The following is a 925,805-nucleotide window of genomic DNA, read 5'->3' as shown; positions in this document are numbered from 1 at the left end:
GCCTGTAGTCCCAGCTACTCTGGAGGCTGAGGCAGGAGAATGGCGTAAACCCGGGAGGCAGAGCTTGCAGTGAGTCAAGATTGCGCCACTGCACTCCAGCCTGGGCAACAGAGCAAGACTCCGTCTCAAAAACAAAACAAAACAAAACAAAAAACAAAAAAAAAAGAAAATGCCATAAGTCTTCCTCCTGTATAGTGTAACTATTTTCTTCTCTGCCTGGCAAATTCCTTCCCAATCTTTTAGCATAGCTCAAATGTCACTTCCTCTCTGGCTGTGCCAGCATTACTTTACCCTTCTCTGGGCTTCCAAAAACATTTTGTGTATATCCCTTTTATGACACTTACTGTTTTTTACTACTCAGCTTAACAATGTTTATTTAAGACCTACCTATATCACATTTTTTAAAACCACTTTTTACTTCTTTATTTCCAGTTTTTGCATAAAACAAGCACAGTACTATATGGGAAGTCAGAGATTCATTTTATATCTATCTTAGCAAATATGAAGCAGTATTTTAATGTATCACTCAAAACATCTGTGTTTAAATTTGAATCTAAGTTTGGGTGAAAGCAAAGTATAGAAAATGGAAAGAAATCCTTTATCTGTTGCAACCATTGAATTGACTTTGGGATATAGTGATTTCCATTTTATTAAGAGGAAATTATTTTTGAATAGATTTTATAAATCTGTATTTAAGACACGGCCTTTTTTTTTTTTTTTTTTTTTTGCTGGTTTTCCAATAAAGTGTGAAGTGGAGTGATGGCATGTTAAGAGTCTCAAGAATTCCAAAAATCACAGTTTAAAACTGTATCTTTGTATATAGCTAGTTGCAATGCAGACTTGTATTAAGAAACATGGTTATGGCCAGGTGTGGTGGCTTACACCTGTAATCCCAGCACTTTGGGAGGCCGAGGTGGGCCTGACTTGAGGTCAGGAGTTCGAAACCAGCCTGGCCAACATGGTGAAACCCTGTCTCTACTAAAAATACAAAAATTAGCTGGTGTGGTGGTGCATGCCTATAATCCTAGCTACTCAGGAGGCTGAGGCAGGAGAATCGCTTGAATCTGGGAGGTAGAGTTTGCAGTGAGCTGAAATTGCGCCACTGCACTCCAGCCTGGGTGACAGAGTGAGACTCCGTCTTAAAAAAAAAAAAAACAGAAACATGGTTACTATGGTTTTGTATACCAGAACTTATCTGTATCAGTTAGGACTGTATGTTACAAATGGTAGAAAATCCAACTAGAACTGATTTAACAGCAAAAACAACAACAACAAAAAAGACTTTATTATTGCTCATATGCCAGTGAAACAGTTTCTTGCTTCTTCTTGAAAGAAACTTGATCCAGGGTTCAAATGACATCTTCTTCCTTGGTGATGACTCCATTTCTGGGCAGGCTATCCTTTCATGGTGCCAAGCTGGCTGCTAATAGGTCCTGAAGCTATGTACTTCCATCCAGTAGAAAAGAGACTCAATTTCCCTGATAGCTGGAAAAAGTTCCAAAAATTTAATCTTATTAGCATTGAATATCCTTAGTTGGGTCATATGATTACGTTCCTGTTCCTGAACCAATCTGGGAGTGAGAGGAGTTAAAGGAATACGAGATATAGTGATTGGCTTAAGTTGTCATCCAAGAGTTGCATGTGTAGAGGAGGAAAGTGAAAGAGAAAGGGAGATGTATTTCGTCAACCATTACTTTAAAATATGCCTTCCATGGGAGAAATGCCATAATCATCAACCACAATATTTATGGAGCTCCTAATTTTAGAAACAGCTTGAAGATCATTAGACTGATTTTGACTGTGTCTCTTTGCTACAAGGAAATTTATTTATTTATTTATTTTATTTTTTAGAGATAGGATCTCACTCTGTCACCCAGGCTGGAGTGCAGTGATGCAATCATAGCCTCAAGGGATCCTCCCACCACAGTCTCCTGAGTAGCTGGAGCTACTCAGAACTAGAATATTAGGAGTGGAGCTGGAGCTGGTCTTGAAAACTGTACTCTGGTTTACAAGGAAGTTTATTAAGAAAAAAAGATTGGGAGGCTGAGGCGGGCCTCCCAGACATGTGAGGTCAGGAGTTTGAGACCAGCCTGGACAATATGGCGAAACCCTATCTCTACTAAAAAAACACAAAAATTGGGCCTGGCATGGTGGCTCACACCTGTAATCCCAGCACTTTGGGAGGCCGAAGCGGGCAGATCATGAGGTCAGGAGATCGAGATCATCCTGGCTAACATGGTGAAACCCCGTCTTTACTAAAAATACAAAAAATTAGCTGGGCATGGTGGCAGGCACTTGGAGTCCCAGCTACTTGGGAGGCTGAGGCAGGAGAATCGCTTGAACCCGGGAGGCAGAGGTTGCAGTGAGCTGAGATCGTGCCATTGCACTCCAGCCTGGGTGACAGAACGAGACTCCGTCTGAAAAAAAAAAAAAACCAAAAAACAAAAATTGGCAGGGTGCGGTGGCTCACACCTGTAATCCCAGAACTTTGGGAGGCTGAGGCGGGTGGATCACGAGGTCAGGAGTTCAAGACCAGCCTGGCCAAGATGGTGAAACCCCATCTCTACTAAAAATACAAAAATTAGGGGGGCACGGTGGCAGGTGCCTGTAATCTCAGCTACTCAGGAGGCTGAGGCAGGAGAATTGCTTGAACCCAGGTGGCAGAGGTTGCAGAGAGCTGAGATCACGCCACTGCACTCCAGTCTGGGTGATAGAATAGGACTCCATCTCAAAAAAAGAAAAAAAAATAGCCGGGCATTGTGGTGGGCGCCTGTAATCCCAGCTACTTGGGAGGCTGAGGCAGGAGAATCACTTGAACCTGGGAGGCAGAGGTTGCAGTGAGCCGAGATCATGCCATTGCACTCCAGCCTGGGTGACAAGAGCAAAACTCTGTCTCAAAAAAACAAAAAAAGAAGAAAACAAAGAGGGCTAGGTGCTGTAGCTCATACCTGTACCAGCACTTTGGGAGGCCAAGGCAGGAAAATCACTTGAGTCCAGGAGTTAGACCAGCCTGAGCAACACAGGGAGACCCCATCACTACAAAAGAAAAATGAGCTGGGTGTGGTGGCCCATGCCTGTAGTCCCAGATACTTGGGAGGCTGAGGATCACTTGAACCAGGGAGGTTGAGGTTGCAATGCGCTTTGATGGTGCCAGTGCCCTCCAGCCTGTGCGACAGAGTGAGACCTTGTCTCAAACAACAAAAAAACAACAAACAGGGGCCCAGGCGCAGTGGCTCATGCCTGTAATCCCAGCATTTTGGGAAGCCAAGGCGGGGGGATCACCTGAGGTCAGGATCAGCCTGGCCAACATGGTCAGACCAGCCTGGCCAGGTGAGACCAGCCTGGCCAACATGGCGAAACCCCATCTCTACTAAAAATACAAAAATTAGCCTGTCGTGGTGGCACCTGCCTGTAGTCCCAGCTACTCAGGAGGCTGAGGCACAAAAATCTGGGCTTGAACCCGGGAGGTGGAGGTTGCAGTGAGCCAAGATTGCGCCACTGCATTCCAGCCTGGGCAACAGAGCGAGATTCTGTCTCAAAAAAAAAAAAAAATCAAATCAAACTTTAACACTTTAACAGTTCAACAGGTCTGGGCCAACAATATCATCCTCCCCATAAAATCCTTCTAAATTCTAGGCTGGGCGTGGTGGCTCATGCCTGTAATCCCAGCACTTTGGGAGGTCAAGGTGCTTAAAAAATACTTCTAAATTCTAGTAATCCCAGCTACTCAGGAGGCTGAAGCAGGAGAATTCCTTGAACCCGGGAGATGGAGGTTGCGGTGAGCTGAGATTGCGCCATTGCACTCCAGCCTGGGCAGCCTTAATCACCTGCATGCCTTAAGGAAATCACTAAACCTTCTGAAGCTTTCTGTAAAATGAGGATGCTTAATTACCTCATCTCTAACACTATTAGCAAAATAAACATTAATTTTGAAATTTAATGTTTCTTTTTTTTTTTTTTTTGCGATGGAGTTTCGCTCTTGTTGCCCAGGCTGGAGTGCAATGGTGTGATCTCAGCTCACTGCAACCTCCGCCTCCCGGGTTCAAGTGATTCTCCTGCCTCAGCCTCCTGAGTAGCTGGTATTGCAGGCATGCGCCACCACCTCGGCTAATTTTTTTGTATTTTTAGTAGAGATGGGGTTTCTCCATGTTGATCAGGCTGGTCTCGAACTCTCGACCTCAGGTGATCCGCCTACCTCGGCTTCCCAAAGAGCTGGGATTACAGGCGTGAGCCACCGCGCCTGGCCAATTTAATGTTTCTTATACCACATACACTAATTTCAGACAAAAGCTGTGAAACAATAGAATGGTACTTTCTGTGTCTTATATACTTACTTTATAGATCACTGCACCTCCTAATATACACTATGCATTAATTTTGTCTTACATAACATACATGTTTCCCTATGCATTCCCTCATGTCCCCTGCATCTTGGGGATGAGAGATTATGTCATCATTCCTCAGATGCATTTCCAACCACTACACTATCCTCCTTTGCAGTCCATGCTTTCCTCATCTTACCTTTTATCTCTCCTGATCATTGTTTTGTATTGACTTCCAAGACTTGCCTCTACATTTGTTGCAAACTTCGATAATCTGGCTTTTTTTCAACCCGGCATCTGTCATCTTCTGAGTTGTGTAACTTTATTCATGTGGATGAGCCACCTAAGATTCTGTCCTCAACATTTTTTGGCTTATACCATCCCATTATCTTCACTCTTCTAACAATCTGAAATTCCTTATCGTTCCTTCTAGCTCTTTCATTTCCCCACTCCTAATACTCAAGTTCTTTAAGATTATGGAGCTATATATGTATATACACACATTTTTAAAGACAGAGTCTTGCTCCATCACCCAGGCTGAAGTGCAGTGGCGTGATCAGGGTTCACTGCAGCCTCGAGCTCCCAGGTGTAAGCGATTCTCCTACCTCTGCCTCTGGGGTAGCTGAGACTACAGGCACACACCACCACACCTGGCCATCAATCCCCCTCCTGCTTTTCTTTCCTTTTCTATGATGGAGTCCTCCATGGTCTGTGAAGCTCTACTCACAATTCCTTTCTGAGAAAAGTAGGCTGGGGTGGCCATGCTGTATGTTATATAATTGTTAGGGAAACAGGAGTATCAGAGAGCAAGGTTGACACCATTTTAAAATATACTCCATCTTAAAGCTAGCAAGGCACATTCCTCACCAGTTCATGACCCATGGTCACAAGATGTTTACGGCTAAGAAAGCAGCTTAATAATGCCTGCAAGGACAAACTCCTGCAACCACAGAATGTCCAGATGCCCCGATATCACATAACAATATATGCTTTTAAGATGATTATAGTCATGCTTTGATGTACTTACGCACTAAAATGCCAAGGATAACTATCTTTAAATCAACAAAGTAATAAATGTTGTCATGCTGTCAGCCTACCTGCATGTAGACATAGCTTAGCTTTTACATAGATAAGACCTCTATATAAGAAGAGTTTAAAACAAAGCGGCCGGCGCGGTAGCTCATATCTGTAATCCCAGCAGTTTGGGAGGCTGAGGCGGGCAGATCACCTGAGGTCGGGAGTTTGAGACCAGCCTGACCAACATGGAGAAACTCTGTCTCTATTAAAAATATAAAATTAGCCGGGCATGGTGGCGCATGCCTGTAATCCCAGCTACTCAGGAGGCTGAAGCAGGAGAATTGCTTGAACCCGGGAGGCGGAGGTTACGGTGAGCTGAGATCGCGTCATTGCACTCCAGCCTGGGCAACAGGAGCGAAACTCTGTCTCAAAAACAAAACAAAACAAAACAAAGACAGTGCTCATTCCTCCGCTTGCTTTCTAAGGATGCCCTACTCTGTAACTGAGTAGCTTTCTATAAATTATCTCTTCTTGCTGCACTCTGTGACTTGCCTTGAATTCCTTTCTGCATGAGATCCAAGAACCCCTCTTTTAGGGTCTGGGTTGGGACCTTTTTCCAGCATCATCATTGTGTTACCCTGGTTGTGGCTGATTAGATCAGAAATCTATAAAATAGCAGAAGATAAACATTTATAGGCTAAACATAAGGGAAGACCAGAAGTCTTTAATGTGGTCCATATTGGATGAACCTAACTGACTCAATAAGTCCTCTTTTGGGGGAATTTGGATGCAAGTCACAGAAAAATTAATACAAACAGGGAGAAGTAGTAAGTATGTGCAGAAGAGGAGAGAGAGAAACTAGGCAGTAAGAAGCTGAGTTATGAATATGGGAGAATTCCCGGAAAAAGGAGTAAATGGGCATTTACTTCTGAGAGAGTAGAAGCAAACCAGATGATTAGAGCTGACATTAGGGTGAAATTCTATTCAATAGACTAGAACATCTATTGCATCCTATTCTAGGCATGTTTTCGTTTCTCCCTGATGCCTGTCTGTGGAACAAGTTTCCTGGGCTTCCTGCCTTCTACTTCAGTGCCATTATCTTCTACCTCAGACTTTGTGATAACCTGAACTAAGGGTATCTCTGCTTCTTGCCAACTGAAAGAGACTAATGTCCCATCCAGTAATTGATCAGCTCAATTCTTCTTTTGCCAGCACTGTCAACTCTCTCTCTTCCTTGTCCTTCTATTGCAACTGCCTCATAAACTTCCAATTCCAGATGAATCTATCCCTCAATCTCCTCTGCTACTTCATCTGGGCTACTGAAATTTAGTAGGAAAAGGCTGGGCGCGGTGGCTCACGCCTGTAATCCCAGCACTTTGGGAGGCCAAGGTGAGCGGATCACGAGGTCAGGAGATCAAGACCATCCTGGCTAACACAGTGAAACCCCGTCTCTACTAAAAATACAAAAAGTTAGCCGAGCGCGGTGGTGGGCGTCTGTAGTCCCAGCTACTTGGGAGGCTGAGGCAGTAGAATGGTGTGAACCCGGGAGTCAGAGCTTGCAGTGAGCCAAGATCGCGCCACTGCACTCCAGCCTGGGCGACAGAGCGAGACTCCGTCTCAAAAAAAAACAAGAAAGAAATTTAGTAGGAAAAAAATAACATCGCTTTTTGGATTCATACTACCATAAACATATCTGTTCTCATCTGGATACTCCATGGCAAGCAGCAATTCTTACAACATTTTCCTATTCATTTTTGGTTTCTCATTTCCTGAAAAAGTATTCTAAATATTCGCCACTCTACTCAAGTCCCCTAAGTCTCCCACACACCTCCTTCCAGCAAAACTTTATCTTCTACTTCATAAAGAAAGTAGAGGGCCGGGTGCAGTGGCTCATGCCTGTAGTCTCAGCATTTGGGAAGCCACAGCGGGAAGATCGCTTGAGCCCAGGAAGATCGCTCGAGAGCAGCCTGGCCAACACAGTGAGACCTTGTCTCTACAAAAAATAGCCAGGTGTTGTGGCGCTTGTAGTCCCAGCTACTCCAGAGGCCAAGGTGGGAGAATCACTTGAGCCCCAGGATGTCTTATATCCTGCAACTAGAATCACTACAGTAAGCCCAGATTATGCCACTGCACTTCCACCCGGGTGACAGAGTGAGACCTTCTCAAAAAAAAAAAAAAGAAAAAAGAAAAAAGGAAGTAGAGACCACTAGACTCTAAGTTTTTTTTTATTTTTGGCAGAGTTTTGCTCTGTTACCCAGGCTGGAATGCAGTGGCACGATCTCTGCTCACTGCAACCTCTGCCTCCTGGGTTTTAGCGATTCTCCTGCCTCAGCCTCCTGAGTAGCTGGAATTACATGCGCATGCCAACATGCCTGGCTAATTTTTTGTATTTTTAGTAGAGGCAAGGTTTCACCATGTTGGCCAGGCTGGTCTCAAACTCCTGACCTCAAGTGATCTGCCTGCCTCGGTCTCCCAAAGTGCTGGGATTACAAGAGTGAACCACCATGCCTGGCCAGACTCTAAGTTCTGAGAGAGCAAGCGCTTTATCTCATTCATCTCTGAATCTCTAGCACTGGGCTTAGGGCTTGACACATAAATGTTGCCCAATAATCATTTGCTGGATGAATAACATGTTACATCAGTCAGGGATTCCCTCAACTTCTTGCCCTGCCTCTGAACAAATTATCTCTGTCTTACCAGCAGTCTCCATCTTTCTCCCTAGTCTCAAAGGAAAAAGAGTCCTGCCTTCTCTCCAAGCCTATCCATAAGTGCTCTAGAACACATCCTGGTTTGTATTCCAGGCATCATCCCTCCATCCATTTTCAATCTTCTACCTGTCCTCCACCTCCCCTCCCTACTCTTCGCTCCTCTCCACCCTCTTCCCTTCCCCATCCTACCACCCTCCCCCTCTACTTTTCTGCCAGGGCTCTTTCTGGTCTCTATTCTTTTCCATTGATCTATTTGTCTATTTTCTCAGCAATACTACACTGTTTTGATTACTGTAGCTTTATAGTAAGTCTTGAAGTCAGGTAATATCAGTCCTCTGACCTTGTCAGTCTTCTAACTTTGCCTTCTCCTTCAGTATTGTGTTGGCTATAGAATTAGTTTGTTGATATCCATATAATCATTTGCTGGAATTTCGATTGGGATTGTATTGAAATCTATAAATCAAGTTGTGAAGAACTGATGTCTTGATAATTGAGTTTTTCTACCCACAATCATTGAATATCTCCCTATTTATTTGGTTCTTCTTTGATTTTTTAAAATCAGAGTTTTTAGTTTTCCTCATAGATCTTAAACATATTTTGTTAGATTTAAATCAAAATATAGGCCAGGTGCAGTGGTTCATGCCTGTAATCCCAGCACTTTGGGAGGCCAAGGCGGGTGGATTGCTTGAGGTTAGGTGTTGGAGACCAGCCTGACCAACATGGTGAAACCCTGTCTGTACTAAAAATACAAAAAAAAATTAGCCAGGTGTGGTGGCAGGTGCCTGTAATCCCAGCTACTCGGGTGGTTGAGGCAGAAGAATCATTTGATCCCAGGAGGCAGAGATTGTAGTGAGCCAAGATTGCACCACTGCACTCCAGCCTGGGCAACAGAGCAAGACTCTGTCTCAAAAAATATATATATTTATATCAAAATATTTCATTTTGGTTTTTCCTGCCATCTTGGATCCTGCTGGGAACAAGACTTCTAAAAGAAAATATGTCTGGAAGCTGTGGTCCAAGGCCATTTTTGCTGGCTATAAGCAGGGTCTCCGGAACAGAGAGCACACAACTTTCCTTAAAATTGACGGTGTTTATGCCCGAGATGAAACAGAATTCTATTTGGGCAAGAGATGTGCTTATGTATACAAAGCAAAGAACAACAAAGTGACTCCTGGCGGCAATCAAACAAAACCAGAGTAATCTGGGGAAAGGTAACTCTGGCCCACAGAAACAGTGGCATGGCTTGTGCCAAATTCCGAAGCAATCTTCCTGCTAAGGCTATTGGACACAGAATCCAAGTGATGCTGTACCCTCATGCTGTACCCCTCAAGGATTTAAACTAATGAAAAGTCAATAAATAAAAGTGGATTTGTGCTCTTGTAAAAAAGCATTTCAGGCCGGGCTCAGTGGCTCACACCTGTAATCCCTGCACTTTGGGAGGCTGAGGCGGGTGGATCTGACCAACATGGTGAAACCCCGTCTCTACTAAAAATATGAAATTAGCCAGGTGTCGTGGCACATGCCTGTAATCCCAGCTACTTGGGAGGCTGAGGCAGGAGAATTGCTTGAGCCCAGGAGGCAGAGGTTGCAGTGAGCTGAGATCATGCCAATGCACTCCAGCCTGGGCAACAAGAGTGAAACTCCACATGAGAAAAAAAAAATCATTTTGGAGGGTGCCTAATGTAAATGAAATTGTGCTTGCTATCTTTTTTTTCTTTCTTTCTTTCTTTCTTTTTTTTTTTTGAGATGGAGTCTTGCTCACTTGTTCATTACTGAGATATAGGAAAGTCATTGGCTTTTTTTTTTTTTTTTTTTTTTTTTTGAGATGGGGGTCCCACTCTGTTGCCCAGGCTGGAATGCAATGGTGTTATCTCAGCTCACTGCAACCTTCGCCTCCCAGGCTCAAGCGATCCTCCTGCTTTAGTCTCCCAAGAAGCTGGGACTATAGGCATGCACTACCACATCCAGCTAATTTTTGTATATTTTGTAGAGACGAGATTTCACCATGTTGCCCAGGTTGGTCTCAAACTCCTGGACTCAAGTGATCTGTGCTCCTCAGTCTCCCAAAGTGCTGGGATTACAGGCATGAGCCACTCCATGGAGCCTACTGCAGCCTTGAATTCCTGGGCTCAAGTGATCCTCCTGCCTCTGCCTCCCGCGTAGCTGTGACTACAGGCTCGTGCCACCGCAACTGGCTGACTTTTGTATACTAACCTTGCATTCTGCAACTATCATCACTTGCTATAATTGCTTATTAGTTCCAAGTGTTTCTTTTGTCATTTCCAGTTTTCTACATAATCATGTCATCTGTGACAAAGATGATTTTATTTCATCCTTCTCTTTACTATGTTTTAATGAGGTTGTCTTTTATTATCGAGTTTTAAGATTCTTTAGATATTTTAAATATAAATCCCTTTTAACATATATGATTTGCACGGCCGGGTGCAGTGGCTCATGCCTGTAATCCCAGCACTTTGGAAGGCTGAGGCGGGCGGATCACCTGAGGCCAGGAATTCGAGACCAGCCTGGCCAACGTGAGGAAACCCTATCTCTACTAAAGATACAAAAATTAGCCAAGTGTGGTAATGCATGATTGTAATTCCAGCTACACAGGCAGCTGAGGAGAATCGCTTGAACCGGGGAGGTGGAGGTTGCAGTGAGCTGAGATTGCACCACTGCACTCTGGCCTGGGCAATAGGGTAAGACTCTATCTCAAAAAAAAAAAAAAAAAAAAAGATATCTGATTTGCAAATATTTTCTCCTATCTTGAGAGGTGTCTTTACTTTCTGGATGCCTTTCATCGAAGAACAAAAGTTTTTAATTTTGATGAAATTCACTTTATTTATTTTATTTTGCTGCTTTGTGCTTTTAGTTTCGTATCTAAGAAGATTTTAACTAACTCAAGTTCCCAAAGACATATTTCTATATTTTCTTCTAAGATTTTTATTGTTTTAGCTCTTACATTTAGGTCTGTGGTCTATTTTGAGTTAATTTTTGTGTGTAGTGTTGGAAAAGGGTCCAATTTTTTTCTTTTATATGTGGATATCTAGTTGTCCTAGCACCATTTGTTGGAAAGATTTTTCTTTTCCCCATTGAATCATCTTGGCACATTTGTTGAAAAGCAATTGACCATAAATGCGAGTTTATTTCTGTACTCATAAGAACTGATCATACTTTTTTTTTTTTTGAGACAGAGTCTCACTCTGTCACCCAGGCTGGAGTGCAGCAGCGCGATCTCGGCTCACTGCAACCTCCGCCTCCCAGGTTCAAGTGATTCTCCTTGCTTCAGCCTCCCAAGTAGCTGGGATTACAGGCACCTGTCACCACACCTGACTAATTTTTGTATTTTTGGTAGAGACGGGGTTTTGCCATGTTGGCAGGGCTGGTCTCAAACTCCTGACCTCAGGTGATCCACCCTCCTCGGCCTCCCAAAGTGCTGGGATTACAGGTGCGAGCCACTGTGCCTGGCCCATACTTATTTTTAAGAAGCAGCTCAGGAACCTTTCCGACTTCCCTTTCTTCCAATTATGAACCGAGTTAGGTGTTCCTTATGTTCTGCCCCATGGCATCCAGTGCTTACCTGTGTTATAGCACTCCATTATCATGGCATGTTTGCTGCTTATTGTCTACTTAACTATGAAACTGCAAATTCTTCTAAGGATTTGCCTTGTCCACCTTTGAATCCTCCCAATCTATCACAGGTCTAGTGATTAACAAAGTTGTTTTTTTTGAAACACAGTTTCACTCTGTTGCCCAGGTTAGAGTGCAGGGGCACGATCTTGGCTTACTGCAACTTCTGCCTCCCAGGTTCAAGTGATTCTTGTGCCTCAGCCTCCCCAGTAGCTGGGATACAGGCGCATGACACTACATTCAGCTAATTTTTATATTTTTAGTAGAGACAGGGTCTTACCATGTTGGCCAGGCTGCTCTCAAACTCCTGACCTCAAGCGATCTGCCCGCCTCTACTTCCCAAAGTGTTGGATTTACAGGTGTGAGCCACTGAGCCTGGCCCTCATGTCTATTGAATTTAAAAATAAATTTTAGCTGGGCATGGTGGCTCACGCCTATAATCTCAGCACTTTGGGAGGCCAAGGTGGGCAGATCGGTTGAGTCGGGAGTTCAAGACCAGCCTGGGTAATATGGCAAAATCCCATCTCTACAGAAAAATTAGCCAGGGATGGTGGCACATGCCTGTAGTCCCAGATACTCCCAGATTCTTGGGAAGCTGAGGTAGGAGGATTGCTTGGGCCCAGGAGGTCGAGGCTGAAGTGAACCATGATTGTGCCACTGCACTCCAGCCTTGGGGGACAGAGTAAGATCTTATTTCAAAAAAAGAAGAAGAAAAAGAAAGAAGAAGCTTTGTAGCATATCTTTATTTTATAATTTTATAAATACTTTATACAAATATTTATTTGATATCAAATATTCAAGTAAGAATGCAATCTGTTATTATTCATATGAGACAATATAGACCATGACAATCTTCTAGAATTATAGGAATTGTTAATCAATTAATGTCAATAAACAATAATTTATTGAGCATTTACTATGTAAAGGCTGATGTGCTAGGTGCTGAATAGAATATTGGTTTTAAATTTATATAGCAGTACCTGCCATCAAGAAACTTACAGACTAAGTTAGAAAATAAGAGAATAATCCATCTGTGATAAGAATAGGACAGTCTTTTATTTCCAGCCTTACCTTGACTCTCACATTCATGGCTTCCTCTGCCTTGATTCTCAGGAGGAAAATAAAATATCTAGGGGGTAAATGTGAAACACAACCAGCTTCTCAGGAGGGTTCTCTGGAGTAGATATGAACTGTTTGTTTGGTTTTTGAGAGAGTCTCTCTCTGTCTCCCAAGCTGGAGTGCAGTGGCACAATCATGGCTCACTGCAACCTCCACCTCCCGGGTTCAAGCAATTCTCGTGCCACAGCCTCCAGAGTAGCTGAGATTACAGGCCTGCACCACCACTCCCAGCTAATTTTTATATTCCTTTTTTTTCTTTTTGAGACGGAGTCTCACTCTGTCACCCTGGCTGGAGTGCAGTGACATGATCTCAGCTCACTGCAACCTCCGCCTTCCGGGTTCAAGCAATTCTCCTGACTCGGTCTCCCAAATAGCTGGGATTACAGGCACCCGCCACCACAGCTGGCTAATTTTTTTGTATTTTTAGTAGAGACAGAGTTTCACCACGTTGGTCAGGCTGGTTTCGAACTCCTGACCTGAAGTGATCCACCCGCCTCTGCCTCCCAAAATGCTAGGATTACAGGCGTGAGCCACTGCGCCAGGTCTAATTTTTGTATTTTTAGTGGAGACGGGTTTTGCTATGTTGGCCAGACTGGTCTCGAACTCCTAGACTCAAGCGATCTGCCTGCCTCGGCCTCCCAAAGTGCTGGGATTATAGGCGTGAGCCACTGGGCCCAGCCATGAACTGTTTTAAGCCACTATTTAATATCACCTTGACCCAGACCTCCAGAGCAAGCTGAAACAAGACTAGAGCTTGTTTTGATGAAGTTGTTTCACAGCATTTGCTTAATCAGGCACTAAATCTTAAAATTTCCATCTTATCCGCAAAATAGGATATTTGCAAATTATATATTGAATAATGAATTAATATTCCGAATCTATGAAGAACTATACAAGTCAACCATGTGTGGTGGCTCATGCCTGTAATTGTAGCAATTTGGAAGGCAGAGATGGGTGGATCGCTTGAGCCCAGGAGTTGGAGACCAGCCTGGGCAACATGACAAAACCCCGTCTCTACAAAAAGTATAAAAGTTAGCTGGGCATGGTGGCATGCGCTTAATGCCCCAGCTACTCAGGAGGCTGAGGTGGGAGGATCACTTGAGCACGGGAGGTTGAGGCTGCTGTGAGTCTTGATCACGCCACTACAATCTAGCCTGGGTGACAGAGTGAAACCCTGTCTCAAAAAAAAAAAAAAAAACAAAAACCAAACCAAAACAAAAAACTATAATGAGATACCATTTCACACCCATCAGGATGGCTATTACCAAAAAACAGAAAACAAGAAATGTTGGTCAGATTGTAGAGAAATTGGAACCCTCATGCATTAATGGTGGGAATGTAGAATGGTATGAGACTATGGAAAATAGTATGGTAGCTCCTCAAAAACATAAACATAAAATTACCATATGGTCTAGCAATTACACTTTTAGGACCCAAAAGAATTGAAAGCAGGGTCTTGAAGAGATATCTGTACACCCATGTTCATAGCAACATTATGCACAATAGCCAAAAGGTAGAAACTCAAATGTCCATGGACAGATAAATGAATAAACAAAATATAGTGTATATATATATGTATATATATATACTGTGTATATGTATATGTATATATATATGCATATATATATACACTGTGTATATATGTATATATATACTGTGTATATATATGTGTATATATATACTGTGTATATATACGTATACATATACTGTGTATATATACGTATACATATACTGTGTATATATACGTATACATATACTGTGTATATATACGTATACATATACTGTGTATATATACGTATATATATATACTGTGTATATATACGTATATATATATACTGTGTATATATACGTATATATATATACTGTGTATATATACGTATATATATATACTGTGTATATATACGTATATATATATACTGTGTATATATACGTATATATATATACTGTGTATATATACGTATATATATACTGTGCGTATATATACGTGTATATATATACTGTGCGTATATATACGTGTATATATATACTGTGCGTATATGTGTATATATACACTGTGCATATATATACGTATATATACACTGTGCATATATATACGTATATATACACTGTGCATATATATACGTATATATATACACTGTGCATATATATACGTATATATATACTGTGCATATATATAGTGTATCTATATATGTATATATATACTGTGTATCTATATATGTATATATATACTGTGTATATATATACTGTGTATATATATACACTGTACAGTATATATATACTGTGTATATATACACTGTGTATATATACACTGTGTATATATACACTGTATATATATACAGTGTATATGTACACAGTGTATATATACTCAGTGTATATATACGTATATATACACTGTGTATATATACATATGTATACACAGTGTATATATACGTATGTATACACTGTGTATATATACGTATGTATATACTGTGTATATATACGTATGTATATACAGAATATTATCCAGCCTTAAAATGAAATTCTTTTCCTTCCCTGCTTCAGGCCCCCCAGATGGAAGAAAGGAGTGAAATTCTGATATATGATACAATGTGGATGAACCTTGAAGACATTGTGCTAAGTAAACTAAGCTTGTTGGCCGGGCACAGTGAGTGGCTCAGGCCTGTAATCCCAGCACTTTGGGAGGCTGAAGCGAACAGATGACTTGAGGCCAAGAGTTCAAGATCAGCCTGGCCAATATGGTGAAACCCCATCTCTACAAAAAAAATACAAAAATTAGCCAGGTGTGATGGCATGCCCCTCTAATCCTAGTTACTTGGAAGGCAGAGGCAGGAGAATCACTTGAACCTGGGAGGCAGAGGTTGCAGTGAGCTGAGATTGTGCCACTGCACTCCAGCCTGGGTGACAAGAGCAAGACTCCATCTCAAGAAAAGCAAAACAAAACAAAAACACATGAAACTTTTATGGTCTCAACTGCTTTAAAATGAAATCTAAGTTTCCTTATATGACTCCAAGCAACTATGTGATCTATGTCCTTGCCTCTGTCTCCAATCTCATCATATATCACTCCCCTCCTCACTCATTATCTTCGGCCACTGTGGTCCCATTGTTTGTGTTGCTGTCCACTTTCCTGCCTGGAATACACTTCACTAGTGTTGAAGGTTTATTTTTGTCTTGTCTTTTAGGTCTCAGCTCATGTCATTCACTCAAAGAGGCACCCCTTTAACACAGTAGTTCTCAAGTAGGGGTAATTTTGATCCCCAGAGATTGTTGGCAATCTCTAGAAAGATTTTTGATAGTCACAACCCTAGGGACTGTTTGTTACTGGCATGTAGTGGTTAGAGGCCACTACATGCCTCTAGGGATATTACTAAATATCCTACAGTACACAGGACAGCGCCTTGCAAGAAAGAATTATCTAGCCCAAAATGTCCATAGTGCAGAGGTTGGGAAATCCTACAAACAATACTATAAATAACATCCTACTTAAAATGACTCTATTTCATTGCCCTGTTTATTTATTCACAATGTGAATTTATTTATTTTTTATTTGTTAATTCTCTACTTGTTCCACTACAATATATGTTTCTTTTTTTTTTTTCGAGATGGAATCCTGCCTCTGCTTCCCAAAGTGCTGGGATTATAGGCATGAGCCACCACGCCCGGCCTCAATATAAGTTTCATAAAGTCAAGATTCTCATTGCTCATTTGTGGCCAGGTGTGGTGGCTCACGCCTGTAATCCCAACACTTTGGGAGGCTGAGGTGGGAGAATCACTTGAGTCCAGGAGTTCAAGATCAGCCTGGGCAACAAAATGAGAACCCCTTGATCTCTACTAAAAAAAAAATCATCATAACATTAGTCTGTTGGGTGGCATGCACCTTTGGTCCCAGCTGAGGCAGGAGGATCGCTTGAGCTCCAGGAGGTCGAGGCTGCAGTGAGCCATGATTGTGCCACTGCACTCCAGCCTGGGTGACAGAGTGAGACCCTGTTTCAAAAAAAAAAAAAAATTTTGGCAAGGTGTGGTGGCTCACACCTGTAATCCCAGCACTTTGGGAGGCCGAGGCCGGCTGATCACCTGAGGCCAGGAGTTCCAGACCAGCCTGACCAACATGGAGAAACCCCGTCTCTACTAAAAATACAAAATTAGCTGGGTGTGGTGGCGCATGCCTGTAATCCAGCTACTTGGGAGGCTGAGGCAGGAGAATCGCTTGAACCCAGGAGGCAGAGTTTGCAGTGAGCCGAGGTAGCGCCATTGCATTCCAGCCCGGGCAAGAAGAGCGAGACTCTGTATCAAAAAAAAAAAGAAAAATTGCCGGCTGGGCACAGTGGCTCACGCCTATAATTCCAGCACTTTGGGAGGCTGCGGCGAGTGGATCACCTGAGGTCAGGAGTTCGACACCAGCCTGACCAACATGGTGAAACCCCATTTCTACCAACAATACAAAAGTTAGCTGGGTGTGGTGGTGCATGCCTGTGATCCCAGCTACTCGGGAGGCTGAGGCAGGAGAATTGCTTGAACCAGGGAGGCAGAGGTTGTAGTGAGCCCAGATCGTACCACCGCACTCCAGCCTGGGTAACAGACTGACACTCCGTCTAAAAAAAAAAAAAAAATTGGCTTGATCACTGCTGAATGAATGAATGAATGAATGAATCCCATACAGCTGTAACTGCTCAACATACTTTTCCCATTAAAGCTCTAGTTTACAAGCTGATTTACTTCATTTCCCCACAAAGCATCTATTTTTATTCATTACTTTAACCAATATTTTTGGAGCACCAATTATGTGCCAAGCAATGAGCTAGGTGCTGGGTAAATAACAGGGAACAAGAAGTAGCCCTTGGTCCCAAAGAGCTTATAAGTCAAAGGTTAATTGGGGAGGGATACATCTAGTTAAAAGGCCACTTATAATTTGGGGTGCTCAAGGCGAAAACATGGTCTCTGCTCTCAAGGTGTTCATTTGTTCTGGGGGTGGCAGGGGGGATGAAAGATGCACATAAGCAACCACAAATGCCAGAAAAGCACACAAATAAGAAAAGCAAGATCTCTACCAGCTATAGAGTCAGAGAAGGCTTTGTGGAAGAGGTGCTATTTGGTTTGAGACATATAGGAAGACAGATGAGAGTTTAATGAAATAGAAGGAGGAAATGGAGAGAAGGAGAGAGGGTGTTCCAGGCAGAAAGAATGGCAAGAGCCAAGGCACAGAAATGTGGTGCCAGGAACAAGTAGACGTGTTTGGCTAAGGCACAGGAGACCAGTGAGAGCTTAGGCTAGAAAGAGAGACTGGGCCCAAACTGGGTCAGTTGAATAAGAATACAAATGACCCAAATCTTGCCCATATTTTCTATAATTTAGAGCAGTATTTCCCTCATGCACACAGGGAAAGGGAGGCTTAGAGAAATTTGGTGACTCAGCTAGTCATTAGTACACCAGTGTGCCTTTGATTGTCAGGATTTTGAAAAGGTTCCTGGCTTACCATACTTCCCAGGAGCTCAATATGACAACACCTGTAAAGGGACAGAGTTCATGATATATAGTAAAGACACTTCCTGTTCCAGTGTATGAACAAACAGTATACTGCTAGATTTTATTTGGTGGGGGGAATGGCTCAGAGGGAGTACTTTTCCTTTTGTCCCAAGGTATGGTAGGAATGGGTGTATACTAATGAAGGAAGGATGAGGAAGCAGGAGGGGGACCAAAGAACAGAAAGAATAGGTCAGTGTGTTTGATAAACAAGCTATGCTGAAGTATTTATTTGCAAAATTTCAGTTGCCATAGCAATTGGATACTGCTCTTTCCACTGGTCCTCCTTTTATCCTTTGCATGGCCTTTAAAGTGGTTTCCCAGGCAGACGTAGTCCTTGCCATTTATCTTAAAGATTTTGGAACATTCCTTTCCATCTGCTTTTCCTTTTCTCTTTGTGACGTCTGGTCCAGCCATTCATCTGGGAAGAGCTGGATGGCACCGGCCATTTCAGGAGCAGGACCTTAGGATCAAAAGGACACTACCAAGACTGGTCTGAATTGAAATGCCTGGTTGCTGACTTCTAGAGCATCGCAGGATGTAAATAAGTGATAAGTGTAGGGATTAAGCAAGGTGTAGAATGGCTTTTTTTTTCTTTTTTTTTTGAGATGGAGTTTCGCTCTTGTTGCCTAGGCTGGAGTGCAATGGCTTGATCTCGGCTCACTGCAACTTCCGCCTCCCAGGTTCAAGCAATTCTCCTGCCTCAGCCTCCCAAGTAGCTGGGATTACAGGCATGCACCACCACGCCTGGCTAATTTTGTATTTTTAGTAGACACGGGGTTTCCCCATGTTGAGGCTGGTCTGGAACTCCTGACCTCAGGTGACCCGCCCACCTCGGCCTCCCAAAGTGCTGGGATTACAGGCGTGAGCCACCGTGCCCAGCCTGGAATGGCTTTTTAAAACCCCACGCAGGTTATAAACAGTATAGTTAAGGTCGGGTGTGGCGGATCATGCCTGTAATCCAAGCACTTTGGGAGGCCAAGGTGGGTGGATCACCTGAGGTCAAGAGTTCGAGACCAGCCTGGCCAACATGGTGAAACCCCATCTTTACTAAAAATATGAAAACTAGGCTGGGCGCGGTGGCTCATGCCTGTAATCCCAGCACTTTGGGAGGCCGAGGAGGGCGGATCACAAGGTCAATAGATTGAGACCATCCTGGCTAACATGATAAAACCCCGTCTCTACTAAAAATACAAGAACTTAGCCGGGCTTGGTGGCACGTGCTTGTAGTCCCAGCTACTCGGGAGCCTGAGGCAGGAGAATTGCTTGAGCCCAGGAGGTGGAGGTTGCAGTGAGCCGAGATCACGCCACTGCACTCCAGCCTGGTGACAGAGTGAGACCCCATCTCAAAAAAAAAAAAAAAAAAAGCCAGTTATGTTGGCAGGCACCTGTAATCCCAGCTACTCGGGAGACTGAGGCAGGAGAATTGCCTGAACTCGGGAGGCAGAGGTTGCAGTAGCTGAGATTGCGCCACTGCACTCCAGTCTGGGAAACAGAGCGAGACTCATGTCAAAAAAATCCAAAAAACAAAAAATGGTATAGTCAAAATTCTCTGAATTCAGGGTGAGAATTTCCCCTTGTCAGGAGAGGACAACAATGATTATGAGTATCATACATCTTATCCCAATGAGTCCTCACAACAACTCTGTGTGCCTATCATAGCTAATATTTACTGAGCACTAACTTTGTGCCAGATACTTTTCAGACTGTGTGTCATCTCATCTAAGTCTTCACAAGCACTTTTGCTGTAGATTTTTATTATTCTTATTTCAAAATGGAAGAAAAGAACATAAAGTTAATAATTATTGAACATGTGATATGTGCCAAGGAACTGTGCTAAGCACTTGATATACATTTTCCCATGATAAACCTTTGAAGTAGGTTTGCTTTTTTTTTTTTTTTTTTGAGATGGAGTCTTGTTCTGTCACCCAGCGGTGTGATCTCGGCTCCACTGCAACCTCCACCTCCTGGCAGTGATTCTCCTGCCTCAGCCTCCTGCGTAGCTGGGATTACAAGTGCACACCACCCAATCTGGCTAATTTTTGTATTTTTAGTGGAGATGGGGTTTCGCCATGTTGGCCAGGCCGGTCTCGAACTCCTGACCTCAAGTGGTCCACCTGCCTTGGCCTCCCAAAGTGCTGGGATTACAGGTGTGAGCCACCATGCCCTGCCTGGTCTGTATTTTTTTTATTTTTTATTTTTTTTAGAGACAAGGTCTTGCTCCGTCACCTAGGTTAGAGTGCAGTGGTGTGATCATATCTCAATGCAGCCTCAGACTCCTGGCTCAAGCAATCCTCCTGCCTCAGCCTCTGGGGTAGCTGGGACTAGAGGCGTGTGCCACCACACCTGGCTAATGTTTTAAAATTTTGTGCTAGAGACATGGTCTCACTATGTTGTGCAGGCTGGTCTCAAACTTCTTAGCTCAGGCAATCCTTCTGCCTTGGCCTCCCAAAGTGCTGGGATTACAAGTGTGAACCATTGCACCTGGCCTGGTCTGTATTTTACTGTGCCCGGCCTAGGTCTGTATTTTATCGAGAGCAAATAGTTTGCGCAAGTCTACATAAGTAAGAAGAAGAAGCAGGATTGAAAGCTAGTCTCTCTAATTACAAAGCTCATGAGCTTAGGCAGTCCAAAAATAGAAATGTAAGTTCAGAGAGTTTAAGGGACTTGCTCACGATTACACAGCCCACAGTTGAAGAATGATATCTGAATCCAGGTTTATCTGATTCTAGAATTGAAATGCTAACATTTTCTAGTAAGAAAAATAATGAAAAATAATTTTTCCTCTGATTTGGAGCTAATTCTGAAACTAGAGCAATCTAACTGGGCTTTATTTCATTGTACTCTTTAGATATAGCTCCCCTGAAGTTAGTGTGTAAATCACTAGCCAGACTTTTTGATATCTGCCTACTACACTGTAAACTTGCAGAACAAATAGTTCTTATTATAAAGCTGTGTATCACCTAGTTAGGGGAAGGAGGCATTTAAAAAGGAGAGGAGGAAGGGATGAGGCAGGCAGACAGATAGGAAGAGAAGAAGAAAGTGAGGGAATAAAAATAGTAGTACAAGGGAAGAAATAAGATACAATATTCACTTTTTTTTTAGTAGGCAGGGTCTTGCTATGTTGCCCAGATTGGACGTGAACTCCTGGGCTCAAGCAATCCTCCTGCCTTGGCCTTGGGACTTGAGTTGGGACTATAAGTGCATGCCACTGCTGGCTGGAGTATTTACTTTTTTTTTTTTTTTTTTTTTTTTTTGAGATGGAGTCTTGCTCTGTCACCCAGGCTGGAGTGCAGTCACTCGATCTCGGCTCACTGCAACCTCTGCCTCCAAGGTTCAAGCAATTCTCGTGCCTCAGCCTCCTGAGTAGCTGGGACTATAGGCGTGCGCCACCACGGCTTTGCTAATTTTTTATTTTTAGTAGAGATGGGGTTTTCCATGTTGGCCAGGCTGGTCTTGAACTCCTGATCTCAAGTGATCAACTCACCTCAGCCTCCCAAAGTGCTGAGATTACATGCCTGAGCCACTGCACCTGGCTAGGAGTATATACTTTTATCCTTGACTTCTAGGGCTAAAGGAGATGAACTTTTACTACCTACATTTTGCGAGTAAACCCAGAGTAGACTTTGCTACTAGCTGGTGACTGTTCTAACTCAGTGCTTTTTATTTATTTTTATTTTTGTTTATTTTTGAAACAGGGTCTTGCTCTATCACCCAGGCTGGAGTGCAGTGGCATGGTCATGGCTCACTGCAGCCTTGACCTCCTGGGCTCAATTTTTTTTTTTTTTTTTTTTTGTAGAGATGAGGTCTCCCTATATTGTCCAGGCTGGTCTCGAACTCCTGGGCTCAAGAGATCCTCCCACCTTGGCCTCTCAAAGTGCTGGCATTACACAGATGTGAGCCACCGCTCCCAGCCCTCAATCCTTTTCAAATTTTAATATGAAGATGAATCTCCTGGGAGGATCTTGTTAAATGCAGAGTCTGATTCAGTAGGTCTAGGGTGTGGGACGAGATTCCTTCCCTCCCTCCCTCCCTCCCTTCCTTCCTTCCTTGCCTCCCTCCCTCCCTCTCTCTCTCTCTCTCTCTCTCTTTCTTTCTTTCTTTTGACAGAGTCTTGCTCTATCGCCGAGGCTGGAGTGCAGTGGCACTACCTTGGCTCACTGCAACCTCTGCCTCCCGGGTTCAAGCAATTCTCCTGCCTCAGCCTCCCAAGTAGCTGGGATTACATGCGCATGCCACTACGCCCAGCTAATTTTTGTATTTTTAGTAGAGACGAGGTTTTACCATGTTGGCTAGGCTGGTCTGGAACTCCTGACCTCATGTGATCTGCTCGCCTCGGTTTCCCAAAGTGCTGGGATTACAGGTGTAAGCCACCGCGCCCGGTCATGTATTGCTGATAGGATCCCAGATGATACTGATGATACTGGTCTGTGGAGTAGCAAGGCTCTAGCTTAAGTGTTGTGATTTATTTAAATTTAAATGTATAAGAGACACTGTCTTAATGTGTTTGGGAAGCTACAGCAAAACACCTGATACTGGGTAATTTATAAAAAACAGAAATTTATTACTCACAGTTCTAGAGGCTTCCTAGCCCAAGATCAAGATGCCAGCAGATTTGACATCTGGCAAGGGGCCCTGTTCCTCAGAAATGGCACCTTCTATATGTCCTCACACAGCAGAAGGGCAAAAAACTCCCTCAGGCCTCCTTTATAAGGGCACTAATTCCATTCTCAAGGGCTCTGTCATTTGTGTTTTTTTTAGAGACAGGGTCTCACTCTGTTGCCCAGGCTGGAGTGCAGTGGTGCAATCAGCTCATTGCAGCCTCAAACTCCTGGGATCAAGTGATCCTCCCACCTTAGCCTCCTAAGTACCTGGGACTACAAGTATGAGCCACCTTGCCTGGTTAATTTTTTAAAATTTGTATTTATTTATTTATTTATTTATTTATTTATTTATTCCCAATAGAGTCCTGCTTCATTACCCAGGCTAGAGTGCAGGGGCGTGATCATGGCTCACTGTAGCCTCAACCTCTTGAATTGAAGCAATTCTCCTGCCTCAGCCTTCTGAGTAGCTGAAACTATATGTGTACACGACCATGCCTGGCTAATTTTTGTATTTTTTTGTAGACACAGGGTTTTGTCACGTTGCCCAGGCTGGTCCCAAACTCCTGGGCTCAAGCAATTCATCTGCCTGAGCCCCCCAAAGTGCTAGGACTACAGGCATGAGCCACTGCGTTGGGCCTAATTTTTTTGCTTTTTAGATACAGAGTCTTGCTATGTTGCCCAGCTCATCTTGAACTCCCAGCCTCAAGCCATCTTCCCACCTCAGCCTCCTGAGTCACTGGGATTATAGGCATGAGTAACCACACCCAGCCCCACCTCTTAATACCATGACCTTAGGGGTAGCATTTCCACATATACTTTTTTTTTTTTTTTTTGGGATAGAGTCTTTCTCTGTTGCCTAGGCTGGAGTGCAGTGGCGATCTCGGTTCATTGCAACCTCTGCCTCCCAGGTTCAAGTGATTCTCATGCCTCAACCTCCTGAGTAGCTGAGACTACAGATGCACACCACCATGCCTGGCTACTTTTTGTATTTTTTAGTAGAGATGGGGTTTCACCATGTTGGCCAGGGTGGTCTCGAACTCCTGACTTCAAGTGATCCGCCTGCCTCAGCCTCCCAAAGTGCTGGGACTACAGGCATGAGCCACCGTGCTGAGCCTCAACATACGAATTTTGAGAGGACACATATGTTCAGACTATAGCAGATATATATCCTTTAGCTCATATACGGTCTGGGAGCAGCAACAACCCAATATCAATGAGCACACCAAGTGCCCTTATCTTGGTTTCTGTTTTTTTGTTTTTGTTTTTGTTTTGTAGGTTTCGCCATGTTACTCAGGCTGGCCTTCAACTTCTGGACTCAAGCGATTCACCCACCTCGGCCTCCCAGAGGGCTGAGATTACAGGTGTGAGCCGCACTGCCCAGCCGATATCTTGGTTTCTATATGGTACTCTGTTAAAAGATTTCAAGGATGCTGGGAAATACAGCTTATTCCAGGTCTGGGATATGAAAAGTACAAGATAAGCTTGGAACAATATATTGTGCCAAAATAAGATAGTATTCAAAGAATAATGGGAGCATGTCAAACAACACAGAAGCTAGCTCTATGGGATTAAATTCGGGACAATAAGAGCATCAAAATAAATAATATAGTAATGAATTATATAAAATAGGAATCTGGGCGCGGTGGCTCACGCCTGTAATCCCAACACTTTGTGGGGCTGAGGCGGGCAGATCTCTTGAGATCAGGAGTTCAAGACCAGCCTGGCTGATATGGTGAAACCCCATCTCTACTAAAAATACAAAAAATTAGCCTGGTGTGGTGGTGTGCACCAGTAGTCCCAGCTACTTGGGAGGCTGAGACACGAGAATCCCTTGAGCCCAGGGGCAAAGCCTGCAGTGAGCTGAGATCGTGCCACTGCACTTTAGCCTGGGAGACAGAGTGAGACTCTGTCTCAAAACAAACAGACAAACCCACAAAAAACCAGCCAGGAAATATTGTGGACGCTAAAACTAGTGAGTGAAAATTTGATGAGGAACAGAATATTTGTATAGTCTCAAAATACTTCCCCTCAAAATACTTCATAATTTCAAAGTGAAAAAGTAACTTTACAGTGGAGAAACCTGGCAGATACCACCTTAATCAAGTGATCAAAGTTGACATTACCACTAACAGGACAAATTGAAATTGTGCACCACCTGATAGGATGTAATGAGAAAAACACAGCATCACTTCTGTGATAATCTTGCCAAAAATAAATTACTTGACTCTATTCATGAAGAATCATCAGACAAACCTGAGGAATATTCTACCAAATAATTGGCCTGTAATCTTCAAAAGTGTAAGATATTGAAAGTCAAGGAAAGATTGAGGAACTACTGTTTCAGATAAAAGGACACAACTAAATGCAACATACGATCTTGGGTTGAATGCTATAGCTACAAAGGGCATTAAAGGGACAATGATGGTAGTAATGTATCAGTGTTAATTTGCTGATTTTGATAATTGTATTGTGGTTATGTAGGAGAATATTTATATTTGTAGGAATTACACTCTAATTACATACTGTATTTGTGGGTAATGGGACATAATGTTGTCAACTTTCATCCAAGTAAATTGGGGAGAAAGTTATTTATAGTATTCTTATAAAAAAAGTAAACTTGTGATGTTGAATATATGACTCATTAAAGAGCACCATTATTAATCAATGACATCTATAATGTGTATAGGATATTAGTACCCATGCAGTATATTTTCTTTCTTTCTTTTTTTTTTGAGATGGAGTCTTGCTCTGTCACCCAGGCTGGAGTGCAGTGGTGTGATCTTGGCTCACCGCAACCTCTGCCCCCTGGGTTCAAGAGATTCCCCTGTCTTAGCCTCCCAAGTAGCTGGGACTACAGGCATGTGCCACCACACCTGACTCATTTTTGTATTTGCAGTAGAGATGGGATATCATCATGTTGACCAACTTGGTTTCGAGCTCCTGACCTAAAGTGATCTGCCCCACCTTGGCCTCCAAAAGTGCTGGGATTACAGGCATGAGCCACTGCACTGGGCAGTATGATAGACACTTGCTGTTTGCCTACCCAACTATTGTTCCCTCCTCCTTTTTTTTTTTTTTTTTCCTTGGGATGGAGTCTCGCTCTGTAGCCCAGGCTGGAGTGCAGTGGCACGATCTCGGCTCACTACAACCTCTGCCTCCCTTGTTCAAGCAACACTCCTGCCTCAGCCTCCCCAGTAGCTGAGACTACAGGCGCGTGCCACCACGGCTGGCTAATTTTTTGTATTTTTAGTAGAGACGGGGCTTTACCATGTTAGCCAGGATGGTTTCGATCTCCTGATTTCATGATCTGCCCTCCTTGGCCTCCCAAAGTGCTGGGATTACAGGTGTGAGCCACCATGGCCAGCCCCCTCCTCCCATTTTTTTCTTTCTAACAGAATCCCAGTTTTATTAAGATACAGATATCTGGGTCCTCCCTATCGCTAAGAGGTGAATTTTCATTGGTCTAAGCCAGTCAAGGTTTAGGCATGAGCATGTGACATAATTACGGCTAATGATATATAAAAACAGTTCTGCTGGCGGGAGTGAGAATGTCTTTGAGGAAAGATTTTTCATGCTAGTAATAAGACACCTACAGAATGAAATGATTCTTCTTCTATTTGTTTTTCTTTTTCTTTCTTTTCTTTTTTTTTGGGGGGGACGGAGTTTTGCTCTTGTTGCCTAGGCTGGAGTACAATGATGCAATCTTGGCTCCCTGTAACCTCCGACTCCCAGGTTCAAGAGATTATCCTGTCTCAGCGTCCTAAGTAGCTGGGAGTACAGGCATGCATCACTATGCCTGCCTTTTCATATTTTTAGTAGAGACAGGGTTTCACCACATTGGCCAGGCTGGCCTCGAACTTCTGATGTCAAGTGATCCGCCTGCCTCAGCCTCCCAAAGTGTTGAGATTACAGGCGTGAGCCACTGCACCCAGCCTGAGCCTCAATTTTTTAATCCATTAAATGGTAATTCTGATGGCACCTACTTCATTGGGTAACTGTGAGAATCAAGAAAGAAAGAAATAGAAAATTACTTATATAGCATCTAAGATCTCTTTTGGAAGCTCTTATTAAATAGTAGGAACGTAATACTAAAGTATCACCCACTTATCACCTTATGTAGCTTTCCGTAGAATTTTACTACCATAATTTGTTTAACTAGTTCCTTATTAAAGGACTTCAGAAGATAATAGTGGTCAAGTGCATTTGGCTTTGGTGTTGGGCAGATGTGTGTTTAAATCCCATCTCTATCACTTATTATCAGAGTAACTTTGGGTAAGTGACTTTAACCTCTCTCATCTTCAATTTTTTTATCTGAATTGTGAAAATCATTAACCTATAATTTATTCTCATGATTTGCAGATTCTGTATTTATGAATTTGCTTACATGCCAAAATTTATTTGTAACCCCAAAATCAATACTCATGATGTTTTTTCACTCATTGCTTGACACTACAGAAGAGGAAAACATTTGAGCTGCCCAAAATGCATGTTCCTAGCCAAGGTGGAACAAGGCAATGTTTTGCCTTCTTGTTTTAGCTCTCATACTGTAACAAGTATCCTCGTTGTCGTCTATTTAGTGCCATGCTTTCTACATTTCTGTGCTTTTTATTGGTGATTTCACTGTTAAAATGGCCCCCAAGTGTATTGCTGAAGTTCTGTCTACAGTTCTTAAGTGCAAGAAAATTGTGATGGAGAAAAGATGGAAAAAAGATGTGTGTTAGATAAGCTTCATTCAAGCATGAGTTATAATGCTGCTGGCCATGAGTTCAATGATTTTTTTAAATTTAAATTTAAATTTTTTTAGAGATGAAGTCTCACTATGTTGCCTAGGCTGGTATCACACTCATGAGCTCAAGGGATCCTCTCGCCTCAGCCTCCCAAAGTGCTGCAATTACAGGCATGAGCCACCAAACCCAGCCATGGGTTTAATGTTAAGGAGTCAACAGTATGTATTGAACATAATGTCTTTGATTGGTTGATGAAAATATTGTTATCAGAGGCCAGGCACGGTGGCTCATGCCTGTAATCTCAGCACTTTGGGAGGCCGAGGTGGGTGGATCATGAGGTCAGGAGATCGAGACCATCCTGGCTAACACGGTGAAACCTCGTCTCTACTAAAAAATACAAAAAAAATTAGCCGGGCGTGGTGGTGGGCACCTGTAGTCCCAGCTACTGGGGAGGCTGAGGCAGGAGAATGGCATGAACCCAGGAGGCGGAGCTTGCAGTGAGCCGAGTTCGCACCACTGTACTCCAGCCTGAGCGACAGAGCGAGACCCCATCTCAAAAATAAAAAAAGAAAATATTGTGATCAGAGGCTCGAAGGAACCTAACCCTGTGTATCCCCTAGGAGCAATGGCTTGCTATTCACTAATTCAGTGTTCGTGGATACTTTATAAAATACAACTACTAAAAATAGGCTGTGCGCGGTGTCTCACGCCTGTAATCCCAGCACTTTGGGAGGCCGAGGCAGGTGGATCACCTGAGGTCAGGAGTTGAGACCAGCCTGGCCAACATGGTGAAACCCGGTCTGTACTAAAAATACAAAAAATGAGCCGGGCATGGTGGCAGGCGCCTGTAATCCCAGTTACTTGCAAGGCGGAGGCAGGAGAATTGCTTGAACCCGGGAGGCAGTGGTTGCAGTGAGCCGAGATCACGCCATTGAACTCCAGCCTGGACAATAGAGCAAGACTCTGTCTCAAAACAAACAAACAAACAAAAAATACAACTACTAAAAATAACAACAATTCACTATCTCATACATAGTGTAGTTGCAGGGCTTAACTAAACTATTGCATGCAAGTGTTCAGCAAATTATGGTAACAAACAAATTATGGTAGTAAAATTCTATGAAAAGCTATATAAGGTGATAAGGGGGTGATACTTCAGTATTACATTTCTACTATTTAATAAGAGCTACCAAATGGGAGTTAAGGACCAATGCAGAATGGTGGTAGAGGTTGGGGTGAGACTCGCTCTGGATATATTCTTGTCAGTTTGATTCTGACACTTATCCAGGTACCACATGGCTCAAAGCAAGAGTTTAAGTGAAAACCATGACGATCTAGAAAACTTACAAGAAAACTCTCAGGCTAAGCCAGTGGATTCCCATTGAGAAAGCTTCAAATAGAGCATTTCCTTGCAAATAACAGTTTACTTTCACAAAAATAGGTGACCTAGCTCATGATCATAATTAGCCTTCTGGAATTGAATGACAATTGCTAATGCGCGAATATAATTCTCTCCTTTCACTTCCTATACTGGTAGGGAGTTTCTACTCTTCTTCCTCAGAATGTGCATTTTAATAGTAAAAATGCCACATTTTGTTGATTATTACCTGACATACATGCTTACGTAACATCATAAAAAGGGCAAGTATTGTGCAGATGAAATAGAGTGAATTTTCACAAGGGATTCAGGAAGGAAATCCATTATTCTCATTTTGAAGATGCTGAAACAAGGCCCAGCAATAAAGTTAAAGTTAGGTGTCAGACCTGAGAAAGACCTGTGCTGCTGCCATCTGTGCACTGTATCATTGCACTGTGCTCTGTTCTTACTGGGATGAGGAACAGTGAAGCCTACACACACCTTTCCATAAGAGGTTGCACTGGTCTTCTTTCAGTTACCCCAAGGCTCCAAGCTTTTTTTCTATCTTAATGGCCTTTGTATTGGCTCACTGCAACCTCCGCCTCCCAGGTTCAACCAATTCTCTGCCTCAGCCTCCCGAGTAGCTGGGATTGCAGGCGCCCACCACCACACCCGGCCAATTTTTGCATTTTTAGTAGAGACAGGGTTTCATCATCTTGGCCAGGCTGGTCTTGAACTCCTGACCTCGTGATCCACCTGCCTCGGCATCCCAAAGTGCTGGGATTACAGGCATGAGCCACCGTGCCTGGCCCCTCCCCTAACTCTTATCTTTTGGGTCCTGGTTGAGATGTCAGAGAGACTGTTTAGGTATCCCTCTCCTGCCCTACCTCCCTCATTCTCTTTCACAGTATTTTATACTTTCCTCCAGAGTACTCATCACAATTTGCAATTATATGTCTATTTGTGTATGTATTTGTCTTCTCTAACAGGCTCTTAGCCCTATGTAGGCAGGGATACCATCTGTTTTTGTTGTTGTCTTTTTGTTTTGTTTTTTGTTTTGTTTTGTTTGTTTGTTTTGAGACAGGGTCTTTCTCGCTTACCCAGGCTGGAATGCAGTGGCGCGATCTCAGCTCACTGCAACTTCCACACCCACACCCCATGGGCTCCAGCAATCCTCCCACCTCACCTTAGCCTCCTGAGTATCTGGGACCACAGCTGTGTACCACCACACCACCACACCTGGCTATCTTTTTGTTATTGTTTTTGTTTTTGTTTTAGATGGAATCTCTGTCACCCAGGCTGGAGTGCAGTGGCACGATCCTAGCTCACTGCAGCCTCCACCTCTCAAGGTCAAGTGATTCTCCTGCTTCAGCTTCCTGAGTAGGTGGGATTACAGGTGCCCACCACCATGCCCAGCTAATTTTTTGTATCTTTAGTAGAGGTGGGATTTCAACATGTTGGCCAGGCTGATCTAGAATTCATGACCTCAGGTGATCCACTGCCTCGGGCTCCCAAAGTGCTGGGATTACAGGTGTGAGACACTGCACCCAGCCTATTTTTTTTTTTTTGTATTTTTAGTAGGATCTCACCATGTTGCCCAGGCTGGTCTCAAACTGCTGGGCTCAAGTGATCCACCCGCCTCAGCCTCCCAAAGTACTGGGATTACAGGCGTGAGCCACTGCACCCAGCCCCCCATCTGTTTTGTTCTTCATGTTAACGCAATGCCTAACACAGTGCTGCATGCTGCATGTATAGCAGGCTCTTAAATACATATTAATTGAGAGAATAAATGAATAAATGAATGAAATGTTGTTTATTACATGCTACTCTGGTAAAGGATAGCTTGGGGTAGAAATAAATGTTACTAACAATATTTAAATGATTGATGTTGGGTTTAAGCATCCTCTACCGTCACCCCATCTCTACCCTCACCATCAAGTAGCATTTGTCTACCACATCTAATCTCCTAGTGCCAAGCCCTAATCTCTGTATATTTGGAGACTAGTTTTTGGAACAGATACATGTACCAAGACTGATTCAGTTTACAGGATTTTAGGCTTAGAGGTTCTTACTGAAATAAAGTTTGATTTCACATTATTCTGGATTAACTCCAGGCATTCACCATTCAATGTGAATAATTCAATGTTATTCTGGAGTAACTCCAAGGCATTCACCATGCAAAGGAAAAGACATTTGTTTTGTTTTGCTAAAACTGAACTTAAACTATATGAAAGACACAGCTGCATTTATAGATAATTTTGTGCATTTTAGGTATCCAAGAGTGGGCATTGTTTTTGGGTGGACATAATATTTCTTTTCTTTTTTCTTTCTTTCTTTCTTTTTTTTTTTTTTTGAGACAAAGTGTTACTCTGTTGCCCAAGCTGGAGTGCAGTGGCACCATCTCAGCTCACTGCAACTTCCAAATCCCGGATTCAAGCAATTCTCCTGCCTCAGCCTCCCAAGTAGCTGGGACTACAGGCATGTGCCACCATGCCCGGCTAATTTTTGTATTTTTAGTAGAGACAGGGATTCACTATGTTGGCCAGGCTGGTCTCGAACTCCTGACCTCGTGATCTGCCCTCCTTGGGCTCCCAAAGTGCTGGGATTATAGGCATGAGCCACCGCAACCGGCCTAAATAATATTTCTATTTGTACTGATATCCTACAAACTTTGTATTATATAGTTTAATAATGTATTTTTTCTAATTGTAAAAACAAGTATGTTCTTTGTAGAAATTTTAGAAGTTGCAGAAAAGCATGAAGGAGAAGCAAAAAGTAGAAAGAAACAAAAAATATCACTCAGAATCTCATCATTAGAGATAATCCTTGCTAACATTTTGGTATAGTCTCTCTCAGCCTTATTTCTTTTCTTTTCTTGCTCTCTCTTTTTTTTTTTTGTTTGAGACAGGGTCTTGCTTTGTCACCCAGGCTAGAGTGCAGTGGTGCAATCATGCCTCACTGCAGCCTCAACCTCCTAGGCACAAGCAATCTTCCCCACTCAGCCTCCTGAGTAGCTGGGAATGCAGGCACATGCCACCATGCCTGGCCAATTTTTTTTTTTTTTTTTTTTTTTTTGAGACAGAGTCTCTCTCTATCACCCAGGCTGGAGTGCAGTGGCACCATCTCAGCTCACTGCAACTTCCGTCTCCAGGGTTCAAGTGATTCTCATGCCTCAGCCACCTGAGTAGCTGGGATTCCAGGCTCATGCCACCTGCCTGGCTGATTTTTGTATTTTTAGTAGAGATGGGGTTTCACCATGTTGGCCAGCCTGGTCTCAAACTCCTGACCTCAAGTGATACACCTACCTTGGCCTCCCAAAATGCTGGAATTACAGGCATAAGCCACCGCACCCAGCTGCCTGGCTAATTGTTTACATTGTTTGTAGAGACACAGTTTCACCATGTTGCCCAGACTGGTCTCAAACTCCTGTGCTCAAGCAATTTGCCTGCATTGGCCTCTTAAAGTGCTGGGATTACAGGTGTGAGCCACCGTGCCTGGCCAGCTCAGCCTTATTTCTATGTGTATGTTTGGGTAGGTGCACACATATATTTATGATAGTTATCACCTGTAATCCCAGCACTTTGGGAGGCCAAGGCTGGCGGATTGTTTGAGGCCAGGAGTTGGAGACCAGCCTAGCCAACATGGTGAAACCCCACCTCTCCTAAAAATACAAATAATTAGCTGGGCATGGTGACACATGCCTGTAATTCCAGCTACTCAGGAGGCTGAGGCACGAGAATCTCTTGAACCAGGGAGGCAGAGGTTGCAGTGAGCCGAGATCACACCATTGCACTCCCAGCCTGGGTGACAGAGTGAAGCTCTGTCTCAAAAAAATTATCACATACATAAGGATATACTAGTTATTTACTGAATATGCCAGGAAACTTCATTTCCTTTTTAAACATATTAACTCTTGTAATCCTCTCAATAGTTATATGAGAAGATATTTTTATTCTTACTTTATAAATGAGTAAACGGAGGCTGAGAGTATCAATTTATTTGCTTAAGGTCATGTCATTAGTAAATGGTAGATCTGAGATGCAAATCTAGATCTAAAAGTCTATAATCTCAATCATTATGCTATATAGCTGTGTGTACATTTCTATGTTTTAAATCAAACTGGAATTACCATAGAAATAATTTTGTTTATTTTGAGATGGGGTCTTGCGCTGTCACCTAGGCTAGAGTGAAGTGGTGCAATCACAGGTCACTGCAGCCTCAACCTCCTAGGCTCAAGCAATCCTCCCACCTCAATCTCCCAAGTAGGCCCGGCACGGTGGCTCATGCCTGTAATCCCAGCATTTTGGGAGGCCAAGGTGGGCGGATCACCTGAGGTGGGGAGTTAGAGACCAGCCTGACAAACATGGTGAAACCCCATCTCTACTAAAAATACAAAAATTAGCTGAGTATAGTGACGGGCGCCTGTAGTCCCAGCTACTCGGGAGGCTGAGGCAGGAGAATCGCTTGAACCTGGGAGGCAGAGGTTGCAGTGAGCAGAGATCACACCATTGCACTCCATCCTGGGCGACAGAGCGAGACTCCCTCTCCAAAAAAAAAAAAAAAAAAAAAAAAGTCTCCCGAGTAGCTGGGACTACAGGCATGCACCACCATGCCTGGCTAATTTTTTGTATTTTTTTCTAGAGATGAGGTTTTACCATGTTGCCCGGGCTGGTCTGGAACTCCTGGGCTCAAGTAATCCGCTTGTCTCAGCCTCCCAAAGTGCTGAAATTACAGGTGTGAGCCACCGCACCCGGCTCTTATAGCATTTCATATGTTTTACTAACTTAATTTTCATGACTTTATGATCTATAAGATTAAGGAATATAAATGAATGAATAAGATATTGTTTATCACACATACACACACTGGTATAGCTTGGATTGAATAGATGTTCTGATGTTTGAGATTATTTTAATCATCTTAATTTTTTTTTTTTTTTGAGACAGAGTCTCGCGCTGTCGCCCAGGCTGGAGTGCAGTGGTGCGATCTCGGCTCACTGCAGCCTCCACCTCCCGGGTTCAAGCAATTCTCCTGCCTCAGCCTCCCAAGTAGCTGGGACCACTGGTGCGTGCCACCATGCCCAACTAAGTTTTTGTATTTTTGGTAGAGACAGGGTTTCACTGTGTTAGCCAGGATGGTCTCGATCTCCTGACCTCGTGATTCACCCGCCTGGGCCTCGTGAGCCACAGCACCCGGCCTTTTGTCTATTTCTATATGAACTGTTTTCTTTGCTTTTAAAATGCTGTCTACTGCTTCGAAAGATGATCATCTGGGTTTTATTCTAAAAGTGCCTACCTTTAAATTTTAAAAAAACCCACCTATTTTCAATGTTAAAATGAAACAGCAGCTCTTGATTTCTCCTGTGTATGATTGGGGTATTTAGCATACTTTTATTTTCCCTCATTCTTTACCTCCCACTCCCAACCCTCCCAGCTCAGTTTTATTAATATTGTTTGTCCTTTTAAACCTTTATTATTCTTCTTGGAAAAAGACATTTCTTTTTTTACATTACAATTTTTTCTTACAAAAGTTATTTTGGACATTTAAGTAAAGTTCTATTATGTATAAGTCCTTTTATAGTTCTTTTTTGTTTCTGTTTTTTGTTTTGTTTTGTCTTGAGACGGAGTCTCGCTTTGTCGCCCAGGCTGGAGTGCAGTGGCATGATCTCGGCTCACTGCAAGCTCCGCCTCCTGGGTCCACACCATTCTCCTGCCTCAGCCTCCCGAGTAGCTGGGACTACAGGTGCCTGCCACCACGCCTGGCTACTTTTTTGTATTTTTAGTAAAGACGGGGTTTCACCGTGTTAGCCAGGATGGTCTCGATATCCTGACCTCGTGATCCACCCGCCTCGGCCTCCCAAAGTGCTGGGATTACAGGTGTGAGCCACCACGCCCAGCCTCTTTTATAGTTCTTTTTTATTCTTAAGTTCTCATTCAGCAAAAGTATATCTTTGAGCAGTTTTCTTTCAGAACAGATAACCTGGGTGGTATCATTTTTGAGTCTTTTATATCTGAGTACTTATTTCTGAGGTCTTCACAATTGCATGACAACTTAGCTGAATGTCGAATTCTTAAATTACCCTCAGAATTCTGTACTATATGCTTTAATGACTTGTGGCTTACAGGGTTGCAGAATTCTGCCTGGACTGGTAGCTCACACCTGTAATCCCAGCACTTTGAGAGGCTGAGGTGGGCAGATAATCTGATGTCAGGAGTTCAAGTCAGGCCTGGTCAACATGGTGAAACCCCCTTTCTACTAAAAATACAAAAATTAGCTGGGCGTGGTGGTGGGCGCCTGTAGTCCCAGCTACTCGGGAGGCTGAGGTAGGAGAATCGCTTGAACCCAGGAAGTGGAGGTTGCAGTGAGCCAAGATCACGCCACTGCGCTCCAGACTGGGCGACAGAGGGAGATTCAGTCTCAATAAAATAAATAAAATAAAAAAACAGAGTTGCAGAATTCTGAGGCCAGCTTGACTTTTGTTCCTCAGAGATTATTATTATTTTTTTTGAAACAGTCTTGCTCTGTCGCCTGGCATGATCTTGGCTCACTGCACTCCGCCTCCTGGGTTCAGCGATTCTCATGCCTCAGTCACCTGAGTAGCTGAGACCACAGGTGTGCACCACTATGCCGGGCTAATTTTTGTATTTTTAATAGAGATGGGTTTCACCATGTTGGCCAGGCTGGTCTCAAACTCCTGGCCTCAAGTGATCTGCCCACCTCAGCATCCCAAAGTGCTGGGATTACAGGCGTGAGCCACTGTGCCCAGCCTATAGCATCTTTTCATAGTCCTATGATCTTTCTCCATTTGTTTTTTTTTTGTTTGTTTTGTTTTTTGAGACAGTCTCGCTTGGTCACCCAGGCTGTAGTGCAGTGACACAATCGTGATTCGTTGTGGCCTCTACCTTCCTGGCTCAAGCGATCCTCGTATCTCAGCCTTCTAAGTAGTTGGGATGTAGAGACAGAGTCTCCTTATCTTGCCCAGGCTGGTCTCAAATTCCTGGCCTCAAGCGATCCTCCTGCCTCAGCCTCCCAAAATGCTAGGATTACAGACATGAGCTACTGAGCCTGGCCACCACTTGCTCATCTTAACATAAAGAGGTCTATGGTTGTCCAGCTTTCGATAATACTTAAATGAAGATTGCGGTGAATTCTATTAGAAACTGGAATGTGGCTGGGCGCAGTGGTGCACACCTGTAATCCCAGCACTTTGGGAGGCTCATCACTTGAGGTCAGGAGTTCAGACCAGTCTGGCCAACACGGTGAAACTCCGTCTCGACTAAAAATACAAAAACAAAACTAGCTGGGCATGGTGGTGCATGCCTGTTAATCCTAGCTACTCAGGAGGCTGAGGCAGGAGAATCGCTTGAACCTGGGAGGTGGAGGTTGCAGTGAGCTGAGATTGTGCCACTGCACTCCAGCTTGGACGACAGAGCAAGGCTCTGTCTAAAAAAAAAGAAAAGAACTGGAATGGGTCTTAGTATATCCCCTATCTTCCCTTTCCACTGCCCTCACCTAGTCTTCAACCCTGAGTAATGGGGTGTTCATAGAACTCTAATGGGGTGATAAGATATTTTATAGAAGTAGAATCTTGATCTGACCTCTCCTTCTAATTGGGAACGTCTATGTTCTAACTAGCAGAAATTCCTCAAAGTTTCTGGCATATGGAAAATTTTCCCTCTATTTTTATTCCTTTGATCATTTCAATGTGAATTTAGAATGAGGCAATTTAGAAGCCTGTCCTCGCAAAGCCATTTTATTTAAAAACCACAAAATAACACTTTTTTTCTGTGTGAAGAAGGTTAGAAAAAAAATGCTCAAGACTCATAATTATATGTAGTTTTAACATTTTTTCATAAAAGGTTTCAAATCCCTTGGGAAACTACATGGTCTAGTGGGAAATGAGAGAATGGATTCTGATTGTGATATGTAATTTCACTGCAGCTTTGAACAAACCATTTGAACTTCAGATTCTCTAATCTTAGATTTTCTTACGTCATAGTGTGACAGAGAAAGCACTATGAAAAAAATAAATGTGGAAGCTCTTTGAACTGTTCAAAGATAGACAATAAGGAAATCTGAGGGCTTTTTGTTATTGTTTGAATGCTATTATAGCTTTGAGCACTTTCGAGCTAGACCAAAGAGTGTGCGCTTGAGGGATAGCAGATGAGGCCTGGTTGCTGGGAAGCCCTGGTATGCAAAACAGCTCTGAAGTATAGTTGAGGTAGAGACACTGCTTTGGACACTGTCATCTTGTGTAAGATTCAAGACAGTGGTTGGCCGGGTGCGGTGGCTCATGCCTGTAATCCCAGCACTTTGGGAGGCTGAAGCGGGTGGATCACCTGAGGTCAGGAGAGACCAGCCTGGCCAACATGGTGAAACCCCATCTCTACTAAAAAAATATAATAATTAGCTGGGAGTGGTGGCACACGCCTATAATCCCAGCTACTCAGGAGGCTGAGGCAGGAGAATTGCTTGAGCCCGGGAGGCGGAGGTTGCAGTGAGCCGAGATCACGCCACTGCACTCCAGCTTGGACGACAGAGCAAGGCTCTGTCTCTAAAACAAAAACAAAACAAAACAAAACAAAACAAAAGACAGTGGTAAATGTAGTCTCACTTTTCTGTTAGGTCAAATTACTACACCAGATTTATCTGAAATTAGTTTGCCTCCCCTCTTTATGGAAATGAAGGCCTCTTGGTGGGTTAATTATGCCTCTGTAAACAACTTTCATACTTCTGGCCAGCACAGGCCACAGATGTTGTCTATTTTTGTGAGATGATTTGAAAGTGTGCAAAAAGAAACATCTGTATGGTTATCTCAGAAGTTTAAAGAAAATATCTTATTGTGCCAGGTAAAACTTTTCTGTTCTACCCCCCTTATGCTATTAATCCTTCCTGTATTTTATGATTCAATTGTTAAATGAAATTTCTATAAGATTCAGTATGGAATTTTCCTAATCATGGGAAAAGATATTATCCTCACTAAGATCCATGACACTGCAGCTATTTCTGCACTATGGAGATAAGTGGCTCTCTCTGTCATTAGTCTTAGACATGTGACTTTTTAGAAGTGATGGACATGAAATGAAGGAATAAGAATTTCTTCCTTATGGCTAGGCTCAGTGGCTCACGCCTGTAATCTCAGCACTTCGGGAGGTTGAGGTGGGTGGATCACTTGACCTCAGGAGTTTGCAACCAGCCTGGGCAACACAGAGAGATCTCATCTCTACAAAAATAGAAAACATCAGCCAGGCATGGTGGCGTGCGCCTGTAGTCCCAGCTACTCAGGAGGCTGAGGTGTGAGGATCACCTGAGCCTGGGGAGGTGGAGGTTGCAGTGAGCTGTGACTGCCCCACTGCACTCCAGCCTGGGCAACAGAGTGAGACTCTGTCTCAAAAAATTTTTTTTTCTTCCTTCTGTGCAACGTTGTGCAAATGCATCACACTTGTAACCTATAGGCCAAAACAGAATAGGACAACTTAATTGTTCAACAACTGATTAAATACCTGTTGTATGCCAGACACTGCACTAGGAGCTAGATATACATGAGCAGACAACACATAGTTCCCAGGGAGGAAAATTAATCAAATATATTAATTACATAAGGTGTTATGAAGAAAATGTATAGGATACAATACATGCAAATAAGAGTAGGAGAGGCAAGAAATACTTTGACAGGGCAGGAAGGAAAAGATTATTTGAAGTGACACTTAAATCAAGCCTTAGGATGAGCAGGAATCTACTATGGGAAGAGCAGAATAAACAGAATGTGCTAAGGCTCTGACTTGGGCAAAGCCCTAAAAGTCATGGTGAATGGTGGTGACACAGTGGTTGAGCAGAGAGTGAGATAAAATGAGCTTAGAGTGGAATGGAGTGATTAGATTTATGTTTTAAGATTACGCCATGTGTTTTGTGCAGGAATGGGTAGGAGTTTAAGAAAGAAAGTAGATAGGATGACAGCAAGACTGAGGGGGAAAAAAAGAATGAAAGTAGAGAGACCTATTAGGAGACTATTGTAGCTTAGACTAGGATGTAGAGGATATAGAAGGAAGAAAATCCAATTAGTATACATTTGTAAATAGAGTTGATAGATCTTATCAATGAACTAGTTGTGGGGGTGGGAGAAAAAGAAGAAACAAGTATACTCCTAAGTTTCTGGAGCAAGACACTGGGGAATGGTGGTATCATTACAGATGGTGAAGATCAGAGAGAAAGGGATTTGGAGAAGAAAAACTAAGAGTTTTTTTGTTTGTTTGTTTGTTTTTGTTTTGTTTTCTTTTGAGATGGAGTTTTGCTCTTGTCACTCAGGCTGGAGTACAGCAGCATGATCTCGGTTCACTGCAACCTCTGCCTCCTGGGTTCAAGTGATTCTCCTGCCTCAGCTTCCTGAGTAGCTGGAATTACCGGCACGTGCCACCAAACCCAGCTAATTTTTGTATTTTTAGTAGAGACGGGGTTTCAACATGTTGGCCAGGCTGGCCTCAAACTCCTGACCTCAAGTGGTCTGCCCGCCTCGGCCTCCCAAAGTGCTGGGATTATAGACATGAGCCACGGCGGCTGGCCAGAGTTTGGTTTTGGACATGATAAATTTGAATTGCTTGTGATGTATCTAAAAAGATACCACAACTGGACAACTGCATGTCTGGAGCTCAGAGGAGAGGACTGAGGACATATATTAGGAGTGAACACTACTGGGATAATATTTTAGCCCTGGAAATGGGTAAGATCTCCTAGGAAGACAATGTAGAGAGTAGAAAAGAGAGCCCATACCAGCACTAATGAGAGGGTAGGGAAAAAAGGAAAGAAAAGAAATCCCAGAATTGAGCCTGGAGAACTAACCAGGTGAACAGTTATGTTACTGAAAAGAAATGCTGAAAGAAATTAAGAGGAGCATGTGGTTTAGAGAGGAAATTGATGATTTATGTTTGGAACTTGACAAGTTTGGGGTCCTGACTGGGTTCCTGTCGTTCCTAATGTGGTGCCTGAGCAAAATATATAGGTCCCTTTTCAAATGTTAATGCTACATTTATAGTTTATTTTATGATTCAGTCTTATTGTATCTCCATGAATTTTCAGAATAAAACATCCCTAATCACGCCAGAGTTGGAGTCTGGAATGAGAGAAAACAACTTTACTAAGATCCATGATGCTGCAGCTGTTTCTGAATTATGCTGCTAAATGGCTTTCTATTTCACCAATCTTAGACAACAAGCAGCTATTTTATTTTAGTAATGGACATGAGATGAAGAAAGAAGGATTTGTCCAATGTTGAGCAAATACACTTTGCTGGCAGCACAGAAACTGAGGAGAACACAATGGTAATAGACATATATTGAGCATCTACCATGTGCCAGGCACTGTGCTAGGCTCTGGGGATAACTCAGAACATGACAGACAAGTATAGGAGCTTATAAACTAGTAAGGGAGATGGAAAAAAGTTAACTTACAGATAAAATAACTACAAATTTTGGTGAGTGGTGTGAAAGAAACAAATACAGGAAAAAAGCAGGGGATAGTACTTAGGGTCTGGATAGGATATTTAGGGCAACTTTCCTTGAGGAGGTGACATTTACTGATTCCTGAAGGATGGGGAGTCAGACATACCAAGATTAGGGGGTGATGAGCAACCAAATTGTCTTTTGCAGTATTTGGCCCTGAAAAGCTAAGGCAGGCCAAATAGCTTGTATTGGAATATTCAGTAGTGGTGCACCAAGAAGGGGGGTGGCTGGGAGTGATCTGATCCCATGGGGAGTATTTTATCACTGACAATTATAATTACCAGCTGGAGGCTGGGCATAGTGGCCCAGGCCTATAATCCCAGCACTTTGGGAGGCCAAGTCTGGCAGATCACTTGAGGTCAAGAGTTTGAGACCAGCCTGGCCAACATGGCGAAACCCCGTCTCAACTAAAAATACAAAAATTAGCCAGGCATTGTGCAGCATGCCTGTAATCCCAGCTACTAGGGAGGCTGAGGCAGGAGAATCACTTGAACCTGGGAGGCAGAGTTTGCTGTGAGCAGAGATTGAGATCCTGCTGCTGCACTCCAGCCTAGGTGACAGAGAAAGACTCCATCTCACTGACTCTGTTTCAAATAATAATAATAAAATAAATAAATAAAATTGCCAGCTGGGCAGGTGGCACACACCTGTAATCCCAGCACTTTGGGAGGCCGAGGAGGAAGACTGCTTGAGCTCAGGAGTTTAAGACCAGACAGGGCAACATAGTGAGACCTTGTCTCTCCAAAAATAAAAATAAAATAAATGAAATTAGCCAGGCATGCTGCCCCATGCCTGTAGTCCCAGCTATTTGGGAGGCTGAGATGGGAGGATCTCTTGAGCCTGCGAGGTTGAGGCTGCAGTATGCCAAGAATTGCACCACTGGACTCCAGCCTGGGTGACAGAGTAAGATCCTGTCTCCAAATAAATAAACAAAAATAAATAAAATAGGCCGGGCATGGTGGCTCATGCCGGTAATCCAGCACTTTGGGAGGCTGAGGCGGGCAGATCACCTGAGGTCGGGAGTTCGAGACCAGCCTGACCAACATGGAGAAACTCCATCTCTACTAAAAATACAAAAATTAGCTACCTGGGAGGCTGAGGCAGGAGAATCACTTGAACCCAGGAGGGTGAGGTTGCAGTAAGCTTAGATCATGCCATTGCACTCCAGCCTGGGCAACAAGAGCGAAACTCTGTCTCTAAATAAATAAATAAACAAATAAAATATAAATAAAATTGCCTGCACATGGTGATAATAAAAGGTAGGTGGACTTTTAGTCAGTTTTACTATTATTCTAAAATTCTCTATAGATAATGCCCCTATAGTGGACTGAATGTTGGTCCCTAGAAAGATATGTCCGTGTCCTAATCCCCCAAACCAATGGATATCACCTCATAACGGCAAAAGAGTTAATACTACCTTATGTGAAAAGATGTGATGAGGGATTTTGAGAATAGGAGCTTGTCCTGGATTATCTGGGTGGTCCTTAAATCCAATGACAAGCGTCTGTAAGAGTGAGTCAGAGGGAGATTTGATGGACAGAAGAAGTGACAATGGTCTGCAAATTCAAGATAGAAGACATTGTTGGATGAATTGATGGATGGAACGATAGATGGATATATAGAGGGAGGAACATTTACTAAATAACTGACAAATGGTAAATCTGCTTTTAACAAACGGCTGTGGAAATTTCCATGCTGTACTGCTAAGTTACCCATGATTTTCCTTTTGATACATAACAGTGACTTTGATCTAAACAGTTTCATTTTACCTTATGTATGTAGACATAACTTTCATGCTTGACAAAATGCTCCATAAGTATTCATATCTCTTTGTCTTAAAAGAAACTTTTTAAGGAGAGGGATATTTTATTTTATTTTTGAGATGGAGTCTCGCTGTGTCGCCACGCTGGAGTGCAGTGGTGCGATCTCTGTTCACGGCAACCTCTGCCTCCCGGTTTCAAGCGATTCTCCTGCCTCAGCCTCCCGAGTAGCTGAGGCTACAGATGCACGCCACCACACCCAGCTAATTTTTTGTATTTTTAGTAGAGACGGGGTTTCACCATGTTGGCCAGGATGGTCTCCATCTCTCTCTCTCTTTTTTTTTTTTTTTTTTTTTTTTTTGAGACGGAGTCTCTCTGTCACCCAGGCTGGAGTGCAGTGGCGCGATCTCCGCTCACTGCAAGCTCCGCCTCCCAGGTTCACGCCATTCTCCTGCCTCAGCCTCCTGAGTAGCTAAGACTACAGGCGCCCGCCACCATGCCCGGCTAATTTTTTTGTATTTTTAGTAGAGACGGAGTTTCACCGTGTTAGCCAGGATGGTCTCAATCTCCTGACCTCGTGATCTGCCCGCCTCGGCCTCCCAAAGTGCTGGGATTATAGGCATGAGCCACAGCGCCCCGCCAGATATTTTTTAAAATATTAATTAATTAATAAATTTTTGATACAGGTCTTGCTCTGTTGCCCAGGCTGGAGTGCCGTGGTGCGATCATAGCTCACTGCAGCCTTGATCTCCCGGGCACAAGTGATCCTTGGACTCAAACAATCCTCCCACCTCAGCCTCCTGAGTAGCCGGGACCACAGGCATGCAACACCATGCCTGGCTAATTAAAAAAGATATTTCTTTGCAGAGACAGGGTCTCACTATGTTATTCAGGTTGGGTCTCGAACTTCTGAGCTTAAGCAATCCTCCTGCCTCAGCCTCCCAAAGTGTTGCGATTACAGGCATGTGCCACCGTGTCTGGCCTCTGATTTATTTATTTATTTATTGAGACGGAGTCTCCCTCTGTTGCCATGCTGGGGTGCAGTGGCGCATTCTTGGCTCACTGCAACCTCTGCCTCCCGGGTTCAAGCGATTCTCCTGCCTCAGCCTCCTGAGTAGCTGGGACTACAGGCGCGCACCACCACACCCAGCTAATTTTTGTATTTTTAGTAGAGATAGGGTTTCACCATGTTGGCCAGGATGGTCTCTCTCTCCTGACCTCGTGATCTGCCCACTTCAGCCTCCCAAAGTGCTGGGATTTCAGGCATGAGCCACTGTGCCTGGCCTCTTTTCTAATTAATACTTTTTAGTTCTAAGTCAATATTACGCAAGTGAGAATTTTTTGTTTGTTTGTTTGTTTTTTTGAGATGGAGTCTTGCTCTGTTACCCAGGCTGGAGTGCACTGGCACGATCTCAGCTCACCGCAACCTCCACCTCCCAAGTTCAAGCAATTCTCTGCCTCAGCCTGCCGAGTAGCTGGTATTACAGGCGCCCGCCACCACGCCAGGCTAACTTTTGTATTTTTAGTAGAGACGGGGTTTCACCATGTTGGCCAGGCTGGTCTCGAACTCCTGACCACCCACCTCGGCCTCCCAAAGTGCTGGGATTACAGGCGTGAGCCACTGCGCCTGGCAGCAAGTAAGGCTTTACAATATAATTACATTTAAAGATAAATAAATAAATTACAGAAGACGTTGAGGGCTAAATTTACTTTGGGAACAGATTATTTTTCAAAAAACTTTTCATTTTGGGCCAGGTGCAGTGGCTCATGCCTGTAATCCCAGCACTTTGGGAGGCTGAAGCAATTGGATCACGCTGTCAGGAAATCAAATATTTGGCTAAAAATACAAAAATTAGCCAGGCGTGGTGGCATGTGCCTGTAATCCCAGCTACTCGGGAGGCTGAGGCAGGAGAATTGCTTGAACCTGGGAGGTGGAGGTTACAGTGAGCGGAGATCCAGCCACTGCACTCCAGCCTGGGCGACAGAGTGAGACTACATCTTGGAAAAAAAAATAGTTACACGTTCACGGGAGGTTGCAAAGAAACATATAGGGAATTCCTATGTACGCTTCCTCCAGCCTCTGTAAATGTTGACTTTTTTTTTTTTTTTTTTTGAGACGTGGTCTTGCTCTGTCGCCCAGGCTGGAGTGCAGTGGCACTACCTTGGCTCACTGCAACCTCTGCCTTCCAGGTTCAAGCAATTCTCCTACCTCCACCTCCTGAGTAACTGGGTTTACAGGCTCACACCACCACGCCTGGCATTTTTTTTGTGTGTGTTTTTAATAGAGACGGGGGTCTCATCATGTTGGCCAGGCTGGTCTCAAACTCCTGACCTCAAGTGATCAGCCCACCATGGCCTCCCAAAGTGCTAGGATTACAGGCATGAGCCACCGCGCCCAGCCAAATGTTGACATTTTACGCAGCTATAGCACAATATTAAAATCAGGCAGTTGAGACTGGTATAATCCATAGAGCTTATTCAGATTTTACCTGTTACACATGCACTTATTTGTGTATGTCTGTGTCTGTGTGTGCATTATCTTTTTGCAGATATTGCACTGAGAAATTAAGTCATCTAGTTCTTAAGGTACACGGGTATATATTTTAATAGAACTATAGAATTTGATGCTGTGTTGGGAGAAATGTTTCTTACACCGAATTTTGCTTATACACAAGTAACGTAGCTCAAGTTAAGTTATCTGCCTGGCCCATGTATGCATTTTTTTTTTCATGTATGCATTTTATATTGTCACTTCTGCTGCCCAGAGCAGCCTCCTATCTGCTCAGGTAGGCCATCTCAAGGCAGAACTATAGTCCTGGATCTGGTCATAAGTTCAGGTTCAGATACTGACCAGCATTAGGGACATGGAATCACAGTAACCAAAATCACAAGTCTAGCAAATGACAAAATTCAAGCATATAAAAATACTTATTAATTTAATAAATGATAAGGAACACCTGTGTGCTGGTTAGTATACTCTCTCTCCCTGTAGACAACTCATATATGAAATAAAATTACATTCAGAATACAGTGATGACATCAGAGCAAGCAGAGTAAGTTTGATGAATGAATGCTTTTATACCTGTAGTAGGGTTTGACCCCTGTGAGAAGACCCCCAGTGATCCCTGCCTCCGACTATTTACAGCTTGTGTGATTCCCCTCCCCTTGTATATAGGTTGGACTGAATAACTCACTTTTTTTTTTTTTCAGAGGGAGGCTTGCCCAGGTTGGAGCACAGTGGTGAGATCTCAGCTCACTGAAACCTCTGCCTCCCAGGTTCCAGCGATTCCCCAGCCTCAGCCTCCCCAGTAGCTGAGATTACAGATGTGTGCCACCACGCCCAGCTAATTTTTGTATTTTAGTAGAGACAGGGTTTCACCATGTTGGCCAGGCTGGTCTCGAACTCCTGACCTCAAGCAATCCACCCGCCTCGGCCTCCCAAAATGCTGGGATTACAGGCGTGAGCCACCGTGCCCAGCCTAAATAACTCACTTCTAACAAATGGACATAGAAGTATTAATAACAGGATGCCACTTCAGAGATTAGGTTACAAAAAGACAGTGGCTTCTTCTTGAAAACTTTCTCTTGTTCTTTGCTCTGAGGAAAGACAATTGGTATGTTGTGAACTGCCCTATGGAGAAACTTCCAGTGAAAAGTCATGAGGAACTGAGTTCTTCAGTCCAACACCTCATGGGGTTGAAAACTAAGTCCTACCAACAACCATGGGTGAGCTTGGAAGTAGATCTTCCCACTGATTTCATGAGTGACCCTGAGCTAGAGGCACCCAGCTAATGAGCACCCAGATTCCCGACTCACAGAAACTGTGAGACAATCTATGTTTGTTGTTTTAAGGCACTAAGTTTTGGGATAAATTGTTAGTAGCAATAACTAACAATACCAATCATACGATGTGAAATACTAATTTGAAGCATTAAAATAGAATAGAGGAAGGAAATAAATTCAATAGGTTGTAGTTTTGTGGGTTTTTTTTTTTTTTTTTTTTTTTGAGACACGGTCTCATGCTGTCACCCAGGCTAGACTACAGTGGTGTGATCATGGGTCACTGCAGCCTCCATCTGCTGGGCTCAAGTGATCCTCCTACCTCAGCCTCCTAAGTAGCTGGGACTACAAGCACACACCACTATGCCCAGCTAATTTTTGTATTTTTTTTTTTTTTTAGAGATAGGTTTTCACCATGTTGCCCATGCTGGTCTCGAACACTTAGGTTCAAGCAATCCACCCGCCTCCGCCTCCCAACGTGTTGGATTACAGGTGTGAGCCGCCATGCCTGGCCAATAAGTTGTAGTTTTTTTTATAGCTTCTTAGACATCAAATCATACTGACTAGATTCTTATTAGTGGCTAATTTAATCCAGTTTATGTTGAGTCTTACTAGTTTTACTTTCAGGGATCACCTTCAGACAAACTTCTGTTTGCATCTAACTATTGATTCCAACATACTGCATATACCTACTGACAACTAAATATTTACTGATTCATTCATACATAAATTCATCACGGCTGCTGGAGATTTAAAATGGCATCCAAAATGGCATACTAATTCCCTTGGTCTTTATTTTGTTTGCTTTTTTAGAGATAGGTTTTTGCTCTGTCAGCCAGACTGGAGTGCATCCAGGCTGGCACAATCATAGCTCACTGCAGCCTTGAACTCATGGGCTCAAGTGATCCTCCCACCTCAGTCTCCCAGGTAGCTAGAACTACAGGTGCAGGCCACCACATCTGGCTAATCTTAAAAAAGTTTTTTGTAGCCAGGCGCAGTGGCTCACGCCTGTAATCTCAGCACTTTGGGAGGCCGAGGTGGGCGGATTACGAGGTCAGGAGATCGAGACCATCCTGGCTAACACGGTGAAACCCCGTCTCTACTAAAAGTACAAAAAATTAGCCGGGCGTGGTGGCGGGGGCCTGTAGTCCCAGCTACTTGGGAGGCTGAGGCAGGAGAATGGCGTGAACCCAGGAGGCGGAGCTTGCAGTGAGCCGAGATCGCGCCACTGCACCCTAGCTTGGGCGACAGAGCGAGACTCCGTCTCAAAAAAAAAAAAAAAAAAAAGTTTCTTGTTTTTTTGTAGAGATGAGTCTCACCATGTTGCCCAGGCTAGTCTTGAACTCTTAGTTTCATGTCATCCTCTCACCTCAGCCTCGCCAAATGCTGGGATTACAAGTGTGAGCTACCATGCCCGGCTACAAAAAACCTTGGTCTTTATTTTAGATTAATGTTTATAAGACAGTTGAATGCTGAATTCATTCTTTAAAAACGCTTTTTTCTTTTTACAGAAAAGAAATAAATATTTAATGTTCAACATTTAGAGAAATAGACAAACAAAAAGAAAGTGAAAGTCACTTTTTTTTTTTTTGAGACAGGGTTTCACTCTTGCTGCCCAGGCTGGCGTGCAATGGCGTGATCTCAGCTCACTGCAACCTCCGCCTCCTGGGTTCAAGTGATTCTCCTGCTTCAGCCTCCTGAATAGCTGGGATTACAGGGGCCCACGACCATGCCTGGCTAATTTTTTGTATTTTTAGTGGAGACAGGGTTTTACCATGTTGGCCAGGCTGGTCTTGAACTCCTGACCTCAGGTGATCCACCCACCTTGGCCTCCCAAAGTGCCAGGTTTACAGGTGTGAGCCACTGCGCCTGGCCGAAAGTCACTTTTGAATCTGACACTTAGACAGGACTGCTATTGAGATTGAATGTACTTTTTTTTTTTTTTTTGAGATGGAGTCTCACTCTGTCACCCAGGCTGGAGTGCAGTGGCATGATCTTAGCTCACTGCAGCCTCCGCCTCTTGGGCTCAAGTGATTCTCCTGCTTCAGCCTCCCAAGTAGGTGGGATTATAGGTGCCCGCCACCATGGCCAGCTAATTTTTTGTATTTTTAGTAGAGATGGGATTTCACCATGTTGGCCAGGCTGATCTTGAACTCATGACCTCAGGTGATCTGCCTGCCTTGGCCTCCCAAAGGGAGGGATTACAGGCATGAGCACCGTGCCCAGCCTGAATGTGCTCTTGAATTTCAGTTGACAGCATTTGCCTTTCCTTTCAAAACTTGGGAAAACACTCTATCCTTGGTTAAACAGATAATTGATTTCTTTAAAACTCAGTTTCCTTAATGAAATATCTGAAAGTTTAGCTGTATATATCTAATCTCTAATAACTCAGTATCACAAACATTTAAGATTTAGTACGAGCCTCGGCGACATGGCAAAACCCTGTCTCTTAAAAAAAAAATACAAAAATTAGGCTGGGCGCGTTGGCTCACGCCTATAATCCCAGCACTTTGGGAGGTGGAGGTGGATGGATCACCTGAGGTCAGGAGTTTGAGACCAGCCTGGCCAACATGGTGAAACCCTGTCTCTACTGAAAAATACAAACATTATCCAGGTGAGCCGGGCGCAGTGGCTCATGCCTGTAATCCCAGCGCTTTGGGAGGCTGAGGTGGGCAGATCATGAGGTCAGAAGTTTGAGACCAGCCTGGCCAACATGGTGAAACCCTGTCTCTACTAAAAATACAAAAAATTAGCCAGGTATGGTGGCGGGCGCCTGTACTCCCAGCTACTTGTGAGGCTGAGGCAGGAGAATCGCTTGAACCTGGGAGGCGGAGGTTGCAGTGAACTGAGACCATGCCACTGCACTCCAGCCTGGGCGACAGAGTGAGACTCTATCTCAAAAAAAAACAGATAAACTAAAATAAAATACAAAAATTAGCTGGGCATGGTGGTGTGCGCCTATAGTTTCAGCTACTAGGGAGGCTGAGGTCAGAGGATCGAATGAGCCCAGGAGGTGGAGGTTGCAGTGAGCCCAGATTGCACCACTGTACTCCAGCCTGGGCAACAGAACAAGAGCCTGTCTCAAAAAAAAAAAAAAAAAAAAAAAAAAAAAATTAGTACCACTTACTGATGTTATAAGCACTATACTAGACAACTTTTTTCCATTATTTTATTTAAACCTCACTGAACCTTGTGTGTTGGGTAATAAGATTACCCTCAGTTTTCAAATGAGTAAACTAAGGTTTAGAGAGGTTAAGTAATCTCCCCAACCAAGATCATAAAAATAAGGAGTTTCATGAAAGGGATTCCATCTCAGTTGTTTGACTATAAAACTTATGCACACACCACTCTGCTGTAGTTTCTCCCTCAAACTTTTTCCCCATTATACTTTTTAAAAACGCAAAATGTCATTTAAAAAAACTTTCATAGTCAGAAAAATCGTCAGATTCCAGTTATTAAAAAACCAACCTAATTTATCCACACCTCTGTACCATTCCTTTGAAAGTTTTTGAAGTTAGTGTCTCTAGGCAAAAATTTTAAGATCTAAAAGAAATATACATTAATAAAATTCTTTTCCTGCTGAAATAAAACAGTGAATGTTACCAGTGATTTGCCTCATTTTGAAACTGGAACTATCATCAGAGAGCCAATTTCCATTTATATAAAATGACATAATACTGTTTCTGATTATAATTTCTGTAAAGTTATAGCCAATTGTTACAGTTGAAAACTAGATGTTTTTCAGCAAAATGTCCTGCGGTTGTGCGGTTTTATTATAATGAAATAAATGCGTGGTTTGGGAAGAAAGAGCAGAGAATATGACCATGGAATGCTAGAATAGAAACAAATTTAGAGACCACCTACCTCATCCTCCATATTTTAGAGATGAGAAAACTGAAGCCCAGAGAGTTAAACATTTCTGTCTCTTTTAGGTTGTCATAGTACACAAAGTATAAGATTAATGGCCTGTGAAAATTTTCATTTGATAATTGAGACAGTCTTGCAAATAAACTTAACCAATTTCTAAAGCTGTATAAATAAATGAAAAAAATTAAAAAATATAATACCTGGTACATAAAAGTTGCATAATACATATTTGTGAGTGAACAAATGAATAAAACAATTTATTGCAGCCGGGCATGGTGGCTCACGCCTGTAATCCCAGCACTTTGGGAGGCTGAGGGGGGGTGTATCACCTGAGGTCAGGAGTTTGAGACCAACCTGGCCAACATGGTGAAACCCGTCTCTACTAAAAAATACAAAGAAATTAGCCAGGCATGGTGGCACATGCCTGTAGTCCCTACAGTCCCAGCTACTTGAAAGGCTGAGGCAGGGAACTGCTTGAACCTAGGAGGCCGGGGTTGCAGTGAGCCGAGATTGCACCATTTCACTCCAGCCTGGGGAACAAAGCGAGACTCCCTCTCAAAAAAAAAAAAAAATTGCTTTCATTTTTCAAATTCTCTCATGGTCCTTAAAAAAAATACATATATATGTATATTCATTACTTTAAAAATAAATAAAAAATACATATGTGTATATTTTGAGACACCCAAGCTGGAGTGCAGTGCAGTGGTGCAATCATGGGTCACTGCAGCCTTGACCTTCTGGGGTCAGGTGATCTTCCCACCATAGTCTCTCAAGTAGCTGGGACCACAGGCACATGCCACCACACCCAGTTAATTTTTTGCATTTTTTAGAGATGGGTTTTTGCCATGTTGCCCAGGCTGGTCACCAACTCCTGGGCTCAAGTGATCCACCCACCTTAGCCTCCCAAAATGCTAGGATTACAGGCACGACCCACCGTGCCTGGCTGAAATTATATATATACATATAATTATTATATGGAGTTTCGCTTTTGTTACCCAGGATGCAGTGCAATTGCATGATCTCGGCTCACTGCAACCTCTGCCTCCTGGGTTCAAGCAATCTCCTGCTTCAGCCTCCTGAGTAGCTGGGATTACAGGTACCCGCCACCATGCCCGGCTAATTTGTGTATTTTTAGTAGAGACGGGGTTTCACCATGTTGGCCAGGCTGGTCTCGAGCCCTGACCTCAAGTGATCCGCCCGCCTCAGTCTCCCAAAATCCTGGAATTACAGGCCTAAGCCAATGCACCAAGCCTGAATTTATATTTTATATGCAGTCATACTACATACATATAATTTGTTGCTTTGCTTTTTGTACTTGAGTTACTGGTGCCCACATTCTTCCATATTGTTATGAAATATAATCCTTTAAAGTACTTACTGCAATTACAATACTTCTAAGTCGAATTCCGAAATGATCATAAGTAGAGGTGAATCCAGGTTTTGGGGAACTCTCATTAAGAAAAAAAAATGTAGCCGGCCGCACTGGCTCACATCTGTAATCCCAGCATTTTGGGAGGCCAAGGTGGGCAGATCATGAGGTCAAGAGATGGAGACTATCCTGGCCAAAATGGTGAAACCCCGTCTCTACTAAAAATACAAAAATTAGCTGGGTATGGTGGCGTGCACCTGTAGTCCCAGCTACTTGGAAGCCTGAGACAGGAGAATCGCTTGAACCCAGGAGGCAAAGTTTGTAGTGAGCTGAGATGTGCCACGGCACTCCAGCCTGGCGATAGAGCGAAACTCCGTCTCAAAAAAAAAAAAAAAAAAAAAAAAGCAGAAATTTCTAATGACTTCTGGATTCTGGTCAGCAGAAATTGAAGAAAAAAATTGACTTTGTGAGATCTTTGGGGAAAAATAAAAAAATACAAAAATAGATTACTTTTAAAATTTCCACAAGCCCAGGTGCGGTGGCTCATGACTATAATCCCAGCTACTTGGGAGGCTGAGGCAGGAAAATCACTTGAACCTCAGAGGCAGAGGTTGCAGTGAGCCGAGACTGCGCCACTGGATTCCAGGCTGGGTGAGAGAACGTGACTGTGTCTCAAAAACAAAACAAAACAAAACAAAAAAACAAAAAACAGAACAAAAAAACACCCCAAAATCATCCAGGCATGGTGCCATGTGCCTGTAGTCCCAGCTTGGGAGGCTGAGGTGGGAGGATCACCTGAGCTAGGAAGGTCAAGGCTGCAGCGAGCCATGATGGCACCACTGCACTCCAGCTTGGGCAACACAGTGAGGCCCGTCTCAAAAAAGAAAAAAAAAAAATGTATATGAAAAGTAACAACTACTACAGAACATTTGGAAAACAGAGAAAAGAAAAAAAGAAGCACCTATAATTTCATCAGACTTATGCTATATTCCCTTCTTGTGTTTTCTTCGTTAATGCAGATTCCGTTTTATAAAAACATGCTTGAAATAAGTAGACCCAGTTATTTTCTTCTCACCAAAAGTTTAGTATTAGGGCATTATTACTATTATTATTATTTTGAGACGGAGTCTTGCTCTGTCTCCAGGCTGGAGTGCAGTGGCACAATCTCGGCTCACTGCAACCTCCGACGACTCCCTGGTTCAAGTGATTCTCCTGCCTCAGCCTCCCGAGTAGCTGGGATTACAGGCATGTGCCACCGTGCCCAGCTAATTTTTGTATTTTTAGTAGAGACGGGGTTTCACCATGTTGGCCAGGACGGTCTCGATCTCCTGACCTCGTGATCCGCCTGCCTTGGCCTCCCAAAGTGCTGGGTTTACAGGAGTGTGCCACCACGCCCGGCTAAGGGCATTATTATAATGGAATATTTCACATTCTTGGCAAATCCCAATTATATTTTATATAAAACAACTTCAGAAAAATCAAGAAGAAAAAAGGTCTGTGTTTTACTGTTGTATTTCCATTCTTATTTTTAAAATTCGTGTTCAAGATTATGATTCTAATGTATACAAGAATGTAATATTCTGCTTTTTTTCTTACATTATATCATAAGCCTTTCTTCATACTACTGCATACTACTAAGGCAACATTCATAGTAACTAGAGCATCTGAGAATAAGATTTAGTTTATTAAACTCAGTCAGTACAACTGTAAGTGAAAAGCTAAAGGTAGGCAAAAGTGTGATAAATCAGAAATACAGAATGAGTGCTTTTGGTTTGCCTGCAGGTATAATGTAGAAAACCTAGACAGGGAAGTTGGAACTCAGAAATTCAAGCCTTCCAACTGAATGTCTAAGTCAACAAAAAATACCAACATAATCTTAAATTGTATATATACTTTTCTTTCTTTCTTCTTCTTTTTTTTTTTTTGAGACAGGATCTCGCTCTGTTGCCCAGACTGGAGTACAGTGGCACAATCACAGCTCACTGCAGCCTCCACCTGGAGGGCTCAAGTCATCCTCCCATCTCAGCCTCCCAACTACAGGCACACACCACCATGCCAGGCTAATTTTTAAAAATTTTTGTAGAGAGAGAGTCTCTGTATGTTGCCCAGGCTGGTCTCGAACTGCTGGGTCAACTGATCTGCCATGGTCTCCCAAAGCGTTGGGATTACAGGTGTGAGCCACCACACCTGACCTGTTTTTTCTTTAATAATTGGGAACGTGGCAGAATATTATTCAGTGGTAAAGACTTATTGTGATATGATATTATTATTAGGGTTTTCATTCTCAAAATTGGGTAAATGTACCCCCAAAGAGGTTTTTCTTTAAAATTTAGCAAAGCTGGCTGGGCCTGGTGGCTCATGAATCCCAGCACTTTGGAAGGCTGAGGTGGGCAGATCACCTGAGATCAGGAGTTCGAGACCAGCCTGGCCAACATGGAGAAACCCCATCTCTATTAAAAATACAAAATTAGCCTGGCACAGTGGCGCATGCCTGTAATCCCAGCTACTCAGGAGGCTGAGGCAGGAGAATTGCTTGAACCCAGGAGGCAGAGGTTGCGGTGGGCTGAGATCATGCCATTGCACTCCAGCCTGGGCAACAAGGACAAAACTCCATCTCAAAATAAAATAAAATAAAATTTAACAAGGCAACACAAATCCTTACTGTATAGAACATGCCAAAATTTGGTCATGGTTTTCAGGATTCAATGACATTTGTTATTGGAAACCAGCTTTTACGTTTTAAATAAGCTTTTGCATTGACATTCATTAATTTCATAGCATAAACTTTTTGCTTTCAAGCTTCTTGTTCCTTTAATGTTGTCCTGTTGTAGGAATTCAAGCCACATTTTAAAAATTCAAAAACGTAACATACATTGAGGAAACAGTCCATATGTCCGTTGCTGAGTGAATGAACAAAATGTGGTATATACATATAATGGAATATTAGTCAGCCTTAAAAAAGAGGGAAATTCTGATGTATGCTACTCTGAAGACATTATGCAAAAAAGCTAGTCACAAAAAGACAAATACAGTACAATCCCACTTATATGAGGTACCTAGAATAGTCAAGTTCGTAGAGACAGAAAACAGAACAGTGGTTATCAAGGGATGGAAGGAGGAGGGAAAGGACATTTATTTTTATTGGGTATGAAGTTTCAGTTTGGAATGATGAAAAAGTTCTGGAGATAGATGATGGTCATGGTTCTACAACAATACGAATGTACCTAATGCACCTGAACCATACACTTAATATTAAGATGGTAAATTTTATATTATGAATATTTTACAATTAAAAAAATCCCCCAATCTATAACATACATTGGGAAAAGTGCATTTTATCTGTATATTCAGTTTAACAAATAATTACTAAGCAAATATATGTAATCACCACCTAGCCCCCAAAATGAAATATTATCAGAGTAACCTGTGTCCCTCCCCATCACAACCCTCTTCCTTCCTGAGTAACCACTATCATGGCTCTAACATTTGCTTTTGAAAATCATATACTGTGATGTGGTAATGCAGGATAAGTTAAATCTACACTACAAAACGCTACAGAATATTTCTTTTAATTTCAATTTTTCCATAAGTGCCAAAAAAAAAAAAAACAAACCCACTTAATAACTTTTAAGTGCTCTTTCTCCCCTTCCTTTGCTCTTGAAACTTCTCATTCTAAAACCTATTTTGGTTCCACAGTTGACCTCACCTGCAGAGTTTAATTAAAAAAAAAAAAACCTTCAGTGTAAATTTTCATTCCTCCTGCTCTCCCTTGCCTCCAACTACAAAGAAACAATGATTTAAACCCTTTGTGCCCTTTTAGAAAATTACACAGATACCCCATTGTGGAACCCTATAATCCCTTCGTGGAAAGGAAGAGATTAGCATATGAATACAAAGCAAAATGAATCCAGAATACAAAATGATCTACTGGATTGTGAAGCTCTTGTATGCTTAAAAATGTATTTATTTCCTCTTTTTGTATTGCCCCTTTAGTGGTCTCGGGGTTAAGGGAATTGAGCTTCCCTTTCTGGTTACCCGGAAAAGGATTAAAAACAAAACAAAACAAAAAACAAAAAAACACCAGATTCTAAGAGGTGCAAAGCCAGCAGATGGCTCACAGCACCAGTGGAATCGCCAGTGGAATCTGCTACCCTCGACACGAGCCTGCTTGCCGGCGAGGAGTGTAGAAAGTGCTGTTCACAGACTGCGTGGTGAAGGAGAGAAAGCGACAGAAGAGAGAGCCATAGTGCTGACGTTGAAGGCCCGGCCCTGTGAGGTTGCACAGGGTAAGTGGCGTTGGCCAGGCGGCAGCGGCGAAGGGGAAGGAAAGAGGATTTGAGCTGGGGGCGGGGCTTGCGGCACAGCGTGGCTCCTGATTGTTGGAGTGCGGCTGCCAATCTCGCAGAATCGCTCGGTTAACCAGTGCGCTGGCGAGACGCGCTCAGATATACTGAGTGAGCCCTGAGAAGCAGTCTCAGATCCTGACGGTGCAGCAGCCCGCAGCCTCAGCCAGGGAGTCCCAGCCGCTTTCAATGGAGGAGAAGCCCGGCCAGCCACAGCCTCAGCACCATCACAGCCACCACCATCCGCACCATCACCCTCAGCAGCAGCAGCAGCAGCCGCACCACCACCACCATTATTATTTCTACAACCACAGCCACAACCACCACCACCACCATCATCACCAGCAGCCTCACCAATACCTGCAGCATGGAGCCGAGGGCAGCCCCAAGGCCCAGCCAAAGCCGCTGAAACATGAGCAGAAACACACCCTCCAGCAGCACCAGGAAACGCCGAAGAAGAAAACAGGTCTGGGAGGGAGGACGGGTGGGGGAAGGGGGTTGGGGGTGGAGGACAGGAGAGATGGGGGTGGGGCTGGATCCGAAAAGCGCGGACGGGGTCGGGGTGTGTGTGTGTGTGTCCCCTCCGGCTCTGGGGATGCCCCTTTCATTCTAGAGCTCGGGCTGAGCAATGGGGTTTGCAGCGCCCTCTCCTTCCCTCCAGCATGGGAGAGGCCCAGCCAGGCCAGCGTGACCTTCCTGGCCCCGGCCCCGGCTGAAGGGAGACCTGCTGGGTCGGCCTTGCAAGTCCAACCTCATTATTCTTTTCCCATTCACCTCCCTGCGTCCCTGGAGTTACCTCAATTTGGGGGCCCTGAGATGGGGTAAACCTACCCCCCCAAAAAATCCCTCGAGGTGTAACTCAGGAAGGCCTAGCGAATCCCGACTCGGATGGTGTCGCGAGACCCTTTTGCAGGCGGCGAGGAGTGGGTAGGTAGGGTGAGTTGAGGAAGTGCCCCTCACCCGCCACCCCAAGCCCACCTGTGGCCTTGGGGCTCCCCGTCTCGGTGGGGGGGGCTGTTGGGACCCCTCATCTCACGGGTCATTTCCACCACTAAACGCCCTTTTTGGGCGCCGGACCCCGCAGTCTTGTCCCGCGGCTCCTCCCGAGGCCGGCGCCCCGCGCCCGCTCCCCCCAGAGCCGGCGCGGCTGGAATGTTCTCTCCTCCTCGCGGGGCCGCTTCCTGTCCGCCATGTTGGAAGCCGATTCCTGTCACCGACTCCGGCCCACTGAGGAGCGGAGGGGGAAGGGTGTCGAGGGCCACACGGGGCGGCGGAGCCGGGTGACCCGGGATCACCACCGGCCGCAGCCTCGCCCCCTGCACTGCGGGGGCGCCGGCGCCCCCCGCACCGCGGCCGCCCCCCCCCCCGTCGCCGGCCGGGGTTGTGTAACCCGGTGGCGGCGCGCGGCCCCGGGCGGGTCCCTGGGGTGAGGGGCGGGGGCGGTTGGGGTGGGGGAGGGAAGCGGCCACGAGGGGAGCGGCCTGCGCAGGGCCCCGCGCGCCAGCGGCCGCGTTTCCCGCTCCCGGGTGCGGCGGGAGGCGCGGGCAGTCGGGGCGGGGAGCCGGCCTCGAAGCGGAGCTGAGAGGGAAGGAGGCCGCGGGCGGCGGCCGCGGCGCTCCTAGAGGCAGGAGGCCTGGGGGGGCGGCGGGGGGATTCATTTCGGGTAGAGGCGGTGCCTGAGGCCGGGTGGGGTACCCAGCGGGAACCCAGCTCCCCGGTCACGAGTTTCTCTGCCACAGGAACCTCGTCTCCTGCCAGGTTCGCTCACGACTCCGCCTCTGAGGCTTTCACTTGGGCCTTTTCCTTCTAGCAGCTCATTTTCTACAAAAAAAAAAAAAAAATCCAAAAACCTTGTTCCATTCCCCTCCCGACCCAGCACTTACCTTCTGAGCTTGGGTAGTGTCTTTGAGGTGAGGGATTTTAAAAAATGTTAGGATGGGGAAGAGTGCGAGCTTTTTGACCCCTCTTTCTTGTCCTTAAGGGTGAACCCAAGTGGCTCATCCATGAGGTTAGACTACTACCATCTTGCCTCGGATGAGGCTTCTCTCCGTGTTAAAAAGAAAGGTGTTTTTCGTATTTTAAAATCGATATTGATCCCCAAACTAATCTTAATAAACGAGAAATTGAGGGTAAAAGTCATGTAAGAAAGTATTTCACGAGAAGTGAGTTTAATAGTTTATAACCCACGCAGATTTTAAAAAATAAGGGCTCTTTATAAATCGAAGAGAAATGAAGCGTAAGAAAGCGTATGTTAAACCCAGCGTATCAAATTTGATAGAAGGAATTGTTGAGAGCTGGAGAAATACTAAGTGCTTTTTTATTGCAGATTGTAACTTGAAGACTGAAATTAGAATGTCAGATTTTCCATTTTGGGACTTCGTAGGGACCCGATAGTATGCAATAGAAGTGAACACATACGCACGAGTTAGGTGTTTTAATCCTAAAGATTTGGAACAGTTTAAAAACTGTTAGGGACTATATAACTAGATTTTTTAGCATTAGATCTTGTTCAAAAGATGAGAAAATACTACCATATTATGGCTGCATAAGGCAATATTACTGTTGAGATTGAAAAATTGTATCTCATCGGTCAGGTTAATATACTCTTGCCAGACTTCTCTCTACATGTGGAAGCAACCGCTGAACCATTCAAGGTGGTATTCCTCCAAATATTTCTTGTCTTGGAAGGGGTGGATAAAGAGGAGGAAACTGGAATTAGCAGTTTTGACAGAATGTAAACAGTTTGGGGCGAGTGTATGATTTGGTCACAGTACTGTTGCTTTGACATGCATAATGCTAATAACTAAGAAAACATTACAATATTTTTGAAATTTATCTGTAACATGTTGAGGTAGGCTTTGGTAATCCATTGCTCACAAACCTAAAGAGGAACAGTTTTTTTTAATCCAGAAGAGGGCGCAAGAGAAGGCCAAATGTGTTGAGTAATTTGTTTCTAATTGAAAAGCTAGATGTATCAGGACTCAAGTTTTGCTGAGTCTTTTGGAAGTAGGGTTAGTATAAGCAGCCCTAAATAAAGCGCTAGGAATCCTTTAATTTCTTAAATTTATTCTATAATGTTTACATTTTTCTTAAATATCTACTATTTAAAAAGAAAATTTCTTTCCAGCATACTTCATACATATCACAAGGTTGTCATGAGAAAAACTTTATGTAGTTAAACAAGATTTTCTTTTCTTTTTTTTTTTTTTTTTTGTTATTAAAACTTGCGGGCGGGAGCACAGTGGCTTCTAAGCCGTTTTTTCATTGTTTGGTGATTTCCAGTATCTGAGTCGCTACATACTAGTAATCTTAGGAAGAATTATTCTTGTTAGCTTTGGTTCAGCTCAGTTTGGAGATTGGATTTTTTGCTATTTCAGATTGCTCATCTTTAATTGAAATCTGAAAAGTTGTGACTAATGGGCCCAAGGATACAAACCTTTGTTTAACCTGTTAGCATATTAAATGATACAGGTAGGTCTTATCCAGAGTTAGGTAAGGAGATAAAGTTATATCTGTTAAAAATGATGAGAAGAGCCTTTATTTAGGAACTTTATGCTTTTCTTTCTTTCTTTCTTTCTTTCTTTTTTTTTTTTTTGAGACACAGCCTTACTCTGTGGCCCAGGCTGGAGTGCAGTGCAGTGGCATGATCTCGGCTCACTGCAACCTCTGCCTCCTGGATTCAAGCGAATCTCCTGTCTCAGCTGGGATTACAGGCATATGCTACCATGCCCAGCTGATTTTTTTTTTCTTTTTTTTAGTAGAGATAGGACTTCACCATGTTGGCCGGACTGGTCTCAAACTCCTGACCTCAAGTGATCCACCTGCCTGGGATCCTAAAGTGCTGGGATTACAGATGTGAGCCACTGTGCCTGGGATTTTTCTGAGGAAAAAAGCTTTTAGAAAACATCCTAAGCAATAATCTCTTTCTTGCTGTTTCATAGTTAAAATTGTGCCACCAAAAATTTGATTTGATTGGCTATCATAGCTTTTCCAGCAGCCAAAAAATTTTTAAAAATGTAACCCTGTGGAATCTAAGAACTCTTAAGAGTTCTAAGAAATCTAAGAGGCCGGTGTGGTGGCTCTCACCTGTAATCCCAGCACTTTGGGAGGCCCAGGCGGGCAGATCACTTGAGGTCAGGAGTTCGAAACCAGCCAGGCCAACGTGGCGGAACTGGGCATCGTGGTGCATGCCTGTAATCCCAGCTACTCTGGAGGCTGAGTCAGGAGAATCTGGGAGGCGGAGGTTGTGGTGAGCTGGGATCACATCACTGCACTTCAACCTGGGCCACAGAGCGAGAATCTGTCTCAAAAAAAGAAAAAAAATAACTGTTATAAGATGTATTCTCTCGTGGTACAAGTTTTGTGCCAGTCTGTTTTAGGAATGATTATGCCTTGAGTATGTTTTCTTGGGTTACTTTAATACAGGAGAAGAAAATGCCTTTATTTGTTCAGTTTTAGTATTTGTACTTTTTTTTCTAATGTAGAATGAGTAAGTCCTGTTGTGAATCTAATAGACTTCTCCATTAATTTATTTTGGAACAATGGTTCTCAGACTTATAAAAATGGCAGTATTCCTATTAGACTCCTCACTTCCTGCTGCCTTAAATGTGTGTGGAGTGTCCTTCTATTGTGTATCTTTCTTTTTTCTTTTTTTTGGAAGTGGAATTTTGCTCTTGTTGCCCAGGCTGGGGTGCAGTGGCCCAATGTGGGCTCACTGCAACCTCTGCCTCCCGGATTCAAGCCATTCTCCTGCCTCAGCCTCCCAAGTAGCTGGGATTACAGGCGTGCACCACCATGCCTGGCCAATTTTGTATTTTTAGTAGAGACGGGGTTTCACCATGTTGGTCAGGCTGGTCCTGAACTCCTGACCTCAAATGATCCACCCACCTTGGCCTCCCAAAGTGCTGGGATTATAGGCATTAGCCACTGCACCCGGCCTGTATATCTGTTTCTAATGACTTGACCTCAAGATGCTTTTATGAACATTTCATAAAAAGGTAGATAACTAATAGCACCATTTTGTTACAGTGGAAAACTATTTGAATCACCTATAATAGAATTGACTTTTTATGGTAGTTGAAGGTTTTTTTTTCTTTTCTTCTTGAAAGAGGGTCTCACTTTGTCACTCAAGCTAGAAGGCAGTTGTGCCATCTCAGTGCATGTTCACTGCAGCCTCGACCTCCTGGGTTCAAGCTATCCTCCTCCCTCAGCTCCCCCAGCTGGGAGTATAGGCACATGCCCCACGCCCAGCTAATTTTTGTATTTGTAGTAGAGACAGGGTTTCTCCATGTTGCCCAGGCTGGTCTTGAACTCCAGCAGTCTGCCTGCCTTGGCCCTCCCAAAGTGCTATGTTTACAGACATGATCCACTGGCAGTTGAAGACTTTTAATTAAACCTGAATACCATAACACTAAAAAATTGGATTCTTTTTATTGTTGTTTTGTTAGTAAATATTTTCTCATTGCATCTTTTGAGTCAAGGCAGTATTACATAGTGATAGGAAACCATGGATTGCAGATAGACTGGCGGTCAGATTTCCAGTTCTGTCACTTTGACTTGGGCAATTTACTTCATCTCTCTTAAAGTCTTTTTATCTAAATGTAAAATGAAGAAAGTATGTTTTATAAAGGTTGGAAACATTGGTACGTAGATATTTTGGTTTCACGTATTAACAATATCCAATATCTGGGAAATGTCAAAATGAAATTTAAGAATACTTTAGAAAAAGTTGACAAGTGTTAGATATTTGTCTGATAGATGCCTTGGAAACTGCTGATAGTGACTACCAGCTATTTATGGTTTTGTAGAAATGAAGTCTTTAATTTCCTTGTAATAATTACTGTTTCAATAAAACTTGATTTTTGCCCAGAGGGCATCTCTGCTCTGAATTGTAAAGAAAATTTTAGGCCGGGCGTGTGGCTCACGCCTGTAATCCTAGCACTTCGGGAGGCCGAGACGGGCGGATCACAAGGTCAGGAGATCGAGACCATCCTGGCTAACATGGTGAAATCCTGTCTCTACTAAAAATACAAAAAGAATTAGCCGAGCGTGGTGGTGGGCGCCTGTAGTCCCAGCTACTCTGGAGGCTGAGGCAGGAGAATGGCGTGAGCCCGGGAGGTGGAGCTTACAGTGAGCGGAGATAGCGCCACTGCACTCCAGCCTGGGCGACAGAGTGAGACTCCGTCTTGAAAAAAGAAAATTTTATAACAGCCTTGTGAGAGTGATGGGTAGATTGATTCTGTTAGATGAGAGGTATTTGGCATACTGCTTAAGAGGTCTTGTCTTCTCTGGCCTCAGACTTTGGTTTGAATCTTCGCTGAGTTCTACCTCTTGCTTTGCTTAGCAGTAGGTTGCATTTCCTAGTCTGTAAAATGGGGCTGACAGGTGTCTTCTCATAGAGATGTGAAATAATATAAAGCTACAGCTCATAGCATAGTGTCTAGCATACAGTAAATAGTTCTTAAATGTTAGGTATTAGTGTAATTTACATGTTGTGATTTTTTTTTTTAATCCTTTTTTTCCCCTCCCCTAGGCTATGGTGAACTAAACGGTAATGCTGGAGAAAGAGAAATATCTTTAAAGAACCTGAGTTCTGATGAAGCCACCAACCCTATTTCCAGGGTCCTCAATGGCAACCAGCAAGTTGTAGACACTAGCCTGAAGCAGACTGTAAAGGCCAACACCTTTGGGAAAGCAGGAATTAAAACCAAGAATTTCATTCAGAAAAACAGTATGGACAAAAAGAATGGGAAGTCTTATGAAAATAAATCTGGAGAGAATCAGTCTGTAGATAAGTCTGATACTATACCAATTCCAAATGGTGTGGTAACAAATAATTCTGGTTATATTACTAATGGTTATATGGGTAAAGGAGCAGATAATGATGGTAGTGGATCTGAGAGCGGATATACAACTCCTAAAAAAAGGAAAGCTAGGCGCAATAGTGCCAAGGGTTGTGAAAACCTTAATATAGTGCAGGACAAAATAATGCAACAAGAGACCAGTGTCCCAACCTTAAAACAGGGACTTGAAACTTTCAAGCCTGACTATAGTGAACAAAAGGGAAATCGAGTAGATGGTTCGAAGCCCATTTGGAAGTATGAAACTGGGCCTGGAGGAACAAGTCGAGGAAAACCTGCTGTGGGTGATATGCTTCGGAAAAGCTCAGATAGTAAACCTGGTGTGAGCAGCAAAAAGTTTGATGATCGGCCCAAAGGAAAGCATGCTTCAGCTGTTGCCTCCAAAGAGGACTCGTGGACCCTATTTAAACCACCCCCAGTTTTTCCAGTGGACAATAGCAGTGCTAAAATAGTTCCTAAAATAAGTTATGCAAGCAAAGTTAAGGAAAACCTCAACAAAACTATACAGAACTCTTCTGTGTCACCAACTTCATCTTCATCATCTTCATCATCTACCGGGGAAACTCAGACCCAATCATCAAGTCGCTTATCCCAGGTCCCTATGTCAGCGCTGAAATCTGTTACTTCTGCCAACTTTTCTAATGGGCCTGTTTTAGCAGGGACTGATGGAAATGTTTATCCTCCAGGGGGTCAGCCACTGCTAACTACTGCTGCTAATACTCTAACACCCATCTCTTCTGGGACAGATTCAGTTCTCCAGGACATGAGTCTAACTTCAGCAGCTGTTGAACAAATTAAGACTAGCCTTTTTATCTATCCTTCAAATATGCAAACTATGCTGTTGAGCACAGCACAAGTGGATCTGCCCTCTCAGACAGATCAGCAAAACCTGGGGGATATCTTCCAGAATCAGTGGGGTTTATCATTTATAAATGAGCCCAGTGCTGGCCCTGAGACTGTTACTGGGAAGTCATCAGAGCATAAAGTGATGGAGGTGACATTTCAAGGAGAATATCCTGCTACTTTGGTTTCACAGGGTGCTGAAATAATTCCCTCAGGAACTGAGCATCCTGTGTTTCCCAAGGCTTACGAGCTGGAGAAACGGACTAGTCCTCAAGTTCTGGGTAGCATTCTAAAATCTGGGACTACTAGTGAGAGTGGAGCCTTATCCTTGGAACCCAGTCATATAGGTGACCTGCAGAAAGCAGACACCAGTAGTCAAGGTGCTTTAGTGTTTCTCTCAAAGGACTACGAGATAGAAAGTCAAAATCCTCTGGCCTCTCCTACGAACACTTTGTTAGGCTCTGCCAAAGAACAGAGATACCAGAGAGGCCTAGAAAGGAATGATAGCTGGGGTTCTTTTGACCTGAGGGCTGCTATTGTATATCACACTAAAGGTAACTCATTTGTTTCCTATACAAAGATTTTTATTGGCCAATTTAGTATATTGTTTATATTAAGAGAATTTTAAGAGAATTAGTTGTTCATATTAAGAGTATTTTAAGAGAATGACAATGTGGATAAGCAGCTGGTGTCAAACTAATTCAGGGTCCTTGGAACTAGTATGATTAAAATTTAGAAGAAATGTTCACTTTTCCAACTTAAAAGGATTTTTAAAAATACAAACATAATTGACCTACCTGGTTCAAAGAACAGAAGTGAGGAGAACTTGCTTAAAGGTATTGATGTTATATTTTCTCTTGACTGAGTGCTTGAAAAAAAATTTTATTGAACATATGTTCTCCTTCCGTGGCTTTTTTGTCTTTGCTTTTTTGTTTTGTTTTGTGTTTTTTTTCTTTGAGATGGAGTCTCACTCTCTTGCCAGGCTGGAGTGCAGTGGCGTAATCCCGGCCCACTGCAACCTCCACCTCCCAGGTTCAAGTGATTCTCCTGCCTCAGCCTCCTGAGTAGCTGAGATTACAGGCACGCACCACCATGCCCGGCTAATTTTTGTATTTTTAGTAGAGACGGGGTTTCACCATGTTGGCCAGGATGGTCTTGACCTCTTGACCTTGTGATCCACCCACGGCCTCCCAAAGTGCTGGGATTACAGGTGTGAGCCACCACACCCATTTGCTTATTTGTTTTTGAGACAGAGTCTCACTCTCTCACCCAGGCTGGAGTGCAGTGGTGTGATCTTGGCTCACTGCAACCTCCGCCTCTTGGGTTCAGGTGATTCTCCTGCCTCAGCCTCCCGAGTAGCTGGGATTACAGCCATGCGCCACCACGCCCAGCTAATTTTTGTATTTTCAGTAGACACGGGTTTCCCCGTGTTGGCCAGGCTGATCTCAAACTTCTGACCTCGTGATCCGCCCGCCTCTGCTTCCCAAAGTGCTGTGATTACAGGTGTGAGCCACCGTGCCCAGCCTCTCCTTTGCTTTTTATATCATATGCGTCTTTAATAGTGAGCTCATTTAATAGTTCTAATTTGATTAAAATGAGTAGAAGCACTGTTTTTGAAGAGGAGACTGATAAGTCTTGGAGTAATGGATGCCAGTTTGTAACTGGAAAATAAGTTAGACAAATCACAGTGTCAAGTATGATTAGCATAGTTGAGACCAGGCTCTTGGGATTCTCCTTTTCATAGCCCTAAAGCCCAAGTTTAAAGGGAACCAGGTATCTTTCAAGTTTCACGCTAATAACTTTCTTTTCTTTTTTTTCTTTTTTTTTTTTTTTTTTTTTGAGATGGAGTCTTACTCTTGTCACCCAGGCTGGAGTGCAGTGGCGCAATCTTGACTCACTGCAACCTCCGCCTCCCGGGTTCAAGTGATTCTCCTGCCTCAGCCTCCCACGTAGCTGGGATTACAGGTGCCCACCACCACGCCTGGCTAATTTTTATATTTTTAGTAGAGATGAGGTTTCACCGTGTTGGCCAGGCTGGTCTCAAACTCCTGACCTCAGGTGATCCACCCACCTGGGTCTCCCAAAGTGCTGGGATTACAGGTGTGAGCCACCGTGCCAGGCCTCATGTTAATCACTTTCTTAGAATGTGGTTTGTTTGTGTCTTAAAGAAAAATTCGCTGTATGGCATAACTGTAATCTAAATCCTTAGAGCAAATAATGAGGTTTAACGATGATGTTTATATCCTTTTGCTTTTGAGAACAGTGGGTTTCAGTCTTCCCATCTTTCCTACCTCTTCCTCCTTTCTCTAACAGAAATGTATGCTCCATGCATGCATGTACACACTTAATACATAGTGCACATTCCCATTTTAACAGTGGCTCATTTAGGCAGTGACTTACAATTGCAGGGAAAGGGGACCATACCAGATTGTGGGAATTGGGTAATTACCATATTCTCTCTGGAAGAAATACTGCCTCAGGGATGAATAACAAAGTGATTTGTGACTTCTAAGCAAATTTCCTAGTCTGCATACGTTTCCTTATCTGCAAGCTGGAAGACATTGAGTATAATAAATAGATGTCCTTTTAATATCATTTTACTTCCTTAAAAATGGAAGTAGTAGAATTGCTTAATGGAAGTTTAGGAATCCTCACAGATAACATTTACCTGATTTCACTTATTCTCCAGCTCTGCTCTTTGAAGGTAAATACAGGAGTTGGTTGTTTTTAGCAATGTTAGGGCAAAAAGATAAATGCTTCGTTTTTTAAGACATGTGTTATACATTAGTTAACCTCTGCCAGGAGAGTTGGGTTTTTTGGTATTGTTTTCTGTGCCGTCTGCCCTCTAGAGACTATTACTGGAAAATGTTTACCGAAGTATTTTGCACTGGCGATCATTGTGTGAGCCTGAGAGGGTATCTGGTTGTGTTGTGTTCTCTTACCACCTCCAAAATATTCTGGGAGGCCCAGTGTGGTGGGTCATGACTGTAATCCCAGCACTTTGGGAGGCCGAAGTGGGAGGATCACTTGAGCTCAGGAATTTGAGACCAGCCTGGGCAACAATGTGTAGTCCCAGCTACTTGGGAGGCTTAGGAGGGAGGATCACTTGTCCCTGGGAGATCCAGGTCTGCAGTGAGCTATGTTTGCACCACTGCACTCAGGCCTGGGCAACAGAGTGAGACCGTGTCTCAAAACAAAACAACAAAATGTGTAGGATATGTTCCATTAGGTAACTGGTTAATAGTTCTTATGTACAATTTCTATTAGGTGGAATTGCAGGCCATTTTTAAATTGGAATGTTAACCTGAATTTACTCTTTATGCATTTTCCCTATCCATGGGCTAGCTGAATATGAAATCAGTGGTATTTATATAAGCTGAATACCCCTATATGGGTGCAGTTATATTTAGTTTTGCTGGTATTAATGAAAAAATTTGCTGTAGGTAAAGTGTCATCTTGAGTTCTGTATTTGGACATGATTGGAAATTAATCAGATTGGCATCAAAATTTTTACCCCTCTAGAACAATAAATAATACTCAGTTCAATTGGGTTCCAGAGTAGCAAGTTCTTTGAATTCCTGCCAAATGTTGATTGGTCCATTAGCAGTCCATTGGCCACTCATTTTTCTTTACTTGAATTATATTTGGAGATCTTTTATAAGTGAAGCCTTTTTTTTTTAAAGTTAACTCTAAAAGAAGTAATAATCAGTTGGGCTACTGGAATATCCTTTAAGAACATCTGTATTATTTTCTTTGTGCTTTAGTGTAGTTTTCAGATGTTCAGTAGTAATCTCTAAGTGAGTAGTTGAAGTTGGGCTTAGAATTGGAAGTTCTCTGCATTTCTCCTGACTTCAAAAATAAGCCCTTCAGCAACTTAATTTGGAAATAGTGGGTAAGAGAGTGCGTTATGTCACTTCTTTAAGAATGGTGCACTATTTATTTAACTTATATAAAGAAAGGTGTTTTTATTTTGTTTTTTGGTGGTTTTTTTTTTTTTTGAGATGGGGTCTTGCTCTGTTGCCCAGGCTGGAGTGCAGTGTCACAGTCTTGGCTCACTGCAACCTCCGCCCCCTGGGTTCAAGCGATTCTCCTGCCTCAGCCTCCTGAGTAGCTGGGATTACAGGTGCACGCCACCATGCCTGGCTAATTTTGTATTTTTAGTAGAGACAGGGTTTTACCGTGTTGGTCAGGCTGGTCTCCTGACCTCATGAGCCACCTGCCTTGGCCTCCCAAAGTGCTGGGATTACGGGTGTGAGCCACTGCACCCAACAAAGAAAGGTGTTTATTTGACTCAAGGTTTTGGCGGCTGGGAAGTCCAAGTGCATGGCGGCAGCTTCTGGCAAGGGCTTTTTTTAATACAGGAAGTTTTTAGATTAAGCAATTACTTGGAACCTTAAGCGTACTATGGATTTTTAAAAATTTGAGTGTTAAGTACAATTGAGGGTATGAAGTAAAGATACAATAGAGCATAAAAAGGGGATTTGTGCTGGGTGCGGTGGCTCACGCCTGTAATCCCAGCACTTTGGGAGGCCAAGGAGGGTGGATCACGAGGTCAGGAGATCGAGGCCATCCTGGCTAACAGTGAAACCCCATCTCTACTAAAAATACAAAAAATTAGCCGGGCGTGGTAGCAGGCACCTGTAGTCCCAGCTACTTGGGAGGCTGAGGCAGGAGAATGGCGTGAACCCGGGAGGTGGAAGTTGCAGTGAGCTGAGATCGTGCCACTGCACTCCAGCCTGGACGACAGAGCAAGGCTCCTTCTAAAAAAAAAAAGGGTGGGGGGTGGCGGGATTTGTGTGGATTCTAATTCCTTGTGTGGGATTTTCCTTTTAGCTGTTTTTTTTTTTTTTTTTTTTAAAGAGACAGGATCTCATTGTCACCCAGGCTGGAGTGCAGTGGCACTATCGTAGCTCATTGCAGCCTGGAACTGGGCTGAAGCTCTCCTCCTTCCTCAGCCTCCTGAGTAGCTAGTACTACAGGTGTATGCCACCATGCCTGGCCTCTTTTAGCTTTTTATATAATATGTTATGCCATTAACTTTTCTCTTTTTTTTTGAGACAGGGTGTTGCTGTGTTGTTGAGGCTGGAGTACAGTGGTGTGGTCATAGCTCACTGTAGCCTTGAGCTCCTGGGCTCAAGTGATCCTCCTGCCTCAGCCTCCTGAGTAGCTGGGACCACAGGTGTGCACCGCAATGCCCAGCTAATTTTTTTATTTTTATTTTTTTGAGATGGAGTCTCACACTGTCGCCCTGGCTGGCGTGCAGTGGCGTGATCTCGGCTCACTGCAACCTCCGCCTCTCAGGTTCAAGTGATTTCTCCTGCCTCAGCCTCCCTAGTAGCTGGGATTACAGGCATGAGCCACCGTGCCCGGCTGCCCAGCTAATTCTTGTATTTTTTATATATGTATATATACATATAGTGACGGTGTCTGTGTATTTTACCCAGGCTGGTCTTGAACTCCTGGCCTCAAGGGATCCTCCTGCCTCAGCCTCCCAAAGTGCTAGGATTACAGGTGTGGGCCACCATGCCTGTCCTAACTTTTCTTTTCCTTTCTTTTTTTTGGAGACGGAGCCTCACTCTGTCACCCAGGATGGAGTACAATGGTGCGATCTTGGCTCGCTGCAACCTCTGCCTCCTGGGTTCAAGCGATTCTGCCTCAGCCTCCCGAGTAACTGGGATTACAGGCATGTACCACCGTGCCCGGCTAATTTTTTTGTATTTTTAGTAGAGACGGGGTTTCGCCATGTTGGCCAGACTGGTCTTGAACTCTTGACCTCAAGTTCTCCGCCCACCTCCGCCTCCGAAAGTGCTGGGATTACAGGCATGAGCCACCACACCTGGCTGTGATGGCTCTTTTTTAAGAGACAGGGTCTCACCCTGTGACTCAGGCTGGAATGCAGTGGTATGATCCTAGCTCACTGCACCCTTGAACTCCTGGGCTTAAGGAATCCTCCCGCCTCAGCCTCCTGTGTAGCTGGGACCATAGGTTTGCGCTACCACCCATGTTGTCTGGGCTGGTCTGGAATTCCTGCCCTCAAGTGATCCTTCTGCTTCAGCCTCCTTAAGTATTGGGATTACAGGCATGAGCCACCATGCTTAGCTTGTGATGGCTCTTAGTGTACATACCTGGGACATATAACTGTGCCTTCTTAAAAGTAGTTATCTCAGAATGCTTAGCAAGCCTCTCTTTGACTTGACTTTAAAAGCTTTGAACACTAGATCCTAACTTTTTGAAGTAAACTTTTGATTTTGAAATGGTTGAAAGTCATTTGAAGCCAAGTCTTTGGAAATAATAATTGATATGAGTTGTGTGTTTGGTCACAGTGCCAATTTAAACTGGGTTGATCTGTCTTACATGGCTGTTATGGCACTGAAGGATATGAAGCATTTGAAATGCTGACATTTTGGAATATTCATTTAAAAATAGGCTGGGGCCGGACATGGCTCACACTTGTAATCCCAGCACGTTGGGAGGCTGAGGCGGGTGGATCACCTGAGGTCAGGAGTTTGAGACCAACCTGGCCAACATGACGAAACCCCATCTCTATGAAAATACAAAAATTAGCCAGGCATAGTGGTGCAGGCCTGTAGTCTCCGCTAATTGGGAGGCTGAGGTGGGAGAATCGCTTGAATCTGGGAGGTGGAAGTTGCAGTGGGCTGAGATCACACCACTGCACTCTATCCAGCCTAGGAGACACAGCAAGACTTCACCTCAAAAAATGAAAATAAAAATAGTCTGGGTACTGTGGCTCTTGCCTATAATCCTAGCATTTTTGAAGTGAGGCAGGAAAATCACTTGAGCTCAGGAGTTTGAGATCAGCCTGGGCAACATAGCAAGTCCTGATTTCTACAAAAAAATTTGAAGCATTAGCTGGGCATGGTGGCATGTGGAGGCTGAGATGGAGGATATCACCAAGCCCAAGAGGTCAAAGATGCAGTGAGCCATAATCGTGCTGTTGCACTCAAGGTTGTGCAACAGAGTGAGACCCTGTCTCAAAAACATACAACAGTTGGTATTAAGCAATTACTTACAGATCTGTGTTGAGGTAGATTAATATGGCACCAATTTGGGTAGACTGGAAGCCATTTTTCTGTTGACTAGAAGATCAGTTTCTTGGAATAGTGCAGGCAGAGGTATAATAAAGGTCTTCTGCTTTGTATTTTCAACCATGTAAATGATCTGAATTTTAAAAAAAATTTTTTAAAAAGCTTTTAGATTGGGAAAGGGCATAAGGGAACAGATAAGATTACATAACAAGATTTGGGAAACAGGATATGAAGAGACAAATTATGATTAATCCATAAAATTGACAAGGACTAGGTGTACAGTTTGGACATTGTTCAGAGAAGGATCTGAATATTAAATTTTCTCTTCTAAACACAATGTGAATAAGTATTTTCACGTTTACTGCATTTCATTGCAATTGCTTCCTGAATGCCTATTTGACATCACAGCTGTCTTTCTAATAATCTTATTAATGTGTGCCTGCAAATTTGACAGTTTTAAGATTTGCCTTGGTTTTAGCCCTGGTTGGATTCCCTAGATTTGGAAAGGGTACTTGTTTATGAGGATATAATGATGTGGGACATATAGTAATGAATATAACAAATAATTCCTAATATGGGATAAGGTCCCCTTTCTCCCAGTGAGAGAACTCATACTGGCTGTTTAGTACCCATACTGACTGCTTGATGTTTCATGATGTCTGCTTTATGAATACAGTAATAATATATTCACCTTGATACTGGTGAAAGATCACTTGTAAGGAATTTTTGGAAGTTAAAATTTAACTTCCAGATTTCACTAGCTTAAGTCCTGAGTGTGAGGGAAATAACCATCTATGCTGTAAGAAGAGCAGACACTGTTACTATAATGATAGTAGCAAAACCAGAAATTGTTTATTACTATCATAGTAGTAGCAGTTTCATTCCAAGCTATTACTATCATAGTAGTAGCAGTTTCATTCCAAGCAACTTTTACCCTTATAAAGCACATGGGGGGCCGGGCGTGGTGGCTCAATTCCTGTAATCCCAGCACTTTGGGAGGCCGAGGCGGGCAGATCACGAGGTCAGGAGATCGAGACCATCCTGGCTAACACGGTGAAACCCCGTCTCTACTAAAAATACAAAAAATTAGCCGGGCGCAGTGGCGGGTACCTGTAGTCCCAGCTACTCGGGAGGCTGAGGCAGGAGAATAGCGTGAACCCGGGAGGTGGAGCTTGCAGTGAGCCGAGATCGCGCCACTGCAGTCTAGCCTGGGGGACAGAGCGAGACTCTGTCTCAAAAAAAAATAATAATAAAGTACATGAGATTAGAATAAGAGCAATAGAAAAGAGAAAAATAACAAAAACAACTTGAGTTCCGAGTTTCTATTTAGGAGTAGTCTGGATAATTCTTCTTATCCTGGATTGTTGTAGCTTCAGAAAAGAGTTCATTAAGGGGTCTACTGAAAAGGTGGTGACTTCTAACTACCTTAATTCAGAATTACTTGAAAGCATGCTGTATTTCTTTTTCTTTTCTTTCCCTTTCCCTTTTTGATTGAGTTTCACTCTCGTTGCCCAGGCTGGAGTCCAGTGGCGCGATCTCGGCTCACTGCTACCTCTACCTCCTGGGTTCAAGCGATCTCTTGCCTCAGCCTCCTGAGTAGCTGGGATTATAGGCTTGCATCACCACGCTTGGCTAATTTTGTATTTTTAGTAGAGACTGAGGTTTCACCATGTTGGTCAGGCTGGTCTCAAACTCCTGACCTCAGGTGATCCACCCACCTCGGCCTCCCAAAGTGCTGGGATTACAACCATAAGCCACCGCACCTGGCCGGAAAACATGCTATATTTCTCTCTGGGTATTGTCAAACTGAAAAAGGGTGGTAGAAATTTCTGACAAGCTTCTTTGTAAAAGAATAGGCACAAGTATGGCAGACTGGTTAAGAAAAAGGAAATCAGAATAGCAAAACATGGTACAATAACCTGTAATCATCCAAAAAATGGGCAAATCTGAATTAGGAGGGGGAAAGCAGAATTTTAATTTACCATGTCACCATCCTTGCTGAATTTTACAGAATTTGATCCAAAATGGCTTAATAAGGGATTGGAAGGCATGATTAGTGATAAATTGATTTGGGGGTTCTCAGTTGTGGGAGTCAGTTTGTTTGGCATTATGTTGATTTGTTATCTATCTCTGGTGGAGCCATTTAATTTAGATGTTAATTTTTAAAAGATGTTCTAGGTTCAGACGTGGTGGCACATGCAAATCCCAGCATTTTAGGAGGCTGAGGTGGGCAGATCCCCTGAGGTCAGGAGTTCGAGACCAGCCTGGCCAGTGTGGTGAAACCCGGTCTCTACTAAAAATACAAAAATGAGCCGGGCATGGTGGCACGTGCCTGTAGTCCCAGCTACTCCGGAGGCTTAGGCAGGAGAATCTGTTGAACCTGGGAGGCGGAGGTTGCTGTGAACCGAGATTGTGCTGTTGCACTCTAGTCTGGGCGACAGAGCGAGACTGTCTCCAAAAACAAACAATGTTCTATTAGCTGAGACAATAGTATTATTCATTTTTAAATGCAAAAAATAAGCTTCTAGTTAGCTTTAGCCCTTTTAGCTTCAGTCTTTTTCCTTGAGGGATTTAATAATTAAATGCTGTATCTGTTCAGTTTGACTATATGAAATTGCTGTTTTTGTAGGTCAGAAGAAGTTGAGTGTGAGCAATGCCAAATGGGTCTGCCTAATACTGTTTACAGTTACATTATTACTTCCTGGCTGACTTATGAATAGTATTTGTTCAAATCAGTATCTACTTACTGCACCAAGCCCTGTGAGAAGCAGTAGTGATAAATAGATGAGAGGTGAGAGTTTGTGTCATTAAGAAACTTGGTCTAATAGTGAAACATATGGAAAGAAATGTATTACTATTGTTGGCTGGGCACAGTGGCTCACACCTGTAATCCCAGCACTTTGGGAGGCCAAGGCTGGCAGATCACTTGAGGTCAGGAGTTAGAGACCACCCTGGCCAACATGGTGAAACTCCCATCTCTCCTAAAACAATATACAAAAATTAGCCAGGCATGGTGGCGCGTGCCTGTAGTCCCAGCTACTCAGGAGACTAAGGCAGGAGAATCGCTTGAACCTGGGAGGTGGAGGTTGCAGTGAGCCAAGATTGTGCCAAGTGTAATTGGAACCCCTAAGATGGGGGCAAGGTGAGGGAAGGGCAGTCAGGATTCCGAAAAGAAGTGGGCATTAGTCTGTTTATTGTGCCTGGAGAGTAAGATTACTTTAGGTGGAGGAAATAATAGTGTTTGAAGATTGCCAGCCATTCAGTTTGTTTAAAGGAAGATGAATGGTACAAGTTTAAAGTCCTTTAAGTTAGTTATCTAATTAATCTGTTGATGTACTAGCTATTGTGTCAAGTGCTAGGAGACACAAATTCAATTTCACAGTGCTAGTAGCTTTTGCTGTAGGCAGTGAGAATCCATTGAAAAGTTTTGAGCAATGTGGTCACTTTCAGATATATATATATATATATATTTGAGACGGAGTCTTACTCTGTCACCTAGGCTGGAGTGCAGTGGCGCAATCTTGGCTCACTGCAACCTCCGCCTCCTGGGTTCAAGCAATTCTCCTGCCTCAGCCTCCTGAGTAGCTGGGATTACAGGCACGCACCACCACTCCCGGCTAATTTTTGTATTTTTAGTAGAGACGGGGTTTCACCATGTTGGTCAGGCTGGCCTCGAACTCCTGACCGCAAGTGATCCACCCGCCTTGGCCTCCCAAAGTGCTGGGATTACAGGTGTGAGCCACTGCACCCGGCTGTCAGATTTACATTTTTAAAGGAAAAGAATGGTTAGCCAGGTTGTAGAAGACAGAAAATGAGGCCTGAGTAATGGCAAAGGAGGCCAGTTAAAAGGCAACTGCATAAATGTTGAAAAGATACTACTGCTTGAGCCAGGGCAATGACATTGGGCTGGAGAAAAAGAGATGACTAGAAAGTTGCAAGTGTCTTACCTTTGGTTAAGATTTACCAGAGTTGAACATTGCCTCTGTAAATTCCTTAGTTTGAATTTCCTTGACTCTACCCACTCTTATATCCTATACCTTTACTATAACCTTCCTGGGGTCATTCTCTGTTTCTCAAATGTTGTTCCTTGAGTTCCCTTTTCATGTTACATCAATTTCCCTGGATAATCTTGTCCAGTTCTGTTACTTTATATACTAGGCTTAAGACTTCTTCAGAGGCCAGGTATGGTGGCTCATGCCTGTAATCCCAGCACTTTGGGAGGCCGAGGCAGGTGGATCACCTGAGGTCAGGAGTTCGAGACCAGCCTGGCCAGCATGGTGAAACCCTGTATGTACAAAAAAAATACAAAAAATTAGCCGGGTATGATGGCATATGCCTATAATCCCAGCTGCTTGGGGGGGGCTGAGGCAGGAGAATTGCCTGAAGCCAGGAGGTGGAGGTTGCAGTGAGCCGAGATCGAGCATTCCAGCCTGGGTAATGAGAGTGAAACTCCTTCTCAAAAAAACAAAAAAAAAACTGAGTTCAGACCGTATATATTCCATATCATTGCTGCAATTCTATGTATATTAAATTGAATTCATTCTCTTCCAAAACCTGCTTTTTCTTTCTTGCTCTTAGTGAATTAGCATTAACCCAATTTTTTGTCATTAGATGATATGGACCATTTCTCTAAGATCTCCATTTTTTTCTTTTCTATCTCGCATACTGTCTTCATCTCTTCTTAACATTTATTGGACTCTCTGTATATTATTGTCACTTCATCTGTTCTGTTCATTACCTGGAAGAATCATCACTATTTAGTACAATAACCTTAGATTTCTTCAGTGGCTTCCCTTCACCTATATAATGAAATAACAAACTTTACTTCATATGTAGCTTTTTACTCTGTCCCCTGAATAATGTTCTTTCTCTAAATCTCTCATTCTTAGTGACTTTGTGAACCGTAGCATCTTTGTTGCAACCACTCAATACTTGGTTCTGCATTATAGCTCAAAAGCAGTCATAGATGGTACATATACAGTGGATGTGGCTGTGTTCAATTAAAACTTTTTTTGTTGTTTTTTAAGACACGGTTGTCTCACTTTATTGCCCAGGCTGGAGTGCAGTGGCATGATTATAGCTCATTGCCTCCTTGAATTCTTGGACTCGAGCAATCCTCTTGCTTCAGCCTCCTGAGTAGCTGAGACTACAGGCATGTGCTGTTAGCACACCCAGCTAGTTTTTAAATGTTTTGTAGACATAGGGTCTCACCATCTTGCTAAGGCTGGTCTCAAGTGATCCTCCCACCTCTGCCTCCCAGAGTGCTGCAATTACAGGTGTGAACCACCACAGGCCCTCATTAAAACTTTATTTGCAAAAACAGATGGTGGATAGTAATTGTTTGTTCACCCCTGCTCAAACACACCTTGTTAAAGCACACACATACCACCGACCTTTGTTCATTGCTGATGCTCTTACTGATAACCCACCCTCCCAGTGAAGTTGCTTACTAGAGTAAGCTCACAGAGGGCAGACTCTTTGGTTTTGCATCTATACCCTGAGCTGGTGAGTAGTATTTTTTTTTCATACCCTGAGCTGGTGAGTAGTATTTTTTTTTCAATCAACTTGGAATTAAGAACTTGTGGAAAACTGGACATTTCGCTATAGGAAGCATTGTGATAGGGAGGTATTATGTAGAAAGTCTGCTCTAGGAAATTGAACATTAACTTTTCATTTGAGTGGCATAGCTAAATATAAGTTTTGATGTAAAGAAATTTCAGATTGGGTGGTGGTAGTGGTTTAAAATACAGAATTTTAACAAAATTGCCTACTTGGTATATCTTAAGAGCAAAAACTTTTACTTAGGTTCTATTAGGTCTAATTGCCTACTTGGGTATATCTTAAGAGCAAAAACTTTTACTTACGTTCTATTAGGTCTGGCCCTGTGAGCATTTCTCAATAAATATTTGCATAATTAGATGCTGTGATCACTCTTCAAAAAGAACTGGCAAGTTAGATTTTGTGCTGTGTGTCTGTGTGTGTGTGTGTGTGTGTGTGTGTGTAGAAGAGAGCAGTGTTAAAAGATCAAGGCTGGGCGTGATGGCTCACGCCTGTAGTCCCAGCACTTTGGGAGGCCAAGGTGGGTGGATCACCTGAGGTCAGGAGTTTGAGACTAGCCTGGCCAACATGGCGGAACCTGTCTCTACTAAAAATACAAAAATTGGCTGGGCGCGGTGGCTCACGCCTGTAATCCCAGCACTTTGGGAGGCCGAGGCGGGTGGATCACGAGGTCAGGAGTTCCAAGACCAGCCTGGCCAGTATGGTGAAACCCCATCTCTACTAAAACTACAAAAATTAGCTGGTATGGTGACGTGCACCTGTAGTTCCAGCTACTTGGGAGGCTGAGGCAGAAGAATCGCTTGAACCCAGGAGGCAGAGGTTGCAGTGAGCCGAGATCTCACCATTGCACTCCAGCCTGGGTGACAGTGAGACTCTGTCTCCTATATATATATATGTGTGTGTGTGTATATATATATATATATATTAGCTGGGCCTGGTGGCGTGTGCCTGTAATCCCAGCTATTTGGGAGGCTGAGGCAGGATAGCTTGAACCCAGGTGGTGGAGGTTGCAGTGAGCTGAGATCGCACCACTGCTGCTCTTCAGCCTGGGCGACAGCAAGACTCTCTCAAAAAAAAGAAAAGAAAAGAAAAAAAAAAAAGAATCAGTTACTGAGGTTGACCATCCCAAATCTGAGAATCTAAGATCCAAAATGCTTCAAGATCCAAAATTTTTCAGTACTGACATGATGTTCAAAAAGGAAATGCTCCTTTTCCAATAATATAATGGAAACATTCCAAAATCTAAAACACTTCTGGTCCCAAACATTTCAGATAAGGATACTCAACTTGTATGTGTATGATGATTTTGTATAATTCAAATTGCCTTCCTTAGCCTTCTTTATACTATTCACTTGTTTTGCTTCTCAGGGATAGTCAAAACATTAAATCACACAAACGAGGGGCCAGGTGCAGCGGCTCACGCCTGTAATCCCAGCACTTCGGGAGGCCAGGGCGGGCAGATCACAAGGTCAGGAGATCGAGACCATCCTGGCTAACACGGTGAAACCCCGTCTCTACTAAAAATACAAGAAATTAGCCGGGCTTGGTGGCATGCGCCTGTAGTCTCAGCTATTCGGGAGGCTGAGGCGGGAGAATGGCGTGAACCCTGGAGGCAGAGCTTGCAGTGAGCCGAGATAGCGCCACTGCACTCCAGCCTGGGTGACAGAGCAAGACTCTTGTCTCAAAAAAAAAAAAAAAAAGAACACATTTCATATTTAAAATCTGAATTGAGATTTTTGTAACCTTTTTTTGAGGACAGAAGGTAATGTCAGCCCTTTCCTATGTGTTCTATCGATAATGTCATTTGTTTCTTTCTTTTCTTCTCTTCTCTTCTCCCCTCCCCTCCCCTCCCCTCCCCTCCCCTCTCTTTTCGACAGTCTCACTCTGTTGCCCAAGCTGGAGTGCAGTGGCGTGATCTGGGCTCACTGCAATCTCTGCCTCCCGGGTTCAAGTGATTCTCCTGTCTCAGCCTCCTGAGTAGCTAGGACTACCGGTGCCCGCCCCCACACTTGGCTAACTTTTTTGTGTTTTTAGTAGAGATGGGATTTCACCATGTTGGTCAGGCTGGTCTTGAACTCCTGACCTCAGGTAATCCACCTGCCTTGGCCTCACAAAGTGCTGGGATTACAGGTGAGAGCCACCGCGCCCGGCCATGTCATTTCTTGTTAGTCTTGTTAAGGTTAAGCATAGCATCATGCAAATGCTGTTTGATTCATTTTCCCTTTCTGATCCTAACCTTGTTTGAGTTTCAGGGAAACTTTTAAATTTTGATCAAGTAAATGAAGTTGCTAGTAGTCAAAGAAGTAATTAATATTAAGTAACAGGAAGGGAAATTGCATTCACTTCTTAGTTCAGCATTTCTGATAATGCTGATTTCTTTCTTTACTTTTCTTTTTTTTTTTTTGAGACGGAGTCTTGCTCTTTCGCCCAGGCTGGGGTGCAGTGGCACGATCTCGGCTCACTGCAACCTCCGTCTACGGGGTTCAAGTGATTCTCCTGCCTTAGCCTGCTCAGTAGCTGGGATTACAGGCGTGCACCACCATGCGTTACTAATTTTTGTATTTTTAGTAGAGACGGGGTTTCACCATGTTGGCCAGGCTGGTATCGAACTCCTTACCTCGTGATCCACCTGCCTCGGCCTCCCAAAGTGCTGAGATTACAGATGTGAGCCCCTCCGCACCAGGAATATGCTGATTTATTTCTTTGCTAGAAGCTTGGCTTGCTTCATAGCTAGTTTTATAGGTACATCATACATCCCTATTTCCCCCTCAGAAGTCATGATCAAACTCACTACTCTAGAGCTCACATTTAAGGGTAATAACATTTTATCATAAATCATTTTTAAATGTATAGTATTTGAGTAAAACCTTAAGCTGCAGTAAAGAAGTATCTTCAACTTGGGTGTTTGCAAATAGTTGTTTTGCCTTCTTTATTCTAAAATATGTATGTTTGCTTTGTTTTTAAAGTAGTGTTGTTACTGTGACTCTGAAGTGTATTCTCAAAAAAAGGGGAAAGTGCAGGGATAGGTTGAGTTTCCAGTGGGGAAGAAAAAAGGAAATGTTACTTATAGGTGGTTAACATGAAAAGTTGGATTAACTTTTTCTTTTCTTTCTTTTTTCTTATTTATTTTTTAATAATAGACACAGGGTCTCCCTATGTTTCCCAGGCTGGTCCCTCAAGTGATCCTCCTGCTTTGGCCTCCCAAAGTACTGGGATTACAGGCGTGAGCCACTATACCTGGCCAATTTTTTTTTTCAGCGTATGACTAAATATAGATTTATCTTTGCAGTAGACAAAATGAATATCAAGTTATTACTATATACATAATTCTTCAGGAATTTATTTGCTACAAAATATGAAATTTCTGTGCTTTAAAATAAAAAATATTGGTTGTATTGGATCAATTTTTTTTTTTGCAGTAGGTCAACCAAGAGAAGGCTTGTATTTGGACTTTTAAAAAATAGGCCATTCTGAAATCCAGAAATTCGTAAGATAATAAAGAACATTTAACTGTTCCTCGTTGTTTGAAACTAATGGAATAAGAAATTATATTGGAGTGATAAGTGTGATTTCTGTGACTAGAATTTCCGATCGTCATCTTTTTTTTTTTTTTTTTCTCCAGGTTAGATTGATTATAGTTCTCCCCTTTTTAGACCTCTCAGGAGAAAGGGAATTTTCCTGCCTTTCTTTGGATAGGTGTCTGCGCAGAGATTTGATGGACATACCATACAACTAAGCTTGGACAATTGGCACCTTTAAACTCCCAGATTTGGTTTAATCACTGTAATATCTTGAATGGGATTTTATCTGGATAATTATCTTATTCATCCTGAATTATTAATTGATCCCAGTATATGGATCTGACAAATTTTCAAAAAGCTGAGAGTACTGTAAAAAATATTTTTTAAAAGTGCCAGGCTTGGCCAGGCGCGGTGGCTCACACCTGTAATCCCAGCACTTTGGGAGGCCGAGCCGGGTGGATCACAAGATCAGAAGTTCGAGACCACCCTGGCTAACACGGTGAAACCCCGTCTCTACTAAAAATACAAAAAATTAGCCAGGCGTGGTGGCAGGCACCTGTAGTCCCAGTTACTCGGGAAGCTGAGGCAAGAGAATGGCGTGAACCCGGGAGGCGGAGCTTGCAGTGAGCTGAGATCGCGCCACTGTACTCCAGCCTGGGCGACTCAAAAAAAAAAGTGCCAGACTTGGTGGCTGAGGTGGAAGGATTGCTTGAGCCCAATAGACCAGCCTGAGCAACATAGCAAGACCCCATCTCTACAAATGGCATGTGTCTGTGGTCCCAGCTACCTGGGAGGCTGAGGCAGGATTGCTTGAACCCAGGAGATTGAGGCTGCAGTGAGCCATGATTATGCCACTGTACTCCAGCCTGTGCTATAGAGCAAGACCTTGTCCCCCTGTGCAAAAAAAAAAAAAAATTTGGTTTTTACAGTTTTAATTTTTGCTAGGGGAGTAGGGAGAGAGATAGGAATGTGATTCTACCATTCCCTGCCCCTATTTATACACATACAATCAGAAAATAATAATTTTAGATCTGTATCTTATTTTGTCCTACGGAGGGATTATGTTGTGCCTTAACTGTAACCCAAGTCTAGATGTATCCCATCTTAATGAGTTTCAGTTTTTCCTTTTCTTTAATTGATTGCTGTTAAATTGGAATGTAGTTACACATAATAGTTAAGCAGGGTTAAAATAATCTTTTTGTCCTTTCAAAATGATAGTTTTATTACCACAGAAGACTACTTATCCTTAATGTTTGTTATAGTTCATTTTTGTTACTAAGTAGTTTGTGTTAATCTCCAGATAGAATATTTCCTTTCAAGGTCCAATTCTTTGGTTCTTGTGTAATAGTCAATTACTGTTGACTATATATAGCCCCCTGAAGCTTTCATGTATCACAGGTAGAGTTTTTAACTGCATTCTCTGTGTATGTCGCTATAATTTGTACATGTACATAATTTTCTTATTTTAAGATGCCAAACTAAGCACATTGTAGACATTTTGGATGAAATTAGAACAAATGATTGTGTGCCATTAATAATAGATGTGGATTGGCATTCTGACCTTAAAGGATAAAATAAGAGGTGTGGTTAGGGCTGGGTGTGGTGGCTGATGCTTGTAATCCCAGCACTTTGGGGGGCTGAGGTGGGCGGATCACTTGAGGTTGGGAGTTCAAGACCAGCCTCACAAACAAGGAGAAACCCCCTCTCTACTAAAAAAAAATATATATATACAAAATTATCTGAGCATGGTGGCGCATGCCTGTAATCCCAGCTACTCGGGAGGCTGAGGCAGGAGAATCGCTTGAACCCGGGAGGGGGATGTTGCGGTGAGCCGAGATCGTGCCATTGCGCTCCAGCCTGGGCAACAAGAGTGAAACTCCATGCTGGGGGTAAAAATAAATAAATAAATAAAAATAAAAAAGAGGTGTGGTTTAGAGGTTAGAACTACTTGCCTGAATGGTTAAACTAATTAAACATCAATTTTAATTAGTCAAATTTGATGAATGCTTTGTTCAAAAAATTTGGGCACCTCATTGAGGAGTCAGTGGATTACCAAGAAATACTTGGTGTTTTTTAAATAATGATGAGCTGTTATGAGAAGTATTATTTTATCTGTAGCATGTGTCTTGCATGTCCTTGCAATTTGTGAAGACAAAATTATTCTGGCAATTTGATTTCAGGTAATAATCTACATGACACTTAAGAATTATAAGAGCCAGCCGGGCTGGCACAGTGGCTCGCGCCTGTGATCCCAGCATTTTAGGAGGCCGAGGTGGGCGGATCACCTGAGGTCAGGAGTTCAAGACCATCCTGGCCAACATGGTGAAACCCCATCTCTACTAAAAATACAAAAATTAGCTGGGCGTGGTGGCGGGCACCTGTAATCCCAGCTACTCGGGAGGTTGAGACAGGAGAAGCGCTGGAACCCGAGAGGCGGAGGTTGCAGTGAGCCGAGATCAGGCCACTGCACTCCAGCCTGGGTAACAGAGCGAAACTCAGTCTCAAAAAAACAAAAGAGTTACAGGATCCAGGCTCACGCCTGAGGCAGGAGGACCAGCCTGGGCAACAGACTCCATCTCTACCAAAGAAAAAAAGAAAAATTAGCTGGGTGTGATGGCATGCGGCTATAGTTGAGAGGCTGAGGTGGGAGGATAACTTGAGCCTGGGAGTTTGAGGCTGCAGTAACAGAGCAAGACCCTGTCTCTTAAAAAAAAGAAAACTATAGGAAAATATGAATGCTTTATCTGAACTTCATAGAATTTTGCCATTTTCAACCCTACCTCCAGTCTGGCAGTAATCAGTCTAGGATTTTTAGATTTAAAATGAAAAGCATCGCTTCAGACTTTGCTCACCAAAACTTAGTATGTAATTCTCTTTTTTTCTTTGCAGAAATGGAATCTATTTGGAATTTGCAGAAGCAAGGTAAGAATGATTAGATTACTTAAAATGTCACTAATAAGTAACCACTGGACATTATTTTTGGGTGGGATTAACAGATGGGTGGTAATTTACCAAATAGACTTTGTATTTTGAGTTATTTAATAACTGCAATCAAAAGGCACTAGCAGCTGGGCAGGGTGGCTCATGCCTCTAATCCCAACACTGTGGGAGGCCAAGGCGGGAGGATTGCTGAAGTCCAGGAGTTCAAGACCAGCCTGGGCAGCATAGCCAGACCCCGTCTCTATTTTTTAAATTAAAAAAAAAAAAAAAATGTAGGGCCGGGCACGGTGGCTCACGCCTGTAATCCTAGCACTTTGGGAGGCTGAGGCGGGTGGATCACCCGAGGTCAGGAGTTCAAGACCAGCCTGGCCAACATGGTGAGACCCTGTCTCTACTAAAAATACAAAAATTAGCTGGGCGTGGTGGCAGGCGCCTGTAATTCCAGCTACTTGGGAGGCTGAGGCAAGAGAATAGCTTGAACCCAGGAGGCAGAGGTTATGGTGAGCCGAGATTGTGCCATTGCACTCCAGCCTGGGCAACAAGAGCGAAACGCCATCTCCAAAAAAAAAGATAGTATTAAGAGTGAATACGAAAAAAGAAAACAGCAACAAAAAGACACTACCATACCAGGACTGGCGAGGATGGGGCAATACTGTAAGTGAAAAAAACAGATGAAAGTATTATTTACCTACTAGATGAAGATATGAATGATTTTTTTCCCCTCCTGGTTATGAAAGTAAGACAAGCCATAAATGTTATTAATGTAGGAAACCAACAAGAATAAGTATTTCCACTTTTGGCTGGTCTTTCTCTGTATTTGTGTGGTAGACAACAAACAGCCTAAGAATTGAAATTCATAGTTCAGAAAAATATTAGCTGTTATAGGAGCCTGAATTGTATCCTATTCATTTTGAATTGAATAGTATACAATTCCTGAATTGTATCCTATTCCTCATTTACTTTGCTAATTAATGTAAGTGAATTTCAGATGGATGTGAAATTCCTAGAATTTCAGGACTTGAAATGTGTAGAAATTTCTCTTATTTTACATATTAGGAAAGTGAGGCCCAGTGAGGTTCCTGTAAACTAGAAAGTGGCAGGACTAGAATGTAGCTTCCCCTGATTTCCCAATGTTGCTCTTTCTTCCGGAGTTACTTTCTGTGTATCTTACCAAACAAATGAAAAAAACATAGACTAGAAAATACACCCTGCAGGCTGGGCACGGTGGCTCACGCCTGGAATCCCAGCACTTTGGGAGGCGGAGGCAGGTGGATCACCTGAGGTTCAGGAGTTCAAGACCAGCCTGGCCAACATGGTGAAACCCCATTTCTATTAAAACAGTTAGCCAGGCGTGGTGGCACATGCCTGTAAATCCCAGCTACTAGGGAGGCTGAGCCAGGAGAATCGCTTGAACACAAGAGATGGAGGTTGCAGTGAGCTGAGATCACGCCATTGCTCTCCAGCCTGGGCAACAAGAACGAAACTTCGTCTGAAAAAAAGGAAAAGAAAATATACCCTGCAAAGTAGACCTACCTGTTTTTACTGTAAAATGGCCGTTAACTCTTAGGAATGAGCATGTTCTTCATGGCAGATTTCCAATGGGTGGCCCTAGGAGTCCCAGAAAGGATATTATTATATTATCTCTGGACTAAACTAGATTGATTCTTAGCTGAAGTGGACTTGAGTTTTTCTGATACTATTTTCAGGCCTTTAAAATTTTCCATTGGGTGACCAGTTGTATTGACTTGCCTTTTTTTTTTTTTTTTTTAAGCATGTATACTTGAAAAAGTTCTTAGGGAAGGTAGAAATTATATATGTGTGTGTATATATATAATATAATATATATAATAAAATAATATATAATAAAAACAGTTCCCTGGCCGGGCGCGGTGGCTCACGCCTGTAATCCCAGCACTTTGGGAGGCCGAGGCGGGCGGATCACGAGGTCAGGAGATCGAGACCATCCTGGCTAACACGGTGAAACCCCGTGTCTACTAAAAATACAAAAAATTAGCCGGGCGTGGTAGCGGGCGCCTGTAGTCCCAGCTACTCGGGAGGCTGAGGCAGGAGAATGGCGTGAACCCGGGAGGCGGAGCTTGCAGTGAGCCGAGATCGCGCCACTGCACTCCAGCCTGGGCGACAGAGCGAGACTCCGTCTCAAAAAAAAAAAAAAATAAAATAAAATAAAAAAATAAAAATAAAAACAGTTCCCCTCCAGAAGAGGGGAGCATGCAGCTTAAATAGTAAGAATTTAGAATAACCCTGGAGTCTTCTTCCAGACACATTCTAACAGTTTTATGTTTTGAATCTGAAAGATCCATAGTCTTTTGTTAGTGCTGAGAATAAAGGCTGGTGTTACTGTGGGAAGTTGAGTCAGTCTTGATTAGGACTGAATTGGCAGTTTTGCTAATTAATTTAACGTCAAGTTTTTGGTGGCAGGTTTTACTTAGATAGTTCCCACACTGGTTAAAATAAATTTTGACTTCATTTGCTGGGAACAGCAAAAGAAAAATCCAAGTGTTTCTTTTAATATTGGATTATTGGTGACAAGCTTTTTTCTTTGGCTGCTGTATTCAAATACACTGCTTTTGTAATCAGTAGAAGTACATAAAACCCTTAAGTGAACTCAACCATCTCTGATCTGCAGGAGTTGAGGCCCTCACTGGCTAGAGGACCCTGTACTTGGAATTCATTGGAATTCCAAATAGCTACTTCCAGGTTGAGAAACTGGATCATACATGTGTTGGTACAAGGAGGAAATGGGCTTGAAGTTTTGTTTTCATAAAAAAATTGGTCAGTTTAAATGATGGTTATTTGGGATTGTTATTGGAATACGGGCATTTTGAGATTCTAGACCTTATTTTTATTTATTTTTTTAACCTTTCTAGATCCCAAAAGGATAATCACTTACAATGAAGCCATGGATAGTCCAGATCAATGAAGGACCAGACTGCCTATTCGTAACCTTTCTGCAGCATTAGAGCCATCGTTCATGGGGGACACAAGGCTTTTATGCTCCTAGATCTTCAACGCAGCAGAGGAACCATAAGTAGAATCACAGGATAATATATACAAATATATATATATACATATATATATATATAGTTATTTAAAAAAGGCAACTGAAAGTAATTAGACTTCTTAAGGAATCAAATTTATTTCAAGAGACTACACATGGTTATTTAATCTCCGGTACTGAATAGGTTTTTTTTCTTCTGTTAGTTTTTGTTTTTAAGTGTGAATGCAAGTGATTAATGAATACAGACTTAACAAGTGTGGTTCTAAAGTTCCTGCTGTCATCAACTTGGGCAACAAATGACCCACTGGAAAGGCAAATCCACTTAAAAGATCTCTGTATCTTGTTCTGTGACTGAAGTGATACACTAATCACGGGGAACCCAGAATGATTCAACATTTTCCCCCCACTCCTCCCTTGATCTTTTTGGTTTTACTTTAATTAAGCCCTGCGAGAATGCTGGATAAATGCCTTGAAGTTAGCAGGGTGTATTTTTTTAGCGAATATGATTTGCATGTCTTGCCAGGAGTTAAGCGGCCTCTGGGGTGTTGGGGAAATACTTTATTTCTTTCCATTTATTTTTTGTGGGGCGGGGATAGGGGAGGGCATTGAAGTTCTACAATTCTGGAATAGTTAGTTGATGGTACATAGTTAACTTGGCTTCGGTTACATATTGGACTTTAACAACTGAAGAATCTATGCGTGTCATTTAAAGAAAAGTTGCAGAACAAGCAATTGGCTTAGATATACAATCTGGAAAAATATTCCTGTGCCCATATTTTAATGTAATTGTATAACTGGGAGCAAAAATATATTCTGCTTTTCAACTGTAGGTGCTCCAGACTTGCTCTCCGTCACTAACACTAAATGTGCTGTTTTCCTTGTTTTTCATCAAACATTTAAGACAAACTTAGACCTTTCTGTAAATTATCTTTTAATTTCTCAGCAAAATCTAAAAGGGGAAGAAAAAAGTCCATGAAAACTAAAACTTTTCATGTTTTTAGCCAGTGAGAAGATAATAAACCCTGACTGTAGAAGGTGTGTTTTCATGCAAACTATACTTCTGAGCTTGTTAGCTTCTAATTATATCTTAATAAATATATTTTATTACTAGAGCAAGATGGGTTTTTAAGGAAAATAATGTGAAATTCTGGAAATTTTCTTTGGGGCAGAGAAGAGCATTAGCCCTGTCTTATCATTACATTGCCATCCTGTTGCACTGCAGCTTGTGTATAGCATGCTAAAATAAATTTTTGTGTGTGTGTGCAGAAATTAAGGGTCCAATTGAGATTGGGTGATGTTAGTAACATAATAACAAGTTGTCTGGCCTGACACAGCATCACATCACACACACAGAAATTAGTATATCCATGTATGTCAAATACAGGTTAAAATATCAGGGCATTTATATAAAGAGTTGTAGTCTTCTGATAAAAGTAGACTGGATCCCCTGGGGTATTTGGGGAGAAAGTAACTACTTTGGCTCTACCCCTAGAAATGTCCAGTTTTGAGTGACTGTAGTATGGATGGGTTTTCTTGTTTTGTTGATTATTTGAGGCTTTTAAAACAAGTAGTTCATGAAAGAAGCTGTTGGACTCAACATAGAGTAGAGTAACTATCTTTTTAGTCTGGATTTCTGCCCTGCTTAGATTTTAAAAGTATAAGCATGGATTGCCAATTCCACTTGATGTAAACAAAACTTTTTTTTATACATAATATATATATATATATATAAAATAACTTATTGTATCAGTCCAGGTTCAGAAACTTGTGGTAGGCCAGTTCCAGATAGTTTCATTTCACCTGTAAACTGTATCACTTTGACTGATATTGTAATTTTCAAATGTATAATATGTTTACAGATGTGCCCTGCATTTAGTCTGCCTTGTTCCTATTTTGATTTTTGTTGAGTCTCCTGCCTGCTTGCCAAAAGCTAGGATGCTTCAGGCCCATGTACAATTGAAAGCAGAGGCATCCTTGAGCTTTAAAGCATTGAACAAACTGGAAAATGCAACATACCACATAACTGAAGTGAAAAAAGTCTGTGTTTTTGTGTTTTTTTAAATAAAAATTTTCAAAAAGTTAAAAAAAAAGACATATAAGGTTGATTAAAGGGAAAAAAGGCTCCAGTTTGTTTTACAGGTTTTAAAGTTCTGCTGTGTGTTCAATTGCCTTGTGTAACCACTTGTCGCCTTAGGGCCAGATTCCCCTCTCTAGTCCCCTTTTTTAAATGTCCATTTTGCTTGCCTGGAATTTTAAAGTTCTTCCGTCTCACAACTCACAAGAAACTTTCTGGGTTTGTGACATACAGAGGTTGAATTGAGTATATATTTGAAAAGGAAAAAACAAAAAACAAACCCAGACCCCACCTGAATTGGGCTTTTTAACTTAGAAGCAACACTTGATTAAACATCTTTAGAAAGCTATTGCTTTTCTAATTTCCTTCCATATCCCTCAGGCCTCAGTGTTCAGAGAAGCCAAAAAGAATGTATCACTTCTCTGTCTGTCCAAAGGTTTTTGAGAGTCTCACTTCTAAATGAAACAATGCAACATTTCACTTTGATTTCTCCACTGAAATTTCCTTGATTATATGGTTAGAGGTATGTAGTTAGGAATGTCTGTTAACTTTCTGAGAACCCTAGTGCCCCATCATATTAACTGTCAGTATTTTGGGGGCATTAGGTTAATAGACTTAATTGCCTAGGTACAAGCAGGACTTTGGGACAAATCTCTTTGTGCTGTTTGGTAACACTTAACTCTATTTGTTGCAATCTTTCTCCTTAGGTCCTCACACAATTCCTTACAGAGCACTTATTAAAAAAAAATCTTAAGAGTTGATCTGTTTTCTGATTATTTTGTGTAAGCTTCTAAACAAACTTCAGCTGTGATTAATTTAGCACATTTAAATAACGTGTTATTGTTTGGTATAAAGAATTTTCCTTCAACTCAGAGTATTAGTACTGTAGCATAAACCAAATACAGTCTAGAGGGGATTTTTAACATCCCTCCATTATAAAGACTGAAAAAGGGGTGTGTGTGTGTGTGTGTGTTTATGTATGTATGTATGTGTGTGTGAGGAAAAGATGGAGATATTAAAAATTAGTAAATGAATGTGTATAAGACATTAGTATTCAGAGAATGAACTTGTATTTATTTTGTGCCATTTGTTTTCATTACACAGAAAAAAGTCAGGTGGTTTAAATCCTTAAAAGGGTAGTATTGAAAAATGGCACTAAGAATGAAATTATGACCTATTTTTTTAATAGCTATGAAGATACTAATTATGGGTGAAGATTTCTTTTTAAATCTGTTTTGATTATTGTAGGCTTCTGTGTCACATACCACTCTTGTAGGTGTCCTCAATAATCCCCTTTTCCCACAAAATACACAGGGTGTATTATCTTTCTCTTTATTCACCCCCACTTTGCTGAACTGAAGTTAATTACATAGCCTTTCTTCTAACCTCCTTAGTAATGAACCTTCACATAAAGTGTATTTACAGCGTCTGTGGTAGCCAGCCCTTCCTCCTCTACTTTCTAGGAGGGGATAGCCAATAACTAGGAATTTAATGACAGATTTTTTTTTCTTTGAAATAAATGGCCAGAGTTTCTCCATTTTAGAATTTTGTTGTCCTCCTTAATCATCTGCTTACCTAGTCATTACTCAATCTGCAGAAACTTCATAAAGGAAAAGTGCTGCATTGTTTTTACAAATAACAGTTTGTAGGGAAAATATGACAAACCTCAACTATGGGAGTTGTCCACAATACAAAATTTTGAAAAAACATTACATAGTGATAATATCATACTTGGTTGTTAGGCTTGTTGCTTCCCCACATCAGAGGCATCTAATGATTTATCTTTTGTAATTGCTGTGAACTTTTTTAAATAAGCCATTTAGTGTGAAATTGTCATGTATCAAATGGCTATTGGAAATGGACTTTACTCAATTTTAATTCCACTGTAAATAAGGACGGAGTCATTCCTACAAGGCTCTCTTCAGAGAAATAGATTAAAAGTCCAATTTCCAGGTATTATTAGTATAGTTATGCCGCTGGGCCACATCCTCAACAACAGCTGATCCCTCTTGTATAAATATGTTAACTGTGCAGAACAGTTATGTTATGGGACAAATATAATGGTCATTATGGTCAGATTGGTTGATGCCACACCAGTCAAGGTAGAGTCTGATAGGGCAGTATCTTAATAACCCTACCCATGACTTAACTGTTGGATTTGAAAGGAAAACGTAGGATTTGCTCTTGTCCCCTTACCCGCCACAAAATTTTGATAATTTGTTTAAAAGGGAGAGGCAGAGGAAAAGACTAGAAGCATAAATAGCTGCTTTAGGTTTGCCAGAGGCACATAGCTTAACATTAGTTCTTAATATCGATGTTATTTTTACTAATGTAATTAATCAACAGAGCACCAAGATTCTTTCATGGTGAAAAGGGTGGGCTTCTGTTTTGGTATCTTAAAATGTTTCTTTTAAAATATACATCACCTGTGTGAGAACCAGGACCACCTGGGAGAGTGATGAATCATTGGCTCCACTCAAAAGCATTGCTTTACTGAGTTTTAAATTTCACACTGTTTTGCCGCTCAAGAAAGGTCTTAAAGTAGTTAAAGGATGCCAGCAATAGTGCGAATAGAATTTTCGGTTGTCTGCATAATAAAAACACCCATTGCAGCATGATTGGTATGTTGCTCTTGCATTATTGGGAATGGTAAATCAGTTATGGGCTAGAAACTATGGAATGGCCGTCCTCATATGTGATGGGATTGCTGATTCAGACTTCCCTATTTTCCATACAATTTTGTTATGTGCAGAGTTCTAAAGCCATTTTATAATACTGCAGTATCCCCCCCCCCCCCACCTTTTTTTTTTTGAGACGGACTGTCTGTTGCCCAGGCTGGAGTACAGTGGCGCAATCTTGGCTCACTGCAACCTCCACCTCCCTGGTTCAAGCAATTCCCCTGCCTCAGCCTCCCATGTAGCTGGGATTACGGGCGCACACCACCACACCTGGCTAATTTGTATTCTTAGTAGAGACGGGGTTTCACCATGTTGACCAGACTGGTCTCGAACTCCTGACCTCAGGCAATCTGCCCGCCTCAGCCTCCCAAAGTGCTGGAATTACAGGTGTGAGCCACCGTGCCCGGCCAAGTATCTCTTTTCTACAGCCTTATTAAACTAACTACAAACATTTATTTTCCAATTTAGTTTTACTTTCAGTGCATATCAAAGTTGTTGTACTCTTCAGACCAACAAATTAACTTGAGGGCAAATTACATAGCTTTCCATGTACCCTTTTTTCCTCAGGTGCTAATCAAAGGCTCTGAAAATGGATACTGCTTTAGTGATGTCTGCTTTATTCTTAAAATGCTTATTTCTTTTGCTAGATGTAAAGATTTGGTGTTAACAAAAGTGGTTTTAATATGTAAATATGAATGAATGCCTTTAGTTTACCCTGTTTGTCTATTATTAATCTGTTTTCATTTATCCTTCATAGAGGAGGATCCTTTCATGATCTTGAATACATTTCATTAGATATTGTTGCATTTTAAGAATGAAAATACAACTGTTTTCTGTCTTAGATTAATCCTGCTGCTATGAGAAACTGAAAATCAAGAATGTGATGCACTTTTTACATTACTATATACCATACATATACCATAGGTTGCTTTGATACCTTTCCTGTAGCACAGCCACTAACAAGAGTGAATGAATTATAAAATTCTTTTTGGGAGGGAATCAATACAAGTAACTAATTCTTAGCTGATATTGTCCTATGAAGGACAATAACTTAGGAATATAAGAATTCTGTTAATAGTACACTTTTTGGCCTTAAATGTCTTCTACTACTGAAAATAGTTTAAATCTTAGCTTTGTTTCTATTATTCCCTCTCTCTGCCTCAGAAAGAGGAATTGGGAAGAATGGCTTAAAGGACGTGGTGTCATTGATTTGTTGCTGATCTTTTAGAAAACATTTGTCTATGTAAGCTGGGGACTTATTTTTTGTTTGTATATAGAGGGGAAATAGTGCTGCCCTGAACCAATCAGATTTAGTTTAAATCAAATCAATCAAAACTCCAGCTGTTTCTCTTGTCTTTTTACTTAGCAAAGGAAAACTTTAGTGAATGCTACTTGACAAGAAGAAAAGTCATTTCTCAAGCACATACCCAAACTTGAAGGTGATTGAACCCAAAATAATGGGTGGGAAACACCAAATGAGGTGGAGGAATGAGAAAGATGTGTGGGCCAAAGCTATCTGGTTATATTTTGATGTTGCCAATATCGCAAAGCCAAAATTTTAATTTGCTTATTTAATATATTTGTTGGCCAGAGATCTATTTTTATATCAATGTGCCTTGCATGTATATTAAAAAAAAAAAATTGGAAACGCCATGTAGTAATGCCTGAGATAGTCGATGGTTCTTACCACCTCACTAATTTTTATGCAGTATGAAATGCTCATTCTATTGCCCAACTGGTGCTCTCTGTTTAAAGTTACAGATCTTGCGAAACTGGAACTATTTTATAAGCTGGGGAAGTGATTTACTTTTTTTGTTGTATCTTTTTTGTTCTTAGTCTGTTAGTGGCTGTCCTGTAGTGGGAAATAGTAAAAGGATTCTTCACTCCCTTCTCCCCTCAGCACCTTCTTCAAGTAAACATTTCTTGTGTGCTTTGAAAAAAGTTTCAGCTTGCTGTCTCTTTTAGTGTTTTAAAGAAGTGTTATACAAAGCATTGTTTGCAAAATATAGGGAGATAATGGAGTCCACTTTAATTTGGAATTCTGTGTGAGCTATGATCCAAGTTATCAGCTCTTTCCAACTTTAAAAATTTTGTTAAAAGCACCTTGCTTAGAAAATTTTAAATATTTATGTCTGCAACAATTGTCTCAAAATAATAAACTGTGCAATTCTTGTCATTAAAAAAAAAAAAGATCTGAATTTTCCCTAATGTGACTTGTTAGTTTCTCTCTGTATTTCCTGCCAGTGTAAATGTGAAAGCTTTGCTTGCATTACGTTTTAGAAATGCATTTTGCACACTCGAATTTTGCCGAAGCTCCGTGAAAAGGTTAGATCTAAGTAGATGAATAAAGCTATGCACATGTTTTGAAAGTTTAATTTGTGTGTCATTACCAAAAGTGACCGATTTGTCCTTACTACTTTGCTGTTGTTAGCTTTACCATCTTTGGAAACTTGGCTCAAAGTTACATAGTTCTGGGCTAGCTCATCAGTGGAACTAGGAGAGAGGAAAACTGGCACCTATTTTAATAAAGTTCAATTTAAACGAGAGCTTGACTTGTATCTATTAAAGAGCTTTTCTTGAAACAGGGCAGTTTTATCAGCTTTACAAATCATTGGATGCTCTTCCTTAGTAATATTTTGGTTTATTTGATCAAATAGAAATGGAAAGTAATTCAAACTGAAAGACCCTTTTTTGTCATATGGAACTTGGTGACGATTTTTTGTCTTAAAGCTGGTTTAAAGGTAGGATAGGCTTTTACCTTTATTGCTTTAGCATAAATTTGGTTTACTGAATTGACTGGCTTGAGATTAGAATTATTCAGTTGTTTGTAAGATCAAAGCACTGGTTGTTTTAAAGATAACGTGTATCTTTTAAAAAATTGCCCAAGCTGATTAGAACAAGTTTAGGAGTTGGGTACATTTGGTTCAAGTGCTGCAATCTGTATGTACTAAATAGCTTTACTTTGTGTATGTGTACTTATAATGTGTAGATGTACTACTACCCAGGTTTTGTCAAATCATCTTTTTTAAAGTTTTTTTTTTTTTAATTGGTTCAGGACCTTTGTAGGAGAGGCTAATATGTTTAAGTAGAAGATATTACTGATAGCATTTTCCCCATGCTCCTACATAAAAAATAAATATTTCCATTTTATAGCTTTTTCAATATACAGAAGAGGGTTACTTCTTCATCAAGTATATTGTTGCCTTTGAGGACACAGCAAAACCCTTCTATATGTATCTTCATTGATAGTGGCAGTTAAAAACTAAGTTATCCAGTTAAGACTTAAAAGGTGACCCATATTAATTGCATGGCCTTAAAAGGCAGAAATGCAGGAGTGTAGCAAGCATCATTTTAGATGGCTATGGTTCCTCTTCCGCATCTGTCAGTAGTTCACTTATGTTCAGTCTTAGAACCTACTGGAGGAGTGAAGTAATTTCTCTGTCTCGTGCAGAGGCACTAAGGAGCTGAGTTACCTCTTAATCTGGGGGAATGGATAATAAGTGGAGTACAGTTATGTTAAAGGATGTTCCCCCCGCTCAAAAAAAAGTTTCAATGTTTGTTTTGCCCAGTCAAAAATATAGGTCTTTTCTACATATAAGAACAGTCACCAGAAATTTTCCCTTTTGCTAAATGCTTAGGTATTTGCTATAGCTGTTTCTGATGTCATGGATTCTGAGGAAGTGTCATTTACGTGATGATCTTCCTTTATTGATGTCTTCATCATGTTCAGTGTTTTAAAAATATAAATTACAAACACTCTACAACCATACCCAGATTTACTTATTTTATCAGAAAAAAAACTTGAGAAATTTGTAGATCAAATTGAGAGACAATAAGTGTACATTGTTGAATAAAAAATTTTAAAGTTTCTGAGGTGTTTGTTATCTTTTGTGTGCTTTAATTTTTTAAAAAGTCTTTACTGACTAATCTTAAATTCAGCTGATAAAAAGTAAAAAGAAAAACAAACCGAAAACTAAGTTTGTGACATTGATAATGATTTTTTTCCAAAGGGTCAAATATGTGAAGAATTTAAGTCTTCAGTATACTATGGTCCTATGATTTTAAAAAAATTTTTTAATCATACAGGTTTTTACAGTGCTTAGAATTAGCTTGCTTATTGAAAAATCCAGAGCTATCCTGCCTTTTTGCAGGACATTAAGCCTTATGCCCTTCCAATTGAAATAAATCAAAATTGAGCTAAGCAGTTGAGCAACTAGAATGTTAAGTTGCCAAGATTCTGGATTTATTCATAACTTTATGTTGAAATATGTGGCAGTACACACTGGAGAAACTTCCTGTTTCTTTAGTACTGATTTGTCACAAGGTGAAAGGAAAATCAATGCCAACTTCAACATTATTAGAAAGAGCAGGAGACGGGAGGAAAGGACATAAAAACATTTACCAAAAGTGTCAGTCGCTATAGAGATTGATAACATTTAGGTCATATGCTTTATTGTTCTTTGAGATAAGGAATAATTGTCCTTGGCCTGGTGAGTGACTTGCAAGGACACAAAAGAGAATGTGGAGTTTTATGGAAGCTTGACTTAAAAAATTCTCATCCAGACAGGCGCAGTGGCTCAACACCTGTAATCCCAGCACTTTGGGAAGCCACAGTGGGTGGATCACTTGAGCCCAAGAATTCGAGACCAGCCTGGGCAACATAGTGAGACCTCATCTCTACAAAAAGTACAAAAATTAGCCAGGCATAGTGGCAGGCACCTGTAGTCCCAACTACTCAGGAGGCTGAGGCAGGATCACTTGAGCCCAGGAGAATGACGCTGCAGTAAGCCAGATCGCACCACTGCACTTCAGCCTGGGTGACAGTGAGACCCTGTCTCAACAACAACAAAAATTCTCATCCACAGGCCGGGCGTGGTGGCTCACGCCGGTAATCCCGCACTTCGGGAGGCCGAGGCGGGCAGATCACCTAAGGTCGGGAGTTCGAGACCAGCCTGACCAACATGGAGAAACCCCGTCTCTACTAAAAATACAAAATTAGCCAGGTGTGGTGGTGCATGCCTGTAATCCCAGCTACTCGGGAGGCTGAGGCAGAGAATCACTTGAACCCGGGAGGCGAAGGTTGTGGTGAACCAAGATAGCGCCATTACACTCCAGCCTGAGCAACAAGAGCAAAATAACTAAAAAAAAAAAAAAAATTCTCATCCACTTAGGTGTGATTTATGTGAAGCATGGTAGTTAATTCAGTCTACAAAGTTTTTTTTTTTTAAATGACGTTTATTGTGGATTTCAGCAGCTAACATTTGAAAGCAATGTCTGTGAGCAGAACATAAAACTTATTCTAGAGTGCTTAGCAAGGTCTCATGCTTGAGGAATTATCGTACTTGGAGCTTTTAATCAGCTACTGTTGGATTCGGCGAATCGATTGGATCTGCGAAGTCTGGGCATGAGAGCCCCACTCTCTCCAATGTTTATAGTCTCCTCCATGATGGTCACATTCCAAGATATACTGATACCCACGATATCCAGGATATTGGTAGCAAACCCAGCTAGGAAATTCAAAGTACATTTCATTATTAAAACTAATTAGGAATCTGGTTAATACCCCAAAACCTGAGCCTCTTTACTCAACACAATGGTATGAGATGCTTTTAGGCTTAGAAAAAATAGCCATCCTAAATGTGTCAGGCACTATTTGTAAGCATAATATGGCTATAGCTAGTTAATTAGCCTTAATCATCAAAACAGGTATAAGTAGTCAACGTAAATTCTTCCATAGAGGCATGTCTGGGGGAGATAAATCTGCAACCTAAAGTGGTAGTTGGTATAAAGAAATTGAGATTCAAAATTATGTAGAACTAGAATGTGACATCTATACCGATACGTATGAAATCTGATTAAAACATAACTATTGATGCAACCTCAGGAGTTACTTTGAAGTATATTCCAACCCTGTTTTTGTACTTACGCCCCACTTTGTATCTTCATGGAGCCGACTTCGTTGTTGAACCAGCCCATGGCTTGCAAGGAGGGGTAGTCGTCAGAGATCTCCCACTGGCGTCCAATAAAGTTTTCCTTCTCAAAGATGGTCATCTTAGACTCCTTATGATTCTGTAATTCAGAAATTGTTTTAAAATGTTTAGTACTAGTGCTATGGCTATCATTCTTCATGTTTTTCAAAATTGAAACACTTTTGGATTATACAAGGAAGCACATGATAATTTAAAAAGATTAAGGCAACAGATTTGTGAGAAAAAAGTTACCCATAATTTTGTTTATTCCAATTTAAATACCATAACATTTTGAATGTACAAATAACTGATATACTATTTTGGAACAATGAAGAGGATTTGACAGTGAGAAAAAGTACTAACAAAATGCAGCCAACCAAGGGATTAATATTCACTAATGTGAAAAAAGATCTCACAGATTATTACAAAAAGTAAGCCCAAATATGTATGTGTGCGCTTGCGTGTGTATGTGTGTTGTTGGATATAACCTGTATGTCCAGTAGGGGACATGAATACTACACAAGCATTAAAAAGACAGAGACTAACCTGTATGAACTTCAAAAATGGACAAAACTGTTTGGTAATAGAAAGTGGTAGGGGAGCAATTGAGTGGAAAGGGACACCAGGGAACTATGATGGAATGTTCTTTATATGGTTAGGGTGTTGGTTACATGGATCTATATATTTTTCAAAAACTCATGAGAATATTCACTTAGGGTCTGTGCATTTTACTGTATGTCAGTTATACCTTAGGGTGGGCAAATGAAATGTTTTTAAAAGTGAGATTGAAATAATTTCCAGACAGGCAACTATTTATTTGGATTAGAACTATTTAGGTTAACTTCTCCACCAGTTGAATTTTGGCAAGACTTTGAACCAAGATGAGATTATTAACCAAAATCACGAGAAACTCTCACATAGACTGAATATTTGGAAAGGTTCTAGCCCAACCTAACTCCTAATACAGGGATCATTTTCAACACACCCCTTAAGGTCATTCTGCTTTCTGCTTGAACTGTTTCCAAAGACCAGAAACATCCCAGCCTGATGCATTATTGAGTAATACTTAAGTGTTCAGAACAAGAAGATTATTATCAATCAGTGTAGATCGATACTGGAAGACTTGCCTATTTCGTCAGTCATTCCCACTTACTGAAAGGTTACTTCAGCATTTTCCTGTTTCTGCAGTAAAAATGTTACACAGATTGAAATTTAACTGGCCAAGGATTTACTTTTTGCTGCAGGGTAAGCACTTTCACTCATTTACTAGTGTTTCACAAGTTTACTGGGCTCTTGAGTATCCACTTATTGCCACTTGTAAGACCCTTAGTTTTAGCTTAAGGGAAGTACCACCTGGTGGAGAAAAATCAAATAGCAGGCTTAGAGAAGAAAGTGATGTTTTCTCTTTTTTTACTTTTGTCTTTTTTCCTGCCACATTCAGCATAACTGATGATAAATAGCATGAACGTCAGTCTGTCCACACCCTCTTGTCCCATCCCTCATATGCACGGAAGTGGAAATTTCAGAGACTCACAGCTGAACAGATGGGGCGGAAGGACATGAGACGCTCAATGTGGTAGGCATTACTCCCACTCCAGGCATCCCAGCGAGGGTATTCTCCTCTCTCCAGGATAAACTGTTGCCCACAGAAGCTGGTATGCTCATAACCAATCCAGCTGCCAAAGACATGTAGTGTTTGTTCATGGTGTTCAAAGCCTATATGGCCTTGGGGAGAAGGCATCTTTCGTTTTAGATAAGTCAATAGTGGGGTAAAATATCAAGCCAATCCCAGTAGAGCTGTACAAAGTAATTTGTCACAAGAGTTGAGGAATGAGTTGACAGGTATACTAAGCAGGTTAGTGAATGTAATATTTGTTTGGGGGTTATCACTGAAAAGGTCTATCTACTTCACTGGTCTGAGTGAAGTGTATTAGCAAAGCCAATCTAAAATTATATTTCCTGGCTGGGTGTGGTGTCTCACGCCTGTAGTTCCAACGCTTCAGGAGGCCAAGGCAAGCAGATCGCTTGAGCCCATGAGTTGGAGACCAGCCTGGGAAACATGGCGAAACCCCGTCTACAAAACTCAAAAATTAGCCAGGCGTGGTGACCCACTACTGGCAGTCCCAGCTATTCAGGGGGCTGAGGGTTGAGCCTTGGAGGTGGAGGCTGCAGTGAGCCATGATTGTGCCACTGCACTCCAGCCTGGGCAACAGAGTGACACCTTGCCTCAAAAAAAAAAAAAATTTTTTTTTCTTTTTCTCCAAATCACCTATTCTCTACCTGTTTCAGGATCTAGTGACTGTTGCAAGCTTGTCCAACCTGTTGCCCAAGGGCTGCATGCAGCTCAGGACAGCTTTGAACGCAGCCCAACACAAATTTGTAAACTTCCTCAAAACATTATGAGTTGTTTTTGTTGTTGTTAGGTCATCAGCTATCGTTATGGTATTTTATATGTGGCCCAAGACAATTCTTTCAGTGTGGCCTAGGGAAGCCAAAAAGATTAGACACCCCTGGACTATTGCTTTGGCTCAAGCCAAACCTGTTGGCTTCTTCTTAAGAAAGCACAGGGATGAACAAGCAACTGATGGATTACTAGTCTTTTTTCTTCCTGTGACTTGCGAGTTCTTTCTCCTAGTGCCCCATACCTGTACTTAAAACTTGAAACACTCAGCTCAGTTTTTCACAACTGGGTCTCAGTTAGTGATGACACCTTAAAGTGTTACATCTTTTAAAGGACTGAAGAGCTTAATTTTGGTGGCAAGCAACTTGTGGAAGCCTATCCACATGCAAGGCCAATTCTGCCTAGTCAAGGGTGAGTCTTTTCCTTAGGTATTTTCAGGCTAATGATAAAGGCCTCAACTACTCTGCCAAGAGTCAGAGGACAAAAATGAGAGGGTCTCCCTCACCAAGATTAACCATCAACAAGAAACTGCCTGAAAGATGAATCAGGAGCTAATATGTCTCTGGAGTCGTGGGGTTAAGGTTTTTTTTTTCATAAAGAAATTAGCTAACAGTGTCTGCTCTGGGATATGCAGGAGGAGAGTTAGCCATGAAGAGGCAGCCACTTGACACTTTCTTCTCTACCAATTTTCTGCAGGCAAGAAAAACTCAAGGGTCTTGTGGCTGTTCTGAGGGCACCCTAGGTAGCAGCCTGTGAGCTCCAGAAGCAAAATTTTGATTACTGCCACTGTCCCACCCCATTGTATGTATTTCTTTATCCAGCCCCTGAAATCTAGTACCAAGCCACTAAGAACCTCATGTTCCTTCCTTCTAGCTTTGGCTTACTAAATTATGCATGTAGTGATTTCTTTCGAGGCCTGTCTCCGAGAAATGACTAGAGCCTAGGGGAACATCCTTCTTCCCCTATCCCCACTCTATGGTCCCCTGTCTGAAGGGACCTGAAATAAGGGGCTGCGGTTCTGCGGAAGTCCATACTCACGCGCCACTTTCCACCTTCAGGGACCGGACATTATCAAAACTGCGCTCAGAGACATTTGGACAGGAGCTGGTGAACTCCATCCTCTTGCCCTGAAAGTTCTCCTGATCATAGATGGTTATCTGAAATGAGATTGAATGGCGCAAGAGAGCTAGAACATCAGGAAAAACAGAGGTCCAGGTCAACAGCTTAACTTCAGTCTGACTCTGTGCTTTCTGTTACCAGCTGTAGCCTGGGATGCCTGATGAGGTCTCTTCCAGTGTAGACAGGGCAGGAAGGGGTTTGAATTAATGCCACTGGTTGGTGTTCATTTGCCCAGAGTAGGGATGAGGTGGAGGGAGGATTGGTTTATGATAGAAATGGTCTGCCAGGGATAATATCTAGACCAATGGACAGGCCAAGGACTTATGGGCTCCCATTCCACCACAGTTCCTTCATAAGCATGGCCCAGAGGCCAGGATTCTGGGAGTCCCAGGAGCTCCTTATAGATTCTTAGCTTCTCCAGCCATACCCCCTATAGAAACCTAGAGTGTAAAGGAGAGTTATGGTCAACCCTTTTTGTACATTGAACTAAAACCTGGCTCGTGGACCTGGCCAGAGGACCACTCGCAAAGCTGTGAGCTGGCCTCAGAGTTGACCCAATGAGGAGAGTGGGGAGTGTTGGAGAGAGGCCAGTGAGAGGCCTGAGGATCAGCCACTTCGGCCAATGGTTAAAGCCAACCTCAGGATGGGAGGCTGAGTCCTGTAATTTATTTGGGATCTAGTAGTAAATATCTTTATGGGCCCTCATTTTCTCCATGGACATAACTGTTGCTGGGCTGCTGTATTTTAAGATGACTTTAGTGGGGAGGAGAGAGGAGTTAGGAAACTAGGTATCATCTCCCACCCATCAATGGCATCCACAGTCATCCTTCCTTTGTCCAGTGGGACATCCTGAGAGATCCTTCCTTCGACAGCACTGGAGCTTGTGTGGACCTTTCCCCTACAAACTGGGGTTTTTCTGGTCAGTCACTGCCTTATGGACGAGCACAGGCCTGGGGCCTGCTCTGTGCAGCATGTCACCCCTGCCCTGTTGGATGTGATGGGGGTGGGCTTACCTTCCATGGCCCCAGGGACCCCGGCGTAGGGTTGGTCTGAGCCATCTTGGTGGTTGGAAGGGTTTCTGGAAGACAGAGCACACACGAATGATGTGGCCTCTTGGGAGGAGGGGGAGGTGAGGGAATGCCTTGAAAGGTAAAGGAGACTTGAAGTCTGCAAGACAGACTTTGGTTGAAATTCTGGCTCTGCTGCTCACTAGCTGTGCCTCGGGGTTTGTTGTTGTTGTTGTTGCTATTTTGAGACAGGGTCTTTCTCTGTCATCCAGGCTGGAGTGCAGTGGCACAATCTCACTTCACTGCAACCTCTGCCTCCTGGGCTCAAGTGATCCTTCCGCCTCAGCCTCCCATGTAGCTGGGACTACAGGCATGCACCACTATGTCCAGCTAGTTTTTGTATTTTTAGTAGAGATGGGGGTTTCACCATGTTGGCCAGGCTGGTCCCAAACTCCTGACCTCAAGTGATCCACCGCGCCCAGCCTGAGCCTCAGTTTTTCCATTGGTAAAGCTTCGACATGCAGTTATTGTAAGGATCAGAAATAATAGGCCGGGCACGGTGGTTCACGCCTGTAATCCCAGCACTTTGGGAGGCCAAAGCGGGCGGATCACCTGAGGTCGGGAGTTTGAGACCAGCCTGGCCAACGTGGTGAAACCCCGTCTCTACTAAAAATACAAAAATTAGCCGGGTATGATGGCACACGCCTGTAGTCCCAGCTACTCGGGAGGCTGAGGCAGGAGAATCGCTTGAACCCGGGAGGCAGAGGTTGCAGTGAGCTGAGATCGTGCCACTGCACTCCAGCTTGGGCAACAGAGTGAGACTCCATCTCAAAAAAAAAAAAAAGAAAAAAAACAAGGATCAGAAACAATAATGCAGGTAAAGCACTGAGACCCTGTCCTCTCACTTGCTTTCAGGTGACAGCATTACCTCTGTCTGCAATATAAACTCTTTGGCAACCACCTAGGCCAGACCCCTCATGTGACTGGCCAAACAGCCAGCCATGCCAGGATCCCAAGCCCCAGACTCCCTCGTAACCCTTCACGGTCTCATCCTTATCTGGCCTCTTTCTGCTTTTCTTTTTCTTTTTTTTTTTTTGAGATAGAGTTTCACTCTTGTTGCCCAGGCTGGAGTGCAATGGCGCAATCTCGGCTCACCGCAACCTCCGCCTCCCAGGTTCAAGCGATTCTCCTGTCTCAGCCTCCCTAGTAGCTGGGATTACAGGCATGTGCCACCACGCCCGGCTAATTTTGTATTTTTAGTAGAGACGGGGTTTCTCCCTGTTGGTCAGGCTGGTCTTGAACTCCCGACCTCAGGTGATCTGCCCGCCTTGGCCTCCCAAAGTGCTGCGATTACAGGCATGAGCCACGGCGCCTGGCCATTCCTTTCTGCTTTTCTATCTCCTAGATCCTACCCAGCCTTGACCTTGCCTTCTCAGAGGCTTTCCTGCCTTCTCCAGCCCACAGCCACTTGCTTGCTTTCTTGATTTATAGCACTCATCACAGTACCAATCTGTGTTCTGGTTGGATGTCCTGGTGAGCACCTCAATGGCAAGGCCTCGGTCTTCTAGGGGATTGGTATAGCATCGTGCTGAGCACATGTGGAGATGAGGGATCAGGGGGACATTGAAAAAGACTTATTGAAGGAAAGTGAAGAAGAAAAGAGTTATAATACTTACACTCAAAAATGGCTATCTACATGTCCGGCCCTGTTTTAAATGCTTTACATGCATTCATGCATTTAATCTTCACATACAGACTATGAATTAAGAATTATCATTATCCCCATTTTACAGATGAGGATACTGAGGCTCAAAGAGGTTAGGTAGACAGTGAAGATGGTAGGACGAGTTTTAAAAAAGGAAGGACAGAGCAAGAAAGAGGAAGGAAAAGTGGGGGAGGAAGGGAAGAAGGAAGACAGGCAGGTGTGTATTAGGTTTCTTAGGACAGATATTCATGGCCCTCCTCCTGGCTGGTATTGGGCCCAGGAATGATGCATGTCAACTCTGTAATATATTTTTCCATTCTGAATCTCTGAATAAGCAACATTTCCCAGGTCCTGCTCCCATACCTTCTCCCTGCTCGTTTCTTGGGGGCCCATGCCCATCCCCCAGCCTTAGTTGCTAGGGCAGTGGTTATTGCTATATAAGTGACTCCTCTTGGGGTGACAAGAGAAGGCTGTCTTCCGCCAGAGTTCCCCACTCTTCTCCAGCCACCCTAGAAGGCTCTACACACTAGGCAGGAGAACTGGGCCCTCTCCTGGGCATGTCTCTGCAGGGCAAGGAGAGGAAGGGCAAGGGCACCCTGAGGGCCTTACTCACCCAGCTCCTGCTGCTCAGCCTGGGTCTCCATCTGGTACCACTTGCTCTGTGGCCCTCCTCTTTATAGCCCTGCGGCCTCTGGCCTCTGGCCCTGTCAGCACTCTGCTCTCCCTCTGCCTTTGTTCCTCATGATCCCCAGAGCTTTGGTGGCTCAGCTTGCTGGGGCCTTTGTTTAAACCAGGGATACAGAAATCCAGAGAGGCCCCTCTGTTGTGGGCATGGCTGGCTGCTGCAGGCCTTGGCTTTCTTAATCTCTCAGAGCAGCTAGGGGGTGAGGACAGAAGTCTCTGCCATGAGTACTTGTCTCTTGTCCTTCTCCAGGTTCCTCACACCACCTTGGGATCTTCCTAAGACCTTAAGACCCTGGGAGACCCCATGTCATATCAAACACATCAAAATGCACCTCACTTCCATACAGATGTGCATTTCTTGTTGTTTAAAAATGTGAAAGAATTATTGTAATTCTGAACTCAATATGAGAAAAAATGGTTCATTGTATTCTTGGGAATCTTTATTATGCTGTATTTATATATAACTATGTAAGGGTTGACTTCAATTATAGTTGACTAGCAGACATGTGTCTCTCTGTAGCTATTTTATTAAATATTCCTTTTAATTTTGCAATTTTCTTTAAAAATTTTGGAGCTATAACTTTTGGGTTTTTTAAAAAAGAATTAAACCATTTATTGAATAATTCCTATATATTAGACATGTGCTAAATGCTTTACTTAAAAAGTTTGAATTAAATACTTTTCCACAACAAAAGAAAGAAATACTTTTTCACAGCCACCACAACAGTGCTATTTTCACCTCCATTTTCCAGATTAAGAAACTAAGAGAACAATCAGGTGACTTGCCTAAGGTCACAGTATTTATAATGGCAGAGCCAAGACTCGAATCCAGTTCTAACCAACACCAAAGTCACTGCCCTGCACTGGCCCTCCCTCAGGAGTAATGCATAAATGGCCCAAAAAATTCCAGGAGAGGAAAGAGACCCCCCTGGCTAGAACTGCAGTTCTGAATATAAACACTGAGCATATAATGGATGTAACTTATCTGTTTCAAAAGGGGAAGGAGCCTAGAAATGAAGCAATTTTTCCTCCTCAAATGATCTTGGCTGCCTGTCCCTTTGTCTTCCATGTTAATTCCTTTCACCATTCTGCTCCCAAACAGGCCAGGTCCCACATCAGTTCCAGGAGGAAAGGGCTCTTTCAGCCTGCGGGTCATCGTTGGGCAGCAGTAGGAAGGGGAAGAAGGCAACCTTCTGAATACCTCCTTTGGACTCACCATCTAGATGTAAAGGGTTCACCTGCTCCATCTCAGATTCCCGGGGGCCTTCCTGTGAAGTTGTCTAGGCAAGCGGTGATAGGGACCTAGATGTCCTTGCTTCTCCCCTCTAGCTCACCCAGGCCAGGGGCGAGAATTCCTGCCACCCACACCTTCAAAACCAATTTTTTTTTTCTTTTTGAGACAGAGTGTCGCTCTGTTGCTTAGGCTGGAGTGCAGTGGTGCGATCTTGCCTCACTGCAACCTCTGCCCCCCAGGTTCAGGTGATTCTCCTGCCTCAGTCTCCTGAGTAGCTGGGATTACAGACACCTGCCACCATGCCCGGCTAATTTTTTTGTATTTTTAGTAGAGATAGGGTTTCACCATGTTGGCCAGGCTGGTCTTGAACTCCTGACCTCAAGTGATCTGCCTGCCTCGGCCTCCCAAAGTGCTGAGATTACAGGCGTGAGCCACTGTGCCCGGCCAATTTTGACGTTTTACTGAATTGTTTTAGGTCTTTGGAAATCTCACAGGCCCAAGTTACTATGCGTATAGTACCTTAAAGTGTAAAATGACTTCTCCCAGAAACTTCAGGACACTTGATGAAGGTAAGGTAGGGGAATCGTGGGCCTCCGCAGGGGCCCTGAAGGGGAAGATGTGTTCTGCAAGCATCACAGATATTGTGAGAAGCAAGAGGCTGCAATGGATGTGGAAGGCTTTGAGCCAGGCAGATGTGGGTTCAAATCCCAGTTTCCTGGCTGGGAGATTTGAAGCAAGTCACTCAGACTCTCTCAACCTCAAAAATAGAATATCTGCCTGATACATTGTAGGCTTATGACTCCTTACCCTACTCTCTTTCCAATGAAAGATACTATTGAAAATTTCGCTGGGCACGGTGGCTCACGCCTGTAATCCCAGCACTTTAGGAGGCTGAGGCGGGCGGATCACAAGGTCAGGAGATCGAAACCATCCTGGCTAACACGGTGAAACCCCATCTCTACTAAAAATACAAAAAATTAGCCGGGCGTGGTGGCGGGCGGCGCCTGTAGTCCCAGCTACTTGGGAGGCTGAGGCAGGAGAATGGCGTGAACCCGGGAGGCGGAGCTTGCAGTGAGCCGAGATTGTACCACTGCACTCCAGCCTGGGGGACAGAGCGAGACTCCATCTCAGAAAAAAAAAAAAAAAGAAAAAAGAAAATTTCATAGCAGCTTGGAGAGAAAAAGAAAGTTCTCTCAATTCCTCTGCAATCTCTCCAGTCCCCGACTCAAGTTTCATCAGTGGCCCCTTTTCTTCAGAACCAAAAATCAGGGGGTGAGGTCTGGTATGTATTCGAGTATTTGCAGATTTGGGTAGAACGTTCCAGACCAGGGGTTTCCAATGTTTTGGCTTCCCTGGGGCACATTAGAAGAATAATTATCTTGGCCCACACATAAAATATACTAACACTAATGATAACTGATGAGCTAAAAAAAAATTACAAAACAAATCTCATAATGTTTTAAGAAAGTTTATTAATTTGTGTTGGGATGCATTCAAAACTGTCCTGGGCCACATACCACCTGCAGGCTGCCGGTTGGACAAACTTGCTGTTAGACATATAAATCTGATGCTAAGCATGGCACATCGCCCCAAGGATGTTTCTGATGCCTTGATTAACTCGTGATGTCTGGACGGATGTCTGGCAGGGGACAGAGTTGCTTTTGGTATCATAGCATGCTCTGGCCACCTGGTGGCTGTGCAAGGGCTTAAAGCACTAGCTGTCTATGGTTGGTGATTCTTCTTTCCTTTCCCTTCTCTTCCTCCTTCCTTTCTTCAGAATTAGGGTCTTTGGGAAACACTCATTTAGTCATTTTTTCAATCATCCACTCTTAGGCTGGCTTAGGCCCTCACAGTGTGTCCTCATGTCATCCTGTGCTTTTCCAATTACACAAGATCACATTGATCATGCTGCAGAAATTGCTTTAGGAACTAGAAGTACTGGTTTCCAAATGTTGGGGGAAACTGAGGCACTTGGGCCTCAGATACAGGACAAGACTTTTCATAGTATATTTTTCTGTAATCTTTAAATTTTGAACATTGGGAACATATTTTCTATTAAGACTAAGTGATTTTAAAAAATAAAACATTGTTTACCTATCTAATTCTTCCACTAGCCTCCATGCTCTATAAGGGCAGGAGCCTCATCTGTCTAGTTCACTGAGGTTTTTTTTTTTTTTGGTTGTTTCTTTCTCTTTTTTTTTTTTATTAAGACAGGGTCTCATTCTGTTGCCCAGGCTGGAGTGCAGTGGCACGATCATGGCTCACTGCAACCTCCACCTTCCGGGCTCAAGCGATCCTCCCAACTCAGCCTCTCAGGTAGCTGAGATGGTAAGTGTGCGCCATCATGCCCAGCTAATTTTTGTATTTGTTTGTAGAGACAGAGTTTTGCCATGTTGCCCAGGCAGGTCTCGAACTCCTGGACTCAAGGGATTCACTGGCCTCAGCTTCTCAAAGTGCTGGGATTACAAGTGTGAGCCACTGCAGCCTGCCTGGGTCATTGTTACGTCTTCGGCTCTAAGCATACCTTCTAGCTCAATAAGTATATTCCGAATGAATGAATGAATGAATGAATGAATGACTGGGTTTTGTGATTCTGGTGGCATAGTCCTTATTGCTAGGAGCACCCAGCTGAGTTTGGCCTTCTCACCCCAGCCACAACTGGCCTGCTTGGGCTTCACACACCCTCAGCATCGTAATATGGGGGCTTTACATCCTACTGAATTGCTAGTACATGGAGATCAACTTAGCTAATTTTTAATTTTTGCAGAGAAGCGAGGCTTTTATGTTTGATTGAAAAGCCCAAACACACATGCACAGAACTATAGTGGTGGTCGGGTGGGAATCAGGGTTATTGTGAGAACAATTTACAAATATCCATCATACATTCCTGGAGTCATAAGTCCTCATCTGGCCTCAATCCACTTTTCTCAATCACCTTAAGTCCTGAAAGATTGAGGATTCTCAGCTCTCCAGTACTGACCACCAAGCCTTCCAAATGTCAACTCAATATAGTTTTTAACAGAGTTCTGGCGGATTCCCCCTCTGACATTGTCTGGCACTGCTGCTTCCCTTGCGGCAGCCCCCAGCCCCATCTCATTCCAGGAAAGTTAAAGCAGAGCCACTCAAGGAGTGGTAATGAAGGGAGCAACCAGCTTGGAATCCCTTCTCCCAGGCTGAGTATGGGTCTCTCCTGTTCATCCTTATTAATAATAACTACAGCTTACTGAGCATTGACTGCAAAACCAGACAGTGTCTTTGTAATCCTTACCACAATGCCGTGAAGTAGATAATAATACCCATTTTACAGATGAGCTAACTGAGGTTCTGAGAGGCCAGGGAAGTTCTGGGCCAGGGAACCTAGCAGGGACTTCAGTATATGTCTATCTGACTGCAAAGCCCATCTTCTTTCTTCCTGGCACAAAATAGGGTGATAATATCTACCTTAACCACTGCTATCAGATGAAGGGAAATAAAGGGATTTAGAGCAATGCTAGGTACTCAGAACTCATCACCACATGGTAATTGCATTACTGACTGTGCCAAGTCAGATACCATCTTTTGCTAAATTCTCATAGAGACAAGTGGGAGCAAGTAGCACAGATTTTAGAAAAAAAATTCAGATAAAAAATGTTTCCTTTGAATTTGGAAAATTCACTCCATTTTTCTTGTTTTCCGATATTTTTCTTTATTAAATTTTAGCAGCGTATTCTGTCAGTCTAGTTTTCTAGAGGGCATGGATCTTTTGGGGACACAGGTTGCAAACTGTGTTCTCAGCCTGCACACCCATTGCACAACTGAATGAGACAACTGGCTGTCCAGCGGGGTGCACTGTTAGATTTAGAGGTGATATCTGACATTAAGAGGACCATGACAGCTCCCCATATGTAACCAGGGCATTTCGAACCTTGGGCTTCTGGACACCAGGGCTACACGCCAAGCAGCATAGATGCTCAGTGGAATTTTGTGGATGGCTTTGACTCCCTGGCCTTGCCTCTAGGCCGGGGGAGAGGGAGTGAGGTCATGGGGCCAGGGAAGCCCTTGGACTCAGCACTTTGTGGTAAGTGCACAATGGAGCTGGCCAGGCGGCTGAGCAGCGCTTTTGTTGTGTGGGAATAAGCAGGATGGGTACAAAGCAAAGGGCCCAGTCAGCGTTCAGCCTGCACCCACCTCCCCCATGAGGGGCTGCTGCTGCAGGATCTTGTTTTTTTGCCCTGTGCCTTTCTACCTCTTCAAACAGGCAGGGGAGCCAGGGCCTGGCTGGGCCTGAAAAGGCAGCAGGGCAGGCACTGGGGGAGAACTTGCCTCCATTTCTTTCTGAACCCTTTCTGAGGTCATCCATTCCTCTGCTTCCAGGCATAAAAGGATGCCAACCTGCTGGGAGAGCTGTTGTCCTAAGGGCCCAGCCTCCACAGCCTGCTTGCTCTGTGTGTAAATGACTCAGAGCATCTCAATTCAACTCAGTCTAAGTGAATTTCTCAATACTGCAGATTTAGTCACTTCCTCTCAACTAGAACCCCTATGAAACAGCTAGAAAAGTAGGTACAAGGATGGGACTTGTCCTATTGTGTGACACTCAGCCCACTCTCTCCACTGTAGCCAAGCAGTCCAACTCTGTATCATTCAGGGTTGCTAGACTGAGCAAGTAAAAATATAGGACACTAAATTAAATGTGAATATCAGGTAAATAATGGCTTTTTTTTTCAGTATCAGTAGATCTCAAACATTTTTTTCTACTCAAAAAATATTTGTTGTTTATCTGAAACTCAGCTTTAATTGGGTATGTATCCTGCGTTTTATCTGCCAACCCTAGTCTCCTCTTGCTTTTGTCTGGAGCATCCCATGATCCGCCTCTGCCAATCTGCTTCTCTTTTGTCCTTTGGAGAAGACAGTGTAAAGAGTCACCACCTGCAGGAAATCTTCCCTGGCTTACCCAGGCTGACCAGCCAACCACAGCATCCTATAACAAAGAGGAGAAAGGAAGAAAACCAATATGTTTTTAAGTCTTTTTCCAAATGTTATCTAGTTTAGTGCTCCCAAATAACCCTGGGAGATATGCCTAACTAGCTCCATTTTCTAATGCAGAAAACACTCAGAGAACTTATGTTATCAACCTGAGGCCACATAAGCTAGGAAGTGGCAGAGCCACATTACAAACTCAATTCTCTTTGTTTCAAAAGTCTGTATTTTTTATCATGTTGCTTATAGGCATCCCTCTTCCTCTTGACTCGTGTGAACAACAGAGTAGCTAGGAAAGCAACTTTATTCTCATCTCCTCGGCCCCTTTATTTATTTCTTTTTCTGGTGGGGCTAGTTTCTCTTCTTTGCCTTAGATGTAAATTTGAATGGTCTCATGGCTTTTCTTGACACTTGTTGGTAATAAAAAGTTAGATGGTTACTTTTATTTTATTTTTATTTTTTTATTATTATTATTTGAGACGGTCTTGCTCTGTCACCCAGGCTGGAGCACAATGGCGTGATCTCAGCTCACTGCAACCTCTGCCTCCTGGGTTCAAGCGATTCTCCTGCCTCAGCCTCCCAAGTAGCTGGGACTACAGGTGTCCGCCACTACGCCTGGCTAATTTTTGTATTTTTAGTAGAGATGGGGTTTCACCATGTTGGCCAGGCTGGTTTCAAACTCCTGACCTCAGGTGATCCGCCCACCTCAGCCTCCCAAAGTGCTGGGATTACAGGTGTGAGCCACCACACCCGGCCTATTTTATTTTATTTTTTTGAGACCGAGCCTCATTCTATCACCCAGGCTGGAGTGCAGTGGTGTGATCTTGGCTCACTGCAACCTCCACCTCCCGGATTTGAGTGATTCTTGTGCCTCAGCCCCCCAGTTAGCTGGGATTACAGGCACCCACCACCACGCCTGGCTAATTTTTGTATTTTTTGGTAGAGATGGGGTTTCGCCATGTTGGCCAGGTTGGTCTCAAATTCCTGGCCTCAGGTGATCTGCCTGCCTTGGCCTCCCAGAGTGCTGGGATTATAGGCCTGAGTCACCTCAACTGGGCCTAGATAGTTACTTTAAATCACAAAAAAGACAATCTCAATTTTAAATGCGTATGTTCAGTGTATGGTGGTAGCAACCAAAACTTCAATCCCCATTCAAAAGTAAGTCATCTATTTGTAATCCCAGACAGGACATGCTTTAGGCAGAAATCCTGGACCCAGGGACCCAGGGAAAGTGAACCCTTTTTTCTTTCTTTCTTTCTTTTTTTTTTTTTTTTTTTTTTTTTGAGACAGAGTCTCGCTCTGTCGCCCAGGCTGGAGTGCAGTGGTGCTAATTTCGGCTCACTGCATCTCCGTCTTCCGGGTTCACGCCATTCTCCTGCCTCAGCCTCCCGAGTAGCTGGGACTACAGGCGCCTGCCACCACGCCTGGCTAATTTTTTGTATTTTTAGTAGAGACGGGGTTTCACCGTGGTCTCAATCTCCTGACTTCGTGATCCATCTGCCTCGGCCTCCCAAAGTGCTGGGATTACAGGCGTGAGCCACCATGCCCAGCATGAACCTTTTTTCTTTCTCCCACTATTTCACTGGTTTCTGACCCTTCCAGGAGTGGAAGGAACAAGAGAGGAAGAGGGCAGAAAATTTCTTACTTGACTGGTCCTGTGGTTAGATGGCTTCACACTACTCTGTATCTGGCAACTCTTCACAGCTGTCAGTTTTGTGGGCACTTAATGGTTCTTGGGAGAGCCCCCACCTGCAATAACTTTGATCTAGGTCTATGCATCTCCACTCTGGCTACCTGTTCCTTCTACAGCTCCTAGGTACCTGGTGGTCACCTCCAGTGTCATTCTGCTAAGGACACATCTGTGCTCCAGGTCTAAGTCGCTACAACCCCATTCCAGCTCCCTCTCAGGCATGACCTCCCTTTCATCCATGGGAAGCACTCACACATGCTTTGCCGTGGCCAATTCTGGCATGTGGGCTTGTTCTTACTCAATCAGCCTCCTTTGCTTGGCCTCATCCCTCAGCAGTTGCCCAGCCTAACTTCTGACCTTTAGATTCTAGTCTGCAGGGGACACATCTTAAGCTTTCAGAGTGGGCCCCTCGTAGCCTTCTCCTTTGCCTTGCAGTGAAGCTCCTTCACCCCTTCCCCTGAAGGGCAGTGGGATTCACAACACAGCTATCTCCCAAAATTTTCTTTCTGCCTCTGTCTCCAATTCTTTTATATTCTTGGTATAAGAAGGAAGGGTAGGCCACACACTATGGCTCATGCCTGTAATCGCAGCACTTTGGAAGGCCGAGGCGGGTGAATCACTTGAGGTCAGGAGTTGGAGACCAGCCTGGCCAACATGGTGAAACCCTGTTTCTACTAAAAATACAAAAATTAGCCAGGGCATGGTGGCACATACCTGTAATCCTAGCTACTGGGAAGGCTGAGGCAGGGGAATGGCTTGATTCTGGGGGTGGAGGTTGCAGTGAGCTGAGATCGCGCCACTGTACTCCAGCCTGGGTGACAGAGTGGACTGTGTATCAAAAAAAAAGAAAAAAAAAAAAAGAAATTTCTGCATAATGGTCTGTTGCACAACTCACTACTTTGGCTTCTAATATCTACCACTTTGGTGACTCAGCTGATTTTTCTTTTTTGTTTTTTTTAGAGACAGGACCTTGCTATCTCACCCAGGCTGAAGTGCAGTGGTGCGATCATGGCTCACTGCAGCCTCGAACTCTTGGACTTAAGTGATCCTCTCACCTCAACCTCCTGGGTAGCTAGGACTACAGGTGTGCACCACTATGCCTGGGTAATTTTTAAAAATGTTTGTGAGACAGGATCTCACTATGATGCCCAGGCTGGTCTTGAACTCCTGGTTTCAAGTGATCCTCATGCCTTGGCTTCCCAAAGTACTGGGATTACAGGTGTGAGCCACCATACCCAGCCTGAAATTTCCACAGTAACATCCTGCTCCATGTGTATGTTCCTTCACACTGTCTTCAAGCTGCTCAACGCCTAGACTCCCTTTGCTCCCAGCAGGTGACATTACAACCTATTTCATCAGGCATGGATTTCCTCAACTTTCTGCCCCTAGAACCTGCAATACCTGCAGGAGTATCTATTACCACACCCACCTCACCTCTTTATCTCCAGCCCCAGATGATCAGCACTTCCTGTCCTGGATTATACACCTTCCTACCATCTCAGGAACTTCATTTAATCAATAGCCCCTTTTTATCTAGTATTTTAAAAAGCAACTGCTATATTTTGTTAGAAAATTATGTATAACTTAAGAAGTCATATTTTCTTGTGTGATAAATATTTGGTGCATCAAAGGTATATAATATATGTATATATATTTATTTATTTTTATTTATTTTTTGTTTTTTGAGATGGAGTTTTGCTCTTGTCGCCCAGGCTGGAGTGCAATGGCACGATCTCAGCTCACTGCAACCTCTGCCTCCTGGGTTTAAGCAATTCTCCTGCCTCAGCCTCCCTAGTAGCTGGGATTACAGGTGCCCGCCACCACACCCAGCTAATTTTTGTATTTTTAGTAGAGACAGGGTTTCACCACGTTGACCAGACTAGTCTCAAACTCCTGACCTTAAGTGATCTTCCACCCGCCTCGGCCTCCCAAAGTGTTGGGATTTCAGGTGTGAGCCACCGCACCTGGCCTACATATTTTTTAAAAACCCAGCAGCTACTCTGCCCAGAGGTTACCATTTTCAACTTTTTAAGCTTTTTTTTCCTGGTATTCATCAATTTTGACATTATGTATTATAGGTTTTGGCAGATAAGATTTTATCCCTCTGGCCAGGCGTTGTGGCTCATGCCTATAATCCCAGCACTTTGGGAGGCCGTGGTGGGAGAATCACTTGAGCCCTGGAGTTTGAAACCATCCTGGGCAACATAGTGAGACCCCATCTCTACAAATAATAAAAAAAAAATTAGCTGGGCATGGTGTTTCATTCCTATAGTTCCAGCTACTCAGGAGGCTGAGGCAGGAGGATTGCTTGAACCCAGGAGGCAGAGGTTGCGTGAGCCGAGATGGCATCACTGCACTCCAGCCTGGGCAACAGAGTGAGACTCTGTTTCAAAAAAAAAAAAAAAAAAAAAAGGGCCGGGCACGGTGGCTCACACCTGTAATACCAGCACTTTAGAAGGCTGAGGTGGACGGATTACCTGAGGTTGGGAGTTCGAGACCAGCCTGACCAACATGGAGAAACCCTGTCTCTACTAAAAATATAAAAAAGTTAGCTGGGCATGGTGGCACAAGCCTGTAATCCCAGCTACTCAGGAGGCTGAGACAGGAGAATCACTTGAACCCAGGAGGTGGAGGTTGCGGTGAGCCAAGATCGCGCCATTGCACTCCAGCCTGGGCAACAAGAGCGAAACTCTTGTCTCAAAAAACAAAAAAAAAAAAAAAAAGATTTTATCCTTCTTATGGCTCTCTCCCCCTCCCCACCATCCTATGGATGTATTATAAATTTTACTTAAATCCATATTCAGCATTTCCTTGTCTATGAGTTTGTAAATATTGTTCACTGCTGACCAGGCAAAATTTAATAACATTTCCTTTCTTGAACCATGTTTTGCTTTTTCTGGAGTTAAGAAAATGCCTAATGTTTTTCATAGGTTCAGTTTCCCAGCATCTTCATTAAATACTTCTACCACAGAGTGGGGAACATCACACACCAGGGCCTGTCACACAGGGGTGGGGGGAGTAGGGAGGGACAGCATTAGGAGATATACCTAATGTAAATGACGAGTTAACAGGTGCAGCACACCAACATGGCACATGTATACATATGTAACAAACCTGCACGTTGTGCACATGTACCCTAGAACTTAAAGTATAATAATAAAAAAATGGTTAAAAAAATACTTCTAATATGATATTCTACATTTGAACCTCTCAGATCATGTCTCAGCTCCATTTTTCCCCCAGGAGACCTCCTTTCTGGAAGCCTCCCACCCCAGCCTCCCAAGTAGTTGGGACTACAGATGCATGCCACCATGCCCAGCTAATTTTTGAATTTTTTGTGGAGACAGGGATTTGCCATGCTGCTCAGGCTGGCCTCAAGCTCCTGGGCTCAAGTGATCCGCTCACCTTGGCTTCCCAAAGTGCTGGGATTACAGGTGTGAGCCACCATGCCTAGCCTGGAAGCTTCTGTTCGGTTCCAATCTGGGGAATTTTCTCCCTGTACGTAGCTACTGCCCAGAGACTTCTCTTGACTGATGTCCTGGGCATTCCCTTTGCTTGCCTTCAGCGTTGAACCCTATATCTTCCTCTTTCGTAGTTTATCCTCTTGTTTTGGTAAAGCACATTCTCTAATAGTGTCCTGAGACATGGTACATAGAGATACTTTTTTTGAGATCAGGATGTCTAAAAATGTATTTTTGTACAGCAGCATTTTATTGAAGGTTTGGCTGGATATAGAGTATGGTAACAGTACTCTACAAATTGTGAAAATACTTCCCCTTTGTCTTCTATGGGCAATGTTGCTATTGGGAAGTATGATGCTTTTTTTTTTTTTTTGAGACAGAGTTTCACTCTTGTTGCCCAGGCTGGAGTGCAATGGCGCGATCTTGGCTCACTGCAACCTCCGCCTCCCAGGTTCAAGCGATTCTCCGGCTTCAGCCTCCCGAGTAGCTGGAATTACAGGCATGAGCCACCATGCCCGGCTAATTTTGTATTTTTAGTAGAGATGGAGTTTCTCCATGTTGGTCAAGCTGGTCTCAAACTCCCAACCTCAGGTGATCCACCCGCCTCGGCCTCCCAAAGTGCTGGGATTACAGGAGTGACCCACCGCCTGGCCAGTATGATGCTATTTTGATTTCTGATTCTTTGTATAAGATTTTTTTTTCTTTCTAAAAGTTTTTGGATTTTTTTTAATCCCTAAAAATCTGAATTTCCTGAGGCTATGCTTTGGTGAAAATCTTATTTTCTTTATTTTTCCGGGCATTTAGTAGACTTTTCCAACCTTAGGAAATCTATGTTCTTCAATTCTTGGAAATATTCCTGTAATTTTTAAAAAAATCATTTTCTCACTTGTATTTAATGTGTTTTTTTGCAACTTCTATTGGTTGGATGTTGGACCTCCTGAAATGATATTCTAGTTTTCTTATATGTCTCTACTATTTTATGTTTCTTTGTCTTTTTTGTGACTTTTTTTTTTTTTTTTTAAGACAGAGTCTCACTCTGTTGCCCAGGGTGGAGTACAGTGGCGCGATCTGGATCACTGCAACCTCCACTTCCAGGCTCAAGCGATCCTCCTACCTCAGCCTCCTGAGTAGCTGGGCCCACAGGTGCACGCCACCGTGCCTGGCTAATTTTTGTATTTTTAGTAGAGATGGAGGTCTTGCCATGTTGCCCAAGCTGGTCTCAAACTCCTGGGCTCAAGTGATCCTCCTGCCTGGGCCTCCCAAAGTGCTGGGATTACAGGCATGAGCCACCGCTCTCAGCCTTTTTTTCTGACTTCTAAGAGATTTCCTTGATTTAGCTTTTAACCCCTATTAATTTCCTATTGCTGCTAAAACAAATTGCCCCATAAAAAGGGAACACTTATACACTGCTGGTGGGAATGTAAACTAGTATAACCTCTATGCAAAACAGTATGGAGATTTCTTTTTTCTTTTCTTTTCTTTTTTTTTTTTGAGACAGGAGTCTCACTCTGTCACCCATGCTGGAGTGTAGTGGCGCTATCTTGGCTCACTGCAATCCCCACCTCCCTGGTTCAAGGAATTCCCCTGCCTCAGCCTCCCGAGTAGCTGGGATTACAGGCACACGCCACCATACCCAGCTAATTGTTTTGTATTTTTAGTAGAGACGGGGTTTCACCATGTTGGCCAGACTGGTCTCGAACTCCTGACCTCAGGCAGCCCTCCTGCCTCGGCCTCCCAAAGTGCTGGGATTACAAGCATGAACCACCACACCCAGTCATGGAATACTACTCAGCCATAAAAAGAACAAAATAATGTATTTTGCAGCAACTTGGATGGAGCTGGAGGACATTATTCTAAGTCAAGTATCTGAGGAATGGAAAACCAAATACTGTATGTTCTCACTTAGAAGTGGGAGCTAAGCTGTGGATATGCAAACGCATGCAGAGTGATATCATGGACTATGGACACTCAGGAGGGGAGGGTGGAAGGGAGGTGAGTGATAAAAAACTGCATATCAGGTACAATGTACACTACTCAGGTGATGTGTGCACTAAAATCCCAGACTTCACCACTTTACAATTCATCCATGTAGCCAGAAATCACTTGTACCTTAAAAGCTATTCCAATTAAAAACATTTTTTTAATTAAAAAAATGGCTGGATATGGTGGCTCACACCTATAATATCAACACTTTCGGAGGCCAAGGTGGGAGGACTGCTTGAGCTCAGGAGGTCGAGACCATCCTGGGTAACGTAGCGAGACCTCGTCTCTACTTTAAAAAAAAAAAAAAATTACCAGTTGTGGTGGCTCGCACCTGTAATCCCAGCTGTTTGCGAGGCTGAGATGGGAGGACTGCTTGAGCCTGGGAGGTCAAGACTGCAGTAGGCTGGGCGTGGTGGCTCACGCCTGTAATCCCAACACTTCAGGAGGCCGAGGCGGGTGGGTCACGAGGTCAGGGGTTCGAGACCAGCCTGACCAACATGGTGAAACCCTGTCTCTACTAAAAATACAAAAATTAGCTGGGCATGGTGGCAGTCGCCTGTAATCCCAGCTACTTAGGAGGCTAAGGCAGGAGAATTGCTTGAATCCGGGAGGCGGACGTTGCAGTGAGTCGAGATCGCGCCACTGCACTCCAGCCTGGGTGACAGAGCAAGACTCCATCTCAAAAAAAAAAAAAAAAAAAAGACTGCAGTAGGCTGAGATTATGCCACTGCGCTCCAGTTTGGGCAACAGAGCAAGACCTTATTTCAAAACAAAAGCAAAAACATCAAAAAAAATTAGCCAAGTGTGGTGGTGCATGCCTGTGTTCCCAGCTACTCAGGAGTCTGAGGTGGGAGAATTGCTTGAGCCTGGGAGGTCGAGGCTGCAGTGAGCCGAGATTGAGCCATTGCACTCCAGCCTGGGCAACACAGTGAGACCCTGTCTCAAAAAAAAAATTTAAAAACAAATTACCACAAATTTAGTGGCTTAAAACAACACAAATTGGCCGGGCACAGTGGCTCACGCCTGTAATCCCAGCACTTTGGGAGGCCGAGGTGGGTGGATCATTTAAGGTCAGGAGTTCAAGACCACCCTGGCCAACATCGTCAAATCCTGCCTCTACTAAAAATACAAAAATTAGCCGGGCGTGATGGCAGAAGCCTGTAGTCCCAGCTACTTGGGAGGTTGAGGCAGGAGAATCACTCAAACCCAGGAGGCGGAGGTTGCAGTGAGCCGAGATTGCGCCACTGTGCTCCAGCCTGGGTGACAAAGCGAGACTCTGTCTCAAACAAACAAACAAACAAACAAACACAAGAAACCTCACAAATTTATTATCTTACAATTCTGGAAGCAGGACTGCATTTTTTTTCTGGAGGCTCTAGGGGAGAATCTATTTCTTTGCCTTTACCAGGTTTTAGAAGCAGCCTGCATTCCTTGGCTCATGGCCTTTTCCTCCACCTCCAAAGCCAGCAGCACAGCATCTTCAAATTTCAATCTCTTTGACGCTGACCTTTCTTCCTGCCTCCCTCATAAGGATCTTTGTGATTACATATCCAGATAATTCAGAACAATCTCGCTTCACTATCCCAAGTTCCTTAATAACATCTGGAAAGTCTTTTTGCCACATAATAACATATTTACAAATTCTAGGGATTAGGATGTGGACATCTCTAGAGGGCCATAATTCTCTCTGTCACAAACTCTTTTGCCAATCTGTTATTTTATTTATTTATTTATTTATTTATTTATTTATTTATTTTTGAGACGGAGTCTTGCTCTGTGGCCCAGGCTGGAGTGCTGTGGTACCATCTCGGCTCACTGCAAGCTCCGCCTCCCGGGTTCATGGCATTCTCCTGCCTCAGCCTCCAGAGTAGCTGGGACTACAGGCGCCTGCCACTATGCCCGGCTAATTTTTTGTATTTTTAGTAGAGACGGGGTTTCACTGTGTTAGCCAGGATGGTCTCGATCTCCTGACCTCGTGATCCTCCCGTCTCAGCCTCCCAAAGTGCTGGGATTACAGGCATGAGCCACCGCGCCCGGCCTATTTTATTTATTTTGAGACAGATTCTCACTCTGTTGTCGAGGCTGGAGTGCAGTGGCGCAATCTCGGCTCACTGCAGTCTTGAACTCCTGGGCTCAAGTGATCCTCCTGCCTCAGCCTCTCAAGTAGCTGAGACTATAGGAATGCATTACCATGGCTGGCTGGCTAATTGTTTTTATTTTTTTGTTGTTGTTTTCTTTTTTGAGATGGAGTCTCACTCCATCGCCCAGGCTGGAGTTCAGTGGCGTGATCTCGGCTCACTGCAACCCCTGCCTCCCAGGTTCAAGGGATTCTCATGCCTCAGCCTCCTAAGTAGCTGGAACCTCAGGTGTTGCCACCATGCCTGGCTAATTTTTGTATTTTTAGTAGAGCTGGGGTTTCACCATGTTGTCCAGGCTGGTCTTGAACTCCTGAACTCAAGTGATCTGCCCTCCTTGGCCTCCCAAAGTGCTGGGATTACAGGCATGAGCCACTGTGCCTGGCCTGTTTTTATTTTGTAATAGTATGTTGCCCAGGCTTGTCTTGAACTCCTGGCCTCAAGTGATCCTCCCTCCTCAGTCTCCCAAAGTGCTGGGATTACAGACATGAACCATCGCACCTGGCCTGGTCAGGTATATTTTTATCTCTCAATTAAGATTTGTCTGTTGTTTTTCTCATGATTAGACTAGGGTAATATGTTTTTGGAAGATCGTAGAGAGAAAGAGCCATTCTCATCACATCACATCATGTCAAGGATACGTACTATCAAGTGACTTATCGCTGGCGTGAGGTAGTTCGTCAGGTTTCTCCACTTAAAAAGTTACTTTATTTTCTTCCTTTTTACTGCCTTCTTTGGAAGAAAGTCACCATGCACAGCCCCCACTTAGGGAATGGTGAGTTATGGCCCCTCCTTAAAGACTCTCATTCGCTTTTTGTCTTAAAGATCTAACAAGTTATATCTACTAGTTTGAATTTCTGTTTTTTGGTCTCCACATTCTATTCCTGCAATTTTAAACTTTCTTCTACTGATCCTTTTTCAAGATCCTTTTTTTCAGCCTGTAAACATGCTTAAATCTCTTTCATCTCAAAATGAAACATAAAACCCACCAAAGACTCTAATTCCCTTTCTGGAAGGTGATTCTGGAGAATCATCCATTCTCACTCTGCCTTTCGTAGCCCCAGGCTTTAAAAGAATGGTGGCCATTTCAATGTCCTCATCGGCCACTCAGTCTTCAATCATAGCATTCGTATCTCTGTCCTTCCCACTCTTCTGAAACGGCTTTGGTAGGGAAGACAAGTGACTTCCATTGCCACACCCAATGGACTCTTTTTCAGTTTTTCTTACATGTAATATCTCTACACCACTGAGACTATTGAACACTTCTTTCTTTAGATACCTCTTTCCCCTTGACTTCCAAATCACCTCTCTCTGCTGCTCCTGCTCACTGTTTTTTGTCCACTCCTTTTCTTCTTTCGGTTCCATCAATGTCAGTCTTGCTCAGGGTTTGTTCTTGGCCTTCTTTTCGCTTCTCATTCTATACTCTCCTGAGGTAATCTAATCTACTCCCAAGAGTTCAATAACTACTTTGCTGGTGGCTCCCAGATCTATATTTCAAATTCACACATCTCTTTTTGTATTAGTTTCTTAGGGCTACTGTAACAAACTGCTACAAACTTGGCTTAAAACAGCAGAAATGTATTCTCTCACAGTTCTGTAGGCCAGAAGTCTTAAATCAAGGGTGGTTCCTTGACTTAAGGAGAAAGTTAAGGCAGAAACTGTCCCAGACCTCCCTCCTTTCTTCTGGTGGTTGCCAGCAATGCCTAGTACTCCTTGGCTTGTAGAGGCATCATTCTAATCTCTGCCTCTGTCTTTACATAGCACTCTTTATGTGTTTCACTGTGTTTTTTTTTTAATTATTATTATTGTTTTGAGATGGAGTCTTGCTCTGTCACCCAGGCTGGAGTGCAGTGGCACAATCTTGGCTCACTGCAACCTCTACTGCCTGGGTTCAAGCGATTCTAATGCCTCAGCCTCCCAAGTAGCCGGGATTATAGGCACGCACCACCACACCTGGCTAATTTTTGTATTTTTAGTAGAGATGGGGTTTCACCATGTTGGATAGGCTGGTCTTGAACTCCTGACCTCAAGGAATCCGCCCGCCTTGGCCTCCCAAAGTGCTGGGATTACAGGTGTGAGCTACTGTGCCCGGCCTTCACTGTGTCTTTACATGGTCTTCTCATAAGGACACCAGTCATTGTATTTGGTGCCTAGTCTAATCCAGTATGAACTCATCTCAATTTACCTTATTTCATCTGCAAAGACCTGGTTTCCAAGTAAGGTCATAAACAGAGGTTCCAGGTGGACCTGCATTCTGGGGAGATACTATTCAACACAGTATACTCTTTAACTACCTTTCAGACATCTCTAGTTAGATGACTTCCAACAGATTCCCTGAACCCAACACAGCCAAGCTGTTCAGATGATCTCCACTAGTGTCCCTAACCCCATCCTGATCTTCCTTTGATGTTCCCCATCTCAGAGATGGTACCACTCAAGCCAGAAGTCTAGGATCAATCTTGACACTTCTCTCTTTCTCACCACCATATCTAACTTTTGGCTGAATCTTGCTAATTCTACCTCCCTAATAGTCCTATATGGCTCCACTTCTCCATATCCATTGTATCATTTACTATAAGTTTGGCTGCAAGTCATAGAAAACCGAATGCAAAGTGGCATAGCCAATAAGAAAATTATTTAGTTCGCCGGGCGCGGTGGCTCATGCCTGTAATCCCAGCACTTTGGGAGGCCGAGGCAGACAAATCACGAGGTCAGGAAATCGAGACCATCCTGGCTAACACGGTGAAACCCCGTCTCTACTGAAAAACAAGAAAAAAAATTAGCCGGGCGTGGTGGCGGGCACCTGTAGTACCAGCTACTCGGGAGGCTGAGGCAGGATAATGGCGTGAACCTGGGAGGAGGAGCTTGCAGTGAGCCGAGATTGCACCACCACACTCCAGCCTGGGCGACAGAGCGAGACTCCGTCTCAAAAAAAAAAAAAATTATTTAGTTCACTTAACAAAAAATACACAGTAAGGTAAGCCTCAGGCTTGTTGATTCAGTGATGTTTCCATGACTCGGGTTTTTTCCATCTCCGTCCTACTGAATTCATTGTTGACTTCATCCTAAGGCTGACTGCTTTCATCATTGTTGGGTGTTTTCCAGTAGCAATTGGGGCTGTATTCTTCATTGTTCATATCCATGGTGGGGGAGCAGAGGGGGAGTTTCCTGAGGTTTTCTATTTTTTTTTTTTTCTTGGACAAGGTCTCGCCATGTCAACCAAGCTGGAGTGCAGTGGCCTGAAAGCTGGAGTGCAGTGGCGTGATCACAGCTCACTGTAGCCTTGACCTCCTGGGCTCAAGCAGATCCTCCTACCTCAGCTTCCCAAGTAGCTGAGACCACAGGAGTGTGCTACCATGCCTAGCTAATGTTTTATTTTTTTGTAGAGACCAGGTTTCACTGTGTTGCCCAGGTTGGTCACGAACTCCTGGTCTCAAGTGATCTGCCCACCTCAGTCTCCCAAAGCACTGGGATTATAGGACTGAGCCACCGCTCCCAGCTCCTGTGTGTTTCGAAAGAGCAAGGAAGGGGTGGGTGTGGTGGCTCACACCTGTAATCCCAGCACTTTGGGAGGCTGAGGTGGGTGGATCACTTCAGGTCAGGAGTTCAAGACCAGCCTGGCCAACATGGTGAAACCCTGTCTCTACTAAAAATACAAAAATTAGCTTGGTGTGGTGGCACGTGCCTGTAATCCCAGCTACTTGGGCGGCTGAGGCAGGAGAATTGCTTGAACCCGGGAGGCGGAGGTTGCAGTGAGCTGAGATCACACCACTGCACTCTAGCCTGGCGATACAGTGAGACTCCGTCTAAAAAAACAAAACAAACAAACAAACAAACAAACAAAAAACAAAAAAAGTACATGTAGGCCGGGCGCGGTGGCTCATGCCTGTAATCCCAGCACTTTGGGAGGTGGAGACAGGTGGATCACCTGAGGACAGGAGTTTGAGACCAGCCCGGCCAATGTAGTGAAACCTCATCTCTACTAAAAAATACAAAAATTAACCGGGTGTGGTGGCGCATGCCTGTAGTCCCAGCTACTCGGGAGGCTGAGGCAGGAGAATCACTTGAACCTGGGAAACGGAGGTTGCAGTGAGCCAAGATCATACCACTGCACTCTAGCCTGGGCAACAGAGTGAGACTCCTCTCAAAAAAAAAAAAAGTACATGTACATTGTATATGATGTATATGACTCATAAAATCTGCAAATCAGGGCAGGTGCAGTGGCTCACGCTTGTAATCCCAGCACTTTGGGAGGCCAAGGTGGGCAGATCACGAGGTCAGGAGATTGAGACCATTCTGGCTAACACGGTGAAACCCCATCTCTACTAAAAACACACAAAAAATTAGCCGGGCATGGTGGCGGGTGCCTATAGTCCCAGCTACTTGGGAAGCTGAGGCAGGAGAATGGCGTGAACCCAGGAGATGGAGCTTGCAGTGAGCCAAAATTGCGCCACTGCACTCCAGCCTGGGTGACAGAGTGAGACTCTGTCTAAAAAAAAAAAATCTGCAAATCACTTTCTCCCTTCAACATATTTTTGAAATCTGTCCATATGTATACATGTAGATCATGTTGACTCAATTTATGAGCTGTGTAGTACTCCACAGCATGAATATGCTACAATTTACAATCTTACTTTGTATCTCTCTTTTTTCATTATTTTCTTCTTTCTTTTCTCCCTCCCTCCCCCGCCTCCACCCCCACCCCAACCTCTTTCTTTTCTTTTCTTTTCTTCTTCTTTTTTTTTTGAGACAGACTCTAGCTCTGTTGCCCAGGCTGGAGTGCAATGGCGCGATCTCAGCTCACTGCAACCTCTGCCTCCCGGGTTCAAGGGATTCTCCTGCCTCAGCTTCCCGAGTAGTTGGAATCACAGGCACTGGCCACCACGCCCTACTAATTTTTTTTGTATTTTTAGTAGATAAATGGTTTCACCATGTTGGCCAGGCTGGTCTTGAACTCCTGACCTAGGGTGATCCTCCCACTTTGGCCTCCCAAAGTGCTGGGATTACAGACGTGAGCCACCGCACCCGATCTCTTTTCTTCTTAAGAGACAGGTTATAGTTATGTTGCTCAGGCTGATCTCAAACTCCTGGCTCAAGCAATCCTCCCAGTGTGGCCTCTCAAAGTGCTGGGATTACAGGCGTGAGCCACTGCACCTGACCTTTTTCATCATTTTTTGTGCTTCTTGCCCTCTATTCCTGCCTTTTGCTGTTGTTTCTTTTTATTCTCTTTTTTTTCCCCTCCAATAATTTGAAAGGTATACATTCTATTTCTAGTATTTGTAAATTTACACTTTCATTTTAAATGTTTTCAGTTTCTCTACTCTTCTGAACAAGATAGAGATGGGAACTTTCCATTCCCATCTTCTACGTTAATATTTGGTTTGGTTGTTTATTTTATTGTTTTAGTGGTCAATACTTATTTAGATGTACCAATTTATATATTTACCATTTCTTCTTGTATTTCACTCCTTCCTTCTGGATTTGTAAAGACAATAAAGATAGATACTGAAATAATCTTTTAGTAGTTCTTTCAGCAAATATCTATAAGTAATAAACTTTCTTAATATTTATGTGTCTGAAAACAACTTTATTTCAGCCTTACTTTTGAATGTAAGTATAGCTAGAAATAAGATTCTTGGTTGGTAGTTATTTCCCTCAACACTTTGATGACATGTCATTGTCTTCTGGAAACTCCTGCAATGACATGAAATCCCCTATCAGTCTGTTTCTTGTTCTGATGTAGGTATCTGTTCTCTTTAGTAGCCTTTAAGATTTTCTATCTCCCTTGATGTTCTGCAATCCCACAGGAATGTGTTAGATATAGACTTGCTTTTATTTATCCTACTCAGGACTTCTGCTTCTTCAGCTGGCAAACTCCTGTCTTTCTTCAGTTCAGGAAACTTCCCCCATTACCTCTTTGTCTGCTGCCTTCCCTCCACTGTTGTGATTTTTCTCCTTCTGAATTCCTGTTTTGGAGCTTCTCATGCTATACACCATGTCTTTCATTCTGTCTTTCTTATTTTCTATCTCTTTACCACTTCCTGAATGATTTCCTCATGTTTGTTCTAATTCATTAATTCACTGTATAGCAGGATCTAGTTAACTGTTTACTAAGTTTTGTTTAGCTGGATGTAGTAATGCACACATGTAATCTCAGCTACTCAGGAGGCTGAGGTGGGAGGATCTCTTGAGCTTGGTAGTACAAGGGTGCAGTGAGCCATGATCACACCACTGCACTCCAACCAGGCAACAGAACGAGACCCTTTTTTTTTTTTTTTTTTTTCTTGAGACAGGGTCTCGCTCTGTTGCTGGGACTGCAGTGCAGTGGCACAACTTCTGGTTACTGCAACCTCGACCTCCCAAGCTCAAGAGATCCTCCCACCTCAGCCTCCCAAGTAGCTGGGACCACAGGTGTGCACCCACGCCGAGCTCATTTTTGTATGTTTTTTTTTTTTTTTTTTTTTTGAGACGGAGTCTCGCTCTGTCGCCCAGGCTGGAGTGCAGTGGCGCGATCTCGGCTCACTGCAAGCTCCGCCTCCCAGGTTCACGCCATTCTCTTGCCTCAGCCTCCCGAGTAGCTGGGACTACAGGTGCCCGCCACCACGCCCAGCTAATTTTTTGTATTTTTACTAGAGATGGGGTTTCACCGTGTTAGCCAGGATGGTCTCGATCTCCTGACCTCGTGATCCGCCCGCCTCGGCCTCCCAAAGTGCTGGGATTACAGGCGTGAGCCACCACGCCCGGCCACATTTTTGTATGTTTTGTAGAGATGGGGTTTCACCATGTTGCCCAAGCTGGTCTTGAACTCCTGGGCTCAAGCAATTTGCCCCCCTCGGTCTCCCAAAGTGCCAGGATTACAGACGTGATCCACCACGCCTGGCAACCCCGTCTCTTAAAATAAAATAAAATATAAAAGAAATATGTTTAAAATGTTCAAATATTTAAAGGAAGAAGTAGAATGTATATGATGAGAGTGAGATATTATGAGGGAAAAGGTGGGTTTGAAAATACGATGAGAGGCCGGGTGCAGTGACTCACGCCTGTAATCTCAGCACTTTGGGAGGCCAAGGTGGGCGGATCACGAGGTCAGGAGATCGAGACCATCCTGGCTAACACGGTGAAACCCCGTCTCTTCTAAAAATACAGAAAATTAGCCGGGCGCGGTGGCGGGTGCCTGTAGTCCCAGCTACTCGGGAGGCTGAGGCAGGAGAATGGCGTGAACCCGGGAGGTGGAGTTTGCAGCGATCCGAGATAGCGCCACTGCAGTCCGGCCTGGGCGAAAGAGCGAGACTCCGTCTCAAAAAAAAAAAAGAAGAAAGAAGAAAGAAAATACAGTGAGACTGAGATATTATGGGAGGAAAGGTGGGTTTGAAAAAGAACTAAAATTTTAGAAATATAAATCGTATAGACATTTAGGTTTTTTCCTTTTTTTTTTTTTTTTTTTTTTTTGAGACAGAATCTCACTCTGTTGCCCAAGCTAGAGTGCAGTGATGCGATCTTGGCTCACTGCAGCCTCAGCCTCCCGGGTAGCTGGGATTACAGGCATGTGCCACCACTCTTGCCTAATTTTTCTATTTTTAGTAGAGACAAGGTTTCACCATGTTAGTCAGGCTGGTCTCGAACTCCTGACCTCAGGTGATCTACCCACCTCAGCCTCCCAAAGTGCTAGGATTACAGGCGTGAGCCACCACACCCAGCCCAGGTTTTTTTTGTTTGTTTTTTTAACAAAACTTTTATCTAATTTTTTTTTTTCTTTTTGGCCTGGCATGTTGACTCACACCTGTAATCCTCACACTTTGGGAGGCCAAGGCGGGCAGATTACTTGAGGTCAGGGGTTCGAGATCAGCCTGTTCACCAACATGGTGAAACCCCGTATCTACTAAAAACACAAAAATTAGCCGGGTGTGGTGGCAGGCGCCTGTAGTCCCAGCTACTCGGGAGGCTGAGGCAGGAGAAGGCATGAACCCGGGAGGCAGAGGTTGCAGTGAGTCAAGATGGTGCCACTACACTCCAGTCTGGATGACAGCAAGATGCCGTATCAAAAAAAAAAAAAAAAAAAGGGCCAAGTGTGGTGGCTTACGCCTGTAATCCCAGCACTTTGGGAGGCTGAGGCGGGTGGATCACAAGGTCAAGAGATCGAGACCATCCTGGCCAACATGGTGAAACCCCGTTTCTACTAAAAATATAAAAGTTAGCTGGGTGTGGTGGTGGATGCCTGTAATCCCAGCTACTTGGGAGGCTGAGGCAGGAGAATCACTTGAACCTAGGAGGTGGGGGTTGCAGTGAGCTGGGATCACACCACTGCACTCTGGCCTGGTGACAGAGCAAGACTCCGTCTCAAAAAACAAAAAAGTTTTTTTTTTCTTTTTGAAATAGAGATAGGCTCTCACTTTGTTGCCCAGACTGGTCTAAAACTCCTGTCCTCACGCAATCCTGCTACCTCAGCCTTCCAAAATATTGGGATTACAGGTGTGAGCCACTGCACCCAGTCTGAAACACATTTCTTTTAAATTAGCATTTGTGTTTCATGAATTGAAACATTTTTTTCAAACTGTCCTTTTATCTGTGATTTCTGGTGCACACATTTTCTGATTCCTTGCATCTGCCATCTGTTTATGATGGCATTTGTTTCTTCATTCATTTCCTCAGGGAGCAGGGTCTTTCTCATTCTCTAGGTTTTGGACGAACTCCTGTGAGGCTATTTTGTATTTCTCTATGCAAGTATTTTATGCAGTTTCACTGCCTGTGGGTGATTTTTACTAATTTCTTGCCCTGGGTTTCTCAAACAGCAAGTCTGGTGTGTACTCAGGTGCCACCCCTCTGATTGACACAGTGTTGGAGGGGTGATTTTTTCACCCACAGGCTCTAGGCAGACACCTAGCTCTTTGCTCTGGTGCAGTTTTTCTGGAACCTGTTTTTATCTACAAGACAACTCTTTTGTTCTTGACTTTTAGCAGGAAACCTGGTTGCAGCTCATGGGCCTGAGGCCACATCTCCCATCCCCAGAGGGCATTAAATTTCTGATTCTGATACCCTGGGGGACTCTGGGCTTATGATAAGTGAGGCCTGGGTGTGTTCTGTGATTGGTCATGAGGGACTCACGGAGAGTTTTTAGGTAAACTTTTAATTAAAATCTAACTTTTCATTGAAATCTATGAATCCATACTATAGAAAAGTGCACAAATCATAAGCAATCAGTCTGATTAGTTTTTATAAAGTCCAGACACTTTGTATAACTGCCACACAGATCATGATATAGAACATTATTGGCAATCCCCTCCCTGAAACCCCTTTAGCCCCCCTCTAATCACCACTCTGCACCTAAAGGCAATTAGTATTCCAGTTTCTAATGGCATTTCATTTCAACCATTTGGTACTTTATATAAATGAAATCATACGGTATGGACTCTTCAGTGTCTGGCTTCTTTTGTCATTATATTTGTGAAATTTACTCATGTTACTGCATGTAGTGTTCTAGTCTATGAAAATACCACAATTTAAAAATGTAGCTGGAGCCGGGCGTGGTGGCTCACGCCTGTAATCCCAGCACTTTGAGAGGCCGAGGCAGGCGGATCACTTGAATTCAGGAGTTCAAGACCAGCCTGGCCAACATGGTAAAATCCCGTGTCTACTAAAATATAAAAATTAGCTGGGCAGGGTGGTGTGCGCCTGTAATCCCACCTACTCAGAAGGCTGAGTCAGGAGAATTGCATGAACTTGGGAGGTGGAGGTTGCAGTAAGCCGAGACTGCCATTACACTGCAGCCTGAGCGACAAGAGTGAAACTCTGTCTCAAATAAAATAAAATAAAATAAAATAAAATAAAATAAAATAAAATAAAAATAAAATAAAAAATAAACATCTAGGCCGGGCGCCATATCTCATGCCTGTAATCCCGGCACTTTGGGAGGCCAAGGCGGACCGATTACTTGAGGTCAGGAGTTCAAGACCAGCCTGGCCAACATGGTGAAACTCCGTCTCTACTAAAATACAAAAGTTAGCCAGGCGTAGTGGCGGGCACCTGTAATCCCAGCTACTCAGGAGGCTGAGGCAGGACAATTGCTTGAACCCGGGAGGCGGAGGTTGCAGTGAGCCGAGATTTTGCCTTTGTACTCCAGCCTGGGAAACAAGAGCGAAACTTCATCTCAACAAAACAAACAAACAAACACACACAAAAACTTATTGTAGTGTTGATAGACACTTAGATATTTCCCCACTTGGAGGCTGTTATAAATAGTATTGCTATAAACATGCTTGTTTATGTTTTCTGGGTAACATATGTAAACATTTCTTTTGGGAATATACCTAAGAATAAATTGCTGGGCCATAAATATGTTCAGTTTTAGCAGACACTATCAAACAATTTTTCAAAGTTGTACTAGCTTGCAATCCCACCAACAGTGTGGAATAGTTTAGATGTCTATGCATCACATATTAGAGGATTCAAAACTGGAGGAAATCTTGTCTCTCAACTACAGTGGATCAAGAGTTTTTTCTTTTTTTTAGATGGGGTCTTGGTCTGTCACCCAGGCAGGAGTGGCTCACTGCTGCCTCCAACTACAGGGCTCAAGTGATCCTCCTGCGACAGCTTCCTGTATAGCTGGGACTACCGGTTCATGACACCATGTCTGGCTAATTTTTTTTTTATTTGGAGAGACAGGGGTCTCACTATGTTGTCTGGGCTAGTCTCCAACTCCTGGCCTCAAGTGATTCTCCCACCTTGGCTTCCCAAAGTGCTGGGATTACAGGAGTGAGCTACTGTGCCTGGCCTCAAGAATTATTCGTGTTCCTTTTTTTTTTTTTTTTGAGACGGAGTTTTGCTCTTGTTGCACAGGCTGGAGCGCAGTGGCGCGATCTCGGCTCACCGCAATGTCCACCTCCCGGGTTCAAGCGATTCTCCTGCCTCAGCCTCCCGAGTAGCTGGGATTGTAGGCGCGCACCACCACGCCCGGCTAATTTTTGTATTTTTAGTAGAGACAGGGTCTCGCCATGTTGGCCAGGCTGGTCTTGAACTCCCAACCTCAGTTGATCCACCCGCCTCGGCCTCCCAAAGTGCTGGGATTACAGGCGTGAGCCACCGCGCCCGGCCCATTTGTGTTCCTTTTTAAGGTGAATGAATTAAGGCTGGTGTTAGAACCCTGGTATATATAGTGTATACTTTATGGTATATAACTACAAAGTATTATATTTCAAAATACCTACAACTTTTTTGAACGTTTATCTTGTGCCAGGCACTAAGAGACCATTTCATCACACAAACCTTTGAGACAGGTGTTGTTATTATTCACATAGTTCAGGTGAAGCAGCTGCAGCTTAGAAAGATGAAATAACTGCTCCCGGGTCCCAGAGCCTGAAGTAACAGAGCTGGAACAGCCTGACTACAAAGCCTTGGAGCCCTGCAAATATACATGCTCCTGTGTTTCCTTCCCGAGGGTGGACTCAGCCTTTTTCAAAAAACTCTTTTTCAGCCTCCTAAAGACCTAAGATCAGAGCTATATGTTGCCAGATACGAATACTTAGACCAGGTGAAATTTGTCCAATTGCAGCTTGAAACTGATGCCTTTGTATCCACGGATGAAAATAGGTGAGCAGTCACCTTGAAAAATTCTGTCCCCAGAAGTCTTCTTTCTCTCCAATGTGCTGTGTATTACAATGGCTCAGTGCTGGCCCATAGTGGCACCTCAGTAATACTGGCTGAACGAAATTCTAGAAAAGTTCACAAATTTGTGCGGTTGACGGGACCCTGCTGGCTGTAGCGCCTAGCCTCTAATTTCTGACCACCAGGGGGCATACGTCCGTTTCCAGAGTACCCTTATTCCCAGCAGACTCCGGAAAGCGGGGTCCCTTGAGGACAGGGAGTCCCAAGGAAGGGAGGGATTGTGCCAGAAAACTCTGAATTGAGAAAAAAGGTACATTCGAACTGGGTTTTTTCAGAGAGTGGTCCGATAGCCACCAAACCATAATCACCTAGGGTGCATGGCTAAAATGCAAATTCCAGCTTGTTCACTTCAGGCCGAGAGAATCAGACTTTCTGAGGGTAGGGTATAGAAATCATATGTTAAGGCCTCCAGGCAATTCCCCCCCACGCTCATGGCTCTTTATTTGGACTACCTGTATTCAGTATTGTGTTAACTGTGTGACCTCAGGCAAGTCAATTAACCTAAGACTCAATATTGTCATATTAGGGGAACATAAAAACCTAACTCTCAGGTATGTTGTGAGTAATAAACGAATCAATCCATCTAGAGAGCTTAGAATGAAGCCCGGAAGGAAGCATATTAGCTCTTATACCTCTTAAGATATTATTATTATTATTATTATTATTATTATTATTATTATTATTTGGGACGGAGTCTTGCTCTGTCACCCAGGCTGGAGTGCAGTGGCACGATCTCGGCTCACTGCAAGCTCTGCCTCCCGGGTTCACGCCATTCTCCTGCCTCAGCCTCCCGAGTAGCTGGTACTACAGGCACCTGCCACCATGCCCGGCTAATTTTTTGTATTTTTAGTAGAGACGGGGTTTCACCATGTTAGCCAGGATGGTCTCGATCTCCTGACCTCATGATCTGCCCGCTTCGGCCTCCCAAAGTGCTGGGATTACAAGCGTGAGCCACCGCACCTGGCCTAATTTTTAATTTTTTTTGTAGAGATGGGGGTTCTTGTTATGCTGTCCAGGCTGGTCTTGAACCGCTGGGCTCAAATGATCCTCCTGCCTCAGCCTCCCAAAGTGTTGGGATTACAGGTGTAAGCCACCATGCGTGGCCAGCCTGGGCCTCAGTTTCTGCACATGTAAAATGAGGGAGTGGGACTAATTGGTCTGTGAGATCCCTTCCAGTGCTAATGTTTTATAAAAACTTCACAGGGGCCAGGTGCAGTGGCTCACACCTGTAATCCCCAGCACTTGTAGGAGGCAAAGTTGGGAAGATTGCTTGAGCTCAGGAGTTTGAGACCAACCTGGGCAACACAGCAAGATCCTGTCCCTACAAAAAATGTAAAAAATTAGGTGGGCATGGTGGCGGACATCTGTGGTTCCAGCTACGAGGGAGGCTAAGGCGGGAGGATCGCTTGAGCTTGGGAAGTCGAGGTTGCAGTGAGCCATGATTGCACCACTGCACTCCCACCTGGGCAACAGAGCAAGACCCTGTATCAGAAAACAAACAAATGGCTGAGCATGGTGGCTCATGCCTATAATCCCAGCACTTTTGGGAGGCTGAGGTGGGTGGCTCACTTGAGGTCAGGAGTTCGTGACCAGCCTGGCCAACAAGGTGAAACGCTGTCTCCACTAAAAATACAAAAATTAGCTAGGCGTGGTGGTGCATGCCTGTAATCCCAGCTACTTGGGAGGCTGAGGCACGAGAATTGCTCGAACCCGGGAGGTGGAGGTTGCGGTGAGCTGAGATCAAGCCACTGCACTCCAGGCTGGCCAACAAAGCAAGACTCTATCTTAAACAAACATGCCAACAAACAAAAAACCCAAAACTTCACAGGGTTTGAGGATCCTCCTGAACACACACACACACACAGACACACACACACACCACTTCCCTTCATCTATGTTCCTACAGCCCCTGTGTGGTTCATTCACCTCGAATTACATTGCTAACTCTCTTCCCTGCTTTTTTGAGGGTAGGGTCTGTGTGGTCTTCATCCCAGAGCCTGGCATGGTGCCTACCATATGGTTCCCGTGCAGTAAATATCATTTATACTGGAGAAAGTAGAAATGTAAAGTGTGACACAAAGGGGAGGAATGGGGATAATTTTTATTCCTAGTTGGTCTTTTGGGAAATAGTTGTTGGGAGTAGCTGGAGGGGCCTGGAGACCTAAGGAGGGCATTCTGGTGTATTGGGTGGACAGAGACCTTGGTGCAGGGAATGGGGAAAAAGAAGAGCAGTTTGGAGCAGAGGAGCTTACAGTGTGTTTCACCTCCCAGTTTCCTCCTGCAGTTGACCTGCTTTTTGGTGGTTGTTGTCGTTGTTGTTGTTGTTGTTGTTGTTGTTTGAGAGAAGTGGAAATGGGGTCAGGGCCCAGCCCAGTAGCCTGCAGAGGGTAGGCCTGCAAATATTTCAAATATTTAGCCATAGCATCTGAGAGCTAGAAGGAAACACAGAGGTTTGAGGCAGGCTTCTCATTTTTACAACTAAGTAGAAAAGTACAAGCCAGAAGGCAGTGTCCCTTGCCCATCAAGATGACACATCAGGTAGTAGTGGCGAAGGGAATGTGGGTCTGTCAACTTCCAACCCAGGGCCCTGCCCTGCACCCCGCTTCCTCCAACACTTTGTCTGGACAATGAATGACTTGCATGGGAATGTTTCAGAAAGCGTGGTCATGTCTTCACTAGTCTTTTGTTCCATCCAACCGTCTAGCTGCCTCCTGCATGAGTCCACCTGGATGGCCCCCCAGGCATTTGAAATACAGATAGGCAAAACTGAGCTTGTTACCTTCTCCTGAGTCTTCTGCTCCCCCCTTGTTTCTGCTGTCAGCAAAGAGTGCCACCATTTGTTATTGCATCGTCCAGATTAGAAATCTGGGTGCGCTCCTTGACTCCTACTTCTCCCTCGCCCCCCAATCACTCCCAATGCCTGTCAATCCCACCTCCTGCTCTCTCCATTTCATCCCCGTCTCCAGTACTGAGGCTCCAGTTCAGGGTCTCCTCACATCCAGGCAGGCTCCTCATCAGTCTCATTACACTCAGACTCTAGTCCCCAGCAGCTCAAAGTGTCACCTGCAGGCTGTTTGTAAAATACAAACCTGGTCAAATGTCGATTGAAGTCCTGTGCTTGGTGCTAAATGAATGATGATGAACAAGACAGATGGGGTCCAAGGGTTGACCAGGGGAAGGGTGATATGGACAAGTATATTCTAATTATAATATACCACAGTGAGGGTTGTGGCAGGGGAAGTGCGGAGTGAGATGTGAACCTCGGGGAAGGACAGCTCCTGAAACTGGTGTGTGGTATGAGTTCATGTGAGTAGATGAATACTCCTAACCTAGTGAGATTTCAACATTTACGTCTCTCCTTGTGTCTTGTGGGCCGCGTGCACTGTCATTGAGAGTATGTGTGTATGCATGTGCTTGTCTGTGCATATGTGTGTTTCTGTTGGGATTGCATTTGGCCGTGAGTGACAGACAACCAAGGGAGTGGTGGCTTTAACAAAATGGAAGTTTATTTTTCTCTGACTTAAGGTCCAGACCCAAGTGGTCCAGGATTGCTGTGGTGTCTTGTGTGTGTGTGTTTCTTTTTTTGAGACAGGGTCTTGCTCTGTCACCCAGGCTGGAGTGCAGTGGCATAATCACAGCTCACTGCAGCCTCCAACTCCTGGACTCAAGCCACCCTCCTGGCCTCAGCCCGTGAGAACCTGCGACTACAGGTTTGCGTCACCACACATGACTAATTTTTCTTATTTTTGGCAGAGATGGGGTCTTGCCCTGTTGCGCAGGCTGGTCTTGACTTCCTGGCCTCAAGTGGTCCTCCCACCTTGACCTTCCAAAGTGCTAGGACTACAAGCATGAGCAACTGCACCCAGCAGGTTGCAAATTCTTTGACACTTCTCTCATTGAGCAGTTGGTCAGTGAGAGACTCAGCCTCACTGAGCTATAAATAAAAGGTTCAATTACTATAGGAGAAAAAGAATCTCATATTAGGGGAAGGTTAGTAGTCTATGTCACAGCGTGTGTGTGTGTGTGTGTGTGTGTGTGTGTGTGTGTGTGTGTGTAAAGTTTCTAAGTGTTCTCTGTCCCTTCTCCTTAAATGTTGGTGGACTTGTGACTGCCTTGACCCAAACAGTAGGTCTATTAGCATAGGCAGAAGTGATGGCAAGTACCTTCTGAGGCTCAGTTGTAACAGGCCATAGAGCATCTACTTTGATCGCTGAAATACTTGCTCCCGAAGCCTGGGCTGCCATGTAAGAAAGTCCAACTCTCCCGAGAGCTGGAGAGGCCACATGTGGATGTTCCAATTCGCAGTTCTGGCTGAGCCTTCCAGCTGCCCCTGCCAGCATGCCAGACATGAGTGAAGCCGTCATGGACCCTCCGAGCCAACCCGTGTACCAGCTAAACTCCACCAAGTGACCTCAGTCAATGGCACAAGGAGTAAAAAAATTATCCAGCTGAGCCTTGCCCGGAAGATGCACTTACCAACACAACGTTTATCCTTGTTGACCAGGGAGTAGTCGCATGGCCATACCTAGCTGAAAAGAAGGCTGGAAAAAATAAAGTCTTTATTCTGGGCAGACATTGCCTAGGTATAAATAAAAGTCCAATTACTATAGAAGAAGAGGAATCTCATATTAGAGGAAGGTTAACTCTGTCACAGCATGTGTGTGTGTGTAATGTAAAGTTTATATGTGTTTAGCACTGGAAAGTCATTCAATATTTGTTGGTTCTGTTACACAAATGAAGACCAGAGAGGTAGAGTGAGCTGCCCAAAGTCACACAGGAAGTGATAGTGCCCCGGGCCTTTAATATCAGCTCAGGAGCATCCAGGCAGTAGATGGACTAGGAATTTGCAGCTTCTGGTCCCAGGCCTGCCCTGTCACCTCCCAGGACTATACTCCTGGCACCTGTTCCACCTGTTGGTGGTGCCACCCACTTCCTTGTACCCACAGTCACTTCTGGGTGAATGAGGGGACCCTGGATTAGGGCAGTACTTTCCTAGCATCTTCCAGAAAAGAGGGAAGACAGGCAGGAGGTGGCCCCAGCCTAGAACCCTGGGCAACGCTTCTGAGTGTGGGCTGGGAAGCCATTGACAGGTGGGCCAACCTGGCTGAAGGACCTACAGTTGGACCTTTTGATCCTTGGAAGGAAGATGGCTAGGTAAGACATTAAGTCTTTCCTAGCCATCTTCCTGCTTCTGCATGGCAAAACCAGTTCACGCCAGCATTTCATCACATCCTCATCCAGGGAGGCACCCGTCCCATCTACTTGCTCATGGACAGCGGTTCCCGATGCTGGTGACTGGGCAGCCTGAGGAACACTGCCGAGTCTTGTGGTGCATCTGAATGGTGTGGCTCAGTGATTGGATGACCTCATGCAAGATGATTTTGCCCTCTGAGGATCAGCTTCCTCTTAAAATGAGGATCATAAGTGCCTTGTAGGACTTTTATGAGCATTAAATGAAATAATATTGGCCGGGCATGGTGGCTCACACCTGTAATCCCAGCACTTTGGGAGGCCGAGCGGGCAGATCACCTGAGGTCAGGAGTTCGAGATCAGCCTGACCAACATGGTGAGACCCCGTCTCTACTAAAAATACAAAAATTAGCTGCGCATGGTGGTGGGCGCCTGTAATCCTGGCTACTCAGGAGGCTGAGGCAGGAGAATCACTTGAACCTCCAGGCAGAGGTTGCAGTGAGCTGAGATTGTGCCCCTGGACTCCAGCCTGGGTGACAGAGCAAGACTCCGTCTACAAAATAAAAATAAAAATAAAAATAAAAATAAATAATATAGGTAAAGCGCTTATCACAATGCCTGGCCATAACAAGCACTTAACACATATTAGCCATGATTATTATTGCTATTAAGTCCTGCCAGGCTATAATATCTCTGGCTCTAAGAAAAAGGAAATTGGAAGAAATAATAATAACAATAAGTTCAGATATAGTTATTGATTATTATTATTATTAGAGACAGAGTCTCACTCTGGAGTGAGGCTGGAGTGCAGTGGAGTAATCTTGGTTCACTGTAGCCTCAACCTTCTGGGCTCAAGTGATTCTCCCGCCTCAGCCTTCCGAGTAGCCGGGACCGCAGGAGCACATCACCATGCCTAGCTATTTTTTTTACTTTTTGTAGAAACAAGGTCTCATTTTGTTGGCCTTGAATTCCTGAGCTCATGTGATCCTTCCACCTTGGCCCCACAGAATGCTGGGATTACAGGAGTGAGCCACTGCGCCCGAACTTGATGTGATGTTTTGCGGACCTTACCCATTTTTCCCTTACTGGCATTTTAACACTTCATGGCCACCACTGGCCCCTCTTCTAGGAGCTGGACTGTCCTGTGCTCGTTGCCTCAGAAGATGATGCTGCAGAAATAAAGTTGCTTCCTGGCCTAGTTCTCCAGAAACCCAGCCTTTAGGGGAATGGAGAGGCTTCTGAACATCGGCCACATAGTCGAAGGAAATACCATAAGTGAAAGCTGGGTGGGGCAGGTTTAAGGGGAGTGGGCTTCCCTTTAGAAACTAAAGAAGCTTCCTCCAGGCTGGTGGCAGAGGAAAAGCGATGACTATGTAGGTGGCCATGAGTTCCAGCAAGAATAACTCTACTGTGTATTTGGGGCCACAGCCTAGGCGAGCAGAAAGAGAATGGCCCCATTGTGAGGCTGGGCAAATGGGAACTTGCCTCCCTGGAATCCTGGAACATCAAGGCTGGCATGAATGTAGTAAAAAAAAAAGCCACCAGAAGCCAGGCGTAGTGGCACAAATCTGTAGTCCCAACTACTCAGGAGACTGAGACGGGAGGATGGCTTTAGCCCAGGAGTTCAAGGATACAGTGAGCTGCAATCATGGCACTGCACTCCAGCCTGGGTGACAGAGCGAGATATTGTCTCTAAAACAAAAAACAAAAAACACCCATGTGTGAGCCAATGACTAGCTGAACAGTGGATGACACAATGATACTAATCAGCTGCAGATGACACAGAGGCAGAGTGCTTCCACCCCTGCCTTTGGACACTTCGAAAATTTCCTGGTGCAGAAGGAGGGGGAAACTAAAATTGACTGGGATTAAACTGAGTTATACAAAAGCTAATACCTATTTCCTATACCCTGCAGTTGAGGGTGGAGTCATTCCTGCTACACTTGTGTCAAGTACTGTATAATTTATGATGTGAAGCCATGGAGTTTGAGTCAACCCAGATCTGAGTTTGAATTCCAGCTGTGTGACCCAAGGTAAGTTACCTAACCTCTCTGTTCCTCAGTTTCCTCTGCTACAATGAGGGGATCCTAATATCAATCTCATAGAGTTGGTAGGAGGATTTGAATAAGGAAAGGGATGTAAAGTTTTTATGTGTTTAGCACTGGAAAGCCACTCAATATTTGTTGGTTCTCCTACACAAATGAGGACCAGAGATGTAGAGTGAGTTGCCCAAAGTCACACAGGAAGCCATAGAGCCCTAGGCCCTTGGTTTCAGGCTTGAATGCTGAGAGAGGTCAGGAAGGCCAGAGAAGCTGGGCAGGCTTTCTGGAGAAGGTGGCCCTCTCTTGGGAAGGTGCTCCTAAACTTCATTCTCAAGCTTCGCTGCCCCTTCCACCAAAATGGGAAAAAGAACTGCTTTGGGGAGGGATAAGCCACAGCTCCTGATTCACTCCTGCCAGTGTAGACCAAGATCTCTTGGGGGCCAGGTGGTTTCCAAGCCAGGCCTCATCTGCCCTTCCACACGGGTGACCACACAGGACCCTCAGGGCGTTCACACCTGTGGAGCAAATTTAACAAATCTGGCAGGCCATGGGCACAGCTAGGTCCTGAGTGCTGGCAGTGGGGGGATTCTCGTGGCTTCTGTTGTGCCGAGTGGGCAGGATTTTGAGCACGAGGGATGCCCATTGTGTCTCCCAGCTTTTGTCCCAGCTTTTTCTGAGTTTTCCTCCTGCAGGGCCCCCAAGGCCTGGGGATAAACAGCCCACATTCTGCACATTCCCTGCTTTGCAGTACCCCTAAGCAGGCAGCAGATTTATTTGGACCTCCAGCTCTCAGAGACAACTACTGCCTTTCAGGTAAGAGAATGGTGGTCCTGGCTCTGGGGGTTTCCAGAAGGCAGAACCATACTCAGAGGGATTTAAGATAGACTGAAGGAGCATCTTGCTGATGGGGAGGAGAATGAGGCTCTGGAGCAGGTTTTGTCTATGGGTTTGGTTCAAGTTTTTCTCTTTTTTTTTTTGTCTTCTGGGATCATGAGATGTACAGGCCTTTCATGTCCTACCATCTCTCCTTTGGAGGCTGCAGAGTACAAAGGGCATAGGCTTTGGAGACAGCAGACCTAGATTGAAATCCCAGCTCTGACATTCAGTTTTCTCATCCATAAAATGGGAAAAACTATATATAATTATATATATGGAATAACTATATATATCCTTATTATAAATTCCATATAGCCATTCATTCAAAATGCTTTCATTGATTTTTGAGGAATACTTGTACCAGTAACCAACCTAAGGTTATGAATGATAGACAACTGTAGTTTTGACAGGAATGTTGGTTGATACTCTCATTTAAGTTGAGGAGGAAGATGAAAGTGAAACAATGAAAATTTTTGTCCTGAATTTCATTCCTTATTCAATGACGTGAGCAACCTCTTTGGTGAATCAGATAGTAGTTTACAAACACTGGAAGAATATTTCCTTGAATTCTTGTGCTATTCATTACGTAATGGCTACAGACAAGACACACTATTAAGTTTAATCTACATAATTAACAATTTCTCCATCAGTTTTTTTTTTTTTTTTTTTTGAGACAGAGTTTTGCTCTTGTTGCCCAGGCTGGAGTGCAAAGGTGCCATCTCAGCTCACCGTAATCTCCGCCTCCTGGGTTCAAGTGATTCTCCTTCCTCAGCCTCCCGAGTAGCTGGGATTATAGGCATGTGTCACCATGCCCGGCTAATTTTATATTTTTAATAGAGTTGGGGTTTCTCCTTGTTGGTCAGGCTGATCTCGAGCTCCCGACCTCAGGTGATCTGCCCACCTCAGCCTCCCAAAGTGCTGGGATGACAGACGTGAGCCACCGTGCCCGGCCTCCATCAATATTTTAAGTCTCAACAATCAACGAAACAATAGATCAAGCCCTGTTTTGCAGTTTTGCTGATTTCCATACTCTTACCATGGCCAAGTTCATGCTACCAATGTGACATCACTGAGCATGGAGTTGGGAGGAGATTTACAGCAGCACACCACAGTATTGCACTTCCGCCACACAGATGTAATAGACATTCATAATCTCAAGAACATAGATAATAGGAAAGTGTAGTAAAATAATTAGGAAGTTATGAGTTTTGTTTTGAAGATAATTTATTTAATTGTAAGTTTATATAATTTAATTTTTTATAATGACTGTGCTTAACCGACTCTGAAAAGTTGACAATCAGCTCTTGTGAGATGGTGCAAGCTGGCTGCAGCTCACCAGTGCTCAGGAGAGAAGGTGGGCCTTGTAAATGGGAGGAGTTGGCAGGGTGTGGCTAAGGGAAATTGGGCAGCACCCCCCTTTCCTAAATGGGAAACCACTAACCAGGTCCCAAAAGCTATTGCCCATGATGTGTAGGGTTGTCAGATTATCCAATTTTCTTTCCCAGAAATCTGGGTTTTTATGCGATTCTCTTGATTTAAGAAAATTGGCAACAAGTGAAGACATTTTTGCAAACATAGTGCAAGCCAAACAAAACCTATTTGTGTGCAGAATGCAGCCTGTGGGCCCCTCTCTGCCTTCACACATGCCTCATGAACTCTCCTGTTAGGGACCCATTGAGCAGGGCCAGGACTAGGGTGAGGGGAGTGAGGCACTCACTTCAGTCATAGTACTCAATGGGATGCAAACAACTCAGTAATCAAAATAAACAATATTTTAATGCCATATTAAAAAAAATTTTTAGGGGTGGGGTCTTTCTATGTTGCCCAGGCTGGATTCAAATTTCTAGGCTCACACAATCCTCCCACCTCAGCCTCCCGAGTAGCTGAGACTATAGGTGCACCCCACTGTGCCTGGCCAATGCCATATTTTTTAGCAATCAAATTAATGCAAAAAAAAATCCATATTGAACAAAATATTTTCAATAAAGACAGAATCAGTAACAGTATCATGCCAGGGCACACTGGAGCCTGAGGCAAAAGGAAAAATCCATAATACTGATTTGGGACTAGGGGAGCTTAATGTGCACTTGTTAATGGAGCTTAATGGCACCATCAGTGCCATTCTCTGGCCCAGTGTTCTAGGGCTTTGGGGAGGGCAAGGATACATTAAGATCTGAAGCTGGGAAACTTCCTTCCAGACCTTGGCTCTTCTTGAAGGCTTCTGTTTTCCATGTGGCTCTTAGGAAGGCCCAGAGAATGCTTGCTTAGCAACCTGCCGCAACCCCAGAAGATCTGAGTTTAGAAGGGGAGCGGAATCCATCCACAGTGGAGCTGATTTGCATGACAGGGCTTGTCATTGCTGAGGACCTGGGGAGTCACCACTCCCGACCCTGCAAGGTCCTTGCTGTGTGACTTTGCGCAGCTGACTGGAGCTTCACAATTTCCTAGGATATGGGGCCTATGTTTATTCTCCCTGACTTCCAGCCAGTCACAACATGTTGTTTACCCCTTGTGGAGTTTGACGTTGTATTGTTTTTTCTTTTTCTTTTTTTTTTTTTTAATTTTAGTTTAAGTTCTGGGATACATGTGCAGAACGTGCAGGTTTGTTACATAGGTACACATGTGCCATGGTGGTTTACAGCTCCTACCAGCTCGTCATCTAGGTTTTAAGCCCCGCATGCATTAGGTATTTGTCCTAATGCTCTCCCTCCCCTTGCCCCCCACCCTGCGACAGGCCCCCGTGTGTGATGTTCCCTTCCCTGCGTCCATGTGTTCTCATTGTTCAACTCCCTCTTATGAGTGAGAACATGCAGTGTTTGGTTTTCTGTTCCTGTGTTAGTTTGCTGAGAATGATGGCTTCCAGCTTCATCCATGTCCCTGCAAAGGACATGAACTCATTCCTTTTTTTTTTTTTTGAGATGGAGTCTCGCTTTGTCACCCAGGCTGGAGTGCAATGGTGCCATCTCGGCTCACTGCAACCGCCATCTCCCAGGTTCAAGTGATTCTCCTGCCTCAGCCTGCTGAATAGCTGGGATTACAGGTGCCCACCACCATGCCCAGCTAATTTTTGTATTTTTAGTAGAGATGGGGTTTCACTATAATGGCCAGGTTGGTCTCGAACTCCTGGCCTCAAGAGATCCCCCCGCCTTGGCCTCCCAAAGTGCTGGGATTACAGGCGTGAGCCACCGTGCCTGGCTGAGTTTTACATTTCACATCCTAGAATATAAAGGTCAATTCTTTTCTCCCCGGTTTCCAAGCAGAAAAACACTTTGTTTAGCATATATCAGTGGTTCTCAAATAAGGGTGGGGGTAATGTTGTCCATCAGAAGACATTTGACAATAAAGGCATTTTTGGTTGTCGTGGCCAGGAGCAGGGGTGCTACTAGCATCTACCAGGAATGCTGGAGGCCAGGAATGCTGCTAACCCTCCTACAATGCCCAGGGCAGTTTCCTACACTGTAGTATTATCTAGTCCAAAATGTGAATATGCTGAGGTTAAAGCTGAAGTTAGGAAACCCTGGCCTATAAAGATAGATCCCTGCCCCATTTTCAAAGTTCTCCTAGGAGACTATATTCTCTTCCATTGCCTTAAAGCTCTGGCAACCAGAAACTTCTAACTCATTCACTCCTATTGTTATTTATAACTTTTTTCCCTTCTAACTTCAAGAGAGATAGAAAACAAGCTCCTCAATCCCCACTCTCTTCTTGGGCTAACTGGCATTTCCCCCTCGCTATTCTATGCCTTGTTGATTTCTCTCTTTTTCACCCTTCTCCCACCAGGGCTCAAATCAAGAGAAGCAGGGGCTCAGTTCTGGCTTTTGGGGTTTGAGAATGAGCCCCAGCCTCTGCTCTGTGGAGAGGCAGGCCAGGGAGACAGGAGCTGACAAGGATGAGCAGGGAGCTCACCAGATGATTAATAAATATTTGAACCATGGGGGGCAGGTAGTTTCCTTTTGCCACCCCCTCCTGGATGTCTTTGCTTGGCCAGAAAAGAAGGCCAGGTGTGGTGGCTCATGCCTGTAATCCCAGCACTTTGGGAGACTGTGGCAAACGGATTGCTTGATCCCAGGAGCTCCAGACTAGCCTGGGCAACATGGTGAAACCCCTTCTTCATCAAAAAACACAAAAATTAGCTGGGTGTGGTGGCGCAGCTACTTGGGAGGTTGAGATGGGTGAATCACCTGAGTCCAGGGAGGTTGAGGCTGCAGTGAGCTGTGATCGCACCACTGCACTCCAGCCTGGGCAACAGAGTGAGATCCTATCTCAAAAAAAAAAAAAAAAAAAAAAGGGAAAGAAAATGCCCAGAAGCCTCCATCTCCCAAGTGCCTCCATCTCCCAGGTGCCTGCTGCCTGACCAAGGAGGCATACATAAACTTCCAGCCCTGCAGGAACTTCTGCTTCCTAAATGGTGGTGGTGAGGAGTTTAAATACTCAGACTGGGGGTTTCTAGTATTTTCTTCCTGAAGAGTGAAGAGAAGGGGTTTGGGGCAGCAGGAGAGGAGCTGCTAAGAGCAATAATAATAGCTTCTATTTATCACTGAGCACCCCTACCAGGTGCCAGGTACTGAGGAAGGTCCTGCCCACCCCCCACCATTTGGTTATATAAGCTTTTTGGGTTTTTTGTTTTTTGTTTTTTGTTTTTGAGACAGAGTCTCGCTCTGTTGCCCAGGCTGGAGTGCAGTGGTGTGATCTTGGCTCACTGCAACCTCCGCCTCCTGGGTTCAAGTGATTCTCATGCTTCAGCTTCACAAGTAGCTGGAATTACAGGCACGCACCACCATGCCCAGCTAATTTTTATATTTTTAGTAGAGATGAGGTTTCACCATGTTGGCCAGTCTGGTCTTGAACTCCTGACCTCAAGTGATCCACCCACCTCGGCCTCCCAAAGTGCTGGGATTACAGGCGTGAGGCACCGCGCCCAGCCATTTTGGTTTTTTTTTGAGAGAGAGTCACTCTGTAGCCCAGGCTGGAGTGCAATGGCACGATCTTGGCTCACTGCAACCTCCGCCTCCCAGGTTCAAGTGATTCTTGTGCCTCAGCCTCCCGGGTAGCTGGGACTACAGGCGTGCACCACCATGCCTGGCTAATTTTTGCATTTTTAGTAGAGACAACGTTTCACCACGTTGGTCAGGCTGGTCTGGAACTCCTAACCTCAAGTGATCTGCCCACCTTGGCCTCCCAAAGTGCTGGAATTATAGTCATGAGCCACTGTGCCCGGCCAATTATATAATTTTTTGTAGTAAAATATACATATAAAATTTACCATTCTGGCCGGGTGCGGTGTCTCATGCCTGTAATCCCAACACTTTGGGAGGCCAAGATGGGTGGATCACCTGAGATCAGGAGTTTGAGACCAGCCTGGCCAACATGGGGAAACCCCGTCTCTACTAAAAATACAAAAACTAGCCAGGCATGGTGGTGCGTGCCTGTAATTCCAGCTACTCGGGAGGCTGAGGCAGGAGAATCACTTGAATCCAGGAGACGGAGGTTGCAGTGAGCTGAGATCATACCACTGCACTCCAGCCTGGGCAACAGAGCGAGACTCTGTCTCAGTAAATAAATAAATAAATAAAATAAAAATTTGCCATTCTAGCCATTTTTAGGTGTACACTTCATTGGCATTAAGTATCTCCACAGTGTGGCACAGCTGTTATCACTCTCCACGCCCAGCACTTTCTCATCATCCCAAACTCTGCACCCATTAAATAATAACTCCCCATTCCCCCTCTCCTAGCCCCTGGGAACCTCTGTTCTACTTCCTGCCTCTATGAATTTTGGGCAGAGTTTTTAGTAATATATTATCTCTCATTGTCAATATGTCTTTGTCATTCTATGTTAAAAATCTCTACTTCACAGACAGGAAAACAGGCCCAGAGGAGTTAAGTAATTGGCCCCAAAGCCACACAACTAGCAAGTGACAGAACCAGGATTTGAACCCAGGTCTGTCTGGCTCCAAAGGCCAGAGAAAGGAGGGGCAAAGAGGGAGAATGGAGGAGCTGCCTGAAGTGAGGAACGGGTGAGGAATGGAGGAGGCTTGCATTTTCTTTCTTTCCCTTCCACGGACAGCTTGCTCAGGAACGCTGACTGGGTGTCCCTCTCTCTCTCTGACCTACCTAATTTAGGCCTGGAGCTTTGAATGAGAACAGGTGGGTTTTTTTCCTGCCTGGTGCCTCTGTTTCCCCAATTTCATCTGATATCCTTCCTAGCTGTGATAAGGAGGAGCCAGCAGTGGGGGAAATTTGAACTCTGGGCTCTGAGTAAAATCTGGCAGAGCTTCCTCCGGAACCTCCCTCCTCTCAGGCCTTTCTGTTCCTGGACAAGTTGACCAGTGTGTGAGTCTATCTGAGCAGCTCCCTTGTGCTGGCTGCTCTGTAGGGCACAACAACAAGATAAGGCTTGATAACAGGGAATGAGGCCAGCCAGAATGTGCACAGGGATCCTGCATAGCAGTGAGCATAAGGAATTCAGGGATGCAGGCATTCGGGGTGGGTTGGAATAGTCAGGGGAGAATTCCTAGAGGAAGTGGGTCTCAAGAGGTGGGTAGGGTTGGGATGAAAGAAAAAGCAAAGAGTGTTCTTGGAGATGGGAATAATTCAGAAGTCTTGGAGAGTACGCCTCTCTCTGGAGCTCTGGGAACCCCAATGATGGAGGAATTCTATCATCTACCCATTCATTCTTTCACTCATTCATTTAATAAACATATATTAAACACTTACTTCATATTTAGAGTGGTGATGGCCGGGTGCGGTGGCTCACACCTATAATCTGCACTTTGGAAGGTCGAGGTGGGCGGATCGCTTGAGCCCAGGAGTTTGAGACCAGCCTGGGCAACATGGTGAAACCTCGTCTCTACAAAAAATACAAAAATTAGGCAGGCATGGTGATGCACGCCTATAGTTCCAGCTACTTGGGAGGCTGAGGTGGCAGACTGAGGTAGGAGGATCACTTGAGCCTGTGAGGCAGAGGTTGTGGTGAGTCCAGATTGTGCCACTGCTTTCTAGCCTGAGTACAGAGTGAGACCTTATCTCGAAAAATAATAAGAGTAGTGACAAGACTTCCTGGAGCCGCCGGCCGGGGCCGCTGGCTGCACTCAGCGCCGGAGCCGGGAGCTAGCGGCCGCCGCCATGTCCCACCAGACCGGCATCCAAGCAAGTGAAGATGTTAAAGAGATCTTTGCCAGAGCCAGAAATGGAAAGTACAGACTTCTGAAAATATCTATTGAAAATGAGCAACTTGTGATTGGATCATATAGTCAGCCTTCAGATTCCTGGGATAAGGATTATGATTCCTTTGTTTTACCCCTGTTGGAGGACAAACAACCATGCTATATATTATTCAGGTTAGATTCTCAGAATGCCCAGGGATATGAATGGATATTCATTGCATGGTCTCCAGATCATTCTCATGTTCGTCAAAAAATGTTGTATGCAGCAACAAGAGCAACTCTGAAGAAGGAATTTGGAGGTGGCCACATTAAAGATGAAATATTTGGAACAGTAAAGGAAGATGTATCATTACATGGATATAAAAAATACTTGCTGTCACAATCTTCCCCTGCCCCACTGACTGCAGCTGAGGAAGAATTACGACAGATTAAAATCAATGAGGTACAGACTGACGTGGGTGTGGACACTAAGCATCAAACACTACAAGGAGTAGCATTTCCCATTTCTCGAGAAGCCTTTCAGGCTTTGGAAAAATTGAATAACAGACAGCTCAACTATGTGCAGTTGGAAATAGATATAAAAAATGAAATTATAATTTTGGCCAACACAACAAATACAGAACTGAAAGATTTGCCAAAGAGGATTCCCAAGGATTCAGCTCGTTACCATTTCTTTCTGTATAAACATTCCCATGAAGGAGACTATTTAGAGTCCATAGTTTTATTTATTCAATGCCTGGATACACATGCAGTATAAGAGAGCGGATGCTGTATTCTAGCTGCAAGAGCCCTCTGCTAGAAATTGTAGAAAGACAACTACAAATGGATGTAATTAGAAAGATCGAGATAGACAATGGGGATGAGTTGACTGCAGACTTCCTTTATGAAGAAGTACATCCCAAGCAGCAGGCACACAAGCAAAGTTTTGCAAAACCAAAAGGTCCTGCAGGAAAAAGAGGAATTCGAAGACTAATTAGGGGCCCAGCGGAAACTGAAGCTACTACTGATTAAAGTCGTCACATTAAACATTGCAATACTAGTTTTTTAAAAGTCCAGCTTTTAGTACAGGAGAACTGAAATCATTCCATGTTGATATAAAGTAGGGAAAAACATTGTACTTTTTGGAAAATAGCACTTTTCACTTCTGTGTGTTTTTAAAATTAATGTTATAGAAGACTCATGATTTCTATTTTTGAGTTAAAGCTAGAAAAGGGTTCAACATAATGTTTAATTTTGTCACACTGTTTTCATAGTGTTGATTCCACACTTCAAATACTTCTTAAAATTTTATACAGTTGGGCCAGCTCTAGAAAGTCTGATGTCTCAAAGGGTAAACTTACTACTTTCTTGTGGGACAGAAGGACCTTAAAATATTCATATTACTTAATGAATATGTTAAGGACCAGGCTAGAGTATTTTCTAAGCTGGAAACTTAGTGTGCCTCGGAAAAGGCCGCAAGTTGCTTACTCCGAGTAGCTGTGCTAGCTCTGTCAGACTGTAGGATCATGTCTGCAACTTTTAGAAATAGTGCTTTATATTGCAGCAGTCTTTTATATTTGACTTTTTTTTTAATAGCATTAAAATTGCAGATCAGCTCACTCTGAAACTTTAAGGGTACCAGATATTTTCTATACTGCAGGATTTCTAATGACATTGAAAGACTTTTAAACAGCCTTAGTAAATTATCTTTCTAATGCTCTGTGAGGCCAAACATTTATGTTCAGATTGAAATTTAAATTAATATCATTCAAAAGGAAACAAAAAATGTTGAGTTTTAAAAATCAGGATTGACTTTTTTCTCCAAAACCATACATTTATAGGCAAATTGTGTTCTTTATCACTTCTGAGCAAATACTCAGATTTAAAATTACTTTAAAGTCCTGGTACTTAACAGGCTAACGTAGATAAACACCTTAATAATCTCAGTTAATACTGTATTTCAAAACACATTTAACTGTTTTCTAATGCTTTGCATTATCAGTTACAACCTAGAGAGATTTTGAGCCTCATATTTCTTTGATACTTGAAATAGAGGGAGCTAGAACACTTAATGTTTAATCTGTTAAACCTGCTGCAAGAGCCATAACTTTGAGGCATTTTCTAAATGAACTGTGGGGATCCAGGATTTGTAATTTCTTGATCTAAACTTTATGCTGCATAAATCACTTATCGGAAATGCACATTTCATAGTGTGAAGCACTCATTTCTAAACCTTATTATCTAAGGTAATATATGCACCTTTCAGAAATTTGTGTTCGAGTAAGTAAAGCATATTAGAATAATTATGGGTTGACAGATTTTTAAAATAGAATTTAGAGTATTTGTGTGGGGTTTTGTTTGTTTACAAATAATCAGACTATAATATTTAAACATGCAAAATAACTGAGAATAATGTTGCACTTGTTTACTAAAGATATAAGTTGTTCCATGGGTGTACACGTAGACAGACACACATACACCCAAATTATTGCATTAAGAATCCTGGAGCAGACCATAGCTGAAGCTGTTATTTTCAGTCAGGAAGACTACCTGTCATGAAGGTATACAATAATTTAGAAGTGAATGTTTTTCTGTACCATCTATGTGCAATTATACTCTAAATTCCACTACACTACATTAAAGTAAATGGACATTCCAGAATATAGATGTGATTATAGTCTTAAACTAATTATTAAACCAATGATTGCTGAAAATCAGTGATGCATTTGTTATAGAGTATAACTCATCGTTTACAGTATGTTTTAGTTGGCAGTATCATACCTAGATGGTGAATAACATATTCCCAGTAAATTTATATAGCAGTGAAGAATTACATGCCTTCTGGTGGACATTTTATAAGTGCATTTTATATCACAATAAAATTTTTTCTCTTTACAAAAAAAAAAAAAGAGTAGTGACAAATAAGATACAGTTTCTGCCATTGAATGATTCGCAGTCAAGTAATGGAGATAATTCTTATGTTTTAAATGAAATTTGTTTATAAATGGAAATTACAGACATTATGTTCAGCAGACAATGCACTAAGCAGGAGACCACCATGGGCATGGTCAGTCCTTTCTGGGATAGGATCAGGAAACTTCCTTGGAGAAGGTACTGCTTGAACTGAATGTTGGGAGGTAAGTAAGAATTGGCTGGAAGACAGTGGGGCTGGACAGGCAGAGGAAGAGGGTGAGTGACTGCTCAGGAGCATGAAGCTGTCTGCAGGTGTGTAGGGCTTCCAGGAAGTCTGAGAGCTGAAGGGTAAGGAGGACACAGATGGGGCTGGAGGTGTAGGCAGAGACTAGATTAGAGAGGGTCTTACATGCCTTCTTGGGGAGTTAGGCTTTATCCCAAGGACAATGGAAGCCATTGGAGAGTGAGTTGTTTATTTATTTATTTATTTATTTATTTATTTATTTTTTCTGAGACAGGCTCTCATTCTGTCACCAAGGCTGGAGTGCAGTGGCATGATCTTGGCTCACTGCAACCTCCACCTCCCAGGCTCAAGTGATCCTCCCACCTCAGCCTCCCAAGTAGCTGGGATTACAGGCATGCACCACCACACCCAGCTATTTTTTGTATTTTTTGTAGAGACGGGGTTTCACTGTGTTGCCCAGACTGGTCTCAACTTCTGAGATCAAGTGATACATCCACCTTGGCCTTCCAAAGGGTTGGAATTACAGGCGTGAGCCTTTGCACGCGGCTGAGTTTTGATGAGGGAGATGAAACCATATGCATAACCAGATATGCATTTTAGGAATGCAGCCATTTAGCCAGGTGTGGTGGCACGTGCCTGTAGTCCCAGCTACTCAGGAGGTTGAGGCAGGAGAATTGCTTGAACCCAGGAGGTGAGGTTACGGTGAGCTGAGATCACACCACTGCTCTCCAGCCTGGGCGACAGAGCAAGACTCCGTCTCAAAAAAAAAAAAAATCTATAGGAATGCAGCCATTTGAGGGTAGATCAAAGGGACAAAACTGGAGGCAGAGCAAGTTACTAGGAGGTTAGTGTAATAATGCCGGCAAGAGAAAGGGGAAGGTCTGGACTAAGTCTATGCCATGGACTGATGAGAAGGCAGTGGGTGTGAGAGATATTAAGGAAGTAGTACTGTGGGGACTTGGTTACCAATTAGATGAGGAGAAGCGAGAGGGAGAAATGATGGATAATGATCAGGATTTGGGCAACTTGGATGATGGTGCCATTCACCAAGACAGGAAGAGGAGTAGCTTTGGAGGAGAGATAATAATACTTAATATTAATGAAGTACTTACCATGTGCCAAGCACTTTTCTAAGTCCTTTACATACATTAACTCAAGTAACCCATACAACTCTATGAGGTAAATCCCCTTAGAATCTCCATTACACAGATGAAGAAACAGAAGCATAGAGAGTTTAAGCAACTTGCTCGAGGTTACACAGCTCTGGGTGTCTAAGTCTGAGTTCATAGCCACTATAACACTCCTTTCCAGGAGAGTAAGTTTTGTTTGTTTGTTTGTTTTGAGAAAGAGTCTCACTCTGTCACCCAGGCTGGAGTGAAGTGGCATAATCTCGGCTCACTGCAACCTCTGTCTCCCAGGTTCAAGTGATTCTCCTGCCCCAGCCTCCTGAGTAGCTGCGATTACAGGCACCTGCCACCACACCCAGCTAGTTTTTGTATTTTTAGTAGAGCTGGGGTTTCACCATGTTGGCCAGGCTGATCTCAAAAACTCCTGACCTCAGACGATCCGCCTGCCTCAGCCTCCCAAAGTGCTGTAATTACAGGCGTGAGCCACCACACCCGGCCCAGGAGAGTATGTTTAATGTGAGTTGGAAATGCCTGTGGCCATCCTAGTGGACTGCGTCCTCCAGGACCAGTAAGAGGCTTAAAGTATCCTGAGGAACATTAATGTCTACAGAGTGGAGAGAAGAACAGCACATTGACTCAAACGGAGCAGCCAGGGAGATAAGAGTCAAGACAACTTGGCTTCCTGAAAGTTAAGGAGGAAGAAGGAAGGTTCTCAGTAGGATCTCCAGGATTCTGTTTAGGAGGGAGTTAGAGAAGGCAATCAGTTACAGGGAAGGCTGGGGTCTGGTCTTTACCCTGAGTTTGTATAGTAAGCATGCTACGTACTGCTGCGTAGTAAGCAGGCTACGTACTGTGTCAGCTGGGTGCAGTGGCTCACGACCGTAATCCCAGCACTTTGGGAGGCTGAGGTGGGAGGATCGCTTGAGGCCAGGAGTTCGAGACCAGCCTGGGTGAGATAAGAAGACTCCCTCAAGCCTCTACAAAATATATATATTATATATTATATAATATATATTATATATAATATATATTATATAATATATATTATATATAAAATATATATAATATATATTATATAATATATAATATATATAAAATATATTATATAATATATAATATATAAAAAATATATAATATATATAATATATATAATATACAATATATATAATACACACACACACACACACACACACACACATATTTTCTGAGATGGCGTCTCACCCTGTCGCCCAGGCTGGAGTACAGTGGCATGATGAGCTCGGCTCACTGCAGCCTCCGCTTACTGGATTCAAGCGATTTTCCTGCCTCAGCCTCCCGAGTAGCTGGGACTACAAGGCATGCGCCACCACGCCTGGCTAATTTTTGTATTTTTAGTAGAGTCAGGAGTTGGGGTTTTGCCATGTTGGCCAGGCAGTCTCGAATTTCTGGCCTCAAGTTATCTGCATGCCTCAGCCTCCCAAAGTGCTGGGGTTACAGGCATGAGCCATGGTGCCCGGCAAATTTTTTTTTTAATTAGCTGGGCATGTGGGACACACCTGTAGTCCTAGCTACTCAGGAGGCTGAGGCAGGAGGATCACTTCCGCCTAGGAGTTTGAGGTTACAGTGAACTATGTTCATGTTACTGCACTCCAGCCTGGGTGACAGAGTAAGACCCTGTCTCTAAAAAAATACAATAAATAAATAAACTACATGTTTATTTGAGAGGCAGAAGGGAGAGTGTTGACAGAAATAATGGGTGTAAATGCCCCACAAGCTATACCCTTGGGAATTTTTTCAGTAATTCTCAGGGTCAGAAGCTGCAGAAATGTAAAGTAAAATGAGATTGTTGCAATATGAGGCCTTAAGGAGAATCCACTGGACAGAGACAGGAGGATGTAAGGCCTGTCTCTTTCAAACCCTGACATAGTAGTCAAAAAACATGTTACCCTGGACTCGGAAGAAACACAATCTAGGTCATGAATTTCCACCGTGGCATCTTGGGAGAAATATGCCTGGTACTATGTCGATCTGAAGAAAATGCCAAGACAGTTGGGAGGCCCGAAAGCCTGTTGAGTTAGGAAGAGTTCAGTGGAAGCCTAACTGTAATAGAAGTGTGCAGCCTGTCTTGGTGAATGTTGGGCTGCGTTGGGCTCCTTCTGGGAGTCACTGCTTCCATCTTTTCTTCTGCAGTGTCCTTTTCTCTGCCAGCTTGTTCTTCCCATCCTTGTCAGGCAGCGAGTGGCATGCCTGGGCGTCAGGCACAGATGGAGCTGGAGCTCTTGCTGTGGGCCAGAAATAGCTTTGCAAATATCTGGCTGTGGGGGCATTATGTTTTCGTCCCCTTCCCTTCCTGTCCCCTCACTTCAATTTCTTGTGATTTCTGTGTCCACAGAAATCACAAGATGAGCGACTGGTCATTCCTGGGCTGGCTCCTGACCCGAGTGCAGAACGATTCCACCGTGGTTGGCAAGGTATGGCTCACTGTCCTGGTCTTACACATCCTGCTTGTCGCCCTGCTGGGAAGTGCTGTCTGTGGGATGAGCACTGCAAGTTCATCTGCAATACCCTGCGGCCTGGCTGCACCAATGACCACTTCTCCCACTTCCGCTGGGGCTTTCCAGATTGTGCTGGTGGCCGTACCCTCCATCTTCTTTGTTGTCTGTGTGCTGCACTAGATGGTGAATGGGAGACAGTGGATGTGGAGAGGGGGTACCTGCTGGAAACCGTGCAAGAGCTGGCAGCTGGAGGGGCTCTCCCTGGACCCAGGCTGGGGCCCCTTGGGGCTTCTTTCTTTCTAGAGGGGCAGCTCTTAGTAGGAGAGGAGGTTTTTCCCCAAATGCCTTGGGGCTGCCACCTGGTACCCCAGCCTGCAGTCATACAGGGTCCTGGCTGTCTGCACTGCCCACGTGGTGCTGCGGGCCTGCATGGAGCTGGCCTTCCTGGTGGGGTCTACTCTCTGGGTGTGATATGCCATGGTTGCTTCACTGCCACTCCTCCCCTGTCCCTCCAGTCCTGACTGCTTTGTGTCCAGAGCCATGAGGAAGAAAATCTTCCTGAACTTCATGTGCAGGTGGGGTTGGGCTGCTTCCTCCTGAACCCGATGGAGTTGTGCTACCTGGGCTGGGTCTTCCCTTGCCAGGCACGCTCTGTGGCCTGCACCAGCTAGTGCTACTTCTGCTCCACTGTGATGAGGAAGGACCGTGCTCCAGGTGCCCTCCTGCTGGTGAGTGCCCCAGCAGTGCAGGCCCCAGCACCGCACGCCCCATGCTCACTGCCCGGTGGTGACAAGCAGCTGGCTTAGGGTAGCAGCAGAGACCTGACACTCCCCCCCAGCAATGCCACTCAGCAAAAAAATCCTGCCATCCTGCTTGGTCTTTGAGGGTGGGGAATGTGGAGTGGGAGTGGAAAACCCTGCTTCTTTCTGAAGATGTTACCTCAACAGACACAGTTTAGTGAAGTGATGAAGAGTGAGGCCTCTGGAACCCAGGTTCAAATCCCAGCTCTGCCATTTACCAGTGGTGTAACCTCAGACAAATTGCTTAACTTCTCTGTACCCCAGTTTCTCTAACTGAAAAACGGAAATCATAATAGATCCTCACTCCTACTTCATAGGAATGCTGTGAGGGTGAAATGAGTTTATACATGTAAAGTGCTTATAGATAGTAGCTGGTAACAAACGTTAGCCATTTGTATTAACCTCAGCTGCCTACAGCGTTGCTTTTGCTTGCCTAGCTTCCTGGGCCACCCACAATTGTGGAATCTATTGTCAATTCCTCCCTCAGTTGCTCTTACGGCTGTTGGAAGCCAAGTCCCCACACATTCTTCCTTGTAAGTCTCTCCTACACCTGTCCCCTCTGTTGGGTCCCCAAGTCATCTTCCTTGTTCAAGTTTGTATTTTCGGCCCCCTGCACTGCTGTTGCTGAACCTGCCAGGCACCTCTCTGCCTGCACTGCCCTTTCCTCTATTCCAACATACACCTGCCTCGCTGTGGAATCTCCTTGAATTAATCACTTAAAGTTCCTATGCCTGGAAACCAGCATCTTCCATGAGCCAGCCTGGACCTCCTTTTCTAGCCGGATCACCTACTTTTTCCAAAGAAGCCCTCCATTCTAGCCACACCAGGAGCTGTGCCTGGGGCTCCCTCCCCTACCTCCCACCCTTTGCTTGTGTTCCCTCCCGGGGACCTCTGACGTGGGAGGCTTCAGGACTAAGTTCGAATCCTGCCCCGCCACTCGGTGGTTGTGTGAGCTTGCGTAAGCTACTTGGTCTTCTGGTGATCAGTTTCCTGCTGTGTCAGAAGAGACTAATCATACTTTCTTCACAGGGTCATTGTGAGGATTAAACAAGATACTCTGAGTAAAGTGCAAGGCACACAATGTTCATCAATGAGTAGTAGATGCCATGATTATCACCTACATTCTACTATTATTGCTCAGATACTACCTTTTTTCTGTGCAACGTTCCTTGACCACTGCTCTGATTTTTTTCCTCTGTGCCTCCAAGGCAATTTCACTTAACAATTAGTCACGCAGTATTTTGTGACTTCCCCTTTACTGTGGTCTTCAGCAGTTATTTAAATCCCATCCTGCTGTGTAACTTTGCACATGTCTCTCATTGGTCTTTCATCTCAGTTGCAAGGAGGGGTGGTGACGATGTGCTTTGCAGGAAGAGGACACAAGCTTCTGCTCCCAGCTTAGCACTTTGCGTGGAATAGGAGCTCAACTCATATATGCCGATTTAATTAATTTTGAAATCTTTAGGCTACAATTAGAACTGAGTCCAGACTGAGCTGTACTTGAGGCATGTCAGAAAAGCAGAGTGACAGACATTCCTCCAGTGTCTTCCACAACTTGGGCCGATTTCTAACAATCCTTTAACAACTAAAAAAGTTCCTTGCAGGGTCTAATTTCAGTCCTGCTTGCTGCAATTGAAGCTGCTTTTCAGCCTCAGATTATTGATGTCTAGGTCCTAAAAAGTGTGTGTGGCGGGGGCGGCAGGCGCAGTGGCTCACGCCTGTAATCCCAGCATTTTGGGAGGCCAAGGCGGGCAGTTGCCTGAAGTTGGGAGTTCGAGACCAAGCTGGCTAACATGGTGAAACCCCGTCTCTACTAAAAATAAAAAAATTAGCCAGGCATGGTGGTGCACGCCTGTAGTCTCTGCTACTCAGGAGGCTGAGGCAGGAGAATCACTTGAATCCAGGAGGCGGAGGTTGCAGTGAGCCGAGATCACACCTCTGAACTCCAGCTTGGGAGACACAGCAAGACTCCATCTCAAAAAAAAAAAAAAAAGTGAGGGGGACAATATCTAGGATAATTGGAGATGTCAACCTCCTGTGACCCAGCAATTCTATTCCTAAATATATGCACCAGAAAATATCTTGCACAGTGAGCACCTGAAGATATGTCTCACAATGTTCATAGCAGCATTATTTTGCAAATAGCAAAAACCAGAAACAACCATGAATATTTATCAACAGAATAGACAGACTGTGTTATATTCACATCATGGAATATTATACAACAGTGAAATGAATAAATTAGAGCTAATCATATTAATAGGAATCTTTCTTCTTTATTTTGTTATTCTTTTTTTAAAAATAATAGGAATCTTTCAATGATGAGCAAAAAGAGCAAGTTTCAGAAGAGTAATGACAGTGTGGTATTATTTTTACAAACTAGGTAAAATAATATTTTATATTGTTTGAGGATATATGCTATGTAATAAAAGCGTATGGAAGTGCATGGAAATAACAAACATCCAATTCAGAATAGTGGTTGCCCCTGGGAAGGGGGAGGATAATGCAGGGTGGTACTGAGTGTTCAAACTGAGTTTGAGTAATTCTTTCTTTCTTTCTTTACCTCCCTCCCTCTTTCCCTCCCTCCCTTCCTTCCTTCCTTCCTTTCTTCCTTCCTTTGTTCCTTTTCTTGGGATGGAGTTTCGCTCTTGTTGCCTAGGCTGGAGTGCAATGGTGCGATCTCAGCTCACCGCAACCTCCGCCTCCTGGGTTCAATCGATTCTCCTGCCTCAGCCTCCCAAGTAGCTGGAATTACAGGCATGCGCCACCAAGCCAGCTAATTTTGTATTTCTAGTAGAGACAGGGTTTCTCCATGTTGGCCAGGCTGGTCTTGAACTCCTGACCTCAAGTGATCTGCCCGTCTCGGCCTCCCAAAGTGCTGGGATTACAGACGTGAGCTACTGCACCCAGCTATTGTTTAATTTTTTAATTTTTTGTAGAGATGGGGTCTCCCCATGTGCCCAGGCTCATCTTGAACTCCTGAGATCAAGTGATCCTCCTGCCTTGGCCTCCTAAAGTGCTGGGATTATAGGTGTGAGCTACCGCACCCAGCCCAGATAGATTTCTATGTAGAGCCATTTTCCAAGGAAAGAATAATGGAGACATAACCTGGTTTTGTTCATTCTGTCTCTGCTGGGAGGATTATAGCCCCCCTCTATAAGTGGGAACTCTGAGCTGGAGACAGGTGACAGGATTTGCTGGATGCTATGTGGGAAATCAGGAGACCCTGCTGGTTACTCTTTCTTTGGAACAAACTGGATTTGTGGAAATTACTTGTGGTTTTAGAGCCATTGAGACTTGAGTTTTAATCCTGCTTCTGACATTATCTATAATAGCTGTGTGGTCTTGGCCAATCTCTGACCTTTTAAAGCCTCAGTTCCTCATTTAAATAGGAAAATAACAACATGGAGTTTGCAGAGTTGTTGGAAGGATTAAAATGGGAGTGGTCCACCTTGCTCTGGTTTGGTACATGGTGGAAATATAGCTCAGGTCCTTTTTCCCATGCTCATAATCAGCTAGTCAGTGACCTTCTCCTGGGCCCCATCTGTTCTCAGGGAATTTAGCCAGCTCTTCTCCGTGACTATAATCAGGGCTCTTGACCGAAGGGAAAGCCACTTTCCATGTAATTTTGACATCTTGTGCCATGGAAATAATTAATACATTTATTGTCTTAATACATCTATTAATTAAGCAAATAACTACTGGTCAGTATAATATGGTAATCAAACTTTAGGCTTCAGGGTCAGAGATCTGAGTGCTAGTCTTGGCTATGCAATTACTAGCTGTGTGACCTGGGCAAGTTACTTCTACTGTCCACGCCTCATTTCCTCATCTGTATAATGGGGATAACAGTGCCTACCTCCATGGGCTTTGCTGAGAGTATTAAATGAGAACACACATATGGTGTTTAGCAGTAGCTATTATTACCCTATCATAATCCCAGCAATGTGCTTGGGACTAGGGGGAGGAAGAAGTATAAATAAGACTGGTTTTGAAGCATCACAGTCAAAAGACATGATGACAAATAAATACCATATACATTCATAGAATGATAAATGTGGTAAAAGAGACAGAAAGTGCTGGAGTCGGTGAGGGACGACCAACTCCTCCTGAAGGGGTTGTGGGGCAGCTCCACAGAGAAGCTAACATTTAGAATAGACCTTGAAGAACTAGTGGACTCCCTCAACTTGGGAGATGGGGAAGGATGTTTCAAATGGAGGGGGCAGCACATACAAAGGCATGGTGCTACGTTCTGGGGAGAGCAAGGCATTTCCCATGGCTGCTGCATGTAAAGAGTCTTTTGGGTTATGCTAAGAAGTTTGGATTCTGCTGGGCATGGTGGCTCACACCTGTAATCCCAGCACTTTGGGAGGCCTAGGCAGGCAGATCACTTGAGCCCAGGAGTTTGAGACCAGCCTGGGCAGCATGGTACAACCCCGTCTCTACAAAAAATACAAAAATTAGCTGGGAGTGGTGGCATACACCTGTGGTCCCAGCTACTTGGGAGGCTGAGGTGGGAGGACGACTTGAACCCAAGAGGCGGAGGTCGCAGTGAACCAAGATTGCACCATTGCACTCCAGCCTGGGTGACAGAGCCAGACCCTATCTCAAAAAAAAGAAAGAAAAAGAAGCTTGGATTCTATTCCCTAGGCCAGGTCAGCAAACTACTGCCCTTGGGTCAAACAAAGAGAGAGGTGGCTGTTATGCTACATGTTTTTGTAAATAAAGTTTTTTTGTTTTTGTTTTTGTTTACTTTTGAGACAGCCTCTTACTCTGTGGCCCAGGCTGGAGGGCAGTGGCATGATCTTGACTCACTGCAACCTCCGACTCCCGGGCTCAGGTAATCCTTCCACCTCAGCCTCCCGAATAGCTGGGAGCACAGGCACACACCACCACACCTGGCTGAGTAAATAAAGTTTGACTGGACCACAGCCATGCCCATTCATTTATGTATTGCTTTTGTGCCACAATAAGAGTTGAGTAGTTGAGACAGAGACCATCTTGTCCCCAAAGCGTAAACTATTTACCATCAAGTCCTTTACAGAAAGTGTGCTGACCCCTGAGCTGGGCCATTGGGAACCTTTGAGGAATCCCAAGCCAAGAAGTGACATGATCATATTTGTATTATGGAAAGACAACTCTGGCAGCCACATGGAGGACCAGTTAGAGGGGATGAAGCGGAAGCAGGCGACCACGAGAAGGCCGTTGCTATTGTCCAGCTAAGAGTTGACAAGGCCTGAATTGAGGCGATGGCAGTGGGAATGAGTGGCTGATGGAGATCTGAGAGATTTTTGTTGTTGTTGTTTGAGGTGGAGTCTCGCTCTGTCACCCAGGCTGGAGTGCAGTGGCATGATCTTGGCTCATTGCAATCTCCACCTCCAGGGTTCAAGCGATTCTTGTGCCTCAGCCTCCGGAGTAGCTAAGATTACAGGTATGCGCCACCACACTTAGCTAATTTTTAGTCGAGACAGGGTTTCACCATGTTGGTCAGGCTGGTCTCAAATTCCTGACCTCAAGTGATCTGCCTGCCTCGGCCTCCCTAAGTGTTGGGATTACAGGCGTGAGCCACTGCACCCAACCTAGATTTGAGAGATATTTAGGGATTAGATCAGTAGGACTTGGTGCCTGAGGATGGTGGCTGAAGGAGAGGAAGGAGGAAGGGAAAGTGGACTTCTGGCCCCAGCAAAAGAGGGTTAGGGTTATTAACCAAAAGGAAAAAGTCTGTGGTGAAGGTTGTACATTTCACTTTGGATACAGCTGAGGGTATTTGTAAGTGATGGTGGACATACCAGGCTGGCCTCTAGAGTAATGTCTGCGTGGAGATTTGGGAGTTATCCACTGTGTGGGAGGTGTTTAGGAGTCCTGAGAATGAACAAGATCTCCCAAGGAGGGAGTGTAGGATCATAAGAGCAAAAGGCAAAGGAAGAAATCCTGAGAAGTGTCAGCAATGAAAGTCAAACAGAGGAAGTATATCTAGCCAGGAGATCCACAAGTACTTCTGGAGGCCAAGTTCTAGAAGGAAGGCAGGTCGAATAGGCATTGACTAGCAGGCCAGGGAGGCAGGCTCTAGAATTAGCAATTGGGCGGTTACTGCTTGGGTGACCAACTCACACCCAGAACTTTCTCAGTTTTAGCACTGAAAACTCCCATCCTGGGAATGCCCTCAGTCTCGGGCAAACCAGCAGAGTTGGTCACCCTACTGCTGACCTTACCATGAGTGATGTCAAGAAAAGTTTAGCTTGCAAAGAGCTAGCTTCTGAAGGTATCAATTTTCCTTAAAGTTGATGACCTAAGTCCTAAGTTGAACCTTTTTTTTTTTTGAGACAGAGTCTTGCTCTGTCGCCCAGGCTGGAGTGCAGTGGCGCGATCACACCTCACTGCAGGTTTGACCTCCCACACTCAAGCAATCCTTCCACCTCAGCCTCCCGAGTACCTGGGACTACAGGCACACCTGGTTCATTTTGATTTTTTGTGGAGATGGTATCTCACTGTGTTGCCCAGGCTGGTCTTAAACTCCTGGGCACAAGTGACTAGGTTGATCCTTTCTGAATCACTCCAACCATAATAACATAAAGCTCTCTTTGTACAGCACTTGACCATTGTATGACCTCATTTGATCCTTACAATAACCCTGCGAGGTAAGAGTTTGTAGCTGCAATTGCACAGGAGTGGAGATGGAGAGGTTGGCGTTTGATGAAGCACCTGTGCCAAGTAAGTGGCAAAGGCAGGGCTCAATCTCAGCCTTTTAACTCCAGAAGCATTTGCCTGGCTGCCTCCTGGTTGTAGATGTCCATAGTCTGGGGAGCTGGGCTCCTGGCTGGCAGGGCTATGGATCCCCTGCTCACTGTAGAATCAGGCAGAGGTCAGGAAATTCTTGGAAGTGTAGAAGGAGCCCCACAGCTATGTGTAGATCAGTGCAAGAGTAAGGCTGTAGGTTCATAGAAAGGCCACTACATAAACTTATGCCATCAGGGGTTTGTAAGAGGGGCCATATTCTATGCAATAGCCAGGCTCTTAAACAAATTTTTCTGTGGTAAAATATGCATAACCTAAAATTTACCTTTTTTTTTTTTTTTTTTTAAAGACAGGGTCTGGCTCTGTCACCCAGGGTGGTGTGCAGTCATGTGCTCATAGCCCACTGCAGCCTCGAACTCCTGGGCTTTAATTATTTTATGTATAAAATAGTTAATCTCTGCATTTTAGCTATTTTATGTGTACATTTAAATTATTTTATGTGTACAATTCAGTGGCATTAAGTACATTCACAATATTGTACAACCATCACCACTATCCATTTCCAGAACTTTAAATAATCCCCGGTAGAAACTCCATACCCATTAAACAATGACTCACAATTCCCCCCACCCTTAGTCCATGGTAACTTCTATTTTCTGTCTCTATGAATTTGCATATTCTAGTTAGCTCATATAAGGAGAATCAAACAATATTTGTCCTTCTGGGTCTGGATTCTTTCACTTAGCATAACATTTTTAAGGGTCATCCATGTTGTAGCCTGTATTAAAATTTCATTCCTTTTTATGGCTGAATAAAAATGTGCATACGTTGTATGTATATGCCACATTTTGTTTATCCATTTATCTGTTGCTGGATAGACTCTTTTTATATTCTTATATTTCAAGTGAAGACAATCATTAATTTCTGATATCTTAAAGTATCGTTTCAGAGACAACTGGATACTATGTGCTTCCAGATATAAGAAATATTCTTGCCAAAAAAAAATCAAACTCAAAGCTGATCAAGCCTTAGATCTATCTACCAATGATAGGATATCAAACTACATTATGTGGATGCAATAAACAAAATCCTGACTGTGAGAAAATCTATAGGATAAATGACCATGTTTCTTCAACAAATAAGTTGCAGGGGGAAAACAGAAAGAGATAGAAGGGAAACCTGTAGATTAAAATATACTTAAAAGTCATGTCAACTCACTGCAATGTGTGGACCTTGATTCAAACAGACATTTTTTAAAAAAAGACATTTACGGAGACAATTGGAATTTATGGAGATCATTCCATCATGGAGATAATAGAATGTTTGACGATATTAAAAAATTATTGTTTAAGGCCGGGCATGGTGGCTCACGCCTGTAATCCCAGCACTTTGGGAGGCTGAGGCGGGTGGATCACCTGAGGTTGAGAGTTCGAGACCAGCCTGACCAACATGGAGAAACCCCATCTCTACTAAAAATACAAAATTAACTGGGCGTGGTGGCGCATGCCTGTAATTCCAGCTACTCGGGAGGCTGAGGCAGGAGAATCACTTGAACCCAGGAGGCGGAGGTTGCAGTGAGCCGAGATCGCACCATTGCACTCCAGCCTGGGCAACAAGAGTGAAACTCTGTCTCAAAAAAAAAAAAATTATTGTTTAAAAATTGGTATGACCATTGTATTATGGTTTTGTTTAAAAAATAATCCTGGCTGGCGCAGTGGCTCACGTCTGTGACCCCAGCACTTTGGGAGGTTGAGGTGGACGGTTCGCTTGAGCTCACGAGTTGGAGACCAGCCTGGGCAACATGGTGAAACTCCGTTTCTACAAAACAAACAAACAAAAATTTACCTGGGCATGGTGGTGCATACCTGTAGTCCCAACTACTTGGGAAGCAGAGGCAGGAGAATCACTTAAGCCCCAGAGGCAGAGGCTGCAGTGAGCCAAGATCGTGCCACTGCATTCCAGCCTGGGTGATAGAGCCAGACCTTGTCAAACCCTTACCTTTTAGACATACACAATGAAATTCCCTTTCTTTCTTTCTTTCTTTTTTTTCTTTCTTTCTTTCTTCTTTCTTATTTTGACAGAGTCTCTCTGTTGCGTAGGCTGAAGTTCAGTGGTACAATCTCAGCTCACTGCAACCTCCACCTCCTGGCTTCACAGGATTCTCCTGCCTCAGTCTCCCAAATAGCTGAGATTACAGGTGTGTGCCACCACGTCTGGCTAATTTTTGTATATATATTTTTTTAACAGACAGGGTTTCACCTTGTCGGCCAGCTGGTCTCAAGCTCCTGACCTCAAGTGATCCACCCGCCTCAGCCTCCCAAAGTGCTGGGATTACAGGCATGAGCCACCGTGCCCAGCCTTTTTGATTATTTTGAGACAGGGTCTCGCTCTGTTGCTCAAGCTGGATGCAATGGTGTGATCTTGGCTCACTGCAACCTCCGCTTCCCTGGCTCAACTGATCCTCCTGTCTCAGTCTCCCAAGTAGCTGGGACTACAGACACACATCATGCCAGGCTAATTTTTTTTGTTTTGTATTTTTTTGTATTTTTAGTAGAAGCAGGGTTTCACCATGTCAGCCAGGCTGGTCTCGAACTCCTGACCTCAAGTGATCTGCCTGCCTTAGCCTCCCAAAGTGCTGGGATTACAGGCATGAGCCACAACGACCTGCCTGAAATTTTTTTTTATCCTAATTTTTTTTTTGATTTTTACTTTTTTTGAGTCTCACTCTGTCACCCAGGCTGGAGTACAGTGGCATGATCTTGGCTCACTGCAAGCTCTGCCTCCCAGGTTCACGCCATTCTCCTGCCTCAGCCTCCTGAGTAGATGGGACTACAGGCTCCTGCCACCATGCCCGGCTAATTTTATGTATTTTTAGTAGAGACGGGGTTTCACTGTGTTAGCCAGGATGGCCTCAATCTCCTGACCTCATGATCCTCCCACCTTGGCCTCCCAAAGTGCTGGAATTACAGGTATGAGCCACCGCGCCCGGCCCGGCCTGAAATATTTTTATATAAAATTATTTGATATCTGGGATTTGCTTCAAAATTATACTCAGTGTGGGGGTTGGGGAGTAGGTGGAAAGATAGTTGAAACAATATTTCTGTGAGTTGATAACTATTGAAGTTGTATGCTGGCTACTTGGGGGTTTATTATATTATTTTGTTTACATGTATATGTGTTTGACTTCCTGTTAGTAGCTTTTTTACCTCATTTCAGAGACGAGTTTCTTCATTTTGGACTGATCTTCAGCCAATACTCTAAGAATTTAGCTTTAAGTTTCCTGGAGAGCATTCTCCACCCACACTCCAAGTTTCTGCACAAAGGGTAAAGGATCTTAAGCTAATAAATGCAATAAGCTAATAAATGTTTGAGGAACAATATTTAAAGGTGTGCTTTTGACGTTTGAACAACACCAGCTATCAGGCAGATTTGCAATTCTGTGGACTTTTAAAAAAGCAGACTTGCTTATTTTCAATTCTTTTTGGAGAGTCATATCGTGGTAACTTACCACATGATAGGCATCATCTTACACACTTTACCATTTGCTATATCTTCTAAGCCTCACAGTAACTCTACATATTATTATCAGCCTCCATTTTACAGATGAAGAAATAGAGGTTCAGAGAGATTAATAATTCCTAACACTTGTTAACCACTTACTGTGTTTCGAGCACTGGGCTAATTGCTTTAAATGAATTTGCTTATTTTATTATCTCACACCCTTACAAGGTAGGCAATATTAATATTATTATTATTATTATTTTTGAGACGGAGTCTTGCTCTGTCCCCCAGGCTGGAGTGCAGTGGTGGGATCTCAGCTCACTGCAACCTCTGCCTCCCAGGTTCACACCATTCTCCTGCCTCAGCCTCCCAAGTAGCTGGGACTACAGGCGCCCGCCACCACGCCCGGCTAATTTTTTTGTTTGTTTGTTTGTTTTTTAGTAGAGACGGGGTTTCACCATGTTAGCCAGGACGGTCTCTATCTCCTGACCTCGTGATCTGCCTGCCTCGGCCTCCCAAAGTGCTGGGATTACAGGCGTGAGCCACTGCGCCTGGCCACATTATTATACCTCTTCTGTAGATGAGGAAATTGAGGTTTAGAGAGGCTAAGGAGCTTGCTGGCAGCTGCTAGAGCCAAGCATCCTCTCTGTGAGGCCCCAAAGCCCAGGCACTCACCACTCCACCCAGGATGCAGCCCAGAGCTTCAGGGCAAGCATTCCAGGCTCTGCTGTTTATTAGTCACAGTGCCTTGGGCAAATTAATTCACTTTCCCAAGCCTGGTTTCTAATCTGTGAAATGGGGATAAGACTAGCATCTCCCTAATATGGTAATTCTGGGGATTAAGTGAGACATTGGATTAAGGGGTTAGCATAGTGCCTGACCCATAGTTAGGCTCCCTTGATATAAGTGATTTTTATTACCCAGCTTCTTTCTGGGGTGGAGGGCTTCTTGATTAAAGTCGGATCATTTTAGGACTTTAGGAATCTTCTGGAAAAATTGGCCTTCCCATGACCATCTGGGTGATTTTATGTGGATACTGCTCTGGCTTTTTTCTGTGCGAAGAGGAGAGGGGTGCTTTACTTTTACTTTTACTTAGAGCTAGGGCAGGGTTTATTCTGGCATTTGGGAAGGAAAAGACTAAAATCAAGTGACGAAGAACCAGAGTTACTGTGTCAGTGTGAGTGCTGCCCTGGAGTTTCAGTCTTGCTTAGTGTCTGAAACTGGTTCCTGGTTCAGGCAAGAAGAGCTCTCAGGGACACCATATGCTACCCAGAGAGTGCCCTAGGTGTAGACACATGTAAATAAAAGAGTTGTTGACTGGCATGTGGTGGCTCACGCCTGTAATCCCAGCACTTTGGGAGGCCAAGGCAGGCGGATTACCTAAGGTCAGGAGTTTGAGACCAGCCTGGCTAACATGGTGAAACCCTGTTTCTACTAAAAATACAAAAAGTTAGCCAGGTGTGGTGGCGGGCGCCTGTAATCCCAGCTACTTGGGAGGCTGAGGCAGGAGAATCGCTTGAACCTGGGAGGCGGAGGTTGCAGTGAGCTAAGATGGCACCATTGCACTCCAGCTTGGGCAACAAGAGTGAAACTCTTCCTAAAAAAAAAAAAAAAAAAGAGTTGTTAATATACCTATTCATTTCACTGCCATGGTGTAGGGAAAAGAATGGGCTTTGGAGCCTTAGGGACCTCAGTTTGAATCCTGACTCTGCTACTCTTAGGCTGGGTACAAGTCACAAAGCTGTCTGTGCTTCATTTCCACAACTATGAGTTAGGAAAGATAACCAAGCTAACAGCTATAGAATGCTTACCATGTACTGGGCATTGTTCTTTTTATATATTAAATCATGTAATTTTTAAAAATTAATAAATACAAGGCCGGGCAAAATGGCTCACGCCTGTAATTCCAGCACTTTGGGAGGCCAAGGTGGGTGGATTACCTGAGGCCAGGAGTTTGAGACCAGCCTGGCCAACATGATGAAACCCCATCTCTACTAAAAATACAAAAATTAGCCTGGTGTGGCGGCACATGCCTGCAATCCCAGCTACTTGGGAGGCTGAGGCAGGAGAATCACTTGAACCTGGGAGGCAGAGGTTCCAGTGAGCTGAGATCACAGCACTGCACTCCAGCCTGGGTGGCAGACTGAGATCCTGTCTCAAAATAATAATAATAAATATTATTTTAAAAATCAGTTTAAGTTCACAGCCAAATTGAGCATAAAGTACAGAGATTTCCCATATGCCCCCTGCCCCGACACATGCACAGCCTTCCCCACGATCACACTCTTCACCAGAGTTGTACATTTGTTACAATCGATGAACCTACATTGACACATCAGTATCCCCCAAAGTCCATGGTTTACATTAGGATTCACTCTTGGTGTTGTACATTTTGTGGGTTTTGACAAACACATAATGACATGTATTCAACAGTGCGGTATCACACAGAAGAGTTTCACTGCCCTAAAAATCCTCTGTGCTTTGCATTTTCATCCCTCCCTCAACCTTAATCCATGGCACCACTAACCTTTTTATTGTCTCCATAGTTTTGCCTTTTGCAGAATGCCATATAGTTGGAATCATACAACATGTAGCCTTTTCAGATCAGCTTCTTTCACTTATTAATATACATTTAAGTTTCCTCCATGTCTTTTCATGGCTTGATAGCTCATTTCTTTTTTAGTGCCACATAATATGCCATTGTCTAGATATACCATAGGTTATTTGTCCATTTACCTACTGAAGTTCATCTTGGTTGCTTCCAAGTTTTGGCAATTATGAATAAAGTTGCTACAAACATCATGTGCAGGATTTTGTGTGGACATAAGTTTTCAATTCATTTGGATAAATACCAAGGAGTGGGATTGTTGGATTGTATGGTAAGAATATGTTTCATTTTCTAAGAAACCACCAAACTGTCTTTCAAAGTGGCTATACCATTTTGCTACCAGCAGAGAATGGGAGTTCCTGTTGCTCTACATTCTTGCTAGCATTTGGAGTTGTTGGCATTTCGGATTTTGGCCAAAATCCAAATTTAGGTAAATAAAGTAGTTTTACCTCATGGTCATCTTAATTTGCTATTCTCTTTTATTTTTTATTTATTATTATTTTTTGAGACGGAGTCTTGCTCTGTCACCCAGGCTGGAGTGCAGTGGTGCAATCTCGGCTCACTGCACCCTCTGCCTCCTGGGTTCAAGTGAATCTCCTGCCTCAGCCTCCTGAGTAGCTGGGACTACAGGTGCATGCCACCACACCAGGCTAATTTTTGTTCTTTTAGTAGAGACAGGGTTTCACCATGTAGGCCAGGATGGTCTGGATCTCTTGACCTCCTGATCCACCTGCCTCGGCCTCCCAAAGTGCTGGGATTACAGGCGTGAGCCACTGCACCTGGCTTTAATTTGCTATTCTCTAGTGACATACAATGTTGAGTATCTTTTCTTTTGCTTACTACTATCTGTATATCTTCTTTGGTAAGGTGTCTGATCAGGTTTTTTACCCATTTCTAAATTGGGTGGTTTTCTTATTGTTGAGTTTTTAAAACTCTTTGCATATTTTGGATAACAGTCCTTTATCAGATGTCTTTTGCATATTTTTAGTAGAGACGGGGTTTCACCATGTTAGCCAGGATGGTCTCGAGCTCCTGATCTCATGACACACCTGCCTCAGCCTCCCAAAGTGCTGGGATTACAGGCGTGAGCCACCGCACCTGGCTTTAATTTGCTATTCTCTAATGATATACAGTGTTGAATATCTTTTCTTTTGCTTACTGCTATCTGTATATCTTCTTTGGTAAGGTGTCTGATCAGGTTTTTTGCCCATTTCTAAATTGGGTGGTTCATTTTCTTATTGTTGAGTTTTTAAAACTCTGCGTATTTTGGATAACAATCCTTTATCAGATGTCTTTTGCATATATTTTATCCCAGTTGTGGCTTGTCTTCTCATTCTCTTGACAGTCTTTTGCAGAGCAGACATTTTTAATTTTAATGAAGCCCAGCTTATCAGCTCTTTCTTTTATGGTGCCTTTGGTGTTGTATCTAAAGAGTCATTGTGATACTCAAGGTCATCTAGGTTTTCTCCTATGTTATCCTCTAGGAGACAGTTTTATAGTTTTGTGTTTTACATTTAGGTATATAATCTATTCTGAGTTAATTTTTGTGAAGGGTATAAAGTCTGTGTCTAGACCCCCCCCTTTTTTTTTTTTTGCATGTGGATGTCCAGTTTGTTGAAAAGCCCCATGTGTTGAAAAGACTAAGCTTATATAATTTTCAAAACAAATTTTGAGGGAGGGAGTCACTGTTATTATCCCAATTTTTTGGATGAGCAAAGTGAAGCACAGAGAGGTGATTTATAAAAAATCACCCAGAGTAACACAGCTAGTACTTTACAGAACTGAGATTTTGAATCCAGGCAATCCAGCTCCAGAGTCCATGCACTCAACCCCTATCTATAATAATAATGTCTCCCTCATAGGTTCATTGTGAGGAGTAGAGATAGTGTCTAGTATATAATAGGTACTCAGGAAACACTAATGATAGTCGTTGTCCTACTTAGCCTGCAAGGTTCCGCTCAAATGTCATGTTTTTGGGGTTTTTTTTTTTTCTTTTTTGGAGACAGAGTCTTGCTCTGTCGCCCAGGCTGAAGTACAGTGGTGTAATCTCCGCTCACTGCAACCTCTGCTCCCCAGGTTCAAGAGATTCTCCTGCCTCAGCCTCCCAAGTAGCTGGGATTATAGACATGCACTACCACGCCTGGTTAATTTTTTGTATTTGTAGTAGTGATGGGGTTTCGCCATGTTGGCCAGGCTGGTCTTGAACGCTGGCCTCAAGTGATCTGCCCACCTCAGCCTCCCAAAGTGCTGGGATTACAGGCATAAGCCACCATGCCTGGCCTCAAATGTCATGTTTTTGAAGCTGCTCTTCTCACTCCTCAAGCCAAATAAGCCTCCCATCATAGCACCTATCTCATCATCCAAGTAATGCCAGCATGGTGAACCCTACTACTGTCACAGCTCAGGTCTACCTGTTCCCCATGTGATTTCCCTGGAGATATGCCATGTCTGATCTCCTTCTGTGTCACCCCAAGTGCCTGGGGCTGCACTTGGCACTTAGCAGGCAGTTTGTTAAATTGAATTTGAGTTGCATGTTATTCCAAAATGTGTATCCCGCCTGGGTCTATTCCTCAGGAACTCCCTAACTCTTACTCAACTCTCTGCTTTCTGAGCCTCCTTGCTCCAGCCTTCCCTGGTCTGTCAGGTTGGGCTGCCCTTGCCTGGAGAAGTTCCTGTTTGGGCTGTCTAGGGAGGTAGCAGCATTTGTCTGCTACACCCTTCTTCCTGCACCACCCCACTCAGTTTCTTCCACATTCTGGCACACCCCACTCCAGCATGGACACTGCCCAGGGAAGTGTCCCCATTTCTTTCTTTCTCCAAACTCTAGACATAGCACCTATCTTGGAGGCCTGGTATCTGGATGTCCCTTGGCCTCTCCCAGGAAGTATAAACTGTCTTCTTGGTGGGTACAGCAGCTCACTTGATATTTACAGCACACAGTGGACCCAGGGACAGACTGCATTCCAAAGAGCTTCTGAAAGTGTTAATCTTGGCATTGGTGAACTCCTTTAGGGAGTGAGTGGCACTTACAGCCATGGCTCCCGGGCCCTGGTACGCCTCTTGATCCACTCCATTTTGAGGCAGGGCTGTATCAGACCAAGCTATTGGGAGTCTGTTTTTACCTTGGGGAGTGCATTCTGGCAGTGCCATCTCGGACATGGCAGGCAGTACCTGGTCTGGACTGAGCCTGGGGCACCATCCAGCAGGGCCCTGTGTGTGCCTCTGCAGAGCCACCTTGGGAGGAGGCGGCCAGTAAGACTTAATTGCTTCCTTTAGACAGCACTACCTTGAACACAGCCTGCAGAGTTCGGTGCCTGCCTTGGACAGCCCCTCTTCTATACGTTCATCATGACCCTGGTGCCTGTCCTAGGCAGTGCCACTCAGCCCCTTTCGGACCCTTTTCGGACAGCCTCCAGTGCCCAGTGCAGACAGAAACTCCAGGCAGGGCCTCTCTCAGACACAGCGAGAGGGGCTTCGGAGTCCACAGCGGACGGAGGCTGCCAGGGCAGCGCCCGGCCCGCCTGGCCCACGTCTGGCGGCGCGCACTGGCGCTGCCAGGCAGGCCGGGCGTTTATCCCCACAGCCGCCAGCAGGGAGCTCCCTTTCGGCTCGGCCTGCGCGGTCGCTGGGGGCGGCGCTGAGCTGCGCCGCGCTGCGCTCTGCTCCATCCCTGACCGGGCCGAGGCTGCTGGATGCCGCGTCTCCGCTTCTGCTGCCTGCCGGGCGGGCTCCGGTGGCCGGTGAGTGCCGGTCGGCGGCGGCGGCCGCTCGGTGGCGGGCCCGGCTTGGTGGGGCGGCGGGGCGGGCTCCGGCCGGGAGGGAGGGCGGGCGGGCGGCGGGGCCCGCCGGCTCCTCCTCCTCCTCCCCCGTCCCCTGGAAGCAGCGGCCCGGACTCCCGGCTCCCGTCCCTGGCGGCGCCGTGGAGCTCGACGCCCGGGGGTGGGGGCCGATCGGGAGCGGCGGGGAAGGGGGAACCACCGGCCCTTCCAGCCAACCTGGGGGGCGCAGGGAGGCAGGACAGGGTGGCCTTCAGTGTGGGGGGATTTGGGGCTTGGAGGCGCCCAGGTGGCCCGGAGCTGCGGGGTGGGGGCTGCAGCCTCGAGGGTGGGGGGACTTCTCCTGCCCCCGTCCAGGCCCCACGATGGAGCGAGCGAGAGAGCGGGGCGCTGAGGAAGGCAGCGGGGAAGGGGAGCACCTCTACCGACCCTTTTATCCCTCCCAGCGGCCTTCACTCTTTCACTGCCGGGCAGACTGCGGGCTCCTCTCAAAGGAGCAGCTGCTAGACAGCTGGCAAAACAATGGAGACCCCGCTTCCCTGGGCCCCCTCCTCTTGGGACAGAAGATGAGAGGGTGAATGGTGGCAGGCTTTGGGGATTAGGGAGTGCAGGCTGTGCCCTGAGACTGAATGCTCACCTCACCTTTCCCTGCAGAGGGGTGGGGTGCGTGTGGGAAGGTCGGACAAGCTGCCCCAGGCCTCTGGAGAGACCGCCCCGACGCCCCGCCCTGCTAACCTGTCATGCCAGTTGTTTCGCCAATGGGAAGGGGAGGTGGTAGGGGTGGCTGCCCCCTCACCCTGCCCCTTGTTAGTGGGGGTGCGCTCCTTGGTCCCAAACCCGGCCAGGAGTGTGGGTCATGTTCCTGGGTGCGATAAGGCCCGCAGGGACAGGCCAGGCATTGGGGCTTTGTTTTGGGGGTGGAGATGGGGGAGTTGCCCTACTGCAAGGCACATGTGTCTTGCTGATTAGTTGGAAAGGTTGCGGCCAGAATGAGCTAGAGGTGGGGGGTGGGGGAGATGGGGAGGAAGACAGCCAGTTTGTTTTTGAGCGGGTATTCATTTTGCCTGACCACTTTGCCAATGGGGCATGTGTTTGGCGCTGGCCTCATAGTTTGTATTTGTGTGGGGAGGGCTGGGGGAATGCTTCCTGAGAGGGACTGTCCTGGCTAGGGCTTTCATTCCCTCAGATGGCCACCCCGAATTAAAGAATTGGATTCCCTCCCTGCTTCACCCTGCCAATGACTTGGGCTAGTTAGTGTGGGTTCGTCTTGTCTTTTGGAGCCCCTGGCGTGTCTGTGGCCGAGAAGGCCTCATCAGTGCCCCTGTGGCAAGTGAGCTCTGGGAAGTGTGTATGCACTGGGGTGTGCTGGAAGGGAGGGGAGGCCACCTGGGTGATTAAGAGCAAGATCACCTGAGCAGGACGGTGAGTACAGAGCCCATTGAATCAGCCGCCTTTCCCTTGTGCTTTGGAGCCCTTTTCTTGAGCAGGTTGGTGCCCTGTTGTTGTGGCAACAGGCCTGGCCTAATGTTCCCCACCCTTTTTAGTTCAGGGGCTACTTTCTATCTGGAGATATTGAAAGTTGCTCTCCTGAGGTCTCTGGCTTCCTGACAAGCCTCACTGGCTCTTTGTCCATGGCTTCCCACCTCCTCAGCTTCCTCTCTGTTTTTTTGTGATGAAGTCTTTCCAGGAAACATCCTCCTGGTTTCTGGATTTGACATGACGGGTTATATATAGCCTCGGGTGGAGGTGTGCTTGTCCATTTTGGGTTGAGGACATGGGGGTTGTGGCCTCAATTCCAGGAAAACCATGGCTTTGGGGGCAGCTATTGTGTTGAGGGATTAGGGGAATGAGAAGGGTTGTAGGTGGGGGTGGAGGGTGGGCATGGGAGGGGCCACAGGCTGGCGGTCACTTCCTTTGGGAGCTTTGAACTTTGAACAGTTGATGACCTGGTGCCTGGTAGCTCTGAGTGTCTAGTTTGTTTACTCTCTCCTGGCCTGGCCCAGGTGCCAGAGTGTGTGCCTGAGGGCTTCCTCCTGCGCCCCAGACTTTCCTCATGTGGGTTATGCCCTTCCTGACTCCCACCTGGTCTCTCAGCCTCACTCCTGGGCTGTCTGGGTAGCCAGCCAGTTCCCTGGAGGCCCCCTCACTGGCCCTGGTAGTGGCTATTCATTGAGGACTGCATGTGTCTTCAGAAACTGGGCCTGAAAACTCTGGGTCCCCCAGAGGCAGGTACCTAAAGGTGGACTGGGTGGGGCAGAACTGGGGCTCATGTGAAAGGGAGAATCCACCCTGCTGAGGTGGAGCTGGGAGTTGTTGGAACTCAGGAAGCCTTCATCTGGACTTGCTGTGTCACAGGTCTTCAGGGCAGCAGGGCTGTTCTTAATCCTTCAAACCAGAGGTCTCTCCTCAGCCAGATCCTCTCACCTGGGGTGGACGCCACAGGCAGGAGCCAGAGCATCCACGTGAGCTGGGTTTTGTTGGTGGCCTGGGGTCCCAGGCCTGAGTGTGGTGGGAAAACTGAGGGGCTCTGGCTGGTTGTAGTTTAAAGGTTTGGGGCAGTAGGAGGGCCCAGCCCACTGTCTGCTGTAATTGACAGGTTCCCACAGGACTTGGGATTGGTAGGGCAGCTTGATGGAGTTTAAGTTCTGCTTTGGGTCAGACCCCCGGGTGCTTTAAGATCTGCACACCCCACCCCATCACCATTTCTTCCCCCTAGCATTTTCCAAGGTGGCCTGAATTAGAGGAGTTGGGGAGGTGCCGAGGTAGGAGCTGGATTGGGAGGGGTGGTGAGCAGACCTGGTGAGCCTCCACTTCCCACCTTCACTTCCCTGCCCTTCTTTTGAGGTAGGAATTGCAGGGCTTGTAAAATGTCAATTTCCCTTGACATTTTAAACAGTTTAGAGTCAGGCAGCAGTTTTGGTTGTTAGACTGATGATTTTACAGGACCCAGGGCCCTTTCTGTCTGCCAAGTAGTTTATCATCACTTACAAGAGATTATTGTGATTATTCTCTAATATTCAGAGAGGTTGGATGATGGGCTGAAGGTCACACAGCAAGTCAGAGGCAGAGCGGGATTACAACCTGCAGTGTGTGGTTGAGCAGAATAGCTCTCCAGCAGAGGCTGAGGGCCAAATCTGAGCTGTCAGGCCCTTGAAGATAACTGTAGCTGAAATAGTGGAGGCTTAGAGAGGGGAGGGGACTTGCTCAAGGTCACACGGAAGGGGATGTTAGCGGAACTGAGCGCCAGGCGGTGCACCTGGAAGAGCAGCAGGGAACCTGGCGAGGCCGCAGGAGCTCTCCCGCTCGCGTTCCTCCATGGCCCGCGGGATTGCTGCCTTCCGGGGGAGATGGGATCGCAGCGGGAGGCGCCGCGGGGCTGCGGCTGCGCCGGCCCAGCCGCGGGGAAACGCCAAGGGCCGCCCGGCTCCCCGCGCGGCGGCGTGAGGGCTGGCTAATGTCACGTGAGAAGCGTGCAGTCGGCGTGAGGGAGCACACCTGGAGCCAGATAAGCTCCGTGTGACCTGGCAGGGAGTCACCCGGCGCTGCGGAGCTCAGCACAGCCGGCCGGGAGGAGGCTCCCCCTGGAGCACGGGGCCAGGCCAGGTGCTGGCTACCCCTCCGGCCGCTGCTACAACCCTTGGCGAGGGGCAGAGCGCGGGGAGAGAGCCGGGGTCCCGGGGCTGGAGGAAACGGCCGCTCAGGGAGGTCAGAGGCCAAGGGAGAGAGGCCGGCTCTCTCGGGAAAGTATTTCCTTTGTATTTATTTATGAGTGTGGTCTGGGGGTGGGGGTGGGAGGACTGACCTAAGTATCTATCCACCACAGCCAACTCTGGGCACCCTTGTCTTGGGACTCTAACGTTATAGTTTCCATTTCCTGGGTTTTTTTTTTCTTTTGCCAGCTGCTAGGTGACCCATTTAAATGTGTCCCCACTTACAGCCACAAGACACCAGTGAACTCTATTTTAACCAAGTCCCCCAAGCCACTGAAACTTTTTCAAGACATGAAGGCAATCCTTAAACTGACCATTACCCTGTTTGCAGCTTTACTGCTGGTGGATTGCCTACTAGTTTGTCCATTTTTTTTTAGTCTGGAAAAAAGTTGAATCATTAGGTAGAAAGCTAAAGCGTTACTAAAGTGTTACCCTTCTTCTCCCCTACTCTCCAGAGATGACCACTGATAAATTTTTGGATCGAATTTTTCCAGACTGCTGTTTTTTTTGAGAAGGAGTCTCGCTCTGTCACCCAGGCTGGAGTGCAGTGGCGCAATCTTGGCTCACTGCAACCTCCGCCTCCGGGGTTCAAGCAATTCTCTGCCTCAGCCTCCCGAGCAGCTGGGATTACAGGCGCCCGCCACCACGCCCGGCTACTTTTTTGTATTTTTAGTAGAGACAGGGTTTCACCATCTTGGCCAGGCTGGTCTTGAACTCCTGACCTCGTCATCCACCTGCCTCGGCCTCCCAAAGTGCTGGGATTACAGGTGTGAGCCACTGCGCCTGGCCAGACTGCTTTTTAAAAGCTTGTTATATATATTTTAGGCACTATATATGTTTATAGTTTAATATATGTTTTATAAAATATCATCTTATATAAATATTTAAAAAATTTCTGTAGTAGGCCGGACACAGTGGTTCACACCTGTAATCCCAGGACTTTGGGAGGCTGAGATAGGCAGATTGCTTGAGCCCAGGAATTTGAGACCAGGCTGGGCAACATGGCAAGACCCTGTCTCTACAAAAAATACAGAAGTTAGCTGGGTGTGGTGGCGAGTGCCTGTAGTCCCAGCTACTCAGGAGGCTGCGGTGGGAAGGATCGCTTGAGTCCCAGGAGGTTGAGGCTGCAGTGAGCCGAGATCGCACCACACTCTAGCCTGGAGGACACAGTGGGACCCTGTCTCAAAAAAAAAAAAAAAAAAGATGAAATAAAAGTAGAAGAAAAATGATAGATAATTCCACTCCCTGAAGCTCCTAGGTGTAAGCAAATACACATTTACCAGATGAATGTTCTTATAAAAAATTAAAATATAGCCCGAGTGCGGTGGCCCATGCCTATAATCCAGTACTTTGGAGGCCAAGGTGGGTGGACCACTTGAAGCCAGGAGTTCAAGATCAGCCTGACCAACATGGTGAGACCCCATCTCTGTTATTTAAAAAAAAAGAAAAAAAATTAAAATATGGATGAAACACAAGTCTATTTGACCCTTCTAAAATTCCAGTCTCCTCCCCAGAGCATATATTTTTCCTACACATATGCAAATATTGTACACAACGTACATGTAATATATTCATGCACATATATAGATATAGGTTTTTAAATTTTAGCAAAATTATAAACTATCCTGCAACCTATTTTTTCACTTAACAATATAGTATAGAATCTTTCCAGGTCAGTGTATACAAATCTACTTCATTCTTTTTACTTTTAATTATACAACTGCTCAGTTGTATAATTTAGCTTTTTTTTTTGAGACAGAGTCTCGCCCTTTCGCGCAGGCTGGAGTGCTGCAATGGCGTGATCTCGGCTCACTGCAACCTCCGCTTCCTGGATTCAAGCGATTCTCCTGCCTCAGCCTCCTGAGTAGCTGGGATTACAGGTGCGCCACTACGCCGGCAAAGTTTTGTATTTTTAGTGGAGATGGGGTTTCACCATGTTGGCCAGGCTAGTCTCGAACTTCTGACCTCAAGTGATCTGCCTGCCTCAGCCTCCCAAAATGTTGGGATTACAGTTGTGAGCCACCATGCCCAGCATTTTATTTTTTTTTATTTTTTTTATTTTTTGAGACATAATCTCCCTCCACCCAGGCTGGAGCACAGTAGCACGAATCTTGGCTCATGCAGCCTTGACTTCTAGGCTCAAGTGATCCTCCCACCTCAGCCTCCCAAGTAGCTGGTATCACAGGTGTGCACCACTGCCTAGCTACTTTTAAAAAATTTTTTTGTAGAGTCAGAGTCTCACTGTGTTGTCTAGGCTGGTCTCAAACTCCTGGACTCAAGCAGTCCTCCCGCCTTGGCCTCCCAAAGTGCTGGAATTAGAGGCCTGAGCCGCTGCACCTGGCCAGTTTTACTATTCTCTAGTAAGGACTTTTATATTTATAGACTTGCTATTATAAACAATGCTGCAAGGATTAGCCATGTATATTATGTGAATGTACCTATAGATGTCTTATAATGGAATTGCCCAAAGAATATGTACATAAATATTTTCATATGCCAGGTGCAGTGGTGGTGCCTGTAATCCTAGCTACTCAGGAGGCTGAGGCAGGAGGATTGCTTGGGGCCAGGAGTTTGAGACCAGCCTGGACAGAATAGCAAGAACCTGTCTCTAAAACAATTTTTAAAAAGTTAGCCAGTAATGGTGGCGCACACCTGTAGTCACAGCTACTCAGGAGGCTAAGACAGGAGGATCACTTGAGCCCAGGAGTTCAAGTCTGTAGTGATCTATGATTGAGCCACCAAACTCCAGCCTGGGTGACAAAGCAAGACCTTGTCTCTTAAAAAAATTTTTTTTTTTCACAGATACCACTGACTTGACCTCTGAAAATACATTAGTTGGTGCAAAAGTAATTGAGGTTTTTGCCATTAAAAAGTAACGGCAGGCCGGGTGCGGTGGCTCACGCCTGTAATCCCAGCACTTTGGGAGCCGAGGCGGGCGGATCACGAGGTCAGGAGATCGAGACCATCCTGGGTAACATGGTGAAACCCCGTCTCTACTAAAAATACAAAAAATTAGCCAGGCGCGGTGGCGGGCGCCTGTAGTACCAGCTACTCGGGAGGCTGAGGCAGGAGAATGGCGTGAACCCGGGAGGCGGAGCTTGCAGTGAGCAGAGATCGTGCCACTGCACTCTGGCCTGGTGAAAGAGCAAGACTGCGTCTCAAAAAAAAAAAAAAGGGCCGGGCGCAGTGGCTCAAGCCTGTAATCCCAGCACTTTGGAAGGCCGAGGCAGGCAGATCACCTGAGGTCAGGAGTTCAAGACCAGCCTGACCAACATGGAGAAACCCCGTCTCTACTAAAAATACAAAATTAGCCGGTCATGGTGGCGCATGCCTGTAATTCCAGCTACTCAGGAGGCTGAGGCAGGAGAATTGCTTGAACCCGGGAGGCGGATTGCAGTGAGCTGAAATCGGGCCATTGCACTCCAGCCTGGGCAACAAGAGCGAAACTCCGTCTCAAAAAAAAAAAAAGTAACGGCAAAAACCATAATTACTTTTGCACCAACCTACCAATTTGTGTTTCCACCAAGACTTATGAGACTCCCTGCATCCCATGCCCTAATTGATTGATATTATCAACCTTGATAGTTTTTACTAAACTGCTAATTGAAAATAGTATACCTCAATTTCACATGTCTGTGAATGTTATGGAGGCTGAATACCTGTTCATGTTTGATGGCCATTTGTATTTCTGCCCCTACAAATTGCCTGTCCATAGTATCCTTGGCACTAGCTACGTGGGCCCTCTGGACTCAAGCCAGTGTGATCCAGCTTGGCCTTGTGCTTATCAAGTTACCTTCACTTCTTTGGGCTTTACTTTCCATGTACAAAGGTTTTGACTTATTTTAGTCATACTTGTGTACTCTGTTATCCTCTCTACTGTGTCATTTAGACTGCAAAAACTGTGCCCTGCTACTATTAGGTACCTCTCTGAGGGTAATTAAATATATTTCATTTAATTCCCCCACCTTAGGTGGTAGGTACCATTATTATCTCCATTTTTATAGATGGGGAAATGGAGGCATGGAGGCCTTAAGTGATTTGCCTGAGATTTCATAGCTATTTACTCATATTTTTTTTCATTTTTATTTAATTTTTTTTTTTTTAGACAGAGTCTTGTTCTGTCGCCCAGGCTGGAGTGCAGTGGCATGATCTCGGCTCACTGCAACCTCTGCCTCCCAGGTTTCAGCGATTCTCCTGCCTCAGCCTCCTGAGTAGCTGGGATTACAGGCGCATGCCACCATGCCCAGCTATTTTTAGTAGAGACAAGGTTTCACCGTGTTGACCAGGCTGGTTTCGAACACCTGATCTCAGGTGATCTGCCCTCCTCGGCCTTCCAAAGTGCTAGGATTACAGGCGTGAGCCATTGCGCCCGGCCCTGTTTACTCAGATTTGTTCACAGGTTTGTTACTTGATATCCAAAGCCTGAGCTCTGACACTGGGCTTACTTATCTTTATGTTGCTTGCCTTTAGGAAGTGGCTGATAGATACATATTTTTTCCCAAAATTTTATCACAATGACCTGCAAACATTCAGAAAAGTTAAAGAATTTTGCAACGAATACCCTCCATTTCCTAGATTCTACAATTAACATTTTCCTATCCTTGCTTTTACACATCTGTATCCCTTGATCCATCCATCAGGCTATGGTTTTTTTTTTTTTTCTTTCTTTCTTTTGAGACAGGGTCTTACTCTGTTACCCAGGCTGGAATGCAATGGCATGATCGTGGCTCAATGTAGCCTCGACCTCCCAGGCTCAGGTGATCTTCCCACTTTAGCCTCCCAAGTAGCTCCCACAGGCATGCACCACCACATCCAGATAATTTTTTGTATTTTGAGTAGAGACAGGGCTTTGCCATGTTGCCCAGGCTTGTCTCCGACTCCTGAGCTCAAGCGATCTGCCCGTCTCGGCCTCCCAAAGTGTTGGGATTATAGATGTGAGCCACCTTGCCCAACCTCATCAAGCTGTCTTAAAATTTTACACATCTCAAAGTAAAACGTAGACATCAGTATATTTCGCCCCAAATACTTTAACATACATATCATTCACTAGAGTTCAATATTTGTTTATAGTTCTTTTCTTTTGAGTGGATATTTACAAACAATGAATGCACAAATCTTTTTTTTTTTGAGATGGGGTCTTGCTCTGTCTCCCAGGCTAGAGTGCAGTGGCGCAATCATCTTGGCTCACTGCAACCTCCGCCTCCCAGGTTCAAGCGATTCTCCTGCCTCAGCCTCCCTAGTAGCTGGGACTACAGGTGTGTGCTGCCACGCCCGGCTAATTTTTTTTATTTTTATTAGAGACGGGGTTTCAGGATGGTCTCGATCTCTTGGCCTCATGATCCACCTGCCTTGGCCTCCCAAAGTGCTGGTATTACAGGCGTGAGCCAACGCGCCTGGCTGAACGCACAAATCTTATGTGCACCATTTGATAACTTGACAAGTGCATATACTTATCAACCCAAACCGCTATCAATATACAGGACATGAATATCACCCCAAAAAGTTCCCTCATGCGATCCCACTCCTACCCCCACCATAGGTTAGTTTTGCCTGCACTAGAACTTCATATAAAGAGAATCATACCCATATGTGCTCTTTGTCAAAGACTTCTTTCCCTCTCACTTGACATCATGATTTTGAAGTCCATCCCCATTGTGTGTATCTTTAGTTGTTTCTTTTTTCTTGCTGAGTAGTATTCCATTGCATGAATATGAGCATTGTTTATGCACTCTGATGGACAGATAGATGTATATTTGAGGTTGATGGTCATTGCCTTCGGGATGCTTACTCTCTTAAAGTGATAGAGCAGCTGAGTTGACAGATTGTACTTTCTTTTTGTTTTTGGGGATAGTAAGAGCAAGATTATTCGGGTCCATACCCTAACTTACATAGATGCCTTCCTTTTCTTAAAATTAGGAAAAACTTCTTAGAGTATGATGAGGAGAGAAACGCAGAAAAGGAGGTCAGGAAAATTATAAGGTTACCTTTACTGGAGTGGAGGGAGAGGGTAGGAGAGGAATGGGAGGCAGATGGAAACTGCAGCCCGGGATAGGGGGTAGGAAGGTAGTGGTATCAGAGCTGTTGGAGACTTTGGACCTGAGGCCAGGAGGTGCCGGAAAGTGCAAGGTCTACAAGAAGGCCATGGAGCAGCAGTCGCATTGCAGATCTGATCCTGGACAGGAGGCTGCAGGCAGCCAGGCAGCTCTAGACTCAGGAGAGAACCAGTCCACAGCCAGGCCTGGCGATTATGGGGATGGCAGTGGGGAAGAGGTGCCTTGTGAGCTGTGAAGATTATGGTGGCAGGACAGGGGTGGTGAGGGAAGGGCTGGCACAGCCTCATTTTCTGAAGGCCCCAGGGTTGGGATGAGAGGGGTGCCTTTGGCAGAAGGTTAATAACTTAACCTGTGTCCACAGGAGACTTAGATATTTAGAATTTTAGAGCCAGAAGAGATCTAGATCATGTAGTTCAACCTTGAGCAGAGTGACAGGCTCAAGGTCCCCCAGCGATTTTTTGGCAGATCCAGGCCTAGATACCAAATCTCCTGAAACTTCTGGCCAGCGCCATCCCTTGTGCTGCTGCTGTGACCGTCTGCTGTCCTGCCTGCTGCAATGACAGTGAGGAACAAGCTTTTGCTCAGACTTTTTCAGGGACCTTTCCAGCCCAAAGATCCTAGAATTCTGGGAGATCCTTTCCACTCATATTACTCAGCGATCTAGCCCCCAGCAAAGAGCCAGGATTGGGTAAGCATTATAGACCGAGAATTGGGCGTCTTGGTGGGACAGCATTCTAGTCAGTTGGGTTCTCTGTGGTTGAACTGAGGCCATGATACTCTTGTTTGTCCCATCCAAGTCCCCAAGGTGGATTTCTTTCTTCATTTCTTCCACAAGTGCCCCTGGAGTTATCTTCTAAACCATCCCTTTAAGATGGTGCAGGCAGTGGTGGGTAAGGTATAAGGTGGGCAGTAACAGCTGAAGACCCCACATCTTGGTTTATGGTAGGTCTGTGCCACACCCCATCAACAGTCAGGAGGAGAGAGACTCCCCTTGTCACAGTAGAGCCCCGAAGAGAGAATGCTGGCTGTCAGGTACTCCTCCACCCCAAATCAGTCCAGACCTACCTGGCCAAGGCCCCTGGCTGTGTGCCTTTTGGGCCCTAGATTTCCTGTTTTCTAACTCCCAGGTACTGTGCATGTAGCATTTAGAACCAACAAGTTCAAGGCTAGGCGCGGTGGCTCACGCCTGTAATCCCAGCACTTTGGGAGGCCGAGACAGGTGGATCATGAGGTCAGGAGATCGAGACCATCCTGGCTAACACGGTGAAAACCCATCTCCACTAAAAATACAAAAAATTAGCTGGGCGTGGTGGCGGGCACCTGTAGTCCCAGCTACTTGGGAGGCTGAGGCAGGAGAATGGCGTGAACCCTGGGAGGCAGAGGTTGCAGTGAGCCGAGATCACGCCACCTCTGCCTCCTGGGTTCAAGTGATTCTCATGCCTCAGCCACCCGAATAGCTGGGATTACAGGCGTGTGCCATCACACCTGGCCAGTTTTTGTATTTTTAGTAGAGATGGGGTTTTACTATGTTGGCCAGGCTGGTCTCGAACTCCTGACCTCTGGTGATCCGCCCACCTCGGCCTCCCGAAGTGCTGGGATTATAGGCATGAGTGGTCTTGAACTTCTGACCTCAAGTGATCTGCCTGCCTCAGCCTCCTAAAGTATTGGGGATTACAGGCATGAGCCACTGTACCTGGCCTTGAATTATATTTCTTATGGACAGCACTGCTCTAGAAAGGAGATGAGTTGGTATGTCAGGAGCAACACAAGTCAGGATGCTGGGCAGGGGGAAGCAATTAGCCATTGCACTACGGCCTTTGGGAATTTCTGACCTTGATGCCTTCCTGAGCATTGTACCAGGGTTGAAGGATGGTCCCTCTCAGTAGACTGGGGATCCCGGAGGGCCCTGCTTGGTTGTAGGGGTGGAGCACACAGAGAGGAAAGGCCTGTCCAGGGCCTGGCAAGAGGCCATTACTAGAAGGGATAAGCTTGTAGATCCTCTGTGTGAAACTCAGAGGGGTAGGCTTTCAGAGAGAGAGAAAAAATGTCATTTAATTTCCAATTAGGTGGCATGGCCTATTTCTTCTTCTTGTTCCCTGCTGGTTAGAACAAGAAAGACTCTCTCAACTCTTCCCACCAGGTTTTTATTGGTCCTGTCCCCAGTTAGATGTGCAGGGGGTTGGGTAGGTTGGTGGGTAGGTTTCACACACCCTGGGGCTGGGATTTTCTTTCAGGCTACCACAGTTTTCTTCCTGGGGCTATATTTAGGTGTTGGTCTGGGGAAAAGGATGTGAATTTTTTAGGATCCTGTTTATCCAGTGGACCCTACCCCACCCCCACCTCGCAGCTGTCTATCCTCTGTTTGGTCTGGAACTTCCCTTCTTTCTCTTGCTGCTTTACTTTGGTCACCCAGGCCCTAGAAAGAACACAATATTTGCCACTGAATCCCAACATCACCATTTATTAGCTGTGTGACAACTAACATATACTTAATTTTCTGTATCCCATTTTCTTCCTTTGTACAGTGGAAATAATGATATCTACCTTGTAGGAATGCTGTGAGGTTCAGAGGAGATAGTGCATGTAAAGTGCCTGGCATTAGGCCTAGCCAGTGGTAGTCATTAAATAAATGTTGGTTCCTTTGAGTTCTTCTGTTAGGCGGTGGCTAAGGGTGCTACTCTAGGGATAACAGGCTCAGGAAAGAGTCCAAAGAATGGGATGTCTGTTGCTTAAACGAACATTGTCTGTGGGAGGTGATGTTGCATTGAGTCCCTTTTCTTTTTCCTTTGAGTTTGAATCTTTTTTTTTTTTTTGAGACAGGGTCTCACTCTGTTGCCCAAGCTGGAGTAGTGTGATCATAGTTCACTGCAACCTCGACCTCCTGGGCTCAAGCAATCCTCAAATTCCCAAGTAGCTAGGAATGTGGGCATGCACCAGCATGCCTGGCTAATTTTTAAAATTTTTTTTAGAGATAGGGTCTCACTGTGTTGTCCAGGCTGGTCTTAAACTCCTGGGCTCAATCGATCCTCTTGCTTCAGTCTCCCAAAGTGCTATGATTACAGGCATGAGCCACCCTGCCTGGCCTGTGTTTGAATCTTTAAGTCAGGTCCCAGGTTGGTTTGAAGCATTCTCTCACCAGGAGGTCAGGTCTCCCACATACTACCTCCAGATACACCTAAGCCTTGGTCTATCAAAGATTCAAGGAAATGACAGGCTTTGGAATCTGGGCTTTTACCGCCTTTTTGGAATCTGGGCTTTTACCGCCTTATCTAAACCTTAAGTTTCCTTATTTGTAAAATGGGGTAATAATAGTAACTACCTATAGAAGGGTTGTAAGGATTAAATCAGTGGAGACAATATTGGGTAAGGCAGAGTGCCTGGCACATAGCTAGCACCCAGTGAGGAGTAGCTGTATCATTTGGTTATGTCTGGACTGGAGACACATGAGGCTCTGTTCGAATAACCTTTCTCTCTGTGTGTTTCTGTTTGCAGCAGCAAAGTGGGGCACCAAGGCCCTGTGCTAAGCACTCATAATCCTCTGGGGGTGCTACCCCTACAAACAGCACCCCCACCATGTTTAACCTAATGAAGAAAGACAAGGACAAAGATGGCGGGCGGAAGGAGAAGAAGGAGAAAAAGGAGAAAAAGGAGCGGATGTCAGCGGCAGAGCTTCGGAGCCTGGAGGAGATGAGCCTGCGACGTGGCTTCTTCAACCTGAACCGCTCCTCCAAGCGTGAATCCAAGACGCGCCTGGAAATCTCCAACCCCATCCCCATCAAGGTGGCCAGCGGCTCTGACCTGCACCTGACTGACATTGACTCCGATAGTAACCGGGGCAGCGTCATCCTGGACTCGGGCCACCTAAGTACAGCCAGCTCCAGCGATGACCTCAAGGGTGAGGAGGGTAGCTTCCGTGGCTCGGTGCTGCAGCGGGCAGCCAAGTTCGGCTCACTGGCCAAGCAGAACTCACAGATGATTGTCAAGCGCTTTTCCTTCTCCCAGCGTAGCCGGGATGAGAGCGCCTCAGAAACCTCGACGCCCTCAGAGCACTCTGCCGCCCCCTCGCCACAGGTGGAGGTGAGGACTCTAGAGGGACAGCTGGTGCAGCATCCTGGCCCAGGCATCCCTCGACCAGGGCACCGATCCCGAGCCCCTGAGCTAGTGACTAAAAAGTTCCCAGTCGACCTGCGCCTGCCCCCCGTGGTGCCCCTGCCCCCACCTACCCTCCGGGAGCTGGAGCTGCAACGACGGCCCACTGGAGACTTTGGCTTCTCCCTGCGGCGCACAACCATGCTGGATCGGGGCCCCGAGGGCCAGGCCTGTCGGCGTGTGGTCCACTTTGCTGAGCCTGGTGCAGGCACCAAGGACCTGGCCCTGGGGCTGGTGCCAGGAGATCGACTGGTGGAGATTAATGGGCACAATGTGGAGAGCAAGTCCAGGGATGAGATTGTGGAGATGATCCGGCAGTCAGGGGACAGCGTGCGGCTCAAGGTGCAGCCCATTCCAGAGCTCAGCGAGCTCAGCAGGAGCTGGCTGCGGAGCGGCGAGGGACCTCGCAGGGAGCCATCCGATGTGAGTGCTTCCCTGGGCACCTGGGCTAAGCAGGGATGGGGAATGTGGGCACCTCCTGCTTGACTGGGTAATCGGGGTACCCAAGAGCTGTTATCAGAGCCTAGCAGTGTGTAAGTGGGGAAGCCCTGCTGCTCTCTGAGCCTGTGGGGAAGCATGAACTCAGGAGAAGGTGCCCCATGCTCATAATCCTCTGGGGGTGCCACCCCTACAAACAGCACCCCCACCAGGTTTAACCTAATGAAGAAAGACAAGGACATTAAAGGAGTCACACCTTCGTCTCTCAACCTTGTCTGGGAGCTGAGGACAAGTCCCCAAAGGTTCACTGCAGTAGAATTCTGAGCAGTTTGGCCAGGCCTCATGGTTTTATGGTTCCCTCCTGTGTTCTGTGTCTGTTGGATTGACCTAACTGAATTCAGCGGAATGCCTTTCTCAACGGTGCTGGGATAGACCAAGCTCTGCCTGAACCTTAGTTTCAGCCCTGGAGCCCTTGAGAGAGCTCTGCTGTTGGTTAGTAATTACCGTGAAAGTATTCAGCTTCTTCATTACAAGGACAGGTGAGGGGTTTGGGCACCATATTTCCTGAGCCCTAAATTGGGGTGTATAGGCTAACATGTGTCACTTCCAGATATAAGAGACAATCTGGACAGTAAAATACAATATTTCCATGGTATTTAGATCTTGGGGATAAAAAAGGACAAATGATTTCAAATTAGGGCCGTCATGGAACATCTGAGATGTATAGCTGGTATGATTATATCTTTGGGAAAGATGACCTCAGGCCAGAGCCTCCTCTTGCCCCTGAGTGAGCAAGGAAATATCAGGTGAGGCTGCAGAGAAAGCAGGGGCAGATCATAAAGGACCTTGTAAGTCACAGTTGGAATTCAGATTTCATCCCAGTGAAATGGGACTATTGAAGGGTTCGAAGCAGGGGAGTAACTGGATCTGATTTATAATGGTCACTTGGGCTCCAAGAGTCTTTATTACCTCTCCTGGAAGGAGAAAAAGCATGGACCTGGAAAAGCAAGAGGGATAAAACCTACACAGATAGTATGTCCTGACTGTCACTGAGACCCCAGCTGCCCGCGCAAAAAGAGCAGCAGGAGGCACAGGAGCAGAGAGGTTTAGATCAGATGGAGGAGCGGATCTCCATGGGGCATCAAGCTCACTAATCCCAGGGGTCTTTTGATAGGGTGGCTACATAGCAGTTTGAATGTCCTGCCTGGAGATAGTATACGAAGGACAAGTGACCACCTCTGGCCATCTTCCCTTCCCAGCTGTGGGTTTTAGGACCGTCCAGATCTGGCCCCTGCTGCTTGACCAGGACCTTTTGGTACTAAGTGACCAGCCAGATGTGTCAAAGTCAGAAATGGGAGGAAGTGCTAATGGGAGGAAACAGGCAGAGTCCCGGTCCCAGCTTTCTCCCAGGGAGGGGAAGCAGCTGCTACTCAACCCAGTAGTACCTTGGGCCTGAAGAGGGGCTGGCAGTGGTAGGGTCAGACTGTCAGGAAGCACTGTAGTTGGGTTCCAGGCCTTCCTTTAACCCGGAGCTAGCTGGGTTTAGGCAGCTTTGCTAGTCAGGGAAGGGTAGTGAATGGGAGGAGGAGGCCTGTGTGGAAGACCTGGACTCTTCATTCCAGAAGCACACATTGAGCACCTACTATGTTTTAGCCACCAGGTTAGGTGGAACTCAGAGAACCACGAGGTAGAGAGGGAAGAACAAGGAGGGGTCTTTATGTCAGAAGCAAAGACTGGGCTGGGTGGTGGTGGCTCACGCCTGTAATCCCAGCACTTTGGGAGGCTGAGGCGGGTGGATCACTTGAGGTTGGGAGTTCGAGACCAGCCTGACCAACAGGAAGAAACCTTGTCTCTACTAAAAATACAAAAATTAGCTGGGCGTGGTGGCGCATGCCTGTAATCCCAGCTACTCAGGAGGCTGAGGCAGGAGAATCACTTGAACCCGGGAGGCGGAAGTTGCAGTGAGCCGAGATCAAGCCATTGCACTTCAGCCTGGGCAATAAGAGCTAAACTCTGTCTCAAAAACAATAACAGAAGCAAAGACTAACATGTTGCCATGCCTGTCTGCGTTCTTCCAGGCTAACGCTGCTTTTAACAGATGGAATTTTCTTCTTAAAGAATGAATCCCCCAGGGGATTGTTGCCAGCTCCCTGCTGAACCACAGCAAGGCCTCTGTGGGGCCCTGGGCCTGGCATCCCAGATGCTGTTTGGTTTTCTCTTTATAGCACAGGGATCATCCTGGCATCTCAGATTTTCCTAGCTTTCCCTTCCCAACTATCTGCTGCTATCCCATCCCTGGGGAAGTAGATGGTTTAGCTTTGGAGGCCCTGGTGGATTCCAAGTTATAGCTGGTATCCCTGAAATGCTGGCTCACTCTAGCTCCTATGGGGTAAGCCCAGCTGGTGCCCAGAGGACTTCTTCCCCGAGCCTCAGCCTGTTTCATCTGCCAGAGGACACAGTAGCAAACCCCATCCCCATGCATCTCCTAGAGCCATGTGGCAGGATAAGGAGACACATAGGGCTGAAAGAAGCCCATATCTTTTCTCACCCAGGTAGGTGGTGGGGACTCATACCACAAGCAGAGAGGACCAGGGTGAGCCCAGCGTTTCCAGCTTCCTGGGACAGGGCTGGGAGTGGCGTGGGGTGCTGCACCTCTTCTGTACCCTCAGCCTGTATCTCCTCCTCTTCCTTTTACTCCTCCTACTCCCTGTCTTGGCAGCAGTTCTAATCCCAGTTATGCGCCAAGAGAAGTCTTCCCGCCTCCTCCAGACTCCTGGGAGGGATACCCTGATGACTGTAGCCCCACAGGGACAGCTCTTGCTGGCCACCCTGCCATCAGGCCATCCATCAACTGTGTCCACACATTGCCTGTCCCCAGGGAGCTCTGAGGGAGCTGACTAGCCATCTGTTATCTTCCTGCACACAGATGGGGCCAGGCCCCCGGCTCCTCTCCATGGCCTGTTTAGAAGGCCCCAGGGAGACACAGCCCCTTGGGTTTCCCTCTCACATGGCGTGTGTCCAGAATGCTGGGTTCACACCTTCATGTGTCCTGGTAGCTGCTAGATGAGGTTCCGCTGGGAGCAGGGGTGAGCCACAGTGGTAGGGTAGATTTGTGGCCTGGTAGAAATCAACCAGCAGGCCTGGGAGAACACCGTTTTCTTCTGCCATCATCCTTCCACCTGCCCATCCATTAGGGAAGCATTTGTTGAGCACTTACTGCATACTAGGTCCTGGGCTCCAGCGGTGAGCAGCACATAATCCCAGCCCCAAGGAGCTCATAGTAAGCGGGAGAGATGTTCCAGTAGCAGACCATGACAGTACCCTCTGAGAAGCTCAACCACAGGGGCCAGTCCTGGTGCTGGGAGTGCAGCAGAGGGGCTTCAAGTCCAGTCTTGTGGATGGGTCAGCGAAAGCTGACATCTGGGTAGTAGATGAGTGAAGCGGAGGCAAGAGGAAGGGAAACACTGTCACAAACACATGCCAAGGCCTAAAGTTATGGAGAGAGAATCACATATTTCAGGAATAAGGCTGGGAGACGGTGTGTGGGAAGGGAAAGCTGGGAGAAGCACTAGGAGGCATCCACGGGAGCCAGGTCATGGAGGCCCCTGTGAGCCGTGCTGGGGAACGTGAACTTTAACCAAAGGGCACTGAAGCAATTTAATCAGGGAGCAATAGGAACAGGTTTTAGGAAATCACTCTGGCTGCTTATGGAGCATGCTCTAGGGTGTAGCAAAGTTGGCTGTGGGGAGAGTGGTGAGGGAGTGATTGTGATCCTAGAAGAATGGATGGAGACCTGGACTCAGGTAGAGGCAGTGGGATGGAGAGCCATCTCAGACTCGAGCAACTGAGTCAGACTCTGGGGTCTTGGTGACCCACTGGTAGGGGCCTGAGGGAGAGGAGGGGTCATGTGACCGCCAGAGTACTGGGAAGATGCTACATTCTTTCCCCTTTGATTCCTTAGGGAAAGTTCTTGGGGGGCATCTGTATTTGGATCAGTTACTCTTAAGTTTGCTGAAGGCCAAGTGTTTCCTAAGTCTGGTGAGATTAGGGGAGATGTTGGTAAAGTTGAGGATCTCAAAACCCCAGTTGGATCAAAATTCCCTCCTCCACTTCCATAAGTCCGGATGGGAAAGTCAAGGCCCATTGAGAAGGGGCAGAGGCCAGGCTGGAGACTAGGGCCTGGGAGAGGAGAAGGCGAGTCTGTCTGTATCCTCAGTCGGTCCATTCTAGGGGAGGACAAATGGAGTCCCTTAGGACGAGGCATGTCCTCCTGCATCTGGGAGTATAGGACTTTTCTGCTGAGCTCAGAAAAGCCCACCCAGCTAAACCCTGGCCAATGTGGTTGTCCTGCCATGGAGAGCCAGAGGTGCTGGCCAGAAAGCAAGGCCTCCTGAGCATTTTTCTTTTTTTTTTTTTTTTGAGACAGGGTCTTGCTGTCACCCAGGTTGGAGTGCAGTGGGGCGATCTTGGCTTATATGCTCAAGCGATCCTCCCACCTCAGCCTCCTGAGAAGCTGGGACCACAGGCACACACCACCACACCTGGCTATTTTTTTTTTTTTTTTTTTTTTTGACATGGAGTTTCACTCTTGTCACCCAGGCTGGAATGCAGTGGCGCGATCTCAGCTCACTGCAACTTCCGTCTCCCTGGTTCAAGCGATTCTCCTGCCTCAGCCTCCTGAGTAGCTGGGATTACAGGTGCCTGCCACCACGCCTAGCTAATTTTTATATTTTTAGTACAGGTGGGGTTTCACCATATTGGTCAGGCTGGTCTCGAACTCCTGACCTCAGGTGATCCACCTGCCTCGGCCTCCCAAAGTGCTGGGATTATAGGCGTGAGCCACCAAGCCCAGCCTAATTTTTGTATATTTTATTAGAGACAGGGTTTCACCATGTTGCCCAGGCTGGTCTCAAACTCCTGAGCTCAAGCTATCTACCTGCCTCAGGCCTCCCAAGTGCTGGGATTACAGGCGTGAGCCACTACACCTGGCTCTCCCTGAGCTTTTGAGAATGTGGTGGGAAGGGAGAGGGGGTCTTAAAGGAAGGCTTACCACTCCCTCCCAGCCAAGTCTAGTCGCTGTGGTAGGGGTACTTCTCCTGGTGGACCGTGAGGCTGCTAGTTGGAGGTTTTAGTGTGTGGGGTGGAGTTTCTAGTCAAAGGCTTTCAGGCTGTCGGGTTCCTCATGAGGTTGCCATGTTCACATAAACCACCTCCACGCTCAGGTGGGTTTGGGAGAGGACATGTTACAGTGGAAAGAGCATGGGCTTTGGAGCCAGAAAGACCTGGGTTTGGGTTTTACCAAAGTTATCAAACCTTTCAGAGCCTCAGTGTTCACTTTTCCCTCAGTAAATATTTAATGAAGTTGACCTAAGGACCGGGCACTGTGCTAGCACTGGGGGATTAAATAAACAAAATATAATCTTTCCTTGAGGAAGCATAGACCTAAGTAAAGAAATGCAAAGCTGCTATCGCAGAAGTCTGTGCAGGCATACAGTGGGGCAGGAGGAAGTTCTGCCTGGGGGAAGTGGGGGGCAATCAGGAGAGGCCTCCTGGTGAAGGTGACCTGTGATCTCTATGAAATAGGCCTATTCTATCCTCCCAGAGGTTGAGAAGGTTAAGTTGGAGAAAGATGCATACCCAGTGAATTCACTCCAATTGCCTCTGAGAAGCAGAATAGAATTGCAGGCTGAAAGGAGACTTGCTTTTTATTCTGTATATTTTGTGGGTCTTTATATAAGGTAAGCATGTTTATGTTAGGCAAGTTCACGTATGTGAGATGTTGGCAGGTGGTAAATGCTTAGAAACATTAGTACCCTTCCCTTCCCTGTGCCCAGTCTCTAAAGCCACCCTGGGAGGGTAATTTTGCAGCTTCTTTAATGAATCCATCCTAGTGTTCACCCATCCTTGCTCCTGAGGTTTTCTGATGCTTTCGTCTGGATTTTCCTGTAGCCCTAGCCTTATAGACGCCATCTGAAGGGAGAGATGGCCTTCTGGGTGCTTCCTATCCTTTTCTAGCTTATTAGAGGCCAGCTTCTCGGGCCTGCAGGCTTGGCCATTGGTGGCCCTGCAGGAGATGGGCAAGTCAGGGTTGCCTGCATCTGGGAGAAGGACAGGAGAGCCCTTTTGCTGTAGGGGAAGCCCTAGACCCCTGGGTAGAAACTGTATGAGCCTCATCAACCTTGTCCCTAGGGTACCTGGCTGCTGCCAGGAGTGGGGCCTGCAGGATTCCAAGGGAAGACTCAAAATGGTCTTGCCTCCAGGTCTGCCAGGCCGGGTTTGGAGCACTGGGCTTTCCTAGGGCCTTCTGGTGGTGGTGGAGCAGCTGTGTGCTGCCTGGCTCAGTGTTCTACAATGCTTCTGTTCCTGATTTTACTGCAAGTGATCCTTGGAGCGTTTTTGTTTTGTTTTGTTTTGCTTTGGGTTTTTGGTTTCTGTTTCTGTTTTTTTTGTTTGTTTTGTTTTGTTTTTAAAAACAGGAAATTTGTCTTCATTTTGTGCCAAAGCTTCAGGCACCCCTGGCATCTGAGTCTCGCCATGTGAGAATCCTGGCTTGAGGGCTCAGTGAGGGACCCTATCTAAGTCCTTTAGGTAATGAAGGGCTGGGGGCAGGGGGCAGGTGTCAAGGGCATGGGACGTGGTGGGTGAAAGGTCTTTGGGATTGTCTATTGTGGAGTAGTGGGATGCAGGGGACTGTCAGGGCGAAGCAGTGGACTAGATCATTTCCAGGGCTCCCTTCTCTGTCCTTGGAGGCACCATTCTGCCTTCTTCCTTATGAGATGCTCGATGAATTGCAGCCCTGGAGTACCGTGGCCATCCAGCCTGTGGGTGGTGGGCACAGTGCCCAGGCTGCACTGACCTGAGTATGGGTACATGACATGGTCATGGCTGCTTCTGTGGGCACAGCTTGGAGCCTTGGTGCAGGGGCAGGGTCTTAAAGGTAGCCTGCCCTTGCCTCTTCCTGTCATGGTCCCTTCCTGCCTGCCCTGACACCCCAAGTCACCCTGCCCTCTGCTCCCTTCTAATCTCTCTTATTTACATTGGACTGGTTCTGGAAAATACCAGATATGCAAACACCCTGACTGGGGGTGAGTGGGGAGTAGGGTGAAGGGGAGTGTGTGGCGGGTGGGAACACAAGTATTTTAAAAATGCTGCAAATCTCTACAGCATTTCCCAGAAACCACAGGCACGCGCTGCCTGCCAGCAGGGCTCCCGCCACCCCAATGCACTAAGCTGCTGTATTCTACTCACTGCAGTCTTGGGGGGACGGTGGGGACTGGTGACCCAGCTGAGGTGAGGGCTCCCCTGCTGCCTGGGCAGGCAGCCTGGCGCCTCCATTGTCAGTCCTGGGCAGCGGGTATGGTTGTGCCCCAGGCATCTGGCAGCACTGAGGGCGCCCACCATGCCAGACAGCCACTGCGAAAGAGCGGAGTTTTCAGGGCCCCCACCTCTGCTGTGCAGTTTGATGGGGGGCAGCCAATTCAAGAGTCCCGCATGGTGTTTGGCAGCAGCTTCTGTTCTGTTAAATACAGGGGACAGTGTTAGCAAAGCTTATTTTTTCAGTTGTGGGCTCTAGTTTGGTTGGGAAACTATTTCCTTAGACCTGGGTCACCCCTCGGGCTCCCTTAATCTCCCGCCATATGTTCTCCAGAATCAGGGCATGGTGTTCTGCCCTGGTGCGACTCAGCCCGGTTGCTTTGCACAGACTCTGGGCCAGGGCAGGATGTCGGTGTTTGCCGGGTGTTCGCCGGGTGTTATCTGTGGCGCTCAGTATGGTGCATAGTGTAGACACGTGCCCTAGGTGGTGTTTAATTGATCTGGGTAAGACTCAGCCAAGGCAGGGCACAGTGGCTCACGTCTATAATCCCAGCACTTTGGGAGGCTGAGGTGGGCAGATCGCTTGAGCCTAGGAGTTTGAGACCAGCCTGGGCAACATGGCAAAACACCATCTCTGCAAAAAATACAAAAATTAGCCAGAGGTGGTAATGCACACCTGTAGTCCCAGTTACTTGGATGGCTGAGGTGGGAGGATCCCTTGAACCTGGGAGGTTGGGGCTACAGTGAGCCGTGATTATGCCATTGATTATGTCACTCAACTCCAGCCTGGGACACAGAGCAAGACCCTGTCTCGAAAGAAAAAAAAAAGACTGAACTAAACAGAAATGCCTTGGGGGAAGGGCATGAAAAGTTCTGGCAAGGTGAGGATCACGTCTAACATTCACTGTAGGTTAGGCACTGTTCTCAGTGTTTACATATATTCACTTATTTAATTTTCTCAACAACCCTTTGAAGGATCATAACAATCTGTTTTAAAGTGAGGAAACTGCATTACTGAGAGGTTAAAGTTAGGCAAATTGTGTAAGGTTGCACAGGTATTAAGTGACTCACCAGGACTTGAACTCAGGCCATCAGCTCTTGACTAGTCTGCTGTATAGGGGAGAGCAAGGCAGTATCCGGATATCCATATAAATCCACTGCCTAGCTCAGACCTTCTGACTCCTGCTGCCCTGTCACTAAAAGCCTCTTCACCTCCTTGTCATCCTTCCAGAAGGAAACCAGGAGTGATGGGCCACTCTTGAGCTGTGGTGGTGTGCTGCAGAAGGGTGTGACCATTGCTCTCAGTGTCTCCTGAGGGTTAGCCAGAGGAAGTGAGCCCAAGTGGCAGCAGGCAGGATTCAATCTTGTGGGAGCCGGGAGAGGGAAGGGTGGAAGAGGGACGCCTTAAGAAGAGAAGTGGCACCTACATTGGCAGCATTTGATGTGGTCCCCAGGAGTGGAGGGCCATATGCTAGATCTGGGAGTCTGGGACGTTGCCCCTCTCACCTTTTTGGCCCATACTGGCATGCTAGTGCTGATCTCCATAGCACTTGGGGTGACAGGATCCCTGCAGTGTCACCTCTGACCAAGAGTGGGCTCGCCGTGTTGCTCAGGGCCACGCTGTTGTTTCCTCTGTGTGTTGTGGAAAAACAGTGGCGGAGCACAGCCTGGCAGAGGGCCTAGCAGTGGTGGGGGCAATGCAGGCTTCTCACTGGCGTCTACCCTTGAGCTCCTGCTGTTCCTTTTGTCTGTAGCCCCTTTCCCTGCCCTCCCTTGTACACTTCTACACATTGGCTTCAGTTTGAATATCACTTGTCCCTGATCCTCCCAGACCATGTCAGGTCCCCACCTGGCAACACCCCAGCCTTCTCATAGCATTCACAAGATGGTAATTACTGAGTTATCTCATTCCTTCTCCAGTGCTGGAGCACTGCATGAGGGCAGGGGATATTTGTTGAAGGAAAGAGATGGTTCTGTACTCAGGAACTGGTTTCTCATTCTCTCTGTTCGGTCTTCCAGACCAGAACCAAAACTTTAGCTCAGTTTTGGGTCCTGGACCCCTCCTGCTCTAACTGACCTTGGTGACTTGTCTCTAGGACCTTAGCGTGTCCCATCTCCACCCATGGACTGTTTCTTGCATGCCTGGGGCCTGGCATCTCTCACAGGACTGGAGGAGAGGCAGCTCTGTGGGCATCCAGGAGCAGGAGCCTGGGAAGGGAGGTCCTGGGGACAGGCTGCCTCCTGCCCCCACACAGGAGCCCACATGAAGGTGCCAGGCTTGGGTGAGAAGAAGATTCAGGATTACATGGGGGCTACGCAGTGTCTGTCTCAGACCTTGGAGGAATGCGCCTGTCTCACTGGCTGTAGGTCTCTGAGGGGCTGGAATGTGGCCCAGTGGGGCTTCCTCTTCCCTTCCGCTGCTCTCCCTGAACTGCCTTCATACTGGAATGTCAGCAGGATGGGAATTTTCACAGCAAGGATCTTACCCAGTCACAGCAATGGATTCCAGCTGGAGCCTGGGGACAGCTCCCACATGTCCCTACCAGGGAGGAGAGAGTGGGTGCTAAGGCAGCCCCAGTTGCTCTGCTCCTGGGGCCCAGGCTCAGCTCCCATCCCCTCTGGGAGACAGTTTTGGTTCCTGGAACCTTCCCGCTCTGACTGGCCTAGGTGACTTGTCTGTAGGACCTTAGCATGTCCCTACTAGGCCAGGTCATGGGGAACCTGGGCTTCTGGAGCTGTAGGGCTCAGGAGAGGGAGTGGGAGGCCTTGGAGCCCAGAGACTCCATCTCTGAGGAGAGAATGAGGCTGGCCATGTCCCACAAGGCCTTGCTACCTCTGGTGTGAACATGAGTCAGGGAGGGGAGCCGCCTCGGATTCCATCCTCAGGTGGGGCCAGGCCTCTGGACCCAGGTTCTCTGGCCTACTGGGGCCACCCAGCCTCGGTTGGAGGTGGCCCTGCCGAATTCATCACCTGTATCTGTCTTGTACTCTGTGGGTCCCGCAACACCTTCGGGGCCTGGTTCCCTCTCTTAGTGACCTTTCTGGCTCCTGTGCCCTTTGCCCCCGATCTCATTTCTGCTGGCTCCTCCCTCCCACTCAGATTTCTGCAGGGAGCTGACTCACTTCCTCCCTCCCTCCCCAGCACCTCTCACTGCCAGGCCCTGGGGCAAGCAGGGTCCACACAGGGCGGCAGGTTCTTCCCATGGAGCTCTTCTCTGGCAGCAGGACTGAGGCTGCCCCGGCCCTGGGGCAGAAGAGGGCTGCATGTGTGGTGGGGAGGAGGCAGAGCTCTGTGCTGTAGGAAAGGCCAGATGTGGATGTCCCCAGAGCCTTGTTGCAATCAGGGTGGGACGTCAGGACACCTTGATGAACACTGCTCCCTGTCAGCCCCTGAGCCTGGTTCTGTGGAGAAGAAAGGCTGAAGATAGCACCCTGTGATGATGGAGCCTGTGCTTCTGCAAGGACAGAAGACGTGTGCAGGAAGATCTATCTCAGCCCTGGGTGGCATGGGCTAGAGGCCAGGCAGTGACAGCACCGTCAGGCAGCGTGAGACTGTCATGACTCTCCGTGACACCCAGTTTCATGCCCGGCCCCAACACATCAAGGGGAAAGTATCTAGAGATTCCAGTAGAACCTTCCAGGGACATGGCGAGGGGAAGGGTCTGATACCATCTCCTTGTGTGGTTAGTTCTTCCTGCTGGGGGCCCTTCCCTCATGCCCCTGCCCCTCCCTCATGTGTGGACTGCTTTGGTTGTGGAGCTGATTGCAGAAGCACTGGGCTCAGAGCAGTAAAAGATTTCCTCCCCGGCTGGGCTGGCATCTTCTGCCTCGCCCTCCCCAGAGCTGTCCAGGCTGTGGGAGCTAGTGTGCCTGGCACTTCAGGCATGGGGGGAACCCAGCATGTGCTGAGCCTGGCACAGCCCTGCCTCCTCTCAGCAGGCACCTAGGTTCCCTAAAGGACACGGGCACAGGCTGGGTCGAGTCCCCACTCACTTGGCCATGCCTCAAGATCAACAGAGGCAAGAGGGAAACTGGGCCCCCTGCCTGAGAAGCCTGGGGGGACTGCTGTGGCCTGTCTTCCTGGAATCGGTGACCAGCAAACATCCCTATTCCCCTTAGCACTTGGCTTTGCCTGGCAGAGCCCCGATTGCCCTGGCAGCCTGAGATTCTGGCCTCAGGATTTCTGAACAAGAAAAGGGGTTTCTTGCTTAGATGAGGTGAGGGGCAGGCAGGAATGAAGCCTTCTCCTAGGGGTACCAGCCTGACCACCTCACCCCAAATGCCCTTGCCCTCCCTCGAGGGAGGTGAGCCACCCTGTGCGGGCACACTGAGGCCTGTCTACACGCCTCTCCCAGGGCTGCCTGATCACTCTTGCCTCCATCCATCATCACCTAACTTCGACCTGGGGAAGAGAACCACAGAACTGGGTTCTGTGGCAGGACACCCAGCTTAGGAATGGCCTAGGCGCCACATACACACGCACGCGCGCGCACACACACACACACACACACTCTGCAGAATTTAGAGTGGGTTGTCCTTTTCTCCCAGACCCCTCCAATTTCTGCCATTTGCTTCTAGCCCTTACCTTCTCTGTCCAGAGGAAAGCAGCTGGCTTCGCACCAGAGGACTTTGTCTCTGGGGTAGGGGAATCAGTTTTCCTGCTTTAATCAGGGCTTTGGGGTCCTCCCCCAGCCCCCTTGTCTTCCTTTGATGACTGATTTTGAGGTCTCTCTTCTGTGCTCTGAAAGAGGGACCCATCTTATAAAGGGTCCTCTACCCTTTGTCCCGCCCATTTTCTTCAAAATCCCAAAACTGCTGCTCTCATTGTTGCTGTAGAAACAGATGCTTGTCAAACATGAAGTTGCTTGGAAGGACTAGTTTTGGCTGCAGGAACTGCTTTCAGCTCATCTGGGGAGGAGAGAGGAGGAAGAGAGGAGGAGAGAGAGAGAGGGCCCTAGGCAAGGACCCACAGGTGAGGAGTTGTGTGTGGTTGCGAAGGTGTTGTTAACACATTGCTAAGTATTGGCTACAGCTTGGCCTCTGGAGCCAGACTGCTTGGGTCTGAATCCTGGCCATGCTGCCTACTGGCTGAGTGACCTTGGGCAAATTATTTAATTCCTCTGTGCCTCATTTTCGTCATCTATGAAATGAGAATAATCATAGTAGTTTTAGTCCAGTGTGGTTGTTCATGCCTGTAACCCCAACACTTTGGAAGGTTGAGGCAGGAGGATCACTTGAGCCCAGGAGTTCAAGACTAGCCTGGGCAACATAGTGAGACAAGCCCAGACAACATGGTGAGACCCCATCTCTATTAAAGATACAAAAATTAGCTGGGCATGGTGGTGTGTGCCTGTAGTCCCAGTTACTCAAGAGGCTGAGGTGAGAGGATTGCTTGAGCCCAGGAGTTTGCTGCAGTGAGCCGTGATTGCACCACTGCAGTCCATCCTGGGTGTCAGAGCAAGACCCTGTCTCAAACAAACAAGCAAACACAAAATAATAGTACTTTCCTTGTAAGGTTGTCTTGAGGATTAAATGAATCAATACATATAAACCACTTAGAGCAGTGCCTCAAAATAGTGCCTAGAGTCAGTGAGCATTGGCCAGGCATGGTGGTTCACACCTGTAATCCCAGTGCTTTGGGAGGCTGAAATGGGAAGATCTCTTGAGGCTAGGAGTTCAAGACCAGCCTGCGAAAGATAGTGCTACTTTGTACAAAAAGTAAAAATATTAGCCCAGTGTGGTGGTGCATGCCTGTCCTAGCTACTTAGGAGGCTGAAGCAGGAGGATCGCTTGAGCCCAGGAGTTTGAGGCTGCAGTGAGCCATGATCACACCACTGCACTCCAACCTGAGTGACAGAATGAGATCCTGTTTAAAAAAAAAAGAAGAAGTGAACATTATCATCATCCTCATTAATCTGTCTCTGGTACGTCAGGAAGCACTGGTGCCTGGTAGCTTGGTACCCGCAGGAATGTCACAGGTGCTGTTCCTGTTAATGGCTCAGCTCTGCTCACGGGGAGTGTTGGAGAACTGCTTTATTCTTGTCCCCACGCTGATGCTTATGCCCAAAGTGCCTTTCAGGTAGAGATGGGGAACAGGCCTAAGCTTACTCAGGGCTGCACAGTAATCTTAGCGAGGGATTGCTTTGGCCTGAGTTTCCAATCTGGTCTGAAGTTTGATTCCAGTTTTTAAAATTGGGCTGCTTTCTCTGTGACTCCCTCCAGTCAGATTCTTAGCTGATGGCAAGACCTCTGGAGTACCAGGTGTCTTTCTACCTATTTGTTTTCCATTTGAACAAACTCACCCTACTTTTTGGTCTTTCTACAATTTATTTTGTTTCTTCACACCTGTCTTGCTCCTGACAGCCCATTTAGATTAGGACTAAGCAGGAATTGAGGCATAAAACAGAAAGACAGTCCTGACCTGCCAGTTCCAGAGTCTGTCCTCTGCTCCTTCCACCACCCATATGAGCATGCCTAGACTCTCCCACTTGTGATTTTTACTGCAGCAAAACCTCTCCAGTGAAGTCTCTGTGACGGAACACAACAGTGGTCAGACCCGCCAATCTGTTCCTTTGCTCTTCTGTGGATGCGGGGCTGGGGGGCTTCTCTGAGCCTCCTCTCCAGCATGTCAGATATGTCCAGAGTCCATTCTCCACCGTGTCCTCCCCTTCCTACTCCTCCTTTGCTTCATCTAGTTGGTGACACAGGGAGGTGTCCAGTTATGGGCCTCACTGCTCCATGGCAGAAATCCTGGCATGCCCTGGATGAGGCTTCATTGGCCTTATTTGCTGTTGAAAGTTCAGGATTCTGTTGGGACTTCTGATTCTATAGGAGTACTAACATCAGATAAGTCCTGCAGCGGGTGGCTTGGGGAAGCCCTCAGGCCACTGCATTCCAGATGTCTTACTCGTGCTTGGCCCAGAGAATGCAGAAACAAGGAACCATTGTGTGATTGTGCAGGCACTGAGGGGCTTTCTCCCAGGCCTGGGACGCCTTGGGGTGGGAGTAGGTTTCCATTCAGTCTTGGCTTCTGCTCCCAGCTGGGTATTAAATTGTGACTACAGTCCCCTCCTCCACCTCTTTTGGAGGCCTAGGGAACAAGGCAAGGCATGTGTGGATAGGAGTCTAAGCAGACTCTGGGGTGAGGAAGGGAGACAACAGCAGGTAGGCGGGGGCATCATCTGAAGGAGGCATTGGTAGAGGGACCAGGACACACTGAAAGGGAACCTCTAGACCAGACCTGCCCAACAGAACAATTTGCAAGGGTAGAAATGGTCTATAATGCTATCCAACTTAGTAGGAACTGAACCTTAAATTTTATTTGATTTTAATTTAATCAGAAGTATCCTCATTGTTTCCATTTAACTGGAATTTTTTCTGAGACGGGGTCTTGCTCTGTCACCCAGGCTAGAGTGCAGTGGCACCATCACAGTTCACTGCAGCGAACTCTTGGGCTTGAGTGATCCTCCCACCTCCCCCTCCCAAGTTGCTGGGACCACACTTGGCTAATTAAAAAAAAATTTTTTTTGTAGAGACGGGGTCTCACTATGTTGCCCAGGCTGGTCTTGTGTTAACAACACCTTTGCAACCACAGCAACTCCTGACCTGTGGGCCCTTGCCTGGGGCCCCCTCTCTCCTCCTTTCTTCCTCCTCTCTCCTCCCCAGATGAGCTGAAAGCAATTCCTGCAGCCAAAACTAGCCCTTCCAACCAACTTCATGTTTGACAAGCATCTGTTTCTACAGCAACAATAAGAGCTACAGTTTTGGGATTTTGAAGAAAATGGGCGGGACAAAGGGTAGAGGATCCTCTATAGGGTCTTTCAAAGGCACAGAAGAGAGACCTCAAAATCAGTCATCAAAGGAAGACAAGCGATCTTGCTGCCTAGACCTCCCAAAATGTTGGGATTATGGGCATGAGCCATAACACCCGGCCAGCTTCAATTTGAATAGCCACTCATGGCTAGTAGCTACCATATTGAACAGTACGGCTCTAAACAGCTCCCAGAAAGAAATAGTTGGGTGTTCTTGAAGGTTTGTTTCCTCCTTCAGAGTCCCCCTGGTAAGGCAGGGGATGGTGGCATTTCCCCTTCCTCTCAAGAAGGAAGAGCTGTCCTCTCTGGCAATTTCTACACCTCAACCACCACCAGCTCTGGAATCCTAATGCCCCAGGGCCAGCAGGTCCCTGGCTGTGTGCCACCACAACTGGGGCAGCGCTTCCTTTCCTCGCCAAGGATGTCTTCTGCCCAGCTTTGTAACACACAGGTACTCACATGCCCCAGTGGATTTGGCCCAGGCTGTTAGCACAGAGGTGGTGGGTTGGTAGGCAAGGTAGAGGCTTTTGCTTCTTCCTGTTTCTATGGACATAGGGTTTGTGCTTTATTTTTTACTTCAGAGGGTTTTAGAAACAGGCCCAATAGGGGCTCCAGAGGTGAACACACAGATTCTCAAATATTTATTGGATGTCCAGTGTTACGAGGAACCTGAGGCTTGTCTAGAAGAACTTCTCTGACTTTGAGAATAAGCACCACAGGCCTCCATCTCTCACACCCAGGAAGACCTTACTGATATTTTATTTAAATTGCTGTGGCTGACCCTTAAGCTGGCTTCCTTTTTTTTCTTCTGTGGAAATGGAGAAGAGTTGTCATTTATATGAAAAAGAGAACAATGCTTCATTATGTTTATTCCCTCCTGTCTACCAGAGGGGGTGGATAGGAGAACATAGTGCATGTGGTACATTTAGGAGACCCAGAAGTGACCCAAGTCCTGATGAGATGTGGGGCAGGGCTGTGGAGGATTTTGGGAAAGGATCCTCAAGGCTGGCTCATGGCTTTGGGCCTTGGGGGAGCTTGGCAAAGCAGAGGCAATTTGGAAGTCCCCGGGGGCCATGAGGAAATCCCCAGCAGCTGAGAGACCTCAGAGAGCAGCAGGCCTGCTGTCGGGCCAGTCAGGTGGTCCCTGCAGTCGGCCGCATATGCCTGCCTAGTCTTTGGGGATTGACTCAGGGTCTTGGCAGAGAGGACAAGCCCAGGCGTCCCTACTTGGGCTCTGTGCCCGAAAAGGTGTGGTGGCACATGGCTCTGAGCAAACTGATGGGTGTGCCAATGCAGGGACTGGGTGGGTGTAGGGGCTGGGGGGAGTGTCAGAGCCCCAAGCCTCGGCGACCACCTCTGGGGCAGTGATCTGTGGCTCGCCGTCCCATACCCACTGACCTTCCTGATTGCTTGTCTCTAGACAAGCCCCTCTCTAGAACAGGCTTTCCTGGCGTCTTTTGACCTTGCATTCATGTATTCATTCATTTATTCCATCAATAAGCATTTACTGAATGCCTACTATATGTAGGAACTGTTTTAGGTTCTGGGGATAGAGCGGTGATAAAAACAAAGTGGGCACCGAGCTCATCCCTGCCTCTTCTTGCCCTACGCGTCCTGGGGACGGCGAGAGGCCATCTTGCCGCCGCAGCCCCCTCGGGCCGGAGCTCCTGGGGGACGCCTCCTGGGGGTGGGGCCTGGAGGCCGGCCTGGCGGAGGTGAAAGCGGCCCCAGCAAAGCGGGAGGGTAGATGAGAAGGGGGCTGCCACCCTCTGCTGGGCGCCAGCGGCGCTGCAGGGCGGAGCTTCCAGGGCTCTAGGCGCATGTGCTGGGCTTGGCCCCACCCCCTTGGCCCCGCCCAGGCTCCGGCTGGCCGGTGGGCCAACCCGGGAAGTGCCGCCCCGGGCCTGGGGCTGACTCGGCCCTCACAGAGCCTGACCCGTGCGTAGGGTGCTGAGTGGCTGGGGTGGCCCTGGGCATGCGCCGTTGGTCACTCCAGGTTTCCTCTCAGCCCTCCTTCTCCTCTCTGAGACCATCCCTAGGCTTCTTAAAGGGAGTCTGCCCTATAACCCTTCAGAATCCACTGGCTATCGGCACTGGTAGAATTTCATAAAAAATCTTGGCACCTCAATACCAATCGCTGTCTCCTAACACTACTGTTTCATACGAGGTGACATTTTGTTACTTACACACACACACACACACACACACACACACACACAAAAGAATAAAGGATAATTCCTCCCAAGAAAGGGAAGGGACTCCTGCGCTGGCATTTTCTTTGAGACAGGTGTAGACTCTAGTACTGGCCCTAGGGCTGGTGCTGAGGACCTCTGAAGTGGTCATCCTGGAAGTGCACCTGCCACCCTAGTGGCTGGGCCCTCCCACTTCAAAAGCAAGTGCTCCAGGCCCTCCTGGCCCTGAGCTCTGAGTGCTTTAAACAGGACTCTCCCCAACTCCCTAAATATAGTTCTATTATTGACACTTTACACACCGCAAATTTGTAATACAAGGATCATATAATTAGTACCCATTTATGGCAACAGTGCTTATAGACTTTTTTTTAGGAGTTTTGATTTACAGGGGAACTAGAGGGACAAATGGGGTCAGAGAAGTATTCTTTTGTTAAGATATATTTTGTTAAGATATATATATCTCATTGTTAAGATATATCTTAACAAAATATATCTTCCCAAGCTTTAAACCTTGGTATCTTTCCTTACTTTTCTCAATCTCCACCCAGACCCGCTTGTGCCCATTTCCCATCCTTCCCCAAATAGTCACCAAGTCCAGCTTATTTTTTCTCTTGAGTCACCCTCTCTTCCCCATCAACTGCCAGAATCCTAGGCAGACCCTTCTTATCTCTCATTTGGCATCACCTTTTACCTTGACTTCCTTTTTTTTTTTTTTTTTTTGTCACCCAGGCTGGAGTGCAGTGGCATGGTCGTAGCTCACTGTAATCTGTAACCTTGAACTCCTGGGCTCAAGTGATTGATCCTCCCACCTCAGCCTCTGAAGTAGCTAAGACTACAGTTGCAGGCCACCACGCCTGGCTAATTTTTAAATTTTTTGTAGACGGGTCTCTGTGTTTCCCAGGCTGGTCTTGAACTCCTGGTCTGAAGTGATCCTCCTGCCTCTGCCTTCCAAAGTTTTGGGATTACAGGTATGAGCCACCATGCCTGACTACCTTGACTTTCTAATGTTCTTTCACCTTCCAGCCTCCTTTCTCCTCCTCTTGCATCCTGTTAGCTCAGAATGTTTTTTGGTTTTTGTTTTTTGTTTTTAGGCAGGGTCTCTCACTCTGTCACCCAGGCTGGAGTGCAGTGGTGTGATCATGACTCACTGCAGCCTTGACCTTCCCTGGGCTCAGGTGATCCTCCCACTTCAGCCTCCCAAGTAGCTGGGACCACAGGCATGCCACCACCACACCCAGCTAATTTTTGTGTTTTTTGTAGAGATGGGATTTTGCCATGTTGCCCAGGCTGGTCTTGAACTCCTGAGCTCAAGCAATCTGCCTTCCTCGGCCTCCCAAAGTGCCGGGATTACAGGAATAAGCCACCATGCCTGACCTGCTCAGCATTCTTAAGGCACAGGTTAAATCATGCCCCATCACTCTCCAAAAGCTTGTTGTGCCTCCCATTGTTTTCCAGGCAGGTGGTGGTGTGTAAGGAGCTGGGCTCTGGAATCTGAACAATCTGAGTTCAAATCACCTGGCCAGTCACAATCTGTGTGATCACAGGCAATTATTTAACCTCTGTAAACCCCGTTTCCCCATTCCACAATTCCCCTTCTCATTACCTCGCAGGGTTTTGAGAGGAAAACCAGTAGCATGTGCCTGGCCATGGCTAGTGCTTGGTGTGTACCTTCTTGTTCCTTTGACTGCCCACCTTGCTTTCATCTCAGGTACAGCTCTTTCAGGTGAGAGTAACAGAAAGCCCAGCTCAACTGGCTTAAAAAGAAGATATGTGTTGTCACCAGTATCTGAAAAGTCCAGCAGTAGAACCGGCTACAGGCTCAGCCTTATCTGGAAACATTAACAGTGTGACCAAGACCTGACCTTTTCTGTCTCTCACCCCATCTTCTAGGCAGCCTTGGTCCTCAGACAAGTAATGGCAAAATGTCACAGCCCCAGGTTCTAGTTGTGTGGATAGAGATGTGTGACTCTTTGAATAATCCCCAAGTTTCATTATGTATCCTTGAAACTGATTGGGTCACATGCCCTCCATGAACCTATAGCCTGAGGATATTCTTATTGGCCAGGATATTCTTATTGGCCAGGGCGAAGTCATGTGCTGGGGTGGGTCCCCAGAGGGGAAAATGGAGTGCTATAATCAGAGGATGGAGGAATGGGTGGTGGGCAGCAGAAACAACACATGTCCACTACAGCACACACTTGCTTGATTTGAGACCCAGCTTCCTTCCCAGCTTTATCCCTCCCTCCTTGGTTTCCTATATGTGTCATACATTTCTTCCAGACTTACTGTCCACATCTCATGCTTTTCCACTTCTTTGCCTTTTATTTTATTTTATTTTTATTTTATTTTTTTGAGATGGAGTCTCTCTCTGTCGCCCGGGCTGGAGTGCAGTGGCGTGATCTCAGCTCACTGCAACCTCTGCCTCCCGGGTTCAAGTGATTCTCCTGCCTCAGCCTCCTGAGTAGCTGGGATTACAGGCACATGCCACCACGCCTGGCTAATTTTTGTATTTTTAGTAGAGACGGGGTTTCACCATGTTGGCCAGGCTGGTCTCGAGCTCCTGACCTCAGGTGGTCCGCCCACCTCGGCCTCCCAAAGTGCTGAGATTACTGGCGTGAGCCACTACGCCTGCCTGGCCCCTCTTTGCCTTCTCTTACACTACTTCTTCACCCTGGAATTCCCTTCCTACCTCATTGCCACATTATAACATTTCTCTCTTTCATTGGCCTAGCTCCAAGCTGTCTGTAAGCTGTCTACTTAATACCGTAACTGGAACAGATCTTTGCCTCTGAACTTCCCTAGACTGTTATTGACGTCCCTGACTTGAATTTTAATTATTGGGGTACATTTGTTATCTCCTCTGCTGATCTGTACATTTTTTTAAATCAGGAAGTATTTAGTTGAAAACAAGAACTAAATTATCTTCTTTCACTCAGTCACTCAAACGTGCCTCATATTGTCTCTGAGCAGGGCCCAGTGCTAGGTGAGTGCTGGGGATAGAGCAATGAACAACACACAACCTCTGCCTCAGGAAGCTCAGTCTGTGGTGGGGAAGCTGAAAAAGAAGCAGGCACGGTGCTTCCCCACAGTGTTCGCCTTGAGGTATTACAGTTCACAGCTAGTTGAATAAGTGAACGACTTCCTCCAGCCCTCAGAGCCTCCTGTCTGGCCTTCCCCCAGCTCTGCTTAGCCACTCTGCCTGGTCAAGTGCCTGAAACAGAGCCAAGGACCTTCCACTCATCCACGCCACCAATGTGGGAGAGCAGAGCAGTTGAAGTTGTCACCACACATGGAGATCCCCTTGTTCCCCACTCTATTCCAGCCCGTTTATTGTGCGTGCACCGTTCAGATCAGTTGGTTAAATCCATATGGATTTTCGTGGAACACCTTTTGTGTGCCTAGTGCTGGGGAACGGGATGGGATATAAAGGAAGTAGGAAATGGTCCCAGCTCTCCAGGGAGAGCAGGCTTAAACATTCAACACGAATCGATTATCATTCAGAACATTAGTTATGCTGTATAGTCATGGCACGTGGACAGTAAACTTCAATAAGTTCAACTATATGGTTGTGAAAGAAACTATATTACTGTAGCCTAAAATTATAAAAATAATATTTTGTGTGTTTTTACTATATGCTGTACATGACTATTATGCTTTCCTGCAGCTATATTATACCAAATGGCATACTCAAAATCATGTGTACTATACTTTGTGAGCAGTTTAAGGGATTTTCAGGAGTTTTGGACTATATTCTATTTTTGCCTTACGTGCTGACTTTGGAATCTAACCCCACATAGTGTGTGACTCCACTGTATATAATAGAGCACCATATTGAGTATAACCAAGAACCGTATGTATGTAATGTGTTCAGGTGTGGACAGTGAGTGCTATGGTTTATGATAATAATGATATTAATAATTTAATAACTATAATTTGCCAGGCCGCACATCAGTTGCTTTACATGTACTGCCTTTTCTATTCTTATAACAGCCTCATAAGGTGGATATCATACTATTTTAAGGCCAAAAAGGTAGAAACTCTAAGAAGTCAAGTAACTTTCCCTTAGGTCAGACAGCAAGAAAGAGGCTGGGATTCAGACCCAGGTGTGTCTGGCTGCCAAGCCCACGTTCTTTGCATTGCCGGGTGGGTCTTGGGTTTCAGGGAAGGCTTCATAAGGGAGGCAGGAGTTGAGATGGGCCTGGAGAGATGGAGAGGGTCAGCCAAGGTAGAGACACATTCGTAAGGAATGGCTCTGGTGGTGACAAGGGCAGGCAAATGACGGAGAGCCAGGCTGGCTGGGAAGAGGGAGAAGAGACTAGAAAAGTGAAAGTAAAGTCTGAGGAGGGGCCAGATTATAGCTTCCAGCTGTCCTTGGAGGCAAGCTGAGGGGCTTGGGGTGGCCTGGCTGGCTGTGGGAGTGTCCACATGGCCTCTGGAGCCATCAGTTAGACTCATCAAAGAAATGGACCATGCCCTGATATTGCACCACCACGCTTTGGGCAGCAGAGGGACTAGCTGTAGTTGCATGTGAAGCTGAGTGGAGACAGGCACACTGACAGACGAGTGACAGCTGATGGCCTAATGAGGTAGGGGACAAAAGAATTAAAAAGCAGACATATGGCCACAAAGGGCATCTGGCCTTCCTAATATAGGCATATGCAAGGCTTCAGCATGGTGGTGCCTAAGAGGGGCTGGTGCCCTTGGAGAGAGGCTGGGGCATTGGTGGGGCAGAAGCCAGGCTGCTGTAGCCAGGCCAGGAAGTCAGGAGTCATCATGGTGGAGATGGCGTGCCCTTCAGTACAGGATGGAGCAGAAATGGATTGGGTTCAAGAAGGAAAGCTCAGAGTGTGAGATCTTTGAGATGAATTAGGAGTGTTGTACTTAAGGAAGCAGGGTATATATGTTGGTTATTTTTAGGATTATAAATAGTATAGAATTTAGAAAATGACTTAAATCTTTTATCCCTTAAAAAGGGTAGGCTCCAGTTACCTGGAAATTTTGCTTACAATGCCTCATTTTTTCCCCCGCTTATGATCATAGGTAGATAATAATAGTTAAAATGTATTAAGGCCAAATGTGGTGGCTCATGCCTGTAATCCCAGCACTTTGGGAGGCTGAGGCAGGTGGATTGCTTGAGTGCAGGAGTTTGAGACCAGCCTGGGCAACATAGGGAAGCCCCATCTGTGCAAAAAAAAAAAAAAAAAAAACCTACATGGTGGCACGGTGGTGCATGCCTGTGATCCCAGCTACTACGGAGGCTGAGGTGGGAGGATGGGCTGAGCCCAGGAGATGGAGATTTCAGGGAACCAAGATAGTGCCACTGCACTCCAGCCTGGGCAAAAGAGCTTTTGTTTGTTTGTTTTGTTTTAAGTATTGAAAATGAATGTGCTGGACACCGTTCTCAGAGCTATGTATGAACTAATTCTTTTAACCCATGTAATAACCCCATGTGGTAGGTGCTATTATTTTCCCATTTTACAAATGAAGAAATTGAAGCACAGAGGCTGGGCATGGTGACTCACGCCTGTAATCCCAGCACTTTGGGAGGCCAAGGCGGGCAGATCACTTGCGGTCAGGAGTTCAAGGCCAGCCTGGCCAAAATGGTGAAACCCCGTCTCCACTAAAAATACAAAAATTAGCTGGGCGTGGTGGCGCCTGCCTGTAATCCCAGCTACACAGGAGCCTGAGGCACAAGAATCGCTTGAACCTGGGAGGCGGAGGTTGCAGTGAGCCGAGATGGAGCCACTGTACTCCAGCCGATAGAGTGAGTGAGACTCTATTTCAAAAAATAAAATACAAATGAAAAGAAGTTGAAACACAGAGAGATCAAGTTGTGTAGTTTACTTCATGCAAGAGCCAAGATTAAACCAGGCCGTGTGGCCCTGGAGGTCATACTCCTAACCATGGTATGCTGTGAATCATTCCTTTCAAGCCGTGCTTCTCAGACTTTAATGTGCCTCAGCATCACCTGGAAGCCTAGTTAAAACACAGATGCTGCACCCCATATCCAGAGTTCTTGGTTCAGCAGGTCTGGGTTGGGTTCCTGGAATTTGCATTTCCAACAAGTCCCCAGGGGATGCCCACGCTGCTGGCCTGAGAACTTGGAGAACCAAAGCCCTTTCACATACATTATGTACCAGTCTCATACTGGTTGGGTAAGAGTCAGTAAAGGTGTAATCCTCATTTTACAGATAAGGGAAATTTAAGTCACCTGCCTGTGTTCACACAGCTAAATCATTCATTCATTCACTCATTCATTTAACAAATGGACATTTCTGTGCTAGGCCTTATGCTGGCCTTAGAGTCTTGCAGTTCTCAGCCTTGGCTGCATGTGAGAATCACCTGGGGAGCTTTTATCAATAAAAAATCCCAGTGTCCAGCCAGGCGCAGTGGCTCACGCCTGTAATTCCAGCACTCTGGGAGGCCAAGGCGGGCGGATCACGAGGTCAGGAGATTGAGACCACGGTGAAACCCCGTCTCTACTAAAAATACAAAAAATTAGCCGGGCATGGTGGCAGGCGCCTGTAGTCCCAGCTACTCGGGAGGCTGAGGCAGGAGAATGGCGTGAACCCGGGAGGCGGAGCTTGCAGTGAGCCGAGATCACGCCACTGCACTCCAGCCTGGGCGACAGAGCGAGACTCCGTCTCAAAAAAAAACAAAAACAAAAAAATCCCAGTGCCCAGGCCCCTGCTCCCAGACCAATTATGTCAGAAACTGAGAGGGAAAGGGTGGGCTCCAGGCATCAGTATTTTTTTCAAGTTCCCCAGTGGATTTCAGTGAGCAGCTGAGGCTGGCACCATTGTTCTAAGTAGCCACTGAAGATGTGAAGACCTGTGACACTGCACGTGCTTCAGAAGGGCCAGATGCTTCCCCTGGGGGGACATCCCACTCCCTAGAGAGCAGGACACAAGCGCCGTGTCCTAAGAGTCTGTGTATGTGACTATATGACAGTGAGACTTGGACAGCGCATGGCAGGTAGGAGGCAGGGCTGGGTTTCCATCCTCTCTGGCAGTGCTTACCAATCTTTTCATGGAGAAAGTCAGACAATGTATAGAACCAATGGCCCTTAGAGCTGGCCAGGGGCAAGAAGCATGGGGTGTATGCCAGACTGGTTAGGAGGCGGTTCTGTATCAGGGCTTCCTAGCACCACCCCCACCCCATTTTTTTTTTTTCCTAAAGAGGAAGAGGGAGGCAATGACTGTTTCCTTTTTTCTGCAGAGCTGACGGCTTCTGAGACTTGCTCTCCCTGTCTTTTGGCCCCTTGACATTCTGTTCTCCAGCTCCCATTTCAGCGTCTCAGCGGGTCCCTAGTCCTGGTCTAGGCATCCCATGGTGCTAACTGGAGAGCCAGGCCAGGATTTCTCTTCACAAGAAACACTGGCTTTTCACAGGCAGCCATCACTCATTGGCTAGACACCCATGACTTCCTCTGTCTGCAGGGCTGAGGCCCACCCCACCCTCCTCTCTGCCTGTGCAGTCCCTGGCGTCTGTGGAGGGGAGAGGGATGTAAACAAAGAGAGTGTAATTGATTCTCTGCATGTCCCCTGTGTGCTGATGGCAGTGGGGCAGTAAGTGGGCCTGCCCGTGTGGGTCTCTGCTCCTGCCAGACCTTACAGGACTGCTTTGCGGCTGCTGTTTGGGCACAGTGTGCAGTGGGCCCCGTGTGCTGTCTTGGATGTGACGTTAGTGGCTGTCTTGGCCTCTGCCGCAGTAATTAGATGGCTAGGGTAGGCCTATGATTTGGGTGTTCTCAAGAACACTGTGTTGATTGAATGTTCGTGCATGCTGGTGTGTGTGTGTGTGTGTGTATACGTGTACATGCACATGAGTGCGCATGTGCTTGTCTCAAGCTTGGCCTGTGGGGCCGGGGGCTGCAGGTCTCAAATTCCTCTGCTATTTTTAGGAGCCATATCAGCCCAGCTGTCCCGGAGCTGGGGTGTGTGTCCATAGGCAAGTCTCACCCTCCCTGTCCTTGCCCTAACCCCCTAACACTGCCTGCCCCCCACCCCAATGGCTTTACCCTAAGAGCCTTCTCCTTCCCTTCCACACACACTGCTGTATCACCCTCTCCCTCCTGGCATACCTGATACCCGAAGTCCTCCGGGCTGCTGGCTCCAACTAGGGCTGGGCAGCTCGGGACGGGAGGGGCCGGGGAGAGGGCGGGAACTGGGCGGGGCCACAGCCTGTGCTATTTTGAGCTGCTAACGGAGCCAGAGCAGCATCAGAGCGGAGTCTCCTTGCTCTGGGCTGCTCCAGGCCAGGCCATGCGGGTGAGTGTCCCTCTGACCCCCCACCCCGGAAATGTCCCAGGCTCCTCATGCTATTTCCTCATTTAGGAAAGGAGGGACCTTTTTGTGATTTCCCCAGATGTGGCTGAAGTAGGTGGGGAGAGGGGTGGGGCAGCCTTGGGGCTCCTCTCCGAGCTTCTTGGTAAGAAGGGAGTTACTCAGCCCCGGAAGCCTCAAAACCCCTCCGTGGCTAGGAGCAGGGCATCCTGGGCCTGACTCATGACTTCAGGAGTTTTGGAGGGGCACTGTCTTCTGAACCTCAGTTTCCTGGGGTTGCATCCACCCCCAAGGCTGTGACACGCCTTCCCCACCAACCATTAGTGCTTTTTTGGCCTTCATTCCTTAGAACACTGTTTTCTTCCAAAGCCCCAGCCCCACAGCACCCAAGGTCCTCGGTAGTCTTGTCTCTGCTTTGTTGCTGGTATAGCTCTTTCCTCTCTTCCTCCTTGAGAGGGGATGGTCCTTGGAGTTGTCAGGGAGCACCCTTCTCGCTGTCCCCAAGAGTAGTCTTAGCATGGCCACCTCCATTTCTGTGCATAGGACACTTGCAAGGGGCACAGATGGCGTGTTGGGGATGCTCTGACTGGCCCTAAGTCTCTTTTTTAGTAGAGATTACTCCAGATAAGTAAGTTCCTTAAAAAAGAAAGTGAGGAGAGACATAGCTGCTCCCAGTCCTTCCCGTTCCCCTGACTCTACCCCTCCCAGCCACCAAGGGTAAGGTTTTCAGTTGTGTCAGCAGTTGGCAGAGTACGTGGGCTGGCCTGGTGCGGAGGTGCATCAGGAGCCTGAGATGTACCCGTGAGTACTTGTATCTCTCTGTGCTCAGGACTGCCCTGCCTCAGCCCCCAAACTGGCACCAGGGCTGAGTTGTGTGGGCAGTATGCCCGGGGGTGGGGGAGAGGTCAGAGAGAGCTCCTCACCCTGAGAGATGGGCGCTTCCTGGTCTAGGGTACTCTCCCCCAGCCACCCCCGGGCCACTAGCACCAGGTCACAGATTTAGGGCCATGCACAGTGATATCCAAGCAGACAGCAAAGTGCCCTCCAGAGGGGCAGTGAGCATCCCCAGGGAAGGGGGGCCTCCAGCAGGTTCAGTCGTTGGAGGAGGAAACCAAGACCCTTCTGCAACTGCAGTTGCGGCAGGAAGCCATTCCAGTGCACCTGCTTCCTCTGGGCTGGCCTGCAGTGAGGCGGGTGCCCGGCTGCTTTCTGTTCCGCCCTGGGGCTGGGGAGGGCTCTGGCTGGAGGCTGGACTGCAAGGGCCAGGTTGTCCCTGCCAAGCTCATCTCCCCCTCCCCCGCTGTCTGGCAGCATGGCCTTCAGTTCATTCCTTAGAGAGCTTCCCTTCCTCTCAAGCAGTTCCACGTAAAGCATATTCAGGTTGGTGGGTGGAGGGGCGGGTCATCATTGGGAACCCCTGCTTTCCTCCCAAGCTGCTCTTCTGGCAGCTGATGTAGAAGGACAACAGTGCAGGTGAACCAGGGGAAATGGAGGGCAGGGCGTGCCTCCATCCCTTAAAGTGAGCAGTGGAGGGCTCTCGCAGGAGACCTGAGTGTGAGTCCCAGATCTGCCACTTGCTGCTGTGAGGCTTTGGGCGAGTCACCTGACCTTCTGAGCCTCCTTTTGCTCATTTGTAAAGTAGCAGTCACACAGTCACACTAGTATCTATTTCAGAGGGATGTTGTGAGGATCAAATGAGATGATTCATGTGAGGGATTCAGCACAGCACCTGACACATACCAAATGCTCAATAATGATTAACCGTTTTTTACTATTATGCTAGTATTTCTTCCCTTCTCCTTTGTTCCTGCCACCCTTCCTCGCCCTCAATCCCTAGATAAGTTGGTGCTAGGTTGGGACTGGGAGGAAGAAGTCTCCTGGGAGCTGCCCTCTGTGCCTCTGAATGGGAAAGAGGGAGGAGAGGAGAATGCCCTGCCTCTTGGTCCTCAGAAGGAGAAGCCTCCGGTGTGTGAGTGCTGTCAGAAGCGGCGAGGCGGGAAAGTGACCTCGGCCACCAGCTACGTCTCAGCTTCCTTTGGGCACTCTCTTGAGAGTTACCTGCTGCTCTCGGGGGCTTGCAGTGTGCAGATGTCTGGTGTGGATGCTTGGGCCTCAAAGCATTTGTCCAGGCCAGGCATTCCAGGCCTGAGGGGCTGCCTGAGGCGTGGCATTATTCTCCCAGGAGCATTTGTGCCCCCATTCCCTCCTGTGAGGGGCCCAGAGAGTGCAGGTTAAGGGCGGGTAGGCTCTGCTGGCATGGTGGAGGGTAAACCCCAGCTGCTCCCAGAGTGTCAGAAGCCTCCTGGGGCTGAGGCTTGACAGTCCCTCAGTACATTTCTTGGATTTCTCCTCTTTGAGAACAAATGCTTCTAGCTATTATCTCCTTTGCTTTTTTTTTGACTATTTAGCCATCTTCACAATAAAAATAAGCAGTAAGTAACAAATACATACCAAAATAAATACCAGGTGTTCATGTTGTGTCTAATTCACACAGTTTACAAGATTATTATGATCACTGTTTGTATACTATTTGGGTTCCAGTTTTTTTGATTGATGTCATTTTATATGGAGCTTTCCATATGGTTACATTGTCCACACATTTGTCAGTTTAAATGGCAATACAACAACGGGTTGTACCTAACCATTTCTTAATTCTAGGCATTTGGGCTCTTTCCAATTTGGAGCTGTTATATAGAGTGCATCTATAAAAATCTTTGCGTTTTTTTTCTTTTTCTTTCTTTAAGTCAGCTCACTGGACATACATTCCTGAAGATGGAATGGGTAGGCCAGAGGATGATGCATTTTGTGGCTATTGTTCACGAAGAGCTACTAAGCAATTTCAGTGTCCTTGCCCTCCCTGCAAACCCAGGCATTGAGTTCACTATGTATTTATTGTGAGCAGGTTTAGAGATTATACCTCCCTTGTTTGTACCATGTCCCTGGGAATCAGAATGGGCAAGTGTTGTTCTCTGTAGTTTATATTTGGGGAAGAGATTAGATGGGAATAAGAGGTTTGTGCAAAGAACCCCTGTCCCAGCACTCTCGTGCAGCTAACATTTATTAAGCGCCTACAGTATGATGAGTAAGATGGGTAAGTTCTGCTCAGAGGTGAATCACAGTCCAGGGATGACAAAGACGCACAAACAGCTCCCCAAGATACATTCTGGTTGTGGCTCCCAGCTCTGCCACTTAATAGTTGCAGCGCTCTCGGCAATTCACCTTCTTTATTTCCTTATCTAGAAAGTGTGTTGTTATGAGGATTCAATGAGGAGACCTGTATGAAGTGCCTTCCCCTGTGCCTGGCTCATAGTAAGTGTTCAGTGAGTTTTGGTCTCTCTTGCTGTCCCTCAGAAGTGCCACAGAGGGAGGAGGTGGGTAGACCTGCAGAGTGGCAGAATCATGGTGGGGTCTCCCTTTTTGCACATCCAAAAACTCGATTTGGAGAGTTGCACACTAGTAAAACACACTATCAATCCATGCTTTGGCTTGACCAGATCTTCTGAACCTTCACGCCGATGAAGTTTATCAACCAGATTTGGCTACCAAAGCTGATGCCTGCCTAACATACCAGAAAAGGTGGGCACTGAGGAAGCAGCACAGGCTTTGGAGGCAGACCAGTGTGGGTTCAAGTCTGGGTTCCCCCACTTAACTAACTTTGTGACTTAATCTCTTTCTGAATCTTTTCCCTCCTCGATAAAATGGGAATAATAATAATTCCCATATCACCAATCCTCAGATTGTTGTAAGATTTACATTAGAAAATAAATGTTCAATATCTTGTATAGGGCCCATCTCATTGTAGGTGCTCCATATTCAGTAATGTTGCTGGAAATGGCTGAAATCTCTAGAGAGAGAACAAGTCAAGGAAGAGAGGCCTTAGATCTAAACACCCTTGCTCCAGAGAGCCATATGTTCCCAACACATATGCTGCCACCACCTTTGGGGCCTGAGTTCCTTACCCATTCTGTCTTGGATAACAGTAACTTGATCTTTTTTTTTTTTAATTTTTGTGGGTACATGGTAGGTTTATGTACTTATGGGATACATTACATATATATATATATATATATATATTTTTTTTTTTTTTTTCTTTTGAGATGGGGTCTCACTCGGTCACCCAGGCTGGAGCATGCAGTATTGCGATCTCTGCTCACTACAACCTCTGCCTCCCAGGCTCAAGCGATCCTCCCACCTCAGCCTCCCCAGTACCTGGGACCACAGGCATGCACCATCGTTCCCAGTTAATTTTTTGTGTTTTTGGTAGAGACAAGGATTCATCGTGTTGCCCAGGCTGGTCTCAAACTCCTGAGCTCAAGTAATCCACCCACCTCAGCCTCCCAAAGTTCTGGGATTACAGGCGTGAGCCACCACGCCCGGTCCATGAGATGTTTTGTTTTGATATGGGCATGCATTGAGAAACAAGCATGTGCTTGGGCAATGGACAATGGGGTCTCTACCCCCTCAAGCATTTATCCTTTGGGTTATAAACAATCCAGTTCCAGGATAACTTGCTCTTGATCCTAAACAAATTCAGTGATAAGGGAGAGAGGAAAACTGTCTAGGCAATTCTGCATAAAAGCCACAGAGAGAATTTCCTCTGGGGAGAGCCCCACATCTGTGTTCAGAGTGAAGCTCATAGGAACAGCTGATGCAGAGGAACAGGCCTGGGTGGAAATGGCCCGGTGTCCTCACAGCCTGGGCCAGATGGGACCTCTATAGACAAGTAGGAAAACTTGAACAAGAGATCAAAGATCAAACGAGTTAAAATTACACCAACAGACAAACTTAAAGTCTCTAGCACATTAACTGAATAATAAAACAGAAGTCAACAAAGCAAAATAGAAATAATTAATTGAAAACAAAACATTTCCTAATTTTTAACTATTATTCATGATAAGCAGTTTTAAGAATGAACCAGTTCTTGGCCGGGCGCGGTGGCTCACCTCTGTAATCCCAGCACTTTGGGAGGCCAAGGCGGGTGGATCACGAGGTCAGGAGATGAAGACCATCCTGGCTCACACGGTGAAACCCTGCCTCTACTAAAAAAATACAAAAAATTAGCTGGGCATGGTGGTGGACACCTGTAGTCCCAGCTACTCGGGAGGCTGAGGCAGGAGAATGGCGTGAACCCGGGAGGCGGAGGTTGCAGTGAGGCAAGATTGCACCACTGTACTCCAGCCTGGGTGATAGAGTGAGATGAGACTCTGTCTCAATTAAAAAAAAAAAAAGAACCAGTTATTAAACTCCACTGAAGTGCCCTGATTCTTTGGATGCAGCCTCTCCCTGGACTGAGGCAGATTCTGACTTGATTTTTCAAGCGGCCCAGCTCTGGTTTCTAATCCATAGATGGACAGTTTTGCAGTTCTCCGGGCCTCTTGCCCCACGTAATTGTGTGTTACAGCTGGAAGGCAAAGTCGCTGGGGTCCTGAGGCAGATTCCTCAATTCCTCTCCTAGGTCACAGGCCTGCAACTTTGGTTTACTGTATTAAGGGTTTGAGTGTTGGCTGGGCGTGGTGGCTCACACCTGTAATCCCAGCGCTTTGGGAAGCTGAGGCAGGTGGGTCACCTGAGGTCAGGAGTTCGAGACCAGCCTGACTAACATGGAGAAACCCCGTCTCTACTAAAAATACAGAAATTAGCCGGGCGTGGTAGCGGGCGCCTGTAATCCCAGCTACCTGGGAGGCTGAGGCAGGAGAATCGCTTGAGTCCGGGAGGTGGAGGTTGCAGTGAGCCGAGATCACGCCATTGTACTCCAGCCTGGGCAACAAGAGTGAAACTCCGACTCAATAAATAAATAAATAAATAGAGTTTGAGTGCCTCTCCCCACGTAGACTCCTAAGGTGCCAGACATGGAGAGGCCTTGAGCCATTGTCTAGACTAGCCCCTAATTCTACAGAGAGGCCCAAAGAGGCGAAGTGGCTTATTCAAAGCACACAGCTTCTGGCCGGGCACGTCAGCTCACACCTGTAATCCCAGCACTTTAGGACGCCAAGGCGGGTGGATCACCTGAGGTCAAGAGTTCGAGACTAGTCTGGCCAACATGGTGAACCCCCATCTCTACTAAAAAGTACAAAAATTAGCTGGGCGTGTTGGTGCCGGGGAGGCTGAGGCAGGAGAATCACTTGAACCCGGGAGGCAGAGGCTGCAGTGAGCCGAGATGGCACCATTGCACTTCAGCCTGGCCTACAGAGTGAGACTGCATCTCAAAAAATAAAAATAAAAAAATAAAAACAATGCACACAGCTTCCAAGGGTAGGGAGTGCTATGTTCTGTGCCTACTTTCCTTCATTTTCCTTTAATATTTTATTCCTTACTCCAATGCCCTCTTGAGTTTTGTAATCCTTCCTCCTCCACTCCATCCCTCCTTTCCCCTTGTTGCCCACAGTGTTTATCCTGGCAGGTTCTGGCCTTTGGGAAGACTCAGAGACACTGAGAGACCCTGCCCCCCATTTCTTCTCTGACCCAGGGCACAGGTTACCTTCAGCGCCATGGCCTTTTCATCAAGGTTCGCCTTCTGGGAGCAAAAGGAAAGTTGGATTTTAAAATCTTTATGTTTTTCCTGTGTGCTTGGCATGTTGTATCTGCAGGCAGGAGACTGGCTTGTGGGAGAGGGAGCTTTGGAAGCTAGAGATGGATTGGGGCATGTGTGTATAATTGGGGGTGGCAGGGAGAATGACGGGGGCTGGTGAACTCCCTATTCTGGCTGGATGGGCTCCTGCACTGAGTCATGCTTCTCCCCTAAGCCCCACCTCTGGTAAGGTGAGCTGCCTTTTGTCCTGCTGGTGTCCCTCTGGGTTAACCCCTCCACACCCTTCCCACCACCCTGCTGCCTTGACTCACCCCTGGAACGTGGGCTGCTGTGGAGGGACCGCTGGAACTGGGTCTCCCTGATCCTGGGGGCTGCAGTGGGTTAGGAGGACAAGGGGCCAAGGGTGGGGAGTCAGGCCAGTTGGCCACCTGGGTCCAGAGGGTGATTCAGGCCACAGACTTGGGACTGCCTGTGTGTGTGCCTTTATGCGTGTGCATAGTCCCCAGCTGGGCAGTGACCTACAACAGCCAGAGCCCTTCTGATGGGGGAGGGAGGAGTGAGTCAGCCTGATGCTAAATCCAGAGCTGAGCTCAGAGCTGGGCCCAGTGTTTCAGACACTTGGGGGGCACCCAGTGTTTTCCCCAATGCCACACCTTGGGCCAGACATTTGGGGTCCCAAACTTGAGCCACTGGAGGGAGGACAGATTTGGAGCTGGTGAAGAACACAGAGTGGACTTGGAATCTGGGCCACCCCGGCACCCAAGTTAACAGCACTGCGTGCAGTAATGAGTGTGTCTGTGTGGTTTGCGAACACTTGTCCTCCCACTAACCTGTGTGCCCCAGAACTACTGCATGGTGTGATCCCTGGGGCAGCAAGGGGGAGAGTGATGGCTTGGTGGGGGGCAGCAGGCACAGACCTAGACCCTGCCACTCTTCCTCCCTCTGTCCACCAGTCCCTCCCTTCCCTTTCTCTGCTCCGATTCCAATTCTTAAAGAAGTAGGCTCCACTCTGGTGAATATTTGCCATTTCCCCTCGTCCTTGGCATTGTGAGCTAACTATGAAGATTGAGCCCGTTGCAGATAGCTCTGTGGACAAGATGCAGCTTTAAAACTGCAGCAGCCATCACGCCAGCCAGTGCCCCTGGCACTGCTAATTTGAGCTCAAAATTAGCCACAGACCCTGGTTAAAATTGGAGAGTCCCCCCAAGTGGATCATGTAAATGATTCTGGATGTTTCTAAAGATTTTTTCCCTTAGGAATCAAGGACTTCTTGCCATGCTCCTACCCACATTGTGCTGGGAAGGAGAGGCACGCTGAGGAGGAGGTAGGGTTGGTAACAGGGCTGTCTTTTTCCTGTAGTCCTAGGTGACGCGGGAAAGAGGAGAAATTAAATCCATAGGACTGCCTGAGCTTTTGGAGGGAGAGATACTGGTGAGGGGAAAGGAGAAGACTTTTTAAAACTTGAGGCCTGGCCTCTCTGAATCTGTTGTGAGCCAGTTTCTGAACTGAAAGAACCTTCAGAGCTTCCACATCATCTGCCCTTTTTCCAGATGTGTGATGGTATCTGCTGTTTCCACGACTCCACTCCTCCCCTCTGACTCAGGCCAGCCAGCTCCTGGGCTCCAGCACAAACCCCTGGCCCCAGTGTCCAGAGCTTAGGCATCTTTCCTTCCTCCATACCCCGCCCCTAACTTCAGGGTTCCCTCCCTCGGCTGCGTGGTTGGCAGTTTTGTGGGTCTGAGGTTGAGAAAATATCTGGCCTCCTGAATCTCCGCCTCTGCCCCACTCCCTGCCTCCAGCAAGATCTCAGCTGAGCTGGGGGAGTTGTGCAGGATCAAGAAGTAAGCCAGAGCCAGCCCAGTAGGGGCCAACCTTCACTCTACTCTAAAAGCTGCTGGCCCACAGGTACCCACACTGGGTTACTTTTACCTCCTCAGTCACTAGATCTGGGGCTTTTTGTTCAAACCACTTCTTGCCTGAGCTAGGGATGACTCTTGTAGTTTGGATGAGTTAAATTAGCTGGATCTTCCCATCTGCCACGTAACCAAAGCCACGATGGCACTGTGGGTGGACCTCTTTAGACAGCCCCCAAAGTGGGCAAAGTGGCTGGTTGCTGAGGGCAAGGGTACTTGGCTTTTTCCCCCACAGACTCTTCATTCTTGAAGTCATCACTGAACAGTTCTGATTCTAGGATAGGATAGCTCTTGCCCAGGTCCCCTAGCCCCGGTATTCCTAAAGACTCAGGAGCTCCACCTCAGGGTGAGGGAGGCCCCTTGAATGTTCTCTCCCTGTGCTTTTAGTGCTGGGTCTCCCAGCCTTGACCTGCCAGTGACTTCTTCATCTGCTCCCTCAGGTTAAAGAGGAGGACAAAACTCTGCCAAAGCCTGGCTCTCCTGGCAAGGAGGAAGGGGCTGTAAGTGCATCCTTGAGTTCTCCGAGGCATGCGTGTGTGTGTGCGGGCATGTGTGTGTGCATGCGTGCATGTGTGTGTGCGTGTGTGTGTTTGCCCCTGCACCCACTAGCCCTGGACTAGCCTGTGAGACAGCTCCATGGAGTAGGTGGGGATTGCAGGGGGCCCCTTCCTGTGTGGCTCAGCTGAAGAGAATTCTAGTAAAGGGGAAGAAAGTACGGTGTATGTGATGCCAGCTTCAGGTGTGTGAAGGAGATGGCCAAGGTGCTTTGGGGACCTCCCCTAACCTCCTCCCCAATCCCCTTAAGTTGCCTCCCTTTGGTTCTGGTTTCCTGAACCCTTTGGGCCTGGAGAGGCTTGGGTGGGCAAACTCTTAGGTCAGGGAGCGTCGAATGAGAGCTCAGCTGTTGGGATTCTTCAGCCTGCTCTGGGTGGCACAAGGCAAAGGCATGGAGGGACTTCACTGTAGTCGCTGCTGTCTCTTCCAAGACCCTGTCAGCTGCTTGGTGCAGGTGACCTGGAGGCAGGCTCCAGCTACTCACTGCCTCCAGCCCCAGCGCATTGGGATAGAGACCCTGAATAAACCTGGACTCTCCTAAGGCAAGAATAGCCTTAGGTTTCTGAATAGCCAAGTCCAAAGATGTGTAGTTAGGAGAGGGCAGCTGGTAGCACAGGGGGCAGGAGTGCCCAGGGCTCTGGGGCAGAGCTGGATCACAACACATATTCTTACTTCATTACCCCAGATGGTGCCTGTCCTGGCTCCCTGCACTTCCTTGGTCAGTTTGATTAGCCAGGCACTGTGGCTTCCACCTGATCTGCAAACAATCCTGGAAAGCCAGCCTGTGATTTGAAAGGGTTGTGTGTGTGTGTGTGTGTGTGTGTGTGTGTGTGTGTGTGTGTGTGTGTGTGTGGGAGAGGCCTCAGAGTTGCCCAGAATTTATTTTATTTTATTTTTTTTGCAAAAACTACATGTAAAGTGCTTGGAAGAGTGCCATGGCCCATAGTGAGTACTGTGTAAGTCTTACCAATTACTATCATCATCATTGTCATCATTTTCTTTTCTTTTTTTTTTTTTTTTTTTTTTTTGAGACAGGGTTTTACTCTGTCACCCAGGCTGGAATGCAGTGGTGCCATCTCAGCTCATTGCAACCTCTGCCTCCCAGGCTCAAGCCATCCTCCCACCTCAGCCTCCTGAGTAGCGTAGCTGGGACTATAGGCACACACCATCAAGCCTGGCTACTTTTTGTATTTTTTGTAGAAACAGTTTCACCATGTTGCCCAGGCTGGTGTTGAACTCCTGAGTTCAAGCAGTCTCCCTGCCTTGGCCTCGCAAAGTGCTAGGATTACAGGCGTGAGCCACCACACCTGGCCCATCGTCATCATCTTAATGATGGAAGGGGGATGGGAGGAAAGCCAGAAGAGGGAGGGGAGGAGTGTAGGATCCAGTGGCTAGGGCCACTGGCCAACTCTGCAGTGCCCTGGCATGCCATTGAGCACTCTTGGCCTAAGAGGTTGAGGAAGAGGCACCTTCAAGCCCTTACTCTCTCTATCCCTTCAGCGGAGCCAACCTGTAACCAGGGCCTAGATTAAGGCCCTTGGCTCAGCTCTGCTCAAAAGGTGGAGCAACTTCTCCTTGTGGCATCCAGAGGCAGCAGCTCCCAGGTGCGCCTACTGTGAGCGTCTTCCTGCATCCAAGCAAGCATGGGCAGGTGGGCCTTCACGGAGCCCAGTGCCCATATGTGTTCTAGAACCAAGATCATTGTTTTGGGTAACAAGGACTCAAGCACAGCTCAGCTGGTGACAGAGCTCTGCTTGGCCAACAAGGAGAACCCAGGTTGCCCTTACGCTCCCCAGGCAATGGAGCTGGCTTTATGGGAAACTCTATCCTGCCGTTAGCCAGCCTGGCCTTCCAGTGGCAGTCCCTTGGGACCCAGACAGTTAGCACCAGTGTGTGGGGGAAGGGTGGGCACACCAGCTAGAGTATACCAGTCCACTCCAGGGAAGATTGGAGCTGAGGCTGCTTGAGGGCTATACACACTCTGGGAACTAGGGGGTCTCCAAACCCTTGAGAGGTTTGCAGGAGGAAAACTGCAAGGAGACTGGCAGAAAGCAGGCTGAAGTGGAAGCTTCCTGGCCCGTGCTGGGCTCCTCAGTGCTTGAGAACATAGATGAAGGGCAGACAGTGGCCGCAGACGAGGGACGCTGTGAGGAGGAGGCCTGGCATGTCTTGGGGCCAGGAAGAGCTCCCTGATCATTTTTTCCTTCAGGATGGGTAGGCTCTTGGTCTGACTGCCCGGAAAACAGGTGATGGAAGGACCAAGGACTACAAAGGTCAGGACGCCCTGGAGTTAGGCCTGGGATTGGTGGTAGGAATGGAGGTGGGACTCGGCTGTTTGACCTCTCCATGCTCCATCTCTGCTGTGTCCATGCTCCATCTCTGCTGTGTCTGGGCTGCGAGGCAGTGGGCTCACCTAGAATGGGACTTGGTTGCTGCCCTGACACAAAGCCAGTAACCCCAGAGCACCTCATAGGCCTCTCGGCGCTCTGTGCCGGCATCTCACAGGTCCATGCTAAGTCTGGGGATAGACAGCAGGTGACAGTAGTACCTGATTGTGCTGATTGTGCTTTGTGGGAAAGAAGCCAGACTCTTAGCTGCAGTTGTCCTATTTGTAAGATGGAAAGTGGGCTTCCTGGGGTAGCCTCGTGGAGCCATGTGTTGCTTGGTAGATGAATGGGAGATCTGTTCCAGGGCGTGAGGTCACACCTTCTTATTCCCTCTGCATGGGATGGGCAGGGCTGCAGGGGTGATGCTAATGTCTACCTGTATTTGTATGACTGTAGCTAGAGGGCAGCTCAAAGGAAGGCAGTGGCCCATCTAGGAGTCCTCAGCCTCCCACCAGCCCGATACCCCCAGAGACTTCCCAGAGAGCCAGGAGCCCTGCACCCACACTCGCCATGAACGGCCCGGGAGCTGCCACAGCAGAAGGCCTAAGCGAAGAGGCCCAGGGCCTGTCCCGGAAGCGGGTGGCAAATGCAGTGAGGAAGGTGGTGAGTAAGGTGCTGCCCAGCGAGGAGCTTGGGAATGCCAAGGAGACCCCAGGCAGAGGAGTCAAGTCCCCCGAGCACCCGACTCGAAGCAAGAGGGGAGAAAAGGCAGCTTCTAGTCCCAAGCCGCCACCCCCTCCCCCACCTCCCCCTGCTCCGCCTAAGCCTGAAGTGAAGAAGGAGGCAGCCAAGGATGAGCTCTCCCTGGGCCTGCGGAGCCTGATGTCTCGGGGCAGGGGCAAGGAGCACAAGGCCCGCGGCAAGCAGTCTTCTGGGAAGGGGGAGAAGCCCTCCAGCCAGGAGCCAGGCTCCCCAGACTGGGCAGACTCCCCTGAGAAAGCAGGATCCCCAGCCAAGCCTGAAGCCCCAAAGAAGCAGCGCTCCCCAGCCCCACCGGAAGAGCTGGTGACCCCAGGCTCCACCGGCCCGAAGTCAGACCTCACTGGAGAGCAGCAGTCCAAGTCACCAGTCCCTGGTGTGAAGCAGGAGGTACAAGAGTGTGTCACTAACCGCTCCTGCCCCTCACCACCCTAGCTCAAGGGCCAGGCACCCTCACAGCCGGCTTCCCCAAGCGACCTCAGCGAACCCCGCATGACCGAGAGGCTGGGCCCAGGGTCGTGTGCTGATGGCCGGCAGGGGCTGCATGGCTTTCCCTAACCCAATGCGGACCCTGCAGTTGCCTGGGCTCTGGCCTGGCGGCTGGGATGGAAACTGCTAAGCAGCATGTTGGCCTTGCCATAGGGAGTCAGGGCCTGGTCCCCAGCTACATGGCGCCAGCTTGAGGCCTGAGACCCAAACCCGAGGATCAGAGTCTCAGCAGATCAGTTCCAGGAGGAAAGACTGTTTTCTCAAGTCAGGGATCTGGGCTTGCATTCCCAGCCACTCATCCCCTGGGACCTCAGCAAAGTCCCATCTCAGACTTCCTCTGTTGAGTGGGGATAATACAGGTCCAAAATTTCTTCTCTGATACCCTGGGTGTGGCAGTATTTTGGAAATTAGTAATCTTTGTATTTTAGTGCCATACAGTATACATAATGAGCAACAACGTGTAACAAACATTAATATTTCCAAAGCAAAATCTATGAATATTCACACTACAGGGGCATAGAGGATAAACTGCCAGGTTTTGCCGCCAAAATAGTTAAGAAAAATATTTTGTTTGGGGGGGCTTTTGGGATTTTGGAATTGCAAATAAGGGTTAATAAGGGTTTTAAGTAACCAGAAGATTAGAAATGATACAGATAATGCTCCAAGCCGGTCCCTGGCATGGTGGGTGCTCCATAAATGGTAGCGTTGATAGTGGTGCTAATAACAGTTGTTATTGATGCCCTCACTGCCATCACTGCCTTCTTTAGGCCTGGCCAGCATGACCATCTGGCAGCAGGACTCTTGAGGAGCCCTGTGCTTGGATGGCAGATGGGTACAGTGGGCCCCTTGGGATATAGGGGCAACCCTATCTTCCCAGAAAGTGTTCTCTGGGTGGGGCAGGAGGCTGAGAAGCAGGAGGGAGGGTCAGTCCAGCCTCTTTCCCTTGGAAAGTGTTGCCTTCTTGGCTGGCCTCTGAGTTGGGGACAGTTCTCTTCAAGCTTCCCTTTTTTGGACCCTGCTGAGGCCTCCCAGGGTGTGGGAGAGGAGCATCAAGTTTTGCCACTACTTCCCTGTGCTCATGCAGGCTCCTTCTGGCTGGAAGGAGAGGGGTCTGGAGGGTATGGGGGAATAGCCTGAGAGGCCTTGAGGCCCTCCCTGACTGTTACCTCCTGGGACCTGGGGAGCCTTGTTGCTCCCCATTCTTCCTGGGCATTGCAGCACTTAGAGAAAAGCCAGCCGCCGCTTCCCCCACCCACCTGGCCCACTCTGTGAATCAGGGAAGTGCCTGTTCCTGCTCACAGGGAGGAGCTGGCATGGGCATTTTGGGCAGGGTATGGGCAGAACTGTTGGTCGCTCTGGAGAACCCATAAGCAGGTGGGGAGTGTCGTGGTCCTGTTCCCGGGCGGCTGCCCTCCCCTCCCTCCTCCCCGTCCCTCCTCCCCGTCCCTCCTCCTCTCACAAGGGAGGAGATGGGAGCTGAGACATGCCCTGACCTGGAGTTTAGCCACCTGTCACCTGGGCCTGGGGAAGGGTCCAGAGGGCAAGTGGGATAATAGGGCCATTTGGTGCTCAAGATAGGCAGGTGGGAAGAAATAACCCCAGAACTCCCAGGCACTTGTTCTTTTTTTTCTAATCTGATGGTTTAAAAACTCAGATTGCCGCGCGGCTTGCTCCCTGGCGCTGCTCCCCTTCCCTAGTGGGTCCCAGTGGCTTCCTGGGCTGGGAGCTCCGCATGCTGTGGCCTCTCCATTTCTGGGCTGGGACTAATAGTGGTTTAACCTTTAGGCAGGAGCTGCCAAGGTCCAGCTGACCCCCGTGGAAGAGGCCCACCAGCGGCTGGAGAGGATCTTCACAGCTTCTGTAATGCCACTCTTGTGTGTGGGTCCCAGTCCCTGGCCGCCCTCTTCCTGAGGCTGGCGGCAGGACCCTGTGTGTGTCTGTAGGCGCGCTGACCATGAAGATGGCTCCATGGCGGCCTGTGGGCCCTCATGTTGGGCTCTCTCTTAAAGAAATGAGAGAAGTGCTCTGGGGAGAGTGGTTCCTCCAGAGAGCCCAAAGTCCTGTGCATGTGGGAGGGCACCCCTCCTCGCTCAGGGCCCAGTCCCTTTCTCTGGCCACATTGTCCTGCCTCGAGGACATGTGTTGGTGTCAGGGCCTGGCGGGTGGTAAGGAAGGTTGCTGTCGCTATTTTTGGTGACCTGGCTCTCTAGACCCAGGTGGGGCCTGATAACTCCTTGCCGATTTCTAACAGGTAACATCCAAGTCCTGGTTGACTTGCCTTCCTCCCCAGAAAGGCTTTTCAGGGCTTTAAGTAACCAGAGAGGTCACGGCTGGCCACAGGGTTTGCCCACAGTGCCTTTGCTCTTGGGCAGCTGTCAAGTGGTCCCCAGGTTGGATCTAGATGGGGTCGGTGTGCCTGGCTGGCAGAGGTGGGAGTGCTATAGGGTACGTCGGGGTTGAGGAAGAGATTCTAGACTGCAAGCTGCTGGGAGCTGTGTTCTATGAGAGGTGCAGGGCGACAGCTCTGAACACAGCCCTTGGCCTAGGGAGTGGCACCCTTGGGCTGTGTTAGAAGGCAAGGAACAGCTCTGTGCTGGTGGCCACAGGGGAGCTAGGCTGAGAAATGCTCTGGAGATAAGGCAAGAGGCTGGCAGGGGGCCCAGGCCTTGGGTGTGGTGAGGTGGCCTGACCTGGTAGACACACAGAAGAGGGAGCCTGATTCAGAATAGACCGGATGGCCAGCCCAGGAGAGACTGCGGCCAGAGGCAGAGTGGCAGACTCCTGCCCGGGCCACCGGGAATGACTTAGAGGAGCATCTCCTCTGAGAGGCCTGATGGTCACTAGTGTCTCTTCACCTTCCTGGCCTCTCCTTGACTGGGTGCAGTTCACCTGCTCAGGCCAGGTCCCAGGTCCTGGCACCAAGCTCCCCCACCTTCACCCCGAGCCTTGGACAACTAGAGAGTGCCGGCCCACTTGACTCAGGAGCACTTGCTGAAGGGGGCGTGCCAGTGGTCTGCTTATCTTCACCCTTCTTCTCTCTCTCTCCTTTGCTTGCTGTCGGTAGCTGGACTCTGAGGCCGCCTCTCATGCCCACAGCCAGGTAGGGTGCTCTCCCCCCACTCAGGAGCCCTCCGCTCCCTCCAGTGACCACCTAGCCCCACTGGCCTGCACCTGGGCTGGCGTCTGTGCTCGGGCCTCCTGCTGGAGTGTAAGGCCTCTTTCCCCTCCAGGCTCCCACCCTGTGTCTGGGAGGACCCCAGCGGGAGGTAGTGCCGGGAGCTTGAGATGGTGCAGCTCTGTGTCAGGCCCCTGGGGAGCATCTAGACCGAGTGTCGCCCTTCAAGTTGGGCCCATGTGGCATGTGGTTCTCAGCCACTGGAGCCCAAGGGGGGCCTGGTTGAGTTCTAGGTGTTTCAACTCTGCTCACTCTGGAGAGAGAAAGCTGGAAAGGCAGAATCTCTGCCCTCTTCCCAGCCCATGCCTGAACGTGAGACATTCTCTGTCTCCACCTCCTGGCCAATGTGAGAAACCCATTTTCAGATGAGCTTTAAGGGAGTTAGTTACAGGCTATGATGTCACCTTATTCATCAGTCCCCAAATACCTGGCCCATAGAAGGTGTCTATTCAACATAAAGGTCTCCCCTGTCTTATGTGATTTGAGAAAAAATATATATATACAACATTGTAATGATTTTTTTTTTTTTTGAGATGGAGTCTCGCTCTGTCGCCCAGGCTGAACTGCAGTGGCGCAATCTCGGCTCACTGCAAGCTCCACCTCCTGGGTTCACGCCATTCTCCTGCCTCAGCCTCCCAAGTAGCTGGGACTACAGGTGCCCGCCACCATGCCCAGCTAATTTTTTGTATTTTTAGTGGAGACAGGGTTTCACTGTGTTAGCCAGGATGGTCTCGATCTCCTGACCTCGTGATCCACCCACCTCAGCCTCCCAAAGTGCTGTGATTACAGGTGTGAGCCACTGCACCTGGCCATGATTTTTATAGTTATAGTTCTTCAAATATAAAGAACTAGCCTTTTTAATGTCCTCACTTAACACACCAAAATGTGGCCAGCCACGTGGTGATCCTCCTATTCAGAGTTATTTCATGGGTCCATGAAACCCGGAGATCTGGGAGCCACTGGTGCAGCCCAGCCCTCCTACTCCAATCTGGGGAAGGGCCGTCCAGCACTGGAGGGATCTGTCTAAAGCCAGAAGCCAACCTGAGAGGAGAGCCCACGTCTCCTTTACTTTCAACTCCAAGAAATGTGACAAAGAACATACTTCTTATGTTTTCTTATCTTTTCCTGATTTCTCACCCAGGGGGTCAGGACCCAGCCAGTGTCCATGCCTGGGCCTCAGGTTTCAGGCTGACTGTGCCTCACAGCTGGGGCCCTCCGAGAGTGTAGGGGCTCGGGCTAACCTGAGGGTGGGTCCATGCCACTGGGGTGCCCATCCCCCACCCGGGGCACGGGATGACCTTGCTGCCATTTCGCCCACACACAACAAGAGGAGCCCGATGGGCCCTGGGTCCCTCGTCTGTTTCCCCAGCTCCCCCAGACACCGTTTCTTCCCAGTTCAAGTGTCCTTCTTAGAGGGTGCCAGGTTTGACAGCCCCACACCGTCAGTACCTATGAATGCTTATGTCTGAGTTGGTGACCTCCTGAGGCCTCTGGGGGCTTCTAGCCCCTTTACACCACTCCTGTGCCCATCTGTATAACGTGTAAGCCTCTCCCTGTGTTTGACAGGGCAGGGCTGCCCCTACCCCCATATCTCTGGCCGCACTGCCTCGTGCCTTTGTATGGCATTAGCGTGTCCACTAGGTCTGTGTGACAGGGGTCTTTGCTGATGGCGGCATGGAGAAGGAGCAGGGAGGCTGATGTGTGCACCTGGGCACTGTCCCCCGGTCCGGGTAGAGCACCCTCTGGAGGGGAGGGCCAGGGCTGAGGCCAGGGCTCTGAGCCCACCTATCATTCTGTACTGCGAAGTCCAGGCGACTCCCCGCTGAGATCTGAGGACATGCCCTCTCCCAGCTTGGCAAAGGAGGCCCTATCATTTGGATGAAGGGAGAAGCTGGGCACGGAAGATCCTAGTAGCTGTGGCTAGGGTCTAGGGCCTTGGACTCAGGACACTGATCTCCTGGGCTTGACAGGGTGGAGGAGCAGAGGGTGGCTGAGGGAGAACCTGGTGATTTGCTTTCCTGGGGTCTCCTCTTTCCTGGGCACAAGATCCCTGTGTCCCTGTCTTGCCAGACCCTCACTGATGGTACGGTCTCTAGCCTTTGTGTCCTGTCCTCAGGGCTCCTTAGAGCCACCCTTGCCTCCTAGCTTCCCCACCCTCTTTCCCAGACACCTCTGATGTCCCTGTGTTCTGTGTCTGTCACCTAACTCATTCCTTGCCCAGTGGCTTGTCTCAAAGCCCATGCCCTCACTTGTCTCCCCTCTACGGCTGTCCTTGTCCCTGTCTTCCATAGCAGGGCCTGTTTATTCTTCTCTCTCTCTGACAGGCGAAAACAGAAGAACAGATTGCAGCAGAAGAGGCCTGGAATGAGACGGAGAAGGTGTGGCTGGTCCATAGGGACGGCTTCTCACTGGGTGAGTCTCAGAGGGTCTGGGGGCACATGTCAGGACTCACTGGTCTCAGGGCTGGGCAGCGAATGTGCCTTCTGCATCTGGTGAGGGCTGAGCAGTGAGCAAGGAGAGGCTGGTGATGCAGTGGGGGGGAGGATAGGACCGAGAAGTTCCCAAGTGGAGTAGCAGAGGCTTCCCAGGCCCATCCCAGCTGTCTGTCCCTCCCCTGCAGCCAGTCAACTCAAATCTGAGGAGCTCAACTTGCCTGAGGGGAAGGTGCGTGTGAAGCTGGACCACGATGGGGCCATCCTGGATGTGGATGAGGATGACGTTGAGAAGGTAGGTGGGCAGGGGGCTGGGTGTGGGGGAGGAGGCTCAGGAGTGCACTGGGCAGGGCAGGCCCATCCTCTGGCAGCGGAGATGGGCTCTGCTGCTCTAATACCCACCCGCCTGTCCTCCCACACAGGCTAATGCTCCCTCCTGCGACCGTCTGGAGGATCTGGCCTCACTGGTGTACCTCAATGAGTCCAGCGTCCTGCACACCTTGCGCCAGCGCTATGGCGCTAGCCTGCTGCACACGTATGCTGGCCCCAGCCTGCTGGTTCTTGGCCCCCGTGGGGCCCCTGCTGTGTACTCTGAGAAGGTGCAGCACCCTCAAGGCTACCCTGCAGACTCCTGGTCCCACCCCCTGCCCTGGCTCTCTGCCCTTCCCCTGTGGCACCCCACTGGGCTCCTGTCCACTCTCACAGTTGACCTTGGGAAGAGGAGTCATTTCAAGAGATGGGGGACAGGACCTCCCCACAACCTTTGATGGAGTCCAGGACTTAGTGTCTTCATTTCCATGCATGGCCTTGGCCTTGGAATCCCTGGGCACTACAGGAGGGAAAATCCAGAAAGATGTGGACCTTGGGGGTGAGGGGTGTCTTAATGGGATCAGCTAAGAGCCAACCCCTTCTCTCCCTTGCTCTCCTGCCCAAGGTGATGCACATGTTCAAGGGTTGTCGGCGGGAGGACATGGCACCCCACATCTATGCAGTGGCCCAGACCGCATACAGGGCGATGCTGATGAGCCGTCAGGATCAGTCAATCATCCTCCTGGGCAGTAGTGGCAGTGGCAAGACCACCAGCTGCCAGCATCTGGTGCAGTACCTGGCCACCATCGCGGGCATCAGCGGGAACAAGGTGTTTTCTGGTGAGGCAGGGACAAGGGAGAAAACTGAAAGTGGGGTGAGGGGAGGGGAGTGAGGAGAGAGCACCCTCTTAAGTGCCAGCTCTTTTTCTCCCTGGCCTTTCCATCCCCCCGAAACCCCTCTGTCCACGGGCAGTTCTGGTCTGAATGGCCCCAAGCCTTCATACCTCTGGGGTAGCTCCTAGCTGGGGGATAAGCTGCCCCTGGCTTTCCTGATATCCCCTTGGGCCTGTATTCTGCAGTGGAGAAGTGGCAGGCTCTGTACACCCTCCTGGAAGCCTTTGGGAACAGCCCCACCATCATTAATGGCAATGCCACCCGCTTCTCCCAGATCCTCTCCCTGGACTTTGACCAAGCTGGCCAGGTGGCCTCAGCCTCCATTCAGGTGAGAGTGCTGCCCAGGACTCGGGGTAGTAGGACACAGGCCACATGATTTCATGACCTAGACATCAGGCTCTCTCCCATGCCTCATTTTCCTGGGATTCTACCCTAACAAAATTGACCCAGGCATGGGCAGGGTTGGCCTGCACTATCCAGAGGCATCACCATTCTGCCCTCAGGGCCTCCTGCCCTGGATGGGGCCAGTCCAGCTTTCTGCCCAGTTCCCTTCACTCTCCCAACCCTGGGGTTGTCCTAACTCTACTGCTGGGCCTCAGCCTTACTTCCCACTTTCTGAGATTCATGCTCGGGGCTTCTCTCGGGCCGATTTCACCTAGCAGAGGACTGGCTTGTCAGTAAAGTAAGGCCCAGCCAAGGCTGATTCCCTCCCATGCTAAATACCTCACCACAAGCTCCCATTTCCAGAAGGCAGGCACCTGGGGTCTGGGCAGAGCAGCAGGGCCCCTTTGGGAGCTGGGCCTGTCTTCTTCCACCTCATTCTGGTTTCTGTCCCCCATTTGATCCTAGAGGGATCTGGTATCTGATTGAGCACCTTGGGAATAAGATGCACCTGCTTAATTGAGCCAGATGTGGTAGTGCACGCCTGTGGTCCCAGCTACTTGGGAGGCTGAAATGGGAGGGTCACTTGAACCTGGGAGGTTAAGGCTGCAGCGAGCTGTGATTGCGCCACTGCACTCCAGCCTGGGCAACAGAGCGAGACCCTATCTTAAAAAAAAAAGACTTAAAAAACAAGATGCAGGTTGGGTGCGGTGGCTCACGCCTGTAATCCCAGCACTTCGGGAGGCTGAGGTGGGTGGATCACCTGAGGTCAGGAGCTCAAGAACAGCCTGGCCAACATGGCAAAACCCCATCTCTACTAAAAACACAAAAATCAGCCGGGTATGGTGGTGCATGCCTGTAATCCCAGCTACTCAGGAGGCCAAGGCAGGAGAATTGCTTAAACCCAGGAGGCAGAAGTTGCAGTGAGCCAAGATCGCTCCACTGCACTCCAGCCTGAGTGACAGAGTGAGACTCCATCTCAAATCTTAAAAAAAAAAAAAAAAAAAAATGCAGCTGCTTGTTCCCCAGGGCCTAGAGGACCATGTGTTTGATTCCTTCTTATGTGGGGTGGGAGAAACTTGATCTGGCACTACCCTCCTTACCCACACGTCCATGCTGTGTCACAGACAATGCTTCTGGAGAAGCTGCGTGTGGCTCGGCGCCCAGCCAGTGAAGCCACATTCAACGTCTTCTACTACCTGCTGGCCTGTGGGGATGGCACCCTCAGGTGAGATGGGTCAGAGGGTACACAAGGGTTCTCTGAACTCCAGCCCACTGACTGGGCTCCTGGACCTTGATTGCATCCAGAATTAAAGCCACTTGATCGCATCCTGCACTGTTTGGTCAGTGCATGTCTGCTATGTGCTAGGCTCTGAGCTAGGCCCCAGGGACAGTGAGATGGATGAGACATAGTCCCTGCCTATCAAGAACTCCCTGGTCCTGGGTACTGGGGCCTGGCTGTATTGGAGGGGAACAGCCAGCCCTTCAGTGTTGCCAGGGCCTAGCTAGGATCTCCATTACCCATGAAGCCAGTTCTGGAAAGCAAAGCACACTGAGGTACCAGTGGTTGGGGACTTGCCTACTGTCGCATGACTGGTAGGGGGCTGAACTGGTATTTGAATCCACACTGGGGCCAAAAGCCCATGCCTCTTCCAGTGCCCTCCAGACTAGCCCTTCCTGCCCCACGTTGGCTGCCTCTGCCACGCTCTTCCCTTCAGACATTCAGATTTGCCGCGTGTGTTCACTAAAAAGAGATAAATGATGAGGCTGAGCCAGCATCCCCAGGCCATTGTCCTCTTTAGCCCTTCTTGTAACTGAGGGCATCGTCTCTGCCTTGGCGGGACTCACCCTTCGGGCAGGTTCCCTGCTCCCTTCCGGGGGCCAGGTTGCATCCTCTCACCAGGGCATGTCTGGTGGCTTGTCCTCAGGAGAATGGTACTCTAACCAGGCATCCAGGCCAGTTAGGAAAGCAGTGACAGCTGGCCCGCCAGTTGGGGATGATGGGATGATGGGCAGACAAAACTTGGAGTCTGGAAGCTGAGTCTGTCTGTCTCCACCCTGGGCGGAAATGGCCTTGGCATGGGGACCAAGTGCCGTGCTGATGCCTTATTTGTACCCCTAGGACAGAGCTCCACCTCAACCACTTGGCAGAGAACAATGTGTTTGGGATTGTGCCACTGGCCAAGGTGAGGGGTCTGTGGGGTCTGGGTTGCCAGCCCTGGGCCTTGGGGGTAGGAGAAGCCTCCATGGGTCCTGTGGGAATAGTGGGAGCCCAGCTCCAGCTGCTGGCTCTACCCAAGCCTTGCCCTGAGGGCCCAGCCTCATGGGGGTGTGCTGGGAGGGACAGCCCTTTGAGGTCATCTATCTCCACAGCCTGAGGAAAAGCAGAAGGCAGCTCAGCAGTTTAGTAAGCTGCAGGCGGCCATGAAGGTGCTGGGCATCTCCCCCGATGAACAGAAGGCCTGCTGGTTCATTCTGGCTGCCATCTACCACCTGGGGGCTGCGGGAGCCACCAAAGGTAACCTGCAGTGGGTCCCAGTAGGCTGGCCTGTCCCCTGGGTGACCTCACAGGGACCCTGCCCACTCCCAGTTTATTCTTGCCCAGCACAGACTTAGCCGTTCTGAGACAACCCTCTTTTGCTTGTGCCTCTTCTCAGCCCCCCACTTCAGAGCAGAAGGCCCGGGAAGCATCTTTGGCAGTGACGACCCGAGGCCTGGACTTAGCTGGCTGTGCTGGGGGGCACCATGAGGAAGCATGGAGGGCTGGGGGTTCAGAGGCTGAGGGATGAGAAGGGCACTAAGGCAGGGCAGCCCCGCTGGAATAACTCTCCTTCTTGTTCCCTTCCTGACAGAGGCCCCCGAGGAGCAAGCGGGTAACTGACCTTGGCCCCGCCCTTGGGTATAGGGGCCGCCGTGCCCTGTCTTGGTGCTTGCCCAGGACTTTCTAGGGGCTGGGCTTGTTCTGTTGCTGCAGAGAGGACTGGTCTGGGGAGAAGCCTGGAGGTTGAGAGTGGAAGTGGAGCCTGCAGGCTGTGGGGTGTCTTAGAGTCCCAGGAGTAGCTGCTTCTCCTGCCAGTTTTAGATCTGAATCCTGGAACCTCTCAGGATGCCCACCGTGGGGTGGGGTAGGGTGGGCTTGCTACCTGGGGCCTCCCCAGACCAGTTTTCCCCAGTCCTCTTCCCTTCTCCACTGGTTGGGTAGCTCCGTATCTTCCTCTTGCATGTCAGGGTGGCGGCCACTAGGGGGCAGCAGGCACCGTGGTAACGAATGGGCTGCAGCTTTGGCACTTGCGCTCGGGGACTTGGCCTGGCTTGGAGGAGCTCTGCTCCATCCTTCAAGATGACTTACGTTGGAGGATGGCGATTCGAGCACCTCTTCACCCCCTTTTTCTCCAGTTTAGGGAAAGGGGATGCTGGCGCTGAACAGCACCTTGGGCTTTGGCTTTGGCCCCTTCTGGGATGTGAAGGGCCCCAGGCTGCTCAGCTGGAGTGAGAAAGTCCTGGCAGGTGGTGGGTGTATGGAGGAATGGGTGCCCAGGCGTGAGGCTCCATGCGAGCGACCCCAAGAAGTGGCATCCCTGCCCAGGAGGAGCCAGGCTCTAGGTTAGAGAAGTTTTCTCGAGAATGTGGAGGACAGACAGGCGGGCAGGCGTGTGGCTGTGTGTTGAGGGAAGTTACTTCACTCTGAGGCGGTGACAAGCCTAGCTTTCCTCTAACCTACCCAGCCCCAACTGCAAGCGGAAAGCTCCGGGTGTCAGCACAGCGATCTTCTCAAACAATGTCTGTTAGCGCCTCAGAGCTTCCAGTGTTTTCCGGCGGGGGGGGGGGGGGGGGGGGAGGGTGTGTTTGCGCACACACACATGTGCACAAATGTCTTTGCGGGTCTCTTTCTGTGTGTGTCAGTGTGATTACACCCACAAACATACTCCCTGGAGACTGTGTGTGTGTGCGTTTGTCCCAAGTCTGACTGTGGTTGTGTTTTCTTGCCTACTCATCCTCACAACACCCCCGCCCCACGGTCCCTCCGAGGCGGCGAGCTCTATTGATGACTGTTTGCTAACACACTGTTTTTCTTTGCATGCTGCATGCTGGTCCTTTGCCTTACAGAAGCTGCTGAAGGTAAAACCTTGTTTCTTGTTAGCTTTCCCTAATTGCCGTGATTAGACACATGTTGGCTGAGGCACATATGTCTGTGCGGGCTGTTCCCTTTCCCCTGTGGCTTTTTTGCCTCCCCACTGTTGGGCCATCAGTGGGTGTTTGTGGTCTCCACTGGCAGATGCCAGGGGGCAAGAGGGAGGGTTCTAATGTACTCAGGGAATGTGGAGGCATGAGCGATCTCTCAAGATAAGTCCCCCACAGGCACACGGGGTTCTTGTGCCCATCCCAGGTGGGCTGGTTCATCCTCTGACTCCGCCCTTCCCCTAGTTGGGCATCCCCGGAGCTGAGCCATCTGAAAAGGGATTTTTGCAGCTGGTTTGTTGCCCTCCGGTGGCAGCATGTGGAGTTACCTCCTCCTTTAGGACCTGCTCATTCTCTCCATCCCCACGGGACACAGGAAATGCTGGCCACTGCTGGCTGCCCCTGTTCTGCCTGAAGCCCATCGGGTGTCATCAGGGCTGGCTTTTGCCTCCAGAAGATGCATAGTCATCAGCTGGTCATCAGGTCATCAGCTGGCCTAAGGAAAAAGACCCAGGATGCCAGATCCCTTTTTCCACTCCACAGCTGGGCGCAAGCAGTTTGCCCGCCATGAGTGGGCCCAGAAGGCTGCGTACCTACTGGGCTGCAGCCTGGAGGAGCTGTCCTCAGCCATCTTCAAGCACCAGCACAAGGGTGGCACCCTGCAGCGCTCCACCTCCTTCCGCCAGGGCCCCGAGGAGAGTGGCCTGGGAGATGGGACAGGTACCCTTTGTCCCTTGGCTGGTAGTTGTGAGTGTGAGGCCTCATCTGGGGCTTGCTGCCATCCCTGGGGCGGGAGGGGACTGCTGGAGTGAACAGATGCTCTGTCAGTGGCAGAGGCCCTGCCCCAGGCCCCGTGCTGACTGGGCCCTGGGCAGGTCAGGGGCTTACCCAGATGGGGAGCCCTGGGGAGAAGGAGATAGCGCTGCTCCCCCTGCCCCACAGGCCCGAAACTGAGTGCACTGGAGTGCCTTGAGGGCATGGCGGCCGGCCTCTACAGCGAGCTCTTCACCCTTCTCGTCTCCCTGGTGAATAGGTGAGTGCCAGGCAGGACCCAGGGCTTTTCCTGCTTTGGCAGAGGTGGAGTAGATGCCTTCATGCCTTGTTGGCCGAGGCAGAGCCGGTCTCTTCCAGCAGGGGCTCCCTGTCCCATGGGCTATGAGCAAGGCCAGCATGCCCTCCCCACCAGGGTCCTGGGCAGGGATAGAGGTCTGGCTTGGGCAGGGTGGGGCTTCCTGGTGCCCGGGGCCAACCAGCGAGGCTCTGACCCAGGCTGTCCCTATCCAGGGCTCTCAAGTCCAGCCAGCACTCACTCTGCTCCATGATGATTGTCGACACCCCGGGCTTCCAGAACCCTGAGCAGGGTGGGTCAGCCCGCGGAGCCTCCTTTGAGGAGCTGTGCCACAACTACACCCAAGACCGGCTGCAGAGGCTCTTCCACGAGCGCACCTTCGTGCAGGAGTTGGAAAGATACAAGGAGGTAGCTCTGGGGCCTGGGCCTCATCTAGCCTCAGATTCTGGCCTTGGCACCCACAGCGAGGGCATCTGTGGATGCAGAAGGCATCACCTTACTCTCCATTTCTGTCCTCCTGCGCTCTCTGGAGCAGGAGTCGTTCCTTGCCCCCTTGTCCGTGGCCTCTGGCTTTGGCTACGTTCTTACTTGGTGGAGAGTTTACTCTCCAGGAAGCCTACAGGTGCATTGAGGGCCCCCAGGAGGCTACCCTTGGCCTCTTTTGAGGCACCTCCCAGGCCTGGTGATTGCCACTGTGTGGTTCCTGCTCCAAGTGTGTCTGGGCCTGGCCTTCCCGTCTCCCTTCCCTGATCTGTGAGGGTGCCAGGTGATGATTTAGTGCCTTCTGTAAAAGGGTGTCCCGGATGGGACGAGAACTGGAAATCCTGCCTCATCTGGAAGTGAGTTGAGTGAATTGTCAGGATATTTATTTGGGGCGAGAGAGGATTCAGAAGGAAAATGGCAGTTGTCTTCAAGTGTTTCAAGGATGATTGTGTGAAATTGAGAGTGGGCTTGTTCTGTGTTGCCTAATCAACTCATGTGAGTAATGAGAATGTGACTCTGGCTTCGGATAAAAAGAGGTTCTGAGAATTTTAGCTGTGCAAAAAATACAGTGTGTTTCCTTGGGAGCTGTTTCATTTGGGATGATGGAGGGAGCTCCTGCACGGCACAGAAGGAGGTTGGCCTTGCTGATCTCAGAGCCCCTTCCCAGCCTACTCACAAGGCTGTTCCCCACAATGTGACCCCCATGCTCACTACCGCTCGGCCTTCTTTCCCAGGAGAACATCGAGCTGGCGTTTGACGACTTGGAACCCCCGACGGATGACTCTGTGGCTGCTGTGGACCAGGCCTCCCATCAGTCCCTGGTAGGAGCTCCAGAGAGGGTTTGGGCAAGCCTTTCCTCTCGTTCCCCACCCCTCTCCCCGTGGTGGAGCCCTCCCCATCTGAGCTGCTGCTGGGGGTGCCACTGTGGGCTGAGGGAGGGTCCAGCAGCTATGCCCAGACACCAACTACTCTCTGGTGCTGGGGCTCTGCCCCTCAGCACTCAGGCAGTCTTGGCCAGGAAGGTGGCACTTTCTTCTGCCCTGGTGCCCTGGGGAGCCACAGCCCATGGGGGTCCCAGTCAGGCAGGAAAGCATATCTCCTTTCTCAGCAGCTGAGGCTCGGGCCCCAGCTGGTGACTGGCTGAGCCTCCAGTATGTCTGCTAGGAGCCCTGGTGACCAGTCCCAGCTGGTGAGGGCCTAGACCCCAAGGACATAGTCATTCCCTCCCATTGTCCCCAAGTAGAGGACTGGTGCAACCTAACAGAACAGGGCCAGGAGCCAGCCTCCCGCTCCCAGGGGAAACAGTGCTAAGCTGTCAGACGCCCTCTGGGGGACTGTCATGGATATGAACCCTCACCCCTCAACTTTGGGGGCAGGCTTTGTCACCCTTTGTGCTAGTGTCCTGGGCACCTTGGCACTCGGTGGGGGACTGGCTGGCCTAGCAAACTCTTGGCATTTGGCGATTGTCCGCCATTAGGGAAATTGCATAAGGTGCTTTATTGGAGAACTGGCATTTTTGCGAGGCTGCCGACCTCCCTGCTCTGCTTTGATCCCTACCTCTCCCTCCCTCTTCTCTGCCATGAGGCCCTGCTTGGCTTGCACAAGTGGTGGGGCTGCGAAAGAGTGAGTATCCCCCCGGGGACAGATGTTTAAAGTGCCCAAGCACCGCATCTCCCCAGGGAAGTGAATTTTCTTTTCCTGACACCTGGGCTCCTATGGTGGCCTCACTCAGAACCGTTGTGGTTCCCGGGAGAGGGGGGATGTCAGCATGAGCAGCAGGAGTCAGACAGCATGTGGGAAGAGCTTGGCTCTCCTTTCTCTTCTGTGGTCTCTCCTGACTAATGGACCTTGGCATGGGGCGGCTGCACCCCTGGGGAAGGGGCCCTCGGTGCCAAGCCTGTCTTCCCATCTCATTGCTTCATTGCTCGTTCCTGCTACTCGGTTCCTGCCACTAGAGTTGCCTTGGCCTTTGGCCACATTCTGCTTCCTTCTGGTAATCACGCCAACTCCCTTGGGCATCTGCGGGGAGGAGATGCAGGCAGCTGGGGTCAAAGAGAGGAAAAATGGCCCTTTTCTCACTTCTTTTTTCCTCCAGCCCCTGAAGGCCAGGCCAGAATAGGGTGTGGGGAAGGTTCCATCCTTCCTGCCCAAGAAAGATGCAGGAACTCCACAGAAAAGGCACCTTCAGGCCAGATGTGGCCACAGGCCTAGTTTGTTTGGCCTTCATGGGATATTGGAAATTAGAATTAGATATTTCTACCTTCTCTTGAAGAACCAGAGGGTTTATCAATGCTAGGCCAGTGTTCTTCCAGGAGAGCAGCTAGCTGCAGCTCAGTGGTGGTTTTTCCCTTTGGATAGGGATACCTGCTCTCTAGCTTGCCCCAGCCTCTACCCGTTTTGGCTGCCACGTCCGTTAAGTCACCTGTCTTATGCTTTTGGCCCTTGAGTGACCCTGCAGTGATCCCACTGGCAGCCATCTGAGCCCCCTCTGGGTTCTCTCCTTTCAGAGACCAGGATTAACCTCACAGCTGTCACTTACTGACAGCTTCCTTAGGGCCAACTCTTGTGCTCAGGGCCTTCCAGACTTTATGCCACTGCCAGGGAGTGAGAGCAATGTGGGGTTCATCCAAGTCCCTGGTGACCTCCGAGGGGACGAGGGTGGAGGAGGGCCTCGGGGCGCGGGCTCGGGCCAGCAGGAAGGCTGCAGTCTTTGGTGACTTTGGACTGGAGTGCTAAGCACCCTCTTTTGCTGTGGGCTTCCCTCTGCTCACTTTCTTGGCTCCCCTTTCCCCGGGCTGCCCGCTTCCTCCACAAGGTGTCAGCAGTGAGCGGCAGGAGCTGCGGCATGTGCGTGTGTGCATGTGTGCACATGTGTAGCATTCTGTAGGGTGTGTTTGGGCCCGGCACCACCCTGGCCCCTTTCCCACAGCTCCATATGACAAGGAGGGATTTCCTTCCTTCTCTGTAGGTCCGCTCGCTGGCCCGCACAGACGAGGCGAGGGGCCTGCTCTGGCTATTGGAAGAGGAGGCTCTGGTGCCAGGGGCCAGTGAGGACACCCTCCTGGAGCGCCTTTTCTCCTATTATGGCCCCCAGGAAGGTGACAAAAAAGGTAGGTGGCATCCCTAGAGGGTAGCTCCTCTGCTTCCTCTTACATACAGGTGGGTCCAGGTGGCACTCCCTGGGAGGGGGCGGGGGTCACTTTGTGCCTGTACCCTGACGACCTAAATCTTGCTTCTCCCACCATCAGGCCAAAGCCCCCTTCTGCACAGCAGCAAACCACACCACTTTCTCCTGGGCCACAGCCATGGCACCAACTGGGTAGAGTACAATGTGACTGGCTGGCTGAACTACACCAAGCAGAACCCAGCCACCCAGAATGCCCCCCGGCTCCTGCAGGACTCCCAGAAGTAAGACCACCACTCCCTCCGCCCCTGTTCTGTACCCAGGACTGTTTTGATTTTGGGGCTCCCTCCCCCTGGGGTTGTCTCAGAGGCCCCCTCACTAGCAAAGTAGATGGCCTTTATTCCTGAGAGGCAACAGCCCAGGGCACTTGGCCTTGAGGAGCTTGAGGGGCCTCTTGAAGTAGAGGTGGGAGGCAGACATGGTGGGAGAGCCTATGGTTTAAATGTGAAGAACACCCTCAAGTCAAAGAAGGCAGGAGCGGCCTTAGAACCCCCAGCCCCACGGGCCCTGTCATCCGTTCTACTCTTCAGAAGATGGTTAGTGGGCACCTACCCTGCGACAGGGGCTTCTAGGTGCTTGGCAGATAATAGTAAACAAAACTGAACTCCCTGCCCTTGTGGAATTTACATTCTAATGGGAGAGACAGATAATGAACAATAAACATAATAAATAAATTATATCGTATGTTAGAAGATGTTGAACCCTAACCCCTCCTGTCACATTGGAAACTCTTCCACACCTTTGCCCTCCCTGGTGAGGGGAAGTAGATGAGTAGATTGATCCCCTCTGTCCGATTCCTGTCCACCCCTTGGCTTCTGCCCACCTCTGGCTTTCTCTCCTTACTGTTTGAAAATTTCTCCACAGTTTGTTTCTCTGTAGGGTGTGGGGCATGCAGTTCAGGTAGCCAGGCCCCTGGACGTGGCTGAATGGGACTGTTTAGTGTTCTGGGGCCTTGGGGGAGGAGCGGCCTTTCCCGCTCCATCGATGTGACTGCTTTTCCTCCCTTATCCTCCCACCTCTGGCAGAAAAATCATCAGCAACCTGTTTCTGGGCCGCGCAGGCAGTGCCACGGTGCTCTCTGGCTCCATCGCGGGCCTGGAGGGCGGCTCGCAGCTGGCACTGCGCCGGGCCACCAGCATGCGGAAAACCTTTACCACAGGCATGGCGGCTGTCAAAAAGAAGTCACTGTGCATCCAGATGAAGCTACAGGTGGTGAGTGCCAGCCGGGTCCCAGCAGGCAGGCCTGGGGACCCTTCCTTACCCCTGGTAGGCAGGCCTGGGGACTCCGAGCACACTGAGGCCATCTGGTGCCCACTCAGCGTCCCACTGTGACTCAATGGCTGCAGGTGGGGGTCTTCTTTTCAGTGCTGCCACCTGTGAGTGGCCACCGAGGCCCGGCGAGGGCAGAGTTGTCCAGGTTTAGCATGTCCTGGCTGGTGCTGGGGCCGCTGCTACCCTGTGAGCAGTGGAGACGCTGGCACCAGTCCCTGCTCTTCTGAGCACAGGCCATCAGAGCCCACTGAGGGCAGTCTCTTCCCCTCGGCAGGACGCCCTCATCGACACCATCAAGAAGTCAAAGCTGCATTTTGTGCACTGCTTCCTGCCTGTAGCTGAGGGCTGGGCTGGGGAGCCCCGTTCCGCCTCCTCCCGCCGAGTCAGCAGCAGCAGTGAGCTGGACCTGCCCTCGGGAGACCACTGCGAGGCTGGGCTCCTGCAGCTCGACGTGCCCCTGCTCCGCACCCAGCTCCGCGGCTCCCGCCTGCTCGATGCCATGCGCATGTACCGCCAAGGTGGGGCCTCCTTTCCTCTCCACTCTGGGCTCTCTTTTCCAGAGCTGGCCCTGCCCGGCCCCACCTCCCACCTGCGACCCGTGGGCTGCAGTGGGGCTGCTCCTGTCTTTCCTCACGATCCTTTCTGCTCTGGTCTCTCCTCATCTCTCCCAGCCCACAGCCCCTTTGTCCATTTCCTTCCATCCTGCAGAGTCCCCGCCTCCTCCTCTCCCTTCCATATTCAGTTCTCTTTGTCCCCCTCCCTTCCTAGCTCCACCCTGCACCTTGTCATTTGTCCACAGCTCCCTTTCTTCCCACGTCCCTAGTTTGGACAGTTCAGCTTTGCCCACAGCAGCAAACCCAGTGCCCTTTCGGAGCCATCTGCCCAGTGAGAAATGAGGTGCTAAATCTTTCTGAAGTACTTAAAATTCCCAAGAAAGGTCAGACAGACCCTTTTTTATGGACCCATCTAAAGGAGGCGACAGACAGGATGATAGTATTAGTGGTTACTTAGAGTCCTTAGAAGCTGTTATCGGTGGCTGGGGGCCGGGATAGCACACTGGTATCATTCCAGATGAGGAGACTGAGGCTCAGAGAGGTTAAGTAGCTTGCCCAAGGTCACACAGCTCCTGAGTGGCAGAGTGGGATTTGACCAGGCAGGCTGGCTGTAGAGTCATGTCTCATGTCTCTCAAGTAGGGTGGGTTTTTTTTGTTTTTTTTTTGTTTTTTGCCTGAGAAGTTATGAGTTGCTGGGTTTCTGCTGTTTTTCTCCTTCACTAGAAGAGCAGGTAGGGTCCCACCCACCCACAGCCAGGTCCCCTTCAGGCATTCCCATGGGCACTAAAACTTCCTTAGCAGCCCAAGCCAGGAAACAGGCTCCCTGCCCTGCTCTAAATAAATCATCGATCTGTCCCCACGTCTTGATATGGAGTTGGTGTTTATTATTTCAAAACCAGATTGTTACCGCTCTGAACCAAAATCAATGTGCGTTACTCAAACAAGCAGATCGATGAGGCCAGCAGCGGCAGGCCCCCCTTCCCTCACCCGGCCCCCAGCCACCGCACTATAGCACTGATGATTAATTAAGATGCCAGGCGTCCAGACCTGCTATCCTGGCCCATCAATTTAATTGCAATTCAGATACAATCAATAGCTCACTTTGTCTTGGCCCCTCAGCAGCCCCCACCTCCTGTTTCAATTATCAGGCACATGCATCAGCCTCACCTCCCAGCTGGAGGGTTTCCCAGAGCCAGCTAGCCCGTCATTGCTGTGGAGCATGCCCTTGGCTAGCTGTCAGGAGTCCAGGTTTGGAAGCCAGTTCTGCCCCCAGCAGCAGCCTTTGTGACCTTGAGCAAGACAGTCGCTCCTCCCAGGCCTCCGTTTCTGTGTCTGAAAGATGAGTTGGATCTGGCTTAAGATCCCTTTCTGGTTTGAAATTCTGTGATTTTGTGGGAGTGGAGTTCGTGGCCCTCCACCCTGGGCTCTGGTAAGATCAGGGTGACTTGGGGTCACTTCCTGCTAGCCACTGCTCTGACCCACTTTGCTCCAAGCCAAAAGTCAGGTCACACCTCCCCTGACCTGAAGCCCAGACACTCTTCAGGGAAAGAGAATCTACAAGTCTTTTTGGTCACCTGGCCTAGGACTCAAGGTCAGGGTGAGGCAAGGAGGGCAGCCTTTCTCATGTCCTGCTCTAGTGGACAGAGGGGGAAAAGGAGTGTTTATTAAATGCCAACCAAGTGAGTCACACTGTGCTTTTTACCTGGTTTCTCATTTAATCTCCATGACTACCATTCGAGATAAGTGCGAGGGCCGCTGTTTAAAGGTGAAGAAACTGAGGCTCAGAAAGGTTGAGTGACTGGCCCAAGGTCACATGATCCTAAGAGGCAGGGCCAGGAATCCAGCACCTAGCCAATGCGCGATTCCTCTCAGCTACTCTCTGGTGCCTTTTTTTTTTTTTTTTTTTGAGACACAGTCTTGCTCTGTCTCCCAGGCTGGAGTGCAGTGGTGTGATCTTGGCTCACTGCAGCCTCTGCCTCCTGAGTTCAAGCGATTCTTCTGCCTCGGCCTCCTGAGTAGCTGGGACTACAGGCATGCACCACCATACCCGGCTTACTTTTTTGTACTTTTGGTAGAGACAGTTTTACCATGCTGGCCAGGCTTGTCTAAACTCCTGGCCTCAAGTGATCCTCCCACCTTGGCCTCCCAAAGTGATAGGATTACAGGCGTGAGCCACCACGCCTGGCCTGGTGTCTTTTTTTTTTTTTTTTTTTTTTTTAAGACCATAAGACATTATTTTGTCTGGGTTATCACTGAGGCATAGACTTGGAGGGCTGGAAAGCATCTTGGGGATTGGGATGTAGCCTTCCTCCCAGCTGGTCAGCTACCCCACAACCCCCCATTTGCATACCTCACTGACTACTAGGAGCTTACTTCTCTCTGAAGGAGGCTGTTCCTTTTTTGGGCCTTCCTATCCCCCTGTGGAGCAGGCCTGATTGTCCTCCTGACCTTCTCTTCCTCTTCCCTGCCTACCCCCTCTCCTTTCTAGGCCTGCCTTCAACCACAGGCTCCCCACCCCCTGCAGTTTCTTCCCTTTTGGTGACTCTCCACTGACTGCCCAGGCACAGTGGCTACTGGGGTGTGCTGGGAGCAGGTGGCGTTGACAGGCCTGGCTCTGGGCTGCTCTCTCTAGGTTACCCTGACCACATGGTGTTTTCCGAGTTCCGCCGCCGCTTTGATGTCCTGGCCCCGCACCTGACCAAGAAACACGGGCGTAACTACATCGTGGTGGATGAAAGGCGGGTAGGTCCAGGTCCCCAGACCGCTCTCCCTCTGCCCAGGCCCCTCAAGCAGCTGCCCTTTCCAGACTCATCTGCCTTCCCTTCCCTGGAGACAGCTCATCTGGCCCTGCTCAGGCTCCCAGTTTTGGAAGCACCCAGCTGTGTCCTGGGGCCCAGACCATAGGAGCTGGAGAAGAGCCACCCCCTCCTTGGAGGCCTGAGCTGGGGGTGTCTGCTTGCTGGTGAGCCAGACAATCATCCAGGAGCGAGCAGGGCCTGGGCGCACTGAGGGTGCATGAGAATTATTAGTGCTTTGGGAGCCCCACCGATGGCACCTGGGCCCCCATGTCAGGGATTGGTTCCTGAAGCAGGAAGCTGTCCAGGGCTGGGCGAACATTCCTCCTAGAAGGAAGGTGGATATGGTGAGACCTCCGTGGTGCCAGGTGAACATAGGCTGCCGGGCCATTTGCCGGCCCTGGTTGGTGAACTTGTGGCTGCGGAAGGGGTGTCCCTGCCCGTCTGGGCTATCACCTTGAGCCCCAGAGGCAGCCCCTTAGACAGTCACAGGGCTCCCAGAGCAGAGGACCCCTCCTTTACTGTGCTCGGGCCTCAGGCATCCAGCCTGATTCTGAAAGCACCTCAGACCTTAGGATGGCTTCCCTAAATGGAGAGGATGCTGCAGAATGGGGCAGAAAGCCCACAGAGTGCCCAGCCTGCCTCTGTGTGTGCCCCCCTGCCCCTCCACCCCTGCCTTAAAGACCTGAATTCATGGAGGGGGCTCGGAAGAACTTCCCTCCATCCTTTGGCCTGCTGGTGGCCTGGGCAACCTCATGTGGACATAGATGCCCGTCCCACGCCCCCTTCTCACAGGCCCTCAGCCTCCATTCCAGCCTCCCACCTGTGGCTACACCAGTACCTCATCAGCTCTGGAAATGCCCCAGCTCCAAAATCATAAATCCCAGCATGGCCTTCTCTGACCACAGCCTCGTGCCTGCTGGTCCCACTCCTCTCTTCCCCTCAGGACACCCGCTCTCTGGCTCCATCAGAACCTCTCTTTCTGGATCACACTCCATTTCTCTGTGAATTGTCTCCTTTTCCATGGTTCACTCTGCAGTCACTCGGCCTCCCTCACCCTCAGCCCTCCTGAGCCTCCCGCAGCACCTGGCCTGCCCAACTCCCACCGAAGCGCCAGCCTCTGGGTGTCTGCACTCCTTGCTTTGGGCTCCCAAGGGTGGTGGGAGAAAATTATACAACTTTGTGGACTTGACTTCCTACAGGTTCATGGTCTTCAGCCTTTGGTGGGCCCTCAGGGGGACCAGCAAGTCTTCTAGATGTCCCCTCCTTATCTGGCCGTGACTCCAGGCTTCCTGTCTGCTATTGCATTCTCCATCTTTCTTCTCAAATCCTCCCCGCCCCACCTTCCTGGCTCACCTTCCCAGCAGATGCCCAGCCTTCAGATCTCAGGACATCAGGCTCCAGCTTCTTCTGCCTCCTGCAAACCTCTCTTCCCTAGCCTCCTTCTTCCCGTACCCCTTCTGTCTTGGTGGGGAGGGTCCCTCTCATCCAGTCCCTTGATCCTGTGCCTTGGAGTCCATTTCCTTGGGTCTCCCCAGAGACCCATTCCATCAGTGTGAATTCACTTCTCTCTCTTTTTCCTCTGGCATCTCTTTTTCTCCTGGCCCTTTTCTCTCCACGGAGAAACTCCCCACAGACCTGCAGGTTTTGCTCTCTGGAAGGAGCCTCTGTCATCGTCTCCCTGGACTGTGCTCTGCCTCCTGCCTGCCCTGGGCTTTCCTCCTGCTGCCCTCACTGCCCATGGCTGCCTGGTCCCTCTCCCTGATGCCCTGGCACTGGTCTTCTCATCCCTCACGCCCTCCATATTGCCAGAGCCAACCGGCACTTTTCTTTTTTTTTTTTTTTTTTTTTTTTTGAGACAGAGTCTCGTTCTGTCGCCCAAGCTGGAGTGCAGTGGCGCCATCTGAGCTCACTGCAAGCTCCGCCTCCCAGGTTCACACGATTCTCCTGCCTCAGCCTCCCAAGTAGCTGGGACTACAGGCCCATGCCCAGCTAATTTTTTGTATTTTTAGTAGAGATGGGGTTTCACCATGTTAGCCAGGATGGTCTTGATCTCCTGACCTCATGATCCACCCACCTCAGCCTCCCAAAGTGCTGGGATTACAGGCGTGAGCCACCGCGCCTGGCCCAACTGGCACTTTACTATCCCTCTGTTACTTGAATTCTTAGCAGCATGGGGCTCCGTTCTTTCTGGGACATTCTCTCCTGGGCCTCTTTGCTGCCACTCCTGGTTTCCCCCTTGACTCTGTTCTCACTCCCTCTGAGGTCCTCTTTTCCACTTGCCCCTGAAGTAAAGAGGTGTCTTCCTCAGGACTCTGTCCTTGGCCATATGTATTTTCTATTCTGCACCCTCTTCCTGGCCATCCTCATTCACACTCATCACTTCAATTATCACATATATATTGATGACTCCCAAATCAATACCTCTAGCCCAGGCCTCTCTCCTGAGCTCCAGACATACATTTCTATCTGGCTGCCTCCTGGACTTCTCTACCCTACCCCTTATGGCATCTCAGACTCAGCTTGTTCAAACCAAACTCATTCTCCCCACAAGCCGCCTCTTTCTCTTATATTCCCTACTTTGGGGAATGGCATCATTATCTGCTTAGTTACGTAAATTGGAAATCTCAGTATAGCCCTAGATTCCTCCTTACATACCCTATCCCCGTATCCAGCAAGGCTCTGTCTCCTTAACACCTGCTGCGTGTTCTCCTCTTCTCTTTCCCTTGGGCCAGGCTCTAGCCTCCCTTCCTGTGGATTACTGCCTAAGTGGGGTGGGTCTCCATCCATCTACCCATTTGCCAGTGAGACCTCTACCAATGCAGACCTGATCATGCCCATCCCTAAGAGAACCCTTCAGGGGCTCCCGAAGCACATGGGGCTCCACATGCTTTGGCTTCAGCCCCCTCTCTAGTTGCACCTTCACTACCCACCCCCCAGTTCCAGTGAGTGACTTGGAGTTTCCTCAGTGCATTTTGCTGTCTTGTGCTCCCAGGCCTTTGCGTACACTGGTTCCTCTGCCTGAAATGCCCTCTCCCCTACTTTGTCCAACAAATTCTCACTTGTATCATAAGTTCTCAGCACAACCAACAGCTGTCTGAGGTGCCTTGCGTAGGTGCGACCTCCTGTGGGCACTGCACAAGTTCACTTGTCTTGCTCCCCAGCAAGACGGTTTGTTCCTCTCGTAGTCATCTCTATGTCCCCAGAGTCCAACCCAGTGCCTGACACTGAGGAAGCCCACGCAAGTGCATGAATAACAGACTGTCTAGGAGGAGGGAGGGGAAGGGCCAAGGGCCTGGAGAAAGCCCTGCATGGTGAGGGGAGGCCCAGGCGGGCTGCCTGACAGAGGCCTCTCTCCACAGGCAGTGGAGGAGCTGCTGGAGTGCTTGGATCTGGAGAAGAGCAGCTGCTGCATGGGCCTGAGCCGGGTGAGTTGTCCCACAGGAGGGCAGTCGGGCCTCACTCCAGGGGCCCCTGTCAGGTGGCTGGCCCACTCCTCCTGTTCTCTTTGCTCAGCCAGACATCACCAGTCTCCTGGTGCCCTCTGAGTCTTGCCCCCAGCTCCACCCCGCCCAGCCACTCAGGGGCTGCCCCCTTCAGGGCCAGGGGCCAGGGAGCTAGAGGTTTCAGATGCAGCAACCTGGCTTTCCTTCATTCTGGATAACTGGCTTGTTCAGTGGAACACCTCTGTGATGTCAGGAGAGAGTGGGTGGAAGGTGGCCCTGAACTTGACCCGAGTCCTGGTGTGGGGAGTAGGGGAGACAGGAGGGCTGGACCCAGAGGATGTGGGCTGGAAGAGGCAGGAGGCCTTGGGTAGAGCCCCTGTGGAGAGTTATCTGGGGCTGCTGGGTTCCAGAGAGCAAGTAGGACATGGTGAGGCTGTGCCACCACCACCTGCCCACAGGCCAAATTCCTCATCTGAATGGAACGCCATGCGTAAAATGCAGGCACGCTGGCCCCTGGGTGCCAGTCTGCCACGTCACTCCTCACCAAAGGGTCAGCTGAGCATTCCTCCCACAGGCAGGAAGCCCTGCATGCCCCTCTCTTCCGAGCCTGGGAAGCTTGGACAGGTGGCACCCGCATGTGTGCCCCAGGGCCAGGGTGGAAGGGAGGCCAGTGGAGAGCCAGAGAGGGTTCTGGACCAGTTGTCTGCCAGCAGAGAGGGAAGGAACTCTCGGTTGCAGGGCCCCGTGGGGCGTGTGCGGTGGAAGGAGGTGCTTGCAGAGGCTTGAGTCTCACTTGTCCTGTGTGCTTGGTCCTCTCGGCCCTGCATGTTGAGTCACTTTCCTGGCTCCTCCTGCCCTTCGTCTCTGTCAATCGCTCCCATCTCTGTGTCTTTGCGTCTTCCCATCTTTGCTTCTGCTGTCTCTGGCTTTCCCTTTGGCCCCAGCAGTCCCTGCTGGTCTCTATTCCTTGGTTTCTAGTTCTGTTTTTCTGTTTCTCTCCTTGTTCTCTGTGTCTTTGTGTCCCATCCACTTTCTGTGTCATTTTCTGGTTTGTGTCACTGCTTTGTCTACCTCTGTGTCTGGTTCAGCTCTTTTCTCTCTCTCTGTTCCCCTCCTCCTGCTTTTTTAAGCTGGGGCTGCCAGCTGGGCCCCTGCCTAGGGCTATCTGCTGTCAGGATTTGCTTCAGCTGCAGGGTCTCTCCCTGGGTCCACTCACCCTGGTCTTTCCCGCCAGGATTCCTGCCTCTCAAGCAGGCTGAGCTGCTGCTGGCTGCCACTGGGGATGGCACCTCCTCCAGCCCATGCCTGGGTTCCCAGGCCTATCTTGGGAAGGGCAGGAAAGGGCCTCTACAAGCTGATCCTCTTCCCAGCTGCCATCTCAGACCTTCTGTCATCCTGAGCCATGCCAGGTGCCCGGCTGAGGCAGGCAAGCCCCAGGGCCCACTGTCACTCAAGGGCAGAGCTGGGTCAACATTGGGTGCCTGCTCACATCTAGTTTGGGAAAGAAAGTTCAGGTCGTCTAGGCTCTGGTTAACACTGACTCATGGGCGAGGATTCCCTGTGTGTCACATTGCTTCAGAGGAGGGGGGTCTTCATCTGAGCCATGGGACCCTGAGAGTTTCAATAAGGACTCTGGGGGGGCTCAGAGCCTCCTGACATTGTAAAATTTGTATGAATGTGTTTTCTGGGGAGGAGATGGCCCTGAGCTTTCACCCAATACCCAAAAGGACCCTTAACCCCCCAAATGTTCAAGAGAGATTTGAGGCTCACTGCTTTGGCCTCTAGACCATTCTTTCTCTTCTCATTGTGTCTCTGAGCCATTATCCACCCCCCACTCCAGCACCTCACTTCTGCCCTGGTCAGGTGGCTATGTGTCCTAACCAAGCGTGTTTGCTGTCCTCCGGCGGGACTTGGATATTCCTTACCCCCAGCAGGATTTCAGGCTTGCACATTATATGAAATTAAGCAGCTGGGGGCCAGGCGTGGTGGCTCACGCCTGCAATCCTACCACTTTGGGAGGCTGAGGTGGGCAGATTGCCTGAGCCCAGGAGTTTGAGACCACCCTGGGCAACATGGTGAAACCCCATCTCTACTGAAATACAAAAAAAGTATCTGGGCATGGTGACGGGCACCTGTAGTCCCAGCTACTCGGGAGGCTGAGGCATGAGAATCGCTTGAGCTCAGGAGGTGGAGGTTGCAGTAAGCAGAGATTGCACCATTGCATTCCAGCCTGGGTGACAGAGCAAGACTCTGTCTCCAAAAAAAGAAAGAAAGAAATTGAGCAGCCAGGCACAGCAGCTCATGTCTGTAATCTCAGTACTTTGGGAGGCTGAGGCAGGAGGATTGCTTGATGCCAGGAGTTCAAGACCAGCCTGGGCAACATAGGGAGACCCCATCTCTACAAAAAATACAAAAATTAGCTGGGAATGGTGGTGCACACCTGTAGTCCCAGCTACTGGGGAGGCTGAGGTGGGACGATAGCTTAAGCCTGGGAGGTAGAGGTTGCAGTGATCGATGATCACACCACTTTACTCCAGCCTGGGTGACAGAGCAAGACTGTTCAAAATAAATTTAAAGAAAAGAAATTGAGGCTCAGGTAGAACTTAAGACCCATGGGAAACCCCATGTTCGATGGTGGGATTTAGGGAAGTGTCACAAAGGACTGAGCTGGCTTTTTCCAAGGCCAGCCTCAGGGGACCAGGTTTCTGTGGAGTTGCCAGAGGCAGAGCTTTCTCAGCAGAAAGTTTAGGCCCTCTCTTTGCATCTTTGCTGAAGGGGGCCTTGGGATACTGTGTCTGTTGGCTGAGTGCATTTATGTAACCTGTGTTTCCCATGATGTTCACATCTTCTCTTTGCCCTACAAAAAGGAATTTTCTGTGTTCTGTGCCAGTTGGAGGTAGGCCTATACCTAGGTGTCTCTGCCCACTCTCATGGATAGAGCTATTTTTTTCACCCGACCCTTCCCGTTTCACACACACTTCCCTTTGTGGCGTGTGGCAAATTTTACCGAGCCCTATCTCAGGGCGGCACAGAGTGTTAAGGAAAGGCCGGGCGTGGGGGCACCCAGCTGGTTCTGCACATGCCTGCCCTCCAGCCCCCAAACCTGTATGACAGGTCCCTCAGCTGGGCCAACCCCCGCCCACCTCACTGGCTTCTTCATGAGAAGGTGAAACTTGGGTGTGTGTTGGGGGGTGGCACATGAAAGAGGAGACCATCTGAAATGAAACTAGCAGGGAGGGGGAGGAGAAGGCAGGAGCTTCCCACCACCCCCCTTCCCATTCTCCCCGCTTTTCCTCTGCACGCTGCGCTCCCCAGCGCTGCTTCTCACACAGACATCCTCCAGCATCCACTCACCCGATCCCAGCAATTGGGAGTCAGAGGGGCCTGGAGCCCAGGTTGGGCCCTGCAGTGGGCTGTGGGCACAGGGGGCATTGACAGGGTTGCTGGCAGTCCTGGGTGAGGAAGCCCTCACAGATGTGGCAGGACGCCCCCTCCCTGTTTGACCAATGACTGCTCCATTTCCTTCCTTGCCCCAGGTATCTTCCCTTTACCTTCCCTCTCCTTTCATCTCTCTTTGAAGTTAAATTTCACACCTTACCCCTCCCCTGCCAAAACCTCCCCAGCCCCTTCTCCCTCAACCTTCCCAGGGCCTCTTCCTGCTCCTCCCCTCCTCTCTTGGACAATTGGATTTTGAGGCTCTTCCCAAGCCAAGGGCTGTACTCCCTGGCCTGCTTGTTTCTCCAGTTCCTCACCTTCTCTGCCTTTCCTCTGCTGGGCTGGCCCAGTATCCTGCCTTCACCTGGCCTGCTTTTTCACAGGTGTTCTTCCGGGCGGGCACCTTGGCACGGCTGGAGGAGCAGCGGGATGAACAAACCAGCAGGAACCTAACCCTGTTCCAAGCAGCCTGCAGGGGCTACCTGGCCCGCCAGCACTTCAAGAAGAGAAAGGTGCTGCTCTAGAGACATCCCTCCCCCTCCCCAACCTAGATGGGCACAGCCAAGTTCCTGGGGTGGGGGCTATAAGGGGGAGAAGAGGCAGGAACCTCCCAGGGCACCATGTCCTGGGCCAGGGTGGGGAACAGGCAGCTCCCTGGTGCCAGCAAGTGTGCTGGTGTGCCCAGCGACGGGGCCTGGTTGGAGGGCTTTGATGAGGGGTAGGGGAATCAGGGCCCAGGCAAAGGTGGGCTCCGGATCATAGGCTGCTCCATGAAGATTAAGGAGCTGTGTCAGTGACTCCTTTTCTTATTAGCAAGTCCATAAAACAGCCAGCACTGCCGCCTCTTGTGTTTCAGCAAGATTAGGTTTTATAGCACAGCTAGGCCAGGGTGCTGGAAATAATCAGGCAGCAAATAAAGCAGATGAAATTATTCCTAATGGCAGTGGAGTGGCTAGTGCCCAGCGCAGTGCTCCCAGGGCTGGGTTCTGTGCTGCCCACCCTTTGAGGGACGGAGTGAGCCTGGGGCAAGGGGGAGCATGAGAAGTATCTGACTCGGGGTCAGGGGGCCAGAGGAGCAGCCCTGGGGGCCTGTGCTGGTGGTGGGGAGGATCCTGGGCCGAGCTTGGCCAGGGTGACTGAGAGCCCCGCTGTGCACCACCCCCACCCCACCTGCAGATCCAGGACCTGGCCATTCGCTGTGTACAGAAGAACATCAAGAAGAACAAAGGGGTGAAGGACTGGCCCTGGTGGAAGCTTTTTACCACAGTGAGGCCCCTCATCGAAGTACAGCTGTCAGAGGAGCAGATCCGGAACAAAGACGTATGTGACAGCCTGAGAGGGCCAAGTCTCTGGGTAGGGGGAAGCCTTGCTGGTTTATCTTGGGCTTCCAGGCGCTTCTTCGTTTAGTCCAGAGAGCTGTCATCCTTGAAATGTGCTCATCAAATAGAAGATGTCCCTCTGGGGTGCTGGCTGAGCCCCTGGACAGCCTCTTACGATAAAATCTTGGGCATCCCTAGCTTATTGGGAAGCGTCTAGGGACAGGATCCCCAGGAGGCAGTGGCTCTGCTATTGGGGACATGCCTTCCCCATGGCGTCCTGGCCCAAGCTTCATCAGCTTCGTTCACTACAGGGGTGCAGACCCAGGGCCCCAATCCCTCGCAGTGCCTTTGGCTCACTTTGCCCTCTTTGGTCCACCCTAGGAGGAGATCCAGCAGCTGCGGAGCAAGCTCGAGAAGGCGGAGAAGGAGAGGAACGAGCTGCGGCTCAACAGTGACCGGCTGGAGAGCCGGGTGAGTGACTCCTGGCACCACACCGACTGGGCATGGCTGCAGGGAGACCCAGCCCCTGCAGGTCCCCCAGGTGTTCTGGCTGAGTGAGGCAGGCACTTCAACTGGTGGTGACTCCCTACCCCCAACCCCAGATCTCAGAGCTGACATCGGAGCTGACAGATGAGCGTAACACAGGAGAGTCCGCCTCCCAGCTGCTGGACGCGGAGACAGCAGAGAGGCTCCGGGCTGAGAAGGAGATGAAGGAACTGCAGGTGAGGGCAGGGCCTGGGTGAGAACAGCAGGCTGGTGACTGCCATACCCTAGTGCCCATTGGCTCCCCCCAAAGACAGTTGGCATCTTCACCCCTAGCCCAGCATCCCTGTCTGCCCTTGGTAAGCATGTGATCATGGTCTGTGTGGTTCGGGGAGTGGGTATGAGGGGATGGAATGGCACACCCTGAAACCCTGTCTTCTGCAGACCCAGTACGATGCACTGAAGAAGCAGATGGAGGTTATGGAAATGGAGGTGATGGAGGCCCGTCTCATCCGGGCAGCGGAGATCAACGGGGAAGTGGATGATGATGATGCAGGTGGGCCTGAGGCCCAAGGAGCTCGGCAGTGGCCCGCAATGCGAGCCCTGATGCCCACCCCTGGGTAGTCATGCCCCTTGTCCAGGCCTGTCTCCCCTCCATGGGGCTAAACTGAAAGAAACAGATGAGAAGGCAGAGGTGCCAATAAATGCAGGGGATTGTTAGGTAGAGCTGAAACAACCATGATCATGACAAAGACTGAGGGCCGTGGTCCCAGCAGTCCTTTGGGGGGCACAGCACATGTAGCCACATCTCATGCTCTGGTCTTCTCCTGGCTAGTGGCTCCTTCTGCCTTGGGAGGAAGCCATCATTGCAGAGAGCTTTCTGAGCCCTGGCTGACTCCACCTGCTGCTCCCCCTGCCCCATCCTCCTTCCCCTCTGCCCCTTCTGGGGACTCTCAGCACCTCCATCCTCCCTTGTCTGCCTCAACCCCACAGGTGGCGAGTGGCGGCTGAAGTATGAGCGGGCTGTGCGGGAGGTGGACTTCACCAAGAAACGGCTCCAGCAGGAGTTTGAGGACAAGCTGGAGGTGGAGCAGCAGAACAAGAGGCAGCTGGAACGGCGGGTGAGGCTGGGGAGGAGCTGAGGCCTGTGCCTGGGAGGGCCAGGAGAGGACTGGTGCCTTGTGTCGGTCCAGTGAACTCTGGGGGCAGGCAGGCCTGGCTGGAATGGATCGGGGAGGCTGGCATGTTAGCTTCTTGGTGCAGGGGCAATCAGGAGCAAGCTATCATTAGAGCTTCTTCAGTTCCCTGGGAGACCCGACTTCCTCCTGCATCCCTGGGTCTTCCCCTCACTCACCCACTTCCCTCTCCTCACCTTCTCCACCTATGCTTCTGGGTCTCTCTGTATATGCACCCCATCTTGGCCCCTAGCTCGGGGACCTGCAGGCAGATAGTGAGGAGAGTCAGCGGGCTCTGCAGCAGCTCAAGAAGAAGTGCCAGCGACTGACGGCTGAGCTGCAAGACACCAAGCTGCACCTGGAGGGCCAGCAGGTCCGCAACCACGAACTGGAGAAGAAGCAGAGGAGGTGGGTGGGCCCCCTGCCCTGGGCCCAGAGAACCTTCTGGAGCAGCCACAGACAGGACTGCCTCCTCGCCCTCCAGGGAGGAAAGAAGGAAGGACCTGAATTTGTCCAGGGGCCTTGCTTGCCTGGTCACTCATCTTGGAACGTGAAGGGGCCCCCTCCTGACCTCCAGGGTGGACTCAGGCTGTGTCCCCACTGAAGGCCTGCCCAGGCCTCTGCTTTCAGAGGTGCTCCCTGCATCATGTGCCTGTCATCCCGTGCCAGGCCCCATCAGGAAGTGCATCAACCAGGGCCTGTGCAGGAACCTCTATGTCCCTGCCCTCAGCCCCCAGCTCTGCCTCTCCCTCACTTGCCTCAGCTACACAAACACACTCTCCTGACTAATGTCGTTAAACTACCGTGCCACTTCCATCTCATTATGGTAATGATACAAAGGAGGGGGGTGGCCCTCACAGGAGAAAATCCAGTCTAAATTAATTTCCGGGGCTGGGAATGAGGATGGGACGTCTTCATTAGCAGTACTGAGGAACCCACACACCCTAGGAACAGCAGGGCGCCCTGGGGAGCGGGAACAGTGCCCATTTCTCCTCTGCAGGGGAAGGGCTTCTCAGCAGAGGCACTGGTTGCCTTTGTGAAGGGGTATCCCCACACCCACAACACTGGGAGTGAGGATGGCAGAACAGAACCTTTCCAGTGACCCTGGGTTACCCCCGGCCTCCTGGACCAACCACCATCTCCCCAGCTGGGGAAAATAGGAAGGTTTTCTATTCCTCCCACCTGACACCATGACCACCACTTCCCTCATTCTCATCTCTGCCCCCACCCTACCCCTTTACCCAAAGGCTGGCACCCTTAGCTCGACCCCCCTTCTGAGCACCCGATGACATTGCCAGCTCGGCCTAGTTACTGTGCTGCCCTGCTCCCCGCTGGGCAACTTATTAGGTTTCAGCTGCCCGGAGTTTTCTTACTTTTTTTGATGTGGAGTTGGGGTAAGGGGAGCATTCAACTTCCACAGGAACCTGATTAGCTATTCAGGGAAGGTGTTAAGAGGAATTTGAGCAATTTGCTCCATATTTAGTGGGAAATGGAAGGCTGGCAAGTGGAGGAGTGAAGAACGAGGCCCCCTGTGTGCCCATTGAGGCATGTGGCCAGCTGGGCACAGTGGGAATGCCAGCTCTGAACCCAGTATGGGGTGTCCGGGTGGTGTCCTGCCGGCACTGCTGGGGTGCGTGGTCCTGGCCAAAGGCTGGTGCCCAGAGGCAGGGGCAAGGAGCTAGCTATTGCCCTTACAGTTGTCGAACCAAACTGTGGAAAGTGAGTTAGTGGAAGCAGGGTGCTCATCTCTATCCTTTTCCCACCCCACCCTCACCTGGGTCCCTCATTCTTTGATGTGTTGAAATGGAAAATGTAGAGACTTAACTCCTGAGGGGGCCTGTTAAGCAGTCTGTGGGTCCCTCTTAGGCCTACTTGGTGAAAGGGCTCACCTGAGTGCTCCCTATCCCAACCCAGTTGCTCAATAGGGCCTCAGTGGCCTGACCTGCCACCTCTAAATGTCACCGCTACCTTACAACTGGCCCCACGTTAGGGCTGCATGGGTCCCCCCACCCCTGCTTGAGTCCTGTCCATGGCACCACCTCCTGACAGTGTCTGTGTGGGGGACCCTGGCTCTTCCCCATCTGATGGAGCCGCCACACTCCCTCGCAGGTTTGACAGTGAGCTCTCGCAGGCGCATGAGGAGGCCCAGCGGGAGAAGCTGCAGCGGGAGAAGCTGCAGCGGGAGAAGGACATGCTCCTCGCTGAGGCTTTCAGCCTGAAGCAGCAACTAGAGGTGGGTAGGGCCACCCACCATCTGTGCCCTGTCCCCCTCACAACCTGGGGTCAGCCCTGCACCAGCCTCATCTCTTTTGCTCCAGGAAAAAGACATGGACATTGCAGGGTTCACCCAGAAGGTTGTGTCTCTAGAGGCAGAGCTCCAGGACATTTCTTCCCAAGAGTCCAAGGATGAGGCTTCTCTGGCCAAGGTCAAGAAACAGCTCCGGGACCTGGAGGCCAAAGTCAAGGATCAGGAAGAAGAGCTGGATGAGCAGGCAGGGACCATCCAGATGCTGGAACAGGTACAGGAGGGCTTGGCCAAGGGAGAGGTGAGGTGCAGCGAGGCCGCCACCATCCCCACAGCCAGCCTCAGGCATGGGCCAGAGGATCCTGCCTCCATTCATTCGCGTATTCACTCACTCACCTACTCACAAAATGTGGAGTGAGCACCTGATCTGTGCCAGCCACAGTGTGAAGACGCGCTCGTGGAACTTTCCACAAAAACAAATCTGATGGAGCTCTAGTAGGGAGGGGCTCAGGATGCATGGCAGCTGAGGGCCACAGGCCCACCCAGCCTGCTACCCAGCCACCAAGTCAGTTCAGGGAGCTAGAGCCTGCAGGCAGACGGAGAAGCTGCAGGACTGTCCCCACCCCAGCTGCCTCTCTGTGGGCCTATGCCAGACCTCTAGTAAGGGAGTTCAGCTGCTCTGGAGAAGCTGCTGCCACGGGAGCAAGGTGCCAGCAAAGGGAACTGGCTGGTGGACGTTCTCGGCCCCTGAGCCTAGGGAGAGCCATGCACAGGTGGGAAGGGGGTGGCCACAGCTGGGGAGGGAACCCAGACCCTACTCCAACCACCTCCAGGCCAAGCTGCGTCTGGAGATGGAGATGGAGCGGATGAGACAGACCCATTCTAAGGAGATGGAGAGTCGGGATGAGGAGGTGGAGGAGGCCCGGCAGTCGTGTCAGAAGAAGGTAAGGTATCTGAGTACTTACCTGTCCAGCGTAAACACCTGTTCCCATCACCGCTTTAAAGTAAGGGGCTTTCCACCTCCCTACCTCAGCCACATCGTCTTCCATTGTCATTCTGGGCCAGGAAGCGCCTCTCGGGATCCTAGCATTGGCAGGATGTATTGGCTCAGAGTCTGTAGAGAAGCTTGGGCCCCTGAGGAACTATCGCTCCCTGCTTTCTGTGCCAGGGGCAGCCCCCTGTGCCCCTGCTGTGCTGCGCTGCACTGGTGCTGCCTGCAGTCAGCCAGCCTGGCCGGGCAGGTCTCCACCATGCGGCAAGGTCTCTCCTACTCTGTCTTGGCTAGCCACCGCATGTGGCCTGCCATCCCTCCTCACCCTCCCAGGCTGCTTTGAAACCCTAGAAACCTGGAATTTAGGTTCTGACCCCTCCACCAACATCATTGTGCTCAGGCCTGCCCCACTGTTTTCCTGGAGTGGGGAACCCAGAATGGAAGGGGCCTGCTTCGCACCAGGCACTAAAGGGACGGACGGGTCTCTGTCCCCATGGTACTCCAGTTAAAACAGATGGAGGTGCAGCTAGAGGAAGAGTATGAGGACAAGCAGAAGGTTCTGCGAGAGAAGCGGGAGCTGGAGGGCAAGCTCGCCACCCTCAGCGACCAGGTCAGGGGATGCTCCACCCACCAAGCCTGGCCGGCTCCCTGCCCATGCGGCCTGAGGAGTGGGGATCCTAGGGATGGGGAGCCACGAACAGAGCTGTCGGGGGTGGGGGTGCTGCAAAGAGCCCATCGTCATCCCTTGTGGGATGGGGGCATCACCATACATTGGCACACCCAGCCCTTTATCGCTGGTTGGCATGACCCTGGCTCTTCCAGCATCCTTATGGGGACACTGATAATGAGGACGTGGTGAGGAGGGAGCTTGGGGAAGATAGGAGGAAGCCCTGTGCAGAGCCCAGAACCCCAACTGCTGGTGCCCACCCAGGTGAACCGGCGGGACTTTGAGTCAGAGAAGCGGCTGCGGAAGGACCTGAAGCGCACCAAGGCCCTGCTGGCAGATGCCCAGCTCATGCTGGACCACCTGAAGAACAGTGCTCCCAGCAAGCGAGAGATTGCCCAGCTCAAGAACCAGGTATCCACAGAGAGCACACGGCTGATCCAGGCACAACAGAGCTTACCTTTCCATTCTCTTTCTCTCTCTCGCTCCTCTCAGTGGTTCTTGAGTCCTTGGGAAGGAAAGTGACAGGAAAGAGGGGAGAGCCACGTGTAGCAGCTAGACTCCCCAGGCTCTGCGTGTGCCTTACTGTCTCACCGCCCAGCCTGGGATGGTGTGGATGGGGCCTGGTGCCCACCAGCCATGTCACGGGAGGAGATCCCCACGCGTGCACCACCACACAGCCATGGCCCTGGGGTCTGAAGTGAATGGAGGAGGAGAAGGAGGGCATCCGAGCTCCCTCTTTCCTGTACAGCCCTCCTGCCCCCAAGGAATGGCTGACATCTCTCCCTGGGGCGGGGGTGGTCTGTGTCCAGCTGGAGGAGTCAGAGTTCACCTGTGCGGCAGCCGTGAAAGCACGGAAAGCAATGGAGGTGGAGATCGAAGACCTGCACCTGCAGATTGATGACATCGCCAAAGCCAAGACAGCGGTGAGGGGCCAAGGTGCCCGGGGCAGAGCTCGGGGGGCTGAGGCAGAATAGAGCTGCCTCTGTGGCTCCCTTCACCCTAGACAGGTCCCTCCACGTCAGGACTTGTGACAGGTCCTTTCACGCCAGGACTTGCTGCAGGAAGAGCGGGCCTCCCCTCCTCTGCGTCTCTCCACACTGAGCAGAGGCCTCGGGGAGGAGCGGGCAGAAGAGGGAGCCAGCAAGGGCCCATCTCCCTGTTTAACCACCTGCCTACGGGAGCTTGGCCGCAGGCCCCAACACCATAAATAAAGGCAGCTAATGTGGCTGAGGGATGTAAACAGGTGCCTAGAGATTAGCAGAAGCACAGATAAGAGGACAGGATGGCTTGGCTTCCTTCCCCTTCCCCCTGCCCAGCCCACTGACAAGCCCAAGCGGCAGCTAATTAGAGCTCTTATTTAATGCCTCCCTTTTAATTTCCCACCTCTCCCACGGCCCATCCATCGGCAGAGAATTCATTACTGGGATGCGGCCAGTACAGGCAGCTCCTTGAGCATCACTGGTCCTGGGACCCACCCCAGTGGGCAGGCCCCTTGGGCAGGGAATGGGGCAGGGGAGGAGGCTGGGCTGGGCTGGTGGCTTCATGGCCCCTGAGCTAGTCACCTAGCTGCTGAGAGATGCCAATCTCACGGGCTTGATTTATCCCCATGACATTTGTGCTCCTCAGCAGTTCTCAGGTGAGTAATTCAAATTCCTTAATTGTGTTAAAAAAGGTTGTTATAAAATTACCATTTTATTTAAATCTGAGTTAATAAATTTCTTGGCGGAGGCTTCCCCAGCTCCCCACAGCCCAGTAACAAGATGGATGGGGCAGAGAAGGAGCCAACACAGTCATTTTGGTTTGGAATTACAGGCTAATAGATTCATTCATTTCCTGAAGCTGCTGTTGGATCTCTCTTCCCCTCCCCCAAGGAGGGGACTGGCTGTCGGGGCTGGATGCCCAGGGAGTGGGCAGTCCCAGGGAAAATGAGAGTCTAAGCCAGGAGACCTTCGCAGACTTGAGGGGTCCTTCCCTGGGGCCTGAAGGGGGCAGAGTGCACGCAGGCCAGGGCCTGGACTGATAGTGCCAGGATGATGGGTCATTTGTTCTGGGCAGACCTTTTCTGCCTTCTCATTAGCCTCAAAGGAGCTGCCAGGAAGCAGCTGTCATTCAGCTCAGAGGCCCAGGGTCTGCCTGTACTGCACACAGCCCTTTCCCTCATCTCCCTGGTCCAGAGCGGGACAGGCAGCTCCTTGAGCATCACTAGTCCTGGGACCCACCCCAGCAGGCAGGCTCAGCCCATTATCATCTTCTCTACAATGCCCCTGCCATTGGAGGCAGCTGGAGCCCACAGGCACACTGGGCCTGAGGCCCTCTGATCTGTCTTTGCCTCTCTCCAGCTGGAGGAGCAGCTGAGCCGCCTTCAGCGTGAGAAGAATGAGATCCAGAACCGGCTGGAGGAAGATCAGGAAGACATGAACGAATTGATGAAGAAGCACAAGGCTGCCGTGGCTCAGGTACCCCTGCCAGGAGTGCCCGTCACACTCTGCACCGTCACCATCCTTGTGGTCCTCCTCATGGGTCCCCCGCACAACCGCTTGTTTTGGGAGGTGATGGAGTGGGAACCTCGGTCCCCTGGTGTTCCAGCTGGGCTGGGCTGGTTGAATGCTTATGGGGGATCCTGCTTCTGATGCTCTCATTCCTTTCCCAGGCTTCCCGGGACCTGGCTCAGATAAATGATCTCCAAGCTCAGCTAGAAGAAGCCAACAAAGAGAAGCAGGAGCTGCAGGAGAAGGTGAGGACCAGGGGCTCCCTCAGGAGAGAGAGAGTGCCAGGGTCACTAGGTGTGGGAGGAACCCCCAAGTTCACAGTTTAGAAGGCGCTTTTCTCTGCCATCAGTAATCCACAGAGCAGCGTAAATGAGGAGCAAGAGCTAGGCTTGGAGCCATGTCACCATAACAGACATTTGGGCTTCCCCTGCCTCATTTCCCATCTGTATTCCCTCTCCGATCCTTAGCTTTCTCCTTTCTCTCTGAAGGGCAATCTCTGTGCCAAGCACTGGGGCAGATGGGGGAGGCCTCTGGCCCAGGGCTCCATTCTCTTTCCTCCCAGGTGCATCCCTCCCTCCCCTTGCCTTCTGGTCACTGTGGTGATATTGCCTGCCCCAGACGCAGTCTCCTCCCTTTCTGGGCTCAGTTCTTTCTTCTCTTCCTGTCCCCCACCTCTAGCTACAAGCCCTCCAGAGCCAGGTGGAGTTCCTGGAGCAGTCCATGGTGGACAAGTCCCTGGTGAGCAGGCAGGAAGCTAAGATACGGGAGCTGGAGACACGCCTGGAGTTTGAAAGGACGCAAGTGAAACGGCTGGAGGTGGGTTCACACTTCTCCCGGGCCACACCAAACAGGGCAGAGCTGCCCCAGCGCTGGAGCCGCGCATGCTCAGCAGGGCTGGACAGGCCCCCGGACAGTCCTCAGAGGCCTGTGCCTCACTGCCAGGCCAGCTGACGGGCAGGTGCTTCTCTCCCGCCCTGCCTGGCCTGCTCTCTGGCTACCGTGGAGCCCGCCTGCTTTACATTCTGTTTCCGTGCTTGCTTTCTGCCAAGGGACCAGAGCAGCTTAGCTCTTCGTCTTCATATTTTCCTCCACCACGAGCTCCCCCCGCCTGTTCCCCTCAACCGGTTCTCTGGCAGGGTCATAAATATGCAGCGGATGGTGCCACTTCTGCGCAGGCTGGAATCTGTTCTCTCATCTGCCCTCGCTCTGCTCCTCTCCCCTTCCCTGCTTCATTCCCTTTCTTCCTCACTTCTTCTGCCCTCCTGTCTCTGCTTTTTTTTTTCTCTCTCCCTTTTTCTTGATTATGATCCTATTCTTTCTTCTCCCTTCATTTTTTTTTTTTTTTTTTTTTTTTTTTGAGACAGAGTCTCACTCTGTCGCCAGGCTTGAGTGCAGTGGTACGATCTCGGCTCACTGCAACCTCCACCTCCCGGGTTCAAGCGATTCCCCTGCCTCAGCCTCCCGAGTAGATGGGACTACAGGCACGTGCTTTTTTTAAATTGTATTTTAGTAGAGAGGGGGTTTCACCATGTTGGCCAGGATGGTCTTGATCTCCTGACCTCATGATCTGCCCGCCTCGGCCTCCCAAAGTGCTGGGATTACAGGCATGAAATATTTTATATTTTTTCCTCTCTCCAATCTTATTTCTCTTTCTTACCCTCTTCCCATCCCATTCTCCTCTCCCTTTATTATAAGGTTCATTCTCTCTTCTTCCCCTTTTTTTTTTTTTTTGAGATAGGGTCTCGCTCTGTTGCCCAGGCTGTAGTGCAGTGACGCAATCATGGCTCACTGTAGCCTTGACCTCCTGGGCTCAAGCAATCCTCCCATCCTCCTGCCTCAGCCTCCTGTGTAGCTGGGACCACAGGCATGTGCCACCATGCCTGGCTAATTTTTGTATTTTTTGCAGAGACAGGGTTTTGCCTTGTTGCTCAGACTGGTCTTGAACTTCTGGGCTCAAGCAATCCGCCTGCCTCAGCTTCCCAAAGTGTTGGGATTACAGGCATGAGCCACCATGCTGGACCAATCCTTTTTCTTTCGGTCTCCCAAAGCCAGTATTGGCCAGCCCCTTCCATCTCTGGCAGAGCAGATAGCAAGAGAGAGGCAGAAAGGATTATCTCCTGGGTTTACATCCCTCTCACCTTATTTTTAAGTTCTCCTTGAGTTTATAAGCCTTTGTCTCCACACCGTCGGTTCTCCCTGGGCCCTGTGTTGATGAGTGTGGTTGGTGAGGGGCAGCCCTGTCACCTCCTCCATCAGCTCACAGTCCATGGAGCAGGCATTTAGGTAGGGATAGAAACAGGTGGGCATCTAGATGGCATTAATAACCTGGACACAGGAAGAGAGCACAACTGACCCTTCCAAGGCGGGGTCACAGTTCTCAGGAGAGCTGGAGAGAGTTAGGGGAAACTTAAGAACTTATTTTCGGCTGGGCGCGGTGGCTCATGCCTGTAATCCCAGCACTTTTGGAGGCCAAGGTGGGCGGATCACGAGGTCAGGAGATCGAGACCATCCTGGCTAACACGGTGAAACCCTGTCTCTACTAAAAATACAAAACATTAGCCGGGCGTGGTGGCGGGCGCCTGTAGTCCCAGCTACTCCGGAGGCTGAGGCAGGAGAATGGCGTGAACCCCGGGGGGCGGAGCCTGCAGTGAGCGGAGATCGCGCCACTGCACTCCAGCCTGGGCGACAGCGACACTCCGTCTCAAAAAAAAAAAAAAAAAAAAAGAATTTATTTTCTGCCCACCCCAACCCCAGGCTGGCTGATAATATTTTGATCCCCATTTTACATACAGGAAGGGTTAAGTGGGTTGCCTAAGGTCACAAAGCTATCAAGGGACAGAAGAGGCCATTGGTCTGGTGGACACAGGACAGGCCCACAGGACTTGTCTCCTTTTCTCTTGGGCCTAGTCCCTTCCCGCACCTCTACCCCTCAGGTTCCCTTCCGCTCAGAGAGTTTTGTGGTTTAGACTCATAGGATGTTAAACACAAACGGCCCAATCCTGCAGCCTGGCTCTTTTATTTTAGGGATATAGAGGCTGGGGGACCAGTCCGAGGTAGAACCAGGATTACAAGCAGATGCGGGGTTCTTCCCTCACATTCAGCCCCTCTCTCCAGGTCATTTTTTGCTCAGCATCCCACTGCCTGGCAGGAGATTCATTAGGCTTAGAGAGATGCTCTCTGCTTGGAATCTGATGATTGTTTAGTCTCTCCTAATTCAGAACTCCAGCAAAGCCATTTACCTCTGAGCACAGGATCTAGCTTTTGGGGCTTCTGGGTTCAGAGTCCCTGCGGGAAGCCCTGCTGACCTGAGAGGACTCTACATGCAGTGTCAATACCGACAGGCCCACCAGGCTGTACCCAGAACACTCCCTCAGTCTTGGTGTAGTAATAATGATAATAGCACCTTTCATCTTTCAGAGTGCATTCACATTCATTACCTTATTCATCCTCAGAAGACCCCTGGGGGTTAGGTGTTATTCTCCCCACATTTTACAGAAAAGCAAGGGAAGCTTCGGGGTTGCTTGCCCAGGTAGCCAATGAACGGTGGAGCCAGAGCTCGACCCCAGGCCTCCTCACCCAGAGCTCTGCCACACCCTCCCTCTGCCTGGCTGATGGGCCTGCCTGCTGTGTCTTTCTTCCCCACCTACCTATCCAGAGCCTGGCTAGCCGTCTCAAGGAAAACATGGAGAAGCTGACTGAGGAGCGGGATCAGCGCATTGCAGCCGAGAACCGGGAGAAGGAACAGAACAAGCGGCTACAGAGGCAGCTCCGGGACACCAAGGAGGAGATGGGCGAGCTTGCCAGGAAGGAGGCCGAGGCGAGCCGCAAGAAGCACGAACTGGTAATGCCCCCTGTCCCCCACGGGGCCCACATGGCAGCCCCTTGAGTAGCTGCTGAGTGTATGCCTCACTCTGGCCTGGTTGAGGATAGGGTGCAAAGAAACTGCACATGAGTCAGAGAATGGGAGGGAGGAGGAGCATATCAAGAGGGCAGGCCAGGAAGCTAGCGGCACTGGAGACTCCCTCAGATGAGGCTTGGACCCCACAGCCCAGCAGCAACAGAGCGGAAAAGGCTCTGGCAGCCTGTGTCAGCCCTCAGGTAGCACCCCCATGACCGGAAAGTACTTGAAGCAGGCTTCTTCTGGCCATCTAGGGGAGAAGCTAGCCCTCCTGCAAACTGGGCTGCCCCCTTCCTCCTAGGAGATGGATCTAGAAAGCCTGGAGGCTGCTAACCAGAGCCTGCAGGCTGACCTAAAGTTGGCATTCAAGCGCATCGGGGACCTGCAGGCTGCCATTGAGGATGAGATGGAGAGTGATGAGAATGAGGACCTCATCAACAGGTGAGAAGTGGCCTCTGGGGCATCTGCAGCTAGCACGGAGGCCCTCTTGACCACCTCTGGAACCAGACGACCAGGTAGAACAGTTGCAACCTCTGCCTCCCCATGAGCAAGCCGCCAACCCACCCTCCCTTTACTGCCAGATCCCAGCACAGCCTGTCCTGCAGGGGCAGACGGTGAGACAGGTGCACCCTGATGGAGGCCACCCAGCCAGTCTCCCCTCTCCACGACCAGGCCCTCCAGCTCTGCCCGCTCAAGATGAGTTATTCTCCCGTTTAGCTGCATTTCCGATGGCACCTGCCCCACTCTGGGGAGAGCAGAGATTTAAAGGCTGTGGTGCCTTGTTACTATGCCAGAGATTTTCTCATAAAACCCACCCGGGGAATGGTTTGGAGAGAAAGAGATTTGTAGTCTTAGGCTGAGGAGACAGTCACGAGGAAGGAAGGCCAGCAGTGCGGGGTAGCACCAGGCCATGGAGAAGCTCCCAGGGCTGCCCTAGGTGGACCCTAGATCTGCCCCCTTCCCACCTTAGGGCTGGGGCCCATCCTGCAGGCAGGTCTGGGGCAGCGCAGGGACCCTGCTGCTTTGGGGCAGGGGAGAGGTGCCAGGGGCAGCCCGCATCAGATTTTGAGGACAGTGCCATCACGCATCCCACTACCTGGTCTCAACCAGCCAGAGCTGGCTCTTGCTGAGGGAAGAGAGGTCTTCAGCTAAGGGGTCCACCTTGGGTTGCCGATTGATTTCATCTGTTTCCTCTGGACCCCTTGCCCACCATTTTCCTTCTATTTCCAGTTTGCAGGACATGGTGACAAAGTATCAGAAAAGAAAGAATAAACTGTGAGGACTGGAGCGCATGTGCTCTCTGCCTGTCCTCGCGGGTGTCTAACCACCCCTAACACTGGCTCCCACCCTGGGGCCGCTGCACGCAGCATGTGGATACAGCCTCCCCACACTCCCGCCTCACTGGTCTCTAACGCTAACATGCTGACTCTATCCTCGGGGGAGGCAGGGAGCGGGCAATGAGGTGTGCTCCCCAGAAGGCTGGGGCTGGCCCGTGCACCCTTGGTGGGCAGGATGGGGGGGCTCCTGCCGAAAGGAAAGCGCAGCCTATTTGAGAAGTTTACCTTCCTGAGCTCCAGCACATTCCTCCCTCAAAAACCAAGTGTGGCCACCTCCCTGGCCTATTTCTCTGGGGGGAAAAGTCTGTTTGGGCTGGATCTGTCCACATCCTTGGGCTCCTTGGGAGCCTGAGCTGCCTGAAAGAAGCGGGCGTGTTTCATCTTTAAAGGTCCACTACCTTCTCTTGGCAGACAAGGGTAGAAGGTGAGGGGCATCTCCCAGTTTCTTGTTTGGAGAAAGCATTCAGGCAGCTAATCATGGGCTGCTTGCCGTGGCGGGGGAAGGGAACACAGCCAGATGTGTTTACTTTACTCCCTGCGGTACCGTGGGCAGAGGGAGGCCCCAGCGGGCGCTTGTGCTGGTACTGTCAGGTGGCAGGAAGCCCAGGAAATCCAGCCCTCTCTTTTCCCGCTTTCTGGGTGGGAGCTGGACAGCGGATGCAGATGCGCAGGCCTTCAGGCAGAGCGGGCTGATCCTCCATCAAGTTCGACAGGGTTGTTTTTTAGAGGTCTTTTTTTTTTAGCATGGCATTGGGTTTCTTCCCCCACTCTCTCTCGCCTGATGGACCCCCTCCCCTGGCCAGGATGGGCTGGTGGCAGCGCACAGGACTCAGTGAGAGCTAATGATAAATGTAATAGTGTGTAACAGTGATAGAGGGCCGCTGGAGCCTGGTTGTCACACACAATTAATATCCCCCGCCGTTCTGTCTCCGTTTGTTTGTTCCCCCGTGATTCGGCTCCCCGTTAACTAATAGCACATGAGCCCGGACATAAATTGTATTTGACGTGAGGTTTAATTCCAACCATTTAAAATTTCAACTGCCCTCTGAGCCTGCCTGCCCCTGGAGTTTGTTTACGGGCCTGATTATTTAAGGAAAAGAACATCTTCTAGATGCTTGCAACTAAAGGGAAGGCGAGGGCAGGCAGGCCAGCTTTGCAACCCATCCACTGTTCTGTATGTAAGGAGGAAAATTCATATTCTGGGCCCACAACTGTCTGTCCCCTGTGTGTTTCAACCCTGCCATCCTTGTGTGGCAAGAGCTTCAAGGGCTGATAAAATGCGCATTTAAGATCATATTCTAAACCACTGCCAGGCATGCACACACACAGGTACACCACGCATGCACACACACTCACACACACTGGTGTGTGCTCACATAGACGCATGGGGACGTGCAGCTCTAACCAGGTTCCGGCTGATGGCAGAGAGGTGGTGTGGCTCCTTCCTCAGCAGCTCTGGGCCCCAGCTCCAAGTTATTGAGCCCAGCGCAGTAAGGCAGGCAGAGAAATAATGTTTCGATTTACTTAGAGATACAGTTGTTATTGCCATAACCTTAATGAAAGCAGTAAACAGCACGGTATTAAGGGAGATTTATATGGAAACGCTTTTAACATGTAGACATAGATTTTGCGATGCATACAGCACCTCCTTTCTAAAGGCAATCAATATGGTTATGAACGGTGGTGATAAATTACAGGCTCTGAAGCTAGAGAGGGAGGTTTTTTGCACAGGTGTATAAATCAGGTGGTATTGGTGTTCCATGGGGCCCATGCACCACAGTAAATCTGCCAGGCTCGGACGGGCACAGGGCTTGCATTAGCAGTTTCGAGGTTGTCTGCTAAACTCCTGTTTACCCGGGGCATCAGCCAGCCTCGTCTTTGTTATAATTCTGTATTTGATGGAAGCCCATAAAACATGCCTCTTTATTCCCCTCTCTATGAGTTGGGCTCTCGCATGGTCCCCAGAACAATCTGCTGGTTTCGTGTGTGTGTGTGTGTGTGTGTGTGTGCGCGCGCGCGCACACATGCCTGTGTGGCTGTTTATTTAAGAACATAATTCAGGAATGGAGCCATTCCTCTTGACACAGAGGAAAGGAAATTTATATCGAGGAGAAACCCTAGCCTATCCATAGCAGGGCAACTTGGTGAGCAGACATTCTGCAGAATTTTAGAAGCAATCTTACTCAGAAGCTATCTCCAAGCCCAGCTGCTTCATGAGGGGGTGGCCATGACTCCAGCCTCAGAATTGGACTCCTTTGGGCTTTCTTTCAAGTGCTAAGGTCAGCTCTGCCCGATGAAGCACTGTGAGCAAGGGCTGGGGGCTACCTGAGGACGGAAGAGGAGACCTTGAGCGACAGGGCTCTGGTGTGGGACTTTCTGAGCCCAGCTGGGTCTCCAGGGACAATTTAGATACTGAAACTGTTGCTAGTCCCTCTGGAAATGCTGATGCCCCCCGCCCCCCGCCCCTTTTCCTTTCTCTGTTTCTTAAGAGCCAGAGAAGCCACAGGGTGGATCTGGGATGTGGCCTGGGCCTCCTTAACCTAGAGCCCAGGTTGGTGCTGCCATCCACTAAGGAGACCTTCAGGTTCAAGCTAACTCCAAATCCTACGAAGCCCTTCTCTTCTGCTCTGTGGCTGGCAGCCCAGCTCTTGTAACAAAGGCATGGAAATTGACAGCAGCTATAGCCACAATCTGAGGAATGGCAGACAAGAAACAGCAGAGTAGGCCTCAAGGAGTCACTGAAGAACCCAGGGCTCCTCTTTTTAGCTCAGAGCCATTTAGCTGAAATTGATGAGTGGATGGTCTTTAAGTCATTCTCCCTTGATTGGTCAGTGGCCTGTCACAGATAACTGGCTTGGGAGCTGCCTCCATGCTCCTGAGGGTCTTCTTGGTGGTTGTCACACAGTGTGGCTGCTGAGTGGGGACAGGCTCCTTGTGAATGGTGTGCTCTGTCTAACCTCTCTCATTCCCGCCCTCCCGACTCACCGACGTGCATGCTGCCCACATCCCCCCTGCCCAAGACACCCCCTGCACCCCCATCTGCTCCCCTCGTGGGCAGCAGGTGCCTATGCCTTGTCTACCTTTCTGCTCCTCATCCCTACAGTGAGGGAGACTCTGATGTGGACTCGGAGCTGGAGGACCGTGTTGACGGGGTCAAGTCCTGGTTGTCAAAAAACAAGGGACCTTCCAAGGCAGCTTCTGATGATGGCAGCTTAAAGAGTTCCAGGTGAGCATATGGCCTTGAGCTGGGAGGAAAAGCCACCTTGTGCCACAAGGAATGGACAAGTAGCGCCTGGATCCCATGAGGGCAGGCCTGTGTCTCTTGTCTGGCATTTGTGACTGCGGCCCGGGCATGCTTCTGGCATGTGCATGGGCACAGGAAGTTTCTTCTTAGCCAGGGCTGCGTCGCCCTTATTTTTTCCAGGGAATGTTTTCCCATTAGGCTCCAGGCTTTGGTTTGATGTAAGTTAAATGTCACCTCCACTTATTCATTCAACAAATGTTGATCAAGCTTCCTGATAGTTCAGACCCTTGGAATCAAAACTGGGATGGGGCACAGGGGACTCTTAATCCCACAGCCCTGGCCAGCTCTGGATCTCTGACGTCTTACCGTGAATAGCAGCAGAAGAGGCACCAGTTCCACTGATTCTTGACCCAGTTACAGGCACATTTCTGTCTTTTTCTGCCCATTCTCTCCTTCCTCTAATCTCTTCACTGCCCCCACTTCTTTCCTCCTAATACCCATCCACTGGGGGAATGTACTCCCCTGTTTTCTAGCCAGTCATAGTCCTCTGATCATACAGACAGCTACCCCTGGAATCCAGAGCTTCCCCTTGCCCATCTCTTTCCTACTGGCCAGTGTGGCAGCAGGGAGAAAGAAGAGCCCTCGCTCCCCCCTCACCCCCCACAAAGCCATATCCCTGCTGCCCCCACAACATAGAATCCCAACCCCCTGATCAAGCCCATCCTGATCCTCCAGGACACACCCTTCCTCATCCTCTCCCAGAGACAGCAGGTAGACTGGGTAGAAAAAGTAACATCTCTCCCTCCCTTCTCCAGCTCCCCCAAGGCCCCTTCCCCAAGCCTGGCCCCTCACCAGAAGCACCCAGCAGCCCCCTCTAATTGGTTTAATTTATTCGGCCAAACAACATTTTGTTATTGCAGATAATGCCGGCTTCCCCGCCCCACTGCCGTGGTTCACCACGGCATGGCACGAGGCTCCAGGTAGTTGACAATGAAATAAATTGAACTAAACGTTTAGAGGGGGAAAAGTGATGAAATAGAACAATAGTCTAATTTACATGACATTCTCCATGAAGCTATTTTCACTGACGCAAATTATTTTGCTTCATTTCCTCCGATGCTCTCACCACCACTTTGCCAGGGCTGCTGCCGTTTTCTCCTCCTTTCGCCTCCCTCCCCCTGTGTCTTTATTCTCTGAGTTTAATACTTGTTCCTCTCTCTCTCTCAACCTCCCTCTCTCCCTGCTGCCCTCATCCACGTCTGGTTCTCGCATCCTCCCTCGGAACGGCCCTCAACAGCCTCTCTAAGGAGGCCCCGGGGGTGGAGGAGAGGCCGTCCTCGGTGGTGAGCTCCCTGAGCTATCGGAAGCGGCTCACCCTAAAGGACTCCATCGGGGGCACCGGGGACGCGGATTCGCTCTTCACCTCCCTGAGCGAGCGGGCGGCCTCCCCTGAGAGGCCCCCTAGGAAGGCCCATGTGGGCCCCAGGGAGGAGCCATGCCCAGGCAGGAAGTCCGAGGAGCCGGAGGAGTGCGGCTCCGTCCGCTCGGGGACCGGGGGGCGCGCTGGCCGGGGGCCGCAGAAGCGGTGGGGCTCCGACTTCAGCCCGGCCTCCACCGTCTCTGCACCGGTCAGCCGGGCCTCCTCGGCCACGCGGCGGGGCTCTGGCGAAGACAGGGCTGGCTCTTCCCTGAGTTTCTCGCTGTCGGGCTCGCCCGGTTCCCGCCGCAGCACCTCCCGGCTCGACAGCCTCTCCAGGACACTCAGCCCTTCCCTGAGCCGGGCCTCTGGCCTAGGCCGGGAGAGCCCTGATTCTCGCCTGTCCCTGGGCCGGAGCTGCCTAGAGGAGTGGGATGATGGAGCCAGTATGGCCCTGAGCGAGGCCTGCTCGCAGTACAGCCACCCGTCGCTGGCCCGCAGTCTGTCGGTGCCACCCCGGCCACGCAGCTCTGCCTCGGCAGTGGATGAGCCTCCCAGCTCCAGCGTCCGCTCCGTCAGCCGTCACTCCTACCTGGACCCAGACCTGGAGGCTGCCGTCAACGAGGTCTTGAGCTACAAGCCTGTTCCATTCCAGCGGAGCAGCCTGGAGCCCGACTCCGAGGAGGATGACAGGAAGAGCATCCAAAGTGCCCGGAGCGCCCAACTGGACCCCCCGGAGCGAGCTGCCAGCATCCGCCGCTCCGCCTCTGCTGCTGATGTGTCCCGGTCCCGCAGCGGCCGGAAGAGCCGGAGCCGGCGAAGGAGCGGAAGGAGCAGCTCCAGCTCCAGCTCCAGCTCCGGCTCCGAAGCTTCCTCAGAGCACAAGAGGCGGAAGAAGGGGCGCTCTCGGAAGAGCAAGAAGTCCAAGTCGAGAAGAAAGAGAACGGAGACGGAGTCTGAGTCCTCCTCGTCGTCATCCAGCGGCTCGACCGTCTCCAGCCACAGCTGCTCCAGTGTGAAGAAGGGCCCAGCTGCAGAAAGTGAAGAAACTGGGCAGACGCACCGGCCGTCGAGGAAGGAGGAAAAGAAGCGCAAGAAAGAGGTGGACAGCCTGATGATGCGGTACCTGTACCGGCCCGAGAGCGACTAGTGCAGTAGGTGGCACCTGGCCTGGGTTCAGCATGGTGTGTCCCACCCGGTGTGAACTAACGTCCTCCCTGCCCCTCAGGCCGCCACCTTAGGGCCCACCCGCACTCCTCTCGGGCATGCCTGGCCTCGGAGAGCCTCCTGGCTGCCTTGATGAGCAGGGGCCACCCAAGCTGGTCAGTCATCCTGAGCCCTGAGCCCTGTCAGCTGAACTCGCTGGTGATGTCATAGCTCCCACTTACAAGTCCTGACCCTGAACCAGGGACTGTCCTTCATACCTTCCACACTTTAGTCACTTATCCCTCACAGTAACTCCGTAACAAAGTCTGATTAGCTCTGTTTCATAGAAGATGAAGCTGAGGCTTGGAGAGGTTAAGTCACTTGCCATGTGGTCACGCACAGCTGGGAAGGGTTGTTGCCAGGGTCTGAATGGGGTCTGCCCAACTCCAGCACTCTTGCCCTTACCCACTCCTCCAGGCAGCCAGTGCAGAGCACATGGGCAACATGTTTACTGTGTGTGCCCAGCAGCACCCATTCAGGAGCTTTCATTCATGGCCCCAACAGGCTGGGGCCAGGAAAGGTCCCAAGCTATACCCCAGCTGTGGTTGGTGCACATCAGTGGCCCTAAGCTATTATTGGGCCTTTTGCTTAGCTCTCCCTCCCCTACCCTGCCCCCACAAAGCTACCTTCCTCTCTGGCATAGATCTCAAGCCTAGGAGTACAAGGCTCCCAGGGCTACAGCCCACACAGCGCCACACCCTACAGCAGACCCAGGAGATGCCTGACTCCCTCCCCAGCCCTCCCACCAAAGGCCCACACATGGGCGTCACCTTGGTTCTACTCATCTTGTAAAGTTCTAATGAATAGAAATTAGCAACTGCTGAGTGACAGCCTCCCCCTGGCTCTCCTGCCTCCCCCAGCTCTTCTCCCTGTGGGGAGGGAGATCTAGCAGTTAGGCCCTTTATGCCCACACCCCCACCATGGAAGAAGGGCAGAGCCTGACTCATTGGAATCCCATTGTTGCCAGTTTCTCTGGTGCGTGGTGACATTTTAGATCACCCTGCTTATGTGAAGCTGTTTTTGGCATGCTGCCCTCCCAGGGCAAGCTTGCTGCTTCCCAGGAGGTATGTCCCCCGAGTGCAGCCCCTGGGGCACAGACATTTGTCTCCCAGATGCATGAACTAACACACCTGTCGCATGCTTGTGCTGTGGAGCGGCTGGACACCTAGGCTGACTTTGAATGGATTATACCAAACGGACTGATGTAAGACCTTTTAAGGAATGGAGCAAGTGGAATGGCTCAGCCCTGCTCTGTCACTTCCCCCATGCAGCAGATGGTTACTGGGTGCTCTGGGAGGAACAGGAAGCATCTCTGTTGTACCAAGGAACCAGTGTTGGCTCCATAGTAAGACAAGAGTCAGCCGAGCATGGTTATTCACACCTGTAATCCCAGCACTTTGGGAGGCTGAGGCAGACAGATCACCTGAGGTTAGGAGTTGAGACCAGCCTGGCCAAGATGGTGAAACCCCGTCTCTACTAAAAATACAAAAATTAGCTGGGCGTGGTGGCGCATGCCTATAGTCCCAGCTACTTGGGAGGCAGAGGCAGGAGAATCGCTTGAACCCGGGAGGCTCGGAGGTTGCAATGAACCGAGATCGCACCACTGCACTCCAGCCTGGGCTACAGAGCGAGACTCCATCTCAAAAAATATATATATATATGAGTCAATATTTGATCAGGCATCTCAGCCTTCCTCTTAGCAGCCCTGCTAAGTGCCCCACACCCCTAGGGCAGGAAGTCAGCTGATGGACCTGGGAGAGGGGTTTGGAAAGCAAAGAGGGCCAGGCCTTGTTGCACACTGCGCCTCTACCCCCAGATGGACATGGGCCTAAAGCTGGGCCATCCCACACTGACTGGCAACTGGCAGATTTCAGACCCCAATGCCCTCAGCCCACCATCACCCTTGACCCCACAACCAGCAATAACAAAAAGACCAAAAGCCTGTTTCTTCCACCAGCCACCAGCGCAGTTCCTCTTTTCCACCAGGAAAGCTGGAGTAGTCCTGACGCCATATATACCACCCGCTCCAAGGAGGATTGGATTCACTGTTGGTAGAGTGGCCATCAAGCCAGAACCTAGCCAACCAACACGGAGCCAGAGGGAGAAGGCCAGGGGAGGGAGGACCTCAGTGGTGCTCAGCATCAACTGGCTTTGGGGTGGGGGCATGGGATGGAGCAGTCACTTAGCTTCCCATCTGGTGATGAGGACCAGCAAGAATTTGCAACAGGAACGCAGCTTCCATAGCAAAGTCAAGGGGAGGGGAGCTGCCGCCCTGGGCTTGCCTGGCAGGAATTAGCTTATGTACCAAATTGTTTGTGACAGTGCTGAGCAGGAGACGCTGGCTTGTGAGGAGGAAGGCTTTTTTAAACAATTTGGTTAAAATGTTCAAATTGCCAGCTCTGACTCTTGCCCTGGAGAGGAGGGCAGCGGCCTGCTGTTGACTCCCTGATGGCTGGAGCAGTGGAAGCCACTAAGAATGGCTAAAGATCACCCAAGCTACGGGCAAGGGCAATCTCGTGGGTCCGCAGCCCAAGGCAGAGAGAGACATGGAGTTTACCACCTCCCCGGCAGCTCCTGCCACTGCCCAGCGTCTTGATGAAACAGTATGGAAACACGGCTGTCATTTATCCAGGTGTCTGCCTAGCAGGTACAGGAATGTGGGCTTGGGGACTGGAGCCCCCACCTTAAAAAGAGGTGAGGCAATGGAAAGGACCAGAGGGGCCCTGATTCAGCAATTTACAGTGCCTTGGAGCTCGCCAGCAGCACCTCATTTGCATCTGGATTCCAGCCCTGGCATCTGCCTCGCCCCGCTCTGCTCACAAAGTAACCCCACTGTCTTTCCACAAAGCCAGGCACTCCTTAGCCTAACGGCAGATCCTAGCCCTGAGTGCCCAGAAATTCTATGTAAAGAATGAGAACCAAACCAGGCTCCCACTAATTTAGAATTCAAACAACCCCAAAGCTAAAATAACCCCAATTTTTTTCTATATTGCATAGTCATCAGTGAGCTTTATAATTTTGTCCTAGAAACCCCCCCAGAGTCCCTAAGTGCCTTTGGCCTATCAAAGTAAGACTCATTTATGTTCAGTCTAGTTTGTGTTAAATGTGTTTTGTGCTATCCTGATTCCTTTAAAAATGGTAATTCATTCATGAGAAATACGATAACTATTAACCAGACTGCCCCATTCCTGAACCATTTTGCATAATTGAACATGTATTCTATCAGCCTCTTCCTTTCCCCCAGGGATAGAGACCGACCTTTCTTTACATAACCCCTGGGCACTTGCCCAAGCCAGCAGGAGAATTCAGGTTTGGTCCTTTTTTTTTTTTTTTTTTTTTAATCTCAGGTCAACCAATCGAGTGGCGGGGTGAAGTCGTCCAAAGTCTTTGAGGTCTAAGAGTCCCAGATTCAAGTTTACATACTGGCTGTGTGGCCTTGGGGAAGATCCTTTCATCTCTTTGGACTGGCTTCCTCGTAATATTTCATAGGGTTATTGTGAAGAGTAAGATAGCCTATCTCACATGCCTAGGCCGTGTCTTACACATAGGAGTACTCAGTGACCAAATCTTGCCCTCTGCATCTCTCACTGCCACCTTGGGAAAAGCTAAGAAGGTGGTTCTTGCCGCAGAACGCTGACTCCTCCTATTTTGGTTTGGGGATAGAACTTTAAAAGGGCTAGTAAACAAAGGTCCCTTTTCAGCTTAAGTCAGAATTATAGGCAGCAGGGAACATGGAACTCCTGCTTGCCCAAGTTGGAACTCTAGGATCTGGAGGCAGGGCTGCAGCTCCAGGGACCACGCCGAGTGTGGGGCATCAGTAGGAGAGGAGCCACACTGGGCTGTGTTTTCTCCAATGGTGTTGAAACGAGAGTGCACTTGAACTGACGGAGGCAGTGGAGGCAGGAGGAGTACGGGAAAGGTGGCCCCAAGGCTTTGGGAGAAAGAAAAGAGAAGGTGAATGGAGCTGTGAGATGAGGTCCCCTCTTCCCTGTTCAGTGCTGTGATCCTGCTCCATCAGGGGGAAGAGGCCTCTTCACATCTGGGATAGCTGGAGGCCTCCAGAGCCAGAGGCCTGATGAAGACTCTGAGTTATGTTATTGTACCAAGAAAGGGGCTTTTCCCCTTGGGCCATCCTAAAACAGGTCTTCCCAGCCTCTCCTTCCTGAGCCTCCATTTCTTGTTAGTAGATGATGGCATGGTCAAAGCTGAAAATTCTCACAGGCCTCAGGGAGCCATCATTAGGGGAAAGGGTTCAGATCTGGGAGTATTTGACAGGGAAAGCGCCTCCTCCTCAGAAGGAATCTTTTTAGGAATCACTCGCCTAAGAGAGCCCCTACCCTAGACAAGTTGTACTCACCAGACCTCCAGTCTCCAAGCCAATGTGGTTCACGGACTGCCTGCTTCAGAGCCTTCTGGGGAAGGACTGAAAATGCAGAATTACTGGGTTGTACCCAAAAGCCAGCGATTCAAGGTTTCTAAGAGGAAGGGCCCAGGAACCTGCATCAGATTCTTATGCACGCTTGAGTCCGAGACTCACTGCTCTCAGCATCCCTTTCCTCGGAGCTTTAAAAGCTTCCAGAGTCTCCTTCCTCTTAGCATTTTGAGTATCTTCTAAGTAAGCCAAGGAAGGTTTTTACTTAACAATGTTTGGCTTTTGGGGAGTGCTCTGACGCAGCTTTGTGGGCCTCCAGAACCAAAGGCGTGCGTGCTTAATGGTAGGAGTGTCATTTGTCCCTAACCTTATTCCTCGGTCCCTGCAGCCCCACCAGCTACTGGAAGTCCCTTGCCCCTGATCGGTCAGATGATGAGCACGACCCTCTCGACAACACCTCCAGACCGCGATACTCCCACAGTTATCTGAGTGACAGCGACACAGAGGCCAAGCTGACGGAGACTAACGCATAGCCCAGGGGAGTGGTTGGCAGCCCTCTCACCCCAGGGCCTGTGGCTGCCTGGGCACCTCTCCCAGGAAGTGGTGGGGCACCGGTCTCCCCCACCCGACTGCTGATCTGCATGGGAAACACCCTGACCTTCTTCTGTCAGGGGCACTTTCCAGGCTATGGGTGTCTGATGTCTCCACGTGGAAGAGGTGGGGGAAAGAGGAGTTTCTGAAGAGAACTTTTTGCTCCTCTGTCTCAAAATGCCAGACTCTTGGCTTCTACCCTGTGTCACCGTGGGCAGTGGCAGGTGGCCTGGCACTGCATGGAGCCAGCACGTTGACCTCCCTCTCAGCTCCCTGCTCAGGGACGGTGGACAGGTTGCCTACTGGGACACTCTAGGTTGCTGGGTCCATGGGGAGGATTGGGGGAGGAGAAGCAGTGCCTTCCCTCTCGTGTGGGGTGGGGGCTCTCTCTTCTTGGTGCCTGCTGTCTTTCTACTTTTTAATTTAAATACCCAACCTCTCCATCACAGCTGCATCCCTGAGAGTGGGAGGGGGCTGTAGTGGTAGCTGGGGCTCCCAAGAACGACTCGGGAATGTCATCTCCATCTTCACCCTTCAGAGAGCAGTCCTTTCTCTGTGCAGCTGGAGACGCTGGTGAGGAGAGCCGGGTCCAGGTTCTTAAGAATGAGGTGCGGAGGGGCTCTCCGGTGCTGCTGGGCTGGGTTGAGCAAGCCTACGCAGACAAGTGTGTGTGTGGACCATCCGCACCTCCAGCCCCCACCCCACCCTCTTTGTCTCAGCGTGTTATGTGCAATGACCTATTTAAGGTAAACCCATTCCAACTACAGCAGTTCAGGGCTGATCCAAGCACTGCCTCCCTCCTGCTCTGTCCAGGTGGTCTGGACCATAAACTCAACTTGAGAGGGAAGGCTTGGGGTTGAGGACTTGTGATCAGAAAAACTGAAGATGGAAGTTTTGGCCGGTGCTCATTAGACATGAGTCCTCACTCTGTGTCCTGAGCCCGTGTCATTCTTCCAACCTCCCTGCCCCCACACACTTATCCCAGACACAACACCATGTGGTCTGGAGGTCCCAGCCCCCACCCTAAAAAGGTTATCCCTGAGAACTCCACCAGACTTGGGAGCCCAAGTGCAGTGCCTGGTGCTGCTCCCATCTGCCGCCCCCCTTCTCTCCTGCAATTGGTTTGTACTCACTGGGCTGTGCTCTCCCCTGTTTACCCGATGTATGGAAATAAAGGCCCTTTTCCTCCTGGCTGCGCCAGTTTTCCTGCCTGTTCCTTCAGGCTCAGGCAAAGTCTGGATTGGTCCTGGGGGTGGTGGGCAGAGGCAGGATTCTGATGGGGACCGTGAGGGCATCACCCTGGTCTCTGGCCTGCTCCCCAAAGTGTCAGACCAGTGCCACTTAAAGAGCCTAGGCAGCTCATTTTGGGGCAGGCAGAGGTAGTGGAATGAGGGGATTGGCCAAGGAAGACACAAGCCCCACCTTTTATGTGAAGAGCCTAGGGACTGTGATTCAGGTTAGCAAGGGTGGCAGAGACTCCAAGCCTCATCCTCCCTAGCCTCCACAAGGGAATGTTGAGGTCCCTCTGATTGTTAAATCTCACCAATTACAGAGATTCTCTTCTCTTCTCTTCTCTTCCTCCTTCCGTCCCTCCCTCTCTCCCTCTCTCTCTCTCTTTCTTTCTTTCATTCTCTTTCTTTTTGGATTCAAGCCCTTCTCATTAGAACATTTTTTAAAAGCTTAATTTTAGCCATTTCAAAGGTGACTTTTTGATCAAAACTTGGCAGAACTAGCTCGGGCCCACAGGGCAATGTGAATAGGTTGGGAGTGCTGTCTCTGCCCTGCTCGGTCCCTGTCTTCATGCCCTACTCCATGCTTTGTTCCTTCATTGACAGCTAAGAGGCAGCTCATGCAGAAAGGCAAGAAACAAATGACACCCCTCCTCCTCTTCTACCTTCTACCTTCTCATTCTGTAGTGTGGCCAGTTATAATCCCTGAATGAATAAAGTAGTTTGGACAGATGGGTGGGAAAAAATAGCAAACAGCCCAAGTGCCGAGGCTCTGATAATGTCAGCCATCCAGAAAGAGTCCAAAAGGGAAGAAGGGAGAAAAGTCTCCCCCAAAATGAATGGGACAGAGTGTGAAGTGGATCTGTCTCGAACAGAGACTGCCCCCTCCATTGCCCCACGATAGAACAGAGAAGAGGATAGAAACAATAGTAAAAGGGAAGTTACTTGTCTTTTGGAGACAGAGTCTTGCTATGTCGCCCAAGCTGGAATGCAGTGGCATGATCTCAACTCACTGCAACCTCTACCTCCCGAGGTTCAAGCGATTCTCCTGCCTAAACCCTCCGAGTAGCTGGGACTTAACAGACGTGTACCACCACGCCTGGCTAATTTTTGTATTTTTAATAGAGACGGGGTTTCGCCATGTTGAGCAGGCTGGTCTCGAACTTCTGACCTCAAGTGATCTGCCTGCCTCGCCTCCCAAAGTGCTAGGATTATAGGCATGAGCCACTGTGCCTGGCCTAAGTTACTTTTTTTTACAAAAAAAAAAAAAAAAAAAAAAAGGCTGCTAGCTTATGTTCAGTTCTGTCACTCTCATCTTTTATTCCTGTTTTCACATAGCGTGGTACATTTTCTGTTTCTACTAGGGACTAGTGTGACAAACTCCCTGCCACCTTTAGATGAATTCCCAAATCTGTTCACTCATACTGAGTCAAGCCTCTGGTTAACTGGAAACTCCAACATCAACCTCCAATAACCCGGCCTGGGGTAAAAAGCTTTGTTCAAGTCAGAAAACATATTCATTTGCTTAACAGTTGAGAAATATTTCATGACTGCCTGCTGTGCCTAGGCCCCATTCTGGGTGCTGGTGATGGATAAGGTCCCTTCCTTCATAAAGTGGAGGAAGGTAGACACAAAATACATGCTGCACCTGCTAGTATGCATAAGCTTAGAGTGGGTAGAGAGGAACACATCATAGTATCCATCCTCCAGGGTTTTGCGGACGAGGGCTGGAGCAGACCCATGTGGAAATAATTACATAAGACCTAACAAGGATGAAGAGGTTGCTTTGGACATACTATGGAGGGAGATGCTCTCTTTGGCGGGGAGGATTGGGAAAGCCTCTAAAAGGAGCTGCTATTTTGACCAGGGCTTGAAAATAGCACTTCCACAGGTACAGTTGCTGGGAAAGGCATATTGAGAAGAAGAAGAGTTTAAGTAAAGGTCCTGGGGCAGGGAAAGAGAGGTGCTGGTAGAACATGCCACAGGCTGGCTGTGCATTGTCACATGACCAGTGCTTCTCCAAGTTTCAGTTGAGAAGGAGACAATTCCCTTGGCCCCAGAGGAGTCCAGGAGCCTTTAGGGCCACCAAAGCCCATCTTTATTTTGGGTGTACCTTGAAGGCTCTGCTGTTGACCTTACCTGTACACTCATGGTACCTCTGGTCCCTAAGATGTTGCAGAAGGCAAATCTGGCCCTTTGCCAGGCTCAAAGCCAGCCTGCTAGATCCTCCTCTATAACTGCAGATCCCCGGGATTGCTCTGACTCCTGAATAAGCATGGGCGGGAACCAGTGCCCCTGTGGGACTCCCCATGGTGCCCAGTCTGTGCCCAGAAAATAAAGTGGCAGGCAGTGACCCCTAAATGGTCTTCTTTTGTCTTTGTGTCTCCTTGGCAGATTATCCCAGTTGTCCTTGCCCCATCCTCCACCCACTTGCCTGGTGGCAAAGACACTTAGCGATTTGCTCCTTAATTGTCCCCCAGCTAGGCTGCGCAGATGCCGCTCTTTAATCTCTCCTGATAAATGAATCGCGCCGCTCCTTTAATCATATGTTCATATCCAAGCCAATTTGAATCAATTTGGCAGGGAGCGTGTTGCAAGAGATGCCATGACTGCTGTTTCTTCCCCAGGGCCCTGGAGCCAGAGCGGCTGCTGTCCTTACCCTCAGCAAAGAGCCCAGGAGGCCCATCCAGGGAAAGGATCGCCTACCTGAATAGTGGGGACTTTTCAAAGTCTTCTAATTCATTCCTGACCTCCAAGCTGGCCGTGTGGGACTGGAGGGAAATGGATTCCCAAAGGCCTCGGAAGTGGGAGGGGGATGAGTCCCTAGCCTGCCTTGGTCACTGAATGAAGGGCCCCATTATCATCCCTGGGAGAAAGTACTGCCTTAAATCTAACCCTAATCCCTTCTGTTCCCCGTTCATTTCCACTGCACCGGTTCTCTGGGAAGCTGGAACACTTCGTCACCTTTTATATAGCAACACATTCCAGACAAGTCTATGATAATTTGTCCTTGCCTGCTTCTACTGGCGGCCACCCTGACTCCTTCCATCTTCTCCTAGGACATATTTTCTAAAACCTCCAGCCTGGTGGGCAGTCCGACACGTTCGGTAATGTACCAAGCTCTGCCGCCTTTCAGGCTGCTGCCTTTTCACCTCCAGAGTGGTGCCCCCGTGCAGTAATGAAAACAAAGCAAAAATAGACAAAACCTGCCAAACTGAGTTCTTCTGCGTCTAGCACTGCGACCTTGGAGAAGGGGCTTAACCTGTCAGGCCTCAGTTTCCCCATCTGTGAAACAAGGTAGTATTGCTGGCAAGAACCTTCTGGCTTCTAAATTCAGAGCTCCTTACCACAGCCAAAAGAATCTCCCACGCCCTCCCCCTTCATCCCCCCTAGTGAGGGACTGACAGTTGATGCCCAGTGGGGCTTCGAGATCCGGGTGCTGTGGAAGAAACGTTGTGCATGGTCTGTCGGGAGTTAGTTTCCATTCAGACACTCGGTTGAACCTCGAGGTCCTCTCATTTCCTCTTCTTCCCTAGCCCGCTCTGCCAGTCCAGGCTTGTGCCCTACCATTCACTGGGAAACCGAGAGCTCGTTAGCATATTCATATATATATTTGCATATCCACTTTTCATTGGCGCACGTGGCCCTCTGGTCCCGCCCCTGCCTGGAGGTTCTTTACGCACTTCCCAGAAGCCACTCCCCTTAAAAGAAATGGGTTTTCAAGCCGCCGATGGGCAGCCCATCTGTGTTGCCCTTTTAATGATTACAGCGGCATTAGGACAGGTCTACTCTCCGAGCAACCCGGAAATAATGTTTCCCGCCCTTTTAAGGGCCCTTGGAACTCTGGCCTGAGCTGAGGCCCAGAGTCAGTGACTGGGACTGACAGGCCCCTTCCTACCCTGTCAGTAGTGAGAGGAGGGTAATAAGAGCAATAATTGGCCGGGTGCGGTGGCTTACGCCTGTAATCCCAGTACTTTTGGGAGGCCGAGGAGGGTGGATCACCTGAGGTCAGGAGTTCAAGACCAGCCTGGCCAACATGGTGAAACCCCATCTCAACTAAAAACAATACAAAAATTAGCCGTGCGTGGTGGCAGGCACCTGTAATCCCAGCTACTTGGGGGGCTGAGGCAGGAGAATCGCTTGAACCCGGGAGGCAGAGGTTGCAGTGAGCCAAGATCGTGTCATTGCACTCTGGCCTAGGGGACAAGAGAGAGACTTCATCTCAAAAAAAAAAAAAAAGGACCAACAACAGTTCCCATTTGTTGAGCACTTACTATGATGACCCCAGCGCTTAAGCACTTTGCCCTACAAAATCTCATTTCACCTCCATCACAACTCTGTGAAGACGTCATCCTGGAAAGAAAACTGAGGCTGAGGGGTGATGTCATCTTTCTAAGCAGAGTCCTCAACTTGCTTCCAGCAGCTGGCCAGGCGTCTCCTAACTATTCTGGCCTTGGCAGAGGATGCAGTGAGAGGCAAGAAAGCAAAGAATCACTACCATGGTCCTCATCTCAAATCGCGTGTGCCTGGCATTCGCCAAGTCCTGGCCTCAGAAAGGAAACGCTTCTTGGCAATTTGGGGGGAAAATATCTACTTCACATTTGCGTCGCGCTTCACAATTTTCAGAGCATCCCCCATATATTATCACATTTTCACTTCACTCCCACTGTGCCAGCAATATGAATAACAGTTCCACATCGCTCAGAATGCATATTTTAAGCTATATTCACTTCAGTCTAATTTCATTACAGTACAACAACAATCCAGACCATTCCCTGCTATTTGATCTGGGAGGAAAGATTTCCAGAGCAGTAGCCATTTTGGAGTTAACAAGGATACTGGATGTGTTTAGAAGGAATTGTACAGAGAAATTGAGTCTTCTGTAGCGTGAGCCCCAGAGATGGGTCATAAACATAAGGGAGATTCCAAAAAGAGTGTGTGCTTTGCGACTGAAGTCAGTCACATAAATCCCCCAGTGGAATACTTATATGTGCAGATAGAATTTGCTGTAGATATCAAAAGTCAGCTATGACAGTTTTAGAAGAAAAGAAAATTCAAAAAGGATATTACGTTTTGACACTATCCAGCCAAATTATATTTGAAGTGGCTTAAGAGTCAAAGAGTTTCCACATTTTAAGAAATTTTTATATGTTTTGTGCCACATCTATGATCTGACTAGATTAGGAAAAGCAGCAAATGGATTTGGGAAAGAGAGGACACTAGGGAATTTGAAAATGGAAATTTAAAAAAAAAAGGAGTTAAGGCTGAGGTGGGTGGATCACCTGGAGTCAGGAGTTCGAGACCAGCCTGGCCAAGATGGTGAAACCCCCTCTCTACTAAAAATACAAAAATTAGGCCGGGCACGGTGGCTCACGCCTGTAATCCCAGCACTTTGGGAGGCTGAGGCGGGTGGATCACGAGGTCAGGAGATCAAGACCATCCTGGCTAACACGATGAAACCCCATCTCTACTAAAAAAATACAAAAAATTAGCCGGGCATGGTGGCGGGTGCCTGTAGTCCCAGCTACTCGGGAGGCTGAGGCAGGAGAATGGCATGAACCCAGGAGGCGGAGCTTGCAGTGAGCAGAGATCCGAGCCACTGCACTCCAGCCTGGGCGACAGAGCAAGACTCCGTCTCAAAAAAAAAAAAAAAAATTAGCTGGGCGTGTTGGCGGGAACATGTAATCCCAGCTACTCGGGAGGCTGAGGCAGGAGAATCCCTTGAAGGTGGAGTTTGCAGTGAGACGAGATCATGCCATTGCACTCCAGCCTGGGCGACGGGTGAGACTCTGTCTCAAAAAGAAAAAAAGGAGTTTAAAAAAATCTCTGCATGGGGAAGATATAGCCAATAGCTTCGGAAACATTAGCACTTTGAAAGACCGGTGAGTGACAGGCAGCCAGGCAAATATAAAATTGTATGTGATGAAAGAGGTCTCATGGCTCATCTTAACCCTGGGGCCTGGCATCAACTGCAGGTTGGCACCCTTGCTTGAGGACTGCTGGGGGACTACTGTCCAAGGAAGAGTGACCCTAGTGAGTGCACTCCCTGGAAGGTTCTGCCCTGGAAGCACAGGTCTCATGGCCTGCCTTTGTGGGTTCCGGAGAACATCTGTGGGAGCTACTGTTTCTGGTGGAAACATACTCAGCCACTGGGCAGGTTTTAATAGTAGAAAGGAGCTTCTGCTCCCAGGAACCGACAAAATAAGCCTAGAGAACCAACTAGAAAGTGAGGCAGTCTTACAGCTCTGTTAATGGGTTCCTAAGGTTACATATAGACATGACAAAAGTAGAAGGGAAAACACAGATCAATAAATAAATATTAGAAGGGACCTCTGAAAACTATAAGTAGTTTTACCTGGGGATGTGGGGTTATAGATGAAGTGGCTGTGCTTTCAATACCAAGTTTTCATACAATTTTTAAAAGTCAGTACAGATGTGTGTAGCAACACCAAAGAAGGCCCCAAATTGTCATATTAGCATGATTATAAGAATCACTTCTTTCCCAACATTTCATATACAGAAATCATAGCAGGCGGGTGGGCGGGAGGGGGTAAACCGTGTGGCAAAGCTGCTTAGAAACTGCTTAGATCCCTTGCTCAGGGAAAGCCATTCTTAAAGCAGCAGGCTTCTCTCGGCATGGCTGAGAGGGAAGCTGGAAGAGGAACAGATTGGAGGGTGGAACATGAACAGGGTATTTAGGGGAGGCGAGCAGCGCAGATGAGACAAGAGCATCTAGATCAAGCCCTCCCATGCAGCTGAGAGCCCTGCAGGTGATCGGTTTAGGTGAGGCTGTTTTTGTTAAAGGGACTGGCAGTGGGGTTGGGATGAGGAGGAGCCAAGAGTTGAGAAGGTCATTTAGGACATTTGTGTCATAGTGATATACTTTTTTTTTTTTTTTTTTTTTAAGATCTGCAAGGTGGGGACATGGCTCAGTGGCCAGACTTTGTGCCTGGCTGGTAGATTTGTGCTTCTAATACATGGTTCCATCTAAGAAGGTGTAGCCCCTTAGGGAAGTATTGTTGCTGACTTGAGTGACCAGTGAGTTTCTCTGAGAAATTGGAAAATGTGGGATCCCTAGTAAAAGGGAAGCCCAGGGGTTGAGGCATCCTGGCAGGTCTGGGAGGAGCAAGTCCCCTGGGGTGTGGGTGTGATCTCCCTCTCCCTCCCCACCCCTACTCCTTGCTCCCCAGCAGAAATCAGCTACAAATCTCAGCTTGTTGGGAACAGATGGCCTTGGCTGACGAATAAACCACCGCAGGCTGCTCCACCTGTTCTCGGGCTGGAATAATCAGCTCGAGACAAACATCAGCGCTGAAATAACTCATGGCAGCGGGTGATGCGCAGGCACTGATTCCAAAAATCTCTTAAGCAGCCCCCCTCCAACTCTCCCCTCCCCAGCCCCTAGAGGCCATGGGGGAAGGTAATGGAGCACAGAAGACAGATAGAGCCCCAAACTGAGCAGGAGGCCGGAGCTAGTAGTGCCACCAGCGGAAATGGGTGGAGGACAGGGCTGAGATGTGCGGCAGGGTGGGGGCATCCACTTCAGTGGTGCAGGAAATTATTTCTCAGGAGCACGTGGAGAACATGGGCATTCCTGTGTTGGTCCATGGGCCAAGGCTGAGGAGACTCAACTAGTCCAGGATGGTAGATACCTGAGCATTTAGGATTCATTTGATTTGTTCATTGAAGGAGTGATGTGCAAGTAGGGTCAATCTACCGGGGAATCTCTCAGCAGCTCACACAGTTCTGGCAGCAACCACTGGGGTCTTCTCCTGCTCCCTCTGTCGATGGGTGTCTGGGTGCCCACAGTTGTACAGATTTGCGTTCAGCCTTCCCCGATCCCCGAAGAAGTCAGCTGGGCTAACGTTCCCTGGCACTAGCAGATGAGCCCATGGGAGGAGTGACAGTGCAGGGAAGCAGTGGTGATGGGCAGTGGGGGATGCCAACTGAGATGGGGGTCTGAATCCCTGTGAAGCTGGTCAGGAGAGGGCAGGGAGACAGAGAAGAAGCTGATTGTTTGCATTGGTTGCCTCAGTCAGCCGGCACCCTCAGTCTGGCCTCCAGGCCTAGTACATGAAACATGGGGACTCCAGAGGCTGTGTGGGCTTACAGTGAAGCAGCTTGCAGAGCCTTCCAAACCCCAAGTTGCGTCTCTAAGTGCCAGTTATTCTTTCCCCAAGTGGCTCTGTGCTGCCCAGGGCCCAGGACATTGGAGACTGAGCCCTCCCCTCTTATTTAGGGTCCTGCAAACCTGTTCTCCTCCAAGCTGGTTCTGCCCGCAGAGTTGCCGAGGTGGCACTTGTCCTTCTAAGTGGCTGGCTCTGAGGTTCTCACCCCTGGCTGTTTTGGTTTATATACAAAAAGTTTTAAAATAATAGTATAATGAATGAACCTGTTGATATGGTTTGGCTGTGTCCCCACCCAAATCTCATCTTGAATTGTAGTTCCCATAATCCCCTTGTGTTGTGGGAGGGACCTGGTGGGAGGTAATTGAATCATGGGTGCAGTTACCCCCATGCTGTTCTTGTGATAGTGAGTGAGTTCTCAAGAGATCTGATGGTTTTGTAAGGGGCTTTTCCACTCTTCACTCTGCACTCATTCGCTCTCCTGCAGCCCTGTGAAGAGATGCCTTCCATCATGATCGTAAGTTTCCTGAGGCCTTACCCAGTCATGCAGAACTGAGTCAATTAAACCTTTCTTTATAAATTACCCAGTCTCGGATATTTCTTCATAGCAGTGTGAGACTGGACTAATACACCTGTTTACCCATCAAGCAGCTTCAACAGTTATCACACCTCAGGATGCTGAGATGGGAGGATTCCTTGAGCCCAGGAGCTCAAATTCAGCCTGGGAAACATAGTGAAACTCCTGTATCTTAAAAAATATATATAATTTAAATTTTTTTTTTTGAGACGGAGTCTCATTCTGTTGCCCAGGCTGGAGCACAGTGGCACAATCTCAGCTCTCTGCAGCCTCCGCCTCCCAGGTTCAAGTGATTCTCCTGCCTCAGCCTCCTGAGTAGCTGGGATTACAAGCACACGCCACCACGCCCAGCTAATTTTTGTATTTTTTTTAGTTGAGACGGGGTTTCACCATGTTGGCCAGGCTGGTCTCGAACTCCTGACTGCAGGCGATCCACCCGCCTCGGCCTCCCGAAGTGCTGGGGTTACAGGCTTGAGCCCACCGCACCTGGCCTTAATTTAATTTAAAATAAGAATAATTAAAACAGTTATCAACAGGGAATCTTGCTTTGTTGGCAACCCTGCCCACTTCCCCATTCTCTTCACTGTATTATTTTGAAGCTGACAGACATGATGTCATTTCACCAGGAAATAGTTTAGTATTCCTCAAAGAAAAGAAAATGAGGCCAGGCACGGTGACTTACATCTATAATCCCAACAGTTTGGAAGACCAAGGCAAGCAGATCACTTGAGCCCAGGAGTTTGAGACCAGCCTGGGCAACATAGGGAGACCCCATCTCTACAAAAAATAAAAATAATTAGCTAGGTTGAGGTAGAAGGATCACTTGAGCCTGGGAGGTCAAGGCTGCAGTGACCTGTGATAGCACCATTGCACTTCAGCACTTCAGCCTGGGCAACAGAGTGAGAGGATGTCTCGAAAAGAAAAAAGAAAAGAAAAGAAGAAAAGAAAAGGAAAGGAAAGGAAAGGAAAATGACTTTTTTTTTTTAGATGGAGTCTCGCTCTGTCGCCAGGCTGGAGTGCAGTGGCATGATCTCAGCTCACTGCAACCTCTGCCTCCCGGGTTCAAGTGAGCCTCCTGCCTCAGCCTCCTAAGTATCTGGGACTATAGGCGTGTGCCACCATGCCCAGCTAATTCTTTGTATTTTTTAATAGTGACGGGGTCTCACCATGTTGGCCATGATAGTCTCCATCTCTTGACCTCGTGATCTGCTCCCCTCAGCCTCCCAAAGTGCTGGGATTACAGGCATGAGCCACTGCACCTAGCCAACTTTTTTCTTTTTTTTAAATAGAGACAAGATCTTGCTCTTTTGTCCTGGCTGGAGGGCAATGGCATGATCATAGCTCACTGCAGCCTCAAACGCCTGGCCTCAAGTGATCCTCCCACCTTGGCCACACAAAGCACTGGGATTACAGATATGCGACATCACACCCAGCCAGAAAATGACTCTTTAAAAAATATAATCACAATACTCTTATCACACCTAAAAAATGATCAATAATTCCTTAACACAAAACATCCAGTCAATGTTTAAACTTCCCTGATTTTATTATATAGTTTTGTTATGTATTTTATAATATATATTTTAAAATTGGTCTGTTTAAACTAGGATCCAAATAAAATTGAAGAGCTTTTTAAAAAATATGGTGCCTAGGGCCTTCTCCCTTGGCGATTCTAATTTAAATGGTCTTAGGTGGGTCCCAAGCATCATCTTTTTTAAAGCTCCCCAGGTGGTTATAATGTGCAGCCAGGGTTGAGAAATGCTCTGCCTTTCCCCCTACCAGCTTCCGGCCAACTCTTCCGTGTTCATGCCATTAAATACTTCTCCCCGTTTCTGACCAGCTGATCAGGCAGCTCCCAGAGCCGCTCCGATCAGGTGAGGGCTGCCCATCTTCTCCAGGTTCCTCTTTCAAGGTGGGTGCTAACTCCCTGTGGATACAGCATTCCCTTTCCCTACAGATTCTCATACCATGTACATCTGTTCCTATTTCTTTCTCCCCTAATATACCTGGTGCGTGTTCCTGCCTTACAAGCGTAGCAGATTTTTTTTTTTTTGCGTGAAAATAGCAAAATTCCTGCCTCAGGAAAAAGTGAGAACTTCCCTGGGGGCTGTACTCACTTGACTGCTCCAACGCCTCAGTGCTGTGCTGGAGCTGAGCACGGGGCCTGCTGGGGGCCTTGGCAGCAGTTGTAAGGGAGCCCGGGGATTCGAGTGGGACTTGAACCCGGCACATGTCGGGGAATCTAAGAAACTTTTCTCTCCTGAAGATGCTGGCCCCAGGAGCATTTTGGAGAGTGATGCCCACGTCCTTAGCTCTGTGCCTCTGCTCGCAGCTGTGAGCCTCCCTTCCCACGGCTGCTGTTTCCATTCTCCAGCCCCCGACCCCTTCACTCCACTTGCCTTTTGGACTTGTTCCTCTCTCCCATGCCACCCCCATTCCATGTCTCACTGAATGTTGGTGAAACAAATCTAGTCTAAAATAATGAGCAATCAACTACCCCGATGCTTGGGGGCAGGCTGGGCAGGGGCTGGGGGAAGGGGTAGGAGCTGAATCATTTATAAAGCTGAATAAAGATGCAGATGAGCAGTGCTAACTAGGAACCCCAGAGCTGGGCTTATTCATTATTCAAAGTTATGTAAATGTCATAGGTCCTGCCTGTTAGAATCCCACCCCTTGTCTCTGTGGCTCCTTCAGGGCTGACGGATCCAGCCCACCTTGGGCCTCCCCCATTCTCCCTAACCCAGGTGCCTGCATTAGCCCTGCCTTAGGCCCAGATATTTATTTCAGACCCTACCCCCAGGGTAATAAAAATCTTAGACCCCCCTTTCTAGCCAGCAGTCGTCCAGAAGTTTTGAGGGGAGGCCCTGGCCTTCAGACGAGCCTCTACAGGCCCAAATAGCAGAGCTTCTAATTTTTTAAGATTTCCAAGGAAAGAATATAAGTATGCTCATCTACATGTTTTAGTATCTCATGAATCTACCTAATGGGATGGATTTCCTGAAGTCTAACTTTAATCCCTCTTGCTGCTCTAACAGCCCACCACTTAAAAAACCAAATTCTCTTTCATCACTCTTCTGAGAAGAAAATGCAGGCTTGGAGTTACTTTGTAGCCGACTGTCTCCAGACCGACTCGGCCATGTTTTCTCCTTTGACCTTTCTAGATAGTTGACCCTCCTTCCTGGGTACACTCACATTCCTTAAGCTGTTAAACCCATTCTGGGATGCCAAACTCTGCTGGGGTCCAAACTGGTACTGAGGATAGTATACACCTCCTCCTCTCCCCACCACGATCCCTGACTGGTACCCCACGATCGCCTGGGTCTTAGAACTCAAATTACTTTGCCCTGACTCTCCTCCCTCTTTGCCAGTCTTTCCCGATTTCCCCACCATCTCCTCATCTTTTGGTGAGGCTGAAATGAAAAATTGGGTCAGAGTCACGAAGGCATCGATTGCCTCTGCTCTCCCTTCTTTCCTGGCCTGGCTTTCTTTCCTCCCGCCCCCAATCTATTTTCAGCCTGCCTCTGCTTTCCTCAGTCTGCTTGCCAACCAGGCCAGCCTCTTTCTCTTCGTTGCCCTTATCTCTCCCCTGCAGCCTGTGCAGACCCCAGCTGCCCTTCCAGAGGTCTCTTCTTGCCTGCCCGATTGATTTTGATTTTCTTCCATCCTGAAGATATGTACGGCCTGCCTGAAAGGGGATGCCTGGCCACGCTCAGGCAGAAGGGAAGCAGAGAGAGAATACTGGTTGATCTGCTTTGGAAAATCCTTCGATATAACTGAAACCCTCAAGTTATCCTAGGACCCCTTCTACAATGACTTTTGCTTTCCTCTAGGCCCAGAGACTATTCCCAACATCTCCTCTACTATCCCACCCCATCCCACCTAAGAATGGCTGGTTTCCTCCCACTTGGGCACTCTGGGCCCATTTCTTTTGGCTTTAGGGGTGCGTGGCATCCCTGGAGGTCCTGACCTGCCTTCGTGGTCTGCACATTGCCAGTCTCTTCTTTCCTGCTTCTTGTCTGTCTCCTTTCTTCGCTGGCCCGATCCATCCCCCCACACCCATCCTCCCTCACTCACCCCCCTGCCTCCTCCCACTCTTTCCTGTGCTCATCTAGAGAGGCCTCCGCCAGCTGAGGCAGGGCTTGGGAGCAGCCCCCACTCGTCCTTTCTCAGCCCCTGGGAGACACTGGTCCATCCTTTAGCTGTCACCAACAAGCTGAATAAGGCTGGATATTTTGGAAGGGGAGCTGCAGCTGGCTGGGGGAAGGGGTGGCACTGAGAGAAGCCAGAGGGAACTGCAGGCAGCTGTGGGGTGAGAGGGGGCATTCTGAGCATCTTAGCTTCCCAACTTTCTCGGCTTGGGAGCTGGTGGGATCTTATTCTGGCCCTTCTCTGTGTCTCATTTGTCTGTCCCCACCAGTGATAACACAATACCTTGCTTTACAACTCATCACATTCTTTCACCTGCATCCGAAGGCCTGCATGGCTCACTCCTTCTCCTTCAAGTCTGCTCAAAGGCCCTCCTCTGTGAGTCCTCCTCTGACCACCCACCTGAAAGGTCAGACCCTCCCCCAGCACTCCCTGTCACCTCCTCATCACCTGCCTCTGTTTTGTCCCCAAAGCACTTATCACCTTCTAATTTATAATTACTTACGTGAATTGCCTATGTGTCTCCTTCTCACTGGACTGTAAGCTTTGTAAGAATGAGATTTTTTTTTAGGCCAGGCGCGGTGGCTCACGCCTATAATCCCAGCACTTTGGGAGGCCAAGGCAGGTGGATCACTTGAGGCCAGGAGTTCAAGACCAGCCTGGCCAACATAGGGAAACCCCGTCTCTACTAAAAAAAAAAAAAAAAAAAAAAAAAATTAGCCAGGCGTGGTGGCACATGCCTGTAATCCCAGCTACTCAGGAGGCTGAGACAGGAGAATCACTTGAATCCAGGAGGTGGAGGTTGCAGCGAGCTGAGATCGCACCACTGCACTCCAGCCTGGGCAACAGAGTGAGACTGTGTCTCAAAAAAAAAAGAATGAGATTTTTTTAAAAATTGTCGTCAAAAACACGTAACGAAATTGACTATCTTAACCACTTGTAAGTCTACAGCTAAGTGGCATTAAGTACATTCGCACTGTTGTGCAGCCAATCTACAGAACTCCTTTCATCCTGCAGAACTGAAAACCTGTACCCATTAAACAAATCCCCATTTCTTCCTCCTCCCAGATCCTGGCAACCACTATTTACTTTCTGTCTCTATGACTCAGACTACCCTAGATACCTCATATGTATGAAGTGAAATAATACCACTTGTGTTTTTGTGACTGGCTTATTTCACTTAGCATAATGTCCTCAAGTTTCATCCATGTGGTGGCATGTATCAGAATTCCCTTTATTTATTTATTTATTTATTTATTTTTATTTATTTATTTTAGACAGGGTCGTGCTCTGCTGCTCAGCTCACTGCAACCTCCACCTCCCAGGTTCAATTGATTCTTATGCCTCAGTCTCCCGAGTAGCTGGAATTACAGGCTTGTGCCACCACACCTGGCTAATTTTTTTTTTTTTTTTTTTTGAGATAGGATCTCGCTCTGTTGCCAGGCTGGAGTGCAGTGGCATGATCTTGGCTCACTGCAACCTCTGCCTCCTGGGTTCAAGAATTCTCCTGCCTCAGCCTCCCGAGTAGCTGGGACCACAGGCACACACCACCACACCTGGCTAATTTTTGTACTTTTAGTAGAGACAGGGTTTCACCATGTTGGCTAGGATGGTCTCGATCTCTTGACCTCCTGATCCACCTGCCTCGGCCTCCCAAAGTGCTGGGATTACAGGCGTGAGCCACTGCACCCTGCCTAATTTTTGTATTTTTAGTAGAGACAGGGTTTTGCCATGATGGCCAAGCTGGTCTCCAACTCCTGGACTCAAGTGACCCACCTGCCCTCGGCCTCCCAAAGTGCTGGGACTACAGGTGTGAGCCACCATGCCCAGCCAGAATTCCGTTTATTTCTAAGGCTGAATAACATTACATTGTATGTACATACCACATATTGTTTATCCATTCATCCATCCATGGATGCCTCGGTTGTTTCTACCTCTTGGCCATCGTGAATAATGCTGCTCTAAACAGGGGTGTATAAATAACTCTTTGAGATCCTGTTTTCAGTTCTTTTGGGCATATACCAGAAGTGTAACTGCTGGATCATATGGTAATTCTATTTTTAATTTTTTGAGGAACAACCATGCTGTTTTAGAACAGGGATTTTTATCTGTTTTGTTCACTGATGTATCTACGGTGCCTCACATAGTGCCTGACACATAATAGAGGCTCACTCAGTATTTGTGTTTTGAACAAATGCATGAATGAATGATCTTATTTGATCCTCAGACACCCCTGTGGAGCTGGTTGGCATTATTATTCCCATTTACAGATATAATACTCCCATTTTACAGAGGCTGAGGTTCAGGGAACCATCTGAGATCACACAAAAAGCAGACTTGGCATGGGGTTGACAGGCTTGGCTGGCTTTTTTTTTTTTTTTTTGAGACTGAATCTTGCTCTGTCACCTAGGCTGGAGTACAGTGGTGCAATCTCGGCTCACTGCAACCTCTGCCTCCCAGGTTCAAGTAATTCTCCTGCCTCAGCCTCCTGAGTAGCTGGGACTACAGGTTCCCGCCACCACGCCCGACTAATTTTTGTATTTTTAGTAGAGATGGGGTTTCGCCACATTGGCCAGGCTGGTCTCGACCTGCTGACCTCAGGTGATCTGCCCCGCTCAGCCTCCCAAAGTGTTGGGATGACAGGCATGAGCCATGGCGCCCGGCCTTGGCTGGCTTTTATAACTCACTGGAGAATCAGTGCTAATACATGTGCCTAGGACCTTAAGGACTCAGGCAGTTGAAGAGCCATTTCCTCTGTGTTGTATTTCCTTTGGGGATATTTGTACTGTCATTCTCACTGCCTGCTCCTCCCCACTCTGTGACTCCCCCTAACACATCTGCCACTCCCAGTCCCAGTTTTTCTCTCTAGAGCATTTTAGCTCCTGTTCTGGGGTTGAACTGGCCCGATGTGGAGATCCTCCAGGTGGGTTTCATCTGAGTGCATCCAGACTTGCTCGAGTCCCTGTTACCACCCCTCACCCCTCCACCCACCCTGGGGTGGTTATAAGCCTGTTCCCTTCCAAAGCAATTAGTGCAAGGAGGCCAGCCAACTCGGTGCTAATGCTGTTTCATTAAGTGGGAGCAATCCTAATGATAATAAAATGGCACATTTAACATTCAAACATTGAACAGGGTTTCTAAGCGAGTGTGTCTCTCTCTTTCTTTCTGGTATAACAGCTCCATCTTCATAAGGACCTGACAATACACCTTAATGAGAGACTGGGGAGCTGAGCATCTTCACACAACCAGAGAGGGGGTGAGGAGGAGACAAAGAATCCAGAGAAAGGGGGTGCAGCGCATTGAGGGGATAAAGACTCCAAGGGTTCCTGGGTTAATGGATTCTGTGGTGCTAATTTAGACAATTAGAGCCTGGAAGAAATGAGGTCACACAGAAAAGAAAGCCCGCTACAGACTTAATGCAGGGCAGTTATTTATTTGTTCAACAAATATTTATTGTTCATCAAAGACGAGCCAGATTTTATGGGCATTTGTGATGGAGGCTGGCCTTAGCTTTAGGAGAAGGAACTCCAAGAGCAGTAGTGATCTCTGAGATCACCTTGTTCACCCTCCTCGGGGCAGATTTAGTCAAATCCATCCCAAGCTCTTCAAATATACCAGCAAAGAGGTTTTTTTTGTTTTGTTTTTTTTTTGAGACAGAGTCTCACTCTTTTTGCCCAGGCTGGAGTGCAATGGCGCAATCTCGGCTCACTGCCACCTCCACCTCCCGGGTTCAAGTGATTCTCTTGCCTCAGTCTCCCAAGTAGCTGGGATTACAGGCATGCGCCACCACACCCAGCTAATTTTGTATTTTTAGTGGAGATAGGGTTTCACCATGTTGGCCAGGCTGGTCTTGAATTCCTGGCCTCAGGTGATCCGCCTGTCTCAGCCCCCCAAAGTGCCGAGATTACAGGTGTGAGCCACCACACCCGGCCCCCAGCAAAGAGAATTTTTAACAACTGCTTTGGTCTCCAGAGCCAGTTCTTGTGCCCTCTTCTTACTGATATACCCATCTCAAACGTCCTTGCTACTCTGTGATTGTAGAATATCTGATCAACCTTCTGGGAGCGAGAAAGTAGTTGTGAATGGGGAGGTGGCCAAGAAAAGAAGGTAGACTCAATCGTCTGGTGTTTACGGGGGATTCAAGTGAGGCAGAAGAAAAAGGGAGCGGGCCAAGGAAAGAAGGTAGACTCAATCATCTGGTGTTTATGGGGGATTCAGGCGAGGCAGAAGAAAAGGATGATATCTCAGGGACACTCCCTTCATCTGAGACATCTTCTCCATCTGTGAAACTGGCTCCTGTGCACAGAAGGGAGGCTTCTGGCCAGAGGTCAAAGGTGGGCTTTGCCCAGGCTTGGGAAACGGCTGATTCGAAAAGGTGCCAAGTCATAAGATGGTGTTAATTTCATGCTTAATTCATACAGGATCTTCCCCACCACAGGGGCCAGCTTGAACCCGTGCCCTAGGAAGGGAAGAGCAGACTCTCAGGCAGCTTCACAGACAGAGGTTGAGCTCTCTGGACATCCCCTACTTACCCAGACAGGGCTGACTGTCCTCCTGGTCACATCCCAAAGCCAGAAGTGGCCTCCCACCATGAATACCCCTTTTCTGACTGCCCAGCCTCCTTATACCTACAATGTCCAGGCTTCACACCTATCTGGGCAGCTAAGAGTGTGGAAAATACCATTTCACCTGGCACTGAGGTAGGTCAGCTTTAAGGCACCCCATTCCCCCCAGCTCAGACTCACCAGAGAATCCAGCACCAATGACAATGTTGTCATACTTTGGGTGGCGATCGAGAATGAACTGCTCATCAGGGGTATTCTAGAAAGAAACAGTCACACCTTGTGTTCTTTGAGGCTCGAGGGAAGAGAAAGAACTGCAGGCTCTAACTGGAAGGGGATGGGCTGGATTTCTTTCCAGAAAGGATGGAATGAGGCACAAGGATGCTTTCCGCATGCCCGTGCCCCTCTGGGTGTGCCAGTCTTTTTCATTTGTCCGGCTGCCTTTCTTCTCGCACAGAGCTACGAACACAGTAGGTGTTCAGTTAATCTTTGTAAACTAACTTTAGCCAAGATGCCTTAGGCCGTGGTGACATCTGTCTCTTCTCTTTGTCCCTAAGGCCTGCTCAACTGGAGGAGCTTGCCAGAAAATCTTTTAGAGCTCTTCTGGGAATCAGAGTGAAGGACCGACTGCCAGGCATAACCTAGTTTCCTAATGAAGAAGAATAGGAATAATTTCGAACAGGACCCTCCCTGGTAGAGGTGAACCTACCCACAGAAATGAGCCCGTTTGTTTAAAGTCACACACTATGTCAGGGGTCAAACAATCGGGCCTGGCCAGTGCAAGGTCTGTCTCCTTCTTCCCTTCTGTAGAGTGGTGAGGGGGCCCAGCAAGGCTGCCCAGACCCCTTACCGTGTACATGCAGCTCTCAATGACAGCAGGCTCGGGCTTCAGATCAGGTAAGTGATCTCTGACAAAGCTGCTCAGGATCTGGACGTCTCCGATGTCTGTGCGTGCTGTGGGGCAGTCCCGCTCCTCAGGGTCTGCGTGGTTGCCGTGGTGATAGCTGACCTGGCTCCCAATCAGAGTGGCATGAGTGGTGAGGGCTGGCCTTCCACACACACCCACAGCCGAAGGGCAGGCGTGTACACAGGACAGCCCCATCCATCATTCCAGCCTTCCCCACTCCTGGCAGGTGCTGTGGGCTGTCACCTGAGGCTGCTTAGCTGTTGGTCCCTGCAACCACCCTATGTTTGCAAAGGAAGGGCTCCTTTTGCTGGGCCTCAGGGCAGCTGAGGGTCTTTCCTTGCAAATCGCCATGAGTGAAGCAGGCTCCTGCTGCTGGCCCCGAGACCCAAGGGCATCTATGGAGGGGAAAGTTAGAGCAGCTTCCCCTAATCTGCACTGGCATCTACCTGCCTTATCTCGGTCTTTCCGCTCACCTTCATCAGCCCTGGGTACTCTCCTGTGGGCAGTCCGTAGATGTGGTGGGGACACAAGCCCAGCCACAGGAAGCACGGAAAGGCCTGGGACACACCATAGCTCCCAGGAACCATCTCTCGCCAGTAACACACGTTGATCCGCAGGGTCTTGAGGCAGGGAGAGGAAGTGGGAAATGAAGAAAAGCCATGGAACTCTACAGCAATGAAAGCAGTTTCTCTGGGCCCCTGCGGCCCTCTAACACAAGCCTGGACACCCAGTTGAACTCATCCATGTTTGTCTCTCCCACTTCTCATGTTGTTTACCTGTTACATGTGTTATGATGCACAAACATCTCTGAGCCTCTGTCTCTTCTCCCATTCTTAGTTTTCTCCCATAACTACACCCAGCCCCCAGCCATATTTCTGTCTCTTTTCGGGAATTAATAAGACCTCAGGTTTATTGAGTGCTTACTATAAGCCAGGTTATGTCCTAAGGGCTTTATTTTTATTTTATTTTATTTTATTTTATTGAGACAGGGTCTTGCTCTGTCACCCAGACTGGAATGCAGTGGTAGAATCACGACTCATTGCAGCCTCAACCTCCTGGGCTCAGGCCAGCCTCCTGGGCTCAGCCTCCCAAGTAGCTGGGACTACAAGCACACGCCACTACACCTGGCTAATTTTTCTTAGTTTTTGTAGAAACAGGGTCTCGCCATATTGCCCAGGCTGGTCTTGAACTCCTGGGCTCAAGAAATTCTCCTGCTTTGGTCTTCCAGAGTGCTGGAATTACAGGTGTCAGCCACCACATCCGGCCTCTTAAAGGCTTTATATACAGCATATATTAGGTTAGTGCAAAAGTAATTGTGGTTTTTGCCATGACTTTGAACGGTAAAACTGCAATTACTTTTGCACCAGCCTAATAATTTAATTCTCCAACAGCCCTATGAGGTAGCTATCATCCCCCATATTACAGATGATAAAACTGAGGCTCGGTGAGGTGAATGAATGTGCCCAAGGTTGTCCACTAGCAAGAGGCAGATCCAGGACTCAAATTTGACTCCATCTGGTTCCAAGGCTTCTCTTGAGCACCAACTCTCGGGCTTCCAGCTCCTCTTACCTGGAGAGGCATCTCAATGCCCAGGGGACGGAGGAGCTGGTTGGTCCAAGGACCTGCTGTGATGACCAAGCTCTTAGCTTGGTAGCTCCTGGAGGTGGTTTTCACCGTGACCAGTAGCCCTGGGTTTATCTCCACCACCTTCTCTCCGTCACGCACTATGCCTCCTAGCTGTCGAATTGCATCCTGAAAGGGCAGGAGCAGGGAAAGGTGAATTAGTTCTGTATGTGGTTCACCCTGGTGGACAGAAAGCCTTTTGCCTGGGGCAGAAAAGAGTGCAGAATCTAGACCTGTCCTGTATTGACAAGGCCAGCCGCATATATTTCACTGCCCTGCTGGAAAAGTCAAGACTAAAGCCTGCAGGGCAAAGGCCTCATCCAGAGGGGGGTCTTGGGCTGGCTGCTTGGGACCCAGGACACCCAGAGCAGGGAGCACCTGCATCGCCCCAGTGCTATACGACATTACCTGCAGGGCTCTGAGGGCCTTATATGCATAGATAACTCCTCCGGAATTGTCCAAGAGCCCCACTTCTCCCCTGGGCAACCGAATATTTGGGAAACGTTGCTTCAGTTCCTCAGATGAAAGACACTGGTGTTCTACCCTCTGCCTCGACAGATTGGCCTGGATTGTCTTTAATTCTTGATTCTCTTTCATTCCCAGCAGCAGTAATCCAGTCTGCCTGTTAAAAAATAAGTCACCTAGGTGAAGGTGTGTTTCAAAATCCTGGGCCTGATGTGACGACTCACGCCTGTAATCCCAGCACTTCAGGAGGCTGAGGCAGGAGGATGACTTGAGGCCACTAATTTGTTCACTAGCAGCCTGGGCAATATCATGAGACCCTGTCTCTGCAAAAAGTAAAAAATTTTTAAAAAGTAGCCAAGCATGGTGTCACATGCCTGTGATCCCAGCTATTTGGGAGGCTGAGGTGAGAGGATCACTTTAGCCAGGGAGGTCAGGGTTGCAGTGAGCCATGATTGCACCACTGCACTCCAGCCTGGATGAGAGAGCAAGCCCCTGTCTCAAAGCAAAACAAAGCAAAGCCCTGGGCCATTTGCTCTCCTTCAGGAGGGATCTCGGGTCCAGGTGTAGGCCCTGAGAGGAGTCATGGCCTCATGTTCAGAGAAGAGGTGAAGCCATCTAGATTCAGTCGGTAGAATCCCAGTATTCTCATGCTGATTTCCAGCCCATTCCCAAGTCTGCCCTTGGGCTCTCACTATTGGTTTTCTTGTCCTCTATGCCCCTTCTCAGGACCCATCCTGCCCTTGAGGGCAGAGATCCTAAGTCCTCTTTCATGTCCCATGGCTTGGAAGTGGTGGAAGTTCAGTCAGTTTGATGAAATTTCTTCCCTTCCTCCTGTCCCCTGATCCCATTCACTATTTTGATCTCTCTGTTCTGTATTCTCCCCTGCCCTCCCCGCTTCCCTCTTTTTCTTTCTTGTCATATATGTTTGTCCCTTCCTGTGTGTCTGTCTCTGTCTCTCATTCCTCAGAGGCTGCCTGTTTTGTGGAAAGGGTCCTAAACTGAGAGATCTGGCTCTGTCTCTAGTCCTGGCTTCACCTTGCCCATGACCTTGATTAGGTCACTCACCTCTCTGGGCCCAGATTCCTCCTCTGTAACGTGCCTGTTGAACAACTGATGGTTCCACACCAGGGTGGTACCGCCCACTCACCCGCCCACCCAGGGACAACTGAAAATGGCATGATCCATTTTTGTAGTTGGCACAATGCCTGGTGCTGCCTCTCACATTTAGTGGGCAGGGGCCCGGGATGCTACACCTGCAATGCTCGAGAAGATTCCACCCCAAATTCCAGTGGTGTTCTCATGCAGAAACACCGATAGATGGTCTCCTAGGGCTCCACCAATACACTCAGTGACTGTGATTTTGTTTCTCCCTGTACCTCCCTCTATGCTTTTACTCCCTAAGGGAGTGAAAGCTGTTTCTCTTTCATGCTTCCTGCCTCTCTGTCACAAGAGACCAGAGCTCCCTTTTGGGGGGAAACGGATAGAAACAATGGAAGAGTCACTCTGGCCTTTGGGACTGTTCCCGTGGTCCTTCTCCATTGCAGCTGCTGCACTGCCCAGCAGCGGCCTGGTACATCCCCCAGGTAGTGGGTGTAAAGCTCGTAATAGCCTATAATGGAGTCTCATGGATATTACATGCTTCCAAATCCCACATTATCTGGTTGGGGGGATTAAAGAGAAGATTGGGAGGGGGTAGGGACACCGTGGGCCCTGGGGCGGGTGTCAGTACACAGAGCCGCGCAGCGTGCCCAATCCATTTGCCATGGCCCCCGCCTACCCAGCATTCACCACCAGCGAGATAGCAACGAGAGCTCTGCCTCTTCGAAGCTCAACAGAGGAAAGATGCAGTGGAAATCCCTGCTCTCAGCTGACTGTCTTTTTTCTGTGGCCCCCAAAAGGACTTCAGATTGGTTCAGAGGTAATGAAAACTTACCTAGTAAACTTTTTTTTTTTCCCAAGACAGAGTCTTGCTCTGTCATCCAGGCTGGAGTGCAGTGGTGCGATCTCAGGTCACTGCAACCTCTGCCCCCGGGTGTAAGCAATTCTCCTGCCTCAGCCTCTGGAGTAGCTGAGATTACAGGCGCTCACCACCACACCCGGCTCATTTTTGTATTGAGCCTTGTTGGCCAGGCTGGTTTCGAACTCCTGACCTCATGATCTGCCCACCTCAGCCTCACAAAGTGCTGAGATTACAGGCAGGGGCCACTGCACCTGGCCAAACTTTTTTTTCTTTTTCTTTTTTTTTTTTAATGGAGATGGGGTCTCACTCTATCACCCAGGCTGGGGTGCAGTGGCACGTTCACAGCTCACTGCAGCCGCAAGCGAGCTCCTCCTGCCTCAGCCCTCCAAGTTTCTAGGGCTACAGGCACATGCCACCACACTTGGCTAATTTTTTGTGTGTATAGAAATAGGGGTCTCGCTGTGTTGCAGAGGCCTATCTCAAACTCCTGGCCTCAAGCAATCCTCCTGCCTTGGCCTCCCAAATATTTGGGACTACAGACTACAGGCGTGAGCCACCACACTTGGCGAATTTTTTGTGTTTTGTAGACACAAGAGTCACACAGTATGTTGCCCAGGCCTATCTCAAACTCCCGGCCTCAAGCGATCCTTCTGTCTTGATCTCCCAAAGTGCTAGGATTATAAGATGAGCCACTGTGCCCGGCCCTAGTAAACTTCTTACTCAACAAATAAGTATGAAGTCACTCAGGTGTATTTCCTTGAGTCCTTTTTACCCAATGGGGTCCTGGCTGGGAGGGATTCTGGGACAGACCTGGCTTAAACCACACCTAAGCAGATGTAATGTGAAATCCCTGACCTGGAAATTCCAGAGCAGCATATTCTAATCTCTGCCTGCAATATACCAGCTTTGGCCTCTCATATACTCTGAGATTTCCTTTCCCTTTTTCCATTGTTTCTTCCTCCTTTCTTTCCTCCTTCTTTCCTTCTTTCCTTGAAATGACTCCTCTTACAGGGATGTACTATGTGGGAAAAATGAACTCATGCCAAGACAACGGGCATATCTGTTGAATTATGAAATGCTGAGTGATGTTCTAATTCCCAAGCCATCCTGTGGTGGATGAAGCGGGAGCTCCCCATCCCTGGGAGTAATCAGCGAGCTGATTCTGCCGGTGAATGTAATTGTGCCGATTGTAATCATTTTGCTCCAGCTCTCTGCCCCTGTGGCATTTCTTTCTTAGCCCAGATATTGATATAACAGTGGGAAATTTTCCATCTGAATGTGTGATGCCAGACCCTCCCCTAGTCCGAAGATGTGTTTGGGAAATTCTCATTTTCCGTGGATCACAGCTGAGCTATTTGGCCTGAGGGAAACCGTGCGCTGCTGGAGAAATGCCTTGGATTGGAGAGAGATTTTTGACCATTATGAGCAAATCGGAAATAAATGTAAAACACTGCCTGGAAATGCAAAGGCCTGTGATTATGGGAGATAGGTGAGAGGCTCCTATGGGAAATGCTTAGAGAATTGGAAACCAGTCAGTCAAAACCGGGATTGGAGAATGGGCCTTTTCCTCCCAGTATGAAGATGGATGGCTTCCATGGGCAGATTGAAAATCATTTAAGTGCTTATTTTCTTAATGGCTTTTTCTAGATACCAACAAATAGACTGCTCATTCTGCATCAATTTCTCACCCCTGTGTTCGTGGCCTCCCTGTCTTCTTTTTTTCTGCTTAGACCTGGGCTGTAAGTTTGGGAAGGAGAAGGGTGAGAGGAGACAAGGGCATCAGCAGGATAAAAAATGACCGGGAAATGAATGGTCAGGACTAGCTACAAAGAAGGACTGAAAGCCAGCACATGGGTTGCCAGGGAACCCTAGAAAAGAGTGCAGCTCCCACCTCCCAGAATGCCCATCAGCTGAGTCAAGAGCATTTAGTATGAACTATTCCTTCCTCCTGACCCTAGCTTGATCCAGCACTAGGAAGAGGTAATTGAAGATTCCTCCCGAGGGCCTTGTTGACTCTGCTATAGCCCGACTAATGCCTCAGATATGATGTAGGGAGTTGGTGATCAGGGATTTCCACCAGTTACTGTAGCAGGACAGGGTGTAGGATGGAGTGGGGAGGAATTGGGAGAGGAGACGGCTCTCCCTGCACCTGCCATCTCCCATCCCAAGCTTCAGCTCTCCCCTCTGTGGGTTAAAAATGCCCAGCAAGCCAGCTCTGAGTCACCTTGGGGAAGGGATTCGAATGGGGACTTGGTAATGGCTGCTGCCTTTGTTGGTTTTGGAGGAGCTCTAGGCATTTCATCTTCCGTTCAGTGGGCCGAGGTGGAATTGGTTAACAAAGACTGCTCCAGGGAGGGGATGTGGCTGACAAGCCAGACACTTCGCAGACACAAGAAACAGCAGCTGCAGAGGGGGCCACCAGGTTCTGCCAGCAGCTGTACTGCCTACGGCTGTGATCTTGTCTGATACTGTCAGCTAAGCAGGGGCAGCCCAGGTCAGGAGCTAGACAGTAGGACTCAAAGGGAGAAGGCGGGGCAGGAAAGAGATGGGCCAGGGAGCTGGGTTTTGCTGTTGGAATCAGCATCCTGGCTGTACACATCACAAAAGATTCAGACCTTGTGATCTGACACATGTGTCATTGTCTGTTCCCAGAATATATGCAAATGTCCCAAACCCACCCATGTTTAGTATGCCGCTGTCACAGGAAGCAGCTAAACAGAATGAAAAGCACTGGACAACCACCTGAACTGCCAACTCCTAAAGGTTTTTTTTTAATCATCATCAAATAGCATTAAGTATGCTCATATCTATCAGTAGTATTATGGTATTGTGCTGGTTCTTCTAGAAAAACCTGGGGAAAAGTAAGAACCACACAGATGATGAATCATTTAGAAAATAAGAATCAGTAAAAGCTAAAGGAATTAGAATGGCTTTTAGCCCAAAGGTAGTAGAGCTGTATTCAGATACCATTCTGAGAATGGGAAGTATCTGCTCTGTGTCCCTGCTAAGTAAAAGAACCAAATAAATTGGTGTGCCTGAGTACATTAGGTTAGCCATAAGAAAGGACTTATAATAATAGAATAATAACAATAGTAGTAAGAATACTTAGCACTCTAGAGGTTTTTAAAGCATATTCACATTACTTTTCATTTTTCGTAACTGGGGCTATGAGACATCAGAATGGTCTTTTAAGAAGGGCTGTGATATTTCCCTGTCTTTAAATGCATAGTAGCAGTCTTTTGACCTGGGATGATTTAGGCATGAACTTATTTGGAGACAGAAATGGACAAGTTAACCAGTTTGAGGTATCTTCCACACCCAGGGCCAGCAAGCTACCACTCAGGGACCAAATCTGGCCTTCTGCTTGTTTTGGTCTGGTCCATGAGCCAAGATGGTTTTTAAATTTTTTAATTGTTGATTTTTTTTAATCCAAAGAAGAATAATGTTGAGTGACACATGAAAATTATATGAAGTTCAAATTTCAGTGTCTATAAATAAAGTTGTATTAGAATACATCCAGGCTCATTTATTTACATCTTGCTTTCACACTACAATGGCAGAGTTGAATAATTGTAACAGAGACCACGTTGCCTGCAAAGGCTAAGATACTTACTACGTGGCCATTTATAGATAAAGCTGGCCAACCTCTATTCTAGACTTAAGAGTATAGTAATTCTGTGATTTGCATTAATGGGATAAGACCCTGACTACCCGGCAGCAACCCTCTCATAAGATTGTGAGGAGAATGGAATGAGTTATAGGTGTCAGGTACTTAGGCAACTCTTAGTTTTTTCTTTTCTTTTCTTTTCTTTTTTTTTCTTTGAGACGGAGTCTCACTCTGTCACCCAGGCTGGAGTGCAGTGCAGTGGCGTGATCTCGGCTCACTGCAACCTCTGCCTCCCAGGTTCAAGCGATTCTTCTGCCTCATCAGCCTCCCTAATAGCTGTGATTACAGGTGTCCACCACCATGCCTGGCTACTTTTTGTATTTTTAGTAGAGGCGGGGTTTCACCATGTTGGCCAGGCTGGTTTTTAACTCCTGACTTCAGGTGATCCACCTGCCTCAGCCTCCCAAAGTGCTGGGATTACAGGCGTGAGCCACCATGCCCAGCCTAGTTTCTTATTGTAAACACTACATATATGGTGAGGAGGAGGAGGAAGATGGTTTTCCAGGTGCTGTTCTAAGCCCATTACCTACTTATCCTCACCCCAGCACCATGACACAGGTATTAGTATCCCTACTTCACAGATGAAAAAAGCTGAGTCTCACCAGAGGTTCAACAGCTCGTTCCAAACCACACAGCTGAGCGTGTCAGAGCTGAGATTTAGAGCCAGGTCCAGTTCCAAAGCCCGTCCAAATTCCTGTCCTCCTGGCAAAGAGGAGGATTGTGCGCTTCTGAGAGTCTCCTACCCAAGGATCCCTCTCCCTCTTTCCTGCTGCCACTCCCCTTGGTATCTGTGGTTGTTGCACCCATCTGTCTCCTCCTGCCTTTCCTCCCACTGTTGCTCAATGGAACAGAATGCAGCTGACCCAGAATGGGTCAATAAGGGACTGCCCCTTATTGAAAGGTGCTAGACATTGGGCCAAGTATTTCACAAAAGTCTCATTTAATCCTCTCAGAGCCCTATCGTAAAAAGTGAGGCACAGAGAAGTCAAGAAACTTTTCCAAGATCACACAACTGGTGTGGAATAGAGCACAATGTCAAACCTAAGCCTGTCTCACTCCAGAATCGTCTCCCTCGGAAAGATTCCAGACACTCTAACGTCTCTTAGTTGCCTCATTGTGTGCTAGGAGGAAGTGTGCCCTCTGAGGCCCAGGGCGATTCTTTTAGCAAAAGATGCTCAGCAGTATTCACAGACAACTGACAGAGAGGGGTCCCTCTGCCGGGCCACCCACCAGCAAGACATGCTCCTTTATTTGGGTGCTGGGTGCATTAGCTGCCTCTGAATAAATCTGTAATTAGCTGCCCTGGCTGATTTGCATAATGGATTTCACTTTGTTCTTAAGTTAATGGTATTTTTGCAACAGAACACTAACCTCTTGGTTCCTGGCCATTAAAATAACCACCACCCTATCAGGTAGAGCCAGGGTTTGTAGGAAGTTCAGTTAAGAGTCACAGAGGAGGTGGGAGGGAGGTGGGATGGTTAAAGTTCCCATTGCATCACAGATTATTGGCTTTCTTTCCCATGAGTGTTTGAAAGGTCAAGGGTTGGAGAGAGCCATGAAGGCAGCAGAGAAAGACGTGGAGGCTCACTCCCTGGCAAGCAATCCAGCCTGGGGAACGTCCCCATTTTGTTCCTACAGGAAAAGGTACTCAGAGAGAACAAAATGGGTTTATAGGGCTGCTAAAGGGGGTGAGGACCCCTCAGGAAAAGTTAGGATGTTGATTTGACTATAAAGAATCCTGGGCCAGGCACGGTGGCTCACACCTGTAATCCCAGTACTTAGGGGGGCCGAGAAGGGCAGATCATGAGGTCGAGAGATCAAGACCATCCTGGCCAACATGGTGAAACCCTGTCTCTACTAAAAATACAAAAATTAGCTGGGTGTGGTGGTGCGCACCTGTAGTCCCAGCTGCCCGGGAGGCTGAAGCAGAAGAATCACTTGAACCCGGGAGGTGGAGGTTGCAGTGAGCCAAGATGGCGCCACTACACTCCAGCCTGACAAAAAAGCGAGACTCTGTCAAAAAAAAAAAAAAAAAAAAAAAAAAAAGAATCCTCCTGAAAGCAGCCTCCTCCTCTATCTCAACCCCTGCCCTAAAAGAGTTGCAGAGGCCTCCACAGAGTTGAAAATACACACTCCAGCAGACTCCTGTCCACTCTGGGCATCTGCCACACGGTGCCTTGCCAGCAGGCTTTCCAGTACTGCTTCTGCTAGCCTTGGACACATGGTCTGAACCCAGTCCTGCAACGCAGAGCCTGGCCAGAGTCAGCTGGACCTGTGGGGTGACCACCATGACAGCAGAACTCTTCCATGCATCTGGTACTTCTTGAGGCCTTGTGTCCCTCCCATTGCATTCCAAATGTTCCATGGCGCTGCCACTTCACACACTAAAAGTACCTGCAGGTGCAGAGCCCCACGATTCAAGGAATTCCTCCCACAGCCCACCTGTGCAATTGGGTTCCAGCCTCGTGCTCCAGCTGGGCCCATATCTGATAGCACTCATGCATCATCCGGGTGTAAAAGTCTTCCAGGTACGCCTTTCGGATTATCCGGCTTTGTCCATGGGAGCTTCCTCGGGAGTGTGGTAGAAAGAACTGGAAGTGGAAAACAAGAGAGATGATGGAAGCCATTACCCCTCACACTGCATCCCCTGTTAAGAGCCATATCAGCATGTGCTGTCAACCAGGAGCCATTTATCCTTCAAATATTTCCACACAATCTGGGGAAGGATTATGCACAGGAAGATAATTTGAGCCCAGGAATTCAAGACCAGCTTAGGCAATATAGCAAGACCCAGTCTTCTCAAAAATTTAAAAACTATCAGGTGTGGTGGCACTTGTAGTCCCAGCTACTTGGAAGGCTGAGGTAGGAGGACTGTTTGAGCCCAGGAGTTTGAGGCTGTAGTGAACTATGATAGTACCACTGCACTCCAGCCCGTGCAATAGAGTGAGATCCTGTCCCCCCACAAAAAAAAATTCACACAATCTTTCCAAATTCTCTCTTTATGACCAATTTACTGACTTGGCAATCAAGATAGAAGTTCTTCAATAGCACTAACTTAGGCTTCCTTTTTGCTAACGTTGTTCACATCCAGAAGTTCTTTTGTTAGCTAGTCTTCAACCATCCTGCTGCAATCTCACCTCACTTAGATTCACAAAGAAGCAAAATTAGAAAAAACCTTCCAGTTCAACTACTCCAGCCCCTTCATTTTATGAACAAGGAAACTGATGCTGACTTTATTTCTCTGTGGCTACAGATCACTCAGGGTAAGAGAACCACCTCAGGATTCAGCAACAATGAGTTTCCTGAGAGGATGAACCAGGAATCCCTTGGGCTTTGAGAAAACTGATAGAGAAATGAAGAAGGTTTCTAACTACTCTGGCTCATTACCAAGAAGAGCAAACCATAGCCAGCCTGGGTAGCTGCAGGCAGAATGGAAAGGGAGAGTCCACTGCAGTGGATAGCTGGGTGGCCCTGTCCTCGAAGGACCCTGCAGACACACAGGGCCCACCCACATATGCAGTGGTCACTGCAGACTGCACTGCGTAGCAGGAAAAATAAGGCCTCAGTCTCACTTATCATGTGTCAAACAAGGAGGCTGCTATTATCTGGAGGTGGCAAAAAATAAAAAATAAAAAAAAAAAACAGAAGCTTCTGCTGGGTTCTGGTGTGAGAGGCCAGGAATATGCAAGACAGAATCCTACCTCTTAGGCTGATAAATCAACCTTTGCCTCTAGGCAAAATTATCTTTACTTTAGGTTACCTAGAGCAGAACCAATTATTTTTCTGGGGTGGGGATCAACCATTTGGGCACAGAAGGGAAAGAGTAGTGAGAAGGAAGAGAACAGGGCCTAGGACGCTTGGTCAAGGGCAGGAACTGGGAAGCAGTAGAAAGAGGAAATGTGCCTAGAAACCCAATGTGGGTATGAGGGATGTGAAACTTCTTTGAATTGCCATGAAACACACTAGGCAGCTAAGATACAAATTACACAGAATTTTTGATGATTCAGTCCCTTTGGCCTTGCCCTGTAGCCTGCTGGCTCTGAAAACCCTTCTGCAGGGGAGGAGGGTAGGACAGTCCTTACAGCTGGGGGTGCAGAAGGGACACAGTACCTGCTCCAGCAGGAGGATCCTCTTCCTGTGTTTGGCCAGGTGGTATGCAGTGAAGCAGCCCTGGATCCCCGCCCCAATCACAATGGCGTCCCAGAGATCTTTCTGAGCCGCCATGATGCCACTCAGCCCCACAGCCACAGAGCCTCAAAGGCAAAGGCAAGCAAAGACAGGCTCCCGGCTAAAGGACGAGGAGGAAGGCAAAGTCCAGCCTGGCCAGTGTTCCCACAATGCCCTGGGGTCGTGTCCTCCCGCTTCCCTCTCTGCCAAGCCTGGCCCAGGGCTCAGTCTCCCTTCCCCTGCGGAGCAGAGCTGGGTAGTCTGATTTGTGAGGTTTAGCCCAGCTCAGCCGCCAGCCTCACCCTTGCATCCCTGTGGCTTTCTATTCTTGGCTCAATTATTGTCATGCAAATGGGCTCCTTCCTTTGCCACCTTCCTGTCTCATTATGATCTTTGTCTCAGGACTTCGGCCCTGGAATTTCAATGCCTCCTAGACCATACTGGGCACCGGGAATGCTGCCTCCCCCTGCTGGTTTTCCCCTCTTCAGCCTGATTTGCTTTAGAGATTCTAGAGGGCCCCGCTAAGAACTTGGCACGATGCCCAGAATAAGACCCACCTCCCTGGTGGGTGGTGAGGTCAGGGGGTAGAGGCAGGGGCCAATTGGGAGGGCAGTTTTGTAATTATGAAATTATTCCCAGCATGTTTTACTTTCATTTTGAAGAAAGAAGAAATGATCCTGAAAAGACAGAAAGGGCAGAGTGAGAGGAGGAGCCCTCTCCTCAGCCACAGAGAGGGGACCAGGCCAGCCCAGTGCCTGGAGGGGCCCCGTGTTGAGCATCTCTCTGTCCCAGGCAGTATGCTTAGTAAGTACTGATACTGGCATTTGGGTAGGGCTTGATTGTCATACAGTTCGAGGGTACTCTTTGAGAAAAAGAAAAAAGGAGAATTATTAATACAAAATTAGATGCCCGGATGTGGAAGAAACTGTTCAATTAAGGACCCCCATGGTTGAAGTTTCATTTGCTTCATGGTAAATTTGCCTCTGCATGAGTTATCTCATTTACTCCTCATAGCCCTAGGAGTTTCTGCGGGTTTTTGTTTTTGAAGTTTTGGTTTTTGAGAGGATCTCTGGGATCTCACTGTCACGCAGGCTGGAGTGCAGTGGCACGAACTCGGCTCACTGTAGCCTCCACTTCCTGGGCTCAAGGGGTCCTCCTACCTCAGCCGCCCGAGTAGCTGAAACTACAAACGCATGCCACCATGCTCAGCTAATTTTGTTTATTTTTTGTAGAGACGAGGGCTCACTGTGTTGCTCAGGCTGGTCTCGAACTCCTGGACTCATACAATCCTCCCACCTCATCCTCCCAAAAGCTTGGATTACAGGTGTGAGACACTGCACCTGGCTTAGGAGTATTTTTATGCCTACTTTTGGCAGATTAAGGATGGCCCCAAATTCTTTTTCACTCCTTCTATCACAGACTCTGTGACTGCTTGACCCATAAAATATGGCAAAAGTGATACCATGACACTTTCTGGCACAGCCCTAAAGAGACTGGCAGCTTCCTCTTCTTATGTTGGAGCCCTTACTTTTTTTTTTTTTTTGAGAGGGAGTCTCGTTTTGTCATCCAGGCAGGAGAGCAGTGGCACTATCTTGGCTCACTGCAACCTCTGACTCGTGGGTTCAAGCGATTCTTCTGCCTCAGCTTCCCGAGTAGCTGGGCCTACAGGCGAGCGCCACTACACCCAGCTAATTTTTCATATTTTTAGTAGAGACGGGGTTTCACCATATTGGCCAGGCTGGTCTCGAACTCCTGACCTCATGATCCGACCACCTCGGCCTCCCAAAGTGCTGGGGTTACAGGCATGAGCCACCGCACCTGGCCAAGGAGCCCTTACTCTCTGAGCCCTGAGCCACCATGTTAGAAGTGCAGGCACCCTATGGGAGAGTTCACATGGAGAGGACCTGGGACCAGGTGGAGAACTCTATATAAGAATGAAGTTATCTTGGTTTGGGAGGCTGAGTCAGGAAGGATCGCTTGAGGCCAGGAGTTCCAGACAAACCTGTGCAACATAGCAAGACCTTGTCTCAAAGAAAAGTGAAGTCATCTTGGTTCCTCCAGCCCAGCCTAGCACCAGCCAAATAGTACCAAGTGACCCAATTGATGCTGCATAGTGCAGAAGAATCACCCAGTCAAGCTTCATTCCTGATCCACAAAACCATGAAACAGAATAAAATGGTTGTTGTTTTCAGCCACAACATTTTGGGGAGGTTTTTTACACAGCCATAACCAAAATATTACTTAATGGCTGAAGACGTGAAGGCTTAGAGAGATTCTATCTTACCCAAAGCAACACCCCTGGTATACAAAGACACTGAGGCTGGGCACAGTGGCTCACGTCTGTAATCCCAACACTTTGAGAGGCCGAGGCGGGAGAATCACTTGAGGCCAGAAGTTTGAGACCAGTCTGGGCAACATAGCAAGACCGCATCTCTACAAAAAATGTTAAAAATTAGCCAGGGATGGTGGTGCATGCCTGTAGTCTTACTTACTTGGGAGGCTGAGGCAGGAGGGTCACTTGAGCCCAGGAGTTTGAGGCTGCAGTGAGCTATAATCACACCATTGTACTCCAGCCTGGGCAATGGAGCAAGATTCCAGCTCTATGGAAAAAAAAAAAAAAAAAAGAAAGAAAGAAAAGAAAGACACTGAACTGTGAACCTAGGTCTGTCTGCCCCAGAATCCGTTCCTTTAACCACTGTGCTTTACTGAGGATGAGTCAGAACTTGTAATGATGATTCCGATTTCAATATTTTGCTATTTCTCCCACAATGAGTGGGAGAAAATAATGGTCCAGGAAACCCACATGACTACAGGGAGCTGCCCTGCCTCCTTACAGTGGCCTGCCAAGGCCGCCAGCAATGCTTCTCATTCCACAAGTAATCCCCCAGACTGATCTTGGCAACTGGCTGTCCTCTCAGCCTAGCCCTTTTGTTCTTAGGAAAACAGGAGCCCAGAGAGGAGGTGCCATCGGACTGGATTTTTCTTTATCTTTTTTTTTTTTTTCCTGTTACAGGATTTCAGTCTGTCACCCAGGCTGGAGTGCAGTGGTGTGATCATAGCTCACTGCAGTCTCAAATTCCCAGGCTCTGCTGATCCTCCCACCTCAGCCCCCTGAGTAGCTGGGACCACAGGAGTGCACTACCACGCCCAGCTTATTTTTTGTAGAGACAAGAGTTTTGCCATGCTGCCCAGGCTGGTCTCAAACTCCTGGGCTCAAGCAATCTGCCCACGTAGGCCTCTCAAAGTGCTGGGACTGGCTGGGTGCGATGGCTCACGCCTGTTATCTTATCACTTTGGGAGGTCGAGGTGGGAGGATCTTTAGAGGCAAGGAGTTCAAGACCATCCTGGCCAACATGGCGAAACCCTGTCTCTACTTAAAAATACAAAAATTGGCTGGGTGTGGTAGTGCAGGCCTGTAATCCCACCTACTCAGGTGGCTGAGGCAAGACAATCCCTTGAACCCGGGAGGCGGAGGTTGCAGTGAACCGAGATTGTGCCACTGTACTCCAGCCTGGGCGACAGAGCAAGCCTGCCTAAAAAAAAAAAAAAAAAAAAAAAAAGTGCTAGGTTACAAGCAAAACCTACCATGCTTGGCTTTTTTTTCTTCTAAAAAAAAAAAACCCCAGAATATATATATATATATATATATATATATATATATATATATATGTATGTATATTTCAAGAGTCCAGAAATCCTCACAACTCCATATGCCACTCCCACCCCCCGGAACAGGCCAGCATCCACATCACAACTGGACAGCTCCCCAGAATAAAAAATGGCTGACATAACCGAGAAAAATGTACTATCTGAGTATGTAAAGGCTTGATATAAATATATAAGATCAGCCCCCAGATTTCTCTTGATAAGATGTCAGAGGAGATGAACAGTTTACGTACAAGGAAAAGCAGACAATAAATCCTCACATGGAAGTGTGCCCAGTCTCACTAGCAATGAAAGAAATGGGAATTAAATAACTTCAAGGTACTATTATGTGCCTATTAAATTAGCAAAAATAAATAAAAATGACAATCTCTTATGTTGTCAGTGCTGTGGGGACAGAGATAGAGGAGGGTGGCAATTTGGGTTGTCAGGATCTCCTGGAGGTGGCTGAGGCAATACACAGCAATCCGGGTAAAACAGCTCAAACCTTCTGACCTAGAAATTCAACCTGGGGAACCATATCCCAAGGGGAGACAAAGGTATGAAGATATTGATATCTGTGCTTTTACAATATAAAAAAATGGGAAATAACTCAACCACAAGGAATGGCTGAACAAGCTCTGGCTCGCTGGCACAATGGAATACTACGTAGCTATTCCAAATAACAAGCTGGACTCTGCTATGCAGAAATGTGTGTATGAGATAACCCTGAGAAAGGCAAGCAGAACACAAACAGACACACACACACACACTGCAACCAAGTGTTCTGTGTACGTGCGATCAAAAATCGAAAGAGAACTTGGTGGAGTAATTGAGCTTCATGCTCATTAGTTGCCACATTCTATAAAAACCACACATCCATTCACAATTTGTAAAAGAAGGAGCAAGCCCCCGGGGAAGCAGATGCTTCAAATCTCCCTGGCCCCTGGTTCCAGGGCCTGGGGAATTTCACTCTTTGTTCTAATCTCAGTTCTTCCTGCTGCCCTCGATATTTCTTATTGTTCAGTCCTCCAGGGAAGCTACAAAGCGTCTCTGTATCCCATACCCCCACCCCCACTTTGTTTAATACAATATCCCTTCAGAGATAAAATGACAATTCCATTTCCCCATCCCTACTTCACAAGGCTGCCCTGGATTCCTGGACTCAAGCATTCTGCTTCTCATTAACAATTTCAAACAGCTCCTCCGAAAGCAGACACTGGCCATGGCCCAACCTTGAAATGAAAAGCGAATCGACTTCTGAAGGCTTCCCCTTCTCTCAGGGTTGCCCGTCCTTGCGGCTGTCCTGACAGGGACAGGCAGAGAGACGCTATCCACTCAAATTCCATTTTAACACCCATTCTGGATCGGAAGACTATTAAAGGGAGAGCCAGCAGCCTTACACCTTGCTGCTTGTGTGTGTCAGCAATCGCTTCTCGTGTCCTGGGGCAGAGACGCTGAGGATATGAGGCTGAGCTGCTCATCTGATGGCTTGATTGACACTTTGCAGACGGGGGTGGGAGAGCTGAGCCAGGGAAGCGGCAAGCTGTACAGATCAGAAATAATGAGAGGACCCGAATCCGGAGAGAGCAAGGAATAAATGAGAGACCTAGGAGTTGGATGGCGAGGGAAACGCTTCTGTTCTCTTTTCCCTGCTCTGCTTTGCCAAGGAGCCTGGGGCAAGGAGGCAGGCAGGCAGACCAGGAAGGGCTCCCTGGACCCATCCTGCCAGCTGCTGGGGCATCTGGGGCATCCAAATGTGCAGAGGATGCCAGCGTGAGAAAACAGAGAGCGGCAGAGCAGGCTTTGTGCGTGGTCTCTATACACATCGCTGGCCCAGTTCGAGTCTCAGGTTTAATCTCTTCTCTGCCATCCTCCCTCCCTTTGCCCCCGGGGTCACCTACCCACCATCTCTTACCTAAATTATTGCATTAACCTCAAAACATTTCTCCCCGCCCCATCCTAGCCCCTCTTAATCTATCCTCCGCATCCCTGCCAGAGTCATCTCTCTAAACAGCAAATCTGAACTGGTCACTCCCTGCTGAAAATTATTTAATAGCTGCCTATTTCCTATTAGGATAAAATCTAAATTCTTTAGCTTGGCACACAAGGCGGTTCACACTCTGGCCTCTACCTGCTCTTGCAGCTTCGTCTCAGGTCCCTTCTCACTGTGTCCTTTATGCCCGGGCAACGCTGAGCCTAGAGAGGTTTTAGCATTCGGTGTGATTCTTCCAAATTCCCCGACACCCCCAAGCCCCCTTAGACAGTCTCTCTCCTATACTCCCTTCCCACCCTGCGCATCTCAATAACACTGAGCATATTGCATTGTAATTGTTTGCATGCCTGCCTTCCCCCAAGCTCTTTAAGGAGAAAAAGCCTTCTTTTCATTGTCATTTTTTTGTAGGTAATACATACATATAGAACAACATAGTGTACGAAAGAGACCACTGTGGAAAGGACGTCTGTTTCCACCCTATCCTCAGCTGCTTAGTTCTCCTCATCAGATGCAAGCAACGCTGTTGCTATTTTCTTTTGTGTCCTTCCAGAGATGTTCATGGGTAGACAAACATATACAGTATATTCTCTTTTATTCATCTCAAAAGTAGGGTACAAGAACACCCTGGTGTTTTCATTTTCTTTATCTTGGCAATCCACATCAGTCATACCGAGTGGGCACCTTCTCCCTGACGGCTGCATAGTATTCCATGGTGTGTAGGAGACATTTGGGAATAAGAAGGCACCCCCTCCTGTTTACTGATAGGTAGTGAGTTTCTCTGGCTCTCATAGGTGCCCTCGAGTCACAAAGCTCTCTAGCTGTCTGCTATTGGGTGTTCAGGGAGGGCGAGATGCCTGTTCTGGGCTGGCCCAGCAAGGTTTATCAAAGGCTGACAGCGCCCTCTGTGAGTGCCCAGGACAGCACCCACCTTCAGACCAGGAGGTGGAGGGGATTGAACACCCAGAGACCCTGGTTTCTGCTTCCTTTGTATTTGTTAAATGACATATATTAGAGTCAATGCTTCTCCCTCAAGATACAAGAGTACAGTTGCTAGGCAGACTCCAGGGGAGGGCAGAAAATAAGAAAAGTCTTGGGAACTAAGACCATAACCTCGAGAAAATACAAAGTCATGATTTAGCCTGGAAGTGAGGGGCAGGCAGGATAAACTCGTGAATGAGCACCCTCAGACCTCACTGGGACAAAAGGAAATGCACTGAGACAAAAGGAAAAGGAGGGTGGAGTGGCTTTCATCTGTCTCCAGGCGAAACTTCCCAGCAGGTAAACAATGGAATCTTCTTAGCCTTATTTCCAGGTCTTTCTCTGTCAATCCTACATAAAGACATGTCCATATTTGCACACTTATCTGACTGTGGTGCCCCAAAATATCCCCAGGTATTCATTAAGTGGTGTCTTCATACACATGTACATCCGAGTGTGTATATTTCTACCCCTAGGCTTTTGGAGAAGGCCCCATTAAAGCTCAGCAGGCAGTGGGAAAAATGAGAAATCAGAGTGCTCAGAAGTGGTCCTGTTTCTCTGTGGAGGTGAGGGTGTGTCTGGGATGGAGACGAGGTATGTGTCCCCTGTTGGCAGCTTTCCCTCCCTTCTCTGCAGAGATGCATTTCCATGTCTTTCTTGTGCCTCACAGCCTGGATATCACTATACCCTAAAGTGGGGAGTTGGGGAAAGAGTGGAAATTGGGAGCAGGAAAAGTAAACAGCTTTTGCATGAGCTGGATTGGCTTGATAGGTAACAGGGCAACAAAAATTCAGCAGCATGCAGGAAGATTAACTCCAGCATTGGGCCCTCTAGTAGTCTCCTTTCTGGGTAGATGTGGTCTTCCCCTCCTAGCTCTGCAGCCAGACCTGCTGATTTCGCTGTTTATTAGGGAACATAGACAGATATGCAAACTCAGGTCTTCCCCACACTATCCCGCCAGCCATAGGGTCATGGAGGCAGAGAATCCAAGGGAAGCCTGAGAAAAAGGAGGAAAGGAAAGCAGAATTCTGGATAACAACTTCTAAGCCTTCTTCAGTGCCCACCTTCTGCTTGTTGCCTCCAGACTGGCCCCTAAGCCAGTCTGGCCCATCTCTCGGCCACGATGCCTGCAGACACATCTTTCTTACTCTTTTTTCTCACTGTTTCTTATTCTGTTCTTTTTTCTGTTTCTGCCTTGGGTCCCCTTCCTTCCTTTGAAGTCAAGAGAGAAAGAGAGGTTTAAGGTAAAGCCTAGCGTGGTATTGTGGCATGCATCAGTAGTCCCAGCTACTCTGGAGGCCGAGATTGGAGGATCACTTAAGCCCAGGAGTTTGAGTCCAGCCTGGGAAACATAGCAAGACCTTGTCTCTAAAAAAAGGAAGAAGAAGAAGAAGAAGAAGAAGAAGAAGAAGAAGAAGAAGGAGAAAGAGAAGGAGGAGAAGGAGGAGAAGAAGGAGAAGAAAGAAGGAAAGAGAGAGAGAGAGTAAGAACATAACTAAATAAAAATAAGGGAAGACCTTCATGGATGGATAATAGGAAACCAGGACCTAGCTAGGGAAGAGGCCTTGAGGCAGTGGAAAAGGGAGAAAGGCCTAGAAGAGCCAGGGAATCTTTGGTGCCAAAGCCAGAAGGCTTTGCTTCTTGTTGAGAAGCCTAGAGCTTTTTCTTCTCACTGGGGTTTTTATGGGAAGTTTAAGCATGCTAGAGCTGGGAAGGCTCAGCTGTACCCCTCCCTCCTCTCTCACCTGGCTGCTGGTTTAGACAGGACTGTCATGTTTGGAATTTCACACCTCTTGAATCTGTAGACTGGTGTCTTTCATGTGCTTTGGAAAACTCAGCCATTATCTCTTCAAATACGTTCCTCTGCCCTATTCATTCTTCCCCCTCTTTCTGCAAAATACATACAATAGATCTCTGCATGCTGTATCTCTTATCTTCTCTATTCTCCCCTCTTTTTTTTTTAATCTCTATGCTGTGTTCCAGGTAATTTCTCCTTATTATCTTCTACTTTGCTAACTCTCTGTTCCACTGCATCTAAGCTGTTTTTAAATTAATGAGTTGAGTTTTAATTGCTGTTACTATATCTTTAGTCCATTTTGTTACCTTGCATAATTTCCTGTCCCTGCAAATATTTTCAAGCTTGTCTTTTATTTATTTGACTGCAGTAAGCATGATTGTATTATAGTCTACGTATGATCATTTTAATGTGTGAAGTCCTCACGAATTTTTTATTTTGTCTCTTGTTTCTCTGAGTCTCACTCATGGAGCCTTATTTTCTTATAGGCTTGGCTGTCTTTAACAGTATTCTGGTAGCTGTGCTTGAACAAATATATTGGAATTATTTTCTTATGAAAGTGCCTTCTTTTACACCACATTGTGTTTATTTCTGCCAGGCATCAGCGGCACAACCATCTAAACCCAGTTGCCAGCCTGAGGTTCCCTGGAGTACCCAGGCAATGTGAATGGGGCTAGCTTACTTTGGTTTACCCTTACCCTGATGGTGTAGCCCTTTGGGGGTCTCAGCATATTGAGGGGAGAATCTTCTACTACAGTCTCCACAATGAGCAGGCACTGGGCTTGGATTTCCAACCCCCTTACTCTACCAGACCATCAAAATGAAAGTTCAGATTTGCAAGAATTGACAGATGCTCTTTAACGGAAAAGTGATTTCTATGCATCCTCTAGTTTTCTCTTCCATGTTGGCCTGTTAATTCCTTACTATTTTATTAACTCTTCAAGGCTTTTAAGATGTTGTTGATATTTTATCTAGCATTTTTCATTCTTTTTACTGGGATAATCGGTCCAAATAACTCAGCCTGTCATTGCCAAGCTTCTGAACTTGGTTGCAATCAGAGTACTAGCTCCTAGAATATCTAAGCTCTGCAGTATCTTCTGCATGTGTACTGGTCTCTCATTTCCTTCATGCCTTCCTCCCCAGATGCCTAGGGTGAAAAAAGACAGTGGCAATTGTCAACAAGGATGACCACCTACCTCCTAGGGAGCAAGAGTGAGAATCTCTTGATAGCCACTCTTAGAGCTAGATTTAGGCGTGGACCAGCCAGGCTTTGTCTGAGGGGCCAATATACATGGAACCCTAAAGCGTCATCATGAATTGGAATACCTTAGAAGAGCATCTTGCTGTCTAGAATGTTTTTTAGGGAATCACTATATTTGTTTTAAAGAAGGAATATTTTGATAAGGTGCAGGTGCAGGCTGTGACCTCCCAAGGTTAATTGCTTTCCACTAAGAGTGGGTCCTGCTTACAGCTTTTGTTTCAATGAATGGGCAGCAATTGCCCACCAGCACTGAATTGCTCAGATCCACAGACAGGCATGGTCCTCTGTTCATCCTTCCTTTTTGTGGTGCCTAACCTCTATAAATAAAGTGTTGAACAAATATTTATAGAAAATAAATTTTCTGTCTATGAGGATAGTAAGAAACTGGCAACACTAGTTGCCTCTGGGGAGTGAAGCTGGGTGGAATCTTGCTACGTATAGGAAATGACTTAGGAGAAAATACTGTACAGATCATTGCAGTCCTGATGCGAGTCAGGGAAGGGCTCTAGGCATTGCCAGCATCCTGTCTGCCCCTTGGCTCCCAACCACAGCCTGGGTAGGAGTGAAATCCACAGAAACGCCAGAAAGCAGGTGAAGGGTTGTGTGCAGCATCTGGAAAATTTAGAGAATGTAAAGGAAGTGGGATTGCTGGGCCCATGCTGGGTCTCATCTCACTAAGCAAGGTTCTCATACAGAACCTTGAAAGGACCCCTGCAGAGCTCTCAGCAGCGCGGTATTATATTAACCAACTGCGACCCACTTCCCACCTCATCCTTGGCAGCCCCCTTTTCCAAGTGGAATCTTAGCTTTATTCTTTCTCTCACTTTCTCTCTCTCAGTCTCTCACCTCTCAGGCTTGCCCACATTTATTTTCTTGCTGTTTAGAAGGACAGAGGAAGAAAGGTTTAGAGAAGACATTGGGACGATTCCAGTTGTGTTTGGAACAGACCACCAGGGATCCTAGCCCAGAATTTTTAAAGGGATAGAGAAAGAGGAGGTTCCTGGAATAGTCCGGGGAAGGTCTGCCCAGAGCCCGTTCAAAGCTCTCCAGATGCCCTGGGGTGCTGGATAACTCTGCTCCTCACCATTGCTCCTTCATAACCACCCGCCAGGTTGCCTAAGCTTGTCGCAGGTTTCAGGGCACTCACTCACAGACATCTCATTTGATCTTCACAGCAGCCTCGTGAAGTGGACAGGCAGGCATTTTTACTCCCATTTTGCAGATGAGGCAACTGATCACTAAAAAGCAACAGAGTCAGCATTCCCACCCCTCACCCCAAACCTTTCTCCAAATCAAGAGTGAGGCAGATGTTCGCACTCCTCAGCACCCTGGGTCTTGGGTCCTGCTAAGTTCTTTTGTGAAGATAGGGAAAGAATGTGGCTCATTCCACGTTGCAAATAACATTCCCCACCCCCACCCATGCCTGCAAAGAAAGAGAAGGAGCCCCCAGTGAGAAGAAATTCTAAAGCAGCCCCTAGGGACCTCTGGAGAAGCTGTTTGATTTTTTCCAGTCCCTACTGGTACTCTGTGCCACATTTATAAACGTCAGCGCTGAAAATGAAGTTCCCACTGCCCTGGCAGCTGCCGGTTGCTGCTGTTGCTCACCAAAGGTTCAGATAAAGTGTCCCCCTCCCCTTGATTGATAGGGAGCCGAAAATAAAAGAAAAATAAAAGCCCCCTGGAGCATTGATGGAAGGGAGGAGGCAGCTTCTTAAGAAGAGAAAGGGTGTGATCCAGAAAGGGCTGGTACCAGTGGAAGGCGGGAAAGTGAGACCGACAGAGTGAGACCCCACCTCAAAAGAAAAAAAGAAAAGGAAAGGGGAAAAGAAGAGAATAAATACTTCTGCTTATGCAGAAAGGTGGCGAAATTCATATTTCATTTCAGGGGCTCTGCCACAAGAAGAGGGAAGGAAAGGAGCTTGGTGAGGAAGTCTTTGTGACCTCTGGGCTTCTATGCTCCTGAGCAGGATCTGCTATCTTCTGGAGTCTGGGACAGAGATGAGGCTGGCAGAGACTTAGAACAAAGGAGGTCGGGCATGACGGCTCATTCCTGTAATCCTAGCACTTTGGGAGGCTGAGGTGGGTGGATCACTTGAGGTCAGGAGTTTGAAACCAGCCTGGCCAACATGGTGAAACCCTGTTTCTACTAAAAATACAAAAAAATTAGCGAGGCATGGTGGTGAGCGCCTGTAATCCCAGCTACTCGGGAGGCTGAAGCAGGAGAATTGCTTGAACCCAGAGGGTGGAGGTTTCAGCGAGCCAAGATCGTGACATTGCCTTCCAGCCTGGGCAACAGAGTGAGACTCTGTCTCAAAAAAAAAAAAAAGAAAGAAAGAAAGAGAAAAAAACAGGCCAAGTGCGGTGGCTCACACCTGTAATCCCAACACTTTAGGGGGAGGCCGAGATGGGCGGATCACCTGAGGTCAGGAGTTCAAGACCAGCCTGGCCAACATGGTGAAACCCCGTCTCTACTAAAAATACAAAAATTAGCCAGGCATGGTGGCAGGCACCTGTAATCCCACCTAGTCGGGAGGCTAACACAGGAGAATCACTTGAACCCGGGAGGCCGTGGTTGAGGCAGGAGAATTGCTTGAACCTGGGATGCAGAGGTTGCAGTGAGCTGAGATGGCACCATTGCACTCCAGCCTAGGCGACAAGAGCAAAACTATGTCTAAAAAAAAAAAAGAAAACGGGTCCTAGAGGAGACTGGAAAGAAATGAAACGTAAAAGGATCCCAATGGACCATGCAGATACAAAGTAATATCATCATAAACCGAACCAATGAACCAGTGGTTGAGACTGGGGAGACCCTGCTGGGAGCAGCTTGCAGCACTCCAGGTAGCCACGTGCACACTTTTCCAATAATGGCTTCCCTTGCACCTCCCCTACATCTGCGATGCTCTCGGATCTTTGAGAAGTGCTGATTGAGACCAACTCATGCAGCCCTGGCTGAGCACCCAAGGGATGCAGCGGTTAACCAGGGGTGGCCTAAGTGGTTTCAAAGCAACAAGTCATTGAAAAGTTGTTTTTAACTTGATTATTGTACCTTTATTTTAAAACATACCAGACCACATATTTCCAAATGACTATGGTTCTCTTCAAAGTCTCCCCCGTATGAAGTTGAGTAGTTAATCCAGTGGTACTCAATGTGTGGCCCAAGTCATCCTGGAGCTGATGTGTGAAATACCTTCAGGCCAATTTATAACCCAGGCAATAAAATGTCTTGCTGCTTTATAGGGGTTTCCTTGCTCTCCTTTAACTTGATTTATCAGACCTGTTTCCCCGTAACTTTTGGCCCTTACCAAATGCCAAATGCTCTGCCAAGCTGCTTTCTTGGAGAGGTTTGGAGCAGCCCTGGGAGGACAGGATTGTTCGGGGATGGGATGGAGGTATAATTATTAGCAAAAGAGAAATGAGAGAACCATTGTATTAATGGGAATCTGGTGGGTTTTCTCTGCTTTTCACTTTCCTTATGTGAAAATGTTTCTGTTTTTGGCCGGGCACGGTGGGTCACGCCTGTAATCCCAGCACTTTGGGAGGCCGAGGCGGGCGGATCACAAGGTCAGGAGATTGAGACCATCCTGGCTAACACGGTGAAACCCCGTCTGTACTAAAAATACAAAAATTAGCCAGGCGTGGTGGCGTGTGCCTGTAGTCCCAGCTGCTGAGGAGGCTGAGACAGGAGAATGGCGTGAACCCGGGAGGCGGAGCTTGCGCTGAGCTGAGATCGCGCCACTGCACTCCAGCCTGGGCGACAGAGCGAGACCCCGTCTCAAAAAAAAGAAAAGAAAATGTTTCTGTTTTGAAAAACGATGAAATAAACAAAATGTGACATATTCATACAATGAAATATTATTTGGCCTTAAAAAAAAAATGGTGACCCAGCCTAGGCAACACGGCAAAATCTCATCTCTACAAAAAATGAAAAAATTAGCGGGTGTGGTAGCCTGTAGTCCCAGCTACTCGGGAGGCTGAGGTAGGAGGATCGCTTGAGCCCAGGAGGTCGAGGCTGCAGTGAGCTGTGATCACACCACTGCACTCCAGCCTGGGTGACAGAACGAGATCCTGTGTCAAAAAAAAAAGAAAGAAAGAAAGAAAGAAAGATAGAGAAGAAAAGAAGAAGAAAGAAATGGCATTCTGACACATACTACAACACAGGTGAACCTGGAGGATATTATGTTAAGTGAAACAGGGCACACACAAAACGAGAAATATTATGATTCTCCTTATATGAGGTACCTAAAATAGACATAGACAAATTCATAGACAAAAAGTAGACATTGGTTACCAAGGGCTGGCAATAGAGGGAATGGGAGTTAGTGTATAATGGGGAGAGATCTCCATTTTGGGAAGATGAAAAAGTTCTGGAGATGGATGGCAGTGATGGCTGTGTGAATGTGCTCAATGCCACTGAACTGTACCCTTAAAATGGTTAAATTGCAAATTGTAAATGTTATGTGTATTATACACAGTAAAAAAAAAAAAGTCTACCTAACAAAATAAAATCTACTCAAAAGGTAAAGATTTGGCTGGGGATAGTGGCTCATGCCTGCAATCCCAGCACTTTGGGAGGCCATGGCCCAGTAGTTCAAGACCAGCCTGGGCAACACGGTGAAACTCTGTCTCTACAAAAAAATAGAAAAATTAGCTGGGTGTGTTGGTGCACACCTGTAGCTACTTGGGAGGCTGAGGCAGGAGGATCACTTGAGCCAGGGTGGTTAAGGCTGCAGTGAGCCAAGATCCCACCACTGCACTCCAGCCTGGGTGACAGAATGAGAGACCCTATCTCAAAACAAAAGGGAGATAAATATTTTATATCACTGATGTTATTCATAAAAATTTGCTATGGGACAGAGTGGGCCAAAGTCCAAAGAAAAAGACCCAAAATATTCCTTCCTCAGGAACAAAAATTAGCCAGGATCAGCTGGGTTAAATACAGGTGTCTGTCACTCCTGCTCTAAAATAGCTCTGGGAAGGGACCCCTCCTTCAGTTCTTCTCCCATAATATCTTGAACCTATCTGTGCCCTGGAACATTCCACAGCACAGCCTGGGTTTCCCTGACCCGGGACCCGCTGGGGCTGGCCCACTCCCCTGGCAGTGTGAACAAGGCTCTGGCGAGTCATGGTTCTGCTGGCCAGGAGGCTGCTGAGGTGGCTTTTTAATCCTCCAGCCATGCCGTCCTAGTGATTGCTTTTATTAGGAAATGTAATGAAAAAGACTATATGAAGCCCCTGCCAGAAAAAAAAAAAAAAATCTAATAAGATTTTGCACCAAGTGTGGCGAGAAAAGAAAGGGGGGAAAAAGCACATTAGGAGTCAGATAATGAGATAAATGAAAGACCGCAGGGAAGATCATTTTTGCAGACTTGCTGGATGGTTGTAAAATTTTTAATTTGCTGAATTCTCTTTTTTCGTTGTCTCTGACTCTTCTCAACTCTTGTCTTTTACTGTCTTTCTGATGGCTGAACGCTTTCTCTCTTTGCCTCTCCCCTTTTCCTTGATTTTTCTGCCTGTTTCAGCTCTTGCCTTGGATATGTGTGTGTGTGTGTGTGTGTGTGTGTGTGTGTGTGTGTGTCTCCTTTCCCCATCCATGGCCAAATCCTGCCTCATGACTTGGGTAGGAGGCTGAGATCTGGACAGCGAGGACCCACCTAGTTAAGGGAAAAAGAGGACAAAGAACTGCCTCTCCCAGCCTTTGCCTTCTAGGGAGTGGCTATGATTCAGCTAAAGAAAGAAAAAGAGGAATAAATCAAGGGAAGGAGGGGGAAAATGGACTATGGAGGGAGGACAGGAGATCAAAGACCAAGGAAGTAAGGAGGAAGAGAAAGCCCCCGCTGCTTCCGCAAATCAATTCCTGGCAATGCCTGCCTCTTCGTCTGTGCTCTAAGCTCCTGAGCAGAATGCCACCTCTGTGGGATGCCAGGCCTGAACAGAAGGGCTCTGGGGCACTGGGCAGGCATGCAGGCCAGGCTGCAGGGACCCCAGGCCTGCCTTGCCCTGAAGAGAGAGGTCTCCCTTCCCCAGGACCACCCTCTCACCATCCACACTTGAAGTCCTCTCCAAAATCTAGTTTCACCGCTTGCTTTGGCAGACTCCTTCCTCCTGTTCCAAACTTGGGAATTCTGAGGTGTCTCTTGGCTGCTGCGCATAAGTCCCAGTTCACAGCTGCAACTTGGGGGACTGAGGGTGGACACAATGAGCAGCTTCCCCACAGGGAGTCAGCAGAGGAAGGAGGCTGGGAAACTGAAGTATAGGAATGAGTGACTTAGGATGGAGACGCACTGCTAGTTATTAGGAACATCCCTCTCACTCCTCGGTCCCTTGTTCCTTCCCCAGTGGGGACTATCCACTCTGTTTCCCTCCCAGAGATGTCATCTCTCTTGGTGCTCTCCCACATGCGAAAGTGTGCTGCTGGTTACTGAGGGAATGGGCGTTTCCTGTACTGGCCATTACAGGAGATAAAAGAGCCACCCAAATCAGTGAAGTCCATGGGAATGAGAGGACCTACTAGAAACCACACACTCTGTACCCTTTGATCAACAGTTCCTCTCTCTCCAACCCCCTCCCTGAGCCTGTGGTGACCATCATTTTTTTTTTTTGAGTTTCGCTCTTGTCACCCAGGCTGGAGTACAGCGGTGCAATCTTGGCTCACTGCAACGTCAGCCTCTTGGGTTCAAGTGATTCTCCTGTCTCCGCCTCCCAAGTAGCTGGGATTACAGGTGCCTACCACCATGCCCGGCTAATTTTTTGTATTTTTTAGTAGAGATGGGGCTTCTCCATGTTGGTCAGGCTGGTCTCAAACTCCTGACCTCAGGTGATCCGCCCGCCTCAGCCTCCCAGAGTGCTGGGATTACAGGCATGAGCCACCGCGCCCAGCCACCATTATTCCACTCTCTACTTCCATGACTTTAACTTTTTTGGATTTCACATATAAGTGAGATCATGTGATGGATTTGTTAATTAGCCTGACTTAATCATTCCACATTGTAAACATATATTGAAACATCAGGCCGGGCACAGTGGCTCATGTCTGTAACCCCAAAACTTTGGGAGGCTGAGAAGAGAGGACCGCTTGAGGCCAGGAGTTTGAGACCAGTCTGAGCAACAAAGCAAGACCCCCATCTCTACAAAAAATAAAACAAAATAAAATTAGCCAGGCACGGTGCGGCATGCCTGTGGTCCCAGCTACTCAGGAGGCTAAGGCGGGAGGACTGCTAGGAGTTCGAGACTGCTGGGAACTATAATCGCACCACTGCACTCCAGCCTGGGTGACAGTGGGACCCTGTCTCTAAAATAAAAATAAAATAAAAGTATCACAATGTACCCCATAAATATATATACAATTATTATTTGTCAATTAAAAATAAAATTTTAATCTGGGCACAGTGGCACATGCATATAGTCCCAACTTCTCAGGGGCTGAGGTGGGAAGATCACTTGATCCCAGGAGTTCAAATCTAGCCTAAGCAATGCAGCAAGACCCCATCTCTTAAAAAGCAAACAAACCAACCAATACTTTTTTTTTTTAATTTAGAAAAAAGAAGAACTCAGGCAAAAGACCTGGTGGAATCTGATATGCATCAACGGTACTCTGGGGGGTCTCAGGGAAGCTTCCACGAATGAGGGTTATGTGGCGGGGTCTGATGGTGGCGCCCCAAGCCAGGCTGGGCAGGGGAGGAAGAGGGCTAGGAAATAAGGTGGACTGGAACAGAGATGGTCGTCCCAAGAGGGGAGATGAAATAGGTTCAAGGCCAGCTGGGAGGGGTGGCTGCTACCAGACTGTGGAATAGAAATAGGCTGGGAATAAGAGCTCATACACACGTAGACCAGCTCATTGAAGTGGGAAAAATACAAATGAGCTAATACACACAGTGCATCCTATGCTCCAGGAATTGCTCTGAGAACCGGAGTATATTTACTTATTTAATCTCACCACAATCCTATGGAGTCGGTACTATTGTTAACACCTCCATTTTACACACGAGGAAAGTGAGGCTTGGTGAGAGGATTCAGAACACAGCCGCCTTCCTCCAGAGTCTGTGCTCGTAACCACCCTCCTCCAGAATAGGAGCCTAGGTAGGCAAAGTCATGAAGACTCAGGGAGGGGGAGAATGGCACTGCACTTAAGAACGTGAACTTCTGGACCCGGTAGCCTGACTCTTACCCTCGGTCTGACCTTGGATAGGATCCTTAGCACTAAGGTCGGCCTGCAGAGAGACACGAAGAGTGACTGGAAGCATGTTGGTAAAAACACAGGCACAGTGCTGTCCCTGAGCTCAGTCAGGGGAAGTTTTTTTTTTGTTTTTTTTGAGATGGAGTCTCCCTCTGTTGCCCAGGCTAGAGTGCAGTGGCATGATCTCGGCTCACTGCAAGCTCCACTTCTTGGGTTCACGCCATTCTCCTGCCTCAGCCTCCCAAGTAGCTGGGACTACAGGCGCCTGCCACCACGCCTGGCTAATTTTTTGTATTTTGTTTAGTAGAGATGGGGTTTCACCGTGTTAGCCAGGATGGTCTCGATCTCCTGACCTCGTGATCCGCACCTCTCAGCCTCCCAAAGTGCTGGGATTACAGGCATGAGCCACCGCACCCGGCCAGGGGGCCAGTTTTTAACACTGTTACTCTCTGCTTCCCATGAGATGAAGGAAGCATCTTTGGTGCTTGGCAACTGGCAAGGCTCAAGGCTCAATTTCCCACCTCTGATTTCCCACCAGAAACACAGGAGATGGACCCTCCAAGGGACTGACTTCTTAGGGGCACACAGTCCTGCAAACAGGTCCCAGCACACATAGCACAGCCCCTCTCCCCAGAGCCAACCACCCCTTGCTGTGTCCTGATGACCCCCCAGTGTTCCCAAGCCCCAGGAACACCCCCTAGTCCTGTGGCTCACTGCATTGTTCCAGGAGGTGTGTGTCACCCTTCTCTTTCCTTGCCTCCTTCCCTCCCCCAGGCCCTGCTTTTCTCTTCATGGAGAAGGCACAAATTAGGCAGAAAGGAAAACGTTGACAGTTCCCAGCCCTCCCTTGCTGGGGATAAAGAGAAATACGTTAACGGTTGAAGCTTTAGGCGGATCAAACACAGTTTGTGAGATGCTTCAAATGTATTATTCATCTCACCAATGAGATGCAATCTTGGGCTTTCTCTTTTCGCCCCATCAAGAGGAAACCTCAGCTACTGTGAAGATGCCAGGCTCCAGAGGGGAGGGGGTGCTTTCAGAATACCATCTTTTCAATTAAATCAACAAGTCCGTCTTGTGTCTGCCCAGTTTCTTCTGAAGCTTTCCAAATGAAATGGGTCAATTTGCCAGAGAATCTAAGAGTACAAAGGCTGTGGGTGACAACCACAAGTATTAGGCAGTGACAAGCACCTGGAAGCAAAGAGGAGACATGGAATCAAATCTGAGACACTTAGAGAAGGCAGGAGTTGGAGCCAGTCCTAGAAGGTCCTCCATGTCTGCATGCTCTTGAGGCCATGTAACTCTCATGGGCTAGAAGAACTCCAAGAGGAACCATCTCAGCTGTGCCTTTAGCTCTGCGGTGCCACTGCAGAAGGTGGCGCTTAGGTCCCTGGTGAGGATCCAAGTCCAGCCTTGGGTTGTTGCTGTACAACTTTTGGCCTTGTGATTTGGACTGGTGGAGGCCCCTGCCCCACCTGCCTGGGGATTCTACACCCATTCATTGCTCCTCCTCCTTTTCCCTTTGGCCACTGAGGTCCCTCTGGGCTGCTGCCAGCATCCTAGGGTTCTTCACCCCAAGAAGAAGCTTCCCCAGCCTCCCATGAGTTTGCCTCACTGTCTCACAGACCTTACACGTGTGCTGTGTTGAATAAATCTGATGTGGGAGTAGGGGGCAGGCTCTGCCCGTGGAACAGGAGATTGGGACAGCCCAGAGGGAAGGAAATTTGACGTGATGGATCAAAAAGCCATAAAGTATATACCACCTTTGACCCAGCAGTTCCATTTCTTAAAGCACCCCCAAGGAAATACTAGATAAGTGTGCAAAGATATATTGGGTTTGCCATTACTTTCAATGGCAAGAACAGCAATTACTTTTGCTCCAACCTACAAAAAGATACAAAAATGTCCATCTCAGGTTTGTCTATAATAGGAAGACTTGCAAACATCCTAAAACCACAATAATAAAGGATTGATTAAATAGTAGCCTTCTGATCTAGTCATTTAAAATCAGATTCCAGAGGAATAACAGGAGGAAGTACTGTATCAATATATTTTCATTCTAAAAAATTTCCCTTCAATCCTTACCCAATCTCATTATTCTTCCCCAAGGTACTCATTGTTATCAGTTTAGTTTGTATCCTCTCCGATCTGTATTTTTGAAGAATCACATTTAATGTAAACAAGTAATAAAACCAGGTTATGCAAGTTTATGACTATAGATGCATGTATCTTTGCAAAGAGAAAAGGCTGGCTGAAATGTGAACACCAAAAATGTGAACAATGTTCAATGTTCAACTCCAAATAGTGGATTGCATATGATTTTTTACTTTCTTCTGCAGGAATTACTGTATTTTCTATGTGAACGGAAAAGAGAAACAATGCTATTTTTGCAAACAGTGAAACAGAAGCAATTGCTGGCACTGGCTGCCTCTGAGCAGTGGGAAAGCCTGTTCACCATATACTCTTTTATGCCTTTTGAATTTTGCACTTTGGGCACGTATCACCTATTCCAAAAATGAATTAAATTTTTAAAAATTTAATATGGCAATAAAATGAAATGAGGGGGGTGGTGAAGACCTCCAAAGGACAGCAAGCCCTGACTGAGAATCTGTGAAATTCCTCAAGCTGTACAGTTTCTGAATCAGCTCAGGATTCACTCCAATAGTGCTGGTCTCTTTCTTTCTCACCAGACAAGGAATTAGGGCCTATAACCTAGAAGAAATGAGGTAGGGTCTAACATAAACCAGGCTGCCAGGCAGGAATAACTTTATAATAATATACAGCATAGCAACAGTAATGGCTCAGTTGAACCTGTTTTCATACTTTTTTGAAGAACTTTTCATCTCCCTTTGGTTCTCCACATTTTCCTTGAGGCTACCCACTGCTGTCAGGTTCCTGGGGAGGAAAGGATGGGACCCAAGACCTTGTCTAAAGGGCCACTGTTTGAAGTCTGCCAGCAAGACCCACATTTCCCGGGGCTGGGTGTTGGTCTCAGACAACAACTCTCTCTCCTTCCCAGGGCCCATTTCACCCGTCAACACCCAGCTTCTGTCACCTGTCTCTGAGTCTCAGGTTCCTCACTTGTAAAATGAGGGTAATCAGCCTGATTATGAGATGTGGTTGCCAGTCAACAGACTGTATGGCAAGGGTGCCACCTGCTAGAACAGAAGGTCCCCAGGGCTGGAGTTGCTTGCAAGCACCCACCCTGGGGGAAGAATCTAGACAGCAAGTCCGAGACCTGGTATAGCCGTTATTTATAAGCTGATGACAGATATTTTCAATCCGCTGTGTTGTGAGAATTAAATAAGACATGTGCGTCTGTGTTTGAGGATGCAGGCCATCCATCCAGCCTAGAAAACGCTGCATGAAGGATGAATTCTCTCCAGCCCCACCAATCCCATCTTCCTATGCCTCTACTACTCGGACATCTCCTTGTATTGTCATTGTGCAACTTGTTTCATGAACAGTGTCCCCAGACTAATTCCTCAACAACACAATTTGGGTCCTAATCATTTTAATACATCACGTAGTAGATCCCCAGAAACTGTTTGCTGAATGAATAAGTGGATGCTATTTATAAGGCCATGATCCTTGTAAATTCTCACTAGGCTGCCTCTTGTTCCTGCCCCTGAAGCTGCTGAAGACCTGCGTTCCCGGTCTGAATTCACTCTAAACTGGACCCAGAGGAGGTGGGAGCAGAGAAATTCAGGGAGCAGCACAGTGTGGTGAAAAGTAGACTAGGGGTCATCCTGAAGCGGCGGCCAGAGAAGACACAAAGACATGAGCATCGGATCACCATGCCTTTCTTGGCCATCCAGAAAAGATTCGGCCTTAACATAGATCAATGGTGGACAATCCAGAGTGCTGAACAGCCCTACAAGATTGCTGCTCGATGCCATGCTTTTGAAAAAGAATGGATAGAATGTGCATATGGAATCAGTGTTATCCGGGCAGAGAAAGAGTGCAAGATAGAATCTGATGATTTCGTAGAGTGTTTGCTTCGGCAGAAAACGATGAGACGTGCAGGTACCATCAGGAAGCAGCAGGATAAGCTGATAAAGGAAGGGAAGTACACCCCTCCACCTCACCACATTGGCAAGGAGGAGCCTCAGCCCTGAGCAGAGCAGCTGCTGATGTCTGGAGGCTGAATTTCCTGTTCTCTGTTCCTCACTGGAAAGATTGTTTATGGAAAACCTCCTTGTCAAAGTGTATAAAAATAAAGGATTGCTCCATCCTAAAAAAAAAACAAAAAGAAGAAGAAGAAGAAAAAAAAAAAGGAAAAGAAAAGTAGAGTGGGGCTGTCGTCCTGGCCATCAGAGACTTAACCTCTCTGGGCTCAGTGTCTTCATCTATATATGGTCATTAGTAGAGCAGATCGGGGTTGAAAACTCAAATGCCCACAGAGGCCAGGAAAATAATGTAGACAAGGCAACAAAGGGGGAAGGTGGCACCCTCCCTTTGTTGGAGAGCAGGCATGCTCCTTGCACAGCGCTGCCCTTCTTGCCCGCTGATCATCGCCAATTGATGCAAGACTGTGGGTCAAGTCTTGTGGCAAGATTGTCTGATCTTTCAAGGGAAGCCAGCAAAGTGGATTTTTATGTGAAGTCTCTTGAATAGGTCAAACTCAAGTCCATAGGCCATTTACCACCTGGAGGCCACTGGTTTGCAGTCTCAGCACCAGCGGACCACCTGGCTTCCTTCCAGCTCTTCAATTCTGTGCGTTCAGGAGAGGAGAACATTCTTGTAAGTAACTGTTTAAAGGGAAGGACTCAAAGTCTGGACCTCATTCTGGCCGCTGGGCCTCCGGTAACTGCCAGCCTGACCCCTAAACTGCAGCTTTATGCAAGGCATGCCCCCCGTCTGCCAGCCCCCACCCCCCTGCCCCACCAACACACGCACATCAGGGGGCAGAAATGGGGGGTGAGGAGGAGACAATGATCCTTTGTCCTGGGGTGGGCCAGGGTTCAGCCCCTCCTGTTCTGCCCCTAGGAGTGCCCGCCCTGCCTAGAGAGCTAGGCCTAGGGGCAAACTGCCCACTCTTAGGCTACCCTGCACAGGGGTGCCTACCGGTGATACAGTCTCACCTAATAAATTCCTGTCAGAAAAGCTGTCAGGGCCTGGGAAATAAATAATGATATTTAACATTTTGTAATAACAACAATTAACCAGTAAATAATGTCCTTTAAACTGCAAACGCTAGAGTAAATTAATTCTTCTAATGAGCTGTCAGGCACGGAAGAAAAAAGTCCCCGTGTTCTTTGCTGCCACGCGGCTGCCGTGTGAGCAGCCGAGGAAGCTCACCTCGGGCCCTGGGAGCTCATTACAGGGAAGCACGCGGCGCGGGGTTCCAGGGAAATCAGCCCGGCCTAGCCTGCACCCACGTGGGCACTCGGCCGCCGCCCGCACCCGGAGCCCCACGGCCCCGCCCTCATTGTGCACGGCGCGCCCCTCCAGGTGCCGATCGCAAATGGGCAGCGCGGAGGGCATTTCAATTAGAGACCTCCCCCTCTCCCTTCTGGTCACCTGGGCGGCGCTCAGCCTCGAGGTGGCGGGGGACAGGAGCTGGGAACTGAGGCGGGAGGAGGGGGAGAAACTCTGCGCGTCCCTAGTCCTTGCTGCGTGACCTTGGAGAGGTTTCTTGCCTCTCTGGGCAGGGACGTTGTAAATGGAAATGTGAAGCTAATCAAACCAGATGTGATTATTTCTGAGCTCCTGAGAAGTCCGTGACCATAAAAAGACACCTAAGAGTGAGGCAGCTCTTTATGTACTGATTCGGAGTAATCTCCAAGATATATTGTCAGGTGACAAAAGCGAGGCACAGAAGAGCTTGCAGGGGATGCTACATCTTGTGTATTAAAAGCAGGACTCAAGAAAGAGTATGTGTCCGTGTTTGCTCTTATAGGTCTAGACAGGAAGCAGGTAACATTGCTTGCCTCTGGGGAGGGGAAGCTGGAGACGGGGGCTGGAGGGAGAGTTCAGTGAACAACCTTTTATACCCTTATTATTTGAACCATGTACAGGTATTACCTATTCAAAAAATAAACGTTACGAAAAACAAAGCCATACACATCAGGGGTCAGCTTGTCTCTCAGTAGCTTTCAGGAAGTGGAAGCCACAGGGGCCCAGCTGCACTGAAGCCCCATGTGAAATCCCTCCAAAGAGAGAGAGCACACTGCCTCTCTAATAACCTATTCTAGAGACAAGCTAATGAGTCAGGAAGTCCTTCCCAGTAGCTAATCCCATTCCCTCCTGCTACAATTTAAGTTTCTCTCTTCATGTTCTGTGTTTGGTGGGTGAAAGGGCTGATAGATAATTCTCTGCAGAGAGCTGGGGGTAGAGGACAGCCACTGTATGGACAGGAGAGAATGAACGGCAGTCCCAGCCCTCTGGAGCCCACAGGCCTAGGTTTGAATTCACTTCTGTCACTTGCTCACTGTATGGTGTTGTATGTCACTCTCCCCACTGCGCTTCCACTTCCTGTGGTCCCTGCCTCCCTCGGGAGGATATTAAGTGCTGGACCTGGTGAACAGGCATCTACTTCCCATGGAAGCCCACAGGTCCATTGCTGCCCAAGATGGACAGAGACCCCCTGCACAATCCTGGGTCATCTGCCCACCCCTTCCCAGATCTATGGCTCTCCCAGCTGCGACGCCCAACCCCACCTCCCACCCGGAGCAGCCAGATACAGCCTCCCTATGGCCAGACGCAGCTTTGCCCATTTGGCACCTAAATTGTCATGCCCTGAATCCAGAACAGGTTCAAGGTAGCTGGTGGCTCAGAGATAGTGTTGGAGCCAGAAATCACCAGAGGTGATCACTTCTGAGCTCCTGAGAAGCCCGTGACCTAAGACACCTAAGAGTGAGGCAGCCCTTTATGTGCTGGCCCAGGGCTTGAGGAAAGCACTTGAGCGGCTGCTTTGGGGCTGAGGGTGAGAGAGGGGTTCAAGCCAGGAGAACTCCCAGCCCCCTATCACCATCTGACCAACTCCCCCTTTATCTATTTTGTATCCTTGCCATCTTCATAAAGTGTCTTTTGATTAAAGAGTTTCTTAGCTGGCCAGGCGCGGTAGCTCACGCCTGTAATCCCAGCACTTTGGGAGGCTGAGGCAGGCAGATCACAAGGTCAGGAGTTCAAGACCAGCCTGGCCAGCATAGTGAAACTCCATCTCTACTAAAAATACAAAAATGAGCCGGGCGTGGTGGCACACGCCTGTAGTCCCAGCTACTCGGGAGGCTAAGGCAGGAGAATCGCTTGACTTTGGGAGGTGGAGGTTGCAGTGAGATCACGCCACTACACTCCAACTTGGGCAACAGAGCGAGACTCCATCTCAAAAAAACAAAAGAGTTTCTTGGCTAAAACATATTTGAAATGCCCTGACCTCGGCCATTCAGAACTGGGCACCTAAGGCATGGGGTTTCAGAAAGAGCAGGGACAAGAGGGGGAAAGAACCCAATGCCTACTAAGGACCCACTTTATGCCAGGCACTTCCCATGCAATTTTCCCTCTTAATCCGCACAACCTGTGGTTTGAGTAATATTATCCCCACGGTATGGACAGGATGAGGGAAGTTCCAAGGGGTTAATAGACTTGCCCAGGTGTATTCAACAAATAAGTTGTAGTTGGGCTAGAATTTGGACCCAGATCTGCTGACTTCAAAGCCACATCTCCTAACACACTGCTGCCTGTCCCAGCCCCTCACCTCACCATCTAGATCTATTAATGTGATGGGGTGCAAGTGGGGTGGGACAGAGCTGGGGTGTGGGAAGGAGGCCAGCTCAGCCTCTTGACCCTCTCTTTCCTCAACATCCTCTACTCAGTACCTGAAGCATTGAGATGAAAATTCAAGGAACAATTGCTGATTGTAAGAATTCATGAGAAAGGCTCCCCTTCCCTGGGAGCCTAGAGGAAATGCACTGGCTTCTCCTCTCAGAATCTGCTTCCTCCTCTCTAAAGTAGGAATTACTTAACCAGGTAATATCTAGCCAGGGGGAGAGTATGGGCACCTCTGATGTCATCTTTAGGAGACTGTGGTGGCTGAAGCTTAGGCACAGAAGTCTAATACACATGAGTTCAAATCCACGCTCTACCACTTACAAGCTGTGTGACTCAGGACAAGTTACTTAACCTCTTTGAGCTTTGTTTTCCTTCCCTGCAAAATGTGGATCATTGCCACTGATCTCTTTGGGCTGTTACAAAGGTTAAGAAGATGACGTGTATAAACTGCTTAGCATGGTGCCTGGGCATTAAGTAGGCACCCAATACATGACTACATCTGTCCTGATGAGTTTTTTGTTGCCCTGCCAGACAAACTCAATCTCCCAGACCAAAAAGGCAGTTGTCCTGGTGCCTGAGATAGGCAGCCTACCTCTGCAGCTTCCTGATTTGGGAGGCAGCCCAGAGAGGCCTCCAGGCTTGGTTTTTTGCAAAGGGCAGCGGAAAATCGAAGCTGAAGCCAGCAAAACAAGGATCCCAGCAGTGGATCTGAGTCAGCTGCTTCTGGGTCTGGGGGTTCAAGAGTCTTCCTCAAAGTAACATAGCTTCCTGGTTACCCTGTCCTCCCTGTAGCTGCCCCCTTGGCCTGAGTCCTCTGAGGGCCCTGGGCACCTGTGTGCACAGAGCATCAGCTGGGAAAGAGGGGTGCTCCAGTGAGTAGAGGAAGCTGGGTCTCAGCCACGCGGAAATTAAAACCAGCTTGCCCAGCACTGAGTTACCATGTCGCCTGAAATCAGATTGATTTATTGGGCTTGTTGTGACGGCAGTGTTGCAATTGATTCGTCTGGATGGCGGGGAGTTTATCTATTCAGAGCTGTCTGTCACTGATCTGAATAAGCTGCTAAAACAGCCCAAATACCTGGCGAGGGCGAGGTCACCACCAACCTCGGCTCAATGTTAATTATAATAATGAACAGGCATGAGGAGGGTTGGTTCATTGCTCGCCCAGCAGGGCTGGCCTCTATGAGGTTTGGTGTTTAATATTCATTTCATGTCAACAATGTGCAAAGAGCGAGTAGACTCTCCTAAGCTGAGAGAAGTTTGCAAGGGCAATGATGTTGATCTGTGCTTCCATGGGACTAAGAAGGAGCCAGTGCTGCTGAAACAGAAAAGGTTTAGGTTAGACCTTAAGAAGAACTTCCTAATGACCAACAGTGGATGGACATAGAATATCTAATTCACTTATTAGCCTGGACAAGTTACTGCTCCTCCTTGACTCAGCTTCCTCCTCTGCCTGGCCAACATGGTGAAACCCCATCTCTACAAAAAATACAAATATAGGCCGGGCGCGGTGGCTCACACCTATAATCCCAGCACTTTGGGAGGCCGAGGCGGGCGAATCACGAGGTCAGGAGATCGAGACCATCTTGGCTAACATGGTGAAACCCCATCTCTACTAAAAATACAAAAAATTAGCAGGGTGCGGTGGCGGGCGCCTGTAGTCCCAGCTACTCAGGAGGCTGAGGCAGGAGAATGGCATGAACCCGGGAGGCAGAGCTTGCAGTGAGCCGAGACAGCGCCACTGCAGTCCGGCCTGGGCAAAAGAGCGAGACTCCATCTCAACAACAACAAAAAAATACAAATATCAGCTGGGTGTGGTGGTGCATGCCTATAGTCCCAGCTACTTGGGAGGCTGAGATGGGAGGATCACCTGAGCATGGGGAGGTTGAGGCTACAGTGAGCCATGATTGTGCCACTATACTCCAGCCTGGATAACAGAGTGAGATCCTGTCTCAAATAATAATAATAATAATAATAATAATAATAATACTTACTTCTTGGAGCTGCTGCTACTGCTGCTCCTGGCCAAATAGCAAGAAAAGGAAAAACAAAACTACAAAACTGGCAGGCTCTTCTGGGTTGTTGGTTCAGGGAGCAACAAAGGGGTCCTACTTTGGGTGACAGATCACCCTTCTCAGCCTTGGTACGGAGCGAGCATTCCATCAATGGGGCTTTTGTAATAGTTATTGATTCTGTGACTATTTATTGAGCCCCTTCTATATGCCCGAACCTGAAGAAAAACTATTGAACAAGCCATGATCCCCAGCCTTTAAGGAGACTAATTCTGGGGTTACTATGGGAGCTAGGGCACCCTCCTCACCGGAGGCTCTCAGGAATAAGGGTGAGCCCTATCTCTGGGAGATAGCTTAGAAAGTGCTCCTGGAGGCAGGCAGATGGATGTGAAGACCTCATGCGGTAGCTGCTTGGGGTTGTTTGAGGCATAATTATCCAGCAGAAGAGCCTACTAAACATCAGTCAAGAAGAGCCCCTCCAGAATATTGTTCTTTCAGAAAGGGGAGGATCCTTCTCCCGATGGGTCTTGCAAAAATGTGGTCAGACTTGGGGTTCAAGTCTGCAAGAAGCCAACAGTGACCAATTGACTCCCCTGCCCCTAAAGACACCAACTGAAATTGCAGCAAGAAACATGGAGGTTAAATGAGATTTGGAAAGCAGTGAAGGAGACCATGATGAAAAGATTCCCCTGTCTGTCTGGAAGCCTGGTCAGCTGCCTTCCTTGTGACATTCCTTTCTCTGTTCCTACAAAGCTCTCCTCTCTCTCCACCTCAGCTGCTGGTGGAGACCCCCATGGCCAGCCTTAAGAGAAACATCAGAAGAAAGTTAATAGCGAAACGGTCTGGCGGATCTAATTGATTTTTTTCCTATTGGTTCCCTAATATAGGCAACACCGTTCCTGCCGCTTTTCTGGGCTGGAGATTATGTCATAAATAAAGAGATTTGCTCCCTATTTCCATGTGCTTATCTTTAATAAGTTAAGAACTCAACAAGCTTTAGGAGGACTTGAAATAAGCAAGAGATCCGGTGGTGGCTTTGGCTGTGGCAGTGGCTTTATTTCAACAAAGGGGGAGGCAGATTGCTGAGGCTAGTGGAAGAGAATTTCCATTCTTTGAGTTGCACTGGGCCTGGGCTCAGCTGGGAGAAGAGAGGGGCAAGTGAGAGAGCTGGGGGAGGAAATTCGTGGTGGCAGATATAGTAAAATGGATGGACCCAGCCCATGGGGCTGCGGGTAATGTGGTAGTTAAGAACATAGGTTCTAGAGCCAGGTAGCCTGGGTTCAAATCCGAGCTTCGTCATTGCTTACTAGTTGTGTGACTTTGGGCAAATTACTTAGCCTCTCTGTTCCCACATTTTAAAAATGGATAATATCTAGCTCATAGGTTGTTGTGAGGATCAAAATGTAAAGTGCTTAGACCAGAGCCTGGCACAGAATATGCACAGAATATATGTTAGCCAGTATATTATTAAGATATCCTCTAACTCAGTTTACCTTAACTGTTGCTGAGCCTGTGCCATGTGTCAGGCCCTGGTCTGGGCTTCATAGATGAGTTCACTCTGACTTCAAGGAGCACCCAGCCCCTGTGACTGGTATGAGCTGGGTGTCCGCACTAGAGGGAATCCAGAAAGTGAGCGGTCACCCCTTTCGGGGAGAGACTGCCATCCTATGGCCCTGTCTTGAGGTTCACCCACTCTCCGGTTCTGGACACCCCACAGATTAATTCACATTTCCTGAAAACTGACAGTGAACACAAACTGTGCAGCGCATGCAGAAACAGCCTCACTCAAGTTTAAGTACCATGCACCTCATGTGCCAAGCTCTGCTATTTATTTGCAGGGTCTCATTTAGTCCTAATCAACCCTATGAAGACAACAGTATTGCTATCTCCCATTTCACAGTTAAGGAAACCAAGAAACAGAAAGGTGATTTGCTCAAAGGTGATTTGCTCAAAGGCTTACAGCTAGCAAATAGCAGAGCGAGGATTTGAATCCAGGTCCATTGACTTCCCCTGCTCTAAACATTGCCCTGTAGCCCTCATCCTGCACTTACAGTGCACTTACAATTGCAAGCATTAATAAGGCACATATAATATGCAAGATCCTAGGCATAAGGGCTGAGGGGGTAGAAAAAGAAATAGAAACAAGTACAAGTAGATAGAAACAAGCACCTACTATGTGCCAGGCTCTCCAACAGGTTATCTCACTGAATACTTTTCTGAAAGGCAAGTGGCATCATTTTCCTTTCATAGGTAAAGAAATGGAGGTTCCAAAACTTGCCCAAGGCAAACATTAGGTTGGGATGATTTGAACTCAGGCCTGCCTCTGAGGTCCAGCCAATGCTCAGGATGACCCTCAATCCTCCACTTCTCCTTTTTTTTTTTTTTTTTTTTGAGAGAGTCTTGCTCTTTCACCCAGGCTGGAGTACAGTGGCACGATCTTGGCTCACCACAACCTCCGCCTCTCAGGTTCAAGCGATTATCCTGCCTCAGCCTCCTGAGTAGCTGAGACTATAGGCGTGCACTACCACACCCGGCTAATTTTTGTATTTTTAGTAGAGACAGGGTTTTGCCATGTTGGCCAGGCTGGTCTCGAACTCCTGACCTCAGGTGATCCACCCACCTTGGACTTCCAGAGTGCTGGGATTACAGGCATGAACCACCGTGCCCAGCCTCCCTCAGTTTCTTGATGAGCAGTTTCCCTTTCCAGCAGGCCTTGCTCTTGCCTACCCCGAATGTGGACCTACTGCAGATGGGCTGAGAAGTGGAGCCCTCCCCCTGACAGGCCTTGGGTGGCCTCCCCCTTTCCTAGGAGATGATCTCTATCCCAGGCTTCCATTTTGTATTCTTCCTTTCTCTTGCAGGCCATTGTCTGGACCCACATATTCTGTTGCTTTAAGGACTGGTGACCTCACAATCAGTTGCCATAGAGACCATTGTGATGTCACAAATAGAGGACAAGTAGTTCAAGGAGGAGTGGGGGAGGGAATATGCTGAATTAAGGGACATTGGGAATTTCTGTCCTATTTTCATGCCCAGAAAAGGAAGTGGCTAGAAGTGTATCTAAGCCTGGGTTCTGATGTCTAAGGGAGACTTGACCATGTTCTCATATCACTTCCCCTGGGTTCTCCTGAGACTGTGATGTCTCTAAGGCCCAAATAAAGGGTCAATGAGAAGGAACATCAGAAACACTCCCTGCCACTCTGGGGCTATAAGAAGCGGGCTGCTTTTGTAGCAGGAAGGAATAGTATTAGATGCCAGGAGGATCTGTGTGAATGGAAGATCTCCCCGGAGGTAATGAAGGACCCTTGCCTTGGGAAGCTTGAAGCATGGGAGACTTGGCCTCTAGGGCTTCCAGAGCCTTGTTTAAGTACCTTGTGGAGATAAACATGCTGTCTTACAGGGTGTTGGGGCTGTTTCCCCTCCCCAGTCTGGGTGCTCCTTGAGGGCTCTCCCTCTCCAGTAGCTAGTTCAGGTCCTGGCATACACACAGTGCTCAATAAGTGCTCACTCATTCAGTAAATGAATGAGTGGGTGATGAATGAATTGGGAGGTAGTAGGGTGAAGGACGAACGAATAAATGGACAGATGGATGGGCAGGTAGGACTCCTAGAGATTTCATACCAGCCACTAAGCTTTGCTACACCCCAGCTCTCCAGCTACATCCCACACCACAACTCTTGTTTGCTGCCATCCAGCTACACTAACCATCTCTTAGTCCTGCCTACCGATGTACATGCTGTTCCCTCTGCATGGAATGCACTTCTCTTCCTCTTCAATTAAATAACTCATCCGCATCTCCCTGTAGCCTCCCGATGCCCACCTGCCAGGGGCAGCCCACAGGATGCACCCGGGGCCTCTTCCCTCTTTCTCAGGAACTCACCCCACCTGGTGACTCACTCTCTCATCACATGGCCATCAACCTGGTACCAGGTTCCCAGCCCCAGAGCAGCACCATAAACCCAATGCCTCTGGACAGATGTATTTTATGTAAGTTCAAGCACTAGAAATATTGAGTTCAGAGGATTTTATTTCTAGAGCCCTCTATATTTCTCTGGGATTATCGCCTGTCTTTGTTCCCTCCCTCTCTTGGTTATTATCTTTGGACCCTTTCCAAGCCAAGCTGCCTTGATTGCTTGGGATGACAAAGGCCCCCAGCATCCTCCCATGGTGTCTCTGGGTCTGGTGAGAGTGACCTTGGGGGACCCTTTCTTCTTCCTTCAGCATAACCCTGCAGGTGGCCACAATGCCAGGCAGCCTTGGCTTTTAGGAGCTGGCTTCACTAAGAGACTAAGTGTCAGGGAACATGAAGGGGATGGTGAAAGTGGAGGCCTCATGCCCCCCAGTTGCAGAAGGCTATGCTTAGAATAAGCTCTGTGGTACAGAGGGGATGGAGAAGGCCAGCTGTTCTCTTTCCTACACCATGCCAACCTAGCCTGACACCAAATTAATAGTATTCAAATGAGATGCAAAGCATTATGCAAATCTAGAGGAGAAAGCCACTCTTACCAGGCTGTTGGAAGGCCAGCACCTTGAGTCCTTTATGGAGGACCCCACGGGCTTCTTTCAACTTCAACCCCTGAACCTTCAGCACCAGCTGGTGTGAAGAATCCAATGAGACTGGTGCAGCCTTCTCCCTGATCATCTGAGCTGGAGCTCACTCTGGCCTCACCCCACCGCAGGTACTCAGGGCCTCCTGAAATGATACAGAGGCAGCCACGGAAGGTAGAACAACCTCCCTCTGGATGCCAGAATTCCAGCACCCCACTCATCAGCAGTGTATGCAAAGTAGATGCAGGGTTTTTTTGCATCTATTTAACCGTCCATTAAAATGGCCCCTCGCCCGTCACCTCTGCACAGGCTCAGGCTTCCAAATTGCCAACCCCCGCTGCCTGCAAGCACCATGTGGTTCCTGCGCCTGGTAATTGCTGTGGTGTTTGTTGAGCTGTATTTGCATTTGATTGTCATTTAACTTTCCATCTTTCTCCTTCAATCAAACCAGAGATTGGGCTTTTGCAATTGATTATTCATTTATTTTCATCCCCTTGGTAGTTTTCAAAGAGTTTTCTTTATTAGTGCCCCAAATTTGAACCCTGGGACTTCTCCTGCCACATGATGGGGGAAAGCCTCCTCCCATCCATCCCAGAGCTCCTATGTGAAAATAATCTAGCCAACATTGTACGTCTTAAGTCCTATCCCCAGTCTCCCTGTTTCAGCACCTGCCTCATTCCTGCCCAGCCGGTGGCATTAAACATTTATGGAGCTGTGGAGGATCAAAGGCCTCGGCTGGGGGTGGTGGGCAGGCTGGAGGCCTCTGTTTGGAGATGGAAAGTAGCTCACATCAAACCACTTTCTGCTGCTGTCTCCATCTACCCTGAGCTCTTCCTGCAGTCAATCCTGGAGCAAGAGCAAATGCCTGGAGCCAGGACTCTCCATTTATCAGAGCAGGGCCCTCCTCCTGCCCCTAAATTCAATGGGTTGACTTTGGGTAATGCAGGGAGCCCTGGCTGGAGCACTGGCATCCCTGACTGTTCCAGGAGCTGCAAGGTCTGGAATCCTGCTCCATGAAGTGGGTTGAGGTAAGCAGGCAGCTCTGAACCCCTGGGAGCCTCTGGAGTGAGGTGGCAGCCCCTGCCCTTGCCTCCCTGAAACACCAAAACCCCTTTGGCTCCACAAAAGATATAGCTCTGGTTTGAAAGCTGTCTTAGAAGAGAGTAATTTTCTCCTCCTCTCGTGCAGAAAGCAAGTGTCATCTCAGCAGAGACTTCAAAATAAGTCACCAATGTGCCTGTGATCCTACAGATTGATGGGCTGTTTGGAACTGGGGAAGTAAAGCTGGCTTCTCCAGCTTCAATGGATGGATGGGGGCTCTATGTATGTCTGGCTTTGTCTGGGCAGGGGTTGGGGTGTCTGGGATTGAAGAGCCCCTTCTTCCCTCTCTCTGGTCTCTCAAACCTAATTCAGTCACTGTAGCTCAGACACACACCCCACCCCCTGGCTTCGGAGTCAGCAGTGAACCCCACAGTTCCTACCACTTGCCACAGTGCTTGAAAACATACCTTAATGATGCCAGATTGCTCTGTTTCAGTGCAAATATCTTCGTGATGGGGTAATCCCTTCAGTATAGCCACCAAGGATGTCCTTCAGCTCAGGTGACCACCAAGCCATTCACAGCTAGGCCCCAGCCTACTCTAGCCCTTTCTCCTACTTCCCAGCAGGGACTCTGCTCCAGCAGAACCAGTCTTCTCACTGACCCAGACTAGCTTGCATTTTCCAACGCTGTGCATAAACTACACCCCCCAACTTTGAATGTCTTCCCTCTCCCTCTCCATTGAATCATAAGACTTATTTGGGCTAGGGGCAGTGGTTCATGCCTGTAATCTCAGTCCTTTGGGAGGCCAAGGTGGGAGGATCACTTGAGCCCAGGAATTTGAGACCAGCCTGGACTACATACAGAGACCTCATCTCTACAAAAAAGTAAAAAATTAGCTGGGCATGCTGGCTCATGCCTGTGGTCCCAGTTATTCAGGAGGCTGAGATGGGAGAATCACTTCAGCCCAGGAAGTCAAGGCTGCAGTGAGCCCTGATCACACCACTGCATCCCAGCCTGGGTGACAGAGTAAGAACCTGTCTCAAAAATTAATTAATTAATTTTTAAAAACATATTCAACTTGGTTTCACCCATCCATTGTGTGAAGATTTCACTGACCTTGCCTCATCCCCAAAAGAAACAATTGCCCTTTTCTTCATTATCTCACAGCACTCATTTGACACCAATGACCGGCCTTGGGCTTTAGACACTCCTCATCCCTGTTGTTTATTCACAAATATTTATTGAACATCTACTATGTGCCAGCCACTGAGCTAGATTGTGGGTAGATGAGACAGACACGGTCTGTGCCTTCGCAAAGTCAACAACTAGTAGAGCAGACAGACAATTAAGCAAGCAATTACACAGACAGGGGAAGCCCAGGGTTCTCTGGGAGCAAAAAGCCAGGTGGGGGATGCAGAGAACAGAAGTGAGAGCAGTGAGGGGAGCCTTGCAAGTCCACCCAGACTGCCACTTTCAAAGGTGCCTATGAATTGAGTAGACTATAAGCCTGCCAGCCCTGTATACAGCTGATTGTCCCCTTGGGCATTTTATTGTTCTCAATTTGTAGGTAATATCAAGGTCTGGTTAGGACGAGCCCCTTGGAGGGCATGATAGAGGGCACCTGACAGAAGCTCTGCTGTTTCCCAGTTTGGCCCAGGCTCTGCCTCAACCTGCCTAGGAACCCACTGCATAAAGGCTATGTTAACTGCCTTTAGGAGGGAGGGACAGCCCCGGTGCATTGTCATGCCCATCATGCAGTACAAGCCCATCTTCTGAGCTCAGGGTACAGTACTGTATTCTGGGACTTGTAGTCTCCATTGGACCCTCTAGGTTAGTTCAGGCCATAGGGAAGGTGATGTGACAAGTTCCAGGATGGCTTCTCTCCCCCTCCTTTATGTGCATAGTGCCCAGCCCATCAAGGAGCCCTGTTGCTAAGAGAGTCAGACAAGCCTGCCACCAACCTCCAAATCCCCATGAATCATCCTGGCAATACAAGATTCATCCCTAGGTCATGACTCACTCCCCTTGCCCAAGCTGCCTAGCCATGAGGGACCAGGAATACTAGAGGAGCCCAGGAATACTTTCAAGGAGGAAAAGAGGAATCTCATGACATTTGCCAGCATTTTCCTAAACTTCCCCCGGTCACACAACCTTCTACCTCTGTGTCTCTTCCCTTCCTCTGTTGGCAACTCTCTTTCTGCCTCCCCTCTTGCACCTTCTTTCCTGGCTTCCTCTCCTCACCCCTGATTCTTGCATCAGCTCCTCCTTCTTCCTGCCATCCTTCTGCTGCTGCCCTCTTTTTCCTCAGCTTCTCAAAACAACTGTCCAGAAATCCCAGCGTCTTCCTAATTCCACACGCCATCTGCCTGCTGCCTGGGACTCTTTACAGCAGTCATCACAGCTCCCCAGAGCCCACAAGAAGAGGGTCTGGAGAGAATCCAACCAGCAGAGTTGGGAGACTCTGGTCAAGAGGACCAAAACACTCTCTAAGGAACTTGAGCAGAAATTTCACCACCTGCTTCCAGGATGAGGGTCAGGAAGGACACTGGACAATGACTGGAGTCTGGAAGCTTTGGAGAGCAACCAAGTTCATGTAAAAAGAAACTAAACAAAAAACTGCCCTTCTCCCAGGGGCAATAGGGAGTTCAGCCCTCCTATTCCTCTACAGGGAATAATAACATCAGCCATAGGATCCTGTCCCATTGTACCCATTAAAGCTCTTCAAGTGAGCCCATCCATGAGCCCCTGCCTTTAAAGAGCAGCCTCAGGATGGCACAGCTGTGACTGCCCCCTTGCTGTCCTGTGACTCACTGGGGCTCCTCAGCCCAAGCAGGGCCCTGGAAAGTTATTTTTCCATGCCTTTAATAGTACAGGCTACACCCCTGGGCCTCCTTCAAGTCTCTATCTAAAACAGCCGTAGGGCACAGTGGCTCATGCCTGTAATCCCAGCACTTTGGGAGGCCAAGGCGGGAGGATCTCTTGAGGCCAGGATTTCAAGACCAGTTTGGGCAACATAATGAGACCTTATCTCTGCAAAAAATTTAAAAATTAGCCAGGCTTGGGGGTGCATGCCTGTAGTTCTAGCTACTTGAGAGGCTGAAGTGGGAGGATCTCTTGAGCCCAGGAGTTTGGGTGAGCTATTAATATAATTGTGCCACTGCATTTCCAGCCTAAGCAACAGAGACCCTGTCTCTAAAAACAATAATAAAATAAAATAAAATAACAGCTCTAGGAAACCCTCTCTCATGCCTATGCCATTTTCTCCACCAATTCCAGAAACCTGGGCAGAGATGGCATGAAGGGTCTGTATCGACTGTCACTGTGGCTTCTCTGGTCCTGCAGAGGGGCCAAGGCAGAGTCCTGGAGACCCAGGGCTACGTGGGGACCCAGGATACTACCTTCAGCTGCCCACAGCTTGGCCCAGGTTGCCTCCTGCCAAGTGAAGAATGTCTCCCCAGGATGCGAGTGCCACTGGCTTTTAACTATAATATCAGGATAATTAAGCTTTTCTGTGAGCACAGTTTGCTGCTGATGCAGCTGCCTGGAGCCCTGGCATTTATTGAGCGCAAAGTAATAATTTATTATCCTTTGTACGCTCAAAAGCCATCTTCATTATCGTCCCAAGACGGAACTGCCACAAGGGCACGCGGGCCTCACCAGCTGCCTCACTCTCGGATGTCTTCCCAGGTCACCCTTGACGCCCTCAGGTACCAGGATTGGGTGGAGAGGGGTGGGGAAAGTGTTGCTCTTTCTCATGGAGAATCAGAAGGCTACAGTGAGCTATTAATTGAGGTTCCTTAGCAGGCCGTTAACGGGAAAGAGGGTGGCATGCTTGGCTGGGGGTGGGCAGCGCAGAAGGGCAGGGGCCGTGTGCCCACATGAGTAGGGCAGTCGCGGTGGAGCGGGAGCCTGGGCTCCTGCCCCTGGGTCTCTGCGCCTTTGCATGAGACTTTACGGTAAGCCGCTCCTCCCGCGCCCCCGCCCCCAGCCCCGCTCGGCGATCCCCGGCGCCGTCGCCAGGCGCTGGCCGTGGTGCTGATTCTGTCAGGCGCTGGCGGCGGCAGCGGCGGTGACGGCTGCGGCCCCGCTCCCTCTACCCGGCCGGACCCGGCTCTGCCCCCGCGCCCAAGCCCCACCAAGCCCCCCGCCCTCCCGCCGCGGTCCCAGCCCAGGGCGCGGCCGCAACCAGCACCATGCGCCCGGTAGCCCTGCTGCTCCTGCCCTCGCTGCTGGCGCTCCTGGCTCACGGTAAGGGACCCCGGCATCCGGCGGCAGGACGGGGGCGGGAGCGGGGCCCCAGGGGTGGGAAGGGAGACCCGGTGCCCAGCTTCGGGCATCTGGCTGCCCAGTCCAAGCACCGCGCCCCGCCGGCTGCGCTGCCCCCGGCGCCGGCCAAGCCGGGCGGGGCGCGGGCTTCGCGGGCGGGAAGCTGCCGCGGCTCCCGCCATTCGCGCCCGGCCGAGACCTCGTCTTTAATCATCTCCCCAGATCTAATGGGATTTCTCTGATGCAATTCATCACGCCACCCACTCCCCGCACACACGCGCTCACCCGCGCGCTACCTCGCCACACTCTAGGCATCTCAGGGTGCTGGGGCGCGTGCCGGGGGGCGCAAGGCAGTGAGTCGGGACGGTCCAGCTGGCGGCCCGTGGTCCCGCTTCCCCTGCCGCCCGCCAAACTTCGCTCGACTTTGCCGCCGGTTCCAGGGCCTCTAGTGTTCTTACTGAGGGGAGACGGGGCCGGATGGCGGCCGGACCCGGGGTTGGGACCTCGCTCACCTCCCCATGCCCTGGCGCTGCCACGCCAGAGTCGGGACCTAGAGCACAATTCTAGAGAGAAACTCCAAGGGCCTGGACCCCCTATCTGGCTCCTGGCTCTGCCCTCGGCTGCAGCAGCGGAGATCCTGGGATAGAGACTCTGTCCTCCCCAAAGTCCTTTCCTTGTACACACACACACACACACACACACACACACACACACACACCACTGCCCCGAGCTCTGCCTCCCTCCCGGCCTGCCTTCCTGCCCGGCCCTGGTCCACTCCCCACCTGCAAGGCAGATTTGTCTCTGGAGGACCTGTTCCCCACACCCTGAGAATCCCCGCGCCCCCTCTAGGAGTCTGGTCCCCAACTTCGTCGGTCTTGGGTAGAGGGAAGCTTGGCCATGGTGTGAGCGGCAAGGGAGTGTTGGGGAGAGGATAGGGGTTCCGTGCCTCGGGGAAGAGTCTTGTCTGGACCTGCCGTCCTGGCTCAAACAAGCTCTCATGGAAGCTACTGGCACCCACGTCCTTCTCCCGCTGCAGTAGGCTGGTAGGGTCGGCAGAACCGCACTTGGAGTTGAGACCTGCCATCCCTTGCCATATGGTTTGAAGGGCCTGATGTGAAGTGTGAGGGTGGGAGTTTCTAACCTCCCTGCTCGATCTTTCCAGGCCGCTGCCGAGGTCAAGGCAGCGCGGCCAGGGACAGGCTGGGCCCCCGGACGGCAGTTTTCTTCATCCAGGAAGAAAAACTGTGGCCCCGGAGACGCAGAAGCCTTTTTCTGAGCCTCTAGCTCCACTTGCACACAGCCCAGTGTCCTCACCCCGCTACCGGGCTGCCCATGCTGGATCCTCCGGCAGCGCCCAGAACTTGAAACCGTGTGCTCACGTTCTGGGGAGAGGGGAAGAGTCCTGCAAGACCCACCCCAGGGATGAAGACCGGGAAGGAGAAGTGTGAATCCCTGCCTAGCTGCCTGGGGATGTCCCTAGGAATTCCGAACCTATCTTGGGTCCTGATGGGTCCTGGCGCTGGACAGCTCCCCTGGGGCGCAGGGCCTGTGTCTGTCCCCTGGCAGTTAGTCAAGGCCTTGTGTGTGAGTTTGTGGGTCTGAATGTGAGAGTAATCAGGGCCCTGCATGACTAGAGGAGCCAGTCCCAGTGTGTCTGCACTTCAAGTGGTCCGAATCTTGGGTGAGGGGTCAGCAGTGAATGGGTGTGAGGACTGTGTGAGGCCACTAGTGTGTGGGTGCAGCCTCAGCCAGAGAGCTCCCTGCAGGGCTAGAGTGAGACTGTGGGAATCCAGGAGGAAGGCTGGTGTGGCCAGGAGTCCCACCAGCCCTGATGGGGATGTGGGTGTGAGTGTTAGGAGGAATCTGCTCACTCTGTGGCCTCAAGTCTGTGTGTCCCTGGGCAGTGTCCCTTCCTGACTATCAGGATCTCCAGTGCCCATGGAGGCACCTGCCAGTGGGATATGTGGGGTAGGAGTCTGGCTGTTGGGAAAGACCTCTATTTTCACTCCCCAAGGGAGACGAAGAGGCAGCCCCGAAGTGCCAAGCCTGAGGATGAGAGGGCTGGGATGTCAGAGCTGGGTAGCCAGAGGCTCCTCTCTCCTCGGCTGGACTGGAGGTCCCAACCATTGGGATAGTGAGTCATCTCAGTGGGGAGCAGCGCATTTGGCCATCCCGGGGTTCCTGGGCACTTTAGCTTTGTGAAGGCGAGCCTAAAGGAGCAAAGACCTCAGGCTATGAGCCTTTTCGGCCCGAGGGGTGCATCCCTCAGCCTTTCAGCCCCGCCACCTCTCTGATGAGGCCCTCAGAGCTTTGCTCATAGGCAGGATGCAGACTGCAGGATGTAGCCAGGCACGGCCCAGATGCCTTGGAAGGCCTGGTATGCCGAGGCTGCGGAGGTAGGGCAAAATCGTGCTGGGCTTGGCCCAAGCTCACAGGCTCAGTCCCCTATTCCCTTCTGCAGCCTCCAAGTCTTGATTGGCGTCAGGCATCAGGGGCGTCTTGGGCCACGGGGTATCTTCCCAAGCTGTGTGGGGTGCCTGGGCCATCCAGCCACAGTGGAGGAAAAAGCGGTGTTGAAGGGGCTGCGTGTGCCGAGCCTGCTGTGTCAGTTTAATGATTTTTAATGAGCAATTACCTTTAGTCATTCTCCTAATTTCTGAATATCAATAAAGTTAATTAAACTCTGCATGTGTGAATGTGGCCTAGGGAGATTATGAAGGTGGAAGCCGCTGAGACTGGGGTAAGGTTGGGTCTCAGGAATGGAGGCTGCCTCCATGGCTGTGTGACCTTGGACCTGCTGCTCCACCTCTCTGAGCTCCACTTGAGAATGTGGTGATAGAGGGGGCCTGGGGATGGCTAGTCTGGGTTACTCACTCTGCCAAGAACTGAGGGATGATGTCTGGAAGGGAAGGTCTGGAGGAGAAAAGAGAGGAAGGACGACTCAGCTTCCAGGAGCCCTAGTGCTGCAAGGGTTAACAAACGAGGGCTGCCTTAACCTAAAATGGTAATTGCTGCTTCCTGCAGACTCCTTGGTAGGTGCTGGATTCTAACAGCACATCCATGAGTCTGGGGGCTGCTGCTGAAACCAATACTAGGTCCTGTTCCTTGTCCCCAGCCTGGCACTTCGGGATCAGGAAGTGGTACTGGGGACAAGGCCCCATGGGAGACAGTCCAGATTCTGTTCAGAAACCCAGAGGTTGACATGGCAGGCAGGAGCACACCCCCACCCACCAGCCCCGGGCTTCCAAGGAGGCTGGAGGACCCAGAGACTGCCATGGACAGGAGAAGCCTGAGTTGGCTTTTTGCTCCTCATAGGTCTAAGCTTGGCAGGCCCTGGCGGCCATCCTGGCCTCCTCAGCAGGGTGGCCGCTTAAAATGCCTTGGGGACACTGTGGGGCACTAATGGAGAGCAAGGAGACACAAGGGCTGGGCTTAATTAGAAACTGAGCTTCCATTCCCCACCAGTACTACCATGCCTGCCTAAATATGGGGAGCATATCAGAAAGCCTGCTTCCTTAGCCCCTCCATCCATCCAGTTCCAGGCCCTCCAGCTTCCTGTGCTCCTTGTCCCCACCTATCCTAGCCCAATTAAGCCCCATCTGCTGGGCTGGGATCAGCTCAGGAATGCTGTGCCCCCACCTGGGCAGAGCTGTCATGGCTCAGCACTCTACCAACCCCACCCCTACCCCCACCAAAAAAAAAAAAAAAGAAGAAAGAGGGTGCAGAAAAGGGCCTATTAGGCAGGAGTTACATTAGTGAAGGAACTTCTCAATCCAGGTGGTTAAGAACCCAGGCTCCCATGTGATCTCACATATACCCCTGTCCTCTCTGGGCCTCCACTCTCTGGAGCCTTCAATGGAAGTTGCCATGCCTTATAGCACAGGAGAGCCTCAAAGTTCTTGTCAAGTCATGCAGATTTCTGGGTCCCCAGCTTACTGGCCTATTCTCAGGGAGGAGGAGCCAGGTTCTATACAGAAGAGGTTTCTGGCGGAGACTATGCTGCCAGCACTGGTCTGCAGCTGGGTGGTGGGAAGCAGGCACTAGGAGGTCTCCAAGACCAATTCCAACAGGAAGTGGCAATTCCAGGAAGCCGACCCACCCAGCCAGGCCAAAGGAGTTTTAGCTTCAGTTTTCCAAATTAGCCAAGTCAAATGAACCAAGTTCTCAACAGCTTTTGGGCTCTTATCAGCCTTTCTGCCTGAAATTCCTTTCCCCTCCCGGACCAATCTGGCTCACTCTACCTCACGCTTCAAGTATTAGCTTAGCTGACACTTCCTGTAATTCTCCAGTACCTATTTAAGGAGCATCTACTACATGGTTCCTCAGGGGAGCCAGGCCTGTCCTCCAGCCTGGGTCAGAGGACTCTTCTGTGCTCTCACCATCCCTTGGCTTCCCCCATCCAGGTCCCCATCTTGCTAGGTCACAAGTCCCTGGTTGCTTGATGCTCCAGCAGCAAAACTAAACTCAACAAAGATGATCCCAAGTCTGTTTTGTTCACCCACTATGTCTTGGGGAAGCTCTAGAATTCCTGTTTGGGAGAAGTTTAGGGTCAGCTGCTTGGTTAGAAAGGGGAGGCGGGCCTATGGCAGCTGGGACCGAATCTTGAAGCTGAGTTTGCGTAGCAAGCATGCTATTTTTACATAGATTGTATGTTAGAATTTTTTTCCTTTCCTAACAGTTGGCCAATTATCCCAACTGTAAATTACAGCCTTTACTTCGTTTTTTCCTTCTACAAATTAAGCTGTCACGCCATCAGCCTGAGGTGGCTCAGGGATAGGGTGCTGATGGCCATTCTGAATGGGCTAAAGCCTCTCCCCAGTCACCCCTTAGTGCCACCACTGCTTGTGTCCCCAGTGACACAAAGCCTAGCACATGGCAGACATTAAATACATGTTGAATAAATTAATGAGAGTTGCACAGGTGGGTATTGGCAGAGGTAAAGCCCAGGATTCCTGACCACCCCCCCTATAACAGCCACCCTAAGCACCCACCCACTACCCCTAATGGCTGAGAGGGATGCCTCGAATGGACTTGGCTGGCACTAAGAGGTAAGGGAAGGATGAATCCATGTCATCTGGCTCCATAGCCCCCTCATCCATCTCCCAGCTTCAGACACTCTCACATAGCTTGCAGGGACCAACATGAATCTTTGGGAGCAGCTCTGAGCCTACATGCCCTTTAATGGAGAGGTGGAGGCCTAAGAATCATCCAGAACCACAATAATTCAGGTCCACAACTCCTAAAAGAGCAGGCCCTGGGGTATATCTACCCATCCATCCATCATTCATTCATTCATTCCATAGATATATATTGAGACGTGAGGCCTGGCCCAGAATCCTCAGGGGCCCAGCCTTCACTGGTCAAGCGTTTCACATGACTTTTCTATTTAGTACTCGCAGTAAGATATTAGTTGTTCCCATTTTACACATGGAAAAACTGAGTTTTGATGAGATTAAGTCACTTACCCTGAGGCTGTACAGCCAGTAAGTAGTAAGGCTACTCCAAAGTGTCTGCCCATTTCACAAAACCTGGCTTCAGCTAGCACTATGTCCACTTTCCCGGCATAGGGGAGAGCTTCACTACAGGCAGAAGGGAACCCAGGAGAGTATCACTATCCAAATAATAGCAACAACAATAATAGCAAACATTTATATGGTACCAACTATGTGCCAGGCGCTGTACGAAGTGCTTTGTATACATTAGCTCATTTAGTTCTCTTATCATCTCTGTGAGATAGAAGTTATTATCTGCCTTTTATTAATCAAGTTGAAACCCATGTTGTCAGACAGACCCAAGACATAAACAGCCCTTCACTTTCTTCTAGCACATTTCTGGTGATGATAGGTGCTTCTCAGTCATTAGTGGCAAAGGAATAAAACATCCTTTCCAATATTTGGAGGTCAGGAAAGAATAAGGGGCTGGGAGTCAGGTGAACTATGGTCCCTGAAGTCTTGGGCCAGAGCAGAGTGATGTGGGGTGGCTCTTACTCTTCAGTCCTTTGAGGGCTTTGTGAATGAGAGGACCAGTCACTCCTGTCCTGGCATCCTGGGCTTCCCTACCTCTCCCCTTCAGCCTCCACTGAGGCCCAGCCCCCAGGTGGGAAGGCCCAACCCTGCCCCAGCTTCCTTCCACCTGCCTACCTGCTGCCCAAACCACCAGACCTGTGGGGGGAGGATGGATGCTGCAGCCACAGGCAGAGTGTTGTTGGCCATTGATTGTTGGGATTTCTCTGCGGGCTCCGGAGCAAACAAACCTGCGGCTTCTCCAACAACAATCCACAAACCTGCCGATTCTCCAACAACAATCCGGGTCTCCAGGTCTCAGGCTGCAGAGCCTGCAGCCTTGCTGGCAGGCAGTCTGGCAGGAAGGGAGGGGGTAGGGTGGGAAGTCCTGGCTGGGTCCATCTGGAACAAGGGGCTCTGCCAGGAGATGAGCAGGGACTGAATGAAGGGGGGCAGTGGAAAGATGCCATGAGGATGCTAGGGTGAATCCTAGACCCTGAGCATGCCCTGTGTCACTCATCCCCTACAGTTTTGCTCAGCCATTTTTTCATACCTGGAAGGCCATCCTGGGTCCTTCTGCTTATTTCATTTCTCCCATCCCCTCTTTTCCTGATCACCCAGCCCAGATGGCTCTCTCTGTTTCCCAAACACCAATAGAACTTAGCCTGTCCATCCTCCATCCATCCATCCTTCCATTCTCCATTCAGCAACCCTCTATTCAACAGCTACCAGGTGCTTTGATTGGGAGGAATATAACATAGTCCCTCCCCTTAAGGAACTCAGTTTAGAGGAGAGCTGCCTTTTTAATAAGCTCAGTTGTGACTATCTCTCCAGTTAGATTTTAATAGAAAGAGATACAGATGAAATGACAAACAGCACCTATATGATCCAGCTACTCTGGCCTCCAGAAGGACAGGAGACTCCTGGCCAGGGACCGCTCAAGGCCTCAGTTTCTCATTTGTAGGAAAAGAGTTTGCCTCTGGGTCTGTGACGACCCAGCAAGCCTCTGGGGTCCCTGGGCCAATCCATGATGGGTGCCCTTCATCACAACCCTTCCTATCTCTGGCAGGTCAGGTGTGCCCCTGAAGAGCAGGTACAGGACCTCTCCTGCCACTGGACAGCTCTGGCTATTGGAGGACCCTCCTCTCAAGGGGTAGGGGGGACTTCTGGTTTCTTCCCAGTCACCACCCCACTGATTTCCTTTGATCCTGATGCTGTTCCATTAAAGAGCTGGAAAAAGGACAGGCATCATGAATTTGTGGTGGGGAAAGAAGGGGGAGACCCGCTGCTTGGATTCTGCAGCACCAAATCGCATGTGCTGCAGAATCTCTCCTCACAATGCCCTCCTTCTCATGCCATCCCTCCCTACCCCTGGGTCCCCAGGGCCCAGCCAGAACCTTGATACTGTGGCATCAACCTTGGCATCTCTCTCAGTCTCTCCATCCCCCCTCTCAACAGGCTCTTCTCTCTACCCTCAAGCCCCTCCCTCTAACTGGTCATGAGTCTGGGAGGACAGAACTTGGGGTTACTGTGAAAAGTGCCTAAACCACTGAGCGCCCCCCATGCTCATGTGCATGCTGGTTTACCCCTTTTTGCTCATGGCTCCTTGTTAAAGACACCAAAGCGGACCCTTCTCCCCTCAACTTCCAGCCCCATCCCTCCTCCCTCCCCATAGCTTCTCCTTCCCTCCCTTCCTCTCTCCTTCCCTCCCTCCCTCCCAGCTCAGCAGCTGAGTGCCAACTCCTTTGTCCCCCAGGCAGCCACCTGCTGAGTGTCTGGCCTGGGTCCCACCAGCCAGCAGGTGCCTAAGGAGTCCCAGAGCCTGGGGGTGGGGGCAGGGAGGCATCAGGCAGTGTGGGGAGCCAAGTTGTGCTCAAGGAGGAGGGGGGAGTCCTAAAGGAAGAACATAAGAGGAAGAAGGCTGGTCAGGGAGTCAGGACACCCAGTGATGGGTTTTGCTGGCTGTGTGACCTTGGGCAAGTTGTGTCACACCCCAAGCCTCAGTTTCCTTGAGAATTCATGATGCCTGTCCCTGCCCCACCTCTTTTGTAGAACAGCATGAAGATCAAAGGAAATCGGGGTGGGGGGGATGGTGACTGGGAAGAAACCACAAGACCCCTTGAGAGGAGCCCCTCCAACAGCCAGAACTGTCCATCACCAGGAGAGGCTGATTTGTCAGGCATCTCTGGAGGGGCTGAATCATACAACCCAGGAGTCCAGAGCTGGACCGCTGAGGCAGCAGTGGGGGTGAGCGCCAGCTGGTTTGGGTCTGTCCAAGAAGGTGAGACTAGCAATGCAGAGGGACCAAGATCAGGGTGCTTCTAAGGCCTTCACCCTGGCTTGCTGCTCTGATGGACATTGTCTTAGGCATCATTTACGTCTAGCAAAGAGATATGCTGGTGATTTGAAATGTCTGGTCCAGCAGCTGGCAGGCCCCCTCTTGTCATGAAGCCCTATTTTCTGGCTGGTTAGAGGAAAGGTAAGACATGGAGTCAACTTTTGTGGACCAAAGAGCCCCTGGCAAAGGGGGCATCTCCGGGCAAAGGTGTGAATGTGGGATCAAACAACGCATGCACGAGAGTGGTCATCCATGCATTTACTTCTCTAGATCCCCTTGGCCCCCTTCCCTCAATTCCCACGCATCTCCTGGCAGAGCCCCAGTCCTGCCCTACTGGGTCCAATCACTTCTCTCCCATGCCTCCCTCTGCCTGCCAGCCAGGATAGAAAGAGCCTGTTGCTCAGGTCGAGTGATGCTCCTGAGCCGACAGCCACTTGTTGGTGCCCTAACTCTGGTCTGTGCTGTAACTCTATCCCTGATGCTGCCTCCGGTGACCCTTGGTCCTTCCCTACCCTAAGCTGCACACACAGGAGACTGAAAGAGACAAGGGAGGAGGGCTTAGCCCTGTCAACTCAAGGTGTCCACACACCCAGCTCTGCAGGGTCCTTGGAGGTCAAAACAAGGTGGAGACAAGGGACAGGCCTGAGAGGCTGGGGGCTGTGCAGTTGGGCCCATCTGGTGTTCCTGAGGTTCTGGGGAGAGGAAGCCCCAGTTGTGCTGGTAGCCATGTCTACGTGCATTTCTGCCTGGCTCGTTCACCTGTCCTTGAGTGTCTGTGTTCACATGTCCCTGCATGTCTGTGCCCTCTGTCCCTGCATCCTAGGACTGTGGCCTGGGTGTAAGGTACACCAGGCCCCAGCCCAGGCTGGTCTCTCTCCCTCCCTGCAGCCCACTCCAGTCTCTTCCTCCCCAATCTTGGGCTTCACTGACCCCTCAAGGAGACTCATAGCTGGAGCTTCTGCAGCTATTTTTAGCAGCTCTGCACCCCTCCCCTCCCCCACTCAGGTTTGCTGGGGAAGTGAAGGGCCAGGCCAGCCTCATGGGCTGGAGTGCTGGGTGGGCGGGGCCCCTTCCCCTCAGGCAAAAGGTGCCTGGGATAGCCCACAGGCTCAGGGCCCACACCCTGGGGCAGGAGAAGCTCATTCCTCCTGCCTGCCGATGGGAGAGGTCCCACGATGACCTCCCTCTGCCTCTACAACCTCGCCAAGTCCCTAAGGGCAGAGCCCAGGCCTCCAGTGACTCCTCCCTAAGCCATTTGGAAATAAGGCTGGAGCTAATTAGCTGGGTGTGGTGGCTGGGACTACAGGCACCCGCTGTAGTCCCAGCCACCCGGGAGGCTGAGGCAGGAGAATGGCGTGAACCCGGGAGGCGGAGCTTGCAGTGAGCCGAGATCTCGCCACTGCACTCCAGCCTGAGCAACAGAGACTCCATCTCCAAAAAAAAAAAGGAAATAAGGCTGGAGCTTCTGTGTCTCCCACACAGAGGCTGGGAGAGGCAGAAAGGAGCTCAAAGTGTCAGGATGTGGAGAGGAGGGAGGCATGCCTGGAGGAGGTGGCCCACCCAGGGACCTCCAGTACTGTCCTTGCACTCCCCAGCAGGGCTTCAGGCCCCTACTACAGCTCAACTCTGCCAAAAGGCCACCATTAGAGCTCATTGCCTTCCACACCCTTGAGCCTTCACCCTGGGTCCCACCACCACCAGCTGCAGCTGCTCTGGAAACTGGCACCAGCTGGGAGAAGGTATGGTAGGGCAGTTCAAGGGGTCTGAACTGAGAGACCAAGGAGGGAGTCCTCTGGTCGCAGGCCATCTTTGCTTTCAAAGTCTTTTGTTCCTGCATCTGTCCTTCTGTCTGTCTCTTGAGCTCAGCAGGACAAGGATGCCCAGGGTCTGCCTCCCAGGCCCAGCTAGACCACCTCCCACAGGTCACGTCAGCTCTCAGACCCTGTTTCTCCACCTGCGGGATGGAGACGATTAATCAGATGGTGTAGATGATGGGGCAGCATGGAGTCTAGCACACAGCAGCTGCCCAGAAACCTTAGCGCTCTCTCCAGGCCCTCTTCTCACACCTCCATCCCTGACTCCTATTCCTCACCTAATGCACCCCCCCCCACATACATGCACACACACAGAGACACACAAACAAATATGCTCACACACCTACATACATACACATGTGCACACACACAGACACACAAACACATACACACAGCCTAGCCCTGCAGATGCTCAGCAGAGGGAGATGAGGTGACAGGCTCCAGCACACTCAAAAGAAAAGTGACAAGTCGGCCGGGCGCGGTGGCTCACGCCTGTAATCCAAGCACTTTGGGAGGCCAAGGCGGGTGGGTCACGAGGTCAGGAGATCGAGACCATCCTGGCTAACACGGTGAAACCCCGTCTGTACTACAAAATACAAAAAATTAGCCAGGCATGGTGGTGGGTGCCTGTAGTCCTAGCTACTCGGGAGGCTGAGGCAGGAGAACGGAGTGAACCCTGGAGGTGGAGCTTGCATGAGTCAAGATCGCACCACTGCACTCCAGCCTAGGCGACAGAGTGAGACTCTGTCTCAAAAAAAAAAGAAAAGAAAAGTGGCAAGTCAACAGAGCACAGTCCCCCACCATGCCAAGCCCCCTCCTCCTCTACCCCTGCCCATCCGGAGGCTCCATCAGCCCCCAGGGTTGAGCACCGATAATAAAGGGTCAGTGACTATGTCCCACCCACCCAAAAGACTCTCTAAAAAGTCAGTAACCGGGCCGGACGCGGTGGCTTACGCCTGTAATCCCAGCACTTTGGGAGGCCGAGGCAGGTGGATCACAAGGTCAGGAGATCGAGACCATCCTGGCTAACACGGTGAAACCCCGTCTCTACTAAAAAATACAAAAAATTAGCCAGGCTCAGTGGCGGGCGCCTGTAGTCCCAGCACTTTGGGAGGCTGAGGCGGGCGGATCATGAGGTCAAGAGATCAAGACCATCCTGGCTAACACGGTGAAACCCTGTCTCTAATAAAAATACAAAAATTAGCCGGGCACTATGGCAGGCGCCTGTACTCCCACCTACTCGGGAGGCTGAGGCAAGAGAATCGCTTGAACCTGGGCGGCAGAGGTTGCAGTGAGCCAAGATTATGCCACTGTACTCCAGCCTGGGTGACAGAGTGAGACTCCGTCTCCAAAAAGGAAAAAAAAAAAAAGTCAGTAACCAAATACTGTGTGAAAAACCGGCCAGGCCCAGAGAGGCCGGGCAAACCCAAGGTCGCATAGCCTGTCAGTGGCAGAGCTCCATCCATGCTCGAGGCCTTCTAATAAGGCCTCACCAGGCTCCTCAGCTTCCACACCTAAGAACAGACATGCTAGGGACTTTCAGGGTAGGGAGTGGCCAGAGCTCACCTCAGCATCAGGGTAGCCCAGGGGTCTGGGCTTAGGGCCCCTCCATCTACAGTCAAGCTCTCCAACTTCATCTCCTCCCAGATGCAGCAGACAAAAGTAACCACAGGGCAAAGGTCACAAAGTCAGGGAGGTAACTTTGGTCCTGGTGCACAAAACAAGCCCCTTCATCTAACCCAAAGGCCACAGAGGCTTGGGGCTGCCAGGCCGGTGATTCAGCTCAAAAGTGGACACGTGTGCTGGAACAGCCTCAGTGGTGTGGCCTTTTGAACCTCAGGGTAGAGGCTGGGAGGGGGCAGTAGTCCAAAGATGCTGGCCTGGGGCCCAGGAAGGAACCTACTCTCCGGCCCTGGCACCTCATGGCCCTGTCTTGCTGGGCTCCATGGCTAGGAAGGACTGTCTTTGTTGGGTATGTGGAGCGAGGCAGTAGGGCAAAGGATGGAGGGGATGCTATTCCTCCCTAGATCAACCCCTGTCCCCCAACTTCACCACTGCACTGGGCAGAGCTGACCCTGGTACTGGCTCTAGGGAGAATGCAGCTCCTGCCTCCACATCCTTCCTTGTCCCAGCTGACACCTCCAAGATTTTCCATTCAGAGAAATATGGTCTCTGCTGCTGATATGGTGGTGGTAGAAGTGGCTGGCACAGGGAGAGGGCTGTGAGTCACGCACCCAGCTCAGGGCCACATACTTCTGCCCACTTGCTCCACACCCCCACCTTGGGGCCAGTGGGTAGCTCCTCATTCTCTGCCTCCTAACATAGCAGGTAGGAGAAGGGGCCTGGGGCTAGCAGATGGACAGAAGGAGCTGATGGACAGAAACGCCTCCAGGGAGAGAACGAAGCCCAGTCCCCAGCTCCAGCCCTACCTAGGACTCTGCCCTGGCCACACTCCTGGGAGGTGGCATAAGCAGGGTGAGGTACAGCAGATTGATTATTTATCAGACTGGTGAGGGGTGATGCCAAGAAGACCATTCCTTCCATCCTACCCCAGAGGCTGGGGTCGATTCCTGCCCCTACCTCAAGGTCAGTCCCTCCCTCTCACCTAACCCCCACTCCAGGCCCCCAGCTCCAGTGCCACCTGCCCAGTCTGAGGAACTGTGGGCAGGCAGGGCTGGGGTCCCCAGGGCCAGCAGGCAAACAGGAGAAGGGAACACAGGTCTGCAGGGGACGGTGTAGAGTGCAGCAGGTGACGCAGGAGCAGAGGCCTCATTCATCACCTCTCCAGCCCCCAGCTCTGCAGTGGCGAGACCATATTAGACTGTAAATTGAAAAGCAGAGAACGTGGCAGTTAGCTGGGAGCTCTCTACCCTGGGCCCCTGGTCACAGCCTCATGGGAGGGAGGGGACACTGGAGGAGAGAGGACTGGCCCAGCCGCAGCCCCAACTAGTCTCTCCCTCCCCCACCCACCCAGAGCCTGAGACGCTGTCCAGGACAGATGGCCCTGGGGCGGGTCAGGTCAGGCCCCAAGGAGAGGGCAGAGTGAAAAAGGGGCACAACAGCCAGCTTGGAGAGAAATATATCCCTTCTTTTGGGGGGTAGGGCCTTTCTGGGCTTGGGGACTGCTTGAAGCCAGGTCCCAGGGTGTGGCATCCTTGGGCAGGGACACATGGTAGTGACTTGTGGCACAGGCATGTATTTGGACCTGCACATGCACATGCACTTGAACACACACACACACACCCGGTCTCATGCACACACGTACGCCCACACACACACGCACGTGCACACATGCTCACACGAAGCAGCAGCCAAGGCAGTAGACATTTTCATCCCAGGCTATGGAACAGGCAGACTCGGTTCAAACTCTATTTGTCACTTTCCTCTGTGTGAACTAGGAGGATTCACTTTGCCTCTCAGCCTTAGTTTCTTCATAGGCCAAGCATAAACTATTGATTCCAAGCACAAAGGGCTGCCACTCTAGGTGGAAGACAGCTCTTTGTGAAGTGCATGGCTAGCCCATAGCAGGTGCTCAGTAAATGTGAGTGCCTCTCCTGTGCCCGAGGCCAGGCAGCTGCTCTGGGGTAGTAGCCAGGCCAGATACTCTGCCCTCGGTGCTGCTGGCTGGGCAGTGAGGCAGGGGCAAGCCAACAGAGCGCAGCAAACGTTCCCCTGGAACACACATGTGAGGGCAAAGTACGAAGCTAAGTGTTCCTGGCTGTCCTCCACCCATAAAATCCTCCTAAACTGGCTCTGAGCTTCCAGAATTGCCCATCATACATCCAACCCTCAGAGCACCTGTGCGCGGCCAAGTTTGGGAAGCAAACCTCATCGGTGGATGACAAGAATCCTCCCTGAGGAATGAGTAGCTGCTACGCCCAGTTCCCCGAGGCCTTTCTGAAAAACTCGAAGAAGTCCAGGGCTCCTTGTCATCTCTCCCTGCCAATCCCAAGCCGCAGTTTTCCCAGACCCGAAAGGAGGGGAGCAGACACCCCATCTTAACTCTTTTCCAGGAGCCCCACCCTGGGCTCTTCCTCACTGAGAGGTGTGACTACTGTAAGGCTGAGAAGTCAGGTAGGGATATGCACTTTCCATTATGGTAGCCACTGACCACATGTGGCTATTTAAATGTAAACTGGCCGGGCGCTGTGACTCATACCTGTAATCCCAGCACTTTGGGAGGCCGAGGCAGGCCGATCACCTGAGGTCAGGAGTTCGAGACCAGCCTGGCCAACATGGTGAAACCCTGTCTCTACTAAAAATACCAAAAATTAGCCAGGCGTAGTGGCGGGCGCCTGCAATCCCAGCTACTCAGGAGGCTGAGGCAGGAGAATCGCTTGAACCCAGGAGGCGGAGGTTGCAGTGAGCCAAGATCGTGCCACTGCACTCCAGCCTCGGTGACAGAGCGAGATTCCGTCTCAATAAATAAATAAATGGAGGCTGGGAGTGGTGGCTCACGCCTGTAATCCCAGCATTTTGGGAGGCCAAGGCGGGTAGATCACCTGAGGTCAGGAGTTTGAGATCAGCCTGGCCAACACAGCGAAACCTCATCCCTACTAAAATACAAAAATTAGCTGGCCATGGTGGCACATGCCTGTAGTCCCAGCTACTTGGGAGGCTGAGACAGGAAAATTGCTTGAACCCAGGAGGCAGAGGTTGCAGTGAGACGAGATCATGCCACTGCACTCCAGCCTGAGTGACAGAGTGAGACTGTCTCAAAAAAAATTTTTTTTAATAAATAAATAAATGAGAGACCAGAGTTTTATTACTACTCAAATCAGCCTCCCTGAATATTTGGAGGCTAGGGTTTTGGTGTTTTTTTGGTTTTTTACTTTTATTATTATTATATTATTATTACTATTATTCGGGAGTCTTCTTTCAAGCCTGAAGGAGGCTAGGGTTTTTTTATAGCCGGGAGATGGGGAATGGGTGCTGCTGATTGGTTGGGGATGAAATCATAGGGGTCTGGAAAATGGTCCTCCTACACTGAGTCCACTTCTGGGTGGGGGCCGCAGGACCCGGGAGTCATGAGTCTTGAGCCAGGTGGAGCCATCTTGTCAACAGAAATGCAAAAGTCTTGCCAGGCACAGTGGCTCACACCTGTAATCCCAGCACTTTGGGAGGCTGAGGTGGGCAGATTGCTTGAGTTCAGGAGTTCTAGACCAGCCTGGGCAACATGGTGAAACCCCATCTCTACTAAAAATACAAAAAACTGTCTGGGTGTGGTGGCACATGCTTGTAATCCCAGCTACTTAGGAGGCTGAGGTGGGAGAATCACCTGAGCCTGGGAGGTCAAGGCTGCAGCAAGCCAAGACCATGCCACTGCACTCCAGTCTGGGTGACAGAGTAAAGAAAAAAAGAAATGCAAAAGTCCGAAAAGACATCTCAAAAAGCCAATCATAGGTTCTACTATAGTGATGTTATTTACAGGAGTAATTGGGAAAGTTGCAAATCTTGTGACTTCCAGAATAACGGCTGCTAACTATGCCTACATCTCAGCAGAATTCAGGCCCCTCTCAGCCTCCAAACCTGGTGGTCTTTCATTCTTTTTTTTGTGTGTGTGTGGGCAGGGGACAGAGTTTAACTCTTGTCGCCCAGGATGGAGTGCAATGGTGCTATCTCAGCTCACTGCAACCTCCGCCTCCCAGATTCAAGTGATTCTCCTGCCTTAGCTTCCTGAGTAGCTGGGATTACAGGTGTGCACCACCACGCCCAGCTAACTTTTGTATTTTTAGTAGAAATGGGGTTTCACCATGTTGTTTCACCAGGCTGGTCTCGAACTCCTGACCTCAGGTGATCCCCCCACCTCGGCTTCTCAAAGTGCTGGGATTACAGGTGTGAGCCACCGCACCTGGCCTCTTTCATTAGTTTTTAAAAGGTGGCTTAGTTTTGGGAAGGGCTATTATCATTTAAACTATAAACTAAATTTCTCCCAAAGTTAGCTTGGCCCATACCCAGGAATGACCAAGGGCAGTCTGGAGGTTAAAGGTAAGATGGAGTTGGTTACATCACATCTATTTCACTGTCATAATTTTCTCACCATTATAATTTTGGCAAAGGTGGTTTCAAGCCCAGTCTGGGCAACATAGGGTCTTGACCCTCATCTCTAAAAATAAGATAAATAAATAAAAATATTTCCATCATCACAAAGGTCTATTGGACAGGGCTGCTCTAGGCTAGACAACCCAGGTTTGAATCAGACTGCATTAGCATCCAAACTGCTAATGCATTTCCCTGGGTCTCAGTGTCCTCATCTACAAAATGGGATAATAAAAGTTCCCATCTCATAAAGTTATTATAGGGATTAATTCTGATAAAGCACTTAGAGTGTTGCTGGGCATGTGGTAAATGTATACTCAGTAAACAGCAGCATTCAATATTTTTATTCATAGAGCCCTTCATGGTTCACTAGATCCTGGAATGTGAGAACTGGCAGGGACCCATTTTACTGACAAAAATATGGAAACTCAGGTTGTGGAAGTGATTTGTGCTGAGGGACCTGGCTTGTCAGGGGTGGGATGAGGATAGCATGGCCTGACTCCTAGCTGGTGCCCACTACCTCCACCCATGCTCCCTCCATGTGACAGTGAGACCCCAACTCTGGAGATGCCAAAGCCCACAGTTACCCCTGTCCCCAACCAGGATGGCTAAGGAGGCAGTGGGGTCTCTGTCCCTGGAGGTATGCCCACAGATAAAAGACAGCTCCAGACTGGAGGGTTCACTCTTCCCAGTAGTTGGGCTAGATGTCCCAGCCCCATCCTGAGTCCCAACCCTGCCCCAAGTTTGCTGTGTGACTTGGGAAAACCCCCTGGACTTGGTTTCCTCTTGGGTAAGTGAGGGAGGGATGAGATGCTACAAGGGCTCATGTTCTGGGAACCAGCCACTGCCCCACTTGGAGCCTGGCCAAGAGGAGGTGCCCCCATTCATATTTGCAATCCAAATTTGACTGGACTGCAGGGGTTGACCAAGAAAGAGAGGGTGGTGAGAGGCTGTGATGGGGATGATCAGTGGCAGGGGAAGAGAGGGTAGTCCGGGGCAATGGGGACCCATCAGCTTGTGCCAGCAGACACTCCCCATCAACTGCCAGTTGGGGCTGTGATGGGGCATGGCCAAGGGCTGGCTGCCCATCTTCTCCTGGCAGGACCCACTCCTGCTCACCTTGCTGGCCAAGGGCTAGGCACTTTGGGGAGCAGGTTGCCTTCTGAGTGTGCAGAGAGGCAGAATCGGGGCTTGGAAACAGTGTGCCCTGAGCCCAGCCTTCACTATGCCTAGCACCAGGTAGAGAAATGGGAAGAGAGATACCCACTGCTGGATCCTTGCCCAGGGACACAAGCCATTCATGTGTTAGGAGCCCACTAGGAAGTGCCCCCAGGAGGTCAAGAGAAGGGCCAGGCAAGGATGGATCTCCAGAGGAGGCTAGGAACTGACCCGTGAAGGATGGGGAGGTTTTGCAGAGACAAAGGAGTAGAGAAGCCATGGCAAGGAGAGAGAATCGCGTGAGCAATTGGGGCCAAAACGGGGAAGGCACCTGTTCTGACGATGAGAAGTTCCTTTTGAGTGTATCTCTGTGTCCAACCCAACAACTGCCCCTCCAGGGCACAACCAGAACACCCTTCCCCATCATCCAAGCTGCAGGGCTCCTGGCACGAGTGCGCTAGGATAGTGGTGTCCAGCTTGGTGGGGAGATAGGAGGCCCCAGGTGCTACAGCCGAAAGCCAGCAAGAGCAGTAGACAGCTGAGCTATGGGGCTGTCCAGCTTTGGGTTCCAGTCCGAGGCTCTGCCATCATTAGCTGCGTGACCTTGGACAAGTTACATAACCATTCTGGGCTTCAGTGTCTTCATCTCTTGGGATAATGTCCCAAACCTCCCTGGAGCAAGGGGAGAATGAGAAATTACGTATGAGGGCACTGAGTGCATGGTCAGCACACAGTGGGCACCGAGTAAGTGAATGGCAGCTCTTACCAGCCCCAGTTTCCTGGCTACCAACCACAGGAGACAGAATGTGTCCATTCTGGCTCAGCCATAGCTTCTGGGTGACCTTGGAGGAGCCACATCCCTGCTCAGGGCCTTGCTTTCCTTATCTGTCTCATGGGGGTTATATTGCTTTCCCTGTCAATACAAGCAGATGGATAGCAGCAAACCTGCCTCAGGTGCTGGACACTGTCGGGGTAATTATTTCAGTTGCGCATGGAATTGGAAGCCTCTAGAACTAGGCCTCAGATCCCAGCGGCCCTATATAGCCCTGCCAGCCTCTAGCTGGGGCCTCACAGTACAGAGGGCAGGGCTGGGCCCGTGGAATTGTCACTGTAAGGAGGGACTCTGGCTCTGGGGGGCCCAAGCACTCTCAGCTCCCTCAGGTTCTCGGATAATAGGGGTCTGCAGGGACCAGGCCCTCACTAATCCCCTATTAAAACTTGAAAGGGGCCAGGGAACCTTCAGAATAAACTCATTAACTTTTATGGGATAATAAATGGATCCCATTAAATTCTCATTGTCCCCGTGCTGGGCCAGCTTAACCTCTGGAACCCAGAGGAGTGGGCCCCCTGCCCGCCCTGTCCCTCAGGCTCCCCCTTGTACCCACACGCTGTCATGCCCTCCCCCGAAGCTGACAGTTGGTGCTGCCATGAGGCGGGGATCAGGCCTGAACTCGTCCCAGAACTTTGGTTCCCGTGACTGCCCACCTCAGAGGGGCCAGAGGCTTGGGAAATGCCTGGCACCTCTTCAGGGGCTGCCAGAGTGACAGACAGTGCCACCTGCCCTTCCAGAGGCTGCGGTGGGTGACAGTATATGTCTGTCCATAGATGAGCTCTCCCCAAACCCAGTATGTCTTCACTCCACAGATGAGCAGACAGAGGCTTGAGTGGGCAGCCCCCGCCCAGGTCACACAGCTAGTGTCACATCGATTTGGGATTGGAACCCAAGGCTTTCTGGCTGACTGGTACAGAAAGATCTGCAGAAACAGCAGCGCTGAAGGGGCAAGCCAGCTGGCCCTGAGGTGGCACCACTGCCTGGTTCGGCGGTTCCCCCAGGCTGGGGCACTGCGTAATGACTCCAGCTCCACCGCACACCACCACTGTGAACCTGGGCAAGCTCCTGGGCCTCACTGAGCCTCGGTTTCCCCATCTATAAGACAGAGGCCATAACACCTACCTAGCTGGACGCTAGAACACGCCCCAGTCCTTAAGGCTTCCCCTAAACACAGGCTGGGCCCCGCCCCCCATCCCGATCCAGATCTGGTGGGGCTGGGGCGCAGGTGGCCTCCGCTCCACCCTCACCCAGCTGGGCCCTGGGAAGTGAGGCGGGGTAAGCGGTCCTCCCAGGGAGTCCCAGGCTGGGGTTGGGAGGAAGGGGCCTCCAATCCCAAGAGGGGCCATAGCGGGGCGGCGCGGGCAGGGAGGCGGGAGCGGGAGAGAATCCACCGGGGAGGCATCCTGAATGGCTCATTAGTGCCGATGAAAGCCTTTTTTCATTTCGTCTAAATACTTTAAACAGGGCTCCCTCCGATGTCTATTTGCACAGCTTAAGAGCTAATGCGGGGGGAGGGCCCAGGCGGCGGCGGGGCCATGCCAGGGCTGGGGGCGGCAGGCGCTGGGAAGTTCCTGGGCAGTCTCCACCAGGGATGGCCCGCGGGGAAGGGAGGGGTGTTTCCCGGACCCAGCCCACTCGGAGAATGCAGCCCCCGGCCCTGCGGGAGGGGAGGACTGAGCAACTGCGGAGTGCATCCTGTGTTCTGGCACCAGGTGGGCCTGGCAAGTGGGGATCACGGGGACGATCTTGCTGCGGCCCACCGCTGTGTCCCCCACCGACATGCAGGGCCTTGAAGGTGGTCGCCCTTTGCATGGTGCAGTATTATCCTTGTTTTATGGATGAGGTATTTGACATCCTCAGGGTCACACATGCTGCCACCCAACATGGAACATGGGTAGTCCCCCAGAGAAGAGAGAGCCCTACCTGCCAGGGGCCACCCCTTCCTACCCTAGAAGCCTGCCTCAGTGTTCCCCTGACAGGGGCTGCCTAACCTCTGACTGTGGCCTTCTCCCTCAGCCTTCAGAACTCTCCTATTCAGAGCATGCAGATTCACACAAAACCCTTCCAAAGTGCCCATTTTATAGCTGAGGAGGCAAAGGCTCTGAGAGGCAACTTGCCAGGTTCACATGACTTTTAAGTGGCAGAACTGACACTTGAACCCAGGTCTGTGTGGCTCTGTGCCCTGGCCCCACACAGCAGTGTTGTTGGGTCTCCGGTTTGGGTTTGAGGCTCAGATGTGCTTCAGGCACAGGGTGGGGGCTTCCCTGGGTCCCAGCCAGAAGGCTTCCTGAGGGCCTGCTCGACCAGGGCCCAACCCAAGTCCCAATGCCAGAAGCTCTGGCCCCAGACTTCTAAATGGCGTGAGATCTTCGACGAGTCCGTGCCTCTCCCTGGACTTAGTTTCTTCAACTGGCTGGAGTGTTGTCTGCTGTGTAGCTCCAGTCTGCCCCTCCCATGAGGCAGGTGGGTATGTGGAAAGACCTAGGGCTTTGAAGCCAAATCATCGAAGGTTTAAATCCCAGCTGCGTCACTGCGAGACTTCAGGCGAGTCCTTGCCTCAGCTCTCTAGGCTTCAGGTCTTTGTAAAATGGAAATAAAATTCCCATCTCCCAGAGGCGCAGCATCCATTAAATGATACAAGGTCTGGGAAGGGCCTGACACAGTAGTGCCTGATGAGACTGGGCATTAGAGCCCCTGACACCTTCTTCTGCTGTCCCCTATATCATACTCTCCCTTCGTCAGTCCCTGCACCCCTGAATTCAGTCAGCCCAGGCAGAGAGAAGCCCCTATCCACTGGCCACAATCCTGGGAAACTAGGGGGCAGGTCTCAGGGCCTCAGGCCTCCAACAGAGTCAACCAGGGGGTCTGGAGATGCCCTCTCCCCAGAAATGGCTTGTCTCCCAGAGGTTATCTTACCCTCTATGACAGTGGGTGGCACCCGCTGGGACCAAGTGGCAGCTGATTTTGGAATCAACTTGCTCGTTTGATATGCTATCTCGATCCCAGATAGCACAATCAGTGCAATCGACAGTGATGGGAGGTGCCCATTAGTGCTGCTCCATTGCTCAGCACCCACCTGGCAGCCAGCGGGAAGAGCTGTGCCTGCCCTGGACACTTCCTGAATTAGAGAATCTCTGTGCACTCCCTCTCCCAGGAAGAGTCACACAGGTACCTACTCTGAGAGCCAAGGGCCACATCTCTTGTTGGGTACTCTGGAAAGGGGCCGCATAAACAATGCCCGGATCCAGGGGGCTCCAATCTATGTGATTAGAAAAGCCCCCCTTCCTTGCGCCATGCTAGAATCAGTCTCAGCTTACCTGGCATAGCCTGTGTGATGTCTGGGGGGTGGGCAAAAAGAGGAGCCCTGTTCTGGCATGTCACAGGCACTGCCTGGACCTTCCGTAACTTATTCAGATGAAAGACAGGCACTGGTGGACCATCTGCTCTGGGGGGTGTGGGCCTGGCTGGACATCTAGATTGGATGGTGTTGTCAGTGGCTGGCACACAATGCCAAGACACAGATGGGCTGCTTTAGTGGGCATCTCAGGAGATAGCAGTTGGTCCTGGTTTCTCAGGGATGTGGGGTGCCCAAGCTCCTCTGACCCAGAAGAATGGAGAGCCCTCCAACCTGTACCCACCTCCCCCACCCAATTTCCTCCCTCCTCCCATTTGTCTGACACATCAGAGCTGCTATGGTCTCCTGAACAGAACGTAGGCCATCTGCTGCTTCCTCATGCCTGCCAATCTATGGAGTGGGTGTGAGCCTCTGGAATGACAGCCCCACCACCAGACGTGCGGAGGAAGCGACCTTCTCCTTGCAAACTCTGTGATCTCACCCCGGCTGTGTTTCCCTTCAAGTCCTCATGCAGCCATTTTGAGAGCTGTAAGGATCAGAAATATCCTCCCAGGCTTCTCAGAGCTGGCAAAATTCTGTATGAGCTGAATCTGGAGCCAGCATTCATTGACCTTTTCTTGGCAGTTAAGGATCTGGGGAGCCGAATGGGCCACAAGCAGAATATGCATCATCTCTCCAGCTATGTGGTTGAATAAGTCAACACAATCAATAGCAGAGCAATCTGTACCTCAGACCAGAGATAGCAAATCAGTTTCATCCCCCAGAGCCAATCTCATTGATTGGTAGTGGCTGCCTGAATAACATTGTGAGAGGGAAGTTGCTAAGGACCAGGTGGCCTTAGCAAGAAATAACCAAAATTGATTAGCAATGCCTGCCATGGATTAGGGAGTGGGTGGGTAGCATGCTAGATTTCCATTCTACACCTGTTTTTCACCCTGCCCTAGATGGAACCTGATTAGTGTCACCAGAAAGATTAAGGGAACTCAGGGGGACATATCAAATAGAGACGGGATGTAATATTATCTCAGTCAATCCTAAAAAGGAAACCCAATTTTACAGATGAGAAAACTGAGCTTCAGAGAGTTTGGGTTATTTGCCTGAGGGCACACAGCCCTAGAGTAGTGGATCTGGGATTTGAAGTTATGTCTGCCTAGCTCCAGAACTTGGCTCTTCCCACTCTACTCATATTACTGCTCTAGAAGGACCATAAAAACAGAAATGAGTACAAAAGAAATGATTTCCTGAGAACGGAGAGAAACTACTGGGCCCCTAACAAAGAAGTCATGCACCCATGGTCGGGTGCGGTGGCTCATGCTGTAATCCCTAGGAGGCTGAGGTGAGAGGATTGCTTGAGCCCAGGAGTTTGAGACCAGCCCAGACAACATAGTGAGATCTCCATCTCTACAAAAATTCTAAAAATTAGCCAGGCATGGTGGCATGCACCTGTAGTCCCAGCTACTAGAAGTGGGGGTGTGGGGACTGTGGCTGAGGTGGGAGGATCGCTTGAACCTGGGAGGTTGAGGCTGCAGTGGAGCCATGATCACACCACTGCATTGCAGCCCGGGCCACACAGCGAGACACTGTCTCAAAACCAACAAACAAAAAAAGAAGTCATGCAACCATGAGGAAATCTAAAATAAAATCCCAAATATGTGACGCATTTCCTGAGGCTAATGACCAGCAGGTTCACTGAGAACAGGAAATGAACTTGAATGCCCTATCATCTCAGACAGGAAAGACACTGTGGTGGGAGACACACTTACGGTTTTCATCTCAATTCAACTGGTCGCGTGACTTTGAGCAAGTCACTTCCTTTCTCTGGCCTATTTCCTCACTAGTAAAATAAGGCCTCTGCTCTTCATTAGGGATGGCAAATATTTGTCATGTCAGTCTGAGGTGTCAGGTGTGACCTCGTGGAGTGCTGTGTTGAGGAGGATTCTGAGGCTGAACCTGAGAACAGTAGGAAATAGTGCACGGATGGGCTAGAAATGCCTGCCTCTGGTGCTGGAGGAGAAAGAGTATCTCATGTGCCACCCTTGAAGTATGTAATAGCACCTCACTTCCAGTTCACAAATTCTGTAGTTCCGTGATTCTCAGCAGTGAGCACGCTCCTCAGGGCTGTCTGTCAAAAGAGAGCGGGCCCCCCCACTACTCGAGTTGGGCGTGATGCTGCTCTCTGGAGCAGGGGGAGAACCTCTGACCATCCCTTATTATTTCAGGACTCTCTTTAGAGGCCCCAACCGTGGGGAAAGGACAAGCCCCAGGCATCGAGGAGACAGATGGCGAGCTGACAGCAGCCCCCACACCTGAGCAGCCAGAACGAGGCGTCCACTTTGTCACAACAGCCCCCACCTTGAAGCTGCTCAACCACCACCCGCTGCTTGAGGAATTCCTACAAGAGGGGCTGGAAAAGGGAGATGAGGAGCTGAGGCCAGCACTGCCCTTCCAGCCTGACCCACCTGCACCCTTCACCCCAAGTCCCCTTCCCCGCCTGGCCAACCAGGACAGCCGCCCTGTCTTTACCAGCCCCACTCCAGCCATGGCTGCGGTACCCACTCAGCCCCAGTCCAAGGAGGGACCCTGGAGTCCGGAGTCAGAGTCCCCTATGCTTCGAATCACAGCTCCCCTACCTCCAGGGCCCAGCATGGCAGTGCCCACCCTAGGCCCAGGGGAGATAGCCAGCACTACACCCCCCAGCAGAGCCTGGACACCAACCCAAGAGGGTCCTGGAGACATGGGAAGGCCGTGGGTTGCAGAGGTTGTGTCCCAGGGCGCAGGGATCGGGATCCAGGGGACCATCACCTCCTCCACAGCTTCAGGAGATGATGAGGAGACCACCACTACCACCACCATCATCACCACCACCATCACCACAGTCCAGACACCAGGTCAGCTACCTGCTGGCTTGCAGATGTGGAAATGGGGATGGGGGAGGCTGCGGGGCCCCTAAAAGCCTGTCTCTGACACTGTGCCAGCCTGCCCTGCCCTTTGGCACCAAGGGCCAGCCTGCAGGAGGCATGTAGATTGGACCCAGATAGACCTGAGCTCAAATCCTGATTCTTCAGCCAAGTACAGTGGCTCATGCCTGTAATCCCAGCACTTTGGGAGGCAGAGGCCAGTGGATCATCTGAGGTCAGGAGTTCAAGACCCTCCTGGCCAACATGGCGAAACACCATCTCTACTAAAAATACAAAAATGAGCCGGGCATGGTGGTGGGCACCTGTAATCCCAGCTACTCGGGAGGCTGAGGCAGGAGAATCACTCAAACCTGGGAGGCAGAGGTTGCAGTGAGCTGAGATTGCACCATTGCACTCCAGCCTGGGCAACAGAGCGAGACTCTGTCTCAAAAAAGAAAAAATCTTGATTCTTCCAACTATAACATGACCCTAGGAATTCTATTTAACATCTCATCTCTGAGCCTCATCTGTAAAATGGCAATAAGAAAATAAACTTCTGGCTGGACACGGTGGCTCATGCCTGTAATCCCAGCACTTTGGGAGGCCGAGGCAGGTGGATCACCTGACATCAGAAGTTCAAGATTAGTCTGGCCAACATGGTGAAACCCCGTCTCTACTAAAAATACAAAAAATTGGCCGGGCGCGGTGGCTCATGCCTGTAATCCCAGCACTTTGGGAGGCTGAGGCGTGTGGAACGAGGTCAGGAGATCGAGACCACCCTTGCTAACACGGTGAAACCCCATCTCTACTAAAAAATACAAAAAATTAGCCGGGCGTAGTGGGGGGTGCCCGTAGTCCCAGCTACTCAGGAGGCTGAGGCAGGAGAATGGCGTGAACCCGGGAGTCAGAGCTTGCAGTGAGCCAAGATCATGTCACTGCACGCCAGCCTGGGTGACAGAGCGAGACTCTGTCTCAAAAAAAAAAAAAAATAGCCAGGCATGGTGGTGTACACCTGTAATCCTAGCTACTCGGGAAGCTGAGCAGGAGAATAGCTTGAACCCAGGAGGCAGAGGTTGCAGTGAGCTGAGATCACGCCATTGCACTTCAGCCTGAGCAACAAGAGTAAAACTCCGTCTCAAAAAAAAAAAAAAAAAGAAAGAAAACAAACCTCATTGAGCTACTGTGAAAACTGAGATAAGATTGCACATGTTAGGGGGCCGGGTGCAGTGGCTCACGCCTGTAATCCCAGCACTTTGGGAGGCTGAGGCGGGCGGATCATGAGGTCAGGAGATGGAGACTATCCTGGCTAACATGGTGAAACCCCATCTCTACTAAAAATACAAAAAAAAAAAAAAGATTGCACATGGTAGGTGCCTAATAAAAGGTGGTCCCCTTCCTTCAACAGGAGACTAGACATCACAAGAGGTGGTCTTCACCACACACACACACACACACACACACACACACACACACACACACACGGTTCAGCCTTAGTTGGACCACTTCACCAGAGCTGGCACTAGCTTTGTGTCTCCTCCTGCCTCCCAGGCCCTTGTAGCTGGAATTTCTCAGGCCCAGAGGGCTCTCTGGACTCCCCTACAGACCTCAGCTCCCCCACTGATGTTGGCCTGGACTGCTTCTTCTACATCTCTGTCTACCCTGGCTATGGCGTGGAAATCAAGGTGAGTGATCTGGATCTGGCAAGGGCAAAGCTGGGGCGGGTGTATTCTCTTTCTTCAGAGAGGCACATGCTATGAGAGGATGTGGGGATGATTAGGGGCATCAATTGTGGGGCATCGCCTAAGGCCAGGGCTGGGAGATGGGCCTAAATGGTTAGATTCTGCCCCGTGTGTTTGGCAATGGCCTAAGCCAAGAGGGGCTGTGGGAGGGGGCTCTAGCCTTGGATGGGCAGGGGACTGGGTGAGTATAAACCCTACATCTGAATCTATGGGCTAAGCAGAGAACACAGGGCTGCCTCGCTGGGCCTGAGAGAGTCATGGAGCTTCACTCATTCATTCATTCATTCAGCAAATCCTCTCTGAGCAGTTCCTCTGGGTCAGGTTCTGTGCTGGCTTCTGGGATGCAGAGGTGGGGGAAGACAGACCTGATTACACCATCAGAGAGGTGATCAGCTGATAGGAAAGTCAAATCTACAGGCCAGCCTCCTGTCCCCAGCCTCCCTGGGTTATCTCATCCCTCCGTTAGGATTAAGACTTTCTCTTAATCCCGAGGCCTGAGGCTACAGGTCCTCACAGATGTCCCACAGGCTCCTCAACCTCCACAAACCCAAATCTTCCTTTTGTTCCCCCAAAGCCACTCCTGTCCAGGTCAGAAACCTGGAGCAGAACCACCATAGTGCAATGTGGATGGTGTCCCTTAATGTGCAACATGGGGTCTCCTTAGCCTTTCCCTGTCCCTCTTCCCCCAGTCCCATCAATTCATCCCCAAATTCTGTCACCATGATACTCCCCTCTAAATCTCTCTGCTTCTCTCCCTCCATCCCCACAACCACATGTGGTTTAGACCCCACCATCCCTCCCCTGATGATGCAGTAGCTGCCTCACTGGTCACCCCGCCCACACTTGCTCCCTACTCTACCCATCTCCACCTCCACTGCAGTCATTTTTCTCAAATCAATCCTGCCCCCTACACCTCTCTAAGGGCTCCTGAATCAAGGTCAGTCTCTCTGGGTCCACCCCTAGACACTTCGTCCCTTGTTCTTTACCCCCACTTTGCACTAAACAGCTTGCAGCTAACTGAATGGGCCAAACCTTCTTTCCCAAGTCCCAGCTGCACATGCTGGTCCCTCTGCCTGGAAGAGTCATCCCATGATGCCTTCCCTTAGGACTTGGCCCTGGCATCACCCTCTCTGGGAATTCCCTCAGATCCCCAAAGCCTGGGGCATCCCCCATCTTAGCTCTTAGCAGTCTGCCTTCCATCCAACTGTTTACAGCTGTCCACCTCCCCAGCTAGACTGTGAGCTCCTTAAGGGGTGCCTTGTAGTGCAGAGCCCAGAATGGGTACTCCATGCGCTGACTGAATGATCGGACAAAGGGATGGAGGAAGGAAGGGATGTGATGACATTTGACTTGAATCTTGGAGACTGACCAGGAGTGGGCAAGAGAGGCATTCAGCCTGGTTGAGGGAATCTGGCAGGGCGCTGAGAAGTGTGTCCTGCTCCCTGCTCCCTGCCTTCTGTTCTGCTTCCCGCCCATTCCAATTCCTGCATGTCCCTGGATTGGGGACTGAAGCCGTCTAGACCTATCTTGGGGCAGTGCCTCCAGCCCTCCCCTCTGGGGATGTCAGGTCCAGGTATCTGAATCAGACCCTGTCAGGGGGACCCTCTCCTACCCCTGTTGGGCCCCTCCCCTTCTTCCTACAACTGTTTCCTCCTACTCTGCCAAGCCCTGTGCCCCTCACTCTGGGCTGACTGGGAGGGTAATTAGGAACAGCCACCCCGCCTCAAGCCATTAGCACTCAGCACCGCTTAATTAAGGTAATTAATGTAAAATCATCACCTAATGAGAGGTGGCACCGGCTGTGGCTCACTGGGTGGAAAGCACCAGCTGCAGGTGTGGGAAAGGGGGTGGGAGGGGGCAGGTGCCAGGCTGAGTGCCCCCCTACAGGCCTGGGAGGCTCTGTCTGCCCCCCCCAAGCCTACCACCCCTACTGAAGCCCACTGGACAAGGCTGAGCCCAGCCCTGGCACCCTCCACAATGGAGCAAGATGCTGGCTCTGCCTGCCCCCTCTCTGGCCCAGGCACAAGCCCCATGCTGGATGCCCACCCCTCACATAAGCCCCGTGTCTGTTGTCTGGTGCTGCCACATTTTTTTTCTTTTATCAGAATGCAAAAGCCATTACCAGGCAACCTTGAGACGAAGACCTGCCACAGCCCTGGATTGCTGTCAGGAAATGTGGCAGATGCTGGCCCCACCCTCCACCTCGGTGCCATGGGGGCAGGGTCCTTGGGGACACTGTCGGCCCGGACGGCCTGAGATAGTCTGAAGTCATGGAGGGGAGGCGGGCACAGGGTGGCCAGAGCGGGGTCAGCACCCAATTTGGGGAAGGAGCAAGAGAAAGAATCAGCCAGAACTAAGCAGGATTTAAGGCTCTTCTTCCAGGGCCAGTTCTGGCAACCTCCACCCCCACCCAGGCCACTTGGGACCTGAAGAATTTCTGACACTACCCAACAATACCCACTGGAGAGTTGGAAAAACTGAGGCCCAGGCAAGAAAAGGGACTTGCCAAAAGTCAGTCAGTTAATTACTAATTAGTTTTGTTGAGTGGATTTGTTCCACAAGCAAACATTGAGAATTTGCTATGTGCCATGCTCTGCGCTGGGCACTGGGGACACAGACCTTCATGATTAGTAGGGAAGACAGAAATCATAAACAATGACCACGGAATGCCCAGTGCTGGCAGGGATGGGGATGGGAAGCACAGGACGGGCACACTCCACCAGCCTGGGGGTCAGGGAAGGCTTCCTGGAGGTGATGACACCTGGCCTGAGACCTGTAGGATGAGAAGCCAGCAGCCAAGTCTGGCCTGGGCAGCAGCAGGTGCGGCAGGCCTGGCCCTTGAAGGCTGCCCTGGCTGTTTTGGAAAGGTGGCTTTGTTGTGTAGGGGCGGAGGGTAAGGGTAAGGGCTTCCGGATCACACTCCTGCCAGAGGCTCAGCCCAAGAGCAGCGTCCTTCTGCCCAGGCTGACAGTTGTGTCAGGCCATGCTGGACACTGGGGGCAGGATGGGTGGGCAGCTGGAAGGCCTACAGAGCTCCCCATGGCTCCTCAGGCTTGGGGAGAAGGGACTGCCTGTGGCTTCCCTCCATCATGGAGAATTCCCCACCTGCCCCTCTATGAATTCACTGGGATCACTCAGGGCAGATAGGTGGGACAAAGTCTGGGCAAGAAGAGTGACAGGAGCCATGGAGGAGAGGACTGTCTTAGGGACCCACAAATCATACCCCTGAGCAAAGCAGCCAGACACCATGCTGGGACCCTAGCATGAGACCACAGCCCTTGCCTCAAGTCCGGGGCCTTCAGCAAGACCCTCTCAATTCCCTTTTTTTGGAGGACCAGCCTCAGGGGTACCAGAATCCCTAAAAGCCCTATTCTCCATGGCTTGGACCACAGCCTCTCATAACCTGCTTCATCTCCTGCCTCCCACCTCCTTTGATGGTGCTGCAGTTATTGATGCCCTCTGAGGCTGAAGGTCTGAGCCATCCACAGGGAGGAGGCCAGGTCAGGCCCTCTGTGATCCAAGGAGGCTTGCCTGATTCATCTGGGGATCAGGCATTGGGCTAGGCTCTTTCTTGAGAGGTCCAGAGAAGCCCCTTCAGGATGGATGGGCATGAGCCTCACAGCCCATGTGGGTCCCAGCCCCTCCCCAGGCAGTCAGTCTCCCCCTGAGGGCTCCAGGCCTTTCCGGGCCTGGCGCCTGCCTCTCTCTGCACTTGGCATTCCAAGAGCCTTCCCACTGCCAGCCTCCATCTTGGCTTGGCTGCTCTCTGTACCATCTGGAGCCTGGGCACAGCTGCCCACAGTCCCTGCCCTCGTGCCCCAGGTGGCTCTGTTGGCACACAGCTCGCCCATGCCAGGCCAGCTGACAGTTTGATAGCCAGAATACCCTGCCCTTCTAAGCCGTGTCAGGACCAGGCCTGATGTGGGCATGGGGTAGGGGGTCAGTTGGGTGGAATTTCTGGACAACTTTATATTTCCTGGCTCTAGGCAGGCTTATCCAAGAGGGATGACAGGGTGCAGTCAGGTCTAGCCCCATGGATTTTGGCCACTGTCCTCATCCCTAAAACAGATCTTACCCCATAAGGTTTTCTGGATAAGTGCCAATTCAGAAGGGCACAGAGTCTGTCTTGTAAGACTGGGGTTTCAGTGTTGGCTCTGCAGCCCACCTCTCTGTGACTGAGCTAAACCCCTGGCCTTCTCTGTGCCTCAGTTTACCTCTCTATAAAGGGAGATTGAACCAGATGATGCACCAGGCTTCTCCTAGCCAGTCCCTTTGAGTGTGGCTCCTTCTCTGGGGTCAGCAAGCTCCCTTATAGGCCTGACTGAGCAGGGGCACCTCAGGTTCTTGGCTCTGCTGCTTGCTTCCTGGCAGCTGCAGAGTCTGGGCCAGGGAGAGGGTGGCTCCAAGGTACAATGCCTCCCAGGCAGAGCCCTGGCAGACCTGAGGGCAAAGTAAGTTCATAGCCGGCTATCATTTCTGCTGCAAATGCCAAGGTTTTACCAGGGTGTGGCCCACATCTCCCCATTAAATGGAAAGATGACTGCTAGCGCTGTGCCCCTCTGTGCTAAAACCCTTACTGGCAGGATCTAACCAAATCCTTACAAACCCATGAAGTAGGTAAACTATCCCCATTTCACAGGCAAAACTGGGGCTCAGAGAGGTCATATGACTTGCCTAAGGCCCCTCAACTGGTCAGTGATTGAGCCGGGATTCAATCCAAGACTCAAAAGCCCCTGTTCTTCCCTTGGCCCAGGAGATAGGCCTGTCTGTGGCACAAGGCAAATCCAAAGTGGGAGACCCAGGCGGAGACCGGTACCTGTCAGGATCTGCCCCAGATGCCCTTTCCCAGTCAGCCCTGCCTGATTCTGGAGGACATCCACTTGGAATTCTCCCAGTTCTGGGGAGGGCCTGGGGTTGCCAGGCACACAAGACAGGACACTGGACCAGGAATCATGAGTCCTGGCCTCGAGTCCTGGCTTTGTCTTGGACTCACTGTGTGACCAAAGAGGATCTCTCAACTTCCCTGATTACAAGGTTCCCTTATCTATAAAGTGCAGGAAAACAGCCTGCCCTGCCTCCCTTATTGAGACTTTATGAGAGCTGAAGAGATAATGGATGTGAAAACTGCGAAGGTTCTTGTGGGAAAATTGTGATTATCCTATGGTTGCTGTGAGGGAGCACGGGTGTGTGAGGGCATGCGAATAGGGTGGTGGTGGCGCCTAGGCATAGTGTGAGAGTTTGGATTGGTGGGTTATTTTCTGCCAGGGGGTGGAAGTGCACGTGCCATGACACGTTTGAGGGGGCTGTGTGCGTGTAAGTGGGCCTGTGTCCGAGTACACACAGGTGATGGTGACCAAGAGAGCCTAGGAGACCTGTAGCCAGCATCTGGGGGTGGGGATCGCACACAAGAGTCATCTTTGAGCTCATCTGCCTATGCCGGGTTGTACTGGTGCAAATGAGTACAAAAACTGTAGTGCCATCTCGTCTGTGGGTTACGCCATTAGGGCACGTGCTGGAGGCCTGACTGACAGCTTCTATGGGGACAGACAGGGCAGATGAGGCTGTTGAGCTAGAGGTTGGCAGAAGACAACCTGAATCCTTCCCACCTCCCATCCTGGAAAGGGCCAGCCTCTCAAAGTGGCTGTATTTCCTCCTTGAGCTGACTCCATGGTCTGCTGGAAGCAGGGCAGTGTTAGACAGCCCAGGGTCCTGGAGGAATTGTCCTCAGCTCCCTCTGCTTTTGTCTTCCCCCTGCCTGGCCCCCAGGTCCCCTCCTGTCACTGGCTATGGGTATGGAAGACAGCCCTCAAGAACAGAGCTGACATTTCAATCTGTCTCCCAGGCTCTACAGATGCCTGCAAATTGCATCAAGACTTCATCACCCCTCCTGTCCGACACCCAGCCCTGTCTGGCCTCTGTCAGCCTGGCCCTCAAACAAGTGACAAATTACATTCCAGCCACTGCAGCAGACCCACAAGAGGGTGCTTGAAACCCAGGGGACCAGAGCTGCACAGACAGCCTCTGGTTGAGAACAGGGAGCCTTCTGGATAGGAGCCACTTCATTCCACACTCTCATCCCAACCCTCACCACTAGACTGGGCCGGGAGCCAGGCCAGCTTGAAAGGGCCATGCCTCCCCTGGACCAGAGGGGGCCAGAGGTCTCAGTCTCAGTTTTCCCAGCTTTACAGACTGCTAGGAGCAAGGGTGGCTGGTGGGAACTCAAATCCCAACATCTTAAAAAAGCCAGGCCAAGCCAAGACCCACCTCCTTGCTAAACCTGGGGGTGCTGAGCTTGGGAATAAAGATGTCTAGATGTTATTTCTACAGAAGATGCCCCCATGAAGTTGGGAGGATAGGGAGCTGCCTTGTCTCAGCAAAGCAAGACTGCTTAACCCCTATGTGACCTTTTGCAAGTTCCTTAGCTTCTCTGAGCCTCTGTTACTGGTGGGTATTTTACCACCTATCTTATAGATTCACGGTGAGGATGAAAAGCACTTAGTACAATACAAGGCTTGACACACTCTATGATGGCAACTGTTGTTACTCTGTCGCTACAGCTTCTCTCTGGTCCCAAAGCAGCAAGATCAGGAAAAAGAAGCTAGAGGTCAAGCCAGAGGTATATGGGGAACTAGGAAGAAAATACAAATTAATTTCTAGTAATACTTCTCTGCCTTTGCTTTCGTGGTAATTTCCCTGTAGTGAGCGTCCTCCCTTCCTCCTTCTCCCAGTGCTCCTCTCTTCAAGGCACTCTGAGACCCACCTGCTTCAGGCACTTTCCCTGAGCCTCTGAGCCCTTCGCTCTCCCCCCGAGGATTCCTGCTGCCTGCATTCAGTGCCACTTAAGGCGGAATTATATGCTGCCTGGCATCTCTCGATAATTACAGATTCCACGTGTGTGAGTCTTGTTTTCCCAACTCTAGAATCACAGAATCTCCAAGTTTGAAGGGACCTCATCCAGCCTCCGCCTGCTGCAGGAATTCCCTGAGGAATGTCCCCAGCAGATGGTCAGGCAGCCTCCGCCCAAACGTGCCTGGGTGGAGAGTTTCTCACAGAGAGGAGACGCCTCGGCCTCCAGCACCCTGCCTTGAGCCTTCTCTTCAGCCCAAAGACCCACCAGGTCTTTCCTCTCAGGCAGGGGTAGGGACCTCTCCCTGCCCAGCTGCCCCTTCTGGAGTCCCCAGGGCACATCTCTTCTCAGCACCCAGTCTGAGGGGCCCTGAGCCTCGCAGCAGCCATATCCTTGGACCTGGCTGGGCTCAGCATCCTCTATGCTTCTCAGCTCACAGGTATCTGATGGGGAATGTCTCTCCAGCAGCCCACACATTTACTCTTTCCACACGTCTTTGTTGAGACTGGCCAGTGAAGAGGGCACTGTGACCCAACATGCCACCCTGGGCTTTAACAGCAAGATGGGCAGGGGCCAGTGGGGAGAGTCTGAAACAGAAGGACTGCTGGCCTAGCCTGGGAGGCAGACGATGCGGCCCTAAGATCTGAAAAGATGACCAGCTTCACCAGGAGGGGAAGAAGGGAAGATATTGCCCCCGCAGAGTCCCATATGTGGATGCCCAGGGGGCAGAAGTGAGGGGTGGTCTGCGGCTGCAGTGCACGTTAATGAGGGCCGCAGAGATACTGGCACCAAATGTGAGCTGGGCAGTTTGGAGCTTGTCCTCCAGGCAATCTGAAATCAGCAGGAGATGAGTTGGGGATGGGAAGTGTTAGACAGACAGAAAGCCATTCTCAAGTGAAAAGTAATGGGCAGGAGGTAATTAGGGCCAGGACAGTAACAAAAGGATAGAGAGGAGGAACCCATTGGAGTATTTGGGAAATAAGACTGGGAAGGATTTGGTGACTCACTGATGCCACTTAACCATCCCAGGTGGTCAACCCTTGAAACCCTGCTTCAGAGCAACATGGTAGGAACCTTGAGCCCATGTAGATCAGTGCTTTTGAGTTGCCCGAGGATCTTGTTAAAATGCAGAGTATGCTTTAGTGGGTCTGAGATTCTGTATTTCCTTTTTTTTTTTGTTTTGAAATGGAGTTTCGCTTTTGTTGTCCAGGCTGGAGTGCAATGGCGCGATCTCGGCTCACCGCAACCTCCGCCTCCCAGGTTCAAGCGATTCTCCTGCCTCAGCTGCTTGAGTAGCTGGGATTACAGGCATGTGCCACCACGCCCAGCTAATCTTTGTATTTTTAGTAGAGACGGGGTTTCTCCATGTTGGTCAGGCTGGTCTTGAAATCCTGACCTCAGGTGATCCACCTGCCTTGGCCTCCCAAAGTGCTGGGATTACAGGCGTGAGCCACAGCGCCCAGCCAAGATTCTGCATTTCTTACAAGTTCCCAGGTGAGGCTGCTGATGCTGGTCCAAGAACCACATTTTAAGTAGCAAAGAACTCCACTAGTTCGTTTTATAAAATGAGGAAACTGAAGTTCAAATAGCAGCATATTTGTCCAAGATCACATGGTTAGGATGAGGTCCCAGATTTCTGGGCTCCCAATCAATCCAGTGTTCCTTCTATCAAGCCATGCTGCTAATTTCCCTCTGGGCAGAGTCCGTCGTTGTCCAATCCTTGTTTGCCTGAATGGAGGCATGGAGCCCAGAAAGATGCTCAAGGGACTGAGGGCCTGAAGATCAGCATGATAGCAGAGGAGACTGTGACAGCCAGGGGAAAGGATCGGAGAAAGAGGCTCAGAAAAAAGAGAGAATCACGATTGACATGCGGAGGGGCATGGTGTAAGGCCCAGCTGACAGTCAGCAGGGGCCAAGTTGGGCAGGGCCTTGAGGGCTAAGCAAAGAGTTTGAACTACATATTATCGGCTTCACAGACTCAATGGGGAGCCACTGGAGGACTTAAACAAGGAAGCACCATGATCAGCAACAGATCTAAGACCGTTAGCTGGCTATAGTTCAGAAAATACTGCTGTAGAGGGAGGAGTGGGTTAAGCCCTACAGGCAGGAAGGCTGGCCAGGAGGCTGCTGCGGTGATCTAGGTGCACAGTAACGGCGATAAGCTGGGGAATGGCAGTGGGGATGAAGAGTAATGAACAGATTTGAGATCCAGTTGACAGGACTGAATGACTGACCAGGTATGAGGGAGGAGGCAAGATGCCAGTTTCTGATTTGGACACCCAGGGAGATAGCAAGATCATTCCCAGGGGAACTGCTGGCTAGGGGAAGACAGTCACCTAGCATGAGGCAGGCTGGGTGTGAAGCATCCAACAGGGATGTCCAGGGGAAGCTGGGCACATGGATCTGATATTTAAGACCTCATACTGCTGACCAGGGCCTCGGACACCATCTGGTTCAATACACCTACCCCATCCCTACTTTACAGATGAGAAAACAGAGCCCAGGGAGGGGCAGGACAGGAAGCAGCTGGTGTATCTGAAAAGCTTGGAGACAGAAAGATGTGTTTACAAACCCCAGTTCTGCTAAGAATCTCTATGTGACCTTGGATAATTTACTTAATCTCTGAACTTCCGGTCCTGTCTCACACTGAGATGAGCAACTCCTGCACTGCTGAAGTGCCCAGCTCAGGGCCTGGGGGCTCCGATGCTCAAGTAGCATTGAGGATTGATCTGCCCGGGGCCTGCAGGATCCTGAGGGCGGCAGGATCCAGGCAGCAGGAAGAAGTCTGACTACTTTGCTTTTCTCTCTCTACTCTACTGACAGGTCCAGAATATCAGCCTCCGGGAAGGGGAGACAGTGACTGTGGAAGGCCTGGGGGGGCCTGACCCACTGCCCCTGGCCAACCAGTCTTTCCTGCTGCGGGGCCAAGTCATCCGCAGCCCCACCCACCAAGCGGCCCTGAGGTTCCAGAGCCTCCCGCCACCGGCTGGCCCTGGCACCTTCCATTTCCATTACCAAGGTAAGGCCTGGGTAGTTGAAGGTGGAACCAGCCCAGACTCGCTGCCCTCCTTGCTGGGGAGGGGGGTCTCTGTGCAATTACATCCTAGAGGGAAGGAGCAGAGAGGGGCTAGTGACACATAGCACAAATGTCCAGTGAAGCTCTGGACAATTGGAGGTAAGTATCGCGTATCTGAAACCTCCAGGATCTTCTCTCTTCCACCCACCACCCTGCAGAGAGCTGGTCTTGACTCAGGATCAGGTAGCCTCTAGGTGTGCCCGTTGTCCCTCATTCATTCATTCAGCAAACTTTTCCTAGGCACCTGCTCTTTGCCAGGCTTGTGCTGGACACTGGCAATGTCAGGATGCACCAAGGTCCTTGTCCTCAAGGAGTTCTTTCTCAGGAGGAGGCAGACACTTAAACAGGCAATAACAATAGAAGCCCTCCCCAAATGCAAGAGGGTGAAGGTCAAAGGGATCTGACAATGACCATCTGCTTAGCTGCCAGACTGCCCTTCCTGAACTGCTTCACCCACCTTGACCTGGCCCATGCCCCAATCAGCTCAGAACACCTCTGGAAATAAGGGAGCAGCACGATGTAATGAAAAAAAATCACAGACTCAGGCAATGGGCAGATCTGTGTTTGAATCTCCTCATTGGCTGTTGACCTTGGACAAGTCATTTGACCTCTCTGACCCTTCTGCTGTAATATGAAACCAAAACACCTACCCCACAAAGTCATGGTTAGGATTAAGCAAAATGGTACATGTCAAGTGCTTAGCACATGCTTCATTAAGGAAACCAGTATTACATGACTGGCAGGATGGGAGAGGGAGGAAAAGGGGCTCAGGACTTTGCCGCTGTCTCAGCTGTGTCCCTCCTACCCATCCCCCTCTCTGAGCACAAAGTCAGCTCGATCCTTTGCATGGGTTAACTATTTGAGACTAGGGAGAACTAATACGGAAATAATTGGTGTGAACAATCAAGGGATTGTCTTGCATTGTCATGGACCACTTCCGCAGTCCTGCAGGGGACCACAGCCGGGCAGAAGAGCCAGCACTCTGGAGATGGGGCTGCTTGGAACCCCACCTAAGGAGCACTCACCCTACCCTCACCCCTCCACCCAAACTACTGGAGCAGTCTGGCATAGCAGCAGGGAGCCTGGAAGTGGATGGGGCTGTAGAGTGGCTTGGCAGAGGCAAGGGGCCAGCTGAGGCAAGGGTGAAACGTCTAGGCGGCCCAGCTAGCCTCCCTAATGGCTCATCAATCCTCCCTGGCAGCAGGCATAATTTCACGCCATGATAACCTTCTCTCTTGCTGCAAATTCCTTTGCACAAAACTCCGGACCTCCTCTCTGTCGGGCCAGACAAAGGTGGCTGAATGGCAGTGAGCTGGAGGCCCAGCAAGGGGGAGCAACCTCCAAGGAAGGGCTGGAAGAGCTGGCCTGGTCCTGCCTCCTTCTCAGCTCCCAGAAGCCCTCCCTCGTCAGCCCAGTTTTTGTCAATGATCAGCTCTTGCCTTAATGAGTGTAATTCCCCTAATTATAGGCTGTAATTAGCCCTGATCCCAGAGATGGGAACAGGAGGAGCGTGTGCTCACACGCAAATCTCCGTGGGCTAGAGAAAGAGGGTGCCAGAAGAGGGGGTGAGGGGCCTAGTACCCACACCTGTGCTCGAGCTGTCCAAGCTGATGTTGGAGGTCACAAGGATGAGCCCTCACAAGGGCCTTATCGCAAGACCAAGTCAACTCCCCTCCCACAGCCTCAGGCAGGGTGGGGAGGCAGACGGCCCTGACAGACATCCCCCTCCTGCATCCTCAGCATTCCTGGCACTGGACTTGGCTCCAGAAACAGACTCCAGTGAGAAAATAACTCAACAGATTGCAGTGGTTCAGGCTCCCCGGGAACGGTTGTCATGGCAACAGGAGGAAGCTCATCCTGGGAAGTGATACTTTAACTACTATGGAGTCTGGGGGCTTCATTGTCTGCCCCCAGCCTCCTACAGTTCCAGCCCAGTTCCACCCCATTCCAGCCCAGTTTCCTCATCTGTGAAACGAGGGCCCTCCCTTACTAGAGTGGTGATAAGAACTCAAAGGGGAAGATGTAAGGGGAAATGCTGGGCCTGAGCCTGGCTCATGGTCTAGACCCCACTAGGCGTCAGTTAACCTCTTAACCTCCTCCACTCTGGGTGTGGTGCCCCACACCCCTTTCTCCATCCCATCCTGGACTGGGACCTCTCCCCAGGTCACTGTGAGTGGCTGCCCTGGACAACCACCCAGAGCAGGCTTGTCTGTTACTCTCAGATTTCTCTGACCCCTGAACCCAAGTTTCTACTTCAAATGAGGAAGCAGGTGGGGTGGTGGTGGAAAGCAAGAAGGCTTCAGAGCCCAGGAGCTTCAAGTTCCTGGTCTAGTACTTCCTTGCTGTGTGATGAGGGCACAGGGTCTCTCTGAACCTGTTCTCATCTGAAAATGGGCTCATAGCCCCTACCTTGCCTGCCTTTCTCCCAAGCATATTGTAGACATCAAGAAAGAAGAGTGTGAAGGCATTTTAGAATCTGGAAAGTACATGTAGATGTGAGGTGCTATTATTAATCAAGATTACAAACAATAACAGCAGGCTGATGTCTTAGGCATTTGTTCAGGAACTGCACATATGTCTTCTCACTTAACCTCCACAACCTTGGATGTAATACTGAAAGTGGGTGGATAAATGAGGCAACTGAGGCACAGAGAATTTAGGTAACTTGCCCACGGTGGCACAGCACGTAGGGAAGAAGCCTGCATTCAAACCCAGGCAGTCTGACCCACAGCCCACCTGCTAAGCACTGCCCTGTACTGCCTGCCAAGCACAACTAGCCACTTACCGACCATTCTCTCCAGAGCCCCATGAGAGACAGAAGAGGAGGAATTCTCCTCCCACTTTCACAGACATAGTAACAGGACAGGTGAAAGTCATAAAACTCAAATTTCTGGACCCTGGTCTGCCCTGAGACAGCCTCTTTTTCTTTTTCTTTTTCTTTTTAATGGGGGGGAAGAAAGAGGGCCCATTTTTCTATTCACACAAAGGCACCCAGGAACAGAGGCCTTGCATGGACCTCTCCTCCCATTTACCTGATACCATCAGTGGGGCTGCCCCCTACCCCAAGACCCAAGATCTTCAGTCTAGACAGTCCTCACTTTTCCTACCACCCCAAGGGTTATCAGGCTCTGTAGCACAAGCCTCTCAGCCTCTCCTTGACCCCTCCAGGCCTTTGCTCTCACCTCTTAGACGCAAGCCAGGATCTTCACTTTTTTTTGAGAAAGAGTCTCACTCTGCCGCCCAGGCTGGAGTGCAGTAGCGCAATCTCCACTCACTGCAACCTCTGCCTCCCGAGTTCAAGCGATTCTCCTGCCTCAGCCTCCCAAGTAACTGGGACTACAGGCGCGTGCCACCATGCCCAGATCATTTTTTTTTTTTTTGTATTTTTAGTAGAGATGGGGTTTTACCATGTTAGCTGGTCTCGAACTCCTGATTTTGTTATCCACCTGCCTCGGCCTCCCAAAGTGCTGGGATTACAGGTGTGAGCCACCGTGCCCAGCTGGATCTTCACTTTTATTTTATTTTATTTTATTTTATTTATTTATTTTATTTTTTGGAACATGGAGTCTCACTCTGTCGCCCAGGCTGGAGTGCAATGGCATGATATCGACTCACTGCAACCTCCATCTCCCCGGTCCAAGCGATTCTCCTGCCTCAGCCTCCCGAGTAGCTGGGATAACAGGCGCCTGCCACCATGCCCAGCTAATATTTTTGTATTTTATTAGTAGAGATGGGGTTTTGCCATGTTGGCCAGGCTGGTCTTGAACTCTTGACCTCAGGCCATCCGTCCACCTCAGCCTCCCAAAGTGCTGGGATTACAGGCGTGAGCCACTGCACCGGGTTGATCCTTTTAGCTACCACCCCAGCTTGACCCCAGGATCGGGATATGCCAGATTGTTTTGTAGGATTTGCTGCCACCATTTGGTCAAATTTGGTATGACAATTCCAAAGCTACCAGCTTTCCCAGGGCAACTTGTTCTTTCCCCAACTTCCATGAAGGCAGTGCACTGCCTCCCTACCCTCGTCCCCATCTTTTTCTTGTTTGTTTGATGTTGTTTTTCGAAACAGGGACTCACTCTGTCACCTAGGCTGGAGCGCAGTGGTGCAATCATAGTTCACTGCAGCCTTAAACTCCTAGGCTCAAGCGATCCCACTTCAGCCTCCTGAGTAGCTAAGACTACAGGTACACATCACCATGCCTGGGTATTTTTTAAAAATTTTTTACAGAGATGGGGACCTCACTATGTTGCCCAGGCTGCTCTTGAACTCCTGGCCTCAAGCAATCCTCCCACCTTGCCCCAGCCTACCACCATTCTGGATTTTGTTTGTTTGTAAGTTTGTTTTTTTGAGATGAAGTCTCGCTCTCGTCCCCTAGGCTGGAGCGCAATGGCACGATCTCGGCTCACTGCAACCTCCACCTGCCGGGTTCAAGCGATTCTCCTGCCTCAGCCTCCCGAGTAGCTGGGATTACAGGCGCCTGCCATCACGTCCGGCTGATTTTTGTATTTTTAGTAGAGATGGGGTTTCTCCATGTTGGCCAGGCTGGTCTCGACCTCCTGACCTCAGGTGATCCGCCCACTTCGGCCTCCCAAAGTGCTGGGATTACAGGCATGAGCCACCACTCCCGGCTGTTTGTTTGTTTTGAGATGGAGTTTTGCTCTCGTTGCCCAAGCAGGAATGCAATGGAGTGATCTCAGCTCACCACAACCTCCACCTCCCGGGTTCAAGCGATTCTCCTGCCTCAGCCTCCCCCGTAGCTGGGATTACAGGCATGCGCCACCATGCCCGGCTAATTTTGTATTTTTAGTAGAGACGGGGTTTATCCATGTTGGTCAGGCTTGTCTCGAACTCCCGACCTCAGGTGATCCGCCCACCTCGGCCTCCCAAAGTGCTGGGATTACAGGCATGAGACACCGGCCCGGCCACCATTCTGGTTTTAAAAGAAGTCCATGGCCATTGGCATCAAGCTTTTTAGCATTTCTCAGTGAATACTGGGAAAGCCTTTACTGTCTGATTTCACTCTTTGCTGCTGCAATTCATATTTATTCCCTAAAGGAAAAACAGTATCAACACTTTACATCTGTATAGGTTTTTCACTATTTCAAGTGCTTTCATGTCTACGAGTCATTCAATAAGCATTTCCTGAAGATATAATATCAGCTGGGTACCAGAGATACCAAGCTAGATAAAATACTCTATCATTTCTTCTCACAGTAACCCTGTAGGTAGGCTAGGATTTTAAACCTCATTTAACAAATGAGGAAACACACACACAAAGATTAAATAACCTGCCTAAAGTGTCATAAAGCTTGAGCCAGAACCTAACCCTTCTAATTTCCAGCTCTGTCTGCTCCACTAACCAGCCCAGGCTGCTGGAAATATCACTGGTAACCTTCTAGGGAGGAGATTGGAGTTGTTTTGGAACTCCTAGTGCTTCCTCTGGCCCCAAATGACACCTCCAGGCAGACTGAGGCAGACCTCCCCCAACCAATGGCCCAGCTCCCGCCCCCACCCTGCACACATACACAGTGTCACCCGTTCTCTGTTTGCAGCCTATCTCCTGAGCTGCCACTTTCCCCGTCGTCCAGCTTATGGAGATGTGACTGTCACCAGCCTCCACCCAGGGGGTAGTGCCCGCTTCCATTGTGCCACTGGCTACCAGCTGAAGGGCGCCAGGCATCTCACCTGTCTCAATGCCACCCAGCCCTTCTGGGATTCAAAGGAGCCCGTCTGCATCGGTGAGTGCCCAGGGGAAAGGGCTCAGTGCTGAGCAGAGAAGTGAGGTGGGGGCTCATCCCTGCTCTCTGTTGCTCTCTGCCACTTTCATTTGCTCTTCATAAGGAAGCCAGAAAATGGCCATGCACCTCAGTGGCATTCATCCAACCTGCACTTATTGAGCATCTACCAGATGAAGGCACCACAGGTACAAACAGCTGAATTAAACAGGGACTCTGCCCTCAAAGAACCCACATTTCCAGGAAAGGGAGAAAGGAGAAAGCACAGAGGTCACCAATTTCCAGGGGAAGAAGTAAAAAGCACCAATGAAAAGACATAAAGTGACCTGGGAGGCAAGGGCGCAATCATTCTTAGCTGGACATTTAGGAGGCTTCCTAGGGGAGGAGGCACTGCAGGTTTGACATTTAAATGGAGAGAACAACGTGGGCAGGGACATAGAGGCAGGCAGGTGAGGGTGTTTAGGGACACAGAAGACAGCCAGGTTTGGCTGAAGCCTGAGACATGTGGCAATGGAAGGGCCTTGAGTGTCAGGGCAAGATACAGGCTGAGGAGCTGTTGAAGCTTATGAGAAGGGAGGGCCTTAGAATTCCTCAGGAGATGACTGGGAGGCCAGCCAGGCAAGACAGTTTGAACTTAGATTGTGATTTGGGGAATGAAGCAGAGGGAAGTTCCAGAAACTGATGGGAACTGGGAAAAGGGAAAGGGGACTCCCAGGTCTGGTCCTGAGTGATCAGGTCTGGGATTGCTGCCAATGAAAAGGGGCTTGTTGGAGAAAGGAAGACTCAGTGTTTGGTTTGCAGTATGAAAAGCAACTTGGGCTTTTTTTTTTTTTTTTTCTTCGAGACGGAGTCTCGCTCTTTCACCCAGGCCAGACTGCAGTGGCGCTATCTCGGCTCACTGCAAGCTCTGCCTCCCAGGTTCACGCCATTCTCCTGCCTCAGCCTCCCGAGTAGCTGGGACTACAGGCGCCCGCCACCACTCCCAGCTAATTTTTTGTATTTTTAGTAGAGATGGGGTTTCACCATGTTAGCCAAGATGGTCTTGATCTCCTGACCTCGTGATCCACCCACCTCAGCCTCCCAAAGTGCTGGGATTACAGGCGTGAGCCACCGTGCCTGGCCGGGCTTTTTCTTTTTAGTGGGTATGGGCTTAGGCTTTTGAATCTTTTTTTTTTTTTTTTTTTGAGATGGAGTCTCCCTCTGTCACCCAGGCTGGAGTGCAGTGGCACGATGTCCGCTCACTGCAACCTCCACCTCCCGGGTTCAAGCGATTCTTCTGCCTCACCCTCCAGAGTAGCTGGGGTTACAGGTGCATGCCACCATACCCAGCTAATTTTTTTGTATTTTTAGTAGAGATGGGGTTTCACCATGTTGGCCAGTCTGATCTCGAACTCTTGACCTCAGGTGATCCACCTGCCTCGGCCTCCCAAAGTGCTGGGATTACAGACTTGAGCCACCATACCCAGCCATGAATCTTATTTCATTCTATAAATTCTTCCTGGGTGCCAGGCACAACCAGAGTTGAATAACACAGATGCTTTCTCAGCCCTCGAGGATCTAGCGGGGAGGCTGGCAAGCAGCTCAGTGCAGAGGATGCTACAATAGGAGTAAAGGCAGAGTGGTGGAGGAGCCCAAGGGATGGAGAGCTACTCCAAGATGAGAGAGGAGGCAAGCAAGGCTTCCCAAGGAGACAGCATGGAAGGATTTCAGAAATATTAGTTTGGGAAAGTGGGGTGGGTTCCTGGAACTGCATATGCAGAGATGTGCAGGCATGAAATAGCACAAGATAGTGAGCACACAGTGAAGTGTGCCTGAAGCAGAGGGTATGCGGGGAGAGGGGACTGAAGCTGAGTCTAGAGAGAGGTGGATTCATAAAGGGCTTGAACACCATTTTCAGCTTTAACTCTATCCTGAGGGTAATGGGGAGCCACTAAGCAATTTTCAGCAAAGGATGGGGCATGATCAGATTTGAAGGGCAGTTCCATTCTGAGACCAAGCTGAGGCAGGTCTGTCCTTTCTGCAGAGAAGAAACTTGCCCCAGCCCCCCAGGAGCTTTACTAGGTTACAATATTCTGCTGCCTTGAGCATTTGGAGACAAAGGTCCTGTGTATTGGTCATGGCAGCCTGGTCTCTGAGAGTTGGGTAGGTCAGAGCTATGTGTCCAGGAGAGGAAAGCACTGCCTGGAACCAGCCATACTCCTCTTGCCTGAGGACCCCTCTCTGGCCTCACATAACCGCCAGGAGTTTGTGGCCAAGTAACCCAGCAATCCTCACAGATAGCCATAGGCAAACTGTTCAGTCTCTCCTTAGAAAGAGAGGACAGCCCCAAGCCAGTAGGGTCAGCACTAGAAAGGTCAGTCAGCCCAGGAACGGCAGTGGTAGTGAGGCCGGGGCGGATGGCATGCACATCAGGTGTTTGCCGCCCGGATCTAGTGCTAACCCCTTTTTACATTCATTCACTCATTTTATTCAACCAACGCTGAACACCAACTCTGTGCCTGGCCTGGAAAGACCTGGTTCCTGCTCCAGGGGGTCCTAGTTAAGGGACATACCCAAACAACTGATTTTAGGAAAGTGGCATGAGGTAGAAGTAGCAGATGTATCCAAGAAGGTTGAAGCCCACAGTAAGGGCTTTAGTAAAGTCTACCTAGGGAGAGTCGGCCTTCTAGAGAAGTCAGCAGAGAGGGAAAGTGACTTACCTGGGCACACAACCAGGCAGTGATACATCTACCCACAGTCAAGAGAGTTACCCTGGTCAGTCCCAGGGGTGTGAAAGGTTAGGCGGCAGGATTCTGGAGCTCAGGCTGCCTGGAGATGCAGGTTCACAGGGCTAAAAGGTTGACCTTCAGGACGATGAGGGCCAAGATGGCAGGGAGGCAAGGTCCCCGCTGCTCCAAGCAGAGGATATAGGGCTGGGATAGGGAGGAAGGCATGTTAGGCTGCCTGGGTTCAGGCAGGGGCCTAGCCTACGTCCTGTCCTGGTCTTAACAGCTGCTTGCGGCGGAGTGATCCGCAATGCCACCACCGGCCGCATCGTCTCTCCAGGCTTCCCGGGCAACTACAGCAACAACCTCACCTGTCACTGGCTGCTTGAGGCTCCTGAGGGCCAGCGGCTACACCTGCACTTTGAGAAGGTTTCCCTGGCAGAGGATGATGACAGGTGAGGGGCTGTCCTAGTGGAATGGGAGTGCCTGGCCTGGTAATACCCTGCTGGAGGGACGCTACCCAAGCCTGGGGCCACACCCCATCTGGGTCAGCCACCAGCCTACATAGCTGCCACTCTCCTGGTTCAGGCTCATCATTCGCAATGGGGACAACGTGGAGGCCCCACCAGTGTATGATTCCTATGAGGTGGAATACCTGCCCATTGAGGGCCTGCTCAGCTCTGGCAAACACTTCTTTGTTGAGCTCAGTACTGACAGCAGCGGGGCAGCTGCAGGCATGGCCCTGCGCTATGAGGGTGAGCCTGCTGGGGCCTCACTGGGGGTGGCGGGTCCACGGGGATGGGCTCGGGCCTAGGGTCTTTCTCCCACACCCTACCCCTCTCTGCCTCCATGCTGTCACTCCTTCCAAGTCAGCCCCTGCTCACTCAGTACTTAGGCCCCCTTTCCCTGCCCCTCTCTTTGGGTCCGGGATCCCTACCACAGCTTTGCAGGAAACCTCTGCCTGGACCCAGGCCCTATGGTCCAAGGGAATAAATTCTCCAGATTTTGAAAAGCAAAAAAGGCCTCAACCCTTAAGAAAGAATTGCTGTAAGAGACATTCTAGAACCATTTATGCATGCATGCATTGATTAATTCATTCAAAAAACATGTATGGAGTACCTTCTGTGTACTAAGCACAAAACCAGGCAGTGGGAACAGGATGGTAATCAAGATGGCCTCCTGAGCATAATAGGGATGGATGCTCTTGGCTGTCCCTCCTCCATCACATTCCTGCTCCAACCCCAGGACATATATTTGTCATTCGTACCCAGGAAAAGAAAGGCTCTGGGGAGGGAAGTAGGGGGATGCTTGCCCACTGTGTTTAATACCAGTCAAGGCTGAGCTGGGCTGGGACCTGTGGTTTACAGCCTTCCAGCAGGGCCATTGCTATGAGCCCTTTGTCAAATACGGTAACTTCAGCAGCAGCACACCCACCTACCCTGTGGGTACCACTGTGGAGTTCAGCTGCGACCCTGGCTACACCCTGGAGCAGGGCTCCATCATCATCGAGTGTGTTGACCCCCACGACCCCCAGTGGAATGAGACAGAGCCAGCCTGCCGAGGTCAGTAGACACCAGTGGATGGGCCTACCGGGCAAAAGGCAGGGTCATACCAGGAGAATAGCAGCAGAGCCCGGGGCCACAGGGGCCCTGTGATATGCGTGGTTCAGGCTTCCTCCAAGGAGGAGGTGGGGGGTCCCAGCAATTTGTGGGCACTCCTGCGGGCAGATGGTAAGCAACACCATGGTAAGCTTGAAAAGACCCTTCTGGGCCTCCTCTGCCTTCCAGCCGTGTGCAGCGGGGAGATCACAGACTCGGCTGGCGTGGTACTCTCTCCCAACTGGCCAGAGCCCTACGGTCGTGGGCAGGATTGTATCTGGGGTGTGCATGTGGAAGAGGACAAGCGCATCATGCTGGACATCCGAGTGTGAGTGCCTACCGGGTCAGGCCGAGCCAACTCCTGAGGTCTGGGGATATCCCTTGTCCAGCCCATCCTCGGGCCCCCAGGCCGGCTCTGCCCTGACGCTCCTCCTTCACAGGCTGCGCATAGGCCCTGGTGATGTGCTTACCTTCTATGATGGGGATGACCTGACGGCCCGGGTTCTGGGCCAGTACTCAGGGCCCCGTAGCCACTTCAAGCTCTTTACCTCCATGGCTGATGTCACCATTCAGTTCCAGTCGGACCCCGGGACCTCAGTGCTGGGCTACCAGCAGGGCTTCGTCATCCACTTCTTTGGTGAGCTTGTCCCTACCCCACTCAGAGTGCAGACAGCAAGCCATGGCAAGCCAAAGAGGCTAGGGCAGTGAGGTGCCTGAATGCTGTCTCAGACAAGAGTAAGCTGGAAAAGCACCAGGGATCACCTGGAGGAAGCTAGTCCTGTTCTCCATCTGCCCTGAGGGAGAGCCAGAATTCTATAGTGGCAAGAGGGGTTTGGGTAGGCAGCAGAACAACTTTCTTTTTCTTCCTTTTTTTTTTTTTCTGAGACAGTTTCCCTCTGTCACCCAGACCATGGTGTGATCTCTGTTCATTGCAACCTCCACCTCCTGGGCTCAAGCGATTCTCGTGCCTCATCCTCCTGAGTAGCTGGGATTATAGGCACATGCCACCACGCCTGGCTAATTTTTTTATTTTTAGTGGAGACCGGATTTTGCCATGTTGGCCTGGCTGGTCTCGAACTCCTGGCTTCAAGTGATCTGCCCACCTCAGCCTCCCAAAGTGCTGGCATTACAGGTGTGAGCCACTGCACCTGGCCAGAACAACTTTCAAACAAAAATGGGGGAACTAAGGAAAGGTGCTGGCTTCTATCTTTCTGACAATCTTTCATAGAAGTGACGATTTCCCTCACCCTACCTGGCCCCATCTCTCAGGCCTAAGGAACTGGTCAAGGTGCTTTTGGAAGTAAGGCCAAAGCTTAAATGCTAACCCTGGAATCTAGGAGACAGAGCAATGTCAGGCAGTCAAGGAGGGGCCCTTGAGCAGGGAGGAATGGATCCCTGAGCCCGCCCAGGACAGTCTAGGTCCAGGACAAACTAGCAGGAGCCAGAGTGCCCTCAAGGTGAGGGGGACAGTCACTTTGGTGCTGGCCGAGGGCCTGCATCTTGTGCCTCTGTGCCCCCAGAGGTGCCCCGCAATGACACATGTCCGGAGCTGCCTGAGATCCCCAATGGCTGGAAGAGCCCATCGCAGCCTGAGCTAGTGCACGGCACCGTGGTCACTTACCAGTGCTACCCTGGCTACCAGGTAGTGGGATCCAGTGTCCTCATGTGCCAGTGGGACCTAACTTGGAGTGAGGACCTGCCCTCATGCCAGAGGGGTGAGTATACCTGTTCCCCACGCTCCCCTTCCCAACACAAACTCCAAACCTCTCTCCTGGATTCTGAACCAGACTGTAGCTGTTATTAGCTAGTATCTTCAAAGTTCCTTCACCTCTTATAGCCTCAGTTTCCTCATCTGTGAAATGGGGATGATACTTTTCATGGGGTTATCAGCCACGTACTCTAAGTATTTCATTCCTGGTAGATGGCCAATCAGTTTTTATCGAACCTAATAGATGGGAAGGGGACAAATGGGGGGACACACTAGCATAATGGTAGGGACAGATACGTAGGGGGTAGACCCATACGACATGAAGAAGTTAGCTGGCCTGGAACAAAGCCAGGGTGGATTGGCCTCTGCTTAGTTCTCCTTGGGCTACTTCTCCCCATCACCCCCTACCCATAGTGACTTCCTGCCACGATCCTGGAGATGTGGAGCACAGCCGACGCCTCATATCCAGCCCCAAGTTTCCCGTGGGGGCCACCGTGCAATATATCTGTGACCAGGGTTTTGTGCTGATGGGCAGCTCCATCCTCACCTGCCATGATCGCCAGGCTGGCAGCCCCAAGTGGAGTGACCGGGCCCCTAAATGTCTCCGTAAGTGTCAATTGAGTAGGAGGGAAAACCTCTAGCTGGAGATAAAAGATGCTGCCCTGGAGGCCAAGGGCATGACACCCTCACTGCACTCTGCCTGCTTTGTAGTGGAACAGCTCAAGCCATGCCATGGTCTCAGTGCCCCTGAGAATGGTGCCCGAAGTCCTGAGAAGCAGCTACACCCAGCAGGGGCCACCATCCACTTCTCGTGTGCCCCTGGCTATGTGCTGAAGGGCCAGGCCAGCATCAAGTGTGTGCCTGGGCACCCCTCGCATTGGAGTGACCCCCCACCCATCTGTAGGGCTGGTGAGTGCCCTGTCACCCCTCAAAACCCTCCCTGGCCCATAGAGCTGCTCTGGCAAAGATGTCCAATGTTTAGAACCAGAACCACCTGCCCATGCCACCTTCATGTTACCCTTGGTCTCCCCAGTCTCTGCCAGATCCTTCTGACCTGGCATCACCAAGACAAATGCTGGAGTGGCCTCTCCTTGGACAAATCCTTCCCATGATCATCCCACTACCTCCTCTCCCTGCCTTAGTGGTTTGGCCCATTGGGCTCACTCACTGCCCTTGGCCCTCCCCTTTTGTTCCAGCCTCTCTGGATGGGTTCTACAACAGTCGCAGCCTGGATGGTAAGTCTCCACCCTTGAGGCCAGAGAAGTGGTCTCCCTGGTCCTGGTTCTCACGGCTCCCAGGTCATGGGCTTCCCAAGGAGGGAGGGCAGAGAAAGAGAGAGGTTTGGGCCTAGCAGGTTAAAAAGCTCCTTCCCTACACCCAGCCAGCTAGAGGGAGCTGGTAGTCAGATGCCCTTGGGCAGAGGTGAGAGAATATGGGCTCCAGGTGACAGAGACCTCTGCTCCAGTCACACCCTCTGTGTCTTCAGTTGCCAAGGCACCTGCTGCCTCCAGCACCCTGGATGCTGCCCACATTGCAGCTGCCATCTTCTTGCCACTGGTGGCGATGGTGTTGTTGGTAGGAGGTGTATACTTCTACTTCTCCAGGTGAGTCTGGCTTCTCTTTCTGCTCTGCATACCTGCATACCTCACTCCTACCCAGTGCTCCTGACTTGCAGGCTTCTCTGCCCCACAGGCTCCAGGGAAAAAGCTCCCTGCAGCTGCCCCGCCCCCGCCCCCGCCCCTACAACCGCATTACCATAGAGTCAGCGTTTGACAATCCAACTTACGAGACTGGAGTAAGTAACCATGCCAGCCTTGCCACCCTATCCAAGACCCAGTTCTTTGCTTCTTTGGGCAGATAACCCTGAGGGTCCTGCCAAGCCCTCTCACTTTTTCCCTTTTCCTAGGGAAGGTGAATTATGGCCTGGCAAACCTAATACAAGTTTCCAACTCCCAGCAGTCTCTTTCCTTTGCAGGAGACGAGAGAATATGAAGTCTCCATCTAGGTGGGGGCAGTCTAGGGAAGTCAACTCAGACTTGCACCACAGTCCAGCAGCAAGGCTCCTTGCTTCCTGCTGTCCCTCCACCTCCTGTATATACCACCTAGGAGGAGATGCCACCAAGCCCTCAAGAAGTTGTGCCCTTCCCCGCCTGCGATGCCCACCATGGCCTATTTTCTTGGTGTCATTGCCCACTTGGGGCCCTTCATTGGGCCCATGTCAGGGGGCATCTACCTGTGGGAAGAACATAGCTGGAGCACAAGCATCAACAGCCAGCATCCTGAGCCTCCTCATGCCCTGGACCAGCCTGGAACACACTAGCAGAGCAGGAGTACCTTTCTCCACATGACCACCATCCCGCCCTGGCATGGCAACCTGCAGCAGGATTAACTTGACCATGGTGGGAACTGCACCAGGGTACTCCTCACAGCGCCATCACCAATGGCCAAAACTCCTCTCAACGGTGACCTCTGGGTAGTCCTGGCATGCCAACATCAGCCTCTTGGGAGGTCTCTAGTTCTCTAAAGTTCTGGACAGTTCTGCCTCCTGCCCTGTCCCAGTGGAGGCAGTAATTCTAGGAGATCCTAAGGGGTTCAGGGGGACCCTACCCCCACCTCAGGTTGGGCTTCCCTGGGCACTCATGCTCCACACCAAAGCAGGACACGCCATTTTCCACTGACCACCCTATACCCTGAGGAAAGGGAGACTTTCCTCCGATGTTTATTTAGCTGTTGCAAACATCTTCACCCTAATAGTCCCTCCTCCAATTCCAGCCACTTGTCAGGCTCTCCTCTTGACCACTGTGTTATGGGATAAGGGGAGGGGGTGGGCATATTCTGGAGAGGAGCAGAGGTCCAAGGACCCAGGAATTTGGCATGGAACAGGTGGTAGGAGAGCCCCAGGGAGACGCCCAGGAGCTGGCTGAAAGCCACTTTGTACATGTAATGTATTATATGGGGTCTGGGCTCCAGCCAGAGAACAATCTTTTATTTCTGTTGTTTCCTTATTAAAATGGTGTTTTTGGAAAAAAAAAAAAAAAAAAAAAAAAAAGCAATGGCCAGGTGAATGATGCTTTCTTGGAGGGACGGGAGGTGGGAGATAAATGGGATATGGACTTCAGGACCAGAAGGCATGCTAGACCCACCAATCAATCATCTTCAGATTTTATTTTATTACTACTGTTTTTGAGATAGGGTCTCACTCTGTCAACCAGGGTGGAATGCAGTGACTGGATCACGGTTCACTGCAGCCTCAACCTCCAAGGCTCAAGTGATCCACCTCAGCCTCCTGAATAGTTAAGACTATAGATGCAGGCCACCACACATGGCTAATTTAAAAAAAAATTATTGTAGAGATGGGGTCTTACTATGTTGCCCAGGCTGGTCTCCAACTCCTGGGCTCAAGTGATCCTCCCACCTCAGCCACCCAAAGTGCTCAGATTTTATTTTAAAAGAAATTATTGCATGCAGTTGAACAGGGTCCCCTGTACCAAAAGGGACAGTGCAACAGATAGCAGGCAAAATCAGAGGCCCCAATGGCTGATGTTACAGGGATGTGGGAGCCCAGGAACCCCACTGCACATCCACCCAATGCCTTATTTCCTCCTCTTTGCCAGGTCCAGAACTACAGGCTGGCACACTCCCAAATCCCTTCTCAACGCCACTGATGCCCTTCTCAATGCTAACTAGGCTCAGGAAGTCTGATGCATCTCTCCTTCCCCTTATTTCTAAGTAAGCAAGGCTTGGGAAATTAGAATAGGAAACAGAGACTGATCCCCAAAACATGAAGCCCTAATCTGGCTTGGCCTTACAAAACCCTTAGATTGTCAGGAGCAGTGGTAATGCAGCTTACGGGCTTGGATCCTAAGTTAGGCAAAGGCCCTAACCATGGGCTCTGGAAAAAGGTGGCTGGGAGGATGTGCTCAAGTTTGCCCCTTCCCTATGGGCCCCAGCACCTACAAAGATGGAAAGTGCCCAGCGTTGGCCCCCAGTATGCACATTCCATGCTGAGAGGTGTGCCCTGCATTGCTGCTCTCCAAGAGTGACAGCAAGAGGCAGGCAACAGGAAATTATGGGAGCTCAGAAACCAGTAGAGAAAAATCCATGAAAGAAATAATAGCAGCAACCAGCACCTTCTGCTTCTACAGTCTTCCAAAAGGGAAGTCTTGACCACTCATGCTGCCTACCCCTGGCTCTAGCACAAGCCACCTTGAAGGATGGAGAAGCTCTTGTCCATGCAGAGTGCAGTGCCTAGATTAGCCACAAGAGGTCACTTCCAAAGGCGTCTGTATCCCACCTGCTCGCCCCTCAATCCCCCCTCAACTGTCAGGGCGGGAGCTCTCCAAGGTGGGAGCATTCCTTGGCCCCACTGGCCTAACCTCATCCTGCAAGTTCCAAGAGGAAGAGGTGTGAAGTTTCCCTGGCTCTTGTCAACAGAGCCAAGTCTTATTTCCCTCATTAGCCCATAGTTCCTATTATCAGCTGCAATTGATGGTGTTGATCAAAGCAAAGCCTTGTCCAGTGGATGGATGCCAATGGCTTACTTACCTGTTCCATAATGCCTCCAGGTTAACACAGCAGCACAGCTGGGCCCTGAGCAGTAGGAAAAAAAGCCAAAGAGAGAGGGCACATGAGGTTCTAAACTCTGAGAGCCTGTGACATAAAATATAGCCATAGGAGATAGAAAATCTTGCCTCTTTCATACAAACAATCTAGCTCAGCCCTCCCCTCTCTGATGGCCACATCTCTGGTCCACAGCTCCTGAAGTTTATTGTTGGCTCAGAATGGTAGAAAGCAGAGGGCAGCCAATTCACATGACATTCTCCACCCCACCATCCATGACCTTATCATTCTTTCCAGGCACCAAGAGGGTCATCAGAAAAGCGAAAAGTCAGGAAAACAGAAACCTAAGACTCCATACACTGACATCCCCACTCTGTCTAACTCATCCTCCTTACTGTCCCCAAAGCAAGCATAGTAATTCCTTAGACACAGTCGACATAGTGTAATGGACAGTGTCTGGCTTGAGAATCAAGAAATCCAATTCTTAGGTCTGCCATAAATGCACTATGTGACCTAGGCAAATCACTGCGCCTCCCTGTGCATCTGGAAAAGAGGGGATTAAATCAGATGGTCTCTAAACCCTTGCTAGTTTGACGACTCTGAGAATGCTGTGTCCCTTAACATTAAAAGTGGGCCGAGCACAGCTACGAAGCAACAATTCCAACTAAACCCCTAGTGTCAAGCACAACGATACAATTCTCTTTTCCACTGCTTCATCCACCATCAGGCAGCAATAACCAACCGCCCATCTCTGACGGCAATACCAAGGGGAGGAGCGGGCGCCCTGAAAAGGAGCATGAATCCCCGCCCAGAATGCGAGGCGGGCCCTCAGACTACAAATCCCGGCATGCAGCACTGACGCTCTCAAAAGTATCCCTTCCTGGCCGGCAAATGACTCTTCCCCGGGTCTATCCTACCATAGAGTGCATCGCACGCACATGGAACTACAGTTCCCACAATCCATCAGACCTATCGCGATTCTTGCTCCCAGGATGCAATGCGCCCCCGTTCGCCCTTTAGACCCTTTGGCGTTGCAAACTGGGAGTTGGAGTCCGGGGTACGCAGGTAGCTGGGCGTTGTCAGGATTACAAACTCTCCACTTTAGGCTTCCTCTTGAAGAGCAGATCTCAGGGACAGTGGTGAAGAGAGGGTGGTAACGGGCAGGCGGAACTCTCCAGTGCCACCACCACGCAAGGCAGGGATGCTGAGGATACAATTAACTGATAAAATTATCTGTCAGGAGCGGGAGAGAATTAGGAACCACAGTCATCCCACACGCCTCCAAAAGCGTCATTTTCTGTCTCAAATGGCTTTTCTCTTTACCAATATGGTGGCCTGGTCCAGCCACACCCGATGGTAGAACCAAACGGTCAAGTACAACATCCCTAGGAATACTGCTGTCACCGACAGGCGACCAGCTCCATCCAACACCACACCTTGCTCCTTTCTGTTCATGCCTGAGGACTCCAAGGGCATGATAGCCCATATCCCATTACCAAAATGGCGAAAGGAGCAGCTTTCTTGTGAGGGCCTGCGGAAGGCAATACGCCTGCGCGGGAGGCGTCTGTGTTATGGAGAGGAAGGGGGAGCACCCCCAACACGCCTGCGCAGAACAGAGTCGTCTTAGTTTGCACACAAACACCAATGGATGAACAGTCCCTAGCTTCCTGCGGCTGCGCCTTGACCCCTACAAGCTTTCTCAAGCGCCTGCGCGAGACCTCAGGTCCCGCCCTTTTGTCTCAGTGCGCTGGCGCAGGGCAGAAAGGTGGGGCTTCGGTCCTCCAGACGAATGCCAGCGCGGCTGCGCGCTGGGGGGTACTCCCTCACCGCGGCTGCGCGGGAGCCAGGCCGCCGGCTGTCACTGCGGTTGCGCGCGGCGAGCGCCGATCCCGGGGCGCCTGCGCGGGTGGCTTTGCGGGCGCTCGCGGTAAGTTTGCGCCAAGTGCGCGGCAGCCGGGACGCAGACGGCGGCGGCGGCGAGAGGCGGAGCCCGGGGACCACCCCCCATCACCCTCCCCCCAGTCACCTCACGTACCACAACCTCACGTAACCTCTCACCCCCCCTCCGATACCCCCAGCCCCGGGATGGCAGCGCCCGCCAGCCTTCCCGGCCGGACCGGCTGTCGCCAGTGCCGGCTTTAGCCTGTGGGACTAGGCCCCGCCGAGGCCTGACCCCCGGAGCCGGGACCCACTGTGCAGCCAGCAGCCGGGCCGGGACTGAGGGGCCGCTCCCCCCTCGCGGCCCGTCGGGAGGACGCTGTCGTCCCGGGGACTGGGGGCCGGGGGGTGGGGGGGAGCCAGGGCGAGGAAGTCGGGACCCGTATTGGGAAAAAAGCGGGGCCGGGGTCAGGAGCGCCCCCTCCCCTCACCTCCCCCCTCCCCCCGGGGTTGGGGGGGCCGGAGCAGAGAGCACCCAGCCCGGGAGGTGGATGAATGTGGGAGAAAATGGAGACCAAGACGATCGTGTACGACTTGGACACATCAGGGGGGCTGATGGAGGTAAGAGTGGCCCTCCTCATCTCCTTCCTCCAGCGCCGGGAGGGAACCTCCGCCCTCCGCCCCACAAAGCCAGTCCTAAACTCGAAGCGCCTAGATGGCCGAGGGAGGGGGATTCTTCCTCACCTAGCCTCTCCCTCCCCTCTTTGCAATTTAGGGGGCTGAGCTCAGCCTCCGAGGACGTTTGCAGCAGTTTCACCTACCCGCCGCCCTCGATTCGCTCTCCCGAGGCGCCAGCCCACTCCATCTCGTTGCACCGGCAGGCCTCCCCACCCCCTTCTTGTTGGCCCCTTTGTGCTTCCCCCAGCACGTCCGGGTACCGGGCTTTGGGCCTCTCCCGAGCGGGTCTTTGGAGTCCCCCACTGTCCATACAAGGAAGTGGCAAGAAGGGAACCGCGCACCCTCTTCCCATCCCCCTACCCTTGATCCTCCCCATTTGGAAGAAGCTGTTCTCGTTGTTGTGCTGCAGGAACGCGGTTAGGGTGGGCTCCCCCTGGTTCCGGGGGCTGAGAGATTCTGGGAGCAGCCTGGATGGGAGGAAGAAGGACAAAAGGGGGGAGAGGGGTGGGTGACGGAGAAACCGCGCCGGGGGGGCGACGGACCGCCCGGGAGCTCCGAGTGTGCACACACGCCGTTTGTATGTGTGTGCAGCAAATCCAAGCTCTGCTGGCTCCCCCCAAGACGGACGAGGCAGAAAAGCGCAGTCGGAAGCCTGAGAAGGAGCCCCGGAGAAGCGGCAGGGCCACCAACCACGACAGCTGCGATAGCTGCAAGGAAGGTGGAGATCTCCTGTGCTGCGACCACTGCCCGGCTGCCTTCCACCTCCAGTGCTGGTAAGGTCTGGGGACCCTTTTGGAGCTTCTTGGCGGACCCTTCTCTGCGCATTCCTTCACCCGGCCTGCCCCTGACTGCCGAAATAACGGGCGCTTGCAGCCGCTAGCTGACTTTCTGCAGCTGCCGGGGCGAGCACCTCCCCGCCCCCAGGTGTCCGCCGGGTTCTGGCAGTTTAGCGGGGAGGAGCAGCGGTGGGTCCGGACCCCGAGGTGGGGGTTGGGACGAGTGAAGAGAACCCCATATGGGATTGGAAGTCGCTGGGGAGCCGGGACAGAGCCGGCCGGGGACAGCCGGCAGTGGCGGGGGAGGAAGGGGAGGAGCTCCGGGCCCAGTGCCGCTTGCCTGCCCGCGCGCCCGCTGCCCTCGGGGCTCCTGCCCGGCCGGGATCTCCTCGGGGTGGGTGCGTGGAGCCCTCGGCCACCTGAGTTGCCCTGGTCCAGACCCCGGCAACCGGGCGCTTGTGGCTGTAGAAAAAATCGTGGAGGGTGTCTCTCGAGTCCGCCTCTTCTTTGCCTCTCTGTTTACAATATGGCGACCTGCCTTTAAATTATATTTTTATTCTCAGCGCCATTTTGGCTGCATATATGATTTGCAAACGTCTCTCGGGGGAACGGTGGGGACAGCCCCAGAGTCCTTTCTGCAGAAGCTCCTCGGGGGCCCCGTCTGGGATCTCGCCGCTTTGATCCCCTTTCTCTGCCTCCGCTTGCCCCCTGTTGCCTCTCAGAGCTGCCTTCCTTCCTCCTCCCTCTTCCCTCCTCCCTCCCGGCGCCGCTGCCTCTTAGGAAATCGGGCCGGGTTAGACAATTAAAATTGCCCTTGGGCGCCGATTTCATTTCTCCGCTCCGGATCGGCGAGCCCTTCGCTGCAAAATTCTTTGCTGCCAGAGGGAGGATTGTGTGCGGTGGCACTAGAAAGGCATTTTTAAGGAGCTGAGAGCTGGAAAGCCGTACGCTTTTTCCCCCTTACTGGACATGAGAGGAGGGGAGAGACCGAACCGAGAGGGAGGGACCTGAGTTGATCGCCCGCTGCGTGATCCTCCTCAGCGGCTCAGCCCAGGACAATCCGGCAAAGAAGAGTTTAAACTCCATCTTCTGCCGGCCGAAATCACCTCTGCCCTCCACAAAAATCCCACATCTGCGGCAGCAAACCCAGATTTCGTCTTGTTCTACTGGGTCTCGTTCTGTTGTTCTGCAACAGTTGACTGAGGCAGGGGTTTGAGAGAGGAGCCAGACTGGAGAGAGGAAAAGGGGGCTGTTCTGTGTTCCCACCAGTTGTTTGATGTTGCCTTTTTTAGCCCTCTTTTTATTTTGTTTTAAGTGAAATTTCACCGAAGGTCTCTCAACAGTTCCATTCACGTTCCATCTCTCGGTTTGTGGAGTAGTGTCTACTGTATATTTGTACTAATTGCAGGTTTGGGAACACTTATTAGACAGATGACTGATACTGAGCAAATTAAGTTTATGGTCAGAAGTTATGTAGGAAACTCCCATTACCATTCCCAAGATACTTTTGCCCAGGAGGGCACCCCATCCCAGCTTGTAAAATTGCTGGGACAAAAATGATTATCGTAGAGGAAGTTTTGCTGCTGGCTTTAAAATTTTTATTATGAAGTGACTAAGGGTCTGTGGTTTTTAGCCTTTACTTCCTATAAGGTGTAATCCACCTGGAGAAGATATTTCTGGTCACATTTCTTTTGCTATTCTTAGGAGAAATTTGTGCCTGAATATACGTTGTGTTGCTTACCAGTTATTCCCAGTTGCTTACATTTTTTTAGTGTGTTTGTTTGGTATGTATACCAGGACTGAGTTGTAGACTTCTTGATTTAAAATGTGGGCTTACGTCCTACTCCTAGGATGAAATTGGTGTTAACCATGATTGCTGACATGCATGTTGAGTGAGAATTTGATAAGCTCTCTTATTTGATAAAGCTGAAATTGTTTATTAGAAACCTCAGGCATGGGAAAAGTGTGCTGTCTGTTTTGCCTGAGATTGGGCTTTTAAACTCTAAAACCTAACCTCTGAATTTTTTAATTAGACGAGTCTAAAGTCTTGTCAAGTTGTAACAATTAACAGTTTCCACTTTAGATGAAAGGAGAAAGAAGGAGGGACTCTTTAGCTGTTGGTGAGATTCAGACTTGCCCAGACTGTGCATTTCATTGAAATTTTTTTTTTTTTTGAGGCATTGAATGGGAACTGGTAATCAGAGATTTGTGAATGTGTAAATGAAGTAGTGCTTGTTTCACATCTCCAATTCTCCCTTTGAAGATGTCAATACTGAATGTACCATTGACTTATCTGAGTTATTATCTAAATCACAAAGCATTGTAGATATTGGTGCAAAGGCAGGAAGTCTTTTAAGTAGGTATTCCCTAGACGAATTTCATTTAGTGAGGCTTATCTCACTTTTCTGCGTCTGAAGCCACACTCTTTCCACCAAGAGTGAAGTTTTTTTTGTTGTTGTTTTTTGTTTGTTTGTTTTTTTCTGAGACAGGCGTCTTCGCTTTGTCACCCAGGCTGGAGTGCAGTGGTGCAATCTCGGCTTATTGCAACCTCCACCTCCCAGGTTCAACGGATTCTTCTGCCTCAGCCTCCCAAGTAGCTGGGATTATAGGTGCCCGCCACCACACCCAGCTAATTTTTGTATTTTTAGTAGAGACAGGGTTTCACCACGTTGGCCAGGCTGGAGAGTGAAGTATTTTATTAACTCAATCAGAGTAGTTAGATCAAGTATTTAATGTCTCAGAACATTTTTATTCTTGAATGTGTTTTCATGAATTTGTCCCAGCCGGGTGCTGTGGCTCACGCCTGTAATCCCAGCACTTTGGGAGGCCGAGGAGGGTGGATCACGAGGTCAGGAGTTCGAGACCAGCCTGGCCAACATAGTGAAACTCCGTCTCTACTAAAAATACAAAATTAGCCGGGTGTGGTGGCACGAGCCTGTAGTTCCAGCTACTCAGGAGGCTGAGGCAGGAGAATCACTTGAACCCAGGCAGCAGAGGTTGTAGTGAGCCGAGATCACACTACTGCACCCCAGCCTAGGTGACAGAGTAAGACCCCATCTCAGGAGAAAAAAAAAAAATTGTCCTATTACTGCTTAATTTTATCATGTGAGAGTAAGGTTATATTTCCTCTGGCTTCCCTTTTAAACTGGCTAAGACTGAATTATTTAGGTAGGCATGATAATGATAATTTTCCTTCCATACGGAAAGTACAAGAGTAAGGTTGAAGCCGAGTATGGTGGCTCATGCCTGTAATCCCAGCACTTAAAGGGGCCAAGGTGGGAGGATCGCCTGAGGCCAGGAGTTCAAGACCAGTCTAGGCAACATAGCAAGACTCCATCTCTACAAAATTTAAAGAAAAAGTGAAATTTAAATTTTGCAAATGCTGTAGGTCTTAATTGCAGTGCTGCTGTGGTTCTCTATCCAAAGCTCTGTGGGATAAGTCTTTTTTCAGTCTCTAGTATTCCTTGCCAGTCTGCCTCACTGTGAACGGAATCCAGTACAAGTGTTCCAAAAGTGGTTCTAGGCAAACTTTACCTCCCGGGCTTGGTAACACAGCTATAAACCACAGGAGATCTTTCTAAGATAAATAGTAAGGAAATGACTAGTCAAATAAGCTGTTTTAATTGTTGTCTTTTCTCAGGAGACAATGCTTTGTATGAGGCACGTCATCTCTTCCCAGTTAGACTGGGAACCTATTTCTGGGTTTTCTGTAATGATTCTCTGGAATGAATTGTCTTGTGCTCAGTACCGTGACCTCACCAAAGAATTAAGGTTGAAGAACTGATGTCTTTTTGATTAAGTGATAGTGTAATCATTTTATCCAAGTTTAACTGGTTTATCAATTATTCAGAGTGATAGTAGGGGTTACTAAACCTGTCCCTAGAGAATTGGAAAGAGATGTGTGTGTGGTGTTTTTGTTTTTGTTTTTCTGAGACGGAGTCTTGCTCTGTCACCGAGGCTGGAGTGCAGTAGCGCAATCTCAGCTCACTGCAACGCCTCCCGGGCTCAAGCAATTCTCCTTTCTCAGCCTTCTGAGTAGCTGGGATTACAGGCGCACGCCACCAGGCCTGGCTAATTTTCTTGTATTTTTAGTAGAGACAGGGTTTCACCGTGTTGGTCAGGCTGGTCTCGAACTCCTGACCTCATGATCCACCCGCCTCGGCCTCCCAAAGAGCTGGGATTACAGGTGTGAGCCACCACACCCGGCCATGGAGGGAGATATGTTTTTAAGTGTCCCTTGGTGAATCTGACTTCATCATAATTATCATGCCATGAGTTGAGCTTTCTGAAAGGTCTCTGGACTGATCCCAAAAAATCTGTTAAAAATTAGAATAACCAGTACAGCTTTACTTTTCACTGACCCATCTTTCTGTTTGAGATTGGTAGGATTGTTGTCATTGACAGAGTGAATACCATGGGGCATCAGTAATCAGGATGATAAAACTGACTGGTTTCCTGTGATTACCTTCTTATGGCATTTTGCTCCAAACAGACTGAGGGACCAAAATGGTCTGATAGAGAAGTGCATCTACCTCGGCAGACCTCAGCATGGTCCCTTCCCGTCAGACAGATTTCTGTAGCATTTGCCTCCGCGTGTTATATTTGGAATTGTTGGCCAGCTTTCCTCTCTCTGGTGTTGGCAGCGAGATCCAAAATGAGGTTTTCGAAGAATGAGAGTAAAAAGGTCTCTGTGCACAGGCAAAACTAAGCTCAGCTTGGAGTTTTGCATATTTTCAGTGAGTCGTAACAAAGGTTTCACACATAGAATAGAAAACTGCCTTGCAGAAAATGTTTGATGTTTGAAGTGGGGTTGTTTGTTTGTTTTTGGATACAGGGTCTCCAAGGCTTGATCCTAGCTCCCTGCAGCCTCAAACTCTGGGCTCAAGTGATCCTCCCACCTAAGCCTCCCAAGTAGTGGGACCACAGGAACATTCCACCATGCTGGGCTAATTTTTTAAATGTTTTTGTAGAAATAGGGTCTCACTATGCTGCCCAGGCACGTCAAGCAGTCCTCTCACCTTGGCCTCACAAAGTGTTGAGATTATAGGAGTGAGCTGTCATGCCCAACCTGTTTGAACTTTTAAGGAGGTGGTTTTTCTGATTTTGTTGTGTTTAGCTCCTCATTAGAATAGTATCAGGCAAGTGATAGATTAAAATATATTAACTTTAACATTATCTTGTCAGCATGTTGTTTTTGACATTGTAAGTGCTTAGAAGCCTAGCACTGACGAACTGGAGGTGACAACGTCTAGATTCCTTCCCCTCGCCCGGCCCCATCAATAGTAAAATGATTCTACAGTAAACAAACCTAATTTGGTTTTATGTTTATTTTATTTATTTATTTATTTGTTTTGCATTTTCTGTGTTGAATTAGAATCTAGGTATGTCGTATTGTCTTTGTTTTTTTTCTTTTTTGAGACAGAGTCTCACTCTGTTGCCCAGGCTAGAGTGCATTGGTGTGATCTCAGTTCACTGCAATCTCCGCCTTCCAGGTTCAAGTGATTCTCCTGCCTTACGTGTCATGTTGTCTTACTGGTCCACCTAAATATGGAAGATACGGTAATGTTCAATTTTAACTCAGGTTCAGATGCATGCTTCTTAATGTAGGGCTTAGGGGCTAATTGTTATGAAATGAGTGCAAGTGTCAGAAATATTTAAAGTGGAAAAGGAGGTTATACTCTTGAAAGATTACAGTTTTTGTGTAAAGTAAGGCAAGTACTTAGTAGTACTGTTATGGGAAATTTTTCACTTAAGGCCTGTCCCAAAATTAATTGCCATACTCAGTAAAAGGTAGGATGCAGTTGTAATCTCATCAATCTGCTGCTGTTCCTTAAGGCTCACTAAGTACTTTACATATAGCTCCACTAATAATATATTAGGACAGTTTTGGCTTTTGTAAATGACTTGTGTATTTTTAATAGATATAAAGGTTCAAAGGAATATTTAGGTACTGCTTTCATTTGAATCTGGAGATGGGATTCATGTTGGTCTGTTGTAAGTTCTTGGTATGTTCTTGGTAAGTTCAAGTATGCCTCCAGGAGTATTTTTGAAAGCTAAATCAGTAATGTTCAATAAATTGTCTAATCTTAATTTAAATGGAATTCAACTAGTCACTATGAATGTGTTGAATAAAACACTGGTTTTTGCTAACCTGAGTGAAAGTACAAGTGATACCTAAAATTACTCAGAGGAGCTCAGTGAATCTTTCCAAGGTTCATCCTGGTTGTAGCATTTATCAATACTTACATTGCTTTTTAATGGCTAAACAATATTCCATTGTATGGATGACATTTTATTTATTAGTTCATTAGTTGATAGACACTTGGGTAGTTTCTACTTTTTGGTGTTGTAAATAATGTTGTGAACATTTGGGTGCCAGTTTTCTTTGTTGTTGGTTTTGGTTTTGTTTGTTTGTTTGTTTGTTTATTTTTTGAGACAGAGTCTAGCTTCGTTGCCTAGGCTGAAATGCAGTGGAGTGATCTCAGCTCACTGCAGCGTCCACCTCCCAGGTTCAAGCGATTCTCCTGCCTCAGCCTCCCGGGTAGCTGGGATTACAGATGTCCGCCACCACGCCCGACTAATTTTTGTAATTTTAGTAGAAACGGGGTTTCACCATGTTGGTCAGACTGGTCTCATACTCCTGACCTCAAGTGATCCACCCACCTCAGCCTCCTAAAATGCTGGGATTACAGGTGTGAGCCACCGTGCCAGCCAGGGTGCAAGTTTTTATGTGCAAGTTTTCATTTCTCTTGGATATACACCTAGAGGCAGAATTGCTGGGTCGTATGGTAACTCTTAACCTTTGGAGGAACTGCCTGTTTTCCAAAGAAGCTGCATTATTTTACTTTCCTACCAGTAGTGTAGGAGGGTTCTAATTTCTCCACTTCCTTGACAACACTTGTTATTTTCTGCCTTCTTGATTAAAGCCATCCTAGTGAGCGTGAAGTAGTATCACATTATGGTTTTGAATCAGATTTCCCTGAAGGCTAGTGATGTTAAACTTTTTTTCATGTGGTTATTGGTCATTTGTGTATTTACTTAGAGATCTCTATTAAGATTTTTGTCTATTTTTAATTGAGTTGTTTGGTTTTTTAATTGAGTTATGAGAGTTCTTTATATGTTGTAAATATAAGTTCCTTGTCGCATATATGATTTACAAGTATTCTTCCATTTTGTGGGTTGTCTTTACACTTCCCCCATCTTTTATTTATTTATTTATTTATTTTATTTTACTTATTATTTTTTTGGGACAGAGTCTCCCTCTGTCGCCGAGGCTGGAGTACAGTGGTGTGATCTCAGCTCACTGCAACCTTCACCTCCCAGGTTCAAGTGGTTCTCCTGCCTCAGCCTCCCAAGTAGCTGGGATTACAGGCGCCTGCCACCACACCCAGCTAATTTTTGTATTTTTTGTTGAGACGGGGTTTCACCATGTTGGTCAGGCTGGTCTCAAACTCCTGACCTCGTGATCTGCCCGCCTCGGCCTCGCAAAGTGCTGGGATTACAGGTGTGAGCCACCGCACCTGGCCTATTTATTTATTTTTAGAGGCAGAGTCTTGCTATGTCTCCCAGGCTGGAGGGCAGTGGCACAGTCATAACTCACAGTAACCTTGAACTCCTAGTCTCAAGCAATCCTCCACCTCAGCCTCCTGAGTAGCTGGGACTACAGGCATTTGCCACTACACCCGGCTAATTTTTTCCTTTTTTTGTAGAGATAGGGTCTCACTGTGTTACCCAGGCTGTTCTCGAACTCCTGTCCTGGCCTCAACCGATCCTCCTGCCTCAGCCTCTATTTTTTATTTTTTAGTCTTAACCTAGCAAAAGATGGTTGATTTAAGCACACTTTAATATCTATGCCTATATTAGCTCTGTAATGTCAGTAAATTAAGAGTTTCTTCCGTGAGCTCCAGTTAGGATGGTACATCCCAGTGAAGAGAACCTTACGATGTGATTTGGTATGTTGTTGTTTCAACTTTTCTGCATGTCCTTTCCTAGCAAAGAAGTCTAAAGCTGTATTGTTGCCTTAGAGGAAGTACAAAAAATCCACCATCTGCCTTTAGATAGGATGCTCACCTGTCACCCACTAGCCACAACAGAAAATGTCTGTGTTTGAGCACTTCTCATACTTGGAGGACCCTAGTTTAAGAAAGAAGATGTTGGCTGAGGGCAGTGGCTCACACCTGTAATCCCAGCACTTTGGGGAGCCGAGGCAGGTGGATCACTTGAGGTCAGGAGTTCGAGACCAGCCTGACCAACATGGTGAAACCCCATCTCTACTAAAAATACAAAATTAGCTGGGCGTGGTGATGCACGCTACTTGGGAGTCCCAAGTACTTGGGAGGCTGAGGCAGGAGAATCGCTTGAACCCGGGAGGTGGAGGTTGCAGTGATCACGCCATTGCACTCTAGCCTGGGCACCAAGAGTGAAACTCCATCTCAAAAAAAAAAGATTTTAATTGTCTCAGTTTTATTGGTTGTGGTGGAAATAACTTCAGGTCAATTAAAATGTGCTGTCTTTTGAGCCCAGTTAACAAGAACAAAAAGTTGTTTGTATATTACAGCAAACTCACCTGTGTATTTGTATCTTTATATAAGCCCAGATAACAGTAAATAAAGAGAGCGCAGAGAATATTTACTGGACAGTTTTATATGGCTCATAAAAAGAAACCATCTGCTTTGATCCTCCCAAGAGGATTTTTGCTACCTAAAAATGCAGCTGTCCTGCTTCTTGAACAGAAATGGGTACATCTTTTCTCCCACAAGAAGAGTAATAGAAAATAGATTAATACTCTGGGCTTTTGATAATGGGTAAGCATACTGAAATCCATCTCTCAACTTTCTTGTCCCAACCCCAACACAGGGACAATTCCTTGGGTATGCAGTTAAGTAGGCCACCCTGATAAAAGATTCCGTTTGGGTTTATGGTAGCCCTTATATATTAATGCAGCACAAGCTCCTGGAAATGCATTCAAGTTTTAAGGTCCAGCGTTTTAAGTCACCAGAACAGGAAAAAAAAAAAAAAAAAAGTCTGTTTTCCCCCCTCCACTGGGCTCCTCCTTTGACTTAGAGGCCCCAGGGAGTACAACATGGCCAGCTGCATTGCCATTCAATGAGTGACACTTAGAAGAGAACCTCTGCATAATGCGTGCCTCCCAAGAGAATACAGGACAGGAGCACGGCTGTACCCCTGCCAGTTTCCTGAAAGAGGAGGACATTGTATTCAGTGCAAGTCCTAGACCAAATTTCAGAAAGCCACTTTGGTATTGCAGATTTGTCACCATGCCCAGGACGCATGCACAGGTCACTAGCTGACTGCTTTTCCCAGGACTTGAGAGCAGTTAAGAAGAATGAGAATGTGACTCCTTTTTCTGCCTGCCATTTCCAGATATCAAAATCCTTATCCTTTAAGCCTAAGGTTATTCCTAAACCTAAGTCTCAGCAAATAAGAACAAAGATGAGGTTTTAGCACATTTTGTGTGAGGCAAAAGCTGAGGCATACAATAGACACTAATAAAAGGAGGAATCCATGAGTTGACCCATCAGCAGGAAGGAACTTGACTACTACATAGAGCTGTTGTGGAATTCACAATAAGTAAATTACATGTGCACCTTGCAGATTGATGCAATTTTCAAAGTAATGAAAAACTTGACTTGCTCACTCAGAGAGTGAGTCCCTTTTGCTCTGCTGCCTACTTTCCCTTTTGCTACAATCGTACTACATAAATGCTCACTAAACTACTTAAAAGCCGGAGGCTGACCCATTTCCTCTTCTCACTGCCGTGTAATTCCTAGTGGTATTACAGATGAGAGACATGCAAAGGTAAACAGTAGTTGGGGAACAAAAATGATATCTGGGTTATTCCAAGTGGATGATACCTTTGTTAACACAGACACAAGGTGAAAATTTCTTTTCCCCTAATTACATTTGCTTTCTTTTAAGTTAGTGACTTTGGTGTTTAATTTTTGCCTCTCCCCTGTTTTCTGACAAATTTTATGGGATATCTCCCAAGAAATGTTTCTCAGCCTTGACAGGACAAAAGACATACAGAGTAACAGCAGGGCAGGGAGCAACTCCGTGCCTGAATGTAGCGTCAGTCTTTCCTACTGATCTGGGCTCTCTGCGTGAGGCTCGTTTTGAAATAAGCTTGAGTGAGCAAAAGAGGACTCTCTGCAGGGTTTGAATTTAACGGTAGCCCAAAGACATCACTTTACCTCCAAGCCAGGCAGGGATAGGGGAACCTCTCAGAATTACTAGCAAGCTTGAGTTCCAGGTGGACCCCTGTTTGTGGCAGCACAAGCATCTTTTTTACTCAGCTATGGTCCTCAGAGGGATGTTGAATATTATTTTTCTCCTGTCTGCATTTGTGCAGAGAACAGAGCAGAGAAACTAATGAAATGCACAGAGCTTCAAGTGAATTTAAAGAAGCCTCTGCATTATGAAATAAGGCAATGATGACCTACTCTTGCTTTTCTTTCCACTACCCCTAGGCTCCTGTGATCAGCTGAGTGCTCGTTAATTCCCACGTTCACTAAACCATCATAGTTCTGCTGATTCTCAGCTTTAGAGGGAAACTCTACAGTGAACTTTTTCAATTAGCAGTCATCAATTACTGGTCAGAATACATTATAATTGTGAAAATTATGCTCCATTAATCTCATTAAATGTGCCTAAACCTGTAACTTGTCATAGTTCGATACATAGGTTGGCTATATTTAACTTTCCCTGATCTTATTTGCCATTTTTTGCAAAAGCATCATCTAAAATGTAGAGAGAGTTGTCAGTAATTTTGGCTTTTTAATAAACATTGTTTTGCTTTGTCATTTTTGTTTTGCTGTATCCCTCCTTTGTGGTCCTTGTTGTTTTGCCTGGCATGGGTGACACTTAGCCATTTTAACTTAGCAAACTGTCATACCAAAGGAAATGCCTAATTCTGTGATATCAGGCATCTGACTGCAGGCTACAGTTTGTTGGTGTTGAAGTAAGCTGTATGTTAAGAAAAGTATCTCCATTTTATTTGTTATAGCAAATAACGCATGTCCAAGGTTTGTATGCTTGCTGCCTTTCTTTGAGGGCTTTCCTGAGTGCTCACCGTTTGTGTGTACACATGCAGACCTTTAGGGTGATCATTCTTTGGTTAGGGACCATCTGAAAGAAAAGTGGACCAAAGGGGAAAATCATGGCTCTGGAGAAGTATGTTCAACTCATAAATAGGTCACTGGTGGGTATAACTGGAAGGCTTTGGAAGCCCAAGTCAGCACTTAGCTGTGGCATCAAACCATGACAGCACAGTTTGACAGCATGCCCAGGAGATTACTTCAGTCCTGTAGGGTGGGGAGCTTTGATGTTTATGAGTGGAATTGGGGGATGGGAGAGGGTAAGGGTAAAAGTAGGGGGGTATAATCCCTGTGCTGGCATGGCCCAAATAGTATTATTCTCACTTTTTCCTGTTTCTATAGACCCTGTCAGGGGAGGGTAAATTAAACCAAAGTCCCTCCTTAGGAAAAAGCAGCTGGGTCTTAAGTAGAAACCTGCTCTCAGGCTGGGTGCGGTGGCTCACACCTGTAATCCTAGCACTTTGGGAAGCTGAGGTGGACGGATCACAAGGTCAGGAGTTCAAGACCAGCCTGACCAACATGGTGAAACCCCGTCTCTACTAAAAATACAAAAATTAGCCGGGTGTGGTGGTGCCTGCCTGTAATCCCAGCCGCTCAGGAGGCTGAGGCAGGAGAATCAGTTGAACCGGGAGGCGGAGGTTGCAGTGAGCTGAGATGGTGCCATTGCACTCCAACCTGGATGACAGAGTGAGACTCCATCTCAAAAAGAAAGAAAGAAACCTGCTCTCTTGATTTTGTTGGGTTTTAAATACATTGTTAGTATTTTTTGTTTTCTGAGCCTTTATAGAATTTTAGGTACAATATATATAAACTGTAAACTGGCCCACATTCCTGAGCTGTGTCTGCAAGAAGTGTGTCACCTGGCTATTTCCTTTTTCTTGATAGTCTGTTAAAATTTGGCAATAGAATAGTACCCAGCTTTCCATACCTCTGAGACTCTTCCAGAATACAGAGTTGGCAGTTGTTGGTTCTTCCTTCCAATGGAATGTTCCCAAGAGTGTGAGAAAATTACCGTTGAGGCCAGAATTTTGTCCCTTTTCCAAAACAGGTGGGCTCTAGCATCAATCATGAGGTGAATTAATGAAGGCCCTTTTTAAAATGTTTGCACCCCAGCCCATCTTTCTTTGTAGAGAAGCCAGAATTGCAAGAATAGCCAAACCAGGCTAGTGATAGATCAGGCCCTTGAGACTGAGGCTCAGCTTGTAGAAAAGTTAGCAGAGGCAAACACCTGGTATAACTGTCAGTGCTCTACCCTCCCTGCTTCCTTTTTTCCCTGTACTAACTAGTAACACTCGTATCCAGGTGTCCTTTACCGGGAAGATGCCACCAGCCAGCTCTACATAGAAGGCGATAAAACTTGGGGGCACAGTCAGCCAGTTTAAAAGGATTGTTTGCCTGTGGAAGTGACGCAACTAGCTAAGTTTCTCAATGGGGCATTTGTAATGTTCTGGCACTTCATTTGTTTCCTTGTTAACACTCTCACTGAGGCTTTGCATGAGAAACCCAACAGTCCTTGTACCTTTTTATGTACTTTGTGGCATTAGTGGTGTTTGAGTCAGTAGCCAGGATGAAGGAGGATAAGGGATTAAGGTTGAGGGACCCTATGAATTTTCTCCTTCCATCTCTTTAATATCCTTCAATATAGCTATCTTCCTGCAAAAGACAGGCCATACTTGAAGAGAAAAGCTGATGCCCACACAAGTGTCCAGAGGAAGCTAGCTATTTCTGCTGACATTTACATTTCATTAAATGTTGTTCCCTCAAGGCATGCACTTTAAAATTTGGGTGTATTAATGCAACTTTTAATTTAAATTAAAATTTAAATTAAACTTTACCCAGCACCACTTAGCTTTTCCAGGACATAAGTTTGTTTTCGTTTATAAAAGGCTGGTTCTCTGTGCTCATGGCTCCCTTTATAGAGCAAAATGGCTGCTAGGAGGCTGAGACATGATTGTGGTCCTTTCAGTGATCACCTTCACTCCCCATTTTGGCTAGTATCAACACATTTTCTGAGCTGGATGAGGGCCGCAGGGCCAGTCTGAGGGAGAGTAGGCTAGTTCTGAGCATGTATTTATGTTTTGCAGTTTGTCTTACACAGTGAGACTAAATATAATTGCAGGATTTTTATCTGGTAGTGGTCCTCAGATGGATGGATGAGCCCCGTGAACTGTGAAATTAAAAATCAAAACTGCTCAGTCCTATTGTTTGCTTGCTGAACACCTCTTCCCCCACCAAAAAAAAGGGTGGGGAGGCATACAGATGATGATAGGGGCAGTGAACTCTTTCTTTTTAGTCCAACTGATGTTTTATTTTGACTGAAACTGAAACTGCTATAGATGGCTAGAGAGCTTCTGATTCCTGAAGAATTACGGGTTCTGACAAGAAAGACCCTACCAGTTCATGTGACTGACCTCTTTTGGAAGAGAACCTGCTTAGTAGGCTGTTGGTGTATTGTATATGGATATGCTATTTACATAGTGTTCCTGTTAAGTATTTGTATTAAATAGAATTATTTTGTTAATCCAGAAAGAGAAAATGGAGTGTACTTTTTCTTAAATATTTTTCATCTACTTGCTTTCTCTCCCTCTACCTCTCGCCTCTTCCCTTTGTTCTCTTATTCCCCCATCCCCCGCTCTCCCCTCCAATTCCAGACTGAGAAACTGCTTGTTCTGGATGGATAATTAACATGGTGCTGTGGAGCAACAGGTCCCACTGGTAGCGACTAAATCTGAAGTAAATGTTAATGTCGTGCAGGTTCACATGTATTAATAGGCGAGGGAGATGAGTGAGGTTAGACTCAGATCAACCACACTGGTATATGACTTGAAATAGATCCTCTTAATTAGAGCGCCAAGAACCATGACAACTACCAACATCTTCTACTTGCAGTGTTGAGCTGCAGCCTTATTAGTGAATGCAAGGCATTCTAAATTAAAACTGAACTTTAACCTCGGGCTGAGAGTTGGGATCATCTGGCTCTGGGCTTCGATTTGAATCTTTGAAACAGAAATCTGTCAGTATAGGCATTACAGTTAGCTGAGGGATGTATGTTTGTGGTTTTCTCCTTGATGACTCCAGAAATAGACTGATCTAGATAACCTTCTCAGCAGTAGAGATGGGCCATTTGGATTTGTTTATGGGAGTCTAGGTATGTTGGAGTCATGCTGAAGAGGTTGGCTTTAGGAATTGGTTTGTATGTTAATATTACTCTTAACACTTTGTAGGCCCTCTAGGCCTCACAGAGAGCCACACCAAACTGAGAAACATACCCTCCAATTGAATGTACAGTCTCTGAAGATTTAGGGCTTTACTGTTATGAACAGCTTTATAACTAACAGCATGTCTTTAAGATCAGGTAGTGGTTAAAATAGTGAGCTGGGGCCAGGAGTGGTGGCTCACACCTGTAATCCCAACACTTTGGGAGGCTGAGGAGGGCGGATCACTTGAGGTCAGGAGTTCAAGACCAGCCTGGCCAACGTGGTGAAACCCCATCTCTACTAAAAAGACAAAAATTAGCCCAGTGTGGTGGTGCATGCCTGTAATCCCAGCTACTCAGGAGGCTGAGGCACAACAATCTCTTGAACCCGGGAGACAGAGGCTACAATGAGCTGAGATCGCACCACTGCATTCCAGCCTGGGCGACAGAGTGAGGCTCCATCTCAAAATAAAAAAATAAAATAAATAAAATAAAATAGTGAGTTGTAAAAGCAGTGAACGGTCGCTTTCTGGCCAGGAATTGTAGGCCAGGGCCTTTTAACAAATGATCTGGTAGGAAATTTATCAACAGCAGTGAAAATGGGAAGATACTCTGCAAGAGCTCTGTCTTCATAGGGCACTGTCATCTCTGCCTATGGAAAAGAATGCATGTCTCATAGCAATGCAGGCTATGCTCTTTTGAAGCCAGAAAATAAAGTAGAGGTCCTTGGCTTGTTGGCTAAAAAGCTACCAGTTTTCCAAGACAAGCCAGTTCAGGTACAGAAGACAACTATTCCAGAGCTCACCATCCCAAGTACTCAGATAATTCTCAGAAGGAATCTAAAGGTTCAAACATGCTGGACACAGTGGCTTACGCCTGTAATCTCAGCACTTTGGAAGGCATAGGCGGGTAGATCACCTTAGGTCAGGAGTTCGAGACCAGCCTGACCAAGATAGTGAAACCCTGTCTCTACTAAAAATACAAAAAGTAGCTGGGCGTGGTGGCGGGTGCCTGTAATCCCAGCTACTCCAGAGGAGAATTGCTTGAACTCGGGAGGCAGAGGTTGCAGTGAGCAGAGATCGCACCATTGCGCTCCAGCCTGGGCAACAGAGCAAGACTCCATCTCAAAAAAAAAAAAAAAAAATAGAAAAGAAAAAAAGAAAGAAAAGAAAGGTTCAAACACTATTGTGCTCTAGACAGACTTAAACATTCATTTTCAGAAGAAATGTCTCCACTGCTAGAACCTTCCTTTTATCAGGTATTTTATCAAAATGCAGAAATATACCTGCTTCTGAAACTATGGCTTCCTCCTGAACTCCTCACGATCCTTAACTTCACTGTCTTTAAAGGCTCACTGGCTGAATTACCATTTGTTAAATAGCTCTGAATTATGAAAAGAGTAGGAAAAAATCGCATGTCACCTTCAGGTACCAAATGTCCAAACTTTGGGGCTCTTCATTGATTCTGGCATCCATAAGTAATTGAGTTTTATGTGGGTCTTTATGGTAAGAATCAGTTTGTAGTTGATTATGTATGTTCTCATTACTGCATGTCCTTTTCACCTTATCTCCAGCCCATGATCCCTAAAATCAAGAACCATGTCTGAAATACCAGCACTTAGCACATTGTCTAGCCTAAAATAAACATCCAATAATTTTTGAGTGGATGGATGATTTTGATCCTCTCTCCCCAAGGCTACTTTTTTTTTGAGGCGGGGTCTTGCTTTGAAGCCCAGGTTGGGGTGTAGTCGTGTGGACATGGCTCACTTCAGTTTTGCCCTCCTGGACTCAAGTGATCCTCCTGCCTCAGCCTCCCAAGTAGCTGGGACTACAGATGCATGCCACCACATCTAGCTCATTTTTGTATTTTTGTAGAAATGGGGTCTCACCATGTTGCCCAGCCTGGCCTCTAACTCCTGGGGTCAAGTAGTCCTCCCACCTTAGCCTCCCAAAGTGCTGGGATTACAGATATGAGCTACAGCCTGGCCTAGACTACTTTTTTGATGGGGTAGATGATAATTTGTTTGCTTTGCGTTCATTTTTCAGTGTGGTACCTAGTACATTGATGAGAAAGTCATGGGTACTCAATAAATATTGACTGATGTAGAAGGAAATGCGCAGCCTTGAGGTTAAGGAGGGTACCCTGATGGATATTTCACTGTGTACCCCAGAAATAAGAAGACTACTAAAGGTTCTTAAAAAACAACTTGGGCTCTGAAGCATATCCTGAGAGTGAACCAAAAACAAAACAACAACAACAAAAATAGCTTAGGCTCAAGATTTCAAAGAGCCAGGAAACTTTGATTTGGGTTCCAGTTCTGCTACTTAGTGGCTTTAGATAAGTCAGTTTCCTCACCTGTATGATGGGAATAAGAATTATCTCACAGTATGGTAGTGAAGATCAAATAAGAACATCTGTTAAAATACTTTGTGAACTGTAATACCTAGATGTCAATGAAATTATCACTATGCTATTTCTAGGCTTTAGTTTAAGAAACACATTGATGTCTTTACAAAAGCAGCATTGTCTCATTATAGTGTTTTCACTGCTAAGCAGCTGAAACTCTGGTAGAGTAATCTCAGTGTTACGTGACTTTTAACTTTTAATGATTTTTTCTTATAAAGGACGGCCTCCAGGACCCTGTCTTCATTGATACATGAGGATGAGAGGGAGCGAGGGCAGAGCCTTTTTTTCTTGACAGGCATATCATGATTTAAAGACTCTGGTGTGCATGTAATTGTTTTCAGAGTTGCACGCTAGGCTTATGGGAATACCATTCTTCCAAGGAAGAAGGGGTTTTTGTTTTTGTTTTTGGGAAGAATCTCCTGTCACCCAGGCTAGAGTGCAGTGATGCGGTCTCGGCTCACTGCAACCTCCACCTCCTGGGTTCAAGCAATTCTCTTGCCTCAGCTTCCCCAGTAGCTGGGACTACAAGTGCACACCACCACACCCAGCCAATTTTTGTGTTTTTAGTAGAGACAGGGTTTTGCCATGTTGGCCAGGCTGGTCTCGAATTCCTGACCTAAAGTGACCCACCCACCTTGGCCTCCCAAAGTGCTGGGATTACAGGCGTGAGCCACCACACCCAGCTGCGGAAGGAGTTTTGAGATGGGCAGCTGAGGTGGGGAGTCCTCAGAATAAGTACATGAGTACCGTGAGGCTGCAGAATCTCCTTTCTCCCTGGAATCCTTTCCCTGTCAGCAGTATTTCTGATATGGAGCAAAACAGCCTCTTTCAGAATTGGTTCCTGAGCTTACCCCAATGACAGTGTCTTTCCTGGAACCATTTCATGAATCCCTTTCCTCTAAAAAATTTGCATTGAGCCAGGCGTGTTGGCTCACACGTGTAATCCCAGCACTTTGGAAGGCAGAGGCAAGCGGACCATTTGAGCCCAGGAGTTCAAGACCCAGCCTTCGGCAACATAGTGAAACCCTATTTCTACAAAAAATATAAAATTTAGCCCAGCGTAGTGGTATGCGCCTGTGGTCCCAGCTACTCGGGAGGCTGAGGTGGGAGGACTGCTTGAGCCTAGGGGGTCAAGGCTTCAGTGAGCCAAGATTGCCCCACTGCACTCCAGCCTGGGTGACAGAGTGAGACCCTGCCTCAAAAAAAAGATAGAAGTTTGAATTGAAAAGCTGCCTTCTAAATAGCTTGAAAGGAATTAATTGCTTGAAGCAGAGAGGAAACATGGTCATGAGAAAGCTTTATGATGGGTGATTCTTGTGTTCCAGCTATGCCTATGATGATCATTTTCTAAGACCTTTCTTTCCTATCCATCTAATCTTAGATATTACTGCCTTCTCCCAAGATACCATCATTTCAAATTTGTTATTTCAAGATGCATGTTCTGTCCCTAAGAAAGCAGCAAATCTTGGCCAGGCACAGTGGCTCACACCTGTAATCCCAGTACTTTGGGAGGCCGAGGTAGGCAGATTACTTGAGGTCAGGAGTTCGAGACCAGCCTGGCCAACATGGTGAAACCCCATCTCTAAAAAAAAAACAAAAATTAGCTGGACATGGGGGCAGGCACCTGTAATCCCAGCTACTCGGGAGGCTGAGGCAGGAGAATCACTTGAACCCAGGAGGCAGAGGTTGCAGTGAGCCGAGATCACGCCACTGAACTCCAGCTTGGGTGATACGGTGAGACTACATCTCAAAACAAACAAAAAAAAAGCAGATCTTAAGAAGTGATGGCCTCAGCCAGGTGCAGTGGCTCACGCCTGTAATCCCAGTACTTTGGGAGGCTGAGGTGGGTGGATCACTTGAGGTTAGGAGGTCAAGACCAGCCTGGCCAACATGGTGAAACCCCATCTCTACTAAAAATATAAAAATTAGCCGGGTGTGATGGCGGGCAACCTGTAATCCCAGCTACTCGGGAGGCTGAGGCAAGGGAATCGCTTGAACCCTGGAGGCAGAGGTTGCAGTGAGCCAAGATCGCGCCACTGCACTCCAGCCTGGGCAACTGAGCAAGACTCCGTCTCAAAAAAAAAAAAAAAAAGGAATGATGGCCTCAGTCTTTTAAATGTTTTGTCTTCATCTGGGAGACAATGCTTGGGTTTCCCTGGACTACTCCCTAAATTCATAGCCCCTATCCATACTTTAGGGCAGGCTTAACAAAGGGAGCCTGTGGTCATTATCTAGAGTTCTGAGGAATGTGTGGTTTTGTTTGTTTGTTTTTTGTTGTTGTTATTTTTGAGACAGGGTCTCACTCTGTTGCCCAAACTGGAGTGCAGTGGCACGATCACGGCTCTACCTCCCAGGCTCAAGTGATCCTCTCACCTCAGCCCCACAAGTAGCTGGGGCTATAGGCTCATGCCGCCTCACCTGGCTAATTTTTTGTATTTTTAGTAGAGGTGGGGTTTCACCATGTCGCCCAGGCTGGTCTTGAACTCCTGGGCTCAAGCAATCCACCCACCTCGGCCTCACAAAGTGCTGGTATTACAGGCATGAGCTACTGCACCCGGCCAGAAGTGTGTTCTTAAACTTGGTAACTCTAAAAGTGATCCTTTAGAAACTAGCAAGATGCTACTTCTGAGAGCCTCTTAATACAAGTTTAAGCATTTTACCTTGTGTTAAGATAAACGATATTGAAAATCAAATTGTTTAAAGAAGATTAAAATGAGTAGAGGTGGGATGGTTCAGTAAGTACAGGCTTGCCAGTATGGACTTGGACTCCTCTTCTGTCTCATTGTGTAGTAACTTAGAAAACATAAGTAATTTCATGTGTGATTTAACCCACAAAACAGTTGCCTGCCCCATTGCATTACCTCCCCTCATAGCTTTGAAGGATTACACTCACTTCCTAGAAGCCCATTCCTTAGTGTTCCCCAGTTCTTTAAAGCTTTATTGAGTACTTACTACATGCCAGGCATTGTACAGGGTGTGGAGGTACAAAGGCAAATGAGGCATGGAGAAGGGGATTCAGACATGTAATGGTTTGAATACAGTGTGGTGCAGAAGTGCTCTGTGGAACCAGAGACTTTCAGAGAAAGCTTCCTGGAAAGAATACGTGACTTGAGTCTCAAAAGATAAAGAGCTTACCAGGTGAAGTAGTTAGGGAAGAGTGGTGTAGTTGTGGGTAGCAGCCCTGGAGTGAGCAGAGACACAGATGAGAAACAGTATGGTCTGTGTAGGGAGCCGGCCAACTGATTGAGCTGGAGAAAGAAGAGGGTTCTGGCCACAGGGGTCTTATCTTCTCTACTTTAAATGTTTTAAATGTTTGATGTAGGATATCTTGGTACAAAGCCAGTGGGCAGATGAACAGAAATGATGAGAAACAGAATCAGAAGTGACACCCTTCAGGGTTAATTTTGATAGGACAGCTACTGAAGCATAGCAGAGTCTGTAGGCCTTTGAAAATTACTTGCATGCATTTCAGTAGTTTAGATGTGGCCTTTTGTAGAATTACATTGGCTAGAATGAGCGGAGACTTACAGGTGACATTCACCTGTGGTCCTCTAGGGCTTGGAGATCTGTCCCAGCAGGCCATTGTTTTTCCAGTTTCCTGATTCCTGGTAAGCATCCTCCTGAGATTTCACTAAGGAAACAGGGAGGAAGGGAAGTAATGAGCTGTGAAGCCTTGGTGGGCATCTGACATGTAAGCTTGGGGCTCTGGGGAAACAGGGAGCTAAGAAAATTTGCCAAGTCAAGTGCTATTTTATGTAGAAATGGTAAAACAGCATAGCTTTAAGCTCTGAGATACTCAAGTTTGGCTGGGCACAGTGGCTCACGCCTGTACACCCAGCACTTTGGGAGGCCGAGGTTGGTGGATCACCTGAGGTCAGGAGTTCAAGACCAGTCTGACCAACATGGAGAAACCCCATCTCTACTAAAAATACTAAAAAATTTGCCAGGCATGGTGGCGCATGCTTGTAATCCTAGCTACTCAGGAGGCTGAGGCGGGAGAATTGCTTGAACATGGGAGGCGGAGGTTGCAGTGAGCCAAGATCGCACCATTGCACTCCAGCCTGGGCAACAAGAGCAAAACTCCATCTCAAAAAAAAATACTCAATTTTTTTTTTTTTTTACCATTTCCCCCATTATTTGAAGAAAAATTTCCTGCATACCATTCCAAGTAGGTGACTTAGCCAAGAACTCAATGGTAGGAATTTCTTAAGCATAAATGTGGTTTTTGTTGTTGTTGTTGTTGTTTTGTTTTTGAGACAGAGTCTCACTCTGTCGCCCAGGCTGGAGTGCAGTGGCACTGTCTCGGCTCACTGCAACCTCCACTTCCCAGGTTCAAGCGATTCTCCTGCCTCGGCCTCCTGAGTAGCTGGGACTACAGGCGCGTGCCACTACACCCGGCTAATTTTTGTATTATTAGTAGAGACAGGGTTTCACCATGTTGGCCAGGCTGTTCTCAAACTCCTGACGTCGTGTTCTGCCTGCCTCGGCCTCCCAAAGTGCTGGGATTACAAGTGTAAGCCACCATGCCTGGCCTGTTTTTTGGTTTGGTTTGTTTGTTTGTTTGTTTGTTTTGAGATGGAGTTTTGTCACGCAGGCTGGAGTGCAATGACATAATCTTGGCTCACTGCAACTTCCGCCTCCCGAGTTCAAAGGATTCTCCTGCCTCAGCCTCCCAAGTAGCTGGGATTACAGGTGCCCACCACCACGCCCAGCTAATTTTTGTATTTGTAATAGAGATGGGGTTTCACCGTGTTAGCCAGGCTGGTCTTGAACTTCCAATCTCAGGTGATCTGCTGTGTGCACAACCTCTGTATTATAAAAATACAAGGAGGGAAGAGATCCAATCATTGTCCTAGTCCCTCTAATAAAATAAGTAAGAGAACTGCTGAAATGGGCAAAGCATGAGAAGTGCCAAAAGAGAACTAACCCATGCAGCAAGAGGTCCAAGATACAGGAGTAATATGAACTCATGGAAAAGCTGTTTGGTTATCTATTGTTGCATAACAAACTACGCCAAAACTCATTGGCCTGGTACAGAAACTCATTATTATCTCTCACAGTTCTGAGGGTTGCCTGGGCTCTGCTGGGTGGTTTTTCTGTTTCACATGATGTTGGCTGGGACTGCAGTCATTTGGAGGCTTCACTGAACTGGTAAGTCCAAGATGACTCACTCACATAGCAGTAGTTGCTGCTGCGTGTTGGCTTGGAGTTCAGCTGAAGCTGGTTTTTTGTTTTCTCAAGATGGAGTTTCACTCTGTTGCCCAGGCTAGAGTGCAGTGGTGTGATCTTGGTTCACTGCAACCTCCACCTCCCAAATTCAAGCAATTCTTCTGCCTCAGCCTCCCAAATAGCTGGGATTACAGGCATGTGCCACCATATTTGGCTAATTTTTATATTTTTAGTAGAGATGGGGTTTCGCCATGTTGGCCAGGCTGGTCTTGAACTCCTGATCTCGAGTGATCCACCAGCCTCGGCCTCCCAAAGTGCTGGGATTCCAGGTGTGAGCCACCACGCCCAGCCCAAAACTGTTGATTGGAATACCTTGTCTCCTCCATGTCCTCTCTCATAGCATGACAGCAGGGCTCTGAGATGGAACTTTCCAAGCATATTTCTTAAAAAATAGAATCTGCAGATCTCTTAAGGCCAAGCTTTGGAAGTTGCAACATTGTCACCTCTGCTGCATTCTGTGGTCAAAGCAAGTCATAAGACAAGCACAATTCAAGAGGAGGGAAAGGGACTACCTGTGGATGGGAGGCAGAGCAGATAATTTGCAGCTGTCTTTAATCCATCACAGCTGATTGAGGCAGGTATGAAAGGATGAATAGAGTTTTGACAGGCATAGCTTTCTAAAGGAAGAGTATTCTAGAGGAAGAAATAGGAAGTCTTCCATTTGAATAGTGGGAAGAGCACCTGAAGGGGTCTGGGAAGATGGAACGGTGGGACCATGTGACAGGGCTTTGAACAGCAGTTAGAAAAGCTTGGCTCTACACTAACAGGCTTTAAGAAAACAGTGTGGAGGACCTCTCAGTTATTTTATTATACCTTTCCCTACAAACCCAGTGTTAATAGCTCTGGATTTGGCTTCTCTCTCTAAGGTGTGGGAAGGGATGGTCACTCCTTAGGTTATTATGAGTGATGCTGACTTAGGCATTTTGGAGGAGACAACCCTAGCAGTCCTGCAGGACTGGCCACAATAGGAGTTTAGGAACATGCAAACCTAGCTAGGCTTTTCCTACTGCCTCAAAGGGCTAGTTATTTAGTCTTGCCCTTGTCTGTTCCCCACAGTAACCCTCCACTGAGTGAAGAAATGTTGCCTCCTGGAGAGTGGATGTGTCACCGGTGCACTGTTCGCCGAAAGGTAATAATGCTGCTTTCTGAAGACTGTCCAGAAAGCCTGATCCAGAGCACTGATATGCTAGAGCTAAGACGGCCTAGCCCTGAAGGCATTCTTGTCCCTTCTTCTTGTCTCTTCCAGCCCTGGAATCACCCCACTCTTCCCATGGTGACTGTTTGGAATCCAGTAGGGCCTAAAAATCCAAACATGGGCTGCTGAAATGGGCAGAAGAGGTGTGTTAACTTACTGAGCCATGTTTAGTCACTAGTGACAGGAGTAGTCTTACCTTCTTGTTGTCCTCCTAATAAGTGGCCTTATCCATGGCTGAAAAACAAAGGCTGCTTCTCCAGCTTGATGGAAAATGGAGTTTTCTCTCACCCCAGGGCAAATAAGTCACTGGTATCCAGAGACTTGGCATACTGACGGAGAGGATTTTGAACGCATTTGTACCCCAAGTTGCCTAATCTTTCTTTAGCTTCCCTTCCTTCAGCTTTGATAATTCAGTACTGGCTTCAAGAACATGGTTTATTATTTTCTACTTTGAGAACTCTTGTGGGTAACAAGAGCTAAATTCTCCCTTATTAAAAAAGGAAGTAGGTGTGCTTGCACCCAAATTATGATTGACCCAACCCTCAAATTACAGGCTATGGATTAGAATTTGTCTGTGCATTGTAATCCACCCCCCTGTGCTCCCCACACTAATTATACACCAAGCAACTTTCCTATGTTGTGACCTCACCTCTATTTGCCTGGTCCCCGAACATGATGTCACAATGAATGATGACTTCCTTGGTTGCAGAAACAGGATGAGATGATTAAGATTGTGGTTTATGTGTGTAACAGTTTCAGCCTTTAAGAAAGAAAGTAAACAAGCAGACATTATTTTTCAAATACGTGCATAAGGGTTCATATTTAAAAGCAAGCCAAAGCCAGGTCAACCACCTAACCACAGCTGTAGTTAAATTTCTCCATAAACCAGGCTGTCTTCCAGCCTCTCCACCTTCCAAGATCCTTTCCTGTGCATCCCTAATTAGGTTAGAGCAGGGCCTGTTAGAGGCACCTGCCAGCCAGGAGCCCTCTCAAACTTGCCACTCAAAAAAGCTGGACCTGAAAAGGTTTAGGGGAGCTGAAGGAAAAGGGGTAAAGACGGTGGAGAAAAGGAAATATTATGTTAGTGCCCATCGTGTGCCAGGTGTTTTAATTACGTTATCCCATTATCTATCCATCCAGCCATAGATGGATACCGAATGCTGGCCGTAGGTTTCCATTTTAGAAAGGAAGAAACGGAGGCTCAAAAATGTAGATTAACTTTCCCAAGGACTCAAAGGTATTGACAGAACCAATGTTTGAACCAAATTCTCTCATTCCAAACCTCTGTTACCTCTTCATCAGTTTTCTAGAAGGAGAGCTACTTGTTGGGGATTACAGTATGCCCTTTTCTAACATGGCACTTCTCCTGAGATGCCTCTCTTACCTTTCACATGGACCTCTGCCTACCAGTGCCAAGTCTGCCTTTTCCACCATCACCAGCACTACTCCCCTTTGGCCTCTTGTATTTACACTGAAGTGGATTGAAATAATACATCCTCTGGCCTTCATCAGCTCCTGACATTCAGGCCCTATCATGATTCGTAGTGGAAGACTAGGTCCTACTCCAACTCCAAATTATCCCTTTCGTATATATGACCCTTTTTATCTCCCTCCACCATATCCCTGAGAGGAGGAGGAGAAAGATTTTTCTGTCTCATTTTACAGATGAAGAAATTCCTGCCCACCAGCCTGAGTCACCACAAGGTCAGAGGGGATCCGTGGCAGAAATAGGACAAGATCACAGGTCTCCTACCTGGAGATCAGTGTTAAACCTTCATTTGACCACTCTATTTGGAGTCCTGGAGGAAAATGTACTATCAGATATCCAGTCCTACTGAGTACACTTAATCTTTTTCCATTTCCCCACTTTCTAAGAAGTGTCACTTATTTTGAGCAAAGTTTTTATTTTTAAAACCATTCAGGAGGTCAGAAGGCTCTATAGTGATCTCACTGATTTTTTTTTTTTTTTTTTTTGAGATGGAATCTTGCTCTGTCGCCCAAGCTGGAGTGCAATGGCGCAATCTCAGTTCACTGCAATCTTTGCCTCCCAGGTTCAAGCGATTCTCCTGCCTCAGCCTCCTGAGTAGCTGGGATTACAGGCACATGCCACCACACCCAGCTAATTTTTGTGTTTTTAGTAGAGATGGGGTTTCACCATGTTGGCCAGGCTGGTCTTGAACTCCTGACCTCAGGTGATCTGCCTGCCTCGGCCTCCCAAAGTGCTGGGATTACAGACGTGAGCCACCGTGCCTGCCCCATTGATTTTTACTATTGGTCTCACTAAATTTATTCTCACTGTGTTACCTTTTTAGCCCTTTACCCTATACTTTATAGATGTTGTATGTCATACAATGAGTTAATGTTAATGATATATATTTTGTATAGTTATTCCTAACTTACCATGCTTTTTGGTGATTCTCTGATGCAACAGTTTTGTCAGCTTTAGTTCAGTTAGAGTTGTGTCAACTTTAACAGACCAGTGTTCCAAGTGACCAGGTAGATGAGTCTGTGATATGTGAAGGCCTTTTACAGTTTTGATTAGTGGTCTACCAGGACTTTGTAGCACCCATCTCTTTGTTTCATGGTACTTTTCATGATGGGCCCACCTGTTCATTTGCACAGAAACGAGAGCAGAAAAAGGAGCTGGGTCATGTCAATGGACTGGTGGACAAATCTGGCAAACGGACTACATCCCCCAGCAGTGACACTGACTTGTTGGACAGATCGGCCAGCAAAACTGAACTAAAGGCCATTGCCCATGCCCGGATCCTGGAAAGGAGAGCCAGCAGGCCTGGCACACCCACATCCAGCGCCAGCACAGAGACTCCCACCTCTGAGCAGAATGATGTCGACGAAGACATCATTGACGTGGATGAGGAACCAGTAGCAGCGGAGCCAGACTATGTGCAGCCCCAGCTGAGGCGGCCCTTTGAGCTGCTGATTGCTGCCGCCATGGAGCGGAACCCCACCCAATTTCAGTTGCCCAATGAACTGACTTGTACCACTGCACTACCAGGTCAGCCAAACCATCATCATATCCCTTCCCAACCCCAGTTTCCCCAAAGGACCAGCACAAGAGCAGTGCTGCCTGTGGAGTCACTGTTCATGTAGCTACTGTCTTGGGTTCCTGTTCCTAGTTCTGCTTGGAGAGATCTTTGAAGGTCTTAGCCATTACAGAGCTTACTCAGTTTTCCATTTTCTCAGTTTCTGAACTTCTTTCCTTCCCCTCCCCCAGAATTATCTTTTTCCTTTTTTTTTTTTTTTTTTTTTTGTGAGTCTCACTTTGTCACTCAGGCTAGAGTGCAGTGGCACGATCTCGGCTCATTGCAACCTCCGCCTCCCAGGTTCAGGCGATTCTCGTGCTTCAGCCTTCCAAGTAGCTGGGACTACAGGCGCATGCTACCATGCCTGGCTAATTTTTGTATTTTCAGTAGAGACAGGATTTTACCATGTTGTTCAGGCTGGTCTTGAACTCCTGACCTCAGGTGATCTGCCCACCTCGGCCTCCCGAAGTGCTGGGATTACAGGTGCGAGTCACCACGCCCGGCCCCAGAATTATCTTTTAAAAAAAAAAAGTATTATACATTCACATGGTTCAAAAATCAAAAAATATTAAGGGCTACAATGAAAATTTCCCTCCCACCCGTCTGCCATTTGCCTACTTTCCACCTTCCTGCTCTTCACAGGTAACCACTGGTTGATTCTTGTTTATTCTTCTCAAATTTCTTTGTGCATGTAAAAGCAAATACAGATATATGCTGATTAATTTTCCCTTAAGTAACATGCTAGTTAAACCATTCTACACGTTGCTTTTTTTTTCTCACTTTAAAATATGTTCTAGAAGTCTTTTCATATTAATATAGAATTTTTTTTTTTTTGAGACAGAGGCTGCACTGCACTGTGGTGCAGTGGTGTGACCACAGCTCAAGCAATCCTCCCACCTCAGCCTCCCAAGTAGCTGGGACCACAGTTGTACACCACCACACTCAGCTAATTTTTATATTTTTTATAAAGACAGGGTCTCACTATGTTGCCAGGGCTGGTCTCAAATTGTGCTCACACGATCCTCCCGCCTCAGAGGATCCCAAAGTGCTGGGATTATAGGCATGAGCCACTGCGCCTGGCCTTCTTGCTTTTTTTAATGGTTGCATAGTAGTTCTTTGTACAGATACGTCATAATTTATTTAACCAGTGCCATTTTCTATTAATGGACATTTTCTATTAATGGACATTTAGGTTCCAAATCTTTCATTACTACTGGTAGTGCTTCAGAGAATAACTTTGTAAATACATCATTATATACATGTATAGATGTGTGACTATGTCTATAGGACAATAAAATTGCTGGGTCAAAACTATATAGTTTTGATAGATATTGCCAAATTGTCCTCCATTCTTTTTTTTTAAGTCCTGGCTTCTTGATACTGTAAAGCTTCTAGGTCTTAGTTTTTATTCCCAAAGAAAGTGAAATTGGTAGGCTTAAGAAGGATGCATATAGAATCAAAGCTTCTCTGATTTTTATGAAAATGTGGGCCAGGTGTGGTGGCTCACACCTGTAATCCTAGTACTTTGAGAGATCAAGGCAGGAGGATTGCTTAAGGCCAGGAATTGGAGACCAGTCTTGGCAACATAATGAGACCCCATCTCTCAAAAAATAAAAATAAAAAAGTTAGCTGAGTTTGATGGCCCACACCTGTAGTCCTGGCTCATATGGAGGCTGAGGCAGGAAAGTTGCTTGAGCCCAGTAGTTCAAGACTGCAGGCCAACTCCACAGAATAGTCCTTGTTGACTATGTGGCTTGGACATTTACATTTCTTAGGTTGCCTGTATCTAACCTAGCATTTCTGACCATTTTATGTTTGCAAAACAGTTAGATGTGTTTCTGCCATAGAACAGGTGACTTCTGGTTCTGACTTACGTATTAGTCTCTTTTTTTTTCCTCCCTAATCTTTCTTTTTTCTAACTTAAAATCAACCCCAGGGGCCTCAGAGAGCAATTCATGCTTAGGCCATGACACATGCTTAAGATCTGTTTTTGTCACTTAATGTTGTTTCCATATTGCAGGCTAGGAACTCTGAAGCCAGGGATAGCTCAGCACCATCATTTTCTTTTCTAGGTTCTAGCAAGAGGAGAAGAAAGGAGGAAACCACAGGGAAAAATGTTAAGAAGACACAGCATGAATTAGATCACAATGGTCTCGTTCCCTTACCCGTCAAAGTCTGCTTCACGTGTAACAGGTATTTTCTTTCATACTAAGGGGCTCTTTCTCATTATTTAGCAGATGATACTTTTTCTCTCATCACCTCTTCCAGACCATGTATGTTAAATGTGAACAGCCCATATTCTGATAGTATGAGTACATGGAGACTAACTAATGGACTGACGAGAGCCTTGAATGTGTATGTGTTAACAAATTTTCTGAAGAATCACAGTACAGGAGTACTGTGAACTGTGTTGAGGCCGAGCACGGTGGCTTATGCCTGTAATCGCAGCAATCTGGGAGGCCGAGGCGGTCAGATTGTTTGAACCTGGGAGCTTGAGACCAACCTGGGCAACACAGTGAAACCTTGTCTCTACAAAAAAAAATTTTTTTAATGAACCAGGTATGGTGATACGCACCTGTAGTCCCAGCTACTCCAGAGGCTTAAGCAGATTAGCCCTGGAGGCTAAACTGTGATCACGCCACTGCACTCCAGCCTGGTCAACAGAGCGAGACCCTGTATTTTAAAACAAAAACAAGGGGCCGGGCGCTGTGGCACATGCCTGTAATCCCAACACTTTGGGAGGCCGAGGCAGGCTGATCACAAGGTCAGGATATTGAGACCATCCTGGCTAACATGGTGAAACCCTGTCTCAACTAAAAATTCAAACAAACAAAAAAAAATTAGCCGGGCATGGTGGCAGGCATCTGTAATCCCAGCTACTCTGAAGGCTGAGGCAGGAGAATGGCATGAACCTGGGAGGCGGAGCTTGCAGTGAGCCAAGATCGCGCCACTGCACTCCAGCCTGGGCGACAGAGCAAGACTCCGTCTCAAAAAAATAAATAAAAATAAATAAAAACAATGGCCCGGTGTGGTGGCTCACGCCTGTAATCCCAACACTTTGGGAGGCCGAGGCGGGCAGATCATGAGGTCAGGAGATCAAGACCATCCTGGTCAACATGGTGAAACTCCATCTCTACTAAAAATACAAAAATTAGCTGGGTGTGGTGGCACGCACCTGTAGTCCCAGCTACTCAGGAGGCTGAGGCAGGAGAATCACTTGAACCCAGGAGGCGGAGGTTGCAGTGAGCTGAGGTCACGCCACTGCACTCTAGCCTGGTGACAGACCAAGACTCCATCTCAAAAAAACTGTGTTTACACACTAGAACAAGAGGAGTTGGACTTAAACTAAACATTAACTTGAATCACTAAAGATAAGTTTAAAAGTAGTATAAGGATCTATGATAGTGTGTATTGGACTGGATGACTTCCAAAAGCCCCTAGGGCTGCCCCAGTTATAGTCTCTGGGACACTGGTTTCCTTCAAATAGGATCTCTTTGACAGAAACCAGCTGCTTCAGTTACTGAAGCTGGACTTGTTGGCTTGGGTGTGTTAGAAGGACTGTATTATGGTCAGAGCAGGGTAGCAAGAGAAAGTAACTATCAAAAAGAAATGTTTCACAGCAAAAGGTATAGGGAAAGGGAACTAGATAGTAGAGTGGCAGAACTCTGAGCCAGGACAAACTGTGGCTCCAGTGCATCTTGGGGACCCCAGGAGTATTGTAGTTACAAATCGTAGTTGTCATTTGCTTAGTCCTCTTTTGAACCCTGCTTACATGAATACATTACAAAATCATCTTTCCAGCACACCTCTAATTGTCAGTTCTGCTGAGTGCTTCATGCAGAAGAGAAATATTTTCTTGCTATAGTTAAGACTCCAGAAAGGTTGCTAGTGATTTTTTTAATGAAGTAGGCTCTCTCTTTTAAGAAGTAGGAAGATCAGAGCAGAGTTCACTGTTTTCCCCTAGTGAGTACTGAGCATTGATCATCCCTACTCTGCCACTTTAGCTGTACTCCAAATAAACATTCACTTTCCCGCAAGACATGTTCTTCTTAGAAGAGAGAATAATGAAGAACCTAATGGGAGCCCCCAAATCCATCCATGTTGTTTTTTTGTTTTGTTGTGTTCTGTTTTGTTTTGTTTGAGATAGAGTCTCTCTCTGTCACCCAGGCTGGAGTGCAGTGGCGCCATCTTGGCTCACTGCAACCTCCGGCCTCCTAGGTTCAAGCAATTCTCCTGCCTCAGCCTCCCGAGTAGCTGGGATTACAGGTGCCCACCACCACGCCCAGCTAATTTTTTGTATTTTTAGTAGAGACAGGGTTTCACCATGTTGGTCAGGCTAGTCTCAGTCTCAGTCTCCTGACCTCAGGCAATCCGCCCACCTCGGCCTCCCAAAGTGCAGGGATTATAGGCGTGAGCCATCGCACCAGCCCCATCCATCTTTCTAATCATAAATGTAACTGAATCACTGGAGGAAGATAGGGGAGAATGTTAGGATCAAGGAGGGGAGAATGTTAGGATCAAGGAGGGGAGGCTGTTCCACAGGTCAAAGTTAGTTTGAATTTTCCTTTTCTTGCCACAGAAATGGCCAACATCTCTTTTTTGCAGGAGTTGCCGTGTGGCTCCTCTCATCCAGTGTGACTATTGCCCTCTCCTGTTTCACATGGATTGCCTCGAGCCGCCGCTCACTGCCATGCCCCTGGGCAGATGGATGTGTCCGAATCACATCGAACATGTGGTGGTAAGCACAGCAGTGTCCATTCAGTCCTCAATGGGCATAGCTGGAGCGTGGACTGATTAGCAGAAAGCATATTAAGGTCAGCTTGGTGCCAAGTTCACCACATTGTCATAGGTACTGGTTTCTGCAGGCCACCCTACTCAATTCTGATCATTTTGACATATTTCAGCTATGCTTTTTCTCACAATGTTTTGTTTCAGCTGCCCATACAGACTTAACTCACTAGTGCTTGGTTGTTTGTAAGTGACTTATAGGGAATTAAGCAGTTGATGTTATAGCCCTAAAAGGGGAGTATATTAGATCCAACCTTAAGGAAATAAATCGTTGGCTGTCTGGGGTACATGTGTCCCAGGCACCAAATGAAGTTTAGTAAATAAGCTGTTGAATGAATAATAGTGTGAAGGTCCTATTGCTTTCTCTTCCAAGAGTCTTGGGTTTATTTTCCAGACTGAGGCTAGAAAAGAGCTGTCACTTGCTATCTCCAAAAGAAGTTTAGGACATCTCTTTATAGGCAGTTAGAACAGTCACTCACAAGATTGAATGGGAGAGGATTTGAGGAGGAGGAGCTCCCTCATAAGAGCAGCCTTCCAAATTAAAAAGGCTACTGCTTAAGACATTGTCTGTCAAATGATGATAACCATGGAATGACCGTTGGCCTTCATGGCAGTGTGCTGCTGACCTTGCACTGAGAGGAACCTCGGTTAAAGACTTGCACACATGGAAGAGAAGAGTTACTTTGTGTTCTTTTGACTCATGCCAGTCAAAGATTTTTCTAGGAGGAAAATCTAGTCTTGTTTTGCTTCCTTGTTTCTCTCCTAGTCTTGTTTTGCTTCCTGATGAACCAGAAAAAAAATGACCATAAGCAGTTTACCCAAATGTGAAACTTAAAGAGCAGCTTTCTAGCAGTTGAGAAATTCTTAGTGGGTTAAATTTTTGTTAGCCACTTAAAGGTTTTTCCTGATTTATGAATTAGGCAGCTGCCACAGCAGGTCCTTTCTTTTGAATTAAAATGTAGGAGCCCAGATGTAGAATAGGAAAAGTGGCATAATTTCTGTATGCCTTCGTATATTATTGCAGAAACTCTTCTTTCTTTTCTCCTTTTGGCTTCTAAGAGCAATCCAAGGTTTTCCCTTCCAGTAGAGGAAGACTGATATCAAGATGGGTTAACTTATGCTCCTTGGTACCACGGAGTAGGAGTAGAGCAGAGCACACGGATTTCTGGTTCTGACCCAGTTGTCAGCCAAGCTCCTATGTAGGACACAGTCCTGCTTTTCCTATTAGAGAGAGGCCCTTCCTGGGAAGGGAGTGTGGGTCTCTTAAGGGTCGAAGCATACGTCTTCTCTGAAACCTGTGCTGCTATTAGAGGGCCCTGACAGAGGCTTCTCTGAGCTGGAACAGAAGACTGTCAGAGGCCGAATTTGGAAGGGCACGTCTTGGCTAATTTCTCCTGCCTTCCTTAAGGCTCTCTAGGGAACAGGAACATATTGGCTCTCTTCCACTGGACTGGGCAGGGCTGAGTAGGAAGTCTCATCCATGTTCCCTTGCTCTCTGACAAAGAGTGCCGACATCCTGGTCCCTAATTGAGGGAACCTATGTGGCTGAGGGCTTCTAGTTTTTAAACACAGGGAATGGGGTTAACTGGGATAGGAGGTGCCTTTTGAGGCTCACCACAAGGTTGTGTCTGCTTTGTCCCTAGCTGAACCAGAAGAATATGACACTGAGCAATCGGTGCCAGGTGTTTGATCGTTTCCAGGACACCGTTTCGCAGCATGTCGTCAAAGTGGACTTCCTGAACCGAATCCACAAGAAGCACCCCCCTAACCGGCGTGTGCTCCAGTCGGTCAAAAGAAGAAGCTTGAAGGTGAGTCACAATCAGGTGCAGGCAAGATGGTAGTCTGCCTGCCATCATGGGTTAGACAGAGGATCACTGTCCCAATTTTACAGGCAGGGAAACTGAAGCCCCAGAAATAGGTTTGTGGTGTCTCGTGAGTAATGAGTGTGACCTTCATTTTAATACTTGGGGATGATGGTCAGGATTATGAGGGCCGAACCTCAAGTTAGCCTTCGAAGTCTACCAGTCTCTAGTTTTCCAAAGGATAAGCACTCTTCAGCCCATCCCACCAAACCCAAATGTGCTCTGTTGTTACTGCCACCCTCACCTAACGCTCATTCTATCTGTTCCTGTTAGATGGCCTCTGTCCAAGAGGCAAAGTAAAGGTGGGGATGATTAAGCAGAAAGAGCCATGTGGAAGGTGAAGAGCTAATCCCAGCTCAGGAACTTAAGTGGAAAATATCTAAAGGAAACTTGAATCTATTTTTCCAGGCTGCTGTTAATATATCACCAATGCTCCAAATTGTGGCATAGCTGTAATAATGCCTAATATTTATATGCTCTTGACATTGGCCAAAGTGTGTTTACAGAGATTGACAGAAAAATTTCCCTCCTTGAAAAGCATTTGGTGGTAGTGAGGATGTTTTTAAACCATTCAATCCCCTCATTCAGTTAACCTAGAGGGTCCAACACTATATACCCATATATAAACTTGTTTTTCTCTTTTGAAATGATCCCACAGTCTTATGTGCTAACAGAAACCAGCACTTCTCAAGTATGGCCACTTGGTGGCAGCCACATTTTAAAATCAATCACACTGGCCAGGCGCGGTGGCTCACGCCTGTAATCCTAGCACTTTGGGAGACCAAGGCAGGTGGATTACCTGAGGTCAGGAGTTTGAGACCAGCCTGACCAACGTGGTGAAACCCCGTCTCTGCTAAAAATATAAAACATTAGCCTGGCATTGTGGCAGGCACCTGTAATACCAGCTACTCGGGAGGCTGAGGCAGGAGAATCATTAGAACCTGGGAGGTGGAGGTTGCAGTGAGCCGAGATCGCGCCATTGCACTCCGGCCTGGACAACAAGAGTGAAACTCTGTCTCAAAAAAAAAGGTCAGTCACACCACTGCCATCACCTTCAGTGGGTATCAGCACTAGCAAGATGCTAACTGTTGAAAATTGTATAACAAACTTAACTGGGCAAATATTTATACATCAGTGGAGACACAGGTTTTCCAAAACTAGATTCAAATATTTCGGAAATGGATGATATTAAAGGTAGTATGCCTCATCTCAGTGAAACAGATCTAAAAGTAATCCAGACTGTGTAATTCACTGTGTAGATTTGTCAGAGAGCATAGCTGCTGAAGTGAACGGGCCAGGAGACCTTGATAAAAATCCCCTTGTTGTATGGTGCCCCTCCCACCTTTTAAGTGTTTCTCTAGTGAGGAAACTCAAAGGGCATGAGTTACCTGCAAAGCATTTTGTACTTGGACAGTTTGAGAGTGAAATGAGGACCGTAGCACCATAGAACATTGGTGAAGAACCCCAGCTCTCTCCTGGAACATTAGCCTTTACACTTGATTCTAGCAATTCAGGAAAAATCTGCTGAGAACTTTGTATCTTCGTTGCGAATTTCTCTTCCACTTAGCCCTTCACTCTTCCCCAGGGGTATCCTGTTCTTACCCCAGGGGTAGTGGAATAAACTAGTCCACTGTTTATTCCTCCTCCTCTCATTCCTGGGTGATCTCAGAAAGCCCATGGCACCAGCTAAGGCCATCACCAGCCCATGGTGATGACTCTCAACTCCATATTCCATGCCTTTCTCCTTATATCCAGACTCATATCTGCCTGCCCATCCCACAGATATCTCAGGATGAACCTCCTCCATAAGACCAGAAGTCTTCTGCCTCTCCACATCTGCTCTTCCTCCTGTATCTCCTATTGCAGTAAATAACAATGATCACTACTCAGTCCCTCAAACTAAAATTCTGGGAACCATTTTCAGTTCTCCCTTGTCTACCATAAGGATTTTGTCACCAAATCTGTTGGTTCTCTGGATGTTTTCCAAATCCACAAAGTGCTATCACATCTCTATGCCTTACATGCTTCTCCCCCTCCCTTATTTTTCCTTTATCTGCCTGGAAGATCCTTCTCAACTTCCAAGTGTCAACCCAAATACTGACTTCCTATAAAATCATCCCCAATCCCAAATTCCTGTCCCCCAAACTAAAATAAGCACTATGTTTTTAATAGCACCTTAGACATGCTTCTCTTCTAGAACCCATTACCTTGTGTTGTAATATTTCTGTGTTTATCTCCCCACTAGACTGTGAGCTCCTTGAGGGCAAGTCTTAACTTTTATTCATCTCTGGATCTCTAGAACTTGGAACAGTGCCCAGACACAGGAGGTGCTCAATAAATGTTGGTTGAATGTATGAATGACTCTTTGCTTGTGTGGCTCTTTCATTCTTACATGGTGTGATTCAGAGTGTGGCTTCTGTTTTTGTTGCACAAAGACGTCTTTAGTTGTTTCATGAGTCATGAATGAATGGATGAAGGAAACTGACATTGATGGAGTGCTTATCATGAGCCAGGCCTCATGTCAAGCATTTTTTTTTTTTTTTTTTTTTTTTTTTTTTTGAGACGGAGTCTCGCTCTTTCACCCAGGCCGGACTGCAGTGGCCCTATCTCGGTTCACTGCAAGCTCCGCCTCCCGGGTTCATGCCATTCTCCTGCCTCAGCCTCCCAAGTAGCTGGGACTATAGGCGCCCACCACCACGCCCGGCTAATTTTTCATATTTGTAGTAGAGATGGGGTTTCACCATGTTAGCCAGGATGGTCTCGATCTCCTGACCTCATGATCCTCCCGCCTCGGCCTCCCAAAGTGCTGGGATTACAGGCGTGAGCCACCGCGCCTGGCCTAAGCATTTTTATCTCTCAGTGACTGCTCACCCACTCCCAAACTTGACACTGAGCAATAAGAACCCAGAGTACCACTCTGAAGCCCTGTCCAGTGCCAGTCTTACACCTTTCAGGCTAAAGCAGAAGACAGAACGCAGTGGTTTCTGTGTTCTGCAGGCCTTAGACCTTGATGAAGGAAAGTGGAGGCCCCACCTGCTATTTCCATTTCTGAGCCTCCTTTTCCTCAGCAGACCCCAGAGTGGATGGTCCCTTGAGCACCAGCACCACAGACAGAACAGCATACCAGGGCAGAATCAACTAGACATGTTGGAACTATCTCCCTCTCCTTCCTCCTTCTATCTATCCTGAACAGGTTCCTGATGCTATAAAATCTCAGTACCAGTTTCCACCCCCTCTCATTGCACCCGCGGCCATTCGGGACGGGGAGCTGATCTGCAATGGGATCCCTGAGGAATCACAGATGCACCTTTTGAACTCTGAGCACTTAGCCACCCAAGCAGAGCAGCAAGAGGTGAGTGAAGGTGGGGCGGGGATTCCAAATCCAACCTTCCTTCTGTGTCACCACAGCTGTTATCAGAAGTAGCCTCAGTGTCATTCTCATTCCAGTCCCCACCCACCCTCATCCTAACCCCTCAAGAGTTGAGTATTCCAGGGGGAACTTCTGGCTCAAATCCCAAAGGCAAGTAAGAGATCTACAAAGGCAACTGGTCTGCTTCTCTCCATCGTTACCCCAGTGCACTGTGAGATGGGCAAATCTATACTGTAGAAAGAGATGAGTAGACCCATAGAGAGGTTAGGTGATAGTGCTGGACATACCACAGGTGCTCGGGGTAATTGCTGAATATTGGTCACAAGTAAGCCTTAAAGGCAGAGTCAAAATGCAGATCCCAAGCTCTGTTGGCCAGAGGGAGTGTTGGCCTGCTGAGGGTACCTATAAGTCTTGCTTGGGAATGGAAATGGAATTCTATCAGGAGTCAAGCACACCCTTTGTGAGCATTCATGATGGGACCTCGGAAACTGCTTGTCAGCTCTGCTGCAGCCCTGGCCACTGTGGCAGGAAGGACCGGCGCCTCTCAGGCTTCTCACCCCCCTCTCCTCTCCTTCCATTGCAGTGGCTCTGTAGTGTTGTTGCGCTCCAGTGCAGCATATTGAAACATTTATCTGCTAAGCAGATGCCTTCGCATTGGGACTCTGAACAGACAGAGAAGGCTGATATTAAGCCTGTTATTGTGACTGACAGCTCAGTCACCACCTCCCTGCAAACAGCTGACAAGACACCTACACCTTCCCACTACCCCTTGTCCTGCCCCTCAGGGATTAGCACCCAGAATTCCCTGAGCTGCTCTCCACCCCACCAGTCCCCAGCCCTAGAGGACATCGGCTGCAGTTCTTGTGCGGAAAAATCCAAGAAAACCCCTTGTGGGACTGCCAATGGGCCAGTGAACACAGAGGTGAAAGCTAATGGCCCACACCTCTACAGCAGCCCTACTGATTCCACGGACCCCCGGCGACTTCCAGGCGCTAACACCCCACTACCAGGCCTCTCACACCGGCAAGGCTGGCCCCGGCCCCTCACGCCACCAGCGGCTGGGGGCCTTCAGAACCACACCGTCGGCATCATTGTGAAGACAGAGAATGCCACTGGCCCCAGCTCTTGCCCCCAGAGGAGTTTGGTTCCTGTCCCAAGCCTGCCCCCTTCCATTCCCAGCTCTTGTGCCAGCATCGAGAACACCAGCACTTTGCAAAGAAAGACTGTCCAATCACAGATAGGACCTCCGTTGACAGATTCAAGGCCACTGGGCTCACCCCCAAACGCCACCCGGGTGCTCACTCCCCCGCAAGCAGCAGGAGATGGTATCTTGGCCACAACAGCCAACCAACGATTCAGCTCACCAGCGCCATCGTCAGGTGAGTGCTGCTCAGCCTTGGGTTGATTTGGAATAATTTTATGCTCTTTCTGGCAAATAAGATTCTAAAAGCACTTATATCCCTGTGAATACTTCAGAGGACTTTGGCCTTTGTATTGTTTGTCTTACTCTCATTTCCGTAATAGAAGAGGAAGCACATGTTAACTTGTCCCGTTTATAAATGGGACTGCTTAGGCTCTGAAAGCTTCAGTGATTTCCTTAAAATGACCTACTGAGTCAGTGGCAGGATTGGAACCACAGCCCAGGTCTCCTGACTCCATCCCATACCTTCCAGGCCTAGGCCTCTGCCTGTTTTGTTCTGTCACCTTAAAAGAAGGCAGGGTGCTCTCTGGAATTACTATGATCAGCCTGAGGTTCTGCGTGATGGCCTCAGTATTGTCAGATCCACACAAAAGAATGGATTCATGCCTGATGCATATTCTCAGAAAGAGTTAATCTGATGAACTTCCATGTCAGGAAGCAGGGCTAGACAGCAGCACTGTCTTTCAGAGGAGCTGTAGAGTGGGATGCCCACAGGGATTGTTCTAGCCCAGAAGCGTGCCCTCAGGCCACATGCCAAAGGGCGGTCCTTCAGGTCTGTACTTGGCCTACTGTGGACCTGCTCTCTCAGCTGTCCCCAGAGAGCACTCAGGACCTTGAAGTTGCTGACCCCAGCATCTGAACCAGGTTTCAGATGCTGCCGGAACCCTCTGTGGTCTCTCCCGTCTGAACTGAAGCCGGCCTCCTAGTCAGCTGGGAGTCTCGGTAACCAGATGATTGTGATTTCTCTGCATGGGAGCCCCTGGTCCCAGGATGGCCCCGCTCCCAGGCTGTTTTCCTATCTCTGTTTATCGCTTAAAACCAGCGTGGGTAGATTCTCCACGCCGTGAGTCATATTTCAGTAGGCAAGAATTATAAGGGCAGGCACTACTTATTTTAAAGTAGAGGCAGCAGGGAGGTGGTCATGGCCCAAAGAATGAAGCTGCCCCACCACTTTCCCCAGAGCAGTGGATTTCAGTGGTTCTCAGTGCTCTGGAGACTCCTGCGTGCCTGGGTGCTTTGTCGTTCCATCTGCCCTTCCTCACCACACGTTTTTAGCTCTAGGAGTTCCAGAGCCTATGGGTTGAGAATCAAGAAGGGAACATCACCTTGGGTCCGAAATCCAGACCTGTCTCAGCAGTGGGGGATTGGACGGTGGGTTTCCCTCAGGCGACGTAAGTAACAGTCTTCCTGCTCCGTCCCCAGATGGCAAGGTCAGCCCCGGCACGTTATCCATAGGAAGCGCTTTAACCGTACCCTCTTTCCCAGCCAACTCTACTGCCATGGTGGACCTCACCAACTCACTTCGAGCATTTATGGATGTCAATGGAGGTGAGTGAATGAGCTGCTGCTGTTCCACCGTTTGCTATGTTGAAGGTGCTATTCCTATACAGCATTCAGCTCATTTCAGAAAGGGAGGGAAGGGACACCTGATCCCAGAGGCCTAGGGGGAGATGGGAATGAGGAGTATCCTTTTGGATGGGGGGGCGGGGTGAAAAAGAAAGCTCCTTCTGTAGCTCTGCCTTCTACATGTGCATATACACATAATCAAAGATGAAGGGAGGACAGAGCCAAGCTGAACCAGTGAGACGAGAACAAAATCACTTTAGGCAGATCACCTGGATTTGCAGAATAAAACTAAGATCCTCACTCCCAAAGGAGGGACCTCATCTGTGGGAAACCCCCAAAGTCCAGGAGAACAGGGACAGATCTTGATCTCTGTGAACACAAGGTGGGTAGAAAGTTCAAGTCTCAATATCAGACATCCAGGCCCTCCCCCACAGACAGGCAAGTGGTTTATTCCACTCTGCCTTTCTAGGGGCACTTTAATTAAAATCAGTCCACCCAACTACAGGAGGCAGCTGCACAGGCTGCATTGGGGCCCATCTCACTGCAAATGGCAAGTGAGATGCCCAGCTGCAGATCCTTGTACGCTCTGCACTCAATGCTGTTTGAGTAAAAATCACTTGGCTGGATTTTAGAAATGCCAAACTATTTGCTCTGTGACCCTGATTTGCTTCCACATTCCACTTCCCATCTCAGCTGCTTTTTAATCTTTCTCTTTGGCTAATAGAAATCGAGATAAATATGCTGGACGAGAAGCTGATCAAGTTTCTGGCCTTGCAGAGAATACATCAGCTTTTCCCCTCCCGGGTCCAACCTTCACCGGGCAGTGTCGGGACACATCAGCTGGCTTCTGGAGGGCACCACATAGAAGGTGCGCATGTACACACCTGTCACCACATCATCAGATCTCCCCTCTACGTGTGCGAATGGTCACCTTGCCTCCATGGAGAATCTGAGCTTCCAGTATCTCAAACCTCCTTGTGTGCTTTTCATGGGCTTAATAAAGCACCATGGTTTTTTTCTGAAGAGAGCAGGAACAAGATGGCAACCACAGCTTTCTGATCAGACTTGGGGAAGTCTGCTGTAACTTTCTTTCATATATAAGTCCACTTCGAGACACAGCAAAGCAGCTACCAGTACCTTTGGGTATATGTAGTGTACTTTCTGCTTACTTGCTTTCAAATATTTGAATTAGAAGGGCTTCCCGACTGAGTGCAGTGGCTCACACCTGTAATCCCAGCACTTTGGGAGGCTGAGGCGGGAGGATCACTTGAGCCCAGGAGTTGGAGACCAGCCTGGGCAACACAGTGAGACCCTATCTCTACAAATAATTTTAAACTTACCCAGGCATGGTGGCATACACCTGTAATCCCAGCTGCTTGGAAGGCTAAGATGGGAGGATCGCTTGAGTCTGGGAGGTCAAGGCTGCAGTGAGCTATGATTGTGCCACTGCACTCCAGCCTGGGTGACAGAGTGAGACCCTGTCTCCAAATAAATAAGTAAATAAATAAATAAAATTTTAAAAAGAATGGCTTCCCAAGAGGGAACTTTTCAAGTTCAAGTTGAGAAATAGAATAACACTAGGCCAACCTTCTGGAAATTTTCCCCAAGTGGTTAACTCTGTTTCAGATATGTCTGAGCATTGGCCATTAAGAGCCTTGCTGCTTCAAAGTGTGGTTCGCAGACCAGCAGCATCAGCAGCCCCTGAGAGCTTGTTAGAAATGCAGAGCTCAATGCATTGGTTTTTTGCCTATTTTTAAAGAAAACAGCAAAAGAAATGCAGAGCTAAGGCCCCTCCTCAGACCTATTGAATCAGAATCTGCATTTCAACAAGATCTGTAGGCGATTCTTATGCACATTAAAGTTTGAGAAACACTGGTCCATGCCGTCTGTTTTTCCATATTCTCCCTATAGTACCAGCTGGAATATCCCGGATTAGCCAGCCAGGAGCCCAGGAACTTACACAGTACTGTCATCTCTGACTTCTCTGACCATCTTCAAAGATGGTCCTCTGTACCCTGTGTTGGAAATGCTGTGGGTGGGGAGAGAAAGCCTTACCCTGCCGCAGCTCAGTGTTGGATGTGAGTTTGGAAAGATGAGTCATCCAGCGGGATTTTCTCCAGGCCATGAGCCAAAGGTCCAGATTTTGTTGGTTTATGTTTGGATCACAGGATCTGAGTTTCTGAATGATCCTATTCCTATGTTTGTCTTGTAGTGCAAAGAAAGGAGGTACAGGCCCGAGCTGTGTTCTACCCCCTCTTAGGGTTGGGAGGAGCTGTGAACATGTGCTATCGAACCCTCTACATCGGGACAGGTGAGCCAGCCAGGAAGCTGGGAGAGACACTGAATCTGTTCAGCCCTAAAGACTGACACCCTTACCCACAGAAGTTAGAAAGGGGTGAGGGAAGCCCTTTCCAGAGTTGACTGCTTTAAATCAGTGGATAGCTAGACAAGAGAAACTAAGAATAGAGACAATCAGCCAGTCACGGTGGCTCACGCCTATAATCCCAACACTTTGGGAGGACAAGGCAGGAGGAACACTTGAGCCCAGGACTTCGAGACCAGCCTGGGCAACATGGTGAAACCCTATCTCTACCAAAAACAAATATAAAAAATTAGCTGGGCTAACATGCCTATAGTCCCAGCTACTTGGGAGGCTGAGGTGGGAAGATCACCTGAGGCTGGGAGGTCCAGGCAGTGATCCTTTTTGTGCCTCTGCACTCCAGCCCAGGCAACAGAGTGAGACCCTGTCTCAAAAATAAAAGAGACAATCAGTTCCTTGTCTTCCCTTGTTCAGGCCCTTTTGCTTTGTCTTTGCCCAGTGTTGCAACAGCAGAGATGAAAGTCAGCTCTGACTACTGCCCAGGGAGGCACTTTAAACACTGCAGGGAAGAACCTAAGGAGAAGGCAGATGCTTTGTCCCTGGTGGTCTTTGAAAGAGTGATAGACTCACACATACCCAATCTTCAGTTAGCCCTGTATCTGTTTTTTGTTTTGTTTTGTTTTCCCTAAAAGTCCTAGAGACCGATAGCTCTGTATCTGGTACAGAAGGACAGACAGATTAGCCCTTACCCTAGAAACTTCCCTTTCTTTAAGGTGATAAGATTTTCTAGGCTCTGCACCCCGATGTTGTATTTTCATAGAAATATCCCATCCTCTTCAGTAGCTCACTCTTCCCTTCTGGGTAGCAGCCACATGTTCTAAAGCAGATCAGCTGGCAGGGACAGCTGTTCTTTATCAGGAGCTTGGAAAAGACAACAGTTTTTGTTCAAAAATAAAAGGGGAGGGCCCTGAGCTACTCACCCTTGAAGTCTCTGCTAGTGCCAACCCAGAAGCTAACTCTCTCCCTGTCTTACCTCCCCGACACATGCACCTTACAATCTGTTCTCTGCCTTCCTTTTCCTCTACTCCTGCCACCTTGCAGGAGCTGACATGGATGTGTGCCTTACAAACTATGGTCACTGTAACTACGTGTCCGGGAAACATGCCTGCATATTCTACGATGAGGTGAGGGCCGGAGATGCGGTGGGAGGGAGCTTTCCCAACCTGAGGCCTCTCCCAGGCAGTAGGTTTTTGTTCAGTGCCCTGAGGGGAGGGAAGAGGGATTGGGGGTCCTCTCTTTTTCTTCCCTCCCTGTCATTCCTGGAGGAGGAGAGTCTTGATGTGAAATAGCATCCTACCTGGGAAGCTACCTGCTTCCCAGGAGCAGGGCTACCATTTTTCCTGAGGTTAGTCACAGGCACAACAGAGGGAGCCTACCCTAAAGCAAGGGAGGGGACCAGCATAGAAGGAAGCCAAGCCTTGTGGGTGTGTCCCTGTGAATTTCATTATCATCACGGGCCAGTGAGTATCATACCAAGAGGAGCGGTGCTGAGAGGGCAGAGTGAAGGAGTGGGAGAGTAGGGAGTGTGGGACACCAGAAGGAAAGCTTCCCTGAGGAGGTGTCTCCAGCCCCCTTCTGAAAGGACAGGGGCCATGACTGGGGAGGCAAGTAAGGACTCTCTAGGTAGAGTAGCACGGCCTTCTCCATATGTCCTCTCTCCCCTTAGCCCCAGGCCCCACACAGCAGACCACACATCTTATCTCCCCTCCTCCTCCTCAGAATACCAAACATTATGAGCTGTTAAACTACAGTGAGCATGGGACAACGGTGGACAATGTGCTGTATTCATGTGACTTCTCGGAGAAGACCCCGCCAACCCCCCCAAGCAGTATTGTTGCCAAAGTGCAGAGTGTCATCAGTAAGTTGGAGCAGAGATCTGTGGCCACAAAGCTGAGGCCCCAGTCAGGGTGGTTCTGACTTGCTGCCCATGGTCTGTCTCTTGCCTTCCCAGTCCTATTGGCCAAGCTCTACTTCCTCGTGGGCCCAGGGCAGGCCACAGAGAAGCAAGTGCTGAGTACCCCCATGTGTGTACACACCTGTGGGGACTTCAGACTCCACCAACCCTTTCTGAGCATCCTTCCTCCCTAGTCATGCAGCAGTTGGAATGGGGAGATGCAGGAGCCCAACCTTGGCAAACAGCCCACATGGGTTGGCTGCTCACTGTTCCTCTTCTGTGACCATCCCCCTTTTTCCCAGGGCGCCGCCGGCACCAGAAACAGGACGAAGAGCCAAGTGAGGAGGCAGCCATGATGAGTTCCCAGGCCCAGGGGCCGCAGCGGAGACCCTGCAATTGCAAAGCCAGCAGCTCGAGCTTGATTGGGGGCAGTGGGGCCGGCTGGGAGGGCACAGCCTTACTGCACCATGGCAGCTACATCAAGCTGGGCTGCCTGCAGTTTGTCTTCAGCATCACTGAGTTTGCGACCAAACAGCCCAAAGGCGATGCCAGCCTGCTGCAGGATGGGGTCTTGGCCGAGAAGCTCTCTCTCAAGCCCCACCAGGGCCCTGTGCTGCGCTCCAACTCTGTTCCTTAGGACTGGCGGCTACCCCGCCACTGGCCTGTACACCCACCCAAGACTCCTGCAATGCAAAAATGTACACAAACCAAGCCCGGGTGTTTTCTATACTCTACCAGAAACCCTTCAACTACAATCTTTGCATGAAATGAAGAAAACCTTTTGACTGTTTTTTAAAAATCCTTTTTCTTTTCTCAAGTTCTAGGGGGCATTTGCACATATATTTGTACTCAACATTTCATGGGAAAGCGGCAGACCTGAGCTGAGGAACAGCGTGGGCAGGGAGGGAAAGACCCAGGGTCTGGACACTTCCTCCAACACAAAACCCTTCCCCACCCACCTCCTGCTCCCTCCCCCTCGCCCACCATTGTAAAATAATCAGAAACTTGTTCTATTTTGTGGCAGTGACAATAGTTTTATATTAAAAGAAAAAATACAGTTTTCATACAGCAAAATCTATACAATATCATTGTTTTATTTAATATAAAGATCGCTACCCACCTTCCTTCCATGGTTCCCACCCTCCACGTTATTTTCCCTTTCTGCAGCGGTTGCACTACAGGTAGCTACTGTGTATTATGGACAAATGAGAAATGAATTCTTTTTCTGGCTGTCCATCTATTTTATTTCAAATAAGGAAAAGTGTATTTGGATTTTGTGTAAATACATCTAGTGATGACATTTTTTCAATGTTTTTAAAAACCGTGTACAGTACTACATGTGGTAGAGCGTTTTCTCAAATTGTCTATTGTAGCAAAAATGTTTTTGTCGTAAACCTGTTTTGTCTCCTTTTTTTGTTCTCTTGCCACTTCTCTCCTCTTCCTCCTGCCCCTGGTTCCCTCCTCTCCTCCCACCCCCACAACCAGTACCAATGTACATAGTAATTGTAATGTTTTAGACTTTACAGAAACTTTCCTGTATTCTGTATATAAAAAACAAAAATACTTCAAATTGTTTTCTGACTGTCTGTCCTACCTGTCATCACCCTTAGAGGAGACCCTCCCCTAGATCTGGGTCTAGCAGGTGGGGGGCCTTTTGAACAGGTCTCATTCCCATAGGGAAGTTTGGTAGGGGAGGTGTTGGAGAAAAGTGAGCCAGGGTGGGTGGATGACAATGGAATGACATGGGTGCGTCTGCTGGCCCGGGGGGAGCTGTTTCTCCAGAGAACCCTGACTGATAGTGGAATCTAGTCTTGACCTGTCACTTCTAGTCATGTGATCTGCAGTCACACTTCTCTACAACTGCTATTCCTCATCAAAAAACGAGTCTGCTGCATTACCTTAATTCTCAAGTCCCGGGGACCTTCATTAAACCAAATTCCATGCTTTCCTCCCAGATCTTAGTGAAAAACTCTCCAGGAAGTTTTCCTGAGGTCAGCCTCCTCAGATGGAGAGCACCTCTGTGTATATTCCAGCACTGTTTGTGTAGGTGCATCTGCTTGTGTGTCAGGATTTTGCCTTAGGGATAGAAAATGAATATTCTACCCCCAGCCTCATCCCACAGCATCTACAATGGAAACCCGAATCCGCAGTGCAGCTAAATAGGAAACTGGCCCTGGAATCTGAGGTCTGTCCCTGACTTTCATCTGCCCATGCAGGCGTCATCACTCTGCTCCCGGTGCCCTAATGGGCTTTTTGAACTCCCTAAGGACAGAAACTTGTATATCTTCCACTCGGAATTTCCAAGTCTAACTACACTGCTGGGCACACCATAAGTGCCAAATACCAGGTTCTAAATTGTACTGAATGTATCAGGCAACGGCCTTCTGCCCTGGAATGGTCTTACCCATTTGTTCCTAGCCAGCCCCACCCTTCCTGCCATCATGGTCACTTGTAATTGAGTGATGGAGCTTCTCTGCCTGTCTCTTATCACCTATGAGAACCATTCCAAAGGCAAATTTCCTCCTGAAAGGCAATAACAGATTTTACTCTCTATCTCTTCCTGCTTCCCTTCAGCCATGGAAGGCACTAGTGGGGTTGAGGTAGGGAGATACAGAGGGGGAATGAAGGAGTGAATTCTGACACCCCTTAACTGCCTGTGCCACCTTTAACAGTGTCCTCTCTAGCCTGTGTGGGGAGAACACGGAAGAATCCTAGAAGCTGGGGGCTGGATGTGAAGATAAGAAAACGAAGGATTTGGCCCAGTGCAGAGGCTCACACCTGTAATCCCAGCACTTTGAGAGGCTGAGGCAGGTGGGTCACTTAAGGTCAGAAGTTTGAGACCAACCTGGCCAACATAGTGAAAACCCTTCTCTACTAAAATACAAAAATTAGCCGGGTGTGGTGTCACACACCTGTGATCCCAGCTACTCTGGATTCTGAGGCAGGAGAATTGCTTGAACCCGGGAAGCGGAGGTTGCAGTGAGCCGGGATCACGCCACTGCACTCCAGCCTGGGCAACGAGAGTGAAACTCCGTCTCAAAAGAAAGAAAGAAAGGAAAGAAGGAAGGAAGGGAGGGAGGGAAGGAAGGAAGGAAGGAAGGGAGGAAGGAAGGAAGGGAAGGAAGGAAGGAAGGAAGGAAGGAAGGAAAGGAAAGGAAGGAAAGGAGAAGGATTTGTGCAGAAGGGAAGGAAGGAGAAGGATTTGTTCTTAGAGGGAAAAGCATCTAGGACTAGACTCAAAGACACACGTGTATTCATGTACACACCTAACTTCAGAAGGGAGGGACTGTGCTACATACACCTCGAGTAAACATATGGAGATATGCAAGCACATGCACTGGCAGAGACTACAGATGCAGGCACATACCTGGAGGGACTCTGCCAGAATGCACACAAACACCTACAAGGTGCTTACAGGAGCTCACACACAGGATCCAGAGGCACGCACACAACCCAAAGGGTGATCCTCAGGGACATGGGCACATACACACCTAGAGATCATTCACATACAAGCGTTGCAGATGCATGCACATACCTAGCGTGCACTCACAGGGTGTACGTGGACACACACACCCAGGAGTTCACACAGGCACACACCTAGGGGGCGCTCCCAGGGCCCAAGCGCACACACTCACCTCAAAGGTGTCCACAGAGGCACACGCCCCCAGGACGCCGACGCACGCCTAGGGGGCGCTCGCAGGGCCGGCGCGCACCCGCACGCGCACACGCCCCTGCCCAGCCTCCTGCCCGCCTCCGCCTTCGGAGGCTGACGCGCCCGGGCGCCGTTCCAGGCCTGTGCAGGGCGGATCGGCAGCCGCCTGGCGGCGATCCAGGGCGGTGCGGGGCCTGGGCGGGAGCCGGGAGGCGCGGCCGGCATGGAGGCGCTGCTGCTGGGCGCGGGGTTGCTGCTGGGCGCTTACGTGCTTGTCTACTACAACCTGGTGAAGGCCCCGCCGTGCGGCGGCATGGGCAACCTGCGGGGCCGCACGGCCGTGGTCACGGGTGAGTGCGGAGGCGGGTGAGTGCGAGCTGGCGGGGCGCGCGGAGAGGAGGCCGGGCCGGCGGTAGCAGCGGCCCGCCGGGCTCAGCTCAGCTCGGCTCCCGCCCGCGGTCCGCAGGCGCCAACAGCGGCATCGGAAAGATGACGGCGCTGGAGCTGGCGCGCCGGGGAGCGCGCGTGGTGCTGGCCTGCCGCAGCCAGGAGCGCGGGGAGGCGGCTGCCTTCGACCTCCGCCAGGTGAGAGGCAGCGGGGGCGCGTGGGACGGTGAGCCGAGAACCCGCCGGGACACAGAGAAGCCAGCAAAGGGGCTGCGGAGGATCCGGGTCCAGGGAGGAGAGCGCGGCGCGGGCGGCTGAGCGCGAAGAGGGAGTGCACGGAGCGCTGGGGTCACCCGAGGAAGGCGCACCAGAGCCGAGTGGGGGAGGGGCTTCCTGAAGGCCGTAATTGCAGTTCTGAGACGTTTAAGCATCAGTAGAAGTTGGGTTAATGATCAGTAGGAAAGGGAACAGCAGAGGGCACAGCATAAGCAAAGGCTCTGAGGCAAAGAGAGCTGGACTGATCTGAAAAACTGAGAAAAAGATTTAATGAGGCTGGAGCACAAAGTATGAGGAAGATGGGCAAATGAGGGGGCTGGAGAACATTCTAGAGCCTATTGAGAAGCTTGGATTTTATAGATTGGGCAGCAGAGACCAGTGGAGACCATGAACAGCCCTCAGTAGGCTCCGGACTGTCAGAATAGCCTTTGGAAGGAACTCCTTTGTGGCTGCGTGGTGCCTGGAGTGGGGGGGCAAGAGCGGGAGAGAGGAGACCAGTGAGAAGTTACAGATTTTAGGGTAAATGGTAATGGGGAAAGGAGGTGATAATAATAATAGCAAGTACCTACCCAGTGCTGCTAGAGTGTATTTTACACGTTAACTCCTTTCATCCTCACAAAAGCTCAGTGAGATTGGGACTGTTGTTATTATTATTCCCTTTACGCAGTGAGAGAACTGAGACCCAGAGAGATTAAGTATCTTGCCCAAGGTCACACTTTAGTAAAAGGCAAAGTCAGGATTTGAATCCACACACTTATCTAGTACACTCTAAGACACAGGGGCAGATTTTAGTAAACAGTAGGAGATGGACTCTCAGAATTTGGTGCCTGGGGAGAGGGAAGAGGAGAGAGATGCCTGGTGACAAGCCCAGCCCTTGCCTCTCCACAGGAGAGTGGGAACAATGAGGTCATCTTCATGGCCTTGGACTTGGCCAGTCTGGCCTCGGTGCGGGCCTTTGCCACTGCCTTTCTGAGCTCTGAGCCACGGTTGGACATCCTCATCCACAATGCCGGTGAGGGGCAGCAGGCCCTGCGTGGGGGTGGGGTGGCGGGTGGCCAGGGGCAACTGCCCCCTCCAGCGGGGGCCCTGCTGGGGCCAGTGGACACATGGGAAGGATGCCCCCTTCTCCCATCTCATAGATAGGGATGCCAAGGCTGCAGAGCTCCTTCTGGAGCAGCCGCTCACATTTAGCCTCTGCCCCAGGTATCAGTTCCTGTGGCCGGACCCGTGAGGCGTTTAACCTGCTGCTTCGGGTGAACCATATCGGTCCCTTTCTGCTGACACATCTGCTGCTGCCTTGCCTGAAGGCATGTGCCCCTAGCCGCGTGGTGGTGGTAGCCTCAGCTGCCCACTGTCGGGGACGTCTTGACTTCAAACGCCTGGACCGCCCAGTGGTGGGCTGGCGGCAGGAGCTGCGGGCATATGCTGACACTAAGCTGGCTAATGTACTGTTTGCCCGGGAGCTCGCCAACCAGCTTGAGGCCACTGGCGTCACCTGCTATGCAGCCCACCCAGGTGAGGTCTGGTTCTTTGGCTTCCGATTCCCCTCTCCTTTCCTTGCCCCATCCTGTGCCCCCCACACCACTACCGCCTCCCCACCCTCCATCCCTCATTGAGTCACAGAATCTCAGGGCAGCAAGGAAGCATAGTCCAAGGAGAGACCTGTTCCTTGCTGCTCTTGGAACCAGGTTCTCCTGGTTTAGGTTCTTCCTCTCACACCACAAGCCTGGGTCCTCAGCCCTGGGGGGTATATGGCCATGAATAAGACCTGGATTCCCACCCCCAGGAGCCATCTGCACTGACTGAACTGATAATGATGATGATGATAGCTAATAATTCATCCAAGAAGCATTTACCGAGTACCTACTCTGTATCAGGCATTACTTGCAGTGCTGGGGATATAGCAGTGAACAAAACAAAGACCCTGCCCTCATAGAGTTTGCATTCTAGTTTGGAGGAGAGGGAGACAGCCAATAAATATATACGATGAGGGGTGGTGATAGAGTGCTCTGAGGAAAAAGGAAACAGCAAGGGGCAAATGGAACGGGAATATGGTGTGGCAGTCAAGGAAGACATATCTATAAAGGTGACATTTGAACAGAGGTCTGAAAGATACATGGCTCACTGGGGAGATGCCCAGAAAAAGAGAGAACAGTGCAAATAATAAGTGCAGAGGGGCTGGAAGCGGTGGCTCATGCCTGTAATCCCAGCACTTTGGGAGGCCAAGGCTGGTAGATCACTTGAGGTCAGGAGTTCGAGACCAACCTGGGCAACATGGTGAAACCCCATCTCTAGGCTGGGCGTGGTGGCTCACACCTGTAATCCCAGCATTTTGGGAGGCCGAGGCGGGCAATCACAAGGTCAGGAGTTCGAGACCAGCCTGACCAACATGGTGAAACCCCATCTGTACTAAAAATACAAAAATTAGCCAGGTGTGGTGGCGCGCGCCTGTAATCCCAGCTACTCAGGAGGCTGAGGCAGGAGAATCGCTTTAATCCGGGAGGTGGAGGTTGCAGTGAGCCGTGATCACGCCACCGCACTCCAGCCTGGGGGACAGAGCAAGACTCCATCTCAAAAAAAAAGAAAAAAGAAAAAAAAAAGAAAACCTGTCTCTACTACAAATACAAAAATTAGCTAGGCATTGTGGCTATCACCTGTAGTCCCAGCTATTCAGGAGGCTGAGGCAGGAGAATCGCCTGAACCTAGAGGTGGACGTTGCCAGTAAGCTGAGATCTCGCCACTGTACTCCAGCCTGGGTGACAGAGCGAGACTCTGTCTCCAAAACAGAAAAAAGTAAGTGCAGAGGCCCTAAGGCAGAAGTTCCTGGTGTGCTTGAGAAAGGCTAATGTGGCTGGAACAGAGTGAGGGGGGAGAGTGGCAAGAGGTGAGGTCATAGAGAGGCACTGTGTCCTGTAGGGTTTGGAGGGAGGTTCACTATAGGCATTCTGGCTTTTACTCTGAGTGAGATAATTGGGGATCCAGAGCAACACTTTGTCTTATGGAAGAGGTTATACCAGGATAACAAGATCTGTCATATTCATATTACCATACTGCATTTTAGATAGTCACTGCCTAAGGCTCATTAGTAATTATAATAGCGATGATCACAATTAGCCTTTATTAAGTCTTTATTACACTCCATATCACTAATGTCCAAAATAGTGGCTGGTATACTGCAAGTACTTAATAAATGCTGGTTAAACAAGGAACAGGACTTGAGCTAGAAGAAAAGATGGAGAGAGACTGAGAATTGTTTCAGACATGGGACACAGCATGAACAAAATCTGGGATGTGGGGTGAACAAGCAGTCTGGATGGAAGCGAAGAGGCTTCATGCAGGAAATGAGTGAAGTCACCTCGCAGAAGCCCCGAATGCCTGGTAAATACTATCCTGGTTCCCTTGAAACCAGATTCTGTCCCTGTTCTTCTAGCTCTGTTCTATTTTTTTTGTTGTTGTTTTTTTTTTTAAAGAGACAGAGCTTGACTATGTTGCCCAGTCTGGTCTCAAACTCCTGGGCTCAAGTGATCCTCCTGCTCCGCCTCCCGAGTAGCTGTGACTGTAAATACACACCACTGTGCCTAGCCCGACTCCTTTCTTTCTTCCTGCCTACAGGGCCTGTGAACTCGGAGCTGTTCCTGCGCCATGTTCCTGGATGGCTGCGCCCACTTTTGCGCCCATTGGCTTGGCTGGTGCTCCGGGCACCAAGAGGGGGTGCCCAGACACCCCTGTATTGTGCTCTACAAGAGGGCATCGAGCCCCTCAGTGGGAGATATTTTGCCAACTGCCATGTGGAAGAGGTGCCTCCAGCTGCCCGAGACGACCGGGCAGCCCATCGGCTATGGGAGGCCAGCAAGAGGCTGGCAGGGCTTGGGCCTGGGGAGGATGCTGAACCCGATGAAGACCCCCAGTCTGAGGACTCAGAGGCCCCATCTTCTCTAAGCACCCCCCACCCTGAGGAGCCCACAGTTTCTCAACCTTACCCCAGCCCTCAGAGCTCACCAGATTTGTCTAAGATGACGCACCGAATTCAGGCTAAAGTTGAGCCTGAGATCCAGCTCTCCTAACCCTCAGGCCAGGATGCTTGCCATGGCACTTCATGGTCCTTGAAAACCTCGGATGTGTGCGAGGCCATGCCCTGGACACTGACGGGTTTGTGATCTTGACCTCCGTGGTTACTTTCTGGGGCCCCAAGCTGTGCCCTGGACATCTCTTTTCCTGGTTGAAGGAATAATGGGTGATTATTTCTTCCTGAGAGTGACAGTAACCCCAGATGGAGAGATAGGGGTATGCTAGACACTGTGCTTCTCGGAAATTTGGATGTAGTATTTTCAGGCCCCACCCTTATTGATTCTGATCAGCTCTGGAGCAGAGGCAGGGAGTTTGCAATGTGATGCACTGCCAACATTGAGAATTAGTGAACTGATCCCTTTGCAACCGTCTAGCTAGGTAGTTAAATTACCCCCATGTTAATGAAGCGGAATTAGGCTCCCGAGCTAAGGGACTCGCCTAGGGTCTCACAGTGAGTAGGAGGAGGGCCTGGGATCTGAACCCAAGGGTCTGAGGCCAGGGCCGACTGCCGTAAGATGGGTGCTGAGAAGTGAGTCAGGGCAGGGCAGCTGGTATCGAGGTGCCCCATGGGAGTAAGGGGACGCCTTCCGGGCGGATGCAGGGCTGGGGTCATCTGTATCTGAAGCCCCTCGGAATAAAGCGCGTTGACCGCCGAAGCTGCGCTCACTCCTGCCTCAACGCGCCGGCCCCGCCCTCCGCCGCCACACTTCCGGCGGGGCTGCGACCGCAGAGGGGCGCGGGCGAGCGAGCGGGCGGCCGGCCGCTGGGGGTGGCGGGATAGGCTGGGCGCGGCCGGCGCTGCAGACCCGCTGCTGTTGTCCGGGTCTGTGCGGTCCCGAGGGCCCTCCGTGCCGCCGGCGCCATGGGCAATTGCCACACGGTGGGGCCCAACGAGGCGCTGGTGGTTTCAGGTGAGGGGGCGGCGAGGAAGGTGGGAGCTGTGGAGGGTGCTCGGGGTGGGTGCAGGGCTGGGGAGTGCACGGGGAAGAGCTGGGCCTGAGTCCACCGCGCGGCGCAGGGCGCTGGCCCCCGGGCCGCACCTGAGGCCCCTTCCAAGAGAGATCTCGTGCTCACGCTTTCCTTGCTGCGCACCCTCGGGCACCCACCAGGGGCTCCCCCTCCCGCTGTGGGTTTTCCTGTGTTTATTTGCTTCTCCTCCCCCTCCCTAGGCGGGCCTCCCCGCCGCTCTACTGTGAGGTTGGGGGTCCCGAACTGAAGCCGCGGGGTTCCAGGAGGGAGGGAACTGGTGGTTCCGGGAACGCAGAGGTTTGGCTGGATTCCAGCGCCCGGGATGGGGGGCGGGTCGCGCAGCCCTGGAGGGCAGGTGCCTGTATGGGGAGGGGCCCTGAAACAGAGGTCGTTTCTCGGCACAGTCAGACCCGTTAATTCCAAGCAGGCTGGGGCTTGTTGGGGATTACCGGCACTGCCCGCCCAGGAGACGCGGATGCGGCCTCTACAGGTTGGGAAACCCGGTTCTGGGCAGTGCAGTTTGGGATTGCAAAATGCTGCAAGTTCCAGAATTTCTATCTAGGTGGGGCATGGGGACTGCGGTACTGGGGAAAAGGAACTGCTATTGAGATTTTATATTTGGGGCGCTTTGAGAAGCGGCTGACACCTTGCAAGCCACCGGGTTGTGCAGCTCCTTGCTCTCAGGAGCTGGGGGACGGGGGTCCTGGTGCCTGACAGCTTGGAGGCCTGGAGCTGGAGGAATTTCTCTTCTCTATCTTCCCACTATCAGTGCTGATTTTTTCAGCCTGCGTGCAGATTTGGTAGAACTGGTTACTGAAGAGATAGAAGGGGATAGAAGCCCTGAGCCAGGCCTCACAGCTGCCAACCCTTGGAGAGGGGTGATAAATCCACTGGGAATTTTCATTCCAAAACATGGCTTCAGGCTCACTTTGGATCTCAAAATCAATCTCTCCACTGGGACATCCCCAGTGTGTGGGAGATAAGTACCCTACCCCCCTGAAGACCAGAAATAGCCTTGAGGACAGAAGGGAGACTCCCAGAGAACACTAAATGCAGACTTGCTCCTCCATAAGACCTAAACCTGTCTCCCAGTCCCCACCCTTAGAGAAGGCTTTTAGAGACCAGAATCTGCACTGCACTTTGTTTTTCTTGTGGAATTTCCTTCAGGAAGCCCAGACTCTGAGCTGAGAAGACAAAAGCTCCAGTTCCATCCTTGTGGAAAGTCTTGGGACTGAGGGGCAAGAAGAGCCCCAGAGATGGGTTGCTCTGTGCCTTCCAGTTACTGAGAACCTGGTCTTCAGAACAGAAGTCAATGCACTGTTAGCTTCAACGCTATTTTAGGGGTGGGAAGAGGAGATCTTGCTGAGAACTGAGGATGCTGGAGTCAGGGAAGCAGAGAAGGTTGGCGGGGGTGACAGATAATGCCTGGCACAATGATACCTTGGGATTTGAGATGATCAAGCTGAGATCCAGCTCCCTCTTGTGTGTGGACTCCTGCGAGAGCAGAGCAACTGCCCCCACCCCTGCCCCCACCTGTCTGCCTTGCTCCTTGGACCTGTGTCTAAGACCAGAGGCATCTCACCCAGCCCAGTTTCAGAAGGAGGATGCTAATACATCTCATGGTCATCTTTTCCATCCTTTCTTATTATCTAACTTCCCTCCTTCAGTTTGTAACATAAAACCTTTTTTCTCTCTACTTTTGAAAATTTTAAAGGGGAATCCTTTTCATTTGGATGGGGTCGGGGGATGGGGATAAGGGGGGAGAAAAGCATAATTTTATTTTCACTCACCCTAACTGAAATTTAGTGTTTTCTGTGATTATGAATGTTGGCAACAATTCATGATAGTATTAGCAAAAAGTTTCCTACTACACTACAGTTATTTCTGGTACCTTGAAAATCTATTGGCCGGGCACGGTGGCTCATGCCTGTAATTCCAGCACTTTGGGAGGCCGAGATGGGAGGATCAACTGAGGTCAGGAGTTGGAGACCGTTCTGGCTAACATGGTGAAATCCCGTTTCTGTTAAAAATACAAAAAATTAGCCGGGCATAGTGATGCACGCTTGTAAGCATCTCAAAAAAAAAGGAAATAATTCATCTGTATTTTGGCATTAAGCTAATAATTAGATTTACCACTAGATCTTACTATTTAATGTATTAATAAAGAATGACATATTACTAATATTGCACACTTGGTTTTAAATTTTGATAACTTTCAATATAATTTCTTATGTATTTATTTTATGAATTTATAAGTATTCTTGGCCAGACTAATGCCTGTAATTCCAGCAATTTGAGAGGCTGAGGCAGATGGATCACTCGAGGCCAGGAGTTTGAGACCAGCTTGGGCAATATGGCAAAACTCTGTCTCTACCAAAAAAAAAAAAAATTAGCCAGGAGTGGTGGCACATACCTGTGGTCCCAGCTACTCCGGAGGCTGAGGTGGGAGGATCGCTTGAGCCCAGGAGGCAGAGGATGCATTGAGCCAAGATCACACCACTGCACTCCAGCCTGGGCAACAGAGTGAGACCCTGTTTCAATAAATAAATAAATAAATAATAAACAAATATTCTTGAGGAGGGGTCCTTAGGCATTGCTGGATTGCTAAAGGGGTATGTGGCTCAAAAAAGACTAAACCCCCTAGTAGGATATGGACTTTTTTTTTTTTTTTTAAATACAGTCTTGCTCTGTCACCCAGGCTACTAGAGTGCAGTAGCATGATCACAGCTCACTGCAGCCTCGACCTCCCAGGCTCAAGCAATCCTCCCACCTCAGCCTCCCAAGTAGCTGAGACTATAAGTGGACGCCACCACACTCAGTATTTAAAAAAAAAAAAAAAAAAAAAAAAAAAGGTCTTGCTCTGTTGCCCAGGCTGGAGTGCAGTGGTATGACTTCAGCTCACTGCAGCCTCCACCTACCAGGTTCAAGCCATTCTCATGTCTCAGCCTCCCAAGTAGCTGGGATTACAGGTGCACGCCACAGTGCCCAGCTAATTTTTATATTTTTAGTAGAGACAGGGTTTCACCATGTTGGCCAGGCTGTTCTCAAACTCCTGGCCTCAAGTGATCCGCCCACCTCGGCCTCCCAAAGTGCTGGGATTACAGGTGTTAGCCACCATGCCTGGCTGCTAATTTTTAATTTTTTGTAGAGACAGGGTCTCCCTGTGTTGCCCAGACTGTTCTCAAACTCCTGGGCTCAAGCAATCCTCCCACCTCAGCCTCCCAAAGTGCTGGAATTACAGTCATGAGCCATCATGCCCAGCCAGGATATGGACTTCTTGACTAGTAGGAAGAAAGTGGGCTGGACACACTGGCTCACACTTGTAATCCCAGCACTTTAGGAGACCGAGGTGGGAGGAGAACTTGAGGCCCAGAGTTTGAGACCGGCTTGTGCAACATAGTGATGTAACAGGACGAGCTGCAGACAAAACTTCTCAGATACTGAGTTGTAGAAGGAAGGGCTTTATTCAGCTGGGAGCATCGGCAAGCTACTGCCTTAAAATCCGAGCTCCTCGAGTGCCCAATTTCTGTCCCTTTTAAGGGCTCACAACACTAAAGATTTCACATGAAAGGGTCGTGATTGATAGAGCAATCTAGGGGATACGTAACAGGGGTTTCATGCACTGGTAGTCAGAGTGAAACAGAATAGGACAGGGAGTTTCACAATGTTCTTCTATAAAATGTCTGCAATCTATGAATAACATCGGTTTCTAAGTTATGAGTTGATTTTTAACTACTAGGTTTAGGCCAGGCAGGCCCAGGCCTGGTTTCGGGCCTGGCGCTGGGCTGCCTGTCTTTGATTTCACTTCCTTGTTTTTTTCTTAAAACAGGTACTGAGTATAAAACAATATGAGAGGGTCTCTCTCTTCCCTCAGCGAGACCCTGTCTCTACAAAAACAATTCTTTTTAATTAGACAGGCATTGCGATGTATGGAAGGCTGAGGCTGGAGGATCGCTTGAGCCCGTGAGTTCAAAGCTGCAGTGAGCTGTGATTACACCACTGCATTCAGCCTGGGTGACAGAGCACAATACTGTCTCAAAAAAAAAAAAAAAAAAAGAAGGTGGAGGAAGGCCAGGAAGGGCAGGGGATGCTCCTGAGAGGGCAGAGTGGTGGGCTGTGTCCTGGGGAAGGGCTAAGGGAGTGGAACAGAGGTTATCGTGGGGTATTTTGTGGTTCTTCAGCTCAATTGTGGAAAGGGAAAGCAAGTTGGGTTAGAAAGAATAGAGTGAGGTACAGTTAGGAGAAACTTCCAGGTCTTGAGACGAGTAAGAGTTAGGGAAATCAAGGAAGAGGCACCTAACTGGCCTCTTGGGAGGGGTGCTCAGGCTGAGTGACCAGGAAGCTGGCAGGAAGTTGCCTTCCAGGGGAGGATGCTGGTAGGGGCGGGTAATCTGGCAGTTTCAGCTTCCTGTTGTTGCTACCCTTGGGAACCTGGCAATGTTGCCCTTGGCCAAGGCCCAGCTTGAGCTGTGGCAGCCTGCTCCCCAAGCCAAAGAATAAGTTAAAGGTAAAGGGTGGGCTGGGTGCGGTGGCTCATGCCTGTAATCCCAGCACTTTGGGCACCTAAGGCAGGCAGATCACCTGAGGTCAGGAGTTCGAGACCAGCCCGGCCAACATGGCGAAACCCCATCTCTACTAACAATTTAAAAATTAGCCAGACGTGGTGGTGGTTGCCTGTAATCCCAGCCACTTGGGAGGCTGAGGCAGGAGAATCACTTGAATCTGGGAGGCGGAAGTTGCATTGAGCTGATATTGTGGCACTGCACTCCAACCTGGGCAACAGAGCAAGAGTCTGTCTCAAAAAAAAAAGATAAAGAGTGGCCATCTAGGGCCGGGCACGGTGGCTCCCACCTGTAATCCCAGCACTTTGGGAAGCCGAGCCGGGCAGATCACGAGGTCAGGAGATCGAGATCATCCTGGCTGACAAGGTGAAACCCGGCTCTATTAAAATACAAAAAAAAGCTGGGCATGGTGGCAGGCGCCTGTAGTCCCAGCTGCTTGGGAGGCTGAGGCAGGAGAATGGCGTGAACCCAGGAGGCGGAGCTTGCGCCAGTGCACTCCAGCCTGGGCGACAGAGCGAGACTCTATCTCAAAAAAAAAAAAAAAAAAAAGAGTGGCCATCTACCCTGTCCATCCCCCACCCCACTCCCACATCCTACCCCCACCACTACCACCTTCCCACTGCACATTGAGAAGTCCCATGGGGCTAGCCCAAGGCAGCCATGCCCCAGCCCCCACCAGGCCAGAAGATGTAGAATAAGCTGTGATTTTTGGTCCCCTTCCAGTTTCACTTGATCCTGAGATGGTTTGGGTTTCAGATTGAGTGCTTGTCCTCAGAGGCCTCCCCACCCCACTTCCCAGGTCAGAGAAGCCCGGAATGGCTTACCTTGAACAGCAGCCCTGTTAACAGGTAGTTCTACCCCAGAGAAACAGACAGAGACCCAGGACCCCGTCTTACTGTTCCCTGCCCACACTGCTCTTTGATCCCTGGACCTCTGGTTCTGCTGCTGGAACTTCACGCATGGCAGCAGACCCAGAAAACTGGGTTACCTACCTGGTAAGCAGTATTAGATGCCAGCTCTCCAACCTTTCAAGCCCTCCCCACTGGGGGTGAGGTGGAGCGGTTCTTTATTTCTTTGCCTCCACCCACCGAAAATTTGTCCCCAGTTTCCCATTCTCTCCATTGTGTCTGTTTCTATTATTGTCCTCAACACCCACCCAAACCCAGACTCTACAGCTGCACTGTCCAATGTGGACAGGAGCCACAGGTGGCCATTTAAATTAATTAAAAAATTCAGTTCCCCAGTCATACCAGCCTCATTTGAAGTGCACAACAGTCATATGTTGCTAGAGGCTGCTGTACTGCACAGCATAAACACAGAAGAAGATATAGAACATTCCTACCCTCACAGAAAGTTGTCATGGATAAGACTGCTCTAGAAGTTGTCTGCCAGTATCAGCCACCATGCCTTGCCTGGATTACTGCAAGAGACCAGTCTCCCTGATCCCAGTGTCTTCCTCCTCATGCAAAGTGGTGTGTGTTTCTCAAGGGTAACCTTGCTCCCTGTCACTCACATACACAGCTTCTTGGCCTGACACACAAGACACTGTGTGATCTGCCCTCTGCCCCTCCACTTGCCTTATTCCCTGCCGTGAGTCCTCAGAGACACTAACCCAGCTGCATGAAACTCCCCCAGACCCTTGACCTTGGGAGTCAGTCAACCTTTTGAGGTTCTTTGAAGCTTTCATGAAAACCTAACTTTGTGAACATGGAAATGATAATGCTCGGCCAGGCGCGGCGGCTCATGCCTGTAATCCCAGCACTTTGAGAGGCCAACGCATGTGGATCGCTTGAGCCCAGGAATTCGAGAACAGCCTGGGCAACATGGTGAAACCTTGTCTCCACAAAAAATACAAAAATTAGCTGGGCATGGGGGCACACACCTGCGGTTCCAGCTACTCGAGAAGCTAAGGTGGGAGGATGGATTGAGCCCAAGAGGTGGAGGCTGCAGTGAGCCGTGTACTCCAGCAGTGCTGTACTCGTGTACAGTGTACTCCAGCCTGGGCAACAGAATGAGACCCTGTCTCAAAAAAAAAAAAAAAAAGAAGAAATGATAACACTCTCTGGTTTTTCCCAGATCACATATTTCCTTTGAATACTGTTTCCTGTACATTTTTTTGCACTGCAAGTTAACTGCCTGTCCAGTTTTATGAAGGTTTCCTTGAACTTGATGAGGAATTTTGGCATTAACAAGAGAGTTCACTACAAGAATCTCAGGAATTGCCGGGCGCAGTGGCTCACGCCTGTAATCCCAGCACTTTGGGAAGCTGAGGCGGGCAGATCATGAGGTTAGGAGATCGTGACCATCCTGGCTAACACGGTGAAACCCCGTCTCTACTAAAAATACAAAAAATTAGCTGGGCGTGGTGGCGGGCACCTGTAGTCCCAGCTATTCGGGAGGCTGAGGCAGGAGAATCGCGTGAACCCGGGAGGTGGAGCTTGCAGTGAGCTGAGATCGCACCACTGCACTCCAGCCTGGGCGACAGAGCGAGACTCCGTCTCAAAAAAAAAAAAAAGAAATCTCAGGAATTGATTTTTCTCGTTTCTGTATAGGGAACATATAGAACATGTCTACAGCATGGATCTGGGTTGTGGCTGAATTAGATGTTCTGTGTAGCTGACACACTGTTTCCAAGAACCACTTCCTTTTTAGGCCTTTTTGCTTTCTCCACTTCTCCCATTGGTACCACAAGTTAGCCTTTGTTTTGAGGCCTTGCCTTCCCCACCCGTTCCCATGAGAGGAACAAAGTCATTCTGAATGTTTTGGAAGTAGAGAACCAGCCTCACTGAGATGTGTCTGCCAGGCAGAAGAGCAAACCCTCTCGCCTTGGTTGGGAGACTCTTCCTTCCCTCCCAGCCCCCCAGTGTTGTCCCTGTCTGCGTTCCCTCTCTGTCTACACCCCCCGTGATAACAGGTGAACTCCAGGGCATACTTGTTTATTGAATTAATTAATTAAAAATGGAAGCTGGACCAGGCGTGGTGGCTCATGCCTGTAATCCCAGCATTTTGGGAGGCTGAGGCAGGTGGATCACAAGGTCAAGAGTTCGAGACCAGCCTGGCCAACATGGTGAAACCCCGTCTCTACTAAGAATACAAAAATTAGACGGGCATGATGATGCATGCCTGTAATCCCAGCTACTCGGGAGGCTGAGGCAGGAGAATTGCTTGAACCTGGGAGGCAGAGGTTGCAGTGAGCCAAGATCACGCCACTGCACTCCAGCCTGGGCAACAGAGCAAAACTCCATCTCCAGAAAAACCAAAAAAAAAGGAAGCTGGCCTGGCGAGGTGGCTCACACCTGTAATGCCAGCACTTTGGGAGGCCAAGGCAGGCAGATTGCCTAAGGCCAAGAGTTTGAGACCAGCCTGGCCAACATGATGAAACTCTGTCTGTACTAAAAATACAAAAATTAGCCAGGTATGCTGTGGCGGGCACCTGTGATCCCAGCAACTCAGGAGGCTGAGGCAGGAGAACCACTTGAACCCAGGAGGCAGAGGTTGCAGTGAGCCGAGACTGCGCCACTGTAGTCTAGCCTGGGCAACAGAGTGACATTCTGTCTGAAAAAAAAAAAAAGCTTTTTCAGATCACCTCTGCCCATTGTCCTGTTCTGTTCTTCTTTTCTCTGGAAGCACTTACATTCTAAACTATTCATTGGCTATCCTTCTCTTTATGTAAATTGCCTGTCTACCAATCTAGACTTTAACTCCCATAAGGGTAGGGAGAACTTCTCTCTCATTGATGTGTAACCTCAGCACTAGGCACCCAACAGTAGGCGTTGTCAAGTATCAGAGCAGGTAAAGGACAAAAGTTGCTATCAGTGGGCTGGAGGGTAGACAGACCCAAGAACCGACTGACTTGCGGTGGTTTGCTTTGCTCCCCAGGGGGCTGTTGTGGTTCCGACTATAAACAGTACGTGTTTGGCGGCTGGGCCTGGGCCTGGTGGTGTATCTCCGACACTCAGAGGTAAGCACCTGGGGGCTCTAGGACCTGTCATGGAGTGGGCCAGGGAGAGAGGGGCTTCCAGCATTGTTCTGCTTCACTCTGAGGGTCAGCTAGAGCATCTACCATTTCCACATTCCATTCTGGCGGTGGAGGGGTGGGGTTGGGGGGGACTTCCTAAGAAGCATGTAAGATGGGTTGCACAGGGGTGCAGGAGACATGCATCAGGAAGGTCTGTCATGGGCACCCCCTCCTTAGTGGGTGTTCTTTTTTCCACTGGAGGTGGCATTACTTCTGTCCCAGAGAATTCAGGGTCATAACCCAGGCAGAATCTTGATTTCCTGATTATAACTCAAAGTTATTTAAGAAGTCTTTATTATACGCCCAGTTTGGAGTGGGCATATGAAGGGAGGAAAGGCTGGAGGGACCCCATGCACACCCTTACCCATGCAGGCCCTGGGGTAATCCAGGCAGGGACTATGTGGCAGAGAATGGACATATAGTCAAAAGTGGTTCTGTGACAGTGGTAAGTTAGACAGGGAGGGGGACCTAACGAATTAGTGCTGGGGCTGAGCAAGACAGGTCTGGACCTCCTAAATCAGTCTGGAAAGACTTACTAGAGGAAGTGAGATTTCAGCTCCCCAGAGGGCCCACCATCCAGCTCTACCTGCCGCTGCCTGCAGAGCCTAGGGCAGGGCCAGACCTGGCCTCTCCTGCCACCCTCACTGCCCACCCGGGAGATGAGGCACGCCAGCTACCTTTCCACGATCGCCCCCTTCCTCATTATGGGAGATGGGGCGGTGGGGAGGGGAGGAGCAGATCCTTCCCAACCAGGACCCAGGCAACAAGGGCAGCAGAGCTGTGGGCATGTTGCAAGGTGGTCGGTCACCCCACAGGGGAAATCATGGAGATTCCAGTGGAAACCCCCTCTGCCCCATCCCCCACCCGTCAGCAGCTCACGTCTGCACCAAGCTGCTAGTGCTTGAGGCTCCTGGGAGTCTGAGGGCATCTGCTAGGGTCGGGGGGAATGGGAAGCATGGCACAATGGATTAACTTCACTGGTTCTCAGTAACCGCTGCACTCTCCCACCTCTCCCCTCACTTTACCCGACCAGAGGTGAGCGATGCTGGGGACTCTTCTGGTCCAAGGCTCAAAGTGTCAGAGTAATCAGTAGTGGCCACAGCCTCCACTCGAGAGGATCCTGGCCACACCTGAGTGGGCCAGTGGCCTGTCAGAAGCCGTGGGGAGCCCTCTCCAGACATACTGCCACCCCACACACTGTGCATTCCCAGCACAACAGAGTATCTTGTCCAGACACCTGCCCTGCGTGGGCAGCCACTGCTAGGCCAATTCCCCTGCAGTCCTTTCTCCAGATTCTTGGTCCCCTGCTCTCCCTTCCTGCTCCAGGGAGCAGAGCCAGGACAGAAGGGCCAAGCCTTTCTGACAGCAAGTTTGGAAGTTAAAGGTGAAGGGCCTTGTATCTCTTCCCAGGACACCGACCTCACACCCAGGCTCTACATCCTCCCTCTGGTCTCACTTGCTGGGTAGTCTGAGCCAGTAATCCTTCTCCTTCTTACACCTTTTCTGGGGGGCAGCCTCTTCCCTAGTCCCTAGCCTGCTTGGGGGACGCCTCCACAGGCTGGGGCTTTATTTCCCTAGGCTGGCAGGAGCCTCTCGGGTCAGAGTAGAGGCTTCTAACTCAGCCTGGATACTCAGCCTCCCTCTCAAGGTCCTTTCTGCAGCTGTCTATATGTCACGTGCCCTTGGGGTCAGCCATTCTTCTTCCAGGCTCAGTGACCCCTCCTGCTGCATTTTGCTGCCACATCCTATACTATCCCGAGGCCCTGATATGGGCGGCTCTCTCCCTCTTACCTGAGCAATTCTTCCACCTTTGGCATCTGAGCTGCAGCCTCCCTTCTTCCCTCCCCACTACCCTTCCTCCCTCCCTCCCTCTCCCCTATTTCCCTCTCTCCTTCCCCAGAAGAGAGCTTGGTGGGTTCCTGTCTGAGCTGGGTCAAGAATCCTCTCAGGCCCAAGGATGCTAGTGTTAGGGGCTCGAATGAAGGCAACTTTTGCACATCTGCATGGCCAGTGCCCCAGGGCTGGCACTGTGGGGGTGGCCCCTCCTGGGATTGAGATGGGGGCTGCACATCGACTGCTGCTCCTTATCACCCCCTCCACCTGCTTCTGCCCCTTCACCCTCGGCCTCTGTCCTCTCTTCCTTCCTCTGATTTAGGGAAACCTTCCACACTGTCCACAGCCTGGCCTCTGCCTAGACAATCACCCTGCACACAGACTGCCTAGGGAGGCCCAGCCAGGATGGGCCAGGGAGCTTCGAGGCACCTTGTTTTCTTTGCCAATAATCTTCTCTCTGCCCCTGGCCAACTTTGGAAATTCCCAATTAAATGCCTCCCTTATCTCCCGGTTATCCCTGAGTATTCTGGCAGGAGCACACTCTCCCCCAGCCTTCCTTGGCCCCACATCAGAACATTTGGGCTTTTCTGGCCTCACCTTGCCTTAGTGATAGATAGTGCAGACCTGGCGGATTCGGCATTTGCTAAAGCTCAGGAGTCCCCAGAATAGCCTCCCACTCCCGATTTCTGGAAACACAGGTTTACCTGTGTGAAGACGGGGGGCTAAGCCTCAGTCTCCCAGATTGCGACAGGATCCCTGGGAAAGTGAGGTGGCGGGCAACCCAGGTGCCCTGTGCACAAGCCTCCTGACCTCAGGCCGCAGGCCCAGGGTGGCAGCAGGCATCTTCCCCAGCCTAGCAGGTCCTCACTAAAAGGGTTTGGGGGCTAGAGAAGAGACCCAGAGGCCTCGGATCAGCACAGGAGGTCGCTGCTGTCCTGCAGCCCTCGGCTGAGCTGGCAGTTGGGGGGTTGGATTACTGACAGCATGCCCCCCCCCGCCCCCAGGCGTCAGGCATCGGTGCTTGTCTGGTAACTACTGTGTGTGTTTGCTGTGTCCCCTCCTTCCCTTCCTGTCCCTACCTCTCCCCACCCCCTGGCTGCTCCTCAGACTGTCTCTGGAGGTTATGACCATCCTGTGTCGCTGTGAGAATATTGAGACGTCGGAGGGGGTTCCACTATTCGTAACAGGGGTTGCACAGGTAATAACCCACCTGCTTCCTCCTCCGTGTCTAACCTTCTCTCTTCCTGCCCTGCGGGGCCTGGCAGACAGGAGCCGATGGACTCCCCTCCTGAGACCGTGCCTTCCTCCCTCTCCTCTTTTCTCTCCTCCACTGCTCTGGGTGCCAGGATGGATCCCTGTACATCCCCAGGTCCCTTGCCCTTGCCTATTGGACTGCAAGTGGGGAAACAGCAAGGGATTCTGGAAGCTCTGCCAAGTCTGCCAGTGAGTGTCCCTGGATGCCAGGCCTTCGTTACCATGCAGCCATAGCTGGTGAAATCTATTCTTGGGCTTGGGTGTTAATTAGCTCCAAATGCTTACTCTGTCATGTGTGGGTTCCCCTCTTCATTGCTTCATTCACCAGCTCTCTACTGAGCACCTTCTCAGTTTGAGGCATGTGGACTGCAGGAGCGAACAATAAAAAGCCCCTGCCCCCTCAGAGCCTGTGTGCCAGCGGGTTCCCAGCCTGGAAGAGGCCTGAACCACATCTTTCTCACCCCCTCCCTCTGCATTCAGTTGCCCTTCAGCCTCTGCTTAGGCAAAAACACTACACCACCACTCCCTTCTTCACCCATCCTGCCATCTCTAATGGGGAAGGGGACCATCCCCATCCCCTTAGCCCTTGTAGCCATGGGAGGTGCAGAGGCCTGGGAGGCTTGGAGCACCTTGTGTGGAAGGGGTAGGGTCCAGGCCTCCTTCAATACTCTATTTGATGCAGTCCTCTCTCCTTCCATACCCACACCTACACTTGAAACACCTGCAAAGCCCAGATCCCTTTTAAAGTGGGTGACTGTGGACCCTGGAGGAGTCAGATTGCATGGCCAGAACAACTCTTTCCAGGGTTAACACTCCTTGGCCAAGAAGCTCTAGTGTGACTTCAGTCTAAATTCCCCATGTGACCCACCTGGGCCTAATACCAGACATGGGTTTCAAGTCAAAGGCTGCAGCCACCAGGTAGGGCTTCTCTGGCAAGGGGCAGGTACAGAATCACTTCCATCTTAGCCCAGCAGTAGGCATACTCCAGGATGCCAGGCAATCAGGCAGAGCTTTCCAAGCAACTTCCTGGGGCACCCTGGGGTGCTGGGTAGACCAAGGAATGGGCAAGGGCCCCTGTGGGAGGCTCAGTTGACATCCACGGATGGCCTGCACAGCAGGGCCGGGAGGACCAGCACTGACTTGCTATCCTAGAACATACACACAGCTACACCTGGATTCTCCCCTGACCAACAGCCCCCGACCACCCACAACCACTTCTTTCTACTTCCTTTTCCTCAGCTGACTTGAGCAGAGGGTGTGTGCACATATGCAGCCCACTTCCACTCCTTCCCCTGGGGCCACCTGCACCCACCCTGCCCTCGTGCCCACCTCCTTCTCAGACACTCCCATCTCAGCCCCGTGGAGAGTCCTCCCTCCACCTTCCTCACCAGGACCCAGCCGGAGCAGTGAGGTACTGGCCTCTTTCCCAACACCACCAGGCCCTGCGCCCCCAGACCCATGCCCCTGTTTTGCGTTTCTTGGCAGGATTTCCCTAGAGATTATGACGTTGCAGCCCCGCTGCGAGGACGTAGAGACGGCCGAGGGGGTAGCTTTAACTGTGACGGGTGTCGCCCAGGTATAGTAACTCAGCAGCCCTGCGCATGTCCGTTGAGCTGCCTGGTCCCGTACTCGGGTTCGGGGGGAGGAGGAGAGGACAGCAGCCAGGGGCAGTCTCTCTCCAGCACCCCAGCCCCCGCAAGTCCCACAAGAGAGGGCTAGTCAGGTCGTCGCCACTGGAACATGCTCACCGGGCCATTTTGGCCACCCAGCAGGACTAACAGACACCCCTTCTCTCCTCAGCGGGCCCACGAGGGACAGAACCAGTGCTGAGGGCTCCTGGCTCACTAACCCCACCCCCATTCTTTGCAGGTGTTGGAAATGTCAAGCCCCAGAATCCAGGCCTTCCTTGTTCCCTGGGTACTGCGTGGGAGGGGTGGGGCCCAGAGGGAGAGGCCATGTGAGGCAGAGGAGCTCTGGACTCTGGGAGTCGGAGGCTGCATCATATCCCCTGCTGAGGGCCTAGGTGAGGGCTTCCTGCCCCGATCCACCTCTTGGCTTCACAGGGCAGTGAGGTTCAGCCATGCTGTAGGCCTCGGCGAGGGGTTGGCTGAGTAACTCAAGAAGGAGAGGCACCCTCGGTTGCATCCCCCAACCCTCTCCTGCCCTGTCCAGGCTCTTTCCTTCTCTGTCTGTGTCCCTATTGCTCATTCTGCTTCTCATACTCTCTGCCCCTCAGCCTGAGGGTCTCCCACGTGTAGGAAGCCTGCAAGGGAGGAATTAGCTGGTGAGGGGACAGTAGGCTGGAGGGGTGGGGAGACAAGCCCCGAATGCCCAGGAGAGGCCGTGGCAGGGCCTGGGGCTGTCAGTGCAGGAGAAGTTTCATAGTGAGAGAAGCCCTTGTGCTGCTGTCTCCCCACTAGAGGCTTCAGACAGATTCCAGCCCCCCAGGGCCTCCAGGTCTGAAAAAAGGAAGGGAGGAGGCACAGCCACCATCCTGCCTACCTCTGGGTCTGGGGCCTTTGTCTGCCTCGCTCCAGCCTAGCTGAAGCGCCTTTGTCGTCACTGACAGGTGAAGATCATGACGGAGAAGGAACTCCTGGCCGTGGCTTGTGAGCAGTTTCTGGGTAAGAATGTGCAGGACATCAAAAACGTCGTCCTGCAGACCCTGGAGGGACATCTGCGCTCCATCCTCGGTGAGGCCCTGTTCAGCCTTTGAGGAGCCTCACGGGGCCCCTAAGCCAAGGCAGGGAGGTGTGCAGGGCTGGGCAGGGGGCCTGTTTCACAGGAGTTTCAAGCTAAAACACTTTTCCTCAAATATTTAATTTCAAAACTTCAGGTGACTTGAGTTAAGGAGAGGGTATGAGTGAAGGGGTGGGATGGGGGCTGTCGGTCTGCTCAGGAACCTAGTGCTGCTTGGGACACTTTTCCTCATTCAGCCTGGACTGTGCAGCAGGAAGCTCGGTGTTAAGTGCTGTTGAGAAGATACCCCAGGAAGACCCAGCTCAGAGTGCAGCACCCCGCATGCACCCCTACCTCTACATGCATGCCTCCTCCCTTCCCCAGCTGGCTGGGTCCCTGGGGAGCCAGCCCTTGATCCCTCTGCCCCCAGGGACCCTGACAGTGGAGCAGATTTATCAGGACCGGGACCAGTTTGCCAAGCTGGTGCGGGAGGTGGCAGCCCCTGATGTTGGCCGCATGGGCATTGAGATCCTCAGCTTCACCATCAAGGTACGACGTGATGGGAAGCTGTATCTCCTGGCGTCCATCTGGGAGATGGTGGCTTTGTTAGAGGGGCACCTTTGTGCCTCTGGCTGCTCCTTTGAGCCTCTGATACCCCCTTCCCTCCCCAGGACGTGTATGACAAAGTGGACTATCTGAGCTCCCTGGGCAAGACGCAGACTGCCGTGGTGCAGAGAGATGCTGACATTGGCGTGGCCGAGGCTGAACGGGACGCAGGCATCCGGGTATGTGGGTTCAAGGATGGGAAGCTCAGGGGTGATGGGACCATGATGACTCAGGACCTCTACTCACTCACCTTCCCCTTCTGCCCCTTTTGTCCCCAGGAAGCTGAGTGCAAGAAGGAGATGCTGGATGTGAAGTTCATGGCAGACACCAAGATTGCTGACTCTAAGCGAGCCTTCGAGCTGCAAAAGTCAGCCTTCAGTGAGGAGGTTAACATCAAGGTGAGCAGCCTGAGGACATCCTGGGATGGGGCTCAGGGATCAGGACTTGGTGACCAGCCTCTAATGTGCCACACACCCTCTTGCCACAGACAGCTGAGGCCCAGTTGGCCTATGAGCTGCAGGGGGCCCGTGAACAGCAGAAGATCCGGCAGGAAGAGATTGAGATTGAGGTTGTGCAGCGCAAGAAACAGATTGCCGTGGAGGCACAGGAGATCCTGCGTACGGACAAGGAGCTCATCGCTACAGTGCGCCGGCCTGCCGAGGCCGAGGCCCACCGCATCCAGCAGATTGCCGAGGGTGAAAAGTGAGAGCCGCCCAGGTGCCGGGGTCAGGGCTTAGTCAGGCTCCTCTGCCTTCAGTGCACTCCCTCTACTCTCCTGACCACAGCTTGGAAGCCACTTCTCCCCCTCCACTGTGTCTTCTTACTCACTGTGAAGTGAGGATAACCCCATGTCCCCTGTGGGACTGCTGTTGGGAAGACTAAATAGATAAAGGAGGCTCCAGTGCCTGGTGTAGTGCTTGGGCATAGACGGCATCCTGGTTTGTCCCCTCCCACTTACAGATGGGAGCCGGTGGCCTTTCCCTGGCCAGAGCCGGAAGGTCAGGCCACCCCACTCCGTTCCAATGTCTCCCACCCCGACAGCCCCCAGAGCAGAGGGTTTGAAGGTTTGCTGGCCCCCAGGCAAGGCTTGAGAGGACCCTGGTACGTCCCACTGATCCTAACTGGCCTGGGCTCCCCCAGGGTGAAGCAGGTCCTCTTGGCACAGGCAGAGGCTGAGAAGATCCGCAAAATCGGGGAGGCGGAAGCGGCAGTCATCGAGGCGATGGGCAAGGCAGAGGCTGAGCGGATGAAGCTCAAGGCAGAAGCCTACCAGAAATACGGGGATGCAGCCAAGATGGCCTTGGTGCTAGAGGCCCTGCCCCAGGTGAGGCTTCCACCCAAGCGGGTCCTAGGGTTCAAGTGTCCTTGCTTGACAAGCTGGGCAAGTGCCAGAACTTCTCTGGGCCTTGCGAGTAACACAGGGACAGATGGCTAGAAGGGTTAAATGAGGAGCATCCTCAGCAGGGGGCAGGAACCCTACAAAGGCCTAAGCCATCCCTGGCCCACAGGGCGTCTCTTACCATGGCTCGAGACTAAGGGCCACCCAGGCTGCTTTGGGGTTGGAGTGAGTTAAGGAAGGGAGGGAGAGATGCTGGACCGGGCTGAGAACAGAGTCAGCGCCAACCAGGCTGTCCTCCCACTCTTACCTCCTAGATTGCTGCCAAAATCGCTGCCCCACTTACCAAGGTCGATGAGATTGTGGTCCTCAGTGGAGACAACAGTAAGGTCACATCAGAAGTGAACCGACTGCTGGCCGAGCTGCCTGCCTCTGTGCATGCCCTCACAGGCGTGGACCTGTCTAAGGTATGTGCCTGCCTAGCTGCGGTGGGGTTGCCCAGGTAGCCCGTCGGACTGGCCCAGGCAAAGTGGTCCTGGGCTCTGGAGCCAAGGTCTCATGGCATCTCCCATCCTTGCAGATACCCCTGATCAAGAAGGCCACTGGTGTGCAGGTGTGAGGCTCCTGCAGGCCCACTCTCTTCAGCAGCCACCCGGCCCTCCCTCCAGCACCCGTTTTAATCCCACAGAACAACGGGAACGTTACTGACTCTGGTGCCTTATCTCGAAGGGACCAGAAGTGCTGCGTGTTCAGGCCATCTCTGGCTGTCTTCCTGTCTCTCCTGTCTGTCCACCTCCTCCTCTTCCTCTCCTTTACCCCACTTTCACTGCCACTTTCATCAGGTTTGTGTCTCATCTCCCTGCGTGTCTTTTCCTTTGTCTGTCTTTTTCTTTCCCCCATGCACATCATGTAGATTAAGCTGAAGATGTTTATTACAATCACTCTCTGTGGGGGGTGGCCCTGCTGCTCCTCAGAATCCTGGTGCCTTGAAGTTCTCTGTGCATCTGTCCATCCTCCCTATGGCCCTGGCCAGAGCTCAGCATGGGCAGGGGTTCTGGGTAGGACGGTCACTGTCCTCTCTCCTGGACTGGTCTTCCCAGCCCTAAACCCTGCCCCAGGAAGCCCACAGCCTCACCTGCTGCTGCCCCTCTAGGTCTGGGCAGCCATGACCTGCAGGGCCCAGAGACACTGTCCTTCCCCTCATCCACCCAAGGCCCCAGCCAGCGCTCATACCCTGTCCTTTCTCCCTGACCCCAAGGGCACAGAGGCAAGGCCTCCTGTCTACAGCAGCTTCCTCAGTTTCCTACTGCCTTAGGAGGCCCCTGCTTGTGCTCAGGGAAGGCCTCTTCATGGGCATGTTCCTGCTGGGGCGGTGCGGTTTGGTCCCAACTCTGCTAAGTTTTCTGAGATGAGGGTCTAGCCCTGTTGGGGACAGAAAAGTGTGTAGACCTTCTTCCTGCTAGGGCTGCACTGTCCTGGGTGTTGGGCCCTTCTGGTGGACAAGGCTGTGCCAACCCTGTACAGAATCGAGTGCTGTAGCCTGGCCAGACCCCAGAGCCCTTGTGCCATCTTTCTTCCTGGCCAGAGTGATGGGGTTCCAGCCATGGGGAAGCAACCCAATCCTCTGTCTCCTTGCTCCAATGGAGGCAGAAGAGCCCAGGACCCAAGCGTCTTGGCAGGGGTGCTGTGAATGTCCAGTGGTCCCAGCTCCCCACCCTGGCCCTGCCCCAGCCTGTGTAGCTCTTCCTGCATGTGGATGCTGCATGTCTGGTCTGGGGCTTGGATGTTGCACTGCCCCACTGCCTGTCCCTTCTGGTAAAATAAAGAACTCTTAATGCCCACCCCTGCATTGTGTCTTCTGTGAGGAGAGAGACTGCGAACCGAGAACCAACCAGGTCCCCTACCTCTCTTCAGCTTCAAGGCAGCTTTTAGCCTGTTCTTCCGCATTCTAGCCACTGGGGAGCAACAGCACACTGGCCTTGCCCCCAGTTGCGCCTTGGACATGACTGATTGGCTAAGATGCTTAGGCCAAACCCCAGCCCTGGAACACCTGGCTCCATCACAGGCAGAAGGTGGAGGGGACTAGCAGGGTGCAGTTGCACATGCCTGTAGTCCCAGCTACTCAGGAGGCTGAGGTGAGAGAATTGCTTGAGCCCAGGAGTTTGAGTCCAGCCTGGGCAACATAGGAAGACTCCATCTCTTAAAAAAAAAAAAGAAGAAAAGGTGGAGGAAACTGCCAGGTTCACTGCACCTCTGTACCGGTATACTGAGCCCTACTCAGTAATGGAGCCCATCTCTCAGGCTTAAGAGCTTAGACTCTGAAGTAAGGCAATGTAGGTTTAGATTTTAGCTTTATTGTTCATTACCTGTGTAATCTTAGGTGAGTAACTTCATCTTTCTGGGCCTCAATATTCTTATTCATTTAATGAATTTATCAAATGCTTGCAATGTACTAAGCATTGTCTTAGATGCCAGAGCAATGAGTCAACAAAATAAATGCACAGCCATTCAAGCTTACATTCAGATAGAAACAAGAAAAATTAAACGTACAGTATGTTAGATAATGGTAAGTCATAAGGAAAAGAAGTCAAAGAAATTATAGGAAGTGTGGGAGTCCGCTGAAATTTTAGGGTATCCAAAAAAGGCCTCATTAAGAAGGTAGCCCTGAAGAAAGTAAAGGATTGAGCCATTCAGATATCTGAAGGAAGAGTTTTCCATCCAAAGGCCCTGAGGCAGGAGAGTGTCTGGCATGATGAAAGAATAGCAAGGTCAGGATGTTTGGAGCAAGGGAGTAAGTCAGGGTATCAGGAGATGAGTCAGGATCTCATCTTTCCAGATCATGTAGAACCTTAATGAGGCATATTGTGGTCTTTACTCTGAGGTGGGAAACCACTGAAAGGCTTTGAAAAAGGAGTGATATCATTTGATACACCTTAAAAGGTATTTCTAGGCACCAAGACAATTCAAGGCAGAAAGGAACAGATGGTGCTAGAACAACTGGGTCTGTATTGGGGAAAAAAATTGAATTGCAGCTGAGCGTGGTGGTTCATGCCTGTAATCCAAGCACTTTGGGAGGCCTAGTTGGGTGGACCACAAGGTCAGGAGTTCAAGACCAGCCTGGCCAAGATGGTGAAACCCTGTCTCTATTAAAAACTACAAAAATGGGCTGGGCACAGTGGCTCACGCCTGTAATCCTGGCGCTTTGGGAGGCCGAGGCGTGCAGATCACGAGGTCAGGAGATCGAGACCATCCTGGCTAATGCAGTGAAACCCTGTCTCTACTAAAAATACAAAAAATTAGCCAGGCATGGTGGCAGGCGCCTGTAGTCCCAGCTACTTGGGAGGCTGAGGCAGGAGAATGGCATGAACCCAGGAGGCAGAGCTTGCAGTGAGCCGAGATCCGCACCACTGCACTCCAGCCTAGGTGACAGAGCAAGACTCCGTCTCAAAAAAATAAAACTACAAAAATTAGCCAGGTGCAGTGTCAGGCACCTGTAATCCCAGCTACTCGGGAGGCTGAGGCAGAAGAATCACTTGAACCCAGGCAGCAGAGGTTGCAGTGAGCCGAGATCATGCCACTGCACACAGAGTGAGACTCTGTCTCAAAAAAAAAAGAAAAAAACAATTGAATTGCAACCCCCTACCTCACACCATATACCCAAATCTAGTTTGGGGTGGATCACAGACCTAATGTAAAAACTCAAAACATAAAGTTCATAGAGCAAGCAGGGAATGTTTCTATGACCTTGACATAGGCAAGATTTCTTAAGACCAAAAAAAAAAAAACTACTAACCATAAAAGAAAAATTTGATATATTGCATCATCACAATAGGTCTTGGCCAGCCAGGCATGGTGGCTTATGCCTGCAATCTCAGCACTTTGGGAGGCCGAGGCGGGTGGATCACCTGAGGTCAGGAGTTTGAGACCAGCCTGACCAATATGGTGAAACCCTGTCGCTACTAAAACAACAAAAATTAGCCAGGCGTGGTGGCAGGCTCCTGTAATCCCAGCTACTCAGGAGGCTGAGGCAGGGAGAATTGCTTGAACCCAGGAGGCGGAGGTTGCAGTAAGCTGAGATCGCGCCACTCTACTCCAGCCTCAGCAACAGAGCAAAACTCCATCTCAAAAAAAAAATTAACTGAGCATGGTGGTTTGTGCCTATAGTCCCAGCTACTTGGGTGGCTGAGGTGGGAGGATCGTGTGAGCCTAGGAGATGGAGGCTGCAGTGAACTATGATCACATAACTGTACCCCAGCCTAGGCGACAGAGACCCTGTCTCAAAAAAAAAAAAAAAAAGAATGAGAAGACAAGCCTCAGAATAATGGGAAAAAATATTTGCAAGATATATGTCTGGCAAAAAAAAAAAAAAAAAACTAGCATTCAGAATATATTTTACCAATCAGTATGGGAAGAAATGGTAATGCCGCAGAAAAATAGACAAAGGAATGGCCAATAGATGTATGAAATCTGTGTGACAGATTGTATTTTCCACAGATAGTGGCAACAATATCTTCCATCCTACATGTTCCTCTTACAGTGTCACTTTGACCATCCTTACAATTAGAGGTAGAGCCTATTCTTCCTTCCCTTGAAACTGGTGGGACTTTTGTGGCTATTCAGGCCAATAAAGAGTATTGCAGAAGTGACATTATGTGACTTCTGAGTTTAGATCACAAACGATGACAAAGCCTGTGCTTTATTTGCTGGAATACTCTCTCTTTAAGCCTTTAGCCACCATGTAAGCAGTATGACTGTTCTGAGGGCACTGTACTGTAAGGAAGCCCAAACAGAGGGACCACAGGGTTGGGCCCTGGCTACATGAAGAGAAAGAGATAGACACCTGCAGCTGCTCCAGCCACCATCTGGCTGCATGTGCAGGAGAGACCCCAAGCCATTTCTGCCCAGCCAACCTCCTAAAATCCAGACTCCTGAAACTGTGTGAGATAGTAAATGGACTGCTCATTGTTTAAGCTTCTAAGTTGGAGGTTGATTTGTTACATAGTAAAGAATGGCAGGAATAGCATGCATAACTTCATTAGTCATCAGGGAAATGCAAATTAAAACCAAAATGAGATTATCACTTCACACCTACCAGAATGACTGAAATGAAAAAAAAAGTTACAATATCAAGCATGGGTGAGGAGGAAGAGCAATTGGAACATTCATACACTGCTGGTAGAAATATATGTCAATACAACCACTTTGGAAACCTGTTTGACAGAATCTACTACAGCTGAACAAAAGCATACCCTTTGACCCAACCATCTCACTCCAACAGCAATATACATACATATGGGTACAAGAATACTCACAGCAGCATTATGAATAATGGCCCCCAAATTCAAACAACTCAAATGTTCATCAATGGTAGAATGAAAAATGTGTATCATATTCATGAAATTGAATACTATGCAGTAATAAAAACAAATGAACTACTGCTACATGCAAATACTTGAATAAATCTTGCAAACGTAATGTTGAGTGAAAGAAGCCAGACATGGGCTGGGTGCGGTGGTTCACACCTGTAATCCCAGCACTTTGAGAGGATGAGGTGGGCAGATTGCAGATTGCTTGAGTGTGTGGCAAAACCCTGTCTCCACAAAAGATACAAAAAAAAAAAATTAACTGGGCATGGTGGTTTGCACCTATAGTCCCAGCTACTCGGGAGGCTGGGGTGGGAGGATTGCTTCAGCCCGGGACGTTGAGTTGAGGCTGCAGTGAGTCAAGATTGCACCATTGCACTCCAGCCTGGGAGACACAGTGAGACCCTGTCCCAAAAATAATAATAGACGGGTATGGTGGCTCACGCCTGTAATCCCAGCACTTTGGGAGGCTGAGGCGGGTGGACTGCCTGAGGTCAGGAGTTCGAGACCAGCCAGGCCAACATATAGTGAAACCCCGTCTCTACTAAAAATACAAAAATTACCTGGGCGTGGTGGCGCACATCTGTAGTCCCAGCTACTTGGGAAACTGAGGCAGGAGAATTGCTTGAACCCGGGAGGCAAAGGTTGCAGTGAGCTGAGATCACACCATTGCACTCCAGCCTGGGCAACAGAGCGAGACTCCATCTCAAAAAATAATAATAATAATAATATAGATTGTATCATTCCATATAAAGTCCAAAAAGCAGGCAAAGCTAATCTATGACATTAGATCAGCTAAAGGTCACCTTTGGGGAAGAAGAGACAGAAATAGAGGGCACAGGAGCCCCCTGAGAATGTCCTGTTTCTTGACCTGGATGGTGATTACATGGGTGTGTTCACTTTGTGATAATTCACTTATGAGTCATGCACTTTTTGAATATATGTTCTACTTCAGCAAAAAGTTAATTAAGAAAATAAATTGCGGGCAAGCCGCTAGGTCCCCTTCCACACTGTGGAAGCTTTGTTCTTTCACTCTGCAATAAATCTTGCTGCTGCTCACTCTTTGGGTCCGCACTGCCTTTATGAGCTGTAACAATCACTGCGAAGGTCTGCAGCTTCACTCCTGAGGCCAGCAAGACCACGAACCCACCGGGAGGAATGAACAACTCCGGACGGGAGGAACCAATAACTCCAGACGTGCCGCCCTAAGAGCTGTAACACTTACTGCGAAGGTCTGCAGCTTCACTCTTGAAGCCAGCCAGACCATGAACCCACCAGAAGGAAGAAACTCCGAACACGTCCAAACATCAGAAGGAACAAACTCCGGACACACCATCTTTAAGAACTGTAACACTCACTGCGAGGGTCTGCAGCTTCATTCTTGAAGTCAATGAGACCAAGAACCCACCAATTCTGGACACACCATGTTCATGCCACTGCATTTTGCCCTGGGTGACTGCATTTTGCCCTGGGTGACAGAGCAAGACCCTGTCTCAAAAAACAAAACAAAAAAAATTGTGATTAATACATAGAAAATAGGGAATTGAGTGGTTGCTTTTAAATTGGAAGTATAACTTACATAGCGAAAGGGGTACAAATCTTGTGAATTTTACATATAATAAAATTTCATAAATGCATATACCTTTCTAACCAGCGTGAAGATCAAAATCTGGAACATGTCCAAAAAAAGAAAATAAATTGCCTCCAAGATCTTCGTCCCATCTGGAAGAACGGAAGAACGGAGTTGTTATTTACTGAAATGGGAAAAACATTTGAGGGAGCAGACTTTTTTTTTTTCAAGATAGAGAGATAGTCTCTCTCTGTCGCCTAGGCTGGAATGCAGTGGCACCATCACGACTTACTGCAGCTTTGACTTCCCTAAGCTCAAGTGAACCTCCTACCTCAGCCTCCTGAGTAGCTGGGACTACAGACATGCACCACCATACCTGGCTAATTTTTGTTTGTTTGTTTGTTTTTTGAGATGGAGTCCCGCTCTGCTGGGCTGGAGTGCAGTGGCACTATCTCGGCTCACTGCAACCTCCACCTCCCAGGTTCAAGCGATTCTTCTGCCTCAGCCTCCCAAGTAGCTGAGACTACAATTGCATACCACCGCCTGGCTAATTTTTGTATTTTTAGTAGAGATGGGGTTTCACCATGTTGCCCAGGCTGGTCTCGAACTCCTGAGGCTCAAGCAATCCACCTGCCTCAGCCTCCCAAAGTGCTGGGATTACAGGCATGAGCCACCATGCCTGGCCCACTACTGGTCTTTTCACTGCTTCCTGTTGACCTTCAGGAAAAGGAGGCCTGAGTGGCTGCAATGAGACCCAACTAGGAGATGGTCCAGGTTGGCCTTAGTGTCAGGGACACTGACTTCAGCAAGAAGATGAGAGGGGCCTTGCTGAAAGAGATCTGAAGGGTGCTGGAGAGGAGGAAGGGGCAATGATGTGGGGGTAGGGAGTGAGGAGGGGATGCCTCAGCACCTGTACTAATGCCAGTGGACCCCTGGAATGGAGAAAGCCAGGCCTCTGTCCCCAGAGCCTGGAACCAGCCTCAGGAAGAGAGAGTGGAGAGTATAGAGCATTCTGCCTGAGCCTTCAGAGGCCTGCTAAGGCCCTGTTTACCATGAACTTCCATGAACCCAGGAAGGAAAGGGCTTAGTATATAGAATGGGCACCTGGAGTGTGCAGGTGATGCTGTTTCCTACCCTGTTGTGCTCATGACCCCACCAGCCTTAGGAATTCGATATAGAGGGTACCAGGCCTGCCCATCTTCCCTGCTGTGCCCAGTCCCTAGGCCTGAAGGCCCAGCACAGAGGGGGTTAAGGGCTCAGGAACGCTTGCCTCTGGGTGGGTGGGAACTGTCAGCAAGGAGCCTTGTCTGTCTTGATAATCCAGGCTGCCTATCTTTTCCACAGCAGCTGTGAAGCAAACAGGTTGTCCTGGCAGGGAGGGAGGAATGTAAAGGCCTGGCTGATGGCGGGAAGGATTTGAGGCAGTAGGGACACTCAGGCTCCACTCAACAGCCACCTTTAGAACTGTACCTGGCTGGGCGCAGTGGCTCACGCCTGTAATCCCAGCACTTTGGGAGGCCGAGGCAGGCGGATCACGAGGTCAGGAGATCAAGACCATCCTGGCTAACACGGTGAAACCCCATCTCTACTAAAAATACAAAAATTAGCCGGGCGTGGTGTCGGGCACCTGTAGTTCCAGCTACTCGGGAGGCTGAGGCAGGAGAATGGTGTGAACCTGGGAAGTGGAGCTTGCAGTGAGCCGAGATCACACCACTACACTCCAGCCTGGGGGACAAAGCCAGACTCCGTCTCAAAAAAAAAAAAAAAAGAAAGAAAAAAAAAAGAAAGAACTGTACCAGGAGACTGGAAAGGTCATGGCCCAAGTCTGGACTTGAGAGTCCCCACTGACCCAGAGAATAGGAACTGGAAGCTGATGAATAGAGTTAGGGAGGTGTTGAGAGGAAAATTTCCATTTCTGACTCAGTATGTGTCTCAACAGGGGTGCAAGGGGGACACTATCACGTGTACGTGCACGGGTATGAGTGAGCACGAGCGCCCACAGGTGTATGCCCCGTTGGAGAGAGTAAACAGGGAAAGCCCACTGCAAAGCCAGGAAGGAAGGAGCTTGGCATCTGTTGAGCTCCTGTTGTTCATGTGCCAGGCTCTAGGTTAGAACTATCCACCTTCACTGTCTCATTTCATCTTCACCAGCATGGAAAAGAAAGCATTTGAACCCCTTTTTTTTGAGACAGAATCTTGCTCTGTCGCCCAGGCTGGAGTGCAGTGGCACGATCTCGGCTCACTGCAACCTCCGCCTCCCCGGTTTCAAGCAATTCTCCTGCCTCAGCCTCCTCAGTAGCTGGGATTACAGGCCTGTGCCAACAAGCCCAGCTAATTTTTGTATTTTTAGTAGAGATGGAGTTTCACCATGTTGGTCAGGCTGGTCTCGAACTCCTGACCTCGTGATCTGCCCGCCTCAAGCTCCCAAAGTGCTGGGATTATAGGTGTGAACCACCGCGCTCGGCCTTTTTTTTTTTTTTTTTTGAAACAGAGTCTCACTCTGTCACCCAGCCTGGAGTGTAATGGCACTATCTCGGCTCACTGCAACTTCTGCCTCCTAGGTTCAAGAGATTCTCCTCCCTCAGCCTCTCGAGTAGCTGGGATTACAGGCGCCTACCACCACGCGTGGCTAATTTTTGTATTTTTAGTAGAGACAGGGTTTCGCCATGTCGTCCAGGCTGGTCTCAAACTCCTGACCTCAAGGGATCCGCCCACCACGGCCTTCAAACTGCTGGGATTACAGGCATGAGCCACTGAACCTGGCCTGAACCCCATTTTACTGTTGAGGAAGCCAAGACTCTAAGATCAGGTGCAGGGGCCAGAATCACTCAGCGGTAGTGTGGTGGAGCCCGGACTCTGACAAGTCAGTCAGAAGCTGTGCTTATTTCCTGCTAGCTCTCAGTACTCCTAGACAGGAAGCAAGAACCCTAATGTACAACCCCTGAACTGTGAAGGCGAAAGCTCTGGTTCAAGCCAAACATGGGCCTGTGATTTCAGGACAAGTGAGCTTCATGAGAAGGCTTGGCTCATAAACTGCAGGAGGTCAGAGAAAGGAGAGGGGATTGTTGCTGGATTGCAGCTGCCCAAGAGCAGTGTGTGGAAGAGGCTAAACAAGGGATTAGATGACTAGGCATGGTGGCTCATGCCTGTAATCCCAGAACTTTTAAGGGCTGAGGTGGGAGGTTTGCTTGAGGCCAGGAGTTTGAGATCAGGCTGGGTTGCACAGTGAGAACCCCCATCTCTATTTTTTTTTTTTGGTCACTGTTGTCAGCCTGGGTTGGAGTGCAGTGGCGTGATCTCGGCTCACTGCAACCTCCGCCTCCCAGGTTCCAGCAATTCTCCTGTCTCAGCCTCCCGAGTAGCTGAGATTACAGGCGCCTGCCACCATGCCCAGCTAATTTTTCTATTTTTGGTAGAGACACGGTTTCACCACGTTGGCCAAGCTGGTCTTGAACTCCTGACCTCAAGTGATTTGCCTGCTTCGGCCTCCCAAAGTGCTAGGATTATAGGCGTATGCCACTGTGCCTGGCCTCTATCTCTATTTAAAAAAAAAAATTTTTTTTTCTGAGATGGAGTTTTGCTCTCGTTGCCCAGGCTAGAGTGCAGTGGTCCAGCCTTGGCTCACTGCAACCTCCACCTTCTGGTTTGAAGAGATTCTCCTGCCTCAGCCTCCCAAGTAGCTGGGATTACAGGTGCCCACCACCATGCCCAGCTAATTTTTTTGTATTTTTAGTAGAGACGGGGTTTCACCGCATTGGTCAGGATAGTCTCGAACTGCTGACCTCGTGATCCACCCACCTTGGCCTCCCAAAGTACTGGGATTACAGGCCTGAGCCACTGCGCCTGGCCCTAAAAAAATTTTTTTAAGACAGGGTCTCACTCTGTCACCCAGGCTGAAGTGCAGTGGTGCGATCACGGCTCACTGCAGCTTCAACCTCCCAGGCTCAAGCGATCCTCCCACCTTAGCCTTCTGAGTAGCTGGAACTACAGGTACATGCCACCACACCAGGCTAATTTTTGTATTTTATGTAGAGATGGATTTTGTCATGTTGCCTAGGCTGGTCTCCAACTCCTGGCCTCAAGCAATCCACTCGCCTCAGCCTCCCAAAGAGCTGGGATTATAGGCATGAACCACCACACCAGGCTTCTACAAAAATTTTGTTTTAAAATTACCTGGAGCCGGGCGCGGTGGCTGACGCCCGTAATCCCAGCACTTTGGGAGGCCGAAGTGGGCAGATCATGAGGTCAAGAGATAGAGATCATCCTGCCCAACATGGTAAAACCCCATCTCTACTAAAAACACAAAAATTAGGGCCGGGAACAGTGGCTCACGCCTGTAATCCCAGCACTTTGGGAGGCCGAGGTGGGTGGATCACCTGAAGTCGAGAGCTCAAGACCAGCCTGACCAACATGGAGAAACCCCGACTGTACTAAAAATACAAAATTAGCTGGGCGTGGTGGCACGTGCGGATAATCCCAGCTACTCTGGAGGCTGAGGCAGGAGAATCACTTGGACATGGGAGGAGGAGGTTGTGGTGAGCCAAGATCGTGCCACTGCACTCCAGCCTGGGTGACAAGAGCGAAACTCCGTCTCAAAAAAAAATAATAAATACAAATACAAAAATTAGCTGGGTGTGGTGGCACACGCCTATAGTTACAGCTACTTGGGAGGCTGAGGCAGGAGAATAGCTTGAACCCAGGACACAGAGGTTGCAGTGAGCCCAAATCACGCCACTGCACTCCAGCCTGGCTACAGAGCGAGACTCGGTCTTAAAATATATATATATATTACCTGTACCTGGAGCCAGGCCAGGCGTGGTGGCTCATGCCTGTAATCCCAGCACTTTGGGAGGCCAAGGCGGGTGTATCACGAGGTCTGGAGTTCAAGACCAGCCTGGACAAGATGGTGAAACCCCATCTCTACTAAAAATACAAAAATTAGCCAGGCGTGGTGGCGGACACCTGTAATCCCAGCTGCTCAGGAGGCTGAGACAGAGAATTGCTTGAACCCGGAAGATGGAGGTTGCAGTGAGCCGAGATTGCACCACTGCACTCCAGCCTGTGGAACAGAGCAAGACACCCTCTCAAAAAAAAAAAAAAAAAAATACGTGGAGCCGGGTGCTCACGTACAGGCTCATGCCTGTAATCCCAGTACTTTGGGAGGCCAAGGTAGGCAGATCACTGGAGGTCAGAAATTTGAGACCAGCCTGGCCAACATGGTGAAACCCCGTTTCTACTAAAAATACAAAAAATAATTAGCCAGGAGTGGTGCATGCCTGTAATCCCAGCTACTCGGGAGCTGAGGCAGGAGAATCTCTTGAACCCAGAGGCAGAGGCTGCATTAAGCCAAGACTGTGCCACTGCATTTCAGCCTGGGCGACAGAGCGAGAAAACAAATTTTTTCCTGGGTGTGGTGGTATGGGCCTGCAGTCCCAGCTACTTGGGGGACTGAGGCAGGAGGATTCCTTGAGTCCAGGAATTCAAGGTTGCAACGTGCTGTGATTGTACCACTGCACTCCAGTCTCTGGAAAAAAAAAAAAAAAAGAGGTCCGATAGATGAGTGGAGTCTGCCTGCATAAGTAGAAACACAGAAGGAATCCTTGCATCATTCAGGGGCTTTCTTACACGATTTCACTGAATCTTGTTTGTTTGTTTGCTGTTGTTTTGAGATGGAGTTTCACTCTGTCGCCCTGGCTGGAGTACAGCGACGCAATCTCAGCTCAATGCAGCCTCCGCCTCCCAGGTTCAAGTGATTCTCCTGCCTCAGCCTCTTGAGTAGCTGGGATTACAGGTGCCTGCCAGCACACCCAGCGACCTTTTTTTGTATTTTTAGTAGAGGCAGGGTTTTGCCACGTTGAACAGGCTGGTCTCCAACTCCTAACTTCAAGTGATCCACCCACCTTGGCCTCCCAAAGTACTAAGATTACAAGTGTGAGCCACCGTGCCCAGCTAGATTTTACTGAATCTTCTGAAGGATCTTGTGAGGCAGGTATTATTCTCATCCCTATAATAGATAAGGAGGCTCAGAATCACATTACTGGTAACTGGCAGAACTTAGGTTTGATTCCATTGAAACTCAAAAAGGCCTCACAAAGACACAAAATCTACCCTATTCCTAGCGGGTTTGTGCATAGAGCCAGGGTGTGGGGTCTGGAGAACAGGGCTGTAGTTCTGCTCACTATAAGACTCGGGCCAAGCACTTCCTCCCTGAACCTTAGTTTCTCTATCGTGAAAATGGCATGCAGGTGTCTTTTGGAGATGGATGGACATCGGCAAAGCCCCCAGGAAAGCCATTCCTAGGACCCCACTCCCTGGAAGGGCTCCAGGGGCATCTGGGTACAGTGCTCAACATGCACACTTCCTCATGGGGCTGAACGGCATAAAGAGTATAAGGGAACATATGCTTGAGCATCTGTTCCATGTAAGGCGTTCTCTGAACACCTCCCAGGATAAATCCCGGGTGCTGGGCCAGGGAGATGGTTCAGACAAGGTGCCCATTCATGGAATGGTTGGGGACAAACAAGGGAATTTGCCACACTGTGATGAGGACAACAGTAAGAGCAGGTCCCAAGCCTGGACCTCGAGAGGGAAGTGTCAGGGAGAGTGAAGAGAAGCTTCACAGACCAGTCAGGATGAAGTGGAGCAGGCCTCTCTGACAAACTCCTAAATCTCAAGCCCCATTGACCTCATGGAGGGTAAGGATTAGAATGGTTTTCCAGGCTGGGCGCAGTGGCTCACATCTGTAATCTCAGCACTTTGGAAGGCTGATGCGGGAGGAATGCTTACTCAGTTACTCTTGAGAGGCTGAGGTAGGGGGATCCCTTGAGCGCAGAAGTGAGTTATGACCACAACACCGCACCACTGCACTCCAGCCTGGGCAATAGAATGAGACCCTATCATTTTTAAAAGAAAAAAAAAACAAAAAAAAAAAACAGTGGCCGGGCAGGCGGATCACCTGAGGTAGGGGGTTCAAGACCATCCTGACCAACATGGTGAAACCCCGTCTCTACTAAAAATACAAAAATTAGCTGGGCATGGTGGTGGGCGCCTGTAGTCCCAGCTACTCGGGAGGCTGAGGCCAGAGAATCCCTTGAACCCGGGAGGCAGAGGTTGCAGTGAGCTGAGATTGTGCCACTGCACTCCAGCCTGGCAACAGAGCGAGACTCAGTCTCAAAAAACAAACAAAACAAAACAAAACGAAAAACCAGTTTTCCAGCTTCTCAAAATTTCTCAAAGTCCTTTGTTCCTGAATGAGTTTTGCTACTGTCTGTGCTATGAGACATTGAATGAGAAAACACTGAATAACTGTTTGAATAACCATATTATTTGGCCTCCTTTTATCCTTGTATAAAATTGCTAATGTCATGAGACATAGTAAAGCAACCAAGAGGAAAATAAGAGTAATTCTACCCGCTGAATTTATTATTTATTTTTTAGAAACAGGGTCTCACTCAGCCAGCCTCCCATGCTGGAGTTCAGTGCTGCTGCAATCATAGTTCACTGCAGCCTCAGTCTCCCGGGGTCAAGCAATGTTCTCACCCCAGCCTCCCAAGTAGCTAGGAATACAGGCATGTGCCACCACAGCTGACTAATTTTTTTTTTTTTTTTTTTTGAGATGGAGTTTTGCTCTTGTTGCCCAGGCTGGAGTACAATAGGATGATCTCAGCTCACTGCTGCCTCTGCCTCCCGGGTTCAAATGACTCTCCTGCCTCAGCCTCCTGAGTAGTTTGGATTACAGGCATGCACCATCACGCCCGGCTAATTTTGTATTTTTAGTAGAGATAGGGTTTCTCCATGTTGGTCAGGCTGGTCTCAAACTCCCGACCTCAGGTGATCCGCCCGGCTGGACCTCCCAAAGTGCTGGGATTACAGGTGTGAGTCACCGCGCTTGGCCCACAGGTGGCTAATTTTTAAATGTTTCTGGAGAGATGAGGTCTTGCTATGTTGCTGTGGCCAGTCTGAACTCCTGGGTTCAAGCGACCCTCCTGCCTCAGCCTCCTAAAGTGCTGGGATTACAGGCATGAGTCACTGTGCCCGGCCTGAATTTCTTTTTTTAATGTGTATGCTGTGTATCTCTATGTGTTGTATGTCTGCGTACATGTGGGCAGTGCACATGTGTGCATTTGTATGTGTGTGTTTTGCATATTATGTGTATCTGTCTGTGAGTGTCTATGGCTGCTTCCTGTTCCTCTGAGTCATGCATTGTTCTCCGATGCTGAGAGGTGGAGGGAACCCTTAAGCTTTGGACAATTCTCTCCTCCTCTCTGCCTTCAGTTTCTCTCCTATATAAATGGGAGACTTGAACTCCATGATTTTGAAGGACCTGTACAGATCTGACCATCCTTAACTTCATCACCATACACTTTAGGACTTCTTCCAAAAAAGACCTAAAGAACAGTCAAGAGCTTAAAGCTGCAGTGGCAGGGGTTGAAGTTAGAAGGACGAAGTCCCCAGACTTGCCTCACTGGCCTCAGAAAAGCCATGGAGCTCCTGGTTTGAAGCAAAAGCTGTCAGAATTTAAAAGTCAGGCCCAAGGCCCTAGCTGGTGTCCTCCCACCCCTGTACTGGCCAGAGAGTCTCCATGTGCCTTGCAGAGAGGCAGAGGGATTCACATTCCAACTCCCTGTGGGGTACTGGGGAGGCAGAGGAATGGAAGAACAAATATCCAGGAAAACAGCCCTGGGCGGGAAGCGCCTCAGCCCTGCTTTGGCCCGTGTTGGCTCCTGATAAACAGAAGGCTGCTGGGCCCCCACCCTGATAGCCCAATGTCTGCTTATCAGGGCCCCCTGACTATCCCTCCCAGGCCCAGACTCTCCTCCAACCCACACCCTACTCACAGCAATCCCCACCCCTGGCCAGAGGCCACAGCCACAGGATCTCTGGCTGGCTGAGATAATCTCTCCCCTTTCCCTTTAGGACGCCTAGGTTCTGCCCATGCTCACCTTTGGACTTGGCCCCCAGGCACTAGGCAGAAGTCTAGGAAGTAAGTGGCATGAAGCTTGCCCTAGTACACGAAGCCCTGCCTTTGTTGAAGGAGCTTGAGCTGTCTGTGGGGTTTCTGAGTAGAGGTGGCCTCGCAGGAGGGACACAGGACAGGAAAGGGGGTCAGGGGAAGCAGGAGCAGACATAACGACAATGCCTCACCTGGTTAGAGCAGCTGGATTTCAGAAGCTTTGTCGCTCATCTTTTTTTTTTTTTTAAACGGAGTCTCATTCTGTCACCCAGCGTAGATGGCAGTGGTGCAGTCTTGGCTCACAGCAACCTCTGCCTCCTGGGTTTAAGCAATTCTTGTGCCTCAGCCTCCCGAGTAGTTGGGATTACTGGTGCTGCCACCACGCCCGGCTAATTTTTTGTATTTTTAGTAGAGATGGGGTTTCTCCATGTTGGCCAGGCTGGTCTCAAACTCCTGACCTCGAATTATCCACCCACCTCAGCCTCCCAAAGTGCTGGGATTACAGGCGTGAGCCACCGCACCTGGCCCTCACTCATCTTTCTATATTTCTTTTTCTTTTTTTTTTTTTTTTTTTGAGGTAGAGTCTCACTCTTGTCACCCAGGCTGAAGTGCAGTGGTGCAAACATGGCTCATTGCAGCCTCGACTTTCCAGGCTAAAGTGATCCTCTCACCACAGCCCACCAAGTAGTTGGGACTATATAGGCACATGCCACCACAACTGGCTAATTTGTTTTCTTTTTTTTTTTTTTTTCGTACTTTTAGTAGAGATGGGGTCTCACTATGTTACCCAGGCTGGTCTTGAACTCCTGGGCTTAAGTGATCTGCCCCCCTCAACCTCCCAAAGTTCTGGGATTACAATCGTGAGCCACCATGCCTGGGCTCTCACTCATATTTCTGACTTGACTCTTACAACTTGGCAAGATGTGTATAACCACCAAAGCTCAGAGAAGTGCAATTTGTCCCCAGTCACACAGTTTGTGAGACAGAAGAAAGAAGTAAAGAAGGAAACTGACATTTGTTTCATATGTGCTAGGACCTGATCTGGGAGCTTGAGATGAGTGCTCGTATCACCCTCTTCATCACTGTATAAGGTTGGTATTGACAGCTGCCATTTTAAATTTGAGGAAACTGTGAGTGGGAACACTTGGTCCAAAGTCACAGAGCTGGATGCAGCACAGCTGAGACTGTCACTTGGGACCTGTCACCTCTAGACCTGGGTTCTTGCAATGGTCCCAGGTGGCTTTCAATAATATTCCATGGGCTTTCAGATGTTCAAGGACAGGCCTTGTGGGGGTCCCTGAGGGAATGGGGTGAGGTGGGAATGAACTTGTTTGAACCCCTTCTGTTGACCGGCACCAGCAGCTGATCCCCTAGATCTGGCAACTCTGTGAACTGGGGACTATTGTTATTCCTATTTACAAATAAGAACAGGGAGGGTCCCAGAGAGAAAATGGCTTGCCTGAGAGAGCCACAGCTTTGTCCATCTGCCTCCTCAGGCCAAGGTCTCTCTCCTCCCCCATATTACATTAGGCTCAGCTTGATGTAGGCTGGAACATTTATTTAGTTGTTAATTATGTGATAGAAGTACATCAGTGAGCTGGGCGCAGTGGCTCACGCCTGTAATCCCAGCACTTTGGGAGGCTGAGGCGGGCGGATCGCCTGAGCTCAAGAGTTCGACACCAGCCTGGGCAACACGGTGAAAGCCTGTCTCTACTAAAAATACAAAAAATTAGCTGGGCGTGGCAGCGAGTACCTGTAGTCCCAGCTACTCAGGAGGCTGAGGCAGGAGAATCGCTTGAACCCAGGAGGCGGAGGTTGCAGTGAGCTGAGATTATGCTACTGTACTCCAGCCTGGGCGACAGAGCAAGACTCTCGCTAAAAAAAAACAAAAAACAAAAACAAAAACACAGAAATATATTAGTGAATAAACAAGGCCCTCATGACTATTTACTTAATGTGAATAATCACACAAATAAATAAGTCCCTATCAGGGAGACTTAAATAGTCTGGGAAGACTTCCCTGCAGAAGTAACACTTAGAGATGTGAAGAGGGAGGCTGGTGCGGTGGCTCACGCCTGTAATCCCAGCACTCTGGGAGCCCATGTGGGCGGATCACTTGAGCCCAGGAGTTTGAGAGCAGCCTAGACAACATGGCGAAACCCCATCTCCACTAAAAATACAAAAATTAGCCAGGTGTGGTGGTGTACGCCTGTAGTCCCAGCTACTTGGGAGGCTGAGGTGGGAGGATCACCTGAGCCCAGGGAGTCTGCAGTGAGCCATGATGACACAACTGCACTCCAACCTGGGTGACAGAGTTAAATTGTCTCAAAAAAAAGGAAGGAAAAAAAAAGAGCTCTGAAGAGGGGCTAGGAGCTAACTAGACAAGAAAGGAGGGAAGACCATGCTAAGCAGAGGGTAGAGCATGTGCCAGCGTGCTGTGACCTCAGGAAATAGAACACCTCCACAGGACCCAGAAAAGGTTGGGTCTCTTCTCCCACTTCCATCCTGGTCTAGTCTACCCCCGCAGAGGAAGAGTATTAACTGCCTTCCAGCACACAGACCAGATTGTCTAGGATAGGGAAGAGGGAAGGGCGTGTCCCCCAGAATGGGGATTCTAAACAGCAGAGGCCTTGCTTTGAGGAGCCTCTCCTCTACCCCAGAGGCAAAGAACCAAACAGTGCTAGGCTCTCACTGGAGGTGCCTTGAGCTTTGAAGAGCAGACCCACAAGAGCTGGGGATTCAGCTGCTCTCAAATCTCCTAGTAGAGCAACCCCCAAGAGGACCTTGCCAGGGCAGTGCTAGGCAGAGTCTCTCTGCCTGCCTAGGTCTGGCCTCCTTGGGCTCATCATAAACACAGGGGCAGGGGCTGGGAATAGAAATTTAGGCTGACGGGTAGGGTGAGCTCGGCTGCCAGACAGATTCTGGAGATCCAGTTGCCAGGACCCTTCCTGCCCTATACAGAGAGATTCAACTAACATTGCCTACCACCACTGCAAAACAAAAACAAAAACAAAAAAAGCAAAAACGAGAAACCTTCCACTAGGGATCTGACCAGCAATTAAATGCTGGTGGATGGGATGAGGCTGTTCTTTCTCCTTCCCAGCCCGGCAGAGATGATGAGCTTCTTGGAGATGGGAGTGAAGGGTGAATATGGTCCATGAGAGAGTATGTGAGAAAAGGCCTTCTAGGGAAAGGGGCCAGTGACCCTTGTCATGGACTCTAGCAGGGCAAGGGTTAAGAGGCAGGGCCAGGAAAAGTGCCCCACCCAGGGGAGGGACCGGTATGATAAAAGGCAAGCAGCTTGAGGGACAGATCCTCCCTGCATCCAAAGGCCTCCTCAGTCTGCAGTTCCAGCTCCAGGTAAGTGCACCTTCTCTGGGTCTGTCTGCCTGTCTGCTTGTTAGTGTGACCAAAGGGAACCTTCTGCATCATTACGCCATCTCTGGCTTGTTTAACACTGGCCCTGGGTCCCTATGAGATCTTAACAGACCCTAGCTCCAGTCCCCTTCCCATAACCCACCTGGGCTGTGCCTGACCACAGAATCAAGGAGACGCTGGCCTGCGAGGGAGCTGTAGAGCAGGGAGCAGGAAGCTGTGTGTGTCCAGCCCTGACCTGTCCTGTTCTGCCCCCAGCCCCTCACAGTGCTTTTCAAGCCATGCTTCCTGTGCCCCCAGTGGGGCCCTGGCTGGGATATCATCATATACTGTAAGTTTGCGATGAGACACTACAGTATAGATGATGTACTAGTCCGGGCACCCCCAGCTCTGGAGCCTGACAAGGAGGACAGGAGAGATGCTGCAAGCCCAAGAAGCTCTCTGCTCAGCCTGTCACAACCTACTGACTGCCAGGGCACTTGGGAATGGCAAGGAAACCGTTACCATTACTGAGTTTAGTAATGGTAATGGTTCTCTTGCTATACCCAGAAAACGTGCCAGGAAGAGAACTCAGGACCCTGAAGCAGACTACTGGAAGGGAGACTCCAGCTCAAACAAGGCAGGGGTGGGGGCGTGGGATTGGGGGTAGGGGAGGGAATAGATACATTTTCTCTTTCCTGTTGTAAAGAAATAAAGATAAGCCAGGCACAGTGGCTCACGCCTGTAATCCCACCACTTTCAGAGGCCAAGGCAGGAGGATTTCTTGAGCCCAGGAGTTTGAGACCAGCCTAGACAACATAGTGAGACTCAGTCCCTAATATTAAAAAATAAAAATAAATAAATAAAAGGAATAAAGATGAGAACCAGAATGCTTATATTTTATTAGTATCCAAGACTGGGGAGAGGGATGGGGTGGGAGAGATCAAGAATTGGGGAGCAGATGGGAGGCGCTACCTCACTCAGGAGACACGAGTTCTTATCCAAGTTCAAGGTGAAAGAAGTGAGGGCAGGAAGAGAAATCTCCCTGCTAGCAACAGCGACTCAGGGAGAAACTCTGGGCCCATAGCTAGCTGGAGGCAGGGTGACATTGCTCCCACCAATGGGCCATCTTCTTAGCTACACCTTTGTAGCTGTGGTGCCAGGCAGAGGAACCACCTGGAAACTGAGCTAAGGCAGGTTCCTTCTTCCAACAGAAGACACAGCTGGGCAGGGACTGTGCAGACTCAACAGGGCCAGGCCAGCTAGTGGCCAGTCAGTGTTCATGTCTCTCACCAGTGCCTGGAGGGTCCCCAGCCAAGGACAGAACTGGTCAGTTCCTGCCAGCAGCTTGAGCTGGAATGCCCTGGGAGGGTCAGTAGAGGGTGGTCACTTGAGGAGCTTCACAGAGAGGCGGATGTCAACATCGCAGAGGAAGATGTCCATGAGGTCATGGCCTGCCTCCTGTGCTATCTGGGAGATCACGTGGCCCTTCGGACCAATCAGGAGTTTCTGAGGGTATGTGAAAGAGAAGGAAGCCAGGAATGATGGCACATGCCTGTAGTCCCAGCTACTTGGGGGGCTAAGGTGAGAAGATCCTTTGAGCACAGGAGTTTGAGTCCAGCCTGGGTAACAGTGCGACCCCTCTTTAAAAAAAAGAGAGGGTGGCCGGGCGCAGTGGCTCACGCCTGTAATCCCAGCACTTTGGGAGGCTGAGGCGGGCAGATCACCTGAGGTCAGGAGTTCGAGACCAGCCTGGCCAACATGGTGAAATGCTGTCTCTACTAAAAACACAAAAAATTAGCTGGACATGGTGGCGGGCACCTGTAATCTCAGCTACTTGGGAGGCTGAGGCAGGAGAATCACTTGAACCTGGGAGGCAGAGGTTGCAGTGAGCTGAGATCGTGCCTCTGCACCCCAGCCTGAGTGACAGAGCAAGAACCTGGCTCAAAAAAAAAATAAAAAAATAAAAAAAAGAGAGGGTTAGATGTGGTGGCTCACGCATATTAATCCCAGCACTTTCGGAGGCCAAGGTGCATGGACTGCTTGAGCCCAGGAATTTGAGACCAGCCTGGGCAACATGGTGAAACCCCTTCTCTACAAAAAAATTTTTTTAAATTAGCGGATAGTCAGGCGGCACTTTGGGAGGCTGAGGTGGGCGGACAATTTGAGGTCAAGCGTTCGAAGCCAGCCTGGCCAAGATGGTGAAACCCCATCTCTACTAAAAATACAAAAATTAGCTGGGCTTGGTGGTGGGCACCTGTAATCCCAGCTTCTCGGGAGGCTGAGGCAGGAGAATCACTTGAGCCTGGGAGGCGGAGGTTGCAGTGAGCAGAGATCACGCCACTGCACTCCAGCCTGGATGACAGAGTGAGACTTTGTCTCAAAAAAAAAAAAAGAAAATTATAATCAGCTGGTCTCAGCTCCTCAGGGGGCTGAGGCGGGAGGATTGCTTGAGCGTGGGAAGTCAAGGCTGCAGTGAACTGTGATCACACCACTGCACTCCAGCCTGGGTGACAGAGCGAGACTGTCTCAAAAAAAAGAAAAGAAGAAGAAAAAAAGAGAGAAGGATATGGTCCTGCTCTCAGGGCTCCAAGCTGGGGGAAGAACTCCTGCCTAACATAGTCTTGATCTCTCCTCTGAGCCTAGTCTCACTTACCACATAAGATTCTTTGGGCACCAGAAGCTTCTGTTGGATAACCAGCTCCCCACCTGGTCCTTCCTCCCACACTGCTGTCTTCTGTACAGGGAGACAAATGATTAGTCAGTCATACACCTGGGTAGAGGTGTGTGTCTGATAGAGAGCCCCCAGAACCCTTCACTCTGTACCTGCTGTACATTGTAAGGCACCTCCTGGGGCAGGTGTTCTAGGAGCTTCTCTCGGATAATGTTGGCACAGATCTCTTCTGGTGTCTGGCTAGTGAGGACTGCACTGTGGTACTCCCAGGGCCCTGGCTGGGCCTGTGTCAGAAGGTATTGCTGTGGGAACAGAGGGAATAGATGGGCATCTTAATCCCAACCAGGACTTTTCTCCTCACTTTTGCTTCCAGGAGGAAATTTGAGGGCTGTCTTCATATGGTAGAAACCAAGGGCCAGGCTATGGCCAAGACTAACTGACCTTTAGTGTTTTCACGTCCTCCTGGCTTAGGGCTGACAACATGAAGATCTCCTTGAAGTGGGGCCAGCCAATCCTCTGAGGATTTCCCACAGATTGTGTGTTTGGGTCCTTAACTGCTGGGCTGGGGCAATGGGTGCCAGGGTGTGAGTGGAAGGCCTGCCTCATCTTGAGCTTTTTGCCATTGACCACACCTTCAGTGAGGGCTGCCGTGAGCTCCAGGAGAACTGACTTCTGCTTCAAACAATCTACCTGGACATGGGGGATGGGCAAAGGGTGTGTGGTCAGAGATAGGGGACTTGGAGGGAAGTAGACCCCTTCCTCAGGTGGGTAGTGCTCACCTTGTTCATGACCAGGACACTAGGGATCTGGGAGTACTTGGTCAAGCACCTGAGCAACTGGGGGCTGAGCTGGTTCCGTGTCCACTTGTCTGAGACATCCACAAGAACCACAACTAGAAGATGGCAAGGCAGGAAGAAGGAAAAGGAAATGGTCACTCTTCCTCCTGCCCTGACAAAAACTTCCATGGTATGAGCTTGGCTTTTGCCCCCCAAACTACCAAGGAATGAAAGGCCATGACCCCTGTAAACTGGGCTTAAGGTTCCCATCCTGAACCTAACCAAGATCAGCAGATTCCATGCTCTTCCATGGATCTTCCAACAAAGAGAGCTCCAGGTGATGCCTGAGGGACAGACATACATCAGTCAGGAAAGGTCTTATGACTAAGGCATTTCTGATGAGGGATGTGGTATGGTAAAGGGGTTTTCCAGCCCCTATAATGGAATCTCCCCACCCTCTTTCAGTACCTCCCCGCCAATCCACCCCAATTCCACCACCATTACCTCTTCTGTTTACCAGGACTGATAATGCCAGGTGTGTCAAGTAGAATCTAAAATCAGGAAAGTGAGATACCCAGACCCCAGGAGAAAAGATTATGACTGGGAAGTCAGAGAGAGGCTACCTGTGATGTCAGGAGCCTGCCCTCCCTTCTCAGTCAAACTATTATTGACTTTAGGTTTGTTTTTTGTTTTTTTCTGAGACGGAGTCTCACTCTGTCATCCAGGCTGGAGTGCAGTGGCACAATCTCAGCTCACTGCAACCTCTGCCTCCCGGGTTCAAGCAATTCTCCTGCCTCAACCTCCTGAGTAGCTGGGATTACAGGCGTGCACCACCACACCCGGCTAATTTTTGTATTTTTTTAGTAGAGACAGGGTTTCACCATGTTGGCCAGGCTGGTCTTGAACTCCTGATCTCAAGTGATCCGCCTGCTTTGGCCTCCCAAAGTGCTGGGATTACAGACGTGAGCCACTGCGCCCAGGCTGACCTTAGGTTTCTACCATTCTGCTTTGATGGGATCTGGGAGAAAGATGATGACTGTGAATATAAGGAAGATTAGGAAGCAGTAAACAGAGAATGAAATCGGCTGGGCGTGGTGGCTCATGCCTGTAATCCCAGCACTTTGGGAGGCCAAGGCAGGCGGATCACCTGAGGTCAGGAGTTTGAGACTAGCCTGGCCAACATGGTGAAACCCCATCTCTACTAAAAATACAAAAGTAGCCGGGCGTGGTGGCGCATGCCTGTAGTCCCAGCTACTCGGGAGGCTGAGGCAGGAGAACTGCTTAAACCCGGGAGGCAGAGGTTGTAGTGAGCTGAGATCATGCCATTGAACTCCAGCCTGGGCAACAAGAGTGAAACTCCATCTCAAAAAAAAAAAAAAAGAGAGCGAGAGAATGAAATCTTTCTGACTAGATGTCAGGGGAGGGCAAGGTAGAGACAGAACTGTACCATGCCTAAAGGAAGAGGAAACCCCCTTTCCTGGCCAGGCGCAGTGGCTCACACCTGTAATCCCAGCACTTTGGGATGCTGAGGCAGGCGGATCACGCGGTCAGGAGATCGAGACCATCCTGGCTAACACAGTGAGACCCCATCTCTACTAAAAATACAAAAAATTAGCTGGGTGTGGTGGCAGGCGCCTGTAGTCCCAGCTACTCAGGAGGCTGAGGCAGGAGAATGGCGTCAACCTGGGAGGTGGAGCTTGCAGTGAGCCAAGATCGCGTCACTGCACTCCAGCCTGGGAGACAGAGTGAGACTCCATCTCAAAAAAAAAAAAAAAGAAAAAGAAAAGAAACCCCCTTTCCTCACATAAATGAATGTGACCATCATTTTCTTCAAGGCTGATGGTAAGGGAGACCCTCTTAGCTTCACCCTCTGTCCTGTTTCAAGGACTCCCTTTGTAGGTACCCACCACCTGGGTCTCCTTCTCTGTGATGACCCCCAGAGCTTGGCAGCGAGTAGTATGCACCTTCCTGGAAACAGGGAACACCTGCCAGGAACAAAGGAGTCTCAGTGAGGTCCCAGATCCCTCCAAGACCATCCTTGAAGGCATGGCAAGAAGTAAAAGATGTAAAGGGTAGGATGGTCAAGGGTGTAGCATACCTTTCGGCCCAGTAGCTGGTTGGAGAGTGTTGACTTCCCTGCATTCGGGGCTCCCAGGAGGACCACTCGTAGGACCCGGGAATTCTCAGGCATATCAGGGTGATGGACCAAGAGGACATCCTGCTCATCTATGTGCAAGTGGGAAGAAGCATGAGACACAGTGGAATCTGGATTTCCTGTCAAGTGCTTGTTCCTGCCCACCCACAAAGGGAGCAGGGGTACAAAATTAGTGCACCAGGTTGAAGTCACCTAGAGCTGACTTTGAGACTTTGGCCCTTAATTTACATTAATTTATAAAGTAACTCCCTGAGCCCTTTAGTTTTCTCATATGTAAAAGTGAGTTGATATTAACAGTACCTACTTACCAGCTTATAATTTTTTTGATGACTAGCAATTGTGTAAAACAACTCAGCACAATACCTGGCACTTAATAATTACTGCATGTAATTATAATGTATAGCTGTGCCTGAGAAGTGAATGTACATGAAAGCAAGCTGGATTACACAAAGCCAGATATTTCCTCAGCTCTCATTCTCTCACCCTACTAAGGGTGCTATGAAGGCCCTGCAAGCTTTCCCAGTCTTTTTTTTTTTTTTTCCTGAAGGAGGGACGGGAGGAAGGGCTAAGGGTCAAGAAGGGAGAGGGCCCAGTCTTTTTATATTATCTTCTTATGACACCATTTTGCAATGACCAGTTTGTGTCCAGTCTCCAATACCGGACACTGTTTGAAGAATAAAGTGTGCTGTTTTCCAGGTGTAACTGTGTCTTAACAAGAAGATGAGGCCCAACATGCATTTACTGGATCAAATTTGCTTCCCATGTCGGGGTGCAGAGCCATAGTTCCACTTTGTGGCCCTTCAATCTCATGCTCTTTAGTGAGCGTCTCTGGTTGTGACCAGATCGTTTCCTTCTCCCACTCAAACTGTTATTTCTCTCCTGAGAGATTTTTCACTGCTCCTCCCTGTCAGGGCCTCAAAATTGTTTTCTATAAAATAGAATCAAAGACAGTATCCCCAGAAACCTTTCAATACTAAAAACATGACAGTTCCGAGCAAACCTATCAGGGCGCTTTACCTCTGTTCATGGACACCGCGGGGACGCAAGGAGTCACCGAACTGTCGGGCTGAGAGAATCCGAGGAAGTGGTCCAGGGCAGAGCCCTGGCCATTACTGCGAGAAGCCGAGGCCAAGCGGGGACCAGAGAAAGCGGACCCCGCGACGCAGGACACGCACCTCCGTTGGAAGCCTAAGAGTGAGGAAAAAGGGATCACCCGCTCCCTCGCGACATGAGGGCCCACCTGCCAGACTCTTAACACCGATTGAACAAGCCTAGCCCCGCGCCAGCTGGGGGCAGCCATTACAGCCGCAAGGCACTGCGGGAACCGACCAGGAGCGCTCCTACGATTGAACAGAGCGGCTGACGAACCAGCGAGTAGGAGAGAGGTAGGTCTGCCCAAATTGAAAGCCGAGACACATGGGATGTGGGCGGGAGGAGGAATTGCTCTGGAGACTGGTGGAGGCTAAGGAAAGGGGAAAATGTGTATTTAGAGTCTGTGCAAGCATGACGGTAGTTTTGGACTCCCATACACAACGTATTTTTTTCTTCTGCCAAAGTTTTGTAAACGGCCCTTCTGGCCATGTCTCCTAAAAGACTACATTTCCCATGAGGCCAAATAGCAGAAATCGTCCTCCCATCGAGGGAGGAATGGTTGTGGGAGTGGGAGGGGGCACTGTTCCGCCTGTCCCCGTAAGGGTTTTGTTGTTGTTTGTTCCTAGTCCTTTCCATCCTTTGGCCTGCAGGATCCTCTCCCAGCCTTAATTTGGCTTGCCCTAGAGGTCAGCGGTGGCCCCGGGCTGTCTGCACCTTTGCTTTAGGCTAGGTTCCTGGAAGGAGTGGTCCTTGGGTCGGTGTTTGGGATGAAGAGCAGGTCTGGATTTCCCTCCTGTAAGCCTTGGCTACTGTCTACTATCTGAGGTCATTCCTTTATGGAGAACAACCAGAGGGTTTGCAAAGGAGGAAGAAGTGGCTTAGCCACCTAAGGTCTCCTAGACCGCTCTAGCAGCCGGAGAAACTCATTTACCTTGCTCTGTTTGAGGCCTTGAGCCCTCTTCATCCTTTGTAGCCTCTAAATCAAACACTTGAAACAGAGAGCTGGGCGCGGTGGCTCACGCCTGTAATCCCAGCACTTTGGGAGGCCGAGGCGGGCGGATCACGAGGTCAGGAGATCGAGACCATCCTGGCTAATACGGTGAAACCCGGTCTCTACTAAAAATACAAAAAATTAGCCGGGCGTGGTGGCGGGCGCCTGTAGTCCCAGCTACTCAGGAGGCTGAGGCAGGAGAATGGCGTGAACCTGGGAGGCGGAGCTTGCAGTGAGCTGAGATTGCACCACTGCACTCCAGCCTGGGCGATAGAGCGAGACTCCATCTCAAAAAAAAAAAAAAAAAAAAGAAACAGAGATAAACTTTGGTAGAGGGGGTGTTGAGGAAGGAAGGTTCTTAGAGTCAGTGCTCATTCTGTCACCCAGGCTGGAGTGCAGTGGCATGATCATAGCTCACTGGAGCCTGAAACTCTTGGGTTCAAGCGATCTTCCAGTTTCAGCCCTCTTGAGTAGCTAGGACTACAGGCACATGCTAACATGCCTGACTATGGAGGAAGATGTATAAAGCATCCACTAGCAAGCTCTGTCCTGTGCTGGGAATACATCAGTGAACAAAACAGACAGAAATCTCTATCACGGGATTTCAGGGACCCCATCTCTAAAATAACAATAGCAACAAAAATACAACACAATACAGTATAACAACTATTTATATAGCACTTACATTGTATTAGATATTATAAGTAATCTAGAGACTTTAAGATGACTTAAAGTCATCTCTTACTACAAGAGAATCAGCAGATTTTGGTATCCATAGGATGGGAGGGTGGAAATTATGGTATCTAAATTCCCTGGGAAGACACCACTGTATATTCTGGCTATCCTCAATTTCTCTTCTCCCATTCTTTCTTTTATTTTTATTTTTTTGAGACAGGGTCTTGCTCTCTCACCCAGACTGGAGTGCAGTGGTGCAATCATGGCTCACTACAGCCTCGACCTCCCAGTCTCAAGCGTTCCTCCCACCTCAGCCCTGCTAGTAGCTGTGACTACAGACCTGCCGCTGCCATGCCTAGTAATTCTTTTTTTTTTTTTTTTTTGAGACAGAGTTTCACTCTTGTTGCCCAGGCTTCAGTGCAATGGTGCAATCTTGGCTCACTGCAACCTCTACTTCCCGGGTTGAAGTGATTTTCCTGCCTCAGCCTCCCGAGTAGCTGGGATCACAGGCATACACCACCATGCCCGGCTAATTTTGTATTTTCAGTAGAGACGGGGTTTCTCCATGTTGGTCAGGCTGGTCTTGAACTCCCGACCTCAGGTGATCCGCCCACCTCAACCTCCCAATGCGCTGGGATTACAGGCGTCAGCCACCTCGCCCAGTGCTAATTTTTAAATCTTTTGCAGAGACAGAGTCTCACTATGTTGCCCAGGCTGGTTACGAACTCCTTGCCTCAAGTGATCCTCTGCCTTGGCCTCCCCAAGTGCGAGTTTACAGGCATGAGACACCATGCTTGGCCTTTCCCCAGATATTTTTTTCTTCAGTTGGTTGAATTCCTGGATGCTGAACCCTTGGATATTGAGGACCAGTATTGAGCAGGAGAGGGCTGTGGGGTTAACAGAGGATTTTCTTTTCTTTTTTAAGAGGAAAATTTTATTCTTACTGAGATGGAGTCTGGCTCCCCTAGGCTGGAGTGCAATGGTTGAATCTCACTGCAACCTCCACCTCCCAGACCCAAGCAATCCTCCCTCTTCAGCCTCCCAAGTAGCTGGGACTACAGATGCGGGCCACCACATCCGGCTAATTTTTTGGTAATTTTTTTGTACAGATGGGGTTTCACCATGTATTCCAGGTTGGTCTTGAACTCTGCCTACTCCATCTCCCAAAGTGCTGAGATAACAGGCGTGAGTCACTGTACCTGGCCTGAACATTTTTTTTTGGAGACAGAGTCTCGCTCTGTCGCCCAGGCTGGAGTGCAGTGGCACGATCTTGGCTCTGCCTCCCGGGTTCAGGCCATTCTCCTGCCTCAGCCTCCCGAGTAGCTGAGACTGCAGGCGCCCACCACCATGCCCGGCTAATTTTTTGTATTTTTAGTAGAGACGGTGTTTTACTGTGTTAGCCTGGATGGTCTCGATCTCCTGACCTCGTGATCCACCCGCCTTGGCCTCCCAAAGTGCTAGGATTGCAGGCGTGAGCCACCGCGCCAGGCCACGTTGCTTTTTTTAATTAAAAAAAAATTTTTTTGAGCCACAGTCTCACTCTGTTGTCTGAGCTGGAGTGTAGTGGTTTAATTTTGGCGCACTGCAACCTCCACCTCCTGGGCTCAGGTGATTCCCCCATTTTAGCCTCCCAGGTAGCTGGGACTACAGATGTGCCTGACCACGCCCAGCTAATTTCTGTTTTTGGTTTTTTTTTTTTTTTTGAGATGGAGTCTTTCTCATTGCCCAGGCTGGAGTGCAGTGGTGCGATCTCAGCTCACTGCAACCTCCACCTCCCTGGTTCAAGTGATTCTCCTGGCTCAGCCTCCCGAGTAGCTGGGATTACAGGTGCCCGCCACCACACTGGCTAATTTTTGTATTTTTAGTAGAGACAGGGTTTCGCCATGTTGGCTAGGCTGGTCTCAAACTCCTGACCCGGTGATCTGCCCGCCTTGGCGTCCCAAAGTGCTGGGATTACAGGGATGAGTCACTGCACCTAGCCTAATTTCTGTATTTTTTATAGAGACAGGCTGTCACCATGTTGCCCAGGTTGGTCTTTTGTTTGTTTGTTTGTTCGTTTGAGACTCCCAGGCTGGAGTGCAATGGCATGATCTTGGCTCACTGCAACCTCTGCCTCCCGGGTTCAAGCTATTTTCCTGCCTCAGGCTCCCAAGTAGGTGGGGTTACAGTCTTCTGCCACCACGCCCGGCTAATTTTTTGTATTTTTAGTAGAGATGGGGTTTCACCATGTTGGCCAGGCTGGTCTCGAACTCCTGACCTCAGGTGATCCACCCACCTCGGCCTCCCAAAGTGCTGGGCTTACAGGTGTGAGCCACCATGCCTGGCTTGGCCCAGGCTGGTCTTGAACTCCTGGGCTCAAGTAAGCCATCTGCTTTGACCTCCCAAAGTGCTGAGATTACAGGTGTGAGTTACTGCCCCTAGCCTTGGAACATTTTTTTGTTTTGTTTTGTTTTGTTTTGAGATGGAGTCTCCCTCTGTCGCCCAGGCTGGAGTGCAGCGGTGCGATCTCAGCTCACTGCAACCTCCACCTCCTGGGTTCAAGCAATTCTTCTGCCTCAGCCTCCTGAGTAGGTGGGATTACAGGCGCACCCCACCAAGCCCGGCTAATTTTTGTAGTTTTAGTACAGACGGGGTTTCACCATATTGGCCAGGCTTGTCTCAAACTCCTAACCTTGTGATTTGCCCACCTTGGCCTCCCAAAGCGTTGGGATTACAGGTGTGAGCTGCCATGCCTGGCGGAACATTTTTTTACAATTTTTGATTTTTATAGAAAGAACCTGTTCAAAATTGGTCAGACACTGCACACGAGAAGTTTCTAGAACCACAATGATGAAAACAACAAAAACCGACAGACAGAAGAAAATAGGCAAACAGACAGAACCTACAAACAGAACAAACAGAACAAAAATACCCGAGACTAAACTGTTTCAAAATCAAGGTCCCAGTTGACCAAAGGATTCTAAAGAAACTCATGTGGCCGGCCGGGCGCGGTGGCTCAAGCCTCTAATCCCAGCACTTCGGGAGGCCGAGGTGGGCGGATCACAAGGTCAGGAGATCGAGACCATCCTGGCTAACACGGTGAAACTCTGTCTCTACTAAAAATACAAAAAAGCCGGGCGTGGTGTCAGGCACTTGTAGTCCCAGCTACTTGGGAGGCTGAGGCAGGAGAATGGCGTGAACCCAGGAAGCGGGGCTTGCAGTGAGCCGAGATCGCACCACTGCACTCCAGCCCGGGCGACAGAGCAAGACTCTGTCTTAAAAAGAAAAAAAAAAAGAAACTCATATGGCCAAGGGTGAGGAGACTCCAATGCCTGAGCAAGTACCCAGAGTGGAAGGAAAAACAGTTCAGAAATTCAAATCGCAATCCCTGCCCGCTGGCCCCTCATGCTATCAAGAGTGAGGCAAAGGGCTTCACAGCTTTATGGGGCAGAGAAGAGAGTGATGACAATAGGACAATAGCTTAAATAATGGGAGGAGGGGGAATTTTTTTTTGAGACAGAGTTTCACTCTTGTTGGCCAGGTTGGAGTGCAATGGCATGACCTCGGCTCACTGCAACCTCTGCCTCCTGGGTTCTAAGTGATTCTCCTGCCTTAGCCTCCTGAGTAGTTGGGATTACAGGCATGCGCCACCACGCCTGGCTAATTTTTTGTATTTTTAGTAGAGACGGGGTTTCTCCATGTTGGTCAGGCTGGTCTCGAACTCCCAATCTCAGGTGATCCGCCCTCCTCGGCCTCCCAAAGTGCTGGGATTACAGGCGTGAGCCACTGCGCCTGGTGAGGAGGGGAATTTTTACATTTCAACTTTTTGTTTTCTCTTCCCTTATAGGGAAAGAGGAGAGAGTGGTAGCTTGAAGTTAAGGAGAAAACAGTGATTTTTTTTCTTCTTCTTTAATGTAGAAAACATCTAGGAATGGCAGGCTGTAATGAAAAAAATGCCAAATTTGGCCACTTCCTAAAGAGGAGGTGGGCGCTTGTGTGGGTTGGTTATGAGAGTTACCAACCTTGGGTGTTGCAGCTTCTTGGAAGAAAACACTCCAGATACAAAGATTTGAGGGTGAGAGAGTAGAAGGGGGGCCAGAATGGGCAACCCTTAAGTGGTACCAAAATTAGCTGCGGCCTGCTCCCTGCTGGTGAGTTCCTGGAGTGTAGAGAATAGCAGGGAAGGAATTGGGGTAGAAGAGAAAATAAGTTGATATGCTGATTTAAAAAAAACAACTCTACTCAAGGCTCCATGGCCCCGGGTCCGAAGAGTAGAAAATCGCTAAGTGTCAATTACAGTGCTTTCTTGGGTCATCCCCCACTTTTTTTTTTTTTTTTTGAGACGGAGTCTCGCTGTCTCCCAGGCTGGAGTGCAGTGGCGCAATCTCGGCTCACTGCAAGCTCCGCTTCCCGGGTTCTCGCCATTCTCCTGCCTCAGCCTCCCCAGTAGCTGGGACTACAGGTGCCCGCCACCACGCCCGGCTAATTTTTTGTATTTTTAGTGGAGACGAGATTTCACCATGTTAGCCAGGATGGTCTCGATCTCCTAACCTCGTGATCCTCCCGCCTCGGCCTCCCAAAGTGCTGGGATTATAGGCGTAAGCCACCGCGCCCGGCCGGGTCATCCCCCACTTAACATGAGCTCAGTTCTGGTGGGGAATCAGTGCTGCCAGGACTAGGGGTATGGGCTGGTGGCCCAGTCTAGACTCTTGGCTCCCAGGGGAGAGGGGAAGGTGGCGCCCCCTGCTGGAGACTATATGACAACAACATATATTCCTATATTTGAACCACTGCGGGTCTTCTGAGCCATTTCCCTACTTGAATTTCTTTTTTTCTTTCTTTGAGACAGTCTTGCTCTGTCGCCCAGGCTAGAGTGCAGTGGCCCGATCTTGGCTCACTGCAACCTCCGCCTCCCTGGTTCAAGCGATTCTCCTGCCTCAGCCTCCCAAGTAGCTGGGATTACAGGTAGCCACCACCACACCGGCTAATTTTTTTATTTTTAGTAGAGACACACTTTCACCACCTTGGCCAGGCTGGTCTTGAATTCCTGACCTCGTGATCCACCTTCCTCAGCCTCCCAAAGTGCTGCGATTACAGGCGTGAGCCACCGTGCCCGGGCCCCTACTTGAATTTCTTACCAAGGGCAGAATAGTGGATTTTTCCCCTGCCAATCATTAATTCATTATATACAATATAGTTATCCATAGAAACACCCCTACTGCAAACTCAGACCATGTGGTTGGATGAGGCTCACCCCAGGCAAGGAGCACACAACTCGGAACCAACTCAATCAGCGTATAACATTCTCTAGCCCATGATGATTGTTTTAGAGATGGGCACATAACCCAGGGAGATAAAACGTACAAGGAGAATTTTGCTTCTTTCCCACTGGAGCTGGATGTAAGAAGACATAATATCTGGAGCTGCTGCAGTCATGTTGATACCAGAAGGGGAGAGCCAACCCAGAGAAAGATGTCATTTATTCGCTCCTGAACAAAAATCTATTGAGTACTTGCTATGTGCCAGACACCGCTCTAGGGTTCAAGTCACCCACCTCAGCCTTCCAAAGTGTTGGGATTTCAGATGTGAGCCAACATGCGCAGGCTCCATCTGCTTCTCTCTCCTTCATCTTCACTACACTATTTTGTTTTCTTTCTTTCTTTTCTTTTCTTTTTTTTTTTTTTGAGGCGGAGTCTCGCTCTTTCGCCCAGGCCGGAGTACAGTGGCGCTATCTCGGCTCACTGCAAGCTCCGCCTCCCGGGTTCACACCATTCTCCGGCCTCAGCCTCCGGAGTAGCTGGGACTATAGGCGCCCGCCATGGCGCCCGGCTCATTTTTTGTATTTTTAGTAGAGACGGGGTTTCACCATGTTAGCCAGAATGGTCTCGATCTCCTGACCTCGTGATCTGCCCACATCGGCCTCCCAAAGCGCTGGGATTACAGGAGTGAGCCACCGCGCCCGGCCTTGTTTTTCTTTATTTAATTAATTTATTTATTTATGTTTGAGATAGAGTCCTTCTCTGTCGCCCAGGCTGCAGTGCAGTGGCACGATCTCGGCTCACTGCAACCTCCACTTCCCAGATTCAAGCAATAGTCCTGCCTTAGCCTCCGGAGTAGGTGGGATTACAGGCTTCCGCCACAATGCCCGGCTAATTTTTTGTATTTTTAGTAGAGATGGGGTTTCTCCATGTTGGCCAAACTGGCCTCGAACTCCTGACCTCGTGATCCGCCTGCCTCAGCCTCCCAAAGTGCTGGGACTATAGGCATGAACCACCACGCACGGCCCACTACACTATTTTAGTAAGGAAGATAAAGTTACACCTTGTAACTTGGGGTCACGGAAGTTTTAGATTTTTTCTTTTTCTTTTTTTTTTCTTTTGAGACGGAGTCTCTGTCGTTCAGGCTGGAGTGCAATGGCACTATCTCGGCTCACTGCAACCTGTGCCTCTGGGGTTCAAGCGATTTTCCTGCCTCAGCCTCCCGAGTAGCTGGGATCACAGGCATGTTCCACCATGCCCGGCTAATTTGGTATTTTTAGTAGAGATGGGGTTTCTCCATGTTGGTCAGGCTGGTCTCGAACTCCTGACCTTAGGTGATCTACCCACCTAGGCCTCCCAAAGTGCTGGGATTACAGGCGTCAGCCACCACGCCCAGCGCTAATTTTTAAATCTTTTGCAGAGACAGAGTCTCACTACGTTGCCCAGGCTGGTCACGAACTCCTGGCCTCAAATGGTCCTCTGCCTTGGCCTCCCCAAGTGCTGAGTTTACAGGCATGAGACACCACGTTTGGCCTTTCCCCAGATATTTTTGTTCTTCGGATGGTTGAATTCCTAGATGCTGAACCCTTGGATATTGAGGACCAATATTGAGCAGGAGAGGGCTGTGGGGTTAATAGAGGATTTTCTTTTCTTTTTTAAGAGGAAAATTTTATTCTTACTGAGATGGAGTCTGGCTCCCCTAGGCTGGAGTGCAATGGTTGAATCTCACTGCAACCTCCGCCTCCCAGACCCAAGCAATCCTCGCTCTTCAGCCTCCCAAGTAGCTGGGACTACAGATGCGGGCCACCACACCCGGCTAATTTTTTGGTAATTTTTTTGTACAGACGGGTTTTCACCATGTGGCCCAGCTTGGTCTCAAACTCCGCCTACTCCACCTCCCAAAGTGATGACATTACAGGCGTGAGTCACCGTACCTGGCCTGAACATTTTTTTTTTAATTAAAAAAATTTTTTTGAGACACAGTCTCACTCGGTTCCTTAGGCTGCGGTGTAGTGTAGTCTAGGCTCACTGCAACCTCTGCCTCCTGGGTTCAAGTGATTCTCCCACCTCAGCCTCCCAAGTAGGTGGGACCACAGGTGTGCACCACCACATCCAGCTAATTTTTTTTTTTTTTTTTGAGATGGAGTCTTGCTCTGTCGCCCAGGCTGGAGTGCAGTGGCATGGTCTCGGCTCACTGCAACCTCCACCTCCTGGGTTCACGCCGTTCTCCTGCCTCAGCCTCCTGTGTACCTGGGACTACAGGCGCCCGCCACCATGCCCAGCTAATTTTTTGTATTTTTAGTAGAGACGGGGTTTCACCGTGTTAGCCAGGATGGTCTCGATCTCCTGACCTCGTGATCCACCCGCCTTGGCCTCCCAAAGTGCTGAGATTACAGGCGTGAGCCACCAGGCCCAACCCTTATTTATTTATTTATTTTTCTTTTTGAGATGGAGCCTTGCTCTGTCACCCAGGCTGGATTGCAGTGGCGCAATCTTGGCTCACTACAACCTCCACCTCCCGGGTTCAATTGATTGTCCCACCTCAGCCCCCCAAGTAGCTGGGACTACAGGCACCCGCCACCATGCCCGGCTAATTTTTTGTATTTTTAGTAGAGATGGGGTTTCACCGTGTTAGCCAGAATGGTCTCGATCTCCTGACCTTATGATCTGCCCACCTCGGCTTCCCAAAGTGCTGGGATTACAGGTGTGACCCACTGTGCCTGGCCTATTTATTTATTTTTTCTTTTTTTCCTTTTTTTTTTGAGACAGAGTCTCGCTCTGTCGCCAAGGCTGGAGTGCAGTGGCGCGATCTCGGCTCACTGCAAGCTCCGCTTCCCAGTTCATGCCATTCTCCTGCCTCGGCCTCCCGTGTAGCTGGGACTACAGGCGCCCACCACCACGCCCAGCCAATTTTTTTGTATTTTTGTATTTTTTTTTTTTGAGATGGAGTCTCGCTCTGTCCCCAGGCTGGAGTGCAGTGGCACCGTCTTGGCTCACTGCAAGCTCTGCCTCCGGGCTTCACGCCATTCTCCCGCCTCAGCCTCCCAAGTAGCTGGGACTGCAGGGGCCCGCCACCATGCCCGGCTAATTTTTTATATTTTTAGTAGAGATGAGGTTTCACCGTGTTAGCCAGGATGGTCTCGATTTCCTGACCTCGTGATCCGCCCACCTCGACCTCCCAAAGTGCTGGGATTACAGGCCTGAGCCACCGCGCCCGGCCCTATTTATTTTTTTAATTGAGATGGAGTCTCACTCTGTTATCCAGGCTGGAGTGCAGTGGTGCGATCTCGGCTCATTGTAACCTCCGTTCCTGGGTTCAAGCGATTTTCCTGCCTCAGCCTCCTGAGTAGCTGGGACTACAGGTGCATGCCACCATGCCCAGATAATTTTTGTATTTTTTCAGTAGAGACAGGGTTTCACCGTGTTGGCCAGGCTGGTCTCGAATTCCTGGCTTCAAGTGATCCGCCCGCCTTAACCTCCCAAAGTGCTGGGTTTACAGGCATGAGCTATCTTGCCTGGCCACTATTTTTTAGATTTTTTGTAGAGATGAGTCTCCCTATGTTGCCCAGGCTGGTCTCTAACTCCTGGGCTCAAGCAATCCTCCCAACCTGGCCTCCCAAAATGTTGGGATTACAAGCATAAGTCACTATGCCCAGCTTTATTTTTAATTTTTTTTTCTTTTGAGACGGAGTCTCGCTCTGTCGCCCAGGCTGGAATGCAGTGGCTTGATCTCGGCTCACTGCAAGCTCCGCCTCCCGGGTTCACGCCATTCTCTTGCCTCAGCCTCCTGAGTAGCTGGGACTACAGGCGCCCGCCACCACGCCCGGCTAATTTTTTGTATTTTTAGTGAGACGGGGTTTCACCGTGTTAGCCAGGATGGTCTCGATCTCCTGACCTCATGATCCGCCCGCCTCGGCCTCCCAAAGTGCTGGGATTACAGGCGTGAGCCACTGCACCTGGCCTATTTAAATTTTTTTAACATTCCTCATTGAGCACTCAACTTGTCTTTTTTTCTTCTCTTTTTCCCCCTTACGTTGTATCTTGGGCCTTATGTGTCCAAACTCTGAAGAGAGGAGACCAGCGCTGGAGTTGAGAGAGAAAAAAGAGCCATGGTGATGAGGAGAGAGTTTAGTCCTGTACCTCCTCTTGCCTGCTGCTTTCAAGTCTGTTTTGTTGAATTCTCAGGACTCGATTGAGCTTAGTCTCTTGTCAGGCTATGCCAAAGCAGCACAGTAGTCTAGGGACTGACAGTTGGGCCTCACTGGACTTTAGTGGTTTTCTTTTACCAGTTTGAAAAAGGGCCAGGCTCACAGTGAGAGCTGGAAAGCAGGGGACTATTTGCCTGCGAATTCCTCAATAGCATACACGCGATGCCTAGAACATTTCTGTCCAATAAACAGCATGTGCTTGATAAACATACTGAACTTAGCGGTGTCCCCAGTGCATTCTAGGCGAGGTCACCTCCTTGACAAGGTCCCCAGGACTTCATTGCACCTCCTAGCTAGTAGCGTATTCTAGGATGGCAAAGCTGCCTTTACATAATTACCCCCGATACATTCTAGACACGATCATCTTGAAAGAGACCCAAATTTTACCAGGCATGGTGACTCAGGCCTGTAATCCCAGCACTTTGGGAGGCCGGGGCGGGCGAATCATCTGAGGTCAGGAGTTCGAGACCAGCCTGGCCAACATGGTGAAACCCCGTCTCTACTAAAAATACAAAAGTTAGCCAGGCGTGGTGGTGCAAGCCTGTAATCCCAGCTAGTCAGGAGGCTGAGGCAGGAGAATCGTTTGAACCCGGGAGGCGGAGGTTGCAGTGAGCTGAGATCGCGCCACTGCACTCCAGCCTGGGCAACAAGAGCAAAACTCCGTCTCAAAAAAAAAAAAAAAAAAAAAAGACCCAGGCTGGGCGCGGTGGCTCATGCTTGTAATCCCAGCGCTTTAGAAGGCTGAGGTGGGTGGATCACCTGAGGTCGGGAGTTCGAGACCAGCCTGACCAACATGATAAAACCCCGTCTCTACTAAAAATACAAAATTAGCTGGGCGTGGTGGTGCATGCCTGTAATCCCAGCTACTCGGGAGGCTGAGGCAGGAGAATCGCTTGAACCCGGGAGGCGGAGGTTGTTTGAGCCGAGATCACGCCATTGCACTCCAACCTGGACAACAAGAGCGAAACTTCGACTCAGAAAAAAAAAAAAAAAGACCCAAATTTATCATCAGTGGTCACCTCAGAGCACCTGAATTCAGGCCTTTAAGTGCAAGTAGGATGCAGAATTCTGGAAGAGCCAGTAAGTCTGTGGCTCCTTGGGGAAGCGCGATCCAAGGGTTTAGTAACCTAGGCACGGTACTCCAGAGGCGTACCCTGAGGCAGCCGCCAAATTCTCTAAGCCTCAGAATTCTTCAAGGCCAGCTCCCATGTCCACTAGAGACCCAGGGGTCCAGACCATCAGGCACTGAGGAAGACGCCCCCGGCAGGGGCTGCGCAGGCGCGTGCGGCCCGAAAGGGCCCAGGCGCTACACGCTGCGCAGGCGCAGGAGCGGCTCCGGGTAGTCCCCACAGCTGCGCCGGTGACTGAGGGGCCGGGCAGTGGAGAAGTGGTGGCGGCGGGCGGCGGGCGGCAAAGGAGCAGCCATGAGGGCCGGGCCCAGTCACCGACCGTGAGTAGTGGTGGAGGGGGAGTGGACAACGCGTGGGAAGAGGGTAACTTAGCGGAAGGATACATGACTTTGTGGGGTGGGCTCTGACTGTGGGAGACGGAAGGGCGTGGGGGAGGTACAGTTTGAGGTGATGATGGGAGAATTTGGGGCACGGGTGGCCCGGTCGCCGGCCGCAGAGCTGGACAGCTTGGTGGAGGGGGACGGGGTTGCGTGCTGTGGAGTGAAGCAGCCCATTTGTATCATCCCTTCCTCCAGGAGCTTTTGGTCGCCTCTCCTTTCCGCTTCTTTCAGAGAATGATTGCGGGGGGAGGGTGGTGGAGGATGAAAGCTCTGCTGGAGCTTAAGAAGCCACCTCTGAACCAGGCAGGGGAAGGGTCGGTCTCCCGGAGTAATAGGCTGCTCTGGGTAGAGGATGGGAGTCGGGAACCCTCTTTTGAAAGCCGGGAGGGGTCTAGGGAAAAGAGCTAGGGGCTTAGAGTCAGGCAGGTTCGAAAGGAAGTCCACCATTGATAAAGCTGTTAGGTAACCTTGGGCAGGTCCCACTTAACCTTTCTGAACACCAGGAAGATGTCATGCTTCAAACGGGCTATTGCAAGCATCACCTATGTAATTGAGATTGTTTATGCAAATTGTGAATTGTAAGTACTATGTTGATGTTAATGTATCACCAACAATGTTAGTGGAATTTAGACCTTACCGTTGTTAATGGAATGACTGATTTCTCTGTTAAGATAAGAAGCGTATTGTTTGTAAAACCTCAGTAGACACATATGTGCTTTCTTTATGGGCACAGCAGACCATGTGCAGAACTACCAGTTCTGTAATGTGATAAATTAGCCATCAGACTTCTGTAGGAAAAATACCGTACTCCGGCGTTTTTACAAACGGTTTGCAGCTCCTCACCCGAAAGGATGGAGGGCCAATCTATTAAAATATTTTCTGAACATAGCTAACTCATGTTGCCTTATAACACAGTTGGCACTAATGTGCTTTAACGAGTTGAGAAAAGGCCGGGTGCAGTGGCTCATGTCTGTAATCCCAGCACTTTGGGAGGCCGAGGCGGGCGGATCACGAGGTCAGAAGTTGGAGACCAGCCTAGCCAACGTAGTGAAATCCCGTCTCTACTAAAAATACAAAAAATCAGCCGGGTGTGGTGGCGGGCGCCTGTAATCCCAGCTGCTTGGGAAGCTGAGGCAGGGGAATCACTCGAACCCGGGAGGCAGAGGTTGCGGTGAGCCGAGATAGTGCTATTGCACTCCAGTTCGGGTGACAGTGCGAGACTCCGTCTGGAAAAAAGAGTTAAGAAAACTAGTTTGAGACAAGCTGGGAGGGCTGCCCAGTGAGGGATGTGAAAATATAATTTGTTTATTATATTTTATTTTATTTTTGAGACGGAGTCTCGCTCTGTCGCCAGGCAGGAGTGCAGTGGCATCATCTCGGCTCACAGCAACCTCCGCCTCCCGGGTTCAAGCGATTCTCCTGTCTCAGCCTCCTGAGTAGCTGGGATTACAAATGCCCACCACCACGCCTGGCTAATTTTTGTAGTTTTAGTAGAGATGGGGTTTCACCATGTTGGCCAGGCTGGTCTTGAACTCCTCACGTCAGGTGATCCACCCACCTCGGCCTCTCAAAGTGCCGGGATTACAGGCGTGAGCCACCGTGCCTGGCTATTTTGTTATCTTTATTTTTATTTTATTTTATTATAATTTTTTTTGAGGTGGGTGAAGGAGTCTTGCTCTGTCACCCAGGCTGGAGTGCAGTGGTGCGAACTTGGTTCACTGCAACCTCCGCCTCCTGGGTTCAAGCAATTCTCCTGCCTCAGCCTCCCTAGTACCTGGGATTATAGGCACGTGCCACCATACCCGGCTAATTTTTGTATTTTTTTTAGTACACTCGGGGTTTCTCCATTGCTGGACAGGCTGGTCTCAAACTTCTGACCTCAGGTGATCCGCCCGCCCCAGCCTCCCAAAGTGCTGGGATTACAGGCGTGAACCACCGTGCTTGGCCCATTTTATTATTTTTAAATTATAAAAAGTTCTCCTTTGCAAAGGAGTCTCTGGCTGCTCCGGGGACCTGTCGCTGTTTTGGAGGTCAGATATGCATAAGGCAGCCCTCTAGCTCTGCTTTTTGTTACCCTGCTTGTCAGTGGGATCTCTCAGGTGGAATATCTCAGAAGAGGAGCCCAAGAGGTGTCTTGGTTTTCCTGAGAGGCTGAAGAAACACTCCTGAGACGTGTTTTTTAATGTAGACAAAGCAGAGGACAAACTATGTGTTTATGGAAAGAGAAAATGGGTTCTTTTTATTTTATTTTGTTTTGACACAGAGTCTTGTTCTGTCGCCCAGGCTGGAGTGCAGTAGCGCAATCTCGGCTCATTGCAACCTCCACCTCCCGGGTTCAAGCAGTTCTCCTGCCTCAGCCTCCAAGTAGTTGCGATTACAGGCACCCACCACCATGCCCGGCTAGTTTTTGTATTTTTAGTAGAGATGGGGTTTCGCCATTTTGGTCAGGCTGGTTTCGAACCAGGTGATCCGCCTGCCTCGGCCTCCCAAAGTGCTGGGATCACAGGCGTAAGCCACCAAGCGCAGTGAGAAAATGGTTTCTAAAGTAGAGATGCAGACTCCTTTTAAAAGGACATAGACACTTCAGCTTTGCTGACTCTGAGGATTGAGACCTTAAACTGTCAAGGCGTTTTGGCAATTGATGAGTGATTGGTCTTTTACCTGAGTAAAGGTAGGGAGGGGCTATACTAGATTCTTGAAGATTCACAAATAAGGGGAGTGAATTTACAGGAATGGGAAAAATGAACCTGGTTGTTTTTAACTTCTCTGTCTGGTAAAATGTGTTTCACTTTTCTTTCCTGGAAATGCACAGTGATGTATAATTTTAACCTTTTTACTTTAGTTCCTTGACCGTCCCAATAGATTATTTGTCTATAATACTTTGTTTAAGATAATAGTTTTAAAAATAAAGCATTTGTTACTATTGTGATAGGTCATTACAGAAATTTATTCCATGTTTGACTACTACATGGAGTAGAGTATAAAATGTTAAAGCTGGGCATAGCTATCTTATTTTATTTTTTAATAGTTGGACATTTATTTTTAATGTTGGTAATGCATTTTTCCCCCTACTGGAAATTTCCATCAGTTCAAATAAGCGCATAAATGCCACCCATGTTATGTTAAAATAATAGAGGTTTGTTCAGCTGTGATGAGAATTTCCTGTCCTCCTCTCCTTCTGTTATCTTTCCTACTTGTGGTTACTTTTATGTAGTAAATGACCTTACAAAATGAGGATTTCTTTCCCTGGGGAAGAAAAAGGGGTGGGCTAGTATCTTGATTGCCTTTCGTGTGAGAAGTTTTTCTAAAGTGGGAGAGGAACTTTGGAGATTTAAGGACTTCCTGTGAATCTCTGACATACCAGGGGCTAAAATAAATATTTATTGGCTTATTATTATCATTATTATTATTTTTTGAGACGGAGTCCTGCTCTGTTGCCCAGACTGGATTGCAGTGGCGCGATCTCGGCTCACTGCAAGCTCCGCCTCCCGGGTTCTCGCCATTCTCCTGCCTCAGCCTCCCTAGTAGCTGGAACTACAGGCACCCGCCACCATGCCTGGCTAATTTCTTTTCATATTTTTAGTAGAGACGGGGTTTCACCGTGTTAGCCAGGATGGTGTCGATCTCCTGACCTTGTGATCTGCCCGACTCAGCCTCCCAAAGTGCTGGGATTACAGGCATGAGCCACCATGCCCGGCCTTATTTTATTTTTTTTGATACCAAGTTTCACTCTGTTGCCCAGGCTGGAGTGCAATGGCGAGATCTCAGCTGATTGCAACGTCTGCCTCCTGTGTTCAAGTGATTCTCTGGTCTCAGCCTCCTGAGTAGCTGGGATTACAGGCGCGTACCACCATACCTGGCTGATTTTTGTATTTTTAGTAGAGATGACGTTTCACCATGTTGGCCAGGCTAGTCTCGAACTGCCGACCTCAGGTGATCCGCCTGCCTCGGCCTCCCAAAGTGCTGGGATTGCAGGTGTGAGCCACCGCGCCCAGCCAAAAATCTTTTTTTTGTTTTTAAATTCTATTTATTTATTTATTTATTTTGAGATGGAGTCTCTGTCGCCCAGACTGGAGTGCAGTGACGCGATCTCGGCTCACTATAAGCTCCGCCTCCAAGGTTCACGCCATTCTCCTGCCTCCGCCTCCTGAGTAGCTGGGACTACAGGTGCCCGTCACCACGCCCGGCTAATTTTTTGTATTTTTAGTAGAGATGAGGTTTCACCGTGTTAGCCAGGATGGTCTCGATCTCCTGACCTTGTGATCTGCCTACCTCGGCCTCCCAAAGTGTTGGGATTACAGGCGTGAGCCACCGCGCCCGGCCTATTTGTTGTTTTTTTGAGACAGGGTCTCACTCTGTCGCCCAGACTGGAGTGCAGTGGCGCCATCTTGGCTCAGCGCAACCTCTGCCTCCCTGGCTCAAGCAGTTCTCCTGCTTCAAGCAGTTCTCCTGCTTCAGCCTCCTGAGTAGCTGGGATTACAGGCATGGCACTACTGCCCGGATAATTTTTGTATTTTTAGTAGAAATGGTGTTTCACCATGCTGGCCAGTCTGGTCTCGAACTCCTGACCTCAAATGTTCCACCCGCCTCTACCTCCCAAAGTGCTGGGATTACAGGCGTCAGCCACTGCATCCGGCCTAAAAACATTCTATTTAAAAACAAAATTATTGGTCGGACATGTTGGCTCACTCCTGTAATCCTAGCACTTTGGGAGGCCGAGGTGGGTGGATCATTTGAGGTCAGGAATTCAAGACCAGCCTGGCAAACAAAGTGAAACCCCGTCTCTGCTAAAAATACAAAGATTAGCTGGGCATGGTGGCACCCGCCTGTAATCCCAGTTACTTAGGAGACTGAGGCGGGAGAATCGCTTGAATCCAGGAGGTGGAGGTGGTAATGAGCCGAGCTCATGCCATGGCACTCCACCCTGGGCGAAACAGCGAGCGAGACTCCGTCTCAAAAAACAAAAAAAAAAAAACAAAAAGAAGTATTTAATATCTATTTCTGTCTTATTACCTCTCAGGGTCTCGATTGTTTCCCTGTCAAAGCTCTGTGACTTATAGTGAAAAGGACTACAATTTAACAAGAAAAATACTAAATTTTCTTTATTACAGATGCATTTAATACAAGGAGGGGTAATCAGATTTGCTGGCTCAATTTTTTTAAAAATTTATTTATTTATTTTTTTTTTTTTTGAGACGGAGTCTCCCTCGGTCGCCCAGGCTGGAGTGCAGTGGCTCGATCTCGGCTCACTGCAAGCTCTGCCTCCCGGGTTCACGCCATTCTCCTGCCTCAGCCTCCCTAGTAGCTAGGACTACAGGCGCCCACCAACACACCCAGCTAATTTTTTGTGTTTTTAGTAGACACGAGGTTTCACTGTGTTAGCCAGGATGGTCTCGATCTCCTGACCTCGTGATCCACCCGTCTCAGCCTTCCAAAGTGCAGGGATTACAGGCGTGAGCCACCGCACCTGGCCTTTAAATTTATGTATTTATTTATTTACTTTTTGAGATGGAGTCTCACTCTTGTCACCCAGGCTGGAGTGCAGGGGTGCGATCTTGGCTCACTGCAGCCTCCACTGCCCGGGTTCAAGCTTCTCCTGCCTTATCCTCCTGAGTAGCTGGGATTACAGGTGCCCGCCACTATGCCTGGCTAATTTTTGTACTTTTAGTAGAGATGGAGTTTTGCCATGTTGGCTGGGCTGGTCTCGAACTCCTGACCTCAGGTGATCAGCTTAAGGGAGGAGCCCACCCCTCTTATGCCCAATATGGGTCTTATGCCCAATATCTGCCTCCAAAGAAAGAAGTAAAAACTAAAAGGCAGAAACGAAATCCACCAGTAGACAGCCCGGCGCCACACCCTGGGCCTGGTAGTTAAAGATCGACCCCTGACCTAATAGGTTATGTTATCTATAGATTACAGACATTGTATAGAAAAGCACTGTGAAAATCCCCATCCTGTTCTGTTCCGTTCCAATTACTGGTGCATGCAGCCCCCAGTCACGTACCCCCTGCTTGCTCAATCGATCACGACCCTCTCACGCAGACCCCCTTAGAGTTGTGATCCCTTAAAAGGGACAGGAATTGCTCACTTGGGGAGCTCGGTTGTTGGAGACGTGAGTCTTGCCGAAGCTCCCGGCCGAATAAAGCCCTTCCTTCTTTAACTCAGCATCTGAGGGGTTTTGTCTGTGGCTTGTCCTGCTACAAGCCCGCCTCATGGCCTCCCAAAGTGCTGGGATTACAGGCGTATGCTGGCTCAATTATTAAATGGTGGTTTGGTACAACACTGGATCATACTATTTCATGGGAAAATATAGGTCATTTAAGAAGTGATTTAGGGCCAGGCGCGGTGGCTTATGCCTGTAATCCCAGCACTTTGGGAGGCCGAGGCGGGTGGATCACAAGGTCAGGGGTTTGAGACCAGCCTGGCCAATATGGTGAAACCCCATCTCTTCTAAAAACACACAAATTAGCTGGGTGTGGTGGTGGACGCCTGTAATCCCAGCTACCTGAGAGGCTGAGGCAGGAGAATTGTTTGAACACGGGAGGCGGAGGTCTCAGTGAGCCGAGATCATGCCACTGCACTCCAGCCCGGGCAACAACAAGAGGGAGACTCTGAAAAAAATATATAATAAAAATAAGAAGTGATTTAAGTTGGCATGGTGGTTCATGCCTGTAATATCAGCACTTTGGGAGGCCTAGGCAGGAGGATCACCTGAGCCCAGGAGTTCCAGACCAGCCTGGGCAATAAGGTGAAACCCTCTCTTTACAAAAAAATAAAAAAAAATGAGCCGGGTGTGGTGGCATGCACCTATAGTCCCAGGTACTTGGGAGGCTGAGGTGGGAGGATCACTTGAGTACAAGAGATGAAGGATGTAGTGAGCAGTAATCTGAGCTGTAAACTCGCTATTGCACTCCAGCCTGGGCGACAGAGTGAGACCCTATTTAAAACAACAACAAAAAACTGTTTTGTTTAAAAGATTTACTTGGTTACCAATTTTCTGGGAACTAACCCTGAAACTAGTTGGGAAAAATATGCAAATCTAGAAACAACATAAGTATCAATTTGCGAATTTGTGTAATGTCTTTTTTTCTACCAGTAAGCCATAACTAGGCTTGAATCGTAAGCTTTTTGGATTCTGTGGCCTCATTGAAAAAATGTTGGAGTTGATCCTTTCAGCAGTCAACTTCAGCAAATATTTAAGTGTCTACCATGTGTTATGTCTTGTACTAGGCGCTGGGAGGGAATTAAAATATAAATGACAAAATCATTTTTAAAGAGTTCACTGTTGGCCAGATGCAGTGGCTTACACCTGTAATCCCAGCACTTTGGGAGGCCGAGGTGGGCGGATCATGAGGTCAGGAGTTCAATACCATCCTGGCCAAGATGGTGAGACCCCGTCTCTACTAAAAATTAGCCAGGCGTGGTGGCAGGTGCCTGTAATCCCAGCTACTCAGGAGGCTAGGATTGAGAATTGCTTGAACCCGGGAGGTGAAAGTTGCAGTGAGCTGAGATCACGCCACTGCACTCTAGCCTGGGCGATAGAGCGTGACTCCATCACACACACACACACACACACACACACACACACACACACACAAAATTAGCTGAGTGTAGTGGTGGGCGCCTGTAATCCCAGCTGCTCAGCAGGCTGAGGCAGGAGAATCGTTTCAACCTGGGAGGCATAGGTTGCAGTGAGCTGAGGTCACGCCATTGCACTCCAGCCTGGGCAACAGGGTGAGATTCCATCTCAGGGAAAAAAAAAAAAAATTGACTTTTTTTTTTTCTTTTTTTCTTTTTTTTTAAGGCTAGCCAAGTGAAGCAGTGGGAATGAAGAAGCAACAAAGAAATTTGTAACTTCTTATATCAATTACTTGTAAACACTACTGCACTCGGACCAGCCACATTTTAATTAGAGACCAACACATAAATAGTTCTGAGTCAGTACAATAAGTGCTGTAATAGAGATCTGTACTAAGTGCTATGGGAACATTAGTTCTGCCTTGTAGTGGGAGGGGAAAGTTAGAGAAGACTTCCTAGAGAAAGAGTCAGTTGGGTCTTGAAGGAGGAATACAATTTGGCTGAGTCAGCAAAAAAAAGGATTGGAAAAGTTACTGTTTGAAGTGCAGAAAATAGCTTGTACAAAGATACAGATGTGCAAGAAGTATGGACATGTGGACTAGTTTAATGTGGCAGGATCATGGGGTATGAGGAAGGAGTAGAAGAAAGTGAGGTGAGAGATGGGTTGGAATCCAGTTATGGATGACCTTAGTAAGGGGTCTGAATTTTATTTTGTAGGTGCTGAGGAGTCATGGAAGAGTTTTTAAACCAGGTAAGGAACATGTTTAGATCACTATTTAAGTAGAAGTAACTCTGTTGACAGTATAGAAGTTAGACTTTAAAAGGCACAATTGATTGTAGGGAGACTAGTTGGTTGGGAGAATGGTGTGATGACTTGAGAGATTGACGAAATCAGGTACAGTAGTCATGGTGGAATTGTAGACTGATTGGAGAACTTTTTAGGAGAGTAACTAAAAGGATCTCATTGACTTTATATTGGAGGACGGGTAAAGAAGAAGGAGTTGTCAAAGATGGAGTTGAAATTGCTGGCATGGACAACTAAGTGGAATGTGATGTCATTAACCAAGTTACGGAATACAAGAGTAAAAGAGGGTATTACATTTGAAGGAAATAAGTTTGATTTTGGTATATAGGATTTGAGGTATCTGGGAAATCCAATAGGCTTCCAGATATACCTAGGTCTTGAGTAGAAAGGTTCAGAAGGGAGATACAGATTTAGTAGTCATTAGCATATTAGTAGTGAAAGTCAGCTTGATGACTCTGTGAGTCCAAGCTTCAGTTGCTTTATATGTTGTTCATTCGTATCTTTTTGAGAGATTAGTTTTGCAGGAATGTGGCATGACAACTACTACTTCATAGTACAGTGCTAGTCCTTTTCCTTATTTTTCAATTTTTTTTTTCTGTGAACTTCTTTTTTTTTTTTTTTTTTTTGAGACAAAGTCTCACTCTGTTGCCCAGGCTGGAGTACAGTGGCACGATCTCAGCTGACTGCAACCTCAGTCTCCTGGGTTCAAGGAATTCTCCTGCCTCTCCCAAGTAGCTGGGACTACAGGCGCACACCACCACGCCTAGCTAATTTTTGTATTTTTAGTAGAGACGGGGTTTCACCATGTTGGCCAGGGTAGTCTCGAACTCCTGACCTCAGGTGATGCACCTGCTTCGGCCTCCCAAAATACTGGGATAACAGGCATGAGCCACCATGCCCAGTGGAACTTATTTATTTATTTATTTTTTTGAGAGGGAGTCTCCCTCTGTTGCCCAGGCTGGAGTGCAGTGGGGCCATCTCAGCTCACTGCAACCTCCACTTCCTGGGTTCAAGGTATTCTCCTGCCTCAGCCTCCCAAGTAGCTGGGACTACAGGCGCGTGCCACCATGCCTGGCTAATTTTTTGTATTTTTAGTTGAGACCAGGTTTCACCAGGTCTCGAACTCCTGACCTTGTTATCCGCCTGCCTCAGCCTCCCAAAGTGCTGGGATTACAGGCCTGAGTCACCGTGCCTGGCCCCTTTCCTTTTTTTTTTTTTTTTTTTTTTTTAATAGAGACAGAGTCTTAACTGTGTTGCTCAGGGTGGTCTCAAAATCCTGGCCTCAAGTGATCCTCCTGGCTCAGCCTCCCAAAGTGCTAGGATTTTAGGTGTGAGCCACTGTGCCCAGCCTTTCTTTTTTAACTGGTATCACTTTCCACTTTTTTGGAGGATTCTTTTTGTAGCTTGTTTGCAAGGTAGGACATCCTATTTTCAACTTCTCCCCCTTCTTGCTGTTATTCAAAGCAATTGGTCATTCAAAACAGACTTATGTATTTCTCTGTCTCTGCTAGGAGCTAAAATGTAAATATTTAGTGTTTTCTCCTTCATACCCAGAGTTTATGTCCTGATGGGAGAAACAAGTTAACTCTCAATTATAGAGTTAAGAGTGATGATAGAGGTCTTTAGGGTGTAATGGAAATATGTTAACCCTTAACCCATATTTGGGGAGAATCAAGGAAGGCTTGTGCATGGAGGATTGTCCAAAGTAAGACCTGAAGGATGTGTACGATTTAGGTGAAGAGTCAGAGGAAGATCATTGGCAGCAGAGGGACCATTGTTTGTAAAGTGCAAGAAGCTTAACATTTTATCTGTTTGGAATGAATAGCTTGTCTTTTATGAAAAATGGGTTTTCAACTCTGTTGTACTAAACAATAATACATATCTTTAAATAAAACATTTTTCTTTTCTTCTGGACAACTGCAGGAAATCTCAGAACAGCTGTGCAAGTAAAACTTTAGAATCTTGAAAAATAGATATTAGATTTCTAATCCTCCTAATACCTCCATTGTTTTTTTCTTTATTATTTTTTATTTTTATTTTATTTTTTTTGAGATGGAGTCTTGCTGTGTTGCCCAGGCTGGAGTGCAGTGGCGCGATCTCGGCTCACGGCAAGCTCCGCCTCCCGGGTTCATGCCTTTCTTCTGCCTCAGCCTCCTGAGTTGCTGGGACTACAGGTGCCTGCCACCACGCCTGGCTAATTTTTTTGTATTTTTAGTTGAGACGGGGTTTCACCGTGTTAGCCAGGATGGTCTCGATCTCATCACCTTGTGATCTGCCCTCCTCGGCCTCCCAAAGTGCTGGGATTACAGGCGTGAGCCACTGCACTCGGCCCAGCATTGTTTTTTTCTTTAAGTAAATCTAGGAAGCTAACCCCTACTTAAAAGTAGACACTTTGTGGGAAAGTTTAAAAAGTCTTTGACATGGTCAGGCATGGTGGTTCATGCCTGTAATCTCAGCACTTTGGGAGGCAGAGGTGGGTGTATTGCTTGAGCCTAGGAGTTCCCAGGGTTCGAGACCAGCCTGGGAAACATGGTGAAATCCCATCTCTACAAAAAAATACAAAAATTAGCCTGGCATAGTTGCTCACACCTGTAATCCCAGGTACTTTGGAGGCTGAGGCAGTAGGATTGCTTGAGCCCAGAAGGCGGAGGTTGCAGTGAACCAAGATCGCAACACTGCACTCCAGCCTGGGTGACAGAGTGAGACCCTGTATCAAAAAAAAAAAAAAAAAAAAGCCTTTGACAAGCTAATTCTAAAATTTATATGGAAAGGCAAAGGGACTAAAATAGCCAAAACAATTTTGAAAAAGGACAACAGAGTTGGAAGACTCATACTATCTGATTTCAAGACTTAATAAAGAGCTACAGTAATCAAGACAGTGTGGTATTGGCAGAAGGATAGATACATAGATCAATGAACAGAACAGAGGTTCAGACATAGATTCAGGCCGGGCACGGTGGCTTATGCCTGTAATCCCAGCACTTTGGGAGGTCGAGGTGGGGGATCACTTGAGGTCAGGAGTTTGAGACCAGCTTGGCCAACATGGTGAAACCCCATCTCTACTAAAAATACAAAAATTAGTGGGGCATGGTGGTGAGCACCTGTAGTCCCAGCTACTCAGGAGGCTGAGGCAGGAGAATCACTTGAACCCAGGAGGCAGAGGTTGCAGTGGCCGAGACCATTCCACTACATTCCAGCCAAGGTGACAGAGCGAGACTCCGTCTCAAAAAAAAAAAAAAAAAAAAAAAGAAACATTCACACTATTAAGTATGGCTATTGATATTTGACCGAGGTGCAAAGGCAATTCAGTGGAGAAAGAATAGTCATCTCAACAATTACACCTAAATGTAATTTGTAAAATTATAAAATATTTTTATTATTTTATTTTAACTTTATTTTATTTTATTTTTTTTTTAATAGAGATGGGGTTTTGCCATGTTGCCCAGGCTGGTCTCAAACTCCTGGGCTCAAGCCATCTGCTTACCTCAGCCTTCCACAGTGCTGGGACTACAGGTGTTAGCCACCATGCCCGGCCTAAACTATGAGATTTAAAAGAAGATAAGAGAAAATCCTTATTACATTGAGTTAGGCAAAGAGTTCTTAGATATGACACCAAAAGCAAGATCCATAAAAATAAAAAGTTGATAAATTGGATTTCATCAAAATTAAAAACTTTTGCTTTGCAGAAGACTGTCAAGTAGATGAAAATATAAGCAACACACTGGGAGAAATGTTCGCCAATTATGTATCAGACATACAGCTCATATTAAGAATGTATAGGCCGGGTGTGGTGGCTCACACCTGTAATCCCAGCACTTTGGGAGACCGAGGCAGCTGGATCACGAGGTTGGGAGATCAAGACCATCCCGGCTAACACGGTGAAACCGCTTCTCTACTAAAAAACAAAGAATTAGCCAGGCGTGGTTGCGGGCACCTGTAGTCCCAGCTGCTTGGGAGGCCGAGGTAGGAGAATGGCGTAAACCTGGGAGGCGGAGCTTGTGGTGAGCCAAGATCGCGCCACTGCACTCCAGCCTGGGCAACAGAGTGAGACACGCTCTCAAAAAAAAAAAAAAAAAAGAATGTATAAAGAGGCTGGGCGAAGTGGCTTACTCCTGTAATCCCAGCACTTTGGGAGGCCGAGGTGGGTGGATCACGAGGTCAGGAGATGGAGACTATCCTGGTTAACACAGTGAAACCTCATCTCTACTAAAAATACAAAAAATTAGCCAGGCATGGTGGCTTGCGCCTGTAGTCCCGGCTACTCGGGAGGCTGAGGCAGGAGAATTTCTTGAACCTGGGAGGTGAAGGTTGCAGTGAGCCGAGATCGCGCCACTGCACTCCAACTCCAGCTTGGGAGACAGAGTGAGACTCGGTCTCAAAAAAAAAAATTTAAAAAAAATGACCTAAGTATTTATCCAAGTGAAATAAAAATCTGTGTTCACAAAAAAACTTGTATGTGACTGTTTACAGCAGCTTTATTTATAGTCACCACAAACTGGAAACAACCTGAATGACTCTCAGCTGGGGAATGGATAAACAAACTAATGTATCTACACAATGGAATACTACTCAGCAATAAAAAGGAACTATTCATATATGCAATAACATGAATGAAACTCATTGGTATTATGCTTAGTAAAAGAAACAAAACTCAAAAGGCTATGGTCTGTATGATTGCATTTGTATGATGTTCTGGGGAAAACTCAACTATAAGGACAGTGGGGAACAGATCAGTGATTGCCTTTGGGTAAGACTAGAGAGACAGTGGGCCGGGCGCAGTGGTTTATGCCTGTAATCCCAGCACTTTGGGAGGCCGAGTTGGGGCGGATCACCTGAGGTCGGGAGTTTGAGACCAGCCTGAGCAACATGGAGAAACCCTGTCTCTACTAAAAATACAAAATTAGCTGGGCGTGGTGGCGCAGCTTGAACCCGGGAGGCGGAGGTTGCGGTGAGCCAAGATGGCGCCATTGCACTCCAGCTGAGGCAACAAGAGTGAAACCACGTCTCAAAAAAAAAAAAAGAGTAGAGAGAGGGTGGCCAAGCGTGATGGCTCACGCCTGTAATCCCAGCACTTTGGGAGGCCGAGGCGGGCAGATCTCGAGGTCAGGAGTTCGAGATCAGCCTGGCCAATGTAGTGAAATCCCATCTCTACTAAAAATACAAAAATTAGCCGGGCATGGTGGCGCGCACCTGTAGTCCCAGCTACTCGGGACGCTGAGGCAGGACAGTCGCTTGAACCCGGGAGTCGGAGGTTGCAGTGAGCCGAGATGGCGCCATACTGCACTTCAGCCCGGTGATAGAGCGAGACTCCGTCTCAATTAAAAAAAAAAAAAAGTAGAGAGTTGACTGCAAAGAGGTAGTATGAGGAAATTTTTTGGGGGTGACATGACTGTTCCGTATTTTGATTGTAGTTGTGGTTACACAACTATGCATTTATGAGAACTCTTAGAACTGAACAATAAAAGAATGTTATTTTTGTCTGGGGCAGAGAAGAGAGACTTTAAAGACTAATTCCAGAAATGTAATTCCCTAAATACATTTGAATTTTTAGCTTAATTTTCTTTTTTAATACATTTTACATAATTAAAAGTGAAAAGTCTAGAAAATTTAAATCCTTTTGAATTTATTTTACTTAGAAATGCAGTTGTATGTTTTTTGTTTTTTTTTTTTCGTGACAGAGTCTTCTCTGTAGCTCAGGCTGGAGTGCAGTGGCACAATCACAGTTCACTGCAACCTATGCCTTTGGGCTCAAGCGATCCTCCCACCTAAGCCTCTTGAGTAGCTGGCACTACAGATGGTGCGCCACCATGCCTGGCTAATTTTTTGTGGGTATTTTTTTTTAGAGATGGGGTTTTGCCATGTTGCCCAGGGTGGTCGTGAACTCCTGGGATCAAGTGATCTGGTCACCACAGCCTCCCAAACTGCTGGGGTTGCAGGTGTGAGCCTCTGTGCCCAGCTCACTTTGTTTTTTTGAGACAAGGTTTCCCTCTTACCTAGCTACTCAGGAGGCTGCGGCAGGAGAATTGCTTGAACCCGGGAGGCGGAGGTTGCTGTGAGCCGAGATCGCACCATTGCACTCCAGCCTGGGCAACAAGAGTGAAACTCTGTCTCAAAAAAAAAAAAAAAAAAAAAAAAAAAAAAAATTGGATTTGATCTTGATTTCTCCTTACCCCTTATCCGACATATCTGGTTGGTCCCAGGTCTGATTTTAATGTTGAAGTTCTCCTAAATCTGCATTTTTTCATTTATACCATATTGCCAAATTCTTGGATGAGACCTTTTTTATTTCTTAACTCTGACAGTTACAGTAGCCTCCTAACTAATCTGCATGTCTCAAGGCTTATCACCCCTCTAGTCTGTCCACCACACTGCCACAAGAATGATCTTCCTAAGTTGTAAGACTACTTATGCCCTTTCCCTTTAAAGCCCTTCATTACCCTAGTGCCTGATACATAGCAGATGCTTGATTCCATCTTCCTTCCTCACTTTATTATATTTTTGCTCAAGCTATTTTCTTTTCTTCCAAGGACATTTCTTCCAAAATAGACAAACATAAACAATTATCTGAACAAACATAACTAAGACTCTCCTAATTAAGCTTTAGGATTTAGCTCATAGTTAATTTCTTCTGTGAAGTCTTCCCTGTTCCCAAGGCAGTATTAATCACTCTTGCTGATGGGCTACTCTGACATTTTACTATCCTGCTAACATTACCTTTATTATTATTTTTTACATTGTTTAAATGACAGCATCTCATTCTATTAAATAGAATGCATGTTCCTTACATTTATTATTTAATTGCTATTCTGTTTCCTCATCTGGATTGTGAGCTTTTTGTAGGTAGGGGTTATTCCTTTTTCACTTTTTCTTTTTTTTTCAATAGACAAGATCTCACTGTGTTACCCAGGCTTGGAGTGCCATGGCACTGTCATAGCTCACTGCAGCTTCTAAAGTCTTGGGCTCAAGCAATCCTCCTGCCTCAGCCTCCCAAGTAGCTAGGACTACAGATGCAAGCCAGCGTGCAAGTTAATTTTTAAAATTTTTTGTGGAGATGGGGTTTCAATATGTTGTCCAGGCTGTTTTTTTCTTTTTTTGAGACAGAGTTTAATTCTCCACCAGGCTAGAGTATAGTGGTGCTGTTATAGCTCACTGCAACCTCAAACTCCTGGGCCTAAATGATCCTCTCGTGTCAGCCTCCCAAGTAGCTAGGACAATAGACACTAGCCACTGTGCCTGGCTAATGAAAAAAAAAATTTTTTTGGCAAAGACAAGGTCTTGCTATATTGCCAATGCTGGTCTCAAGCTCCTGGCCTCAAGTGATCTTCCCACCTCAGCCTCGCAAAGTGCTGGGATTACAGGTGGTGAGTGCCTGGCCCTTTTTCACCTTTTTAACTTCAGCACCTAACAACTAAGCCTGCCAAATGTATTGAGTTTCTACTATGTTTTCAGCATTGGCAGTACACAAAACAAGATAGACAAAGTCCCTGCTGTTATGGAGCTTACATTCCAATGAGGGCAAACAGACAACAAACAGATTTTTTTTTTTTTTTTTTTTTTGAGACGGAGTTCTGCTCTTGTTGCCCAGGCTGGAGTGCAATGGCGCCATCTTGGCTCACCACAACCTCTGCCTCCCAGGTATAAGCGATTCTCCTGTCTCAGCCTCCCAAGCAGCTCAGATTACAAGCATGCACCACCACGCCTGGCTGTTTTTTTTGTGTTTAGTAGAGACAGGGTTTCACCATGTTAGTCAGGCTGGTCATGAACTCCTGACCTTAGGTGATCCACTGGCCTCGGCCTCCCAAAGTGTTGGGATTACAGGCGTGAGCCAACCTGTCCAGCAACAGACAGCTTTTTAAAAATCAGTTAATGGCCGGGCGTGGGTGGCTTATGCCTGTAAACCCAGCACTTTAGGAGGCCGAGGCAGGCAGATCACTTGAGGTCTGGAGTTCGAGACAAGCCTGGCCAACATGGTGAAACCCTGTCTCTACTAAAAATACCAAAAATTAGCTGGGTGTGGTGGCATGAGCCTGTAGTCCCAGCTATTCAGGAGGCTGAGGCAGGAGAATCGCTTGAACCGGCAGGCAGAGGTTGCAGGGAGCCAAGATCGTGCCACTGCACTCCAGCCTGGGCTACAGAGCAAGACTCAGTCTCAAAAAAACAACAAAAAAAACAGTTAATGGCCGGGCACGGTAATCCCAGCACTTTGGGAGGCCGAGGTGGGCAGATCACTTGAGGCCAGGAGTTCAAGACCAGCCTGGCCAACATGACAAAACCCCATCTCTACTTTTATACAAAAATTAGGCGGGCATGGTGGTGGGTGCCTGTAATCCCAGCTACTTGGGAGGCTGAGGCAGGAGAATTCTTGAACCCAGGAGGCAGAGGTTGCAATGAGCCAAGATCGCGCCACTGCATTCCAGCCTGCGAGACAGAGCGAGACTCCATCTCAAAAATAAAACAAAATAAATAAAAATCAGTTAATGATAAACACTGTACAGAAAAATAGAGGATGTGATAGTATGAATTGATAGCTACTTTATATTGGGAGAATATCTCTCTAAGGATATGGCATTTAAGATCTAGGAGTATATGAAGATCAGCAGATCAAACATTATAGTGCAGAACACCTAAGGAGGAATGAGCTTGGTATGTTGAAGGAACAGAAATCAGGCCAGTGTTGTTTGAATACGGTGAATGAGGGAGAGAATGACGAGATGACAAAGGCAGAGGCTAGGTGACAGTGAGATTTGGAAGCTAGGGTAAGGTGTTTCGTTTCCTTTGGAGTGTTTTTTTTTTTTTTTTTTTTTTGAGACGGGATCTCACTCTGTCACCTAGGTTGGAGTGCAGTGGTGCAATCTTGGTTCCCCGTAACCTCCACCACCGGGCTAAGGGATCCTCCCACCCCAGCCTCTCAAGTAGCTGGGACCATAGGTGCACGCCTCTACGTCCGGCTAATTTTTTTTGTATTTTTGGTAGAGACCAGATTTCACCATGTTGCCCAGTCTGTTCTCAAACTCCTAAGCTCAGGCAATTCACCTGCTTTGGCCTCCCAAAGTGCTGGGATTTCAGGCGTGAGCCACTGCACCCAGCCTCCTTTGGAGTTTTTAAGTACGAGTATGATATGAGTCGATTTGTGACTAGAAAGAATGTTCAGTTGCTATGTTAGAAATGGATTGTAGTGCGGGCACAGTGGTTCACGCCTGTAATCCCAGCACTTTGGGAGGCCAAGGCGGGCGGATCACCGAGGTCAGGAGTTCGAGACCAGCCAGACCAACATGGAGAAACCCCATCTCTACTAAAAATACAAAATTAGCTGGGCGTGGTGGCACATGCCTGTAATCCCAGCTACTCGGGAGGCTGAGGCAGGAGAATTGCTTGAACCTGGGTTGCGGTGAGCTGAGATCATGCCATTGCAATCCAGCTTGGTCAACAAGAGCGAAACTCCACCTCAAAAAGAAATGGGTTGTAGAAGGAAGCAAGGAGACCAGTAACAAGGCTCTTTGCACGAATCAAATGAGACTTTATGGTAACTTGGACTGGGGTGATGGTATAAAAGCTGTGGAAAGATGACAGATTTGGCATATCTTTTGGAAGTGAAGTTGACAGGGCTTGCTTTGGGATTGTTACACCTTTGGAAGTGAGGTAATAAGGAATCATGGATAACTTCTATATTATTGACTGGAGCAACCAGGGAGGTAAATGGTTGTTGCTGTTAATTGATATGGGTAAGACTAGCAGAATATAATTGTCAAAAATTCTTGGACAGTGGTGGCTCATGCCTGTAACCCAGCACTTTGGGGGTCTGAGACAAGAGGATCACCTGAGCCCAGGAGTTTCAGACGAGCCTCGGCAAGATAGAGAGACCCTGTGTCTACAAAAAAATAAGAAAATTAGCCAGGTGTGGTAGTACATGCCTGTGGTCCCAACTACTTGAGGGGCTGAGGTGGGAGGATGGCTTGAGCCCAGGGGGTGGAGGTTGCAGTGAGCTGTGATTGTGCCATTGCACTTCAGCCTTGGCAACAGAGTGATAACTTGTCTAAAATTAAAAAAAAAAAAAAAATTCTCGGCCGGGCGTGGTGGCTCACGCCTTTAATCCCAGCACTTTGGGAGGCCGAGGCGGGTGGATCATGAGGTTAGGAGATCGAGACCATCCTGGCTAACACGGTGAAACCCTGTCTCTGCTAAAAATACAAAAAATGAGCTGGGTGTGGTGGCAGGCGCCTGTAGTCCCAGCTACTTGGGAGGCTGAGGCAGGAGAATGGCATGAACCTGGGAGGCAGAGCTTGTAGTGAGCCGAGATTGTGCCACTGCACTCCAGCCTGGGCGACAGAGCAAGACTCCGTCTCAAAAAAAAAAAAAAAAAAAATTCTCTTTTGGTCCTGCCAAGTTTGAGATACTTGTTAGGTATCCAAATGGAGAAATTAGATAGGCAGTTGGATAGAAATGCCTGGCATTCCTAGGAGAATTCTGAGCTGAAATAGATAGAATTTGAAGTCATGGTATTTAATCAGGAGGTCATCTACAGATGGTTTGTGGCTAGAGAAGAGCAATTTGAAAGAGAAGGAATAGCTAGTGAGATAGGTGGAAAACCCAGAAAGTGATGTTTTAGAAGGCAAGTAAAGAAGTGTTTCAAGAAGGGAGTGGTCAGCCTGGGTAACATAGTAAGATCCTGTGTCTACAAAAAATAGAAAATTAGCTGTTTGTGGTGGCACATGCCTATGGCAGTCCCAGGTATTCAGGAGGCTGAGGTGGGAGAATTGCTTGAGTCTGGAAGGTTGAGGCTGCAGTAAGTGGTGATTGTGCCACTGCACTCCGGCCTAATTGCACCACTGCACTCCATGTGACAGAGCTAGACACTTTCTCAAAAAAAAAAAAAAAATAGAACGGAGTGGTGAGCTCTGTTGAATGCTATATAGAGGTCACGTAACAGAGAAGTACTCACAGGATTTGACAACCTAGGGATTATTGGTGACTTCCAGTAGAACCGTTCATTGGAGTGGTGGAAATAGAAGTCTAATTGTAGTTGATTGAGGGGGAAAAATAAGATGAAGAAACATTTGATCATTTTTTTTGTTTTTGTTTGGTAACAGGTTTTGGCACCCAGTTTCCTTGAAAACTTCCTGTGTCATTGTAACTAAGTACTTACCTGTTTGTATTCCAGTTGAATATGTTTTTTTTTTCCCCCCAAGATGGAGTCTCAGTCTCTTGCCCAGGCTGGAGTGCAGTGGCGTGATCTTGGCTCACTGCAACCTCTGCCCCGAGTTCAAGTGATTCTCCTGCCTCAGCCTCCTGAGTAGCTGGGACTACCTGCGCATGGAAGCACGCCTGGCTAATTCTATATTCATATATGTGTGTGTGTATATATATATATGTGTGTATATATATATATATATATATATATATATATATTTTTTTTTTTTTTTTTTTTTTTTTTTTTTTGAGATGGAGTCTTGCTCTATCGCCCAGGCTGGAGTGCAGTGGCGTGATCTCAGCTCAGTGCAATCTCCACCTCCTGGGTTTTAAGCAGTTCTCTCTGCCTCAGTCTCCCAGGTGGCTGGGATTACAGGCGCCTGCCACCATGCCCGGCTAATTTTGTATTATTATTATTATTTTTTGTGGTGGAGTTTCGCTCTTGTTGCCCAGGCTGGAGTGCAATGGTGCAATCTCGGCTCTTTCCAACCTCCGCCTCCCGGGTTCAAGCGATTCTCCTACTTCAGTCTCCCAAAAGTGCTGGGATTACAGGCTTATGCCACTGCGCCCAGCTTAATTTTTGTATTTTTAGTAGAGACGGGGTTTCACCATGTTGGCCAGGCTGGTCTTGAACTTCTGACCTCAGGTGATCCACCTGCCTTCGGCCTCCCAAAGTGCTGGGATTACAGGCGTGAGCCACTGTGCTGCCTGGCCTTTTTAAAAAATACTTTTAGGCCGGGCGTGGTGGCTCATGCCTGTAATCCCGCACTTTGGGAGGCCGAGGTGGGTGGATCACGAGGTCAAGAGATCGAGACCATCCTGGCCAGTATGGTGAAACCCCGTCTGTACTAAAAATATACAAATTAGCTGGGTGTGGTGGCGCGTGCCCGTAGTCCCAGCTACTTGGGAGACTGAGGCAGGAGAATCGCTTGAACCCAGGTGGGGGAGGTTGCAGTGAGCCGAGATCGCACCATTGCTGGGATTATAGGCGTGAGCCACTGCACCCAGCCTGACTATGTATTTTTGTTGAATTAGTATCTTTCAGTGTTTTTGTGCCATTATTTTATTTTATTTGTTTATTTATTTTGAGACGGACTCTTGCTCTGTCGCCCAGGCTGGAGTGCAATGGTGCAATCTCGGCTCACTGCAACCTCTGCCCAGCCCCAGGTTGAAGCGATTCTCCTGCCTCAGCCTCCTGAGTAGCTGGGATTACAGGCATGCGCCACCACGCCCAGCTAATTTTTGTATTTTTAGTAGAGATGGGGTTTCACCATGTTGGCCAGGCTGATCTCCAACTCCTGACCTCATGTGATCCACCTGCCTCAGCCTCCCAAAGTGCTGGTATTACAGGCATGAGCCACCTCTCACCCGGCCCTGTACGATTATTTTATATGGACTCCTATTTCCAAAAACCTGCTTTAACTACTTTTATGAGCAATACAGGTAACTGGTGAGCGAATGAGACTTTTTATAAGGGTTAGGCCCTTGGTCTATAAGAAAAGCAGACTGACTTGACCTTGTTCTTAAAGTACATCAGTTTTCTCAGCTGTCAAATGAGGATAACAGGACCATTTTGGCTTGTTGGGTGGTTGTGATGCATGACTACTAATGAAAATAATTGTAAAACACTTTTGCAAGTTAAAGTGTGATATAAATGCTAAATAATAGTTCTTTATTGGGATGTTGTGAAAATAAGCAACATGCTTTTTATTGAGAGGCCTTAAATTCCTTTTGAGGAGGCAATATATTTTTATAAGTACTATTAGATCACTTTAGAATGTTCATATTATTAGAGTTTTGGCCAGGCGCAGTGGCTTACACCTGTAATCCCGCACTTTGGGAGGCCGAGGTGGGTGGATCACGAGGTCAAGAGATCGAGACCATCCTGGCCAATATGGTGAAACCCCGTTTGTACTAAAAATATAAAAATTAGCTGGGTGTGGTGGCGCGTGCCTGTAGTCCCAGCTACTTGGGAGACTGAGGCAGGAGAATCGCTTGAACCCAGGTGGGGGAGGTTGCAGTGAGCCGAGATTGCACTGTTGCACTCCAGCCTGGCAACAGAGCGAGAGTCCATCTCAAAAAAAAAAAAATAAAATAAAAAGAGTTTTACCAGACTGGGTGCAGTGGCTCACTCCTGTAATCCCAGCACTTTGGAGGCTGAGGCAGGTGGATCATTTAAGGTCGTCAGGAGTTTGAAACCAGCCTGGCCAACATGGTGAAAACCCATCTCTACTAAAAATATTTTAAAAAATTAGCTGGGCGTGGTGGCAGGCGCCTGTAATTCCCGCTACTCGGGAGGCCAAGGCACGAGAATTGCTTGAACCCAGGAGGCAGAGGTTGCAGTTATCCGAGATCTTGCCACTGCACTCCAGCCTGGGTGACAGAGCGAGACTTCGCCTCAAAAAAAAAAAAAAAGTTTTACCATTTTTGCTTTTTGGTTCAGATGAGGAATGAATTCCACCTTATGGTACTTGCATTGCTGAATGTTTAAAGGCCTGATGGGAGTGACTTATTGTGTCTATATTTATAGCATCACAGCCAATCAATAGAAACACTCACACACAAAAGACACTGAAAAAACATTTTAACTTGCTATAGGTAACACCTTAAAGACATTTTAATGCAGGATTAGGTGATTGTTGCAGTTAGGCTTTGAAGAGTGACATGGTACCATTTTAGACAAAACTAACACTCCTTGTTCCATACCAGAGTCTAAATATAGAATCAGTGGCATCATTACCTGTAATGTACTTAGGAACTACATTGAAATTTGAATCTGTTGAACTAAATTTTTCTCAGCCTTTTAAGTGACATTAACAATAGAGGAAAATTGGGATGTTGTCTAAAAGCCAAAAAGGGAAAACTGAAATGGTTATGGGATAGTCTGCTGACGTGCTGGGAACTTTACCCTGACACCTCACCTGGGATCGTATATATTGTTTTTAGTATAGGGACCTGTGTGTTGCTAATTTTAGAACAAAGTAACATGAAGTTTTTTTAGCTTTATGCAGGTTGGACTGGAATCTTTTTTTCTGGAATTTGAGTTCTTTCACAATCCATTTACCTTTTTGTATCAAGGACAAGTGAAAGGCTTAGGTTTCTTTTCCTCTTTGATGGGAAGACTGTACTTGCTTTTGCTGGACTCAGGCATTATCTGCTTTTGCATTTGCATTTGGTGACTGCTAAAAGGGTCCTTGAATGACATGCTTTCACAGCAAAGACAGTTGAGTAATTTTATTTTCTTAGAGACGTTTTATTTCTGTGGTTGTAGTAAGACTCCCTGTTATTTGCTTTCATCATCAGCTTTGTTCATTCTAGGCTTAGGGATTGGCTTCAACTGTTTTACATTCATAGGCAAAGGTTCATTTTATATTCATATTTTAGTTCTCTTGGATTTAATTTGTAGCTTATATGTATCCATTATATTGAATAGTTTCCTTCCTAGATTAGGTATTTCATAAAACTTCTAAATATTTTTAGGAATGTATTACTTATGCTTGACATCTTTATCATTATTTTTTTCATTCAAAATAGCCCAAGTTTCTCTGGAAGCTTGCAGTTGGCAGTACTATCAAGACAAAATGCCTTTAGGACTGTATGGAGAAGGCACTTTCCACCACTACCTAACAAAATGGAATATATATATAATTTTTGACTTTATGTATTTCTTCTGTGATTTACTATCTCATATTCTTTGAATATTTTCCCCTTTGGTTATTTGTCTTCCTCTTATTTAGTTATAAGAGTTCTTTGTATATTGTGGCATTCAACTCTTTTTTATGTGATGTTAGTATTCCTTAAGGCTATGAATAAGAAGTGAGAAGGGAGGCTATTGCATTGAATGCTAATCCCAGATGGTGTTTGGTTAAATTGTTTTATTGTTTGCCTTGATTATTTGAGCAATGGTAAGCTTCTTTTGTCTCTTCCTTTCCAAAGATGCATAGAAAAGCTCCTTCTGTCTGAAGTAAAGTGTTGGCTCTGTGTTGGTTATAATTTGCTTTTTCTGGCTTGCACAGCCTTCTTTTTGTTTTCTGTCTTCTGACAGATTATAGGATTGTGGGGAAACAGCGTCCAGGGCTTTTTCAGGAACCGTGCCATTTTATCTACAGGAGAAGCCATTGGCTTTGGCACTAGAAGGGAATTGGCTGTGCATTTAAAGATGCCAAATCATGCTCGATTCACAAGTTTGCTGTCTCATTTTGTCTATGTGTGTGAAACTTTTTCAGGATTTTGGCTTTTTACTTTTTCTACCATGTGCTACCCCATCAGTATGAAAAATTAACAACTTGCCCCTTCTTTCCAGCTCTCTACTCCCAGAACATACAACCCAAACATCCTAAACCATAAATGATGGAGCAGTCATTTTGAAGATTAGGGAAAAATATACCATACAAGTGTTTCCCTTTGGCACCCTTGTCGTGACTTTGAGCTTTAATTCTGGTTTATCAGTCATTCCTATAGAGTCTTGTTATTTTTATTTTTATTTTTATTTTTTATTTTTATTCTTTTTTTTTTTTGAGACGGACTCTCGCTCTGTCGCCCTGGAGACAGGCTGGAGTGCAGTGGCGCGATCTCGGCTGACTGCAAGCTCCGCCTCCCAGGTTCACGCCATTCTCCTGCCTCAGCCTCCCAAGTAGCTGGGACTGCAGGTGCCCACCACCACGCCCAGCTAATTTTTTGTATTTTTAGCAGAGACAGGGTTTCACCGTGTTAGCCCAGATGGTCTCGATCTCCTGACCTCGTGATCCGCCCACCTCGGCCTCCCAAAGTGCTGGGATTACAGGCGTGAGCCACCGCGCCTGGCCTATTTTTATTTTTTTAAAGGCAGGGTCTTGCTCTGTCACTGAGGCTTGGAGTGCTGTGGCACGATCATAGCTCACTATAACCTTGAACTCTTACTCCTGGGCTCAAATGATCCTCCCACCTCAGCCTCCCAAGTAGCTAGAAGTATAAACCACCCCCTACACCCCACCTTCATGCCTTTTAAACTGCATGCAATAGATTTTGAAGCCTAACCAACTAGTTATTTTAGCAAATCTTCTTTACCAGATAATGCTTCTACTTTCATAGATAGAAGTTTAAAGATACCATCTAGGTATAGGTTATTTCCATTTAGATTAAGGCCAGAAATGTTGTTATTAGGAGAAAAAGCCAATTTGGATAGGCTGGTTTGTCTAGTGTGAATTATTATATATAGGCACATGTTTTTCCTCTCTCTTCTAGGAATGATTCTCCTTCTGTCCTGTCCCATATCCATAGTCTCCCAAAGTCATGGGTTTGATTCTCTACTCTGCATTCTCTGTTGTAGTTTGCCTATTATTATTATTATTTTGAGATGGAATTTCACTCTTGTTGCCCAAGCTGGAGTGCAATGGCACAATCTCAGCTCACTGCAACCTCTGCCTCCTGGGTTCAAGCGATTCTCCTGCCTCAGCCTCCCGAGTAGCTGGGATTATAGGCGACCACCATGGCCGGCTAATTTTTTGTATTTTTAGTAGAGACAGGGTTTCACCATGTTGGCCTGGCTGGTCTCGAACTCCTGACCTCAGGTAGTCCAGCCTCGGCCTCCCAAAGTGTTGGGATTACAGGCGTGAGCCTCTGTGCCTGGCCTTATTATGATTATTAATTTTTTTTTTTTTGAGACAGAGTCTCACTCTGTTGCCCAGGCTGGAGTTCAGTGGTGCGATATCGGCTCACTGCAATCTCTGTCTCCCAGGTTCAAGCGATTCTCCTATCTCATCCTCCTGAGTATCTGGGATTACAGGCATGTGCCACCACGCCCGGCTAATTTTTGTATTTTTTAGTAGAGATGGGGTTTCACAATGTTGGCCAGGCTGGTCTCGAACTGCTGACCTCAGTTGATCCATCTGCTCGGCCTCCCAAAGTGCTGGGATTACAGGTGTGAGCCACTGCGCCGGGCTTATTACTATTTTTTTTTTTAACAGTCATGTCTTCTCTAACTAAACTAAGTACTTTAAAGACAAAGACCACATCTTATTAATCTTTTTGTCTCTGGGGTCTAATAGAATTTCAGGCATACAGGAATACAGTACATATTTGATGATGTTAGTGAATGAGTAAAACAAAATCCCAGATTTTATTTGGATTTTTATACTCCCCTGTAGTGTCTGAAACAGAAAGTGCAGCCAGTTAAAACCCTTTAATTACTGTTACACCTTGCTACTTTGAAGTGATAGTGCCAGGAATTCCCTTAAAAAAAATTACCACAGTGTTTTTCTCAGGCCTACTGTTCTCTTGAAGTCTAATGAACAATAAAGGTTTTATCAAAGTTTCTATGCTCTGTGTCATGGGTGTTTGAATTCTGTAAATATGACGTAGCAGTTCTTTATGAGGAAATTGTCTTTTTAAGACTGTTTGCCTTCTTTTCGGGTGCAATCATTGTTTTTTTTTGTTTTTTTTATTCCGTTCTACTGGGAACTGTGTCGTTTTGATTGGAGTAAATTAAGTGTCAGAGTTACATTTTATTTATTTTTTTTTTGGTTGTTATAAATGCCATTTAGGAAATTTGCAAAATAGGGTGCTCAAGAAATAATGAGGTGCAAACTGATCAGTCTAGAGGGATATTACCTAAACTAATTTTTAGTCTAGCCTATTGATCTCTTCCATCTATTTTTGAGAGATGTTTATGTTTTAGTATCTTTTACTGACTATAAAAGATATGTTCAACATAGTTTAAAGATGATAAAATCTGTAATTTCACTAAGTTAACATAGTAAAAATGACAAAATTAATGCTTTTTATTTACTTATTTATTTTTTGAGACGGAGTCCCACTCGCCCAGGCTGGAGTGCAGTGGCATGATCTTGGCTCATTGTAATCTCTGCCTCCTGGGTTCAAGCAATTTTCCTGTCCCAGCCTCCCGAGTAGCTGGGATTACAGGCCCCCACTACCATACTGGGCTAATTTTTTTTTTTAATTGTAGCGATGAGGTTTCACCATGTTGGCCAGGCTGGTTTTGAATCCCTGACCTCAAGTGATCTGCCCTATTTCAGCATCCCAAGGTGCTAGGATTGATTACAGGCGTCAGCTACCATGCCGTGCCTTAATTTTTTTTTTTTTTTTTTGAGACGGAGTCTCGCTCTGTTGCCCAGGCTGGAGTGCAGTGGCACGATCTCAGCTCACTGCAACCTGCGCCTCCCGGTTTCAAGCGATTCTCCTACCTCAGCCTGCTGAGTAGCTGGGATTACAGATGCGCGCCACCACACTTGGCTAATTTTTGTACTTTTTTTTAGTAGAGACAGGGTTTTACCATATTGGCCAGGCTGATCTCAATCTCCTGACCTCGAGATCTGCCTGTCTCAGCCACCCAAAGTGCTGGAGTTACAGTCGTGAGTCATCACACCTGGCTGCTAATTTTTGTATTTTTTGTAGAGACAGGGTTTCACTGTGTTGCCCAGGCTGGTCTTGAACTCCTGAGCTCAAGTGATCCACCCACCCTGACCTCCCGAAGTGCTGGGATTACAGGCATGAGCCACTGCACCTGGCCCGCTTTTTTATTTTTTAAAAGATGTAATAAAGGCCGGGCACGGTGGCTCACGCCTGTAATCCCAGCACTTTGGGAAGCCGAGTCGGGCGGATTACGAGGTCAAGAGATCGAGATCATCCTGGCTAACACGGTGAAACCCCGTCTCTACTAAAGAATACAAAAAATTAGCTGGGCTTGGTGGCAGGCACCTGTAGTCTCAGCTACTTGGGAGGCTGAGGCAGGAGAATGGCATGAACCTGGGAGGTGGAGGTTGCAGTGCGCCGAGATCGCGCCACTGCACTCCAGCCTGGGTGACAGAGCGAGACTCTGTCTTTAAAAAAAAAAAAAAAAGATGTAATAAATTCTCTTCTTCAGTTCTCCCTACCTGTATTCTTATTCTCTCAATAACTACTGTTGACGGATTGGTGTAACATCTAGATATTATATTGGACCAAGAGATGTATATTTATATGTGTTTAAAAAATAGCTGTGATGCTGGGCGTGGTGGCTCATGCCTGTAATCCCAGCACTTTGGGAGGCGAGGGGGGTGGATCACCTGAGGTCTGGAGTTCGAGATCAGCCTGGGCAACATGGTGAAACCCCGTTTCTACTAAAAATACAAAAATTAGCCGGGCACGGTGGCTCGTGCCTGTAATCCCAGCTACTCGGGAAGCTGAGGCAGGAGAATCGCTTGAGCCCGGGAGGCAGAGGTTGCAGTGAGCCAAGATTGTGCTGTTGCACTCCAGCCTGGATGACAGATCGAGACTCTTATCTCAAAAAAAAAAAAAAAAAAAAGATCGGCCTGGCACGTTGGCTCATGCCTGTAATCCCAGCACTTTGGGAGGCCGAGGCAGGCAGATCACTTGAGGTCAGGAGTTCGAGACTAGCCTGGCCACCATGGCGAAACCCCGTCTCGAGTAAAAATACAAAAGTTAGCCAGGCGTGGTGGTGTGCACCTGTAATTTCAGCTACTTGGGAGGCTGAGGCAGAACTGCTTGAACCTAGGAGGCGGAGGTTGCAGTGAGTCAAGATTACACCACAGCATCTCACCACTGCACTCCAGCTTGGGAAACAGAGCGAAACTCCGTCTCAAAAATAAATAAAATAAAAACAGGCATGTCATACAGCTCCTTTTCCATCTTCCAGGAGTACTGAGGTTGTTATATATGAAATGTTTTGAGTTCCAAGGTAGCCTAGACTGCTTAATTTTAAAGTTTTGTTTTGTTTTAAATTATAGTAGTGTTCGGGGGGATTAAGCAGTGTTGTAGAGTGTGATGTAGATATTTAATGTTATGCACTTGCAAGAACGCTGAATAAAAATGACATTCTAGGTAATAGCTTGCCTTTCCTGACCCCCGTTTTCTTTTTCTTTTCTTTTTTTTTTTTTGGAGTTAGAGTCTTACTCTCACTCAGGCTGGAGTGCAGTGGCACGGTCTCTGCTCACTGTACTCTGCCAAGTAGCTGGGACTACCGTGCGAGTTACCACGCCTAGCTACCTCTAAAATTTGTGGTAGAGGTGGGGTTCTCACCAGGTCACCATGTTGACCAGGCTGGTCTCGAACACCTGGGTTCAAGTGATCTGCCCACGTTGGCCTCCCAAAGTGCTGGGATTACAGGTGAGACACACCGCGCCCGGCCAGTTTTCTTAAATGAGCCCCATGTAGTGCTCTATCACTACACCCCAGAAAATATACCACAGTGTTTAAAATGTCCTATTCCATGCCGGGCGCGGTGGCTGACGCCTGTAATACCAGCACTTTGGAAGGCCGAGGCGGGCGGATCACGACGTCAGGAGATCGAGACCGTCCTGGCTAACACAGTGAAACCCCGTCTCTACTAAAAAATACAAAAAAAAAAAAAAAATTAGCTGGGCGTGATGGCGGCCACCTGTAGTCCCAGCTACTCCAGCTACTTGGGAGGCTCAGGCAGGAGAATGGCATGAACCTGGGAGGCGGAGCTTGCAGTGAGCCAAGATCTCGCCACTGCACTCCAGCCTGGGCAACAGAGCGAGACTCCGTCTCCAAAAAAAACAAAAAAAAAAGAAACAACTGTCAAAATCAGGAAAGTAACATTGACACATTACTTCCATATAATTATCAGATCCTCTTCAACTGTTGCTTATTATTATACCAGTTATATACTTTATAGCAAAAAGGATCCAGGTCAGAATCACACATTGCATTTATTTTTCATGTTGTCTTAGTCTCCTCCAGTCTGGTTGCTGAGAGTATGTTCCCCATAATATTAGGTATATGACTGAACAAGGATTAGGTGTTTGCTTCCTAATTGTACTGAAACCTGCTAAAGGAATTGTTATCTTGGGATTTAACTGGATTGGATACATCCAGCTAAATACATTGGATGTTTTGTATCTGAAACAGGTTGGAGCCAACTATGTGTGTTTTTTTTTTTTGTATGTGTGTGTTTTTTTTTTTTTTGTGTCTGATGATTTCATGTATTCCCTTCTCCACCCCACCAACTTCTAGATACATACTTTCCCAACATGCCTCCAACGCCCCCCCCTCCCCCCCCCCCCCCCCCCCGCTTAATTTCTGCGTCACGGGAAGCACGAGTTTCCGACAGGGAGGATTGATGTGTGCAGTTGATTTAATATGCAATCCTAAATCCGTCCACTGTTACAGTGCAGTGCAGTTGATTAGACTAGAGGCAGAGAGGCTTGGGGAGCATCTTTTTACTGTCGAGTGTCTCCAGGTGGCAATTGCTGTTGAAGTCTGAGGCACTCTGGGAGGTATCGCGTGGGTGGGGGGGGGTCTCCTAGTACCCAGGCAGAAAGTGGGAGGGGACAAGGGGACAGAGGGAGAAGGGGTGCAAAGGGGCGCAGCTTCACCTGGCCCAGCTACGGGATGCTTGGCTCCTGGCTTTGGGGTAGGGGCCGGGAGAGATGGGGGCAGCGCTAACAAAGAGGAGCCGAGTCGGGCCGGGTCCGCGGGTAGCGGGCCTATCCCGGTGGCTGACCTCCCTGTGGGCCTCCCCAGTTGGCTGTTTGGCGAGTCGCTCTGCTGGCTCCCTGGCTCGCCATTGGCTGTGCAGACAGGAGAGGGCTCGCGAAGAGCCAGGGTGGAGGTGAGGGGGCGGGGCTGGCTTCCGGCGGCGGCTGGGAGCAAGCGGCAGCCGGCTGGGGGAGGGGGTGTCGGCGCACCGCGGAGTCCTGCGCTCCGTGAGCCTGGCACCCGGAGCAGCCGCCTCCCCCTCCCCCTGCCTAGACCGCTAGAAGCCCCCTCTCTTCCATCCTCCCGGGGCGGGGGTGAGCTGGGCTCAGCTGCCCAAGGCGGGCGGGGCGGAGCCAGGAGCCCCACGGAGCGCTGCGGAGCGAACCTCACCTTTCCAGGGCGCAAGGTGTGTGTGTGCTTTTTCTAACGCGACCCCGACTTCAGCCGACTTAACCTTGTAAGAAAAGGGGAAATGGAACGGGAAATAATGTCTCTGGATCGCATCAGTTTATTTTGATTATCTGTTTCTACCCTTCATCATTTTTTTTCCTTCCCTTCATCTCACCCCTGCAGATGGGTAAGGAGATTCAGGACTCTTATCTCTTTTTACTGATGTGTCGATATCGGTCGCATAGTAAAATGCACAGAGAAGAAAAGAGGAGCCCTTTTTTGTGTGGTATCTGATGCAGTAAACCGTAATTTAAAAAAAAGAAAAGGCAAGCTAGGAGTGGATATTTGGAACTGTACTCCATGCGTGTCCATTAAGGTTGTCTTCACCATTTTCCTCCTTGGGACTGCCTTGATCAGCAATAACAATCTGAAAGGAGAGGAGGTGCTAGTGGAAAGAGGGAGCAGCCCCAGTCAAATGGTGGTTAAAGGAAATCCTGATAGTTGTTAGTGATTAACTCTGCTAAAGTCTCTTCCTGGAGTACATTGTCACCGGCTTTGTGTAGTAGCTCATCTCTGTTGGAGAAACCTGACTAGAGCAGGCAAACTTACCTTGCTGTTGCTGAAACTTAAAAGTCTTATCTTTTTCTCTGTTGGTATATTTCTTATATTCACAGACCCTCGGAGGGAGTAGTTTCTATCGTCAAAAACCAAAACCAAACTTAAAAAAACAAACCTCCAGATGTATTTTAGTTCGTGGGGGTTTTTTTGTTTTTGTTTTTGTTTTTTGAGACGAGTCTCGCTCTGTTGCCCAGGCTGGAGTGCAGTGGCGCGATCTCGGCTCACTGCAACCTCTGCCTCCAGGGTTCAAGCGATTCCCCTGTCTTAGCCTCCTGAGTAGCTGGGATTACAGGCGCCTGCCACCACACCTGGCTAATTTTTTGTATTTTTAGTAGTGACCGGGTTTCACCGTGTTAGCCAGGATGGTCTTGATATCCTGACCTCGTGATCCACCCGCCTCGGCCTCCCAAAGTGCTGGGATTACAGGCGTGAGCCACCGCGCCTGGCCTAAATGGGCATTTTCAACGAAACGTGTTTGGAGCAGGTTTATCTTAATGTTGATTAGCAAAGAGCTACAGTACCAAAAGGGATGAATATTTTTTTTTTTGGCAACACTTTGATAAATATTAATTAAAATGGTTCAGAGTTTATGTAATACAGGTTCAGTTTCCCACGATTGTTGTAACTGGGGTCCACTTTTGAAGACAGAATTGATACACTGGAGCTGTCTTACACTTTTGGCTAGATTAGTGATTTTTTTCTTTGCATTGATTTATTAGATCTCTAGACAATTAGGAGCAATTTGGGATGAAAGCAAGTATTATAAAAAATAGGGATAATGGGATAGGAAACCATTTCAGCTGTGGAAAGTAATAGGGATTACGAAGCTTACTTTACCTTTTTTAAAAAGAAGATTTCAAATACCTTAGAATAGACATGTTACTAAAAAGTAGATTCACAGTAATCCTGTGTCAGGTTTTGGGTTTTTATTACTCACTTGTCCCTTAAGGCTCCATGAGTTGTATTTAAATTGGGAGGGAAAGGGGATCCCCCAGATGTTGACTAGTTAACTTGCTACTGAGAGTGAACTGTTAAAAATCACTGATTGAAGCCTTTACAGTTAGCTAGTATATAAAACAGAGTTAGCTAGTATATAAAACAAAGTTAGCTAGTATATAAAACAAAGTTAGCTAGTATATAAAACAAAGTTAGCTAGTATATAAAACAGAGTTAGCTAGTATGTAAAACAAAGTTAGCTAGTATATAAAACAAAGTTAGCTAGTATATAAAACAGAGTTAGCTAGTATATAAAACAAAGTGCACTTTGATATCTAAGGTATAGGAAGCTGGGGAAGTGACCAAAAAAACCAGTTGGAAGGCGGGGTGCAATGGCTTGCTCCTGTAATCCCAGCACTTTGGGAGGCTGAGGTGGGTGGATCACTTGAAGTCAGAAGTTAAAGACCAACATGGTGAAAACCCCGTCTCTACCAAAACATAAAAAAATTAGCTGGGCGTGGTGGTGCACTCCTGTAGTCCCAGCTGCTTGGGAGGCTGAGGTGGGAGAATTGCTGGAACCCGGGAGGCAGAGGTTGCAGTGAGCCAAGGTTGTACCACTGCACTCCAACCTGGGTGACACAGTGAGACCCTGTCTCAAAAAAACAAAAACAAAAACAAAAAAAAACCAGTTGGAGGCTGTACAATTTCAACTTGCTTCTGTCAAAAAACAAGTTTGCCCTTCTATTTGATATCTGGGTGGTTTTTATGTTCTCTACCCATGGGTGAGCAGTAAGTACAGCTTTATAAAGTTATACTTCACTCACTTTTTTATATTACTATTTTTTAATTTTTATGTTTTGTAGAGAATAGGGTCTGGCTCTGTTGCCCAGGTTGGTCTCAAACTCCTGGCCTCAAGCAGCCCTCCCAGAGGCCTCCCAAAGTGTTGGGATTAAGGTGTGAGCCACTGCACCCCTCCACGCCCGATATTTCTATTTTTTTGACTGATTTGTGTGATCACTGTTTTGCATGGTGCAATAATTAGGGGTTCGTGAAAGAATTTTCCCAGGAGACAGAAGACTATGTATAGAACTAATCATAAATGTATTTGCACTGATGTTCAAATATCATTTAAGGGGCATGGAAATCCTGGAATTTGGTCATCTGCAAGGAAACAATTATAGAAAGCCATAATCTCTTAGGTTGAGGGGGCATAGTGCTGGTTGAGGTTAAAGCAGTTGATTTAATTTTCTTTAGCAGTCTGTTTTTATCCAACCTGCTTATTTCATTTCTCTCTCTCTCTCTTTTTTTTTTTTTTTTTGAGACGGAGTCTCGCTCTGTCACCCAGGCTGGAATGCAGTGGCACAATCTCTCTGCTCACTGCAGCCTCTGCTTCCCAGGTTCAAGCAGTTCTCCTGCCTCAGCCTCCTGAGTAGCTGGGACTACAGACACGCACCAGCACGCCTGGCTAATTTTTGTATTTTCAGTAGAGACAGGGTTTCACCATGTTGGCCAGGGTGGTCTCAAACTGACCTCAGATGGTCCACCTGCCTCGGCCTTCCACAGTGCTGGGATTACAGGCATGAGCCACCGTGCCCGGCCCATCCTGCTTATTTCTGTGAGTCACGGCTTGGAATGTGTTAAGAAAAAGGACTCTATGTTCTCTCTAAAGGGAGACTCGAGACTAATCCCCTGTTCACATCAGAAGTATAAAATGATCCCCTTGAGAAGGTGAAAGAAAAATATTGGGCCCTTGGCATTGCTTGATTCTCAGAATAATCAGCTTGAGTGTTGTAAGGTTTGGAATTGGGAAAAGCTTACTCTAGGTGAGAAAATATTAGAGGCACAGGAGACTCTGAGAATGCTCTGTCAATTGTCAGAGACTTATTTAGAACAATGGATGCATTCATATGGAGATGTGGGTGATGGTAGTTTTTAGCTTTTCAGCTTTTTCAGTCAGGTGTCAGAGACAATATTTTGTGTGTTTAAGCACAATCCCCTCCCCCAGGGTTTGACTCTTGGAAGCTGAATCTTTTGAGGAAGTTGTTTGCTATGAGTCTGAATCCTGAAAGTAGAGGACTTGATGGAGTCTGTAATCTGTTTACCACTCAGATGAGGATGTAGAATTTATTGTTGGTGAGTTACTGAACTCTTCCTAAAGAATGGTTGCTTAGGCAAATTTTCTCTCAATCAGTTTAACCCTTAGTAGTTTACAGTCTGTTCTCAGTGAAGGCCAGAGCTGTCTTTCTAATGATACTGTCCTTTAAGAATCCTTGTTGGATATGCATGTGTGTTGTTCAGTGGCTCAAAATAAAGGACTGGAATGATGTATGGTTCTCTCTTCATCCAGGACAATTTAGCTTTTGGTAACCTGGGCTGGCATTGTTATTAATTTCTCTCCTAGATCAAATGGTTGGTGGGGTTGCTTTCCAACGTTAAGACACCACTGTGTTTGATTATTTTGGTTTTGTAACTAATAGGGCAATGAGTAATGCATTCATTTTGGAAACAGGCCAGTGGTAACACAGCTCTTGGGCCTGCTGGACGTGTGGAAAAATAGGACAGAGTAAACAATTGAGGGCATAAATAATGAATCTTCCAACTGAGCCCTGGGAGAGTGAGGGAGATTATCCTCAGAGCTGTTCAGTCTGGCAGTAAAAGGGAAAGAGTCCACTGAATTAATTACCCAGACTGTATTTGATACTGCAGGAGGTATGAGATTGTCAAAACCATTCAAAACAAAGTTACCTTTCCGATACAAACTTTTAATCCATCTTTTTGTTTGTTTTAAACCAGACATTTGAATTGTTCATTTATTTTTTAGAGTCCAGGCCTTTGTATCTTCTTTAAACTTTGTTCTATATGTTAGCATTCTGTGAACACTTGATGGTCCTTTTGTTTAGTCAGATCTTAGAAGTTTACTTCATTAGAGATTTCATGATCTGTAAATACATAAAACGTCTCACAAAAGGTTAAGACAAGAGTTTGGGCCAGATGTGGTGACTCATGCTTGTAATCCCAACACTTCAGGAGGCTGAGGCGGACGGATCACTTGAGGCCAGGAGTTCAAGACCAGCCTGACCAACATGGTGAAACCTCATCTCTACTAAAAATATGAAAATTAGCTGGGCATGGTGGCACAGGCCTGTAATTCCAGCTACTCAGGAGGCTGAGGCAGGAGAATTGCTTGAACCCAGGAAGTGGGGGTTGCAGTGAGCTGAGATCGTTGGACTGCACTCCAGCCTGGGTGACAGAGTGAGACTCCACATAAAAGCAAAACAAACAAACAAAAAAACACACACACAAAAACAAGCGTTTCTTCAGCCCAAGAATCATTTCCAGTATTAAGATAAATATTTGCCAGGCGCGGTGGCTCACGCCTGTAATCCCAGGACTTTGGGAAGCTGAGGCAGGCGGATCACCTGAGTTCGGGAGTTCAAGACCAGCTTGACCAACATGGAGAAACCCCATCTCTATTAAAAATACAAAAATTAGCTGGGTGTGGTGGTGCGTGCCTATAATCCCAGCTACTTGGGAAGCCCAGGCAGGAGAATCGCTTGAACCCAGGAGGTAGAGGTTGCAGTGAGCCGAGATTGTGCCATTGCACTCCAGCCTGGGCAACAGGAACGAAATTCCATCTAAAAAAAAAAAAAGATAAAAAAAGATAAATAGTCTTACTTTTGGATAGTTTTTATCCAGTGAATTAAATGAACATCGGTCTCAGCATTTCTCTGAAGTAGGGAAAACTAATGGCCTGTGATTATCTAAATAACTTAAGTGATTTGGTAGTGAAGCCAGACCGAGAGCCAAGGTCTCTGAATTCTTCCTTTCTCTGAATTTCTAATATAGCTTATTATTTTCTCCAAGAAATTTCAGGAACCCTATTTGAAATGATTTGAAGTTTTCCTATATCTACCCTGAGAGGCTTTTTTTATCTTTCTGGTTGTGAAGGGGATCCAAACACCAGTATGCTATTATTAATCAAAAGAAGAATGCTCAAGATGAGGTATTGGAGAAAGAAAAAATAAAGTTGTTAAGAAAAGACCAACTTGAAGGTGATTTTATTTTGTTTTGTTTTGAGACAGGGTGCCGTCCCAATTATATTGCCCAGGCTGGCCTTGAACTCCCGGACTCAAGCAGTACTCCTGACCCAGCCACCGAAGGGACTACAGGTGTGCACCGTGGTGCCCGACTTCCAAATTGAAGTTTTATTATATTTGGTGCTGGTGGATCCCAGGAAGGAAATACTGGGCTGGTTAGATTAAATTCAGTCATGGACTGAGTTTGTTACATTGCGGCCTAACTGAAAAGGGCAGAGGGCATCTTTACCAAGATATGGACAAGACTCTAGTTAAGAGTTCATTCCTTAGATTCACAGAGACCAAAAAGTGGAAAAAACAAAAGTTCATTCCTGATCTTTGAAAAGTCTGTTATTGATTATACACACAAAAGGGCAAGCAGGCAAAGTATAGACAGGTGAAATCAATCCAAAGATATTCTCAAGGACACTTTTTTTTTTTTTAGTTGGAGTTTCACTCTTGTTGCCTAGGTTGGAGTGCAATGGCGCGATCTCGGCTCACTGCAATGTCCACCTCCCAGGTTCAAGCGATTCTCCTGTCTCAGCCTCCCAAGTAGCTGGGATTATAGGAATGTGCCACCACATGCACCATGTGCCCAGCTAATTTTGTATTTTTAGTAGAGATGGGGTTTCTCCATGTTGGTCAGGCTGGTCTCGAACTCCCGACCTCAGGTGATACGCCCACCTCCACCTCCCAAAGTGCTGGGATTACAGGCGTGACCCACCGTGCCCTGCCTCAAGGGCACATTTTTAGGCAACAGCTTTAACTTCCTCTGGTTTTTAACTGAGGTTTTCTAGGCATACAGACTACTGAAAAATTTGTTTTTTTCTTTGGTCATTCAACTAAGCAGTAGGCAAGATAGCCAAGAACCTGTATTACACTTAGTTTTGTTTTGAGACAGAGATCCCACTTTTTTGTGTTTCTCTTTCTTTCTTTTTTTTTTTGAGACAGGTTCTCACTGTGTCATCCAGGTTCGAATATAGTGTGATCACGGCTCACTGCAGTCTCCACCCCTTGGGCTCAGGCAGTCTTCCCATCTCAGCCTCTTTTATTTTTTTTGAGATGGGAGGCTTGCTCTGTCACCCAGGCTGGAGTTCAGTGGCATGATCTCGGCTCACTGTAACCTCCACCTCCTGGGTTCAAGTGATTCTTGTGCCTCAGCCTCCTGAATAGCTGGGATTACAGGCATGTACCACCACACCAGGCTAATTTTTGAATTTTCAGTAGAGACGGGGTTTCACCATGTTGGCCAGGTTGGTCTCGAACTTCTGGCCTCAAGTGATCTGCCTGCCATGGCCTCCCAAAGTGGTGTGAGCCACCATGCCCGGCCCATCTCAGCCTCTTGAGTAGGTAGGACCACAGGTTCGCATCATCATGCCTGGCTACTTTTTTCATTTTTTATAGAGACGGGGTCTCCCTATGTTGTCCAGGTTGGTCCCAAACTCCTGGGCTCCAATGATCCTCCCACCTTGGCCTCCCAAGTGCTGGGATTAGAACCATGAGCTATCATGTCCAGACTACACTTAGTTTCTTTCTTTTTTTTTTTCCTGAGATGGAGTCTCGCTCTGTCGCCCAGACCAGAGTGCAGTGGCGTGATCTCGGCTCACTGCAAGCTCTGCCAATGGGGTTCACGCCATTCCCCCGCCTCAGCCTCCCGAGTAGCTGGGACTATAGGTGCCTGCCACCACGCCTGGCTAATTTTGTTTCTGTATTTTCAGTAGAGATGGGGTTTCACTGTGTTAGCCAGGATGGTCTCGATATCCTGACCTTGTGATCTGCCCACCTTGGCCTCCCAGAGTGCTGGGATTATAGGCGTGAGCCACCGCACCCGGCCTGCACTTAGTTTCTTAATCATCAAAAGTAGTATATAACTCAGTACTGGACCTAGAAAAATTCAGCTCAATGTAGTATCCTTGGGACAGTTTGTTTTATTTAATACTAAATATAAAATCTATATTAGAGGCCAGGCATGGTGGCTCATGCCTGTAATCCCAGCACTTTGGGAGGCCGAGGTGTGTGGATCACAAGGTCAAGAGATCAAGGCCATCCTGGCCAACATAGTGAAACCCCTTCTCTACTAAAAAATACAAAAGTTAGCTGGGCGTGGTGGCGCGTGCCTGTAGTCCCAGCTACTCGGGAGGCTGAGGCAGGAGAATCGCTTGAACCCGAGAGGTGGAGGTTGCGGTGAGCCGAGATCGCGCCACTGCGCTCTAGGCTGGCGACAGGGCGAGACTGTGCCTGAAAAAAAAAAAAAATCTGTATTAGCATTCTCCAGAGAAACAACCAGTAGGGTAAATATATAAGAGGGGATTAGGACTTGGCTCATTTAGTTATGGAGGCTGAGAAGTTCCACAATATGCTGTCTGCAAGCCCGAGAACCAGGAAAGCTGGTGGTGTCATTCAGTCTGAGACCAAAGGCCTAAGAACTAGGAGCTCTGATTGCCAAGGGGAGGAGAAGATAGATGTCCTGGTTCCCGAAGAGACCTGACCTTTGTTACTTAATCACACTGAGGTGCTATGGAGAATTAAAATCTTTCAAGTAAGTCATACGTAAACTAGCTTTTGATACTGAAATGTCATTTTTGTTTGTTTTTTGCTTTTTGGTTTTTTTTTTGAGACGTGGTCTTGCTCTGTCACCCAGGCTGGAGCGCAGTGGCATGATCTCGGCTTACTGCATCCTCTGCCTCCCAGGTTCAAAAAGTTCTCTGCCTCAGCCTCCCAAGTAGTTGGGATTACAGGCACCTGCCACCACACCCAGCTAATTTTTTTGTATTTTTTTAGTAGAGATGGGGTTTCACCATCTTGGCCAGGCTGGTCTTGAACTCCTGACCTCTTGATCCACCCGTCTCGGCCTCCCAAAGTGCTGGGATTACAGGCGTGAGCCACCGCACCTGGCTGAAATGTCTTCATTGTTGGTGTCTTCTGACCCCATAGTATATGTAAATAATTCATCATATGTGGGTGAGCTGTTGGTAGCTAAGCCAAAGAAACAAACTGCAGCCAGACACAGTGGCTTATGCCTGTAATCCCAACACTTTGGGAGACTGAGGCAGGAGGATTGCTTGAGCCCAGGAGTTTGAGACCCGCCCAAGCAAGATGGTGAGACCCTCTCTATAAAAAAATTAGGTGGGTGTGGTGATGTGTGCCTGTACTCCCAGCTACTTGGGAGGCTGAGATGGAAAGATCCCTTGAGCCCAGGAGTTCGAGGTTGCAGTGAGCTGCTATCCCAAGTAGTGAGAGAGCAGGGTGAGAGAGCAGGACCGTGTCTCTAAAAAGAAAAAAGAAGAACCTGGGTACGGTGGCTCATGCCTGTAATCTCCACACTTTGGGAGGCCAAGGTGGGCAGATCACTTGAAGTCAGGCATTCGAGACCAGCCTGGCCAACCTGGTGAAACACTGTCTCTACTAAAATTCAAAAATTAGCCAGGCATGGTGGCATGCACCTGTAATCCCAGTTACTCAGGAGGCTAAGGCAGGAGAATTGCTTGAACTTGGGAGGTGGAGGTTGCAGTGAGCCGAGATTGCACCACTGTACTCCAGCCTAGGCAACAGAGTGGGACTCCCTCTCAAAAAAAAAAAGAAAAAGCAAAGAAACAAACCTCTCTTCTTAACCAAAGCAAAGTTTTCTAACACTGGGCAATACTTGCTAATAATCAGAGCTGTTGGCTGAAATGAAATCCATTTAGAATAGTCAGTGTGTGATGAAAGTAGTACTGTCATCACTTTGTTGTTGTTTTTGCAGTTGTATAATTTTATTTGATGACCAGTGGTTAGTTCTTATCCACATGGAGTGTCTGTAGATTTTGAAAGTGGTAACAGGTACATAAGTAACCAAAGTATAGAGCTTGTTTTAGTGAATTTTTATCTTCATTACATTTTCTGGACAACCACGCAGGGATACACTGTGTGAGACATTCCTTATTCCTTTGGCCCAGACAGCTTTGTTGAGCCTGCTATCAATGTGTGCATCTGGGGTCCTCATCTCCCTCATGGCAAATTTCCAGATCTCTTTGAGTGCCTGAGGGGCTTGCTTCTTAGAGGCTCACTCCATGAATGCACTTGTGAATCTCAATAGTGTATTCTTGGGTTACCACCTGGTTGATGGCAGAACAGCCTTTCTTCTTACCACCCTTTGCGGGAGCCATTCTGCTAGGCCCAAATTGGAAAGCAGTCATCACTTTAAAGCTGGGGGTTTCTGGCTGGGCGCAGTGGCTCATGTCTATAATCCCAGCACTTTGGGAGGCCGAGGTGGGTGGATCACTTGAGGTCAGGAGTTTGAGACCAGCCTGGCCAACATGGTGAAACCTTATCTCTACTAAAAATACAAAAATTAGTGGGGTGTGGTGGCAGACACTTGTAATCCCAGCTACTCGGGAGGCTGAAGCAGGAGAATTGCTTGAACCTGGGAGGCAGAGGTTGCAGTAAGCCGAGATCGCACCATTGCCGATCACACCATTGCACCTGGGCCACAGAGTAAGACTCTTTCTCAGAAAAAAAAGCTGGGGGTTTCTTTAAGTGCTGTTTGCTGGGAAGATATTACCTGAACAATCACTTTTTTTCTTTTTCTTTTTTTCTTTTTTTTTTTTTGCATTCAGCAAAGTGTTTTTGAGGATCAGTTGCTGAACTGAATGAAAATCAGATTTTATGCCACTTGCAGAATTGGGATGATTTAGACAACATTCGTGTTGCTTCAAAGGAGAAGCATAAGCATTATTAGTCATAACTTAAGATTTACTTCCTTCCAAAAGCTAAGCACTTCTACCATTGGCATTTTATTTATCTTCATTCTTATTATGTAAAGGATAGGACTTAATCTACTTTAAAAGGAAAGATATATCAAGTCTGTGAGAAGTTGAAGACAGCTCATCCTAAATTAGGAGGGAAAAGTCCCATTTACTGGGTTCCTGTATGGACCCTCTGCCTTACCCAGCTATTCAGCTGGGAATGGTTTTACTAGAAGAAGAAGAACAACAATAATAATAATAATAATAGTAAAGTGCTGGGATTACAGGCGTGAGCCACCATGCCCAGCCTGTTTTACTATTATGAAGACATTAATTTAGCAGCTGTAAAGATACTGGTTTGGCTTTTGCTTATCTTACTCTCCCAGAACTTTTTCTTTTCTTTTTTTTTTTTTTTTTTTGAGACGGAGTCTCGCTGTCGCCCAGACTGGAGTGCAGTGGCATGATCTTGGCTCACTGCAGCCTCCGCCCCCCGGGGTTCACACCATTCTCCTGCCTCAGCCTCCTGAGTAGCTGGGACTACAGGCGCCCGCCACATCGCCCGGCTAATTTTTTGTATTTTTAGTAGAGACGGGGTTTCACTGTGTTAGCCAGGATGGTCTCGATCTCCTGACCTCGTGATCCGCCCGCCTTGGCCTCCCAAAGTGCTGGGATTACAGGCGTGAGCCACTGCGCCTGGTCTTTTTTTTTTTCTTTGAGACGGAGTCTCGCTCTGTCGTCCAAGCTGGAGTGCAGTGGCACGATCTCGGCTCACTTTAACCTCCACCTCCCAGGTTCAAGCAATTCTCCTGCCTCAGCCTCCTGAGTAGCTGGGTTACAGGCGCCTGCCACCACGCCCAGCTAATTTTTGTATTTTTAGTAGAGATGGGGTTTCACCATGTTGGTCAGGCTGGTCTCGAACCCCTGACCTTGTGATCCACCCGCCTCGGCCTCCCAAAGTGCTAGGATTACAGGTGTGAGCCACCGCGCCTGGCCAACTTTTTTTTTTTTTTTTTTTTTCAACAAAATGTGGAACTAGTAGCTTAATTAAGAATCCACATCTTAGTTTTAACTTGTCTTGCCAGGTGTTACTGTGCATTCACTAAAGTGCTTTACAAAATATTTTAATATTTGGCCTATATTTAGTGAGGTATGGTGCAATTGGAGAGTGATACTGTGTTAGAACTTTTCTCCAGAGAGACAAAAAGAACCTTTCATTTTAAGAAAAGTCCTTTGACTATTTCCATAGTCCCTGGCAAAATTAAGTTGGAAAAGGCAGCTTTTTCAGCCAGATATATTTTTATTTTTGCCTCTTCTCCAAGCTGAACCAGTGTCCCAACTGAAATGTGTCATTCTTATCAGTGATAGTATATTTTGGGAGAAATTGTTCCTTAGTGCGCCTAGAAGTAAGAAGCTTATGCCACTTCAGCCTGCACATCAATTTTAATAGCTCTCTAAAATTGTTTATACCAACTCCCTCCACCTCACATCTGTCCACATCTGCTCATCTTTCAGTTCCTCACAACTAGTTAAGAAAGTCTCATAGGCCGGGTGCGGTGGCTCACGCCTGTCATCCCAGCACTTTGGGAGGCCAAGGCATGCAGATCACCTGAGGTCGGGAGTTCGAGACCAGCCTGACCAACATGGAGAAACCCCGTCTGTGAAAAATACAAAATTAGCCAGGTGTGGTGGCTCATGCCTGTAATCCTAGCTACTCGGGAAGCTGAGGCAGGAGAATCGCTTGAACGCGGGAGGCGGAGGTTGCTGTGAGCCGAGATCGTGCCATGGCACTCCAGCATGGGCAACAAGAGTGAAACTCCGTCTCAAAAAAAAAAAAAAGAAAGTATCATTGCTCAACCAGAGAAATGCCAGTCTTTATCAAAGTCATAGTTACATACAACAGCAGTCTTTGGTATGTGTGGAAGTTTGCATTACTTTGTTTTCTTATTGTTTAAAGAGCCTTTCTTGCCAGGTGTGGTGACTCACACCTATAATCCTAGAACTTTGGGAGGCCAAGGCAGGAGGATCTCCTGAGCCTAGGAGTTCAAGACCAGCCTGGGCAACAGCCGAGATCTTGTTTCTACAAAAAATAAAATAATTACCTGAGTGTGGTGGCAATCACCTGTAGTCCCAGCTTACTCAGGAGATTGAGGCAGGAGGATCACTTGAGCCTAGGAGTTTGAGGCTGCAGTGAGCTATAGTGGTGCAACTGCACTGAAGCCTGGGTGACAGAGTGAGCCCTGTCTCTTAAAAAAAGAAAGTTTTGGCTGGGCGCGGTGGCTCACGCCTGTAATCCCAGCACTTTGGTAGGCCGAGGTGGGCGGATCACGAGGTCAGGAGATCGAGACCATCCTGGCGAACACTGTGAAACCCCGTCTCTACTAAAAATACAACAACAACAAAAAAAAATTAGCCGGTCGTGGTGGCAGGCGCCTGTGGTCCCAGCTACTTGGGAAGCTGAGGCAGGAGAATCGCTTGAACCCGAGAGGCAGAGGTTGCAGTGAGTTGAGATCGCACCACTGCACTCCAGCTTGGGCGACAGACCGAGACTCGGTCTCAAAAAAAAAAAAAAAAAAGTTTTTCTGTGTTACAAAAACAAGAGGCCAGTCGCGGTGGCTCACACCTGTAATCCCAGCACTTTGGGAGGCCGAGGTGGGTGGATCATGAGGTCAAGAGATCGACACTATCCTGGTCAACATGGTGAAACCCCGTCTCTACTAAAAATACAACAATTAGCTGGGCATGGTGGTGTGCGCCTGTAGTCCCAGCTACTTGGGAGGCTGAGGCAGGAGAATTGCTTGAACCCGGGAGGCGGAGGTTGCAGTGAGCCGAGATCGTGCCACTGCACTCCATCCTGTCAACAGAGTGAGACTCCATCCCAAAAAAAGAAAAAAAAAACAACAGGATTCCATTCTTGAAAACAAGTTGATAAATTGCTTTTTATTAAAGGTGCAAGTGGCCTGGTGTGGTGGCTCACGCCTGTAATCCCAGCACTTTGGGAGGCCGAGGCGGGTGGATCACGAGGTCAGGAGATCGAGACTATCCTGGCTAACACGGTGAAACCCTGTCTCTACTAAAAATACAAAAAATTAGCCGGGCATAGTGGCGCTACTCAGGAGGCTGAGACAGGAGAATAATGTGAACCCGGGAGGCGGAGCTTGCAGTGAGCCGAGATCGCGCCACTGCACTCCAGTTTGGGCGAGAGAGCAAGACTCCGTTTCAAAAAAAAAAAAAGGGGGTGCAAGTGCCTAAGTATTAAACTTCACATGAGAAAACAAAAACTGTATTAGTTATGGTTAAGTGCTTTTTAAAAAATTACCTAATTAAAAGCTGTGCTGCTGTCTTGCACTGAAACTAACAGGTAAACCATGGAGAAACTGTAGTTTCTTAGTGAGGATTGCTCTGACTATGCTGTTTAAAATTATTACCCTACCCAGTACTTTCTATTTCCTTACACTGCTTTATTTATTTAATTTGTTATTATTATTTTTGAGACAGGGTCTTACTCTGTTTGCCCGGGCTGGAGTGCAGTGGCATGATCTTGGCTCACTGCAGCCTCAACCTCCTGGGCTCAGGTGATTCTCTGACCTTAGCCTTCCAAGTAGGTGAGATTGTAGGTGCACGCCATCACACCCGGCTAATTGTTTGTATTTTTAGTAGGTTTTGCTCTTGCCAGGCTGGTCTCAAACTCTTGGACTCCTGCAGTCTGCTCACCTCAGCCTCCCAGAGTGTTGAGATTACCAGTGTGAACCACCGCGCCTGACCTATTTATTTTTCATATTTTTTTCGTAGCGTTTATTACTCTTTTTGTGTGGCTGGGGGACCGGGTCTCACTGTCACCCAGGCTGGAGTGTAATGGCACGATCATGGCTCCTTGCAGCCTCCACCCCTGGGGCTCAAGTGATCCTCCCATCTCAGCCTCCTGTGGAGCTGGGACCAAAGGTGCACACTACCACACCTGGCTAATTTTTTTTTTGTAGAGATGGGGTCTCCCTATGTTGTCCAGACTGGTCTTGCTCTTGGGCTCAAGCAGTCCTCCTGCCTCAGCCTCCTAAATTTCTGGGATTACAGGCATGATCCGTGATGGCTGTCCAGTTTCTAGTATCTTTATATGTGAAAATGGGGCTGATGATACATACCCAACCTATCTCAAAGGGCATCTTGAGAAGATGGAGAGAGAATCATGTGAAAAAGCACTTTGAAAATTGTAAAACTCCCTACAAATGTAAGATATTGTTAATGACCTTACAAAAACCACCTTTTTAAAATGATTTGGAATCATAGACTCTAAAAGTTGATTCTAGTGGTCTAGTCCAAATTCTTAGCTACTGAAAAAAACCCTTTTCCATAATTCCTGATGAATGATAATTGCTTTTGCTTCAGTATTTCTCTATTGCTGTTGAACAAGATCAAATTGTTCTTTATGTTCACTTAAAATTGCCCTTCTTCAAAAACTTTATTAACTTATTTTTTATCTCTGGAGCTCAGAGACAGATCTGCTTCCTCCTTTATATGATAGCCCTTTTATGACATGCTCATTTGAGATCTTCATCATCTCACCTCAAAATCGCAATAGCCAGCCAGCCGCTGTGGCTCATGTCTGTAATCCCAGCACTTTAGGAAGCTGAGGTGGGCAGATCAGTTGAGGCCAGGAGTTCAAGACCAGCCAACAACAAAACCCCATCTCTACTAAAAATACAAAAATTAGCTGGGTGTGGTGACTTACGTCTGTAATCCCAGCTACTCGGGAGGCTGAGGCAAGAGAATCACTGAAGCCCAGGAGGGGAAGGTTGCAGTGAGCTGAGATCGCACCATTGTACTCTAGCCTGGGTGACAGAGCGAGATCCTTGTCTCAAAAAAAAAAAAAAAAAAAAAAAAAGCAATAGCCACTTAACTGGCTTCTACCATCTCCTGTTTTTCTTTCACACTTGAAGAAGATTTATTCTAAATAGACATCTGATAATGTTACTTGCCTTAAAACCTATCCCTATCTCCCCATGGTTTTCAGAGAAGTCTGACATTAGCAAATAATAGTTATAACTGCCGTCAAGCATAGGCAGTGTACTAACCACTTTGCAAATACCATCTCATTTAATCCTCACAATTATTCTGAAAGGTGTTGGGTCCACTTTCTTTCTTTCTTTTTTTTTTTAATCTTTGCTGTTGAAGTAGATCAACAATGCCATTTGCCTGTTGAAAAATAAGATTTTTCCAGGATTTTGTTAAAAGAAGATAAATTGTTAGTATAACAGTAGCTTCTGTCTTTGCATACTGTCTCTTCTTACTACTACACACTGGTGGCACATGATGCATTTAGTGCATAGTAGCATGGTGTGGAGATCAGACCACAGTGCTTTACTTTAGCGCATCCAGGGGAAATTTAACAATTCTCAGTAACTCTCAGCCTTAATGGGCTTGTTTATTGTTAAAATTCATCTTTATCAAAGGAAGCACCAGTTAATGATTTTTCTCCTGGCCCAACATGCTGGGTATTAACTGGAATTGCTGAGTGATTTGCAGTGGGGAAACCATGAGAGCAATTTCATGTTTGTCCACAAATTATCATTAGCAGTTTCATTTGCAGATTGAAGAAGCAGGAGGAATGGGCTCTTTGCCAGTTACAGCTTCCCTCCGCTTAGGGTGTTAGTTCAATTATGTCCAATTAACTTTTATTGCAGATAGTGATGATAATTACTTGCAAGTCAGTTTTTGGCTGCAGTTAAACCAAGACTGAAGTATGAACTTGATGGATTTTAATAACCGGTATGACACATTTCACACCCTCACTCCACTGCAGTTATTTCTTTTTCCAGGCCTCTTTTAGACAAGAAGTCAAAGCATTGAAAAGTCCATCTCACAATTAAAACATACTGTCCTTCCTTGGAAGAGACTTATAGGATCATATTTTAAAATAATCTATTAGGAGCAGTCTTAATGGCTTTTTACATTCTGAGATCATACCCTTGAGTTCACTGTTGCTTATCATAGGAGAATAGACTGAGATTAACTAAATGTCATTCATAGCAATATATGCTAATTTTAAGATTATAGTAATTGGCAAGGTACAATCTGGTTTTCTGATTGCGTTTTAAATTCTCTTCTAAGTGCAAAAGAAAACTTGGTTTGGACACTTTAAAAGTCTGTAGGACATTGGCTGTAATCCAGTGCCTGTAATCCCAGCATTTTGGGGGGATGAGGTGGATTGCTTAAACCCAGGAGTTTGAGACCAGCCTGGGAAACATGGTGAAACTCCTTCTCTACAAAAAATATTTTAAAAAATTAGCTGGGTGTGGTGGCACATGTCTGTAGTCCCAGATGCCCAGGAGGCTGTGGTGGGAGAATCACCTGAGCCCGGGAAGTCGAGGCTGCAGTGATTGCATCACTGTGCTCCAGCCCGGGCAACAGAGTGAGATGCTGTCTTAAAAACAAAAGAAGTCTGGGTGCGGTGGCTTACACCTGTAAGCAGTTTGGGAGGCCGAAGCAGGAGGATCACTTGAGGTCAGGAGTTCGAGACCAGTCTGCCCAACACGGCGAAACCCTGTCTATACTAAAAATACAAAAGTTAACTGGGCACGATGGCATGTGCCTGTAATCCCATCTACTTGGCAGGCTGAGGTGGGAGAATCGCTTGAAGTGGAGGTTGCCGTGATATGAGATCCCATCACTGTACTCCAGGGTAGGTAACAGAGGAGGACTGTCTCAAAAAGAAAAGGAAATCAATAGGACACTGAGGACACGTCTCTTTTGCTGTATAGGAATTTTAGGGTTTTTTTTTTTTTTTGAAACAGGGTCTCACTCTATTGCCCAGGCTGAAGTGCAGTGGTGTGATCTTGACTCACTGCAACCTTGGCCTCCCTGGTTCACGTGATTCTCCTGCCTCAGCCTCCCAAGTACCTGGGATTACAGGCGCGTGCCACCACACCTGTCTAATTTTTGTATTTTTAGTGGAGATGGGGTTTCACCACGTTGGCCAGACTGGTCTCAAACTCCTGATCTCAAGTGATCTGCCCACCTCAGCCTCCCGAAGTGCTGGGATTACAGGCATGAGCCACCATGCCCAGCTAGTATGTTATTTTAATAGAAAGTTACATATTTTTGGAAGTAACCCTTATAAGATGGATAAAGAGGGATAGAAACAAGGGACATAATTTGCCTTTCTTGAAGAAGAAGACTTGTAGGTCCCCTTCTGCTTTCTTCAAACTTTCCTGTCAGTATTGTTTTTTGAAGGTTACCCTGAAAAGTGGACTTACAAGCAAAATATTTTTAAAATTTTAATTTTATTTGGATTTTTTTGTTACTTCTTAAAATGTTGTGGGTATAAGCAAAATCTTATCTCTTTAAAATGCAAAAGACAGGCCGGGCACTGTGGCTCATGCCTGTAATCCCAGCACTTTTGGAGGCTGAGGCGGGCAGATCATTTGAGGTCAGGAGTTTGAGACCATCCTGGCCAACATGTTGAAACCCCGTCTCTACTAAAAATACAAAAATTAGCCGGGCATGGTGGCACGTGTTTGTAGTCCCAGCTACTTGGGAGGCTTGAGGCAGAAGAATTGCTTGAACCCGGGAGATGGAAGTTGCTGTGAGCCGAGATCGCACCACTGCACTCCAGCCTGGGTGACAGAGCAAGACTCTGTCTCCAAAAAAAAAAAAAGCAAAAGACAAGTAGATTCCAGCTGGTGCTGTTATTAGATTTGCAGGTGACTTGCTGCTGTTTTCATTTTGGATGTTGCCTGCCTTCGTATCCTTTGTTGTTGTGTACTCTTTCTAAGGGTGTATCAGTTTCCTTGGATATCTTCATGGGCTTGGCTGCATAAAAATTTGGTTGAGCCGGGAGCCGTGGCTTACGCCTGTAATCCCAACACTTTGGGAGGCCGAGGCAGGCAGATTACCTGAGGTCGGGAGTTTGAGGCCAGCCTGACCAACATGGAGAAACCCTGTCTCTACTAAAAATGCAAAAAAAATTAGCCTGGCGTGGTGGTGCATGGCTGTAATCCTAGCTACTTTGGAGGCTGAGGCAGGAGAATTGCTTGAACCCAGGAGGTGGAGGTTGCAGTGAGCCCGTATCGCACCATTGCACTCCAGCCTGGGCAACAAGAGTGAAACTCTGTCTCAAAAAAAAAAAAAAAAAAAATTGGTTGAGTATGGCAGAATATGACAATGCATTTTAAGAGCCTATTTTTTGTTAATGTTTGTTTAAAGTAGGGGATAAGTTGATGGCTGCTTGCAGAAGGGTCATAACACACTTGTTCTACCTCTAGAACTTCCCAGGCCTCACTAACAATGAAAGAAGAGGAAAGGGGGAGTATATAAACATCATCCTTGTAGTACAAAGCTTTTCATTGGTTACTGAAAACCATTCTGCTATAGAATAGCTAAGTCCCTGCTGGCCAGCTGCTGTTGGTGTGAAAGTGGAGAAGCTAGCTATAGTGGGTACTTTTCAGGAAGTTGGAGATAAAGTTTATGATGTCATTTGAAACTTTTTGGATGATGTGAGGAAAGAATGTCAAAACGGTTAACACTCTGGAAGATATAAGAAGGCTTTCTTTTAAAATATAAGAGAGTTTGCATGACACTTGAGGTTCTGGATGTGTGTTTAGAAGGAAGGACCTTGAGAAACTCTTACTAAAATGTGAACATGGGGTGGGCATGGTGGCTCACAACTGCAATCCCAGCACTTTGGGAAGTCAAGACAGGAGGATTGCTTGAGCCCAAGAGTTCAAGACCAGCCTGGGCAACATAGTAAGACCCTGTCTCTACAAAAAACTTTAAAATTAGCCAGGTGTGGTGGTGCATGCTTGTAGTCCCAACTGTTGGGTGGGGGTGTTGGGGGTTGGGGAAGACTGAGGTGGGAGCAGTTGAGCCCAGGAGGTCGAGGCTGCAGTTGTGGTCACACTACTGCACTGAATGAAGCCTGGACAACAGAGTGAGACCCTATCTTAAAAAAAAAGATGAAAAAATGAAAAGTGAACATGGCAGTTAAAGAGATGGTGGTGAATGTCAGGTATGAAGAAGGGAGGATCATTAACAGCTCCTCCTTCAAGATAGACATTTCTCTTTCTGTTTGTTTCTTCTTTCTTTTTTTTTTTTTTTTTTGAAATAGGGCCTCGCTCTGTCACCCAGGCTGGAGTGAAATGATGTGATGTTGGCTCACTGCAACTTCCACCTCCTGGGTTCAAGCAGTTCTCGTGCCTTGGCCCCCCAAGTAACTGGGATTAAAGGCACATGCCACCACACCTGGCTAATTTTTGTATTTTTCGTAGAGATGGGGTTTCACCATGTTGCCCAGGGTGGTATTGAACTCCTGACCTCAGGTGATCCACCCGACTCACCCTCCCAAAGTGCTAGGATTACAGATGTGAGCCACTGCGCCCAACTTGTTTGTTTCTTCTTTCTTGAGACAGGGTCTCACTCTGTCGCCCAGGCTGGAGTGCAGTGGCACGATGACGGCTCACTGAAGCCTCAAACTCTTGGGTTTAAGAAATTCTCCCACCTTAGCTCCCAAGTAGCTGGGACTGCAGGCACACACCACCACAACTGGCTAATTTTTTTTTTTTTTTTTTTTGAGACAGAGTCTTGCTGGGTCGCCCAGGCAGGAGTGCAGTGGCGCAATCTCGGCTCACTGCAAGCTCCGCCTCCCAGGTTCACGCCATTCTCTTGCCTCAGCCTCCTAAGTAGCTAGGACTACAGGCGCCTGCCATCACGCCCAGCTAATTTTTTTGTATTTTTAGTAGAGACGGGGTTTCACCGTGTTGGCCAGGATGGTCTCGATCTCCTGACCTCGCGATCCGCCCGCCTTGGCCTCCCAAAGTGCTGGGATTACAGGCGTGAGCCACTGCGCCTGGCCTACACCTGGCTAATTTTTTTAGACATGGTCTCACTTTGCTATCCAGGGTGGTCTCAAATTCCTGGGCATGGCCAGGCACAGGTGGTTCACACCTTTAATCCCAGCACTTTGGGAGGCGAAGGCGGGCAGATCACCTGAGGTCAGGAGTAGGAGACTAGCCTAGCCAACATGGTGAAACCCAGTCTCTACTAAAAATACAAAAATTAGCTGGGCGTGGTGACACGTGCCTGTAATCCCAGCTGCTCAGGAGACTGAGGCAGGACAATCACTTGAACCCAGAAAGTGGAGGCTGTAGTGAGCCGAGATCGCACTCCAGCCTAGACTCTGTCTCAAAAAAAAAAAAAAAAAAAAAAATTCCTGGGCTCAAGTGATTCTCCTGACTCAATCTCCCAAAGAGCTGGGATTGCAGTCATGAGCCACTGCACCTGGCTTAGGGTAGGTGTTTTTTTGTTTTTTGTTTTTTGTTTTTTGCTTTCCAATGGCGAAATTCTCTATCTTTAGAATAAGGGAGTCCATGAATGCTCACAGTGGAAGCATTCCCAGAACAGAGTGGAAGTAGGGAGATAATTTGAAGTATAGGCACTGGAGAAAATGTTATTCAAAAAACTGTTGAGAAGAAATTGGAAGTTGATGAGGCAGAAAGATACAGGAAACCTATTCCAAGTGGCAAGAACCCCAGTGGCACACTCACCAATTTAGAGATGTCTTCTCCATTAAGATAAATGAGAATAGTTGCTAACAGACCACTCTCATCTCTTTTTGATCTCCAACCCCACCCTTTCTAGACTTCAACCTTGTATTTTTTTAAAATAAAAAAATTTGTCCAGGCACAGTGGCTCACACCTGTAATCCCAGCTTTTGGGAGGCCGAGGTGGGCAGATCACGACATCAGGAGATCGAGACCATCCTGGCTAGCCCAGTGAAACCCCGTCTCTACTAAAAATACAAAAAAAAATTAGCTGGGCGTGGTGGCGGGCACCTGTAGTCCCAGCTACGCCGGCTACTCAGGAGGCTCAGGCAGGAGAATGGCGTGGACCTGGGAGGCGGAGCTTGCAGTGAGCCAAGATCTCGCCACTGCACTCCAGCCTGGGCAACAGAGCAAGATTCTGTCTCTAAAAAAAAAAAAAAAAAAAAAAAAAAAAAAAGTGAAACAATTTGAAATATATAGAACAGTTGTAAGTATGCTAGAAATAATTTTTTTTCTTTCAATCATTTGACAGTGTTGCTGACCTGATGTTCCATCATCCTTGAATACTTTAGTATTTCCTATAAACAAGGGGCATTCTCCAACTTTACCACAATACAACTGTCAAAATCAGGAAAGTAACATTGACACATTACTTCCATATAATTATCAGATCCTCTTCAAATGTTGCTTGTTATTATACCAGTTATATGCTTTATAGCAAAAAGGATCCAGGTCAGAATCACACATTGCATTTATTTTTCATGTTGTCTTAGTCTCCTCCAGTCTGGAACAGTTTCTTCAGGCCTTCTTTGATGTTCATAACCTTGATGCTATTAAGTTATTTTGTAGAAAGTCCCTCAATTTGGACTTGTCTGGTGGTTCCTTGTGTTTAATTTAGGTAACATATCTTCAACAGGAATATCACAGGAGTGATGCTGTGTTCTTCACTGCATGATTTCAAAAGGTACAGAATTTTGATTTGTATCGTTACTGATAATGTTTGATCACTTGATTAAGGTGGTGTTTGCTAGGCTTTTCCTAAGTAAAGTTACTCATTTTCCCTTTGTAATTAGTATTTTTAGGAGACAGGGCTTAGAAACTATACAAATATTGCATTCCTTTTCAGCCTTCCAATGTATTTGTTTACATTAGTATGAACTAATGATTTCTTGTTTTATTCAATGAAATATCATCTTTTATTATTTATTTTGATGCTCAGATTATTCCCGATTTGGCCAGTAAATCAAGAAAAAAAATTATATAAATATATGTTTAATCATAAAAATGCCCAAATAATCTGCCATTCTTTTATTTCAATAGGTTGACAGATAAATACTCCCCAAACTAACACCTTACAGGCAATGGTAGAAAAGAAAAATTCACAACTGTTGTATTCTGGTAACATGCCTGCTTTACCCAGTGTACCCACTCAATGTCTTCTCTAATTTCTACTGTGTAAACTTCTGTCTCTGGGGTTTCCCTCACCAACTAAGCATCTTGTGCCTTCTTTGTCCTTTGATATTTCACTGTTATTCTTTGAGCACTTCCTTTCCTGCACAATAAGATATATTAGACTCATCTAGTACTTTCTCTGCCTCAGTCAATTCTCCAAGGAGCCTTGGTTCCTTTCAATGGAAAATGCAGTATTTAGAAACCAAGAGTAGGCCCTGTTGGGGCTCATTGCAATTGGGTGGGAGTGATCACTGCATCCAGTACTCTTCTCATTCTGTTTGGGTAGCTTCCATTTCTAATTCAATTGAAGTGACTTAATAGAACTGGGTAAAAGTTGATAAGGACACTGAGTTGGTAAGGGAGGTCCCAAAGAGAGAAGAAATTAAAGAGGACAGTGGGCCAGGCACAGTGGCTCACGCCTGTAACCCCAGGAATTTGGGGGGCCGAGGCAGGTGGATCGTTCAGGAGTTCAAGACCAGCCTGGCTAAGATGGTGAAACCCCGTGTGTACTAAGAATACAAAAAATTAGCTGTGCATGGTGGTGGGTGCCTGTAATCCCAGCTACTCATGAGGCTGAGACAGAGAGTTGCTTGAACCCAGGAGGTAGAGGTTGCAATGAGCTGAGATTCCGCCACTGCACACTCCAGCCTGCGTAACAGAGCGAGACTCCATCTCAAAAAAAAAAAAAAGGACACAGAATGAAGAAGATGTGTACCAGTAATAGAAGAATTTTGAACTTTTGTTTTCTACCACTATCCATAAGATTACTTGTCGGGGGGGTGTTAGTTTTTTTTTTTTTTTTTTTTTTTTGAGGTATCTTTGAGATAAAAGAAAGGCAAGGCCGGGCGCTGTGGCTTACATCTGTAATCCCAGCACTTTGGGAGGCCGAGGCAGGCAGGCAGATCACCTGAAATCAGGAGTTCAAGACCAGCCTGGCTAACATGGTGAAACCCCATCTCTACTAAACTAAAAATACAAAAATTAGGTGGGTGTGGTGGCGGGCATCTGTAATCCCAGCTACTCGGGAGGCTGAGGCAGGAGAATTGTTTGAACCTGGGAGGCAGTGGTTATAGTAAGCCAATATTGCATCACTGCGCTCCAGCCTGGATGACAGAGTGAGACTCTGACTCAAAAAACAAAAGTAAATTAATTTTAAAAGGGAGGGCAAATTACAATTATTTGGGCATCTTTAGAGTTACATGTATATTTATTGGATTTTTCCTCCCCGATTAACTCAATGCTAAAATAATGTTGACTTAAATGACTTGTTTGGTGGGACTTAATATGTAGTATAAGATGCATATTTGACAGGTTAGAAGCAGTCACACACTTTGATAAATAACAATACTGAGGCCGGACGCGGTGGCTCATGCCTGTAATCCCAGCACTTTGGGAGGCCGAGGCAGGCAGATTGCCTGAGCTCATGAGTTCCAGACCAGCCTGGGCAACATGGCAAAAACCTGTCTCTATAAAAAACAAAAAAATTAGCCACATGCAATGGTGTGCACCTATAATCCCAGCTACTCAGGAAGCTGAGGCAAGAAGATCCGTTAAGCCTAGAAGTTCAAGGTTGCAGTGAGCTATGATTGCACCACCATACTCCAGCCTGGATGACAGGGTGAGACCTTGTGTCAAAAACAAACAAAAAAGCAATTCTGAATGACTTTTGAATTTCTCAGGTCCACAGAAGGGAGCCAAATAATTCTGCTGATCATTGAGTGAGTTGTGGTACTTTCAACACTTTAGAGGTTTAAAGGACTGCTTTAGGCTGGGTGCGGTGGCTCACGCCTGTAATCCCAGCACTTTGGGAGGCCGAGGCGGGCGGATCACCTGAGGTTGGGAGTTCAAAACTAGCCTGACCAACATGGAGAAACCCCATCTCTACTAAAAATTCAAAATTAGCTGGGTGTGGTGGCACATTCCTGTAATCCTAGCCACTCGGGAGGCTGAGGCAGGAGAATTGCTTGAACCCAGGAGGTGGAGGTTGCGGTGAGCCAAGATCGTGCCATTGCACTCCAGCCTGCAACAAGAGCGAAACTCCGTCTCAAAAAAAAAAAAAAAAAGACTACTTTATTAGTTTTTTATTTGTTTTGCAGACAGTTCCTGAAATGAGGAAGCTTCCTAAAGTGAATTTCAGAATCTTTATCTGTGTGTTTACCCTAGCTATGAAAGTATTATTCTAACAGGGACTGTATATCTGTTTTTCCTTCCTGTAGATTGACCCAGCATTGCAAATTTCATTAGCTAGTTGTGGTCTGCCAGGTGTGGAAGGGGGTGCTCCACCTCTTCCTTTAAGCTTTCAATTCTCGGGCCCCTTTAAGCTTAGCAGCCTCTTGAGCTTTCAGAGACCCTTTAGCTTCAGAAACCTGCTAATTCCTTGGACATGTGGAGCGTGAACCATAAATCTTCAAGTTATAGTGAGTCTCAGTGACAAGCAATGTAAGTGCTTTGATTTTCACTAAGGCTATATAGAAGCCTTTGACAAAGGTTATTACATATCAGGATTCCTCATGGTCCATACTCAGGCTGGGGGAGGAGAAGGAAGGGCCTAAAGGGAATAGAATGCATTAATGTATCAAACTTGTCTTTCTGTATTACCTTATAATCTGCCTTGGCAAGATTGGGAAACTAGCCCTAGATAACAGAAGAATAGAAGATACAGTGGGGGCTGGGCATGGTGGCTCACGCCTGTAATCCCAGCACTTTGGGAGGCCGAGGAGGGTGGATCACGAGGTCAGGAGATCATACCATCCTGGCTAACATGGTGAAACCCCGTCTCTACTAAAAATACAAAAAAATTAGCTGGGCGTGGTTGCGGGCGCCTGTAGTCTCAACTACTCAGGAGGCTGAGGCAGGAGAATGGCGTGAACCCAGGAGGTGGAGGTTGCCGTGAGCGGAGATCGCACCACTGCACTCGAGATCGCGCCACTGCACTCCAGGCTGGGCGACAGAGCGAGACTCTGTCTCAAAAAAAAAAAAAAAAAAAAAAAAAAAATACAGTGAAGGGCAGTGTGTTAGCTATAAGTAAAACTTCATTCTCCCTGCCCTGAATTTACTGTCCTTTCTGAAACTCTTCACTAGCAATGTATGGCAAGGCGTTGTGCACAGAGAACTAGTTCTAAGAAGTTGTCAGACCAAATGGATACATAGTGGGTACATGGCCAAGTACACATGTGAAATCCTTTTTCCCAGAAAATTCAAAATAATATAGGGAGCAGGGAGATGCTTCCTGCTAGAGACCTGGGCGGGCTGTATGATGCCCAGCTTCCAAAAGATGTCACAGCACAAGTGTCCAAATGAAAACTGACTTAGGAAAGGTATGAGTTGAGAGTAGGCTTAAAGTCAGGGTTTACTTCTTACATTCAGGGAGAGAATGAGGATACAAGGGGAAGGGTTTTCTGTGCTAGGATTGCTTGAGAATGAGAGGTAACTATTCCATCATTAGTTGTATTGTGTTTTGATACAGTTTACTCTGTGTGAATAATACAGCTCTCCCCTGGGGGAATAAAAGTCTGACCACTTCAAGCTTTCCTTTGCCTATGTATAGTCATTTTCCCAGCGGATTTACCTTGCTTATAGTTGCTGTCTTATCCTTCACTTTGAAAGGATTTTCACTATGAATTGATTTCAAAGTGTTAGGCTAGCCAAAGCATAAGAATGAGTTACATTGCAAAGTGTTGGCCTAGGAGAGGTGATTCCTCCAATTCATTAGGAAGTCAGTAATTACATGCACACTTAAAAAAAAAAACAAAACCTATGGCCGGGTGTGGTGGCTCACACCTGTAATCCCAGCACTTTGGGAGGCCGAGGTGGATAGATCACGAGGTGAGGAGATCGAGACCATCCTGGCCAACAAGGTGAAACCCCGTCTCTACTAAAAATACAAAAATTAGCTGGGTGTGGTGCCTCACACCTGTAATCCCAGCACTTTGGGAGGCCAAGGCAGGCGGAGAGGAGATCGAGACCATCCTGGCTAACATGGTGAAACCCCGTCTCTACTAAAAATACAAAAAAATTAGCAGGGCATGGTGGCAGGCACCTGTAGTCCCAGCTACTCGGGAGGCTGAGGCAGGAGAATCGTTTGAACCTGGGAGATGGAGTTGCAGTAAGCTGAGATTGCGAGATTGCGTCATTGCACTCCAGCCTAGGCTACAAGAGTGAAACTTTGTCTCAAAAAAAAAAAAAAAATAGCCGGGCATGGTGGCACATGCCTGTAATCTCAGCTACTTGGGAGGCTGAGGCAGGAGAATTGCTTGAACCTGGGAGGCGGAGGTTGCAGTGAGCTGAAATCGTGCCATTGCACTCCAGCCTGGGCAACAAGAGCGAAACTCTGTCTCAAAAATAATATCATCCTCATCCTCATCATCATCATCATCAAAACCACGGCTTAGAATTGTGTGTTTTTGTCGTATATAATAGTGTAATCAGAGGGATATAATATGTGCTTGTTAAACATTGACTAGAGAGGCAGCTATGGAACCGTTCAATGTTTTTCAGACATTTTATCTATGCCCACGATAAAGATTGCATCTCAGTAAACACACACATAGAATATAGATAACAGTCATGAAAAAATAAGTATGCTTACTATTATTTTGTGGCATTTTAAATTCAACACTTTTAAAAGGCTGGTCACAGCCTGCAGATTGGAAAATATTTAATGGAATGATCACATGTCTAGGAACTAAGACAGAGATTCAATACCAGATCCACTGACCCAGCTTTATATCACAGAACAAGTTACTTAATCTTTCTGAGCCTGGGTTTCCTTATCTGTAGAAAGAGAATAATACTTGTTCCATCTAGATTAGGATTGTTTTAAATTTCAAATTAAGGCTGGGCACAGTGGCTCATACCTATAAACCCAGCACTTTGGGAGACTGAGGTGGGAGAATCATTTGAGTCCAGGAGTTTAAGACCAGCCTGGGAAACATAGTGAGACCCCATCTCTACATAAAGGAAAAAAAAAAAAATAGCTGGGCATGGTGGCTCACACCTGTAGTCCCACCTACTCAGAAGGCTGAGGTGGGAGGATCACTTGAGCCCGGGAGGTTGAGGCTTCAATGAGCCGTGTTTCACGCCATTGGATATTGAAGCCTGGGTGACAGAGCAGCTCACTGCAACCTCCATCTCCTGGGTTCAAGCAATTCTCCTGCCTCAGCCTCCTGAGTAGCTTTGATTACAGGTCCCTGCCACCACGCCCAGCTAATTTTTTGTATTTTTAGTAGAGACGGGGTTTCATTGTGTTAGCCAGGATGGTCTCGATCTCCTGATCCGCCCACCTCAGCCTCCCAGAGTGCTGGGATTACAGGCGTGAGCCACCGCGCCCAGTGAAAAGTAATAGTAATGATTATTGCCTTTTTTTTTTTTTTTTTTTTTTTTTTTTTTTTTTTTTTTTAAGAGAGGGGATCTTACTCTGTTGTTGCCCAGGCTGGAGTACAGTGGATATTCACAGGTGTCACTATGGCACACTGCAAGCTCAGGCTCCTGAGCTCCAGCAATTCTGTCCTCTCAGCCTCCTAAGTCGTTGGGACTATAAGTTTATGCCACCACACTTGGCTAATTTTTTAAAAGTTTTTAAAGAGTTGGAATTTTACTGCGTTGCCCATGCTGGTCTTAAATTCCTGGCCTCAAGCAGTCTTCCTACCTCAGCCTCCTGAGTAGCTGGGATTACAGATGTGAGCCACTGTGCCCCACAAGAGCCAACATGTAAATAATGTTTACTGTGTATCAGGCACCTAAGCACTGGAATATGTTAAACCCAAATTTAATCTTCAAAATAATCTCGGCCAGGTGTGGTGGTGGCTCACACCTGTAATCCTAGCACTTTGGGAGGCCGAGGCGGGTGGATCACCTGAGGTTAAGAGTTCGAGACCAGCCTGGCCAACATGGTGAAACCCCATCTCTACTAAAAATACAAAAAATTAACCAGGCGTGGTGGCAGGAGCCTGTAACCCCAGCTACTTGGGAGCCTGAGGCAGGAGAATCGCTTGAACCCAGGAGGAAGAGGTTGCAGTGAGCCGAGATTGTGCCACTGCACTACAGCCAGGGCAAGAGAGTGAGACTCAGCCTCAAAAAAGTCTGGGCGCAGTGGCTCATACCTATAATCCTAGCAGTTTGGGAGGCCGAGGCAGGTGGATCATTTGAGGCCAGGAGTTCAAGACCAGCCTGGCCAACATGGTGAAACCCTGTCTCTACTAAAGATACAAAAAATTAGCTGGATGCACTGGTGCGTGCCTGTAATCCCAGCTAGGGAGGCTGAAGCAGGAGAATCCCTTGAACCTGGGAAGCGGAGGTTGCAGTGAGCCAAGATTTTGCCACTGCACTCCAGCCTGGGCGACAGAGCGAGACTTTGTTTAAAAAAAAAAAAAAAAATCTCATGAAGGTAGGGTACATTTTATAAATGGTGGTAAACTATGTTCCCAAGGTCACACAGCTGGTAAATGCAAAGAGCTGGGATTCAAATTTAGTCAGTGTGCTTCCAGTGTTCTCTTACCCACTTCTGTGTAGTGCCTTTTTGTTAATCTCAGGTTTCTTGAGGTGATCTGAGCTTCAGTTGACATTTACCCGTGGATATTCCCCTTTTGAAAACTTCTCCAAGAATGACTTGTCCTTGCTACCACATCTTTTTCCTGGGTTACTTCCTGGCTCTGTCAATTTTATGTTTCTGTAATCCAAATTAGGAGAAACTAATTTGTATGTTATCCTAAACTAGACAGTCTAGGAATGAGTTTGTTTTTTTTTTTTTTTTTGAGACAGGGTCTCGCTCTGTCACCCACGCTGGAGTGCAGTGGCACGATCTTGGCTCACTGCAAGCTCCGCCTCCTGGGTTGACACCATTCTTCTGCCTCAGCCTCCCAAGTAGCTGGGGCTACAGGCACCCACCGCCTCACCCGGCTAATTTTTTGTATTTTTTAGTAGAAACAGGGTTTCACTGTGTTAGCCAGGATGGTCTCGATCTCCTGACCTCGTGATCCGCCTGCCTCGGCCTCCCAAAGTGCTGGGATTACAGCCGTGAGCCACCGCGCCCGGCCGAGTTTGTTCGTTTTTTAAAGAGACAGGGTTTTGATAGTTGCACAGAGTGGACACAAACTCCTGGGCTCAAGTGATCTTCCCACTGCAGCCTCCCAAGTAGCTGGGATTACAGGTATATGTCACTGTGCCCAGCAAGAATGAGAATTTATCCCCACAAATGCTGTAATGCATTTGATGATCAAATACAAGTGACTTCATAATTTTTGTGTGCATATAATTTTTAAAAATTCTTGTTATACCATATTTACATACCCAGCATTCATATTATAAGCATTTTTGTTTATCTTTAGATATCCTTTAACAATATTAACATATTAGGAGGCTCATGCTAATGTTATTAGATGAATACCACAAAATTTATGTAACCATTTTCCTCCTTTGGGAGTTATTTAGATTCCATAATCCATTTAGATTATTTCCAGTTTTTAAATAATTATGAACAGCACTGCAGTGAAGAGAATTTCCTGTAAATCTTTTTTCACATCTTTGATTATTTCCCTAAATTAGATTTTATTTTATTTATTTATTTTTTTAAGACAGGGTCTCACTGTGTCACCCAGGCTGGAGTGCAGTGGTGCATTCATAACTCACTGCAACCTCGAGCTCCTGAGCCTAAGTGATCCTCCTGCCTTAGCCTCCCGAGCAGCTGGGACCACAGGCATGTGCCAACACACCCAGCTAATTATTTATTTTTTGTAGAGATGGGGTCTCTGTGTTGTCCTGGCTGGTCTCAAATTCCTGGTCTCAAGTGATCCTACCATCTCAGGCTCCCAAGTGCTGGAATTACAAGTGTGAGCCAGCATGCCTGGCCCCTCGATATTTTGATCTTATGGGACTGCCATTGTATGTGCAGTCTAGTGTTGACTGAAATGGGGCATGCCTGTAAACAAAACATTGTTATTAACTATAGTCACCATGTTGTACAGTAGATCTCTTGAACTTGTTTCTCTTGCTTAGCTAAAATTTTGTTTCCTTCTCCCCAGTCACCCCTCTTCAGCCCATTATCTCTCTGCTTCTGAGTTTGACTTTTTTAGATTCCACATACTAGTGAAATTATGCAGTATTTGTCTTTCTGTGTCAGACTTATTTCACTTAACATAATGTCCTGCAGGTTCATTCATGTTACTTAAAATGGCAGGATTTCTTTCTAAGACTGAATAGTCTTTCATTGTGTTTATATACATTTTCTTTCATCTGTTCATCCATTGATAGACTGACACTTAGGCTGATTCCATATCTTGGCTGTTGTGAATAATGCTGCAGTTAACATGGGAGTGCAGGTATCTTTTCAACATGCTGATTTCATTTCCTTGTATATATGCCCAGTAGTGGGATTGCTGGATCATATGGTAGTTCTGTTTCCAGTTTTGTGAGAAACCTCCATACTGTTTTTCCTAATAGCTGTGCTAATTTACATTCTCATCAACAGTGTACAAAGGTTCCTTTTCTCCACATCCTCTCCAACAATTTATATATATATATATATTTTAATAGCCATTCTGACAGGTGTGAGTTGATGTGGGGTATTTTTGTTTGTTTTTGGTTTTTTGTTTTTTGAGACAAGGTTTCACTTCCATCACCCAGGCTGGAGTATAGTGGCATGATCATGGCTCACTGCAGCGTCGACTTCGTGGACTCAGGTGATCCCCCCACCTCAGTCTCCCGAGTAGCTGGGACTACAGGTGTGAGCCACCATGCCCAGCTAATTTCATTGTGGTTTTAACTTGCATTTCTCTGACAGTTACCAATGTTGAGCATTTTTTCACGTACCTATTGGCCATTTGTATGTCTTTGGAGCAGTGTCTTTTGAGTTCTATTCCCATTTCTTAATTGGGTTGTTTTGTTGCTGTTGAGTCATTTCTTTATGTATTTTGGATATTAACCCCTTATTGGATGTATGGTTTGCAAATATTTTCTCTCTCCCTGTAGATTGTCTCTGAACTCTGTTTTTGTTTCTTTGGGTTTTTTTTTTGAGACGGAGTTTCATTCCTGTCATCCAGGTTGGAGTCCAATGGTGCGATCTCGGCTCACTGCAACCTCCGCCTCCCAAGTTCAGGCGATTCTCCTGCTGCAGCCTTCCGAGTAGCTGGTATTACAGGTGCCTGCCACCACGACCACCTAATTTGTGTATATTTAGTAGAGATGGGGTTTCTCTATGTTAGCTAGGCTGGTCTCGAACTACTGACCTCAGGTGATCTGCCCACATCAGTCTCCCAAAGTGCTGGAATTACTGTCATGAGCCACCGCACCCATCCTCTTCAATATTTTATACTTATTAGTGTATGGGTCTTTCACCTCTTTGAATAAATTTATTCCCAAGCCTTTTTTTTTTGGTAGTTATTGTGAGATTGTTTTATTTATTTCTTTTTTGGATAGTTTGTTCTTAGTACATAGAAACACTGCTGATTTTTATACATTGATTTCCTTATGCTACTACTTAACTGAATTTGTTCATTAGTTCTAATAGTTTTTTGGAGTCTTTAGCGTTTTCTATATGTAAGATCATGTCATCTGCAGACAGAGAAAATTTTACTTCCTTTCCGATTTAGATGTCTTTTTATTTATTTTTCTTGCCTAATTGCTCTGTCTGGGACTTACAGTACTATGTTGAATAAAAGTGGCTGGAGTGGGCTGAGGCGGATAGATCATGAGGTCAGGAGATCGAGACCATCCTGGCCAGTATGGTGAAACCCCGTCTCTACTAAAAATATAAAAATTAGCCGGACATGGTGGCATGCACCTATAGTCCCACCTACCCAGGAGGCTGACGAAGGAGAATCGCTTGAACCCCGGGAGGCAGAGGTTGCAGTGAGCTGAGATTGCATCACTGCACTCCAGCCTGGGCGACAGAGCGAGACTTCATCTCAAAAAAAAAAAAAGTGGCTAGAGTGGTCCTTGTCTTTTTCCTGATCTTAGAGGAAAAGCATTCAGCTGTCCACCGTTGAGTATGATGTTAGCTGAAGTCTTGTCGTATATGGCCTTTATGTATTGAGGTACATTGCTTTTATACCCAATTTGTTGAGTTTTTCTCATGAAAGTATGCTGAATTTTGTCAGATGCTTTATTTATTTATTTATTTATTTATTTATTTATTTATTTATTTTGAGACGGAGTCTCGCTCTGTCGCCCAGGCCAGAGAGCAGTGGCGCAATCTCGACTCACTGCAAGCTCCGCCTCCGGGGTTCACGCCATTCTCCTGCCTCAGCTTCCAGAGTAGCTGGGACTACAGGCGCCCGCCACCACACCCGGCTAATTTTTTGTATTTTTAGTAGAGACTGGGTTTCACCGTGTTAGCCAGGATGGTCACGATCTCCTGATCTCATGATCCGCCCGCCTCAGCCTCCCAAAGTGCTGGGATTACAGGCTTGAGCCACCGCGCCCGGCCTGTCAGATGCTTTTTTGCATCTGTTGTGATGATCATATGGTTTTTGCCCTTCACTTTGCTTGTATGGTTTATCACATTTATAGATTTGTTTATGTTGAACCACCCTTGTATTCCTGGGATAAATCTCACTTGATCATGGTGAATGCTTCTTTTAATGGGCTGTTGAATTTGGTTTGTTAGTATTTTGTTGAGGATTTTTGCATATTTGTTCATCAGGGATATTGACCTGTAATTTTCTTGTAGTGTCCTTGTCTCGCTTTGGTATCAGGGTAATGCCGACGTCGTAAAATGAGTTTGGAAGTGTATCTGGAAGTATTCGTCGTCTTTGATTTTTGGGAAGAGTTTGAGAAGAATTGGTACTAGTTTTACCTTAAGTGTTTGGCAGAATTCTTCTGGTCTCTTGATGTTTTCATTGCCTTGCTGAGCATAGATCCAGGTACTTATGAGCAAAATTCTACTCAGTCTGACAACTCTGCTTAGAATTATGAATGTGATTAAATGCAGTGGTCACTCTACCTTTCTAAGGTAGTTCAGCTCAAGTTACAGCGATCCAGTCCTGATAGAGCTTTGAAACCTCAAGTCTATTATATAACGTAATGAAAAATTGGCTTGGTGAGGTGGTTCACACCTATAATCCCAGCACTTTGGGAGGCTGAGGTGGGTGGATCACTTGAGTTCGGAGTTCAAGACCAGGCTGGGCAACATGGCAAAACCCCACTTCTACCAAAAAAAAAAAAAAAAAAAAAAAAATATATATATATATATATATATACACACACACACACACACAAAAAAAAAATTAGCTAGGCATGATGACATGCGCCTGTAGTCCCAGCTACTCAGGAAGCTGAGGTGCAAGGATTGCCTGAGCCCAGGAGGTGGAGGTTTCAGTGAACCAAGATCACACCACCATATTCCAGTCTGGGTGACAGAAGGAGGCCCTGTCTCAAAAAAAAAAAAGCGGGGGTGGGGGGAACACTCATTTTTACTTAATAGGAATTAAAACATTAAAACACAGAAGCCTGCAGCCATAAAAAAGAATGAGTTCATGTCCTTTGCAGGGACATGAACGAAGCAGGAAACCATCATTCTCAGCAAACTAACACAGGAACAGAAAACCAAACACCGCATGTTCTCACTCATAAGTGGGAGCTGAACAGTGAGAACACATGGACATAGGGGAACATCATATACCAGGACCTGTCGGTGGGTGGAGGGTAAGGGGAGGGAGAGCATTAGGACAAATACTAATGCATATCTGGGACTTAAAACCTAGATGACAGGTTGATAGGTGCAGCAAACTACCATGGCACATGTATACCTATGTAACAAACCTGCACGTTCTGCACATGTATCCCAGAACTTACAGTAAAATAAAAAAGCAAAAACACAGAGGCCAAATAATACTTTTCAATACAGTGCAGAAGTAGTGCCCAGGCTTAAAAAAAAAAAAAAAAAAAAAGTCCAGCCTGGGCAACATGATGAAACCCTGTCACTACTAAAAATACAAAAAATTAGCCAGGCATGGTAGCTCATGCCTGCAGTCCCAGCTACTCAGGAGGCTGAAGTTGGAGGATCACCTGAACCCAGGAAGTCAAGGCTACAGTGAGCCAAGATTAAGCCACCACACTCCAGCCTGGACCACCTAAGTGAGACCTTGTCTCAAAAAACTGAAGAAAAAAAAAAAGTACCAGGCATTTTTATCTCCTCTTTCCTCTCACTCCCCTAGTAAAGTTACCTGTACACACACACATACACACACAGTTGTTAACACTTGTATTATCCATGTACCACAAATTTTCGGAGCCTGGAATTAAAGTATGTGCTATCCTTCAGGAATGTGAGCCAGTAAAAGTTATTAAACATTTATTGTCTGAATAATCTTGCCCCTGACTCTGTAACATGGAAGGATGATTAGGAGACAGGCTGTGGTCTTAGGAAGGTCACTCTCAAATTGAAAAGTTAGAATATGCAGGGAGAATACTTCCCTGGTACCTGAATAATAAAGAATTCAAGAGAAAACTCTGGATCAGAGATGAGTTAAGTAATAATAAGTAGATCCCGGACAGAGTATCCTTGCCAAAGAGAGCAGTGGTATAAATAGTACCTTTGGGGGAATCAGGGTGGGGACAGGAAACAGGATGGGAAGAGGACCTGTTGTGACAGGTTCTAAGGGTATAGTTTAGAAGCAGGTTTCCAAATGCCTTGAGCCACATGTGTTCAGCAGCATGAAGATGGTTTGTGGCAGATATATTTCTAGATTTTCAGGAGAGTAAGTCTAGAGTAAATACCCATCTCTCTTCCTTGCTGTTTCCTCTAGCCTAGAGTTGTGAGGTCACAATTGCAAGTGACTTTACGGTCCCCTATTGAGTTAAAGATGGAGAAGAAAAAGGCCTTTGAGCAATGGCTAAACATTATTCAGGTCAGTCATATAGTGAAATGTACTAGTTGGGAGATTCTTAGTTATTTGGGCTAACAAAATTACCTGTTGAATGGATTGTTTCATTGTAACAGACCATAAAGATGACTGATTTTGCAGAGTCTGATTTGATAAACTTGTAATTTTTGAAGTCTTTGGTACTGCTTATTTTTCCCAGAGCAGCATTTTGGTGTCTCCCTTAGGTTTAAGCTACATTTCTTGGAACCCAGGAGTAACGGAATAGGGAGCAGTGTAGGATAAAACTTTCCCCTTGATTATCAAAAGGAGTCTTTTGGCTGGCACCGAGGCTCATACCTGTAATCTCAGCACTTTGGGAGGCCACTTGAGGCCAGAAGATTGCTTCAGCAGGAGTTCAGCAGCAGCCTGGGCAACAAAGTGAGACCCCATCTCTTCAAAAAAATTTTTAAAAATTAACCAGGTGGTGGCATGCCCCTGGTCCCAGCTACACACGAGGCTGAAGCAGGAGGATTGCTTGAGCCCGGGAGGTTGAGACTACAGTGAGCCGTGTTTGTGCCACTGTACTCCAGCCTGAGTGACAGAGTGAGACCCTGTCTCAAAAAAAAAAAAAAAAAAAAAAGTCTTTTTAGGTAAGCCTTTGGCTCATGGATGAGAAGAATCAGATATTGGCAATGACTTTTTTTTTTTTTTTTTTTTGAGACGGAGTCTCGCTCTGTTGCCCAGGCTGGAGTGCAGTGGCGTGATCTCGCCTCATTGCAACTCTGCTTCCTGGGTTCACACCATTCTCCTGCCTCAGCCTCCCGAGTAGCTGGGACTATAGGCGCCTGCCACCATGCCCAGCTAATTTTTGTTATTGGATTTTTAGTAGGGACAGGGTTTCACCATGTTAGCCAGGATGGTCTTGATCTCCTGATCTCATGATACGCCCGCCTCAGCCTCCTGGGATTACAGGTGTGAGCCACTGCACCTGGCTTTTTTTTTTCTTTTTTTTTTTTTGAGACAAAGTCTCACTTTGTTGCCCAGGCTGGGGTGCAGTGGCATGATCTTGGCATACTGCAACCTCTGCCTCCTGGGTTCAAACGACTCTCGTGCCTCAGCCTCCCAAGTAGCTGGGATTACAGGTGCACACCACCATGCCCGGCTCTTTTTGTTTTTTTTGTTTTTTTGTTTTTGTTTTTGTTTTTTTTTTTGGAGATGGAGTCTTGCTCTGTCACCCAGGCTGGAGTGTAGTGGCGCCATCTCGGCTCACTGCAACCTCCATCTCCTGGGTTCAAGTGATTCTCCTGCTTCAGCCTCCTGAGTAGCTGGGACTATAGTCTCGAGCCACCATGCCCGGCTAATTTTTGTATTTTTAGTAGAGACGGAGCTTCACCATGTTGGCCAGGCTGGTCACGAACTCCTGACCTCAAGTGATCCACGCACCTCAGCCTCCCGAAGTGCTGGGGATTCCAGGTGTGAGCCACCACGCATGACCTCCAATTTTACTTTTTAATTCAAGTGTGTAAACTTCATTTTTGAGCCACAGCATGAATCAGAAGCTGGGCTGGCCACCCTGGGTTTTTGGGGGCTAGGGGAGCTGTTGTTTTTTGTCTGTGTTTTTTTTTTTTTTTGAAGGCAGTGAAAGGAAGGCAGAAGAGAACTAATGAAGTACTGAAAGACACTAGATTGTGAGTGGCGAGGCTATGCTGGGAAGTGAGCTCTCTAGAGATCACTTTATCCCCCATTCCCCACGGAAAAATGCCTTTGCCAGTACTTTATCTTCTCCTCCTTTTCCCATCAAAAAACATGAGGCTGGGCGGTGTGGCCCATGTCTGTAATCCCAGCACCTTGGGAGGCCGAGGTGGGGAGTTGGAGACCAGCCTGGCCAACATGGTGAAACCCTGTTTGTACTAAAAATACAAAAATTAGTCGGGCATGGTGGTGCACACCTGTAATCCCAGCTACTCAGGAGGCTGAGGCAGGAGAATTGCTTGAACCCAGGAGGCAGAGGTTGTAGTGACCTGAGATCGCGCCACTGCACTCCAGCCGGGGCAACAGAGCAAGACTGTCTCAAAAAAAAAAAAAAAAATACAGCTGAGATTTTTTTTGTTTGTTTTATTTATTTATTTATTTATTTAATTTATTTATTTTGAGACGGAGTCTCGCCCTGTGACCCTGGCTGGAGTGCAGTGGTGCCATCTCAGCTCACTGCACCCTCCACCTCCCGAGTTCAAGCGATTCTCTTGCCTCAGCCTCCTGAGTAGCTGGGATTACAGGTGTGTGCCACCATGCCCAGCTAATTTTTGTATTTTTAGTAGAGACGGGGTTTCACCATGGTTGACCAGGCTGGTCATGAATTCCTGAAGCTGAGGTTTTCTCACTGGCACAAATCTACCCTGAAGGCACAGGTGGTCCTTTTTCAGATGCCACCCAGGAAAGCAGAGAGTGTGACATCAGAACTCTAATAAAACCTCTTCTGGTCGGGGGCAGGGAGCAGAGATGAAAGCACTTTTGAATTTTCCAGTAGGGAAAAAGGTTTGTTCCTTAATTAGAGGTAGTCTGGGAAATGCTAGCACTTGTGCAGGTGCCCCAGGAGAGTTGGAAAAGCTTAGTTCTGTGGTCACTGTGATACCATAGTCCCCCTGCCTTGGGTAGCTAACGTAGCATACCAGCTGGCGTTAGGAAAACTAGCTAAAGCTCACAGAGAGGCTCTGCCAAAGTGATCGATCTTTCTCTGTAATGTCTGTAACTCATTTGGCCTGCTCCAGGTTACTACTTGATTCTCTTCAGCAGTTAAGAGTTGCATTCTGAAACACTTTCAGAGAGTAGTGCTAGTGTTGATTTCTGGATCTAATTCTGGAAATACCAGCTGTAAAATTATATTGGAATTTACATTTAAGAAAAAGTCAGACCCCAGTCAATTCTGTCCAGGAAAAAAAAAAAAAAGAAAACAAAAGAAAAATAGAAAAAGCCAGATGGTAATCAAAAGGTGTGGGTAGTTTGAAGCTTTTAAATAAAATGCCTCCACTCAGCCGCCAGGCCTCTGGAGGATTCCTTTATTCTGACATCTCTGCTTTCTAGAATATGTTGTGGGGAGAGGTTGTTTCATTCTTGTTTCATCACAACCCTCATGACCTTGCCACAGTCTGAGCTCATTCCGTACCTTTTCTACCCTAGCAGGATCTGATTCTTGACGTCAGTGAAACTGGTCAAGGGGCTTGTGGACTTTCTTAGTACTGGAGGAAGTCTTCTGGAAAGGATGACAAATGGATCCCAGAATTCTTTTTTTTTTTTTGAGACAGAGGCTCGCTGTGTCGCCCAGGCTGGAGTGGAGTGGCATGATCTCGGCTCACTGCAACCTCCGCCTTCTGGACCCAGGTGATTCTCCTGCCTCAGCCTCTCGAGTAGCTGGGATTACAAGCACATGCCACCATGCCCGGCTAATTTTGTATTTTTCGTAGAGATGGGGTTTTGCCATGTTGGCCAGGCTGGTCTCAAACTCCTGACCTAATGTGATCCTCCCACCTTGGCCTCCCAAAGTGCTTGGATTACAGGCGTGAGCCAATGTGCCTGATTGGATCCCAGAATTCTTTTTTTTTTTTTTTTTTTTTTTGAGACAGAGTTTCACTCTTATTGCCCAGGTTGGAGTGCAATGATGTGATCTAAGCTCATTGCAACCTCCACCTCCCAGGTTCAAGCAATTCTGTCTCAGCCTATCGAGTAGCTGGGATTACAGGCACCCACCACCACGCCCGGCTAATTTTTTGTATTTTTTTTTAGTAGAGATGGGGTTTCACCACGTTGGCCAGTCTGGTCCTGAACTCCTGACCTCAGGTAATCCACCCGTCTTGGCCTCCCAAAGTGCTGGGGATTACAGGCATGAGCCACCGCACCTGCCCTGGATCCCAGAATTCTTAAAGCAAGGATCACAAATTATGGACTGTAATCTTAGCAGTTCGTTTCATGCCAGTGAGAGCTCTAGAGTATTCTAGACTTGTGGAAGTTTCTTCTTGGGACTGTAATCACGGAGGACCTCAAGCTCTGTTTCTTACTGGTTCACTCCTTCCTGCCCAAACCAAAAGTTGACTTTCTGGAGTCTGCTGAATTCACCTCTTATCTTTACTTCTTTGTTTGCTATCAATAAATTCATTAATGCCTCTTTGCCATAGTTTAGCTGTTTTTTCTTTTGTTTTGTTTTGAGACAGAGTCTCGCTCTGTCGCCGAGGCTGGAGTGCAGTGGCGCGATCTCGGCTCACTGCAGCCTCCGCCTCCCCAGTTCAAGCGATTCTTCTGCCTCAGCCTCCTGAGTAGGTGGGACTACAGGTGCCCACCGCCATGCCCAGCTAATTTTTCTATTTTTAGTAGAGATGGGGTTTCACCATATTGGCCAGGCTGGTCTCGAACTCCTGACCTTGTGATCTGCCCACCTTGGCCTCCCAAAGTGCTGGGATTATAGACATGAGCCACCGCGTGTGGCCCTAGCTGGTTTAATTCTCTCTGTTCTTTTTTTTTTTTTTTTGTATTTTTTTTTTAGTAGAGATGGGGTTTCACTGTGTTAGCCAGGATGGTCTCGATCTCTTGACCTCGTGATCCGCCCGCCTCGGCCTCCCAAAGTGCTGGGATTACAGGCATGAGCCACCGCGACCGGCCTCTCTCTGTTCTTTCTATTGAAATCCAAAGATGTGGTTTGAGGGGCAGTATGTTACAGGTCACCTCTTAGGATCCACATCTCCTACTCATCTCTTGGTTGCAGGTATCAGGATTTAATAGATGTGAGATTGCAGTAATCATTCAAACGTTGGCTCTTTCTGGATTCATAAAGTTCCCTGAAGAAGGAGAAAAAAAGACAAAGATTGGTTCTTTCCAAAAAATACTGGGAAAAAAATGATATCTGCAAGACCACTGAGTGAAGGTGTTTTTGTATCCCCATCGTCAGAGTATTAGCTATACAGATGTGAACGTTTCTTAAGGTTGAGGTTTTTGGTTTATCAGTGATTTTTTCCCCCTTATTTTAAAATTATTATTATTACTATTTTGAGACATAGTCTCGCTCTGTTGCCCAGGCTGGAGCTCAGTGGCGCCATCTTGGCTCACTGCAAGCTCCGCCTCCCGGGTTCATGCCATTCTCCTGCCTCAGACTCCTGAGTAGCTGGGACTGCAGGTGCCCGCCACCAAACACCTGGCTAATTTTTTGTATTTTTTAGTAGAGACAGGGTTTCACTGTGTTAGCCAGGATAGTCTCGATCTCCTGACCTCGTGATCCGCCCACCTCGGCCTCCCAAAGTGCTGAGATTACAGGCGTGAGCCACCGCACCTGGCCTTTAAAATTATTTGTAGAAATAATATACATGCCAAAGTATAAAGACAAAAAATTGCCCTCAGATAGTAGCGGCTGTTCATGTTTTTCATGTTAAGACGGAGTCTCGCACTGTTTCCCGGGCTGGTGTGCAGTGGCAAAATCTCAGCTCACGACAACCTCTGCCTCCCAGGTTCAAGCGATCATCATGCCTCAGCCTCCCGAGTAGCTAGGATTACAGGTGCCCATCACCACGCCCGACTAATTTTTTGTATTTTGAGTAGAGACGGGGTTTCACTATGTTGGCCAGGCTGGTCTCAAACTCCTGACCTTGTGATCCCCCTGCCTCGGCCTCCCAAAGTGCTGGGATTACAGGCTTGAGCCACCACGCCCAGCCAGTGTTGTTATTTTATATATGTTGCAAAATACTAAATATATGGTTTTCCTTTTGCTCTTGTTCACTTAACATTGATACACACTGAAAGGTAAAAAGACTAATCATACTCTACCTTCCTCAGTTATTACTTACAGGTGTGTATCGGCTTCCAAAATCGTAAAAAGTAATATTCCAGATCCGATGATTGAGGCCAACTGCAGAGTCCAAGAAAGCACTCTCTTATTTAGTGTTCTGAGTTTTCCTGTTCTTTTATAAAGCCTTCTATATGCTGTCTGACCTTGGATTTAGCAGTCTTTTCATTTACCTATCTTTCCCTTAGAAGGCCAAGATGGGACTCTTACTAGCTAGGGAGCATCATTGCACCCTCTCCTTTAAAAAAAAAAAAAGAAAAAATATATATATATACACACACATATATATACACACACATATTTATACACACACACATATATATATATAATTGCCTCTTAATCATAGACATTGTGACCCTTAGAACCTTCTGAATGTACTATTCAAAATGGAAACTGATATGGCCCAACACTGTGGTTCACGCCGTAATCCCAGCACTTTGGGAGGCTGAGGCGGGCAGATCACGGGGTCAGGAGATCATGACCATCCTGGCTAACACAGTGAAACCCTGTCTCTACTAAAAATACAAAAAATTAGCCGGGCATGATGGCGGGCGCCTGTAGTCCCAGCTACTCTGGAGGCTGAGGCAGGAGAATGGCGGGAACCCAGGAGGCGGAGCATTGTAGCCGCCGAGAAGGCGCCACCGCACTCCAGCCTGGGTGAGAGAGCAAGACTCTGTCTCAAAAAAAAAAAAAAAAATATTAGCTGGGCATGGTGGTGCATACCTGTAATCCCAGCTGCTTGGGAGGCTGAGGCAGGAGAATCGCTTGAACGTGGGAGGTGGAGGTTGCAGTGAGCCAAGATGGCACTGCTGCACTCCAGCCTGGCTGATAGGCTGTCTGAAGAAAAAGGAAACTGATAGAACCTGGAGTTGAAGAGTGAGCCACAGGCTTTGGGAAAAGTCAAATCTAGGTTTCAGTCCTGGGCTCTGCCATCATTAATAGATTGACATATGTAGATTAAATGACAACCTCAAAAAATTAATAACAATCTGCCTTTTATATGGTCAACAGTTACTTATGGAGAGCCTCGTAAGTGTTAGTAGATGATGCTTTTCTAGATATAATAATGAACAAAACGAACCAAGGGTCTGTTCTTACTGAGTTTATATCCTAGTGGGGTGGAGAGAGATGGACGTAAAACAGGTGGTAATGATGGTGGTAAAAAGTGAGGGAAATAGAGGAGTTAACAACAGGAAGGGCCACGTGCCTGGGGTTAATTGTGTGGGAGGAATTGTTGAGTTCAGGGTCTCAGGATAGATTTTAAAAGAAAAAAATGAGGGAAATAAGGATACTGTTTTAGACATGGAGGTCAAAGAAGCCCTCCCCTTAAGAAGTGACATTTAAGCAGAAACCTGAATGAAGTGAGGGAGCTAGAAAAATAAGTAGACATCTGGGGCAAGAACATTCCAGGCAGAGGGAATGGTAAGGACAAAGTCCTAAAGCGGTAGCGTGTTTGGCTCGTTGAAGGAACTGCAGGGAAACCATGGTGAGACCATGGTGGCTGGAAGTAAGTCAGCAAGAGAGGGCAGGGTAGGTCAGAAGGTGAGGTCAGAGAACCAGTAGTAATAGATCATGGAGGGCCTTGGGGTCCATGTTAGGATTTTGTATTTTATTCTTAGATGGAAAGTCATTAGAGATATTTAAGCTGCTCTGACTTTCAGTTAACAGAATTGGCCGGGCGCGGTGGCTCACGTCTGTAATCCCAGCACTTTGGGAGGCCAAGGCGGGCGGAACACGAGGTCAAGAGATCGAGACCATCCTGGCCAACATGGGGTGAAACCCCGTTTGGGCCAGGCACGGTGGCTTACGCCTGTAATCCCAGCACTTTGGGAGGCCGAGGCGGGCGGATCATGAGGTCAGGAGATTGAGACCATCCTGGCTAACACTGTGAAACCCCATCTCTACTAAAAATACAAAAAAAAATTATCCGGGCATGGTGGCAGGCGCCTGTAGTCCCAGCTACTCGGGAGGCTGAGGCAGGAGAATGGCGTGAACCCGGGAGCGGAGGTTGCAGTGAACCGAGATCGCACCACTGCACTCCAGGCTGGGGAACAGAGCAAGACTCCATCTCAAAAAAAAAAAAAAAAAAAAAAAGAACTAACATTGCTGAATAGAGAATAGATTGGGTGATAAAGGGTAAGCGTGGAACAGACCATTTAGAAGGCTAATAGTAATCCCATCTAGAGATGATGAGATGACAGGTGAAGTTTGTTACCTGTTTCCAAGGCTTGAGAGACTCAATTAAGAAAACATCACTAAAGCCCCTCATACAGCCCATTTCACAGTTTTAGCTCCCAGTACTTGTTAATTCTCTTCCTTTCCTTGGAGTTTGCCTTCAGCTGTGTTAGGGTCTTAAGGGAGAAGTTATTATGTAAAGATCAGCATCCAGACCCCAACAGAAGTCTCTCTTTTTTTTTTTTTTTTTTTTTTTTGAGACAGAGTTTTACTCTTGTGGCCCGGGCTGGAGTGCAGTGGCGCAGCCTCTGCTCACTGCAACCTCTGCCTTCTGGGTTCAAGCAGTTCTCCTGCCTCAGCCTCCTGAGTAGCTGGGACTACAGGCATGCGCCACCATGCCCAGCTAATTTTGTATTTTTAGTAGAGACAGGGTTTCACCACGTTGGCCACGCTGTTCTCGAACTCCTGACCTCAGGTAATCTGCCCGCCTCGGCCTCCCAAAGTGCTGGGATTACAGGTGTGAGCCACCGTGCCCGGCCAAGACTTTTTTTTTTTCTTGAGGCACTGAAGTTGGCTCACTGTGTTCATTCTGTTTTCCCACCCACCAGAGATCTTAAAAAGACTGACGCTGTGCCAGAACTCTTGGACAGCTCTGTTCTCATTAAGGCATTCAATCTTCAGTTCTTTCTGCAGTTGCTATCTTAGACACAGTTTGAGCAGCCTCTTTTACAAAGTGTCTTTTCAGCTACCTGGTCTTGGAAGCAGGAGCCCTCTGATACTCATCATGACAAGGTAGTTTAATATACCTGAGAGAGCCCTCTCAAGAAAATAAGGAGATTTTTGTCGTCTTTAACTTTTGAGCTTTTCCCCCACTCCTTTTTTGCTGTGATCTAAAGCCATAATTTGCCACCTTGGTTTCTGAAATATGGGAAAAGAAGTTCGTGTACTTATTTAGGAAAATCGTATTTCTGTTACCTAAGGAGCTTGCATTGTTGACAGGGCTTCTTTCGCTACAGAAGGCCCCATCAATGTCTGCTTGCTTGGGCTGTGTATGTCTGGTTGGTAAACATCACTAATGAAACTCGTGCGGTCTTGACATGTCAGGATTGCCTGCACGAAGAGAGCTGCTGGCAGCCTTTCTCCTTGCTTTAGTCTGGGAGCAATGCATTTCTTTTGAGGGGGTGGGAGAGGTAGTTCAGGAGGTCTAATTGCATGTCAGGAAGGGTGAAGCCCCAGAAATTTGCAAACAGAATTTGCTTTAACAGTGGTTAATTGTGCCTCCTAGGATGCTTTCCTCCTTCCATTTAAAAGTGAGTTCGGCCGGGTGCGGTGGCTCATGACTGTAATCACAGCACTTTGGGAAGCTGAGGCGGGCGGACCACCTGAGGTCAGGAGTTTGAGACCAGCCTGACCAACATGGTGAAACCCCATCTCTACTAAAAGTACAAAAATTGGCTGGGCATGGCGGCATGCGCCTGTAATCCCAGCTGCTAGAGAGGCTGAGGGACGAGAATCGCTTGAACTCAGGAGTCAAGGGTTGCAGTGAGCCAAAATTGTACCACTGCACTCCAGCCTAGGTGACAGCAGAACTCTGTCTTAAATAAATAAATAAATAAGTAAATAAATGTAAGTTCATGGCCGGGTGCAGTGGCTCACACCTGTAATCCCGGCACTTTGGGAGGCCGAGGTGGGCGGATCAACTGAGGTCAGGAGTTCGAGACCAGCCTGGCCAACATGGTGAAACCCCGTCTCTACTAAAAATACAAAGAAATTAGCCAGGCGTGGTGGCGGGTGCCTTTAATCCCAGCTACTCGGGAGGCTGAAGCAGGAGAATCGCTTGAACCTGGGAGGCAGAGGTTGCAGTGAGCCAAGATCGCACCATGGCACTCCAGCCTGGGCAACAAGAGTGAAACTCCGTCTCAAAAAAAATAAAATAAAAGTGGGTTCATATTACTGGCTCACAAGTCAGACATTGGGTACCTTTGCAATCATATAATGTGCTGCTTCTGAAAATGTCTGGCTGGTCTCCAACCAGGCCTATAAATGGGCTGGCTGAGCCAGGCCCTATGAGGGCCCACTCTCCTCAGGAATACTGAGACATTATAAATGCACCTGTACTTTCCAGTTGTATGAATAGGTGCTTTCCAGTTTTATTTCTCCCATCCATACATCTGTGGTAACTGAAAAATCATTTTAACCATAGTGATATTTGACAGCAAATTGTCGTCACAGATAAAGATGTAAGTATACTTTCAACCAACACACTGCTAATTAAATTGCTTTATGTGTCTAAACTTGGGCCTCACGCCAGTCATATCCAGTGTTCCTACTCTCTTCTTCGAATGAGTTGCCTTGTGTTTCATGACCTTGTTTTTGTTCATTACAGTGTGAGCCACTGCCCCATGTTGTGTTGATGCCAATCTGCCATGCTAGCCTGTCTACCAGGGCCAGGTGACCTGTCCTTTCAGCTTCTTTCTCACACGCAGATGAACACTGGACTTCAGAAATGTAAGTAATCTGGATCCTATGGAGCATGTGTGATTCTTTGTTTTTGTCTCTACATTTGGGCCGTCCTTGAAGCACATCTGGGGTACACTGACCTTGAATTTTGACACCTTTCTTTTTTTTTTTTTTTTAAGACGAAGTCTTGCTCTTGTCACCCAGGCTGGAGTGCAATGACGCGATCTTGATTGGCTCACTGCAACCTCTCCCTCCCGGGTTAAGCAATTCTCTTGCTTCAGCCTCCCGAGTAGCTGGGATTACAGGTGCCCACCACCATGCCTGGCTAATTTTCTATTTTTAGTAGAGATAGGGTTTCACCATGTTGGCCAGGCTGGTCTCAAACTCCTGATCTCAGGTGATGCCCCTAACTTGGCCTCCCAAAGTGCTGGGATTACAGGTGTGAGCCACTGTGTCCAGCCATTAGGGGTCTGCTTAAATTCTGTAATTCCCCATTGTATCTCAATTTTAATTGTTGCTGATAGCTTTCTGTTGAACAACAAAACTATAAAGAGCTTCAGGGGAAATATATATATATATATCACCCTTAAAAAAGGTGTTTCAGTTTGAACCTTCATAGGGAATTGAATGAAAACTCACAGTCCAGATTACTTACTATATCTCTGAAATAAACTATGCTGTTCTCTTGTTTTGAACTCTCTTAGTAGTCTACCATGGAAACAGACAGTTCCCTTTGGCTTTGCTACCTGCCTTCTGAGTCAGTGTGACTTTAGTTCACAGGAAGTCAGGGAGCTTTTGCCCTCAGAAGAGATGGAGAGCTAGCTTTCTCAGTCTCTCTGGGCATTTTCCTGCTAATACACTTCCCAGAAGATTGAGCCTTTGAAAACTGTTAGATTCTTGTCTTAACTTTCTGGAATTGGGGTTTTATACTTCATATTTTCCCGGACTCCTTCCTACCTTCTCTCCCTGTAATACATGATCTGCAAGGAAAATATTCTATTCTTGGCACATTACCATGTATAGTATCTTCAGGTGTAAAAACAGCCCTAAATTTGGAATAGACCTTCCATTCAGAGCACAAAGGGGAAATCATTGAGGTGGCTAGGCTTCCCTTTGATAGGAAAGGTGCTTCAGCACCTTAACTGAACCCCTTATGACAGGGGTTAACAAACTTTCTGTAAAGCCCAGATAGCCAATAATTTAAGCTTTGTGGGCCATGTGGTCTCTGTTGCATCTACTCAACTCTGGCATTGTAGGGCAACGGCAGCCACAGACAATAAACAAATGAGGGTGTCTGTGTTCCAGTGAAACTTTTTTACAAAAAAACAGCAACTGGACCAGGCACGCAGGCTGTCGTTTGCCAGCCCCTGCCATGTGAGAACATCATCAGAAGTTAAAAATGGTCCAGCCTTTAGACTTCATTTCTTTGAGAGAGCGTAAGACTCAGAGCCTGGCTAGTTCTGGAATTTGGCCAGTGAATCCAGCTCTATGTAATAACAGCTGAAGGTGGTAGTCCTCCTTCTACAGTTGCCTGACACAATAAGGCAAGCTCTGCTATAGCTTTCTCAACCCATCCTTTATCTTAATAAGTGATGATTGGGTGATGAAGGTGTTATGTTATACTCTCTGGTCATCCAAATCAGCATCCTAACTGCATCGTGCCTATTTCTGGGCTTCTGGGGACACAACTGGAGAGGGAACGTACTTAGAGGCATGCAGTAAGATGACAAAGAGAAGCTTCCTTTGTTCTGGGTTCCTTAACACACTCTGACAGCTTTACCCAAAGATGTGATATCAAGGGAAAAGCCATTTGGAGGACGGGCAAATTGGCAGCTTTATCTTGGTGTTCACTTTTATTATTTTTATTTTTTTTTTAATTATTTTTTTTAGATAGAGTTTTGCTCTTGTTGCTAGGCTGGAGTGCAATGGCGTGATCTCGGCTCAACGCAACCTCCGCCTTCTGGGTTCAAGCGATTCTCTACCTCAGCCTCTTGAGTAGCTGAGATTACAGGCATGCACCACCACGCCCAGCTAATTTTGTATTTTCAGTAGAGACAGGGTTTCTTCATGTTGGTCAGGCTGGTCTCGAACTCCCGACTTCAGGTGATCCGCCTGCCTCGGCCTCTCAAAGTGCTGGGATTACAGGTGTGAGCCACCACACCCAGCCCACTTTATTTTATTTTATTATTTTGAGGAGGACTTTTGCTCTTGTCACCCAGGCTGGAGTGCAGTGGCACGATCTCGGCTCACTGCAACCTCCGCCTCCCAAGTTCAAGTGATTCTCCCGCCTCAGTCTCCTGAGTAGTGGGATTACAGGCATGAGCCACCATGCCCGGCCCTTTTTTTTTTTTTTTTTTTTTTTGAGATGGAGTCTCCCTCTGTCACCCAGACTGGAGTGCAGTGGCGCAATCTCGGTTCACTGCAACCTCCATCTCCCGGGTTTAAGCAGTGCTCCTGCCTTAGTCTCTCGAGTAGCTCAGATTACAGGCATGCGCCACTGGAAATTTTTTCTTTCTTAATCCTAAACCTCTGCTCTGTATTTCCCCTTCTCAGGATCACAATATAGTAGTGGCTCTGTAAATATTTACTGTTTGAATAGCTGATAAAAGGTCCTTGGTCCTTAAACCATCTTCAGATAACAACTTTGATTTCCTTCCATGGCAGAACACTGGGGCTCTGGGGACAAATGCCAAAATTACCTTCTTTTACTGCTTCTTTATGTGCATATCTGCCCCCTAGTGGAGGGGTCTGGAAATGGCAGATTGACCCAATGACTGGATAAAGTCATAGAAATAATAGCTAACATTTGTCAAGTTGCTACCATGTGCCAGGCACTATATTGAATATTTTCACATATGTTGTCACCCATTCCTCAAAAATTCCATATGGAAGACTCTCTTGCCTTTGTCAGAAGGATAAGGTATAGAGAGAGGGTTTGTCACTTGCCAGTGCCACATGACAGTCCTGTGACTGGCCCATACTCAGCTCAGACTCTGAAATCTGTGTTTGAACACATTGCCTGTGCCTCTCTGCCTACAGATAGAGGTTCCTGTTGCCTATGCCACCTGTGCCCTCTGACCTTCAAAACAGAAGGATGAACAGAGAGGTCTCCATTGGGAGGACTGAATTTCAGGCAGAAAATTGCCTCCAGTCCATCCTGGAATAGACAGCAGTGCTTTCTGTTACATTTAACTCTCAGGCTGAAGGCCAGGTTGTCCTGCAGTTGGGGCTTCCTTAGTCAGTTTTCTTTGTGTTGTCTGTGGTCAGACTCAGCCACATCTGCTATCCTTGAATGGTAACTATTGACCATCATTGTTTCATTTTCAATGAAAATGCTCATTTAGTGAAAATGTTCATTGACTCTCGATCTTAGTAATTCTGTGAAGTAGGAGAGCAGAATTCATCCCTGTTGATAATTGAGGAATGACAGGCTCTCAGTATGGGCAAATGATGAAGCTAGTACTTGAATACAGGTTTCTCTAACCCTTTACAAACTACAGATTTCCTATTCCCTACATTGTCTATGTCTCTATTAATGACACTATTGGTATAAGCTATTTAAGTAAGTCGCTTACAAAGCTGTGGTATCTGTGTTGGCTGTGTAGTTACAGAAATACATTACAGAAGAAAATAAGTAGTCAGGGTGCCTGTGTGGGGGCTGTGATAAGTGTTGAGAAAACTTTTTTTTTTTTTTTTGAGACGGAGTCTTACTCTGTCACCCAGGTTGGAGTGCAGTGGTGCGATCTTGGCTCACTGCAACCCTGCCTCCCGGGTTTAAGCAATTCTTTGCCTCAGCCTCCCGAGTAGCTGGGATTACAGGCACCTGCCACCATGCCCGGCTAATTTTTTGTATTTTTTTAGTAGAGACGGGGTTTCTCCATCTTGGCCAGGCTGGTCTTGAACTCCTGACCTCGTGATCCACCCACCTCGGCCTCCCAAAGTGCTGGGATTACAGGCGTGAGCCACCATGCCCAGCTGAGAAAACTTTTTTTTTTTTTTTTTTTTTTGAGATGGAGTCTCGCTCTGTCACCCAGGCTGGAGTGCAGTGGTGCAATCTTTGCTCACTGCAACCTCCACCTGCCGGGTTCAAGCAATTCTCCTGCCTCAGCCTCCCAAGTAGCTGGGACTACAAGTGCGCTCCACCATCCCAGGCTAATTTTTTGTATTTTTAGTAGAGACAGGGTTTCACCATGCTGGGCAGGCTGGTCTTGAACTCCTGACCTCATGATCCACCCGCCTCGGCCTCCCAAAGTGCCAGGATTACAGGCATGAGCCACTGCGCCCAGCAGAAAACTTTTTTTAAGAGTTAGGCTTAAGTCTGGTATGTGAGGTAGATGGTGCTGTATTCCCAGAATGATACCCCTTTTTTGTTCAATATACTGTACTCATCTTTGGGGTTCTTCCTTAACAAAGCTACTGTAGCCTTGTGGCCACCCTCCCTACCCTCATTTCACTTTATTTCTGAATCCTTTGACAGCCCTCTTCACCATTTCAGCATCAGTGGAGGCAGGACAAAGAAAACTAATCAATGTGGATAAGTGTCCCCTTCCATACTCCTGAATGAGGTCAAGCTTCCCCCTTGCCTCTGCTAAAAAAAACCTCAGAGTTGGTACTAACTTGGAACAAAGGGACTCTTCTACTCATCAAGGTACTATACGACTTCTACTTGGATTTCAAGGAGAGAAGCCCACCAGCATGGAGGTGGGCTAGGTTTAAAGCACTGTGCTAGGAGTATTATATGAGATTATGACCAATAAGACACATAGGTACAGTGGTTGACCAAGGCAGCTTCTGTTGGAATTCTGATGTCTTGAGTTTAGGGACTTGCTCTCAATCAGTGATCCCAGACTTTTTTGCCAGTATTTGAAAGCACAGACCTGTTTTGGGAGGTGGGGATGCCTGGCTCTTTTTGCCCAGATCTGCTTGTGAGCATGGGCCCAAATCTCTCTGCCCCTCCTGACTTGAGCTTTCTTTTCCTGCTTCCCAGAGCAGGAGTTGCTAACCAGCATTATCACCAAACAAAGAGAGCTGTACCCATTTTCCTTCTAATATGCTCATTAGCCTACCTTTGTTCTAGGTGATGCCCAGTGATGTGACTTTGAATAGAGTCTCCTTTGGGCCAAGGCCACCTGAGGCCACAAGCTGGGCATTCAGTCAGATTAGTCGTTGGCCTATCCTCCTGCCTTTTGCAAGAGGAGGAAGTAAGGAGAGAGTCGGCTAGCTGAGCCTGGGCTTCCTGCCAAGCCACTTCTGCTTTGGGCAGTCTGTGTACTCATTCAGCAAGCATTTATTAGGCACCTTTTGTGTATACTCAGGGGAGACCCTCCCTCAGAGACGAGAGAGTAGAGCAGAGCCCCCTTGCAGGAGGTTGGCATCCTTAAAGAGCCCTTGTTCTCAGAACCTTTTCCTTTTTGACTGGAAGCCGGACATCCGCTGAGCCCCCTGATGGGAGGCAACAGGAGATGGGAACAAAGAGACTGTTAACATTAATGAGGCACACCGAGTGGGCATTTCCGCAGTCTCCAAAGGCAGGCAGGTTTTTCCTCTTTCTTTTTGGAAAATGACAGCTGACATGGACCAAATACAGACTATTTTTGGCTCTCAGGACTGAAAGGACTGAAAGATGCTCTGAATCCTTTCTTCTCAATTCCCTCCCTGCTGCCCTGTCATTATTATCTTCCTTCTCAAGCAAATAAATAAAGCCTTTGATCCTCATCCAGTCGGGCATAGAGTAAACTGTAAACAAAAGTGAACTTGTGACATGGGGAAGGGGAGAGATGTTGGCAGCTTATTCCTCTGCTCCTGAAAGGAAGCATTCTGTCTACTGTTCAGGGTGCCCACCCAGTGGGCAAAGCCCCCCAGCTGCCAAGATGCAAGGGAAAGCTGATCCCTCATTGGTCCCTGCAGACTGAAGAGTCGTAGCTCTGGGTACCCTCTAGACTGAAGGGCCACCATGGCCCTGACAAGGAGCTTTGCTTAGAACCTACCCCCAAGCCACATGGGCTGGTAGAGTTCCAGACCCTGCATTTCTCTCTTTTTTTTTTTTCTTTTTCTGAGACAGAGTCTTGCTCTGTCGCCCAGGTTGGAGTGCAGTGGTGCGATGTCGGCTCACTGCAACCTCCGCCTCCTGGGTTCAAGCAATTAATCCTCCTGCCTCAGCCTCCCAAGTAGCTGGGATTACAGGTGCTTGCCATCACGCCTGGCTAACTTTTTGTATTTTTAGTAGAGACGGGGTTTCGCCATGTTGCCCAGGCTGGTCTTGAACTCCTGACCTCAGATGATCCACCCACCTTGGCCTCCCAAAATGCTGGGATTTACAAGTGTGAGCCACCGTGCCCAGCGACCCTGAATTTCTGTGTAGGGGGAGAACTCTCGGTTACCTCTCTGAGAATTGGCCAAATTCTGGTTCTGCAAGATATGAGACTTTGAAAGATGCTTTGCTGTTCTGATCTCTACTTACCTCATTTATAAAATGTAAATGATGATAGTGCCTGCTTCTACAGCAATAGTGAGGATTCATTGAGATGGCCTGTCATCTGGCAGAAGGCCTGGCCCACTATAAGCACTTACTGAACATTAGCAGTGCTTGTTAATGTGAAGACTGAAGCTGGGTCTCGAATGAAGGCTACAGATGACAATCTAGTCATTTCCCCACCCCACCCCAGGCCCTCAAAAGGGGAATCTGGAAGGGCTGTTTGCCTTGGCACTGATGAGCTCCCTCTCCCTCTTTGCTCTCCTTCCCATTCTCTCTCTCTAGGGGACACTACACAGAAAATGAGAACTGCTCACTATCCTACCCCAGCCGAATTGGATGCGTATGCTAAGAAGGTCGCAAACAACCCACTGACTATAAAAATCTTCCCCAACAGTGTGAAGGTTCCCCAGCGGAAACACGTTCGTCGTACTGTGAACGGCCTCGACACATCAGCCCAGCGCTACAGCCCCTACCCGACACAGGCTGCCACCAAGGCAGGCCTGCTTGCCATTGTCAAAGTGCCAGCCAAAAGCATACTCAAGGACTTTGACGGCACCCGAGCCCGGTTGCTCCCTGAGGCCATCATGAACCCCCCAGTGGCACCCTATGCTACTGTGGCACCCAGCACTTTAGCCCACCCCCAGGCCCAGGCTCTGGCCCGCCAGCAGGCCCTGCAGCATGCACAGACCCTGGCCCATGCCCCTCCCCAGACGCTGCAGCACCCTCAGGGTATCCCGCCACCCCAGGCACTGTCCCACCCTCAGAGCCTCCAGCAGCCTCAGGGCCTGGGCCACCCTCAGCCCATGGCCCAAACCCAGGGCTTGGTCCACCCTCAGGCCCTGGCTCACCAGGGTCTCCAGCACCCCCACAATCCCTTGCTGCATGGAGGCCGGAAGATGCCAGACTCAGATGCCCCCCCGAATGTGACCGTGTCTACCTCAACTATCCCCCTTTCAATGGCGGCCACTCTGCAGCACAGCCAGCCTCCGGACCTGAGTAGCATCGTGCACCAGATCAACCAGTTTTGCCAGACGAGGGCAGGCATCAGCACTACCTCAGTGTGTGAGGGCCAGATCGCCAACCCCAGCCCCATTAGTCGCAGTCTGCTCATCAATGCAAGCACCCGGGTGTCGACCCACAGCGTCCCCACACCAATGCCTTCATGTGTGGTCAATCCCATGGAGCACACCCACGCGGCCACCGCCGCGTTGCCTGCTGCAGGTCCTGTCAACCTGCCCACAGGCATCTCTCGCGTCCCCACTGGCTACCCTAGCGACCTCAAGCCAGTCACCTGGAACCAGCACCAGCTGGCCCACCTACAGCAGATGTGCAGCGAGGCTAGTGGGACGCCAGCCCCTGGCCTGACAGGCAAGCATGCGGCAGGACGCGAGTTGGCAGGGCCTGGCTTTGTGGGCAAGGCCCCTGCCTACCCGCAGGAACTCTGCCTGGCGCAGTCCTTCCATCTGAAGCCACCCCTGGAAAAGCCGACCCCATCCCCACCAGTCAACGGCATGGCAGCCCCATTGGCCTACCCCAATGGTCACTACTTCCAACCCCTGTGGAACAACATTCTGCCCACTCCCAATAGCGACAGCTCGGGGTCTCAGGACCTTGCCATGCCGTTCCACGGTGGGCAGCCCACAGGTGCACCCCTCGACTGTGCGGCAGCTCCCGGGGCCCACTACCGAGCAGGGACCGGGGGCGGTCCAGTGGCAAGCCAGAACAGCTTGATGCAAACAGTGGATTACCTAAGTGGGGATTTCCAACAGGCCTGCTTCCGAGAACAGAGCCTGGCCATGCTGAGCAAGGCCCACCGAGCCCCTGGCAACCGAGCCCCCGATCCCACAGAGAGTCGAAGTCTTCATATTCAGCACCCAGGGTATAGATAGGTAGCCCTGCTGCCCTCCACGTGCAACACATCATACATCACCCTCCTAGGTTTAGTCTTTTAAGTAACTGGATAGTTTCAAAGTTTCACTGCTCCAGTGTGATCATTCTTAGATGTCTAAGAAAGGGAATTTGGTGGGATCTAAGTGGGGACAGAAGGGGTCCTCTCGTCCTCCCCTCCAGCAACTTTTGGTTTTATGTTAGAACCTAACCCTAAGCCCAGGCTTTTCTCTCCACTGACTGCCTGTCAGCTAGTCTCTCCACCTTGGCCATTTCCAGCCAGCTCCCACCCATCTTTTCTTGAATCTCTTCCTGTTTCCCTTAGGACGACTGAGGTGTGGGCTGACGGAATGCCCTAGTTGAGGTAGTATAGGTGCTCAGGCCCCTAATCCAGACCTCTACCTGTTGCTACCCCCCTTCCCCTCCCTCCAGGACTAAGAAGCAAGATTTCCCAGGTGCTCTGAAAGCTAATTACTTACTCATCGAAGGATCTCAAATCAAAGCTGACCCAGTCTTCATATCCTTCAAGTTCCTTTCCATTCCTCAAGGCTTTGTTTTGTGTCTATATTGATCCCACAGCCACTGCACTTGCCCTTGCCACACTTGATCTCAAGGGCATCTTGGAAGTATTTGACCATTTCTTGAGATATGGGGGGAAAAAGTCTTTGTATTGGCATCTTGGTTCCAGACTCCCCTTTCCAAACCTAGAAAAATACAGTGACCTTTGAGCATACCCAAGATCCCTTTCTCACTGTTGCCTGTCCCCTAACTCACCTCCCCACAGCCCCTATCCTTTCCCCCTCAACAAAAACAAAATCTACCTTACTTGAGGAATTAGGTAGGTAAGGAATGATCACATTGGAGTTTGGGATTAAAAACACCAAAAAAAAAAAAATGCATTTGGTTCTCTCTACACTGGCTAAGAATATTGCTCTACACTGTAAGTTTTAAACGTTACGTTTCTGTATGAATGTAGTGTGGGTTTGAGTAGCATTGTGTGTGAGTGGCCCCACAGGTACATTCACCCTCTAGTGCAGCCCCTCAGTTTAATGAAGGAAAAAAAAACAAACACAAAGCCTTAAGCTCTTTGAGTACTTCCTTTACCAAATGAGCATGGTTCTAACACCTGGAGCTGGGCCTACATTGGAAACAAGCCCCTCCTGCCCTCTGTCCATTCTTAGAGCATACCTTCATCCACTCCATGCTCAGCACGTCTCATCCCAAGCGACAATTAGTTGGCTAGAAACACTTTTCTGTAATTTTAAACTTAGACTGTTTTGTTACAAATTTTTGCACCATTCTGTTAAAGATGCAGAATTGGGCTTTTTTATTTTTTACAGATGAAATAAGCCCTTACCTTTCCTCTTGTCTCTGGGGAATGTCAGCTGATGGTTCTTATTTAAGGTTTTGCATTTTGTTCACTATCCACTACTGTTCGTTAGCCAGAAATTCTCTAGTGATCTGAAGCAATGTGACTGAAGACCAGTTTTAAGTTATGTGTTGGCAAGTTGCCTTATATTTAAAAGGAAAAAGAAAAAAAAAAAAGCCTGATTGTGTTATGCCAAATGATAGCAACATGAAGTCCTAATTTATTGTTCCCAATTGTTTTCCTGCCGTCTGTGAACACTGGTACCTCCCTGTCCTGATCCCCCAGGAGCACCTGTAGCTTCTGACTCAATGCCTTCTCCGAAGGTGTTGGCCGCCATCTCACCCAGGGCCCTCTTCCAGTTCCTGCTTTTCTGAGTCAGATTTAAAGAGCACCACTGTCTTCCCCCTACCCCTTGCTTGATCTCCAAAGCAGATATTCTTGCTGTATTTTTTTTTCCTCCCCAATACCTCTCCCTGAAAGGTGAGCTGCTATTTTAGGAAACTGGACCAGACACCAACTTGGGGGCTTTAAGTCAAACAACCTCAAACCCATCTCTTCCTGTGTAGGGGTGCAAGCCTCTGAAGCTCTCACTCCCACCCTTAGTCTGCATGGAAAATGTACTGTGATCCCCCTGCCCCCAACTGCCCTCGCCTTTGGTGTGAGATGTTCCTTCTTTCGGAGTTCAGCCTGAGTCCCTCTCCCCTCTGCCAGCCAACCCCCAGCCAGCAATAAGGGTCCAAGCCAGGGCCTCCTCTCCACACTCCCTGTCTCCATCCTACACTACCCTAGGGAATACCTGGATTCCCCATTCTATCCACATACTGTAGCATTCATTCTCCATCTCTCTCACCTCACCTGTGGTGGTTTATGGGTGTGATGGGGTTTTTAAGATTATTATAAACCAGTAAAAATAAGAAAACCTCGCTTTCTGACCTTGTTCTATTCGTTTAGTGCTGTGAATGTTTGAGGTAACTTTTTCTTAACAGTTTCTAACATACCTCACTTCATAGGAGTAATTCCTAATTTTTAAAAGGGGTACCCCTGTAATATGCATCCCACCCAGAAGCCGTCTCCAAATCCATTATTTAAGGCCAGGTGCTATGGTGATTGTAGACAGTTCTTCAATGAAACCCTGGACACAGGGTACCCGGCTGACAGGCCCTCTCCCTGGGCAGGGCTGCTGTGGGCTTACTGTGAAGTTTGAGGATAAGTGTGGTTTGCTGTCCCTCACTGGAGGCCCAAAAGGTCCTGCCACTTGCATTCCAAGGGCCATAAGTCATTGAGAAATGGCGATCTGGTTGTTTTGTTTTGTTTGAGGCGAAGTCTTGCTCTGTCGCCCAGGCTGGAGTCCAGTGGCACGATCTCGGCTCACTGCAACCTCCACTTCCCAGGTTCAAAGGATTCTCCTGTCTCAGCCTCCTGAGTAGCTGGGATTACAGGTGCCTGCCACCACGCTCAGCTAATTTTTTGTATTATTAGTAGAGATGGGGTTTCACCATGTTGGCCAGGCTGGTCTCGAACTCCCGACCTCAAGTGATACACCTGCCTCGGCCTCCCAAAGTGCTGAGATTACAGGCGTGAACCACCATGCCCAGCCAAGAAATGGGGATCTGGTTTGCTAATAACCCAACCTAAAACTTCAAACCTGCCTTCTTCCACTTCCAACACTTTGGAAATTCTGAGGGCCTCTGACAGAGGTGAAGGTGATAGGCACTGTTATCTGCAATGTAACTGGCTCCTCTTGGTGATTACAGTTTTCTTATGTTGAATTTTGGATAACTTTATTTTTTTGTCTGCAGAGGAAAAAAAAAAAACACTAAGTGATTGCAGCCAGGCACAGTGGCTCATGCCTGTAATCCCAGCACTTTGGGAGGCCAAAGCAGGTGGATCATCTGAGGTCAGGAGTTCAAGACCAACCTGACAAACACGGGGAAACCCAGTCTCTACTAACAATACAAAAATTAGCTGGGCGTGGTACCACGCGCCTGTAATTCCAGCTACTCAGGAGGGTGAGACAGGAGAATCGCTTGAACCTGGGAGGCGGAGGTTGCAGTGAGCCGAGATTATGCCACTGCACTCCAGCCTGGGCGACAGTGAGACTCCCGTCTCAGGAAAAAAAAAAAAAAAATGAATTAAGTTACCCTCCTCTTCTGTTGAGCTTGGGTTTGAGCTAAGATGTAATGGAAGGAAAAGTTGATTCTGGCTGGGTGCGGTGGCTCATGCCTGTAATCCTAGCTCTGGGTGGCTGAAGTGGATTGCTTGTGCCCAGGGGTGAGACCCTGTGTCTTCAAAAATTGTAAAAAGTTGGGTGTGTAGTCCGGGTACAGTGGCTCACGCCTGTAATCCCAGCACTTTGGGAGGCCGAGGCAGGCGGATCACCTGAGGTCGGGAGTTCAAGACCGGCCTGACCAACATGGAGAAACCTTGTCTCTATTAAAAATACAAAATTAGCTGGGCATGGTGGCGCATGCCTGTAATCCCAGCTACTCGGGAGGCTGAGGCAGGAGAGTTGCTTGAACCTCGGAGGCGGAGGTTGTGGTGAGCCGAGATCGCGCCATTGCACTCCAGCCTGGGCAACGAGTGAAACTCAGTCTCAAAAAAAAAAAAAAAAAAAAACAAAAGTTGGGTGTGATGGCACATACCTGTAGTCCCAGCTGCTTGGGAGGCTGAAGTGGTAGGATTCCTCAAGCCCGAGAGTTTACGGCTGCAGTGCCAGTATCTGGGTGACAGGAGTGAGACCCCCATCTCTAAATGAAAAAACTATTTTTTTAAAAAAAGAAAACTGAGGCCGGGTGTGGTGGCTCACACCTGTAATCCCAGCACTTTGGGAGGCTGAGGCCAGCTGGATCACCTAAGGTCAGGAGTTCGAGACCAGCCTGGCCAACATGGTGAAAACCCGTCTCTACTAAAAATACAAAAATTAGCCAGGCATGGCAGCGGGCGCCTGTAGTCCCAGCTACTCAGGAGGCTGAGGCACGAGAATCACTTGAACCTGGGAGGCAGAGGTTGCAGTGAGCCAAGATCGCGCCACTGCACTCCAGCCTGGATGACGAGAAAAAACTCCGTAAAAAAAAAAAAGAGAAAAGAAAATTGAGGCTTGGCACAGTGGCTCACCTCTGTAATCCCAGCACTTTGGGAAGTGAAGGCCAGCCAGATCACCTAAGGTCAGGAGTTTGAGACCAGCCTGGCCAACATGGTGAAATCCCGTCTCTACTAAAGATACAAAAATTAGCCAGGCATGGTGGCAGGGGCCTGTAATCCCAGCTACTCGGGAGGCTGAGGCAGGAGAATCGCTTGTGAACCCGGGAGGCAGAGGTTGCGGTGAGCTGAAATCGTGCCACTGCACTCCAGCCTGGGCAAAAAGAGTGAGACTCTGTCTCAAAAAAAAGATTATATATATATGTGTGTATATATATATATAATTATAATATCTATATGTATACATATAATATCTATATATATAATTATATAATATATATATAGATTATATATATACACATATAGATTCCACAAGATGGGGGATTCAGGGAGGGTAGAATCAGACCCTTGGCGGCAAGAGTCCGCAGGTGGCTTCCTGAATGCTGACGGAGCTAAAGCACCAGCCTTCTTTCTTGAGCACACCCTTTTCTGTAGGGTGCTTTTGTTTTTTTATTTTTTTTCAGACGGAGTCTCACTCTGTCGCCCAGGCTGGAGTGCAGTGGCGCAATCTAGGCTCACTGCAGGCTCCACCTCCTGGGTTCACACCATTCTCCTGCCTCAGCCTCCTGAGTAGCTGGGACTACAGGCGCCCGCCGCCATGCCTGGCTAATTTTTGTATTTTTAGTAGAGATGGGGTTTCACCATGTTAGCCAGGATGGGGGTGCTTTTTTTTCCTTGAGATAGTCTCTTGCTCTGTCGTTCAGGCGGGCAGTGGCACGATCTTAGCTCACTGCAACCTCCACCTCCCGGGTTCAAGTGATTCTCCTGCCTCAGCCCCATGAGAAGCTGGGACTACAGGTGTGCGCCACCATGCCCAGGTAATTTTTGTATTTTTAGTAGAGACGGGGTTTCGCCATGTTGGTCAGGCTGGTCTTGAACTCCTGATCTTGTGATCCGCTCGCCTCAACCTCCCAAAGTGCTGGGATTACAGGCGTGAGCCACTGTGCCTGGCCGAGGGTGTTCTTTTGTGAAAGTGTTTTGACTCCTTTATGCCTCATGCCACCCCTGTGAAAGGAAGCTGTCTTCTGCCTGTGTCAGATAAGATCTGCAGTCGGCCCAAAAGCGGAGCTAGACATTAGTAAAGTACAGCGCTTCCTCCAGAGTGAATGATTCCTGGGCTGAGGTAGATCCTTGGGGAGTGCAGCTCACACTTTTATTGCAGAACATGGCCTGAATTCTGCAAGTTATGACTAGCACTGAATAAGGTCCAGGTGTGCAAGGCTTGCAGAGTATGGGGTTAACAGCCCCATTGTTTGCATGCAACTCTAGGAGGCACCATCTAGACTATGTGAATGTGACCCCCGGAAGCATGCAGTGACAGTGTATTTATTTATTTAGAGACGGAGTCTCACTATGTTTCCCAGGCTGGAGTTCAGCTCACTGCAACCTCCACCTCCCAGGTTCAAGTGATTCTTCTGCCTGGGCCTCCCAAGTAGCTGGGACTACAGGTGTGCACCACCATGCCCAACTAATTTTTTTTTTTTTTTTTTGAGATGGAGTTTTGCTCATTGTTGCCCAGGCTGGAGTGCAGTGGTGCGATCTCAGCTCACTGCAGACTCTACCTCCCAGGTTCAAGCAATACTCCTGTCTCAGCCTCCCAAGTAGGTGTGATTATAGGCACCTGCCACCACGCCCAGCTAATTTTTGTATTTTTAGTAGAGACTTTTGTTTCACCATGTTGGCCAGGCTGGTGTTGAACTCCTGACCTCAGGTAATCCGCCCTCCTTAGCCTCCCAAAGTGTTGCGATTACAGGTGTGAGCCACTGTGCCCGGCTCCTTATATTTTTTTGTAGATACGGGGTGGCTCCCTTTGTTGCCCAGGGTCATCTCCAACTCAGGCTCCCAAAGTGCTGGGATTATAGGCATCAGCCACTGTGCTCGGTCAGGTGTGTAGCTGGGATTCTGGAAAGGTGTTTCAGCCTGTTGCCTGAAAGCATTTATGCTGCTGGAGCCCATGGTTGCCTCTACCAGTCTCCAGGCATCACCGTACCAAGACGGTTTATCTGGTGAAGAAGCCCAGCTCTAGTTTCTCACCTAGGCAGGAGGGCCCCATTTCTCCCTAGATAAGTAAGTCAATTTGACCTTTTTGAAAAGAAAGATTGGGCCGATGATGACCTCCCCAGCCTGGCTCACTGAGGCTTAGTCCTGTCCTGTCACCCCATAAAGGGTTTTTTTTTTTTTTATTCTCCCTGTCGCCAGGCCGGAGTGCAATGACGCGATCTTGGCTCACTGCAACCTCCGCCTCCCGGGTTCAAGTGATTCTCCTGCCTCAGCCTTCTGAGTAGTTGGGACTACAGGTGCGTGTCACCACACCAGCTAATTTTTTTTTGTATTTTTAGTAGAGACGGGGTTTCACCATGTTAGCCAGGATGGTCTTGATCTCCTGACCTCGTGATCCGTCCACCTCAACCTCCCAAAATGCTGGGATTACAGGTGTGAGTGAGCCACTTCGCCCAGCCCAAGGCCTTTTTTTTTGAGACAGGGTCTGGCTCTGCCACACAGGCTGGAGTGCAGTAGCGCAATCTCTGCTCACTTTAACCTCTGCCTCCTGGGCTCAAGCCATCCTCCCACCTCAGCCTCCTGAGTAGCTAGTCGTGTGCAGCAGAGGCTGAGTTTTTTTTTTTTTTGTTTAAACCCTCAGCCTCTGCATGGGAAAAGAAAGAACTACAGTCCTTGAACCTTCCCTTACTAATGATTCTCGTACATACAGCCTCTTCTCAGGGCTAGGCAAGACAGTAAGGCACTGTGTGCTGACCAGTTCATTTAATCTTTACAACAAATCTGGGAGGTGAGCCGCATTTCACCAGTGACGGTAATGGAGGCCCTGTGTAGCTCAGAAACTTGCCAAAAGCAAGCACAAGGACCCACACCTATTGCCACAACTAGAGGGAGCTACAATTTCTAGGGACTACTGGAGTTTAAAACAGAATCGAGGCCCTGTCCGAACCCGCGGAAGAATCACTGATAAGTCAGTCTCCTCTGTTCATGTTTCATAGGTGAAACGTGGATAATCACATGCACCCACTGAGGCCCGTTAAGAAAAGCCGATGAGAGACAGGAGAAAATCCAAGTGCCTTGAACATCTTGAAGGCCCCTTTTGCTCAACACCCAGTCCCTGGATGTGGCTGGGGTTCGGAGTTAGAAAGCATTCACTAAGCACTTACTCTGGGCCAAGAACATGCACTGCCTCATTAACTCTTCTCTAGAGCCCACAAAGCCAGTTACTGTGCTAAAAAGTATTTCACTTGACAGTTCTTTTCAATGAAATAATAATGCACGTAAAGTGCTTAGCAGTGTCGGTGCTTATTACCATTAGACCAAGAAAGCCCTGCCTAGGGTAGAAGCACTAATCTGGTGGGGCTGACCAGGGACTCCAGCCTTATGAAACATCTAGGCCATACACTTCCCGCATTTCATCGGCAGAGGGCAGTGGCAGGGACCGTCTTCCACACAAAGCCCGATGCAGTTTTCCCGGCGTCCATCAGAGGGCGAGCCAGCAGGTAAGCTGGATCCTGGGGCCAGACCCAGGCAGCGGCCCTTCTCTGACTGGTCCTTTCTTTGCCTTCAGTTTGGTTGAGCCTCCCAGGGACCTAACCAACCCAGGTAAGTCAGGCTGGAAGCAAATTAATAAATACAATTCCGGATTTATTAAAAATCAGGGCTCCCCTGCTGTGCCCTCCTGGCACTAAGGAAATAAATAACCAGAGGGGGCACAGCTAGGTAAAGGGGGAAAAAATCAGATCTCAAGACAGACTCTTTGAACTACCCTTTCTCCCTCCCCAATTCCCACCCCCTTATGGCTCTTGGGACATAGCACCTGAGCAGGCACCTCAGTCCGTGTAGAGTGTGACCGGCACCAAGGCATGTCTGCCCTACCCAAGAAGGGAGACAGGCCCTGGGGTCACTTGTTTCCAGCCCTTCATGACCCCAAGACCTGTTCCCCACAGGGGCCAGGGCTGAAGCACCAATTGGAGGCACCTGAGGGTGGTGGCTGGGGGAGGGAGGATGGGGTAACAGAACCTAGGCAGCAGAAGCAGCTGACGGGGGTCCGGCCCCCTCTCCAAGTTCAGCCAGTGCCTGACTGAGGTCATGCCCCATCGTCCTTTCCCCTCGAACCCCACCTGCACTCAGCTGAGGATCTTCCGGGGCAGTTCAACAGCAGCACGGATGAAGACTGCATCATCCCGCACATAGTTTCGCTTTCGAATGTCCTGGTGGGAGATGAACTTGGGATAACCAAAGCCCAGAGAACTCTCATCCAGGGAGCCCCGCCACGTGCCTGGCTTCTGGAAATTCTTCCAGTTTGGGTCGGGGTGGAAGGTCTCAGTGACGTGCTGTGGTTTAGCCAGCCCAGGGTCGCTCTGATCCAGCAGGGAGAAGGTGACACGGCGGGCAAAGGGCCACTCAAGGAGATTGTCAAAGGCACCAGGCAGCACACGAATGTACAGTGAGAGGTGTGTGCCCTCACCACTGCCATTGCCATTGAGGAATGCAGACACCTGCAGCTTGTAACCATACTTATGTGTGTAGAAGGCTGGGCTGAAGCACTCAAGGTTGGGCTTGGCCTTGGCCTCCTGTAGCCGCCGTCCATAGCTGCCAATCTTCCAGATGAGCACGCCATCACTGCCCACTGATAGCTCCTCCAGCTCTCGCCGAAGCTCCTGCAGCTCCTGCCGTTGCCGGCTCACCAGGGCACACATCATGGCCAGATGTGGCTTCACACTCTCCTCCACATGCCGTGCCATTGCCAGCTTAGGGCACTGTTGGCAAAGCCCCAGGCCATGGGGGAAGGGAGGAGAGTTATCAGTAGGGGGAGGTCCAGGGAGAGGAGAGGAGTGGGTACAGGGTAGCAGGCACCCAGCTCTACGTGAGGAAGACAGAGGGTGTTAGGAAGAGGCTGGAGCTGGCAGCAGAGGGAAGGACTGAGGGTTTCAGAGCAGCACAGCAGGGACCACCAAGGCCTAAGTACATCAGAAGCTGAGCCTCTGTCTAGGGCTTCAAGGGCAAAAGGGGGCTGACAGGAAAAGGGGCATCTCACCCTGTGCTTGCAGCCGGAGTCTTTGAATGGGCAGAGCACCAGGGCGGTGTTACAGCTGTCCTTCAGATGGCCTGGCAGGTCCTCCCGAGCCACAGTGCCCACACCACATTGGTTGGGGCAGGCAACAGGCAGCCTTGGGCACTGGTACTGGTGGCTCTGGGGCCACAGAAGTAGAGAGGCAGGAGTCAATATCCTGACTACCTGTCACCTACCCTGCAACCCACAGTTCAGGGAAGGCCTCACCTGGATGGTGTCAAAGACGAACTCCTTAGTGCAGTAGGTGCAGGGCTGAGTGCGCTTGGGGCACTCAGAGGTGGCATGCTGGGCCAGCAGCCGCCGCATCATGCGGGCACCACACTTATTCTCACAGTAGACACTCTCCTGGGGGCACATACCCTCATGGCTCTGGAAATGTCAGAGGTGCTGAGTTAAGAGATGCCTAGGCCATCAGGTACCCCCTCCTCCACATTCAGCCAGACCCCACCCACCTCATAGGCCTCCCCACTGAAGTCACAGCCACAAAACTCGCACTTGAGGCGCCGCTTGGGGCAGTCATGCTGCAAGTGTGCAGGTAGATCACGGCGGCTCAGCTTCATGGGGCAGCGATTAGGGCAGGGAATGACATTGAAGCTGCAGGTATTCAGGTGGCCCTGGTGGGAAGGCTGCAATTAGTGCCTGCCAAGGGAGAGGTGGTGCCAGCCCTCACATCAGAGCCTCACCTGTAGATGACGTAGTGGCCCACTCCAGCGGCAGCCCTCCTCACTGTGGATGCAGCGGATAGGCAGGCCCAATACTTGTACTTCCAGCTCCGGGTCTGGGTAGATCTGGGGGTAGGGATGGGGGAACTGGCCAGGGTCAGAGCTGACTGCAGTGCCCAGTTCCCACCCCTAGACCCAACTGGGCTGGCTCTACCTTGGAGCCTGTAATAGCCTCTCTTGGGCTCTTTGCCCCTCTTGAGTCCAGGGATGAAGGGCACAGCAGGCAGCATCTGCTCTGATGCTGGGTCCTAACATGCCTGCACAGGACGCTTCCTTTGAAGAGGCAGCCAATCAGCCTGCTCAATCCCAGGCTGTCCCTGGGGCTCTGCTTCCTTTCCCCTGGTGGAGGGATACTGGCCCTCAGCCACAGGTCTGGCTTGCCACCGGAAGGGGAGGGAACACTTCTTGCGGGCACAGAGCAGCTCTGTGCACCCCTACAGGCTGGGCATTGTGCATGCCCTCCAGGGCAAACAGGGGCCTCGTTTGCAAACTGGCCTGGTGGGAGGGAACAGGCTACCTTTGTGGAGGCGCACCATCCCAAGGCTTTTGGTTGACACTGGCCCTGAGCCCACTGGCTGCCAGCAGCTCCGGCCTCCAAGGGCAACAGACTGTGCTTGGGCTTCTTCCTGGCAGTGTGGACTCACCTTGGCATAGTCCAGAGGAAGCTGGTCCTCAGGGCACTTGAAGACTCCTTCACTGAAATGGGGGAGGGGCAGGAAAAAGGTTTCTCATTAGGGGAAAGGGAGGCCTGGCCCCACCCCCTCCACTGAGGCAGCCTCCCTTCCTCACCAGACCGGTTCCCAACCAGCCTAGATGAGACAAAAGGGCAAGCAGAGGCCTGAGGGGCTCTACTTCCCCAGGATCCCAGAAGACCCCAGCCCCTGTCCTGGGAAGGGGGGTCTGGGCCTAGAGGAGGCACAGACAGCTGCCTCAGTCAGGACTTGGCCAACAGGTGGCAGCTGGCACCCCCTCCCCCAGGATGGCAGCTGGACTGGGAAAGGAACACGCTGCACAGTCACCCCCTCCCCCTAGGTTAGTTTTCATTGGCTGCGCTGAAAGCTGACTGGGAGGGGGAACAGGGATGGGCTGAGATTAAGTGCGAAGGCTGCCCAGTCCCCAGGAAGGTCCTCTGCCAAGAACCAGGGCAAAGGTCAGCTTGCGGCCACCTTACCCTGCCCTGCTCCTTTGAGGGTGTGTCTCCCACAGAAAAGGGGAGGAAAGGCATGCTCCTTGGCACCTGTTTACATTCCCACCCGGCCCTTGCCACCTGCCTCTGAGAAGGGGTGGAATGCCCCCATTTTACAGATGAAACGAAGAGGCTTACAGGTGAAGCAGCACCTGGCTATGTGTGTCTGACTCCACAGCTCAGACAGGCTCTACTACACCACACACACAAGGAAGAGAAGCTGGGGCAAGGAAAAATGTCCAGCAAGCACAGCTAAGACTCTGGGCACTGCTCAGTGGGCTTCTGAAGCCTGGTGACCGTCCCCTCCTGCTAGCTGCCCGCCTTCTCCTGCACCAAACCCTACCTGGCCGTCAGCACCCAAGGAGCCTGTTGGCATGCTTCTTTCTGTCGACATGCCCTTGCTGACCCCAGCCAGGGCCAGTCACACATGCCTGGCATGGCTCAGGCAGAGCAATGGCTCACCCAGCAGGACTCAGGGCCCTGGGGCAGGGCATTCCTGGCAGGTCTGAGTCAGGTAGGTGGAAGGCAGGCAGGGATCCAGGCGGAACCAGAGCCCACATGGGAGCCCAGTTCTAGAGGCACTCTCCAGGACCCAGGCAGTCCATGCCCCAACTGCCCCAAGGATTTCTAGCACCCACCTCCTCCCCTTGATCCCACTACCACTGGCCATGCTTCAATGCCAAGGACAATACAACCACAGGCACTGAAGGGGTGTGTCTGCCCACAGGGCAACCAGCCTTCCTGGGCCAACCTAACAGCTCAGGCAGGAGTGGGGAAAGAGGGGTGGGCCCAGGGGGAGGGGGTCCACTTGGCTGCTTCAGGAATGTGCTGACTGAGTGGTTTTGGAGAAAGGGAGGGGACAGAGGCAAGTCCCTAGGCTTCAGGCAGAAGCTTAGCCTGCAGCTTGGGGCCCAGCCAGGGCTGTGGACACCCTCACTTGTGCTTGTACCGTGGCGGGTGAGGAGCAGGGACCACCCAACCACCTCTCTCCCCTTCAGAAGCCTCAGCAGCACAGCTCAGGCACTGGGGGATGGGGGACAGGCAGGGCAGAGGCTGCTCCAGGCTGTGCAGTGGAGGCCAAGGCCCAGGGAAGAAGACAGGATGGGGGGAGGGGGTGTGGGAGTGGGAGAGGAAGAGGGGATTTCCGGGAGGGGGAGTGGCAGAGAGGGGGGCCAAGAAGGTGGTGGAAGGAATCCGGCCTGACGGCCCCCTCCCCCGCTCCTTTCCCGAGGCAGTCAGGGTGGGTCAGCTGTGGGGGGGTCGGGGGGCTCAGCTGGCCTCATCTGGAACCCAGAGGGCCGGGGAAGAGCAGTGGCGGAGACAATGGGGCTGTGTCTGTAGGAGAGTAAATGTGTACACTGCCGAGGGGGAGGGGGCAGTCCTGCAGCTTGTGCCGGAGCATATGTGAGGGCAGGAGCCGGCCCAGGCTGTGGGGAACAGAAAACAAAGGGCCTGCTGAGATTTCCGCCAGTAGGAGCTACGGAGGACCGAGCGAGGGAGGGAGGCACGGCGGGAGGGAGCACCGGAGGCAGGCGTCTCAGAGGTACTATCCCTGCCAGGCCCTCGATCCCCTCGTCCCAGCAAACAGCCAGGCAGTGGCCGACTCGGCCTTCCCCTGCGCTCTGGGGGCATGACCTCCGAAGAGTCGGGGCTCCTTCACCCTGCTTCCCACACCCGGGCCTGAGGGGTTCCCTGCGTGAGCAGGAGATTCAAGACATACAGGGCGCCCAGAAACTTGATGGATGCCCAAGAGCCAAGGGCTAACCTGCGTCCTGAGAGGGCAGCGGGAGTTCAGTAACAACACGAGTGCGACCCCCTTCTTCATGACTTATGGACCACCCGCCTTACTCCAGCCCCCGGGAGAGAGGGGAGCCGCCTAGAGGGGTCCTTCTTCGGGGGAGGATTCAGTCCTTCCTCCATTGTGTGATCATAAGCAGTCCGGGTTTAAATCCTAGTTAAGCCTTTAAGTAACTATGTGACCCTGGGCAAGTCGCAGCCTTTCTTTGAATCTCGTTTCATGATCTGTGAAATGGGAGAACAATAGCTACCGTTCTCTGAACGTTCGAAGAATCAGAAGAGGTTAGATGGGGGAAAGCTCCGGAGGCTCAAACTGCCACGCGGGAGCGGGTTTTGTCCTCTTCCCCCAGGATTCAAAGTTCAAGGCTGAGGCCGCGCCGGCTCTCAGGTGACGGGGAAGGGCCTCTTCCCCTCCTGACCCCACGAGAAGGCGCCGAGGTCTTCCGCCCCGGGCCGGGCAGTTGGGACCCGCCCGGACCCCTCGGATTCCTGCGGGGGGGGCCTCCCTCGGGGCTTGACGTCATCCCTCCCCGTGACGTCACGGGGCGCCCCTGAGGTCACAGGGTCGCAGCGCAGACAAAGGCCCGCCTTGCCCCGGGCCCGAGACCCTCCCCAGGCGGCGCCCCCCGCCCCGCCCCGCCCCCGCTGTCCCCTGCTCCCCGGCCAGCACCTGAGGAACTCCTGCAGGCAGGTATCGCAGAAACGGTGGCCGCAGGTGGAAACCTGCACAGGCTCGCGCATGGGCTTCCCGCACAGTGGGCACAGCAGCCGTCGCTTGGGCTTCTCCAGGAACTTGTAGTCGAAGCCAGGCATGGCGGGCGAGCGGCCGGCACGGGCGAGCGGGGCCAGGCACGCGGCGGCCCCACAGCCCGCGCCTCGCTGGAGCGGCGCTCCCGGCTCCGGGCGGCGCCGACTGGCGGTCGCGGCCAGGGCTCGGCTGTGAAGCCCGCCCTCCGGAAGAGAGGGCGGACCGCGGCCGCGCGGTCCTAATGCGCGCCCTCGCGGCCCCGCCCACCCCCGAGTGCATGGTTTTTGGGTCTGGTGACCGCCAGTCTCGCCCACCCACGGGATCATGGGCTTTTCTTTCCCCTGGGGGACAGAGATCGTGGCTCCGCTTCTCCCCAGAGCCCGCGGGCCCCGGGGAAGTGCGGGTCGGAAAAGGGGACGGGCCGCGCCACAAAGGTTTTCTTCTCCAGAGGCAACAGCTCGGCCTCCGGGGCCGTGAGCAGCCCAGGAACCGTGGCCCCAGCTTCCAGGTGCTAGGCAGCCGAAGCCTGGCAACCAGCTCCGGGGAGCCCAGCTGGGGCGGGGAGGCTGGACTGGGCGCTGGGCCAGAGGAACCTCGGCCCCAGCCTCCGGCTGCGCCCACATTCCTCCCTTGGCCGCAGCCCTGCCACCGAGGTCGGGCCCAGCCCAGTCCTGGGGTGCCTGGTCGCCACCCCCACCCTTGAAGACACCACACTCCAGGCAGGCAGCTGATATTTTTATTGGCCTTCCTGTCCTCTGGGAAACCGGTCTGGTCCCACCAGCTACCCATTCTCTCAACTGTTTCTGGGGAAAGGCATGGGGGGGACGGGCAATCTCCAGCGCGGATCTTTTCTGCAGCACTTAGTGACTCCTGCCCTCCTGCTGGGGAAGAGAGGCAAGCCGACGTCTAGCAAATCCTGCCTCAGGATGAAAGTGTAGGGGAGGTGGCAGCACTCCCGGGGACCGCCCAGCCCCGGGCTATGCAGAAGCTAGGCAGGCCTAATGGCCAGTCCAGGCAGGCCCTGGCTTGCCCTGCTCCAAAGTATGGAGATAGAGTCCCGGTAAGCACCAAATACTTTTTTTTTTTTTTTTTTTTTTTTTTTTTTGAGAGGGAGACTTGCTCTGTCATCCAGGCTGGAGTGCAGTGGTGCGATCTCGGCTCACTGCAAACTTCACCTCCCGGGTTCAAGGGATTCTCTTGCCTTAGCCTCCAGAGTAGCTGGGATTACAGGCGCCCGTCACCATGCCTGGTTAATTTTTGTATTTTTAGTAGAGACGGGGTTTCACCATGTTGGCCAGGCTGGCCTCAGTCTACTGACCTCAAGTGATCCGCCCGCCTTGGCCTCCCAAAGTGCTGGAATTACAGGCGTGAGCCACCGCACCCAGCCTTATTTTCTTCTTTTTTTTTTTTTTTGGTGGAGACAGCGGTCTCGCTATGGTCCCCAGGCTGGTCTCCCAACTCCTGGCCACAAGGGATCAAGGGATCCTCCTGGCCAAAGCACTGCCTATGCAGGTGTGAGCCACCGCCGCCGGCCCAGACTTATTTTCTAACTGGGCTAGGGGAAAGGGTAGGGTCTGTGTGGAGCTACAGCTGCCTTCAGCCTTTTTTGTTTTTTTTTTTTTTTTGAGACGGAGTCTGGTTCTGTCGCCCAGGCTGGAGGGGTTTACGCCATTCTCCTGCCTCAGCCTCCTGAGCAGCTGGGACTACAGGCGCGTGCCACCACGCCCAGCTAATTTTTTTGTATTTTTAGTAGAGATGGGGTTTCACCACGTTAGCCAGGATGGTCTCGATCTCCTGACCTCGTGATCCGCCCGCCTCAGCCTCCCAAAGTGCTGGGATTACAGGCGTGAGCCACTGCGCCCGGCTGCCTTCAGCCTTTTTATGGCAAGGCTCTGGAGGCCACCCTGCTTCCAAAGGCTAGGTCTGCCTTCTAACTCTAGCCAGGCTGGACCCTGGGGACACTGACTGAAGGGAGGAAGGGGTAGGAAGGGCAAAGAGGTGGTAGGAGAACAAAGTGGTTGAGGTTTCCATATCCAAGGCCAAAAGCAGAGCAGGGGTTTTGCCAGCCCTGATACCCCATGATGACACAATCCAGGAGACAGCTGCAAGTCATGCCTTGGGCACCTGCACTTTTCAGAGCATTCAGAGGAGAAGCAATATCAGGGTGGTCCAGAGGTGAATCCGGGTGCCTCAGGGGGGGACCGGCTCATCTGTGACCGCTGGAGGGTACCGAAGAGAAACCCTTGCAGCTTCTGAGGGCAGTGCCTCCAGAAATCATCACCCACCTCCCACTCCCACTGGGCCCTGGATTCTGGACCCTGTTAGGCCAGAAAGAGAGTTTCAGCATCAACGGGACTCAGCAGTAGGAGAAAGAATGCATGTGAGCCCTGGGGAGCAGTGGAGGCAGCCCTTCCATGAGGCCCAAGAAGCACCAGCCTTGGCCACCCCAGGCAGGAAGCTTGAAGCTTTTCAACCGCAGCTTCTGCTTTTTTTATCTGGGGGCTAAAGATGCTTTTGGTGATGTGGCCATCTGTGAACACTGGGGATGGGAGTGTGGACAGGGGCCAGCTGGGCTGTGTGGTGAAGTGGGAAAAGTTACAACTCACATCGAACAGCCAGGAGGGTGTTTCCATGGCAACAGGACACGGAAGTCACCGTGTAAGGGTGTGTCTCATCCAACTGCACTGGCCGAGGGAGTCCGGCATCCTCATCCCTCCTTCCCAATCGACCTCGCGCCCCTTTGCCCCAAGAGTACACTTCGCTCTCTGCCAGGAAGAATCCCCAGGAGGGAAGTGGGAAGTGGGCACAGCCCGAGCAGGATCTCCCCTCCCACATTGCCAGGATGGCCCCTGGGAGGCTCCAGAGTCCAGTGGCCCTGAATAGCAACCCCCACCCCCCACTGCTCATGGCACTGTCTGCCCCCACCATGCTCAGTCCTCACCTGCCCCAATAGCTACAGTGAAGGCATCCCCACAGGCTACCATTGCCATCTTGATGCCCTCAAGGCCTTGGACCTTACAGGGTGCCCGACTGCCTCGGCGAGTATTGGTGCCCAACTGTCCGTGCTGATTGCTGCCAAAAGTGTAGCAATCACCCGAGGCTATGGGGGAGAGGAAGGAAAGGGGTGCTTCAACAGGGTACCAAGGAGACCGTGAGTCCCCCTCTGACCTCCAGAGCCCAAGTCCTCCTCACCAGTCACAGCAGCTGAGTGAGCAGTGCCCAGGTCTATACTCAGCAGAGGCTCCTGGTCCAGGGGTGCAGAGCCTAGTAGTGTGAAGCTCAGGGCCTCCTCCACTTGCTGGTGGGGGACAGGCTCCTCCCCCAGGGAGAGGTGGTCCAGGCCCAGCTTGTTGAACCTGAGGGCAGAGCCAGAAGCCAAATCCAACTGACAGACAGTTTGGGCAGGAGCTGGTGCACCAGGAGACAGATCCCACCCTGGGTTGAACCAATAGCACCCTCAACCCCCTCAATTCTGGTCTTTGGTGAAAGGTAGGCAATGATGGACGGAGCACTTGCAGCCAAGGAGAGCCAGGGGCAGGTTAGTCATCCTGATGATCTATTCACCTGTTGCTCCCACAGGCTAGGGCTTGGCCAGGCACAGTGAGGATCATGGAGGAATCGATACCACATACAACTCGCTGAGCTTCCTGTCCTGGGGGCATGGGCACCTGCTGGGGGCAGCTGTGGGACTCCCTGGTGCCTAGCCCCAGTCTGCCTACAAGAAGAAACCCAGAAGGAGTTAATTTGAGCTTTAGTGGGGGTGATGCCCGAATGAGGAGGGCCCACTGAGGGGAGGGAACAGCATGAGTTCTCTGTTCTCTCAGTCCCAAATGCCTTTCCTAGGCCCCTCTGCTGGTTAAAATCCTCCTTCTTTATTTTTTATTTTTATTTTTCGAGACTGAGTCTCACTCTGTCGCCAAGGCTGGAGTACAAGGGTATGATCTTCACTCACTGCAACCTCTGCCTCCTGGGTTCAAGCGATTCTCCTGCCTCAGCCTCCTGAGTAGCCGGGATTACAGGCATGCACCACCATGCCCAGCTAATTTTTTTATTTTTAGTAGAGACGGGGTTTTACCATGTTGGCCAGGCTGGTCTTGAACTCCTGACCTTGTGATCCACCTGCCTCGGCCTCCCAAAGTGCTGGGATTACAGGCGTGAGCCACCACGCCGGCTCAAAATCCTCCTCCTTTAAAGCCCTGTTCAAATGACATCTCTCTCCTCCAGTTGACATTACTGTTCACTGAATTCCACGCCTCTGCACTGGGGTGTAGCCCTGATGCTATCTGTTCTCTGGCATGCTGGCAATGTCATCTTTCTCCCACTAGACTGAGTCCTCCAGGAAGACAAGAACCCATCAGTGTCATCTCTAGTTTCAGTGGCCAGCCTGATGCCTGACCCAAAGAGGACCTCAATAAAAAAAATTAGTGGATGGGCCAGGCGTGGTGGCTCACGCCTGTAATCCCAGCACTTTGGGAGGCTGAGGCATGTGGATCACGAGGTCAGGAGTTCGAGACCAGCCTGGCCAAGATGGTGAAACCCTGTCTCTACTAAAAATACAAAAATTTGCTGGGCGCGGTGGCGGGTGCCTGTAATGCCAGCTACTTGGGAGGCTGAGGCAGGAGATTCGCTTGAACCCGGTGGTGGAGGTTGCAGTGAGCTGAGATCACGCCACTGCACTCTAGCCTGGGTAACAGAGCGAGACTCCATCTCAAAATAAAATAAAAAACTAGGTGGATGAATGAAATTTCCTTCATTACCTCATAAACACCTGAAGGAAGCCACATCTCCATCTCATCTCAGCACCCAGCACAGGGTGTGCACATAGTCGGTGTAAAATAAAGGTTTGTTGAATGAATGAAGAGAATTTGAGAGAAAAGAGGGAAGAGAGAATGTGCTGTGAGGTGGAAGGTGGGTATGAAGGGGAGCAAGTCATGGCTGAGGATGCTGTGAGATGGGGCCTAAAGGCTGGAGCTTACCGCTGTCTCCACGGCCCCAGGCAAATAGTTCTCGCTCAGTGGACAGGGCCAGCACGTGAGAGGCCCCACAGGCCACCTGCACCATTTCATAGCCCAGCAAAGCCTCCACAATGGTGGGCTAGAGAGGAGAGGAAGCAAGGAGAAACTGGGCAAAGGGTCTGGAGCCATCTGGCTTCAACACCCCCTGTAGGGACAAAGCTGGAGGCTACACATTCTCAGGAGGTGGCTGTGTCTTTAAATCCAGCCATACACACTGCCAGGTGGGCAACCATTGGGGAAGCCTGGTTTTTCTGTACTTTCCCCGATGTAGGTGGCCCAGAGCAGGTGCAGCTGGGAAGCTAGAGGAACCTGTGGTTGCTGGGAACTCCCCTGCCCCCAATCTGGTGTCAACTCACAGATGTGGGCTCCCCGCCATCCCCCGACTTCCCCTTCCCAAGGTATATGTGACACCCACCTGGCTGATGTCAGTGAGGCTGCCATGGCCTAGGCACCCATTGCTGCCGCTGCCGAATGTCATGATGATGCCTCTGTCTGGGGAGAAGGGCAGTGAGGAAGGAGAAGGGAAAGAAGTTAAACAGTCTTTCCAGATAGCCCGGTCCTCCAGTGGGTTGCAGCAGCAAAATAAAGTTGGGGACCAGGGCTGGAAGGATGGGATAGGAAGAGAGAAAAGGATATGAGTCCCTTCAAACATATGTGACTTTGGACAAGTGACACCCTCTCTGAGCCTTAGCGTCCCCACTTGTCAAATGAGGATAATATAATAACTGCCTTGCCAGGCCTGTCCGTAGGGTAAAGGAGGTTGTATAAGGAAATCTCCTCAATAGTTACTAGACAGAAGCAATAACTCGATAACTAGTAGACAGAAGCATTCATTAAGTGCGTGTTTTGCAAGAGAAGAGAGAAGGTGCTCTGTGGGGCCTCAGAGCAGGTCCCACAAGGTAGGCCCGACAACTCACCAGTCAGGCAGGCAGTGAAGAAGTCCCCACAGGCCACGTGCTTGATGGTCACACCCGACTGGCCCTCCAGGAAACGCGAGATGAACTGGGGCTGTGGCTGCTCCACTGCCCCAGGAAGGAGACTGCCTCCGCCTGCACCTAGGGGTGGGGCCTGCAGGGGCAGGGGGATGGGCAGCGCCTGAGCACCCCAACCCTGCTGTGGACCTCCACCTCCACCCATCCAGGCCACCCCCTGGCCTGCTCACCTCCCACAGGATGAGACGCCCAGAGCGCGTGACGCCGGCTTTCTGCGTGCGCCCAGCTGCCACCTGGACCACCTCTGTGTTGAGCATTGGCAGCCGCAGGGGGGTGCCCAGCCCACCACCCCAGGCATACACTGACGACAGTGGTGGTGGGATGGCTGGCCTCACAGGTCCCCGGGGGATACCTGCAGGTACAGTGCATGGGGACTATTAAACTGATGGGAATGGTGTGGCATCCATGGGGACTGGCGGCCTCTTCCCACTTACCTCTGCAGCGGACACTGGTGGTCCTGCTCCCTGTGTTGCTGGGGGCCACGGACTTCTCTGCCCTGCAGGACAGATGGGGGCCTAAGGACAAAGACCCTCCTGACATTCCTACATGCAGGAAGGGAGGACTTGCCCCAGGTTTCCCTCTGCCTCAGACCTCCTGTGCTCCCACTGGGTGCCCACACCCTGCCGCCCAGGACCGCTCGCTGTCCCTGCACAGGCCTCCGCATGCGGACACTGCCCACGTCGGTGTGGAGGTTGAGGAGGGCACGGATGCAGAGGGGCTGTGCCATGATGTGGCTGAGTGGTGGCCGCTGGGCAGGCTCCAGGCTGAGTAGACTCAGGACCAGCTGGCGAAGCTCAGGGCTGTACCGGTCAGAGATAGGTGCAAAGGTGCCACTCATGATCTTCAGCACCAGTGCTGGCAAGTTCTGTGAAGGCACCAGGTTGAGAATTTGGGGAAGTGAGGGCAGCACCCCCCAGCTCCAGCCCCTGGTCTCCTGGGATAATAACAGCTTTGCCTGGAGGCATCATGCTACCTGACTTCAAACTATACTACAAGGCTACAGTAACCAAAACAGCATGGTACTGGTACCAAAACAGAGATATAGACCAATGGAACAGAACAGAGCCCTCAGAAATAATGCCACACATCTACAACTATCTGATCTTTGACAAACCTGAGAAAAACAAGAAATGGGGAAAGGATTCCCTATTTAATAAATGGTGCTGGGAAAACTGGCTAGCCATATGTAGAAAGCTGAAACTGGATCCCTTCCTTACACCTTATACAAAAATTAATTCAAGATGGACTAAAGACTTACATGTTAGACCTAAAACCATCAAACCCCTAGAAGAATACCTAGGCAATACCATTCAGGACATAGGCATGGGCAAGGACTTCATGTCTAAAACACCAAAAGCAATGGCAACAAAAGCCAAAATTGACAAATGGGATCTAATTAAACTAAAGAGCTTCTGCACAGCAAAAGAAACTACCATCAGAGTGAACAGGCAACCTACAGAATGGGAGAAGATTTTTGCAATCTACTCATCTGACAAAGGGCTAATATCCAGAATCTACAAAGAACTCAAACAAATTTACAAGAAAAAAACAACCCCATCAACAAGTGGGCGAAGGATATGAACAGACACTTCTCAAAAGAAGACATTTATGCAGCCAAAAGACACATGAAAAAATGCTCATCATCACTGGCCATCAAGAAATGCAAATCAAAACCACAATGAGATACCATCTCACACCAGTTAGAATGGTGATCTTTAAAAAGTCAGGAAACAACAAGTGCTGGAGAGGATGTGGAGAAATAGGAACACTTTTACACTGTTGGTGGGACTGTAAACTAGTTCAACCATTGTGGAAGTCAGTGTGGCGATTCCTCAGGGATCTAGAACTAGAAATACCATTTGACCCAGCCATCCCATTACTGGGTGTATACCCAAAGGATTATAAATCATGCTGCTATAAAGACACATGCACACGTATGTTTATTGTGGCACTATTCACAATAGCAAAGACTTGGAACCAACCTAAATGTCCAACAATGATAGATGGATTAAGAAAACGTGGCACATACACACCATGGAAAACTATGCAGCCGTAAAAAATGATGAGTTCATGTCCTTTGTAGGACATGGATGGAGCTGGAAACCATCATTCTCAGCAAACTATCGCAAGGACAAAAAACCAAACACCGCATGTTCTCACTCATAGGTGGGAATTGAACAATGAGAACACATGGACACAGGAAGGGGAACATCACACACCGGGGCCTGTTGTGGGGTGGGGGGAGGGGGAAGGGATAGCATTAGGAGATATACCTAATGTTAAATGATGAGTTAATGGGTGCAGCACACCAACATCGCACATGTATACATACGTATCAAACCTGCACGTTGTGTACATGTGCCCTAAAACTTAAAGTATAATAAAAAAAATAAATAAATAAACAATAACAGCTTTGCCCTCAGGAGACTTCAGTCTGATGAGGAGACTCCCAGACTGACAGGGGAGTCCAACCTGGCTTTCAGTGATCCCTAGTCTGATAGGGGAGCTGCAGCTATATCCTCAGAAACCCCAGCATGCTGGGAAAACTCAAGTCTTGCTCTTGGGAGGGTCTTCTGGGAAAGCCACAGCCCTGCCCTCAGGAGCCCTCCGTCTAATGGGAGGCAAGACCTACTCTCAGAAATCCATAGTCTGAGGGACACCCATAGCCCTCCCCTGGGGTAATCTGATAAGGGAGAGACATGACTCAGCTAGAGGAGAAACCTGAGGTGGCTTGAGCCAAGGGCTGCTGGGCGAGGCAGTAGATTTCTCAGTTGTCCCCTGGAGGGTGCATACACTCACCGCAGCCTCGAAAGCCCTCTTGAGGCTGGCCAGCTCGTAGAGGACACAGCCCAGGGCCCAGATGTCACTCTTCTGGTTGTAGGGCTTGCCCTCACACAGCTCAGGGGAGATATAGCATGGGGTACCCACCACCTGCAGGATAGAAGCTGGGATCACAGCCCTGCAGGGAGGGAAGACCAGGGGCTCTGTGCATAAGCCCATTTGGGGACAGCTTCTTCTCAAAGCAAGCCAAGGGGCTTCCTCCTGCAGAACCACCCAAACAGGGGCCAAAGGGCCAAGGGTTTTTTAGGGGGAGGGGAGGAGGCAGGGTTAGGTCCTGGCCCTCAAGACTTCTAGTGCCCTGGAGGTCCCTTCCATGCCCAGGCACCGTGTAGGCCTTGCTCTTGCTGCTAAGGATCTTGGAGATGCCGAAATCACCGATCTTGACGACCATGCGGTGTTTGTCAAGCAGGATGTTCTGGGTCTTGAGGTCTCGGTGCAGGATGAGGTGGGTGTGCACATGATGCAGTGCAAGCAGGATCTGCACGAAGAAGTGCAGGATGGTCTCCTCCTCCAGCAGGGAATTACAGCGCTTTTGGATGAACTCAGCCAGAGTGCCGCCTGTGGCCCAAGGGACTAATCAAGATCCAGGCTTTCTCACACCTACGACAACCCCTCTCCATTGTTGTTGTTGTTTTTTTTTTTTGAGATGGAGTCTCGCTCTGTTGCCCAGGCTGGAGTGCAGTGGCATGATCTCAGCTCACTGCTGCAAGCCCCCCCTCCCGGGTTCAAGCCATTCTCCTGCCTCAGCCTCCTTAGTAGCTGGGACTACAGGTGCCTGCCACCACACCCGGCTAATTTTTTTTTTTTTTTGTATTTTTAGTAGAGACGGGGTTTCCCCGTGTTAAACAGGATGGTCTCGATCTCCTGACCTCATGATCCGCCCGCCTCGGCGTTGGCCTCCCAAAGTGCTGAGATTACAGGCATGAGCCACCGTGCCCAGCCAACAACCCCTCTCCTTTTATGTATGGAACAGGGCACTGGGACCAGAGAGGACAAGGGGCTAGCCGGGGTCAGATAATTGGGACCAGAACTCTAACCCTTGGCCATGCCCATTCCAAGGAGGGAAGCCAGGAGATCTGTGTCTGCCTGTCCCAGAGGTAAGAGGCCCTCCAGCCAGGCCACTGTAAGGAGGCTGGCCCACCTGGTGCATATTCCATGGCGATCATAAGGGCTTTGTCTTCCAGGAAGTTCTCGTAGTACTCAATGACATTGGGGTGGTTGAGCAGCTTGAGGACCTGGCACTCATTCTGGGCTGCCTGCCGCTCTTCCTTGGTCATCTGTTCCACTGGAATCTGCTTGATGATCACCAGCTTCTGGTCAGCCTTTCGCAGGCACAGGTGCACAATCCTAGGGATACGGAGGACAGGGACAGGTTACCAGCTAAGCCTCCAGCCACATATCAGGCAGGGCGGTGCAGCCTAGTGACTGATGTCTCTTGGAAGAGGGTTCTAGACTGAGAGGTCATCTAACCAAGCGCACAGAACACTGAACTTGGGAACAGGGAGAACTGATTACAAGCTGTGTGGGACTTCAGTTTCACCACAGGCACTGTGAGGTAAAGTTAGTCTTGATCTCTAAGTTCCCACAGACTGCCTGGGTTCAAATCTGGGTGCCTCCTCTTACTAGTTATCTGGTTTGATACATTATGTGACATCATTGTCTGGAAAATGAAATGGGCCTCCCAGGGTTGTTGAGAGGATGGAATGAGAAAATGCATGTAAGGCACTGAGTGCAGTGACCAGCACAAAGAAAACGCTCAATGAATAGAAGCCATTCATATTATTTTATTTTAATTCTGTGGTTAGTCTCCATAAAAGCAGGGACTACAACATTCTTGTTCACCACAATAACCCCAGTGCATAGCCCAATATTTAGCACACAATAGGCAGTCAATAAGTATTTGTTGAATGAGTGGACTATAAGCTGATCTAAGTCTCAAATTTTTACCTCCAGATCAGGCTTCTCTTCTGAACCCTAGACTCAGATATCCACTTGAATGGCTCACAGTCATCCTAAATTTTAACAAATTCAAAATAAAACTCTTGATTCCTGCCTCCAAACCTTTCCTTGCTCAGTCTCTTCCATCTCAGTAAATGCTACCATCATCCTCCAGTTATTAAAATCAGAAACTGCTAAAATCAGAAACCTGAGGCAGGGCCAAGTGGCTAAGGCCTGTGATCTCAGCACTTTGGGAGGCCAAGGCAGGTAGATCACTTGAGTCCAGGCGTTCAAGACCAGCCTGAGCAACATGGTGAAACCCACTCTCGCAAAAAAAAAAAAAAAAAAAAATTAGCTGAGCATGGTGGCAAGCCTCTGTGGTCCCAGCTGCTCTGGAGGATGAGGTGGGAGGATCACCTGAGCCTAGGACATTGAAGATACAGTTAGCCATGATTGCGCCACTGCACTCCAGCCTGGGTGACCAAGTGAGATGGTCTCAAAACAAAACAACAAAAAAACAGACACTTGAAAATCAGCCTAGGCCGGGCGAAATGGCTCACACTTGTAATACTAACACTTTGGGAGGCCGAGGTGGGTGGAGCATTTGAGGTCAGGAATTTGAGAACAACCTGGCCAAAATGGTGAAACCCCATCTCCACCCAAAATACAAAAATTAGCTGGGTGTGGTGGCAGGCGCCTGTAATCCCAGCTACTCGGGAGGCTGAGGCAGCAGAATGGCCTGAACCTGGGAGGTGGAGCTTGCTGTGAGCCGAGATGGCGCCACTGCACTCCAGCCTGGGCGACAGAGTGAGACTCCACCTCAAAAAAAAAAAAAAAAAAAAAAAAGAAAAGAAAAAAGAAAATCGCCCTAGAATCTTTCCTCCATTTCACACAAGCAAATCCTATTTCTACCTCTGCAATACTGTAAATCCATCCAATTCTCTGTGCCCTCTCTACAGCCCTTGCCCTATAGTCATCATAATTTCTCGCCTAAAATACTGTATAACTCTCCAAAATGGTCCCTTTCACTCCTGTCACCCTCAAATCTAAATTCTACATGAACCAGAATGACATTTATTTTTTATTTATTTTTCTTTTTTTTATAGATATGGGTCTCACTATGTTGGCCAGGTTGGTCTTGAACTCGTGGCCTCAAGATATGCTCCCACCTCGGCCTCCCAAAGTGCTGGGATTATGGGCATGAGCCACCATGCCCAGCCCCAGAATGCAATTTAAAAATCTTACTATCCTGGCTAACACGATGAAACCCCGTCTCTACTAAAAATACAAAAAATTAGCTAGGCATGCTGGTGGGTGCCTGTAGTCCCAGCTACTCGGGAGACTGAGGCAGTAGAATGGCGTGAACCCGTGAGGCGGAGCTTGCAGTGAGCCTAGATTGCGCCACTGCAGTCCAGCCTAGAAGATAGAGCAAGACTCCGTCTCAAAAAAAAAAAAAAAAAAAAAAAAAAAAAAAAAAAAAAAATTGGGGCCAGGCGCGGTGGCTCACGCCTGTAATCCCAGGCCTTTGGGAGACTGAGGCAGGCGGATCACGAGGTCAGCAGATCGAGACCATACTGGCTAACATGGTGAAACCCCGTCTCTACTAAAAAATACAAAAAAATTAGCCGGGAGTGGTGGCGGGCGCCTGTAGTTCCAGCTGCTAGGGAGGCTGAGGCAGAAGAATGGCGTGAACCTGGGAGGCGGAGCTTGCAATGAGCCGAGATGGTGCCACTGCACTCTAGTCTGGGTGACAGAGCGAGACTCTGTCTCAGAAAAAAAAAAAGAAAGAAAGAAAGACAAAATATAGAGGAATGGTCTGATAAGATTTTTTATTTTTCTATTTTTTTTATTTTTGAGAAGGAGTCTCACTCTGTTGCCAGGCGGGAGTGGAGCGGCGCGATCTCGGCTCACTACATCCTCCGCCTCCCAGGTTCAAGCAATTCTCCTCCCTCAGCCTCCCGAGTAGCTGGGACTACAGGCGCGTGCCACCCACGCCCAGCTAATTTTTTTATTTTTAGTAGAGACGGGGTTTTACCATGTTGGCCGGGATGGTCTCGATCTCTTGACCTCGTGACCTGCCCGCCTCGGCCTCCCAAAGTGCTGGGATTACAGGCATGACCCCCACGCCCGGCCTTTTTGTTTTTATTTTTTTTTGAGACAGAGTTTCACTCTTGTTGCCTAGGCTGTAGTGCAATGGCACAGTCTCAGCTCACTGCAACCTCTGCCTTCCAGGTTCAAGCGATTCTCCTGACTCAGCCTCCCAAGTAGCCGTCACAACACCCAGCTAAATTTTGTATTTTTAGTAGAGATGGGGTTTCACTGTGTTGGCCAGGCTGGTCTCGAACTCTTGACCTCAGGTGATCCAACCACCTCGGCCTCCCAAAGTGCTAGAATTACAGGCCTGAGCCACCGTGCCCGGCCCCTTCTTTCTTTCCTTTCTTTCTTTTTTTCTTGTATTATTTCTTTTTTTAGATAGGTTCTCACTCTGTCAACCAAGTTGAAGTGCAGGGGTCTCATCTCAGCTTACTACAGCCTCCACCTCCCATGCTCAAGTGATCCTCCCACCTCAGCCTCCTGAGTAGTTGGGACTACAGGCACATGCCAATGCCACCATACCTGGCTAATTTTTTTATTTTTTTGTAGACAGGGGGACTCATTGTGTTGCCCAGGCTGGTCTCTAACTCCTAAGCTCAAGCAATTGCCCATCTCGGCCTCCCAAAGTGCTAGGATTATAGGCGTGAGCCACTGCACCCTGCCCCTTTTCAGAAAACTCTGCCAAGTCTCAGGATCACTCTTCCTCTTTAAAACCCTTCCTGGTGGCTGGGAGTGGTGGCTCACGCCTGTAATCCCAACACTTTGGGAGGCAGAAGCAGGTGGATCGCCTGAGGTCAGGAGTTCGAGACCAGGCTGGCCAACATGGTGAAACCCTGTCTCTACTAAAAATACAAAAAATTAGCCAGGCATGGTGGCACACGCCTGTAAGGCTGAGGCAGGAGAATTGCTTGAACCCGGGAGGCGGGGCTTGCAGTAAGCCAAGATGGTGCCATTGCACTCCAGCCTGGGCAACAGAGGAGACTCTGTCTCACAAAAAAAAAAAAAAAAAAAAAAAAAAAATTAGCCGGTTGTTGTGGCGTGTGCCTGTAGTCCCAGCTACTCAGGATGCTGAGGCAGGAGAATTGCGTGAACCCGGGAGGCGGAGATTGCAGTGAACTGAGATTGCCACTACACTCCAGCCTGAGCGACAGTGCAAGACTCCGTCTCAAAAACAAAAACAAAAACAAAACAAAACCGTTTGTGGCAAATGAACCTTTTATCTCAGGTTATCAGGCCATAATCTAGTCCCCGCCCTCGACAATTACATTTTATACCATTCTCTACCTTGCCCACTACATTCCAACTATTACTAGTCTTTCTCGGTTTCTTGAATGCTCTGTTTTCCCATGTGAGACATTTCACATACGCTATTTCCTTTGCCTGAAAAGTTCTCCCTTCACCTGCAGACTACTGGTCCTCATTCCTCAAGTCTTGGCCTTAAATCTCACTTCTGGCCTGTCGCGGTGGCTCACGCCTGTAATTCCAGCACTTAGGGAGGCCGGCGCGGGCGGATCACCTGAGGTCAGGAATTTGAGACCAGCCTGGCCAACATGGCGAAACCCCATCTGTACTAAAAACACAAAAAATATTAGCTGGGCATGGTGGCGCGTGCCTGTAGTCCCAGCTACTCGGGAGGCTGAGGCAGGAGAAGCGCTTGAACCAGGGAGGCAGAGGTTGCAGTGAGCTGAGATAGTGCCACTGCACTCGAGATCGCGCCACTGCGACAGAGTGAGACTGCCTCAAAAAAAAAAAAAAAAAAAAAAAATCCAAAAAATTTAGCCGGGCATGGTGGCGCACGCCTGTAATCCTAGCTACTCGGGAGGCTGAGGCACAACGATTGCTTGAACCCAGGAGGTGGTGGTTGCAGTGTGCCAAGATCGTGCCACTGAACTCCAGCCGGGGTGACAGAGGGAGACTCTGTCTTAAAAATCAATCAAGCAAGCAAGCAATCTCCCTTCTCAGAGAATTCTTCCTTGACCATCTCATATAAGTATTCTCACTGGTAATGTACTCTATCCTCACAACCTGCTAATAACACTTCATAACTGCTATAACTTCTTACTTCATAATGTTTTGTTTATTGTATAACTTTCCCACAGTCAGTAAGTTCCAAGAGGGAAAAGACCACGCCCGTTCCGGTTCTAACTATATACCCAGCGGCCAAAGCCTGACATACATAGCTGGCACTCAGTATTTGTTGAACGAATGAATAAAGAAGCTAACATAACTCAGTGGGCGGAGCAATGGGCCTGTCAGGGGCGTGGCCTCCGTAGAGGCGGAGTCTCCCCGGGGGACTGGGACCGGAAGCTTGGGCGGGGCTTCCCAGAGTGGCGCTCACGCCTTGGGGCGGGATTAGGCGGGCGGCGACTTCGCGGGCGGAATTGGGGCTTATTTTCCCTATCCCCTAGCAGTTTCCTCCCCCAGAGCCCTGGCTCACCCGAAGGCACCTCTCCCCACCACTCGGATCCGCTCGTACTTCTCCATCTCATTTCTTAGAGTTTCACTTCCGTCCCCCACGCGGCGCGTGCGCGGACCCACCCACTCTGGGCCCCGCCCCTTCACGGCGAGCGGCTTGCGGGGCGGAGCCAGCGCCCTAGGTGTGGGTTCCGCCACGCGTCCGTATTTGTGGGCCTGCACCACACACCTCCCGCTGCGACACGCCGTCACTTTTCCCCTCACGACCCTGCCCCACGCAGTGTCCAAGAATAGGGCAAGAAAATAGGGCGCGCCCGCAATGGCGGGCACGGTACCCGCCCCTCCCACACATATACCCAGCCCTTGTAAAGCTTGCTAGACTAAAAGGATGTCGCGTTCCCGAGAGTTAAACCCCACAGGCCGGGAAGGGGTGGGAAGAGAAGATTGACCCCCTTCTTGCCCACGAGTGACGCTATTTCAGGAGAAAGCGGGTTCTCCTTGGCACGCAAACGATAAACACACCCAAAACGACCGAGACCAGCGCTCCTGGGAGAAGGCAGCAGGGTTGGTTTCGTGTTTGCCTGGGGAGGGACGGGGGAAATCCCAAGTCGTGCAAGTTGATTCACCTGAAGAGGACATGACACGGTCTCGGGCCGTCCCGACTAGTGAGCGCCGCGCTCGTCAGCACTCTCAACTCCCCTTTCACACACGCGCTGCAGGAGGGTAATCTGCCCTCAGTGCTCATCTTCCCATGGGGGAAGATGGGGGCGGTAGTGGGTCAGTACCTGAAAGCATCAAGGGGAGAAGGAAAGACCGCGGTTTCGCCGAAATGAGCTCAAGGCAAAAGCCTAGAGGCAGGGGGCTGGTTAGTGTGACCAGCTAGGCTCTTTACCGGAAGTGAGGTTAATTCCAGGTTCTCCCGGGCTCCTGCTCTGCGGGAGCTCTAGAAAAACTCAGTATTCGGCCAGGCGCGGTGGCTCACGCCTGTAATTCCAGCACTTTGGGGAGGCCGAGGCGGGCGGATCACCTGAGGTCAGGAGTTTGAGACCAACCTGGCCAACATGGTAAAACCTCGTCTCTACTAAAAATACAAAAATTAGTTGGGCACGGTGGCGCGCGCTTGTAATCCCAGCTACTCGGGAGGCTGAGGCAGGAGAATCGCTTGAATCTGGGAGGCGGAGGTTGCAGTGAGCCGAGATCGTGCCATTGCACTCCAGCCTGGGCGATAGAGTGAGCCTCCATCTCAAAAAAAAAAAAAGAAAGAAAGAAAACATCAGTATTCAGGAGGAGGATGGTCACTAGCTGAAGGTTAGCGTCCCTGTATCAGAGTGGGCAAGGGGTGTGAGGAAAGGGGCGTTTTATCTTCTGCCCCTGTCCTGGCTCTCGCAAGGGTATCCAAACCCACCCACGTGGAATGACTGCTGGAAGGGCGCTGGCTCAGGCCGGTGTCGGCCGGCGGACAGAGCAGCTCTGTGAGCCAAGGGGAGGGGCGGGAAAGCCGCTCACCCAGGACACCCGTGTTCTCACCTAGAAACCGACTGGGCTTTGGTTGACTTAAGAGTCCCACAGGGGTTAATGTGTAACCTTGGAGCCATAGGGGAGGAAAACACTCAAACGGCTTGGTCCCTGGGTCCTTGCGCCTCAGGTTTTCTCGGCTTCTTCCTCCCGCCCGCAGCACCTTTCCCCTCCCCCGCTTCTTCCCGCCCCTCCTCTATTACTACCCTCTTCTCCCTCCCCGCTCTCATCTCCGCTTAACTTCCCTCGCTGGCTCTCAGCTGCTCCTCCTTTCGCCCAGAGTTTATACCTAAACTCTCCCCGAAAGCAGCTGCCTCGCTCGGAGGCGGGAGGGGGAGCCCGCGCCACAGTGAGGGCAGGCTGACACCTAGTGGCTAGGAGCCGCAACTGCTGCAAGCTACCGGCTTGGAGAGCGCGGGTCACTCCAGCTGTCCCGGCAAATCGGAGGTCTTGCTTGCCCAGCCTCCGGGGAGCCGGGCCGAGGGCCGGGACTGTCTGAGGGAGGACTGTGACAGCCGCCCGGCCCCAGGAGTTTAAGAGCCGGCGGGAAGAGGTGGCGATGGGTTACTCAGCAGTTCCCAAGTGCCCACCTCGCGGGCGCGGGAGGGACAGGTAAACACGGGACTCCGGCCAGAAGACTGCGAGTGGTGCGGTAGGGGCACTGGGTCTGCACGGAGACCACTGTCGGACGCGGGGCTCCGGAGCCCACCCCAGGACCAGGACTTAGGGGGCGTGGGCGTGTCGGGTCCCGTCCAGCTCTGCGCAGAAAGTAGAGGGCGGAGAGAGCTCTCGCGGTACCCGCCCAGGGCGGGGTAGCCGGTGGCCCGGGGAAAAGTGGGGACGCGGGTTAATGAGGCCAGGCGAGCGAGGGCAGCGGGGACTCCGTCGGCAGTCGGGAGGCGCCAGCGAGGGGTGTCTCGGCGACGACGCCCCCAGCACAGCTCCTAGTTACCCGAAGTCCGCGGGAGCCGGCCGGTGGCCGAGAGGCCACGGGGACACCCGGCTCGCGCGGCAGCAGCGCCTGAGGGGCGGGGGCAGGCGGACGGGGCGGGGGCAGGCGGGCGGGGCGGGGGCGCGGGCGGCTGGGGGCGGGGGCAGAGGCCTCGCAGGGAGGGCGAGGAGGAGCCAAGGGGCCTAGAGGGCTTCGCCAACTGTGTGGGGCTGGCGGCCGGCGGGAGAGGCGGCCGGCCTGGACTGGCCCGAGAGGGATCCCGGTTCCCAGAACAGACCTAGGAGGCGGCCTCGAGGGCGGACGGCAGGGAGGGCCAGCATGCCCCGACTGCTGCACCCCGCCCTGCCGCTGCTCCTGGGCGCCACGCTGACCTTCCGGGCGCTCCGGCGCGCGCTCTGTCGCCTGCCCCTACCCGTGCACGTGCGCGCCGACCCCCTGCGCACCTGGCGCTGGCACAACCTGCTCGTCTCCTTCGCTCACTCCATTGTGTCGGGGATCTGGGCACTGCTGTGGTGAGTGAGCGACTGTGGAAATGAGGTGGCCAGGGGATCCTGAGCGGGGAGCCGGGGCCGGCTCTTGTGTTACTACCCCCATCGCTCACTGGCGGGCTGAGGCCACGCAGTCTCACCTGATCCCGTTTGGTATCCTATCCAACCAAAAGCCGCAGTGGCCCCAGGGGAGGGGGATCGCCCCTGGGAAACTGGAGGCTCTTGGGTTTTGCCCAGCCACTCTTAGCTTCCCAGTCAGCCACTAGCGCGAGCCCAGGATCCCCCGGGGCTGCGAAGGGTAACCGAGAAGTTGATGGTCCTTGAGGGTGCCGAAATGCAGAGCCTCCTCTTCCCTCCTTTCCAGTGTATGGCAGACTCCTGACATGTTAGTGGAGATTGAGACGGCGTGGTCACTTTCTGGCTATTTGCTCGTTTGCTTCTCTGCGGGTAGGTCTTGCCCAGGAAGCGGGAGGCAAATTGGGGACAGGGAGAAGGAAGCTGCTTGTTCAGTTCATGATCTCTTGCCCCATCCCTCCACTAGGGTATTTCATCCACGATACGGTGGACATCGTGGCTAGCGGACAGACGCGAGCCTCTTGGGAATACCTTGTCCATCACGTCATGGTAAGAGAGAAGCAGACTATGTGGTATAGGCCTGGTGTCAGTAATCTAGTCTCAGCTCCGTCTTTCTGAATCTGGGAGAAGGCCGTGTTTTCTTACCACCCACCCCCGACCTGTGTGCTACTTCTTATGCTAGGATGCTGGAGGTTGGCAGTCTGTACTTGTTCACTGAGGCCAGCAACCCATGGTTTCACTGCCTCTTTAGACTGAACATCACCCACAGCCAGCTGTGAGCAGCAATCAAAATCTAGTAATGTTGAACTAACAAAACAAAGCATCTTACCCACTATAAACTATTATTCCAGGGGGAAATTTGGGATTTTCCAGCCCTCAATCTGATAGCCACACCCCCCAAACTTCCAGGAAAGCGTCTGCATCTGGGTTCCCTAACTCCTATTCTTTCTTCCCTCTAGGCCATGGGTGCCTTCTTCTCCGGCATCTTTTGGAGCAGCTTTGTCGGTGGGGGTGTCTTAACACTACTGGTGGAAGTCAGCAACATCTTCCTCACCATTCGCATGATGATGAAAATCAGTAATGCCCAGGATCATCTCCTCTACCGGGTTAACAAGTATGTGAACCTGGTCATGTACTTTCTCTTCCGCCTGGCCCCTCAGGCCTACCTCACCCATTTCTTCTTGCGTTATGTGAACCAGAGGACCCTGGGCACCTTCCTGCTGGGTATCCTGCTCATGCTGGACGTGATGATCATAATCTACTTTTCCCGCCTCCTCCGCTCTGACTTCTGCCCTGAGCATGTCCCCAAGAAGCAACACAAAGACAAGTTCTTGACTGAGTGAGGGGCACAGAGCCTGGGACAACAAAAACGGACAAGGCCAGAAACAGCTTCATATGGACACTGGGACTTAGCCCCAAGCCTGGGTGTCCTCTGAGGCCAGCCTCTCCACCTTCTGAGCCTGCGCCCACACTATTGAAAACACTAATGAAAGTACTCCTCTGAAGTCCTTGTCCTTTATTGGGCAAGGGGTGAGGGAAGCAGACAGACCGGTTGGACATAGTAGATGGGTGTGTGAGGACAAAATGCTACCAGAGAGCCAGCCAATCCACACTCCCCTGAAATGGATGCTAACACCCTTCAAACCCTGGGCATTGGTTTCATACACAGCCTCTTCCAGGGATAAAAGGGGTTCTTGTACAGCTTGTTACTCAACCATGGAGGCAAGTTCTGAGTTCTGGTTTTCCTAGGACACTAACTCTAGTCACAAAGATCTCTGGAATGATCATACATGGTGGAGTGGCAGGGTGAGGTATTTCAAAAGGATAAGTAGAACAGGAGTCTTGCCCAAGCCCTGTCATGTCAGTGTGTGTGTGTGGCCTCCCAGCCCAACCAGAAATTGACAGACAGGCATGTATATGGTGAAAAGATATATATATATATATATTCAGAATTAGGCAGCTGGACTCAGTTTAGATGATCCCAATCTGAAAAACAAAAGGGAGCCTCGTTACTGGAGTTGAAATATGAAGATTAAGCTGGAATGTTATTTTTAGAAAGCAAAATGAGGAATGTGAGGATAAGGTTTGTCAAGGATAGGGGTGCAGTCAGTTAATTATGACTAATCAGCAAAGATCAGGCTTTGGTCGCTAACATATGCATCATTTGCACCCAAGGGGTGAGCATTAAGGGGTTTGTAGGAAGGAAACTTACTTTGTTGGCAACATCCAAAGCATCGTAATCAGGAGCCAGTCGAACATATGCCTTCTTCTCTCCATCAGGCCTAGGGTAGAGAAGGAAGCCTTAGTCCCTGCCACCCTCACTGCCCCCACACCCTCCCCCTTCCTCCTCCAGTCCTCCGGCACTTCAGTGGTTCCTTTGTTCATGTCATTCTTTTCCAATAATGATTTTTCCATCATTAGCCCAGAGGACACCATGAAGCCACAAAGCCAATTCTCTTATGGGAAACACCACAGGCCACATTAAGACTTAAACCAAGGTAATCTGCCACGTGTCGCACTCTAGTTGCCTTTCCCAATAGAAGTAGGGACCCAGAAAATGAGGACCAACCCCCAATCAAGTCCTAGAAAGCCTCAGGTCCACACAAAGGTCTGTAACTAAAGCAGCCTGTAATTCCTGCCTCAAGGCTCACACACACTGCTAAACCTACACCAAGTTTAAGTCAAGGAACCTTTTTCCCCTGCTGAAAGGTCCAGGGGATTTTTTTTTTTTTTTTTTTTAAAAAGGGCCTTGCTTGGTTGCTCAGGCTGGAGTACAATGGGGCAATCATGGGTGATTCCTGGCCTCAAGAGATCCTCCTGCATAGCTCGGACTACACGTGTAGTCCTGCATTACCAGGACTACCTAAACATCAAAAAGCTTCATGGAATGCAGGTTTTTTTGGCTCCAGACTGCTGGTCCAGCCTGCTCCCCATCCCTTGAGGCCCAACTCACCGAATCAGGGTGTTGACCTTGGCCACATCAATGTCATACAGCTTCTTCACAGCCTGTTTAATCTGGTGCTTGTTGGCTTTAACATCCACAATGAACACAAGTGTGTTGTTGTCTTCTATCTTCTTCATGGCAGACTCAGTGGTCAGCGGAAACTTGATGATAGCATAGTGGTCAAGCCTGGGAGAGGCAAAATGGGGTCACCTGGCCTGGGCCCATTCTTTTGGAGCCCAGAGCCAGGAGAGCCTAGGTGCATCAGACAACGAGGTACCAATCACTTTGTTCAGACTTTGGTCGCTTTACAGTGTCATCATCTGCACCCTGAAATCTAAGGGCCTGAAGCCCCAATCCCAGGGGCAGAACGTTGTGCATTTTCTTTCTCTTGAAGGGCTCTTACAACCTCAAGTGATTAAAGAATCATCTCTGGGCCAGGTGTGCTGGCTCATGGCTGTATTCCCAGCACTTTGGGAGGCTGAGGCAGGCTGATCACGAGGTCAAGAGATCGTGACCATCCTGGCCAACATGGTGAAACTCCCTCTCAACTAAAAATACAAAAATTAGCTGGTCATGGTGGTGCACGCCTGTAGTCCGAGCTACTCAAGAGGCTGAGGCAGGAGAATCGGGCCAGGGGCAAATTCCTTTTTTTTTTTTTTTTTTGAGACAGAGTCTCGCTTCGCCCAGGCTGGAGTGCAGTGACAGGATCTCGGCTCGCTGCAAGCTCCGCCTCCTGGGTTCACACCATTCTCCTGCTTCAGCCTGGGACTCAGTAGTGGGACTAGCGGCGCCTGCCACCACGCCCGGCTAATTTTTTTTGTATTTTTAGTAGAGACGGGGTTTCACCGTGTTAGCCACGATGGTCTCAATCTCCTGACCTCGTGATCCGCCCGCCTCAGCCTCCCAAAGTGCTGGGATTACAGGCTCGAGCCACCGCGCCCGGCCAGCCACGAGCAAATTCTTATGCATAGGTGAGGTTAAGCCACAGCAGTGGCTTAAGCACAACTGTAACACAGCTTTCCCCATTTAAAGTCACACTTGATTCTAGGTCCAGCTTGGTGGCGGGAGGGGCAGGAAGACAGTCTGTGAACTGCTTTCCTATATGAACACAATCCACTTTTTCTGTTAAGAAAGAGTAGAAGCAGCAAAAACCCATTGGTACTAACTACTACCATGGCTCTACTCAAATCTGTGCTCCCTAAAAAGTCAGTTATTACCGATAGCTCAAATACTCAAGTGCCCAACCTTCTGCCCATTCCCCCCCAACTGTTCCTTGAGCAGTATGAAAATTCGGGAAAATGAATGGAAAGAAGCTTCTATACACCGCAGCAGGCCATAACTGCCAAATACAGATAATGGAATCCCCACTATCAATCAAGAATCAATCCACGTTCTCACCCTCAAGGATTGTTCCCGATAGCAGTAGGAGCTATGAGCAAGGAATCTCTGTATTCTACTTTATACTCCCCCCAAAATAAGTTTTCAAACCGTGACCACATGTGAAGCAATAATTAACCTAACAAATTTTGAGAGACTCAGGGTTTTTTTTTTTTTGAGACAGAGTTTCACTCTTATTGCCCAGGCTGGAATGCAATGGTACGATCTCCGCTCACCGCAACCTCCACCTCCCGGGTTCAAGCGATTCTCCTGCCTCAGCCTCCCGCGAGTAGCTGGGATTACAGACATGCGCCACCATGCCCGGCGAATTTTCTATTTTTAATAGACGCGGGGTTTCTCCATGTCACTCAGGCTGGTCTCGAACCCCTGACCTCAAGTGATCCGCCCCCCCTCGGCCTCCCAAAGTGCTGGGATTACAGACGTGAGCCACCGCGCCCGGCCTCTGGGCTGATCCTGCCAGTTTTGTAAATGCAGCAGAAACAATCTCCTCATACTTCCAATTAGAGAAGCACACTGGACACAATTTGCGTTTGAGAAACCATCACGCAGAGTGAGTGAATTTCCAAATTACCAATGGAGAATACCCAAATCTTTTCATGGGTACAGGGGGCAGTACTGACTTGTTTCTCCTGGGAGCGCTCTTCCGAGGATATTTGGGCTGTCTCCGGAGTCGCAGTGTCTTCGGCCGCCGGAAGGTGGGTGACGTGCGGATCTTCTTCTTTTTGTGGCTGTGGACACCTTTCAACACTGCCTTCTTGGCCTTTAAAGCCTTCGCTTTGGCTTCAGCTTTAGGAGGGGCAGGAGCTGGGAGAAAAGGAAAGAAAACGTGGGTGCGGGATTTAGAAATCGGTCACTTCCGGCCCCAAGAACTGCAGTGGGCCACCCTGGCCACAGGTGCATCAGTGGTTCCTTTGAAGACATCACAAGTGTCAGGAGATTAAAACTTTTCCATCATATGCACGATACCAGAGGCGAAAGCGACCAACTCTAAGTAACTCCAGGGATACGACTATGAAACAAAGTAGCACTGAATGAACGCTTGATACTTTCCAGAAAATGTCCTACGAATTTTACACATACCCCATCGCAAAACCACGCTGCGGAGAGAGGGGCGGGTAATGTAGCCCGGTTGAACATGAACCAGAAGGAAAATGGTTAAAGCTGAGGGCACTAATTCCTTACAGGCCCGGGGACATGGAGCTCCAACCAGTGGATGCATGTAGCTTCCCAGAACCGAATGTCTGGCCCTCCCTGGCGGATGATGCCTGCCGCGTTGCCCCCCCCCAACTCCCTCTACCGGAACTCAGCCCACGAGGCTGGGCCCACGCGGCCCACGTATACTGCAGCGTGTCCGAAACGCAGGGAGCAGCCCCGGAGCAGAGCCCTCAGGGCTTAGCCCAGCAGCCGTGTTCCCAATTCGTTCGCTCTGCGGCGCGGCAATCCCCGGTAAACCAGCTGCGGCCCCATCACCAACACACACCTTCCTTCTTCGCTTTCGGCGCCATCTTGTGAAAAGGGTCTCCAATGCTCGTTCCCACGGGCTTATAGCGCCAAAGAGCACTAAAGACTCGCGATGCTTTGTACTTAGAGCTGATTGGGTAATTTGCAGAGCGGCGCCCTCTGGGAACGGTAGTTAGGTTTAATTTCTTTTTCGTGCGTGAACAAACATGCGCCACTCCTCCCCTCAAAGGCACTAAAGCTTCATGGGGGTTGTAGTTTTTTGTTTTTTGTTTTTTGTTTTTTTTTTGAGCGCTCTGTCGCCCAGGCTGGAGTGCAGTGGCGCGATCTCGGCTCACTGTAAGCTCCGCCTCCCGGGTTTACGCCATTCTCCTGCCTCAGCCACCAGAGTAGCTGGGACTACAGGCGCGTGCCACCATGGGGATTGTAGTTTTTTGAAGACACGCGTTTATTTGCTCAGGCCAGCGGACGGCGTAGCCGGCTGGCGCTCGGGTCTGGTCCCGGGAGCTTCCTATCTTGAGCAACTGCCAGTCTCAGGGAAGAGGATTGCCATGCCAGGAGGCAGGAACGCTGCCAAGAGGAAAGAACACATTTGGATTGACTCGGGAGTTAGATACAGCTAAGTTCTAGAGTGCTGGAGCAGGATTTGCTCGGTCGAACTGAGGTCCAGAGAGGAATGTGGTTTATCAATAACACAGTGATTTGGTGGCAGAAAAAAATCAAGTCAGGGCCGGGCGCGGTGACTCACGCCTGTAATCCCAGCACTTTGTGAGGCCGAGGTGGACGAATTGCTTCGAGCCCAGGAGTTCGAGACCACCCTGGGCAACACGGCGAAACCCTGTCTCTACAAAAGAATACAAAAATTAGCCGGGCGTGGTGGTGCGTGCCTGTAGTCCCAGTTCCTTGGGAGGCTGAGGTGGGAGGATCGCTTCAGCCCTGGAGGTCGAGGCTGCAATGAGCCATTCCAGCCTGGGTGGCAGAGTGAGACCCTGTCTCAAAATAAATAAATAAATAAATAAATAAATAATCGAGTCACGAGGGGGAAGTGTCAGAGGAAGTACAAGGCGGCCACACCTGCCCCTCTTTACCTGCGACACTGATACTGTCAAGTTTTACTGCGTTTCCTGATAATGCATTTGAAGTTCTATGAAAATTCCACACATTTCTCCAAGATTCGCTAGTTTTTCCGGTTAGTAACTTCACTCACAATCCCCTGCCCTAAACTAGTCTTCCCTTCCGTGTCCTGGTCATCTTTACATCCTCAAATTCAGCTCCAGACACAGAGAAAGGTTTCTTAACACTCAGGTTCGCTTCTCCTAAGGTGTGTGCCTAACCCATCCCCACTTGATCCTTTCTTCTTCCCTCTCCCTTCATAAAACCAGACATGTCCCCTTTGACGGTGAAATTGATTGTGCACTGCCCCCTCTTCTATCCTGCAGGACTTTGCACAAAGGAGTTGTCCCTGGGGGATAGATTCCAATGGGGCCAGAACAATGAACACCCATACCAGAGGGGAGTCCCCGCCTCCCAGAGCGGAGACCACCCCGAAGAGCAGAGTTTCCGGGTCCACTTAGCCCTTCTTTAACCTCCCTCGAGGGAACTTGATCTTCAGCCCTCCCACCTCACAATCTACACAGCAGCCTTGAAGGAAAAGACGCCAGACTTCAGACGTCTCTCTCCTCGGTGGGCACCTCATTCTAACCCTGGCACCCCCTTCGCACGCTTCCCCTCCACCATCCTCACCCCCGACCTCCCAGGGCAGAAGGGCGAGAGGGGGCAGACTCTATGAGTCACCTCCCAGGCCTGGAGTTGAGGAGGGAAGCGCCGCCTCTCCTTGGGCCCCTTCTCTCCCCCTTTCCCCTCCCTGCTGGTTCCTGGCATCGCCAGATGCTGCGCAGCAGTCTCCGATTCCCCATCACCAATTCGGCTGGGTAAGGGTCCCCATGAAGGCGCAGCCGGGTATAGAGGTGCAGGGGAGAGCAGCCTGGGGAGTCCCTATCTGGATAGGCTCCAGCCTGGGTCGGGGCGGTCCTGGTGCCCGGTGAAGCGTCAAAAGAGGGAGCCTGAGCGGGGCAACGCAGAAGGGTGGAGAGGAGGGGGTGGCGAGGGCGGGCAGCGAGGCCTGGAGCCGCCAGGAGAGGGGCGGGGGGCGGCCCTTCTCCAGGAATTTCCGGGGATCGTGTTACAGCGTTGGCGGAGCCCGAGCGGAGTGGGACTCGAGGCCCTGTAGCCGGACTGGGCCCCTCGCCCCCTCCTCCAGCGGCCTGCGGGCCTTGGCAGCGCCGCCCCTGCCCACACTGACCCCGTGTGGCGGGGCCGCTCCGCGCCCCCGGGCCGCTCTGTAATGGTAGGGCAGCCTCAGCCCCGAGATGACGTCGGGTCTCCGCGGCCCCGGGTTATTGTAGGAACCATCCGGCCCCGCGTAATCGTAGGAACTATCCGGCCCCGCGTAATCGTAGGGTCTGCGCGGGCCCGGCCCCCACCAGACGGGACTCCCCGCCCCCAATTGGCGGCCGAAGAGTCTCCTCGCCCCAGAGTCATCTTCGGGACGCCCAGGGCCCGGGTGATTTTGGGCTCGCCGCGGCCCCGGGTGATTGTTTCATCTCCGTGGCCCGCGGTGGTCGTAGCGTCTCCGAGACCGCGGACTCCCGTAGGGTCCCCGTGGCCCCGAGTTGTAGTCGGGACACCCCGGCCGCGGGTGATCGTCGGGTCTCCACGCGCCCGGGTCGCTGACGCGGATCCGGCCTCGGCGCCTTCTCAGGGCGCCCTGCAAGGCCGCAGGCAGGATGAACATTCTGGCACCCGTGCGGAGGGATCGCGTCCTGGCGGAGCTGCCCCAGGTAGGCGCCGGGGCCACGTCGGGCTTCAGTCTACAGCCCGGGGTGTGGGCGAGGAGGAGGCGGCACCAGACCAGTTAGAGGACTGGGCCCAGCCCTGCCACCCAGCTAGGCCTGGTGCTTCTGGGTGGTCCCTGCACTCCACCCCTACCCGGGCCGCTTGGCTGCGGGACAAGGGCCAGGAGTAGGAAGCTCCATTCTCTTCCATCCTTCCCACTAAGTGCCTGAGGAAGGAGGCCGCTTTGCACGGGCACAAAGACTTCCACCCCCGCGTCACCTGCGCCTGCCAGGAGCACCGGACAGGCACCGTGGGGTGAGTTAGGGACACCCACAACAAAGAGAGGAGGTCCCAGGAAACTCTGTAGTCATAGCGAGGGTAAACAACCACCCCCTTGGGGCTTCATTTCAGCCCCTACCAGCTATATGGTTATTTCCCCCTCTTTAAGCCCCTGTATCCCCTCCTTTTCTCCCAACAAGGTTGTTGTGAGTTCTATGAGATGGGGTTGGGTAGAAGGGTGGCAGCTGGATTTCTGAGTAGAGACTAAGGTGTCTGAAATGGGAAGGTGGTCACCTGCTCAGATCCCCACATAGCATCCATGGAGCCCCAGGGCAGGGGTCTGGCTGTGCTTACAGGGATGAGTCTTATTGTGGGTTTTAAAGGTAATACTGATAACAGTTGGCACCATTAATTAAGCATTTGCTGTGTGCCAGGCAGTGTTGGGTACTATCATCTTTATTGAATGGAAAAGTCCATCACTTAAGATATATCCTGATTTCAGACATTAAAATGCGGGGGGGAGGGTGTCTTAGAATATAGGACATTTATCTCATTTTAACCTTCACAACGACCCAGTAAAATATATACTAACTTTACTTAAATGTTTAAACTGAGGCTTAGAGAGGCTAAATAACGTGTCCAAAGTCACACAGCTAATCAGTGTGAGAGCTGGGATTCAAATTCATGTCTCTCTGCTTCTGGAGCACAAAACACTCCTCCTCCCCAGCACACCTGTCCACGCAGCTGCCTGGGATGCCTGGTGTCTATAATACCCTCAGCCTGGGTGCAGCTACCTTTCTGGACCTAGTCGGGAGCATTGGAACTCCCTAGGGTGAAAGAGCTCGTGCCCACTCCCCTTGCCCACTCTTGTGTCCAGCAGATTTAAGATCTCCAAGGTCATTGTGGTGGGGGACCTGTCGGTGGGGAAGACTTGCCTCATTAATAGGTAAGGGGGTGCTGGAGCTGAGCTGGGCAGGGTGGGGCCAAGCCTAGCCAGGTGGGCTGGCTCCAGATCACAGCATCTGGTACCCTCTCAGGTTCTGCAAAGACACCTTTGATAAGAATTACAAGGCCACCATTGGAGTGGACTTCGAGATGGAACGATTTGAGGTGCTGGGCATTCCCTTCAGTTTGCAGCTGTGAGTGCTTCCACACCCCTTCCAGCTATCCCTTCTCCCCAGCACCCACACCCCCCAAGATACATACCTGTGCTTCACTCTTCCTTCCTTCCAGTTGGGATACCGCTGGGCAGGAGAGGTTCAAATGCATTGCATCAACCTACTATAGAGGAGCTCAAGGTAAGGGGCTGGGTGAAGTGGGGTAGGTGGGTCTCAGAGTGCACATGGCTTCTCATATGGAGCTGGAAGGATTGGGGAAATGAGCAGTAGTGTCTTCCCTGTCAACCTGGGGCTGTTTCTGCCACTCTTCCAGCCATCATCATTGTCTTCAACCTGAATGATGTGGCATCTCTGGAACATACCAAGTAAGTGAGCATCCTGCAATATAATGGGAGGCTCCGGGAAGAGAGGGTTCAGAACAGAGGGGTGGTCAGGAAGAAGAAGAATGCATGTAGGACCAGAGAGGGGGTAATTGGGCCTATGAATGTCAGTGGGAGGGGCCCTGCAGACTCACTCATCCCTTACTTTCCACCTCCCATGGCAGGCAGTGGCTGGCCGATGCCCTGAAGGAGAATGACCCTTCCAGTGTGCTTCTCTTCCTTGTAGGTTCCAAGAAGGATCTGAGTGTGAGTGTGCCAGTGGGGGGACTTCCCAGCTTGGTGAGGGAATGCCCCCCTCTGACTCTGGCCTTCCCTCAGACCCCTGCTCAGTATGCGCTGATGGAGAAAGACGCCCTCCAGGTGGCCCAGGAGATGAAGGCTGAGTACTGGGCAGTCTCATCTCTCACTGGTGAGTTGGAGGCTTTAGGGCTCTGCTGTGACACTCTTGCCTGGCTCTCCTCTCACTGCTACACCTCCAGCTGTGCCCTGTGTCCCCAGACCCAGCACTGCCCCTGAGCACCTATCTGCTCTCTGTGTCAGGTGAGAATGTCCGAGAATTCTTCTTCCGTGTGGCAGCACTGACCTTTGAGGCCAATGTGCTGGCTGAGCTGGAGAAATCGGGGGCTCGACGCATTGGGGATGTTGTCCGTGAGTGCTTGCCTGGTTGAGGGTGGCAGAGGGCACAGTGAGCCTCCAATCCCTGCTTCACATATTTTCCACCCTTCTTTAGGCATCAACAGTGATGACAGCAACCTCTACCTAACTGCCAGCAAGAAGAAGCCCACATGTTGCCCATGAGGGCTGAGGAGACTGTTCAGAGACTGCCCAGCCCTAGGGCACTGTGCCACCCTCATTCCTCCAGAGCTTGACCCCTGGACATTTGCACTGACTTTATCCAGACCAAAGAGCTGCCTCTTGGTGGCAGTATTCCCACAGAGGGGTAGCTGGGATCATGCTAGTCACTTCCTGCCCCCAGGCACCGTGCCAAAGACTGGATGCCCCCTACTCCTCAGGGGACTGTCCAGGGCGCCCAGTGGTAGTGAGGGAGAGTGTCTCTGTTCTTTTGCTCAGCCTGCTGGGCCCTTTGTGTTTGAGGATGCTTAATGATTCCAGCCTCTCACTGTGCCTTATGCATTAAAATTTCTTTGTTACGAGCACTTTGGGGCTGGAGTTCTTTGTTGGGGATGATGGATGTGGAATGGGCATGACTGTGTGGCCATTTTGGCACTAGAGTCCCCTGGGGATGCTGTGCTGGCCATCCCTGGCCCCTGGGCAGGTTCAGGTAGGCTGGGAGCTGAAACATCAGTTTGGGGGCTGCACTGGGCCCTCACTGGGTGAAGTCTGAATGGCTGGCTTTGAGAGCCCTTTCCCCTGATCCTTTCCCCACACGTGTCCTCCTACTTGGTGCTTATACCCAAATTTTCACCACTGGAGAATCTTTTTCTTTTTTTCACCCTTTTCTTGCCTTCCCTTTAAGAAGTACTTTTCCAGGCAGGGTGCGGTGGCTCGTGCCTGTAATCTCAGCACTTTGGGAGGCCAAGGCAGGCAGATCACTTGGATTCAGGAGTTCGAGACCAGCCTGGCCAACATGGTGAAACCCGCGTCACCATTAAAATCCAAAAATTAGGCCGGGCGCGGTGGCTCATGCCTGTAATCCCAGCACTTTGGGAGGCTGAGGCGGGCGGATCACGAGGTCAGGAGATAGAGACCATCCTGGCTAACATGGTGAAACTAAAAATGCAAAAAATTAGCCAGGCGTGGTGGCTGGTGCCTGTAGTCCCAGCTACTTGGGAGGCTGAGGCAGGAGAATGGCCTGAACCTGGCAGGCGGAGCTTGCAGTGAGCCGAGATGGCACCACTGCACTCCAGCCTGGGTGACAGAGCGAGACTCTGTCTCATAAAAAAAAATAAATAAAATAAAATACAAAAATTAGCCGGGCGTGGTGGTGCATGCCTGTAACTCCAGCTACTTGGGAGGATGAGGCAGGAGAATTGCTTGAACTCAGGAGTTATAACCATTAACTTTTCTTTCTTTTTTTTTTTTGTTTGTTTTTTTGGTTGTTTATGCCATTAACTTTTATAAGAAAGAAAGGTGACCAAGACCCTGGCTCCCTGTTGACATCTAACCCAGAGTTCCAGAGTAGCTGGAAGCACCTCAGACATCTGGGTCAACAAAGGAGGACTTATGGCCTCGTGTCATCCTGGGAGGCTAAGGGGGTGTCCAAGTTAGAAGGCAGATTCTGGCTCCCAGTTGCCAAGTGCTCTGTCTGTTCCATTCCTGGTTCCATTCTCACCAGGATGGTTGGTTTTTCTGCACACTTCCCTTCTCCTGGCTTCCCCTCCCTCGCAGTTCCTAGACTCTCTAGAGCTACCACGGGAAGGAGGGTCTGGGCAGCAGCCCTACCCACTCCGGACTTGGGTCTGGAGGAAAGTGAAGGTGGGGATCAGGCAGAGCAATAGTAGCAGCAGCAGAGCCCCTGGATGATGGTGGAGAAAACAAGGTGTGGACCCCATCCTTTCTCCTCCTCTTCATCCTGGCTTTGGAAGCTGGTGCCAAGAGAAATGGAGGGGTGTGGTGCATGGAATGTCGTCGATATGGCCATAACTTCTTTTCACACTCTCCTGTGATTGTTTTTTCCATTTCTGTTCCCTCGCAGCACTGGGCTCCTCACCCTTGCCTTGCCTGTTAACAGATGTGTGTGAAGCCAGCACCACAGTCCAGGTGTGGTGTTTGTGCTGCACCGGGTGTGGGAGTTCTGTGTTCCGTGTGCATGTTGTATTAGTCTGTGTGTGGTGAGTATATTCTGTGTGTGTGTGATATATGCATGCGCAGAGTGTGTATGTTGTACCTGAGGGCGTGAGGGGTGTCACTGGGATGAGGTTCCTATGAATGCAGCCTGCCCTGTTCTCCAGATTGTCTATCAGGATAAGCTTACGACTCTCTATTGGGCAGTATTGTCTCTAGAATAGGGTGTCCCCTGGGGGCCAGGGGCGGGAACGCTGCGGGGTGGCGCAGGGGCTGGGAGCCGACATCAGGTCCTCAGCCCGGAGTTAGGTCTTCGGAGAGGCCTGTGGGCGGAGAAAGGGGAAGCCCGGGCTCCACCAGAGGCGGAGGGACCTCGAAGCCCGGAAGGTGGAGGGGAAATGGCGACGCCAGGACCTCCCTGGGCTCAGGGGATCCTCCCATCTCAGCCTCCCGAGTAGCTGGGACTACAAGTGCGCACCACTAAACTAGCTAATTTTTGTATTTTTTGTAGAGATGGGGTTCGCTCTCTCGCCAGCGGGCAGAGGCGGGGCTGCGGCTGGGTTCCCAAGGGTCGGTGGGGCGGGGAGCGGGACGGGAGTGTGCGGTTTAGAGAATGGCCGGGGCGGGGCTAAGAATGGGGCTGGGGGCAAGGCTCGTTGTAACACTAAGAATTGGGGCTACGATCTGGAGGCAGGGTGAAAATCTGGGGTTTGGACTGCAAGCTGGAACCAGAGATGGGTGGTGAGAGCTGGGCCTGTAAGGTTAAGGTCTGAGATAAAGAGGGGCCTGGGAGGCGCCGGAGGCCCCGGATGAAGAACGCGGCTGACGCTGAGACCCAGCTGGGAAGACTACGCAGCCTGGAGCCGGGCTGGGGAGGCCGGCGGGGGCTGCGCCAGCATGAGGCGGGGTTAGGGGCTAGGCGGGGGCGAAGCCGAGACTGGAGTTCACGGCTGGGCCGAGGGCTCGGCCGGGCTGAGGCTCAGGGTTGGACTTCACGCAAGAGTCCTGTAGAGACGAAGACCTGGGCGGAGAGCGATGTGGGTCAGGACGACGCTCACAATTGAAAGATGGACTAAGGAAAAGACCGAGCCCAAGGCCCGCTCGTGGGATGAGAGCAGATGCCGCGGTAAGAGGGGCGGGGCAGGGGCTGGGCAGAGGGCGCGGCCCGGCTCGCAGACCCCGAGCGGCGCACGCGGGAAGCCGGCAAACCGACGAGGGAGACGGGCAAACCAACGAGAGAGGCGGGGCCCAGTGCTGGGCCGGGGCGGAGCTAGGGCCGGGGCGGAGCTAGGGCCGGGGGCGGGCTCGCGTCGAGCCGCGGGCCAATGATTGAGGACTGGGGTCCTGAGGCCCTGCTGGGTCGCCCGCGGGATGGGCGGGAAGTCTGGTTCCAGCCAGAGCTGGAACGCTCGGCTATCGGACTGGGTGGCACCGGGCGCAGGCCGCTGCCCTTGAAGCGCCGGCCTTGGCTGGAGCCCGTGGACCAGCGCCCACCCGGACGCCGGGGCGGGAGCGGGCGGTTCCATCGACCCTGAGGGTGGACCAAGGAGACTGAGGGTTCCACCCGTGGCATCACAATTACCTCCGCGGCGGCGAGGCCAGAGAGGCATTTCCAAGGAGACGCGGGCGCACTGCCCCTCCCTTGCTTCCTCCTCTTCCCTCCTTCCTCTCCTAGTTTCTTCCCTCCCTTCCCGCCCTACTCCTTCCCTCCCTTCCCACCCTACTCCTTTCGGCTGCTCTGGTGCCCACCCCCAGTGCCTCGAGGTCGAGGAGAGCTCCTCGGCCCCGCAGGACGGGGAGGATTCTGTACAGATGAGCATAACTTGTGAGTTTTGAGTTAGGCCTTTGTGCGCCGATTAACGCCTCACGGGGAAAGACGCCATAAGCCTCCCACTTTCTTTCACCCTATCACCCTCCTCATTCATTGTGTGTGTTGTCAGTCACTCCTGCTGCAGGAACTCTGGACTGCTGCTGGTCAGAGGTCTCCTCCTGTCCTCTGGAACTAAAGAGCAGATTGCTTTTCTCAGCTCTGAAGAGAGTTACTAAATTCGTCTCCCCCTTTGTCCTTCCTCCCCTCGTCTCCTTCACAAACAGAGCTGATGGGTGTCCGAGCTCTGGGGGAGCTAGTGAGTGGAGAGTAAACAGGCTCTGACCCTGCATGTGTGCTTTTTTTTTTTTTTTTTTTTTTTGAGATGGAATCTCGCTCTGTCGCCCAGGCTGGAGTGCAGTGGCGCAATATCGGCTCACTGCAAACTCCACCTCCCGGGTTCAAACAATTCTCCTGCCTCAGCCTCCTGAGTAGCTGGGATTACAGGCGCGCGCCACCACGCCCAGCTATTTTTTTTATTTTTTTTTATTTTTAGTAGAGACGGGGTTTCACCATGTTGGTCAGGCTGGTCTTGAACTCCTGACCTCGTGATCCGCCCACCTCGGCCTCCCAAAGTACTGGGATTACAGGCATGAGCCACCGCGCCTGGCCATGTGTGTCTCTTTCATGGTGGCTCCTGAAACAGCAAGGCAGAGGAGTTTTGGTTCCTCACCCTGGCTGAGGTCCCAGCGGCATGACTTTAGGGTCCAGGGTGGATAAGGGAGGCTGTGGAGTCCAGATTGAGTAAAACCAGAGGGTGAGGAATTGGTAGTGTTGGAGCTGAAAAGCAGGTGCAGTAGGAAGTGACTGTGCCTCAAAAAAACACCTGTCCTTCCCGCCGTCTCACTCTGCTGCCCACACTGGAGTGCAGTAGCACGATATCGGCTCACTGCAACCTACACTTCTGGGGTTCAAGCGATTCTCATGCCTTGGCCTCCAGAGCAGCTGGGACTACAGGTATGTGCCACCATGCCTGGCCGATTTTTGGATTTTTATTAGAGAAGGGATTTCACCATGTTGACCATGCTGGTCTCAAACTCCGGACCTCAAGTGATCCGCCCACCTCGGCCTCTCAAAATTCTGAGATTACAGGCATGAGCCACTGCACCCGGCCTGGTAGGACAGGTTTTGCATATGGAGCTGAACGTGATTTATTTTATAAGACAGAATCTCACTCTGTCGCCCAGGCTGGAGTGCTGTGGCTCTCTCAGCTCACTGCAACCTCTGCCTCGCCGGCTCACTCAAGCAGAATGTGGTTTTAAGGCTTGGCTATGGGCCGGGTGCGGTGGCTCACGCCTGTAATCCCAGCACTTTGGGAGGCTGAGGCGGGCGGATCACGAGGTCAGGAGATCAAGACCATCCTGGCTAACACGGTGAAACCCCGTCTCTACTAAAAATACATAAAATTAGCCGGGCATGGTGGTGGGCGTCTGTAGTCCCAGCTCCTCGGGAGGCTGAGGCAGGAGAATGGCGTGAACCCGGGAGGCGGAGCTTGCAGTGAGCCAAGATCCCGCCACTGCACTCCAGCCTGGGCGACACAGCCAGACTCTCTCAAAAGAAAAACAAAACAAAACAAAAAAAAAGGCTTGGCTGTGGAGCTTCACATACAGAATGACCTTTGTTTACAGGGGTGTGTCCCCAGCCAACAGTAAGTAGACAGGGCTGAAAGAGCATAGGCTATGGAACCAGGAAGACCTGGGTTTGAATCCTACTTCTACAGTCTATTAACAATGTATGTTTGGACAAATTACTTATCCTCTCTGAGTTTCTGTGTTCTCATCCATAGAATGGGGCTGTGGTGGGGATTTAGAATCAAAGGCATATATTTTAGTTGAGACAGGGTCTCACTCTGTTGCCCAGGCTGGAATGCAGTGGCGTGATCACGGCTCACTGCGGCCTCGATCTCCCTGGGCTCAGGTAATCCTCCCACCTCAGCCTCCTGAGTAGCTGGGACTACAGGTGTGCACCACTAAGCCAGCTAATTTTTGTATTTTTTGTAGAGATGGGGTTTTGCCATGTTGCCCAGGCTGGTCTCGAACTCCTGGACTTGTGATCTTCCCGCCTCAGACTCCCAAAATGTCGTTTTTTTTTTTTTTTCCTTTTTCTGGAGAACGGGGTCTCGCTATATTGCCCAGGCAGGTCTCGAACTCCTGGGCTCAAGCTATCCTCCCGCCTCTTGCCTCTCTGAGAGCTGGGATTACAGGCGTGAGCCACCGTGCCCGGCCCAGACTCCCAAAATGATGGGATTACAGATTTATGTCATTTCATTGGTGGATGTTGAAAACATGGAAGTTGATGAAGTTATCCAGGACATGCTTTTGTAGAGCCTTCTGAGGAGGTGACCAAGTCAGAACTCTTGTAATCACCAATTTAAGGCATACAACAAAACAAGAGGAGACAGCAAAGGAGACAGGGAAGAACTAAAGAGCTGGTTAGAGAAGGAAGAGAAAGATGAGGTCTGCCATGGAAGCCCAAGGAACAGTTTGCAGAAGAAGGAGATTCATTGGTCAATAGGGTCAAGTGAGGCCGGGCGCAGTGGCTCACGCCTGTAATCCCAACACTTTGGGAGGCCGAGGGCGGATCACAAGGTCAGGAGTTCGAGACCAGCCTGTCCAACATGGTGAAACCCCGTCTCTACTAAAAATACAAAAATTAGCCAGGTGTGGTGGCGTGCACCTGTAATCCCAGCTACTCAGGAGGCTGAGGCAGGAGAATTGCTTGAACCCGGGAGGCGGAGGGTGCAGTAAGCCGAGATCCCACCACTGCACTCCAGCCTGGGCGACAGAGCGAGACTCAATCTCAAAACAAAACAAACAAAAAACAAAACAAAACAAAAAACAGGGTCAAATGAGATAAGAAGCCCACTGGATTTGGCTACTGGGAAACTGCTGGTGGCCTTTGCCAAAGCTATTCAGATTGGGGGGTGGATGGCTGCCATGTTGCAGGTGGCTGGAAGAGAAGAAAGAAGTGAAGACACTGAGCTCACTGAAGGTAGGGACTGGGCCTCTTTTCTAGTGCCGAGGGAAGCCACCCAACATATGTCCTCTGAATGAGTTAATCAATTTGGATTGAAAGGGGGATATGCAGTGGTAGGAGAAACAGGATTGACAGAGTGTTTTGTTTTATGATGTCTATAGCCTGTAAGGGGGGAAAAAAGAAGCCAGTAAAGAAGGAGAAGGTGTCACTTCTGGCTGGGACCTAAAATATAGATGCTTTGGGCATGAGAAAGGAGGGACACCCTTTTCCCAGGCAAGCAAAGTTGATGAGGGTTGGAGTGTCCACAGATAATGGCGGTGAAATTATCTGCTGAGAGAAACAGTGGTTGCAGGAGTTTCCAGGAAGTGCTTAAAGTCATTCATTCATTCTTTTGTTCATTTAACAAATTTTGAGTACTTGCCGTGCTGTGGAAAACAGGAGGAGGAGCTGACCAGAGACTTATAGGAGGATGACCAAGTGCCACTGAAGGCTTGCTGAAGACCCCAAGCAATCAGTTTCCCTTCCTTAAGCAGACCTCAAGTCCAGTGCCTCAAGGGATAAAGCTAGTTGTGGGAAGGAAAGGCAAAGGGGCAGACTGTCTTGTGGCTGCTAATGGCTGAGGGAGCTGCCACCCCAGTTGGAGGTCTGCTTAGGGTCATCCTCTGTCCAGGCTCCACACACCCTGGGACAGTTTCTGGAGCTGTCCCTCCTTGCCTAGACCCTGGCTGGCTCCTATTCATCACTAACTCTAGTGATGCTCCTTCCAAGAAGTCTTCCATAGTCCCCAGTCCTCCTTTCCAGTCCTGGTAGGTGGCCCTTGTCCTGTGCTACCCTTTCCCTGTCAGCATCTGCATCACATTACTGTCATGAACCTCCCGTGTCCCTCTCCCCTCCCCCTCTCCCCTCCCCCTCATAGCCCCACCCCCCCCCCCCCCCCCGCAACCCCTTAAGAGCAGGGACTGTTGTTTAATCTCTGCATCTCCAGGATGCAGCGAGGGCCTGACATGTGGAGTTTCTCGGGGTATGTTTGGTGAATAAATGGCACAGGGAGGGGGCTGCTGCCACCACTGCCACTCTATGCTCTCTCAGATGTAAACAGGTTACCCAGCTGGGAGAGAGGACATCTGCTGGCTGGTGTGGCGTCCAGCACTGATGTGTCTACCTTCTCTGAAGGTGGGTCCAGGAGACCTTTGACCCAGGGGATCCTCATCACCCCTCACCTGGGAAAGCTGACACCTGGTGGAAGCTTGGTCCTGAGGCAGGGAGGGAGGGAAGTGTGGTCCTGAAGCTGCCCCATCCTCAACCCATCCCCTACAGATGCCAGAGGGGACCCCTTTCTCAAGGCCGCAATCACCCCATTCGTTTATATAGAACTTTATGGCACATAAGTATCTTTGACATATGTGAATTGAGTCCGCCCAACAACCCTGCAAAATTGGTATGACCACCATCCCATTTTGTGGATGAGGAAATTAAAGGCTCAGAGAAGTAAAGAAATTTGCCCTAAGCCACCCGGCTAGTAAGTGACAGACCCACGACTTGGGCTTAGGCCTGACTACAAGTTCAGGGCACTTTGCCACTATGCTGCCCTTTGGCCCAGCTCAGCTGTGCTGAGGAAGGCCAAGGTGGTGGTGAAGTTTCAGGGTCCTGCCACATACCCATGCCTTCCTCATCTTCCCGGGGGATAAAGGGTACAAGAGGGGAGGAGAGAGACACAGATCACCCATGGGTCAGCAGTGTAGTGAGGACCCAGGACTTCACAGCCTTGTGTGGGGAAGGGAAGGAGGAAGAAATGTGGGTAAGCCTCAGGCCAAGCTGCTGCACTGTGAGGCCACTTGGACTCACACCCACAGCCTGGGCTCATTCCTGGCTGGTGGCCGGTATGAGGTCTCACCCTAGTTCCACTCCTCGTGGGGGCTGGCAAAGGCACAATCCTCGGCCTGTTTGAGGGTAACCCAGCCACAGCACCCCAAGCCAGTGCCTGCTCCCTCCCTCCCCTAGGAGTGCTGGGGAATCCGAGGTAAGGTCCCTTGTCCTTTGTCGTGTGAGTGAGATTCTGGGCTGTGAGAGGCGCAGAGTCGCCTCATGGGCTTACCTTTGAGATAGAGGCCTGAGGGGACAGCCGGGCCTTAGGCAGTGTCAGAGGTGAGGCAGTGGTGGTAGACCGGGGAAACTCCTGTCTTCAGGACTGGCATTGAGCTGAGCAGCAGAGGTGGGGGCCTTTCTCCAGGGCTTTTCCCTAACCCCAAATTCTCACCCCAGCAGCTTCTTCCTGTGCCCTGGGAAAGGGGATGTGGTCTCTGTGCTGCCTAAAAGGGTGCTTAGGCTGGGGGTGGGTCATTCGAAAGCCTGGGGCTCTAGGGACTGGGGAGAGTGTGGGAAGGTGCTGAGTGAAGAGCAGGGAAAGGATCAAGAAGGGGGCATGGGAAGGGAGGGGAGTGAGAAAGGTGTCAGGCAGGAGAAAAAAAGGGGCTTGAAGGAGAAGGGAGGAGGGGGAAGTGGGGAGGGAAGGACGAGTCAGAAGCTAAGGAGCATGATGCAGGCCTTAGCTCCTGGCCAGGCTGTGAGAGATCAGCGTGGGCCAGGGCAGGTGTAGGAACTGAGGATGCTGCGGCTCTGCTGCTCCTGGGGCTGTGGGGTGCCATAGCAGGAGGGCCTTCTCCTACCAGGCGCCTTGTGGAGCAGGGCTGCCACTCATTGTCAGCACCTGGTTGAGGGGCAGGCAGGAGCTGGTGGAGGCCTCCCACTGGAGGGAGAGGACAGAAGTAACAGGGAATCACAGGACTGCAGGGGGCTTGATAAGGGTCTCCTGTGTATCAGACATGGAACCAGACACTTTGCTGGGACATGGGGTTACTCTGCGGCCAAGTTACTACTACTGAAGCAGAAACACTTCTTGGGGTGGACAGCTGGTGGTGGCAGGTGAATTTGGTGAGGTTTTAGCTTGAGCTGTGGGAAGACCCAGAGGTCTGCGGCTGCTACTGATGACCCAGACTCCTGCCCCCTCAGGTGACTGCAAGGAGCCTGACAAGTGCTGCTGGAGACACAAGCAGTGCACTGGGCACATCATCTACCCTTTCGCCTCTGACTGTGTCCGCCACAGCCTGCACCTACACTCTGTCAACCACTGCAACTGTAATTCTAGGTGAGGGCCCGCCCCCTTGGGGGACCCATGGCAGAGCCAGGTCCGAACTTTCATTGTGGTCTCCCCTTCAACCTTTGGTTTGCCTCTTCAGCTTTGAATTGGTGCTGCCAGCCCAGTCCCAGCTCTGCACACCTTGCTCTGCTCTAAGAGAAATGGGGAGGAGGTCTGTTGGCCTGAGGCAGGCCCAGCGGAAGCCCACTGTCCCTCAGGCTTCTGGCTCTGGGTCCCTGGGGGAGTGATGGGAGCCAGGCTGAGAGTCCCATGTGTGGCAGGCTGAAGGACTCTTCAGAGGATAGCAGCAGCTCCCGGGGCGCGGGCCCAACCTGCTCCCATGTCATCGAGTCCCCTTGCTTTGAGCTCACACCGGAGGAGGAGCATGTGGAGCGATTCCGGTATGGCTGGTGAGTGAGCCCCGGTGGGCTGATGGGGAAGGGGCCTCTACAGGGCACTGCCCCCCACTCTCTGTCAAACTTCCCCCGTTGTCCCTTCTCCCAGGTGCAAAAGCTACAGACCTGTCTCTGTGGCAGTGATCCACCATCCACTCTACCATGAGTGTGGGGCAGATGATCTAAATGAAGAAGAGGAAGAGGAGGAGGAGGAAAGCAAGCCCCCCATCCCGACACAGGTGGGGCCCGCCACCGCCTCCCCTGACCTAGGCACCAGCATGGCCACTGGTACCCCTGACTCCACAGCGCCCATCACCATCTGGCGCTCTGAGAGCCCCACAGGGAAGGGTCAGGGCAGCAAGGTGATCAAGAAGGTAAAGAAGAAAAAGGAAAAAGAGAAAGACAAGGAGGAGATGGATGAGAAGGCAAAGCTGAAGAAAAAAGCCAAGAAAGGCCAGTTGACTAAGAAGAAAAGCCCGGTTAAATTGGAGCCTTCCCCGCCAGACGTGAGCCGATCATTAAGCGCAAGACAGCTGGCCAGGATGTCCGAGTCCAGCCCAGAAAGCCGGGAAGAGCTGGAGAGCGAGGACAGTTACAATGGCCGGGGGCAGGGAGAACTGTCCAGCGAGGATATTGTGGAATCATCATCGCCCAGGAAGAGAGAGAACACAGTCCAGGCCAAAAAGACAGGGGCAAAGCCCTCACAAGCCAGGAAGGTAAACAAGAGAAAATCTCCCCCAGGATCAAACCCCAACCTCAGTTGAGGCCAGGGTGGTCAGGGTGCAGAATAAATGCCATCGAGCCTGTGGCTGGCCCTCTGCTGCTGTTCTCTCCCTCCAACCTGGCTGTTTCTTGCGGGGCAAGGGGTGGGCTCAGGGCTGCAGGGGTTTCTCAAAGGCAATCCAGCTTTCACAAAGGAAGCCCATGGGAAGGCAGGTGGGAGGGAAAGGAAGGGGCACAGCCCTATTTCTTCCTACCTGCTAGGACAAGGTGGAAGAGTGTATCTGGGGTGGGAAGGAGGGCTTCCCCTCTCTGCTGCGAGAGACTGGTCTGTGTGAAATCCACTTCTGGGACAGGCAGTACTGTCTGCAGCGATACCCCCAATAAACGGAACTTTTTAACCCACTCTGTGCCACTGTGCCTGGCCTTTCCCTCCTCTAAGTGGCTCTGCAGAAGGTGCTCGTGGTACTACCAGAGACTGACCTTCCCAGCTGGTGGTCTAGCTCCTCCCTTGTAGCCCTTTTGTGCTGAAGGGAGCTGACTTGAGTTCCTGGCAGAGCTGGCCCCTTCCCCCAGATCTTGATGAAGAAAAACAAGGGGAGGGAGTGTGCCACGTCTGGGCAGCAGTGGCCTTTTCTGACTTCTCTGCTGAGCCCCAAGCAAAGGAAAGGGAGCCAGAGGCCCCACTCTCCCAGCATTGACTCACAGAGCTGTGAGACGAAGCCCTTGTGCAGAAACAGGGATGGCAGGAGTTCAGAACAAAAAATGCAGTGGGGCAGGGACAAAGGGCCAGGGCCAGTGTGTTGGAGGGGAGCAGGTGAGCAGGGCCCCATCCTGGGGCAGGAACACCTTACTGCTGAGAGCTTGCAAGAGACCAAGGCCCAGCTGGGAAAAGGGAAGAGATGAACGGCAGAGGCTCAAGTTGAGAAATCCAGATTTACTTGTGGCCTTTCTCCAGGGTGCCAGAGAAGACCAGCAGGCATGGGCGGATGGGGCAGCTGTGCTGTGGGTGAGTGAGTGGGTGTAATAATACCGGGTAACATTTGCGACGTACCAGGCGTTGGGCCAAGGAGCTTGCACACGCTGCCTTGGTCCTCACAGCAGCTGATGAGGCAGGTATCACTATCTCCATGTTACAGGTAAGAAAGCCAGCTGAAAGGCAGCAGGAACTGGCACAGGGTCACCCGGCTGGGAAGTAGAGCAGGGATGTGCCCCAGGCAGTCTGATGTAGAAGCTGCCTCTAGTCTATGAATCTTTGCCTCTGATGGATCAGAAGAGGGAGTCAGGGGAGTCCTTGGAGCTCCAAACACTGCTTTGAAAGCCACCCCTCAAAGAGCTGGAGAGTTGGAGAGAGAGGCTTTGGCAAGAGCTCAATAGAAACACTGTTTATTCAAATGACAGGCAGGAAGCGGTGGCAGCAGCAGGGGGGAAAGGGCAGCCAGGCAGGGGCTGGGCAGTGCTTCCCTGTGTCCCCTGCAATCCTGCTTGGACAGCCACCCGGCTGTTGGCATCAGGGTCAGAAATACTTTCCCTCCTCTCCCTCCTGCCCCAAACTGAATAAATAGCATCCCTCTCCCCACGAGAGCTAGGGGAGACTCATGTGCTGAGTTTGGTGCCCCAGTCACAGCCCAGAGTCCGGTGAGGGCAGAAGTTCAAAATGGCTTGTAGGGAGTAGAATACAAAACTGTTCTACTCATTCTCACCTTCCTCTTCCTCCTCCCTGCCACACTCCCCTCCCAGCCTGGTCCCAGGACAGGTGGTCGGTGAGGGTCTGGAGCGGGAGAATTGTTGCCTAGCATACACTGAGCTCAAGTTCACAAGGCCATCCAGCCTGTCACCCATCCGGGTTGACCACCAAAGAGAACGTCTCACTTCACGCCACTTTATGGACATAAAAGGAGGGGCAGGGAGGGAGGCAGTGGGCAGCCAGGCCTTTCCCAGCCTCAGAGGTAACCAGAGTCCGAGGAGCAGGCCCCCTACCGATCCATCTCGTCCAGGAGTGGGGTGGCATCGCCAGCAATGGACATGGGGGTGCTTTCGATCATGGGGCTGGGGGAGGGCCGAGGTGTCAGCCGCTGCTTCTGTTTCCGCCGTTCTGCCTCCTTTTCCTGCAGCCACTGCTCCGCCATTTTTCCCCAGTCGATGGCTGCATGGCTGTTGGACCTGGGAGGGGAAGAAAAGTTGAGATTGGGACTTTGCTAGAAGGAAGTCTTCCCACCAATCACTGTACCCTTGCAGAAAGGAACCTCATACCTATGGGCAGCAGCCCCTCTACTGGGATAAGGCAGATACAGCAGCAGCTGGCTGCCATACTGCCCTCTTCCGTCTTCACCCAGAAACTAGTGTTCCTGGCATATCATGTGGTCAGGGCCCTCAGAGGATCCAGAGCACCTGCCTCTGCTAAGCCTTTCGGCCTCTTGACAACACCTGCCCCTACCACTGACCTGCACTGTGCCACCATCCAGATACTTACTTTGGCTGCTGCTGCCGTTGCCGGGAGCTGGAAGAGGGCTGGGGCTGGGCCTGGGCCGACTGTGGGGTGGTGCTGGCCTGGAGCTGGTGGTACTGAGGGGTGGTGATGGGCTGGCTTGGGGTCGTGTAGGAGTAGCTAGGGGTCATTAGTGGTGTGGCCACTGGCTGCTGGGCTGGCGTTGGGAATACCTGGAGAGGCATGAACAGTTAAATAGGGATGGGTGTGGGGCTTGTTTGGCCTTGCTGTGAATTCTGGGTAAGCGCAAGGGTGGGCTCAGCAAAGCTTTCCAGATGATCTTCCACTGAGTATGTGCTTCTGACCAGCAGTGGGAAGCCTGCAGGTCAGCACCGAGCACACAGTGGTGCCCACTGGTCCTGACCATGTCAACTTTCTGGTGGCTTGCGGGTTCCAAAGATCCCAAAGGCCCGTGGAAAGGTTATGCCCTCTCTTACCCTCTTCCCCTTCAAATGGGCCTAAGGACAAGAAATATCTGTTGGAGACAGTTACCAAGGCCGTGGCAGCCCCATCTGTGCATGTGAAGCCCCTTGTGGGCAATGCGAGAGGGCAGTCTATGGGCCCCACCCTGCACAGGGAGCTTCCTCCCCAAGCCACATACGTGGTAAGCACTGCTGCCGCCTCCACTGCCGCCATAGCCGTACTGGCTGGAGGCCCACTGGGCTGGGGTGGCATTAGGGTTCTGTCCTTGGCCTGTCACCGCAGCAATGGCACTGAACATCTGTGAAGTCATGTTCTGAGGCAGGGCATTCACAGCCCGTGTCAGATCTGTAAGCACACAGAGGTGGGGAGGGGCATGTTAGAGGTGAAAGTCCCTTTAGCTCCATCCTTCCCACCTCCAGTCCCAGGCTCAAGCTCCTCACCTGCAAGGTTGATGTTGGCTGGGGTAGCATTGATAGAGGCAGGTGTCCGGGTCCTGCTGCTGCTGCTAGGGGTGATGCCTGCAGGAAGTGATTATTTAGTTACATCCCTCCAGAAACCTATTTTTGGTTTCCCAATTCAGGGGGTGGAAGGGGCACTGAAGTAGGTAGAGGGAGGAAGGGAAGCTGCATAGGCACAGTGGATGGAGAACCTTCCTGGTGCTGGGAGGCTGCAGGAGGAGTAAGACAGCTGCAGTGACAGCCTACTCCTCACCTGGTCCCCTAGGCTGGGACTACTCTGAGTCAGGTCCTAGGTGTTCCTCCAGCCACGTCCCTGAAGTCAGGAAGAGCAGAACTCACCTGGTACAGGATCCTGGTAGTGATCCTTAAACCATCTAAACAGTCCATTCACGGTTGGGAAGATCTGGCCCCGGTACCGGAATCCCTCTGGAGTCACCGTTACATATTCTATCCTAGGATTTTAGAAGGAAACATGCATCAGAAACCACTTGGGACCCACCACAAGAGCGACCAGAACAGATGCCCACCATGTGAAGTAGCCATTCTGGGTGCTAGGGGAAAGGAGAGATGACACAGCCAGTCCCCAGGCCTGTGAAGGGAGGTGAGCAGCACATGGCAGAACATATTGAAGACCAAGGAGTCAGTGGCCCTCTGTGTGCTGCATACGGACTGCCGGAGGAAGGCTTGCTGGAGGCTGTGCTACCATACTGGGCTGCAGTATGAAGGCAGGATACTGCCGGTGAAGTGAGACCGAGATCCCATAGTGCCAGGGTTGGAAGGGGCCTCCCAGAGCAGCAAATCGCAACTCCCCTAAAGCAGGCATCTTTCTGCAGTGGCTGTGGAAGGTGGTAGTCTGCCCTTGTTCAACACTTCTGAGAGTAGCAGATAGTTGTTAAGAGGGGCTCTGGGTTAGTTCCAGTTCTAGTTCTAGTTTTAGCTCTGCCATTCACCACATATGACACGCTGCACCAAGTTACCAAACTTGAATCTCTGCTTCATTTGTCCAGTGAGGACCACAGCACTGAAGCCTATGGGGTGGGTGTGAGGATAAATGAGAATGCACAGAGCACGTTCCACAATGCCTAAAGCTGGGTTGTGCTCAATGAAGGCCAGCTATCAATGGCAACCAGATAATGCTACATAGTACACAGTTCTCATTTCTATTAGGCTGACACCTGCCTCCTAACTCTTCCGTAAGTGTTAATTCTGCCACACAAGGAGAGTCAGCTCCTTTCCCCAGAAGCTATCATGCTGCACCTGGTCCTGGTTAGAGCCCCCACCCCCGCCACCAGTTTGCTCAACTGTTCCACACAGGACACAGTTTCCAGCCCCACTTAGCCCTGGCTGCTGGCCTCTGGAAGCACACTGGTGAGTCAACAGGCTTCTCAAGAAATGAGCACAATATTCCAGATGTGCCCAAGATGGCACACGGTACAGAGTCTAGGGCTTCCTGTCATCTGGCCACTGAGCCCCTACTAATGCAGCCTGAGCTGTGCATCAGGTAAAGCCAGTACAGGGATAAAAGCAGAAGTGCACATGGCCAAAGGCCAATGGAAGGATGGGGGCAGGGCTTAGGCAGAGAAGCAAGTGTGATTACCAGTCTGTATCACAGACACAAAGACGCCAGTCTAAGGAAACTGGACTTTGTCCTCTAGGTTCAGGGTAAGCGCTAGAGGGACTCAGATAAAGGAATACCTCAGGAAGGCCAGCCTGTTAGTCACACAGAAGCAGGCAGAGCAGCAGGCAGAGCAGGAGACAGAGCAGAACAGGAGACAGGCTCTCCTGACCACCGCTTCAGTGCGGGCGGAGTGAGCACATTACAGCAACAGTGAGCCACTGTGTGCAAGCCCTGGTGAGGGTGAGGCAGGTGGTGGACAGGAGAGACCAGTGTACTGGCCCCCAGTTTCTGCAATCAGGTGAAGAGTGTCTGGTGACTCCTGTCACTCTGTGGGAGGGAGAGGAGGTGAAGGGAACTCCTTTCTCACGGTGTTAAGGAAAGCGCCCTTCTTATGTGAATCCTTGCCTTTTTGCCTTGAAATCATCACCCTCTTTTCCCACCTCCAACCTCCACCTCTGTTCTAAACAGATGAGAGGAGAAAGGCAGTCCAGCAGAGCCAGAGAGGGCACTGCTCCGGGCCTCTCCCTGCCTTCTAGCCTGCCTATGAACCCCAGTGGCAGCACCTTCTCAGCACTAGTGCTCACCTGGGTTTACCCCGGGGCTGGTATCCCAGTAGGAACTTGCCGGGCAGTTCCTTGCAGGCACAGATGAAATAAGGGATGAAGGTGGGCTTCTCCTTCTTAGTTTTGATGAGCAGCTCCTCTAATTTCTGGGGGTAGAATGAGGGGGAGAGGTTGGGATAGCAGCATGCTTGGTACACAACGTCTGGTGCACACATGATGTACACTTCCTTCACCGCCTGAGTGTCCCCTATACTGAAGGGAAAGCGTACATCCTTAAGTGATTGGCAAGTGTCATTCCTCAGAGGGCCCTGGGCTTACCTTGCGGTCCCCACCGCTGCAGTCCTGATAATACTTGTGATTCAGAAGGTCCCGGGCAAAGGATGCCATGGGCTGGACATAGCGAGCAACAATCTCATCCAAATCTTCGAATTCCTGTGGGAAGAAGGTAAAGGCCCCATGTGTCATATCCAGAGCTGAGATTCTTGATCAAATCCATCCAGAAGAAAAACCATGGGAGGGGATGGGCTTCTCAGTCCATAGCAAAGTCCCCTCAGTTTATCCATCTGTGTCATGTCCAGATATATTAGCTCACAGGGCATAAAGTCCTTTAAATCCTGGCTTTGATTCTCCCCTAGTGCTTGGGAACAACAGGAAAATTCACCAGATTTCTCTTCACTGAAAACAGAAAAGAGAAACTTGATATATGTGTGTGCGTATATATGTGTATTTTCTCCTCTTCCTCCATTGGCTCTCTCTAGGTAGACTATTTTAACATTTGGAGGACACGGAAGGAGGGGACAAAATAAAATTGATATCAAATGACTCATTCCGCAAACCACCTCCCGTTTTGTTGCTGTGCACAGCTAAAATACCTATGACCCGAGTTACTAATGTCAGGTGAAAGCACCCTGAAGGGCACCTTTCTGGAAGCAGGAGTGGGATGGGAGGTGGGCAGGCACTGGCTCTCACCTCACTGTTGATCCACAGAGTGGCTCCCAGGCTGAAGGCATTTTCCTTGCCCTCCTCCCGCACATCCACATGCTGGTAGATGCCATCACTGACTTTCCAGGTCACTGTCAGGTGGTTCTCGCCCTTGCTGCTTGGTCGGATAATCACATCACCCTGGTCCATGGTCTCCATCATCTTTTCTGCTTGCTTGAAATTGATATTATGGAAGGATGGGTGTGCGATCACTCTCTTGATGTATGCTGAAAAGGGCAGAAAAGCAGTACAGACTGGGTGATGGGGCTAGGAGCTGGCAGCAACAGGACAAACCAGGCCTTCATTTCTTATTTATTTATTGAGTTGGGGTGCTCTGTCATCTGGGCTGGAGTGCCAGTGGCAAATCATGACTCACTGTAGCCTCGAACTCCTGGGCTCAAGCGATCCTCCTGTCTCAGCCTCTAAAATAGCTGGGAATACACCGGTGCACATCACCATGCCTGGCTTTTTTTTTTTTTTTTTTTGAGACAGTCTCATTTTGTCACCCACGTTGTAGTGCAGTGGCGCAATTCTGGCTCACTGCAACTTCTCCCTCCTAGGTTCAAGCAATTCTCCTGCCTCAGTAGCTGGGATTACAGGCGCCCACCACCACGCCTGGCTAGTTTTTGTATTTTTAGTAGAGATGGGGTTTCACCATTTTGGCCAGGCTCGTCTTGAACTCCTCACCTCAAGCGACCCGCCTGCCTCAGCCTCCCAAAGTGCTAGGATTACAGGCGTGAGCCATCGCGCCTGGCCATTTTTTTTTTTTTTTTTGAGACAGAGTCTCACTCTGTCACCCACGTTGTACTGTAGTGGTGCAATTTTGGCTCACTGCAACTTCTCACTCCTGGGTTCAAGCAATTCTCCTGCCTCAGTAGCTGGGATTACAGGCGCCCACCACCACACCTGGGTAGTTTTTGTACGTTTGGTAGAGACGGGGGTTCACCATTTTGACCAGGCTGGTCTTGAACTCCTGACCTCAAGTGATCCACCTGCCTCAGCCTCCGAAGTGCTGGGATTATAGGCATGAGCCACCGCACCTGGCTCCTGGCTATTTAAAAAATTTTTTTTGTAGAGATGGTGTCTTACTAAGTTGCCCAGGCTGGTCTTGAACTCCTGGGCTCAAGTGCTCCTCCTGCCTTGGCCTCCCAAAGTGCAGGGCTACAGCCGTGAGCCACCCTGTTTGGGCTTAATTTCTGACCCACTATGGGATTCTGAGACTCTTTCACCTTCTCTGGGCTTGGATTAGCTGATATGAAGGACATGTTCACCTGGGCTCCTAGGACACTGAAAGAATGAGGCTTTAAGAGTCACAAGGCATTAGCAAAGAAAATGTGACCCAAGAGACTCTGGGTTCCAGCCCTACCTATGACTTTTTCATGACATCTCCAGGCCTTAGCACCTCAAAGCTGAGTCCCCACTTCCACTGGGAGACTGACACATGTGCATCCTGTGGCCTGAATCCTGCACTGGGAGAACTGCCAAGATGCAGGGTGCACAGAGATGGTGGGAGGCACACTCACTGGTCCGCTGCTGCTTCCGCTTCATGTCCTCCTCCTGCTTGTGGTCTGCAGCTTCAGCATCAAAGTCATAGTAGGTGTCTTTGGGCAGCTTCCACTCATTGTTCCTGTCCATGAGGTCTGAGGTGCGGCAGGTCAGGTCTGCACTGAACTTCTCAATGTCAATCTTCATGATGCGGCAGTGAACAGTCATTCCCACCTAGATCCACAGAACATTTGAGCTGGAAGGGACAAAGATGATCTAGCCCGATGCCCTATTTCACCCATGAGAAAACCAAAGTCCAGGCAGAAAGGTGTAAGGTGTAAAGTGACTTGCCCAAAGCCAGCCAGCTGCTGAATGGCAGACTGGGAGTTTGGGGTGGAATCTTGTCTGTAGACTACAGGCCAAGCCCTGCACTAATGCCTCCACTCTGGGCAGGAAAACCAGCTGAAGCCTGCTGGATCTACCCTGTCCCTGGCACTCTTCTCTTCTCCCATGAAGTTGCCTAGTTACTGCTCCCAAGGTGCCATCAAAGGTTGACTCCCCCAACACCCCCCCTCCTTTTTTTTTGAGACAGTCTCACTCGTCGCCCAGACTAGAGTGCAGTGGTGTGATCTTGGCTCACTGCAACCTCCACCCACAGGGTTCAAGCGATTCTCCTGTCTTAGCCTCCCGAGCAGCTGGGATTACAGGCGTGTGCCACCATGCCCGGCTAATTTTTGTATTTTCTGTAGAGACGGGGTTTCACCATGTTGGCCAGGCTGGTCTCGAACTCCTGACTTCAAGTAATGACTTCACCCACCTTGGCCTCCCAAAGTGCTGGGATTACAGGTGTGAGCTGCCATGCCTGGCCTGACTTCCCTTTTTGAAGGGGAAGCAAAATAATAGCTGTTTTCTGTATCTTACCCTTGATATGAGCCCTTCTGTCTAAGTAGTGGCAAAAGCCAGTCACTCTGCATCACTCTTCTCCTTGTGAAAAATCTCCCCAGCTTCACTTATTAGAACTATTTTTCCCCAGCCCTCCTAAGTCATAGTTCTCAGAGGTTCACAACACTCAGAACCAGTGAATTTCGCAGAGCTGCTATCAGCTATATCACTAACTGGGTGATTCTGAAAAAAGTTGAATTTCTCTGACAAAAGACAATATTTCCATTTCCATCAGCATGTGAGATTAGAGACAACATATGTCGATGTCAGTGCTGGTATCTAGTGGGTGCATGATATATGGCCAGAAAATAACAGAACAGAAATGGAGCCTAGAGATTTCCTCCCTATCCACAGACACCATCTCAAGGTTCCTTCTGTGTCATCTGGTCCTGCCTAGAGGATCCAGAGGCTCCCTGTGCACAGGGGCTGTGCCATGCATTATTTCCCACCCTCTAAAGCGCTGATGCCTGGTCTTGGGAGAACAGGCAGAGCCTTTCTGTTTCACAGCATGTAATGCTGGGCCCTGCCCTCTGGACTGAACTGCAGCTTCCCACACAGGAAGAGCCCTCTCCCAAAGGACTGGGAACTTGCTGAAATTTCACAAAGGCAGTGAACAAAAGCTGCTACTCATTCAAATGCTTCTCACCCTAGCTTCTTTCAACTAGTTATAAATCTTCCCTGAAACACTTCCCACCAGCAGCCACTGGGAACAGAGCCTAACTTCTGGTGGGGACAGCCCAAAGTTAAAGAGACCTGATCTGGGCAGCTGAAAATTGCACTACGACCTTAGGACAATCAGTCCTCTACCTTCACTCGTTCTTCTGGCCGCTTTACCACTTTGTCACTGAGGAATTTGGTGGGGATGAAGCCGGTGACACCATTGTCTAGCCGTGTTTTGACACCGATGGCCTGGCCTGGGCACGAACCGCTGTCAAAGTGGTTCCACACCTGAAGAGGGCATGAGGAGAAGAGCTTGATTATCAATATTCTGGAGATCGCTCATTCAGAAAAGAGCTCCCAGAGGTGTTGTAATTTCTTTTACCATTGACACCTTGCACCATGATCTGAAAACACAATGACTTAGTCATCTGCCAAGACAGAATTTGACCATCTACAAAGTCCCTTGTCTCATAGCTGATGCTTGGCACCACTGGCCATCAGATGAATCTTTTTCTTTTTTTTGAGATGGAGTCTTGCTCTGTTGCCCAGGCTGGAGTGCAGTGGCGCAATCTTGGCTCACTGCAACCTCCGCCTCCTGGGTTCAAGCCGATTCTCGTGCCTCAGCCTCCTGAGTAGGTGGGATTACAGGCGTGCATCACCACACAGGGCGGATTTTTGTATTTTTAGTAGAGATGGGGTTTCATCATGTTGGCCAGGCTGGTCTCAAACTCCTGACCTCAGGTGTTCTGCCCACCTCGGCCTCCCAAAGTGCTGGGATTACAGGCGTGAGCCACCACACCTAGCCATCTTTTTCTTATGACAGTATCACTCTTTTGCCTAGGCTGAAGTGTAGTGGTGCAATCAGGGTTCACTGCAGCCTCAACCTCCCAGGCTCGAGTGATCCTTCCACCTTGGCCTCTCGAGTAGCTGGGACTATAAGCGCACGCCCCCAAGTCTGGGTAATCTTTTTTTTTTTTTTTTTTGAGACAGAGTCTTGCTCTGTTGCCCAGGCTGGAGTGCAGTGGCACAATCTTGGCTCACTGCAAGCTCTGCCTCCCGGGTTCACGCCATTCTCCTGCCTCTGCCTCCCGAGTAGCTGGGACTACAAGCGCCCGCCACCATGCCCAGCTAATTTTTTGTATTTTTAGTAGAGATGGGGTTTCACTGTGTTAGCCAGGATGGCCTCGATCTCCTGACCTCGTGATCCACCTACCTTGGCCTCCCAAAGTGCTGGGATTATAGGCGTGAGCCACTGCACCCGGTTAAGCCTGGCTAATTTTATTTTGTAGAGATAGGGTTTTGCCATGTTGCTCAGGTTGGTCTTGAACTCCTGGGCAAGCACTCCACCTGCCTCGGCCCCTGAAAGTGCTGGGATTACTGGTGTGACTGTGCCCCATCCTCTTTTATGTTTATCCAACTTAGATCCCTTTAGCTGCAACTGAGGCCCCTCCCTTTTGTGTTTTTTTTTGAGATAGGAGTCTCACCACCACACCCTGCTAATCCTTATATTTTTAGTAGAGATGGGGTTTCATCATGTTGGTCAGGCTGGTCTGGAACTCCTGACCTCAGGTGATCCAACTGCCTCAGCCTCCCAAAGTACTGGGATTACAGGCATGAGCCACTGTGCCCGGCCTGGCCCCTCCCCACTTTTTTTTTTTTTTTGAGACAGAGTCTCGCTGTCGCCCAGGCTGGAGTACAGTGGTGCAATCTCGGCTCACTGCAGGCTCCGCCTCCCGGGTTCACACCATTCTCCTGCCTCAGCCTCCCGAGTAGCTGGGACTACAGGCGCCCACCACCATGCCTGGCTAATTTTTTGTATTGTTTAGTAGAGACAGGGTTTCACCGTGTTAGCCAGGATGGTCTCGATCTCCTGACCTCATGATCCGCCCGCCTCAGCCTCCCAAAGTGCTGGGATTACAGGAGTGAGCCACCGCGCCCGGCCAGCCCCTCCCTTTTTTTAAAAAAGGAGATGGGGTCTTGCTATGTTGCCCAGGCTGGCCTCGAACTCCTGGGCTCAAGAAATCCTCCCAAATTAGCCTCTGATGTAGCTGGCACTATACGTACGTGCCACCATGCCTGTCTGCCATTTTGTTTTGACCCAGCGACCATAAGAAGTTTCTTTTTTTTTTTTTTTGAGACGGAGTCTCGCTCTTTCGCCCAGGCTGGAGTGCAATGCTGCTATCTTGGCTCACTGCAAGCTCCATCTCCTGGGTTCACGCCATTCTCCTGTCTCAGCCTCCTGAGTGGCTGGGACTACAGGTGGCCGCCACCGTGCCTGGCTAATTTTTTGTATTTTTAGTAGAGACGGGGTTTCACCGTGTTAGCCAGGATGGTCTCGATCTCCTGACCTCATGATCCGCCCGCCTCGGCCTCCCAAAGTGCTGGGATTACAGGCGTGAGCTACTGCGCCCGGCCGACCATAAGAAGTTTCTAAGTCAGCCTTTTTTTTTCCTTTTCTGAGATGAAGTCTCATTCTGTCACCCAGGCTGCAGTGCAGTGGTATGATCTCGGCTCACTGCAAACTCCGCCTCCTCGGTTCAAGTCATTCTCCTGCCTCAGCCTCTCGAGTAGCTAGGATTACAGGCGTATGCCACCACAACTGGCTAATTTTTGTATTTTTAGTAGAGACGGGGGTTCACCATCTTGGCCAGGCTGGTCTCGAACCCCTGATCTCAGATGAACCGCCCACCTTGGCCCCCAAAGTGCTAGGATTATAGGCGTGAGCCACCGTGCCCAGCTATGTCAGCCTTCTCAGAAGGGACTTCATGCTAAACCTGTGTGTTTCCCGTCCGTCTTCCTTCTTTGTGTACTTGTTTGGTGAGAGAATGATCTAGAACACCCTCATTTCTGATTCCCTTCTAGGCACCGAGATCATTCAACCAAGGAAATCCACTGAGCAGGATAATGCTGCAGCACACACCTCGCTTAGTTCAGGGAAATTGTCCTGCTGACAGAAGGGGCACTGCCACAGCCCTGTCTCATCATTGCGGATCGCCTGGTCATAGCTCTCACCCTGGGGACGCCTGTGGGCAATGCCAGTGACATTGCAGATGATGAGCTTTCCTGCAAGAAGGAAAAGAGGATGGGGAGCAGGCTCAGAGAATGTGGAGAGCACTTCTTTCCACCAGCCTTTCAGTGACAGAATATCTGACTTCCTTCCCATCCTTGAAGAGGGAACTCTTCCCGATTTTTATTTATTTATTTATTTTTGAGATGAAGTCTTGCTCTGTTGCCCAGGCTGCAGTGCAGTGGTGCTATCTTGGCTGACTGTAACCTCTGCCTCCCAGGTTCAAGGAATCCTCCTGCCTCAGCCTCCCGAGTAGCTGGGATTACAGGTGCCCACCACCACGCTCAGCTAATTTTTTATTTTTAGTGGAGATGGGGTTTCACCATGTTGCCCAGACTGGTCTCGAACTCCTGGCCTCAAGCAGTCTGCCTGCCCTGGCCTCCCAAAGTGCTGGGATTACAGGCATGAGCCACTGTGCCTGGCCGTTCCCCTGATTTGATGATAGGGGAAAATAAAGCCTATAAGAAGACTAACTGCATGAAGATTCCATAGCACACTGGAAGCACATTTGACCTTAAATTCAGTTTTGATTTCCAGTCCAGGACTCTTTAGTCTTTTAAAATGCTCTCCTGGCCTTCCCCATGTACAACACAAACCTGCCTCAATCTGTTGGAACTGCTGCTTGGTTTGAATGTACACAGTAAACACACCTCCTGCCCCCAATAAAAAAATGACCCCAGAATTTACCAATGTAGAAGGTCTCTGGTGTTTCTTTGGTTAACATATTGAAGATCTCCTCTGTGTTGGGAGAGCGGTAGGCTGTCCGGAGGTCCTTATATCGACAGCTCAGCTCTGCCCGGATGTCATAGAGTGTGATGTGTTTGTCACCATAGCCCTGGGGAAGAAGCCCATCAAGAAGAGCCTTGCAGCTGCCCCCCAACCTGAGCCTCAAGGAGTCCCGTGGAAGGGGCGGGCCTCTCCAGATGGGAGTAAGTTTCTGTCAGGGCTTCTTCTTTTCTTTCCATCAACATTTACTAAAGGTGGTTTTCAAACTTAGCCATGAAACACTGTAATCAAAATGCTTTATGGAACCCCAATGAGTCCACAGATAAATGCAAAGCTGTGCTGTTAGAAAGGAGGAAAGGGGGCCTAGACGGAAACTGTAGTACTGACATCCTCCCAACTCCCTCCTGCCCCTTGTAATTATGGTGGCAATCTCTGAGACTTCCCTGGCTCCTTAACAAGCAGACCAAAAACTTCCTTGAGGAGCCCAGTAGAGCAGGGCAGGGAGATGAGGATCAAGTCTGCCATACTAACAGTATCAGGCTTTCTCTGCACACTCACTGCCCAAGTCTCCTACCAACCTGGCCACTTGGGATGGGTTCTCCTGCCGGGCCTTCCATGCTGTCCCTTACCTGCCTCTCCAGCTCTTCTGCAAAGGCATCAAGGTCCAGGTCTTTCAGTCGCTCTGGGTTTTCCAAGATTTCTTCAAGGGCTCCTGCAGGATTGGCATCCTCGGCTGATTCATCGTATTCCAGGGCATCCACTGCCATCTTCCTAGCCCACTCATAAGTCTCAGGGTGGACACGGGAACCATCAAGGACTTCAATATATGAGTCAGTGCTGGAGGAAAGGCAGAAAAGGAACAGGATATAGAACGATAAGCTTCTAGTAACAACCCAAATGTCCACCAATGGGGAACTGGTTAAATAAATTAGGGCACCTCCATACAATGGAATACTATACAGCCATTAACAAGAATGAGGTAGATCTATGTGTGCTGACATGGAAAGATGGCCACAATATATTGATACGTGAAAAATGCACTGCAAAAACACTATGAACCATATGATCCCATTTTTGTAGTAAATGGGTAGTTAGTAAATGCATAGCAAAAATAAAATTTAGAAAAACTGTAGTATACATAAAATTGTTATGGTAGTTATCTCTGGGGGGTGGGATTATGGGGGACTTCCACTTTCTGCATAATATTTCTATATGTTGAATTTTATATGATGAACTTATATGAGTCTCATAATAAGATAAATCAAGAAAGGGGAAAAAAACCTTTGAAAATTTGCTGATAGCTATTTTCCCCCATAAAGCCTTCCCAGGCTGGTCTTGCCCGTGCACTCACATGGACCTATGTTATTCGTGGAGTGTTACAGCAAAGCTGAGTGGAAAATGAAGTTTTAGAACTTGAAGCCTATTTCCCCACTGATTTCCATTACTGAATGAGGAGCTATGTGCCCGTGGAAAAGATCCTCCAAAGACTGAGTTGATAACTTCTGGAGAGGAAGAGGTCAATAGTGAAGTCCAAAGTCCAAGTGAATAGAACTTTCTCTTAATAACATCATCTCAAAACATACCAAATCTCTCTCCCCCTTCCTTATCTCTTTATACCCCCAAACTCCTTTTTCATTGCCCCCGCTATTCCCACCCTTATCTGGCCACAACAAACCATAATAATAAAAAAGCAAGTTTGTGTTTACTGAACAAAATCTTGTGTTTTCCATGCTTAATTTATAAGCTAAGCTGGTACTTTTTATGTTTCTCTCACACGAAAAATGTTTCACATGATTGAACCGATCTTTTCCATAGGTCAGGGGCTCTTGACTGAATAAAGTTCCTTACCTTTTCTTTAAAACATTTCCTAAGTTAAAATGGCTTGTGGCCCTTTGATAGCCCTAACCCCTGAAACCCGAAAACAAAGCCCACAAGGGAATTCCTCCTGCCCCATCCAGGCAGAGGGCATCACCTGTCCCCCAGGGAGGCCGTGTCGATCTTGAGGAAGCCAGCACAATTCATGAAGACTTTGGGACCCATGTGGCACATGGTGACCAGCTGGGTCCGGCTCTCGAGCCGGGTGTTGTTCTGCTTCAGGATCTGGGGGAGAGAGCTGGACTGAGCCAGGGCAGTAAGCAGGCCCCACCTCCCCAGACTGTTCCAGTCTCTATTAAACCCTCATAACAAAAACTCTGTCCCACCCAGTATCTAGTTGAGCACTACAGCATGCTATCGACCACTCAAAATTAAAAAAAAAAAAAAAAAAGTTTTGCTTTAAATGGGAAAATAATAAACAAATAAATGATGTTATACCTACACCAAAGACCATATACAACTAATGTATGGCTTATAAGTTACAAGTTAACACTAGTTGGCCGGGCGCAGTGGCTCATGCCTGTAATCCCAGCACTTTGGGAGGCTGAGGCGGGTGGATCACCTGGGGTCAGGAGTTTGAGACCAGTCTGGCCAACATGGTGAAACCCCGTCTCTACTAAAAATACAAAAAATTAGCTGGGTGTGGTGGTGCAAGCAGCAGTGAAGGGCACAGCTTTGGCCAACTGGGTCTGAAGTCAGACTCTTTTGACTCTCACTAGCTGAGTGATTTTGGACAAGTCACTGACCTTGGTCCTCCCAATCTGTCAAATTATACTGACAAAGTATATATTCATATTCAATGAAATGGCAAGTTTTAAAATTTCTGAATTCACTCCAATCCTACCTTCAGGAGGTGGGTCCCTTTCCGAGGTCCCAGGCCACAAACATACTGGATCAAGGCCTGGCTGTAAGGGTGGGCAATGGCACGGTTGACATCGACCCCGACCTCATTGACTCGGTTGATAAATTCACAGTACAAGGCGTTGAGCAGCTCCTCTTTCACCACATGCTCCTGTGGACATTCAGCAGGCAGGAGTAAGGTTACTCTGCCTTTCCCTTCACCCGAGCCTGCCTGTCAAATCCTACTCACCTGCAAGGGGTGAAACTTGAGACACAGGATGTCTTCATCGGAACTGCACACCTGGGCAAATTCAATCAGAGGGTCCTGGATGCGCCGGGCCAGGGAGACGGCCTGTCTCAGCACTGGAGGATAATCCCGGAACTCTGCCTAGAGTCAAACGAGGGTCAGCAGGGCCTTAAAATCCCCTTAGCTACAACATCAAGAGGAAATCCAAACCATTCTGGTTTAAATCATTTTCTCTGCTTCTCTGGGATCTTTTTTCCTGAGACCGATTTAATTTCTGGGACTCCCAATCTGAACCGTAACTGCAAAACGGAGAACTTCTGCATGGATAAGTACACAGGTACAGTCCTGTGCCCCTGATAACTTTTGTTTCCCAATTTAATCTCTTTGGGATTAATAGCACTTGCCTGGGCAGGCCCTAAGGGTGAGGCTCCAGCATTACCTCTGACTTCTTGCTGTTCATATAGAGAATGGCCAACTCGTTGTCAACCAGCTCTACCCCAATAGATGACAGCTGCTGGCCCTGGTCCAGCTCATGTACAATGCGCTTCACATCTTCAATCAACATCTGGGCGTCCCTGGTGGGATGAGTGTTGGTCAATGAATATGTTTTCTTAGGGATGGACAGTCTCATGACTGCCTTGGGGGTGAAGAGGTAGGGGAGGAAAGGGCTTTGAAGAAAATGAGGTCAAACATCCCCAGGGACACTCCCTGCACAAGCACAAGCCCCATCTGTTATGGGCATATGCCAGACTCAATAATAAGGGATGAGTTGGGTCACGGCCTTAAACCAGGTGTGGTCTAATCCCTACCTACCTGTTCTCTCCTGCAACTGTCACTACATGAGGCTTCTTATTCAGGAGAAATTTCTTTAGCGTTTCAATGTCTTGAGCCTGGATTGAAAGAAAATTGAAGCTGAATGGCTCTGAGGATGTAAAGATTTCAGGAAATTCTGTCTCCCTATGTTGGAGATCTTGTAAGAACTGGAAGTCTTCAGAAGATATCTGGTCCAAGGTGCTACCAAGGAACTATTCCCACCTCTTCCTGAAAGTTGGCCAACCCTGCCTCTGCTTAATAATTCCACTGACTAGAACTGCGCTCCAGTGGTACCAGGTGCCACTGGCTAGGTCCCAAGGATGAAGTTAGGAAACCGTTCTTTTTTATTGTAAACCAAAATCTAATACTTAGCCATTGGTTCTAGTTTTGATGAAGCAAAACAAAGAACTAGTAGCTGCCCTCTTTTGGGTGAGGGCCCTTTGAAAAGGTCAACATGGTTAAGTATGATTTCCTTCATCTTAAAGATGTCCAGTTTCTTATGATTTACTTTCCACTGCCTCACACTCCTGCATGTCCTCCTTTTGTGGCTATTTCATTTGTGGTGTGACTTTTGCTAAAATGTGAGTAGTTAGGACTATTAGATATTCTGATCTCCATTTCAAGATTTTAAGGGCTGGGTGCAGTGGCTCACACCTGTAATCCCAGCACTTTGGGAGGCTGAGGCAGATGGATCACTTGAGTCTAGGAGTTTGACACCTGCCTAGGCAACACGGTGAAACCGTGTCTCTACAAAAAATACAAAAATTAGACAGGCGTGGTGGTGCACGCCTCTGGTCCCAGCTACTTGGAAGGCAGGAGGATCACTTGAGCCTGGGAAGCAGAGGTTGCAGTGAGGTGAGTTCTTGCCACTGCGCTCCAGCCTGGAGATGGAGCAAGACTCTGTTTCAATAATAATAATAATAATAATAATAATAATAATAATGATAATAATAAAATTTAAAAAATAGTTGTTTCTTAAGAAGTTTTTCTTTCAAGAATGGGGCTCTGTTAACAAAACTGAAAGATACTACAGATACCATTAGGATAAACAAAATTCAGAAATATACCAACCAAATGAATTGAAAGTCTTCTTTCCCTGGAAAAAAGACACCCTGAAAGGCTAAAGCAGGGAAAAGGCTGGCTTCATGCCTCAGTAGCTTTCAGCTGCTGGAACAGCCTGACCCAGATGCTGGTAAGAAAAGAGGCAGTTAAAGCAACTCCAGAAGCACACAAGGCCTAGGAACTGGCCTCAAGCCAGAAGCAAATCCCGTACTAGATAACTTGAGTGCCATCTACTGCTCATGGAAGTGAGGCATCCCAGGGGACAAGTCAGTGACCAGATCAGACACAATCAGTCTTGCATAGGATGTTGCTTAGACCGTAAACACTTATCTCCACTGAATCATAAGACATACTCCAGATGTACACTTAGTATCCTCGTCCTAGCCACTTGCCTTCTTTTCCCGCTCTTCCTCTCTCCATGCAGTTCGCCGTTTGGTAAAATGGGGCAGTCGAAGGAAGTCTGTCACTTCTCCTTCACCATTGACCAGGGCGCAGAACACAGGGTGATCTCTGCCAGACAGACAGAAAAACAAGAATGCAATAATCAGCAATATGAAGTTATGAATGAGAGAAAAATGAAATTAGGAAGACAAGAGATGGTGCTGGGGAGGCAAAAATAGGCTGTTACCTGGCAGAGGAGAAAGCAATGCCGAGGACTCGAATGCCCTTCCCTTGGTTCTCGTCCATAAAGTCGTCATCTTCTTCCACCTGCTGATCTGGTCGGTAGGGTGCCACTCTCAACCAATTGTAGAGCTTTCGACTACAGGCCTGAGGGAAGAGACACAACAGGTATTACATACATGATGACATTATGGTCATCAGGCTCACCAAGAGTGCTATGGAAACACACTCATACACACATGTGCGAGGGTGTGTACTCTTATGTGCAGATGTTCCTAGCCATTGGCAGGCTTACCACCTGAAGGCATATCTTGCTTGTGGAAACAGGAGTGTATACAGAGAACAGTGATATAAACAAAGAATGTTTGGATGAGTGGGGCTGGGGGAGGGGAGAAGCTCCTGGAGCAGAGAGGTCTTAGAGGTGGTCCCTGTGGCCTTGTTAGCATTCCCTCTCAGATTATGCTTCACCTGCCCCCCGTGTTTCTCCATTAGCTATGGGACTATTCCTAAGGGGTTCCTTCATGCCCAACTATAGTTTGGGGAAATCATATGACTAAAAATCATGAGTCTCGGCTGGGCGTGGTGGCTCACGCCTGTAATCCCAGCATTTTGGGAGGCCAAGGTGGGCAGATCATGAGTTCAGGAGATTGAGACCATCCTGGCTAACACGGTAAAACCATGTTATTTTATACTAAAAATATAACATATTTTATACTAAAAATATAAAAAATTAGCTGGGCATGGTGGTGGGCGCCTGTAGTCCCAGGTACTCGGGAGGCTGAGGCAGGAGAATGGCATCAACCTAGGAGGCAGAGCTTGCAGTGAGCCAAGATTGCGCCACTGCACTCCAGCCTGGGCAACAGAGCAAGACTCTGTCACCAAAAAAAAAAAAAAAATCATGAGTCTCTGTCCTCACCTTTATGACATATTCCTTGGCTTCAGCCAGCAGCTTGTTCTTGAGTTCTTTGGCCATCTGCACATAGAGGAACTGCTGTAAAGCCCGTTCGATGGCCATGGTGCGCTGCCGGTTCCACTCCTGCACCTGGTGGCTGAACTCATCTCGGTAGTAAAACTGTTTTATCTCCTCAAAATATGTCTGGTCGTTGCCATAGCTGAGAAGAGACACAAAGCTATGGTGTCAGGAATGGAGAAAAGGTGACACCCAATGTCCATGAACATTCTAAGCAAGCCAGAGACAACAGCCTGCTCAACTCTGAAATTGTGGTTCCCCACTCCTGAGGGGCCCTTCCCTCCACCAGACTCCTCATCAGGCCTTCCCCAGAGAGTCGCCAGCCCAGGGCTCTGCTTACCCTTCCACTCCCTTCAAATCTATGCTGATGTCAGTGGTGAGGAGCCCTTCGTCTTCAGCCAGGCATATCTTGAGAAACTGGTCATCTCTCAGTTCCTTAACAGGCTTGTTCTTTAAATACTTGAAGGAATAGGCATAGTGGGCCTCATCCACATCCTGCACACATGAAGGGGGAATCATGAGCCTGCGGATGGGCTGGGCCAGGCCCCAGGAGAAAAGACAGCCTTTCTGCTTTCAGACACACAGCTCAGTGAAGTGGAAGGCAAGAAACTCAGGCAATCAAAGAAAGAGCTGGTGCACATCTTGGATCAAAGCCCTTCACCCAGCTCACCTTTCTACCTTTCTTGGTGGGGGTTATATTTAACTTGGCTCTCTCTTGGAAGGTTTGCCTCAGCACCTGCCGGACAAGGGGCTCACGGGCAATCTGCAGGGCTACCATGTAGCGGGCGCCTTCTAGCACAGCTTCTGGAGTAGGGAACTGGCTGTGGGGAAAATGGTGCAGCTACAGGACCAGGGTGTTGTGGTCCTCAGGCCCCTCCTCCTGTCAGCCACCTGCTGCATGCCTACCTGCAAACGTAATCCTTGGCCAGCTCCAAGGGCTCCGCGGGAAACTGCTCTGTCTCGTGCCGCTGGTAGCTATCCCGCAGGTTCTCCCCAAACTGCTCGGGAGTAAGCCCAAACTTTTTGGCCAGGCCATCTAAAGCAAACAGAAGAGTGAAGGGTAAGGCAGCAGATAGGCTGATAAACCTCTTGGCTTTCAGAATCTGGAGTTGGAATTCTGGGAACTAGCCTTTTTTATTTTCCTGAGACGGTCTCGCTCTGTTGCCCAGGCTAAAGTGCAGTGGTGTGATCATGGCTCATTGAAGCCTTAACCACCTGGGCTCAGGTGATCCTCCCACTTCAGCTTTCCCGAGTAGCTGGGACTACAGGTGTGTCCCACCACTCCTGGCTAATTTTTTCTGTATTTTTTGTAGTTTTGCTACGTTGACCAGGCTGGCCTCCAAATCCTGGGCTCAAGTGATCCTCCCACCTTGACCTCCGAAGTGCTGGGATTACATGCGTGAGCCACTGTGCCCAGCTAGAGCACTGGAATTTAAAGAGGCCATAAATGAGCAGGACCAGGTAGTCAAAGAACAATGAAAAAACTGATTTTAAACACTTGATGGGCTGTTATAAGGCAGAAGAAACAGACAGACTGGACTCTCTCCCTCCAATCATGAGTTTCCCATTATCTCAGGAAATTAGGGAGAGGCTGAACCATCATGTCGGGCGGGAATGGGTTTGGAGAGGGAGTATTTTTAAAGACCAGCTAATAGGCTAGTTCAGGATTGGATTGGTGATTGACCCAGATAGCCTTTCTTTTTCCTACCTACCAGTCTTTTTTCTGGGTAACTCCCCTTGCTCAGGCTAGAATGCCTAAATCCCAAAGCAGCTAGCTTTTACCTAGCCCAGCACTCTGGCAGATGGTGTACATGTCTCGGCGAGAGGCTTGCTTGAGCTCAGGCCCCCTCTGCTCCTCATCTTCTGCCTCGTCACCTTCACCTGGGAAGAAAACATGGGGAGATTTAGGGTTCTAGTTTCCAATCACTCCCAAGGATCTGACACATTAGGAGAGAAGCCTCAAAGGGTACCCAGCCAAGGGCCTCCTTCAAGATGCCATGGGCTGTCAAGTCTCCTGGGTTTTCTTTCTTGATTTTTTTTTTTTTTTTTTGAGACACAGCCTCGGTTTGTTGCCCAGGCTGGTGTGCAGTGGCATGATCTCAACTCACTGCAACAACTGCCTCTAGGTTCAGGCATGCCTCAGCCTCCTGAGCAGTTGGGATTACCGGCATGTGCCACCTACCCTGGCTACTTTTGTATTTTTAGTAGAGATGGGGTTTTGCCATGTTGGCCAGGCTGGTCTCGAACTCCTGACCTCAGGTGATCCACCCACCTTAGCATCTGAAAATGCTGGGATTACATGCGTGAGCCATCATGCATGGCCATCAAATCTCCTGGATTTTCTTTTCCAGCACTAACCTTCTTCATCTCCCTCTTCCCTGACACGCTTCAGCTTCTTGCGGCTAGCTTTGGCGGCGTTCTGCATCTTAGGGATGTCTCGGCCATAATAAAGAAGAAAATGGTTGTAGACATCTTTCAGCTCATCCATTGATTGGACATCCTTGAGCCTGAAAAAGAAGAGACATAAGGTTTCAGTCATCACTGCAGAAAGGGTATATCCCAATTTGGCTACAAGAGGTCCAATTCCCAAAAGGCAGTATCCCAACTAAAATGGGATCCCAACCAGTTTTTTCCAATTATTATTACTATTGTTATTATTTTTCTGAGACAGGGTCTCACTCTGTTGCCCAGACTGGAGATGGGATGATCACTTGAACCCGGGCGGTTGAGGCTGCCGCGAACTGTGACCACACCACTGCTCTCCATCCTAGGCAACAGAAGAAAGACCATTTCTTTTTTTCTTTTTTAAAGACACATAGCTGGTGCAGTGGCTCATGCCTGTAATCCCAGCACTTTGGAAGGCCAAGGCGGAGGGATCGCGACGTCAGGAGATAGAGACCATCCTGGCTAACACGGTGAAACCCCGTCTCTACTAAAAATACAAAAAACTAGCAGGGTATAGTGGCAGGTGCCTGTAGTCCCAGCTACTTGGGAGGCTGAGGCAGATGGTATGAACCTGGGAGGTGGAGCTTGCAGTGAGCCAAGATCGTGCCACTGCGCTCCAACCTGGGCGACAGAGTGAGACTCCTCTCAAAACAAAAACAAAAACAAAAACAAAACCAAGACACATGATAGCCCTAGAACATATCGTATTTATTTATTTTTTTGAGATGGAGTCTTGCTCTTGTCACCCAGGCTGGAGTGTAATGGCGTGATTTCGGCTCACTGCAACCTCCACCTCCTGGGTTTAAGAGATTCTCCTGCCTCAGCCTCGCGAGCTGGGATCACAGGCACGCACCACCACACCCGACTAATTTTTGTATTTTTAGTAGAGACAGGGTTTCACCATGTTGGCCAGTCTGGTCTCAAACTCCTGACGTCAGGTGATCTGCCCACCTCAGCCTCCCAAAGTGCTGGGATTACAGGTGTGAGCCACCACGCCCAGCCTCTCTTCTTTTGAGATGGAGTTTTGCTCATCACCCAGGCTGGAGTGCAATGGCACGATCTCGGCTCATTGCAACCTCCACCTCCCAGGTTCAAGCGATTCTCCTGTCTCAGCCTCCTGAGTAGCTGGGATTACAGGTGCCTGCCACCACACCGAGCTAATTTTTTGTATTTTTAGTAGAGACGGGGTTTCACCATGTTGGCCAAGCTGGTCTTGAACTCCTGACCTCAGGTGATCTGCCCACCTCAGTCTTCCAAAGTGTTGGGATTACAGGCATGAGGCACTGCGCCTGGCCTCCTTTTTCTTTCTTTCTTTTTTTTTTTTTTTGAGATGGAGTCTAGCTCTGTCGCCCAGGCCTGGAGTGCAGTGGCACGATCTCGGCTCGCTGCAACCTCTGCATCCTAGATTCAAGCAATTCTCCTGCCTCAGCCTCCCGAGTAGCTGGAATTACAGGCGCCTGTCCCCACGCCCAGCTAATTTTTGTATTTTCAGTAAAGACAGGGTTTCACTGTGTTGGCCAGGCTGGTCTCGAACTCCTGACCTCATGACCCGCCCGCCCTGGCTTCCCAAAGTGCCAGGATTACAAGCGTTAGCCACCGTGCCAGGCCCCAGCCCCCTTTTTCTTATGAGACAGGATCGGCCGGGCGCAGTGGCTCATGCCTGTAATCCCAGCACTTTGGGAGGCCGAGGCGGGCAGATCACGAGGTCAGGAGATCAAGACCATCCTGGCTAACACACTGAAACCCTGTCTCTACTAAAAATACAAAAAAAAACCGGATCTTGCTCTTTCACTCAGTGTGGAGTATAGTGGCATAATCATAGCTCACTGCAACCTTGAATTCCTGGGCTGAAGTGATACTCTTGCCTCATCCTCCCAAGTAACTGGGACTACAGGCAGAAGCCACCACGCCTGGCTTTGACAAGCTATAATTCTTTTTTTTTTTTGAGACGAAGTCTCGCTCTGTTGCCCAGGCTGGAGAGCAGTGGCACGATCTCAGCTCACGGCAACCTCCGCCTCCCAGGTTCAAGCAATTCTCCTGCCTCAGCCTCCTGAGTAGCTGGGATTACAGGCGTGTGCCACTGCTCCCAGCTAATTTTTTGTATTTTTAGTAGAGATGGGGTTTCACCATGCTGGCCAAGCTGATCTTGAACTCCTGACCTCAAGTGATCTGCCCGCCTCGGCCTCCCAAATTGCTGGGATTACAGGCATGAGCCACTGTGCCTGGTTGACAAGTTGGATTTCTAAGGGATGGGGCCCTGTGCTACACATTCTCCAAGGTTTAACAGTGCTCCTGCAGGGCCAGCCTTGGGGTCTGAGGGCTTCCCATAATGGAATAAACACCGCATGTTTTACCTCTCCATGTCAGTGGTGTCCAGAGCCCGGATGCCATCAGCAAGAGGTTTGTCAGGGTCAGCAGAGATCTGTTCATACTGATAAGCCTGCATCTTCTCAAACAGCCGTGTTAGGTTCTCTTTACGGATCCGCAGCTGGGTCCACTAAGGTGAAGTAGGGCAGGAATGAGAGCTTGTGTTCAGCCCTGGAGACTCAAGGCTGCTCTGATCCTTACCAGAAACCTAGTGGGGGAGGACTAGACAGGCCTGGGGGGTTTGGGTTTGTGGTATCCTGGTAGTAATGGTGCCTTCCCTGGCCCACACCTCTTGGGGGCCACGGATCTACATTACCTTTTCATCCCACTGCCAGACTCTCCATAGGTCATTGATGTGCAACTCAGGCTCCACATACTCCTTTCGATAGAAGGCAATAAAAGGCACCTAGGATGGCAAAGAGACTGCAGTCACTCAGAGAAGACAGATTTGCTAAGATCCCCTCTGTCAGTAGATAATGACTTCCTGGAGAAACAGCTCCAGGAAATTCAACAGTCAGAAGCCTGGCCTCCCTCACAGCCCTTCCAGGGCCTGGTGCTTTCCTCAATAGGAGAAAATAAAGCTGCAGACAGGGTAGCATTGTTCTTACGATCACTAGGGTCTCTGCTGGTCCTAACACTTGTTGAGTCATGGATAGGGGATACGGGAAGGGGGCTCCCACCTCATTTAGGTAATTATCTTTTCCCTCATCCCCTAACTAAATTTCTCACCAATGGGCCACCAGAGCTTGAGGTGTTACCTCAAAATGCTGATTTCGCATGAAGCCCAGGGCCTCTTTGATCTTCTGAATTGTGCTGGGCCCTTTCCGACTGAAGCTGCTGGCTGGCTGCCCTCGGTCTAGGTAATCACAGCTTTCCTACAGTAGGAAAATAAAGAAATAGCAAGACAATGTTTACTTGGTTTGTCTTACCATACAAGACTGCTTAATAACAAAGGATAACCTTTCTAGATGAAATCTAAAAAATTTTTCTCATATACACACACTTGTTGGGACTACATACACACAGTTTTCTAATACCAGGCACACGGATGTATGAAATAGGGGAGGAAGAGCTCCCCATCTTGATGAAGTGTCTTTTGGTTCATGTCAAAACCTAAGGATCTTTTTTGTGTACCTGGAGAGAAATGGTTGGTGTGGCAAAAGCATTCCTGTAGATCCAGTCAGCTTCTTCTTCTAGTTCATCATCTTCAGCCCCCTTGACTGGGATGGAGCGGAGCTGGAGTGGATAAGACAACAGGGTGAGACGGACTTTATCTTGTGTCTCACTTAAGAAAAACATACCTTTTTGGACAGAAACGTGTGATCATCAAGTGCACATTTCCAGTATTGTTCTACAAATGCCATACCAGTGTTGTTCTGGCATGAAATAAGCATTTTTTTTTTTTGAGATGGTGTCTCACTCTTGTTGCTCAGGCTGGAACACAACGGCGCGATCTAGGGTCACTGCAACCTCCGCCTCCGGAGTTCAAATGATTCTCCTGCCTCAGCCTCCTGAGTAGCTAGGATCATAGGTGCCCGCCACCACGCCCAGCTGATTTTTTTTTTTTTGAGATGGAGTCTCGCTCTGTTGCCCAGGCTGGAGTGCAATGGCGCGATCTCAGCTCACTGTAACCTCCGCCTCCCAGGTTCAAGGAATTCTCCTGCCTCAACCTCCCAAGTAACTGGGATTACAGATGCATGCTGTCAACGCCCAGCTAATTTTTTTTTTTTTTTGTATTTTAGTAGAGACAGGGTTTTACCATGTTGCCCAGGCTGGCCTCTAACTCCTGAGCTCAGGCAATCCACCCACCTTGGCCTCCCAAAGTGCTAGGATTACAGGCGTGAGTCACCGTGCCTGGCCGCCCAGCTAATTTTTTACATTTTTAGTAAAGACGGGGTTTCACAATGTTGGCCAGGCTGGTCTCGAACTCCTGACCTCAGGTGATCCACCCACCTTGGCCTTCCAAAGTGCTGGGATTACAGGTGTGAACCACCGTGCCTGGCCATAAGCATTTCATGGTTTTTTTTTTTTGAGACAGGGTCTGCTTCTAGGCTGCAGTGCAGTGGTGCAATGATGGCTCACTGCAGCCGTGACCTCCCAAGTTCAAGCAATCTTCCCACCTCAGCCTCCTGAGTGGCTGAAACTACAGGTGTGCACCATCACAACCAGCTAGTTTTTTGTATTTTTTGTAGAGACAAGATCTCCCTATGTTGCCCAGGCTGGTCTTGAGTTCCTGGACTCAAGCAATCTGCCACCCTGGCCTCCTAAAGTGCTGGGATTATAGGTGTGAGCCACAGCACCCAGACTGCATTTCACAGATTTCTAAAGAAAACAGTATTTCTAGAACCGTAAGCAAGGTAGAGTCTATCTTCCCTTCTCTAAGAGCTGGATTTCCCAGGCCCCAGGTGAGATGAGGTTCAAACCTGTGCTGGATACTCAATGCCAGACTTTTGCTAGAATATTTCTTGGCTACAAGGTAATTATGGATTGGTAGAAGAGCAGAGGCTGGTGGTTTTTTACCTGGAACCTCTCAGGCAGGTCAGTGGCTCGGATTTCATTGTCCTGATCTGTGAGGTGGCTGCTTTCTAGCTCACTGGGCTCATACATTTCAAAGATGCTCCTACGGCTCACACGCTTCTTGGTGGTCTTCTTGGGGCGCACTCGGATTTCACCCTCAGCCTCATCATCCTCATACTCATACTCTTCCTCCAGTTCTTCATCATACTCATTGTATTTCTCAAATTCATCATAGTCAAAGTCCACACCGAAGATTTCCTGGGCTTCTTGCAGGGCCCTGTAGGTGGCAGCAAGAGGCAGGTGGCTCAGGTTCAGGTGAGAGGAGAGAAATGCAGCCCTTGCATAGATCCTTTACTTGTCCCAAGGGAACTGAGAGGGTTAGGAGGAAGGTAAACAAAATAACCATATTCACTGTGGACGAAAGGCTTCATTGGCGGATATTTCTGGGCAAACTATTGTATATGGAAGATTAAAAAGCTCATCTTTGGCACCTTCGAGTGACAGTAATCAAATAGCAACAGAGCAGACGGGTCTATGTCTTGCTCAGTGGACCCATCTTCTGCTAAGGCATTACAGTATTCCCTCAGGGCAAAAGCTTTCAAATTTGTAAATTGTGATGCGGGCATTTGTCTTCCAACAAAAATATATTAAGAATGTCAATATATATATAATTGAATAAACATGGAGCTGTAGGCGGAAGAGGAATGCTGGAGCCTTGCCCATGTGGGACTCTACTCCAATCCCACAGTAGTCCTAGAGTGCAGAGACAGCTCCCAGGGCTTCCGGGAGCAGTCTGAAATCACTGCCTGGTAGAGGTTATTTGAGGCAGGGAAGCAAAATGGCTGCAAGCTGGGAATGCCCCATTTTTGGCAAAGGCCTCTGATCTCCTCCTTCCTGACTGGGCCCACTCAATCACTTTATCCCCACCTTGTACCAGACCCCACTCACGCGTCTGTGTATCCAGGAAGCTTTTTCCGCCACTTAGGTTTTTTCAGAGGCTGTCCATCATCATCCACAATGAAGTCGTCAATATCTGGGTAGGAAAAGGATGGGTTGGGGCTCAGAGTCAGGGGCTGAGCCAGGACTAAATTGCTTTGGTTCCTACTATGTGAGTGGCCAGTGAGCAACAGAGAAGGGAAGCTCCTGAAAAGGAACTTCTTTGTGTCAAATGCTGGGGGATGTAGCTAAAGAATGGTTTCCATCCTGTTCCCATGGGCCAGGAAATCCCAATACCCATCCAAACACTGGCTTCCCTGCCCAATATAACATACCTGACTCCTCATCATCTTCTTCCTCCTCCTCTGGAGGAGCCATGGGGGCCTCCATGGCCTCCTGCCCTTCTTCCCCTTCCCCATCCTGGAAGATTTCTTCCGCAATAGCTTCTTTTTCATGTTCCTCCTTGCCATATTCCTCCTCGTCATCGTCCTCGTCATCTGACATTTTTTTGACACGCCGGTACTTTTGCTAGGGGTGGGAAAACCTGCCTTATCAGGATCTGAGGAGTCTGGCATACGGATACCAAATCTCCAGTCTCACTCCCTTCTTCCCACCACAATTACTCTGACCAAGAGAGATGGGAAAGAACATGCCGAGTGATGCTCTTGTAGCCTCAAAGCCCATCCTTGAAACTTGGACAAGACTTTCTCTAACAGGCACCCAGATCTGGGATGCAAATCTAGGCTCCGTAGTACAATGATACCGAACACCGTGCTCTAATGTTCTCCAAACTGTCCTGCGTGTGCCTCCTCACCCACAGACATTGAAATTTCCAGGGCTTTTTCCTTTACCCCCAGGGACAAAAGACAAAGAATGACACTTACTCCTCTTTTGACTTTGACACCCAAATTCTCCTCAATGAGGTCAAAATCATCATCCTCCAGGCGGTCATCAAAAGAGGCTGAAGAAACAAAGTGTTGCCCATGGTGATGGGGTTGCCCTTTTCCACTGCAACCTCCACCCAAGCCTCACTTGAGCCAACGACAGACTACTCACTGCGTTTTCTCTTCTTGTGGCCAACATCATCTTCTGAATCACCAGAGTCACTGCCCTCATCCTCCTCCCCTTCATCTTCATCATCATCGTCATTGATAAAGCCTTTCAAGTTGCCTTGCTCATCCTGATCATCTAGGTTCTCCTCCTCCTCCTCCTCATCTGGAAGACATGCATGTTTGAGGCATGGAGACTGAAAAACAGGCTAGAGGTTCAGGGTCACTTGATTAATGTGATTATCCATTTGCTCTGCACCTAATGACCTGGGTGCCATGTTAACTCTTCTGCCTCATGTAAAGATGCAAAACATAGCCATTGACTTAGAGTAGCAGCATCTGGAAAGAATGTTTTCTTCCCCTACATTCACCATCTGTCTTTGGGCAGGATGATCTTCCCCGTCACTTTGGCTTCTCAAAATCATTACTAGATTATTATAGCCACCAATAACTTTGTTTTACTCAGTTTGTAAACTCAGCAGCTATATTCCTTTTTTTTGCCATAATTCCTTTGATAAAACTTGTACGTCCCTTTACCCCTTTGAAGTCATTTCGTGGTTCTACTCTGTTGACAATTCTAAAGATTGGGCTTGGCCAGAGAAATAGGAAACGAGGTGAATAAATATCAACAATGCTAGGTCTAAAAGCAGAAAGTATTATATACAGACTTATCTACTGATTTATTATCAACCACCCCCCAACTAAAGTAAACTCCACAATAGCTGGATATTTATTGTTTTATATTTCTAGTTCCAGGCCTAGTGCCTGGCATACAGACAGATGCTCAGTTAGTATCTGCTAAGAATGACTGAAAGTTCTCAAGCTGGTACCTCATGTGTGATAACTTCTGTGCTGAGCCTGAGCTTTTCATCAGCAAGAATCCAACTATCCAAAGCTTAGCAATAGTGGGGAGAAGCTTGAGGCTGGGGCCTCCTCACCATCATCCTCCTCTTCCACAAATTTCTTGGTGACTCGGGGTACCACCTCGCCTTCATCATTGTATTCTTCCTCTGACTCCTCAGCCTCGCTTTCCACAAAATCAGACATTGCTGCAGCTTCTCACTCTGCCTGAAGATAACTAGGGAAAGAAAAGAGTGAAGGATAAAAAAACGGACACATGATTGTACAGAGGGCTCTTAAACCTTCCCACAAACAGCCTTTTAGCAACCTGCCACTGCTCTGCCCACTCAACATTCCCACTTGGGGAGAAGAAAAGAAGAATCTGATGGTTCCAACTCTTCCATTATCCATTCCTCCCAGCATTGCTTCTCTCATATGTACTTTTTTTTTTTTTTTTTGAGGTGGCGTCTCACTCTCTCACCCAGGCTGGAGTACAGTGGCGCAATCTCCGTTCACTGCAACCTCCACCTCCTGGGTTCAAGTGATTCTCCTGCCTTAGCCTCCCGAGTAGCTGGGATTATAGGCATGCGCCACCATGCCTGGCTAATTTTTGTACTCTTAGAAGAGATGTGGTTTCAACACGTTGGCCAGGCTGGTCTTGAACTTCTGAACTCAGGTGATCTGCCCACCTTGGCCTCCCAAGGTGCTGGGATTACAGGCGTGAGCCACCGCACCCGGCCTCATACGTACTTTCAAAAAGAAGGCAAAAGCCAGGCTACTCAGGAGGCTGAGGCAGGAGAATCTCTTGAATCCGGAAGGTGGAGGTTGCAGATTGCGCCACTGCATTCCAGCCTGGCGAGAGAGTGAGACTCTGTCTTAAAAAAAAAAGCCATTAGGCCAGGCGTGGTAGCTCACTCCTATAACCCCAGCACTTAGGGAGGCCAAGGCAGGTGGATCACCTGAGGTCAGGAGTTCGAGACCAGCTTGGCCAACATGGTGAAACCCCGTCTCTACTAAAAATACAAAAATTATCCGGGTATGGTGGCAGGTGCCTGTAATCCCAGTTACTCTGGAGGCTTAGGCAGGAGAATGGTTTGACCCCGGGAGGTGGAGGTTGCAGTGAGCTGAGATTGCACCACTGCACTCCAGCCTGGGCAACAAGAGCAAAATCTGCCTCGAAAAAAAAGAAAAAAAAAGAAAAGAAAAAAAGAAAAAGAAGGCAATTATACCAGACTTGTATATGTATCATCTCTCTTCCCCAAAGTTTTACCTCACTTACCATTTGAAGACAGGAATGGGCAAATGAGGAAAGAAACTAATGTAGGGACAATTAAGTGGGGATATGGTGGTAGAGTGAGATTATGTGATCTGCTTCTAGGAGGCTTGGAAACAATAAGTGCCAACTTTATAAAAGGTGCTTTCATATGTTTACATACACTATTCATACTTATTAGCAAAGTCAAAAGCAAAATCTCTTTTCAATAGATTAAACACACAAATACTTCATGAACTTGAGCCAATTTGTGTGAGTACTGGTTGGGAGCATTTGGGTCCAAAAAGGGCCTAGTTTTATCATTTACTCCCCTTGCAGGCAAAAAATCTTGAAAGGCTTCCATGTCCTACAAAATAAATGCAACATGGTTAAATGGAAAGACTGCTGGGCTCAAGAGTAGAAATCAAATCCTGGTTTCATACCCTACGGGCTAAACATAAACTTAAGCAAATTATTGGACATGCCTGAATATCACTTTCTTAACCTGGAAAATGGTAATAGCGCTACCTACCTTACAGGATAGTTGAGAATATTACATGACATAGGGGAAAGAACCTATTGTTTCAAGATGGGTTAACCTGAGTTTGAATTTGAATCCTGAGCCTAATTTTCCTTAGCATTCTGTAATTCTGTACCAACCAACCCCAACTTTATCTTCTACTTCCCTGCTTTCAGACTCATCCAAAGCCTGGAAACGACAGTAGGGATCTTCAAGAACCGTAACATGGAGCTTGATGGGCCTTGAGTAGGACTTAAAAAACAGCACACATCATCACAACAAGATTCCATTGTGGAACCCTAAAGCTGGCTGCTGACACACTCAGCATCACTCCTCACCCCATCCAGTAAAATGGTCTATGGGATATATCCCATGTACCTTTCTCTCACTTAGACTACAAGCTTCTGGAAGATAAAGAACATATCCAATAGAGAGACTAATAAAAATCATGAAAACATAAATGGCAATACAAGAGGCATTACAAGGCACTCTGTGATTCTGCACCAGAAAAGCTATATCCCTTCAGGTGTGCTGCAACACATTAGCAACAAATTAGCTGCTAACAAATTAGCAACTGTTAAGTGTCTGTTAAATAAACTACTTACGTTTTCATATTGCTGCCATCTTCCCAGTTAAAGATGGCAGTGGGAGGGGAGAGAAGAGAAGGGTGGCTAATGGCTACCTGAAGGTGCCTTAAGTTCTGTGGCTCTAATTCTCCTCAAAATTGCCCTTACGGAGCTCAATCAATACTATAACCAATGAACTTGAGATTAACTAAACTCAAGAAAACAAAACTGAAGGTATAGGAGGGAGGGGGAATGTTCAATTTTCGGTTGAGGTTTCAGATGCCATTCTTTCCACAAACCTAACTGAATGCCTACAATGTACATATACTCTGCTAAGAGCTGGGGATTTGAAGAGAATTGTTCATTTTCTTTCTTTTTTTTTTTTGAGATGGAGTTTCGCTCTTGTTGCCCAGGCTGGAGTGCAATGGCGTGATCTCGGCTCACCGCAACCTCCACCTCCTGGGTTCAAGCGATTCTCCTGCCTCAGCCTCCCGAGTAGCTGGGATTACAGGCATGCACCACCATGCTGGCTAATTTTGCATTTTTAGTAGAGAGGGGGTTTCTCCATGTTGGTCAGGCTGGTCTTGAACTCCTGACCTCAGGTGATCTGCCCGCCTCGGCCTCCCAAAGTGCTGGGATTTACAGGCGTGAGCCACCGCGCCTGGCCGGATTGTTCATTTTCAAGGAGTTGAATGTCTCCTAGAGATAGAAATATGAAAATAAGGACCATAAAATCGTTTTATATATTACAATAGACACACAGAACAGGCACAGGAAGAGAACTGGACAATAAACTCACAACACACACACAAAACCCAATCAAAATAATATGGGTCTCTCTTGGGTATTTTAAGCAATTTTTTAAAAAGTACCCTGAGGAATAATGCTTATTACACACCTACCAAGTGCCAGACACTAACAAATACCCTACTATTTTATGTCCCTATCAAGGAGAACAAGTATTCTATTAATCCCTACACTGTCCTATGAGTTACAGCACACTTCTCTCTCAACAGAGGAGGAAACAGACTCAGAGAGATGTAGTCATTTGTTCAAGGTGACAAAACTATCATCTGTAAGTGCTGAGGTCTGTCTGACTCTTCATGGTTGACAGTACCACATCTATCAATAGTTTTCAGGGCGTGGTCCAGGGGCCAGTCCCTCTGTTCTCTCAGGAGCATAGAGTGGAGTTTTCCAGAGGTTATAGGACATGTGGTTATCACAACAGACTGAATGCAAAAACATATGAGAACACAGCTGTATTCTGTTAGAGCAGACATTAAAACATTGTACTAAAAAACAAAGAATGTCATTCTTACTTAATTTACTTATTTTGAGACAGAGTCTTACTCTCTCACCCAGGATGAAGTGCAATGGCACGATCCTGGCTCGCTGCAACCTCCGCCTCCTGGGTTCAAGCGATTCTCTTGCCTCAGCCTCCCGAGTAGGTGGGACTACAGGCGCTCGCCACCACGTCTAGCTAATTTTTGTTTTTTTTAGTAGAGATGGGGTTTGGCCATATTGGCCAGGCTGGTCTCGAACTCCTGACCTCAAGTGATCCACCTGCCTTGGCCTCCCAAAGTGCTGGGACTACAGGCGTGAGCCACCACGCCCGGCTATTCATTTATTTTTTAAGACAAAGTTTCACCATGTTAGCCAGGCTGGTTTCGAACTCCTGAGCTCAAGTGATCCACCTGCCTCGACCTTCCAAAGTTCTGGGATTACAGGAGTGAGCCACCACACCCAGTCCATTCTTACTAAAATGTTTTGTTTTAAAAACTATTATTATTCGGCCGAGTGCTGTGGCTCATGCCTGTAACCCCAGGCCGAGGCAGGCCGATCACCTGAGGTCAGCAGTTTGAGACCAGCCTGGCCAACATGGTGAAACTCTGCCTCCACTAAAAATGAAAAATTAGCTGGGTATGGTGGCAGGCGCCTGTAGTCCCAGCTATTCAGGAGGCTGAAGCAGGAGAATTGCTTGAACCTGGAAGGCAGAGGTTGCAGTGAGCCAAGATGGTGCTACTGCACCGACAGTGAGACTCCGTCTCAAAACAAACAAACAAACAAAAAAACCCAAAAAACTACTGTTATTCATAAAAAGTATTATTGTTTACTACTTTAAAATAAATCAATAAATATTTTTAAATGTCTCACTGAGTTTTAATTTCGAATCTGGTAAATATCAAAGGATATAACTCACATAAACAAAATGTCTTTGAAGTCCTAAATAAGTTTTAAGAGTATAAAGGGGTCCTGAGTCCAAAAAGTTGAGGAGTGACTGTAAAGACCCTAAAGAGATGCGGTATAGTAAGCCTAGGGGTTAGGGTGATGCTCCCCCATGACCCCAAGATCTCTATCCTTAAGGTCATTTAGCTTGAGCACTGCCAAAAGTGAAAGTCTTAAACTTCTGCCAATTAAATCTAGAGCTCTAATTTTAATTTTGACATTGCTCCCCCTCAGCCCTGAACTGAGCCATTAAAAACAGATTTGAGTACGGCAGCCCCCACACATAGCTTGTTCTAATTAGGCTATCAGACCCACAAGTTCAATCTTTTAAGGCCTCAACATCTTCAAATTAAATGCCAGCTCCTGCAGACCAGATGCCCCTCAGCCTACTTAACAGAGAAACACACAGCCTACCTGATGAAAACAACAGCTTTCTTCTGTCTCAAGGGCAGCTGGTGCTCCATGCTGCACACAGCTTGGAAAGATAGCTGTGTTCTCTTTCTTCCCATCGCCTAGGTTAGCAATAAAGCACACACTATGCTATAGCTGGGGAATGCCTCCAATCTAGCTCAATACCAAGACTTCCAGTTATAAGAGGTGTGCCAGAAGCAATTCTGACTTGCTGCAACTTGCAGGAGCTAGATGTGCAGACTGCAGTAGCACTGCAGTCTGAGACTGACAAGCGGGAACTACTCTAGAATAAAGACACTAATGTATTTATTTGTGTATGATTATTATTAATACATGGTATCTATGATGAGCCTGATGTAGTTTGGATGTTGTATTTAGCACTTATGCTCTTAAAATTTTCCCCATACTCACACTGTAAGTTAAATTTGCAACTGGAATAGGTCTAGAAGGGCAGTGGGGAGATGGAGGGAGAGGTTTCTCTAGTCAGAAGCACAGCTGCAGAACAAGATGTGGCTCAATGGGAGAGGCTGGTGGTTACCATGACATTCGCTGGAAGAGGAATGGAACTGGGATCAGATTGCCACAAGGGAGGCCCTCTGCAGTCCCTCCCTTTGAACAAGAAGTTGTAGTAGGCAATTAAGAGGAGACCAGAGTGAAAAGAGATCTAGTCTGTTAATTCCTTCCACTTTGCAGCTTCAATTAACATTTGCTGGGTTTTTTTTTTTTAGAGTCAAGCTCTGTGCTGGGACTTGTGTATATAAAAATGAGTAAAATATGCTTCCTACCCCGGTGGAGTTCACAGTCTTGGTGGAGTTCACAATCTATCTCAAAAAACTTGTTAATAACGTTATGACAAAGCACAATAGGGTTATGTTAAGTTATATAACTGGACTATGAGAGCAATGGGAAGGTTGGGGAATATCTGAGAAAAGGTGATGCCTGAATAAAAGAGGATTTAAGAAAACAGTCTGGAAAAAGGCAACATGAGCAAACATTTAGGCGTGGTGCTCTGGAGAACAGCCCCAGAAGTCTAGGGTGGAGTTTAAGCTACAAGACATTCCATGTTGTCTTGTATCATATATACATATATATATATAAAACACACACACACACACGTATTTATATATATATACACATATACATATATACACACACATATATACACATATACATACATATGTATACACACACACATACATATATATATATATATATATATATATATATACACACACACACTTTTTTTTTTTTTTTTTTTTTTTTGAGACGGAGTCTTGCTCAGTTACCCAGGCTGGAGTGCAGTGGCATGATCTGGGCTCACTGCAAGCTCCGCCTCCTGGGGTCACGCCATTCTCCTGCCTCAACCTCCCAAGCAGCTGGGACTACAGGTGCCCACCACCACGCCCAGCTATTTTTTTTTTTTTGTATTTTTAGTAGAGACGGGGTTTCACCGTGTTAGCCAGGATAGTCTCAATCTCCTGACCTTGTGATCCGCCCGTCTCAGCCTCTCATAGTGCTGGGATTACACTTGTATCCTATATTTTATGGGCAAGGGACTAGGACTATTCCAAAGGTATCCATAAGTGAATATCCAATTTGGAATTTCAAAACCTAAAAGTTTAATAGATAAAAGTATTTAGAGTCTACTTAAGTCCTTTTAAATCTGGAATTCAGAAGGCTTTGTAATTAAAAAAACCCTGAAAACCTAATTACATGAAGTCAAGATGTTAAAATACAGAAAAAGTTAATTTTGTTCATTTAAAAATATTATTTATTCGGCTGGGCGCGGTGGCTCACGCCTATAATGCCAGCACTTTGGGAGGCTGAGGCAGGCTGATCACTTCAGGTCAGGTCAGACGCTCGAGACCAGCCTGGCCAGCATGATGAAACCCTGTCTCCACTAAAAATACAAAAATTAGCCGGGTGTGGTGGTGCACGCCTGTAATCCCAGCTACTCAGGAGGCTGAGGCAGGAGAATCGCTTGAACGTGGGAGTCAGAGCTTGCAGTGAGTCGAGATCATGCCATTGCACTCCAGCCAAGGTGACAGAGCGAGACTCCGTCTCAAAAAAAAAAAAAAAAAAAGTATTCCTTTTCTTTCCACATTTCTTTAGAGAAACAGGGTAAGGGCTAAAGAAGAGTACAACTGAAATATGTAACCAGATTCAGAACCCCTGCAACACAAAGAGAGATTAACAGTTACTGAACCTTGTGGTACACACATTGAGGAGCGCATAGTTCCTGCTCTAGCACAGGGGTTGGCAAACCTTTCCTTTTCTCTATAGGGCCAAATCTGCCACTGTAGCACAGCATACATAACATGTAAATGAATGGGGGTGACCTTATTTGGCTCACAGGCCTTAGTTTGTGACCCCTGATTTAGAGAATTGATGATAAGAATAGCATGGGATCCTGTAATAAGACAACCTAACCTGGTTTTGAGGAAGTGACTTTAAACAAAGACCTTAAGAGTAAGGAGGAATTAGTTCAGCAGAGGAGCTGGCTTCTTTGGAGATGGTTTGGGGAGTGATGTCAGAGACGTGTGCTTCTAGCACAACACGTGTACTGTGGCAGGTACAGAGAAGGCCCAGGAGAGGAAGAATGGTTCATAAGGGTTGGAGAAGTCATAAGGATCTAGGCACTGGGAAGCCATTGCAGGGTTTTAAATGTAGAACTGAACTTAATCTACTTGCTAATCCAACAAAAACTTATTATTTTCTGAGATGGGGTCCTGCTCTGTCACCCAGACTGGAGTGCAGTGGTGTGATTACATCTCACTGCAGCCTCCACCTCCTGGGCTCAAGCCATAATCTCACCTCAGCCTCCCAGGTAGCTAGGACAAATACATATACATATACATATACGTTTTTTTGAGACAGAGTCTCGCTCCATTGCCCAGGCTTGGAGTGTAGTGGCACGATCTCAGCTCACTGCAACCTCCGCCTCCCAGGTTCAAGCAATTCTCCTGCCTCAGCCTCCCAAGTAGCTGGGATTACAGGCACCCACCACCACGTCCAGCTAATTTTTTCTTTGTATCTTTAACAGAGACGGGGTTTCACCATGTTGGCCAGCCTGGGCTCGAGCTCCTGACCTCAGGTGATCCGCCTGCCTCAGCCTCCCAAAGTGTTGGGATTATAGGCGTGAACCACCATGCCTGGCATAAATATGTATTTAATGAGTGCCTACCACATGCCAGGCACGTACAAGACTAGGTCCATGCCCCTAGGATGCCCGTATTCTGGTGCAGGAGACATATTGGCAACAAATAAAATAAACCTTGCTCTAAAAGCGAAGAAGGAAATGCATATTCTCATCTCATCTAAAGTGAGTTTACTTAGGCTGAGATGTCAATAGGTAGGATATGACCTGTAGAAGTAGGAGGAGAGGTTCCAGTAGAGAAAGTGGGCAAGAACATGGTATATAATAGGTGATGTCCTGAGGCTGATGGCACTAGAGCATGGTGAAGGCAGCAGCCTATGAGGGAGAGGTATGCTCAAGCAGGGCGTAAAGGCCATGGAAAGTCACTGGAGAGTTTTAAGTAGGGAAATGACATGATCTGCCCTGATCCAATTCTGTTACATGGAAAATGAACTGGAGGAAGATCTGAGTGGAAACCAGGGAAAACTGAAGATACTGTTGTGGTAGCCCAGGCAAAAGATGGTGGTGGCTTGGAATAAGGTGGTAAAAGTGAAGATGGAGAATAGAAGACAGATTACAAAAACATTCTGCAAGTGGAAGTGACAAGACTTACTGAAAGACTGGGGAAGAGGAGTAGTAAAGGAGAAGAACAAAGATGATTCTCAGAGGTCTATCTTTGGTAACCCTGCGGATAGGAGCACCACTCAGTGAAACGGGAGGATAAGGTTTGCAATGATGAGAAAACCAAAACTTTCTTTTGGTTATGTTAGCTTTGGGTGCCTAAGAAATATCCAAATGGAGATAATTAAACAGGCATTTTTGACGCGTGATTCTGCAACATAGAGGAGAGGGCTGGACTAGAGATTTAAACTTTGGAGTTGCCAACTTTCAGGTGGTAATTAAAGCCATGGGGCTGGGTTACCTAAAGGGAAGCATGTAGAAGGCTCGGGATTCCTGTGAGAATTCCAACATATGTAGATATACATATATTTTGAGACGGAGTTTTGTTCTGTTGCCCATGCTGGAGTGCAGTGGCATGATCTCTGCTCACTGCACCTCTGCCTCCCTGGTTCAAGTGATTCTCCTGCCTCAGCCTCCCAAGTAGCTGGGATTACAGGCGTGTCGCCACGCCCGGCTAGTTTTTGTATTTTTAGTAGAGATGGGGTTTCACCATGCTGGCCAGGCTGGTTGTGAACTCCTGACCTCAAGTGATCTGCCCACCTCGACCTCCCAAAGTGCTGGGATTATAGGCATGAGCCACTGCGACCAGCCCCAGCATTTAGACATTAGATAGAGAGCAAAAGTTGCTAGCAAATGAGACTCAGAAGGAACAGCCGGAGAAATGGAGAAAATCCAAGAGTGAAATGTCAATAAAGCCAAGATGAAAGTTTGGAGGCAGGAGTAACTATGTTGAATATTGCAGAGACAGAGGAATATGAGAACAAAGTATCCATTGGATTTGGCAACATAGAAGTCACTGGTGACCTTGATAAGAGCAACTTCAATGGAGTGGGCAAAGTAGATGTGGTGGCACTTGATTACTAGAAGCTGCCTCAGGAGGACTGCTTGAGCTCAGGAGTTCCAGGTGGCAGTGAGCTATGATGGGGCCACTGCACTCCAACCTGGGCAACAGAGCAAGACCCTGTCTCCACAAAAAAAAAAAAAAAAATGGAGTGGGCAGAAGAGAAGCCAGATTGGTATAAAATGAAGAGTGAATGAAAGTTGAGAAAGCTGAGTTGGTACAGGTAGAAATCTATGAATGGAAATTTAAAAAATTGGCATGGTAATTGGAGAGGGATGTGAAGGATACCAGAACATAATTTGTATGCTGATGGGAACAGTTTCAGGGAGAGACAGGATTTGGTGACTGATTTTATTGGGAAATAGTGGACAGGAAGGAAGACAAGGATTACAGGCAGGACTGATGGTAGTGCCATTTATTAAGGTCAAGAATATAGAATCAGGGCAAACGTATTTGCCTACAAAGATCATGTTTCCACCACACTAGGTAGGCTTTCAGAGGAAGAACTGTAAAATTTGACTAAGCCTCTCCAGACGGTACCACTTTCTGATGTAATTAATCTCCTGATGAAGTTAAAACCTCCTAGAGTTGCAAGGCTATGCTAATCCAATCTAGCAGCCACACAAGCCAAGTGAATAAAAATGTACTTGTACTGGTGAAAGGGACATTACTCGTAAAAAAGGGCTCTAAATTCACAGCTGATGGAAGAGCAGTTATGTTTCTGTAATCAAAACACTGAAGACTTACAAACTGGTAACTTCCAGATAAACAGTGGAACCAGACATTTTTCCGAAGAAATTAATCAAATTCAATATTGTTTACACTCCCTAATGCTCATTAATGATGTAGCTTCATACACCCTTGTTACTTTTGATATTACAGTGAATTTCCACGGAAGTATTTTCAGAGATCTTAGCCCTCTGAAATAAGTATCAGTTCTTGCAACAACCCAGGAAAATTAACTTCTCCAGCTGGTTCAAAGGAGTGCCTGAGGAGAAAGGTAGAAACTAGAAGATGGAGTTTTGACTTAATAACTAATTTTGATGTTCATGATAGGCCTCTGGCAAACGTTTGAGGAAATGAATCTATAGAGAATGGACGGGCTTTAGGACTTCTACAAGACCTTCGATCTTTAGAAAGGGATGAAGGATGCAACCATCTACAAAAAGTTCTATTTGTATTATTCAGCAATATGTAAAGAGCTGGAATTTGGCATCGCCCTCTAGCCTGATGGCCGAGCTGCTGAAAGCTCCACAGGATTCATATCCCCAGAACAAACAACTCGATCACCTGATCCTGGCTCAGAAGCCCCAGGTCCCTTCCATCCCCAATCCTTTTGCGTGGCCCAGTTTTAAAAACCTGCGGAGAGAAGGACGGGATGCCAGGAAGCCTGTTGATTCAACGTGCCACCCGATTCACGGGTTCCGGGTGTCACTGGGCTGGGAAAAGCTTTCGGACTCTGAGCAACTACAGCGCTTTCCTCCCCCTTCCCCCCATAGAGCAGGGAAGGCCAGGCTCCCCCTTCTTCCCGCATACGGCTCCCCACTGCCTCTTCCCTTACGTGACCAGGCCCTAGGAGCCCGGTTCCCCACCTGACTCCTGCGAGAAACACGCTCTCCAGTCGGAACTTTACCTGTCTGAAGCCCGCCGCTCCTCCAGTGCGCTAAGCCCCCACCGAGGAAAATGGAGTCGTCGAACCGAGACTGGGAAAAGATAGTACGGACCCACCGCACGGCCCCTCCGCCGCCACCGCCGCCGCTGCTGCGTCAACGTGCTACGTCATTTCCGGCTCCCTGTCACCGGGAGTGGGCGGGCCATTTCTTGTTCTCTCTCCCGCTCTCGGAAGCTTTCGTCTCGTGGGTGCGAAAGGTAACCGAAGCGGCTCAGGAAGGCAGCTGTCACTGAGCCCCTGGAACAGAGCGAGAGTATCGTAAGTAACCAGGCTCAGCCGGTTTCTCAGGCCGCTCTAGTCAAATAAACCATAAAGATCAGACTCGGGCTTCTTCACTTCCTTCTCTCCGTGGTTTCGCCATTAGCTTCCGGTTCCGGGGAGGGGCCGAGTTTTCTTCGAAGATTTGGGGCTCCGCGATACAGTTAGGATGGCTGTAGTACCTCTGCTGTTGTTGGGGGGTTTGTGGAGCGCTGTGGGAGCGTCCAGCCTGGGTGTCGTTACTTGCGGCTCCGTGGTGAAGCTACTCAATACGCGCCACAACGTCCGACTGCACTCACACGACGTGCGCTATGGGTCAGGTAATGCTGGGGACCGGGCTCGGGTGGGCTAGGGAGGACTCGGAGGCTCTGGAGGGGCGGGGCCTATAGAATATCTGACAGTGTGGTCTGGGAAAGTTAGGGGTTCCCTGGGAAGGTTCCTCAGGTCTAGAGAGTCGGAGAACTGAATTGTTCTAAGGCATCTTAATCGCAACACCACCTAATATTTGGTGAGCTACAGGCCAGGCACGTTACCTATGTCCTTTTTCCGATTATTAACATTGTTGTAAGGTGGACAGTATTGTTATCCTCATTTCACAGATGAGGAAACAGACGCAGAGAAATTAAATCGTTTATTCAAAGCCTTGCAGTTAGCAAATGACAAAGTCGGGGTTCTATCCAAATCTATCCAGGTTCAAAGCCTGCTTTAGAGACAAGAAAATTACAGTAAGTGCTGTGTCTGAAATTTTAAAGTTACAGTAAGTACTGTCTGTGAAACTTTAAACTCCAAGAGCTCACTCGTTGACTACAACCCTTTGTCTTCCAGCTCTTCTGCATCTTACACTTGCTCCTCAGTTTCCATCTTTGGCCCCCTTCTACCCAAACCTTAACCTCCTTCTTGTAAGAAACTTGGAGCAGTGACAGGAATTGCAGAGAAAACTGCTTTTTTTTTTTTTTTTTTTTAGCGTTTGAAATTAAAATGTTTAGTAATAAATTATTTGTGGATTCATTCAGCATAGGTCTTAATGAGTTCCTACTACATGGCTAGAATTGTACTACATACAGGAGATTCGGTGGTGATAATCAGTCAAGAAAATTACAATATAATAAAAACAGACTAAAAAAAGAAAGTCTTATCTGCCTGAAAAAAAAAGATAAAGTTAAAAAAAAAGAATGAAGGTCAGCTAGTGAGATGTGAGAGGCATCTAAGATAGCTGGTAGATTTTTGTCTTGAATGACTGATGATGCTGTTTGCTGAGGGAGGAAAGAGTTCTGTCAGGTGGGCTAGTCTGGTTCATGATTCCCAAAACCCATCTGATCAGTCAGACTAGGCAAGGACATGAGTTATCATCACTGCGATGTCTTAATAATTCTAGCACCCATTCAGTGAACACCTACCATGTTGTCAGGCTTATTTTTTACTTTGTTTTGGTTTCCTACTTTGGATCTACTGAATTAGAGTGGAGGTGGACAGAGGCTTGGCAGTAGCAATCTGTAGGTTTAAAAAGCTCTTCAGGTGGTTCTGATGGACAGCCAGATTTGGGAACCAGGTTCAGTCCGGAGCTCAGAAAAGGGATCTGTGCTGAGCCTGAGATACAACATTAAATATAACATCTTGTACAGACTGTGGTTGAAGATGTCAGGGTTGTAGATGAAATTGCCCAGAATGAACTGTGATTCTCTATCTGGGATTAATTTGAATAACTGGAGAAACTTGTTAAAAATACAAATGCTTTTGTCCTGACCCTCAACAATTGTTTAAGAACTACAGGTAGCCCTCTCCGTCTCCCTCTCTTGTCTCTTCTCTCTTTCCACGGTCTCCCTCTGTTGCCGAGGCTGGACTGTACTGCCGTGATCTCGGCTCGCTGCAACCTCCCTGCCTGGGGCTCCCGTGATTCTCCTGCCACGGCCTGCCGAGTGCCTGGGATTGCAGGCACACGCCGCCATGCCTGACTGGTTTTCGTATTTTTGGTGGAGACGGGGTTTCGCCGTGTTGGCTGGGCTGGTCTCCAGCTCCTGACCTCGAGTGATCTGCCTGCCTCAGCCTCCCGAGGTGCTGGGATTGCAGATGGAGTCTTGCTCACTCAGTGCTCAGTGTTGCCCAGGCTGGAGTGCAGTGGTGTGATCTTGGCTCACTACAACTTCCACCTCCCAGCCGCCTGCCTTGGCCTCCCAAAGTGCTAAGAGTACAGCCTCTGCCCGGCCGCCACCCCGTCTAGGAAGTGAGGAGCGTCTCTGCCTGGCCGCCCATCGTCTGGGATGTGAGGAGCGCCTCTGCCTGGCCGCCCCGTCTGGGATATGAGGAGGGCCTCTGCCCGGCCGCCACCCCGTCTGGGAAGTGAGGAGCACCTCTGCCCGGCCATCACCCTGTCTGGGATGTGAGGAGCGTCTCTGCCTGGCCGCCCTGTCTAGGAAGTGAGGAGCGCCTCTGCCTGGCCGCCCCGTCTGGGAAGTGAGGAGCGCCTCTGCCCGGCCGCGCCATCTGGGATGTGAGGAGTGCCTTTGCCCGGCTGCCACCCCATCTGGGAAGTGGGCTGCCCATTATCTGGGAGGTGAGGAGCACCTCTGCCCGGCCACCCCATCTGGGAAGTGGGGAGCACCTGGCCGCCCTGTCTGGGATGTGAGGAGCGCCTCTGCCCGGCCGCCACCCCATCTGGGAAGTGGGGAGCGCCTCTGCCCGGCTGCCCCGTCTGGGAAGTGGGGAGCGCCTCTGCCCGGCCGCCCTGTCTGGGAAGTGGGGAGCGCCTCTGCCCGGCTGCCCCGTCTGGGAAGTGGGGAGCGCCTCTGCCCAGCCGCCCCGTCTGGGAAGTGGGGAGCGCCTCTGCCTGGCCGCCACCCCGTCTGGGATGTGAGGAGCGCCTCTGCCCGGCCGCCACCCTGTCTGGGAAGTGAGGAGCGCCTCTGCCCGGCCGCCCATTGTCTGGGATGTGAGGAGCGCCTCTGCCCGGCCGCCCTTCGTCTGGGAGTTGAGGAGCACCTCTGCCTGGCTGTCCCATCTAGGAAGTGAGGAGCGCCTCTGCACGGCCGCCCCGTCTGGGAGGGGAGGAGCGCCTCTGTCCGGCCTCCCATCGTCTGGGATGTGAGGAGCGCCTCTGCCCGGCCACCCAGTCTGTTAAGTGAGGAGCTCCTCTGCCCGGCCACCCTGTCTGGGAAGTGAGGAGTGCCTCTGCCCGGCCGCCCCGTCTGGGAAGTGAGGAGCGCCTCTGCCTGGCCGCTGTGCAGTCTTCCAAGTGTGAAGTGACAGCCTTTCTGCAGGTGTACCCAACAGCACCGAAGAGACAGCGACCATCGAGAATGGGCCATGATGACGATGGCGGTTTTGTCGAAAAGAAAAGGGGGAAATGTGGGGAAAAGAAAGAGAGATCAGATTGTTACTGTGTCTGTGTAGAAAGAAGTAGACATAGGAGACTCCATTTTGTTCTGTACTAAGAAAAATTCTTCAGCTTTGGGATGCTGTTAATCTATAACCTTACCCCCAACCCCGTGCTCTCTGAAACGTGTGCTGTGTCAACTCAGGGTTAAATGGATTAAGGGTGGTGCAAGATGTGCTTTGTTAAACAGATACTTGAAGGCAGCATGCTCGTTAAGAGTCATCACCACTCCCTAATCTCAAGTACCCAGGGACACAAACACTGCGGAAGGCCGCAGGGACCTCTGCCTAGGAAAACCAGAGACCTTTGTTCACATGTTTATCTGCTGACCTTCTCTCCACTATTATCCTGTGACCCTGCCACATCCCCCTCTCCGAGAAACACCCAAGAATGAACAATAAATACTAAAAAAAAAAAAAAAAACTACAGGTAGAAACAGATGAAGGCCAGGCATAGAACTTTGGATAATCCCAAGGTATAAGGATTTGGAGGAAGAAGTGAACGGTTGAATAGAAAGCAGAAAATGTAGGAGACAAAATGTAGACCATGGTTTAGTGAAGCGTGGCTGTGAGGACCCAGAGAGCTGTAAGGCAGTAACCAGAAGTAGGAAGGGAGACTTGGTTTGCCTTTTCTGAAAAAAGATATAATAAAGTCATGAAAGGAGCTGATAGTTGGCTACATTTACCCGTGTAACTGGCAGTGACACAATTACGACTCATTGCAGCCTTGACCTCCTGGGCTCAAGCAATCCTCACATCTCAGCGTCCTGAGTAGCTGGGACTACAAGTGCACCCCACCACACCTGATTAATTTTTTGCATCTTTTGTAGAGATGGAGTTTTGTCAGTTGCTTAGGCTTGGTCTTGAATTCCTGGGCTCAAGCGATCTGCCCACCTTGACCTCCCAAAGTGCTGGGATTGACGGTGAGCCACTGTGCCCAGCTTCTTTTTTTTCTTTTAAATATAAAAATTTTTTTTTAGGCTGGGTGTGGTGGCTCACATCTGTAATCCTAGCACTTTGGGAGGCTGAGGCAGTTGGATTGCTTGAGCCCAGGAATTCGAGAGTAGCCTGGGCAACATGGCAAAAACCCATCTCTACAAAAAATAGAAAAATTAGCCAGGTGTGGTGGCAGGCGCCTGAAATCCCAGCTACTTGGGAGGCTGAGGTAGGAGGATCACCCGAGCCTGGGAGGTCAAGGCTGTGGCGAGCTGTGATCGTGCCACTGCACTCCAGCCTGAGTGACAAGAGGGATCCTGTATCAAAAAAAAAAAATACATATATATATATGTACGTTTAGAGACTGCATTTTGCTATGTTGCTGAGGCTAGTCTCGAACTCCTGGACTCAAGGGATCCTCCCCTCACCTTCCCAAAGCGCTTGGATTACAGGCATGAGCCACTGTGCCAGACCTCCAAGGATACATTTTTTGTTTTGTTTTTGTTTTTGTTTTGAGACAGAGTCTTGCCCTGCCACCTAGGCTGGAGTGCGGTGGTGTGATCTCGGCTCACTGCAACCTCCGCCTCCCGGATGCAAGCAATTCTTCTGCCTCAGCCTCCCAAGTAGCTGGGATTACAGGCACATGCGACCACGCCCAGCTAATTTTTATATTTTTAGTAGAGACGGGGTTTCACCATATTGGCCAGGCTGGTCTCGAACTCATGACTTTGTGTTCTGCCTGCCTCAGCCTCCCAAAGTGCTGGGATTACAGGCGTGAGCCACCGTGCCTTGCTTAAATAATACGTTTATAATAATTGACCACTTATGGGAGTTGGGAGCTGTAATGGCTGCTTAAAGTTGGCAACATAGTCTCATTTTAATTGTGAAATACAAAAATTTTTATCATAATAGTTAATGAACATGAATAATATTACAAACATGTTAAAATTATGTGATTAGACACATTAGGGGCTATCCAGGCTAGTGTGTATAGGTTACCACTGCCTGTGCCTCAAAAAACTCACATAGATTTGTGCCTTGGATATCCTTTGATGCAAATTCTTAGAATTTTCTGATATGACATACCCTTAAGTATACTTTATCATATAGTAACTAGTATTACGTGGACACAGTTTATTTATTTATTTTTTTTGAGACGGAGTCTGGCTCTGTCATCCAGGCTGGAGGGCAGTGGCGCGATCTTGGCTCATTGCAACCTCCACCTCCCGGGTTCAAGCGATTCTCCCACCTCAGCCTCCCAGATAGCTGGGATTACAGGCTGCCACCACCACACCCAGCTAATTTTTGTATTTTTAGTAAAGATGGGTTTTTGCCATGTTGCCCAGGCTGGTCTTGAATTCCTGGGCTCAAGCAATCCAACTGCCTCAGCCTCCCAAAAAGTGCTAGGATTACAGGTGTGAGCCACCACACCCAGCCTAAAAAATTTTTTTTTTATTTAAAAGAAGAAAAAGGCTGGGCACAGTGGCTCACCATCAATCCCAGCACTTTGGGAGGTCAAGTTTCACTCCCAGAGTGCTGGGATTACAAGCGTGAGCCACCACGCCCAGTATGATTTGTATTTTTTATAAATATTTTAATGTTGTAGAAGAAAAAATATTGCCAAGCATAGCATTTTTCTCCCCACCCCTTCTTACCTGTTTAATGACACGGCACAATATTGGCCATAGGCAAGAAGGGTGAGGCTGAGCTCACTTGCTGTTTTTTTTTTTGAGGAATGGGTACCAAATTTATTTGTTAATTTCTTGCATTTGAAGTACACAGTCACATCCTTGGCCTGAAATTCTTTGCTGTAGCCCTTCACTGTGACACAACTGCAACCAACCACTTTACAAAGTTTTCCTTGTCTATCAGTTTTACAAAGGCTTAGCCATGTCTCTGGTTTCTTAAGGTCATCAACCTTAATTGGGTTGATTTGGTGTTCGGCACAAAGGGCCACCCCTAGCTTGACATACATAGGCTCTTCACATTTGGATGCAAGCACGCAAAGATGGGCTTGGCCCTTGTCTAAGGCTTTGGCAGCTTTGCAGGTTCCACCTGCTAGGCCATCATGGCTGAGGGCGGTCTTCAGTCTCTTGTAGAGCAGTATTAATATCCATTACACCTCCAGCAGCGTGTCTTCCTTGGTCATGGTGGTGGGTTACAGGTGAAGGTGAATCTTGAGCGCACTCAAGCTTCTGTCTCTGAGCATGTTGTCCATGGCAGAGAAAGAGAGTTGCCTTTCTTTTCTTAACTGCAGGTAGTGGGCAGCAGTCAGTGACAGGTGTAACCTCTGTGGATGACAGCAACAGTTACTGGAGGATACGGGGGAAGAGTGCCACAGTGTGTGAGAGGGGAACCCCCATCAAGTGTGGCCAGCCCATCCGGCTGACACATGTCAACACTGGCCGAAACCTCCATAGTCACCACTTCACTTCACCTCTTTCTGGAAACCAGGTGAGGTGGCTTTCGATGGATTGTTGCTGCTCTGCATTACTCAGTGGGTGCTTGTTTGATCTCTTGGTTCTTAAATGTTTCTTTTCTAGGTGTAGATGTTCTCTTTTGTGCAGACCTGGGGAAATGGCTCTATTTTTGTGTGGGTTTTTGTTGTTTTTGAGACGCAGTCTCACTCTGTCACCCAGGCTGCAGTGCAGTGGCATGATCTTGGCTCACTGCAACCTCCGCCTCTGGGTTCAAGCAAGTCTCCTGCCTCAGTCTCCCAAGTAGCTGGGATTACAGGCGCATGCCACCATGCCTGGCTAATTTTTGTTTTTATTTTTATTTTTTTGAGATGGAGTCTCACTCTGTCACCCAGGCTGGAGTGCAATGGCATGGTCTCAGCTCATTGCAACCTCTGCCTCCTGCGTTCAAGCGGTTCTCCCACCTCAGCTGCCCGAGTGGCTGGGACTACAGGCGTGTGCCACCACACCTGGCTAATTTTTTTTTTTGTATTTTTAGTAGAGATGGGGTTTCACTGTGTTGGCCAGGCTGGTCTCGAACTCCTGACCTTGTGATCTGCCCACTTCGGCCTCCCAAAGTGCTGGGATTACAAGTGCAAGTCACCGCGCCTGGCCTGATTTTTGTATTTTTAGTAGAGATGGGTTTTCACCATATTGGTCAGGCTGGTCTCGAACTCCTGACCTCAGGTGATCCACCCGCCTCTGCCTCCTGGAAGTGTTGGGATTATAGGCATGAGCCACTGCACCCAGCCGGCTTTGTTTTATAAGTGTGAAGAAAATTGTTTCTGGTCAAAGTGGAGACAACAACTAAACCAAATCAAGAAATGGGAAGGACAGACAGACTGGGTATACATCAGCATATCATAAGTTCTGATATTCTGCAATAAAGAAACCCAATGTTTTCCAACTTGCAGTGTTTTTTTTTTTTTTAATGATGCTAACTAGTTACATTAGGAAAATAGATTTGCTTTTGTGTCACTGTTTTTTGTTTTTAAACAGGGTCTTGCTCTGTCACCCAGGTTGTAGTGTGATCTTGCTCACTGCAGCCTCAGCCTCCTGGGCTCAAGCAATTCTCCCACCTCAGCCCTCACTACAGGCTCACGCCACCATGCCTGGCTAATTTTTGTATTTTTTTTGGTAGATACGGGGTTTTGCCATGTTGCCTAGGCTGGTCTCAAACTCCTGAGCTCAAGCTATCTGCCTGCCTCAGCCTCCCAAAGTGCTGGGATTACAAGCATAAGCCAGTACACCCAGCCTTGTGCCACTGTTTTAAGCCTTGAGTTGTCAGGGGATGTGGACACCTTAATGACTCCTTCCCTGTCCCCAGCCCCTGTATGCAGTTTTCCCTATTAATATCTTACCTTCGAAGGGTAAATTTGCTATATTTAATGAAGCAATATTGATACAGTTTTATTAACTAAAGACCATAGTTTTTTTCTGATTCCCTTGTTTTGTTTTGTTTTGTTTTGTTTTTTGAGACAGAGTCTCGCTCTGTCCCAGGCTGGAGTGCTATGGCGCGATCTCAGCTCACTGCAACCTCCGCCTCCCAGGTTCAAGCTATTCTCTTGCCACAGCCTCCTGAGTAGCTGGGATTACAGGTGCCTGCCACCACGCCCGGCTGATTTTTGTATTTTCAGTAGAGACGGGGTTTCACCATGTTGTCCAGGTTGGTCTCGAGCTCCTGACCTTGTGATCCACCCACCTTGGCCTCCCAAACTGCTGGGATTACAGGCGTGAGGCCTCCGTGCCCGGTCCCTTAGTTTTTACCTAATGTTCTTTTTCCATTCCAAAATACCACATTACATATACTTGCCATGTCTCATTAGGCTGTTCTTGGCTGTGACAGTTTTTCAGGCTTCCCTAGTTTTTGATGACCTTGACAGCTTTGAGGAGTGCTGGTCAGGTGTATTGTAGATTGCCCCTCTGTTGGAATTTGTTTTTCTTGTGATTAGACCGGACTTATAAAGGGTTTGGGAGGAAGATCACAGAGGTAAAGTGCCATTTGTATCCCATCATATCAGGGGTACATACTATCTTTATGATTTATGACTGTTGATGTGGACCTTGATTACCTGGCTGAAGTAGTGTTTGTTCGTTAGGTTTCTCCTGTAAAGTTATTCTTTTCATTTTCCCCCTTTCCATGCACTTTTTGGAAGAAAGTCACTATGTGCATTTCACTCTTACAGACTGGAGAGTTATACTCTGTCTACATTAGGGTGGAATATCTACATATTTTATTTGGGATTTTTCCATATTGGGGATTTGTCTCTTTTCCCCAATTTATTTATTTATTCAGTTATTTACATTAGTATAAACTTATGGATAGTTTATACTTCGTTATAATCTAATGCTACTATATTTTGTTGCTCAAATTGTTCCAACTTTGGCCATTGGGAATTCTTTCAGCTGGCTTTGTGTCCATTGGCAGTATCCCATTGTGTTTTTGTGTATATGTGCCTGCACTTTAAAGCACTTCTTTCCTTTCTGGCACCAAAAGATGCTCCAGGCTCATCTTGTTTATTTCTTGCTCCAGTACTAGAATCAGCTGTTTCTCCAAGGAGCTCTGCTTCCTTTTATTGGAGAATGATATTAAAACCAAGTTCTAGGCCTTATGTAAGCTTGTTGCTACTGGAGTGTTTCTTTTAGGCCCTCTCACTTGACAGAATAAATAACTGTAAGCCAGGCGCAGTGGCTCACACCTATAATCCCGGCACTTTGTGAGGCAGAGGTGGGTGGATCACAAGGTCAGGAGTTCGAGACCAGCCTGGCTAACATGGTGAAACCCCGTATCTACTAAAGTACAAAAATTAGCTGGGCATGGTGGCGGGAGCCTGTGATCCCAGCTACTTGGGAGGCCGAGGTAGGAGAATCGTTTGAACCTGGGAGGCGGAGGTTGCAGTGAGCCGAGATTGCACCATTGCATTCCAGCCTGGGTGACAGGGCGAGACTCTGTCTCAAAAAAAAATTAAAAAAATAAAGAATTGTTACCTGTGTGTGCTTACTCGTGTATATATTACATATCTATAAATTTTTATTTGCATAGCCATCTGTATCTACATATATTAAGTTAAATGAGCTTTCTTTTTCTTTTTCTTTTTTTTTTAAGATGGGTTCTTGCTGTGTTATTCAGGCTGGAGTGCAGTGGCTACTCACAGGTGTGATGATAGTGCACTAGAGCCTCGAACTCCTTGGCTCAAGCAGTCCTCTTGCGTCAGCCTTCCAAGTAGCTGGGGATACAGGCATGCCCCACTGTGCCTGGCTAGTGTTCTTATTGATGTCTTTAGCTGTAATCCATTACCACATAGATCGTCCTAGCCTCCTCCCTGTGCTAATTTGTAAATTCCCACTCCAACAGTAAGATACCTTGTTCCTACCATCTGCCATCCATGTATTGAACTTCAGTTCAGTTCCAGTATACAAATATAGCAGTATCAGAATTACATACTGGTACCCTCCTGGGAACAATTTTATCAAGTAGAGTGTACACACACACACACACACACACTTCTGAAATAATCAGTAATTTTTTAATTGCCATCGTATAGAAACTGAATATTTGGCCTTAAGGAAGATGGGATTTAGATGAGGAGTAGAATATAGAGAACTTGCTTTCTCTCTCACTGCCTTATTAGAAAGAAAGAAAAGAATGTAGAAAACTTGCTATGTTTTGCTCAGTTAATATTTGCTATCTCATTTAATTCTCACAGTTGCTCTGTAAGGTGATATTGTGATCATTTTATAGAGGAGAAAACAAAGGCTCAAAGGATTTACAGAAGAAGGGATCAAGTTGAGATTCAAGGTCAGCCTGACTCCCAGAGTCCATTCCCTTTTGAACTTGTCATCAGGTCATTTAAAATCTAGTTAAGAGAATGAAGCAGTAATATTTAAAGTCAAATAACAAGAGATATAAAGTATTTTAAGGGCAGAATGTGGTGGCTCATGCCTGTACTCCCAGCACTTTACTACGCTGAGGTAGGTGGATCACTTGAGGCTGGGAGTTTGAGACCAGCCTGGTCAACATGGTGAAACCCCCATCTCTATTAAAAAATACCAAAATTAGCTGGGTGTGGTAGCACATGCCTGTAATCCCAGCTATTCTGGAGGCTGAGGCATGAGAACCCAAGAGGTGGAGGTTGCAGAGAGCCGAGATTGTGCCATTGCACTCCAGCCTGGGCGACAGAGCGAGATGCTGTCTCAAAAAAGTAAAGTATTTTAAAGCCAGCACGGTGGCTCACACCTGTAATCCCAGCACCCTAAAAGACCAAGTGGGGAGAATCGTTTAAGTCCAGGAGTTAGAGGCCAGCCAAGGCAACACAGTTGCCTACCAAAAAACTTTTAATTACCTGGGTGTGGTGGTATATGCCTGTTGTCTTAGCTACTCAGGAGGTGAGGCCATAAGACCACTTGAGGCACTGCACTCCAGCCTGGGCAACAGAGCAAGATACCCTAACTGTTTTTTTTTTTTTTTTTTTTTTTTTTTTGAGACAAAGTCTCACTCTTGTCATCCAGGCTGGAGTCCAGTGGTGCAATCTCGGCTCACTGCAACCTTCGGCTCACGGCAACCTCCGCCTCCCAGGTTCAAGCGATTCTCCTGCTTCAGCCTCCCGAATAGCTGGGATTACAGGCGCCTGCCACCACACCTGGCTAATTTTTGTATTTTTAGTAGAGATGGGGTTTTACCATGTTGGCCAGGCTGGTCTTGAACTCCTGACCTCAGGCGATCTGCCCGCCTCGCCCTCCCAAATTACTGGGATTACAGGCATGAGCTACCGTACCTGGCCACAATCCCAACTCTTAAAAAGAAAAAAAAAAGAAATTCTGTTTTAACACTGTAATAGAAAATATAAGGCAATTATAGTATTAATTGCAAAATAAGTGTTTGGACCATAATCTTTTTTTTTTCCTTTCTTTTTGATGCCATGACTCAGATAAGAACCATGGACCATAATCTTATAGCAATGAATTTTTTTCCTCCTATGTCCTTTATGTCTTTCGTCTTTTTCCATGGTTCATGGTTTAAACAACACTGGAGTGGCCGGGCACGGTGGCTCATGCCTGTAATCCCAGCACTTTGGGAGGCTGAGGCGGGAGGATCACCTGAGGTTGGGAATTCGAAACCAGCCTGACCAACATGGAGAAACCCTGTCTCTACTAAAAATACAAAATTAGCCGGGCATGGTGGCACATGCCTGTAATCCCAGCTACTAGGGAGGCTGAGGCAGGAAAATCACTTGAACCTGGGAGGCGGAGGTTGTGGTGAGCCGAGATTGCGCCATTGCACTCCAGCCTGGGCAACAAGAGCGATACTCTGTCTCAAAATAAATAAATAAATAAATAAATAAAATAACAACACTGGAAAGCAGCTGAATTTTTTTTTTTTTTTTGAGATGGGGTCTTGCTCTGTAATCCAAGCTGGAGTGCAGTGGTATGATCACAGCTCATTGCAGCCTTGATCCCCTGGACTTAGGTGATAGCTGTAGTAGCTGGGTACCATAGGCATGTGCCACCATGCCCAGCTAATTTCTTTTTTTTTTTTCTTTTTTTTTTTTTGAGACAGAGTTTTGCTCTTGTTGCCCAGGCTGGAGTGCAATGGTGTGATCTCGGCTCACCGCAACCTCCGCCTCCCGGGTTCAAGCGATTCTCCTGCCTCAGCCTCCCGAGTAGCTGGGATTACAGGCATGTGCCACCACACCCAGCTAATTTTGTATTTTTAGTAGAGACAGGGTTTCTCCATGTCGGTCAGGCTGGTCTTGAACTCCTGACCTCAGCTAATTTCTTTTGTATTTTTTTTAGGGATAGCGTTTCACCATGTTGCCCAGGCTGGTCTCAAACTCTTGGGCTCAAGTGATCTGCCCTGCTCAGCTTCCCAAAGTGGTAGGATTACAGGCATAAGCCTGGCCCCTCTGATTTTTTACTTCAAGGTGGCCTTCTTTTTCTTCCCATTGCCTCCCACCCCTTTTCAAGCCCTTGTCAGCCATGCTGATGTTACTACCTTCTGTATTTTCTAGGAAGTGAGTGCTTTTGGTGAGGAAGGTGAAGGTGATTATCTGGATGACTGGACAGTGCTCTGTAATGGACCCTACTGGGTGAGAGATGGTGAGGTGCGGTTCAAACACTCTTCCACTGAGGTACTGCTGTCTGTCACAGGAGAACAATATGGTCGACCTATCAGTGGGCAAAAAGAGGTGCATGGCATGGCCCAGCCAAGTCAGAACAACTACTGGAAAGCCATGGAAGGCATCTTCATGAAGCCCAGTGAGTTGTTGAAGGCAGAAGCCCACCATGCAGAGCTGTGAATCTAGAGGCTCTGAGCCACTGTTAACGCACAATGTTCACAGACATCTGTTGCTGCCTCACCTTGGGATCCCTGCCACAAGTTCCTTGGGCAGTGGCCATGTCACCATTGAGATGAAGATATACAACAGAAAATAGTGGCTGTGTTTGGAAGCTTCAGCCCTGCACATTTGAACTAGTCACTCTCCCAGACTTGCGTGGGTCAGTTCTTTCTGAGTAGAGGACTTGCTGGTAAAGGGGCAGATGCTTTTTATTAGTACTGATAAAACAAACTGAGGGAAACATCCCTCTTAGCTGGGAAACTTTTACTCTTCAGGAGCTTGGCATCATGGACTGTTAATGTATGTGATTTTCCCCCTATTTTCTCTCTCCAAAATGATAAAAACAATAATTTTATTATGAGTCACTGTGTTGTTATTTATTAGGTGTGCTATTTCATTAGCTGCTTAATCCTTTGAGTCCTAAGACTCTTTGGAGACGCTATGAAGCTCCAATGTGGGCCCTTTTAAGAGCTTTTCTTGCATACAAACCTTTTCTCCCTCTACTTTGACTTCTCTCCAGGCATCTCATCTTTAATAGATCTTTGACTAATTATAGCTAAAAACTCTCAGAGAATACAGCATAATAAATAGCCAGTGAAATGTTTGCTTTGTATCTGTTACTGCAGATGAGAAAAAGGTGTAGGGGTAGAAAGAACGAACCAGTATTTATTCACTGCTAAATACTAGGTACCATATTATAGATCTTTTTTTTTATTTATTGTTTTTTAGACAGAGTCTCGGTCTGTCGCCCAGGCTGGAGTGCAGTGGCGCGATCTCGGCTCACTGCAAGTTCCACCTCCTGGGTTCACAACCATCCTCCTGCCTCAGCCTCCCAAGTAGCCGGTGCTACAGGCACCCGCCACCACGCCAGGGTAATTTTTTTGTATTTTTAGTAGAGACAGGGTTTCACTGTATTAACTAGGATGGTCTCGATCTCCTGACCTCATGATCCGCCCGCCTCAGCCTCCCAAAGTGCTGAGATTACAGGCGTGAGCCACCGCACCCGGCCTATAGATCTTACCTCATTTAATCTTCACAGAATTCATATAGGGTAATACTGCATTTTTATCAGTGCAGCAGTTGAGTAACTGCCTGAATTCTTTTTTTTTTTTTTTTTTGAGACAAGTTCTTTGCTCTGTCACCTAGGTGGGAGGGGCACAATCATGGCTTATTACAGCCTTGACCTCCTGGGCTCAAGTTGATCCTCCTGTGTCAGTTTTTGATTTATCGTAGAGATGAGGTCTCACTATGTTACCCAGGCTGGTCTGGAACTCCTGGGCTCAAGTGATCCTTATGCTGTGTCTTCCCAAAGTGCTGGGGATTACAGGAGTGAGCCACCATGCCTGGCCTACTGCCTGAATTCTTTTTTTTTTTTTTTTAAGATGGAGTCTCACTCTGTCGCCCAGACTGGAGTGCAGTGGTGCAATCTCGGCTCACTGCAACCTCCGCCTCCCAGGTTCAAGTGATTCCCCTGCCTCAGCCTCCTGAGTAGCTGGGACTACAGGCACCCGCCACCACACCTGACTAATTTTTGTATTTTTAGTAGAGATGGGGTTTCACCATATTGGCCAGGCTGGTCTTGAACTCCTGACCTTTTGTGATCCGCCCACCTTGGCCTCCCAAAGTGCTGGGAAAACAGGTGTGAGCCACCGTGCCCGGCCTGAATTCTTAAAACTAATAAATCATTTTGGAATAGGAATCCAGCTGTTTCTGACTCAGGTTTTTTTAAGTGCACTACGATTGTGTTTAGCTTTTGGAAAACAAATCCTGTTTTTTGGACAAACGTAGATATATCTCTCTAAAAAGGTGGATAGAAAACTACTTTTGTCCTCTGCCTACCTGATTTCCTCCTTTCCTGTGTCAATTGCAGAAAATTTGCTCCTGTAGCTTCCAATCATGGTATTGGTGAACGGAGATGGCTGCCATCTGCTGGAATTTCAGTGACTAGCAGGCTTTTTTTATTTTTAGAAACTTCCGGGTTTTGTTCTTTTTTTTTCTATTTGTTTTGTTAATGTTGAACATTTAGAGACACCATTTCTGTGCCAAACATGGCCCGTGACGTTAAAAGACTTGGTCTCTTTTACAAGGGCTTGTGGTCTCAATAAATGGAGGCCATGAATTAGTTGAGCCCCACTGTTGCCTCAACCACCCCCCACCCCCGACTCCCTGCCTTTATTCCACTTCACTTGTGTTGATCCCTTAAGATCTCTCCAGAAAGAAATAGACAAATCATAAAATCAACATTTTAGGCTATGAGATGGCTGGGAGTAGGGCCGGTAATAGTCAAGGGAGAAGGAAGGAAGTGACAGGAATCTTGGTTCAATAAACAGATTGGATAAGATGAACCAGAGTAGGGATACGTGTTGCACGGCACCCCTCCTTGACTTGGACAGAGGTTTTCAGTGAATTGGGCCTTCCCAGAGCATTCGGAGGACATACCCTGGGGGAAGGCTGCAGATGACGAGGAAGATGACGCAAATACAGTGCTTGAGAGGTAAGTATGACCTTGAAACAGCAGCGCTGGAGCTCTTGGGGAGATGTGAAATCACTGAAGAGAGGAATAGATAAGGGAGGAAACAATCAGAGGAGTGAAAGCAACTTCGGGCAACACACAGGTGAAAGATGAAATGGTGTTTTATCTGAGGGAGCCAAAAAGAGAGGCTCTGAGTAAAATCTTGAAGGATATATATGGAGATTAGGACGTGGGAGCGAAGGGGTATGAAAAGAGACATGACCTCCTCCATAATACTTATTTTGAAACCGTCAGGATTTCCTTAGCTTGTGCTGTATCAGTAGATCATCATTCAGATACTGATCCTTAGCACAGTAACGCTGAGGGACCTTTGTCCTGTTCTCTCATTTTACAGAGAAGGAAGCAGGCAAAACTATGTATTGTCTATTTTATGTAATTATGTTTGCTTCCCAGATAAACTACACAGAAGGAAGCAGGCAAAACTGACTATGTATTGTCTACTTTATGTAATTATGTTTGCTTCCCAGATAAACTATTTTTTGCTAAAGGGCAAGAACAATATTCACTACTTCTGCAGTATCTCCTCCTCTCCTCCATCAGGGCCCAGTTCGTGCCATAAGTAGATGGACCAGAACAGTGTTCAAACAGTAAATGAAGTAAAAACTCATTGGCCAGGAACCGTGACACGCGTCTTTAGTCCAAGCTACTCAGGAGGCTGAGGCAGGAGGATCCCTTGAGCCTGCAGGAGTTCGAGACCAGACTGGGCAACGTAGCGAGTCCTTGTCTCAAAGAAAAAAAAAACAAAACCTCATTAGTTTCCTCTGTGGATGGAATGAGGCGAGATTTTTGAGGCCTTTTAATTACCTCCTAGTTTCTGCCTCAGTAATTTTCAAACAGGATCTTGAATAAGATGGGAGTGCTACCACGTCTGACCAGGGGTGTAACTTCCGCAGAACCCTGAGTCCAGGCCTAAGTGGCTAGGCGGACTCCAACTCCCCTCAAAGTGAGCTCCCCGGACCGAAATGAGTCAGCCAGGTCCACCGCCAGCCCAGGTAGTGGGCCCGGACTCCGACCCCCGCGGGTCCCCGAGCCCCGCGGTTCCGGGCACCGTGGTGTGCGCCCGGGGCGTGTTTCAGCTCTTGGTCCGCTCCCCCTCGCCCTCCTCCCGGAACCACGCCCGCTCCTCGCGCACGCAGCCCGTCGGCCCTGCAGCGTCGTAGGACAGGGCGGGACTGGGGTGGGAGGCCGTTGGTTGGCTGGCGGGCTGCGGAAGGCGGGGCTCGTGTGCGCACCAGCGCGTCCTCGCTCAGCGTTGCTCCTGCGCGCGCAGCTGGTCGGCCCGCGGCGGTGCTGCGCGGATCCGGCGTCGGGGCCCGGCATGGCGGGGGCCGGGGCCAAGCCGGGCCGGACCCGGACCTAAATGCCTCTGTTCTTCTCCGCGCTGTTGGTCTTGCTGCTAGTTGCGCTTAGCGCCCTCTTTCTAGGCCGGTGAGGGTTCCCGGCCGCGCCGGCGGCGGCGGCGGCGGCGGGAGGGAGGGGGCGGAGAGGAGGAAGAAAGACTGAGGAGGGGGCGCGCGCCTTACTGAGGCGCGTGAGGCAGAGTGGGTAGGGTGGAGGGAGGGGGCGCGCGGCGAGGGGAGGGATCGTGAGGAGGCGCGTGGCCCGAGCTCCCAGGGATGGGCTGCGAGTTGGGGAGACTGAGGAAGCGGGCGGGGTCTGAGGAAATGCTGAGGCCAGGAACTGAATAGGAGTGTGAGGAAGGGGCCTGGTTCAGTGGCTTCCCTTTCCCCCTCCACCCACCCCTGCATGTCCCTTTCGCCAAGCGCGATGGGCACCTGCAGCATCGGTCTGGGGAGAACAGCATTCGAGCTGCCGGGTCTGACCTCAAAGTGCCTTCTCGTGGATACCTGTCTGGAGGGTGGGAGCAGGAGACAGACAGACCCTCTGGGGAGTGTGATGGCACATGTGACAGAGCCGCCTCCGCTTTGACTCTTGCTGGGGTCTTCTCTCTCTGCCTCTGGGATTCATAACAATTTGAGGGATTTTGTTTTTGTCTTCAACTTAGAGGGTGCAGTTTCTGGTTTCATCTGGGTGGAGGGGTCAGTCGGGAGCTAGGATCTTGATCAGCGTGGCTGAATGTATATGACAGAGTGGTGCTTTGGAAGAAAGGAGAGTTGCTCAGATCCAGTTTCAGGAACGACCTTTTGCAAGGCTTTGAAAGACCAGCAAGGGGTGAGGGAAACCATCATTGGAAAAAGGTCCTATGAATTAACAGGAATTTTTCTGCAGGTGGCTTGTGGTCCGGTTGGCCACCAAGTGGTGTCAGCGGAAGCTGCAGGCGGAGCTAAAGATTGGCTCCTTCCGCTTTTTTTGGATCCAGAATGTCAGTCTTAAGTTTCAGCAACACCAGCAAACAGTGGTGAGTTCTGGGAAACTCTGGATATGTGTGTAGGGTTGATCCAATTGAATTTAAACTCTTAATTTCCTTTTTTTAAAAATAGAAATCCTGGTGGCTTTTCTAGTTAATCCCAGCCTTGCCATTTCTTTGCCAAGATGATCTTAGAGCTAGTTGGAGAACGCTGCAAGTTGTTCAGTTAAAAATGTTTGTAGGACACAGAGTGTCCAGGGCACATAACAAAGATACAGAAGAAAGATAACAGGAAATCGAAGATTTTACTGTTCTAATTTAAGATGGGATTCAAGGCAACATGGCTATGAAAGAGAAATTCTAATAATCCAGAACATTTCCTGGCTTGTCAAGCTGCTCGTGGCTTATTTAGCAGCTAGCACACAGAGCTTTCTCCCTCACTGTTTTAGGAAATTGATAACCTGTGGATTTCCAGCAAACTCCTTAGCCATGATCTTCCGTGAGTACCCTATATTCTCACTTCTCCCCTAGAAGAGTACTTTGGAGTTGGTGTTTGCAGAGTGACACTCTTCTGCAGAGGCATCACAATCCAAGGAGGAAGGGAGGTTGTTGCTGAAGTCTTCCTGTTAGCCTGGGTGCCATTGTGTTGTGAGGAAGATATTGATAACTGCTATGAAACTAATCTCTGTGATTTGAGCTATATTTCTAGGAAGGATGAGAAAGTGAATGTGAGGGTGGGGAATAGACTGCTATGGGAGGGATGGACCTGGTGGCAGTGAGATTTCTCTTCTGGGCAGACACTATGTGGCATTGTGCTTTGGAGAAGTGCGTATCAGAACGGACCTACAGAAAGTTTCTGACCTGTCTGCCCCATTCTCCCAGAGCGCTGGGGTGGATCAAAAGGAACTGTCCTTCAGCCCATCCTTATTGAAGATCTTCTGCCAAGTGAGACAACTTCTCCTGCTATCCTGGACTGTACTTTGGCATGGTTGGCTTTGGAGTTATGGGTAGATTTTTCTGTTTTTAGGGCATAATGCTAAGAGCTGCCCCTCTTTCTCATCTGGAAAGGAAGGGCAGTTCCTTAACATTAATTATTGTTCATCCTTGCTTCTTCCTTCCAGCTATTCTCCATTCATGTAGATGCTATAAACATCATGGTTCTCAAGGTGGATACCTCTGAGTCCTTATGGCATATTCAGATCAGTAGAAGCAGATTTCTTTTGGATAGTGATGGGAAAAGGTAAGCACTGGGGAGCAGAGGATCTAGCCGTCCTATTCTTGCCTCAGAGTTGCTTCAGGGCCTCCTTATCAAGGTGTTAAGTTCTCATTCTGTGCAGTTGGAGGAGATGCTAAGATTAGACATTTCCAATTGCCTTGTCCCTTCTAGCCACCAGAGCTTGACTGGAGGTAAGTGGTGAGGAAAGGGACCAAGTTCTCTTTTTTTTAAATTTTTTTTTTGAGACAGAGTCTTGCTCTGTTGCCTAGGCTGGAGTGCAGTGGTGCGGTCTTGGCTCACTGCAAGCTCCGCCTCCTGGGTTCAGACCATTCTCCTGCCTCAGCCTCCCGAGTAGCTGGGACTACAGGCGGCCGCCACCGCGCCTGGCTAATTTTTTGTATTTTTAGTAGAGATGAGGTTTCACCGTGTTAGTCAGGATGGTCTTGATCTCCTGACCTCATGATCCTCCCACCTTGGCCTCCCAAAGTGCTGGGGTTACAGGCGTGAGCCACCGCGCCCGGCAAGGCCAAGTGCTCTTAATTTTTTTCCTTTCCCAGGCTAATCTGTGAGGTGAGCTTATGTAAGATCAACAGCAAAGTTCTAAAGAGTGGTCAGCTGGTAAGTATGCCATGATCATTCAGATGCCTCATTTCCTCCTGGGCGTAAAGTGTGAAGGAGCTTAGGGCTTACATCCTAGGTTCTTTGACCTTAGGGGGTTCCCTCAAGTCAGTACCCAGTGTTCCAGATCACCACATTTTGACCTAAAACTTCCAAACTTTCTTACATACACCTTAGAGGCTTATCATCCCCACAGGAGGACACCTGCCTAGTGGAGCTTTCACTGGCCCTGGACCTGTGTCTAAAGGTGGGCATTAGCAGTCGGCATCTCACTGCTATCACTGTGGATGTGTGGACACTCCATGCTGAACTGCATGAGGGCCTCTTCCAGAGCCAACTGCTGTGCCAGGGCCCAAGCCTAGCATCTAAGCCTGTTCCCTGTTCAGGTAAAGCCCCAGTGATTGAGCTTCTTGGCTGCCTTGTTCTCAGGGTTTGTTTTGGAAGTAGAAAAAATAGTGGTCTCACTGCTTATTTAGATGTGATTCACTAGTCACCATGGACTTTGACCCTAAGGATAGTTAGAGGAAATAGGGCATTTGCTTGTGCTGAGTGGCAGAACCAGCATTGAGTGGGCACCTATCATGAGTTAGACCTGTACTATGGGTTTTTTTTTTTTCCTTTTTTTTTAAAAAAAAAGATGGAGTCTTGCTCTGTCACCCAGGCTGGAGTGCAATGGCGTGATCTCGGCTCACTGCAACCTTTAACCTTCTGGGTTCAAGTGATTCTCCTGCCTCAGCCTCCTGAGTAGCTGGGATTACAGTCATCCGCCACCATGCCTGGCTAATTTTTGTATTTTTAGTAGAGACGGGATTTCGCCGTGTTAGCCAGGATGGTCTCGATCTCCTGACCTCGTGATCCGCCAGCCTTGGCCTCCCAAAGTGCTGGGATTACAGGCGTGAGCCACCATGCCTGGCCTTGTACTATGTGTTTTATATACAGTTGACCACTGAACAACACAGGTTTGAGCTGTGCGGATCCACTTATGTGGATTTTTTTCAATAAATACAGTTGGCTCTCCATATCTGTGTGTTCCGCATCCACAAGCAAGTGTGGATGGAAAATGCCAATATTTGCAGGATATGAAACTCACCAATATGGAGGGCTGACTTTTTGTATACATGAGTTCCCACAGGGACAACTGCTGGACTTGAGTATGTGCGGACTTTGGTATCTGCAGGGGGTCCTGGAACCAAAGCTCCAAGGATACCAAAGGATGACTGTATATTCTCTAACTAAATCCTCAGCATTTCACAAATAAGGAAACTGAAGCCTAGGAAGGTTAGCTAGGTAACTTGACTGAAGTCATACAGGCAGTCAGTAGTAAAAATGATGTTTAAATTATTTGGCCCTAAGGTCCACATTCTTTTCATTTACCAACCTGCTCCTTGTACTCTTTAGGTTTTTAGAGACTGGAGAAAGAAGTACTGCAGGTGCCTGGATCTCTGGGGCATTCGCCTTATGGTCCATCCAGCTTAGGCATTTGCTTAGCCTACTTTATGTGGGAGGATTTGACCATAGAGGCCAGGGCATTTCGGGAGAACTGGGAGTGTTAAGAATTGATGGTTCTTACGTTATTCATTCATATTTTCAGAGGTGACAGAAAACTTAGTTGAGCCAACTCTGCCTGGCCTATTCCTTCTCCAGCAGCTGCCAGACCAGGTCAAGGTTAAGATGGAGAACACAAGCGTGGTATTGTCCATGAATAGTCAAAAGAGGTGAGGTCTCTCCTGACACAGAAGATGGGAGAGTGATAGTGGGAGCTGTATGTTGGTATCTCTGTAACCAGCCTAGTATTTGCTGAGCTTGTCTACGGGGAGAAAGGAAGTAGAAATGGTTACATCCATGTAGTGTGGGAAAAATTAAAAAAATTATTATTATTTTTGAGACGGAGTCTTGCTCTGTTGCCCAGGCTGGAGTTCAGTGGTGCGATCTTGGCTCACCACAACCTCTGCCTCCCAGGTTCAAGCGATTCTCCTGCCTCAGCCTCCCGAATAGCTGGGATTATAGGCACGTGCCACCACGCCCGGCTAATTTTTTGTATTTTAGTAGAGGCAGGGTTTCACTGTGTTGGCCAGGATGGTCTCGATCTCCTGACCTCGTGATCCCCCTGCCTCGGCCTCCCAAAGGGCTGGGATTACAAGAGTGAGCCACTGCGCCTGGCCAAAAAATAATTACTTTTAAAAAATAAAAGTAAAAGAAGTAGGAATGGCATTCCACATCTTCCTGAGCTGGAATCTGTCTCGGTCCAGGCACCTGACTTGGACTCTGAAGCTGCTGCAGTTCCTGTACCACCGTGATGAGGATCAGCTGCCCCTTCGAAGCTTCACAGCAAACTCTGATATGGCACAGATGAGCACTGAACTGCTGCTGGAAGGTTCATGGGTCGGGGTACTGGTACTGAGCGAGAATGGGAGGACTAGATACTCTCTTTGCTCATGCCCCATATGGTCTCCTTAATCTAATCTCAGTGTAACTGGGGAGTGGAAGGAGGGAACATACTGAGAGAAAATAGCCCCAGCTCACAAGTTTTGATGACAGTCTGTTGATCCCTTTGCCGGCTTCTGACCCTCTCCCAGTTTTACCTCTTGCCCTTCCAGTGCTCTCCTCTGATCTGTCCTCTGGCCTCTTACAGATGGGTTGTTGTTGTCCCAGAGTCGCCAACGCATTGTCTGCCTCAACTCCCTCAAGGCTAGTGTGCAGGTGTGATGATTGTGGTACCAAGAATTGTTCCTTTCTCTATTCTCCCGCTACATTATTTCGTTTTGAGTTTGTGAAATAAAACCCAAACCCACAGTTCTGGTCTTCTTATTTCAGGTGACCACCATTGACCTCTCAGCCTCCCTAGTTCTGAACACTTGCATCATTCACTACCGGCACCAGGAATTCTCTCACTGGCTGCACCTGCTAGCACTGGAAACCCAAGGGTCTAGTTCACCTGTTCTAAAGCAAAGGAAAAAAAGGTCAGTCTGATCTTTTTCAGCCACCTTCTTGTCAGTTGGATTCTCTGGGATTCTTTTGGTCCAAATTGGCATCCTGTGTTAAATATGTATTTGGTTGTTTGACCTCCTCAAATCCGAGTCTCAACAGCAATCCTGTTTTATATATCTTTCCCATTAGACTAGACTCCTTGATAGCAGAATGCTGTCCTCTTTGTTTTTATGTCCTCGGTGCTCAGTGTAGTGTTTTATACAAAATAAATGTTTGTTGAACTGAACTTAAATGATAAGGAATGTCTTTGTCTTGCCTGCCTTTGATTGTAAGGTGGCAGTCATGTCTTTGTGTAGTGCTTCTATTGTGCTGCACAGAGAACTTAAGGTTATGGTTTAGAAGTGATGCTTCTTGGTTATTTTAGGTTCAAGCGTATAGTATTGCTGGTGTTCATTGTATTTGGCCTATGAAAATGATAATTTTATATGAGTCAACCTAATATCCTTTTGGGGTTCCTGCAGATTACCATTAAGAGTAGCAATAAACTGATGAGTTCAGCCTTTTATCTTCTAGGTGTGTCTCGTCCTAAGAATCACAATAAAACTCTGAATTCTCACTCTGATTGTGAGAGCTTCAGAAACTGTTCCATGATAGGAAGCTGCAGTTCTTTTCTTACCAAACAATGATGTCTTGTTCCTATGCAGAACCTTCCCCCAAATCCTGGCTCCCATCATCTTTAGCACCTCCATCTCCAATGTCAACATTTCCATTCAACTTGGAGATACACCACCTTTTGCCTTGGGATTCAATTCTATCTCTCTGGGTAAGGCTCTCAGATGGAATAGGAACAAGAATCTGTCCGTTAGTGGAGCTAGGCCCAATTGATGGCCACAGTGGCTCCATGCAATCCCTCTTTCTCACCTTTGTTCAGATTACCAGCACCTCAGGCCACAAAGCATCCATCAGCGGGGCGTCCTAACTGTGGACCACCTCTGCTGGCGTGTGGGCAGTGACTCCCACATTCAGCGGGCGCCACACCCACCCAATATGCATGTTTGGGGTGAGGCACTTGTTCTGGACTCCTTCACACTACAGGTAGGTGAGGGCTTTGGTGAATAGGGGCCTGCACAGCTTTCCTCATCCTGTCATGCGTCAGAGCGCTGAGCATCCTAATGCAGCAGGAAGTGCATTAGGGCATTATAAAACTGTGCGCCTGCATACTTCTAATGGGATCCGTCTGCTTCTTCTCTAGGGTAGCTATAACCAGCCTCTGGGCCTGTCCAGCACCCAGTCAGATACCCTTTTTCTTGATTGTACCATTCGAGGACTTCAGGTGGAAGCATCAGATACCTGTGCCCAATGTCTGTCTCGTATCTTATCCCTGATGGGTCCACAATCTGGGAAGTCAGCTGTCTCTAGGCACTCTTCATTTGGGGAATCTGTGTCATTACTGTGGAAGGTGGACTTGAAGGTCGAAGACATGAACTTGTTTACCCTTTCTGCCTTGGTTGGTAAGTGGGACAAGGAGTCTATACTGAAGTGTGCTACTTGGGAGACTGAGGCAGGAGAATCACTTCAACCCAGGAGGCAGAGTTTGCAGTGAGCTGAGATGGTGCCACTGCACTCGAGCCTGGGCAAACGAGCGAGACTCTGTCTCCAAAAAATAAAATAAAATAAGTAAATAAATATACTGAAGTGTGTAGTGTGTAACCTTAGCAGATTATGTTGGTTTAGTCTGCTCCTCATTTAATGAAGCTGATTATCTGGAATTTTTCTAAATTAGAGGCACGAGATGCTTGAAAGTCTTGCATAAATATTAGACTTCTTGGTATTTCTTAAGGGCTTATGAAAGGCAAGTACTAAGCAAGACATATAAGAAAAAGCCTTGATCTAGTCAAGAGAGATCCATATAACTTTTTATTTCCTTGTGTGTTTAGTTCTAGAGAGTAAATGGTATGTCTCTGTGCAATTTGTAGGAGTTAAGGAACAACTTTGATTCTGCCGAATCTAGTTAGGTTAAGATGGGAAAGGGAAAGTTTACTTAAAACCTAAGAAATGAACTTAGGGAGGCATGAGGAATAAAGATAGTTAAGGGAATAAGTGAGAAAGGCGAGTGAGGACTATTGTTGCCCTTTGAGAGCCGGGAACCAAGGCTGACATGGTTTCTGGTTGTTAGGTGCTTCAGAGGTACGACTGGACACCCTAACTATCCTGGGCAGTGCAGAGACGTCCACTGTGGGGATTCAAGGACTTGTGTTAGCGCTGGTGAAATCAGTCACGGAGAAGATGCAACCCTGTTGCAAGGCCCCTGACATCCCTACCCCAGTGCTCAGCCTTTCCATGCTCTCCATCACCTATCACAGCAGCATCCGCTCTCTGGAGGTAATGTTCCTGTGGAGAGGTGGGGCCAGGCTGGTTTTTTCCTCAGCTTAGAGCCTTTCTCTGTCTTTTTTTTTTTTTTTCTTGTCTTTTCCCAAAACAGAGTGTCACATGTTGCCCAGACTGGTCTTAAACTACTGGGCTCAAGCAGTCCTCCTATCTTGGCCTCCCAAAGTGCTGGGATTACAGGTGTGAGCCACCACGCCCAGCCTCTCTTTTTAACTCATGTTGTGAAACTGGTTTCATGAGAAATATGACACCTGATCTTCTTTATTTTTTCTAGCTCGTATGTTTTTAACTTTTTGTGGAATTTAAAATACATACAAAACTAGAGAGAATTTATAAGCTTTTGTATACCAAGATTCAATAATTACCAATTCATGACCAACTTCTTTTAATTATACTGTCACCAATTTCCCCTGCCTCAGGCTCTGGGATTATTTTGAAGTAGGTAAGTACGTATCAGACATATATAATTTCAACTATAAATATTTCACTATGCATCTCTGAAAAATAAGGGGCTTTTTAAAAAGAATGATCTGGTGTTATTTTGCTGAAGCCCTCGGCCCATTAAAAGACTGGAAGGAGTCAGAAGATAGAGGCACTGGCAGGTTTTGAGAGGCTTTCCAGTATCTTTATCCTCAGGGTAACAAATGGACATGGGACCCTCTTAGGAGGAGGGTGGGGCGTTAGTTCCTCCTTGTCAGACTTCACCGTCCTTTGGAAACTGAAGAGTTTCCTTTTTAGAGACTAGAACTTGAGAATTTTATGTCCTGGAATTTTACTTTTCTCTGTCCACTTAGCTATTCAGAAGCTGACAAAGACACTACTCTCTCCTTGAGGCATACTTTTACGTAAGTCAGCTGCCATATTGACTTGTGTGCTCAGTACTTTATTATGCTATATTTTGAGAATTAAATTGATGCAATCAACTCATGAAACCTTTTCAAGTTGACTGTTGCAGTGGTTACTAGACAGTGTAGTTGCTGATAGAAAGGTAACTCATAAGCAGAAACATGAAGCCAGATGATTTATTGAGTACCTGCTGTCTATACTGAGTATACTATGGTAGATACCAAAGAATTAAGACACATGGCCCCTATTTTCAGACAATTTAGAATCCAGTTGAAGAGAACTTAAAAAGTATAAGTGCTCTTAAATGTCAGACACTATCAACTGTCAGCTCAGCACATTAGTGCTAACAGGAACAAAGCAAGGCAGTAATTAATGTGATTACTCAGGAACAACTTCTGGGTGGAGATGGTTCTTGAGCCAGGTGTGCATGTGTCATAATCCTTGCCATCTCTACTGTTTTGTGACATGGTAATTGACAGATCCTTTTCTTCTGCTCCCTAAAGGTTCAGTGTGGTGCAGGGCTGACCTTACTTTGGAGCCCCCCAGATCACATGTACCTGTACCAGCATGTCCTGGCCACTCTACAGTGCCGAGACCTACTAAGAGCCACTGTGTTTCCTGAGACTGTACCATCCCTTGCACTAGAGACTTCAGGAACTACTTCTGAGCTAGAAGGCCGTGCCCCTGAGCCATTACCCCCAAAGCGGCTGCTAAACCTAACCCTGGAGGTGAGCACAGCCAAGCTCACAGCTTTTGTAGCTGAGGACAAGTTCATTACCCTGGCTGCAGAGAGTGTGTCACTGAGCCGGCATGGAGGTTCCCTGCAGGCATACTGTCCAGAGCTGGCTGCTGGCTTTGATGGCAATAGTATCTTCAACTTCAAGGAGGTGGAGGTGCAGCTGCTACCTGAGCTGGAAGAGATGATCCTCCACCGGAACCCCTTCCCTGCGCTGCAGACCCTCCGGAACCGTGTTTGGCTCCTCTCTTTCGGCTCAGTCTCGGTGGAGTTTCCTTATCAGTATGACTTTTCTCGAACTCTAGATGAGGCTGTGGGAGTTCAGAAGTGGCTGAAGGGACTACATCAAGGGACTCGTGCTTGGGCCTCTCCAAGCCCTGTCCCACTCCCACCTGATCTACTCTTAAAGGTTGAGCACTTCTCATGGGTTTTCTTGGATGATGTTTTTGAGGTGAAACTTCATGATAACTACGAGCTGATGAAGGATGAAAGTAAGGAGAGTGCCAAAAGACTACAGCTACTGGATGCTAAAGTGGCCGCCCTTCGGAAGCAGCATGGGGAGTTGTTGCCTGCCCGCAAAATTGAGGAGCTCTATGCCTCTTTGGAACGCAAAAACATTGAAATCTACATCCAGCGTTCCCGTCGTCTCTATGGCAACACACCCATGCGCCGGGCACTGCTTACTTGGAGCTTAGCAGGGCTAGAACTGGTAGCTCTGGCAGATGCCTCCTTCCATGGTCCTGAGCATGTGGTAGAACAGGTTCAAGAGCTTGATCCAGGCAGCCCTTTTCCCCCTGAGGGATTAGATCTTGTCATTCAGTGGTGTCGAATGCTCAAGTGCAATGTCAAGAGCTTTCTGGGTAAGTAGTGTTTCCTTTATTTGCAGACCCCGTGTTTGCCCGCTGAGCTCTGGGGAGCTCTCAGTGATTTCAGAGGAACTAGGTTATATTGGGAACTGTGCCGTTTTGGGTGGGTGGAGTGGGATGGGTGGGCTTCCCTTCCCTTTCTTTGTTCCTGAATTTCACCGTGAAATTGCTTGGCTAACATAAAGGGAAAGCTAACACAGTCATCTTTAAGGTTATTGTGTCTCTTGGATCTCAGTGCTATGCCCTTAACCACCTGCTCCAGGGTCACTGTCATTTTTCAGCTTGCTGTGTCAACTGCCTGCCCTTGTTCTCTCAATTGACTTTGTAAATATAGATGGGTAAAATAGTGGTGAGGAAAAAGATAGGCCCGAGAGTGCTCAGACTGCCCCTGAGTAGCCAGTGTGTACCCTTCCTCTGGTAACAGTTCGGATCAGGGACTATCCACGGTACCTGTTTGAGATCCGTGACTGGCGGCTAATGGGTCGACTTGTGGGCACCGAGCAGAGTGGTCAGCCTTGCTCCCGTCGGCGTCAGATCTTGCACTTGGGGCTTCCGTGGGGTAACGTGGCAGTGGAGAGGAACATGCCCCCACTCAAATTCTACCATGACTTTCACTGTGAGTAGAGATGAGGCAGTTGGTTTGGCTGAGGGACGTTTGTGATGGGTGAAATGGGAGGTGAGCTGAGACCCTTCTGGAGTGAAGGAGGAAGAGAGGGGTAATGTTGTGAACAAGTTATAGCCTTTGTTCCTCTACCCCAGCGGAAATATTCCAGTACACAGTGGTGTGGGGCCCATGCTGGGATCCAGCCTGGACACTAATTGGCCAGTGTGTGGACCTCTTGACCAAGCCCTCAGCTGACCCCAGCCCACCTTTGCCCTGGTGGGACAAGAGCCGTCTTCTGTTCCATGGAGACTGGCACATGGACATTGAACAGGCGAACCTGCACCAGCTGGCCACTGAGGTGAGGGGTGTCATGATACTTTTATCCTATCAGGATGGTATGGTTGAGGTCTGTATAGCACATGTGGGAAGAGAGACAGGTGCTGATTTGGGAGATGAGGATGGTTTTCTTACCTATATCTCACCAAATTCTCGGGGGTGGTCATAGGATCCATACAACACAACTGAAAATATGCACTGGGAGTGGAGCCACCTGTCTTTTCATTGGAAACCTGGTCAGTTTGTGTTCAAGGGTGACTTGGATATCAACGTGAGAACAGCCTCTAAGTGAGTGGAGTGAAGGGAGGGTCCTCCATGGGATGAGGGGCTCAGGTTGGAGGGAGGGGGAAGAGCCAAGGGGAAGTGAGTGACCAGGGCACTGAGGGCTGGGGTTCCATTGTGAGGCAGGTATGACGACTGCTGCTTCCTTCACCTGCCTGACCTCTGCATGACACTGGACCTGCAGTGGCTGTGCCATGGGAACCCCCATGATCACCATAGTGTCACTCTGCGGGCCCCAGAGTTCCTGCCTGAGGTGCCCTTGGGCCAGCTTCATGACTCCTACCGGGCCTTTCGCTCGGAGAACCTCAATCTCTCCATCAAGATGGATCTGACTCGGCACAGTGGAAGTGAGGCTTGGGCCTGGGGCAGTGGGGAGGAAGGGCTTGGGAGGACGGGCATGGATGCTGGGGACTTTAGCTTGACCCTCTGGGGAGGGGAGGGGAGGGGAGAAGGGCAAGGGAGAATCTAGGTTAGGACCTTTTTTTTTGTTTTTTGGCAGGGGAAAGGGTTGGTGTCTTAGTCCTTTTTGGCTGCTATAACAGTAATACCACAAGTTTGGTAGCTTATAAACAACAAGCGTTTATCTCTCACAGTTCTGGAGGCTTGAAAGTCGAAGATCAAAAAGAGCTGATAGATTCAGTGTCAGTGAGGGCCCATTCCTCATAGATGGTGCCTTTTTGCTGTGTCCTAATATGGTGGAAGGAGTCAGTGAGCTCCCTTGGACCACTTTTAAAAGGGCACTAATCCTATTCATGAAGGCTCCACCGTCATGATCTAGTGACCTCCCAGAGGCCCACCTCTTAACATCATTACCTTAGGGGTATTTCAGCATGAATTTTGGGGAGATGCAAACATTTAGACCATAGCAGTAGGGGAAAGCAGAGAGCTTAGATCCTTGAAAGAAGAGGGAGTTGGGGATGCTGAATGTGAGGCTAGGTGCTGTTTGGATTTTGGATTTTTAAACCTCTACAACCTGCAGCAAGGGAAGGATTTAGCTTTACCTCTGTGTTTCATCCATAACTAGGAAATGTCTGTCTTTCTCTTTGCAGCAATATCCCAGCCCCGAATTCTGCTATATAGTAGTACCCTGCGCTGGATGCAAAACTTCTGGGCAACTTGGACAAGTGTCACAAGGCCTATCTGCAGGGGAAAGCTCTTCAATAACCTGAAACCCAGCAAGAAGAAACTTGGTCAGCACTACAAGCAACTTTCCTATACAGCCCTCTTTCCCCAGCTGCAGGTAAGGCACTGATGTCCCTGCTGACATCTTCACTTTATTCTGCTTCTAGTTTTCTTGTTTCTCATATTGAGTCCCTTAATCATCCCTCTCATGCCATCCTTTGTTAATGTTATGCTCTCTTGTTGCCAGGTACATTATTGGGCCTCATTTGCCCAGCAACGGGGCATCCAGATTGAGTGCAGTCAGGGCCATGTCTTCACTCGGGGGACTCAGCGGCTTATACCTCAAGGTAAAATGAAAGACTCCTTTCATTTCTCCTATCCTGTTCCTTGTTTTTCCCTTCTCAGTTCCATTCCCCTCCTCCATCTCTGTCTTACACTATCCTCTGAACTGGTCAGCATGGTCTCTGTGTGCCTCTTTTTCTCAGCAGGCACAGTGATGCGGCGCCTTATCTCTGATTGGAGTGTTACCCAGATGGTGAGTGACCTAAGTCAGGTGACCGTTCACCTGATGGCCTCACCCACTGAAGAGAATGCTGATCACTGTCTTGATCCCTTGGTAACAAAGACCCACCTGCTGAGCTTGTCCTCCCTCACCTACCAACGGCATAGCAATCGCACAGCTGAGGAGGTACTCCCTGACACACTTTCTTTATTACCTTATTTATATTAGTAGGTATCTCAGCCTACTTGGGCTGCCATAACAAAATACCAGAGACTGGGAGGTTTATACAACAAAAATTTATTTATGAGTTTTGGCTACTGGGAAGTCCAAGATCACGGTGCCCGCATGGTTGGGTTCTGGTGAGGGCTGTCTTCCTGGCTTGCAGATGGCTGCCTTGTGTCTGTCCTCACATGGCAGAGAGGGAGAGAGAGCACAAGTGTGCACGAGTGCTCTGGTTTCTCTTATTGTAAAAGCACTAATTCTGTCATGAGTGCCCCACCCTCGTGACCTTATGTCATTACCTCCCAAAGGCCCATCTCCACATACTGTTACATTGGGGGTTAGGACTTCAACATATGAATTTGGGGGGAACACAGTAAAGTCCATAGGAGTAGGTTGCAGATTAAGTCCCTGGTAAGGTTTCTCATATATTCCAAGCATGTATGTCATTACTTTATGACAAACTCATTTGGTTTAGCTGTATCAGCATCCTTCTTTTTGAAAATACTTTTTCTTTCTCTCCTAAAAATAGTATGTTACTCTTTAGGAAATAGAGTAAAATTTTTTCCTAACACTGAAAAAAAAATTGGTACTGCCTTTCCCCCAATTAGGGAAGGATTTTAAGTTGAAATTCTCAAGTCATTTAAAATACAGTGGGGGAGGGCTGGGTGCGGTGGCTCATGCCTGTAATCCCAGCACTTTGGGAGGCCAAGGCGGATGGATCATTTGAAGTCAGGAGTTCAAGACTAGCCTGACCAACATGGTGAAACCCCCATCTCTACTAAAAATACAAAAGAATTAGCTGGGAATGGTGGTACATGACCGTAGTTCCAGCTACTTGGGAGGTTGAGGCAGGAGAATCTCTTGAACCCGGGAGGTGGAGGTTGCAGAGAGCCGAGGTCACACCAGTGCGCTCCAAGCTGGGTGACAGAGCAAGATGCTGTCTCCAAAATACAAAAAAAAAAAAAAAAAAAAAAAAACAGTGGGGGCTGGGCTCAGGTGGCTCATGCCTGTAATCCCAACACTTTGGGAGGCTGAAGCAGGTGGATTGCTTGAGCTCAGGAGTTTGAGACCAGTCTGGGCAACATGAGGAAACCCTGTCTCTACCAAAAATACAAAAAATTATCTGGGTGTGGTGGCATGTGCCTGTGGTCCCAGCTACTCGGGAGGCTGAGGTGGGAAGATGGCTGGAGTCTGGGAAATCGAGGCTGCAGTGAGCCATGACCGCATCACTGCTCTCCAGCCTGGGTGACAGAGTGAGACCCCATCTCAGAAATAAATAGGCAAAGTGTGATGGCTCATGCCTGTAATCCCAGCACTCTGGGAGGCCAGGGTGGGTGGATCCCTTGAGCTCAAGAGTTCCAGACCAGCCTGGGCAACATGGTGAAACCGTGTTTCTACAAAAAATACAAAAAAATTAGCCAGGCATGGTGGCATGCACCTGTAGTCCTAGCTATTTAGGAGGCTGAGGTAGGAGGATGGCTTGAGCCCAAGAGGCAGAGGTTGTAGTGAGCCAGGATTGCACCATTAAGGCTGGGTGCAGTGGCTCACACCTGTAATCCCTACACTTTGGGAGGCTGAGGCAGATGGATCAGTCGAGGTCAGGAGTTTGAGACCAGACTGGCCAACATGGTGAAACCCTGTCTCTACTAAAAATACAAAAATTAGGCCAGGTATAGTGGCTCACGACTGTAATCCCAGCACTTTGGGATGCCAAGGTGGGCGGATCATTTGAGGTCAGGAGTTTGAGACCAGCCTGGCCAATATGGTGAAACCCCATCTTTACTAAAAAATACAAAAATTTGCTGGGCGTGGTGGCAGGTGCCTGTAATCCGAGCTACTCGGGAGGCTGAGGCAGGAGAATCGCTTGAACCCGGGAAGTGGAGGTTGCAGCCAGCTGAGATCGCACCATTGCCTTCAGCCTGGACGACAAGAGTGAGACTCTGTTTCCAAAAAATAAATAAATAAATAAATAAAAAATAAATAAATTAGCCAGGTGTGGTAGCACATACCTGTAATCCCCAGGTACTTGGAGACTGAAGCATGAGAATCGCTTGAACCTGGGAGGCAGAGGTTGCAGTTAGCCAAGATCATGCCACTGCACTCCAGCGTGGGTGATGGAGTGAGACTCTGTCTCAAAAAAAAATCACACCACTGCACTTCAGCCTGGGAGACAGAACCAGATTCTGTCTCAAATAAATAAATAAAAATAAATAAATATATTTAAAAAATAAAATGGGCCAGCACAGTGGCTTGTGCCCGTAGTCCCAGCTACTTGGGAGACTAAGGCAGGAAGATTGCTTGAAGCCAGGAGTTCAAGACCAGTCTGGACAAAATAGACTCCATTTCTTAAAAAAAAAATTTTAGAGGAACTCTGAAAACGTTTTTTGATAAAGAATAAAATACAGTAGGTATAGTTTGAATGTAATATAATATAAAAGCCAAGACCACTTAGTTTTTCTTCTCCAGGGTCTGTCTCCCCACCACGCCCAGTGAATTTTTTTTTTTTTTTGAGACTGCGTCTCTCTCTGTCGCCTGGGCTAGAGTGCAGTGGTGTGATCTCGGCTCACTGCAACCTCCACCTGCCAGGTTCAAGCGATTCTCCTGCCTCAGCTTCCTGAGTAGCTGGGATTACCAGTGCCAGCCACCATGCCCAGCTAATTTTTTGTATTTTTAGTAGAGATGGGGTTTCACCAGGTTGGCCAGGCTGGTCCCAAACTCCTGATCTCGTGATTTGCCCACTTCGGCCTCCCAAAGTGCTGGGATTACGGGCATGAGCCATGGCATCTGGCCAACAGGTTTCTTATTCAACAAACTTTTATCACTGCCTCTGTGGCACTGGGGGCAATTTCCATGCTACCCTGAAGTCCTTTTCCTGTTTCTTAGGAGCTCTCTGCTCGTGATGGGGATCCTACCTTTCATACACATCAGCTGCACTTAGTAGATTTACGGATTTCCTGGACAACTACCAATCGAGACATTGCCTTTGGGTTATATGATGGGTACAAAAAGGCAGCTGTACTCAAACGTAATCTTTCTACTGAGGCCCTGAAGGGGTTAAAGATTGATCCACAGATGCCAGCCAAAAAGCCAAAGCGGGGTGTCCCAACTAGTGCCTCAGCCCCACCTCGTGTTAACACTCCCAGCTTCAGTGGACAACCTGATAAGGGGTCATCAGGAGGTAAGCTCGGGGAGATGAGACTTTTTGGGTTTGGGTTTAGAACATGGATATGGGCTTGGACAGGAGTTTTAAAAGGACTGAGTCATGGTGCTTCTATCTAGGTAAAGAAGTGAAACTATTATTTTTCCTTCTTAGGCCACCTAAGTCTTACATATTAAGTAACAGTGATGTTGGGGCATTAAATGGTCTGGTCCTATGGCCAGAAGAGAATCAGAAGGGGAGTGTTGGAGCCAAAACAAGATGAGTAAGGGAAAGAAGCAAAGTGGTAAATGCCATAAGAGAGAAATAAAAGAAAATGGGAGTTGGATGGGCACAGTGGCTCACTCCTGTAATTCCAGCACTTTTGGAGGCCGAGGTGGGTGGGTCACTTGAAGTGAGGAGTTCAAGACCAGCCTGGCCAACATGGCAAAACCCCATCTCTACTAAAAATAATACAAAAAAAATTAACCAGGCATGGTGGCAAGTACCTGTAATCCCAGCTACTCGGGAGGCTAAGGCACGAGATTCGCTTGAACCCAGGAGGTGGAGGTGATAGAGCAGGACTCCATCTCAAAAAAAGAATATGGGGCCGGGCGCAGTGGCTCACGCCTGTAATCCCAGTACTTTGGGAGGCTGAGGTGGGTGGGTCAGGAGATCGAGACTATCCTGGCTAACACGGTGAAACCCCATCTCTACTAAAAATACAAAAAAATTAGCCGTGCATGGTGGCGGGTGCTTGTAGTCCCAGCTACTTGGGAGGCTGAGGCAGGAGAATGGCATGAACCTGGGAGGCAGAGCTTGCAGTGAGCCTAGATCGCACCACTGCACTCCAGCCTGGGCCACAGAGCAAGTCTCTGTCTCAAAAAAAAAAAAAATGGAGGTATTGCTGACAGGAGTGAAGGGGGGAATACCATCAGGGGAGGGTTTATTGAGGAAGTAGCATTTGAGCCAGGCCTTGAAAGCCTAGTATGGTTTGAACATGTAGAAATGGGGTAGAAGGGCAATCAATGCAGAGGGAATAATCTGAGTAGGAGTGGAGTTTGAAAGCCTAGTGCGTTCAAAGCAGAGTCTTGAGTGGAAAAACCCAAACTCAAAAGTGTTTTTTCTATTCCCTCACTCGAAAACAATTGACACAGAAGACTTCTGTGACCAAATGTGTGGGAATTTTTCCCAACCAATAAGCAAGCAATTAATTCTGCAGTGGACACCAGTTGGGTGTCCTCTAATTCAGTTCAATTCTGACACTATCTACCCAGGGACAGCATCAGATTCCAAAGGTTGACGACTCAGTCTCTAAGCCCGCCCTTCTCCTTCATATGCCAGTCACAGGCTCCAGGTTGCTTTATCTGTGCTTCTCACCAACTGGCTATAAACGGGTTCCCACAACCCCCTCCTTGGGTTCAATTAATTTGCTAGAGCAGCTCACAGGACTGAAGGAAACATGTTTACTGGATTACTGTAAAGGGTATTACAAAGGATATGGATGAAGAGATGCATAGTGCGAGGTATGGGAAGTGGCGGGAAGCTTCTGTGCCCTCCCCAGGCAGGCATGCTATGCCCCAGGAACCTCTACGTGTTCAGCTATCCAGAAGCTCTCCAAACCCTGTCCTTTTGGGTTTTTAATGGAGACTTCATTATGTAGGCATGATTGATTAAACCATTGGCCATTGGTGATTAACTTAGCCTTCAGCCCCTCTCTTCCCAGGAAGTGTGGGTTGGGTGGGGGGCTGAAAATTATAACCCTCTAATCCTGCCTGGGTCTTTCCAGTGACCAGCCACCATCTGGAAGCTACTTAGGGGCTGCCAGCAACTAGTCAACTCAGCACACAAAAAGACATCACTTAGGAGGCACTAATGATTTTAGATTTTATATGCCAGGAAGCAGGGAAGACCAAATATATATTTCACAGTATCACAGAGAGTAAACAGTCTCTTTTAGTAGACAGAGAGTAACTAAGGGAGAGGAGTGAGAGAAAGGACTGGAAAGGAAAGCTGGGGTAGATCATCAAAGACCTTTCATATAGGGCTAAGTAGTTTTTGGTCCTTGTACAGTAGGCAGTGGTGAACTACTGAATGTTTTTGAACATGGGTGTGTCATTGTTTTACTTTTATGAAGACAGATCTGGGAGTAGTGTGTAGGAGGATTGGAGAGGAAGAAACTGGAGGTGGGGAGACAAATTAGGAAACTATCATGGTGTCTCAGTAAGAAGCATTGAGAACTGGGGCCAGGCATGGTGGCTCACGCCCGTAGTCCCAGCACTTTGGGAGGCCGAGGCGGATGGATCACGAGGTCAGGAGCTTGAGACCAGCCTGGCCACCATGGTGAAACCCTGTCTCTACTAAAAATACAAAAATTAGCTGGGCATGGTGGTGTGTGCCTGTAATCCCAGCTACTCGGGAGGCTGAGACGGTAGAATTGCTTGAACCTGGGGGTGGAGGTTGCAGTGAGCCGAGATTGCGCCATTGCACTCCAGCCTGGGCAACAAGAGTGAAACTCCATCTCAAGGGAAGAAAAAAAAGCATTGAGGGCTAGAACTAGGTAGAGGCAGTGGGAATGGAGATAAGATGGATGGAAAGATTAAGATGCATATGGGTGAACTGACCACTGGTTGGAAGGAGGAGTTTAAGGGAGAAAATTATAACGACTAGATTTTGAGCCTGATGACTGGCATGATGGTAACAGTAATATCAGAAATAGAGCCTGAGACTAAACAGGTTTGGGAGGTGTAGGATTGTTGAGTTCACATTTGGGCATGCTGAATTTGCGTCACTAGTAAGGTATCAATATAATGTCTAACAAACAGCTGGAAATTAGAGTCTAAAAGCTTAGGGCTAAAGATAGATATTTGGGAATTTCAGCATAGAGGTAAGAGAATATTTTTATGTATTTTTCCATTTTTTCTTTTTTCTTTTTCTTTTTCTTTTTCTTTTTTTTTTTTTTTTTTTTTTTTGAGACGGAGTCTTGCTCTGTCACCAGGCTGGAGTGCAGTGGTGCAATCTCGGCTCACTGCAACCTCTGCCTCCTGGATTCAAGCTATTCTTCTACCTCAGCCTCCCAAGTAGCTGGGATTACAGGTGCATGCCACCACACCTGGCTAATTTTTGTATTTTTAGTAGAGATGGAGTATCACCATGTTGGCCAGGATGGTCTCAATATCCTGACCTCGTGATCTGCCCACTTCAGCCTCCCAAAGTGCTGGGATTACAGGCGTGAGCCACCGCGCCTGGCCCCGTTAAACTTTCATAGCAATCTCATGAGAGAGTTACTCTTTTACAAACAAGTAAACTATGATGCAAAGAGGGCAGACTGCCCAAGGTCACAATACAGGCAGACTAGTCTGATTCTGGAGACTGTGCTCTTAACCATACACTCTGTTAGACAAACCCATTAAGAGAAAGAGTAGGAAAGAGAAGGGAACATGCCAAGGATGGATCTGAGGAGCTTAGACCTGGGAGAAGGAAGAGGGCCTGGAGACATAATCAGGGGAAGCAGCAGACCTCAGAGAATATAATGACATTGATGGCAAGAGAGTGGTTTCAAGTGGAAAAGAGTGGTCAAATAACATGTAAAATAATATGAAATGAAAAAAGAAATAAAATGGGGGTAAGGGAGAGATCATAGAGTAATACCTAAGAGAAAAAAATGTTACCTAGCATTTCTAAGTTTCTGTTGGGAATCTGTTACTTTTATTAAAATTGAAGGGAAAGTGAAATAACCCTTGTTTTGCCTTCATGGGTCAAGGGATGGGCTGGGCTAGAGTTTTAGGTTTGGGAGGATGTATTCTAAGCTCTTACCTAGCCAGATAAATTGAGGGAAGATCAATTTGGCTCTGGAAAGGGAAAAGTCTTTCCCTTTGAGACTGTGACCTTTCCCTGCTTCCTATTTCTCTGCCAGGTGCTTACATGTTGCAGAAGCTAATTGAAGAGACAGATAGGTTTGTAGTGTTCACAGAAGAGGAATCAGGCATGAGTGACCAGTTGTGTGGCATTGCTGCCTGCCAGACGGATGACATATACAACCGAAACTGCCTTATTGAATTGGTCAACTGTCAGGTACCTTCTCTTTACAAGTTACCTCAACATCAGGCTAGATCATGATCATATTGTTCCCCTTCCCCCACCTCTAAATATGAATGGGTGAATAGAGCTCCAAAAAATTTGGCCTTCTCATAGGTATCATAGGTAATCACTTCTATGTCTAAAAGCCAGTAAAATTTACTTGGTAAGCCAGCATTAGACCTAGCTGCAGTGGTTGATACAATGTGCTCACTAACCTCATCGTCCTTGGTAGCTTAACTCTGCTTCTATCTCTGGCATAGATGGTTCTTCGTGGAGCAGAGACAGAAGGCTGTGTCATTGTGTCAGCTGCCAAAGCCCAACTGCTGCAGTGCCAGCACCATCCAGCCTGGTATGGTGATACATTGAAGCAAAAGACATCCTGGACTTGCCTCTTGGATGGCATGCAGTACTTTGCCACCACTGAAAGCAGCCCCACAGAGCAGGATGGCCGACAGCTCTGGTTAGAGGTTAGTCAGTGAGTTTGTGAAGGCCCATTATATTCCTGGTTTTCCGTAGACTTTCTAATGGCTGGAAGATTCTTGACAGTAACCTGCTGTTACTAGCTTAGCAGAATAATGAGGCTAATAACACCTTGAATGTGGGCAATCTCTGGTCTGGAAGCATGTAGTGCTTTTTTTTTTTTTCCTCATGGTGTTCTATTTCATTGCAAAAGAAACTCTCATTTCTCAGAACTCGTATAAAATGGACTGGAACTGTTTTTAAGATTGCTGATCCCTATTAATGTTCACACTAATCAGCAGGCAGCCAAGAAAACAGGCAGTGACTGAGAATTTTCAGTAAGTTCACTATCTGCCCTTTCTCTGTCCTCTCATGAAAATGACTGATTGGTTATTTCAGCAAGGCAGTGAGGTTGAATGAAAGACTGCCTAGGAGTCAGGTTATGTGATTTCTAATGATAGCTTTCCCATTATAGTAGCCATGAGCTCTTGGACAAGTCACCTTTAATCGTGAAATGGAATTGATACTTCACCCTCACAAGATTGTTGAAAGGATCACATAAGGTGCTTTGAAAATATAAAGCTTTATTCAGGTGGAAAGTACTCTTATTTTTTTTTTTAAGTCAGTATGTCTGGGGAGGTCTAAGTGTGTGGCAAGGTAATGTGGTTTTGTTTTTTTTGTTTGTTTGTTTTTTGAGACAGAGTTTGCTCTGTAGCCCAGGCTGGAGTGCAATGGCGCGAACTCAGCTCACTGCAACCTCTGCCTCCCGGGTTCAAGCCATTCTCCTGCCTCAGCCTCCTGAGTAGCTGGGATTACAGGCGTGCCCCACCATGCCCGGCTAATTTTTGTATTTTTAGTAGAGACAGGGTTTCACCATGTTGGCCAGGCTGGTCTCACGCTCCTGACCTCGTGATCCGCCCGCCTCGGCCTCCCAAAGTGCTGGGATTACAGGCGTGAGCCACCCCACCCAGCCAAGATAATGTTTTTGTTAGATGGTGAGATTGTGAGCAGTTGGCAGAAACAAGGGAAGGAGCCTGTCTTTGCATTGCGTGGTTGTTAATTTTCTTTTCAGCTTCTTGGTAAAACTGAACCAGGTTATATTTTACCCTGTAACTTCTAAGATATAATATCATCAGAATTATTGGAGAGTCTATTGATTATGAGATATGCCTAGGCAATATTGTGCGTTATTACTTATTTAACAGGTGTTAAGTGTCCACATTGTACTGGGCATGGTACACCCCCTATATGAGTTACAGGATTTAGCTGTATCTGGTAAGGACCACAGTGATAAGTCCATTTGCAGTTCTACTTAGTGGGGATAAAACTGATCCCTCTTTTCACCTCCCTGGCTGATGCTTCTTTTATCAAGGACCTTAGGGCTTAATCCAGGCAACCTCAAGTGTAATAAGAGGTAATGAGCATTTAGATCAGATGTTAAGCCGTGTAAGGGACCGGTTGTTGGTAATATGAGAAGTCATGCTGATATATAAGAGCTGTGGTTCATTCAGACAAGCAGTGCTCTTTATCAGTAGTCTTAGGAGGTAAGCACAGGTGTTAACTACCCATGCAGAAGTAGAATGGATGAGCTATCAGGATCTTTCTGGCATTTTTTGCACCTCTGCTGCTTTTAGGCATGCCTTCTTTTGTGGGTGAACTCTTTCCCCCCGCCCCCCTCAGGCTGCGATACTAGCATTAGAGTGGAACATCTTGGGCTTAGGTACAAGGGACTTTGATCTGGCCTTTCCTATATTTTTTTGAGACTTGTCAGATCCACCATCTGCTGTGGTCTTCCCATCTCACTCAATGTTATTCACTCTGACTTCAGCTTGGCAGAGTGAATAAAAATAATTCAATTCCCTTCGCCCATGGCAACATTGTCAGAGTGGTTATCTATCTGAAGATAGAAAAAGCAAGAACACAAATGGAACAAATACCAAAATGTGTGAGAAAGTCATTTTTTTTAATGAGATATTTTGCCCATGACATGATTAGATTTGAACCTTTCTCATTGTTTTTCTGGCTCGAGACCTGTGGGCCTGGCAAAGTGTGCATGTAACTCAGTTGGGTTGGAGAATTTGGGTAGACTGGGGCAAGAGAATGAGACAAGTATGTCCTCTATCCTGGGAGATATGGTTCAAGCTATTCCATGCAGTGGAGGTCCAGATAGTAAGTGTAACTACTTGAAACATGGAGATCTGTCACCCAATTGTCCAGGACAAGCCACTCTTTTCCCAGGAGCTAAAGTTGCCTGCATCTCTTTCTTCAGGTGAAGAATATCGAGGAGCACCGGCAGCGTAGTCTGGACTCTGTGCAGGAGCTGATGGAGAGTGGGCAGGCAGTGGGCGGCATGGTTACCACAACCACAGGTCAGCCCTCCCCCTCCTCTGCATCAAATGATTAGGAGCAGATGTGCATCCCAAAGGGACCTCATTTCCCTACCTATTCTTAACGTCAGTGTATGCTGGAGTAGGACCATTTTGTGCTAGGCTGGGTTGAAAGCAGTGTTTCTGGAGTTTCTGAGACATAGCTGGGAGGCTCTCACATTATCTTTATTGAGAATGTCTTTTTCTTATCTCTTTCCCACCTCTTCCCAGATTGGAACCAGCCAGCTGAGGCACAGCAAGCCCAGCAAGTCCAGCGGATCATTTCGCGTTGCAACTGCCGAATGTACTATATTAGTTACAGCCATGACATTGATCCTGAACTAGCAACTCAGATTAAGCCACCTGAAGTTCTTGAGAACCAGGAAAAGGAAGATCTCCTAAAGAAGCAGGAAGGTATTCAGGGCTTGAAAGGCTTTTAGGAAGGGACTAGAGAAATTGTGAAAGTAGTTATTTCCTTGGTGGTTTTGAGACAGTAGAGTTATTAAAAATCCACTGTGCACTGGCATTAACATTTCACTTTGCTCTACTTTTTGTAAGTTCTGCTATGAGAAAATAACCTCTATTCTTGGAGGGAGCTGGGATGAATGGGCATTGTTTATGATTCTGAAGTAAACATGTTTCTGCCCATGAGCAACTCTCACCCTTTCTGTGGGGTTGACTAGTGGGGTGGTTCCAAATGTGGGTTAAGAGATGGAGTAGATATTTAGGTAGAAACTTGAGCCTTTTATTTAGCTGCTAACAATTATCTAGGGGCTGTGGATACCTTCACCCTTATCCACCATGAGCTGGAAATTTCCACCAACCCAGCTCAGTATGCCATGATCCTGGACATTGTCAACAACCTGCTGCTCCATGTAGAACCTAAGCGGAAGGTGAGCATGGGCCCTTGTAGAATGCTGGTTAGCCTCACAGGAACACCCAGACTTTGTGCTTTATTTGGGCTTCTGTAACAAAAGCCATGCTTCACACTGAAAAAGGGCCTTGTGGTTGGTAGATTCTCTTAGTCGGCAGTGACAATTGAAATTCCACTTACTTAGGAAAGGCCTGAATATCTCTCAGACCGTAGGGCTTGTTTGCCTGATTGTTTTCTCCTAGTCATTTCTCTACTCAGTCACCTAGACACCTCTAAAAACATTTACTATTCCCTGCTTCCACCTCCATCCCATCCTGTTGGGCCTGACCTATTGTGAAATCCACATTGCCACATTTTCTGCATTGACCTACTACTGTTGCTATTACCAGTGACAGATAAAGGTTAGCTTTCTAGAAGAGACCCCCCCCATTTCTTTCTCCTTTCTCTATTTCACTTTACTACAAGACTTGTCTACTTAAAAATCATATTCATTTCCCTTTCCATTCCTTTAGGAACATAGTGAGAAGAAGCAACGGGTCAGGTTCCAGCTTGAGATCTCTAGCAATCCAGAGGAGCAACGCAGCAGCATACTGCATTTGCAGGAGGCTGTGCGGCAGCATGTGGCCCAAATACGACAGCTGGAGAAGCAGATGTATTCTATCATGAAGGTAGTCACTGCAGATAGATAGTTTGAGAACCAGGAAGTCTCCTAGAACGAGGGCGGTCTCTCAGTTTCTATCCTGGTTCCCTAGTCTTTGCAGGATGACAGCAAGAATGAGAATCTGCTTGACCTGAACCAGAAGCTTCAGTTGCAGCTAAACCAGGAGAAGGCCAACCTGCAGCTGGAAAGTGAAGAACTGAATATCCTCATCAGGTGCCCCAGCATTCTTTCCTTGCCCTTTTCCAGTGCCCCAGCTAGAGGCAGTTCTCTTTCTTGCCCATGTTTTGACTGTCTTTAGGTCTAGTGTGCATTATCAAAGGCTGATGTAGGAGTAGGTTCAGACATCTCTTCCTGAATAAGAAAATGGGTAGTTGGGAAGGATCACTTTTTTTTTTTTTAGAGACAAAGTGGTCTCACTATGTTGACCAGGCTGGTCTGGAACTCCCGGGCTCAAGCAGTCCTCCTGCCTTGGCCTCCCAAAGTGCTGGGATTACAGGCGTGAGCTGGGATTACCACACCCAGCTGAAAGATCACTTTGGTGGCCTTGATACTATGCATCTGAACTGAAAATATCTTTTTTTTTTTAATGAACCTGACATAAACATATGAAAATGTCTTGAAGTTGATCAGTATACAGTTGCAGATAAAATTGTAGGAATTATTAGTGGGAAGACACTACTTTATCAAGAAGCTATAGAGCTGAAAGATGGGATTTGTGCTCCTATGACCTAGAATGTCAGGAGCAATAAATTCAGTGAAAAAAATGTAGGGACTGGCTAACCCAGAATAGGTTAATTTCTGGGTTTACCTCCTGCATCATTCTAGAGCATTCTATCCCACCCCCAACCCATGTGCTGTTTCCCTTACTGGCTTTGGCTCCCCTGTCCACTTACAGGTGTTTTAAGGATTTCCAACTGCAGCGGGCTAACAAGATGGAGCTGCGAAAGCAGCAAGAAGATGTGAGTGTGGTCCGTCGCACTGAGTTTTACTTTGCTCAGGCACGGTGGCGCCTGACAGAGGAAGATGGACAGCTGGGAATTGCTGAATTAGAACTGCAGAGGTTCCTCTACAGCAAGGTATCTGGGGTATATGGTCACACAAAGGCAGCTGTATTGAGAGACATTGACCTAGCTTAGGAGTCTAACTCATAAAAGAGAAATAAAAGGGGGTTAATTATTGTATGATTATTAATGATAGTATCATTAATATTAACGAGCTCATTAATCATATTAATGAGCAGAGCTTCCTTAGATATATCTGTTTATAATGAATGATACACATATAGCTCTGATGCCATAGGGGGAGAGTAAGAATGAACAAAGAAATAAAATAATTTTTAAAAAATGATACAGGCCACGTGTAGTGGTTCATGCCTGTAATCCCATAACTTTGGGAGGCTGAGGTGGGAGGATTGCTTAAAGTCAAGAGTTCAACAAAAATTTTAAAAATTAGCTGGGCATCGTGGTGCATACCTGTGGTCCCAGCTACTTGGGAGGCTGAGGCAGGAGGATTGCTTGAGCCCTGGAGTTCGAGCCTGCAGTGAGCTGTGATCACACCACTGCACTCCAGCCTGGGCAACAGAGTGAGACCCTGTCTCTAAAAAAGAAAATAAATAATTAAAAACATATATGATAGGCCGGGCACGGTGGCTCACACCTGTAATCCCAGCACTCTGGAAGGCCGAGGCAGGTGCATCACCTGAGGTCAGGAGCTGAAGACCAGCCTGGCTAACATGGTGAAACCCCATCTCTACTAAGAATACAAAAATTAGCCAGGCGTGGTGGTGCACGCCTGTGGTCCCAGTTGCTTGAGAGGCTGAGGCAGGAGAATCGTTTGAACCTGGGAGGTGGAGGTTGCAGTGAGCCGAGATCGTGCCACTGCACTGCAGCCTGGTGACAGAGCAAGACTCCATCTCAAAAAAAAAAAAAAAAAAAAGAAAATTGGGTGTGGTGGTGTGTGCCTGTAAGCCCAGCTACTCAGGAGGCTGAAGCAGGAGAATCGCTTGAACCCAGGAAGGAGATGGATGTTGCGGTGAGCCAAGATTGTGTCACTGCACTTCAGCCTGGGCAACAGAGTGAGACCCTGTCTCAAAAAAATAAAAATAAGATACAGATACAGGTGAGTTTGATCAGATGCTTCTCTTGTTGAGTAAGAAGATGATCCCTAGAAGTATGGCCCAGAGGCAAATAATCTTTCATGTCTAGCTTGGAATAGAATATTCTAATACTGACATTCAGCTTTTCTGCCATTGACGTAAAGAAGGCAGTATTATTTATTACTTTCTCCTACCAGAGGCGTTTGGAAATGAATTAGAACATTTTTTAATGTCACAATGGCTAGATAGTACTACCAGCATTTAGTGTCCTGGACAATAGTGCCCATGAGACACACTGGATTAAAGAGTGTTGATTGTATGAGTTTGAAGGAGATCTCAAGGTTGGGATTAGGCATATGTAGAGCCTGAAAACAAACTGGATACATAACAATTGTCTAGTAGACTTCTGAGAAAGGTTTATTATAGTAGATGGGGCAAAATCTGTCTTTATAGGTGAATAAGTCTGATGACACAGCAGAACATCTTCTGGAGTTGGGCTGGTTTACCATGAACAACCTCCTCCCCAATGCTGTCTATAAGGCAAGTCTTTTTTCCCCTTTCCTAGTCCATTTGCATGTTTTTAGCACGGGGCATTTATAACGGCCCTTCAGTATAAATCCACTATGGAAAACAATGTGGTGATCTGAGAGGGTGAAAGCTTGCCCAGCTTAGCAGTACCATTGCTTCTCCTCTCATTCTGCAGAGGATTTGTGGGTTGCTTTATGGCAGGAAGGACATTGGGTTGGGCTCTTCTTTACTCTCTATCCTACAGGTAGTACTGCGGCCCCAGAGCTCCTGCCAGTCTGGGCGACAGCTAGCTCTCCGCCTCTTCAGCAAAGTTCGGCCCCCTGTTGGGGGTATCTCTGTTAAGGAGCATTTTGAGGTTAGTAAGCAGTCCCTTAGGGACCTGGGAACAAGGGACATTCAAAAGCCACCTGTGTGTTACACGATATTAGGAGTAGGTAAACTGATGATGGTATCTGAGCTTAATTGCTTCTTGAATCTTTTTCCTTTTTAGGTAAATGTGGTGCCTCTCACCATCCAGCTGACACACCAGTTCTTCCACAGAATGATGGGCTTTTTCTTTCCTGGCCGAAGTGTGGAAGATGATGAAGTTGGTGATGAAGAGGATAAGTCCAAACTGGTGACTACTGGTGAGAACTTTTATGGTGGAGCCCCAGAAGAATAGGGTAGCAACCCCAAAGACAGCTGAGACTTCAGAACGAGGATGGATGACAGCTGGTACACTTGCTTTTTCATAGGAATACCAGTGGTGAAGCCTCGGCAGCTGATTGCAACAGATGATGCAGTACCACTGGGCCCTGGGAAGGGTGTGGCACAGGGTTTGACTCGGAGTTCTGGGGTCAGAAGGTCATTTCGCAAATCGCCAGAGGTACCAAACATGCCCCTGATGATAGAAAAATGGGAGAGTCTTGAGGTCCTGTTTGGTGTGGCTTGGGATTTCTTCGGTTTCCTCTAAGTCCATTCTAGGGATAAAAGAAGAGGGAGATGTTTGGGGTCCTGAGTTTCTTCTGATGGATTCAGGGCTCACACTCCTTGCCTGCCTTTCTTAGCACCCTGTGGATGACATTGACAAGATGAAAGAGCGAGCTGCCATGAACAACTCCTTCATCTACATAAAGATTCCACAGGTTCCACTGTGTGTCAGCTACAAGGTCTGCACCTCTCAAGCACTTTGTAGAACAGGGTGGGAAGGGAACCAGATAAGATCAGAGATTCTATACAGGGAGACAGCTAGGTTGTTTGTGATGCTGAGCTGTGGGTGATAAATCTGCTGTTCCCTCTGCTCCCCTCAAGAGTCAGCATCATTACGAGGCTGAGGTAAGGGGAAATCAGTATCTGTAGGTTACTATTGTAGGACTTGGCACTCAAGTGGCTGGCTGGGACTCAAAATGGCAGCTGATGTATTCCCCACCCCTCTTTTTTTCTTTCCCCTCCCCCTCCTCTTACAGGGTGAGAAGAACAGTGTGGACTGGGGTGACCTTAACCTGGTGCTGCCCTGTCTGGAGTACCACAACAACACATGGACATGGCTAGACTTTGCCATGGCTGTCAAAAGGGACAGCCGCAAAGCCCTGGTTGCCCAGGTATCCCGCCAGGGCTCATGGCTGTTTGGCTAATGGGGCTGGCAGGCAGATCCTCTTTTCAGGAGCCTTTCATTTTAGAATCCATGAATAAATATCCTTGGGAAGGGGCAGGTGCATGAAGTGAGTGGCTTCTATGCCTACCCTCTCCATGACCTCACTCAGATTATTAAATTCAGTGTTTACTGAGTGTTTCGTATAGCACCATTGATTTTAGGGAACTGAGAGCTAACACAACCTAAAGTTTAGAAGGGGTTATAATTAGACTGTAAGCTTCTTGAAAGCAGAGACCATTGTATGTGAATTGCCCCATTGTGCCTTGGATGTGTTTAATAAATCTTTATTGTCTTGGTTCATTTTGATTTATTCTGCCTGCCCACTAATATTTACATTTTCTTTTACTCCTCTCCAATCTGCCAGGTAATCAAAGAGAAGCTAAGGCTGAAGTCTGCAACAGGCTCTGAGGTCCGGGGAAAGCTAGAAACTAAATCGGACCTGAACATGCAACAGCAGGAAGAGGAGGAGAAAGCCCGGCTCCTCATTGGTTTAAGTGTGGGCGACAAGAACCCTGGCAAGAAGTCCATCTTTGGCAGGCGCAAATGATTTGGCGATTCGAGTGGCTGCAGTACAGGATCTGACTCTGGCTCAGGCTCCAGGGACTTGTGGGGTGGGAGGGGCTTCCCGTTATCCACGAGGATTTGTGGGTGTCAGAGCCCATAGGCATCACTCTTCAGCACCTGGTCTGTTCGCTGCAGGGCATGGTGGACAGTAATGCTGAGTTCTGTCTCACACTGATCAGGCTCAGGGCCAGAGAGGCAACAAGAGAGCAAGACCCAGGGAATGGGCCCAGGGCAGGACCCTATTCCCTTGGGGTCAAGTGAAAGGGTAGGGGGATAGTCCTGATCAAGTGTGATAAATTTTTATAGACATATATAAATATATATATATTATATATATATTTCTAAGTGTAACTGTCCTTCCTCTGTGCCAGGAAACGGGAGGGGGCTGATCCTCTGATCCTCACTCCACTGTCATGTTTGAAAGAGGTATTGGTGTTCTGGAGTGGGGGTCAACCCCTCCCCAGTCTCTGTGCTAAGTTCACTTGGGAGGATGGCAGTAGGAGCCAGGGCTGGCCATGGGTCCCCTACCCTTCCCCGTAGGATATACCCTGGAGAATGGCAAAATGATTTAAAGAGAAAAAAAAAGATATTTTAAATTTGATGCTCATTTTTGTGTGTGTGTGTTGAGTGCATGCATTCAATCTGTGTATTCCTCCCTCATCAACCCAGAACATCCTGCAGCTGCCACTCTGAGGGTGGCCCCTTCCTTCCTCTGCCCTGAAGCTGTATCACAGAAATTTCTAGTCCTAGTGTGACTCTGGCCCCATGCTGATGGGTTTCTGCAGACTGGAAGAGGCGGGGCTCGTGTCACGCAGCATCAGGGAGAGGAATTGCTTATATAACTGGGACAGCAGATTTAGCAGAGAGAGGAGGCAGAGGCTGGGAATGGGAGCAGTAAGCTGTCGGCAGGGGCAGCACACCCAGCAGGGGGAACACACCCGGGTGGCTGTCCCTCACAAGGTAGGCTGTGGGGCTCTGGCAGCCTACTGAGGGGAGGAGAGGGAGACATGGGCTTGAGTCCTGGGAAGTTCCTGGTTAGGAGCATGGAAGTGATTACCCAATGTGGGGGTGGGGCAGGGAGGCTGTACTATGAAAGCATCACAGCCCAATACTGAGGTGCAGGCTGTACTCTTAATGCGTCATGGTGAAAATGTCCAACAATTATTTTCCTAGAGGATTTGAATTGTGCCCAGGAAATCTGGGGCTTAGCACAAAGCAAGGGTAATGGGAATTTTGCCTCATGCTCAAAAATGTACCTCTAGGGGTTGAGACTTAAGGGGAGGGAGTGCCTAGTAAGATGGGTGGAACCTGCTATGCCTCAGGAGCAGAAAGTTTAGAGTGGCTCCCTTGGTTCTCAGCAGGGTGGCAACATCCGGGGTCCCTGGGCCCGAGGCTGGAAGAGCCTCTGGACAGGTTTGGGAACCATCAGGTCAGATCTGGAAGAACTCTGGGAACTACGGGGGCACCACTATCTGCACCAGGAATCCCTAAAGCCAGCCCCAGTACTGGTAGAGAAGCCTCTGCCAGAGTGGCCAGTGCCTCAGTTCATCAACCTCTTTCTACCAGAGTTTCCCATTAGGCCCATTAGGGGGCAGCAGCAGCTGAAGGTAAGTCAGTGGAATCCCTGAGTGGGGTCTCAGTCTTTGGGAGAAGTTAAAAATGACCAGTCTCAACTGGCCTGTTCTCCATTCCTCTGTACAGATTTTAGGCCTCGTGGCTAAAGGCTCCTTTGGAACTGTCCTCAAGGTGCTAGATTGCACCCAGAAAGCTGTATTTGCAGTGAAGGTAGGGGCGTAGATACCACATTAGTCTCTGTTTCCAATCTTGATTCCAGAGAGGTTGGGAGGAATAAACAATTCAATAGCACTATCTATGAGTCATCACTACTCTCCTTTTATAGGTGGTGCCCAAGGTAAAGGTCCTACAGAGGGATACCGTGAGGCAGTGCAAAGAGGAGGTTAGCATCCAGGTATGCACAGAGTCCTGGAAAGGATTGTGGGAAGAGCTAGGCCACAGGTAGGGAAAGTACCTTTCTTGCCCACCTTCTTTTCCTGGTTCTGCCTCATCCATCTGCTTCAGCCTAGTTTAACACTAAAGTAGATCCTGGGAAAAGTATCAGCTCTCAACACAGTTTTCCCATGTCCTACTAGGGAAATCTCTGAAGCATGTCCCAGTGTATTCCTTAGTATTTGCTGGTTCTAGGATTACCAGATAGTCAGTTCCAAATATTGAGTTCCTCTGAACTGAGAGGTGAGGCAGCAGTTCCCCCTCTGCACATCTGGGTAAAACCTGATTTCTCAGCTGCCTTTATTCTCAATGACCCTGTTCCTCCCTAACTTCCTGTTTTCTTTGTTCCTAGCGACAGATCAACCATCCCTTTGTACACAGCTTGGGGGACAGCTGGCAGGGAAAACGGCACCTTTTCATTAGTGAGTGACTGGACTCTCTCCTCATCCCCCAGGGTCTTTGTACCATGTTCCCCACCTGAGATTACCTCTTTGGCTTGTTCTGCCTTTGCTCTGTCCCCCTTCTCATGGCACCTCTCTGTCCCAAAGGGAGGGGAACAGCAGGTGGTATCAGTTTGGGCAGGAGGCCTACAATGCCTTGAGCCCAGGCATTGCAGCTCCCAAACATTGCCTAGACTTCTGGCAATGTATGTAGCTCCACACTGGCTTTGCAGTGTGTAGCTACTGCAGCACAGATCTGTACTCCCTTTGGTCGGCTGTTGGCTGCTTTCCTGAGGCTTCCATCCGTCTCTTTGCTGCCGAGTTGGTGCTGGTACTGTGTAAGTGAAACAGTGGTAAAGGAAATGGGGAGGGAAGATTTAAGTTCGGAAGAAGGAGAGTAAAAAATTAATATTAATAATGGAAGTTAAAGAATAGGATAGGGATGGGATGAGGGCTACTAGGGAAACTGGAAAGGACAGAAAAGCTGCAGCATACCCCATACTTGTTATCCACAGGTTATCTCCATGACTTGGGCATCATGCATCGAGATGTGAAGGTAGAGTTAAGTGCTTTTTTCCCTTTGTCTGAGAAAGAGTCTCAATAAGAAGTGCCAACAAGTCCAAGAAGTTAGGGAGCTGAGAACTGTAGACATTGGGGCCCCCATGGGTGCCAAGGATTTGGGGAAGGGCTCTCTGAGTATAGATTTGAGTGCTGAGTAGGGCATCACCTTCAGCTGGGGTGTATACATGATGAAAGAGAGTTGAAAGGAAGAGGAAGAATTACTTCTCACCTGTGATCTTTCAGATGGAGAATATTCTTCTAGATGAACGAGGTAAGTCTTTTTCCTTCCTTAGCCCCAGGATGAGAGGTACTTTGGTTTGGGAATAAATCATGGCTGATGATGGGTGGAACAGTGGTGCAGTTGCCTTACCTTCTTTCATAGGCCATCTGAAACTGACAGACTTTGGTCTGTCCCGCCACGTGCCCCAGGGAGCTCAAGCCTACACTATCTGTGGCACTCTTCAGTACATGGGTGAGAGAGGTTAAAGCTGATGGGTAAGCATTGGGCAGGAGGATAGCTAAAGGATGTCTGTGATGAGTATCTTTGAAATCTGTAGCCCCAGAGGTCCTAAGTGGAGGACCTTACAACCATGCTGCTGATTGGTGGTCCCTGGGTGTCTTGCTTTTCTCTCTGGCGACTGGAAAGGTGAGAGAATAGTAGTAGTTTTGGGCAGAGAAGAGCTTTGCCTTGTGGTGGGAAGAAGGAAGACCTTAGGAAATCTTGCCGTATTCCTACTAAGGAATGAACCCCTACCCCTACCTCCACTCCCTACCTCTTAACTCAGTTTCCAGTGGCTGCAGAGAGAGATCATGTGGCCATGTTGGCAAGTGTGACCCACAGTGACTCTGAGATCCCAGCTTCTCTTAACCAGGGCCTCTCACTCCTGCTCCATGAGGTAAGGATGAGCACTGCTTTCCTTCTTGGCTACGAAACCATTAATGCTCTCCTGCCTTCATTAAAGTGATTTTTCCCCATTCCTCTCATCAGTTTTTTTGAGGGGGCTCCAACTTAACTACCTAACTACTTGCCATCTAAGCTGTACTGAGTCACATTCCTAAGTTCCTGGTCCCCCAAATCTCCTCCCCATCTAGAACAGAGAGGTCCCTTCTGAGAGAGTGGAACACTGTACACTCATCTGAAAACTCACAAGCACAGCTCCTTATTCCCACCTTTGCCCCAAATTAGCCTCTATTTCTCCCTCTTTTACAAATCATCTACTCTTCAGGGTTCTTATTCCTACCCTCCACAGCTCCATGAACTTCTTTCTTCTTTTCCATCCTTTCTGTTCAGGCCTGTCCTGTCCTAGTCACTCATCCTTCATGCTCTATTTTCCTTCAGCTCTTATGCCAGAACCCCCTCCATCGTCTACGTTATCTGCATCACTTCCAGGTCCACCCTTTCTTTCGGGGTGTGGCCTTCGACCCAGAGCTCCTACAGAAGCAGCCAGTGAACTTTGTCACGGAGACACAAGCTACCCAGCCCAGTTCAGCGGAGACCATGCCCTTTGACGACTTTGACTGTGATCTGGAGTCCTTCTTGCTCTACCCTATCCCTGCTTGAGCCTCTCTACTGTAAATTGGGGCCCGGCTGGGAGCCTGAAGATCTCCATCCCTGCCTACTCAGTATGACCACCTTGATAATCCAGTTTGTTTTTATTTTGTAGCCTCTTACCGTTCTGCTCTCCTAGGCTTTAGACCAGAGTTCCAACCTGGACATTCTGCTACTGGCAGCCACAGCTGGCCCTATTCCTTCCCTATCATACAACCTACCTCTCAATTCAACATGTCAGATCAGGGTGGTGACCTTTTCCTTTTCTTTACTTCTCCAGTGCTCTTTACCCTCAGGCTGTCAGCCAGAGCTGCTTCTGCTTGTTTCTCTGCCATGTTTCCTTTCTTGAGCAATAATAATACTTCATGGGCTCCCAGGGTGCTATTGATGTGTTTAATAGGCTTGTCAGAAGCAATATGAATTTTTTTTTTTTTTTTGAGACAGAGTCTCACTCTGTTGCCCAGGCTGGAGTGCAGTGGTGCGTTCTCAGCTCACTGCAACCTCCGTCTCCTGGGTTGAAGTGATTTTCATGCCTCAGCCTCCCGAGTAGCTGGGATTACAAATGCACACCATTATGCCCAGCTAATTTTTGTATTTTTTAGTAGAGACAGGGTTCACCATGTTGGCCAGGCTGATCTCAAACTCCTGACCTCAAGTGATCGGCCTGCCTTGGCCTCCCAAAGTGCTGGAATTACAGGTAGGTGTGAGCCACTGCACCAGACCCTTTTTTTTTTTTTTTTTTTTTTTTTTTGAGATAGGGTCTCACTCTCGTCACCCAGGTTGGAGTGCAGTGGCACGATCTCAGCTCACTGCAACCTTCACAGGCATGAGCCTCCACACCCAGCCTGTGAATTTTTCAAAAGTCTCAAAAGCTGGCATTTCAACCCCTAAATAATGCAGCTAAAAAATATAGTCTGGGAGCTTGAGGCCAGTCTGCAATAAATCTAATTTTTAAAAATTGAAAAGTGAATAAAATAATCTAGTGAGGAAGAAAATAGAAACTGAAACATGGGTGGGTTAAATGTCTTCTCTAGGTCTATAATTGCAACAGTTATCCAAAATAAAACCTCTTTGAAAAGCATAGGATTTTTAAACTGACAATTTCTCCTAGTGAGCCCATGATTCAGTTTCTGATGGGCAAACCAAGAGATTAAGAGGCATGCATCAACCTTAAGATTTAAGGTTATTTGGGAGGCCAAGGTGGGCAGATCAGTTGAGGTCAAGAGTTCGAGACCAGCGTGGCCAACATGGTGAAACCTTGTGTCTACTAAAAAAATACAAAAATTAGCTGGGTGTGGTGTTGCACACCTGTAGTCCCAGCTACTCAGAAGGCTGAAGCAGGAGAACTGCTTGAACCCTGGAGGCCAAGGTTGCAGTGAGCCAAGATTGTGCCATTGAACTCCTGGGTGACAGAGGTAGACTCTGTCTCAAAAAAAAAAAAAAAAAAAAAAAAAAAAGATTTAAGGTTAGAGACATATCTCAATAACCTTTTCCTTTAGTAAGGAAAATCATCTGGACCTTAAATTTGTATACAGTTTTGGCCTTTATGACTTCTTTTCATTTTTCTTAAACTAATTTCTCACAATTTTCATTTTTGTCCTGAGACTTGAAGGGAAAGTAAGTTTTAATCTAGACCATATTATTTAGTTACATCTAATCTCTCTAGACAAAAGACAGTCTGGAGAGTACTCTTTAGTTCTATTTATTAATTTTGTCTCTAGATTGAGCCAGATTTCCCCATGCATAGCTGGCATTTTATTGGCCTCTGCAGAATTGCTTTTTCTGGATTGGACTTTGGTAATCCATATGAAAATCTCTATGAAATTTAATTGCTCGCCAGGTGTGGTGGCTCACACTTGTAATCCCAGCACTTTGGGAGGCTGAGGTGGGCGGATCACCAGAGGTCAGGAGTTCGAGACCAGCCTGGCCAACATGGTGAAACCCCGTTTCTCCCCAAAAAATACAAAAATTAGCTGGTCATGAGGGCACACACTGTAGTCCCAGCTACTCAGGAGGCTGAGGGGGAAGAATTGCTTGAACCCAGGAGATGGAGGTTGCAATGAGTGAAGATCGTGCCACTGCATCCAGCCTGAGCAACAGAGTGAGATCTTGTCTCAGGAAAAAAATAAATTTAATTGCTGTGGATACTGTAAAGGGTGTTTATCGTAACAGTTCATAATATTCTATTTAAGAATGCGTGGGAGAAATTTTCTCTGGACCCAGTTATGCTTTTCCTGAATTGCTGTTTGGTTTTTACCTTAAGGACACTAAATATTCAGCTGATTGTATTTTTCTGTTTGTACTGATACTAGACCATTTAGAGCCCAATTTGTGGTCTACCTTCAGCAAGTGTTTATGTATTTTGTATGCTAGTCATGTTCTTGGTTCTGTCTTCCTTTTCTACTTTTATTTTCCTTATTCTCATTTTTCTAAGTTTTAATCGTTTTATATTACTATAATATCTGCATCTTGTAAGCCTTTTTGTAATAAGGTTGGGATATAAATAAATAAGGCAATGTATCCTTTATCCTTTTATCTCATTTGTTTCTCTTTAGACACTTTTATTACTTTTTAAAAATTGTGATGACCAGAACTGCACACTGGATAAAAACTCTGAATACTAAAAATAGGAATTAATGGTTTCCAAAATAGTAGTTAAGAGCATTTGTTTGGAATTTAGGAGATCTGATGCCTGGATCCACCAATAACTATCTCATCGTCTTTTTTTTTTTTTTTTTTTTGGTGGGGATGGAGTCTTGCTCTGTTGCCCAGGTTGGAGTGCAGTGGCGCAATCTCGGCTCACTGTAGCCTCTGCCTCCCAGGTTCTAGCAATTCTCCTGCCTCAGCCTCGTGGGTAGCTGGGATTACAGGTGCATGCTACCACGCCCGGCTAATTTTTGTATTTTGAGTAGAGACGGGGTTTCGCCATGTTGGCCAGGCTGGTGTGGAACTCCTGACCTCAGATGATCCACCCGCCTTGGCCTCCCAAAGTGCTGAGATTACAGGCGTGAGCCACCACGCCCAGGCTCTCATCTTCTTTAATAAGTCATTTTAACCTCTCTGGATCTTAGTTTCCTGGTGTATAAAATGAGGGTAAAATAACCACTGGTTCTTAATTGTGGGGTATGGGTTCAGATTTCTGTGATGCTGAAATTTATTTATTTATATAAATAAATAAGGCAATTTATTCATATCCTTTCTTTTCTTTCCCCTTCCCCTTTCCTTTTCTTTAAGAGATGGCATTTCGCCATGTAGCCCAGGCTGGTCTGAACTCCTGGGCTCTAGTGATCCACCTGCTTTGGCCTCTCAGAGTACTAGGATTATAGGTGTGAGCCACTGTTCCTGGCCTGTGATGCTTTTTCTTTCTTTTTTTTTTTTGAGACTGAGTTTTGCTCTTGTCACCCAGACTGGAGTACAGTTTGTCACCCAGACTGGAGTACAATGGTACGATCTCAGCTCACTGTAACCTCCACCTCCCGGGTTCAAGTGATTCTCCTGTCTCAGCCTCCCAAGTAGCTGGGATTACAGGCGCCTGCCACCATGCCCAGCTAATTTTTGTATTTTTAGTAGACACGGGGTGTCACCATGTTGACCAGGCCGGTCTCAAACTCCTGACCTCAGGTAATTCACTCGTCTTGGCCTTCCAAAGTGCTGGGATTACAGGCGTGAGCCACTGCTCCCAGCCCTGTGATGCTTTTTCAAAGTGCAGATGCAGAGGATTTTATAATACTGTGTTAATTGATATTCAGGTCACCCAACATTATATGGCTTTTGTGGCCACAGCAGCACAGTGGGCGAAGGTCCTTAAGAAATGGTTAACATAATGTCACTAGGGTTTAAGGTCCTTAAGAAATGGTTAACATAATGTCACTAGGGTTTAAGGTCCTTAAGAAATGGTTAACATAATGTCACTAGGGTCTCTCTCCTAGGTCATATTAGTTTAGAGACCATAATCACGTGAATGTAGTTGGAATTACTTCTTACCAAATGAGAACATTTTCAACATACTCTCTTCAGTAGTCTACTTACAGCAGTGATTCTCAGGGTGCAGTGGAGGGGGTGACAGAAAAATCAAGGTTTTGGCTGGGCATGGTGGCTCACACCTGTAATCCCAGCACCTTGGGAGGCCGAGGTGGGAGGATCACTTCAGTCCAGGACTTCCAGGACAGCTTGAGCAACACAGTGAGACCTCGTCTGTATAAAAATATTAAAAAATTAGCCAGATGTGGTGGTCCTGTACCACCCAGCTACTCAGGAGGCTGAGGTGGGAGGATTGCTCGAGCTCAGAAGCTCCAGGTTATGATCATAACCTGAAGCTATGATTTGGCCACTGCACTCCAGTCTGGGTGACTGAGAGAGAGAGAAAGAAAAGAAAAGAAGAGGGCCAGGCGCAGTGGCTCACCCTTGTAATCCCAGCACTTTGGGAGGCCGAGGTGGGTGGATCACGAGGTCAAGAGATTGAGACCACCCTGGCCAACATGGTGAAACCCCGTCTCTACTAAAAATACAAAAAATTAGCCAGGCATGGTGGTGGGCACCTGGAGTCCCAGCTACTTGGGAGGCTGAGGCAGGAGAATCACTTGAACCTGGGAGGCAGAGGTTGCAGTGAGCTGAGCTTGCGCCACTGCACTCCAGCCTGGCGACAGAGGGAGACTCCGTCTCAAAAAAAAAAAAAAGGCCACGCCTATAATCCCAGCACTTTGGGAGGCCAAGGCAGGTGGATCACAAGGTCAAGAGATCGAGACCATCCTGACCAACATGGAGAAACCCTGTCTTTACTAAAAATACAAAATTAGCTGGGCGTGATGGCTCATGCCTGTAATCCCAGCTATTCGGGAAGCTGAGGCAGCAGAACTGCTTGAACCCAGGAGGCGGAGGTTGCAGTGAGCCAAGATCACGCCATTGTACTCCAGCAGCCTGGGCAACAAGAGTGAAATTCCATCTCAAAAAAAAAAAGTTTGAGAAAGTATAATTTTTATAATTTGAAAAAGCACGGAACCCGGGAGGCAGAGGTTGCAGTGAGCTGAGATTGTGCCATTGCATTCCAGCCTGGGCAACAAGAGAGAAACTCTATCAGAACAACAAAAACAAAAAATTAAAACAACATGAGAAAGTATATAAAATAGAGCTCTCCCTCTCCCTCTCCCTCTCCCTCCTTTCCACGGTCTCCCTCTCATGCCGAACCCTCTCCCTCTCCCTCCTTTCCATGGTCTCCCTCTCATGCCCAACCCTCTCCCTCTCTTTCCACGGTCTCCCTCTCATGCCGAACCGAAGCTGGACTGTGCTGCTGCCATCTCGGCTCACTGCAACCTCCCTGCCTGATTCTCCTGACTCAGCCTGTCGAGTGCCTGCGATTGCAGGCGCGCGGCGCCATGCCTGACTGGTTTTCGTATTTTTTTGGTGGAGACGGGGTTTCGCTGTGTTGGCCGGACTGGTCTCCAGCTCCTAACTGCGAGTGATCCGCCAGCCTCGGCCTCCCGAGGTGCCGGGATTGCAGACGGAGTCTCGTTAACTCAGTGCTCAGTGGTGCCCAGGCTGGAGTGCAGTGGCGTGATCTCGGCTCGCTACAACCTCCACCTCCCAGCCGCCTGCCTTGGCCCCCCAAAGTGCCGAGATTGCAGCCTCTGCCCGGACGCCACCCCGTCTGGGAAGTGAGGAGCGTCTCTGCCTGGCCGCCCATCGTCTGGGATGTGAGGAGCCCCTCTGCCTGGCTGCCCAGTCTGGAAGGTGAGGAGCGTCTCTGCCCGGCCGCCATCCCACCTAGGAAGTGAGGAGCACCTCTTCCCGGCCACCATCCCATCTAGGAAGTGAGGAGCGTCTCTGCCCGGCTGCCCATCGTCTGAGATGTGGGGAGCGCCTCTGCCCCGCCGCCCCGTCTGGGATGTGAGGAGCGCCTTGGCCCGGCCGTGACCCCGTCTGGGAGGTGAGGAGCGTCTCTGCCCGGCCACCCCGTCTGAGAAGTGAGGAGACCCTCCGCCCGGCAACTGCCCCGTCTGAGAAGTGAGGAGCCCCTCCGCCCGGCAGCCGCCCCGTCTGAGAAGTGAGGAGCCCCTCCGCCCGGCTGCCACCCCGTCTGGGAAGTGAGGAGCGTCTCCGCCCAGCAGCCACCCCGTCCGGGAGGGAGGTGGGGGTCAGCCCCCGCCAGGCCAGCTGCCCCATCCGGGAGGGAGGTGGGGTGTCAGCCCCCTGCCCGGCCAGCCGCCCCGTCCGGGAGGTGAGGGGCGCCTCTGCCCGGCTGCCCCTACTGGGAAGTGAGGAGCCCCTCTGCCCGGCCAGCCGCCCCGTCCGGGAGGGAGGTGGGGGAGTCAGCCCCCCGCCCGGCCAGCCGCCCCTTCCAGGAGGGAGGTGGGGGGTTCAGCCCACCGCCCGGCCAGCCGCCCCGTCCGGGAGGGAGGTGGGGGGGTCAGCCCCCCGCCCGGCCAGCCGCCCCGTCTGGGAGGTGAGGGGCGCCTCTGCCCGGCTGCCCCTGCTGGGAAGTGAGGAGCCCCTCTGCTGGGCCACCACCCCGTCTGGGAGGTGTACCCAGCAGCTCATTGAGAACGGGCCATGATGACAATGGCGGTTTTGTGGAATAGAAAGGGGGGAAAGGTGGGGAAAAGATTGAGAAATCGGATGGTTGCTGTGTCTGTGTAGAGGGAGGTAGACATGGGAGACTTTTCATTTTGTTCTGTACTAAGAAAAATTCTTCTGCCTTGGGATCCTGTTGATCTATGACCTTACCCCCAACCCTGTGCTCTCTAAAACATGTGCTGTGTCCACTCAGGGTTAAATGGATTAAGGGCGGTGCAAGATGTGCTTTGTTAAACAGATGCTTGAAGGCAGCATGCTTGTTAAGAGTCATCACCACTCCCTAATCGCAAGTACCCAGGGACACAAACACTCTGCCTAGGAAAACCAGAGACCTTTGTTCACTTGTTTATCTGCTGACCTTCCTTCCACTATTGTCCTATGACCCTGCCAAATCCCCCTCTGCGAGAAACACCCAAGAATGATCAATAAAAAATAAAATAAAATTAAATTAAAAAAAAAAAAAAGAGAGGAACCCACAAAAAAAAAAAAAAGAAAGTATATAAAATAAAATATTGAAGTCCTTTCCCATTAAAAAAAAAAAAAAAGAAAAAGCACGGACTCTTTCATCCAGTTCTGATGTGATTATCTCTGGAAGGCATTTTCTCCTCCTCTTCCCTCCACCTCCATTCAGAGTCACTGACTTATACCTTTTACATATTCACATGAAATTCACTTAATATATACACCTATATACTCACAAAAATTAAAAATTAAAATTAAAAAAATTCCTGGCCCGGCGCAGTGGCTCACGCCTGTAAATCCTAGCACTTTGGGAGGCCGAGGTGGGCGGATCACGAGGTCAGGAGATCAAGACCAGCCTGGCCAACATAGTGAAACCCTGTCTCTACTAAAAATACAAAAATTAGCCAGGTGTGGTGCACGTGCCTGTAGTCCCAGGGAGGTGGAGGTGGGAGAATCGCTTGAACACGGGAGGCGGAGGTTGCAGTGAGCCGAGACCACGCCATTGCACTCCAGCAGCCAGGGTGACAGTGAGAGTCCGTCTCAAAAAGAAAAAAAAAAAATTCCCTTAGGCCCAGTGCAGTGGCTTATGCCTGTAATCCCAGCACTTTGGGAGGCCAAGGTGGGTGGATCACTTGAGGCCAAGAGTTTGAGACCACCCTGGCCAACATGGTGAAACCCTGTCTCTACTAAAAATATAAAAATTAGCTGGGCATGGTGGTGTGTACCTGTAATCCCAGTACTCAGGAGGCTGAGGCGCAAGAATAGCTTGGGCCTGGGAGGCAGAGGTTGAAGCGAGCCGAGATTGTGCCACTGCACTCCAGCCTGGGTGACAGAGTGAGACTGTCTCAAAAAAAAAAAAATTTTTTTTTTTCATTTTTTTCAATATACAATCTGAAATGATCTTTTAAGTTTATATGCTCTGATTTTTTTTTTTAATCTAAAAGAAATCAGGACCAGGTGCAATGGCTCATGCCTATAATCCCTACACTTTGGGAGGCTGAGGAGGATTACTTGAGCCCAGGAGGTCGAGGCTACAGTGACCTATAATCAGCTTTGGGCAGTGGCAGTATCATAGCCAGTAAGGTTTATCCGAGGCACAATTATTACTGATTATTGCCAATTGAAACAGTGAGTTATGATCATGCCACTGCACTCCAGCTTGGGTGACAGAGACCTTGCTTCAAAAAAAGAAAGAGGTCAGGTGTGGTGGCCCACGCCTTTAATCCCAGCACTTCGGGAGGCTGAGGCAGGTGGATTACTTGAGGTCAGGAGTTTGAGATCAGCCTGGCCAACGTGGTAAAACCCTGTTTCTACTAAAGAAATATAAAAATTAGCCAGGTGTGGTGGCACGTGCCTTTAATCCTAGCCTGGGTGACAAAGCGAGGCAAGACTCCGTCTCAAAAAAAAGAAATCTGATAGACTTCACTTGTAATGGATATTTAATTCTATATTTCATGTTATCTTTTGTAAGAATTTAAGATTAGTCAACACCAATCCTATACTCCTCTAGAAAAGTATCTTTGTAGCTCTACTCATTATTTCTTATCTCTAACCTAAGTTACTTTATTACATATTAATCTGTTCATTTGTTCACTTGCTCATTGATGTAATAAATTAGTAATCTCAATTTATTGGTTACTTGTTTGATAGAGTCTTCAATGTAGAAATGTTGTCAAAGCTTTTTTAAAAAAATTTAAATAGGCCAGGTGCAGTGGCTCACGTCTGTAATCCTAGCACTTTCAGAGGCCGAGGCGGGCAGGCAGCTTGAGCTCAGGAGTTGGAGACCAGCTTGGGCAACATGGTGAAACCCCGTCTCTACCAAAAACACAAAAAGTTAGCTGGGCATGGTGGCATGCACCTATGGTCTCAGCTACTCAAGAGACTGAGGTGGGAGGATTGCTTAAGCCTGGGAGGCAGAGGTTTCAGTGAGCCAAGATCAGCCAAACCACTGTGCCTGGCCCACATAAGTAATTTTTAATTTGCTAGTATCCACATTCAAAAAGTAAAAAGAGGGGCCGGGTAGAGTGGCTCATGTCTGTAATCCCAGCACTTTGGGAGGCTGAGGCGGGTGGATCTCCTGAGCTCAGGAGTTCAAGACTAGCCTGGCTAACATGGTGAAACCTGTCTCTACTAAAAATACAAAAATTAGCCAGGCGTGGTGGCACATGCCTGTAATCCCAGCTCCTTGGGAGGCTGAGGCAGAAGGATCGCTTGAGCCTAGGAGGTGGAGGTTGCAGGGAGGTGAGATCGTGCCACTGCACTCCAGCCTGGGCAACAGCGCCAGACCATGTTTCAAAAAAAAAAAAAATTAGATTAAAAAAAAAAGTTTAAAAAGGCTGGGTGGGGTCGTTCATGACTGTACTCCCAACACTTTGGGAGGCTGAGATGGGAGGATCGCTTGAGCCTAGGAATTCAATACCAGCCTGGGCAATATGGCAAGAGACTGTCTTTATAAAAAATTAGCCAGGCGTGGTGGCACATGCCGGTAGTCCCAGCTACTCAGGAGGCTGAGGCAGGAGGATTGCTTGAACCTAGGAGTTCAAGGCTGCAGTGAGCCATGATTGCACCACTGCACTCCTGCCTGGGTGATAAAGCAAGACCCTGTCTCAAAAGAAAATTAATTTTAATGTATTTTATTTAACCCAATATTCCTAAAATATTTCAATATGTAAACAGTATTAAAAAAAAAAAATATATATATATATATTTTTTTTTTTTTTTGAGACAAGGTCTTGCTTTGTCGCCCAGGCTAGAGTGCAGTGGGATGATCATAGCTCACAGCAGCCTTGAACTAGGTTCAAGCGATCCTCCCAAGCTGGGATTATAGGTGTGTGCCCCCAACCCTGCCACCCCTGGCTTAACTTTTTTTTTTTTTTGAGACGGAGTCTAGCTCTGTCACCCAGGCTGGAGTGTAGTGGTGCCATCTCAGCTCACTGCAACCTCCGCCTCCCAGGTTCAAGAGATTCTTCCTGCCTCAGCCTCCCAAGTAGCTGGGATTACAGGCGTGTGCCACCACACCTGGCTAATTTTTGTATTTTTAGTAGAAACGGGGTTTCGCCGTGTTGGGCAGGCTGGTCTCGAACTCCTGACCTCAGGTGATCCGCCTGCCTCGGCCTCCCGAAGTGCGGGATTATAGGCGTGAGCCACCGTGCCCGGCCCAAATTTTTTTTTTGTAGACATAGGTCTCACTATATTGCCGAGGCAGGTCTCGAACTCCTGGGCTTAAAGGATCCTCCTGCCTCTGTCTCCTCCGTGCTGGGATTACAGGCATGAGCCACCGCACCTGGCGATATTTTGCATTCTTTTTTTCATACGACGTGTTTGAAATCCAGTTTGTACAGTGTTTTACATTTATAGCACATTCCCACTGGGACTAGTCACATCTGAAGTGCTCAAAAGCCACTATGGCTAGGGCTAACGTACTGGACAACACAATGCTAGAGGAGCCCGTCCCTGAGGACGCTGCAGTTTATAACATCATAGTTCCTCCTCTTTGGACTGCTGCTTTCCCCCTATGTATTAAGACTTGCAGAGTGTAAACAGGGCGCCGTGAGTGTGCAAAGCACACACACCTTCGCAAACGGCTCACTCTGAATACTGACCTTTCGGCTGTCCTACCTTCAACAGGTTTCCCGTGCATAGGAGATCCAAGACAGCAGAAGGCAGGAGCTGGCGGGACAGGGAGGAAGAGCGGCTCTGCCGTTTACTATCTGTGTGACGCTGAGCAAATTACACACGGTCTCTCTGACTCAGCTCCTTCCTGTCACAAATGGGGATATTTATAGTATTTCTCACTACGTAGGTCCTTATGCGCATTAAATGAGCTACTACACGGCATTCGGCATAGCGCCAGGCACACACTCAATGTTCAATACATGTAGGCGGTTAGCCCAGTAAACTGGTAGCCGGCCTGAGTAAGTCCCAGGAAAAGCCCAGAAACTCTGGAGACATTACAGCCCAGGTCGAGAACCACGGCCCGGGCCGTCCCGGACGCGGGCCCACCAAGCCTAGGGAAGCCGCTCGGCACCGCTTCGGCTTCTAGACTCCCTGGCCGGCTCTTTCCCGTCAAGGCTGCGGCTGGAGAGGACTGAGGGAGACCTAGGGAGAGGATTCCTCTTCTCCATCCACGGAGACAACTTGGATATGAACACCATGGATGTGAGGAGGTCCGCTGGAAGCAGGAGGGATGGACTCCTGGACTCTCCAGCTACCTGCGTGGTCCTCCCCGGTGTGAGGACAGAAGACCGGTCCTGGGCCGGGCCCGCATCCAGCCCTACCGCCGGTGTCTGAGGTGAGGGCTCCGTCAGCGGAAAACGCTCGACAACGGAGGGGCAGGCAGGGCCGGGGGCGTGGTCAACGCGGGCCCCGCCCCCCGGGCTCTACCCCCGAGCGTACGCGCGCGCCTGAAGCAGCCAACCAGGAAGCGCAGAGCAGGTTCAAACACAGACGGCGGGTGAACATGGCGTCCTCGACTTGGTCTGAGACGTGATAGGCCTGCCTTCTGGTTGAAGATGTGGCGAGTGAAAAAACTGAGCCTCAGCCTGTCGCCTTCGCCCCAGACGGTAAGCGGGAGATCTCTGGCGGAGAGAACTGGGCCGGGCTGCTGTCGCGGGGGCACCGGCCGTGTCTACTGTCCTGGAAAGTTGGGTCGAGCCCGGGGTTGGGGGCTTGTGGAGTCTTTGTTCGCCTTGCTGCTCCTGCGCGACTAGGGTGCGAGCGTACTCTTCTAATCGCATTTTGGGCTTCTTAGGGAGGGAGGAGGGGCGGGCTGGCAGAACCCAGGCTTCCTCACACTCGCCCTCTTTCTTGGTTTCTTTCTCAGGGAAAACCATCTATGAGAACTCCTCTCCGTGAACTTACCCTGCAGCCCGGTGCCCTCACCAACTCTGGAAAAAGATCCCCCGCTTGCTCCTCGCTGACCCCATCACTGTGCAAGCTGGGGCTGCAGGTGAGATTCGCCTGGACAGCTTCTCGACTGGGCTGTTTGCCCAGGGTGAGAGCTCAGGGGAACAGAGGGCCAGGGCTACAATAATTAATAACGATAATGAAGTCTTCTACGTCGGTGACATCCATTTACAGCTATTCAGGCCAACAGAGAGGTGCCCTAGGGTGGTTAAAGGAAATCCAGTGAGAACTTGAATCTCTGTTTAGCTGTTAGTTTTTATTACCTCCTCCTCCTCCCTTCGACCTTTATCAAACTATTGAGAAATCCTACCACCCTGATTAGTGCTCTTCCTCCAACATGGGGTCACTTACGGAAAGGTCAGTCACCTGCAAGATTGAGGCAATATCCATTTACTCTAGGAGGTAGTTAGAACTCTCCTGGGATCAAGTTACACCACTGGAAGGTAGGGTACTTGAATCACCTTAGTTTAAACTAGCTCCTTGCAGAATTGCCCTCACTGATTTGTACTTTTGTTAAACGTTTTGAGAGACGTAGCCATGTAGAAACTGCATTTCAGTTGCTGTCAAAACTTGTCAAGGAAGCAGCTTGACTCCTGTATAAGATTCCTCCAAGAAAGGCTTTAGGACTAACTGCCTGGAAAAATTGTCTTCCTGAAGAAATTGCTATCCTTTTCTTTCTGATAATGAGAACTATGTAGTTTACCATATTTTCCCTCTTGCTCTGCCTTCTAGAAAGCTCAAGGCCAAACTGGATCATCACATACAGCTACTGTTATAGCTGTATAGGAAGTTTTGCTTCCTCTTTTTTGACCATGACTTTGTTATTTCATTAATCGTATCTATTCATTTTCATGCATATGAATTATTTTTGGAAGGAGATGGGATATCAATAAAATAGGTATGAGGAGGAAAGAAGAGTGTATAGACAGATGACATCCTGAGTAACAGAAGTATGATGATAGCATAGCAGTCTTTCTTGAAAGAGTTGCAAAATACCTACTGTCCAATAGAACTTTCTGGGATGAGGGAAATATTTGATAATCTGTGCTGTCCAGCATGGTAACTACTAGTCACATGGTTATTGAGCACTTAAAACGTGGCTGAGGTGACTGAAGAATTGAATTTTTTTGTTTTTGAGACGGAGTCTTGCTCTGTCACCCAGGCTGGAGTGCAGTGGCGTGATCTTGGCTCACTGCAATCTCCGCCTCCAGGGCTCAAGCGATTCTCCTGCCTCAGGCTCCTGAGTAACTGGGATTACAGGTGCACACCACCACGCCTGGCTAATTTTTTGTATTTTTAGTAGAGACAGGGTTTCACAATGTTGGCCAGGCTGGTCTCAAACTCCTGACCTCAAGTGGTCCGCCCGCCTCGGCCTCCCAAAGTGCTGGGATTACAGGTGTGAGCCACTGTGCCTGGCCTGAATAATTGAATATTTAATTTAATTTAATTTAATTAATTTTTTTTTGAGATGGAGTTTCGCTCTTGTTGCCCAGGTTGGAGTCCAATGGCGCGATCTCGGCTCACCGCAACCTCTGCCTCCCGGGTTCAAGCGATTCTTCTGTCTCAGCCTCCGGCATGTGCCACCACACCCAGCTAATTTTTGTATTTTCAGTAAAGACGGGTTTCTCCATGTTGGTCAGGCTGGTCTCGAACTCCTGACCTCAGGTGATCTGCCCGCCTCCGCCTTCCAAAGTGCTGGGATTATAGGCGTGAGCCACTGTGCCCGGCCTGAATTTTTAATTTTAATTTCAATAGCTACATGTGGCTAGTGGCTATCATATTAGACAGTACAGCTTAAGATGAAAAATAAATAAGTACTAGGTGGAAATTAGCTCTATAGAGCTTATAGAATTTATTATGATTATTAATTAATTAATTAATTTTGAGATGCAGTTTTGCTCTTGTTCCCTAGGCTGGAGTGCAATGGCACGATCTTGGCTCGTTGCAACCTCTGCCTCCTGGGTTCAAGCGATCCTCCTGCCTCAGCCTCCCTAGTAGCTGGGATTATAGGCACGTGCCACCATGCCTGGCTAATTTTTGTATTTTTAATAGAGACGGGGTTTCGCCATATTGGCCAGGCTTGTCTCGAATTCCTGACCTCAGGTGATCCGCCCACCTCAGCCTCCCAAAGTGCTGGGATTACAGGTGTGAGCTATGGCGCCCAGCCTGAACTTATAGAATTTAACCATAATTATTTAATCACAATAGCAGAATACTAGATTGAAATCGAATTCTCCTTCCCTCTTAACTGCTGGGCTTACTACCTCCAGATGCAGTCAGCTACACAATGAAAAGGGTTTTTCCCCAATAAAATAGCAATTATTTTTGTTTTGTAAAAATTTTTTTTTTTTTGAGAGTCTCACTCTGTTGCCCAGGCTGGAGTGCAGTGGCACAATCTTGGCTCACTGCAACCTCTGCCTCCCGGATTCAAGCAATTTTCCTGCCTCACCCTCCCAAGTAGCTGGGATTACGGTGTGTGCCACCACGCCTGGCAGATTTTTTTTTTGAGACGGAGTCTTGCTCTGTCACCCAGGCTGGAGTGCAGTGGTGCCATCTAGGGTCACTGCAACCTCCGCCTCCCAGGTTCATGCAATTCTCTTGCCTCAGCCTCCTGAGTAGCTGGGATTACAGGCATGTATCACTACGCCCAGGTAATTTTTGTATTTTTAGTAGAGACAGGGTTTCACCATGTTGGGGGTCAGGCTGGTCTTGAACTCCTGACCTCGTGATCTGCCTGCCTCAGCCTCCCAAAGTGCTGGGATTACGGGCGTGAGCCACCGCGCCCGGCCTAATTTTTTTTTTTTGAGACAGGATCTCACTCCTTCATCCAGGCTAGAGTGCAGTGGTGTGATCTCGGCTCACTGCAACCTCTGCTTCCCGGGTTCAAGCAATTCTCCTGCTTCAGCCTCCCCAGTAGCTGGGATTACAGGCGCGTGCCACCATGCCTGGCTAATTTTTTGTATTTTTAGTAGAGGCGGGGTTTCACCACATTGGCCAGGCTGGTCTCAAACTCTTGACCTCAAGTGATCCACCCTCCTTGGCCTCCCAAAGTGCTGGGATTACAGGCGTGGGCCACTGCACCTGGCCTGTTTTGTAAATTTTTGATTATTAATAGATATTAATTGTTTGAAGCATTTGAATATATAAATGTATAAGGAAGAAATATTTCTGGTATCTTAGATAAATGTCATATTTGACAGTTCTTTCATACATCTCTTTATGTGTGTCTATTTTGTATATATGCACACACACACACACACACTCATCTTTATATTGTCTTTTTTTTTTTTTTTTTGAGAAGGAGTCTTGTTGTATCGCCCAGATTGGAGTGCAGTGCCGCGATCTTGGCTCACTGCAACCTCTGCTTCCCAGATTCAAGCGATTCTCCTGCCTCAGCCTCCCGAGTAGCTGGGACTACAGGCACCCGCCACCATGCCCAGCTAATTTTTGTATTTTGAGTAGAGATGGGGTTTCACCATGTTGGCCCAGCTGCACTCGAACTCCTGACCTTGTGATCTGACCGCCTCAGCCTCCCAAAGTGCTGGGATTACAGGTGTAAGCCACCATGCCCTGTCTTTTTTATTTTTTTTTTTGAGACAGGGTCTTGCTCTGTTACCCAGGCTAGAGTGCAGTGGTGTGATCTTGGCTTATTGCAACCTTGAACTCCTGAGCTCTAGCAGTCCTCCCACCTCAGCCTCCTGAATAGCTGGGACTACAGGTGTGAGCCATCATACCTTTTAATAATTTCAAAATTAAAGTAAGATACATGAAATTACAATAAAACATAACAGCATAACAAATTACTATAAAGTACACATCCATGTAACTAATACCCAGGTCAGTAAGTAGGACAGTACCAGAATATCAGAAGCCCTTTTTAACCTAACCTTGGTTTTGTTTCATCCACTAATATAAATGAGAAATTTCATATGTTTGATTATTATTATTATTATTTTTTGAGACGGAGTCTCGCTCTGTTGCCCAGGCTGGAGTGCAGTGTCACGATCTTGGCTCACTGCAAGCTCCACCTCCCGGGTTCACGCCATTCTCCTGCCTCAGCCTCCCAAATAGCTGGGACTACAGGTGCCCGCCACCACAGCCAGCTAATTTTTTGTATTTTTAGTAGAGACGGGGTTTCATCGTGTTAGCCAGGATGGTCTCGATCTCCTGACCTCGTGATCCGCCCGCCTCAGCCTCCCAAAGTGCTGGGATTACAGGCGTGAGCCACTGCGCCCGGTCTGTTTGATTATTTTTTTAATAAATAATTGGACTTTCTATCTAAAGCTTCCAGAATAGTTTTTTCTTCATTGTAGCACAGAAATTTTATAATTATGTGTCTAGCATGTATCTTTTCTAGTCAGTCCTGCTTAGAAACTGGTGAGCCATTTTAATGTGCAAACTCAGGTCTTTCATTAGGGTAGTTTTCTTCTAATATTTGTTAATCAGCGCCTCATGTATATATGTTCTCTTCTGGAATTTCTTTTATTTAACTGTTAGGTATCCTGGGTTTATCTTCTAATTCTCTTAGCTTTTTCTTCAGATTTACATTTCTTTATATTTTTATCTTTGCTTTAAGATATTTCTTCCACTTGTCCAGGCCAGTAATTCTAGTTTCAACTCTAATAATTTACTCTTTCAATTCATTTTACTGACATTTTTTATTTAAAATAATATTTATTATTTCTAAAATGTCTTTGTGTGTGTATTTATGTTGTAGTTAAAGCTTAAGTACTCGTTTTTTTTGTTGTTGTTCAGATTATCATCTGTGTCTTCCAGCAGCTCTGTTTTGTTAGGGTCTACCTTTTTTATTTATTTATTTATTTTTTTTTGAGACAGGGTTTTGCTCTGTCACCCAGGCTGGAGTGCAGTGGCACGATTTTGGCTCACTGCAACCTCTGCCCCCTGAGCTTCAGTGATCCTCCCACCTCAGCTTCCTGAGTAGCTGGGACTACAGGCACACATCAGCACCACCATGCCCGGCTAATGTTTGTATTTTTAGTAGAGATGAGGTTTGAACTCAAGCGATCCACCTGCTTGTGGCCTCCCAAATGCTGAGATTACAGGCGTGAGCCACTGCGCCCAGCCGAGAGGGAGAAGAACTTGTACCAACTCTAGATTCTGACAGAGCTTAAGCCTTCACTCACACCCTATGGACCCCTCCTATCTGTTCATCTAGAAGTGCGTTAGAGTTCAGAATGGAGATGAGTGGGGTCACTTTCAAGCTACCATCTGCCCACGATATGGATCTATATTCTCAGCCTGTTTATAATGTAGGCTGGTTCACTTGGAAGGACCCAAAATGGCTTAGCAGCTTTTCTTTCCCTACTATTGGGTCTCTATATGAGCAACAAAGATTAGCCAAGTTCTTACCTAAGCAGAGGTAGTAAGAATTCTTTTCTTTTTTGAGTGCACTATCTTGCACCTGTAATTGTATGTCGGGAACTGAATTGACTGCCTTAGACAACTACTTTTGTTTCCTTTGGCAGGAAGGCAGCAACAACTCATCTCCAGTGGATTTTGTAAATAACAAGAGGACAGACTTATCTTCAGAACATTTCAGTCATTCCTCAAAGTGGCTAGAAACTTGTCAGCATGAATCAGATGAGCAGCCTCTAGATCCAATTCCCCAAATTAGCTCTACTCCTAAAACGTCTGAGGAAGCAGTAGACCCACTGGGCAATTATATGGTTAAAACCATCGTCCTTGTACCATCTCCACTGGGGCAGCAACAAGACATGATATTTGAGGCCCGTTTAGATACCATGGCAGAGACAAACAGCATATCTTTAAATGGACCTTTGAGAACAGACGATCTGGTGAGAGAGGAGGTGGCACCCTGCATGGGAGACAGGTTTTCAGAAGTTGCTGCTGTATCTGAGAAACCTATCTTTCAGGAATCTCCGTCCCATCTCTTAGAGGAGTCTCCACCAAATCCCTGTTCTGAACAACTACATTGCTCCAAGGAAAGCCTGAGCAGTAGAACTGAGGCTGTGCGTGAGGACTTAGTACCTTCTGAAAGTAACGCCTTCTTGCCTTCCTCTGTTCTCTGGCTTTCCCCTTCAACTGCCTTGGCAGCAGATTTCCGTGTCAATCATGTGGACCCAGAGGAGGAAATTGTAGAGCATGGAGCTATGGAGGAAAGAGAAATGAGGTTTCCCACACATCCTAAGGAGTCTGAAACAGAAGATCAAGCACTTGTCTCAAGTGTGGAAGATATTCTGTCCACATGCCTGACACCAAATCTAGTAGAAATGGAATCCCAAGAAGCTCCAGGCCCAGCAGTAGAAGATGTTGGTAGGATTCTTGGCTCTGATACAGAGTCTTGGATGTCCCCACTGGCCTGGCTGGAAAAAGGTGTAAATACCTCCGTCATGCTGGAAAATCTCCGCCAAAGCTTATCCCTTCCCTCGATGCTTCGGGATGCTGCAATTGGCACTACCCCTTTCTCTACTTGCTCGGTGGGGACTTGGTTTACTCCTTCAGCACCACAGGAAAAGAGTACAAACACATCCCAGACAGGCCTGGTTGGCACCAAGCACAGTACTTCTGAGACAGAGCAGCTCCTGTGTGGGTAAGCGCCCCTATGTCCTTGCACCTCGTGAGTTCCATTACCCTGGACCTTCCCCTCCCATCCCTTCCCCTCCTTTTCTTTTCGTCATGTTCTTCTCTTTCTGCTGCAGCCGGCCTCCAGATCTGACTGCCTTGTCTCGACATGACTTGGAAGATAACCTGCTGAGCTCTCTTGTCATTCTGGAGGTTCTCTCCCGCCAGCTTCGGGACTGGAAGAGCCAGCTGGCTGTCCCTCACCCAGAAACCCAGGACAGTAGCACACAGACTGACACATCTCACAGTGGGGTAAGAAGGTTCCTCTCAAAGCTTGAGGGATCCCAGTGGGGATCCTTGGAATTTAAGCTGAGAAGCTGCCAGAGGGCAAAGGGGACTCCTATCACAGGCTTATACTTAGAACATTTGCAAAAGCTGAGAATCTGGGCAGTCACAATGGCTGATGCCTGTAATCCCACTGCTTTGGGAGGCCAAGGTGGGAGGACTGCTTGAGGCCAGGCATTTGAAACCAGCTTGGGCAACACAGCGAGATCCCATCCCTACAAAAGATTTTTAAAAAATCAGCTGGATATGGTTTTGCATGCCTCACTACTCAGGAGGCTGAGGCAGGAGGATCATTTGAGCCCAGGAGGCTAAGGCTGCAGTGAGCTATGATCATGGGCAAGACAGTGAAACCCTGTCTCTTAAAACAAAAAAGCTGAGGATCTGGAAAATCCCCTTAAAGCTGTGGGTAGTCACTCTACCCCTGGGGTACATCAGAACTTTCCAAAGGAGTGCAAGCAAGGAAACTTTTAAAGGAATTGGTTTTTAGATCATCATCTTCCACAAGTATTCTTTTTCTTCGTTTTTTGCATTGGTAGACTATATTTAATATTTTAAGAAAAATTATGAATAAGCCTAAAACATTTTTTAAAATAATTTTTAATTTTTGTGGTTACAGAGTTAGGTAAATATATTCATGGAGTCCATGAGATGTTTTGATATAGGCATGTGATGGTCAATAATCACATCATGGAAAATGGAAAATGGAGTATCTGTATCTGTCCCCTCAAGCATTTATCCTTTGTGTTACAAGCAATCCAATTATACTTTTAGTTTTTTTTTTTTTTTTTTTTTTTTTGAGACGGAGTCTCACTCTGTCACCCAGGCTGGAGTGCAATGGCCTGGTCTCGGCTCACTGCAACCTCTGCCTCCCAGGTTCAAGCGATTCTCCTGCCTCAGCCTCCTGAGTAGCTGGGACTACAAGCGCATGCCACCCCACCCGGCTAATTTTTGTATTTTTAGTAGAGACAGGGTTTCACTATGTTGGCCAGGCTGGTCTCGAACTCCTGCCCTCATGATCCACCTGCCTCAGCCTCCCAAAGTGCTGGGATTACAGGCGTGAGCCACTGCGCCTGGCCCCTGTTGTTTATGTGAAGAAGATTTCTCAGTGTTTACATCTGTCAGAATGGAAAGGAGTCAGCTGGCATAGTGGCTCACCCCTGTAATCTCAGTACTTTGGGAGGGTGAGGTGGGAGGATCGCTTGAGCTCAGGAGTTCAAGACCAGCCTGAGAAGTATGGTGAAACCTCATCTCTACAAAAAAATACAAAAATTAGCTGGGTGTGGTGGTGTGTGCCTGTAGTCCCAGCTACTTGGAAGGCTGAGGTGGAGGATCACTTGAGGCTAGGAGTTCAAGGCTGCAGTGAACTGAGATCTTGACACTGCACTCCAGCCTGGGCAACAGAGCCAGACCCTGCCTCAAAAAACAGAGTCACGAATTGTTGCTGAACTATTTCTTATTGCTGGAATTATAGTAATCCACAGATATACGAACTAATAAGGGGAAGGAATCTCCATCGATTTCATTAATAGGTGATTCCCAATTAAATTTTGCCGAGCATGTTTATTTTATTAGAAATTATATTACAGTGACTAATATACAACTGATTAAAAGATTTCTCTATCCTAAAGAAAGCTTTTTCACTTTAAAGCCTTCCGGTCAAAGGAATTTAAAGGAAATTTTAATTTAAATTTAGATGAACTTTCATTGTTGTTGCAGAGATGATGGTTAATAACAGATTTTATTTTTATTTTTTGAGATAGTTTCTTGGTCTGTCACCCAGGCTAGAGTACCATGTTGCGATCAGGGCTCACTGAAGCCTCAGCTTCCTTGGCTCAGGTGATCCTCCCACCTCAGCCTCCTGGGTAGCTAGGACTGTAGGTGTATGCCACCACACCTACCTAATTTTTTTGTATTTTTAGTAGAGATGGGGTTTTGCTATGTTGGCCAGGCTGTTCTCAAACCCCTGGGCTCAAGTGATCTGCTAGCCTTTGCCTCCCAAAGCACTGGGATTACAGGTGTGAGCCACTGTGCCCAGCTAATAACATACTTTAAAGCATAAAAATATATTACATTAGGCTGAAATTCTGAGAAAAATAAAAAATATATGTTCAAAGAGAAAAAGGGATGACATAATAAAATTTCTGACTGCTAAGAAGAGCTTTTTCTTGTATTTTTAAAAGATAGCAACTAGGTATCTCATCATTTTGGTGTATGTAGTATTTATGCCACTGGATATATTTAAGAGTAATCTAATAATTTTATTTTAGGCTGGGCATGGTGGCTCATACCTGTAATCCCAACACTTTGGGAGGCCGAGGCGGGAGGATCACCTGAGGTCAGGAGTTCAAGACCAGCCTGGCCAACATGGCGAAACCCCGTCTTTACTAAAAATACAAAAATTAGCTGGGTGTGGTGGAGGGCACCTGTAATTCCAGCTACTTGGGAGGCTGAGGCATGAGAATCGCTTGAACCCGGGAGGCAGAGGTTGCAGTGAGCCAAGATCGCGCCACTGCACTCCAGCCTGGAGGATAGAGTAAGACTCTGTCTCAAAAAAAAAAAAAATTATTTTAAATTGTCAATATTGGTAATATGCTGGACATTACAGCCTTTGCAACAATTTAAACTTAAGGGTACTTAGTTTTTGCAGGAAATATTAGAGGAAAGTAGCTAAAAGACCACTGTTGGCCCAATGTGGTGGCTCACGCTTATAATCCCAGCACTTTGGGAGGCTGAGGCCGGCAGATCACTTGAGGCCAGGAGTTTGAGACCAGCCTGGCTAACATAGTGAAACCCCATCTCTATTAAAAATACAAAAGTTAGCTGGGTATGGTAGTGCACTCCTGTAATCCCAGCTACTTGGGTGGCTGAGGCATGAGAATTGCTTGAACCTAGGAGGTAGAGGTTGCAGTGAGCCGAGATCACCCAGTGTACTCTAGCCTGGGCAACAGAGTGAGGCTGTCTCAAACAACAACAACAACAATGTTCTAGAGGATTGTATTACAACACAGGCCTAAGAAGGAAGGGAATGGTGGCAGGTGAAGGAATTGATAGCACCTCACCATTGTGGCTGTTGAGATAATAGGTGGCTGCTGCTAAGAAGAGATGGTCCCCAAATGTGCAGAGACCTCCTTTGAGTTGAAAATATCCTCAAAGTAATGACCTTACCATTTGCCAAAAATCCTGGAAACCATAAGCTCCATGTTCCTCCAGCTGTTCAATTTCCCTCCTGTTTTCTTATCTTTGTGTCCTTTCCTCTTGTTCTTGACCTTGTTTCCCATCCCTGAATCTGCCATGCATCCTCTTCCCCTGAAGGTTGCCAGGTCCCTTTGTAGGCCACTGAAGCAGAACCAAAGAGGGGAAATGACATACCTTTAGCCATTCTCCATCAGCATGCCATGTCCTTGCTGCCTGGCTGCCTCCTTCACATTAATCTCATCACCTGCCTGACTGTCCAGCTGAGCACGATGTGAGCCCTATCCAAGCTCATGTGCTACTCTGTGCCTTATTTCACGATGCAGCAGTGAATGATAACTGCTTTGCTGGGGAAGGGAGCCATGAACTCCAAGAAATCAGCAGTGCTGCTCCAGTAGTAACTTTTCCCCCAGATGATGGCTGCCTTGCCTCAGTAATGAAGACTCCCACTTTTCTCTTAGAACTTGTCTTCTGGGGTTCTACTGCCTTTGAGATCATACCTACTTACTCTATGCATACTATGAGTTTTATCTATCTGACCCAGGATAATGAGCAGACAATTAAGAAAGTAAAAATGATGAATAAATACCTAAGAAGGTTAGCATTATTGGCAATAAAAAATGCAAATTGAACAGTGAGATGCCATTTTCTTGTGACTCAATAGCAAAGAATAAAATAGGTAATGCTGGTAAGCATACTCTATTTATCTGCAGGATATAAATTGGTTCATCCTTTTTTTTTTTTTTTTTTTTTTTGAGACGAGGTCTCACTCTGTTACCCACACTGGAGTGCAGTGGCACGAACATGGCTCACTGCAGCCTCTACCTCCTGGGCTCAAGGGATCCTCCCACCTCAATCCAGCTGAGTAGCTGGGAATATAGGCATGTGCCACCATGCCTGGCTAATGAAAAAAAATTTTTTTTTTTTGAGACGGAGTTTTACTCTTGTTGCCCAGGCTGGGGTGCAGTGGCGTAATCTCGGCTCACTGCAACCTTGCCTCCCGGTTTCAAGTGATTCTCCTGCCTCAGCCTCCGGAGTAGCTGGGATTACAGGCACGTGCCACCACGCCTGGCTAATTTTGTAGTTTTAGTAGACATGGGGTTTCTCCATGTTGGTCAGGCTGGTCTCGAACTCCCGACCTCAGGTGATCCGCCCGCCTTGACCTCCCAAAGTGCTGGGATTACAGGTGTGCGCCACCGCGCCCAGCCTTTTTTTTTTTTTTTTAGAGATGGGGTTTCACTGTGTTGCCCAGGCTGGTCTTGAACTCCCGGACCCAAGTGATCCTCCTGCCTCAGCCTCTGAAGGTGCTGGGATTACAGGCATGAGTCACTGTGCCTGGCTAAACAAAGAAATTTTTTACCTACCTGTGGATTTTTCTTTCTGACTTGGCTTCATTGAATTGAGTACTTTGCTTCTGCTTTTAATAGGAAAGGTGGCTGGGTGTGGCAGGAGCACTTTGGAAGTCCGAGGCAGGAGGACTGTTTGAGGCCAGGAGTTTGAGACCAGCCAGGGCAACATAGCAAGACCTCATCTCTACAGAAAATAAAAAATAAATAAAATAGGAAAGGCTCCTATAACTCACTGGGTGGGAGGAAGAATGAGGTGCTGGTGGTACATGTTGCCTACTCAAAAGGAACAACTTGGCTGGTCATGGTGGCTCACCCCTGTAATCCCAGCACTTTGGGAGGCCGAGTCGGTGGATCACTTGAGGCCAGGAGTTCAAGACCAGCCTGGCCAACATGGTGAAACCCCGACTCTACTAAAAATATACAAATTAGCTGGGTGTGGTAGTGCATGCCTGTAATCCCAGCTACTTGGGAGGCTGAGGCATGAGAATTGCTTGAACCTGGGAGGTGGAGGTTGCAGTGAGCTGAGATTGTGCCACTGCACTCCAGTCTGGATGATAGAGCAAGACTCTGTCTCAAAAACAAACAAACAAACAAAACAAGGAACAACTCTGTTTTTCTGGCTAGATAACTAATAAACTTCAGCATCTTAAGGAGAGCCATGAGATGGGACAGGCCCTACAGCAGGCCAGAAATGTCATGGTAAGTGATGATTGACCTTACACCACCACTGGGTCTCCTGTGAAGATGAAGAATGGAGAATCCTGGGTGGTTAGTAGATGGTGATACTAAGTCGTGGTGGTGAAGGGAGGTTTCCAAACATTTGTAAAGTACATCTCCTTATGCGGAGCTTGGAATTGGGGTTAGCGGTTTTCCTCCCCAGTGCCCCTGTTTCCTGCTTAGTGACTTTATTTGATCTCACCTACCCATTTTTTTCTCTACAGCAATCATGGGTGCTTATCTCTAAAGAGCTGATATCCTTGCTTCACCTATCCCTGTTGCATTTAGAAGAAGATAAGACTACTGTGAGTCAGGAGGTAAGCAGCCTGAAGATGGAGGTGGAGGCCTGTGGTGGGACTAAAAGCCATAAAGAGGAACCAGACACATTAACTGATTCTTACCATATAGTCTCGGCGTGCAGAAACATTGGTCTGTTGCTGTTTTGATTTGCTGAAGAAATTGAGGGCAAAGCTCCAGAGCCTCAAAGCAGAAAGGGAGGAGGCAAGGCACAGAGAGGAAATGGCTCTCAGAGGCAAGGATGCGGTAAGGTGACAGGCATTTGTTCTTGGATGTGGGAGGTTTCCACCTCAAGGTTCCTGCAGGAACACAAATGCACTTTAGACACAGATGGGTGGCCTAAGAACTGCCTGCCCTGGGCAGTAAAGAACTGATCTATTGAGGTGTCATGGTTACATCTTTTTGTGCTGGCTCCCCTGTTGCCCACTGTGGCCTTGCAACCACTTCCCTCAATAGGCAGAGATAGTGTTGGAGGCTTTCTGTGCACACGCCAGCCAGCGCATCAGCCAGCTGGAACAGGACCTAGCATCCATGCGGGAATTCAGAGGCCTTCTGAAGGATGCCCAGACCCAACTGGTAATTTAAGGGCATTTTCTTTCCTGGGGTCTGTGCTGACAGACTGGGAGGGTAGTTGCATACTCCCACTTTGCTGTATCCAAAGGGAAGGGGTTCCCGCCTAGGCAATCTTTCTTTTGTAGGTAGGGCTTCATGCCAAGCAAGAAGAGCTGGTTCAGCAGACAGTGAGTCTTACTTCTACCTTGCAACAAGACTGGAGGTCCATGCAACTGGATGTGAGTATTTGGGACCATCATAACTAATTCCTTACTCACATCAAGTCCTGTTGTGAGCTTTGCCTCAAGTGTGCTCTACTGACCTGCTTGCTTCCCCTGGTAGTATACAACATGGACAGCTTTGCTGAGTCGGTCCCGACAACTCACAGAGAAACTCACAGTCAAGAGCCAGCAAGCCCTGCAGGAACGTGATGTGGCAATTGAGGAAAAGCAGGAGGTACAAACCAAGAGTGGGGACTGCTTAGGCTTGGTTTCCTTCCTAATGTGTGATACCATTAGCCTCTTACCCTGGATCTGTTTTCTTTTCACCCTGTGGGTTTGGAGGCCAGCCAGTAAGGTCTCTTAGCTGTAAGATGGCCTTAAGCGCAGTTTTTTCCTTTGCCCTTCAGCATCTTTACTTCAGCAACTTTTCTCCTGTCTCTACTTTTTCCTGAGGATCAACCTTATTTTCTGCAATGTTGATGCCCAGGAGCAAGGTAGTTTTCTGTCTTGTCCAGAAAGAGAAGCTGGACCAAGTCCTGGGATTATTGATTCAGGAGGAACTATAGGAGGAAAACCATCTGTTCTTCCTAGGTTTCTAGGGTGCTGGAACAAGTCTCTGCCCAGTTAGAGGAGTGCAAAGGCCAAACAGAACAACTGGAGTTGGAAAACAGTCGTCTAGCAACAGGTGTTTGTGTGTGTGTGTGTGTATGCATGCATGTAAGCATTTGAGCCCTGTTAAGGCTTGGAGTGTGGCACTAGAGCAAGGAAGTACTCAGGAGCACTTGCTTTGGAGCAGAAGTTTGGGGAGTTTCTAGCCTGCTGACCGCATGGTGTCATTAGGATACTTTTGTTCTAGATCTCCGGGCTCAGTTGCAGATTCTGGCCAACATGGACAGCCAGCTAAAAGAGCTACAGAGTCAGCATACCCATTGTGCCCAGGACCTGGCTATGAAGGATGAGTTACTCTGCCAGCTTACCCAGAGCAATGAGGAGCAGGCTGCTCAGTGAGTTCCTAACGGGGTACTGTGGCAGTAGGCATCCAGGATTTAGGACCAAATGGGATCTAATATGTTGTCTCTGGCAGATGGCAAAAGGAAGAGATGGCACTAAAACACATGCAGGCAGAACTGCAGCAGCAACAAGCTGTCCTGGCCAAAGAGGTGCGGGACCTGAAAGAGACCTTGGAGGTAAGGAATATGGCTTGGGCCAAGGGAGCTGGTAAGCCTCAGGAGTGTGATTCTTGCCTGATAGTGTTGAGGTAAGGTTTGAGACTGTGAACTAGAAAAAGCCTCTGTACCCAGGGCACTAAAATTCTCCCTCCCTGTCTTGCTCCTTCTCTTGTCTTCCCAGTTTGCAGACCAGGAGAATCAGGTTGCTCACCTGGAGCTGGGTCAGGTTGAGTGTCAATTGAAAACCACACTGGAAGTGCTCCGGGAGCGCAGCTTGCAGTGTGAGAACCTCAAGGACACTGTAGAGAACCTAACGTAAGTTCTCTAACTTTCTGTACTTCCCCCTAAGTGCTTATTTTTTTCTCAGGAACACTTCTAGAAGCCAAAATCTCCAAGAAGAGAACTGTGAGTGTTGAGCCTCTTGTTTCTCTCCTTTAATGCAGCTCTGTGGGGATTTGGGATAGGCGTTCAGAGAAGGTAATTTGGTCTTTGGTCATCTTCCCTGTTCCTTATTTCAGGGCTAAACTGGCCAGCACCATAGCAGATAACCAGGAGCAAGATCTGGAGAAAACACGGCAGTACTCTCAAAAGCTAGGGCTGCTGACTGAGCAACTACAGAGCCTGACTCTCTTTCTACAGACAAAACTAAAGGAGAAGGTAGGATCCTGGGGTTCCTTCTCTTCTCTTCCAATTGTATCTTTATTTTACAGATAGTCTTCCTAAAACATTACTCTTTTTCTAACTGTGACCTTTTATGATTTCAGTTACCTACAGGACCTCATTAGCCTGTTGCTCAAACCTTTCTTCCCCTGTCTCCTATCTCCCTATTATGAACACTTTGCCCCAGCTAGACTGCCTGTATGCTACACACATGTCCCCATTTTTATCCCCAGAACCCAGACTCTGGCTGTTCCCACATTCATTCTATTCTTTCTTCAAACTGGAAATGCCTTTTCTATTAAAATCCTCCCTTCCGACCTGGGCAACGTGGTGAAAACCATCTCTACAAAAAAATACAGAAATTAGCCCAGGTGTAGTGTTGTGAACCTGTAGTCCCAGCTATCTGGGAGGCTGAGGTGAGAGGATCACCTGAGCCTGGGAAGTTGAGGCTGCAGTGAGCCATGATCATACCTGGCTAATTTTTTTGTATCACTGCACTCCAAACTGGGTGAGAGTGAAACCCTTTCCCCCACAAAAAAAGAAATCTTCCCTGGTTTACCTTCTTTGAACTGTTCCCAAATCAAATCATGTGGACCCGGTGATCTTTTCTTCTGCCATATTTCTCATGAACTTACTCTTCTTTTGTATTTGTATTAATTTTCCTTGGATACCTGGTCTCTTCAACCAGACTATGTTTCAAGAAAGCAGAAATATAGCCTTCTTTGGCCTCCCTGCAGTGTGCACTAAACAATAAATGGTTGACATCATTCAGAATACAAAGGTAATTAGCTTATTCAGCAGATAAGGCACAACAAATATCCTAAAATCTGGCAATTGCTTATGACCTGATCCTCTTCCCCAACTGGGTACCGAGCACAGGAAATGCCATCAAATCTACAGTTTAGCATGGAAGACAAACAGATGTAAACTTGTCATCTTGACTTATGATCATGGTAGAGGTCTGCATGGACCACTGTGAGAGATAGAGAGGGGAGCACCACTTCAGCCTTCGAGAATTAGGATGCCTTCTCAAAGCAGCTGACCTTGGGTACAGTCTTGAGGTTTAGACGTTTGTGGGGCAGGGGAGGGTATTTAGGAAGTCCCACTAGGCAGAGGGAACGGTGTATGAAAGTTTCATCTGACTACATATGAGAGTCGTACGTAGAAAGTCATGCACATAGTACATGATGTGTTCTTTTTTATAGTGTCTACCTTATAAAACCTGGGTTAGGTGCTGGGACTAGAGGATGAACAAGGCAAGATGCTGCTCATATGGAATGCAGCAAGTCTGAGGAATGGGAAGCAGCTCTTCATGGCTGCAGCGTGAGAGCTCTGTGGGGCAAGGCAGGAGACAACACTGGAGAAGTAGGCAGGAGGCCAGATTTTGAAGGCTTGAAATAATGGCAGTTTTATAGGCAGTAGAAAGGAGAGGATGGAGTGAATGGATTCAATAGATATTTAGGAAGCAGAGGCAGTAGAACCAATTTGATGTAAGAGTGACCAATTTGATGTGAGAGTAAGTTAGAAGAGTGAATGATGATCCTTAGATTGCTAGGAAAGAGGGCCCAGCGGGTCAGCTGTGTTAGTGTGTGGAGACTAGGGCTAGTGACACCTCCGGGTCAGCTCTGTGCCCAGGAAGCACTTCAACCTGTGTGGCAGGAGGGATAGCAATAGGAAGCACTTCAATTCCCCACAACTCAGACACCCAGACGGGAGGGCAGAGGACCAAGGCTGAAAGGAGTAGAGAGCCTGAGAGAGAGATGAGACTGAGGGGAGCTAGTGGTGACTCAGGCTAACCAGTCAGCGGGAGAGACCTAGACCGGGGGGCAGAGAAGGCGGGAGAACTGGAGAGAGGACCTAGCCTAGGAGGAGAGGGAGCAGGCTGAGAAGGAAATGCTCTGGGTAGGAGAGACAGACTCCAAGGAAAAATCCAACAAGTAGAGGAGGATTTGGGATTGGAAAAGCTGAGGTCCAGCTGGGAGAGCTGAAGAGGGATAGAACAGAAGAGGTTGAGCCATGGGGTTTCAAGTACGCGGAAAGGAGCAAAGATGTTAGGAAAGGGTCGAAAGGGCACATCCCGGAGTCCCAGGTAGCAGGACGAGGATGGCAGGGGAAGAGCCAAGGAAATGAAGCGGAGATGTTGAGTGGCTCCCGCCTTGCCTGGCCTTACCTGTGCGCAGCCAGTTAGCAGCCGCAGCCACAAGCACAGCTACTTCAGGACTGAGGCCAGCAAGCTTTTCCTATAAATGGCCATATAATAAGTATTTTTGGCTTTTTGGGCCATATGGTCTCTGTCTCAACTACTCAATTCTGCCTTTGTAGTTCAAGAGCAGCCATAGATGATACAGCCATTAATGGGTCTGGCTGTGTTCCAATAAAACTTTATTTACAAAAATAGTTGGCAGGCTAGATTTGACCTGTAGGCCACAATTTGCTAGCCTTCCCTCTCCCTGCTCTAGAATAGTAAATACAGGAGTAGGAACAGACTTTTGATAGGGTGTTCCCTATCAGGGCACAGGGAAAATGGTGAACTCAGCTTCATACATACTAAGTTGACAGATTGACTGTGGAACCTTCTGGTAGATTCTTCACAGGCAGTTAGCCTTTGAGTCTGCAGACTGGGAAAAAGACTGGGAAAAAGTTGAGAGAGGGATGGAAGAGTCATTCATGTGGAAGGGAAGTTTGAAGTAGATGTTTTTGTGATGCTCCCAAGGCAAGGCCACCCTGGGAATGAATTAGAGTAAATTTAGGGCCAAGGACTTAACCCAGAGGATCCAGCAGTTAAGGAAGGACCTGTGAATAGAGAAGAAATAACCAGAAAGGTGTGGGGCCTGCCTTTAAAGGAGAGAGACTCATGTCCTGGAAGCTAAGAAAAGGAAGTTTCTAAAAGAACAATGTGGTCATCAATATCAAATAGGTCAGGTAAAACAAGAGCTGAAATATATGCATTGCATTTGAAAGTAAGGCTGCCATTGGTGAACCAAATGACAAGAATTTAGGTGGAATGACAGGGGAGAAGCCTGAGTGTAGTGGGCTGGGGAGTCAATAGATGGTGAGAGTTATAAACAAGAAGTATAGGCTCTTTTTTTCTTTCTTTTTTCTTTCTTTCCTTTCTTTCTAGAAAAGGCAGTAGCTAAAAGGGGATTTAAGGTAAGAAGAAGGGTTTTGTTTTGTTTTGTTTAGGTTTGTTTTTAAAATACTGCTGTTTTTGTTGGAGAGGCTTAAGAATATAAACATGTTCAGAGAAAGGCACTAATGGAGAAGTTGAAGATAGAGAATTGAGATAATAGGTGGAACAGCATTTTGGAGGAGATGGCTGGGAGTTACCTGGAAGCCCAGGAGTTCACTAGACCTGAACAGCAGCTATTTTTTCTTCTTTGCCCTTAGACTGAACAAGAGACCCTTCTGCTGAGTACAGCCTGTCCTCCCACCCAGGAACACCCTCTGCCTAATGACAGGACCTTCCTGGGAAGCATCTTGACAGCAGTGGCAGATGAAGGTTAAAGGCCCTGGGATTTGGGGGTGGGAAAGTTGTGACGCTGCTCCTGATATCTTCTGCTGTTGAAGATGTCCACCAGCGGGCTTGTCTATCTTACCCTGGCTTCCATTATGGTAGACCCCTGCCTGGATCATCAGAGGGGCCCTCTCCCATTATTGGTTTTTCTCTTAGAGCCAGAATCAACTCCTGTGCCCTTGCTTGGAAGTGACAAGAGTGCTTTCACCCGAGTAGCATCAATGGTTTCCCTTCAGCCCGCAGGTTAGGAGGGGCTCCAGGGATCCTGCCTCATTTCTAGAAAATCTGGTGGTGATGAGTAAAGACGAAAGCAGTGAGAAGTGCTTTGCTCTAAAAACCTCAATTCTACTTGGGCTCATTTTATTTCTGCCTTCTGGGATCTGTAATGTTCCAGACATTCAAATCCTGTGGGTGGGGAACACGGATAAGAGTTGTGGAAATGATGGCTATACACTCCTTCCTTCCAGGGCTGGAAGGCTAGACCTCTATCTGGGACTTTCTCTTTCAGAGACCCCAGGCATGGAGGAGAGCCTGGCAGAAATGAGTATTATGACTACTGAGCTTCAGAGTCTTTGTTCCCTGCTACAAGAGTCTAAAGAAGAAGCCATCAGGACTCTGCAGCGAAAAATGTGAGTGGGATGCAGTTTTGGTGACAGAGGGACAGTGAGACATCCTCTTATGCCAAGGGTCCAACTGATCCCTGAGAGGACAGGAATGTTGCTAAATTCTTCCTTCCTTCAGTTGTGAGCTGCAAGCTAGGCTGCAGGCCCAGGAAGAACAGCATCAGGAAGTCCAGAAGGCAAAAGAAGCAGACATAGAGAAGCTGAACCAGGCCTTGTGCTTGCGCTACAAGGTGAAGGAGGGACCTAGAAGTGGGGCGATGAAGAACTGGGGCAGCTCTACTGGCCCACTGGGAGCCATTATCTCTCCAGGAATCTGGGTGGTGGGGATTTTCCAACCACTGCCCTAGTTTTGCCCTTCCTGGGGTCAGACATTTCACATGTCAGCTATGGGCTGACCTGTCTTCCCAGGCTGACTCAGGAGAGAAGTCAGGAACTCTAGCAGAGCTCTCCCAACACTGAAATGTGCCTTGCCTGGCTTGGCCCTGGGGAAAGAATTGGCGTGATATCAATTGGTCCCATGTGGGCTAAGCATGGGTCAGGCACTCTCTCCTACCTCCTGGCAAGGGCTGTGAAGAGACCAGCTCTTCATGTGTCTTCTCACCTCCCTTTCCCTCACAGAATGAAAAGGAGCTCCAGGAAGTGATACAGCAGCAGAATGAGAAGATCCTAGAACAGATAGACAAGAGTGGCGAGCTCATAGTATGTTCACCATCATGCCCAGGCCTTTGCCTTCTGTGTTACTGGTCAGCCAGGATCCCAAGTATGAGAAATGGTTTGCTTTTGTTCACCACATGTTGTCTATCCTTATGTCCTATTGGACACCTCTCCATTCTCATTCCCAGAGCCTTAGAGAGGAGGTGACCCACCTTACCCGCTCACTTCGGCGTGCGGAGACAGAGACCAAAGTGCTCCAGGAGGCCCTGGCAGGCCAGCTGGACTCCAACTGCCAGCCTATGGCCACCAATTGGATCCAGGAGAAAGTGTGGCTCTCTCAGGAGGTGACTCAGAGTTAACAGAGGAGCTGGACAGCAGGTGGGGACCCCAGGCTGTACCCCTGTTGATCTGGACATATTTCTAGGTGGACAAACTGAGAGTGATGTTCCTGGAGATGAAAAATGAGAAGGAAAAACTCATGATCAAGTTCCAGAGCCATGTAAGAATGTCCATGCCATTCCAGGGCCATTTCCTACCATCGTTAACAAATGCCCCGCCATGTTTCCCCTGTCCTACCAAGTTTGCTCTTTTATGCATAGGACTTATAAAATCTGTTTGCTTTCTAGAGAAATATCCTAGAGGAGAACCTTCGGCGCTCTGACAAGGAGTTAGAAAAACTAGATGACATTGTTCAGCATATTTATAAGGTATAGGCAGGAGGGAGGTGATATCACTAATGAACCTGGTACAAGGCCTGGCCCCAGGAGGTACTAATGAGCACAGATCTGGTTCCCAGCCTGTGCTGAGAGCTGGGCCTGAATCACTATTGCAGGCTTCTCTGTGGTGTCTGTTTTCTCCCCTCTAATTCAGCGGCTGCCTCCTGGGGCTGGGAGCCCTGGGCCTTAAGTCTGTGGTCCTGAGCTGCGTTTTCTGCCTCTCTTCCCAGACCCTGCTCTCTATTCCAGAGGTGGTGAGGGGATGCAAAGAACTACAGGGATTGCTGGAATTTCTGAGCTAAGAAACTGAAAGCCAGAATCTGCTTCACCTCTTTTTACCTGCAATACCCCCTTACCCCAATACCAAGACCAACTGGCATAGAGCCAACTGAGATAAATGCTATTTAAATAAAGTGTATTTAATGAATTTCTCCAAGCTTACGGAATCTTACTTTTTGGGTGAGAGGGGGCGGATGATGAAGTCAGGGAAGAAGCAGCTTGGGCCTCCTGCCTGGGCACCCTCCATAGATCCCTCTCCACCTCCTGCTGCATCCAAAGCCAAGGCTGCCTGCCCTTCCTCCCTTCCTCTGCTTTCACCAAAACTCTGGGCACTGGACTGCTTGTTCCCTGGCTCACCGCCTGGAGGAAACAGAAAGGCTTCATTCTCTTACTTTCCCCAGCCCCCTCGGGGGTATACCCTGGCAAATATGGGGGTGAGGACAGAGAAGCTCAGTTCATTACTTCCTGCCCTGAACTTGGGCACCTTGAAGATGCTTCTGCCCCACCTACTCAACCTGTTGTTACTGTTCTGGTGCCTCCTCTTCACCAGACTAAGCTTAATCCCCAGCATCCAGCAAGTGCCCGGCACGTGGTAAAGGGATTGTGGCAGAAATGAACGCAAGGTCATGGCCAGGCTCCCCGAGGTGGGAGGGCAGTCCCTAACAGCCACGGATGCCTGGCGGGGCGCTCACTCCACCTCGCCGCCCCGCCTCTGAGGGCGTGGTCTTGCCCCGGACACCAGTCCTGGGGAGGGGGTGTGGTCAGGGCGGGGCATGCAGGCCACGCCCCCGGAGGAGTCACGTAGCTCTGCGACATCCGCAGCCTCATTTACCAGAGGGAGCCAGGGCTGCAGCCTCATCTGTTTGCGGATCAGAACCCGAGCTGTGCTTGTGGCTGCGGCTGCTAACTGGCTGCGCACAGGTAAGGCCAGGCAAGGCGGGAGCCACTCAACATCTCCGCTTCATTTCCTTGGCTCTTCCCCTGCCATCCTCGTCCTGCTACCTGGGACTCCGGGATGTGCCCTTTCGACCCTTTCCTAACATCTTTGCTCCTTTCCGCGTACTTGAAACCCCATGGCTCAACCTCTTCTGTTCTATCCCTCTTCAGCTCTCCCAGCTGGACCTCAGCTTTTCCAATCCCAAATCCTCCTCTACTTGTTGGATTTTTCCTTGGAGTCTGTCTCTCCTACCCAGAGCATTTCCTTCTCAGCCTGCTCCCTCTCCTCCTAGGCTAGGTCCTCTCTCCAGTTCTCCCGCCTTCTCTGCCCCCCGGTCTAGGTCTCTCCCGCTGACTGGTTAGCCTGCATCACCACTAGCTCCCCTCAGTCTCATCTCTCTCTCAGGCTCTCTACTCCTTTCAGCCTTGGTCCTCTGCCCTCCCGTCTGGGTGTCTGAGTTGTGGGGAATTGAAGTGCTTCCTATTGCTATCCTCCTGCCAAACAGGTGAAGTGCTTCCTGGGCACAGAGATGACCCGGAGGTGTCACTAGCCCTAGTCTCCACACACTAACACAGCTGACCCGCTGGGCCCTCTTTCCTACATCACTGCAGCCCCACTGGGGCCAACCTCTGGTACTGGGTGGGAATAGGCAATAGGCATAGGCAGGCAGGTTTGGAGTACAGAAAAGGAGAAGCTGCAGGAGCCTGTGACTGGTATTTGTGCCACTCCTACTCCCTACCTGTTCTTCCAACCTTTTCCTCTAGAAGCTGAGAGAAGAGGGTGGCAATAAGTACTTTTGCCTCATTCTGAAGCCTTGGAAGTAAGTACACTTTCCCTAGGGGTCCTGTGGAGGATGAGAAAAGGGAAGCTGGAAAGGCCAGGACTTTTGCCTACCTCAACAAGGGACCAAGTTCAGTGAAAGAAGGGTTGGCATCCTTGATTGGGCAGCAGATTTATCAGAAGAGCTGTGGCTTCAGGGCTGCTCACCTCCCCACCCCCACCCTGCATCTTTCCCCAGGGCTGGGAAGGATGCCTACCAGGGACAAAAGGAGATGTGGGAACTGGAGCCCTAAGCTTGCTAGCTGTCAGAAGGACTGGTGCCACTTGATGCCCAGGACTCATGCCAAGGACTGCTGCCCTGTTCCCAGCCCCTTGCTTGATGGGGAGGCCATTTGGCCCATCTGGCCAGGAGAGGCAGCAGAGGGTGAGGTCTGGCTTTTTTATCTTGTCTCCACTCCAGGGAGCTGTCACCATGCCTCACTCGTACCCAGCCCTTTCTGCTGAGCAGAAGAAGGAGTTGTCTGACATTGCCCTGCGGATTGTAGCCCCGGGCAAAGGCATTCTGGCTGCGGATGAGTCTGTAGGTAAGTGGACATCTGTAGCCAGGTAGGGTACAGGTGGCTAGGGGACCCTGGGGATGTTCTCACTGCCTCTCTTTGTTTGCCCCTAGGCAGCATGGCCAAGCGGCTGAGCCAAATTGGGGTGGAAAACACAGAGGAGAACCGCCGGCTGTACCGCCAGGTCCTGTTCAGTGCTGATGACCGTGTGAAAAAGTGCATTGGAGGCGTCATTTTCTTCCATGAGACCCTCTACCAGAAAGATGATAATGGTGTTCCCTTCGTCCGAACCATCCAGGATAAGGGCATCGTCGTGGGCATCAAGGTGCAGCCCCTGGCCCTGCTCTGAATGGAAGCTGGGTGTGAAAATAAGCTTGTGTAGGAGGGGTAGCAAGGAGAATCCTGCCTGGATTCAACCCTCTGCTTGTACTTCCTCTACAGGTTGACAAGGGTGTGGTGCCTCTAGCTGGGACTGATGGAGAAACCACCACTCAAGGTATAGGATGGGTGGGCTTGAGGACCAAAGAGGTGTTAGATAGTTGATGCTGGTAAAAGAGGGGCAGAGTAATGAGGTTGGCACTGTGCTTGCAGGGCTGGATGGGCTCTCAGAACGCTGTGCCCAATACAAGAAGGATGGTGCTGACTTTGCCAAGTGGCGCTGTGTGCTGAAAATCAGTGAGCGTACACCCTCTGCACTTGCCATTCTGGAGAACGCCAACGTGCTGGCCCGTTATGCCAGTATCTGCCAGCAGGTGTGTGTGTTGGGAGGGTGGTGAGCTAGGTGCCCTGTATGCCTGGTGGGGAGAGAGTCACAAGGCTTTCTTCATCTCCCCTACTGCCCCTCCCAAGCATCTCTGCTCTTGCCTGCAGAATGGCATTGTGCCTATTGTGGAACCTGAAATATTGCCTGATGGAGACCACGACCTCAAACGTTGTCAGTATGTTACAGAGAAGGTGAGTCCACACCTGGGCACACAAACATACTGCAGGGACAGCTCGGCAGGAGTGTCTGTTCCCCAGAACCCCCAGCTTAGATCCAGGCACACTTTCCCCTAGCACTTTTTCACTTCATCCCGGCACAGGCCTGTGATCTGAGCCTGTACTGAGCCCTCACAGTCTGTGCCCATCTACCCCTACATAGGGAGCATCGAGCAGTAACCAGTGGGGGCCCAGACCCTTAGTAAACCTCCTCTAATCCCCACCCAGGTCTTGGCTGCTGTGTACAAGGCCCTGAGTGACCATCATGTATACCTGGAGGGGACCCTGCTCAAGCCCAACATGGTGACCCCGGGCCATGCCTGTCCCATCAAGTATACCCCAGAGGAGATTGCCATGGCAACTGTCACTGCCCTGCGTCGCACTGTGCCCCCAGCTGTCCCAGGTACTACCCAGCTCCCTAACCTGCTCCTATCCCTAAGGCCCATCTTCAGGTCCTTCTTGTGGCCTTCAGGGGTTCCCTATCCTGGAAAAATTGGGAGTGACCAGTCAGTTTGTCTTCTCTCCTCCACACTAGGAGTGACCTTCCTGTCTGGGGGTCAGAGCGAAGAAGAGGCATCATTCAACCTCAATGCCATCAACCGCTGCCCCCTTCCCCGACCCTGGGCGCTTACCTTCTCCTATGGGCGTGCCCTGCAAGCCTCTGCACTCAATGCCTGGCGAGGGCAACGGGACAATGCTGGGGCTGCCACTGAGGAGTTCATCAAGCGGGCTGAGGTTGGGAGCTACAGGTGGTGGTGGGTGGGGGCAGCACCCAGAGGCTATAGCCTGGGCAGGGCTTGGCACCTGTGGGCTGGCTCAGCCTGCTTACTCCACGCTCCCTTTTGCAGGTGAATGGGCTTGCAGCCCAGGGCAAGTATGAAGGCAGTGGAGAAGATGGTGGAGCAGCAGCACAGTCACTCTACATTGCCAACCATGCCTACTGAGTATCCACTCCATACCACAGCCCTTGGCCCAGCCATCTGCACCCACTTTTGCTTGTAGTCATGGCCAGGGCCAAATAGCTATGCAGAGCAGAGATGCCTTCACCTGGCACCAACTTGTCTTCCTTTCTCTCTTCCCTTCCCCTCTCTCATTGCTGCACCTGGGACCATAGGATGGGAGGATAGGGAGCCCCTCATGACTGAGGGCAGAAGAAATTGCTAGAAGTCAGAACAGGATGGCTGGGTCTCCCCCTACCTCTTCCAGCTCCCACAATTTTCCCATGATGAGGTAGCTTCTCCCTGGGCTCTCCTTCTTGCCTGCCCTGTCTCCTGGGATCAGAGGGTAGTACAGAAGCCCTGACTCATGCCTTGAGTACATACCATACAGCAAATAAATGGTAGCAAAACATTCTACTTTGCCTGTCTGTTTTACACATCAAATTCCCACCTCCCAGTTTCTGATCTCTGCTAATTCTATCTCTGGGCCCTCTGACTCTGGAGGTGGAGAGGGTGGGATTTGAGTCTTACTGGGCTTCAAGTTATGGAGGAAGGGCACATGCAGTCACCATCCCCAGCTCAGGCTCTTGCTCTCTTGATGTCCAAGTCTGGAGTGGGGCAATGAGGAAGACTGCAAGTCTTCTAGGGACTGCCACATCAGTGGCACTGGGCTGCAGCTACAGAAGTATGGAGTGAGGCCAAACTGGCAACTCCTGAAGGCAGATTTGTGCAAGGCTCAAAGCAGGGAGGCAGCAAGACAGGCTGGGATAAGAGTGGGTGGGAGTCTCTCCCATCTCGCAGTGTTAAGCCCAGCTGGGACCTGGTACCTTCCACTAGGGTGAGCCACACCAGTAAGGGCAAGCGAGCACCTGGACTCCCGCCCAAAGAGGAAAACCAAGGCTCTGCGGGCTGCCAGGGCTGAGCAGGGCATCTAGGAGGTTGCCAAGGGCTATGGCCCATTTTCATTTGGGGTAGAAGTGGGCACAAAGGGAGCCAATTGGAGGGTCTGGGTAAGGACAGCTCTGGTGAGGCCTGATGCTGAACTTTAACCACTGGGCTGGGTTGTGAGGTAGGCTGAGAACCTGGGTCTAAGCAGATAAAAAGAAGAGATAACAAGCTGCGTGTGTTCTGTGTCAACTGGGGAGGCTACAAATGCTCCACCCTGTGTGGCCTGACTTTATAATAACAAAAATAGCTTGCACATAGCACCAACCCTGTTCTAATCACTTTATATGTACTGACACATTTCATACAACTCTATAAAGTAGGTACTATTACTATCATCCCTATTTTAATAGAGAAAACAGGCACAGATAGGCACAGAACGATCTTCTCACGATCACTCACCTAATAAGTGATGAAGCCAGGATTTGAACCGCAGTGATCAGCATCTAGAGTCTGGGCTCATGACTTTTCAAGATTTTTAAGTGAAGTATTCTGAGTTTTCCAAGTTGGAAATGAATTAAAACGTATTTTAAAATAGCGAGAGAGCCAATTGTGCTAAAACATACTAGCTTGCTACCTCCGTGTTTGAGGCTTTGAGGAGAGGGCACCCTAAGAGGAGTTCTACGATAAGGATAATAAGACCGTGACAGTTGACGTTGAGGGCTTTCCGTGTGCCAGGCTCCTTACAAGAACGGCCTCATTTATGTAAATATCTCCATTTTCAGATGAGCCTCGGAGCTGCCTGTAGTTGCCCAGCTAGTATTTAAGGACTGCAGAGGTTGCGCTCTTGATTGCGGGGCTAGAAGTGTGTTCTACAGGGAAGCGGGGAACTTCGTTCCAGCAGCGCCGAAACCCGCACGGCCCCTAGGCTGTCCCTCCGCGCCCGGGTGACTTCCTTTCAGATCCCCAGCGAAGCTCCCAGCGGAGCCCTCCCACCCCTCGCCCGCTTGCTCCCGTCTGCGGGTCTGGAGTAGCGCTCGCGATTGGCCCCGATCACCGCCGCGGTCCTGCCCCCTCGTTGCAGAGATTCCGATTGGGTGAGGCTCACGAAGCTCTGCCCCCACGGTGGCCGGAGCAGCCGGAAGCTAGCATGGCGGCCGCCGGGGCTGCGGCTACACACCTAGGTGCGGTGGGCTTCGGGTGGGGGGCCTGCAGCTAGCTGATGGCAAGGGAGGAATAGCAGGGGTGGGGATTGTGGTGTGCGAGAGGTCCCGCGGACGGGGGGCTCGGGGGTCTCTTCAGACGAGATTCCCTTCAGGCTTGGGCCGGGTCCCTTCGCACGGAGATCCCAATGAACGCGGGCCCCTGGAGGCCGGTGGTTGGGGCTTCTCCGCGTCGGGGATGGGGCCGGTACCCTAGCCCGTTTCCAGCGCCTCAGTCGGTTCCCCATGCCCTCAGAGGTGGCCCGGGGCAAGCGCGCCGCCCTCTTCTTCGCTGCGGTGGCCATCGTGCTGGGGCTACCGCTCTGGTGGAAGACCACGGAGACCTACCGGGCCTCGTTGCCTTACTCCCAGATCAGTGGCCTGAATGCCCTTCAGGTGAGACTGCTGTGCGGGAGGGTCGGGGGACAGCCCCCCCGGCAAGGTGGAGACTCAGTGACGGCCCTGATGCTCCTTCCTGTAGCTCCGCCTCATGGTGCCTGTCACTGTCGTGTTTACGCGGGAGTCAGTGCCCCTGGACGACCAGGAGAAGCTGCCCTTCACCGTTGTGCATGAAAGAGAGATTCCTCTGAAATGTGAGTTACTGGGGATCAGGGCTGCTTTTCGCCTCTGAGCTCAGTTCAGAGCTGAGTTGGGTGGGAGGAGCGGGGGTGTACCATAAACGCAGTTAAAAACTTACTGTTGAAAGACCTCTGAATGAACAGTGTGTTTGGTCAGAAAAAAACTACTTTCAAATTCACAGTCACTAAATAGCAATTTTACTCGTAAGACAGGCTACCTAATCGGAAGCAGTTGATGCCCATCAGGGTATAGGGGAAGAGGTGGGATATAGTGGAAAGAACACAGAGTTTGAAATTAAATTGGATTTGCATATAGGCCCTATTTAGTTTGTTTGTTTATTTATTTATTATATTTTGAGACGGAGCTTCGCTCTGTCGCCCAGGCTGGAGTGCAGTGGCGCCATCTTGGCTCACTGCAACCTCTGCCTCCTGGGTTCAAGCGATTCTTCTGCACCAGCCACCCGAGTAGCTGGGATTACAGGCGCGCGACACTACGCCCAGCTAATTTTTGTATTTTTAGTAGAGACGGGGTTATGCCATGTTGGCCATGCTGCTCTCGAACTCCTGACTTCAGGTGATCCGCATGCCTCAGCCTCCCAAAGTGTTGGGATTACAGGCGTGAGCCACCGCGCCCAGCCCCTATTCAGTTTAACATTAAACACTTTACTGGGGTACTTTTTTTTAGGTACCAAGAATTTAGGAATGAATAAGAAATTGATAATGGTTTCAAGATGTTCATAGGTAGGGGAGAAAGATAAAATAAATTACAGTAGAAGTATACAAGAAACAGAGATTGCACTTAGTAAAGAGTATTAACCATCTGGGAGGAAAGAAAGGCAGAGAAAGTTTTGAGAGATGTAATTCTTAAGTCGGATTTTTAAAGGATGTGTAGGAATTCAGGTTAAGTGGGAAAAGGAGGGAGAGAATTTCAGGCAAAGTTAATAGCATGAGACAGTATAAGGATAGCTGATAGTTGTTGCTCGCTGTGTGCCAGAAACTAGGTGAAGCATTTTATATGTGTTGCCTCATTTAATCCTTTCTAATGATATGATCCCCATTTTATAAATGAAGAAACTGAGCCTTAGAGAATTTAACTTGTGCAAGGTCACACAGCTAGTAAGAGATGGAACTGGGATTTAAATCCAGGCCTGACTGATTCCAGTGTTCAAGCTTTTAACCAACAAACTATACTCCTGTGTGAAAGTGTGGCGGGGTGAATCAGCATATTGGGGGACCTATGAGCAGTTTTGCCTTACTGGAATGTGTAGTGAAAGACTGGGAATGACTGGAGATTTGGGCTGAGTCTAGAGCATGAGGCATCTGTGTGCCATTTACTTTTTTAGTTCTTTAGCCTTGGTGAAAACTTTTCTTTTCTTTTTTTTTTTTTTTTTTGAGAAAGGGTCTCTCTTTGTTGCCCAGGCTGGAGTATGGTGGCACGATCAGGGCCCACTGCAGCCTTGACCTATTGGGCTCAAGCGATCCTCCCATCTCAGCCCACCTGCCTTAATAGCTGGGACTACAGCCGCACACCATCACACCCAGCTGATTTGTTTTGGTATTTTTAGTAGAGATAGGGTTTCGCCATGTTGCCCAGGCTGGTCTCGAGCTCCTGGGCTCAAGTGATCAGCCTCCCAAAGTGCTGGGATTACAAGTGTGAGCCACCGCACCCGGCTGGTTAAAACATTTTTTTAAAAAAATGATATTTCGTATGGTTCAGCCTCTGTACACACACAAACTTCTGGTTTTCTTTCTTTTTTTTTTTTTTTTTTGAGATGGAGTTTCGCTCTTGTTGCCCAGGCTGGAGCGCAATGGCACGATTTTGGCTCACTGCAACCTCTGCCTCCTGGGTTCAAACGATTCTTCTGGCTCAGCCTCTGAAGTAGCTGGGATTACAGGCGCCTGCCACCACGCCCAGCTAATTTTTTGCATTTTTAGTAGATACGGGGTTTCACCATGTTGGCTAGGCTGGTCTCAAACTCCTGACCTCCAGTGATCCACCAGCCTCGGCCTCCCAAAGTGCTGGGATTACAGGCGTGAGCCACCATGCCCAGCCAAACTTCTTGTTTTCTAAACAAAAATTGGACTATCCCTCACAAGTTAGTTTGAAATTTGATTGTTTTCAGTTTATCATGGATTTCTTCATATTTGATAACACAGTGTTCAGTAATATGGGTATACTGTAAACGTATAGTATAGGCAACACGTATAAAGGGTGACCAAGAGTATAGAATCTGGGATCAGAGAGCTGGAATTCAAGCCTTATTCTGCCACTTATTTGTGTAAATTTGAGTAAGGTTGTTAACTTCTCTAAACCTTGGTTTCCTCATCTGTTAGACGGAAATAGTAATAGCGTTGTTCATTTATTCAACAAGTATTTACTTTGTAGCTATGTCAGATACAGTTCTAGTTACTAGAGATATAGCAGTGAACAAAACAGACAAGAAGAAGACAATAAAAAAGACAAAGCTGGATGTGGTAGCTCACACCTGTAATCCCAGCACTTTGGGAGGCCGAGGCAGGCAGATCACTTGAGATCAGGAGTTTGAGACCAGCCCGGCTAACATGGTGAAACCCCATCTCTACTAAAAATACAAAAATTAGCCGGGCGTGGTGGCGGGCGCCTGTAATCCCAGCTACTTGGGAGGCTGAGGCAGGAGAATCGCTTGAACCTGTGAGGTGGAAGTTGCAGTGAGCCAAGATCCCACCACTGCACTCCAGCCTGGGTGACAAAGACTCCATCTCAAAAAAAAAAAGAAAAAAAGACAAGTAAGTCAAATGTATGTTAGATGGTGACAGAAGAAAAATAGAGCAGGACAGGAGGAGAGGGAATTTTCTTGAGGAATGGGAGGGGATTGCAGTTTTAGATAGGGTGGACAAGGGAGGTCTCATTGAAAAGAGGACATTCGAGTAAATACCTAAAAGGCGAGGGAATAGACTGTGCAGATATCTGGGGGAAGAGCATCTTGGCAGAGGGAAAAGCATGTCTAAGGTCCCGAGTTAAGAGCAAGTGTTGTACCTTTCAGGAGCAGTGAGAATCTCCTTGTGGCTTCACTGGAGTGAATGAGGAAGAGAGAAAGAGGAAATGAAATAAAACCAGAACAGTAGAAGGGGGCTGAATCACTTAGGGCCTGGTAGATCACTGTGAGAATTTGCATTCTAGGCTTTTATTCTAGATAAGAAGGGAAGCCATTGAAGGTTTTTTGTTTCTTTTTTTAAACATGACTACCATTGTCACACCTAACTAAGTTAGCAGTGATTCCTTAATATCACCTAATTCTCAGTCTGTATTTAGATCTCTCCAGTTATCTCCAAGGTATCCTTTCACAGATGGTTTATTCCATCAGGATCAATAAGTTGCATTTGTCTTTTTGTCACTTTTATTTTATGTCAGCTCCCCCCACCCTACCCCCATACATTTCTTTCACACCATTGATTTGTTGGAGAAACCAGGTCATTTGTTTTATAGAACATCTCACATTTGGGATTTGGCGAGTAGCTTCCTCACAGTTTAATTTAACTCATTCCTCTAGCATCCATATTCCTTATAAACTGGGAGTTAGATCTAGTGGTTTGATTAAAGCCAGGTTCAATTTTTTGGATGAGAATACATTGTAGGTGGTGCAGTGTACTTCCTATTGTGTTGTATCCTGAAGCACTTAATGGCTAGTTGTTCCATTTTGGGTGATGCAAAGATTATGTAGTGAGTTCAGGTATTGTCAGCCTGATCTCTATATTTTAGAGTTTCTCATCAACCTTTTACATATTTTTAGCATCTATTTGATCATGGAATCCATTTCATTAGCAGTCACAAGATAATGCTTTTTTTAATTTTTATTTTTTTTAGAGACAGGGTCTCACTCTGTCACCCAGACTGCTGTGCAGTGGCTCAATCATAGCTTACTGCAGCCTTGAAATCCTAGGCTCAATCAGACCTCCCACCTCAGCCTCCCAAGTAGGTAGGACTACTGGTGTGTGGCCAGGCACAGTGGCTCACGCCTGTAATCCCAGAACTTTGGGAGGCCAAGGCGGTGGATCATTTGAGGTCAGGAGTTTCAGACCAGCCTGGGCAATGTAGTGAAACCCCTTCTCCACTAAACATACACAAATTCGCTGGGTGTGGTGGTGTGTGCCTGTAGTCCCAGCTACTCTGGAGTCCAAGACAGGAGAATTGCTTGAACCTAGGAGGCAGAGGTTTCATTGAGCCAAGATTGTGCCACTGCATTCCAGCCTGGGAGACAGAACGAGACTCTGTCTCAAAAAAAAAAAAAAAAAAGTAGGCTGGGCGCGGTGGCTCACGCCTGTAATCCCAGCACTTTGGGAGGCTGAGGCGGGTAAATCACTTAAGGTCAGGAGTTCAAGACCAGCCTGCTCAACATGGGAAAACCCTGTCTCTACTAAAAATACAAAAATTAGCTGGGTGTGGTGGCACATGCCTGTAATCCCAGCTACTTGGAAGGCTGAGGTAGGAGAATTGCTTGAAATGGGGAGGCGGATGTTGCAGTGAGCCGGGATCCCACTGTTATTCTCCAGTCTGGGCAACAGAGCCAGATTCCATCTCAAAAAAAAACCCAAAAAAACAAAAAAAAAAAAAAAAAGAAAAGAAAAAGTAGACAAGGGGTCCTTTTTTTTTTTTTTTTTTTGAGATAGGGTCTGACACTCAGGCTGAAGTGCAGTGGCCCAATCATAGCTCACTGTAACCTTGAACTCCTGGGTTCAAGTGGTCCTCTTACCTCAAGCTCTCAAGCTCCCAAGTAGCTGAGACTACAAGAATGTGCCACTGTGCCCAGCTAATTTTTTATTTATTTTATTTAATTTGTTTATTTATTTATTTATTTTGAGACAGAGTCTCACTCTGTCACCCAGGCTGGAGTGCAGTGGCGCAATCTCAGCTCACTGCATCGTCCGCCTCCCGGGTTCAAGTGATTCTCCTGCCTCAGCCTCCTGAGTAGCTAGGACTACAAGTGCACAGACACCATGCCTGGCTAATTTTTGTAATTTTAGTAGAAACGGGGTTTCACCATGGTGGCCAGGCTGGTCTTGAACTCCTGGCCTCGAGCAGTCCGCCTGTCTTGGCCTCCTAAAGTGCTGGGATTACAAGCGTGAGCCAGTGCACCTGGCCCCAGCTAGTTTTTAAATTTTTTGTAGAGACGGGGTCTCACTGTGTTCCCCGAGCTGGTCTCAAACTCCTAGGCTTAAGCAATCTTCCCACCTCGGACCCTAAAGTGCTGGAATTACAGGCATCAGCCACCACACCTGGCCAAATTAGTGACTTTTACAATTCTGTCATTTCTTCTTTCTGGAAGAAATGTATGACCTGGAATTCTTTTATAAAGAAAAGAGGAACTTTTTCAATAAATTTTAGGTTTAGCTTGTCAAGTTTCAGGAGGCAAAAAAAATCCCTTCAGGATTGCCTTACATGTATATATTAATTTGGGGAGAGTTGACATCTTTATAATAGTCTTTATAATATGACATCTTTATAATATTCATCTAGGGGCCTTGTATGCTATTCCATTTTGTTCAGATATTTTATGTCCTTCAGTAAAGTCTTGAAGTTTTCTTCTTATAGTTTTATACATTTATTCCTGGGTATTTTTATACTTTATTGTTAATGTGATTGAGGTTTTAAAAGATGTTTCTAATTGGATATTGCTGGTATTTATGCGGGTATTGATTCTTGCATATCCTTGTATCTAGTCATCTTATTGAACTGTTGCTAGTTCTAATAGTTTTTCAGTTGGTTCTCTGATTTTCTTGAGAAATAATTATGCTACTTCAAAGTGGCCATTTTATCTGTTTCTTTCCAATACTTTTAAGTTTTCTTTCTCTTTCTTCACATATTACATTGGTCAAGAACTTTAGAAAGAACAATACTGAATAACAATGAGAATAGAGGAGATAGCAGGCATCCTTGTTTTATTACTAACTTTACAGAATTATGTTTAATATTTTGTCATTAAGTGTGTGGTTTTTATTTTTTATTTTTTTGAGACAAGGTCTGGTTCTATTACCCTGGCTGGAGTGCAGTGGTGCCATCTCAGGTCACTGCAACCTCTGCCTCTCAGGCTCAAGTCATCCTCCCACCTCAACCTCCCAAGTAGTTGGGACTACAGGTGTGCACCACCATAACTGCCTTTTTTTTTTTTTTTTTGAGATGGAGTTTCGCTCTTGTTGCCCAGGCTGGAGTGCAATGGTGTGATCTCGGCTCACTGCAGCCTCCGCCTTCTGGGTTCAAGTGATTCTCTTGCCTGAGCTTCCCGAGTAGCTGGGATTACAGGCGCCTGCCACCACACCCAGCTAATTTTTTGTATTTTTGGTAGAGATGGGGTTTCATCACGTTGGCCAGGCTGGTCTCAAACTCCTGACCTCAGGTGATCCACCCGCCTTGGCCTCCCAAAGTGCTGGGATTACAGGTGTGAGCCACCATGTCTGGCACATACCTGGCTAATTTTTGTATTTTTTGTAGAGTTGGGGTTTCATCATGTTGTCCAGGCTAATCTCCAACTCATGAGATCAAGGGATCCGCCTGCCTTGGCCTCCCAAATTGCTGGGATTACAAGCATGAGCCACCGTGCCCAGCCTGTGTATTTTGTTTTTTATCAGGAACATTCACTGAATTTAATTATTTTGGGGCAGTGATTGGAATGACCATACAGTTTTTCTCCTTTTGCCTATTAATGTAATGACTATTGAAATAGATTTCCCAGTGGGAAGACGTTTCACGCTGAAGGACCAGTGTGTGCAGAGGTGAAGGCAAGAGCTGCGGCAGATGGGCGAAATGGGTGTCATGTGTTTGATATCATCTATGCAGAAATCATTAGAGTTGGCTGCAGCTGCTTGGTCTTTTTCTGTAAACAGCCATCTTGCTGTCCTCAGATGCTGGACAGTGTTAGGTCTGGGAAGGTGGGCAGAGGCATGATGCTTGCCCTTTTCATTGTGCTACTTCTTATCCCTCCCAGACAAAATGAAAATCAAATGCCGTTTCCAGAAGGCCTATCGGAGGGCTTTGGACCATGAGGAGGAGGCCCTGTCATCGGGCAGTGTGCAAGGTATGGGAAGGGATGAGCACACCATTTTAATGTGAAGCCCTCTTTTTCCTTCTGATCTCTAAGTGCATAGTTCCCATGCTTTGGCTTACTTCCAAAACCTCTCTTGGAATGCTGGGAATGAGGAACTGTGGGATTCAGCCCAGTCCACTGAGGGCCAGAGAGGTTGATTGGCTTACCCAAGCCTGACCACTGTGTCAGCTGAATGTGAGTGAAGGGGTGGGTTAGGCATTCTTTGGGGCTGGGGGGAGATGGAATGGTGTTTTGCTCTTGGTGTACCACCTGTTCTTGCCCCCAGAGGCAGAAGCCATGTTAGATGAGCCTCAGGAACAAGCGGAGGGCTCCCTGACTGTGTACGTGATATCTGAACACTCCTCACTTCTTCCCCAGGTAAGGTAACAGAGAGGCTGCGACTTTGCCTTATCCCTTCAGCTCGTGGACTCCTGGGTCACCTCCTTCTTGCATCATTGCTACCCATTTCTTCCATTTGCTACAGAAAACTCTCCAAAAAAAAATTTTTTTTTTTTTGAGACGGAGTCTTGCTCTGTTGCCTAGGCTGGAGTACAGTGGCGGGATCTCGGCTCACTGCAGCCTCCGCCTCCCGGGTTCAAGTGATTCTCCTGCCTCAACCTCCTGAATACCTGGGATTACAGGCATGTGCCATGTAATGTATTTTTAGTAGAAATGGGGTTTCACCACGTTGGTCAGGCTGGTCTCGAACTCCTGACCTTGTGATCTACCTGCCTTGGCCCCCCAGAGTGCTGAGATTACAGGCGTGAGCCACCGCACCCGTCCTCCACATATTTTTAATAAAGAATGCTGGCTGGGTCTGGTGGCTCACACTGTAATCCCAGCACTTTGGGAGGCCGAGGCGGGCAGTTTGCTTGAACTCAGGGGTTCAAGACCAGCCTGGGCAACATGGCAAAACCCCATCTCTACAAAAAATAAAAAAAATTAGCTGGATGTGGTAGTCCCTGTTACTTTTGGAGGCTGAGGCAGGGGGAGCGCTTGAGCCTGGGAGGTGGAGGTTGCAGTGAGCTAATATCATGCCATTGCACTCCCCATCTCTACTAACAATACAAGAATCGGCCGGGTGCGGTGGCACATGCCTGTAATCCCAGCACTTTGGGAGGCCGAGGCAGGCGGATCACTTGAGGTCAGGAGTTTGAGACCAGCCTGGTCAACATGGTGAAACCCCATTTCTACTAAAAATACAAAAATTAGCCGGGCGTGGTGGTGGGTGCCTGTAGTCCCAGCTACTCGAGAGGCTGAGGCAGGAGAATCACTTGAACCCAGGAGGTGGAGGTTGCAATGAGCCAAGATAGTGCCACTGCACTCCAGCCTGGGCGACAGAGTGAGACTCTGTCTCAAAAAGAAAATTTATAATCAAATATTTAATTTTTATAAAAGCACTAAAGAAAATGTTAATGAACGTCCCCATCCCCACCCCCAGCTCACAAACTGCAGTGCAGTAGCACGGTGTGTACTTCCATGGTTATACTCCATTCCCTTTTGGCCCAAGGCAACCAGATTTTGTGTTTGTAATTTTCTTGCTTTTCCTTAGAGTTTGATCACATATGCTGTATCTCTGTAAACAATGTATTTAATTTTACATTTTTGAATTTATATAAATGGTGGCTTATAACACATGTTCCTCTGCCACTTTTATTTTATTCCCTTCATGTGGCAGAGCCTGGTGAGAGAATCATCCATAATTATGTAGTTGAATCTATGTATCATTGTATAAACATAAACATAATTTACCCATTCTATTGCTAATGGACATTTGGATTATTTCTAGGTTTTACTGTTAGAAATAATGCTATTATGAATACTTGTTTCTTTGCCATGTGCCATTTTTATATCAGACTCTCCAGTTGTCTGTTTATTCCGCTTTTCTTGCTCAGCATGCCATCTCTGAGTTTCCATTTCACCATTTTACCAGCCCCTGAAGAGTTAGATGCTGCCTGGACCCATGTCAACTGGGAAAAAGAAGAGAACGGAGACAAATGAAAATACTCAATATATACTCATAGCTCAGAAATGCTGAGTTAATAGCTCATGAATCTCAAGAGAGGTGCAAACCTGTTGGTCATTGGCAAAGGGGCAGATTCGGAACAGTAGGAGCCAGGGTGCTTTTTGGCTTTCTTTTCTGAGCCATGGGCATTCTGTCTCTTGCTCACCCCCACAGGACATGATGAGCTACATTGGGCCCAAGAGGACAGCAGTGGTGCGGGGGATAATGCACCGGGAGGCCTTTAACATCATTGGCCGCCGCATAGTCCAGGTGGCCCAGGCCATGTCTTTGACTGAGGATGTGCTTGCTGCTGCTCTGGCTGACCACCTTCCAGAGGACAAGTGGAGCGCTGAGAAGAGGCGGCCTCTCAAGTCCAGCTTGGGTAGGGCACCAGGCTCTGCCACATGAAGGGAGAGGAAATGAATTACATGGGGCAGGAGGGAAATCTGCATGCCAACTTCTTTCTCCTTTCTTCTCTAGTCTCAATTTTTTTCTTATTTATTTTATGTTATTATTATTATTATTATTTTTTTTAGTTATTTATTTTGAGACGGAGTCTCACTCTGTTGCCTGGGCTGAGTGCAGTGGCACTATCTCGGCTCACTGCAAGCTCCGCCTCCCGGGTTCACGCCATTCTCCTGCCTCAGCCTCCCAAGTAGCTGGGACCACAGGTGCCCGCCACCACTCCTGGCTAATTTTTTTGTATTTTTAGTAGAGACGGGGTTTCACTGTGTTAGCCAGGATGGTCTCGATCTCCTGACCTCGTGATCTGCCCGCCTCGGCTTCCCAAAGTGCTGGGATTACAAGTGTGAGCCACCACACCTGGCCTATTTATTTTATTTTATTTTTTGAGACAGAGTCTTGCTCTGTTGCCCAGACTGGAGTGCAGTGGCGTGATCTTGGCTCACCACAACCTCTGCTTCCCACGTTCAAGTGATTCTCACTCCTCAGTTTCCTGAGTAGGATTACAGGTGCATGCCACCATGTCTGGCTAATTCTTGTATTTTTATTTTTATTTTATTTTTTTTTGAGACGGAGCCTCCTGTCGTCCAGGCTGGAGTGCAGTGACGTGATCTTGTCTCACTGCAACCTCCGCATCCCAGGTTCAAGCGATTCCCCTGCCCCAGCCTCCTGAATAGTTGGGATTACAGGCGCCCACCACCATGCCTAGCTAATTTTTGTATTTTTAGTAGAGACGGGGTTTCACCATGTTGACCAGGCTGGTCTTGAAATCCCAACCTCAAATGATCTGCCTGCCTCGGCCTCCCAAAGTGCTGGGATTACAGCGTGAGCCACCACACCCGGCCGATATTTGTATTTTCAGTAGAGATGGGGTTTCTCCATGATGGCCAGGCTGGTCTTGAAGTGCTGGCCTCAAGTGATCCGTCTGCCTCAGTCTCCCAAAGTGCTGGGATTACAGACATGAGCCACAGCGCCCGGCAGCTTTTTCTTACTCAGTGTTCCTCATCCCAGTTTTGTCCTCCTTTTGGTTCCATGATGGAAAGCAGCCCCATTCCAGAGGAGAAACAAGTTCAGCTCAGCTGGGAGTACAGGCTGCCCCTCTTCTTTGATCCACAAGAGCCTCTGACTTCCCTGACTCCTGTTTCTGTAGGCTATGAGATCACCTTCAGTTTACTCAACCCAGACCCCAAGTCCCATGATGTCTACTGGGACATTGAGGGGGCTGTCCGGCGCTATGTGCAACCTTTCCTGAATGCCCTCGGTGCCGCTGGCAACTTCTCTGTGGACTCTCAGGTGAGACCGGGAGCAAGTTGAGGAGTCCTTTTCAATGTCTATACATATTTACAAGTGCAGTCTGTTCCTCCATCTCTTAGAGCTTGCTGATTTGCTAGGAATTTCCTGTGTGTATATGTATGTGAGTGTCATAAGGGTGGGTACTGGGGGTGCGTGTGTGCCCTTGTCTGTGTCCATCCATCCATTGAGGGCAGATTCTGGTGTCTTTACTTCCTTGGCATCCTATTGAGAGAGTTTGTCAGTGCTTGTTAACAAACCACCTTCCTATAGCTCCCTCTAGACCTGTACTCACCAATTGTGCTTAGATGTTAATGCCATGACCCATCTTTTTTTTTTTTTTTTTTTTTTTGAGACAGAGTCTTGTTCTATTACCAGGCTGGAGTGCAGTGGTGTGATCCCAGCTCACTGCAACCTCCGCCTCCCAGGTTCAAGCGATTCTCCTGACTCAGCCTCCTGAGTAGCTGGGATTACAGGTGCGTGCCACCATGCCCAGCTGATTTTTGTATTTTAGTAGAGACGGGTTTTCACCACATTGGCCAGGATGGTCTTGATCTTTGCCCAGCTGATTTTTGTATTTTAGTAGAGATGGGGTTTCACCACGTTGGCCAGGATGGTCTCGATCTTTTGACCTCGTGATCCACCTGCCTTGGCCTCCCAAAGTGCTGGGATTACAGGTGTGAGTGATGGAGCCCAGCAGAGCCATTCTTAAGGAATTTAGTTTTTAGAAAAATGCTTCCTGAAATTTGTTATTGTAGTAACAATAAAGATGTGAAGGGCCAGGTGCGGCGGCTCACGCCTGTAATCCCAGCACTTTGGGAGGCTGAGGCAGGCGGATCACGAGGTTAGGAGATCAAGACCATCCTGGCCAACATGGTGAAACCCCATCTCTACAAAGATAAAAATTAGCTGGGCATGGTGGCGCGTACCTTTAGTCCCAGCTACTCGGGAGGCTGAGGCAGGAGAATTGCTTGAACCCGGGAGGTGGAGTTTGCAGTGAGCCAAGATTGTGCCACTGCACTCCAGCCTGGCAACAGAGTGAGACTCCATCTCAAAAAAAAAAGATGTGAAGAATGTAGCTTTCTGTATCACGCTGTCTCCTTGTAGGGAAAACACGTGGGAGAAATTTTTATCAGGTCTTCCTAGTGGGAGTAATTGCTTCTGAATAACTGGCTTGATTTGATCTTGTAGACACTGAATTATGCTGTTCTTTGTTTCTCTCTTTGTGTAGACTGTTAGGAAACCTGGTAAAATACGTGATTTTTAAAGCACGTATTTAGTTTATTCAGTTTACCCTTGGCTTTGCTATTTTCTTCTGCAATTATTTTCTCTCAGCCCTGATTTTGTCTCTTATATGTTGCCTTGTCCTGATTGTGTCTTTTTTAAGGCACCTCAAATCTTTTTTGGGAGAAAGTAGAATATAAATCTAAACAAAGTAACCACTCCCTGTTTGCTCTACAGATTCTTTACTATGCAATGTTGGGGGTGAATCCCCGCTTTGACTCAGCTTCCTCCAGCTACTATTTGGACATGCACAGCCTCCCCCATGTCATCAACCCAGTGGAGTCCCGGCTGGGTGAGCACCTAAGGATGAGGGTCTTTCTTTTCTGCCAGGCTAGGGAGGGACCCTGACGGCTCAGCTGGGTAGGGGACAGGAGTTGGAGGTGGATTATATACAGTGATGGTTCCCAGGTTGGGTTGGTCCGAGGAGACTGTGGAGATTGAGGCTCCTTTTTTTCTTTTTTTGAGACAAGGCCTTGCTCTGTTGCCCAGTCTAAAGTGCAGTGGCACAGTCATAGCTCACTGCAGCCTCCAACTCCTGGACTCAAGTGGTCTTCCCACCTCAGCCTCTCGAGTAGCTAGAACTATAGGTATGTGCCACTACACTTGGCTAATTTTCAAAATTTTTTTTAGAGACAGGATCTCATTATGTTGCCCATGCTGGTCTTGAACTCCCCTCAAGTGATCTTCCCACCCCAGCCCCCTAAAATGCTGGGATTATAGGCGTGAGCCACTATGCCTGAGCCCTAGGTTCCTTTTTCATGATGCTCTGTTGATATCTCCATCTTCACACCTATCATATCCAAAAGCATTTATTAAACGTGATTCCTAGCACTTTTTACAAATGAATGACTAGGCTGGGTCTATCTCCCTAAAAGCCATCTAGGAGAGAGGCTGTCACACACATAGGAAAGACAACAGCAAAAGTACTTGAGGGCAGAATTTGAATTGACAGTTCTGCTGATTGAGGTTGAATAACCTTGAAGCTAGTATTAGAGTTTTTCATTTTTCGGGTGGAAACTAGGAAGAGGAGGTGTGACTAAGAACTGTAACACAGGCAAACCAAAGTGAGTATATCTAATTGTGGAATCTCAGATACCAGAGGCAGGCTAGTGTGGCCCAAGGATTGTGAGGGGGTGGCATGTGAGGCCTTAGAAAATTCCTCCGTTCATTTATTCATTCAGCAAACATTGACTGAGGGACTACCTTATGACAGTGCTGAGTAGAGAAAAGAAGGGCATTTCAGGCAAAGGGAACTGTGAGCTTAGATGCAGACAAGTGAGAGAGCTTAGGCATTCAGGAAGCTCAGAGTAGTTTAGTGTGGCTGAAATGTGAGTGAGTGACCAAAGATGAAGCCGGTTAGGCAGGCAGGAGCCAGGTCATAAAGGACCATGTTAAGGAGTTTGAACTTTAACCTGATATGGGTGGCTAGTGATTGAGGGATATTAAGCAGGGAACTGACATAAGGTCAGATTTCTGGTTTGCATAAAACTATCTGTAGTAATATGGGTACATTGTGGGAGTGGCCAAGAAAGCTGTCGTAGACAGTCAAGGGGCCTTTGAGGAGGGAGAATTCGGGGGTGTTTTGGAGCTAAGGACTATGTTTCCATCGGTATGGCACATCTCGGGAGAACATTCTGAAGCCCTTTACTAGAGACACCCTGGACAGGAGGATATCCTAATGATTGTTAGTTGGGGAATCAGTCCCAGAGTGAGTGACCAGCAAGTTAGAGGCCGACCTGGGACTAAGGTCCAGGTCCAGCATGTTTTGATATTCTGCTTTCCCTTTATACCACAGGATCCAGTGCTGCCTCCTTGTACCCTGTGCTCAACTTTCTACTCTACGTGCCTGAGCTTGCACACTCACCGCTGTACATTCAGGACAAGGATGGCGCTCCAGTGGCCACCAATGCCTTCCATAGTCCCCGCTGGGGTGGCATTATGGTAATAGTCACACTACGCAGACCCCAGAGCCCATGCTTCTGGGACAGGCAGGTGTCCCTGAAACTGTGTTCCTTCTGTTTTCCTTCTGGTGTCCTCCATGGCCCAGCCTGTGGGAGGGGCAGGCACCAGGAAGGTGAGGGTGCTATGTGCTCATGCCCCTCTTCTGCCGGCCCCACTTTTGTTTCCGCCAGTGTTTTCTATACTGTGACCCTTTGCCCTTACCTAGGATCATTCTGTGTCCATCTTAGATCTTCGCCTTATTTGTGGGAGTCTTGCAAGGTTGGGAGCCTTGTCTCCCTTGTTAGACTGGAAGTTTCTCATGGGGGAGAATTCTAAAATGGGATAAGAAAAAAATATGTTCTACAGGACTTTCAAGGGGGTAATTGGGATAATGTATTTAATGCTCTCCGTAGTAGGTACTCAAAAAATATTAGCTATACCATGAGGTTTATAGCTTCTAAAGAGCACAGAATATGTTTTCCTTTTCTCTCCAGAGTGCCTAGGGCAGAGCTGTGCAAGGGCCTGGTATGATGTTGTGGCAATCTCATTCCCCCTTTCAGGTATATAATGTTGACTCCAAAACCTATAATGCCTCAGTGCTGCCAGTGAGAGTCGAGGTGGACATGGTGCGAGTGATGGAGGTGTTCCTGGCACAGTTGCGGTGAGGTCCTGGATGATCCACTTGGGGACATAGTCTCCTTGGCTGTAGAGGGGAGTTGCAAAGTGGAATCAAGTCTTACCTGGCAGGGATATCTTGGCTGTGCCTAGAGCCCCAGGGAAACCAAGAAAAGTTTCTAAGGATCCCATCATCCTTCTAAGAAGGACTAGTAGGTGACAAAATCATTTATTTTTTTTTTTGAGACGGAGTCTTGCTCTGTTGCCCAGGCCGGAGTGCAGTGGTGCCATTTTGGCTCACTGCAACCTCCACCTCCCGGGTTCAAGCAATTCTCTGCCTCAGCCTCCCGAGTAGCTGGGACTACAGGTGCCCGCCACCACAACTGGCTAATTTTTTGTAATTTTAGTAGAAACGGGGTTTCACCATCTTGGCCAGGCTGGTCTTGAACTCCTGACCTCGTGATCCACCCGCTTAGGCCTCCCAAAGTGCTGGGATTACAGGCGTGAGCCACTGTGCCCAGCCAGCAAAACCAGTTTTAAGAAAAATAGACTCATGAATGTCAGGTCCATGGAGTGTGATTAGGGCTGCTTAAGAAAATAGCTGTTAATTCTTATGCTGCCTGATGGATTGAGAGTGGCTGCCTGAGGCTCTGTGTTGAGGATTCTAAGGCTGTATCTGGGCTCATTAGGAAAGAGTATTCTTCTGATTGACTAGCAGTGTCTCTCACGGATGCAGGCTTAGAGAAGCACAGCACATGTGCCTTGGCAAAGGCAGTCCTGGATCATCCCTTAATGCTAAGTCCCATTGGCCCCATTTGTTCAAAGAGAGGGTAGAAAAGGTGAAAGGATTAAACTGAGTTGGTGTTATCAGAAGTATTTTAGCCATGGAACCTTTTTTTAAAAAACAAGATCTTGGAAATCTAATGTAGAAACAGGTAAAAGCAGAAACACCTGTTGAAGCAGCGTTTGGGGCCAACTTGTTTGGTGTTGCCCCTTATGCCCCCAAGACCCTGAGGTACTTCCCTTTAACCCCTATGGTTCTGGGTAAGATTGAAAATCACTGGCTCAGGACAGATATTTGAGAAATCTTAGCCATGATCTCCCGCCTTGTGGTCTCAGCCACCTTGATCTTACTCCGATGTTCCTACAGGTTGCTCTTTGGGATTGCTCAGCCCCAGCTGCCTCCAAAATGCCTGCTTTCAGGGCCTACGAGTGAAGGGCTAATGACCTGGGAGCTAGACCGGCTGCTCTGGGCTCGGTCAGTGGAGAACCTGGCCACAGCCACCACCACCCTTACCTCCCTGGCGCAGCTTCTGGGCAAGATCAGCAACATTGTCATTAAGGACGACGTGGCATCTGAGGTAAGCAGGCAGGGGATGGATTCTGCAGCTTGGGACTGGAGTAGCCAGAGAGGGCCAGAGTGTGGTGAGACCAGAGAGCCTGTGAGGTCCATGGTATGTGTGGGCTTGCCATCTTTAGTGTCCCAGCCTTCCTCTAGACGGCAGTACCAGCCCCCAAGCAGGAGTGCAGATGAGAGTGCGAGGTTTCAAGCTGACCCTAGGAAAATAAACCATATCCCTGTAGAAAGACTTCCATAGATCCTGGATGAACTCCAGGCATCTTCCTTGGTAGATGGAAGGCACAGTAAGGCCCAGCACCCTTTCCACCAATGCCTAGGACTTACTGGTATACCCTCTTGTCCCTTCTCCTTCCTAGGTGTACAAGGCTGTAGCTGCCGTCCAGAAGTCGGCAGAAGAGTTGGCGTCTGGGCACCTGGCATCTGCCTTTGTCGCCAGCCAGGAAGCTGTGACATCCTCTGAGCTTGCCTTCTTTGACCCGTCACTCCTCCACCTCCTTTATTTCCCTGATGACCAGAAGTTTGCCATCTACATCCCACTCTTCCTGCCTATGGCTGTGCCCATCCTCCTGTCCCTGGTCAAGATCTTCCTGGAGACCCGCAAGTCCTGGAGAAAGCCTGAGAAGACAGACTGAGCAGGGCAGCACCTCCATAGGAAGCCTTCCTTTCTGGCCAAGGTGGGCGGTGTTAGATTGTGAGGCACGTACATGGGGCCTGCCGGAATGACTTAAATATTTGTCTCCAGTCTCCACTGTTGGCTCTCCAGCAACCAAAGTACAACACTCCAAGATGGGTTCATCTTTTCTTCCTTTCCCATTCACCTGGCTCAATCCTCCTCCACCACCAGGGGCCTCAAAAGGCACATCATCCGGGTCTCCTTATCTTGTTTGATAAGGCTGCTGCCTGTCTCCCTCTGTGGCAAGGACTGTTTGTTCTTTTGCCCCATTTCTCAACATAGCACACTTGTGCACTGAGAGGAGGGAGCATTATGGGAAAGTCCCTGCCTTCCACACCTCTCTCTAGTCCCTGTGGGACAGCCCTAGCCCCTGCTGTCATGAAGGGGCCAGGCATTGGTCACCTGTGGGACCTTCTCCCTCACTCCCCTCCCTCCTAGTTGGCTTTGTCTGTCAGGTGCAGTCTGGCGGGAGTCCAGGAGGCAGCAGCTCAGGACATGGTGCTGTGTGTGTGTGTGTGTGTGTGTGTGTGTGTGTGTGTCAGAGGTTCCAGAAAGTTCCAGATTTGGAATCAAACAGTCCTGAATTCAAATCCTTGTTTTTGCACTTATTGTCTGGAGAGCTTTGGATAAGGTATTGAATCTCTCTGAGCCTCAGTTTTTCATTTGTTCAAATGGCACTGATGATGTCTCCCTTACAAGATGGTTGTGAGGAGTAAATGTGATCAGCATGTAAAGTGTCTGGCGTGTAGTAGGCTCTTAATAAACACTGGCTGAATATGAATTGGAATGATACAAAGTCTGAGCTCTACTCTTTCTGCATTCACGCGTAAGTAACAGTTTCCTGGTGTTTGTCCTCCTGTGCCCACAGGTCCACTTTGCTTCCACGTGGCCATGTGCCCTTCCTAGCTGGATTGCCCAAGGCTGTTAGCATCTGCTTTTTACCTGAGATACTAATTCATCAGGTCAAAAAAAAAAAAAAAAAAAAAAAAAAAGTCTTGAGCACCAGCTGCAGGGAGCCTTCTGCTAGGTACAGGGGTCCTACAGAGAACAAAGTAGGCAGGACCAGTGCTTTCACAGAGCTGAGCTTTCAGGGGGAAGAGTCAGCGGACAAATAAAAATAATTTCACATAATGCATTAGAAAGACAAAAACAGGCTGGTCAGATGGTGACTGAGGGGGAAGGACTTCAGACTGGGTGTGAGGGAGGCCCTTTGAGCAGATGACATTTGAGCTGTGACTAGGAGAAAAGAGGCCATCTGGGGAAGACCATCCAAGCAGAGACCCTGAGCCTGGAACTCACGGGCAGAAAGGCTGGAACACAATGAGTAAGCGGAGAGGTAGTCAGGACCCCACTAGTACCAGTACAAGAAAGTGTTAGAAAAACAGAATGAAGCCCAGGGCAGGATACCCCGACTCCCATCCCCCGCGCCCGTCGCATTTCGGGAGGGTTGGGCCGGGCGGCGGGCGGGATCAGCGCAGGGCCCACCCCAGGGGCGGGGCCGGGGCGGGGCAGTACCTGGGGCCCCGGCCGGGGGCGGGGCTGCGGATGCTCCCACTTCCCCCGGCTCCAGCCGGCGCAGGCAGCGGCGGCAGCAGCAGGCGAGCCTCGGCCCCGCAAGGCCATGAAGGTGAAGAAGGGCGGCGGTGGGGCCGGGACGGCGACGGAGTCCGCTCCGGGGCCCTCGGGCCAGAGCGTGGCCCCCATACCACAGCCGCCTGCGGAATCCGAATCTGGGTCCGAGTCGGAGCCGGACGCAGGCCCAGGGCCCAGGCCGGGGCCGCTGCAGAGGAAGCAGCCGATCGGGCCGGAGGACGTGCTGGGGCTGCAGCGGATCACCGGTGGTGAGCACCCGCGAGGGAGCGCCGCCCGCGGGTGGGAAGGGGAGAGGGTGCGAGGGGCCCTCCCGGCGCGCCAAGCCCTGGCCCCCGCCCCCTTTCCCGCCTCCCCTCCCCCACCGAGTCCCCTCTCCTGTGTCCCCTGCTCTCCCTTCTGCCGCCAGGTCTGAGATCTCTGTGTACCCCCTTCCCTTGATCTCTCTCTGTGCCTCCTTCTTCTCCCTTTCGAGATTTATTCCTTCCTTTTCCAGGGGCCCGTCCCCTTTTCCCAGCGTGGAGGTACGTGCGGCAGCAGCTGCAACCATAGCCCTGTAGCTGTGGAGTCTCCAGAGCGCTTTGAGGCCCGTCCCTGCACTAATGAAGAGAGGGGCTGAGTGCAGCCTGTCCTCAGCCCCCACGCTGGAGGCTAGGTGGAGGCTGAGTTACTTGGGAGGCATTCAGACTCTTCATGTCTCCCCAACCATTAATACCCTCACCCTGATCCTCCAGGAAGACTTGGGCCATTTTCTTCCCCGGGAAAGAAACTGAGCAGGCAGCTTTAGTGTGTTGGCTGTGGTTCCTCTCATGGGGAGTGGCATAATGTCCCTCCAAGCCTGGACTAGCACCTGTCCTCTTCTGGGGGCTCTGTCATCAAGGGAGGCTTGGTCTCCACTGTGGTTAAGAGTTTCTGAGCTGGACTGCCTGGGTTGGAGTTCCAACTCTGCCATATAATTGTCTGTGTGACCTTGGGCAAGTAACCTCACCTCTCTGAGCATGTCTTTTCATCTGTAAAATGGGGATAATGATACCTTTCTCGTAAGATTATTGTGAAGATAAGTCCTCTGATTCTGTACAGTGCCTGGCATCTATGCATGCTGTGTACATTGGGCTCTTTGATCAGTAGTATTTTTGGGCCCTACAGGGCTGCTCATAGCTGCTGCCTGGAGTCAAACAACTTGGCTTTCAGGGCAGGGGAGGGGGTCATCATAGGCAGGGAACGAGGGCTAGGAAACCTCATAGCAGAGGCTTTGGATGAGCCTCAAAGGATGAAAGGTGCATGGAGAGACAGTGGCTCTCCACCTTGGCCACATTCACCAGCAACCTGCCCTGGCCCCCTTTGTGAGAATAACTGTTGGGGGGGGCCTCTCTGTGGGTATGGGGGGCATGTATTGGAGTGGACCTGAGCCCTAGAGCTTCCAAAGCAGCAGAACACCGGACTCCCAGACAGAGCTGTGGAGGGGAGACAGCCTTGAGCCTGTGCTCCTGGGTCCCTGGGGGCCAATTCCTCTCTCCTTACTGAGCTAGGCAGCAGCCATTCTTAGCTGGGCCCCCAGAGTACTGAGCTCCCTTGCCCAAGCAGGCATCAATGGAGAGAGGGAGGCTGGACCAGGCTGATGTTGAAGCCAGTTGGGCTACAATTTGCAATAGCAGCATTTAGGATTCAGCTTAGCTCTGGGGCAGAACTTTCTCAGACTGACTGAGTCCTGAGTAACTTTGGGGGTTTATTTTGCAACTAGAGGGAGCTTCCAGCTCATGTACCACCATTTGTCTCCTAATTTGGAGGAAATTCATAGCCCTTAGAGATGGGGCATCTGTGAAGGGTAAGTAGAGGAAAGGGCTTCATGAGAACCCCTTCCTGTGCAGGAATTGAGAACAGAGTTCCAGGGATTTCCACCCTGGCACCCCTTGCCTGGTCTCTTCTGACCCTAATCATGCAGGTCTGAGGTTTGCTGTTCCCAGATTACTGGGCCCTGAATCCAGCTTAGGAAGCTATTTGTGGCTGAGAGGAATAGAGCAGTTGTGTTCTGAGCCCTTGGCCACTCTGCCCCTTATTCTGACCTGACCCTGGGTCCCAGGCCTCATCCTTTCTAGAAGAGAAGGAGTGGCCGTGGTGTTCTGAGCCATAGATATCCGTGTTCCTCACTTCTTCTAAGGACAGAGAGGTTGATAGATTGAGTTTGCAGTAGAAGAGACTGAGGTTAGACTGCAGGAAGTTGTTCCCAAATGAGAGAGGCTCCAAAAGTTGGAGAATGGGAGAAGAGAAGGCCTTACAGGGATCTGGGAGTTGGGCACTGGGATCCTGCTCCCCACTCTGCCACCTCCGTTCCCTATGCTCTGTACCTTCTTTCTATGTCTTTATACTGGTGCTTACTTTCTGTGAAAATAGGGTGAATGGGGTGAGATAGGGGTTGCCCACTTCCATTCTCTCCCCACCCCACATGTGGGCTGTAGTAGACTCAGGGCCCTGCCTCTTCCCCAAGCTGTATAAAGTCCATGCTGGGCCCCAGGGTACCAGATGGCTGCCAGGAGGGCTTCCTGGAGGGGACAGCGTCAGGCTTGGGGAAGAAGCAGACCTGGGGAAGAGAAAATGACTTTATATTCACTTCCTGTTCCTGCCCCAGAGGAATAGGAGGTGGCCCAGGGGCCTGGAGGGTGATTTCCAGGCCTCTGTGGGCCACCAGGGGAGGATGTGATGCTGTGCAGGCTGACAGCACGAGTCCCTCCCTGCACCTCTCAGCTCTTTTTGTTGCCAGGGCCTCCCTGAGCACTTGAAGTTGCTGCTGCAAGAGCTGTGAGGGTTAGATCAGGCCCTGTAGCTCCCTGAGCTTCCTCAGGCAGGGCCTCCCACTGTTCTTGGTTCCCTTCCTGGGCCTGAGGACTCCCCTTACCCCTTCCACACCCACTGCTGCACCTGCCACACCCTCCTCCTGGCCTAGCCTGTGTTCTTCTCTATGGGGGTCCAGGACTACTTTCTCCATGGTGGTGGCTCATAGCCAGGGCTGCGTAAATGACCTCTAAGGGGGTTCTCTCTGCTTGCTAAGACTTCCTCCCATTTGGAGATCAACAAAGGATGAGAGCAAAGTTGGCCTCCTCCCACCTGCCATATCCCAGGCTCTGGGCTTGAGTCAGCAGAGCTTTGGTTAAGCTGCTTAAGGGAGCTGGGCTGGTGTAAGCTTCTTACTGAGAGGAGGGGGTTTGGAGGAGAGGAGGAATAGGGAAGGGGTTGTTCACCTGCCCCAGCCCCACCCATATCAGGGAAAGTCCCCTTAACATCAGCCTCACCTGATACATCTAGATGTCATGCCAGGGGCAGCTGTGGGGTGAGGGTAGGAGTATCCTCCAGAGAAGGACAGTGACTCTCCCAAGACAGAGCTGTGTGGCCCCCTTTACAGGTGGTTCTCAAAGGCAGGGTACCAGAGAAGTTGATACACTGAGTTGCAGTAGAAGAGACAGGTCAGACTGCAGGAAGTTGTTCCCATATGAGAAGAGAGGCTCCCACCAGGCTGGATACCTAATTCTCCCAAAGTCATCTAGCCAGCCTTGGCAGAGCGGAGGCCAGAATGAGGACCCTCAACTCCAGAGTGGGAGAGAGAGTGTTCAGGAGGTGGCCTTGTCCTCTACCCTTCTCTGCCCTGCCCTTCCCTGGCCCCCAGAGACCAGTAGGATGGCACTCCTTATCCCCTGTTAGATCCCCATGGCGGAGTTATGTCTCTTCCACACTGGGGGTGTACCCCAAGGGCAGGGACTGAGGTCCCTCTTTCCAGAGGGCAGTGATCCCAGGGATGAGAAGATGGTAGCTACTCTGGGGTCCCACACAAGCTGACCTGGCAGCAGGGGCTTTGCGGCCCCTTCCTTGCTCAGCTGCCTGTTTCCCCTAGACTACCTCTGCTCCCCTGAGGAGAATATCTACAAGATCGACTTTGTCAGGTTTAAGATTCGGGACATGGACTCAGGCACTGTCCTCTTTGAAATCAAGAAGCCCCCAGTCTCAGGTGAGTGGGCTGGGTGGGCCATTGATGGGGAGGCAGATAGGAGCTGCGGAGTGGGCTGCCCAGGGAATCCTTGGGCCACAGAGGAGTCCACAGAGCTGGGGCTTGGACCCCAGCATTCTCAGGAGTCTGCAGGCAGGGGGGCCCTTTCTTTTCCTTCCCATATGTTTCTGAGGCTGGACATCTTGCGAGGTCAGCCCTACCCCTTCGGTCCCTGCCAACCTGCCCTCTGCAGGGCTCTCTGGGAACTGCAGTCCTACGGGTCCCAGGCCTCAGCATCCTGTGGCCCGGGGAAGCACAGTGGCGATTGGGAACATGCAGACCTAGAACCCCTAGGTGGCACTATTTGGCCAATGGTCTGAGCCCTCAGTGTGCCCCGGAATTTCTTGGGGAGTTTAAAAAAAATCAGATAGATGGGGACCCAAGGGTAGAACCCTGGGTGGACAAGGGCCCAGCCTGAAGCCCACTGAGCCCCAGCTGGGGTACATTGCAGAACGGTTGCCCATCAACCGGCGGGACCTGGACCCCAATGCTGGGCGCTTTGTCCGCTACCAGTTCACGCCTGCCTTCCTCCGCCTGAGGCAGGTGGGAGCCACGTGAGTCGCTGGGCTATGGGTGGTGGTGGGGGTGAGGGAGAGGGTGTGAGTGGGCCCTTCTCAGCCTCTCGTAGGGGTGGCCTGTCCTGAGCCTGGCTGGCTAGTTGACTTCAAGGACAGACTTAGCCCTGCCTCCTTTTCTTGCTCAGGGTGGAGTTCACAGTGGGAGACAAGCCTGTCAACAACTTCCGCATGATCGAGAGGCACTACTTCCGCAACCAGCTACTCAAAAGCTTCGACTTCCACTTTGGCTTCTGCATCCCCAGCAGCAAGAACACCTGCGAGCACATTTACGACTTCCCCCCTCTCTCCGAGGAGCTGAGTGCGCGGGCAGGGTCTTCTGGGAGTGGGGAAGTGGGGGCGTCTAGAGACTGAGCTGCGGGAGGGAGAGGGACTTGTGGGTCTGATCCCATTTCTCCCCACCCTGGGGCTCTTCTGTGTCTGCCACCATTCCCATATCATCCGTAGAGAAAGAGGCTGGGGATATTTCAGGCTGTTTGGCTGTCCCTGTACCCCAGTCCTGAAGCCCCTGCAGTGGCGGGACTCAAGCTCCTGACCTTTGCCCGGCCTGGCTGGGCCTCTCTTGCAGTCAGCGAGATGATCCGCCACCCGTATGAGACCCAGTCTGACAGCTTCTACTTCGTGGATGACCGGCTGGTGATGCACAATAAAGCAGACTATTCCTACAGCGGGACACCCTGACCCCACGGCTGCCCTGACCCCAGGAGGCTCCAGTTCTGGGCTGGGAGCTGTGACCTCCCCAACGCTCACCCCTCAACCCCAAGTCCTCTGCTTGGGGAGTTCTCCAGGAGCTCCGGACCCTGAGTCAATGTTGGGAGGAAGGGTACCTGGTGTCCCCAGTCAAGCCCATGAAGCCCATGCGGCCTGCTACATGGGGTGGGGTCGTAGGGAGGCTGTTTGCCTCCACGTCTAGGAAGGCCTGTGAGAGGAGCAGTCAGGACTTCCGGACAACTTAGCTGGGCCCTACTTGGGCCCAAGTTTCAGAATAGTGTTCCCCTATCAAGGCTGTGACTAGATCAGGCAGGGATCCATTCCCTGTCCCCTGCCCACTACCTTCAGGCCATTTAGAGTTGTAAATTTACAAAGATCCACGGTGGGCTCCAGCTGCCAAGCCACCCAAGGGAGTCTGGGCCCTAGGCCTAGCCCCATCCCTCCCCATGAGGGGCCAAGACACTGCCTAAGGTGTGGGAGGGACTGGCTGAGATTGCAGCCCATGGTAGGAGCTGGACCAACTGTATATAGTTTTCAATAAACTTTTTCCTTTTCTGTTCTCTGGTGTGGCCAGCCTCTGTGTGTATGGGCAAAGAAGGGAGCAGGGATAGGCAGGAATGTGCTTAAGGCAGTAAAAATTTCTCCTACCTCCCACATTCCAGTGCACTCTCACCCCTTAGTCTTCCTGTCCCCTGATTCTCTGTACCCTGACACCATATAGAGTCAGCATTTAGAACATGATGGAGCTGGAGAGGGTCTTTCTTGTGATGAAGGAGACCCAGACCCTGAGAGGGGAAGCTTTGGCCCAAAGTCAGAGCCAACCCTGGCAGAACAGAGGCCGAAACAAAGGCCCTGAACTCCAGGGTGCAAGGGGAAGGTGTGGGGGGTGGGGGTTTGGCCTTGTCCTCCACGCTACCTTCCCTGAACCCCAGAGGCCACTAGGACCACTGGGTTGTGTTTTTAGCCCTCATGATAGACGGTGGCAGGGCTTTGGCTAAGGCCTGGAGCCATCTCCTTGCCCTCAGCTGCCTTGGGGAGCCCCCATGCCTGGGTAGCCCTGCACATAACACTGCCCTCAGCCTCCACCCCCACCCCAGACTCAGAGGAGGGGGCTGCTTAATGGAGGAAATTCAGGAACTGAGGTGGGCAGAGAGCACACCCTACAGTTTCAGGCCCTCCTTCAGATATGCCCAGAGCTGACGCACCCTCTGGGCTGAGGAGCTCTGGCCCTAGGAGGCCCAGAAGTGCTGGCATTCAGCTTGATTCTGTGAAGCCCTTGCTGGGGGAAGTGGGGTGGAGCTAGGATCTGCACTGAATTCTGGGAATTCTGAAATGAGTGAGACACAAGGAACACATACTCGTCCCTAGGGAAAAAAAAAGGACTGGGGACACGGAGAGCAAGAATCAGAGTCGTTCTGTGTGGAGGGTTCTGGGGAGGATTTTTAGAGGAGGTAGCACTGGAGCAGGTGCTTGTGATGGAAATTGATGGGGAAGAGTGCTTAGGCACAGGGAACAGCATAAACAAAGGCTCAGAGGCAAGATTTGTCAGGTGTTTGTTTGTTTGTTTACTTATTTATTTGAGATGGGGTCTCCCTCTCAAACTCCTGGGCTCAAGGGATTTTCCTGCCTTGGCCTCCCAAAGTGCCAGGATTATGGGCATAAGCCTAGGTGTGTTCAAGAGTCAATATGATGTGAAAAGAAGACAGATTGGCAGAGCCTTAGGAGCAGGGCTTCTGAGAAGTGGGGAGCCCCTGTGGAGGATTAAGTGGGCATGACCTGGTCAGATTATCTCTGGCTGCTGAGTGAATGGTGGATTGGAAAGAATGACACTAATAGCCAAGATTTACTGAGTGCCAGGCTGGGTGCTCTACATGTGTTAACTCATAAACATGGTCATTTCTGAGGAAGGCACTATTATGATGCCCATTTTACAGAAAATGTAGGTCCAGAGAGGTTAATGTACCCAGCCAACGTTGCACAGCTATGAAGTGGCAGAGCCAGGACTTGAATCCAGGCAGTCCGGCTCCATGCACTACCATACTAAAGGCAGGGGGGCAGTGAGGATGAGGAGGGTGCTGCAGGAATCTGGTGAGAGAGAAAGAGAAACTGAATTAGGTCAGTATCCTCAAAGATGGAGAGAAACAGGTGAAACTGATATTTTTAAGAGGTGAGATCCTCAGGAGTGGTGGCTGATTGGATGAGTGGGTTGGAGAGAGGGAGGAGGTGAGGCTGACTGCCTGGTTTGTGGCCTGGGTGCTGGGGTAGCTACAGGTGCCATCACTGGGTTTGGGAATGCAGGTTGGATCAAGGTGGATGCCAGCAGGAGAGGGTGACTTCAGACTGGGACATGCTGTGGCATGGAGGAAATTACCAGAAGACAGGAAAGGTGGGCCCTAAGACCAGGAGGGGAATAAGGGCTGGAGGTGGTGATTGTCGAGGCCATCGGCCACAAGGTGATTTCTGAAGCTATGATGGTGGCTGAGATCATGGGGTCCTCCACTGACACTCTTGTTATTTAGGAATGCCAAATGTCCTGCAATTACTGGGATTCTCCCAAACAATGCTATTATAATACAAATCCCCATCCCCTAATTGAGGGTGCCTGAACGAGAATGTATCACCTTAGGGAAGGCCAGTGTTTGAGAGCAGGGCGGAAGGAAAGGAAACAATGGAGACAGGAGGAGTGAGCCTCCAGGGAGGTGGGAGCAGAGCCATGTTTTGGAGGAAAGAATTTCATCACAAAGCAAGTGGGCAGGAACTATCAGTTGCCACAAAGGTAAAGAAGGAGAATGAGGACAAGAATGTGGAAGGGAGGGATTTGTTTGCAGATGAGGCTGTACAGGTATGAAAGAAAGGCCAGTATAGGGGTGATTTTGCTGTTGTAGTTTATGGGGTTACAAGTCTGCAGAGAAGGTATAGCAAGGAAGAGGACCTTTTCCCAATACCCTGATAATAGTTCTACTCACTGCAGCTGCTAAGTAAAACTGGGTTGAGGTTCTAGATTGGGCCTGCTGCACTTCCATCTTCAGAGAGAGAGGAGGGTCCCTATTCTGAGGTTCTCATCTCTGAAGTAGGCACCCAGTTGGCACTCACCTTGAAAAGAGGCCTGCGTTCCTTGGGCTTGGAGGAGCCTAGGTTGGGAAAAGCCTTGGCCCCATGCCTTCTTTTAAGTCTTCATGCCTCTGGCACTAGTCCTATTGCAAATGGTACATCTTGCTGCATTTAGTTCCTGGCACTGTCCCTAGGAACCTAGAGGCTGCCTGGGAGGAAGACAGGGTGGAGGTGGGGCTAGTCTTGGCTCTGATGTTGATGAGCTGTTGACCTTGAAGGGGCAATTCCCTTTTGTCTCTGAAATGGGCCAGTCATTTTTGCTTTGACTCTTTTTTTTTTTTTTTTTTTTTTGAGAAGGAGTCACGCTCTGTCGCCCAGGGTGAAGTGCAATGGCATGATCTCCAGGGTGCAGTGCAATGGCATGATCTCGGCTCACTGCAACCTCTGCCTCCCGGGTTCAAGTGATTCTTCTGCCCCAGCCTCCCAAGTAGCTGGACCCATTACAGGCACCAGCCATCATGCCCGGCTGATTTTTGTATTGTTGTAGAGACGGGGTTTCACCATGTCGGCCAGGCTGGTCTTGAACCCCTGACCTAGGTGATTTGCCCGCCTCGGCCTCCCAAAGTGCTGGGATTACAGGCCTGAGCCACCGTGCCTGGCCTGCTTTGACTCTTTAGGGGTGTCATGAGGATCCTGCCCCTGGGTAGAGAAGGAAAGCCCAAGTACCACAGGGAAACCCACAGCTCGTGCCCTCCTGGGCTGGCCGGCAAGGTGCTCACTGGGACTGCCAAACCAGTGGTTAAAATACTAAGATCTTCCCTTCCAGCTGTTAAAAAGCTGCTGTCCCAGGCCGCCCTAGCCTGGCCCCTCCCCTAAGAGTCACCCTCCACTTCCCCACCATCTGGCAACTAAAGCAAGGACATTACCCTTTTTTTTTTTTTTGAGTCAGGGTCTCGCTCTGTTGTCCAGGCCAGAGTCCAGTGGCACAATCATGGCTCACTGCAGCCTCAAACTCCTGGGCCTAAGCAATCCTCCTACCTCGTCTCCCAAGTAGCTGAGACTACAGAAGCTACATGTGCCACCATACCCAGCTAATTTTTTGTAGAGATAGGGTTTTGCCATGTTGCCCAGTCTGGTCTCGAACTCCTGTGCTTAAGCAATCCTTCTGCCTTTGCCTCTCAAACTACTGGGATTACAGGCCCAGCCCCTTGCTTTACTTTTCTATGTGTCACAGACTCTCTTGTTGTCAGTCTGCTAAAGCCTATGGACAATAAAAAGGATTTTAGGAACATAAAATATATTGTTATCCTATTTATTTATTTATTTATTTATTTATTTATTTATTTATTGGGATAGAGTCTCGCTCTGTTGCCAGGCTGGAGTACAGTGGCACAATCTCGGCTCACTGCAACCTCCGCCTCCCAGGTTCAAGCGATTCTCTTGCTTCAGCCTCCCGAGTAACTGGGACTACAGGTGCATGCCACCACACCCAGCTAATTTTTGTATTTTTAGTAGAGGTGGGGTTTCACCATGTTGGCCAGGATGGCCTTGATCTCTTGACCTCATGATCCTCCTGCCTTGGCCTCCCAAAGTGCTGGGATTACAGGCGTAAGCCACCCTGCCAGGCCTATCCTATTTATTTTATGTATTAAAAACTATATACAATTGGCCATAGGTTCCGCATCTGTGAATTCAGCCAACTGTGCATCAGAAATGTCTGTACTGAATATGTGCAGACATTTGTCTTGTCATTAGTCCTTAAATAGTACAGTATAACAATGATTGACAAAGGATTTACATTGTATTAAGTATTATAAGTAATCTAGAGATGATTTAAAGTATACGGGAGGATGTGTGTAGGTTATATGCAAATACTCCATCATTTTATATCAGGGACTTACTTGCACATTCATGGATTTTGGAATTTGTGGGAGGCCCTGGAACCACTGTGAGATGACTGTGTGTGTGTGTGTGTGTATCTACAATCATGCACTAGATATCGATGTGTCTGTCATGACAGACTACATATATGTCGACAGTCACATAAGATTATAATACTGTATATATATATATATATATATATATATATATATGTTTTTTAAGACGGAGTCTTGATCTGTCTCTCAGGCCGGAGGGCAGTGGCACAATCTTGGCTCACTGCAACCTCTGCCTCCTGGGTTCAAGAGATTCTCCTGTCTTGGCCTTCTGAGTAGCTGGGATTACAGGCGTGTGTTACCACGCCTGGCTAATTTTTTGTATTTTTAGTAAAGATGAGGTTTCGCCTTGGTGGCCAGGCTGGTGTTGAACTCCTGACCTCAAGTGATGTGCCCGCCTTGGCCTCCCAAAGTGTTGGGATTACAGGTGTGATCCACCGTGCCCGGCCAATACTGTATTTTTTACTGTACCTTTTCTATGTGTTGTAGAAACACACATAGGCATTGTGTTACAATTGCCTACAGAATTCAGCACACTAATATGCCACACAGGTTTGTAGCCTAGTAGCAATAGGCTATCCCATAGAGCCTCTAGGTGTGCAGTATGCTCTACCATCTAGGTTCGTGTGAGTAAACTCTATGATGTTTGCACAATGACAAAATTGCCTAAGGACACATTTCTCAGAACGTATGTCTGTTGTTAAGCGACAAATTACTTTATGTGTGTGTATATGTGTGTGCATGTGTATATATTTGTACATATTTTGTACTATCTATAATACAATTACAAAATATCTGTGATTTCTATTGACAAAGTCACAGGTATTGCCAATGCTAGTGTGATTTGTTGCTGACATTCACAATAGAGGGAAATTCTAGATTTCAGGTAAGGATGAGAGAAAATGAAGATGTAACTTTTTCATGCAAGTTCCTGACCTGGGAATTCTAATCCATTTGAGATCTCTCACATTTAGAATCCCTGAGCAAAAGGATTAATTCCCTCCAAATAACGGACTTGAAGACGCTGCATCCATTCAGACAAATTGTTGCTCACCCTGGCCAGGTGTGGTAGCTCATGCCTGTAATCCTAGCACTTAGGGAGGCCAAGGAGGTGGCGTTGTTTGAGCCTAGGAATTTGAAACCAGCCTGGGCAACATAGTGAGACCCTACCTCTACAAAAAATACAAACATTAGGTGGGTGCGGTGGCCCACGCCTGTAATCCCAGCACCTAACAGAGGCTGAAGTGGGAGGATCACTTGAGCTCAGGAGTTCAAAACTAGCCTGGGTAACATCGCGAGACCCCATATTTACTTAGAAAAATAAAATTAAAAAGATGGTTGCTCACTCTAATAATGGCTATATGCTTGGTATGGGGTGGCCAGCAGGGGGCAGCATATGAGTGGGAGTGTGGGGCTCATTTCAGGGTGGAACTGAGGCCCAGTTAAAAAAAGTCTGAGGGCCTGGTTACACTCTCTCTCTCTCTCTCTCTCTCTCTCTCTCTCACACACACACACACACACACACACACACACACAAAACTAGACCCAAGTCCTACCTGCTTGCTACCTGTCTTCTTGCATTAGGGGCCAGTTCACACACAGGTGTGCTGAATGTGCCCACTGGCCAGAGTTTTGACAGAGGGTCTCCTGGAGGAGATGGCCTAGCCTGGGTATATAAGGCAGGTTTGTCTGAGCTCTCAGAGTCTCAGGACCCGAGGCAAGCAAATGGGTCCCAATAGGATTCTCCCAGGAAACATTTGCCCTGTGTTTGGGGGCCTGGATGTCATCAAGACACAGGCCCAGGGTTGGACAGAGCTGGTGTGCAACATCGCCTGAGGTCTTGGCAAAGAGCCTGCACCTGCTTCCTACACAGCCAGGGCCAGGCTGGGGCAGGTGGGCCTTCCTCTTGGGTGCACCCGCTGGCCATGCCTTCCCCACTCCCTATCCTACCTCAGCCCACCAGCCCTGCATCTAGCCTTCCAGCCTCTGCTGGGGCGGGTGCTGGGGTAGGTGGGGTTCTATTATGGGGTCTTTTGCAGACCTATCCTCTCAGAGGTAGGTGTTGGCTGGCCCCCTGGGCCCAGCCCCAAGAAGAGCTTTGTTTTTTTTATGAGACAGAGTCTCACTCTGTCACCCAGGCTGGAGTGCAGTGGCACAATCTCAGCTCACTGCAACTTCCACCTCCCAGGTTCAAGTGATTCTCCTGCCTCAGCCTCCTGAGTAACTGGGATTAAAGGTGCCCACCAGCACACTCAGCTAATTTTTGTATTTTTAGCAGAGGCAGGGTTTCACCATGTTGCTCAGGCTGGTCTCGAACTCCTGATATCAAGTGATCCACCCATCTCGGCCTCCCAAAGTGCTGGGATTACAGGCATGAGCCACTGTGCCTAGCCATCCAAGAAGTGCTTTCTTTTCTTTTTTTTGAGACAGAGTCTCACTCTGTTGCCCAGGCTGGTGTGCAGTGGTCCAATCTCGGCTCACTGCAACCTCTGCCTCCCGGGTTCAAGCGATTCTCCTGCCTCAGCCTCCCTCCTGAGTACCTGGGATTACAGGCGTCCACCACCACGCCCAGCTAATTTTTGTATTTTTAGTAGAGATGAGGTTTCACCATTTTGGCCAGGCTGGTCTTGAACTCCCAACCTCAGGTAATCTGCCTGCCTGGGCCTCCCAAAGTGCTGGGATTACAGGCGTGAGCCACCGTGCCCAGCCTTCATCCAAGAAGAGCTTTCTAAGCAGAGACACCACTTGTGGCTGCTCTGGGACCTGGGGATCATGTATGTGCTTTTGGCTCCCACATCTGCCCCATCTCTCTTGAGACAGTGCTGCGGTGACACCAACCCCACCTGGAGGTGACACCTAGGGGGTGAGTCTGAAGTGGGACTGAGTGAGCCCCTGACCATCCAGAGACCACTCTCCAGGACCAGCAGTGCACACAGCACCAGGGCATGCTCCATTTTGTCACCTGTGGAACTCAGGGCCCCAAACCACTTGGCATCTCTTTCAGCCAGGGACAGATTGGAAGCAGAAAGGCACAGTTTGGACAGGGCAGCAACTCCTTCTTGTGTGAGGAGATGGGGGTGCAAAGAGGGAGTGGGCAGACCTCAGAGGCAAGGGGTCTGGGGGAGGGCATCCCCTCCATTCCTCTGGCCAGGGCAGCCTCTTCCCTGCATCTCTTTGGAAGTTCTCCTGGGAAGAGGCCCTGCTCACCTGCTCCTCAGCCTCCCCAGTGGGTCAAGAAGTTTTCCTAGATGCCTCACTCTTTGGATTAGAAACTTCCTAGTTCTGGGTGAGGGTGACAGGGACGTCACAGGCCCAGGGCATCTGCCATCAGTGTGGCCTGGCCATTTTGCTTAGGGAGAGGGGCCAGAAATGAAAGCTTGGTAGTGAGACCACAAGGCACTTGCTTTATTGTTCCAGGACAGGGGACAATGACAAGCCATCGCGGGATCTGCTTATGCCTCCTATAAGCCTGGGGCCAACCTGTGGAAGTTCTTGTCACCCCCAGGCCCAGGGTGGGCTGAGGTTCCCCCTCGATGGGGTCAGGCTCATGGCAGGCACCTGGGCCACACCCCGCAGGGCCAAGGGTATCCCTTGTGCTTCCCGGGCACCCTAGGTCTGCCAAGCAGTCAAAGCGGGGGTGCTTTGCATGGGTGCTTCCCTGTCACCCTGTGCCAGGCTTTTCTCCTGAATGCCCAGGTTGCCTGAGACAGTTGGAAGTAACTAACAGGTGCTCCTCAACTTATGATGGGGCTACATCCGGAGAAACCCATCGTGAGTGGGAAACATCGTAAGTCGAAAGTGGTTTTTGACTTTCGGTGGTTTCAATTTACAATGGGTTTATCGGACATAACCGCATCCTAAGTCGAGGAACATACTGAATGTGTATTGCTTTTGCACCATCTTAAAGTTGAAAAAGTGTAAGTTGAACCATCATAAGTAGAGTTAAGCCAGGACCTAAACTATGTGAACTTTTCTTTCTGGAGGAGGAGTGAGATTGTGGTGACCTGGAGGGGGCCCTTCCTGCACCCGGGACTGGGGAAAAAGGACATGTTCAAGTTTCCGAGGGCAAGGGCTTTTCCAAACACTGCTTCGGAATTGGGCTCAGTTTGGTGCCCGGGTAGATGTTGCCCCTTCTGTATGTCACCCTGGGGAAAGCTGGACAGAGCATGTACTAAGGATGGGTAGAGAATGGCTGAGTGGGTGCTGCCAATTAGCAGCTCCTGGGGGGGTCCACAGACAACCCAGGGAGGAGCTCTCTGTCTCCTCCTTCTTGCTGGGCTGTTGGGATGAAGATGGGGGAATAAATACAGGGCGCTTCTGGGAAAGAAAATGACGAGGGGGCCAGGACTGCAGAGCATGTGGATGTCAGAATGGGGGTCTGGGGGGATCTTTGGCCTGGCACAGGGCCCTGAGCTTTTGGTAAGCAAAGCGCTCAGCTCTCAGTTGCCCCAGAAACGAAGTCGGGCTCTCAGTGATGGAGTGCTGGTTCCTCTGGCTGTAAGATATGTGGGTGGGTGTACATCTGAATAATTTGTGTGTGTGCACGAGGGCTTAAGTGTGGATGAGTGTGAGCTAGGGACAGGGCATTTTCCTCTTGCCCAGACGCTTGCTCTTTGGGGGCCCTGGGTGAGGAGCTGGGCCACCACGTGGCAGAAATGTGTGAGAGGCAGCACCCCAGGTGATGTCCTCTGCGCCCCCAGCTACCAGCTGACACACACGTTGGCTTAGTGGCATAGGGGACAGGTAGTATTTTCCTTCCTTGACCTTTAAGGTGAGCCCGATGTGGGCGGCCGGCCAGGACTTCCAGACCAGGCAAACGCTGGAGCTGACGAAGCTGGGCACAGCTCATGCCAGGGCCACGGGCTTGGAGCTGGGGCTGAGGTACACAGAGGGGCCTGCAGGGGCCGTGGGGGGCGTGGGCTCCAGCTCCATAAAGGCAGAGTAGAGGGTGGTGAGGTGCAGGTCACCCAGTGCCCCGGAGCCACCACTGCCCGGGGCTGCCAAGTCACCTGCCCCACTGCCTGTCTCTGTCAGACAGGGCCCAGGGGGGAAGCAGTGAGGTGGTGGCTGGGGTGGTGGCATCGAAGATGATGTCGGGGATGAGGTCACCAGTACCAGGGGGTCGAGGGCCAAGCTATCATCCTTCAACTGTTCCCACAGGTTTCCTAGATGGGGAAGGAGAGAACAGGTGTCACTGGGAGGCACCGGAGGAGCCCTGTCTGGCCCCTCCTCCCTGTCAATCTTCACATGCTGCAGAGAGCAGGGGTCAGGGTGACATGTGCTGGGAACAGAGCCTGGCACTAGCTTGTGACCCCAGGCAGTTGCTGAACCTCTCAGCCTCAGATTCCTCCTCCCGTGTAGCACAATCTGAAAGCCGTCGATCTAGATGACCTCTGTGGTTCTTTTTGGGGGGTGGGCATTGGGGAGGGGTTGATGCCTGCTGACAGGCTGACAGCATGGATGCCAATGTTGTGCACTTGGGAGTGAACCCTGGCTCATGCCCAGTCTCCCAAGGAAGGTAGATTTGCAGCCCAGATCAAGCAGCTTCCGGCAGTGTACTCTGGACCTAATGGGATGGATGGGCATGGCTCCCTGGGTCTCCTCCACTGCAGGGCCCAGGGAATGGGAGCAGAGCCAGGATGCACACCTGAGTCCGAGGAGCAAACAGTGCTGCCACCTGTGGACCCTCATCATGGCTGACCAGGGCCTGGGGCTCCTGCACTGGGTATCCAGGCTGCAAGCTCTGGAGAGAGAGGGCCTGACTAAACCCTGGATTGGATTTGGCTGCCTGGGTTCCAGTCCCAACTCTCCCTCTTTCTAGCTAAGTGACCTAGAGTAAGTTCTCAAGCCTCTGTGTGCTTCCATGAAGCAGGTTTAATAATCCTTCCTATCCTCTAGGCCCAGATGAGAAAGCACATAGAGAGCAGCCAGCCTGATGCCTGATGCCTAGCAGGGGATCAAGTAAATGTTTTTCGTATCCCACATGTCTATAGCTTCCTCTGAGGCTGATTGAGCCCTGCTCCCCACTTCTGGACTGGGCTGAGGATCTATGTGCACTTTTCTAATAGCTTCCTAAACCTGGGTTGTCTCCCCATCGGGTTGGGAGCTCTCTGAGGACAGGCTGCCTCCATCAGCTTGTGAATGTCCCCCACCCCTGTGCACACAGAGTCTGAGGCCTGGGTCGTCACCCCGTTCCAAACCTCCTGTGGCCAGTATCAGGGCCTGGGATGCACTGGAATTTAGACGGGAATGGGTGGGCTTAGCCATCTGCAGAGACGGAGCAGCCAAGATGGAGTGGAATGGGTAGAACCCTCCCCAAACTCCTATCTCCAAATCTCTCCAGGACTTGCCCAGCTCTGAGACTCTTCCTCTAGGGTAGAGTCTCTCTCCTTCTGCTTTAGAAGATGAACTCTGATAAAATGCAAATGCATCTGAGAATGTTCAGACTACTGGTCACTCACAATCGAGTATAGAATAGAACACGGAGCCCTTTGCAGTCTCTCCAGAGCTGAGAGTGGTTTTTTTGTTTGTTTGTTTTTGAGGCGGAGTCTCGCTCTGTCACTCAGGCTGGAGTGCAGTGGCACGATCTTGGCTCACTGCAACCTCCGCCTCCCGGGTTCAAGTGATTCTCTAGCCTCGAGTAGCTGGGATTACAGGTGCATGCCACCATGCCCAGCTAATTTTTGCATTTTTAAATAGAGACAGTGTTTCTCCATGTTGGCCAAGCTGGTCTCGAATGCCTGACCTCAGGTGATCTGCCCACCTCAGCCTCCCAGAGTGCTGGGATTACAGGCGTGAGCCACTGTGCCCTGCCAAGAGTGGTTTGATGATGAGGTCAGTTGGACCATGTTTGGAGCACCAGGAGGAGGGAGACAGGGGCAAGGACATCCCTCTTTCCCCATTCTCTGGATGGCAGAGAGCAAGTGGGAAGCTCCCCCTGCCAGGTCCAGCCTCCTCTGCTTCAGTTGACCAGAAACCCAGCCACTTGCAGGCTGCAGTCTGGAGACTTGGAGAAGATGAGTCCCACTGCCAGGTGCTCCTCTCCAGTCCTGTCCCACCTTCCCTTTCCCACCCCCAGCTCACCCTGGAAGTCGAAGTCAGTGAGTGAGGGATTGATGGCATCCAGGTCAGTGCCAAGGTCTCCATCTGGCAGCAGGGTGTCGTGCATAGTCCTGGCTGGGGAAGGCTCGGCCAGTAGCTTGGCACTGTGGCTGGGTGGGGTGTGGGCAGGCAGAGGCGAGTCCTGGGGGGTGCCTGGCTGGGCCCGCAGCTCAAGGTGCCCGTCCGGCTGTGGGAACAATGGCTGCGGGGGTCCAGGAGGGGCCAGGCCTGGTGAGAGGTGCAAGTATGTCTGCCCATAGCAGGAGGGTGTGTGCCCCATAAGTAGGTCCTGCAGGGGGTTCTTGCCAGGAATGGGGCCTGGAGCTGGGTGGAGTGAGTGCAGTGGTGGGGAGAGGCCAGCTGGGGGTGCCAGGGGCCGGATGGGGCCTGAGCCGGACAGCCCAGGGGGCGGACAGCCCAGGAGTGGGGAGCCCAGCTTTTCTCTCTTGTCTCCAATGAGGCTGTCCAGCTCTTCTGAAAGGCCCAAGAGAGAAAGAACACCATGAGACCTCCCTCCTCCACAGTCTTCCCCAGACTGGAACCCTTACTCGGGGCCTTGCCTCATTCTCTGATTCTCTCTTTTTTTTTTTTTTGGCTCATGAGTACCCTGGGCCCTTCCTTGCGTGGCCCGGCCGGCCTCACCTGGCTTGGCCATGCTTTTGCGCACAGCAATGGGATCTTTCCTCTTCCATTTTTGCAGCTCCTCTTGCATCTTGTCGATCTTGGCCGGATTGAGGGCCCACAGGCAGCCCTTGCGGGAGGAACTTCCTGATTTGTTCTCCACCTTCTCGAAGCACTTGTTGAGGGATAGGTTGTGCCGGACAGAATTCTTCCAGCCATCGGGTGCTGTCTGCCGGAACAGAGCAAGACAAGCATTCAGGCCAGGCTCAGGAAGCCAGAGCGGGCTTCAGGTCTGGGTTCTAGAACACTCCTGTTTCTCCTCTGGGCACAGAGCTGCCGCCCACTCTGGGGCTTGTTGTCCTCCTCAGCACCCATCCCTTGCTTGGTACCCTTTGGTGGTAGGGGACGGGTGAACAGGAACCTTGACCCCAAGTTATTTTCATCTCAAATCTGCCTTCATCCCACCCGCATCCCTTCCTGACCCCTCAGAGGACTGCCGAGGTGATTCGGAAAGCCAGGGCTGGTGGGCGCTACAGAGGCCTTCTGACCCACAACACTCTCCCATCTGAAGCTGAGCCACTCCCCACTGGGTCTCCATGCCTGTGCTTGGACCCCTCTGTGGAAGGGGGACTCATTACTCTGAGGTCTTGTGGCTGGCTTTAGACAGGGGAATTAGGGGAAGAATGCTCCTCTCCTGGGTCTGCCTTATCCCCTCTGGGACTAACTTGGGAGAAAAGAAAGATGGGCGAGGTTGGTGAGTGTTTGGGTGTGTGCGGTGTGTGCATTGCACATATGTTTGTGTGTCTAAGTGGGTTTGGTATATGAAGGGACAGTGCGTATGAGCATGTGCATACGTCCCTAAGTGTGTCATCCTGGCATAAGCAACGTCTCCTGGATACTCCTTCATGGGTCCATGAATTCCTCGACTGTGAGGATGGCTGTGTGTGAGAAAGTCTCTCTGGGTGTGACTGTGGGTAGCCATGATCGTATGATGTGTGGGTGTGAGTGTTTGCATGAGTGTGCCCAGGGGGCGTGCCCTGGTGGGGAGGCCAGCCCTCAGGCAGTGGGGGGGGGTGCTCGTGCCAATAGAATAAACACCCATTAGGAGGCCTGGTCATGCCACCAGTGTGGTAATTGTGCCCAGGGAGGGTTGTAAAAACCATTAGGCTGACTCAGTTGGGTGAGAGGCGGTGGCGGGAGTGCCAGTGGGCCCCCTGCCCGCCCACCTCCAGCTCTGTTCCAGGCTCTGTGACAGCCCTGAGTTCAGCAGGGGCTGACTGTGGGTAGGGCACTCGCTCTGGCCGGTGGGGCTCCTTCGCCCTCATTCCCTGGCCCCTCCCCCTTTCAGCCCAAAGTTTCTGCTTAATGAGGGGCGGCCACTCCTTCCTCCTCAGCTCACTTGCCCCAGGGAGCAGCCAAGCTGAATCATGCCCAGCAGAACTGGGTCTTGATGCCAGCGTCACTCCAAGTGGCTGGCAGGACCTGGTGCAGCCTTTCTTGGGGGCAGCTGGCCTGGGGCAGGTTGCTGGTTGAGATGACCCCTAAGGCTCCCAGGGTCACCAGGGAGGATTCTTGAGCCACCAGACCAGCCAACTAGGGATTCACCTTCGACTCCCACCACAGTCTCCACTAGGAGTTAAGGCCACGTTGCCCCATGGGCGGAGTTAATGGGCGCTGGGGCCTTTTATGGCCCCATGAATCTGTGACTTTGGGATGCCAGGGCAGCCCCCACCCCAGCCACTTCCTGTTTGGAAGAGGGATGGTCAGCACTAACAATTATGTCCAGTGGCTGGACACTTCCCCAGCCCCACATCCCTGACTCATGGGGCTATGGGATGCCCACAGCAGCTGCCTTGGGCATGAGTGCTGGCCACTCCAGGGTCCAGTCTATCCTTGCCCAGAAAAATGATCTTCAAAAGGGAAGTGAGAGATGGAAAGAGGTGGGGGATCTTTGAACTAAGGAATTTCCTTAGGTGGGTCACAGGGGAACTGTCAGAGTCAGAAGGAATCTATGTGCCAACGGATCTGACCCACTTTACAGACTGGGAAACTGAGGTTCAGAGAAGAAAGGGCCTAGCCCTGGATCACACAAGGAGGCAGTGACAGAGCTTAGCCTCCAACTCTGTCCCCCAGCTAAGGGCCCTGCCCAGGTCACCCCATAGGGCCTGCCTCACAATCTGGGGCCCATCCCATCCTCACAGATGCTTTCTCTCTGAGATCAAATGTAAACTCAGGAGTGAGGGAGTGATGCAAGTGGCTAAAAGCAACAACTAGAACCAAAGGGAACAAAAAGCTGTTAGACCTCTTCACTCCTCAGCCCCATAAAACAGGGATTACATGGCTCCCAGGAAAAATAATTAAGCCAGGAAGATGAGATGCGGGGAGGGGTGGGGGCCAGGCCGGGAGCTGGTGGGGAAGGAAGGCTGAGAGGACTGGGCTTTTCCCTCTCTCTGCCCTGGCCCCTTGAAACCCTAGAAGACCCTCCAAAAGCTTTAGGGGTTAGGGAGAGTTCAGCCCCTGACCTGCTGGGGTATGGAGGGCAGCCCTGAATTCAGGCTTTGATGCTTCTTGAATTCCAGGGACGACTCACCTCCCTCCCTCTTTCCCTTCCAGAACCTCTGGTGGATCAACACACTTTTCCACTCCTGGACAGACCACTCCGGCCAACTTGCCCACTCCTCATCTGATGGCAGCCCAGCAGGATAAACTTATTTGAACATCAAGCGTCAAATTATCCCCAGGCAGGACCATAGATGGTGGGGGCAGGAATCACCCCCTGGCAGGTGGAGCTGAGTTCTGGATTACCCGGGTCTCAGCAACTGCCCACTGCCTGGGTGACAGATGAGATTTGTGTCTACTAGGGCTTGGAGAAGGCACTCCTCACACACAATCTCTGGTCTCCCTGATACCCATCCCAGGAGAAGGGGGTCTGTGCTGGAGGGTCTAGGTGGCACGCAGAGAGGGGTGTGCAAAGCCAAATAGCTTGATCCAGTAACTGATCCCATCTACTGTGCGACCTTAGGGGAATGGACCACCCTGTCTGATGTGTTTGTCCACCTTGGGAGAAGAGCCCCTGTCCTGCCTCTAGAGAGGGAGCTGGGTAAGGCTCCCAGAAGCGCCTTCTGTGAATGATAGAAATGAGATTCTGCCCAAGGGGTTGGGGGAGAGTCAGGTGAGCCAGCCTGGGACACTCAAAGACTGGGAAGCCCACACCCCGCTTTCTGGCAGAACTGCAGCTGAGCCTGCCACCCACAGAGATAGATCCTAATCTCACCTTGGAAGGCAATGGCTTCTTCAGCCCCGACCTCCCAGTCACCGTGGCTGACTAGCTTCTCCAGCCCCACAGCATCCCAGCGGTCGGGGTAGCAATAGTGTCTTATTTCTTCTCCAACTTTCTCTTCCCACTTGGGGTAGGTGGATGCTCCCTGAGGCCCATCGGTGCTACCTTGCCCACCTTCCCCAGCAGAAGGTCTGACTCCAGTCTGCTGTGCAACCTTGGATGAGCCACTTGGGCTCTCTGTTCCCCACTTGGAGCACCTTTTGTAGGAACTCTGTCCTTCTGAGGTGGAGACAACGGAAAGCATGGTGGGGGTAAGCCCTCTCCTGGCTTTCGTTCTAATTCTTCTCCCACCTCCAGACAGAAGCCTCTGCTCAGAGAGGCCTGGCCTGTCCAGGACTTGGGGGTGATGGGATGGGGAGGAATCTTGGGCTCACCTTGAAGTAAGGAAAGTGCTCCGTCATAAAATTGTAGATCTCGCTGACGGGAAGGCTCCCAGTTTTACTGTTCTTAAGGGCCATGAAGATGAGGATGCTGAAGAAAGAGAAAGCCCCTGAGAGTCCGAACCTCTGACTGGGTCCTGAGCCCACCCCAAGCCCCCCACCCCTGGTGAGAGGCTCTATGGGATTGGAGGTGAAAGAGAAGGGAATGAGAAGGTGTCCATTGAAGTGAGCACGGAAGTCAGGAATTACAGACGTGCGAGGGTCTTGTGGAATCTGAGAAACCTGGGTGGCCATCCTGGCCTAGTTACTCTCTGGCTGTGTGACCTTGGGTGAATGCCTTACCCTCTCTGAACCTCAGTTTCCTCAACTTTGAAGTGAAGAAAGTAATAGCTACCTCAGAGTTGTGAGGATTAAGGATGGTGCCTGTCACATAGAAGGCACTCATTAAACGGAAGCTGTCATTACTAGTTAGTCCTCAGCCAATTGCATGAATGTTGGAGAGTAGGGAGGGAACTAAGGTTTCTTGAGCCTATGCAATGTACCAAGCACAGTACCTACATTCTCTTACTTAATCCTTCCAACAGCCTGAACTGCTACCCCAAACCCTGACATTTTTTTCTTTTGAATCTTAAAAGTCTTATATTTTTATTTTTTTTATTATACTTTAAGTTCTGGGATACATGTACAGTACGTGCAGGTTTGTTACATAGGTATACCCGTGCTATGGTGGTTTGCTACACCCGTCAACCCGTCATCTACATTAGATATTTCTCCTAACGTTGTCCCTCCCCTTGCCCCCAACCCCTGACATTTTTTTTTTTTTTTAAAGAGGAATAAATAGAGGCTCAGAGAGATTAAGTAACTTCCCTGAGGTTTCATGCTGGTCAGTTCCACAGCTGGTCTTGAACTCATTTCTGCTGGACTCCAAGAGCTGCGTGTATGTCTTTCAGTGAATGATCCTGCCTTTCACAAAGCCCTTCTCTGCACTCCTGGCTGATGCTTAAGTTCCTCTCCCTTCCCCTCAGCTCACACTAGCTGATGACCCGATCCCATGTAGGGCCTGACACATATTTGGCCAAGTGTCACTGTTGGTTGGATGAATGAAAGGACAGATGGAAGGGTCTCCCAGACAGGCTGGGTCTGCTGACACTTAAGAACCCAGCCCCAGAGAAGTCCCACCAGATCTGGCAGATGGTGGATAGCCGAGTCACATCTGCAGGCCTCATCCCCCATTTCCTTCCAGTAGAGCTTTGAGGGGGGCTTCCGTCTGTTTCCGGGGAGGCACAGGGAAGGCAGCAAGCATCCCCCTTAAATTCTCAGATCCAGGCCCTGGGCCCTAGGAGGTGAGACCTTGGCAGGCTCATCACATGGCACCAGCATCTGCTGAGTCAAGTCACAGACATGACTCCCCAGGCTTAGACAAAGGGTCAGAGCTGATCCAGTCTATGCCCCTGCCTTCATGCAGGAACCCTCTCTCCAGCATCTTCTGGAAGCCCACTGGTATGATTTCCACCTGCTGCCATTACTGGTAGACCCAGAGGATTCCATGCCTCAGTGTTCCCAGGGGCCCTCTCACTCCCCTCCTCCTCCCATCCCTGGAGAGTGGGAAATGTACCTGTAGGAATAGATGGGTTTTGGGAAGAGAGGCTGGTGCCCATCGGTGCTGGCCTGGGGTGCCATTCGCTGGTACTGATAGTGTGAGGAGCCCAGGTAGGGTATGGGGTAGCTGCCACCACCTGGCGAGTACTGAGGAGGTCAAAAGGGGCAGAGTGATTGCATGGTACCCAGCCTTTCCCAGGAGGGCCCTCCTCCCCATTTATATACATCCAGAGAAGGGGCTCAGGCCAGATTCTTCCCTCCTGGGTCATGGGCCCCATCACCCCCAAAGCAGAGCTGTCTGAGGGGCTGTGAGGAGATCCACACCCTGTAATTCAGGATCTCAGAGGCCTTAAAACCCTCTTCCTCCAGCTCCTTCCTCTCAGCCCTTTTGATGCTCTGGTTGCTATGGTGACGGGACCCTGCAGGGAGAGTATGAAGTGAAGCCCTCGGCCCCTGCACCCTTCCAGGAAGGTGCTCCCAGTGCCTGTGCATCTCCCAGAGCAGCTGGGCCGGAAGCAGGATGTCCAGCCTGGGCGTTTGCTGGGCACTGCCACCTTTTATGAGTTTCAGTGGCTCTTTGAAAGGGCCAGTCATGGTGGTGGACAGGTCGGGGTAGGAGGTGGTTTTACGGCAAAGGGAGTGGCTGCGGTGCCACGGATGGTGTTTTATGGGGGATGGGGGTAGGAGACTCTGACTCCCCCAGCTGCTCCAGGCTGAAGAGCTCTTTCCAGGTTACCCAAGAGACATTTAGTGCCTGAGTCACCTCGGTCCAGGCTCCATAAAGCCCTGGGTGTGGCCATCTTGAGAGGGGGTGCAGACTGCAGAGGCCATCAAAGCAGGGCCAGGCATGGTGAGGTCATTTAAGGTCTGGTGGCCCCTTAGTCCTTCTGTGGCTCAATCTCTGTCCCTGCCTCAGGGACATCCTCTACCCTGGGTCAGACCATGAGCCTCAGGATAGCTTCGGTCATTCCACCCAGGCCCCTCATGGCAGAGAGGATGTCCTCTCATGCCTTCTCTTTGCTTCCCTCTATCTCTTTCTTTTCCCTGCAAAGCCAGCAGTCTGACCCAGCCCCTCTCCCTTGCCTTCCTCCCTGGCTTGGCTGAGATCAGGGCCAGTGCCAGAGAGCCGGGTGCAGAACCTGCTCCACAGGCAGGGCCTGTCTCAGTGCCAGGCTGCAGGTGGATGGAGCTGGGCGCTGGGCAGCCACTTGCTCTGTCTTGCCTGGTGACTCCTGGGAGCTGCCTGGCTGCTCTGGGGCTCTTTTCTTTCTCCTTTAAAACTCCTCCATCCCATGCCAGTGTGGGGCAATTACTTGGCATCCTATACACTTGGGAGGAGCTGAAGCTGGGAAAGGAGGAAAGGGCTGAAGATGATGGGGACTTGGAGTCCTCTGGGTGGGAAGGTCCCCTAAGCCCACACTGGGTGCCCACCCTTTCTAGGCTAATAGAAGTTGGAGGCCAAGGTCACATAGCAAGATGGTGGCTGACTATACAGAAGCCCTTGTTCCTCGACCTGCTCGGCCTGTGTTTCACACCACACTCCTCTTTGCCCCTCTCTCTGTCTGGGGCAGCTCTCCTCCTTCCCCCATTTCTGGCTCACATCACAGCCCTGCCTCCATCTCAGCCCCACACTCTTATCTGAGGCCTCTCAGGCCTTGCCAGGGACTCAGACAAGCCCACCCCTGGAGGAGGGCAATTGCTTCTCTTCCCATTAACTATTCCCGCCACCTGCTGTGGCCAAGCCTAAGGTTCAGGGCCCTGCTGTCCTTATCTGCCTATCCTGGTGAACACATGCCATCACATAGACACCCACACACCACATACACACACACGATATCCTCAGACCTGGGGGAAGCAGGCCCACTTGCCCCAGACCCACCTGGTGGAAGGGGGGCTGGGAGGAGCAGTACATATGCTGCAAGGGAGGCTGGTAGCAGAACATCCCAGCACCACTCTCCAGAACTGGGGGCTTGACTTTGACCTCTGAACCCTGCTGGAAGAGAAAGCAGATGACTAGATTAGGCCTTATTTTCTCCCTTCCTCTTTCCTGTGTCTTGAACCTTACATAAAAGCAACCCCTATTCTGCTTCCCCCAAAGCTTATTCCTGGAGAACAACAGAGAACAGAGAAGGGCAGAGATTTTCCCAAGGGAACTCAGCAATTTAGTGGTAGAGCCGGGGCTGGAACTGACAGCAGTCCCTACGCCTCCCCTCACGGCAGGGGAGAGGCTGAGGCTGGGCTGTCCTGAGAAGTCAGGGAGACTTGTGCTGGGGTAGGGACAGGGATCTTCTGGAATAGCACAAAGGCACGGTGCTGACCTCACTCGACACGCCTGACTCAGAGGTCTCAGACCCTCTGAGTAGGTGTGCAAAGGACACCAGGAAAAGGTCACAGCTCCAGAACTCTCCCTGAGGATCCATGGTGAGGGGAGCATGGGTAGTGGCCAGACAGGCTGGTCCAGCTGTGGGCCTGGGTCCCTTCTGTTTCCTCCTCTGTACAGCCCCAGGAAGCTCCAGCAGGATCTCTGAATGGGGCTAGTAACTCCTCTCCGCTCTGACTCCTGGCCATCCCTGATGCAGAGCTTTTGCTCCCTGCTCCAGGGAGTCTGCACAGTTGCTGGCCTGCGTGAGTCCTGTGGATGCTCTCACACTGGGCATGGGGAGCCTGCAGCTGCTGCTAGCCATGATGGCCAGACTCCGCCTTCCCATGTGTGAGAGGCCGGCACAGAGTCCCAGGGCCTAGTGCAGAGCTCTCCGGTGAGTACGGACAGGAGGGTGTGCAGCTAGGCCCCGGAAGGTGGACAAGCCCTGGAGGAGGCGGATTGCACTTCCTGGGGTTACCAGGGGCCTTGGGAAACCAGCATCTGGGCCCAGAGGGGCAAATCAGCTGTGACCTCTCTCTGGGTGTGCCCTGGGGTTGTTGATGCAGAGATTGCCATAATCATAGAATCTCGGGCCTAGAAGGGCCAAGAGCACTTGTGTCCAACCCCTTCATTTGACAGATGATGGGGCTGAGCCCAAAGAGGGGAAGCAATATGCCCAAGGTCACCCAGCAAGTCGACCAGATACCTGTGTGTCTCTGGAGCTCTTCTCCATGTGTGGGAGGGCAAGGGTGTGAACTCAATCTCAGCCTCACCATTTGCAGGTTAGGAGACACCCTGGGCAAGTCACTTGGCCTCTATGAGCCTCAGTTTCCTCATCTGCAACACGGGTATGGTGGGAACTCTCTAGAGTGTTGTTGAGGGGATTAAATGGGGGCACTTGAAAGAAAGCACCTGGCAGAATGATTGGCAGCTGTTATTGAGTGGAGGTTTGGGGGCAGTAGCTGAGATGATGGTGCCCTATCTGTAGGCTGTGGTCATGTTTAAGGGGCCTGAGAAGAAGTGGTCAAAGGGCCAGAATAAAGTCCTGTTTTGGCCACACCTGGTAGGACCCAACCGCCTTCTCCATCTTCCTTCTAAGCCTTTGTTGGGGTGGCTTGGGGCTGGAATGGGGGCCTGTTTGAAAGCAAGAGGTGAGGGGGGCTGGTGGGCATGTGGAGTAGGCACTGCTGAGGCTACGCCCACTCAGTCACTGCCTCAGGGACCTCCAAACCAGAGCGGGGGAGCAGGGAGCAAATTCCCTTTAGCTTTTATCTTCCCTAAGCAACAATCCCATGAGACAGGTAATGTTGACCTTACTTTTCAGATGAGGCTCAGAGACGTTAAGACTTGTCCAGGGTCACGCCGCTTATGGAGGTCAGGCTATGGAAGGACATGTTAACCTTCCAAGGTATTTCCAGGAATACACCCAGGCCCCACTCTGGGCAAAGAATGGGGCCAGGAAGGGTCCCTCCACACTTAAAGTCCTCTCTCAACTCTGTATGCTAAGGCTGGGGAGGGAAAAACTGTGTACTATGGCTCCTCCCCAAACCCTTTCCCTTGGCCTCTGGAATGTGTTTTTCTTGTCACATTTGCATATGGGTGTGTAGGTCTGGCTGGAGTTTCTGGACATTTAAACAAACAGTGAGAAGTCACACACTGGAATCCTGACTCAGGAGCCTCTGGGAAGCTGCCAGCTTCTTTAGCCTGGCCTACCTCCCCCACTTGCCCCCCTCCATGCTGGCCAGGCCAACACCCCTCCCCAGCTGACCAGGAGGCCCCAACTCTCTGGTCTTGAGTGGCAAGGTCTGCAAAGAGAAGGTGGGACTTTGGTCTCAGAGGTCTGACTCTTTCTAGGCTGCTAGGAACTGGGACAGTGGGAAGATGGGACACTCGCTGGCCACTAGTACTCACCAGGACTTGGGGGCCATGCTCCTGGCTGGGGTAGGGGAGCCCGTTACACCAGGCCTCTGCTGAGAAGCCAGGCAGGAAGGCCTCGGCCTCCGCCACGTCCACTGGGATCTCCTCGAAGGCCTCCAGCGGCCCTGGGGTCTTAAAGGAGTGTCCTTTGAGGGCCAGGGTGGTCTCGGCCTCTGGGAAGACGTCCTCATGGAAAGGCCGCTTGTACGGGTGGAAGGGCGCGTGGCTGCCCTTGAGGAATCGCCCAGGGCTGCTTGCTGCGGCCTCCTCAAAGCCAAAGCCAGGATACTTGTCTGAGGGTGAGAGCCTGAAGGGCCCAGGGCCGGGGCCGGCTGGGCAGTGGCCCTGGACTTGCTCGGGCCCTGGTGACGCAATGCGGGGGCTGTGTGGGGGCAGTGAGGGTGTCCTCTCTGGAGGGCCGTCGGACACAAATGACGAGCAGCTGAAGCCGGCATGCTTCTGGGTAGACAGAGAGTAGCGAGCCTGTGAGTGGAGGCTGAACCAGGCCTGGGGACTGGCTGGGACCCTACTCTGTTCTGGGGTAAAGGGGGTCTATGGCTGAGCTCTGGGAAGACCCTAAATGGTGGAGAAGAAATAGCCTACCCTTGGCCCCGATTTCATGAGGGCACCCTGCCATGAAACCTGGGGTACCCCAAATCTGATGGGGCTCACAGCCCTGGGACAGGCTCAGACTGAAGGGATGAGGAGTGACCCCTCTGGATCTCGGGGTCCCTGAGGACTTGTTTGCTGGTGGAGGGGACAAGACAGGCCCTGGGAGGTCCCTGGGGGCGGTAAGGTGACTGGTCTTCTTGTTGCCTGGGCAGCCGCAGGCCTTGGCCTAAACCCAGGCCCAGATGCCGGGTACTTACACTCTGTGGGGCAGGGGAGCCTGGGAGGCCCGGTGCCTGCATGAGGTCCCCTTGGCGCTCGCCCTCCAGTCTGGTGGGGCCCGGCAGCGTGACGTCAGACTGCGGCGGGGGTAGCGACACCATCACCCAGTCCTGGCCTCAAAGAAAGCCGTCTGCCATGAGAGTGAGGACCAGCATCCAGTGGGGACCAACCCAGGTTCGCCACCTCCACCCCAACCCCATCCTTGGGCTGGGACCCTGCCTCCAGTCAGCCATCTGATGAGAGAGAGAGAGAGAGAGAGAGAGAGAGAGAGAGAGAGAACCAGAGAGCGAGAGAGAGAAAGAGAAATAGTTTGGAAAAGCAGAGCAGAGAGATCAGACCCCTGTGGAGAAAGGGCAAAGTGAGCCAGGTAGGAGCCTCAGGAGGGGCTTGGCTGATCTCAGGCTGCAGCTGCAGAGACTGACCGACTGACCAGTGAAACCCCGGCTCCCAGCTGGGCTCTGCCTCTGGCTCCTCAAGATCGGTCTCCTGTGTCTACAGAGAAGGGCCTGGCAAGGTGACCACAGCAGGTGGTCTCCATTCAGTGACTGGGCAAGTCGGTGGTCCTGAGGGGAGAGTGAGCTGGTGCGTGGGTCAGACTCATGCTTGGGGTGGGAGCAACCCCCTCCATGCAGGTGAGCCAGCCCTCAGCAGAGGCTGGTCCTGCAGTGACCCTCAGGTCAGCCTGGCTGATGTGACCACAGTGTGTAACTGGGGACCCAAAGGCCCCCGGTTGCCTGGAGGCCCTGTGAGCCCAGCGGGCCCTGACGATGTCACCACCCACACTGCAGCGCCTGGCAAGTGCTGTTCCACCTGTGTCCTCCAAACTCTAACCTGTGACTTTGTGCAGGCCACTGCCCCTTTCTGATCTTCAGTTTCCCCATGAAGACCTAGAGCCTTGGGTACATGATATCGGAGGGCTTTTTCTGCTCAGACCTTCTGCAATCATAGGGGAACCCTGTCCCTAACACAGTGGGGTGGTTAAGAGGACTCAGGCCTCAAAGCCGGGGTTGGCCCTTCCTCTCAAGCAGTGCCAGCAAAGCTCTCTGAACTTCAGCGTCATCATCTAACTGGGAGAGTGACAGGCCCCACCTCACACAGATGTTGTGAGTGTCAAACAAAATCATGCGCAGAAAGCATTCAGCACAGTGCCTGGTGCACAGTCCGTGCCCCATAAATGCCAGTTCTCATTATGAATATTATTGTGAGTGTGGTTCTCACTTTTTTTTTTTTTTTGAGATGGAGTCTCTCTCTGTCACCCAGGCTGGAGTGCAGTGGCATCATCTTGGCTTACTGCAACCTCTGCCTCCCGGGTTCAAGCAACTCTCCTGCCTCAGCCTCAAGAGTAGCTGGGACTACAGGCTTGTACCACCACACCTGGCTATTTTTTGTATTTTTGTTTTTATTTTTATTTATTTGTTTTTTTGGAGACGGAGTCTCCCTCTGTTGCCTAGGCTGGAGTGCGGTGGCATGCTCTCGGCTCACTTCAACCTCCACCTCCTGAGTTCAAGTGATTTTCCTGCCTCAGCCTCAAGAGTAGCTGGGACTACAGGCACATGCCACCATGCCTGGCTAATTTTTGTATTTTTAGTAGAGAAGGGATTTCACTATTTTGGCCAGGCTGGTCTCCAACTCCTGACCTCAGATGATCTGCCTGCTTTGGCCTCCCAAAGTGCTGGGATTACAGCCTAGCCACTGTGCCCGGCCTCTCACTCTTACTATCCTCAGCTTTTTGCCTTCCTTTACCACCTGCAAGAGCAATTCCTCTTAAATGTACTTCTCTTTGCCCAAGTGGCCTCTGATAAATGCTACAGTTTGCTGAGGGTCTGCTCTGGGCTGGCCACTGTGTGAACAATTTGGATGGTTTTCTCATTGATCTATTAGAACAATGAGAGGAAGGAGCATTATTGACTCCACCTTCCAGATGAGGATGCTGAGGCTCAGCGGGGTTATGTGACTTGCCCAAGTCGCCCAGGGGCAAGAACTCTGGTCTGTCCGACTGCAGACTCTGCACTCTGCTTATGGTTTCTTCATTGGGTGGGTGTCAAAGTTGGGGTAGGCTAGGCTGGGAGGCCAGGCATCAAGAAAAGCATGAGGTGTACACTCACTCCTTCTACCCAAGACCCCCTCAAGCCAGAGCAGGGCAGCTGTGCTGTGCCCAGGCCATGCTCTTTCCGGAGCTCTGGGAGGGAGAGGTGGCCTCATTGGCCCCGTGGTACCCAGGCTGGGGTTGGCACATCTTTGCTGAATAAACCATCAATAAGCCTCATTTGACAGACAGGGTAACAGGGAAAATGAGGGGAGGCAATTTGCCCAAAGTCCCATAGGATTTGCCCAAAGATCCCACAGGGGATCAGTGGTGGAGGGGCTGGAAGCCGGGGTCTAGGTGGGGGCCTGGTGGGAGGCTCTCCCGCCCCTTCAAGAGTCCCCACCACCCCTTCTTGATGTCCTGGCGCCTGCTCACTCGGCAATGCTAAATGTGGCGTGACCAGGGAAGCGCCGAGCTGGCCGTAACGGGACACCACAGCGGAGCAGGCATGGGGCCCGAGGTGCGGGGCAGCCCACCTCCCGCTCCGCATCACTGCCTCCTGCTCCCTGGACAGCTCCTCCTGGAGAGCTCGGGCCTGCCTGGAGGCCACACCTCACCCCGGCCCAGAGCTGCCTTCTCAGGAGGTGGTGCAGGGGGCTTGGTGCAGGGGGCTGGCATTCTCCAGCTCCAAATGGGAGGCCGAGGGCCCTTCTTCCCCGCCAGATCTCAGGCTTTGTAACCTGGGGAGGGTGGCCACTCCCCTCCCTGCAGGTGGGGTAGCACGGTGTTTTAGAGCAAGGATTTGGAGTCAAGCCCAGCTGAATTCCAGCCCCAGCTTTGTCACTTTCTGGCTGTGTGACTTTGAGCAAACTGTGTAGCTCTCTGTGCCTCACTTTCCGCATCTGAGAAATGGGGCACACAGACCCACCTCGCAGGGTCATCGTGAGGATGGTGTGCACGAGGTGCTGGCACAGGGAAAATGCTCGAGGACATGTGTCATGCATCTGGCCACTGCTGGCCAAGTGTGGCTGCAGGGGCCTTTGGCCCCAGGCTCTACAGCTTCTCTGATGCTCTCGTTGCCTCAGGCCTGGCAGTCCTGGGGCGATTGGCTGAAGACCCAGCCCCAGGTGGCAGCTGCCCTTGCTAGCCCTCCTTGCCTGCCTGGCCTTCACTCAGCCTGGCCTCAGACCCCAGCACTGCTCCCCTGCAGATGTGAACCTGGGGAGGCCTCTCTGAACTCCAGCTCAGGCCTGCACCACCTCCTGAGGGTCTGGCCTGCCCAGAATGATCCCCGCAGTGTCGGCCTCACCCCATTCTTGCACCTGTTCCCTATTCTCCAGAACATCATCTCCAGCTCCAGCCAAGTTCCTGTATGTCAGAGGCCTTAACAGAGGCTTCAGTTCACAGCCATGACTTTCATAGCCTTGCTTGGCCAAACCACCCTGCTACCTCCTCCAATCCCCCGGGGACAGGATGAGAACCAAGGAAGTTATGCAGAGTTCAGAGGCCCACCCCTTAATTTGCATTAAGGATGCAGAGGTTCCTGACTGGTCCTCTGGGATTCCTCTGGGCAGGTTTTGTAAGTGGGGACTCCTGATTTGGTGACCATGATGCCCCCTTGGTTGCAGCTAAAGCTCTATTCTACAAGTGAGACCCAGGGAACAGGTAAAGTGACTTTCCTAAGGCCACACGGCCCAGGAGAGAGGGGGTCCTCAGGGGCTGGTCAGAAGCCCTCTGACTGGTGTTTATGAGGGGCTCCTGTCCATCACTGGGAAGGGCTCACTGCAGGAACCTGGATGAGGCTGCCTTGGCCCTGACCCTTCCCTGGAGTAGCCGGCAGAACCCCTGAAGCTGGACGACCTGGAGTCAGGGCTGGATTTGAATCGCAGGAACTGTGGGACTTTGGTTGGGCATGATGCTTAACTTCCTTCCCCATGCCTCAGTTTCCTCATCTGTAAAATAGGACTAATAAATACTTACCTCTCTGGAGGATTAATAAAATATTGCTTGTAAATAGCTTAACACATAGTACATGCTCAATAAATGATAGCTATTATTAATAATTAGCAGTGGGACAGAGTTTGTTTAAGGCCTGAGTTATGGGGGTGGGGGGATCGGGAGCATCAGGAAGGGAACTCCCCTTTCCTGCCTTCTCCTACCTTCTACCTCCAGGTCCTTGACATTGTCCTCTCCCATTGGCAGAGGCTAAACTTCCCTCTTCCTGACTCTCTGGCCTCAGAGGTCATTTCCGCCTTTCCCATGTGGTAGAGCTAGTGTCTGTAGAAACTTCTGGGACTTATGTGGAGAGGAGGGGGGTTGACTCTCTTGTTTTGGATCTCTCGGGAGGTCTCTCTGCTGGCCCCAGTGTCCTGGGGCTGACATCTGCATTCAGAAGGGATCTTTCATAGAGGTCCAACCTTTATCCTGCCTGTTCCAGTTTCAGGGAGCACTGGAACTGGATGGGATGTGTGTGCAAGTATCAGCAAATACCAGCACAGGAGGCCCAGTCAGCTCTCCTGCCTTCTCAGATTCCGGGAGCTCCTCCAGATCACTCTCATGAACTGCCCCTCAATATGGGTACCCACAACCCACAACCACCTGCTTCCTGGACTAGAGGCTGAGGCTCTCACTGGCAGACTGTGCCCTGGGGTCCCTTTGCCGCAGTTCCACATCTGCAGTGCACTCTGAAGTTTCCTCTGCACTTTTTTTTTTTTTTGAGACAAGGTCTTGCTGTCGCCCAGGCTGGAGTGCAGTGGCACAATCATCACTCACTGCAGCCTCGACCTCCTGGGCTCAACTGATCCTCCCGCCTTAGCCTCCCAAAGTGCTGAGATTACAGGTGTGCACCACCGCGCCCAGCCCCTCTGCACTTTTGTATCTCTTGTCTCATGTTATCCTCCCTTTGCCCCAGAGGGTAGGGGGCAATGGTGTGCAGAGCCAGTTGGCAAGGGCTCATGAGAGCCAATTGTGCCCATTTCTTCCCAACTCCATATCCAGTGAAATTGGTGGAGATCAGCCACAGTGGGAGTATTTGCCCATGGAAATTAGCAAATCCTACAAATCAGAGCCTTTTTAAACATTATGATTTATTTACTTTTGAAAGCTGACTGGTGAACATTTACCAACACACCACTGTCAGGGGAGCAAGGTCATCAAGCCCATTTTTTTAGGGGAGAAAATTGAGGCCCAGAGAGAAGAAATGACCTGCGCAGGGTTACACAGCTGACTGAAAACCACATCTGACTCTCAGTTCTTGAGAGCCATGACCATACCGCCAGATGCTCACTCTCCAGGAGGGCACCCCTGGCAAAACCTTGACCAAAGACCTTTTCAGCGTCTGGGCATTCTGGCCACCTTCCGCCTGCCATGATCCTTGGGGAGCGGGGATGGAAGAGGTGGACTTGATCTGCCCTGGCATCAGAGAGAAGAAAGAAACGGCCCTTTGACTTGAGTAGAGGGGATGACGAGTGAGAAATTTCCCAGAAAGGCTGACAACAGGATCAATAATCATCAAGGATCAACAGTCATCATTACTGCATTCCTGCTCTGTGCCCTTCTCACAAACAGCCGGCCTGCGCCCGCTCTACCCATCAACATCTCCCCACCTCTCAGAGAGCCTTCTCTTGGCTCCTTAGGACTCAGGCAGAGGGGGCCGTTTAGGAGTGGAAGCCAGGAGACATTGTGCTGGCTGTGTGATGTTGGATAACTCACTTCCCCTTTCTGTACTTCAGTTCCTCTATAAGTCAAACGAGGCCCTGGGACCATTTGCATCTAAAGATGCTGAGGCTAATCCTGTGGAGGTGTGTACCTGGTGGAGGAGTGTACCCTGCGGAGGTGTGTACCCTGTGGATGTGTGTACCCTATGGAGGTATGGATCCTATGAAGGTGTGTACCATGTGGAGGTGTGTACCCTATGGAGGTGTGTACCCTGTGGAGGTGTGTACCCTGTGGAGGTATGGATCCTGTGGAGGTGTGTATCCTGTGGAGGTGTGTACCCTGTGGAGGTGTGTATCCTGTGGAGGTGTGTACCCTGTGGAGGTATGGATCCTGTGGAGGTGTGTACCCAGTGGAGGCATGTACCCTGTGGAGGTGTGTACCCTATGGAGGTCTGTACCCTGTGGAGGTGTGTACCCTGTGGAGGTATGGATCCTGTGGAGGTGTGTACCCTGTGGAGGTATGGATCCTGTGGAGGTGTGTATCCTGTGGAGGTGTGTACCCTGTGGAGGTGTGTATCCTGTGGAGGTGTGTACCCTGTGGAGGTATGGATCCTGTGGAGGTGTGTACCCAGTGCAGGCATGTACCCTGTGGAGGTGTGTACCCTATGGAGGTCTGTACCCTGTGGAGGTGTGTACCCTGTGGAGGTATGGATCCTGTGGAGGTGTGTACCCTGTGGAGGTCTGTACCCTGTGGAGGTGTGTACCCTGTGGAGGTATGGATCCTGTGGAGGTGTGTACCCTGTGGAGGTATGGATCCTGTGGAGGTGTGTACCCTGTGCAGGCATGTACCCTGTGGAGGTATGTACCCTGTGGAGGTGTGTACCCTGTGGAGTTGAGTACCCTATGGAGGTGTGTACCCTATGGAGGTGTGTACCCTGTGGAGGTGTGTACCCTGTGGAGGTATGGATCCTGTGGAGGTGTGTACCCTATGGAACTATGGATCCTGTGGAGGTGTCTGCCCTGTGGAGGTGTGTACCCTGTACCCTGTGGAGGTGTGTCCCTGTGGAGGTGTGTATCTTGTGGAGGCATGTACCCTGTGGAGGTGTGTACCCTGTGGAGGTGTGTCCCTGTGGAGGTATGGATCCTGTGGAGGTGTGTACCCAGTGGAGGTGTGTACCCTGTGGAGGTGTGTATCCTGTGGAGGTGTGTACCCTGTGGAGGTGTGGATCCTGTGGAGGTGTGTACCCTGTGGAGATGTGTACCCTTTTGAGGTATGGATCCTGTGGAGGTGTGTACCCTGTGGAAGTGTGTACCCTGTGGAGGTGTGGATCCTGTGGAGGTATGTACTCTGTGGAGGCGTGTACCCTGTGATGGTATGGATCCTGTGGAGGTGTGTACCCTGTGGAGGTATGGATCCTGCGGAGGTGTGTACCCTATGGAGGTATGGATCCTGTGGAGGTGTGTACCCTGTGGAGGTGTGTCCTTGTGGAGGTATGGATCCTGTGGAGGTGTGTACCCAGTGGAGTTGTGTACCCTGTGGAGGTGTGTACCCTGTGGAGGTGTGTATCCTGTGGAGGTGTGTACCCTGTGGAGATGTGTACCCTTTTGAGGTATGGATCCTGTGGAGGTGTGTACCCTGTGGAAGTGTGTACCCTGTGGAGGTGTGGATCCTGTGGAGGTATGTATTCTGTGGAGGCGTGTACCCCGTGATGGTATGGATCCTGTGGAGGTGTGTACCCAGTGGAGGTGTGTACCCTGTGGAGGTATGGATCCTGCGGAGGTGTGTACCCTATGGAGGTATGGATCCTGTGGAGGTGTGTACCCTGTGGAGGTGTGTATCCTGCGGAGGTGTGTACCCTGTGGAGGTGTGTACTCTGTGGCGGTATGGATCCTGTGGAGGTGTGTACTCTGTGGAAGTGTGTACCCTGTGGAGGTGTGGATCCTGTGGAGGTATGTACTCTGTGGAGGCATGTACCCCGTGATGGTATGGATCCTGTGGAGGTGTGTACCCTATGGAGGTATGGATCCTGTGGAGGTGTGTAACCTGTGGAGGTGTGTACCTTGTGGAGGTGTGGATCCTGTGGCAGTGTGTACCCTGTAGAGGTGTGTACCCTGTGGAGGTATGGATTCTGTGGAGATGTGTATCCTCTGGAGATGTGTACCCTTTGGAGCTATGGATCCTGTGGAGGTGTGTACCCTGTGGAGGTGTGTACCCTGTGGAGGTATGGATCCTGTGGAGATGTGTACCCTGTGGATGTAAGGATCCTGTGGAGGTGTGTACCCTGTGGAGATGTGTACCCTGTGGAGGTATGGATCCTGTGGAGGTGTGTATCCTGTGGAGTTATGGATCCTGTGGAGTTGTATACCCTGTGGAAGTATGGATCCTCTGGAGGTGTGTACCCCTGTGGAAATGTGTATACTTGTGGAGGGGTGTACACCTGTTGAGGAGGGTATACCTGTGGAAATGTGTACCCTGTGAAGGTATGGACACTGTAGAGATATGTTCACCTGTGGAAGTGTGTACCCTGTGGAGGTGTGTACGCCTGTGAAGGTATGTATATCTGTGGAGGTGTATACACCTGGGGAATGGTGTTCACCTTTGGAGGTATGTACACTGTGGAGGGGTGTACTCCTGTGAAAGTGTGTATACTTGTGGAGGGGTGTATACCTGTTGAGGAGTGTACACCTGTGGAGGTATATTCACCAATGGAACTGTATACCCTGTGGAGGTGTGTACACCTGTGGAAGTCTATACTTTTGGAGGGGTGTACACCTGTGGAGATGTGTAGCCTGTGGAGGTATGTTCATCTGTGGAAGTGTGTACCCTGTAGAAGCATGTACCACATGGAGGGGTGTACCTCTGTGAAGGGGTGTACACTTGTGGAAGTATGTTCACCTATGGAAGTATGTACCCTGTGGAAGTGTGTTCACCTGTGGAGGTATGTTCACCTGTGGAAGTGTATACACCTTTGGAAATGTGCACACCTGTGGAGGGTGTACCCTGTGGAGATGTGTACACCTATGAAGGGGTGTACTCTGTGGAGGTGTGTACCCTGTGGAGGTATGTACTCTGTACTCTTTGGAGGTATGTACCCTGTGGAAGTGTGTACCCTGTGGAGGTGTGTACCTCATAGAGGTGTGTACCCTGTGGAGATATGTACCCTGTAAAGGTGTATCTGGCCCACAGAGCTGTCAGCAGGGACCTCACCCCTCCTCTGCCTTTATGTGGGGCGCCCCTGAGGACATCCTCAAGGAGATCAGGAAGACTTGGCTGAGTTTTTACACCCCAGGAAGGAGGAGCTGTATTATCATCCCATTTTATAGATGAGGAAACTGAGACTCAGAGAAGTTAACCTGACTTGCCCAAGTTCACTCAGCTAGTATATTATGCTCCCCAGGATTCCAACCCGGGCTTCAAAGCCAGCATGCTGAACCATTACGCTACACGGCCCCACCTTGGTAACGCCTCAGCCTCCCTGCTCAAGCCTGAAAGGTGGGTGGGGGCGACGTTGGAGGTTTCCTTGGGAGGGTCTGTCCCTGCCTCCCCTGTGGGCAACTGAATCACAGGGACAGACAGGCCTGGGGCACCAAGGGTCCTCCCCAGGCTCTCTTCACGCTCCCTGCTGCCTCCCACCTGGCGGCCTCCTACCCACTCTTTATGAGTGAGGTGGGGACGGCTCAGTTCCACCTTAATGGTTTCTGTTGCTGGCTGCGGCAGCATGTTTTACGAGGGGTGGGGCTCGGCCGGCCGGGTGCTGGCCTGTAGCCCCACCCAGGGCTCCACCCGACAGGCTGCTGGGAGGGGTCCCCTGGAGCAGCTCGGCAATTATGGGGGTGGCAGGGAAGGACCTGGGGGCTCTGCCTGAGGCTTGGGCACCCAAGGAAACTCGGGGTCTGGGAATGCCAAGAAAGAGGGGGTTTCTAGCTCCTTTCTCCCCATCAATGTTGGAAGTTCTGAGGGCAAAATTCTGGCCTCCCTGGCTCTTAACCCAGCATCAGTTTCGGAAAATGGGTTGCGTGCCCCTGCCTTGAGATCTGACTCAAGTACAGAGCAGGTAGGGACAGAATGGGCAGGGAGGGGAGTGGGGAGAACAAAGGATGAAAAGCCACCATGTCCCCCAGGTGACGCTTTCCTCCATGTGAGCCACCGACACCTGCAGCTGAGTCATTCCAGTCCCCAAATCAGGCTTCTCCTAAAGACTCTTCAGCATTCCCATGTGCCTCTGGAAGCAGGCTGGTCCCAGAGCATTGCCTAGTACGCCCATCCTGGAAAAGCACTTGAGCCTTGGGCCGACCTGGAGGTTCTTCCAGATCTCTAATCCCTATTTATTGTAATCTTAGTCCTCTTGTCCTGTCCTTCCTGCCATTCACCAAGCCACCCACCAGAGCCTCTTTAAGGGCAATAGACTCATCCCTTCTGCAGGGAGGGTCCCAGCTTTGCTTCAGATGCCTGACTCCAACAGCAACCAGTCTCCCACTCTCCTTTGCCCAGCACCCCTTCCTTTTCGCCATCCCTGGCTGCCTCTGGGCACCTTCCCGTCTCTCCAGCCCCTCTCTAACCTCTGCCACCCAGCCATGGCCCCAAAGGAGCCAAATCCAAGCACTCACAGTGGGCTCTGGGTCATGGCCACCATCACCGCTTCGGGGAGTCATTCAGCCTGCAGCTCCCCAGGAGCCTCCATCGAGGTATAAATACTCCCACATGCCTGGACCGGCCCCCTGCCCGAGGGCTGAGGCGGGGCTGTCTCCCCAGGCCAGGCAGGCAGGTCACATGCCCCATAAATGCCACAGGACCACAGGCCCTTCCTAGCAGCCCTGGGGAGGCCAACTAGAGCCTGACCTCTCTGGATGGATGGGTGGATAGATAGATGTATTTATGTATGTAAAGATGAACAGTTGGATGAATGGACAGATCATCGGATGGAGAGATTGATGGATGGAAAGCTGGACAGATGGACAAATCAACAGACAGATAGATGAATGTTTTATTTTTTTATTTTAAGTATTTTTATTTCTGTGAGTATCTGTAGTGTAAAGGATGAATATTTAGTGGGATAGATGGATGGATGTCCTTGACCTACCCGTGAATGTTTATTCTGGTTTTTTTTGTTTGTTTGTTTGAGACAAAGTCTCACTCTGTCACCCAGGGTGGAGTGCAGTGGTGCAATCTTGGCTCACTGCAACCTCCACCTCCTGGGTTCAAGCGATTCTCCTGCCTCAGCCTCCCAAGAAGCTGGGATTACAGGCGGGCAGCACCAAGTCTGGTTAACTTTTGTATTTTTAGCAGAGATGGGGTTTTGCCATGTTGGCCAAGCTGGGGATGTTTATTTTGTAGATGGAAAGAAAGGGGTGTTTGGTTTCAAGGAAACAAGAAATGCTACCCCTCAAAGCTTCCATCCATTCCTTTCTGAGACATACCTACTAGGACCCCTTCTCTCCTCTGCTAGTCTGAGAGATCAGCCCTACTGGGTTCTTCCTACTCCTTAGATGCTCCTTGACAGAGACCTCCCACCTAAGCATCCTCGGCCTCCAGGGATCTTTTGCTCTTACTTGTGGGTGTCATTCATGGTCTGCCTCCTCCACCCTCCTGCCTCCCTGGCTACTCTGGAGTCCAGGCTCTGAGGCTGGGAGCCTACCCCAACATCTTGCTCCCAGAAGCAAGGTCAGCAAGCTTGCCCCGCCAAGGTTAGTGGGGGAGGGGAATTCCCAGTTCCAAAAACATAAAACCCCCTTGGACAGGCAGTTTAAGGAGAAGGTTCTCCCACCTCCACCTTCCCCAGGTTCTAGAGATGGGGTCTTGCTTTGTTGCCCAGGCTGGTCTCAAACTCCTAGGCTCTCGCCTCAGCCTCTGGAGTATATGAGACTAAAAGTGCATGCCACGGTGCTCACCTATTCCCAGGGATTTTTTGAAGCCATGGCTGAGTCTGATGGTGAGAACTGGCCTGACCTAGGACTTGGAGGTGGACAAGGTGGCCTAGAACCACTCAGGGCTTGACTGGAAAGCTGGACTTTTGAGAAGGAGGAACTTGTTGCCTGCTTGATCCTTCCAGGGGGCAGTGTTCAGAAAGCAGTGATCTGAGGCCTTAGACATTGGTTTCTAGAGAAGAAAGTTCCCTGAAATCCTCAGTCTGCCCAGCTGTGATAAGGGCCAAAGAATGGCTGATGAGGTGGGGCATGAGTGAAGGACCAGGAGGCTTTTGCACAGATTGTGAAGCCTTGCCTTCATCCCTCCTCAACAAGCTTCCTCCAGCTACACTGGCTGAAGGGGATGGAGAAATGGGCTGGGGTATGGGATGAAGTGGCTGACCTCTAAGCACTCATTAGCTCTGGGTCCCTGTGGCCCGGAAGTCCTACCCCTGTAATGAAGTCACCCAGGGCTGAGCCCGATGGTCCCACCCCCAGCCTCCTGTGGGCTGTGTAGGTAATTGGCTTTGGAGTTGTTGGGCTGTGGCAGTGATTGGCAGCAGAGGATTTGATCTGTGAGACCAACAGGGATGTTGGAGCTTGGTCTCACCTCCCCCGTAACCTGGCGTTATAATCTCTGGACGCCTTCACTGAGCCCAGATCCTGGCTTCCCTACAGAATCCCCCTTTTCCCTCACAGTGAGTCCTCCCGACCAAGGACTGCAGGAGGGTCCTTTCCCAGCTCTGCTCTCGGTGTGGGCTAGTCATGAGAATAAACCTTGTTCCCTCCTTTATAAAATGGAGTCCTCATCTTTGCCCTACATACCTCATCTGGCTGTCCTGGGGACCGAGTGAGAACCAGAATGTCAAAATCCTCAGAAGTTAAACCAGCACCAGCTTGTCTGGTGCCCCTGCCTCCTCCCCTGGGGTCCCAGGCCTGTAGGATTTCAGGAGTGGGATGGGGCTGAGTGAGATCTTTTTACCTTCAAACATCTGCCCTTCCTAGGGGTGTGCCCCAGGGGGATGGTCAAGAGGGCCCTCGTCCTGCTGGTGCGCTCGCTCTTTGCCTGTCCACCTGAGTGGGGGCAAAGAAATGGCCCAGGATCCCACTGTCCGTTGGGCCAGGGGCCTCTCACATTCTGTACATATCATTATCAGAACTGCTCATTAATACCAATCTATTATTAAGGATATTAATTCTGCCACCACTACTAATAATACAGATTTAGTACAAGGCAAATACATACTGGTGCACCTCCTCTCCCAATGCCATCTTGCACAGGGGATGGGCAGGTGGTTATCTCCTTGAACTTACTAAGCCTTGAAGTGAGAAGTGCACTGGGAGGCCCTCCCACCCAAGCCCCTCTTTATCTGACAGATGGGGAAACCGAGGTCCCACCAGTGGGAGAGATTGTTCCCTGCTATGCAGGCATCTGTGCGCTGCTCCTTCCTCCAGGTGCTGGGGCTATGGGAAGCAGCTCTCAGCACCTAATCATGTCCCTGGAGAAGGGGCAGGCTCTGGGGGCATTTTCCTGAGCCCATCCAGCTCCTTGGCTCCAGCTGCCATCTTTCTCCCTTGACCACCCTCAGATCATACTGGATTTGGCATTGCCACCCCAAATAATTTTTTCTCCAAAACCCTTCCCACTTTAGGCAGATTGACCACGCTTGCGGGAAGGCACAGAGAAGCAGAGCCACCTCTATGAAGCCACATGCTCTTGGTGCCCAACGTGGGCTCCAGGAACCCTCTCCAGAGGAAGCTGGGGACACTGCCCCCACTGACAGTGAAGACTGCTGTGGTCACTCTGGGCCTGCGTGGAGGAGGGGTGCTAAGTGCAGAGTCTGATAATTGGGTTTTCTGATCACAGCGATGTGTGTGTGTGTGTGTGTGTGTGTGTGTGTGTGCGTGTGTGTGCGTGTGTGTGTGTGTCCTTCCTCATGTACATTCTATGCCTTCCGAGACTGATGGGCTGGTGCAGTCCGGGACATGGCTATGGAATTTACAAGTGTAAGTGGGACCTCCAACTGTCTCCAGGCAATCTGGTTCCAGGGATGCACCCCATTCTCATTCTGTGTGTGTGCGTGCGCGTGTGTCTGTGTGTGTCTCTGTGTGTGTCTCTCTGTATGTATATATGTATGCGTGTGTGCATGTATGTATCTCTGTGCATGTGTCTGGGTGTGTGTCTCTGTGTGTGTGTGTCTCTGTGTGTATGTGTGTCTCTGTGCTGTAGTTTGTCAGAGGCAGTGGGGGGAGCCCTGAAGGCCCCGGAGGGTGTATGAGGGCAGGATTTGGAGCTGACTGACAGTGCATCCTCCTGTGAGCATGGGGTGGAGGGCGAGGGTCAGACCTTGCAGTGGGCTTTCTGTTGCATTCTGGAAGGGGATGGGAGGATCTGGAGGGTTGCCTACCCCTGGAAGCTTCTAGAGTAGCTGTGAGAGCACAGGTTCCCTTTTCTCCATGACTCACAGCTGGCTCTCCAGTCAAGTTCCCCAAGAGATCACGATTCAGCGAATTCTCTCCCTGGCCCCATTAATCTGAGCTGACTAAGCAAGGGCCACAGGCAGGGTAGAGACCCGGGGATGCGCACTCCTAATCAACCCTAAAAATCCCTGCTCCTGCTTCCATGCCCCCTCTTCCTTGGCCCGCCATGCCTGATAGGATCAGTTACGCTCCCAGCCCCCTGAGAAAGCCTGCCCCGGCCCCGCTTTGGGGCTCTATGAGGGTGTCTCTCCATCCCCGCTTCACTGCCACATGCCCGCAGTGTGGAGGTCTGTCTGGGCGCCAGCCCTCCACTTGTCTTGTTGCATCTGAACTCATTTTTACTGTTTGGTGAGCATCCAGCCTTTACGGCCCAGATAGGATGAGGAAGCTAAGGGCTGCTCCAGGGATGATCTTGTCCTGCTCGTTTTGTCTATTGGCATGGCTCTGGGCTTTTCCTCAATGCTCAGACAACCTGGGGGACACCCCAGAACCTGGCGGGGATGCTGGTGAGGGGTGTTAGACTCCAAGGGAACCTGTGACATAGGAGGAGATCCATCCTGAGGAATGGAGCAGGAGGTGGAGATGGGGATAGGAGTGTGGTTGGAGGTGGGAGTGAGGAGATGAGGTAAGGAGGAAGGAGCAGGATGGGGTGGTGGTGATGGAGGCAAGTTTGGGGACGGGGATGAGTAGGAAGGGGGCTGGGCGGGATTGAAGGTGGGAATGGAGATAGGTTATGATGGGGAAAGAGACAGAGACGGGTGGAAGGGTCAGGGATGAGGTTGGAGTTGGGCACAGAGAGGGAGGGAGGGGCAGGGGATGGAGATGAATAAGCTGGAAAGACCCAATGTATTCTGGAACCATGTGGTTCGTGCTTCTGGGAGGCCCTCTCCCAGAGGTCATCTTGTCTTTCCCCAGCTCCTGGAGGTCCTCTCATCCTTCCCCAGCTCCTGGGCATGTTGCCAGCCCAACCCCACCCACCCCAGATCAATGGTTGCCTCTCCACTCAGGAAACCACCTCCTGTGGTCACATAGTCCAGTCAAACTCAACCTAAAATGCTGAGAACTTTCTCTGAACTCTGTCAGTCACTCCTGCTGCAGAAGCCAATCCTGGTTTCCTGAACTCCCCTCTGCCAGCCACAGCAGGGATGGCAGGCTGTGATTTGGAAGGACAGAGGGGAGGGCATACCTGCAGGACCTCGGTCCCCTCCATCCTTTTGTTATGGGCAGATGGGGAGGCAGGCAGAAGTGGACCGCAACTTCGTCAGAATGTGGAGTCAGAGAGAATAAGAGGCGCAGCGAGAGTGGGGCCTTTCTGTCCCTGCCAGCGCCCAAGCAACCAGGGCATTTCATTGTGACTTAGAACAGTCTCTGCCTATGTGCCTGGGCCCTGTGCAGGCAATGGGGGTTCTGCTGGTCCATGAAGACCAGGTGTCAACTCAAGCCAGAAAGGGAGAGGTTAGACATCAGGAAGGACTTCCTAGCTAGAGAAGGTGAAGAGTCCAAGGAAAGAGGCGATATGTTGCTTTCTTAGAGGCCAGATGGGACTGTCTGGGGGATGGGGGGAAAGGAAGGCTTTCCCTGAGGCAACGGATGGCACATGACAGAAGGTGCATGTCACCAGTGGGCTTTCCCCCTTGTCTTTAACTTTCCTAAGCCTTCTCGCGATGAAGCCTTCTCACGGTGAAGACGGCTGTTGGTTGGAGGCAATGTGGCGTCAGTGCGTGGATGAGACAAAGCTGGGGAGCAGGGAGGGGTCCTAAGCCCCCTAATTTTTCTCTAGTTTCCCAGGACCCACTGGTCCAGAAGATTCTGGGGCTCCCTGAGCCCCTGGGAAATAAAGTCCTCTGAGAACTCCCTGGCATTCCCGGGAGAACAGGTTTCTGGCTCTGGGAGTGAGTGAGGCGCCGGGCCTGGGGGTGCAGCGTGCCTCGGCAGGCCCTGGAGCCGGGAGCTGAGCTCGCACAGGCAGCGCGGGCGGGGCGGGGCTGGGCGGGGAGCCGGGAGGACATGCGCCTCTCCCTGTGGCTCCTTCGCCTTTGAGGATCCCCAACCTGGGGCAGCCCTCACCCCGTCTGCCCCTCTCCAGGACTCAGCCTGGCTCTGTCCCTGCCTGGCTCACCCTGGACCCCTCACAGAGCCACAAGAGAAAGGGACCAGGATAGGAGGCCCTGCCCCTTCCCCCATCCACTCGGGGTGCCCTTGTACTGCCTGTGTCTTGTGGTCAGGGAATGAGCAAGATGGTAAAAGGTTCTGAGCCAAGCCCGGTGGGGACAGGACTGCAGTGCAACGCCGCCCTCGGATCCGAGGAACTAGTGTTCCTCAGTGCGGGAGGAAGAAGGCTACCGGGCAAGCAGAGCTGGACCCTGCAGCAGTAAAGACTTCAGAGAGGCTCCAGGAAGGACTTCATGATTGTGAGGAAACTGACCAGATTTTCTCCTTCAGGGATTAGGAAAACTAGGAGGGGCAGCCCTGCCCGATGTGGGCAATGACTGGCATAGGGGCAGGGGATGGATAGGATGACTTCCCAAGATGAGCCCCTCCGCCCGGGTCCCTTCCCACTGACCAGTTGTGCATTGCCACAAAGCACATCCAGACATATCCCCCATGCCTGTAGGTGCCGAGAGAAGAGGCAAACACGCCCACTTGCTAGAGTCTACTCTTCATCCAACGGGCTTCTTTGGATATTTAGGGAGGGCCTGGGGGACTCCACGGGGAATGCCAGAACCTTATCTGAGCGGGTAGTGGGTGGGGAGGAGTCGGGGGAGCTGGCAGGGGCTTCCTGCTGCTTCGGCCACTTCCCTAAGGGCCTTCACTTCCCACGCCCCCAACTCTAGGCCCCAAAGGCCTCAGGGCTCCCTGCCTGGCCCAGCTCTGCTCACCAGGACTCTGCCTTAGGGGTCTTGCGGGAGAGAAATGGAGCTGGGGATAGGAGGCGACTCTGCCCTAAGCCCAGCATCAACTCATGGCCACAGCACCTGTTTGCCACCTGTCTGCTTCGCCACAAGGTGCACCATCTCCTTTCTGCAACCCAGGCCTCTGCATGGGCCCAGGCATCTAGACCCCAGCCCAGGCTGCGTGGAGATGTTGAGCAATTCCTTGATCTGCACACACCCTTGGTGCTCCCCAGCTCCCAGAGCTGGGCTCTCCCTTCTTCACCTGGAAAACCACTACATGGAGAACTTGGCCCCCTGCCTTTCAGCTCTAGTTTTCCAGATCTAACACTTTTGAGTCCTCATTTCCTCCCAGCACAGGGTGGGTGAGCGCATCTCCAACACACAGAGACACACACAAAATCCAGCACACACCAGAATGAGACCCACACCACAGCAAGAGGGATTAAAGTTGGACAACCTAGAAAAGGAACTGGAGGGGGAGGTGGGGGAAGGGGTGCCCCTTGGCCTCCAGGCACTCACCCGAATTCTGAGTCTCCCTTGAGCTGCAGTGAGAACCTGGGTGCTCCCCGTCACTCCTGAGCCCCGTTAAAAAGGCGAACGCCCTCCCCGTGCCCCAGCCCGGCCCTGCTGGCCTCCACGGCTGACTTGGGCCGGGGCTCCTCTTACCTGCTCAGTGAAGCAGGTCGGCGTGGGGGCCCGGGTCTGGGGGGCCAGGAGCTCTGTCCGTCTGTCAGTCCGTCAGCTCGGCCGTCCTGTGTCTGTGCTGACATCAGGTGAGGGGAGGCAGCTGCCAGGTGAGCCAATAATTATGATATCAGCTTCCCCTTGCCCGGAGGGGCTGCGCCAAAACGGGGAGAAGAGAAAGGTGACTAAGAAGCTAGTTTGCTCCTTGGCTCTTGTTTGACAGGTACCGGCTCCCGTGCCCGCCCCAGCCGCACCCTGGCCCCCCAACCCCTCCCTCCTCCTGAGCTAGCCCAGGCCCCCTCCCCTGTCCCTGCCAGTGCGCACAGCCTGTGGCTTGTAGAGGAGGGGGTTGTCCCGTGGCCCCCGCCTGCACTCCAGAAGGGAGATGTCGCCCCCCCACCCACAGGTGGGGCACAGGCCTGTTGGAGCATGCACGTGTGTCAGGAGAGCCTGGCCGCCACATGTATGCTCATGGAGCCCACTCATGAGGTTCTGGGGAACAGCGCTGGGTGGCAGCCCAGGGTTCTCTGAGGCACGGCATGGACAGGTTGGGCCCTTCAAGGGCCAAGCATTAGCACAGATTTGCTGGGAACTGTCTGTCCATGGGGCCGGCCATCTGTCTGTCTCTCCACAGCTCCCGCAGCACCTCGAGGGTGTCTCCTTGTGGGTGGGGGCGTGTGCACCCACTGGAGCATGTGCTGGTGACTCCCATCTCCCTCTCCCTCAGGGGCAGATACATGCGAGTCTGTCTGCATCTCTCCCTGGGTCTGTACATCTGTCTCCTGGGTGGGCGTGTGTCTGCATGTCTTCCCCTGTGTCTGTGTCTCTGTGTCCCCGGACCCAGGCCCGTGTGTCGTCCGTGTGTTGACATGCTCATGTCTGTGCACACGTCTCTGCTGTGGGTCAGCAACCTAGTCCTGTGTGAGCATGTGGGTGTCTGTGGGGGTGGAGATGGGGGCTCCCTGGTTCTGTGTCTTCATCCCAGGCTACTCTTCATTATTTGGAGGATAGAAACAGAAACCTGAGTGGCTGTTGCCCTGGTCTCTGGCCCCTTAGAGTTCATGTTGAGGGTGAAGCCCTAGGAATTGGCTTCCCTGGTCCCAGCTGGACTCAGGCCTGGAGCCTGTCCCTGCTCCCTGACAGCTTTCTCTGCTGTTCCCCCAGACCCTGTCCTCACCTCCTTCTCTCTGCTTCCTTTTCATCTTCTTTGCCCTCCATCCCCTTGTCTCCTGTCCCTGGTCATTCTTTCCCTCCTCCATCTCCCTGACCCTTGCACTGGCCTCTAAGCCCACTTGTGTCTCTTCCTGGAGCTAAAGGCTCTAAGGACCTAGTACCAGCACTGCTGCCCAGCAAGTTCTGGGATTTGGCTTCTGGCCTGAGGGTATGGACAAGTCAGCTCTTCCCCAGTGACTATCTCATTCCAAGGAGAGAGGTAATATCAACCCTGGCCGGGGCACAGTGGTGGTCATCTGGCACAAGTGTGGAGCATGCTAAAACATTTAGAGAGTTCTTAGTGGAGGCGGAAAATGTTCTGTACTAAATATCCATTTCAGAAAAGAGGATGCAGGGGCAGACAGCAATGAACCCATTTGTAAGTGATGGTTAGCTGTGTGATCTTCCATACTCCCCACTCTGAGCCTCAGTTTCCTCATTTGTTAACAAGGGAGTAATACTCACCCACAGGGTGGTTGTGAGGATTAAATAAATTTATATGTCTAAAGTTCTCAGCACAACCCCTTGTATATAGTAGATGCTCAGTAAACAAGTGGCTCCTTTCTCTTCACCAAGGCCAGTGGTGCTGGGAAAGAAATGAGGACGTGCTGGCATGCCCACTCCAGTATAAGAATTGTGTTCTGGGGTTAGGAGAGGGGCCCTGACTCAATCCACCTTTCTCTGGGACTCACAGTAGCAGTCAAAGCTCTGCTCCCTTAACCCTAATAGTCTACGGAGTTTCACAGTGAAAGGGCAGCTATCAAGACCTGGGTGTTTGCTAACTGCTTCTATCTGATGTACACAGAGCTAATTGTTATTTCTAGACTCACAGATATTTCTGTATGGATACTCTGGGCACAGAAAACCACAAAAGTTGTAAGTTGAAGGCTGCCATGGTTGTTATCAATGAACATTATTCTGAAAGCCCCAACCAGTACAATAAGAGAAAGAAATAAGGCATTAATATAAGAAGGAAGGATGCAAAACCTTCAAGAATTACAAATGTTGTGCTTATTTAGGAAATCGAAGAGAATCGACTAAAATACTATTACAACAAATGAGAGAATGAAGTAAGATAGCAGAATATATCAATGTATAAAAATCAAAACCATTTCTATACAGCTAAAACAACCAATTAAAATAGGAGATAGCTGGGCACGGTGGTTCACACCTCAGCAATTTGGGAGGCTGAGGCGGGTGGATCTCTTAAGCTCAGGAGTTCAAGACCAACCTGGGCAACATGGCAACACCCTGTCTCTACGAATAATACAGAAATTAACTGGGTGGGGTGGCACGCGCCTGTAGTCCCAGCTACTTGGGAGGCTAAGGTGGGAGGATTGCTTGAGCCAGTGATTCAGAGGTTGCAGTGAGCCGAGAGGTTTCGGTGAGCCACTGCATTCTAGCTTGGGGGACAGAGTGAGACCCTGTCTCAAAAAAAAAAAAAAAAAAAAAAAAGAAAGAAAAAAAAGGAGACAAAAAGATTTAGCTCACAAAAATAACAATACAAAATATCCAGGAATAAACTTAATAAGAAATGCATGAAATCTACATGAAGAAAACAATACATTTTTACTGACAGACATAAAATAAGACCTGAATAAAAAATAAGGGCATATCATGTTACTGAACTGGAAGGCTGAAAAAAAAAAAAAAAAGTAAAAAAGAAAAAAAAGGCTAGGCATGGTAGCTCATGCCTGTAATCCCAGCACTTCGGGAGGTGAGAGGATCGCCTGATCCCAGGAGTTTTGACACCAGCCTGGGCTACAAGGCGAGAGACCCTGTCTCTAAAACAGCAACAACAGGAAGGCTGAATATAATATTGTAAGGATGTCAGTTCTCCTCTAAATAGAAGCTGAATGTAATTCAAATCAAAAGTCTAAAGGATTTTTTGCCCCCTAAACTTGACGAGTTGATTCTATAGTTTGGGGGAAGGGTAAATACATGAGAATAGCTTGGAGCTTTTTGAGAAAGAAGACTAACAGAGGTAACTTTCCCTGCCAGTTTTCAAAATGTTCAATAAGGCTTCCATAATTAAAGCTGCAACTTTGATACAGAAATAAATAAATTAATGGAAGATAATAGAGTCCAGAATAAACTTGGATATTTGTGAGAAATGGGAATATGATAACAAGGTATTTTAAAATAGATATATAATAGTAGGGTATTTTACTTTATTTTTCTGAGACAGGGTCTCGCTCTGTTGCCCAGGCTGGAGTGCAGTGGCAAGATCATAGCTCACTGCAGCCTCCACCTCCTGGACTCAAGTGATCCTCTCACTTCAGCCTCCCCAGTAGCTGGGACTACAGTTATACCATGCTCAGTTAGTTAAAAAAGAATTTTTTTTTGTAGAGATGGGGTGTTGCTCTGTTGCCCAGGCTGGTCTCAAACTCCCAAAGCACTGGTATTATAAGCTTGAGCCACGACATCTGGACTGTAAAGTATTTTAAAGTAGCAAGTAAAAAATTTAATAAATGGAGTTGGGGCAATGAACTTTCCATTGGAAAGAAATAAAGTTAAATCCTACTTCACACTGTACATTAAAAAATCTAGATGGATTAACAATCTAATGTAAAAATGAAAATCATACAAACAAATAGAAAAAATATAGGAAATATTTTTATGATTATGGAGTGGAGAAAGGCATTTTTAAACATGACATCAAATGCAGAAGCCATAAAGGAATACATTGACAGATTTGACTAAATAAAAACTGTAAATTTCTTTAGAGCAAAATGTAACATGAACAAAGTTAAAAGACATAACATAGCCTGGAAGAAAGTGTTGAAACATATGTAACAGATAGAGAGTTAATAGCCACAATATATAAGGAGCTCCTCTAAATAAATAAAAAGATGATTTCACAGAAAAATGGGCAAAGGACACAAGCAATTCACAGGTAAAATACAAACGGCCAAGACACAAGTGAAACGATTTTCAACTTCATTAAAAATCAAGAAAATGCAAATTAATTCAGGGGCCAAGGGTCTCAGGGAGGCCCTGATGGGATGCCCAGGAGAGACTGTAGTTATCACCTCCCACAGTGAGACTGCTTCTGGCGGGTGAGATGAACTTCTTTCTCTTCCAAATCAGGATCCACCTCTGCCCCAGGAATGGGTGTAGGCTCTGGCTCTGGCTCCCTCTTTCCTTTGGGAAGCATGACTTCCTCATTGCATGCAGTCTGGGAGTTGAAACAGGAACCTTGGGATTGCCACAGTCCTTGGACTGAAAGGGGATTTGTGAGGTGTTTCTCCTCTGTCTCTAGATAGGACCATCCCCTCCTTCTCTCATCACACCAGCCCTCCAGAATTCTCTCTTAGGCCCAGAAAGTCTGTCCTGGTGTCTAGCCTCAACTCCAGCTGCTGCAGTATTGGGAAAGGACTTTTGTCTGGAGTTTTGGTCCCACACACTCCAGCACCCTCATTTCAGGTCCTCAGATGGAGCTGAGCTGGGCTCTGGCCTGGAGGAGCTGCAGCTAGATGCTTAGACAGGCTGGGGCCAGAGAAAGCTCTGTCCCTCTGAATACTGGAGGTCAGAAGCAGTTCACTGTATGCTGCTGAGCTGTGCCCAGGGCTGGGCTGCTTTGGGCCAGAAAACAGCCCTGGCTGGGGATGGAAATCCCTGGGGCCCATGTCTGCTATGCTTCAGTCTGGGGAAAGACCCTAGGGACGCTAGGAAGAAGGAAGAGCATGTGCCCACCCTTGGGAGCCCCAATGTGATGGAGGAGGGGGACCCCTTCCTGAACCCTGCATCTGGATTGGCCATCTTCTGTCTGCTTCCGCTCATGCAGGCTGGACTTGCTTTTCCAAAGTGAGTTCCCAAGATTTGAGCCTGCTGCTTTCCAAGTCTCACTCCACTGGTGTGCAAGACACTGAAGAACATCCACAGAGGAACAGGGCCCAAGCAAAGCTGCCATGAGGCCCTGAGGCCCAGGGACCACATGTCAAAGAAGGGGTGGGGAGATCTGGGGTTAATTAGGGTGAGCTTCCTGGGGAAGAGCAGACAGCTCATTGGCTGTGGCTGATGGAGAAGCACCCAGAGCTGTGGAGGGCGTGTGGCGGGGCAGCTGGGCCGAGGTCTGAGCCTGTTCTGGTTGGCTGACCCCCTGGGAAATCCAGGGAGTTTCCAATCTGAGAGCTTGGTGGGGGGGTCGGTGGGGGAGGAACACAGAGTCCTGCTGGGTGGGGAGGGCTTCTCACCTCTTGTCTTAATCCCTCCTGCTGTGGAGGTGGGAGAAGCAATGCTGGGGTGTGTGTGTTTTCACTGGTGTCAGTGTCTGTGTAAGTACATGTGTACCTCTGCATGAGTGTGTACGTATTTACATTTGTGTTCTCACTTTCACGTGTCACCATGGGTGCGCCTGAAGTCTGTGGAGCTGTAATGTGCTACTGGGTATGTCCGTGCCAGAATCTGTGTCTAAATGTGGGTAGCCACATGCAGCGAGAACACTCAGGTCTGACACGGGGTGCGGAGGCGTCTGAGCGACTGTGTGTGTACAGGTGGCTGTGGCTGTGTATGTCTGTGTGTGTTTCTGGGGGTGGTCCTGTGTGTCTTTCAGGCTGTGAGAGCCTGTAATGTTGTATGCATGAGTGTTTGTGTGTGAATGTGTGTAACTGTGTGTTCCCGGGTATCCATGTCTGTGCATGTGTCTATGGGTTCTGTGGGTACCCAAGGATCTGTGACTCCACGTACACACATTTGTGGGTCTTTCCACCCTTCAGAGCACTCTTCTGAGTCCCCGTCACATTCTTTCCAACTAGGCTGCTCTGTTCCCTTCCTTGCCTTCTCCTCTGCACACCCCCTTCCCCTTCCCTTGCCAAACTGGGGTGGAGGCTGCAGGGTTGGAGACTGGTACTCCACCAGAACTTCACCCACCCAGTTCTACTCGACCCCTGACCCAACACTCCCTAGCTTCCTCCACCCTTCCCTCCCTCCTTCAGAAAGCAGCCTCCCCTCCAAGACTGTGAGGAGATAGGAAGTCATGGCCTGCGCCCCCAAGGAGCCTACTCTGGGGCCAATGACCTTAACCTCTAGAGCGCACTTTGGCCGGGGCCCAGGTCCAGGTGAACTCAGAGAGTGGTGTGGACAGCCCTGCTCCTGCCTCCACAAGCTCCCTAACAAGCTCCACCTATCCCTGGGCCCTGTGGTTGCCATAGAGGGCTGGTGCTGGCTGGCAGGAGGAGGGAGTAGGGAAACAGGGACACTCCCAGGACCTCAGGGGACAGGGTCAGGGGAACACTATGGGTCGGCTCAGAAATCTGGGCCTATCTGCTGAGCTTAAGGTGACATTGGCCCAGAGAGGTCAAGATATTTCTCAAAGTCACACAGCACTCCACACACGGCAGTCTGGAAAGAGGCTTGGAGGGGAGCGTGTCCAGCTTCCCTCTGGGAGCAAGAAGCTCCCGTATAGTTCCCACACATTCCTCCTTCATGCACTATTTGCTGTGCCAGGCCCTGTGGAGGAACTGGGGACACAGCTCGAATCAGGCAGACTGTCCTCAAGTCACTTCCAGACTTGTTGATCTTAGCAATGGGATGCTCACTACCGCAGAAGTTGTTGAGTCCCAGCACCGCACAAGTCCAGCTGGTAGGAGACACCCAAAGCTCACTGCTAACTTCCTAGAAGCCATCAATGATGGGGTGTGGGTGCCTGGGCAGCGAGGCTGCAGACTCAGTCCCAGCAGGGCCCATCTACCTGCCGCAGCCTGGAGTGTGTGTGGAGCCGAGCTGCCGGGCTGCCTGTGTAAACCTGACCTGGCTGGCGGGCCCTTCCTTCAAAGACTAGCCCAGGCCGTGCCGCTTTATTGCCCAGTTAATGATGGTGATTAGGCCGACAGGTGCCACCTGCTGCCTGTCCACCCTCCTGCCTGCTAAAGAGGGTGTTTTCTGAGCACCTAGGGGAGGCTTGGCCCCAGAGCTCTGCCAGGGCATCCACCGCAGCCAAACTGTCGACCCTCAGGCTGGCTGGCGTCCACCTCCTTCCTGGAGAATGCAGGGCCAACCGGGTGCTCACTTTCTGGGACTGCTGTGTGATCTCAGTCCACACCTGACCCTCTCTGAGCCGGACTGAGGGGGAAGTGTGCCGAGAACAGTGGGCAGGGCATGTGCACCCTGAGAAGCACACTCTCCTTTTCCCCAGCCAGGGTCCAGAAGGAAGTGGCAGCAGAGGGTCCTCCTTGCAGATGGAGCTGGGCTGCTCCTTAGGGAGCCACTGCATTGTGGGTAGGCCACTGGGGGAGCCCCAACATTCTGGGGCCAGCCGTTTCCAATGCAGGGGACTGTTGCCTGGGGCTTTGGTGGGTGGGAGGGGGTCCTCCTGTGGGTCTGAGTGGGAGCTGTGATTTATGGCTGTGCTTCATGAGTGAGGAATGCCAGCCTGGGGGACCAGGGTGGGGCTGGAGCCACCCGCCTGACACTCCTGGCTCTCTGGGATGCCTGGCGTGTCCTGTCAGGACCCCCTGTCCCCTGGGGACAGCCACGTACTCCCCCACGCAGTGCCCCCTCCTAACTGCACTTCCAACCCCCAGCTCTGGGAGGACCCAGTGAAAGCCCGGCCCAGGGGGATCCAGAAGGAAATCCTTTCTGGTTTTCTCTCTTCACAGCCCAGCCCCCTTTTTCATTTGGGCATGAAGGTGATGAGAAATATCTCTTTTCTGTCCCACTGGAGGAGGAGGGGATGGGGTGAGACTCTAGGAAGCTTCCTTCTGGATGAACTCAAGGCTGACACGCCACTGTCCACAGTGGGCGAGACTTAGCATCAACACAAAGATGAACTTCCAGCAGGGAAGGGCTGTTTGGCTCGCAGATGGAACGATGGATACGGTGTCATTCTTCCCCATCCCCACCCCCACCTTGCTAGATAAATGAAAACTCTGGAGTCCATGAGGATGTGGGGTGGGGGAGTGTGGGGAGGCCGGGTGGAGGTGGGGTGGGGGAGGCGGAATCATCCAAAGTTTTCTGGTCCTGGACTCTGAAGGCCATGCCAGTTTCCAGCCTGTTGCTGTGCTGCAGGATGAGGGTCGGTCCTCTGGGCACCCAGCACAGGTCAGCCTGCCTTCTCTGGCCTGGTGGGACCGGTTTTTCCAGCTGGAGGAAGGGTCGATGAGGAATTGGCAGGGGCAGAGGGTTTTATGTAAATACCCAGGGAGTGCTCTGGGAACGGGGAAGCTGGTTTTCCCAAAGACACGCAGGGACTGGCAGCTCCCAATTAGCCAGGCCCAGTGATGTCAGTGCTGCTCTCCTAGGTGGCTGCGCCCACTCTGATGGGCCTTGGCAGGGATGCCCGGCCATTACCTTCCCCCCTGGGTGGGAGGGGTGCCAAGGGGGCTGCATATAGGACAAAGGCCAGGCCCCCTCCTTCTGGACTCCCCCAACCTGGGGTCTGAACCACATTGGGGACTAGCCCTGGAGAGTGCCATGAAAAACCATCCCAGACTTTACTGAAAAAGACTTTAATGTGACTTTAACAGCCCAGAGGCTGTTCCCGTGGCAGCTGCTGGCAGGCCCTCCTCCCAGGCCACTCCAAGCCTGAATTTCAATAAATACAGTGCAAGTAAGTCTGGTCACTAAGCTGGGGATACCAAGACCTGGGGCACCAGAGAGGGCATGTTGTATTGTCTGTGAACACACACGTGTGCACTGTCCAACATACATACCTAGGATCATGTGCATGCACACAGCCCCCCTCAGATAGCCTCACGTCACACACCCCTCACATCCATGCAGGCGCACACATATGCGCACACACACATGCACACACCTTTTATTCCAGCACATAGGAAACTGAGCATACACCCCTTCCTTACAGACACGCAAGAGATTATGTACACACGTGCCTTTCAGCCTTTGGCCTGGAGCTTGGAGCTTGGAGCTTGGGGTGTCCCCTCCGGGCTCAGAGGAGTGGGAATGGGGTGGGTCTTCCTGGGCATGGCCAGGCTGTGCCCCAGCCTAGGGGCTTGGTGTGGTGGTGTTGGCCAGGCTTGGCAGGCACTGGGCTGTGGTGTTGGACTGTGCCCAGGAGGGGAAAGAGTGCAGGCTGAAGAGGGGGATGCCCCAGCTGTTGATGGCCAGTGCGATGATCAGGACTCCAATGATGTTGAGGAGGAATCCTGCCCGGGCCTGGTGTGAGGAGAGTCCATTTGGCTAAGCAGGGACTGGGCTGGACTGCCCCCAAGTCCCCAGGTGTTTGGGGGTGCACAGGAGCCCTCCTACCAGCAAAATTCTCTCTGGGAAGTCCTCCCGTTGGTCTAACCTGCAGCATAGCCAATGCCTTTGCCCCTTGCTTTACTCCCTGTGCTAACAGGGGAAAGGGGCGCTCCTCCTGAGCTTCCAGGGCCCTGGGCTTGTTCTCTCTGAGCTCATCTCCCTGAGTGTGGGTGCCTGGCACCTTGGAGCCTTCCCCATGTTCCCCACCCACTTCCCTCCCTCTCACATAGCCTGGGGCTGGCAGGGCCTGAAGATGCCACCACTGAGAGGTCATGTCCCAACCTCCCCAACTGCACCTTCATTCCAGATGAGGACCCGCTCAACTCTGAGACTCTCAGTGGCTTTAAGCTGCTTTGTGGTTCACTAAGATGAAAAGTCAGAGCAGGAAGGAGGGATGAGGCATTCAGGCCTCCCTGCCACTTACCATATCCAACACTTTGAGGTCCCCGAAAGAGAAGACGATGGCATTGGGCGGGGTGGCCACAGGCAACATGAAGGCCAGGGAGGTGGCCAGAGTGCAGGGGAGCATGACGTAGAGAGGGTGGAGGCAGATGGCCTGGGCCTGGAGTGGGAGGCAGTGGCGCAGAGCTGAACTTGGTCCCCAAGCCAGAGGGAGGGGCATGGCCCCCAATTCTCCTGCTTCTCTGGGGAACAACCCCTGTACCCTAATACACTCTCTGGTCATGAGCCCACCTCTTCTCCCAGAAGGCACTGGGTGACCTGGAAGGGCCTCTTGACCTCTCTGGAGGGAATGAGTGTGCTGCCCTGCCTTGTGGGGTGTGGTGAGGGGAGGGGCCCATAAAACTGATCTCAAAGGGGCTCCGGGGGTGTCATCAAAGGCTGCAGGAACACGCCTGGGGAGGAAGGGGCTTGGGACGCTTCGGGGAGCAATTTCACCCCGTCACCTCAGGAATGACCAGAACAGGGACTGGGGTGGGGAGGTGGGTGAGGCCACCAGGATCCCCATCAGGATACTCCAGGGGTGACATCATGAGGGACGGGGTGAGTCAGGGGCCAAAGCGCCTTGGGGCCCAAGGTGGCTCAAGAGCCTGGAGAAGGATGGAAACTCAGGGGTCCTCTTCAGGAAAAGGAAAAGAGGAGGTGCAAAGACAGGATACTCTGCCCAGCAGGCAGAACCCCTGGTGGGGCAGGCAGGCGGGCTGCCTGGAGGAGGTGTTTCTGAGGGCCAGCTCACCATGGAGGCTAGGATGGGCAGGAAGATCGTAGTGGTGGCCACGTTGCTAGTGCACTCGGTGAAGGTGGCCACCAGGAGGGAGAGGATGATGGCAATGGCTGGAGCTGGCACACTCTGCAGTGGGGTCAGCTTGTTTCCCAGCCACTCTGACAGGCCCGATCGCTGTGGGCAGAGGAGGATGGCATGTGAGAGGCAAGGCTGCCTGGGCCCCCAAGTCTTCTGCCGAGGCTCTATGAGGCTCCTGCTCCTGCTAACATCTCCCTGGTATTCAGAGTCAAAGACAGCTCTAAAGGGATGATAGGACCCAGCTAAGACCAAGGGGTGCCCTTTCCTGCTCTTGAAGAACAGCTGGGTGTGGGAAGAAGGGGCAGATGAGAAATTAGGAGGGGGCCAAAGGGCCTTCTTGGGAAATTTGGGGCTTGGTGGGAGCAAAAATCTTTGACCGCACTGACTCCTGCCTTCCTGACCTCTCTCAGGAGGTCCCTGGACAACCTTAGCCCTCTTCCTGCCCCTTCCAGTCCAGTGGCTTGGGGCAGAGGGAACCTTGCTCCTGGCAGGGAGGGAAAGTTGGGGGAGGACCCTGACAGAGGCTGCAAGAGGCTAATGGGAGGACAGGGACAGTCCACAGGGTCAGAAGAGCTCCGAGGTCTTGCCTTCCCACGTCTGGAATGCCAGGCTGTAAGGTGGGACTTAATCTCGCTCAGTGGGGCCAGCGCCTAGCACAGGACTGGGCACAGTCAGTGGATGAACATGCCACAGACCCAGGAGTCCCCTGCACCGATCCCTGACCTGGGCAGCCACCTTCTGTTTGAGCCAGAACACGGAGGCCCAGGGATGCCGTGTCAGGGATTTCCCTCTTTTGGATGGAGGCTCTGGGGAAAGATGTTCTGGTCCCCAGAGCCTGGGTGGGTGTGATCATGGTGCCCCCTGGTGGCTGCGGAGGGCAGACCGCGTCAACACAACCCCCAATTACTTTGGTGCTGATGCTACTGTGTGCTCTGGCAGCGGGCAAAGGGCTGGGGTGGGATGGCATTTGTCTCTGAGAACAGGCTCTGCCCACCAGAGAATCCTGCCTTCCCTTGGACTTTGAGAACTGAACAAAGAGGTCCCTAGGGCTTGTGTTTCTTCCTCCCACATGAGGGCTCTAACCTAAGTCTTCCCAGCTGCTGCAAAGGCTCTGCCTACCCGAGAGGCTCCTACGTGGGGACCAGGTCTCCCCTCTGTGGGACAGAAGCAGGGCCCCCTCTCTCCCTGCCACAGAGACACCCTCACACAGGCTGAGGAGGGGGCTGGGGGCCTCTCACCTCACTGCCCTTGGCCAGGGCATAGCCACCACCCAGCAATAACACGATATTCCACGGCATCTTCTGGTTCACCGTCTTCCAGTCGAGGAGGCCAAGAGGGGCCTTCAGCTTCCCTGGGTTTTCTACTTCCCAAGCAGAGAAGGATGGGTCACCAAAGAACAAACAGGCCTTTCCCCTCTCCATTTGCGGGCTCCCTGTGTGGGTCCCTTTTGGAGCTTAACGCGTGCAGGAGGGGACCCTCAGTTCTGCAACATCTCAACTTTGTCTCCGAGTCCCTGTGCCCTTGGCAAGTCGCTCCAGCCTTTCTGGGCTTTGCCTACTCCTGCCAAGTGTGGTGGAAGGTACATTACATACTTGAAGGCAGGGGCTGCCCGGAGACCCTTCCCTGCCCCAGTCCAGGTGCTTACCTGGGTCCTGGGTCAGCCCTGGGAACTTGGAGGGTATGATGAACATAATTATGCCGATGAAGATGGCCACTGTCCCATCGGACACCATGCTGTTGGTGGAGGGGGCGCGGGGAGGGCTGGGTTAGCCGCTTGGGGTTGCTCAGGGCCACAGGGTGGAGGGTGGTGGAGATGAGCCTCTCCCATAGACAAGCCTGGGGAACCTTCATCCCCCACCAAGTGTTACCTCCTGTTCTGCAATGGGGGCCCTATACCCTTCCCTCCTTCCCGAGCATGTGAGCCCCAGATGTGTCCTCCTCCCAACCCCTGCAACTCTCACCTCTCCCCCTTGGCATTGGGAAAAGCCAAATTGCCCCAGCCAAGAAAAAAGCCCGGCTCCCGGGTGAACCAGAGCAGCACCAGGATGACGAATAGGATGCTGATGGCCTTTTCTGCAAAGGTCATGGGGCCCAGCAGCCTGTGCTCGGTCTGGATGACGCAGTAGGCTGCCTGCTGTTGCTCCTGCATCTTTTCCCCAATGCCAAAGTTCTTCCGGAAGCTGCAGGCAGAGGGACGGGGCAGCTCGTGGGGGGCCTGCTCCAGCAGGGAGCAAGGGGCTCTGAGTGCCTACCATCTAAAGGCTGAGGCCCACAGAGGGCATCTCAGGGTCACTACACTCAGGCCCCAGCTCCGCCTGAGGTTCTGGAGGAGGAGCAGAAGACTTTTAGAGGCCATAGTTCTTGCTTATTCTCCATGCTTGGCCCTGCCCCATTGAGCCCCTTTTCCTCCAGGGGTTCTATGGTGCTGAACCCTCCCTTGCCCAGGGTGAGGAGGACCTAGCAGCTCAGACCCTGGGACTTCTTCCTGCCCTGGCTCACAGCTCTTCTCCTCCAACAGCCTTCGGGAAGTCCTCCCTTCCCTCCTCTGCCTTCTCTGCTTATCCCCTGCCAGCCTGAGCCCCACCTGCATTGTCCTCAGAGGCACAGTAGGCTGCAGCCCACTTCCTTCTGCTGCTGACTTAACTTGTGTTGACATTTAACTTTCCACTTGGGTAAATCTCAACCTCCCTGCTGGACTGTGAGTTCCTCAAGGGCAAAGACCACACTTCACACATCTTTGACTCCCCTGTGGTGCCTGGCACTGTGCTGACCTCTTCTACTACCACCTTGCCTTGTACCAGCTCCCAACCTTAATCCAGCTTCCTTACATTTGCCCAAGTGATTTTTCCAAAGTGCAGCAGCAATGCTTAAAAACTTTCAAGGGCTCTCCACTGCCTGGGCAGGAAGGGCAAATTATAATTAATACCACAGTAACACTCATACCACCACTCTTATCCCGTATTCATGGCAGACATCACTAATCAATCACAGACTTGATACTAACTGAGCCTTAGCAGGGTCTCCTATGATTTTCCAACTCAGAGCTCCAAACAGTGACTACCAGGAACCTGGTGGAAGTAGGAATGAAATCTATTTATTACTCTTGGCTTCATTAGGTGGCACACAAGAGCTTCCAGAACCTTCCCCTGCCTACTTCTCCAGCTTCATGACCTGATGCTCCTTTTTGCTGTTTGTGTTTTAGTCCTGCAGAACTAGAGTTCCCTCGAACACGTCTTGTCTTGCCTCTGTGCTTTGTGCAATCTGCTCCTGCTGCCTGGAATTTCTTCACCCATTCTCTACCTGGCTGACTTCTAGTCCTGCAAGATTCAGCCCAGGCATGATCTCCTCCATGGTGTTCTGGAATCTTCACTCACCTGGGCTGAACTAGACACTGTGTTCTCTGTGCTCTTGCAGCATCTGGGCTTCCCTCTGTCGTGACCCCACCATATCATCATCCACCTGATGGGCTACAAGGACAGGGACTGTGCCCAGTGCCTTCTAGTATTCTCAGTGCCTTACACACAACCCAGTATACAGTAGGAACACAGCAGGTGCTTCTGTAACTAACCATGCTCAGTGTGTGCCCCTTAAGCACCTATCAAAGGACGGTGGACCATTATGGGAAGGGGCATCAAGTGACCTGGTTTGCAGCCCCAGCACTGACAAATCTAGTTGCGAACCACTCCTGAAGCCTCAATTTGCGCATCTGTGAAATGGGATAATACTCTCTACCCAGTAATTTCCTCAAATGGGGGTCCAAGTGCACAGAGGGGCTTTGGGAGGGAGAAGCCTTCTCATTGGGATGGTGATAATATCATTTTCCACATCTGCACCCAACTGGAAGCTCCCAGGGCTAAGGGCAGGGACCTGGGCTTCTCTCACCAACTTTGCCACTTACTTGAAGCCCAGGAAGAGGATCTGCAGCCACAACCAGGCCAGCAGCAGCAAGATGACCATGGTGGGGAAGGCGAAGCTGAACCAGGAGGCGAAGTTCACCACGTTGCCGTTTTGGGGGAAGAGCCTGAAGGAGGAACATGGGCTGCCGTGTGACATTGCCCCGAGAACTGCCCAGCCCCATTCACCTCCCAGTGAATGTGCAGATCCCCCAAGGTGGCCCACCCCTTGTCACTCACGAGTTGATCTGGCCTTGCAGCACCAGGTTGGGTGCGGTGCCAGTCAGCGTGGCGATGCCCCCGATGCTGGCGGAGTAGCACACGCACAGGCTCATGCACTGGGTGAGGTGGAGATGCTTCTGGCTGAGATGTGCCCTCCCCTCCGAAGAGGCAGACGTGACAGGGAGGGCCTGCCCATTATCTGGGAACAAGGGAGAGCCCAGGTGGGGGCAGGTACAGGGCCAGCTCTGGGGAACGGGGCCAGGGCTGCAAGGCCCTCCAGGGTACCTTGTCTGTGAACAGCCCAGACCGGGGCTGGAAGGAGGACAGAGGATGTCTCCAGGCCTGAGGGGCCCAGCATTCCCCAGAGTCTCAGGCTGGGAGCACCCTTGGACACTCTATGATCTGACCTCTCTCTTGAGAGAGGGAAACGAGGATTACCCAAACCACTCAGGAAGAATGGAGCCTAGACCTTGGACTGTTCACCTAGACTCCAGCTCTCTTCTTGCTATGGTGACCAAGCATCTTGGTTTGCCCAGGGATGAGGGGATTCCCAAAACAGGGTACTTGACATTTTTTAAAAAAGGAAAAACAAATTGGTCACTGTCCTTCTTGCATCTCTTTCTTCTCTCCCCAAAGGCTCCAAGATGACCAGCCCTCGAAACGGACAGACCCTCAGACTCTCTCCAAGAACCAAGGGGTTGGGGCAGAGTCTAGCCTCATTTTTCTCACCAAGCTTGGTCACCTCCTTCTGGGGACTTGGTTCCTGGAGCTCGAAGGTGGGGTTGTTGCTGCCCTCCTCGACGTTGCTGCTGGCTTGCGAGCTGTGCAGCTGGTCCAGGACGGCATGTGCGATGGGCACCATCATGGCTGAGGTGGCCGTGTTGCTGATCCACATGGACAGGAAGGCCGTGACCAGCATGAAGCCCAGGATTAGCCTAGGGATGGGCAGACAGACACACTGCTGTTCCAGCTTCCCTTCAGGGACTGGGTGCCCAGAATATCTCCTCGTCAGGTTCTCCCGTGCTGGTTTGCAGGAGGAACTCACGGGGCAGGCCGCACCCCAACGATGAGGAGGACACGGAGGGCGATGCGTTTATGCAGGTTCCAGTGTTCCACCGCGATGGCCACCAGCAGCCCCCCGAAGAACAGGAGGTTGGAGTCCTTAAGATACTCGACGGCAACCTGGCAGGTGGAGACATGGCTGAGCGGCGGGAAGACCCTGGAGTCTCCCACGGTGCCCCCGAGGTTATGGGATGCAGTCACTGACATTCCCACAGACTGGCATTCCCCTGGGCTCTCGAAACTGGATGGAAATGGTCTCTGAATGATCTGCCATTTAAAAAAAATAAATTTAACTTTTTGGAGACAGGGTCTGGCTCTGTTGCCCAGGCTGGAATGCAGTGGCACAATCACAGCTCACTGCAACCTCCACCTCCTTGGCTCAAACCATCCTCCCACCTCAGCCTCCCAAGTAGCTGGGACTACAGGCACGCACCACCATGCCTGGCTAATTTTTGTATTTTTTGTAGAGATGAGGTTTCACCTCGCTGGCCAGGCTGGTCTCGAACTCCTGAGCTCAAGTGATCCACCCGCCTTGGCCCCCTAAAGTGCTAGGATTACAGGCATGAGCCACCACACCCGGCCTGGATTATCTATCATTTAATATCAACCAGGTTCCCCTCTTCTTGTCAAACTCACTTTATCTCCCCTCAGGAATAATTAGTTGGGAGATAATCTACCGTGATTCCATTCATGTTTCAAGCCATGGACTGGGAGATAGATACTTTAGTGCGGTTTCTAAAAACTAGACAGTGGTTCTCAAAGTATGATCCCTGGGCCAGCATCATCACCACCAACTGGAACTTGTTAGAAATAAAATGCTTAGGCCCTACCCCAGATCTACCGAATCAGAAACTCTGGACCCAGCCATTTGTGTTTTAACCAGCCCTCCAGGTGACTCCGATGCTGTTCAAGTTCAAGAGCCACTGAACTAGAAGTATATGAGTGTGTTAGCTGGCCCTCAAGGCCCCTTTTCTGTGTCACTAGGCCTTCCACCTCCCACCTACGGCTGGCTAATCACTCTCACCTTGAATGAACTCGCAGCACTAATTCTGCACCCCTCCCCACCCCAGCCCGCAGCCTTCTAGCTGACTTCTTCCTCATGCAGAGTCAGGAACCCCTAATCCATGTGCCCTGCCTATGGTGAGGCTTCCTTTGTCAACAAGGGCTGAGGGAACCCACCCCCTGGCCTCCCGCACTGCCCAGAACGCTTTCTCCTATGGATGGGGCTCACCTCAGAGGCATCCACGATGCCCATCATAGGGAACAGGATTAAGGGGAAGAGGGCAGTGACGGCCAGGGGCAGGGCCTCAGTGCACCAGAAGAGCGCCATGAGGATGATGGCATACGCGCAGTAGGCCTCCTGCAGGTGGGAGAGAAGCGGCAGAGCTGTCAGAGGGCCTGTGTCCCAGAGCTATGCCACCTCCTGTCTGTCAGACAAACCAGGCCATTTGTGACTGCCTGGGGAGAGCCTGTGAAACCCACAGTCATTGATTCCCAAGCCCAAGGTCTCATTTCAAAATGCAAATAAAAAGCAAAGCAAGGCACTCAATATCACCTTGTCTTTGACCCTGGGGAGCCCAGACATTACAAGCCAGCCACTTCGGAGAGTCTGGAGTTGGTTACCAGTCCCCATCCAGCCCAGTGGGATTGCAGGGGCCCAGCTGAGGATCCCAAGATGAGATGGGGGCTGCCAGAAGAAGGAGCAGGACCTGGGCAATGTGGACCTTTGCCTGGCACCCTGGCGTTCCCTGGCTTTTATCACAAGCTGCAAGAGTATGTTTGTTTGTTGGATATTTAGTGTTTGTTCCCTTTGCTAGGAGTGAGCTCTCCATCAGACAGAGTCGGTTTTGTGGCATCCTTTCTAGCAATCCTGGTCTGGCTGCTGCATTACACAACTCCAGAGGAGCAATTTACATTTATAGGCTATGTGAAGTTTCCCCCAAGATGCTTGTGTTGTGCAGGGAATTGTGGGGCAATGCTGAGTCTTGTGAGTCTTTGAGTACCAGAAGTCCCTCTTTCCTGCATGAAGCCCCCAAGTCTAGAGAAGCCTGACCTCAGGCCTGGAAGGGGACCTGGGGCAAGAATGGAGGCCCACCCCCCTTATAGAGCCTCTCCCAGGGCTGGGGAATCATTAGCCAGGAGGCTTCCCAGGGCTGGGGAATCATTAGCCAGGAGAGGGCACCCGTATCCCCTCTCCAGGGGCCGGGCACCTGCCCACTCTTTATTTGCCAAGGGAAGGGGCCGCATGCTGGGGTTTGTTGGACAATGGGGCTGGGGACCCCCTCCTCCCTTGCCCATCCCAGTTGCCCTGTCCTTGTCCTCTCCACCTCGTACAGGCTAAGCTCACACTCTTAGTACCCTAAAGCTTGGGAAGGGTCCCTGAGGTGGGAGTAGGCGGTGGCCTGGGGGAAGAGGCAGCTGCTATTTATTCAGCAACTCTTAGGAACTTAGTATTGTCATTTTTGTGTTTACATGAAAACATAACAGCCATTAAAGTGGGTGTGGGGGTCCCACCTTATAGATGAGCTCAGAGGGTAAACAGCTTGCTCAGGGTCACAGAACTATTAAAAAAAAGTGGCAGAGCCTGGATGGAACTCAGATAAAGGATTGGGATTGGGTAACTTTCAAGCACTACCTAAGAGCACTCCCCTTGTAGTCTGTGTGAATGGTGCCCCAGTAATTGTGCAGTGTGTAGCCTGCCCAACTGCACATAGCCCCACCAAATCTGTCCGAAGCCAAGCTCTCTTTCCACCAAACCTCTACTACCTCTCTTCATCCTGGAGACAAACTCATCAGCCCCAGGATTGGGGCCACTTTGACCCTCAGACAGAGAAACCCAGCCCCCTCCTCCCCCAGCAGGATTCTGCTGATGCCAGTGTTTCCTCACCCGCAATGACTGAATGGCCAGTTACCCTCCCCTTGGACTAAGGGTGGGCCAGCCCTCCTGGACCCTGGTGTCCTCCACCCTGTCCACCCAGAACTCTCTGGCCAGAGACAAGGAGCAGGGCTGGGGTTGCGCTCACTCTGCTGATTCAGGAAGAAGTTTCTGTATAAGTATTGGAGGATGACTTTGTGCCAGGCGTCATATTCTATGTGCTTCAAATGCTTTTACAAGTTGCATTTATTTGCTCTCAGAGGTAATAACTATTGTTCACATTTCACAGCTGAAAAAAGAAAGGAGTAAATACATTTCAAAAATGCCTCAAAGTCACACATATAGTAAGTGGAGAAGCCAGGACATCTGCTTCCCGGGCCCCAGCTTTCACCTGCTACCCTGAGCATGATCACTTGCATTTGAGGGTGTCCTCAGCCTCAGGCTCCCTGTGACCAGTGGAGTGTAGGGAGAATGAGCTGGGGCTCTGAATCCAGAGCTATCTTCCCCAGGGCCTGCCACTTCCTGTGGCTGGGCTCTGTTAAGCATGTCACTTTGAGACCCTGTTTCCATACTCCAAAGGGAGTTGTTAATAATCGGACCAGGCTGGGCATGGCGGCTCACGCCTGTAATCCCAGCACTCTGGGAGGCCGTGGGGGGCTGATCACTTGAGTAAAGGAGTTTGAGACCAGCCTGGGCAACATGGCAAAACCCAGTCTCTACTAAAAATACAAGAATTAGCTGGTTGTGGTGGTGAGCACCTGTAGTCCCAGCTACTTGGGAGGCTGAGGTGGCAAAATCACCTGAGCCCAGGAGGTTGAGGCTGGAGTGAGCTGAGATCACGCCACTGCACTACTCCAGTCTGGGCAACTGGAGTGAGACCTTGTATCAAAAAAAAAAAAAAAAAAAAGTCAGACTCGCCTCCATGTGTTCCAGTGTGTTTGATGCATGGCTCCCTGCTCCCTGCTGCCTATGTCTGTGATGGGTTCCTCTCTATCTCCCTAGGGCTCTGCCCTCAGGGAGTGCCCGAGAGTACCTGACCCAGGGGGCCTCTCAGAACACTGACAGCTCCTCAGTCTCAAACCCTTTAAACATCTTGCATTTGAGGGTGTCCTCAGTCTCAGATCAAAACACAAGACCTGTTCCGAAGTTCCATCCAGAAGCCTTCATTAACCCCGGGTGGCTTTGGCCCTGCCTCCCCATCCCACCTCCTAGGCAGCCTGTCAAGCTGGAGCACAATTCGCTGATTTGTTCTTCCTGCATCATGAGATTCTTAACTGGGGCATGGAGTTCTGAGAATCCATGAAGATAAATGGGAAAACTATTTTATCTATTCAAGAACATCGAACTAAGGTTATGAACATAAAATCATAGTGCTATTAATGGCATTATTGGTGACTTGGTCACAGATATTTGACTGTGGCTATCAGCTATTAGACACCGATCCAGATAAGTTGTTGCAGTTGTTTCAGAATAGCTCTCGACATTCTGTTTACCTCCATCATTATTTTGAAATTTTGGTAGTTATTATACCAACTTTAGATCTTACCTAATGTACTAGCAAGGAAGTACATCTATTTCTGAGCTGCAATTTATTTTTCCATATTTTGATACCTGTATTTCAAAATAATTGGTTTATTTGTAATCCCATGCATTTTATTTTGTATATTTTATTTCTTATTTTTTCTAATTAAAAAAAATTTTTTTTAAAGACAGGGTTTTGCTTTGTTGCCCAGACTGGAGTTCATGATGTGATCAAGGCTGACTGCAGCCTCCAGTGCTGGGCACAGGCAATTCTCTTGCCTCAGACTCCCAAATAGCTGGGACTACAGGCATGTGTCACAACGCCCAGCTAATTTTTTTTTTTTTTGTATCTTTTGTAGAGATGGTTCTTGCTTTGTTGCCCAGGCTGGTCTCGAATTGCTGGTTTCAAGTGATCCTCCCACCTCAGCCTCCTAAAATGCTGGGATTACAGGTGTGAGCCACTGTGCCTGGCCTGTGCATTTCAAAGTAATTTTCTGAAAAGGGCAGAACCAAGACTCAGAGAGGTCTAGCTTTGCCTTGTTGACAGTTGTTGATGCTTAGAGGGTTTGGGTTTGAGACTGAGGAGCTGTCAGTGTTCTGAGAGGCCCCCTGGGTCAGGTACTCTCGGGCACTCCCTGAGGGCAGAGCCCTAGGGGTCTTTTCTTCTTAGGCACACAGTATATCCAATTACAAGGTCAGTATTCCCAGCTCTAGAAGTGGGGATTTGGGGATCAGCCTTATCCTTCCAGGTCACTCTAGTGCTCTCTGCCTTGCAACCCAGCTCTATGGAACCTAGGCCAGCCAAGTTCAACTGACAGCCTATGGCATTGGACTCAGCTGGTTTACACGCTGGCCACTGGCTGCTCCCCAGGACTGCTGCACTGCACAAGTCCAGGTCGCCATTCTCATATGGAGTTGTGCAAGGCATGGCCTGCACCACAGTCCCTGGTGGCCCCTCCTGGAGCTCAGAAACCAGCAGGGAAGAGTTTTCTCCTGGTGGCGAATGCTCTTCTTTCTACCTCTGGCCCTGCCTCCTCCTTCCCCAGGCCAGCAGGGTGGTTGTTCCCCAGCTCTGTTCCTTGACTGTAGCAGCTACTCTCCTCTCAAGATCTGTTTATGGGCTCCTGAGGACGGGGGCGTAGCCTCTTTCTCCTCTATGATCTAGCCTGTCTCTCTTTTTCAGGTGCTGGCCTGGTCTGTAAAGCCTCCTTTCCCACTGGTGTCACCCCCACCCCCAAGGAAGTCACCCTGTTCAGATCCTCACTCTTCTCCACCCAGCAGTCAATCCTTGTGACTGGAAGCCCACTTCAGGCAGACCCTGGGTCTCCTGCCTGTTCATCAGCCACTCATTCCACAAATACCCTCTCTGGGCCATGCACCCAGTCCTGCTGGTTCTGCCCCTTGAGTGCTCCCATTTATTTCTCTGTAGCTCTGGACCACTAGCCTGGTCCAAGTCTCAGCAAGACCTCTGCAAAAGCCTCCTTATTCATCTCCCAGCTTCCTCTCTTGACCCTGAAATCCTTTCTCCTTGCTGCAGCCAGAGTGATCTCAAGGCACAAATCTGTTTAATTTGCACCTCCCCTCCCCCAGCACACACACACACTCATCTCAAAACAGCTCACATCTCTTCAGTGGCTTCCTAGTGCTTTCAGGAACCTAAGTTTAGAGTTGGTCTGTGCCTCATGTCTTAACACTCTCCCCCTTACTCTCTCTGCTCTGGCCATACCAGCCCTCTGTGGGTTCCTCAAATACTGCATCCTCCCTCTGGCCACAGGGCCTCTGCACACGATTTCCTCTCTCTGGACCTCTCTTCCCTCCCTACTTTGCGTAGTTGATATCTACTGGTTCTTGAGATCTCAGCTCAAATATTGATTTTTCAGGCTGGCTTCCAGGAGGGGATATAGTTCCCATTTTTCACACTCTAAGTCCCTGTACCTCTTCTGCATAGCACTCATCATAGTCTGCAATTAAACATTTAGTTTTAGGGACTAAAAGATGAGTATCAATCTTTGTTGTCAGACTCTACCCTCCAGGGAGCAGGGTGCAAGTCTGTTTCTGCTCACCCCAGCGAGGTGCCTGGCATCTATTTAGCAGAGTTGACACTGAATGAGTGGGTGAATGAACGTGGGCCCTAGGGGTACAGGCATCAGTCAGGCCCAGCGCTGGCCCTCGGGGAGTCTGAGTGCCTGTGTGGGCTGGCCTGAAGGGCAGACTGAAGACAGAAACCCCCAGAGGGGCTTCCAAACCCTAAGCCAGGCAGCTTGCTTCTTCTGTAGTGGGAAAGCACATGTCCAGGGCACATGCTGAGTGCTGAGTCCCCGCTTTACTGCTGTGTGTCCTTGGGCAAGTTACTTAACCTCTCTCAGCTTTTCTGGTAAGAAACATCAAGCATTCGCTGCTGTAAACACATTTATCTCCATTATGCAGTTTCCTCATCTGGAAATGGGGATAACAGAAACATCCACCTAACTGGGCTACTGTAAGGACGAAGAGAGCTAACAAATGTAGGAATAAGGTTTTTTTAAAAAAAATTTTTTTTAAGAGACAGGGTCTCACTCTGTTGCCCAGACTGGAGTGCAGTGATGTGATCACAGCTCACTGCAGCCTCGATCTCCTGGCCTCAAGTAATCCTCCTGCCTCAGCCTCCTGAGTATCTGGGACTATAGGCATGTGCCACCACACCCAGCTAATTAAAACAATTTTTTTTTTTTTGTAGAGATGAGGGTCTCGCTATATTGTCCAGGCTGGCCTTGAACTCCTGGGCTCAAGCAATCCTCTCTCCTCAGCCTTCCAGAACACTGGGATTATAGGTGTGAGCCACCGTGCCCAGCCAGGAATAAGTTTTAAAGCATTGTAGCCTGTGAGCCCATAGCAGGGTTGGTGCTGGGAGAGAAATGTGCTCCTGGGCTTCTGGAGAACCAGAGAGGTTACATGAGGCACAAATGGAAGTGAAGGTGCCAAGGAGTCCAGGGCAGACTCCGGACCCGGGGTGTGTGGCAGGTGTGGGACCTGTGGGCATCATGGCCTCTGTCACTGGCACAGTACAGCCTGTGACTGTCAGGCAGCAGCACATGTGCCCACAGTCTCAGAGGTGTCACACCTTATTCCTCCTGGTGACTGAAGGTTAACCCAAGGGTGGGGACAGGCTGGCACATGGGGGACACTCCCACTGCCCCTCTGCCCCTAGCAAGTGGACATGCTGCCGGCAGGAGCACTCCCGGGTCTCAGGAGCAAGGCGAGGCACTGGGTGGCAGCCTGCCAAGCACCTGTAAAGCAGAGTCCAGAAGAATGGCGCTCAGAGGAGAAGGGGCCCCGTCCCTGAGCCTCCTTTTGTTTGGGTTGAGGAAGGCTTCCAGAGAGGGAACCTTGAGCGGGTACTGAGGGGTGAGTAGGAGTTCAGTTAGTGGGCAAAGGGGGTTGGGGTGAGGGAGTAAATGTAGAACAGAATGAGACATAAAAGATCAAGATGCATTCTTGGAAAGAGCCTTGTCTGCCCTGAGAGGATCTAGGAATTTGTCTGGAAGACGGGAGAAAAAGAGAGAAGGCCTCAAAGAGTTTTAAGCAGAGAGAGAGTGGCATGGTCAGACTTGTGGTTTAATAAAATATTACACAGATACTACCACACGCGGTTTAAAAAATTTGTGTGCAAGTGTTTGTATGCATTCAGGGAAATTTCTGATGTAGGGGTTTGTACACTTTTTTTGGTACCAGGATCCCCTTGGCAGCCTGATGAAGCATTCCAGTGTCTTAGAATAATGTTTTTAAATGCACCAATAAAATACATAAGACTACAAAGGAAACCAATTTTATTGAAATACAGGTAATAGGCTGGGTGCGGTGGCTCACACCTGTAATCCCAGCACTTTGGGAGGCTGAGGCAGGAGGATTTCTTGAGCCCAGGAGTTCAAACCAGCCTGGGCAACATGGCGAAACACTGTCTCTACTAAAAGTACTAAAACAAACAAACAAACAAACAAACAAACAAAAAAACTTAGCTGGGCATGGTGGCATGTGCCTGTAATCCCAGCTACTTGGGAGGCTGAAGTGGGGGAATCACCGGAACCACCCGGGAGGCAGAGGTTGCAGTGAGCTGAGATTGCACCATTGCACTCCAGCCTGGGTGACAGAGTGAGACCCTGTCTCAAAACAAACAAACAAACAAACAAACAAACCCTTAACTTTTAAAACCTAAACAAATAAATAAACACAGCTATTAAAATATGAAAAGGTGCTGGGTCCAGTGGTGTGTGGCTACATGGAAGGCTGAGGCAGGAGGATTGCTCGAGCCCAGGAATTTGAGGCCAGCCTGGCAACACAGTGAGACTCCATCTCACAAACAAACAAAAACATGAAAGAGTGTGGAGGGATGGAAGTCTCTTCCAGGAAGAATAGGCAGATGCCAAATGCCTAATTCTTTGAGGACTGAATATACAAAGGGGACAATGGCCAGTTCATATGTAAAAATATGTTTCACAACTTCTGTAATAACCAGCCGAGAAGTCAAACGACAACCTCTACAGCAGTAAGCCCTAAACACTCAGGATTTGCTCGATGATTGCCAATTCCCCTGATTTTTGCCCCAAACTCTTTACTCCTACTTCCAACTCAGGACCAAGCCCAGAAAGCGAAATGTGCTCCCCTAACCAGTCACCTGGGGTGCTGCTTCTAGTTAGCCGCCTATGGCTTCCCTGTGCCCAACAGCATGCACTGGAAGCCTTCCCTTTTGACCATTCTAAAGCTTTCCCACCCCATGCCTGCCTCAAGTTGCACGTGATGGCGGTGACTCTTCCTACCCTTTGCTTGTTCTCATTCAAGTGTCCTTCATTGATTTGCACACCTTGATGTGAATGACTTTGTTGCATCAGCTTCTGTTTTAAGAGGCCAAAGGGAACAATGAATTTTTGAGTGCTGGAGAAAACAAAAGTGGGGAGAAGAGTCCTGATATCACAGCCTGGGCCAGGGCCAGCCCTGCCTGTATGCACTAAAGAGCAAAATGCAAGCTCCTCTACGAATTTGATCCTTGTGACAGCCCTGAGCCTCGCTGCTGGATTACATCCAGGAAACTTTACTGTCGAAGAGGGTGACTTACTTTCCCATTCCTGGCCTTCACCTAGCAGGTGCCGATAAACAGGGACACGATTTAGTAATCTGGGCAAAATCCAAGTTGGGGACTCTACGCCAGGGATCCCCCTGGCCTTTGAGGCTGGGTCCTTCTTCTTATCCTATTTCCAGGCATCCCAGAGGCTAGAAAAACTACCTCCACACAGCTGCAGGTATTCCTAGGGACACAGCTCACCAATCTGGTGGGTGACCAGACATTCCTTCCTGTTCTATAGGTGGGAACATCTGAGGCCCTCCTAAGCACAAGAGCCCATTTGAACAGAGCAATGGAGAAGAAGTGAGGTATCCACACAGGGCTCCAGACCAGTCTGTGTTTTCCAGGGGCCCAGGAATTCAGATAAGAGGCAGAGGGCGAAGGGAGCAAGTGTTTATCAAGCCCCAGGTGCCAGGTACTCTACGTATATGTGTGCTATCTCAGCTCATCTTCACAACACCCCTTAGAGATGGCAGGGTTTGAAGAGGCTCGGTCAGGTCACACGGCAGTACACGCTGCTGAATGGATTTGAACCCACACCTGTTTGGCTCCAAAATCCATGTTTTGTTCACTGGACTCTGCTATCTCAGCTGAGGGCCAAGAAATCTCAAAAGGTAGAGGTGGGGCCCAGAACAGAGGTCCAAATTCCTTGTATAGTTTTCATGCCCGAAGTGAATCATCCAAGTCCCTGCCTTTGAGGTTCAGGAACAGCTTGCACTAAGAGTATTTTAACTACACAGATTTTTTTTTTGACAAGGCCTTGTTCTGTCACCCATGCTGGAGTGCAGTGGCATGATCACTGCTCACTTCAGCCTTGACCTCCCTGGCTCAAGTGATTCTCCCACCTTGGTTCTCCTAAGTAACAGGGACCACAGGCACGCGCCACCATGCCCAGCTAATTTTTTTGACCCCCCCTTTTTTTTTTTTTTGAGACAGAGTCTCACTCTGCTGCCCAGGCTGGAGTGCAGTGGCGTGATCTTGGCTCATTGCAGTCTCTGCCTCCTGGGTTCAAGAGAATCTCCTGCCTCAGCCTCCCGAGTAGCTGGGATTACAGGCATGTGCCACCACGCCCAGCTAATTTTGTATTTTTAGTAGAGATGGGGTTTCGCCATCTTGGCCAGGCTGGTCTCGAACTCCTGACTCCAGGTGATCCACCTGCCTCGGCCTCCCAAAGTGCTGGGATTGCAGGCATGAGCCATTGCGCCCAGCCAACTTTTTTGATCTTTAGTGGAGACAAGTCTCTCTACGTTGCCCAAGTTTGTCTTGAACTCCTGAACTCGAGCCACCCTCCTGCACTGGCCTCCCAAAGTGCAAGAGTTACAGGTGTGAGCCACCACTCCCAGCCTTAATTACACAGATTTTAAAATTCAAACACATGTAATGTTTATGCATTCTAAAAGGGCCAGTGATTCAGATTAAGAAATTCTGCCTTCTGGCCTTACAATAAATGCAATATTGACTTCAGCTGAATTCTGTCCTGGCCAATGTTGAGCCACTAGGAGACTGTTTTTACAGATGCCTTTGGGTCCTGGGAGGTGTTTGTGTTGTGACTGTAACTTACTAGCTGAACAACCCCTGAGTCGTAAGTTATTCACCCCTTAATGCTCACAGCACAAAATCCCTACTCCTCCCTGTAGCCTTGTAGGGCTGACATTGGCTGACCTCAACCCTCTTCTCTAAACTTGACTTAAGCAATCTAGTGAGGCCTCTTAAGGCCTCACTCGAGCCCCCAAAGCCACACTGGCCTTGCTTAATCCCTTCAATTTGCTAAGCTCTCCCCATCTGCAGGCCTTTGCACTTACTGCTTGTTCTGCCTGGATGGCTCTTTACCCAGAGCTGTGCTTGGCTGACTATAGAGAATTTATTTTTGAGATAGGAGTCTTGCTCTGTTGCCCAGGCTGGAGTGCAGTGGCACCATATGGCTCACTGCAGCCTCAACCTCCTGGGCTCAAGTGATCCTCCTGCCTCAGCCTCCCAAGTAGGTGGGGCCACAGGCACACACCACCACACCTGGCTAATTTTTTTAGTGAGGAGACAGGGTCTTGCCATGTTGCCCAGGCTGGTCTTGAACTCCTGAACTCAAGCGATCCACCCACCTTGACCTCCCAGAGTGTTGGAACACCCTCCTCAGGAGGCCTTCCCTGACCCCATCTAGAGCAGCCCTCCCCAGGCTGTGGTCATAGCCTGCTGCATTGTTTCTGCTTTTTGTATGTCTCCCCACTCCTCCCACTTTCTCTTCCCAACACACCCAAACAGTACTTGTCACACAGTACTGAGTTCTATGTTCACTAACAAAATGCATGGTTGGATGAATACATTTGAATGGATGTAAGGTTTCCATGTCTGGCTGCAGGGTTGGGAGAGCAGGAAGACCCCAGGCCCTCCTGTTCCCCATCTGCTGGGACCACCAGAGAGTGACTAGCATTTCAAGGTTCTGTTGCCACCCCTCAAACACACCCTACTATTCCTGGCCCCTACATCTTTCCTCCTGTGGTTCCATTCACCTGTTCTGCTGATGCCTCTGACTGTTAAAACTCCACCAACCTTCAAGGCCCAACTCAAATGTTGCCTCCTTCAGATTCTCCCTTGACTCAGTTGGAAGAATTTGCTCCCTCCTCTGAGCTCTGCAGCCTTCTGGCTGAACCTTTGTGTGGTGTAAACACCTGTCTCCTCCTATAGACTATAAGCAACTTGAGAATGGAACATCTGTATTCCTTTTGGTAACCCCTGACACAGAGCAAGAGCTCAACAGATATGCTGGACTGAAGTATGGTGGGAGGACTGACTGACAGCTGGACGGACATGAGAAAGGATGGCCTGAGAGGTGGGTCACAGCGGGGGCACCACCGGCCTCCCAGGGAGCCTCAGGCAGAGACTCCAACACCAGGTTCCAGTTCAAACTTTTTTCCTAGCTGGGACTTTAAGCAAATTGCTTCCCCACACTGGCCCTCAGTTTACATGTCTGTAAAATGGAGATAGTAGTAGTAACCTCATGTAACACATAGGCTTTTTTTTTTTATTTTTTGAGACTGAGCCTTGCTCTGTCTCCTAGGCTGGAGTGCAGTGGCACAATCTCAGCTCACTGCAACCTCCGCCTCCCGGGTTCAAGCGATTCTCCTGCCCCAGCCTCCCGAGTAGCTGGGATTACAGGCATGCGCCACCACACCTGGCTAATTTTTGTATTTTTAGTAGAGATGGAGTTTCACCATGTTGGCCAGGCTGGTCTCGAACTCCTGACCTCAGGTGATCTGCCCACCTTGGGCGCCCGCCTCCCAAAGTGCTGGGATTACAGGCATGAGCCACCATGCCCAGCCCGACACATAGGCTTTTGAAAGGAATAAATGATCTAACAATGCTTTGAAGTGCATGGCATAATGTCAAGCACATAAAATATACTCAACAAATGTCAATATTATTATTATGGGCACAAATTTGAGCCTAGGCTGGGGCTCCTTCTTCCCCCTTTGGAGGCCAGGGCCATGGGGCTAAGCTTGGGGACTCATTACAGAGAGTAGAGATTCAACAGGGATGCAGGTCAGGATCCACTGTGTGCACATTCCTTCCTTTCTTCATTCAAAAAGTTGGGGGTGGCCGGGCATGGTGGCTCACGCCTGTAATCCCAGCACTTTGGGAGGCCAAGGCGGGCGGATCACGAGGTCAGGAGATCAAGACCATCCTGGCTAACACGGTGAAACCCCGTCTCTACTAAAAATACAAAAAAATTAGCCGGGCGTGGTGGCAGGTGACTGTAGTCCCAGCTACTCGGGAGGCTAAGGCAGGAGAATGGCATGAACCTGGGAGGCGGAGCTTGCAGTGAGCCAAGATTGTGCCACTGCACTCCAGCCTGGGTGACAGAGTGAGACTCAGTCTCAAAAAAAAAAAAAAAAAACAAAAAACTTGGGTGTTTTTTATTTGTTTTTTTTGAGATAGAGTCTTGCTCTGTCACCCAGACTGGAGTGCAATGGCGTGATCTCAGCTCACTGCAACCTCCTCCTCCTGGGTTCAAGCGTTTCTCCTGCTTCAGCCTCCCGAGTAGCTGGGATTACAGGTGTGCACCACCATGCTTGGCTAATTTTTGTGTTTTTTTTTATAGAGACGGGGTTTCATCATGTTGGCCAGGCTGGTCTCAAACTCCTGACCTCAAGTGATCCACCTGCCTTGGCCTCCCAAAGTGCTAGAATTATAGGCGTGAGCCACTGCGCCAGGCCTAACAAGTATTTTTTGAACATCTACTTTGTGCCAGGCACTGGGGATTCTGCATGGGACAAGACAAAGTCCCTGTCCTCACGGAGCCGACATTCTAGTGCAGGAAGCCAGAGAGGAAGTAAAAAATAAGCAAATAGATGATTTCAGAGAGTAAACACCCTATAAACAAAAGAACAGGGCTTTTCCCCAAGAATGACTGGGGTTGGTCAGAGAAGGCTTTTCTAAGGAGGTGGATTTAAGCTGAAACCTAAAAACAGGAAGGAGGTATCTGGGAGAGCAGTCCAGAGCAATGTGAGGAGCAGAAAGAAAGCTGGTGAGGGTGGGGGAGAGTGAGCGAGAGGTGGGTCACAGGGGGAGGGAGCCTGGGGAGTCCAGGGCTGAGCCTTGGTGACTTCTGGCTGCTTGAAGAGGTTTTATCCTAAGTTTGACAGGAAGCCAGTGTAGGGTTTTTTTGTTTGTTTGTTTTTTCAAATTAAGGTGGGGTCTCATTATGTTGCCCAGGCTGGTCTCAAACTCCTGGGCTCAAGCAATTCTCCCGCCTCGTCCTCACAAAGTGCTGGGATTATAGGTGTGAGCCACTGCGCCTGGCCAATGTAGGGTTTTGAGCAGAGTGGGACACATGGGAAATGACCGGGGAGACAGTGGATCCGAGGGCGGGGAGTGACTCCATTCAGAGTATTTTGGGGTATCAAATGAGCAGGACCTTCTGCTGCACGTGGAAAGGAGGGAAGGAGAAGAATCAAGAATGCCCCCGAGTTTTTGGCTGTTGCAGCAAGGTAGATGGTTGAAGCATTTCTTGATGCCTAAGCCAACTGGAGAAGGGCAGGAAGGGTTTTGGTTTGGACGTGGAAAAGTGTAACCTGCTTATCCTGCTTACAAAGAAAATATTCAATTAGGGAGATGGCTGGTGTTCATTGGATAATACCAGTTTAGAGTTTAGGGCTGGGGTTACAGATTGATAACTCATTGGCATAGAGATGCTTTTTAAAGCACGAGATGGCATAAGATCAGCTAGGGGAAGTGGGGACCCTGGAAAACCTCAGAGTCAGATGGAGAAGGAACCTCAGAGTCAGGAAAGGTGGGAAGGGGCAGGGCTGGGCAGGAACCAGGAGAAGGTGTCACCAAAGCCAAGAGAAGACAGCACGGCAAAGACGGGGTGACAGCTGTGACAAATGCTGCCGAGGGACTGAGGAATGTGAGGGTGGCCCAGGGTTTGGTCACAAGGAAGTTGATGGGATCTGAGTCTTGGAGATGGGAGCTGACAAAAGAGAAAGTGCGCTTGTGGTGTAGACAGTGTCTTGAGACTTCCTGTTATGAGAGAGAGCAGAGAAAGAGGCACTATCCTGGAAGGAGCGTGGCCTTGAAAGAGAGCTCTTGTTTGTTTAAGATGAGAGATATTACAGCACCTCCGTATGTGGATGGGGGAGATCAGGCAGAGAGGAAATATTTATCTTGTAGGAGAGTGAGAGGACAATTGCAGGAGCAAAGTCCTTGAGAGGGGCTGGCCTCTCCTAGACAGGACCAGAGTCAGGATGGGGCTGGCAGCATCTGTGAGCCAGAGGCAGGTAGCAGGGCCAGATACGGTGCACAGAAGACAGGGGCTCCTAACACATCCCAGTCTCACCAACAGGCATGGCTTCTAGCACTGACTCAGGATTTCCTGTGTGACCTGGGCAAGTTACTGAATCTTTCTGTGCTGTGCTTCCCCAGGTCGAGGGGAATTGGGAAGAAATCAAAATCCCTGTCTGGCTTCCCTCCTGGGGTTAACACACTTGCCCCAGCCTGTCGGAAAACCCATCTGATGGGTCCCTAGCACTGAGATGCCACCGGCTTTGGCCTGAGATGAAGGTCATCTCAAAGGTCAGCTGGGCCTTGTTACTGACCAGGTGTCAGGGGCCCAGGGGCTGTGCCACTATCACCCCCAGTCTCTCACCCCTTTGGGATACCATGAACAAAAAAGTCTGACTCAATTTCTCTATCTATGACAAAAGGAAGAAAATGGCTTGATGGGCAGTTCTGGGGGTGTGGGGTGGGGCAGGAGGCAGCAGGGTGGAGAGAAGACATGCTTTGGCACCAGATCACACCCCCAGCTCTGAACCTCCCAGCTGTGTGATTTGCCAGAGGCCGACTGACTGAAGATTGAACTTCAAGGCCTTCCCCCTGGACCCTTCCCAAAGCCCCAAACTAATTTCAGATTAATACTTTTGTGTCCTTTTTCTTACAGAGTGGGGCCCAAAAGTGTATAATATCCAAGTTCCATGAAACTTGGATCTGCCCTGGGACTTTGACTAAGTGACTTAACCTCACCTTCCCCATTTGTCAAATGGGACAGTCAGGCCTGACCTCTTAAGATGGTGGAAAAGGTTACTGGGTGCCTAGGGCAGGGCAGGCATTGGCGGCTTGATTTAATGAGAGATGAAGTTATGACTTCTGCTGGGGGCGGAGGAGGAGGCAGTGACGCCTGGTTGTGCCCAGCTCCCCCTCCATCCAGGGCACAGTTTTTGTGCTGTCTACCTGCAGCGGTCCCCTCTTCCAACTCCCACCCCTCCTCCTCCACAGACTTAGCCCTTGAATCCACAGGTGAACTCTTTCTCTTCCTGTTTATGCTCTTAAAGATGCAGACCGCCTGCAGCCAGCTTTCTCCTATTCTCCTTCCAACCCTCTTCACTCTGCTGCTGCTTACCCAGCCGTCCCCTCCCCACAGCCAGCCCATCTCAGCCGCCATGGAGCCCAGTCCAGGGCTAGGTGGGCACACAGTAGGTAGATCAGCTCCATCTGCCCCCCTTGCATCTTGTTGATGGAACTGGTTTCCTGTTTCCTAGGGCAGTAGGTTGCAAACCCACCTAAGTAATTCACGCTGGGCTCCTACAACTGGGTGCCAAGCAAAAGCCCCTTTGACCTCCTAGCCCTCAGTCCTCAGGAGGAGCAGGGGGCGATAGCCTCACTTCCAGGGCAGGGGCAGTGAGGAAGTTATGCTGGATCCTAAGGATGCCCAACCCCGGCCCAGACAGTCCCTCCTCTGCCCCCTGGAGTTATCTGTGCTCAGAACACCAAGTCCTTACCTTACTGGGGACGAGGATGGGCAGAGGCAGCAGGAGAATGGGCACGAAGAACACGATCAGGTAGGAGCGATAGGCCCACAGGGCCTGCCAGCAGGTGGCCATGGTGTGGAGCAGCAAGGGCTGCTACAGCCACTGCCTCCAGGAGCTGGGTAACAGAAGGACCAAAGATGCAGCCAAGCAGGCAGGTGGCAGGCTTATATAAAGCCAGTTGAGTGTTAACCATTGACCCAGTCTGGCAATCAGAGTGTTTTTGGAGTTGGGGAGGTGAGAGTAAGGAGGAGGGACCCACAGGCGGAGTAAAGATCAGGAAGGGAGAGGGAGAAGGAAGGAGGAAAGAACAAGGATTAAAAAACTTCAGGTTCCTTCAAGAAGTTAATCCCAGCGTTAACTCCTTCTGTTCTTGGAGGCTGCTGAGGGTGGTGCTGGAGGAGCTGGAGAAGGAAGGAGAGTCCCCCAGCCACCCTCCACAGGCAGCCCCCAAGCCACCTCCGCTGGCCCGGCCTTTCCTTTCTGCTGTTCTCCAAAGCTAGGTTCTCAGCTGAGCACTTTATGTGACAGCCTGGGTGGGGTGGCCCTGCCCTGCCCACAGAGATGCCCTAGGAATTTTCAGTCTAAGATTGACAGTAGCTAAGGCCTGGAGCAAGTCCTCCTCCTCCTCCTTCCAGGTATCGAGGACCATCAAAGTCCCTGGTCCTGACTACATCTTGTGTGACACTGATCCACCGACTTAACCTCTCAGAATTAGCCACTTCCTTATTCTGCAGTAATATCTTGCTATTGTGAGGCTCAAATTAGACAACTTATATATGTTGAGCTTTGATGCATGGCAGGTGTACGATGAAGGTTAGTTTCTTTCAGGCTCTTCCTAGCCCCCTCGCCCCCCAGCAAAGATTGTCTCTTATTTTGGAAACATACTAGATCTCTCATTTATCCATCATCCATCCATCCATCCATCCATCCATCCAACCATCCATCCATCCATCCCTCCACCAAGCAAGTATTTAGTACCAATTATGTATTCAGCCCTGTGCTCAGTGCTAAAGATACAGAGATTAAAATGCTGCTGCTGCTGCTGGTGGTAAAGACTGACATTTGCTCAGCACTTAGTACAAGTCAGTTACTGTACTTCATCAACTCGGTAACTACACCATGGGTTAGGTGTTACTATTCCATTTAACAGATGGGGGAACTGAGGCCAAAGGACATGGAGCCAGCCAGAATTCACACATGCATTATGGGTATCCTGAGGGAGGTCCAAACCAGGGCAGAAGCTCTGGGTGAAAGGCACCAGGCAAGGGCTCCTGGAAGAGATGGCATCTGAGCGAAGGCTTGAGAGCTCAGTCTTACTTGGCACGAGGTGATAGGGGAAGGGGCACAAGGAGAGGGAAGAGTGAACGAAGGCCTGGAGGGTGGCAAGTGCATGCGTGTGTGTGTGTATGTATGTTGAACGGAGCAAGTTGTAGTTTGGAAGAAATTGTGGGTCTTATCTCTGGCCAGACCCTCAGTCTCCTGGCGCCCTCACCCCTCCTCACCCTGACTGCACGCAGTTGAAGGTCAATGCATGTTTCTGAGGTTATCAGAGTATGATGATCCGTGTGTGCTAGGATAAGGAGGCGGGGTATCAGGGAGAATGTTTCAGGCAGCGAAGACAGTCTGGGAAGAGATGCAGAAGCGTGGGGACGTTTAGAGAACAGAAGGTTCTGCGTGGTTGGAATGTGGATTTGCGGGGGACAGGATTAAGAGCTGATAACTATAGTTTTAGGTGTACCATAGCATGGCCTGGGCTGTTATGCCACCGAGACACTCCTGGAGCCAGTGGATCTTTTAGAGAAAGGCCCCTGGTGCTTTCTGCAGGGCGGTCCTAGAGGTCAGAGGGATCCAGTTCGAGGGCTCCTGGAGCGAGGCCAGGCTGGTGGGATGCTACAGTAACAGAGTACAGGCTAGCCACCCCAGCCCCCCTTCAGGCATGGCTCCTTCACTCCCACACAGTGGCCTGCCACCTGCCCAGGGCAAAGTAAGCAAGAGCCAGGAAGGACAGGGAGAGACAAAGGGTTTCAGACACTCAGGACAATGCCCCGATTCTATCTCACCTTGGTGGAAGCCTCTCCCATGGCCTGAGGCTTTTAAGGAGCCACAAAAAAAAAAAAAAAAAAAAAAACCAGGCCCAGCTTCACCATGTGTAAAATCTGCATCCCAGTTTACCTAACTCTCCATACCAATTCTGTGATGTAGGCTCAGGGCAGTGAGGTTACTCGTCTAGAGTCACACACCTTGTGAGTAACAGAGAGAATGCAGATTTGTTTCCAGGAAGGCTGTGCCCTTGGCTCAGCCCTCCATTCTCTGGTCTCCTTTGATGGAGCTGGGACAAAACTCAATGTTTTACTGAGACCCTCTGGCTTCCCCCTACAGCCCTCTTCTAAGACATAGGCTTTTGGGACCTTCTTTGATTCTTTTTTGAGGCCCAGCACTGGGGGGCTATTGCATCACCAGCAGCCAGGCCCCATCAGTGATGAATTCATCTCAAAGCAGTGATGAATTCCCAAGGCCAGCGGGAAGACTCCAGCTGTCATATTCATTACAAAAACTTCCCCTTTGCCTGGGAGTCATGGCCAGGGCCCCACTCTGCCAGGTCTTATTCAATATTCCCTTTTGCCCCACCCCCTTCTCCTTTAATTAATGCAGCAGATAACTGTGGTTTTTTGCATGGCTCCTAATGAACTGTGAGTAACATACGGTAGTTGCCTGGCTGGCTTCTTCAGTCTTTGCTGGGGCCTTCCCTGTGATGGGTCTCTGTACTATCTCAGGAAGGAGTCACTACCAGGAAACACCTACCCTGCACTTTGTCCATTGCCTCTCCTGGACAGGGCTATCGGAGATTGGCTGCAAGTCCTTGGGGGAGAGGAAATGGTCTCTGGCTTGCAAGAGCCAGCTTGTCCTCAGAAGCAGGTGGCTGATAAGCTGGAGATAGAGCTGGGGCTGGGTCACAAAGGTGGCTTTTAGGAAGTTTATATCTGAACATGTGAGGCAGGCCTTAAGACAGGGGCCGTTGAGGCAACCCAGCATTGTGCAGGCTGGGCCTGGGGCCCACAGGGGCACAACTCCAGGGATCCTAGAAAGCCAGGATGGCTGGACATATTAGGGAGCATCAGGAATGATTTCTAAGACCTGAGACTGCCCAGCCTAGAGGAGAGAAGATAGGGTGTGGGCAGGGACAGTCATCAAATCCTTGATTGAAGAAGAAGGGATGTTCTCAAGGACAGACAGGATCACAGGATAGGGGGGCTAGGGAGGCACCTGGGCTGTTTTCAAGAAGACCACCCTCCCTCGAAAAGAAGTGCCCCTCCTGGGTGGCTGGCATGCCCTGGGGAACGGTGGACTCGGGGGTTGGGCATCGTGTTTACAGCTCTGAGAATCCCAGACCCCAAATCCGACTCCAGGTGCTCTGACCACTCCCCTCATCTTCCATTGCCTCTCCAACTGGGTCCACAAATTTTTTGTTTGTTTGTTTTGTTTTGTTTTGTTTTGAGACAGAGTCTTGCTCTGTCGCCCAGGCTGGAGTGCAGTGGCGCGATCTCGGCTCACTGCAACCTCCTCCTCCTGGGTTCAAGTGATTCTCCTGCCCCAGCCTCCCGAGTAGCTGGGACTACAGATGCGTGCCACCACGCCCAGCTAATTTTTTGTATTTTTAGTAGAGACCGGGTTTCACCATGTTGGCCAGGATGGTCCCAATCTCCTGACCTTATGATCCGCCCGTCTCAGCCTCCCAAAGTGCTGGGATTATAGGCATGAGCCACTGTGCCCAGCCACAAAATTTGTTTTATACGTGTTCAAATCCACCCCCCTCTGCAACTCGCGAGGTGCTCAAAAGGTGCCTAAATGTCCCTATAAGATCCAGTTCTCCCTTTCCTCTTTCGCCTCAGCCCTCACCACTCCTGCCTGCAGTCAACAATATGCCAGACTCAATTGTTTTCAGATCCTCAGTTGGGTCCTGCAGTTTGTAAAATCTCCAGGCAGTTCCCACGCTCTTGCTTCTCCTAAGCATATTCTCCCTGACTCCTCCTCCTTACCCTACTGGTTCAGTCTTGTTTACCTTTCAAGCCCTAAGACCGAACTTTCTTTGTGAACTCTCATCACAGACAGGATCAGGACCCCTGCAAAGTGCCCTAGATATCAAAACACATGTCACGCTGCATTGCATTCTCCTGATAACCCATCTCTGTCCCCCACAAGACTACAGGCTCCCTCCGGGCACAGACTGTCTGGACGGACCTGGCACAGAGCTGGTACTCAACAAGTACGTGTTGAAAGAATGGATGGCTGGATGGGTGGGTAGATGGGTGGATGGGATGCCCATAAGATAATTTGTAAGGTTTACGCCAGAGAGCCAAGCCCTCCTTCCAGCATGTTCTGGAGCTAGTCCCCGGAGCTTCAGGCCGGACATATAGGGGCCATTGGTCAGACCACCAGGCAGAGAAGTGAATGGATTTTCATTACCATCAAGACCGTGATGAGGAGATAGGGAGTAACCCTTCCAGAGCCAGCCCTGTTGGAGGCTGGGCAGGGACCCAGGGAGTATTCTGATCCTAAAAGAGATCCGAGGCTCATTTATACACAATCAGTCCAAGAACCACCTTCTTGCATCACCAAGTAGCAAGGCCCATTCTTTCTCCTTCTAAGTCTCCAGGCCCAGCTCTCTTTAAACATTGTGATAAAACACACATTTTAATGACCACCTGAAACCTTTTTCAGTGTACAGCTCAGTGCTGCTAAGTATATGTACACTGCTGTGCAACCAACTTCAGAACTTTTCATTTTGCAAAACTGAAACTCTATACTCATTAAACAACTCATTTCCTCCTTCCCCCAGTCCCTGGCAACTACTTTTTTACTTTATGTTTCCTTGAGTTTGACTAGTCTCAGTACCTCATAGAAATGAAATCATATGGTTATTTGTCTTTTGTGAAAGGTGTATTTCACTTAGCATAATGTCCTTAAGATTCATCTATTTTGTGTATGTGTCAACATTTTTATGGCTGAATAACATCCCATTCTATGTATATACCACATTTTGTTTATCCGTTCATCTGTCAATAGACATTTGGGTTGCTTTCACCTTTTGGCTATTGTGAATAACCCTGTTATGAACGTGGGTGTACAAATATCTCTTTGAGACCTTCCTTTCAATTCTTTTGGATATATACCAAGAAGCAGTATTGCTGGATCATCTGGTAGCTCTATGTTTCGTTTTTTTTTTTTTAAGGAAATGCCATGCAGTTTGCCACAGCAGCTGCACCATCTTACATTTCCACCAACAGCGCACAAGGGTTCCGATTTCCTCACAGCCTCAACAATACTCATTATTTTTTTTTTTTACTGTGAATATATACTTTTTATTTAGTCATTTTTGTTTACAATTGAAACTCTGGGAATTCAAAATTAACATCCTTGCCCGTGAGCTTCTTATAGACACCAGAAAAAGTTTCAACCTTGTGTTCCACATTGTTCTGCTGTGCTTTGTCCAAATGAGCCTTTATGAGCCGGCTGCCATCTAGTTTGACGCGGATTCTCTTGACCACAATTTCGCTTGGGAAGACCAAGTCCTCGAGGATGGCATCGTGCACAGCTGTCAGAGTACGGCTCCTGGGACGCTTTTGCTTATTTTTTGTACGGCTTTTTCGAGTTGGCTTAGGCAGAATTCTCCTCTGAGCGATAAAGACGACATGCTTCCCACTGAACTTTTTCTCCAATTCGCGTACTAGCCGGACTTGGATTTTCTGGAAAGATTTCAGTTGAGGAACGGGAACAAAGATTATGATAGCTTTCTGACCACCACCAACTTCAATTTCCTTAGCTGCCGTAATATTCAGCTCCCTGAGCTGAGCCTTGAGGTCCGAGTTCATCTCCAGCTCCAGAAGAGCCTGGGAGATGCCGGACTCGAACTCGTCCGGCTTCTCGCCATTGGGCTTCACAATCTTGGCGCTCGAACTGAACATGGCTTTCTCCTGGGAGAACTTGCCGAGCGCCGGCTTAGGAAGAGTGTTTTGTCTTTTTTAAAACAGCAGCCATCCTAGTGGGTGTGTGGTGTTTCATTGTGGTTTTGTGCTTGCTTCGGCAGCCCACATATTAAAATTGGAATGTTGCAGAGAAGATATTTCGTTGTGGTTTAGACTTGCATTTCCTTAGTGATTAGTGGTGTTGAGCAACTTTTCATATACTTGTCCACTTGTATATCTTCTTTGGAGAATGTCTATTGAAACCGTCTGCTAATTTTTAAATTGGGTTACTTGTTTTTTGTTGTTGTTGGATTGTAAGAGTTCTTTATATATTCTGGATATTAACCCCTTCTCAGACGTATGGTTTACAAATATTTTCTTCCATTCTGTAGGTTGCCTTTTTATTCTGTCGATTGTGTCCTTAGATGACACATGCCCAGCTCTTTTGAGGACTCTTTCTCTCTTTGTTTTCTATTTAAACTTTCGTTTGGTATTTATTTTAAGCTGATTTCACCTAGCTCAATGTTGTGAGGAGGCCCTAGAGATAGGAGGAGGTGGTAAGATTAATGCTGGCTTCCAATCTTTGGGTCCCTGAACCTGATTCCATTCATTCCTTATCTACCCATGTATTCATTCATTCAGCAAACACAGAGTTTTGGAATCAAACAGATCTGGCTTTGAATGCAATGTTTCTCAGTTCTCTCTCTGTAAAGCAGGGGAAAACTGGACATGTAGTCAAGAGAGAAGATTTGATGCTAGAAACATCAAACTAGAAACACTATGCAAAGGGCCTGCCCTGGGTGGACACTTCATAAACAGTAGCGATTGTCATTTCTCAGTGGCCAGCAGTGGGCAGATGCAGCCCTTCTCCAGGGTCCCTTAAATCTCAGGGTTAAGAGAGTTCAGCTTCAGTTTATTTTCCCAAGAGATTAAGTGCTGTTGACAAATCACAGCAGTGCTCTGACCAAGCCTCTCCCCACAGTGGCAGTGATAGTGACAAAGTCTCCCTCCTGTCATATGTTCTGACCCTGAAGGCAAGGAGGCAGGGAAGACACTCTGCCTAACAGGGAGCCAAGGGAGCCCATGTTTGTGATGAGCAGAGTTTCTGTGAAAGACCTTTCACCAAAAGCAGCAGGGTTGAATCATGTTGCCCTGGGTTGTGTGGCGATAAGATAAGCTGAGCTACTCTGCACTGTTTGAACCGTGGAGCTCTCTGACTAGAAGAGCTGCCTGACTGGGAAGGCTGCCTGGAAGAGGAGCGACGCTTCATTAGTCCTTCCCCTCTTGCCAAAGAATCCTCCTCTCCTGGAAGCCTAGGAGGAGCTTCAAAGCAGACGAGGTGGGGAGGGGGTCCTGGGGTTCTGGACCCCACTTCTAACCCTGGCTCTGCTCCCCACTGCCTATGCCACCTGTTCCTGGTCTTTGCGAGTCTCAGCTCCTCATCTGTAGAATGAGCATAGGAAAAATACCTGGAAGGTGCGCGGTTTATGTGAGAAGATTCATGAAGAGTGCCTGGCACGCGTTCGGCCCTGAGCAAAAGCTGATTTCCTTCTCCTCCCCTTCCTCCTCAGCCTCTGCTTGCAACTCCACTCTCCAACTTCCACAGGCACAGGCGTGCACCCCCCTGGCTCAGCATCCTTGGGACTCCCACGCTCTCCCCTCCCTGGCTGCACAGAGCCTTGACTTCCGGCTTGTGTTGCCTGCCTCCTTTTCCCTCCAGGAGGAGAACTTTCTCATCCCTCAGGAGCAGCTCCCACCTGCCACCCTTGCCTGATATTGTGGCCCATCTTGATGACACTGTTCCCAAGCCCCTTTGAGGACATACTGCTCTGGTTTTTGGCACAGACCATACTTACTTTTGGTGGTAAGGATTTGTCCTTGGCATGCCCCCAGCGGGGCTGGGAGTCTGGAGAGCAGAGCTGGGATCTGAATCACGCACCTTGGGTGGGTAGCTCAATGCGGACCGCCACGTGTGCAGCACTCCATGTGCCCAGTGCTCTTCTTGGAACAGGGGTCTGAACGATGGTGGTGGCTGACAGATCGACCACACATGACTGACAGATGGATCCCCTGGTCCCCTTTTCAAGCATCCAGTACTCTACCCTTCCCCCACCCCATACACACATACTGACCTTCTTCCTTCACCAAGATGTCATAGTGGAGCCTCTTACCATTTAATTTGCAAAGCCTACAGGTCCCTAGGGCAGAAGGGCATCCACGCTCTGTGTCTCTCCCCAACCTTGACACCCTGAACACTGTATGTGTGCCCTTAGGGAAGGTACGCTGATAGTTCCCATCCCAGAGTGCTGGGGAGTAGAGCTGGAAAAGAGGCTAGAGATGATCCAGGCCAATTTCTTCATTTCATGCTGAGGAAACTGAGGCTCGGAGAAGTTGGGAGACTTTTGAAGGTCACACACATTTGGCACATCCTGGCCTAGAACTCAGGGGTCTCCCTCTATTAATTTTACTTTAACAATTTGTCAACATTAGTGAGTCCCCACTGTGGGCCAAGCCCCAGCTAAGCATTTTCACACTCATTCTTGCATTGAACTCGGATCATGTTGTTTGAAATTGATACTATTATCATTGAACAGAGGGGGAAACTCAGGCCTCAGAAAAGGAACATGACTGGCTCAAGGCTCATGGCTAGTAAGTGGCCAAGTGAGGACTTGAACCCAGATCCTTCAACTGCCAGTTTAGCACTCTTTCTGGCAACCTTGAGCCCCTCCTTGGCAATACCAAAAGGTTGCTGAGGGTGCTGGCACCTGTGCCCCGCTAAGAGGAAAGGCCCATTGAGATGCTGGGTGGCACAGATGATGGCAAGGGCCCTGAACAGTGGCTTTCTGGCAAAATGTGGCCCTGTTTTGCATAACATGCAAATAAAATCTCATATTCCTCAGGAATTCTGCACAACAGCTCCCTGGCTCAGGGTCGGCAGAGTCCCTGCTGAGCAAGCCTTCCTAGCCCTGGCTGGACTCACATCTCCTCCTAGACACCCCTTGCAATGCCAGCAGCTTCCATACCCAATCCTAGGGCCAATACTTTTACCTTCTTTGGGCTTTGGTCTCTTGGCCTCAAATGGGATGATGATGGTGTATGTAAAGGTATTTCTTAGTCCAGGCATGGTGACTCACACCTATAATCCCAGCACTTTGGGAGGCTGAAACGGGAGGCTCACTTGAGGCCAGGAGTTCGAGACCAGCCAGGCCAACATGGTGAAACCCCGTCTCTGCTAAAAATACAAAAAAATTAGCTGGGCATGGTGACACATGCCTGTAATCCCAGCTACTCAGGAGGCTGAGGCAGGAGAACTACTTGAACCTGGGAGGTGGAGGTTGCAGTGAGCCGAGATCGTACCACCAGCACTCTAGCCTGGGCAACAGAGTGAGACTCTGACTCAAAAAACAAAAAAAAAAAGGTACTTCTTTCTCCACTGAAACACTACTTTAGGGAGGTCAAGGCTCCATTAAAATACCTTTAGCCTCCACATATGCTTCACACTAACAACAGTTGTGGCTTGTGATTAAGCACCTACAACATTCTAGAACTTAGTTACATCCCTGCAACATCCTGTTTTATGGATAGGAAAACTGAAGCACAGAAAGGTTAAGCCAACTGACCTAGGTCACACAGCTAGTAAGTTGCAGAGCTGTGATATAATCTCAGGATCATTCAATTCCAATTCCAGGGCTTTTTCCATGACATCACAACATCTTTTTGTTTGCAATTCAAAGTCCTTCCTCCATAATCTGCCTCAACTTTCCTTTCTAATCCCAGTATCAATCAGACAGGCCCACTTAATGGTCCCCTCTGGGTTTACTACCTGGGGTAGTCTCCCCTATCTCTCCAATGGCCTAAATGTATACTTATTTTGGGGCCATTCGTATGAGTGTTTAGGTACATGTATGTATATGTACGTAGGGTTTGTGATATATATATGTACATATGTATGGTGCATATGTATTTGTTTGTAGTATGTGTGTTTGTGTGAATGGATTTATGAAAGTTAGTGTGTATCCTGGACTCATGCATGCGTGTGTTAGCATACTTCAGTTTATGACCAGCGTGGGCAACACAGTGAAACCCCGTCTCTACTAAAATTACAAAAATGAGCTGGGCATGGTGGGCATGCCTGTAATCCCAGCTACTCGGGAGGCTGAGGAAGGAGAATTGCTTGAACCCAGGAGGTGTAGGTTGCAGTGAGTTGAGGTCGTGCCACTGCACTCCAGCCTGGGTGACAGGACAAGACTCTATCTCAAAAAAAAAAATGTTTCCGTCTACACATATACTGTGTATTTCAGTGACTGGGGGAGCATTTGACAAGTACCATATGAAGTGTTAATATCATTATACCTAATGAGAGAGAAAAAAATCCTGACAGCTTGCAATTGGCCCATAGGGTAACCAACTGTCCTCGGTTTCCCAGGACTCTCCCAGTTTTAGCACTGAAAGTCCTGCATCCTGGGTAAGCCCTTGGTCCCAGGTAAACTGGGGTGGTCACCCTACTGGCCTGGCAACCAACAGCTAGGCTGTCATGTTCTTTGCTGAACATGACAAAATATCACAGAATATTGACATCAGATGAGGCTTCTCTGTGACCATGATAGAACAAGGCAAGATCAAGGACACTATGACACTCAAAATGACCAAGCATCCTTCTCCCTTGGCAAACATGAGTGACTACCATTTTCTTTCTTTTTTTTTTTTTAACCGACGACAACTCTAGCCCTGCTTGGACCCTCCTACCTCCTAGATAAAAATTATTAAGATGCCCAATGATCAAATTGCCCTTGCTTCCCGACAGTGCTCAACCCAGAACAAACTCTTGCTTCCTTAAATACCCTCCAAAATCACCCAGCACAATTCCAAACAAGCCCATCCTCACTGCCTCTTACTAAGACATCCCGCAGTCCCCCACGGTGTATGCTCCTTCACTGCAGCAAGTCAAGAAACCTAACTTTGTTCAATTACAGGTGTGCTCCTGGTGCTATTTAGTTACTGGGCTTTATCATTGAGTGAGAGTCTATCAAAATCTCTGGTGAGCAGAATGTATCCATTCAACCATCATTTGCTAAACAAACATTTTCTGAGTGGCCAGGTGTGTTGGCCTATGCCTGTAATCCCAGCACTTTGGAAGGCCGAGGCAGGTGGATCACTTGAGATCAGGAGTTTGAGACCAGCCTGGCCAACATGGTGAAACCCTGTCTCTACCAAAAATACAGAAATTAGCTGGGCATGGTGGTGCACACCTGTAGTCCCAGCTATTTGGGAGGCTGAGACAGGAGAATTGCTTGAATCTGGGAAGCGGAGGTTGCAGTGAGCTAAGATTGTGCCACTTTGCTCCAGCCTGGGAGACAGAACAAGACTCTGTCTCAAAAATAACCCCGAAAAGACAAACAAACAAAACACATTTACTGAGCTCTTAACTATGTGTTAGGGTGTCAGGCACTATGCTGGGCAATGGGGACAAACCTAGGGGAGTTTATGGTTTGGTGAGGGAGACAGACTATTAAATAATGACAAAAATAAATATGCAGTTAAAGACCATGCTAAGTGTTGGGATCCATATTTAGTGGGTCATGGGATATTTAACAACACCTAACCCAGCTTCACTGATCAAAGAAGTACCTCATTCAAATCTGGATTCCCCCGGCCCCCACACAAAAAATCTGGATTCCCCCAATCCTCTAAGAGCCAGCCTTCCAAAGAGCCTCTTGGGTTGTTAAAATTCTACCTGCAGCCGAAGACCTATTTGGAGTTGGAGGCACAGAGAGGCAGAAGTTCTCTATTTCTCCTCTCAGCTTTCTTCCTTTAAATGAGTTCATTGGGCCAGTCGTGGTGGCTCACGCTTGTAATCCCAGCAGTTTGGGAGGCTGAAGTGGGTGGATCACCTGACATCAGGAGTTCGAGACCAGCCTTAGAGACCAGCCTGGCCAACAGGATGAAACCCCACCTCTACTAAAAATACCAAAGAAATAAAAAATTAGCCGGGTGTGGTGGCAGGCGCCTGTAATCCCATCTACTCGGGAGGCTGAGGTAGGAGAATCGCTTGAACCTGGGAGGCAGAGGTTGCAGTGAGCTGAGACAGAGCCATTGCACTCCAGCCTGGGTGACAGAGTAAGACTCCGTCTCAAAAAACAAAACAAAACAGAAAACCAAAAGAGTTCATTGGAGCCCTGTGTCATAACTCTTATCCTAGGAGATGTTTAAGGTCTTAGTAGCAGCTAGAGATTGGGAAAGTGGGTCTTTGGTAAAGTAAGCCAAACTGGGAGCCGTGTCAGCCTGGCCAACATGGTGAAACCCCGTCTCTACTGAAAATAGAAAAATTTAGCCGGGCATGGTGGTGTGTGCCTGTAATCCCAGCTGCTTGGGAGGCTGAAGCAGGAGAATTGCTTGAACCTGGGAGGCAGAGGTTACAGTGAGCCGAGATAGCTCCATCACACTCCAGCCTGGGCAACAAGAGCAAAACTCGGTCACAGAAAAACAAAAACCAAAACCACCAAACAATATACAGGCCCTGGGACAAACTGTTGCCTGGAACGCGATGTCATTTCTCAGAGCCACACGCAGGAGGCATGGGCGTCACATGTAGGAGGCATGGGCCACCACAGGATTCCCAGCCCAGGCGCAGCTTGAGGGTGGGGTGGGGGCATGGCCAGGGATGGGTGGGACCGGGCAGCCCAGCTACGCACCTAACAGGTGAGCAGTATCTCCAAGCCGCTGCTACAGTGCCAGCCCCAATCAGGGTGCCCTGAACAAAGGCATCAACCCTCCTGACCAAGCATGAACTTGTGCCGCCCAGATTGGAGGCGTTTGTGGCTTTTAAGTTATCTTGGGGCCACATCTTTATATTCCACCTTTAGTCTGCCCTTGCCTGAACTTATTCATCTTGTGTAGTCTCATAGGCCCTGAAAGTCCTTTTTGAAACAAAGAAGTAAACAAACTGAAATGCAAGACTTAAACTGTACCTAATAACAAATATTTTATACTTCTCTAAGACTAAAGACTCTTAAACAAAGTTGAGACACGAACTTGCTGGGAAGAAAAATATGTGGAAGAGCCAAAGCAAAGTATATATAAAATATGAAAAACTCCTACAAATCACTAAGAAAATGGCTGAAAGTCCAATAGGAAAAAGGATTTGAGGCTGGGCGCGGTGGCTCACGCCTGTAATCCCAGCACTTTGGGAGGCCGAGGCAGGCGGATCACGAGGTCAGGAGATCGAGACCATCCTGGCTAACACAGTGAAACGCCATCTCTGCTAAAAATACAAAAAATTAGCAGGGGGTGGTGGCGGGCGCCTATAGTCCCAGCTACTCGGGAGGCTGAGGCAAGAGAATGGTGTGAACCCGGGAGGCGGAGCTTGCAGTGAGCCGAGATTGTGCCACTGCACTCCAGCCTGGGCGAAAGAGCCAGACTCCGACTCAAAAAAAAAAAAACAAAGAAAAAAGGATTTGAACAAGCAATCTGCAGAAGACATTAAATGACCAATAAACCTAAAAAAGCTACTGAATGTCAGCAATAGTCGAATAAAGCATTATTTGCCTAACAGATTAGAAAAAAATTTAAAGAATTGGTGATTGCAGGGGGAAATGGGCTAACTTTTGAGTGGTACTATAAATTTGTATGACCTTTCTGGAAGCAATTTAACAGTGACTATCTCAAAAAATAAAAAATGAAACAAAAAATAAAAACAAAAACAAAACAGTAACTATCCTAATTTTATTTTTATTTTTGGAGGCAGAGTTTCGCTCTGTTGCCAAGACTGGAGTACAGGCAGGATTCTGGCCCACTGCAACTTCTGCTTCCCAGGTCCAAGCGGTTTTCCTGTCTCAGCCTCCTGAGTAGCTGGGATTACAGGTGTGTACCACCATGCCCAGCTCATTTTTTTTTTTTTTGTATTTTTAGTAGAGACAGGGTTTCACCACATTGGCCAGGTTGGTCTTGAATTCCTGACTTCAAGTGATCCACCTGCCTCGGCCTCCCAAAGTTCTGGGATTACAGGCATGAGCCACCGTGCCCAGCCATTATCCCAATTTTATTTATTTATTTATTTATTGATTGATCATTCTTGGGTGTTTCTCGCAAAGGGGGATTTGGCAGGGTCATAGGACAATAGTGGAGGGAAGGTCAGCAGATAAACAAGTGAACAAAGGTCTCTGGTTTTCCTAGGCAGAGGACCCTGCGGCCTTCCGCAGTGTTTGTGTCCCTGGGTACTTGAGATTAGGGAGTGGTGATGACTCTTAACCAGCATGCTGCTGCCTTCAAGCATCTGTTTAACAAAGCACATCTTGCACCGCCCTTAATCCATTTAACCCTGAGTGGACACAGCACATGTTTTAGAGAGCACAGGGTTGGGGGTAAGGTCATAGATCAACAGGATCCCAAGGCAGAATTTTTCTTAGTACAGAACAAAATGAAAAGTCTCCCATGTCTACTTCTTTCTACACAGACACAGCAACCATCCGATTTCTCAATCTTTTCCCCACCTTTCCCCCTTTTCTATTCCACAAAACCGCCATTGTCATCATGGCCCGTTCTCAATGAGCTGTTGGGTACACCTCCCAGACGGGGTGGTGGCCGGGCAGAGGGGCTCCTCACTTCCCAGTAGGGGCGGCCGGGCAGAGGCGCCCCTCACCTCCCAGACGGGGCGGCTGGCCGGTGGGGGGGCTGACCCCCCCGTCTCCCTCCCGGACGGGGCGGCTGGCCGGGCGGGGGGCTGACCCCCCCACCTCCCTCCCGGACAGGGTGGCTGCCGGGCGGAGACGCTCCTCAATTCCCAGACGGGGTGGCTGCCGGGCGGAGGGGCTCCTCACTTCTCAGACGGGGCGGCTGCCGGGCGGAGGGGCTCCTCACTTCTCAGACGGGGGAGCTGCCGGGCGGAGGGTCTCCTCACTTCTCAGACGGGGCGGCCGGGCAGAGACGCTCCTCACCTCCCAGACGGGGTCGCGGCCGGGCAGAGGCGCTCCTCACATCCCAGATGGGGCGGCGGGGCAGAGGCGCTCCCCACATCTCAGACGATGGGCGGCCGGGCAGAGACGCTCCTCACTTCCTAGATGAGATGGCGGCCGGGAAGAGGCGCTCCTCACTTCCTAGATGGGATGGCGGGCGGGCAAAGACGCTCCTCACTTTCCAGACTGGGCAGACAGGCAGAGGGGCTCCTCACATCCCAGAAGATGGGCGGCCAGGCAGAGACGCTCCTCACTTCCCAGACGGGGTGGCGGCCGGGCAGAGGCTACAATCTCGGCACTTTGGGAGGCCAAGGCAGGCGGCTGGGAGGTGGAGGTTGTAGCGAGCCGAGATCACGCCACTGCACTCCAGCCTGGGCACCATTGAGCACTGAGTGAACGAGACTCCATCTGCAATCCCGGCACCTCAGGAGGCCGAGGCTGGCGGATCACTCGCGGTTAGGAGCTGGAGACCAGCCCGGCCAACACAGCGAAACCCCGTCTCCACCAAAAAAATACGAAAAGCAGTCAGGCGTGGCGGCGCACGCCTGCAATCGCAGGCACTCGGCAGGCTGAGGCAGGAGAATCAGGCAGGGAGGTTGCAGTGAGCCGAGATGGCAGCAGTACAGTCCAGCTTCCGCTCGGCATCAGAGGGAGACGGTGGGGAGAGGGAGAGGGAGAGGGAGACCATGGGGAGAGGGAGCGGGGGAGGGGGAGGGGGAGGGAGAGATTTATCCCAATTTTAAATGCAAATTCCTTTGACTCAGGAATCTTCCTTCTAGGAAATCTATCCTGCAGACTTATTCAAATGTCCAAACTTTTTTTGTACAAGAATATTCATTAAAACTTTATTTTTAATAGTTAAGGATTACATATATAAATTATGAAGTATCTGTACAATGAAATATTATGCAGCCATTAAAAAGAACGGCCTATATGAAGGTACATGGAGGAATCTTCACAGTACATCAGTACACTCTTAAATGAATGCAGCAAAATGATTGCTTTTTTTTTTTTTTTTTTTTGAGACAAGGTCTTCCTCTCTCACCCAGGCTGGAATGCAGTGGCATGATCATGGCTCATGGCAGCCTTGAACTCCTGAGCTCAAGCAATCCTCCTGCCTCACCCTCCCAAGTAGTTGGGATTACAGGTGCACACCACCATGCCTGGCTAATTTTTTCAGTATTTATTTATTATTTATTTTTGAGACAGAGTCTTGCTTTGTTGCCCAGGCTGGAGTACAGTGGTGCAATCTTGGCTCATTGCAACCTCTACTTCCTGAGTTCAAGTGATTCTCCTGCCCCAGCCTCCTGAGTAACTAGGACTACAGGCACGTGCCACCATGCCCGGCTAATTTTTGTATTTTTAGTAGAGACGGGGTTTCACCGTGTTAGCCAGGATGGTCTCAATCTCCTGACCTCATGATTGCCCATCTTGGCCTCCCAAAGTGCTGGAATTACAGGCGTGAGCCACCATGCCTAGCCAACATTTTTTTTTTTTTTTTTGAGGAGACAGGAGATCTTGCTATGTTTCTCAGGCTTGTCTCAAATCCCTGACCTCAAGTAATCTTCCTGCCCCGGCCTCTCAAAATGCTGGGATTACGGCGTAAGCCACTGACTCTGACCGTGATTCTATTTTTGTAATTAAAAACAACAACAACAATCAAAACTCTCAGTGTGTATCAGTTAGCATTCTTTTTTTTGTTTTTTTTTTTTGTTTTTCAGATGGAGTCTTGCTCTTGTTGCCCAGGGTGGAGTGCAATGGCATGATCTTGGCTCACTGCAACCTCTGTCTCCTAGGTTCGAGTGATTCTCCTGCCTCAGCCTCCCGAGTAGCTGAGATTACAGGCACCTACCACCACGTCTGGCTAATTTGTGTATTTTTAGTAGAGAAGGGGTTTCCTCATGTTGGCCAGGCTGGTCTTGAACTCCTGACCTCGTAATCCGCCAGCCTCGGCCTCCCAAAGTGTTAGGATTACAGGCGTGAGCCACCATGCCTGGCCCAGTTAGCATTCCTAATAGCAAATAACATACTTTACTGTAACTAGTTTTAGCAGAAAATAATTGATTAAGTCTTTTGAAAAATCCCTGGGACAGCCAGAGTTCAGGCTTAGAGCCTCTGCTACCATTAACAATACTCAAACCAGACCACAAGGCTTCTCTAGCACAGACCCCACTGCTACGACTGTCTACACCAACAGTGCTCAGCATTAGGTACCAGACCTCCTTTATGATTACTCCTGAGAAGCTGTATTGTCAGCGTTCTCCAGAGAAACAGACTATAAACACACACACACACACACACACACGTCTATTTATACAAATGTATACATGTATAAAGAGATGTGTTATGGGAATTGGCTCATGCAACTATGGAGGCTGAGAAGTCCCACCATCGGAGCGCCTCTGCCCCGCCGCCCCATCTGGGATGTGAGGAGCGCCTCTGCCCGGCCGAGACCCCGTCTGGGAAGTGAGGAGTGTCTCTGCCCGGCCGCCCCGTCTGAGAAGTGAGGAGACCCTCTGCCTGGCAACCACCCCGTCTGAGAAGTGAGGAGCCCCTCCGCCCGGCAGCTGCCCCGTCTGAGAAGTGAGGAGCCTCTCCGCCCGGCAGCCACCCCATCTGGGAAGTGAGGAGTGTCTCCGCCCGGCAGCCACCCCGTCCGGGAGGGAGGTGGGGGGGTCAGCCCCCCGCCCGGCCAGCCGCCCCATCCGGGAGGGAGGTGGGGGGGCAGCCCCTCTGCCCGGCCAGCCGCCCCATCCGGGAGGGAGGTGGGGGGTCAGCCCCCCGCCCGGCCAGCCGCCCCGTCCGGGAGGGAGGTGGGGGGGGGGGTCAGCCCCCCTGCCCGGCCAGCCGCCCCGTCCGGGAGGTGAGGGGCGCCTCTGCCCGGCCGCCCCTACTGGGAAGTGAGGAGCCCCTCTGCCCGGCCACCACCCCGTCTGGGAGGTGTGCCTAACAGCTCATTGAGAACGGGCCAGGATGACAATGGCGGCTTTGTGGAATGGAAAGGCGGGAAAGGTGGGGAAAAGATTGAGAAATCGGATGGTTGCCGTGTCTGTGTAGAAAGAAGTAGACATGGGAGACTTTTCATTTTGTTCTGCACTAAGAAAAATTCCTCTGCCTTGGGATCCTGTTGATCTGTGACCTTACCCCCAACCCTGTGCTCTCTGAAACATGTGCTGTGTCCACTCAGGGTTAAATGGATTAAGGGCGGTGCAAGATGTGCTTTGTTAAACAGATGCTTGAAGGCAGCATGCTCGTTAAGAGTCATCACCCATCCCTAATCTCAAGTAATCAGGGACACAAACACTGCGGAAGGCCGCAGGGTCCTCTGCCTAGGAAAACCAGAGACCTTTGTTCACTTGTTTATCTGCTGACCTTCCCTCCACTATTGTCCCATGACCCTGCCAAATCCCCCTCTGTGAGAAACACCCAAGAATTATCAATAAAAAAATAAATTTAAAAAAAAAAAAAAAAAAAAAAGAAGTCCCACCATCTGTCATCTATAAGCTGGAGAACCAGGAAGGTGAGGGCTAAACTCTGACCTTTTTCCTTGCTTGCCCAAATTCTTATCCAAGGGACCTGAGGAGTTATGCCCTACAAACCATAAAATCTCATCAGATGGATTTTATTTAACCCTATATAATGTAGTGTACTTTCCAACTTGACTGTGGCATAACATCACATAACAGAAATAGAAGGAAATCAAAATATTTTACGTGAAAATGTTTCTTTGCTTTTTTTTTTTTTTTTTTTTGACAGTCTTACTTTGTCTCCCAGGGTGGAGTGCAGTGGCTCAATCTTGGCTCACTGCAACCTCTGCCTCCTGGGTTCAAGCAATTCTCCTGCCTCAGCCTCCCGAGTAGCTAGGACTACAGGCGTGCGCCACCACACTCAACTAATTTTTGTATTTTTAGTAGAGAGCGTTTCACCATGTTGGCCAGGCTAGTCTCGAACTCCTGACCTCAAATGATCCACCCGCCTTGGCCTCCCAAAGTGCTGGGATTACAGGCGTGAACCACGGCATCTGGCCTAACCCATATGTATTGACTGATGTCTTAACATCTCCCTAAAATTTATCAAATCAAATTGTAACCCAACTACCTTGGGCACATGTTGGGAGGACCTCTTGAGACTGTGCCTCAGGCCTTGGTCACTCACACTTGACTCAGAATAAACCTCCTTAAATATTTTATAGGATTTGACTCTTTTCATTGACCAAAGCCAGCGTGTAATTCAGTTTGAACCCGAAGGCCTGGGAACCAGGAGACCTGATGATGTAACTCCCAGTCCAAGTAAGGATGCCTGATGAGAGGGGGTGGAGGTTGGGAGGCTCTGGTGTAAGTCCAGTAGTCTGGCAGGACTGAGAACCGGGAACTCTGATGTCCCAGGGCAGGAGAAGATGGATGTCCCAGTTCAAGAAGAGAGGAAGAGAATTTCCTGTTTGTGATATTGTGAAATATATATTTGGTTTTGTCCCTGTTTCCTGGCCCACAACTTCTAAAACCCTTGGAATCTCCACAGTGATAAGAGCATCTTTTGTATCCTAATGAGGCGGCTGACGACTCCCAGGGAACTTCAGGATAGGGGCTGGTCACCAGAAAAACCAAGGCATGATTAGAGGGTTGGAACTTTCACTCCCACCCCCAACCTCTCAGGAGGGGAGATGGGTTAAAGCTTGAGTTGGTCACCAATGGCCAATGATTTAATCAATTATGTTTACACAATGAAGCTTCCATAAAAACCCAAAAGGAATTGGTTTGGAGAGCTTCCAAATAGCTGAACATGTTGAAGGTGCTTGGAGGGTGGTGAGCCTGGAGACGGCATGAAAGCTCCGTGCTCTTCCCACATGCGTTGCCCTATGCATCTCTTCCATGTGGCTGCTCATCTGTATCCTTTGTGAAATCCCTTTTAATTTAATTTAATTTTAATTTTATTTTATTGAGGCAGGGCCTTGCTCTGCTGCCCAGGCTGGAGTGCAGTGGCATGATCTTGGCTCACTGCATCCCTAACCTCCCGGCCTCAAGTGATCCTTCCACCTCGGCCTCATGAGTAGCTGGGACCACAGGTGTGTGCCTCCATGCCTGGCTAATTTTTTTATTTTTTGTAGAGATGGGGTTTTGCCATATTGCCCAGGGTGGTTTCAAACTCCTGAGACTGGTCTGATCCTCCTGCCTTGGCCTCCCAAAGTTCTGAGATTCCAGGCATGAGCCACTGCACCTGGCCGTGATATTCTTTAGAATAAATGGGTATCCAATGATGATGACTACTTAAATAAACAAATAAGTAAATAAATGGGTAATTGTAAGTATTTTCCTGAGTTCTGTGGGAGCTGTCTTATCAAATTAATTGAACCTGAGAAGGAGATGGTAGAAACCCCAGTTTATATCTGATTGGTCAGAAGTATAGATGACAACTTATTACTTGTGACTGGTATCTGAAATGGGGGGTATTCTTGTGGGATTGAGCCCTCAACCTGTAGGATCTGACACTATCTCCAGGCAGATAGTGTCAGAATTGAATTGAATTATAGGCCATCCAGTTGATGTCCACCAGAGAATTGACTGCTTGGTGTGTGGGGAAAATAACTCCACACATCCAATGTCAGAAATATTGTACTGAGTGAGAGTAGAAAATAGGAAAAGCAAAGTTTTTTGTTGTTGTTGTTTTGTTTTGTTTTGTTACACCTTTACTCTGCCCTGTTGTTCTGTTCGAGGCCTCAATAGATTGGTGAGGGCAATCTTGATTGATTATCTCAATAGATGTAGAAAAGGCTTTCAATAAAATTCAACATCCTTCATGTTAAAAATTCTCAATAAACTAGGCATTGAAGGAATATACCTCAAAATAATAAGAGCCATCTATGACAAACCCACAGCCAACATCATATTGAATGGGCAAAAGCTGGAAGCATTCCCCTTGAAAACCAGCACAAGACAAGGATGCCCTCTCTCACCACTCCTATTCAACACAGTATTGGAAGTCCTGGCCAGAGCAATAAGGCAAGAGAAAGAAATAAAGGGATCCAAATAGGAGGAGAGGAAATCAAACTATCCTTGTTTGCAGATGATATGATTGTACATCTAGAAAACCCCGTAGTCTCAGCCCAAATCTCCTTCAGGTGATAAACAATTTCAGCAAAGTTTCAGGATACAAAATCAACATACAAAAATCACTAGCATTCCTTTACACCAACAACAGCCAAGCCAAGAGCCAAATCAGGGACGGAATCCCATTCACAATTGCCACAAAAAGATTAAAATACCTAGGAATACAGCTAACCAGGGAGGTGAAACATCTCTACAATGAGAGTTACAAAACACTGCTCAAATAAATCATAGATAACACAAACAAATGGAAAACATTTCATGCTCATGCATAGGAAGAATCAATATCATTAAAATGGACATACTGCCCAAAGCAATTACAGAGTCAATGCTATTCCTATCAAACTACCAATGACATTCTTCACAGAACTAGAGAAAACTATCTTGGCCGGGCGCGGTGGCTCACACCTGTAATCCCAGCACTTTGGGAGGCTAAGGTGGGCGGACCACCTGAGGTCAGGAGTTGGAGACCAGCCTGACCAACATGGAGAAACCCTGCCTCTACTAAAAATACCAAAAAATTAGCCAGGCATGGTGGCACATGCCTGTAATCCCAGCTACTGAGGAGGCTAAGGCAGGAGAATTGCTTGAACCTGGGAGGCAGAAGTTGCAGTGAGCCAAGATTGCGCCATTGCACTCCAGCCTGGGCAACAAGAGTGAAACTCTGTCTCAAAAAAAAAAAAAAAAAAAAACAACCTATCTTAAAATTCATATGGAACCAAAAAAGAGTCCGATAGCCAAGGCAATTCTGAGTGAAAAGAACAATGCTAGAGGCATCATGTTACCTGACTTCAAACTATACTACAGGGCTACAGTAACCAAAATGACATGGAACTGGTACAAAAACAAACACATAGACCAACAGAATGGAATAGATAACCCAGAAATAAGTATGTACACCTACAACCATCTGATCTTCAACAAAGCTGTCAAAAACAAGCAATGGGGAAAGGAATCCCTATTCAATAAATGGTGCTGGGATATGCAGAACTGGGTAGGCATATGCAGAAGATTGAAACTAGACCCCTTCCTTACACCATAAGCAAAAATAAACTCAAGATGAATTAAAGCCCTAAACCCTGGAAGACAACCCAAGCAATACCATTCTGGACATAGGAACAGGGAAAGATTTCATGATGAAAACACCAAAAGCAATCGTAACAAGAGCAAAAATTGACAAATGGAATCTGATTGAACTTAAGAGCTTCTGCACAGCAAAAGAAACTATCAACAGAGTAAACAAACAACCCACAGAATGGGAGAAAATATTAACAAACTATGCATGTGACAAAGGTCTAATATCCAGCATCTATAAAGAACTTAAAACAAATTTACAAGAAAAAAACCAAACAACTCCATTAAAAAGTGGGCAAAGGACATGAACAGACACTTTTCAAAACAAGACATACATGCGGCCAACAAGCATATGAAGAAAACCTCAATATCACTGATCATTAGAGAAATGCAAATCAAAACCGCAATGAGATACCATCTCACACCAGTCAGAATGGCTATTATTAAAAAGTCAAAAAATAACAGATGCTGGTGAAGTGGAGGAGAAGAGGGAACACTTACACGCTCTTGGTGGGAGTGTAAATTAGTTCAACCTTTATGGAAAGCAGTGTGGTGATTCCTCAAAGTGCTAAAAACAGAACTACCATTTGACCCAGCAATCCCATTATTGGGTATATACCCAAAGGAATAGAAATCATTCTACCATAAAGACACATGCATGCGAATGTTCAATGAAGCACTATTCACAATAGCAAAGACATGGAATCAACCTAAATGCCCATCAGTGACAGACTGGATAAAGGAAATGTGGTATATATACACTATGGAATATTATGCAGCCATAAAAAGAATGAGATCATGTCTTTTGTGGGAACATGGATGCAGCTGGAGGCCATTATCCTTAGCAAACTAATGCAGGAACAGAAAACCAAATTCACATGTTCTCACTTATAAGTGGGAGCTAAATGATGAGAACTTATGGACACAAAGAGGGGAACAACAGACACTGAGGCCTACTTGAGGGTGGAGGATGGGAGTAGGGAGGTGATCAGAAAAAATAACTATTGGGTACAAGGCTTAGTACCTGGGTGACAAAATAATCTGTACAACAAACTCCTGTGACCTGAGTTTACCTATATAACAAGCTTGCACAGGTACCCCTCAACCTAAATAAAAGTTAAAAAAATAGTATAGAGCCTCAGTCACAGCCTGAGTTCTAGCAGCAAGGGAAAAGAAATTCTAGCTCCTCTGTTGGTAAGATGAACTGCATAATGTCAGGAATGCCCCCCAAATAGGAAAGCTATTCAAAAGATCCTAGTTTTCCCCAAATAGAAAACCTATTCAGAAGATACACAAAGCATGATGCATGTTCACTGCACTCCTCCCCTTGGCTGCCCAACATCTGCTTTCATATTTAAATTCCCAAAACAATAACAACAAACTCTTCTAACTCATAATTTATTTATCCTGTGTACAAATGAAAATGAACTTACTCTTCCCCCCATAGGAGGACATTTGAAAGCCCCAAGACTTACTGCATCTAGCTCCAAGACTAGGATCTCTGGGTAATGTCCCATTTTCTTTTAATTCTGTCATAGTCCTGCCTTGGTATTCTGCAAATAGATTGTAAAGTTAACTAACAAAAAATAAATATTTTTATAAAATGGGGAAAATTCATAAAAAATGTCAACACAGCAAATAAGAAAATATGGGTGCATACTATAGTCCTCATTTATGCAACTGATCGCTAGGCCAGAGTTGATCTTTGTAATTTCCTCCTTCCACTACTCATTCCATGCTCTCTTAGCTCACAACCAGCAGCTCAGCCCAGCAACTCAGCCCAGCAGCTCTTCATCTGGTGGTGTGACCCAGACCTTTATTTCTAAAGAATCTGGGCCCTTGGTGCCCTTATGAGGTTGCTTTCTATTAACTTTTAACCCCTAAATATGATATTAGGAGCCATCTGCAAGATATTCCCCTAGATTCTAAGTAGCTCTTTTTTTTTGCTCCCATTGTACAGCAGCAACCCTATTTCTTCTATTTCACATTTTTGAAAATCAGGATCAATAACCAATAATGATCCAATATTTTGATCTCATCTTTTTCCTGATTATTCAATGGTAGAAAAGCCCCAAAAGTCTAGGAGACAGTGTCAACTTCCAGTTCAATGGAACCATTCTTGTGTTCCCTGGTGGAAGCATGGGAACATGCTTGCTTTCTTTTTTTTTCAGTATTCTTTTTCTGACTTCTTAATTTAAGACCTATCTGATTATCAGCCCCTTGCTTTTCTAATATACGCATTTAAAGCTATAAATTTCCTTTAGAGGACCATGTTGGCTTCATCCCACATGAAAAATCTGGTAAAATTTGTCGAGCTTCAATAAATAGACCATGGACCAGAATATGATCTATCTGGGTGGACATTCTAGTTGCATTTGAAAAGAATGTGTATTTTGCAGTTGCTGTAAATAGCATTTTATAAATGTCAATTAGGTCAAGTTTGTTGTTAGAATTGTTCAAATCATCTATGTTTTCTGATTTATTATCTACTTGATCCATCAATTATTGAGAGAGGTGTAAACATCTCCAACTACAGTTGTGAATTTGCTTATTTCTCCCTTTTGCTCTGTCAGTTTTTCTTCATATATATATTTTTTGTTTTTGTCTTTTTTTTTGAAACAGTCTTGGTCTGCTGTGGCGCAATCTCGGCTCACTGCAACCTCCGCTTCCTGAGTTCAAGCGATTCTCCTGTCTTAGCCTCTGGAGTAAGCTGGGACTACAGGCATGCAACACCACGCCTGGCTAATTTTTATATTTTTAATAGAGACGAGGTTTCACCATGTTAGCCAGGCTGGTCTCGAACTCCTGACCTCAAGTGGTCGGCCTGCCTTAGCCTCCCAAAGTGCTGGGATTACAGGTGTGAGCCACTGTGCCTGGCCTTTTCATATATTTTGAATCTTTGTTATAGGTGCAAACATGTTTAACATTGGTATAGCTTTCTGAAGGATTGACTGTTTCGTCATTATGGTCATGTCTCTTTTTATTTCTGGTAACACTCTTGTCTTTTCTTTTTTTAAATAATTGAAATCGGGTGTGGTGGCTCATGCCTGTAATCCCATCACTTTGGGACCAGCTCAGGCTGGTCCAGGAGTTCAAGACCAGCCTGAGCAACATAACAAGACCCTGTCTCAATTATTTTATCTATTTATTTTAAAATATATGTATTGTAGAGATAGGGTCTCACTCTGCTGCCCAGGTTGGTCTTCAAATCCTGACCTCAAGCAATCCTCCTGCCTCAGCCTCCCAAAGTGTTGGGATTACAGGTGTGAACCACTGTGTCTGGCCAATACTCCTTGTCTTGAAGTCTGCCTTATCTGATATTAAAATAGTTACACTAGCTTTCTTATGCTTCCAGTTAGCATGTTATATCCTTTTTCCATCCTTTTACTTTCAACTGATCTGTGTCTTTACATTTAAAGTACATCTCTTGTAGATAACAAATAGTTGGGTCTTTTTTTCCCCCAGTCTGTAAATCTCTTGCCTTTTAATTGAATGGCTTAGTCCATTTATACTTGATGTAATTATTGAAATGGTTGTATTTACGTTTAACATCTTGCTATTTGTTTTTTATTTATCCCGTCTATTTGTACATCAATTCGCCTTTCTTTCCTTCTTTTAGGTTAACTGATTATATTTTTAGAACTCTATTTTATTTATTTCCTCTATTGGCTTTTTAGTTATGCCTCTTTTTATTTTTAGTGGTTGAGCTAGTTATTAAAATATACAGCCTATGTAGAATTACAATAATATAATTCTGTTTACTTCTCTTTCTTCTGTAACACTGTTGTCATATATTTTATTTATACATACATTGTAAACCCCAAAATACAATGTTATTTTTTGTTTAACATTATGCTAGGTGAATGAAGCCAGTCACAAAAGACCACAAGCTGTATGATTCCATTTTTATGAGATGTACAGAATAGGAAAATCTGTAGTGACAGAAAATAGTTCAACGGTTGCCTAGACCTGTGGAGGAGGTGCTGGGGAAAGGGGAGTTGACTACCAACAAGTACAGGTTTTGTTTTTGTTTATTTGTTTTGGTGGGTGTCTTAGTTAGGTCTGGCTGCCGTAACAAAATACCATAGACTGGGTGGCTTAAATAACAGAAACTTTCTTCCCAGTTTTGGCGGCTGAAAGTTCAAGATCAGGGTGCCAGCATGGTCGAGTTCTGGTGAGGGCTCTCTTCCTGGCTTGAAGATGGCCATTTTCTTTCTCTCTTTCTTTCCTTTTTTTTTTTTTTTCCCCCATGACACAGCTCGAGGAGGTCCTGAGAACATGTGCCCCATGGCCACTTTTCACACTGTGTCCTTGCATGGTGGAAAAAGAGCAAGAACAAGCTCTCCTGTGTCTCTTCTTATAAGGCACTAGTCCTATCCTGATGCTTCTACCCTCCTGAGCTCATCTAAACCTAATTACCTGTCAAAGACTCCATCTCCACATATCCTAGTCCGCCCTTATTGCAGACCCCCAGGGCATGATTGAAACCACAGATAGTACCAAACCATATGTATACTACATTTTTCTTGTACCTACGAGAGCATTTAATTTATAAATCAGGCACAGTAAGATATTAACAAAAATAATAATACAATTAAACAATTATAACAATATGCCAGCATCACTACTCTTGCACTTTGTGGACCCATTATTAAGTAAAATAAGGGTTACTTGAATACAAGCACTGTGATTCTACAACAGCCGATCTGATAACCAAGGTGGCTAAGTGACTAATGGGCAGGTAGCATACACAGCATTGATATGCTGGACAAAGGGATGACTCATGTCCCAGGTGGGATGGAGCAGGACGGCGTGAGATTTCATCACGCTACTCAGAATGGCACACAATTCTTCGAGACCAGCTTGGGCAACATGGCATAACCCTGTCTCTACAAATAATACAAAAAATTAGCTGAGCGTGGTGGCATGTGCCTGTAGTCCCAGCTACCTGGGAGGCTGAGGATCATCTGAGCCCAGGAGATTGAGGCTGCGGTGAGCCATGATCATGCCACTCTACTCCAGCCTGGGCGACAGACTGAGATCCTGTTTCAAAACAAAACAAAAACCTTATGAATTGTTTATTATTTATTTTTTATATATTTATTTATTTTTGAGACGGAGTCTTGCTCTGTTGCCCAGGCTGGAGTGCAGTGGCTTGATCTCGGCTCACTGCAAGCTCTGCCTCCCGGGTTCACACCATTCTCCTGCCTCAGCCTCCCGAGTAGCTGGGACTACAGGCGCCTGCCACCACGCCCGGCTAATTTTTTGTATTTTTAGTAGAGACGGGGTTTCATTGTGTTAGCCAGGATGGTCTCGATCTCCTGACCTCGTGATCCGCCCGCCTCGGCCTCCCAAAGTGCTGGGATTACAGGCGTGAGCCACCGCGCCCGGCCCATGAATTGTTTATGTCTGGAATTCTCCATGTAATATTTTCAGCCATGGTTAACTACGGGTAACTAAAATTGAAGAAAGTAAAACTACTTTCTGTGCCATTATACTGTAAGAGGAAACTGCTGTACAATGATACTGAGGGTTAGGGCTTCAACATACAAATTCCGGGGGGGGAACACAATTTAGTTCATAGCAGCGGGTGATGAAAATGTTCTAAAATTGACTGTGATGATGGTTGCACAACTCTGTGAAAATATTAAAAACCATTTAATTGTACATTTAAATAGGGAAACTGTAGGGTGTGTGAATTATAGCTCAACAAAGCTGTTAATTTTTTAAAAAATAGTTATACTTTATAAAAATTGTGAAAAGAGACCAGTGCTCCAGAGGCCATCACCATGCAGAGCCGGGGCAGAAGCCACGGTTGAGAGGTGGGAGGAGGAGGGGAAGGAGATAGGAATAGATTCCCACAGGGCGGTTATCCTGTGTATAAGAGTGTGAGGGCTGGGAGAGATGGCTCAAGCCTGTAATCCCAGCACTTTGGGAGGCCGAGGTGGGAGGATCCCTTGAGCTCAGGAGTTTGAGGCTGTAGTGAACTATGACTATGCCGCTGCACTCCAGCCTGGGCAACAGAGGGAGATCTTGTCAAAAAAAAAAAAAAAAAAAAAAAAAAGCATGTGTGTCCCACAGCACCTTCAATGGCATTTACTAGATTGTCAGTATTTAAACAGACCCTAACATGCATGAGTACAAGCTAATGGTCCTTGGTTCAGGAGGTGTTAGGAAGTCTACTCTGACAATTTAGTTTATTCAGGGAATTTTTGTTGAAAAATATGATCCAATGATAGAAGATTCCTGCCAAAAGCAAATTGAAGAAGATTGCCAATAGCGCATGCTCAAAATCTTGGATATAGCAGGGACAGAGCAACTTACAGCAATGAGGGATTTGTGTATGAAGAATAGCCAAGGGTTTGCACTAGTATATTCTCTTTTTTTTTTTTTTTTTTTTTTTATAAAGACAGGTCTCACTTTGTTGCCCAGGCTGGAGCGCAGTGGTGCGATCACAGCTCATTGTAGTATCCACCTCCCTAGCTCACAGGATCCTCCCGCCTCAGCCTCTCAAATAGCTGGGACTACAGATGTGCACAACCATGCCCGGCTAGTTCTTTATTTTTTGTAGAGACGGAGTCTCACTATATTGCCTAGGCTGGTCTCACACTCTTGGGTTCAAGTGATCCTTCCGCCTTGGCCTCCAAAAGCGTTAGGATTACAGGTGTGAGCCACCATGCCTGGCCTGCACTAGTATATTCTTTTTTTTTTTTTTTTTTTTTTTTTTGAGACGGAGTCTCACTCTGTCACCCAGGCTGGAGTGCAGTGGCGCAATCTGGGCTCACTGCAAGCTCCGCCTCCTGGGTTCACGCCATTCTCATGCCTCAGCCTCCCAAGTAGCTGCGACTACAGGCGCCTGCCACCACGCCCAGCTAATATTTTGTATTTTTAGTAGAGACGGGGTTTCACTGTGTTAGCCAGGATGGTCGCGATCTCCTCACCTCGTGAACTGCCTGCCTCAGCGTCCCAAAGTGCTGGGAATATAGGCGTGAGCCACCGCGCCTGGCCACACTAGTGTATTCTATAACAGCTCAGTCCATGTTTAATGACTTACAGGACCTGAAGGAACAGATTTTATAGGTTAAGGACACAGAAGATGTTTCAATGATTTTGTTGGGAATAAATGTGACCTGGAGATGAGTGAGTAGTTGGCAAAGAACAGGCAGACAGTGGTATAACTGTGCCTTTTAGAACCTTTTGCAAGGTCAAAGTTAAACTTCTTTTTTTTTTTTTTAATACAGAGTCTCAGTCTGTCGCCCAGGCTGGAGTGCAGTGGCACCATCTCAGCTCAGTGCAACCTCTGCCTCCCAGGCTCAAGTGATGTTCAAGCAATTCTCTCTCATGCCTCAGCCTCTCGAGTAGCTGGGATTACAGGCACCCGCCACCATGCCCGGCTGATTTTTGTATTTTTAGTAAAGACAGGGTTTCACCATGTTGACCAGGCTGGCCTGGAACTCCTGGCCTCAAGTGACCTACCCGCCTCAGCCACGCAAAGTGCTGGGATTACAGGCGTGAGCTACCACGCCCGGCTCAAAGTTAAACTTTAATGAGCTATTTTGTGACCTGGTCACAGATAAATAGAAAAACACCAGTGGAAAAGAAGAAACTTAAAAAGAAATCATGTTTGCTGCTCCAGGTCCATAGTCAGCAGCAGCTCTGAGCCAGATTACAGGAATGAACTGTTGCCTACTTGGAAAGTGCCAGCATTCTAGACTTCAAAAAATCAATCTGAGGAACTTCTCCTGTTTTACATATTATGTGAAGAATTTAGATCTTATATTGGTTTGCACTAGTTCCATGAAGAAAAAAATGTTCTGTGTGTATTTCTTGGAAAATAAGACAATATTTTTCCTTTGCGGTAGCAGTTATAACACATGTGAAAATAAATATACTTTAATGTGAGTATACTAAAGAGCATGGATGCATTTCAAATGGTAGATATTTCTACTATGATTAAAGTGTTTCATATTGACCTTTTTTAAAATCATGATTCCTTCCTGTCAAGCACTAAAAAGTTGTACCATTATGTTTTATATCTGTTATGATATAAATGATGAAATTTCCCCTCAAACTCATCGCAGTGATAACTTTTTTGAGTCATTGACTTCACTTTATATTTTAAATATTATGAAATATCATCTGTCATTATATTCAAATTAAAATTGTTTTCATATAAGGCTTTGGAAAAATGGTCTTTTATAGGAAGAAAACTGGGATAATTGATTTCTATGGCTTTCAAAGCTAAAACATAATATATTAAACAAACTCTAGTATTGCTTCTTGTGTTTTACTTTCAGATTAAATTACTGCTTTTATGGATAACTGAATTTTAATATATTAAAAAGAGATTAAGAAAAGAAAAAATAATTTCTGTATTTACCTACAAATTTGCCATTTCCAATGTCTTTCATTTATTTCTGTAGATCTGTATAATGTAGTATAATTTATCTTCAGTGTGAATAATTTTCTTTACCACTTCTTGAGGTGCAGTCTCCAAGTGACAAATTATCTCAGCTTTTGTTTAACTGAAAATGTCACTATTTCACCTTCATTGTTAAAGGATAATTTTGTTGGATATATAATTTTGGGTTGACGGTTTTTTCCCCGCTTTCAGCACTTTAAAAATGTAGCTCCAAGCTGGGCGTGGTGGAGCGTGCTTGTAGTCCCAGCTACTTAGGAGGCTGAGGCAGTAGGATCCCTTGAGCCCAGGAGTTCAAGGATATAGTACATTATGATTGTGTCTGTGAATAGCCACTGTACTCCAGCCTGGGTAACATAGTGAGAACCTTTCTCTTGAAAAAAATAAAAATTAGTTCCATTGTTTGCTGGCCTTCGTTACTACTTATGAGATGTCAAGCATCTTTTATATCATTTTCCCCTAGTATATAAAGTGTCTCTTGGCTGGGCATGGTGGCTCATGCCTATAATTCCAGCACTTTGGGAGGCTGAGACAGGCAGATCACCTGAGGCCAGGAGTTGGAGACCAGCCTGGCCAACATGGAGAAATCCCGTCTCTACTAAAGATACAAAAAATTAGCCGGGTGTGGTGGTGGGCACCTGTAATCCCATCTACTCAGGAGGCTGAGGCGGGAGAATTGCTTGAACTTGTGAGGCAGAGGTTGCAGTGAGCCGAGATTGCGCCATTTCACTCCAGCCTGGGCAGCAAGAGCAAAACTCCATCTCAAAAAAAATAAAAAAATAAAGTGTCTCTCTTTTTTTGCTGCCTTTCCCCACTTTACTTTTCCCAACATCTTAGTATGAAAAATTTCAAATATAAAACAAAGTTGAAATAATGGAACAGTGAACATATGATACATACCCATCTTGATTCTACTTTTTACTATATTTGCTTTAACATGCATCTATTCATCCTTCACTCCATTTTATTCTTTGGATGCAATTCAAAGTTGTACATCCAATGGTGTGCTGATAAACATTTAACAAGTAGATCCCTGAAAAAAAAAGTCTCGTTTTGTAGTATTTGCCAATTACTATTGTGTAAATACTCCCATTATGTCTGATTCCAAGCTATCAATGTGATACCACTGAATACAGAGCTGGGAAGAGATGCTCAATAGCACACCATTATGTAGGCTATTCACATGCAAAAGAATGAAGTTGGACCATTTTACAGCATATACAAAAATTAACTCAAAATGTATCAAAGGCCTAAGTAAGTGTAAGGTCTAAAACAATACAATTCCTAGAAGTAAACATAGAGTAAAAGCTTCATGACATTAGATTTAACAATGATTTCTCGGATATGATACCAAAGGGACAGGCAGCAAAAGAAAAAATAGACAAATCAAACTTAAAGAAAATTAAAATAAGCCAGGCACAGTGGCTCACACCTGTAATCCCAGCACTTTGGGAGGCCGAGGCAGGCAGATCGTGCATCAGCTCAGGATGTCGTGACCAGCTTGGGTAACATGGTGAAACCCTGTCTACAAAAAATACAAAAAAATTAGCTGGGTGTGGTGGCACATGCCTGTAGTCCTAGTTACTCAGGAGGCTGAGGTGGGAGGATCACCAGAGCCTGGGAGGTTGAGGCTGCAGTAAGCTGTGATTGCGCCACCGCACTCCAGCCTGGGCAACAGAGGAGACCCAGTCTCAAAAAATAAATCAATAAATAAAGCAAAATAAAAATAAAAATAAAAGCATTTTGTGCATTAAAGACACTGTCAACGGAGTAAAAGGCAACCCACAGAATGGGAGAAAATGTTTGCAAATCAAATACCTGATAAAAAATTAGTATCTAGGCCAGGTGCGGTGGCTCATGCCTGTAATCCCAGCACTTTGGGAGGCTGAAGGGGGTGGATCACTTGAAGCGAGGAGTTCAAGACCAGCCTGGCCAACATGGTGAAACCCTGTCTCTATCAAAAATATAAAAATTAGCTGGGAGTGGTGGCACGTGCCAGTAATCTCAGCTACTTGGGAGGCTGAGGCAGGATAATCGTTTGAACCTGGGAGACGGAGGTTGGAGTGAGCCGAGATTGCACCACTGCCCTCCAGCCTGGGTGACAGAGTCTTGCTCTGTTTCAAAATACTAATACTAATACTACTACTAATAATAATATCCAGATTATATAGATAACTCCTGAAACACAGCAACAAAAAATCAAACAACCTGATTTAAAAATGGGCAAACGATTTAAGTAGACATTTCTCCAAAGAAGATATACAAGCAGCCAGTAAGTACACGAAAATATGCTCAACGTTACTAGTTATTAGGGAAATGCAAATCAAAACTACGAGATATCACTGTCAAAGAAAAAAATCAGCTTAAAAGTTAGCTTTATTCAGAGTCTTACTGAGGATTGCAACCGTGAGAGTCAAAGAGTTTTTGTTAGACTGCTTCAAAGCAGCGTTTCAGCCCACAGTTTAGGTATCAGGTGGGGAGGCTCTGCCTGTGTTCAGAAGTTACATCAAATGTGCTCAGAAGTTACGTTACAGCAAAATCTCATCAAAGTTTGACATAATCATTAATCCTGTTGGACACTATCTTACGTACAGGAAAAGGCAAGGGCTAGGATCTTTGAACTTACTTTTTCTAAAAATGCAGTGATTCAGGGAAGAGATGTGGGAGCCTGTGCTCTGTTCTGCTTGTCGTCTTCAAGGCGTTCTTCCAGAGGGCCACGCTCAGTTGCTGAGTCAAGGGTTTGTGAAGTTGGGCTGACAAGCAGAAGGAGAAATCATGGCTTCTCAAGGCAGGGGCTGATCAGAGGCAAACATTTGCCACTTTGTCTCACACCATCTCATGCCCATTAGGATGACTACTATTTAAAAAACAGAAAATAGGCTGGGCATGGTGGCTCACACCTGCAATCCCAGCACTTTGGGAGGCCGAGGTGGGTGGATCACAAGGTCAGGAGTTCAAGACCAGCCTGGCCAATATGGTGAAGCCCCGTCTCTACTAAAAATGCAAAAATTAGCTGAGCATGGTGGCGTGTGCCTGTAGTCCCAGGTACTCGGGAGGCTGAGAGAGAAGAATCACTTGAACCCGGGAGGCAGAGGTTGCAGTGAGCCGAGATTGCTCTACTGTACTACAGCCTGGGCAAAACAGCAAGACTCCATCTCAAAAAAACAAAAAAACAAAAACAAAAAAAAAGAAAGATAAAACAGAAAATAGGCCGGGCATGGTGGCTCACACCTGTAATCCCAGCACATTGGAAGGCTGAGGCAGGCGGATCACTTGAGGCCAGGAATTCAAGACCAGCCTGGCCAACATGGTAAAACCCCATCTCCACTAAAAGTACAAAAATCAGCCGAGTATGGTGGCAGGCACCTGTAATCCCAGCTACTCGGGAGGCTGAGGCAGGAGAATTAGAGAACTGCCTGAACCCCTGAACCCGGGAGGTGGAGGTTGCAGTGAGCCGAGATCACGCCACTGCACTCCAGCCTGGGCTACAGAGCGAGATGCTGTCTCAAAAAACAAAAACAAAAACAAAAACAAAAAACAAAAAAAAAAAAAGAGAGAGAGAAAAAGAAAGAAAAAGAAAATAACGAGTGTTAGCAAGGATGCGGAGAAATTAGAGCCCTTCTGCACTGCTGGTGGGAACATAAAATGGTGCAGCTGCTGTGGAAAACAGTATGGTGGTTCCTCAAAAAATTAAAAATGTACTCAGGCGGTTGAGGCAGGAGGATCACTTGAGGCCAGGAATTGGAGGCTGCAGTGAACTATGATTGTTCCACTGTGCACCAGCCTAAGCCACAGAGCAAGACCCCATCTCAAAATAGAAAAAGTTTAAAAACAGAATTACCATATGATCTAGCCATTTTACTTCTAGGTATATACCCAGAATAACTGAAAGCAGGGTTTCAAAGAGATATTTGTATACCCATGTTCATAGCAGCATGATTCACACACTAGCTAAAACACGGAAGAAACCCAAGTGCCCATGGATAGACGAATGGATAAGCAAAATGTGATATATCCATACAATGCAATATTAGCCTTAAAAAGGAAGGAAATTCTGCAATATGCTACAATAGGAATGAACCTTGATGATATAATGCAGAGTGAAATAAGCCAATCACAAAAGGGTAAATATTGTATTATTCCACTTATATGAGGTACTTAGACTAGTCAAAATCATAGAGACAAAAAGTAGAATGGTGGTTGCCAAGGGCTGTGGGAGAGGGGAATGGAAAGTTATTGTTTAATGCGTATAGAGTTTCAGTTTTACAAATTGAGAAGAATTATAGAGATGGATAGTGGTGATGGTTGCACAACATTATGAATGTATATAATTCCACTGATCTGTACACTTAAACATACTTAAAATGGTAAATTTTATGTTATGCATAATTTACCATAATAAAAATTGAAATAAAATAGTATACCATAATAATAGTATTCTCACAATACAGATACAATTGATAGATGTAAATAAACTCAAAATCACAGATTAGGATGGGCGTGGTGGCTCACACCTATAATCCCAGCAGTACTTTGGGAGACTGAAGCAGGAGGATCGCTTGAACCTAGGAATTGGACAACAGCCTGGGCAACATAGTGAGACCCTGTCTCTACAAAAAATACTTTAAAATTAGCTGAGTGTGGTGGCACACTCAGTTTGTCATGATGCTTGTAGTCCCAGCTACTTGGGAGGCTGAGGTGGGAGGCTCATTTGAGCTTGGGAGATTGAGGCTGCAGTTAGCCATGGTTGTGCCACTGCACTCCGGCCTGGGTGACAAAGAGAGACCTTGTTTCAAAAAAAGAAAAAAAAAAAAGCATACGTTATAGTAAAATATAAAATAATTAAGAAGTGGTGATTTTGAGTATTCATTACCTTTGTTTTTAATATTATTTATTATTTTTAAATGTGTGTAATTTAATTTTTAATAATAGCTCCAGTTAATAACTGGCCCTTTATAAAAAATGTTTGCTAACCTCGTCTATAGAGTTTCTACATTGGAAGTTTTGAAAGTTTTCTGTTTTTGACTTCTGACCTAATTGTGTTATAGTTAGATAATATTATCAGTATACTATTGATTTTTTAAATTTGAGGTAAACTTTGTTGCCTCATACATGGCCAATTGTTATAAATTATCCGTATAGGCCGGGCGCGGTGTCTCACGCCTGTAATCCCAGCACTTTGGGAGGCCAAGGTGGGCGGATCACGAGGTCAGGAGATCGAGACCATCCTGGCTAACACGGTGAAACCCTGTCTCTACTAAAAATACAAAAAATTAGCCGGGCTTGGTGGCGGGCACCTGTAGTCCCAGCTACTTGGGAGGCTGAGGCAGGAGAACGGCGTGAACCTGGAAGGCGGAACTTGCAGTGAGCCAAAGCCGAGATCGTGCCATTGCACTCCAGCCTGGGTGACAGAGTGAGACTCTGTCTCAAAAAAAAAAAGAAAAAAAAATCCATATATACTTAAGAAAAATATGTACTCTTGAATTTTTTATAGTGTTCTAGATATAATGTATATTAAATCAAATTTAAGTTGCTCACATTTTTCATTTTTTTGTGAATTTTATATTTGCTTGATCTATAACTTACTGATAAATGTGTGCTAAAGTCTCGTATAAGGATGGAAGTTAATCTGTGTCAAGTATCCTTGTCAGTTTGTCCTTGTAGTTGTGTTTGCTTGTTATATATTTTTCTGTCCTTCAAGTTCAAGCTGAAGGTGTGTTTACATCATAGACATTTAAATACCCAAATATTCTGAGAAGCTTAAAAAAATGGTAGTTTCCTGTCCACCCCTCTTCACTCCCTTAGTCACCTTCCTCAACATCAGCCATTTCCAACTCTTTCCACCATTTATTTTGACATTTATATTTATATTATCTTTGTTTCTAAATAGTATATATGTGTGTGTGTGTATATATATATATATATTTTGAGACGGAGTTTCACTCTTGTTGCCCAGGCTGGAGTGCAATGGCGCGATTCCGGCTCACTGCAACCTTTGCTTCCGAGGTTCAAGCAATTCTCCTGACTCGACCTCCCGAGTAGCTGGGATCACAGGCATGTGCCACCACGCCCAGCTAATTTTGTATTTTTAGTAGAGACGGAGTTTCTACATGTTGGTCAGGCTTGTATGGAACTCCTGACTTCAGGTGATCTGCCCACCTCGGCCTCCCAAAGTGCTGGGATTACAGGCGCGAACCACCCACGCTCGGCCTCCAACCTCGAATTCTTTAACCAAACAAGCTATTGCTTCAGTGTGAAGGTAGAATCAGACAGTTTCAGATATGCAATATCTCAGAAGTTACTTCATACACCCTTTCTCGACAAGCTATTAGAAGTTGTCCTCTACCAAAATGAGAGTATAAATTAGGAAACAGCAAGTAGATGCATGAAATAAGAGATACGACACAGAAGGGAAGGTATGGGAATTTCCAGAATGATGACAAAGGCAGATCCTAAGATGACGCTTGTGCTCCAGAGAGGACAGCTTGTTCACGTTGGAGCAGTGTGACTCATGAGGCACGTGGACGTAATTGAGGGTTATAATAACCATGCCCTCTGCTAGTGAATGTGACCCACAAAAAGGAAGTAAATCGGCCGGGCGCGGTGGCTCACGCCTGTAATCCCAGCACTTTGGGAGGACGAGATGGGTGGATCACGAGGTCGAGAGATGGAGACCATCCTGGCCAACATGGTGAAACCCCGTCTCTACTAAAAATACAAAAATTAGCGGGGTGTGGTAGCGCACACCTGTAGTCCCAGCTACTCTGGAGGCTGAGGCAGGAGAATCACTTGAGCCCAGGAGGTGGAGGTTGCAGTGAGTTGAGATCTGCCACTGCACTCCAGCCTGGGCAACAGAGTGAGACTCTGTCTCAAAAAAAAAAAAAAAAAAAAAAAAAAAAGAAGAAGTAAGTCAAGGAGGAAGGCATGAAACCCAACTCAGGAAAAAGGGAAAGAGTATTACAAGGCGATAACAAGGGAAGACCCTAGCAGTGCAGCATGTCCAGAGATCAACTAGCCTAGATTGAAGAAGATTCAAGGTCTCCTTGATGGAGGAAAATAAAGCTCTCCAAGAAATGATATGGAAGTGATGGATCACCTGATGTGACTAAACTTTTGGAAAATTGTACCAAGAGGCTTTTAAAAAATGTTTTATTTGTTCATTTTTATTTTAGAGACAGGGTCTCACTTTGTTGCCCAGGGTAGTCTCAAACTCCTTAGCTCAAGCTATTCTCCCAGCTCAGCCTCCTGAGTAGCTGGGATTACAGGTTCAAGCTGCCGGGCCTGGCTCTCAAGAGGCTCTTAGATGGTGTGAGAAGGGTTAGTGATACATACAAAGGAAACCAAGCTAATGAAAACACTAGGCAATTATTAACTTTAGGAAAAAGCCAAAACTAAGAAAGGAATCATAATCATCATATACATTACCCAACTATGAATATTTGCATGAACATTCTAATGTAAACACTGAATCTTGATTTAATTTAAAATTATAATATAATCTTATTTGATTTAAGAGAGCTAAATCTTTCCAGTATAGTTATATTGTATTCAAATTATACTCTAATACGAAGTTGATAGCTGAAGTCCAAAATTGATGAATAAAATATGAATGTGGCCGGGTGTGGTGGCTCATGCCTGTAATCCCAGCACTTTGGGAGGCGGAGGCAGGTGGATCACCTGAGGTCAGGAATTGTAGACCAGCCTGGGCAACATGGTGAAACCCCTTTTCTACACAAGTACCAAAAAAAAAAAAAATTAGCCAGGCATGATGGTGGGTGCCAGTAATTCCAGCTACTCGGGAGGCTGAGGTAGGAGAATCCCTTGAACCCAGGAGGCAGAGGTTGCGGTGAGCCAAGGTCACACCATTGCACTCCAGCCTGGACAACAAGAGCAAAACTCTGTCTCAAACAAACAAACAAACAAACCAAAAATGAATTCGAGGTTGGAAATAATTTTTCTTCAGAATTTTGAAGTTATTGCTTCATTGCCTTTCTGCTTCAAGTATCTCTTCTGGGAATTCTAAAGTCATTCTGGTTCCTGATCTTCTTGTGAAAGCTTTTTTGTTTTCATTTGGGAAACTTGAAGGTTATCTCTTTGTCTTGAAGACCCTACAATGTGACAATAATATGCACTGGAGTGGGTCTATTTTAACAATTATGCTGAACATTCTGTGGGTTCTGTCAATCTACATCCTCCAATTCTGAGACATTTTCTTGAATAATTTCATTGATGTGTTCTTCCCTTTAATTTTTATTTTCTCTCTTTTTGGATTATTTGGATTCTGGGCTTCCTGGGCTGTCTCTCTCTTTTTCCCATCTTTTCTTTTTGCTTTAGTATTTTAGGGATTTCCTCAACTTTCTCTCGAGTTTTGCATTTCTACTACCACTTTTTTTTATTATTTTAATGCTTTTTTTAATAGCATCCTGTTCTTGTTTCATAGATGTAATATTTTCTCTTATCTCTCTAATGACATTAAAAACAGGTTTTTTGTTTTGTTTTGCTGAGATAGGGTCTTGCTATGTTGCCCAGGCTGGTCTCGAACTCCTGGGCTCAAGGGATCCTCTCACTTCAGCCCTCACGAGTAGCTGGAACTACAGGTGTGTACCACTGTGCCTAATAACAGGGTTGTTTGGAAATTTGGAGGTTTTTTTCTTGTATAGTTTCTATTTCTTCTGAGTGCTTTTCCTGTTTGCTTTAGTCCCTCCCTACAATGTTAGAGGCTTATCTCAGGTCCAGGCTTATCTCATAATCCATGGTCATTTTGTTATGATTAAGAGTGGGGAGAGTGGCCGGGTGCAGCGGCTCACGCCTGTAATCCCAGCACTTTGGGAGGCCAAGGCAGGCAGATCACCTGAGGTTGGGAGTTCGAGACCAGCCTGACCAACGTGGAGAAACCCTGTCACTACTAAAAATACAAAATTAGCCGGGCGTGGTGGCACATGCCTGTAATCCCAACTACTCAGGAGGCTGAGGCAGGAGAACTGCTTGAAACTGGGAGGTGGAGGTTGCGGTGAGCTGAGATCGTACCATTGCACTCCAGCCTGGGCAATAAGAGCAAAACTCCATCTCAAAAAAAAAAAAAAAAAAGAATTGGGGAAAAATTAGATACTCTGAGTCCATGAAGTCACAGTGAGTTTCACTGTGGTGACCTGGATTGGTCATTTGTTTGGAAACCCAAAGTTTCTGTATCTTTGGGTCTTTTTTCTGTGACTGTTCATATTCCTCAGAAAAGACTCTTCTAATCTTCCAATTAAAGGATATAGGTTTCACTTTAGCATTCTGGGAGCCCAGTGGCAGAAAAGGGTTAGGGGAAGTCTTAGCTTTCAGTATGTCTACAGTCACATAATCCCAACTTGCAGCGTGTCTTCAGCTGTGCTCATCAGCCTCCCTCCAGGCAGAGACCTTCTGTTGTTCCTTCTTTCAAGAATAATCCCCCAGTCATCTGCTAGGGTTAGGAGAGGCAGTACTGCCATGGTGTGGAATACTGGAGGGGATTTGGCATCTAACTACTTCTCAGCTTTTACCTAATCCTCCTTATTTTAAATTCCTCTCTCATACCCTCTCCAATTTTAGAGTTGCCTGTAGTTTCCAATTACTAAGTATTTTGAGGATTCTATGGTGAGAATGTGGTTGGTGGCCCACTGCTGTCTCAGAATTCTTCTCTATGTTGTTAAGTCATTTGGCCCATATGTTCATGTCTTCCAAACTGTTACTGTTGTTGTCTTCCCTTCCCCAACTCTTCTCCCTTCCATTAATTTTTTAAAAATAAATATTTAAAAATATATATTGAGACCAGGCGCGGTGGCTCATGCCTGTAATCCCAGCACTTTGGGAGGCCGAGGCAGGCAAGACTTGAGGTCAGGAGTTCGAGTCCAGCCTGGCCAACATGGAGAAATCCCGTCTCTACTAAAAACACAAAAATTAGCCAGGTGTGGTGGTGGGCACCTGTAGTCCCAGATACTCGGGAGGCTGAGGCAGGAGAATTGCTTGAGCCCAGGTGGTGGAGGTTGCAGTGAGCTGAGATTGTACCACTGCACTTCAGCCTGGGAAATAGAGTGAGACTCAGTCTCAAATATATACATACATATTATATATATATATATATATTATATTATATATACATTATATATACATATATACCATATAATATATTGTATAATAATATAATATATATTGTATAATAATAATATACTATATATATATTATATATACCACTTTAAATTGGGGCTTTTGGTTGGAAGTGAGATAGATTAGTTGTGTGTGCACCTTAACTTGGAAGATTAGTTGATTTTGCATCTTAACTTGGAAATATCTTACTTTTCAAATTTAATTCTTCCTCTCCCTCTTTGGTTTGGAGGTTATAAACTCTATTTCCCCTCTTTTAGAATATTAATCATTTGACATGCATACTTTATCTAAAATCTAAAATTATTCAAGTTCTCTACCATTCTCCTCATACCAATCATCCCCTTTTGTCTCATATAGTCCATTATCTTATTTCTATCTAGTTATTTTTCATAGCTTCCCTCAAGTTAAACATTATTATTTATCTTTTGTGCAGTTAATGTTTGATATACCTACTTGCTTATCAATTCATTGGCACACAACTCCTTCTTTCATCCCAAACCTTTTTTCCAGGATCACTTATTATCCTACATGGACCTATGAATTGAATGATTTGCGTCTTTCATGAATTCTGGAAACGACTCAGCCAATACCTCTGCAAAGAGCTGGGCATGGGCAACATAGCAACACTCTGTCTCTAAACATTTTTTTAAAAGGTCTACTCTAGACGCTCCTCCTAGAATTCAGAGTAGACCTATGTTAGACTTCATACTTTATTCTATCCTGTAGGTTTTATACCTCTATTTTATTTGCCTTTGTGCTGAATTCTGAGTATTTCTTCAGCTCTATCTTCAGTTCTTCATTTCACTAATTCACTCTTCATCTGTGTCCAGTCAACACAGATGATGTTTAGCCTGTCCTCTGAATTTGGTTTACTTTTATAAAAAAGCAAAACACAACAAAGCCAAATTTATCTATCATCTATCTATTTGAGACAAGTAGGAGAGAATGGGGTGGAGGAGAGTATATGGCTAAGAGAATTTTTTAAAAGATGAGATCAATTTAGCATGCGTAAATGCTGACAGGAAGGACCTGAGAGAGAGAGAGAGAGTCCAGGTTTTCCTATTCTTCCACGTGGAGTAGATATGATCCATTAGCAACTGTTGGATCTTCTATTGTTAGGCTTGGTTCCTAATTGTGATCCACAGCATCTATTCTACCTGATTTAAGCAGAAAGAAAGTTATTGGTAGATATCAAGTGGCTCAAAGAGGGCTGGGCATGGTGGCTCATGCCCGTAATCTCAGCACTAATCCCAGCACTTTGGGAAGTCAAGGTGGGAGGATCACTTGAGCCCAGGAGTTCAAGATGTGGCAAGACCCCATCTCTACAAAAAATAAAAATGTTAGCTGGGTGTGGTGGAGTGTGCCTGTAGTCTCAACTACTTTGGAGGCTGAGGCAGGAGGATATCTTGAGTCCAGGTGGTCAAGGTTGCAGTGAGCTGTGATTATGCCACTGCACTCCAGCCTGGGTGACAGAGAAAGACTTTGTCTCAAAAACATATAAAAAAATAAATAAAACAGTGAAATCACCAACAAAAAGCACAAAAATGTAAAAACCATGGCACTAAATAGACCTTGAGGGACATATTTACATTATGAGCTGAAACAAGACAGCAAAGTGTTGCTTTGTTTGACCTCAGCTGGGAATGTGTATTGGATAACTCAAATTTTCACTACATTGTATATGACCCTGAATGACCCCAAAATGCTGAGAAAGTGTCAAGAGTATTAATTTTGAGTCACACATAAATTTTAGCAAGTAGGAGAATTTGCAAATACAAAATCTCCATGTAATGAAACTATGCTAATGTTGGAAACCATTTGGGAAAAGGGGCTCTATTTCTGCCGGGGGTTGGGCTGAGAGGACAGGACCTAAGCTGGGCACTGCCTAGTTGTAGTTCCTTCATTCTTGCTGTATGATATCCCATTGTGTGAATACCCACAATTTATTTGTCTGTTCTACCTGTGATAGACATTTGGGTTGTTTCTAGATACTTGGCTGTCTTAGTCAATACTTGACATTTTCTGTTTTTTACAAAATTTTTTTTAGCCATTCAGATGTAGTAGTATTGGACTGCGGCTTCAATTTGTACTTCTGGTGATCAATGAGATTGTACAATGTTTAATGTTTTTTAGCCATTTGGATGTTTTCTTTTGTGAAGTGTCTGTTCAAGTCCTTTGCCCATTTGTAAAAATTGGGTTTTCTATCCTTTTCATACTGATTTTTAGTTCTTTAGATATCCTGAATATGAGTTCTTTGTCAGTTAAATGTACTACAAATATCTCCTATTCTATGGCTTGCATTTTCACTCTTTTAAGGATATCTTGTGAAGAATAAAAGTTCTTTTTGTGTCCTGTTGAAATAATCTTTGCTTACTCAAAGGCTATTAAGACATACTCCTGTTTTCTTCTAAAAAGCTTTATTATGCCAGGCATGGTGGCTTACACCTGTAATCTGAGCACTTTGGGAGGCCGAGAAGGGCAAATCACCTGAGGTCAGGAGTTCAAGACCAGCCTGGCCAACATGGCGAAACCCCATCTCTAATAAAAATACAAAAATTAGCCGGGTGTGGCGGTGCATGCCTGTAGTCCCAGCTACTCAGGAGGCTGAGGCAAAAGAATAGCTTGAACCCAGGAGGTGGAAGTTACAGTGAGCTGAGATCATGCCACTGCACTCCGGCCTAGGCAACAGAGTGAGACTCTGTCTCAAAAAAAAAAAAAAAAAAAAAAAGGCCGGGCGGTGTGGCGGGCACCTGTAGTCCCAGCTACTCAGGAGGCTGAGGCAGGAGAATGGCGTGAACCTGGGAGGTGGAGCTTGCAGTGAGCCGAGATTGCGCCACTGCACTCCAGCCTGGGTGACAGAGGAAGACTCCGTCCCAAAAAAAAAAAAAAAAAAAAAGAGCTTTATTATCGTACCATTTACAATTTATCTACAATTGATTTCTCTGTAGGAGTAATGTAGAAGTCAATATTTTTTTTCTGAATGGACTATGGACTTTCAATTGACCCAGGAGTACTTATTAAAAACACCTCTGTGATGCTTAATTTTTTTTTTTTTTTTTTGAGAAGGAGTCTCGCTCTGTTGCCAGGCTGAACTGTAGTGGCACGATCTTGGCTGGCTGCAAACTCCACCTCCCGGGTTCAAACAATTCTCCTGCCTCAGCTTCCTGAGTAGCTGGGACTACAGGCACGTGCCACCACACCCAGCTAATTTTTGTATTTTTAGTAGAGATGGGGTTTTCACCATGTTGGCCAGAATGGTCTTGATCTCTTGACCTCATGATCTGCCCACCTCGGCCTCCCAAAGTGCTGGGATTATAGGTGTGAGCCACTGTGCCCAGTGAATTTTTATATCAACTTAACTGGGCTAAGGGATGTCCACATAGCTGGGTGTGTTTGTGAAGGTGTTTCCAGAATAGATTAGCATTTGAATTGAAATACCGCGTAAAGAAGATCACCCTCACCAATGTGGGCAGGCGTCATCCAAGCCACTGAGGGCCTGAAAAGAACAAAATGCTGAGGAAGGGTGAATTCAGTTTCTCTATTTGAGCTGGGACATTCCTCTTCTCCTGTTCTTGGACATCAGTGCTCCTGGTTCTCATACCTTCATACTCAACCCGAATTATACCCTCAGATTTCCTGATTCTCCAGCTTGCAGGTGGTAGATCATGGGACCTGATGGTTTCCGTAATCATTTGGGCCAATTCCTATAATAAATCTCTCTTTCTCTCCACACACACACACATACACACACACACACACACACACACACACACACACACAACTTATATTTATATTTATATTTATGTATCTCCTATTGGTTCGGTTTCTTTGGAAAACCCTGTCTAATACAACCATCTTGAGGGTGGGAAGTATAAGAGACATTCCTATGGCTTATGAAGGGGATCTCTGAAAAATTAGAATTACTTTAGACACTTTTGGTTGTTAGACTGTTGTTTGTCCACAACATGGTCCCAAAACGAGGTCAGGTGAAGCACCAAAGTTTATTTTGCAATATTCTTTATCTCTAGGTAGAGTTCTAAATACATGGTTTTTTTTTTTTTTTTTTTGAGACAGAGTCTTGCTCTGTCACCCAGGCTGGAGTGCAGTGGTGCCATCTCGGCTCACTGCAACCTCTGCCTCCCGGGTTCAAGTGATTCTCCTGCCTCAGCCTCCCGAGTAGCTGAGATTACAGGCACTTGCCACCATGCCCGGCTAATTTTTGTATTTTTAGTAGAGATGGGGTTTCACCATGTTGTCTAGGCTGGTCTCGAACTCCTGACCTCAGGTGATCTGCCCGCCTCAGCCTCCCAAAGTGCTGGGATTACAGGTGTCAGCCACCACACCCGGCCTTAAATACATGTTTTCAAGATTTGGGTCAGGTGCAGTGGCTCATACCTGTAACCCCAGCACTTTGGGAGGCTGAGGCAGGAGAATCACATGAGGCCAAGAGTTCAAGACCAGCCTGGGCAACATGGCAAGATACTGTCTCTACAAAAAAAAAAATTTAAAAATTAGCTAAGCATGATGGCACACACCTGTGGTCCCAGCTACTCAGAATGCTGAGGCAGGAGGATTGCTTGAGCCCAGGAGTTTGAGACTACACTAAACTATCAGAGCACCATCGCACTCCAACCTGGGTGGACAGATCAAGACCCCCATCTCTAACAAAAACAAATGTATTTAAAAAAATTTTTTTAAAGAGATTGGGTATTGCCATGTTGCCCAGGCTGGCCTTGAACTCCTGGGCTCAGGAAATCCTCCCACCTCAGCCTCCCAAAGTGCTGGGATTACAGGCATGAGCTACCATGCCCAGCCTATTTTTAAAATGTTAAATAGCAATAGAATTCAGCAATATACAAAATAATTATACACAGTGACTAAGAGAGGTTAACTGTAGGCATGCAAGGTTATTTCAATATTTCAAAACCAAACAATGTAATTTCTTCGGCAACACTGAGGATATAAGATAAACACAAAAAAATCAATTGTGTGTCTCTATAAATTGACCCTTGAACAGCACAATTTTTTTTTTTTTTTTGAGATGAAGTTTTGCTCTTGTTGCCCAGGCTGGAGTGCAATGGCGTGATCTCGGCTCACCATAACCTCTGCCTCCTGGGTTCAAGCAATTCTTCTACCTCAGCCTCCCAAGTAGCTGGGATTACCGGCATGTGCCACCACGCCTGGCTAATTTTGTATTTTTAGAAGAGGCAGGGTTTCTCCATGTTGGTCAGGCTGGTCTCAAATTCCAGACCTCAAGTGATCTGCCCGCCTCGGCCTCCCAAAGTGCTGGGATTACAGGCGTGAGCCACCTAACTCGGTTGTGAACAGCACAATTTTAACTGTATGGGTTCTCTTGTATGCAGATTGTTCTCTATAAATATTTTGATGAAATATACACAAATCTATTTCAAAAGTTAACATTTATCGAAATATGTACACACAGATAATACACAGTGCCATTGCCATTTGCGGTCAAGAGAAATGTAAACAAATGTAAGGATGCAGTATTAAATCATAACTGCATAAAATTAACTGTAGCACAGACTATACCACTGTAATTATTTCCACCTCCTGTTGCTATTGTGATGAGCTCAAGCGTGTGAGTATCTGCTTACAATACCATATGGTGCTAACCGTCTCCATGTGAGCAGTTCGTGTCTTCAGTAAATTGCATATTGCAGTAAAAAGTAATCTCCTGCAGTTCTCATGTATTTTTTCCTTCCTTTCTTCCCTCCCTCCCTCCCTTCCTTCTCTTTCTTTCTTTTTTTTTTTTGACAGAGTCTCACTCGGCTCCCCACGATGGAGTGCAGTGGCGCCATCTTGGCTCAGTGCAAACTCTGTGACCCAGGTTCAAGCGATGCTCCTGTCTCAGCCTCCTGAGTAGCTGGAATTACAGATGCATGCCACCACACCTGGCTAATTTTTGTAGTTTTAGTAGAGACGGGGTTTCACCATGTTGGCCAGGCTGGTCTCAAACTCCTGACCTCAGGTAATCCACCCACCTTGGCCTCCCAACATGCTGGGATTACAGGTATGAGCCACCGTGCCCGGCCCAGGTAATTTTTTAAAAAGTGCCGGGATGAGCCACTGCAACCAGCCTTCTTCTTGTTTTTTTTTTTTTGTTTTTTTGTTTTTTTTTTTTGTTTTGTTTTGTTTTCCTGGGGAATAAGGTACAGCCTGACTTCTGGGGATACCCAATACATGGGGGTTAAGCATGGCAGGTGGTGGCTGGCTGGCTGATGGGGGTCTAGGGAAGAAGTGCTGGCAGTCAAGTCTGGAGAGAGTGAGAGGTCTTGAGTGATCAGAGAAACCCCAGCAAAGGGGTGTGTGCTGGGAAGGAAGTTCCTGGTGGGAGGGCATGTGAAATGTTGACAGGCTAACACTTTAATAGTGTGTACCTTTTGTCCCAGCGTAAAGCCCCACAGGGCTGAGGGTCTGGTCCCTTGAAGGGACACCACCAGCACAGTCTGATCCTTGCAACATCCTAGGGCAGTCCTGGTGCCTGTACTTCTACATAGGTGACTTGGAACGTGGCTTGCTAGATGTAACTGCTCATTCACAGGACTCGAGTTTACAGGACTCGTCATTATATAAGTCAACCCACCAAAAACCAAATCTGTGCCATGACAAGTCTTTGGGAAATATGCCTGCTTAATACTGGCTCACTTTCCAGATGTATACAGCTGGGTCCCTATCTGCCGGTTGGGGACTTTTTCCCTGTGTTGGAGAGCACTGTGGTACCAGGCGTGGCCACCAGGAGGGAAACAAGCAGCCTGGGCCAGGTCTGGAGGAAGTCCATGAGGACCCAAGGAGAGAAGGAAAAGGGAGGCAGCTGAGGCTCCCAGTTAGCAAAAAGCGGGGAAGCCTCCCGAGCTGTGGACATTGGAATTCGTCTTGCTGCCGAAGCCTGGTCCCTGGCATTATCTGTGGGGTGGTGAGCACTGAACCCACATATACTCCATAAGTCCTAGCCTGTCCCCAGGTGAGGTCGGCTCTGAACACTATGCCCACTCCCCATGTAGCCCCGGCCTGCTACTGCCCCGGCCTGGAAGGCCCTATGCCTACACCACCTGCCTGTTTGCTGGAGAAACTCTTTCCTACTCAACCTTCTAGACTCACCTTGGATACCTCCTGCTCCCGGAAGCCCATTCCCTGTCTGGAGCAGGCACTGACACAGAGCCCTGTACTTCCCCCATCGGAGTACTAGACTGTTGCTTCTCTGAGGAGAATATGTCTTGCCTCATCTAGCAGTGCCTGTCATGCTATGAATAATAGCTGGATGACTGAAAAAGTCATATTTTAAGACAGCAACAGGCATGGTGGCTCACTCGTCTGGTGGCTGTACTGAGCCACCGAGGATGCCCTGCCAGACAGGATGTTCTATGTATTATATGCCGTATAATATATAATACAGCCACACTCTGGCTGCACAGCTGCCTTCAGGATTACCTGCCGCAGGGCTCTGCTGCTCAGAAGCAAGCCACGAACAGACTCTGCCAGAGCCTGACCACACTTACCCTGCACAATGCACTAAATCTTCCCCATCCCGGCTTCCTTCATCTTCAGAATTTGCTCGAGGTATGACATAAAGATATCAGCATGGATAGCAACGTTTTCCCCTGATAACAATCTGTTCACCTTTCGATAGCAGCATCTCGCTCTGCCTGCCCCACTGGCTGCAGCCTTGCAGGAACTGTCGTCAAGATGCTTCCCTCCTTGCCAAGGGGCAGGCATGCAACGCAGGCCGGCCGGCCAGCCTCTCTAGTTCCCAGAACTGCCATCTTGGGTCGAGTGATGGAACAGAGTTAGAGCGCATGCCTCGTGATAGCAGCATCCTGTAAAGTGTGTTGGGTGGTTCCTGCTACCTGGATTCCCAGAATGATCCTCTTTCCTGTCCTACTTGTGTCCTGGTTGTTCAACATTCTTCGTATTCTGAGAGCTACCATTCAAAGAAATTCCTCAAAAAAAAAAAAAAAAACAAAAAAAAAACAAAAAAAAAAAACAAAAAAACCACACACAGCCAGAATTTGTTGCTATTCCCCTTGCAAGTAGAGAACATTAAATGTTACAAATGGGCTAAATCTAAGATGGTGACATGACATCTAAGGAATAAATGCATAGGCCAGAAAATGGGTCCAAAACCACCTGCACTTGGGCCACGTTGTGAAGTGAATGCAGGAGCAGAGCGAGGAGAGAGCTGGAGGGTCCCGGGAATGATACTGCATGCAGGAGCCACCAAGGCAGTGAGAGTGCCCTCTTCTCCCCAGTTAAGCCTTCATTAATTGGGACACAGAACCTGAACGAGTCAGGTGAAGCTCATGCTACGTCTGCAAGAAAGCCCATGTTGGAGAGAAATCTGGGAATTCCATCAAAGGAAGGGTGGTTGAGGGAGCAGAGTTGTTCAGCCTGGAGCAGAGAAGCCATGCGGTCTTTTTTTCTTTTTCTTTTTCTTTTTTTTAAGACAGCTTTTCGCTTTATCACCCAGGCTCAAGTGCAGTGGCGAGATCTCAGCTCACTACGGCCTCTACTTTCTGGGCTCAAGCCATCCTCCTGCCTCAGCATCCTGAGTAGCTGGGATTACAGGTGTGCACTACCATGCCTGGATAACTTTTGTATTTGTAATAGAGATGGGGTTTCACCATGTTGGCCAGGCTTGTCTTGAACTCCTGACCTCAAGTGGTCCTCCTGCCTCAGCCTCCCAAAGTGCTGGGATTACAGGCATGAGCCACTGTGCCCAGCCTGATGCTGCCTAAAATATCACTTTTTCAGTTATCCAGCTATTAATCATAGCATGACAGGCACTGCTAGATGAGGCAAGACATATTCTCCTCGGAGAAGTAACAGTCTAGTACTCCGATGGGGGAAGTACAGGGCTCTGTGTCACTGCCTGTTCTGGACGGGGAATGGGCTTCTGGGAGCAGGAGGTATCCAAAGGCGAGTCTAGAAGGTTGAGCAGGAAAGAGTTTTTCCAGCAAACAGGCAGGTGGCGTGGGCATGGGGCCTTCTAGGCGGGGGCAGTAGCAGGCCCTTGGACTAGATGGGCAGTGGGCATAGTGTCTGGCATGGAGTGGGGGCAAAGTGTGAGGG

At 48.8% G+C, this 925,805-nt stretch overlaps 26 protein-coding genes, 6 long non-coding RNA genes, 8 other non-coding genes and 8 pseudogenes across 184 annotated transcripts, besides 173 other annotated features; 26 read left to right on the top strand and 22 right to left on the bottom strand.

Annotated features, from left to right (window-relative positions):
* On the top strand, window positions 8,997-9,429 carry RPL35AP35 (ribosomal protein L35a pseudogene 35; annotated as a pseudogene).
* Window positions 55,351-55,550: an enhancer, noted in NCBI's record as "active region_11971". NCBI's record gives its function as "activates an Ori minimal core promoter by ATAC-STARR-seq in GM12878 lymphoblastoid cells {active_cell/tissue: GM12878}" and the evidence as "EXISTENCE:reporter gene assay evidence [ECO:0000049][PMID:35858748]".
* Window positions 55,654-56,414: an enhancer, noted in NCBI's record as "H3K27ac hESC enhancer chr17:27620471-27621231 (GRCh37/hg19 assembly coordinates)". NCBI's record gives its function as "activates a minimal SCP1, AML or CMV promoter by ChIP-STARR-seq in naive and primed H9 embryonic stem cells {active_cell/tissue: H9 hESC(naive and primed)}" and the evidence as "EXISTENCE:reporter gene assay evidence [ECO:0000049][PMID:30033119]".
* On the top strand, window positions 55,719-94,028 carry NUFIP2 (nuclear FMR1 interacting protein 2). Of its 2 annotated transcripts, none has more exons than NM_020772.3 (4): window positions 55,719-56,084; window positions 62,151-63,875; window positions 82,337-82,369; window positions 85,276-94,028. In NM_020772.3, exons 1-4 carry the CDS (start codon window positions 55,808-55,810, stop codon window positions 85,326-85,328), a joined length of 2,088 nt encoding a protein of 695 aa, NP_065823.1. In that variant the 5' UTR covers window positions 55,719-55,807; the 3' UTR covers window positions 85,329-94,028. The 2 variants fall into 2 exon arrangements, with proteins under 2 accessions (NP_065823.1, XP_016880385.1); XM_017024896.3 differs by lacking the exon at window positions 55,719-56,084 and adding an exon at window positions 58,833-59,089.
* Window positions 55,861-55,960: an enhancer, noted in NCBI's record as "active region_11970". NCBI's record gives its function as "activates an Ori minimal core promoter by ATAC-STARR-seq in GM12878 lymphoblastoid cells {active_cell/tissue: GM12878}" and the evidence as "EXISTENCE:reporter gene assay evidence [ECO:0000049][PMID:35858748]".
* Window positions 56,121-56,240: a silencer, noted in NCBI's record as "silent region_8371". NCBI's record gives its function as "represses an Ori minimal core promoter by ATAC-STARR-seq in GM12878 lymphoblastoid cells {active_cell/tissue: GM12878}" and the evidence as "EXISTENCE:reporter gene assay evidence [ECO:0000049][PMID:35858748]".
* Window positions 56,871-57,050: a silencer, noted in NCBI's record as "silent region_8370". NCBI's record gives its function as "represses an Ori minimal core promoter by ATAC-STARR-seq in GM12878 lymphoblastoid cells {active_cell/tissue: GM12878}" and the evidence as "EXISTENCE:reporter gene assay evidence [ECO:0000049][PMID:35858748]".
* Window positions 59,266-59,766: an enhancer, noted in NCBI's record as "H3K4me1 hESC enhancer chr17:27617119-27617619 (GRCh37/hg19 assembly coordinates)". NCBI's record gives its function as "activates a minimal SCP1, AML or CMV promoter by ChIP-STARR-seq in naive H9 embryonic stem cells {active_cell/tissue: H9 hESC(naive)}" and the evidence as "EXISTENCE:reporter gene assay evidence [ECO:0000049][PMID:30033119]".
* Window positions 59,767-60,267: an enhancer, noted in NCBI's record as "H3K4me1 hESC enhancer chr17:27616618-27617118 (GRCh37/hg19 assembly coordinates)". NCBI's record gives its function as "activates a minimal SCP1, AML or CMV promoter by ChIP-STARR-seq in naive H9 embryonic stem cells {active_cell/tissue: H9 hESC(naive)}" and the evidence as "EXISTENCE:reporter gene assay evidence [ECO:0000049][PMID:30033119]".
* On the bottom strand, window positions 95,373-103,008 carry CRYBA1 (crystallin beta A1). The gene is made up of 6 exons (NM_005208.5): window positions 102,973-103,008; window positions 100,661-100,725; window positions 99,567-99,685; window positions 97,662-97,803; window positions 96,085-96,227; window positions 95,373-95,665 (listed from the first exon to the last, which is right to left on the bottom strand). Exons 1-6 carry the CDS (start codon window positions 103,001-103,003, stop codon window positions 95,518-95,520), a joined length of 648 nt encoding a protein of 215 aa, NP_005199.2. The 5' UTR covers window positions 103,004-103,008; the 3' UTR covers window positions 95,373-95,517.
* Window positions 130,167-130,256: a silencer, noted in NCBI's record as "silent region_8369". NCBI's record gives its function as "represses an Ori minimal core promoter by ATAC-STARR-seq in GM12878 lymphoblastoid cells {active_cell/tissue: GM12878}" and the evidence as "EXISTENCE:reporter gene assay evidence [ECO:0000049][PMID:35858748]".
* Window positions 133,741-133,790: an enhancer, noted in NCBI's record as "active region_11969". NCBI's record gives its function as "activates an Ori minimal core promoter by ATAC-STARR-seq in GM12878 lymphoblastoid cells {active_cell/tissue: GM12878}" and the evidence as "EXISTENCE:reporter gene assay evidence [ECO:0000049][PMID:35858748]".
* Window positions 133,851-133,950: an enhancer, noted in NCBI's record as "active region_11968". NCBI's record gives its function as "activates an Ori minimal core promoter by ATAC-STARR-seq in GM12878 lymphoblastoid cells {active_cell/tissue: GM12878}" and the evidence as "EXISTENCE:reporter gene assay evidence [ECO:0000049][PMID:35858748]".
* Window positions 137,406-137,906: an enhancer, noted in NCBI's record as "H3K4me1 hESC enhancer chr17:27538979-27539479 (GRCh37/hg19 assembly coordinates)". NCBI's record gives its function as "activates a minimal SCP1, AML or CMV promoter by ChIP-STARR-seq in primed H9 embryonic stem cells {active_cell/tissue: H9 hESC(primed)}" and the evidence as "EXISTENCE:reporter gene assay evidence [ECO:0000049][PMID:30033119]".
* Window positions 145,322-148,307, top strand: TWF1P1 (twinfilin 1 pseudogene 1; annotated as a pseudogene).
* Window positions 152,078-152,793, top strand: LOC100421028 (gap junction protein alpha 4 pseudogene; annotated as a pseudogene).
* Window positions 169,390-169,610: a silencer, noted in NCBI's record as "fragment chr17:27507275-27507495 (GRCh37/hg19 assembly coordinates)". NCBI's record gives its function as "represses an EF-1alpha promoter that drives an FKBP-Casp9 reporter gene in an ReSE screen in K562 erythroleukemia cells {active_cell/tissue: K562}" and the evidence as "EXISTENCE:reporter gene assay evidence [ECO:0000049][PMID:32094911]".
* Window positions 169,390-169,625: a biological region, named in NCBI's record as "ReSE screen-validated silencer GRCh37_chr17:27507275-27507495".
* MYO18A (myosin XVIIIA) lies at window positions 169,469-278,745 on the top strand. 6 transcript variants are annotated; one of them, NM_001346765.2, is made up of 43 exons: window positions 169,469-169,554; window positions 182,846-183,925; window positions 225,179-225,214; window positions 227,614-227,701; window positions 227,910-228,016; window positions 228,144-228,320; window positions 228,656-228,869; window positions 229,109-229,251; window positions 230,432-230,532; window positions 231,427-231,490; window positions 231,678-231,822; window positions 232,157-232,177; window positions 233,412-233,423; window positions 234,027-234,203; window positions 234,426-234,516; window positions 234,768-234,960; window positions 235,770-235,856; window positions 238,004-238,145; window positions 238,284-238,443; window positions 239,245-239,431; window positions 239,766-240,009; window positions 242,678-242,787; window positions 246,203-246,268; window positions 250,105-250,233; window positions 250,898-251,041; window positions 251,422-251,511; window positions 251,643-251,762; window positions 251,968-252,079; window positions 252,517-252,644; window positions 252,952-253,106; window positions 254,808-254,931; window positions 255,017-255,217; window positions 255,777-255,887; window positions 256,440-256,544; window positions 256,866-257,012; window positions 257,411-257,524; window positions 258,941-259,057; window positions 259,252-259,335; window positions 259,769-259,906; window positions 262,746-262,931; window positions 263,290-263,429; window positions 267,429-267,551; window positions 274,953-278,745. In NM_001346765.2, the coding sequence occupies exons 2-43, from the start codon at window positions 182,927-182,929 to the stop codon at window positions 275,095-275,097; spliced, it is 6,177 nt and encodes a 2,058-aa protein (NP_001333694.1). In that variant the 5' UTR covers window positions 169,469-169,554; window positions 182,846-182,926; the 3' UTR covers window positions 275,098-278,745. The 6 variants fall into 6 exon arrangements, with proteins under 6 accessions (NP_001333694.1, NP_510880.2, NP_001333695.1 ...); NM_078471.4 differs by lacking the exons at window positions 225,179-225,214; window positions 232,157-232,177 and adding an exon at window positions 264,219-264,263; NM_001346766.2 differs by lacking the exon at window positions 232,157-232,177.
* Window positions 169,576-169,625: a silencer, noted in NCBI's record as "silent region_8368". NCBI's record gives its function as "represses an Ori minimal core promoter by ATAC-STARR-seq in GM12878 lymphoblastoid cells {active_cell/tissue: GM12878}" and the evidence as "EXISTENCE:reporter gene assay evidence [ECO:0000049][PMID:35858748]".
* Window positions 169,746-169,795: a silencer, noted in NCBI's record as "silent region_8367". NCBI's record gives its function as "represses an Ori minimal core promoter by ATAC-STARR-seq in GM12878 lymphoblastoid cells {active_cell/tissue: GM12878}" and the evidence as "EXISTENCE:reporter gene assay evidence [ECO:0000049][PMID:35858748]".
* Window positions 172,797-172,996: a silencer, noted in NCBI's record as "silent region_8366". NCBI's record gives its function as "represses an Ori minimal core promoter by ATAC-STARR-seq in GM12878 lymphoblastoid cells {active_cell/tissue: GM12878}" and the evidence as "EXISTENCE:reporter gene assay evidence [ECO:0000049][PMID:35858748]".
* On the bottom strand, window positions 184,881-209,393 carry LOC124903967 (uncharacterized). 2 transcript variants are annotated; one of them, XR_007065692.1, is made up of 3 exons: window positions 195,840-196,020; window positions 192,761-194,656; window positions 184,881-187,427 (listed from the first exon to the last, which is right to left on the bottom strand). It is a non-coding gene; the product is annotated as an uncharacterized LOC124903967 (long non-coding RNA). The 2 variants fall into 2 exon arrangements; XR_007065693.1 differs by lacking the exon at window positions 195,840-196,020 and adding an exon at window positions 209,341-209,393 and having other exon boundaries at window positions 185,766-187,360.
* Window positions 193,562-193,856: a silencer, noted in NCBI's record as "tiled region #271; K562 Repressive non-DNase unmatched - State 14:Gen5'". NCBI's record gives its function as "represses a minimal TATA promoter and a strong SV40 promoter by Sharpr-MPRA in K562 cells {active_cell/tissue: K562}" and the evidence as "EXISTENCE:reporter gene assay evidence [ECO:0000049][PMID:27701403]".
* Window positions 193,562-195,847: a biological region, named in NCBI's record as "P300/CBP strongly-dependent group 1 enhancer GRCh37_chr17:27481880-27483079".
* Window positions 193,806-195,005: an enhancer, noted in NCBI's record as "P300/CBP strongly-dependent group 1 enhancer chr17:27481880-27483079 (GRCh37/hg19 assembly coordinates)". NCBI's record gives its function as "activates an origin of replication core promoter dependent on BRD2, BRD4, P300/CBP, MED14 and CDK7 cofactors, with strong dependence on P300/CBP, by STARR-seq in HCT116 cells {active_cell/tissue: HCT116}" and the evidence as "EXISTENCE:reporter gene assay evidence [ECO:0000049][PMID:35650434]".
* Window positions 194,920-195,847: an enhancer, noted in NCBI's record as "H3K27ac-H3K4me1 hESC enhancer chr17:27481038-27481965 (GRCh37/hg19 assembly coordinates)". NCBI's record gives its function as "activates a minimal SCP1, AML or CMV promoter by ChIP-STARR-seq in naive H9 embryonic stem cells {active_cell/tissue: H9 hESC(naive)}" and the evidence as "EXISTENCE:reporter gene assay evidence [ECO:0000049][PMID:30033119]".
* Window positions 199,972-200,021: an enhancer, noted in NCBI's record as "active region_11967". NCBI's record gives its function as "activates an Ori minimal core promoter by ATAC-STARR-seq in GM12878 lymphoblastoid cells {active_cell/tissue: GM12878}" and the evidence as "EXISTENCE:reporter gene assay evidence [ECO:0000049][PMID:35858748]".
* Window positions 200,042-200,231: an enhancer, noted in NCBI's record as "active region_11966". NCBI's record gives its function as "activates an Ori minimal core promoter by ATAC-STARR-seq in GM12878 lymphoblastoid cells {active_cell/tissue: GM12878}" and the evidence as "EXISTENCE:reporter gene assay evidence [ECO:0000049][PMID:35858748]".
* Window positions 200,612-201,091: a silencer, noted in NCBI's record as "silent region_8365". NCBI's record gives its function as "represses an Ori minimal core promoter by ATAC-STARR-seq in GM12878 lymphoblastoid cells {active_cell/tissue: GM12878}" and the evidence as "EXISTENCE:reporter gene assay evidence [ECO:0000049][PMID:35858748]".
* Window positions 208,949-208,998: an enhancer, noted in NCBI's record as "active region_11965". NCBI's record gives its function as "activates an Ori minimal core promoter by ATAC-STARR-seq in GM12878 lymphoblastoid cells {active_cell/tissue: GM12878}" and the evidence as "EXISTENCE:reporter gene assay evidence [ECO:0000049][PMID:35858748]".
* Window positions 209,149-209,238: an enhancer, noted in NCBI's record as "active region_11964". NCBI's record gives its function as "activates an Ori minimal core promoter by ATAC-STARR-seq in GM12878 lymphoblastoid cells {active_cell/tissue: GM12878}" and the evidence as "EXISTENCE:reporter gene assay evidence [ECO:0000049][PMID:35858748]".
* Window positions 209,699-209,748: a silencer, noted in NCBI's record as "silent region_8364". NCBI's record gives its function as "represses an Ori minimal core promoter by ATAC-STARR-seq in GM12878 lymphoblastoid cells {active_cell/tissue: GM12878}" and the evidence as "EXISTENCE:reporter gene assay evidence [ECO:0000049][PMID:35858748]".
* Window positions 210,181-211,164: an enhancer, noted in NCBI's record as "H3K4me1 hESC enhancer chr17:27465721-27466704 (GRCh37/hg19 assembly coordinates)". NCBI's record gives its function as "activates a minimal SCP1, AML or CMV promoter by ChIP-STARR-seq in naive H9 embryonic stem cells {active_cell/tissue: H9 hESC(naive)}" and the evidence as "EXISTENCE:reporter gene assay evidence [ECO:0000049][PMID:30033119]".
* Window positions 210,439-210,488: an enhancer, noted in NCBI's record as "active region_11963". NCBI's record gives its function as "activates an Ori minimal core promoter by ATAC-STARR-seq in GM12878 lymphoblastoid cells {active_cell/tissue: GM12878}" and the evidence as "EXISTENCE:reporter gene assay evidence [ECO:0000049][PMID:35858748]".
* Window positions 211,165-212,148: an enhancer, noted in NCBI's record as "H3K4me1 hESC enhancer chr17:27464737-27465720 (GRCh37/hg19 assembly coordinates)". NCBI's record gives its function as "activates a minimal SCP1, AML or CMV promoter by ChIP-STARR-seq in primed H9 embryonic stem cells {active_cell/tissue: H9 hESC(primed)}" and the evidence as "EXISTENCE:reporter gene assay evidence [ECO:0000049][PMID:30033119]".
* Window positions 216,482-216,776: an enhancer, noted in NCBI's record as "tiled region #390; K562 Activating DNase unmatched - State 5:Enh". NCBI's record gives its function as "activates a minimal TATA promoter and a strong SV40 promoter by Sharpr-MPRA in K562 cells {active_cell/tissue: K562}" and the evidence as "EXISTENCE:reporter gene assay evidence [ECO:0000049][PMID:27701403]".
* Window positions 221,855-222,390: an enhancer, noted in NCBI's record as "H3K4me1 hESC enhancer chr17:27454495-27455030 (GRCh37/hg19 assembly coordinates)". NCBI's record gives its function as "activates a minimal SCP1, AML or CMV promoter by ChIP-STARR-seq in naive H9 embryonic stem cells {active_cell/tissue: H9 hESC(naive)}" and the evidence as "EXISTENCE:reporter gene assay evidence [ECO:0000049][PMID:30033119]".
* Window positions 232,402-232,696: a silencer, noted in NCBI's record as "tiled region #1183; K562 Repressive DNase unmatched - State 25:Art". NCBI's record gives its function as "represses a minimal TATA promoter and a strong SV40 promoter by Sharpr-MPRA in K562 cells {active_cell/tissue: K562}" and the evidence as "EXISTENCE:reporter gene assay evidence [ECO:0000049][PMID:27701403]".
* Window positions 232,532-232,581: a silencer, noted in NCBI's record as "silent region_8363". NCBI's record gives its function as "represses an Ori minimal core promoter by ATAC-STARR-seq in GM12878 lymphoblastoid cells {active_cell/tissue: GM12878}" and the evidence as "EXISTENCE:reporter gene assay evidence [ECO:0000049][PMID:35858748]".
* Window positions 240,706-241,288: an enhancer, noted in NCBI's record as "H3K27ac-H3K4me1 hESC enhancer chr17:27435597-27436179 (GRCh37/hg19 assembly coordinates)". NCBI's record gives its function as "activates a minimal SCP1, AML or CMV promoter by ChIP-STARR-seq in primed H9 embryonic stem cells {active_cell/tissue: H9 hESC(primed)}" and the evidence as "EXISTENCE:reporter gene assay evidence [ECO:0000049][PMID:30033119]".
* Window positions 246,169-247,134: an enhancer, noted in NCBI's record as "H3K4me1 hESC enhancer chr17:27429751-27430716 (GRCh37/hg19 assembly coordinates)". NCBI's record gives its function as "activates a minimal SCP1, AML or CMV promoter by ChIP-STARR-seq in primed H9 embryonic stem cells {active_cell/tissue: H9 hESC(primed)}" and the evidence as "EXISTENCE:reporter gene assay evidence [ECO:0000049][PMID:30033119]".
* Window positions 252,480-252,980: an enhancer, noted in NCBI's record as "H3K4me1 hESC enhancer chr17:27423905-27424405 (GRCh37/hg19 assembly coordinates)". NCBI's record gives its function as "activates a minimal SCP1, AML or CMV promoter by ChIP-STARR-seq in naive H9 embryonic stem cells {active_cell/tissue: H9 hESC(naive)}" and the evidence as "EXISTENCE:reporter gene assay evidence [ECO:0000049][PMID:30033119]".
* Window positions 252,981-253,481: an enhancer, noted in NCBI's record as "H3K4me1 hESC enhancer chr17:27423404-27423904 (GRCh37/hg19 assembly coordinates)". NCBI's record gives its function as "activates a minimal SCP1, AML or CMV promoter by ChIP-STARR-seq in naive H9 embryonic stem cells {active_cell/tissue: H9 hESC(naive)}" and the evidence as "EXISTENCE:reporter gene assay evidence [ECO:0000049][PMID:30033119]".
* Window positions 262,602-262,896: a silencer, noted in NCBI's record as "tiled region #1762; K562 Repressive non-DNase unmatched - State 15:Elon". NCBI's record gives its function as "represses a minimal TATA promoter and a strong SV40 promoter by Sharpr-MPRA in K562 cells {active_cell/tissue: K562}" and the evidence as "EXISTENCE:reporter gene assay evidence [ECO:0000049][PMID:27701403]".
* PIPOX (pipecolic acid and sarcosine oxidase) lies at window positions 292,651-306,726 on the bottom strand. The gene is made up of 8 exons (NM_016518.3): window positions 306,528-306,726; window positions 304,860-305,008; window positions 296,734-296,947; window positions 296,272-296,454; window positions 295,176-295,322; window positions 294,646-294,804; window positions 293,979-294,054; window positions 292,651-293,692 (listed from the first exon to the last, which is right to left on the bottom strand). The coding sequence occupies exons 1-8, from the start codon at window positions 306,639-306,641 to the stop codon at window positions 293,562-293,564; spliced, it is 1,173 nt and encodes a 390-aa protein (NP_057602.2). The 5' UTR covers window positions 306,642-306,726; the 3' UTR covers window positions 292,651-293,561.
* Window positions 294,881-295,435: an enhancer, noted in NCBI's record as "H3K4me1 hESC enhancer chr17:27381450-27382004 (GRCh37/hg19 assembly coordinates)". NCBI's record gives its function as "activates a minimal SCP1, AML or CMV promoter by ChIP-STARR-seq in naive and primed H9 embryonic stem cells {active_cell/tissue: H9 hESC(naive and primed)}" and the evidence as "EXISTENCE:reporter gene assay evidence [ECO:0000049][PMID:30033119]".
* Window positions 306,359-307,247: an enhancer, noted in NCBI's record as "OCT4-NANOG-H3K27ac-H3K4me1 hESC enhancer chr17:27369638-27370526 (GRCh37/hg19 assembly coordinates)". NCBI's record gives its function as "activates a minimal SCP1, AML or CMV promoter by ChIP-STARR-seq in naive and primed H9 embryonic stem cells {active_cell/tissue: H9 hESC(naive and primed)}" and the evidence as "EXISTENCE:reporter gene assay evidence [ECO:0000049][PMID:30033119]".
* Window positions 316,688-317,522: an enhancer, noted in NCBI's record as "OCT4-NANOG-H3K27ac hESC enhancer chr17:27359363-27360197 (GRCh37/hg19 assembly coordinates)". NCBI's record gives its function as "activates a minimal SCP1, AML or CMV promoter by ChIP-STARR-seq in primed H9 embryonic stem cells {active_cell/tissue: H9 hESC(primed)}" and the evidence as "EXISTENCE:reporter gene assay evidence [ECO:0000049][PMID:30033119]".
* On the top strand, window positions 328,173-328,666 carry NDUFS5P7 (NADH:ubiquinone oxidoreductase subunit S5 pseudogene 7; annotated as a pseudogene).
* Window positions 329,276-329,915: an enhancer, noted in NCBI's record as "H3K27ac-H3K4me1 hESC enhancer chr17:27346970-27347609 (GRCh37/hg19 assembly coordinates)". NCBI's record gives its function as "activates a minimal SCP1, AML or CMV promoter by ChIP-STARR-seq in primed H9 embryonic stem cells {active_cell/tissue: H9 hESC(primed)}" and the evidence as "EXISTENCE:reporter gene assay evidence [ECO:0000049][PMID:30033119]".
* Window positions 329,916-330,556: an enhancer, noted in NCBI's record as "NANOG-H3K27ac-H3K4me1 hESC enhancer chr17:27346329-27346969 (GRCh37/hg19 assembly coordinates)". NCBI's record gives its function as "activates a minimal SCP1, AML or CMV promoter by ChIP-STARR-seq in primed H9 embryonic stem cells {active_cell/tissue: H9 hESC(primed)}" and the evidence as "EXISTENCE:reporter gene assay evidence [ECO:0000049][PMID:30033119]".
* On the bottom strand, window positions 333,355-398,265 carry LOC105371716 (uncharacterized). 2 transcript variants are annotated; one of them, XR_001752822.2, is made up of 5 exons: window positions 396,459-398,265; window positions 355,791-357,045; window positions 336,835-338,907; window positions 334,197-335,016; window positions 333,355-333,520 (listed from the first exon to the last, which is right to left on the bottom strand). It is a non-coding gene; the product is annotated as an uncharacterized LOC105371716 (long non-coding RNA). The 2 variants fall into 2 exon arrangements; XR_007065691.1 differs by lacking the exons at window positions 333,355-333,520; window positions 334,197-335,016; window positions 336,835-338,907 and adding an exon at window positions 353,875-354,364.
* Window positions 343,427-394,962, top strand: SEZ6 (seizure related 6 homolog). 5 transcript variants are annotated; one of them, NM_001290202.2, is made up of 17 exons: window positions 343,427-343,511; window positions 367,828-368,496; window positions 370,054-370,187; window positions 379,915-380,110; window positions 385,720-385,905; window positions 388,894-389,062; window positions 389,196-389,362; window positions 389,975-390,169; window positions 390,395-390,533; window positions 390,646-390,842; window positions 391,726-391,920; window positions 392,328-392,519; window positions 392,625-392,822; window positions 393,110-393,148; window positions 393,400-393,517; window positions 393,606-393,708; window positions 393,873-394,962. In NM_001290202.2, the coding sequence occupies exons 2-17, from the start codon at window positions 368,148-368,150 to the stop codon at window positions 393,903-393,905; spliced, it is 2,610 nt and encodes an 869-aa protein (NP_001277131.1). In that variant the 5' UTR covers window positions 343,427-343,511; window positions 367,828-368,147; the 3' UTR covers window positions 393,906-394,962. The 5 variants fall into 5 exon arrangements, with proteins under 5 accessions (NP_001277131.1, NP_001092105.1, NP_849191.3 ...); NM_001098635.2 differs by lacking the exon at window positions 343,427-343,511 and adding an exon at window positions 343,834-344,052 and having other exon boundaries at window positions 393,889-394,962; NM_178860.5 differs by lacking the exon at window positions 343,427-343,511 and adding an exon at window positions 343,834-344,052.
* Window positions 343,888-344,071: a silencer, noted in NCBI's record as "fragment chr17:27332814-27332997 (GRCh37/hg19 assembly coordinates)". NCBI's record gives its function as "represses an EF-1alpha promoter that drives an FKBP-Casp9 reporter gene in an ReSE screen in K562 erythroleukemia cells {active_cell/tissue: K562}" and the evidence as "EXISTENCE:reporter gene assay evidence [ECO:0000049][PMID:32094911]".
* Window positions 345,422-346,046: an enhancer, noted in NCBI's record as "H3K27ac-H3K4me1 hESC enhancer chr17:27330839-27331463 (GRCh37/hg19 assembly coordinates)". NCBI's record gives its function as "activates a minimal SCP1, AML or CMV promoter by ChIP-STARR-seq in naive and primed H9 embryonic stem cells {active_cell/tissue: H9 hESC(naive and primed)}" and the evidence as "EXISTENCE:reporter gene assay evidence [ECO:0000049][PMID:30033119]".
* Window positions 346,047-346,673: an enhancer, noted in NCBI's record as "H3K27ac-H3K4me1 hESC enhancer chr17:27330212-27330838 (GRCh37/hg19 assembly coordinates)". NCBI's record gives its function as "activates a minimal SCP1, AML or CMV promoter by ChIP-STARR-seq in naive H9 embryonic stem cells {active_cell/tissue: H9 hESC(naive)}" and the evidence as "EXISTENCE:reporter gene assay evidence [ECO:0000049][PMID:30033119]".
* Window positions 351,381-351,880: an enhancer, noted in NCBI's record as "H3K4me1 hESC enhancer chr17:27325005-27325504 (GRCh37/hg19 assembly coordinates)". NCBI's record gives its function as "activates a minimal SCP1, AML or CMV promoter by ChIP-STARR-seq in naive H9 embryonic stem cells {active_cell/tissue: H9 hESC(naive)}" and the evidence as "EXISTENCE:reporter gene assay evidence [ECO:0000049][PMID:30033119]".
* Window positions 356,673-357,356: an enhancer, noted in NCBI's record as "H3K4me1 hESC enhancer chr17:27319529-27320212 (GRCh37/hg19 assembly coordinates)". NCBI's record gives its function as "activates a minimal SCP1, AML or CMV promoter by ChIP-STARR-seq in primed H9 embryonic stem cells {active_cell/tissue: H9 hESC(primed)}" and the evidence as "EXISTENCE:reporter gene assay evidence [ECO:0000049][PMID:30033119]".
* Window positions 357,357-358,041: an enhancer, noted in NCBI's record as "H3K4me1 hESC enhancer chr17:27318844-27319528 (GRCh37/hg19 assembly coordinates)". NCBI's record gives its function as "activates a minimal SCP1, AML or CMV promoter by ChIP-STARR-seq in primed H9 embryonic stem cells {active_cell/tissue: H9 hESC(primed)}" and the evidence as "EXISTENCE:reporter gene assay evidence [ECO:0000049][PMID:30033119]".
* Window positions 361,543-362,044: an enhancer, noted in NCBI's record as "H3K27ac hESC enhancer chr17:27314841-27315342 (GRCh37/hg19 assembly coordinates)". NCBI's record gives its function as "activates a minimal SCP1, AML or CMV promoter by ChIP-STARR-seq in naive H9 embryonic stem cells {active_cell/tissue: H9 hESC(naive)}" and the evidence as "EXISTENCE:reporter gene assay evidence [ECO:0000049][PMID:30033119]".
* Window positions 363,572-364,212: an enhancer, noted in NCBI's record as "NANOG-H3K27ac-H3K4me1 hESC enhancer chr17:27312673-27313313 (GRCh37/hg19 assembly coordinates)". NCBI's record gives its function as "activates a minimal SCP1, AML or CMV promoter by ChIP-STARR-seq in naive H9 embryonic stem cells {active_cell/tissue: H9 hESC(naive)}" and the evidence as "EXISTENCE:reporter gene assay evidence [ECO:0000049][PMID:30033119]".
* Window positions 366,991-367,040: an enhancer, noted in NCBI's record as "active region_11962". NCBI's record gives its function as "activates an Ori minimal core promoter by ATAC-STARR-seq in GM12878 lymphoblastoid cells {active_cell/tissue: GM12878}" and the evidence as "EXISTENCE:reporter gene assay evidence [ECO:0000049][PMID:35858748]".
* Window positions 371,825-372,398: an enhancer, noted in NCBI's record as "H3K27ac-H3K4me1 hESC enhancer chr17:27304487-27305060 (GRCh37/hg19 assembly coordinates)". NCBI's record gives its function as "activates a minimal SCP1, AML or CMV promoter by ChIP-STARR-seq in primed H9 embryonic stem cells {active_cell/tissue: H9 hESC(primed)}" and the evidence as "EXISTENCE:reporter gene assay evidence [ECO:0000049][PMID:30033119]".
* Window positions 377,042-377,919: an enhancer, noted in NCBI's record as "H3K27ac-H3K4me1 hESC enhancer chr17:27298966-27299843 (GRCh37/hg19 assembly coordinates)". NCBI's record gives its function as "activates a minimal SCP1, AML or CMV promoter by ChIP-STARR-seq in primed H9 embryonic stem cells {active_cell/tissue: H9 hESC(primed)}" and the evidence as "EXISTENCE:reporter gene assay evidence [ECO:0000049][PMID:30033119]".
* Window positions 380,813-381,463: an enhancer, noted in NCBI's record as "OCT4-NANOG-H3K27ac-H3K4me1 hESC enhancer chr17:27295422-27296072 (GRCh37/hg19 assembly coordinates)". NCBI's record gives its function as "activates a minimal SCP1, AML or CMV promoter by ChIP-STARR-seq in primed H9 embryonic stem cells {active_cell/tissue: H9 hESC(primed)}" and the evidence as "EXISTENCE:reporter gene assay evidence [ECO:0000049][PMID:30033119]".
* Window positions 382,151-382,240: an enhancer, noted in NCBI's record as "active region_11961". NCBI's record gives its function as "activates an Ori minimal core promoter by ATAC-STARR-seq in GM12878 lymphoblastoid cells {active_cell/tissue: GM12878}" and the evidence as "EXISTENCE:reporter gene assay evidence [ECO:0000049][PMID:35858748]".
* Window positions 389,918-390,418: an enhancer, noted in NCBI's record as "H3K4me1 hESC enhancer chr17:27286467-27286967 (GRCh37/hg19 assembly coordinates)". NCBI's record gives its function as "activates a minimal SCP1, AML or CMV promoter by ChIP-STARR-seq in primed H9 embryonic stem cells {active_cell/tissue: H9 hESC(primed)}" and the evidence as "EXISTENCE:reporter gene assay evidence [ECO:0000049][PMID:30033119]".
* Window positions 390,419-390,919: an enhancer, noted in NCBI's record as "H3K4me1 hESC enhancer chr17:27285966-27286466 (GRCh37/hg19 assembly coordinates)". NCBI's record gives its function as "activates a minimal SCP1, AML or CMV promoter by ChIP-STARR-seq in primed H9 embryonic stem cells {active_cell/tissue: H9 hESC(primed)}" and the evidence as "EXISTENCE:reporter gene assay evidence [ECO:0000049][PMID:30033119]".
* Window positions 397,225-397,846: an enhancer, noted in NCBI's record as "H3K27ac hESC enhancer chr17:27279039-27279660 (GRCh37/hg19 assembly coordinates)". NCBI's record gives its function as "activates a minimal SCP1, AML or CMV promoter by ChIP-STARR-seq in primed H9 embryonic stem cells {active_cell/tissue: H9 hESC(primed)}" and the evidence as "EXISTENCE:reporter gene assay evidence [ECO:0000049][PMID:30033119]".
* Window positions 397,225-397,957: a biological region, named in NCBI's record as "H3K27ac hESC enhancer GRCh37_chr17:27279039-27279660".
* Window positions 397,548-397,957: an enhancer, noted in NCBI's record as "active region_11960". NCBI's record gives its function as "activates an Ori minimal core promoter by ATAC-STARR-seq in GM12878 lymphoblastoid cells {active_cell/tissue: GM12878}" and the evidence as "EXISTENCE:reporter gene assay evidence [ECO:0000049][PMID:35858748]".
* Window positions 398,058-398,107: an enhancer, noted in NCBI's record as "active region_11959". NCBI's record gives its function as "activates an Ori minimal core promoter by ATAC-STARR-seq in GM12878 lymphoblastoid cells {active_cell/tissue: GM12878}" and the evidence as "EXISTENCE:reporter gene assay evidence [ECO:0000049][PMID:35858748]".
* Window positions 398,278-398,547: a silencer, noted in NCBI's record as "silent region_8362". NCBI's record gives its function as "represses an Ori minimal core promoter by ATAC-STARR-seq in GM12878 lymphoblastoid cells {active_cell/tissue: GM12878}" and the evidence as "EXISTENCE:reporter gene assay evidence [ECO:0000049][PMID:35858748]".
* On the top strand, window positions 398,349-444,617 carry PHF12 (PHD finger protein 12). 3 transcript variants are annotated; one of them, NM_001033561.2, is made up of 15 exons: window positions 398,349-398,972; window positions 399,621-399,802; window positions 422,804-422,876; window positions 425,565-425,958; window positions 428,059-428,179; window positions 430,592-430,724; window positions 432,418-432,582; window positions 435,830-435,988; window positions 436,590-437,385; window positions 438,630-438,755; window positions 439,498-439,641; window positions 440,986-441,084; window positions 442,195-442,277; window positions 442,873-443,011; window positions 443,350-444,617. In NM_001033561.2, the coding sequence occupies exons 1-15, from the start codon at window positions 398,907-398,909 to the stop codon at window positions 443,682-443,684; spliced, it is 3,015 nt and encodes a 1,004-aa protein (NP_001028733.1). In that variant the 5' UTR covers window positions 398,349-398,906; the 3' UTR covers window positions 443,685-444,617. The 3 variants fall into 3 exon arrangements, with proteins under 3 accessions (NP_001028733.1, NP_001277060.1, NP_065940.1); NM_001290131.2 differs by having other exon boundaries at window positions 439,498-444,617; NM_020889.3 differs by lacking the exons at window positions 438,630-438,755; window positions 439,498-439,641; window positions 440,986-441,084; ... (1 more) ...; window positions 442,873-443,011; window positions 443,350-444,617 and having other exon boundaries at window positions 436,590-437,723.
* Window positions 399,848-400,467: an enhancer, noted in NCBI's record as "H3K27ac hESC enhancer chr17:27276418-27277037 (GRCh37/hg19 assembly coordinates)". NCBI's record gives its function as "activates a minimal SCP1, AML or CMV promoter by ChIP-STARR-seq in naive H9 embryonic stem cells {active_cell/tissue: H9 hESC(naive)}" and the evidence as "EXISTENCE:reporter gene assay evidence [ECO:0000049][PMID:30033119]".
* Window positions 400,058-400,317: a silencer, noted in NCBI's record as "silent region_8361". NCBI's record gives its function as "represses an Ori minimal core promoter by ATAC-STARR-seq in GM12878 lymphoblastoid cells {active_cell/tissue: GM12878}" and the evidence as "EXISTENCE:reporter gene assay evidence [ECO:0000049][PMID:35858748]".
* Window positions 400,468-401,088: an enhancer, noted in NCBI's record as "H3K27ac hESC enhancer chr17:27275797-27276417 (GRCh37/hg19 assembly coordinates)". NCBI's record gives its function as "activates a minimal SCP1, AML or CMV promoter by ChIP-STARR-seq in naive H9 embryonic stem cells {active_cell/tissue: H9 hESC(naive)}" and the evidence as "EXISTENCE:reporter gene assay evidence [ECO:0000049][PMID:30033119]".
* Window positions 400,548-400,647: an enhancer, noted in NCBI's record as "active region_11958". NCBI's record gives its function as "activates an Ori minimal core promoter by ATAC-STARR-seq in GM12878 lymphoblastoid cells {active_cell/tissue: GM12878}" and the evidence as "EXISTENCE:reporter gene assay evidence [ECO:0000049][PMID:35858748]".
* On the bottom strand, window positions 405,118-423,592 carry LOC101927018 (uncharacterized). Its single transcript, NR_110803.1, has 2 exons — window positions 423,139-423,592; window positions 405,118-405,346 (listed from the first exon to the last, which is right to left on the bottom strand). It is a non-coding gene; the product is annotated as an uncharacterized LOC101927018 (long non-coding RNA).
* Window positions 423,591-423,770: an enhancer, noted in NCBI's record as "active region_11957". NCBI's record gives its function as "activates an Ori minimal core promoter by ATAC-STARR-seq in GM12878 lymphoblastoid cells {active_cell/tissue: GM12878}" and the evidence as "EXISTENCE:reporter gene assay evidence [ECO:0000049][PMID:35858748]".
* Window positions 423,791-423,840: an enhancer, noted in NCBI's record as "active region_11956". NCBI's record gives its function as "activates an Ori minimal core promoter by ATAC-STARR-seq in GM12878 lymphoblastoid cells {active_cell/tissue: GM12878}" and the evidence as "EXISTENCE:reporter gene assay evidence [ECO:0000049][PMID:35858748]".
* Window positions 440,842-441,136: a silencer, noted in NCBI's record as "tiled region #2481; K562 Repressive non-DNase unmatched - State 14:Gen5'". NCBI's record gives its function as "represses a minimal TATA promoter and a strong SV40 promoter by Sharpr-MPRA in K562 cells {active_cell/tissue: K562}" and the evidence as "EXISTENCE:reporter gene assay evidence [ECO:0000049][PMID:27701403]".
* Window positions 443,521-444,021: an enhancer, noted in NCBI's record as "H3K4me1 hESC enhancer chr17:27232864-27233364 (GRCh37/hg19 assembly coordinates)". NCBI's record gives its function as "activates a minimal SCP1, AML or CMV promoter by ChIP-STARR-seq in naive H9 embryonic stem cells {active_cell/tissue: H9 hESC(naive)}" and the evidence as "EXISTENCE:reporter gene assay evidence [ECO:0000049][PMID:30033119]".
* Window positions 446,566-447,195: a silencer, noted in NCBI's record as "silent region_8360". NCBI's record gives its function as "represses an Ori minimal core promoter by ATAC-STARR-seq in GM12878 lymphoblastoid cells {active_cell/tissue: GM12878}" and the evidence as "EXISTENCE:reporter gene assay evidence [ECO:0000049][PMID:35858748]".
* DHRS13 (dehydrogenase/reductase 13) lies at window positions 446,788-452,086 on the top strand. Its single transcript, NM_144683.4, has 5 exons — window positions 446,788-447,049; window positions 447,166-447,284; window positions 448,251-448,374; window positions 448,566-448,877; window positions 450,975-452,086. The coding sequence occupies exons 1-5, from the start codon at window positions 446,923-446,925 to the stop codon at window positions 451,424-451,426; spliced, it is 1,134 nt and encodes a 377-aa protein (NP_653284.2). The 5' UTR covers window positions 446,788-446,922; the 3' UTR covers window positions 451,427-452,086.
* Window positions 447,697-447,889: a silencer, noted in NCBI's record as "fragment chr17:27228996-27229188 (GRCh37/hg19 assembly coordinates)". NCBI's record gives its function as "represses an EF-1alpha promoter that drives an FKBP-Casp9 reporter gene in an ReSE screen in HepG2 liver carcinoma cells {active_cell/tissue: HepG2}" and the evidence as "EXISTENCE:reporter gene assay evidence [ECO:0000049][PMID:32094911]".
* Window positions 452,117-452,276: a silencer, noted in NCBI's record as "silent region_8359". NCBI's record gives its function as "represses an Ori minimal core promoter by ATAC-STARR-seq in GM12878 lymphoblastoid cells {active_cell/tissue: GM12878}" and the evidence as "EXISTENCE:reporter gene assay evidence [ECO:0000049][PMID:35858748]".
* Window positions 452,134-470,528, top strand: FLOT2 (flotillin 2). 5 transcript variants are annotated; one of them, NM_004475.3, is made up of 11 exons: window positions 452,134-452,341; window positions 460,841-460,922; window positions 465,552-465,642; window positions 466,636-466,759; window positions 467,176-467,294; window positions 467,417-467,530; window positions 467,630-467,749; window positions 467,839-468,053; window positions 468,492-468,675; window positions 469,005-469,154; window positions 469,268-470,528. In NM_004475.3, the coding sequence occupies exons 1-11, from the start codon at window positions 452,293-452,295 to the stop codon at window positions 469,304-469,306; spliced, it is 1,287 nt and encodes a 428-aa protein (NP_004466.2). In that variant the 5' UTR covers window positions 452,134-452,292; the 3' UTR covers window positions 469,307-470,528. The 5 variants fall into 5 exon arrangements, with proteins under 5 accessions (NP_004466.2, NP_001317099.1, XP_016879883.1 ...); NM_001330170.2 differs by lacking the exon at window positions 465,552-465,642 and adding an exon at window positions 463,920-464,010; XM_017024394.2 differs by lacking the exon at window positions 452,134-452,341 and adding an exon at window positions 452,815-452,889.
* Window positions 452,387-452,496: a silencer, noted in NCBI's record as "silent region_8358". NCBI's record gives its function as "represses an Ori minimal core promoter by ATAC-STARR-seq in GM12878 lymphoblastoid cells {active_cell/tissue: GM12878}" and the evidence as "EXISTENCE:reporter gene assay evidence [ECO:0000049][PMID:35858748]".
* Window positions 452,387-452,917: a biological region, named in NCBI's record as "H3K27ac hESC enhancer GRCh37_chr17:27223968-27224468".
* Window positions 452,417-452,917: an enhancer, noted in NCBI's record as "H3K27ac hESC enhancer chr17:27223968-27224468 (GRCh37/hg19 assembly coordinates)". NCBI's record gives its function as "activates a minimal SCP1, AML or CMV promoter by ChIP-STARR-seq in naive H9 embryonic stem cells {active_cell/tissue: H9 hESC(naive)}" and the evidence as "EXISTENCE:reporter gene assay evidence [ECO:0000049][PMID:30033119]".
* Window positions 456,023-456,472: an enhancer, noted in NCBI's record as "active region_11955". NCBI's record gives its function as "activates an Ori minimal core promoter by ATAC-STARR-seq in GM12878 lymphoblastoid cells {active_cell/tissue: GM12878}" and the evidence as "EXISTENCE:reporter gene assay evidence [ECO:0000049][PMID:35858748]".
* Window positions 478,231-478,300: an enhancer, noted in NCBI's record as "active region_11954". NCBI's record gives its function as "activates an Ori minimal core promoter by ATAC-STARR-seq in GM12878 lymphoblastoid cells {active_cell/tissue: GM12878}" and the evidence as "EXISTENCE:reporter gene assay evidence [ECO:0000049][PMID:35858748]".
* Window positions 483,738-484,794: a transcriptional cis regulatory region, noted in NCBI's record as "candidate enhancer chr17.1493 targeted for multiplex CRISPR interference". NCBI's record gives its function as "positively regulates DHRS13 and FLOT2 gene expression in K562 cells {active_cell/tissue: K562}" and the evidence as "EXISTENCE:mutant phenotype evidence [ECO:0000015][PMID:30612741]".
* On the top strand, window positions 487,877-488,656 carry LOC124903966 (uncharacterized). Its single transcript, XR_007065690.1, has 2 exons — window positions 487,877-487,933; window positions 488,207-488,656. It is a non-coding gene; the product is annotated as an uncharacterized LOC124903966 (long non-coding RNA).
* MIR4732 (microRNA 4732) lies at window positions 488,137-488,212 on the top strand. The gene has a single exon (NR_039885.1). It is a non-coding gene; the product is annotated as a microRNA 4732 (primary transcript).
* Window positions 488,249-488,334, top strand: MIR144 (microRNA 144). Its single transcript, NR_029685.1, has one exon. It is a non-coding gene; the product is annotated as a microRNA 144 (primary transcript).
* MIR451A (microRNA 451a) lies at window positions 488,427-488,498 on the top strand. The gene has a single exon (NR_029970.1). It is a non-coding gene; the product is annotated as a microRNA 451a (primary transcript).
* MIR451B (microRNA 451b) lies at window positions 488,429-488,496 on the bottom strand. Its single transcript, NR_039876.1, has one exon. It is a non-coding gene; the product is annotated as a microRNA 451b (primary transcript).
* A 149-nt stretch (window positions 488,657-488,805) lies between the features above and the next one.
* On the bottom strand, window positions 488,806-494,851 carry ERAL1 (Era like 12S mitochondrial rRNA chaperone 1). 4 transcript variants are annotated; one of them, NR_134328.2, is made up of 10 exons: window positions 494,550-494,851; window positions 493,476-493,603; window positions 493,285-493,362; window positions 491,882-491,928; window positions 491,660-491,721; window positions 491,381-491,493; window positions 491,234-491,291; window positions 490,754-490,903; window positions 490,584-490,664; window positions 488,806-489,436 (listed from the first exon to the last, which is right to left on the bottom strand). NR_134328.2 is itself a non-coding variant. In NM_005702.4 (10 exons), exons 1-10 carry the CDS (start codon window positions 494,830-494,832, stop codon window positions 489,314-489,316), a joined length of 1,314 nt encoding a protein of 437 aa, NP_005693.1. In that variant the 5' UTR covers window positions 494,833-494,851; the 3' UTR covers window positions 488,806-489,313. The 4 variants fall into 4 exon arrangements, 3 of the variants coding, with proteins under 3 accessions (NP_005693.1, NP_001304914.1, NP_001304915.1); NM_005702.4 differs by having other exon boundaries at window positions 491,043-491,291; NM_001317985.2 differs by having other exon boundaries at window positions 491,043-491,291; window positions 493,288-493,362.
* Window positions 490,575-491,774: an enhancer, noted in NCBI's record as "BRD4-independent group 4 enhancer chr17:27185111-27186310 (GRCh37/hg19 assembly coordinates)". NCBI's record gives its function as "activates an origin of replication core promoter dependent on BRD2, P300/CBP, MED14 and CDK7 cofactors, and independent of BRD4, by STARR-seq in HCT116 cells {active_cell/tissue: HCT116}" and the evidence as "EXISTENCE:reporter gene assay evidence [ECO:0000049][PMID:35650434]".
* Window positions 494,180-494,685: an enhancer, noted in NCBI's record as "H3K27ac hESC enhancer chr17:27182200-27182705 (GRCh37/hg19 assembly coordinates)". NCBI's record gives its function as "activates a minimal SCP1, AML or CMV promoter by ChIP-STARR-seq in naive H9 embryonic stem cells {active_cell/tissue: H9 hESC(naive)}" and the evidence as "EXISTENCE:reporter gene assay evidence [ECO:0000049][PMID:30033119]".
* Window positions 494,180-495,192: a biological region, named in NCBI's record as "H3K27ac hESC enhancers GRCh37_chr17:27181693-27182199 and GRCh37_chr17:27182200-27182705".
* Window positions 494,540-494,889: an enhancer, noted in NCBI's record as "active region_11953". NCBI's record gives its function as "activates an Ori minimal core promoter by ATAC-STARR-seq in GM12878 lymphoblastoid cells {active_cell/tissue: GM12878}" and the evidence as "EXISTENCE:reporter gene assay evidence [ECO:0000049][PMID:35858748]".
* Window positions 494,686-495,192: an enhancer, noted in NCBI's record as "H3K27ac hESC enhancer chr17:27181693-27182199 (GRCh37/hg19 assembly coordinates)". NCBI's record gives its function as "activates a minimal SCP1, AML or CMV promoter by ChIP-STARR-seq in naive H9 embryonic stem cells {active_cell/tissue: H9 hESC(naive)}" and the evidence as "EXISTENCE:reporter gene assay evidence [ECO:0000049][PMID:30033119]".
* Window positions 494,863-593,887, top strand: FAM222B (family with sequence similarity 222 member B). Of its 28 annotated transcripts, NM_001288636.2 has the most exons (6): window positions 507,077-507,185; window positions 515,541-515,574; window positions 559,442-559,489; window positions 572,718-572,819; window positions 583,160-583,281; window positions 590,103-593,887. In NM_001288636.2, the coding sequence occupies exon 6, from the start codon at window positions 590,293-590,295 to the stop codon at window positions 591,595-591,597; it is 1,305 nt and encodes a 434-aa protein (NP_001275565.1). In that variant the 5' UTR covers window positions 507,077-507,185; window positions 515,541-515,574; window positions 559,442-559,489; window positions 572,718-572,819; window positions 583,160-583,281; window positions 590,103-590,292; the 3' UTR covers window positions 591,598-593,887. The 28 variants fall into 28 exon arrangements, with proteins under 28 accessions (XP_047292335.1, XP_047292330.1, XP_047292337.1 ...); XM_047436379.1 differs by lacking the exons at window positions 507,077-507,185; window positions 572,718-572,819 and adding an exon at window positions 494,863-494,917 and having other exon boundaries at window positions 589,991-593,887; XM_047436374.1 differs by lacking the exons at window positions 507,077-507,185; window positions 572,718-572,819 and adding an exon at window positions 494,863-494,917 and having other exon boundaries at window positions 559,058-559,489; window positions 589,991-593,887.
* Window positions 495,190-495,239: an enhancer, noted in NCBI's record as "active region_11952". NCBI's record gives its function as "activates an Ori minimal core promoter by ATAC-STARR-seq in GM12878 lymphoblastoid cells {active_cell/tissue: GM12878}" and the evidence as "EXISTENCE:reporter gene assay evidence [ECO:0000049][PMID:35858748]".
* Window positions 495,190-495,698: a biological region, named in NCBI's record as "H3K27ac-H3K4me1 hESC enhancer GRCh37_chr17:27181187-27181692".
* Window positions 495,193-495,698: an enhancer, noted in NCBI's record as "H3K27ac-H3K4me1 hESC enhancer chr17:27181187-27181692 (GRCh37/hg19 assembly coordinates)". NCBI's record gives its function as "activates a minimal SCP1, AML or CMV promoter by ChIP-STARR-seq in naive H9 embryonic stem cells {active_cell/tissue: H9 hESC(naive)}" and the evidence as "EXISTENCE:reporter gene assay evidence [ECO:0000049][PMID:30033119]".
* Window positions 501,007-501,056: a silencer, noted in NCBI's record as "silent region_8357". NCBI's record gives its function as "represses an Ori minimal core promoter by ATAC-STARR-seq in GM12878 lymphoblastoid cells {active_cell/tissue: GM12878}" and the evidence as "EXISTENCE:reporter gene assay evidence [ECO:0000049][PMID:35858748]".
* Window positions 506,984-507,498: an enhancer, noted in NCBI's record as "H3K27ac hESC enhancer chr17:27169387-27169901 (GRCh37/hg19 assembly coordinates)". NCBI's record gives its function as "activates a minimal SCP1, AML or CMV promoter by ChIP-STARR-seq in naive H9 embryonic stem cells {active_cell/tissue: H9 hESC(naive)}" and the evidence as "EXISTENCE:reporter gene assay evidence [ECO:0000049][PMID:30033119]".
* Window positions 507,109-507,298: a silencer, noted in NCBI's record as "silent region_8356". NCBI's record gives its function as "represses an Ori minimal core promoter by ATAC-STARR-seq in GM12878 lymphoblastoid cells {active_cell/tissue: GM12878}" and the evidence as "EXISTENCE:reporter gene assay evidence [ECO:0000049][PMID:35858748]".
* Window positions 511,340-512,223: an enhancer, noted in NCBI's record as "H3K27ac hESC enhancer chr17:27164662-27165545 (GRCh37/hg19 assembly coordinates)". NCBI's record gives its function as "activates a minimal SCP1, AML or CMV promoter by ChIP-STARR-seq in primed H9 embryonic stem cells {active_cell/tissue: H9 hESC(primed)}" and the evidence as "EXISTENCE:reporter gene assay evidence [ECO:0000049][PMID:30033119]".
* Window positions 526,929-527,428: an enhancer, noted in NCBI's record as "H3K4me1 hESC enhancer chr17:27149457-27149956 (GRCh37/hg19 assembly coordinates)". NCBI's record gives its function as "activates a minimal SCP1, AML or CMV promoter by ChIP-STARR-seq in naive H9 embryonic stem cells {active_cell/tissue: H9 hESC(naive)}" and the evidence as "EXISTENCE:reporter gene assay evidence [ECO:0000049][PMID:30033119]".
* Window positions 527,429-527,930: an enhancer, noted in NCBI's record as "H3K4me1 hESC enhancer chr17:27148955-27149456 (GRCh37/hg19 assembly coordinates)". NCBI's record gives its function as "activates a minimal SCP1, AML or CMV promoter by ChIP-STARR-seq in naive H9 embryonic stem cells {active_cell/tissue: H9 hESC(naive)}" and the evidence as "EXISTENCE:reporter gene assay evidence [ECO:0000049][PMID:30033119]".
* Window positions 537,183-537,825: an enhancer, noted in NCBI's record as "H3K27ac hESC enhancer chr17:27139060-27139702 (GRCh37/hg19 assembly coordinates)". NCBI's record gives its function as "activates a minimal SCP1, AML or CMV promoter by ChIP-STARR-seq in primed H9 embryonic stem cells {active_cell/tissue: H9 hESC(primed)}" and the evidence as "EXISTENCE:reporter gene assay evidence [ECO:0000049][PMID:30033119]".
* Window positions 537,368-537,657: a silencer, noted in NCBI's record as "silent region_8355". NCBI's record gives its function as "represses an Ori minimal core promoter by ATAC-STARR-seq in GM12878 lymphoblastoid cells {active_cell/tissue: GM12878}" and the evidence as "EXISTENCE:reporter gene assay evidence [ECO:0000049][PMID:35858748]".
* Window positions 540,185-541,126: an enhancer, noted in NCBI's record as "NANOG-H3K27ac hESC enhancer chr17:27135759-27136700 (GRCh37/hg19 assembly coordinates)". NCBI's record gives its function as "activates a minimal SCP1, AML or CMV promoter by ChIP-STARR-seq in primed H9 embryonic stem cells {active_cell/tissue: H9 hESC(primed)}" and the evidence as "EXISTENCE:reporter gene assay evidence [ECO:0000049][PMID:30033119]".
* RPL31P58 (ribosomal protein L31 pseudogene 58) lies at window positions 547,074-547,440 on the bottom strand (annotated as a pseudogene).
* Window positions 566,316-579,073, bottom strand: LOC124903965 (uncharacterized). Its single transcript, XR_007065689.1, has 3 exons — window positions 578,600-579,073; window positions 577,488-577,600; window positions 566,316-566,644 (listed from the first exon to the last, which is right to left on the bottom strand). It is a non-coding gene; the product is annotated as an uncharacterized LOC124903965 (long non-coding RNA).
* Window positions 587,991-588,587: an enhancer, noted in NCBI's record as "OCT4-NANOG-H3K27ac-H3K4me1 hESC enhancer chr17:27088298-27088894 (GRCh37/hg19 assembly coordinates)". NCBI's record gives its function as "activates a minimal SCP1, AML or CMV promoter by ChIP-STARR-seq in naive and primed H9 embryonic stem cells {active_cell/tissue: H9 hESC(naive and primed)}" and the evidence as "EXISTENCE:reporter gene assay evidence [ECO:0000049][PMID:30033119]".
* Window positions 588,588-589,185: an enhancer, noted in NCBI's record as "OCT4-NANOG-H3K27ac hESC enhancer chr17:27087700-27088297 (GRCh37/hg19 assembly coordinates)". NCBI's record gives its function as "activates a minimal SCP1, AML or CMV promoter by ChIP-STARR-seq in primed H9 embryonic stem cells {active_cell/tissue: H9 hESC(primed)}" and the evidence as "EXISTENCE:reporter gene assay evidence [ECO:0000049][PMID:30033119]".
* Window positions 593,888-598,910: 5,023 nt separating the features above from the next.
* Window positions 598,911-605,856, bottom strand: TRAF4 (TNF receptor associated factor 4). 6 transcript variants are annotated; one of them, XM_011525504.4, is made up of 7 exons: window positions 605,612-605,856; window positions 602,603-602,654; window positions 601,920-602,045; window positions 601,689-601,850; window positions 601,444-601,605; window positions 601,201-601,356; window positions 598,911-600,922 (listed from the first exon to the last, which is right to left on the bottom strand). In XM_011525504.4, the coding sequence occupies exons 1-7, from the start codon at window positions 605,752-605,754 to the stop codon at window positions 600,290-600,292; spliced, it is 1,434 nt and encodes a 477-aa protein (XP_011523806.1). In that variant the 5' UTR covers window positions 605,755-605,856; the 3' UTR covers window positions 598,911-600,289. The 6 variants fall into 6 exon arrangements, with proteins under 6 accessions (XP_011523806.1, NP_004286.2, XP_011523807.1 ...); NM_004295.4 differs by having other exon boundaries at window positions 601,920-602,024; XM_011525505.3 differs by lacking the exon at window positions 605,612-605,856 and adding an exon at window positions 603,488-605,432.
* Window positions 601,777-602,776: an enhancer, noted in NCBI's record as "H3K27ac-H3K4me1 hESC enhancer chr17:27074109-27075108 (GRCh37/hg19 assembly coordinates)". NCBI's record gives its function as "activates a minimal SCP1, AML or CMV promoter by ChIP-STARR-seq in naive and primed H9 embryonic stem cells {active_cell/tissue: H9 hESC(naive and primed)}" and the evidence as "EXISTENCE:reporter gene assay evidence [ECO:0000049][PMID:30033119]".
* Window positions 605,378-605,577: a silencer, noted in NCBI's record as "silent region_8354". NCBI's record gives its function as "represses an Ori minimal core promoter by ATAC-STARR-seq in GM12878 lymphoblastoid cells {active_cell/tissue: GM12878}" and the evidence as "EXISTENCE:reporter gene assay evidence [ECO:0000049][PMID:35858748]".
* Window positions 605,598-606,007: a silencer, noted in NCBI's record as "silent region_8353". NCBI's record gives its function as "represses an Ori minimal core promoter by ATAC-STARR-seq in GM12878 lymphoblastoid cells {active_cell/tissue: GM12878}" and the evidence as "EXISTENCE:reporter gene assay evidence [ECO:0000049][PMID:35858748]".
* Window positions 605,598-606,780: a biological region, named in NCBI's record as "NANOG-H3K27ac-H3K4me1 hESC enhancer GRCh37_chr17:27070105-27071105".
* Window positions 605,780-606,780: an enhancer, noted in NCBI's record as "NANOG-H3K27ac-H3K4me1 hESC enhancer chr17:27070105-27071105 (GRCh37/hg19 assembly coordinates)". NCBI's record gives its function as "activates a minimal SCP1, AML or CMV promoter by ChIP-STARR-seq in primed H9 embryonic stem cells {active_cell/tissue: H9 hESC(primed)}" and the evidence as "EXISTENCE:reporter gene assay evidence [ECO:0000049][PMID:30033119]".
* On the bottom strand, window positions 606,412-621,079 carry NEK8 (NIMA related kinase 8). The gene is made up of 15 exons (NM_178170.3): window positions 621,007-621,079; window positions 615,679-615,884; window positions 614,863-615,095; window positions 614,496-614,627; window positions 612,353-612,561; window positions 612,131-612,192; window positions 611,867-612,048; window positions 611,622-611,772; window positions 611,120-611,196; window positions 610,666-610,783; window positions 609,254-609,404; window positions 608,882-609,045; window positions 608,631-608,789; window positions 608,296-608,454; window positions 606,412-607,908 (listed from the first exon to the last, which is right to left on the bottom strand). The coding sequence occupies exons 1-15, from the start codon at window positions 621,051-621,053 to the stop codon at window positions 607,880-607,882; spliced, it is 2,079 nt and encodes a 692-aa protein (NP_835464.1). The 5' UTR covers window positions 621,054-621,079; the 3' UTR covers window positions 606,412-607,879.
* Window positions 606,462-606,756: an enhancer, noted in NCBI's record as "tiled region #11843; HepG2 Activating DNase unmatched - State 1:Tss". NCBI's record gives its function as "activates a minimal TATA promoter and a strong SV40 promoter by Sharpr-MPRA in HepG2 cells {active_cell/tissue: HepG2}" and the evidence as "EXISTENCE:reporter gene assay evidence [ECO:0000049][PMID:27701403]".
* Window positions 606,462-606,756: a silencer, noted in NCBI's record as "tiled region #11843; K562 Repressive DNase matched - State 1:Tss". NCBI's record gives its function as "weakly represses a minimal TATA promoter and a strong SV40 promoter by Sharpr-MPRA in K562 cells {active_cell/tissue: K562}" and the evidence as "EXISTENCE:reporter gene assay evidence [ECO:0000049][PMID:27701403]".
* Window positions 607,916-608,075: an enhancer, noted in NCBI's record as "active region_11951". NCBI's record gives its function as "activates an Ori minimal core promoter by ATAC-STARR-seq in GM12878 lymphoblastoid cells {active_cell/tissue: GM12878}" and the evidence as "EXISTENCE:reporter gene assay evidence [ECO:0000049][PMID:35858748]".
* Window positions 608,576-608,635: a silencer, noted in NCBI's record as "silent region_8352". NCBI's record gives its function as "represses an Ori minimal core promoter by ATAC-STARR-seq in GM12878 lymphoblastoid cells {active_cell/tissue: GM12878}" and the evidence as "EXISTENCE:reporter gene assay evidence [ECO:0000049][PMID:35858748]".
* Window positions 608,936-609,045: an enhancer, noted in NCBI's record as "active region_11950". NCBI's record gives its function as "activates an Ori minimal core promoter by ATAC-STARR-seq in GM12878 lymphoblastoid cells {active_cell/tissue: GM12878}" and the evidence as "EXISTENCE:reporter gene assay evidence [ECO:0000049][PMID:35858748]".
* Window positions 609,086-609,225: an enhancer, noted in NCBI's record as "active region_11949". NCBI's record gives its function as "activates an Ori minimal core promoter by ATAC-STARR-seq in GM12878 lymphoblastoid cells {active_cell/tissue: GM12878}" and the evidence as "EXISTENCE:reporter gene assay evidence [ECO:0000049][PMID:35858748]".
* Window positions 610,459-610,608: an enhancer, noted in NCBI's record as "active region_11948". NCBI's record gives its function as "activates an Ori minimal core promoter by ATAC-STARR-seq in GM12878 lymphoblastoid cells {active_cell/tissue: GM12878}" and the evidence as "EXISTENCE:reporter gene assay evidence [ECO:0000049][PMID:35858748]".
* Window positions 611,419-611,478: an enhancer, noted in NCBI's record as "active region_11947". NCBI's record gives its function as "activates an Ori minimal core promoter by ATAC-STARR-seq in GM12878 lymphoblastoid cells {active_cell/tissue: GM12878}" and the evidence as "EXISTENCE:reporter gene assay evidence [ECO:0000049][PMID:35858748]".
* Window positions 611,489-611,638: an enhancer, noted in NCBI's record as "active region_11946". NCBI's record gives its function as "activates an Ori minimal core promoter by ATAC-STARR-seq in GM12878 lymphoblastoid cells {active_cell/tissue: GM12878}" and the evidence as "EXISTENCE:reporter gene assay evidence [ECO:0000049][PMID:35858748]".
* Window positions 611,779-611,958: an enhancer, noted in NCBI's record as "active region_11945". NCBI's record gives its function as "activates an Ori minimal core promoter by ATAC-STARR-seq in GM12878 lymphoblastoid cells {active_cell/tissue: GM12878}" and the evidence as "EXISTENCE:reporter gene assay evidence [ECO:0000049][PMID:35858748]".
* Window positions 611,779-612,393: a biological region, named in NCBI's record as "H3K4me1 hESC enhancer GRCh37_chr17:27064492-27065026".
* Window positions 611,859-612,393: an enhancer, noted in NCBI's record as "H3K4me1 hESC enhancer chr17:27064492-27065026 (GRCh37/hg19 assembly coordinates)". NCBI's record gives its function as "activates a minimal SCP1, AML or CMV promoter by ChIP-STARR-seq in primed H9 embryonic stem cells {active_cell/tissue: H9 hESC(primed)}" and the evidence as "EXISTENCE:reporter gene assay evidence [ECO:0000049][PMID:30033119]".
* Window positions 614,637-614,736: an enhancer, noted in NCBI's record as "active region_11944". NCBI's record gives its function as "activates an Ori minimal core promoter by ATAC-STARR-seq in GM12878 lymphoblastoid cells {active_cell/tissue: GM12878}" and the evidence as "EXISTENCE:reporter gene assay evidence [ECO:0000049][PMID:35858748]".
* Window positions 614,797-614,856: an enhancer, noted in NCBI's record as "active region_11943". NCBI's record gives its function as "activates an Ori minimal core promoter by ATAC-STARR-seq in GM12878 lymphoblastoid cells {active_cell/tissue: GM12878}" and the evidence as "EXISTENCE:reporter gene assay evidence [ECO:0000049][PMID:35858748]".
* Window positions 620,479-621,202: an enhancer, noted in NCBI's record as "H3K27ac-H3K4me1 hESC enhancer chr17:27055683-27056406 (GRCh37/hg19 assembly coordinates)". NCBI's record gives its function as "activates a minimal SCP1, AML or CMV promoter by ChIP-STARR-seq in naive H9 embryonic stem cells {active_cell/tissue: H9 hESC(naive)}" and the evidence as "EXISTENCE:reporter gene assay evidence [ECO:0000049][PMID:30033119]".
* Window positions 621,203-621,926: an enhancer, noted in NCBI's record as "NANOG-H3K27ac-H3K4me1 hESC enhancer chr17:27054959-27055682 (GRCh37/hg19 assembly coordinates)". NCBI's record gives its function as "activates a minimal SCP1, AML or CMV promoter by ChIP-STARR-seq in naive H9 embryonic stem cells {active_cell/tissue: H9 hESC(naive)}" and the evidence as "EXISTENCE:reporter gene assay evidence [ECO:0000049][PMID:30033119]".
* Window positions 621,236-621,675: an enhancer, noted in NCBI's record as "active region_11942". NCBI's record gives its function as "activates an Ori minimal core promoter by ATAC-STARR-seq in GM12878 lymphoblastoid cells {active_cell/tissue: GM12878}" and the evidence as "EXISTENCE:reporter gene assay evidence [ECO:0000049][PMID:35858748]".
* Window positions 621,930-625,519, top strand: TLCD1 (TLC domain containing 1). Of its 5 annotated transcripts, none has more exons than XM_047435299.1 (5): window positions 622,935-623,111; window positions 624,304-624,386; window positions 624,481-624,563; window positions 624,974-625,128; window positions 625,214-625,519. In XM_047435299.1, the coding sequence occupies exons 1-5, from the start codon at window positions 623,059-623,061 to the stop codon at window positions 625,260-625,262; spliced, it is 423 nt and encodes a 140-aa protein (XP_047291255.1). In that variant the 5' UTR covers window positions 622,935-623,058; the 3' UTR covers window positions 625,263-625,519. The 5 variants fall into 5 exon arrangements, with proteins under 5 accessions (XP_006721734.1, XP_047291255.1, NP_001153879.1 ...); XM_011524278.4 differs by lacking the exon at window positions 622,935-623,111 and adding an exon at window positions 623,634-623,963; XM_006721671.5 differs by lacking the exon at window positions 622,935-623,111 and adding an exon at window positions 621,930-622,048 and having other exon boundaries at window positions 624,974-625,519.
* Window positions 622,651-623,374: an enhancer, noted in NCBI's record as "H3K27ac-H3K4me1 hESC enhancer chr17:27053511-27054234 (GRCh37/hg19 assembly coordinates)". NCBI's record gives its function as "activates a minimal SCP1, AML or CMV promoter by ChIP-STARR-seq in naive H9 embryonic stem cells {active_cell/tissue: H9 hESC(naive)}" and the evidence as "EXISTENCE:reporter gene assay evidence [ECO:0000049][PMID:30033119]".
* Window positions 623,326-623,855: a silencer, noted in NCBI's record as "silent region_8351". NCBI's record gives its function as "represses an Ori minimal core promoter by ATAC-STARR-seq in GM12878 lymphoblastoid cells {active_cell/tissue: GM12878}" and the evidence as "EXISTENCE:reporter gene assay evidence [ECO:0000049][PMID:35858748]".
* Window positions 623,326-624,098: a biological region, named in NCBI's record as "H3K27ac hESC enhancer GRCh37_chr17:27052787-27053510".
* Window positions 623,375-624,098: an enhancer, noted in NCBI's record as "H3K27ac hESC enhancer chr17:27052787-27053510 (GRCh37/hg19 assembly coordinates)". NCBI's record gives its function as "activates a minimal SCP1, AML or CMV promoter by ChIP-STARR-seq in primed H9 embryonic stem cells {active_cell/tissue: H9 hESC(primed)}" and the evidence as "EXISTENCE:reporter gene assay evidence [ECO:0000049][PMID:30033119]".
* Window positions 624,099-624,822: an enhancer, noted in NCBI's record as "H3K27ac hESC enhancer chr17:27052063-27052786 (GRCh37/hg19 assembly coordinates)". NCBI's record gives its function as "activates a minimal SCP1, AML or CMV promoter by ChIP-STARR-seq in primed H9 embryonic stem cells {active_cell/tissue: H9 hESC(primed)}" and the evidence as "EXISTENCE:reporter gene assay evidence [ECO:0000049][PMID:30033119]".
* Window positions 624,266-624,315: an enhancer, noted in NCBI's record as "active region_11941". NCBI's record gives its function as "activates an Ori minimal core promoter by ATAC-STARR-seq in GM12878 lymphoblastoid cells {active_cell/tissue: GM12878}" and the evidence as "EXISTENCE:reporter gene assay evidence [ECO:0000049][PMID:35858748]".
* Window positions 624,436-624,735: an enhancer, noted in NCBI's record as "active region_11940". NCBI's record gives its function as "activates an Ori minimal core promoter by ATAC-STARR-seq in GM12878 lymphoblastoid cells {active_cell/tissue: GM12878}" and the evidence as "EXISTENCE:reporter gene assay evidence [ECO:0000049][PMID:35858748]".
* Window positions 625,496-625,595: a silencer, noted in NCBI's record as "silent region_8350". NCBI's record gives its function as "represses an Ori minimal core promoter by ATAC-STARR-seq in GM12878 lymphoblastoid cells {active_cell/tissue: GM12878}" and the evidence as "EXISTENCE:reporter gene assay evidence [ECO:0000049][PMID:35858748]".
* RPL23A (ribosomal protein L23a) lies at window positions 625,508-629,882 on the bottom strand. The gene is made up of 5 exons (NM_000984.6): window positions 629,837-629,882; window positions 628,977-629,160; window positions 626,968-627,144; window positions 626,227-626,296; window positions 625,508-626,000 (listed from the first exon to the last, which is right to left on the bottom strand). Exons 1-5 carry the CDS (start codon window positions 629,859-629,861, stop codon window positions 625,986-625,988), a joined length of 471 nt encoding a protein of 156 aa, NP_000975.2. The 5' UTR covers window positions 629,862-629,882; the 3' UTR covers window positions 625,508-625,985.
* On the bottom strand, window positions 626,113-626,186 carry SNORD4B (small nucleolar RNA, C/D box 4B). The gene has a single exon (NR_000009.1). It is a non-coding gene; the product is annotated as a small nucleolar RNA, C/D box 4B (small nucleolar RNA).
* SNORD42A (small nucleolar RNA, C/D box 42A) lies at window positions 626,376-626,436 on the bottom strand. The gene has a single exon (NR_000014.2). It is a non-coding gene; the product is annotated as a small nucleolar RNA, C/D box 42A (small nucleolar RNA).
* Window positions 627,214-627,285, bottom strand: SNORD4A (small nucleolar RNA, C/D box 4A). Its single transcript, NR_000010.1, has one exon. It is a non-coding gene; the product is annotated as a small nucleolar RNA, C/D box 4A (small nucleolar RNA).
* Window positions 629,168-629,327: an enhancer, noted in NCBI's record as "active region_11939". NCBI's record gives its function as "activates an Ori minimal core promoter by ATAC-STARR-seq in GM12878 lymphoblastoid cells {active_cell/tissue: GM12878}" and the evidence as "EXISTENCE:reporter gene assay evidence [ECO:0000049][PMID:35858748]".
* Window positions 629,251-629,317, bottom strand: SNORD42B (small nucleolar RNA, C/D box 42B). Its single transcript, NR_000013.1, has one exon. It is a non-coding gene; the product is annotated as a small nucleolar RNA, C/D box 42B (small nucleolar RNA).
* Window positions 629,668-629,887: an enhancer, noted in NCBI's record as "active region_11938". NCBI's record gives its function as "activates an Ori minimal core promoter by ATAC-STARR-seq in GM12878 lymphoblastoid cells {active_cell/tissue: GM12878}" and the evidence as "EXISTENCE:reporter gene assay evidence [ECO:0000049][PMID:35858748]".
* Window positions 630,024-630,625: an enhancer, noted in NCBI's record as "NANOG-H3K27ac-H3K4me1 hESC enhancer chr17:27046260-27046861 (GRCh37/hg19 assembly coordinates)". NCBI's record gives its function as "activates a minimal SCP1, AML or CMV promoter by ChIP-STARR-seq in primed H9 embryonic stem cells {active_cell/tissue: H9 hESC(primed)}" and the evidence as "EXISTENCE:reporter gene assay evidence [ECO:0000049][PMID:30033119]".
* Window positions 630,318-630,367: an enhancer, noted in NCBI's record as "active region_11937". NCBI's record gives its function as "activates an Ori minimal core promoter by ATAC-STARR-seq in GM12878 lymphoblastoid cells {active_cell/tissue: GM12878}" and the evidence as "EXISTENCE:reporter gene assay evidence [ECO:0000049][PMID:35858748]".
* Window positions 630,626-631,226: an enhancer, noted in NCBI's record as "H3K27ac-H3K4me1 hESC enhancer chr17:27045659-27046259 (GRCh37/hg19 assembly coordinates)". NCBI's record gives its function as "activates a minimal SCP1, AML or CMV promoter by ChIP-STARR-seq in primed H9 embryonic stem cells {active_cell/tissue: H9 hESC(primed)}" and the evidence as "EXISTENCE:reporter gene assay evidence [ECO:0000049][PMID:30033119]".
* Window positions 631,439-635,586, top strand: RAB34 (RAB34, member RAS oncogene family). 25 transcript variants are annotated; one of them, XM_047436885.1, is made up of 11 exons: window positions 631,439-631,497; window positions 632,576-632,654; window positions 632,873-632,964; window positions 633,809-633,874; window positions 633,966-634,067; window positions 634,162-634,226; window positions 634,360-634,411; window positions 634,591-634,648; window positions 634,745-634,835; window positions 634,967-635,074; window positions 635,157-635,586. In XM_047436885.1, exons 2-11 carry the CDS (start codon window positions 632,601-632,603, stop codon window positions 635,222-635,224), a joined length of 756 nt encoding a protein of 251 aa, XP_047292841.1. In that variant the 5' UTR covers window positions 631,439-631,497; window positions 632,576-632,600; the 3' UTR covers window positions 635,225-635,586. The 25 variants fall into 25 exon arrangements, with proteins under 25 accessions (XP_047292841.1, XP_024306752.1, XP_047292839.1 ...); XM_024450984.2 differs by having other exon boundaries at window positions 634,591-634,672; XM_047436883.1 differs by having other exon boundaries at window positions 633,806-633,874.
* Window positions 631,907-632,166: a silencer, noted in NCBI's record as "silent region_8349". NCBI's record gives its function as "represses an Ori minimal core promoter by ATAC-STARR-seq in GM12878 lymphoblastoid cells {active_cell/tissue: GM12878}" and the evidence as "EXISTENCE:reporter gene assay evidence [ECO:0000049][PMID:35858748]".
* Window positions 637,125-637,204: an enhancer, noted in NCBI's record as "active region_11936". NCBI's record gives its function as "activates an Ori minimal core promoter by ATAC-STARR-seq in GM12878 lymphoblastoid cells {active_cell/tissue: GM12878}" and the evidence as "EXISTENCE:reporter gene assay evidence [ECO:0000049][PMID:35858748]".
* Window positions 637,763-638,538: an enhancer, noted in NCBI's record as "H3K27ac-H3K4me1 hESC enhancer chr17:27038347-27039122 (GRCh37/hg19 assembly coordinates)". NCBI's record gives its function as "activates a minimal SCP1, AML or CMV promoter by ChIP-STARR-seq in primed H9 embryonic stem cells {active_cell/tissue: H9 hESC(primed)}" and the evidence as "EXISTENCE:reporter gene assay evidence [ECO:0000049][PMID:30033119]".
* Window positions 637,763-639,314: a biological region, named in NCBI's record as "H3K27ac-H3K4me1 hESC enhancers GRCh37_chr17:27037571-27038346 and GRCh37_chr17:27038347-27039122".
* PROCA1 (protein interacting with cyclin A1) lies at window positions 637,979-646,670 on the top strand. Of its 15 annotated transcripts, XM_047435474.1 has the most exons (6): window positions 638,568-638,996; window positions 641,984-642,029; window positions 642,429-642,820; window positions 643,104-643,187; window positions 645,251-645,560; window positions 645,655-646,670. In XM_047435474.1, the coding sequence occupies exons 5-6, from the start codon at window positions 645,421-645,423 to the stop codon at window positions 646,307-646,309; spliced, it is 795 nt and encodes a 264-aa protein (XP_047291430.1). In that variant the 5' UTR covers window positions 638,568-638,996; window positions 641,984-642,029; window positions 642,429-642,820; window positions 643,104-643,187; window positions 645,251-645,420; the 3' UTR covers window positions 646,310-646,670. The 15 variants fall into 15 exon arrangements, with proteins under 15 accessions (XP_006721786.1, NP_001353230.1, NP_001291882.1 ...); XM_006721723.4 differs by lacking the exons at window positions 638,568-638,996; window positions 641,984-642,029; window positions 642,429-642,820 and adding exons at window positions 637,979-638,297; window positions 645,024-645,159 and having other exon boundaries at window positions 645,432-645,551; NM_001366301.1 differs by lacking the exons at window positions 638,568-638,996; window positions 641,984-642,029; window positions 642,429-642,820 and adding exons at window positions 637,979-638,297; window positions 645,024-645,159 and having other exon boundaries at window positions 645,432-645,560.
* Window positions 638,245-638,744: a silencer, noted in NCBI's record as "silent region_8348". NCBI's record gives its function as "represses an Ori minimal core promoter by ATAC-STARR-seq in GM12878 lymphoblastoid cells {active_cell/tissue: GM12878}" and the evidence as "EXISTENCE:reporter gene assay evidence [ECO:0000049][PMID:35858748]".
* Window positions 638,539-639,314: an enhancer, noted in NCBI's record as "H3K27ac-H3K4me1 hESC enhancer chr17:27037571-27038346 (GRCh37/hg19 assembly coordinates)". NCBI's record gives its function as "activates a minimal SCP1, AML or CMV promoter by ChIP-STARR-seq in naive H9 embryonic stem cells {active_cell/tissue: H9 hESC(naive)}" and the evidence as "EXISTENCE:reporter gene assay evidence [ECO:0000049][PMID:30033119]".
* A 517-nt stretch (window positions 646,671-647,187) lies between the features above and the next one.
* SUPT6H (SPT6 homolog, histone chaperone and transcription elongation factor) lies at window positions 647,188-687,662 on the bottom strand. 15 transcript variants are annotated; one of them, XM_047436604.1, is made up of 39 exons: window positions 687,525-687,662; window positions 681,237-681,334; window positions 678,636-680,885; window positions 676,357-676,496; window positions 675,426-675,584; window positions 675,254-675,330; window positions 674,705-674,897; window positions 674,382-674,466; window positions 673,437-673,710; window positions 672,051-672,152; window positions 671,675-671,791; window positions 671,233-671,322; window positions 670,904-671,046; window positions 668,463-668,611; window positions 667,887-667,985; window positions 667,011-667,140; window positions 666,775-666,925; window positions 666,445-666,599; window positions 666,051-666,246; window positions 665,142-665,281; window positions 664,906-665,023; window positions 663,452-663,528; window positions 663,078-663,213; window positions 662,642-662,779; window positions 662,396-662,563; window positions 661,649-661,776; window positions 660,306-660,513; window positions 659,638-659,785; window positions 658,804-658,946; window positions 656,031-656,171; window positions 654,320-654,515; window positions 652,785-653,023; window positions 652,134-652,247; window positions 651,837-651,961; window positions 649,974-650,086; window positions 649,617-649,694; window positions 649,355-649,521; window positions 648,739-648,926; window positions 647,188-648,428 (listed from the first exon to the last, which is right to left on the bottom strand). In XM_047436604.1, exons 4-39 carry the CDS (start codon window positions 676,463-676,465, stop codon window positions 648,242-648,244), a joined length of 5,181 nt encoding a protein of 1,726 aa, XP_047292560.1. In that variant the 5' UTR covers window positions 676,466-676,496; window positions 678,636-680,885; window positions 681,237-681,334; window positions 687,525-687,662; the 3' UTR covers window positions 647,188-648,241. The 15 variants fall into 15 exon arrangements, with proteins under 15 accessions (XP_047292560.1, XP_047292557.1, XP_047292555.1 ...); XM_047436601.1 differs by having other exon boundaries at window positions 678,636-679,295; XM_047436599.1 differs by having other exon boundaries at window positions 679,194-679,295.
* Window positions 651,182-651,476: an enhancer, noted in NCBI's record as "tiled region #10516; HepG2 Activating DNase matched - State 5:Enh". NCBI's record gives its function as "activates a minimal TATA promoter and a strong SV40 promoter by Sharpr-MPRA in HepG2 cells {active_cell/tissue: HepG2}" and the evidence as "EXISTENCE:reporter gene assay evidence [ECO:0000049][PMID:27701403]".
* Window positions 686,872-687,546: an enhancer, noted in NCBI's record as "H3K27ac hESC enhancer chr17:26989339-26990013 (GRCh37/hg19 assembly coordinates)". NCBI's record gives its function as "activates a minimal SCP1, AML or CMV promoter by ChIP-STARR-seq in primed H9 embryonic stem cells {active_cell/tissue: H9 hESC(primed)}" and the evidence as "EXISTENCE:reporter gene assay evidence [ECO:0000049][PMID:30033119]".
* Window positions 686,872-688,274: a biological region, named in NCBI's record as "MED14-independent group 3 enhancer GRCh37_chr17:26988611-26989810".
* Window positions 687,075-688,274: an enhancer, noted in NCBI's record as "MED14-independent group 3 enhancer chr17:26988611-26989810 (GRCh37/hg19 assembly coordinates)". NCBI's record gives its function as "activates an origin of replication core promoter dependent on BRD2, BRD4, P300/CBP and CDK7 cofactors, and independent of MED14, by STARR-seq in HCT116 cells {active_cell/tissue: HCT116}" and the evidence as "EXISTENCE:reporter gene assay evidence [ECO:0000049][PMID:35650434]".
* Window positions 687,644-687,713: an enhancer, noted in NCBI's record as "active region_11935". NCBI's record gives its function as "activates an Ori minimal core promoter by ATAC-STARR-seq in GM12878 lymphoblastoid cells {active_cell/tissue: GM12878}" and the evidence as "EXISTENCE:reporter gene assay evidence [ECO:0000049][PMID:35858748]".
* Window positions 687,673-701,521, top strand: SDF2 (stromal cell derived factor 2). Of its 4 annotated transcripts, XM_011525106.3 has the most exons (5): window positions 687,673-687,821; window positions 687,928-688,141; window positions 694,384-694,580; window positions 698,325-698,381; window positions 700,591-701,521. In XM_011525106.3, exons 2-5 carry the CDS (start codon window positions 687,991-687,993, stop codon window positions 700,876-700,878), a joined length of 693 nt encoding a protein of 230 aa, XP_011523408.1. In that variant the 5' UTR covers window positions 687,673-687,821; window positions 687,928-687,990; the 3' UTR covers window positions 700,879-701,521. The 4 variants fall into 4 exon arrangements, 3 of the variants coding, with proteins under 3 accessions (XP_011523408.1, XP_047292472.1, NP_008854.2); XM_047436516.1 differs by lacking the exon at window positions 698,325-698,381; NR_045585.2 differs by lacking the exons at window positions 687,928-688,141; window positions 698,325-698,381.
* On the bottom strand, window positions 693,886-694,258 carry RPS12P28 (ribosomal protein S12 pseudogene 28; annotated as a pseudogene).
* Window positions 704,323-704,552: a silencer, noted in NCBI's record as "silent region_8347". NCBI's record gives its function as "represses an Ori minimal core promoter by ATAC-STARR-seq in GM12878 lymphoblastoid cells {active_cell/tissue: GM12878}" and the evidence as "EXISTENCE:reporter gene assay evidence [ECO:0000049][PMID:35858748]".
* Window positions 704,573-704,912: a silencer, noted in NCBI's record as "silent region_8346". NCBI's record gives its function as "represses an Ori minimal core promoter by ATAC-STARR-seq in GM12878 lymphoblastoid cells {active_cell/tissue: GM12878}" and the evidence as "EXISTENCE:reporter gene assay evidence [ECO:0000049][PMID:35858748]".
* Window positions 704,708-735,427, top strand: BLTP2 (bridge-like lipid transfer protein family member 2). Of its 8 annotated transcripts, NM_001363829.1 has the most exons (40): window positions 704,708-704,878; window positions 705,680-705,809; window positions 706,208-706,257; window positions 706,556-706,765; window positions 706,880-706,998; window positions 707,532-707,592; window positions 707,789-707,978; window positions 709,184-709,307; window positions 709,842-709,966; window positions 710,225-710,292; window positions 710,407-710,552; window positions 711,225-711,343; window positions 711,452-711,615; window positions 711,773-712,031; window positions 712,697-712,902; window positions 713,183-713,350; window positions 714,258-715,350; window positions 715,781-715,972; window positions 716,116-716,318; window positions 716,466-716,584; window positions 716,705-716,925; window positions 717,628-717,818; window positions 717,948-718,047; window positions 718,189-718,388; window positions 721,308-721,602; window positions 725,477-725,634; window positions 725,901-726,107; window positions 728,369-728,468; window positions 728,697-728,879; window positions 729,237-729,358; window positions 729,852-730,007; window positions 730,092-730,213; window positions 730,896-731,076; window positions 732,549-732,635; window positions 732,868-732,978; window positions 733,114-733,249; window positions 733,358-733,488; window positions 733,670-733,771; window positions 734,069-734,203; window positions 734,621-735,427. In NM_001363829.1, exons 17-40 carry the CDS (start codon window positions 714,306-714,308, stop codon window positions 734,801-734,803), a joined length of 4,680 nt encoding a protein of 1,559 aa, NP_001350758.1. In that variant the 5' UTR covers window positions 704,708-704,878; window positions 705,680-705,809; window positions 706,208-706,257; window positions 706,556-706,765; window positions 706,880-706,998; window positions 707,532-707,592; window positions 707,789-707,978; window positions 709,184-709,307; window positions 709,842-709,966; window positions 710,225-710,292; window positions 710,407-710,552; window positions 711,225-711,343; window positions 711,452-711,615; window positions 711,773-712,031; window positions 712,697-712,902; window positions 713,183-713,350; window positions 714,258-714,305; the 3' UTR covers window positions 734,804-735,427. The 8 variants fall into 8 exon arrangements, with proteins under 8 accessions (NP_001350758.1, NP_001350755.1, NP_001350756.1 ...); NM_001321560.2 differs by lacking the exon at window positions 713,183-713,350 and having other exon boundaries at window positions 704,709-704,878; window positions 706,556-706,703; window positions 734,621-735,421; NM_014680.5 differs by lacking the exon at window positions 713,183-713,350 and having other exon boundaries at window positions 704,709-704,878; window positions 706,556-706,703; window positions 718,186-718,388; window positions 734,621-735,421.
* Window positions 721,799-721,973: a silencer, noted in NCBI's record as "fragment chr17:26954912-26955086 (GRCh37/hg19 assembly coordinates)". NCBI's record gives its function as "represses an EF-1alpha promoter that drives an FKBP-Casp9 reporter gene in an ReSE screen in K562 erythroleukemia cells {active_cell/tissue: K562}" and the evidence as "EXISTENCE:reporter gene assay evidence [ECO:0000049][PMID:32094911]".
* SPAG5-AS1 (SPAG5 antisense RNA 1) lies at window positions 732,490-750,734 on the bottom strand. The gene is made up of 3 exons (NR_040012.1): window positions 750,621-750,734; window positions 750,012-750,169; window positions 732,490-733,582 (listed from the first exon to the last, which is right to left on the bottom strand). It is a non-coding gene; the product is annotated as an SPAG5 antisense RNA 1 (long non-coding RNA).
* Window positions 735,682-741,904, top strand: RSKR (ribosomal protein S6 kinase related). Its single transcript, NM_001174103.2, has 12 exons — window positions 735,682-735,780; window positions 736,179-736,427; window positions 736,522-736,605; window positions 736,721-736,789; window positions 737,180-737,249; window positions 737,501-737,605; window positions 737,783-737,823; window positions 738,072-738,099; window positions 738,211-738,300; window positions 738,386-738,474; window positions 738,614-738,724; window positions 739,168-741,904. Exons 1-12 carry the CDS (start codon window positions 735,706-735,708, stop codon window positions 739,387-739,389), a joined length of 1,233 nt encoding a protein of 410 aa, NP_001167574.1. The 5' UTR covers window positions 735,682-735,705; the 3' UTR covers window positions 739,390-741,904.
* Window positions 737,318-738,517: an enhancer, noted in NCBI's record as "BRD4-independent group 4 enhancer chr17:26938368-26939567 (GRCh37/hg19 assembly coordinates)". NCBI's record gives its function as "activates an origin of replication core promoter dependent on BRD2, P300/CBP, MED14 and CDK7 cofactors, and independent of BRD4, by STARR-seq in HCT116 cells {active_cell/tissue: HCT116}" and the evidence as "EXISTENCE:reporter gene assay evidence [ECO:0000049][PMID:35650434]".
* Window positions 750,332-750,411: an enhancer, noted in NCBI's record as "active region_11934". NCBI's record gives its function as "activates an Ori minimal core promoter by ATAC-STARR-seq in GM12878 lymphoblastoid cells {active_cell/tissue: GM12878}" and the evidence as "EXISTENCE:reporter gene assay evidence [ECO:0000049][PMID:35858748]".
* Window positions 750,622-750,931: a silencer, noted in NCBI's record as "silent region_8345". NCBI's record gives its function as "represses an Ori minimal core promoter by ATAC-STARR-seq in GM12878 lymphoblastoid cells {active_cell/tissue: GM12878}" and the evidence as "EXISTENCE:reporter gene assay evidence [ECO:0000049][PMID:35858748]".
* Window positions 750,622-751,180: a biological region, named in NCBI's record as "NANOG-H3K27ac-H3K4me1 hESC enhancer GRCh37_chr17:26925705-26926249".
* Window positions 750,636-751,180: an enhancer, noted in NCBI's record as "NANOG-H3K27ac-H3K4me1 hESC enhancer chr17:26925705-26926249 (GRCh37/hg19 assembly coordinates)". NCBI's record gives its function as "activates a minimal SCP1, AML or CMV promoter by ChIP-STARR-seq in primed H9 embryonic stem cells {active_cell/tissue: H9 hESC(primed)}" and the evidence as "EXISTENCE:reporter gene assay evidence [ECO:0000049][PMID:30033119]".
* Window positions 750,842-772,293, top strand: SPAG5 (sperm associated antigen 5). Its single transcript, NM_006461.4, has 24 exons — window positions 750,842-750,971; window positions 751,232-751,357; window positions 756,801-757,885; window positions 757,995-758,169; window positions 763,368-763,442; window positions 763,685-763,777; window positions 763,869-764,003; window positions 764,214-764,333; window positions 764,456-764,548; window positions 764,652-764,765; window positions 765,122-765,215; window positions 765,387-765,534; window positions 765,615-765,717; window positions 765,881-766,014; window positions 766,218-766,356; window positions 769,747-769,858; window positions 770,030-770,116; window positions 770,382-770,502; window positions 770,615-770,726; window positions 771,115-771,195; window positions 771,339-771,494; window positions 771,575-771,649; window positions 771,777-771,857; window positions 772,097-772,293. Exons 1-24 carry the CDS (start codon window positions 750,921-750,923, stop codon window positions 772,166-772,168), a joined length of 3,582 nt encoding a protein of 1,193 aa, NP_006452.3. The 5' UTR covers window positions 750,842-750,920; the 3' UTR covers window positions 772,169-772,293.
* Window positions 772,570-772,749: an enhancer, noted in NCBI's record as "active region_11933". NCBI's record gives its function as "activates an Ori minimal core promoter by ATAC-STARR-seq in GM12878 lymphoblastoid cells {active_cell/tissue: GM12878}" and the evidence as "EXISTENCE:reporter gene assay evidence [ECO:0000049][PMID:35858748]".
* Window positions 772,800-773,039: a silencer, noted in NCBI's record as "silent region_8344". NCBI's record gives its function as "represses an Ori minimal core promoter by ATAC-STARR-seq in GM12878 lymphoblastoid cells {active_cell/tissue: GM12878}" and the evidence as "EXISTENCE:reporter gene assay evidence [ECO:0000049][PMID:35858748]".
* On the top strand, window positions 772,972-776,747 carry ALDOC (aldolase, fructose-bisphosphate C). Of its 3 annotated transcripts, none has more exons than XM_011524556.3 (10): window positions 772,972-773,066; window positions 773,850-773,902; window positions 774,323-774,446; window positions 774,533-774,744; window positions 774,861-774,915; window positions 775,011-775,171; window positions 775,290-775,373; window positions 775,626-775,800; window positions 775,933-776,132; window positions 776,246-776,747. In XM_011524556.3, exons 3-10 carry the CDS (start codon window positions 774,335-774,337, stop codon window positions 776,339-776,341), a joined length of 1,095 nt encoding a protein of 364 aa, XP_011522858.1. In that variant the 5' UTR covers window positions 772,972-773,066; window positions 773,850-773,902; window positions 774,323-774,334; the 3' UTR covers window positions 776,342-776,747. The 3 variants fall into 3 exon arrangements, with proteins under 3 accessions (XP_011522858.1, XP_005258006.1, NP_005156.1); XM_005257949.3 differs by having other exon boundaries at window positions 773,847-773,902; NM_005165.3 differs by lacking the exon at window positions 773,850-773,902.
* Window positions 777,963-778,012: an enhancer, noted in NCBI's record as "active region_11932". NCBI's record gives its function as "activates an Ori minimal core promoter by ATAC-STARR-seq in GM12878 lymphoblastoid cells {active_cell/tissue: GM12878}" and the evidence as "EXISTENCE:reporter gene assay evidence [ECO:0000049][PMID:35858748]".
* Window positions 778,343-796,480, top strand: PIGS (phosphatidylinositol glycan anchor biosynthesis class S). The gene is made up of 12 exons (NM_033198.4): window positions 778,343-778,404; window positions 778,679-778,818; window positions 778,904-779,015; window positions 785,960-786,049; window positions 786,345-786,436; window positions 788,238-788,445; window positions 789,676-789,818; window positions 791,277-791,391; window positions 792,895-793,040; window positions 793,601-793,701; window positions 794,806-795,016; window positions 795,372-796,480. Exons 1-12 carry the CDS (start codon window positions 778,371-778,373, stop codon window positions 795,645-795,647), a joined length of 1,668 nt encoding a protein of 555 aa, NP_149975.1. The 5' UTR covers window positions 778,343-778,370; the 3' UTR covers window positions 795,648-796,480.
* Window positions 778,703-778,822: an enhancer, noted in NCBI's record as "active region_11931". NCBI's record gives its function as "activates an Ori minimal core promoter by ATAC-STARR-seq in GM12878 lymphoblastoid cells {active_cell/tissue: GM12878}" and the evidence as "EXISTENCE:reporter gene assay evidence [ECO:0000049][PMID:35858748]".
* Window positions 778,703-778,999: a biological region, named in NCBI's record as "ReSE screen-validated silencer GRCh37_chr17:26897886-26898082".
* Window positions 778,803-778,999: a silencer, noted in NCBI's record as "fragment chr17:26897886-26898082 (GRCh37/hg19 assembly coordinates)". NCBI's record gives its function as "represses an EF-1alpha promoter that drives an FKBP-Casp9 reporter gene in an ReSE screen in HepG2 liver carcinoma cells {active_cell/tissue: HepG2}" and the evidence as "EXISTENCE:reporter gene assay evidence [ECO:0000049][PMID:32094911]".
* Window positions 797,067-797,516: a silencer, noted in NCBI's record as "silent region_8343". NCBI's record gives its function as "represses an Ori minimal core promoter by ATAC-STARR-seq in GM12878 lymphoblastoid cells {active_cell/tissue: GM12878}" and the evidence as "EXISTENCE:reporter gene assay evidence [ECO:0000049][PMID:35858748]".
* UNC119 (unc-119 lipid binding chaperone) lies at window positions 797,239-803,160 on the top strand. Of its 4 annotated transcripts, NM_001330166.2 has the most exons (6): window positions 797,243-797,529; window positions 797,775-797,802; window positions 801,162-801,275; window positions 801,766-801,868; window positions 802,018-802,190; window positions 802,458-803,159. In NM_001330166.2, exons 3-6 carry the CDS (start codon window positions 801,227-801,229, stop codon window positions 802,568-802,570), a joined length of 438 nt encoding a protein of 145 aa, NP_001317095.1. In that variant the 5' UTR covers window positions 797,243-797,529; window positions 797,775-797,802; window positions 801,162-801,226; the 3' UTR covers window positions 802,571-803,159. The 4 variants fall into 4 exon arrangements, with proteins under 4 accessions (NP_473376.1, XP_011523761.1, NP_001317095.1 ...); NM_005148.4 differs by lacking the exon at window positions 797,775-797,802; NM_054035.2 differs by lacking the exon at window positions 797,775-797,802 and having other exon boundaries at window positions 797,239-797,529; window positions 802,018-803,160.
* Window positions 797,577-797,626: a silencer, noted in NCBI's record as "silent region_8342". NCBI's record gives its function as "represses an Ori minimal core promoter by ATAC-STARR-seq in GM12878 lymphoblastoid cells {active_cell/tissue: GM12878}" and the evidence as "EXISTENCE:reporter gene assay evidence [ECO:0000049][PMID:35858748]".
* Window positions 799,677-799,726: a silencer, noted in NCBI's record as "silent region_8341". NCBI's record gives its function as "represses an Ori minimal core promoter by ATAC-STARR-seq in GM12878 lymphoblastoid cells {active_cell/tissue: GM12878}" and the evidence as "EXISTENCE:reporter gene assay evidence [ECO:0000049][PMID:35858748]".
* Window positions 801,259-802,095: an enhancer, noted in NCBI's record as "H3K4me1 hESC enhancer chr17:26874790-26875626 (GRCh37/hg19 assembly coordinates)". NCBI's record gives its function as "activates a minimal SCP1, AML or CMV promoter by ChIP-STARR-seq in naive H9 embryonic stem cells {active_cell/tissue: H9 hESC(naive)}" and the evidence as "EXISTENCE:reporter gene assay evidence [ECO:0000049][PMID:30033119]".
* Window positions 802,079-802,128: an enhancer, noted in NCBI's record as "active region_11930". NCBI's record gives its function as "activates an Ori minimal core promoter by ATAC-STARR-seq in GM12878 lymphoblastoid cells {active_cell/tissue: GM12878}" and the evidence as "EXISTENCE:reporter gene assay evidence [ECO:0000049][PMID:35858748]".
* Window positions 802,079-802,933: a biological region, named in NCBI's record as "H3K4me1 hESC enhancer GRCh37_chr17:26873952-26874789".
* Window positions 802,096-802,933: an enhancer, noted in NCBI's record as "H3K4me1 hESC enhancer chr17:26873952-26874789 (GRCh37/hg19 assembly coordinates)". NCBI's record gives its function as "activates a minimal SCP1, AML or CMV promoter by ChIP-STARR-seq in naive H9 embryonic stem cells {active_cell/tissue: H9 hESC(naive)}" and the evidence as "EXISTENCE:reporter gene assay evidence [ECO:0000049][PMID:30033119]".
* Window positions 802,149-802,258: an enhancer, noted in NCBI's record as "active region_11929". NCBI's record gives its function as "activates an Ori minimal core promoter by ATAC-STARR-seq in GM12878 lymphoblastoid cells {active_cell/tissue: GM12878}" and the evidence as "EXISTENCE:reporter gene assay evidence [ECO:0000049][PMID:35858748]".
* On the bottom strand, window positions 810,967-843,519 carry FOXN1 (forkhead box N1). Of its 13 annotated transcripts, none has more exons than XM_011525358.2 (9): window positions 843,424-843,519; window positions 825,775-825,911; window positions 824,900-825,364; window positions 822,506-822,619; window positions 820,643-820,773; window positions 819,022-819,118; window positions 815,329-815,536; window positions 814,669-815,160; window positions 810,967-812,750 (listed from the first exon to the last, which is right to left on the bottom strand). In XM_011525358.2, exons 2-9 carry the CDS (start codon window positions 825,895-825,897, stop codon window positions 812,431-812,433), a joined length of 1,950 nt encoding a protein of 649 aa, XP_011523660.1. In that variant the 5' UTR covers window positions 825,898-825,911; window positions 843,424-843,519; the 3' UTR covers window positions 810,967-812,430. The 13 variants fall into 13 exon arrangements, with proteins under 13 accessions (XP_011523660.1, NP_001356298.1, XP_011523664.1 ...); NM_001369369.1 differs by having other exon boundaries at window positions 822,506-822,616; XM_011525362.2 differs by having other exon boundaries at window positions 824,900-825,361.
* Window positions 841,316-842,268: an enhancer, noted in NCBI's record as "H3K4me1 hESC enhancer chr17:26834617-26835569 (GRCh37/hg19 assembly coordinates)". NCBI's record gives its function as "activates a minimal SCP1, AML or CMV promoter by ChIP-STARR-seq in primed H9 embryonic stem cells {active_cell/tissue: H9 hESC(primed)}" and the evidence as "EXISTENCE:reporter gene assay evidence [ECO:0000049][PMID:30033119]".
* Window positions 848,523-848,719: a silencer, noted in NCBI's record as "fragment chr17:26828166-26828362 (GRCh37/hg19 assembly coordinates)". NCBI's record gives its function as "represses an EF-1alpha promoter that drives an FKBP-Casp9 reporter gene in an ReSE screen in HepG2 liver carcinoma cells {active_cell/tissue: HepG2}" and the evidence as "EXISTENCE:reporter gene assay evidence [ECO:0000049][PMID:32094911]".
* Window positions 852,086-876,223, bottom strand: SLC13A2 (solute carrier family 13 member 2). 9 transcript variants are annotated; one of them, NM_001346684.2, is made up of 14 exons: window positions 876,053-876,223; window positions 862,317-862,457; window positions 860,525-860,653; window positions 859,499-859,560; window positions 859,277-859,413; window positions 858,961-859,166; window positions 858,250-858,430; window positions 858,015-858,137; window positions 856,078-856,296; window positions 855,762-855,850; window positions 855,355-855,476; window positions 854,051-854,212; window positions 853,280-853,417; window positions 852,086-852,768 (listed from the first exon to the last, which is right to left on the bottom strand). In NM_001346684.2, the coding sequence occupies exons 4-14, from the start codon at window positions 859,514-859,516 to the stop codon at window positions 852,598-852,600; spliced, it is 1,566 nt and encodes a 521-aa protein (NP_001333613.1). In that variant the 5' UTR covers window positions 859,517-859,560; window positions 860,525-860,653; window positions 862,317-862,457; window positions 876,053-876,223; the 3' UTR covers window positions 852,086-852,597. The 9 variants fall into 9 exon arrangements, with proteins under 9 accessions (NP_001333613.1, XP_047292967.1, NP_001333612.1 ...); XM_047437011.1 differs by having other exon boundaries at window positions 859,277-859,560; NM_001346683.2 differs by lacking the exon at window positions 859,499-859,560.
* Window positions 856,649-856,718: an enhancer, noted in NCBI's record as "active region_11928". NCBI's record gives its function as "activates an Ori minimal core promoter by ATAC-STARR-seq in GM12878 lymphoblastoid cells {active_cell/tissue: GM12878}" and the evidence as "EXISTENCE:reporter gene assay evidence [ECO:0000049][PMID:35858748]".
* Window positions 864,866-864,915: an enhancer, noted in NCBI's record as "active region_11927". NCBI's record gives its function as "activates an Ori minimal core promoter by ATAC-STARR-seq in GM12878 lymphoblastoid cells {active_cell/tissue: GM12878}" and the evidence as "EXISTENCE:reporter gene assay evidence [ECO:0000049][PMID:35858748]".
* Window positions 866,339-866,852: an enhancer, noted in NCBI's record as "H3K4me1 hESC enhancer chr17:26810033-26810546 (GRCh37/hg19 assembly coordinates)". NCBI's record gives its function as "activates a minimal SCP1, AML or CMV promoter by ChIP-STARR-seq in naive H9 embryonic stem cells {active_cell/tissue: H9 hESC(naive)}" and the evidence as "EXISTENCE:reporter gene assay evidence [ECO:0000049][PMID:30033119]".
* Window positions 881,424-882,089, bottom strand: RPS7P1 (ribosomal protein S7 pseudogene 1; annotated as a pseudogene).
* Window positions 893,849-894,476: an enhancer, noted in NCBI's record as "NANOG-H3K27ac hESC enhancer chr17:26782409-26783036 (GRCh37/hg19 assembly coordinates)". NCBI's record gives its function as "activates a minimal SCP1, AML or CMV promoter by ChIP-STARR-seq in naive H9 embryonic stem cells {active_cell/tissue: H9 hESC(naive)}" and the evidence as "EXISTENCE:reporter gene assay evidence [ECO:0000049][PMID:30033119]".
* Window positions 903,943-906,510, top strand: LOC101060112 (RAP1A, member of RAS oncogene family pseudogene; annotated as a pseudogene).

Source organism: Homo sapiens, chromosome 17, assembly GCF_000001405.40.
Source record: "Homo sapiens chromosome 17, GRCh38.p14 Primary Assembly".
NCBI classification, from domain to species: domain Eukaryota; kingdom Metazoa; phylum Chordata; class Mammalia; order Primates; family Hominidae; genus Homo; species Homo sapiens.
Note: the sequence above shows the minus strand (reverse complement) of the source record. Positions and strands in the feature narration are given on the sequence as shown.

Coding starts and splice junctions, on each gene's coding strand:
- NUFIP2 (NM_020772.3), top strand. CDS start 55,808: ATGGAGGAGAAGCCCGGCCAGCCACAGCCTCAGCACCATCACAGCCAC. Junction 63,876..82,336: donor TATTGTATATCACACTAAAG/GTAACTCATTTG, acceptor TTTTCTTTGCAG/AAATGGAATCTATTTGGAAT. Junction 82,370..85,275: donor TTGGAATTTGCAGAAGCAAG/GTAAGAATGATT, acceptor TAACCTTTCTAG/ATCCCAAAAGGATAATCACT.
- CRYBA1 (NM_005208.5), bottom strand. CDS start 103,003: ATGGAGACCCAGGCTGAGCAGCAGGAGCTGG. Junction 100,726..102,972: donor GGCTGAGCAGCAGGAGCTGG/GTGAGTAAGGCC, acceptor TCTGTCTTCCAG/AAACCCTTCCAACCACCAAG. Junction 96,228..97,661: donor TCCGCCCCATCTGTTCAGCT/GTGAGTCTCTGA, acceptor TCTGAATTACAG/AATCATAAGGAGTCTAAGAT.
- MYO18A (NM_001346765.2), top strand. CDS start 182,927: ATGTTTAACCTAATGAAGAAAGACAAGGACAAAGATGGCGGGCGGAAG. Junction 238,444..239,244: donor CTCCTGCAGGACTCCCAGAA/GTAAGACCACCA, acceptor CACCTCTGGCAG/AAAAATCATCAGCAACCTGT. Junction 246,269..250,104: donor GCTGCATGGGCCTGAGCCGG/GTGAGTTGTCCC, acceptor GCTTTTTCACAG/GTGTTCTTCCGGGCGGGCAC.
- PIPOX (NM_016518.3), bottom strand. CDS start 306,641: ATGGCGGCTCAGAAAGATCTCTGGGACGCCATTGTGATTGGGGCGGGG. Junction 305,009..306,527: donor GGATCCTCCTGCTGGAGCAG/GTACTGTGTCCC, acceptor TTCCACTTCCAG/TTCTTTCTACCACACTCCCG. Junction 293,693..293,978: donor CATTGGTGCTGGATTCTCTG/GTGAGTCTGAGC, acceptor TTCCCTTCCTAG/GGCACGGGTTCAAGCTGGCC.
- SEZ6 (XM_011524315.3), top strand. CDS start 343,998: ATGCGCCCGGTAGCCCTGCTGCTCCTGCCCTCGCTGCTGGCGCTCCTG. Junction 370,188..379,914: donor GCTATGGCGTGGAAATCAAG/GTGAGTGATCTG, acceptor CTCTACTGACAG/GTCCAGAATATCAGCCTCCG. Junction 391,921..392,327: donor CCTGCCCTCATGCCAGAGGG/GTGAGTATACCT, acceptor CCCTACCCATAG/TGACTTCCTGCCACGATCCT.
- PHF12 (NM_001033561.2), top strand. CDS start 398,907: ATGTGGGAGAAAATGGAGACCAAGACGATCGTGTACGACTTGGACACA. Junction 432,583..435,829: donor TCAAAAGAAGAAGCTTGAAG/GTGAGTCACAAT, acceptor TATCCTGAACAG/GTTCCTGATGCTATAAAATC. Junction 443,012..443,349: donor CAAAGTGCAGAGTGTCATCA/GTAAGTTGGAGC, acceptor CCTTTTTCCCAG/GGCGCCGCCGGCACCAGAAA.
- DHRS13 (NM_144683.4), top strand. CDS start 446,923: ATGGAGGCGCTGCTGCTGGGCGCGGGGTTGCTGCTGGGCGCTTACGTG. Junction 447,285..448,250: donor CTGCCTTCGACCTCCGCCAG/GTGAGAGGCAGC, acceptor GCCTCTCCACAG/GAGAGTGGGAACAATGAGGT. Junction 448,375..448,565: donor CATCCTCATCCACAATGCCG/GTGAGGGGCAGC, acceptor CCTCTGCCCCAG/GTATCAGTTCCTGTGGCCGG.
- FLOT2 (NM_004475.3), top strand. CDS start 452,293: ATGGGCAATTGCCACACGGTGGGGCCCAACGAGGCGCTGGTGGTTTCA. Junction 467,531..467,629: donor AACGGGACGCAGGCATCCGG/GTATGTGGGTTC, acceptor TTTTGTCCCCAG/GAAGCTGAGTGCAAGAAGGA. Junction 469,155..469,267: donor CAGGCGTGGACCTGTCTAAG/GTATGTGCCTGC, acceptor CCATCCTTGCAG/ATACCCCTGATCAAGAAGGC.
- ERAL1 (NM_005702.4), bottom strand. CDS start 494,832: ATGGCTGCCCCCAGCTGGCGCGGGGCTAGGCTTGTTCAATCGGTGTTA. Junction 493,604..494,549: donor CGCGGTGTCCATGAACAGAG/GTAAAGCGCCCT, acceptor ACTTGCACATAG/ATGAGCAGGATGTCCTCTTG. Junction 491,929..493,284: donor CAGAGAAGGAGACCCAGGTG/GTGGGTACCTAC, acceptor TCCTGATTTTAG/ATTCTACTTGACACACCTGG.
- FAM222B (NM_001288631.2), top strand. CDS start 587,794: ATGAGGTCAAGCTTCCCCCTTGCCTCTGCTAAAAAAAACCTCAGAGTT. Junction 587,882..589,990: donor GGACTCTTCTACTCATCAAG/GTACTATACGAC, acceptor CTCTCTCTCTAG/GGGACACTACACAGAAAATG.
- TRAF4 (XM_011525504.4), bottom strand. CDS start 605,754: ATGCCTGGCTTCGACTACAAGTTCCTGGAGAAGCCCAAGCGACGGCTG. Junction 602,655..605,611: donor TGCCTGCAGGAGTTCCTCAG/GTGCTGGCCGGG, acceptor CCCCCATTTCAG/TGAAGGAGTCTTCAAGTGCC. Junction 601,357..601,443: donor TCGTCTTTGACACCATCCAG/GTGAGGCCTTCC, acceptor CTGTGGCCCCAG/AGCCACCAGTACCAGTGCCC.
- NEK8 (NM_178170.3), bottom strand. CDS start 621,053: ATGGAGAAGTACGAGCGGATCCGAGTGGTGGGGAGAGGTGCCTTCGG. Junction 615,096..615,678: donor CGCCATGGAATATGCACCAG/GTGGGCCAGCCT, acceptor CTTGGGCCACAG/GCGGCACTCTGGCTGAGTTC. Junction 609,046..609,253: donor CTAGCCTGTGGGAGCAACAG/GTGAATAGATCA, acceptor CTCTGCCCTCAG/GTTCAACAAGCTGGGCCTGG.
- TLCD1 (NM_138463.4), top strand. CDS start 623,770: ATGCCCCGACTGCTGCACCCCGCCCTGCCGCTGCTCCTGGGCGCCACG. Junction 623,964..624,303: donor GGGATCTGGGCACTGCTGTG/GTGAGTGAGCGA, acceptor CCTCCTTTCCAG/TGTATGGCAGACTCCTGACA. Junction 624,387..624,480: donor GCTCGTTTGCTTCTCTGCGG/GTAGGTCTTGCC, acceptor TCCCTCCACTAG/GGTATTTCATCCACGATACG.
- RPL23A (NM_000984.6), bottom strand. CDS start 629,861: ATGGCGCCGAAAGCGAAGAAGGAAG. Junction 627,145..628,976: donor AGCGCTCCCAGGAGAAACAA/GTCAGTACTGCC, acceptor TGCCTCTCCCAG/GCTTGACCACTATGCTATCA. Junction 626,297..626,967: donor AAGGTCAACACCCTGATTCG/GTGAGTTGGGCC, acceptor TCTCTACCCTAG/GCCTGATGGAGAGAAGAAGG.
- RAB34 (XM_024450973.2), top strand. CDS start 631,600: ATGAGTCACCTCCCAGGCCTGGAGTTGAGGAGGGAAGCGCCGCCTCTC. Junction 634,068..634,161: donor ATTCCCTTCAGTTTGCAGCT/GTGAGTGCTTCC, acceptor CCTTCCTTCCAG/TTGGGATACCGCTGGGCAGG. Junction 634,836..634,966: donor GGCAGTCTCATCTCTCACTG/GTGAGTTGGAGG, acceptor TCTCTGTGTCAG/GTGAGAATGTCCGAGAATTC.
- PROCA1 (NM_001366301.1), top strand. CDS start 638,207: ATGTGGGTCAGGACGACGCTCACAATTGAAAGATGGACTAAGGAAAAG. Junction 638,298..643,103: donor GGATGAGAGCAGATGCCGCG/GTAAGAGGGGCG, acceptor ATGCTCTCTCAG/ATGTAAACAGGTTACCCAGC. Junction 645,561..645,654: donor GAGCGATTCCGGTATGGCTG/GTGAGTGAGCCC, acceptor CCCTTCTCCCAG/GTGCAAAAGCTACAGACCTG.
- SUPT6H (XM_047436596.1), bottom strand. CDS start 676,465: ATGTCTGATTTTGTGGAAAGCGAGGCTGAGGAGTCAGAGGAAGAATAC. Junction 675,331..675,425: donor CCACAAGAAGAGAAAACGCA/GTGAGTAGTCTG, acceptor TTGTTTCTTCAG/CCTCTTTTGATGACCGCCTG. Junction 650,087..651,836: donor CAGCCCCGGGGTAAACCCAG/GTGAGCACTAGT, acceptor CTAAAATCCTAG/GATAGAATATGTAACGGTGA.
- SDF2 (XM_011525106.3), top strand. CDS start 687,991: ATGGCTGTAGTACCTCTGCTGTTGTTGGGGGGTTTGTGGAGCGCTGTG. Junction 694,581..698,324: donor CACCTCTTTCTGGAAACCAG/GTGAGGTGGCTT, acceptor ATCATTTTATAG/AGGAGAAAACAAAGGCTCAA. Junction 698,382..700,590: donor GGATCAAGTTGAGATTCAAG/GTCAGCCTGACT, acceptor TGTATTTTCTAG/GAAGTGAGTGCTTTTGGTGA.
- BLTP2 (NM_014680.5), top strand. CDS start 704,811: ATGCCTCTGTTCTTCTCCGCGCTGTTGGTCTTGCTGCTAGTTGCGCTT. Junction 706,999..707,531: donor TTGGATAGTGATGGGAAAAG/GTAAGCACTGGG, acceptor TTCCTTTCCCAG/GCTAATCTGTGAGGTGAGCT. Junction 732,979..733,113: donor CTGTTAAGGAGCATTTTGAG/GTTAGTAAGCAG, acceptor TTTCCTTTTTAG/GTAAATGTGGTGCCTCTCAC.
- RSKR (NM_001174103.2), top strand. CDS start 735,706: ATGGGAGCAGTAAGCTGTCGGCAGGGGCAGCACACCCAGCAGGGGGAA. Junction 736,606..736,720: donor AAGCTGTATTTGCAGTGAAG/GTAGGGGCGTAG, acceptor CTCCTTTTATAG/GTGGTGCCCAAGGTAAAGGT. Junction 738,100..738,210: donor TATTCTTCTAGATGAACGAG/GTAAGTCTTTTT, acceptor CTTCTTTCATAG/GCCATCTGAAACTGACAGAC.
- SPAG5 (NM_006461.4), top strand. CDS start 750,921: ATGTGGCGAGTGAAAAAACTGAGCCTCAGCCTGTCGCCTTCGCCCCAG. Junction 757,886..757,994: donor ACAGAGCAGCTCCTGTGTGG/GTAAGCGCCCCT, acceptor TTTCTGCTGCAG/CCGGCCTCCAGATCTGACTG. Junction 766,357..769,746: donor AGACAAAACTAAAGGAGAAG/GTAGGATCCTGG, acceptor CTTTGCCCTTAG/ACTGAACAAGAGACCCTTCT.
- ALDOC (NM_005165.3), top strand. CDS start 774,335: ATGCCTCACTCGTACCCAGCCCTTTCTGCTGAGCAGAAGAAGGAGTTG. Junction 774,745..774,860: donor GCATCGTCGTGGGCATCAAG/GTGCAGCCCCTG, acceptor CTTCCTCTACAG/GTTGACAAGGGTGTGGTGCC. Junction 775,801..775,932: donor TGTGCCCCCAGCTGTCCCAG/GTACTACCCAGC, acceptor CCTCCACACTAG/GAGTGACCTTCCTGTCTGGG.
- PIGS (NM_033198.4), top strand. CDS start 778,371: ATGGCGGCCGCCGGGGCTGCGGCTACACACCTAG. Junction 778,819..778,903: donor GTGGCCTGAATGCCCTTCAG/GTGAGACTGCTG, acceptor TCCTTCCTGTAG/CTCCGCCTCATGGTGCCTGT. Junction 789,819..791,276: donor ACTTCTCTGTGGACTCTCAG/GTGAGACCGGGA, acceptor TTTGCTCTACAG/ATTCTTTACTATGCAATGTT.
- UNC119 (NM_005148.4), top strand. CDS start 797,310: ATGAAGGTGAAGAAGGGCGGCGGTGGGGCCGGGACGGCGACGGAGTCC. Junction 801,276..801,765: donor CAAGAAGCCCCCAGTCTCAG/GTGAGTGGGCTG, acceptor GGTACATTGCAG/AACGGTTGCCCATCAACCGG. Junction 802,191..802,457: donor CCCTCTCTCCGAGGAGCTGA/GTGCGCGGGCAG, acceptor CCTCTCTTGCAG/TCAGCGAGATGATCCGCCAC.
- FOXN1 (XM_011525358.2), bottom strand. CDS start 825,897: ATGGTGTCGCTACCCCCGCCGCAGTCTGACGTCACGCTGCCGGGCCCC. Junction 825,365..825,774: donor GCTCCCCTGCCCCACAGAGT/GTAAGTACCCGG, acceptor CTGTCTACCCAG/AAGCATGCCGGCTTCAGCTG. Junction 822,620..824,899: donor AGCATGGCCCCCAAGTCCTG/GTGAGTACTAGT, acceptor TTTCTCTTCCAG/CAGGGTTCAGAGGTCAAAGT.
- SLC13A2 (XM_011525450.4), bottom strand. CDS start 876,154: ATGGCCACCTGCTGGCAGGCCCTGTGGGCCTATCGCTCCTACCTGATC. Junction 859,167..859,276: donor GTTGGGGTGCGGCCTGCCCC/GTGAGTTCCTCC, acceptor GCCCATCCCTAG/GCTAATCCTGGGCTTCATGC. Junction 858,138..858,249: donor CTGCAAGGCCAGATCAACTC/GTGAGTGACAAG, acceptor TTCCTCCTTCAG/GCTCTTCCCCCAAAACGGCA.